Raw genomic sequence first — 1,129,697 nt, forward strand, 5'->3', positions numbered from 1 at the left:
ATATGTCAGGAACTGATGTAAGCTCTTTATCTGTGTTAGTTTATTTATTTTTTATTTCTATTTATTTATTTTTTTAGGACTGTGCCCACAGCACATGAAAGTTACCAAAACTAGGGGTAATATTGGAGCTGCAGCTGCTGGCCTACACCACAGCTCATAGCAACACCAGATCCTTTACCCACTGAGAGAGGCCAGGGATGGAACTCACATCCTCCTGGATACTAGTTGGGTTCTTAACCCGCTGAGCCACAAGGGGAATTCCTGTGTTAGCTCATTTAATCCGAAAAAGATTCTTCTAATTACAACCGTCTCAACATCATCTTAAGAAACACCCTGTACTCAGAAGTAATTTTCTGATTTTATGCAAGCAGAGTGACATACTGGTCATCAAGATGTTATGTGTATAAGTAAAGGAGCAAACAAACTAAGGAATTGTTCCTTATCATTAGAGATTTTTTTTTTTTACTGTCAAAACATTTTGGTATATTTTATTCCACAAAATTTTAAAAATCATAAGCAAAATCATAACTATGAATTCAAACAATACAGTCAAATATATTTTACTTTAACTTAAGGCACTACATACAAATTTCTTTAAAGCACACTCATATTTTATTTACACACTATTTTAAGAAGTGACAATAAATATACACTTTCCATCTTGATTAGAGATTTTGAAACTGAGAGTCTACTGGGTTTCATATCATTGTCTTGTGACATAGAGAGCTTGTGTACTAGGTGAGAATTCTCCAAGTACCACCCTGACTAACAAATTCTTCCTATGAGGCGTGGGTTGAGTGATCACACATTTAAAATGAGTCTATTCAAAGTCAAATACAGCCTGTAATGTACAGGATTTTCGAGGTTGGCCTTCTAGCCCTGAGGATTCCCCCTCAGATGGGCAGTGGAAGCTCATATACCCTACCCACTATTCTCTTGTGTTTCCAGAGAAGCAAAAATCATATATGCTGAGAGCAAAGAGAAGTCCATGCCGAGAGCAAAGAGAAGTCCATGCCAGACCAGGGCCAACCTGTCACCCCACCCAAACCAGAAAATCAGGAGCCTAATGCCATGGAATGCACTGTGCTTCTCCCTCCCACCAGCCACAAGCTGGATGCAGGGTTTCCGGACATGTCCCTGAATCTCAGGGAGGGTGGATTTGGGAGAACAGGTCAGACCATCACCAGAAACTGGAACAGTCACTGAAAGCACCACTGAATTTATCACTTTAGAGAAAATAATAATAAAGACAGCTAGTAGTGAAAACCATTTCACCTATTTAGATTGGCCTACTGACATTCTAGAACATTTCTACCCTCGGGCTCACAGGGAAGGATAGATCCTACAGAGGGAAGGAGTTGGAGTGACTAATGTTGCCAGGAAGGAGAATCAGAGGCACAGAGAAATTCAGGGACTTGACTAAGACCACACAGCACAGGCAGTACCATTGGTATCTAGATTTCTACACTTCTGCAGTCAAATGCTATATCCCTGAGTTAGAACCTCCTGGACTTCTGGTTCACTGTACTTTCACAGGGGTATTCTTTTTATAAAAAGAAAAGAAAATAATGCAACATTTCAGAATACTTGGAAATTTTAGTTAAAAAAATACCCTATTTTTTCAAAACAAAAGAAAAAATATTTTTTCATGATTTAAGTAAAATTTTACTGTTCATTCATATTTAGGTCTTATGTCTACATGCACCAAGTACTGTTCTAAGTAAAACAATGTCCCTGTCCCACAGAGCTAACATTCTAGTGAGGTAGACCTAGAAAACGGAAACAAGTAATGTACAACATTCCTCATCCAATGAGGAGGATTTGTTCCCGAATAGAGGGTGAATTCTCATAGGCTGAAAATATAATGACCATTAATTTCAGCAGGAAAAAACAGTTTTCCCTAAGCCTCCAAATTAACATCCATTTATGTTAACACCCGTGTATGTTAAAAACAATGCCAAACCCATTAAAATAGGCACAGTACGTAAATAATTATAATAGGACAAAGCATCCATGTGTTCCTCAGAGTTCATATAATTATATGTTTCATGCAAAAAAAGAACATATGAGCAATAAGACTGAAAAGATGGGTGAAGCGATGCACAAGATGAATGCTTGCATGAAAACTTTTAAAAGGAGACTCTTAGGGCACCTCACATCATTTTCAAGACTACAAGGATCCATGTGCTCAGTGGCTTCCTCAACTCCATAAATCCAAATCCTTCCTCTTAAATGCGAAGAATGATTCACAAGCTGAAGTGAAGGTATTAAATAAAACTGGTTTAGTTTACGTCTTGTCACACCACCTACCCTTACAATACAGGGGACTAACCAGTATGATGGCAGGTAGTGAGAAGTGGTAGGAAGGAAAATGTATACATATAATCTCCAGATAAAGAGGATAAGGAGTGATGGGGAGTTGAGATGGCATGAAAAGGTCACATCTGATACAGAATAATCAGAGAAAAGAAGGTCTGACTGGTCAGAGGTGACATTCCAGCACATCTGTGCCTGACATGACGGAGTGAGCCATGGGACTATTTAGGGAAAGATCATGCCAGGAAGAGAACAGTAAGTGCAAAGGCCCTGTGGTGGAGCTTGCTGGGCATTCTCAAAGAATGGCAAAGAGGCTGATGTGAGGGAGCCCATTGAGAGGGAAAATGTGGTAGGAGCTGTGGATGTTCAGGTCCTAGGTTAGGGAGGGCCTTGGAAGCCATGCTCAAGACCTGAATACTGTGGAAGCCAGTAGAAGATTTTGAGCAAGGAGTGACACAACCAGATTTATATGTGCAAAATAGACTGTGGGTCAGGGAGATAAACTAGGAAAATATTATGGGATTCAACTGAGAGAAGAATGTAGCTTGGGTCAGGGTTACAGTGGTGCAGACAGTGAGCAATAGTTTTATTTTGGTTGTATTTTGAATATAAAATCAACAGGATCTGCTTTGAGTTGAATGTGACCTAGCAGAGAAAAAGAGGAATCAATACTACTAACAAGAGCAATAGCTAACTGTTAGCTAATGCATGCTCTAGGCCAGGCCCTATTCCTGTGTTTTACATGTATTAATCAGAATAGCAGTAATACTTACTGTCCTTCTAGTGCCTTCTCTATCCCATATTCTAAATGCTTTAGCACACATTCACTCACATTGTCCTTACAGCAATCCCATAGAGTAGGCACTATTATTGGATCCATTTTCAGATGAGAAAACTGAGGCAGAGAGGGGTTCAATGGTTTGTGTAAAGGTGCTGCAAGAGGAAATGATCGAGCTGAGGTTTGACCCCAGACTTTCTGGTGCCGAGTTGAGATTCACAACCACTGTGCATACTGACCTCTTGTGATAACAAGGTTTTCTTTTTTCGTTTTAAGGCCACACCTGCAGCATATGGAAGTTCCCAGGTGAGGAGTTGAATGGGAGATGAAGCTGCTGGCCCATGACACAGCCACAGCAATGCCAGCTCTGGGCCGATCTGCGACTCCCACCTGCATCTGTGACCTATGCTGCAACTTGCAGCAACGCCAGATCCTTAATCCTCCGAGCAAGGCCAGGGATTGAACCTGCAACCTCATGGTTCCTACTTGGATTTGTTTCTGCTGCACCACATTGGGAACTCCAACATTAACTTTTAAATGTTAATTTGAATTCAAATTAAATGTCTGTTGGGTATCAGGTATGGTACTAGGCACCAGACACACAGAGGCAAGTGGATCACAGAGTTCTTGCTCTTGAGAAGGAAACAAGCAAGAAGGAGGAAGGAAAGGGGAGGGAAAGGAGGCAGAGGGGAAAGACAGGTGTAGGGGGAGGAGGGGAAGAAGAGGAAGAGGTGAAAGAAGGAGGAGCTGTTAATGATATTGATATCTGAGGGTTTCGTCATGCACCTAGCCAGAACACCCCTTAGAAAGGCTCACAATTGACAAACTTCCACCCAATGATTCATCACGTATGAGGGGAGAATAAAGGCTTTTTCAGAAATGCTGGCTCTTAAAAGAATGACCTCCCGTGGACTCTTTCTCAGGAAGCTTGTGGGTGGTGCGTGCAGTGAAGACAAGGGAGTGTGCCAAAAAAAAAAAAAAAACCAAAAACAAACAAAAAAACCCCCACGAGATTCAGCTAAAAGTCTCTGGAGTCTGGTAAACTGAGATCCCAGGGCCACAAGTGTGCAGCACATCCAGAAAGCAGTAGTACGTCCACAGTGATTACATGATGTATTGAGACCTCCTGCTGGAGATTTACACTCTTGGAGAGTAGTTCTAGAAAGGATGACTGGGGCAAAGAAGCAGGTGGTATCCTTTTTTGAGTATGTAGACCTTCCTTCAGTCTCCCAGTGTTCCATGTAAGAAGCCCAGCCGCAGTTGCCCCTGCTGATCTCTGTCCACAGTCATCCCGGTTTAACCTTTTCTTCCTTCCGTGAATGGAACTTCAGTTGGGGTGAGGGAGGGACAGTTGCCCAGCTGCATGAGGGAGGCGAGGAATTGGGGTAAAATTTCCTTATGTACAATTTTCCAACAATTGTTTTCAGACCCCTCCCCATTAACCTCCCCCTTTTCAAAAAACTATTGCTACCTTCAATTCCTGATCCTCTGTGGGCTTCTGAGGCATGAATAAGCCTTCTTCTGGGTCTTCTCTACTGGCTTGTCTTTTGTCTACTTAGGGCCGGGCCCATGGCATATGGAAGTTCCCAGGCTAGGGTTCGAATTGGAGCTACAGCTGCCAGCCTACTGCCATGGCAACACTGGATCCAAGCTGCATCTGCAACCTACACCACAGCTCATGGCAACGCCAGACCTCTGATCCACTGAGCGAGGCCAGGGATCAAACCTGTGTCCTCATGGATACTTGTTGGGTTCGTTAACCACTGAGCCACAACGGGAACTGCTTCCTCTGGTTTTCTAAGTAGGTTTCACTTGGATGAATATCTGCTTCCAAAATTTTATCCCAGTTCTTTTGTCTTTCGCTCTTTTATGGTGTATGCTTATTCCACTGCAGTCAATATTAGTGATGTTTGGGAAGGAATAAAAGATAAATATATGTGCTCAGTCTGCCATCCTGCTTAAAAAATAATTTTCTTTAAATTGTAAAATATTTGCATACAGCTTAATGAAAATTATGAAAGTGAGAAATCATTAATCAGCACTCAAGTCAAGAAATAAAAGTTTGGAGTTCCCCTTATGGCTTAGAGAGTTAAGAATGCAAAGTAGTCTCTGTGAGGATGTGAGTTCGATCCCTGGCCTTGCTCAGTGAGTTAAGGATCCAGCGTTTTGGCAAGCTGCAGCATAAGTTGCTCGGACGCAGTGTTGTCTTGGATGTGGTATAGGCAGGCAGCTGCAGCTCCAAGTCGACCCCTAGCCCCTAGTTATCTTTGGTGGCTGTGCAAACATAACTTGTGTTGTGGGGACTTCCATATTCCATAGGCACAGCCATTAAAAAAATAATAAAATTTTAAAAATAATAAAGTGAGGGGAGTTCCCTCTGTGGCACAGTGGAAATGAATCCGACTAGGAACCATGAGGCTGCAGGTTCAACCCCTGGCCTTGCTCAGTGGGTTAAGGATCTGGCATTGCCGTGAGCTGTGGTGTAGGTCACAGACGCGCTTGGATCTGGAGTTGCTCTGGCTCTGGTGTAGGCCAGGCCTATAGCTCCGATTAGACCCCTAGCCTGGGAACCTCCATGTGCTGTGGATGCAGCCCTTAAAAACAAACAAACAAACGAAACAGTGAAAACGTTACTAGCACTCTAAAAGCCTGCCAGGTGTCCCTTCCTGATGGCAACTAGTTACCTCTCCCCAGAGGTCACACTATTCTGCCTTTTATTATTATAACTTCCTTCTTTTTCTTTTGGTTTCACCACCCTTGTCTGCGTTGTGGAACAACACAATGTGGTTTGGTCTGTTTTGGAGTTTTATATAAACGGGGTGAGAAGTGCATATTCTTTTGTGTTTGGGCTTTTACCCAACTCTGTAAATTCAATCATGTCATTGCACACATCCATTTTGATGAGATGAATATGCCCCAAAGTATTTATCTGTGTTTCTGTAGATGTGCATTTGGGTAGTTTCCAGTTTGGAGTAAGTCTCATGGCTGTGGACATTCTTATATCTACTCTTTGGTGCACATGTGTGCATGTTTCATTTTGTACATAACGATTCTGGGTCACAGTGCATGAGTATCTTCATCTTTGTATTACCCATCATTTTCCAAAATACTTCCACCAACATTACATGCAGGTTCCAGTGCTTCGCATTCTCCTCAACACTTGATGTTATTTGACTTCGGTTTTTGCCAGTTTGGTGACTGTGCAAACATAGCATGTATAGTGGGAACTGTTTTGTCTCCTTTTCCATCTACTTGCTGTCACTTTATCACCATGCTTTTTGAAAGGAGTTCTGGAAATCCTTTTGCATAAAAGTCACATCTGAAAGACAGGCTGTTTGTTACCTTGGTCTTTCTTGCCGCTGTTCCATATGGAGCCTTCTGACCTCCTGCTCCTGCTTGCTGGTCCTTCTGGATCTCTTGTTTCCTATCATCCTTTTTGCATTTCCCTCCCTCTTCTCATGGAATAATTCTCTAGTGGCTTCACGAGAAATGGTCTGGAGGGAATGACGCTTTCGAGGTCTTGCCTATTTGAAAACATCTTTATTTTCCTTTCACGTTTGATTTGCTAGCTTGATTTGCTATAGAATTTTCTGTTGTAATTTCCCTGAAAGAACATTGAATGTATTATCTTATCATCCTCTAGTTTTCAATGTTGCTCTTGAGAAATTTGATGGCATCCTGATATTTTATCTTTGTATGTGACTTTTTTTCCTCTCTGGAAGCATTTAGGATTGTCTCTCCATGTGGTTCTTAACATTTCACAATGTTGGGTCTCAATGTGTGTCTTCTTACATTCACTGCCTACACACTTGGTGAGAACTTTCAATCTGAAGAATTGTGTTCTTAAGATTCTTAGGAATTTCCTTGAATTTTCCTTTGAAAATTTCCTTCTAGCCATTCTCTCTCTAGAATTCCTATTGTTGTGTTTTAGAGTTCCAGGATTGAACCTCTGAATGTCTCTTCTTTGAGCCCCCTTCTTTCATCTCTGTGTATGTTTTGTTCTGCTTCATAAAAGATTTCCTCAATTTTATTTTCTAACCTTTCCACTAATTGTTCATTTCTGTTCCTCTACTTTTTTTAAAGTAGGAACTCCTTCTTATTCTCTAAATGTGACATTTTACTAGAAAAACTCTTCACATTTCATGAATTTAGAATTTTCCTTGTTTTCTTGTAAAATGATAATGCTAGGTTTTTCTAAAAAGGTTTTCCTTTGCTTCCTGCACCGTTTTATTAGTGTCCCTTTTCTAGTATATTTTGGTCTCTTCCTTTTACTTGAAAAGTTTTCCCCAAATGCTAGTAATCTCTGGCTTTTTATTCAGTTAAGGAGAGAGGCACCACAAGCTAATCAGAAACTGTATGTGTGAAGGCTAGGCTTGTTGATGGGAGGTTCTCATTTTAGGATGATCAGGTGGGGGTCCTGTGTTTTTATAGAACCCCTAAATGCCAGTGTTATCTTGAGCTAGTTGGTTTCCCCACAAAGGAATCCTCTCCAGTTCTGCCTGGGAGAGGATCTGGCATTGCTGGATCTGGCATGGCTGTGGCTGTGGTGTAGGCTGGCCGCTGTACTTCTAATTCAGCCCCTAGTCTGGAAACTTACATATGCTGCAGGTGCAGCACTAAGATAAACATCTGGTAGTCAGCATGTCCAGTAGTGGAAAGGAAGGGGAGGGTGGCTCATCATTCATTAGACAAATGTTCTCGGATCCCTATTTTCAGGAAAACAGCTTATTCTAGGCCTTAGCTAGGACTGGTGTCCTCAGCCAGAGATTCTTTAGTTTAACCTTTCAGAAGAGGTATTTTTAGTTTTCTGCCGAGAAAAAGGGAAAGACAGTTATCAGGCTGCCAGTCTCTGAGCACTCCTTGTAAAGCCTTCTGGTTTTCATTCTACCTCCTATCTTCACCTTTAGAGGTAGATGGTACCTCTGATCTCTGCCTCTTCCTGGCGGGGTGCTGTGCGACATCTGTTTTGTTCCTGTTGGCCCCTTCCCTTAAGGCATTTAACAGGTGAAGAAAGCTGAAGCCTAAGTCAATTTCCACTTATTTATCTGCATCCATTCCTCCAAAATTGTACTAAGTCTTTTTATTGGCGGTTATATCTTCTCACTTTCTCTTTGTTATGGGCTAACACCTTTAAAAAAAATTTTTTTTTAAATTCCTTTGATGCCCTTTTAGTGGTGTTTGAGGGTGTAGTGGAGTGTGCAATCAACATATTTTATTAGACACTGTTCCTTCCTTGTGTTTGACTTCCTATATCCAAAAGAGGAGTTGAGATTGCTTGTAATAAAAGATTCATAGGAGTTCCTGTTGTGACTCAGCTGGTTAAGAATCTGAAGAGTATCCATGAGGATGCAGGTTCAATCCCTGGCCTTGCTCAGAGGGTTAGTGACCCAGCATTACTGCAAGCTGCAGTGTAGGTTGTAGATGCGGCTCAGATCTACAATTGCTGTGGCTGTGCACATCTGATTCAGCCCCTAGTCGGGGAACTTCCATGTGCTGCAGGTGCAGACCTAAAGAAGAAAAAACATCCATAGGCAAAAAAGATTGAAATCTGGGGACAACAACAGAAGTCAAGCAGCAGAAGAAGGGAAATATTGGAGTTCCCTGGTGGCCCTGCAGTTAAAGGATCTGGCATTGTCCCTGCTTGGCTCAGGTCCCTGCTGTGGCATGGGTGTGATACATGGAGGAGGGGGAGAGGGAGGAGGAGGGGGAGAGGGAGGAGGAGGAGGAGGAGGAAAATATCTGAGCCAGAAAACCAGGGGATATGGACTGTGACAGCGCAAAATTGGCTTGACTGAGTTCTGCTAGTAGAACAGAGCGGTTCTGCTAAGTGGAGAAAACTAGGGCATCATATAAAACATCTCCTGCTAAATTTACTGAGCTGGTTGAGCCTGTTACTTAATAAAGTACCTAGAAGTCTAACTTGAAATTAATAACACTGAGTTGGTTAGAGTGAGACTCCCATAAGAAAGAAACAAAAGATGTGTAGGGGCAGTACTGAGTCGTTTACACCTCTCCCAAACTCAAGCCCTGTCGTGACCCTGTGAATTAAGAATGTCACCTGCCCTATAAGTGAACAAAGGCTATTGCTGCCATCCAGCCAAACAGCCATTAGCCACTGCAACCACTTCCAGTTGTGTACCCCGTGGAGTTCCCGCTGTGGTGCAAGGTTAAGGATCCAGCATTGTCTCTATGGCAGTCCAGGTTTGATCCCTGGCCCAGAGCTGGGATCTGGCATTGCAGCAGCCATGGCATACCTTGCAGCTGCACCTTAGATTCAATCCCTAGCCTGGGAATTTCCATATGCTGGGGGAAAAAAAAGGAAAAAGAAAAAAAATGGAGAAACAGGGTACTGGCCCTGGGTATTTAAGGTGCATATCAAAGGAATGATTTCACTGTGCCCCAACTCTTGCATCTCCCCACACATATAAGAGTGCTAAATTCATTAACTTGAGATGTCTGGTTTTTCTTTAATTAACAGTAATCTTTTGATGTTCTGACCACCTGGTTTTTGTTGGATAAACTGCTGTATGTCATGGCTGCTCTCTTAGCCCTTCACAACAGTCCCCCAAATCTATCTGAGAGGCTTTCTCCTGGTTTAAGTCCTGAGTATGTTCGCTGAATAAAATACAACCCTCAACTTTTAGGTTCTACATTTGTTTCAGCTGACAACACTGACTCATGTACCACTTTAAATTCCCAACTTTTCTCGGTGTTCTTAGGTGGAGAGACAATAAAAAAGTACCTTGCAGAGGAAATTTTATCTTCCTTTGTCATTTCAGAGAGATTTCTAAGAGCCCCATAGCAACTCTGTGATTTCAAGGTAAAGTATAGCAGACAGGAGTTCCCTGGTGGGTCAGTGCTTTAAGGACCCACATTGTCACTGCTGTGACTCTGGTTAGAGCTGTGGCTTGAGTTCCATCCATAGCCCAAGAACTGCATGCTGCAGATGTGGCCAAAAAAAAAAAAAAAGGAAGGAAATTCTCAATGCCAACAGGCATAGTGAAGTAGGATCGATACAGTAGCGTGTTTAGCATTCTTTTTTAAGGCAACAAACAGTGCTGGCTCAAACTGGGGATTTATGATGATGAGCAGCTCATTCCCTTTCCCCAAGGAATTTATCATCTCCCTCTCATGGGAGATAACAAAATGGTACGGATGTTTGATAGAGGAAGCACCTTTCAGAGCATATAGCCAGCTCCCCATCTGCCCCGCATGGGAAACTAGTCTGCCTTCCTCCCGTCAGGGCAAATCTGTGCAGCCACAGTAGGAACCCTGCCCTTCTAATGGGATTAGGGGTCCAGAGACATGGGACCCAAGATGCCTCAATCAGATTTCCACTCTATGGGATTTAGAATTAACATTCAAAGATGCTAATCAGTTTCTGCCGTTCACCGAATTAAAGGTAGATGAGCACTGACTTGGACACTTCTGACCGTGTCCCTATGGCAACGCAGAGAAAGCCCATCTGGAGAGAGAGGGGAACATGAAGCAGGTACATAGCATGGCTTTCTGGTTCCTGCTTTTGGACTCATGGAATCATGAGATTATTCTGCATTAACAGCCTTGGTTACAACAACTACCTTACCAGTATGAAGGCCAAAAATTGAGTACAAACATGCTGAAAGGGCTCAAAGCAGGGAGAGAGTTCTTGTTGAGGGGCAGGTAGGATTAGGAATAGTGAGATAGTTCACGGAAAATGTTGACAATCAAGTCCGCCTTAAGTGTTGGGTAAGATTCTATCACCCATCTCACCCAGGAGGAGGCGGGGTGAGCGCATTCATAACTGAAATGTACCACATGGAGGAGAGGAAACTTGGGGCGTATGTGCCGAGAGGAGGGGCGATGGCTGTCTTCTCTTTAAACGGCTCTTATCCTCAGATGAGTTATGACACATTGGCACATTCTAGGTCCTTTTCTTTTTTTCTTTTGGGGCCACACCCATGGCATATGGAGCTTCCCAGGCTAGGGGTCTAATCGGAGCTACAGCTGCCAGCCTACACCACAGCCACAGCAACGAAGGATCTGAGCCACGTCTGGGACCTACACCACAGCTCAGGGCAACACAGGATCCTTAACCCACTGAGCAAGGCCAGGGATCGAACTCGCAACCTCATGGTTCCTAGTCAGATTCATTTCTGCTGTGCTACAATGGGAACTCCTTCTAGGTCCTTTCCCACTTGAAAATAATTACCAGTAAGTGTCCGTCTGTTCCCATTGACCTCTCTAGCCACTTTGCTTTCAAAAATATTTAAGAAAAGCTCCTGTATTTCTACAGAAGGCACCTAGTCCAGAAAGATGTAAAGCAACTAATAACACAGTGCCGTCATTTTCAATATAGGTTTTTATTTCCTTGTTTCAGGGTAAGTGGTCAATAAACATTTCCCAGCAGCATGAGGTGAGTAATAGGAATACCAAACATCATTTCATTACCAGGAAACCTGTTTGGCTCTGTTGGCCCTATTCTCAGTATCTGTATCTAGGGCCTTCAGATGTAGCAGGTCACCAGTTTTCAGGGCTACCTACTACTTTTATGGGGAAAAAAAAATTATTTTGCCAAATTTTAAAAACACACGCAAAATGAGACTGGACAAAATGTGTATATATGCCTATTTTGGCTTAAATTTCTATTTTTTCAAAAATACTAAATGTGAATATACTTCTAAAATTTGCCAATATTATAAGGCATTGTATAGGTAGGTTTATTATATGTTTTTATATGTTTATAAATAGTCTGATTAATGACAAGAATAAAAGCTAACTCAATAGGAAAGTTCTGAAGAGAAACAAAAAAAGTGAGAACTTGTACCTTATACCTAATATTGTTTACCCCTTATTTAGGGAAGGATCCAGTTTTTATACAAAATAACTTTTAGGCAACAGGCCAATGATGGTTTAAACTTGAAGGTAGCTCTTGTAACTTTCTTCGCCATTGACTCATGAATAATTTTAAAAATTATTTGTTTCCAAATCAGTCTTTATCACTTCTGTGAGCTGGAAATCCTGTCCTTTCCTCACCCAGTGTCTGACATAGATATAATCCTGTTACAACAAATGTCATTGCAACATTTTCTGTATCACAGGAGATTTTCATATTCCAGCCATGAGTCTTCCTTAAAAGAATAGTCTGTACTACAAGCTATTGCCTTATACATAACCTTAATTAGCTTTGACTTTACTCCATCCTATGTACCATGTTCCTAAAATCAATGCAAATTGAATTTTAAAAGAGCAGGCCAGGAGTTCCCATTGTGGCGCAGCAGAAACAAATCTGACTAGTATCCATGAGGATGTGGCTTCAATTCCCGGTCTTGCTCAGTGGGTTGGGGATCCAGCATTGCCATGAGCTGTGGTGTAGGTTGAAGATGTGGTTCGGATCTGGCATTGCTGTGGATGTGGTGTAGGCCAGTGGCTACAGCTCTGATTCAACCCCTAGCCTGGGAACTTCCATATGCCGAGGGTGTGGCCCTAAAAGGCAAAATAAAATAAAATTAAATTAAAAATTAAAATAAATAAATAAAACAGCAGGCTACATTTCAAAATGCACTTGAGAAATGCTTTCTTCAAGGGCTGTGGAGCAACCATGGAAGGGGTAGCCTACTGTGCCCAGGCACTGTGGTGTCTGCATTGTGTCCCCCTTCTGAGTCAGCGACTTCACGTGTGCCCCTGTCTGCTGCTAAGTGACTCTAGTGTCAGTGGTCTTCTGAGTGGTTCCCAAGGAGAGAAGAGTTGTCTGTGAGAACAAGAGGAAAAATCAGGGGCAATCACCCTTTAAGTAGAGAAGGGGAAGGTAGGCACTAGTCATTGCCATGATCGATTTGTGTTTTTAAACCTGAGGTTTCTAACTTTGTCAGCTAAGGATTACCCATGGAGACATAGTGAAAAATCCTGGGAAACTGGTCTCTGAAAAATAAGTCAGGTGAAGGTTGTGTGGTTAGTTTGGATGTGGCAGAGACAGCTGGTCCCCCAGTATCCACTGTCTTCTTCTTCCTTAGAAATAGGACCCCCACGTTTACATGGGCATGTGGTCCCTTGGCAAAAGGTTTCATTTTCAGTCTCCCTTGCAATAGAAGTGGCCATGTGACTAAGTTCTATTCAATGAGATATAAGTGGAACTGTGAGGTAAAATTGATGGGAAGTGTCCTTGAAGGATGTGCACATGTCCCATTCAGCTCTTTCCTTGCTGAGATGGAAACCAAATAGAGTTCAGCTGATAGAACTGTAGCAGAGGAGTCTGGATCCCAAATAACCTCAGGTAGCCTGGCCCCTCTCCCCATACCAATTCTGGGCTACTTATCTTTGGACAGCTTTAATGTGAAAGAGAAATAAACATTTATCTTTCTCATGCCATTGCTGTTTTGGTTCCTGTCACTCTCAGCCAAATGCAATATTAACTGATAAGATGGGCAAGGAAAACATAATGATAAATGAAAGACAACGGCTTTAAGTATAAATGTAGCTTTAAAATAAAAAGCAGTTCCTGATGTGGGTTCTCTCATTTTTTTTTTCTCCAAAATATCTTTGAGAACACAGGAAGAGATGAAACTTACATTAGAAACCAGGACTGAGTCAATTCGTTTGTGAGGATTTTTTTGATAATTCCTTCCTTTGTCTATCCACATATGCAGCAGGTTTTTTAAAAAATAACTACCAGGTACCAAACTATTAGAGACCCAGGGAGTATAGTGGTGAACAAAAGAGATGAAGTCCTGTCTTCATGGAGCTTCTATTTCAGTGGGAAGATACAGGCTACAAACAACATAGGCAAAGAACAATGTCAGATTGTATACGTGTACGAAAAAGAAAAAGAAAAGGCAAGATAAGGGAGTTAGGAAGCGATAGATGGAGTGGTCAGGGAAGGCTTTTGGAGGCGATGACTTTCGGGCAGACACTTAAATGAAGTGACGGTCAGAGTCACGGTGACATCTGGAGGAAGAGTATTCAAGGCAGAGGTGCAACACATGCAAAGGTCCCTGACACAGAAACAGGCTCGGCATGTTCTGGGAACGATAAGATTGTGTGGCTAGAATAGAGTAAATGGGGAAAAGAAGTGGTGGGAAAAGATATCTGAGAGCTGGTCATGGGCCAGATAATTGGGATGAATTGCTAGGAGGTCACAATTAACTGGGCTAAAAAAATACATTGTGGCCCTTTTGAAAAGGAAACGTCTCCCTCAAAGGAGATGGGAAGACCTCTTGTGCCCCCTTCGACTACTGCTACGATGCTGGGTTCAAAGCCGTAACAGCTACCCCCATCAGAGAACTGGGCAGCCAAGCCTCCACTGTCTGAATGTTTCCCACCAAAATGCCTCTTTCTCTATACAGTCAGAGGTCATCACCTCCAGAGAACATACCATCTCTTTTAATGCTCTGGCAGGATGCTAATGGGGGCAGAGTACACCGTCAGTGCACAGTGAATCTTAGGAGAGCTCGTTCTTGGAAGTGAAGCACTATAGTTTGGATGAAGATGGAAGAACCCCAGATGCAGTGGATGCTATAACTTTTACGATGTTTTGTTGTTGTTGTTGTCGTTGTTGTTTGGGCCACACACATGGCATATGGAAGTTCCTGGGCCAGGAATGAAATCCCATCTGCAGTTGCAATCTACACCAAAGGTGTGGTGATGACAGATCCTTAACTCGCTGCACAGGGCGGGGGACTGAACCTGTGCCACCACAGAGACAACTCTGGATCCTTAACCTGCTGTGCTGCAGCAGGAACCATGCTGTGCCACCATGTTGTTTCATGCTGAGAGTTGGAGCACCAGGCAGCGACAGCAGAAGAAAATACCATCTCTGTCCAAGAGAGTCATAAGAAATACAAATATAATCAATTTCACACAATTGGGACACAATTCAAACCACACTGTTGTTTAAATAATTGAATTACCTGGATTTAGCTTCTATTTCCTTCTTTATTTCCTTTCAAATGTGTTATACAAATAATGCCAGTTTACCAAAAATAAAATAAAATACTAAAATCTGATATAGCTTTCTTCACAGACTAGCCTGAGCTAAATGCATTCTGTGGATTGTTTACCCAGGATCAACTGATAAACAATAGAGCTATACGAAAATGAACAAGGGTGGCTTGAAATAGATCTATGCCAGGGCCTATTTGGCTGAAGGGTCTAACTTTAGAAGAAAAACCTGAGAGTCACATTACTCTTCAGGTGTGACTCGTGTTGTTAGTAATATTTCCAGGCAAGACATTTAAAATAGGTCCTAAGTGCTAATACTGGAGATGATCTTGCATTCAACATGCTTTCAAGTGGCTTCATTTTAGTGTACATAGATAGCATTGTGATTAAGAGAACAAACTCTGATGTCAGACCTGGATTTAAAATCTTAATCTCCACCGTTTCCTTTGTCAAGTGTTTTAACCTTTGAAAAACGGAGATGATTCCTATATCAAAGGTAAGAGTAAGGATGACACTAATTCATGTATAAGGTGCCAAGCAGGTTTTATGTCACATGGTAAGGCTCATTAAATAGTATGCATCATTAATATTATAGCAACTATCATTTGTAGAAGAGACTGTTGAGGATCAAAATCGTTGAAATGAAAATGCAGGCAAGCAATAGCACAGACTTCTTGCTCTCCTTTATAATTGCTTACTTGCTTAAGGACTGGGACCTCAGCTCACTGCGCATTTTCCCCTATTGCCCGTTAATTTATCAAAGAAAACAATCTAAAACTCCAGGTGTGTCTTCCCACAAGGACCCGGTCTGTTGAACTGCAAAGCCAAAAGTAAAGGCGATACATTGCCCTTCGATCGCACGCCCCCATAGGTCACCTGCTTATTTAAATGGTGCGTCCCCTTGGGTGCCACTTGATAAAAGTTTCGCTGAGCGCTCCCTGTGGATTCGCCAGAGATAGCTGGGAGCTCCAGTAGCTCACCTGCCCAGGTGTACGCAGCGCTCCTTTATCCAACCGGCAACCCCGCCCGGCCTGGCACCTGTTGAGAGCTCAGCGTGGCATTACGGGGCAGTCCCCGAAGTCCCACCGTGAGGGGCTCTTTTGGCTTCGGTGGGCGCAGAGGCTGCTGCCAGCGCGTCCCTTTCTTTCCCCTTCGCCGGGCGCTGGGAGGCGGCGGACACTGACACCGGCCAGACGCCTCTAATCCCCGCGGGGCGCCACGCCCGCCGCGCGCGGCTCAGGGAATAAGAAGTGAGCACCTGGCGCGCAGGTGAAGCTCCAGCTCGCGCCGCGGGGCCGCCACTTTGCGCTCAGGGCCCCGAAGACCGTGCGGCCATGGACGCCCCGCGGGGCATCGGCACCTTCTTGGTGTGGGACTACGTCGTGTTCGCCGCGATGCTGCTCATCTCTGCGGTCATTGGCATCTACTACGCCTTCGCGGGGGGCGGCCAGCAGACCTCCAAGGACTTCTTGATGGGCGGCCGCAGGATGACCGCCATGCCCGTGGCGATGTCCCTCACTGCCAGCTTTATGTCGGCCGTCACCGTCCTAGGCACCCCCGCCGAGGTCTATCGTTTTGGGGCCATATTCAGCATCTTTGCCATTACCTACTTCTTTGTGGTGGTCCTCAGCGCGGAGGTCTTCCTCCCAGTGTTTTATAAACTGGGAATTACCAGCACCTACGAGGTAAAGGAGGAGGGAGGGCTCGGGGAGAGGTGATGGCATGAGGGGAGGACTTTTCAGGCTCCTGGAGGGCTTTTCCTGGGGGCAGACTCCCTACCATGTCCAAGTCTCTCCCTGTCTGGGTTCATCACTTTACTCGCCCTCCTCTTTTGGGGAGAGGTGTCCTGTAAAGGAAAAAACATCTTGGGACTAACTCTCATGAGCTGGGTGGAAAAGAGAGGCTCCCAGAATAAACAGAGTTATTTGGACTCGTGCTCGCGAAGGCCCTTTCTATTTTAACATCTTTGATTCCAAATCAAGGGAAAAGACTGTTAAAAATGTATCACCCTGAAGGAGAGTAAGTCTTTTAAGTTTCAGCTCTTCCTGCTTGAAATGAATCCCCTCCTTCCAGGTCCTCAGGCTCCACTCACTTTTTGAGGTAGCAGGGAAAGGACTGTGCTCTCCCCTCCTTCCAGAGAGGCAAAAACACACGTGGTTAAGATGCTGTGTCTCTTGTCCCAGCTCCTGCATTTGAGACTGAATTCCTCCATTACAAACTGGGTAACCTTGGTGACTAATTTAACCTTTGGTGCCTATTTTTTCATCTCAGAATGGGAATAATAATACCAACTATCTCATCTGGTTGTTGGGAGGATTAAATGAGATGATGCAAGGATAGCATTTAGAATAGTGCCTGGCACAAGGTAAGGGCTGAAGAAATGTTGGCCATAGGTACTGGGTATTGGAGGGAGAGGTGGTTCCCTGGAGATCACTTGGAAAATTTGGCTGCAAAGTTCTTACACAGCTCTCTGCCTTCTGTCTATGTGGAAAGAGAGAGATGATTAAGGAAAACTGTCTTTCCCATTGCATGGGTCCATGGGTTATAGGTTTTCTCAAGATGTCTGCGGGAAAGGACTTTGCAAAGATAGTGTGAATGTTTGGTTTAGTTTAAAGAGCTATTGAATTCAAATATCAGGGGAAATAAAAGTTCAGGGGAGTGGTCGGGCTCGTTCTATGAGGTCCACAGACAAACCTGCCCAAGTGTTCTCTCTAATACACCATTATCCAGAGGATTCCGAGTCTCATTCTCAGCAGCCACCTCTGTCCTGAGTTTATGTAGTGTTTGCCCCAACCCAGAGCCACTCGAAGGTGGTTTCTGAGTGAGGTTGGTTTAACTGGTGCTGGGGATGGGGCCCGATGGCACAAATGTTGGTGACAAACTGCCTGGGCCCTAGTGATGTCACCAGGGTGAGGTGCCCACGGGGCGGCATTGCCTTCTTTGCCCTCGAGTCATTGTGTTTGGAAGAGTTTAGTCATCACCCCAGAAGTGAGCAGAATGGAACTTTTTTGTTTTGTTCATAGGTGACAAATTGACTGCCCCAGGCCAAACTCAGTCTTCGAGGTGTTTGTTTGTTTGTTTGTTTTACCATTATAGTATTTTGAAAACAAAACAAAACACCTAATTTAGCTTTAATGATGAGAAATTCAGTAAAATTCTAGATTCTGCTTCTTTTGGAACTTAGAAGACTGGCAACACTAGGCTCACATTCCTTGTGGCCACAGGAACCCCAGTTTACAGCCTTTGCTCTCTCACTCCCTATTAATTTCTCTGCATCATTGTATCTGCATGGTTACTTTCTTATGATAGAGAAATCTCTCTGAGCTTAAGTCTTTGTCAAAAATGCAAAAGGGAGTTCTTCTATGGCACAGCGGGCTAAGGGTCTGGCATTGTCACTGCAGTGGCTCAGGTTTGATCGCTGGCCCAGGAACTTCCACATGCTATGGGCCTGCCCCCCCTCCCTCCCCCCCCAAAAAATGCAGAAAGGAATATGGATCAAGGTGAGGGAGTTCATGTTTTCAAGGGGATGTAAAATAACTTATTTCTTAATGGAATAAGAATATTCCATTAAGGAATATTTCAACCTCACTAGGAGAATGCCTGGCTGATTCACTCGTGTATTTTACCTGATTGAGATCTGTAGGCATTTTGAGCTCTGATCTGTAGTTAACCAACTTCAAAACCCAGAAAGGACCTGGCAAGAGGACTTCAGTCCCCATAGATGAATGCTCCTCTCGTAATCACTGACCCGTGCCTCTGGAGCAGCAACAACAACTCAACCAGAAACAGAATTTCCATACATTTGCAATGGTGGACTCTAAGTTAGCAGGATCCCAGTGAAAAGTGGCAAAGAGCTGTTGTTTACTGAAGGTTTAAATAAATGTTGAGCACTGGGCTGCCTGATTTACATACATCATTTCAGCCAGTACTCAAAATAATCCGTACGAAGGAGGTACTGTTGGAGCTCCATTTTGTAGACAGAGACACTCAGAGTAAGTTAAGCTACACAAGAGAGCGTGAAGCAAAGTGGACACATGCGTAGAAGCTGTGTGGTGGTGCATACTGGCAGTTTCTGAAGGCTTCCCTGAGTGTTATAACCCCAGGCAGAGCTTAGGAGACAGCAGGGGAAAGGGAAGTGGTGCAGGACACTGGGGGTGACCACAACGGGGGATACTAGGCAACCGGGGACAGAGAAGTTAGGTAACATGTTACCCTAGCAGCTGGTCATGGAAAACACTTTCTTGTGGCATATTTTGTTTGTTTTATGCTGAGAGGCAGAGCCAACTATACAGAATAAGAAGTCCAGCATTGAGATACCCTGGCATTCTTGCTTGGGTGTGAAATTTCTCCCTATTTATGGCTTGTTAGGTATAGTTTGTTGTTCGGAAGAATTTTTGATATCTATTTATCACTGTCTTCAAGGTTTAGTACTGATAGGTGTTTAGGAACTCCCAGACCTACAGAGGAGAAATATCCTGCAGGAACCCAATGGCATTCATCATTTCTTTAGGACCTTTCTGGCTCCAGCAAAATCTGTTTGAATTAAGTTTTCCAGACTCTCTCTCTCCTTTTTTTTTTTTTTTTTTTTTTTTTTTGTCATTCGTGGTTAACATTGTTGATCCTCAGGCTCCAGTAGTTCTGGGGGCTACTTGTTCATGGTTATTAGGTAGTTAACTTTTTCCATTTGGTGGAGGTTTTAGCATCTGTAAAACAACTCAGGAAATATGTGGCAGATGCTGTTATGTAGGTACTTCAGGGAGGAACTAAAGATTCTGTGACTACCATATGGCTGATTTACTGTTCAAATTGTTGCCAATTCTCCTGGCCTGATGGCTGCTTTTGTCACTACATGTTCACATACTTTAAATCACTAATTCTTGAGCCAGGCTTTAGTGACTCAGGGGAGGCTTGGGAGACTACAGCCTTTCTACAAACAAGAGGCAGGCAAAGGACATGGGGCAGGAGCCTGTCCCAGGAAGGCCCGATAAGGTCCTACTTGGGTACATAGGCACCTATTATTCTATAGTTTTGTCTAGAAATCCTGGGATTTCTCTGAGCTTACTGATCAGTGACTTGGTCTTTAGATATTTCTTTAGTAACCTAGTAGCTGATGCGGGCAAAGAATGTCTCTGCCATTTCAGTAAACAAAGGATGTTGTGGCCAGAAAGCCATCAGCCACTATAGCCACCTCCCCATTCTGTGGTGTTTCCTGAGGGATTTCAGGATGGAGAATAAATAGGATACTGGCCCTATTAGTTAAGATGGGTATGAAAAGAAGGATTTCAATAAGACCAGACTCTTGGGTCTCCACATACATAGAAGAGCACTAAAATCATCAACTTGAGCTGTCTAGATTTTATGATTAGCAGTCATCTTTTGATGTCCAACTACATGGGCTTTTTTGTATTTTGTCTTTTTGGTGGCTGCCCTCGTGGCATATGAAAGTTCCCTGGGCCAGGGATTGAACCTGCTGAGCAACAGCTATGACAACATGGTATCCTTCACCATCCCCCCTTTTAAAATTTTTTTAAAATAAATTTTATTGGAGTATAGTCTTAGAAAGTTGTGTTAGTTTCAGGTGTACAGCAAAGTAAATCAGTTATATATATATATATATATATATATATATATATATATATATATATATTCCTTTTCAGATTATTTTCCCATATAGGTTAGTACACAGTATTGGGTAGATTACCCTGTGCTATATAGTAGGTCTTTGTTACCTATGTATTTCATACATATTCCTGTGTATATGACAATCCCAACCCCCTAATTTATCTTTCCTGCCTCACATTTACCTTTTGGTAACCATAAATTTGGCTTCAAAATCTTTGAGTCTGTTTTTGTTTCCTAAGTTCTTTCGTATCATTTTTTGTTAGATCCCATGTATTAGTGCTCTCATATGATATTGTCTTTCTCTGTTTAACCTACTTCATTTAGTATGATAATTTCTAGGTCCATCCATCCATGTTGCTGCAAATTGCTTTATTTCATTCTTTTTATGGCTGAGTAATATTCCATTGTGTATATGTACCATATCTTCTTTATCCAGTCCATCCTCTGTTGACAGACATTTAGGGATCCTTTCTTTAACCCGCTGTGCCTGGCCGGGGATCGAACCCACATCTCTGCAGGGACCCTCGTCATTGCAGTCATATTCTTAACCCACAGTGCCACAGTGGGAACTCCTCGACTACATGTTTTTGTCTCCTAGTAAATACTCCTACATATCCCGGCTCCTCCCTTATCTCTTTGGAAAAGTCCCTCAGAGCTATCTGAGAGGCTGCCGTCTTGGGCTATAGTCCTCAGTAAGGCTTCAGAGTAAAACATAATTGTCAACTTTTAGGTTGTGTACTTTTTTCATTCAGCACTGAGATAGTGATAGACTTTTTGGTTCTGTCTTGAGTTGGTTTTTTGTGAAGGGAAAAAAATATATATTTATGTATATGTATACATATATATATATATATATATGTCTCTGTGTGTGTATGTGTTTGTGTGTGTGTGTGTGTGTGTGTGTATATATGTGGTTCAGCTTGCTACACATTCTTACCTCCATCACATTTTTCTCTTCACTTTTCTTTTGTCTCCAGCAATTTGGATACATGTACCTAGAAAAGGCAAAGACTTCTTCGTCAATTTGTGTACATTTATTTATTTATTGTCTTTTTTGCCTTTTTTAGGGCTACACCCACGGCATATGGAGGTTACCAGGTTAGGAGTCTAATCGGAGCTGTAGCTGCCAGCCAACACCACAGCCACAGTAACTCGGGATCCAAGCCGCATCTGCAACCTACACCACAGCTCACCGCAATGCCAGATCCTTAATCCACTGAGAAAGGCCAGGGATAGAACCTGAAACCTCATGGTTCCTAGTCAGATTCGTTTCCCCTGAGCCATGACGGGAACTCCCTCATGTACATTTATTCTTAATAGTGTTTCATAAAACAACTCAGAAGAAATAACACTGCCCTGTTTCCAGGCTTCAATACACTTCTCCAGTCTTCTAAAAAGTCTCTCAAAATATTCTTGGATGATTTTGACACAAATGCTTCACTGAGATTCAAATTCTCAAGGCCCGTGGATTTGGACACCAGCTCTATGATGTCTTACTTTTAAGTGAACGGTTTATGACACTTCCCCATCTATTTACATCATTTGGTAGTCTCCAAAACCCTGCCAAGTTAGAGAGGAAAGAATTATTACTATGATCTACATTTTCCAAAGGAGGAAATTGAGATATTGAGTGACTACTGCAAGCTCGTGGAGTCAAGCCTGAGACTGGAACGAGGGCTGGAAGTCTTCCCCCAGTGTACTACACTGCGCTGTATATTTTTTACTCAGCAATTATCTTTGGAGGTCCTACTGTGTGTAAGTGCCACTCATTCACCCTGGATGACTCTTGGACACATGATCAGTTTACTTGTTATTTCAAATAACATAGTGGTTATGCGCACAGATTTTGCCATCAAATGGTCCTAGATTTGCACTGTGCCTCCAGCAGTTGTTAGATTGCAGCCTTGGTGTTATTTCTGAGCCCCAGTGTCCTCTTCTGTAACATGAACTTATGTGTAGTAACTGCCTCAGGGAGTTGTTGTGAAGACAGTGCATTCAGCAAATACTCTGTAAATGTTAGCTGTGATTCTGAAGCAAAATATCTGGTGTCTTTTCCTCTGACATTTACCTAGTGTCAGTTTTTCCTTCCTCTCTTTTCCTGCTGTATGGAAAGACTATTGATAGCCTTAAAATCCTCTCTACATATTTAAGTTTGCTACCAGGGAACTCAAGTTAAATAATGTCTTGAACTCCAGCTTTCTTCCAGCTCTGAAATCCTAGGATTCTAACTCTGTAATACATTATGATATATAACATATGAGATAAGCACACTACTGGCATACGTCAGAGATATGGTAGGTTTGGTTCTAGACTATCTCAATAAAGGGAGTATTTCAATAAAGCAAAGTCACACAAATTTTTTGGTTTTCCCAAAATAGACTATGTTGTAGTCTATAAAGTGTACAATAGCTCTATGTCTAAAAACAATGTAATACCTTAATTAAAAAAATAAATACTGCTAAAAATGCTAACCATTATCATAGCCTTCAGCCAGTTATGATTTTTTGCAATAGCATCAGAGATCACTGATCACAGGTCACCATAACAATAAAATAATAATGCAAAAGTTTGAAATATTGTGAGAATTACTAAAATGTGACACAAAAACATGAAGTGAGCACATGCTTTCAGAAAAATGGCACCAACAGACTTGCTCGATGCAAGATTGCCCCAAACCTTCCACTTGTAAAAAATGCAGTACCTGTGAGGCACATAAAGTGACGTGCAGTAAAACGAGGTATGCTTGTATATTATTAGGTAAACACAGATGTCAAGGTTGGCTCTAAACAGGAACTGACTTGGGCTGATTTAAGTTGAAAATTTTTACTGGAAGGACATGGAGGTAGCTCACAGAATAGGGAAAAGCTGAGCAAACAGACTCTGAAAAGGAGAGAAGCCAAGGTGGCCCCTTTAGGTCACCCTGACAGTTCTGCACCAGTCATTTTCTGTCTTTATATCTTGCCTCTAAGATTCAACTGCCCATTGAGAAGAGAAACTGATTGGCTGAAATTGGGCCATGTAACCACCCTGTGGTCCGAGGAGGCAGACACCTTGATGGACAATTCCATCACAATTACTTGAAGTGGGAATTTCAATTTCCTAAGTGAACCAAGGGAAATGTATTGAGTAGATAGCAAGAGAAAAGGAAGGACAACACCTTTGCCCATTCTGAAAATGCAGAATGTAATTCCTTTTGTCAGATATTCTGGAAAAGGCAAAACTTGTAGGGATGGAGAACAGATCAGTGATTGTCAAGGTTTAGGGATAGGGGAAGGTTTTGACCACAGAAGAGCAAGAGGAAGAGGTTTTTCTGGAGATAATGGGAAGGTTTTGTGTTAAAACCCATTGAGCTGAATGAACTCTGAAACAAGGGTTAATTTTGCTGTATGTAATTAAAAATAAAAGTAAAATAGAAATGCAGAATACAAGGAGTTCTTTTGTGGTGTAGTGGGTTAAGGATCCTAACGTTGTCACTGAAGTGGCTTGAGTCGCTGCTGTGGTGCGGGTTTGATCCCTTGCCTTGTAACTTCTGCATATCATGAGTGCGGCCACCAAAAAAAAAAAAAAAAAAAAAAAGAAAAAAAAAAGGCAATGCAGAATACTAATTAGTTAAGAAGTTGCTTTAAATTTCTAACTCCTTTTTAAACTGCTGGTTTTTAAAAAGTGTTCAGATGTTTCACACACTAACCATTTTTCCTTTTTTGGAAACAGTATTTAGAACTTCGATTTAACAAATGCGTTCGTCTCTGTGGAACAATCCTCTTCATTGTTCAAACGGTAAGTAGCTCTCAGTTCATTTATTTTATCATTTTTCATCCAAAATTTTTTTAAACAAGGCACCTAGGCCAAGCTTATTGGGTAGATACATGAAAGATTAAAAAGAGATGTGGAAAACAGGAGGAAACAAAACAGGAAAAACACTTGTCACTAAATAACATTAATCCTTAAGTCATCAAACAATGTTGCAGCAAATACATTACTTCCTGGGAAAACAGAATGAATTAAGTGAACATTGAGTACTATGTTGATCAAGCAACAGTAAGGGCATTACTGAGATGACAAAGACATTTGGAGAAACTGTAGTAGCTGATTTAGGAATTGTAATAAAGGCAAAACAAGTTGTATATTTCCTAGTATTTTTGCAACATGTCGAGTAATAAGTTTAATAAGAAAAATTAATTGACATAGGAAGACAATAGGAAATAATTTTCTTTGCTCAGAAGCCTACTTTAAAAAATGCATCAGTGCCCTCTTTTACAAACTGAACTGTAAACCCACTTGAAACAGTCACTGAGTGTAAAATGACAAAACTGTGCACTATGGAGGAGTTTTTAAAGCCAAGCACACAATCCAGTATTTCAAGAATATGCAAGTATAGATTTACTGGTTGGCACACACGGAAAACAAAGATTTGCCAAGCCGTCATTGACAGAAAACACTCTCTATCCTTAATCTAGGCTGCTGGAGGCTTGTTAGGATCACTGTCGCATGACTTATAGCTATCTTTCTATTGGCAGCTAAGTGCTTTAACGATGAGTTTAATAATGGAGTTCTAGGAAGCGGTTTTCATTCTCATCCCTATTGACAATTCCATTTCTCCAATAGAAAGCATGTGCAGGGGGCCTTGTACATTATTTGACTCCATTTTATAACTTTGTAAATTACAGAGCTTAAATTTTATCAGTACTTAACACTTGCAATGGGAAAGGAAAGAGCCCTTTGGGGTCTGATAGAAATTCTGACACAGAACTGAGGCTGGAGGCTTGCATTCAACAGTGGGGTATCAGACCCTTTTTGAGTCATTGTTGCGTGCCAACAGAAATTAAAAAGTGTGGGCAATGTTTAGGAAGATTGCCTGTGGTCACATTTTCAAATCTTTAGCTTGGGTGGAATAACGACGGTGGAAAGCTAGATGATTCATGCAAAAAAGAGGGGTTCTTTAAGATCTGCTATTTGAAGGACTTACTTCCATAGAACTGCTCATACAATGTAATCAAATAATCAAATACTACATAATACTTTTTTATGTTTTATAGAGTAATCATAGAAGTAGCTTCTGTGTGATATGTTTGAAAGGTTAAGTGCAATTAAAATGATATTCTGAGAAAAAATTTGTCTTTCTCACTATTGTGCCCCAGATTAATAAATATTTGTTAAATGATGAATGAAAAATAATAAATGATATTATTATTATTAATTAGAATTTTTGCTGGCTTTGGGATATTTTAGGGCAAATTTATTCTTGTTTAATTAGTGGGCATGCAAACTTTAAAAAACAAATTTCCAAAATTTTCACTGTTTTCTTGGTTAATTATGCAGCGATTAATAACTGTGTGAAAGCATATGAATGAAGGATCATCCTCTTCTAAGTTTACATCTTTTTTTCCTATCTAATTGTTTAGATCTAGGAAAATTGGTTTCAAACTTGAATTGGTGGATCAGTGACTATCTGCACTAAGCACCACATAAGTAGTCGTTACTTTTACACAGAATTTGTCATAAAAGATTTTTATAACCTATGATGACACCGCACATGGATAAGGAGTGTCAACTTCACCTAAATAACATTTTTCAAGTTATAAGCAAATTTTGTGAAGTATATTGAAACTGCTGTCTTAATTCATAATCAAATTTATAGGAAATATCTTTATTTTATTTCATAATTCATACCACTTACTTGGTTTTCTTCTTCCTCCTAGATTCTGTATACTGGAATTGTTATTTATGCCCCTGCTCTGGCCTTGAATCAAGGTACATTTTAGAGTTACCAATATGCCACTCACATTTGGGGGGTCTTTTTTTTTTTTTTTTTAGCTTTTTGGGGCCATACTCATGGTATATGGAGGCTCCCAGGCTAGGGGTCTAATCGGAGCTGCAGCCACTGGCCTACACCACAGCCACAGCAATGCCAGATCCGAGCCGTGTCTGTGACCTATACCACAGTTCACGGAAACCCCAGATCCTTAACCCACTGAGCAGGGCCAGGGATCAAACCTGCAACCTCATGGTTCTTAGTCAGATTCGTTTCCTCTGTGCCACGATGGGAACTCCTGGGGGTTCATTTTTAATAGACCTTATTCTCTCTTCGGGAGCTGGAGAGGCAGGCCAGGTGGGTTTGGTGTCTACACTGGCAGCTTCCTAGTTTCCTGGATTGTAGCTCCAAAAGGTCTGTAGATCAGTAGAAGGGTAGACTTCACTAGGCGGTATTTCTCTGGGACGTGCCCAACAAGCCATTCTCCATTCCTTCAGAATCATCGCCCCCTGTAGTCTAAATCATGAATGACTGCACTTCTTCCCATGCGGCTAGAGCCTGGAGCCCATCTCCAAGAGGCTTCTGTGTTATTCAGCTCAGGCTCAGTCCTATTGTAAAATCTGGCAGGGAGAAAAACTTTTCTTCTCCCCACTTGGCCCACAGGACAAGAAAAAGAGATCTCTGTGATTTGAACTATCAGTTTGCTCATAGTGAAAAGTAACAGATTCTTACAAACAAATGAGTGATGATTATACAGATCAACAAATTATTATACGGGTTAGGGTTAGGGTTAGGGTTTGATGCCCCTAGTTTTATGCCCTAGTTTTGGGGACGTATAATAGCAATAAACCTGGGATTGTTTATTGAGGCAAAGGTATGTGTTAGTCATACCCTCAAAAGACTTCAGGGAAATTCTACATCCTTTGAATCCTTATCAATCAGAAATGAATTTATCTCTAAGACTGGTAAAATGAACAAGTGGACTCTGTTATGGGAAGAATGCAGTACAGTTCCTCAAGTTAATATAAAATGGAAATCCCCAGCTTACTGCACATATTAATTTCTTGATTTTATGATCCATAGTAATAGTTGTCGCCTACGTTGATAAAGTGCAACAGTCTCATTACAAAGTAGAACTCCATTATATAATGTGCCTATTGAATTCTGAATATCAGGCATGTTCCGTGTTGATATTACCAGCATCATGAATGGATCACTTCATATGCAATGAACTGAGCTATAAACTTCATAAGTTACCTATTGGCTTTCAGTGTAACTAAAGATGTTGGCTTTAGAGTTTTAAAGGGCAGTTCTGGGAATGAGAAAGCACTGCCTTCAATTGTGAAGAAGTCAAGGACTCTGTTCTTAGAAGTTTATGGAACCACTCTGTGGGAGTAAATTAGGATCCAAGGAACTGCATTTTGGTCATTTGAATATCAATTGTGTATTTTATTGTTATCAAGGCAGTAGACAAAGCATAGACAGAGTACTTAGGTTGCAGCAGATGCTCAATAGAAACTTGTTTAGCTGAATTAGAATTTAGCATTCTCTAGGTATAATTTATAAACCTTTTTAAATTATGAAAAACTTCAAATTTATGCTGAAATAGAGAGAATAGTGTATTGAAACCTAATGTACCCTTAACTCTACACTAATAAGTATTGACTCGTGGTTTAATTCACTCCCTATTTCCCTCACTGTATTATTTTGCTGCAAGTCTGAAATATTTTATCATTTCATCTGAATTCAGTATGTCTTTTGTGTACTTTTTTTTTTCATTGAAGTGTAATTGACATGTTATGTAAGTTTCAGGTTTACCATACTGATTCAATATTTGTATATATTGCAGTGATCACTACAATGTCTAGTTAACATCCATCATCATATGTAGTTACAAAAAGTTTTTCTTGTGATGAGAGATTTTAACATTTACTCTCTTAAATGCAAATCAAAACTATAATGAAGTACCACATCACACCAGTCAGAATGGCCATCATTAAAAAGTCTACAAATAACAAATTCTGGAGAAGTTGTGGAGCAAAGGGAACCCCCTACACTCTTGGTGGGAATGTAAGTTAGTGCAGACACTATGGAAAACATTATGGGGTACCTCAGAAAACTAAAAATAGAATTACCATATGATCCAGTAATCCCCCTCCTGGGCATATATCAGGACAAAACTGTAATTCAAAAAGATACATGCACTGCTATGTTCATAGCAGCACTGTTCACATGTAGCCAAGATTTGGAAACAAACTAAATGTCCAAAGACAGGTGAATGGTGAATAATGTGGTACATATATACAATGGCATACTATTCATCCACAAAACAGAACGAAATAATGCCATTTGCACCAACATGAATGGATCTAAGGATATCATACTAAGTGAAGTAAGTCAGAAAGAGAAAGACAAATACCATATGACAGCACTTATATGTGGAATCTAAAATATGAAACAAATGAGCCTATCTACAAAACAGAAACAGACTCATAGACACAGAGAACAGACTTGTGGTTGCCAAAGGGGAAGGAGGTGAGGGTGGGGTGTTTTGGGGTTAGTAGATGTTACTGATTACATATAGAATGGATAAATAATAAGGTTCTACTGTATAGCACAGGAACTATATTCAGTATCCTGGTATAAACCATAATGGAAAAGAATATAAAAAGAATGTATGTTATGTGTGTAACTGAGTCACTTTGCAGCACAGCCGAAATTAACACAACATTGTAAGTCAACAAAAAAAGTTTGAGGATTTACTCTTAGCAATTTTTAAAATGTGTGATACAGTATCATTAACATGCTGTATGTTGCATTCCTATGATGCATATATTGCATAACTGGAAGTTTGTACCAGGATGTGTTTTTTGTTTGTTTGTTTTTGTTTTGTTTTTTAAAAATATTTTTTTTATTACTGAATGAATTTATTACATTTGTAGTTGTACAATGATCATCACAATCCATTTTTATAGCATTTCCATCCCAAAACCCCAGTGCATCCCCCCACTCCCCAAACTGTCTCCTTCAAAGACCATAAGTTTTTCAAAGTCTGTGAGTCAGCATCTGTTCTTCAAAGAAGTTCATTCTGTCCTCTTTTCAGATTCCACATGTCAGTTAAAGCATTTGATGTTGGTGTCTCATTGTATGGCTGAATTCACTTAGCATGACAATTTCTAGGTCCATCCGTGTTGCTAAAAATGCTAGTATTTCGTTCATTTTATTTATTTTATTATTTATTTATTCATTTTTATTTTTTTGTACTTTTTTTATTACTCAATGAATTTATCACATCTATAGTTGTATAATGATCATCACAATCCAATTTCACAGGATTTCTATCCCACAATCCAAGCACATCCCCCCACCCCCCAAACTGTCTCATCCAGAGACCATAAGTTTTTCAATGTCTGTGAGTCAGCATCTGTTCTGCAAAGAGGTTCAGTCTATCCTTTTTTCAGATTCCACTTGTCAATGAAAGCATTCGATGTTGGTGTCTCATTGTATGGCTGACTTCACTTAGCATGACAATTTCTAGGTCCATCCGTGTTGCTAAAAATGCTAGTATTTCGTTCATTTTAATGGCTGAGTAATATTCCATTGTGTACATGTACCACATCTTCTGGATCCACTCCTCTGTTGATGGACATTTAGATTGTTTCCATGTCTTGGCTATTGAAAATAGTGCTGCAATGAACATCGGAGTACATGTGTCTTTGTGAGTCACGGTTTTCTTTGGATAGGTGCCCAGGAGTGGGAATGCTGAATCAAATGGTAGTTCTATTTTGAGTTTTCTCCATCTCCCCCAGTCCTGTGGAGCTCCTGCACACAAGCCCCACTGGCCTTCAATGCCAGATGCTCTGGGTGCTCTTTCTCCCAGTGCAAGATCCCCACATGTGGGAGTTTGATGTGGGGCACAGAATTCTCTCTTCTATAGTTGAGTCTCTGTGAACCAGTTAGTTTTAGTCTGTGGGGCTTCCCATCCGGGAGATATGGGGTTGCATATATCCTCCTCCTACCTCTTGATGTGGCCTCCTCTTTGTCTTCTGGAGTAGGATATCTTTTTTAAGGTTTCTGGTCCATTTGGTTGAAGATTGCTCAGCCTTTTGTTGTGAATTTTGCTGTTTTTAAGAGAGAAGTTGAGCTCCAGTCCTTCTATTTGCCATCTTAATTCCATCTCCCTCCAGGATGTGTTTTTTAAACACAGTTGTACCTTCATCATTTCTAAAACCTTAACATTAATTCCTTAATATCATCAATATGAGGTCAGTGTTCAGATTTCCTGGATTGTTTTCAGTATTTGTTAGAATCAGGATCCAAATAAGTTTATGTAACTATAATTGGTTCATTTGTCTCTTAAGTTTTTCTTTCTTGCTTTTTAAAACAGAAAATCATATTTTACTGGGGATATAGATTATATACAATAAAATGCACAGAACCTGACTGTACAGTTGGATAAGTTTTGACAATTTTGTATACTTGTTTGAGCACCACCCAACACAAGTTATAGTATATTTCCATCATCAACCCCCCCCAAATTTTGTGCTTTTTCTGATAAATCCCACCTTCCATTCCAAGCAGCCAGTGCCTGATTTTCATCACCATAAATTTGTTTCCCCGTTCTTAGATTTTTATATAAATGGATTCAAATAATGCCTTTTTGCGTTTGGTTTCTTTTGCTCAACAAAATGTTTTTGAGGCATTCATTCATGTTGCTACATGTATCAGTTCATTCTTTTTTATTGCTGGTTTTTTATCATATGCATCTACCAAAATGTGTTTATCCATTCTCTTGCTGATGGCTGTTGGGTTCTTTCTGGTTTTAGGCTATTTTGAATTAAGGCTGCTAAGAACTTTCTTATACAGGTTTTGTTTTGTCTTGCTTTTCTTTTTGATGTGTTTTCATTTTTATTGGATGAATATCTGGCAGCAGTATAAAGTTAAATATATACCTGTTCTGACCCAGCACAGGTTAGATACATGTACAACATTAAGAGAAACTGCCAAATAGCTTTTCTAAGTGGCTATACTGTTTTGCATGACCACTCTGCAGTGTATAAGAGTTCCATGTCCTTTCCAGCATTTTGTATTTGTCTTTTCAATGTTGCATTCTAGTTGTATGATCCGTTATCTTATTGTAGTTTTAATTTGCCTTTTCCTGATGACTGTTGATGTTGTGCTTACTGGCTCAGGCTCGTGGAATAACAAAATCAATACCAAAAAAGACAAGTATAACCTAGCAAAAAAGAGGCAAAAGACTTGATCTGTCATTTTACAAGGCAAATATTCTTCCACTCTGTTATGTGACATATTTACCCAGGGCTTTAACAATTTTTTAAGTTTTTATGTTGAGGTCTTATATGTATTTCTTAGATTTATTTCTAGATAATTGATATTTTTCTTACTATTGCAAATGGTATTGTTGTATAATATTTTCTAATTGTTCATCATTTTCAAGCAAATAAAATACAGTTGACTTTTATACATTGATTTTTAGCCTGAAAACTTGCTAAATATACTTACTAATTCAAGTAGGCTTTTGGTAAATCCTTTAGGATTTTTATATTGTTTATGAGTAAAAACAGTTTTACTACTTCATTTCCTGTTTGTATGCCCTTTACTTCTCTTTTTTTTTTGTCTTACTGCTCTGTTAATATGGAAAATTATATTGCTTTTCAAATGTTAAATCAATTTTTACTTTTGAGATAAACCTTACTTGGTCATAATATAGTAACCATTTTATATATTGTGGATTTGATTTGTTAATATTTTGTTAAGGATTTTTATAGTTTATGAAGAATATTGGCCTGAAATTTGCTTTTCCTTTAATGTTTTTTTTCAGGATTTTTGTATCAGTTATATGATTTGGGGAGTGTTTCCTCCTCTATTTTCTGAAAGAATTTGTATTAATCTGTGCCTCTCTTTCCTAAATGCTGAAAAATTCATGATGAGGGCATCTGGGCCTGATGTTTGTTTTGTAGAAAGATTTTTGTTTATGGATTAAGTTTCTTTCAAAAATATAGAGTTACTCATATTTTCTAGTTATTATTGAGTCAATTTTTGCTCAACTGTGTTTTTTAGGAAACTAATTCACTTTGTCTAATTTGTCAAATTCATTGGCATAAAGTTGTTTAAAACATCCTCTTGGAATTCCTGTCATGGCACAGAGGACGCGAATCCGACTAGGAACCATGAGGTTTCTGGTTCACTCCCTGGCCTCGCTCAGTGGGTTAAGGATCTGGCGTTGCTGTGAGCTGTGGTGTAGGTCACAGACGTGGCTCGGATCCTGAACTGCTGTGGCTGTGGTGTAGGCCGGCAGCTGTAGCTCCAATTCGACTCTTAGCCTGAGGACCTCCATGTGCCTCGGGTGCAGCCCTAAAAAAAAAAAAATGCTCTTGTTATCCTTTTAATGTTTGTAGTAGCTACAATGATATACCTTCTAATTATTCCTAATAATAATCTATTTTTCTAAGAGCCAGTTTTTTTACTTTGTTGATTTTACCAGTTTGCTCTTTCATTAGTTTGTGCTAATACATTTATTGTTCCTTTTCTTCTACTTAACTTTGGGCTTACATTTTCTAGCTTCTTAAGATAGAAACTTAGATCATTGATTTTAAATTTTTCTTCTTTTCTAATATAAATATTTAAAGTTATAAATTTTTCTGTAAGTACTGCTTCATCTATGTCCTACAGATTTTGATACAGATTATCATTCAGTTCAAAATATTTTCTAATTTTTCTTGTGATTTTTTTTAACCCACAGGTTATTTACAAGTGTGCTATGTAATTTTCAAATATTTGGTGATTTTCAAACATACCTTTTTGTGCTACTTTGGTCAGAGCACTCTTACGATTTTCATTCTTTGAAATGTATTGGGATTTGCTTCATGGCCCAGAATATGGTCTATCTTGCTGAGCATTCTGTATACTCTTATAAAGAATGTGTATTTTATAGTTGTTGAGGATATTATTCTATAAATGTCAAAAGTTCAGCTGGCTAACTTTCCAGGTTCTTGGTTTTACTGATTGCATCACCATAGGATCATTTTATGTTCCCCAATTCTCTGTATTTCTTATGAACTAGATCTATAAGTGTTCTCAGCCTTCATTTCAACTTTTTGGAGAGACTATTTCATACAGTTTTCACTCTTTTGAGTAAATAGCAGAGCTCAGTTGTTGGATTGAATGATAAGAGTATGTTTAATTTTATAAGAAACCACCAAACTGTCTTCCAAAATGGCCGTTAAAATTTTGCATTCTTGCCAGTAATGTATGAAAGATTTATGGTGCTCCTCATTTTTTTCAGCATATGATATTGTCAGTGTTCCAGATTTTGGCCTTTCTATTAAGTGTATAGTAGTATCTCATTGTTGTTTTAATTTGCACTTCCCTGATGACATACGATGTGTAGCATCTTTTCATATGCTTATTTGACATCTGCATATCTTCTTTGTAAGATGTCTGTTAGGATCTTAGGTACATTTTAAACTCAGTTTTTTTTCCTTATTCCTGAGTTTTGAGAGATTTTTCTGTAATTATGTTAATAGCCCTTTATCAAATGTCTTTTGCAAACTTTTCTCTCAGTTTGTACCGTGGTCTTCTAATTCTTTTGATAGTCTTTCACAGAACATATGTTTTTAATTTTAATGAAATCCAGCATATCAATTATTTCTTTCATAGATTGTGTCTTTGATGTTGTATCTAAAAAGCCATCATCATACCCAAGGGATCTTGGTTTTCTCTATGCTATCTTCTAAAGTTTAATAGTTTTGTATTTTACCTTTAGGTCTAAACCAAGGCCGTCTTGGTTTAATTTTGGTGAAGGGTGTAAGCTCTGTGTCTAGATTAATTTTTTTTTTTTTGCATTTGGATGTTTGGTTGTTCCATCATCTGTTGAAGAAACTGCCTTTGCCCCATTATATTGCCTTTACTCTTTTGCCAAAGATCAGTCAGCTACATTTATGGGAGTCTATTTCTGAGTGCTTTATTCTTTTCAGTCAATCATTTTGTGTATTCTTTCACCAATACCACAATCTCTTGACGACTATAGTTTTATATTAAGTCTTAAAGTCAGGTACAGTCATTCCTCCAGCTTTGTTCTTCTCCTTCTTTATTGTGTAGGCTGTTGAGTCTTTTGCCTCTCTCTATAAAATTTAAAATAAGTTTGTCAATTCTACATGGTTTGTCATTATCCACAAAATAAGTTGCTGGGATTTTGATTGGGATCACATTGAATCTATAAATTAGACTGGGAAAACTGGCATCTTGAAAATAATCCTATTGACAATCCTTTTTGTAAGCATGAAAAATCTATTTAGTTCTTCTTTCATTTCATTGATCAAAGTTTTACAGTTTTCCTCATATAGATCTTGTATATATTTTGTTAGATTTATAGCTAAGTATTTCATTTTGGGGGGTGCTAATGTAAATGCTAATGTGTTTCTAATTTCGAATTCCACTTCTTTTTGTTGCTGTATAGGAAAGCAGTAGACTTTTGTATATTAACCTGTATCCTGTAACTTTGCTATAATCATTTGTTAGACCTGGGAGATTTTTTTTTTTTTTTTGGTTACTTCAGATTTTCTACAAAGACGATCTTGTCATTTGTGAACAAAGAGTTTTATTTCTTCCTTCCTTGCCTTGTACCTGATCTTAGTGGGTAAGCTTCAAGTATCTCACCATTAAGTGTAATGTTAGCTATAAGATTTTGTAGATAATCTTTATCAGGTTAAGAATGTTCCCGTTGGGAGTTCCTATTTTGACTCAGCGGGTTAAGAACCTGACATAGTGTCTCTGAGGATGCGGGTTCAATCCCTGGCTTCACTTAGTGGGTTAAGGACCTGGCTTTGCCATGAGCTGCCATGTAGGTCGCACACATGGCTCAGATCCCATGTTCCTGTGGTTGTGGCGTAGGTCAGCAGCTGTAGCTCTGATTTGACCCCAGCCTGGGTACTTCCATATGCTGCAGATGCAGCCCTAAAAAGAAAAAAAAAATGTTCCCCTCTATTTCTAATTTATTAAGAATTTTTATCATGAATTTTTTTGGATTTTATCAAATGCTTTTTCTGCATCTATTAATAGGATAATGTTATTTTTCTTTTTAGTCTGTTGATGTGATGAATTCCATTAATTGATTTTCAATGTTGAGTCCTCTTTGCATACCTGTGAAAAATCCCACTTGGGATTCTAATTCTTTTTATGCTTTTAAAATTTGATTTGCTAATATTTTGTTGAGAATTCTTGCATCTATATTCATAAGAGATATTTATGTGTAGTTTTCTTCTCTTGTCATGTCTTTTTTTTGGTTTTGGTACTAGGGTGATGCTCATCTCATAAAATGAGTTATAAAGTATTCCCTCTGCTTCTATCCTCTGAAAAAGATTGTACAGCACTAGTATAATTTCTTCCTTAGATATTCAGTAGAATTAACCAGTGAATCCCTCTGGGCTTGGGACTTTCTGTTTTGGAAAGTTATTAATTATTGATTCAATTTATTTAATAGATATAGATCTATTCAGATCATCTTTTTTTTTTTTCCTCTGAATTTTGGCAGATTATGTCATCTAGGTTTTCAAGTCTGTAGGCATAGAATTGTTATCCTTCCATTAAAAAATATAATATGGACCTATATCTAGTCACTTGTGATGGAACATGACGGAGGATAATGTGAGAAAAAGAATGTGTGTGTGTATATGTATATAATATATATATATATATAATATACATATACACACACACACATATATATGTATATGTATGTATGACTCAATCATTTTGCCATACAGCAGAAATTGACAGAACATTGTAAATCAGCTATAATAGAAAAAATAAAAATCTTAAAAAAATATGATATGCCCCTCTACTTTTTATATAAATGGTAAGAAATTTTGACTTTTCTCTGTCTTGGTCCCATTGTAGTAACATGCACAACTTGTCTTCCAAGGATTGGTAGAATAGTGTGTTTATTCAACCATGACAACAAATATCCTGTGAACCCATTCAGCCTAGGTAACCACCTCCCAATATCAAGTGGCATCTTTGCTTAACTATAGTAGAAATGCTTTTTCATGTATTTGATTTAGCCAGTGTTGGATCTTGTATGATGTCTGAAGGTAGAAGCTAGGTCTATATAACTCATCAAATAAAATTTTAAAATCTGTTTTGTTACATTTTTTGAGATTTGTAGCTCTAGTTTAGGGCTGATGGATTTAATTATCTGATAATGATAAATTATCTGATAGGGATAATTATTTTAATTATCGTTTAATTTAATAAATGATGGCTTCCCCTTGATGATTTTTGAGAAGTACTTATATATGTTTTGCAGTTATGCATGCATGTTATTTTTCTTCTGCAGTCACAGGATTCCACCTATGGGGCGCAGTAGTAGCTACTGGGGTGGTCTGCACATTCTACTGCACGCTGGTATGTCAAGACCATTATGTCTCCTTTCACTTTATACACTTGCTTTGCGAAATTGAAAAATTTATTAGTGGAATGATAATCTGGATTGTTTATACCTACTTTCCTAGCTCCCACATAGTTTTTGTGATAGGGAATATTCAGTCCAGGGTAAAATTTGACCCTTTGTAGGACATTGATCACAACTGGAGTTTTTTTTCTTTCATCTGAACCATGTGGTGGTCCCTAATCTTGTCTCCTTATTCACCCTTACTGTTGCCATGTTGTAGTTGTGCTCATATTATTCCTCAACTTAGAGACCTGAGATAACTTCCCATTGCCTTTAGGCGGGAGTGGCAGTCAAAATATGTAAGAGCCAGTATGGCACGGGCACTGATGTTATCAAGGATGCTGACCCTTAGCAGTGGTTCAAGTCCTATGCAATGCAGGCTATTCTAGGTCTTAATCTTTTAGTTTCCCAGTCTTTTAGAAGACATGATCCTCAAGGAGGGCCGTGTTCAGCCAAGATCATTGAGACTGGAGGGGGACACTTGGAAATTTTGTGGCAGTGGCTGGGACAGAACAATTTTAGTTTTTTAAGAACCTCCTGACCTTCTTTGTGCATACTGGTTGAGTATCAGCCCAGCCTATAAAATAAAATCGATGATATTGTGATTTGCAATTTGATCCTGAAATTTCTTCCTAGCAATATTCCCACACCACTCCACCTCACACCAAAATGTAGGTCTGTCCACACTCAACAAGCCATGTATTTTTGCCCTCTCTGTGTTTTTGCCCAAGCTTTTTTCTCTGCTGGGAGGACCTTTTGTCTTGTCCTCTGCTTGTGTTTGAAGGTTTGGGTGCACTTCTTGACCAAGATCCAGGTTTTCTTTATCTTTGTCCAGTATAAGCATGTATATGCTTAATAATGTCTGATAGAAGCATTAATCCAAATGCACTTTCTCCTCAAAGGGTGGTCTTAAAGCAGTTATCTGGACAGACGTTTTTCAAGTTGGGATAATGGTAGCTGGATTTGCATCTGTGATTATACAGGCTTCACTGATTCAGGGTGGAATCAACACTATTCTAAATGATGCATACAATGGCGGAAGATTAAATTTTTGGAAGTAAGTTGCTATTTACTTCTTGGCTAATAGAACATTCCTTTTTTTCTGTAAAAATAATCTCCTCATTTAAATAGTAATTTACATTAGTAAATAAATGAACAAACCACTAAAATATTGTACACAAGTTTGAAGCTGACAAGTCAGCTTCATGCATAAGGAGTTTTCACTAGGTCTTTGAGGGGTTAAAGCAATCAGGCAGTCCTTAGTTACATGGTTCTGAAGATGGTGCTTCCTCCTGAGAAGGGATTGATAGCAAAAGAGAATTTTCTTCCATTTCCATTAAAATCAAGAACAAGAGAGGAAGACCCACCCTTCAGACTATTAGTGTATTTGGGTTTCTAGCTCATGTAATAGGAAAATAAATAAAAATTTTAAATTAAAAAAGCAAAATTATCATTTTTGCATATTATATAATTATAGTAATATGCACCCTTTATTGTCAAAACCACTAAATTGGGTGTTTTAAATCTTTTTTCCTTTGAGTAACTTGTTGAATCCTTCTGGCTCTTTACTTTTCTTAGCTAATATAGTAACTACTTTCTCCATGGGAAAAAAGGGCTAACACACTTTGAAACTCTTAGACTTTGATATTATTTGTTAGAGAATGGGATAGAGGCTCTCATATTTCCACAGGAATGCTGGAAAATGCATAAAATTAGAGCACTTTACTCAACTAATCTGAATTATCAGATTTGAGAGGGAATTGCAGAATATCACACTTTTCAGAAAATTCCCATTAAAGCTAATTTTGCAGAAGATTTTCAAGCACATATTGTGTATCAGAGATGAACAGAATCATTCCTTCTGAGGAGATACATTAAGAAGAGTTAAGAGATGTATCGAATGTGGAAGTTGACAGCCTTCCTAATAACAATACTTTGCACATTCAACTATTAGTGTTTTATTTGGGCATACGGCATTTCAAGAAAGCACAATTATAGTGACATGGCGGTTTTAGAATATGAAAACCTTTAAATTGCATGAATTGCCTTCATTCTTAAGCTTGAATATAAATTAGAACTATGACTATCTATGTGCTAGGAGAGGAATTATACATAAAATGTGCCAGTTTTGTGTTCACTTCAGTACCATATCTATTGCTGTGGTATATTTAGGAGCACCTCTCTCTCCCTCTGTCTCTCACAGCTCATGCTCTTCTCTAATTACAGCATGGCAGATTTGTTTAAATAATTTCCTCTCTCCATGAGAGAACAATTTGTATAAATGCTCAGAGTGATTAAAGCATTCATTTCCGACCCCAGTCACATTCAGAATTTCCAAATCTCTGAAAGTTATCAATTTTTATTTCATTGAACCTAGGTATATTTCTACCTTTTATATTATGTGATCAATTTGTACATATTTGTGTATGTATTTATATAGGTATACATCATTTGCTTCCAAATACTCCAGGAAGATCTGTGGTTTTTGGCTAAGAGTTCAGATTTGTTTTCTGTTTGTTTTCTTTTAGTTTTAATCCTAACCCTTTGCAAAGACATACATTCTGGACAATTGTTATAGGGGGGACCTTCACGTGGACCAGCATCTATGGTGTCAACCAGTCCCAGGTGCAGAGATACATTTCCTGTAAAAGCAGATTCCAGGCAAAAATGTAAGCCAAACTATATATTAATTGGTTAATAACTCTCAATTGTTTTTATGGAAATGCTCTTCATAAGTCAAGCTTTGCTCTGGTTATATCATGAAATTCTAAGAGACAAATGATATACTTACAAAAGGACCACATAGAACAAACTGTTACTCTATGTTTTAAATCAGATGTTTAAGAAACAGACTCACAGACACAGAGAACAGACTTGTGGTTGCCAAGGAGGATGGGGGAGGGAGTGGGATCCACTGGGAGTTTGGAGTTAGTATATGCAAACTATTACATTTAGAATAGATAAGCAATGAAGTCCTGCTATATAAAACAGGGAACTATATCTAGTCTCTTGGGGTAGACTGTGAAGGAAGATAATATAAGAAAGGGAATGTATGTGTATATATGACTGGGTTACTTTGCTGTATAGCAGATATTGGCACAACATTGTAAATCAACTATACTTTAATTTAAAAAATAAATCAGATGTTTAAAAATATTTGTATGAATTATTAAGTAAAACAAGTCTTGTCAAATAAATAGGCATTTATGGTGCATCTGTATGTGTATGTATAAGGAACGATGGAGAATAAAAGAATTGTAAATATATGACTCTCGCCATGAAGAAACTTAGCATCTAATTAGTAAAATGTATGCAAGTGTGTGAAAAGTGAAATAACACTAGAGAGGTATAACACTTCTGTGAAACAGTATAACCGTAGAGGAAATGTTCCAGGGCATCATATTGTCAGGTGTGCTGGTGCATTTTATTTTCAGACACAGTGATGGGTTTATAACCCTGTTCTAATTCTTACTACTTGAGAGATTTGGGGTGAGTTACTTAGTTTCTCTAAGCTTTGGTTTCTAACCTTGTAAAATGAGCATAAGATATTATGTATCTCATGGAGGTATTGTAAAATGCTGTATTTGACATGCATGTTTGACATGCACATGGTAGGAATCCAGTAAATATAAATTCTCATTCCCACTTCAAATCATGGGATGTGAAGTCAGGGAATAAGTGAGAAATTCCTTTCAAGCAGGCAAATCCTAAAGGATGGCCATATGTGGACAGGAGGAGAAGATTGGGAGAGCATTCCAGGTAGGCAGAGTGATTTGGACAAAGCACAGAGGTCAGAAGGACAACATGGTCAGGGAACTCTCCATCCCATCTTGGCTTGAGCAAAGAGTTTGAACAGTGGCTGGTTCTTTCTCATGAGGCCTCAGATAAGCTGGTGACCATCATTCTTCATACTGATAAAAAAGGCTAAGTCAATGCACATGCATTTAGGGCCTTAAAAATTCTAACTAGATTGAATTAGTAGTTGGTGGTTGAGGTAGGAGAAAGAATGTCAGTGGTTGAGGTAGGAGAAAGAACGGTAATTCTATTTCTATTCAGTGAGAATATGAAAAAATTTGTGATGTCATATGTCAGAAAATGTATGAGAGTAAATTGGTTTAGACATTATCTGTCTTTATTAAATTCTACAGTGAAAAATCTACATGAATATGAGTATAATACCTGGATATGGAATCTCCCAAAAGTGAGCTTAGGAGTTCTGTAATTTTAAGAAACTATGAAGGAATATAATTAATTTATATATCCATTAGTCTATCTATATTAGCGCTGATGCCTCTCCCAAAGCAGTTGTGCACCTGCTCTTCTTTGGGGACATGTTTCTTTGGGAACATGGAACTCAAAAAGCCCAATATTTTAAAAGAACAGCCGTAGAACTGTCTTAGTAAGAAATATTTTCCTTCAGAATAGTGCAGTGGCTCTCTTGACCCAGAGCTTAGGGGAACCATTAGTCTCCCTCTTTCTAACATCGACTCCATGGGAAGAATGAATCCCAGCCACAAAGTCAAGACTACTAACACTGGTTGACTGGGGACAATATCAGATGTTGATAAGTGATCTATCTGACTGGTGTTGAAGTAAAATACAACAATGTAGTAAGGTATTAACTCATATGTAAGTGAGGTGTGGTGACTGAACAATAAAGTGTCTGGGTATATTTTCTGATGATTTGAAGATGAGATATAGTACTCATACTACTTTTAGACAATAACAAAACATACAGTAAATTTAGTCTATCAAGGGAAAAGGCTAGCAATCCACTGTTTGGCACCCTCAGAAGCAGACTATAGATGGAGGTTAACATGGCAGAGACTTACTAGGGAATCACCACTGTAGAAGAGAAGGAAGGGAACGAAGCAGGACTGGCCAGAGAGGCTTGGACTGTAATGCATCTCAACAGAGGTTTCAAGGGATCCCTCTGGAGTTGGGATGACCCTGCAAGCTTGTCCCTAGTTAGCATGAGGGGACTCAACCTTTAAACCTATGAATGTGGTAGTCATTTTATGCAGGCTGCCCCCCTGGGGAAGGAGGTATGACTTGGTGGGGGTGGGAGGGACCTCTTCTCAGCCTAGGACACCTCATCACAATATCCACTACAGCACCCCTGGGAAGGGAAAAGTATAGCCATCATAGTGGGAAGAAATATTTATTATCAATTGATTATTAAGGCATATCATTCAATATTAACACTAATAATATTAATAACTACCATTCAAGTGTTTTTACATGCCATTGCCTATATATGTATATGATATATACTGTTTTATTTAATTTGATAACTTGGTGATGTAAGCATTGTTATCTCTAGATGTACATGAAGAAACTGAGGATCAGAATGTCTAAGTTACTTGCCCAGGGTCACATATGATAGGGATAGCCAAGATTGATGCTCAGGACTGATTCCATGTCATTATGAAAACCTTTACCCTCTACTGGAACACACATTGGGTGTTAAGATGCTACATTGTTTGCAGGAGTTCCCTGGTGATCAAGTGGTTAGGATAAAGCGCTTTTACTGCTACAGCCCAGGTTCAGTCCCTGGTCTGGGAACAGAGATCCCACATCAAGCCACTTCACACCATTGCCAAATAAAAAAATACTAAACATTGTTTGGGAAGATACCTGTCCAAGAAACACATGTTTGCCTTTCATACTTGATGGCATTCCAAACCACATTTAAACAAGTTCGGCAAGTTGCTATGTAGATGTTAACAATGTTTAGCAGTTTGTAATTGCATTACTTTTGAAAGGAAAATGAGTAACAGTGAATGCCTTGTTGACTATTAAAATCTTTATTTCATGACAAGAAGTCCTGACGTGGTGCAATTAGATGCCATTATAAAGCTAATCATGCCCATGGAACTCTGACCAGGAGGATACATCCATTCAATGGCAAAACTCCATCTATTCCAAGTATTCCCAAATATGCTGTTGATTGACATCATAAACAGAAGGTTAGGCCAAAATAAAATAAGTAGCATTTGTGATGACCAGAAGAGAATATGCATCTATTGAGTATTAATCATGGGTCTCTGTTTATGAAACAAGTTTCTTCATCTTTGGGATGGAAATTAAAATTGTCCATTGCTGGTTTGTCTTCACTTCTTTAGGTCTCTCTACATCAATCTCGTGGCCCTCTGGGCAATCCTCACCTGCTCAGTGCTTTGTGGGCTCTCCTTGTATTCCAGATACCGTGACTGTGACCCTTGGACAGCCAAGAAAGTGTCTGCACCAGACCAGGTCCAGTACCATGTCTTTCTTTCTTTCTTTTTTGTCTTTTTTTTTGCTATTTCTTGGGCCGCTCCCACGGCATATGAAGGTTCCCGGGCTAGGGGTCAAATCGGAGCTGTAGCCACCAGCCTACCCCAGAGCCACAGCAACGCGGGATCCAAGCCGCGTCTGCAACCTACACCACAGCTCACGGCAACGCCGAATCGTTAACCCACTGAGCAAGGACAGGGACCGAACCCACAACCTCATGGTTCCTAGTTGGATTCGTTAACCACTGCGCCATGACGGGAACTCCAAGTACCATGTCTTGCTTACTCATGCAATGATGACGTTCAGAAAGCTTATTAGCTGAGAGGAAAGAGTGTTCATATTCTTGTAAATTAATAGCAGATAGGCACAATATAATCATCTTTAGCGTCCATGAAGCATTTAGAAAAAATTTTTTTAGCAGATACAGCAAGAATGAAGTGTGGTATATCTAGTGTTAAAATATTGAAATACCTGGAAAATTTTCAAGCCAAATGTTATAGCTCAAGGCTTGGAGTAGAAATATAAAAATCGTTTTTTTTTTCTTTTTTTTAAAATCTATGCACAAATGGTGGTGCTATAGAACATTTTGTGGGTATTTAGGTTGTTCATTTATAAAGTTTATCTTCCAGTTTCTAAGTGATAGAGAAATGGATCTAGTAAGTGAACATTTATGGAGCACCAACTGTGTGATGAGATTCTGTGCCAAGATCTTTGCATGCTTTACTTTTAATTCTCACACACCTGTAATGCCAATTTTGTAGATGAGGACATAAATGAATCTCAGAGAGGTTATATAACTTGTCCAATGTCGCATAGCTTATAAATAAGAATAGCTGCAAGCCCTCATAAAATTCATATCATGGGCCAGGCATGATCAGAAGTGATTTATGTAAATTTCAAATTTTAATCCTCACAGCAACACCCTGAGGTAGGTGCTCTGAGTATCTCCCTTTCAAAGATGAGGAAACTGAGGCACAGAGAAGTTAAGTCACCTGGAGCCAGGATTCAAACCCAGGCAGCCTGCCTCCAGAATTCCAATTTTGAACCTCCTTGCCATATAGTGTCTTTCAGAAAATGTATCAAACCCCAGGACTGGCAGACTCCAATGCCTGATTTTTTATTCTTAGAGTTCTTTCCAAAATAATTTTCTAAGGGTTGACTGTAAATAAGGTGCCCAGGGCATTCATTAGATATGATGACAGTTTGAATTTTATGTTGGTATAAAGTGCATAACATACTCCCAGGAAAACATAACTTTGTGGAATTAGTAAATAAGAGTGTCCTTGATCTGTATATCTTAACCCTGTCTTAGCCTGTGCCATGTTTAAAAACAGATTTTCCTATTTGCTCACAGAATCCAAGAATCGTGTTTGCTCTGAAGATGGAGGCACTCTTGCATTATATTCTGTCTAGTCAAGAATATTTTATGACTATATTATCAATCTTTATTGTCTGAAGAAAATAGGGATTAAAAAATATTTTTTTCTAATATGCCTTCCCCTTACCCTGGACAACAAACCCCAAACTCCAAAAATATATGTATTTTAAACTACAGCTTCCTGATCTTGAGTCTCCTTGTCATAGATTGTATGCAGGGGTGTTTTGCAATTTATGCACTTACCATTTAGAGAGCATGTGATACATTTTTGAAAAAGAAAGATATTTTTTTTTTTTGTAACTGAATGATTCCACAACCCTGTTGATTGGTAACTAGTTAATTCAATTAGCATTTTTGGGGGGATACAATGTAAATAAGGTACAGTCAGTAGAAGACTGGGTCAAAAGCTTAACCCCCAAAAGCAAAGTTATGTTTCTGCTACCCTCTTCTGTAGCTCACCCTGAGAAAGCCGGATTACTGCCTAGATATTTTTCCATTGATCTTATCTGGTTGATTCTACCTTTACCTGAAGGAGCTATTCAAAATCTAAATATCACCCAGAAGATTTTTGAGAAGGTTGATGATAGGGTAGAGGATTTTAGATCACATTATAATTCAATGATGGAAACTTTACTTTGGCTTATGTATGGAACACTGCTTGAAGTTCAGCTTTTAGGATATCTTGGGAAAACTGAGGGCTGATCTCACAGAGAAATAAGTGCACTTCTCTTTTTTCTGAGAATAAAGAATGAGTAAGCTTTAGTTGTAAAATGAGATCAAAGAGGCTGAGAAAAAAGGGCATATTATCCACTGTGTACTCTTGGGAGAAGGAATCAATGATGTTTCAGTGCAAATTAGAGGACATTTTTCTGGAAAATTTTCCACTTAGGACCCTTGACTGAAAAATAATCTTTGCCAAAAGACTGCCAGTGCTGAAGATATACCTTCCCATCCTTATTTAATATTTATTTTTAAAAAAATGACATATCCGAAAGCAAGTACTAGGTTTTTTTTTTTTTTTTTTTCTTAAAGAAGCAGTTTCAGGAATTTCACTTGTCACTATGTCTCATACAACAGTTGACCTTTGAACAATACAGGGGTTAGGGGCACCGACCTGCTACGCAAGAGAAAATCTATGCATAATTTTTGTCTCTGTTGATTAACATGTTTTGTATGTTATATGGATTATGTATTGTATTCTTACAGTATATAAGCTAGAGAAAAGAAAATGCTATTAAGAAAATTGTGGAGTTCCCGCGGTGGCTCAGCAGACAATGAACTCGACTAGTATCCATGAGGACGTGGGTTCGATCCCTGGGCTGGAACCAGGATCTGGTGTTGCCGTGAGCTGTGGTCTAGGCCCCAGATGCGGCTTGTATCTGGTGTTGCTGTGGCAGTTACAGCACCCATTCGACCCCTAGCCTGGGAACCTCAATGTGCTATGGGTGCGGCCCTAAAAAAAAAAAAAAAAAAAAAGACAAAAAAAAAATTGTGAGGAAGAGAAGATACATTTATAGTACTGTGCCGTATTTATGGATACCATACATTTACCTCATCTGTTTACAAGATGAATCATCCCTCAGTACCTACATCAGTATTGTCTTATATGATAACAAAACACTGAAGATGTTATTACCATTACATTTCAAAAATGAAAGAATGTGAAAAAGAAATTCATATTTATTTACAGGTATAACAATTCATGCAATGATAAAGAAGCAGCAGCAATATGATTACTTTATGTTGCCTGGCCTATACATTAATGAGTGAATTGTTATAAAATTTTTATGGTGCACAGTATTACAGTCATATTCATAATACAGAATTGGAAACACTGGCAGATTTATTTTTTTTAGAAAAACCTCTTACCTGTGATAACAGGTTGCTCCACAATATCTCCAGTTATGAGAGAGAGAGAGACATACTGTGTGGTAATGTAATTCTTTGAAAGGAAATTTATATACCAGTAAAAAAAACAAAACATAACTAACACATTATTTTTATATTAAATACCACTTACCTTATGCCTTTTTAAGGATAAGCTATCCACTTCAACACAAGCCTGGCATGCAATGTTCTACACATATATTTTTGTGTATTTATTATTTAAAAATCCATGTGTAAGTAGATCCCTGCAGTTTAAACTTGTGCTGTTCAAAGGTCAACTGTATATGCAGCTATCATTACATTTTTTGTCCTAAACAGGGATTGAAATTTACAAGGGCACCCCTGAGTTGTCAAGTAAAGTTAAATTAAGTGAATGTTTCTTACTGAAGCATAGTTGTATGTGAAATATTTCCTTTAAACTGATTTATTATTCCAAAGAATGAGAACAACTACCTATTACCAAGCATTTACTATAGTCCATGTACTATAGTAAGAGCTTACTTTTTTAGTGACTCTATGAGTTTAGTGTTATTACCTCTGTTTTACAGACAAGAATACTGAAGATCAGAGAAATTAAATAGGAAAAAATCACATCTGTCTGAATCCAGACCCTATACCCTTAACTATTGTGTTATTCTTTAAGTGTTAGCAGGTAAAGAGTTTAATTTTATATACTTGGAAATTTCAGTTGTGTGGAATAGCTTCCTTTAGTTCTTGAAGAACACAAGATAAATGAAGTGTTAATGCATTCCATTGCATAGCAAAAAAACCGCTGAAGAGTAAATTTTGAAATTTTTCAGCTCATGCCTTATTTGGTACTGGACATTCTGCAAGATTATCCGGGACTTCCTGGACTTTTTGTGGCCTGCGCTTACAGTGGAACATTGAGGTTTGAACTATGACTCTAATATAACATAGTTTCCCTATCAGGATCTTTCTTTTGTTATTGGATATTTAGGGGAATAAAGCCGAATTCTGGACATGGGCACAAATGGCCCAAAGCAGGCGATTTACTCCATGCATCTCTGTGTCGGACTGAGTCTTATCTTGGGGGCTAGCAGTCTATTACTATCAGTCTCCACTTATAACTTTGGTCCCTACTAGCTAATACATCATTACGTACTTGTAGGGTCACAATAATGATGATCAATCAGTTGTAGCTTTCATTGATTGTCAGAAATGTGTACCTACAGCCTTGGTTTAAAATATATATGTAGGAGTTCCCGTCGTTGCGCAGTGGTTAACGAATCTGACTAGGAACCATGAGGTTGCGGGTTCAATCCCTGGCCTTGCTCAGTGTATCAAGGATCCGGCATTGCCGTGAGCTGTGGTGTAGGTTGCAGACGCAGCTCGGATCCCGAGTTGCTGTGGCTGTGGCGTAGGCCGACGGCTACAGCTCTGATTGGAGCCCTAGCCTGGGAACCTCCATATGCTGTGGGAGCGGCCCTAGAAAAGGCAAAAAGACAAAAAATAAAATAAAATATAATATATATGTATCTAAAGCATGATCAAATGGAGAATTAGAATTACACTATCATATTACATGCTGAATAATATGTACTGTCCAAAGAATCTTGTTTTGTGTTTAAACTTATTCATTGAACTTTCTTCCAATGTTTGCTCCAGAGAGGTTTTTGTTTTTTGTTTTTTAATGACCATACCTGTGGCATATGGAAGTTCCCAAGCTAGGGGTTGAATTGGAGCTGCAGCTGCGAGCCACAGCCACAGCCACAGCCACAGCAATGCAAGATCTGAGCCTCATCTGCGACTTACACCACAGCTCATGGCAGTGCCAGATCATTAACTCATTGAGTGAGGCCAGGGATTGAACCCACATCCTCTTGGATACTAGTTGGGTTCATAACTCACTGAACCACATGGGAACTCCCAGGGAGTTCTTATTATTAATGTGTACAACATAGGTTAGTGAGGATCCAGGAAATTAATATTGTTGATATTTATGGTGGATGTTATTGAGGACTTAATGACAGTCCTTTCTACATACAAAGAAAACTATGCTTCAATGTCATATGTTACATGATAATTATATAATAATCCTGCATGATCTATGATTTATGTAGTTTATTTCTATAGACACCAAGGATTGATTGCAAAATGGAAACAATATTAAATTGTCCTTTTTCACTGTTAACTCTATGGATGTTGCCCGAATCATTCTTTGATGATAACAGCTTCCAGAAAGAAGATGATGTAATTATTAAAAATAATATAGTAGATAAAATAGACAAACAATAAGGTCCTACTATATAGCACAGGGAACTCTATTTAAGATCTTGTAATAACCATAATGGAAAGGAATATGAAAAAGAATATGTATATAAATATTTATAACTGAATCGCTTTGCAGTACACCAGAAACTAACACAATATTGTAAATTAGCTCTCTGTCAATAAATTTTTTTAAAAATAATGTAGAAATCTGTTTATATTTCAGAAGTGACAATATGTTTTCCCTTTTCTTATTCCTAAAGTATTATTAAAGTTTAAACATTATGTATCAAAACTTTGATTTTTCCTTATAGCACCGTGTCCTCTAGTATTAATGCCTTAGCAGCAGTGACTGTGGAAGATCTAATCAAACCTCGCTTCAGATCTCTCTCAGAAAGGTCCCTCTCTTGGATTTCCCAAGGAATGAGTAAGTTTTCATTTTCACAATTCCATTTTAGCTCTGGGAGATGATATTTAGAGAGACCAGACATTCTTTTCCATGGACAAAATAGTAAGAACTTCTGAGTTTGAGAGTGATACACATGCATGCCCATGACAATGAAGTCATGGACATATTTGCAATCAAGATTTGGGACAGGAGTTCCCATCATGGCGCAGCGGAAATGAATCCAACTAGGAACCACGAGGTTTCGGGTTCGATCCTTGGCCTTGCTCAGTGGGTAAAGGATCTGGCATTGTCGTGAGCTCTGGTGTAGATCACTGACACCACTCAGAGCTGGCATTGCTGTGGCTCTGGCGTAGGCTGGCAGCTACAGCTCAGATTAGACCCCTAGCCTGGGAATCTCCATATGCCATGGGTGCAGCCCTAAAAAGACAAAAAAAGAAGAAGAAGATTTGGGACACACCACAAACAATTAATTGTCTGGTGACCACAAAGAACAATTTCTAGGGGTCCTATTTGGCTGGTCCTTCTTTCCTACCTTCTTCCTCTCCCAAATCTATGTAGATATTCTTAGCCACATTTAAACATTTGACCCTTTTCCTTCTAAAATTCAGACCGCAGTTTTAAGGAATTCCTTAATTTGGAAACAAGAGCCTCACTTTTTCTATATTACATAGGAGGGCACTGCCTGTTAAAGGTACGTGGTCTGTGTATGTGGACTGCAGATGAAGAAAAGAGCATTATGATTTCCTACCCATCTTGTTTATCTATCCGCATATGTAGACTGTCTGGGAGATAGGGAATAAAATTGTACAAAGAATGCTCAACTCTTTTGTCAGTATGAATACTTAAATTCATTCATAGCTCATAGGACCTTATTCGGGGTTAAATATCATGTTGAATGGAAAGCTCTTTAGCATCAACTCCTGGGTGTCCTGACTCAAAGGAATCTGGCTAGTGTACTTCATTCTTCATTTTTCACATCTTGGGTATATGGGTTTTTTTTTTTTTTTTAAAGAATCTTTAACCTCAACTTAATAACACTAATAGAAATAGTAAAGAAAAAGTAAATAATATTCTGTTTTAAACCATAATTCTATATTATTGCCATAACTATAGTCTGGAATAGGTACTTAATTTATATTCTTCAATGTCCCCTACATTTAAATAGCATTGCATCATTTTATTATGTACCCAATTTTAATCCTGGAGCATAATTTCAAAATGATACCACGCTTTTCCTAAAGGGTATTTAGACTGGTTCATTATGGGACTGTTGAAACTCTGTGGTTTAGTAGAATGAATAGAAACTTTTGAAGCCAGACAGATGCAATCTTGCTTCCTCAGTTTAGTCCTGAGCAAACCCATTTGAGCCTATCTTTCTATATGTGGTAAATGGGAACAAAAAATACCTTGCGGTTTCTGTGAGGTTTAGCGATAGTTCATGTAAAACAAGAGGCACTAGCTGGTACTCAAGAGATGATGTTCATAATGATTATTAGCAAATCAACTCGGCTAGTGTAGATGAGACATTCATTCACTTTGAAGGGTTGTATAAAATCATTATCTTGTTGTTTGTGCAATAAGGATGTCATACAGAAGAACATGGTGTATAATTTGAATGTTTCTGATAACTTTGAATCCAAAAAAAAAAAAAAAAAAGAAAACCAAACATAATGGTGAGTGTTCATGAACTATCAATAGAGAAAAATCAAGCTAAATATCTTGGAAACACTATGTTAGGATCCAAAAACATAAAAACTCATTGCAACAAAATCTTTGTAAAAAAATTAATGTATGCTTTTCCATTCAGGTGCAATAAAATTATTTACTGACTATACTTAAGAAAGGTGTGAGTGCTTGCATAAGACAGAAATAACATAAGGAATGTACTATTTTATTATGAGCAAATTGTCTCCTTTTTTGTATTTTATTCGTGGAAAATTATCCTGACTAATTTCAGGTGATGTTTACTGAATGGAAGACTTTAAAAATAAAAATGGAGATGGTAAATTTTCCTATGGTAATCTTAAAAGTAAAATTGTGTACTTGAGAAATTTTTTGTCTTTTTAGGGTTGCATCCACAGCATGTGGAGGTTCCCAGGCTAGGAGTCGAATAGGAGCTGTAGCAGCCGGCCTACACCACAAAGAACAGCAACGGCAGTTCTGAGCCATGTCCACAACCTACACCACAGCTCACGGCAATGCTGGATACTTAACCCACTGAGCAAGGCCAGGGATTGAACCTGCATCCTCATGGATCCTAGTCAGATTCTTTTCCAATGGGCCACGATGGGAGCTAGGAGAAAATTTGTAAAATGTTGACAGCCAGAAGAGAAAAAAAAAAAAAAAATCCCATAATCTGAGCACCAGTGGTGGCTTGAGGATTTCTATAAATAAATTTCAGGGAAACAATTTGGTAGAAGGGGGAATAACATACTTTCTTTGCTAGTATTTTTTGCTAGTTTAACAGGAAAGTTTTGTAGATGTTGATGGAGATTATGAAGGCAAAACCTCCTAAAACACTCCTTGGTGTGGATTGCCACTTCCGAGGAGAAATGAACACTTAAAGTGAGAAGACTCTAATTTCCAGTGTTTATTACTCCCTTCCCCCATCATGCTGTACAGAGCAGAGCTAAATTATGTTCTGTTTTCAGCAAACTGTAAACAGACACCCAGGCCTTCCTTTGTAAACAAATGTTGAAGGAGGATTAGATTAATAACATAATAGTTCGTAGCTTTAAAATCCCTATAGTTAATTCTAGGGAGTCTTTACTTATATAACTGAATGTAATAAATCCTAAGACACAATATCTGGATTTTCTTTCCTTTTTCCACACTGCTGACCCTGTAGAAAAACACTGCTTTCCTTTTTTGTCTGTCTCTGTTATATGTGGCTGATCTTCATCAGTCACATTATCCACTTTGAATCAAAAGCTTATTCTATTGAGAATTTTAATCCTCTGGGTCTGGATTTTATAATGGCTTTTACATCATTCATATAGGTGTGCTGTTTGGAGTCCTGTGTATTGGAATGGCTGCGCTGGCATCACTAATGGGAGCTTTGTTGCAGGTAAAAACTAATCCTTGCAGGTTTGCGTCATAATCACTAAATTCTTCTTTTTTCATGTTGATGTGACCAGACTTCCCTCTCTATATATCTACACACAGACATACCAAGGAAGAGAGATGGCTAAATTCTTCAAATTTTTTAAAATTAAGCTTTCTCTTTTAAAATAGTTATGGACTTATATGCAGTAGTAAGAAATAATACATGGAGATCTTATGTACACTTTACCCAGTTTTCTTCGATGGTATGAGACTTAGGTTGTTGTTTGATTTTTACCCTTACTTTGCAGATGTCCAGTTGCTCTAACACTACTTGTAAAAGCTGTCTTTCTTCCATTGAATGCCTTTGCACCTATGTGAAAAATCATTTGGGCATATTTGTGTGGTCTATTTGTGGTTTCTCCGCTCTATTTGATTGATCTATTTGTCTGTCCATCTGCCAAGGTCACATATCTTGATTGCTGTAACTTTATAATAAATCTTGAATGCAGGTGTACCAATTCTTTACACTTTATTCTTATTTTTCAGAATTGTTTTAACCATTCTAGTTCCTTTGTCTTTCCATATAAAGTTTAGAACAATCTTCTGTATATAGAAAAATACCTTGCTGAGATTTTTTAATCAGAACATATTATTTTATTATTTTTTAAATAGTTATTTCCCCAATACAATTTTTTTCTACTTTACAGCATGGTGACCCAGTTACACATACATGTACACATTCATTTTTCGCACATTATCATGCTCCATCATAAGTGACTAGACATAGTTCCCAGTGCTCTGTGTTAAACCTTTACAACAATTTGAGAACTGACATTTTTACCATGTTGAATCATTTAATCTGTGAATATAGTGTATCTCTTCATTTATTTTAGCTCTTTTCCAGTTTTTTTCCACCACCACGGTGTAACTTTCTGTACACAAGCCCCGTTTATATATAGTTAGATTTACACCTAAGTATTTCTGGGTTTTTTTTTTTTTTTTTGAGCGATTGTAAATGGTATTGTATTTTTAATGTTGGTGTCCATATGTTTGTTAATACATAGAAATACACTTGATTTTTGTGTATTTATTTGTATCCTGTAACCTTGCCAAACTTACTTATTAGTTCCTGGGATTTCCCACACAGAAAATCATGTCATCTTCAAATAGGGACAGGTTTATATCTTCTTTTCTAATCTGTGTGTGTACCTTTTCTTTCCTATTGCCCTGACTTCAGCCTCCATGTCATGTTGAATAAGAATGTTGAGAGTGGACATCTTTGCTTTGTTTCCCAGTCTGAATGAGAAAAGCAGTCCGTGATTCATTATTGAAGGCATTAGCTATAGGATTTTTGTAGATGCCCTTTAACAAGTCAAGGAAATTCCACTCTATTCTTATTTTTCTGAGAGTTTTTATCATAAATTGGTATTGAATTTTGTCAGTTTTTTTTTCTGCATCAGTCAATATGACGATATGATTTTCTTTTTTAGCTTTTGATGTAATGTGTTACACTGATTTTCAAATGTTGAACCAGCTTTGCATTCCTGGAATAAACTTCATTTGGTCATGGCATACAGTTATTTTTATATTGATGAATTCCATTTGCTGATATTTTGTTAAATTTTTTTGCATCAATATTCATGAGATAGACTGATCTGTAGTTCTTTTTTTGTAATGTCTTTGTTTGGCTTTGATATTAGGGTCATACCACCTTCATAAAATAAATTGGGAAGAATAGATTGTGTAAAATTGGTGTTAACTCTTCTTCAAATGTTTGGTAGAATACTCTGGTGATACCATGTGGGCTAGGGTATTCCTTTTTTGGGAGTGTAAAAATTATGAATTCAACTTCCTTACTATTGCTGAGCTATTCTCATGATCTGTTTTATATTGGGTGAATTGTGGTAGTTTGTGTTTTCAAGGAATTGGTCCATTTCTTCTAAGTTGCCAAATTTATGTGTGTAGAGTTGTTCATAGTATTGCCTTATTATACTTTCGATGTTTGCAGGGTCTGTGGTGATATCTCCTGTTTTATTCTTAATATTGGTAATTTTATCTTTTATCTCTTTTTTTTCAGTCTTGTTGTAGGCTTATTGATATTTTCAAGAACTAGCTTCTTGTCTCATTGATTTTCCATATTGTTTTTCTGTTCTCAATTATTTCTTTCTTTTTTTTTTTTTTTGCAAGTTTCAATCATTTCTTTTAATTATTATCTGTATTATTTTTTTTCCTTTGGCTTGCTCTGGGTTTATTTTGTTCTTCTTCTTCTTTTTTTTTATTTTAAATCTTTTTAGAGCCACACCCACAGCATATGGAGGTTCCCAGGCTAGGGGTCTAATTGGAGCTCTAGCTGCTGGCCTACGCCGGAGCCACAGCAATGCCGGATCCGAGCTGCATCTGCAACCTACACCACAGCTCACGGCAACGCTGGATGTGTAACACTAAGTGAGGCCAGGGTTCGAACCTGCAACCTCATGGTTCTAGTCAGATTCGTTTCCACTGCACCAGGACAGGAACTCCTATTTCGTTCTCCTTGAAGTGAGACCTTAGAGTATTGATTTGAGACTTTTTTATAGTGTGTGCACTAATTGCTAAATTTTCCCCCTCAGCACTGGTTTAGCTATATCCCACAACTTTTCTTATTTTGTATTTGTATTTTTAAATTTCCTTTGACATGTCCTTTTGACCCATGGATTATTTAAAAATATGTTACTTAGTTTCCAATATTTGGAGATTTTCCTGTCCTGTCTTGTTTGGTTTGTATACGTTTGGGATTTCTATGTCTTCTTGATGAATTAATCCTTTTAGCATTATATAATGTCCTCCTCTTATAATTTTATTTGTCTGGAGTCTAATTTATCTAATATTAATATAATTACTTCTTCCTTGGATTAATGGTTGCGTAGTTTTTTTTCATCCTACTTTGAGCTTGCTATATTACTATATTTCAAATGAGTTTTTTGGTATATATCATAGAATTGGGTCATGTTTTTAAATTCAGTGTGCCAATTTCTATCTTTTTATTGGTGTATTTAGATCTTTAAAATTTAGTGTCATTATTAGCGTGTTAGGGCTTAAGCCTGCCATATTTTGTTTTATGTTTTTCCTTTTTGTTTTCTTTTTATCCCCTGGCTTCCTGTGGGATACTTAAACATATTTTAGAACCCCATTTTGATTTATCTATATTGCTTTGTGTTTGTACCTTAGTATAGCATTTTTAGTTGTTACTTTAGGTATATACACACACACACACAACATCATAATCTACTTGTTTTGTCCTTTTACAAGTTTGAATAAAGTATAGAGACTTTACCTCCATTCATGTCTATTTACCTACTTTATAATACAATTATCTTAAATATTTAGTCTTACATACATTTTGAATTACATTAGGCAATGTTATGATTTTTGCTTCAAATGTTAAACATAATTTACAAAACTGAAGAGGATAACCTGACCCCCTTGATGTACAGTGGGAAAATAAAAAAAATTATCAAAAAAAAAAAAACTGAAGAGGAAAGTTTTGCCCATATTTTTGCTTATTGTGTTCTTTCTTTCTTTCTAATGTTTCAAGGATCCTTCTTTTTGTTATTTCCTTTCTGTTTAGAGAACTTCCTTTAGTCATTCATTAGTGGAGGTCTGCTGGCAACAAATTCTCTTTCCCTTCATCTGAGAATACATTTATTTCTCCTTTGTTCCCAAAGAATATTTTTGCAGGGAATAAGATTCTGAGTTGATAGTTCTTTTTTTTCTAACACTTGAAAAATACTGCACCACTTTCTTCTGTCTTCCACTATTTTTAGGGAGACATCTACTGCTGTTCTAATTGCTCTACAGGTAGGATGTCATTCCCCCCATCCCCTCCCCTGCCCCAGCTGCTTTCAGAATTTTTCTTTGAAGATATCAGAAGTTTAATTACCATGTGTCTTGCTATGTATTTCTTTAGGTTTATTCCATTTGAAGTTTGCTCCACTTATGAATCTGTAGGTTTGTGTCTCTTGTAAAATTGGGGAAGGTCATTTTTTTTTTTGAGTAATTTTCAGCCCCACTCTCTTTCTTTTCTCACTTAAGACTCTGATGACATGAATGTTATATTTTTTGTTGTATTTGCACAGGTTCTGGTGACTAATTTTTTAAAGTCTCTTTCCTCTATTTTTCATATTGATTAATTTTTTTGTTCTGTCTTCCAGTTCACTGATTCTTTCCTCTGTCCCCTCCAGTCTGCTGTTGAATTCGTCCATTGAGACTTTTATTTAAGTTATTATATTTTTCAGTTATAAATATTTCAGTGTAGTTCTTTATATCATCTATGTTTTTGTTGAAACTTTTTTTTTTTTTTTTTGCTAAAGACTTCTGCTTTTTCATTTGCTTTAAGTATGTTCTAATTGCTGAAGCAGTTTTATCATGGCTTCTTTAAAATTTTGTGAAGTAATTCTAATATATCTGCCACTTATATTGGTATTTATTGATTGTCTTTTTCCATTCAGTTTGAGATCTTCCTAGTTCCTACTCTGCAAAGTGAATTTCATTTGGACCCTGGACATTTTCATATTATGTGATTAGGCTCTGGATCTTATGTACACCTTCTGTTTTGGTTTGTTTTCTTTGATACCCACTTCAACAGTGTAAGGGAGGGTGCTGCCTCATTACTGTCAGGTGGAGGTCGAAGTCCAGATTTTTTGGTCTCTGCTGATACCCAAGGGAGGAGCTTCTTATTTTCCTAGATGAGAGTAATCTCCACTGCACTGTAGTGGTGGTGGTCTTGTTCTTGCTGGGCAATGGTGAAAGTTCTGATTCTCCATTAGGCCTCCAGGAACATTGCCCAAGCAGGAAGGGGAAGGACTGCCTTGTTATAGGATGATGGGTATGTAATCTAGGCTCCCTACTTGGCCTTTTCTAGACTGTGTACGTGGAGGAACAGTTAATTTTGTGGCATTTGGCTGGAATATAGAAGTTATTGTCTAAAAGTTTTCTTTCTTGCTAAGTTGCTCCTTTACCAGTCTTATGACTAGAGAGAACTGGATTTTACTGAGTTTTTTTGACCTGAATCTGTTTTTCATTTCTGGATTGTCAGCTTCTTCATCTCTAAGACAAATATATGGGGCAAAGATTAAACTCAGAGAACTCACCATTGCATTGTTTTTTAGGTCCCAAAGTCCTAGCTAGTCTGCCTTCTCTCCACCTTTCAGATGCTTCTGATGTTTGTTTCATATGCAATGTCTGGGGTTTTAGTTTTATTAGCAGGAGGAATAGGGAAAAGTACACCTATTCCATTTTCCTGTGAATGGAAATATGTTTTTTATCACCTGAGGTGTCCTTCTCATGTTCTGTGGAATTTGCTAAATTTTTGTTAGAGAGCATTTTTTTTATGTTGGAAAGCTCTGTCTCACTTCTTTGAAGGAGTTGGAATGGAAAAGACAGACTAATCTTTGGAATAACCTTTTTCTGAACCTTGTGTGTCCTTCACTGTTTTTATCGTCCAGGCCTTAGCATGGATGCTGTCTCCTGTCTCCAACTGCCTAAGTTTAATTTTCAAGTTAAACATTATTTTTCAAAAAGGCCCTTTCAGTTCCCTGGATAGGTTTGAGCTCCCTCTGCCAAATGTTCCCAGAGCACTTTGTATTTCTCTTATCATTCCCATTATGATACTTTATTGTATTTATTTATTTAATGTCTGTTTTACTAAATAGTTTGTAATTGCTTGAAGGTGAGGACTATGACATGGTTGTTTGATACTGTATCAAATATCTGATGCCTACTTCTATGCCCAGGGCAAAGTAGACATTTTTCAAATTCAGGTCGAAGGTACCTATTTATATATTGGTTCATAAATATCTACATATCTGATCAACCTAAACTATCCATGAAATTTCCATGGCTACCTGGGCTCTTCTTCTGGGACTCTTGGGCCTCCACATGATCCAGAAACTTGAGGGTTCATGCTGGGCAAAACAAGTCCTCCAGGCTTCTTCTTCAGACCTATGACTTAGGTCCTTTCTGGTTAGTTGTTGCTTAGAGAATACCAGTTGTTCAAATAGTGTGATCTCATTTTGATTATATGAATGAATGAATGGATGAATTAGGTTCAGACAAGTCTAAGCTTACCTGGTATACCTTAACCATAACCAATACAATGCTTATTAATGTGCTTTCCTCTTTAGTCTACTTTATTACTATAGCTCTTACTGTGGCTGATTCCCTTTTTTTTCCATAAACCACATCTGGCCTAAATATGTATAATGAGATTTCTAGGAAAGTCATCATAGCTCCAAGCCAATTCTTCCTTGCTTCATCTGTAACCTAGGTCTTATTTCCTGAGACGGATATTTTGGGGATATATATTCCTTGTATCCCCCAAACTGGCTCTAGCCTGCTACCTGGGCCAATTGACTTCTTTCACATTTTGCAGTGAGGTCTACCTTCTTTCCTAGTGGACTCTGGCTCAAGAGATGTTGGTAAATGACTCCTTAGGTTCATATCCTGACTCCGTATACTCCTCAAATACTAGTTCTCCTTTGTCATTATCTTTACTTCTTTCCCTACTCCATAGTGTAGCCTTTTTTTTTTTTCAAATCCAGGACTGCAGTCTATACCCTCTAAAATTTTTCTTGACTTGATATTTTTTCTTTGATTTGTTTATTCTCTTCTATCTGTCCCCCTTACTCTGTGGACAGACTGGTGTGTCCCTAATTCTTCTTTTATGGTTCTCTCCAAGCTAAAAAATTGGCCATTTGAATATTGTGAATTCATATTTCTTGAAGATTCAGCTATTTGCATTTCTCCATTCTAAACACTGTAAATTTTTTTCACTATCATGATTTTGGCATTTATACATCAAAGCAAAGGTTGCAATTAGCCAATTAGATTTAAATCTCTTGCTACATGATTTGCTCAATCTTTTTTTCTATAAATCATATTTCTCATTCTAGGTCTATCCTTAGGGAATCAAGGATAGCACTGGGTTTCATTTCCATCACTGGTCACTTAGCAGTACTTATCCATAATCTTGTTTTGTGGAAAGTTTTGAAACTACCAAGGCACAAAGGAGTGATATAGTTGATTATTAATGTCTGCAAGAACACGGCCAGGAAGTAGCGCCCACTTGTCTCATTATTCTCTATCCTTTTTACATTTTGTTTCTTTTAATGAGGGTTCCTGATGAACAGATGGAACTCGAGACTAAGAAGCAAAGCTTCCAAGTTCTGATTACCTCTTCGTCAACAGCAAGGCTGCCATGATTTTCATGAGGAAGCTGAAAACATTAAATACCCATCCTATTGATATATCTTTAAACATTTTAACTTTGGATTTGAAATTGCTGATTGATGACTTTTTCTAATTTTTATAGGCAGCACTCAGCATATTTGGCATGGTTGGTGGACCGCTTATGGGCTTGTTTGCTTTGGGGATTTTGGTTCCGTTTTCCAACTCAATTGTAAGTATAAAAAATGAAAACGTATAAAGCTTACTTTCCCAACTATAGTAGCATCTCTAATTTTTTCTTATTTGTAAATATATGATTCCTTTGATATCTGTCATTATTGACTTACCTTGATGACTTAAATTACTCACATTGACTTTACTGGGGTGCAGAATGAATGTACTATGTACTGGGACCCTGCATGTGTGAAACAAAATGGAAACTCCCAGAACAATACATCACTAAAGGATGTATATTATAAGATAACATATATAATAATAATAATAACTAAAGGAACACCATTTTTACGCATTTATCTTTTTTCCCTCCTTGAAAGTTAATCACTAGGGTTTAAAAGAGATGGACAGGCTCAGATATGAAAAGTTTCAGGGCAGTAGAGTTGGAGATAACTAATGATAGCCAAAGTATAGCAAAGAGAAGCAACAGCAAAAGATCTTCACCACTTTGGTCAGAAAATTTATACTTCTGATATTTAAAGGTACAGCTCCAACGATACGGTTCTAGACCCGTAAGGGTGATCATAATTGGGAACTGTATTCAGAAAGAGGTGAATAGCTCTGTTCTTCTATACAGATATATCTATGCTTTGAAATACTGAGTCTTTTGTTTAGAAAAAGTGAAATTGAAATTATTCCTCTGAGCTAGGAGAAACTCCACTGGTTCAGTCCTGCTGTAAACTGAGGTTCAGAAAAAGGCTAATGTATGTATGATTGTTTCAGACAGATGTAGAATAACTATAGGACTATGATTTTAAATTTATTTATTTATTTAAAATTTTATTGGGGTATAGTTGACTTCAAATGTTGTGTTAGTTTCAGATCTACAGCAATGTGAATCAGTAATATATATACATATATCCATTCCTTTTCAAATTCTTTTCCCATGTAGGTCACTACAGAGTATTGAGTAGATTTCCCTGGGCTATATAGTAGGTCCTTGTTACCCAACCATTCCATATATAGTAGTGGGAATATGTCAGTCCCAACCTCCCATTTTATCCCTTCCCACAACCTGTCACCTTTGGTAACAATAAGTTTGGTGTCAAAATCTTTGACTGTTCCTGTTTTATGAATAAGTTCTTTAGTATCATTTTTATTAGATTCCACATATTAGTGATTTAATATGATATTTGTCTTTTTCTGTCCGACCAACCATACTTAGCATATCTAGGTCCATCCATGTTGCTGCAAATGACATTATCTCATTCTTTTTTATGGCTGAGTAATATTCCATTATATATATATATTCTGAGGTGGACATAAACTGCTCTCTTTCATTGAGACTAATTTCTATCAAAATAGCCTTTCAAATGAAACTTCATTGAGAATTATTATTAATTATAATAACAGTGATAAAGTCCTTATTAGTATTTTCCTTACCAATAATATTCACATAATATTTATATATATATATATATATATATATATATATATATATACCACATCTTCTTTGTCCATTCCTCTGTTGATAGACATTTAGGTTGCTTCCATGTCTTGGCTATTGTGAACAGTGCTTCAGTGGACAATGAGGTGCATGCATCTTTTCAAGTTATGTTTTTCTCCAGAGTGCGATTGCTGGATCATATGACAGTTCTGTATTTAGGGTTTTTTTTTGGCCACCCCATGGAATATGGAGTTCCTAGGCCAGGGGTCAGATAACGAGCCACAGTTGCAACCTATGCTGCACCCATAGCAACACTGGATCCTTAACCCACTGTGCCAGGCTGGGGATTGAACCTGCATCCCGGGTCTCCAGAGATGCTGCCAATCCCATTGCACCACAGAGAGAACTCCTATATTTAGTTTTTAAAGGAAGCTCCATACTGTTCTCCGTAGCGGCTGCACCAATTTACATTTCCACCAACAATGTAGGAGGGTTCCATTTTCTCTACACCCTCTCCAGCATTTACTGTTTGTAGACCCTTTTTTTTTTTTTTTTTTTTTTTTAGGGCCACACCCATAGCATATGGAAGTTCCCAGGCTATGGGTCGAATCAGAGCTGTAGGTGACAGCCTACACCACAGCCACAGCAACATGGGATCTGACCTGCATCTGCGACCTACCCCACAGCTTATGGCAACACACCGGATCCTTAACCCACTGAGCAAGGCCAGGGATTGAACCTGCATCCACATGGATACTAGTCGGGTTCATTAACCACTGAGCCATGATGGGAACTCCTGTTTGTAGCCTTTTTGATGATGGCCATTCTGACTGATGTGAAGTGATAACTCATTGTAGTTTTGATTTGCATTTCTCTAATAATTAGTGATGTTGAGCATCTTTTCATGTGCTTTTTGGATATCTGTCTGTATGACTTTACATTAGAATTCCATTTTCTTCATGTGTCATCAGGAATTGGTAAGGAAAATACTAATAAGGACTTTATCATTGTTATTATAATTAATAATAATTCTCAATGAAGTTTCATTTGAAAGGCTAGTTTGATAGAAATTAGTCTCAATGAAAGAGAGCAGTTTGTGTCCACCTCAGAATATTGAAGACTTGATTAGATTCTTTGCATTAGTAAATGCATAGTGGTTTGTTGAGTGCCTGAAACATTAAAAGAAGACTGACTTTTGATTTTTGACATTTATTGCCACCATGAGTTGCCTCCAGAAATACTGTAGCTGACCAGGTCCAACACACCCTTTTGCAGGGGAAGGGAGATCCATTATTCTTGTCATAGGAAGTATCTCTTTTCACTATATCCACATTTTTCATCCACAGATTACCTACCTATCCTTACTTTGAAATTGACTTTCTCCCTCCCTCCCGTTCCCTCTCTTCTTCCCACCTTCCCTTCCTTTGCTTCTCCTTCTCCCTTCTTTCCTTTTTTCTTCCTTTCCTTCCTCTCATTATCTCATTCATTTATTCATTGGTTATTTCTGGGGCATACTGTCCTGGGGATACAGAACACTGAGTATTTCTGCTCTCCTGGCATCTATAATTTTGTGGATCCTACATCAAGCCATGCACAATGCTGAGAGTAAGCAAGTCTGACCTGTCTACAGCTAGCCACACTGCTATTCCAGCTTCATGCTACTCAAAGGCATGTATTGCATGCCTGCTGCATGTCTAGCACTGTGACAAGTGTTGGGGCACCCCAAAAAAGAAACCTAATTCTGTTCTCAAAGGTTCACAGCCTAATGAAAGAGCTCACAGTCCTCTTCCTCAGAATACACCCTCTGATTTCATCAGCAGCCTTCTGTTCTCCCAGCAACACATCATTTTTTTTTTCCTACCCTACAATTTTGCTTATGTTTTCCCCCTTACTTCAAATATTCTCTGCTGTTCTCTCTATATGGAGCCCAAGGCACAGGCTGCCCTAACTGATCATTCTTCTTCTTCTTTTTTTTTTTTTTTTTTTTTTTTTTTTTGCTATGCTCATGGCATGTCGAATTTGACTGGACAACTAGGTTACCAGGGAAGTCCCTGATCATTATTAAAGAAAGGGGAGAAATTTTGCTACAGAGGAAGGGGCTTCCCACCTCAAGGTTTGCTTTTGTTCTCATTATTTGGAATGAGGGTGTACATCATTCAAAAACTGTAAAAATGCCTGGAGTACTGGTGAACAGCAAGAGTGGGGAACTCAAGCCTTCTAAAGATTGGGAAACCAATGTCTTCAGAGAAAATATTTCCGCTTATCTCTATAAAGACTTGGTTTGATTGTATGCACCATTGCAGTCATTTGTGAAAAGTGCTTGCCATTTCTCCCCTAGTTTTCCTGTAGCACAATTATAGCTATACATCTTGTTAAGTATAGGATTAACCTCTGTGGATGCTTTCTTCTTCATAGTCTGTTGCTCATGTGGTGTGCCATTTTTTTTTTCACAGATTAAATAAAAACAAAGGGAACAATTGTCCTGGAGTCAATTGCATGACTGTTGTAGTTATTGGATATAAAGAGGCAAAGAAGCCAGAACAGAGTGCTGGCCTTGGAAACAGAGTGGAAGAAATGGAATTATGAGACAATGAAAAGAAAAATGGACAGGCATCAGTGATTAGCTAGATAGGGATAGGAAATAGGGAATGGGGTTCCAGAGACCTCAGGACTCTGGACTGAGGGACCAGGGACCCATGCTGCCCTTGGCAAGAGGCAGGGAGCTTACAAAGGAGAATAGTTTTAGGAGGGGGAGCTGGTAAATTTGGCTTGGACCATGTTAAACTTAACCTTCTAATATTAATTTCCACTTCAAAGCAAACTGTATTCTTTTTCTTTGAAAAGCACTCCTGTTTTGCAGGGAGCCCTTGTTGGTCTGCTGGCTGGATTTGCCATTTCTTTGTGGGTCGGAATTGGAGCTCAACTTTATCCTCCACTTCCTGAGAGAACTATGCCATTAAGCCTTGAAACCTATGGCTGTAACAGCACATACAATGGGACAAATTGGATGACAACCACAGAAGTGCCATTTTCTACCAGTGCTTTTCAAGTACACAACATTGAAAGGTATTGAATGGAGCTTTATAATGTCATGTTTTAAAAAATATGTGTGACAGGTAGAGAACCCTGGTCACTTTTTGTCTTGCCTGCAACACTGATTTTTGCCTAATTTTGAAAAGGGTGGATTCCATGTGGATTTCTGGCTGTTACATTTTGTTCAGAAATAGCAAAAAATGCCATTTTTTCTTAATTTTAATAGAAACTTCTACCTCACCTACAGATGCAGAGATGACTTGAATAGGAAGAACAAAAAAATTCTATTATGGGTAAATGCTGCCAAAAACTGGCTCTAGTTGAATGAAAAATTGTTTTTGTTAACTGAAAAACTTTAAAAATGAAAAGCAAAATTATAAAAGATACATTGCATATGTAGTTTTTGAAGTATGGCCTTTACCAACTACAAGCTACAGTTTATGCAAATATACTGGATAATTGCTCTTTGTACAGTTTTAAAGGGTCCAGATCCATAGAGCCTTGGCAATGAGTTACAGCCATGATCTTCCTACTAGAGTTTTCAGTTATGCAGGACACTTTGGAGCTTTTGGATACTGATGTGATCTGATTTAATGAAATGATATACCTTTTGGTACCTCACTGTCACACCTTATAGTGAGTGTGAGGGCAAGACTATCCTTAGTGAATATATTCATCTCCAGCCTGAAAGCACAGAACCATGGATACATCCAAGGAAAGCAAAAATGAATCCACTTTCCCTAAAGTATTGCCCCAGTTCTGGCTTGCCTAGAATGAAGCCTTTTGAGACCAGTGTGTCCTTTTAAAGTGTGTCCTGGGAGAAAGAATGTGACTTTTGTTATTCAGATCTCAGTTCAAAAGTCACTTCTTCACAAAGGCTTTCCCTAACTACTCCTTGAAGCCTAATTCCTCCTTTCCACCCTGTTAATGTCACATTACCTTCTCTCATTTTCCTTACACACTTTCCACCAGTGGCAATTATTATGTTTATTAATTTGTTTACTTATTCATTACATTTCTGTATTAGAATGTAACCTTTCTGAGGGCGAGAACCACCTTATCCATGTTTTTTTTTTTTTTTTTTTTTTTTTTTTTTTACACTAGACTTTCTTAGGACAAGAACAGTGCCTGGGACACAACACAGAGTTGCATGAGTAAACATAGACATTAAGTATTACAGTATGTGGTCAAGGTTAAGTCATATTTCTAATTCCTGATCCAATAAGATAAAATGGGAACAGCAGATTTGGACCTTAAAAAATATGATTATATTTGCCATGCGGCTTATTGACACTTACTCTTAGTTGCTGGTAGCACTGCATGAAATCTTACAGTTATGCTTTTGCTCTCTCTTAGGACTCCACTGATGGATAACTGGTATTCTTTATCGTATTTGTACTTCAGCACGGTGGGAACTTTGGCAACTTTATTTGTGGGAATGCTTATCAGTTTATTAACAGGTACCTAGCTAAACATTAATATTGCTGTATTTACCTCTATAAAGTTTTTACTATATCTGTTTTATAGCTAGTTATGTTATTTTACTATAGCCCTAACAACTAGTTTAATTACTTGTTCCATTTTACTCAGGGGAAATTTTAGGGCCTGGTCTTGAAAACAGAAGACCCATATTAGTTTGAATCTTTGTTAAGCAATTTAAGAGCTGCATGAACTTATAGCTGTAAGTCTGTGTAGCTACTCTGATCCTTAGCTATCCTATGTATAAAATGAGAGTAATAATAGTTGAAGAATTGAAGAATTGACCTATCTCACAGTTTGCTATATGATAAAATGTTGAAAAAATTGCTTGTAGCTACTATACTGCTAGTGGTTTCACACATGCCATTACAGCAACACTGTACCATGATCTTCTCATTGTCCTGTACTGACTCTAAACTATAGGAGTTTGGGGTTAGTAGATGCAAACCACTGTATTTAGAATGGATAAGCAATGAGGTCCTATTGTACAGCACAGGGAACAATATCCAGTCTCTTGAGATAGAACATGATGGAAGATAATGTGAGAAAAAGAATGTACATTTGATACATATAAATGACTGAGCCACTTAGTTGTATAGCAGAAATTGGCACATTGTAATCCAGCTATACTTTAATTTTAAAAAAGGGAAAAAAAGAAGTATATACCTATAAGGAATAGTAATTATGATCTTTATATCTAAACATAGTGTGAAGGCTTTTTTCAGATGCTCATAAATTTAAAAAATAACTTTTAAAGAAAATTAAACTGAAATACACATTTACACTGCTCTCTGGAATTACTGTAGAACTGTTATCTTGGGACTTCATTTTGTCCTTGTTCTGTGAATTCTCTTGGTCTCCCTCCTCTGTTGGGTTTCCTGCTGCCTATATCCCATTACTTCTAATACTGTTTACTCCCTTAACCGAATGGGGGCATGTCCCATCATGTGTTCTTGAGAAAGGGTGGACAAGCGAAGAGATTTTGGAAACATGGCAAGTCTGAAATAAATGTCTTTATACTTGATTGATACTTTGAATGGAGAATCCTAGGATGGAAATCATTGTCTTGTTCCTGGAGGATGTCTTACTTTTCTTCCCCTTTCTGGGTTGCTGTTGAGAACACCAGAGCCCTGCTGCCTGCTGGCCCTTCATGTGTGACCCATTTCATTGTGACTGCCTTGCCCTAAGCCCTCAAGAGGGTTTCACACTGAAGACCCATGTCCTTCAGTTCTAGGGTGCTTCCCTATTTTATCTCTTTTATAATTTCCTGACATTTCCTATTTTCTCTTTCTGGAAACTCTTGTTAGTCTAATGCTTTTGTCTTGGGACAGTTCCTCTGACTTCCTTATCTTTTCTCTCCTATTTTCTTTCTCTGTGTCTTTAAGGTCTACTATACGGGGTATTTTTTTCAATTACTTTTCCAATAATTCTCAAAGAAGTGCTCTGATCCAGTTTTGAGAATAGTCTCTAAGGGAAGGAAAGCAGGTAGAAGGCAACTGCAGTCACCCAGGTGAGTGATCACGGTGGCTTGGAGCAATCACAGAGTAGCATGGAGCTGGGGAAATTGCTGGGCTCCCTAATTTCCTATATTCCCTCACACATACAAATACACAAGCCAGGGGGAGGCAGTTTCACTTCTTCTTTATCAAATGTGTTATACCACAGCCATAGCAACATGCGATCCAAGCCACATCTGTGACCTGCACCACAGCTCATGGCAACACTGGATCCTTAACACACTGAGTGAGGCCAGAGATTGAACCTATATCCTCATAGATACTAGTGGGGTTCCTAATCCACTGAGCCACAAAGGCAACTCCAGAGATACTTGTATTTGTAATTAATAAATTATATTGATAATTAGTGGTGATTTTATATATGATTATATTAATACATTATTATAGACAATACAATTTGTAATTATTGTAAATTTATAATAAAGAGTTGTTTAAACGCCTCTGAAACATTTGTTTAAACTCTTCTCTTTATAAAAGGACTATACTTTTTCTCAAAAATAAAAATTCCCACATAGTAGGTTTAGTCTCTTATCTGTTTTGATATATTTTAAGGCAAATTTTAAACTTCTCTCACCAGTAACCCAACTGTTCAGTTCTGGAATATACCTAACCAATCTCCTTTTACTATTTGACCTCTAGTCCTTTTTCAGCTAATTTTTCCTTAAAAAACAGGTGTATCAGAGTACACCCTTCACCCCCTTTTTCCCCTTAAATGCTTTCATTCTGATAACCGTGTATAGCTTTATCTTTTATTTTAAAACATGAAGATGAATAGGCATCCAATGATTAAAAACCACTTCAACCTCATTAATTTCATATATGACTTATTCCCACTTCATAGCAGCAGTGAAAACCTTGCAAAAAAAAAAAAGTCAGAAACATAAAATCCTGATGCTCTTTGGAAAATATATTTAAAGATCTACTGTAAGATACTTGGAGTATGTAAGAACTTGGGCCAAACAGACTTGGTTGGCATTTCAGCTTTACCTAAACACATACCATGAATGTGTCTCCTCACTGGTGAAGTTGGGGTAAATATTTTCCTAGGTTGACTATGAGCTATGAGTGCAGTGATTATTTTATTCATCTCTGTCTCACTTGACAGAGTCTCTAGTACATGATAGATACTTCACGGTGTTAAATGGATTAATTTAAAGTTGAACTCATCTCCTGAGCAGCAGAGGCTCCCTAGATTAAAAGTCTAGGTTTGTACCAAAGTGGTGATTCTCAGACTTTAGACCAGCATAAGAATCATCTTGGAAATTTGGTAAAAATCTGAATTCGTGGCCTCACCCAAAGAAGTCCCAATTGGGTCAATCCAGGAATCTGCATTTTAGGTACCTCTCCTAGGTGATTTGAATAGAGGAAGTTGGAGAACCACTCTTTGAGATACAGGTTTTAAAATCATCATCTTTGATCCACAGATAAAATACCAAACCAAAGAATGATTTTTGTAGAGCAAAACATTAAGGAAGGGGATTCAGATCAGGCACCTATTGTCATACTGAATTTCACTTAAGTAATTTACTCAATGATTCATAATTTTCCTGTTTCTTCACACATCTGTAGCCTCCATACTGGGGAAGGGCAACTCTACTGTCTGAAGCAGAGATGGATGGTTTGATATTTTATTGGTAGATCATGAGGGATGCTTTTAAACCAGTTTTCCTACCAGTATTGGGTCAGATGATTCTTCCCTAGTTGAATACCGGAAGAGGTGGTTGGCTTGCATTTATAAGGCATCTCATTTACCTTTAAACACTGGACTCTTATTTATTCCAGTGAGAGGCTTACAGAATCTGAGGCTGACTGAGGGAAAGGAAATGATGAGATAAGTCTCTAACACTATGTAAGAGAGTCTTTCTCTTTGTGTTTTGTAAGTACGTAGAAGTGAATGTGCCCACGTTAAATGCATGTATGATGGACCGTAGTTACACATACCTTTTTAACAATGTAAACAATGTATATTTTTCAGGAGGAAGAAAACAAAATGTAGATCGCAGATTCCTACTAACCCAAGAGGACTTTTTATCCAATTTTGACATTTTTAAGAAAGTGAGTTGGCTTTCTTTTTTCTTAAATTACTGAGACTGTGCTTTTATCACCAGGATAGAATACTACTTTGATGGACAGGGAAGATACTTTTTTTTTTTTTTTTGGTCTTTTTAGGGACACACCTGCAGCATATGGAGGTTCCCAGGCTAGGGGTCTAATCTGAGTTGTAGCCACTGGTCTACGCCAGAGCCACAGCAATGCCAGATACCAGCTGCGTCTGCGACCTCCACCACAGCTCATGGCAATGCTAGATCCTTAACCCACTGAGCAAGGCCAGGGATCAAACCTGCATCCTTATGCTTACTAGTCAGATTTGTTTTCCCTGAGCCACCACGGGGACTCCTTGCCTTGCTTTTGTAAGTCATCTGTTGCTCACTTGTTCATCTCGCCTCAGTATTCTACAAAGCAGATTTAGAGAAAGAAAAGCAGTAGTAACAATGATTTAGAGTTGCATGAACAGTTTCTTTTTTTCTAATCACCATGTTAACATTTTCTTTTAGAAGAAGCAAGTTTTAAGTGATAAATCTCATCCCATAGAAGATGGTGGAACTGACAATCCTGCCTTTAACCATATTGAATTGAACTGCACAGGTCCAAGCAGCAAGATCAATGGCACTCGTTTGTGAAGCTGCTGCGATACTAAATGATTTTAAACAGTGTCCCAGTTTTATGTGTTTTCTAAGATAATTGGATCAGGTTTAGATTTTTTTTTTCTATCATGAATGTTTGGGAGGGCGGATAAATCTTTTGTTAAAGCAAAGTCCTGATTTTGCTCACTACACTCATTAATTGATGCTACTTAGGAGGTAAGAGTTTCAATTATCAGCATTTCCCTCTATCCTTCTTTTATTTCAATGAAGCTAGTTGTGAAAGTGATGAAAGTTGTGACTCTATATGTGCTAAACAGCTAATACACATATATGCATACATACTGGATGGTCAAAAGCATATTCTTAAATTTGGGCATTATTAAAAATATCTCTGTGCATTTGGTGCTAGCATATAAGTGTTGGGGTTCATTGAAATCATAATCATTACTGAAAAAGCTTTTTCTCCCTCCTACCACATGCTCCCTAGGAGGCAAAGAAGTGACAGGTCTTCGCTGTCTAGATCTTTGTTTCTCATTGACCCTTGTCAGCCCAACACACATATTAATCTTGGAATTGATTCTGGCTTGGGGAGGTGGTAATCAAGAAGCATCCCATTTGGGACAGAACCTGGGCCCAATGATCAAGGTCTTCTCGGTGCTGTGCATCCATTCTTGTGCCTTTTTGCTTGTTATCCAGAGTGCCTGGCCACTGGCTGCTTGTATTACCTTTCTTAGACTCTGGTTCTTATCTGCATTCCTTGTTCCTGACCCATCAGCTTTGAACTTGTTGCACATTCTACCTTTGCTTGCCTTCTTAATTTCCTGTTCACTCTATTGTCTTGGGCTTGCATATGTCTTGAGACACCCAGTGCAAATCATGCCACCCTGGATCCTGGTTCACTGCATCCCAGCTTATAAATATAAACTACCATAAGCCTCATACTGACCAAAGGACTTTCAACATAGGTAATTACAGTTTTGGTGATACAAGAACATTTACATGAGTAAAAATGATTAAGCCCTGTGAAATTAGGTGGTTCCATTGAATGCTATTAATTTGAATCTTTGAATGTCAACTTATTTGCAATCACTTAAATTTAAAAGTATATATGCTTGGAAATATTGAATTCTATTATATATCCATCTGGTTAAAAAGCTAAATTATATAGACAAATACTACTAGTTTACTAGAATTACTAAATATATGCAATGTTCTAAAATTTCAAGTAGCAATCTCAAAGTTTATTTTATTTTGCTAACATTTCTAGCTAAGATTTTGGTTAAGGATTTTATCAATAACTTATTTTTTTTCTACAGCATACACATTTGATACTGTTTAGAAGTTTTTTTTTTAGCTTTACACTGTTTTAAAATAATAATGTGTGAAATATTTAGATACATTAAAGTACTTTGTAATTAAATAATTTTTTGCTTATTCTCTGATATTTGGGTGAGCATGCTCTGTACATTTAGAGGTTGCCAATTGAAACTATTAAGAAATAAAAAAATAGGAAATTGTATTTATCTAAAGCAGAGATTTATGACATTTAAATTAATGATATATTCACATGTATTATATGTACATAATTGCTATTTTTTAATCAACATATTTGTTAGCATACATCAAACTGTAAATCTTTCTATAATTTTTAATTAGTAGAAAGATATAATCTTACTTGTTTATGTGAATGTGATTTAAGCTATTGTTTTTTATGTAGTAATTCTAAATGTACCTGTGTGTAGAATGCTTCAGTTTGGGTGATCAAAATTGGGTTATTTAAATAGTTTTTTCTCATTTGACTTCCAAGGGGTTATACAATGAGAAATATGAGAGACATAATAATTCCATTCTTCTCCACTTTATTTTTACAAAATATATCTTTGTGACATTAGGAATTGTCTATATTTTATAAATCCATGAGAGTACCAGATAGAATTCTTTTTTTTTTTTTGTCTTTTTGCTATTTCTTTGGGCCGCTCCCGCAGCATATGGAGGTTCCCAGGCTAGGGGTCTTATCGGAGCTGTAGCCACCAGCCTACGCCAGAGCCACAGCAACGTGGGATCCGAGCCGCGTCTGCAACCTACACCACAGCTCACGGCAACGCCGGATCATTAACCCACTGAGCAAGGGCAGGGACCGAACCCGCAACCTCATGGTTCCTAGTCGGATTCGTTAACCACTGCGCCACGATGGGAACTCCCAGATAGAATTCTTAAAAAATCAAAGTTACTCTTAGTAAAAGTTATTCATCTTATCTAAATCTTTGGGTTAAACCAATTAAAGGTAAAATGTTAATATATTATAATGTAAATTAAATAATCCAGTATTATTAATTATTTTGAATCACAACACTAATGGGGGGGAAAAGCCATACAAGTTGCCTATTTTTTTTTTTTTTGCCACTAACAAGTTGTATGACCTTGAATTTATCCTTAATCTCCTCTGATGACGGAACACTAAACACATACCTACCTCACATAAATAATGTGAGCAGGAAAGATCAGTTAGCACTTTATTAACTCAGTTTTACTTAAAACTTCAATATAATTGAAAATCAAAATGTGAGACAAAAAGATAAAAAGATAAGCTGTTAGTAATTTGCAATGAAATGATGGGAGACAGTTCCTTCTGAAAAATATAGTTAGAAATCAGTAGGATTATTCTAATGAAAAGGATGGAAACTTTTAGAAAAAATTTACAGTTTTATTAAAGTATAGTTGATTTACAATGTTGTGATAATTTCTGCTGTACAACAAAGTGATTCAGTTATATATAAACACATATCCATTCTTTTTCAGGTTCTTTTCCCATATAGATAGATTATCACAGAATATTGGGTAGAGTTCCATATGCTATATAGCATAAAGCTATGGACCAGTCATATTCACGCCATAGGAAAAAAATAAAATTTTATATATAGTATGTGAAAGCAGTGTACATGTATAATCATCTGTTTAGTTGCTCATGTGATCATTTTCTCTCTAGACCAGTGGTTCTCATTGGGACAAGTTTTGCACCTAAGAGGACATTTAGAAAAATCTGGATATGTTTTTCTGGTTGTCACAGCTGGGGAGGAGGTGTACTGGCATCTAGTGAATAGAATTCAGAGATGTTGCTCAATGTCCTGTGGTGCACAGGGCAGCCCCTCTCCTCCACAACAAAAAATGACCCCGCCCCAGAGAGCCATGCTGTTGAGTTCAAGAAATCCTGCCTTTGAGGCTAAGGTTAGTATCTTGGTTTTCCTGAAGTCACATACCTTGGTTGTACTCCTTTAGGGAAGTTCCCTTGACTCTTGTATCTGATTGTTCTCATCTATAGGTGGGGATTCAAGTATTGCTTGAATGTTATCAAATGGAATGTTATGGAATGTTACGGAATGGAATATTATGGAATATGTAATGTTATGTTATGGAATATTGTTATGGAATGTTATGATACAGAATAATAACCATATATTTTCACAGCATTTTAAAAATTAAGAACTATAGAATTGTGAGTAACTATGAAAACAACTCAAGAGAGTTTCTTTTCTTTACTTTTCTATTCTTTTTTGGGGGCCATCCTTGTGGCATATGGAAGTTTCCAGGCCAGGGATCAAACCTGCACATAGCAGTGACAGTGCTGAATCTGCTAGATCACCAGGGAACTCCCAGGAGTTTTATTTCTTGATATGATTTCCAACAGTAACACATATTAAGATGAAGGAAATATTAAATATATGCGTAAGGAGTTTTCATCATTTTGTTTTATTTATGATAATCTCAGGAAGTATAGTATATTGTTAACAGTTGACTGTGAAGTAGATACATGGAACAGGGGTGGGGTTGAGTTGAGGGAAATAACTCTGTGTTGATTCTTGTAGGAAATTTTGAGTTTTATCCCGTACATTTGTTGATACAGAGTCAGCTAAGTGCCTGACCCTTAGTCGCTGAAAACTCACTCTGTTATTTAGTCACTGTAAAAATCACTTTTTCTTGTAAGTTGTACGCCCATTGTTTGTGAAAAGACTTGAGAGGGTTCAACATTATAGTGTAAAACATGGTTACAGTTCTGATTTTTCAACTTGCTGATTAAACTCTGCAAATACTTTGCAGTTGTCTGTTCTTGGGGGTTAAGTGTCGCATTTAATATAATTAACTATCAGCTTTTACAGAAAGTTATTTCCAGTTTATTTACCACACAAAGGACTCTTCCTATGTACTATGTATAGATTATAAATGTGTAAGCAAATAAACCTGTAGAACTTTTGTCACTGAAGAATATATTTTAATCAATTATCACCACACCTGAAAATAGAAAATAACATATTTAATACTGGAAAATTTCTTAGCCATTATCTCTTTGCATATTCCCTCTCCCCCATTTTCTCTATTCCATGATCTTTAAATCCTATTAGATGAATGTTGTGACTTTTTCTCTCGTCCCCGTGTCTCCTAATCTGGTCCACCGTCTCAATCTTTTTATATTTACATAAATAAATCTTTTTATTTTTATATAAAAATATTTTAATATAAAAAATATAAATCTTTCTATATTTATGTGAGGCATCCTGGAAATCATCCAAGATATAGATATAAACGAAAGGATATTCCTTAACGTTTTCTTTTCAGCTGTTTCAAATATACTACTTAACGTGTCCATTGAATTTTCAATCTCTATTTGGTGTTACTTCAATGACTTTTTTTTTTCCATTTCTAGAGTTGGATGTGCTTTTTCAAATGTTCCTATTCTTTTATGCTGGATTTTTAAAATATTATTCCTAATCATTCTTTTACTCTTTAATAATTTTAACCATGTTTACTACTTTTTCATATTGTGATATTACTTAAAATTCTTCAGAGTGCTACTTCTTATACTTGTCCATTTGCTTACTCTGTCTCATGGTGAATTCTTTCTTTGTGTAGTTGATCATTTTAGCTGAATGTTTATCTTCAGCAGAGGTTGTATTTTTTTTTTTTTTTTTCCCCAGTGAGAGTTCCTGCCTCTGGTTAGGGAGAATCTCTACAGAGACGTTTTCAATTAGCTTTTGCTGTGCCCTTGTTGTTTCAATGTCCTTCAATCAATTTTACATCATTAGCTCAGGCTGGGGCTCCTCTCTTACTTTCATAGTATCAATTTTCCTCCTATGCCCATGCATTTCACAGGACTTAGTTTTGATGCTTCATCCAAGACTTGGCTAGAGGTGCATTTTCTTTAAAACCCCCTTTTAACTAATGGGGCAGTTCTTCAAGGTGTTTGGTGATACTTGGAATAAAGTTCTAACTTCTCCACATTCCACAGGCAGAAACTTAATCTTCATCCCCCTGGGACATAAGAACTCAGCAGGATTTACACCTCCATGGTTTATTTGACATCTGCTGGTACCCTTACTGTAGTTCCAATTTTCTTTTCAATATTGGGACTAGTATTTTTCTTTTCATTCTTACCAGTTTGACTATGTATTAAAATTTTTGTTTTCTGAATTTTATACAGAATTTCTATGTATTTAGAGCAGGAGGTGCCCCCATCTGTATGAATCACAAATTGTTAAAATTCTCTTAATTCTGTTATTCTTTTAATTTGTTTAATCCTAGGCTGTGGTGACGTGAGGAGATTTTCATCACATATGGAAATTTTAAAGTAATGTACAAAATAAGATAATCTGTTATAAGCTGAACTCATGAATTCTGAGGTACCTGGAGAGTTTCTTATATAATAGTTTTACTGAGGTGTAGTTCACATACCATACAGTTAACCCGTTTAAAGTGTACAACTCAGTGGTTTTTTTATTCAGAGTTGTAGAACTATCATCACAATCTTAGAACACTTTAATAACCCCCAAAAGAAATCCCATTACTAGTCACTTTCCATTTTCTCTCAACCCTATTAGCCCTAAGTGACGATTAATCTAATTTTATCTCTATAGATTTTTTTACCCTGGAAATTTCATGTAAGTTAAACCATATGAAAATCAAAAGACCATAGCATAGTGTTTTCAGGAGTAATCTTGATGTAGCATATATCAGTACCTCATTCATTTTTATGGCCCAATAATATTCCATTGTATGGACATACAACATTTTATTTATCCATTCATGGACCTTTGCGTTATTTCCACTTTTAGGCTATTATCAATTATGCTGATCTGAACACTGTGTACAAGTTTTTGTGTGGATGTGTGTTTTAATTTCTATTGAATATATACAAGCAATAGAATTGTTGGGTCATATGGTAACTCTATGTTTAACCATTTGAGGAACTATTAGTCTGTTTCTAAAGTGGTTACACTATTTTACATTTTTATTAGCAGTGTATGAATGTTCCAATTTCTTCACATCCTGACTAACACCTGTTAACAGTATTTTTTTTAAATCAAATGATTTTTTATTGCTAATTTTTTAAATTAAAGTATAGTTGATTTACAATGTTGTGTTAATTGTATTTTTTATTATTGCTGTTCTAGTGGGCATGAAGTGGCATTTCATTGTGCTTTTGTTTTACAATTTCCTGATAACTAATGATGTTGAGCATCTTTGAATGTTTAGTGGCCATTTGTACATCTTCTTCAGAGACATGTTCAGTGAGATCCTTGTCCTGTTTTTCAGTGGTTTAGTTGTCCTTTTATTATTGAATTGTAAGAGTTCTTCATATATTTAAGACAGAAGTTTCTTACCAGATATATAATTTGCAAACATTTTCCTCCACTCTGTGGGTTGGAGAGTTTTCTTTTAATTGAAAGTCTCTGAGTTACAGAGAAAAGTCACTTGAGATCAAAACATATCTCAAGTTTTGAAGTAGGTAGCATAAAGCCTACTCTTCACACCCTGAAGATGGAGTAGGGAACATGATGTTTCAGTTAATGGACAACATTCAATGCAATTTAAAATAGGGCTAGTTGTAGAGGTAGGTAGAGAAATAAAAGAAGATAGATAAAGAAGGTGCAGAGACAGGAGATATGAAAGGAGAAAGATAAATATACTGATTTAACTTCCTACTGAGACCATGCCTGGCATCATTACATAATGCTGGGTGGAAGGCAGGATACCCAGGCAAAGACAAGACTGCAAAACATGCTAGGAGAGAGTCAAAGTAATAAATAACCTTGCTTTATTACAGTGTTGGAGAGGCTAGAGGTTGCCTCGAGGAGGCCATCTATAGGACAACTGATATTTAGGAGAAGAGAATATTCAGAAAATTTAACCAATGATCTTTCCCTTTCCCTGGAGCACTCAATTACCTCCTCAGCCTTTCTTCACATTCAAATATTCAGGTGTTTGATGTTTAAAGCTCAGAAAAGGGATGTTTCCACAAATATCAGAGGGAAAGAGATTTTTTCTTGGCTTATGAGTGTCAAAAGTCTAACCTCTTAGGCTGATGAGGATAAAGTGTCTCGGAAAGTAAGATCCTAATTCTCAAATAGAGTAGAAATGGATTTCTGATGCTGAGAGGGTTTAGAGGAAGTGATGAGAGTTAATATATTACTGAGTCTCGGAGAAGGGATCTCTGTATCCTGTTCTGGGTGGTGAGCCCTGGATGGCTGCAGTGAACCACCCTATAGGTTTGTGGGATTTGAAAAAAATAGAAAAACCTGTGCACCATCTCCTGGTTAGAGCTTAAAGCCACAAAAACCCAGTAAATACACAACTGGTGTGTCTAGGCAGGCATGTGACCGTGGGGGCATTAAAGAGACTTTATCAGGTTTTATAAGCACAGAAACAGAAAGTGCTACATGAAGTGTCTAGGTGAGTAGGACTTTAGCTTCACAATTTCCTACAACCCAGTGTAGTGTAACAGCAGCATGGAGGTTAGGAAGGAAATTTGGAAATTTATCAAACAGGCTGAGACTAATCTGCTAAGACTAATGATCAAGTATTTTTTGAACAGAATGAATTTTGTAAGCTTAGGCAATTAAAAAAAAACAAAACACCTGGGCAGTGGGGATGGGAAGAAGTACTATTCTCTTTTTACAGCAAAAAGTCATTTCTGTAGCTTAAAACAGAAATGACTGTATTTACATTGTTGTGTATTTACATTGGTTTCAACTTCAATGCTGTAAATACAGAAATGACTGTATTTACAATGTTGTGTATTTACATTGGTTTCAACCTCAATGCTTTTCTTGGCCTTTCTTCTTAAACTTTAGCCATCTGTATTCATTTCTGTATTCTTAGATCTAGAACAGAGTCTGGCCCAATAAATACTGTTAAGTGAACGAATCTATATAATTCCTGCCTCTTAGAGTTTTCATCCACCTGTTTGTCTTTAAATGCACGTCCCACGTTTGTTATCTTAAAAAGGAAGGTCTGAGATGGAGTTGAGTGTGCTTAAAATATTTATTAACCAGCGCCTTTGGGATCCACACCTGGGTAAGGAATACAAGAATAGCAGGCTTGGGCAGAGGTGGGAGCTGTAAACACAGGTGAAGGATAACCTCCCCATGGAGACTCTGAAGTGAGGGGAGTTAACAGTCAGAGTTAACCCCATTGGGCTGAGATAGCCAGGCTTTCATATTCCCGCGTCAATTAGACTTTAAAGTGGGCGGTCACAGGAAGGGGCGTGGTCAAGGAAGGGGTGTATCTTTAAAGAAAGACCGGGGAATCCTCTGCAGTAAAGCCATCCAGAGGGTCTGAGAGCTGAAGGCTGACTGTAGTAGTGCTCCCAACAGCTGGGCCAAAAAATCCTTCACTGAAGAGGGATCTCAGTAGTACGGTGGTGTGTCCACTTCTTAAGGTAAACTGCATTTTAGGGACGTTAAATTATTTCTCCAAGGTCATACACCTTGGACCTCAAGTAGTTTTATCTGATTCCAAAGCCCATGATCTTGATATTTTTGCCCTGTTGAACTCAGGGATGTAAGCTCACTCCTCAAATGGTTAGGGTGGGGGTGGAGTTAGGGGGACTTACTTTCAGGCTTCTGAGTGGATACAAAGTGCAAGTCAAAACCTTTGTGTGGCCCTGATCCAGTCTTTTAAAAAAAGCCCAGTGCTCTGCTCAGCAAGGAACCTATAATGACAGCACTTTAATTGAATGCTATGATTAGCTGATAACTGGTAACTCCTGCAGTTTGAAATTGCTACCTCTCCCCTTTCCACCAGAGTGATATTCTCTAAAACACTGTATCGTCAGATAAACTTTCAGCTTGCACTGTAAAGTATATTCAAATTATGGCAAAATATTGAATAGATCAGTGGTTTTCAATGGATGGTTCCCAGCAAACAGTATCAACACCACCTGGGTACTTGTAGAAACTGAAATTCTCAGGCCTATCTTAGAACTACGGAATCAGAGATGGTGGTGATGAAGTTCAGGTGATTCCTTTTTTTTAAAGATTAATTTGTGCTTTTACTTACCAATATAACAAGTGGCTGGCAAACTTTTTGGATCTTACAAATACATTTCACACCACAGAACAACAAACATAAACATATGTAATATGGATACATATATATGTGAAACAAAAGTTTTGCCAAAAATGTTTGCACTGAGTGTTAATTCTTTTTTTTAAAGATTTTATTTTTTAAAATTGGTTTTAGATTTACAATAAAATTGATGGAAGGTTACAGAAATTCCCCATATGTCCTCTCCGCACATGTGCATAGCCATTATCAACATCATTCACTGGAGTGGTCAGTTTTTTTTCTTTTTTAAACTACGTCGACATATCATGATCACCAAAGTCCACAGTTCACTTTAGTGTTCACTTTAATGGAGTGGTGTTGCACATACTCTTGGTTTGGGCAGAAGTATGATGGCACATATCCATCATTATAATATCATACAGCATATTCTCACTGCTCTAAAACACTTCCATACTCTGTCAGTGTTGATCTCCGCTCTCTCCCAAACTCCTGGCAACCACCGATCTCTTCATTGTTCCCACAGTTTTGCCTTTTCCAGATGGCATATAATTAGAAACTTTTTCTTTTTTTTATTCTTGAAAAGAGAGGTTCAAAGCCTTTATGTTTATAAGACCACTCATGGCCCCCCTATGCATGGACTGGACAGGCTCTTAGTGGCAAAATTCCCCGCTGTTGCCACTTTTCTTCCAACAATGAGCACTGTCTCCCTGGTCCCACCCAGCAGCCATATGTTGGGTAGGACACATGTTGGGTATCTGTTCATAGGAAGGTCATGAGTCTTGGCCCCTTTTCACAATAAATGCAGATTCCTCATGGATGTGTTGTAGGGTCCAGGTGGTTTTTTTTAGGGCCACACCCACAGCATATGGAAGTTCCCAGGCTAGGGGTCTAATTGGAGCTGCAGTCTAGTTGGTCTAATTGGAGCTACACCATAGCCACAGCAATGCCAGATCTGAGCTATGTCTGTGACCTACGCCACAGCTCATGGCAACTTCGGATACTTTACCCACTGAGCGAGGCCAGGGATTAAACCTGAAACCTCATGGTTCCTAGTCATATTCCTTCAGCTGTGCCACTGCAGGAACTCCAAGGGTCCAGGTGGTTCTAATGCATGCTGTAGTTAAGTTGAGAATTACTAGATGATAATGTTAATTAGGAAAAATAAATGACATAATTAGCAAGTTAACTGTTATAAATGATCTCCTTTCAAAATGGTTTGAATATTTCCTCTGTTTGTTCACTGGATTTTCTTTGCGTTTTGGACCTTAGCCCTTGCAAGTAATCACAACTTCGTTCAGTGGAGTCTGAATTAATGAAAGTAAAGACTACCTCCTTGAGGGCCAAGGTCTAGGCAAACTGAGTGCACCTGTGCATAGGGTCCCACAGATAACAGCTTTAGTATTTACCCCTCCCTACCAGGCTATTAATGGGATCCAAATTGAATACTTCAAGTATTTAAAACATCTCATGTAACGGAAACATTACTAAGCAAGCTTCCTTAATTTTTTATGGAAAATATAAAATTGATGTCTAAAACCAGATAGCTGACGGGCAGTCTGGGGAAATTATTTAGTGTTCCTGTTGGGAAAAACAGCAGCTGGACTTAGATCTGAGTGGATTTAACTTCCTCATTAAGATAGAGGATTGTATAAAGTTGAGGTTTTTACACTTGGCTCTTGCACGTTGAAATTTACTTACAGGAAAGTGAGTTTACATTGATTGTATCTTAAAGGCACTAAATGCTTGACTGTAGACATCACACTTTGTTGGGTATTGTGGAAAGTGAAGGTAGGGTTCTTGATGTCTGTCACTTCCAAGCTATCTGAGGCCATAAGACCGATATTCATGCACTGGTTGAGGAATAGTACGCCGGGAAAGGGTCTGAGTGAATGCAGAGTTTTGTCCAATAGGAGATATCTAGGGAGAGGGGAGCCCAGTGGACACACTTACTGAATAGTTGAAGTTTGAGGCAGATATTAAAACTAGAGGTGATCTGAATAGGCAAAGAAGAGAGGAAATATTTTTTCCAGGGAGTGCGATGCATGGAGAAAGAGTATAAGCAAAGCTTGGGAAGGAGTGAAGAAATCTGCTCTTCTGAGGGATGCAGGGATATCCTGGCTGGCAGGGCAGTTGGTACTGGGGTGAAGAAACATAGTGTAACTGGAGTGGCCAGTTTGAAAGACCAGGATGCAGAGTTAGGACTTTGACTAGAACTTCCCTTTGAATCCTGCTGGCCAGGGTCATTTGCTGTATTCTTAATCTGCCTCCACTGTACATGAGACTGTATTTACAGTAATATAAGTCATCAAAGGAAGGATAAATGGGTTTCACCTTTATTTAAGAACTCTTGGGAGTTCCCGTCGTGGCTCAGCAGAAACAAATCTGGCTAGAATCCATGAGGATGCAGGTTCCATCCCTGGCCTCAATCAGTAGGTTAAGGATCCGGCATTGCCACCAGCTGTGGTGTAGGCTCAGTGAGGCTCGGATCTGGCATTGCTGTGGCTGTGGTGTAGGCCAGCAGCTATAGCTCCAATTTGACCCCTAGCCTGGAAACCTCTATATGCCTCAGGTGTGGCCCTAAAAAAGACAAAAGACAAAAAAGAAAACAAAACACAAACCAATAAAAAACCCTGAAAAGTATATTTATATAAATTTATTTCTAGAGAATATTCCTTTTATTTTTTTAAGGGCAGCACCCATGGCATATGGACGTTCCCAGGCTAGGGGTTGAATCAGAGCTACAACTGCTGACTTATGCCATAGCCTCAGCAATGTGGGATCTGAGCCACATCTGCTACCTTCACCATAGCTCACGGCAATGCCAGATCCTTAACCCACTGAGCAAGGCCAGGGATCAGACCTACGTTCTCATGGATGCCAGTCAGATTCGTTTCCACTGAGCCATGACTGGAACTCCAGAATTTTCCTTTTTAAGAAATCAGCTAAAATAAAATTTTGCCAGTTCCCAGATTAACCTCCCTGCTAACTATTTTCATACATTTATAGCTACACAGCTGAGGTTTTAATGAAGATGATAGTGGTGAAGCAGGATATTTCTAATATTCTAGTCTCATAAAGACTCACAAGATTAGGTAATTAGAAAATTCTCAAATTAGGGCATAGTCACTACCCCTGATGCTTAAAATATTCCACTGTCAACACTGGGAAACAGAGTTTTTCAGAAACATGCTCATGTTTTCTGTCTGTTATTGTTTGTTTGTTTTTTTTGCATGCATCCAGGTAATAAACACCTGATTTCTTATCTTACCAGTTATGTTGATATAATTGACATACATTGCCTGTTTAATACCTACAACATAATGATTTGACTCACATATATTGTGAAATGATTACCATAATTTTAATTAACATCCATCATCTCATAGAAATACAAACAAGAAAAAGAAAATGTTTTTTCTTTGTGAGAACTGTTAGGATCTACTCTTAATATTTTCAAATATACTTTGCAGCAATGTTACCCATCGTTGTCATGCTGTGCCTTATATCCCTAATCATTGTTTATCTTTTCTTGAGACATAATTAACGTTATATTGGCTCAGGAATACTACATAGTAATTTGATATTTCTATATATAACGTGTACCTTACTAAATGATAACCATAATATGTCTGCTTTAAGATCTGTCATCACAATTAGCTATTGTTCTTTTGATGAAAACTTTTCAGTTTTTTAAATATTAATTTTATTTGAAGCAGTTGATTTAAAATGTGCTGATTTCTGCTATACGGCAAAGTGACTTATGCATATATATTTTCTTTTTCATATTCTTTTCCATTTTGGTTTATCACAGGATTTTGAGTATAGTACCCTGTGCTATACAGTAGGACCTTGTTATTTGTCCATTTTATATATAGCAGTTTGCCTCTGCTAATCCAGTCCTTCCCTCACCCACATGCCACCCTTGGCAACCATAAGTCTGTTGTTTTTATTTCATATGCATGTTGATTTGTGAATTTTTTTTTTGTCTTTTTAGGGCTATACCTGCAGCATATGAAGTTCCTAAGCTAGGGATCAAATTCGAGCAGTAGCTGCTGGCTTAAACCACAGCCACATGAGATCCCAGCCATGACTGTGACCTACACCAGAGCTCACCACAATTCCAAGACCATAACCCACTGAGCAAGGCTAGGGATCCAACCCACATCCTCATGGATGCTAGTCGGGTTCATTACAACTGAGCCATGATGGGAACTCCTTGTGTCGTATTTTAGATTCCATATGTAAGTGATATGTGTTTGTCATTCTCTTTGCTAACTTACCTCACTTAGTATGATAATCTATAGGTCCATCTATATTGCTGCAATTGGCATTATTTCATTCTTTTGAATGGCTAATATCCCATTATACACACACACACACACACACACACACACACACACACACATCACATCTTCATCCATTCATTTGCCAATGGATGTTTTGATTGTTCCCATGTTTTGACTATTGTAAATAATGCTGCTATGAACAAGGGGTACATGTATCTTTTCAAATTGTAGTTTTGTCTGGGTATACGTCCAGGAGTGGGATTGCTGGATCATATGGCACCTCTGTTTTTAGTTTTCTAAGGACACTCCATACTGTTTTCCGTAGTGGTTGTACCAATTTATATTCCTACAACAGTGCAGGAAAGTTCCCTTTTCTCCACACCCTCTCCAGCATTTTTATTTATAGACTTTTTTTTTTTTAAATGATGGTCAATCTGACTGGTGTGAGATGTTACTTCATTGTAGTTTTGATTTGCATTTCTTTAATAATTAGCAGTGATGAGCATCTTTTCTTGTGACATTGATCATTTGTATGTCTTCTTTGGAGAAATGACTATTTAGGTCTTTTGTCCATTTTTCAATTGGGTTTTTTGTTGTTGTTGTTGTTGTTGCTAGTGAATTGTATGCACTGTTTGTATGTTTTGGAAATTAATCCTTGGTCAGTTGCATCATCTGCAAATATTTTCTCCTAATCCCAGTAGGTTCAGTAGGTTGTCTTTTCATTTTGTTTATGGTTTCCTTTGCTGGGCAAAAGCTTATAAGTTTGATTAGGTTCCATTTGCTTATTTTTAATTTTATTTATATTGCCTTGGGAGACTGACCTAAGAAAACATTGGCATGATTTATGTCAGAATTTTTAATTGTAATTTTTTGATTAAAGTATGGTTGATTTACAATGTTGTGCCAGTTTCTGCTGTACAGCAAAGTGACCCAGTCATACATAAATATACACTCTTTTTCTCATATTATATCCTATCATATTCTATCCCAAGAGATTGGATATAGTTCCCTGTGCTATACAGTGGGACCTCATTGCTTATCCATTCCAAATGTAATAATTTGCATCTACTAAACCCAAACTCCCAGTCCATCCCACTCCCGCTCTCCTCCCCCTTGGGAGCTACAAGTCTGATCTCTATTTCTCTGAATCCATTTCTAATTTGTAGATAGGTTCATTCATGCCATATTTTATTTTAAAATTAAAAATTTTTTTAATTTCCCCAATACAATTTTTTTTTCTGCTGTACAGCATGGTGATCCAGTTACACATACATGTATACCTTCTTTTTTCTCACATTATCATGCTCCATCATAAGTGACTAGACATAGCTCCTGGTGCTACACAGCAGGATCTCATTGCTAATCCATTCCCATGCCATATTTTAGATTCCACATATAAGTGAGATCATATGGTATTTTCTCTTCCTTCCCTTCCTTCTCTCCCTCCCTCCTTCCCATGGAAGTTCCAAGGCTAGGGGTCGAATTGGAGCTACATCTGCTGTTCTATGCTACAGTCACAGCAATGTGGGATCATAGATGCATCTGCAGCCTACACCACAGCTCATGGCAATGCCAATCCTTAACCTGCTGAGCAAGGTCAAGGATCTAGGAGTTCTTGTCGTGGCACAGTGGAAATGAATCTGACTAGGATCCATGAGGTTGCGGATTTGATCCCTAGCCTCGCTCAGTGGGTTGGGGATCCAGTGTTGCTGTGAGCTGTGGTGTGGGTTGAAGACGGGGCTCAGATCTGGCGTTGCTGTGGCTCTGGCATAGGCTGGCAGCAACAGCTTCAATTGGACCCCTAGCCTAGGAACCTCCATATGCCATGGGTATAGCCCTCAAAAGACAAAAAAGACAAAAAAAAAAAAGGATCTAACCCACATCCTCATGGATACTAGTCAGGTTCTTAACCCACTGAACCACATCAGGAACTCTCTATCTTTCTCTTTCTGACTTAACTTCATTTAGTGTGATGATCTCTAGCTGGATCCATGTTGCTGTGAATGGCATTATTTTGTTCTTTTTTTATGGCTGAGTCGTATTCCATTGCATATATGTACCACATTTTTATCCATTCGTCTGTCAAGGGACATTTAGATTGTGTCTATGTCTTGACTATTATTCATTGAACTGTGCTGCAGTGAACATAGGAGTACATGTATCTTTTTGAATTACAGTTTTGTCTGGATGTATGCCCAGGAATGAAATTGTTGGATCAAACTGTAGTTTTATGTTTAGTTTCTGAGGAACCTCCCCACTGTTTTCCATAGTGGTTGTATCAATTTACATTCCTACAAACAGTGTAGGAAGGTTCCCCTTTATCCATACCCTCCCCAGCATCTGTTATTTTTAGACTTATTAATGATAGCCATTCTGACCTGTGTGAAGTGGTACCTTGTAGTTTTGATTTGCTTTTCTCTAATAATTAGTGACGTTTAGCATCTTTTCATGTGCCTATTGGCCATCTGTATGGCTTCTTTGGAGAAATGTCTATCTAGGTCTTCTGACCATTTTCCCATTGGGTTGTCTTTTTGTTGAGTTGTATAAGTTGTTTGTATATTTTACAGATTAATCCCTTGTTGGTTGCATATTTTGTAACTATTTTCTCCTATTCTGTAGGTTGTGTTTTCATTTATTTTTAATGATTTTCTTTGCTGTCCAAAAGCTTGTAAGTTTGATTAATAAGTCCCATTGTTTATAGTTTTTATTTCTATTATCTGGGGACTGACCTAATAAAACATTTGTCCAGTTTATTTTAGAGAATGTTTTGCCTATCATCTATTCTAGGGGTTTTATGGTGTCTTGTCTTATGTTCAAGACTTTAGTCCATTTTGAGTTTATTTTTGTGTATGGTGTGAGAGTGTATTCTAGTTTCATTGATTTATATGCATCTGTCCAGTTTTCCCAGCACCATTGCTAAAGAGACTGTCTTTTTCACATTTTATATTCTTGCCTCCTTTGTTGAAGATTAATTGACCATAATTTCCAGGCTCTCTATTCTGTTCCATTGATCCATATGTCTGTTTTGTACTGGTATCACACTTTCTGGATTATTGTAGCTTTGTAATATTGTCTGAAGTCTGAGAGAATTATGCCTACTGCTTGTCCCCACCCCCACCCCCCACCTCAGGATTGCTTTGGCAATTCTGGTCTTTTTAGTTTCATATAAATTTTTGGATTTTTTTTTCTAGTTCTGTCATGGGTAATTTCTTAGAGATGGCATTAAATGTATAGATTGCTTTGGGTAGTATGGCCATTTTAACATTAAATCTTTTGATCCAGGAACATGGGTTATCATTCCATTTCTTTGAACCCTCTTTAATTTCCTTTACTAATGTTTTATAGTTCTCAGAGTACAAGTCTTTCACTTCCTTGGTCAGGTTTATTCCTAAGTATTTAACTCTTTGTAGTCCATTTTTTTTTCCTGCTTTTTAAAGCTACACCTGTGGCATATGGAGAATCCCAGGTTAGGGGTCAAATCGGAGCTACAGCTGCTGGCCTACACCACAGCCACAGCAACACAGGATCCCAGCCATGACTGCAATCTATACCAGAGTTCACAGCAACGTCAGATCCTTAACCCACTAAGCGAGGCCAGGGATCAAATTGGCAACCTCATGGTTCCTAGTCGGATTCGTTTCCACTGCACCATGGTAGGAACTCCCGTGGTGCAATTTTAAAAGGCATTGTTTTTTTAAAAAAATAATTCTTTTCTAATATATTTTATTGTTAGTATATAGAAATGCAACCAGTTTCTGAATGTTAATCTTATATTCTGCTACCTTGCTAAATTAATTGATCAGATTGAGTAGTTTTTGTGTGGAGTCCTTAGGGTTTTCTGTATATAATATCATGTCATCTACACAGAGTGACAATTTTACTTTTCTTCCAATTTGGATAGCTTTTATTTCTTTTGTTTGTCTGATTGCTGTGGCTAGGACTTCCAATACTATGTTGAATAAAAGTGGGCATCTTTGTCTTGTTCCAGATTTTAGTGGGAAATCTTTCAGCTTTTCTCTTTTGAGTGTTATATTAGCTGTGGGTTTGTCATACATGGCTTTTATGATGTTAAGATATTTTCTCTCTAAACCCACTTTGGTAAGAGTTTTTAATCATGAATAATCATGAATGGATGTTGGATTTTGTCAAATGCTTTTTTCTGTCATCTATTGAGATGATCATGTAGTTTTTGGCTTTTGTTAATGTCATGTATTACATTCATTGATTTGCATATGTAGAACCATACTTGTGAACTTGGGATGAATCCCACTTGATCATGGTAAATGATCTTTTTTATGTGTTGTATATAGTTTGATAAAATTTTATTGAGAATTTTTGCATCTATATTCATCAAAGATAAAATTGGCCTATGATTTCCTTTTTGTGGTAGCATCTTTGGTTTTTGGTATTAGGGTGATGGTGGCTTCGTAGAATGTCTATTTAGTTTTACCTCTTCCCTTCCAATTATGATGCTTTTTTATTTCTTGTCTAATTGGTATGTCTAGGACTTCCTTTACTATGTTGAATAGGAGTTGTGATAGTGGACGTCATTGTCTTTTCCTGATCTTAAAGGAAAAGCTTTTAACCTCTTATTAAATATGTTGTTAGCTGTGGCCTTTTCATATATGGTCTCTATTATGTTGAGGCACATTCCTTCTGTGCCCAAGTTGTTAAGAACTTACATAATGAATGGACATTGAATTTTGTCAAAGGCCTTTTCTGCACTTATTAAAATGATCATGTACTTTTTCTTTCTTTATATTCATATGATGTATCCTATTTATTGATCCATGTATGTGGAACCATCCTTGCATTCCAAGGATAAATCCAACTTGATCATGGTGAATGATGCTTTTCATGTGCTGCTCAATTTGGTTTGCTATAATTTTATTAAGGATTTTTGCATCTATATTCACTGGGGACATTGGCTTGTAGTTTTATTTTTTTGTAGTGTCCCTTTCTGGCTTTGATATCAGGGGAATGTTGGTTTCATAAAATGAGTTTGGGGGTGTTCCATCCGCTTTGATTTTGTGGAAGTGTTTTATAAGGGTTGGCATGAATTCTTTTCTAAGTGTTTGGTAAAATTCACCAGTAAGGACATCTGGTCCTGGGGTTTTCTTCATCAGGAAATTCTTGATTATTGATTCAATCTCTTACTAGTAATTGGTCTATTCAGATTTTCTGTTTTCCTGACTCAGTCTCGGTAGGTTGTATTACGTTTATAGGAATTTTTCCATTTTTCTAGGTTGTCCAACTTATTGCCATTAGTTGTTCATCATAGCCTCCTACGATCTTTTGTATTTTTGTAGTATCAATTGCAATGCCTCCTTTTTAATTTATAATTTCATTAATTTGGTTCCTCCCCGTTTTTCCTTTGGTTAATCTAACTAAAACTTTCTCAGTGTTGTTTGTCTTTTCAAAGAAACAACTCTTAGTTTACTTTTTCTATTGTCTTCCTGTTCTCTATTTTATTTATTTCTGCTCTAGTCTTACTTCCTTCTGCTAGTTTTGGGCTCAGCTTGGTCCTCACTTTCTAGTTTGTTTAGGTGTACAGTTAGATTGTTTTGAAATCATTCTTGTTTATTAACATAGGCATCTATTGCTGTGAACTTTCCTCTAGAACAGCTTTTGCTGCATTCTGTAAATTTTGTTGTGTTGTGTTTCCATTTTTGTTTCAAGAGATTTTATTACTTTCCTTGTAATTTCTTACTTAATGCATGGGTTGTTGAGGATAGTGTTGTAATTTTTCAGTTTCTTCTTATTGATTCCTATTTTTATCCCATTGTGATCAGAGAAGATACTTGGTATGATTTCAATTTCCTAGACCTTGGAAAGATTTGTTTTGTGAAATAATATATGGTTTATCCTAGAAAGTGTTCTATATGTGCTTGTGAAAAATGTGTATTCTGCTGTTGTCAGACAGAATGTTCTATATATGGCTGTTAGGTTCATTTGGTCTATAGTATTGTTCAAACCTGTTTCCTTATTGATTCTGTCTGGATGATTGATCTTGTTGAGAGTGGCTATTAAAGTCCCCAACTATTATTATATTTCTTTTTATTTATTTCTCCTTTTAGTTGTATTACTTTTTGGCTTGTATTTTTTAGGTGCCCTGATATTAGATGCAAATATTTACTTTGTTATATCTTCTTATTAAGTTGACCCCTTTATCATTATATAGCTCTCCCTGCTTGCCTGTTTTTTTTTTTTAACATTTGCTGAAAGATCTATTTCCACCCTTCTCACTCTATGGGTGTCTTTTTTTTTTAACATTTGCTGAAAGATCTATTTCCACCCTTCTCACTCTATGGGTGTTTATCCATTTAGTCATTATATGTCTTTTGCCTGGAGAATTCAATCAGTTTGTATTTAGAGTAAATATTCGTAGGCATTTCTTGCTATTGCCAGTTTGTTAATTATTTTACGGAGGTTTTGCAGATCCACTTTTCCCTGTTTCTTACTGCTGTCTTCTTTTGTGTGTGTTTTGATTTTTTTTTTTTTTTTTGCTATCATGCTTTATTTCTTTATCACAGTGTGTGTGTGTGAGACATTAATACAGATTCTTCCCTTGTGGTTACCGTTAGGCTTACATATAATACCTTAAAATTTTAAAACACTGTTTTAAACTAATAATGATTTAACTTTGATGGCATTCCTAAATTTTACATTTTTTACTTTCTTCCCCACATTTTAGGTTATTGGTTACAATTTACATATTTTTATAGTGTATCCATTAACAGATTATTGTAGTTATGGGTTTTTTTTCTTACTACATTTAAAAAAATGCATCATGAACCACCATTGCCATATTATGGGATCTTTCTTTGACTATATATTTAACATTTCCAGTGAGTTTTATGCTACCTTCATGTGTTTTTATGATGTTAATTAGTGTCCTTTTACTTCATACAAAGAACTTCCTTTAGGATTTCTTGTAAGGCAGGTCAAATGGTAATGAGCTTTCTCAGCATTTGTTTGTTTGGGAAAGTCTTTATCTGTCTATTTCTGAAGGACAACTCTGCCAGGTGTAGAATTCTTGGTTGACATTTTTTTCTTTCAATATTTTTAATATATCATTCTATTCTCTCCTAGCATGCAAAGTTTATGTTGAGAAATCTGTCAATAGTCTTATGGGAGCTCTCTTGAATGTAGTTCCACTCTTTTTTCTCACTGCTTTCAAAATTCTTTGTCTTTCATGTTGACAATTTAATTATAATGTGTCTTGGTGTAGCCCTACTTGGGTTCACCTATTTGGGGATTTTGAGCCACATGAATCTGGATGTCCATTTCTTTTCCCCAGTTGGAGGGGTTTTTAGCCATTATTGCTTTAAATATGCTTTCTGTACTTTTTTCTTTATCTTCTTCTGAAATTCCCATAATGCAAATAGTGTTTCTTTTAATTGTGTTCTGTAAACCACATATTCTTTCTTCACTCTTTTTCATTTCCTTTCTCTATTTGCTCTTCTGACTGGATAATTTCAAATGTCCTGTCCTCTAGGACATTGATTCCTTCTTCTGCACTATCTTTGTTTAGGGCCACACCCACAGCATTTGGAAGTTCCCAGGCTAGGGGTCGAATTGGAGCTACAGCTGCCGGCCTGCACCATAGCTACAGCCACACAGAATCTGAGCCATATCTGCAGCCTCCACCATAGCTCATGTTAATACCTAATCCTTAACCCACTGAGTGAGGCCAGGGATCAAACCTGCATCCTCATGGATCCTCTTTGGTTTTGTTGCTGCTGAGCCATGATGGGAAATCTAGTAGTGTCATGTTTACATATTTACCTGATTGTTTTTTTTTCTGTCTTTTTGCCTTTTCTAGGGCCGCTTCCCACAGCATATGGAGGTTCCCAGGCTAGGGGTCTAATTGGAGCTGTAGCTGCTGGCCTATGCCAGAGCTATAGCAACACGGGATCTGAGCCAAGTCTGCGACCTGCACCACAGCTCACAGCAACACTGGTTTTGCCACTGAGCAAGGCCAGGGATCAAACCCGCAATCTCATGGTTCCTAGTTAGATTTGTTAACCACTGTGCCATGACGGGAACTCTGATTTTTGATTCTTTATGTTGATATCTGCAGTTACCAAGTCCACACTTTACAGGTTCACTTTGGCAGAGATAGTTCTTTGGCAGTCAGCTCAATTTGGATTTTCGAGTATGTCTGCTGGTAACATCTTTAGGCAGGTGTGGTTTGCTATTAGGGTGTATTTTCAGGTGACCCCACTACTCAAACTGTGGTCTAGAGTGGATACCACTGACTCAAAACAGTTGGAAAGGACTTATGGCACTCTTCCCTGCCTAAGTGAGGCTGTAGGATGAGCTCTCTGGTTGCCCGAGTTCTCTGATCAGGCTTCCTATATAGTTGGAACTGGGTACCATACTCAGCAGTTGATGAAACTATGAACTAGCTTCCCTGCCTTGGCATGGCAGCAGGTCACGCTCTAGTGCCTGCACATCTCATTATTTGGGGATCTGAATCAGACAAGCTTTTTCTCTGCAGATGGAGAAAGCCAGGGTCTGTGTTCTCTATTCCTACGCCACTGTAAGCAAGGCCATTGGGTGGGCTGCATAGCTTCCAGTGTGCTCTAATTAATTTCCTGGTTGGAAAGGCTGATTGCTGATTGAACAATGGGTGAGCAACAAAATAGTTTTCCTTCCCAGGCAGAGAGAATAGGCTTTAAGACTGGAAAGTCTCTTTGTGGTCTTGACTCAAGTCAAACCATGCCCTAAGTTCCCTAACCAAATAGGGCCACTGGCTTTGCTTTGCAGTTGGTCATTACTGCCTGCCATACTTTCTATTTGAGTGTTGCTGAGCTATGCAGTTTCCAGGTATTTTGGCCAGGCTTTCTGGTAAGGAACTATAGTCAGCAGTGGTTAAGGTGATGATTAAACTCCTTTGCCTGGGTGAAATGGGAAGGCATAGCTCCAAGCTGCTCCTCTAAGTTGTTCCTAATCAAATTTTCTGGTCAGGAGGGGCTAGGAGCTATACTCACTAGTGGGTGAGGCTATGAATTAGTCCCCCTGCCTGAGTGGAGCCCAGGACACCTCCAAGCCTGGCAAGGCTCTTTGTGGTCTTGATTCAATCTATCTACCCTCCAACTTCCCTGGCCCTATGGTCACATAGGTTTGCTCTGCAGATTATCAGCTCAGCCTGCCATACCCTGCTCAAGGATTGCTGAGCTGTGGAGTTTCCAGTTTTTCTAGTTAGGGGGTGCTAGGAGCTATACTCAGTAGTGGGCTGGTCTGTTACTCAGCTTCCTTCCTGGATGGGACAGATCAAGATCCAGCGCTAGAAAGGATCTTTGTTTGAGGACCTGAGTCAGGCAGACCTACATCCCACTAAGTTCCCTGGTCTTGGCTCTGCAGATGAGCAAAGCCTCTCATTTGGACTGCTCATTGAGCTCTACAGGTAAGAGTTTGGTCTGCCAAGATCCAAGTGCTAGTTGTTGCAAGCCCCTCCTCCTTTCTCCATCACACATTACTAGTGGTCAAGACTTTCTTATAATTGTCGGGTGAGATGAAAGTGGGGGCTCCCATGGAGTGACCCACAACAATGTGGGGGCTAGATACGTACCCTGGCCTCTCATGTTCCAATAGAGGAATCCTAGTTAGAGGAGAACCTCTCAATGTGGTGGTGTGCTGGCCTGGAGGAAGGGTATATGATCAGCATGTAGCCATTCCTCTTACCTTCTAATGCTGTATGTTTTGGTCTCTGGTGCAGAGGGACACTTCAGCCTCCCCTTGTTGTCAAGATTTGGCCTTTGTCCACCAGTGCCAAATAGAAATACAGAGACAGAATTTTGGGTGAAGGAGAAGTGAATAGCTTTTATATTTTTTCCAGGCATAGGAGGCCACAGTAGGATACTGCTCTAAAGACTATGCCCTCCTCTGGGAGAGAATAGGAAGAGATTTTATAGTATGAGAGTAGAAAAATAGAAAAGGGCCAAAGGTAAGGGTTAGGGTAGATGCTAACTTGCATCTTCTTCAAAGCTGATGTTTAGTGGCCCCAGGACTGGCCCTGATGATACTTGAGATACAGTGTAGGACTTTCTGGAATGAAGAATTTTTCATCAAGTAGTTAACATCTTCAATTATTGGGGGTTTTAGTTCTGCAGAATAACTCAAAGGTATTTTTAGTGTGTATCCCGTGAGAGGGAACCAGGACCCTACCCCAAGTCTGCACTATTGTTTCTTGACTGTTGCTCCCTTGTCTCTGCACTCCCTCCCTTCCTTGATTAACAACTGTTTGAACCTACCCTTTGGAACTCGGGGAAGGTCATGGAGATGGAATGAAGCCTATTTCCTAAAAACAAGAAATATGGGACACAGAAAGGCTTTTGTGCCCAGGAGTCCCTGACGACTTGGTTTCACCCTGAAACAGGTTTTCAGGGTTCTAGGGTTTTTTCCATGAGTCTTGTCCACAAAGAGTTGTCAGTTTTCTTCCTGGGATTGGAAGGGAAGTCAGGAACTACCTTTGTTGCTATTTTGGCGATGTCACTTCCAACACTTGATTTCTTACAAATACCCTCAGAAATTCCCCTCTACAAGCTTCTTTGCCTTTCTCCCTCTGCAAACCTAAAAATATCTTAAGATGTACCTTGTACCAAAAATAGGGAGGATGAATAAATGTATTCATTATGCTGGAAGGAAGAGATGAAGGAGTATTGAAAAGAAGTATATGCTAGAAATGTATTAGGAATTGTGACTGCCAGAGGCACTTGAAATAGCAAAGGCAGAATTCCATGGGCAAAAACACTTCTGGCTATAGAGTTGTTCATACCAGGTAGAAAGTGGTACTTAAATGTTTACTTCCTTATCCTGACCAGTGCATTGGGTGATCTTCTACCTAGCTCTCAAAGTTCATGGCCCATTCCAAACCCAAGGAGGAGTATACATCCCTTTCCCTACCCCTGCCCCTCTCCCCCCCAAAAGGAGTAGGAGAGAAGCTATTGACTTGTCAAATCCAAGAACCTCTTGGGCCATGATGCTTGGGGTAGAACTTCAGGCATAATGAGCTAAAGTCACAAAAAAGCTACTGACTGCTGGGACAGTAGAGCTGGTTGTTTTTTGGGAGCATCACTTTGTATTTCATCTATTGAGACTTTGCATGGAAATTCCTCTTACTAGAGCTGGTGTGAAATACTTGACAGACTTATTGGGGCCATGATTGAAAATAGAACTCTGCTAATGGCATCTTGTCTTCAGCTCCCATAAAATACATCTCTTTAGGTTTTGCCAGGGTTAGTACAGTTGACCTTTGAACAATGCAGAGTTATAGGTGCCAATCCTCATGGCAGTCAGACATCTGCATATAACTTTTTTTTTGTCTTTTTGTCTTTTTAGGGCCGCACCCGCAGCATATGGAGGTTCCCAGGCTAGGGGTCCAATTGGAGCTGTAGCCGCCAGGCTACACCACAGCCACCGCAATGCAGGATCCAAGCCATGTCTGTAACCTACACCATAGCTCACAGCAACACCGGATCCTTAACCTACTGAGCGAGGTCAGGGATCAAACCTGTGTCCTCATGGATGTTAGTCAAGTTTTCTAACTAAGCCATGATGGGAACTCCACATATAACTTTATAGTTGGCCCCCCATGTCCATGGTTCATGGATTCAACCTAGTGCAGGTCCTGTAGTACTGTAGTACGTATTTATTGGGAAAATAAAAACTTGCTTATAAAGGACTCTTGCAGTTTAAATCTGTGGGTTAACTGTATTTCACTCTCAGGAATGGCAGGTTAGAAAGAGTACTGTAAGATGGAACTATGAAACAGCTGAAGTTGTAGCCTGCCCAAAGCCACTCTGACCAATTCTTCTCATATAAGGGGATATCTAAGGTCTTTGGGAATCCATCAGCATGTGAACCTATGGCCAAAATGAAACAGAGTTTGATGAATAAGATAATGGGTGCACTCCCCTTTTCCCGACTGACTGGCATAGGCAAGGTGATGACATAATTCAAGGGCAAGTTCTACAGTCTCTGGAAGAAGAGTAATTACAACTTTCCAATAATAGACATTGCTTAGAAACACTCTCCCCTTTTGCTCCTCCAACCCCTGTCCTTTCCCTCCTGGACAGTCCCTTTGCTAGGATTAGCAGAGCTTACTAGCAGGCAAGGGAATCAAAAGCATCATAAGTATCATTGGTTGTAGCTCATATTTCCTCAGCAGAGTGCACCAGGGGCATCTTCCAACTATTATGAGTGACTTCTACTTAGCTTGGTACCCAAAGAAGGTAGCATGGAAGCAACATGGAAAAGATGGGTTAGGAAAAAAAATGTAAAAAATGTAGTCTCTCTGAAGGATGAAGTGATTTCTTAGGAGTGTTTGGGAATGACAGACTTTCCTTAAAGATAGTACTCTAAGATTCCACTTATTCTATGAGAAGAAAATACAACAGAATTTCAGAAGACCCGGCTAAAAATATTCCATGTGCATAAATTTATTTGAAATTTTATTGCATCACATTATACAAGCATTAATCATGGCTTCATGTTGATGACTATTTAAATGTGAAAATCCATCATTCATGTCAGTACCTTTTGGCTATTTACAAGTAAGGAAGTTCTATGTACTTTATATATCTCTGTATTTGTCTGTACATATGTAAGAATACATGACTATACATATGTACACACAGAAATACATCTATGGCCATACACATAGCTATAGATATGTCATATATAATAATCTCCTCAGAAAGATCTGAAATTAAAAAAAAAAAAGAAAAAGTTGTAAACAGGGTCTTGTTTGGTGACGTGGAATAAGGACCACATGATGACATTCTAGGAATGTGTGTCCAAGTGAGTGTCCGAATACCCTTTTTAGCCCAGTGTCTGTAAAATTCACATGGGACAGAATGCAAAAAAGGTAGCAAACAGGCTGAAAAACAGGCCCCATATACAAGTTCCCCTTGGTTTTAAAAACTTGAGAATGGAACTGCCCATGATGTGCATGCTTGCTTGGTCAAGAATGGTGTAGGGACAGAGAGCATTTGTGTGCTGGGCTGCAACGTGGTTTCACAGCAGCGTGGTTTCCCAGGCAGTCCTTTAAGGGTGCTGACCACCCCCCCTGCTGCTGCCAACGTCGGCGACATGCACTGCGGTTGCATTTTAGTCATTCACTGGAATGTGCTTTTGCACAGCCGGGAGGAGTAAACAGAGTTCAGGTCCTTGGCTTGGAAACAAACCGTTACCTGGGGGAAAAAAGAATGTATTAAAATCCTAAGGAGTTTCAATCATGGCCCATCAGGTGAAGAACCTGACATAGTGTTGGTGAGGATGCAGGTTTGATCCCTGGCCTCGCTCAGTGGGTTAAGGATCTGGTGTTGCCATGAGCTGTGCTGTAGGTCGCAGACACAGCTCGGATCCCTAACTGCTGTGGCTATGGTGTAGGCTGGCAGCTGCAGCTCTGATTCCACCCTTTGCCCAAGAACTTCCGTATGCAGCTAGTGTGGCTGTAAAAAGAAAAAAAAAAAATCTTAAGTACACATGATGGCTTCAAGGACACGATGTGCAATGATCTGCACTGAGGGTGAATCAAAGACTTTCGAAGAATGAGTAACCCTGAACCCCATCGGGGTGGTATAAATAGTATTGTGTCTGCTTTACAGAAGAACAGACTGTCAGAAAGGCAGCCTGAAGGAGGGTGACATCCTGCCAACTCTGGGAAAAATAGAGACAAAAACTATCCTTTCAAGTAAAATTTAGAGATGGCCTCCTCTGGGAGAAAGCAGCTCATGATGAGATGAGGCCGTAAGGAACTCCCAGGTGTGATGGGACCGGCAGGCAACACAGCACAGCTCCAGGTGTGCATAATCCACCACTGTGCCTTGGTCTCTGGGCACTGGAGCTCCTGGGAGCAGTTCTCTTCACTAATGCCCGCTTCCTACTCCAACTCAGGCCATCTGGACAGTTAGCCTTTCTCTCCAGAGAAGAAGCAATCAGAATGGGAAGGCAGTGCAGGGGCTTGGAGCAAATTCTAAAATCCCAGAAGATTCACACCAAATAGGGTCTTAAAGTATTGTTTACTCCAACACCTTTTCTCTCGCAAATGTGAAAACTGAATCCAGGGGAATGTGCCACTCCAGATAGAGAATGGAAAAGCCAGAACTAGAATCTGCTGGACTATAAAAGGATATTTAACAATACTGAAAACCCCTTATAGTTTTCCACACCAAATAGGCAGACTTGGAAAAATTAGGTAATTTTCCTTAAGTTTCTAACCAAATGGTGGATCTTGGAAATGGCAGCATGACTAAGTAGCAAAACATTTCTTGCCTTTAGTGAAGCTAAGGCCTACTTTGGAATGGGGTGGGACCATGTTGAACCTCTAAATACCACCGTATCCCCATGGTGGCCTGAGGTCTAGGTGATTTCCTCCAAGTCCACCCATATATCCAACTTATAACTGCCTCCCAGGTTCTTAACACAGATCTGGATTGAGAGAACTTTACTAATTTAACAACAAACATCTCTGTAGATATCTGCCACATTGTAACCTAAAGCATACTTTTACCCCTGTATGTCACATTTTTCTTTTGGAGGCCAAATTTTGGAAAATGTTTTCAAAGTTTGTCTTCAAACAAGTGGAGAGAGAAGAATGAGGACAAGTAAGGCAAAAGAAAGGCTGTAATATTAGATTAGCAGAGTATTAAAACTGAACGTTCATTTCATCATTGAAGAAACCAGAGAGGTGATGTGACTTGTCCAAGGACACACAGAGAGTAATTGCCTTGCCAGAGAGAAGGTTTCAGAAGAGCTTTCTCATAAAATATGTGGGAACATTATGGATCTTTCTTGCAATATTTTTAAGTTTAATTCATCAAAGTGTTCATCAATTAAAATGTATGTGCATTTAATAGGTATGGAAGGATCAAGTTCAGTCCATAGAGATTTCCTAAAGATGCTTACAGTTATGCTAGGGAAACCTAATAACTCTTTGAAAATAATAAATGAGCAATACATGTCAATGCTCGTCAATACATATGGTACTGATGCATTAAACAGATGTTTATAAGGACTGTCAATGGGCTGATGAGTCTGGGGAAACCTCCTTAAGGGGGTGTAGCATGACATGGATCAGCCTGAGAGGAGGTAATAAATGGGTGATAGAGGGAAGGCCATCTTAGGTGAGATGAAAAGGTGAATTTAACATTCTCAGGGTAACATGTCCTTTCTTTCTGATTAAAAAGAATAGCCAGGCTGGAGTGGAAGGGAGAGGAAGGTTTATTTCAGGGAATACGAACACCTAGGCCAATTCATGAAGACCTTGGCAGCCAGGCCAGACTGTGACATGGAGGCTGGAGTTGGGTACAAAGGGAAGACCAAATGAAACTTGCAATTAAAGAAACAAGCTGTTTTTTTTTGTTTTGTTTTTGGTTTTTTGAAGTTTCTAAAGGATTTTTTTTTTGAAGTTTCTAAAGTGAGAACTAGGCCAAGCCTTGATTCAGGGAGTTGAAAGTCCCCCTCTCACCGACCTGGTCACGGCCACTCATTGTGGTGTGCTTTTCCATTTTTCTTCCTCTCCTTCCGTTCCTTCTGGAGACGCTCCAGTTCTGCTTCATACATCATCTCCTGAATCAAGTACTTCTCTCTTCTCATTCGATCCCTTAGATCTTTTGGGAGGTCTGGGATCAGATATGAAATGAGGTGCTTTATACAAAACACGAGGTGCTAAAAACACAGGGGAGAATACAACAGAGTCAGGTCTATTGTGCACCCTTAGTTGGGAAGAGCTCTGGGAGCTGGTCCAGAACAGGGATGCGGAGGCTCTGGAGTGTCTGGAAAGTGGAATGAGGCTAGGGGAGGTGTGTGTGAGAAAAGAAAGTCCCAGGAATAGATGAGGACTGAACCTCATGTGATGGCACCACACAGGAAATGAGATGAGGACTCAGGAAAGAAGGGGGAGAAACAATGGCCAGAGAAGGCAAGGGAGACCTGGAATATACTTTGTAGTCAGAAAGCCCAGGTTTGAATTCCAGCTCTACTTTTACTGTATAAGAGCCATCTGTTCATCTGAGGATAAGTCACTCTGTGCCTCAATTCCCTCATCCACAGGATGGGTGTTGTTGGGAAAATTTTAAGAAAATATTTTAAAATGCTCCTTGGTTTGCTAACTGCTTTATTGGGAGGAGTCAGGTACCAAGCTCACAAATCTCTGAGGTATGCCTGAATAAGAAACTTCTAGCCTGAACCAAGAGGCAGCCTTCACCTGCATTGGTCTGGCTTTAATATGTGTGACAAGGGAGATGAAATTTCCATTTATGGGTACAGATATAGGAATGTCAACTATTTTTAGTAGCGATTTTCTTAAAGACTAAAAGAAAATAGATGGATTTTTAGTGACACTCAATACAGGCATTACTAGGTAGATTATATTTTATAAATTCATAAGTAATGTCATGGTGATACACAACAAGAGGGTACCACTTGTAACATGCAGTTCAATGTTTCCTTGAACACCTGCATGAGACTCATCATGGAGGTTGTGAGAAGCAAATTGTGAACAGTATGTATCAGAAGCTCTGGGAGTGGGGGTGGAGAGACTGCCATTTTTCTGAACTTTAGTATTTTATGACCATGGTTCTTAAACTTAGAACCAATGATTCCTGACTTACCCATTAACAATCAATAGTGGGCTTTACTTACTCTAAAATATAAGAACTTTAAGGAGAAGAAGAGAATAAAAAGATGAGAAATTATTACTATCCTACTTCTGGACATATATAATCACATTGAAAGTTCTCATAACTTATGGTCATTTGTTACTTCTAGTTTCTTCATTGTGTCAAAGGAAATACAGGAATTGGTTGGCAAAACTTACCTCAAAAACAATGATAAAAGCCAGTCGGGCTGCTAGGACATGCCAGAACTGCAGTGTGTAGCCATAGGGCACCAGTGAATGAGGAGGGTCACGGTAGTCTCGGTATCTATAAGCATACAGGAGAATGTGACATTCCAAATTATGATTGCCCTGGAGTTTCTATTGTGGCTCAGAGGTAATGAACCCAACTAGCATCCATGAGGATGCAGGTTTGATCCCTGGCCTTGCTCAGTGGGTTAAGGATCTAGCATTGCTATGAGCTGCAGTATAGGTCACAGACATGGCTCAGATCCTGTGTTGCTGGGGCTGTGGTTTAGGCTGTCAGCTATAGCTCCAATTCAGACCCTATCCTGAGAACTTCCATATACCACAGATGCAGCCCTTAAAAAAAAAAAAAGATGATGGTCCTGACTCCTAAATCTCTTTACATCCTTACTATGTATGTAGTCCTCATTCATGGGAGAAAAGTATACAAAGTTTCTATATACTAGAATCTGTGGTTTTGCTTGTCCAGCATCTCTTCTTCTGGTAAAAGAATCTCTCTCCTCTTCTGGGGAATCATCCGTGTGGGCTGGGCAGGGTTCATCCCCTCCCTGACCCCAGCTAAGATGAGCCAGACTTGATCAGATCACCAGGTCTTCTGGTAGAACGATCACTTAATGAATTATCACTAAGCCCACAGAAGGTAAAGCCTTGAGCTGCTGGGGGCATCACAAACTGTGCAGAGAGCCTGCTTAAGAATGCAGTCAGTGGAATAAAGCAGAGCTAGCAGAAAGCTGGTATTTTGCTGATGATACTGGAGGCTTCGAGTCTAGTCATGGCTAATGTTAATATCACCCCTCCAACCTCCTGGTTTCCTGAATCAGTTCAGTTAATTTGTTTTTGCTTAATTCAATTTATACTGGATTTCTGCCACTCATGACCAAAGAATCCTCCCTAAAATATGCTCCAACTGTAACTTTTGAGTTAGCATCAAATGTTTGTTATCTACTAGACACAAGCACTATCCTAGGAACTTAAATCCCTGTGATTCCATTTTATCCTTATCATACCATTTCTATTACCAAGTGGGAAAACTAAGAAGTGACTCAACACCATACAGTTTTCATGTGTTTTGAATGCAGTTGTTTGTTTTCATTAGCTCAAGAAATGTGAGAAGATCTGGAAATATTGGTTATTACAACAGTTCTGATGCGTAAACATGCCAAATTTCCTTTGTCTGAGTAAAAATTATCATTGTCCAGATTCTCATGTAAGATAGTACCTAACCTCAAGGTTGTCACCAAATTGTATATAAGGATACAGGCTAACTCCTATGCAGAGCATCCTTGAATAGTATTAAGGACTACAAAAATAATAGCTATGACTATTAGCATCATCAATATAATCATTTTAATTATTGTTAGTGTCTATGGAATATAGTAGTATTGTATTATTACTTTGCCAGTAAAGTGAAGTTTATGATGAGTACTTGATGCTGAAATTAAGAATGAATGTTTATTTCTGACTTATGTCACTATGCATAAAACCCTCCAGGTCCATTCATAGTGTTGAAATGGCAACATTTCATTCTTTTTTTGTGGCCGAGTAATATTCTTGTGTGTGTGTGTGTGTGCCCATATATCTATATGAGTATATATCACATCTTCTTTATCCATCCATCTGTTGATGGATAATTAGGTTGCTTCTATATTTTGGCTACTGTATATAATGCTGTTCTTTTCTAAGAGTGTTTTCATTTCCTTCAGAAATATACCCATATGCTTAGTGAAGTAAGCCAAAGACAAAGAATGTATGTTTTCACTTATATGTGGAAAACATGAAAGAAATAAATGAATGTAACAAAAGCAGAAATAGACTCCGAGATACAGAGAACTAACTGTATAAGGGAGAGAGCTGAGGGGGAAGGGGATTAAGAGGTACAAATTACTAGATATAAAATCAATAAGACACAAAGAAGTAACATACAGCACATGGACTATAATCAATATTTTATAATAACTTTAAATGGAGTATAATATATAAAAATATTGAATTACTATGTTGTACACCTGAAACTAATATCACACCATAAATCAACTATACTTAAAAAAGACTGGATCTGTTAGTTCCTTCACACTGTTAGTTTTCTATATGAAGGTGAGAATTAGCTAATCATCTAAATAAAACATTCTTCTAATATATAGGTACATAACCTGTTCTGTCATAGGTCCAGTAAAAGTGCCTGAAAATTTAGGAAGAGTACTGTTAAAAGTTTGCATAGACTATTCTAACCCCTTTTACTTTTGGCAGAGCAAGCTAGTCAAGAATCAGGAATTGTGTTTTCTGCAATTAATATAACAAATGTAATTTCTTCATTTGCCTTTAGCTATGTATATTTCTAATATAGTACATGTAAATATTCCAGAAGAAAAAATGGCAGTATGCTTTTTAGTATACACATGGTTAATTATTAGACAAAATTATATATTAAAAGGAGAGAGCCTGAATTCTTCTAAGGATCACTTTCACTGACTCCTTAAACTTTTTACACGATAATGTTCACTGGAAAAGGAAGTTCTTCTCAGGAGCCCCTGGCCTCTTTCCAATTTGTGCCTCTTTGCTCTTGGCTTTTGCCCTTTGTTTTGCCTGTTCCATTGTCTAGCTTCTCAGACCCTGTTTGGCTTTTCACTGGAAAAATTTTGACAAATATCTTCCATCCCAGATACCTTCTAAGTTTACTGGGTCCAAAATCATGGTTTTTCATTGACCTTGCAGACCATTTTCCTTGACTATTCCTAGAAAATACAATTCAGATGTATCATTCTTAAAATTCATCCTGCAAACTCAGCAAATAAATGAATTCTTTTTTGGGGGGGGACGGGGACTGTACCTGTGGCACATGGAAGTTCCTAGGCTAGGGATTGAATCAGAGCTACAGCTGCTGGCCTACACCACAGCAACGCAGGATCCAAGCCATGCCTGTGACCTACACCACAGCTCATAGCAATGCCAGATCCCTGACCTACTGAGAGAGGCCAGGGACCAAACCCGTATCCTCATGAATATTAGATGGGTTCCTTTCCGCTGCACCACAGTGGGAACTCCCATAAATGAATTCTTTTATTCACCATAGCTAAATAAATTAGGATACATCAAAGAGTCATTAAATATAAACTTGAAAACTAGAAAGTTGAAATACTTTTTATGATTCAACAAGAGTAGATGATCAAACACAATGACTTATTTGTAAAGCTGTACACATGCTGTGCGAAAGTGAAAAGTTTGTAGTTAGCGATTTTAAATTTTAATTCCTAGATTTTTCAATGTCTTAAAAATTAATGTTCTTTATATGCTTTTAAACATCTAGAAAACACTTATGGCAATGGTGAGTTGGTAACATTTTAGGTACTTTCTATATACAGATCAAGTGGTTGAGAATATACATCTATTTGTTCAGCCTGTGTATAATATATGTCCATTTGTAGATCTATCACAGAGTTCTGGTAACCTGTGCCCAGAGGAGTACAAGGGTCTGAGAATGAGAATCAGAAGTTAGAAGATTCTGAGGAAGTTTTAGTTTTCAGAAGCAGCAGGCTTCTGGCTTCCTACTCTCATTTTACCATAAAGTCAGCTTTCTCTCTAGAAAATTTCTAATTGCTACCCTAAGGGAATTAAAACTTAGTGGTGCCAATGAGTTTGTCATCTGCTTCAGGGCCTCTATCTGTCTTTAGAATTATGTACCAGAAAGTATACTAGAACCATGTTTGGGGTTCGCCTCATAATGATCTTGAATAATTCATGAAGCATCTATAGACATCCGTTTTCCCTATCAATAAACTTAGGGTCTGCCTCATCCTGCTCTAAAATTTTGGACTCACTCTTCTATGAATTTGCAGATGACCATTGTAAGCGGAGTTCTTTTTTCTTTTTTTATTACTCAATGAATTTATTTCATTTATAGTTGTACAATGATCATCACAATCCAATTTTACAGGATTTCCATCCAACAACCCCAGTGCATCTCCCCACCCCCCAAACTGTCTCCTTTGGAAACCATAAGTTTTTCAAAGTCTGTGAGTCAGTATCTGTTCTGCAAAGAAGTTCATTCTGTCCTTTTTTTTCAGATTCCACATGTCAGTGAAAGCATCTGATGTTGGTGTCTCATTGTCTGACTGACTTCACTTAGCATGATAATTTCTAGGTCCATCCATGTTGCTAAAAATGCCAGTGTTTCGTTCCTTTTAATGGCTGAGTCATATTCCATTGTGTATATGTACCACATCTTCTTGATCCACTCCCTTGTCAATGGACATTTAGGTTGTTTCCATGTCTTGGCTATTGAAAATAGTGCTGCAATGAACACTGGAGTACATGTGTCTTTGCAAGTCATGGTTTTCTCTGGGGAGTTCTCATTTCATACTCCAGCCTACCCCAGATCTGTTGGCCTCTTCCATGCAGCAGAGGTTTTGGGGAGGGCTGTGCTCAGATGTCATTTGTGCCCTGTGTCTTTTATTGATGAGTCCAGTTTTCTGCAGAATAACTGGCTACATGCTTTCGGGCACTTGTACAAAGAAAACATTCCCCCGCCCTCCTGTAGAAACAGCCAGGGAAGCCAAGCTTCAAGCTGATGAAATCAGTTTCACTGTCAGCTTAGTACCTTCGAAGACACTAAGTAGTCCTGTGGCACTGATGTTTGGAGGCATTTCTTCAAGTGAAATCAGAATTGTTTTCAGAAAGTAAAACTTTAAACTTCTTAGCTTTAATTTTACACATGGAAAAGTGGGATATTCTTCTTTGGTTTAAGTTAGTGAGTTCTCTAAATCTGCTTATTTCTCAGGAAAATGGATGCTCTGCTTGCAAACATTATTTTTCTAGCACCAGCTATATTCTAGCACCAGTTCATTCATTCCCATTTTTTAAACTGTAAAAATTATATGTACATTCAAAAGAATGATGTGAATCTCATCCAGGTTGACAGAGAACATGATCAGTAGCTTAGAGATGCCTCACCAGCAATGCCAGATGCCCTGAAAGCTGACTGCTATTGTAATTTTCTGCTTTGCTTTATAGTTATGCTACTTATGTAAGTGTTGCTAAATAAAACAGTGCTTAGTTTTGTATGCCTTGAATTTTATGTAGATGGAACCACACTATTTGTGTTATTTTGCAATCGTACCTTTATTATGCAATTTAAATAACTGATATTACTACTAACCACACTGATATTATTAATATTTTGCTTTTTTTTTTTTTTAAGGCCATACCCGTGGCATATGGAAGTCCCCAGGCTAGGGGTCAAATAGGAGCTGCAGCTGCTGGCTTACACCACCACCACAGCAATGTAGGATCCAAGCCGTGTCTGCTATCTACACCACAGATCATGGCAACGCTGGATGCCCCTACCCACTGAGTGAGGCCAGGGCTTGAACCCGCATCCTCATGGATCCTAGTGGGATTCGTTTATGCTGTACCACAACGGGAACTCCACCACACGGATATCATTACTATAATTTTACACTATATCTAACGTAAGGTCAATCTCCACCTTCTTTGTTGTTCTTCAAAAAATGTCTTGACTGTTCTTCATTCTTTGTATATCTATATAATGGTATTTTAGCCCTCAGTTGCACAAGATGGTGTAATCATAATTCCTAATTTTCAGAACTAATTTTACTGGTCCATTCTAATTTTCATGTTTCTTTAATCCTTTAACAATGCAATGAATGCTCATAAATCCTCTATGCAACCTAAGCATTAAAACATGACTGAGAATTTACATGACCTTTGGGCTCCTCCTTCATCGCAGCTCCTTGCTTCTCTTATCCTGAACTTCATTTTCATCATTAACATACATTTTTGTATGTATATGCATATTCATTTATCTGAATATTGTACTGCTTAGTTTTGCTTGTTTCAAACTCTTTAGAAAGGATGTTATACTGGATGTAGTCTTCTGAGGCTTGGTTTTTTTCACTATCATGCTACTAAGACCTATCCATGCTATTGCATGTGGCAATTTACTACCATTGCTATAAAACAGACCCTAGCATGAATATATTGTTGTTTTATGTAGTGTGTGTTTTTTCTTTTTTCTTTTTGCTTTTCACAGCCGCACTTGTGGCATGGAGGTTCCCAGGCTAGGGGTCAAATTGGAGCTGCAGCTGCTGGCCTACACCACAGCCACAGCAACATGGGATCCAAGGCGCATCTGTTACCTACACCACAGCTCACAGCTTGTAGTATGTGTTTAGGAGTTCCCGTCATGGTGCAGTGGTTAACGAATCCGACTAGGAACCATGAGGGTTGGATCCCTGCCCTTGCTCAGTGGGTTGACGATCCAGCGTTGCCGTGAGCTGTGGTGTAGGTTGCAGACGCGGCTCGGATCCCGCGTTGCTGTGGCTCTGGCGTAGGCCGGTGGCTGCAGCTCTGATTTGACCCCTAGCCTGGGAACCTCCATATGCCGCAGGAGCGGCCCAAGAAATAGCAAAAAAAAAAAAAAAAAAAAAAAGTATATGTTTAAATTTATACTCATAAGCTGCTCATTCCTCTTATTTTCTTTCACCTTTCCTAAACATGTAAGGTTTTGAAAAACAAAGCTTATACCTACCCACCTCAGCAAATGCCCTTTGGGTAAAAGTTGGTTACAATGTTCTGAATTGCACTCTGTTTTTATTTATTATTAAAAAAATTTTCTTTCCATGTTGAGAAGTTTTAAGATCTACTTCCTTAGCAACTTCAAGTATGTAACACAGTCTTACTAACTGTAGGCATCACACTGTGTCTTATAGTCCCAGGACTTATTCAGAAGTTTATAAACATTTTGCCCACCTTCATACGTTTGCCCACTCCTACTCCCAGCCTTTGCCAACCCCCAATCTGTTCTCTGAATCTATGAGTTTGGATTTCTTTTTAGATTCTACATATAAGTGAGATCGTACAGTATTTACATTTTTCTGATATATTTCACTTAGCATAATGCCCTTCAGGGTCCATCTACGTTGTCACAAATAGGAGGATCTCCTTTTTTATGTCTGAATAATATTCCATTGTATAAATATAGCACACTTTCTTTATACATGTATCCATCAGTGGGCACCTGGGTTGTTTCTTTGTCCTGGCTATTGTAATGATACATTAGATATCGGGGTACAGACTATCTTTTTTAGTGCATTTGTTTCCTTTGGATAAATACCCAGAAGTGGAATTGCTGAATTATATGGAAGTTCTATTATTAACTTTTTGAGGACCATCCCTACTAGTTCCGTAGAAGCTGCACAATTTATATTCCCACCAACAGTGCGCAGGATTTCCCTTTTCTTCACATCCTTGCCAACATTTGTTACTCCTGGTCTTTTTGATAATAACCATTCTTACAAGTGTGAGATGATACCTCATTGTGGTTTTCATTTGCATTTCCTTGATGATTAGTGATGTTGAGTATATTTTCGTGTACCTGTTGACCATCTGTATGCCCTCTTTGGAAAAAATGTTCAGATCCTCTACCCACTTAAAAAAAAATCACATTTTTTTCTCCTGCTGAATTATATGTGTTCTTTATATATTTAGGATATTAACTTTTTATCAGATAGACAATGTGAAAGTATTTTCTCCTATTCAGTAGGTTGCCTTTTCATTTTGTTGATGATTTCCTTTGCTTTGCAGAAGATTGATGTAGTTCCACTTGTTTATTTTTGCTTTTGTTGCTTTGTTTTTGTTGTCAGATTCAAGAAACCATCACTAAGACTGATGTCAAGGGGCTTACTGTCTGTTTTCTTCTAGGAGTTTGGTGGTTTCAGGTCTTACCTTCAAATCTTTAATTCATTTTGAGTTAATTTTTGTGTACGGTGTAAGACAGTGGTTCAGTTTCATCTTTTGCATGCGGCTGTCCAGTTTTCCCACCACCACTTATTGAAGAGGCTGTCTTTTCACCATTGCATACTCTTGGTATTCCCTCATTTATACTTTGATTTGGATGTCATTATGTCTTAGGTCCTTTGTCATAAATTGATCATATATGTGTGGGTTTATTTCTGAGCTCTTGATTCTGATCCATTGACCTGTTTCTGTTTTTGTATGACAATTAGTATTATTAATTACTATTACAATTAGTATTTATACTGTTTTGATTATTATTTCCTTGTAATATATTTTGAAATAAGAAGGAGATGTCTCCAGCTTTGTTCTTCTTTCTGAAGATCACTTTGGCTAGTCTGGGTCTTTTGTGGTTCCATACAAATTTTAAGATTATTTATTTTACTTGTGTGAAAAATGTCATTGGAATTTTGATAAGGATTGCAATGAATCTGTATATTTTTTCAGGTAGCATAGACATTTTAACAATATTCTTAAAATCTATGAGCATGAATTTTTTTTTATTTACCTATGTCTTCAGTCTATTTCATCAGTGTACAGATCTTTCATCACCTTGGTTAAATTTACTCCTGGGTACTTTATTCTTCTTGTGCAGTTGTAAATGGTTCTTTTTATTTTTTTTTAACTTTTTCTTTTTTTGCTTTTTTTAGGGCCACACCTGTGGCATATGGAAGTTCTCAGGCTAGGGGGCGAATCAGAGCTGTAGCTGCCAGCCTGCACCACAGCCACAGCAACGTGGGATCTGAGCATTGGGATCTGAAACCTACACCATAACTCACAGCAATGCCAGATCCTTAACCCACTAAGCGAGGCCAGGGATTAAACCTGCATCCTTAGGGGTAGATACTAGTCGGATTTGTTTCTGTTGTACCACAGTGGGAACTCCCTTACTTTCTATTTCTGATAGTTTATTATCTAGTGTATAGAATCATAACTTATTTTCATATATTTACTTTGTATCATGCAACCTTACTGGATTTGTTTATTCTTAACTTTCTGATTTTTTGTATATAATCTCATGTCATCTGCAAACAGTGACCATTTTACTTTTTCCTTTCTCATTTGGATGTTATTTATTTATTTATTTATTTATTTTTGCCTAGAACTTCCAATACTGTGTTGAATAAAAGTGACGAGAGCCTTCTTGTCTTGTTCCTGATCTTAGAGGAAAAGCTTCTAACTTTTCACCTTTGAGTATAATGTTAGCTATGTGCTTGCCACATGTGGCCTTCATTATGTTGACGTGCATGTGTTCACTCTACACCCACTTTGTTGAGAGTTTTTATCATAATTGTTAGTGAATTTAGTCAAATGCTTTTTCTGATCCATTGAGATGACTGTATGATTTTTATCCTTTATTTTGTTAATGTGGTATATCATGTTGATTTGCATATATTGAACCATCCTTGCATTCCTGAAATAAATCCCACTTGATTATGGTACATGATCCTTTTAATGTATAGTTGAATTTAGTTTGCTAATATTTTTTTTCATTTAAAAAATTATTGAAGTATAGTTGATTTATAATATGTTAATTTCTGCTGTATAGCAAAGTAATTCAGTTATACACATATAACTATCCATTCTTTTTCAGATTCTTTTGCCATATAGGTTATTACGAAATATTGAGTAGAGTTCCCTGCTATACAGCAGATTCCTGTTGACCAGCCATTCCACATACAATAGTCTGCATATGCCAATCCCAAACTCCCAATTCCTCCCTACCATTCCCCTTTGGTAACCAGAAGCTTATTTTCTATGTCTGCTTCTGCTTTGTAAATAAGTTCATTTAGTATTTTTTAAGATTACACATATAAGTGATGTCATATGATACTTGACTTTCTCTGTCCAACTTACTTAGTATGATAATCTCTGGGTCCATTCATGTTGTTACAATTGGCATTATTTCATTCTTTATGGCTGAGTAATATTCCATTGTATATATGTACCACATCTTCTTTATCCACTTCTCTGTCAATGGACATTTAGGTTGCCTCCATGTCTTGGCTATTGTAAACAGTGCTGCAATGAACAGTGGGGTGCATGTATGTTTCTGGATTATTGTTTTGTCCAGATATATTCCCAGGAGTGGGAGTGCTAGATCATGCAGTAGATCTATTTTTAGTTTTTGGAGGAACCTACATACTTTTTTTCCAGAGTGGTTGTGTCAATTTACATTCCTATCAGTGTAGGAGGGTTCCCTTTTTTCTGTGTTTCTCCAGCATTTATTGTTTGTAGGCGTTTTGATGGTGGCCATTCTGATTAGTGTGAGGTGATACCTCATTGTAGGCTTTATTTGTGTTTCCTAATTAGTGATGTTGAGCATTTTTTCATTGCTTTTTGCCATCTTTGTGTTTTCTTTGGAGAAGTATCTATTTAGATCTTCTGCCCATCTTTTAAATGATTTCTTTAAATATAAAGCTGTATGAGATGTTCATATATTTTGGAGATTAATCCCTTGTCCAACCCTTCATTTGCAAAGATTTTATCCCATTTTGTGGGTTGTCTTTTTGTTTTGCTTATGGTTTCCTTTGCTGTGCTAAAACTTTTTAGGTTTAGTTAGGTCCCAGTTGTTTATTTGCTTTTATGATCATTATCCTAGGAGATGAATCAGAAAAAATATTGCTGGAGTTCCTTTTGTGGCTCAGTGGAAATGAATCTGTCTAATGTACATGAGGATGCAGGTTCAATCCCTGGCCTCGCTCAGTGGGTTACAGATCCAGTGTTGCCATGAGCTGTGGTGTAGGTCGCAGATGTGATTCGGCCCTGCATTGCTGTGTCTGTGGTTTAGACCAGCAGCTACAGCACTGATTCAACCCCTAGCCTGGGAACCTCCATATGCCACAGGTGTTTCCCTAAAAAGACAAGATGACAAAAAAGAAAAGAAAATACAACATACCAAAATATGGGATGCAGCGAATGCAGTTCTAAGAGGAAAGTTCATAGCAGTAAATGCCTACCTCAGGAAAAAAGGAAGCCTTCAAGTCCCTTCTAGTCCCTTATACCTCAAGGGACTAGAAAAACAAAGCCCAAAGTTACTAGAAAAAAGGAAATAAATATCAGAATGGAAATAAATGAAATAAGACTAAAAAGAGCATATAAAAAGATGAAACTAAGAGCTGGTTCTTGGAGTTCCATGATGATCTAGTGGTTAAGGATCCAGCATTGCCACTGCTGTGGCTCACAGCTGTGGTACAGGTTCTATCTCTAACCCATGAACTTTTGTATGCTATGGGCATGGCCAGAAAAAAAAAAGAGCTGGTACTTTTAACAATTTTTAGACAAAATCAACAAAACTTAGCTAGACTCACCAAGAAACACAGAAGACTCAAAATCAGAAATGAAGAGGATATTTTATCGATGACACCTCAGAAATACAAAGGATCGTAAGAGATTATTGTAAACAATTATGTGCCAATAAATTTGACAATCTAGAAAAGATGAAAAAAAATCATAAAAATATACTGCCTACCAAGACTGAATCAGGAAGAAAGAAAATCTGAATTGACCAAGTACTAGTAAGTAGAATGAATCATACTATCAAAAACCTCCCAACAAAAAAACGTCCAGGATAGCTTCACTGGTGAATTCTACCAAATATTCAAAGAATTAGTACCAGTTTTTCTCAAACTCTTCCTCAAAGTAGGAGGGAATTCTTCCAAACTCATTTTACATGTCCAGCATTCCCCAAAATTCACACAAGGACACAAGAAAAGAAATTAAAGGCCAATATCCCTGATGAACATAAATGCAGAAATCCTCAAGAAAATATTAGCAACTGAATTACCAATAGCATTTTTCACAGAACTAGAACAAAAAAACTAAGTTGTAAGGAAACACAAAAGACCCCAATAGATGAATCCTGAGAAAGAAAAATGGAGTTGGAGGAGCTAGGCTCCCTGACTTCAGATCATACTGCAAAGCTGCAGTCATCAAAACAATATGGTACTTGCACAAAAACAAACATAAATCAGTGGAACAGTATAGAAAGCCCATAAATAAACCTATGCACCTGTGGACTATTAATCTACAACAAAGGAGGCAAGAATATACAATAGAGAAAATACAGTCTTTTTAAAAAGTGGTACTGGAAAAACTGGAAAGCTACATGTAAAAGAATGAAATTAGAACACTCTCTAACACCATACACAAAAATAAACTCAAAAGAGATTAAAGACCTAAACTTCAGGCCATAAACTATAAAACTCTTAGAAAAGAAATTATAGGCAGAACACCCTTTGACATAAATCACAGAAATATCTTTTTTTTTTTTTTTTGTCTTTTTTGTTTTTTTATGGCCGCACCCAAGGCATATGGAGGTTCCCAGGCTAGGGGGTCAAATTGGATCTGTAGCTACTGATCTACACCACAGCCATAGCAACACCAGATCCGAGCTGTGTCTGAGACCTACACCACAGCTCATGGCAATGCCAGATCCTTAACCCACTGAGCAGGGCCAGGGATTGAACCTGCGTCCTCATGGATACTAGTCTGGTTCTTTAACCCCTGATCCACAATGGGAACTCCTGGTATGTTGTATTTTCATTTTCAAATGTCTGAAGATGTTTTTTGATTTCTCTTTTGATTTCTTCTTTGACTTATTGGTTGTTCAGTAGCATGCTGTTTAATTTCCATACATCTGTGAGTTTTCTAGTTTTCTTCCTGTAATTGATTTTCACTTCATAGAACTAATGGTCAGAAAAGATGCTCAATATGATTTTAAGCTTAAATGTATTAAGATTTGTATTGTGACATAATATGGTCTTTAGAAGATGTATATCCTATCACTTTTTGATGGAATGTTTTGTATTTCTCTGTTAAGTCCTTCTGTCTAACATGTCCTTTAAGATCACTGTTTATTGATTTTTTTTTTTTTTTGGTCTTGGAGATCAAGTGTGGTCTAAAAGTCTCCTAGTATTATTGTACTAATGTCTATTTCTTTCTTTAGGTCAATATTTGTTTTATATATTTAGGTACTTCTATATTGAGTGTTTTGAGAAATACATTCTCTTGCTGGATTGATCCCTTTATCATTATGTAATGATCTTCTTTATCTGTTACTTGTTTTTAAGTCTATTTTGTCTGATATATGTATGGACACTCCATCTTTCATTACATTTCCATTTTCATGGAATATTTTTTTTCCATCCATTCCTGTTCAGGCTGTGTGTGTTCTTACATCTGAGTGAGTGTTTTGTAGGCAGCATAGAGATAGGTCTTTTAAAAAAAATTATTCATTCAGGCACTCTACGACTTTCAATTGGAGAATTTAGTTCACTAACAGTGAAAGTAGTTATTGACAGGTATGGACCTATTTCTACTTTGTTCATTGTTTTCTGGCTCTTTTACAGTTTTTCTGTGTCACTTTCCCCTTCTCCTACTTTCTTCCTCTTGGGTTTTGATGACTTTCTTCAGTTTTATCATTAGATTCTATTACCTTTTGTATATCTATTACAGGTTTTTGCTTTGTTGTTAGCATGAGGTTCACATATAGCAACTTGTACTTTTCACAGTATTTTAAGTTGATAACAAGTTATGTTTGATTGCATTCTAAAGCTCTACATTTTAGAATTCTAAAGCTCTCCCCTACCAAGTTTTGTTTCTGATGTCACAATTTACATCTTTTTAATTTTTTATATCCTTTCACTAATTATTGTAGTTATAATTATTTTTATTAACTTTCATAACCTTCATGCTAGCTTTATAAGTGATTATTCTATTATCTTTTAATATATTTACTGGGGATATTTATCATTTCATAAGTTTTCTTGTTACTAAATAACAATCTTTAGTTTCAGTTTAAAGAAGTCCTTTTAACATTTCTTGTCATGATGATGAACTCTTTGCTTTCACTTGTTTGGAAAACTCTCTCTCCTCAACTCTGAAGAACAACTTTGCTGAGTATATTTGCTTGGCAGTGTTTTTTCTTTCAGACCTTTAAATGTTTGGGGCCATTCCATTCTTTCCCACAAAGTTTCTTCTGAAAATCTGTTGATAGTCTTATGGGGGTTACCTTGAGGGGCAAACCTTAGAGATGTTGTAGGTTTGGTTTCAGACTACTGAAGTGAAGCAAATATTGCAACAAAGTGAAGTCACATGATTTTTTTTTGATTTCCCAGTGTATATGAAAGTCATATTTACAGTATTCTGTAGTCTATTAGGTGTGCAATAGCATTATTACTAAAAATGCTAATCATCATCTGAGCCTTTGGTGACTTGTAATCTTTCTGTTGGTGGAGGGTCTTGCCTTGATGTTGATGGCTGCTAAATTGATCGGGGTGGGGGTTGCTGAAAGTTGGAGTGGCTGTGGCAATTTTTTAAAATGAAAAAAAAAATGAGGTTTGTTCCATTGAGTCTTCCTTTCATGAATGATTTCTCTGGAGCAGGCAATGCTGTTTAGTAACTTATCCATAGTTGAACCTCTTTCAAAATAACAGTCAATTCTCTCAAATCCTGTTGCTGCTTTTTCAACTAAGTTTATGTAATCATTTGTCACCATGTCAACATAATACATCTTCACCAGAAGTAGATTCTATCTCAAGGAGCCACTTTCTTTGCTTATCCCATAAGAAGTAACTCTATGCTCATTAATTTTTATCGTGAGATTGCAGTGATTTAGTCACATCTTCACCTTATAGTTCTAAGCTAGTTCTCTTGCTATGTCCACCACATCTGCATTTACTTCCTTCACTGAAGGCTTGAACCCCTCAGTCATCCATGAAGATTGAATCGACTTCTTCCAAACTGCTGTTAATGTTATTTTTCACCTCTTCTCATGAATCACTAATGTTCTTAATGGCAGCTAGAATGGTGAATACTTTTCCAGAATATTTTAGATTTATTCTGCTCAGCTCCATCAGAGGACTCACTGTCTATGGCAGCTTATAGCCTTATGAAATGTATTTCTTAAATCATTAGACTTGAAATTTGAAATGACTCCTTGAATGGGCTACAGAGTGGTTGTTGGGTTAGCAGGTAGGAAAACAACCTTAATCTCCTAATCTCCAGCAGAGAACTCAGAGTGTCCACGTGCATTGTCACTGAGCAATCATATTTTGAAAGGAATCTTTTTTTTCTGAGCAGTAGGTCTCAGCAGTGTGCTTAAAATATTCAGTAAACCATGTTGTAAGTAGAATATGATGAGATTCAAACCTTATTATTCCATTTATAGAATATAGGCAGAGTAGACTTAGCATAATTCTTAGGATTTTCAGAATGATAATTGAGCATTGGCTTCAAGTCACTAGCTGCATTATCCCCTAACAAAAGAGTCAGCCTGTCCTTTGAGGCTTTGAAGCTAGGCATTGACTTCTCCTCTCTAGCTATGAAAGTCCCAGATGGCCTCTTCTTCCAATAGAAGGATGTTTCATCTACATTGAAAATCTATTGTTTAGTGTAGTCACCTTCATAAACTGTTTGAGCTAGATCTCCTGAATAAATTGCTGCAGCTTCTATGTCAGCATTTGCATGTTATGGAGATGGCTTCTTTCCTTAAACCTCATGAACCAATCTCTGCTAGCTTCATACTTCTGCAGCTTCCTTATCTTTCTTGGCTTTCACAGAATTAAGAGAGTGAGGGCCTTGCTCTGGATTAGGCTTTAGCTTAAGGGAATATTGTAGTTTGTTCTTGTCTAAAAACCACTAAAACTTCCTTCAGGTGAGCAATAAGGCTGTTGTACTTTGTTATCATTTGGGTGTTCACTGGAATAGCATTTTTAACTTCCTTCAAGAACTTTTCATTTATAACTTGGGGAATTGTTTGGCACAAGAGGCCTACCATTTGGCTTATCTCTGCTTTCAATGTCTTTCTCACTAAGCTTAGTCATCTCTAGCTTTTGATTTAAAGTGAGAGATGTGTGACTCTTCCTTTCTCTTGAACACTTAGTGGCCACTGTAGGGTTATGATCAATAACATTAATTTCAATATTGTCATGTCTCAGGGAATAGGGAGGCCCAAGGAGAGGAGGAGAGAGGGAGGAACAGCTAGTCAGTGGAGCAGTCAGAATAGAACACATACACCATTTATCAGTTAGGTTCACTGTTTTACATGTGCATGGTTCCTGGCACCCCCAAACAACTTCAATAGTAACATCAAAGATCACTGATCACAAGTCACCATGATAAATATATTAATAATGAAAAAATGTGAAATATGGTGAGATTTAGCAAAATGTGACAGAGCCATGAAGAGAGCAAATGGTACTGGAAAAATGGCGCTGACACACTTGCTTGACGCAAGGTTGCCAGAAACCTTCATTTTTTTTTAAAAAATGTAATATCTGGGAAGCATATAAAAATGAGATGTGCCTGTGTGCAACAAGTTGTTTTTCTCTTGTTGCTTTGAGTTTCCTCTCCTTGCCTTAACTTTGACACAATTATTATGTCTTGGTGTGGGTCTTTTTGGGATTTTCTTATATGGGCTTTCTGAATCTGAAAGTCTGGGTTTCACCCCAGAGGTTCTGTTTTAATTGGTCTGGGTCTCAGTCTGGTAAAGAGGAGATTTATAAAATCTTCCAGGGGATTTTAATGCATAATCAAGGTTGAGAACAACTGATTTAAACACACTTGGTTGAAAAGGGCCTCTGTCTGAATGTCACTTCTGCATGGCAGAGCCAGCTCAGCTGAGGCTGAGTGCCATTCTCACCTACAGTACTTGAGTGGAGTCCCCGAGAACTCACTGCCATCAGACTCAGGCTCAGATCGGTTCTCAAAGTCAGAAATCCGGAACACAGACAAGCTGGCATTCACATAGCCAACCATGCATCTAAAATAGAAAAAAATCAGACTTTATAATTAGAACTCTGATTACTTCTGCATCCAGTTCACTAAGGCTCTACTTCCGAGAAGTTTTGTAGTGGTAGGTGCCTTTAGGTGGCCCTGCCTTGACCCAGGCACTCAAGTTGGAATACGCTGAAAAAACACTTGGGTATGTTAAATGAGAAACAAATCATTTCTTTTGGTCTAGTCTTTTTTGTGTGCAGAATAGCCATACAAGAACACCACTACTGCAATCAATGCTTCAGTGAAATAGGTGAAAGACAGCATTACATGATCAACATAAGTGAGGTAAGTCACCACATCTTTCATTGATGATACACATATGCATAACCACATTCATTCATTAATGAATATCTGTACTTGCTCATGATGCCTTGAATATGACTGGTGTGAATATGACCTCCCTTCCCAACTCACATCACATGTTTCTGTCATGCTTGATTATGTTCCCTGCATGTATCATATGCTTCCATGCCTCCGCTCATGTTATCTTTTCTGTTGGGATTCCTTATTTATTTCTTACAACTAGAAAATAGTGCCCATCTTTCAATGGCCAACTGAGACTCCACCTCTTCGGTGAAGTCCTAATCCCCTCTGTCAGAAGACTCATGCCCTTCTCTCCATGGTGCCACTATACTTACTTCAAAATTGCCATATATCTTATACTACAGTTGGTTGCATACGTGTATGTCTTTTCTGGACGGTAGATTTTGTGTGTGTGTGATCAGAAGATGTGCCATAGATATATTTGTATGAGAGGACCTAGGACAGCTTCATGCAGTGTAGAAATCTGGTAAATACTGAATTCATTTGAATTGATTGGAGGAAAACTATAAAGTACCAGAGATGCTATCAAGGCCTTGAGAATGGACCAGGAGTAAATTGTTGGCTGGACCTCCCAGCAATTATAAGCCTCTTGGAACACATGGCTCTCTGTGCTGAGGGTCAGTATATTACAATACAAAAACTTGGGCTTTAGGGTCAAATTGCATCTCTGCTGCTTCCTAGCCATGTAATCTTGGCAAACTATGTATCTCCTTTAAGGAAAAAAAAAAGTTTGCCCTCATAGGTTCCTTAGGGGGATGAAATGAAATGACATATGTAAAGAAAGTGGTATTATGCTTAGCATATAGCAAGATCTTAATAAATGTGAGTGGATACTACTCACTTTTTTTCATGCACCTAGCAGGAGGTCAATAAATAATTATCAAATTGAATGAACAAATCATGGTCTTCAGACTCTTCATTAACATGTCTGGGGTGATTATCCTAAGCTGCTGAACACCAAGCCTGGATGATGATAAAAACATCATTCTGAGGACCCATGGGTTCTGTATGGTCTTGTTCTTGCTCAAGAAAAGCCACTGGTTTCATTGTGGCCTTAAAAGAAATGGCCTAAGCAGAAGGACCCCTTTGTTAAGTCACTCATGAGTGAAACATGCTCAGTGTGTGTGTAACATGCCCTACTTTCACTGGCAGCAGCCCCCCCCCATCACTCCTCATTCAAAATGATTTCTCTCTTACCTATTGACTACCTAGAACACGACATGAAAACAAATCAGTGCCTTGATGATGATTAGCTGTCACAGGGAGTAAGCCAGTTTTGTGAAATACTGAATAGAGCAGAGTCTTCTCTGGAGCTGAGCTGTGGGAAGGGAAAGGTGCTCTGGAAATTGGCAAAAAACAGGCCCCACGCTGCAATGGAATAATCACAACCTCTCCTACACTCTTCTCTCACAAAGCAGCCCTGAGCTTTACTGAGACTAAGACTGTCTAATGGCTGCTCTATTAAAAAAAAACAATAACAACAACAAAAAATAGGAGTTCCCATCACGGCTCAGCAGTAGTGAACCTGACTAGTATCCATGAGGATGCAGGTTCAATCCCTGGCCTCACTCAGTGGGTTAAGGATCCGGCATTGCTGTGAACTGTGGTGTAGGTCACAGATGCAGGTCGGATCTGGTGTGGCTGTGGTTGTGGTGTAGGCTGGCAGCTGCAGCTCTGATGTGACCCCTAGCCTGGGAACTTCCATATGGGTATGGACCTGAAAAGAAAGTAAAAATAAAACAAAAACTCAACTGAGAACCTAAATTCAAATGAAATACCTGTCTTACAGCCTGAACACCTTACCCTCAAAATAAAGAGGATACATTGTTGAACTATTTATTAAGCATATGCATATAATGTCAGTCATAAATCAAGCTGAAAATGTGCCTTTGGTGGGTGTGTACTTCTCCTGGGTGCAAAACCTTATACGTGGAACTAGTTCATGTACACAGAGTTGTCAGCTGTGTGAGTCTTCTTTCTAAATCCTGTCCAAACTCAGGGAAGAAGAGGGGGTGCTCACACTGAGCTGTTGGGACATTTCTCTAATTCTTTTCACTGTGGTCGTGGTAGAGTCTTAGCTTGTCAACATCAGACAGTTGAGACCATCATCAATTCAGGGAAATGAGGTTTCCCACACTTCATTGTATAAAGTTCAGCCAATGGCATCCCCGTGTCAACTTGGCAACCTACTGTTACAGCAGGAAGGCCACAGGCAACAGCAGATCCCAGGTCTGCTACTCAGTTTGCTGGCAGGAGGTCTATGTACCCTCACTGTGACACACTGCCCGCTCCAACTGAGAGAAGGACGAGGCTACTCTGATGATCAAGGAGAAGTGAGAGGAGTGGAGAAAAAAGCATCAAAGGAAGGGTCTCCTTAGAATGTAAAATAATGAAATCAGTTTTCTTTTTTCTTTTTTGGCCACACATGTGGCATGTGGAAGTTCCTGAGTCAGGAATTGAACCGCTGCAGTGACAAGCTGGATCCTTAACCTGCTGTACCACAAAGCAACTCTTGAGGTCAGTTTTCTTAAGAGGCTTGGAGATGGTCTCTGAAGCCATTTCTAGGACAGGAGATTCAGCAGATGTCTCATGAAAGGGTGGCATTGTTTGAATTAGAATGCAAACCTTTCCCAAGTAACTCATGAGAAGACGATTTCATTTGTGAAAATGTGAGAAATCTGGTTTTAAAAACATTCATTACTTATTTCTTTCTATTCGTTACTATGGGGGAAAAGGATGAACTAGTGATTATCAATTACAAAGGAGAGAACAGAACTAGAAGTTGACTTTTGAGTTTGGAGATTCCAGATCAAACTCACTGCAGAGTGTCTTTGAATTCTGCTACTAAATTTGCTTTTGAGGTTTCAGGCATTGTGACTCAAAGAGCAAGGGGGTAGAGCTGAAAGGGCAAAAAAGGGAGGGGCAAATAAGGTTAGGAGTATGCACTGAAAGTCATACGTGCTTCGTAGTTAATAAATGACTAATTTATTTGTGAATTAAATTATAAATTTATAGATAACAAATTAGTGAGAAAAGAACAGAAGAAAGTGGACCTCTAACTGAAAATGTCAGATGTTATGAAAAAGGAAGATTAGACCATTGAACTGTAAGTTTTATCTTTTGAAATACACCTTTGCAGTTGGTTATAGTATTGATCTGTTTGATTTATGGCTTAGATAAAGACATCATTTACAGTTCATTGAGGTATCTGTAGCTCATTTTGTGAAAATGTGAGCACCGTGTCCTTGACCAAGGCTCGAACTCATTATGTTATCACTATTTCTATAGGAAAACCACCTTGATTTATATTACTGTATCAGGTATATACCTCACAGTAATTCTAAGACCTGCCTTTATCATTAGAGAATGTTCCCACACTCTAATCCATGTGTCTCTGATAACAAAGTAAACTATTGTATTCTTTGAGGGTGAGGGATCAAACTGGTAATTTGTGCTTTCTGGAGAAAAAAATTAGTTTGCTGATTGAAATTTTAACTCTGAATGACAGAACTATTTTATACTATACATCTTCAACTTTACTTCACAATTTCTGTCTCCTGATGTCTGCCCAGAAGTGATTTTAATTCCCCAAAGGCCTTTCTGAAGGGCTCCTGGGAAGATACCCTGATAAAGGAAGTAGCTTCATTTTGCAAACAATGAACAGTCTGATCATGAGCGGCTGGAAAGACAATGTCTTAAGAGGGAAGATGAAAACATTTAAAAAAAAAAATCTTGGGGCACCCACTGTGTGGAGACCAATGCCTCAAACTACAGTATTCCTTCCATGTGCAGATTTGGCTGGAAAATGAGACTGCCTTCCCCACTGTGCTGCTGAAGACGTGTTGACTGAGCATCTGTGAGAGCAGAGAGCCTGTGGTTGGAAGGCACAGCCAGGAACAGAAGCATAAGGACAGGGGGCATGTGAACTGAGGGTCCTTGGAAATTGGAGTGAAGCCCTCATTCATGGAAGAGCCAGGGACACTTGAAAGGTAAGGAGACATGGAGGAAGCCTGGAGTTTTGGAGAGAGGTAATTGGTTTCGTAGGAGTACTTTTGATTTAGGATCCATTTACATTGAAATAGGGCATTTCCACAGCCGGATTAAACCTTAATAAGTGGGATTTGACTATGACTGTGCATGCTACTCCAGAAACCTAGGACATCTGAAATTGGACAATGCTGCTCCTGAGTTCAGTCATCTCCGAAGTATTTCTAAATGAGAAAAAGAAAAAACCTTCAAATAGATAATAGAGTAGCTGGTGGGGCAGAAAATAAGATTCATGAGGAAACATACCCAAATGTAACTATATGAAAACAAGAAAAATGACCCATGGATTAGAAGATAAAAAGGAGATCTATAAATACTGAAGGGGGCAAAAGGCTCTTAAGAGAAAGGCTGTTTTAAAAAAAAAAAAAGCCTGGAGAGCCCAATAAAAATGAATTGAGGCAATTTAGATAAATTCTAATCACCAGGAACATTGTCTCAAGTCTTCTAGGCTGTCAAAATTCTAAAGATTGTATTCAACTGCATGTACATGTTCCCACATTTATTTTTTTGGTTGCCTCCAGAACAAGGCAGGTTTCACCACACTTAAAATAGAGGTGGGGGGAAGGAAATAACCATCAGGATTTAAAGCCCAGGGAGTGGACTGTTAGATGCATTGGAATATCACTCAGTGGCCGTGTCCCCAAAGGCTGTGAAGTTCAGGATGGGGAGTGTGGTATGGTCCAGGCTTCACCTTTATGTGCGCTCCATCAGTTACTCTGCCTTGTGATTCTGGATTTAACTTCGCAGTCTCTTTCTGCTCTTGAAAGTGAAAGTAGTGTCCTGCTCCCACATTGTTTTGAGAATCAAATGCAAAACATACGTGAAAGTGGGCCAAAGGTAAGCTTTTGAGGTTAAGTCCAGCAGAGAATGTTGACAACAGTTACCGTTAGAAAGAAATGCATGCATAGTACAACATAAGTATTTAAATCTCTTAAAATGGGATGGTGTGTTCACTTCAAGTTGCTAAATAACCAGTATTTAATGGCCACATGGTTAGTGAAGTAAAGAATTTTACAGAAACTTCCTCAAGAAGCTGGATTGTGAGGTTGACCTCATTCAGTCATCCATGCCTTTGAGCATTTCTGTAGCATTGATAACAAAACTGGACCTAGGCCAGGTGTCCACAAATTCAGCTACTTGATTTGGTGGCACTGTACTCTTTGGGGACTAACTGAACTACAGTGGCTAAAAAGGATGAATTAGTTTGGCTTAGACTACTAGGAGGTCAGGGCTGCTTGTATGAAGATGCAGTAGCCCAAGTGACATGATTTCTGGGCACTGAAAAGACTCTGATTCCCAACATACATTCCACTCTGACCTACCAGGTATTTAAATCCCACAGTTAAAATTAGATTATTTTGACATAAGCCAAACAGGTCCCCTCCATTAAAATATTGTTAGAACTTATCTTTTTTCCAAGCATATCGAAATGAAATCCAGGGGACATGTTATAACTGTGCCTAGGTTTTAATCTGATCAGAAACACAGAGCCCTGGCTTTTGGAATCATTGAGGTGATGCCATAGACCTGAGCTCTCCGGGAGCTCTCACCCAGTTTGACTGTGGTAATAGAGGTCAAGTCAATAGCCAGGAAAGAATCACTCATTACTTATTCCATATATATGTATGAGTACCTTGTGGGTATGGGACACATGGGTGTGCATTTCCCGTATAAAATTTGCAGAATCCCCATATAATGGTACAAGGGGAATCAGATTGTAACTGTCCTCTGATAAACTCATAAACAATACATCATCTACTGCTTTTTTTTTGCTGCACACTTTAGCAGACCACACATTTCTGAATTCACGGTGTGCAGGAGTGGGGAAAATGATGGAGGGCTGTTCTCACATTGGAGTTCATCTAAAATTTGTATAACTTGTATGAGCCCTCCACCCCTTCTTTGCCTGAAAGAGTTATTACATCATAATTCCATCTCCCTCACCACAGGCCTTCTTGTCTTGGGCTTGTGGCCCATGAACTCCATGGCAAAGTGTTCAACAGCACACAATGGCTAGGAAATGGAGAGTTCATGATGGCTTTATGGTCATCATGAAACTTACTTTTGCCCAGCTTCTCCTTGGCCCGCACAAGGTCCATACTTGTAAGCATACACCAAGCGAGGGATAAAGTCAGATGTGATCGCGATGACAAATGCGTTGGTAATAACAGAGAGAATTCCAATGCCTTCAAGAATTCCATACCAAATGCCTATTCAAAGAGAAGGGTTGAATTAATTCCAGACACAACAGAGGTAATAAGTGTGAAGACAACTGGGGTAACTAATTTTCAACAATCCTTTCCATGGGTCCTTCCATCATCTCAAATACTGATACCTGCAATGGGGAGTAAGAATTTATAATTGCGAACACATTGGCATGGAAGGAGTTTGTGTGGAAGTGCAAATACTCATGACTTAAAAACTCAATCAGGTTCAGACATAAGCAGAGAATCCTGGTGGATGATAAGGCACCAAACATCACCTGAGAAGACTGGCATACATAATATCCAGTTGCCACTGGACTGGGAGCTCCTTCAAAGTACTTATAAAGTCCCTCACGTTCATCTTTATGGGCCAAGTTCCTGATGCACTGACCCCAGAGTAGGTGCTCATTGAATGTGTGTTCGTTTCATAGGGAGGTTAAAAGACCACTGTGAGCTAAGCACATGCACACTGAATTCTCTTCCACATATGGTGGCTGTGCATTGGCTGCTCTCTCCTAAGGACCAGATGCAGAAATGAAGAAAAGATAGTCTCTGATCTCAGCCAGCTCCTGAGAGGCTGCCCCTGATTCAACCCAGCATCTCTAGGCAAAAACAAAAGACCATCTCTGCCTTTAGAAAAACTGGGTCATGCTTCCTGTGACTCAGGCAAACATTTAGGGAAGAGCAAAACAAAGTTAAGCAAATGGAAGATCCACTTTAAAAAGAAAAAAAGTGATGATAAATCAAAATTTTAGATTCCAAAGTCTTAGGACAGAAACAACTACATTGAGAACATTTTAAAGTACAAATTCTCAAGCATTCTCTGGAAGTTATAAATTTCAAAATAAGTAGCTTTATTTCTTATCTAATACTATTTAAAGCTAACATAATTATTCTTTTGCAAGAGTTAGTTGACTTATCTTACATGGAAACCATATGTAAAAAACCTATAGTTGGTGGTGGGTGTTTTTATTTTATCCACCACATGGATAATATCTTTTAAAAATACCCCCAAATCCAACTTACCTATGTCTTTGGCCCTTGAAGCTAAAGGTCGCCTCCACTGTGTGACAAATTTGTAAGCGTCAAGTCGAATTTCAATTATGTTATTTAGTAAGGCCAGAAGTGGTGCTAGGGGGAAAGCTGCCACAAAGATAGTTGTGAATCCAAACTGAAGAACTAGGGAAGGAAAAAGGAAAAATGAAAAAGAGTATTGGTTGTCCATTACTATTTTCAAAAGGATAATAATCTGAACCTGTGATGTTTTTAACCTCTATTTTTTTCCCCAAAGCAGAGGGTACATCTCTTCTAGAAAGTTGGCCAGAACACTTGAAAAAGAGGTATTCTCTTAACCTGGATGCAGTGGCATCCTCGAACAGTGATCATACCTAGAGTCCAGGTCTTATTTTCTAAATACCATTCTCTAATAAAAGGAACCAGGGCTCCTTGAGATATGGCAGAGAAAAAATGAGATTAGCCTGGAATATCTTGTGATGCCAGAAAACTAAGAAGTGCTTGAGAAATGATAGGGACACATCAATAGGACACAGGACGAACTTGAAGGAGTTTCCAATGGCCAAAGCTGCAACAATTTGTACAATAAAATAAATAATGATAGTATTGAATTACAACCCAAAGACTTAATATCCAAGTCCATACTGATAGAAATACTAGTATAAATAAATACCAATATAAATGGGGACAGCTCTTTCTTATGATAGAATTTTAATTAATAAAAGTAGAAGGAATGACTAAAAATAGTCAAACATGACAGTAGTAATAGTTGCAGGCAAGAATCATCAAAGAGGAGTTTCTGTTGTGGTACAGTGGGTTAAGGACCTGATGTTGCCTTTGTGAGGATGCAGGTTCAATCTCTGGCACTGCCATGTGCTGTGGCATGGGTCACAGATGCTTCTCAAATCCAGTGTTGCCATGGCTGTGGTGTAGGCCTCAGATGAAGCTTTGATTCAACCCCTGGCACAGGAACTTCCATATGCCACATATGTGGCCATAAAAAGAAAAAAAACCATCAGAAATGCTAAAATGAATGGGAGGAATTATATTGAAAAATAAGATTTGTATATTGTCAAAGTATCTCCCTACATGGTAGTATTTTCAAAGGAAAAATAGTGCGTTTACAACAGGGAAACCTGATAGATATCACCTTAACCAAGGGATCCAAGTTAATATCATCAACAATAAGGCATACTGACATTATGCCTCTGAGATGATGAACTGAGGACACAACATCCTGTTTGTGGAATTCTTGCCAAAAGTGCATAACCTTAACCTAATCATAAGAAAACATTAGATGATCCCAAATGGACAGACCTTCCACAAAACCACAGACCAGCTCTTTTTTTTTTTTTTTTTTCCCCTTTAGGACTGCAAGTGGGGCACATGGAAGTTCCTAGGTTAGGGGTTGAATCTGAGCTGTAGCTGCTGGCCTACACCACAGCCATAGCAACACCAGCTCCAAGCTGTGTCTGTGGCCTATTCCACAGTAAATTAGTAAATTAGTTATACATACACATTTATCCATTCCTCTTCAGATTCTTTTCCCATATTATGTAATAACCTATTCCCATATGCAATAGTTAATTACATAATAGAGTAGAATTCCCTTTGCTATACAGTAGGTCCTTGTTACCTGTTTTATATGTAGTTGCGTGTATATGTCAGTCCCAACCTCCTAATTTATTCCTCCCCCTGACTCCATATTTATCCTTTGGTAACCATAAGTTTGGTTTTGAAATCTGAGTCTGTTTTTTTGTTTTGTAAGTTATTTTGTATCATTTTTATTAGGTTCCATGTATTAGTGATCTCATATGATATTTGTCTTTCTCTGACTTCATTTAATATAACAATTTCTAGGTTCATACACGTTGCTGCAAATGGCATTATATCATTCTTCTTTATGTCTGAGTAATAGTGCATTGTATTTATGTACCACATCTTTTTTATCCATTAATCTGTTGATGGACATTTAGGTTCCTTCCATGTCTTGGCTATAAATAGTACTGCTATGAACACTGGAGTGCATGTATCTTTTCAAATTAGTTTTCTCAGGATATATGCCCAGGAGTGGGATTGCTGGATCATGTGGTATTTCTATTTGTAGATTTAAAGGAACTTCCATATTGTTCTCCATAGTGGATGGACCAGCTTACACTCCACCAACATTGTAGGAGGATTCCTGTTTCTCAACACCCTCTCCAGCATGTATTGTTTGTAGACTTTTTAAAAAAAATTTGAGTTTTTACCTTTTTTTTTCTGCTGTACAGCATGGTTGACCCAGTTACACATACATGTATACATTCGTTTTTCTCACATTATCATGCTCTATTATAAGTGACTAGACATAGTTCCCAGTGATACACAGCAGGAGATCTTTGCTAATCCCTTCCAAAGGCAATAGTCTGCATCTATTAATCCCAAGCTCCCAATCCATCCCACTCCCTCCCCCTCCCCCTTGGCAACCACAAGTCTATTAACCAAGTCCATGATTTTTTTTTTCTGTGGAAATGTTCATTTGTGCTGTATATTAGATTCCAGATATAAGTGATATCATATGGTATTTGTCTGGTATTTGTCTTTCTCTTTCTTACTTCACTCAGTATTAGAGCCTCTAGTTCCATCCATGTTGCTGCAAATGGCATTATTTTGTTCTTTTTTATGGCTGAGTAGTATTCCATTGTGTATATAATACCACATCTTCTTAATCCAGTTGTCTGTCAATGGACATTTGGGTTGTTTCCATGTCTTGGCTATTGTGAATAGTGCTACAACGAACATGCACATGCATGTGTCTTTTTCAATGAAAGTTTTGTCCAGATATATGCCCAAGAGTGGGATTTGCTGGGTCATATGGTAGTTCTATGTATAGATTTCTAAGGTACCTCCATACTATTCTTTATAGTTCCAGCTTAACATTCCCACCAACAGTGCAGGAGGGTTCCCTTTTCTCCACATTCCCTCCAGCATTTGCTATTTGTGGACTTATTGATGATGGCCATTCTGACGGGTGTGAGGTGGTATCTCATGGTAGTTTTCATTTGCATTTCTCTAATAATCAGGGATGTTGAGCATTTTTTCATGTGCTTGTTGGCCATCTGTATATCTTCTTGGAGAAATGTCTATTCAGGTCTTTTGCCCATTTTTCAATTGGGTTGTTGGCTTTTTTGCTGTTGTATAAGTTGTTTGTATATTTTAGAGATTAAGCCTTGTCACCTGCATCATCTGAAACTATTTTCTCCCATTGTGTAAGTTGTATTTTTGTTTTCTTTTTGGTTTCCTTTGCTGTGCAAAAGCTTATCAGTTTGATGAGGTCCCAATGGTTTATTTTTGCTTTTATTTCTGTTGCTATGGGAGACTGACCTGAGAAAACATTTGTAGGGTTGATGTCAGAGAATGTTTTGCCTATGTTCTCTTCCAGGAATTTGATGGTGTCTTGTCTTATATTTAAGTCTTTCAGCCATTTTGAGTTTATTTTTGTGCATGGTGTGAGGGTGTGTTCTAGACTCATTGCTTTGCATGTAGCCGTCCAGGTTTCCCAGAAATACTTGCTGAATAGATTTTCTTTTTCTCATTTTATGTTCTTGCCTCCTTTGTCAAAGATTAATTGACCATAGGTGTCTGGGTTTATTTCTGGGTTCTCTATTCTGTTCCATTGGTCTGTATGTATGTTTTGGTACTGGTACCACACAGTCTTGATGACTCTGGCTTTGTAATATTGCCTGAAGTCTGGGAGAGTTATGCCTCCTGCTTGGTTTTTGTTCCTCAGGATTGCTTTGGAAATTCTAGGTCTTTTGTGGTTCCATATGAATTTTTGGATTGTTTGTTTTAGTTCTGTGAAAAATGTCATGGGTAATTTGATAGGGATTGCATTGAATCTGTAGACTGATTTGGGTAGTATGGCCATTTTTACAATAATAACTTTTCCAACCGAGGAGCATGGAATATCTTTCCATTTCTTTACATCTTCTTTAATTTCCTTGATTAATGTTATATAGCTCTTGGCATATAAGTCCTTTACCTCATTGGTCAGGTGTATTCCCAGGTATTTGATTTTTTTGGGGTGCAATTATAAAAGTTATTTTTTTATTCCTTTTCTAATATTTCATTGTTAGTATACAGAAATGCGACTGATTTCTGAATATTAGTCTTATATTCTGCTACTTTGCTGAATGTGTTGATCAGTTCAAGCAGTTTTTGGATTGAGTCCTTAGGGTTTTCTATATGTAGTATCATGTCATCTGAATACAGTGACAGTTTTACCTCTTCTCTTCCTATTTGGATGCCTTTTATTTCTTTTGTTTGTCTGATTGCTGTGGCTAGGACTTCCAATACTAGGTTGAATAACAGTGGTGAGAGTAGGCATCCTTGTTTTGTTCCAGATTTTAGTGGGAAGGCTTTCAGATTTTCTCCAATGAGCATTACATTTGCTGTGGGTTTGCCATAAATGGCTTTTATTATGTTAAGGTATGTTCCCTCTATACCCACTTTGGTGGGAGTTTTGATCATGAATGGATGTTGTACTTTGTCAAATGCCTTCTCTGCATCTATTGAGATGATCATGTGGTTTTTGACTCTTTTGTTAATGTGGTTATGACATTGATTGATATGCATATGTTGAACCATCCTTGTGAACCTGGGATGAATCCCACTTGGTCGTGGGGTATGATTTTTTTTTTTTTTATATGTTGTTGGATTCGGTTGGCTAAAATTTCATTGAGAATTTTTGCATCTATATTCATCAGAGATATTGGCCGATAGTTTATGTTTTTGGTGGTATTTTTGTCTGGTTTTGGAATTAGGGTGATGGTGGCATCATAGAATGTCTTTGGGAGTGTTCCTTCTTCTTCAACCTTTTGAAAAAGTTTAAGGAGGATGGGTATCATTTCCTCTTTGTATGTTTGGTAGAATTCAACTGTGAAGCCATCTAGTCCTGGACTTTTATTTGTAGAGAGTGTTTTTATGACATATTCAATTTCATTTCTATTGATTGGTCTGTTCAGTTGATTTTGTATCTTGCAACTTCACTGAGTTCTTTGATGAACTCAAGCAGTTTTTTGGTAGCATCTTTAGGATTTTCTATGTATAATATCATTAACTGCAAACAGGCACAGTTTTACTTATTTCCCAATTTGGATTCTTGTTATTTCTTTTTCTTCTCTGACTGCCATATCTAGGACTTCTGAAACTACATTGAATAAAAGTGGTGAGAGTCAACATCCTTGTCTTGTTCCTGATCCTAGCAGAAATGTTTTCAGCTCTTCACCATCAAGAATGATGTTAACTTGGAGTTCCCGTCATGGCTCAGTGGTTAGTGAACCCGACTAGCACCCATGAAGACATGAGTTCGATCTCTGGCCTTGCTCAGTGGGTTAAGGGTCTGGTGTTGCCGTGATCTGTGGTGTAGGCCACAGAGTGGCTTGGATCTCATGTTGCTGTGGCTCTGGCATAGGATAGTGGCTACAGCTCCAACTGGACCCTTAGCCTGGGAACTTCCATATGCTGTGGGTGCAGCCCTAAAAAGACCAAAAGACCAAAAAAAAAAAGGGAAAGAAAGAAAGAATGATGTTAATTGTGGGTTTGGCATATATAGCCTTTATCATGCTGAGGTAGGTTCCCTCTATTCCTACTTTCTGAAGAGTTTTTGTCATAAATGAGGGTTGAATTCTGTAAAAAGCTTTTTCAGCTTCTATAGATATCATATGTGATATATGAGATATATACATACGTACATATATATATATATGTGTTTTTTTGTTTGTTTGTTTTTTGTTTTTTGTTTTTTTTTGCTTTTTAGGGCCACACACAAGGCATATTGAGGTTTCCAGGCTAGTCTAATTGGAGCTGTTGCTGCCAGCCTACACCAGAGCCACAGCAACACCAGATCTGAGCTGCATCTGAAGCCTACACCACAACTCATGGCAACACTGGATCCTTAACCCACTGAGTGAAGCCATGGACTAAACCTGCAACCTCGTGGTTCCTAGTCGGATTCACTTCCACTGCACCATAACAGGAACTCCAATCATATGTTTTTATTCTTCAGTTTATTGGTGTGGTATAAATCATTGATTGATTTGCAGATATTGAAAAATCCTTGCATCCCTGGGATAAATCCTTCTTGGTTGTAGGATATGATCCTTTTAATGTATTGTTGGATTCAGTTTGCTGATATTTTGTTAAGGATTTTTGCATCTATGTTCACTAATGATATGGGCCTGTAATTTTCTTTTTTTTTTTTGGCTGTTTTTGTCTGGTTTTGGAACCAGGGTGATGGTGGCCTCAACGAATGAGCTTGTGAGTATTCCTTCCTCTGCATTTTTTTTTTTTTGGAAGAGTTTCAGAAGGATAGGTGTTGATTCTTCTCTAAATGTTTGATAGAATTTGCCTTTGAAGCCATCTAGTCCTGGACTTTTGGGGACATTTTTAAATCACAGTTTCAATTTCAGAACTTGTAATGGGTATAGTCATATTTTCTATTTCTTCCTGCTTCAGTCTTGGAAGGTTGTACCTTCTAAGAATTTGTCCATGTCTTCTATGTTGTTTACTTTATTGGCATACAGTTGCCTCCTTGTATTTCTGTGGTGTCAGTTGTAATCTCATTTTTCATTTCTAATTTCATTGATTTGAGACCTCTCCCTCTTTTTTTTCTTGATGACCTGGCTAAATGTTTATCAATTTTGTTTGTTTTCAAAGAACCAGTTTTTATTTTCATTGATTTTTTTTCTATAGAACAGTAGTCTTAAAATGTGTCAAGATCATGAGAAAGAAAGATGGGCGGAAACAAAGGAGACACAATATCTAAATGCAGTGTTAGATGCTTCATGGATCATGGACAAGAAGAAAAAGAGTGGAAAAACAAGCAATATTCAAATAAGATTATGAGTTAATAGTATGGTAGTAATGTTAATTTTCTGCTTCAATACATATGTATGATATTAACATTTGGGGAAACAAGGTGAAGCGTATATAGGAATTCTGTACTATGTCTCTAACTTTGCAAAATAAAAAGCTTAAAAAAAGGCAGTCCTTGATGCAAAACAACCAGGTGGCATTAATTAAAATTTTTCAAAAATGCAGTTTACTGGGCATCACAAACTCCAAAAAAGCACTTGACTGAATGAATATTTTCTACTGTTTTTACTTTTTAAACCTTATTTTAGAAAGTAACTACAAAACAGTGACTAACACATATACCACTTTCTATAAAATAAGCCCTATTTTAATTACTTCACCTATTTTAACTCATATTTCACAAAAACCCTATTATGTAGATATTAGTATTATCCTTATTTTACAGGTGAGGAAACTGAGGCACAAAGAATTCAAGTAACTTGCCCAAGACACATCAGTAAGAAGCAATTCTAACATGGGTGATGTGATTCTAGAGTTCTGAAGAGTGCATTTACCTCATCTCTGTGACACTGCCACCTCTAGGTGTCCCCTATCTTTGGTCACATTCATACTCAGTGCCTATGCTGAGTAGCTCTTCAACCACCATGGGCATTCCCCTCAGTTTCTCCCTTGGTTCCATTTTTTCCCCCCTGACTTCCACCATTGCTTGGGTGAGTCCATCTGCTCTCATAACTTCATTATTATCTCTCTGATGAGGATTCCCAATTCTCTCTCTCTAACCCTGACTCTTCTCAGAGCATTTCCAACTTGTCTGCTATTATGCTGTAGAAGCAGCACTTTCCAAACCAATCTCCCAATCTCATCCTTTAATCTGCTTCTGTCTCTCTTCCCCACCTCCCCTCAGAACTGTCTTACATAACAACCAGGTGTTAGCTAGCTCAGCCTTGAGAACTATTAGCCTCCAATCCCAACAATTAATTACTCCTCAAAAAATGTCTCTCATCTCTCCCTCCTCTCCACAGTGCCCAAATTGGACTCCAATTTTCTGACTGACTACTCTGCCTCAGACTTTGAACCACTTCCCCATTACACTACTGTCAGTATTGGTTAAAGCTCATCATTTCCTCATTGCACACTGTCAGTATTGGTTTCAGCCCATCATTCATCACCTTCCTACTCAAAATGTCTCATTATGGAGTTCCCATTGTGGCTCAGTGAGTTAAGAACCTCACTAGTCTGTGAGGATGTAGGTTTGATCCCTAGCCTCACTCAGTGGATTAAGTATCCAGCATTGCCTCAAGCTGTGGCACAGGTCACAGATGCAACTTGGATCCAGTGTTGGTGTTGCTGTGGCCAGCAGCTACAGCTCCAATTCAGCCCCTAGCGGGGGAACTTTCACATGCCTCAGGTGGGCCGTAAAAGGAAAAACAAAACAAAACAAAAAAACAACTTCAGTAGATTCCATTACCTGTAAACTAAATCTCAAACTTTTTGCTGTGCCATTCAAGGATCTTCCAAATCTCACATCCAAACATGTCCCATGACCCAGACAGATTTTCCAAATAATCCTCTACCTGGCCACACTACACTTCTAGGTCATGTCGTGTACTTAGTATTTCTGTTCATACTCTGGTGAAATTCTGTTCTTCCTTCAGGGGCAAGCTCAAATGTGCCCTCTTCTGGAGTTTTCTATAATTGTAATTAACCATTGTTCACTCTGTAGCTCCCACACTCTGTTTACCATCATAAAACTTACATTTTGTCTTGATTTTAAGGCTTTTTGTGTGTATAGTATCAGGTCTTATGTTTATTTTTGTGAGTGGTGTAAGATATGGGTCCAGTTTCATTTTTCTGCATGTGTTTATCCAGTTTTTCCAACACCATTTGTTGAAGAGAGTATCTTTTCCTTAGTGAGTAGTCTAGGTTCTCTTGTCAGCAAGTAGTTGACCACATTTGCAGAGGGCTTAATTCTGATCTCTGTATTGTGGTCTAATGGTCTCTATATCCAATTTTATGCCAGTACCATACTGTTTTTACATTACTCTAGCTTTGTAGTATCGCTTAAAATTAGTAAGTATGATACCTTTGGATTTATTCTTTCTCCCTAGGATTACTTTGGCTTGGAGACTTTTGTGGTTTCATAAAAGTTTTGATTGTTTTTCCTATTACTGTGAAATTGGTATTTTGATAGATTTTTTGTTTGTTTGTTTTTTGCTTTTTAGGGCTGCTCCCACAGCATGTGGAAGTTCCCAGGCTAGGGGATGAACTGGAACTACAGCTGCTGGCCTGCACCACAGCCATACTAATGCCAGACTTGAGCCACCTCTGTGACCAACACCACAGCTCATGGCAACGCCGGATCCTTAACACACTGAGTGAGGCCAGGGATGGAACCCGCATCCTCATGGATACTAGTTGGATTTGTTTCTGCTGAGCCATGATGGGAACTCAGAGACTGTTGTGTTGATTCCATAGATGAGTTTGGACATTTTAACAGTGTTCTTTCAATCTTTGAACACAAGAGTTTTTCCATTATGTCTTCTTTAGTTTCTTTCAACAAAGTCTTATAGTTTTCATCACATATTTTTTACTTCCTTGGCTAAATTTATTCCTAGGTATTTTATTGTTTTTGATGCTATTGTTAATGGGGAAGTTTAATATCTTTTTCAGATATTTCATTGTTAGTGTATAGAAATGCAACTGATTTTTGTGTGTTGATTTTATATCTCACAATTTTACTGAATTTGTTGATTAGTCCCAAGGGTTTTTTGGTTGAGTCTTTGGGATTTTCATATATAAAAATCCCATTATTTGCAAATAGTGACAATTTTACTTCTTCCTTTCTAATTTTTATGCCTTTTAGTTCTTTCTCTTACTTAATTATTCTAGCTAGGACTTCCAGTACTATATAAAATAAGAGTAGTGAGAGTGGGCATCCTTGTATTGTTCCTGATCTTTTTCTGAGGAGCAGCTTTCTATTTTCTCCATTTTGTATAATGTTAATGTTAAGTTTGGTGCATGTAGCCTTTGTTACATTGAAGTATGTTTGTTCTATACTCAATCTGTCAAGGGTTTTTATCATGAAAGGATGTTGAATTTTTACAAATGCTTTTCCTGCATATATTGAGATAATCATATGATTTTATATATTATTAATGTGATACATTATATTTTTTGCATCCCAGGGGTAAACCCCACTTGGTTATGGTATACAGTTATTTTAATGTGTACTTCAATTTGGTTTACTAATATTTTGAGCATATTTTGGTTTACTAATATTTTGAGAATTATCAGGGATATTGTTTCAGAGTTGTCTTTTCTTGTAGTTTCCTTATATGACTTTGATATCAGGTTAACTTGGCTTCACAGAATGAGTTTGGAAGTGTACCTTCCTCTTTAATTTTTTGTAAGTATCTGAGAGGACTTGTATTAATTCTTTAAATGTTTGGTAGAATTCACCAGTGAAGCTGTCTTGTCATGGGGTTTTCTGTGTTGGGAGGCCTTTGGTTTCTAATTCAACCTCTTTGCTCATTTTTTGTCTTTTTGGATTTTCTACAGAACATTTCATCCAACAGCCTTGGATGGTAGGTTGTGTTTCTAGAAATTTATGCATTTCTTCTAGGTTATCTAATTTGTTGGCACAGTATTGTTCATAGTCTCTTATCCTGTGTATATTTTTGTAGTATCAGGTTTTTTTGGGGGGAGTGCATGTGGCTTGCCTGCAGCATGAAGAAATTCCTGGGGCAGGGATCCAGCCTGTTCCACAGCAGTGACAATGCTGGATCTTTAACCACTAGTATCAGTTGTAATGTCTTATTTTTCATTTCTAACTGTGAGTCTTCTCTTTTTTCTTAGTCTAGCTAAAGTTTTGTCAATTATGTTCATCTTTTCAAAACCCAGCTCTTGGTTTCATTGATTTTTTTTCTACTGTTTTTCTGGTCTCCATTTCATTTATTTCCACTCCTAACTTTGCCTTTTGGTGATAGATCATTTGAGATCTTTATAATTTCTTAATGTGTGCATTTATTGTTATAAGCTTTCTTCTTGGAACTTCTTTTGCTGAATTCTTAAGTTTTGATAATGTTGTATTTCCATTTTTTATTTGAGATAATTTTTTATTTCCTTTTTGAGTTCTTTGACCTACTGGTTGTTCAGAAATGCATTGTTTAGTTTCAACATATTTGTTGATTTTATAGCTCTCCTCATGCTTTAGATTTTAAATTTCATACCATTGTGGTCAGAAGAGATAGTTGGTATGATTTCAGAGTCTTCAATTTGCTAAGATTGATCTTGTGTCCTATCATATGATCCTGGAGAATGTTCCATGTGTATTTGAGAAATTGTGTATTCTCTTGCTATTGAATGAAATGTTCTGTAGACGTCTATTTAGTCCATTTGATTTAAAGTACGCTTCAATTCCAGTGTTTCTTTGTAATTTTTTTTTAATTCAACAAAATGAGGTTTATTGACTTGTTACAAAAAGAGAGGGCAATTTGAAGGAAATGTGAAGTGCTGCTCACTATACAGCTTTAAAATTTATGTCTCCACCAGGCAGCACATTCACCCAGTCCCTGATGGTGTATGAATATGCACAACACACTTCATCTTCAACTGAGCAGTGTAAATAGCAAAGTGTAATGTGAAACCAGCTTGATTTACTCATAGAGTAGTACTTCCACACTCTACCACATCAACTTATAGAATGATTTTAACCAAACTGGACATAGTCACTTTATTGTAGAGAAGTCCAAAAGGTACGATGAGGAAGCATTGCTACTTGGAGCTCACTCTGGTTGTGATTTGATTGTAGATAAGCTGAGACTATCCAAAGTGATCTGCTAGGCTATAAAATGCTGCCAGTTTACACTGCAATAATATCTCCCCTTTGTCATAGGCAATAGAGTCAGACCCTCTTGGTAAAGAGTCACTATACCAAGACTCATGTTTAAGGCAGCCATCCCATCCTTAGCTGCTGGGTAGACATCCAGTACATTTGTGGTCATAAAATCTGCTATCTGCTGTACTGGCAATAGGTGTGTGTGATTCTTCTTTTTAAATTGTTCTTGTATTATTGATTCCAGTTCTTCTGCAGAATCATGGACATTCTCTTTTTTTTTCTCCATCATGTTAAAGTCCTGGTGAAGGTCTGGTACCATGTTACTCACTCACAAGTATTCTGGATTGTTCTAATCCACCCTGTAAAAATACTTCCTTTGTGAGGGGCTGCAGTTGGGGGTGGTGAGGTCACCACTGCAGCCCAAGTATCACTTCATTGTGCTATCTTTCTAGGTTCCTCAGGGGTGAATCATGGGAAAATGCACAGACTCCTAGGTCAGAGTGCATCCACTGCCTGTCTGCTCTGGCTCAGGCTCTGCCCCCTGCCTGCAGCATGTAACACCACCCACAGCCCCAACCTGCACAACCTCCACCCTCTTTGTTAATTTTATGTCTGGATAATTTGTCCATTGCCTACAGTGTGGTATTGGAGTCCCCTACCTATTACTGTATAGTGTATTTCTCCCTTCATATATGTTAGTATAGTTGGCCCTTGAGCAACAGAGGGGTTAGAGGCCCCAACTGTCTATGCAGTTGAAGGTCCACATATAGCTTTATAGTCAGGACTTTATATACATGGCTACGCAACCATGGGTTCAACCAACTACACATCATGTACTGTAGTATGTATTTATTGAAAAAAATACACATATAAGTGAGTCTGTATAGTTCAAATCTATTGTTCAAGGGTCAACTGTATTTGCTTAAAATATTTAAGTGCCCTGATATTGGGGGCAAATATATTTATGATCATTATATCTTCTTGGTGTATTGGCCCTATTTATCATAATATAATGACCTCCTTTGTCTCTTGTTACTGTTTTTAGCTTGAAGCCTATTTTATCTAAGTATGGCTACCCCCACTTTCTTTTGGTTTCAATTTGCCTTAAGAACCTTTTCCCATCCCTTGACTTTGAGCTTATGTTTGTCTTTAGAGCCAAAATGAGTTTCCTATAGGTAGCATATTTTGGGTCATTTTTTAAAAAAAATTCATTCAGGCATCCTTTACCTTGGTATTGATGAATTCAATCCATTTACATTTAGAGTGATTATTATTATTTTTTGTCTTTTTTTTTTTGCTATTTCTTTGGGCTGCTCCTGCAGCATATGGAGGTTCCCAGGCTAGGGGTCGAATCAGAGCTGTAGCCACTGGCCTACACCAGAGCCACAGCAACACGGGATCCGAGCCACGTCTGCAACCTACACCACAGCTCACAGCAACACCAGATCGTTAACCCACTGAGCAAGGGCAGGGACCGAACCCACAACCTCATGGTTCCTAGTCGGATTTGTTAACCACTGCGCCACAATGGGAACTCCTAGAGTGATTATTGATATGTAAGGACTTAACACTTCAATCATATCATTTGCTTTCTGGTTGTTCTGTTTGTTGATTTTTAGAGCCACACCCGAGATATTGGAGGTTCTTAGGCTAGGAAGCTGGAGGGGTAGCCACCAGCCTACACCACAGCCACAGCAACACAGGATCTGAGCTGCGTCTGCAACCTACACCACAGCTCATGGCAACACCAGATCCCCAACCCACTGAGCAAGGCCAGGGATCAAACACATATCCTCATGGATACTAGTTGGATTTGCTTCCTCTGCCCCATGAAGGGAACTCCATTGTTTTGTTTCTATATTCCTTTTGCCCTGTGTTTCTGCCTACCTCTCTAAGTTGGTGCTTTTCCATGGTGATATTCTCAGCCTCCCCCTTTTTTATGTTTGTTGAATCAACTCTAGACTTTTGCTTTGTGGTTACCATGAGGTTTACATACAATATCTCATGGATAAAACAGTCCATTTGATGGTGATAGCAACTTATCTTCATTTGTTTTATAATAGTCCACTCTTTTACTCCTCTCCTTTTATATTTTTAATGTCACAATTTACCTCTTTTTATGCTATGAATTTAACAGTTATAGTAGCTTTAGTTTTTTAATGCTCTTTTCCTTTCTTTCTCTTTCTCTTCTTTCCTTTCTTTCTTTTATTTTCTTTCTCTTTGCTGCACCTGTGGCGTGTGGAAGTTCCTGGGCCAGGGATTGAACCCAAGCTGCTGCAGTGCCAATGGTGGATCCTTAATCTGCTGTCCCACAAGGGAACTTCAAAGCTCTTTTCCCTTAACTTTTATAGTATAGTAAAGTGGTTAATATACCATTCTAATAGAAAGTAACAGTTTCCTGTTTTTCACCTTTATCAGAGTATGTGTATTTTCATATGTTTTTATGCCACTGATTAGTTTCTTTTCATTCAGCTTGAAGGACTTCTTTCAGTATTTCTTTCAAGGTAGGTCTAGTGTTGGTGAACTCTTTCAGCTTTTTTTTTTTTTTCTAGAAAAGCATTTATTTCCCCCTTATATCTGAAGGATGATTTTGCCAGATAGAGTATTCTTTGCTGTCAATTTTTATCTTTTAGCACTCTAAATATGCTATTCTACTTGCTCCTGGACTGTAGGATTTCTGCAGAGCAATCCACTGACAGCCTAATGGGGATTCTTTTCTATGTTACTTTTAACCCCCCTGGCTGCCTGTAAGATTGATTATAACATGGGATGGTTTCATTATAATGCGTCTTGGAGAAGGTCTCTGCATTGAGATAAAAGCATGTTGTGGTGGCTTTGTGGACTTGTGTGTCCCATTTCTTCTCCAGGTTTGGGTACTTCAAAGTTATTATTTTAAAACAAACAAAAAAAAACAACAATGAACTCTCTGCCCCCATCTTCCTCCCTCTGGTACACCAATTATTCTTAGATTTGTCTTTCTGATCAAATCTGATAGGTCTCCAATGCCTCAATTATGTACTACCTTGCCCTTTAAGAACAAGTCTATTGATCTGTGCTCTCAGTGATGTTCTTTTCCACCAGAAAATGTTTCTCATGCTGTTCTTATGCAGCTAAGAAGGTGATGATCAAAACTGCAATGAGGTATCACCTCATTCAGTTAAAATGGCTATCATTAAAAAATATACAAATAATAAATACTAGAAATGGTGTAACAAAAAGGGAACCCTCCTACACTGTTGGTGGGAGTATAAATTGGTACAGCTGCTATGGAAAACAGCACAGAGGTTCCTTAAAAAAATAGTTGCAATCCCACTCCTGGGCATATATCCAGAGAAAACTCTTAAATCAAAAAGAGACATGTTCATAGCAGTACTATTTACAGTAGCCAAGACATGGAAACAAACTAAATGTCCATCGACATATGGATGGATAAAGAAGATGTGGTATGTATACACAATAGAATATTACTCAGCCAAAAAATGAAATAGTCATTTGGAGCAACATGGGTGGATTTAGAGATTATTATACTAAGTGAAGTAAATCAGAAAGAGAAAGACAAATACCATATAAACTTTTTTTTTTTTTTTTTTTTTTTTGCTTTTTAAGGCTGCACCCATGGCATATGGAGGTTCCCAGGCTAGGGGTCCAATTGGAGCTATAGCTGCCAGCCACAGCCACAGCCACAGCAATGCAGGTTCTGAGCTGTGTCTGTGACCTAGACCACAGCTCATGGCTATGCCAGATTCTTAACCCACTGAGCAAGGCCAGGGATCGAACCTGCAACCTCATGATTCCTCGTCGGATTTGTTTCTACTGCGCCACGATGGGAACTCCAGTATCATACAACTTACATGTGGAATTTAAAATATGATACAGAAGTTCCCATCATGGTGCAGTGGGAATGAATCTGACTAGGAACCATGAGGTTGCAGGTTCGATCCCTGGCCTTGCTCAGTGGGTTAAGAATCTGGCATTGCCCTGAGCTGTGGTGTAGACTGGCAGCTACAGCTCCAATTTGACCCCTAGCCTGGGAACCTCCATATGTTGTGGGTGCAGCCCTAAAAAGACAAAAAGACAAAAAATAAAACATTATATGAATGAATTTATAAAAGAAACAGATGCACAGGCATAGAAAACAAACCTACAGGTACCAAAGGGGAAAGGGGGTGGTGGAGGGATAAATTGGGAGTTTGGGATTTGCAGATACAAACTACCATATGTAAAATAGGTAAACAACAAGGTCCTACTATATAGCATTCAATATCCTGTAATAAACCATAACGGAAAAGAATATGAAAAAGAATGTGTGTATATATAACTGAACCACTTTGCTATACACCAGAAGCTAACACAACACTGTAAATCAATTATACTTAAAAAAAAAAAAGAGATGATCACTTCAATGTATTCACAAGTTAAGCCAGGCTGGTGTGGGGTAGTTTTTATAAAGCCCAGTCTGCCTCCATGGCTGTAATTGAGAACCTGGTGGGTCTTTATTTCAGTCCTGACAGAAAGCAAGAGGCTCAGTTCTGTTCTTGGGGAGGTTTTATAGCAAGTTTCTTAGCCTCTTGCCCATCACATCTTCAAAATATTACATTATTCGAGATAAAGAATGACTTCATTACTAGGTATTCTTTTTGATGTGATGGTAAATGGGCTGGTTTTCCTAATTTTTCCTTCTCTCTTTCATTGTTAGTATGTAGAAATGAGAGCTATTTCTGTGTATTAATTTTTAAAAAAATTTTTTTGAATTATTTCCCCATTACAATTTTTCTTCTACTGTACAGCATGGTGACCCAGTTACACATACATGTACACATTCTATTTTCTCACATTATCATGCTCCATCATAAGTGACTAGACATAGTTCCCAATGCCATACAGCAGGATCTCATTGCTAATCCATTTCAAAGGCAATAGTTTGCATCCATTAACCCCAAGCTCCCAATCCATTCCACTCTCTCCCTGTCCCCCTTGGCAACCACAAGTCTATTCTCCAAGTCCATGATTTTCTTTTCTGTGGAAAGGTTCATTTGCGCTGTATATTAGATTCCAGATATAAGTGATATCGTATGGTATTTCTAACTTATTTCACTCAGTATGAGAGTCTCTAGTTCCATTCATGTATTGCAAATGGCATTATTTTGTTTTTATGGCTGAGTAATATTCCATTGTGTATATATATACCACATCTTCTTAATCCACTCATCTGTTGACGTGTATTAATTTTATGTCCTACAAATTTACTAAATTCATTGATGAGCTGTAACAGTTTTCTGGTAGCCTCTTTAGGATTTTCTAGGTATAGTATCATGTCATTTGAAAATAGTGAGCGTTTTTCTTTTATAATTTGGATTTCTTTTATTTCTTTTTCTTGTCTCACTGCCATTGCTAGGAATTCCAAAACTATGTTGAATAACAGTGGTGAAAGTTGACATCCTTGTCTTCTTCCTGATCTTAGCAAGAATTCTTTCAGCTTTTCACCATTGAGAATTATGTTGTATGTTTGTCATATATAGCTTTTATTATGTTGAGGTAGGTTCCCTCTATTCCTGCTTCTGAGAGTTTTTATCAGAATTTTGTCAAAAGCTTTTTCTACATCTATTGAAAGGATCATATTGTTTTCATTCTTCAGTTTGCTGATGTGGTGTATCACATGATTGATTTTCAGATACTGAAGAATCCTTGCATCCCTGGGATAAATACCACTTGATCATAATGTACAATCCTTTTAATAGATAGTTGGATTTGATTTACTAGTATTTTGTTGAGGATTTTTTATGTTCATAAGTCATTTTGAACTTTTAATTTTCCCTGTAATTTTCCCTTTTTTTGTGGTATCTTTGTCTGGTTTTGGTATCAGGGCACTGGTGGCCTCCTAGAAAGCTTGGGAGCATTCCTTCCTTTGCAGTTTTTTGGAAGAGTTTCAGAATAGCTGTTAATTCTTCTCTGAATGTTTAATATAATTCACCTGTGCAGCCATCAGGTCCTGAACTTGTTTTTTTGGAAGTTTTTAAATCAGAGGGTTTCAATTTCAGTACTGTGATTGGTCTAGTCATAATTCTTCCTGGTTCATTCTTGGTAGGTTGTTCTTTTGTAAGAACCTGTCCATTTCTTCTAGATTGTCCATTTTATTGGCATATAGTTGTTGATAGTACTCTCTAATGATCCTTTGCATTTCTGTGGAGTCAGCTGTAACCTTTCCTTTTTTATTTCTAATTTTAATGACTTGAAACCTCTCCCCTTTTTTTTCTTGATGAATCTGGCTAAAGATTTATCAATTTGGTTGGCCTTTTCAAAGAACCAACTTTTGGTTTCATTGATCTTCTCTGTTGTTTTCCTTTCTCTATTTCATTTATTTCTGCTCTGATTATGACTTCTTTCCTTCTGCTAATTTTAGGCTTTGTTCTTCCCTCTCTAGATGTTTTAGGTACAAGGTTTGTTTCCTGAAATAAGATTGTATTGCTATAAACTTCCCTCTCAGAACTGCTTTTGCTGTGTCCCATAGGCTTTATGTCTTTGTTGTCATTTGTCTCAAGTATTTTTTGATTTCTTTGTATTTTTGGCCTCCAGAGTTTGTGGTTTTTGCTATTTTTTTCTCATAGTTGATTTCTAGTCCCATAGCATTGTGGTCAGAGAAAAAGCTTGAAATAATTTCCATTTTTAAAAATTTACCAAGGCTTGATCTGTGGCCCAAGATGTGATCTATCCTGGAGAATGTTCAATATGAACTTGAGAAGAATGTATATTCTACTGCTTTGGGATGGAATGCTCTATAAATATTAAGTCTATTTGGTCTAGGGTGTCATTTAAGGCCGGTATTTCTTTATTGATTTTAGAGACAAAAGATCTGTACTCTGAAAACTGTAAGAGGCTGATGAAGGAAATCAAAGTTGACACAAATAGATGGAAAGATATACCATGCTCTTGGATTGGAAGAATATAGTCAAAGTGACTATACTATCCAAGGCAATCTACAGATTAAATTAAATCCCTATCAAATTACCAGTGACATTCTTCATAGAACTAAGACAAAAAAATTTTAAATTTGTATGGAAATACAAGAGACCCCAAATAGCCAAAGTGATAATGAAAAAAATGGAACTGGAGGAATCAGGCTCCCTGACTTAAAACTATACTACTATATATACTACTAAAACTTAAAACTATACTACTATATATATACTACTATAGTCAACAAAACAGTATGGAACAGGCACAAAAACAGAAATGTAGCTCAATAAAGTTGGAGAGAGAGACCAGAAATAAGTCTAAGCACCTGTGGTCAACTAATCTATGACAAAGGTGCCAAGAACATAGAATGGAGGAAAGATAGTCTCTTCAATAAGTGATGCTGGTAAAACTGGACAGCTACCTGTAAAAGAATAAAATTAGAACATTCACTAACACCATACATAAAACTAAACTCAAAATGGATTAAATACCTAAACATAAGGCCAGATACTTTAAAACTACTAGAGGAAAACACAGGCAGAAGACTCTTTGACATAAATCACACCAAGATCTTGCTTGATCCACCTCCTAGACTAATGACAATACAAACAATAAACCAGTGGGACCTAATTGAACACAAGGCTTGTGCACAGCAAAGGAAACCATTAAAAAACCAAAAAGACAACCCACAGAATGGGGAAAAAAAATCTTTGTGAATGATGCAATCAACAAGGGCTTAAAATATACATACAAACAACTCATCCAGCTCAACAAGAAAAACCAAATAACCCAAGTGAAAAATAGGCAGAAGACCTAAACAGGTATTTCTCTAGAGAAGACATACGGATAGTCAATAGGCATATGAAAAGATGCTCAACATCACTAATAATTAGAGAAAGGCAAATCAGAACTTCAATGAGGTAACACTTCACCCCAATCAGAATTGCCATCATTAAAAAATCTGCAAATGCTGGAGAGGGTGTGGAGAAAAGGGAACCCTCTACACTATTTGTATGAATGTAAGTTAGTGCAACTATTATGGAGAACAGTATGGAGGTTCCTCAGAAAACTAAAAATAGAATTACCATATGATCCAGCAATCCCACTCCTGGGCATCTCTCCTGACAAAATTATAACTCAAAGATACATGCACCCCTATGTTCATTGCAGCAATATTCACAATAGTCAAGACATGGAAACCTAAATGTCCATCAACAGATAAATGGATTAAGAAGATGTGGTACATATATATGATCAATACTACTCAGCCATAAAAAAGAACATGGATACAACTAGAGATTCTCATACTAAGTGAAGTAAGTCAGAAGGAGAAAGACAAAATGCCATATGATATAACTTATATGTGGAATCTAAAATATGGCACAAACGAACCTATCTCCAAAACAGAACCAGACTCATAGAGAACAGACTTGTGGTTGTCAAGCAGGACCGGGAGGGAGTGGGACAGACAGAGTTTGGGGTTGTTAGATGCAAACTATTACATTTAGAATGGATAAGCAATGGGGTCCTACTGTACAGCACAGGGAACTATATCCATTTTCTTGTTATAGAACATGATGGAAGACATAAACATATATATATGTCATGTATCTACATATCTATGTATGACTGGGTCCCTGTGCTGTACAGCAGAAATTGACAACACTCTAAATCAAATACACTTAAATAAAAATTTCAACTCAACAGTAAGCTAGAATAATCCTAAACTGCTTTCACATAATATAGCTTCAAAAGGCATAAATAAAAGTGGACAGAACTAGAAGGAGAATAAGTCCACAGTCATACTTAGGAATTTTAATACCCTTTTCTTAGTAACTAGTAGATGAACTAGGCAAGTGAAAATAAGGAATATAAGATTTGAACAACACAATTAAACAACCTCACCTAATTGATATACATAGAATATTATGCTAAACAGTTGCAGAACACACTTGAAGCACTTATAAAAATAGGCAAATCACAGGGACATAAAACAAATCTCAATATGTAGTAAATGACTAACAGAGTATCCTTTGACTACAGGTGACTTAAATTAGAAATCAGTGACAGGGATAACTAGAAAACCCTCAAATGTGTTCTATTAAGCAACGCATTTCAAAAACAAAAAAAACTAAGTCAAAAATAAACTACAATGGTATTATAAAATGCCTCGATGAAAATATAGCACATCAAAACTTAGAGGATACAACTATAAAATAGCTATAAAGCAGTATTCATGGAGAAAAATTTTATCTCTAAATGCCTAATTCAGAAAAGGAAGTTGAAAATCAGTGACTTAAGCTTCCTCTGAAGATGTTTGGAAAATAAGAGAAAATTAGGTCCTAAGAAAGAATAAGGCAGGAAATAAGAGCAAAAAATGAATGAAAAGATTATTATTAAGCCTGTAGCTGGATTGTTAGAAAAAGTACAAATTACGAAATTATTAATGAGAAAAAGGACATCACTATAGACCTTGTATACATTAAAAGTTATTAAGAGGGAAAATACCATATGATGTCATATATATGTGGAATCTAAAATATGACACAAATGAACCTATCTACAAAACAGAAACAGAGTCATAGACTTAGAGAACAGACTTCCGTCTGTCAAGGAGGAGGGGGATAGGAGAAGAATGGATTGAGAGTTTGGCGTTAGCAGATGCAAACTATTATACACAGAATAGATAAATAACAATGTCCTATTGTTTAGCACAGGGGCCTACGTTCAATATCCTGTGATAAACCACAATGGAAAATAATATAGAAAGAATGTGTGTGTATGTAAAAAACAGAATCACTTTGCTGTATAGCAGATACTAACCCAACATTGTAAATCAACTATACTTCAATAAAAGGTTGGTAAAGGGGATTATAAGCAATTTTATTCCACTAAATGTGAAAATTTTAGATAAAATAGACAAGTTTCTTGAAACAGCTAAAGCACAGACTATGGACATGGTCATTCAGAGGGAGAAAATATAGTCTTATATCTATTAAATAAATTAAATCTATAATTAGAAACCTTCCTACAAGAAGTTCCCAACGTGGAGCAGTGGTTAATGAATCTGACTAGGAACCATGATGTTGCGGGTTCAATCCCTGGCCTTGCTCAGTGGGTTAAGGATCTGGCATTGCCGTGAGCTGTGGTGTAGGTCGCAGACATGGCTCAGATCCCACGTGGCTGTGGTTGTGGCTGTGGCTGTGGCTGGCAGTTACAGCTCGGATTAGACCCCTAGCCTGAGAACTTCCACATGCTGCAGCAGCAGCCCTAGAAATGGCAAAAAGACCAAAAAAAAAAAAAAAAATCTTCCTACAAAAAAAATTCCAGGTCCACTGACAAAGCACTCATATCCAGAATATATAAACAACTTCTACAAATCACTAAGGAAAAGAAATATGACACAGTCATGGGCTTGAATGAGAGGTTACCCAAATGTCAAGAAGTGTATGAAAAGAGATTCAGTATTGTAAGTTGCCATGAAATTCAAAATTAAAACTGTAATGAGGTACTACTGCATACGAACCAGCATGGCTACCAGGTTTTTTAGTAAGTTTGTGGAATAACTGAAGTTATACAACTAGTAGGAGTTTTGGACTCTTTGCAGGTGTGTAGTGCAGATCCACAAATGTATACAGTGTGATCGCCACTCCACTGGGAACTCCACTCCTACATAAATTCCCAATAGAAACATGAACAAATGTTAACCAAAACACATGTATAAAATTTTCCATAGCAATCTTATTTTTAAGAACCCAAACCTAAAACAACTCAGTTGTCTAGCACCTCAGTGCTAATAGAATGGATGGACAAAATAATGGTATATTCCTGTGTATTCTATTCCTAGAAGATCTGTGAACTCACAAACTAGTTCATCCACCGGCTCACTGATGCCTGCACGTGCACAAGTAAATATCCCTTTATTTTTTTCCCTACTCAAGCTTGACAGAGGCTCTGATTCTAATTAACATGCCACAATCTAGCACATTAATCCTTAGTAGTACTCAGAAGTACATTTCATGATATGGGAGAGGACGGAGGGAGGGAGGGGAGAAAGATGAAAAGTATCTGGGAAGGGAAATGAAAAAAAAAATCCCACATGTGACTAAAGAAAAGATGGGGGTGGGTATCAGAGAGAAGCTTGCCTATTTCATAATTTTGCTTCAGGTACATATTCTGGGAATACTAGACAGAGATGAAAATGAAGTTCTACAACCTGTAACAACATGGAAGAATCTTATAATACTGAAAGAAGCCAGTTACCAAAGAAAATGTATTGTACAGTTCCATTTCTGCAGAGATTTTCTTTAAAAGGAAGAATATTAATCAATGGGGTTAGAAGTCAGGAAGATGGTTGGGGAGGGTGTTAATAAGTGGGAGAGGGGACAAGGGAGCCTTTTTTGATACTGACAATATCCTACCTCACAGGATGACAATTTCTGTAAAGAGCCACATAGTAAAATATTTCAGGCTTTGTGGGCAATATAGTCTCTGTCATATACTCAGCTTTGCTCTTGTAGTGCAAAGGCAACTACAGATAATATATAAATAAATGGATGTTGCTGTGTTCCAACAGAATATTAGTTACAAGGCCAGGTAGTGGGCTGTCCTTGGGTCTGAGAGCAGAAGTGTGTCAGCCCCTCACCTACATAGTTACAACTAAAGAGTTACAACAATTACAGTGGTAACATTTGTGCATCAATTTGTGAATATACATTGATCTATACACTCTTATACCCTTCTCACTGTATATTCTACTTCAATGGATACATTTTTAAAAACCTAACAGAGCAGGAAAGTCATTAAGGAAGTAACAAAAGCAACATGAACAGAAGCAAGCAGTTAGGATTCACTAGCCTGCTTGTGGTGCTTCTGAGATTTGTTTCTTGCGGCAAAGATACTGTAGTATTTGGAGCACCACCAGATCTAACCACATAAAAGCTTTTCAAGCACTCTATATACCAACATTATTGTTTATTTCCTTCTTTATGGGAGAGGAGTCCATTAAGAGACCTCCAAGTGGTTAGTTCTCTTAATGAATTCTCTTTATTAAGTTTTATTATTAATGCCCAAATTGATTTCTTCTCCAAGTTTATATCATTGTGCCATTCTATAATTGAAACTCTAAAAACATCAGTAGACACTTAGGAGATAAACGATCTAAGAAACATTAAGCATCAATTCTACTACTCCTTTAATTTTCAGATTTGCCCAGAAAGAACTGCTGCTTTCAGATATAATGCATCTGGTCACCTGTACCCCTACTACCACTTCAATGTTACAGACCTTAAACATAACTTAAAAAAAGAGAAAACCTAGCCACACTTAGTATGTGTTCTAAAGGATTTTGTTAAGCTTTTCTCTCCTGAGAGAGAAGAATAGAAAATAGTAATAATGATATGGATAACATCCATCAAATACATACTATGAGCCAGGCATTGTTCTAAGCTCTTTCCATGCATTTACTCATTTAATCCACACAGAGAGGCTATGAAATGGTTACTCTTTCTGTCTCCATTATAGAGATGAGGAGAGTGAGACAAAGAGATTAAGTAATTGCCCAAGGTTTCATAGTTAATAAGTGTAAGGCTGGGATCTGAACTCAGTAATGTGTTTCTAAAGCCCATGCTCTCAAATACGTGCTAAAATAAATAGCTTGTGTTTGATTATAGATAAATGGGATTCCTTCAGTGTACGTGTAGCATAGCCCAAGCATTCTGAGTGTCCTTCTACTTCCTCCAAGAGAAATGGCTGAACCCATTCTACCCTCTACTGACTCATACTGCAGCATCTATGCCACTTTATTGCACATACTCTTTATATCTCTTGACTCCCCCTCTCCCCCTTACTGTGCCCTCTTTGAAAGCTGGGACTCTGCCTGACTCCTTCTTCTTATATCTCTAGTGCCAAACATAATGTCTGCCTGGACATGACATGGCTCCAGAGATGTCTGCTGGATATAAACTACTATATATAAAATATATAAACGAGGTCCTATTATATTGCACAGGGAGCTATATTCAGTATCTTGCAATAAAGTATAATAGAAAAGAAAATTTTATATATATATATATATATATAGGATACATATATATATATATATGATTAAAGATTACAAGCTAACAACATTTTCAATTTTAAAAATCTGCTGAATGAATGAACCAAACCCTAAGTGGTCACTCCTTATTCTTTGGTTCACCAGCTTTTCCAGCTCATTCCCCCAACCGGTGATTGATTATGACAGGACACAATGTCATAAAGAATTTGAAGTGACTTGATGCTATTTCTTGAGCTCCTTAAAACAAGACACTCACACATCTCCCCACACTGCTAGCTTCGATGATAATGGTATCTAGTTAAATGCAGATAGAGATCTAGAATTTACATGTAGAATTAGAGGATAAAATAAAATCATACTCATTTCTAAGTATTCATCAAAGAGTCCATAGGCATTCATTGGCTGGAGGGTGTAGTCCTTTTCCCATTGTGGGAAACTTATTTTCCTTTCAGGCCCATGTTCTTGTCTAACTTTCCTTCTAGTCCACCAATTCTGAATTAACCTGCAAAACAAGAGCAATTTATTTAAAAATATATTTATGTAAAAATAAATTTAAAACTGTTATATAACACACACACAGGCACACACACACATACATATATGCTGTTTGTAAGAATTAAGAAAGAGGAGACTTAGAAGGTGGAACTATAGTTTAAAAAAATTTAGGACAGGCTGTCAAGGAAATAAGGCCTTGGATTAGGAAGGAAATAACAGTGGGGGTTACACTTCAAGCATGTGTAATTGCAAGTGTACTGATGACCTTATTTTAAGCATTCATGAAAATGTCTCCTGTTCAATGTTGCCTCGAAGGGTTGGGTAGAGGACTGAGAACATCATTAACCTGATCCTCCAGTACAAAGGCAACACCCTGGCCTCTGCGTAGACGATGGGTTGGCCTATGTGGCTTAATTCAGAACCAATGAGCAGTCTTACCATGGGGTGCTGACCTGCATACTTGAGGGATCTTGAAGATCTGAAAACCCACAAATGCTTCCTCTGTTGGCACAGTGAAGCCTGCAGGCCCACAACTGGACTTGCCCGCTTTTGGTTTGAGCACAAAAGGGGCTCTGATTTCCAGTAAAAAGCATCTCACATCCGTGAGGTTAGTACATGAATGCTTAGTAGTATTCAGAAGTGCATCATATGGTTTGGAACAGGGTTGAAGAAACGGGGGAGACGAGGTCAGGTCTGTGTGCTATAGGGGACAAGGGAAAAGTGCAGGGGCATTTGAGAGTAGCAATGCTAAAACAAAAACAAATGTGAAATAAAATAAGGGGGTGGGTATCAAAGACAATTTTGCCTCCTTCAGAGTTTTGCTCTATGTCCATATTAGAAGATGATATAGTTCCCTTGATGTCTATGATATTTTGATAAGTTATGGTTTATACTTTAAAGCAGAAAACTATAATTTTTAAAATGTATACTTTTACAAAGTTTTATAGAAAACATAAAACACTTGCAAGTTTTCTAAAAATAAATCTAAGATGAGAAAATGACTGGTATTGGTTCTGACAGGGAGCTAAGTGATGACTTTCAGGATTGAACCAAGTTCCAGCTAGTTGTTCTGGCTGAGTGGTCCTCCTTGAAACCTGGAATTCTCTATGGAGACACTGAGCTGACATGGAAACCCGGTGGTAGAATTAAAACAGAAATAGAAGCATTGCTGATTTATGTCCCTTTAAAATTAACTGACCAGAACTGAGCAAACACAGCAGATTTCAAGGTTATTCTTACAAAGGGAATGCACGTGTTTGTCCACTGCCATCACCATAAACTGTTATCATCAGGAGATGATATTTTTACTGGTTAAGATATGGTGACTTAGAAATACTGCTGTTTCTTTTTCGAATCCTGCTTTTTTTGGGGGGGGGGGTCTCTTTTCCATAAGATCCTTTTCTGTACATTCTGAATTTAAGGTAGTTTAAAAAAATGGCCATTTCTGATATATCACAGGGGTTTGGGAGTAGAGATCTAGTTAATATGTCACCATCATTTAAAGCAATTTGGAAGCAAGTATCCAATATTTAGGGGTCCACAGAGACTTCTTAAAGAGTATTTACTTTTCTTCATGTGACTTGTGCTAAATCTTCCAAAAGAGCCAATGTTTATTATGTTCATGATTTGTCTTTGAATATCTAAGTGTGAAGACTTAGCTCCAGGTACATGCACAGGATTAACTGTTGAGTCTGCATTGCTTATCTTACTTGCCACACCTAGAAAAGCCAATAATGAGACATGCTGCCCCTCAAGTGTAGATATTTAGGGTACTTACGGGTAGCCAAGTTCCATGAAATTATTCCAGGTCTGCTTTAGCACCATTATAATACCCATTTGCATACAGAGATCAATAAGGCATCCACTAGGGTGGCACTGCGAGGTAAGCAAACACAGAAATTCAAGAATCAATGGACAGGAAGTAAGGCTGTCTGGTGTCTAATCTGCACAAAGTTGCCCTAAGGCTATTTAACGCAGGTCTATAGGAAACAAAGAATGATGGGAGAATACAGACCTCTTCTAGTCTCCACCTGTTTATCAGCCTCAAGTAGGCACCTGGGTGTCCTGTGAATCTTCAACACACACAGAAAAACAAATCATTAGCATCCTGTAGCCTTCAGTGAATATTACATTCAGATTAGCACACCCTCCATTGAAAATTCCTGGTACAGTAAAGAACAGGTCTGGAGGAATTAGGAAAAGTCTCCAGAACTGGCATAATAGAAACTTCTGGAATTCTCTGGGGGATATTTCTCTTCTGACCCTTCTGGCTGGTGCTGACCACAGAGGCTAGTTCTTTCTGCCTACTGTGACTTTTAACACTTTCTGCTGAGTACTGAGAGCCTATTGTATAAGAAGCAGGTGGGATTTAAATGCATCTGATCTTTTTGAATATTAGCATTTTTTTCTAAAAATATCATCACTTTTAAGTATCCAGCAATTTCTTCAATTATGCTGTAAAGGATATAAATATTTCCAGTTAACTATTTTTATTTTTTAATTTTTTTTTGTCTTTTGTCTTTTTTTTTTTTTTTTTTTTTTTTTTTTTTTTTTTTTGTCTTTTTGCTATTTCTTTGGGCCGCTCCTGTGGCATATGGAGGTTCCCAGGCTAGGGGTCCAATCGGAGCTGCAGCCACTGGCCTACGTCAGAGCCACAGCAACGCGGGATCCGAGCCGTGTCTGCAACCTACACCACAGCTCACAGCAACGCCGGATCATTAACTCACTGAGCAAGGGCAGGGACCGAACCCGCAACCTCATGGTTCCTAGTCGGATTCGTTAACCACTGCGCCACGATGGGAACTCCTCTTTTTGTCTTTATAGGGCCGCACCTGCGGCATATAGAGATTCCCAGGCTAGGGGTCCAATTGGAGCTACAGCTGCTGGCTTACACCAGAGTCATAGCAACACCAGATCCAACCTACACCACAGCTCATGGCAGCACTGGATCCTTAACCCACTGAGCAAGGCCAAGGGATTGAACCCACAACCTCATGGTTCCTAGTCAGATTCATTTCCACTGCACTACGACGGGAACTCCCAGTTAACTTTACAAGAGAGCATAATAGAGGAAATGGATTTAAAGTGGCTTCAAATCATTTTTGTTTAATAAAATAATCTGTGTCTTGGTTTACCCTTTTCAATCCTATCTACTTTCTGATTCTTATGGTCCTTAAAAAGATGCTGTAAATGAATAGGACATTATTAATAGGTCTACAAATAACAAATCCTGGAGAGAGTGTGAAAAAAAGGGTATCCTCCTTCACAGTTGGTGGGAATGTAAACTGGTACTACGACTATGGAAAACAGTATGGGGGCTCCTCAGAAAACTAAATATAGAACATAAGATCCAACAATACCATTCCTGGGCATATATCCAGACAAAACTTTCTTTCAAAAAGATACATGTACTCCTGTGTTCGTAGCAGCACTATTCATAATAGCCAAGACATAGAAGCAACCTAAATGTCCATCAACAGATGAATGGATAAAGAAGATGTGGTATATATACCCAATGGAATACTACTTGGTCATAAAAAAGAATGAAATAATGGCTTCTGCAGCAACATGGATGCAACTTGTAATGCTGTTTTTTAAAAGTGAGCTATTTGACTAGAATTCCATGCTTAAGTAGACAGAAACTGAGGAGATTCACTTCACTTCACAAAAACCCAATACTTAGCCCCTTCCCTGGTTCTTGTCTCCTCAAACACACTTCTTGGTATAATGGAATTCATGGGCCATGGCCTTTCCAAATCCTCGTAACTACTGGGTTCAGCAGGTCTCCAGTCTCCTTCTGCATTCTGTATCAGCCTCCTTTCCTGCCTGGATGTCCTTCCCTCTTCTGTGAGGTCAGGGATTTAGGACATGCTGCCCTGATGCCAACTGCTCAAACAGGGGTGAGATCCAAGGGCCAGATTCAGGCACAGGTGCAGCTTGCACATTTCACATTCATCCTACTGTGTGAACTATTCTAGTTACTTTCACAAGAAGGGGTACGAGGGACTTTGATGGAGACCATTCCTGGAATGGGAAAGGAAAGGAGACTGGTTTTATCTTTTTTCACTCTGTCTAAAGTCACCTTAAAGGCTGGCTACTCTGTCACTCTGGTCAGTGACCTCTGAGAGTTCTGTCCCTGGCCCGGGGTGGTGGGGTTCTTACCTTCCAAGGAAGAACGCGATGTAAAACGTGGAGCTGTTCAGATTGACAAACTGAAAAAGAAACATTTTCAGGGTGAAGCTGTTCTCCCACTCGGACTCTGTACGAGGCTGTTCTGTGAATACAAGGGGAGCAAAGTTTGAGAGGCTGCATCTGATCCCTCTCAACTCCTCCTGGCTGGCTCCCCAGACACTCAGGGTGGGAGCTGAAGTGTCCTAAGGAGGCTGTAGGAGATCCCAGCTTGCCTAGAGATGGCGTGTGACAGAATAGTACATCCATGGCATCTTCAAGCTTCCAGACCAGCCCCAGCAAGGGCTTGGCAGGAAGTGGCCACTGACTTGTCTGAGGGGAGGGCATATCCAGTTTGTCCAGTTAGAGGATGCCCGGAGAGCCTGGAGTAGAGACAGCCAGGCAGAAGGAGCCTTATTCCCAGCCCTTGCTCCTTTTGGGAGCCTCAGCTTTTGCTCTTAATTTCTGGGTAGGGTCAATAATAACCTAGCTCCTAATAACCCCTTGGTCTCGACTTCTGTTTCTGGTGTGATGTGAAGTGCTACTGGGTGACGTGGAGTCAGAGCCCCATCTCAGAATGCTGAGAATATCTGACCCTTGTACCTGTCACTCTCCTCCACCATCATTTTCATTCTCAAGGACAAAGACCAAGGAAATGACCTCATCTCTAGATCTTTTACTATATATCAGCATCCGTGTCTTAGAAATTCCTGACCTCCATCAGGTGCCAATTCTCATCTCCTGACATTTCCACTTCCATAGGGCAAAGGCTCTTTGGACATTGTGGCATGAACCAAAACATGGATCAGTCCTCCAACCTGAAACTCATGTCAGTGCACTTATTCTTCCCTAGTTGTTGCATTCTCAACCTCAAGCAGCATCAAAGAAAATGCATTTCATGCCATAGCACTTTGTTTCCACATTCCCTGAGTTTCTAATGGCTCATTTACAATTTCATTCAATTCCCATCAGTTCCTTTTCCACAAATTATAACTCAAAATGCTTCCCAGGAGCATATCTGAGAAGGGAGAGGGGAAAGAAAAAGAATCTGATTTTAAATGGTTTAAATGTCAATTTCAGGGAGTTCCTGTTGTTAAGGACCTGATGTTGTCTCTGTGAGGATACAGGTTCAATCCCTGGCCTGGCGCAGTAGATTAAAGATCTGGCATTGCTGCAAGCTGCAGCACAGGTCACCGATAACAGCTTAGAGCCGGTGTTGCCATGGTTGTGCCATAGGCCTCAGCTGCAGTTCTGATTTGACCCTGAACCCAGGAACTTCCATATGCCACAGGTGCTGCCATAAAAGAGAAAAGTCAATTTCAGAACAAAGCTGTACTGCTGCTGAGGGAAGAAATGACAAAGGATTCTTTAAGAGTTTTAGCTTTATTTCACTTCTGCTACTGAACTCTTGGTTATGCAGGCAGGTCTCCTAGGTCATCAGTCAGATGTACCAACTACAGATTGACCAGGGCTACATCTCCATGAGCATCTTTTCCAGCCTGGAACAAGGCGCCCTTGGACACAGTCTGCTAATGGGTAGTAATCTCTTCTGTAGACATAAAGTTCTATCTTTGGGGGCAAAGAGTGGTGGTGACAAAAGATTTCAGTGACTTTAAAGGAGATATACCAAGTGCCCAGCTCTGTATCTGGCAATAGGAGGGCTCGATAAATAGTATCTTTTAATATAATAATTATTATAAATAAAAACACATTCGTGATTTTGTCTTCTTTGGATAAGCTACATATGGAAATACGCTAACACAGGTTTTATGTGGGAGCATGTAATTTTCTCAAACTGCATAGAATAAAATGACTGATAGCTCATTAATCTATGGAGTCAGATAAATGTTCTTAGGAGTGACTTATCCAGATGAATGTTATTTCTACAAATGTCGGCAGAAGACTCTCAGTTGCCAAAGCAACAAATTTGCTGTGATTGTGTATGACACGAAAACTGGTTCTGTTCTTAATACAAATTGTAGGCAACAGTAAATGAACACTTTTCTAAATGATTATAGGTACTTAATACACATATGCTTTTGTGATGTTATATTTTTGTGCATGAAGAGAAAACCTAATTTGGAGTTCCCATAGTGGCTCAGCAGGTTAAGAACCAGACTAGTATCCATGAGGATGGGGGTTCGATCCCTGGCCTCGCTCAGTGGGTTAAGGATCCAGTGTTGCTGTGAGCTGTGGTGTAGGTTGCAGATGCAGCTCGGATCTGGCGTTGCTGTGGCTGTGGTGTAGTCCAACAGCTGCAGCTGCGATTTGACTCCTAGCCTGGGAACTTCCATATGCTGCAGATGTAGCCCTAGAGAGAGAGAGAGAGAAAACCTAATTTATATTGGGTCATGAAAGATAATGTGTGTGTCAGTTTTTAAAGCTTTACGTAGGAAAGTGTCTCCCAATTATTAGACATATTTAACATGCCCTGCTGAGGGCAAAGAACAAATTGTTGTATGCAATTTAAAATAAAGGGAATGCTCCTTTTCAGTTGTGTTTCAGAAACGAATCTTTGAGAAGGTTTTTTTTTTTTTTTTTTGTCTTTTTGTTGTTGTTGTTATTGTTGTTATTGTTGTTGTTGCTATTTCTTGGGCCGCTCCTGTGGCATATGGAGGTTCCCAGGCTAGGGGTCTCATCGGAGCTGTAGCCACCGGCCTATGCCAGAGCCACAGCAACGAGGGATCCGAGCCGTGTCTGCAACCTACACCACAGCTCATGGCAACGCCGGATCGTTAACCCACTGAGCAAGGGCAGGGACCGAACCCGCAACCACATGGTTCCTAGTCGGATTCGTTAACCACTGCGCCACGACGGGAACTCCCTGAGAAGGTATTTTTCAGACCACAATACTATACCATGAAATAAACAGGCTTCCACTTACCTAAATTCGTCAGAAGAAGTGCAACTTTTTCATAGAGCTGTAAAATAGATTTCATACATTTAACAAACTGCAGATGTTCTAAAATCTACAATTATGAAGTAAACACGTAATTAAGTCAAGAATGAAAATGATTTCATTAATCATCCGCTGCCCAAACAATGAAAATCTTGTGAACAATTGTGTCTTTGGGGACTAAGAAAGAAATACACAAGATCCTGCTTTACTATTTTAAAAATCTCATTTCTTATTTTGGGGTGAATCACTCTGTGACAGCAGGCTAGCTGCCACTAATTATCAGCTTGTTAAGTGATGCTGGGCAAGTCACAACATTCCTGGGTCTCAGGATCCTCATTGTAAGATCTCTAAGACTACTCCTGATCCGAAGAGTCTGTAATCCTATTGTTTTTATGGGCTGCTATATTTTCTGGATTGTAACAGTCACAGATACCAAGGTGATCAAACATTATCAGGAAGTACCAAACTTATGGTCCTTTGCTTTTCCATCAGTGAATCAGATGCATTCCTAACTCGCCCTGGTAAATAGAAGGTCCTAAAAGGATGGAGGGGGTGTGTGTCCATGTGCTTGTGTGTGTACGTGTGTGTGTTAAGTGCAGGGGGTACACTTAAGAGCAAATACAACTCTAGGAGATTACCTAAGGAGGGTATAAATTAGAAAAAAAAATGAGCAAGCGCTTTCTCTAAGATGATAGATGATAAATGGAAAGGAAAAAGAAAACTATGCAAATGTATTTGAACAATGTGAAAATTAAGATCACGGGGGTTCCCCTTGTGGGTCAGTGGGTTAAGAACCCAAATAGTATCCATGAGGATATGGGTTTGATCCCTGGCATCGCTCAGTGGGTTAAGGATCTGTCGTTGCCTCAGGTTGTGGTGTAGGTCACAGACACATCTCAGATCCAGTGTTGCCATGGCTGTGTTGTGGGCTGATTGTTGCAGCTCTGATTTGACCCCTAGCATGGGAACTTCCATGTGCCATGGGTGTGGCCCTAAAAAAGAAAAAAAAATAAAGTGAAAATTCAGGTTACATTTAGACTAAAGTAGTGGAATTACACTGGTTAGCATTCCCTAGGCTGGAATTACAGCTTTACCGGCCAGCAAGCTGTAGGGCTTGGGCAAGTTAACTTACCTCTTCTCTGGACCATCATTTTCCTTATATGTTGAGAATGGGTATTGAACTCATTCATCTTGAGGTCCTTCCTAACTTTTGAGTCCTCTTAGCCCAAATTTCTGCTAATAACAGAAATAGTCGACATAGATTGTATGATGCTAAACTTTCAGCAATGACTACAGTTACATCAAGATATAATTCATATGGTCATAGTGTCAACTTTGTTTATAGAAACCTCAGACTCTTAGAGTCCAACGTTATAAGAGATTGGTATAATTTTCAAGAAGAAATCTTGTGGTACAGATGAGTCAAAGATCTCAATTTTATCATGAAAATAAAATACCGGTAAATAACAGATTAGGTCAGATATTCTAATCAAATGTATTTGAATATGACAAAGGCAGTGTGTCATTAAAGTCATTTAATATAATTATCAAGAAAAATGAAAGTCAACTGTTGAGACAACCTTGCTCACAAATACAATTTTTGATTCCCTAGTTCATCCTTTAATTTTTCATCTTGACATACATTTATTAAAATGCCTTACTTTGCACACCTGCCTCCAAGGCCTTGAGAACTGGGGATATGTCATCATTATTTTGGCTTGGAAACTGAAAAAAATTGGGATTTTAAAAAGAAGTGGCACGGGAGTTAAAATATAATTACTATTAACCTTTTGAAAAATAAGGTAAAGTATATGGGAACACTGGGATCCATGGCATCTGCGAACATTTCTGTGTATCTTTTTTTTTTTTTTTTTTTTTTTTTTGTCTTTTTGCTATTTCTTTGGGCCGCTCCCACGGCATATGGAGGTTCCCAGGCTAGGAGTCAAATCGGAGCTGTAGCCACTGGCCTACGCCAGAGCCACAGCAACGCGGGATCCGAGCCACGTCTGCAACCTACACCACAGCTCACGGCAATGCCGGACCGTTAACCCACTGAGCAAGGGCAGGGACCGAACCCGCAACCTCATGGTTCCTAGTCGGATTCGTTAACCACTGCGCCACGAGGGGAACTCCCCTGTATCTTTTTTTTGTTGTTGTTGTTGTTGCTATTTCTCGGGCCGCTCCCGCGGCATATGGAGGTTCCCAGGCTAGGGGTTGAATCGGAGCTGTAGCCACAGGCCTACGCCAGAGCCACAGCAACGCAGGATCTGAGCCGCGTCTGCAGCCTACACCACAGCTCACGGCAACGCCGGATCGTTAACCCACTGAGCAAGGGCAGGGACCGAACCCGCAACCTCATGGTTCCTAGTCGGATTCGTTAACCACTGAGCCACGACGGGAACTCCTTCTGTGTATCTTGAAGATACCAGATGGGTAGTGAGATTCTGAGCAGGATGCAACAGAAAAGAACACCTAAACAAAGGGACTGATAGCCAGCAAGAGGTCTTCAGATGAGTGGTTTCTGGAAAAGACCTTTCTTATTAGCCAGCTGAGATAGAAACCATGGACAGTTAGTTCTGATAAGAGTAGTAGCAGATCTAAGTTTCCAAACGGGATACCATAAATAGTTACTGTTAAAATCTTAACTAACAGAAAGCATTCTGACCTTAAGGACATGTCTAAAAGGAGCTATGGGTACTTCTAATTTGATCTTCTCCACCTGATGAATGGATGTGGATTTGTTATGATGCAAGCCATATTTTCTGGCTTAGTTCTTTTCAGAACAATTCATTGTGGTTTTCACCGTTTATACTATGACGACATATCAGATTTATATCAGCATGGCTGACTAAAAGGGATGGTAATAACTTTTAATTTCTTCCTTTGCTGGTATATATAGCCCGTAACTATTATATTAAGATTCTTTTGATCACTAGTACAGCAGAATGGAAATGAAATAACATGACAAGGAGGGGTAAGGAAATCCATCTTATTCACTCCACTTTGAAATATTTATTTTTCAAGGCATGAAATAAAATGAAATCCAGTAAGTGCCCCTTAACTAGACACTAAGAGGCATACCTTTTGTTAGGATCTAGAATACTTGCGTAAAATAGCATAACTTTATTTTTAAAGTACTCATTACATAAAAGTAAACACATCGCCAAATCTAGAAAATGGGCATTCCTTATAGATCTGGTTCTTTAGTTAGGATTACAGATAACAGCAAAAAAGTCAGAAACAGGATATACGCTCTATAATCATTACTTGAAAGAGGCTTTAATGAACATTAATACCAGTCTTTTTATATTCAGGTGATGAAAAAGTATTCATGACTAATGTCCAAATAAATTTCTTGGTAAGGCCAGTATGGCCAAAATTTTAGGTAGTTGTAAACAATTTATATAGCTATAAAACTATGTTATTGGGTCATGAAAATATCCTAAATTGAGTACTTTCAGCAGTCAGTATATAGTTTAGTTCTGAATTGATCAAAGCTATGTTATGGTCATTCGTTTGTCTTTTGTCCTTTATTCGATATTTTCTTTTTAAGGACTTGAAATTTTTTAAAAATATATTTTGATGCTGATCTTTCCAAACTATATCATACACTTGGTTGCAGAGGCTGATTCTGGAGGGAAGATGGGGAGTTTGGGGTTGAACGTGCTACGGGAGGATGAGTTTGGGGCTCAAGGGAGAGATCTGGGCTGAAATACACATTTTTAAAAAGCCTGAAATTGGAGTTCCCACTGTGGTGCAATGGGTTAAGAACCCAACGTGGGTTGGCTTGGGCTGCTGCAAAAGGCATGGGTTTGATCCCCAGCCCAGCGTAGTGGGTTAAGACCCTGGTGTTGCTGCAGCTATGACATAGGTCAATCTGCAGCTGGATTCAATCCCTGGCCTAGGAACTTCCATATGCCCCAGGTGCAGCTATAAAGACAAAAACAAAAAAGAAAAAAAGCCTGAAATCAACACAAGCAATATGTACTATCCTGACATACTCCTTGCTGGATTATCTCAAGGAATAATTTGGATACTGACTAACTTCCCATCATTGAGAATCAGAAGGAAATAGAAACCAACACTGTTGAGCTACGGCACGGATCTTGAGCTGGACTAGATTCCCCCAAGTGAGGTACAATGTTCTCTTATTGAAAAATAAGGGAACTGAGATTCAGAGAGGGCAAGTGTCTTACTCAGTCTTACACTGTAGAAAACCCTGGAGCCCAGATGTGACTCAAGCCTTCTCTTTCCCTGGATGAGTGCACCTCAGTCCAGGCATGTTGCCGTGGGTGCCACATAACTGACCAGCCTCCTTGAGGCCAGATCCCTTTAGAAACAGAAGAAAACTGTCACCTGTGGCACGCACATTTTGTCCATCGGACTAGTCACCTTGCAGCTCACTTACCACGTTCAGCAGCATGATGATACAGAAATTGATGCACACGGCAGTCCCTGTGGTTGCAACCTGAGAGTTATTCCTGATTAACGCCCACTTAAAGGCAGCAAAAGTGCTGACAGTCACCACCCTGTAAATGACGATCCCAAACACGGCGGCGATCACCACGCAGATCTGGCAGGAAGACAGAGGTCACCCAGTGAGCACGGTGGTGGAATGTTTCAGGAAGGGGCTCCTACCACCTGGAAAATCCTCGGAATAACTCAAGACATCACAACAAAATACACGCTTTTCACGTGGCTGATACTTTCCCTTGTTTGTGTGTCTGTTCTTTGTTATCCAAATAGAAAAACCATGGTACTTGAGAGTTACTTGGTAGACTGTTAAGCTATGGGGGTAATGCTTTACCAAACAGAATATGAGATCAAGCAAATGAACAAATATTTATTAGGGAAATCTTAGCGTGTCACTCTTCCGTTTAAAGCTATTTACCAGTTTCATTTTACTCTTAGGATAAGAGCAAAGCCCTTGTGGTGTCCTGACAGAGTCTCTCCAGCCCCATTGAGTATTTTCCCCCTCCCTCCAGGGATTCTAGACCTTTCTTTATTGTTTCAAATGGACTAAACACCCCTAATCTTCAGGACCACTTCCTTTGCCCCAAATGCTGAAATGTGACCCACTCATTCCCCTGCCACACACACACACACACACACACACACACTCTCACTCACTCTAGTTAATACCTACTCATTCTTCACAGCTCAGCTTTGGAATCACTTCATAATTAATGCTTTCATGAACCCCCATCCTCCTGGCTCTTTTTTGTTACCTGGTACCTGTACTCATCTTCCAGAACACAACTTATAATTTCTAACAATTTGTTTATTATCTGTCTCCCCCACTTAGTCAGTAAGCTCCATCAGGGTAGAGATGGTAGCTGTTGTTTCTGCAGTTCATGGTTTCTGCAGCCCCTTAGCATAACGATGGATGTTCAGTTATTTGTGACTGAATAAGCCCATGAGAAGGGCTTACTCTTATTTATTAGATATATACACAGACTGAACCAAGGCATCTTTCTCTGAAAATGTCATGGTATTAGAGAAGAATGTAGCATATCTTCTATCTCTATGAATAATAGGAAATTGAGGTTCCAAAAAATGTTGTGGCTTTCATTATTAGAGGACTGGCTTAATATATCTTAGAGCAGAGAGATCTTAGCCCACATGGTTGTAAAAAACTGGATCTTAAAGCTGGGCTTCCCAACAGCCTCTGCCAACTTAAGAGATTCCTTTCTTTATAGAAGCATTCTTATATTTTACACAAATTCTCTATTTGGCTTACTATGATTGACATGTTCTAAAAGCTCAAGGATGATCCCTAGCTCTAGCTGGAACTGGCCAGTGTAGTAACAGCAGTGGTAGTGATGATGGTGATAATAATAGTAATAAACAAAGAAGCAGAAACCCACCCTCCATGTCTTAAGCCTGGAGCTGTGAATGGGGAAGAGACAGGTGAAGCCTACAGTGAATTTTAGACAAGGACAGCAATTATGGTGGAATGAACAGTTCACTGGCCTCAGAGTCAGAAGTCACAACCGAGTCCTGGTTCAGCTATGACCTAGCAGTGTGACCTTGGGAAAGGAGCTTGTCCTCTCCATCACCTCAGCCTCTATGCTCTAGGTTCCCCAACTGTAGAACAGGGAAAACTTAATCTTTGCCCAAGAGTCTTGTTGTAAACCATAAGTATAATATATACTTTTGTATATACAGTAAATATAAATATAGAAGGCAAAGCCTGACATAGTTGCTTTCAAAGCAGAATCTGTAGAAGGACCTGGACTTGAGTCTTGTTCTGAGTTGAGGGACACTGGGCGAGCTGCCCACATTTCCATCTCCCCCGCTTCTTTCTGGCTACAGGGGGTGGACTCTCCGGATTTTCTATTGTCTTGTCCTTCCCACTCTAAACAACGAGGATCTATATTTATACACACTCACCTTTCGAAAAGAGCAAGAGAGGATCCTAATCATCCCTCCAGTTCTGCAATGACCTTTCCTACACATTTGCATACGTTTTGTTCAATAATCGATAGGGTCAAAGTTGATCCCCAAAATGACTTCTTAAGAGAAGCTGACAATCAGCTTCAAATTAGTATTTTGCAAACTGACATAACTATTAGTGAGTCTGGAAATAAATTTTAGGGAGTTATAACTGGCTTAAAAAATAGACTGTAGTAAAACAAAAAAATCAGATCATTGCATAATATAAATGTGAGTATTGTTTTGATTACTATATTCAATTTTATACATCTATTTGCATAACATATACTAGGTCATGACAAAGAATGCATTTCTTACTGTACAGGTATTGTAAAAAAAAGCTTGAAAAATAGTTCTGTAGGTTCTAGCTCATATTTTTAGTTCCTTTCATTATGGCATAGAGAGACAAATGGAAAGAACAGCAGATTAGAGGCTCTGAGCTCTTGGCTATTTCCTGGTTAACCTGGGCAAGCGCCTTGACATTTTGGAGCCTCAGTGGCTCCATCTGTAAAATGGGGACAGCAGTGCCATTCCTGATCACCACACAGAATTGTCCCGAGTACTAAATAACAGAACATAAAAAAATGTATCCAAATGCCTGATGTGATTATTGTTGTTACCATGCTACAGGCTTTATGAAACAAGGGGTTTTGTTAAAAAAAAAGTTTCAAACCATAAAAAATATTCCAGAGGCAGAAACAATGAGTCGGCTGCATTTATCTGCAAATGCTTGATATGGTTCTGGCTTTCCTGAAATGGGATTCATCCGCTCTTTCTTGGAATACTTGGCTTCAAACTGGGGCCGTATTTCCTCCTAAGGAACAAGCAGACACATTTTTATGTAATGAAGAGGTGCTTGGACAGTAAGAAAAAATTCATTTTACCCCATGGAAACACTGAATAAACAAATGGCACAGTTTTCACTCAGTCAAGGATGTGGGCTTGGAAACCTAGGTCTAAATGTTTGGAAATTGGCCACTTAAAGAAAATCTAAAGAATGATGACTTAGACTTATTATCATCAAGGCTATGTGGTTTAGACCAACAGTTAAGTGTCTCTATTATCTTATTAAACTATGCTTGAAGAAAGGAAATGAGGATGAGAAAGGGACCAATGTGTCCCATCCCTAGTGGTTTGAAACAATCAATAAGCTTTTACCTTTATTACTGGGAAATAATATGGATACAAGGACAAAGAAAGCTGCTCAATAGCAAAATGTTTTGATTTCATTTTACGAGTTAATTTTTAGTTTTCTAGAATTTGGGGGATATTTTTCCACTTTGGCAGCTAATAGAATGGTGAATCTATTTTTAAATAAGCTTCTCTAGGATGCATTCACCTTTCACCATAGATTTTTCAATGTATTCTTAATTGGTATTGAAAACAAGGTAAATACCTTGCAAATCCAGCTAAAAATCAAGGCTCCTTTAATGCTAAATCAAGCTGAGATTTTACTTCGTGGGGTTGAGCTCCATCCAATGTGAAAGCTTCTGACTAAAAAGAGATTATGGGATTAGGAAAAGATAATCACCAAAAGGGTGTGCTGAAGTGCTTCTGGTTAATTAAGAACTTGTTCTAAGTAAGATCTGGGAAGAGGAAGGGAATTGAGCAGAAACTCTTGTACAGTGGAGATTAGTTAATCCAGGCAGAAACACTCAAGACTCAGATGAAGGTACTGACAGAAAGCAAGGAAAGAACTGAGATGAGAGAGGTTCTGGAGGGTGGACACAGATGGGTAGTGGCCTCCCTGTGTAGGAGGAAGGGCAGCCTGGCTCCTGCCATAGGATAAGCCCAATGCTGACTTTAGTCAGTGACAGGTAATGGGGACAGTCAAGGGCAGATAAGGTTATAAAGAGCTTCTTCCTCATTTCATTTATTTTAGGCAGTTAAACCTTAGGGTATACACTGAACAGACTTGGAATAGCTGCTTTATTGGGAAATTCAGTTTATTAGGCTATTAGGTGTCATCAAGAGTCACTGAGCTAATCATCCAGAAACAGGCCAGTCATGGAGACAGAACTTCTATCCTGGGTGTTTAGGCTAAATCATGAATCCCCCACATTGGCACGTTGAAGTCTTAACCCTCTATCTCAGAATGTGTCTATACCTCCACAGACGTAATTAAGTTAAAATGAGGTCTTTAGGGCGGACCCTAATCCAATATGACTTATAGTATCCTGATAGGAACAGGAAATTTAGACAAAGACGTGTACAGAGAGAAGACACTGTGAAGATACAAGGAGTAGAAGGCTACCTAGAAGCCAAGAGAGACGCCCAGGGCAGATCCCTCCTTTATAGCCCTCAGAACCAAGCCTGACAATACCTTGATCTCAGACTTCTAGCCTCCAACCCATGAGACAATCACTTTCTGTTTCTGAAGCCAGTGGTCAGTGGTACCTTGTTATAGCAGCAAATTAACAGTCTGGCTTATTCCTGCCAAAGGTATGCAGTGAGTTTGGGCTTTTCTGCATAGCAAGCTGAGAGCCACAGGCTAGAGGTAAGATGCATTTCTCTAATGAATCCCCAACAGAACTGGAATGGCACTTGGTGGGCTCCTGAACACAGGTGGGCCAAGTGTGACAAACTTTTTAACAGGGCTAAGAAGACAGGAGGCTCCACACTTAAAAGAGATATGTTTATGCTAAGGATACCCACATCGCAGCCCACCACAAGTGTCAATGGTGACTTTAGATGGGTTGAGTCAGTTATTCAATGCCATGCTTTATAGCTAAAAGGGGAAAATTTAGAAACTTCTTCTTTAGAAATAAAAAAGATCCCAAAATGAAGTAATTTATCTTAGCTGGCATGGTTGCTTAGTGGTGACTTGGATTCCCAGGAAAGAGCCATTCTCCATCCCACGTGACAGCTACTCCCATAAATACACATGACAAAAAAAAAAAAAAAAAAAAAAGAGGCAGAACAGCTCCACCAAGGAGGAAGTCTTGAATGCAGCCTGGCTGTAGCCAGTAGACTCCAGAAGTCTCCTGGCCAGTCTCTTCTAACCAGAAAACCATTTTCTGGAGAATGAATGTTTATAAAAGCAGAAGAGAGGCCTTATCACAAGAACTGCTGAAAACTCCAATATCATTCCTAGATTTTAAACCTACCCACATGTGTTCATGGGCATGAGAAAAGGCTGGCATCCATGAGACATGATTTGAAGGGGAAAAAAATTTCTCTTAAAATGATCTCCCCTCCTAAGTCTATCCCAGAGCTAAAATTCTCAGTTATGTTTACAGAAGATTCTTTTTAATTTGTAAAATTATGTATGTGTCTCCTGGAAGGAAAATACCCATTAAAACCTATTATCATAAATTATATGACTAGAGTATTTGCTTTTCTGGCACAGCAAGACCCTGAGGAAATGGAAAGCAGGAGAGGTGGGAGATAATGAATGAGAGGAAGGAAAGAAGAGTTCAGGGCTGGACTGACTCTCGAGGGAAAGCAAGGTCCAAGGGGGCACATGGTGACCCAGCCCAGCAAGGATTCTTGAGAATCCTGATAGGAGGAGGGCAAAGAAAGAGGATCAAGACCAGGTTAGGTAAGGGCAATGTGTTGCCCTGGAAGGAGTTAAAGGGAGTGTGATGTGCTGAGAAAGTGAAAACTGAGGAAACGAGTTTATCTAGAGTGGGCCCTGCTTTTAGCCACATCCACCAAACAGGCTGCTAGAGGAGTGATTTCGCCTCACTACTGATCACTTTGGGGTGCGTGCCTGGGCACTGTCCAGGGTCCTGAAGAGCTCACAGAACCATTTCCTTGACATACGAAAGAGGTCTGCTTACATGGGTCTACAATGGCAAAACTAATATTCTCCTTCTAATAAAATAAAGAGAATGGATTATGTTTAAGGAAACACGACAAATCTCACTACCAATTCTTATGATGCCTCTACCTACAAGTGAAGTGCTTTACTTAGCCATGGATTTTCACTCTAGTAAGAAATCAAAATTGTGTGTGTGTTTTAATTCTGCTAGTATCTTTTTATATTGCTTGAAGTTCCTTGCAAAGACAGGTATTAAAAATGCTTTATGAGTAAACCAGACTGCTGTCATGGAGCAGAGAGTGACGATTCAAGGGGGATTGTGTACTTCTGGGTGATCTGCTTTTTAAAAATAAGTGAGGTAAATGATACAAACCTCCTCTTCTTCCCAGTCTATCAAATCCCAGTCATAAGCAATTACTGCTCTCCGTCTTTTCCAAAACTCCAGGAAAACTGTCGCTGGAACAAGCAAAGAAAGACACTTTCGAATAAAACAATGTCTTTAACTGTGTCACTGGATAATGAAGCCATTGTAAAGAATGACAGTTGTTTGTGTCAGCACCCTTGAGTATCAGAATTTCTAGCTAAACATCATTTAATAAGGATCATTTTCTGAGAATTACTAAGCCTGTGCCGAACATAATGAAAATGTAGAGATTTAAATTAAGCAGATTTGCAAGGCAGAACAGACTTATTAGAATGATAAAGCTCCTGGGCTGTAAGAATACAGAAAACCAGGTTACCAACATCTTTCTAATTGATGGGGTATTTACTTTGCAATGCCAAGGACAGAAAAGCCAAAACAAAGCTTAGCAGTTCACATGTATTTGCCTGGTAGTGATTTCTCATCCCTCAAATCCTCCTTAGGACAAATATCTGTATAGAATGTATCTTCCTCTTTTACTGAAGGAAGCTATTTTGTTGGAAGAAGGTATCCTATTAGATGTCTTTTTCTCCAAACCATCTCTATTGTCACATTGAAGGAAAGAGTGTGTAAATTCTGTTAAGAACCCTTTCCAACCTGTTGGCCTTCCTACCCAGGTAAAGCTGGGGGTGAGCTTCATTTAGCTAAAGTAACTTCCTAGTCAATTCAATTTAAAAGCGTCAATACAAATGGATTTCTGAGCATTATAAAGTAGCAGAGAGGTTTTTAAAAAGTACTCAAGACCTATTCTTGCTGCCTTGGAAGTCACAAGCCAGAATGGGGGAGGGGATAGCACACATCCTCACTCACTCATTCATTCATTCATTCGCTCACTCTGAGGATGCCTGCAATAGGGTATCAGAGAGACACCTGGGGAGAGAAAAGTGCTGGATCTATCTCTACTGCCTTGCTGTGTTGTTAGACTTACAAAAGGGAAAAATATGTCATATATTTGGAATCAGTTTCATGGGGAAAGGTAAAACATACATATACCCTTTCTGAAGAGAGAGAACTTCTTTCTTCTTTTCTGCTTCCCTTGATTTCACTCCTTACCTCCTTACAAGTGGTATTTAGACATACAACATATATTAAAAAGAGGTAACTAGAAAGACAGAGTAGGGTAATAGTTGAGAGCACTCTAGCTTGTGACCAGATGTGAAATCTGGTTCAGATATAAGCTGTGCTACCTTTGGCAAATGAATGAACTTTTCGAATTCTCAGTTCCCTGCTAAGCAAATAAAAGATGGCAATATAATCTCTAGCTGCAATGACAAAATTCAAAATGCTCTAAGAATTGTAAGTTTCCCCTCCAAAGTTTGGCACAAATCCATTTTATGGTAAGTTCTGACCTTGACTACAGAGAATCTACTTAAAGTCTTTTTCCCTCTTAGAATATGTATATGTTTAAGATGGCCATATTAATGAATTTGAACATGGGGTCCTTCTTAGATTTCATGGGGTATTACACAATATATGGTATATATATATACCACTGTGCCTTTTTTTCCTTTTCTTTTTATGGCTGCATATGTGGCATAAGGAAATTCCCAGGCTAGGGGTTGAATCGGAGCTGCATCTGCCACCCTTCGCCACAGCCACAACAACACCAGATCTGAGCTGCATCTGTGACCTACACTGCAGCTCGTGGCAACACCAGATCCTTAACCCACTGAGTGAGGCAGGGATGGACCCCACATCCTCATGGACACCATATCAGGTTCTTCACCTGCTGAGCTACAACGGGAATGCTATACAGTGACCTTCTAAAATCTGAAAAATTCAGAGTAGTTATAGTTGCTAGGAAAGCCACACCTGACATAATCAAGTGCTTAATTCAAGAAGAGGGAAACTGAACTAAACACATGTCTTTGGAGGTTAATAAAAGTGCTAAAAGCTGAGCAGCCATTTTCCACTGGAGTCCCTCCTGGGAACCTTGTTGTTATCAGGGGTTTCCAAGACCACCTTCAGGCTTGATAATTCACTAGGAATACTCACAGGACTCAGCAAATAGTGGTACATATGGCATAGGCTTACTACAGTGAAAGGATATAAAGCAAGAGCACTAAAGGAAAAGGTGATAGGGTGAAAGCTGGAGGAAACCAGGTACAAACTTCCAGGAGTCCTCTCCCAGTGGAGTCCCACAGGATATGCTTAATCCCCCAGCAGTGAGTTGTGACAGCAAGTGAAATTTTGTCTAACAGGGACGTTCATTGGAAATTCAGTGCCCAGGGTTTTAATCAGAGGCTGGTCTCATAGGCACCCTCTGTCTAGGATGTTCCAAAATTCCCAAACCTCACAAAACAATAAGATCAGTATTCAGCATAACCCATGATGTCTGAGGAACCTGTTGATGTACAATGAGTTACTCTTAGCAGTTAGTGTGGTGGAAACTCCTGAAATTTAAGTTCCCAGACTCCACCAAGAGCCAACCATGTAAGCAGGGCTTCCTAAAGCAGAACGGTTATGTTAGTCTCCCTTCTGCACATTTGCCCTCTGGCTCACCAAATTATCTTGTCCTTGCATGGGGTCCCCAAAACATTCCCTTCACCAGGTTTTCTGGCCCCTCAAACAAATGCCACTTTATTGACTTTCTCTCTTTTGTCTCTAGTCCCTCCTGGCCTTAAAGAGACAAGGCAGCCAACCTGTGAATGTGTGGCTATTCTCCATGTGATTCAAGACTGTAGCCCTTGGCTTCAGAGTGGTTTGATGCGGGGCAGGGGTCACTGTGGAACTAGGCCACAGGGTACACATAACAATCTGTCTTACAGGCTGGTGTTGCTCCCAACAAGCCCCACCAACCCATCTGTGGTTCTTGTCTGGAGGAACTGACTTCCAAGACAAGCCAGTGGCTATAAGAATTATTCCACCAGCTCCCTCCTCCCCAGCATATGCTGAACCCTGCCTCAAAGGAGAGAGAAAGTCTAACGAGTAATCCCCTTCTTTAGCCAATAATTCTCTCCTTTCTTCCATTCTAGAGCTTAGGAAGAAGAAATGAGTTGTTTGTTCAATTGCCATTTTCTTGTGTTTTTGTGTGAAAACACCATTTATTTGAAGAATAATCTGCTTCTATCTCTAAATATGAACAAGGACATAATCAAACTAATACAGGTTATTTTTTCTCAAGGTAAAGCTCCCATCCCACATCCTCTTTATTCCATAATTTAAGCCCCCACAGTGCTGGGAGCCTATGTACTTTGGGCGTGTTTGAGTTACATGTTGCCTTATGTCATGAACTCACACTTTCTTTGATGGTGGCTTACACTGTATATATGGCGGTGATATATATATCTTTACGTTACATATATCTTTGTCCTACACCATCGAGCACTATGTGTAAGTTGATTTTTTATTTTTTTTTCAGGGCCACAGCTGTGGCGCATGGAAGTTCCCAGGCTAGAGATCAAATCAGAACTACTGCTTCTGGCCTATGCCATAGCCACAGCACTGCCAGATCTGAGCTGCATCTGCTACCTATACCACAGCAACATCAGATCCCTTAACCCACTGAGTGGGGCCAGGGATTGAACCCATATCCTCATGGATACTAGCCAGGTTGTTAACCCACTGAGCCACAGTGGGAACTCCCTGGGTAAGTTAAAAGTATATTTCTTTTTTTTTTTTTTTCCTTTTTTGGCTGCACCCACAGCATACAGAAGTTCCCCAGGCCAGGGGAATAAATCTGAGCTGTGGCTGCAGTAACCCACTGGGCAGGGCCAGGGATTGCACCTGCATCTCCACAGTGCTGCAGTCAGATTCTTAGCCAACTGTACCCTGGTGGGAACTCCAAAAGTATATTTCTTTTATATACTGATTCCCAAAAGGCTCAAAATTCTGAAGTGTTTTGTCAAGATTTTCTAATATATGAAATTCTTTCCATAGGAATTTGTCCCCAAATTCTTTTCTCAGCTACAATATCAGAAGACTTAAGCTTACTGCTTGAATACAGAACTTCTTAGATTCCAATCTATCTTTTCATTTTTGCTAAAGAGCTTTCTTTTCTTTTCCTTTTGTCTTTTTAGGGCTGCATCCACGGCATGTGGAGGTTCCCAGGCTACAGAATGAACTGGAGCTATAGCCACTGGCCTATACCACAGCCACAGCAATGTCAGACCCACTAATGATTTTTCTAATCCTCAATCTAACCAGGTCTTGGCAGTGTGGGGAGGGGTCAATGAAGTGATACCACCTATAGGATAAAGCCTTGTTACCAGCCCAGGATTCAATGATCCTAATGGTCCTGCTGGTGCTCAATTCCCCCTGCCTCGACTCGTACCCTAGACTCTAGGCTAAATCACTAGTAGTTTCCATAAATGAGCTTTTTCATAACTTTCTTAGTTTTGCCCACGCTACTTCTTGGCTTGCAATGGTCTTCCCTATTTGGCTACATTAGGTCAACTCCTACTTTCACTTCCCAACGTAGTCCCATGTGTTCTGTAACTACTCTCTTTGAACCCTCTCTGTACCTATGCTGAGTTGTACATATAACTCTAGGTCAGCACTGATTACACCATTCAGCACTTAACAACAACAGAAAACCTTGATCATTTCAATCACGAGCCTGTGGGCTCCTTGTGAATAAGAGCTGGGTCTTAACTGCTCAGAATCAAGCATAGTGACTTGCATCTATAGAGGCTCAGTAAATGTACAAAGGAAGTATAATTGACCCTTGAACAGTACTGGTTTGAATGGTGTGGGTCCACTTACACAAAGAAATTTTTCAATAAATATACAGTTGGTCTTCTGTAGTCATGGGTTTTTACTCCACAGATTCAACCAAATGCTGTTGCGAATTTTGATCCATGGACGGAAATGCTGATCCATGGTTGGTTGAATCTGCAGAGTCAAAGCACAAGGATATAAAGGGCAGATTCACTGCAACTACATGATTTTCTACAAGGGACTTGAGCACCTGAAGATTCTGGTGTATGCAGGGGCTCCTAGAACAAATCCCATGCAGATTCTTAGGGATGACTGTCACGAAAATGAAAGCAATCTGGCAAATTCCTCTCTTCTCAATTATTCAAATCTTATAAGAAATTAGGATGTAAGTTTGAAGAACATGCAGCCATAAGTTCTGAATGCTTTATGCATCAGTGTCAGTTACATAAATAACTTATTAATATCAAAAATGAAAATTATGCTTCTCATTTCCCTTGTAATATACACATATCGTTCTTTTCCCATCACCACCCCCACTGTTTGGTTGCATGGACCCTGTGGCAGAGACTACCAACTACCAACCATCCTCAAGATCCATTCTTGCCTTCTTCCATAGCACAAAGATTGTGGCTAGGAACAGGCTGCCCACATATAGTGTATTTCCCAGATATCCTTGCCATTAGGTGTGGTGAAAGGACAATTCTCACCAGTGGAATGTGAGCAGAATGATGTGTGTATACCACTCGCCTGTTGATATCCCACATCTTCTCTTCCCCTTTTAGATGGGTGCAATCCAGTGACTCAGCTGAGACCATGCACATGATGAGAAGGCCTAGGGGGATGTTTTATAGGAACACAAGTCCCTGAATGATTATGTAGAGATACTGCTCCAACCTGTGCTTCTGTCTTCACATGGAATTCTGCCCTGTGAGTGTCTGTGTCTCTGTTTTCTCTTCTTACAAAGACACTGGTCACACTGTTAATCCAGTATGGTTCCATCTTAACTTGATTACATCTTCTAAGACCCTATTTCCAAACGAGGTCACTTTCACAGGTACTGGAGTTAGAAGGTCAATATATCTTTTGGTGAAACACAATTTAACCTACAACAGGGTTGTTTGGGTTGTCCCAAGGACTAGGGGCACACCTGGCATTTAGGGTAGGAGCAGGGGTGCTATCTACTTGACTCTTGGCTATGAGGCTACACTTCAATCTGATTATCTTTAGTTTCTATTGAAATGAGAAAAGTCCAAAAGAATGACAAAGAAAGCCTACTATACCAACCATAGGAGCTGAAACAAGTTATAGATGCAAAGGTGCTGTGTACAGGGTTATAGGTTCATTGTGGGAGCCTGGCATTGACTCTATATTCTTCCCTCCAAACTGTACTCTTCTGGAAGGCCTGGAAAAGTCCACATTTATTCTCAAAGCTGAGTGGGATACAATCTGCCAATTTTTGCCCTCTGGTAACATAATAGGTATTGAGAGGCCTAATTTGATTCTTCATTTAAAAAATGTCTACACTAATAGTCCAGAAGGAAATTATGTTTAATGCCAGATAATAAGTTTAAAGGCATTTTTTCCTTATTTTTGAAAAAAAAAATGAGCTTAAAGATCCTATAGTCTAACTACTTTCCTTGCCAAAACACTAGGTTCCATTTGTTTGTAGAAAAACAAGAAGTGAGCTGTGGCCAGTATTAAAAGGCACAGTACCTATAAAAGAAAAAGAATGATTTTCATTTACAAATGATGACCTACTGTCTGATGACTCAAAGCAATTTCAGAAAGCTTGTCAAGATGATTCTCTTACTTCTGAGGAAATCAGAATGACCACATATCAGTCATTTTTCTCCCAATACTGATTTTAATTTTTAAAAAGTAAAATGATATTAACAGATTTCATCTTTTCAGTTCTTTATAATTTTCTGAGAATGTCCATTTGGTGTCAGAACAGAGGAGTTTCAATGATGTACTTTTTAAGAACTTAGAAATAAAGGAATAAGGTTACCTCCTGAGAGTTTAACTTGCAAAATCTTCACATAATCGATAAACTTAGGACACAAACTCAAATGCTAAAGGGCCAGATCAGATTGTTATGATCATTATACAACTACAAGTGATAAATTCATTTGAGTAATAAAAAATTAAAAAAAAATAAATAAAGGGCCAGATCAGTACAAAAACTAGAAGAACCCATACAATAGGGAATGGAGGTGTTTGGGACAAATTGGGGAGTATATACACCATATAAAGTGGTATGTTTTTCTCAGTTCTCTCTCCGTCTCTCTTTTTTTTTTTTTAGGCCTGCACCTGTGGCATATGGAAGTTCCCAGGCTTGGGGTCAAATAGGAGCTGCAGCTGCTGGCCTATACCACAGCCACAGCAACGGGGATCTGAGCTGTGTCTGTGACCTATACCACAGCTCATGGCAATGCTGGATCCTTAACCCACTGAGGGGGGCCAGGGATCAAACCAGAGTCCTCATGGATAATAGCTGGGTTCCTTACCACTGTGCCACAACAGGAATGCCTCAGTTCTCACTGATTCCACTGTGGCTGGATTGTCCAATTTTTCAAGAGAAACTGTAAAAATGTACTTTCATACGAACTGTCTCAATTTCAAAGTGTTAAGAGTTTGTTCATATATTTTTATTTATTTTTAAGTTTTTTTTTTAGGGCCATACCTGCGGCATATGGCAGCTCCCAAGCTAGGGGCTGAATCAGAGCTACAGCTGCTGGCATATGCCACAACTGCAGCAACATGGGATCCAAGACGTGTCTGTGACCTACACCACAACTCATGGCAACAGCAGATCCTTGACCCCACTGAGCAAGGCCGGGGACTGAACCTGCATCCTGATGGATCCTAGTCAGGTTTGTTAACTGCTGAACCATGATGGGAATTCCTGTTCACATATTTTTAAAATTGCTGAAAACCAAACAATATTTTTATGGGTTGCTCTTTTGAAACATTTGAGATAAGCCCTTGGCAGTAATAATGTAAATGAATGTAAATGAGTGACTAGAGAGTGAAACACTCTGAAATGCCAAGATGAGTGTAATCTCAGAATCCAGGAAGGACAGGAATGTGACTACATTTTAAGAAGCTTAAACTATTATTGACACTGGGACCTGTTCTGGAAAAAGTCATTATGTCCAGATAGGGCATGGCCAACCTACAGCTGAGGAAAAACAAGGGTCTAAGAACACAAATTTTTTAGAATTTCATCTAATGTAGGCTATTAGAAGGGTATCCTGGCATAGACCAGACTCTAGAGGTAATGAGATAAGAATGACTAATCAAGCAGAAAAAACAGTTCTTGCTCCCCTCTTTTATTCACTTAACAGTTATCAATTGCATTCTTTTGATGTGCTAGCGATTTTGCTAGCTGCGCTGATTTCCATGCTTAACAACATATGGTGATTAATTTGGCTTCCCAAGTTACCTAAGAGAGAAATGGCATGCTCTAGAGGGTTTTATAAAGTCATATTCACTACTCCATACCTGTATTTTTGCATTTTAGGTTACACACTAGTGTTTGCAGAGTTGAGAAGAATCTGAATCTGTATCCCCAGCTCTGGGTAGACCATGTGTTTCTGAACTGGTAAATGCCGAGGAGGAGACACTATGGCTCTGAGGCTCTGTCTGAGGCTGTGTTTCTCTCCTATAAAGAGCTAATAAAGTGCAGCAGGCTAGGGACTGTCACTTCCACTCATGAGCAGTAAGTGCTATAATATCAGGAATAGTTGTTATCAGCACTGGACAAGAAACAGTGCAAAACTGTTGACACTGAGAGAAAAGAAGTCAATGAAGGGGGCCCTAGGGTCATACCAACTCACTCCTTGGAGGAAATTTCCAGGTCACAGTTCAGGCAGGTAGAACCAAAACACAGCCTAGTGGTTTTCCCGATCTTAGAAGACAGAGATTGAGTAGAGAAGGTGAGTTTGAGGGGCAGAGCACCAGAGAGGAGGGAGCTCTACTAAAAGAAAACCTCTAATATCAGCAACAAGGTCCCCTCTACTCAACATGCATGGGGTGAAGCTACATGAGGCCGCTTGGTAGCAAAACAATGCTCCAAGTTCACAGAGGGCCAGAAGTAGTTCACAATCCCACTAGGCAGAGTGGAGACCACTGTAATACATATAAGAGTCCTACTAAAAGGTCAGGCCTTAGTTGTGGGTCTCTGGACTTAAAATCAACAAGCTAAACTCCAAGGTCTCTAGAAGAAAATATAGAAGAAAATCTTAGGGACTTTGAGTTTTGGTGAAGATTTCTTAAGGATAAAGCACAGAATAAAAGAAAAAAATAAATTGGGGCATATCACAAGTCAAAACTCTTTCTTGTTAAAAGACAGCATTAAGAACATAAAAAGAAAGCCTCAAACTGGGAAAAATATTTGCAAACATATGTATAATAAATGACTTCTACCCAGATCATATAAAGAACTCTTTTAACTCAAAAATGAGAAGACACCTCAATAAAAAATGGGCCTTTGGACAAACACTTCACTAAAGATGTGCAGGTTGCAAACAAGTTCATGGAAAGATGTTCAGCAGCACCAGTCATCAGGGAAATGTGAATTAAAACTACAGTGGGATGATCCCATATACCCACTAGGATGGCTAAAATGACAATGACTGATAAGTCCAAGTGTTTGTGAAGATGTGGAATGCCTGAAGCGCTCATATAATGCTGTTGGGAATGCACAGTGGCTACTGTGGAAAACAATTTTTTATCAAGTTAGACATTCACTTGTTCTAGGATCCAGCAGTGCCACTCCTAGTTATTTTTCCAGAAGAAATAAATACAAAGACTTTTATGCAAATGTGCAAAAAATGTTATACTCGCCATTAAGTCTCAGGTGTATTTATAATAGCTAAAACCTGGGTTGAATCCAAATGTTTAACATTTGGATAAAGAAATGGATAAAATAACAAAACTTTGGCATATTCCAGGCAGTGAAATACCATTCTGTACTGAAAAGAACAAACCACCAACCTGTGCAACAACATAAACAAATCTCAACAGCATTATTCTTAGTGAAAGAAGCCAGAAACAAAATGCTAAATATTATAAGATGCTATTTGTATAAAATTCTAGAACAGATAAAACTGCAGTGATAGAAAGCAGGTTTGAGTTTGCCAAGGGGCTGACTTCAGAGGCATGAGGGAACTTTCTGGAGGATGCAAATGTTCTATGTCATTATTACATTATGGTTGCAGTTACACAACTATATGTATTTGACATAACTTGTCAAAATGTACACTTAAAGTCACTGGATTTTACTTGATTTAAATTATACCTAACTAAAGCTGACAAAACCTCCTATGATCCTGTCACACAGGAAAAACCATCATCAATATAATAATAGAAAATTCCTTTGTTTAGCTCACAGGGAACATCCTGACCAGGCCCACCTGTCAATGGCTGCACAAAGGAAGAAATGAACACGTCCCTCCTGGAGTCTGGCCAGAACTAGGAAATATTTGCAACAACTTATAGCCTTTTTCACTTTACTGCCTCACCTCCTCCTCTTTGCTCCATAAAAGAAATTAGCATGCAAACCCAGGCAAGATGATTCTAGGGGACAATAGCCCACCATCTTCTTTTTGAACCAAGTCACTCTTCTTTGCCCCAATACCTTGTCTCTTGACTTACTGGCCTGTTGTTCAGCAAGCAGTACAAGCTTGGACTCGGTAACGCTTAGATATATGAAATCACACTTTATTTGTATACTTTGTATCCCACATTAAAAAAATAAATACAGCTTTGGGTTATGTGATTAAATGCTTAGAGTGACAATTTTTTTTTTTTTTTTGTCTTTTGTCTTTTGTTGTTGTTGCTATTTCTTGGGCCGCTCCCGCAGCATATGGAGGTTCCCAGGCTAGGGGTCTCATCGGAGCTGTAGCCACCGGCCTACACCAGAGCCACAGCAACGCGGGATCCGAGCCGCGTCTGCAACCTACACCACAGCTCACGGCAACGCCGGATCGTTAACCCACTGAGCAAGGGCAGGGACCGAACCCGCAACCTCATGGTTCCTAGTCGGATTCGTTAACCACTGCGCCACGACGGGAACTCCAAGAGTGACAATTTTTAATGGCTGACTTAATAATGTCCTTAACCATGCTATTGTTGGATATATAGGTTATTTCCAATTTTTGCCTATTGTAAGCAACTAAAGTGAGGAAAATATAATTGTGTACAAGGCTTTTATTTTGTAATTTAGAGCTTCCTGACTGCCCAATTCTGCAGAATATTTTGACTGAGCCCTGAAACAGTCTTCCAAGTGGCTACCAGCTACCTACTGGTTTCTACTTTCACCCCTGCCCCACTGTTGCCACAGCTGCTTCCCAAACAGAACTGATGACGTCACTCCCCAGTTTACAACTTCAGTTGCTTGGCTTGCTGTTGACTAGAGGATGAAGCCATGATTCTCTGTTGTGGTACAGATGTCCTGTGATAAGCAGACTTCAGGCCTCCCCATGTATTCTGTTAGGGTTGAATTGTGACCCCCATGCAAAAAATAGTTTGTGTCCTAAGCTCCAACTTCAGAATGTGACCTTATTTGGGAATAAGGTAATGGCCGATTAACTAGTTAAGATCAGTTCATACTGGAGTGAGGTGGACCCTTAATCTGATTAGTGTCCTTATATAAGAATACTGCTCTGTGAAGACAGAGACATAAGCAGAATGCAGGTGAAGATGGAAGCAGACACTGGAGTGATGCAATACAAGCCAAGGCTTGCCAAGGCTCACCAGCCATCACAAGAATCTAGGAGAGAGGCATGGGACAGATTCCCTCTCAGAGCCTCCCAAAGGAACCAACTCTGCTGACACCTTGCTTTTGGACATTGAGCCTCCAGAACAGTGAGGGAATAAATGTCTGCGGTTTTAAGCTACCTAGTTTGTTATAGGAAACTGAAACATACTTTATGTCCCTAACACACTGAACATCCAAGCTTTTTTTTTTTTTTTTTTTTTTTTTTTTGCTTTTTTAGGGCTCCATTCACAGCATATGGACATTCCCAGGCTAGGGGTCGAATTGGAGCTACAGCTGCCATCCTATACCACAGCCACAGCAATGCCAGATCTGAGCCATATCTGTGACCTACACCACAGCTCATGCAATGCCGGATCCTTAACCCACTGAGCAAGGCCAGGGATCGAACCCATGTCCTCATGGATACTAGATGGGTTCATTAACCACTGAGCCATGACAGGAACTCCCAAGCATTTCTTTAAAAAATGCAAACATTTAAAAAGTACACATTTTAAAATAAAGTATAGTTGATTTACAATGTTGTGCTGTATAGCAAAGTGACTCAGTCATTCTCTTTCTTATAGTATCTTCCATCGTGGTCTGTCCCAAGAGACTGGATGTGGTTCCCTGTGCTATACAGTAGGACCTAATTGCTTATAAATTCTAAATGTAATTAATAGTTTGCATCTATTAACCCCAAACTCCTAGACCAATCTACTCCCCCTCCCCCTTGGCAAGTACAAGTCAGTTCTCATGTCTGTGTGTTGTTTCTGTTTTTGTAGATAGGTTCATTGTGCCTATTTTATATTCCACATATAAGTGATATCATACAGTATTTGTCTTTCTCTTTCTGACTTGCTTCACTTAGTATGAGAATCTCTAGTAGCATCCATCTTGCTGTGAATGGCATTATTTCACTCTTTGTTATGGCTGAGTAGTATTCCATTGTATACATGTACCGAGCATTTCTTTTCAGGGTTTTGCCCATGCTGTTCTCAGCTCAGAATGTTACTCACACTTCTCACAGACTCCAATCCCTTGTCTGGCAAATTTAAGACTTGTTTACAATATCTCCTCTTGGGTGAAAACTTTCTGGCTTTTCCTTTTTTCCACAGGAAGTTGGCTACTTGGACCCTCACTGTCCCTTTGTAAACTGGGCTTACCATCCAGTATTATAATTACTAATTTTTGAAAGTGGAGAGCATATCTCACTCATTTTTTTGGATACCCAGTGCTGAGGGACAGTAAATATGCACTTTCTGCTGAGTGATGACATCTTATATCATATAGAAAGTACAAGACATGCTGAACATATTTTGGCACGACTCTGGAGTTAGACCAGATCTGATTTAGAATTCAGACTCCACCACTTACCAGCTGCTGGTAATCTTAGCTAAGGTGCATAACCTCTCTGAGCCTCAACAGCCTCATCTATAAGAAATTACTATCCTAGTAATTTCTTCCTTGGTGGGTAATGAGAAATTGATGAGTGTCATATGTGACTGCAGTTACACATCTAGTAGGTGTTTAATAAACATATACCTTTTATTTTTTTGAATATACACTCACCATTTTTGTTGGATATATAGATAAGATTATTTTAAAAATCAGTGTAAATAAAAAAGATGAATTATAAAATTTATTTTCAAAAATTGAGATATACTTCATTTATAAATTACTGATGAGATCATCTATAGAATCTTTGAATTTGCCAAATAACACAATCTCACTATTTTGATGAAAGCTCTGAGAACCTTGATTTGCTTGTTTACTGGGGATAATTTAATTTTTAGCAACACTGAACAAACAAGGGAAGGTGGGAAAAAACAGAAGCAAAGAGAAGAGGGAGGTAATCTGCTTCCTGGCAAGTCTGCGCCAACATCTAAGTCCCTAATGACTCATGTTTTTTCTCCCCCTAGGAAGAGAGCTAATTTAGGCCATAATTGTTCTGTCCCTGGAATCTTTCTGAACCAAAATGAGCACTGAAGCAAGAGCCACAGTGATTTGAGCCCAGAGCCCGGGGCTCACGGTGCAATCTGAGGCTCCCGGAAGACCCTGCCATCCCATGCGTGTGAACAGGAACAAAGGTGGTGGAGTTTTGTCAGGACTTCTCGCCCCACACAGAGGCCCTCCCCAGTGCCTCCAGACTGGTTCCAAATGGAGCGTCACTGTTTCTCTGATGAACACAGAAAGCAAAAGGCAACAAAACAAACATATCCATCCTGTCCCTTCGGAGGGCTTGTAAACCACTTACAGCTGTTCCCATCATCTCCATATCTGGCAATTTCCCGAAAATAAAGGGCATTTGTTTTCCTAAATGTTGTAACTTGTCAGTCATAAAGGAAGATCCTGAGACCATTAAACCGAGCTCCGTGAGAACTGACAGGCTTTTTATAGAAGGGTGACCTCACAAAGCAGCGTTTGTACCGGGCTCAGCATGAGTGTAACAGTCTTTTATCTCAAGGTTCAGATCCGTGAAGCAGAAGCCAACAGGATTACACACAGTATGGGAGCCTGGAGTGGAGTGGAGGAGCTGAGCTTGCCCAGTTTAAAGCTTGGCTTTGCCACTTTCTAGCTACTGTCTCGTTTTCTCATCTATACCGTGGAACTAGTAACCATCCCTTGCTCCAAGGTTACTGTCTAGATTAACTGAGATGATGCTGTACAATGCTTAGGACAGTGCCCAGCACAGAGTAAGCCCTCAATAAGGGTATGTGATCATTCTAACTCTTATTGGCTATTCTAGGTTTCTGCAAAAGGCAAAGCCCTATCTACAAAGAAACACCTGGGGCAAATCATTCTTTTTCTGAAACTGGCATATTTCTGGGAACAACACCAGATTTTTTAAAAAATTATTATTTTTTTTTTTTTTGTCCTTTCTTTAGGGCCGCACCCTCGGCATGTGGAAATTCCCAGGCTAGAGGTTGCATCGAAGCCACAGCTTCCAGCCTACACCACAGCCACAGCAATTCAGGATCCCAGCTGCATCTGTGACCTACACTGCAGCTCACAGCAATACCAGTTCCTCAACCCAATGGGTGAGGCCAGGATTGAACCTTCATCCTCGTGGATACTAGCTGGGTTGGTAACCCACTAAGCCACAATGTGAACTCCTGGCATAATACCAGATTTAAGCAGTAAGTTGTCAACTAAGACAAAGCAATCCAGAAAATGAGTTACTCCAGGCTTGCCTTGCCTGGAGTGGCCTTAAAATGTTCCCTTGTGCCCAAAGGTTATTACAAAACATCTATCAGATTCTTAATAAGGACCCCCTAAGGCACGAAGGCTATCAGATCTCCAGTTCATCTACTGGCAACCCAGAAGCATCTCAATTCCATGCTCCAGGCGTTCACTACCAGTTTACTGAGGTTGGCAGAGATAAAACGATAAAACCCTTCCCCAGGATAAAATATTCTGGCTGCAAGGGAGGGGATGCAATCCTCTTTTTAATGGTGGTACCGGGTGAGGGGCGGAGAGAATGGTCTCTGCCTTACAGACACTTATCGCTCTCCCCGAATTGTTCTTCTTGGTAACTGTGGGAGAAGAAAACATTCTTTCCATCAGAGTGTATGTAAAACTGGTGGAGCACTGAAGGGAGTATGGGAGTTTTGTGTTCGAATTCTTCCAGAACTCTCTCTACCGAAGTATTAACTCTTTGTAGAGCAGAGTAGTAGCCCCAAACAGAGCTTCTCAATATGTGCATAGGTCTGCAGGAGGTGAAAATCCCACCAGCCTGGGGAGGGGGGCAGGTAGGGCTAGGGGGCTTAGGGCAGTGTTATCCCTGGCCATGAGCAGGCTCCTTCATGTACACCAGCATGCTGGGCAAATATTATCATTTTCTATGTGTGTCACAACTTTAAAAAGTTTAGGAACCGCTGGTTTAGGAAATGAATACGTTTTCCAGAGTTTCCTTATTTGGAACCATGGCAAAGCTGAAGAACTGGATGGTTTATTATAGTTCATGATCATGTTTACCAATAGGTTCTAGAAAACCCAGATACAACTTTTTTTTTTCTTTTTTTTTTTGCTTCTTAGGGCTGTACCCGTGACAAGTGGAGGTTCCCAGGCTAGGAGTCAAATCGGAACTGTAGCTGCCAGCCTATGCCACAGCCACAGCAACTCGGGATCTGAGACACATCTGTGACCTACACAACAGCTCATTGCAACGCTGGATCCTTAACCCACTGAGCAAGGCCAGGGATCGAACCTGCGTCCTCATGGATGCTAGTCAGATTTGTCAACCACTGAGCCACGATGGGAACTCCCCCAGATACAACTTCTTGACTGAGAGGTCATTCCTATGACAGAAACTCTATTATGGTTAGCTCCCTTTGTTAGCAAGGGGCAGAGATGCAGTAAGAAGAAGCACAAATAATGAAGGATTTTGCAAGGCCCACAAGGGAGGCAACGGTCCCATGGGAACTGAAGACTGGGCCTCTTCAAAGAAAAGCTATGGAATCAAGCATCTTGAGAGATTACAGCCACAAGACATCCTGGGTCCTTACCCAGATGCTCCGCTAACATGACTTGGCTGAATTCTCTGTTTGCTTCTCTTTGGGGGATCATCTTGCATTTTCTCTCAGGTGACTTCCCCACTCTTTAATTTTCTTCCACTAGTTCTTTGCTTCTGCTTATTTCTAGGTTCTGGTTTCTCATAACTTCAAGCTGCTCACAATTCCTTCTGGTCCCCAGTTCTACCTGCTGGTCAGTCTTAATCGTTCCCACCCTCTTCATCTCTCCCTTCATCTTTCAGGGTCAGTTCCTACTGCTAACTCCCTGGGTTTCTCCACATTTGCCAATCCATGTTCTTAAGAAGAAGGCTCTGGGAGGCGCTGCCAGTTCCTGTTTGGGCAGAACTTCAGGCCTTCTCCCAGGCCTGAGGTTTTCTTGACAACCTATGGTTTACCTAATCTTGGGACAAATGCCCACAGGGTGAAAGGAGCTGGAGTCATAGCATTCAAAATATGTTCTTTCAGGAGTTCCCATTGTGGCTCAGTGGAAACGAATCTGACTAATATCCATGAGGTTGCAGGTTTGATCCCTGGACTTGCTCAGTGGGTTAAGGTGCTGGCATTGCTGTGACTGGTATAGGTTGCAGATGTGGCTCGGATCCTGTATTGCTGTGGTGTAGGCTGGCAGCTACAGCTCTGATTTGACCCCTAGCCTGGGAACCTCCATATGCCATGGGTGTGGCCCTAAAAATCCAAAAAAAAAAAGTTCCTTCAACAGTGCTGTGGTGGGTAGGACAACTTTCTTTGGAGGATCTTGAGGTAAGGAAGACATAATATATCTAGAACAAGCCTCCTAAAGAGAACAAGGTTTTATATCTGTCCCTGTCAAAGAGACCATTTAAACTTATTCATTGTCTCACAAAGAAATTCTTTTGGTAATTTTCTTCTCTTCCTCTTTTTTTTCCCCCATCCACCCATCCTTCAAATAAATTAATCTCTCTGTTTTTAAAAGAAACACATGAAGTATTCCAGGATGGTAATAGTCTTTAAGGACCATGAACTTATCAGGAGAGAAAAATTACGTATGCAAGTTATTGTTATTGCCCCCAAAATAAACCAAGTGCTGCAGAAGTTCAAGGGAGGAAGACATCGTCTAGCCGTTTTAGCTGAACCCTGAAAGATGGGGAAGATTCCAATATCCAGATTTGCAATATCCGGATGCAAAGAACAACATGAACTTAAGCCTTGAGTTAGTTGAGTTTTGTAACCTCAAAATTCAGATTTTGGTATTTTAAGTTCTAGAAGAAACCAGATAGCCACCGTAGGAAATTCAAACCAAACTGAAAGTACATAGTGTGAAAGACCTCTCACCACTGCTCATTTACCTTTCCACACACGGTGCTTGTCTCCTCCCCAAAGAAAACCATCATTCATCATTTATGATGAATTCGTCCAGACGCCTTCCTATACTATCATATGAAAGCTTTATAATTATTTGATTAGAAGAGATCATTACACTCCCTTTACAAAAAAAGTGGGTTCAGTATCTTCTTTGGTTAAGTAACTGAGTGAACGTTCCATCACATCTTGTTATTATGGGCCTATGGGCTGGAAATGATTTAGAAGGACTCAATTTGGTTTTGTGAACAGCTCTTGTTTATAAGGGGTCCTTTTGACCAGAACTAGAAGAAAGCCAGCGGTGGGTATTCACACATTCATGAGATGAAAAGATTCCCCTCACAACAGAAGGTCCTGTATGGGACTGAGATGGGTACTCAGGTCTCCACAGACCTTTGGTATTTATCTCTGAAGAAGGTGAATTTTACACTAAATAATGGAATGCCAAAGAAACTGGTGAAAGCTTAAGATAAATAAGACATATTCTCTTCTACAACGTCAATTTTTTTTTTTTCCCTGCAGCATATGGAAGTTCCCAGGCTAGGCATCAAATAAGAGCTGCAGTTGCCGGCCTACGCCACAGCCACAGCAATGCAGGATCCTTAACCCACTGAGTGAGGTCCTCATCCTCATGGATACTAATCAGGTTTGTAACCCCCTGAGCCACAAAGGGAACTCCCCATAATATCACTTAAAAAAAACCCAAATGAATAATTTATCATCTTGTGTCTACTAGAATAGCTAACCAAATTTACCCAAGCTTCTTCCTTTTGCATCCAAAGTCAGACTTCTAAAGGAAGCACGGCCTATGATGGGAACTCGAGTTAAACGAATGTGGTACACTTACCCCAGACTGCCATGAAAACAGCAAAGAAGACGGTGGCTCCATTGTCAAAAAGATGAGTTACCTGGGAACATTACAAATCCTGGTTAAACTAATTTCTCATGTACAATATTCCAATTCACATTTTTTTTTCACATTCTGTAAAAAGTGCTCTGATGAGACAATGAATTTTGCAGGGTTTCTCAGGGGAAAATTCCTTTTGGACCACGAGGAAGAAGGGTTTTTTTTTCTAACTGTGAAGTACATTGCATGTGGAAAGGAGAAGTTCTTCCACATATGTGGGTATCATTTAGCTGAGCATGTGTAGCAACCCCCACGGTGCTAAGAATTTCCTTTTGTGCACTATAAAAACCAATATATGTGCACATCTGCATAGGGATAGATTTATATTGAAGACCAGGTAGGTATTAATGCTGCCAATTTGAAGGCTTCTAATTTCGCCAGCATTGTTTTTAATGCCTCATTTATTCTCTTTGAAAATACGGCAGTTTCGTGGGTATAGTTTTGAGCAACCATTTTCCGGGCTGCCCTCTGGACTTTGACATTATAAAGAAGGGCAACCCCTTAACACAAACCACTTCCACCTTTATTAAAGCCTCAGGTAATCACTACATTTACCTCATACGCATACCACAAAGACAGCTAGCAAATACTTTACTGCTAGAAGAATATATTCAATTGTAATCACCACAGCAGAAAGCAAAAATATCTATTTCTGCTGCTAAACTGCCACGTTCATTTCCAGCTCCAGGATAAATCACAGCAATGTCAAGCCAAATTGAAACGATGACTGATGCGTTCATAAAGCATAACCTATTTTTGGTGCTTTATAGCTCTCTATAAAGTATACTTTACTGTCCCTTGGAGAACATGCCAGGTATAAACAGCTCTTTTCCTATTATATCAGAATGTGAAGAATATTTCAAACTCTTCCAAAAGTTTATGGCTTTTCTTTCCTTAAACATAGGAGAGATGGGTAGCATTCAAACACCTAGTGTGAGCAAAAGTCTAGAGCCAACTTATTTCCATGCCAGAAGGAGTATTATGCTGTATATATGGAGAAGTGGGAGCAGGGGGGTTGTTCAGCATCCAATCAAGCCTGAAAGTCCCAGTGCTACATGATAAATACTAGGATATTTACGAGAACTTGGTGGCAACTCCCTGGACCATCAGTGAAGATTCTAGAATGGGTTGTGGTTGTCATGGTTTTCCCCTCCTCAGACCATCTTTCCTCCTTCTCTGTTTAACAGGCTTCTCTCACACAGGTCATGATGGGTCACACGGCTCAAGCAGAACCAATCAGAGTCCTTCCCTGGGACTGGGATGCAAACACTTGGAGAGAGACTTTTTCCTGCTGCAGCTACCAGTTTGGAAATATGTGAATCAGGAGGGGGGATTAAATAGGGATTTCTAAGCCCTCCTAAAATGGTAAACTAGAATAGGCTACTGGCTCCCTCCCCAGATTAGACCTGGAGAAGCAGGAGAGTATATTTCAGGAACTGACAAGGCACAAAACCACACAAAGATCCTGAGAAATGCCAGCAGAGACAGAAGGCTGCCTTAAACTGGCGAGGATGTGATGGTGGGGAATGGTTGTGGTTCCCAAGCAGGGTGAGAGCACAGGTTAGAGAAATATAGACGTGCCACTCTAGCTGCTCCCTTAAGGGTCACTGAAAATTAGTTTCCCCTCTCTCAGAAATCAGCCACAACAGGTCAAACCACAGTGCGGGTGTCCTTAGGGGTCATATCAGCGATGCTGAGTCCTGCTTGGCTGGGGAAATGATGAATGTAGGTGTTACCTGGCCAGCCAACTGCGGGCATTCACTTTTCAGAGCTTTCCTGCTTTGACCTTTCTGATCTGCTCTGTTCTAAGGAGGCTTAAAAATGAAGCTCCAACCAGAAAAGTCCTCCGACAGAGGGAGAGCACGCAGTGGTGCCTAGGACACCTTGTCCTTTTCTCTCTGCAAACTCACTAGGACTGGCCTGGACTCTGACCCTTACTCAAAGTGGGTGACACCTCCAGGGGGCCAGCACCCATGAGCCAAAATAACAGAATATCTGGGAAAGACAGGTGCCTCCAAAAAAAAAATTCCAAACTAGGCAATATACAGCTTCTTAAACAGAGATTCCTTCTTTATCTTCTTATGACTGCATCTGTGGCATATGGAAGTTCTTGGGCCAGGGACTGAATCAGAGCTGTGGCTGTGGCCTACACCACAGACACAGCAACACTGGATCTGCATCTGCGAATGCCAGATCCTTAGCCACTGAGTGAGGCCAAGGATTGAGCCCGCATCCTCACAGACACAATGTCAAATTCTTAACCTGCTAAACCACAACGGAAACTCCCAGAAACAGAGATTCTACAACAGACCAAGAATTTAAGGAAGCATACAAATATGTGTAAAGATAAAGGAAGGGAGATGGAGGCCTGAAGCCATGGTAGTCAGCAGCTACCTTCCCCATCATGTGAAGAGAACCTGTCTGCAAAATGATCACATGGACAGGTGGCTAAAGAGTGACATCTGGGGACCTGGAGGACCAGTTCCAGGCCATGAGGCCCCTGTGCTCTGACCCTGTGAGCTACTCTGTATCTTTTGCAGTGAAATGAGCCAGCAAGTCCCTTTCTGCTTAAGCCAGTTTCAATTTGAGTTGCTGACTTTTGCAAATGCAAATGCAAGGATCAGGCATGCAACATTCCTGATGAGCAAAAGAGCTATTGACTGAATTGGATCTGGGCTCTGGTTTGATCCAATATTTCTACGTATCCTCAGTCCCATGAAATTAGTCTGGCATTTCTAATAAGTTTTTCTTCAGAAGAGTGCATAACTGCAATTTTTAAATTCTAAGGCATTTAGACCTTCATTTTATCCAGTTTCTAGGCAAGACCAATCTCCAAATCTAGAATCTGAACATCTTAAATCTCAGTATGGTACATGGACATGTTTTACAGTCAGATAAACTGAGAACCAGCTACCTACTGTTTTGTGACCAGGGATAGAAACATACCTCTCTAAGTCTTTCAGTAAAATGGGAATAACAACACCTATATTGAAGTGGCTAGAAATAATAATAGAAGTACTAGAAATAATAATTAGAAATAATAAATGTAGGTTGCCTACCTATTACTATAGCCATAGCCTACCTATTATTATAACAATTATTATTTTAAATCTAGATAGTTTGGTAGGGCAATGGCTCAAAAAGGCTCTACAAAATCTGCCATGGGGCAGAGAGAGCAGGCATCATTGCCTGCATTTTAAAGACAAGAAAGCTCAGGTTCAAAGAAGCTGTACTCATGCAAGTTCAAGGAGGTAAATAGCTGAGCTAGCCTTGAATCTAGGTCTTTTGGACAATAATGATGAAGAGGAGGAGAAGGATGGCAGTCATCATTAACTGAGATCTTACCATTTGCTAAACACTATGCTCGCTATCCATCTTATTTCTTCCAAAACCATCATGTGAAAGAAGCATTACATTCTCCATTTTACAGATGAGAAAACTGAGGCTCAGAGGAGGTTAAATAACATGTTCTTCCACTGATAAGTGGTTAAAAAGTAGAGTCAAGATTTGAACCCAAGTTTCTCTGACTCTATCAACCGTGCTCTTTGTGTCTTGTGATGATAATTAGAACCAATATATTTTAAATACATACATAGCAAAGAAGAGATCTGAATTAGAGTACTGAATGATGAAGGTAAATCTCTCCTACAACATGAACTTGAGAATCGATGACTAGAAAGGACAGAGGGAATGTAGTCACTCCTTGTCTCTCAGGAAGGTGTCTCTTAAATTCACCCCCCCCCCCAAATGCCGCATATTTGAAATTACCTTGGCATAAACACAGCTGTCTGACAACCTCATGAATGGACAGTATTTATCACACACAGGACACATGATGATATCTGTAGCTTGGCAGACTTCTTTACTGGAAAAGAGAACAGAAAGGGATTGCTTTTTGATGACCTAACATAAAGCATTTTCCCCCTTCGATTTTGCCAGAAAATTTGACCAGTAAATAAGATTTAGTAGATTCAATTTTTTTTTTTTCCGCAGAAGCTTCTTAGCCTTTTCTTAGTTATTAATGTAAACAAGTGCCTGCACAGTTTAATAGCTGGATGAACCTACTTATTTATGAGGCTGTTTCTTGGTTTTTACATATTAATAAGTTAAACTCAGGAAAATACATGAAGCAAAACATTAGCTGTTATACCCAAATTATACAGAAGCCTCTCACAGCATGCACAGGTTTGAGGCAATTTCGTATCAAATTATGGGAACAATAAGATACCTACAAGTGTCAACCTTAATCTCTATGAGCATGATAAAATTGGAGTGAATAATGGAGGAATAAATAAAAATACTAGGGGTTACTTCTGGGACAAAACTACATACCTAATAATTTCCCCAGAAATCAAAATGTTTTTGTATGTTGCTTTTATTTTTGCAATCACTTTTAAAAGACATTTTCTTTTTTATGGCCACACCTGAGGTATATGGACGTTCCCGGGCTAGGGACTGAATCCGAGCTGCCACTGTGACTTAGGCCACAGCTGCAGCAATGAGGGATCTTGAACCCACTGCACCAGGCCAGGGTTCGAACCTGCGCCACCACAGAGACAATGCCAGATCCTTAACCTGCTACACCACAGGGGGATCTCCAGGCATATTTATTTTTAAGATCATTGTCCAGCCTTGTAATAGGATCTCTGTGAATACCTTAAACTTCATTCCAGTGAAAGAGTAGTTAACAACGGTTAACAGAGAATCATTTACAAGGCACCAGCCAGTTGGTGAGATGTCTTTTCAGCTCATGTTTACGGGCCCTTGTAAGACCATGTAATTGATAAAAAAGGATTGTTAACCCAGTCTTTTGCAGTTATTAGTGGAAAGGAAGAGATAAAAAGTAGAAGGAGAATGACTTTTAGCCCATGAAGGAGAGTGATTTGTTCTGTGGCCATATCATGGCTTGTATACCCATAAATGTCAACTTTGCCTCCTTGGTAGCTGGAGACCACTGTTGCCCTGGAGCAGCAAAGGCAATGGATGGACAGACCCAGTGAACTGAACTTCTGAGAGTTTTCCAGAAGAGACTGGGAAGAAGTTAAAAGGAAAATCTAAGTGCACCCATGATCTGTGAACACACCCAAATCACACATACCCACCTTTAAACGTAAGTAAAGGCAGGATGCCCCATACCTGACTTGGCAGTGATCCAGAGTTATGACTCCGTACAAAAAGACAAATAGTCCAATGAAGGCAGCTGGGAAGAGCATGCCGGTGTACCAGCCCAGCCAGGCGAAGTACAACCCAATCTTCTCTCCAAAGTACCGCCTGTTTAAGACACAACAGCCTTGCAAATTATAGTGAAGCATTTAGGCCTTATAACCCTTTGCTCAGACATGTTACTTTGTGGTGGCCTTGCTGATTAACCATGCAGATGCATACGAAGTAAGCCAAGAGAATAGAACATTTGACCAAGTCCAGGCTCTAGACTTACATTTCTTTTCCTATTCCTCTGTATCAGAGATAGAATGAGCCCTTCCATAAAAGAACACAACCATACACAAGCTTATGAACACAGAATAAACCCAGCTCATGCAGGAAGTTACATATGATCCTGCTATTGATAAAGAACCAGGGGGATTTGAAGAGGTGGTGCCAACACATAATCTCATTTTTTTGCCTTTTCTGAATGTTTGTTTGTAATACATGTGTTATAATCATACAAATTTTTAAAAATAGTAGACAAATTTACTGTGAAAAACTTTTAATATCCCTTTCAATATTCTGCATTTTTGCAAGATGTTTACAATGATAGAATCCCAATGTATTAGAAAGAACACAAATTACTGAGATTCAGCATGAATCAATGCTGAGAGCAATTTTCCTTTCTAAGTGATGATTTTTCACAGGCACCAACATCTATCCCATAAATATTTTTCTGAGACTTACAGCTCGCCTAGTGCCCTGTGGTCTGTGAAGTTTGTAAGTGTCCAGGGAATTCCTTGGTTTTTGTTTTTTTAAACATCATTACTGTGCTTCTGTGCTTTTCAACAGCTACATTTAATAACTTAGAAGTTAATTATTTCTTAGTCCAACATAAGACTATTCTAATTATTTTTTATTCTTGTTCTAAACAAATGTTGACCATCTGCCTCCAAATACTGTCTGCTGCTTTCCTTTGAGAGGACCCAATGGCTCCCAAAAGCAAGGGTTATTTATTTATCCTATCTTCTACTGTGTCCCAACAGAAACTTTCTACTCCCAGAAGACTTTCCCAACTATATCCTTATACACATATATTCATTTATTCATTCAAAAAACAAGAAACTGTCTACTGTGTGCCAAGTACTATGCTAAATGCTGAGGATACAATGGTGAGATAAATAAGCTCGGTTCCTCATCCTATGAAGCTTGCAGGTGATAGAGGAGACACATATCAACCAATTAAAGAAATAAGTCTATAATTACAAAACATAGGAAAGAGCTTCAAAGGAGAGGAACACAATGCAATAAGCCTATGTAACAAGGGCATTTGATAACTCTAGCCAGGGAAGACTTCCTTGAGGAGGTGACTAGTGTGTTGATAAATGAACTAGGTGGGGTTGGGGACAGGATAGAGTGTTTCTGGAAGAGGGAACAGAGCATACCAAGGCCCTGTGGCAGGAGGGACCAGGTGAAATAAGGGCAGTGTGGCTGGCACACAGATAATAAGAAATGGGCTGGTGAGGTAGGCAGAGGCTGTCTTCATGAGCCTTATAAGACCAGGCTAACTGCATTGATCTTTGTCTGGAGAGAAATGGAAAACCATGAGAGGGTTTTAGCCAATCCAAGGATATGACAGATTCCTATTCCAAAAAGATCATTCTGTCTGTAGAGAATGGATCAGAAGTGTCAGAAGAGACAAAAGGAGACCAAGTAAGGGACAACAGCCATAGTCCAGGAAGGAAGCAGTAGTGACAGAGGAGATTCTGGGGTGTGGCCAGATTCCAGAGCTATGGAGGGAGCAACATCTATATACAGGACAAGAGCTGTTTAAGAGATGAGAGTCCCCAGATGCTCCACAACATCATTCTCCTCAAATATTGCTTGTGCTTTTGATGCCTCTTCCCTTTGGTCAAACCAAACCCCACTGCTCTTCCAGGGCTCAGCTCTACAGAGCCTTCCACACAGGCAGTGGCCTATATCCATCCTTTCCATTTTTCCTACTTGTTGTAAAACTTTTGGCCTCCATCAGACTGTATGTATACAGTATTGTATCGTCTTCTAGTTGCCTCAAGTTTGCAGAGCTGCTTTTTCCTGAAGGAAACTGCATTTCTCATAGCCAGAGACCATAGCTTCTGTGTGTTTTTGCCAATAGTACTTGGCATTATACTAGGAACACAATGACAATTAATTAATACTCATTGAAAAACTGAAAAATCTTAATCAAGAAAATAGCATGGATAGGAGATGTTTTGCCTGCAGCAATATTCTGTAATTTTTATCAATGGAATCCTGTAATATGGGACTGAGGCTGGGGAGAGAATTTGCTTTTATTTTTCCCTCCCACCATTTTATCATATGTTGAGGCTGGCCAAAGGCCAATGATCTCATCTCAGAATATATTTTCCACTCACTCAGATCATCTGAATCATTTGTTACCCACACAAAGAATGGGACACAATTCATCAACGTCCTTACGTCAACATGAGTAAACCCTCGTAACAAGGTCTCTGGCAGGAAGAATCACTATCCAGGGAGATGAAATGTAAAGTGAGTTGTCATTATTATTTCATTTTCCTCTGGGCTCATTTTTTAAGAGCTTGGAGAAAAGTGAAATAAATCCAGCTAGGCTAGGAAATGAGACATGGCCTTTTTTCTTTCTTTTTTCCTGCACCTGCAGCATTCAGAAGTTCCCGGGCTCAGGAACTTAACTGCTGGACCACCAGGAAACTCCATGACTTCCTTTTTATAAGGAATTCCTGAAGTATGGATTGTTACTACCCAATCTTTATAACAGTGTCTAAATAAATAATGAGATGTCAGAGTATAATGCTGTCTGTCATGGCAGAAAACTGGGCCTCTATAGTCAGTTAAAGGAAACACATTTTTACCACACAATTATCATAGGTTAAAAGCAGATATACCTTTTTTTTTTTAACCTGCAGAATTAAAACAATTTTTAAAGGTTATCAATGTTAAATGAAAATTAAAACAAGTCTGAAATTTATTAAAATGACAGCATCCTCTATTTCCCGATTGCATTGAGTAACTACTATTCCACTTGTCACTAAGGTATGTAAGCAGCATTACCCCTTGACAGCTGCTATTGATAACTTGTCACTAACAGTCACATGGGTGACAAGATTCTTAAGGAACCCTATGGGGATCCTGGCTGACCTCACATGCCCCTTTCTAAGGCTCCTTTGGAGGGAACACCAGTCTTATCAGAAGGGGGTTGGATTGAACAAGAATGACCCACATCCTCTGATGAGCTGCCCTCTTGGGAGGAAGTCAGATTTGTGTGACAGCTGTACACCTCAGACTGTTTTTCTTTCCAGTAGTGGCTTGTCCCAGCTGACAGTCTTCCCTAAACACTCTGGGTAAGCTTTATATTTACAGCTACATAAAACTCACCTGACAAGATCCAAAGGCTGGTATTTATACCACACACCCCAGGAGGCCCAGCACTCGTAGAGCAGATGTCTGTGGTTGACCGCTCCATGGGTTCTAATGGAGTTTTTACTTCTGTAACTTCCCTGGAATAAAAACACCACGGCTGGTGAGGCAACACCCACAAAAGCCGAAAGGAAAAGCTGATAGTCATAGTAGTCGTTATGGCAGGAGTAGCAATTGGGGTTATAGGAGAAAAAACATGGATGTGTGATTAGTTGTTCTGGACATAATCTTGATGATGATGCTGTGTAGCAAAAGCCCTGTGCTTGCTAGAATCAGGCAGGTCTGAACCGAGTTCGGGTTCAGTTCTGTGACTTTTCAGCTAGGAGAGCTTAAACTCTCTGAGCCTTGGGTTCCCAGTTCATGGCGGAACTAATAACATCTACCTGGTTAGGTTTCTTCTGTGGTTTGAACAAATAGAGCATCCTGCCCAGAGGCAATGCCCAAGGCTTATGAGTTTTCTCTTTCCCTCTTGTCTCAAGGCAGAATAGTTGGTTAATAGCTGTAGCTGTAACCCAGATTTATGGCTTTGTCTAAGAAAACCTTAGAATGTAACAGTTGTAAGTCACCTCAAAATGACAATAATTCAAGTCTAATTTGACTTTCACAGGGAACAAATGAGGAGACCACATGAGGGTCAGTGGAGTGGGAGTTAGTTCGGTCAGTGGCAATGCTTGGTTCACAAATGGAAAAGGCACTTTCTGGAGATGAAGTAATTATTGACATCTTACCTTGTGAAGTCCTTTCCTAGAGGAAAATGGACAAGCCTGAGAGACAAGAAACTCAGGTTCTAGTCTCAGTTCAACCACCAACCAACCCAGTCCGTGACTGGAGGTGAGCTAACCTTTCTCCAAACCTCTATTTAAGTTTTTAACATAAAACAAGGCAATAAGAGCTGCCCTTCCTGCCTCTGAAGGTTGTTATGCATCAAACAACATAATCAAGTTAAAGAGAGAGCAAAAAGTCAAAAGAGCAATTATGTTATTATTGCAGCTGCTATTACTAATCTGGAAGTTCTCTTTTCATAACATACAGGGCATTAGCAAGCAAGGAAAACCACAGAGAAGGCCTGGGGTGATGCTGGGGTTTCACAGCTGCATCTCCTTAGACACCATCATGCCCACCCACCCACTCACCTGCACAGACGCTTCTGTCCTCATACAACTGCCCCCACGGTGGACAGGGGGTGGACAGTGGGAGGATGTAGTTCTCACTGAAACCCTTCTCTGGGGCCATGCCAACTAATAATGAGAGGCAGTCACAGGATGCTTTGGGGAAATGTGTCTTTAGAGTTTAGAAACATCTGTGCGTCTCCAGAAAACCTTTGTGCCAAAAGGTTTGCTTCTGTCATACAAAAAGACTCATTTCAAAAGGGTTTTGTGGTAGTCTGTAAGGAGGGGCTCAGGCCACAGTTCTTAATGAATGAGGTCTGCAAAAGTCTACACCACCTTCTCTATCCACCCAGTGTTTAAAATCAAGTGAAGAAACACCCTGAGCCAAGTAAGAAGTAGACTTGGAAAATCTTGCCATTGGGGGAGAGCTGGGACTCTTCTCCAAGCCTAATTGGCAAAAGGGTAACATTGTTTCTAATAGAAGATTGTTCTGAACATCTAACAGTAGGTTCACCCTGGCTAGGGTGTGAGGCCCTCAAGGACATGGGCTATGGTATCTGTCTTTGAGTTCTTTGTGTTATACCATGACTGGCACAGAGAAAGGGCTCAGTACCACGGAAATGATAATAATCTCTCACCAATCATGAGGATTATGTCCCTGAAAACCCATGTCTAAAGAGAATTCTGGGGAAAGTGGAGTTATGGGTAATCACGTTATATTTATGCAAGTCCTTAGAGAGGACAAAGACCGTGTAGCAAATCAGGGGAATGTAAAAATTTATACATCTTTTTTTTTTTTCTTTTATGGCCACACCCATGGCATAGGGAAATTCCCAGGTCAGGGATCGAATCAGAGCTGCAGCTGCAGCCTATGCCACAGCCACGGCAATGCCAGATCCGAGCCGCATCTGTGACCTACTCTGAAGCTACGGCAATGCTGGATTCTTAATCCACTGAGCGAGGCCGGGGATTGAATCTATGTCCTCATGGACTCCATGTCAGGTTATTAACCTGCTGAGCCACCATGGGAACTCCAAAAACTTATACGTCTTAAATGAGCAATGATGAGTGCGATCCTATTAATTTCCATTTATCATCTTTTAGCTACTAGGGACATTGCAAGATGGCTCCCTCCCACTCTTTAAATATCCTCGTTGCAGAAGTCATATATTTCAGAAATATTTTCCCCCTGAGTCTGGGGCTTCATGTAAATTTTCAACGCCTCTTTAATTTTATGACTTGGAGTCCCTCAGCTATTCCTCTAAATTCATGCTGAGTGACTCTTGATTCAAGTACTCTTGCAATTACATAAAAAGATATAGAGAAACAAATCTATGCAGGAGGAGAAATGTCACAAAGCAAGTAGACCCTCCCTAATGACCCAATGAACACATTAAATTCATTCTGAACAAAATCATAACAACATATCAACAAACTCCACTAATGACTATCCCCAGAGGCTGATTTAATAATAAAGAAGTGACGGAGAAGAGGCAAGACGATACCTCGTGCAGTGGAAATGCAGCTTCATAGGAGCCATTAGTAAGCAGACGATTCAGACCTACAACAACAACAGAGTCCAAGGTGAATGAATACCGAGTTTAAATCCTTACAGTGTAAGACGGAGGTGAGGGTGGTACTTTCTGGAGCAAACGATCTGGTTTTCAAACGTGGTTCAGAACCACTTGGGGACACCGACAGGTTGAGAGGGAAAGTTTTGCTACCTGCTCAGAAACTGGAATCAAGGACTGGGCAATCAGGTTTTTCAAACAGAAACCAAACAGCGAAGCACAGCTCTCATGGAGGTGGGTGAATTTATTGTATCAAAAAGATGATTTCCTACTAGGAGCTCTCCTATTTTCATCCAGAAGCTTCAATATGGCCCAACCTAACTCCTCTGCATTGGGCTCAGTGGGATGTCTTTGGAAAGTTCTCTTATCCTCAGGCCTTAATTTTCTCATCCATAAAATGTGGGAGGGGTATTGGATATGTGGATTTTTTTTTTTTTTATGGCTGCACCTCTGGCATATATATGGAAGTTCGCAGGCTAGGGATTGAATTGGAGCTGCAGCTGCAGGCCTACATCCCAGCTGTTATTAACACCAGATCCGAGCTACATCTGTGACCCACATCACAGCTTGCAACAATGCTGGATTCCCAACCCACTGAGCGAGGCCAGGGATTGAACCCACATCCTCATGAACACTATATAGGAGCCTTAACCCCCTGAGCCACAACAGGAACTGCAAGGATTTTTTTTTTTTTTTTTTTTGAGACGTAACTGACATATAGTGAAAAGAGCTTACTTGATTAGGTCAGGCTCACCCAGGATAATCTCCCTACTGATTAAGTTACTCAAACTGATTAAGGACCTTAATTATGGCTGCAAAATCCTTTAAAATTTGCAATATAATGTAACATAATCACAGGACGACATAATCACCTTTGCAGTATTTTATTGGTGAAATAGTAGCCACAGCTTCCACCCACAAGGGGAAGGGATCAAGACACACTGGGGAGTCATCTTAGGGTGTGTCTACCACAAGTTTATGAATTAAAATTTTTTTTTTCAAAGAATCAGCTTTTGGTTTCATTGATTTCTATTTTTTTCTGTTTTCCACTTCATTGAGTTCTTCTGACTTTCATATTTCCTTTCATATACTCACTTTAGATTAATTTCCTTTCCCCCCTAGTTTCTTAAGGTAGAAGGAGAGGTCTTTAATTTGAAACATTCCTTTTCCTGTACAGGCACATAGTGCTAAAAATTTCTCCCTAAGCACTACACACTTTTTGACATATTATGTTTTCATTGTCACTGAGTACAGCCACTTTCTGATTTCCCTTTTGATTTCTTTTACCCATGAGTTATTTTAAAATACATTATTTAGTTTTATATATCTGTAAATTTTCCAGAGCTGGTCTTGTTGATGTGCAACTTAATTCTGTTGTGGTCAAAGAATCATTAAGTCTTGTTTTTTGTTTGTTTGTGTGTTTGTTTTTAGGGCCGCACCTGTGGCATATGGAGGTTCCCAGGCTAGGGGTCTAATTGGAGTTATAGCCAGCCACCAGCCTATGTCAGAGCCACAGCAACGCCATATCTGAGCCATGTCTGTGACCTACACCGCAGCTGATGGCAACACCAGATCCTTAACCCACTGAGCGAGGTCAGGGATCGAACCTGCAACCTCATGGTTCCTAGTCAGATTCGTTCCCCCTGTGCCATGACAGGAACTCCATTAAGTCTTGTTTTAATGTCCCCAAATATGGTCTCTTGGTAATGTTCTCTGTGCACTTGAAAAAAAATGAGTATTCGGTTGTTAGTGGTGGAGTGGTTGAAAAGATAAGTTAGTTTCACTGATAACGTTCAGGTCTTCTAACCCCTACTGATTTTCTGTCAACTTGTTCTATTAATTATTGAGAAAGCAGTAGTGAAAGCTCTGACTATAATTGTGGACCTGTCCATTTCTCTTCGCAGTTGTATCAGTTTTTGCTTCACGTAGTTTGAAGCTCTATTCGTAAGCATGTAAACATTTAGGACTGTTGTGTCCTCCTGATAATTGACTCCTTTATCATTGTAAAGTGCCTTCTTTATTGCTGGTAATATGCTTTGCTTTGAAATCTATTTTCTCTGGTATCCATATAGCCACTTCAGCTTTCTTTTGGTTAGTATGGTATATATGTCTTTTGAACAGTTTACTTTCAACCTATTTGTGCTTTTACATTTAAAGAGTGTTTCTTGGAGTTCCACTGTGGCTCAGCTGGTTAAGAATCTGATATAGGGTCCATGAAGATGAGGGCTGGATCCCTGGCCTTGCTCAGTGGGTTAAGGATCTGGCATTTCTGTAAGCTGCAGTGAAGGTCGCAGGTGTAGCTCAGATCTGGCGTTGCTGTGGCTGTGGTGTAGGCCTCAGATGCAGTTCCAATTCAAGCCCTAGCTTGCAAACATCCATATGCCATAGGTATGGCCCTAAAAAGAATGAATGAATGAATGAATAAATAAATAAAGCATTTCTTGTAGCAGCAATAAAATTAGGTCTTGCTTTTTTATTTACTGTCTCAACTTCTGAATTTTGGATTGGGATCTTCAGACCATTTACATTTAATGTTCTACGAATTATGCGGTGTTCCCCTCTCATTGGAAATCCTTTTGGGTTGCTCTTTCTCTGGCCTTGGGTAGTTTCCTGACATGCATGCACTAATCTGTACCCTGCTAAATACTCGAGGGGGTCCTCTGCAGATCTTCAGGGCACTCTGTGAAGCTCTCTACCTTCTGGTACATTGTCCTGTGAACTCCAGCTGCCTTGGTCTCCCTGGACTCTCAGCAACATCTGTACAAACCGAGGTTCCACCTGGGTTCCTCCTCCCTGTGTTACTGCCTAGAAACTATACCTCAAGGTAATAAGCTGGGCCAATCACAGGGCTCATCTCATTTGTTTTCTGTCTCTCAGGGATCCCTGTTCTTGGCTGCCCAATATTCAGTGTCTTGAAAATAGTTGCCTCATACTTGTTTTTGGTTTTCCTTTTTTGTTTCAGGTGGGGCAGTAAATATTGTGCCTATTACTCCATCTTGGCTAGAAGTGGAAGTGTAATTTTTTTTTTTCTTTCTTTCTTTCTTTTTTTTTTAAGGGCCACACCTGAGGCATATGGAAGATCCCTGGCTAGGGATTGAATCTTGAATTAGAGCTGCAGTTGCCAGCCTACACCACAGCATGCAGGATCTGAGCTGTGTCTGCGACCTACACCACAGCTCACAGCAACAACAGATCCTTAACACACTGAGTGAAGCCAAGGATTGCACCACATCCTCATGGATACTAGTTGGGCTCATTACTGCTGAGCCACAATGGGAACTTCCTAGAAGTGTAATGTTTTGATTTTTAAAGTTACTTCCGGATCAAGAATGATAGTACTTCTTAAAATGTAGGAAGGTTATTTCTCAAGTGGCTTATAGATCAGCACTTTCTTTGTGTAAGATACGGAACTAGAGTCCAGGGGCTGAGCCTATCTGGAAAATGGGATATGTAATTATTCACTTTTCATTGATGAAGCATCAGTCTATGTTCAGGCAATTTTAATCTTGACAACAAAGAATGTATTTTAAGATGCTTTGGCATTAATACTAAATGTCTCAGAAAGTATCTGAAATATAATTATCCATAGGGCTTTGTATTTTGTCTAGCACACAGGAAGCCTTCAATAAATACCTCTATAATGAATGAATAAATGACTGACTACATAGAAAACTTTGATTTCCTGGAGTCTCTATTGAAAATTTCACATATATAATCAGTAACTTTCAAATATCCCAGATAATAGGAAAAATAAGATCCACAAGGACCTAATAAGAGATCACTGATGATCTTTGAAGTTTATCATAATTTGTCAAAGTCCTACAAGTGAGAAAATAGTTAATATCTGAAGTCTATCGCTTTACTTACTTCTCTTTGAGCACCAATTTGGGAAAGACAAATCAATTTAAAGATTTTATGTACTTTGGAGTTCCCATCGGGGCACAGCAGAAATGAATCTGACTAGGAACCATGAGGTTGCAGGTTTGATCCCTGGCCTTGCTCAGTGGGTTAAGGATCCGGTGTTGCCATGAGCTGTGGTGTAGGTTGCAGACATGGCTCGGATCCCGTGTTGCTGTGGCTGTGGCCAGCAGCTGCAGCTCTGATTCAACCCCTAGCCTGGGAACCTCCATATGCTGTGGGTATGGCCCTAAAAAACAAAACAAAGATTTTATGTACTTATATTTTTAGATAAATTTTTGTTGATCTATTAATTGCCCAATTTCGAAAATGGATTTCACCACGTTTGATTTTCATAGTTGTAATAAGCTCAGAGTGAAGTTGAACAATTTATATAGTGCTAGTTTTTGCTCCACTGAAATACTCTTATAAATCATGTTCACAAACAATATTTTTGTATTATCTCTAATCAAGGTTGTCTCATACAAGATGCCACTTTCAGAAAGAGTTTCAGGCAGAAAATAACACAGGGTAAACATTAATTCTATAAATAAATTAAATTTTCTTCTAACATGTTTATTTATGAAACCAAAGATAATAATGAAACATTGGTTTAGCCAAGCGTTTATAGTTTTACTCCCTGTTTTTCAGCATAATGTCTGATCCTGAGTTAATAATTTACTCTATGATTGGTAATTTCTAATCAGATACTTTTCCAGTTCATCATGACTGATCTTCAGAGCACTGGGGTTCTTGGATAGAATTCTCTTTTTTTCTCAGATGAGAGAAACTTTTACAACGATCATTTCTTACTAGTAACAATATGACACTTCCTCTGTTTTTTTCAGAATATTTAAAAATTGCCTTGCTTTTTTGTCTCTTCATCGTGACTAGTTACAAAAATAGCCCACATTTTGAGATGCAAAAAATGAGCATCATAATTGCTACATGGCCTCATTTTACAGTTTCTGATTGTGTGTGATTGCTGATGTTAGACATTGATCATATTTAAAATATTTTCAATTCAGTTCAATAAGAGCTCCTATTATATGCTGGATACTTTGGTAGGCAATGATGACACAAAGAAGAATAAAGTTACTTATTTACAATTAAGGAGCTATTATCTAGACTAGCAGTTTTTAGCTGCAGATTCTCAACACACTAGTGCGTTATGAGGTGTAAAGTATGCTGGTACTATAATACCCACATTAGTGAAGGTAATGTTTTTAATAATCATGTACATTTTATGAAATAATCCAGACTAGCTACAACCGTAATCATGTGGTTTCCACTTGTTTTCTAGTATGTTCCAGATAATGACGTTAACTGAGAAAATAAGATAAAAAGTATGTGTAGTTTGTTTAAAAGTCACATGGACAAACAGGGAATTAATATGAAAAAAGTAATGTAATAGTTATTTAGGACACAAAAACGTTAGCAGTGGTTTTCTTTAGTTGGTAGAATTTTCATAATATCATCGAAAATAAATCAAGATAATATGAATTGCACCTGATTATCAAGTAAATGTTCCAAAAATAATTGCCATAGGAATTCAGAAGAGGAAAGGATTCCCTCAAACTAGAACAGTTCTGGAGGATGTTAGGGAGAGGATGAGTCTCAAGGATGGATGACTGCTGCAGAGAATATGAGGACATGCTAACCCTCAAACCCATCCAAGTCAAGAAAGCCCTAAATCAGGTTCAATTTCATCATACCCACTCACACTGGCTCTCACCAAGAAGACGTGTCCAGGTATACTCAGACATGGACTAGGTACCTGTTTCTCCCTGTCATATTTTAACTTCTGCAGCTTGGGATCAGAGTGGTTTTTGGCAGCTTCACCACACTAGTGATTCACACTTGCATTCAACTACACCTCCCAAGTCTGTCCCTCTTCATGATGCTGTTGAGCAACATTTCTCCCACGCTGTATCCGGGATGCTGTTCTGCTGAATTGGAGAGCAGGACTTTTACAAACTATTAAGTGTCATCTTTTGGATGTGACTGAGATTTCCAGATCACTGAGCTCTTCTAGGATCCTGACTCCCATGACTAATCTAATGCATCCTTCCAATCTCCACCCCACCAAAAACTCAAGGGGCAGGCTGTTGAGGCTATGGGCCAGTTATCAATGTATTGCCCCTTTTCTCCAAAGGCACCTGCACCACCTGCCTTGCAATTATCAACCTGGACCTTGTAAATATTACTCCTGGGCAAGATGGTACAATCCTAAGCTTTGCCAGTAAAAGGCACTGGAGGGACAACTGGAGTCTGTCTTCCTGGTACCTGGATGCTTCTCTCGGCAGGCTTCTGCATTTCACATCTTCTCTGGCACCCAGCTCCCCAGTGCATAGTGGCCAGCAGCACTGGCACCTCCTCAAGGGTGGGTATCCCCTTGAACAGCTTCACAGAGTAATGATGCCTGTGCAACACCTGCCAGTGAGTGGCTCCCCTGGAAACCCTCCAGGCAGCGTCTTCTAAGTACTTGAGAGGGCGGATTTGCAGAGAATCCTCCTGGCACAGAACCTCCTGCAAACCGCTCTGCCACCTAGTGAACCACAGCTGTACCCCTTCCAACAAGGTCTGCATCTCAACTTTGTTGCAGAGTCTTTTCAGGGATGGTGGCTTCTCCTATGATCTGCTGTGCTTCTGATCTTTAGAGTTCTTCTTACCCTTTACTAGCCAATTCTCCATTATCCCAAACCTCTGGCATAGTTGGTTATTTATATGAACTTTTCCTGATCAATTTCTGTGTGGTTTTCATCTTCCACTTAGACTCTGACTGACATAGGTCATTACTCAAAGTGTTGATAAAAACCTTGCTGGGACAGGGATAGGGACAAAGCTACCCAAATCCTCCTGATATATAAGAATCCATCCCATAAGGCAGGAAATTTGGCACTATATCATGGAAATCTTCTTATAAAAATGCCCAAAATGTGTGACATGGAGGTTATTTACTGGAGGAGGTGATTATTTGGAGAATTAGGTGTGACAGTTCACCTCTGCCCTTGCAGGTCCCTCTGCCAGGAACACCTACTCCTCACACTTACTGCTTCTTGTAATTCAGGATTCAGTTCAAATTTCAGCTTCTCAGGAAAGCTTTCCCTGCACACTCCATCTCAGCTTGAACTAAACCCCACCCCTTACTGGTCTGTCTCTGTAACATTATCCATTTATATTTCTTTCTTTTTTTTTGGAGTTTTTGTAACTATACTTTATTACATTATTTTTTATTAGTGTACAGCTGTTTTACAGTGTTGTGTCAATTTCTGCTGTGCAGCACAGTGACCCAGCCATATATGTGTGCGTGTGTGTGTGTGTGTGTGTGTGTGTATACACACAAAGAACACACATTCTTTGTCTCATACTATCTTCCATCATGTTCTGTCACAGAGATTGGATATATCTTCATGTTACATGTATTTACTTATTTGTCTCTTGTCTGTTTTTAACTTCTTGAACATATGTTCCAGGAAAGAACTGTGTTTCTCTCCCCGACACCTAGCCCAGTGCTTGGCACATAAAAGGCACTCCTTAACTTTTTGAATTGAGAGCATTTCTCCATATACGCACTACTGTATAAAGTATGTGATTAACGAGAACCTACTATATAGCACAGGAAAATCTACTCAATAGTTTGTAATAACCTATGTGGGGAAAAAGAATGGATATATTTATATGTATGACTGATTCACTTTGCTATACACCTGAAACTAAGACAACACTGTAAGTCAACTATGCTCCAATAAAATTATATTTAAAAAAAGAAAAGAAAAAAGAGATTTAAGCATGCTATTAAGATTTTACACTTGTGTTTTCTGTGAAGAGAGCATGTAGTTAGAGATTTCATAAATGATGCACATTTCTAGAATTAATATCAACTTAATAAAACCAAAGGGAAAAGTCCATAATCCCCCCCAAATTAAACATAGCTTGTTACACTGATTACTTACCAATTTTGTTTTTTCCTTCTTCATACTTTATTCTCTGTAAAATATGATGTACAATTCTACTTCTTGTGGCATTGTTGAAGAAAGTGTCTTTATTGTGTATGATGAAGCTGCACACACATATCGAAAACACAAGTTGAGGATTAATTGGAGGTGAGGGGTCTGATGTTTGACATAATTTCGTGTGACTCAGATAGGGGTGTCTTCCATCTGTCACAGAGAGGGTATGGCTGGAATGGCATGAGGGAACCCAGAGGCAAGAAGCTCAGAAGTCTTAGCAGTTTTGCTTCTTGGCCTCCTGAGCATCTACAACATTATGTCAGGAAAGAGCTGGAGCTAAATAACATTAAGAAAGTTTAAACTAGCAGCCCACCTTGATCTCATATCTTATTTTTTTTTTCCTCAGTAAGGTCATGAGATAAATTCAACTAAAAATTCATTTTGTATTTTATCTCCTTTTGCCATTGACCTCATCCCCTCCCACATCATAAACCACTTGAGGTGGTTTTATAGGAATTTTAATATCTGAAACTGGCTAGGGTGGTGGAAACGGGAGGTAGGTAATGAGCGCTGGTCCAATTGAATGCGGTTCCTTTTATTTTATCCTCCTCTGCTTTTCACCTTATTTGAGGTAAGAGGCAAGTCTCTAGAAATGCCTCTCTCCATTCCCTTCCCATGTTCTCTCCTGGATAGGACCCCCTTCTTCTAAAACATGTGCTTAAGGTTGAGTTCCCTCACAGCCAATGGCCCACCCAGTCTCCAAAGTTACTCACAGGACACACACACACAACACAGGGTTTTCAAGTAGGTGTTCCCTCCCTGCTAAGATGTTTCCCAGGTGTCAAACTTCTAGGACCACACAATCCAGCATGAAGTAGCCATGACTTCCCCTCCCAGGAATGCATTAAATGGCAAAATATTAAAGATACTGTAAGTATAATTGCTTCACAATATTTTAAAGTCTACTAACTCAGCAAACTTTTATTGTGTACTTTGCATGAGGTGGACACCATGCAAGACTTATCTATGTTGGCAGCCATTGTCCTCAAAACCCAACTCAGAAGTCACAAATGAACCTTTACACAGAAAAGAAAATCATTGACTTGCAGAATAGACTTGCAAGGGGGGGGGAGGGGGAGGGAGTGGGGTGGTTGGGAAGTTTGGGATTAATAGATACAAACTATTGCCTTTGGAATGGATTAGCAATGAGATCCTGCTGTATAGCACTGGGAACTGTGTCTAGTCACTTATGATGGAGCATGATAATATGTGACAATAGAATGTGTACATGTATGTGTAATTGGGTCACCATGCTGTACAGCAGAAAAAAAATTGTATTGGGGAAATAACTATTAAAAAAATGTAAAAAATAATGATTAAAAAAAAAGAGTCACCTCTTCAGCAAGTTGCCTCTTCAGCAAGTCTCCTCACCCCTCCCACTGCACTTCTACCTCCCCCAAGGGTTCAGTACTCTCTCCTTGAAGATATTTTTTTATCTTGGAAACACATCAACCGACTGATCATTCTGTACAGCCAATTATTTGTTTTCATTCATTTCTTCAGCAACTGTTTATTGAGAATGCAGTGTGGGTATTGACTATATAGTGGTAAGGAAAGCAGATAAAATCTTTGTCCTTGAAAGGCTTGTAGTCAAATGGGGAAGGTAAACCATAAAGGAAGGAACACAGTGGGATGGCTGAGGTGGACAGAATCAACCTCCTTGTTCAGGCCTTCTCCTCACACACAACTGTAAACTCATTCAGAACAAAAAGCTGAACCGTAATAATTACTGTAGCCCCAGGATCTAGTGAGTGGCTGGTACACAGTACAGGTACAAGCTTTTGAATGGAAGGAAGTGAGGTTTATGTTGGAAAAACTGCTATCAATTTTTTTTTCAAGAAGATGAATTCTCAGGAGTTGCTCTGATGATGGGAGGAGCTAAAACTGGCCTAGAGAAAGGGCGGCCCAGGCATGGGGTTTGGCTTGTGAACAGAGCTGGGACTATCAGTTGGGGATAACACATAAAGGAGAGAAAGGCTAGAGATGATGAAGATAAAATGTAAATCACATTAACTGATTCCTGGGAGAAGGGCTTTCTCTCATTTCTACTTCTCCTGTATTCTATCATAGAATATTGTTCTCAGAAAAAAGTAATTTCACTTGGTGGATGAGAGCTAAATGCTATGTGGGTGAATGAGAAAGCTGCGGCATTTATCTTATATCTTCTCTAGGGTTTTCTAAGAACATTTTGTGGCATCAAAGAGGAAGAGGGGAAACCGAGTTACAATTGAATGCGGTTCCTTTTATTTTATCCTCCTCTGCTTTTCACCTTATTTGAGACAGCCCATTACGTTTTAATACCAAATAAAGATGCCATAAAGAAGTAGGCAACAAATAAAAAAGCCCATTTTTGACTCACACTTCAGATAACGGAAAGCTGATAAGCACGACCATGCTTGACAAGACAATTCCAGGCTAAAAGCCCATGTCCCTCATCCAGTAAATGGCTTTCTGCTTCTTTCTTTTTTTATAGCACCGCATTACATTTCGTGAGCTTGTGTAATAGTTCTCTATAATAAGCACCACAGATGAACCTCAAAATTCTGTTTTCCTCTTCCTTACATCTAGGTTGTACCTGGATCCTGGAGATGTTACAGTGGGAGCAAACATACACAGCATGTACCAGGCACTATGCCATGTCCCAGATATGTCGTTTGCTTGTTTGTTTTCTTTTTAGGCCCGCACCCAGGGCATGTGGAAGTTCCCAGGCTAGGGGTAGAATTGGAGCTGTAGCTGCCAGCCGTTGCCACAGCCACAGCAATACCAGATCCAAGCCACATCTGTGACCTACACCACAGCTCACTGCAATGCCAGATCCTTAACCCACTGAGCAAGGCCAGGGATTGAACCCATGTCCTCATGGATACTAGTCGGTTCATTACAGCCAAGTCACGAAAGGAACTCCCTAGTCAGGTTCTTAACCCGCTGAGCCACAGTGGGAACTCCAGTTCCAGATATGTTAACTCACTCCATTCTTACAATAACCTGGAGGTAAGTATGTGATCGTCTCATGTTACAGGTGGAGAATAAGTGAGGTTAAGTCAGTTACCCAAAGTCACTCAAATAATACGGAGCAGAACCAGGATTTGAACTCAGGCAGATTGGCTCCAGAGACTGTCATCTCATCCACCCCATTCACCTGGCTCCCTGTGACAGAAACTTGCTGGCTCCTGGAGGCTGGTTGTCCTTGGGATCAGCCTAAGAGTTGCTCTGCTTAGAACGTTCTTGTTTCTACTTATCCCTGGATCCTCAGCTCAAGTCAAATCTCCCTTGACCTCCTCCACCCTGAAAAGTGATGTGGTGCCATGAAAAGAGAGGGAAGCAGAAAACCATTTCATGGAGGAGGAAGATGAACTTTTAGGTCCAACATCACTCTTCATTCCCTTGAGATTTTGACGTGAGACAGACCTCTACCTCACCCCAGCTTTGTCACTTACTCTGTGGCATTGGGACTGTCACTCAACTTCCCTGGGTCTCAATTGCCTCATCTGTGAAATGGAACATCACTGTAATCACTCTCATAGGGTTTTTGCAGAACTAGGCATGATGATGAGCACAGCTAAGCCCATTGTCCAGCATTTAACCAGCTCTGAGAGTTAGCTGTCACCCCTGCTGTTGCTTCTATCACATTATACAGAACTTACCTGCGCACATAACTGACCTCTCTGTGAGCTTCTTTAGAGCAAGAACCTACCACGTGCATCAGTACTAGTACAGAGCTTGGCCCACGACAAGCCCTTCACGTCAGCTCAAATGAGATCTTTTGGAGAACCCTAGCTAACATGGGGGCTGTGAAACTAAAGCTCATATCATTATACCTTGGCCTCTATTCCTGCTTCCTGGAAATCTTTCTACACTCTCCATCTTTCTAGCTGCCATGTGAACCATTCCTCCCATGTTACTTGTCTAAGGATCTTCTTAGGGGGTGTGGAGCAATCTCATCTTCTCCGTCACTACTTCAAACTAGACAGCTAAGAGAAGGAACAGTAATGATTCCCAACCTCATGGTTCTCAATCTATTCTTAGCCATTTAGCTGAAATCACTCATAAACTCATGCATGCAGTTATACCATGTAAGCTGAGCTGTGCTAGCAAATGCAGGACCTGATGCCCAGTCTCTATGGTATCAGGGCTCCACCCAGGTTTAGAAACTCAGCCCTGCTTTCGTACATTGCATGTGGGTGAGCATACAAATGCAAATTCTATGAGGGCACCTTGACCAGGTATATCAAAATGATTCATATATCCTTATTACATCTCCTCTGAGCAACTCCTCTTTTAGAAATATATTCAACAAATACTCTCACCCATGTGCAAAGTGACAGATGTACAAGAATGTTCACTGGGGCATGGGTTCTAATGGCAAAACTCTGGAAATGACCTAAATAATTCTCCAGTGGAGAAGAGGATAAACAAATGATGGTGCAACTCTGCAATGGAATAGTCTTCAGCTTTAAAGAGATGAAGGATGCTCAGTGTAGATAAGAAAGATCTCCGAGATACCACAGGGAAAAAACTAGGTTCAAAACAGTCATACAACTATTAGTGTCATAGAGGAAAACATATACTTGTTAGGAGATACATATATTTACATATTGACACATATGTTTGCTTGTGCATGCATAGAATGACTACGGAAGGCTATAGAGACATCTGGAAACACCCGTTGCCTCTGGGAAGGACTAGGTGGCTGAGAAGGTTGGAAGGAAATGTAATTGTGCACACTTAAGAAATTTTTATCATAAGAAAGTACTACCTATTAAAAAACTTAAATATTAGAGAAAAAGAAAATTTAAAGGAAAAAATACAATTTCTGTCCTAGGTCTGTTTTTCACCCTCAGGATGTGAAGAAGGGAATAAACGGCTGAATTGGTTGTGAATCAGCTATATGACTAAGGCTCTAAACATCTATCTCCTTATTTCACCCCTGGAGGGATTCTGTAAGTCATGCAACCAGCAGTAAGTCAAAGAAGGGTTCAAAAACCAAATGCCTTGCTCCAAATCTTCCCATCCTTTTGTAAAAGAAACTGCTGGAAGCTCAGGTCTCCTGTGAGCATGTGTGTGTGAAGGGGGCCTTCTGGGTGCTTCAATCTTGCACGGTGAGGAGGGCTCTGCTGACCCACTCCCTCAGGAATGGGCAGACCTGAGCCTGAAGCTCCCATTGACTCCCTTGCAGAGCCTCTACTCTCCTGCCTTCTCTGGAGAACAGCTCTCAGTTCTGACTTGGGGAGGCTCCCAGTCTCCCTTCTTCTAGGAGGGAGGAAATGGAAAAGGAATATGCTGTGATACTGATGTTTAACCATGGACCCCCAGGGCCTGTGGTTATTTGCTCTTCATTGGTTTGTTATCCTGTGACCACAGCCAGGTTGTAAAACAAATAGTCCTCTTGCTCTGTGCAAAGCAGTGTGCACTGAGGGGGTTACACATGAAGATGGGTGGAGGCTGGGAAGGGACGTGGATGTTATGTGTGTATATATTCTGATTAAGGAGGACGTGGAGGTGGAAAGAACCCAGTTCCTTTCCTAAGAGGACCCTCTCTTCTTATGAGATACAATGGAAAACACACTAACATTCAAGGGTATGGACTGGGGAAATGTGCTCGCTAGAGCTGGGTATAAAATCAGCTTATGATGAAGTGTGCCACTCTGAAAACAAACAACTCACTTTTCTCTCCTAAACTTTCCTGTTAGGCCACAGCAAGGAGGATGGGTCTATATTTTCTTCAAAATTGCTTTAGCTTCAATTAGCCAGGGTCCAGTTCGGTGGGGCAGAAATTTCTACGAGTATGAAAATGTTCTATATTTGTGCTATCCAACATGCTAGCCCCTCATCATATGTACCCATTAAGCACCTGAACTGTGGGTAGTGTTACCTGAGAAAGTGAATTTTTCACTTTTTTAAAAAATTTGAACTGATGTAAATATGCAAAATAGCCAATGTAGCTGGTAGCTACTGGTACTGACAGTGCAGATAAACAATTATTTAAATTGTGGATAACACTTTGAGCTTGTGAGCAGAGCCTCAATGATAGGGTCCTTACCCTGCATCTCCCTTTGACAATGGAGACTGGAACAGGAGAGTGAGCAAGGGCTAAGAGTGCCCTCCAGGTCCATGGACAGGTCAACCAAAGACCCAAGTTCAAGTCCTGTTCTGCTACTTAGGCTGTGTGGTTTTAGGGAGGTCATTAAGTCTGAGACACGGTAAACTGCCAGGAAAATGAGGGTCATGATGCTTTCATTGCCCAAGGACAGAGTTAGGCAGTCACAGAGTGAGACTATAAAAAAAAAATGAGATAGATCACCAAACCTAGCTGGTAGATGACTGCCTGTTTGATATCACTTTTGAAGTTTAAGGGACAACTCAAACCGAATATATCCCAGACAGAACTTTCAATTTGCACCCTCGTAAAACTAAAATTTGTTTTCCCCCTGGTCTTTATCATCTTAAAAAAATGGCACTGCGATGCACCCAATTTCTCAAGTCACAGACTTGAGATACATCCTTGATCCTCCTTCTCTCTCTCATATCCAACATCCAATCAAGTTCTTTGGGCTCCTTTTTGCAAATATTATCCTGAATCTGATCCTTTCTCACCCTTCCTGCTCCAACGCTTTTTTCAGGGTTAGTGCAGTAGCTGCCTCACTGTTCTAATTTCACTCTTTTCCCCTTTAGTTCATTCTCTTCATAGCAATGATCTTTTAAAACACAAATAAAATCTTATCCTTCTTCTGTTTAAAACTCTTCAGTGACATCCCATAGATTCTGAATAATGCCCAAACTCCTTTCCATGGTCTAAATGCTCCTGCCTGGTCTGGTTCTTGCCTCCACCAATGACCTCATCTCTCTTCCTCTTCCCCTTGCTCACTGTAAACAGGCAACATTGCCCTTGTTTCTGTCCTTGGTAAAATCCCAGCCTGCTACAGCCCAGGGCTTCTGCTCATGCTGTTCCTAGATTTTTGCATGACTTTTTGGTCTCAATTTAAATGTCTGTTCATGGTAAGTGGCTAGGACGGTCTCTCTCCTGCCCTCCAAGTTACTCCTTTCTGTTTTCTATTACCTTGTTTTATTTTCTTATGTTTTACTTTCAATCTTTTTTTTAAATTGAGGTGGGGGTGAAGAGATGTATTTACATGTTCACTGCCTGTCCCTCTTCTGCAGGATGTATGACAGCAGGGCCTGGATGACCTTATTCCCTATTCTAAGACCTGAGTGAATAATCAGACCCCATACCCAGACATCTACTGAATGTTGCAGAAACTGTCAGATCATATTATAGATGAATTTTATATTTTTTCTAACCTAAAGATTCTAAAAATCAGTTTTGTTTTATAATTACCCTTGATATGCAGTAATACTTCAGGGGAAATAGAGGCAATAAAGAAGTTTTTAAAAATTTGGTTTAATACCTATCTTACAAAATATCAGACTGATAAGTATTTTCTGAGTATGAATGTCCATGGTTTAAAGCTTCAAGAGGAAACTTTCTCAAGAAGCATTTAACCACCTATAGATGATGCTGTATAATTATTTTATTTTATTTATTTTATTTTTATTTTTTGGTCTTTTTAAGGCCATACCTGCAGCGTATGGAGGTTCCCAGACTAGAGGTAGAAATGGAGCTGTAGACGCTGGCCTATACCACAGCCACGGCAACTCCAGATCTGAGCCATGTCTGTGACCTACACCACAGCTCACAGTAATGCCGGATCCTTAACCCACTGAGTGAGGCCAGGGATCAAACCTGCGCCCTTAAGGATACTAGTCAGATTCGTTTCTGCTGAGCCACAACAGGAGCTCCTAATTATTTTAGATTTAAGGCTACATTACTGACATCTATAAATTTAAAAATCTAAGGCATATGGTTAAAAAAAAAAAACAAAAAAAAACCTGAACTAGATAATCAATCAAGGCATTTTTCTTGGTCCTTGATTATGGGAACTTGCATATGCCCCACCGGATTTAATAATTGGCTCTGCTTCCTGTTGCTCTCCATTTTGAATGGAAGCACCTATTGTAATTATCCCACACCCATCTCTCCTTGCAGTCTGGTGGAAATAGAGGGGGCAGTTACCTTGTCTTTCTCTGGTTCAAGAACCATATCCAGAAAGCTGCTTCCAAGGATTCCCATCTCCAACTGAACCTGACATTGGAACATGAGATCCTGGGCTTTGAGCTTAATATCACATCAGGATAAGATCTTCGGGGATCCTGGAATGGGAATGAGCATATTTTCTATGTGGGAAAAATGTGAATAAATTATATGCCAGAAGGCAGACTGTCATAGAAGGCAAAAATGGCCACATTTCCTCCCATTTCTATATACATAGCCCTTTGTGATGTCAATTTCTTGCTTCTTCCATCAAGAGGTAGAGTCTGTCACTTTATCTCTTGAATTTGAGTGAGCCTTGTGACTGGCTTTCATCAACATAATGTGGAAGAAGTGGTTTTTGTGAGTGCTGAGCTAAGGTCCAGGCTCTGAGGTGTCCACTCCTGTCCATGTGGAACACTTGCCCTACGACTGCCAGTGTACATAAGCCTAAGCCAGGCTCCCAGAAGATAAAAGACCATGTGGAGAGAGAAACCCAGCCATGGGCTGACACCTCTGGACATATCATATGAGGGAGACAATTTCAGACAAAGAGATGACTGCAACCACACGTTGACACCAGTTAAAGCTACTGGAAGAACTGACCAGCTGAATCCAGCACAAACTGCTCAAACCAAAGAATCATTATTAAACTAATAAAATGTTTAAGCCCGTAAGTTTTATGGTGGACTATTATGTAGCAGCAGATGATCAAGAGACCAGTCTTTTATGAAGGCTGAAATTGTATTATTTCATAATACAAAAAGAAAGGTGAAGGTTAATGCCTTAAAAAATAAATATTTCAAGAAACTTTCTTAATTAAACTTTTAAATAGAGACTTTTTAACAAGGAGAAGCAAAGGCGATAGTTAACTGTCACTTAAATTATGTCCTCAAATTAATGAAAATATAAGTAGGAAGAAAGGAACCAATTAACTTTTATGTCACAAGGTCTATTTGGATAGTTTGGGGGGCTTTTGGCAACTGCAGTGCAATAATGAACTTTGTAAATATACTTGGTATGAGTCAAAGGATGGGATGATTATCAAACTAAATATATAACATTCAGGGTCCTTACTGGTAAAATTTTTCAAGCCTCTTTTGGGTGATAGGCTACCAGAACAAAAAGCAATGAAGCAATGTGAGACGTTTTCCTTATTTCAATGATCGTTTCTAATTGTACTTCATGATCTCACCTTTGCTATTTAAATATTAAATATAAATTAAGAAATACCTGCTCTTGAGACTTGCAGGTAAGGATGGAAAATTCAACAGCTGCATTCAATTTTTCTTTTTTCAAAACTCATGAAAATAACAGTAATGTATATGTATTTGTGTTTAAATAAAGATATCACACTCAAGGAACAAGGATAGAAAATAATAGCAGCAAAATGTTGGAAGGTTAAAAGCAGACAGACAAGTGATATCAGAGTTAGGAGACCAGAAAAAGCTGACGACCAAACCAGCTCTAGGGAAAATCAAAAAATAATTATATTTTGGATTTCCCGTCATGGCTCAGTGGTTAACAAATCCAACTAGGAACCACAGGGTTGAGGGTTTGATCCCTGGCATCGCTCAGTGGGTTAAGGATCTGGTGCTGCCATGAGCTGTGGTGTAGGTTGCAGACACGGCTCGGATCCCGAGTTGCTGTGGTTGTGGTGTAGGCTGGTGGCTACAGCTCCGCTTAGACTCCTAGGCTGGGAACCTCCATATGCCACAGGTGCAGCGTTAGAAAAGACAAAAAGACAAAAAATATATATATTTATACTGCAAAATCTCATAAAATCTTTGAACTGGGGTACCAGTGATCTCTAGAAGAGGGCTAAGGGGATGCTTAAATAAATACTGGTTGAAAGATTTTCGGGAAGAAGTTAGGTTCCCCATATCCTCACTTGAGCTCTACAGAATACTGGAGCCTTGTTCTTCTGGTTGTTGTTGCTGTTGTTGTCAGGGTAACAGTCTTTGAACTGGCAGGTGTCAGGCATGGTTCAGGGTAGGGATACCATAGTGAACTCTGGAGAATCCAGTGAATATTTGCATCCTGGAAGCTAAAACTCCCAGCTATCCTCTTAGGCTCTAAAACACTGGCAGCCAGGACTTGACTTTTCAGACAAAAGACTGGCACAGACTTCTGGGGAATCTTATCAGCCTAAGATGAAAAACCTAAAGCAACACTGAAGATTCCAAAATGAAACTACCCAGCTATGAAGCCCACAGTTTATAGGACTCACCTTATACACTAAGCTTCTCAAGACTGCATTTTCTATTCTTAAAAATGGATAGCCAGCCAAAGACTACTTATATCTACAGAAATGTGTTAACGTAAAAGACAGAGAATAATATAAAGAGACGAAAACAATCAGAAAGAAATATGTTAAGAGGAAATTAGGCTATGTACAGTGATGAAACATTTAAGAATCATTATGAATAAAGGCCATAATTCCACTGGTGAACACAGATGCAAAAAACTTCAACAAATTATTAGCAAATCAAATACAACAATATAGTAAAAGGATTGTATGCCATGATCAAGTGGGATTTACCACAAGGATGAAAGGATTCTTCAGTATCTGCATATGAATCAATGTGATATGACACATTAACAAACTGAAGAATAAAAATCATATGGTCATCTCAATAGGTGCTGAAAAAGATTGTGAAAAAATTTAGCAATGATTTATGATTAAAAACTCTAGAAAGTGGGCATAGATGGAACCTACCTCAACATAATAAAGACCATTTATGACAAAGTTAAAGATAACATCATTCTCAATGGTGAAAAGCTGAAAGCATTTCTGCTGATGTCAGGAACAAGACAAGGATTGTTCACTCTAACCACTTTTATTCAACATAGTTTAAGGAGTCCTAGATATGGCAGTCAGAAAAGAAAAGAAAAAAAAAAAAAAAAAAGAAAAGGAACCCAAATCAGAAAAGAAGAGGAAAAACTATCACTGTTGCAGATGACATATAATACAGAGAATCCTAAAGATGCTACCAGAAAACTACTAGAGCTCATCAGTGAATCTGATAAAGTTGCAGGACACAAAATTAATAAACAGAAATCTCTTGCATTTCTGTATGTTAATAATGAAAGACCAGAAAGACAAACCGAGGAAACAATTCAATTTACCATCACATCAAAGAGATAAGATACCTAGAAGAGGCAAAAGACCTGACCTCTGAAAACTATGAGACACTGATAAAAGAAATCAAAGATTACACACACAGATGGAAATATCGTGGATTGGAAGAATCAACATTGTCAAAATGAGCATACTAGCCAAGGCAATCTACAGATTCAGTGCAACCCCTATTAAAATACCAAACGTATTTTTCATAGAACTTAAAAAAATTGGTGGAATCGCCATGGAGAACAGTATAGAGGTTCCTTAAAAAACTAAAAAAGAACCCCTATATCATCTAGCAATCCCACTCCTGGGTGTACATCTGGAGGGAACCATAATTCAAAAAGATATATGCACCCCAGTGTTCATTGCAGTACTGTTTACAATAACCAAGACTTGGAAGTAACCTAAAGGTCCACTGACAGAGGAACAGATAGAGAAGATGTGGTACATATATACAATAGAATATTACTCAGCCATTAAAAAGAATGAAATAATGCCATTTGCAGCAATGTGGATGGGCCTACAAATTATCATACTAAGTGAAATGTCAGAGAAAGAAATATCATATGAGATATCTAATATGAGGATTCTAATAAAAATGATATAAAAGAACTTATTGACCATAGAACAGGAGTTCCTGTGTGGCTCAGTGGATTAAAAACCTTACTAGTATCCGTGAGGATGCAGGTTTGATCCCTGGCTTCTCTCAGTGGTTTAAGGATTCAGCATTGCTGTGAGCTGTGGTGTAGGTCACAGACATGGCTTGGATATCACTTTGCTGTGGCTGTGGCATGGTCTGGCAGCTGCAGCTCTGATTTGACCCCTAGCCTGGGAACTTCCATATGCCACAGGTGCAGCCCTAAAAAGAAAACAAAAACAAAACAAACAAACAAAAATAGTATACACTCAAAGATTTCAAAACCAAAGTTATGGTTACCAAAGGGGAAATGGAGAGGGAGGGATAAATTAGGAAGTTGGGATTAACATATACACACTACTATATACAAAATAAATAACTGTATTTATCTGTTGACCTACTGTATATATGGCACAGGGAAATCTACTGTATATGCTATAATAATCTATATGGGAAAATAATCTGAAAAGGAATGGATATATATATGTATAAGTGATTCACTTTGCTGTATACCTGAAACCATAAGAAAATATTGTTATCAACTATACTGAAATAAAATTTTTAAAAAATGAGTAAAGATGTTTTATGACAAGCCCACAACTAGTATCATACTCAGTGGTAAAAAGCTAAAAGCTTTTCTTCTAATATCAAGAACAGGACAAGGAGACCCAGGGCCATCATTTTTATTTAATATACTATTGCATGTTAACTAATGTATTGTGATAGTCATTTAATGATGTATGTAAGTCTAATCGTTATGCTGTACACCTTATCCTTATGTAGTGCTGTATGTATCAATTACATCTCAATAAAATGCAAGAAAAAAATTACAATCCCTCCTCTCCCTAAACTAATATCAGAAGTCCTAGGCAGAGCAATTTGTCAAGAAAAAGAAATAAAAGGCATTCAAATTGTAAAAGAAGAAGTAAAATTATTACTATTTGCAGATGAAAAGATATTATTTATAGTAAACCTTAAGTTCTGCACTAAAAAAACTCAGAACTAACAAATGTGGTACAGTTATAGGATACAAAATTGATGAACAAAAATTTGTTGAATTTCTTTTCTTTTTATTTTCCTTCTTTCTTTTTTTTCTTTTTAGGGCCATGCCTGTGGCATATGGAAGTTCCCAGGCTAGGGGTCAAAGCAGAGCTGCAGCTGTCAGCCTATGCCATAGCCATAGCAATGTGAGATCTGAGCTGTATCTGCAGCTTACACAACAGCTCATGGCAATGTCAGATCCTTAAGCCACTGAGCGAGGCCAGGGTTCAAACACGCATCCTCATGGATACTAGTCAGATTCATAACCTGCTGAGCTACAATGGGAACTCCAAATTTTCTGCATTTCTATACACTAATAATAAACTTTCAGAAAGAGAAATTCAAAAATAATTCCATTTGGGGAGGGATGGACTGGGGTTTTGAGATTGGCATATGCACACTGTGGTATATGGAATTGCTGGCCAACAGGGACCCGCTGTATAGCAAAGGAAACTCTACCTAATATTCTGTGATAATCTATATGGGGAAAGAATCTAAAAAAGAATGGACGTGTGCATATGTATAACTGAATCAATTTGTTGTACAGCAGACATGCTCATAACATTGTAAATCAACTATACTTCAATAAAACTTTAAAAATGAAAAAAATCCCATTTACAACTGCATCAAAGAAAATAAAATACCTAGGAATAATTTAACCAAGGAGGTAAAAGATCTGAACACTGAAAATTGTAAGACACTGATGAAAGAAAATGAAGAAGACACAAATGGAAAGATTCCATGGTCACAGATTGGAAGGATTAATATTGTTAAAACATCCATACTACCCAAAGCAATCTATAAATCAAATGTAATCCCTCTCAAAATTCCAATGACATTTTCCACAGAAATATAAAAAAAATCCTAAAATTTGTACAGAGTCACAAAATACCTTGAATCTTGAGAAAGCAAGATCTTAAAGCAGTCTTGAGAAAGAAGAATAAGGCCGGAGACATCACACTCTCTGATTTTAAGTTATATTACAAAGCTGTAGTCATCAAAATGATATGGTATGGTCACGAAAGCAGGCACATGATCAATGGGACAGAATTGAGAACCCAGAAATAAACCCATACATTACAGTCAATTAATTTATGACAAAGGAGCCATGAAATAGACAATGGGGAAAGGACAGTCTTTTCAATAAATGGTGTTGGGAAAACTATAGAGCCTCATGCAAAAGTATGAAACCAGACCCCTATCTTAAGCCATATAAAAAATTCAAGTCAAAATTGATTAAAGACTTTAACATAAGACCTGAAGCCACAAAATTTCTACAAGAAAATATAAGCAATAAGCTCCTTGATATCCATCTTGGTGATGACTTATTTTTGACGTGACACCAAAAGCAAAGGCAACAAAAGCAAAAATAAACAAGCTGGTCTATAACAACCTAAAAAGCTTCTGCACAGCAAAGTAACCACAAAATGAAAAGGCAACCTCAGAATAAGTGAAAATATTTTCAAGTCATGTATCTTGATAAGTGGTTAATATCCTAAAAATCTATATATTTGAACTCATACAACTCACTAGCAAAAAACCTAAATATCTGATTAAAGAATGGGCAGAGGATCTCAATAGAGATTTTTCTAAAGAAGACACACATGGCCAACATGAAGAGATGCTCGACATCACTAATCATCAGGGAAAATCAAATCAAAACCTCAATGAGGAGCCCCCCTTGTGGTTCAGCAGGTTAAGAACCTGGCACATTGTCCTTGAGGATGTTGGCTCCATCCCTCGCCTTGCTCAGTGGGTTAAGGATCCAGTGTTGCCACAAGCTGTGGTGTAGGCCAGCAGCTGCGGCTCCTATTCCACCCCAGCCCAGGAACTTACATATGCTGCAGGTGCAGCTGTGTAAAAACAAACAAACAACAACAAAAAAAACTCAGAATGAGCTACCACATCAGACCTGGAATGACTATTAACAAAAAGACAAGAAACTGCGAGCATTGGTAAGGACGTGGAGAAAAGGGAATCGCTGTACACTGTTGGTGGGATTATAAACTGGTGCAGCCATATAGAAAAAAGTATGGAGGTTCCTCAAAAAATTAAAAATAGAACCACTGTATGATCCAGCAATTCAACTTCCGGGTATTTATCCAAAAGGAATGAAAATACTAACTTGAAAAGATATATGTGCCCCCCTCATATTCACTGCAGCATTACTTATAGTAACCAAGATATGGAAGTAACTTAAGTGTCCATCAATAGATGAATGGATAAAGAAAATGCATTTATAGGCACACACTGGAATATTACCCAGATAAAAAAAAGAATGAAATCTTGACATCGTGACAACAGGGATGAACCTTGATGGCATTTAGTAAATGAAATAAGACATAGAGAGAATGAAAGACAAATACCATATGATCTCATTTATGTATGGAATCTAAAAACAGACAAACAAGCTCATAGATATAGAGAACAGATAAAAGATTAATGGTTGCCAGAGGTGAGGGTGGGCAAAACTGGTGAAGGGCATCAAGGGTAAAAACTTGCAGTTATAAAATAAATAAGTCATGAGGATGTAATGTAGAGCATGGCTTTTTTTTTTTTTTTTTTTTTTTTTTTTGCTTTTTTAGGGCCGCACTCAGAGCATATAGCATATGGAGGTTCCCAGGCTAGGGGTCTAATCAGAGATACAGCTGCAGGCATACACCACAGCCACAGCAACACAGAATCCGAGCCTCGTCTGCGACCTACACCACAGCTCACGGCAATGGTGGATCCTTAACCCACTGAGTGAGGCCAGGGATTGAATACGCAACCTCATGGTTCCTAGATGGATTCATTTCTGCTGTGCCACAACGGGAATTCTCAGCATGGCATTTTTAGTTAATAAGAATACTCTATTGCATATAAAGAAAGTTGCTAAGAGAGTGAATCTTAACAGTTTTCATCACAAGGAAAAAAAATTTGTAACTAAGCTTGGGGATGAATGTTAACTAGACTTACTGTGGTGATCATTTTGCAAAATATACAAATAATGAATCATTATGTCATTCATCTGAAACTAATACTATACATCAACTAGATTTCAATTTTAAAAATTATTACATCCAGAGAGTTAGGAAGATAATGCAATTGTGAAAAAAAGCTCAAAATATGATTTTAAAAAGCCAGAACCTTACATAAATTAAATTGTCCTTAGAAACTAAAAAGAAAATGAGAGCAGAAATTAAAGCTTAGTAGAAGAATTTGAAAATTAGTTGTAGAAATCTTCTAGAAAATAAGTTGAGGAAATCTCCCAGGGCAAGAAGACACAGGTAACAAATGGAAAAGACAAGGATGTGAGATTCTGATCTCCAGAAGCCCTTTATCTGAAAAGTAAGGCTTGCAGAAAGAAAGGAGGAACAACCTATCCACAAAATTCAAGAATTATTTAAGAAAATTACCCTGAACATAAAGACAAGAATAGTTAAGTTGAAAAAATCCAGTACAATAGATGAACACAGAGCCACACCACAATCACAACTATGATATTTCAAACCACGGGGGACAAAGACATGATCACACAAACTTCTATTGAGGAGAAGACAAGTTACATAGAGAGAATTAGGAATGGAATACACTTTTTAAACCTGAACACAGTCTTTACTCTTTTTTTTTTTTTTTAATTATTGTTGGAGTTTCCATGCAACTCAGTGGTAACAAATCTGACTAGTATCCATGAGGACACAGGATAGATCCCTAGCCTCCCTCAGTAGTTTAAGGATCTTCTGTTGCTGTGAACTGTGGTATAGGTCACAGACTCGGCTTGGATCTAGCGTTGCTGTGGCTGTGGTGTAGGCCAGCAGATACTGCTCCAATTTGACTCCTAGCCTGGGAACTTCCATATGCCGTGGGTGTGGCCCTAAAAAGACCACGTAAATAAATAAGTAAAGCGTTATTTAAAAATACATAAAATAAAGTAGAATGAAAGTATTGTTGATTTGCAATGTGCTAATTTCTACTCTACAGCAAAGTGACCCAGTTGTACATATACATATACACACATTTTTTAAAGCGTCTGTTTCATTATTTTAGGAATTTTTTACCAAAGTATAGTTGATTTACAGTGTCCTGTCAATTTTTGATGTACAGCAAAGTGACACAGTCATACATATATACATACATTCTTTTACTCATATCATCTTCCATCATGTTCTCAAGAGATTGGATAGAGTTCCCTGTACTATACAGTAGGACTTCATTGCTTATCCATTCTAAATTCTAGTTTGATTGGAATATTTTTGAACTTCTCAGCAGCACTATTTAAAATCAAAGGATTGGAGTTCCCGTCGTGGCGCAGTGGTTAACGAATCCGACTAGGAACCATGAGGTTGCGGGTTCGATCCCTGCCCTTGCTCAGTGGGTTAAGGATCCGGCGTTGCTGTGAGCTGTGGTGTAGGCTGGCAGCTACAGCTCCGATTCAACCCCTAGCCTGAGAACCTCCAAATGCCATGGGAGCAGCCCAAGAAATGGCAAAAAGACAAAAAAAAAAAAAAAAAAAAAAAAAAAAAAAAAGCCTTGGTTCTGGCAAGTACTAACTCCTTGATTTTTTTTTCTTTTCTTTTCTTTTCTTTTTCTGGCTGTTCTACAGCATCTGGAGTTTCCAGGCCAGGGATCAGATCCAAGCAGCATTTGCAACCCACGTCACAGCTGGGGTAATGTCAGATCCTTAATTCACTGTGCCAGGCTTGGGATTAAACCTGAGTCCTCACACCACAGAGATGCCACCAATCCATTGCACCACAGTGGGAACTCCTGAATTTTTTTTTTTTTTTCTTTTTAGGATCACACTCACGGCATATGGAGGTTCCCAGGCTACGGGTCGAATTGGAGCTACAGCTGCCGGCCTACACCACAGCAACACGATATCCAAGCTGCATCTGCAACCTACACCACAGCTCACGGCAATGCCGATCCTTAACCCATTGAGTGAGGCCAGGGATTGAACCCACAACCTCATGGTTCTTAGCTGGATTCGTTTCTGCTGTGCCACGATGGGAACTCCGCTCCTGAATTTTTAAAGGTAACTTTTCTAGTCCTCAGTATCTTTATCTTTCAAACGGGGCGACAGTAATACCCACTTCAGAGGAAGGTTTAGGGGCACAATAATACCCACTTCAGAGGGAGGTTTAAGGACTGGGAGCTGTTGCCTGCTGTGTACTCATGTATACATTATGTTCATAAATGGTAGGTTTATGACATTAGCTCACTATTTGCCACTTTTTATAAAGATTACTGATCCTCAAGGTTCTAACATGCCCTGATAAATAAGTGCACACTATTCTGAAATCAAGGTAGTGAAAAGTTTTTAAAAAATATTTTTGGCTGTTCAAAAATGTATTGAGAATATTATCAAACACTTGTATGCCTGCTAACTGAAGAAATGTAAGTTTGTAGATGCAGGTGAAGTTTCCTTGGGTGTTCTTCCACACTTGAATTCCCCTTCCCAGAGGTAACCTCCATTAGGGATTTTTTATCATCCCTAATATATATGTATTCTTAAAAATACAGCATTATATTGTTCATTTGAAAACTTTACAGAAATGGGGGAGTTTCCATTGAGGCTCAGTGGTAACAAACCCGGCTAGTAACCATGAGGATATAGGTTCGATCCCTGGCCTCGACCTATATCTCTGGGTTAAGCATCTGGTGTTGCTGTGAACTGTGGTGTAGGTCACAGACATGACTTGGATCCCACATTGCTGTGGCTGTGGTGTAGGCTGGCAGCTGCAGTTCTAATCTGACCCCTAGCCTAGGAACTTCCAAATGCCCATGGGGATGGCCCTAAAAACAAAAACAAACAAACAAAAAATACACTTTACTGAAATGGTATCATGCTTTACTCATTTTTCTACAGTTTTCTTTCCTTGGGCAACCATGTGAGTTTCATTCATGTTGATAAAAGGAACTCTGGTCCAATCATATTTTCTGCTGCTTAGATGTCTATTGTGTGAAGACACTACAGTTTGTTTCACTTTCCTGCTGGTAGACATTCAGGCTATTTCTAATCTTTTATTATTATAAACAATGCTGAAAAACACACATGTGCAAGTGTTTCTCAAGGAAGAACGTCTCTAAGAATGGCATTTCTGGTCTGTACATCTGCACAGGTCTTAAGAAAGAAGCAAGAGTCAAATTTGGGAGTCTAATTCATCTATGGGTCATAAAGTCCTGATGTCACGTAATAAGGGGTGAGATGTGTCACAATTAATTTGACACTAGCAACAAAGTGTCTAAATTTGGGAATGATTAAAAAAAATCAGAATGGATCTGAGGTGCCTTTATAATAACATCAATTTACTTTCGTGTATTCCAATATGCTTTCTAGAGGAACAGTAAAGCACAAAGGAGTGTGGTCTGTAAGTCACCAGTACCATGTGTCATAGTGGAAAAGGTTGGAGAATTATTGGTTGAATCAATAAATATTTTTAAACTGTCAGTTGCCTAACACGAGGATATGCACTCATTAAGCTTGAAGTTGAAAATCTATTAGTAAGACACAGTAGGCCAAACAGTATCACTGATGTTGTTGAGGGGTACACAGAAACAAGCAAAACTGGGAGATGGGCAGTAAGCTGGGTAATTCTGGATGAAGAGGAGGAAGCAGGAGGATCAAAGGGTTGGGGAAAGGAAAGGAGGAGGACTGTTGTAGGAAAGAGGAGCAAAGTTCTTTTTATGGCTGAGTAGTATTCCATTGTATGTATGTATGTGTGTGTGTGTGTGTGTATGTGTATATATATATATATATACACAGATATATATATGTCACATCTTCTTAATCCACTCATCTGTCGATGGACATTTAGGTTGTTTCCATGTCTTGGCTATTGTGAATAGAGCTGCAATGAACTTGCAGGTGCATGTGTCTTTTTCAAGGAAAGTTTTGTCCAGATATATGTCCAAGAGTGGGACTGTTGGGTCATATGGTAGTTCTATGTATAGATTTATAAGGTACCTCCATACTGTTCTCCACAGTGGCTGTACCAACTTTCATTCCCACCATCAGTGCAGGAGGGTTCCCTTTTCTCCACACCCCCTCCAGCATTTGTTATATGTGGACTTATTAATGATGGCCGTTCTGACTGGTGTGAGGTGGTATCTCATGGTAGTTTTCATTTGCATTTCTCTAATAATCAGGAATGTTGAGCATTTTTTCATGTGCTTGTTGGCCGTGTGTATATCTTCCTTGGAGAATGGTCTATTCAGGTCTTTTGCCCATTTATCAATTGGGTTGTTGGCTTTTCTTGCTGTTGAGTTATATAAGTTGTTTGCATATTTTAGAGATTAAGCCCTTGTTAGTTGCATCATTTGACACTATTTTCTCCCATTATGTAAGTTGTCTTTTTGTTTTCTTTTTGGTTTCCTTTGCTGTGCAAAAGCTTATCAGTTTGATGAGGTCCCAATGGTTTATTTTTGCTTTTATTTCTGTTGCTTTGGGAGACTGACCTGAGAAAACATTTGTAAGGTTGATGTCAGAGAATATTCTGCCTATGTTCTCTTCCAGGAGTTTGATGGTATCTTGTCTTATATTTAAGTCTTTCAGCCATTTTGAGTTTATTTTTGTGCATGGTGTGAGGGTATGTTCTAGACTCATTGCTTTGCATGTAGCCGTCCAGGTTTCCCAGAAATACTTGCTGAATAGATTTTCTTTTTCTCATTTTATGTTCTTGCCTCCTTTGTCAAAGATTAATTAACCATAGATGTCTGGGTTTATTTCTCAGCTCTCTATTCTGTTCTATTGGTTTTTGCAGCAACATGGATGAAACTAGAGATTCTCGTACTGAGTGAAGTAAGTCAGAAAGAGAAAGACAAATACCATATGATATCACTTATATCTGGAATCTAATATACGGCACGAATGAACCTTTCCACAGAAAAGAAAATCGTCAACTTGGAGAATAGATTTGTGGTTGGGGAAGGGGAGTGAGATGGACTGGGAGCTTGGAGTTAATAGATGCAGACTATAGACTTTTGAATGGATTATCAATGAGATCCTACTGTGTAGCCCTGGGAGCTCTGTCTAGTCACTTATGATGGAGCATGGTAATGTGAGAAAAAAAGAATGTATACATGTATGTGTAACTGGGTTACCATGCTGTACAGTAGGAAATTAACAGAGCACTGTAAACCAGCTTCAACGGAAAAAAATAAAAATCATTTTATACACACACACACACACACACACACGTATATATATGAAAGAACGAGGAGAAAAGGAGAGAGAAATCAATGATATATCTTGAAATTGGTAACAATCCAGGCCAATCCTAAACTATCTCCATCTTTAGGATTGGACAGTGAAAAAACTCACACATACCAAAATTATATACCTATGTATATATCAGGTACATATATTATTAATAATAATTGGAGTTCCCTCTGTGGTACAGTGGGTTAAGGATCCATGGTGCCACAGCTGTGGTGTATGTCACAGCTGCAGGTCAGATTTGATCCCTGGCCCAGGAACTTCCATATGCCATGGGTGTGGCCAAAAAAATAATAATAGACATACTTACTGAACATTTATCATATGTACTTATAAATTGTATTGCTATTTTTTAAACAACATTCCATCCATAGGTATTATTATTCTCAATTTACAAGCAAAGAGATCAAAGCTTAGAATGATACAGTTTATGATTTGTAGAACTAGGATTTGGCGTCCAGGACCAACAAACTCCAGAGCACGTGCTCCTAAACAAAGCTTGTGTGAGCTGAAACATTAACCCTTAAGGACAAAACCTGTGATTCATTCATTTTTGCCCAGCCCTCACAGTGCCTGTCACAGGATGGGTGCATGATGCTGACTAAATTGAAATGGATATTTAGGATAGAACCATGAAAGCATGGTGATATTCAAATTTATTAGAGATGAATTTTATTTCCTACCCAAAAGTGAGCCAGAATGAAGAGGAAATCATTTTTTTAAAAATCTGCAAACACAGATTTAGAGACATAAGTGATTTCCTAATTAATCCTCAGACCAGAAAAATCCAATTTAGGGTAACCCAGACCTTAGCTTGCTACTAATTAGGGTGCTGCTGTCATTCAGTCAATAGCAAAGTTTTGCCTGAATTATCTAAGTGATTGTTACTGTGTAAATTAATCATTCAGTGACTCATCCATGGCTACTGTCTTAGTCTGGTCTTGGTCATAAGTCTTGTTTTTATATTCTTTCATTAGAGCTGAGCAGGTATGAGAGCTGAGCAAAGGGACAGATCTATCTACTTTCCTGCAGTTTATTTATGTTACTGTGATGAGCAAAGATCTAGAAACTCTGACAAGCACATACAAAATTTAGAAGTTGAGTAAAAATTTATCTTCCATAAACCCCATCTTTTTCTTATTTTTTGACAAATTTTCCCCTCTACCACCTTAGTGGCATCCTCTTATTACTGCTTATACTTATACCCAGAGAAAGTATCCCTTCTATGGGTCTTCCTTCCTCCCCCACTCGCAAACTTAAAAAAAATGTATTGGAGTATAGTTGACTTTCAATGTTGTATTTGTTTCAGGTGTACAGCAATGTGAATTATACATATATCCACTTTTTTTCCCATATAGGTTATTACAGATTATAGCAGATTTCTCTGTGCGACACAGTAAGTTATTGTTAGTTATCTCTTTTCTACACAGTAGTATGTATATGTTATTCCTATCCTCCCAATTTATCCCCTCCCATGGTTATTCCCAAAAGTTTGATTTTGAACCAGGGAGTTTGTTTCTTCTTTATAAATAAGTTGTTTTGTATCATTTTTATTAGATTCTATATATAAATGATATCATATATTTGTCTCTGTCTGACTTACTTCACTTAGTATGATAATCTCTAGGCCCATCCCTGTTGCTGCAAATAGCATTATCAATGTAATTCCTGTCAAATTACCAAGGGCATTCTTCACAGAACTAAAGCAAAAAAATTTTAAACTTGTATGGAATCACAAAAGACCCCAAATAGTCAAAGCAATCTTGATAAAGAAAAACGGAGCTGAAGGAATCAGGCTTCCTGACTTCAGACTATAACGCAAAATAGTCATCAAAATAGTATGGTACTGTCACAAAAACAGAAATATTAATCAGTAGAATGGCATAGACAGCCCAGAGATAAACTCATGCACTCAAGGTCAACTAATATATGACAAAAGAGGCAAGAATATATAGCGGAGGAATGACATTCTCTTTAATAAGTGGTGCTGGGAAAACTTGACAGCTACAAGTTAACAAATGAAATTAGAACATTCTCTTACACCATACATAAAAATAAACTTAAAGTGGATGAAAGACCTAAATGTAAGGATGAATACTATAAAACTCTTAGAGGAAAACATATGCAGAACACTCTTTGACATAAACTATAGCAATACTTTTTTTGATGCACCTACTAGAGTAATTATAATGAAAACAAAAATAAACAAATGAGACCTATGTATAGATTTCTAAGATACCTCCATACTGTTCTCCATAGTGGTTGTACCACCTCACATTCCCACCATCAGTGCAGGAGGGTTCCCTTTTCTCCACACCCCCTCCAGCATTTGTTATTTGTGGACTTCTTAATGATGGCCATTCTGACAGGTGTGAGGTGGTATCTCATGGTAGTTTTGATTTGCGTTTCTCTAATAATCAGGGATGTTGAGCATTGTTTCAAGTGCTATTGGCCATCAGTATATCTTCCTTGGAGAGATGTCTATTTAGGTCTTTTGCCCATTTTTCAATTGGGTTGTTGGCTTTTTTTGCTGTTGAGTTGTATAAGTTGTTTGTATATTTTAGAGATTAGGATCTTATCAGTTGCATCATTTGAAACTATTAACCACTATGGAGAACAGTACGGAGGTATCTTAGAAAACTATACATAGAACTACCACATGACCCAGCAATCCCATTCTTGGGCATATATCTGGACAAAACTCTCCTCAAAAAAAGACACATGCACCTGCAAGTTCATTGCAGCTCTATTCACAATAGCCAAGACATGGAAACAATCCAAATGTCCACTGATAGATGATTGGATTAGGAAGATGTGGTAAATATACACAATGGAATACTACTCAGCCATAAAAAAGAACAAAATAATGCCATTTGCAGCACCATGGATGGAACTAGAGACTCTCATCCTGAGTGAAGTAAGTCAAAAAGAGAAAGACAAATACCGTATGATATCACTTATATGTGGAATATACTATATGGCACAAAGGAAACTTTCCACAGAAAAAAAAATCCTGGACTTGGAGAATAGACTTGTGGTTGCCAAGGGCGAAGGGGAGGGAGTGGGAGGGATTGGGAGCTTGGGCTAAGTAGATGCACACTGTTGCCTTCAGGATGGATTAGCAGTGGATCCTGCTATGTAGCACTGGGAACTCTGTCTAGTAACTTATGATGGAACATGTAATGTGAGAAAAAAGAATGTATACATCTAAGTGTAACTGGGTCAGCATGCTGTACAGTAGAAAAACAATATATATATATAGATATAAAAACAAACAAAAAAATGGGACCTAATTAAACTTAAAGCTTTTGCACAACAAATAAAATCATAAACAAAATGAAAAGACAACCCACAGAATGGGAGAAAACTCTTTGCAAATGATGACCCACAAGGGATTAACCTCCAAAATGTATAAATATCTCATGCAGCTTTACATTAAAAAAAAGACAACCCAATTAAAAAAAAATGGTCAGATGATGTAAATTGGCATTTCTCCAAAGAAGACAGAGAGCTGGCCAAAAAACACATGAAAAGATGCTCGACATCATGCATTATGAGAGAAACGTAAATCAAAACTGCAATGAAGTAACACCTCACGCTGGTCAGCATGGCCATCATTAATAAGTCTATGAACTACAAATCCTGGAGACTGTGCAGAGAACAGGGAACCCTCCTACACTGCTGGTGGGGATGTTAACTGGCACAACCGCTATGAAAAATAGTATGGAGGTTCCTCAGAAAACTAAAAATAGAGAGTTCCCATTGTGGCTCAGGGAATTACAAACCCAGTTAGTATCCATGAGGATGTGGGTTCGATCCCTGGACTCGCTCAGTAGGTTAAGGATCTGATGTTGCTGTGAGCTGTGGTATAGGTTGCAGATGTGGCTCAGATCCTGTGTTGCTGTGGTTGTGGTGCAGGCTGGCAGCTGCAGCTATGATTTGACCCCTAGCCTTGGGAACTGGAAACTTCCATAAGCTGCAAGTGCAGCTCCCCCCCAAAAAAAGGCTGAAAACAAAAATGAACTAAAAATAGAACTATCACATGATCCAGCAATCCCACTCCTGGGCATCTATCTACAAAATACCATAAATCAAAAAGATGTATGCACCCCAATATTCATTGCAGCACTATTACAATAGCCAACTCAAGGAAGCAACCTAAGGAATGGATAGAAAAGATTATATATTTAATACTCTAGAAAATATTATATATTTAACTCTCTAAAAAAGATTATTTATAATGAGGTACAAATGAAGAATAACATTAAAATTGTCATCTTTCCCAGGGACATTTTTAATTTTAAATGTGATGACTTTAGGCAAAGGATTAAAGTTCACACTCTAAAATTCCAGGAATTAGGTAATGTACTGTTTTTTAAAGTTATCACTTAACTTCCCTCTTCCATATTCTCCTCTATGACACAGAAGCAGGGACTCTGCCAACTATCATTCTACTTTGCATCTGGCTTTCTGCTAGTAGGAGGCACTCGAGGGGGACCAGAAAGGGGAAAAAACAGAAGTAAAGAGACTCTGCCTTCCCTCTTTGCCTGTTGTTCTGGTCAATGTTATCCTAATAGTGATTCTTCAAACTCCTAAGGGCAGTTGGTTCCAGTTTCCATCTTTAAAAAAAATCCCAAACTAGACACAGTGCATTGCCCTATACCCCAGAGGTACGAGCAGGGCAGCATCTCCTCCTTAGAGGTCTAAGGCTCAGCTCCAGGGAGCCCCTCCTTTGATCTAAAAACTCTGATAACCCTACCCTCTCCCTTCTGCTCCCCTAGCCCTTGGGGGCAGTGGCTGCTTCGCTTTCTGAAGTTATTATCTGTATTGCCTCAATGTTCCCTTTGTGACATGTTAGTTCCCTAATACCTATCTAATTAATTCCCCATATTAACTCTGTTAAAAAAACAGCTGAGTTTCAGTTTTCCTGAATGGAAATGAGTGGTGCAGGGAAGTAGAAAAGAAACATTTTGGACTAAGAGACTGACTCCCTCTCAGAATTCACATACCCCATCGAAAGCCATATACCTATATCCTATTTGCTAATCTGAAAGGAATATTACTATGGTATAAAAATGCTCTACTATGTATAAGATAGATAAGCCTCAAGGATATAGTGGCTAGCACAGGGATTTGAAGCCATTGTTTTGTAATAACTTTCAATGGAGTATATAAGCTGCAAAAACCATGAACCACTCTAATGTACCCCTGAAACTAATATAATACTCTAAATCAACCATACTTCAATTAACAAAAGAAAAAAGACATCTCTCGAATTTGAATTTTGAAATATTCTAATCACAAGTCTGATTTCTATCGTACAGAGTTTTTCGCTCTTCTGCCCAACTCTTTGCTAACTTGCATGGAAATTTCCTTTCATAAAAATATATAGAAGGTTTCTAAAGCAAAACAATATAAGACGTCATCCAAGCCCTGAAAGAGATCATAGACTAATGTGTTATATAAATGTGGCGGGACAAAGAGAGAGAGAGAGAGAATACGGGGTATTCCTGGGTAGACTGCATTATTATTCCAAATTGGCTGATTTTCTCTGTAAGGATTCTATCCCTACCCATTATCAGGGACTTGCAGCTCCCCTCCCTGAGGAGAAGTATAATTTCCCAACACATTTCCATGCTTGGCTTTGAGACATGATTGGCCAATGGAATATGAGCAGAAACAATAATGTGCTACATTTGAACAGAAATTTTTAGAGCCAGTATGTGGCTCTGCATTTACTTTTTCTCTCTGCCATGAGACAGCTTGCCCTGGTACAGGTTGCTTCTTCAGCCAAGATCTCATAAGAAAGGAGACATGGGAAGCAGGGCCTCAGCTGACCCCTCACTAAGGTGTTACATGAGTAAGAGATAAGCCAGCCACTGAGATAAGAGGGCTGTCTGTTACTGCAGCAGACCATAGCATAGACTGACTGGCACAGTTTCTAACTCAACAAAGACCATCCCATAATTTATGGCTTAAGCTACCCTCTCCTGAAAAAAGATGGATATTCTTTTCCAAGTGGAGAAGCTCTGTTAGATCTCATGAGGGAGGGCATGAGGCCTGTGGGGGAGGAGAGGAACAATAAAGGCAGAGGAAAGAAAAGCTGTGCAGGCTGGGGTGGAGGAGGAAGGCATCTGAGTACAGGAGAGTGGGAAGGAAGGAGGATGACGTGGTTGCTGAGGACCACGTCATGCACTTGGCTTCTCTCTGTGTCCTTTGAGAGACTCAAGTAAAGACTGGAACTTCCTTCTAATTACCTTGGCTGCTGCATTGAGTTTTGTGCAACACACAGACATGGATGGAGACAAATAATTGTGTATAATCAGTGCCATAATCAAAGTATTTACAAAGGCCCAGGAGTCTAATGCATCTACATGAGACTAAGATGTCTCTCCCGTAAAGACAGCAGCATCTGGCTTGCTCCTGAGGGAAGAACAGGCTCTCCCCAGAGTAAGGGAAGGAGAGCTCACCTTGGGGGGTGGAGGGAGCAGCAGCCATGGGGGTATTTGGGTTATCCCTGCTGCCATGTTGGAGATCATCCAGCCTGTCCGGGCCAGAAGGCTGCAAGAGGGGAGAAGCTGGAAAAACTGCTTTATGTGCCATGCCAAGGAGTTTGAACTTGACACCAAAGATCTCAGGAATCTCTGAAAGCTATTAAGCCAGGCAGCAATGCTACCACACGTGGCAGTGCACATCCTTCATGGCTGAAGGTGCCTGGCTAAGGAGTGGAGGAAAGGGAGAAACCCAGCCCAGGCTCTGCTTGCCCATCTGTGGGCTGTGGATTCCTGGAGGAAGGGAACTGTTCAAAAGCACTGTATGGGCTCGTGGTAGGAGCCTGGCCATGACCTGTGATCTACATGCAGTGAACAGATTTGAAAGTGGGGAAATATGGAGGAAGTGAGGAGACAGTTCAGGCAAGAGTCGGTGGCCAGTTCAACCAAGGCAGTGACAGTGAGATTGGAGAGGAGGATCTAGGACCCAAAGGATCTGGTGGTGGTGGTGGATGGTGAGGATGGTCCATGTGTCATGTGAGAGCATTAGTCAGGAGCGGGAAACACAAAAGGGAGGGTATGGATGCCGTGAGGAAAGGAGGAAATGGGAAGAATGGGGCTCCTCCCCAGGGATAAAGACACTTCTAAGACATAGTCCTCAATCAGTGGTCCTTTTAATAAAGTACTGTTCACAAAGGCCACAGGTTTAACTCCTGTCCCCTCCCTAGTGCCACTCTTAGATGTAAGAAGTGCCCTTCCTAGGCCCTGGACCTTACAGGGCTCCTAAGTGAGTCTCCCTGACCTGAACTGCTCCTCAGAGCATGGGCTGTCAGTGAGGCCAAGGGCGTGTGCCTACCAGAGCCTTCCCCCAAAGCCCAAGGCCCACTTTTAGGTCTTTGTGGGCCTCTATTTGGGTCTGTCCTCTGGAAGACACCTCTGTAACTGACAATGGCCAAGCAGGGGTGTGGAGGGCCCCCGGGTGGAGGGATGGGGTGTCCGTGTCTATGAGTCTGAGGCCCGTCGCATGGGCTGGGGCTGTGGGTAAGAGAAGAGGGCAGGTCTTGGGGCACTTGGGGGAGGCGGGGGCCCTTTCTCACTCTCCAGCAGTGGAATGGACCTCTGAGGATCCCAAAAACATGCACTTCCAGGTCTTCAGGCAGGTGCGTTTGTCAAGGTAGGAGGAGAGACTGTGTTGCACTCAATTGTTAACATGATGTATTGATTTTAATTATTTAGACTCATGGTCTCCAGGCTTCCTTTGTACTCTTGCCTCAGGCCTTACAGTTGTTACCGGCAGGCCCACTCTCCCCTTAGATTCAAGACTAGTGATTTCAAAGAGATGAATCTATTGTCTTTCATCCCCAAATCCTAATGAAGATAAATGAGAGGCACTGCGTGAGCGTGTCAGCAGAGTAGGTAAGACTGAGCCCATGGAATCTGACAGTTCAGGACAGGCTCCTGCCCGCTGTGTGACTCAGATAACTGACTTACCCTCTCTGTCCCACTTCTCCATCTCTAAATGGAGATCACAACACTATGTGCTAGTCTCATGGGTAACCTGATGTCTAAAGAGTGCTCAGCAAGTGTTCTATGGTATCATGGAAGGAGCAGGGGTTTGAAATCGGCAGGATTTTAAACCCTAAAGCATGTCTGTTACCAAATAAACTATTTCACTGGGTAAACGATTTAACTTCTCTGAACTTGGGTTCCATCTCTGCAAAGTGAGGATAATCAAATTATGTTGCAGTGTTGTTACAAAGTCAAAGGACCCAATGAAGAAGAATATGGAGCACAGAGCCCGGCATGGGGGGCCCACCAGGCATGACTGTCTCCTCTCCTTCTGACCTTCTAGTTCCCTCTGACCACTGCTGTTCCACATGATGTCATGCACAATGTCACTGCATCACACACATACACAGAGGGGGGGTCCTGGTTCCCTGCCATCCCCTTTAAGTTAACCCTTCCTTATTTCTTGTACCTAAATTGGGCAAATCTTCCCTTTTCCTACAGGTGCTCTAAGTTGCCTTTTACCACTTTGATGAGTAAAACAGCCTCCTTCCCATCAACTTTACCTTGTTCAAGTTAAAATTGTAAATGTATACATATACACATGCATATACATATCAACACATAGTAGCATATATATTGCTCTACTATAGTACAATATTTGGCACATAATAACATGTTAAAAGCATCTGCTGAATGAATAAGTTGATGAATTAAAAAAAGAAACTATTTACAGAAGGATAAATGGCAATAAAAGATTTCCAAGGGGTTCATTCAAAGGTGGGCCCACGACGACTCACGAACACAGCTAACAAACCACTGGATCTCCAGAAACTCAAAGGTACACCTTTCCCACATGACCTCTTTGTGCCTTAAATTGAAGTCATTAAGTTATATGCTACCTAGAAGGAGCCACATCATCTTTAATAAGCACAAATCTCAGGCTATGTAGCTCATTTTACCTGCAACTTGCCCGGACAGAGATGGGTTTTCTGTGACTCTATGGATCAATACCAACAAAGTGCATATTGAAGATCCTAATGCAGAATAAGTGTCTGTAATACAACAAGTGTTCTGGGATGGCTGTAAGTCCCGGGGCTGCTGAAAGAACATTAATCGGACCAAAATCAATCTCAGTCTCTCTTTGCCTAAAGGGCTCTCTCAAGATTTCAGATCAATGAAAACAATGCAAAAACTCCAAACACTAAAAAGAAAAATGCAGTAAAAGGCATATGCTAGAAAAATCAGTACCTTTAGATAGCTATGCTGACAGGGTTTAGAAAACAAATATGCACCCATTACTGACAAATACATGTAAAAAGGAAAGACTTCGGCCCCTTCTGCACTTTGATTTTAGCCCATGGGACCCTCGTTGGACTTCTAACCTATAGAACCATGAGATAATAAATTTGCATTGTTTTAAGCTGTGGAATTCATGTTTTTTTGTTTTTGTTTTTGTTTTACAGCAGTTACAGAAAACCAATACATAATGTTAAATGGATAAGGCTGGGGCCAGAATGTGGGGCCTGAGACTCCAAGAATGTGGGGTCCTACCATTTACCAACTGTGTGACCTTGGGCAAGTTTTGTAACCTCTTGGTGCCTCCATTTCCTCCTCTATAAAAACTGGGGATAATGACTCTACCTTATTCACAGGGCGAAAGGAATTTATGACTGGGAAGTACTTGGAACGGCATAAGCACTATGTAAATATTAACTATCATTATTCCTCCAGTAAACTCCCTACTCTTGTACTGAATTACCTTCCCTGGAACTGAGTTTGGGAGGGATTTTCTGAACCAAGGCTTCAACAAAATGACTGCCCCTAATGCCGACAGGCTTGGGCCCTCAGCTGGCTGGTGCAGGAGAGCTCTCTGTGGGGTCAGATCCTCAAGGACCCACACAACCATGGCTGGCAAGCAGCCTGGAGGTCCTGTTCTGGCAATACCACATTAAATGGCCAAATGGCATCAGGCATTGACCAATTGGCTTTTACTGGTTTTCAAACACGAATGTATGTTCAAATGGAGGGTGAAGCTGTTTGTTTTTTTAATCCATTCTTACCTTTCATATTTGTGGAGTGCAGTTCTAATAGCAAAGAGTCGCAGTGAGGTTAGCGTAGGACAGACAATAGCCTTCTGCTGAAGACGTGTCTAAACCCCTGCAGAAGGTTACGCCACAAGCAATTCATTCTCCAGAACCACAGTGATGGGTTTAACAGCCCTGGAAAAGCCCTAGAAGGGGTCTGCTATTAGGAGATGTTAAGGATACTGTTGATTGGATCATTCAGAGACCCCCTTCCTTGTGCAAGAACTTTATTTCTTACAAATGCTAGGAAAGTGCTAGGAAAAGCACAGCATCTCTAACGGACCAGGGAGCAGATTTCTTCTGCTGCTCTTCTCACTAGGCTTAGGGCCCAATGTGTTGGCTCATTGTCAACCACCACAGGCCAGTGAGGTCTGCGCATCTGAACCCATCTTTTTTCTGAACTTGAATGTCTACTCTAAGATATCCGCCTTGTTTTGAATATTTATTTATATTTTACCATTTTAGTTTCCTTGTCTTTTTACCCCTCCATAAATGCTTCAACAATAAACTCCAAAGGCAATCTGATATCTTTACCTCCACAGGCTCATGCTAGTGTAATGTGACTGCAAGACTGTACCTCGGCCTCATTTGTGTGGCACAGAGCTGAGGTGGCAGCCCTGTGAAGAAAACGCACTTCTATTCACCAATCTGCCACTGACTGCAGGGACACTGAGCAGGCTACTCCGCCTCTCTGACCTTCATCATACTGACTGTACCCTCCTAGTTGTAATGCATTTATGGTAAAATTCTGGACTACACGATTGTTTGGTAACGACGGGCACTGTCATCAGTGGGCATAAGCATTACTACAATGGTTGCCACCACTACTTGGAGCCTGCCTTTGGGCTGACCACTCCTGTCCACATCTCACTGCCATGGTCTGCTGGCGTGTTTGGTTGAGGAAGTTTCACATGACGAGGGGGTAATCAAAGGAAGGTTACAAAGAAACTCCCACTCCCCTTCAGCAACTTTCTCCTGTCCTTACCAGCTCTTGCTGGCCCAGCAGCCAGATTTCCCTGGTTAGTGCCTTCTTGGCACCAACAGCTGTGTTATCTTGTTATTCCCTAGACCTTTACATGAGTTCCAAGCTCACAGTCTAGAAGTGGGAAAAAGGCATGTAAGCCACTTTCATGTCCAGTGGTCTTTTTAGACATATATGCACATATGACATGTGACATTAAAATGTCTGATGCATGGATTAAATATCTGGGCATCAGGCATTAGTCCTGATAAACTGAATTTCATAGATAGGGAAGATAGTCTATCAGTCTGCAGAACTGAGACAAAAAATAAGTCAGCAAACCAGGCGTAATTTCAAGCTGAACGAAATAAAAATAATAAAATAACATACACTCTCTACTTCATATATGTACAGGACACAGATTAAAATGCTTCGTGTGCAACTAAGCTTTGCAAGGAAATGGACTGATGCTGAGTTATATGTGGTATTTATTTTCATTGCAGTTTTCTGTTTTGTTTTGGACATACCTGTGGCATATGGAAATTCCTGGGCCATATCCACGCTGCAGATGGGACCTACACCAAAGCTGTGGCAATGTTGGATCCTTAACCCATCATGCACGGCTGGGGATGGAACCCACATCTCCACAGTAACCCAAGCTGTTGCAGTCAGGTTCTTAACCCACTGCACCACAGCAGGAACTCCAATTTTCATTGTAGATTTTTAAAAGCTAGAGACTTAATTCTACATAAATACAAATACATGATCTGAGGAGTTCCCCTTGTGGAGCATAGGAAACGAATTCGACTAGTAACCATGAGGTTGTGGGTTCAATCCCTGGCCTCGCTCAGTGGGTTAAGGATCCAGCGTTGCCGTTAGCTGTGGTGTAGGTCACAGACATGGCTCAGATCCTGAGTTGCTGTGGCTGTGGCATAGGCTGTCAGCTGCAGCTCTGATTAGACCCCTAGCCTGGGAACCTCCATATGCTGGAGGTGCAGCCCTAAAAAGCAAAAAAAACAAAAACAAAAACAAAAACAAAAAACAAAAAAAACAAAACAAAAAAAACAAAAACAAATGAAAAAAACCAAAAAAACCCCACATCATCTCTCACTGGAATGGTCACATTTGCCTCTTAGCTGGTTCCTGCTGCTACCCTTGCTCCCTGCAGTCTGTTCTTATGAGAACAGTCAGAATGATACTTTCAAGAGTTCAGTTAGACCACATCATTCATCTGTAAAGCCAAAGTCTTTATATGGCCCACAAAGCTGTATATAATCAACCTCCCTCTTACTCATCACTCACCTCTACTTCCCATTTTGTCTCCTTGTCATTTCTGCTCCAGCCACAAAGATCTTACTCTTTCCCAAACACACCCTCCTACTGGGAACTCTCTCTGCCTCCTTTTATATCCTGCAAGGTTTTCATCAATCATACCTCCTATCTGAGATCTAACTTGATGAATAGAAACACTACCTTTTAAACATGCAACCTGCATCCTTTCTTCATGCCAGCATTCTTCACTCCCTTCTCCCTACTTCTCTATTTCCATGGCATTTATCACTTTCTAACATGCTTTACAACTGACCTTTTGTTATGTATTATTATTATTATTATTATTTTTGGCCATACCCAAGGCAGCCAGAAGTTCTCGGGCCAGGGACTGAATGCACACCGCAGCAATAACCAGAGCCACAGCAGGGACAACACCAGATCCTTAACCCACTGAGTCACCAGGGAACTCCTACAACTGACTTTAAAAAATGTTTGCCTCAGCACTACTCACCTTCAGACCTGGATAATTCTTTGCTGGGGTGGGATGGCCACCTGTGCACTGAAGGGTGTTGAGCAGCATCCCTGCCCTCCACCCCTTTGGTACCAGTAGCACTCCCTACCCTGAGTTGGGACAACCAAAATGTCCCAGACATTGCCAAATCACTGCCCAGATTGAGAACCACTGGCTCATCATTTAGTGTCGGTTACCTCCAACCAGCTCAAATGGAAGATCCAGGAGGGTATGAATGCCTGTTTGTTCACTGTTGGCTCCAAGCACCCAGAACAGCAATGGGTCTGGAGCATGTGAATGGATGAATATTTACTTAAACAGAAGCACACACAGCAAACATACATTTCAGATTCGCCCATTAGGAAGTGGTCAATATTTAATTTCACCTCACTGTTTATGGCTTTTCCTAAAAAGAAAATGATGGCAATGATAGAAATTGAAAAATTCAGAAAGGAACATTTTTCTCTGTATCTAACACAAACATTTTTCTGAAAGGCAATTCAGCACTGATCCGTTTGTTGAAAGAATACACTATATATATATATTATAAAAAGTGACATGACTCTTTTCCGCATTTCCTTTTCTCTGTCTCCCAGCCGAAATCCTTCATTATGAGTATTGACCTTAGAAAGGAATTGCCTCCAGGGTATTATGGTTGATGCCATTTCAAGAACAAAGGGCAGTGCTACTGAAGCAAAGCCAACATTCACAGGCAAGGAGAAGAGGAATAAATTAATTCCCAAATGGACTTGTCTGTCATAGTCATCAGATTCGACTGGAGTTTAATTTATCTCAGAGAGTGGGTGGGCCTGCCTGAAGGGTGTTGTGTGATAAGACAGTAGAGAAATAGTTCTCAAGGAGGGAGAGGGGTCAATTTTGCCCCTACCCTGCTAGCACCCAAAAGGGAAATCTGCCAATGTCTGGAGACATTTTTGATCATTATGACTAAGGGCGGGGGGCAGGAAATTGCGCTTAATGTCTATTGGATAGAGGCCATGGGTGCTAGTAACCATCCTGCAGTGCACCAAACAGCTCCCCCAACAGTTATTCAGTTATCACAGTTATTCAGCCCTAAATGTCAACCATGCCGAGGTTGAGATCCTGCAGAGGAACATGACGTTGAAAGCATGGGATCTGGTGCCTCTGTCTAAATCTGAATTCCTGCTCCATCTCGTTTAGTTGTTCAGCAGACTTATTTCCTTTTTCCTCCTGGGCACACAAGTAGTTAGTTATCTTAGCCTCTTTTTATGTCTCTTTTGTTTGTTTTTTTTGTCTTTTTTTTTTTTTTGCTATTTCTTTGGGCCGCTCCCACGGCATATGGAGGTTCCCAGGCTAGGGGTCGAATCGGATCTGCAGCCACTAGCCTACGCCAGAGCCACAGCAACGCAGGATCCGAGCCGCATCTGCAACCTACACCACAGTTCACGGCAACGCCGGATCCTTAACCCACTGAGCAAGGGCAGGGACCGAACCCACAACCTCATGGTTCCTAGTTGGATTCATTAACCACTGCGCCACGATGGGAACTCCCTATCTTAGCCTCTTGCAAGTGAGGGGTAACTATACGATCACAAGCTCTGGTCCCTGAAATGTGCATGAAAGTGCTGTTCCCTGCTTCTGAAACTCTTCATAAAAACTTCCTACAAAAGCACTCATCTCTCTTTTCCTTTCAGTAAACCAGATGCAAGGTATCTAGGGGATGGCAGAGTTCCTAGACAGAAGTAGCCTGGGTACCAGAATGTCTTTATGGAGCAGTGACAATGTCCCTCCCTCCCTGTGGTGACCTGCACTAGACCATTATGTGAACACCAGGCAGACTTCCACAGTGTTAAACTCTGATATGCATGGGTTGTTCGGGCAGGTGGACTAGCCTAGCTATGTGACCTACTGCAGATTCCTTAAACCTCTTTGTGCCTTGGTCTTCTCACCTGTAAAATGGTGATAATACATCCTCTCTCATCAGGTGGTTGTGAGGATCAAAGTTTTACAAACAACATCTGGTAAAAGTTTTCCCATCTGTAGACCCCCTTTTGGTGATACCATATAAAATGACAACATTATATGTTGATTTAGAGAGATGTGTACCCACATGTCTGCTTTTGTTGCTTCCCAAACATGGATATTTGTTTGAACTCACTAGGAACAAGAAAGCTAAGCTCTTTTTTTTTCTTTTTTAACATCGATTCTCAACTTTCCATTCTTTTGTACAAGGCAGTTCAAAGTACAAAACTATAATTAGATTATTCTATGCTATTTTTATTACTTTTATCCTTACTTCATTCATTTAAGAGACAAGTATGAGGCATCTATTGTACATCAGACATCACGTTAAGTATTGGAATTATAACTGTAGGTAGAAACAGACATGGCCTATGCCTCATGGACTTTAAAGTTTACCTGAAGAGTTTGCCATGAATCAAGTAATATCCACATAATTATAAAACCTCAAACATGAAAAATGTTACATGGCAAACATACTGCTAAAGAGAACAGGGCAAAGAGACCTGGCCTTTGGAAGGATGGGAAGAGGGCCTCCTGGGAGGAGTCTCTGTAGGTGAATTTTAAAGGATGACTAAGAATAAACTCAGAGAAGGGGGAGGGAAAGGGAAGAGAATTCTAGGGGAGGAAACAGCATGTGCAAATGTCCTGAGGCAGAATAAATCCAGAGAGCTAAGAGAGGAGGTGTGTGTCTGGATCATAAGAAGTGAGGGGGTAGAAGCTGTGAAGGCAGATGATACTGAAACAGAACTGGCAGCACAGTCAGGCCACTGAAGGCCTTGCAGGTCATTCTCAATAATTTTCACATTTTCCTAAGGTTTTTAGACAGAGTGAAGTGACATGATTAGACGTGCATTTTTAAAACATCATTCTGTATGCCCTTAAGACGGTGGATTGGAGGTAGGCAAGAGTGGAGCCCGGGGATCTGTTATATTATTTCTGGATTAGAAGTGCGATCATAGTGGCAGAGATGACTGAATTAAAGAGACACTTGAGATACAAAATTATCAGTCTTTGGATATGTATTAGATGCAGGAAGCAGAGGTGATGGAGGTGTCTAGAAGAGCTTCCAGACTCTGGTTTCAGACACTGGACAAATATCAGTGCCATTTACTGAATAAGAGACAACAGCAATGGACCACATTTGAGAAGAAAATATTCAGTTTGGTTTGAGATGAGTATGCAGTGAGCTAACTTCACATCAACTTTTTCTTTTTTCTTTCTTTTTAGGGCCACACTTGTGGCCTATGGATGTTCCTAGGCTGGGGTCCAATTGGAGCTGCAGCTGCAGGCCTATGCCACCACCACAACCACACAGCAATGCTGGATCTGAGCTGCATCTGTGACCTAAGCTGTAGCTTGAGGCAATGATGAATCCTTAATCCACTGATCAAGGCCAAGGATCAAACCTACATCCTCATGGATACTATGTCGAGTTCTTAACCCACTGAGCCACAATGGGACCCCCATATCATTTTTACTCTTTTCTCATGATTCTCCTATTTTCATTCCTATCTATTCATTTAAGTTCCCATTTAATAAGTCATTATTAAGTACAAACTATGGGATTCAAAAATGGTGATACAACATAATCTTTCAAGGAGCTGAAAATGGATGATACTATTAATCTAGGGCTATGATAGGAAGCAAATATTACCAAGACATAAAAGATGCACTTTACCCAGAATCTGGGGTGGAGCATGGACATTATGGAGGTTTTCTGGAGGAAATGTCTTTGATACAACCTGGAAGAAGGGAGCCTAAGGGAAAGGGTATCTAGGCAGAGGGAAGAGCATGTCTAGACAGGAGACAAGAGGGCACATTGAGTTAATGAGATCAAAGCAGATCAGTATGGCCTAAGCCAGCAACAGGGACAGAAGCAGGAGCTAGTGGGTCAACCTAGGATTCTGGATTTTGTTCTGAGAGCAAAGAATTTTCAAGGATCTTTTCAACTTTGGTCATTTTTATATAACACTTCCAGTTGTTTTCTTTTTCTCCTATATTCATGTACACAGACACACACACAGAGACAGACACACACACACACTCTTAAATTTCTATAATCCTTTTTCATTCCTAGACTAACACAATATCAAACATTCTGGCAAAACCGAGAAGTCGCACGAGATTTTCGATTGCATTTGGAAAACCAGGAGATCATATTATAACTCCCAGACCTCATTAACTGGCTACTTCTGATTACTCTAAACTCATTAAAATCACCCCCAAACCATCCTTAGGGAAATCTGTTCCTAATTGTACCAAATAACTATTTCCAACTTGACAGCCAGTGTTCTTCCAGTCTTACTTTTATACGTTCATTAAAGGGATGTTATCCATGTGGCGTGACAATTTGCAAAGAGAAAGAACTCCCTGCTGCCCCAAACATTCAAGGCATTTGTTTAATTTTCCATCTCCCAACAGAACAATTGAACAGCCTACACCATTCTCTTGGTTCCACTGAGGTCAGCTTCTTAGGTTTCTTAAGTCTGCTTCATCCCAACTGTCCCTCTGCTTTTTCCTCCTTACCTCTCCTGTTTTGAAAGCTCATCTGCCACTGATCACTCTCTTTGGCAAACCATAATGCCAGGTCTTCTCACGCCCGACTCCCAAATACAGAAAACTACTTGTAGTTTTAACTCATTCTGCTTCACATCTTTATACTTTTATAGACATGTCAATCTCTCTTTGGGGGATGTGAACCCCTTACCTACCTGGGCAAGTGTTATCCTTTAAGGCCCACCTCACCTCAAGCATTTTCTTCTTGTGATCCACCCTCATCTGCTACCCACCTCCCTTCCTGGAAGATGGAGCTCTCTTTAAAGTCACCTCCAGCAGACCGTTTACAATTATTTTAAATGGTCTACTCTGTATACTAGGTGTGGCCAAGACTGCGTAATTTTTTTTTTTTTTTGGCACACCCACAGCATGTAGAAGTTCCCAGGCCAGAAATCAAAGCCATTACAGCAGCCAAGCCACAGTACTGACAATGCTAGATCCTTAACCCACCATGCCACCAGGGAAACTCTGAGACTGTATTATTTATCTTCATATCCTCTGTACCCAGACAGTGTCTGGCAAGATGTAGGCATCAAATTAGTGACTGTTGAATGAATCCATTATTCACTGAGTGAATGCCCAAACATGTCAAAAAAGTTGCACAAACCTATGTGAGAAATGGCCGGATCCCTCTATCCTACATGCTATCATCCCTCATTTATTATACAATTGGAGATACTTGTATATATGCGATTCTCAGTTTTAGTCGCTGGAGACCCGGATGGGTGCCCAGGTGCTTCTGATTTTGAGAATTCTGCTGAAAAACTCTGTTCTAAAGCCAGAACATTAGGAAACATAACTAGCACTCTTCCACTTTACCTGTATCCCTTTGAAGTGAAACAAACCCCAGGCACACACCATATATTTCACTGATTCTTCCATCTATCCACCCACCCATCCATCCATCCATCCATCCAAAATTGTTGAGACTCTCCTACACTGTGCTAGGCACTCTCTCAGGCAGCTGAGATGCAAAGTGAAAACCTGCAGGTAAATCAGACTCAACTCCAGAAGGATTTAAAAACAAACCACCACTTGTATAAGAAACTTCAATATGAACAGTACAGCATGGTGAGGGTTTAAATTGAGAGTGAGAACACATCAGCTTTCATCTGTCTTCATCTTTGAAGACAACATCCTAGGCCCTGATCTCTGAGTTAAGATGAAATCCTGCTCAGTTCTCATTTCCCATGGAGGATTGTACTAGGATTTTGAGGTTGGGCTGTGAGTTTCACGTCTTCCTCAATAACCCTTTTAAGCTAAGCGTTCACATAATGTGACTTGTTTGGCAGCAATCTAACCTGTGGGAATCCAGAGTTTGGCTATTTCAGAGGCTGACTGAGCTGCTTCTCTTGCAGTACACATTATACATTTTGATGCACAGCAGCTATTCTTTGATTTTTCTTCTCTCCTTTGCCCCCTAGATGTCCACGGGCTTTAACTGATTCTCTGTTGCTGAAATGTGCCCCCACCTTGAGTTCCTTGCAACTTGACAACTGCCATTGTTTATTTTCTTTTTTTGCAAAATCGTCAACATATTTTTTAAAAAAAATCTGTCACCCCCTTCCTTCCCTCAGGTAAGGCATTTTTACTGAGGCTGTCACTATGGCTGGAGCAGGGAGAGCCAGGAATTCCGGAAGTCTGGCCAAGAGCGAGACGGTACTGACCTGATTTATCCCTCTTTGAAGGGGCTGGCTTTGCCTAGTTGTTCAGTCTCTGCCATGGTCCTCTCCTGCCACCAACCCAACCATCTGGCTATGATTTGTAGTCATTTAAGCAGCTTCTGAGTCAATTTTTTATCACTTTTGCAACTCCTCAAAGGCTCAATTACTTAGAGAACACCCCTTCGCCCCCATCACCACACATGTAAAAAGTGATAAATTGCTGTTCAGAGGCTGATGGATGAGCCAGGAAGCCAGCTGCTAGGTAATGTGGCATTTCCTAGGGCAATTTGGTGAGGTGCTGAAGGAAGGGAAGCTGAGAGATGATTTGAGATTTAAAAAAGAAACAGAAAACCCATAACCCCTCTTTTTGATAGGGGAAGGTGTAGACCAGCCTCCCTACCTGCTGGATCCAGGCAGATGAGCCTGAAGGGGGTTCTGGGCTTTGGCAGAGCCACAAGGCAGAAGGAGCCTGGGTCTCCGAACCACCCAACATGCCTATGAATGAGCGTTCTCTTGTGCTACACCACTGGGAACGTGGGGATTGTCTGTTAGAGCAGTTTGCTTACTCTGACTAATATAAAAGGGACATGAACACTCACAGGATGGCCAGGGGAGGAAGGCACTATGATGATACTTCCACAGGTCAAGGAATCAAAGACGCACAGGAGAGGGCTCTATCACAGCTGCACATCCTGAGTAAGACAAAGGCTTTCACAGGAAACACTCACTGATGGATCCTTTGCTGGCTGAAAGGGGCAGTGTAGCAGTCATTCTCCTCCAGGTCTGGCAGTGTCTCCTTGTCCAGCCTCATTGGCTTCTTAGGTAACCATCTCCGAAACCTGCTTATTTGTTTATCGATCCTGTGGTACATGAAAGGCAAGACCAAAGGGTACAGCATGTCAGCATTGCCTCAAAACACAGGAGGGAAGTCTCCACAGAGCTGTAGTTATGACCCCCACACTCCTGGCATTCTCACTGCACTCATAAAATGATGAAATAGCCCTATCCCACCTCCCTGGAGAGATGGAAAGATGACAGCCATGACTCCATGTTTTTGGGATCTCACCAAGGGACTTTGATGTTTTTGCCAAAGGTACGGCAGCTGTAAGTCATGTATCTACCCACATGTCAGTGAATGACAAAGGAGTCATAAGCAAGGCTGGAAGGCTCTGGGAAGAAAGCTGACACTCCCTTAAGCAAAGCAGCCAAGACCTTGACTTCTTCCATCCTGCAGGTACCAGAAACTCATTGTGTGCTTGGAAAATATCCCCATCTGAGGTCAGGGAATAGCTGGAGTTGTACTTGCCTCTGGGTGGGGGGCTGATAGCACATTCTAGAGGGGGGACTGTACACGAGAGCTCAATGTCAGTTTGCTTCCTGTCTCTCACATCTTCCCCAAGTAGCCTCTCAGCAGATGGCATTCTCTTTAGCTTTCATGTCGCTTTTCATTTCAAGCTGATACCATGATTCTCATGGTGCTGGGGCATCATAACACACATACGTCACTCCGGCCAGAGCACATGATGATGCCAAGCCAAGGAAAACAATGCTGTCCCCAAAGTGGTTTTCGAGCCACGGTTTCTCCCTGGCTACCTCCCTGTTCCCTCCAACTTCTGCTGATGAAAACATCTGGCTTCTAAGTGACTGGATTCTCACTCCCTCATAGCCAAACACTAGAAGGAGCAAATACCACAATAGACTTTTAAGTGATCAAACTCCCTCAGGTATCTGTACCGCTGGAAAAATGTTTGTTCCAAGAGCACATCTCAAATAGCATCTCTGTGAAGTAGACTGACCAGGTACCATTCTCATTTAAACACCACAAGAGACACTTATGGTGGGGGGTCGGGGGTGATTATCCAGCCCAAATTACCCAGTCAGTGAATAAAGCCGGGACCAAGATACAGATTTTGGACTCAGTCTTAGAGATCACCCTCATCAAAGTAGTTGATTAAAGGCTATAGAAGAAATACATTTCTCTAGGGACAAAAATCTTTAATACCTTCTAAGTCTACTAACTGAAAACACAGGAAATTTGAGCTATTCTTGGAGTCAAAATTATTTACAAAGCAATTTATCCTTTTTAGTGAAAATCCCAGCTGAGGAGATTATTTTTTATGTAACCAATCAAAATGAAAAATAAGAGTAAACTCCTCTTTTACCACCTTTTATCCTCAGCATTGTTTCAGCCCCATCACAACCGTACCCTCACCTCCAACTCTGCTTGGTTGGTGGTGGCCATGCTTTTTCCAGAGTCCCTGAAAGTTCAAACTGGAAAGAATCCTCCAGCTTCTTTAAAATCCTCCTCTCCAAGAGGACCTGTCCCCACCACATATACACACAGAGAAGTAAAGAGTCTACCCCGGGCCATGCAGCCAGAGAAGAATAATAGCTTAGACTGGCCCAAAGACTTAAAAAGAGAAAAGGTTCCCATTGCCCTCATCCTTCACCCTCCTGGTCCCTCCTCCCCACCTCCATCATCTCCTTAAAGATACTTTAAAAATATAGTGATGTGATGAGCTTCAGAGAGGCAATATCACACTGTGGTTGAGAACATGAACTCTGAAGCCAGGGTGCCTAGATCCAAGCCCTGGCTCTGTAACTATGAGCAGTGTGACCTTGGGCAAGTTATTTAACTTTGTTATGCCTCAATTTCTTCTATGTAAAATGGGTATGAAAATGATGCTTAATTCATAAGGTTGTGACAATTAACTGATCAATATGTACATAAACTCTCCAGAACGGTGACTGGAACACAGTGAACACTGGCAATTATTACTTTCTTTTCTTCTCCCCGCCCCCCCCAAAAAAAAACCCCAAGAATTTGAGCAACCAGTTTGCCTCTTAACATTTTTGTCTTTTTGCTTTTCAATTCAAGGTTAATTATGCTTCACCGGCATCTATCACTCATCCAAGTTCAATGATTTAGTCCTTAAATTAGACTTCCTAGTCTAAGCCGATTGCCTTCCCTGTGGCTCTTGGCTTTATTTCATGTGATTACCTTAAAAGTTGTTCACGAAAGAAGACTCTGGCCCAGAGGTTTTTCATAATAGAGCTTTTACCTCCCACACATCTCCAGTCTGTAGCACTAATCGGATTACACTTTGCGAACTTTGCATTCGCATGGAATCTAGGCTCTGCATGCAATGACTACGAATTAAACCCAGATGGGTACAGTGCTCCGGGTGGATAAAAACAAAGCTGTAAAAATTCAGGCATAAACACTCTATGGGAATGAAATGGCAGTTGTCAGCAACCAGCTTGTGGCACCACAATTTAAATGAAATGTGGAAATGGTAGAGAAAGAGAAGAACAAGATGAAAGTGATTAATTTATTGAAAAATGAGGGGAAAGGAAGGGAAAAGGGAGTGAGGGGAGGCTGTCTGGCTTGGGGAAAGGAGCTGGGGTTTGTACTAGGGATGCCTAAATCCTGGCCCTGTGGCTTATCAGCTGTGTGACCTTCTGCAAATCACTCACCATCCTGAGCCTTATTTTTCGAGAGTTTTAAAATGGAATCATCACCATCTTATTGACCTCATAGGATTGTTAGGAGGCTTATAAAAGAAGATGTGCATGAAATGCTTTGGAGAAGCTCTCAGGCAGATAGCAGTGTCATCAACAACTCCTGAAGACCTCGGAGACTAAGGTAAAAGTGAGGGAAATTCTTTTAAAAAATTCTTTAAAAGTGAGAAATTGGGGTTTTTAAACACCATGGCAGAAGAAAGCTATTCAAAGATATCTTTAAAATAACCCCCTCCCAAGACAATAGCTGGGGATAGAAGGTGGTGAGCATGAACTGGGCTTTCCTGGAGTAGCTAGAGCAGAAGCAGCAAGATGAAGCATGGATTGTCCCAGTTCCGTCACACATGCCAGGCTGCATGCTCACAGTGAGAAGAAAAACTCTTCAGATGTGATCAGCAGTCTGTGTCCTTTTCTGTTTGACAGAACAGCCTCCCAAAGGTGCCTGCACCCTAATCCCCAGAACCTGGCAATATGTCATGTGATGTGGCAAAAGGGACTTTGCAGATGTAAGGAAGGTTAAATCAGGGAGAGCATTTGGAATATTCAGGTGGATCCGCTGAGTCACTAAGCCATTTAACAGCAGGGCACTTTCTCTGGCTGGAGACAGGAGAGACAAGGCAGAGGGGAGGGCAGAGGGATTCAAAGTGTGAGAAGGACTCAACCAGCCAAAGCTGACTTGGAGATGGAGGGGACAAAGCATGGGAGCATAGGAAGCTTCTAGAAGCTGAGAATGACCTTTGGCTAATAGCCAGTCAAGAAACAGAGATCTCAGTCCTACAACTTCATGGAACTGAATTGTGCCACAACCTGGATAAGCCTGGAAGCCAGTTCTTCCCCATAGCCTCTAGACAAGAGCCAGGCTCACCAACATCTTGATTTCAGCCTCTGAGACCCTGAGTAAGAGACACCAGCTGAAACTTGTCCCAACTCAGACGTCTGATTTGCAGAATTGAGCTAATAAATTTGTGTTGTTTTATGCAGCTTAGGGTGCAGCATATGTCCTAACAGCGATGAGAAACTAACACACCTCTCAAAACAGTCTCCATCCAATCTTCCCCTTGAGACCTGATCTCGGCAAGCCAGGCTCCCAAGGGCTGAGGCCAATGTTCCACACGCTGCCCCTACCTCCCAGGTAAGTGGCTCTGGGAACAAAGGTCTGTCCCTCCGTGCGTGGATGACAAGTGGCCACTCTTCCACAAATCCACTGCTGTCCTCATACCATGCTTCTCAACTTCAGTGAGGGTCCCCTTCCCCCTTGCAAAGGAGAGACACAGTGCAAAAGCCACCAGGCTGGAAAGAGTGAGACTCAAGCTGGATGCCTGGAATAAACCTTTTAGCCTCAACAAGCCTTAGTATCCTCATCCCCTAAATGATCTAATTGGATGCTCTCTAAATACATGTTGGTGGCAATTTCAGCAATACTATCTTGGCTATATCATTTTAAAGAAATGGGTTAATAAAGAGCTTTCCTTTTCACAGCACATAATGGAAAGCTTTCATATAGAATGATGACTCTGGATTTATCTGGAAGTAGATTCACATCCTTATTGCCCAGCTTGAAAGTGGTGAGTGCCATGCTAGGTGAGAAACTAAAACTCTCTGATCTAACACACCCATGACAGAAGGAAGCATTGGTGATAATAAATAAGTGTTTGCACAATGCCCTGGATGTACAAAATGCTCAACTTAGTGGTGGTTTCCAGGACAAAGAAAACAATGATGACAATGACCTTTCATTTACCAAGTTCTCAACAGACATTCAAGAGCTATGATTCTCACCTGTATATTGAGGTCTGTGCATCTCACAGACATTCCCAAACAGGTAAACCTGAAGTTTACTTTGGTCTGTAAAAGTCAAGAAACCAATAACTGGGAAGCATTCCATTTGTCCCTTCAATACAGGAGTGGGACTTACTTTATAAAGTCTCCTCTGACAGGGAAAAGACAGCACTGATTTTGGTTGGATACACTGTCACCTTGTTCCACTTCTGCCATTTACTGAGCCAAAGCTCTCTTACACAACACAGGCAAATCAATAAAGAGAAGATGGACCATCCACTTGGGCATCTGTGGCCTTGACCTGTCAAGTTAACATCTGGACTAAAAGGTGAGTTACTTTCTTAAGAAAGTTGTTTTGATGGTAAGTTCAGTGTCCTCCCCCAAATGCCCGTTTATGACAGGTGAGATCCTGGAAACTGGGAAGAGCTGGCAGCACAGCACAAGCACAAACAAATGGGCAAAGACCTGCCACCTCTGTGGGGCTGTACCTTTGCAGGGTATGCCTCAGAAATGTGCCTTGGGAAGGTCCTGCCTAAAACAACTTAACTTCAGTTTTCTCAGCTGTAAAGGGCAGACAATCCTACCCGCCTTCAGGGATGATGATGATTACAGAAAAGGCCACATGCAAAGGACTTCACTCCTAACTGGCTAACCTGTCTGCGGGCCTTTATAAATCACTGGCTATGCGCAGAATCCCAAAGTGGATGCTGAGGATATATCCCAAGAAGCAAAAACAAAGCAAAACAAGGGCCTTTCCTTTGCACCCCTAACAACCCAGGAGAGAATTTATACTAAAAAGTTAATTAGGCTGAATTAAATGAAACAGGCCACTTGCACAGACACCAGCTTTTCCCCAGACAAGAATATTATAATAATAGCATCAGGTTTCAAACAAAGATTACATTTTCAGGGATAATATGCCCAGAGAGCACTTAGAGATGAAGGTTTTTTTTTTTTTTTGGTTTTTTGTTTGTTTGTGTTTTAATGGAGGCACTATACACAAACCTGCATTAGAGTAAATGAAGCAGACAACAGGAGGCTTGCGTTTCTTTTTCCTCTTCTTCAAGCCAAGTATTTGCAGCCTCTCCTTGGATAAGGGTTAGGGATCTTTGGAAGCTAATGCCATTCTTTTAGGTCACCAGGGCTACCAACTGGGGCACAGCGTAAATATCTTACAGAAGAGTCCAAAGTTTTGGAAACATTGACATATATTAATGTCATATATATGTTACATAATTATAATAATTTAGGATGAGGCTGGAGATATCCAAGCCATTTTGTCACTTTGCCTGTGTACTCATCTGCTAAGATTGGGATGGCACTGAATGTGTAATGCAGTAGGGTCCAGCATTCATTCTGCCAGGCATCGCAAAGAAGAACTTCAGGCAGGACATGTATGGGGGAGCAGAGGGAAAATGACTTGAGTAGTAATGAGACTTCAGCTACACATACAAGCCACCCACAATCATCAGATTTGTTACTTTGTAAGCACATCTTCCGCAGACTACATTTGTACTATTTGGTGGGTGGGGGCAAAAAAAAAAAAAAAAAAGGGCAGAAGAAAGAGGATACATTTCCTTTCTTTCTTGGATAGGCAGTTTATCATACCTGTAAGCCTGCCCAAAGATAAGAGTCCTTTAATAGACCAAGCATGTGAATGAAAAGAGCATTTACTCCAAAAACACATACCTGAACTACATGTGTGCTCTGTGGTATCACATGGCTTTTCCAAATAAAGGCGTTTGTGGAATGATGCTTTATTTTTCTGCCTGCTCAGAAACGCCACCGTTTCTAATTCATTTCTCTGAACCTGAAAGGAGTTTGTTTCAAGGGTGCTTTCATGGATTAATGAAGTGAAATAGCATTTGTATGAATGAAACTAAAAGCTAAATTAAATATCCATATTTCGCATGACATGAGAATTTTCAAATACTGGAAGTCAATATGGTACTCCTGGTGTGTGACTCGGGTAATAAATTATAGCTGTGTCCTTCAATTTGTAACATCATACCTGGCTATAAAGACACACACATTCTTCAGCATCTAAATCAGCCTGTTCTGAGGTGAAGCGAAGGGTTAAAGTAGATACAAAATGTCCTGACAAACTGCATTTAAAAATTTGCACTGGACAGTGGGCTTCAATACGTTACACCACTACATTTATGTCCCAAACTTAATCCTGTGCGCTAAGCAGTGGAGCTTACCTTACAAGGCCATTCCGAAACAACGTGTCACACAACCATAAGTAGGATTTTTTCCCTTTTATCTTTTCCCCCAGAGTCTTCCAGGGCCTTCTAAGGGCTAGATTCTTCTATGGTGGTGATTTATATACCTGGGTAGCATCAACTTTTTTAGGCCAAAAATTAGTGTTTCGTAAGCTGTTCTTCTAGCTCAAGAAACAAGGATTTCCCACAATCTTATTTATTCACAACATTCCTTCTCCACACATGCAGAACATGTGCTGGTCACATGTTCACAGCCTCCTCTGTTTTCCTCTTCTTGCTCCTGTTCTAAATCCCATTCACTCTTTCTCCTTTTTGGCTACAAAACCTATCAAGGCACTAGTGAACCCTGACTGCCTCTTTTTTTGCCGGCACCTCATCCATTCGCCACCAGCTATAATTTGGTTTCTGTTAACCTCTATTCTATAGTCATCATTCTCAAAAGGTACTAGCCCCAGACCAGCAACATCAGCATCACTTGGGGTCTTGACAGAGGTGCAAATTATTGAGCCTCACCTTCGGGGATGGATGGGTTCAGCAATCTGAGTATTTAAAAAGCCCTGCAGATGATCCTGATGCATGCTGAAGTTTGAGAACCAGCCCTCCACTGGCATGGCAGTTACCATGGTGACCAAAAATCAATTCTCATCTCTCATCCATCAGTCGCTAAACAACATCCCTTCTTGTGGCACCTCTCACATGGTACTTTGACACCGCCCTCCCTCAGTCTCCTCCTCCTTAAATTGTTCCTTTTCATCTCCCCCTCCCCATTTCTTCCCATCTCCTTAAAGCAGGTTTTTCCAGGGAATTGCCACTTGCCCTCTTCTCTTCCCTCCCTTCATCATGACCTGGGAAATTCCATCCATTACCCTGGCTAAGGTCATAGTCCCTACCGGTCTTGTCTCCCCGGCAGGATTCTCTAGCTTCAGCTTTAGCTTTATTTCCTTTGCTATCAGTTTCAAAAGGCTTCAGGACGTCAGCACCTCAAAGATCTACCGTGAGTCATAACACGGAATTGTTAAAACAAAAATCATCGTCTTTCTCACCACACCTGTATTCCTTCGAGGTTCCATTCTTCTTTTACCTCCCAGTTCCTTAGTATAGAAACCCCTCTACCTGCCATCATCTCCTGTTTACCAAATACTTGGCTAAGAGCTAAGTCTTTTGCCTATCATTTCACAATCTTTCCCATATACCTTGCAGTTTTACTTTGTAGATTATCTTTTGCCTCTCCAGGGAGTGGAACTACAATCTGGGTGTTTTAGAGGGAAAGCTAAAGAGAGAGAGATTGTGGCTTATTTTGAGGAAGAACTTTTTAAGTCAGGTATTCACAGACGGGTTCAGGAATTCCCTCTTTTCAGAAATGTTCAGATATGAGCTGGCTGTTCATATAGTAGAGGTTCAAATAGCTAATGAGTGACCGGACTTATGACATGTGATATCCCACCCAACCTCGAGATTACATGGTTTCTTTTACCATCATTTTCTTTCAAGCCGTCATGGCTCGCCTCTTCCCCATAGTGGGAGCAGATGTTTTAGTCCCCAGTCTATGTATGACACTTTAGGCAGCCCTGGTTTGTCTGTGCGTTTCTTTGTGACCTCCTTTTCCCCCATGCAAATCCTCACACATGTGTATGGAGATTCATTCATTCATTTGCCCCACCTGCCATGTGCTAGGCACTAGAAATAGAGAATTGGATGAGCAACCCTTGCCTTCACACGCCTTCCAGGTGGAGAGAGAGCAATCTACGTCATGGATTATAGCACAGGCCCAGCAATCTGTGTTTTAATAAGCCTTCCAGGTGATGCTAATTGTTTGAGAACAATTGAGAACTACTGAAATAAGCTAAAATGTACATCAGGTTTTTGTAGAAGGTCATTATGTGACAAGGGACTAATCTCACCGTGGTGAATCCAAATGCCATGGCAACTGCCTGATGAAAGAAGAACTGCTAATAAGGATGCTGCTTGGAAATTTTTGGAAACCACATCTCATTTTTTTTTTAATGCCCATTCTCATGCCATATTTTGTTGAGTGCACATATATTTGAGTAAACCCACTAAAACATATCAACTACTCTTATCCTTGTGAATAGCATATAAACAGAGTTAACTTGAGTCTTATGTCTCATAGAACTGAACTCTAAGATTTTCAGACAAAAGCAATGGTTTCCAAGTTTAAGTACCAGCTCAGCTCAGGGTGAATGATTACATAAGACCAATTAAAAGTTTTGAATTAGACTGCCAATGATCAGAATCAAATTAAAGGACATCACTGATGCCTCTCCTGAATCCTTGGCTGCTCAAAAACCAAGGAGAAACAAGCTTTGGAAGGATACGTAGTTCAGTAAAGGCAATCTTCAACCAGAATGATTTGGGGGGGGTGGGAATAAGGGATAAGAAAGAGAGTAGGAAAGCTTCTCAGTAGGGTACATCTGCATACTTTATTAACAAAATATGCTTAACATAGGAGGACCCGGCCCAATGTGGGGTGGGCGGTGCTGAGAAGCCATCTTTCTTCTTTTTCTGCCCCACCTGCAGCATATGGAAGTTGCCAGGCTAGAGATCAAATCCAAGCCACAGCTTCAACCTATGCCACAGCTGTGGCAATGCCGGATCCTTCATCCACTCTACGGGGCTGGGGATTGAACTGCCACCACAGAGACAAGCCAGATCATTAACCCGCTGTGCCACAATGGGAGCTCCACCATCTGCTTTTTGAGAGGGTGATTGTCTGCACTTCAAGATTTCAAGTTAGATATAGTGGAGGGAGGAGTTTGCATGGATTAAAAAAAAAAAATTCAGACCCAAGATGCTTTCTAAAAAGCTGGGCTTTCTGGTAATTTCTCTAGCAGAATGGGGAGAAAAAAGACAACAACACAGTTTCAACACACCTGCAGATGAATTCTGTCATCCCAAGTGTGGAGAAGTCACAGGGAAGATTCAAAGAGGAATATTTCCATCTTTGCTTTTTGCCTCCCCCCAGGCTGACCTGCCATAGCTATTTTGGGCATGGCAGCCAGTTTTCCAGGTGACAAAGACCTGTCTTCCCCCGCTTGCATTCCTTGTCATTGCTGGAGCACACAGGTCAACCACTGAAGCAAGCACCATCATGACAGAGCATGCTACTAACCTGCTCATGAACTTGTACCGGCGGGGCAGGTAATAGATTTTTCTCCTGGAAGAACAGCAAAAATGAAGCCAGTCGAGAAGAAAACCCATCGTCAGTTACAGTTTGAACTAGCAAGGAAGGAAAGGAGATTGAAGATAGAAGCCTGTAAGAGGTGAAGAAGAAAAAACTAAAAAGAGATTAACAGTGAGAAATGTAGTGGGAACGTCGGGTGTGCATTTTTGAGTTGTGAAATCTTATGAAATAGTTTCCATCGACACTGCTTCCTCTCCTCATTACCAGGATCTTGTATGGTTGCTCTTCAGCTACAGAACCAGGGCAGAGCAATAATTTGGAGCAGTTGGTACTAGTACGAATTCAGCTAAGCTAAGTTTTTGTTTTGTTTTTTTTTTTCAGGATACAGAGACGGACTGCCAGGCTGCTGGCAACATATATAATTTAATGGGCACATGATTATATTAACTACATTTACTTAGCACTTTAAGTTTAGAGAAAGCTTCTCTTATCTGTTATAGGCAAGGGTAATATAAAAATATGTATATATTTTACAAACAGTATGGGAAGGACACAAACAAGCATTAATAACTTGCTGCAAAAAACCACACTAGAGCAGGCTGCCTAACCAGTGCCCTTCACATAGGTGATTTAAAGACATAAACCAAGGAATCTTGGAAAAGTATTTTTTAAAAATCAGACTTTTAAGGATCTATTATACTTCTGTATATCTGCATTTGTGTGTGTCTTGTTAGGGCCACACCCGCAGCATATAGAAGTTTCCAGGCTAGGGGGTGAATGTGAATTGCAGCTGCTGGCCTACACCAGAGCCACAGCAATGTGGGAAACTTAACCCACTGAGCAAGGCCAGGAATCGAACCCATATCCTCATGGATACTAGGTAAGTTCATTTCCGCGAGCCACAGAAGGAACGCCTGCATTTTAAAAAGTATTACAAATGCAAATTCTGGGTATGGTCTGAATGGAGAGCACACACGTTAGATGATTTAAAATGCAATCTCCCTTTCCATATTTTGGGCTTCAACCAATGGGGCAGTCAGGAAATAAACACAGTTGATATGCACTCTGAACTGTTACTGCGCTATCCCGCTTAGAGAAAAGGAGGCGTTCATACACCGAAACTTATTTTGCATATTTGTGAAAACCTAAAAACATATCCCATGCTTTTAAGAGGCAAAATTACAGAGACAACAAAAAGATCAGTGGCTGCCAGGGTTTGGATTGAGGGAAGAAGGGATGAAATGATGGAGTAAAGGGGACTTTTAAGGGCAGTGAAACTATTCTGCCTGATACCATGATTGGGCATATGTGACCCTACGCATTTGTCAAAAGCCAGAGAACTGCACAAGATAAAAAGTGAACTTTAAAGTAAACTATGGACTTTAGATAGTAACACTGTATCAATATTGGTCCAGCAATGGTTACAAAGATACCAAACACTAATGCAAGGGTATCTGTAAGAAAGAAACTCTAAGTGTGGGGAGAGGGAGTTTATGGGAACTCTGTACTATCTATTCAATTTTCTATAAACCTAAAAATGCTCTAAAAGTGGTCTATTAAAAAAATGTATCCATGGACATATAGGTATTTAGGAGAAGCAGGTTTTATCGACAATTTCTCATAAGAAATCTATTCCTCGACTTCCTTTTAAACACTATAAAATAAAAACCCAAGGATAACTAAATCTGGGATTCAGAAGTGCAGCCTACAGAAAATAATAAATGCAGATATGATTCTTGGAGGCATTTAAAGAGCCATCCAAATTCATGTTTGAACATTTTGTCGAAACGATATGGCAGGGCAATTCCTTCCTTGGAAATAGGTATGCCTCCTTAGGCTAGAGTTATTAGTCTGAAACATTGGACAAAATGATAGCATTAATTTTAAATGCATCAAGTTGCGTCAAAGTGAAGCCATGTTTAGGTAAAGTCACATCAATATTAATAAGGCCAATTAGCACCCACATGTTAACAGTGTTTTCTCCTAAAATATTGTCCTGCAGGAATTCCTACATTAAAGATTATTATTCATAGTTATTACGGTTTTCATTTTATTGCCTAGAACTCATTCTCTGAATGCTGCATATGCAAAGTATTAATGCTGCTTGCAGGCAGCACTTGAGCACTTTTCTGCTATGTAATGAGCAGATAGAAATGTTACCTGCGATGGGGCCCTTCAGAGATGAAATGCTTCTGGGTGCTAAGGGAACTTGCTGTGCATTCACAGGACTCAAGTTTCCACATTCTGCTTGGGTTCTTTGCTCAAGAACTGTGTTCTGGCAGAAAGTTTGATGAGATTGCTATGGCATGGGCTGGAGGGAGGTAAGGTTGTGTATCAGAGTCGCTAGGTTTTACTACCTTTCTTTTATCAAACGGTAGCCTTTTTAGCTCTGTTGGCTGTAAGAGGTTGGTCTGATATATGGTTCTATCCAAGCATAGGAATTCTTTTCCATTTGGTCCTTAAGTGTGACATAGTATTAATCCACATTGATAAATAACTGGCATTAATTATAATTATAGTTTAACAACTTTCAATGGAAATGAAATTGATTATAAATATATACAGCTATATATTGTTTTTTAAAAATCCTTATGTTCTAAGATTTCCTTTGTAACATTTTAAATACAAAAATAAATTAAGAGTTTAGAACTATGTCTCAATTCCCTTGACAATTTTGCCTTCAGGAAAATAGATGCTAGAAATCCCAGCCTGCATTTTAAATTGGTATTAGGACATAAAGACAAGTAAACAAAGAAAATCAGAGGCACCAGGGAGATACATTACAGGCCTATGAACGGAAATCACCCGTCTCTAAATGTGTCCCTAGTTCCTTTTCGTTTCTATGAATGTAGATGGTTCTCTGTCTTGACAACTTTCCACAGCTCATTAAGAGGTATACTTTATTTATTCATCCATTTTTGACTTTTTTTTTTTTTTTGTCTTTTTAGGGCCGCATCTGCGGCATATGGAGGTTCCCAGGCTAGGGGTCCAATCAGAGCTGTAGCTGCCGGCCTACACCACAGCCACAGCAACATGGGATCCAAGCCGCGTCTGCGACCTACACCATAGCTCAGGGCAGTGCCAGTTCCTTAATCCACTGAGCGAGGCCAGGGATTGAACCCGCGTCCTCATGGATAATAGTTGGGTTTGTTAACCACTGAGACACGATGGGAAATCCCAAGAGATATACTTTAGAATTGGCACTAATTTGCCTGATTTCTGTACTCTGACTTGGTCTTATTGGCAAAGTGTGAACCAAAAGTGTTTAATTCTCTAACCTCTTTGGAACTGTCCTTGGTACAAACCCCTTCCATCTCCTTTAAGAGATTTCATTATTCCCACATAACTTGGCATTTATAATTTGAGGTTTAATACTTTATTTCCTTTCCATCTAGCCAATGATCACTTTTCCTTAACCTATAGGAAAAATAGGAACATAATGGTATCTACTGTGAGATAAAGAAAATTAACCTTCTCAATAATTAAGCAAAGTTATTTATCTTCATGCAAAGTAGCTTCTCTTCCCCTGGGAATAAATATCGATGCTTGTGTTTGCACAGTATTTATGACCTGACTTTAAAATTTAAAAACAAATCGTTTTAAAAAATAAGATGCCATTTTCCTGACATTTCTGGAACTTGTTTCAACGGAAGCAGATTTTATTTTTTTTCTGGAAGGGAACAGTCAGTAAGGACCTGCACCACTGATCCTGGGGTCTGACCATTCAAAGAAGCAGCACACAGGTTTTTAAAAATGGCACTTTGGAAATGAAAATGCCACTTGGAAAATATTTCTTTCTCGCTGGCACTTAAACTATTTACCTTCTGAGGACTGAATCAGCTGGACATTTTCACAAAAAGCCATGAAGTCATCATTGGCCATGAAGACGTATTGCATTTCTGAAACATTTCAAGGATTTCCTTCTCTAATAGCGTTCCAACCTGCATGCCAGTTTTATTTTATTTGAGAGAGGAGTACATTAGCAGCAGAAAGAGTGGAGGGGAAAATACTTTCACACCTACCTGAAAGGCATTCTTACATTCATTTGTTCTGCATATCTTCCAAGCACTTCCCATGGGGCATGCAACTTCACAAAGATAATGTCACTATTTATTAGAGAGGACTGAAACAGAAAAAAGAAACTACATTGAAAAGCATATTCACATCTCCTATGGTTTAAGCTGAGCTGGAACTTAGAACACACGAACTTGTACAGAGTTTAAGACTGGGGTATTCTTGGGCCATAGTTGGGTCCTTATGTGTGTATGCATCCATTCAACATACTGCCACGTGCCAGGCACTGGAGAAGCAGCTGGAAACAGAAGAGAGAGGAATGGCATTTACAGTCTGCAAATATACACAGAAAAGACGACAGGCAAAAACAATTTAAAGGAGAGGGGTAAATTCAGAGAGTGGTGGGTGTTCAGAGGATAACAGAGTTGTGAGAGAAAGAGCTGGGGTGGGGCACCAGCAAAGGGTCAAGGAAAGTCCCCTCTGAGGAGGGGACACATGAGCCGAGACGCAAAGAAGCAGCCAGGTGGGTAAAGAGCATGGGATGAATGCTGCAGGTGCAAAGGCCCTGGCATGGCCTACGGTGGAGGAACAGGAAGGGGAGGAGAGGGGCTGGAGTGTGTTAATCATGAAGACTGATAATGAGAAGGGGCTGAAAAGGTGAGCAGGGGATGGAGTGTGGATGCTTCACAGGCCACACAAGAGGACCGGGCTTTCTTCTAGGAACATGGGGAAGTCATTTTGATTAAGGTGTTCAAAGATCATGTGGCTGCTGCGTGGAGGATAAAGCACACGGGAGAATTACAGTGAAAGCAGAAAGTAAAAGAGATGCTCTCAGTCATCTGGGCAGAAGTTGGTGGTGGTGATGAAAGGGCCTAAGAGAGGTGAATCTTAAATCTGGGTATCAGCCCAGCTTTTTCAAAGGACTGTGTTCTCTGCCCCAAAGCTTAGCCACCTCTGGAGCTTTTATCAACATAGAACTTCCCTCTGGGGAAGTACAACTAGGACTTCACACTCTGTTGACCACCCAGCAAGTTTTGCTCTTTGCCTCTGGCTGAGGGGACATTGCCAATTAGGAGATTTCCTTGGAAAGTCATTTCCCCAAGGGACGAATGGGTTGTGGAAGCCAGTAGGAGAAAAATGAGAAACAGTAAGCCGGGGCAGTTTAAATTAGCAAACTGGTCAATTATTTATCCATATCTTTCTTATGCAGGGTGCTTCTGAACGGCAGGCCATTTAAATTTTTACAATTGAAGATTATTGATTTAAAATGTGGCCGTTTAAGATTATGTCAGGCTTTCGTGGCTGAACTCTCCTTATAACAGTATTTATAAACAAGCTGATATTTTTACACAACTGACAAAAATAGAAACTCAACTTGAGCTGGGTTAAGTCTGCAGATGAAGTGCAATTAGAATTCATTTCTCATATGTTCATTCAGGGTGTTTTTGTGGGACTCATAAATATTGTACTCAACTCATAAGAACCCTCAAGACATTACAAGGACCAAACTGGTGTCGAATGCAAGGCTCGCAGGGTCTCTGGTGATGCTGACTTTTCCATGGGGAGGAGGGCCAGGGCCCAAATCTACCATGGTGGTGGTGATGGGGTACCCTATGATATTGGTGAGAAAAATCAAACTTTCCAGGCAGTTCGGGCTGAAATAGGTCTTATCTTTCAACCTGGGACAAGCAGATGCCTGACTCTAGCCCACCCCCCACCCCCATCCCCAGGACAAGGGATTTTCTATTATTCATGGTTGAATCCTCTGGGCCTAGCACAGTGCCTGCTACCGAGGGTGCACTCGACCAATATTTATCGAGAGAAATGTGAACAGTCCTGCTCCAGGTGAAAGCTGGGAATCCTACAAAGCAGGAAGTGATGAAGACGAAGTGACTCTTAGAGCCCACAGAGCTGGTTACTGCAAATGAGGTGCTCACCCAGAGAATGAACAAGCCAGAAACCACTAATGACGCAATGACTGTCTCCACACAAACTTGTTTTCTGTTTAATAACCTATTACCTGCCTGCACTGGGTGCTTAGAGCCACGTAGCCTGGGGCAGTCTGGAGGAGCATGTGGGTGGTGGACATGGCCAAACATGGCGTGCACATAGGTGCCCGTGTCCCATGGATACGTAGATGCCTTGATTCAAGATGGTCTCAAAGCTTATTAGTTGGGCATTTGGGGGCTTTGGAGAAGACTGCCACTTGTTTTGCTGTATGTGACACAGTTTTCCAAGTTATAAAGCAGAGGAAAGACAAGATTTCCTAAAATGGGCCTTTTTGTTTATACTAAAGATCCACTTCAGAGTCCGGGAAGGTTATGTGGCTTCCTCATTAGGGAAGCTTTATGGTGATACTGGGAATTCTTTAAAACCATCTAGCTTTCCCAAAAGGTCTCACTACCTGTAATGTCTTCTCTCATCTTCCCATGAGAGAAAGAGAAAAACTGTGCAAAATAAAGGAGACAAAAGGGGAATGTGACTGATGCATAGAATCAACCAAACCTTGATTTTTAGAGCAGAGTATAATTAGAATACACTCTCTTCTTGGAATTACTGTGATTGCTAGTTGTACAGAAAATATACAATCTACTGCAAGGATAACCATTTCTTAGCTCCCCACTGAACGTATGAAAACATGAGGAGAATACTATCTTCTGCTTCGGGCGCAACTTAAGTGCCACAATTCTCTGTGTGGAAAAGCCAAGTTCATTATCTGAACACATACTGAGTCAAACAAAATTCTAATGTGGAATCTTAACCATTTTCTACATAAAACAGCAACTTCTTTGATTCCTGGTGGGAAGAACACAGCATCCATTCATAACTTGTTATGATAAAAAACTTCATTTTCTTATTATTTCAATTATAATAATAATAAGACCATCATCCCTTTTTTTGCTTCATAATTTCAGAGGCACTTTTTTACACATTACCTCATTTTATTCCCAAACTTGTAAGAGAGGCTTTCCTTCACTTTCTTAAAAGAGGAAAGAGACTAGGTCAAGCAACTTGCCCAGAGCTAAATTGAAAGTTTATCCCAAAGCTGAGTCCACACCCGCGTCCCTTGTTTCCCTTGAAATTTCATCTAAAACTCTGAGGTTTAAATAAATCACAGCCTTTTTTTGTGCATTGAAGATACATAATTGTTGAACTCTCTATACAAATTAATCTGAAAAGAATTTCATCTTGTTTTCATTTTATTTTAATTTGTTTTATTATTTTTTGTCTTTTTGCCTTTTCTAGGGCTGCTCCCGTGGCATTTGGAGGTTCCCAGGCTAGGGGTCGAATTGGAGCTGTAGCTGTACAGCTGTGGGATCCAAGCCGCAACACGGGATCCGAGCCACAACGTGGGATCTAAGCCGTGTCTGTGACCTGCACCACAGCTCACACTGCTGGATCCTTAACCCACTGAGCAAGGCCAGGGATCGAACCCACAACCTCATGGTTCCTAGTTGGACTCATTAACCACTGCGCCACGATGGGAACTCCAAGAATTTCATATTTTACAAAACAAAGCAACAAAAACAAAGAGGGAAAATTAAGCTATATTTAAGATTTTGTAGATAATCTTGAGAAAAATGTTAACTAAACTCCCTTGAATGATTATGCATGTCTATTTGTGTGTCCTGTGTGTATATGTGTTTGTATGCATGCCTGTGTCTTTGCGTTTCCGGGGCTTATTACTTATATTCTATTTTTCAATGAGAAACTGAACTTCAGCCCAGAAAAATAAATGTGAAACAGATGATTGCTAATTACATGGCTCATATACCACTCTTTTCTCTAGTGCTGAATGATGACACTACTGTATCTAAATAGGTTTTTCCTTGTTATTAAGTATTCCTTTCCACGTAAATCCAAGTGTACAAGCCCCAAAGTGAAGAGAAATAAAAATGATTTTATCTGAAACATAGAGTTGATTCCTTAATACAGTACAATAAAAATACCTTAGGTTAGAACCTTGGGGAGAAGAAAAATGACCATTTAGAGGAGTTTGGAAAAATCTCTTTAGAAGAATGACTGAAGAGATTAAAAAGTAGCATGGAAAATACCTGGAGTAGAAAGAGGTAAGATTCACAGATAAAAATTCCTTCTTTCATAGTCATGCAGTAAGAACATGCTGAACACCTTTTATGCACTAGATGCTGAGAATGCAAAGATATATAAATCATGGTCTTTGCCTTGAAGGTCAGATAAGGCAAAGTAAGGAAAAAAAGAAATACCATGCCATTCTCTAACCCAAGCAATCCACCTCTCAAAGACATGCAGATGCACATATCTCCACACCTCATAACTCCCAGAATCATTGCTGAAAAGAGGACCCTTAGGGAGGAATGGGTTTGGGAGCAGGAGCCTGGAGGCAGGTCATGAACTCAGTTTGGGAAATGTTAAGTTCAGATGACCTTGAGATGTCTTGTGGGTAGATAAATGATTCTGGAGCTCAGGGGAACAGTCTGAGCCAAAGATACAAAGTCAATGTGGCCAGGATAAAGGCAATATTTAAATCCATGGGGCTGAGTGAGGTCACGCTGGGAGAGAGTACGGGTCCAGAGCCACATGGGTAGCTGGACCACAGAGGTTAGTTAGGAATGCAGGTTCTGAGGTTTGACTGTACATATCCACACATCTACCTCTCAGCAGCAATGTGATCTTGGGCAAGCTATTTAACCTCTCTGTGCCTTGGACATTCTGTCCAACTGTAGAATGGGAAATGATAGCAACAGTTATCTATCTAATTGTTTTAAATGGCATGATACAGGTGAGGTTCTCATAGGACATCCAAAACCATGTTAGTCTTATCATCTCCAAGAAGTGCCACACCACATTGGCGGTGGTGGGCAGAACACAGCATTCCTCGTTATGTGGTTACAACTTGTGAATGCAACAAATAAGGAACTCACAATTGACAAGGATTTTCCAGTCTTCGACTAAATCGCTAAACCAGAAGAAACCCTAGAGGCAAGCCCCCAGTTCCCATCTCCTGTCCCTCCATCGTCCCCTCCATGTTCCCTCAAGGACATTCATTCATTCAACTGACACTCATTGACTACGACATATAAAGTACTCTGCCAGGTGCTTGGCTATATTACAATGGCTTGAATTTACAGTCTGGAGTAAGAGACAAATTTAAACAACAAATAAACACATGACTTTAAATTATGAGAAGTGATAAAAAAGAAAAGGCTACAGCGCTGTGGGACAGAAGAAATGGGGCAACTGCTTTCAATCAGCTGTTTGATCTCTGCAGGAGTAACATCTAACTTGAGATCCAAGAGATGAGAATGTGTCAGTCACGGGAAATGCCAAATGAAAAGCATTCCAAGCAGAGGGAACAGCAAATACAAACACCCAGAAATTATACCAGAAACTGAAAGGCTCGGGTGATTAGACCCTGCAAAGCGTGAGGTAGAGAGTATACCTGACAACAGCACTGAAGAGGAGAGCTGGGACAGACTCTGCCAGGCCACGTTCAACATGGTAGGGAGTCTGGATTTTATCCTTTAAGGTCAATGGGAAGTTACCAATGGGTTCAAGGCAGAGGGATGGCGGCACTGATTGTTTCAGAGAGTACACTCTGGTACCCTATGGAGAATGTTCTAGAGGGAGCATAGGACTGAAAAGCTCAATAGGAAAGTTATTCCAGGAGCCCAGGTGAGACAAGATGGTGGCTGGAACCAGAAGGTGGATGTGGTGAAAAAAGAAATGGACAGACTTGAGATCTACCTGGAGGTGGATTTGAAAGGACTTGGGGATTGATCAAACAAGGAGAGTAAGAAAAAAAAAACCCAGTGCCTAGAATAATGTGTAGGTTGTTTTATCTGAGAAACTGGATGGTTAGTACCACACACTGATGTAGAGGAGAGTGGGGGAGAAGACAGTGGTTTCTTTAGGATATGCCTGTTTGAGGTGCCTGGACAACAGTCAGACAGCAGTTTGAGGTAGGCAAATGGATGTGTGAGTATGGCTCTCAGAGGGTGGGACTTACTGAGAACTGCAGAAATGAAGCTGATGTTTAAAGGCACAGAGCTTGATGAGGCCACCTAAGGTAAGAGTACACGCAAGGGGTAAGGACTGAGTCTTGGGGCACATAAACATTTAGAGGCCTGGAAGAGGAGGAAGCAACCATTAAAAGGGCCTGAGAAGGAATATTTTATTCTTTTTTATGGATGAATAGTATTCCCTTGTATCTATGTACCATATCTTCTTAATTTATGCATCTGCTGATGGACATTTAGGTTGTTTCCATGTCTTTGCTCTTACGAATAATGCTGCTGTGAACATAGGAATGCCATTTGCAGCAACATGGATAGAAGTAGGGGTTTCTCAAACTAAGCGAAGTAAATCAGAAAGAGAAAGATAAATACCATATGATATCACTTATATGTGAACTCTAAAATATGGCACAAACAAATCTATCTACAAAACAAACTCACGGACATAGAGAACAGACTTGTGGTTGCCAAGGGGGAGGGGGCAGGAAGAGGGATGGACTGGGAGTTTGGGGTTAGTAGATGCAAATTATTACATTTAGAAAGGATAAATAATGAAGTCCTATTGTATAGCACAGGGAACCATATCCAATCTCTTGCAATAGAACATGATGGAAGATAGTATGAGAAAAAGAATACATATGTGCATATATGACTGGGTCGCTAAGCTGTACAGCAGAAATTGACACAACACTGTGAATCAACTATACTCTAAAAAAAAAAGAAGAAGAAAAAAGGAAAAAAAGGACTGAAAAGGGGACATCAGAGAGGGAGGAGGGAAAGAGGCAGGAAACAAGGAGAGGGACAAAGCAGAAGCTAGGAGGAATGGGTTTCTACAAGGATGAAGTGACGACCTGTGTCAAGTAAATCAGGGGCAGCTCATTAACCCTTCCAGCAGCTACCCGAGCTGCTGTCTGGAGGCGACTCATTCAGGAGTGCCCCTCCTCCCATCCTTGCTGCTGTGGCTGCCTCCCCTTTGCCTGCTGGCACTGCCATTGACTCTGATGCTGATGTAGAACTGAGGTGTAATTCCACCTCTAACAGTGTCCAGCTTGTTTCCTGAAAGGGATCTGGGAGCTTCCACGTTTGAACTGGCTCTCTGGAGTCAGAGCTGAGTTCAAGATGGGCACATGGGTACTAAGTCATGTCTCTCTCCCAAGCACACCTCCCTGCCACACACAAACCAGCAGCAAAGAACAAAGACCACACATGACTTCCCTGGTCCTTGCTGAGGAAAGCTGTCAGCCGTCTCAGAGCATCTTGGCAACAGGTCAGAAGCAGCTTGAGTCTTTCTCTGCTCCATGCCTGCGGTTCCCAGCCTGCAGTTCTCCATACATCACCCAAGGATTCTCAGGCAACAAAAACTCCTGGCAATCTCCCCAAATTCCCCAGGTGGGCATGGGGGTGGGACTGCCCTCCTCCCTCCAGGCCCCCATTACATGCACATCTCTGATTTCAAAGAAAAAATCTCATTGCAATTTTGAGTTATGATTCCACCACTGATGTTTGTCTGAATGAGATCAGAATCTTGTACAGAGGCACACACGGATAGCGTGTGTGCAACCTAAAGGAAATGTACTAGAAATCACATTTTGCCACAGAAATGTTACTCCGGGAAATCTTTATCAATCTATGTTCATTTCCAGTCCATTTTCACTGATTGAGTTATACCAAAACAGAATGGTGGCACATTTAAAAAGCTAGCAGGAGAAAGGAAAGCAATTTAAAAGGATTTAGTTAATCATTTCTTTATCAAATATTTATTGCACATGTATTAACCACTTGTGCTAGGAAAGGGGCATTTATGTTATAATAAGGTGACTGCTTTGGGATATGCAAAAACGAGACCATTACTTGGAGTTCCCATTGTGGCTTAGCAGGTTAAGGACACCGCATTGTTTCTGTGAGGATTCGGGTTCGATCCCTGGCCTCGCTCAGTAGGTTAAGTATCTGGCATTGCAGCAAGCTGTGACATGGGGCGTGGATGCAGCTTGGATCCAGCATTTGGATTTGACCCCGTAGCCTGGGAACCTCCACATGCCACAGAAGCGGCCATTAAAAAAAAAAAAAAAAAAAAAAAACAAAAAAACAAAAAAACAAAAAAACAAAAAACAAAAAACGACCATTCCTACCTCTGACATGCCCCAGCCTTGGAGATAAAATAAGTGTGTGTGTGTGGAATTTGAGCAGAATTACAAAACAAGAGATAGATGAGGATATGAACCTTTCTTTAGACAATGAAGGAAAATAGAGAAACTGTATAGCGTAGTGTTTAAATGTTCCAGTTTGGGATTTAGAGTTCAAGTGCCAGATCTGCTAGTAGTAGCTGGTGACCTTGAACAAGTGATTTAATCTCTGTCAGCCTCAATTCTCTCATCTGTAAAATGAGAAAAACAGCAGCACTTACTTCAGATTTCTTCTGATGACTACGACGTTTAATATATTCAAAGTCCTGAGCTAGTTCTTCGTGCACTAAAAATGCTCTTTAAATGGTATGGAGGAAGGTATGCGGTTCGTTAAGGAATTTTAAAATATTTGTTAAAGTTAATGCTTTGGGAGTTCCCATTGTGGCTCAGTGGTAATGGATCCAACTAGAATCTATGAGGATGCAGGTTTGATCCCAGGCCTTGATCAGTGGGTTAAGGATCCTTCGTTGCCATGAGCTGTGGCGAAGGTCCAAGATGCAGCTCGGATCTTGCGTTGCTGTGGCTGTGGTGTAGGCCGGCAGCAACGGCTCCAATTCAACCCCTAGCCTGGGACCCTCCATATGCTGAGGGTGTGGCCCTAAAAAGACAAAAAAAAAAAAAAAAAAAAAAGTTAATTCTTTGATTGAGGAACAAGATTTCTTTCTTCCTACCCGGTTTACAAATTTTGGCCATGTCTTGGCCATGTAAGTCCAGCTAATGGGACATTAGGAATGGAGAGGTTTTTGCTTGTAAGGACCAGAGGAGGCAGGTGCATTTGAGAACTGAACCCTGCTCCTTCCTCTCCACGGATCTCAGAGTGGATGCCTGGTTTGAAGGAACCTGTCTCTCTCTCACTTACAAGCTCATTTGACTTCTCTCAGCCACAAAGAGCATCCTGATGTTACATATGTGCCAAAGAAGGACGGGGAACAGGTGAGCAGAAAGAGGGAATGAAGCAGAGGTCTGTTAGGAAACGGTCTCCACGGGTCTAGGTTGGCCCAGGGTACCCTAACTCATCCTGGGGCCCTGCAAGAGGCTGACAAAATTTGAAAGGCCACCGCAGTGCAAAAGATGATCCCCAATCCTTTTGTAACCTTGGAGAAAACCATCTTAAAAAGAGCTGGAACTTTGTGAGAGCACAGAAGACCAGAGACCTAAGTTTCGCTACTTCCTACAAGTCTCCTTGATTTGCCATGTTTGGTCAACCATGCGCTGCTGTGTGGGAGACGGAACACCTGGGCCAGGTGCTGCCACAGCTCTGCCTTGTGAACTTGGGGAAGTTGCTGTGGCATAGGCCGGCAACTGTAGCTCTGATTCGACCCCTAGCCTGGAAACCTCCATATGTTGTGGGTGCAGCCCTAAAAAGCAAAAAAAAAGCCATGCTCTACATTACATCCTCATGACTTATTTATTTTATAACTGCAAGTTTGTACCCTTGATGCCCTTCACCAGTTTTGCCCACCCTCACCTCTGGCAACCATTAATCTTTTTATCTGTTCTCTATATCTATGAGCTTGTTTGTCTGTTTTTAGATTCCATACGTAAATGAGATCAGATGGTATTTGTCTTTCATTCTCTGCCCTCAGTTTCAACCTGCAAAGGAGGGGTTGCAATCATTCAGGGTGCTCCAAACTTGTTCAGCAGAAGGAGACCTGGAAACCAGGGGGGTCTCTGCAGGTGACCATGCATCTCATCATGTGAACTATTAATTTAACACTCACTCAGGCATCTGCCTACATAGTCCACAAACTTTCACTGAGGGCCTACTATGTGCCAGAGACTGTTCTAGATGCTGGGAGGACAGCTGTGAATGCCACAGAATGAATTTGTGCCTCCCCAGAGCTCACTTCCAATTAAAAACACAACCCTCGACACAGCGGATATGAGTCCGACTAGTAACCATGAAGTTGCAGGTTCGATCCCTGGCTTCGCTCAGTGGGTTAAGGATCAGGCATTGCCATGAACTGTGGTATAGGTCACAGAAGCAGCCTGGATTCTGTATGGCTGTGGCTGTGGCGTAGGCTGGCAGCTGTAGTTGTCTTCGACCCCTAGCCTGAGAACCTCCATATGCCACAGGCAAGGCCCTGAAAAAAAAAAAAAAAAAAAAAAAAAAAAAACAGATGTATAAGATTTCTGACGGTGCACTTTGAAGAAGAATAAAAAAGGTCAGAGAGATAGAAAGTAAGGGGGGGGAGGAGATGCTATTTTAGACAGAGTGCTACGGATGAACATTTTGAGAAGGTGACATTTGAACAGAAACCCGAAGGAGTGGGAAAGAAGGCCGTTCCATTATCCAGGCAAAGAAAGTTCCCCGGAGATGAGTCAAAGGCAGGGAGCCTGAGGCATAAACCTCCCCCCAACTCCCCACCACCACCCCCACCAGGTTCACAAAAGGGTCAAATCATGGTAGCCACTAGCATCTGTTCTGTACACCCTCAGGCAACTACCTGGATGTCAGGGTCTACAACTATGATGTCAGGAGAACAAAGCAAACTCCTCACATTCTGGGGCAAAAAGGGGAGAGTAATATCTAATTGGAAATTTAGATAAGCCTCTTGGAAGGGAAAAAAAAAAAAAAAGCAGCAGTAGACATGGGTGTGGTTTCAAAGCCCTACCATGTGCCCGTAGTGTTTTCGGGCTTTTGCACAGGTTAGATAGCTTAATCTTCATGGGAAGGCAGCATTATTATCCCATTTTACTGCAGATGCAGACTAAAGCACAAGGATCTCAGCAAAGGTTGCAGAGGGAACAAGGAAGGAGCCCAGATTCTTACCAAGGCAGCTGGACTTTAGAAACCACTGCCTCACAAGAGGAAGCGGGGGCTCAAGTGAATACATTTCGTGGTGGACTCAATTCTGTTGTCCTTTTATTTTTTGGAAAAATGCTTCATTGTATAATGGCATCTAGCGAAGAGTGCATGTGGCGTCACTTAAACATCCTTAGACCCACAGCCTGGGAACTTCCATATGCTGCTAGTGTGGCTCTAAAATGCAAAAAGAAAAAAAGATGAATGCAAGGCAGTGGTTCAATCTTGCAGCTCGGTTTTGCCACTCACTCCCTGTGTGTTTTTGGCCACCATACCCAGTTCCCAAGCCTCCGTTTTCTCATCTGGAAAATGAGGAGAAGACTCAGCATGATGCTTCTGAAGCTGACATGGTTGTATCAACACTAGTTGTTCACTAAGAATTTCCTTCTTCCTCCTCATATTGCTGAGTGCTCAATAATCATTCTGCTAACTCATAGCTGATACGAGAATTTTTGGTGCATCTGGAATCCAGGCTCTGAGACTGATGGGGAAATGTACATTCCTGGAGGGTTAAAGGGCTCAAAGTAACTGCCAAGCAATTTCGGCTCCTCTCAGTGGGCCTCCGTCCATCCAGCTGTGTCACCGGGCAAACGACATGTACTTTCCTGAGCTTCGGTTTTCTCTGAAAAACGAGGGCATGTGTCTCTTAAAAGATTTTTTTTGTTTCTTTTTTTTTTTTGATTCTTGATTCCCTGAGGGACTCATCAGAATTTCGGAGCATGGTTCAAAAAAGCTCTTCAGTGGATTCTGAGGCAATTTTCTTTCCACAACTCAGGTACCTGCACACACTCTCTCTCAATCACTGCGCCAGTAGAGAAATGCCTCTGAGGAACTGTATGTTCTTAGCGCTCACAATGTTTACCCTTTGAAGATGACACTAGCAGCAGTGACGGGAAATGGGTGTGTGACATGGTGTGATGGATCTTTATTTTTATTTTGCTTTTTAGGGCAGCAGGGAAGGCACATGGAGATTCCCAGGCTAGGGGTCGAATCAGAGCTATAGCTGCTGGCCTATCCCACAGCCACAGCAACGTCAGTTCTGAGCCGTGTCTGTGACCTACACCACAGCTCATGGCAATGCTGGATCCCTAACCCCCTGAGAGAGGCCAGGGATCAAACCCACATCCTCAGGGATACTGGTCAGGTTGGCTACTGCTGAGCCACGACAGGAACTCCTTGGCGTATCTTTAAATGGGGTTCTCCAAGGACCCCATGCAGAACTCTCGTCTCATTCTACCTGTTCTCTCTGGACGACCACATCCATTCCCAATGGCTTTGGATGTCACCTATTGTCTCAGGTCTTCCAGGTCCCTATTCTGGGCTCAGACCCTTCTTCTGCGTTCCCTATCAGCAACGTCCATGGCCAACATGTCATTCACCCTTGGTGTCTCAGTGACACATCAGACTCAATGTATCTAAGACAGATGCACTTTTCTGGAAAAAACTGCTCTTCCCCTCAGTGTCTCCAGGTTCAGGAAGTGGCACAACCATCCATCCAGTCACTCAAGTCCTGGAGTCACCTCTGACTTCTTTTTCCTTAGCCTACATTCAGTCACTGTGTCTTACTGATTCCACCTCCTACATTTCTCTCCAGTCTGTCCCCTTCTCCCCACCTCCTCCACCACCAACCTCCTCCTTTAAGTCTCCATCATCCTCTAAGCTGGGCTCCCTCCAATTCCATTCCTTCCTTATATATTCTTGCTGACAGCAGACATGGCTCTAAAAATGCATTGGGACCCATGGTTTCCCACAGCACTCTGGCAGATCACTAAGGTGGCCAATGCAGGACCTGTCCACTCCTTTGTCTTGTGTCATTTTTTCCTTTCTTTTTCCAAATCATCAAGGTTCTGATGTTCTCGGGGTTTTCTCATATGGTGTTTTCTCTGCCTGTTAAACTCCTGCTCCTTTAGGTCACAAGTTACGTGACACACTAAATTCCAAGATGATCCCCAAGAGTCCCACCCCGCCAGAGTGCACACCCTGAATAACTACTTCCTCTTAAGTGTGGGCAAAACCTCACACTTAAGGGAATATCATTCTTGTGATTTGGATGTTAATCTGTTGACTTTGAGCTAGTCAAAAGATTTTCCTGGATTGGTCTGAACCAATCAGGTTGGTCCTTAAAAGAGAGTCTTGAGGTCAGAGAGATTCTTCTGCTAGCCTGGAAGAAGCAAGCTACTATGTAGTGAGAGGGCCTATGAGGACAAAGAGTCGTGAGCAGCCTCTAAAAGCTGACAGCGGCCCCTGATTGACAGCCAGCAAGAAAATGGGAACCTCAGTCTGACAACCACGAGGAAATAAATTCTGCCAATAACCATGTGAATGGACCTTGAACTCCAGAAAGGAATGCAGCCTGGCTGACATCCTGATGGCAACCCTGTGGGATCCTGATTGGAAGACCCCACTGAGTTGGACCCAGACTTCTGATGCACAGAGAAACTACAAGATCATCAACATGAGCCATTTTAAGCCTCTAAATTGGAGGTAATCTCTTATGGAACAATATAAAACTAACTGAGGTTCTATCTCCATTAATTCTGAAATTATTATTATTATTTCACTGTTGTCTCTGGGAAACCATGCAACTTCCCCACCCAGTACATTACTAAGCACATAGTCACAGCGAATGAACATCTCCTCAATTAATTTGTGAACATCTTGGGATCTAGGCTGTGCGTAGCTTTTTCTCATGATGGATTCCCTTGTTAAAACACTATTAGGCAGAAAAATTCATCTTCTTGCCACCACAGAGTTTTTAATGTGGTTTAAATCTTTGCTATAGGAAGCATAAGTAAACACTTCTCTAGGCCACAACCAGGAGAGGGACAAACTGAAGAGCTAAGCACAAATTTTCATATGTTTCATCAAGGTTCCCTGTGGTGTAATTAAGCAAACATTAATGCAACATGCTCTTGGTTACTCTGCCTCAACCCTGTGACCCACACAATGAGCCTAGGAAACTGACTGTATCAGGATATTTGAAGAAAATGCATGTATGGTTTGGTGTATCAGTCAGGAAAGTTATGCTGCAGCAACAAATAACCCTAAATATCAGTGACTTAAAATGGTAGTGTTGCACTGTCAATATTGTAGCTACTAAGCACTTAAAATATAGCCAGTCAAGTTGAGATCTGTGGAAAATACACACTAGATTTTGAAGCCTCAGAAGTCTGAAAAAAAGAACGTAAAGTATCTTCTTAATTTCTCTACTGAGTACATGTTTACATGATGATTTAGGTATTTTGGATTAAATAAAACATTAAATTTGTGTCTTTTACTCTTCCTACATTGTTACCAAAATTTTAAAATTACATTTCTTCTGTTGGCTGATGCTATGATAAAGGTCTATTTCCTGTTTATGCAACATGTCCACTGCAGGTCAGCTTACTGCATTGACTCAGTGATTCATGCAGAGGGTCACTATGCCAAAGGGAAGGCAGAACTCAGAGGGTTTCATAAGGATATACTCTACTTCTGTGCCCAGCTCACTGGATGAAGGTAGTTGTTTGTCTACAAGACCACCAGAAAGAAGGATTATATCTTCTGAGTAGAGCTAATTGATACACACTGATACATAATACCCTTCCTCCATCACCTACTTAGTACCACAGTGCATGTATTATGTAAAACAAATGTCTTAGCTACTTCACAACATAACCACTCATAAAGTCATTCAACAAACACCTAAATATAATTTTAACTACATCCTAGGCATTATGTTGGGATATAAAAAAGGCTCAGACATGGTCCTGGATCTCAGGGAACTCACAATTCAGCACAGCAAATATTACATTAACTACAAATAATGTGATAAACAGAAAGAGAAGTTGGTCTAAGGTCCTATGAAGCACAGGAGAGAAAATGCTCGTCTGTGGATGCTCTCTCCATGCAGTACTAAATCTCTCCTCAGAGGTAAGCTGTGTCAGCTCAGATCCACATAACTCCACAAGTCCTCATCATAACATTCCTCTCATCCTTCAAGGTGGTGTATTAGATAAGCTGAACTCGGGGACAACTGTATCATCCCAGTTATTCCTTATATGATCACGAATGATCAACCCATGGTAACTATTCACAGTTATGATCCAGTCAATAAGCCACGTGTCATTATGCCCTTAATAAGCCACAACAATTAACAGCCATGAAATAAGCGTGACCCAGAAAGGGCAGGGGAGCAGGCTGTCTGCTGCCAGTGAAGCAAAAATTTAACTTTGGAAGCACTTTCTAACACACTTGGGAAGGTTATGACATCTCTCCTGGGCCTATTCTTCATATCTCTTGGTGGAACGTAAAATTAGAGGGTGCAGTGACAGTGCATGCAGTGGGAGCCTACAAGCTGCTTTTTATCTGAAGGTTATGAAAAGCAATCAGAAAATGGGGCTCATACGATATTTAATAACAGAAATGTAGGTGATAGACTGCACCTCAACTCATATCAGTTCCTCATTGGTATAATGCTGATATAACTGTTTTGCTTAGTTTATAGGGCTAAGACAGATAGATGACAGATAGATAGATAGACAGACAGACCGACAGAGATGCATATCGATAGATAGATAGATACATAGATAGATATAAAATCATATAATGCCTATATACCACGGGGAACTATATCCAACCTTTTGGGAAAAAACATGATGGAAGATAATATGAGAAAAAAAATGTGAATATGAGGTATGACTTGATCACTTTTCTGTGTAGCAGAAACTGGTACAACATTGTAAATCAACTATACTTTTAAAAAAATTCAAAAATATATCATAAAATGCATTTGTAACCATGGAGCCATTAGTGTATCTCTGGCATCTGGTTCTCCTCCATTCTGGGCACATAGAAATTGGAGCTCTCTGGCTCAGTATTAGACTGGAGCTGTAGAAAAAGCTCTGGTGACTGAGCTGTGAGCAGAAGCTTTGAGGACAGGTGTGTGATTTGCCTTTCCCTTCCAGAGGCAGGTTTCTGGGTGAGGCTTCTGTTCCCTGGTCACTAGAAATAACTAAGACTCTCCCCCCTGCCCCCTATCATCCTGAGAGCAAGAGACAGATCCTGTTGCCTTAAGTCTTGAGTAACACATGTAAATTATATGAAAGATCAGCATGGGACTTTGGGGGGGGTCACAAGGAGATAAGAGATATAGAAGGAAGTGGGGACCCAGGACCAGTTCTTAGGATGCTCTAACATTTGAAGGTCAAAGGGAAGAGGAGGGTGAACCCAGGAGATGGAGAAAGGGCCAGGAAAGGAGGTGAGGATCCAGGAGAGCATGCAGTGTCTCCTGTGTCAAGGAAAGAATGTTTTTCAAGGAAGGGACAATCCACCCTATGCACAAATGCTGCTGACAAAACCAGGGAGACAACAGAGATGGCATGAGCACTGGATTTGGTTAGAGCGACTTTTTTGAAAGTGGTATCTATGGAGAGAGAAAGCCCCAACTGAGTAGTTTGAAAAGAGACTGGTAGGCAATGAGATAGAGACAGTGATGCTGGGCAAATCATATAAGAAGTTTTTTGTGTGGAGAAAAGAAACAGGGTGGTCACTGGAGGAGAATATAGGGGTCAAGGGATTTTTCTTAAGATACAAGTTACAGGAGCATGTTTATAATAAGTGAGTAGAGAGCAAAAATTGATGATGCAGGAGAGAAAAGAGATGATTACAGGAACAAAGTCCTTGAGAAGGTGACATGGGAGGGGATTTGGCATATAATAGGAGGGCTGCTGGGACAGTGGCAGACACTTCAAGCATATTAAAAGTAGAAAGGTGGAGCATGTGGGGAAGGTCACAGAAGACCCTGGCCAAAGTATAGACGAGCCCATGTGTGCAAAGCCTATACGTGCATGGTGGAGAGGGTACAGATAAAGGAGGTGAGAGGGTGAGGGGCAGGAAGACAGTGTGGAATCACAGCTGGTCAATTCCCTTGCCTATTCAGTCTTTGGTCAGATGTCAGCTTCAGTGAGCCCCCTGTACCACACCCCATTTAAAAGGAATATCCCTAATTCCATCCATATTGCTGCAAGTGGCTTTATTTTGTCCTTTTTTATGGCTGAAACATGATGGAAGATAAGGAGAAAAATTATATATATATATATATACATATATATACATATATATATGTATATATATATATATAGAGAGAGAGAGAGAGAGAGAGAGAGAGAGCGCGCGCGTGTGCGAGTGAGCTGGGTCACTTTGCTATACAGCAGAAATTGACACAACACCCTAAACCAACTACAATGAAAAATTTTTAACGAGTATCCCTTCATCCCCTAGGACTCTCGCACTCTGTTCTACTTTTCCCTTTGCAGTATCTCCTTCCAGCATACTGTGCTATTTACTTATTACGCTTATTGCTCACTGTCTCCCTCATTAGGAGGTAAGCACTGCAAGGATGGGGGCTCCTAGTTTGGCTCCCTGATGTATTCTGAGTGCCTAGAATTGTGTCAGGTGCTGCCTACTTACTGAATGATTAAAAGAAAAAAGTGAATCAATAACTTGGGCTAGAACATGATGGAAGATATTATGAGAAAAAGAATGTGTATATACATATGTGTGTGTGTGTATATATATATATGACTGGGTCACTATGCTGTATAGCAGAAATCGACACAACATCATAAATCAACTATACTCTAATAAAAATTTTTAAAAAGTGAATCAGTGAAAGAACGGAGGAGGCCAAGAAAAGGATGGGAAGGAGGAATGATGTTTGTTCCTTACTATGGTGAGGGAGGAAGCAAACCTGCGAGGTTCCCCGGCATTCCTTCCTACTTTGAGATGCTGGTCATGATAAAGTGACCCAGTCAGCATGTTTTCTCAACAAGGTTTGACCTGCTCAGGTGCAGGCACAGAGAAGGCAGGGCTTAATCAAGGTCAAGGCTTTGCCAGGCAAATAATTCAAAGAAATAAAAGAATGAGAGAGACGAGGGGCTTATAAACAAGCGAGTGGTCATAGTGATGGACCAATGGAATCAAAGGCAAGTAATTAGGTCAGTTAAATGATGATCAGTTGGAACAATGAATCAGCAGACTCATTATCAGAGTCGGTGTATTCTCCAGTGACATTTTGAAATATTGAAACCCATTCAAAGTAACTTTTAGTTCCAAGTATTAAAGAGTTTACTTAGAACGCTCTGTCCCTAAAGAGACTCCACTTTAAAGGGAGATTAACTGTAAGTTTTTCAAAGTCTGTGAGTCTGTTTCTGTTCTGCAAATAAGTTTATTTGTACCCTTTTTTTGGATTCCACATATAAGTGATATCATATAATGTTTATCTTCCACTGTCTAATTCCACTTACTATGATAATTTCTAGGTCCATCCATGTTGCTGCAAATGGCATTATTTCATTCTTTTTATGGCTGAGTAATATTCCATTATACACATATATGTACCACATCTTTATCCATTTGTCTATTGATGGACACTCAGGTTGCTTCCATGTCTTGGCTATTGTGAATAGTGCTGCAGTGAACACCGGGGTGCATGTATCTTTTCAAATTATGGTTTTCTCCAGATATATGCCCAGGGCTGGGGTTGCTGGATCATATGGTAGTCCTATTTTTAGTTTTTTTGAGGAACCTCTATAGTGTTTTCCATAGTGGTTGCACCAATTTACATTCCCACCAACAGTGTAGGAAGATTTACTTTTCTCCATACCTTCTCCAGCATTTACAGTTTGTAGACTTTTTGATGAAGGCCATTCTGGCTGGTGTAAGTTGGTACCTTATAGTAGTTTTGATTTGCATTGCTCTCATTGAGCATCTAAGGGACAGGTCAGGATGAGGGGGAGGGATGGGCTAGGGGTTTGGGATTGGCATATGCACACTGAGGTATATGGAATGGCTGGCAATGGGGACCTGCCATATGGTGCAGAGAACTGCACACAGTATCCTGTGATAACCTATGAGAAAACAATTTGAAAGAGAATGGATATGTGTATATGTCTAACTGAATCAATTTGTTGTACAGCAGAAATTATCACAACCTTGTAAATTAATGATACTTCAATAACTATTTATTTTTGTCTTGTCTTTTTAGGGCTGCACCTGCGGCATATAGAGGGTCCCAGATTAGGGGTCTAATTGGAGCTGTAGCTGCCGGCCCATGCCAGAGCCATGGCAATGCCAGATCTGAGCTATGTCTGTGACCTACACCACAGCTCACAGCAACACCGGATCCTTAACCCACTGAGCGAGGCTAGGGATCAAATCCACAATCTCATGGTTCCTCGTTGGATTCATTTCTGCTGTGCCATGACAAGAACTCTTCAATAACACTTTAAACATGAAAAAAGACATCTATGTATTGGGGGAAAATAAAGGGTGATTAAGGTATAGCTTTGCTAAGGATACATAGAAAAAGGAAAATTAAAAAAAAAAAAAAAAGGGAAATTACCACCTAAAATTCAGGGCTTACTTGCTGACTGCTTATCTTTGTTTGGCCAACCAAATAAAGAACTGTGTGACAAAAAGTATCAAGACTAGGGTTTTTCATCTGATGAGTCTGTACAGCAAACTGCAGAGTGGGTGGACCATGCTGTTAACCAGAAGCAGCGGTGGACACCCAGATGTAACTCATACAGGGTTATCCATGAGTCACTGAATGAAGAACTACATTTCTGAAGACCCACAGGCACTTACTAGAGTCTGAAGAATGGAATCAAGGCAGCCTCAAATGCGTGCCGGCGTGATTTACTGCTGTGCAGTCCAAAACGGTATCCCGGCTGAAGCAAGGAACCGACAGATGGCAGGAGAGGAGAAGCCCCATGAGGAGACAAAACACATCTCAGAAACTCTAATAGGCACCAGGTCTCACCACGGGTAATTTCCTTTCCTGTCCACCGGACTACTAAGGTCAAGGAAAACTGTGCTCTTCCGCCTGCTCTGCTCCTAGCCGTCTACAAAGATCTTTTTAATTTCAACATATGTAGAAAAAGTCAGAATGGAGAATGGAGGACTAATTTCAGAAGACCCACAGGCACTTTTAAGGGTCTGAAATGGAAACTTAAGAACTCTAGGGAGCCCATAACACCATCTTCTTGGAAAACCATCATGGCCTTGGTTAAGTTTTCAGGCGACAGCGGTAGAGTTGGCTTAGTAAAACAATTAGCCTGAAAGAAGTCCAGCTATGAGAGCACAATTTAACTAAAAGTACAATGGGATGGATATGGTTACAAAGAAGCTAAATGATAGACTATTAAAAAAAAAAAAAAAAGACTAAAAAATGCTTACTGGCCAGGATCAGTCCAGTCATTAAGACCAAGGAGAACAATTACATTGATGTAAATTATATTCATGAGAAATTGCTGAATGAGCATAAACCAAGTGAAAGTTAAGGTGAAATGATGAGCCAGGCATTATGTTAGGCTCTGTGGGGAAACCCTGTGGTCCTCAGGGGATTCCCACTCCAACAGGCAAGCAGAGTAGCTGTGATGCCTCCATCAGAAGTTATTACACCTCTGCTTATAATGCCTCCTGTCTGGAAATCCTGTTCCAGGCCCTTCTACTCTTGCTCTGTCAACACCTATTCATCCTTCAAAACCTAGGTCACTGCCTCTAACCTTCCTGAAACCTCTGGGCAGAGTTTGAAGTCCGTTTTTGCTTTCATAGAGACCTTTCAGGCTGGATTCTAATCATCTGTTTCAGGTCTGTCTCTACCTCTAGTCCACAAGCTTCTCAAACATACTGAGTGTAATGTGGCAGGCTGTGTTTTCCAAAGATGCTCTTACAACAGCTTTCATCCCACACGTCTTCTAGAATGTTTCCTCTCTTCCCTTTCTTCCTGCCTCTGCCGATGGAGTGCAGCAGAAGATACACTTCTGGGTCCAGGTCATAAAAAAGGCACTCTGTTGATAGGTTTAAGAAGACGTGGTACACATATACAATGGAATAATAGCCATGAAAAGGAAGGAAATATTGCCAAGTGCAGCAACAAGGATGGACCCAGAGACATAAGTGAAGTAATAAGGGAAAGACAAATGTCATGTAACATCGCTTACATGTGGAATCTAAAAGAAATGATATAAAATGAACTTATTTACAAAAAAACAGGAGGTAATCCAGACAGGGAAAGACAAATGTCATGTAACATCACCTACATGCGGAATCTAAAAGAAATGACATAAAATGAACTTATTTACAAAACGGGAGGTAATCCAGACAGGGAAAGACAACTGTCATATAACATCGTTTATGTGTGGAATCTAAAAGACATGATATCAAATGAACTTATTTACAAAACAGAAATAGAATCACAGACACAGAAAAGAAATTTATGGTTGCCAAAGAGGGGGGTAAATTAGGATTGGGGGGTTAAAATATACACAGTCCTACATATAAAATAGAAAACCAACAAGGACCTACTGTATAGCACAGGAAACTATATTCAACATCTTGCGATAACCTCTAAGGGAAGAGAATGTAAAAGAGTGTGAGTGTGTGTGTGTGTGTGTGTGCGCGCGCGTAAATGACTGAATCACCTTGCTGTCCATCTGAAACTTACGCAGTATTGTAAATCAATAACACATCAATTTAAAGGAAAAAAACGTACATCCATCTGCCTTCTCTGGAACCCAGCCACCACATCATGAGGAAGCCTGAGGCAGGAAGCCACAGAGAGGCCTGTGTGGAGACCCACACGGATAGAAACTAAGCCTACAGCCCTGGCAGGCCTGGCTGCCTTGAGAGCCACTTAAAAGGAGGTCTGTCAGGCCCCAGATGTGCTGTTCCCACGGGTGCTTCATGGAGCAAAGAAGAGCCGTGCCCACCTGCAGATTTGAAAGTAAAATAAATGACTGTTTTTTAAGTCATGTGTTCTGGAGTTGCTTGTTCTGCAACAGTGTATAACTGGAATACTCTTATTTTTGATTCTCTACTGCCTGGCACAATGTCTGGGATATGACAGGGCACACATGTGTCTGGGATATGACAGACAGGGCACACGTGTGTCTGGGATGCGACAGATAGGGCACGCGTGTGTCTGGGATACGACAGACAGGGCACGCGTGTGTCTGGGATACGACAGGTAGGGCACGCGTGTGTCTGGGATACGACAGGCAGGGCACACGTGTCTAGGATATGACAGACAGGGCACACGTGTGTCTGGGATACGACAGGCAGGGCACATGTGTGTCTGGGATACAACAGACAGGGCACATGTGTCTGGGATATGACAGACAGGGCACACGTGTGTGCGTGATGATTAACACTGTCATCACAGGAGCCTCAAATGGAGGGATCCTTCCTCTTGTATGCAATTGTGAGAAGAGTTTTCAGCTGCATCACAGACACACAGATGCCTTCTGATGCAGGCTTGTGACTGCCACTGCCTGATTCTCAAATTAAAGCTTTGGTCTCAATGAATTTAGCTTTGCCTTGAACAAAGAATCATCTACTATTAGCGTTGGAATAAAGGTGTGAGTGTGAGGGAGATACCGGGACTGTAGGCAATTTATGCAGCTACAACCACATGAAACACCAGAAAAAGCTGTTCCACCATCACCCTGAGGGGCAGTATTAGGATTCATGACTTACAACTGAAAATCCCTTTGGTATAGCAGAGAGGGGGCTGGCATAGCTTTAAATGAAGGGACAGGTGACCAGTCAAACCTGATAGGAGGAGAGCTGGTGGGTACCCTGTGCTTTTTGTTGTTACCTTGGCATCTATGACCGCCTTTCTGAAGTTTCTGCATCGCCTGGAAGAAGCAAGGACTACATTTCCCAGAATGCCCTTCCCTGTGGGGCCCTAGGTTAGAGTCAAAGATGAGAGGTGCTCAGGTAAGTTAAGATCTACAAGGTGGAAGAGGCTGTTTCTCCCTCCAGGTAGGCTGCTACAGCTGTGTAAGTTAGAGATCACTTCGGGTAAGTCTTCTGAGAATCATCTGGGCCCCAGTCAGACATTCCTGGGACCCTTAGTGGCTTCCAGGACAGCACCTAGAAATACCACTATGATGCTTCAGGAAGCAGCTGGAGGCGGCTTCCCTGCCTTCTGCATCAAAGGTGTTAAGTCTCTGAATCAAACATCTCATTCTTGGAAGTGGCTTGTTTTCTGCAGAACCCTAACCGAAAGAGGGGCCATGCAGTTACAATCACTAGGAAAGATCTTCACAGAAGATGAAAGTGTGGAAGGCCATAAAAGACACAGCCCCAAGAGAAGTGGGGGCTAAATGAGAGAATAGCAAAGGACAAGTTCAGGATGGCAACCAGGTCAGGTCTCCACAAAAGTCCCAACACTGCCCAGGCACTAGATTTATCCCTGCCCTGTGCCCTGGGAGAAACCATGAAGCTGCAAATACCACCATCTTCCCAGCCACCCCCAGCCCCAGCCAAATCCAGCCTGTTTCCCTCCTCCTACAGCACACTCTTCCATCCCATCCAGTGGTTCCACTTATTCTTCCTCCTGTCATTCCAGTCCACACATGGGAGAATGCAAGGCAAAAGTAATCCCAACAGTGGGAAAAGTGAGGGGCTTCTGAGAGTTGGGCCTTGGAATGTACGGTCCAGCTTCTTAGTTTGCTAATTATCTCGGAGATTTGCCTTGAACTACTGAACAAAAGAGTGACTCCTTCCCAGTATTCCTGCATATCTTCTCCATAGCACTCATTGCACCTGACATATTTAATGCCTCCCTTCCCTCAGTAATAGTAGACGTGATGCTCATTAGATATTTGATGAATGAAAAGAAGAATGACTCCATCTGGAAATGGAATCATCAGACACCATCAGCTGTCTTTAAAACATGCCTGAGACACAACAGGAAGTGGGTTAAGGCAGGTTCTCTGCCTCAAGCACCAGTACTGCATCAGCACTTTTGCCACTGAAGCCAATCAGGCTTGGTTAAGAAAATTCAGCCTACAATTCACCTTTTCAAGTTTTCTACTCATAAGGATTACAAGGAAGGAATCACGGGTTTATAAATCTCTGGACTGCTTCAAAGCTTTGAAATTTCTCCCTCTCATTAATGAATAATTAACATCATATCCCTAGTATGTACTTTGTGTAATTTTCAACAACTTAACATGTAGTAAGAACAACAGGAACAAAAATAACACCATCAAGGGTAGACTTTGGTCCCTTGCATAGCTGCAACTATGTGATGCCCACACTTGGTACGTAACAAAGGACAACACAAAATGTGTTTTATATCAGACAAGTTCAATTTAGACCAATGAGAAAATCTTTTAATTTTCTTCTTGTGGGCTGGTAACAGCAATTCATAATATGACTTCAGTTCTTCAGCTGTGCCTTATATAACAGGGTATTTTTTTCCCTTAATGTTGTCTTGAGAAAAGGAATATGCATGAGTCACATGAAATATGTATTGATTTAGAATTATCCTTCGAGTAAATCAGTTCAGGATAACTTTGTACTGGTCATCTTGACCTGGCAACAAAAATGTTTTGATTAAACTGTCTTCCCAAACAAGCAAAAGCAGTTGGGGCAAAAATCATTAGGCCCTCAAAAGCGCTCTCAAAAATTAGAGCGAAAGTAAGGAGGAGTGGTGCGGAGAGGGAGATAGAGACAGAAAGAGAAAAACAGAGACAGAGAAGAAGAAGGCCTCCCCTCCCCCACCATTTGATGACACTGTCTTAGGAAGATGAACCAGTGGGGACAAGGCTCTGATCTCAATGGGCTGATCCAGGGCAGTGGTAGGAGACTGAGTCCTAGGGATGAGGTAGGACTTACCCTTGGTGTCACTCACCACCCACCAGATCCCTTCAGCTGTCCCCAGATACAGGCCAGGGCCCCTCAGTGGAAGAGGTGATGGGGTTGAATGCCTGAGATCAGAACACAGGGCAACCAGTGGCCGAAGCCACTCCCTTCTTTATCGGTACCAACAACCACCATTCACTAGGCACTTAATATGCACTGGACTTTCTTCTAAGCACAATATAATGTATTATTAGCTCATTTTATCCTCATAGTAGCCCCAAGAGTTAAGATTATCTGACATTTAATAAATGGAGACACTGAGACACAGAGAGGTGAAGAGCTTTGCCTAGTTAGTTCCTTAGTAAGAATGAAGTAACGAGTGAATCTAATTCCCTGTTTTCCAGCTTGAAAGGCCAACCTTACTTATTTTACCCTATTCTCCTCTCGAAGACATAGATTCAAGAGTTTGATGATAAGAGGCTTGGATGAGTGGGTCTGGGTGGGTCAAAGATGGAAGATTGCCTTGAATACCTCTAGCTACCTCATAGACACAACATACTGCAGAAAGTTGTATCCAAGGGTCTAACTCAGTGGGCCTCAGCCAAGGACAATTTTGTACACTCCTGCTCCCAGGGACAGAAGGCAATGCTTGGAGACATTTTTGGTTGTCATAACTCAGGGAGAGGGGGAGATACTGCTGGGATCTAGCAGGTAGAGGCTGGAATGCTGCTAACCATCCTGTGGTACACTGAACAGCTTCCTATAATGAAGAATTATCCAGCCCCAAATGTCAATAGTGCTGAGGCTGAGAAATCCTGGAACTGAATTGATTGAGGTTACTCAGACACAGCCATGGAAATCAGCTACTTAGAAGCTTTTGTGACAAACTCAAAACCCCACCAGCTACGCACTGGCTCAGTCTCACAGGTAAAAACCAGTAATCTGCCCTCAGAGTGATTATACCAGCTACGTGAAACCTTTGCCTTTAAGATGGAGTAGCCTAAACTTAGAGGGAAAATTGGAGAAATACAAGCAGAATAAAACGCCCACACGCACTTGTCCTTTCTTCACTTCCAGCAACACCATGAATCCCCTGATGGCTGCAATTTCAAAGTGGCCCATCTGAAACCACATATTTGGCAGTATCTCTACCATCTGTAGAGAGATCAGTATCGGTCGTGATGAACACTGATAGTTAAAGCCCAGAAGCTGAGCTGCCATGGGTGCTGGAGAACCACCCTCCACTGAGTGGGAACAGCACCCACCTCCCACCAGCTCCCCAGCCTCAGCCAGTGACTAAGGCACAGCGGGACCTCTGCTTGAAAGGTGAACCCATTCTGGGGTGCACCCTCTGCTCCGGAGCTTCCCAGTTGGATCAGAGACTCTATTCTCAGCTGGGCTTTTCTTCTCCCACCTCTTCCACCTCTCTCACTCCCCTTTCTCCTGAGAGCACTGCACCAATCAACGGCTTTAGCAAGAATTCTCACCTCAGGCTCTGCTGCAACTTAGCAAAGAAATTCAACCTAACACGCCATTTTTTAAAAAGGCCATTGTTAAGTACAGAGCAACAATGGTAACTTCTAAAAGATACTGCTTTGGTCTGAATTGCATCTCCTTAAAATTCATATGTTGGCGTGACACAGTGGGTTAATATTGTGACTTGTCTCTGTGGCATTGCTCGTTTGATTCCTGGCCCTGAAAAGTGGGTTAAGGATCCAGTGTTGCTGCAGCTATAGCATAGGTCAAGATGCGGCTTGGATTCGATCCCTGGCCCAGGAATTTCCATGCGCCATGGGTGGCCAAACAAACAAACAAACAAACAAAATTCCTATGTTGAAAACCTAACCCCAATGTGATGGTATGAGGGGGTGAGGCCTTTGGAAGTGATTAGGTCATGGAGTCCTCAAAAGTGGTATTACTGTCTTTAATTTTTTTTGCTTTTTTTTTAGGGCCACACCTGCAGCATATGGATGTTCCTGGGCTAGGGGTCATATCGGAGCTGTGGCTGCTGGCCTACACTACAGCCACAGCCATAGCAACGTGGGACCCACGCCATGTCTGCAACCTACACTACAGCTCATGGCAACACCAGATGGATTCGTGCCTTTATAAAAGAGACCCCAGAGGGTTCCTTAGCCCTTTTCACTATGAGAAGACCTGGCAAGGAGGAGCTGCCTATGAAACAGGAATAGGGTTCTCACCAGCAACTTGAACTTTCAGCCCTCAGAACAGTGAGCAATAAATTTTCATTATTTATAATCACCCCACCCTACAGTATATTGCTATAGCAGACGGATAGATAGATTATGTCATAGCCTAGATAGATTAAGACGAATACTCAAGGAATTTCCAGGATTTGACCTTGAGGGAAAAAATCTACCTTCTTTACTGATGACTGTCCTTAATTCTTCTTTCCCTTCAGCTCCAACCTGAGACCCTTGCCATCTCAGGTAAGGGTCTCAGACCCTATGACATCTAAGAAAATGGAGATCAAGTGGATTAACATCTAAGCCTCCTTTGGGGGTCCAGGAAACACTAGAAGACAGGAATTTGGATAGTTCAGTTTGTCCTGACACTCATTTATATTAGACACTCATTATCATGGTTTGAACCATAAAAGAAGGGAGGAGACACGTTCTTTCTCCCTCACATTCCGCAGAGAACAGGAATAGCAACAAAGATGAAGGTGGTTACAGAAGGTCAACAGGGACAAAAATAGGAAGAGTAGTATGAACCGGAAGCCTGTGAAGGCAAAGACCTATCCAGGTGAGATGAGCACCTGAAATGAGGATATCTTTGTGTCTCATTCCCTTTCTTAGGTGTAGAGTAAGACTAAGATGGGCCGTCAGGCACAATGTTTCAGTTCTGGGTTGATCTCTAATTTTATTCCCCAGTGAATCTAAAACCAACTCCTCTGGAATCAGATAAATGTCTGAAGCTTGACAATGCTCAACTTGTTACCCAATGTATTCTAAGTTCTTCCAAGAGCCCTGAAGGTAATCAATAATCTCATGAATGCATATATGTTAACAATACATAGTTCATTGGTGTTGTTATTCCTAATGGACACATTTTAAAGGATTTATAAGCTGTATGGAACATTTTCCAAAAAGTGTGCCTTGAAAGATTATTTTAAAAGTGAAAGTGTAAACACACTGTATTTACTTGCTATAACTATAATGATGATAATAAAGATTTATTAATTGCTTATAGTATGACAGGTACAAAGGTAAGCATTTGATATGAATGATTTCATATAATTATCATAATAACCCATGAAGTAGATCTCATCATTAGCCTCATTTTACAGATGAGCTAACCTTCCCAAGAGCACATGGCTTTTAATGATGAAAGCAAATGAGAACTCAGAATGTCTGATCCCAGACTCTTAACCACTGTATTAGTTACCTATTGCTGCAGAACAAATTACCATGAATTTAGAGGCTTAAAACAACACACATTAGTGAGCTCACAGTTTCTGTAGGTCAGGTATTCAGACACAGCTGAGCTGGGTTCCCCTGCTCCAGGGTCTCACCAATACACATCTTGGCCAGGGGTAGGCAGTCTCAGCAGAGGCTCGACTGAGGGAAGATGTGCTTTCAAGATCCCTCAGTTGTTGGCAGAGCTCATCTTGTGGTTGTAGGGCTGAGGTCCTTGTTTTCTGGCCAGCTGTCACCTGGGAGCAACTCTCAGTTCCTAGAGGCCACCCCACCTTTCTTTGCACCAGGCCCCCTTCACAGACTGTTGTACAACATGGGAGCTTACTTCTTCAAAGCCAGCAAAAGAGAGTAACTCCAGTCAACCGAGACAGAGTCTTATATACCCTAACATAGCCACAGAAGTGTCATCTCACTACATTTGCCATCTTCAGTTGGTTGAAAGAAAGTCACAGGTCCTACCTGCACTTAAGAGGAGGGAATTACACAAGGGCATGAAAACCAGGAAACAGGCACCATGGACTTGGGGATCTGTCCACTACAACCACTCGTAACAGAGTGTAAACATGCTTGTGCCACCTTCTCAATTTTTGCCAAATCTATCATCTATAATACTTTAATTTCCTTAAATTGATTCTCTTGAAAAAAATATTTTACAAAGAACTTTTATATCACAGTCTTAAATTATCTGCCATAAATAGAAGGTAAAACAGGTAAAATAAAGAACACTTACACTATACTGTGGATTCTCCTGCATAGGCTCATTGAATCCTCACAGAGTTCATGGTAAATAATATTCCTGTCATGATTAAAAATGTGGATGCTGAGATCCAGAAAAGTTTGATCAACTGCTTGAGACCCCTCAGCTTATAAGCAGCTGTACCAAGATTCAAATCAATGGCTACTGGCAGCCAAAGTACAAGGAAATACAGGCTAGACACACCCTGCTTCATTATGCCCCCAAGTTTTCCTGGTTCTCTTTCATAACTCCCCTTATATCCTAACATCTTTAACCCTGAGATCCATTTTTAGACACCAGGAATCAACACAACAGAAGGATAAAGAGTATATAGGTTCAGAGGTCCCGTTGTGGCTCAGTGGTAACGAACCCAATTAGTATCCAAGAGAACATGGGTTCAATTCCTGGCATTGCTCAGTGGGTTAAGGATCCAGTGTTGCCATGAGCTATGGGGTAGATGGCAGACATGGCTCAGATACTGTGGCTCAGATATTGCTGTGGCTGTGGTACAGGCCAGTGGCTATAGCTCTGATTCCACCCCTAGCCATAGGTGGAATAGGTGTGGCCCTAAAAAGACTAAATAAATAAAGTAAGAAAGTGCCTAACATATAGAAAAAGATTTTTAAAAAAAGGTAAATAGTTTCAATGAAACTAGAACACACCCTCACACCATGCACAAAAATAAACTCAAAATGGTGTAAAGACTTAAACATAAGACATGACACCATAAAACTCCTAGAAGAGAACACAGGCAAAACATTCTTTGACATCAGCCTACAGATGTTTTCTAAGGTCAGTCTCCCACGGCAACAGAAATAAAAAAAAAAAATAAATGGGACTTAACAACAACAACAAAAAAATACAACTCAACAACAACAAAACAACCCAACTGAAAAATGGGCAGAAGACCTAAGTAGACATTTCTCCAAAGAAGACACACAGATGGCCAATGGGCACATGAAAAGATGTTCAACCTCACCAATTACTAGAGAAATGCAAATCAAAATTATAATGACGTACTACTTCACACTGATCAGTACGGCTATCATTAATAAGTCTACAAATAACAAATGCCGGAATCAGACACAACTTAGAATAGATTTACAAGGAGATCCTGCTGAATAGCATTGAGAACTATGTCTAGATACTCATGTTGCAACAGAAGAAAGGGTGGGGGAAAAACTGTAATTGTAATGTATACATGTAAGGATAACCTGACCCCCTTGCTGTACAGTGGGAAAATAAAAAAAAAAATGCTGGAGAAGGTGTGGAGAAAAGGCAACCCTCCTACACTGTTGGTGGGAATGTAAATTAGTGCAATCACTATAGAGAACAGTTGGAGTTTTCTTAAAACTTAAAAATAGAAATACGATATGATTCAGCAATCCCACTCCTGGGCATGTATCTGGAGAAAGCCATAATTTGAAAAGATACATGCACCCCAATGTTCAGCACAGCAGTATCTATTATAGCCAAGACACGGAAACAACCGAAATGTCCACCAACAGAGGAATGGATAGAGAAAATGTGATATATATATTACTCAGCCACAAAAAAGAACTAAGTAAAGCCATTTGCAGCAACATGGGTGGACCTAGAAACTATCAAACTAAGTGAAGTAGGTCAGACAGAGAAAGACAGATATCATATGAGATCTCTAATATGTGGAATCTAAAATATGGCACAAATGATCCTATTTACAAAACAGAAACAGATTCATAGTTGTGGAGAACAGGCTTGTGATTGCCAAGCAGGTGGGGAGAGGGAGCGGGATGGATAGGAAGTTTGAGGTTAACAGATGCAAACTATTATATTTGGAATGAATTATCAATGAGGTCCTGCTGCATAGCACAGGGAACTATATCCAATTTCCTGGGATAGACCATGATGGAAAATAATATTTTAAAAAAGAATGTGTATATACAATGTATGCCTGAGTCACTTTGCTATACAGAAATTGGCACAACATTATAAATCAACTATACTTTAATCAAAAAATTTTTTAAAAAAGAGTAAGAGGTTCAGCTTTTAACCTGGGCTTTATCTCTTACTGGCCTTGTCACCCGTCACAAGTTACTACTTTGCCTCAATTATCTCATCTATAAAACCAGGATGATAATAGTAAGTGATTAATAAAGGCAAGAGTGAAAATTTTAATCATACTAATTTGTCCTCATCTGAAAGAAAAATGCATTTTTTTCCTTGAATACTATATATGTGTTTACCGTTAGAATTTCTAATCCTTCTGAGAAACAAGTGAAAACAGAAACAAGCTACTTGGACCGAGTGCATTATTTTGTGAATTTCTGTTTTTAAAACTTGCTGTATTTTCTCTTTGGAGGGGGTAATGTCCTTGAGTAGGACTGAGAAGATGGGGTGTTATGCCCAAAGCAAAGGATTGGCCTTAGGTAGAAGCATAGTCAGAGCAGCCTTAGCACAAGGGTCAAGGCTGAGTTTGTGAACAGAGATGCAAACAGGTAGGTCTACTCAATGGGAGGAATTTGTGCTGTTTGGAACTGCACACTGTTCCATAAATTCTTCCTTCACTCTTCCCACATCAATTTTCTCTCTCAAATGATTTCTATTAGTGTGAAATCATGCAGTTATTTCTCCCATCTTACATAAAGAGAACTCTTTCTCAACCCAACCTCTTACTCCAGTTATCATCCCATCTCTTTTCCTTTACAGTGAACCTCCTTGAAAGAGCTATTTATATCTGCTGTCTCCAAATTTTCTCCTCCTGTTCTTTCTTTTTCTTTCCTTCCTTCCCCTTCCTTCCTTCCTTGGCCACCTCCAAGGCAGGCAGAAGTTCCCAGGCCAGGAATCAAACCCAAGCCACAGCAGCAACCCCAAGCCACAGCAGTGACAATGCCGAGTCCTTTAACCACTAGGCAACCAGGGAACTGCTCCTGTTCTTTCTTGAACACACTTAATCATGCTTTCACTTCCACCTCTCTGTGGAAATTTCTCTTGCTCAGCTCACCAAAGCCCTCTGCACTGCTAAATTAAATGACTAACTTTTAGTCTTGATTTTACTCACCCCCTCAGCAACATTAGACACAACAACGCCTTCTCTCCCAAAACCATCTCCTCCAGGCCCCACACCCTCTGCATCTCCTTCTAGCTCCTTTCTGTGGACTCCTGCCATCCAAATATTTATTTTCAGCCCTGATCTCTCCCCGTCTTCCAGACTCTTCCCTCCTACTGAACATTACCACTGGGATACCTCAAACTTAACAAGGACCTACACCCCTCTGCATCCCTGTAAATGGAAATCCCTTTCTCCCAACTCTTGTGTGAACCGTGTGTGACGGAGGACTAGCCTGTGATTCCTCTCTCTCATTGCTCACCCAATCTGTCTGTGATTCCCATAAGCTCTACTCACTATTCTGCTCACCGTCTCCTCTGTGGTGCACTTGGCCAAGCCACCATCACTTGTTTCCTGGATTCTTACAACGAATCTCCTAACTGACCTCTCTGATTCTGCCCTTGCCACCTCCCCAAGTCCCATGGTCTAAAATCACCAGGAAACCAGAGTGACGCCAATAAAACAGAAAGCAGGTCTCACCATGCCTTGGCTTAAATGATTTCCCACGTCACTGAGAGAAAAGTTAACGTTCTCCAGTGACCACTAAGACCTGATGTCGTCTGGTTTCTGCTGCCTCTCTAATATAATTTTTCACTATTCTCTGCCCTGCTCAGTCAACTCCTGTCATGCTGGCCTCTTCACTGTTCCATAAACACACTAGGTGTGCACCTGCCTCGGGGCCTTTGTACATGCTATGCTTGTTCCCTAGCAGAGAGACCTGCCTTTACCAACTTTTATAAAATTGCCTGCGCCCCACAACACTTCCTGCTTTACTTTCTTCTCCTTAGCATTTATTGTTATTCTGCATAGATTTACTTATTTATTGTGTTCTCAAGTTCTAACAGGGCGAAGATTTTTGTCTGTTTCATTCACTGCTGAATTCTTAGTGCTTAAGGAAGTGCCTGGCAGACAATGAGGGTGCAATAAATATTTGCTGAATGAATTAACTATCATCAAGATAGTATGATTTACATAATTAAAGTTATTTTGTTAGCAACAGATGATAGGGGTTTTCCCCCAAGTTCTGCATGATTCTAAAGAGAAAGCGTGCTCCATTAATCTACTGGTCCTCATACCTTCCAAATAATTGGAAGTCATTAATGTCATCCATGGTTTGACCCTGTGTCTGAAGGAAAAGATAAACTTCTTCTGGATGATCATGATTTCAAGATAGGTACCAAAGGGTCAATGATGAACATAAAATTCAAGACGAAATAAAGCTAGAATATGAAATGTGAATTTGTAAATTCGAAGGGAATTTTAAAGAAGGGAATCTCTTTAAGAAGAAATCATGTGGACTCAATACTGTACTTGGAAACCTTTCTGTGAATTGCTTTCTCTGGGCTAATGTGAAAGATGAGTTATAGAATATCAAAGACCCAGGGTGCCAAAGCAAGCACTTACCTGCTGGCTAATTCATTTTTAGGAAAGATGAGATTTGACTATGTCCTCACTTTTATCATGAATGGAAGAGACTCCTAGTTGTGTTTCTTGATTCTTAATGTTAAAAGAGGTAAGCATTTCCTCTCTCCTAAACTGTTCAATTATGGACCCTGTCTTTACCTATTTGGAAACAAAAGCTTCTGAGTCTATGAAACACATTTTCCATAACTGTTGGATACTATGATACAAGCTAATGAAGAAGATACTAATAATTCACAACATGTAGTTAGTGCTCATTATTTCAGGTGTGTATGGACTCACAGCAAAGCCCTTTTCTTTTCCACCTTGAACAAAGTTCTTTATTTTATGTATAAAAGGTTGAAGTACTTCCTGGAAGCTGCAATAACTATTAAAATTGCTGTCTTTCCATGGTGGCTATTTATGAAAACACTTGATTTAAATAAATGGTTTTTAAACCTGATAGTGCAGCAGAGATAGATTTATTATTCATATGAGGGACATTTTATTTTAATTATTTGTGACAGGAAAAGCTAATTGAGCTATAATTTCCTGCTGCCTCCAAGCAAGAGAGAACCTACAGAGATCCCCCCTCTTGCTGAGTTGGCTGAGGCTGGGAAGGGGGGGAACACAAAGCAGAATTTGGAGATGGAGTTAGCATCAAATTGTGTGCTTCTGCCAAGAAACTGGGCTGCAGAGAAAAGCTGCTTAGGAAGAAGATTCCAGAAAGAGGAAAACCAAGCTGTTGGTAGTGGATAGAGGACCTTAGGGAAGCTGCCACCAAGAGAAGAACTTGGGAGGGAGAAAGAGATGGTTAGATAAGTTTTTATGAAATTTTGCCATATGGTGGTATTGCCTTTTTCCCAATTGCTGTTTTCCCAGTATGCATTAAAATAAATACCTAGGTATTAGGAAAACTTTAAATTAAAACCAAACAAAATTATCTTATATACCACTAAAATCATTTGAGCTGTTCATCTAACATACTATGGTCCACTCTTACTACACAGCACAACTGCATACTAAAAGGCTCGAATTCTGGCAGCTAAATACTATAAAACAGATGATTTTTTAGCAGACATAAGGAGATTTGTCATCTCTTTAGTAATGTAATAATTTGGAAAAGTATTAGGCCTTTTGAGTTTTAACTCATAAGTCATAAAATGACACTGAAAAGATTTATACAAAAGAAGCCTCAGGAATGGAGAAGAGAATAGTTATGAAGCTTAAAATATAAATTTGTCGTTAATTGAACAAAGCTACTTAAATCTGATGGGAATAAAAACTTTGACAGAATCAGAATAGATCAGAGGAAGGACCTGTTCTTTCAGATCATGCGGCAAATTCAGATCTTTTCTTTCTTTACGTAAAACTTCTGAAACAGAATAAAAGATGAAGAAATGTTTAAGGGTAAAATAGTAAGGCACTATTAATGTTAAGAGAAGGATACAGAACTGTCTCCATAGAAACATAAAGAACAAGATTTATCACAGGTATTTGCAATGGGTATAGGAAAGATTTTTCAGGAACCCCACAAAAGTGGAAAAAACAACATATTTAATTCTGTTTGTTGCTCTGGGGGAAACTCCAACTGAAACAGTCTTTCAAGCAATCTGCTTCCACTTTCCTGAGAATGAGAACCTCCTCCCTTAAGGCCATACTCATCTCACTGTTTTTCTAATTCTCTTTTCGGAGACATTCCAGAAAAATATTGCTTCTGTTTTATAAATGCTCCAGAGGTGAGGCTAATCTAACAGACCTGGAAAAACCCTACTTATCTGAAGTGTCCCAAGATAAGCGTACAACCTTCACCAGACAAAGAAAAATCTGGATGTCAAACTTCCGAGATCTACCTTTCATCCTCAAAGAGCAGAATCAGACGCAAACATTTTTAATTGCCAACATGCGCTTCTTAACTATGAAAAGCACCAGAAGCCATGCACAATGTTTAGGGAAAATCTGTTACATAATCCAGCTGACAGGGCCAAGTTTTACACATGTGCAGGACATTTCTGGGTACACAACAATCCCCCTGTGGAATGTTATCAGGCCTGACTGGGCCTCTTGTACCTTCCGCAAAACTCCCCATGCAAAGGAGGAGGAAAGAGTCAAAGCACTGAGAAGGTAACCCTTGAGCTGGGAAACCTGATAAAAAACAACCTGAAAGTCTCTGAAAACTGCAGTCACTTTGTTAAGTTCCAGCTGTTTGGGGCCAAGTCAGCCAGCCAGCCAGTTTCTGGTGTGCGAGGATATCCAAGCCCATTATATTTCCCAAAACGAAGAAAGGACCTCCTGAGCGGGGCGATGGCCTCTTACCCAAAGTTTTCTCTAATCCATGCAAATAGAAGCCTTCATTCACAGACAGAGAAGCAGCAGATGTAGGAAGTCAGTAAATGATAACACTTTGAAACAATCCATTTAATTGAGGTATTTTGATTCTGACAGAATCTTTTGGCATTAAAATGCTCTCAAAGGCAAACTGTGCTGAGAAAATCTAACTGCTGAAATATTCCCCACACACTGCAGATTGGCAAACTCTCACCAAATGAAACGTTCAGTTAGCATATTGATTTGCAGCTTATTTTTTAATTGCCTCGATATGAATAGATGCGTATTTATCTTTTTTATCGTTCAAGCAAACTACTTACCTCTTTCTCCATTTGTAATCCTTCTGCTCTAATGTTTCTTTCAAACACCTCTCTCTTTTCTGTCTGGGGGTTGGATTTTCTGTACACAAGAATGTAGTCAATTCGACACTTTCCGTCTCTGAAGTAAAGTCCATTTGATTTGTTTTTTTCTGGTATTGTCTGCATACAAAGAGAAAGGGACCAGCTTAAGACACTCAAAATTGAGTCTGGAGTAATACTGAAAAACAATTAAAACTAAATAAATTTTCCTTGTGTTTTATCAAAATTACACTCTTATTAATGAAAAATGTAAATAACAGGAAACAAAATAAAAATTGGAAAGAGTATTAAGTCTAATGGGAAAAACTTAGGACACCTAACAATACCAAATGTTGGCAAGGGTGTGGAGCAACTGAGAATTCTCACCTTCTACAGGTGAAAGTGAAAACTGATATGACAAACACACCAGCATCAGCATGTAAAATTGAATTATCTGTGTAACTAAAGAAATTCCTGACAAAACAACCAGGAGATGTGTATATGAATATTCATAGCAGCATTACTCTTAAGCATAGAAAAATTAAAAATGGGAATCAATGCAAATCAATGAAAGGCAATCAGAAAAATATAGAACTGTCATACAGTGGAGTATTATACAGTAATGAAAATGAACTATTAGGAATTCCCTTGTAGAACAGTAGCTTATGGCTCTGGTATTGTCACTGTAGTGGCTCAAGTTGCTAGTGAGGCATGGGTTTGATCACTGGCCTGGGAATGTCCACATGCTGCGGGTATGGCCAAAAATAAATAAATAAATAATAAAATAAAATGAACTATTGATGCATCTAATAGTAAGCAAAAAATCTTATAAACTGTGTTGACAAAAACAAGAACACAATTGCAGGAGACTTTACATTGTTTGATACTATTGTTTATAAAACACGAAGTAAAACCAATCTAAAAAAGGTTGCTAAGCAAGCACATGAAAAAATGCTCAACATTACTGATTATTAAAGAAATGCAAATCAAAACTACCATGAGATACCACCTCACTCCAGTCAGAATGGCCAACATTAATAAGTCCACAAATAACAAATGCTGGAGAGGGTGTGGAGAAAAGAAAACCCTTCTGTACTATTGGTGGGAATGTAAGCTGGTACAGCCACTATGGAGAACAGTATGGAGGTACCTTAAAAAACTATATGTAGAACTACCATATGACCCAGCAACCCCACTCTCGGGCATATATCTGGACAAATCTTTCCTTGAAAAAGACACATGCACCCGCATGTTCATTGCAGCACTATTCGCAATAGCCAAGACATGGAAACAACCCAGATGCCCATCGACAGATGATTGGATTTGGAAGATGTGGTGTAAATATACACAATGGAATACTACTCAGCCATAAAAAAGAACAGAATAATGCATTTGCAGCAACATGGATGGAACTAGAGACTCATACTGAGTGAAGTCAGAAAGAGAAAAGACAACTACCATATGGTATCACTTATATCTGGAATCTAATATATGGCACAAATAAACCTTTCCACAGAAAAGAAAATCCTGGACTTGGAGAATAGACTTGTGGTTGCCATGGGGGAGGGGGAGGGAGTGGGATGGATTGGGAGCTTGGGGTTAATAGAGGCAGACTATTGCCTTTGGAATGAATTAGCAATGAGATCCTGCTGTGTAGCATTGGGAACTATGTCTAGTCACTATGATGGAGCCTGATAATGCGAGAAAAAAGAATGTATACACGTATGTGTAACTGGGTCACAATGCTGTACAGTAGAAAATTGAAAGAACACTGTAAACAAGCTATAATGGAAAAAAATAAAAATCACTATATATATTTTAAAAATTCAATGCATAAAAGCTGGACAATGTTAATTCTTTCATTAATGACCATTTTTATTTTTTATTTTTTTTTAATTTTTAGAAGAACTTTAATATTCTCCCTTTTATATACATTAATATGAGACATCTTAGAAATGATTTGCATAATGCCAGTGGATCTAAATGGAACAGCCACTATTTAAAAAGGTGACAGATTTTAAAGGACATTACAGGTAATCTAGTATACTCCTTGAATTTACAGATTAGGAAATCAGTACTTAGATTTGTTATATTCACTTCATGGTTTAACGGCTAACTTTTCCGTTAACCCAGTACTTGTTTTCCTATACCTTGGATATTCTCATGAATGGGTTTGATCTTTTTTTTTTTTTTTTTTTTTTTTTCCCACTGTACAGCAAGGGGGTCAGGTTATCCTTAGATGTATACATTGCAATTACAGTTTTTCCCCCACCCTTTCTTCTGTTGCAACATGAGTATCTAGACATAGTTCTCAATGCTATTCAGCAGGATCTCCTTGTAAATCTATTCTAAGTTGTGTCTGATAAGCCCAAGCTCCTGATCCCTCCCACTCCCTCCCCCTCCCATCAGGCAACCACAAGTCTCTTCTCCAAGTCCATGATTTCCTTTTCTGAGGAGATGTTAATTTGTGCTGGATATTAGATTCCAGTTATAAGTGATATCATATGGTATTTGTCTTTGTCTTTCTGGCTCATTTCACTCAGTAGGAGATTCTCTAGTTCCATCCATGTTGCTGCAAATGGCATTATGTCATCCTTTTTTATGGCTGAGTAGTATTCCATTGTGTATATATACCACATCTTCCGAATCCAATCATCTGTCGATGGACATTTGGATTGTTTCCATGTCCTGGCTATTGTGAATAGTGCTGCAATGAACATGCGGGTGCAAGTGTCTCTTTTAAGTAGAGCTTTGTCCGGATAGATGCCCAAGTTAATGACCATTTTTAAACAACTTTTTTCTATTAGACAGACTTCTGACAGACTGAATAGAGATCAAGGATAGTGTCTGCTCTACCACTTATAGATGCCTTCCTGACAGAAGGAAGTCACCCAACATTTCTCAGCCTCAGTTTCCTCCTTTGCAAATAGGGATGATTGTATATAGTTATAATGAAAAAATATATCTTAAAAAAAGTTGCTAAGGATATATACATATGTGTGTATATGTATGTGTGTATATATATATGTGTGTGTGTGTATATATATATATATATATATATAAACATGATTTTTAGAGAAAGAGCAAAAGAACACACAAAAATTCAGGAAGCTAGTTCATCTGGTAGGGAAGAGGGATTAGACTGCGAATAGTTTGATGGACTGAACAATACTCTAGTTCCGTGTTTCTCACATTTTTTGCCCACAATAAGAAAAATACTTTTCTTTGTGATATTTTGTATATAGTTGTGAACAATGCAGGAGTAAATCCACTTATAACTTATAGTCACAGGGGGCTTTCCGTATCTGTGTCTCCTCCACATCATGGATTCAAGCAACCACATATCACATAGTACTGTAGTACCTAATAGTGAAAAATATCCATGTATAGGTGGACCCATGCAGTTCAAACCCATGTTGTTCAAGGGTCAACTGCAGTGTAAACACACAAAAATTTGAGCTCACAGTATATATCAGTTTCCATATGGCAGTAAGAAGAAGGAAAACATGCTAGACCTCCAAGGCCACTGCTAAAATCCATATTCTTGCATAAAAGTGTCATGCATGCAACCTCATTCAAAAGGAAAATCTCAACTAAGTGGAATGGGAACAACATGTATCCTACCTGGTGAAGACATTTATAGTTAATGACCAATCCTCATTGACCATTTTTAACTTCTACCTTAAGAGGTACTCCAAAGTCTACTTGAGTAAACATTCTTAACAGCTCTTTGCCAGGCAAGGGAGTTTTCCTGTAGATTTAGCACACTAGCGTCTATCTGCAAAAACAGGGCTGTAACCAAGGCTTCAAGAGGAGGGTTAACATAGCCCAAGCCTTCTTCAGACTGTTTCCTTATCTATAAATTTAAGGGGATTAAACTAGCTGATTTTGAGGTGCCTTTCATGATTCTTCCTTTATGCCACATTATGGCATCCAAGTTTCTAAGTGAAGAGATGATAGAATGAGTTTAAAAAAAAAAAAAACACATAGGAGTTCCCACTGTGGCACAGTGGGTTAAGAATCTGTCTGTAGCAGCACAGGTCACTGCAGAGGCAAGTTGAATCCCTGGCCTAGGAACTTCCATATACCATGGGTGCAGGCATAAAGGAAAAAAAAAAAGGTTATACAATAAATTAATGACTCCGATTCTGTGTTCCTATTACCTAAACCTAGTGCATTTCCAAAGGAGATATTAAACTCTACTGGGACACAAGCTGAGCAACAGCGAATGCCTTTAACAAAATACTTTTTCTCCTCCCAAGCAACACATTAACAGATGGGTCTATTTACAATTGCAATGAGTTTCCAGATAACACAGGCAAATGAAAACTCAGAGAGGCTTCAGACCACAGCATTGACTGAGGTCTGGTCCCCTTTCTGCTACTATTCTACATGTTGGGAGATTTCAACAGGCAAGACCATCCTTGTAAAGATAACGTTTTACTAGTTAGTGACACCTAGAATATAGATCATTTTAAAATGATGGGTGGTTTTAAGAATATTCTTTGTATTTAAAAAAAAATGCCTTCAGGTAGAAGGGAAGTGCATGATCCTTCAAAGAAGTGCAGGTTGATTTAGGATCCGTGAAACATGCTAGACGCCCGGAGGATACCAGTGGAATGTAAGACCTGGTCCTTTTTTCCTCAGGAAACCACAGTTCAATGAATGATGACTTTAATCACTCCACTGGAACATGCTTCACAGGTTCCTGCCTGGGTCAAGAATCGTGGTTTTTAAAAAATCACATACTCTTACCTCTCCCCCTGCTTCCAATCTGCTAGCATCATCTGAAGTACTGGTCAGGTTTCCAGGGTGAAGGAGAGAATCGTCATCTTTGCAAGGGCTGTTGACAGCTTCTAATTCATCAAAAAGAATATTGACATCCTTGGCCACTAGAACCAGAGTAAATACATTACGAGTCGAATTAAGAATCTGGGATCTTAAAAGCAATACTAAAAATAAAGACATCTCCCTTTGGCTTCAGATGTTTTCATTGTTTCAATAACACCTTGAATGGTGGGTATATTACTTCCTAAGAGAAACAGATGTCAGATGTAAAACATGTTTAACCAGTGCCTTCATGAGCCAAGATTAAGGACAATGTGAAGCAAAGCACCTCCACAATAAAATTTGTCTTCCACGATAACAGGAGGTTTTGTGTTTGTTTAGCTTTCCTTCATATAGTTGTTTAGCATAAGGCTCTTTAAGACTTCTAAGAACTCATTCTGTGTTGGGAGATGGCCTAATTTTTTGTTTTCATTTAAATGCCGCACAACTTGCTAAGTGAGCCCATAAATGTGCCACTTGCCTAGTTCAATAGGAACTGTGATTTTATTCCTTCTTTGCTACTTCTTTAAGGACTAAGAGAGAAAAGCAGATGCGGTTATAAAGCATGCAGTTAGCTTTTTGCCTCTCTTCTTCCTCTAATCATGAATTGGAATCATGAAGTGAGCCACTCAGGGACCTCCATAAAGACTCTGGGTGCTAATATATCAATAGATACAGTACTGTATATAGAGTCCCAGATACAAGAATACCACATTCAAATGCACAGCATAGTACACCAGAAAGCAAAGTTCAGCACCAGGGGATGAGAAAATATAATGCCAGGTATATTTATTTATTCATTCATTTATTTTTTTATTCAAGTATATAGTTGATTTACAGTGTATCAGGGTACAGCAAAGTGATGCATATTTTTTCAGATTCTTTTCCATTATATGTTATTACAAGATACTGAATATAGTTCTCTGTGCTATACAATAGGTTCTTGTTGGTTATCTCTTTTTTATATATAGTGATCTATATCTGTTAATCCCAAATTTCCTTTTTTTTTTGCATACATCTCTATTTTATTTCCACATTTCCAATTTATCCCTCCACCAGCTTTCCCTTTGTTTTCTATGTCTGTGAGTCCATTTCTGTTGTGTAAATCAGTTTATTTGTATCACTTTTTTAGATTTCACATATAAGTGATACCATATGATATTCATCTTTCACTGTCTATCTTCTCTTAGTATGATCATGTCTAGGTCCATTCATTTGCTGCAAATGGCATTATTTCTTTTCTATAGCTGCGCAATATTCCACTGTACATATAGACAACATCTCCCTCATCCATTCATCTGTCAACGGACATTAAGATGCTTCCACATCTTGGTTGTTATAAGTAGTGTTACAATGAACACAGGGGTGCCTGAACCTTTTTGAATTGGGGTTTTTGCCTTTTCTAGATATACGTCCAAAATAGTGGGATTGATGGATCATGTGGTAGTTCTATTTTTTATTCTTAAGGAACCTCCATAATGTTCATGGTAGCTGCACCAATTCACATTCCCACTATCAATGCAGGAGGGTTCCCTCTTGTCCACACCCTCTCCAGCATTTAGTATGTGCAGACTTTTGGATGATGGACATTCTAACTGGTATGAGGTGGTACACCATTGTATATTTGATTTGCATTTCTCTAATAATTAGTGACATGGAGCATCTCTTAATGTGCCTGTTGGCCATTGATGTATTATTTTGGGGTTTTTTTGGTCTTTTTTTTGTCATTTCTTGGGCCGCTCCCAGAGCGTATGGAGGTTCCCAGGCTAGGGGTTGAATTGGAGTTGTAGCCACTGGCCTACACAAGAGCCACAGCAATGCGGGATCCGAGCTGTGTCTGCAACCTACACCACAGCTCACGGCAACGCCGGATCCCTAACCCACTGAGCAAGCCCATGGTTTCCAATCAGATTTGTTAACCACTGAGCCACGATGGGAACTCCCATTGATGTATTCTTTGGACAAATGTCTATTTAGGTCTTCTGCTCATTTGTTTGACTGGGTTGTTTGTTTTTTATATTGAACTACATAAGCTGTTCTTATAGTTTGGAAATTAAACCCTTGCCAGTTACATCATTTGCAGATTTTCTCTCATTCCATAGGCTGTCTTTTTGTTTTGCCTGTGGTTTCCTTTGCTGTGAAAAAACTTCTAAGTTTAAAAAAGTCCTGTTTGTTTATTTTTGCTTTGGGGATCCCTTATTTACTGAGTCTGATTACTGACCAACATTGAAGTTCACTTTTTTCTTTGATGCTTTAAAAACAGCTCAAGATTTTTAACCTGTTAGAAGTTGCTGACCAGCATAATTCACAGGAAATTAAATGCTATTTCCCAGGCATATAAAAACCTATTCATTCTTCCATTTAAAAAAACTTCAGAGGTGTGCACACTATGTATCAGGCACACAGCTGTGTAAGGACTGTACCTTTGAGAAGTGATCTGTCTCCCTGCCCTTGCTAATAACAAAACAAATAATCAAAGAAATGTAAAGTGTGGTGAGTGCCATAAAGAACAGAGAGCTCTAGATATACAGAGAACACACACAGAGAGAATAAAGAAAATGTACTTAGATGAGGGGACCGGGATCTAAATCTGTATCCAGATTTGTGTGTGATTTTGCACAATTCATTTAACTGCAAGTTTTTCATTTGTAAAATAAAACAGGCATAGGAATAAAATGAACATTTATTGCTTACTGTGATAGGCTGAATCATGGCCCCTAAAGGTGATCTAATCCCTGTAATGCATGGATATGTCATCTTATAAAGGAAAAGGGACTTTCTTTTGTCTTTTTAGGCCATACCTGCAGCATATGTAGTTCCCAGGTTAGGGGCCCAAGCGGAGCTGTAGCTGCTGGGCTATACCACAGTCACAGCAAGGCGGGATCCAAGCCGCATCTGTGACTTATACCACAGCCCACGGCAATGCCAGATCCTTAACCCACTGAGCAAGGCCAGGGATTGAACCCCAGTCCTCATGGATACTAGTTGGGTTTCTTAACCAGTAAGGCATGACGGAACTCCGGAAGAGGGACTTTGCAGATGCAATTAAGTCAAGGATCTTAGGGGTGGGCGAATGTAATTACAAGAGAGGCGGGAGTGTCAGGATGAGAGAGAGATATTAAGAGATGTACTGCTGCTGGCTTTGGAAATGGAAGACAGGGTCACAAATCAAGGGATGCAGGGCCTTGGAGAAGACAGAAAAAGTCAAGTGAGCAGATTCCCCTCTAGGGCCTCTAGAAAGAACACTGTCTTGCTGACACCTGGATGACATCTGACCTCCAGAACTGTAAGATGAAAAATTGGTGTTGTTTTAAGTCACCAAGTCTGTGCTAATTTGTTATGGGAGCAAAAAGTAACTAATACACTTTCCAGAGGTCTTTAGGCCCTAAAGCCACAAAGGAAAAACATCATGGTCTTTTCATACAACCAAGGTCTAGGAGCATCTCCACTGGGCCAGGTACTCAAGGAGAAGCACTCACACTTTTAAGGAGCTACAGTATGTCATGGGACATGTCAAGGTCAAAGATAACTTCCCTGACAACTTTATGTAACGAAGCTGCCCCTCACCCAATTACTCTCCATCTCCTCTCTCTGCTCGTTTCCTTCACAGTATATTCCACAGTCTGTAATTATCTTATTCATTTGTTTACTTGTATGCTGGATGCCTACCCCATTAGCATATACATTCTGTAAGGGCAGGGACCATGTCTGTCTTGACTAGTAGACAGAGGTCTGGACATGGATTAAGCCCTCAACTCCTATTTGTTGAATGACAGAATGATCTCAAGGTGGTCAGTGCCTAATGACGTGGGAGAGCCCCCTCTTCTCCACCATTAATGGCTCTGGGACTTTGCATAGCTGTTTCTCCTAACACAATTCTTATCTACAAGCCAGGAGGCTCCACAGTTTCTACCAGATACTGATCAGATTTTTAAGGAGCTAGTGATGGCTTTTGAAGTAGATATATTGGTTCTATTTAACCAGTAGGATAAAAATATTATTTTTATAACATCAGAAGACCTTCTTCCTATTCCAAACTCTACTGCTTAGCTAAGTGAATCTATGCTCCTGTTTCCCCACTGGTGAGACAGGTACGGAAAACTTCTCTAAGGGTGGCTGAGATTACATAAGATAATGCACATGTTAGCAGGGTGGCCGACACAAAGCAGATCCACAAGAAATGTTGGTTTGTCGATTTTAGACTCTTAGGTTAGCACTACAGCATTATCAATCCAAAAAGGCAGAGGAAACGTTGACAAGTTGGAATGACTGCTCAGAGGGATACATTGGGATGGGATGTAAAATCAAGGGGGAATCCAAAGAGGATACTGAGATTCTTGTCTTGGTGACTAGCTCTCACTGAGGAGAAGCTCCTGGACACTCATCCATTGATCCATCCATAAGAACTTCCCCTATGCTTTTGCCAAGGAAAGAAAATAACCAGGTCATCTTCCACCAGTAACACCTTCTGGTATTGGTCTAATCTTTTCAAGAAAGCCCTATACCTACAGTTCCCAGCTGGAACCAAACTGTCACCCTGAAGGCATCTGGTATGGTTTGCAGGCACTTTTGATCTCTAGAGGTGGTGCTAGTTGTATTTAGTGGGAAGAAGCCAGGGATGCTGCTAAAAATCCTACAATGAACAGAATAGCCCTTACAACATAGAGTTCTCCAGCCCTAAATGTCAACAGTGCCGAGGCTGAGAAATTCTGCTCTATAGTAAAGGTCCAACTATTTGATTCTAGAAACACCCACTCACTAGGGAAAAGGGAGAGAAGCACTTTGCTGTCCTTACTGCTGCCCATCAGAATCACTGTCTGGAAGTCATTATGAGACTCATGCCACCTGGGTCCTCAAGGGAAATCAGTGTGTTATGGAGATCTGATTTTTGGAGAATGAGTGATAGGAAGACACCGTTATCACCTGGCAGCCTCTCAAGAGCCTCAGCAGAGATTAGAAATGTGGAAATGTCAGAAAATGCTCAGCTGAATATGTAGTCAGTAAGAAGACTGTGGACCATGTAAACACTCCACAGAAGACAGAGAAACACATACCCTTCACTAATATTTCACCATTGTTACTGATGAATCAGCTTTAACTACAACGTAAGTTTTAAGAACTCACATTCTCTTCTTTAAGAAGAAAACAAACCCCCAACTCTGAAGTTAACCAATTTTCAGAAATCTGTTTATTCAGCCAGTATTTTCTGAGCACCCACCCTGGCCAGACACTGTGCTGGGCCAGGAACTGGGGCTCAAGTACTGGACACGGCCTCATGTACTGGACACAGCCGGCAAGGTCCCTGCCCCTATAGAGCTCATTGTCCAATGTGGAAGCCGGACCTCTCCCTCGTCTAGTACAAACGTGACAAACATCTTCTCCATCCAAACAAGGTCACTTGTTCATAGATCCCATCACCTCCTTTACACTTTTTCTCAAATAAAATGTGTTGGATCATTATTTGCCTGGTAGAATTCTGTGATTAGGCTCATTAAATAAGAAGGAGAGCCAAATATTCTGAGTCAATTAAGAATGACAAGAAGGGAGGTCCTGTCATGGCTCAGTGGTTAATGAACCCAACTAGTAGCCATGAGGATGCGAGTTCAATCCCTGGCCTCGCTCAGTGGGTTAAGGATCTGTCAGTGGCATGCGCTGTGGTGTATGTCGCAGATGCAGCTCAGATCCTGAGTTGCTGTGGCTGTGTGTAGCCTAGGCCTGCAGCTATAGTCTCATTTGACCCCAGCCTAGGAACCCCCATATGCCACAGGCTCCCAAAACAGACAAAAAATTTTTAAAAAATAAAGAAAGAATGAAAAGAGGGAGAGAGAATGCAAATGTTTCAGGCAACCCAAGTACAGACCTGCATTGTATTCAGACTCAGGAAGGGCTGTGTGTGCAGAACTGGGCAGCTGACTCCAGGTAAAAGGATATCACACGTTTGGGAAAGCAAGGGAGATACCCAAATGATTCTCTTATACAAAAAAAAAAAAAAAAAAAAAAAAAAAAAAGAAAAAAGAAAAGGCACTCAGCCTAAACAGACCCAGGAACAAAACAGCAGAGACTCGGCATTTAACAACTGAACAAGGGTCAAGAAACTCAAATTACCTGGGAGACCAAAAATCAGCTACAAACACTGAGGAAAGCAACAGAGTCAGCACAGAAAAGCTACTTTCTTTTTTTTTTTTTTTTTTTTTTTTTTTTTTTTTTTTTTTTTTTTTTTAATTTTATTTTCCCACTGTACAGCAAGGGGGTCAGGTTATCCTTACATGTATACATTACAATTACAGTTTTTCCCCCACCATTTCTTCTGTTGCAACATGAGTATCTAGACATAGTTCTCAATGCTATTCAGCGGGATCTCCTTGTAAATCTATTCTACGTTGTGACTGATAAGCCCAAGCTCCCAATCCCTCCCACTCCCTCCCCCTCCCATCAGGCAACCACAAGTCTCTTCTCCCAAGTCCATGATTGATTTTCTTTTCTGAGGAGATGTTCATTTGTGCTGGATATTAGATTCCAGTTATAAGTGATGTCATATGGTATTTGTCTTTGTCTTTCTGGCTCATTTCACTCAGTATGAGATTCTCTAGTTCCATCCATGTTGCTGCAAATGGCATGATGTCATCCTTTTTTATGGCTGAGTAGTATTCCATCGTGTATATATACCACATCTTCCGAATCCAATCCTCTGTCGATGGACATTTGGATTGTTTCCATGTCCTGGCTATTGTGAATAGTGCTGCAATGAACATGCGGGTGCATGTGTCTCTTTTAAGTAGAGCTTTGTCCGGATAGATGCCCAAGAGTGGGATTGCAGGGTCATATGGAAGTTCTATGTATAGATTTCTAAGGTATCTCCAAACTGTTCTCCATAGTGGCTGTACCAGTTTACATTCCCACCAGCAGTGCAGGAGGGTTCCCTTTTCTCCACAGCCCCTCCAGCACTTGTTATTTGTGGATTTATGAATGATGGCCATTCTGACTGGTGTGAGGTGGTATCTCATGGTAGTTTTGATTTGCATTTCTCTTATAATCAGCGATGTTGAGCATTTTTTCATGTGTTTGTTGGCCATCTGTATATCTTCCTTGGAGAAATGTCTATTCAGGTCTTTTGCCCATTTTTCCATTGATTGATTGGTTTTTTTGCTGTTGAGTTGTATAAGTTGCTTGTATATTCTAGAGATTAAGCCCTTGTCAGTTGCATCATTTGAAACTATTTTCTCCCATTCTGTAAGTTGTCTTTTTGTTTTCTTTTGGGTTTCCTTTGCTGTGCAAAAGCTTTTCAGTTTGATGAGGTCCCATGGGTTTATTTTTGCTCTAGTTTCTATTGCTTTGGGAGACTGACCTGAGAAAATATTCATGATGTTGATGTCAGAGAGTGTTTTGCCTATGTTTTCTTCTAGGAGTTTGATGGTGTCCTGTCGTATATTTAAGTCTTTCAGCCATTTGGAGTTTATTTTTGTGCATGGTGTGAGGGTGTGTTCTAGTTTCATTGCTTTGCATGCAGCTGTCCAGGTTTCCCAGCAATGCTTGCTGAATAGACTTTCCTTTTCCCATTTGATGTTCTTGCCTCCCTTGTCAAAGATTAATTGACCATAGGTGTCAGGGTTTATTTCTGGATTCTCTATTCTGTTCCATTGGTCTGTCTGTCTGTTTTGATACCAGTACCACACTGTTTTGATGACTGTGGCTTTGTAGTATTTCTTGAAGTCTGGGAGAGTTATGCCTCCTGCTTGGTTTTTGTTTCTCAGGATTGCTTTGGCGATTCTGGGTCTTTTGTTGTTCCATATAAATGTTTGGATTGTTTGTTCTAGTTCTGTGAAAAATGTCATGGGTAATTTGATAGGGATTGCATTGAATCTGTAGATTGCTTTGGGTAGGATGGCCATTTTCACAATATTGATTTTTCCAATCCAGGAACATGGAATATCTTTCCATTTTTTTACATCTTCTTTGATTTCTTTGATTAAGGTTTTATAGTTCTCGGCATATAGGTCCTTTACCTCTTTGGTTAGGTGTATTCCGAGGTATTTGATTTTGTGAGGTACAATTTTAAAAGGTATCGTATTTTTGTATTCCTTTTCTAATGCTTCATTGCTGGTATACAGAAATGCAACTGACTTCTGAATGTTAATCTTATATCCTGCCACTTTGCTGAATTTATTAATCAGTTCAAGGAGTTTTGGGGTTGAGTCCTTAGGGTTTTCTAGGTATAGAATCATGTCATCTGCATACAGTGACAGTTTGATCTCTTCTCTTCCTATATGGATGCCTTTGATTTCTTTTGTTTGTCTAATTGCTGTGGCTAAGACTTCCAAAACTATGTTGAAGAGCAGTGGTGAGAGTGGGCATCCCTGTCTTGTTCCAGATTTGAGTGAGAAGGCTTTCAGTTTTTCCCCATTGAGGATTATATTTGCTGTGGGTTTATCATAAATGGCTTTGATTATATTCAGGAATGTTCCCTCTATACCCACTTTGGCGAGGGTCTTGATCATGAATGGATGTTGAACTTTGTCAAATGCTTTTTCTGCATCTATTGAGATGATCATATGATTTTTGACTTTTTTCTTGTTAATGTGGTGTATGATGTTGATTGATTTGCGTATGTTGAACCATCCTTGTGAACCTGGGATGAACCCAACCTGGTCATGGTGTATAATTTTTTTGATATGTTGTTGGATTCGGTTGGCTAAGATTTTGTTGAGAAGTTTTGCATCTATATTCATCAATGATATTGGGCGATAGTTTTCTTTTTTGGTGGTATCTCTGCCTGGTTTTGGAATGAGGGTGATGGTGGCCTCATAGAATGTCTTTGGGAGTATTCCTTCTTCTTCAACCTTTTGAAAGAGTTTCAGGAGGATGGGCACCAATTCCTCTTTATATGTTTGATAGAATTCACCTGTGAAGCCATCTGGTCCTGGGCTTTTATTTGTAGGGAGTGATTTTATGACCTCTTCAATTTCATTTCTAGTGATTGGTCTGTTCAGTTGGTCTGTTTCTGCTTGATTCAGTTTTGGCAGGCTGTAAGATTCTAGAAAATTGTCCATTTCTTCCAGATTGTCAAACTTATTGCCATATAGTTGTTCATAGTATTCTCTTATGGTTTTTTGAATTTCTGCTGTATCCGTTGTGATTTCTCCTTTTTCATTTATAATTTTGGTGATTTGGGTTCTTTCTCTCCTCTTTTTAGTGAGTCTGGCCAGGGGTTTATCAATTTTGTTCACCTTTTCAAAGAACCAGCTCTTGGTTTTATTAATTTTCTCTATTGTTTTTTGAGTCTCTATTTTATTGATTTCTTCTTTGATCTTTACAATTTCCTTCCTTCTGCTGACTTTAGGACTTCTTTGTTCTTCTTTTTCTAATTCATTTAGGTGGAGGGTTAAGTTGTCAATTTGGGATCTTTCTTCTTTTTTGAGAAAGGCCTGGATTGCTATAAATTTCCCTCTGAGCACTGCTTTCGCAGCATCCCATAGATTTTGAGAGGTTGTGTCTTCATTATCATTTGTTTCAAGATAGTTTTTAATTTCCTTCTTGATTTCCTCATTGACCCATTGGTTTTTTAGTAGCATGTTGTTTAGTCTCCATGGAGTAGGTTTTTTCTCTTTCCTTTTCCCATGGTTGATTTCTAATTTCGTGGCATTGTGGTCAGAGAAGATACTTGAGATAATTTCTATGCTCCTAAATTTATTGAGATTCGCTTTATGTCCCAATATGTGGTCGATTCTTGAGAATGTTCCATGAGCATTTGAGAAGAATGTGTATTCTGATTTTTTTGGATGTAGTGTCCTGAAGATATCAATTAAGTCTAACTTTTCTATTGTTTCCTTTAGGATCTCTGTTGCTTTATTGGTTTTCTGTCTAGAGGATCTGTCCATTGATGTGAGGGGGGTATTTAGGTCTCCTACTATGATTGTATTCTCATCAATATCTCCCTTTATGTCTGTTAATATTTGTTGTATGTATCTGGGTGCTCCTATGTTTGGGGCATATATGTTGATGATAGTAACATCCTCTCCTTGGATGGATCCCTTAATCATTAAATAGTGTCCTTCTTTGTCTTTCTTTATGTCTTTTGTTTTAAAGTCTATTTTGTCTGATATGAGCGTTGCAACTCCTGCTTTTCTGTCATGTCTATTGGCATGAAATACTTTTCCCCAGCCTTTCACTTTCAATCTATATGTATCTTTTGTCCTAAGGTGAGTTTCTTGTAGGCAGCATATTGAAGGTTTTTGCCGTTTTATCCACTCAGCCATTCTGTGTCTTTTGATTGGGGCATTCAGTCCATTGACATTTAAGGTGATAATTGATAGATGATTATTTATTGCCATTTGATCCTCGTGTTCCAGTTGATTCTATGGTTCTCCATTCTTCTTTTTTTTTTTTTTTTTTTTTGGTTGGATGGTCTCCTGTTATTATCTGCTTGAGTGTATTTTTTTTTTTCATTTTTTGCAAATGCAATATTTGGTTTTGGCTTGTGGTTGCCCTGTTTTTTAAGTATGCTAACCCCTTCCCATAATTGTGTGTTTTAGCCTGATGGTCCTGTAAGTTCAAACACTTCATTATTATATTAAAATTAAGAAGAGAGACATACATACAAACAAAAAGGATTATTTACCTCCTAACATCCCTTGCCCACATTTTATGGTTTTGATGACTCTTTTATTTTTTTCTTTTTAATTTTATTTTGTTTGAAGCATGTTCATGATTAAATCTGTATGCTGGCTTATTTGAGTGACTGCTCTCTGATTGTATCTTCCTCAGTCCTAGTTCTTCCTCTTCTTCTTCTTCTTCTTTTTTTTTTTTTCTTTTCTTTTTTCTTCCCTTTCCTTCCTTTCTTTTTGGTTTAGAGAAGCCCTTTCAATATTTCCTTTAACCTGGGTTTTGTGTTGCTGTATTCTTTAAGTTTTTGTTTGTTGGGAAAAATTTTTATTTCCCCTTCTATTTTAAATGATATTCTTGCTGGATAAAGTATTCTAGGTTGCATATTTTTTCCTTTGAGCACTTTAAATATCTCTTGCCATTCCCTCCTGGCCTGTAGTGTTTCTGTAGAGAAATCAGCTGATATTCTTATGGGGGTTCCCTTGTAGGTAACATTCTGTTTTTCTCTTGCTGCCTTTAGGATCCTCTCTTTATCACTAACTTTTGCCATTTTTATTATGATGTGTCTTGGTGTGGGTCTGTTTGGGTTCAGTTTGTTTGGGGCCCTCTGTGCTTCTTGTATCTTGAATCCAGTATCCTTTAGATTTGGGAAGTTTCCAGCGATAATTTCTTCAAATATATTTTCCATTCCTTTATCTTTTTCTACTCCTTCTGGAATTCCTATTATGCGTAGATTGGCCCGTTTTATATTATCCCATAGGTCTCTTATATTGCTTTCCAGTTTTTTGATTCGGTTTTCTGTCTGTTGACCAGATTGAGTGATTTCCATTATTCTATCTTCCATATCACTGATTCGTTCTTCTGCATTATTCATTCTGGTTTTTACTGCCCCTAGTTCAGTTTGCATCTCTGCAAATGAATGTTCTAGTTTTTCTTGGCTCCTCCTTATATTTTCTAGCTCCTTTCTGAGGGTATCTGCATTGCTGTTCATATCTTCTCTTAATTCCTTCAGTATTTTCACTATTTCTCTTTTGAACTCCAGGTCTGTCAGACTGCAGAGATCAGTTTCATTGTTGACTGTTTTAGGTGAGTTCTCCTGTTGGTTTGACTGGGGGTGGTTTCTCAGCTTCTTCATCTTGCTTGTTGTCTTCTTTCTCCTGAGGGAGTTGTACTCTCCGTTATCGGGTAGTGTTTGCCTTGTCACTGCCCTGGAATATTTCCTGAGGGCTGTCGTTGTTGGTCAATCTTTTTTTGAGGCAGTGTGGCTTTTCTGGAGTGTTGATGGGACTAACAGTGTTTCTTTGAAGCAAAGGAGGACTTCCTGAGGGCAGACAGGACTGGGAGGTCCACCCCACGATGGTAGCAGATTTCACTTGGTTCTCAGCACCCCCTGGGGTCTTGGGCGGGTAGCAGGGCCCTTGGAGACTCAAGAGGTTCCTCCCCAGGGCAGCCCGACTCAGAAAGACCGTCTGAGATCTTTTCCCGATTCCGCCAGGCTTGTTGTAGCTTTTCTGGGCTGCAGGGGGTCCTGCCTGGAGCTGGCAGTCCTATGCAGCTGGTCCACTAGGTCTCAGCACCCCTTGGGGTCTTGGGCGGGTAGCAGGGCCTTTGGAGACTCAAGAGGCTCCTCCCCAGAACAGCCCGACTCAGAAAGACCGTCTGAGATCTTTTCCCAAGTCGGCCAGGCTTGTTGCAGCTTTTCTGGGCTGCAGGGGGTCCTGCCTGGAGCTGGCAGTCCTATGCAGCTGGTCCACTAGGTCTCAGCACCCCCTGGGGTCTTGGGCGGGTAGCAGGGCCCTTGGAGGCTCAAGAGGCTCCTCCCCAGGACAGCCCGACTCAGAAAGACCGTCTGAGATCTTTTCCCAAGTCGGCCAGTCTTGTTGCAGCTTTTCTGGGCTGCAGGGGGTCCTGCCTGGAGCTGGCAGTCCTATGCAGCTGGTCCACTAGGTCTCAGCACCCCTTGGGGTCTTGGGCGGGTAGCAGGGCCCTTGGAGGCTCAAGAGGCTCCTCCCCAGGGCAGCCCGACTCAGAAAGACCGTCTGAGATCTTTTCCCAAGTCGGCCAGGCTTGTTGCAGCTTTTCTGGGCTGCAGGGGGTCCTGCCTGGAGCTGGCAGTCCTATGCAGCTGGTCCACTAGGTCTCAGCACCCCCTGGGGTCTTGGGCGGGTAGCAGGGCCCTTGGAGGCTCAAGAGGCTCCTCCCCAGGACAGCCCGACTCAGAAAGACCGTCTGAGATCTTTTCCCAAGTCGGCCAGGCTTGTTGCAGCTTTTCTGGGCTGCAGGGGGTCCTGCCTGGAGCTGGCAGTCCTATGCAGCTGGTCCACTAGGTCTCAGCACCCCCTGGGGTCTTGGGCGGGTAGCAGGGCCCTTGGAGACTCAAGAGGCTCCTCCCCAGGACAGCCCGACTCAGAAAGACCGTCTGAGATCTTTTCCCGATTCGGCCAGGCTTGTTGCAGCTTTTCTGGGCTGCAGGGGGTCCTGCCTGGAGCTGGCAGTCCTATGCAGCTGGTCCACTAGGTCTCAGCACCCCTTGGGGTCTTGGGCGGGTAGCAGGGCCCTTGGAGACTCAAGAGGCTCCTCCCCAGGACAGCCCGACTCAGAAAGACCGTCTGAGATCTTTTCCCAATTCGGCCAGGCTTGTTGCAGCTTTTCTGGGCTGCAGGGGGTCCTGCCTGGAGCTGGCAGTCCTATGCAGCTGGTCCACTAGGTCTTAGCACCCCCTGGGGTCTTGGGCGTGTAGCAAGGCCCTTGGAGACTCAAGAGGCTCCTCCCCGGGGGAGCCCGTCTCAGAAAAACCGTCGGAGAATTAGGTCGATCTATTCACGGCCTGGCTAGGCTTGTTCTAGCTTTTCTGGGCTGCAGGCCTTTTCTAGGGGGCTGGTGGTGTTTGGTGCTGCTCTGTGGAAGTGTAGCCCCTCCAAAGGGCAAGCAGGCCTGTGCAGGGAGAGCCCCTGCGGTGGTAGGCTTCAGGCAATTGTTGAGGCCAGCCCTCCTGGATGGCAGGCAGCCCCAGGTTCAGCGAGAGCATAGGGGGTGGCGGGGGTGGGGGGAGGGAATGCACTGGGAAGCACAGCTTTCTGCTAGCTAGCGGGCCTGTAAGCTTGCTGTGGCGTGGGGGGTATTCTATGGGGACCCACCCCTTCTTCTCTCCCCTCCCCAGCACGGGCGCAGACCAGGCTCTTCTCCCAGGTTCCCTCTGCGGCGGCTTTCCACTTCCCCGCCCCTAGAGTATTGCTCCCTTCCTCTGCGACAGCTTTGTTTTCTAGTCTCCCAGGCAGTCTCTGCCCCGTCAAATGGTTTAGAGACCTCCCAAGCAGTTTCCGCTCTTCCCCGCCCCCCTAGCCCGGGGACTAATCTCTGGAGCCGAGGTCTCGGTGCCCAGCCCCCCCCACCAGGCGTCCCCCGGCCCTTTCTTGGGGACTAACCTTCGGAGGCGAGGTCTCGGTGCCCAGCCCCAACCCAGGCGTCCCCCGGCCCCCTCTCGGGGACCAACCTTCAGAGCTGAGGTCTCGGTGCCCAGCCCCCACCCAGGCGTCCCCCTGCCCTTTCCCGGGGACTAACCTCTGGAGCCGAGGATTCGGTGCCCAGCCCCCACCCAGGCGTCTCAATTTTTGGTGACTGTGCCCGTAGTTCAGATGGTCCGTTGGGTTCTTGATCTTTTTTCCGTACTCCGACTTACTGCTACACTCTTCTCTGCATCTGGAGATTCCTCCGGTTCGTTTGATCTTTCCCCCGGTAGGAGACTTTCCAGGGTGCGGGATCCCTTTCTCCTCCGCAGTTCCCTTTCAGGAGCGCCCGTCCCGCTCGGATTCACCTTCTCTCACTCTCCTCTTTTCTCCCGTTCTGCCCAATAATGTCACGAACTTCTTGCCGTTATTGGAGTTTAGGTTCCTCTGCCAGCGATTGGTTGTTGTTCTGTGCGAGTCATTTCTTCTGTAGATGTGCTTTTTTTGTTGTGTTTGTGGGAGAGGGCGAGCGTGTCCCCCTACTCCTCCGCCATCTTGTCCTCTATATCCAGAAAAGCTACTTTCCAAGGGTTAGCTTGTTATCCTCTCTCAGAATGGAGGCAGAACGGAGAAGTCAGGATGCAGGGAAATCCTGACATTGTTTGTGGAATGAGAAGGCAATTCTACCACAGCGGGACTGAACCTCTTCACCAAATATTTGCATCTATTTCAATTACTCCTTTCATGAAAATCATTCAGGATGTCAGTTATTTATTACTCATTCTCTTGGGAGAAGAGACTACAAATAATACTGTAAGGGCTCAACCGAATGATGAATTGTTTATCTTCTGCCATGGGTTCACTAAACCAATATTTAGCTTAGGTGCTAGAGGTATAAACATGACATACACATGAATGGGAAGCCTCGTACTTCCTGACGAGGATGAAATTGAGGAATCAGTACTATAAAGGCAATGAAAAAAAATAGCAAATGTTTATTTTAGACTGTTTTAGTAACAGTCTAAAAGAGAGTAAGAAATAAAACCAGAAAATCAAATAGTTTGACTCACTACTTTAAAAAAAAAAAATTCTCTATTTTCTAAATGTGTCAGAATAGCCCCACTTTGGCATTATAATACAGGAGTACTTTAATCTCAGTACTTTCTGATGCACAGGAAATAAAGTGAAATTATAGGTCACTGAAGAAGCCATGAAAGGACTGTTCAGTATGATCCAAGTATCTATATTTGTTCTCCGGCGTACCAGTTCATGATACTATTTTTGTCCTGAGTTCCAAATTTACACAGCTGATGCTCAGAATTCTGAAAGTATTACATAGTGACCTCAAAGCCTCATTAGAAAATGCACGGGAAAAAAAAGGACACCTTCAGGAATAATTTAGAATGCAAAAAAAAAAAAAAAAAAAAAAAAAAAAAAAGAGAGAGAGAGAGAGCTTGGTCCTGTCTCAATTTGAATACTTATCAGTGGCATATGGAGTTCCCAGGCCAGGGATCAGATACCACTGGCAGTTGTGACCTACAACGCAGCTTTGGCAATGCTGGATCCATAATCCACTGTGCCGGGCCAGGGATTGAACCTGCATCCCAGCGCTGCCAAGATGCCACAGATCCCACTGCAACACAGCGGGAAATACCTGGCTGTTTTATAACAAGTTCATTTTACACCTAGGCTCCCTTTCAGATGAAGGTCCAAAGTAGCTCCAAATTTGATGCCTTGGGTAGCAAACGGGAGGGGCTCAATGCCCACTTTAAAATAAATAAAAGCTAATTGTAAGACTCTATCAATTGTTATTTTTTTCTTATTCTAATTATCTCAGTGCCATTGCTTGAAAGAATCTGTTTTTCTCTCAAATTCAGAGATGAAACAAGAAGGAAGTGGGAAGGGACTACAGTTTATTCTGGTGTCTGTCATTCTCAGGACACCTTATGAGCCAGGTAGTACGTGAAAGAAGCCAGGTTTCAGAGATGCTAATATGGTCACACAACCAATAAGTGACAGAGATGAATTCTAACCCAGTGCTGACTCCCCCCCAGGCTCCTTGTTTTTGTGGAAAGCATTCTACTGTTCTTAAATCATGTCTGGCTACCCAAAACAGGAAGTCATTTAACCAGCAAACAAATCTCTTGTTGCAGTTTTTACATTTGTCTGAATAAAGCTAGACTTTACATCTGCAGCCTGACAAGTCTGGCACTTCTTAAAATTTAACAAATAGATCAAATTAGATGTTTTTAAAAATTCAGGAAAACACACAGACTCAGCACAGCTTTGAGCACTTTAGGCATTTTAAAAACCAAACACTGCTTAGCATTTATATGATACTCTCAAGCCTAGGACCCTCTAGATGTTCATTACTCTTCAGATGGGTCTGATAACATCCCTAAAGCAGTACAAATCAGGAAAAAAAATTGGGGGGAGGATGCTAATTTAGAAAACTCAAAATAGATAAAGTAATTGGAAAGGGCATATATCTTTCCTTTAGCTGGCTTTATTCCTTTCCAACAGGCCAGTGGTTTTCAAAGTGTGTTCCTTGGAAACCCAGGATTCTTTTGAGGAACTTCGGGGGCCATGGAAGGGGAAAAGAGGACACTGAGTGGGCAAAGTCCATACCTTTTATCCCCGCCTATTCCAAACAGCAGTTATCTGCTTTATATAAGAGATTACCTGTAAAAATATACTTGGGGACAAACCAACAGATCCTACTGCTTTAAAAAGTTTGGAAACGTTCACTAGTTTGCTATGGCAACAATGAAATGGGTATGTTAACATACCCCCAACTAAAAATTGGGGTAAGAAAGCTGGGGTTCTAATGTTTAAAGAGGTCTGAGAGCGTTTTTTGTTTAGTTTAGTTTTGTTTTTCTGCTGTGGCACGTTTACCCAAAATACTTTGAGACTCAAAATGAGTCTTTTAAAAAAAAAGTCATGATACTGTTAAAATGTGTGGTTATTTAAAAGTTATTGCACTGTCATTTCCTGATTCAGTAAATGATGCTGTTTATAAAACAGAGCATAGATGATGGCATGGAGTCTCCACAATGCCCCAGGGGGCCAAGATCATTAACTTGTTCCCAGGACAGCATGTCTCTCACAAAGAGTTTCTCTTGCAACTATTCCATTCTAGAGAAAAGGTAGACACGTGGGTCACTTCTATAACAAGATAGATAATAACCGCACCTCGTACAACCTTGGGAATGATATTTAGAGAACTGTGTACCTAATCCAAGCTTTGCTCAATAGCCTTGGCTCCCTTTCCATGAAAGAAACGAGGTCAGTGAAGTTTCTAAAAGTCTACTGACCATAATAGCCCCTTCTTTGGAAAGAGCGTGAACTCTGGATTTAGAAAAACCTAGGTTCAAACACTAGTCTTCCCACTTACTGACTATGAGATTGGGTGACTTCACTTGTCCAAGCTTTAATTTATCTTTTAAATGGGGATAATATAATCTACCACAGAGCATAGTTGAGAGGAATGATGGTTGCAGCCAGCACATCCACTGTGCTTACCGTGTGTCAGGCACTGAGGGCTCTATGTGGATTGTCTACCTCCATGTTACAGATGTGGAAATTATGGCAAAGAGAGTTTAAGACTAGGTAATATAATTTAGGTAAAAAGTCAACCACAGAGTTGCCAGACAAGATGGTGTTCATGCCAATCCCTCCCTCGCCCACCTTCCCCTTTGAAACAGCATGGCCAGATGAATTAAAAATAAGGTTAGAAATCGGGGCTCAAGAAACTGGATTCAAAATGTCTCACTGGATGTCACTGAGAAGTGACTGAGTCTCCTCCACCACCAAGGCACAGAGCACCACAAATGTGGGAGTAGCTATAAGATTACACAGGTACACGTGCAGGCACGAAGGGTCAGACTGTAGGGTAACAGTGATCCAATAATCCTTCTAACCTCCAAGATCTCCTTTCAAACACTCTGCTCTTTGCCCGCCTTCTGTCCACAGCCCATTAGAACCTAATGGACTATAACACAATAAAGTCTGCCAGGGTATTAATGCCACTTAACGGTCCCCAGAGTCTATATGGTCAGCCATCTGCAGGTTTCGCATTAGAAGAGTCAACCAACACATCCACAGATGATAGTTTAATTTTGGTCATTGCTAATATCCCCACTCTACTGCACATATCCAGGACTGCACAAAGGTTCCAGAAGTTTTGTAAACAGCAGAACATTTAAAGAGACAACTCTGGTCTCCAAGTCACACTGACTACTGCTGAACTGCCCTCTTTTGCATGTCCATGGGGGAATTCATTCACTAACAAAAATTTACTGAGTAGCTGCTATACTCCATACTCTGCTCAAGGTACTGGGTCCACAATGAAGAAGATAAGATTGTTGCCTTCTTAGAACCTCCCAAGTTCCCAGAAGCTTGAAGGATCTGTTCCTTCCCCAGGCTGGAGAATCTCAGCCACAGCTGGCGGTTCAGGTGGCTCAGATACAGTCCCCCAGACACACAACACAGCCCTTCTTTTTCCTTCCACCCACCCACAGGAAGCCATGCTACCACTACAGGATGCTCCAAGGGAGCTGCTCCTAAGAACTTCCTCCTTTCTCTCTTTCTTCTCCTATCTAATCTCCAGCATTCAGAAGCCTAGGATTTCAGAGAAAGGCAGGAACTTTAGGTAACACAAAACTCTGCTGAAACAAAGGTGTTCAAGGGACCTGGCTGCTATCCTGGGATGGGGGGTGAAGGATGAGGAAAGAAAGGGAGGGAAAAATAACATCAAGGAAAACACACACATACACACACATCCCCTTACTTTATACTGCCACATATAAATGCTTTTGTCCTAGAAAGCAACTGATTGTTTTCATTTTGAACAACAGAACAAAATGTGATCTGTGATCTGTTTTTACTTTTCATGAATTAAAATGTTCATCATTGCTTTAAAGTATTATGCCCAGCACAACACCTGGCATGTGACAGGTGAGATGGATAAACGAATGGATGGATAAAATAACTCTTTCCTTCCTTGTAAGCTATACATCTACATGGGGCGGGGGGGGGGGAGTTGAAAAACAGCTTATGGGTGGTTAGCGTGCTGAGATACCTCTGACCAGACGAAGGGCATAAGTAATGTAGGAAAAAATGTAAATGTGTTTTACCATGTAGACACCTGGCGGAGGAATTCTTGCATCCAGATGTAACAATGTAAGAAGAAAACTGAAAATTCAAAGTAGTTCACTTCTTTCCTCATCATTTTTATTTCACTTTTTATTTAGCAGAACAAGGGCTGGCAGACAATGAAATAGTGACTCTAGTGACTCTATCACATATTAATCATATAGCTTGGGAAGATATAATCAGTTTTTTCACCTTTAAAATAGACCATAATGGGTATGGGAGATCACGTGCCAGAATGGTGGTAAGACACTCAAGAAATATTTGTAACACACACACACACACACACACACACACACACACTTACTTCTATCCAATCTAGAAGTTCATACATAGATATATCCACAAAATTCTACAAAACAGTGAAATCTTTCCATCATTCTGCTAATCTTAATAAAAATATTTGTAGGAGAGAAGGAATTTTACTAATGTTCAAATACTGTATTTTTTACATTTTTTATATGTTGGTCTCTCAAAGCTTTCTATAAACAAGAAGCTAAAGCCCAGTCCCTTGAAGAACCAAACTATGAATTTTTAATATGAAATTTCAATGGACTGGTTAAACATTTGAATCACATATTGAACCACATTAGAGATTGAAGGTAAATAAATGGCCCAAATCTGTCTTACCAGAGATGACCCCGACTGTGTGGGCAGGTTCCCAGACATATTTAGCATAAAACTTGTTTTTTCACAAGAAAATAAATTCTAGCATATTCTTAAGTCCATTGAAAAACTTGATTTGCATTTTAAAGGGAACTGATAGTTCCTTTTTCCTATTTTGAAATTTCAATATTAAAGTCCCATAGAATGTATACTCTTCTACTTGTTCATAAAGAGGTCATCATTCTAAACTATAAAACATTAACATTATATACAAATTGTTTTTACTAAGATACACTAACAAAAATTGCTATAAAAACAGTCTTATAAACATCTAGTTCATTGTAGAAATTCATTCAGCCCTAAAAAATCTAAGTTCAACTCCTGCACTTGCACAGAAGCAAACTTGTAACATCTGTTTTAAAAATATCCTTTCAGCATGGTATAATCATCTTTCGAATCAAATGAAGTAATTATGTAATTTTATAACTTTCCATGAAAAGTTATTTTCTCTCCAATGTCTACTATTTTGATTTTTATTCTCCTAGGGAAATTTTTTTCTCTGTTTGTCAGTAACCTGGTATGAAGGGAATTCCCATCCAGAGTAAATAGTTGATTCTCTCATATCCTTCATTAAATATTTCTGTCAGAAATAGTCTCATCTTCAATGTTGGGATCCTTCACCTCAGTGTTTACTGAACACATTCATAAAGGAATTAAAGGAAGCATAGAAGACCCTTCATTCTACCCTGGTCTCCATTATTTATGATATTACATGGCACTTAGGTTTTGCCCCCAACCCCCCACCCAAGCTGTAAAGTAGAGATATGAATTATAAGGTCAGGAGGGTAGTGTAATGACAAAAGGAGATAACTAGTACAAAAATGCTTAAAATTGCTCATAAGAAAATATAGAAATACAAATATATATATAATCTAGAAATATATTTCATTGTGCAGAAATGCAATGTCATAAAACTACAAGTAGCAAAAATCGCAGTAGTTCTTTACGCAGATGCTCTTCAGAGCTAAACTGCTCAAATCCAATGTTACACGATACTGCTTAATATTAAAAGAAGAGTATTACTATTTAGAATTAGAACTCCATCAGTGAAACACAATCTCCATGACTTAATGTGTGATGTTGGGTTGTATCACCCATCCTCAATGCTAAATCTGTAATTTGAGCAAATGTATTGATTATGATAAAGTTCTCAGTGAAAACTATAAAACACAAAGTAGTGTAAGAAGAGTAAACCTTGATTAATCAAAATGCTTGGAAAAGAGGAATTTACTTCTCAGTCACAGCCCAGTATCTGTGACTCCAGATATCCTTTTTGGAGAATCAATTCCTGATTTTGGCTTACTGGGTCACTATTTACTTCTTACCACTAATATCTGAGTGAAGGAATACTACTCTGGTTTCTTTGATTTTGATTCAAAGTTTTTCTTTGATTTTGATTAATCAAGGTATCTGAAAAATTATAATATCCAGGGACTTATCAAATATTAAAGGATACTAAATATACAGCATTTATAATCCTCCGTGTTTTCCCACCAGGCTTCTTCAAAGACCCCAAAACAATGTGGTTCAGTTTCACAAATTACACCAGCATTTTGCTAACCATCTCCCTGGTCTCAAAATTATTTTACGTAGCATCTCTTTTAAGACATCTTTTTTTTTTTTTTTTAAGCTTGGCATCTAAGTTTTTACTGCCCCTCCCAAGTTTTATAATATAGTTTCTCTCTGGTGAATTTAAAATGTGAGTGAAACTTACTTTCTTGTATTGCATTAAGAATCTCTGAAAAGTCCACATCACTCTTTGGGCCGTCAGGTAGTATTTGCATATCCAGCTGGTAGCCTTGCAAATCCACACCTCCTTCTAGAGAAATGAAAGATATTCATGGAGTTTGCACTGGTTATCAGAGAGCCCAGCATCAGGGTCCCAAGGAGAAGCAATGTCAAAATTTAAAATGAAACAGCCAGCTGGTTTGCCCATGATCCTTCCTCTTGGACAAAATGACTTTTAAAAAATGAGGCACATTACCAGCCATTGGCTCCTTATGGGACCAAAAAAGTTTAATTGTATTTCCAAGGCAAAAATAAAGCAATTATTTTATTAAAATACCATATACTTCATAGCATTTATGGATGATTTCCTAGGTGCAGAATAACATGTGAACCTCCATCCAAGGACATTTAAAATTATTCTTAACGTAACTGAAAAGTGATGCTCAACACACTTTATGAAACCATCTTCCTTAAAATTCTAATAATTTACTCTAAGAGAAAGGATTTAATATTCCTGCTATCACAGAAAAAGAAATCAATTTTTCCCCCTCATAGTTGGACTTCCCTGCTATATCATTTATTTTTCAATTATACCAGAATACTTTAATTTATTCTATGAAGTAATTAAGGCTCTTGTATTGAGTTTGCCTGATGTATTTTAGGTGTGTTGTTAAAAAAAGGGGTTTCTTTTATGCTGTTCTACACAACTATAGAACATTTAGGAAGGTCAAAGAAACCAAGGTATCTAGCTTTATCATGAATCATAACAAGCCTCTAAATGTTTCTCACATAATGAGTTAGAACATCTCCAGTTTGATTACCAGCCGTAATAATTTATGAAAGCAACACCGGCATTTCTCTAGAAACTAACCTGTTATTGAGGAATGAAAAGGAATCCATATGTCAATTACTTGGAACCAGCATGCATTTATATGACTGTCAAGCACTGCAAACACAGCAGTCAGTTTTTCCACGTATGCATGCAGTTGCCTCATTGAGAAGTCTGAAGTTATCTACGCTTTTCAATAGAACAGAACGAAGATGACTTCCTGCTAGCCCAGAATTAAAAATATGTTATTTGCCTGCCTCCCCCGCCCCCCTCCCCGTGGCCAACTAACTTGAATGATAGGTATGTTTTTCAACTTCTATTAAGGCTAGTTATCTTTGTCATATTCAATAACCAAAGACCTCACAATGACATCTACATTAAAAAAAAAAATTCAATACTACCTATTAGCCAGGCTCCATGCTATATACTTTATTATCTCATTTAGTCTTTAACTTTGAAAAGAAAGTGCAGTGATAAGAAGTAATTTATCCAAAAAAAGCTACTAAGTTATGAAGACACTGTACCAATGCATGCTCTTAACTAGTCTTTAATACCATTCATATCCAAGCAGACATAAATATAGAATGTTAGAAATAATAAAAGTGGATTTACCAATACTCTGGGATTTCAGACCAGGACAAAAGTTATTACCTAACCTAAAAATCAAATGATTTCTTAAACAGACTAATAAATAGAAGCCCAATTTATTTACTTGTTGTTTGCCAAGAGGAGTTCATAAATTCATGTAGAAGTAGCCATGACCACTAAATACCATTTTAATAACTAAAATTCTACAATTTTAATAACTTTTTTGTTAGAGGACAGTATAGGAACATAAGATATCACAAAAGAAGCAACATAAAGGAGGCATTCAGGTCATCAAAGACTGTCTTTGAAGATGGAATATGGAAAAGTGAAGAAAATAGATACAAGGATGCAGATAAGTATATAAACCATACCCTTTTACATGACTAGAAAAGAGAGGAAGGAAGAAAATACTCCAATGAGTATAGAAGTTCTCTCAGCTGTGAAATAATGGGTATGCTTCATTTTATTTTATTTTTATTTTTTGTGCTTTTTACGGCCACACCCAGGGTATATGGAGGTTCCCAGGCTAGGGGTCCAATAGGAGCTCTAGCCACTGGCCTATGCCAGAGCCACAGCAATGCCAGAACTGAGTCGAGTCTGCGGCCTACACCACAGCTCACAGCAACGCCAGATCCGAGGCCAGGAATCGAACTCGCAACCTCACGGTTCCTAGTCAGATTCATTAACCACTGAGCCACAACAGGAACTCCCAACATTCTCTTCTTAGTAAACATTAAAATCCTATTTAGAATCCCTAAAATATAAGGCAGTTTTCTTCCTCTACACTAGAAATAGAAAATACACTTTCACAATGTATAATAAGGGTCTGGCAACAAGTCATCCACTAAAGTCTAAGATGACAAAGTAGGATACTCTGTAAAAGAAGGACTTTTGTAAACTCCTCTAAACGAAGAGTGAGCACTGTGCAAAAAAACTTACAAGTGAATCCTTCAAGGTGATAATCTTCACTTTTAGCACATACAGCCCAAGTGAAAAAGACCCGAATAACTTCAATATACGAAAAAAGTTGTGTGTCTGCTTTGGACTCTGATATTCGGTTATTTCTTGTTATCCCTGCAGAGTTGGTGTGGTTTCTAAAAAGTTAAGAATCAGACTATTTACTATAGTCATGGATGTCTCTGACTTTGAGTCACGACACAAAGCTTTTCTATAGCTGAGTAGTATTCCATTGTATATTATAAAACACTTCTTTACCCTTTCATCTGTCTATGGACAGTCAGGTTGTTTCCTTGTCTTGGCTATTGTGATGGAGCTGCTATGAACATAGGTGTGCATGTTATCTTTTTGAATTGTTGTTTTGTCTGGGTATATGCCCAGGACTGAGATTGCTGGATCATAAGGTACTTTTATATTTAGTTTTCTGGGGATCATCCATACTGTTTTCCATAGTGGTTGTACCAATATATATTCCCACTAACAGTGCAGGAGGGTTTTCTTTTCTCCACACCACTTCCAGCATTTGCTATTTGCAGACTTGTTAAGGATGGCCATTCTGACCAGTATGAGGTTGTACCTCACTGCAGTTTTGATTTGCCTTTCTCTGATAATTAGTGATGTTGAGCATCTTTTCATGTGCCTACTGGCCATCCATATGCCTTCTTTTGAGAAATGTCTAGATCTTCTACCAATTTATTTTTATTTTTGTTGTTCTGAGTAATTTTTAAAATTCAAAAATAGCTACAAAATTCATGTGCTTTCCAAATTTGCCTCTAGCTTTCCTCACACTTGATTGATAGCAGTGATTATGTTCAAATCTTGTGATCTGTAGTATGGGTAAAGTTGAAAGTAGTTTCAATAAAAAGTAACCTTGATAATTGCACTTGCATTTAATAAAACATCTTTAGCAGAACACCTTTTTTTTTTTTTTGGTCTTTTTAGGGTCCCATCTGCAGCATATGGAGGTTCCCAAGCTAGGGGTGGAATCAGAGCTGTAGCTGCTGGCCTACACCACAGTCATAGCAATGCAGGATCCAAGCCACATTTGCAGCCTACACCACAGCTCAAGGCAACACCAGACCGTTAACACACTAAGCAAGGCCAGGGGTCCAACGTGTGTCCTCGTGGATGCTAGTCAGATTTGTTTCTGCTGAGCCATGATGGAAACTCCAGAACAAACACCTTAAAAATTCATTTTAAAAAATTCATTTTAGATCTGCACCTTGCTCACATGGATTTTAGTTAAATACTTACACAAAAGGAACAGCCCCCCAAAAGAAAGATTCAAATGTGAGTTTCTCAATTAGCAAATATATCATTGCCTCTCCCATCCCATCTGTCTATAGAAATCCCTTTCTACTTTTGTTTATTATTATTAAAGCACAGTTGATTTACAATGTTTTATCAAATTCTGTTGTACAATAAAGTGACCCGATCACACACATTTCCCTGTGCTGTACAGTAGGGTCCCTTGCCCATCCATTCCAAATACAACAGTTTGCATTAAAAAAACCCCCAAAATGCCCATCCATCCACGGCCAGTCCTAAATGCTCTGCTTCAAGCATTACTTGATCTTAACAAGTAAACACTATTTTCCACCCAATGCACCCAATAGCGCTATCTATATTTTATCTTTTTTATAGTACATGTTCTCCACCAAAAACTAGGTAATGTACCTAAAACAATATGAAGTAGACACAGAAAAATGTGAGTCTTTAAATCCTCTCTGTCTAGATGTCTTACTTATCTCTAGCAGCTCCAGGTAGACTGTACATGATGCAGGCCTGGCTCCAAACTGCACCCATCTTTTCATCTCCTACAGAACCTAGGACAAAGCCTTGAGCCTATCAGTTGCTCCTTTAATGCTCTTTTGCCAAAATTTCACATTACTAGCAACAACAGTGGATACAGACTAAGAAAATGTCCCAGGTTTCCTTTCAAGTCCACAATTTCAACATTTCTTAATAAGTTATCTATAGGCAACTATGAAAACGTATTCTAGATCATATATCTGTTCTTTGTAAATTTTTTTTTCCTTTTTTATATGGAAGTTCCTGGGCTAGGGGTCAAATTGGAGCTACAGCTGCAGGCCTACACAGCCACAGCAACACCAGAGCCAAGCCGCATCTGTGACCTACGCCAGATCCTTAACCCACTGAATGAGGCCAGGGATCGAACCTGCATTCTCATGGACACTATGTCAGGTTCTTAATTTGCTGAACCACAATGGAAACTACATAAAATCTTTTTAAAATTTTGTCAAATAATAAAGAAATCTTAAAGTACCAACGAGCTTAAAATGAAAGTCAGCAGTGGCCAACTCTACCTCTTTTTCAACGTCAGTCTTAGCCCCTAAGCCCAACCACTTAAGAGTTTCTTTTTACTTTTTTGGAATCCCTCCATGTGTGTATCCCACATGATCAGTTTTATACAGATGACCCTTGAACAACTCAGTTTTGAACTGCCCAAGTCCACTTATACAGGAATATTTTTCAATAGTAAATACTATAGTAATAACCAGTCCATGGTTGGTTGAATCCATAGATGCAGAGAAAACTCAGATTGGGAGTGCTGACTATAAATTAAACACAGATTAACTGCCTACCCTCCACTGATTAATTGTATCATTTCATTTTCTGCTATGATACAAAGATAAATAACTTTATTTACTGCCATTCCCTCTAGTCCCCCCACCCGCCCATCAAATCATTATTACCAGTTATTCTACTATGTTAGTTTAGTAGCTTTAAATAAATTACTTAAAATTCCATTTTTGATGATGGGATCAAGATGGTGGAGGAGCAGGACGTGGAGCTCACCTCCTCCTGCAAAAACATTAAAAATACATCTACAAATGGAACAATTCACATAAAACATCTATTGAACATGGGCAGAAGACCTCAGACTTCTGAAAGGGCAAGAAAACCCCTATGAAACTAGGCATGACAAAAGGAGAAAGAAAAAGAGAGAGAGAGAAAGGAAATGGGATAGGGCCTGCACCCCAGGGAGGGAGCTGTGAAGGACAAAAGGTTCCCACATCCTGGGAAGTCCTTTCACCCACAGGGAGATCATCCTGGATTGGGGGGGAGGGTGGAGCCTAGGAGGAGAGTGCAGCAACTGGTTTGCAGAATCCAAAACAGAGAGTGACCAGCACAGAAAGTCAGCATCACCGCCCTGTGCTTGCTCCCAAGCCTGAGATGCTTGTCTGAGTGGGTGGGGGCTAGGATCTCAAGCTCAGGTTTCATAAGTCAGACCCAGAGAGAGGACTGGAGTTGGCTATGCAGAGACCGGACTGTGACAACTGAGAGTGTATGTTGAAGAAACCTAGGGGGTGGGGGGCATGCAAGGAGAGGGGCAGGATTGCCCTAAGAGCTTCTTCTAAGCTCTCTCAAAAAATAGGTCACTGCCAACAGGAGGTCTGAGGGTGGGCATGAGCCTCCTGGCATATATCTGGAGAAAACCCTAATTCAAAAAGATACATGCACCCCAATGTTCCCTGCAGCTCTATTTACAATAGCTAAGACGTGGAAGCCAACTAAATGTCCATCAGTAAAGAAGATGTGAGAATATACTGAGTAGTTGTAAGGACCCAATTCTAAACTAGGTCCTGATTATAGTAGGCGGATATTTCTCAGGTCGAAAATGGAAATAACCCCACTCAACTGGTAATGGCTGACCTTCAACAAAATTACTTCCATCTTTCCCAGGACTTCCAAGATAGTGATCTCCTAAATTACAAAGAATGCCTACACCAAGACTTCCAAAGAGGGCCTGGAAATCAGAGCTGCTTTTGTGCGGGAGTGAAGGCAGGGCTTCATGGGGGTCTTCCAATCTCCTAGATGCTGAGGTCTGTTGCTATGACAACAGAGACTTGCAGAGGAAGGGAAAGAGAAACTCCTGGTTAGAAGGGGTTACAGAATAGAAACCACAATACTTTCAGCATCACTATAATGTCATTTACTCTCTTAACTTGCATGATACATTTATAGAAGGACTTGAATGTATGAAAGAGAATGGCCTTGAAAGACAACAAGCCTCATGAGAGCTAGGGCTCTCTATCCATCTTGTGCATCAGCCTCCTACTTCTAACTCAGGGAGTTAAGTAAGAATAGTATAAGCTTACTATTAGCTGTCTGTCTATCACGGTTAAGAACTTAGTAACATTAGGCCACTAGTTATAGTTGTATGATCTTGAGTTAATAGTTACTTAAGTCGCTCCCAGCTTATCTTTTAAAAATTTTTTACTTAAAGTATACTTGATTTACAATATTTCTTCAAGTTCTGTTGTATAGCAGGGTGACCCAATCACACACAGTTCCCTGTGATGTAAAGTAGGGAAAAATTGCTCATCCATTTCAAATAAAACAGTTTGCATCCCCAAGCCCCAAACTGCCCTTCCATCCCATTCCCTTCATGTCCCTGTTGGCCATCTGTATGTCTTCTTTAGAGAAATTTCTATTTAGGCCTTCTGCCTGTTTTAAAATAGGGTCTTTTGTTGTTGTTGTGTTGTATGAGTTGTTTGTATATTCTGGAGATTGGGCCCTTGTCTGTTGCATTGTTGGAAAAGAGACTTTTATTAGAACACTATCTAATACCACACATAAAAATAAACTCTAAATGGATTAAAGACCTAAATATAAGGCCAGATGCTATAAAACTAGAGGAAAGCCTAGGCAGAACACTCTTTGACATAAATTACAGCAACATCTTATTTGATCCACCTCCTAGAATAATGACAGTACAGACACAGATAAACCAGTGGGACCTAATTAAACGCAAAATCTTTTGCACAGCAAAGGAAACCCTTAACAAAATGAAAAGACAACCCACAGTAAATGGGATGGTTTCTCTGGTTTTTCTTTCTGATCGTTCATTGTGAAATAGAAATTCAATCAATTTCTGTGTATTAATTTTGTATCCTGCAACTTTGCCAAATTCATTGATGAATTCTAACAGTTTTCTGGTGCTGTCTTTAGGGTTTTCCAGGTATAGTATCATGTCATCTGCAAACAGTGATAGTTTCAGTTCTTCTTTTCCAATTTGGATTCTTTTCTTTCTTTTTCTTCTCTGATTGCCATGGCTAGGACTTCCAAAACTATGTTGAATAATAGTGATGAAAGCAGTCATCCTTGTACTATTCCTGATCTTAGTGGAAATGTTTTCAAATTTTACCATTGAGAATGGTGTTAGCTGTGGATTTTTCTTTTTTCTTTTCTTTTTTTTTCTTTTTTTTTTTTTTTTTTTTTTTTTGGCTTTTTAGGGACACACCCATGCCATATGGAAGTTCCCAGGCTAGGGGTCGAATTGGAGCTGAAGCTGCCAGCCACAGCCACAGCCACAGCAACACAGGATCTGAGCCATACATGTCTGCAACCTACACTACAGCTATGGCAACATCAGATCCTTAACCCACTGAACAAGATCAGGGGTTGAGCCCACATGCTCATGGATGGTAGTTGGGTTCATTACCGCTGAGCCATGATGGGAACTCCAGCTGTGGGTTTTTCATATATGGCTTTTATTATGTTGAGTTAGGTTCCCTCTATGCCCACTCTCTGGAGAATTTTCTATCAGAAATGGGTCATCCAGACAGATCAACAAGGAAACACAGGCCTTAAATGACATCCTAGACCAGAGATATTTAACTGATATTTAGAGAACATTCCATCCCAAAGCAGCAGAATACACATTTCTTCTCAAGTGCACATGGAATGTTCTCCAAGATAGATCACATCCTGGGCCACTGATCAAGCCTTGGTAAATTTTTAAAAGTTAAAATTATCCCATGAATTTTCTCTGACCATGATGCTATGAGACCAGAAATCAACCACAAGAAAAAACAACAACAACAACAGCAACATCAAAACAGAAAAAAAACGCAAACTCCTGGAAGCTAAATAATATGCTACTGAATAACCAATGGATCATTGACTAAAGATACTTAGAGACAAATGACAATGATGATACAACAACCCAAAACCTATGGGACACAGCAAAAGCAGTTCTGAGAGGGAAATTTGTAGCAATACAGTATTAACTCAAGAAAGAAGAAAAAGCTCAAATAAACTACCTAACCTTACACCTAAAACATCTAGAGAAGGAAGAACAAACAAAGCCCAAACTTAGAAGAAGAAATCATAAGATCAGAGCAGAAATAAATGAAACAGAGACAAAGAAAACCAAAGCTGGTTCTTTGAAAAGATCACAAAATTGATAAACCCTTAGCAAGACTCATCAGGAAAAAAAGGGAGAGGGCTCAAATCAATAAAATTAGAAATGAAAAAGGAGAGATTACAACTGGCTCCACAGAAATACAAAGGATCGTAAGAGACTACTATAAGCAACTATATGACAATAAAATGGACAACCTAGAAGAAATGGACAGATTCTTACAAAAGTACAATCTACCAAGACTGAACAGAACCAGGAAGAAACTGAAAATTAGAACAGACCAATCACAACTACCAAAATTGAAAATGCTATTAAAAACCTTCCAAAAAACAAAATCCAGGACCTAATGGCTACACAGGTGAATTCTATCAAACATTCAGAGAAGAATTCACACATTTTCTTCGGAAACTCTTTCAAAAATTAGTGGAAGAAGGAACCCTCCCAAGCTCATTCTATTAGGCCACCATCACCCTGATACCAAAACCAAAGATACTACAAAAAAAGAAAATTACAGGCAATATAGCTGATGAACATAGATGCAAAAACCCTCAATAAAATACTAGAAAATTGAATCCAAATATATATTTAAAGGATCATAAACCATGATCAAGTAGGATTTATCCCAGGGATACAAAGATTCTTCAATATCTATAAACCTATCAATGTGATATACCACATCAACAAATTGAAAAATAAAAACCACATGATCATCTTAATAGATGCAGAAAATGCTTTTAACAAAATTCAACACCATGTCTGATAAAAATTCTCCAGCTTCTTAAATATAAAATTATTTGAGGGAGTTCTCTTGTGGTACAGCAGGTTAAGGGTTCAGGGTTGTCACTGCTATGGCTTGGGTCACTGCTGTGATGTGAGTTCAATCCCTGGCCCAGGAACTTCCACATGCTGTGGGTGCAACCAAAAAAAATTTATTTGAAATAGCCTTAGGCAGAAGATGCAGTTTTAAATTCCATTAAATAGTTTTCTTTGCATATGCTTTTTCTGTAACTTTTCTTCATTTACTCTGTATGTTCAAAGAGTTGTGCAAATATTGTTCAGAAAAGTCTCTCTGAAGGCATCAAATAGGTTAAAATATGTGCATATGTCCCTAAGCAAAGGGAAAAAAATGAAAATGTCTAAGGGAAGAATTTGGCATGTATTTTTAGAAAACAATTTTGTTACTCAGCAAGTGATAGCAGGGAGCACAGATCCCAATGCCCACATTTGCCAAGGCTCAAAATAGCTTATTTTCCTAAGCACCCCTCTATTTACTAAACTCACATCACACATTGAAAAAAAAAAACATTTAAAGAGGAAGAGATTCAAATAAAGGATGATTAGTGTTATTTCTAAACCACAGTTTAGAAGGACACCACAGTCGCCTTCAATGCAATGAGAAATAAAAGAGGTCCAAAGCAGATCTTATAGTTTTTCTCCCACATGTTTTCTTTTCAAAGCCATTTGGAAGATCTCATCTTCCAGCCATACCAAAAATTCAGTTCACAAATAGGGAAACAAATACGTACTTTCATCCAAGCTTCAGATCTATTCAAGAGGAGCCAGACTCCTCAGGTTCAGTAAAGATGTTTTAGGCACAACTCTCAATAAAATGTCTGTTTCCAGATAAGGTGATGAGAAAACACTAAAATTTCACACTCAACTATTTTCATCCTCAAAAAAAATAGTTCAGTTGGGGGGAAATCACTCATAAAAAAATAAAGACATGGGTTTTAGCTAGGGTCTATCAATGACTAATTTTGTACTTCGGGTCAAACAATTTCATTTTCTGAGCCACAGTAAAATATAGCTAATTCCATTTCAAAAACTGCTGAAAGAATTTGATGTGATGTGGGAGAAATATTTGTGGAAGCCCTTTGGAGACGATGGAGCATCACCTAATGTAAGGTGGTAGTATCATGATTATCACTGTTGTCAAGATCAGCCATATGTTTACTTCTTTCTTCACTGTTTCCCTAAAGAATGAGTTGAATCTTGACTCTCATCTTGTCAGAACTAGAGAAAAGTCAGACAAGAGAAAATTCTTTCTTAGCTGTCTTTCTTTTGTAAAAATCTCTCCTTAATCACTTATCTTCTTTTCCTCGCCTCACAACCTCTGCTGTTGATGTTAAACAAAATATGAAAGGCACTTGCTGAATTGATTCTGTTCCCTAACTTGAGACCTGACCTTGACTCGAGGGCCAGAAAGTGATCCTTAAAACTCAGGGAAACAGGAAAGGGGTTTCATAATATTGGAACTAGAAAATGGGAAGATGTAAAAACAAAGGTCTAATGCAGAGTAGAACATAAAAGCTACAAGGTGGAGCATCACTAATATAGAAAGAAATAATAACCTGTGAAGGCAATTGTGTATGTTTGCAATGGAATTCTACTGGTCTCCCTTTTCAGTTTAGTCTTCTTATGCTAAGGTTGGAACTATTGCAGGGGTTTTGATTTAAATTTTCCAAAGCTTTGTTATATGCACTTGCTAGAAATATCATTTCCAAATTGTTCGATGAAGCTGATGAGAGAATCAAACCATTGGAGTTGGAATACTGCCTCTGCCACTTAATGGCTCCATGTTTCGGGGCAAGTTACTTAAACCTTCTCTGAGCCTTAGTTGTCTCAACCATAAAATAAAGATAACAGAATGAGAATATTGTGGGAATTACATGAAGCAATGAATGCAAATAGCTTAACATTTTTTGAGGTTGGGAATATGGTAAGGTACTTAATGGTAGCTGTAATTTTATTATTGTCAAACATTATTTTTCTTTTTTTTTTAATTAGAGGTGATTTACAAAGTTGTGCCAATTTCTGCTGTACAGCAAAAATAACTATTGTCAAATATTTAATACCCTGTATACAGACTACACAACAGTCATTCTAGCTCACTGGAATTGTCGCTGAAGTTTCTCTCCTGGGAAATCAACTTGTCCCAGCAATAAAATTATGTATAAATGGAGAAAGGGCTGCTTAGGTTTTTTTTTTTTTTTTTTTTTTTTGTCTTTTGTCTTTTTTGTTGTTGTTGTTGCTATTTCTTGGGCCGCTCCCGTGGCATATGGAGGTTCCCAGGCTAGGGGTTGAATCGGAGCTGTAGCCACCGGCCTACACCAGAGCCATAGCAACGCGGGATCCGAGCCGCATCTGCAACCTACACCACAGCTCACGGCAACGCCGGATCGTTAACCCACTGAGCAAGGGCAGGGACCGAACCCGCAACCTCATGGTTCCTAGTCGGATTCGTTAACCACTGCGCCACGACGGGAACTCCCCTGCTTAGGTTTTTAAAAAGGAGATAAAAGAATGGTGTTAGAAATTACTTGGATAAATAATGAAACATATCAGCAAAACATCATTTTACAAACTCTAAAAGAAATAAAGGACAAATTTTATGATGAATGGCATTTCTCTAGGACTACATGATAGGCCTATCAGATAAAGGGAAAGCAACAGAAGAACTATTTTTGATTTCACAAAAATTCTATTTTATATAGCATAAACATTAAAGTGGGATGATTTGACCTATACCCACTAAACTTTACAATTTCCCATACTCAAAAATTTGCAATCAATACATCAGTGTACTCTGCTCTTGACCCTTAAATTACAGTTCCAAGCCTGGTGCCATTTAATACTTTTATTATTGGCCTATAAAGGGAAATAATATTCATTAATTATGAGTGGCTAAAAGATAAGGTCAAGTGAAATAGATACACAAGATAAACTCCTGAAACAATCAGAAGGAAAGTGAAACCATACCATACAAGATGAAGGTGAACAGCTCCTGCGTCAGGGCAGCATAATGAGAAACCACCTTAATTGGTGCAAGTTAACTGGGACACCACTCTATGGTTCAAGGACTGAGTAAGAAATCATTATTCTGGGACATGTGTACTTTCAGGCTTCTGAATTTTATGATGATAGTGATCACAAAAATGATTATTTGCGACTGGCACCTCACGACGTCAAGGATCATACTGAGCATTTTACATGAGTGAATTTGCCATAATACTGTGGGTTGTCAGATATAACACACGAAAGTACAAGTTGCCCAGGTAATTTGAATTTAAAATAAACAACTAATAATTTTTTATCATAAGTATGCCCTGTGCAATATTTGGGACATACTTATACCAAAAGGTATTTGTTGTTTATCTGAAATTTAACTGTGAGTCCTATATTTCATCTGGCAACATTAACACCATGAGATGGGTCTTAATATTCTCATTTTTCTGATGAGGAAACAGACTCAGAGAAATCAAGCTGGTCAAATTAAATTAAATTTGACCAACACTGCATAGCTCTTAAGTAACATGTGGGTTTAAAACATCTAACAGCAAAGCTTGCACTGATCGCTAGTGTAACGCCCTATTATTATGCTATTTCTATATCTGCATGGTCATCCCCCCCATCCTCCTCTGCTGATGTCTTAGTTGACCTTCAAAATCTAGTTTGTAGACCATATGCCCTTGGAAACCTTCTTGTATCTTTTCCCTAGTAAGAAGGTTTCCATAATTTTATTTATATCTCTGTTCCAGCCCTTAATATAATGACATCTATTATAGCAGGTTAAGTACAGGCCCCTGCACTGGACATTCTTCCATATACATATCCCTTTCCTAACATCACCTTTATTTCCTCTGTTCCCTTACTGCGTGCAGCCTGGGTGGGAGAAGAAATCAGGGGGTCCTGTCCTCTTACTATAAAATTTCAAGGAAGGGGTCTTCTGTCCTCTCCTCTCTTTCATCACTCTCTACCCAACCAAAGGAAAGGCATGTATCTAATAGGATCTCTTCCAGGTATACAAAAACTTAAGCCAAATGATGCAAAGCTAAGAGAAAAAGGTAAGGGTTCAATGATTCCAAATAGTCAAATAGTTCTTTTCTTGGTTTGTATTCCTTTTCCCGGGCCAGTTTCTTCAGGCTTTCTGCTCTTATTCTTCAGAGTTAAACTCCTTCTTTGCTTGAATTAAATAGATTTCGGTTGTTTATAACCAGAGAACCCTGACTGATGTTCTCTTAGGACATGACTGTGAGCTCCCTAAGGTCCATGTGTAATTGAGCTCCACACCATTCCAACCCCAATAAGGTACCTTCCACATAAATATTTATTAGTACATATAGGCACTCAGAAATGTTGTTCAGGGCTGCTGGCAAGGAGATCTAAAAGACTTTCTTGTTCTTTCTCTTCATTTTTTACAACCAGTCTGAGGGGGCTCTTAGAAAGAGCTTTGGGAATCAAGATTATTAATTTTGTAAAAAGTAGATGGATGACTTTATAGGCCTCCCTATGACTAAAATGCACATGCTGCTTCTGAGATCTATGACTCACTACAAGAAAGAAACTCAGTTTGAGAGCTCTTCTAAAATCTTCCCCAGAGAACTATGATGCATTAGCAAAAGTATGCTAAAAATAAAAGGTTGGAATTGAAGTCACACCTATCTTAATGAGTTTTAAATATACATTTTTTCAAAAAAAATTTCTCTTTGTAATTGGTTTAATGTGATTTTTAATTACAATTCTATGCTAAAGAATTGGTTTTATTTATATTTTCAACCAATAGCCAATGCAAGTAGGGTTCAAGAACCCATGATAAAATTATGACAGATAAATGAAGTGATACGTTTTTAAGGTGAGAGAAGTAACTTATGATGCTATTACACCATTAGGAAATACCTTAACATTTCTTTTTTTTTTTTCTTTGTCTTCTTGCCATTTATTAGGCTGCTCTCAAGTAGCATATGGAGGTTTCTAAGCTAGGGGTCGAATCGGAGCTGCAGCCACCAGGCTACACCAGAGCCACAGCAACGCGGGATCCGAGCCGCGTCTGCCACCTACACCACAGCTCACGGCAACGCCAGATCCTTAAGCCACTGAGCAAGGCCAGGGATCGAACCCGCAACCTCATGGTTCCTAGTCGGATTCGTTAACCACTGAGCCACAACGGGAACTCCAATACTTTAACATTTCTTTTAATGTTCATTACATTAATGTCAGTATAGGATGTCAAAGGCTGAGTCTTCTTTGGCTGGGTCAAACACAAACAGAATATTCCATATGACTCTGGGCACTGTATTTTCAAAGAGGTAGTAATGAAATTAGACTTTTTTTAAGAGCAGAGTGGGTAGGATAGTAAAGAACCCAAAAGCCATGTTGCTGAAAACAGCACTGAAGAAACCAGGAAATATTTCAGTTGGCAAATAGCTCAAGACGAGATTTTGAACTGAAAGATCATCATTTGAAAGAAGAATAGGCTTACTCTGCATAACTTCAGGAGGCAAACCTATAACGAGTGAGTGGAATAGATCTCAACGAACAGCAAATAATCAGCCTTTGATAAGGCTTCCAAGAACTGTGGAAATATTGGGGAGTGGGAAATAAATTCTGATAAGTGGGATCCAGACAGGCTCTGGAGAGGCAGTGGGATTGGGTTTACATTTTGAGGAATGAGAAGGGCTAGATAGAGATTAACTGAGGTAGAGGCATTCCAAAAAGAAGGAGGAGCTTGAACAATGGCAGAGAAATGGAGAAGTAGGAGCCTGTTTGATAAATAGTGCAGCTGTGGACAAAGTAGACCAAGGGCAGATTATGGAGTATAAAAGAAGATACGCCAGGAAAAATAGGGAGAGGTTAAATTGTAGAGGCTTCAAAAACGAGGCTCACAAGGTTGTACTTTCTTTTAGATAGCCATAAGCAGAGAAGGAATATTAATCATCTTTGGAGAACTTCGGAGTGGTCTGGAAAAACAATTAAAGAGAGCCATTAAAGGTCCCAACATCCGAACTCCTTCCAACGGGCCTTCCAGAATTCTCTTCCCATTAGTCTTCCCCCAGATTGTCCCCTTCATTTTCCTGCTCTAATGAAAGCTCTTCCCAGAGGTCAGAGCTTCTCTGTGGCTCTATCCTACAGTACCCTCTATTTCTAACAGTCCTGACACCAGAGGATCTGAAGGAGGAGGGGGTGTCATCTTTGAGTCTTTGTGCCACCTTCAGACTGTTGTTCTTCCCTCTTTCCTGAAGGCCCCCAGCCTTAAATCTCAGGTTGCTTTATTATGCCCCTTCTCTCCATCATCACTGCTCCCACCTACTACCTCCCAGGTCACACTCCCTTATTTCTCAGTGAGGCTAACTCCTGACTTATTGTCACTTTCCCCAAAACTATTCAATTCTTGACAATTTCAATATTGACATAGATGATCCTGCTCAAGCCCTGGCCTCTCGTTCCCTGAGAATTCTTTCCTCCAATGACCTTGCCCTCCACCATATCACAGTCACTACCTTCATGCCCTGACCTAGACCTTGTCATTACTAAGCACAGGGATGCTCTTCTTAATGTCAGTGCCCTGCATCCCCCCCTCTCATTACTACCTCTTTATCTTTTCAGCTCTTCTTCGCATAACCTAACCTTGACACCCTTCAGACCCCTCTGCGACCTCTTACCAGGTGATCCTATCAACCTGACATTGCAACTCACCCCCTTGAGGTCTTCACGTCCCTCTTTACCAACCTTAAAACACAAAATCAATTGTTGCAATCATTCTCTCAAGTGCACCTTTGAAGCCCCCCCTCTTACTAATTCCTTGGCAAAATCACAACTCTGACTAGATATAACTCTACATATATTGTGTCTTCACTCATGGCTAAAGAAAAACGCACAACCATGGTAACTAGTCCTACTTTAACTTCATGGCCATGAATCTCAAATAGCCCTTTAATGTGAGCCAGCAACCATTTTTTTTACCGTCTATACTACCATACCACCCTATCAATCTCACTCCATTCTCACTCTCAGTTATGACTTTCCTTCCCACATTATAGATACAACTGAAACAGTGGGAAAAGAACTTCCGAGACACTCGTCACATTGCCAGCAGCCACACACTCTCCCTTCTAGTCTGTTATCACAGACATAAACTACTCATGATTATTTGTGCACAGTTCTCAATTCTTTCACTAATATTCACATCACAAATTCTCCTCGCTCCCCAACACCATGAACTATCTGCTGGAGATGTGCTATTTTGAACAGAAAATCTCTTGACTTCACTTCTCCCCTAGTTGCTGCCCTATTCACTATCCCTCACAGAAAAACTGCTTTTAAAAAGTTGTCTGTATTTTCAGTATCCAATTCATATGCTTCTATTCTCTCTCTTAAAACCCACTTTCATCAGGGTTTCATCCTTACCACTTTACCAAACCTATTTAAAATCACCATCAGTCTCCACTTTACTAAAATTAACAGCCAATTCTTATTCCTCACCTGGCTTGACTTTCAGCAACATTTACCTAGTTAATCATCCCCTCTTCATGGTAAACTTTCTTTATGCAGCTTCCAAGACACATAATTTCTAGTTTCTCTCCATTCTTGCTGGCCTTTCATTCTTGGCCTTCTTTGCTGATAGTTCATGAATTGATCTTTACTATTGGAGTGCACTGGATTTCAGCTCTTAATCTCCCTGCAGCTTCTCCATCTATAAGTCTTCCTCTGGTCATCTCTTTCCATATCATGGCTTTAAATACTATGACTTGTCAACAACTGTCTATTTAATTTTTGTGTCTTTTCAGGGCTGCATCCATGGCATATGGAAGTTCCCAGGTTAGGGACTGAACTGGAGCTGCTGCTGCCAGCCTACACCACAGCCACAGCCACACCAAGTCTGAGCCGAGTCTGCAGCCCACACCACAGTTCATAGAAACAGGAGATCCTTAACCCACTGAACAGGGCCAGGGATTGAACCTGCATCCTCATGGATACTAGTCAGGTTCATTACCACTGAGCCACAAGGCGAACTCCCAACAACTTTCTATTTCATATCTCCTTCCAGGACCATTTTTCAAACTCCAAATATGTTTATCTCATCACCCATGTGATCTCTCCAATTGCCCACAGACTTCCAATCTTGATCCCACTTCTGCCCTTAAGTCCATTAACTCCCTTCCCCTTCAGCCTTCTCCATCTCCATTGATATCAATCCCATTACTCAAATCAAAAAACATAAAGTCATACTTAGCTCTCCTTTCTCTCCTATCCCTCATCTAATACATTGAAACTCCTTTGGCCCAGCTTTAAAATACACCCAGAATTCAAATTCCCACCACCACTGCTGCTGCCCCCTAGTAAGAGCTACCATCATGTCTCAACTGGATTAATACGGTGGCCTCCTATCTGACGTTCCTCCTTTTACCCTCTACCCCTATAGTCCATCCTCAAAAGACAGCCAAAGTGATCCTGTTAAAAAATAAGTCATGGAGTTCCTGTCATGGCTTAGTGGTTAATGAACCAGACTACTATCCATGAGAATGAGGGTTCAATCCTTGGCCTTGTTCAGTGGGTTAAGGAACTGGTGTTGCCACGAGCTGTGGCGGAGGCCGGCAGCTACAGCTCTGATTCAACCCCTAGCCTGGGAACCTCCATATGCTGCAAGTGCAGCCCTAAAAAGACAAAAAAAAAAAAAAAAGTCATATCATGGAATTCTTTGGCTCATTAAGAGCTTGCATTCACATAGGGCTCAAAGTCCTTACAATTGCCTTCAAGACCTTGCCCCACCTGGTCCCGCTGACCTCACTGAGCTGATGTTTCCTTCTTATCCCAGGCTCAGAGATCTCTGTGTTTTGCCTCAAACTGCCGGACTCATTCTTATCCTAGGGCTGTCCCCTGGCTATCATTCTGCCAGAAGGAACTTTCCCATCTACATGGCTCTCTCAGCTCCTTCTAGTCCTTGATCACACATCTTCCCACAAAGTGGCCTACCATGATAGCCTTATTTATAATTGCAACATACAATCCTACCACCTGATTCCCCTACTTTTTCTTTTATCCAAAATACATTCTTCTTAGACACTATATAATTTATCTACTTGTGTTTATATCCTGCTTGTCTCTCCCAGGTAGTATGTGAACTCGCCAAGGGCAGGGTCCTCTATGATCTTCATTCACTGATGTATCCCAAGTACATGAAGAGTAGCTGGAAAACTAAAAGGCACTCAATAAATATTTTGGGGGGTGCTCCTTTTGTGGTTCAGCAGAAAGAACCTGACTAGTATGCATGAAGACTCAGGTTTGATCCCTGGCCTTACTCAGTGGGTTAAGGACTTGGCATTGCCATGAGCTATGGTAGGTCACAGACAGACTCAGATTCCACATTGCTGTGGCTGACAGCTACAGCTCCAGTTTGACCCCTAGCCTGGGAACTTCCATATGCATGGATGAGTCCCTAAAGAGAAAAAGAAGAAGAAGAAGAAGAAGAAATAAGGCCACCATGGAAACCAGGATTTGGGAAAACATGGTGGTCCATCCTGGTCTGGTGCATCAGAAGAGTCTGCTACTCACCACATGGTGACAAAAGGGGGTCATTAAGGGCCTCAAGAATAGCTTTGATGGAGTGGAGAATGTAAAAACCAGATTGTGTGGGGTTGGGAGTGGTTGGAAAGGCAGAGAACATAGCCAACAAAAGTAGATTCTTCTTTCAGAAGTTTGGCTTAGAAGGCAGGAGGAGAAGTGGCAGGAGAAAAAAGGGATACAGTGTCAAGTGAAGATGATTAGAAGGAAAGAAGCTTTAGCCTTCTTCACAGACTGAGGGGAAGAGCAAGGTTTAAAAGAGGAGGGGTACCAAGGCCACTGGTGAAGGACAACAGGGGATAGCTAGGTCAAGGACTGTAGAAAGACCCTCATCTTCTGAAAACCAGAGGAAAGGGGTGAAGGATGGGAGGAAACAAAGATATACCAGGAGATGCAGGGTAAGGGTCCTGCAGTAATCCAAGCCCATGGCCCATGGGTTTCTCCATGAGGTTAGGAAACAAGGTTATTGGCTGAGAGAGAGAAGATGACACGGCTAGAGAAGGAAATTTGGCTTTAGTTGAGGTGGGTGAGCCACCTGCAAGGACATTAACTGAGGAATCAGGATTGGGTGAGAATTATACTAAGAATTATACTATCTGAATTCCCTCACAATGTGACATTTCTATGAATCAGAAGGACAGTGTTCACTTGTTTTTCCTCAGCACTCAAACGATGCCTGGCATGTAGCAGGCACTCAATAAACTTACAGAATGGATAAATGAATACATAAATGAGCCTCTTGCCCAAATACTTTTAGTTGTAATTACCAATTTTGATACATACTCATTTTAACATTTTTAAGAGATCACAGATGCTTCTCAAAGCCTTGAAACTTCATGACTCTAGTCTCCTAATTGCTTAATAGGAGCAAGTCAAATCACATAACTGAGGCTTCAAAGTGGGCATTTTCAGCATGACTTTTCCCCCAGGCTATCTTAGAGCAAATTATCATGAAAATCATCAAATCTCTGTACTGTTTTATTATTCAATAAGCTTTTTTTGAACAGAGCACGTTTTTTCACTGGAATTTTTATTTAGATTCTACCACTGTAAGAAGAATGGTGCCTTAACCTTTTTTGATATACCAAGCTCTCTTCTGTCCTTTTGGTCTTGGTGACATTTACCACTGACTGGAGGGAAGGCGGGAGGAAACAAGATTCTTTTAAAAAGCAGGCTTGACTGGAAGCAAGGCAGAATTAGACAATGAAAATATAATGTAGGCTGTGTAAGGCTGCTGCTAACAGAGGTCCCTGTTGACTTCTCCCCATGTGTTACCTGGGTGGAAGACTTTGGTTTTCCCATTTGTGATTCCAGAAGAGCTTGCCTCCATTTTTATTGACCTTCTGCCTGGTGGGAGTGAGGAATGCCTGACCACGGGCAGGCGACGACGCGACCCTGGGCGGCTTGCCACACTTCGGCGTTGATGGATTTGCAAACGCTTTTCAGCCCCATGAATAGATAAACTTAAACCTAGAATGAGGAATAGAACCATTATGTTGAAGAAGTCAGTCCAGAATGGCTAAAATGCCAAATTATTTTCAGGCACAATAGAAAGCATTAAGTAATTATGTTTCAAATCCTTAAAAGATGCTAGTAATACTAGAATTGGGATACTAATTGATTCTCACATTACATTATTTACCAAACATCATTTCATCCAAAAGTGGACACCCTCAGTTCTTATGACAAGAGTTTTATAAACAAATTCAATAAAGTTAAATATTAAAATGATTTCCCAAATCCTGGAAACTATGCAAATAACTGGCATGCTGTTGTCAGGGGCAATAAAGATTAGAAACTGTTGTGATCTTTGGAATTTCAATAAAATCAAAGAATTTTTTCCATGGTATTCATGGACAGACTAAAGACTGAATTCAGATTTACACCTCTGATCACCATAGAATTATGTACATTTTTAGAGTTATTTTATCTGGGAAAATTTCTAACATATTAAAAGTTAAAAGAGTAATATAATGAACCCTATGTACCCAGGACCCAGCTTCAATAAATAAAGATCTTCCCATAAAGCTGAAGAAGAATTTCCAATCTTCATCTATTCCACTTCCTTTATTGCTGGTTTGCTTTTTAGGTGCCAAAGCAATTTAATGCAAATTTCAGTCTTTATTTCACTCTCATCAAAAACAACACTGACTGCATTAACTTACATTGATTATATCAATATCGATTACATCTGATACATAGAAACTATGCAAAAAATTCTGAGCTCAAAAGAAAAAAAAAACTCATATCACCATTAAAGGTAGATAAAATACCAATTAATCACTAAGAAAACGATGAAGGGAAAGAAGCAAGCATTTATCATCCTGCTTTTCCTTTTTCTAACCATACTTTAAACCAAATAGTGGATAAAACAAAGTTCTTCACTGCAGAAGTATTCCAGCTAATAAACTCCTAATGGAAACGTAGAAAATCATTTTATAAGCTTCAAGTAAAATATGAAAGGTTGTATGATTTTTCCAAAGAAGTATTGTGAGGTCAGACCTGGAATTCAAGCTCACGGCTGACTGAGTCTAGATCTGTTCTTTCAAAAAAAAAAAAAAACCAAGGAAAGGTGTTAGCCTTATTTGATGCCAATTAGCAAGGGGAACTTAGCCAGGAATCACATCATCAGGTGGAGAAAAGCTAAGCTTCACCAAACAGCAGAATATTTTTTAATTAAAATTTTGTTTTATTAAAAGGAAAATCTGTGAGTCTGTTTCTGTTTTGCTATGCATATTTCTTTGAATTATTTTTTAGAGTAGTTATGAGTGAGGAGAAGAAAGAAGGGAGGGGAACACAGAGGTATGGGATTTAACAATATAAACTATTACATATAAATTAGGTAAGAACAAGGATAGAGCACAGGGAATTATAGCCATTGTCTTGTAATAACTCCAGAGAGTATACACTAAAAATACTGAATCACTATGCTGTACACCTGAAACTACCACAATATTGTAAATCAACTATATTTCAATAAAAAAGTAGAAGATCTCTTGAAACTTGAAGGGAGAAGTTTAGAGGTGGAAGATATCTTAGTAGTTAGCTAATTCATCTGGTGCCTTATTCAGATGAGGAAATGGAGCACAGCAGGATAAAACAACTCATTTACATATTTTCAGGACTGGAAGTCCACAGTGAGACGTCTACTAAAAACCCAGATATGAGGGAAAAGCCTGCTCAGAAGTAAACTGTAAATCAGCAATCCCCATGAGTCACATCAGAGGCATGAAGAATTACCTTCAGTTTCTACCTGGGTCATTTTGTAAATTCTAATGAATTTTGGGAAAGGGTGACTCAAATCAGAATGAGGTTTGGCCAGCCAAGGAAGCATAAAAACAAACAACAGCAATAAGCAGCATGTGTAAGAGTGACAAACCTGGGCAGTGCCCATCCAGGCAACACTCTCAAAGTTTAAGAATTCCAAATGTACAAACAGGGCTGGCACACAATTCTCCTCTCCTTTATCCACTGCACTATCCTCACTCTGACAGAGCTTGCCAGATGAACTTCAGATTAGGGTTTGGCTTCCAGCGCAGGAGCCAGTCATCACAGCAGTGTTCCCACCTCCCTCGCAGACAGGCTTCCTGTCTTCCTAGGTGTGGATTAGCAAACTAGCATCATGGGTTTCCATCCTCACCTCATGAATGATTTAGTAGAGTCTGCCCCCATGATCAGTTTCTAAGCCCACAAGGCTGTGTGCCTGAGCCTTGTTCTTGGGAGGTTCACCCAGGTAAGGCCTGTCATGCTGGGGGGTCCCCTTGGGTGTATGTCTTGCTCTGAGGCTCAGCTGCCTGGGCAAGTGTGAGCCTTACTGCTACAGGCGTCTCTCTACAGGCAGGACTCCACCTCACCACGCTCCCTGCCACGGCTGTATGTGCCACCTTTCCAGAAAGGAAAGGCTGCAAAACAAACATCTGTAGACCCATCAAGGCTTCAGGAGAGGGAGTTCCCATCCTGGCTCAGTGGTAATGAACCCGACCAGTATCCATAAGGATGCAGGTTAAATCCCTGGCCTCACTCAGTGAGTTAGGATCTGGCTTTTCTGAGAGCTGTGGTGTAGGTCGTAGATGCGGCTCAGATCCCAAGTTGCTGTGGCTGTGGCGTAGGCCAGCAGCTGTAGCTCTTATTTGACCCCTCACCTAAGAACTTTCATATGCTGCAGGTGAAGCCTTAGAAAGCAAAAATAAGACTCCAGGAGAAGGCAGACAGATTTCCAGGTGACAGATGAAGCGGCTGGGAGAGATGCTTTAAGTCTCAGTCAGCAAACACAAAATAAACGGCTCTCCCAAAATCATTTCTTCCTGGCCCTTTTGCCAAGGACTCCTGGGCTGAAGAGACCAGGATTGTGACTCAGCATGGCACTTCTAGCTCTTATATAACTCCCCTCAAGGAAGCACAAAATGGACAGAAATGAGAACAAAAATTATACAACAGAAATAAAGGGCATCAGTACTTGAAATTGCTGAATTTATTATTAAAAAATTTAATAATGTAGATCATGGGGAAATGTCAAAAATAAAAAAGAATTCATGATTATTCAGGATGGTTATGAGGAAGATGTGTATGTTATAGGGAAACTGGAGGGAAACCCTTGAGGTCTGAGCAAATCCATCTGGTCCTCTAAGAATTCAGAGTTCTCAGAGGTACAGATAAAGGGTCTGGATCATCAGAGCTCTCAGCATACAGTGGCTCAGTGAACGAGAGAGAGATGTGTAAACAAATAGCTGATACACAAGACAGCAAATACACTCCAGTCAGATGAAAAGTTACAAGTCACATCTGCAGAAATGAATTATCAATCAATTACATGATTCAATTTGCTCTTAATTCCTTTGGGAAAAAATGCTGTCGGTGATTATCTGTTAAAGGCCAGGCGTTATGCTCAATATCAATCATCTTTCCATTAATGCATCACCATGACCCTAGATGACAGGATTTGTTTCTACATTTACGGATGGGAAACTGAGGCCCAAGAGGTGAAGTTACTCATTCAAGGCCACACAACAGGTAAGCACTGGACTTTAACCCTAATCTTTTCCACTAGAGTATGTAGTCTGAGGAATTTTTTTTTTTTCTTTTAGCATATGGAAGTTACCAGGTTGGGGGTCAAATCAGAGCTGTAGCTGCCAGCCTATACCACAGTCACAGCAGTGACAGATCTGAGCCATGTCTGTGACCTACACCACAGCTCACAACAATTGCTAGATCCTTAACCCAATGATGAGGCCAGGGATTGAAAGTGCATCCTCATGGATACTAGTTGAGTTCATTACTCCTGAGCCACTACAGGAACTCCAAATCTGATGAACTAAACACCAATACATAGGTGAATTGTTTTAAGTCTATAGTTGTTCTCAACAAGGCAGGGTTGGAAGGAGAATATGCTAACCCTTACTTGACCCAAATGCTTATAAAACCATCTTTTCCACAGCTTTTCCATTTATCTGGAATGTCCTTCTGCTTCTTGACCAGCTATCAAATGCCTTACTCAGTAAGAACCAGTTGAAACTGCATCTTCCTCTTGAAGCCCTTCTAGGTCCTCTGATCCATGGTCAACACTCCAGGGTCTCCAATCTTGCCATTAGCCCTTATCATGCAGCAGCCTTGTACTCTCAGTCACCTGCTGGCACAGAGATGGCCCGATTTCTCCAAACAGCTCAAGAGCCTCTGAGGACAAGGATCCTGTGGTATATTTCTGATTCCCTGCTTGGCTCCAAATAAAGCCATGTGGAGAGGGGGGTCATGTCTCCCTTCAGCTCCTTCTCCCTCTGCATGTCACCTTCTACACACTGCCAAGACTCCTTGGGCACAGGCTGAGCACAGGGTCGAGCGCTGGTCAAGGAAATGACACTGTGCATGTTCACCCGTGCAACACATTTGTCGTTTAGTGCTTCTGGTTTCATCATACCCTCTTCATCTAGATGCCATCAGCCCTGAAGCTCATCTGCTTCCCTCAGCTTCAGCTCGGCTTCCTCTCCAACTCAGTTAGTGGTAAAGATGGAGCCCAGGGGAAGTCGAGTTTCTAATCTTTCCTCCTTTCTGTATCAAAATCTCTTTAAAGAATATCTTTCCTCTGAGATCTATCACCTACCTTACTTGATAAAAGATCTGAAGTCAGAAGCTTGAGAAACACATACCTTTAGGGATGAGGAGAGGCAAGGATGGTATGTGGTTAAAATGTGGGTACTGGAGTCAGGGTTTCTAGGTTCAATTCTTGGTCACACCATTTCCTATTTAAGTTCCCTAGTGCAAATTATTTAATCTTTTTGTGCTTCAGATTACTTACTCATGAAATGGTGATAATAATAATTTATACCTCATAGGGCTGTTGTGAGAATGGAGTGAGTTAATAGCTACGAAGTTCTCACGGCATACAGCAGGTGCTCCACACAGGTCAGCTGCCATCATTGCCCTCGATCCTGTCCATGCCTTCCCCTCACTCTTCATTCTCAACCCTTAGACCCTAGCATTTAACACCACCGCCTCTGTTCATCTGTTTTTTCAAGTTTTTGTTGTTGTTGTTGTTGGTTTCCATGACACTTAAGTTTCTCCTTCTTCTTCTTCTTCTTTTTTTTTTTTTTTTCTTTTTAGGACCACACCTGTGGCATTGTAAGTTCTTGGACTAGGGGTCAGAATGAAGGTGCAGCTGCAGGCCTATACCACAGCCACAGCAACACTGGATCTGAGTTGCATCTGCAACCTACACTGCAGCTTGCTGCAATGCTGGATTCTTAACTCACTTAGTAAGGCCAGGGATGGAACCCACATCCTCAAGTGACTATGTCAGGTTCTTAAGCCACTGAGCCACAATGGGAACTCTGACACTTAAGCTTCTTGCTACCTCTCCTAACTCTCTTTCCCTGCCTGTTCCCAGAGATGGGGGCATTAGTTCTCTAAGGCCACTGTAATAAATGACAACTCTGGTGGCTTGAAACAGAAATTTATTACCTTACAGCTCTATAGCCTAGAAGCCTGAGCCTAGAAGTCCCAAGATGTTGTGGGAGCTGAGTAGAAATCTGCGGCTTGCCTCTTTCAGGTTCTCATGGGTGCTTACATTCCTTCTTGTGACCACATCCCTGCAATTTTTGCCCCCACAATCACACTAGCATCTCTTCTGTCTTTGTGTCCTCTCCCTCTGCCTCTCTAAGGACACAAGTGATGGCATTTAAGGCACACTTGGAAAATACAAGTTAATCTCTACATCATAAGGTCCCATCTTCCAAACTCTTTTTCCAACGGTCACATCCACAGGACAAGGATGTACATTGGTAAGCCATTATCACAGTGGGCATTTCCCAAGGTCTTGACTTTGTCTTCCTTTCCTTTCCATCCTTCCAGGTGCTCTGTGTCTCCAGCAGTCATCTTTGTGTGGTCATCTTCCAAGTCATTCTTCCTTTGCTCTGTCTCCTAAATTTCAAGCCATCCTCCCTACTTGGCTTGAGTTTTCTCCTGAGAAATCTGATGGGCTCCAGAACCCAATAAATGTTTAATATTCTGGGAACAAAAGAAAGCTTAGATTTCTTTTTTGTTTGTTTGTTTTTCAGGGCTGCACATATGGCATATGGAAGTTCCCAGGCGAGGGGTCAAATCAGAGCTACAGCTGCTGGCCTATACCATAGCCTCAGCAATGGTAGATCCAAGCTGCATCTGTGACCTACACCACAGCTCATGGTAACACTGGATCCTCAACCCACTGAGAGAGGCCAGGGATCGAACCTGCAACCTCATGGATACCAGTTGGGTTTGTAACCTGCTGAGCCACAACAGGAACTCCAAGAAAGCTTAGATTTCTTCTGAAGCTCCTCATATATTTCCTTTATTTTCAAAAACTCTGTCTACCTAAAACATAAGTATTTTTCTCCATAAGATAAAATTCTCCAGTGCTGTTTTTCTGACTCCCTTCCAAGGTGCACTCGTTCTGGCTACACTGCGCAGTGGAAGTGGGCCTGTGTAAAAGTGATTTGCTTTCATCTAAATGTCATCCTTGTGATTCAGAGGAGCTTTGTGCCACAGGAACATTTGTAGCTCTGTCGATGTTTTACAACTCATGGCAATAGCGTCTAAGTGTTGCATCACTCTTCTTGTCTTTTCTTAGATAAATTACTTTTCAAGGGACTGAAAAACTATGTTTTGAATGCCATCACATAAGACTCAACTGTTCCTAATTAAGAAAAAAAAATCTGCGGAAGGGGATATTCATTGCTCGTTTTTTCTTTTTCTCAGGTTTAACTACGAAGTAGAGAGCAAACCATCTCAGGGGGCCTGATGAGAGGATTTGCCAGAGTCCGACCTTCCTCCATCACGCCAGGTCCTTGGGCATCTCCCACCTCCCTTCTGTTTGGTCTTCCTGCATTGGAACAGGCTATCTGATGGACTGGCATCTGTGTGTTACACAAATCTGGCAGTACCAAGACATCCAAACCAGGAAGGACTTCCCGCCAAGTCGCCGTTATTTGAATATTGTGACCGTTGTCTGTCTAAAGCCACGTTACCATGGCATTCAAGTACTTTGAAAAGAAATCCCCAAAATGCTAAGCACTAGACATAGTATTATCCAGACTTAACTTTTGGTTCAATGTCTATATGAAGAATTTATAGAAACAGAAAAGATAAGAACCTACAAGAATGTTCAACCAACATTACTTCAAGTCGAATAAAGTGCTGGGCAGAAGTTACCAGGGTTTGTCCCCTACAAATCCAAAATAAACAAACGTACCTAATTAAACTTAAAACTTATTGCACAGCAAAGGAAACCATAAACAAAACAAAACACCTCCAGACTCTTTATATCCTTTGGGATCATTTCTCTCTCTTCTATGGATGCAGCTGATTTAGTCTCCTTCCCCCGACCCCCTGCTATAGCATTCTTCTAGAAGGACTTCATTTTAGGAAACCGCCATGACACACTAGATTACTACCCCCAATTCTTCATCATTTCTCTCGGTCATGTGACCCCTCGGGAAAGTGTACTCCCTGTTCTGTTGATTTTGGACTTGGTCATTACTTACTTGTTTCAGCCAAGGGGAAATGAGAGGACATGATGAAAGCAGGGACAAAATGTGCTTGCGGGATTGGCTAAGTTACTTCCACACTCTCTGTCCCAGCACTTCTGAGGGTCTCTATAAGATCTGCTCCTACTGGGTGGTGCCTCGTCCGTGGTTCCCACTTTGCTGGGCCCCAGTACTATCCTTGCCTCTTTAGACATAGTACAGGCTTCCAAATGTTGGTAGACCCTGGGTGCTTCACTACCTCTTATTAATTTCTTTAACCCAGCCACTCTTTGCAATGCATAGGAAGCCATTTTTTTTAACCCATTGATTAATTGGAACTCTACTTTTTACCTGTACCTTGACTACTAGAGTCTTAGAAATCCCTACCCTTTGCAATTGTAACAGTTAAAGATTCTACATTCCCATAACTCAACAATATCACCGAAAACTTCATTGGAAGATTCTCAAAAACTTCATGTTTGCTATCCTTTACCTTGATTCCCCAAGATTTCTTCATTTTGGGTCATTTTTTTTTTCTTCAATAATCTGAAGGCTAATCTAAACTCTGGATTTCTCACCTCACCTCATCCTTTGATATTTAACTTGTCTAAATCGTCACCATTTTCTCAGGGCAACTCTGAGAGAATGGCTATGGATTTCTTGTTATCTCCTGAAAGTTTAAGGGTTTTCCTTGTGTTCCATACACTTCAGTGCAATGTACTCTCCCCGCCTGCTGCCCAAACACAGAGGTAGAAAACTTAGCAGAAAACTGTCACAGGTGATATTTAAGGGTGGGAACAAGATGTAAGTAGGTGGGAGGTCCTGTTGTGGTGCAGAAGAAATCAACCCAACTAGTATCCATAAGGACGTGGATTTGATCCCTAGACTTGCTCAGTGGGTCAAGGATCCACCATGAGCTATGGTGTAAGCAGCAGATGTAGCTTGGATCTGGTATTGCTGTGGTTGTGGGGCAGGCTGGCAGCTGTAGCTATGATTCAATCCCTAGCCTGAGAACTTTTGTAAGCCACAGGTATGGAGATATATAGAAGTAGGCAATTATAAGTACATGGCTTGAAATTAATACCTTAAAAAGAGTTCTTTTGAGATCTTCAAAGGCCTCTCTTTAAGACGCCTACTGTAAGGCACCTCTGGTTTTCTGAAAATGAATTTAATTATTTGGTATTTTTCACAATAGAGTAAAAATGTAATATTATTACAACCCCAGGTATATAGAGTTGGGTGTAGGCAACAAAAGCAGAACTTAGGCATCGACTTCACATGGTAAAACCCACACATGGTGAAAAAGTATACACTGAAATCCTAAATTTCAGTGGAAATACTTATTAAATGATATTACAAGTGAGCAACTTAAATAGTATAAGAACATTATTCCATAAAATCCTTGGATTCAACCTTATAACTTATCTTAGCAGTCAATAAAATGCTTCTAAAAGTGAAACACAAGATGGTCTACTGTCAGGAATATCAAATGATAAACACTAACCCCCTAGAGAAAACAGTGCTTTAGATAAGGTTTGGGTCATTTATCAAATGAGTAAAATTTAATTAAAAAGAATATTTTACATAATAACTTATTTCTACTGACAACTAGTGAGCCCTCCGCCATGCTAGACCCAGTGACAGAAATAAGGATGATGAAAGCAGAATCTGCATGTACAAGAGGAGTATGTTGTCACAAGGAAACAAATTATGCAGAAGTACTCTGACAGAAGGAAGATGTAGAAGATCCACCAGGGAGGCACATTTCAGACTGCCCATGCTCCAAGGGGAAAGAAAGGCCGAAAGAGAGTAAATCTTTTTTGGCTTCTCAGGCCATATGGTTTCTGTTGCATTTACTCAACCCTGCTATTATAGCCCCAAACCAGCCATAGCTGACATGCAAATGACTATGTAGCTGAGTTCCAATAAAACTTGATAAAATCAGGAGTTCCCGTCGTGGCGCAGTGGTTAACGAATCCAACTAGGAACCATGAGGTTGCAGGTTCGGTCCCTGCCCTTGCTCAGTGGGTTAACGATCCGGCGTTGCCGTGAGCTGTGGTGTAGGTTGCAGATGCGGCTCGGATCCCGTGTTGCTGTGGCTCTGGTGTAGGCTGGTGGCTGCAGCTCCGATTCGACCCCTAGCCTGGGAACCTCCATATGCCGTGGGAGCAGCCCAAAGAAATAGCAAAAAAGACAAAAAAAAAAAAAAAAAAAAACTTGATAAAATCAGGCAGTGGGGGTGGATTTGGTCCATGGGTTGACTAAGAGACTTGGGAACAAGGCTATCAGGGAAGGCTTCCCAAAGAGAGTGGTGTTGTCACTAAGCCTGGACTGCTGGGAAATTCTCCAACAGGCAGAGATGGAGGGAAAGAGCCTTCAAGGCGGCAAAGGCATGGGTTATGAAAGAAAAGAATGAACCCAGGAAAGGAAAATGTGTCCAGTTTCAAGAGTGAGATGCGAGAGCAGTGACGTTGGTTGTTTAGACTGAAAGTAATGACAACTTTTGTGCGGAATTGTCAAAATTGTAGAGACTGTGAAGATCCTTGAACGCTGCAGTAATGAGGATAATCTTCATCTTAAGGTGATGAGGAATCACTGAAGGTATATGAGCAAGGAAGGGATGCATTATCAGAGCAGGGGTTTAATAAGACTCCTCTAGGAGTTCCCATTGTGGCTTAGTGGGTTAAAAACCCGACTAGTGTCCGTGAGGATGCAGATTCAATCTCTGGGCTCGTTCAGTGGGATAAGGATCTGGTGTTGCCATGAGCTGCAGTGTAGGCTACAGATGCAGCTTGGATCCCACGTTGTTGTGGCTGTGGCTGGCAACTGCAACTTTTATTTGAACCCTCACCTGAGACCTTCCATACGCCATAAGTAAAAAGAAAAGAAAAAGAAGACTCCTCTACTTGATCATGGGCACTAGATCAATAGTTGGTGTTCCTGGTGACTCAGCAGGTTGGGTTCTGGCATTGTCATTGCTGTAGTGCAGGCTAGATCCCTGGCCTTGGAACTTCCCCATGCTGTGAGCACAGCCAAAAAAAAAAAAAAAGGTAAAAGTCACAGGGGCCTGGATCAGAGCAGCAGCAGGAGGATACAAACAGACTGAAGAGAAACACTGAAAGTAGGTTCTGTAGAATCTGATAAACTTTTTGATGTTTAGAGGTGAGAGGAAAGAATCAAAATTAATCTCGGATCTGAAGAGAGTAACAGAAATAAAAACACGGATGGAAAATCTTGAGAGGCAAGATACTGGGTCCAGCTTTGGATGTGCTGGGTCTGTTTCCCTGTGACATCCAAATAAAATGTTCACCCAGCTCTGCCAGATATGTAAATGTGGGGTCTGGATTTGTTTCTGGTTGCAGTTCTTTGCCCTAGAGAATGATGAATGTTGGAGTTTTGAGGGAGCTTATAATGTCTGGAGGAGAGACAGATCACAGATAAAGGCCTGAGGGAAATTCTAGAAGGAGACTAATCGAAGTAGCAGCAACCATAGTCAGTATTTGCTGTGGGTTTACCGTGTGCCAAGCATTGTTCTATATTAACTCATTTAAGTATTGTGTCAATTATACATGGTATATAGGCATTCTTTACCCCATTTCTCAGATGAGAAAATCAAGGTACAGAAACAGTGGATAACTTACCAAAGGTCACATAAGTGGCACAGACAGAATTTGAACCCAGGCAGCCTGGCTTGCCTACCCAACAAATGCTGCTCTCAGCACATGAGAGCAAATCAAAGGAACTACACGCTAAAGGAAGGCCAAAGAAGGTGAGAACTGAGAAGGGAAAGCTCTCAAGTGGACTGAGGCAGAAATGGATACCAAAGTACAAAGGAACTACAAAGTGAGAACACACGAAGTGCAGACAGTGAATCCAATACACGGAACTCGGGTCCTATGGCAGACGGAATAATGCTCCCCTAATCCATCCAAGTCCTAAAAGTCTGAAATCTGTGACTACGTTACTGAACTTGGCAAATGGGATTTCTCAGAGGTGAATTAGGACTTTGACTTGGGGAGATTATTCTGGTTTATCCGGGGACCCAATCTAATCACGTGACAAAACCTGTTGTGTCTGGAGTCAGAGAGGTACATGCTGCTGGCAAGGAATGTGGCAGCTCTAGATGCTGGAACAGGCAAGGGAACAGATTCTCCCGCCACCCCCGGAGCCCCCAGAAGGAGCACAGCTCTGCTAACAATTTGATTTCAGCCAAGTGAGACCTGTGTCAGACATTTCACCGCAGAACTTTAAGATAATAAATCTGTGTCATTTCAAGCCACAGACCATGTGGTAATTTGTAACCATAGCAATAGAACACTAATTTTGGTTCCCATCTCTACTTGATCTTGATTAATATTCTCAACAATGACTCTAAGACCCTGGTGCCTCAGCCCATCCCAGGCCATGACCACTGACAATGGACCTTTCCCAGAGCCAGCCTGACCTCTTGACATGCAAGGCGGCACATTGCAGGATCAGTGAGGGAGAGAGAGGGGGAAGCTGACCCTGTCTGAATTTCCTTAATCAATATTTAATGTAACTGACCATAAAACAAATGTTAACTCAGAGGTCTAAAAATGTATCAAAACTAACTTCAGAATTCAAACTGCTAATTATTTACTGATTACAGCTCCATGGTAACACTGGCGCAATCAGATTTTCGTCCTCACAATGTTCTTCTCTACATTTTCAACAAATGTTTGAAAAACAGGAACAAAATGACATTACGTAACATGGACTTTGAAACGTAACTTTTACGTTGAATTTCCCATGATTATTTCCAAAGAACAATGAAGGTTATTTACGTGATTTGGATTCTAAAGTTAATCTTGACTAATGTGGGGGCTGACAATTAAGTTTTTGATAGCCCTCTGGCCAAAAAAAATAATAAAACTAATATTTTAAGGCCTTTTTGAAATGCCTTAAAATTATTGTAAAAAACTGTAATCCATTTTCCTTAAGTAAACACTTATTTAAAATAATTTACCCCCAGCTACCAAAATATCTAGCAAGAGAATTTGCTCAAAGCAAGATATATATTAACACATTCCTATTTTATAAGATTTTTTTTTTGTCTTTTTGCCATTTCTTGGGCCGCTCTTGCAGCATATGCAGGTTCCCAGGCTAGGGGTCGAATTGGAGCTGTAGCCACCGGCCTACACCACAGCCACAGCAACGCAGGATCCAAGCCGAATCTGCAACCTATACCACAGCTCATGGCAACACCAGATCCTTAACCCACTGAGCAAGGCCTGGGATCAAACCCGAAACCTCATGGTTCCTTGTCGGATTCATTAACCACTGAGCCACAATGGGAACTCCTATAAGATCTTTTAAAACTTGTTTTGTCATCACTGTTACAAAGTTTTGAAAGCCTGTCCCTAAAGTCAAACCTCAATATATTAATGAGTCAAATGGCTGGAATCAAGTATGTACACTTTGATAACAATGTAAATAGGGTAAGCCTTAGCTAATCACAGTTTGCAAGTACCTTGTTCAGTGAAATGTGGGATAGCAGCAAGACCAAGTTCCACAGAAAATAAGTAAAGGAAAATAAACATGGCATTAAAATTGTTTTTAAATACATGTCTCTGAGCCCAAAATTCACTGGCATTAAATATCTGCTGTGGTGGGCAAAGTTCCTCTTAGGTTAAGGATCAGCGAACTATGGTTTGTGTGCCAATCAGGCCCACCATCTGTTTTTGCAAATAAAGTTTTATTGGAACACAGCTACACTATAGTTTTGCAGCGCAAAAACTATATAGTTGCAAGAGAGTCATTGCAGGCACAGACCACATGGATCTCAAAGCAAAAAAATATTTACTATTGGGCCCTTTACAGAAGTTTGTCTACCCCTGTCTTGGATCAATATTACTAAGGTATTTGGAAAATATTACTTGGGTATTGTGAACTACTGAAGCAAACTATCTTTTATATGTTTTGCAGACCATATCTGCCTGAAATTTCAAACCTTAATGGCTTGAAAGTTCATGGACTTTTTCACTTCCTCCCCCTCTTGTTTTCTTTGGTAAGGCATGGAAAAATACCTGTGTAACTGCTTGGCCTTTTAACATACTAAGGTGACAGTTAGAATAGACCACAAAAATCTCATATGGTCTAGTGAATAGATAAAATAATCATCATTATAATATATAATAATACTTTTCTTGTGCTGTTTATGGAGACTGAACTGAACTGGTGTAGCAGTAATGATGGCTCACATTGAGGCCTTATTCACAATGATATATTAGCAACCTTATTATTGAGAATGAAATTAATGCTTAAAAGAATAGGCTGTATGATCTGTCTACCTAGGTTGGCATCTATTCTGGTTCTATCCCTTTCCAGTTCTAAGAATTTGAACAACATGACCTAATTAGGGGTATGATACTAGCACTTACACTGGGCTTTTTTGAGGATTATAAGAGTTAATACAGCAGTGCCTGCCACAGAGTATATACTCAATAAATCTTAGCCATTTTCATTATTTTCAGTATTATCATTATCAATTATTTTCATCATTGTACATCAGGTCTGATGATAAAAGCTCTACACTATGAGGTCGCTATTATTATCAATACCTTTTAAGGATACAGGAACTTAGGCATAGGAAAGCTAAGTAGATGATTTCATTCGCTGAAGGATGGAACTGGAAACTGAACCTTTCTAAAAGCATTAGGAGACCTTTGGGTCCACCTAACAATAGAGGCTAATTTCTTCAAGGAAAAACAGGCTGATTAAGAAATAGGGAAGGAGGGAGACTAAGAAAAGGAGGCTCCTAAATTTACCTCCTCCCACAGACCCACCAAATGTATAGCTGCATAGGGAGCAATTCCCACTAAGAGGGATCCAGAAACCAGCTGAGTGACTCCTGCCCACTGGGATAATGAGAAAATACCCCCACAGAAACATGTGGGAAAGGCTGAGACACATTTGCACCGTAAATCCCATCCCTAGCAGAGCACCATTCAATCAGGAGAGAACCCTCAACTCCCAGCTACTACCTAAGGAGTGAAGGGTATGGGCCACGTATCTAGTGCCCCAACTTTTAAGACTCCCACCTAAGGCACAGGCCCCCAAAACATCTAACTCTAAAGGTAATGGATCTTAGGTCACGAGATTCATAGGACAATAACCAATAATTCTTAACAGGTATATGAGCATTTGCTGTGGCTTCCCACCCCCACCTCTACCTGTGGGTTCAGCAGAGAGAGAGCAGACAAAAACACCCACCTCCCAATCCTTCCTGGAAAGGTATTGACCATACAATTCACAAATTGCTGTCTGAGGGTCAGACTTCTAACTAGCTTATATTTAGTACTGACTGTAATCCTTCATTGAGCCCCTCCAAAATCAGTGGGCATTTCTCCCCTTTCTCTCTTTGGCTGGCTCCAACAATAAAACGAAGTTGTCAATAACTCTCTGGAAGGAGCATATCCATATATCTAACATCACAACTTTTATGAATGCAATCATAGGGATGAGCCCCGATATCACCTGGCTCTGATAGCAAATAAAAAAAAGGACAAAGAAGTATATTGTCCTTCCACTATTCACTCAGGATTAGCACAAAAGAGCAGGCAAAAAGCCCATCTCCCAGTTTATCCCTGGAAGATGCTTAACAATATACTTTCCCAGCTTCTGACTCAAGATCTGGCTTCTAATCACCTTGCATCAAGGTGCTGACTGTGATCCTCCCATTTAAAACACTAACAGGTCTTGGCACACTCTGAACTACTGGAAGTCACTAAGAACAAAGATGATGGCTTGGGCCAATCACAAAGACTTCAAAGACAATGAAGAGCAGGGGCCAGGCTAATTGATGAGATTCATCTCCTACATGAGGCCAGCCTGTAAAGATTAAGAAATATGGCTGTTTTATCAAATGCACAGACCATCAAAACCACTGTGAAGCACCACTTTACAGTGGCCAGAATGGCCATCATCAAAAAGTCTACAAACAATAAATGCTAGAGACAGGGTGGAGAAAAGGGACCCCATTACACTGTTGGTGGGAATGTAAATTGGTGCAGTCACTGTGGAAAACAGTATGGTGATTCCTCAGAAAACTAAAAATAGAATTACCATTTGATCCAGCAATCCCACTCTTGGGCATCTATCCAGAGAAAACCATGACTTGAAAAGATACATGTACTCCAATGTTCACTGCAGCACTGTATACAATAGCCAAGACATGGAAACAACCTAAATGTTCATCGACAGAGGAGTGGATAAAGACAATGTGGTACATATACACAATGGAATAGCACTCAGCCATTAGAAGGAAAGAAATAATAGCATTTGCAGCAACATAGATGGACCTAGAAATTATCATACTAAGTGAAGTCAGTCAGACAGTAAGACACCAACATCAAATGCTATCACTTACATGTAGAATCTAAAAAATCTTGGCACAGAGTGTGCCAAGACATGTCAGTGTCTTAAACGGGAGGATCACAGTCAGCACCTTGATGCAGGGTGATTAGAAGCCAGATCCTGAGTCAGAAGCTGGGAAAGTATATTGTTAAGCATCTTCCAGGGATAAACTGGGAGATGGGCATTTTTGCCTGCTCTTTTAGACACAATGAACTTCTTTGCAGAACAGATACTGACTCACAGACTTGAAAAACTTATGGTTTCCAAATGAGACAGGTTGGGGGTGTGTGGGGGGTGATGTGCTGGGGGTTTGAGATGGAAATGCTATAAAATTTGGTTGTGATGATTGTTGTACAACTATAAATGTAATTGAGTAATTGAGTAATAAAAAATAAAGTATTTTTTAAAATGTGCATACCAACACACATAATGAAGGAGAATGAAGAAACAAGGGATTATGTTCCAAATAAAAGAAAATAAATCTCTGGAAACTGATCTCAACAAAATGGAGATGAGAGATTACTCAATTGAGATTTTGAAATAATGGACATAAAGATGTTCAAGAAAGCAATACACAAAGTAATAATTTCAACAAAAATATAGAAAATATTTAAAAGTACCAAACATAAATCTTAGAGCCAAAGAATACAATAACTGCAATGAAAAATTCAATAGAGGAGTTTCACAGCAGACTATATCAAGGAAAAGAAAGGATCAGTGAAGTTGACAAAGCAATAGAATTCTCCCAATTATAGGAGTAATAAGAATAAAACGAAAGAGTTAAGATAGATTACGGGATTTATAGGACACCATCAAGAAGAACAATACACACATTATAGGGGGTCCCAGAAGGATAATAGAGAAAATCTCAGAAAGCTTAGTCCAAGAAATAACACCCGAAAACTTCCCTAAGCTGAGGAAAGGAAAATACATTCAGGTCCAAGAAGTCCAAAAAGTACCAAAGATGAATCCAGAAACCCACATCAAGAAACTTATAATCAAATTATAAAAAGTTAAAGACAAAGTGAAGATATTAAAATAAGCAAGAAAAAAGCAACTTGGTACATACAAGGGAACCCCCTATAAGACTATCAGTAGATTTTTCAGCAGAAACTTGGCAGAGCAGAAGAAAGTGGAATCATTTATTCAAAGTGATGGAAGAAAATACTGCCAACCAAGAATACTCTACCCAGAAAAATTGTCCATCAGAATTAAACGGGAAATAAGAGTTTTTGAGACAAACAAAAGCTGGAGATGTTCATTACCACTAAACAGGCTTTATAAGAAATGCTAAAGGGAGTCCTTCAAAGCCAAAATGAAATGACTAATTAGTAATGTGAAAACACATAACTCATTGACAAAGTTAATATATACTTAAATTTTGAATACTGAGGTATTATAAAGGTGTGAGTAAATCACCTGCAGTTCTAGTATAAAGGTTAAGAGACAAAAGTATTAAAAGAACTATAACTGCAAAAATTTGTTATGTATACACAATATAAAGAGATGTAAATTGTGACTTAAAAAACAAAATGTGGAGGGGGAGTGTAAAATGTAGACCTTTTATATATGCTCAAAGTTAAGATATCTGCTTAAAACATGCTGTTATAAGATTCTTCATGCAAACCTCATGAAAACCACAAATCGAAAACCTATAGTAGGCACACAAATATAAAGAAAAATGAATCAAAGTATATCATGACAGAAAGTCATCAAGTTACAAAGAAAGAGAACAAAAGAAGAAAGGAAAGGTAGCTATAAAACAATTTACAAAATGGCAATAGTAAGTCCATATCGATCAACAATTACTCTAAATGAAAATGGTCTACATTCTCTAATCAAAAGACAGAATGACTTAATGGATTAAAAAAAAAGACATATCAGCTTTAAGATACAGAGTGTGAAAGTAAATAGATTGAAAAAAATATTTCATACAAATGGAAGCCAAAAGAAAGCAGGGGCAGCTATACTTATACCAGACAAAATAGACTTTAAGGAAAAAAAAAACTGTAACATGAAACAAAGGTGATCATTTTATTATGATAAAGGGGTCAACTCATCAAGAGAGTATAAAAATTGTATTTATTCACTAATCATCAAAGAACCTAAATATAACAAATAGTAACAGATCTGAAGGGAGAAATGGATAGAAGTACAACAGTAGTAGGGACTTCAACAGCTTGCTTTCAACAATAGGTAGATGATGCAAATAGAAAATCAAAATGGAAAAACTGGACTTAAACACAAGACAGACCAGATTAACCCAACATTCCATCCAATGGCAGCAAAATATATAACCTTCTCAAGGACGCATGGAAGATTCTCTAGGATATATCATATGTTAGACCATAACAGATCCTAATAAGTTTAAGAATTTTGAAATCAAATCAAACATCTTTTCTGGCCACAATGACATGAAACTAGAAATAAATTACAAGAAGAAAAATGGAAAATTCACAAATATTTGGAGATTAATCAATATTTTCCTGAACAATCAATGGGTCAAAAAAGAAATCAACAGAGAAATTAAAAAATTATCTTGAGACAAATAAAAATGGAAACTCAACATACTAAAATGTGTGGAATACAGCCAAAGCAGTTCTAAGAGAGAAGTGTATAGAAAAAAAAAAAAGCTATATTAAGCAAAAAGATCTCAGACAACTTTGCACCTCAAGAACTAGAAAAGAATAAACAAAGCCCAAAGCTAACAGAAGGAAGGAAATAAAGACCAGAGTAGAAAAAAATGAAACAGACTAGAAATACAAAAGAAAGACTGATGACATTAAGAGCTTTTTTTCCCTCTTTCTTTCTTTCTCTTTCTTTTTTTATGGCTGCACCCACAGCATATGGAAGTTCCTGGGCCAAGGAAACTAAGCTGCAGCTGTGGCAACACTGGATTCTTTAACCCACTGTACCAGGGTGGGGATGAAACCCACACCTCCACAGCAACTTAAGCTGCTGTAGTCAGATTCTTAACCCACTGTGCCACAGCAGAAATGCCTTAAGAGCTTGTTTTTAGAAAAGATAAACAAAACTGGCAAACCTTTAGCTAGACTGTGAAAAAAGAGAGTAGACTAAGATCAGAAATAAAGGGGGAATATTATAACTGAAAACAAATACTAAGAATCATAAGAAACTACTATGAACATTTATATGCCAACAAATTGGATAACCTAGAAGAACTGGATAAGTTTCTAAAAACCTACTTCCAACCTACCATGATTGAATCATGAAGAAAAAGGAAATCTGAAAAGACCAATTACTAATGAGATGGTGATCAAAAATTATCCACCAAACAAAAATTCAGGACCAGATGGCGTCACTGGTGAATTCTTTAAACATTTAAAAAAGATATAATACAAATCCTTCTCAAACTTTTCCAAAAAATTCAAGAGGACAGAAGTTCCAAACTCACTTTATGTGGCCATGATTTACCCTGATACCAAAGCCAGATAAGGACAAGAAAGGAAAATTACAGGCCAATATCCCTGGTGAACACAGATGAAAAAATCCTCAATATCAAATTCAACAGCATACTAAAAGGATCATACATCATGATCAAGTACTATTTACTCCTGAAATGCAAGGATGGTTCAACATATGTAAGCAAATGTATGTAATGCACCACTTTACAAAATGAAGGATAAAAATCATATGCTTATCCCAATAGATGAAGAAAATATATTTGACAAAATTTAACACCCTTTCACGATAAAATCTCTCAATAAACTGAGTAGAGAAGAAACATACCTCAACAAAATAATGGCTATATATGACAAGCCCACAGCTAACATCCTACTCATTGCCATATATGACAAGACCATTAAGATCAATAATAAGATGAAGATGCCTATTTTTGCAACGTTTATTCAACATAGTTCTGTAAGTCCTAGCTAGAACACTTAGTCAAGAAAAATAAATAAAAGGCATCTAAACGAGAAAGGAAAACGTACAAATTGTCCCAGTTTTTATGACATGATATTATAGATAAAAAAAATCCTAAAGTCTCCACCAAAAAAAACCCGATAGAATATGCAAATTAAGTAAAGTTGCAGGATATGAAAATCAATATGCAAAATCGGTCACGTTTCCACACACTAACAAACGTTTGAAAACAGAAATTAATAAATAAATTCCATTTAAATAACATCAAAATAATAACATATTTAGGAATAAATTTAACCAAAGATGTGAAATATCTTTACACTGAAAATCATAAAACACTGACAAAAGAAATTGAAGATGGTACAAATAAGTGGAAAGATATTCCATGTTCATAAACTGAGTGAGCTGATATTGTTGAAATATCCATAATATCCAAAGCCATCCACAGATTCAATGAAATCCTTATTAAAATTACAAAAGTAGATTTTGAAGAATCCTTGCATCCCTAGGTTAAATCTTACTTGATCCTGGTGTACAATCTTTTTAATGTATATTTGGATTTGGTTTTCTAGAATTTTATTGAGGATTTTTGCATCCATGTTCATTAGTGATATTGGTCTGTAATTTTCTTTCTTGGTTTTTTTTTTTGGTATCTTTGTATGGTCTTGGTATTAGGGTGATGGTGACCTCATAGAATGAGCTTGGGAGTATTCCTTTCTCCTCTATTTTTTAAGAGTTTCAGAAGAAAACGTGTCTTGTCTGAATGTTTGATAAAATTCACCTGTGTAGCCATCGGGTCCTGGACTTTTGTTTTTTGGGAGGTTTTTAATTACATTTTCAATTTTGGTAGTTGTGATTGGTCTGTTCTAATTTTCAATTTCTTCCTGGTTCTGTTCAGTCTTGGTAGGTTGTACCTTTGTAAGAATATGCCCATTTCTTCTAGGTTGTCCATTTTATTGTCACATAGTTGCCTATAGTAGTCTCTTATGATCCTTTGTATTTCTGTGGAGCCAGTCATAATCTCTCCTTTTTCACCTCTAAATTTATTGATTTGAGCCCTCCCCCTTTTTTCTTGATGAGTCTGGCTAAAGGTTTATCAATTTTGTTGATCTTTTCAAAGAACCAACTTTTGGTTCCATTGATTTTCTCTATTCTTTGTCTTTATTTCATTTATCTCTGCTCTGATATTTTTGATTTCTTTTCTTCTGATAATTTTTGTTTTTGTCTATTCTTCCTTCTCTAATTGTTTTAAGTGCAACGTTGGGTTGTTTATTTGAGCTTTTTCTTCTTTCCTGAGGTTAGATTTTATTTCTATAAACTTTCCCCTCAGGCAACTGCTTTTACTATGCCCCATAGGTTTTGAGTTGTTGTATATTGACTGTAATTTGTCTCTTAAGTATCTTTTGATTTCTTCAATGATCCATTGGTTGTTCAGCAGCATATTGTTTAATTTCCAGGAGTTTTTTTAATTGTTTTTTTGTTTTCTCTTGTAGTTGATTTCTAGTCTCATAGCATTGTGGTTAGAGAAAATACATGGAATAATTTCAACTTTTAGAAATTTACCAAGGCTTGGTCTGTGGCCCAGGATGTGATCTATCCTGGAAAACATTCCATGTGCACTTGAGAAGAATGTGTATTCTGCTGCTTTGGGATGGAAAGTTCTATAAATATCAGTTAAATCTCTCTGGTCTAGAATGTCATTTAAGGCCTGTGTTTCCTTGCTGATTCTCTGCATGATGTCTCTGGATGTAAATGGGGTGTTAAAATTCCCTGCTATTATTGTGTTGCTGTCAATTTCTCTTTTTATGGCTATCAGTAGTTGCCTTATATATTGAGGTGCTCCTATGTTAGGTGCATATATATTTACTACTGTTATTTCTTCTTCTTGGATTTATCCATTAATTATTAGGTACTGTACTTCTTTGTCTCTTGTGATTGTCTTTATCTTAAAATCTATTTTGTCTGATATGAGTATTGCTACTCCTGCTTTCCTTTGATTTCCATTTGCACGTAGTATCTCCTTCCACCCTCTCATTTTCAGTCTGTATGTGTCCTTGGGTCTAAAGTGGGTCTCTTTCAAAGAGCATATCTGCAAATCTATCAATGTAATTACACCACATCAAGATATTGAAGAATAGGAGTTCCCCTTGTGGCACAGTGGAAACGAATCTGACTAGGAACCATGAGGCTGCGGGTTTGATCCCTGCCCTGCTCAGTGGGTTAAGGATCCAGTGTTGCCAAGAGCTGTGGTGTTGCCATGAGCTGTGGTGTAGGTCGCAGACATCGCTCAGATCTGGTGTTGCTGTGGCTGTGGTGTAGGCCAGCAGCTGGGAACCTCCATATGCCACAGGTGCAGCCCTAAAAAGACAAAAAAAAAAAAAAAGAAATTGAAGAATAAAAACAATATGATCATCTCAATAGATGCAGAAAAGGCTTTTGACAAAATTCAACACCCATTTCTGATAAAAACTCTCCAGAGGGCAGGGACAGAGGGAACCTACCTCAGCATAATAAAAAACGTATATGAAAAACCCACAGCTAACATCATTCTCAGTAGTAAAAACTTAAAAACATTTCCACTAAAATCAGGAACAATTCAAGGATGTCCACTTTCACCACTTTTATTCAGCATAGCTTTGGAAGTCCTAGCCATGGCAATCAGAGAAGAAAAAGAAATGAAAGGAATCCAAATTGGAAAAGAAGAACTGAAACTATCACTGTTTGCAGATGACATGATACTATACCTAGAAAACACTAAAGACAGTACCAGAAATCTGTTAGAATTCATCGATGAATTTGGCAAAGTTGCAGGATATGAAATTAATACACAAAAATCAATTGCATTTCTATATACTAACAATGAAAGATCAGAAAGAAAAAATCAGAGAGACCATCCCATTTACCATCACATCAAAAAGAATAAAATACCTAGGAATAAACCCACCTGAAGAGACAAAAGACCTATACTGTAAAAAATTTAAGATGCTGATGAAAAAAATCAAAGACTATACAAACAGATGGAAAGATATACCATGCTCTTGGATTAGAAGAATCATTATTGTCAAAATGACTCTACTACCCAAGGCAATCTACAGATTCAATGTAATCCCTATCAAATTACCAAGGACATTCTTCATAGAACTAGAGCAGAGCAGAAATTTTTTAAATTTGTATAGTAACACAATAGATCCCAAATAGCCAAAGCAATATTGAAAAAGAAAAACAGAAATGGAAGAATCAAATTTCCTGACTTCAGACAATACTACAAGGCTACAGCTGTCAAAATAATATGGTACTGGCACAAAAGCAGAAATATAGACTAAGGGAACAGGATAGAAAGCCCAGATGAAAAACCAAGTACCTATGGTCAACTAATCCATTACAAAGGAGGACAGAATATATGGTGACAGAACACACAGTGGAAGATAGATAGCCTCTTCAATAAATGGTACTGGAGAAACTGGAAAGATACATGTAAAAGAATGAAAGTAGAACACTATCTAACACCATATACAAAAATAAACCCAAAATGGATTAAAGGCCTAAACATAAGGCCACACACTATAAAACTCCTAGAGGAAAACATAGACAGAATGCTCTTTGACATAAATCACAGCAACATCTTGTTTGATCCACCTCCAAGAACAATGACAATAAAGACACAAATAAACCAATGAGATCTAATTAAACTCAAAAGATTTGCACAGCAAAGGAAACCATTTAAAAAATGAAAAAAAAAACCTTAAAGATTGGGAGAATATATTCTCTAATGATGCAGCAGACAAGGACCTAATCTCCAAAATATACAACAAATCATGCAACTCAAAAACAAAAACAAAACAACCTATTCAAAAAATGGGCAGAAGACCTAAACATACATTTCTCCAAAGAAGACATACAGATGGCCAAAAGTCATATGAAAAAAATGCTCAATATCAGTAATTATTAGAGAAATGCAAATCAAAACTACTATGAGGTACCACTTTACAACAGTCAGAATGGCCATCATTCACAAGTCAACAAATAACAAGTGCTAGAGAGGGTGTGGAGGAAAAGGTACCCTCCTCCACTGTTGGTGGGAAGGTAAATTGGTACAACCACTGTGGAAAATAGTCTGGAGGTACCTCAGGAAACCAAATATAGACCTACCATGTGATCCAGCAATCCCACTCCTGGAATATATACAGACAAAACTTTCATTGAAAAAGATACATGCACCCCTATGTTCATAGCAGCACTATCCACAATAAACAACCAAATGTCATCAACAGATGAATGGATTAAGAAGATGTGGTATATACACAAAATGGAATATTAGCCATAAAAAAGACAAACTAATGTCATTTGCAGCAACATGGATGGAACTAGAGACTCATTCTATGTGAAGTAAGCCAGAAATAAAAAGACCAATACCACATGATATCACTTATTTGTGGAAACTAAAATATGAAACAAATGATCCTATCTAAAAATAACAACAATGATTTTCTTTTCTTTGGAAAGGTTACTTTGTGCCATATATAAGTGATACCATATGTACAGTAGAAAAATGTATATATAAATGATAAAAAATAAATAAAAAATAACAACAATGACAACAAAACTCAGAAACAAATCATGGCCAAGAGCAGACTTGGGGTTCATGAGGGGGAAAAGGGAGTGATTGGGATGAATGGGCATTTGGTGGGGGGTTGGATGCAAACTGTTGTATTTGGAATGGATGGGCAATGGGATCCTACCATACAGCACAGGGAAATGTGTGTGACTGAGTCACTTTGTTGTACAACAGAATCTGATGAAACATTGTAAATCAACCATACTATAATAATAATGATAATAATAAAGCTAATGCCCTTAAAGAGAAAAATTCCAATGGCATTTTCTACAGAAATCAAAAAAAAAAATTCTAAAATGTATGGAACCAAAATTGACCCCAAATAGCTAAAGCAATCTCAAAGAACAAAACTGAAGGTAGACTGTATTACAAAATTAGAGTAATCAATGGTATTGGCACAAAAACAGACACACAGATCAATGGAATACAGAGCCTAGAAATAAACATAGGAATATGTGGTCATTAATTTTGGGGTTTTTATTTATTTTTTTGGCCACACCTTTGGTATGTGGAAGTTCCCAAGGTGGGGACTGGACCCATGCCACTGCTGCAACCTGCACCACAACTGCAGCAACATTGGATCCTTAACTCCCTGTGCCACGAGGGAACTTTCTTAATTTTCTTTTTTGTTACTGAACTTTAGTGGGTAGCATTGTGTAAGTTTAAGATGTATAGTTTGTTACCTTGATACACATATATTGTAATATTGCTGGTTTAGCAATATTTATCACATTACCTAATTATGTATAATATTATTGTCTATATTCATTACACTGTGCATTAGATATATATGGATTATTTGCTACTCATAATCCCATCCCCCAATAACCACCAATTTATTCTTTATAAGTTTGACTGTTTTAGATTCCACATATAAGTGACATCAGATAGAACTTGTCTATCTCTGCCTGACTTATCTTGCTTAGCATAACTGGTCTGAGGTCCATCCATGTTGTTGAAAATGGGAGCATATCTTGCTTTCTCATGGCTGAAGAATTTTCCATTTGCAAATGTACCACATCTTTATTTATTTGTTTATGGGTTTTTGGATTGTTTTAATTATTTTGGCTATTGTGACTAATGTCACAATAAACATGAGAGTATATATATCTTGCTGAAATCCTGTTTTCTCTTCTTTTGGGCATATATCCAGAAGTAAAATATATAATATATTGCTTAATTGTATGATAGATCACTTTCAAATTTTGAGGAACCACCTGGAGCACTTTAGATCTCCATCAACAATGTTAAGAGTTCTCACCACCTCCTCACTAGCACTTACTGTCTCTTGACTTCTTTCAAGCTTTTTTTTTTTTTTTTTTTTTTTTTTTTTTTTTTTTTTTTTTGCTGCACCCATAGTGCATAGCAGCTCCTGGGCCAGGGATTGAAGCCAAGCAACAGCAGTGATGATGCTTAATCCTTACCCACGGGCCACCAGGGAACTCTGATATCTCATCTTCTTGATAGCCATTCTAACACTATTCATTATCACCTCATTGTGGCTTTGATTTGATTTCCCTGATGATTAGTGATGTCAAATATTTTTTCATGCATTTGTTGGCCATGTTGATTTGTTTGTTTTGGAGAAATGTCTAAAAAATGAGCAGAACTAAATAATCAGATTATTTTTGTTACTGAGTTGACTGAGTTCTTTATAAAAATATTTGGATATTAACCCCTTAAATGATATATGGTTTGCAAAAAATTTCTCCCGTTCTATAGGTTGTCGTATTTTGCTAATAGATTATTTTGCTGTGCAGAAGTTTTTTGAGTTTGATGTAGTCCCACCTGTTGGCTGTTTTTCCTTTGTTTTTTGTGCTTTTGGCATCATGCCCCTTAAATTATTGCCAATACCAGTACCTATGAGCTTCTTCTTTATGTTTTTCCTGGTAGTTTTATGACAGCATGTTTAAGTCTCTGATCCATTTTGACTTAATTTTTGTGAATGGTGTTAAGGGTCTCATTTTTCTAAATCTGTTTCTCCAGTTTTACCAGCACCATATCCTGAAAAGACTATCATTTCCACATTGGGTATTTTTGCTTCCTGTGCTGAACATTTGTTGACCATATATGCTGGGGTTTAATTCTGGGCTCTCTATTCTGTTCCATTCATTTATGTGCCTATTTCTGGTGTCTATACCACACAGTTTTTATGACTATGGCTTGGTAGTATAGTTTGAAATCTGGAAGTATGGTACCTCTTGCTTTTTTTCCCATCAGGATTGCTTTGGCTATTTGGGGTATTTTATGGTTCCACACAAAAGTTACAGCTTCCAGGACTATGCTGGATAGTAGGGGTGACAGTGAGCATCATTGTCTTATTCCTGATCATAGGGGAAGACACTTTCAATTTCTTTCCATTGAGTATAATGTTATCTATGGGATTGGTGTAAATAGCTTTTATTATGTTCCTTATACTAAGGACTTTCAGTCTGTTAAACATTTTTGTCATGAAAGGATTCTGTACAGTTGACCCTTTGACAATATGAGTTTAAAGTATGTGTGCCCACTTATACACAGATTTCTTTCACCAAGTACATACTATAGCATTGCATGATCCATGGTTGGTTAACTCCACAATGCAGAACTGTGGATGTGGAGGGCTGACTGTAAAGTTTTATGCAGATTTTTTTTCTGTGAAGGGTCAGTGCCCTTAACCCCCATGTTGTTCAAGGGTCAACTGTATTTTGTCAAATGCTTTTTCTGCATCTATTGAGATAATTATGTGATTTTTATCTTTTGTTTTATAGATATGATGTATTAGCTTTATTGATTTGTGTATATTGAACCATTAGGAATTTACAATGACCCTAATTTACATTAGGTCATTGTAAATTCTTTTAATGTGCTCTTAAATTTGGTTTGCTAATATTTTGTTGAGAATTTTTCTATTTATATTTATTAGGGATATTGATCTGTAGTTTTCTTGTGGTATCCTTATCTTTGTCTTGTTACCCTTTTTGACTTGAAGTGTATTTTGTCTGATCTATTCTGCTTCCTTTTCATTTATGTTTGCTTACTCTTTTTCTGAGATACCCATTATTCTTACAGTGGCTTTTCTGTTGGAGTCAGATGGTTCTCATAGGCTTTCTTCACTCATAACACTTAGTTCTTTCTTATACTTGAATCATTTCCAATCTATCCTAGATTTGGCAAATTCTCTCTTCAGTTAGGACTTGCTTTATTTCTAACTCATTACAAAGTATTCTTCATCTCACTTATTTGAGTTCCTCAGCTCCAGAATTTCTGTTGGGTTCCTTTTTAGAATTTCAATCTCTTTGGTAAAGTACTGCTTCCATTTTCTAATTTTATCCCTGAGCCCACTGTAGTGCCTTTCTGAGTCTTTCTGTAGCTCACTGAATTTCTTTATAATAGCTATTTTAAAGTCTTCAACAGTTAGATCACAATATTGCATGTCTTTGGTTTCAGTTGCTAGAAAATTATCATTTTCTTTTTGTGACACCATATTGCCTTAATTTTTCATGGTGTTTTATGCTTCTGCTGTTGTATTTGAAGTAGCTAGCATCTTTCTTATTTAGATAAGGCTTTGTTTACTTTGAGTCTAACAGTTCAATAGGTTGATAGTTAGGTGTCTTCCTTTTATTTTCTAGAAGATAGCACTACAGCACAAACTTTTGGTTTCCTTACCACTACGTGCATTAAGAAAAAAGCAAGAGGTGGTGGCAGACCTGGGGGAGTGTGTACTTAGCACTTGGGGGTTTGGGTATGTCCATGACCTGGCAGGATGATCCTCAGGGAAGGGAATTTCAGAGCTTCATTGACAGTCCTCTTATCGCCCAGGGCAGATAGCAGAAGACACTTTCTTTCAGTTTTCTCCCTATCTGCCTATTTCCCTTTCCTTTCCTTCCTCCTAGTCACTGTAGTTTCTCTTCAGAGGGAGCAACTGGTCCCTCCAGCTGCAGTGTGTGTGGCCAGGCAGACCCCCATTCATCACCTCCACTCTTTACCTTATCTGCCAGAATAGTTGTGCTGGCTCACTGCCAGACCAGCCACCACCTTCTCTGCTGTCACCATCTCTGACACCACAGACTTCACCACAACCTCCCTCACTCTGTTGCCTCCTCTGCAGTCCAATCTACCCTCTTTCAGGTACTCAGAAGGATGGCTCTCCCAGGTATCCTGGTATGGTATACTTCTTTTGGATTATGAAATACACAAGGTTTCATTTAATACAATAGCAAAAACCAAGGAGTAACCCAATAAAAAAAAATTACAAAGGACCTGAATAGAATTTTTCCCCAAGAAAACATACAAATGGCCAAAAAGTACATAAAGGGATACTCAACATCACTAATCATCAGGGAAATACAAGTCAAAACCACAATGAGATATTATCTCATGCCTGTTAGGATGTCAGATAAATAAGAGATAGCAAATATTGGTGAGGATGTATAGAAAAAAGAACTCTTGTACACTGTTGTTGGGAATGGAAATTGGTATAGCCACTCTGGAAAGCAATATGCAGCTTCCCCAGGAAATTAAAAATATAACTGCTACATGATCCAGCAATTCCACTTCTGGGTATGTTTCAAAGGAAACAAAATCATTTTCTTGAGGAGATATATGCAACCCCACGTTCACTAAAGCATTATTTACAATAGTCAAGACAGGGAAACAATCTAAATGTCATTGTAAATCAACATGAATGGATAAAGATATATATATATATATATATATATATATATATATATATATATACATACACACACAAAAAAATGGAATATTATTTAGCTATAAAAGACAGAGATCCTGCCATTTGCATTAAATGGACAAATCTAGAAGACATTATGCTAAGTGAAATAAATTCAACAGAAAGACAAATACAAAACAATCTCACTTGTATGTATAATCTTAAAAAAAGCTGAAAACAAAAGAAACAAGGTTGTGCATTAAATAACAGTTGCCATGAAAACTGCTTTTCTGCCTTTTAAACAATTATATTTGATTGCAAAACTCCACAAGCACACACTTCGTTAGAGCTGGGAGAAAGTCTGTAGATCATCTATTCCAAAATCCTCATTTTCCAGATGAGGAAACCAACGTCCATAACAGTTCAATGATTGGCCCAAGACCACATAACAATTTTAGCATCAGAGCAAAAATGAAGATCAGATATTCTGGTCTGAAATACTTCCATCACAATAGACTACTAAAGTTTAATGACAGAAATTTAAATAGAAATCATTTTGTACTGTGATCTACTTATTAGTAAATTGTGGAGAATTTGATAGGCAGAGCCAGTCAATGCTTGAGATGTATTCTGCAAATGAACTCTGTTGGAAAGACTCACTCATCCACAATACCTGACCCCTCCTAGGTGTACACTGGGTGAATACACGCACAGTTGTAGGGATATAAAGAAGGGAATTTCAGGGCAGATGGTCACATAAATGTCTTCACAGCTTAGACAGATGAGGTACTCTTGAAGCACAAAGGCCTAATTAGAAGTTGCACTAAACACACTGACATGTTTTACTGAGGTCCTGCATGAGAGCAACGGTGGTGAGGCTCTAATAGCAATGACCTTAACCTATTCACCTCATAGGAATATCACATCATTAGGAAGAAACATGGTCAAGGCATTAAAAAAAAAAAACTGAAGCCTGAAAGCAATGATTCATGCTGCTCTTTAGATATGAAGAGAATTAAGTGATATACTAACTTTGTTTTTTATAAATTACTTTCAGACTTGCAATATTAGAATTTATTTTTCACACTACACCACAGTATAATTGTTAAGAACAGACTCCTAATCCAGACCCTCAGGGTTTAAGTCTCGACTAGCTCTGTGATCTTGCATGAGGCACATGTTTATGCATTAGTTTCCTCAACTGCAAACAGGGATAAAGACTTCTTAAGAGTTATTATGGGGAGCTCCCACCATGGCTTAGTGGAAACGAACCCAACTAGTATCCATGAGGAGGAAGGTTCGATCCCTGGCCCCTCTCAGTGGGTTAAAGGATCCAGCATTGCCGTGAGCTGTGGTATAAGTCACAGACAGAGCTCAGATACCATGTTGCTGTGGCTGTGGTGTAGGCCGGCAGCTATAGCCATGATTAGACCCCTAGCTTAGGAACGTCCATACGCCTCAGGTGTGGACCTAAAAAGACAGAAAAAAAATTATTATGAAGACTGAATATGTCATGTGCTTAGAATGGTACTTTTCTCTAGGAAAGGCCCAATAATTATTAGCCAGTGCTATTACTATCACTGTCACTACTAAGAGATAACCTAAAGAATTTAATTTCAGTCTTTTAGGAAAACACAGACATCATTTAATTTTTCCTATTTGGTGATGCATGTTCTTCAGGATCTGATTTCTAACACCCTCCTAGAATCATCGTATTTCTCAACACTCTGTTCACACCCTTTTCCCATTACTTACACCTGTCTCCTAAACTACCCCCTCAGTGTGTATTTTACTCCATTTGTGTGCCCTCCTCTCTACCTCTTGTGCCTCTGGCCCTTCAATCCTGGTCCACTATAGTAAGCCCTGCTCTTCCTTCTAGAGGTAGCTCAATCATCACCATTCTGGAGTGTCCTCCCCACAGCTAAGCAGATGTATGTTCTCCTTCCTTTGTACTCCAGTGAAACTCTATTATAACCTCTATTATAACCATTATCTTCCATTATACTTCTACTGTAACTGTTATCCTATTATTTTGTAATTGCCTATACAGATAACTGTCACATCTGAACTGTCTTCTTCATTGATGTAACACAAGTGTCTGGCACTTAGAAGGCATTCAACAAATTGCTATAGAAGAATGAAAGAAAAAGAGGGAGGGAGGGAAGGAAGGAAGGAATTATTGAACGCTTACTGTGTCCCTACTATTTTGCCTGATGGCGGAAATACAAGAAAACAGGAAATAGTCTCTGTGTTCATTCCACCCCCCAATTTTGTGGAGGAATAACTGAAACAATTGCATACTATGAAAGTATACAATGTAATTATTTGACATACATATACTTTATGGAATGACTACCAAGATCAATATAATTAACACATCCACCATATCACATTGTTAACTGTTTTTTTGTGGCGAGAATGCTTAAGATTTAGTCTCAAATTTCAAGTATACCAAAAATGTTTACATATATGTCTTCCCTCAGAGAATAAATAGGATACAGTTATGATGCACCTAGCTCTATGCTAGGTGCTGAAATGGATGCAAAAATCAGTTCTTGGCCCCGAGGGATTCCAGATCTCACAAGTAGACCACAATTAGATTCACAAGTTCTACACCAATCCCAGAACCCCAAGTGAAAGTGGGACCCATAGTTATCCAAAACTGTCAGCTCTATCAGTGGAGGCTGAGACCAATCCACAGGTCTCCGGACTTAATTTCTTGCTCCTTTACAATATAATTTCCACTTGGAGAGGAATTATATAAAATGAAAAGCTCCATTGAGTGTATAATCATACATCTAACATTCACAAAGCTATGTTTCAAGGGCTTGCCTCACTGTCAGAAACTTTAATGGCACTAGAACTTTTTAGAAAGCAAGATTTATGGTATTAAACTCAATACACATTGATGACAAGCAAGACTGTTTCCTCAGGGTAGATCCATTCCTTCATTCATTGAACAAAACTTCCTGCAGTGGACACTCAAAAAGAGGGATGAAAGAGAGAAAAAAATCTCCCCGCCAGCAGTACAAAATCCAGCCTCATGTTTGATACAAAACAAGCACCTTCTCAGGGGTTGGTTTCTTGAGACACACTAATTTAAGTATCATGGACAGATTTTTTTCCAATGTCTGGACTCAGAAATAAATATTGACTGGGTGAATCGGAGCATGCATCCTTGAGAAGATAAAATTTAAGATCTATCAATGATTGATTCATTTCATTAAAAAAATCCTCATTGCTTTTTAAAAGCAAATAAACCAGAAAAGATGATGCTCCTTTCACTTAAAAAAAAATAAAACATAATGAAATACAATAAATGCCAGCTAGAGAAAAGTGGCACTCAGGGAAGCTATCTCAGCACTGTGAATAGACAATCTCACTAACTTGGGTTCATTCCTATTGTTGAGGAAAAAGTTTTTAGAGGGAGGGGCAATTCACTAAGGGTCCTGCCTTAAGTTGTTGACTCTGACTCCAAAGGTGAGACCAATGTTTAAACATTAACATTGTTGGATATTTACACATAAGTGGGACCCTCACTTATTATTTGATCAGGAAATGGAACAAACTGTTCACAGGGTGTTGATGTTCTCACCAAGAAGTGTCATCATGTACTTGACAAACTGTGTCAAGAATGAACACCTGTTGAGCACTCACTCTCAATGTACAGACACTATACATATACTATCTCATTGAATCTGCCACACTGTGATTTCCTGGGGGACAAAGCTGAATCAGATTCACAGTGTTATCTTCAGCACCTTCTGTAATGGTTGGCACACTACAGGTGCTCAATAAATGTTGAATGGATATTTACACCATGCTGCAAGTCACTTGGCCAGTAGGCGGCAAAAATGGTATTCAAACTCTACAATAGTCTCCCACCGCGCCAGCATGTCTGTCATGGGCAATATTGCTTTGTGACTCAAAAGGCAAGGATTTACTGACTAGCTAAGAAACATACCATTTTTTTTTTTTTTTTTGGATGAAGCCAGAAAATAACCGAGATGCAAATTACAGTGCGTAATTGATATCTCAATTACATTATTCATCTGCTCACCCCTGGAGGAAGGAACAGAGTATTGTGTATGATATCAAGAACAGCTCTGAAACAGAGTTCCCACTGTGGTTCAGTGAGTTAAGAATTCAACTGCAGTGGCTCGGGTCATGCAGAGACAGAGACGGAGGTTCCATCCCTGGTGTGGTACAGTGGGTTAAGGATCTGACGTTGCCATAGCTGTAGCATGGGTTACAGCTGTGGCTGGGATTCAATCCCTGGTCTGAGAACACCCACATGCTTCAGGTGCTGCCATTAAAAAAAAAAAAAAAAAAGAAAAGAAACTCTAAAATATGACAATGCTCAAGAGCTAGCAGTCTGGGGTTGGAGAAGAGAAGATTTATGTCTGAATGCAGATTACTAGCAAACTGCTTATTTCCCTGAACCCCAGTTACTTTATCTGTCCTTGTAAAACAAGAACCATAATATAACCAATTCTGTCGAAACACAACTATCCTTCCAACTGTACTTGCATTGAAGTATATCTGATCTATACCTGAGCATTGGAAAGATGCTGGGGGAAAAAAATCATTCAACCATGTTGACTATAAACGGATGCTCACAAAACCCCAAGTGAGAACTCAGTGTGGGACTTTTTCTAGTAAATTAACATTTCAGGTCTCAAGTAACTCACCAAACTCTGACAACCTCTCCCACCACCTCAGCTGTTGACCTCATTTCATATTCCATTAAGAAAAAAAAGACACCCAGCTAAAACCAACTCCAAATTACCAACCTATCTGAACCCATAGACTCTGTCTTTCTAACTTTTTTTTTTTTGGCTGTGCCTGCACCATATAGAAGTACCAGGGCCAGGGAGCGAACTCACACCACAGCAGTGATAATGCCAAATCCTTAACCCACTGAGGCACCAGGGAATGCCTGCCTTTTCTACTTTTTTTTGGGGGGGGGGATGCTACACCTGCAGTATATGGAAGTTCCTGGGCTAGGGGTCAAGTCAGAGCTGCAGCTGCCAGCCTATGTCACAGCCATAGCCACACAGGATCTAAACCACATGTGCAACCTGCACCACAGCTCCTGGCAACATCAGATCCTTATCCCAGTAAGGGAGGCCAGAGTTCGAACCCACATGGATACTAGTTGGGTTCTTAACCAGCTGAGCCACAACAAGAACTCCAACTCCTGCATTCTACGCTTTTGACATGGAAAAACATGCCTTTCTTATAACCACTCTCCACCTGTCCTCTGCATCTCTGCTCTCTCACTCACTCCAACACCTTCTGTGTAAGTCAACTTTCTCACCATGCCACCAAAGTTTCCCTCTCTATTGAATCACATTTTAGATGAATATTTTTTTAGCTTTTTTTTTTAGGGCCACACCCATGGCATATGGAGGTTCCCACGCTGGGGGTCAAATCAGAGCTGCAGCTGCTGGCCTATACCACAGCCACAGCAACACAGGATCCAGGCCACATCTGTGACCTACACCACAGCTCATGGCAATGCCAGATCCTTAACCCACTGAGCTGAGTAAGGCCAGGGATCGAACTCGCAACCTCATGGTTCCTACTCAGATTCATTTCTGCTGCACCACGATGGGAACTCTTAGATGAATATTCTTTTAAAATCACTCCTTGACCCAACATCTCCTTCCAGCCATCCTCTCCCTGCCTTCAACAAAACCGTGAGCCTCATCAGCTCTAGACTCTCTCAACCAACTCCAAAGGGCTTTCCATCCTCTCCATTCAGCTCTTACAGCTTTGGTCAGTGTCCCCAGAGATCCCCATCTTGATAAATCCCATGGATAATTCCTCTGTCTTTACAGTCCTTGATCCCTCACACACCTTCTTGACAGCCTTCACTTTCCTTGCCTTCAGGACCTCACACCCTCACAGTTTCCTCTGTCTCACCAGGGAAGCTTCTCAGCACTGGCTACATAATTTGCAGGGCTCACTGAAGAATGAAAATGTGGAGCCCTTAAAAATTAGGACCTTCCAGACTGCAATAATAAACCATTAAATGAAGTGTGAGGCCCTTCTAAGCGTAGGAGCCATCTGTTCAAGTCCATGAAGCAGCCTTGGCTCCTGTATCTAAAGGTTAGAGGGTCCCCAAGCACCACCTCAAAGTCTTTTCTCCTTTCTCACTATGCTCTTCCCTCTAAGGATCTCATTTGCTCTTGAGACTTAATAACTGTATCTGTACTGATGACATTTAAATTGAACCTCTAGTCCCAAACTCCTCCCCTGAGTCCCAGATTTGTTTAACCAACTGCCTCCTCGTCATCCCCACCAGAATGACTAGGAGATAACTCATACTTGACCTGACCAAGAAAACTGTTGAGCTCCCTTCATCCACCTCACAACATGTTCCTGCCTCAATGCCCCAATTTTCAGTTAATGACACTTTCGTTCTCCCAGTTACTGTGCCCAAACCTGAAAGTCTTTCTTAATTCCTCTATTTCTTTTATATCCCAAATTTGATCCATCAAGAAATCCCACTTCCTTTACCTTCAAAAGACAGTTGACTCCTGAACCACACAGATATTTGGGACACAGGCCCTGCAGGTAGTCAAAAATCTGCATATAACTTAGGGCCCTTTTATGCACAGTTCTTCCATCACTACAAATCCACATCTGGGATTCCACATCCATGGGTTGAACCCACCATGGATTGTGTAGTACCTTAGCAGTTAACACTGAAAAATTCATGTATAAGTGAACTCTCAGAGTTCAAATCCATGTTGCTCAAAGATCAATTGTATACCCCTGATCTGACCAAATTTTTACCATGTCTACTGCTCCCATTCTAGCTTGATACCTGGCACATAACAAGAGCATAATAAAGATTTGTCAATGGGTAAGTGGGGCTGTTATGAAAATTATGACTCAATTGGTGTAAAGTTCTTATTATTCCAAGTTCATGCTCAATCAATGGTAGTTGCAGATAACATGATTAAAAAAAAAAAAAAAAGTCATCATCATTGTGGTGGAGACTGAGAAGTGATTCACCAAACCCACTCCCTTTATTCTCCTGGACACAGAACTAAACGACATTTCCCAGGCTCCCTCCCTTGCAGATTGTGTGCCCATGTGCCCAAGTTCTGGTCAGTGCAATAAGGGAAGAAGGATCATGTGTTGCTCTGGCTTGGAGAACCTTCTCATGTGAAGTGCCCTATTCTTCTTCATGTTCTGCTGGCTGGTTGGTGTACCTCAGGTTGACCGTGGAAATCATGTGTCCATGATGGCAAGACCAAGCTCTGGATCCCTAGAGGTAGGACAGAGCTTCACCACTTCCTGCAGGACAGCTGGACTTCAGCAAAGTAAGTAATTTCTATTGTTCTAAACCAAAGGGCTTTTGATGTTACTTTAGTATAAAATCATCACTTCTCTGGCAGCAGCTCTCTGGGGTATATGTAGTTTCACAAGGAAAGGAAGCCTCACAAAGAACTGGCTTAGGAAAATGCCAGTCCTGGCATATGCAGGACATTGGAAGGAGCCTCTGAGGGCACCCCTTTCAATTATTATGGTAAGTGCCCTCACTTCGGAGTCACCTTGGGATTTTTGTCTTTTTGTTCACTGGCATATAGTTGGTACTTGGTAAGTATTTGTTAAATAAACAACAGAGGGTGGAAAGGCCCTGTAGGTTGTTCTCCAAGCATTTAGATTATGCATTTAGGTTCTCCAAGCATTTAGATTATGAAATGACAATTACTCTCGGTGACTTGTAGAAATTATGTAACTAAGAACTTTTTACATGGCCAATGTCCCATTTTTATAAAATTACAGCTGCTTGAACATAAAGTGCAAATCAGGTCATTTTTGTGACTTTTTCCTATCATCGTACAAATTAACAAGGCTCTTGCTATAATGTATTAGTTTATTAAAGCTAAAAGAGTAGCTAAATTGGACTTACATTTATTTTTAATGACTTGCTTAGCTGAAAGCTCCCGTTAATTATACAGCTTATCCTCATGATCACTTAGCATCATAAAGTGAAATGCAAATGGTTACCTAGACGCAGAAACCCACATTCTTGATATACTGGTTTGCCAAACTTACTCAGAAAGTAGAACAAATCTCAAGGACCCATGTCACTCTCCCGTGGGGCTGGTGAGCTGCCTGCCCCCCTCAATTCCTTTGGCTGCCACTCTGCCCTGTGAGAGCCTTTAAAAATGTTGTAGGACAATTGTTCTGTTTTTATGTCTATCTTTCTAACTGAAGAGCAAGGTAGAATGAGAATTATCTTTTTTCCTTTCTAGGGCTGCACCTGTAGCATATGGAAGTTCCCAGGCTAGGGGTTGAATCAGAGCTGCAGCTGCCAGCCTACACCACAGCTACAGCAACAATAGTTCCAAGCCGTGTCTGAAACATATGCTGCAGTTCATGGCAATGCCAAATCCTTAACCCACTGAACAAGGGCAGGGATCAAACCCACGTCCTCAAAGATACTATGTTGGGTTCTTAACCTGCTGAGCCACAACAGGAACTCCAGAACAAGATCATATTCTTCCTTGATTCTTTTTTCTTGTCTTTTTAGGGCTGCACCCAAGGCATATGGAGGTTCCTAGGCTAGGGGTTGAATCGGAGCTGCAGCCGCCAGCCTACACCACAGCCACAGCAACGCAGGATGCTTAACCCATTGAGGGAGGCCAGGGATTGAACCTACATCCTCATGGATGCTAGTCAGATTCCCTTCTGCTGAGGCACTACGGGAACTCTGATTCTTCCTTGATTCTCAAAGGTTAACTCAGAACTTGAAATATGGTAGATGTTCAATACACAGTGAATGAATGAATGAAGAAGTACTGAAAAAGTGAATGCAATAACTACTTGGCTGCTAGATTAGGAAAATATCATTAATGCATCACAAATTCAGTAATGTGGGGTACTTAGTGGCAATCACAAACAAATGCCAAAATGTCAGCTAATCTTGCTGCTCAGAATTTATTTAGTTGGCCACCCCACACTAAGCAGCCCCATCACAGAATGGGGAATAATTAACAGTCTGTCCTCTTGGGATATTTAGTCTACAAGAGGAGAAAGACTTGTAAAAAGAAACATTACAAGCCATGAGGTATTTAGTGCTCTAACAGCAGTCTATACAAAGTGCACTGGGGCACAGCTCTGGGGATAGCTAACTGCCCCCAGTAGTTTCAAAAACTACTTCTTAAGAGAAGTTGACTTTCAAGCTGTTGATTGAAGAGTACAAAGAAGTTTGTTATAGAGAGAGGGGTTTCTCACAAACACCCCCTCATTTATTCTGTACAGAATTTGATTCAATAAATTGTTATTCAATTTGAAGCACAACTGAGAAAGTTCCATAGGTGCAATGGATTATGTAACACCTCTTTGTCTTGTCTAGTCAATCTTTCAATAAAAGAGATGTGATAAATGACCTTCTTTCTTTCAGGAACAGATCATAGATTTAAGGTAATATAAATACTCAATAATTACAAAGTGATGGATGGAGATAGACCACTAGGAACTGCTCTAGGAAAAGGATTTCCAAGAGATAATTAATAGCATCACATATGAGGACAGTGATGTTAAGAGACATGGGTGCCACCTACGTAATGAGGTTTTTTTGGTCATCTGCTCCAACTGGGTAGGAATGATGCAATGAAGGCAAAGAGTAAGTTTATGGGTTTTCTAGATACATAAGAACCCATCTCAATAACAGCTGAAAAATACCACTGTGGAGAAGGAGACTTTAGAACCACAGACCTATACTTTTAATGGATGAAATCCAATATAATTATGTTTGGTAACCTAAAGCAATTTCAGAAACAGAGGAGAAAGTACTCCTGCCATGAACTAAAGCATATATAAGTTTGGATATTGATTTCCTGAATTATGGATCACCCTGCCACACTACAAAAGTATATTTATTGTCCTGCAGTGTGTAGTGTAGTGTCTAAAAGAAGGGCTTGCAAACCCTAATTAAAATTTAAATGAAAGAAATAATCAGATAAAAGTGACCCACCAGGATTAACTTAAATTATGCTGTGATGGTATTTGAAACTAAAAAAGTAGAAGACCAGGATGATTTTCTAAAAATAAAAGAATAAAAAATAAAAATCTGCAACTAGATGGAATGACAAACTGATCTTTCAAGAACTATGCTGTAAAAAAATTTAATGAAAACTAAAATAAATCTTCACTGTAACCCATTTATTTTTTCAATAGACAACCACTGTGCTTAACTGAATTCCCTCAGTTAATATGATAAGGACATCTGAGGAAAAGAAAATAATTATTTTGTGCACTTTTAAAAACAGGAGTCATATGATGTTCTGAGTTTCAAATCAAGGTACATTTAAAATGAGATTTGCTGCATAAAAAACTATAGGAAAATGTCAAGAAGACTGACCATGTCCCTCAACTAAGAATCCTCTCAGCTCCTTTCAGGCAACACTTTCCACACAGCTCTGTCTGCCTGGGGTTCCACCAGATGCTCCTTCCTATTGATGCCTCAGGCCTCTATATCCCCTGATAAAATTCTCAAATTATCCTCATGTGAGTGTGCTGCTTTCTACCAAGATCTGGAAGTGGGATTCTGTATTGAATTGCTCATGTATTTGAGAAATGCAGGCAGAACCTCCTTACCAAGGAGAAACAAAAGGCCAGTGACCCAGGGCAAGCGGTGAGATCAGTTACACAAGTTGTGAGCAGTGGTGGCACTGGTGTGGGATGGAGGGCAGGTGCTGGAGGTCATGTGACTGAGGCACCTACTTGCTATGGGGATGGTAGTGGTTTTAAAGATTATCAAGTCTCTTGGCTTCTTCTCAGAGCCCTGGAAGGTGTAGAAAAGGAAGATGAGAAATTGCCATCTATGAATATACAAGGGAGAGCAAGCATGGATAAGCCAGGAAGTCCCCACAGCCACCCATCTCCTATAATCTTCACAATCCTTCAGCTTCTGGAGTTACCAGGCAGACATGGCTGAGGACCAAACCCAGAGCCAAGAGTGAGTGTACCCATTCTCCAGCCAATCGTAAGATCAGCTACAACACGGGGGCTCCAATATTAATGAAAAGCACTGGTGGGAAAGGAGCCTATTCCTGATAAATGGGTGGGATCATCTCAGCAGACAAAGCTGAAGAACCTGAAGCCACAAAGTCCTCCTGCACATGAGGACAGGTACTTCCTCCCTAAGAAAAAACGGCCTCTCCCTGCCCAACACTCTGCTGATGGGTTATTCCCCTCAGGACCTACAAGGTTCTCATTGCCTTTAGTTCTATACCTCAGATTGAGCCCTAGCACAGCCCAGAGGGGGGTGTAGGAAACATCCTATAGACCTTAAGATTTATGGAACCTGCCCATCTGTATTGGCAGGACTCAGGAGAGCGTTTATAAGTTCCCACGGACAATGGGCCAAAGAAAAAAGAGAAGCCTTGATCTGGTGAAATTCATCAACAGAGTACACCCACCCAGGATTTTAGGATTTCACATTTTAGCTTGAGCACCAGAGAGTGGCATCAGTGATCTGGTAATTTGTCAAATTAAAGCTTGGACTCAAAGGTTCCTGCCATCCTTAGAGTCAGGGTCTGCAAGCTATGGTTTATGGGCCAAATCTATACTGCTGTCTGCTTTGGGATGATCCACAAAGAATTGTTTTTACAGTTTTTAAATGTTAAAAACACACACACACCAAACACACAAAACTACATGGCTTTGGTAAGAATAGTTGCTGAATTTTGCCTCTCAGTTCACAAAGCCTGAAATACTTACTATCTGGCCCTGTGCAAAAGTTGGCTTAGCTGACTCCTACTATAGTATAAAAAGTCTCAGACCTTAGATCTGAGTGCTGAAGTGGATCTACTATGAGGAACCACTACTCCCTCATCCTAACTCTGGTACTTCACCAAGACTGGGGGGAAGGCACCCTTGAAAAGTTTGTGGTGCCTGTCCTTTGCAGACTAGAGATGGTGGCAAGCAGGGATGCTGAAATAGAATCAATTTCTTCCATCTCAGTGGGAATAAAGGCAACCAAGAGTAGCAGAAGCCAGTTGGTAGCACTGAACTGTCATAACAGGATAGACGCAACAAACCACAGGGACGAATGGTAATCAGAGCCTTGATCCACGAGGATCAGTGGTGGTCACTAAGGGTCACAAAAATTCCAAGAAATGAAACAGAAAAAGATAGGCAACCTATGAAGGTGCTACCTGAAACATACCACTAGAAAAATGTCTAGGTCTGATGGTCTGAAACCTAATGGGGGGAATTCTCCACCTCTTACTATGTTCTGGGGATCCACAACTTCCCAACAGAGGAAAATAAAGGGTCGTTCCAAGGAGAACCCTGCAGTGTCACCTCAGGCATCCTTCAAGGCTTCCAAGGAGAATCTTGTAGCTGTTTCCAGGCGACTATGCACTGGAGAAAGGGAAATACTCAGATCATCCACGAGTTAGATCCTGGATCTGACTTTATACTGCTCTTTGGAGAACTCCCTGAAATGTTGCTGTGATGCACCATTCAAACATGAGGGAGGAGGCTTGTGGACATGTGTGTCCGAGTCTTGGCATGAGTCCATCCCACAGTGGATCCAATGGCTCCCAGATCCCATCCTGGGGCTATTTCCCCAATCCCAGAATTCATAGCTGAAATAGATACATTTGTCAACTGGCAAAAAACCACACACTGTTTTACTGATTCATTGAGTGAGGGGCAAATGGACACTGCTAAAAAAGACCCTACTAGTAAGTCAGAAAGAAAAGGACAAATACCATATGATATCACATATCTGGAATCTAATATATGGCACAAATGAACCTTTCCACAGAAAAGAAAATCATGGACTTGGAGAATAGACTTGTGGTTGCCAAGGGGGAGGGGGAGGAATGAATTGGGAGCTTGGGGTTAATAGATATAGACTATTGCCTTTGGAATGGATTAGCAATGAGATCCTGCTGTGCAGCACTGGGAACTATGTATAGTCACTTATGACAGAGCATGATAACATGAGAAAAAAGAATGTATACATGTACGTGTAACTGGGTCACCATGCTGTACAGTAGAAAAAAAATTGTATTGGGGAAATAACAATTTAAAAAATTTAAAAAACTTAAAAGACAAAAATATAAAATCAAATAAAATGAACCCTACCAGATAGAATAAACCAAAATTGCCACACTTGGAGGAATTGCAGAGATTGGTGCTAACATCCAAGACCTGAAAAATTAAAGAGTAGTGATTCCTACCTTATCTTCATTTAACTCAGAAAAAAAAAATTGCCAGATAGTTTGTGGAGACTATAAGAAACAATCACAAACTGCACCAGGTGGCATTGCCCATCATAGCTGTGGCTCCAGAAGCGGTATTTCTACCATAGAAGTCAACACAGACTGGCATCTGGTACACAGGTACTGACAAGACAAATGCTATTTCCCCATCCTGTCAGTAAAGAAAATCACAATTGGTCTTCTTTCAGTCTGGAGGGAGAATAGCCTACCTTCACTATTAGCATCCCACCTTCCTGGAATATTGTTTAGAGCACTTCCACCAGCACCACTCTTCATGGGCATGTAGGATGTCTTCCTTTGGCTGCGGTACCTCATTTAACTTCGCCTCTGTCCGGGCAATGGAAGTAGATCCCTGCACTCTCATCCAGGGATCTCCTGGTCTTACCACATTTCCCATGTAAACAGCATTTTACATAATTTCTCCCTTCCTCAACCAGAATGCCTAGACCCTAAAATAAGGAGGAGAGGTCGGAGTGTTTCCATCTTAACTCTAACTCCTAATCACTCACTTGCAGAATTTTTACTTCTCATCCTCACGACCCTGACCACTGGACCTTGGAAGTCCCAGTGCCTAAGGGAGAAATTCTTCTATCAGGAAACAGATTTGAAGCCTGAGTTTACTCCTGGGTTGTATGGGTTGGTCATACTATTGAACCAACAGGCAGAGGACTCACTGATTAACTCCAATTACCAGGGAGAAACCAAGCTGCTCATAAACATATTAGACTACGTAGGGAACAATGAAGCAACTCAGTGGAGAAGGGGCCACCAAGACAGATTCTAAAAGAATAAAAGGTTTAGTTTACCCCTTCCAGCACCAATGTGCAGAGGAGTTGGAGAAAGGAAGGGGAACATGGAGTAGGAATGGAAAAAGACATTCTGTTTGTGCAACAGAATCAGGAGCTGCAGCTGCTATGCTTTACTTTGTTCTTTTATTTCCCTACTACTCATTTGAGGAGAGAGTATCACATTATTCAACAATGAGCCATAGTGTATGGGGCTTCCTTCATCCCCTGTGAGGTCAATAAGAAATTTTTCACTTAGACAAAAGATAAGCACACATATTGAGGGGCCAAAAGGGTGGTGCTGTGCTGGGGACCGTCCATTGCCCCTTCAGGTCTTCTCTCTACCCCACCCTGTGCACCAAGGGGCTGGCTGGAATGGACTTTATCCATGACCTCCCCCACCCTGTGGCTTCTGGTTGGGTCCTGCCAATGCAAGGCACCACGAAGAGACAGGAAGTCTACAGGAGAGAGATGCCAGCATATTAATATGCACAGTTCCTTATTTGTAGCATCACCAAGAGTCCGCTCTGTCCCCTGCAGCCCAGTCTGCCAGTGGCTCGTTCCTTTCCCCACCCCTCCAGGCCTCAGGGAGGTAAACACAGCTGCACTTCTGGCCCCAGAGTGCTACACTGTCCCTGGGGTTTCCTTCCACCCTGCCCACACCTTTGCAAATGGTCCCTTTATTACATTCTTCAAGTTATTCTAATTTGAGTCTTCCATCTGTTTCCTGCTGAGACCCAGATTTATATAGCATCAACAGGGTAAAATAAAATGCAGCTTTTGTGTGGCATTATTTTTTGTTTGTTTTGCTTAACACATTCACAAAAAATACTAGTTCAAGTCCTTGACACAAAAGGACGGCTTATTGTGAAAGGCATCTGGGTGAGAGAGTGTATGTGAGTGACAGTGAGGGGTGGAAGAGGGTATTCCCACTGAAAATCTAAAGTTTAAATGGAGAGGAAGTTGTAGGAACAATCAATTTAGGGATGAGAACTTCATCTCTACGTACCTCATCCACCAACTGGGAACCTCTTTAGGACAAAATTTTGGATAGAAATAGGAAATAACTGCTTGTGGTACATGGTTATTGCTTACTACCCAATATATATTCTTCCTTCTGCTAACAGCATCCTAATGGTTCTTGGGGGCCTTCCCTCCCCTGCTCAGCCTCCATAGGATTCAAGTGAAATGGATCTAACCCACCCCCAGATCCACAAGGGACCAAGAGAACTAGGTCTGTTTGGCCAATTAAAGTATTACATCCCCTTGACCAAGAGTCAAGCAGATAACAGTACTGAAGTCATATTTTGGGACTTTTGCAGCAGTGACCTGGAGCGAGGCATCCAGAAGGTTGGAGCCCCTGTCATCCACCTTGAAACTACAAGTGGACAGCCTGCCTAAGAAGGACATCAACCCAGAGGAAAACAGATTGGAAAGTTGGCGGGTAACTCTGATGACCCTGTTTGGATCTCCAGAATCAACTATGCTTGATGCTACATATTTGAGAATAAATGAATGAATTCAGGGTGGGCGGTGTGCCTTTTGGGCATTAGAGAAACTGCTTTGACCAAGGACAGAGATGTGGGAACAAATGATCCGTTTAGGGAATTTAAATTTAGGAGAGAGAGAGTATGGAAAGGTAGGCAAGCAGGGACCCTATTACATTAGCCTTGTCTATATATGTTCTCTCAGATGCCTGACAGCCGTTCTGGGAAGAAACAAAATGGGGCTGGCAGGGAGCTGGGGACAGAGGCAGAGCTATCATTAGACCAAGGTAAGCATCAAAACAGCCAAGTCCTGGAGTTCCCGTCGTGGCGCAGTGGTTAACGAATCCGACTGGGAACCATGAGGTTGCGGGTTCGGTCCCTGCCCTTGCTCAGTGGGTTAACGATCAGGCGTTGCCGTGAGCTGTGGGGTACGTTGCAGATGTGGCTCGGATCCCGCGTGGCTGTGGCTGTGGCGTAGGCCAGTGGCTACAGCTCTGATTTGACCCCTAGCCTGGGAACCTCCACATGCTTTGGGAGCGGCCCAAAGAAATAGCAAAAAGACAAAAAAAAAAAAAAAAAAACACAGCCAAGTCCTGATCCCTCAACACCTCAGAATAACATATATTAAGCACTTTTTAACCAAATAAAATTCTACGCAATCCCTGGTGAACTCATAAGCTTCAAATCAACACCTATGCACAAGCCAAGCTTTAGCACTCGAATTTCCTACTAATTATAATGCCCAAGAGAAAGATGGTCAAGATGCAAGCTCAGCATCCAGCCCCAAACCAGTTTATATGCACAGCCAAATATGTGCTACCGGTACTCCTTTAAATAAGGCTTTTTAAAGGCCTTGGTGGCAGGGAAAATGCAACTTGAGAACCCACATTAAATGGCTTATTTGTGCTTCGAAAATTAGCCAAAGAGCTACCAAGGAGGACAGCAATGCACATCCTGCAGCTGCAAATAGTAAGAGAATTAACACCAAATAGTTATTGAGCAGCGATTATGTGCCAGGCAATTTTTTTTTTTGGCCCTTTTCCTTTACATCATCTAGTACCCACTAAATGTCACAATACTCTACTAGATGTTCATGATTAAAAAAAGAATGAAACATCATCTTTACCCTCAAAGAACTTGCAGAACATGGCTCACACAAAACTATTATGCGATAGGTTATGCACTACTCTAGGGATACAGAAGTACCTTTAAAAACACTTTAAATTTGTAAGGCTTCAGATTATCTTTGATCCCATATAAGAGGTACTGTGACATTTGTCTCCATTACACATTTTTGTGAGCATCAGATGCTAGAAGTGTTTTGTTGTATTAGTCAGGATGGACCTGGTTATGGTGTAGTAACCAACAACCTCCACAAACTTCAGTGGCTTTAAGATTTATTTCTTGTTCATGTTTCATGTCCCATTGTGAGTCAACTGAGGTACTCTGTTCACATTGCCACTCAGAAGCTCACGTTGAGAGCAACTACTGTCAAAAATTAGAATACATCAAAGCACACCTTGGCTCTTAAAGCTTCTACTCACAAGTGACACCTCTCATTGCCACTCACATATCATTGGTTATAAAAAGTCACATGGCCAAACCTGAGTTCAGATGAGTAAGAAGAAAGCAACTGCACTGTATTGCAAAGAGGGACGGAATCAAAATCTTTGAGAACCCACCTTAGAGGTTTAACAGAAATGGAAGTTTAAAAGTGCTGATCCTGAATACACTCATCGTATTACTTTCTGTCCTAAGGCTCGACTGTACTCAAGAGTTCCTTCCTTTCTCTGGAAGAAGAAAATTCAGACGCAAAATAGCTCCTTTTGGGAAAATCTAGTATGTGATATTTCCCTAGGCCTATTTGGCAATGGTGAGAATCTTGCTTCCAAATATATGTTTGAGACCCCGCTGTTGGGAGTAATCAGAGAATGAGGGAAGTGAGAGTGGAAGAAGAAAAGGAAGCAAAGCAGGGCAGATGGCAGAGAAGGGGCAATTCTTGCGATGAAGCTACTGGCAAGAAACAGGAAGCTGAAGGAAAATGGACCCCAAATGCTGAAACTCAATTCTACATCTGTAAGAAGAGAGGACTACTGACTATCTGAATGGAAAACAAGGCAAAGAAAATAAAAGCAAAAATATTTCTATGTACGTATTACCTATAACCAAACAGAAGAAGTCAGGAGGGATATTTTTTAAACTATGAAGGAGCATAAAGTTTCTAAGAAGCAAAGGATGATAAGTAGTAGTTAATTATATAATCCTTGACCATATTAATATGGAAAATGTTAATTATGTCTACTTAAGAGGTCTGTAGCTTTATTTTAGTAAACGTATTTTATATATGAAATTTTCACTAATTTAGTTAAAAAATTGCTCTTCTCAACCAATGAAGTCTTCAATCGCAAACTCTCCTGCTGTCAATGATAGAATTTAATTAGAATTTATGCTTTCATATATATATTGACAAGGAGTTAAGAGATCATGGAGTTTCCTTTTTTCTCATTCTAATGGTTTTGTTTCAATGTTATCTTTGTTTTATTTAGTCTTCTCACATTAACCTACTCACTAAGAAAATTATTTCATAAGAAAAACAGTGACACGGGTAATTTTATAGTTTTGGTTTATGGAGACTATAGTTCAAACCAGCTCAGAAAGCTTCAGAGACAATTCAATTCCTTTCTTCCATCCCATATCCTACCGCTCCTCAAACACAGCTGATCTAAGGCACCTTACCTCTTACTTCATGTGAATGGTTCAATGACACCATCAATTGCTGGCTAAACCCTGAAAACCTCTTGTGTGTGAACCAGCTTTATGGGGAGGCAGGATGGACTGGAGTTTTTGAGTGAGGGCTTTAGGAGTTGACAGGCTCCAAGATTTGCCTTAGAGTTAGTAACCTTGAGCAAGGAATTAAAATCTCTTGTGCCTTGTTTCTCCATGTGAGGGGGGGTAATGAAGATTAAATAAGTTCATCAATATAGAGCATGTAGCAACATGTGCAGGGAATAGTGAGGTCCCTGTAAATGTTAGTTACTATTATGACCACTTCATACTGCCATTCTGTAATGTCGAGCTCCATGACCCATAAAAACTTTGGATTGGGTTTACATGTTGTGCACTTGAGGCTATCCATTTAAGAAGGTTTCCTGAAACTTATAAATGCATTTTTACATCCATAAACTTCTTAGCAGTAAGGAGGGGCTATGTGACAATGTGCACAACCCCTGGCAGTGATCTCCAGAAGGACCTGGATGTCTTCTCAGGCATTTCGAGAACACTTGAGCCTCCATATGCCCAGTGAAGGCTTCTCTACCTTCACAGGACACCACGCTGCACTGCTTCTGCTGAAACAAAAGTACCGCCACCTTAAATCTTGATGAACCCAACTAACTAGGCAATCCACCTGGGAATCACATTTTGCTCATCTCTCCCTCAGCCTCACCCCTACATGCAATCAATCAGAAAGACCTGCCAAGTTTCACTTTTAAATATTTTAAGATACTTTGCTGTCCTAAAAGATAAAGCCCACAGTGCTTACCACATCAAACATGATCCAGCCATCTAGCCCCTGCTTTAATCCTGCCACCCTCTGCCTTACATGTGATTCTCCCACAACATGAAACTGCTTTGGTTCCCATATGCGCCTTGCTGTTTCCCAAGCCATGCCTCTGTTCATGTGGAACACCCTTCCTGCACCATGGTCTTGGTCTACCTGGCAAACTTCTTCCTACTCATCCTTTATGATAAATAAAGACATCTTCCACAAAGTCTCTCCCACCATCCAGTCAAGCTAAAATAGCTACTGTTCTGTGTTCTCAGAATACCCTCCACCCTGCTATTTTAGAATTATCAATTAGCCTTTTCCCCCCAATTGTTAATGATCACCAGCCCTATACTTAACTCATCTGCTCTACTTGCAGTGCTTAGTATAGAGTCATAAACAGACTGAACAAACATTCCCTGAAAGAGGGAGTAAATTTACCCTCAGATATTCTCCTACTTATCAGTGTAAACCTGGAAAAGTTTGTTAACCTTTACAGCAATCATTTCCCTCACTTATAAAATAGAGAGCTGGCTGGCTAAGTCCTCTGCCAAAATAAAGTACCATGATTCTACAATGCATGCTTTTCTAAAACCAGCATTTGCCATTAGAAGCAGAATGAAAACTCTGGATGATTATGTCCAAAATCATTGAACAAAGTACTCAAGAACTACAGCCTAACACCCCTTTGACTTCATTTTCCACCTGCTCCTTCCCCTCACCCATTTTTCCAGTCACACCATCAATGTCAATGTTCTCCAAATGCACTGTAGACTTTTTCATGCCTCTGGCTCTTGGTCTATTAAATTCTCTCAGCATGGAACATTGACCAGCCTCTCCTTGCCTAGGGAAATTCTACCCCTCCCTCTATCCATGGCTGTAATGCAAGCTCTTATGTGAAATGTCTTCCTTGGTTAGACTTTGACTGCGATACTTGTTCCTTTTGTCCTAATATCATAAAAGTTGTTTATAGGTCTATATCCTTGGCTTCACTGTAAGTCCTTTGAAACTTGAAGCACATCCTGTTCAACACTAGAGCATTCAAAAAACATAGAGCTTCCCACATAGTAGGTGATAAATAAATGCTTCTGTTGGTATGTCAACATATTCCTGCTCTCACTGTAAAATGAGAAAGTTGCCTCAATTGTCAGTGCCCAAACAAGAGTTGTTTTAGTTTAACATCCTCTATCCTCAGACTTTAGCTATAGAAAATTATGTAAAAGCTACATATGCAAAAAATATTCTGGAGGAAAAATGTTTAAAACAGTGAAAAATAACAACTCTAAGCATGATAGAATTTACCAATTCAACAGACTACCACTGAGCCTTTAAAAATGAAGATTACTTGGAAATCTGGAAAAAAGGTAAACCAGAAGAGAATTAGAATACAAAATTAAATATATGGCATGGTGGGAACTACAGAACCCTATGGATAAAAATCTAAATGATATCCAGGGACTAGAGATAGACCATTCTGCCCAAATTATGAGATTTATGGGTAAATTTTTCTAAAACCTCCATTTTTTAAAATAAGCAACAAGGATATATTGTACAGCACAGGGAAATATAACCATTATTTTATAACAACTTTAAATGAAGTACAATCTATAAAATATTGAATCACTATGTTGTATACCTAAAACTAATATAATATTGTAAATCAAGTATACTTTAATAAAAAAATTAAGTTAAAAATTAATGCCCCCAAAAAACAAATAAAACCTCCATTTTTTAAAAATAAATCTCCTCCAAGGCCAGCATAAACACGTTTTAGTAAATAGTACTAACCATGATAATAACAGCAAAAGCTTGGAAGCTCCTTTTATGGCTCAGCAGGTTAAGAACCCAACCAGTATCTATGAAGATACAGGTTCAATCCCTGGCCTTGCTCAGTGGATTAGGTATCCAGTGTTGCTGTGAGCTGTGGTGTAGGTTGCAGATGTGGCTCAGATCTCGTGTTGCTATAGCTGTAGCATTGGCTGACAGCTGTAGTTCTGATTTGATCCCTAGCCTAGAGACTTCCATATGCCATAGGTGCAGTCCTAAAAAGCAAAAGCAAAAATAAAACAAGGCAAAAAAAAAAGCTTAAGGACATACAACAGAATGAAGATAAACATAAAGAGAAAAGAATATGTTGAGTCAAGCTGACATTACTAACAGAAATAACAATACAGAGTGAAAAAATTCATCAGAGCCAAACTTGAAAATAAGAAACGGAATACTCTACCTACAGAAACAAAGAAGGAACTTAAATTCCTGACCAGGAAGCAAAAATTGATATACTTGTGGCCCACGTGGGTTTCAGATTAAGACATAAGACCATAGGAGCTTGGGTCATAAAGCACGTGAAGAGATTAAAAAGAATGGACTTATTTTCATAGGAGGTGAGAGCTAGTAGTACATCTCCATAAACATAGCTCAGGAACTCAGTTCATGACCCCAGTTCATGAAAAGGATACCAAATAAACTCTACCCACTCACTCAAGGAAGGGGCAAGGAATCTTAATGATCACACAATGCCGTGGAGAAGGAAAAGAGAAAAATTACCTGTGAGAAATCTAAACCCCAGGCTCAATCATGAGTGGGTACAAAATCCACCTCACATTTGCAGGGAGAATCCTGAGCTAAGAAATTAAAGTAGAAGGGAGTTCAGGATCTAGGTCAGTTAGCGGGCAAATGCATATTGGTTCTGAAAGGTCCCATTCAGGAGCCAGAACACACAGAACCCAACCCCACTAATGCACACATAACCACCACAACAATCAAGGCTCCTGCAGAAGGTAAGCTCCCAAAGGAAAGCTACAAACCACGTAAGGAAATGGCACAAGGAAATGGAACATGTGGAAGGTGAAGTAGATAAGAACGAAATAATTTGTATTCCAAGAACTAAAGAGACAAATGAAAAATATGAAAGATCCATTAAGAAACATGATGGGTGGATGGATGGACCATTCAACCTGATGTATACCCAAGTTCCAAAATGAAAAGACAGAATTGGGGAGAGAAAATTTTAAATAGTAAATGAAAAAATTCACAATTGAAGGATGACATGATTCTCTAATACTTCTAAAACTGACCACAGCTACAACTGAATACTGCACTCCTTCAAAGGAAAGAGGAAAAAAGCTAGAGCAAATAGAGAACAAGACAATTACCAACAAAGAAACAATAATTGACAGATTGAAATTGACAGATTTCTCATCAACTACAAAATGTGCAGAAAGCAGTGAGAAAATATCTTCCAAGAACTCCAAAAAAGCACTTTCTAAGAACTGAGGGAAAGTAACTCTCTTTAAAATGCTATACTCAGCAAAGCTATTATTCATGAATGAAGGGGAAAAAAGACATTTTTCAAGAAAATAAGATTTTACCACTTTAGAGCCATTAAGACACTCCTTCTTAAGAACCAAGAAGAATAAGCAGAAGGAATAAGTGAAAAACAAAAAGCAAAAAAAAAAAAAAAAGCAAATAAACTGGTTATTGTGTTGGTAAATCTACATAAAACTACTGACTACAACAGGAACAAAAAATAATGGTTAATTTGGGGATGATTACAAAGCAGATGTAAGCAAAATACTCAACCATAGTATTACATATAGGAGTGGGAAGATTGTAGTAAAACAGTATTTAGACTCTTGTTGGGGAAAAGGCTAAAGATACTATCTTAAGCCTTTGGATTAGTATATGTTTTAAACATCTATGGATAGTACAGTTAATACAAGATTGTAACAAGTCAAGGAAGAATGCTATAATTTCTAAGGTAAAAGTAAGTAAAAGACTATAGCCTTTAACTAACAGAGGTAAAAACAATTTAAAAAAATTCCTAAACAAAAAGAAAGCAAGAAAGAGAGCAAATAGAACACAGAAAAGAAAAATGGAAGACACATAATAAAAGAGAAGAAAAAGAAAAGTTGAGATTCCAGATTAAAAGAGACTAAAAAGATAAGATGCAATGCATGATTCAGAATAGAAAAAACAAATTGCTATAAAGGATATTACTGGGACAGTTGGATTAATTTGATTATGGATTATATATTAGATAATTGCATGATGCCAGTATTGTATTTTCTGAATTTGATAATTATATGGTGCTTTATAGGAGAATGTCCTTGGTCTGAGATATTTAGGATTATAGAGTCATGATATCTGCAGCTGTCTTTCAAGTAACTTGGAAACAATAGCAATAAGAATATGAAGAGAGAGTGATAAAGTAAATGTGACAAAATGTTAATAGTGAATCTAAGGGAAGAGAATCAAGGAGTATATTAAACTATTCTTGCAACCTTTCTCTAAGTTTGAAATTTTTCAAAATAAAAAATTTTTTAAATCAACAGAATAAAGGAGAGAGGTTATATGCTCATCCCTTAGCATATTAGGGAAAAAAAGAAAAATTCTTAATCTGATGATTAATATACAACATATATCATACTTAATGGTGAATTACTCAAAAGTTTTCTTTCTCAAAGGTACAAGGCACATATGCATGCTATCACCATTTCAACACTGAACTGATGTAGTTAGGACAGTAAGCAAAAAAAACAAAGATACAAAGTTTGAAAGGAAAGAAACAAAACCATAATTTTTTGCAGATGATATAATTATGTTCACAGAAAATCCAAGAGAATCTACAAATATTAGAATTCATTACTTTAGCAACACTGCTGAATATAAAGTCAAAAAATTTTTAATTTTAAGTATACTTCTAATACCAAAGCAAGGTAAAGAAAATATTTTTGTATCAATATCAAAATACCTAATATCTAAGCCCAAACCTAAAAATAATGTTATGCAATACCTGTATTTAAAAAAAAAAAAAACCTAGAAAACCTGATCAAGAAAACTAAGCACACTGTTTTACATATAAATATATAAGTAAATAAATGAATAATTATACACGAGAAAAAAAAACTAAGCTGCCCTAAACTAATGTTATTTTATTTTATAGATTGAAAGTCTCAAAATAATAAACATATCAATTCTCCCCAAATTTGTCTCCAAATATAAAGCTATCTTAGACAAAATCCTAACAGGTTTAAATGACAAACACATCCTAGGGTATATTTGTAAAGCCAACAGGCTGAGAATACAAGACCCTCTTGAAAAAGAAACACAAGATCCTTGTGTTATTTGAGATGGAGATACTATCTTTAGCCTTTGGCAAGTATACATATAAAACATTTCTATCTGTCTCAATTATCATCAGACTAATAGGTTAAGGGAAGATGCTGTAATTTCTAGGGTAATGGTAAAATAAGAGTTTGCAGGTGCCAAACTAACAGAGGAAAAAAATGTGGAAAAACTTACCAAATCTCAGATATCAAAGGCTATTTAAAAACTACAGTAATTAAGCAAGAATGATACTGGTATAGTGATTTACAAATATACAGCTATTTGAATTATAGCTAAGATAATGATACCAAGTAACTGAGAGAAGACAGTATTTTAATATGTATTTAGATCAAAATATGGAGGAAAATATAGCAAATTTTCTGGATCATTAAAGCATACTTTCATGAACTTGGAATAAAGAAAACTTTCTTAAACAGGATACACAATGTACTAACCAAAGAAAAGACTGAAAATTAGACAATATTGAAATTAAGAATTTCTGCAACTCAAGGAGAGCTTTGAAAAGGCAAGTTAGAGATTGGGAGGAGATATATTCAGTATATATCCCAGACAAATGCCTTGTATCCAGAAAATATAAAGAACTTCTTTACATTAAGAAAAGGACAATTAGGCAGAAAAACGGGCAATAGATTTGAACAGGCAACTCACCAAAGAGGAAATTCAAATGAAACCCATGAATAGGAGCTCAACTCCATTCGCAATCAGGCAAATGCAGAACAAAGCCTCAACAAGATACCTTCACACACCGCATGTATTATTAACTTGCTCCCAGAAAGGTTATGCCACGTTATACTTCCTCTGGCCGAATAAAAGAATGCCATTTCACCTATGCTTGCCCACTATAAGAATTATCACTTTTATTTAGATTGCTAGCTTGATGCACAAAGGTGATGACTGTCTCAATTTAAATTCTGGAATCTTATAGATTCTGTCATTTTCACATATATATTGACCTCTAGACAGAGAGACCATGTCTATTTTTCTTTCGAGACTTATCTATACAAGTTTTACTATAGGCTGTCCATTGTTGCAAACACCGTTCATTCCCACTTAACTAAGAAAGTGCAGGTTGTGTTCAAGGCAGCAACATCCCCAATTCAAACTACTTTCTTTTCCAGACATCCCTGAAGCAAGGAGCAGTCATGTGACTCAGTTCTGGCTATGCAGTAATCAAAGGCTCACTATTGGAAGCTCTAGAAATGATTCATTTCCTAAGGGAAAAAAAGGAACAATCTTAGCCACCCTCTGCCTTCTTCCTCCTGTCTGGAGCGCAGAACTTGATGCCTAGGGGACAGTTTGTGAACAAGATGACGACAGCCACATATCCGTTTAGGCCAGTAGGAGAAGTTTGTATCCTTGATGCTTTCCTAGAGCTGCTGAACTGGCCATGAACTGCCTACCTCCCAACTTCTTTTCATGTGAGAAAAATAAACCCCATTTGATTGAACCTCTATAGCAGCATTCATCACATACACGTGAATACAAGCTAACTGATACTACAAATCAATAAGAAAGGGATGATTGTAAGTTTTAAGTATAGTACTCTTTTCATTAATGTTGCAAATTAATTTTTGGCAAGTTCATAAGCAAGAAAATTTTTTGTGAAAAGTTCTACAAGCAAGTTAAACAGTGGAATACTGAAAAAAGCGAGAAATGTGAACAGTTTTCTGATAAATGGTAAACTAGCAAAATTAACTCATGAGGGAGTAAAAACTAGATAAACATTAAGAAAGAAATGAAAGAATACTGCTTCCCCAAAGTTTCTGCCACCCACCTCCAACATTTTTCTGACCTCATCTCCACTTTCTGCCTCTTCATCCACACTGGCTTTATTGCCATTCCTCCCAAATGCCAGGTTGCTCTCACCTTAGGGAACACCTGCTATGGTTTTCCCTCTGCCTGTATGTGTTCTTTTAGGTATCTACACTTTATTAAACAGCTAGAATAATTTTTTATTTTTTTATTTTTTTGCTTTTTAGGGCCACACTGGCAGCATATGGAGGTTCCCAGGCTAGCAGCCCAATCAGAGCTACAGCCGCCTGCCTATGCCACAGCCACAGACGGGAACCATGCGGGAACTCCTAGAATAATTTTTTTAAAAGCAAGTCATGTCAGATCATTCCATTATCTAAATCCTTGCAATGGCTCTCATGTCATTAAGAGCAAAAACCCAGAGTTCTCATGGTGGTGCAGCAGAAACAAATCAGACTAGTAACCATGAGGTTGCCGGTTAGATCCCTGGCCTTGCTCAGTGGGTTAAGGATCCGGCATTGCCGTGAGCTGTGGTGTAGGTCGCAGATGCGGCTCAGATCTGGCATTGCTGTGGCTGTGGTGTAGGCGAGCAGCTGTAGCTCTGATTAGACCCCTAGCCTGGGAACCTCCACATGCTGTGAGTATGGCCCTAAAAAAGCAAAAAAGCAAAATAAAACAAAACAAAGCAAAAACCCAAGTACTCAAAATGGTTTAAGAGCTGGAATACGCCTTGTCCCCAGCCCTCCTTCGACCTCATTTCCTGCTCTCTTCCACCCACACCGGCCCTCTAGATATTCCTTCAGTGTGCTCACCTTGCTCCCATCAGGAACCTCCTTCTTCTTGGACCACATCCATCCATACATTCATTTGGTTCACTGCCTCATCCTCAGATCTCTGCTCAGATGTGTCCTGAATCTGTGAGAACCTCCCTCAGAGCCTCACTTCAAACATCCCCCTTGGGTAATTTTCCTTGCTTCTTTGCATTCACTGCCACGAATCACTACAGAATTACTCCTTTAAGAAACTGAAATTCTTTACTGAAGTTATCAAATATATAGGAGAAATATATAGGTAAATACCTATCTATAGATGCAAAAAAGATTTCTAAATGCAAAGCAAAGGAAGAATTCACAAAGAAAAAGATCAGTACGTTTGATCTTGATAAAGTTGCTTGAATGTGCTTATTCAGTCAAGAAAATTAGAAGGCAAGCAAACTAGAATTATCTGGAAAAATCCATGACCATAGAAATATAGTTTATATAGAAAAAGCTTTCAAATTTATGAGGAAAAGAAGTACATCTCTAAATACAGAACTATAAAAGGACAGATAGGCTGCTGGTGGGAATGTAAATTGGTGCAACCACTACAGAAAACAGTATGGAGGTTCCTCCAAAAATTAAAAATAGAATTATCATATGATCCAGAATCCCACTCCTGGGCATATATATGGGGAAAAAAAACATAATTTGAAAAGATATATGCACCACAATGTTCGTTGCAGCACCATTTACAATAGCCAAGACGTGGAAGCATACTAAATGTCCATTGACAGAGGAGTGGATAAAGAAGATGTGATGCATATACATAATGGAATATTACTCAGCCATAGAGAAGAATTAAATAATGCCATTTGCAGCAACATGGATGGACCTAGAGATTATCATACTAAGTGAAACAAGTCAGACTGAAAGACAAATATCATATGCTATCACTTATATGTGGAATCTTTAAAAAGGGATAAAAATGAACTTATTTGTAGAACAGAAATGGACTCAACAGACTTTGAAAACAAACTGATGGTTCCCAAAGGGGATGGGAGGAGGGATGGACTAGGGGTTTGGGATTGGCATAAGGTAGAAGAATGTACTGCCACTTGAAACTATAACTCAGATAAACCAGACCAAAAAAAAATCATTAAGTTGATATGAAAATGTATTATTTGACCAGATTAATCTTTTGAGGATATCTTTACTGACAGGCACTTCTGTAAGTAATTAGGGTAATTCATATAAAAATTTTGTGGAGATTTTTAAAGGCCTATAAAAAGGTGTTTTATGATGGCCCATCATAAAAAAAGTAACATATATTACATAATAAAAATTGATGAATTGTAAAAAAAAAAAAAGAATAGGTAGGGATATATAGGTAACAAAAAGGGGAAAATACATAGCAAACTTTCAAATATTCTACTTCACAATTAATAAAATTTTAAATTTAAGGAGGAAGATATAATTTGTCTGTTTTTTAAAAAATGACAATTTTGAAAGAATATGATGATAAGGGCAATTTTGTAATTGATGATGGAGATATAAACTAGGAGACTTGCTGGAAACATTTTGATATTTTGTATCAAAGAGAAATTCTTATCTGAAGACTCTAAAAAATAAAGAAGGTTTTGAGTGTGTGAAAATATCTCTATCATCAAAAAAGTCAACGGAAGTACACCCAATGTTAGTAATTTCTGCATTTATATGATAAGATTAAGGTATTTTCCTTACTTAAAAAAACGTATTTCTATATTTCCAAAATTTTCACCCATGATCAGGAAAAAAGGAAAACCCGGAACAAATGAATCTTATTTAAAAGAAAATTAAGGGAGTTCCCATCATGGGTCAGAGATAACAAACCTGACTAGTATCCATGAGGATGTGAGTTTGATCCCTGGCCTCGCTCAGTGGGTTAAGGATCCGGTGCTGCCGTGAGCTGTGGTGTAGGTCACAGACACAGCTTGGATCTGGCATTTCTGTGGCTATAGTGTAGGCCCCAAGCTCCAGCTCCAATTTGATCCCAGCCTGGGAACTTCCATATGCCGCAGGTGTGGCCCTAAAAAGCCAAAAAAAAATAAGAAGGGGGAAGAAAATTAAAATATAGCACTCATGATCTTAAGGTCTAAGGATCCGTGTTTTAATTATGAATTACAATGAATATCAATCAATTTATTGGTTATTTCACATAAAATGTATGCCTGTCACTTATATATAAAGGAATAACAGACATCATCATTTTCTAATGCCAGGAAAATTACCTAAGGGGAAAAAATCGATAGCTCCAAAACAGACATACAATCCAAAAGAAAGTGACAGTGAACCTGGCCCCAGTACTGTATGAAACTCTACCAGGAAATGCTGCCCATTGTCATGATCTCATATCCAAATGGAAGAAGAAAGGGAAGAATGATTCCCTGTTGTGAGCATGAGCAGTGGGTGTACAAAGAAGAACCACATCCATCTCAGCCAACTTTTATATTATTTTAGTCAACTGTCCCTTGCTGTTACTTCCTATAATTTCCAAATTCATTCGTTTAATCCTGGATTCAAAAGTCCCCTCTCCAATAATCAATGGCAGAAGTATTGATGAAACTCCCATAAAAAATATTTTGTGTTTATTTTTATTAACTAATCAAATATTCCTAAATAAATGATCCATTTAACCCATAAACACAAATATTCTGAAAACTTAGCCACAGTAGTAACTCAGAGGTAGTTCTCAGAGTTCCAGCTGACCTCAAATACCTTCAACTCATTTCAACCAACTGTACATACTAAGAACATAAGGCAACTGGCAGACCAGGTGCTTGATGGCCAGAACCCCCACATCCTGGATATATGAGGTACCACTGGAGTTTCGTGAAGACAATTAAAGGACAATTGAGGAGTTCCCCTTGTGGTTCAGCAGTAATGAATCTGACTACCATCCATAAGGATGCAGGTTGGATCCCTGGCCTTGCTCTGTGGCTTAAGGATCTGGCATTGCCATGAGCTATGATCTCAGACATGGCTCGGATCTGGCATTGCTGTGGTTGTGGCTGAGGTGTAGGCCAAAGGCTACAGCTCAATTCAACCTCTAGTCTGGGAACTTCCATATGCCACAGGTACAGCCCTAAAAATACAAAAAAAAAGGGGGGGGGCTATTGATATAACCCCATTTTTCTGCAATATGGCAATGTTATAAGACATGTATCTGATGATCTGGCAAGTAGAACTCTAGAAATTGTCCTGCATACACATGTACATGGGCAAAATGACATGTATAAGAAAAGTAATTCATAGATAAAAAGTTTGAAACAGTAACCTAAAAAGAAAGAACTCGTAAAATGAACTGGGATACAGTTGCACGGTGGTGCACTTTGAAGCTGTAAAAGAGATAAGAAGCTCCTGTGCACTCATTCTTATCAGATGTTTACCAGGTCACACAGGTAAGTAATAAAGCAAGGAGTAGAACAGCTATAGCATGTGTTACCATTTGTCTTTTTAAAAGGCATGAAACTGAAACACTGTCTCTGGGTTGGAAAAATTGGTGGCGGGAGGACAGGAGCAGGAAGGAGACTTTTCCCCATGTACCTTTTTATACCTTTAGAATTCATAACAGGCAACTGTATTGTTCATATAAAAATAAAACACTTGAAAAAATACATCCAGGACAATTCTCTGTTTGTGTGTGTCCCTATCTAAATATTCATGATAACAATTACTGCTAATGGCCCAAGTTCTTATTTATTCTAAAATGTGTGTCTGTCATAATAAGTAAATGTTCTCCAACTCAGAACAATGGCAACTACTGCAGTATCCTTCTACCCAAAGAATAGGATTCTTGTATTTTCATTATCAGTTAATTCATACAATCGTTCATTTAATTATTCTTAGTTGAGTGCTCTCCATGTGCCAACTAATACACTGGGTGTTACAAGGTAGGAAAAGACAGAGGTCTTATATTAAGAAGCTCACAATACAGAAAGGAAGACAAGTAAATGGACAACTCCTTCAAGTCCATAACTATTTATTTAGCACCCACTATGTGCAGGACAAATAATAAAAAGCAATATTTGGGATTTGAAACAGTAGTTTCCAAATGTGGTTATACATCTGTATCACCAAGAGAGCTTGATTTTCAGGTCCTACTCCAGACCTACAAAAAGAGGAATTTTAGAGAATGGGGCCCTGAAATGTTTTGGGGTTTTGTTTTTGTTTTTATTTGCCTGGTGATTCTGATGGCAACCCAAGCACAGATACCACCCTGCTGGTGACTATAAAATAGATGAAGAGAGCAGGTCTCAGTTGGTTCCTCCCTCCCTCCCTGCCTCCGATGGAAATGCTGAGTAAGCAGAAAGCTGGCTTCCCTGGGCTGTTCCCAACCCCCAAGATAGAGAAAATGGAAAACATGAAGAGTGGAATCAATCAAGGCCAGTCCCCCGAAGAGGAATATTTACAAGTCTCATCCTACAAGGGGAAAAGCAAATGAGAGTTTGGTTGTTATAAATACAAACATTTCTTCTTACTTTGAATTTTTTTTTTTTGGTTCCACCCATGGCATGCGGAAATCCCTGGGCCAGGGATCAAACCTGCGCCATAGCAGTGACAACACCAGATCCTTAACATGCTAGGCCACCAGTGAACTCCCACTTTAATTTTTTTTTTAAAGTGAGCCTAAGATACCAAAGCAGAAAGCACATTTTAACATTAATTTATCTCAGCCACATTGCTCGATTTACAGCCTCACGTTGGGCATTCAGATGAATGTAGGCCATACAACCTCAACTGGCCTGAAAAAAAAAAACAGTGTAAAAATGGTGTGTTTTCCACCATTTGAGGCAAGATGAGAAGCAGCAACTCACTACTATACCAGGACAACATCGTGCTTTACAGGAGCTTCATGTTCACAACTCTTTAAAGCATCACAGTAAACACGAGTCTCTATTTTGGGCTTGTCTTCCTTTTCAAAACTCAGCTTGGCCACACTTTGAGGTATTTTACAAGACATAATTACACAGCCATTCTGACATAAAAACAAAAGGAAAAAAAAAATAAGGGAAACTAAACCACCCCACAAAGATATTTTTAAACATTTCACAGTCTTAAATCTATGTGAGTCACATATTAAATAGAAATACCACCCACAATTCCACCTGACCTGCATAGTGTTTTCTTCCAAAAAGCTAAGCATCTGTTTCTTAAATGTACTCATTCACTCCTTCCACGGGATGATGGGCACCTACTCTGTAGCAGGAACTGTTATAGGGACGATCACTGGTGATCATAACAACACTCTTCCTGCCTTCCCTTCATGTACCAAAACAGACAGCAGGCAAAGCACAGCAAGGACGTGGAGTGCATGCCATGAGTGGAGGCACAGGATGCTAACAGTGTGGGGGGCTGTGGAGAGCCTTCCCTAAGGACTTTGCTAAAGGTGTGATCTGGAAAAGGAGGAGGAGTTGGAGAGGGAGGGGGAGGGAGGAGAGGGAATGTAAGTCTGTGTGTATCCTCTAAAAGGCAGGGCAGAAGAGGATGAAGGCATAGTCCAGGTAGAAGAAACAGCATGATAAAATACACACAAAAAATGAGATGCAACACAGTAAATTTGAGGAACTGACAAAAATTCTAATGGCGAAGCAAAGAGAGGAGCAAAAAGAGAATATCAAGAAAGTAGCCCAGTGCAGTTTTCCCTGGTGGCTCAGTGGCAATGAACCTGACTGGTATTCATGAGGATGTGGGTTTGATCCCTGGCCTTGCTCAGTGGGGTAAGGACCCAACACTGCCGTGAGCTGTGGTGTAGGTTGCAGACACAGCTCAGATCCTGAGGGGTTGTGGCTGTGGTAGGCAGCTGTAGCTTGGATGATTTGCCACCTAGCCTGGGAACATCCATATGGTGCAGGTGTAGCCCTAAAAAACAAAAAGAAAAAGAAGAAAGAAAGGATGCCGATGGAGCAGGTGGAGTTGCTGTTCTGGCTACGTGTGGCTAAGTGAGTTAAGAATCCGGCATTGCTGCAGCTGTGGCATAGGTGGCAAGTGAGGCTCAGCTTTACTCCCTGGCCTGGAAACTTCCATATACCATGGGTGCAACCAAAAAAAAAAAAAAGGAGGCCAGAGAGAGAGGCATGGTATAGATACACACAGTACTTAATTCATCCAGAACATTCCCATGAATTAGGCAGAGATGGGTACTTTTGCTGCAATTTACAATTAGCTCGAGAATATAGAAATGATATACCTTGGCCAAGGTCACCAAATCAGGGCAAAGTCAGGAGTCTGCTGCACTAAATCCATTAGTCTAATGCTTCCATCAGATACTCAAATCAGAACATTGCTCTAGCTCCAAATTATGTAAAATAATAATTTAAAAGAAGAGAATCAAAGTGCATGCTTTCCATACTTCTGTTTGAATAATGATGCAATTTAGAAGCTTCATAGTTTTCATTTTCAGTTGAAGAAATGTGAACTAAGTAACTTCTGATGTTTTCATGGATATTAGCATCAATAAATTTTTTTCTGTTCAAAAAAATTTTTTGATTTTGTTCAACATCAAATTTTGAGAGCTTCTGTAGTTTTTCAAAGTGTTACCATGGAGGAAAACTGGGTAAACTTTACCTGTATTATTTCTTATAATGGCATGTGAATCTACAATTATCTGAATTGTAATTTCAATTGTAGACTCAAATTATTGGTTTATTAAAAACCAACATGAAAAAGATGGGAGGAAAACATGACCTTTATATATTATTAAAATCTTCATTTTTTTTTTATGTTTATAAATTCACTCAAGGTCTCTGGGACTCTATAAGGCTAACACTTATCAAGGGATTTCTAGGTGCCAGATGCCTTATTAAGTAATCTTCAATCTCTCTATGCCTCACAGTGATGGTAATATCAATGAATGCACCACTATTTCAGTTTAAATACTCAGAAACAGAGAAGAATTAAGTAACTTAGTCTCAGGGCTTCTGAATGGTAGTGCCAAGAGTCAAACCCATGTCTGCGTGAGCCCAAAATCTGGTTTATAAGTGACAAGCCAGGTCCTAAATTCTTTCCTTCTACATATAGGTCTTTCACTCACGTTAGGCGTCTGTCTCCTCTGTTCAATGAAGAATTTGAACTGGGTGACGTCTAACTTCATTTCCAGTTCTAAGTATCTGTTAACTTACACTCAAAGGATAAAACACAGGCTCTATATGCTAAGAACTCTGTAATAAAATATAATACTTTTTATTCATTTTTCCCCTTCCTTCAACCTGAATGACTATTATAATGGCCTATAAAATATACTTTTAAAAATTACTTTCATTCTTTAAAACTTCATCCTATAGCACCTATAGGCTCATAGAGACAAATCACCTAAACAGAGAAAGACAATTAGAATATTCTACAGCAAGTATCTTAAGCTAGAGAAAAGTAAGCAAATTTATGGGTGCTTGTAACTGAAAGATGCAGGGACAGGCTGGTTTCAGTCAAGGATGGATGCTCAGATAGCATTCCCTTTCAAGAGACAAAGGAGGGAGAGAGAGATTGCCTCAAACCCAAAAGAGGACAGAAGCCTTGATCTCAAACCATTTCTACCCTTTAGGCCCCAGAGTAATTACTCTATGCTACCAGGACCAGCTCTTCCTTTGAGGTGTCATCTCATAAATGTCTAAGATTCCCCTCATTCGACTTCTACTCCTTTCCCTGGCCCTTTCACAGCCTCTTAAGAGAACTCTGTGCACTTGCGTCTTCATCTGCTTTCCCACTTTCTGTCCACTCTTTAATCCTTCCTTTCAGGAATTGGTGCCCATCCTCCTTAAACTCTTTCAAAAGGTTGAAGAAGAAGGAATACTCCCAAAGACATTCTATGAGGCCACCATCACCCTCATTCCAAAACCAGACAGAGATACCACCAAAAAAGAAAACTATCACCCAATATCATTGATGAATATAGATGCAAAAATTCTCAACAAAATCTTAGCCAACCGAATCCAACAACATATCAAAAAAATTATACACCATGACCAGGTTGGGTTCATCCCAGGTTCACAAGGATGGTTCAACATATGCAAATCAATCAGCATCATACACCACATTAACCAAAAAAAAGTCAAAAATCATATGATCATCTCAATAGACGCAGAAAAAGCATTTGACAAAGTTCAACATCCATTCATGATCAAGACCCTTGCCAAAGTGGGTATAGAGGGAACATTCCTGAATATAATCAAAGCCATTTATGATAAACCCACAGCAAATATAATACTCAATGGGGAAAAACTGAAAGCCTTCTCACTCAAATCTGGAACAAGACAGGGATGCCCACTCTCACCACTGCTCTTCAACATAGTTTTGGAAGTCCTGGCCACAGCAATTAGACAAACAAAAGAAATAAAAGGCATCCATATAGGAAGAGAAGAGATAAAACTGTCATTGTATGCAGATGACATGATACTATACATAGAAAACCCTAAGGACTCAACCCCAAAACTCCTTGAACTGATTCATAAATTCAACAAAGTAGCAGGATATAAGATTAACATTCAGAAGTCAGTTGCATTTCTGTATACCAGCAATGAAACATTAGAAAAGGAATACAAAAATGCGATACCTTTTAAAATTGCACCTCACAAAATCAAATACCTCGGAATACACCTGACCAAGGAGGTAAAGGATGTATATGCCAAGAACTATAAAACTTTAATCAAAGAAATCAAAGAAGATATAAAGAAATGGAAAGATATTCCATGTTCCTGGATTAGGAAAATCAATATTGTAAAAATGGCCATACTACCCAAAGCAATCTACAGATTCAATGCAATCCCTATCAAATTACCCATGACATTTTTCACAGAACTAGAACAAACAATCCAAACATTTATATGGAACCACAAAAGACCCAGAATTGCCAAAGCAATCCTGAGAAACAAAAACCAAGCAGGAGGCATAACTCTCCCACATTTCAAGAAATACTACAAAGCCACAGTCATCAAAACAGTGTGGTACTGGTACCAAAACAGACAGACAGACCAATGGAACAGAATAGAGAATCCAGAAATAAACCCTGACACCTATGGTCAATTAATCTTTGACAAGGGAGGCAAGAACATAAAATGGGAAAAAGAAAGTCTATTCAGCAAGCATTGCTGGGAAACCTGGACAGCTGCATGCAAAGCAATGAAACTAGAACACACCCTCACACTATGCACAAAAATAAACTCCAAATGGCTGAAAGACTTAAATATACGACAGGATACCATCAAACTCCTAGAAGAAAACATAGGCAAAACACTCTCTGACATCAACATTATGAATATTTTCTCAGGTCAGTCTCCCAAAGCAATAGAAACTAGAGCAAAAATAAACCCATGGGACCTCATCAAACTGAAAAGCTTTTGCACAGCAAAGGAAACCCAAAAGAAAACAAAAAGACAACTTACAGAATGGGAGAAAATAGTTTCAAATGATGCAACCGACAAGGGCTTCATCTCTAGAATATATAAACAACTTACACAACCCAACAGCAAAAAAGCTAATCAATCAATGGAAAAATGGGCAAAAGACCTGAATAGACATTTCTCCAAAGAAGATATACAGATGGCCAGCAAACACATGAAAAAATGCTCAACATCGCTGGTTATAAGAGAAATGCAAATCAAAACTACCATGAGATACCACCTCACACCAGTCAGAATGGCCATCATTAATAAATCCACAAATAACAAGTGCTGGAGGGGCTGTAGAGAAAAGGGAACCCTCCTGCACTGCTGGTGGGAATGTAAGCTGGTACAACCACTATGGAGAACAGTTTGGAGATACCTTAGAAATCTATACATAGAACTTCCATATGACTCCGAAATCCCACTCTTGGGCATCTATCCGGACAAAACTCTACTTAAAAGAGACACGTGCACCCGCATGTTCATTGCAGCACCATTCACAATAGCCAGGACATGGAAACAATCCAAATGTCCATCGACAGATGATTGGATTCGGAAGAGGTGGTATATATACACAATGGAATACTACTCAGCCGTAAAAAAGAACGACATAATGCCATTTGCAGCAACATGGATGGAACTAGAGAATCTCATCCTGAGTGAAATGAGCCAGAAAGACAAAGACAAATACCATATGATATCACTCATAACTGGAATCTAATATCCAGCACAAATGAACATCTCCTCAGAAAAGAAAATCATGGACTTGGAGAAGAGACTTGTGGCTGCCTGATGGGAGGGGGAGGGAGTGGGAGGGCTTATCAGACACAACCTAGAATAGATTTACAAGTAGATCCTGCTGAATAGCATTGAGAACTATGTCTAGATACTCATGTTGCAACAGAAGAAAGGGTGGGGGGAAAATGTAATTGTAATGTATACATGTAAGGATAACCTGACCCCCTTGCTGTACAGTGGGAAAATTAAAAAAAAAAATCCTTCCTTTCCATCCCCAAACCTCATTAAAACCACTTTTGCTTAGGACACGCATGATAACTGCCCTCTTGCCAATACCGTGTGCCTCTTCTTCTCTCACCTTCTTATTTTTCCAGTAGAATTTGATAAAATGTACATCCACTTCCTTGAAACCTTCCCTCTGATATTCAGCAATAAAATATTTTCCTGCTTTTCCCCTTTCCTCTCTGGCTGTCACTTTCAAAGTGTTGTTTTTTGTTTGTTTTTCCCAACAGTTTCTTTTTCTTCTGCCTTTTTTCTTCAACTGAATAGGATTTCTCCAGGAAATGTGTCCAGGGCCCTCTTCTTTCTCCCTGGATGATTTCCCCCATTTTCATAGCACTATTATGAATGTACTGACAGTCCTAAATTTAACTCTTTTTTTGTGGCTATTCCTCTGGCTGGCTATATATAGCTCAATATGGATACCTCATAGGCTTTTTAAGCATAAGAAGCCCCAACCTTAATCTTAAATAGCTAGTCTATTGGCAGATACTGTCAACTCAGCTCCCAAATATATCTTCAGTCTATTCACTTCTCCTCATAACCACCTTCCCCAACTCTAGTCCAAACCACAGACTTCCCTCCTCTGGACAAGACTTTTAACTGGTCTCTTCACATGGAGCCTGAGCCCTTTCCAACATATCATCCATAAGAGACAAAAGAATTGCTGTGAAGTGAAATTCAGGGCATGTTACTCCTCCGTTTGAAATCCACAGTTTCCCAGTCTATACAGGAGGAAAATATAAAATCCAGTTTTACCTCCAAGTACTTGCCCTCAGATCTACAATTTCTCATCATCCTTGCCTCTTTCCCAAATATCTCACTTCTTCCTTGATGCTACCCATTCTATCATCCTTTCTTCATACTCTTTAGCACTAGTTGAAATAGTCTTTGAATTACTCCTGTTTAATATCTTTTTTCTGCCTTTGGAATGTAGGCTCCATGAAGGCAGGCACCTTGCTTGGCTCCTTCATGTCTGTAACCCTAGTGCTCTGAATAATGTCTGACATACTCAACACATAACTGCTGGATCAGTGAACAAAGGCAGCGCAATTGTTGAGGTGCCTTGTCTTGCCTTTTACTTCAATAGAAATAAAGCAAGCTGTAGTTTTAGCTTAACTTCTATCTGTAGAGAAATGTTTGACTCCAAATTTCTTTCCTTTGAGCCAGTTGTTCCAACATAAACAACTCATTATACATTTGAGATTGAAACATAAACTCCCAAAACCACTCTGATTATTCCAAGCCACTCTATCAGCGTGGTATAATTACTTACTCGAAAGTGACTAATTAAACTATTCATTCCTCCTTAGTTGAAACTGTAATCCAGTTAAAGGTGATCTTGTATATGTTGAAGGGATGGTAGTTGTTCCTACCAATAACAGAATTCTTTTGCCACGTCATAGTCTACCTGCCTTCTAAATCATGGGGTACTTTTGACACCAGCAAGGCCCTTTACTCCATTGAACACTTTGATGAAGGTTTTGATACATAGTTTGGGGGCCAGAAGTTGGGAAGAATTAAGCTGCTTTGTAAGAAGAAAGTGGAAGTCCCAGGAACAGTAGGTGTGAAGGATATCTCCTTAATAGATAAGAAACATTTTTACCAAGTTATAATAGCAGAGTGATGGGGAACATCAATAATCCAGACACTTCTTTCCTGTTAATTCTTTTTTTAATTTTAATTAGAGTATAGTTGATTTACAGTGTTGTGTCAATTTCTGCTATACAGCATAATGACCCAGTCATACATACATATATATACATATATATATATATATATAGACATTCTTTTGAACTTGTTATTTCTTGACTTGCCTTGACAATGAATTCTTCCCTCAGAATCATGACTTTGGCAATGGTGATGACAGTGGCCACTAACAGTCAATAAGGACTGATGATACACCTAAGCACCTGAAGTACATTTGAAGCACCTGAATATACCTCCTAAGCACATGAAGTACATTCATTCAGTCTTCCTTTGCTTAAAGTCACCCTGAGAGTAAATGACAGAGTTGACTTTGAATCTGGATTTGCCTATGCTCTTCATTACTATGCTAGGATAGCTCCTCTATCATCATTCTAACAATGAGGAACCACTGGCTGGGGATGCTTGTGTGACAAATTTTAGGGGAAAGAAATTGTGTCATCTTGAACTCTGTTTATGAAAGAATAGAAAACCTGGATTAAGGCATGAACTTAGAATTTGAACAATGTTTATTAAGCTTAGAAGTAAAACGTGAAAAATGCTATTATGCTTATAGTTTTAAATGGGAACCCCCCCTACCTCAAACTACACACACAGCTCTAAAGACAAGGCAAAAGAGAAAACAGTGTGGCTGCCAAGGGAACTTTCTGAGAGGCTTAGGTTTCCAAACAAACACATTATGTAAGGAGGGAAACACATAACAAAGAATGAAATAGCACTGACCTATAAGAAGAATGTCAGAAAAGTTTAACTAAGCCAGGAATGAGCTGGAGCCTGGGAAAATGCCAAAGATGACAAAAAGGTTAGGCTGCAAAAACAAAAACAAGAACAAGAAAAGATATTCTGAGCCAGAAAATGAGCAAAGAATATTATGTCCTCGGCTTTGGGTGGGGGATGGACACCACAGAATTGGCATCTGTCAGAAGCTATATGGGATATTTGGCTGAAATATATGCCAGTGTTGGGTCCGAAAATCTGGTTGACTCGGCCAACAGGAAGATTCTAGACACCTACAAGGAGGCAATGCAACTTTCTTTTCTCTTCTTTTTTTCTTTTTGGGGCTGCACCCATAGCATATGGAAGTTTCCAGGCTAAGGGTTAAATCAGAGCTGCAGCTGCTGGTCTAATGCCACAGAAATGCCATATTTGCGCTGTGTCTATGGCCTACACCACAGCTCATGGCAATGCCAGATCCTTAACCCACTGCACAAGGCCAGGGATTGAACCCGTATCCTCATGGACACTAGTCAGTTTCATTACCACTGAGCCACAATGGGAATTCTGCAATGTACCTTTCTTGAAAAGCACCAAAAAAATGTTATGAAAGAGGCACAGCCATCCAACCTCTATTGTCTTCTACAAAGAGCAAAAAGAAAAGGCAGACAGTATTTTTAGGGAGTACTTGAAGCTAAAAAATATAAGAAGAGGATAATGAGAAACCCCTATGTTATTTCAATCAAGTTCAACTTTGGGGCTCTAATTATATACTATGTTTCTTAAAGACTAGCCCAACTGTCTTACAGATTCAAATATATTAGAGTATATTATTGCACCAACATAAAAGTCCAAGTTATCCTTGCCTCAGGGCCTTTGCATTTGCTGTTCCTTCTGCTTGGACTACCTTTCACTGTGATCTCCCTATAGTTGGTTCCCTCACTTTATTCAGGACTCTCCTCACTGGTACCTCCTCAGCCTTCTCTGATCATTCTATTTGTATAGCTTGCAACCCCCTATCCATTATTCTCTTTCTACCCAGCTTCATCTTTTTCTTCAAGCATTTACCACTTCCTAAGAGATACTTATACTTCCTTGTTTATCTACCTCATTCGAATATAAGCTTTGTGGGAATATATATTTTGTCTCATTCACCCTCATCACAGGACCTAGAACATAACAGGCACTCAATGAGTGTTTGTTGGACAGATAAATGAATAGATGAATACGTACATGAGTAGGGAGACTGACCTCAGGAAGAGTTTTAATGAAAAAGTCACGACAATATCAAATGATAAGATTAGTGTGAACCAATAAAGTTAGCTGGTAGGATTTTTTACGTGTCAGTTTAGGTCTTACTAACATGACAGTAATCTCTCATGGATACATCAGAATCTCTCAAGTTCATGTACCTTCGTGATATCCATCTTTAGGATGCTCTGTCCAAATTTCTAATCAAATAGGCATGTGATAAAACTCGGCTTTTTTTTTTTAATATGTCCATTGCTTACTTTCTATTAAGAGCCAGTAGCTAGACAAACAGGGGATGGCCATTTCATTGGGTTTTGTCAACCAATGTTCTATGCATGCCTCAAAGATTCTGGCCAGTACTAGAGAACCAACAAAAAATAGCATGAGCTGGCAGTTGTGAGGGTGGTTTTATGGTCTCTTTAGAGGAGGCTAACCAGAGAAATGCAGGAGCTAAGACTTCAATGTGCCCCCTTGGCCAGTTCACAGGGAAGTAAAGCTGACCTGTTACCCCTGTAAATGTTCTTATCTCTGTCACTGCAGGGACCTTTGAGGGAGTCCCTTACTGCCACAGTCTGGAAAAGGGACGTGCTTGGCCTGGAAATGAAGTGACAATTCTGGAAAGCTGCCTTCACATATTGGGGGTCAGGTGGGGGAAAGATGTGACTCAGAGAAAGGGATACAGTTTTATTGTGCTCTTAAATCCAACCTCTGGGATAACTTAGTAGGAACAGAGAAGTAGAAAGAGGCACTGAACAAGGCATCACCCAACCTAGGTCCCTCTCTGCTCTAACATTGCTAGTCCTAACCAGTATGATCCAAACAGTTTCCCTGCCCTGGGTCTCACCTCGCCAACTCTAAGTGGCCTAACGCCTGCCTTTCCTGAACCACCCTAGCCACACAAGCTGTTTCCAACAGGAAAGTTCAAATGGAGCTGCAAGGCACAGGTTATCAACATTTCTGAAGCCATTCTTCCAGGAGAAGGGCAAGGAATAGGTAGCAAATGTTCTCTAACATTGGTTTCATTTTTATTTTAGTTTGAAGACTTCTGCGTGTCAAAAAATTTCACTAGGCACACCACTCACACAGATGCAGGAGGTCGAGGGAGAGAGACTAGCACTTGACAAGGAAAACTGAAAATAACCAAAAGTGCTATGTAAAAGTACTAAGGATGCACTCCTACATGAAGAGCAGTGCAGTAATGTGCAAGGCATTACTACTCAGACCTCAGAGAAGGCAAATACACAGTTTAGACTAGAGCACATTATACAATAATTCATCAGTTTTCTCAGAGTCTAAGCCCCCTCATTATAGAATCCTTGTTTGTTGTCCCATCAACCCGGAGAGGCAGGATCCAAGTCTACTCAGCCTACACAAATGAAACAAAGTTGTGCCTGAAAAAGTTTTTAAAACCCTCCTGTATCTTAACTCTCCAGCAAACACACTGCAAACATGCAGTGGGTCCTGGATATTTTACCCTATTTCATTGTAAGATGCCATCATATGGACAGACAATGAAAAATGAAAATGCTGCCAACGAAACTGTGAAATGATGCTTTCTTATCACTTGTAATTTTTATTTTACCTTTACTGAAGGCTTTTAAAAGCATACTTAGGTGTTTTTTTAATCGTATATCACTCTTGTACATACATTTAAAAGAAAGAAACTGGGTAAGGTATCCCTAAACTTTCTTCATTTGCCAAGTTTGGAAATAGTCAAAATTAAAAGATTCAAAATCAATTTTGAGATTCAAAGTCTGAGATTTCTACAGAAAAAATCATTTTCTATGCCATTGAGAGGGATCCCATATTGTTTGAGATTTTTTTGGAGCCACTGACACCCATTCTGCAACTTCTGGTACAAATCCACACTTAAAAGATGATGATATCACAACTATGGTCCAGCCAACAACAAGTATAAAATGCCTCCTGATCCCATAGAGATAGAGATGTGCATTTTGGCATCAGTAAGACATTCTACATAACTCTTAAGAAAATCGATTATGAAAAATAATCCTATAGTTAATGAAACAAGTACTTTATTTCCCCAAGTACCTCACTGGTTGCCATTCTGTCTTCCATTCCTTCAGGCTGGATTTGGAACACACACTAATCTCCCTTCTATTTCATCTATTATATCCAACTATGTCCCTTTCAGTCCTCAATTCTCACTGCCCAAGGCACTTACCTATTGCTCCCTGTCCCACAGCCATATCCTCATCCAGACCTCCATCTGTCTCACACATTTGAGGATCCTAGTTTCCTAACTTCCCTTCCTTCCTGCAGTCTCTTTGCAATCCAACATATTAGAATTGATGACCTTGAAACATCACCTTTCATCATTAATTCCTTGCTCAAGTATTTCCATTGGCTCCCTTTTTCTCATGGTTCAAACCCAGACTCCTCTGAAGGCCCCCATGATCTGGCCTCACTCAGTTTATCAAACCTTTATTTCCCACTTTCTTCAAACATCTGGGCTGATGCTTAGGCCATCCTATCTTTTGTACCCACCACATGCATTCCCAATGTCACGTCTTTGCTCAAGCTCTTCCCCACTTGCAGGCCCTGTCGATGACTACTTCTGTATTCCCATTACACTAATGGCAAGTGTATTTTTGGCTTTAGATTGAATGTGTACTCTTCTTCTTCTTCCCTGTGAGACAGACCATCAGCTCAGAATCATCAAAACAACAAACCCAGGGGCTCCATCATCTCCTGCCAAGTTGACACCTGAGTTATTTTTCAGTCCACCTTTCTTCTAGCCATTTGCTGCTGTATCCCTCACCTTCCCCATCACCACCCCCACCCAGCTGGCATCATTCTATCTTAGTGCACACTTAATAATCACTCGAATCAGCAAATCAACCATGTCCCATACCATGGCCACCAACAGACCAGAAATGTTCCTGTGGAATATTGCATACTCAAGGGTCATTTGTGTTAAGCAGACAAGGGTGGTCTACTAGGAAGGGAGAGCTGTAAGAAACATAGGAGAATTCTGAGAAATGAACTTGCTTGACCACGATGCCTATGCTGCCTGTGTCAGACCATCTCATGCTGACTTGGAAATCTAGAGGAAAGAAATCTCATAAAGTTGTACTTCTATGTGACTTAACTACTAAAACTTTTTGCCCTGACCTGAGAGCAATTTTTATCTAGCATCTTTCTCCCAAATAGTGGTTGGACTATTAAGAGACAGTACATAGTCATGGGTTGAGAAGTCAAACTCTGGAGCCAGATTGCCTCCATTGAAGTCCCAGACCCATCACTTATTAGCTCTGTGACCTTGGACAAATGACCTTGAAGTTTCTGTGTCCTGGTTTCCTCATCTGTAAAATGAGAATGAAAACAATACTACTTATCCCACATGATTGTTCTAAGAATTAAAAGAAAAATTCTTAGAAAATTGCCTAATTCAGACCAAGTACTCAGTAACTATCAGTTATCAACATCATTATCATTTTTGTTACTGTTACCATTTTTTTTTTTTTTTTTTACTATTAAAGGAGCAGCTGGCAGACCTGTTCTAAACATAAGGCAAAACCTGGCTTCTGTGACATCATTCCTTCGACCTGTAAACAGTGCTTGTCTTTAATGTCTGGTCATCGGCCTTCTTCTCTTCTAATGTAAATTCTCTCCTCTGGGGATAGTATCAACTCAGCTTCCCTTGTGAGCTACAGACCTACGATCTAAGGGTCTAAGGCACTTTAACTGTCTTGCAACATCTTCACCTGGACGAGCCTTCCATGGGGCCCTCCGATATAACCTCTCCTTCCTGGTTCCCCACTACATATGAAATAAATACTGTTCCTCAGCCCAGCCTTCCTGTGTACTTCTAACATGACATCTTAAATTGCCATCCCTTTCAACCTTCCAGACTTTGGTTTATGCTGTTTTCCCTTCACCTGTAATTCCATTTTATTTTTAATCTTTATTTTTTGGCCATTGCCACGGCATGTGGAAGTTCCCAGGCCAAGGACCAAACCTGCACCATGGCAGCAACAATGCCAGATCCTTAACCACTAGACCACCAGGGAGCTCCTGGGATCCTATTTTAAAGTAAATTCCCTTGGAAGCAATTCCTGTGCTCTGACAGAATATCCTTCTCTTTCTATCAGACTTACTCTATTTCAAATATTGAAGTATCCTAGCCATTTTCACATTGTGTGATAGTTATCTGCTTCTTTTTCTAATTAAGAGCTCAGTAAAGATTTCATATTGTATTCACTTTTGCACACCTGATGCCTAGAACAGTGCCTGACACAAAATATTTTTTTAAATTGATTAATAGGCTTCTGAGCTCAGGAAAACCCTCACTAGATGTTTTAAATACTTACTACAAATTAGCTTTTCCATCTGAGGGGACTCTAAAAACTTCCTGACAGGTAGAATGTGAGGGGAAATAAATGAGATATATATGCAAGGATGACTGACTCCAATAAATAGGACTTCAGCAGACAGAATTATAAAAAAATGCATTTATATTTTTCTGGCACTGTTACATTTTTCCCCAGGACTGGGGCCCTCAGGCACTGGTCCTGCTGTCACTAATTGAAATGTATTTTCCTGATCTTCACTTTGAGCTGTTTTGTTGATTCACGTAGCACCTTGCTTAATTAAATAATACAAGTGCTCAGTTATATAAGGGCATGAAATTTCCACTTCATAATTCAAGAGGCCATGGGGGAAGGAACCACTCAGCATTAGATAACACTAAACAGCTGAATATACTGGCAGTACCCATCGCAATAAAAAAATTCAGATCATCAGACTCTATAATTGGCTGCAGCCATAAAGGGAGGTGGTTCCATTTTACATTTAGGTGTTCTTCCAGTTCCATGCAGGGAAAAAAACAACAAGCACAAAAACCTCCAGGTGAATAAAACAGCACAAATAAAGCAATAAATCACATCCCTGTTTTGGAGTAAAAGGATCAACAACGCTGACATTATAAATCATGCCACTAATACAGACACAATGTTTACCTCTCCAAAATCTTTTCAACAGTTTTTGCTTCCAGTACTTCACAAAACCAAAGCAATGAAGCCAGAGACAAGCAAAGTACTGATCTGAGAATGGATTGCAGGCATACAAACCTAAACTCTTCTATCCTCTATGACTTTTCCATTTTCCTTCATCTAAACTTCGTTTATGTGTGATTAAGGAATAACCCTCTCCTTCTTAAAAATATGTGCCCATATTATACATTGTTCACTCACTCATAGTGAACTCAAAAACACATTCAAGGCGTTCCCACCATGGCATAATGGGATTGGCACTGTCTCTGGAATGCTGGGATAGAGGTTCAATCCCTGGCTTGGCACAGAGGGTTAAGGATCCTGCATTGCCCTAACTGTGATGTGGGTCACCACTGTGGCTCAGATCTGATCCCTGGCCCATGAACTCATATGCCACAGAGGGGCCAAAAAAGAAATATATATTTATATATCTCAGAGACCTAGCCAGCCCTGTCCTGCCACCTGAGTGCAGTTAGCCCCACCCCGTGCTGATTTGGGTGCTCACTGTAGTGCAATATGGTATGTCCTCAATGCATCTGTGCCTCCCATTAGATCACAAACCCCCTGGAAACAGAGGCTACCATCTTATCCATGTATTGCACCTGTGGTAGTCTGGATCCCTTAACATCTCTGATCTCATCTCCAACTACTTTCCCTTCCCTTCACTCCACTCCACTCCAGACACACCAGCCTCCATGCTGTTCGCCATCATGCCAAGGCAACACAAGCCTCAGAGCCTTTACACCTACTATTCCTACTATCACTCAGGATCACTCAGGACACTCTTCTCCTAGTTGTCTGTATTGCTTGCTCCTTCATGTCCTTCAGTTTTTGTTCAGATGTCCCTTTCTTAGTGAGACCTTCCCTGACCACTTTTTCTAAAACTGCAAGTCCTAGAGCACAGCATTTTCTATCAGCCTACCAGGCTTTTTCTCCATAACACATGTCATTAATACAACTGAAGTTTTATTCATCTTGCCTCACTGTCCATCTCACCCAACCACCAAAATGCAAGCTCCCCGCAAGGAGGAAAGTTTACATATATACGGCCGTATTCACTGTAATGTGACATCTAACATGGGCGCTGGTGTACACATAAGGGATTAATAACTATGCGATGAATAAACTATAAGAGTTCTAAAAAATAGCATGATACAATCTGTATTCTCAGGGAGATAAAAATTTATGGAAATGGAAGGGAAAAACTAGAAGATTTTGGGGAGTCAATAAACACCTACTTATTTCTCCTTCCTTTTAGGGGGTAATCTGTATGCACAGTCTTTGGGGATGATAAATCCAGGTGACTGCCCTTCTACTCAGGCAGTTCAGAAGGGCAGATCCTGCCACTCACTGCCCTGGTGTGGCTGGGCTTAGCCCACCACACAGTTTTTCCCTATTTGCATCTGAGCAACTGCCACAGTACAGAAGAGGCAGTTGGAGTTCATTCAACTCAGCCTGGCTTGCCTGTCAGACTGCTCCTGCGAGGGGACCACTCATCAGATTTCTCATCCCTCATCCATGTGATATTCCCGGGGTGCCCACCCATTTCCAACCCTGGTTCTCCATACTGTGGTAAACCCAGTGGGCTACCCATAGCCTCTGTCAACTTTCTCTTTCAATCAGGTTGCCCAAATCCATTTCTTAGGCTTTTACCCAAAGAATCCTAACTAATACAGCATGAAAAAGAAAATAATTCAGAGGGCTATCTATTAAGTGACAAATAAGTTCCCCTCTTTGGCTCAGAGGAGAATGCAAATCACATGGGCTTCATGTAAGACATGCAACAGTCTACTCTTTGAATAAACAAAATCTGGATGGGAGTTCCATCGTGGCTCAGTGGTAATGAACCCAACTAGTATCCATGAGGATGTGGGTTAGTTTATTCCTGACCTCGCTCAGTGGGTTAAGGATCCAGCACTTCTGCAAGCTGTGGCATAGGTCACAAATGGGATTCAGATCCCATATTGCTGTGGCTGTGGTATAAGCTGGCAGCTACAGCTCAAATTCAACCCCTAGCCTAGGAACCTCCACATACTATGAGTGTGGGCTTAAAAAAAAAAACAAAAAAAAACCATCACCAACAAAACAAGATCTGTATGGGTAGGCAAATGTGAGGCTAAGGCAAAGGAAACAAAAACAATGTTTTAAAAACTCCTACAATGACCCAGGCACTATGCAAAACACCTTACTCAAGAAGACACTACTGTACTGGCACAGAAACAGACATACAGGTCAAGAGAACAGAATGAGAGCCAAGAAATAAACCCAAACACCTACAGTCAATTAATCTTTGACAAAGGGGGCATGAATATAAAATGGGGAAAGGACAGTCTCTTCAGCAAGTGGTGCTGGGAAAACTGGACAGATCCGTGTAAATCAACGAAACCAGAACACACCCTCACACTATGCACAAAAATAAACCAAAATAGCTTAAAGACTTAAAACCAAGACAAGACACTACCAAACTCCTAGATGAGAACGCAAGCAAAACATTCTCTGACATCAACTGTACAAATGTTTTCTTAGGTCAGTCTCCGAAGTCAACAGAAATAAAAACGGAAATAAACCAATGGGACCTAATCAAACTGACAAACTTTTGCACAGCAAAGAAAACCAAAAAAAAAAAAAAAATGGAAAAGAACCTATGGGATGGGAGAAAACTGTTGCAACAATGCAACCTACAAGGGCTTAATCTCCAAAATATACAAACCCATATAACTCAAAAACAACAAAAAAATCCAGTTGAAAATTAGGCAGAAGACCTAAATAGACTTTTCTCCAAAGAAGACACACAGATGACCAGCAAGCACATGAAAAAATGTTCAACATCACTAGTTATTAGAGGAATGCAAATTAATATCATCTCACACCAGTCAGAATGGCCATCATTAATAAATCTATAAATAACAAATGCTAGAGAAGGTGGCAGGGGGAAAGGAAACCCTCCTACACTGCTGGTGGAATATAAATTGGTACAACCACTACGGAAAACCGTATGTAGTTTTCTCAGAAACTAAATATAAAACTACTATATGATCCAGCAGTTCTATTCTGGTCATTTACCCAGACAAAATAATAATTCAAAAAGATAACATGCACTCCTGTCCTCACAGCAGCACTATTCACAATAGCCAAGACTTAGAAACAACCTAAATGTCCATCAACAGATGAATGGATAAAGAAGATGTGTTATGTAATATACAAAGGAATAGTACTCAGCTATAAAAACAATAAAATAATGCCATTTGCAGCAACATGGATGCAACTAGAGATTCCCATACTAAGTGAAGTAAGTTGTAAAGAGAAAGTCATATATCATATGATATCACTTATATGCGGAATCCAGAATATGGCACAAATGAACCTATCTACACAACAGAAACAGATTCACAGACATAGAGAACAGACACGTAGTTGCCAAGGGGGTGGGGGGAGGGAGTGGGGTGGACTGGGAATTTGGGGTTAGTAGATGCAAATTATTACATTTAGAATGGATAGACAACAAGGTCCTACTGTATAGCACAGGGAACTGTGTCCAATTTCTTGGGACAGAACATAATGGGGATGATATGAGAAAAAGAATGTATATATATATCTACAACTGGGTCACTTTGCTGTACAGCAGAAATTAGCACAGCATTGTAAATAAAGTATACTTAAAAAAAACAATTTTTAAAATTAGGAAAATAAAGCCATTACAAGCACCAAAAAATAAAAAATAAAAAGATATGTATAATTTAAAAAATAAATAGGAGTTCCCATCATGGCTCAGCAGTAACAAACCCAACTGGTATCCATGAGGACTTGGGTTAAGGATCTGGCGTTGCTGTGGCTGTTGTATAGGTCGGCATCTTCAGCTCTATTCATTTCTGAATATGACTCGGGAATAAAAGTGAGGCTAAGACTTACATTTGAACATAAATCTGAGTAACAGTGAATGAGTTCTCTAAAATAATAATGTGTACATGCATACTAAAAAATGCATACTAATGGCAACATCTCCTATATATATTTAAATTATTCTTTTCACACACTTTTTTTTTTTTTTTGAGCTCCATCAAACCCCAATGACTCATCAGGTGTTGCATTGAGGTATTTAACATAAAGAATAATTATATTCTCCCTTTCATTTCTCAATTACTTAAAAAAATTACACACACATAGAGACTGGTTACCATAAGTTACATCTTCTACTTGCATTACTCTTCCAATTCCTCAATACTCTTTTTTTTTTTTTTTTTTTTTGTCTTTTTGGGGCTGCACCTGTGGCATATGGAAGTTCCCAGGCTAGGGTTCGAATCAGAGCTGTAGCTGCCAGCCTACACCACAGCCACAGCAATGCCAGATCCGAGCCACATCTTTGACCTCAGGACAGCTCAGGGCAATGCTGGATCCTTAACCCACTTGGCGAGGTCAAGGGATCAACCCTGTGTCCTCAGGGATGCTAGTCAGATTCGTTTCCACTGAGCCACGATGGGAACTCCAATACTTTTTTTAAAAAAATGATTCACTCCCCTCCCCCATATGCTTCCTATGGGCTTAGTTCTAGTGTTCACAAATAAATGGAGAAAATAAACTGGAAAGTATTTTGAAAAAAAGTATTTTTCTTGGTTAGAAGCGTCAGTCCCAGGCAATCAATCTGCAAAAGAGTCTAAAAGCCAGCTGCTTACGCAAAAGCTTAAATATTTATTGAGCTTAAGTGTTTAAAGAATTAGCAGAAAATGAACCCTTAATTCAATAAATAAGAGGTGATGAAATGGATCTAGGAAAGAAAACAATGACTGAAATCTTGTTTCCTCTACCTTCTTTATAAGATACGTTATCTCTAAGACCATGTAGCCTGAAATGGCCCAATGAATTTGTTTCCAATGTGATGAGATAAAATGGGCTCAGCACATCTTGAGAGGCACATGGCTTTGACCCGGCAGTTGGCTAGCTGAAATCATTAAGGAGCAGATCTTTATAAATTCTCAAGTACAAAGCACAAGGAAAACCACTGCTGGCTGAACATCCCTGACTAAAGCAGAGGCTCCAACTTTAGCAACATGAAATAATGTTTGCCTCTGTGGATACTTTGTCCATGTTTCTGAGAAACCAGAATGAGGTGGTGTGTAAAAGGGTCAAGTGTCCTCAGTTCTTTGTGGACTGGGGGATTGGGTTCAAGAGACATTTTTTTTACTCACTGCTAGTTATCCCTAACAGGTGTTTCAATGAAACTATTGGTCTTGCTTCCTTGCCAACAGGCTCCAACACCTGCCTCTACCCATCATTTAGCAAAGACAAAATCTCACCATAGATTGTACAGAAAGTTTTCCTGCACTGAGAAAAAAACAAGTTAGAATCTTAGAGGACCCCTGGGCACCCTGAAATACATGATGACATGATTCTCCTGAAAAGGTCAACTGTGTTCTTTCATAAGAGCTGGCATCCTTAGGAGTAGATCTTGGAAACTTACACAGGATCAGGGGAGGATGGATTTTCCTATCTTCCCCAGCCTTTACTCTCCAAGCGGCATAATAGCACGATGGTTAAGCACAGGGGTCGCTAAGGCTGGTAGGTCTCAATTCAAATCTTGGTTCCAACATCAGAACAGATTTTAGGATTGTCAACTTACCGATTATATTACTTGTCATATGGAAAAAAAAGATAGTGCCTATTACATTTTAACTTTCCAATAAACATTAGCAATACTGTCATTAAAATTCAGGTATACATGTTTCAGGGGATAAAAGAAGACTTATTGAGGTGTTCCCATAATGGTACAGTGAGTTAAGAACCCAATACTGTCTCTATGAGAATGAGGGTTTGACCCCTGGCCTTGATCAGTGGGCTAAGAATCTGGAGTTGCCTCAAGCTATGGTGTAGGTCACAGATGAGGCTCAGATCTGGTGTTGCTGTGGCTGTGGTATAGGCCAGCAGCTACAGCTCCAATTCGACCCCTGGCCCAGGAACTTCCATATGCCACAGGAGTGGCTGTAAAAAGAAAAAGAAAAGAAAAGAAAAAAAAAAAAAAAAAAAAAGGACTCATCGAATTTTAGGAATTTAGTCCCACTCCATTATTCCACTGATAAGGAAGTTGTAGCTCAGAGAAGTGAAGTGACTTGCTCAAGAGGTCACAGTTAAGTGACTTCATGGCAGAGACACCCATGCAAAACCCATGCTTCTCTACACCCAGGCCAGTGGTATTCACTGCAGCACAATTTGATGAAGCTAGGCTCACTGATCTTACTAACTACATAGTATTTATTAAGTATTTATTCAACATTTTCTACAATCAGATTTTACACACTCTTTCCTTTCTGCCTTTATTACCAAACTCAGGAGCCCAGGGCCCTCAAATTGTGTTTTCTCCCTTTTCCAAACCAGCAAATCATTTTTAGAGAGGTGAGAAGAATTGGGTCTAGTACCTGCACAGGTCCTATCACATAGTAGGCCTACAGGAAATACTGAGTGACTTAACTTACAAAACCACCTGTCCAAAAACAAAGGAATCAATCTGAAATACTAGCAAATCTCCTCCAGCAGGGAGCTGATGGAGAAAACATTTTTTGAAGAGATCCCTCTCCAGGTACCTCTGAAATACACAACGCATGCTCAGAAGGCCTAATTCAAAACACTGACCTTAGAGAAAGCTACTCAATGTGGACTATGGGATGTTCACAGCAACCTCAAGGATAAGTCACCCATGGCAGCTTGGCAAAGTCTCAAAGGCCACAGTGTTTTCTACTAAAGTACTTTTATCAATAACCACAGGATCTTTATACAGTTTCAAATATCAGTTCAAAACGGCCTATTTAGCCAGGTTACAGTGCATCATAAAAGGCACTGTAACAAAGTAAGTTGTAGACACATTAAAAATGTACTATATACATGTTAAACTCTTAGTGAGAGGCAAGCCTATTTTAGCCACTGAGATATGGGTCTAGCCTACTTTCCACAAGGGACAGGTTTTTGTATAATATTTTTAAGAGCCTCTTATCCTCATTGGAAAGCAACAACAAAAGTCAACTTTCTAAAAGAAAATCCAGATTTCTGTGCTCAAAATGTTTACATAAGCTAAAAGTAAAGTCATGGTGCAGTCGCCAATAAATACAAGTCAAATTTATCTTAGGATAAAGATATCATAGGATTGAAATAAAATGTGAGAAACATTATCTCAGCAGCCAGGTCACAACCGATGATAGGAAAAGAGGCTTTATGTGAAATCTTTGCCTGAGCAAGAAGGATGACCTAAGAGCCCTGGCAGACAGACTGGAGCACCCATGTGATGTTCACTACGGCCCAGAAGCAGCCCCAGAACCGTTCATCTGTCATAAGGGCTGACGATCTGGGGAGGCCAACTGCTCTGCTGTTATCCCAAGTAAAGGGAAAGGCATTTGCGGATTAGGTAGAGCAATCTGTTTGGGTCTTACTCAGTTAATACACTGAAACACTCAAGTAGAAAAATAAACCAGGAGTTCCTGTCGTGGCTCAGCAGTAATGAACCCAACTAGTATCCATGAGGACGCAGGTTCGATCCCTGGCCTCGCTCAATGGGTTAAGGATCCGGCGTTGCCATGAGCTGTGGTGTAGGTCGCAGATGTAGCTTGGATCTAGCGTTGCTGTGGCTGTGGCATCAGCCAAGGGCTACAACTGATTTGACCCCTAGCCTGGGAACATTAATATGCCCTTAAAAAAAAAAAAGAGAGAGAGAAAGAAAGAAAAAGAAAGCAAACTCCTCAACTGTCTGATTTCCAAAGTGCACTAAAAATACCATTCATCTTAGGCAAGTACAGAGCCATCCCTAATGAATCCCCCATTTCCCCACCTCACAGACATCTTAACCACTGCCATTTAGAAAAGAAAAGTAGAGAAAGATGGTTTCCACACATCATCTGGTGCCCTTTGCATATTCTCTAGTCTAACAATAACCTCTACTGCCTCAGAAATGTGGTTGACAAGTGAAAGCAGCAGCCACCAGTCTGGCAATGAGAAACCATCTCTCATTTGGAAAGCACTTTATGGTTTACAAAGTGTTGTCATATAGATACACACACACACACACACACTTTCACATAAGCCCCAATACAGGAATGTGCGATTGACAGAATTACTACTGCTTTTTATAGACAAGACCTGTGTTCGAACAAATTAATAGACTTGTCCAAGATGATATCATTACTGAGTAGAAGAGCCAAGACTTAAATAGCATTATCTCTCTCTACCATAGTAGGGCATCTTACACAAATTCCAAAACCCATGGAAAATATGCTGGAGTGACATAATTTTACATGGATGATGTATCACTGAAACCTATGGCAGCAACTTCACAGAGGATTAGGTCTTGGCATACATTAAGCCAAAAAAGAATTGCATAGTTTTTTGATGTGGCTTGCTATATTTTAAATTGACTCTCCCCAAGCTGTTTTAATCAAGCATAATTCTATACGCACAACTTGAATATTAAGTGATTACCTTGTACTGATTTCTTCTCTGAAGTCCACCCAGGAGTAATAAAAGATATCATCTTCAATAAGAAAAATAATGATTTTTACTTACACTATGAAAAAATCTAATGACAGAACTCCTGTGAGTGATTTACACACATACTGTGCTGTGTTAAGGGAGGACAGAGTCAGTTTCAAACTTTTCCACTAGAACAGGGATAATCTTAGAACAAAATTAACAATCTTTATATGCAAGTGGAAAGGGACTAAATTCCATAAAGCAGCTACTGCATGCTATATATATAAAACCATCAGCACAAAATATCACCATATATCTCTCCAGAAATCCCCAAATAACTTTATGGGGTAGGGTTGAATACTTAATGTATGAGGAAATCAAGGATCAAGAGAGATTTAAAAAGCGGTAAGCAGGAGTTCCCATTGCAGCTCAGTGGGTTAGGGACCCAAACATTGTCTCACTGAGGTTGCAGGTTCAATTCCTGGCCTCCCTCAGTGGGTTAAGGATCAGACATTGTGACGACAAGTCTAGGTTGCAGATGTGGCTTGGATCCAGTGTTGCTGTGGTGTAGGCCTCAGCTACAGCTCTGATTCAACCCCTAGCTCAGGAACTTCCATATGCCACAGGTCCAGCTATAAAAAATATATAAATAAATAAACACATAAGTAATTAACTAAAAATAAAAAAAAAGTAGTAAGCAGCAGAGTTTTGTTTCAAAGCAAGGCCTTTTACACCAAAGAACTTGATTTTAATCACTACAACATTTTTACTCAGCTTTTCCAGCTACTAAATTAAATAAATAAAGATATACGTTTTTTCCCATGTGGATTATCTGCCAGCAGAGTACTCTGTGAGGGTACTTTGTCATAAGTAAAGAACAAAGCTTAAGTTAAGGATCTAGTTTGCTACGTTATGTTAGATTACGTGTGTGTATTTCTCCTTCCACCTTTCACTCTTGCCTGATTCCTGTGTAACTCTTAGCAATGGGGTACTGGTGTCCCCCTTATCTTTACAGTCCATCATGTAAAATTATAAATAAGATGGTACTACATGGGCTGTCATTTTCCCAAACTTGAAAAGTATGAAACCAAAAAACCTAAAAGAACTGAGACTCATAAGTGTAAATGCTAGTCATTTTGAAAATTGTTTCTCTGAAAATCTCTCTCCTCCACATACAGGCAAAATCACTTAAAAGACTTTTTACGCTTTTTAGGAAAGCGAGGAAATACTAGAGAATGAGAAAGCACTAGCAGGTCTCCAGTGCCATGATCCTCTTTGCCTAAGTCACTAACACCAAGCAAAGAGGAATGAGACAATCATTAGACACAAGTTCCTAAAGGTGAGAAGCCAAATGCTGTCATAATTGTCCTCTCCAACTGGAGAAAATATTGAAGGAAAGAGGAATGAGGGAAACATTAAACAATTATAAGATTTATACAAAATGCCAAGAGGAATACTAATAAGGAAATGATCTGGGGGACGACATCCTAACTTGCCAAGCCCAGTGAGACCACAGACCCTGCTCTGAATATGAATGCCCAGCACCCCCTAGTGGCTGGTGTATATTTATTAAAAAATATTTTTTAATCAACCACATATCAAAACTTGTTCATGGAAATAAGACTCTGGATACAACTTACTTCTTTCCACTTGGAATGTTTTGAGAGAGCACTTCTCTTTGTCCCACATCACTAGAAACCTTCAGGTTCTCCAGGACAGATACAGGTTAGAAATACCTCAACTATGTTTTACTTATCATAAGGCAAGAAGGACCAGACCAAAGGGCTTTGTATGAATTTTTCCTGGGACCTCACCAGCTCTGGAGCTTCTGCTGCAGTCCTATGCATCTTAAATAGGTGGATTTCATACCCGTTTTAGCACCTCCAAACACCAGAATCCAAACCATAGAGCAACTAGTGCTAAAACATCTTTGTTATCTGAAATAATCTGATAGAATGAGATGTGCCTATTTATTTCAAATATTACCATTTAATTTGTCCCAAGTTAGTTATCTGTGAATATAATTCCTTTCACTTAGTAAGTTAATTATTTGTTGAGCTCACCCTATGTGCCAGGCTTTATTCTAGGCATAGCCATAGACAAAACAGAAAACAAAAATCCTTACTTTCACTGAGCTTATATCTCAGAAGGAGAAACAATGACATGTTTAAAATATATAGTTTGTTGGATCATATAAATGCTAAGGAAAAATCAATAAGGGGAGGAGAGATATAAACTGTTATAGAGGGTTTTTTTAAATAGGTTTAGATAGAAAGACCAGGAAGAACATTAATGAAAAAGATTTTGAATTAAGTGAGCTGTGCATATGATGGAAAACTATCCAGAGGCAGAATAGAAAGTGCAAAGACCCTAAAGCAAGAACATAATTGAGTAGGTTCAATGATCATCAAAAGGGTTTGTGTGGCCGAAGTGGGCTGCATGAGAGGGCAAGAAGTAGAGTTCAAAACAGAACACTTAAGAAAGTTCTGTCATGCAAGGGCCTTATAAGGACTTTGGCTTTCACTGAAACAGAAAGCTGTCACAAGATTTTCAGCAAAGGAGTGATATGATCTGACAATGTCTTACAAGATCACTCTGACTTCTGTATTGGGAATAGACTTTGAAAGTGGGAATGGGGAGGGGGCAGAGCATAAGCAGAAAAACCCATGAGGGGTCTTTGACAGTAAGAGATGCTAGTGGCTTGCACAAGGATGGTCACAGAGGAGTGAATGGAATTATGAATGTATTTTGAAGGTAGACCAAATACATGTGGGATATAAGAAAGAGTGGAGTGAAGGATGACACCAAGGTTTCAGCCTGAATAACAAAGATGAGAGCTGGCATTAACTGAGATGGGGAAGAAGACTGCAGGAAGAATTAGTTTGTGGGAAATATCAGTAGCTCAAATTTTAGTCATCTTAATTTTGGGATATCTATAGAGATGTAAGTGAAAATAATCAGACCCACTACTAAAAGACCAATGCATTGCATTTACAATCCAAGTACAGTGTAAGGTAAAGAAACATGGCACCAAAGGAAAACATTCATCCCCAAGATTTCTACAGGCAATGCTGGTTCAGCACCATGGATAGTACCTGATGCCATGGTGGGGCCAAACACCTTTGGGCAGAGGGGAGAGCAAGAACAGGAGAGAAGAAAGGGAGGAGATAGAGGCGGGGGGAAGAAGTTAATCATAGTGCATTCCTAAAGTAGTTTGGTAGAACTCATTGCATCCCTGCTAATGGGTATCACTGGTTTTTCTATAGACATTGTATTAGTTGCATCCATCCTTCCATTCAATCATTACATCATGCTGAATGAATAAGGTCTACCAATCTTCTGTGACAAATCATCATTAGAATCACCATTTTCCATATCTTTCCTTTCAAACGCCACTTCAGACTTTTTTTCTATCTTTAAACACATTTCAGAAAATCTGCTCATGTATTTTCCAACAGTGCCTTCTGTCATTTTTCATATTCCAATTCAAGTTTTCATTATTATTACACTGTTTTTCACTTGAAAACATTACTCCTTTTCAACTAATCTATGTTCATCATACAATCACAAATCAATGGCGCAACTAACTTGCCCATCAAAGGAAGGCTGGGTTAAGGATGATTCTGTTTCTCTGCCTAACAATCGGGTTGGTCTGAATTCTTCAGTGGTGCACACTCTCTAACTGGTTGATTTTGGTAGCAGGTTCCAGTATAATTTAAACTTTTAATTAAATAACTAACATAGTATAAACAGTAACACATAAATGTTCCCAGGAAACATCTGAAAATGTCTGGTCAACAGGCTGGCATAATCAAAAGCCCAAAATCACATCAATCCCTTTTGAAAAGCTGAAAACAAGGCAGGTATATTTTGGATCACTTATCAAAATGGCATTAGTGTGAACTATATGGAAATATGTTCAGGTCAGTAAGTAAAGTGTTTCAAATTTTTCACACTGGGCTGGGGGGGTTGTGCACACTGGTTGTTTAATTCCATATTGAAAAGGTCCAGTAGGGACCTTCGCATGTGAGGTCTAGCATTCTTCTAGCTTTCTTTACTAAAGAATCTCTCCCTACCTCAACTATGTTTTATTTATCATAAATAGGCTACTCGGTTCCTTAAAAATTTTTATCTGGCTAACTGTATACGGCAGCATGGTACCATTTTGGAAGTTTAATGGGTTAAACTTCAGCCCAGCCTCCCTACCTATGTTATGACCTTGGGCACAGTAAACATCTCTTAGCCTCAGCTTACACATAAAATGCAAAGACAGTTCAGAATAGCTGGAGGATTAAATGAGGTCAGGTACGCAGAGGCTAGTATTGCCAGGCCCATGGCAGGCACTCAATAAATAGCAGCTCTCCAGATAATCAAATAAGTTAGTATTTATCTGTTTTCCTAAACAGCTGACTATTCAGTAGATGAGGAAACTACTAATTTTCACTTTTAAGCCAATAATGGCTATTACCTGATTCTTAAAGATTTTGGATTCTGTGTATGAAAATGTAGACAGCTGGGACATCTTCCTTCCTGTGTCACTAACTGAACAATTATTTTGATTCCCAAACAAAAAGATAATTTATGATGAGAATAAACATGAGAAAGCTCCACACTTTATAACAAATAGGTTTGATTTCATACAGTTTTTCAACAGAAGTCTATGGACAATTTACACAAAAATATTTTACTCCTTTCTAGATATTAAAAGTCCTTTCAGAAAGGAGTATTAACCAAGCATGTTAAAAAAGAAAATCAGAATATGAGTTTAACGTTCATAATATAGCTTCTTTGTCTCTGAATCCATTTAATCTGTAAGATTAAAACAATCTCTGGCATGAGGGTTTCTATGACAACTCAGTTTTCTGATCTGCAATGCCATTTCCACTGTGAAGTAAACATTCCGAGCTTTGTGTACTTCATTGATAAGATCTTCCCCACTGGCTACCAATGCTGCTTTAGGCATCACATACTTGGATGTTCTAGACAACTAATTCATCCCCATATGTGTCCAATTGGCATTATCCAGCGTCACATTTCTGTAGAATAAGAGACTCTCTCCCAAACAGTTAATGGGGCATTGTACTCTGAGATCAGAAGTCATTTTTGTGCCTGAGGAAATGAGTTCTTTAGAACATCTGTAAATCTACAAATAAATTTATTTTAAACTAAATGTAAAGAATGTTTGGCTGGAAGTTTTTTGAAATCTGGGATGCTGTCTTTTTTCCTTTAATTCTCATTCCTCATAAAATTTCCTAATCTTGAAAAGGAATGTTTAAAAGCTTCATTCATTCATTCAACAAGCATTTATTAAGCCTTTACTCTGTAGTACAGGGTCCATTTGGCATTGGGGGATTGAGACTTGGAGGAGAGAATGACATAATTAATTTGCATGACAGCCAGTCTACCACCAGATCTCCCTGCCCCAACCCAGTGCTCTTTCCAGAGCTTATAATCTCCCACAAAGCTGAAAAAGCTCGCAATTGTGAAAAACAAGCTCAAGGATCTTTGGTTTAATTTTTATGTTGATGCCATTTTTCACTTACTCATCTGCCTACTCATACCCACCAAATTCAAGTAATATTGAAGATGGCTATCTTTTAATGGCACTCTTTATAAATAATTTTGTTTGTTTTTTGTTTTTGCTTTGCTTTTTAGGTTCACACCATGGTATGTGGAAATTCCCAGGCTAGGGGTCAAATCAGAGCTGCAGCCAGAGCAACGCCAGATCTGAGTTGTATCTGCGACCCACACCACAGCTCAGAGCAACGCCAGATCCCCTCATAGATACTATTTGGGTTCGTTTCTGCTGCACCACAATGGGAACTTCCCATAAATAAGTTTTACACCATTTTCCCCCCATTGTTAAACTGGCCAGTTACTGTACGAAAATTATCTCTGCTATATGCAAATTATTTTAATACAACACATGTCTATGTAAACTTTAATTGCCTGCCATTTCATCAAATACACAATGTGGGTGTACAATAATAGCTTGTTCTCCAAATAGATTTTGTTGCACTGCCTACCTGCAGAGTCATCACAAACTACAGAACATAGTCTTTAAAGATTTATAAAGTACTTGAGATTGTACAGATTGTAGTTCCATTCTAAGCAGCTTAGAGGAGAAAAAAAATATACCTAAGATCTTTATGGAAACAAAGGAAACTTCTTGATATACACAAATAACCTCGCGTTTAAAAATTGCTTAATATAAAATTGTTTTAAAATATCTGGCTTGTGATTTTAGTCACTGAAGAAATTGCAAAGCCTTTTTCACTTTTCCAGAGTTCTATCCTATATGTCAAAGTAAAAAGTTACAGCAATATGTGTTCTAAATGCCTGTTATCAAACAGAAGCACAGAGGAAGAATGGGAGGTGTGGAAAAGGAGAGAAAATTTAGTGTTTAACCAAAAAAAGAGTGGCCCTCTACCTTTCAGTGAAATAACAAGATGTTTTATCAATTCTCTTCTTTCTCATGATAATCTACTCATAGATGATTTCCTGAGTTAGGTGCTGAATTTGAACTAGCTTGTCTTAGAAGTTACCATGTATATAAAACATTAAGTAAATTTTTTAAGATTTTAAGACAAATAATTTGGCTGCCAATTTCCTGATGAGGCACGTGGGGAAAAAAGGTTATTTCTCTATCTTTAACAAACTGAATATTTATATAATACAGGAAGTAGGTGGCAAAGATGACAATGAATCTAGATACCGTTGTAGCATGAAACTACTTCTGAGTTATTATGCACTATCCATAATATGTTTTTAAAAAATTTACTTGACTGGAAAGGTTAAGGTTGGATTTCTTCAGTGGATATGCTGTTTTTGGGCAAATAGTGCGCAAAGAGAAGGAAAGGGAAATGCATAAAGAAAAATGTAAATGGTAAAATCTGGGGAAAAAACAAATAGAAATATCAAACTTTAGCCACAAAGGAAGTATGAGTAAGAACCCCAAAGGATAAGGGATACACATCTAATACAGTATTCACCGGTGCCTACCAGAAGTTGAAGGTTCTTTTCCCATCTACCCTCCACCCCTCACTCTATCAAGCAATAAAGCAATGGTTGGTGAGATTTAAGACTTTTTTTTATTTCCCCTCCCAGTAGCTGAAATAACATGCAGTCAACATACTGTCATCCATTCTCTTTGCCCATTTTCCCCTTGGAAAAAAATTTCCCTGTCTCTTTCTATATATGTGTGGTATGGGGCGACAGGGTGGATTTTGCTCAGACTCTCACACACTTAAGTCCAGGAGCTGCTGTCTCCCTTGAGATCTGAGAAGGATGACGACTAAATCTCAGAGCAAATAAATGCTCTGTGAACTGGACACTAGTAGGTGTGGACTTTCTTTGACTAAAGTGGTCAGGTGCAGACTTGGGCTGGGAATTTGGGGAAAGAAGTGGGAAAGCACTTTTGACTCACTTACTGGTTCAAGGCCAACCAGCTTTGCTTGGGAAGGAGTTCTCTATGTCATCTAGCCTTGCCACCTGTGGTTTAGCACAGATGTAAGCAGAAGCTTCTGCTGGCAATAGAGTCACCTCATTTTTGCTCTGCCTAGATTTTGGTGAAGATGCTCAGAAGATTTGTATCCTCAGAGTTGTTTCTTGTTATTTTTGTTGTTTTGTTCTCGCCATGGAGGTACAATAGGAATCTACTTGGTGAGTGTGGTCAGCAGGGGGATTACATGTCAAAACACCAAAGAACCCAAACACTGTTTCTTCCACCAAGAAAAGCTAGGCACTAGAGTTCTCTTGGGCGCTGCAGGTTGAGGACCCAGTGTGGTCACTGCAGTGGCTTGGATCACTGCTGTGACATGGGTTCAGTCCCTGACCTGGGAACTTCCCCATACCATGGGTACAGTCAAAAAGAAAAAAAAAAGAGAAAAGGAAAGCTGGACACTGATTGGGCATGGGGAAAATAAGCACTCTAAGTGCTGGTCAACATGTCAATTAAAACAATGTCTTGGGAAAGGGGCAATTTGAGAATACCAGAATTCAAAATATGTTTAACTATTCAATGATAAATTCTATTTCTAAGTATTAATCTTAACAGAAATGCCATCCTATATATTCTAAGATATGGGGGTGTTCACTAAGCCATCGTTTAGAATAGTGAAACACTTGCAATAACCCTATGTTTATCAATAGTTGAAGACTTACCTAAATTATGCCATGTTGCTCTATGTTCTGGAATAATATGCTGCTGTTAAAAAGAAATGAAACAGACCTATATATCCTGACATGTAAAACACTCCAAGAAAAATTGAAAAAATGAGTTGGATAATTATATATGTTACGATTCATTTATATTTTTAAAATTTCACATTTGACCCTGGCTCTACCTTTTTTTTCTGTCCCTATAACTATATAAAAGCATATTCCCTGAGGTATTAGAGTAGCAAGGAGTTAAATTGAATCATTTCATTTTTATTCTTCCATTCCATATTGATCTTTAAACAAACATGTACTGCTTTTATAATTTAAAAAAGGAATGGTGCATCAGGAACAGCAGCATCTCTTCAGTACTAGGACATAGGTTTTGATCCCCACCCAAAACAGTGGATTAAGGATCTGGTATTGGTACACGTCTCAACTGTGGCTCAGATCTGAGCCCTGGCCCAGGAACCCCATATGCCATGGGGCAGCCAAAAAGAAGACAAAAACAAACAAACCTTAAAGGTACTATGACTCAAAAAATTCCCATCTACCAAACAGCTAAGAAAAAAAGCAAAGCCTCTCTTAGTGATCCAGCCACTGATGTTTGCTATCCCAAATGACAGTCATTCTATACATCATATTTGTTTTATTAGCTCTCGAAAATTTGCTCTTAAGCTTTGATTACCCATTTGATAGCAGTCTAAGGTACCATATGGCAGCTCACTAGACATGACTGCACTGAATAAACCATCTCTATAAATAAAGCAGATGACAATTACCTTCGGGGCATCCACAGATAAATCCAGGAGCCAATCAGAAACACAGGAATGTCCCTTTAGCTCTGACAGTGATTGGCAGTTTTATTCAAAAGTGTGCCAGCTGTGGCACAGAAGGCTGGTAAACCACTTCCAAGACTTTTCGACTGAGTGCTGACCAATAAAAATGCGTTATGAGAAATGATGCCCAACTAAGCACAACACCGGTAACTAGGTCTTGCACTGCTAATGAGAAAGTCAACCAGCACAGCCAGAAAGCAGGAAGAGGAGAAACATATATTCCTTTATTGTTTTCCTTGTCAGCACATGAAAAAAATGATTAAGACCACAACCCCGCATTGCCAGCCAGGGGTGAACAGACCCTTGGAAAACTCTTTGGAGCTGAGGCTGATGTTGGAAGTAGTCTGGAATCTCAACTGTTGGCTTCAATAGTGCCTACACACCAGTTCTATTGTGAGGGGGGGCAGAGTCATTGACAGAGCAGTAGAGAAAGCACAAGGAAACTGACAGCTCTAAAACATTCAATGTCTTTTATCATGGGGAGGAAGAGATAAGCTTGCTGACTTACATTTTTCTCAATTTTGAGCCAAGTGCTTGGTTTTCCTTGAGACAGTAATGTCACACATATATTTCAACCATCATCCCATGTGTGCTCTGTCAATTCCCATGCTACAAAATAATCAGGGTAGGAAAGGGGGCACTGGTTCTGAGAAACCCATTTTCTTGCTGAGGTGGAAAGAAAATCAAAGCTGTCTGAAAGAATGTCTTTGGTAATAAAATAAGAAATAAGATTTTAAAAGATTGAATAATGAATGGGTTCCAGCAATGAGGCAGGGTGAGATCGGCGGGGAGAGCTCCCCTTCTGCTCTAAACATCTAGAAGTGCTAGATAACATGCAGCTCAACAAAGACAAAAGTGGAAATGCCAAGCCAAGCTCGAAGGAAGGGAGGAGAAGCCGCAGAGGGAAACTGGGGCTTAAAAGAGCAATAAGCAGAAGTTATGCCAGGGCTGCCCACCAAGAAACACCCTGAGGCCTGGGGGCAGGGAGACGACTTAGAGCCCCTGCATGCCAGACATTAGGGATAAAGAGAAAGAAGACATGGCCTCACCATCTAAGGAACTGGGCCTGGGCTCCAACTTGGGATCCATGTCTGGTGAGTCAAGGGTACAAGGGGGTAGAACAGATGGGCAGAGAGGGAGATTAAGGGAGGGGTGCTTAGAAGGAAGCAAGAGAACCATTCAGGTTCCCCTGCCTTAGCTATCTCAACTCTTCCACGCTTTCACCACGGATTTTTTTTTGTTTTGTTTTGTTTTGTTTGCTTTTTAGGGCCAAACTTGAAGCATATGGAAGTTCCCAGGCTAGGGGTCAAATCGGAGCTACAGCTGCCAGCCTACGCCACAGACACAGCAACGCCAGATCCAAGCCATGTCTGCAACCTACACCACAGCTCACAGCAACTCTGGATCCTTAACCCACTGAGTGAGGCCAGGGTTTGAACCTGTGTTCTCATGGACACTAGTTGGATTTGTTTCTGCTGCGTCACAAGGGGAACTCTGACCAAAGTCTTTAAAAACATTGTAGACAACAAATGAAAAACCTGCCTTATGCTTAGAAAAATGTGGCAGGTATTTATATTGTTACCTTTGAACCTATTCTTGGGTTCTTTAAGTGAATATTTCATAACGATAGGGAGGGGATAGGCCTTGGCCATTAATCACTACTGATATTTTCAAAATACACATTTTCTTCAAAATAATTTAGAATTCTACTAGCATTGACACTTACTCTTAACTGATCCCTAGTGATAAAATTCAGTATTTTGAAATATTTTTATACCACGGATCTTACTTTAAATCACACGAGTGCATATCTATCTCTGAAAGTTGCTATTTACTGAAATGGTTTTCAACTAAATTACAGTATTTAAGCTCTCCAACATTAGTTTTTCCTCCTTCCCTAAAAATACTACTGATACCTGTCTGACAACTAGCATTGGGAAACTGTCAGGCTGCTGAAAAAATAATTATCTTCATCTCTCCTGGTTTTTCTATAATTATATTTAACTTTCATTTGAGAACGCTGAATCAGAAGAATGGTACAGAGTAGTACATTTTGACCACATTAACTTCTCTGCTTATGTTATTTAATTCATTGAAAATTACTAGGACACCATTTAAAAACCTACTGGACAACTGAATTCATTGAATGTCCTCATTTTTATTTTACTCAGATCATTTAAATTTAAAACAAAAACAAAAATGTGATCAGTCTACACTTGCGAATGAAAGCTCTAAAGCTTCTTAAGTTAGAAAAGTCCCTCCCTGGCCATCTACAGTGAGGCAGGATTTCTCAGCCTTGGCCCTACTGAGATTTTGGATGGGAAATTTTTTTTTTTTTTTTTAATGGCTGCACCTGCAGCATTGGGAAGTTCCTGGGCTAGGTATTGAATCGGAGCTGCAATTGCCACCCTATGCCACAGCCATGCTGGATCCAAGCCACATCTGTGACCTGTACAGCTGCTTGTGGCAATGCCAGATCCTTAACCCACTGAGCAATCCCAGGGATCGAACCCTCACCCTCGGGGACAGTATGTCAGTTTCTTAACCTGCTGAGCCACAGTGGGTAATTTCTAGATTGGTAATTCTTTGTTGTTGGCAGCTATTTTATGTACTGCAGGGTGTTCAGCAATAGCTCTGGCCTCCATCCACTAAATGCTGGTAATAGTCTTGCAAATCATGATGGTCAAAAAATGTCTCCAGACACTGCCGAAGGTCCCCTGCGAGATAACATTCACCCTTGGCTGAGAACCACCAGCCTGCAGATTTGAGAATTGATGATAGAGAATTTCAGGAATATATTCAAGGCTGGAGAGGAAGGCATCACCAGGAACAGTGCCAAATTATCTGAATCCCAGACTAATGTTCTTTCAATAATGCCTGTTTCTCCCATTAGATGTTACTGTATTAGGTAATTAAATGGCCATTTGATTCCTCTGTCTTACAATGATGATTACTGAATCATTAATAATAAACAATTTTTAAAACCCTAAAAAAAAAAAAATCCTCTATTTATATTATATGAAAACTCCCCCACTCTCAATTCTCTTTAGCTATTTGAGGGCAAATTAATATTTACAGAAAATGAGCCCGGGATGATTTAAGAAGACACTGAATATTACATGAACATATTTAAGCTTCTGCCACTTGCCCATCTACTACTGAAGCTGACCCAAATTTTTCAAGGTTTGACATACTTCTAGCATGAAGCCAAGATACAAATCTATTACCCCTGCAGCAATTTAAAAATGCAATTTTACATTAACCTTCTTTAGTCCTCTGCCAGGTTTCTGTTCTCTACATTCAATCTTACAAAGTCCTATTATAAAATTCTTCACCTAAATCGTGATTTGGAACTTTGCAAAACATGAACTTTAGCCCCTTGCTCTTCAGTTAAACAGTGAGTATCAAGCATGTTCAGCTCGCTGAGCGCTGTGTATAAAGGTAAATGAGATACAGTGTTTACCATTGAAAGATACATAATCCAATGTATAATAATCAGTTAATTTTTAAATAATTTTATAGGAGTTCCCATAGTGGTGCAGTGGAAACAAATCCGACCAGGAACCATGAGGTTTTGGGTTCGATCTCTGGCCTTGCTCACTGGGTTAAGGATCCGGCACTGCCATGAGCTATGGTGTAGATCGCAGACACAGCTCGGATTCCGAGCTGCTGCAGCTCTGGCAGAGGGGGGCAGCTACATCTCCGATTCGAACCTTAGCCTGGGAAACTCCATATGCCGCAGGTGCGGCTCTAAAAAAGACAAAATAAATAAATAAAATAATTTTATAAAAGGGTGCCATGGTAATAAAACTCAGGGGCACAAGTCCAAACTGGGGTGTTCGGAAAAGTTCCCTGAACAAAGCCAAATGAAGGTAAGTTTTGAAGGACAATTAACATTAAATATCCAATCAAAAGTGGCAAGAGCATATCAACAAAGGAAATGGCAAAAGCAAAAACAAGGAGCCATGAAACAGTCAGAACTGCAATTTGTTATTTAATCTTTCAAACTGAGAGGAATGACCAAAGACGCACTTGAAGAGCTAAGAGGAGGCCTGGATGCAAGAGTTTTCAAAGAACTAATTACTCATTACTATGTTCCAAAGCATACATTTCTTCATAAAAAAGAATTTAATACACACGAATTGTGTATAATTATAGGTAGTACATTATTATAAACCTGCACATGGTTGTAAAGTAAACATTATATTTTTGCATATGAGTCCCATGTTCTGAGTCCTGAGTTACAACAGTCTTTTGTGAAAGAGAAGCTAGGAAGTAATTTATTTAATACATCACACCCAAGGGGACTAGATTTTCCTATCACAGTTTCCCACAAGCCAAGCATTCCCATCACAATCCACAAGGTCATGATTTACAGATGTTGCTAAATTAATCAACTTAAAACATCTTACTCTCTGTGTAAAATGTAAAGACTGATGCCATAGCTTCTCCCCCAGAGTCACAGCCAACACTGGCTAATCTTTGGCGCACTTACCTACTTCTAGCCCCTAAAAAAAAAGTCTTAGTGAAAAAAAGCAAGTCTACAGTACGAAACTGAAGGAACAGAATAGCAAATACAAGTATGGAATCCAATAATCTAACAAACAACGAAGCTTCCTTTTATTACTCATCACAATAAAGTTTGCTCATCCTTCAGTAAGGAGATGTAGTGATTACATTACAATACAACTCACATGTTACATATTATTATAATTTGTTAGATATATATGGCTAAGTTAGCTATTTAGTAAACTACTTTTAGTTTCGTCATAATACTGCTTTGATTCTTCTCAACTATTTTGTTTGCAAAATCAAGTCATACCCAAATCAAGATCACCCAACCAGGCTCTAACCAGGCTGTGCCCAGGCAGGAATTACCCTTAGTTTTATCTATTGGGAACCCGATAAATTATTCAGACACCACAATTACAGTTGTAATGTAAACTGTATATCTGCCTGTAACTAAGTTGTATATCCCAGAGTCATATAAATCAAGTATTTTTTACCTTTTTAATGTATTTTGAAAGGTCTCTGTAACTATTTAAAGGCCCAAACATGCCCATTAATTAAATTTTGTGATTTCCCAGATTCTTATACAATAATGACCAAGGCAAACTGACAAGTAACTACATTTACTATCTCTGTTTTCAAAAAAACTGTTCCTAAGTCATCCCCTATCCCTATAACTATTTCAGTGTTTTGTCTCTGAAATTAGATATTCTAACCTCTACTTTAAAAAAGTAAAATTGGCTTAACTACTGAGTTCAGAGGGCTAAGCACTCTGGAGTTACCCCAGTAAAAGATGACAAATCCTCAATTCTAAGAAGCTTAGAATTGAAAAGTTCAGGGGGGAAACATGAAGAGTATTTTAAGAATATGGGCCACCTGAAATTTGAAAATAAGTGCATAAACCTCCTTGCAATGTTCATAGAAGATTAAGTACGATAGGACAGTAACAGTTGAATTTGCTAGATTCCAAATCATCCACTTTCACCAATAGCCTCATTTTATTAGCATCTTCTTGTTTCTCTCCCTTTATATCCAATTCATTCCCCAAGTCAAGATTGAGTCCACCTTCTATTTTTCCTAAAATCCATTCACTTCTCACTTCACCACCATTCACCCAGCCTGATCTGGTTGTTAGACTGCTTCATTGCCAGGCAATGTTACTCCCTCCATCTGAAAAACCCATCTGTTCATAATGCCTACTCATCTTTCAGATCTTTGTGTGAATTCCATGCTGTCAGAGAGGTCTTCCCTGACACCACAAATGAAATGATGCTGCCTCAGTTATTCTCTCGCATGTCATTTGCTTCTTATTCACAGCAATGATCACAATTTATAATTGGATGTTTATTCATGTGTTTACTTCCTATTTCTATCCTACTGAACTCTAGGTTCTTAAGGACAGAGATTAGACCACATTTATTCACCATTGTATGCTCATTAGTTTGCAGTTTGCCTTAAGTATTTTTAAAGAAATCATCAGACACAACTTAGAATAGATTTACAAGGAGATCCTGCTGAGTAGCATTGAGAACTTTGTCTAGATACTCATGTTGCAACAGAACAAAGGGTGGGGAAAAAAATGTAATTGTAATGTATACATGTAAGGATAACTTGATCCCCTTGCTGTACAGTGGGAAAATAAAAAAAAAAATAAAAGCAACGTATAAATAATTTAAAAAATCAATGAATCAATGAAATATTATACCATGTGATTAGTGCTGTGACAGTTATATATTTTAAATGCTTTGGTAAGACAAAAAACATTAAATTAAGTGGATTTTTTTTTTTAATGGCCTCACCTGCAGCATATGGAAGTTCCCAGGCCAGGGGTCAAATCAGAGCTGCAGCTACAGCCTATGTCACAGCCACGGTAACACTGGATCCAAGCCATATCTGCGATCTACACTGTAGCTAATGGCAATACCGGATCCTTAAACCACTGGGTGAGGCCAGGGATCAACCAGCATCCTCACACAGACAGCATCAGGTTCTTAAACCACCACAACTTGAGAACTCTGAATTAAGCAGATTTTTAAAATTAAACTGCAGTCTCTTCAAATCTCATCAAACTTTTCTCTTAAGATCGAGGATCCAATCTCCAAAATCTGTTTCTATACACAAGTTGCATACAATACTTAAAAGTTTTATTGTTTATTGTAGTATTTATCCCCCAATTTTTTTAGTTGTTTATAGTTTTGTGGCAAATATTCAATTTTGTCTTCAAAAGACTTCAAATATACACACACATATAATGTTATCTGTTTAAAAGTCTTTTTTATTAGTAATACCTAAAATATTCTTATTTTAAAGTTGGTAAATCTGAATTGTATTGTAGGTAAAATCAGAATTACCATTTATACTCATTTTATTTCCATTTTCAAGGTGTATGCAAACAGGCTTATAAAAATTGACAAATTTAACACAAATAAGAAAGTAAATGCAGTATAGTAAGAGAATTCCCATGGATTTTAATAAATATTGAAGTTGTATGCTAAATGCTCATGATACATATTAATGACTATTTCAGATCCCTAGCTACATGATGGGTATTAGTTGTCTACATAGAATATTCATATTTGACTTTTACCAACAAATGTCAAGTATCAAAAATGTCCATATTTAAAATGCAAGATCCAGGATTTGTCCCAGTGGTTCTATTATCATAACCAATACTAGCGATAACTCTGAAAGCTCAGAAAAGTAACTTACTAAGGATCACAGAGAGATTTAAATCCAGGCTTGTCAGATTCCAAGACTCTATGCAGTAATGTCTCCCAGATGGCCAGATGGCAAATGGGTCATTTTTTTTGTATGATCTGTTCAGGCTACAATCCTACACATCCAGGATATTTATGGACCTGATCATTTATATTCATATTCATTCATTTTCTCTCCACTACCACCATCACTACCCCCCCACCTCTTCCCCTCAAGTTTTTCAGGCAGTTCTCTCTCGAGTGCACGCACTTTTTAAAATTTTCCCAGAGCATCCTCTTCATGTGAAAAAAATTGCACAATCCTCGCTGAACCAACTTGTAGTCATTTCATTGCAGCCCCCTCTCTCCCCCTGCTGTCATGGGCAGCTCTAGTCACAGCCTTTCACAAGATCAGGATATACACATATATATATGTACACACACACATACATATGTGTGTGTGTGTATGTATATATATATAAAAGATTCCAGAACTTCATGCCCCCTAAATTGCAGCCAGGGGACACATATTAAGCTCCATTAGGTTTCCTCTCACTTGATTTGGAGTAACAAGTGTGTACGCTTCTCTCATCCCATTATCCCAACCCCAATCTCAACAAACTTTGTTGAGTCATTGTGTTTACCAGGGCCCCAACTTCAATCTCACCCACAGAATGGAGCAGACAGTAATTCTGACACAATTCTTGGCATGTTCTGAATAGGTAACTGATACAGGGGACCTACGATATTACTCCTGGCCTTTGGGATCTCATGCAAAACTGAGATACAGCCCCACTTTAATATGTTGTTGTATTATCAATAAAAAATACATGAAGGACTAGAAAAAAATCATTTAAAAAAATAGATACTGGCAGCATTCATTATTTTGATAAAAGATAAAATTCTGGCTCTGCCCCTCTGGCTTTCTTTTCCTTATACTTAGCACACTCTTGGGAATTTTCTCAAGTGAACTTATAGTCCTTCTAAAAACAGAAGAAAAGGGAGTTCCTGTTGTGGCTCACAGGGTTATGAACCCAACTAGTATTCATGAGGATATACGTTTGATTCCTGGTCTCGCTCAGTGGGTTAAGGATCCGGCGTAGCTGTGAGTTGCAGTGTAAGTCACAGACATGGCTCAGATCTGGTGTTGCTGTGGCTGTGGTGTGGGCAGGCAGCTGCAGCTCTGATTCAGCCCCCACCCTGGGAACTTCCAAATGGCTCAGGTGCAGCCCTCAAAAACAAAAAAGAAAGAAAAGAAAAAACAAAACAAGAATGGACATGAAAAATCTAAATGGCTGATAAAAATATTCTATACCAGTTATGGTGATGATTTCACAACTTGGTAAATATATTAAAATTTGTATTGAATTCTGTATTTGAAATGAGTAATCTATGTACAATATACCTCAACAAATTTCATATTTTTAAAGTGTGTCTTTCTATAATACATAAGCTACCACAAAAAAATTCCTGGAAAATACTAAGTATACATTATATAGTGTTTTAGAACTAAAGATTTTTATTTTGGCTACACCCATGGCATGTGGAAGATCCCAGGCCGGGTATCGAACCTGCACTACATCAGTGACCTGAGCCACAGCAGTGACACCATATCCTTAACATGGTGAGGCACCAGGGAACTCCTAGAACTAAAGATTTTTTTTAGTGTTGTAAAAGAATCAGGATAGACAGTGATATAGTTATAACAGACTGCATTTAAGTATGTAGCAAAGTACTGATTGAAACAAGGAGAAAAATTAGAGCAAGGGGCTGACCTTCTATAACCGGTGCCAAAGTTAGAGAACAGACTTAGTCCAAGGACTTGATGATCAAAGCAAGGAGCTGATGCTGAAGGGGTGAGGTAGGGTCAGAAAAGGAAGAATAGGGTCGACAGGGGTCAGGAGTTAGGAGACCTGGGTCTTTGTCCTGTTTTCATTTGGGATTACCTGACCGTGAATAATTCATTTCACCTGAGCCCAGTTTTGTTATCTCTAAAACAAAGCCTCAAATGACACACAAAGATAATAATCCTTGCCCACCTCTCATAACTATTGTAAGGACACAATGAGATAATGTGTGTAAAGCATGCTAGAGAATGCAGTAGAGCATTAAGAGGCTAACACTACCAAGAGGCATAAGGGAAAACAAAAGTTCTGCTTTTGCTTTGAGGCATTTGGGATGGTGATAAGATACCAGGCTGAAAGTAAGTTAGCCTCACAAAGAATCCATGTGAGTAAGAGCACAAGTGCATGAGCAACCAGCAGAGACACAAACTGCTCAAGGCTTGAGTGAGTCCCAAGGAGCACAAAGAGAAAAGTAGCTATAACAATGACGCAACAAAGTTTGTGGAAATCTTCAGATATCTTAAAAGACACCAATCCAGTCACTTTCTTAATAAGAACCATTACTATTTTAGAGCTATTCCAAAATAATCATATAGAAAAGAAAACCATACTCAGCTCATGCAGCACAATAGGTGTTAAGGATGGGCAGAAAAAATTCAGCACACCACCGGCACTTCCTTCTCCTTCCCCACCATGAACAGGTAACTCCCAGCACCATCAACATCACCAGCAAGAGCCTCACCACCAGCAACAACACAAACAATCCTTTGCTATAATTCCTAATTCACATAGCCAAGAAAAGAGAATTTAACAGAGACAAGAGTTGCACAACTACTAGAGGAGGATGCAGCCTGTCTTTGCGTGGATTTCCCTTCTTCCTTGGTCCCCTCTGGGGCCTGCTGATGCTGCTAATGACGCTCCTTCTCCACGTGGCCAGGGCACCCCCAGAACTGAGAAACCTACCTAGTTCTGCCCAGGATTTTCTCCTCTCCTTCCCGGACTTCGTTCACCACTCTGCAGCCCGCTTTTCTTTTTATATAATGATTTTTTATTTTTTTTCATTATAGCTAGTTTACAGTGTTCTTTCAGTTTTCTACTGTACAGCATGGTGACCCAGTTACACATACATGTATACTCAGCCATAAAAAAGAACAACATAATGCCATTTGCGGCAACATGGAAGGAACTAGAGACTCTCATACTGAGTGAAGTTAAGTCGGAAAGAGAAAGACAAATACCAAATGATATCACTTATATATGGAATCTAACATATGACACAAAGGAACCTTTCCACAGAAAAGAAAATCATGGACTTGGAGAAGAGACTTGTGGTTGCCAAGGGGGAGGGGGAGGGAGCAGGATAGATTGGGAACTTGGGGTTAATAGATGCAGACTATTGCTGCTTTTCTTTTTGAAGTGGCACTAAAAACATCTGGTTCTTGAACCCAACTGGGTATGAGCAAGGTCCTATTCCCCAGGTGGGGAGGTGGGGGAGAGCTGGAGAAGCAGAGTCAACACCGAACATCCCCGAGCAATATCTCCTCCCCTGGCCCTTTCCCCTCATCCAGAGAGCTCGGCTGTGCATGGTCATGTCGACCTTAAGTCATCCAAAAATAGAGTTGAAGCGGTTTAAAAAATATGGGTACTTAACCCATATTTTTAAATAACATTTTTAAAAATAAAAGATTCGAACAGGATAAACACATGGAAAAAATTTAAATTTCAAGGAAAAAGGAAAATACAGATACAGGAAAAAATTAAACTCCAATGCAGTACAACATTAAATAACTGTGTCTTTTCAGCATTCCATACTGATATTCATTATTTATTCTTTACTGTACACCCTGTTAGCTGATAAGATGTAGATAAAATACTGAACTTGATCTATGACAACTATACAAAATGCAGGTCTGCTCATTGGCTATTTAGAATATGCCTATTATGTGCTTTCTCTACACTGTTCCAGGCCCTGGGAAACACCCATGAACAATACACCAAACCCTCACTTTCTAGTCCATGGAAACAGGTACTATTGAGATAAATGAGTGAATTACACAGTATGTCAAAAGAGAGTAAGTGCTATGGAGAAAAATTAAGCTGCAAGGGAGACAGTACCAAGAAGTGGGAAGTGGCACAACTACAGATAGGGTGGTTGAGAGAGACCCCGCTGAGAATCTGGGCAAGGACTTGGAGGTAGCGGTCAGCCGAGAAGACAAAGAGGGTTTCAGGCACTGGGAGTAACAGTGCAGAGATCTGGGGTTGGAGACTGTGCGGTGACATGCTGAAGGAGCAGCAGGAGGCCTCTGATGCTGGAGCAGAGTGAGCAGCTGAGCAGGGGAAAGACAGTGAAAGGTGGGGTGAGGAAATCATTTAGGTCCCTGGAAAGTCAATAAAATGTGAAGTCTAGAACTGACATGACATGACTTCTGTTTTAACGGGAGGACTCCAGGCTTCTGTGTGGCGAATACAGTCTAGCAGTCAAGGTCAAAGGAGGGAGGCTGCTCTGATGATCCCGGGGAGATGATGGTGGTTTTGACCAGGGTGGTGGTGAAGTACGTAGTGTCACATGCTGCTGTATTCTGAACCAGAGTTCTTTGCCCAAAAGAAGGGACTGTTTTTCTATTTATTTTTTATTTTATTTATTTATTATTATTATTTTTTTGGTCTTTTTGCCTTTTCTAGGGCCGCTCCCGAGGCACATGGAGATTCCCAGGCTAGGGGTCCAATCGGAGCTGTAGCCACCGGCCTACGCCAGAGCCACAGCAAAGCAGAATCCAAGCCGCGTCTGCAACCTACACCACAGCTCATGGCAACGCCAGATCCTTAACCCACCAAGCAAGGCCAGGGATCAAACTGGCAACCTCATGGTTCCTAGTCGGCTTCGTTAACCACTGAGCCACGATGGGAACTCCAGGGACTGCTTTTCTATCTCTGAGGTTTTGTTTTTAGTAAAGCAGGTATCAAACTAAAATTATGTTTGGTCATAGAACACAGGGTAGGTTTGGTGTCTTCATATCCTTTCATTTACGTATGATCTAAAGACTTTAAAAAAAAAATTATGTATCCCTTCCTGAGGTCATGATTCCCACAATGAAGTTTTTAAGTTGACATCAATCCTAAATTTACACAGGATTACAGAGAATGTAATCCTGTGTAAATTACAGGAAAGCAGTGACATTTAAAACAGAACTTCTGTATGACCTAAATGGTTAGTTTTATCTTTCACATTACTGGGACCCAGACTTTTGGTCAAAAGGGATTCTGGCTAGGTGAGTCTGCAGTTTCTGGGTGAAATTAACATTTGAAAGAGTAAAGCAGTTTGCCTGGCCCTCCCTCCACGTGGATGGGCCTTACCCAGTCTACTGAAGACCTGAATAGAACAAAAGAACTAAGAGAACGCCATCCTGACAGCCTTGAACTGGAATGTTGCTCTTTTCCTGCCATTGGATTTGAACTGAAACACTGGCCTTAGCTAGAACCTACCAGCTTTTGTAACAGAACTTAGACCACTGGCACTCCTGGGTCTGCAGGATGCCAACTGTAGGGATGTTCAGTCTCTAAGTATCTCTCCACCCTCTCCCACGACCTCCTCTTCCAAGTGTGTCTGTGTATATATGTAAGTATGTTATTCTGTTTCTCCAGAGAATCCTGACAAATGCATGTTTTGCTTTGTTTTGTTTTTTCCCATTTAACTCTTATATTCAGTCTCCTTCCCCACAGAACTTTATCCTAATGCAGCTTAAGATTATGTTGGAAAGTCTTAAATTGCTCATACTACCATACTTCTTTGCAAGGAAATATTTCAGTATTTGGTACCCAGGTGTATTTCAAGACCCTTGCACAATACACTGCAATAAAATTCAGGATGGATAAGAGAGATGCTATTCTTGGCTAAAATTGGGAGAGAATAATTGTGCAAGTGGAAGCAAGAAATACAGTCCAGACAGACCAATGCCCTCAAAACCTTCTATAGTTTAAGTGTCTGGGTTGTTAACTAGAGACTGGCACTTGCCATCTGCCTCTACACAGACTGAATCATGAGCCATTGCAGCTGCTGACCCTCTACACCCCCTGAGTGGAACTCAGGGTGGAGATCAGGGGTGAGGCACTCTGTGCTCTGGGAAAACTGGCAGAACCGGTCTTCAGATAGTTAGATATTTTCAGAAGATTTTATGAGCCCAATTCTTGCATCTCCTTATATCTAGAAAAGCACTAAAAATCTTTCGTGGCGGTGTCTGCTCCTCGTGACTCACAGTAACCTTCATGAGACCATCAGCAACCTTCTGTAAAATATGGGCATGGCTCCACGTACCTCCCCCTTCACCAAAATCATGTATATACTGACCTTCACCCCTGCCTCTTTGGAGCAGTATTTCAGAGCTATCTGAAATGCTGCCTCTTGGCTATAGTCCTCATTTTGCCCCCAATAAAATTTAACTCTCAACTTTTAAGTTATACATAATTTTTTAAGTCAGCAGGGTGCAGCCCAGAAATACCTCTTTAAAACCCCTGGAGTGGACTAACCATTTGTCTGATCACTAAAGAATTTTCTATGTCTAATCCTAGCCTAGTTGCTTGGTTCCCTTCATGCTACCTTTAGAAATGAGGAGGGCAGCCCCAGGCAGAGGTCTTGCTTAGCAACTCAGCTCACTCTAAAGGATTCTAACTCCAGCTTTCACGTGACACTCTGCTAGGGCACCAAGTCTCTCCTTAGTTGGCCACACAGAATAGCTGCACTGGAGGACTTAAGTACCAGGAAATAATGCAACCTCAAGTTCAAAGGCAATAAATATTCCCAAAACCTCAGTTGAGAAAACAATACATGGGGAAGATTGCTGGAAGGGCAAGTGGTCTATCTAGTCTTCTTATCAGTAGGTGAAATCAGACCCACAGAGAACAGGGTACCTAAACAGACCCTTGCAGTTGCTTTTACAAAATTCTGCTTTGAAGCTATGCTATTACACAAAAATGTTTTAGGAGAATCAGCCTTACAAAACCTGATTTTCAAAACAAAACACAGTGTACTCTTTATGGAGACTCCTGGGAGAATTTCTTGTCTGATGTTGGTGCCAAGAGTGGTTATAATCATCCTGAGAAACTGGTTCCTCTTACTCCTCCAAGTGTTCCCTCTTTCTGCAGATAGAAAGCTCAGAGTCCAAGTTTTGGCCCCTGTGTCTTAGGCTTAGGTCATTCTGACATGCAATTTAATTGTATTCCTGGTCCCATTTTGTTTACATCATTTGTTTCTTACTTTTGATTTTTACTATGTCAAGTATTCTTAGCAGCCAAAATTCCTTCTGACATGAGGGAATATATACCTATATATGTGTATACACATACTGGAGTTTTGTCCTATAATCTCATGCTCCTTCTACAACCTCCTATATCCATCTGCAGAGCTGCTTCCCTTTAAAATATTGCCAATTTTTTTAAATGCCTGGAGTCATGAATATGCTACAGACTGTCACATCAAACAAAGATACCAAGAACATAAGATACAATCATTTGAGCCTCCAAAAGTAATATAAAACTAAACAGTATACAGGAGGATTTAATCAACAAAAACACTAACAAAAACCAACATCTAAGTCTAGGTTCTGATTAATAATTGTTTGAGTTTCTACTTTGGGCCAGACACTAAGCTGGATGTAAGGCGTTAAACGAAAATAAAAATGGTTCATGACTCAAAAAGATTCCTACAGTCTGTGTAGGAGAGGAGTTACCTATGTGGATATGTATGTGTGTGTGTCTGCCTGTATACATACACCCACACATATGGTGTGTCATTAACACTCACCTAAGTCTACATGAGGTTATAAAAACAGGGGCCAATTATTGCCATCTCATGCTCAGCAATGGATAAAGGTTTTCTACTGACTGCCAGTCTTTAAGAGACTCCTCATCCATCACTCTAGCTACAATAAAAATTGGCAAGTTCTTCAATTTTGTGACTTATGATGACAAGAACAGGTTAATTCAAGAAAGAATGTACCTATCCAATTCAATGAGAGTTGTGCATGGTTTGCTGTACAGTTAACTGGAGAAAAGCTGTCAAATTAGATCCCTTGATCAGTGTGGCCAAGAGAACAGTTCCACTCCCTGCCAGTTTTGATCATTATTCACCATATATTGTGGAAATGTACCTAGTCTGCAATGACTGGAGCAGTTTGGGGCATGGTTTTCATCCTCGATTTTGCAGAGGAAATTTAAATTCTTAGATGCAAAATCCTTCCTAAGGCAAGGTCTGACGAAAGGTTGGGGTTGGTAAAAACTGGCACGATTGTATTTTCAGTTTCATGGTTTATAGAAGTACTTGGAATGGAACAGCTCTGCATCAAAGATACTTTCCCAAGATAAGAGAACTAGCCTTGACTGAACTGTCCAACATTTTATAACCTTTTGCTAATGGAGAAAAGTACCCAGGTTTTGGAAAGAACTCTTTAACGAAAAGCACTTGAATTAAGTGTTAGGCAATTTTAATTTTCAGCCACATTAAATTCACACTTCCAAGATTCATCATCGGCAGGTGCCTTTCTGGCCCCTCCATTTTTTTTCCTCTCCCAATCAATTCGAATGGGCTGCCAATTTCTTATTATCAGGGCCCTGATTAGTCGTTGCTGAAAATTCTCAAGCTGTGAAATTGCTTAAAGTTAAATTTTAGTGGAGTCTCTTTATCAATGTTATTGCTCAGGAAAGCAGACACCATTTATACACTTCCAATTAATCCTATTTAACACAGCCTCTCAGAGTATGCAATTCCAGGAATTTGCTGTTGAATCACTGCACACATCCAATGGGGTCTGCAAATATACTGATGCACAAGAGTTAACCCTGCAAGAGGTCACAGTGGCCAACTCGCCATACTGGCTGCATGGACTGCTCTTGCTGAAGTGGCGCTTCTCAGCAGGTCTTTCTTCATCTTCCTTTAAAATACTGTATCTTTGCACCTTTTCAGCTCCAGCGTGGAGAAAGACCCACAAATCCTATCACCACGTCACCACCCTTGTCCATCAGCATCTCTCTTCGGGATTCCTGCGCCAGTCGCCTAACAGATCTATTTATACCCTGACTCCCTATAGTCTATTCTCCACACAGCAGTAAGGGAGATCCATTCAAGGCTGCCACTGCTCTACTCAAAACTGTGCTCTGGCTTCCCATCTCACTCTGAGTAAAGTCTAACATCTACAATGACCTCCAGCTGCCAACCTCCTCCTCTGTCACGCTGCTCGAGTCCCCACGGTCTCCTCACTATTCCTTGGTCATGCCAAGCAGTCTTTTGCACAGCTGATATCTGGCTGTTCCCTCTGCTTGGACATCCTTTTCCAGGCAAATCCTGACTCACATCCTTCCCTCACTCCTCCCCTCAGGTCTCTGCTCAACCACTTGCTGAGAGGACCATCCTGACCAGCATATTCACTGGATCCACTGTTACAATCACTATACTGGTATTCCTGATTGTATACACAGGGCCTTCTAATTTGTCTTCCCTGTATCTCTTAGAGTGACAAAGCTACAATCTGACCTTGTCTCTCTCCTGCTCAAATTTTTCCCCAATGCCTATATAATATAGTGAAACCTCCTTAGCATGTCATATTAAGCCTTTTGTGATCTAGCACCTACCTACTGGCTAAGCCTCATCTCCTACGCATCAGCTAAATTACTTGCAGACCATTTATGCCACAGTGTCTTCGCACTTGGTCTCTCTGTCTGGAGGTTTGTCCACCTGGAAGCAACTCATCTCAACGGTCTCAGTCCAGATGTTACCTCCTCAAGGAAGCCATCTCTGATTGCCCTGGGATAACCCAAAGACCTCCCCTGCACCACCTCCATGCTCCAACTCCAGTTCGCATATGTCTTCAAGCAAGTACACTACTATACTTTATTGTAATTATTTGTTTTTGGGTCAGTCTCCCAGTGAACAGAAACTACCTTAATGAAAGGAACCATGTCTTACTGGTATTCATATTCCTAACACTTGGCCTATAGTAAGTGCTCATAAAATGCCTGAGTTAATTAACAGACAACTGAGTTAATTTAAGAATGTTAACAGAACACTTTGAAAAAGGACCAGAGCAACTAGTCCTCTGAATTTGGGAGCGTGAAAAACAAATTGCAAATTTAATACATTTTTATAGCTAAATTTACAATTCAAATTACTGGGTTTTAAAGGAGGGACCAAAAAATACCAGTCAATTACATCTATACAAATTTTAAAATATTTTTCTCCAGGTAATTTATTCATTCTACGGTGCTGAATCAACACTCCCATCCCCTTTTCATCCCTCAATACTCCTGGAAATATGTGAAGACTAGTAAGGACTTATCATAACATCATGTCAAATAATTTACTCAAAGAAAAGATACTGTCGAGATAGACGTGAAGAATTTTAAAACACTACAGAGATTCACAAAAGAAGATTTGAATAAATGGGAACATATACACTGTTTGGGGACAGGCTGGTTCGATTTTGTAAAAAATTCTCACTAGATTAATCTAGGAACTTACTTTAACCCTCCCCCTACCACATGGGTTTTTAAAAAAGAACTAGACAATTTCCAAAGTTCATGTAGAAAAAATAAGCATGTAAGTAGATACAGGAAAATGCTGAAAAAAAAGCAGTAAGACTAGCCATCCAAAATATTAAAACATATGAAACTAAAGAAATTAACACAGTGCAGAGCTAGCCAACAAATTGACAGTCAAGAAAACACAGAAAACTCTCCAAAAATAACTCTAATTGCACAGGGGATTTAATAGATAGTGCTACCCTTTCATGCCAACTTTACCCTGGTCCAAGTAAGCATCGTCATACAGAAGGCAAGGGAAACGTTTAGAAATGGAGTTCCCATCATGGCTCAGCCATTAACAAACTGCTATACTACATTATCGTATTTGATAGTACAACTTACATGACAGGTAAAGTGAAGTGAAAAAAGACTCCATGAAGGAGTTCCCTTCGTGGCTTAGTGGTTAGCGAAACTGACTAGTATCCATGAGGATCCAGGTTTGATCCCTGGCCTCACTCAGTGGGTTAAAGACCCAGCGTTGCCATGAGCTATAGTGTAGGTCGCAGATGTGGTTCGCATCTGGCATTGCTGTAACTGTGGCTGTGGCTGGCAGCTGCAGCTTTGATTCGACCCCTAGCCTGGGAACTTCCATATGCGCTGGGTGCAGCCCTAAAAAAATAAAGTTTGAAGAGAACTGAATACTTATTGAGGAAAAGTAAAATTGGATTTCTATTTCATCACTATAGCAAAATACGTGTGAACCAAAGACATATACAAAAATATAAAACCATAATAATCCAAAAAGAAATTGTTGAAGAATCCATTTTATGATCCCAGAGTGGGTTAGGGTCTTTTGATCGTCATATGAAATCCAGAAAATACAAAGAAAACATATGACAACTTTAACTACATAAAAATAAAGCTCTTCTGCCCAAAATATCAAAAGATAAATGGCAGAATAGCAGAAATTATCTCAGGGAAAGTCATATAGGAAATATTAATTTAATACAGAAAGAGCTCCTAAATATGAAGGCTGAAACTCAAATTTTAAAAGCTAGTTTGCAAAGGTCATGAACAGATTATTTACAGAAGAGGGAAGTACAAAGTAAGCACTAGAAAAGATGCTCAAATTAAACTATGAGATGCTACTTTTTTTCTAGCAGAGTAGCAATGATTAAAGTCACTATCAAGTTGACAAGAGCTATCAAAATTTTAAATTCACATTCTCTGTGACCCAAGTGTTCCACTTTAAGACATCTTTCCTATAAGCTTTCCTGTAAGTGGCACATAACCACTCCTCTCTAACCACTCTGCCTGCATCTCTATCAACCTCATGTCCTTGGTTATTCTCTCCAGAAAATTGCAAGCTACAGCGTAGCAGTAACTTATCTAGACCATACACCACCTGTGGGGCAACCATCCTTAAACCCTCTAGGATAGAAACAGAGTCAAAGGAAGGTAATCATATTTGTGCTTTTCTCTTCTGCATCACTTTTTCCTTTTCCTGCAAGAAAGTCACTTACTGTGTCTAGCAGTTCCTCCTCATATTGACCCCTGGGGCCACAGGGTCCTTCAATTCCCCTGTTCATACATCTCTTCAATTCAGACTTATAATCTAAACGAATTTTTAAATTACAATAAACATCTCAGAGACTGAGAATAACATCTGTGAGGTCCTCCAAAAAGCTTCAACATTGAATCATTAACCACAGATATGAAGAAAGCATGATCACAATTACTACAGAAATGTTCTGTGAAGCAGGTAAATATGTGCATACACAAGAGAGTTTCTCCAAACTTCTAACATCAAAGAGACAATGATAATAATGAGTTGACAACTGTTAGGCGGTGTAACCATCTTATAGCCACTGTGCTAAGCGCTTTCCACATACTATCTCATGTAACTCAGCTGCTCTATTACATGGGGAATGTTAGCTACCCCCATTTTTATAACTGAGGATAATGATGTACAAAGAGACTAAATAACCTACCTAAGGTCCAAAGGTAACTGGCAGAGCCAGGATGGGAACCAGACTGTTTCACTCCCAAGCCCAAGCTCTCCACCACCAGGAGATATTTTCCTTTAAATCCTCATTCTTTTAGAAGCAAGGTAAAAAGTATAGACGGAAAGCTTGCTTGCCGTAGAACAGAACACCGATACTGAATTCACGATCACACAGATTACAGAGTGGGCATTTTTGGAAATGCATCAATATTGCTCTTCGTTTCAAGTCACATCTTCATTAACGGATTCACACAGATGTTCTAATTAGGCAGAACCTATTTTTATAAATGTTGCTCATTGACACACATATGTCTCACCGGCTTAATCCTCCCTCCCAAATTGAAGTCCTTGCTAAATTTCCTGTGTGTGCACTTTGGTTCATTCCCATCCCCTTCTTCTGATGAGATATGCTCACTGGTGACACCATTTCTCGGTCCCCTGCCAGGGCCCAGGCTCCCTAAGCTCAGGCTCTTTACCCCCCGCCCCCGAAGAACATCCCCAATAGCTCCCTTCAGACTCGGGTGAGAGGCAGATCTATTCCTATCCCATATTGCTTTTCTAAATTCTGACAGCTTTACCCTGGAGAAACATACGCATGAGCTTTGATGTCCACAGTACTTTTCCTCTAAGTCAAATCGAGAACTAAATGCCCTAACTTTTGGTCATAGCACTCCAATGGTTTCCGTAGCTGCACTTATCTCCGAAAAGTAAAAACCCTTGAGATTATGATTTATTTATGATAGACTAGTTGGAAAGTAAATGTAAAAAACACTAAGCTGAAGAAATGACTCAAACATAATACCTAAGTTAGATAAATCAAAAGAAAGCCCAAATGTGAGAATAACAGCAAAAACATTCATTTTTTTTCTCCATCGTGCTGATCATCTGCCATGCTTTGTATCTGCTAAAATGTCTGTTTCCTCCTGCCTCCTAAGAGAATCTTAGCTCCATGAAGGCAAGACACTGGCTCTTGTGTTCACTACTTCTCCAGAGCTTAGAACTGAGCCAGCAGCACAATGAAGGCTCAATAGTACTCAAGCAAGCGAGTGAATGAAGCTTCTTTTCTATCTTATCATCTCTTGCTCCATAATCAAAATTTACTTTCATACTCTGGCTCATTTATCCAGAGATTTTCCTCCTCCATCTTTTTAGGTTATTTTCAAGGTAGAGAGTCATCTGATCAGATCTAATTCTGAGAGGCACATAACTTAACTATTTACCACTAAAATGTGTTCCTTGATTCTTTAAAAAAAAATGAAAGAAGGAAAGAAAGAAGGAAAGAAGGAAAGAAAGAAGGAAAGAAAGAAGGAAGGAAGGAAGGAAGGAAGGAAGGAAGGAAGGAAGGAAGGAAGGGGCACAGCAGAAATCATACTTTGGGGATGAACTAAATCTATTGCAGATAAAATTTTCTAAACCACTTTTTCACCTCTATGAAACCAGTTTATGCATACCTACAACTCACTGGTCTATAAGACAATTGTACTCTCTGTAAATAGCACAAAGCTAACTGCCAAAGGGAAAAAACCATCACCACTCCCCTACCCCCCCCCACCCCCGCCCCGGGTGTGGTTCTTTACACCTGGGACAGTGTATTAAACAAGAGCTTCAGTGACCTCCAACTTCAACTCTCTCTAGGTCTAAACAGATTGATTTAGGTTAGATTTCCCAGCTTCACTTCCTTGTGATGACTTTGAATGTCAAACTATACCCTCAAGGGCAAAGGGATGGGTGAGAAACGAATGTCTTATGCCAAGCAACTGCTTTCCTTCCCTGCTGAATACAGACTTTTGATTTAATTAAACCCAAGGAGAGATTCCAAACAAATTTCCTACTGGCTTTTTCTAGACCCTGTTAATTACTTACCAACTTACAGAAATAATCGACTGCCATTGAGATCTTCTGATACAATTCCCATCTCTCCCACCCAAAGTCTCCTCATCTTCCCCTGCATCTTCCAGTCCCCTCCCTCTACTCCCACCCCACCCCAGCCCCTCAACCTCCCCACCAAAGCCACTGCTGACCCACCATCAGATCTCTAGGTTCTTAGTCAGGCCAGTCCCTCTGCCCTTTCTACCTCCACCCTATCTGCAAGTCTACAGCCTCCTAGAATCTCTGTAACTAACTGCCTTGTTACCAAGTCATTTGCAGATAAGTCATATTCTCACTAGTTTGTGGCTTTTTGGAGGATAGGAATTATGCTGCTTTTTGGGTTTTTTTTTTTTTTTTTAATCTTTCATTCCTGGGGACCTAACACAATGCTTTGCTTATAGAAGACACTTCATAAATTCTTATTGTTTACTTCATGGAAACTCATTTGGAGGCAGAGAAATTTTCTGGAGTTTGGCATAGCATTTCTAATGGATTGCATCAGGATGGCTGCCAATCTCTTTATCCTTCTCAGTACAATTCATATAGTCACATTGTTTTGAAAAATTAGGTTTTCTACACAGAGCAGTTTCCAATATCAGCGTCATAGGTTTTCTATGGTGATTCCCAATCCGTTTGTTCAAAAATCTGCTATTCAGCACTCAGATGGGCCTTGAGATATAGAGACAGGAATATGGTCCCTGCTCTCAAGGAACAAAATGTCTATTTGGGAGCAAGAACCAAGACAAGTAATTCTAATAGTTTATAAAGTCTTATGAGATCTTCGTACTGAAGGATATAAGAGGACAGACAGGATCTACTTAGCTCAGCTTTGGAAACAGGGATCAATAAAGGTTGTAGGTGTCAAAAAGCTTCCATGGGAGATGCTATCTACACTTGTCTTGCAAGTTAGTCTAAAGAGAAGAAAGACTTGCCAGACAGAAGAAACAACATGTGCAAAGGCACTGAAGCAGGTGAGAGCTCCTTTTTTCTGAGCAATGCAAAGGTTTTGGTACTTCTGGAACATTTTAGGGGAGCTGCAGAATAAGCAGCAGAGCATGGAAGCAACAGCTGGTATACAAAGTCAAGGGATTTGGTCTTTAACCTGCAATTAGTTCCATGGTCACTGTGCTATCAAGACCATGGATTTAAGATTCCAAGGATCAGGCTAATTTTGCCAAGCAGTGGAAAAGTCACCTCATGAATCACAACAATAGCACAAAGTTTAGCCAATGAATCTCTTTTGTTCAGCCAGGTAACAAAATCACAAGCTAACAATATTGTCTGGGAAAACTGGAAGATAGATATTGCAATGACAGCAGAAGTGACTTTTTATGAGAAGAACTTCTCAGTGGAATAATCACAAGCAAGAAATGTCCCAGCAAACTGTTTCTCAACTGGATTCTTTGAGAAATCATGTGAAACAGTAAGCAGATCCCTGAAATATCAAGAGGCCATAAAACTCCATGAAGCATCACCAGACTGAACTCCCACAGAGCAATGGCTGCAGCCAGCTGTTTCACCACTGGATCCCTACTGCTTGGCATTAGGGTGGATACACTAGGTGCTCAATGAGTATTAGGTGAATGACTGGGTAAAGGAATTCATCCATAAACATCACCCTCTCTACAAAAGGGAAATTGACAGCTGAAGCATGGGGTGGTGGGGGGGATTAAGCATAGTGTTTTTTTTAATTCTCAAAATGTTCATAAGAAAAGCAGTTTCAATATTAAAAAAAAAAATGCATTTCCACACCAGCATGAACAAATTACCATAAACAGTTGCTTGATGTGACTCACTCTGACTGGTACAGCCACGTAATCTGCATGAAATAAACCCAGAAATAATGGACATCAGTGAGTTAGATGCCACAAAGCAGTTTTGTGAGCAAAGAATGACACAGTGAGTGTCAGCTGCGTATTGTGGAAGAGGCCCCACACTGGGAGTGGAGCAGGGGTTTGAGGAAATCCGTGTACATTGCACTCAATCATCTTGCCCATGTGCTAACCAGATCTCATCCCTGGGGGGTGACCTAACTTCCCTGGACCTTAGCTTTCTTAGCTATGAAATTAGAGGGTAGGTAAGATGCTTCTCAAGGTCCCTTGTGATGACAAGAAGAGATATTTCAAGATGTCCCAGGGGCAGCAGACAGTCGCCCTATATACACAGGCCCCGTTCAAGAAAGATCACCATCATCACTTGTTTCTGAGTAACTCTGATGCTCACATCGCTGTCATAGTGCTGGGTGTTTGTAGGGTCAAGGGAAGGCACAGCCCCACCCCCTCCAGGAATAGCTAATCTGGATCAATTGCCTTAGAAATTACCCATCCAGTAAGAAACAGATGTAGAGCAAGAGTTCATGATTTTTAGTGGTTGGGGGAGCCCTCAGACGATCTGACCCCTAAGACCCACGTAGCAGATATGAGCTTGGGACTCAGAGCCAGTGACTGGCTGGGGCTAGACAGGAACCTGGGGTCCTGAAGACATCCTGCTGTGACTGGCCATGGTCTTGGAGGATCTCCAGACACTCATTCCCTCTCTGACACTCCCAGGAGGCCCCCAGTGGGAGACCAACAGGAAACATGTAAGCAAGTGAATTCCTGCTGTATTACAATATGTCTGCTTCCTATAAGAATGGCTGCAAGCCAAAAGGTCACTCAGCAGATGCCTAATTAAGGGTCAAAGATTTCTATTAGAGAACAGGCTCACAAAACCTGTCGTTACGTGTTTTTCACAATTTCTTGGCTCTTCAGACTTAAGAGCCAACAGCCTGACTAAAGAATTAAATGGTAAGTATAGGAAGGAATTTTCCCCTTTCATCTTACATTATTTTGGGGCTGTGATTTGGTTCTCCTCCAAAATTCTTTCAACTCCCTCTACCACCCAAGAGATATAACTTGCAACATAAACATTTATGACAGTCTGGCTAGATTATTATGCTACTAAGGACATGATTATTTTTTTCTGTGAAGCTGATCTAGTGACTATAGTCCAAAGTGAATTCAGTAGGGAGGTGCAGATCAAAAATGCAGTCTTCAACACAGCTCATGAAGCATTTCGCTTATTTTATACAATCTGTCTGAGCTACCAATTGAATAGCAAGTTCCTTTCAAAGTAGATCACCATAGCTGGTGTTGGAAGTGGTTTTGAATCTCTGTTAAAGAATGGTTCTCCCTCTGAGAAGCTTTATGTAGGAGTTGTACATTCTTTTTACTCTGTAAAAAAGGCTCATGGAGAGATGGTAAAGGGAATATATCACATTAATTTTATCAGAAAAAGCCACAGAGAAATTCAGCCAACATCCTTAATGATAGGGTTCATTCAATTTCCAAAGAAAGGCTAGATCACATCATCAAGTGATTTTACTTTATATCATCCATAAATTCCCCCTCTTCACAGGAAGACCTTTTAAATAGTGAACACGTCAAGATTTGAGGGCAGTCCAACCTAGACAAATCTAGAATGTCATTAATTAAAATGCAAAGCTGATTCTATTTCTGGCCTTGGTAATCAACTATGGAAAATAGTTTCAATGACAAGAATGCCAGCAGACACATGAGGTTATACTTATATTAACAGAAACAATTTCTTCTCTCAGTAACATGATTACAAGTTGGGCCCTGGAGTTTAGTTGCTAACAGAGAAGCTGTTAACCAACTCTTCATTAATCGTCAAACGATGGTCATTGAGTTTATACGTGAACATGCCTGCATGTTCGTGTACAGAAACATAAACAAAGCAGAAATGAGAAAGAGAAAGCAGAAAGGAAGAAGATAAAAAGTGGAGAAGACTGATTCACAGTATAGGCTGCAGGTTTCAAATTAGAACACCACCAAAAGAAACAGTAAAAGCACTGTTTTAATAATAGCTGTAATTAAGAAATGTGAAAAATGGGTAACGGCATCTACACCCACCTAGGTGTTTCTAGACCCATTTCAAACAAGTACAATTCGCTAGGGTTGCAAGTAAAATTGGTCGCAAGGCACAGCATCGAAACACACACACACAAACATTGCAGTGACTTCATCACACCAAAAGCCTGAGTTACTGGCCCCACTCAGCACAGCTTTTACAGTATTTCCTGCAGTAGTTGTACATGCTGCCTTCAGAGACGCTGCAAAGGAATTAACCTGACACTATGCTGTGAGACAAGAAAATGCTAAAGAATACACTCTCCCAATTCAAAGAAATTCCCAAAGGCATTATCTGGAGAAGGGGGTGTGTAAGGGAAATGGAGAAATCCTTACCCCAAAAAAAGTAAGCTCGAGGATGCAAAGCAGTATCTCAGGAATTTTTCTCCTACTCTGTAAATGAGCATGCTCTAACTATTGAAAATATGTACATTTAACAGCCACAGTAAACAATATATTCATAAATATGCTTGCATATATATAATTCTAACTGCATAAGTGAATATTCCGTTCAGCAAAACAAAGGAAGTTTATTGAATTCTCTGTCAAAGCTAAAGCTGCTTCTAATTAAACTATTTTCTAAATGCATCTGAAATGGTCTGCAATGTGAAATGCATGACACCCAAGCTGATTTTAACTCCTTCCACCTTGATGAATAGCTCAAGTTGAGTTACCAAGCACCTGATAAAAATCCTTGCAATAGGAGGAAAAAAATTAAGTAAGAAGACAGCAGCAGAGATGAAAGTAAACACTTAAACAGTAGAATCAATGGAAGCAGAGGAGTCAGCCAAATGATAATATTGCTCCCAGCCATAACTGAGTGTAGCGAAGTATGGACATTAGAATAGCAAATCCATACAGTGATGAGAGTACTTCAAACACTACTGATTCACAGGTTATAGTATCCAAGGATCCCAATTTTTTGTTGTTGTTACTGCTCTTAACCTATTTGTTGGTGTCACTCTGAAATGGGCTATCATATCATATCAACATCTGTTTTATCATAAAATTTCTGTTCTTTAAGGTATGTGTTCAGGTATTTAAAGAACCCTCCACCAAAAACAACCAACCAAATGTTGCTACTTTAGACCCGGGGAACAGGATAAAAGCGTATGCTTTGATGTCATCACCACTATTTTAAGAAAAATCCAGACAGACAGTGGAAACAAAAGTGGTGAGAATGAGCAAGACAGTTAAAGAACTTCCTATTCCAAACTCCCAGTCAACAGGGAGAAAGACCAGAAATTCCACCCCATATTTTTTCCTCATTTATTACCCCAAAGTTTTAGTGTAGTTATCTTACAAATATGAGGCTGAACAATGTATGAGGGGTATGCTCCTAGAGTTAAACAGACCACAATTGGAAAACCAGACACAATCAAATAAGATAACCCACCTCCAGTCCAAGAGCAGAAAATACTAAGCAGAATTAGGACTGTGAATCCCATTCTTTGCAATGCTGTGTAGACCAAAATAACCCAACACACCTGCTACCAAAAAAAAAAAAAAGAAGAAGAAGAAGAAAGAAAGAAAAGAAAAGAAAGAAAGGAAAAGAAAAAACACCTCCCTGTGAAAAGAGATTCCCCTTTAACCACAGGTTTCCTCAGGTGAGACCTATACCCGAATGTTTTTAGTTTCCTTTGGGCTTCAAGACGCAGCCAGTAATGGACTTGAAGTTGCGGTGCTGTCTGCAGTAAGTCTCGGGAGACCAGGTGAAAAATTAGAACACTAGTCTGAGAGTAAATGCCCTGAAACAGTCTGCCTGATGTCACTGCAACATGCATGTTTTCCTGTGAAACCTGCTTATTTTCTCCTAAGAAGTCTCACCATTCCAACAGCCTCAAAGCATCTGATCTCCCCGGAGGAGGACAGAAACTATGTTGTCAACTCAGATATGTTCCTCTCATCACTGCCCCGCCACCCTCGGAAGAGGATGGAAGACAGGGTTTGCAGAACAGGCACCCTGAGGTTCCCAGGAGAAAGAAGCAATGAGGTCATGCAGTCTCATCCGGCCGCCAGCGCAGGGTTCCCCTCGCTGCCACCAGTGTAACTGCCTAAGTTGCAAAGCCCATGAGAAAGACAGAGGGCCGTTCTGGACCCACAGGCGGATGCTGAAGGTGCTGCTGCCCACAGCCTCCTCCGACATAACTCACGCGTGCTCGTGCTTCTCCGCGGAAGATGATGGAAGAGTTCGCTAGGTGGGCCGATCGGCCCGGCCCCTCCGGATTCTCAGAGAGTGCACCTCAGCACGCCGAGCATTCATCTTGCCCAAATTTGTCAGTCACCCTCCACGGATTCCCCGCACATTGCTGCAGTTTACCGCCTCGCACTCATTTCCCTGGCTGCCGCTTCAAGGACAAAGAGAGAGCGCTTAGGTTTCCATCACAGCCGAAGAGCCCAGGTTTACGGAAAATAACATAAAAATAAAAAGACAAACGGGTGAAACAAATGATCCACGGCGATTTCGTTAGGTGGATCACCCCCGGACGTGGATCCAGGAAACGCAGGAGAAACGCAGAGAGAAGGTCACTAAGCTCAGCCGGGAAGAGAGCGAGCTAGCGTTCACTTCACTGCAGCAGAGCTGCTCACGGAATGCAAGCACTTACCATAAAAATAGAAAGAGTCAACAGAAGGAGCAGGGAGCCTTCCTCGGTGTCTTAGGCGGAAAGAAATCCACCTCGGAGCTCCGGGCACGGGATGATGAAGCCAACAAAGTGATGAAAGACGATAAAACCAACACACACAAGTCCTTCGCAACCTCCCCTCGGGCCCGCATGCAGTTGTTTGTGCTGTGAAAAGCCTGAGAAGTCGGGAACAGGACTCTCCCAGAGAGCGAGCTTGATCGCTAGCAGCCCGGTGGATTTCAGAGCATCACGCCCAGGGCTCTCCTCCCCCTGGGGGCAGGGGCAGGGGCTGCGTGGTGAGGGGAGGCTGGGCGCCTGGCTGGGGTCTGGAAGGTGAGAAGAGAGGTGGAAAGCAACCTCTTGGGAGTGTGAGGAACTGCCGGCGAGAATATCAGTATTCCACATCAGTTATTGCCAGCGACCAATCAGCCCAGCCAAGGAGCCCTGTCAGTGTGACAAGAGAGCAGCAGATGACAGCTGGCTCTCAGAGAGGCGGGACAGCCCCCTGCCTCCCTGAAAGAGTTTGGCAGGATTGGCATCTTACCTGCCTCTGCCCAGGTGCTGACAACCTTTGCATGTTATTAAAAATAAGACTCAAAGCCTCAGAGTTATACCAGCCACTCAGGAAGTTTCCTACACAATCCCACAGCATCTCTGCAAGAAGCCAGATTTGAAAACCCCCCTAAATGATGTCTAATGGCATCTCACAGACCAGACAGCCCTGGTGACGTGCAGAGAGGTCACCATGAGTACAATAAAGACTTTGGACTTGAGCTTCTTTATGCCCAAGGCACAGGATGATATACCGGGAAGTAGGATCCCTGTATCACAAGGGAGACATTTAGACTCGAAAGGGTTAAATGTCTCTCTGAACACTACCTCTAGTTTCATATTTTCTTACATAATATATGCATAGATGTACTTTTAGAGATTGAGTTTATAAAGATAGTTAACACTTCTTTCTGATGTTTCTTACATCACCCATAAGACAGAATGTGTGGATTTGGGTAAAAACCCTGGAGTAATAATTCACAAGCACGCTGAAGTTTGAGAACTTCTGAGCTAGACCAATGGAAGAGGCAAAGGAGCGAATCCTTTTACAATGACTACAGGAAAAGTAGAGAGCATTATACTTCCCCTTTCTCCCCATTCTATTTTAATATTGAACCTATAAACTCAGTACATCGGTATTAAGTTGGTCTTGGCTTTGATGATGGAATTAAATAGGGGAATAGGTTCCAGAGATAAATACCAGTAGAACTGGACCCTACAATAAGACTTGAGAACTTTTTACCTTGGGGCGATTTCTGCAACATCTAAATAAGATGACCCAAGGCAAAGATTAACCCCTGGTTCTAGCCAAGAGTTAATAGGAAGACACAAATGTCCCTGGGTTTGTTGGTTTTTCAGGTGGCTTACATGACAGAGTTTTTCATTTTAGTTTCTGCTTTTTAGAACTTGAAGGATCATTTGGACATTTTGGTGTAATCTCTAGCCAGAGGCAAGCTGACTTGGGAAGCCTGCATACTAGGAAGTGAAAGCAAGGGCTGAGTTCCAAGGAAGCAGGTAACTCAGGACCCAAATGAGTAACAGCAGGAGGCTGTAAAAATGGTCCACGTTGAAGAGGAACATAACAAAATGAAATTTTTAAAAGGAAGAAAGGATGGCTTTTGTCAGGGTCATCGTTATGTATAGTAAGTAAGGAAGACCTGGGAGATTGAGTCTCAAATTCTGCTGTGTTATTCACTTCAGTTCATCACCAATCAGCAAACATTTAACCACAACCAACCATGTGTTGAGAGTACAGAAATAAAAGCGACAGGCCCTGCCTTCAAGAAGTTTGCCTCATGGACAAAATTAAATCTCCATTTCAAAATTTCAACACTGTGATTCTTGCCAAGACAGAAAATGTTCTACTATTTTAATGTCCCTCAGATAAAACCAAACAATGAAGCTGGATTTTGGACTCAAAGTTCTAAATTAGCCTGATGAGGTGATTTTCAAACGAAAACCATTTGAGAAATACAAATGCACATTTTAAAAAATTAATTAAATTAAGGTTGTTTAACTGAATCTTCACTTTTATCAGCATCAACAGTTTCTGATGCTGCAAAAACATGGGCCGCATAACAAAGAATATATTTAATAAGAGAATATTATTTAAAGCTCCCAGAGTAATTGAGATTAATACTGTTTATGGAACAGGTTCAATACCTTGAATATACAGGGTGACAGTGAAGCATGAAAATGATAAAACAACAGAATTACAAATTCACTTAGTTGATTAAATAATTGCACATCTGTATAACAGGTCAATGAAAGCAAGTATTTCAGTCACTCACTCAAAAGCAATTAATTTTTAAAGTTTGGCCACTTCATTTTTTTTCCTTTTCAAAAGATAGAAATACCTCCCATTTCAGGTAGCAACAATTTCTTAAAATCACAAAATATTTACCTGAGTCAATTAAACTTTGGACAATTATGGGGACTGTATCTTGCTCTCTGGAGTAACACCAGTACTTATATGCATGATAGATCCTCAAATATTTGTTAGACAGCCATTTTCAATGGTCAAATCCGGCTAAAATTCTACAACAATATTATTTAATGCCTTTTTTTAAGACTACAAGGTAATTGGAATTGTGTACCTTTACCTGACACTTATTTTAGAAAGAAGAAAAGAGCTGTTTCAGGAAATTTGCTTCCAAGTAGCTTGCTGATAGAGCTGTATAAAGTCTGAAAGCCAAGGATTCTCAAAGCTCAGTCTTTCAGCATTGAAACTGGATTCTACTTTCCATAAGCAGCTTGAAGAGAAAGAGTAAAACCATACCTCTTTTCTAGATCAGCAAGAAAGTAAACAGCCATGTAATTCCATTTTTGCCATCAGACACTTATCAGGAGGTATGAGAATCATGGAGTTTTTTTTATTATTATTATTGAGGTATAGTTGATTTACAGTATTAGTTTCAGTTGTATAACAGTGATTCACAACTTTTGCAGGTCATACCCCATTTAAAGTTATAAAATGTTATTGGCTATATTCCCTGTGCTGTACAATATACCCTTGAAGCTTATTTTACACACAGGGGTTTGTATCTCTTAGTCTCCTACCCCTGTCTTGATCTTCTCCCCATCCCCTCTCCTCACTGGTAACTACTGGTTTGTTCTCTATATGTGAGTCTGCTTCTGTTTTGTTATATTTATTCATTCATTTTATTTTTTTAGGTTCTACATAGAAGTGATAACACACAGCACTTGTTTTTGTCTGGCTTATTTCACTAAGCAAAAATGTCTAGACTAGGAAGTTCCCACGGTGGCTCAGCAGGTTACGAACCTGACTAGTATCCACAAGGATGCAGGTTTGATCCCTGGCCTCGTTCCGTGGGTTAAGGATCTGGTGTTGCTGCATGCAGTGCAGGTGACAGATGTGGCTCAGATCCCGTGTTGCTGTGGCTGTGGCACAGGCCAACAGCTGCAGCTCTGAATTGACCGCTAGCCTGGGAACTCCCATATGCCATAGGTGCAGCCGTAAAAAGGAAAAACCAAACAAACAAAAACAAAATATCAGGACCATCTACAGTTTCAAAGCAATTCCTATCAAAATACCAATGACGTTTTTCACAGAATTAGAACGTTTTCTAAAATTTGTATGGAAACGAAAAAGACCTTCAATAGCCAAAGCCACCTTGATAAAGAAGAACACAGCTGGAGGTATCAAGCTCCCTGCCTTTAGACTATACTACAAAACTAGTCATCAAAACAGAATAGCACTGGCACCAACAGATACACAGAGCAATGGAACAGAAGACATTTTAAACGACATTATGTCAATCAATGGTTTCGAAAACTTAGTCTGTCTCTTTCACCTAACATCTATCAAGTGGAGCATAAGGAGCTAAGGTGTACTGAATCCTCATTTGTAGCAGACTTTATTCAGTGGCTTCACACCTCGTTTAGTCTTTCCAACACTGGTAGGACACGAATATTATCTTCACTGAAGTAACTAGGGTGCAGAGAGTTGACAGCATTCCCCGCTGGGGCAATGCCAGTATATGAACCACCAGAACAGCTTCAAAATGTTGCTTCTCTTGCATGGAAATATTGACCTGAACGTGGAAGTCTCCCCCACAGACGTTTCTGACTAAATATATGAGCTTATTTTGGGACCCTTCCCACAGTGCTGTATGAACTTGAGTGAAACAGGAATGAAACAATCCAAGCTAAAGCAGAAAACTCATTTTATCTCAGAGATTAAATGTAACCCTTCTTTGCAACAGAAATAATTTCTGATGCTTGTAATTTAAAGAGCAAGTAATTTGTACTTGTTGAACTTTTTTTCTAACCCTGACCCTACATTACATTTTCAAGCTAGGATGAGTGGTCCTCAGTTAATAAAAGATCAGAAGAAAAGAGTGTTTTGGAAAGCCATACGATCTGACATAAACATTATAGTCCTTTATCTAATATGGAAATTCTCCTTGAGCATTCAGCAGGAAGCCTGAAATGGAGAAAGCATGGGCTTCTCTGCTCATGCTTCCTACTAGAGGTCATTGGCTCAGAGTAATTTCTCCAAAATGCCTAGTAGGTGGGCTTTCAAATATGCAACATCTCCAAATCCATAAAATGTAAATAATTTGCAGGATATAAACATAGTCATAGCATCCAATGCTTCAAAAACTTATTTGCACTCAGCATTTCTCAGCCAGAAGATCCCTATGGGATGGAAGATCAAATCACATAAAGGAAAGAATCTGTAAGATCATAGACCTATAACTTTGTCTCCTTTTTGTGAGGGTAAAAAAAACTAAATTAATGACTGCCTTGAAGAGTCAGGGAGAACTGGGATGAGCCTAGGGAGGCCAAAATAAACCGTGCGTGTATGTGTGTACAAATGTAACACTGTGTGTGTCCAAAATCCAATCAATGTGCCTTCCCATCCAATCAATTCTTCAGCCCCAGTTACTCACATTTCTTCTCAACACACACTTGGGGTTACAGTTAGGGTTATAGCCAATTCGGAGTTCTTTCTCCATAACTACTGCAATAGTTTCTAACCTTTCCTCCATTCCAATCCCACCTCCCTTGGCCAAGAACATTTATTTTATAAAACAGAAAATATGGTCACCTCATTCCCTTGCTGGTAAACCTGGGATGGTCAGGCCAAATACAGCACCTCCTGAGCCTGGCATTCAAGGCCGTCTGCAATCTGACCTCAATCTACCCGCATCATTTCCCACTATTATTTCCTATGTGTTTCATTCTCCAGAAACACATGCTTACTTACTATTCCTCGGAGACAGGACACCCTTATCATGGTGTTCTGGTCTTTTTTTCCTAGAATAACTTTCCTTGCTTCCTTTGCTGGAGAAACGCGAATGTTCATCAGTCAAGGCCTAGTTCACTATCATCATCTAGGTGAGGTCATCCCCAAGTTCCTCAGTGATTTAATTATTTCTTCCTCTGTATTTGCACAGCAGTTTTTCTAGTCTTATATCATCAGGCAACTAACAAAGTAACTCTGTGCTAAGTGGTACCTTTCGACCCATTTCACTGGGATCCTTTGGCAGTTTCAGGATCTGGCACACAATAGAAACTCAAACACAGGAGAGAGAGTCCGTCCTTTTTATGTAATTTTTTTTTCTTTTCTTTTTTGGTCACCTTATGGCACATGGAGTTCCCAGGACAGGGATCAGATCTGAGCTGCAGCTTCAGCAACACCAGATCCTCATCTCACTGTGCCAGGCCAAGGATCAAATCTGCCTCCCAATGCTCCAGAGACACCACCAATCCTGTTGCACCACAGTGGGAATTCCTCATTTTTTAAAGTTTTATTGAAGTATAGTTGATTTACCATGTTTTGTTAATTTCTGCTGTACAACAAAGTGATCCAGTTATACAAATACCATTCTTTTTCAGATTCACTTCCCATATAAGTAATCACAGAATATTGAGTAGACGCTCCCTGTGCTATATAGCAGGTCCATTCCACATACAATATTATGCTTATGCCAATCCTAAACTCCTAGTCCATCCCTCCCCTCCACTTTTCCATTATGGTAACCGTAAGTTTGTTTTCAATGTCTGAGTGTGTTTCTGTTTTATGAATAAGTTTACTTGTATCATTTCTTAAGATTCCACATATAAGTGATATTGTATGACAGCTGTCTTTCTGTCTGACTTTACTGTGATAATCTCTACATCCATCCATGTTGATACAAATGGCATTGTTTCATTCCTTTTAATGGCTCAGTAATATTCCATTGTATGTATGCACCACACCTTCTCTACCCATTCTTCTGTCAGTGGGGGTGAGTCCATCTTTTATGTCTCTTCTTCAGTCAAAAGCACTTTGAAAAAGTACCTATTTGTTTTCTGGAAGTCTGAAGGACTATAAGCTTATGAGCTATATTTATCTCCTCCTCCAATCAAAAGTTTTTGTGGTTTAAGAATCAAAAGTCCCAGCCCTGTCCCACATCATCTCAGGTAATCTCTTAGCCTAAAGAAGGAGAAAATGTGCCCAGCTTACCTTTGAGAGCTCTTCTGAGCCTCAGTGAGGAGCTGCATGGTAAAGTGCTTGCAAACTATAAAGCATGTGGTAGTAGGTATAGTTATTGCCACTGCAGTGATCATCGCTTGAGAATTACTGTTAATATCCCAAAGCTATCACATCATTTAAGACAAGGTATCACTGGAAAGACAGCCTGGGAGGCCAATGACTCAGCACTTAATCATTCTAAGAGCCCTGTTCCAATTCTGCTGGGCTGCAGTTGGGGTGCAGCAGAAGAATCAGACAGCCCTGACTTGGGCCCTAGCTCTGTAATCTGGCCTCTCACAGTCAGTTCTCTCATCTAGGAAATGGGGAGTAACAACACCTACTTCGCTATCTTGTTGAAGGAGACAGGGAATGGGACCGTGTATGTATCTATAAGTAGTACATTTATATCTCTTTCATTTCTAAGTCTCTAATAAGCCTTCCATGATTCGTTGTGAAAAGGTGGCCATTTCTCCCTCACGCTAAGATAACTACATACACCTCAACCATTGCCCTCTTTCTGCTTCTTGAACTTGCAGAGCTCATTCCCACCCCAGGGACTGTGTACATGTTTCCTCTGCCCCATCCTTTTCCTTAGACCCTGGCATGGCTCCTCAGAAAGGCTTCCTTGACTCTGCCAATCATTTTCAGTATATTACTCTCCTCAATCTTCTTACATGTATCTATCTGTAACGACCTTATGTATGTGATCACCAATTTGTCCTCTGCCATCTGATGTACTCTCCTCTCCAGCAAGAACTGTTTTTGTGCTTCTCCTTGTGTTCCCAGAGCCCAACAGTGTCCAGAACATAATATGCACTCAATATCCATTTCTTGAAGAGTTACAGCCTGACCCATGTTTGTACAACAGTTATCATGCTTCTCTTCATCTATACGAAGTTCTAATTACCCTCGACCCTTGAAGGGGAATGAATTCCTGGAGGTCATGGGATATAGTATTCAGGGCAGTAATGTAATGTTCAAGTTTATATAGGTATTTGATAATGTATGACACTCATTAACAGATATTAAGATGCCATCCAGGGGCAAGAGGCACTCACTAGTGATATGTAATGCCTGCCTCCATTAGAAATAGGAATTTGAGAATACAAAGTCAAACTTAGGGTCTCCAAAGGGGAAACCATAGTGGGAGGGGGGGAATGGGAGGATGAATTAGGAGGATGAGACTAACATATACACACTACTATGTATAAAGTAGATAACTAGGGAGTTCCCATTGAGGCTCAAGCAGAAACAAACTGGACTATCCATGAAGATTCATGTTTGATCCCTGGACCTGCTTAGTGCGTTAAGGATCTGGCATTGCTGTGAGGTGAGGTGTAGGCCAGCAGCTATAGTTCTGATTTGACTCCTAGCCTGGGAACTTCCATATGTCACAGGTACAGCCATTAAGAAAAAAAAAAAAAAGATAACCAACAAGGACCTACTGTACAGCACAGGAAAATCTACTAAATAGTCTGTAATAACCTATATTTTAAAAAGAATGGATATATATATATATATATAAAACTGAATCTCTTTGCTGTACATCTCAATTCAATGTAACATTGGAAGTCGACTATTCTTCAATAAAATTTAAATAAATAAATGAAGACACTCATAAAAAAAATAGGAATTATCAAGATTGGCATGCTGATCCTTACCCATATAACTAGAACCTAAGCACTAAGGGAAAAAAATGGTAAATTATGTTTATCCAATAAATCAGGAGGTTTACTGGATCCTCATTTCACATTCTCCGTCCCTGATTTTATGTTAAAATTGCTCTGGTCCAAGCCGATCCCAGGAAGAAATTGACAAGGCCCTTGAGTTCTGGAGCATCAACTAGAACAGTTTTAGAATGTCAGGAGTCCAGGAATCTCTTTGCTCCTGGGGAGCTGTCTTAAAAGGCGAAATACTGATATCTTCCTGGGCCTGACCACATCATTCCTGTTTCTGATTAGCCCAGGCCAAGAGGAGGCCTAATAAATAAATAATCATGGCAATTATGCATAATGTATGAAGGGTACTTTCCAGTGGTCATCTGGAAGGACACAGTTTTCAATTAGCATATTTTCATTTAGCAATAGTATGCCAATCTACCAAATAAGCATATGAATTTGTCATCAGCAGGCAACAGGTAGTTCTTATTTTTTTTTTTTTTCCAAAAGAACAAACGTCCTAGACCCAATGCCAAATACATCTTTTTCCCCAAAACCTTCCTCTTCCCAAAACCTTTCCTTTTTTTCTACTTGGAGCATCACTATTTACTCCATGGCCCAAAGAAAATAACATTTATTAAACTCTTACATGGAATATTATCCTGGCCACCTTACAGAAGACTTAGAATTCTCAGCATCATCCTTGCTTTAACTCCTCTTGTCCGTATCACCTCCTGAACGTTTCTTTCCTCCATCGCCTCCCCTCTGCCACTACCCTAGCCTAGCTACAAATTCTACCCTGTGCTAATGTGAGCATCTCAGATGCAGTCTCCCTGCCTTGCATCTCACTCTGCCCACTGCATCCTCTGCAGCTCCCTGAGGATTTTTAAGTGAAACACCATCCTGCCCTCTCCCACTGGCAACTCTTCTCCACTTCATCCCCATGTGCAGGATGAAGAGCACTCCACTTACATGAAAGCCCCCCCCACCCCAACTCTTCTACCTCTCTTCTGCCCATCACTCTCCACTTGCATCCTCCCATTCAGCCAGGCCCCAGGACTCAGTTCCAGAACTCATTGAGCTATGTTTAAATGTCAGGGTCCTGGCACAAGCTTCTCCCACTGCTTAGAATTTCTCATCCCAGCCCCCTTCCTCCCGAACTCTTACCCCTCCAAGACCCAACTCAAACTTTTCTCTCCTCTTCCAGGCATTTCCTGACACTCGCTCTCTACCCTTGAATAGAACTAATTATCTCCACGTCATGGCACTGATCACAGAGTATTAAACTGTCCTATTATCAGATTCCCTGAGGGAAGTCCTAGCCCTGAGTTTTATTCATATTTGCATCCCTAGAGACAAGCCTTCCTGGAGACATTCACATAAATGGTTATAGAAAGACTGGGTTTCCTTGTATATCTGATGCTCTTACTAGCCTCTTCCCTGAGGGATGGAAGAATATCTTACCTATCTTTCTACCCTCTTTGCTTATTGCAATGTCTGGCATCTATGGCTACTCAGTGTATATTTGTGGAATTGTTGGAATATGATTGGCAAAAAAAATCCCTTCAGTTTTTTTTTTTTTATGGCCACATCGATGGCATATGGAAGTTCCCAGGCCAGGGATTGAATCCAAATGCAGCTGCGACATATATTGCTTGTGTGGCCATGCTAGATCCTTTAACCCACTGCACCGGGCTGGGGATCTAACCCGCACCTCTGCAGGGACCAGAGCCACTGCAATCAGATTCTTAAACCAATTAACCACAGCAGGAACTCCTGAGCTGATTTCTAATTAGCTCATTTTTTAACGTTTAAATATAAAAATTCTTTTTAAAATTATAAAACACCACAGGCATTAATTTACTCTGCAAAGATTCAACCTCTGAAACTCGGCTTTTAACGGTAACCCATCTAATTGGGATACCTTGGGGATAATAAAGCATTGCAAACATACTATTTTTTTTGGCTACACCTGCAGCAGGCAGAAATATTGAAGCCAAGGACAGAACCTGCACCACAGCAGTGACCGCAGACCGAGTAGTGAGCCAGCCACAGCAGTAATGATGCCGAGTCCTTAACTGCTAGGCCACCAGGAAACTCCTGCAAACATACTTTCTATTTGAATTATTGAACAGAGGAAAGGTTATTGACTCTCTCAGGCAGAAGGGGCTTCTTGAAGAGATTTTACTAGTATTCAAATTTGGAGAGGAAAGAGCCCCTTCTGCCTGAGTTGTGAATTTCACTGTTGAACCAGAGGTTGCTAATGTTCCTTAGAAGCCCAGTGCCCCTCCCAACACACAGGCACTGTGACAAGAAGGGGTGTGGTTTGGTGAAGGAGGACAAGACCTGGGGCTTGTAATGGCCTCTCCACTCCAGCCAGAGGGCTATTCAAGTTCCTCACCCATTCCCCTCATAGTAAATTAGCTATCATGCTGCTAGAACAGGAGTGACATTCCTCTGTGGATAGCTACAGTCGCCATCAGCACCTAAAGAACTAATCTCCTCTTGGTGTGGCTAAGTGGGGGGCATCCATACCATAAGGGAGCCCACTTAAGAGACTGCAGACACCTGGCCAAGTCAGCTGGCGGCGGGGGGGGGGGGGGGGGGGCGCAGAGGCGCACCTGCAGACCCCATTCTCCCAGTGCTGCTAATCCACAAGTAGCAAATCAAGAAGGAGTTATAATATCAGTGCTACAGATGTGATTATCTAGTCTGCTTTTTATTCCATTTCCCTCAATTCTCTGCAGCCAATTTTGAGTTCTATTATTTGAGCTCAGAGGAGAAAGCCGAATGAGCATTTTAAAGGACCATGACATGCTCACAGTTTGGTAAAATGAAACTAGGCCATGCACTGACCATTTTACAACTTTGCAAGGATGGGTTTTTCCTTTTATGAATTTTTTAGTAGTCCCTTGAACCTCCAGTAAAAATAAGTCAGTGTGGCTGGTGGGAATGCAGAAGGGTACAGCCATCTGGGAAGACAACTGGCTTGTTTCTTACCAACCTAAACACACTCTTATACTTTTACCATCTGATCCAGCAATTATATTCGTGTTTACCCCAAAGAGTTCGAAGCCTATATCCATACCAAAACCTGCACATGGATAGCTATAGCAGCTTTATTCATAATTGCCGAAACTTGGAAGCAGCCAAGATGTCCCCTCAGTGGGTAAACGGATAAATAAACTAGTACATTCTGGAAGTAGAATACTGTTCATCAATGAAAAAGAAATAAGCTCACAAGCCATGACAAGATACAGATGAACCTTAGATACATAAGGCATACCTCATTTTATTGCATTTCACTTTACTGTATTTTGCAGATACTGCATTTTTCTCTTTTACAAATTAAAGATTTCTGGCAACCTTACTGGTCAAATGATTAGTTTTTAGCCATAAATTGAGTTAAGGTATGCACATTTTAGACATGATGCTGTTGCACACTTAATTGACTACTGCCACAATATATGCACTGGCAAACCAAAAAAATTGTTTGTCTCACTTTGGGATATTTACTTTCAGAAAAGCCTACATACTATATGAGTCCAACTATATGACATTGTGGAAAAGGCAAAACTATGGAGACAATAAAAAGATCAGTAGCTCCCAGGAGTTAAGTGGGAGGGAGGGATGAAGAGACAAAGCACAGAGGACTTTTAGGGCAGCGAAAATGTTGTGTGATCCTGCAACGAATACAGGACATACTTTTGTCCAAAACCATAGACCATACACCAGACAGAGTGACCTCTATTGTAAACTCTGGACTTTTGGGTGATAACGGGTTAGTGTAGGTTCATCAGTCCTGACAAATATACAATTGGAGGAAGTTGGGGATAGGAGTGGAGTATATGGTATCTCCACTTTCTGCTCAGTTTTGCTGGGAACGTAAAACTGTTCCAAAAAAGAGAGACAGAGACAGAAAAGAAGTCTTTTTAAATACCAAAAAAAAAAGGGCGGGGGGGGGGAATTTCCTGAAGATGAGATAACTAGGTAGACTTTATGAATTTCAGTTATGTTATTGAGAAAACATGTCTGGAAAACAACTTTAAAAAAAGAAAGGATTCCCCATAACCCACACAAAACAAGGTGAAGTTCTAAGAAATTCACTGTCACCGTCAATTTAAAAAAAAAATGCAAACCCTAAAAGTTGAGAGTTAGGTTTATATTTGGGGCAAAATTAGGACCTTAAGCCAGGAGATACCATCTTAGGTACCCCTGAGAAAACTTCTCCAAGGTGGTGAGGGAGGAGCTAGGATATACAGGAGTTTTTGCAACAAAGAGAAGATAGTAGGAAGAAAAGATTTATAGAAAACTGGATAACTCAAGGAATTTAGCACATTTCTATGGGAAGATGTAAAGTTCCAAGCTTACTAGAATCACTCCCTTGATATGCACATCAGCTAAGGACCAGTATTCTTTGTTACTTTCCTGACTTACCTCAGGGATCACTGGCTCACCCTTGGGAGTGGCTGCACTCACGGTGACTGCGACATCTTTTTATTTATTTATTTATTTTTAATTTTTTTTTGTGTGTGTGTCTTTTTTTGCTATTTCTTGGGCCGCTCCCGTGGCATATGGAGGTTCCCAGGCTAGGGGTCGAATCGGAGCTGTAGCTGCCAGCCTACACCACAGCCACAGCCACGCCAGATCCCAGCCACGTCTGTGACCTACACCCCAGCTCACAGCAGCACCAGATCCTTAACCCACTAAGCGAGGCCAGAGATCAAACCTGCAACCTCATGGTTTCTAGTCGGATTCGTTAACCACTGTGCCATGATGGGAACTCCCTTTTTATTTTTAAAAAGAGTAGCCTGGGCAGATAGCTCTAAAATACCACCCCAAAAAGGTGGGGAGAAATAATATCAATGTATCTGTCATAAAGCTGAAGGGGGAGGTACATGCAGCCATACGCACATTTTACAAGTTTGCTTCTGGTCTCATGAATGTTGCTACCAGTCACAAGGAGCAGACATCACCATGAAGGATTTTAGTCTTTTTCTAGATATGCAAGAAGTGGGCTCATAAAATCTTCTCCTAAAAATATCTACTATCTCAAGACCTGTTCTTCCAGTTTCCCCAGAGCACAGAGTGGCTCATTCCCGATCTCCACCCTGAGCTTTGCTCAGGGGGTGCTGTGGATCAGCAGCTGCAGTGGCTCATAATTTAATCCATTTAGAGGCAGATGGCAACTGCCAAACTCCAGTTCACAAAACATTCGGACAAATTGCACGGCCATGTTTCTACAACTCAAAATCCCAACCACGAATGTTATATTGATTGGAATATTCCACTGACACAGTTTCCATCATCAAGGCCTAGCAAACCAGAATACCAAACATACTGTGAATTTAACTAACACCCTGAGAGGAAGCAAAAAATCCTTTTCCAAACTCTTTCCCTTTTAGGTTTATGTTCTATTACTGCCTAGGAATAAAACAGAAACAAAACAGAAACAAAATGTTAAGAAAATGGTATACAGGTCTCTACTCAGGAATAAGGACAAGAGAAGAGCAGCAACAGGGTTTAGCTATACTTATAAATCATCAAACTGCACCTGTAATTACAGGAAAATAAAGAGTGAAAAAAATAGCTTTAGAAGAAGAGTTGGAGGTGCTGCATCTGGAAAAAAAAATGGAGGCAAGGAAAAAGTGATGAGAAAAGCTTAAGGTAAGCAGAGGGCGGGTGGGAGAGGGGCCACATCAATGATGGCAACTGTCACTGGTTACCCTCAAATTCAATATGGCAGGTAAGAAAAATGAGTAGAGTTGACCCTTGAACAATTTGGGGTTGGGGTGCCAATCCTTTGTGTGGTTTAAAACATGTATATAACTCATAGTCAGCCTTCTCTATATGGTTACTCCATATCCACAGTTTCCCATCAGAGAATTCAACCAGCCTAGGATACAGAACTGAGATATTTACTATTGAAAAAAATCCATGTAGAAAAGTGAGCAGGCACAGTTCAAACCTGCATTGTTCAAGGGTCAAATGTACACAGCTACCCCTGAAGTTGGCAGGTGATGATAAGCTCTAAGATAGAGGTGAAAGGAGCAGCAAGAAAATGGGGTGGGGGTATTCTGGAGGATTTTACGGGACCCTGTCAAGGGGAAGACTTGTCTGGGCCTCAGAAAACATGGCAGGATTTCAGCAGGTAGAGAGGTTAGGGCCAGCCAGGGAGATTGTTCCTGCTGAAGTTATGACCCAAAAATAAGAGAACTGGGTCAGGAGTAGATGCATTTGTTTGTTTATATGTTCAATAAATATCTGTTTAGCACCTGCCAGGGACAGACATAGATGACAGGAGACAGGGGTTAAAAGAAACTTGAAAAGCAGCAGTGAAATAGCACACACTGAACCTTTGGCAATAGAAAGGCAGTATTACTGTTGGCTTCCTGATCCATGACTAAAGGAGAGAGGTGATCAGATTCATGTTTCAGGAAGTGACCTAAGCAGCCACTTAGAAGATGTATTGGGAAGATAGATGGATTAGAAACATATTTGGGAAACTCCCAAGAGTGTCCAGCCAGGTGCATTGGCCGTGGACAATGGAGGCTCAATGGTGGCCCAGTGAGCTGGATGCTGTGTGTGTCTTGCTCACCCTTGATCCTTGCTAGTCTCCCTTCCCATGCAGAGGCTGGCAAACCAAAACCTATTTAACAGGCTCCTTTAAGCTAGGACTCTGAAGGAGAACTTGGTTCTACTAATTCAAAGCTCTTGGTCGAAATGTAGAAGGTGGTATCTTCCTGACCCCTTTTGGCCACTATCCACTTTGAAAAGTAAGATTAGATATGTGAGGCTTCCTTCGGCACCATTCCAGGGTCTATCATCTTTCAGCTGGGGAAAGGCAGTGAGAGGGCAGTATTAATATTGGCTTCCTGATCCGTGAATAAACAGTTACAGCCAGACCTTCTCAAACTCCAGACTTCCAGTAGAACCTGAGAGGCAGACCCTTGGTGCATTCTTCCTGTGCCTGTTCCTCTAACCCTCCCTTGATTTTATAATTCCCAGCCTTCATAGGAAATCCATTCCTGATTACAATACCAGTAGTGCCCTCTTTCCCATACTCCATCTTGATGGGTATAGCCAATACAGATTTTTCTTTAAAAGGAGGGAGATGATCAGATTTGTGCTTTAGGAAGTGACCTATCCAGCTGCTTAAAAGATGGTTTGGGAAGATAGACGGATTAGAAATATATTTGGGAAACTCCAAGAGTGTCCAGCCAGAACCAATGTGCCTGAAATATCTGGGCAGAACAAAACAGAGTGGGAATAGGGAAGGTATAGAAATAAGGTATTTAATAGAATTGACAGGATCTATTGGAAATGGGGTGGGATGGGAGAAGATTAAACTTGGGCCACTACCTCACCCCAGTTCTGTGGGGACCCTCTGAGGTGCCCCCAGTCTACTCTGTTCTTTACATCACACCACCCATCACAGTCATTAATTCTGACCTCGTCCTCGGGATTCAGACTGTCCTATTTTGCTCTTTGTTGCATCCTAAGTACAGAGCACAGGGTATGACTCTTAATAGAGTGTTCACTGTATATGAGTTGGCAAGATGGGTGGATGGATGGAAGGAAGGAAGGTGGGAGAGAGTGCCCCCAACCTCAGAGGCACTGGGAGCACTGAGATTCTATTAACCAAGCAAGTCACCATAGGCTAGAACTTCTTGAAGAGTGTTGACTCTTGGATTACATGGGGCATCTGGATGAAGATGATTGGTAGTAACATGAGTCTAGAGGTTAGGAAATATGAGTTTGATACAAATTTGAGAGTCACTGCACAGAATGAAAGCTAACGGTTTCATAGGAAAAGAGGATGCCTCGGTAAACCCTGGGTAAGGTCCACATTATAACTACAAAGGGAAGAGAGTCTAAAATGCCAGTCAGTGTAGTAGACATTACACACACCTTGTCCTTTGCAGACCTGTAACAATTTATAAGTGAAGTATATTATCCCCACTCTACAGAGGTGGAAACTGAGGCTAAGCAAAGATGAGCATTGCCCAAAGGTCACATAGCTGGTGATGACAGAGCTGAGATTCAAACCCAGATGTGCCTGACTCCAAAATCTGTGCTCATTATGCACCCTAGCCTCCACAACAAAAGGGCATGACTCAAGAAAGTGACTCCCAACTGGGCAGAGGGGAAAGAGAAGCAGAAAGATGCTTTGACACGGAAGTCCAATCAGGAGATATATTTTTTAAAAAAGGGGGGCGGCTAGACTAGAAAATGCCAGTATGAATCCATGGTGTTTAGTTATCAGCAGGTAATTTTGGCTAGGGCAAAGTAGGGAAGAAGGACAGAAGCTATATTTTTTGGTCATAAAAGGAGAAAGAGTAGGTACTTTCTATCAACCACATTCAGAAGGTTTGAATGGTAACTGGATGAATGGAGGGAAGACTATTATAAGAGGGAGAAAACAAAGTCAATCATGAGTTTAACATAAACAAGATGCTTATGGGCCAAAGAGAACAGTGAAAGGTGGAAACCAGAGATGCACGAAGTAAAGCAATGAGTAAGAAAGGTCTCCCAAAGATGGAAAGAATGGAAGAGCCAGCTGTTGAGAAAAGAGAAAAAGACAAGTGATAAGATTGAGTTGTGGTCCCCACCCTGATATCTGCAAAGGAAACACCAGGAATCTGAGGAAGGATTTCCGGTTTGCCAGTAAGTCTAGCAGATACTACACATTTACACTGATCAGCCTGTACACACACAGGAGTGATTTCTTTCCTTTGGATTGGAATTCAATCAACCTGTTTTGTAACACTGATTACCTCATGCAGACTGGAAACTCAGAGGAAGTGAAATTTGTCTTTGGTTAGCCAAAGGAGAATGATCACTAATTACCATTTATTGAATGCTGCCTTTTGTCACAGTCTTCCAAAACATACACCAACAGTAGGGAATCATAAAAGAGGTCGTTCATAGCAAAACAATGACTAACTCATTAGAATTAAAAACTCTATCAGCAGAACTCTGAAAGTTCACAGGACATAATCAGATGTTAAATATCTACAAATGTTGAGACCAGGAAAAAAATTAGAATATCAAACGGTAATTCGTTAAATCCAATTTAGTAGTGAAGCAACCTGGGTGGATGAGTGTGGACCTAGATTTGACAAGAGAAGGCAGAACCAGACCCAAAAAATGAGGTCTACAAAATCATGCCACGCGGACATGCGGACTTGGAGACCTCACTGGCACAGCTTCTATGGAGGACAGCTTCTATGTGTCCCTCATGGTTTTAAGAGGAAAAAAAAAAGTCAACCTTGACATGGTACCTCCTGACCTCAAGAACTAGCAGAATGATTCATGGTAGAATTACTTCCTTGGCGGGTAAATATCTGTTAAGCCTGGGAGAGCTCAGAAATGCATGAAAATAAGTCATAAATCAAATCTGTCAGGTCTGTTTATGTTTGATATTTAAAGTGTTTATTTTGTTAATGAGGATAGCATTAGCTAGCTGGCAGACAAGCACTGTGATTCGAACGTAAATTAGGTCATTAAGTAACTGAGAACTGTGATGTCAAGTTAAATGGTATGACAGAGCTTTGTTATAGTATTGGAATGTTTAAGAGAATTTCAATTTCACCATATTTATACATTTAATTTATAAGAATTAGGAAAATTCTGTTTGTTAAGCTGGCAAATGAGGTCTTAAAAGAGGATATTAAAATTATGAATATATTAAAGTGTTTAGGAGAAATTAATTAACTCAATGAGGCCAAATAGTAACCAACAGATTCCTCATGAGTGACTATTAAAAATTATAAATTTAGGGCTGAATGATAAGGTTTATGAGTTAAATATTTAAGGGAAAAATAATTTTTTAATTTGCAAATTTTTTCTTTTTTAGCCACACCATTGCATATGGAAGTTCCCAGGGCAGGGATCGAAGCCAAACCACAGGTACACCACAGCTGTGGCAACATCAAATCCTTAACCCACTGTACTGGGCTGGGGATTGAACCTGCACCATTTCAGAGATATTCCCAGACCCTTAACCTGATGCACCATAGCAGAATTCTTGTACTTGTAGCTTTAATACTAATGTTTAAATGGTTAGCAAATATAAATACTCTTTGGGAAACATAAAAATACCATTGAGGGTATCAAAAAAAACTCACATGAGGGAGTTCCCACCATGGTGCAGTGGGTTAAGAACCCTACTCAGGAACCTGGGTTGCTGCAGAGGTGAGGGTTTGATTCCCACCCCAGCATAGTGGGTTAAAGGATCAGCTGCAGCTTGGATTCAATTTCTGGCCTAGGAACTTCCATATGCCATGGTGAGGCCATAAACAAACAAAACAAAACACAAGAACTTCACATGAACATGGATCACCAATAGGGAGGGACAAACATCTACTAATCAAGCACCTCCATGTGCTGGCAACTGGGGAAACAAAGGTACAGATGCATAAGAGCACATGATGCGGAAGACAGAAGTACAGATGGCCAACTGCAACGTGAGTAAGCAAAGTATCTCAAAAGAAGAAGGGCCAGGATGCTGGGGTGTGTGGCACACCCAGCCCAGATTTGAAGGTTAGAGAAGATTTCCCTGGAGGGACTTCTGAACCAAGCCAATGGAGTGTGATAGGGAGCCACCAGGAACAGTGGCTGGCAAGGGTCTCTGTCAGAGTACACCAGGCTATCATCTACAAAGCAAGAGACAAAGAAGGTACTTTCAAGTGCTTAAGAACAGAGCTCTGAAACAGCTGCCATAGTAGAATCAAGAAGAATGAAAGAGAAGTTGCCAAGAAGCCAGGCTGCATTGTACAAAACAGGAGTTTTTACCACCTACACAGGGATGTTCCTTCTGCTGGCTAGGAGCTCACTATTATGCCATCAGCAATACTTAGCTGCAGGCCTGTAGGAACCAGAAGAATCTAGAACCAATCTGAAAGAAATTGCAACCAGTCTACTGAAGAAGGGAATTTCCAGATTAACAATAATGGGTTTTTCTCCATTAAGTATTATATTTGCTGTGGGTTTGCCATAAATGGCTTTATGTTCAGGAATGTTTCCTCTATACACACTTTGGCAAGAGTTTTTACCATGAATGGATGTTGGACTTTGTCAAATGCTTTTTCTGCATCTACTGAGATGATCATATGGTTTTTAACTTTTCTTTTGTTAATGTGGTGTATGATGTTGATTGATTTGCGTATGTTGAACCATCCTTGTGAACCTGGGATGAACCCTACCTGGTCATGGTATATGATCTTTTTGATATGTTGTTGGATTCGATTGGCTAAGATTTTGTTGAGAATTTTTGCGTCTATATTCATCAAAGATATTGGCTGACAGTTTTCTTTTTTGATGGTATCTTTGTCTGGTTTTGGAATTAGGGTGATGGTGGCATCATAGAATGTCTTTGGGAGTGTTCCTTCTTCAACCTTCTGAAAAAGTTTAAGGAGGATGGGCACTAGATCCTCTTTATATAATAGACTTGTGGCTGCCCGATGGGAGAGGGAGGGAGAGGGAGGGATCAGGAGCTTGGGGTTATCATATACAACTTGGAATGGATTTACATGGAGATCCTGCTGAGTAGCATAGAGAACTATGTCTAGATACTTATATTGCAACAGAACAAAGGGTGGGGAAAAAATGTATGCTTGTAAGAGTGACTTGGTCCCCATGCTGTACAGCAGGAAAAAAATAAATAAACAAACAATAACGGGAAGTTCATGCACTCAGATTATTCAACCTCAATGATATGTCAGAGACTGTAGTCATGTGCTCTCAATCCTGGGTACACTTCAAAAAAGAAAAAAATTCCATACATCAGAGCTGCTGTATCAAATTCTCTGGGGGTTGGAGCCCCAGAATGTAGAGATGTATTTATTTTGTTATGGAGGGTTGTTGTCATAGTAGCAGTAGTAACAAAATCTCAAACATCCCAAGTATATACAGAGAGAAATCTCCCTTCTTCACCTTCCCTAACCCCAGAGGCATTTATCCTACAAGAGGAATGAGTGTGTGTGTATTTTAAAGGCTCCCCAACTAATGGACAAATAGGTGTGTTAATGGCGGAATCTGGATGGTGGTTGTTCACTGAAAAATTCTCCCTATATTTCTGTGCGTTGTAAGACTTTGATCACAAAGTGTCCTGGAAACAAAAGCTCTAATTAGGATGTATAACCAGGGTTGACAACCTCTGGTTTGAGCCATAACCCAAGTTTACAAATGAGAGAATTTTAGGCTATGGAAGTAAAGTTACCTGTGCCAAACCTAAAAGGATGGAGGGCAGAATCAGCCCATGAACTTGGATCTCCTGACTTGTGTCCTGTGTTCGTTTCCAACACACCATGAAGTCTCCAACAGAAGAGGCAGCCCCAAAAGAGATCAGGAAAGGAAGCTTACGGAAGATTCCTTTTTTTGAATTTCAAATGACTGGGATTCTTGTATCTTGATTCCTCTTTGTGACAGAAGACAACATTAAATATTCTAGAACAAAGATGCTATAACCTCTCATTTGTATCTAGGTGGATTAAATTACACTCATCTACCTTCCTGATTTATGTTGCCTTCAAGTACTTTAAGACACGAGAAAACTCAAGCATACTTTCACCCTCATGATTAAAGTCCATCAAAACCCCTTGCTGTGGCAAAGAAGGAAGAAAAGGAGATTTTCAAACATTTTAAGCATTGTCTCCTAAAGCCAGGGAGGGAATTCACAATGCGATGACTGTTTGAGGACATTCCTGATCTTAAGTGACTATCGAGACAGTAAATTGCAATTGCTGAATGGGAGATATCAGTATGAGTGAAATCTTAGATGATTTAAGATGCTAAAATTTGTTTTGTAGGATGGAGTGGAAAGATATGGATTAAATTTATAAATACGACTTCCAAGTAAAAAGGTAAAAAAATAATGGCCCTATTTATTGGCAAATTTTATATGCAACAGAGACAACTATTTTCTCTTTCCACATAAAATGTATAAAAGTCTCACTTATGGAATCCCTTTTTAGAAGAACCCAAACATTAGGGAAACTGAATGTTAGGGCTGCATCTGCCAGCCCAGGAGTATTCTGGAAGCTGCCTCTTTCTCGTGGCTTTTTGTTCTTCCCAGCAGTCAGTTCAAAATATAAATAGTGGCAAAGCTGGGACTAGAAACTAGGTCTCCTGATTTCTATGACCCTAAATTGCTTTAGCTCAGTTTCTTTACCTGCAAGAATTGTGACTAAGTGGTCTTTCAGGTGCCTTAACTCTAAAACTGGATTGAACACCTGTCCCATCTAAGACATTTGGGAAGCGATATCCCTGAAGGGTTGCCTTAAATACCACTATCTGGATATTCCTCTCATATGTTATCACTCTCACTCCTCCTCTTTCATCCCCAGCCAGTCCTTGAAAGTGCAGTCTGCGAAAAGAATGTTACCTCCAAAGGAAAAGAAAGGGCCAGAAATTATTTGAAAAGACATTCACTTTTCCTTTTTTTTTTTTTTTTTTTTTTAATTTGTATTTGGAAAAAAAAATAAAGGCAAAAAGTACAGTGACAAGTGGATGGGCCCTGAAGATTAACAGAATTTTTAAAATATCTTAATTCTCAGAACCAGCTCAGTATTTTTTTTTTTCTTTTTAGGCCCACACCTGAGGCACATGGAGGTTCCCAGGCTAGGGGTCAAATCAGAGCTGCAACTGCCAGTCTGTACCACAGCCACAGCAACACTAGATCCAAGTCACATCTGCAACCTACATCACAGCTCATGGCAATGCTAGATCTCAGAAAAGATTACAAATTAATACAGATTACAAGTTACCAAAAAATTCTTAGTGTCTAAAAAACATAGCTGTGAGAAAGCCACTAATTTTTTTTTTTTTCCTTAGTAAGCAAAAAGCCCAGGTGTTCCCATTGCAGCTCGGTGCCAACAAACCCGACTGGTATGCATGAGTTTAACGCTTGGCCTCGTTCAGTGGGTTAAGGCCCCTGGAGTGGCCACTGACAAGCATGTAAGCATCGTTTTTCTCAATCATTTACTATATTCTGGGCGCTATAATGAGATCTTTACATGGATTATTTTAACACTTAAAACCAACCCAACAGTCAGGATCAGTGTTATTTTCATTTTTCACATGAGGTATCTGAGATTCTTGAGAGGACTAACAATTTCCCTGAAGTCACACACTTAAAGGTTGTTGAATCTAGGAATCCAGCCAGATCTGTTTGATGACCAACACTGAACTCCAACCCACTGTCTCCCACTGCCAAGTACCATTTACACCCTACTTTGATAAAGGACATACAGGAGCTAATAGAAGAGCGGGGCATCCCCACGTACATGGATCAGTGGTGTCGTAAATGAGGCGGTTTCAGCTTGGGTCTCCTGTCTCCTGATCTCAAACCTCCCCACAATCTACACATCTTCGTAAGGAATACATTTCCAAAGAGCAGCATCTCCAGCAATCATTCCTTAGGGGAAGAAAAAATATTTCTCTGCCTGAAAGACTGCTATTTTAATGTGTTCAGTTTTTCACTCAGCCTCAAACAAGCATTCTTTAAATGCAAATTTTAAAATCTTTCTTTTTTTTTTTTTTAATGGCCTTGCCTGCAGCATGTGGAAGTCCCTAGGCCAGGCATCAGACCTGAGCCATGGCAGTAACCTAAGCCATAGCAGTAACATGCTGAGTTCTTAACCACTAGGCCACCAGGAAACTCCAAGTGTTTTTTGTTTTGTTTTCATTGGTTTTTGGTTTTTGTCTTTTTAGGGCCACACCCATGGCGTATGTAAGTTCCTAGGCAATGGGTTGAATAGGAGCTGCAGCTGCCAGCCTACACCACAGCCACACCAGATCTGAGATGCATCCACAGCCTACACTGCAGCTTGTGGTAAAGCCAGCTCCTTTAACCCTCTGACAAGGCCAGGGATCAAACCCACATCCTCATGGATACTAGTCAGGTTCTTAACCTGCTGGGCCACAACAGAAACTCCCAGCCACGTCTTTTCATATATGCATTTTTTCAATTAGAGAAGAAAGGAGGAAGAAGGTTATGCAGTCAGGCTTTGAATTGTACCTGTCTTTCTCAGATTACAACTCACTCTTTGCCTCAAAGAAGCACAACAAAAGGTAACTCCTTCCCCACCTCTGAAGACCTTTAGACTGAAATACAGCTTGGAGGAGAGATTACACTGGATTTTCAAAATGAACTCCATACAATCATTTGTCTCCAACTGCATTTCCCCTGTAGGCAGTTAAGTTATTCCCAACTTTTTATTTTCATTTATGGGGCTGTCCAAAGAAAACTAAATTGGTTTGGCTGCAGGGAAGTTGACAGCTGCAGAGAAGAATTAAAGACAAAACTGTGTTCACACAGAAAGAAAACACAGGGACAATGGCCATCTCATTTTGGTTGGTCTTTGACTAAGCAACACAGTGTGTGTAGGGGATTGGGAGGGGGGTCCAGTGGGCCTATGCACTTCCTAGATGTCAGTAACAGAACGACTTGTGCTCTATTTCCTACTGCGTCTTTTCATATATATGGATAGTTAACCTCTATTCCCTAAGGAATAAGTTAATCAAAAACTCAGGTGTTACCTTCTCCAGGGACATAATGAAGATGCTGGTCTATTTTCCTATGCAATTAGTTATACCCTGTGACCTAAAAAATTATTAGGTTGCTCCAGTCTTGTCATTATAAAATGTTGTTGATGCCTTCAACACACCCTTAAGGAGGTCAAGATTTAGAGATAATTTGCTTTGAGTTTAGTTTTGGGCTATTCTTAAGATTTCATTAAAATAGATCCTAGAATTTAATATTGTTGAATGTTATAATTATTTAACTTCATTTTCTCAAAGATTCGCTAGGCGAGTTCTACCAAGAGGATGAAACCACACAGGACATAGAGGCAGTTGTGTTTTTCCAAGTCAGACTCTAGAACAGGGGGTGGCAGTTTTTTTTTCTATAAAGGGCCAGAGAGTAAATATTTTCAGTTTTTTATGCCATACAGTCTACTGCAGCTACTAAACTCTGCTGTGGTAGCCTGAAAGCAGCCAAAGACAATATGAAAACAAATGAGTAGAGCTGTTCTGTTAAGATTTTGTAATACCAGGCAGTAGACCATATGTGGTCTATAGGCCAGCCTGCCAACCCTCCCTAGATCATAACAAGAAGCTGGATTTCTAAGAGTGGCTGATCTATCTGGCATCACAATAGAGGATATTTAAAAACTGAATGACAAAAAAATAAATGAAAACTGAGTGACTTGGGTGTTATGCAATTATTCATTATTGTATACAATTATTATGCAATTATTCAATTATTGTATTGTATATGTATATGTTATGCACTTGTCTGCATATCTGCATATAACAAAGTTAAGGTTTGGTTTTTTTGTTTGTTTGCTTTTTTAGGCAAATGATCCAGGGATCCAGGGAAGCTGGTTAGCCAAGGCTTAGAGGCAGGATAAAAAGGGAAATTTCCTGGATAGGTCAAAGATTTCCTGAGATGGAGAAATTTTGGAGCTGGAAAAATCTTAATGTTTTTTAGTCCAACCTCGTCCCCAATGGGGGAATTCCTTTTGCAACATCCCTGGCAGGTGTTCAGTTTACTTCTGAGAAAATACATCCAGGGCTGGGTTAGAGGGCAAGAGTAGCACTTTACAAAGCAACGTTGGCCCTCTATTCCATTCAATAAAAATTCCTGTGGACACCAAAAGCAAATGCAACAGAAGCAGAAACAAACAAGTAGGACTACGTCAAAAGGGAGAAGCTTCTGCACAGCTTCTGCACAGCAAAGGAGACCACCACCAAAATGAAAAGGCATCCTATTGAGTGGGAGAAAATATTTGCAAATCATGTATTTGATAAGGGGTCAAGAGCCAAAATAAATGAGGAACTCATACAACTCAAAAGCAAAAAACCTCAAAAACCTGACTTAAAAATGGACAGGGGAACTGAATAGACATTTATCTTAAGAAGGCATACAAACGACCAACAGGTTCATAAAAAGGTTTTCAACATCATGAATCATGATCACAATGAGATACCACCCCACATCTGCCAAAATGGCTATCATCAAAAAGACAAAGAGATAGCAAGTGTTGACCAGGCTGTAGAGAAAAGGAAACTCTTTATACTCTTGGTGGGAATGTAAGTTGGTGCAGCCACGATGGAAAACTGTAATGGAGGTTCCTCCAAAAATTAAAAATAGAACTACTATATGATCCCAGCAATCTGGGTACATATCCAAAGGAAACAAAAATAAGACTCCAAAGAGGTATCTGCACTCTTATGTTCATTGCAGCATTATTCACCATCATCAAGTGAAGAGGTTCCTGGACCCAATTCCAATGTGTGTCTGTGGAAGCTTCCCCACACTAATAAGTCACCCTCAGCCACAAATGGGTGTCTGAGAATTCAACTCAGTTCCACTGAGTTTTGATTCTATCTACCAGGAGACAGAATCAGATTCCCACAGGTAAAGAGCTCAGTCTGACGAGACTGCCAGAGGCCATCTACAAGCCCAAGTCATTCTCTATGCTGACGGACTGCCTCCAAATCAGAGCTTCCAACGATCCTCTCCTTGGCTTTATGTCGTTAGAACAGGTCATAGAACTCGAAACATTTTGCTTACTATATCACTGGTTTATCATAAGGGACACGGCTCAAGAATAGCTGGAGGGAAAAGATGCACAGGGCGAGGCGTGAGGAAAGGGCACAGAGCTTCCCCGCCCTCTCCCTGTGTGCCATTCTCCCAGCACCTCCACCTGTTCACCAACAGGGAAACTCTCCGAACTCTTCCTGTGGGTTTTTATGGAGGTTTCATTACATAACAAGTCATGCCTAAGTTACTGGCCATTGGCAACTGATTCACCTTCCAGCTTCACTCTCCACCCTGAAAGAGGAAAGGGAGAGGGGGGACTGAATGTCCCAACCCTCTAATCACAAGGTTGGCTCCACTGGCAACCTATCCCCATCCTTAGGTGCTTTTCTTTTTTTTTTTTGTCTTTTGTCCTTTTAGGGCAGCACCTGCGGCATATGGAGGTTCCCAGGCTAGGGGTCTAATCAGAGTTGTAGCCACCGGCCTATACCACAGCCACAGCCACAGCCACGCCAGATCCTTAACCCACTGAGCAAGGCCAAGGGATCGAACCTGCAACCTCATGGTTCCTAGTCGGATTCATTTCTGCTGCGCCACCATGGGAACTCCCTTAGGTGCTTTTCAAAAGACACCTTGATCACGTTCATCATTTAGGAAATACCAAGTTTTAGAAGCTTTGTGCCAGAAAGGGGGATGAAGACCAAATGCATATTTATTATAAATCGCATTATTATGGAAAGATATAGGAACGACCTAAATGTCCATCAGTGGATGAACAGATAAAGAAGATATGCTTTATACCTGTATACACGGTGGAATATTATTCATCTACACGAAAGAAAGAAATCTAGCCGCTTGAGACAGCATGGATGGACCTTGAGGACATTACTTAAGTGTAACAAACCAGACAGAGAAAGACAAAAGCACATGCTATCACTTTTCTAACAATAGAAAACTGGTCGCTGGGGAAATATGAAGAGGTTGGTAAAATGGTACAAACTTTCAAAAATAAACATTTGCTAAATAGACTTGTACAATGCCCAGTCTCACGTGCAATAATCAGGTTCAATTAATATGAAAAAATATATGTATAACTGAATTACTTTTCTGTATTCCAGAAACTAACACATTGTGAATCAACTATACTTCAATTAAATTTTTTTTAAAAAGCTTGGCTCTGTGAGAACACAAACACATAAGTCACTGTCAGTCTCTTAGGGAGCTCACAGTATAATGAATGAAATAATACAGAACACAAATTATAACAAAAGGCAGGAAAAAATCTAATTTATTATGACTTAAAGACAAAGAATCCAATTGAAAGATGGGGGGAAAGACTTGAACAAATACTCTAGACATGAAGAGATATCCAATCTCATTAGTAAGAGAACCTCAGAGAAAACCTAATAAAGTATCCTACCCACATAAACCAGTCTGGCAAAATGTAAACGTTTGACAATTTCAGGTGGTGGCATGGATGCAGAACTAGGACACTCAGGATTGTTGTGGAAATTGAGTTTACATAGGTCAAGTGCTTAGAGTACTGCCAGGCACACTGTTAATATCATGAGTTAGCCATCATTCTTGACCACTGAGTGTCACTGAAATCATTCACTGCTGGTGGAAGCATAAACTGATGGAACCAACGTTGAAAACAATTCGGCCTTTAATACAGCCGAGCAGATTCATACCCAATGGCCCAGCGATTCCACTTCTGGGTATAACCCTCAAGAAACTCTCGTACCTGAAGACACATGCAAGATAATTCATAGCCAAATTGTTTTTAGTAGCCCCAAACTGGAATTATGAAAGTGTCCATAAATGGTGGGACGTATCCATGTGTTACGTACCTTAATACACTGGAACACTACATAGAAGCAGAAATGGGGAGTTCCCGTTGTGGCACAACAGAAATGAATCTGACTAGGAACCATGACCTTGTGGGTTCAATCCCTGGCTTCACTCAGTGGGTTAAGGACCCAGCGTTGCCGTGAGCTGTGGTGTAGGTCACAGATGCAGCTTGGATCTGGCGTTGCTGTGGCTGTTGGTATAGGCTGGCAGCTGTAGCTCTCATTACACCCCTAAGCCTGGGAACCTCCATATGCTGAGGGTGAGGCCCTAAAAAAAGACAAACAAAAAGAGAGAAGCAGAAATGAATTACACTTGTCTGTAACATAGATGAAAATCTCATCCAATTTATCTCAAAGTGAAAACATCTCAAAAATAAACTATGATGCTGTTTACATAAAAATTCAAAACATAAAGCATGTATTATTTAAGCATATGAATGGAAGGTAGAGCTATAAAACAAGACAAAAAATGAAAACCCCTGAGTTTAGGAGAGTGGTAACCTCTAAAACCAGGAAACAAAGAAAATAGAATTGGGGAAAGGCCACAGGAGCATACAGAGGCACAGCTTATGTTCTTTTGTTTAAACTGGATGGTGGATAAACAGGTGTGTGAGGTCATGTGATCCTTTATCTCTTATGTACACTTTATGAATATTTTATATCTATTCAATAATTAATAAAAACCTATTTTGAAAAGGAAGTAAAGGAGGAGAGGTTACTTCTGACAGAGAAACTAGAAAGGTTTGTCATCACGGCCAACAGGATTCTTTTGTATCAGCTAGGTGGTGGCAGCTTACTGAAGAATCACCATGGGGTTCTATAGCTGCATCGGGCTCCCAGGGAAAAAAAGAATCTAGCCCCAATTCACCACATCTGTCCTGGTCACAAATCAGGACAAGAGTGTGGCATCCCTGAGTTGAGATCTTCCCAGCTTACACTCATTCCATTGTGCCACATGAACTCCCCGTGACACAAGGGTCATCTGTGTTGGTGTTGAGAGAGATGAGGAGACTCAGGAGTGAGGGAGCACCACAGGCCAGGAAAAGGGCAAGAGTACTATAAGCGCTGAAAGCAAACCAAAGAGCATCTTGGTTCTTGGCCAAAATCTGCTGGATCTAACTTATCCCATTCCCTTTCAATGCAGTCTGTAGTATGGGGAGTCTTAGAGGGTAAATTTTAAGATTACTTAGGTTTGACTCTAAAATGCACACTTTTAAAAATAGGCATATCCAATGACATAAGAATTCTCAGCAATTTAAACCAATAGGTTAAGTTTAAATTCTGGATCTCCCATCGTGTCCTAAAAGCTAGACTCTGAGCTACGCCTGAGAGATGTAAAACAGAGTCCCTCCAAACCCACACCAACACACGGCCTCTTACACTCTAAATTTATGACTGCTATGGATCTCTAGTGCCTTTTGCTACTGTCTACACCATCGCTCCTGCCAGAGAGAAGGAAGAGGTCAAACATGAACCAGCAGGTCCCAGCCACAAGCCACCCTTCTTACCCGCTCTTCAATGCACGAGCTGATTGAAGCCCTTGTTTACAATGCAACTGGCAGAAAATAGTTTCTTTACTATGACTCTGTTTTGATTCTTATAAGCACCTCCAAATGAACATTTTATTGTAATCAATTGTTATTTCCCCAATACATTTTTTTCTACTGTACAGCATGGTGACCCAGTTACACATATATATATACATTCTTTTTTCTCACATTATCATGTTCCATCATAAGTGGCTAGATGCCCAGTGCTACACAGCAGGATTTCATTGCTAATCCATTCCAAAGGCAATAGTCTGCATCTATTAACCCCAAGCTTCCAATCCATCCTGCTCCCCCCACCACCTTGTCAACCACAAGTCTATTCTCCAAGTGCATGATTTTCTTTTCTGTGGAAAGGTTCCACATAAAATGGGAAAAAGACAGTCTTTTCAGCAAGTATTGCTGGGAAACCTGGACAGCTGCATGCAAAGCAATGAAACTAGAACACACTCTCATATCGTGCACAAAAATAAACTCAAAATGGCTGAAAGATTTAAATATAAGACAAGACATCATTCAACACCTGGAAGAGAACATAGGCAAAACGTTCTCTGACATCAACCTTACAAATGTTTTCTCAGGTCAGTCTCCCAAAGCAACAAAAATAAAAGCAAAAATAAACCAATGGGACCTCATCAAACAGACAAGCTTTTGCACAGCAAAGGAAACCAAAAGGAAACAAAAAGACAACTTACAGAATGGGAGAAAATACTTTCAAATGATGCAGCTGACAAGAGCTTAATCTCTAAATTATACAGACAACTTATACAACGCGACAGCAAAAAAGCCAACAACCCAACTGAAAAAGGGGGAAAAGACCTGAACAGACATTTCTCCAAATAAACATTTGTGCTTTCAGTTATTTGGCCCTGCCTAATTCCAAGAAGTGTGAGTGCTGACAAGATAGAATATGGTTGTTAAGATAGAAACATGATTGTTAAGATACAAAGTTGAAACTAGTGTAATGGGAGGAAGAAGCACCTGAAATCCTAAAGTCAGTAATTTTCAAAGTTTTGTGTGCCTAAGAATCACTAGGGTCCTATATAAAATGCAGATTTCCAGGCCCAGGATCCAAGAAAATCTCCATCAGCAGATCTAGGGTGAGGTCCAGAGTCCATAGGAACTGCACTTCAGGTGATTCTCATGCTAATGGTCTAAGGAGACCTTTTTTTTTTTTTTTTTTTTAACCACGCAGACTGTTTATTATTTCAAAACAATCCCCTGGGGTTACTATTATTCCTCTTTTTAATTCAGTTTTTAAAGGCTACACTCCTTTTAGGTTATTAAAAAATATTGGCTATACTCCCTGTTTTGTACAATATAAACTTGGAGTCTATCTTCTACCCAATAACTCGTACCCCTACATTATTACCCTTCCCACCCACCTCACCCCGCCCCCGCCACTGCTAACCACTAACGTGTTCCCTACACCTGTGACTCTGCTGCTTTTCTGTTATATTGACTAGTCTTGTATTTTTTAGATTCTACATATAAGTGATATACAATATTTGTCTTTCTCTGACTTATTTCACTTGACATAATGCTTTCCAAGTCTATGTTGCTGCAAATGGCAATATTTCATTTTTTTAAGGCTCAGTAGTAGTCTATTGTATATACTAAACCCATGCATTTATGGTCAATTAATCTACAAAGGAGGCAAGAATATATCATGAAAAATAGTCTCTTTAATAAATAGTGCTGGGAAAACTGGATGGCTACATGTAAAAGAATGAAATTAGAATATTCTCTAGTACCATACACAAAAATAAACTCTAAATGGATTAAAGACTACAGGTAAGACTGGACACTATAAAACTCCTTGAGGAAAATATAGGCAAAACACTGGCATAAATCATGGCAATATTTTTTTGGTTCATCTCTCCTGAAGTAAAGGAAATAAAACCAAACACAAATAAATGGGACTTCATTAAACTTAAGGAGAGCCTTCTTAAAGAACACTAACATTGGCTTAAATAGTCACTAATTTAAAGTTGAGCTCTTAGTTTCATGGCACCTGAAGCAAAAAGGGATAACACAGTACATTACAAAATCATTGCTGTATTTATTCAGAAAGAAAAAATTTTTTAATTTTTGGCGCAGAGGAAATGAACCTGGCTAGGAACCATGAGGTTTCAGGTTCAATCCCTGGCCTTGCTCAGTGGGTTAAGGATCCAGTGTTGCCGTGAGCTGTGGTGTAGGTCACAGACGCAGCTCTTGACCCTGAGTTGCTGTAGCTCTGGCATAGACCTATGGCTATAGCTCTGATTGGATCCCTAGCCTGTGAACCTCCATATGCCATGGGTGTGGCCCTAAAAAGACAAGACAAAATAAATAATTAAAAATAAAATTTTTAAAGTAGCATAATATACACTTTTATTACTATCTGCAAAATGAGCAATCCTAAACTGAATTACCTGAAGTCTGTAAATGTTCTTTCCTGAAAGTTCAGACAATTTGGTCAAAAAAAAGTTTTGAGGAATACAAATAGTGCTCAATTAAACTCTTAAGTTCATTATACTCCTGGAAATGTGTGTTCAACCAACAGCATATAATTAACTACTACAATTCTGTCTGACACTTAAGCCTCTCCAACAGGTGGCTATAGTGTAAAGTATTTATGGATGAAGAGGTCATCTCCCATATCAGACAAAGGATGTTCCAGCCACTAATCCATCAGCCAATGGAGGCACCCCAGAAAACCAGGATATTGGCCCTGGATGCACAAGGTGCATATTAAAGGAATGATTTCAATGAGCCCAGACTCCTGCATCTTCCCGTACAGAGAAAGTACTAAATTAATTAACTTGAGATGCCTGGTTTTCTGTAATTAATAGTAATCTTTTGATGTTCTAAAGCCCTAATTTTTTTTTTTCAAGACTCACATATCCTGATTCCTCCCTTACTACCTCGGAGCAGTCTTTCATAATGATCTGAAACGCTCAGGATGAAGTCCTCAGAAAGCCAGCCAATAAGACATAATTCTCAACTTTTAGCTTGAACATTTTTTCAGTCAATCTGTTCCAGCACCTTAATGGAGCCCTACCACAGAGCTATGGGGTAGGAAGCTAAGAGGTCATATTAGTCATGGGAGTAAAAGTATCATTCTAGACTATATCTGTACTTAGTTACATCCAAAGAACTAACAAAGATTTCCTAGGATTTCCTGTAATCCAGATAACCTATCCATCAATGATAAGGATTCTTTTTTTTGTTTTTCTCCTTTTCTTTTTTTCTTTTTTGGCTGCCACGTGGCATATGGTATCCCCGGGCCAGGGATCAGATCCAAGGCTCAGTTGTGACCTATGCCACAGCTGTGGCAACATGGGATCTTTAACCCATTGTGCCAGGCTGGGGATCAAACCTGCATCCTAGTGCTCCCAAAATGCCACCAATCCCTGTGTGCCATAGCAGGAACTCCAGGATTCTTTATACAGTTCATCTCAAGATATACCATATTCATTTAAGCACCACAACCTGTATGCAAATCTAACCACCTCACATCACAAATAGGGAAACTGGGCTCTAAGATGTTCAGGGAGTTGCCCATAGACAACAGCTGGTAAGGAAAGAAGTAAGAATAGAATCCCCAGTTGTCCTTTTCCACCCAGGTGGGAAGACCATACTATACACTCCCATTGTTACATTATAACATCAAAGTAACAATTACATTTTTATTATCTTCAAGGATATCCTATTCATCTCTCTGCATTATTTATTAAGAGGTCAGATCAATTGCAAGAGACAGCTAGATCACCAGCAGCTTTCCTTTGTATTAAAATCCCAAATGCATGCATTTCAGGATATCCTTGCACCCTTGATGAGGAAAATGAGATCGATCAGGATGCATAATGTTGTAATTAAGTGAATGCCACCCAAGAAAACTGATTTCAAAAGTCTTCCCGTGAAAAAGCATGGATGTTTTGTAACAGGTTTAAAAATGACTGTGTGAGGAGATTTTTTTTTTTTTTTTTTTTTTGTCTTTGTATTCTGGTTGTTTCCTGGCTTCAACAGAGAAGCTATTTGTCACATTGTAAATAGCTACCTAAACAGATGGCTTTTCACACATTAAATGCTATCACAGGCACAGACATTCATGATATGACATTTTTAATAGCTGTTAATTATTTGGATTTAAGGGAGTCAAAGTCTTTTTGGAATTTTATAAAAACAGAATTGTTCTACCAAATTCAGTGCTACTCCCAGGCTCCCCGAGATGTCTGAGTGTGATGTGAACTATGGAGAAAGCTGGGAAATTGCAGCACTTTTAAGTTAAAGAAAAATCTATTTTCTGTTGTTCAAAGATACTAATAAAAACATTATCAAAGTATGGCATTTTAACTCAAAGCCATTAATAACCAATAAAGCAGTTCGATTCAACAAACACACTGAAGACCTATGACAATTCACGTGTCCTATGCTAAAACAACACAGAAAGTACAGAACAGAGTTCCCGACCCAGGGGCACCCAGAGGCCCAAGAGAGTCGACTCTGGAAGTATGTACTTTAAAATCCAGCATGAGGAGGACAGAAATCAATGTAAAAGGTTCAGGGTCAGAGTCAAAGCTTTTTCCATGGGTTTCAAAGAATCTGAACTCTCCCATTACCTTCATTCCACCATCTCCGACCTGTGATTAAAAAAATACATGCATTACTAAGTCATGAGAACTTGTCTATGGTCCCTCGGGGTTTGGTTTGACCTTGTTTCCTGTAGGTAGAGAAGGGAAAGACTCCTAGGTGAGCACAGTACTAAGACTCCCGTCTTCCCCTGCTACAATTCCACTAGGTCCTGAGTAGCATGTGTTTGGCCATTCTTCAAATCATAATTTGACTGGAGTTCCTGTCGTGGCGCAGAGGAAATGAATCCGACTAGTAACCATGAGGTTGCAGGTTCAATCCCTGGCCTTGCTCAGTGGTTTAAGGATCTAGTGTTGCTGTGAGCTGTGGTGTATGTCACAGATGTAGCTGGGATCCCATGTTGCTGTGGCTGTGATGTAGGCTGGCACACCAATCCTTAGCCTGGGAACCTCCATATGCTGTGGGTACGGCCCTAAAAATAAAAAAATAAAAAAAAAAATCACAGCTCGACTCCTACTGTCAGTTTGTTACACATTCCCAATACTTTGATTATATCCATGCTTCCAACATAAACATGGAAAGAGCAGCTTTTGGCAGGCAAGAGCCCTCTGCAGGTGGTCCTTTTTTCTTGCCACTAACTTTGAACCAGGTGTCCCATGCTCTCCTCATCTCCAGCCCTAGTACACCTTTCAAATCTTCTGACCACACAATACTCTGCTTAAACTGCTGGTTCTTTCCATAGATCAAAGAAGTAAAAATGAATAGTAAGTAATTAACAGATGACCAGATCCTATTCGCTAGCTTTGCCTTCAGTAATCTCATGAACGAACTGTGTGAACAAGACAACACCTAAAGAAAAATCACAAGAAGCTGACAAGTCTGCACAGTGGAGGATGGCGATGACTTTACCCCCCACCTCTGTGATGGACTGCAATTACTTCCCTTTTTCCCTTTAAAAAGTTTCCTGGCTGAGCAGAATCTTCAGAGGTGGATTTTGGGGAACACTGAGTCTCCCATTTCCCCAGATGACCAGCATTCTGATTAAAAGCAACTTTCCTTTCTACCTGCATTTGCCTCTCTCATCTTGATTTTTGAGCGACAAGCAGCCAGACTTGATTCAGTAACAACAGTCCTCAAAGGCAGCTGAATTTATTAGTCAATGTGGTCTCAATCAGACACGCACTACTCAGGTTTGACTAAGGTTCTCTGGCAAATACACTATGGAGCTGAGACTTGGAGTGCCACTCAAGTCCAGACTTTCTAAAATGTCCTTCTCTACAAAAAGTTTACTTAGCTATTCCCCCAAGACAGAGTGTGTCATTCCTCAGTTTTAAGAACATTCAAAAATATAATGAGGTACCACCTCACACCTCAGAAAGGTCTACAAATAATAAGAGCTAGAGAACATGTGGAGAAAAGGGAACCTTCCTACAGTGTTGGTGGCAATGTAAATTGGTACACCTCTAGGAAATGTAAAATAACCACTATGGACAACAATGTAGAGGTTTCTCAGAAAACTAAATATGCAACTACAATTATGTTCCAGCAATCCCATTCCTGGGCACATATCTGGACAAAACTATAAGTCAAAAAGATACATGCACCCCTATGTTCACTGCAGCACTATTCACAATAGCCAAGACATGGAAACAACCTAAATGTCCATCAAGAGATGAATAAATAAAGAAGATGTGGTATATAATACACAATGGAATACTACTCAGCCATAAAAAAGAATGAAATGATGCCATTTACAGCAACGTGGATGCAACTAAGATTCTCATGCTAACTGGAGTCAGAAAGAGAAAGACAAATACCATATAATATCACTTGTATGGGGAAATCTAAAATATAGCATAAACGAACCTACCTATGAAACAGAAGCAGATTCACAGACATGAAGAACAGACTTGTGGTTGCCAGGGCAGGGGGAGTGGGATGGACTGTTTTGGGGGTTAATAGATGCCAAACGATTACATTTAGAATGGGTGGGAGCCGAGGTCCTACTGTATAGCACAGGGAACTTTGTCCAATCTCTTGAGATAGAATATGATGGGAGATGATAAGAGAAAAACAATGTTTGATGTATGTATGACTGGGACACTTTGCTATACAGCAGAAAATTGATACAATACTGTAAACCAACTATACTTTAATAAAAAATAAATAAAAAGAAAACTCAACACGTTGCCAGAATTTCATTTCCTCATCACACTTAAGTAAATAAAGCCATGTGACATGTTTATTCACTTCAATCGATGTCTTTCTCGCATGGGGTTTGCAAGGAGAAAGTGTTCTAAAAGCTGTAATAACCGTATAATCAAGCAAGCAGTATCATTAACTCACCTGTCATCAGCAATGGCTAGGGATTCACCTCTTGTCACTCTCAATAAGGATATGACCAATAGTATTAGTTTTCACCTTATACATAATCAGCACTATTCCTTCTAGAACAATGTTTGAATGAATGATGCCCTGAGGAAATTTAAGAACAAAAATGATCATCTAGTTATTACTCAGCCATCCACAAGTGTCAGGAGGTTTCCCATAGTTTAAAAGCAACCAGCAGCTGAATGTATCAGATTTCCCTAGAGGCCTCGGATAACCAATCAGTATCCCAATCCTTGCTGCTTCTCCTTGAGATGCACAAAGGTGTTCCTCAATTTAGGGAAAAATAGGTACTGGGCCTTTTGTTTAGAACTCAGAGAATAAGTTCCCCATGTGATTAAGGAGTGTATATTAGTTGTAAATCGCCAGGACATAGCACCAAGCCTGGTACTTACACAATACATGTGGTTTGGACTGATGGATGAGTGGAAGAAATGGGGTTAGAAGCCATGGTGAAATTCAAGACCAGTTCACAAAAGCCCACACGACTAAGGTAAAGCACCAGCACCTCCAAGAACTGAGAATGGAGACCCCTGGGTACCCGCAGCAGGATTGGAGGGGGAGGAGCTTCAGTAAGAGCTGCCCATTTGAAAGTCAGGCATTTGTGAACAGTGACCATGGCTGGAGAAGAGAAACAACATGGACCCAGCTGGGGAGCCAGGCCCAGAAGTGGATCACCTGCATTGGCCTGTACTCCTTAATGTGAATTAGCCATGTTTGTTTCATCTTTCTCCTTGGTGGAAATATGCCCATTCTCTTTCTGTTATGGCTAAACAGCTTTAAAACTGTAAAACTCTTAGTAGGTCAGAGAGAGCCCGAGTGGAGGTGGCAACTTGGGCATGGCTGCAGGACAGATTGAGCTCTGAGTACAAACCACTTCTGCTCTGCTGAGGGGCCAGGAAGCAGAGGTATCCCACAGAGCAGAACCAGGAAGTTCTACAGGCAACAAAGCTCTTTCAGCTAAAGAAAAGCTACCGGAAGCTGGTGCAGGAACAGTGCCACCAGGCCTGTGGGTTTCCATTCAGTGGTGCTGAGTCTTTTGGCCATCTGGATTCCAGAAAAATTAGGCTCCCCCATTTACACTGAACAGAAGTTACCCCCACCCCCTGCCATTGTAACACGCTGCACCCAAAATACTCCAGGCAAACCAAGCAGGCATGGTTTAGAACTCTTTTTATAGCCAGATGAAGCTGGTTCAAAGCCCTGCTCAGCCACTTACTATGGTATTGTGTCTTAGGCAAGTTGACCTGAGACCTAGATTTTTCATCTGTAAGATGAGAACAATATTTAATATACGGCTGCAAAAGGTTGTTCTGAAGGTGAAGTGGACTCATTTGACACGTATCCATTGGGCCCCCACCACGTTCTAGGTTTTCATGCTGGGGACTCGGCAGTGAACAAAACAGGAATTCCCTGCCCTCATGGAAACTCTACCAGCCATGGAAACTCCATCAGCCATGGCACAGCACGTATGCTCAGCACAGTCAAGAGCAGGACTACTTCTCTGTCTGAGACTTCACCCAGAGAAACAGAGGAACAAATTCTGCAAGGGCCTGGGAACTGCACAGCAGAGATGGGGGCACAGCAGATCTTTCCTCTGAACACAGTCTCACCTAGGGTTGAAGGTGAGCATTTATCCTCCCCAATCCTGTCTCTAGGTTTCCACGTAGAGGACTTTCTAAAATGACCAACACACGTGACATTCTGTTCCTTTCCAAGGGAGCCATGTTTTTAAGTTAGGAAAAGGGGATCTAGCTAAAGACCAAAAGCACTAGGGGTTGTGGCCTCCCTGGTTCCCTCTCCACCCAGACCAGCACAAGGCAGTGGGTGCCCCACTGGCTTGAGTGTCACCTGAGTCCCAAGGTCTGGGTGGAAAGTGCAGAGGGCAATTTTATCCAACGTAGGCTGCATTCTCCAAACAGTTCTATCAGGGAAAGAAGCAAAATTTTAATCTACATGCCAAGCACCTCTATCTACCTCTCAACCAACCCTGAAATCCAATGGGTTAGTTTATTGGATCCTGAACATCTCAGAATCTAGAATCACCTAGGTAGCCTCCAGCACCTTATAGAATTACTTCTGGGTTGTAAGAAACAGGAAGTGGATCTGTTCATGATTAAGGGAATTTTATAATATTTCTCCTGCTTTCATTAGACTCCTTTTCCCCTAGTGATTAATAATAAAGCCCCTGCATGTTAGTGATGGGGGAACAAGGACAATGGAGGAACTGGGGAGAACATTTCTTCTTCCACTATGAACCCTGAGAAAGGAAGCCCAAGATGCTGGGAAGGAGGATCCACTTTAGAGACAGGGAGGAGAAACTGTCAGAGAGCAGCTGAAAATGTAGAATCTGGAGGAGGAAGACTACGAAGGTGTAGGAAAGAGTCAACATTGCAGGTCTGAGGCTTGGTTGCAAGGTGGGTCCTTGGCTCCATTCTCTGATGGAATGGCTCACTGTGCCTCCATTTGTACAAGCACTATGAGTCATGCTGAATGAACACCTGCTTTCCTTCTGGGAGTCTGGGAGTTTGATACATGCTAGGCAGAGCGTACCCACATGGCCAAAAAACCCCTGGGCACCAAGTCTTTAATGAACTTCCCTGGTAGACAACATTTTGTGCATGTTGTCATAATTTACTGCTAGAGGAAGTAGGTGCATCCTGCGTGACTCCACTGGGTGCAGACTCTTGGAAGCCTGTGTTTGGTTTCCTCTGGCCTTCGTCCCACATATCTTTTCCGCTTACTGATGCTGTTTGTGCCTTTCATCAGAATATATCTTAGCCGTGATTATGACTATGTGCCAAGTCGTGAGTTCTCCCAGTCCATCAGTGAACCTGAAGGTTGGGAGGTCTTGGGGACCCCCATGCTAAGGACCTGCTGGAATCAGCCCAAGACAAGAACCTGGGGATAAAGGTTATGCATGCCTTTGGACAGATGCTTTTCTTCCTACACCACTGAGGATCCCTGTGCTTTAAAAAATAGTCTAGGGGTGGAGTGAAGCAAGCATACAGTTAAGTGTTAGAAAGGGAAAAGAAGAGAAGGATGCAGCCTATGACAAAGGTAGGCTTGGCTTTAAGTGGCCAACAGGTGACAAGAAAGGCCCTAGTGATCTTTCTTGGAAAGAACTTTCAGAGCGAAAGGGAGAAAAGAGAGAAGCATAGCAAGAGAAGCAGCAGAGTGTCTACTTTAAATTCACCCAAAGTTTCTCTTCAACAAGAACAGACCATGTTCAACCTTGAGTTTCTTCCATCTTGGCTCCACCATGCAACAAGCCCAGAGGTACAGGTAGAGAGAAGGCAGGAGAGCAGCTGGAATATTTCACATTTCACCCCTCTCAGGGGTTGGCCAATGGTGACAGATACAGCTTTGCAAGTTCATGCAGATAAAACAATAAGGAACTTCAGAGTGACAAGAAAGTGTCCACCTAAACTAAGGTCTTAGGAGGACGCTGAAGGGGAAAGGGCCTTCAATAAGACCCCACAGGGTGAGAGCATTTATATCTATATTTTTAAGAGATTCACTGAATTTTAAAACAGAATCCTTTAGGGATGTACTCAGTACTGCTCACTTTACAAGTAAGAGATGATCAGAGAGGTCAGGTGGCTCACACAGCCGGTTCATACCCAGACCAGCACCCTCCTCACCACCCTATATGGAGAGAGACAAGTGGCAATTTGTGGGAAACATACTGCAAGTACGTATGAGCTGTTAGGCTTTGGGGCAGTGACTTATCTCTATAAAATGAAGATAATGACTCCAATTGCAGATGGCTACTGTCAAGAAACATGAACAGAAACCACATGACACAGAACCCAGCACATCTTAAGTGCTCAGTAAATGTTAGCTCCCATCTCTTCCCCCTAAATGTCACCCCAAATGGCCTCCTTCAAAGCCTAAAGAAACTCCATATTCCCTTGGGATCTAGACTTTGTGTCACGTAAGGATAGGGCAATGAAGTCACAGTGCAAAAATCTGCATAAGAATTGTAAACCCCAAATTCAGAATAGCAGTTACCTCTGTGGGGAAAGGAGGGCTATGAGAGGGCTTCAAATGTATCATAATATTTGATGTCTTCAGGTAGTGAGGGGTATATGTTTTCATCATATTCTTATGCCTTTTCACATGCCTGAAATATTTCATAATAAAATATTTAAGAAAAAATCCTTGAGAAAAATGGCACATGGGACCAGAAAGTTTTGGGGGTTTTTTTGGGTTTTTTTTTTTTTTTTGTCTTTTTGCCTTTTCTAGGGCCATTCCTGTGGCACATGGAGATTCCCAGGCTAGGGGTCTAATCAGAGCTGTAGCCGCTGGCCTACACCACAGCAACATGGATTCCAAGCCCCATCTGCGACCTACACCACAGCCCACGGCAACGCCGGATCCTTAACCCACTGAGCAAGGCCAAGGATCAAACCCGCAACCTCATGGTTCCTAGTCGGATTCATTAACCACTGAGCCATGACGGGAACTCCCAGAAAGTCTTTATATAGGGAGCAAAAACACACAAAGTTTGGAGTGAGAGAGCCATCCTGGGGGTTGGGGAGGAAGACCCAGTGGAGGGGTCCTGGACAGCAGTAGGATGCTGGGGTGTTCCATGTGGAAATGGGCTCAAGGAAGGCATATCACAACCTTGACCTATATCATAGTTTCATCTGCCCTTCCTCAGAAGTGTACAGAGAAACTGAAAATATTGTTTCTATCTGCATTTCCTTTCAAGCTTTAGGTGTAGGGTATAGGTGCCTTTTGTCCAGGTAAGTAGGGAAACACCGGTTGTGGGGGGGGGGGAGGTCTCATGTCTTCACCAAGTCAGCTCAGCCACACTAACCACGCAACCGCCAACTGTAGCAGCTCTGTTTTGCCCAGCCCCTCCTACAGCCCTGAAGACGTAGGAAAGAGAAGGATACAAGAGAAATGGCTGAGCTCAAACAAGGGAAACCATTGTTAACTCACTCTTCCCACGTCTGGTCTCAGCTATAAGAAAACTCCAATTTCATCTGTTCTTGATTTGACAAGAATACATGCATTTCACAAGGCTGCAGTGGTTCTTAACTGCAGCAAGAAGGCAATGCTCCCATTGCACAAAGACACCCACATGTTGAGAGACTGGGGAATGACCCAGGGGGGAGAAATGAGATGTGATGTCTAAAGATTTGAGTTTGGGTCCATGCTCCAATGTGTCTGGGCGAAACACTTATGCTACGTGTCTACATCCTCAAATGAGTACATTAAGACATTCATAGTGGGTTAAATAGTGCCCCCTAAATGTATACCCGCTTGGATTCTCAGAATCTGACCTTATTTGGAATAAGGGTCTTTGCAGATGTAATTAAGGTAAGGTTTTCAGGGTGAGATCATCTTGGATTAGAATGGACCCTCAATCCAATTACAGTGTCCTTGTAAGAGACAGAAAAGACACCCCCCCACACACACACACTCAGAAGGCCAAGTAAAGACAGAGGCAGAGATTATAGCTGTGCTATCACAAACCAAGGAATTCCAAGAGCTACCAAAAGCAGGAAAAGGAAAAGGAAGACTGTTCCCTAGAGCTTTCAGAGGGAAGACAGTCCTGCCACCATCTCGGTTTCAAAGTTCTGGCCTCCAGCACTGGAACAGAACACGTTTCTATTGTTTTGTGCCACTAAATGTATGGCAAGTTGTTGCAGCCATCCTAGGAAACCAATACACTACTTTAGAGGGTCAACACGAATATCATATAGGATTAGGCATGTGAAAGCACACAGTGAATTATTCAGAGGGATAAGAGGCAGCTGTTGTTATTCAATTATAAAATTTGAGAGAGCAACATGTCTTCTATGGGAACCAAATTTCAAATCTGGCCCTCAGGACACACACCCCACAGCTCTTGCCCAGGAGGACAGTTAGAATCCTTGACTTGCTGGCTCTAGACCATCTCACTTCACCTGTACTTTGCGCCTTTGAGGTGGATTCAAGTGTCAGCTGGTGCAGAAAGAAGGTGCCCATCTGCTCTCAGACACTGGTCACGTGGCAAGCATCACACACTGAGGCTACCATCTGTACCAAAAACTCACATCCAAGTACAATTCAATGTCAGCCCTACTCTATTTCTGAATGAGCCAGGACCGAGGCCAGGTGACTCTGGGGCCAGAGCCTTTCCATAAAGAGTGCAATTCTGGGTCAGAGCATTTCAGAGCAGATGAACTCCAGGCTGAGGGAGGAAGGGCTCACTGCAAGGCCCTCAACTGCCAATCCCTGACCCAAAGAGTCTCATTTATGACATCTCCAGGATGATGTAATCCTCACGATACTTTCTGGCCTTTCCTTTTTAAGGGGAGTTTTAACTGTTGAATTTTTATTTTCTTTTATATTAAAGGCTATGGTCCTTGAGGAGTGGAGAACAGATGCACATTGATCAAAGAAGTTGGACAAAAACTATCATGGGGGAAAAGAATGACATCATGGATGGATGAAGACAAGCAGAAGGAATAACTATTGCAGAAACCATAAAGGAAAAAGGATGTAAGAGAAAGGTGAGATGGTCAACTTTGATGAATTAAATGGTAACTTTAGGCTTCACCACATGCTTGTATGAAAGTTGGTACTGTTCCCATCTTATAGATCAGAACAAGGAAAGGGACGGGGAGGTGGCAGGTTGGCAATCTGTGTTCAGAGAATAGACATATACACAACAGGAATTACCGTAGTGATGGGACTCGGTGGCCTGTTGGCGATCTGTGTTCAGAGAATAGACATCTACACAACAGGAATTACCGTAGTGATGGGACTCGGTGGCCTTCAAAGGTTTCTTCCAATTCTGAAATGCATCTTTCTCAAATGCAAAGTTCGCAGTGACAACACCCCCCATAAGGTCAAGAGCACTGAAGGCCTTCCCCATCAGGACTACCTCAGTAATTAAGCCAGGGAAAGGGGGAATCTTTGGAGTCATCAGAGACGAGACTGAAAGTCGGCAGAGGTCCAATCCTGAAGCACTAAGATGACTGACTTTATTCTCCAGACAAAAAAGAGCCACTCAAGTTTTACAAAAAGTGACAGTAACCAGATTTGCAATTTAGAGATTAAGCCAACAACCACTTGGAAAATGGACTGGAGATATTCCAGGGAAGACTAGGGATAAAACATTTGTCCAGACAAAGGTGACAAGATTGGAACTAAGGCAGGAAAAATGGGAATAAGGAGATCAAAGATTCAAGATGGCTCATTACCCGGATGTGGGGAGGACAGAAAAGTCTAAGATTCTCTACATTTCTGGTTCAGACAACTGGGTCATTCACCAATATAGAAAATACAGAAGGGATAGAAGAAATCGGGATTAAAGAGATGGGTTTTGGTAAACTTGAATTGTGGGGTACCTGTGGGACATCTATATGGCTATTTCTAGAAAGAAGGCAGAAAAGGTCAGGTGGGAAATTTGAGCCTAAAATACAGACTATAAATAGCAGTGAAATAGGGGTAGTGGATACAAACCAGGAAAGGGAGATAGAATGAGAAAAAAAAGGGCAGGCTTCCTTGTTACATTGATACTTAAGGGACATAGAGAAAGGGTCAGTGAAGGAGAAGAACATAAATGCAATAGAACCCAGGTCTTGAAGGGCTCCAATCAGATCTCCCAAGAGGCGAAATACCCACCAAAAAGTGGAAAGGATAGGATGGGAAAATAGGAGGAAGTTAGGAGGTCATTGATGACCTAATATATCCCACACAGGGGTGGACAGAGATTCCAAAAGCAGAGTTAAGGGAAGAAAGAGGTGAAAGGGAAGAGAGTGAATGCAGGCTTCTCTTTGGAGTTTGGCTATGAAGAGAGTGGCAGAGCCAGTAGCTAGAGGGCACTCAAGAGTCAAGGGTTGAGTTTTGCTTGTTTTGTTGGTATTTTTGGTTTGCTTATTTTTGTTATAGATTAAGAATTAGGTTTTATCTTTGTTTATAGGATGCAGGAGTGAATGTATACACTAATTGGAAAGCTGAAAAGTCCATGAACAAGGCAAAGGGACAGGATCCACTGTGATAAAGGTCAGGCATATGGTTTTCTAAAACCACAATAAGCTATCACCTCACACCAGTTAGAATGACTATTATCAAAAAGACAAGAAATAAGTGTTGCCCAGGATGTGGAGAAAAGGGAGCCCTTTTACATGGTTGGTAGGCATGTAAATTGGTGCAGCCACTATGGAAAACAGTATGGAGGTTCCTCAAAAAATTAAACTACCATATGATTCAGCTATTCTAGTTCTGGGCATTTATCCCAAGAAAACTAAAAAACTCATTTGAAGAAATATCTGCACTCCCATGTCACTGCAGCATTATTCACAATAGCCAAACTATAGAAATAATACAAGGGTCTATCAATAGATGAATGGATAAAGACATGGTAAGAGTATATAATGGAATATTATTTAGTAATGAGGAAAAAAGAAATCCTGCCATTTGCAGCAACATGGATGGACCTTGAGGGTATTATTGTTAAGTGAGATAAATCAAAGACAAATACAGTATGACCTCACTTAAATGTAGAAGTTTTAAAAATGAATGTATAGAAACATAACAGTTTCATGACTGCCAGAGGCAGGGGAAAGGGATAAAGATGGTTACAAATTACAAACTTACAGCTATAAGTAATAAATTCTGGGGATGTAATGTACAGCACAGTGACTACAGCGGACAATACAAGGGTACTCTCTTCTCCATGGCTTCTCTCTCCATGGCCAACCTAGTGAAAAATCCAAAAATAAACAATTCCTAAGTTTTCAATCAAAAGCCATTCTCCTGTCACCATGTCATCCCATGCTGCCCTCCCCAGAATCCCCAACCATCAACATCACCTGCTCCTGACATTCAACCATTGATATGACCATAGCTCAATGATCCAGGGTCATGTGCAGCAGAAAATCCTCCTTCTGACACATCAGAAGGTCAATAGCAGCCTCATGCTAAGTCACAACGCCTATGTCATTCACCTCAGTTCATCTCATCACATGGGCATTTTATCATTTCACATCATCACAAGGGCAAGTATAGAATACTTTGAGACAGTGGCCATATTCATATAACTCATTATGTTATTATGGTATACTGTTCTATCTATTACTGGTCTTAATTTCTGTGGCCAATTATTAAACTTGATCATCAGTATATCTGTATGCAAAGGAAAAAAACAGAGTTCAGTATTACCTGTGGTTTCAGGCATCCACTGAAAGTCTTGAAACATATCCCCTGTAGATAAGGACTACTGTCCTGTATTGCTAATTTGAAAGTTACCAAGAGGGTAAATCCTTTTTAAATTTCTTTATAGGGCCACACTTGTGGCATATAGAAGTTTCCATGCTCGGGGTCAAATCAGAGCTTCAGCTCCCAGCCCATGCCACAGCCATGCCAAATCCAAGCTGCATCTGTGACCTGCCATCTGTGACCTAAGCCTCAACTTGGGGCAATGCTGCTTAACCTATCCAACTGAGCGGGGCCAGGGGTCAATCAAACCTGCATCCTCACAGACACTATGTTGGGTTCTTAACCCACTGAGTCACAATGGGAACTCCCAAGAGGGTAAATCTTAAAAATTTATAACAAAAAAAAAATTATAACTTTCAAGTTGGTGGATGTTTACTAAGCTTATTGTGGTAATCATTCCTATATATATGTGTGTGTGTGTATATGTACATATATAGATATATATAAAATCATTATGCTGTACACTTTAATACAATATTATAGGTCAATCATCTCAAAAGAACTGGGGGAAAGTCTAGCAGTATAGGAGAAGAATGTAAAATATCCCTGAATCACCTAGATGTAACTTTCAAAATTTTGTTGTTGTATTTTATTTAATAAGGAAAGTATATCTAACACTTGAGAAAATAATGACACAGGAAGAAGCCCTGACTTGCAATTAAGTGGGGGAAACAACCCAGTTTCCCTTGATGCTTTATAACTCTGACCCTTTTTGCAAACCATGCTATCCTTTAATAAAATACTAAAACAATTGTCCTCTGTCACATTTTCCCTGGAAAACAGAAAATGGTTAAATGTTAAGTTTTCAAAGAACTTCTCTGTATAAGGAAGGTAGGTAAGAACATTAGCTGCAACATCAGGAAACTGAGGGCAAATGAAAGCAAAGTGAATATGCTTGAATTGCAAAAACAAAAAAACAAAAAACACACTACCAACAGTTGAGCTGAGCAAGGTGATTGATAGTAAACTAGGAGAAATCTGTTAAGGTTAACTTAATTAATGGTACTTCGATGAAGATAATCAAAGATGACTGCAATCAAAGTTTAGTGATTTTTACAGAGAGTTTTAAGTTAAGGATTAGGGTTATAGCTTTAGTTTAAGGACAGAACCAAGACAATAATCAAGCCATTTATTTCAATAAATACTGATCAGCTAGTACATATCACATACCACGCAAAGGCTGTGTGGATTCAAATTTGAATCAGATGCTTTCCCTGCCTGCATGGAACTCACTATCCAAGATATTCCCTCAACTCACTGTGGTTAATCATATAAATAAGGTGCTATGGGAACACAGAGGAAGGAGTCTTAAGCATGGGTAAGTCCCCATAGAAGAATGGCATTCAAGCCCAACCTTAAATTCATGAGCAGAAAAGAATAGGACACTGCAGGGCACTCCAGGTCAGAGTCTATCATAAGCAAAGGCAGGAGGATGTCCCAATACACCAGGTAGGGCTGGTCCATAGGATGCTCAGGAGAAACGAAGCTAGCAAGACAGGCAGGGCTAAACCAGAGGGTCGTGAACCACATGCTATGAAATCTGAATTCAAACTACAGCTGGTCAGGGACCACTGTTAATTTGTTTTACATTTACATTATTATAGTAAAACTACACATAAGATTTACCATTAGAGACATTTAGCCTTTTCATACAACGATGTACAATCATACCAGTTCCAAAACATTTGCACCACTCCAAAAGGAACCTCTATATACATTGAGCAAGCTCTCCTCATTCTCTCCCTCCCCCAGTCCCTGGCAACCACTAGTCTGATTTCTGTCTCTATAGATTTGCCTATTCTTCATATATCATATAAATGGAATCATACAGTATGTACCTTCCATGTCTAGCTTCTTTCACTTAGCACAACATTTGAGGTTCATCCATGTTGTGGCCTGTATTAGTACTCAATTCTCTTTCCTGGATAAGTAATATTCCACAGTATGGATAAGCATTATTAATGGACATTTTGGTTGTTTCCACCTGTGAGCTATTGTGAAAGTGCTGCGAGAACATTAGCGTACCGGTTTTTGTTTGATTGAACACAAACCAAAAAGGAATTGTTATCAATCCTTTCAAGAAGTGGAATTGCTGGGTTATAACCTATGTTCCACTTACTGTAGTAACAACCAAACCCTACTGATGGTTTGCAAGCCAAGGAATGGCACACAGAGAGTAATGTTTTAGCCAACGACAGCTAGTGGCTAAGGGAAGAGAGATGAGACTATAAAGAGTGCAGGCAGGGAGGCCATCCAGGAGGCAATGCCCCAGTCCTGATAAGAGGAGAAAGCTTTGATCTATTTCAGGGGAAATTATCACTGGAATGAAGAGGTAGATGTGAGGCATATTTCTGAGGCAGAACGAGTAAGAATTGATGAGTAATCAGCTGTAGGAAGAGACTGAAGAAAACACTTCATTCATAGCTCCATGTTGCATTTCGAGTTGTGTTGACAATGTTCCTTCTTGACTAGATGCTGAGCTTTAAGAAGAAGGTGTCATGTCTTAGCCACCCTCACATCCCCAGTGCTTAGCACAGAACCCAGCCAAGTAAATGAACAAACAGCACTTTCCTTGTCTGGCTGAATAATGAGTCCAGACATCATTCACAAGAGAAAAAGAGCTGAGAGATAATGGCTGTGAATGAGGGTTTAAAGATGACTCTTCACTCTGGGAACAGGGTGGATGGTGACAAAAGTTTGTTGTAACAGGAAACACAGAAGTGGTTTAGACGGGTACTTGTGAGAACATGAGGGGAGGGATGTCCGACAGACAGCTAGAAATTCAGAGCAAAGTGAGGGAATTTTTTTGAGAGAAAAGACAGTGTTTTGACATGGACTGTTATTAGCTTCACTCGTTAAAATAGCTCTCATTTAGACACCCAACTTCATGAATCAATTGAAAACAACATAATGCAATGGTATAAACATATTCTTAGAACTGGAGAAAACGAGAGTAAAAACTACAGGGTGGATTGTGGCTTTGTCTCATCAGTGCCCACAACGATGACTCAGGGAGGTCCAGGCACATCTCCTAGGTTGGCAGGACATCCTCAAGCAGGTGCTTTCCTAGGATGATCTGTACTGAAAAAAAGGAGCCTTTACAACGAAGTAAGGAGAAGGAGGAGGAGGAGAAGAAAGAAGAACAAAAGTAGTACATTACAATACGAAAGTATTTAATGGTCAAAAAAAAAAAAAAGTTAAAAGCCACAAGCTAAGAGGAGGTAGCTGAATAGCATTTTACAACTCACTAGACTCAGCATCCAAGCCCAATCCAGGAGACAGGAGGAGACAGGTAAGAAAAGAGAAGGAACTGGTGGGCCAGAGTAATTACTAGGAAGAGCAGCTTTCACTCACACTATAGATTTTACCAAAAAAAAAAAAAAATTGTCTATTTCAGTCTCATAACGGCACCCTTTTACAGATGAAGCAATCGATGCTTCGCAGGAAGGTACCATGGCCAGCGGCCGAGCCGGGCAGAGAAGCCAGGTCTTTGATCTCCTGGTCCACACTGGCAGTTATATAATCTCCGCCAGCTCCGACACATCCCTGAACTCTCTCAATTTACTGTCACATCCTGAGTCTTTACCTGTTTCCACATCTAAATAGATCCCCTCTTGATAGACTCCCTGCTTTTGTTTGCTCCAGCGAGTCAGTGCTGCGCTCGCTGTTGAAGCCGTGGTCCCACAGCGCCGCCAAGGAGGGCGCGGGGCCCTCGAACTCTGGCTCACCTCCGCGCTACCTGTGCCCGCCGTTCTGGCTCCACCGGCTCGGGGCACCCGCTTGTCCTCCGCAGCAGACTCCGCCTTCACCGAGCCCAGCCCCCAACGCATCCCACCCTGGGAGCCGCCCACGCCGCCCGCCCGCCCCGCCGCGAATCCCGCCCGGGTCCTGCTCCCCTGCCAGAGGCTGCGCTGCTCCCCATGCGGTCAACGCCCGCACGGAATCCCTAAGACTGGTTTTTCCCCTTTCATTGAGCTAATCAAGTTTTCTTATTTGTGTCATCATTTAAGATCTAGCCTGCTTCGCAGTGATTCCAAAAAGAAAGGAGCCTTGTCTGTGTCACCCAGTGCAGTGCTTGGCCCATAGCAGCCACTCAGAAAACAGCTGTTGAATAATGAACGTGAATCACACCACCCCAGATGAGAAAAGTGGAGGTAACGCTCCCATTCTCCAGTTATCACCATCAATCAGTCGTATCCTTTTTTTTTTTTTTTTCCTGAAAAGACAAAAGCTCTTTTTGTACAAAGAGCTGTACAAAATTTCCAAACTAACCAGGCACGCAGCCATCAGAAGGATGTTACCCGACCCTTTAGGCAGCCCTTTGCTGGAGAGAAATACAAGCTGAACCTGAATCCGGGGGCTCAGATAATCTGCCCAGATGCGAGACCTTTTTCCCCATTGAGCTCAAAGCCCTTATCCTCTGCTTGGTGCCCACTTTCAAAATAATTTACAAGTCAGCCGCTGTCCACAAACCCACAGCATAACTCTGATGAACCACATCTCAAAAGTCCTAACTCAGGACTCCATTTAACAAAGTTGCCTCCCCATTCTGGCAGAGGTCTAACAGACTTACCATACCCGTGGCTTGAAAAGTCCACTATGCCGCCAACTCGCCTCCCACTTATAGCCTCTTCATCCCTTCATTTCAATCAGCTGATATAGTGGAGGCTGTAATTGCACCTCCTCTCTTCCCAGGCTGCTGTAATGTCAGTGCTGATGGCTCTCAGCTGCGTCTCCCTCTTTGGGGCCTTGCTCTCCAAGAAAATTTGGGGAGGCCACATCCCTTCCCTCTAGCAGGTTGCATCCAGGCAATGATGGGAGGGTACCAAAGCCCACTGCGGGACAATGTTAAATGCCATCCCAGCTCCAGGTCTCCCTATGTGATGCACTGAAGTCTATGTCTATCATCACAATCCAAATCCTCTCCCCAATCCTGCTTCCTCCCCCACCCATCACCTCTCCACCCACCCACCCACACACACATTCTCATAAACACTGAGCCCAAAGGCTCGTCCTAATATACTTCTTACATGTTCATCTCTGGCTCAGAATCTACTTCCCAGGGAACCCAAACTACACTAAGCTCCCCCTCAAGTCAGTACTATGGTTATTGGAGTTTTGTATATCTAAACCATGTATATAAAAAGGTGAGAACACTTATACCACACAGGTCAATCATGTTCCCATGACACAGTATATGCAGACGTCCCACTTACAACTGGTGATAAGGCAAATGTCTTTCTGGAGCATTGTTCGGGGAACTTAGTGCTGTTTTGATCAAGACAATATTTCCAAGAAACGTTAAGAAGATCCCTTTCCTTTATAGCACCTGCCTGTTGGTAACCATACAGCCTTTGGTGGAATATTGGTATCTGCATCTCCTACTAAATTCCAAGCTCCACAACCATCACCTGGGAGCTTGTTGGAAATGCAGAATGTCACCCTCAAGGCCCAGCTACCTAATGAGAATCTTCAGTTTAACAAGATCTCCAGGTGACTTGCATTCACATTAAAATTTGAGAAAACTGGTCTAAACAACAAAGCTTCAGTATTATATTTTAACGTTACTGGAAACAAGTGGAATATCCACTCGCTCACATTTCACATCTATTAATCATCAAGACATAATAAAGCTATCTCCAGAATATTCCTCAGGACCCCCCTTTTCAACTATATTGCTTAATCCCAGTTTAAACCCTTTTATTTCTTGAGGACCACAATTCAAGGAGCAAAAATCTAAATGACTGAGCAAATGAAGGATTTTATTGGAGCATTTTAATGCCTTTTAAACCTAAAACATACCATCCTTGCAAATCAGATTTAATACGGCTTTAAATCAAGTTGTTCAGTTTCTTGTATCAGAAATCCTCAAGCAACTTCATTGCTGTATCATTTATTTGAGTTTGTCCTCATACACCATTAATCATTCCCTGATTCACCAATGCTTTCAATCGTCTAAAACTAAATCACCACCACACATGGAGAAGGGATTCACAGGACTGTGCTAGAATCAGACGTTACATGGCAGGACATGGTCTTGAATTCTGAAAAGAACAATGTAGCCAAATTTAGGAGAACAAGGGAAAATTAGGAGACTTGAAGAAGGGTCAGAGATTATTTCTCTTAGCCAGTTCTCTTGTTAAATAAATATTTCTGATTATCCTCTTAGTTCTAAAGTACAGGTGGTCCCCAATTAATGTTGGTTTTTCTCAGAGAAGTGATATACATATATATATATACATATATATATATATATACACATGGTAGTTGAGATTCTGGGTCTGCTCACAAATGTTAATTAACTCATGGAATGCCAAAAAAAAAAAAATGGAATGCCAGAGTAATAGCCCCAGAGAAACCCAACCACCCCATGTAACAATAGCTCTTTGGTTAACACATTCAGTGCTTGACTTTGAATGTGAAGGACACACTTGCCCCGCAGCTGCCCTGGAATCAGTCACCATACCCTGTCTTGGTTCCTCACCTGAACAACCTCCACTCAAATGCCTGCCCTTCTGCTGTGACACCTTCTACAGAGCCAGTATTCTAGAAAATCACAAATCATCTTCAGAAAGCAAGGACAAGTGGTTTTACTTATTACAACTTCCTAACATTAATAGGTTAACCATGATACCCACACTCCATATACACCTTAGCAGGAAATTTATTCCATCACATACAATTAAAGTTGAAATACCCCTTCGGGACATTTTGACAAAATGTCCCTTAAGAAAAAAAAAATTGAAGGCAGAAAGACAAATGGGTAGGTGCCCATTCAATTTTTTAAATGTTCGATAAAAATTAGAGAAGGCAGGAAAAGGGGGAAGAAAGAAGAAATAGCAGGCAAATGTAATGAATAGAAAGCAGTTCCAAACACAGTAGATATTCACCCAACTATATCAATAATCACTTTAAATGTAAATGGTTTAACTGTATCAATTAAAAGAGTTCATCAGAGTGGATAAAAACCCAAGATCCAACCCTATGTTGTCTGCAAAAAACCTCGCTATAGATATAACGATTTAGAAACTGTGTCTAGGAGTTCCCGTCATGACACAGTGGAAACTAATCCGACTAGGAACCATGAGGTTGCAGGTTCAATCCCTGGCCTTGCTCAGTGGGTTAAGGATCTGGCATTGCCATGAGCTCTGGTATTGGTCTCAGACGCAGCTCTGGTCCCAAGTTGCTGTGGCTCTGGCGTAGGCCGGCAGCAACAGCTCCGATTGGACCCCTAGCCTGGGAACCTCCATATGCTGCAGGTGTGGCCCTAAAAGGACAAAAAAAAAAAAAAAGAAAGAAAGAAAGAAAAAAGAAAAAGAAAAAAAGAAACTGTGTCTAATTTATACTGTTCTTTTTTTTTTTTTTTTTTTCTTTTTTGATGGCTGCACCTGCAGCATATAGAAGTTCCCAGGCCAGGGATCAAATCGGAGCTGTAGCTGTGACCCATACCACTGCCAAGGCAACACCAGATCTGAGCCACATCTGCAACATGTTCCACAGCTTGCAACAATGCCAGATCCTTAACCCACTGAGCAAGGCCAGGAATTGAACGTGCATCCTCATGGACAGTACATTGGGTCCTTAACCCATTGAGGTACAATAGGAAGTCCTATACTATCCTGTTTTTCTGTAGAGGGTAGCTGTCCTTCCATTACTCTGTACCATGAGTTCAGCTGAGATAACACTGAAGCAGAAATTTTGGCTTTAGACTGACTGGGCCCATGGTATACAAATTGGGGCAGCTCAGTGTGCATCTCTGGGCATCTCTAAAAGGCAGCATGCCGGTCTCCCAACTAGGTCAGATTACTCTTATCTCCCTGTCACATCAGTAGTTCAAATTGCAGAGTCTCTTTTTGTGGCACCCTAACTCTGAAATTTCACTCCCGCCACTATTTCCTGCAGCATCAACTCAATACATCTGGTCACAATTTGTTGAAAGAAATTGAATTTTTGCTATTAAATGGATACATCTTTCTCAGGTGCTCTACACCTTAGGCAATTCCCTGAGCATCACTGCAGTTAGGCATATCTCAGTTTTCAGAGTTCCTACATGCAGAAGCACTGGTATGCGCTATGAGGTCACTAGGAAAGGAAAGTGACCATCTTCTATCCCAACAACATGACAGACTCTTGGGAAATGATCACGAATCAGGAACAGAGAACCAGCATTTTCACATCTCCCTTCCCTTTCACAAATGAGGATCGTCTTTAAAATCCACAAGAAATGTTTGGAATTCATTTAGGACCTCTTTCTAAAACCCAGCTCTAGGAGTTCCCACGTAGGTGAAGGATCCAGTGTTGCCACAGCTGTGGCATAGGTCACAGTTGCGGCTCCGTTTCAATCCCTGGCCCAGAAACTTCCAGACACAGTGGGTACTGCTGAAAAACAAATAACAAAAAAACAGCTCTACAAAGAGACCAGGATGTGAAGACTTTGAGACCTGGAGGCTGAGGAAGGAAGACACCGGGCAAAAGGGATGAGTTCTCACTTACTCCCAAATTACCGTTGGTCTCGAACACAAAGTGGAGGAGCTCTGATTAACGACACAATCTCAGAGGACTGTATCCTAGGGGCTGATGGGCGAGTACCAAAGGTATCACCTGTATTCTCAGCAGGGGAAACCTTCCTCTTTGGAAAGAAATTCTCTCCCTGTTTTTGATTAGGGTGGAGTTTGCAAAAGGCTCTTGTTAAATATAGGGTAAAACTCATTATAACCCATGAACCCAATCACATGTATTGCGGTGTGTTTACCAGCATTCCTGGCCTCTACCCCTAGTACTTATAGAACTTCCCCCTCCCCCCAGTTGTGTCAACCAAAAAAAAAAAAAAATCTCTAGACATTGCCAAAAGAACCCATGAAATAAAATTATCCCTGGTTGAAAATCACTCCTCTAGGAGTTCCATCATGGTTCGGAGGGTTAAGGATCTGGCGTTGTCACTGCTGTGGCACAGGTTCAATCCCCGGACCAGGAACTTCTGCATGCCACAGGCATGCCCCCCCCAAAGGAAAACTATTCTTCCAGAGAATATCTTTTTAAATTAAAAATACATATTTCTTCCTCTCATTATTTCCTTCATCTTAGCCATTTCTAGGCTCAAGTTCCTTCTTTTCTAAAATAAGTTTTTAGTCATTCTTACAGTAAGTGTGCAGTGGGTGCACTTTCCCAGTCTTTTACAAAAAATGTTTTTATGATGACCACCCTCTTCAGTGATTCTTGAGCTGGGTTCAGAACTCCGAATTGACCATTATTTCCTTCAGCACTTTGAAAATATTGATTCACTGTCTTATGGCCGCAATCATTACTACTGGAAAGGCTATTGTCAGTTTAATTGTTTCTGATTTGTGGGAAATCTGTTTTTCCCATAAGATTTCTAAGATTTTTCTGTGGTTTTTGTTTTGCTTATTTTATTTTATTTATTTTATTTTTTTGCTGAGTCTCCAGAAAATGTTTATATGTGAATTTATTTTTATTTATTCTGCTTGGCATTCATTGTTTCTTTGCTTTTTTTTTTTTTTTTTTTTTTTTTTTTTTGCATGTGAGGTTCCTGGGCCAGGAACTGAACCTATGCCCCAGCAGTGACAACACTGGATCCTTAACCTGTGCTACAAGAGAACTCCAATTGTGTTTCTTGTATCAAAAGATTTGTATCTCTCATCAATTCTGAGAAATCCTCAGTGGTTGTCTTTTTAAAAATATTCTCTCTCCCTTTTTTCTTTCTTTCTTTTTTTTTTTTTTCTGAGATCAATAATACATTTTATTGAGGGGCTTTGGGGGAGGGTTGAAAGATTGGGAGAACGATGAGAACTGACATCCTCCTTGCCAGAATCTCCCAGCTTCACAGCCACTGAAAGCCCCTTTTTTTCTATTCTCCTAATCCAGACTGGATTTTTATTAAATATATGTCAGACTTTTTCATTCTGTTTTCTCTATTTCCCTCCCCCTTCTTGTTTTGCTATCTTCTATCTCTGTTTACTGCATTTGGGGTAAATTCTAAGGCTCTATCCTCCTGGCCTAATTCTCTCTTTAACTGTGTCTAATCTAGGTTTAAATGGTCATTGAAAACACACTTCTTAAATGCTGGGCTCTACACTGACCAAAGGAATACATGATTAAAACATTACATCTCAACTAAAGAACTTTTCTTTTTTCTTTTTTTCTTTTAGATAAATAAATTCAGTTTTATTTTTGGAAATGGAAACATAGGTGTCTACTGCCATGGTCTATAATTGAGCATATTCCTTTATCCAGGTCTTTGGTGCCATTGCACGTAAGATATATACAATGTGTATGTATTAGCTCAAGCTGCCATAATGAAATGCCATAGATTGGGTGGCTTAAACAACAGAAAATTATTTTTTCATAGTTTTTGAGGTTGGAGGACCACAATCAAGGCTCCAGTCAGTTGGGTTATAGGTGGGAGCTCTCTTACTGGCCTGCAGATGGCTGCCTTCTTGCTATGTCCTCAGGTGGACTTTCCTTGCTGCCTAAGCATGGAAGGAGAGACTGTGGGCAAGAGAGAGCATCCTCTCTGGTATCTCTCTCTCTTTTTTAATTATTATTTTTATTATTTTTAGTAGTTATTTCCCCAATACAATTTTTTTCTACTGTACAGCATGGTGACCCAGTTACACATTCATGTACACATTCTATTTTCGCACATTATCATGCTCCATCATAAGTGACTAGACATATGAGTGACATCTCATTGCTAATCCATTCCAAAGGCAATAGTTTGTATCTATTAACCCCAAGCTCTCCAGCCACCCCACTTTCTCCCTCCCTTCCCCTTGGCAACCACAAGTCTATTCTGCAAGGGCTGCACCCATAGCATGTGAAAGTTCCTGGGGCAGGGATTGAATCCAAGCTCAATGAAAGAACTTTTCATCTAGAAGGCTATCCAAGCATGTGAAAAGAAAATCATAGTGCAGTCCAATAAAAGCAGAATTCAAGACATAAATAGGAATTTTCAATAAAAAAAGAATGAATGAATGAATACACTGAGGGGGAAAGGGAAAGAATTGACAGAGAAGGTCAACTCATAGCAAGGTGTCTTCCATAAATTTTCTAGAAGAATGTAAGGAGGAGCATCCAAGTAGATGGCACAGCATGTGTAAAATCATGACTCCTTAGGGGACAGTAAAGAAGTAAGTATAACTACTGTGTAGATGCATCAGTGGAGGGTAGTGAGGGATGCTACAGTCAATAGGAAGGTCCTCATGTACCACATAAAGTGTTTATACTTCATTCTATGGATAATGGAGAAGCAACAGAAGTTGCTTTTTCTTTTTCTTTAATGGCCACTCCTGTGGCATATGGAAGTCCCTGGCCGGGGATTGAATCCAAGCTGCAGCTGTGACCTACACCAAAGCTTCGACTTTACCACATCTGCAGCAATGCCAGATCCTTAACCCACTGCACTATGCCAGGGAAAAAAATGCAGTGACTTGAGCCACTACAGTCAGATTCTTAACCTGCTGCACCACAGCGGGACATACCAGAGGTTGTTTATTTAATACACCTTCACTTGTCAGGCTTACTTTATAAGTATACAAATTATTATTATTAAAGACATTTGCCTAGGAAAGTTTCAATGTCTTATTGCTAATGAAAAGTTCCTATGAATGAAGAGAAATATGGAATTTTCATTTGTTTTTGAAAACCTGCAAGTTACAAATAGAAACCTCCAGGGAGTTCCCTGGTGGTCTAGTAGTTGGGATTCGACACTTTCACTGCTATGACCCAGGGCTTAGTCCCTGGTCTAAGAGCAGAGATCCCGCTTCAAGCCAGTGCACACCGTGGCAAAACAAACAAACAAACAAACAACAAACCCATCCAAGAATCGGACTGCTTCTGACTATGATGCTCTATGGAAAGAGAAAGAAAAAAGCCAACTCAAAGGGAAATGTGACAAAATGTTAATCTGGCAGCTGCCACCTCACACCCCTCTTTGCAAAGAAATGCCATAACCTCGCAGCTGCCCTGGCCAAAGGCAGCACTTTATTTCTTAACTTCAGATTTTACTAAAGTTTTAAAACAAGCAGAGTCAGTTTTCATTCATGATAACATCAAAACCCAGGAGATTTCAAACCTAACATATGGAAAATGTTTATTCTTCAGATCATGATTTTTCTACCCTCCAACTGACTCTCAATCAGGACAACCAGAAAGATGCTCAGCTCTGCTGCAGCAGAGTTAATGGTATGTGAACATTCCCCACTGCTCTGCAATATCATCCAACCACAAAACCAGACACTTTAGAGGGGATCCCCTGAGGTGTGTGGGGGAACCTTGGGAATCAAAATCCCGGGAGCAGGCAGGTGCAGAATGGGGACAGCTGGAGCTCTCTCTCTGCTATGGACACAGCATCCTCTGGGGGTAGAGCCCAGGACTCTTCATTTCTAACCAGTTCCCTGGGGACCCTGAACATGTAGTGAGGTCTGCAATCTGCTGCTTTAGAGATTGCTTTGGATAACCTGGGACTTCTGCAATAGCAGCATCCCATCTCTAGGTGGCAGCATTGGTGAACTATTGAGAGTCAACATCAAAGATTTATCTCCAGAAAAGGAATTACATATTGGATTTCTCCCACCAAACCATTATCTCTAAGCGCTCTATCTGCGGGGGGGGGGGGGGGGGTTGGAGAGTAGCAGGATAGATTTTCGCATAATTTAAACCTCCAACTCAGACTTTAGAAATAAAAACAATTAACTGGCCATTGTTGCATAAGTAAATCTTTCCACAACTCAAAGTGTAATGGAAGTGACAAACTTTAAGGCAAGAGATTGGAAACATTTTTCTTGCCTGATTGTTTAAGTCCCAGGCCCCAAAGATTACAGAGATCAGTGGTCAGCAGACATTTTCTGTAAAGGGCCAGATAGTAAATATTTAAGGCTTTGCAGGCTCTACCGTCTCTGTCACAATTACTCAACTCTGCCATTGTCACCTGAAAGCAACCAGAGACAGTATATGAAGTGGTTGTGTCCCAATAAAACTTTACATATAAATGCTGAAATGTGAATTTCATTTAACTTTCATGTGTCTCAAAATATTCTTATTCTTTTAATTTTTTCCAACTGTTTGGTCTGAATGTTCATGTCCCTTTAAAAATCCTATGTTTGAAATCCTAGTGCCTGATATGATGGTCTTAGGAGGTGGGGCCCTTGGGAGGTGCTTAGGTCATAAGGGTGGACCCCTCGTGAATGGGATTAGTGTGCTTATAAAAAAGACTCCACAGAGATCCTTGGCCACATGAGGGTACTATAAGTCTGTGAGCCCAAAGGGGCACTTCCCCAACTATGTTGGCAGTCTGAGTTCAAACCTCTAGCCTCCAGAACTGGGAGAAATAAATTTCTGTTTTTTATGAACTACCTGGTCTGCAGTATTCTGTTATAGCAGCTTGAACAGACCAACACACCAACCATCAAAAGTAAACTCTATTTTTAGGTCTCGGGCTGAACAAAAACAGGCAGCAGCCAAGACTCGTAGTGATTCAAAGACACTTGATACAGATCAGATTGGTGGAGTATTGCATATTAGTAGTAACTGAGTTAAGTATTCAAAAATGACTTTCTTGAATACAAGAGTTTCATCCAAGATAGATGCCTTCACTAAATAGAGGATAGATATTAAACAAATAAAAAGTCCTATGATGAAATTTGGAATTCTGATTCTTAGTTGATTTCTGAATGACATCTTACCAAACAGAACTAACACTTAGGTTCAATATTTCTAAATGCATCTAACTTTCCATCTGCTATAGCCAAGCTATTAAAGGCCAGTGAACATGGGGGAATTGTTAGCTTAGCATCACACAAGCAGAAATGCAGATGCAATCTGTTCAGCAGGCAAACACATGAAGGAACCTTTAAACACGCTGAGTCTGAATATCCATCAGGAAGGGCAGCACTGTTACCTGTCGTGTCTTGGCTCAAGGTTTCCTGGCTGCTGCTGCTGTAAGAAGGCACTGGAGTGATGGAAAGTGAGGCTGGACAAGACAGAGGTGTGGCCAGCTCAGTCTTGCGGGTGAGGGACCAGTGATGCACCGGGATGCCTGCATCTTTGGAGACGAAGAGAGGCAGATCTGATGGGAGGGTGGGTCTGCCTTGTGCGTAGGGATTTTTCCAGTGGGTGAGCCCAATTGCGACAGGCCCAGCAACATCATAACCTGGAAAGACAAACACATAAGGTCAGGACCAGCAATCAAAGTCTTATACCATATTGGTTTTTGTATTTGGAAGCCAAACACCACTTGAGATAAGGATGCATGCTACTAATAAATAGGCAAGAATTGTCATACTTGACGAATCTTGTTAATTAGTGAACATGTTTTTTAAGCACTTTCTATGTTCCCAGTGCCTAGTCTTTGCCTTTAAGGAATTCAGAGTCCAATAAAGGAAATAAGATTTTGATCATAAGGAAAAGAAAAATGAAGACCTACTATATCCTAGACACTTCGCATTAAGTGACTGTCGTCCTCACAGCAACTGGACAAGGGGACTATTACTATTTCAGTTTTATAGTTGAGGAAACTCGATTTCAACTTGCTCTAGGTCAAGCAGCCCACAAGTGTCTGAGGCAGAATTTAAGCCCAGATCCATCTGGCTCCAGAATCTGCGTCCTTTCTCCTTAACTACAACTAACTACAGTACAAAGCAAGATGAAAGAAATAATTTATGGCACAACACTGTAAATCAACTATATCTTAATAAAAAATCATAATAATTTAAAGCAGGATAAAAATGTCCTACAGGGTTTCAGGGGAGAAAGCCTCTGTAGGTGGAAGAAGTGATTAAATCATATAAAAGGTGGCATGAACATAGCCTTCTAGGCAAGATTTATACATCTAGAGGGATAGATCTGTTCTATAGAGCTGTTTTGTTAGCTCTTATTTTTCTTCATTTGAAGTAAATTTCAAATTAAAATTGATGACAATAACAATCTAGAGCATTCTCAACGAAACCTCAGCTGTCTTCTCTTTTAAAATCGTTCGATCCTCTCTTAAAGATCAGTCAACACTGGATCATGTTCCCATGTGGACACTGTCAGCTGAAGCAACCACAGAGCCAGCCCTCTGCATGGGAGCAAAGGAATTCCTGTCTGCCACGGTCCCCACCTCTCCTTAACACATTACTCCCAGTCTGCTTCCCTCACTTGTCTCACATGCCTGACCTCTGCAGGCCTCTGCATTTGCAAATGAGATACAGAGTTTAGGAATATAATTATAGTCAGGAAAAAAAAAAAAAAAAGGAAAGGTCAGTTGATACAAGACAGCTGAGGACCTTAATGCTAAGGTAAAAAAAATAGATTTCATTAGATCTATTGCTTCTCTGCCTTTTGGCTAAGATCAAGTGTAGATTTTATTAGATTTGATTTGCTGAGCAAAACAATATACCATAGAAGTTTGTGAAGTGGGGACAGCCACTTTATCTGTCACATAAACAAATGAATGGCAGCAAAAAACAGAATCTGACCCTTCTTCTTCTGGTGGCGACCCCTAGTGGAACGTTTCCTCTGCCTGCCCCAAGCTGTCTTAACCCAGCAAGGGGAGACCCAGTAAAAGGTGCTGGGGGAGAAATCCAAATTGGGTGTGTGCTGAAGAACCAAGAAAGCCCCAAAGGGGCAACAAGGGAGGAGGCCTGCCTGGATTCTGAAGGCAGGATGAGTGTCCGGGGCAGCCCTCCACACTGGGCGGGAAACCACATGTCACCGTGGGCATGTGTCAGACGGTCCCTGCCCACACTTCACAGCCAAACATGCCTTCTTTCTATGTCTCCCTCATGAGCTGAGCATCCCTCCACATCAGAGGGTGCCTTAATCATCTCGGAAGCTTCCTCCCAGCATCTCCCTCTTTGGCTCTTTCCCCTGGCATTCAATAGATACCAACTGTTCACCAAATTCTTCCTAGACCAGCATCAAGGAGGTGACGTAAGAGGCTGTCAAGTAGAGACCAGGAAAGCATTGTTAGGGATCAAATCTAAGTGTCAGCAGCAAAAAACAAAAAGAGGTCCAGAGAGATACACAACGACGACTGGCAAGCAAGGAGTTGGGGGCCACCAAGTGGCCCTGTCCCTTGCTGGCAGGATGTCAGAGAAGGCTTAGGGCAAACTGAGTGGTGGATGTCCTCATCCTCACTGTGACCATCAGAAGGACTGGCCTGGCAAGGGTCGAGGCGGGTTGGGTGCGCTTTTAGACACGAGGAGTTTGAGCTCTAGTGGAAATATCTGTGTGGACATGTCTGGCCACAGGAAGAAAAGGATAACGGAAATGAAGATCAGGAGACATGGGACCCGGGATGGAAACCTAGTGATCATCCACTAGGTTTGGAAGCCATGGCTGACATCCAGGAATGAACAAGCTACTTCACTGTCATAAAATAATAAATCCACTAAAGCTTGCAATACTCACACTCCCTGGCACTGTGCCAAGGGATCTGCCAGTACCACCTCATTTAAACCTCACAATAACCCAGTCAGGAAGATACTAACATTCCCATTTGACAGGTGAAGAAACTTGAGGCTAAGGGACATTCCCATTTCCCCAAAGCCAATAACTACACAGAAATACCAGTCGAGAGTCAAGCCCATGGGAGCTGCAGCAGTGGTGCAGAGGAGACGAACCCAACTAGTAACCATAAGGATGCAGGTTTGATCCTTGGCCTCGATCGGTAGGTTAAGGACCCAGTGTTGCCATGAGCTGTAGTGTAGGTTGCAGACACAGCTCAGATCCCGCGTTGCTGTGGCTGTGGTGTAGGCTAGCAGCTGTAGCTCCTATTCGACCTCAAGCCCAGGAACTTCCATATCCCAGGAGTGTGGTCATTAAAAAGCAGGGGAAAAAAAAATCAAGATTCAAACCCAGGCTCGTTGAAGACATCATGGCTTCTCTGGCCCCCAAGCCATCTTGCCTGGATGAGAGGGTGGGTGACGGGAGGGATTCTGGGAGGTGGATCAGGGTGTGCCCTGCCCCCACCCAATGGCTCTTAGGTTATTTATTCTTTTCTGAACAATTTTTCATAGAGGGATCCTGATGGACCAAAATGCACCAGGAAAGCGAAATGCTGACACACTTGAGAACATGCTGACTGGATTGTCTGAACTCTTTTTGGCTGGTCACTTTCCTAAAAGGAGACTGAGTAGAATGCAGTCAGGTGAGTGGCTCTTTCTCAGATGAGGGCCAGGGAGCTTGTGCAGATAACCCCAGAGAACACAGATTCTCACTGTTGGGAACTACAATGGGGCCAGAGCTGCAGTGGGAGCTGAACTGAATGCTACTGACCCCAGAGCTGCCCCTGATCCTGTCTGCTGGACTAAACTTCTGATGCAAATGTGTTTACTTGGTGATCAATACGCTGGGGTCTCCCCCAGCTCCTAAGAGTGCACTGGGCCACAGCAATGAGATTCCTGGAGGCTCCACTTAAGTTGATGTTCCATCACGTTTTTATGAAAAATGTGAAAATGTATTGCCTTCCACTTACAACAGAAAATACTTTCACAAGAAGAATAATTACAGGACCCTGTTTTCCCTCGCCTTATTTCATTCAGAAACTCGCTTCAATGCCTCTTCTCTTCCCCTATTCCCAAGTTCCTTGGGATCATTACACAGAATAGAGTGGATAATACATATCACGCACTGTGAAAGATTTAGGCTTAAACGTCCCAAGGAACTCTGGACTTAACGCGATTTTGAGTTTACCATTTCTTTTATAAAATGATAGCTAAGGTATAAAATACACTTGATTTTGAAAAGATATTGTTCACAGAGATAAGAAGCCTTTTTTTTTTTTTTAGTTTAGGAAATTACCGCATCATTTAATGCAGAAATGGAGTTCATTAGAAAATACATTAATTCATGTTATTGATACAAACAAGCTGTGATAAGATCTGCATGATTGTGATGGAATAGAAATGGATCGGCCTCAGTTTAAAAGTAGCATTGGGTCAAAATGTTTTGGTTGGTTAGTTATCCAACCATTTGGGGGGACAGCTGGTGTCTAGTCCTCAAGAGGCAAGCAATAGGAATGTCACATTGGAAGCCTACTCGCTTTCCTCACCTGCGCTCCCGTAACATTCTTTATTTTAAAGTCTATTTTGTCTGATATGAGTAGTGCTACTCCAGCTTTCTTCTGATTTCCGTTTGCATAGAATATCTTCTTCCATCCTCTCACTTTCAGTGTGTATGTGTCCTTAGAACTGACGTGGGTCTCTTGAAGACAGCATATATATGGGTCTTGTTTTTGTATCCATTCGGCTTGTCCATGTCTTTTGGTTGGAGCGTTTAGTCCCTTTATGTTTAAGGTAATTACTGAAATGTTCACCCACCATCCTGCCCGCAAGGTGGGGAGTGGGGTTGAAGCAGGGGTCCCAGCTCCCTTTGAGTTGCATGCCAACACTAATACCCGCTAGACCCACAATTATAAGGAGAAACAAGTTTATGTATATATTTGGGTTGATATGATGGCCATGTGGAATATGAAGGGTCTATAGTTAACATTTAATGTTGGAACATTCTTAAGTATTCTTAACATAAAAATAATTTAAATCTGTCTTCGAGACTCATAATTATTACCTCTTTCTACAGGGAACCACATTACTAGAGTTGAGAAGTCATGACACGGTGTTCAGAGCCTGAGCTTTAGCATCAAGCAGACCTGGATTGGAATCCTGGCACATTCATTTCTGCCCAGGGGGCAGTGGACAATTTCCTGGTCTGCGAGATGAGGACTTCCTCATCACATCCCAGTTAAGTAAAATAATGCATGTCAAGGGCCAAGCACAGCTGACAAATGCTAAGGGCAAAATAAATGTTAGCTGCAGGCACCATCATTATTCCTTTTCTTCTAAGTCGGTGGCCAAAATTCGGAAATCAAGACATTTCCACTTTTGAAAGGAAGTGGAAGGGAATGACAGAGCAAAAGGAAAAAGAATCAGGATCACGGTTCCTTTTTTGATGAAAGTGAAACGTGTTTAATGGTGAGCAGGAAGGTGGCCGGGAGGGCGCTGGGTGAACCTTTACAATCCCTCATCCACGAGGCGGGGGCATAGAGAACCACATGCCCCAATCTGCAGGCTGCAAGCTTCTGAGGAGGTTATGTGCTATGACATGAGATTTTATCTCTGAGAAGTCAGGGGACAGGACAGCTGGCACATACAGGATCCCCCAAAGCATAAGGAGCATTTGTTACCCCTGATGTGTTGTTATTTTATGTATGCATGCATTAACTTACGGGAAATGTACATTTTGTATTTGCAGTTGTGACATAAAATTTCTTTTTAAAATAAATGAAAATAAAAATTTAAAAGTCAGTTTTAATATTAAGTACATAATAATAAAGGTGATGCACAAGTGAAAGAGAAAGCAAATGACTGAAAGTTGGGAAACCTTTTTTTTTTTTCCCCCAAATCTCTCACATGTCCTCAAACCATGTCTAGGCAGAAGCAATATGGAGCCACAAGAGGGCGCCCCAGCAAGGTGAATCCACAAGTACTGGCCCCAGTTCTGAAAATAAATTTGATGAGCTGACATTTTCTAACCACACCTTCCATAGCCCTCCACCCGCAATGTTTACAGGCAATAATAATTTTCATTTAAAGATGGCACAGTCGTGGCTCAGCAGTTCCCATTGTGGCTCAGCAGAAATGAATCTGACGAGCATCCATAAGGATGCACGTTTGATCCCTGGCCTTGCTCAGTGCATTAAGGATCTGGTGTTGCCATGACCTGTGGTGTAGGTCGCAGATGCAGCTCTGATCATGCGTTGCTGTGACTGTGGCCCAGGCCAGCAGCTACAGTTCCTATTAGACCCTTAGCCTGGGAACCTCCATATGCAGCGAGTAGGGCCCTAAAAAGACAAAAAAAAAAAAAAAAAAGGCACAATTGCTCACCTATGGTGATCTGGCTGACACAACTGTAGTAGCTGCCCGTTGTTGCTGAGGAAAGGTTATAACTCCCGCTGCTTATGTCTTTGTCTGTTAAGAATAAATAAGAGAGGAAAAGGTCAGTTACATCCTGGTCAACACCACGTCCTCAGAGTAAACATAAGGATGCCGGTAAGCAAACCAGCCGTCTGTGTCTGGGCATCTTGTATGCATTCACTGGTTCATTCACTGACAATTAGAGAGAATGCCAGGTGCCAGCCCCTTGGAACCTTTCAACAAACAACTCACACTGTCACACAGTCAGTTTCAGTTTTATATATAATAGCAGTCACTGCTATTATAATGGGGGAGAGGAGAGAGGCTGCTGGAGGAGGGTTGCAGGGACAGGTGAGAAAACACCTGATCCAGACTAGAGGGTATCAGGTAAGGCTTCCCGGAGGAAATGACAAAACGAAAACCAAAGATTGAACTAGGCAAAAGCGGAGTCGGGGAACTGAAAAGCAGGGGGTGGGGGAACTGAAAGGAAAGCTCCGGGCAGAGTGCTATCATCATGTCTGGAGACTCAGAAGCCTCAGCCTTGTGAGTGAGCAGCTGAACACAGTAAAAGGGAGGTGAGCTGCTGCGAACGGGCTGACAAACCACCTTAACAGGTTCAGATGTGGCAACCTGATGAGGGCTGGTCGTGGCCACACCCTGGAAGGAGGGGCAGTGGAGAGAGAGGAGTGGGTGGACTCGAGTCCCATTTTTGTTTTGTTTTTCTACTTCTTTTGGCCGCCTGGTGGAGCTGGGCCAGGGACCAGATCCAAGCCACACTTGCGACCTTCACCACAGCTGTGGCAATGCTGGATATGTAACCCTCTGAGCCTGGCGGGGGATCAAACCTGCATCCCAGGGCCCCAAGGATGTCACTGATCCTATTTCACCACAGCAGGAACTCCGCGATTCCCTTTCTAGGCCAAAGTACAGCCAGCTGCGCCAAAGTCCTTACTACCGTGAACAGTGTTCAAGGCAGAGGGGCAAAGACACCAAAACCTTTCATTTCCATGGCATCTTAGCATTTCCAGCCACATCGTCTGGCGCACAAGGTGGAATGGTTGGGCAGGTTTCACCCCATGTCTCTGATGGAAAAGCTGAGGCTCCAGTCAGCCAAGCACCTTAGTCACACTCCACAGCATGTGACAGAACAGAGCTCAAATCGAGATCAGAACTGCTTCAAATTGTTTATGAAGATGGTAGGGCATAAATCAGTGACTTTAAAATATCAGAATAAATACATATTGTTTACTATAAAACATTACAGGTTAGAGACAAAACGTTATTCTAAGAATGGTTGCAAGACTGACCTGAAGGACATGTTTGAATATTGTTATAATACCATGTGATGCCAGGAAAACTTTGAATCTCTGATCTATAATGATGAAAATTATAGGTCTAAAGGAAAGACATAATTAGGAATTAGGCAAATGTATTCAGAGAGAAAGGGTGTCTAGAAACATATTTTAATGAGCAGGCAATGCAGACTGTTAGAGAGGATGGCTTTGCAGATGAACATTCTAAGAGGAAAGAAGAGCAGGTCCCTGGACAGAGAGGGCAGGAAGTGAGAGGCATCTGCAGGGATGTGTGGATGTGCTTGTGGTTTGAAAGCAGTTGGAAAGTATTGACAAGAGCCAGGTGGTGAGCCAGAGGGCAGAGAAGTACTGGGGGCCCTTAGAGGCCACGCCAAGGCCACTGTAGTTCCACGAACTGGGAGTGAAAATACTAAAAAAAAAACTTTAAACTATTTTTAATGTATGGAAAATAATTCTAGCAAGTGCATGCAGCCAGCTCCTCCTCTAAGAAACACTCCCAGATCATCTGCACCTGCTAGGGTGCTCCCTGCACAGTAGACACACCTCCAACCGCACAGCCCAGGAGAGATTACAGTCTTGGGTCTGGGTATCGCCAAATCTCGTGTTTGTCAAAGAAAGATCCACACATTATTCAACGTATTTCCAGAGCTGAGTGCTGTGCCTGGCATTAGGGAAATCGTCAACATATGTTCATTGGTTGCAAGGAAGAATAAAGGAACACATGAAATCAAAGAAAACATAAACAAATGTCCATTTCCCCTCCTTACTAGTTGTAGGTTCAATAGAGGTTGCTGAGATCAATGAAAAAGAGCCCTGCGCTGGATGTCAGCAGACCTGGGTTTGAAGCCCCAGCTTTGCTGCACATAAACTCTTTGAACTTGGTCATGCTACTGACGTCCTTTAGTACAGCTCTGTCTATCCAAAAATGGTGACAATAATGCTTCTCTCACTTTTTCTAGTCTGGGGTGGAGAGGTGGAAGAGGATGAGGTGTGGTTCATCAAAATAAGTCAGCTCTACAAAGTGCATAGTTAGCAAGTCATTCCGTATATATTTGTGGAATCAGCTGAATCAACAAAGCCCACAGCTAAAATATATCAAACTACTCTAAAGTTGTCATTCTTGATTTTTTAAAAACCTTCGCTAATGATCTATCCTTCACAGATTTGGGAAGGGAGGACAAGGTCAATGGCATTAAAGGTGGAGGGTGGGGAGGTGAAGGGAGAGAGTCACAGGTGCAGAAATAGCTATGCGTGGAGAGGAGAGAGAAGGAAGGAAGGCAAAAAACACTAAGAAATTACTAATCAACCAACAAGCACCATGCTTGGATTGGAAGTAAATGCCTGGGAAGAGGCTGCGCCTACATTTGAGCAGAACTACTGAAATTTGATCCCAATCTGAATGATAAAATTACCACATGGTTTGGGTGGCAATATTTTGAAAAGCATCAAAGCCCAAAGTACAAAGACTTCTGGCAGTCTGGGGGCAAAGTGACTCTGTAAAGAAAGGGGTTTTCCTATTTAAGAAAGAAAAAAAAAATAACCCTATATTTTATGGGAGGTCTTGACTATCCATTTAATCCTTTAGGAACCAACTGCAGTTAAATAAACAAAATCAGGTAACTGGTGGGAAAACCTGAGACGATGAATGAGGTTAAGAAACTTCGTGGGTTCCAGAGTCAGTCTCTAGATTAGATACCTGGTTCCCATCCTGGGCACATTATTTTATCTCTATGTGGCTCCTCGTATGTATAATGGGAATAATAAAGGTGCCACCTTATAAATTAATACATAGAAAGGGTCCAATTAGTGTTAGCTGTTATTTTTATTTTATACTTAAAAAGAACAAGAATACCCATAAAATTGAATGTCATACATAAAAAAAAAAAAAATGAGTGAAGCAAAGCTACCCCAAATACTATAGCTGGCTCTCACAGAGTGTTTAATGAAGCAATACATACATGGACCATGATTCTGCTTATGAAAATTTCAACAACAAAAACAAATTATATTGTTTACAGATACATACATAGAAGGCAAAACAGTAAAGGAAAGTAACAAAAGCATTTGCACCAAAGTCAGCAAGGGGTTCCACTCAGTGAGGAAGAAAGCTGTTTGGACTGTGAAGAAACATAGGGAGTGGAGGGGTGGGTTTTATGATGCTGGGAATGTTATGTTCTTGACCTAGGTGGGGGCCTCAGGGTATCCATTTAACAATGATGCGTTAAATTATAAATGGGTTTTGCTCACCTGTCTGTATGGACAATGCTTTTTTAAAGAAATGAAGAAGGGCAGAAATCCTGGTGGAGCAAACTAGGAAAGCAAATGCTGCCCCAAAATGTCCAAGAAAATGAGATGGTGATGGAGTCATACAGCAGCAGTTATTGAGCACAAACTCCTCGCCAGGCACTATGCGAAACATTCATTATTTCACTTGCATCATTATTTCATTCGCACTCCAGAATAAATCTCTTGAGGCAGATCCAAATATCCCACTGTCCAGAAAAGGAACTAGACAGAGGCTCACAAAATTAGGGAATTTGCCCGGAGTCACACTTCTGGGAAGTCACAAAGCTGTAATGAAAACTCAGATTTGTCTTACTCAAACACACAAACAAACAAAAGAGAGAAAACGGAGGCAAAGACAGAAGGAGAACATTATTAACGTCGTAAACGGGGTTGGGTAGATTCCGGCTGATCTGGTGCTACATCTTTGATGGTCATTTATCGGATGAGGTGCTACCGGAAGGAGATCGATATCATCTGGCGGATTCTGTTTTCAGGGGCCCACTTGACAGAAACGGGTGACGAAATTAACTCAGTTCTCTTTGTTTCACATCATTCTGGGTGTGCTCATCAATAGCATGATCCTATAACTAAAGAAAATCAGGCCCATCTCAACATTCAACCTGTCTTTTATCTTCACCACAGCAAAAAACAAAACAAAACAAAAAAACACCAGGTACATGCCTATTTATATCTCTCCACTAAAGGTGGAATTCTGGTAAATAGAGAGGCAAATCTAAACAAAAATCATCAATATAAAATGCTTGTAATGTCTAATTTGGGAAATTTTTCAAAGAAATAGAACTGAAATGCAAAATAATGATGGTATACAAGCTAGGAGTTGGATGCTCAAAGTCAAATTATTCAGGGGAGAAGTTAACATGTTAAATTTGGAGTTTGTGAAACAAAGTGTAATGAGTGTGTGTAGAATTTGTTAAGTAAGATTTCAGTAAAAGTAGAAAAGTAATTATTAAAATGACAGAAATAAACTACACTTCCACCTCAATTTGCTGTGTTGGAGGAGGTAGGAAACAGATGGTGGAAAAGAAAGGGAGAGAGGATTTAACAAGAAACATTCAACTCCGATAAAGGAGATAAATGAGAATCAAGCGTAAAAAAAAAAAAAAAAAAAAAAAAGACAAAGAGAAAATTCAAAGTAAAATGGTAGAATTAAGTTCAAATATATTAGAATAATGATACATTAAATTGTCTAACTTTGTTATTTAAGAGATTGTGAGATGTCTTTAAAAAGCAAAAATCAATTAAATGCTGCCTTCAAGAAAAATACTTAAAACATAAGGGCACAGAAACGTTGAAAGTAAAAAAATAACAAGATACAGCAAGCAAATACTCAACAAAATTAAGTCACAAGAGCTAAGTTAACGTTAGATGAAAAAGACTCTAAGACAAAAAGCATCAATCCAGGAAGATATAAAAAAGGTTACATCTGGGAGTTCCTGTCGTGGTTCAGTGGTTAATGAATCCGACTAGGAACCATGAGGTTGCGGGTTGGGTCCCTGCCCTTGCTCAGTGGGTTAAGGATCCGGCGTTGCCGTGAGCTGTGGTGTAGGTTACAGACGGGGCTCGGATCCCGCGTTACTATGGCTCTGGTGTAGGTCGGCGGCTATAGCTCCGATTTGACCCCTAGCCTGGGAACCTCCATATGCTGTGGGAGCGGCCCAAGAAATGAGAAAAAGACAGAAAGACCAAAAAAAAAAAAAAAAAAGTTACATCTGAATTGAGAGAAAATAACCTCAAAAAACATGAAGCAAAAATTAATAAAACTACAAGGAGAAACTGACAAGTCCATCATTAGAGCAGGAAACTTTAACACACTGAATAACTGATTGGTTTAGCAAGCAAAATTTTAGGAAAAAATACAGAAAATTTGAGACTATGAATCACTTGGGCATCTTGTTAAAGTGAAGAGCTTGATTTGCTCGCTCTGGAGTGAGCCTGGAATGCTGCTTTTTTTTTTTTTTTTTTTTCAGTTTTATGAGGATACAATTGACAATTGCATTTAAAACAGAGTTTCAAATGGTACCACTGCTACTGATCTAGGGTCTCTGGGCTCTGGTAAAATCCTTCCCTGGAATCCACAATCCGCAAAGCCTGGGAAAACACCTTACCCACAAAAGAGGAATGACAAATTCAAAAAGGAAAAGAAAGCATTTTCACTAAACCCTCAAAACCTATTACAAGTCTTCTTATACATACAAGTCTGCTTATACATATGGATAAATGAAACTCAAGAACTGTCAGATACATGACGCATGTTATGACTTTACCAAAAAATTCACCCTGGAGTTCCCACTGAGGTGCAGCAGAAACAAATCCAACTCGTATCCATGAGGATGCGGGTTCCATCCCTGGCCTTGCTCAGTGGGTTAAGGATCTGGCTTTGCCACGAGCTGTGGTGTAGGTTGCAGAGTGGCCTTGGATCCATGGTGTAGGCTGGCAGCTGTAGCTCTGATTTGACCCCTAGCCTGGGAACTTCCACATGCCTCAGGTGAGGCCTTAAAAAAAAAGAAAAAATTCACCCTATGATTCCTTTAATTATTACCCTACATTAGTGTATTGGAAATTACCATATAGTTTACAAAATACATATTCATTGTGTAGAGTGAGTAACAACTGCTTACCACATATGATTCTTTTTTGCAAATCACTTAAAATTGTTTATAAAAAATCCTAGAGAACCTACTAGGAAGAAAACAAAATAATGGGGTATGTGTATGCATGTGTATGTTCTCAGAAATATTGATGTGATTTATTCCATGTTTGCTGTGTATTTTATAGGCTTATAGAAAAATTAACATTCAAGGTCAACCCTTTCCTCCTAGCGATGTAGCCCGTATCTCAAGCCTCCCTGGGGCTCCAATTCTTCCTTTACATTGTGACTGAAATTCATTTAAAACACATCGAGTGCCTACCACAGATGATAGAAACAGGCTGGCCCCAGGTAGGAACTGCTGCCTTGGAAGGTCTCCCTAAAGTGTGGATGAATTAAAGTGCAGAGAGCGAGTTTCACTCCACAGCGCTTTCCCTGCTGCAAGGACAATAAACAAATCCGAGTGCTGTGAACTGCATTGCTATTGCTCTCAGGCTCGCTCGGGTTCCAGAACATTTCTGCCTTTGCTCTATTCTGTGCCTTTTGCTGCAGCACTAGAAGACAGGCAGGGCGGGCACCGGCTATCATAGCCCTGGGAGGGGCGCCCTCCTCCGTCTCTCCCGCTGGACCTGAGCAAGCCCCAAATCCCTGGAGGGCAAGGCCATCCCTTTTTCACCTTCTGTGCACAGTGCCTGGCTCCGCCGAATGCATAGAAAGCACAATAAATGTTTGCCAAAGACTCTAGTAAGCTTTCAAATAATTTAATCACCATCCCTGCCTTTCAAACACTGGGCCTGATATTATCTCAGCTTCCCTTTGATTCCACTCTCACAGGCTCAGTGACAAAGACCTTGCGGGAGCCCTAATGAGAGAAACGCTTTTCTTTCCCCTTCTTTTCTGACTTGTACCTATTTGATTCAGTATTGAAAATCCTATATTCTTTTTATATTTTTTCCAGAAGGTAAAGATCCATGCCTTGCTATGACAACGTAAGATTCATGAAAACAGTTGGTTTTTCACTGTTTTTACTTCCAGAACCCACAACAGTGCCTGACACGTAGTAAGCACCCAGAAAACATATGCTGAATAGTGTGTTCTAGAAACGTCCCTGGTAGCTGCAGACTATTTGTTTAGGACTATGTTCTAATAGAAAACAATCAGCATGCCGTTGATAAAGAACATAGTGTTTTAAAGGAAAAGATTAAAATGCAATTTCACCGCAGATAGAAACTTTTAAAGTGTGAAAGGCTGAGGGTCAAAGCTTTGTTTGAGCTTAATCAAAAAGGATGCTAATCAACATTGACCATGAGTGTCGGGATTGCATAATAACAAGCATGCCAGGTGGTGGAGAGCGAAAACAAGAGAAATCATCAAATAGCTCCTTGGATTTATTCTGCAGCTAAGCAAGAGTTCCAGTTTGTTAGCATACCTCTGATTTCACCATGCAGTGTGGACACTTTTGCTTTTTTTTTTTTTTTTTTTTTTTCCTTTTTAGGGCCGAACTCGCCACATACAGAGGTTCCCAGGCTAGGGGTCGAATCAGAGCTATAGCTACTGCCTACACCACATCCACAGCAACACAGGATCCAAGCCATATCTGCAACCTTCATGACAACATCGGATCCTTAACCCACTGAGTGAGGCCATGGATCAAACCCACAACCTCATGGTTCCTTGTCAGATTCATTTCTGCTGCACCACGACGGGCACTCCGACACTTTTGCTTTTTTGTTCATTCCTATTTCCTAAAGGGTAAACGTTACGTTGCACATTTGCAATAGGAAAAAGGAAGTTTTCAAAATGTGTGCGTGGTGTACTGCTCTCTGCTATAGTCTATAAGGTCCTTCAGTTGGTCAGATGGCCAAGGACTGGTCACCCAGAGTGTGCCAGCTGCTGGGCTGGGCACTAGGAATACAAAGAGAAAGATGTACTCCTGAGCCTTCGGGATTTGATCACTCACAGAGAGGAGGGCTCAGGACGGTAAATGAAAAGCTGATGGGGAGAGGGGTACCCTGAAAGGTCCCAAAGAGGATGCCAGCAGGATGGGGAGGTCGAAGGGGGGGGGACTGAGCCTCCTAAAGGAGACTCCCAAGCACCTGTCTCCCTACAAAGTGGGATGCTGGCGGCCAGGGCAACCAGGATCAGAGGGGCAGGGACTAGAGGCAGGGAGGTGGCTGGGAGGCTGCTACCGCCGTCCAAATTGGCAGTGACAGGGCCTTGATGAGCGTAAGTGCAGGGGGCAGGGAGAAGAGAAAACTGAGTAAAAGACTTAAGGAGGAAGACTCAACAGGACTTGGCGGTTGAGAGTATATGGACTGGGAGAGGCATCTGAGCGTATGAGCCATGCTTACTGGGTACTTACTGTGTAGCACTCGTATGCTCTTACAAGTACTACTGCATTTAAACCTCAGAGGGATCCTGTTTTACAGATAAGAAAGTTGAGGCACAGGAGGTGCATTAGTTCACCCCAGATCACTGTTAGTAGGTGCTGGTAAGGGAGGACTCAGAGAAGACTCCCAGGATTCTGGCGGAGGTGACTGGATAGAGAACAGCGGCCCCTGCCAGCTTCTCCAGTCTTGGCTGACACGCTCCACCCACACCATGCTGATGACTCCGTTTCATCGTTGTTCATGCTCTTCCCCTTCCCTGGAATGCCCGCCTTCTCCCAACTGGCCTTGTAATATCATCCTCTCCAGGTAACTCTTCCTGACCTATCCCTCACTCCTCCTAGCCCCTCCCCACGTCACTGCATTTTAGTTCTCTTTAGGGGCCTGTTTCCTGCAGCTGATCCTGCCATCTTGAGAGAAAGCGTGAGATCTCCTTTATTCTGGTAGTCCAGGGTCCCGGCCAGAGTACAGAGTCTGGGCTAAGCCTGGCACATAGTTTGAGCTCAGCAGCTGGACTTCATCTAGAGAGCATGGGTAGGGGAGAAGCATTCTATTTTGGACACGTTGAGTCTGCAATGCCAGAGAGGCAGACAGGTAGAAAGGTCCGGCAGACATTGGGTAGACAAAGCATAGCATGCACAAGAAGGAAGTTCTAAGCTGGTGATTTCTATTTGGGAGACACATGAATGAAGACAAAGTGACAGGAGGGGACATGATGTCTTAGGTTCCCAACTCTTTGCTTCGCTCCCTTCCCATGTTGCATGGTTCAGCTGAGCTCTCACTACCCGCACCCCCTTCCAATCACAGGTCCTGAACTTCCGGTCAAACACTGCCTTTGAGCCATGCCTCCTGCCTGGCATTACCCACACAGGCACCACACAAGGTGAAGGTGCATGAATGAGCGTGTTTTCGTCCCCTTCCTAACTTCTCCCAGCCCCAGGCTCCACACCAAACTCTCCCCACTCCTAAGGTTAAGACTAAGGAAGTTCTTCAACCTCTCTGTGCCTCCATTTCTTCAAGTGCATATGGGGCTAACATTGGCTTAATTTCTTAAAGGTGTTTGTGAGATTTAAGTGAGCTAATTTGCATTAAGTGCCATTATGATTGTTGGTGTCCCAGCAGATCCCACACTTCTACTTACAAAATAGAAAACTCTAAGAGACCGACTCTGCCTGTGGGGCCATTGTCTCACATTTGGTAGATGTCTAATCAATGTCATCTGAATAGCTGAGAGTGGGCTTATAAAGTCAAGGACAGAGCCTTGGCAAACACCAACTTATACAGAGGGCGCAGTCCACAAAGAAGAAGAGGTAGGAGAGAAAAGAGGACAAAACTGGCTCTGATCACATTGCCTCCTTGCCTTCTACTTGCTCTCTCTGCTGGAGCCACATCGACCTTCCAGCTAGGCTTGAACAGAACAAGCTCACTTACTGTCCCAGGGCCTTTGCACTTACTGGTCCCTTTGCCAGGAATGCTCTTTCCCCACATAATGAAATAGCTCTTCCTTTCCTTCACTTAGCTCTTGGCTGAATAGCTCCTCAGAGAGGTTTTCCTGTTCTGAAATAGCCCCCACTGTGCTCTATAAGCTTCTTGGGCCTCTTATTAAACCTCCTCAGCTCCAGAGCTGATAGTTCAACATCAGGCGTGCAGGTCCAATCACAAGTCCCTTCCGGGTGCAGCCTGGGGCACTGCCCCTGTGCCTTCTTTTGATGGCCAAGAATGAATTGAGTCCCAGTCATTTCTCTCTTGTCACCATTCTTGGTCTCACGCACATGGTTATATAATGAGCTAAAAGCAGTTAAGAACCTAAACCATTTAAAGGACAAGGAAAGAAAAAAACAGTGGTGACTATGAAAGGCTGGGACATTAAAAATCCAGAATTTTTAAAACTGCATCATCTATTGAACATATATTTATTAGAGAACATGTCATAGTTATTGATGACCCTAATCTCATTCCACATTTCTAGAAGATACTTGTCTAGAGGGTTGCCTGACAGTAAAAATTCATGCCAAAATGCAGAAAAAGTAAGTTCCAACATAGGATGAAAAATGCATATTTGGATGGGAAACTAATGAGATTTACAGGAGGAGGCTGCTGCTAATGAAATGCATACATAAGCCAAATTTCTCTCTCTTCTTAGGAACCTAAAACACACAGTCTATAGTATAACTGTTCATTCTCTTGGCAGCCCCTGTGCTAAAGATAGGACTGAAGCATTTATTAAGTCAGTCAAGTGAATATAAAAATTGAACCCTCTAAATTCCAGGCAAGAAATTTAGATCATCTCCCATCATGACATCTAAACCCAAATCAACAAAACTGAAAGGGGCCATTTTTTAAAAGCAGTTCAATTTTCAGAGGGATGATAGGTAGAGGGTTCCAGAACTGGACCAAAGTCTCATCAGATCATAATCTCGACAGCATCTGGCACATGAGAAATACATTTAATGTGCCCAGTTTTGTTTTTCCTGAACTCACTCACCAGGTTGAAATCCCTGATGGAATAATTTATCTTGTCGTGTCTTGGGTCACATCAGTACAGACCAAGAAATTAATGTGCATTTTGTGGCCAAGTGTATTCGCTTTAGGGAGGGAGAAGGGTAGGTCAAGAATATATTTAAAATAGCATCAATTCTAATGGACATATTTATTCAAATCCACTTCTGTTCCATTTAAGGTTCCAAAGAGAAACTTCTGTAATTCTTAGTTGCCAAAAAAAAAGATCTGCATGCTTTTCCTTTAATTACTGAAATATATGTGCTTTTCAAAAATAATTTCACTTCTGACTTCATTTTCTCCACCTGGGTGCCCAATTAAGCTTTTAAAGCGTCTAGAAATTTATGGAACCGGTTATTATGTAATCTATTAATGACAGCATCCACAGGACCACAAATGAAATCTAACATCATATAAAAACCAGCAGTTAGATCCCTGTGATAGAAAAGGGTGTAAAACTACATCTCTGCCAATGAACATGCCTAAAACACCATCAGAATGTTGACTTATCCCCAGATAGTAACCCAAGAAGAACAGTGTTTTATGCTCATTGTACAGCAGGGGCAAGAACAACCGATACCCTGGCGGAAAATGCTCCAAGTTAAAAAAAAAAAAAATAGGCCACTAGTATGCAATTTGTAATCTGCTCACAATTGGTTAGGTTCCCAAGCATCAACTGCAAACGTCAGAGCCACCTGAGTGATCACTTTGCACAGTTTAAATCCCAAGAAAAAGAGACTGATCCCTTTAACCTTGGGAAAGTGAGCAGGGGACATCGCTGGCTGCAGAATGAAGCCACCATGCCAAAGGACAGCAATTTCCCTCCCACCTACCGCTGGCTTGGAGATGCCCCTGCAGAACATTCCCCAACAATTGCTCAGTACCTCGTCCAAAACTAGATGTTATCACAGCAGCTGATGGCAAGCCAGGGTCAGGGAGGGAGGTCTACTTGAGTTTCTGCCTCCTATAACCCAGTCGGCAGCATCTTTGATAAAGGACTAAAGAGAATTGCTTTTTCCACACAAGCAGAAATGTTGATAAAAAGGTTTGTTGGCTTCCCCAGGGGCTGAGATTTCTGTCTGAAACCTTTACACTGTGATTTCATTTTCCTTCAGAACTGTACAATGCCTTTGAAAGAATTAAAAATATATTTCTTTAACAAAAAAGGGGGGAGGGAAGGGAATAATGTCTTCCATTTCTATGAAACTTTTATTTCCAAGCTGATTTTTTGTATTGAAAACATATTTTGGTGCATATAATTTAACCCCACAGCATCTGTCAGAGAGATGCTCTCATTTCTAATTTACAGATGGAGACATGCAGGAACAAAAAAAAGTTTAAATAACTTGTCCAAGGTCAGTCAGGGACAAGAAAAGCACGACTGAACGCAGATCAAACTCCAAGCTTCGCACCGCTAGAAAAGGACCCAACACCGTTTTCCCTTCCCCCCGGTGGTCTGAAGCAAAAGGATTCCTTCTGGGTCCCAAGCTCGCAAAGACCTAAATTTTAGGCGTTTTGATTCCACCGACTTTACAAATGCCCCCTTCCCAGGTTCCAGGAAGCCTCCAGCCCCACTGAGCATCCTTCCCCGGCCCCAGGCTAGCAGCGCGCGCTGCAGCCGACTCCCCCCTGTGACCCTCCCCGGAACCGAACCCCGAAGTTTCCCGGGGTGATCGGACGGCTCCCGGGCCCCGCCCGCCCGCCCCAGGTGCCCTGGGATCCCGCCACCGCCCGCCGTTACCGTATGCGGTGAGGGAGGCCATCCTGGCCCGCGTCCTGCCCTGGCTGGCCAGGGCGTCGGCGAGAGCGGCAGCTTGCGCGCCGCGCCCCTGGACGGCGGGCGCCCGGCCCCGCGAAGGCATGCGCTTGGCTCCCGCGGCGCCCGGCCGCCCCGCTCCTGAGCATGCCCAGTTAGCCCGCCGCGGTCGCCCCGGAGAGGTGCCGGCGGCGCGCAGGTGCCCCGGGCCGGGTCTCGGCTGCCCGGGCGTGGGGAGTGAGCGAGGGCGCCGGCCCGCTGCGGCGCTCCGGGTCCCAGCGCTCTGCGTCCCCGCGGGGATTGAACCTGCAGCGGACCGGGAGAGAGGAGGGGCGATTCAGGCGGTAGGAGGTGCCGGGCGGAGGCGCCGGGCTGCTATGGCCCCACCCTGCGGGCATCCGGCAGGACCCCGGCTGGGTCCACGCCAAGTGGAGCGGGGGTGCCCTCGAGATGGGGGCCGCGGGGGTGACGCGGGCAAACGAGGGATCAGCAAGTCCCGAGCGCGCCACGGCCTCCGGGACCTCGAGCTTTCAGCTCCTTTCCCAGGGAAGTTCCACGGGCGAGCATGCCTGGGGACACAGGAGGTGGGACGGCCGCCAGTGACTCTCTCTCGGGCGCAATTCCCAACCCAGGGGACGGCATCAAGAAGGGCCAAAGCCCAGGAGAGAGGGGCAGTTCTGTCTGGAGGACTTTTAATGAAGTCCTTAGCTAAGTACCGAGTTTTGACCCCAACAGTTCATACCTGTCCCAGCAGTACCATCCTGTCACTTTTATTAGTGCGACCATCTCCCCGCGAGGCTGTGACCAGTGTCCTATTCCACTCTGAGTGCCCTGCGCCTGGATCTGGGCACAAACTCAAACCGTATTTGTTGAATGACTGAATGTCCTGAGCCCTTCCCGAGCCCTCGTGGAAGACTACCCATCCTATTGTGCGAGTTCTTCGTTTGGAATCGAGATCTGGAAATGGGAAACAAGGGAAAGACCCAAGAAGCTAGTAGTACCCATGGGAGTGGGGACAAAAGGGGAGACCAGGCAGACGGTCCAACATCCCCTAGGAATCGGGCGCACCCGACGCTTTGCAATTCCCAAGCGTTAAGTCACCCCCACACGGTGAGCGCGCTCTGAGCTTCCTGGCGCAGGACCGACTGTCTTGATCACCAGGGTATCTCGGCCTTGAAAAACGCAGCGCCCAACAAACTGGCTGGGGTAGAGCGATGCTTTCGAGGTGATTTACCTGCGTTTGGGGTTGTGCCAACTCTAGCGGAGGAACAGAGAGGGCAGAGAAATCTGGCCGAGGCACAACCAGGCGTTTCTTCGGGAAGTTTTACGCGCGCCCCTGCTCTCGCTGCCGCCGCCGTTGGCGCCCACTGGCCTCACCCAGGTGTCAGCTTTTGGCACTTGCGACCTTCGCGCCCCTCCTCGTACTCCTGCTCTCTGGGAGCGCGGCGAGGCGGCAGCGGGTAACCGGTGGGCGAGGCTCTGGGATGAAATGTCACTTTGGGGCCCGCAGAGCCAGGCGGGGAGAAGGGCTAGGCCGCCCTGGATACTGAGCGTTCGGAGGGGGCGGAGGCGGGGGTGGTGGCGGAATCTAACAGTTTATTCCCTTGCAATCAGCCAACTACTAGCAGGTGATTCTTATCTAGTTAAGGTGCCCTCTGGGACCCTCCATTTTCCGCATCTGTGAAGTGGCTGTACTTTTTGTTAGCGCCCTGCCCACTTCACAGGACGGTGGCAAGAATCAGGTGGGATGCGGACAGAGCCCTGAAGCTCTGTGGGTCTCTGTCTTGAGCTTGCCCCTGAGGACTCCCACCTGCCCTTCCCCCCAGGTCCCTTTAACCTCGCACTTTTCCCAACCTCGTGCAGGACTTGGCCGGCCCCAAGTCTAGAGCGATTTGGAAACCTGACCTCAGCTCCCGGTCCTGGGAGCCCCTCTAGCCTGGGGTATGCTCGGGGGCAGGCCTGCCGCCCTTGGCACTCAGGGCTGGGCGCTCTTATCAGCCTCTTCCACCTCTGGTGCCTGTTCCTATGCCAGCCCTAGGGCCTGAGCCTGGAGCTGCTTCCTTGATTCCCACTGTGCCTCTGCTGGGACCCAAGGCCATTTGCAAGTTGTCTTCTGCCATCCGGGTCCACCTCTTTCTCCTTTTACCTCCATATTTTAGCTCAGGTAGGGTCATGAGGAAGGACAATCAAAATGTGTTACAAATTGCACTTTAATTCTTCTTGGCAGCTCTTTCTAATTAGCAGGAACTAAAAAATAGTGGGTAATTAATTAAACTCTCTTAAGGGCACCTGAACTTCTGTCCACATAATATCGCTCCAAGTCCTTGAGATGGTCTCCGCAGTAGAATTAAGGTTGTGAAATTAAGGCACATATCCACCTCATTCCTTCCTTGTTAGCTTTGCTTCCCTTGTTTTCAAGTCCTGTGCTGTCAGGTGATGCTGAAATCTGTCAGCAGCTTCCCCATCTCCTGGTCTGCAGCAGGAAGGGGTGGGCTCCCCTGCCTCACCTCCCTAAGAGCAAAGGCCAACAAAGAAAAATGACACTGTGAGGAAGCACAGGGTGTTAAAGACGGTTCTGCTTTGCAGTGTTCACAGATGACTTCACTGAGGAAATGACATTTAAAAGATGAGGTCCAGGATATGTGTTGTTGCCAGTAAAATTTCTTAAAGACAAGCTTGTCGTTCAGATTTTCTTATGTTTTATTCATTCTCCAAGTTTTCAGGAGTAAAATATGAACTGTCACAACCTTGATGAAAACTGTGTTCCCAATCTTTCCAGGAAAATGCCTTTTTCAGATGATAAATTGAGGAAAACTACTCCTCCTTCACTTTTCAGCATGCTCTGAACTTGAACTATTTAATGTATTATGAACTGCTCTGAACATGATTATATTGCATTTGACACTAGACGAAGCCCACTCCCTGTGATTAACATTTTTGTGTGTGTGATTAGCTCTTTTTTTTTTTTTTTTTTTTTTTTTTTTTTGGCTGTGCCCACAGCATGTAGAAGTTCCCCAGCCAGAGATCAAAACTGAGCTATAGCAGGGCCAGAGCCACTGCTGTGAAAACACCAGGTCTTGAACCCACTGTGCCAGAAGAGAACTCCATGATTAACATTTTTAATGACTTAAGTTTGTGGTTTAGTAATTACTCTATAAATACTCATTCTTTAAAACTATTGCATCTGAAAAGTAATTTAGTTTTCATATGCCCACAATCAACTTGACTTAGAATGTGATCCAGTGTTAATGATTTAATAAATTGAACATTTTAAAATATTTTTGCTATTGACTGATCAAAGCTTTTATGTCCCTACCTCCTTTTATACATTCCTATAATGTTTAACAGTGTTATTATAGCATTTATCACACCATATTATAATTTATCTATTTATCCAGCCATCTCCCCACTGGGAAGCAGGGATTGTGTCTTATATTTCGGTGTATGCCAGCACCTAGCACATTACTTGACCTATAATAGGTACTCAGTAAATAGTAGTTGAATGAATCAGTGTGAGAGAGAAAAATGTTTGATGGGGATGGGGGGGCTGGGGTGGGAAGGGGTCAGTTCTTTGGAGATATGAGTTGTGGGTGACTTTATGTCAAAACTGAAAAGACTATTCTCCTGAGGCCCCAAAATGGGGTTCTTATTCTGAAATCCATGACACTCTCCCTGGAACTGAAAGGTTCGGAGAAGGGCCCATGGACAGGCTTCATGGAGTTCATGAGTCCCTTGAAAATTACATTCGTAACTAGAGGTCCACACACATTTTTTTTTTCTGAGATGGGGAGAGGATCCATAATTTTTAACAGATTTTTTAATGATGAGCTTGATCCAACAGAGATTAAAAAATTAATGGCATAGCAAATATTTCACATCCAAAACATACCCTTTAAAGAAAACTAATTTCAATGATGAAGCATTGTAGCTACATAATAACTGATCCTTTTCTTTTTTTTCCGGGCTGAACCTGGAGCATATGAAAGTTCCCAGGCTAGGGGTCAAATCGGAGATGCAGCTGCCAGCCTATGCCACAGCCACAGCAATGCAGGATCTGAGCCTTGTCTGTGACCTAGACCACAGCTCAAGTCCACGTTGGATACTTAACCCACTGAGCAAGGCCTGGGATCGAACCCTCATCCTCATGGATACCAGTTGGGTTGGTAACGCCCTGAGCCACAGCAGAACTCCCTTTTTTTTTTTTTTTTTTTTTTTTTTTAACATGTCCTTTTCTATAACAATTATAACCCCCTGGGATCTGTGCTATAATTCGCTACACCTGAAAACACAATGAGGCTAAAGCGAAACAATTTTGTTTTTCAAAATTCCAAAATTAAATACATTCAAATTACAGAAAGTAGTTAGCCCCTCACAGTTAAATGGGAGGGGGGATGTTAAATGGAAATGGTGTAAAGTCCTCAGACTAGTTTTCTGAAAAGTAAAACACATTAACTTAATATGTCAAGGAAATAGATACAACAAGCTCATGTTTTAGGACTTTAAATGAATGTTTATATAACACATTTCCAGTAAAACTTGATAGTTTGTAACAATGAATACAGCTAAAGTTTCTTGTGTACCATGAACTGTTCACTCTTCATATATATATATATACATATACATAGCACTTATATAAAAGGGGCTATAGTATACATAGTCTCGAACAATATTTAGACTAATGATATACTCTTGTGATCACCATTTGAAAGTTTGGGAAACTGAGCCAGAGTGGCTAATTAACTTTTAGTAAGGGAGGGAGCCTAGATTTGAAACCAGATTCAAGAACTCATAATATCCTACTTCTAAATGCTGTTGAATGTATATAAACTACCTTTTCTTTCCCCCTTCTAAAGCTTCCTTTTAAAATGCCATTTCATTTATATTTTTTTCCTTAAGGAAATATAGGTAAGCTGTACTGAAAGGCAATAAGGTATAATAGAAGCTACATGAGGTTTTCCCAGGGACATCAGGGCAAAGCAGTAGAAAGAAACTGCAGGAGTTGCCATTATGGTGCAGTGGAAACAAATCCAACTAGGAACCATGAGGTCATGGGTTCAATCCCCGGCCGCGCTCAGTGGGTTAAGGATCTGGCTTTGCTGTGGCTGTGGCGTAGGCTGGCAGCTATAGCACCGATTGGACCCCTAGCCTCGGAACCTCCATGTGCCGCGGGTGCGGCCCTAAAAAGACAAAAGCCAGAAAAAAGAAAAGAAAGAAACTGCAGAAGTAAAACATGCACAGTGAATTCTTACCTCAAGGGAGACAGGAAATTAGTTTAATTCCGGTCTCCACTTCTCAAGTGTCAGGAAAGTCTCCAATTTGTAACAGAAAGACTTTTACCTGTAACACATGTTTGGAAATCACTTCATGTATTCTGTCCTTGTATGAAAGCCTTTTATAACATATTTCACTAATTATTCTCCAGGCAACTTCACTGAATTTAGCATAAAATAGAATTTGCTTGTCTTGGGTAGAGAGCACTGTCTTCTTAAATCCTATGCATTAATACAAAGAAAATTTATTATAGAATCCAATCATAATTATCTTAAATATACTTTGTTATGTAAATGCCATTGTGATTCCTTTCTGAAAACAGACACCTGTATCTCATGCCAACACTGAGTGTTGCCAGGACTGTACAGGTGAAAATGTTTTATATTCAGATCCACTGGGATTTGAATTATTCTGAATTCATATTGATGAAAAAAATTACCATAAACCTCCATCTCAATAGAGAAAGCAAAAATTTCTATATTAAAAATTATTTCCCATCTCCTAGAAAGCGACATATGAAAATATTATATTGCCTTTTTCATCTGCAATGAACATCATTAAATAAGAGTCTTATCTACCGAATATTTCCTCTGGAGCTCGTTCATTAAATAAGTTTCTCTGGCCTGGGAAGAGACTTGTGTTGTGCAGAACAGGAAAAGAGGAACTTGACTAAACTCACTAGATGGTAAACTACGCAAAAGACTGGATTGTGTCTTATTTTTCTTTTTTTTTTTTTCCCATAGTGCATTGGACAGTGCAGCACATGGCAGGAGCCCAGTGAATGATTATTGCTCAGAGAATCATAGAAGATCAGAGCCGTGAGGAGACTTAGAAAAGACCCTGGTTCTGGGGTCAGCCGGCATTCAAATTCTACACTCCGCCATGTACTCGTTGTGTGACCTCGGACTCAGTTCCTCATGTGCAAAATGGGGTAGTAATAATAATAGCTATAGCACAGGATTGTTGTGGGTGTTAAATGGTAAGTATAAGCATAAAACTAAATGAAACGTATAAAACCTTTAGAACAGTTCTCAGCAGCTGTTAACCCCTATTATTTATGATTACTTTCTATTCCCTCTTAAGAATGCTGACCAAGCAATAATCTCTTTCACCAAAGGCTGATTGTCATAATATTGAACAGCCAATACTACACATGTACCGCTAAACAGGGACCCCACCTGCACCAGGCTTACCATTTGGCCACCAGGTTTGAGGAAGGGCAGGGGAAACGCAGTGCCAGGCAGTGGAGATCTTGGGGCGGTGCCTGTTTATTACAACCAGAATGGGGTGTTTTCAGAACTTCGAGTTCAGTGCGTCCGGGCTGAACATCAGTTCTGCTTCACACCTTCCCACTCTAGCCATCCAAACCACTGAACTTTCTAATCACTCCATAGAGCAAACCAGACCTTTTCATCCCAAACACATTTTCGTTTCTAATTCCCCACGGAAAGAAGTAACAGCAAACATAATGGTATTATCAGAATGCACAAAACAATTATTTGCAGGAGACAGGTAAACCATCTATCTATGAGCACTTCTTAATAAGAGATATTTTAAGTATACATATAATAAACATATATGGGGTGGTAAATGCCAAGGGATTTTAAAATAACATCAACCAAATCATCGAAAATAAATAGACTAATAACAGCAAGAAATGCTGACTGGATTTTTGTTAGCTGCCTACTGGGAATAAATCTCATGTGGGAAGAATATAGTCATTTGGGAGGAAAATATTTGCCTCCACTGCAGAAAAGCAGACTAAGAAATAAAAAGTGAGCAAAACCCAGAGAAGATTTAAAAGCCAGGGCCCTGAAGGGAAGAGCTCATGTTAAGTGAAAGAACCCCCCAACTCTCCGTTCACTGACTTGAACTGAGGTTTCTCCATTTGGTCAAACAACCCAAACCCCAGAGAGTGATCACAATGAAATTAGTCTTTCATGTCAGATTATATCTTTCTCTCTTATGGGGCATTTTTGTAGGGTCTTCGGAGAACATCCATCTGAATGTCCGTGACACAGACAATTCATCTCTTCTGGTGGCTTCCTGTGATTCTCTCAGCCCCCAGGAGCCTGGTAGTTCACTTTTCTCATTTTCAATGTATTATTCCTAAGATGAGTGTGGAGCTAAGGGCTGCAAAACCAGTGTTTGACCACCTCATTTGTAGGTTCTAGGCGAGGAATGGAATATTTTGGAATGGAATCTTATTTTGGAATGGAATATTTTCTACTTATTTTGCTTCTGGCCTTCGGGGGCATCCGCTGGCGGGGGTGGGGGGAACTGAAGAAAGAATTAGAAGGAATTTCATTTAAAAAAAAAATGACTTGTCTTAGAGCAGCAAGATTGAGGGGACAGTACAGAGATTTCCCATATGCCCCTACCTCAACTCAACCACACCACGTGATTGACATGAACCCACCCCTAAACTGGTACATTATTATGATGGATAAACTATACTGACACATGAAAATCACTCAAAGTCCATAGTTTACATTAGAGTCCACTCTTGGTATTGTATATTCCACGAGTTTGGACAAATGTATAATGGCAAATATCCATCATCATAGTACCATACAGAGTAATTCCCCTGCCCTAAAAACCCTCCGTGCTCTGCCCATTCATCCCTCTCCACCCCAACCCCTGGCAACCACTGAGCTTTTTATTCTCTCCATAGTTCTGCTTTCTTTAGAATGTTATATATTTATATAGTTTAGAATGTTATATAGTTCTGCCTTCTTTAGAATGTTATGTAGTTATACAGTACGTAATCTTTTCAGATTGGCTCTTTCACTTTGTAATATGCATTTAAATTTCCTCCATGTCTTTTCATGGTTTTATAGCTCATTTATTTTTAGTGCTGAATAATATTCCATTGTCTAGATACACTACAGTTTATTTCTCCATTCACCTACTAAAGCTCATCTTGATTGCTTCCAAGTTTTGGCAAATATGAATAGAGCAGCTTTAAATATCCATGTGAAGAGTCTTGGTGGACATTAAGTTTTCAACTCCTTTGGAACTGAAACACAAAAGAACAAAATTGCTAGATTATGTGGTAAAAGTAGGTCCAGTTTTGTAAGAAACTGCCCAATTGTCTTTCAAAGTGGCTGTGCAATTTTGCATTCCCTGAAGTAATGACCAAGAGTTCCTAGTGCTCCACATCCTTGCCAGCACTTGGTGTTGTCAGTGTTCTGGATTTTGGCCATTCTAATAATTACATAGTGGTATCTCCTTTTGTTTTAATTTACATTTCCCTGATGACATGATGTGGAGCATCTTTTCATATGCTTATTTGTTACTGGTTTATCTTCTTTGGTGAGGTGTCTGTTAAGATCTTTGACCCATTTTTTTAATTGCATTATTGTTTTCTTATTGCTGAGTTTTAAGGATTCTTTGCATATTTTGGATAACAGCCATTTATGGAAGTGTTTTTTGCAAATATCCTCTCACCGTTTGTGGTTTGTCTTCCCCTTCTCTTAACATTGTCTTTCACTGAGCAGAAGTTTTAATTCTAATGAAGTCCAGATTATCAATTATTTCATGGATTGTGCTTTAGCGTTATATCTAAAAAGCCACCAGCATACCCAATGTTATCTAGGTTTTCTCTTTTGTTACTTTCTAGAAGTTTTATAGTTTTGCATTTTACATTTCACTCTGTGATCCATTTTGAGTTAATTTTTGTGAAGGGTGTAAGGTCTGTGTCTAGTTTTTTGGGTTTTGTGGGGGTTTCTTGCATATGAATGTCCAGTTGTTCCAACAATATTTATTGAAGAGACTTTCTTTGCTCCATTGTATTTCTTTTGCTCCTTTGTTGAAAATCAGCTAGTTGTATTTATGTGGTCCTATTTACGGGCTCTCTGTTTTGTTACATAGATATCTTTATTCTTTCACCAGGATCACAATGCCTTGATTACTGTAGATTTATTTTAAGTCTTGAAATAAGGTTGTGTCAGTTCTCCAACTTTCTTTCTCCTTTAATATTGTATTGGTTATTCTGGCTTTTTGACTCTCCAAATAAACTCTAAATTACCTTGTCAATATCCACAGAATAACTTGCTAGAACTTGGATTGCGATTGCATTGAATCTATGGATCAAATCAGGAAAAACTGACATATTGACAATATTGAGTCTTGCTATTCATGAACTTGGATGATTTCTCCATGTATTTATTTCTCCTTGGTTTTGGTCATCAGAGTCATATAATTTTCCTCATATAATTCTTATACATATTTTGTTAGACTTATAACTAAGAATTTTACTTTTGAGGGTGCTAATGTAAATGGTATTTTTTTTCTAATTTCAAATTCTATTTTTTTTATTGCTGGTACACAAGGAAGAAACTGATTTTTTTAATACTAACCTTGTATCTTCCAACCTTGCTATAATCATCTATTAATTCCAGGAGGTTTTGTTTTGTTTTATAATCATCTATTAATTCCAGGAGGTTTTGTTTTGTTTTAATTCTTCTGAGTTTTCTACGTAGATGATCATGTTGTCTGTGAACAAAAAGAGTTTTATTTCTTCCTTCACAATCTATATATATTTTGTTCCCTTTTCTTATCTTATGGCACTAGCTAAAACTTTCAGTATGATGTTGAAAAGGAATGGTGAGAGGAAACATCCTTGTCTTGTACCTGATTTTAGTGGAAAATCTATGAGTTTCTCACCATTAACTGTGATATTAGCTCTAAGCTTTTTGTATATATTCTTTATTAAGTTTATTAAGAAGTTCCTATTCATGGTTTACTGAGAGTTTTGATTAAATAGGTGATCTCCCTCGGCATATGGAGATTCCCAGGCTAGGGGTCTAATTGGAGCCTTAGCCACCGGCCTACGCCAGAGCCACAGCAACTCAGGATCCGAGCCGCGTCTGCAACCTACACCACAGCTCATGGCAACACTGGATCCTCAACCCACTGAGCAAGGCCAGGGATCGAACCTGCAACCTCGTGGTTCCTAGTTGGATTCGTTAACCACTGCGCCACGACGGGAACTCCTGCAGTTGGATTCCTAACCCACTGTGCCACAGCAAGAATTCCTTTTCCTGCATTTCTTGAAAAGATCATATGATTTTTCTTTTTCATCTTCTTGATGTTATGGATTACATCAACTTATTAGCAATAATTTCATTTTAGTACTTTCTGTTAATCAAGTTTCTTAAGATAAGAAATTCTATATTTCTTAGATTCCTAGGAGTGCTATGCAAAGCAGAGAGATTCTACCTGCCACTCCATAAAATTACCTAACAATCCACATAAAAATATACTGGTATGAGTATTGCATAATAGTAATAGAAAATCATACCAAGGAAATCTTGTAATCAATCAAATCATACAAAATTGGCCCTGCTTAAAGTGCGTCTATTTTGAGTTTTTCCCCCTTTCCAATAAAAGTCTTAGGATTGCATCTCCCTTAATCAACATAAGCACCCCTCTGTGAACCTCTCCTAGAGGCCAGTAAGATAGAATGAATTGATTCTTTAGGATTTGGTCATATATCCACCCTCAGGGGGAGGGGGAGAGGACTGGTTCCTTCTCAGTCACATGGACTGAGATGAGGGGGATGAATTCCGTAAGCACAGAGACTGGGTGCTCAACTGCCGAAACAATGGGTGTCCTTAGCTATTAAAATGTCCTAGTGAAGATGATACGTTATAATGTGAATGGCAAGATACTACTGGTGCTGCTGTTGTTAATCTACTATCTCCGACAACTGTCATAAAAAATCCGCTCTGTGCCAAGCGCTGGGTACTTCATGAGGTTTACATTGTAGGGCTCCAGACCCAGAGAAGCAAAGTGTGTCTCCAAAGTTCACTTCATCCTGGACTCTGAGAGAGGTGAACTACTGGGCTGTCTCCTTGGGAAATCATGAGTGGACTCTGTGTTGGGGAAAAAGCACATTGAAAACTTGGTGATAAGGAAAGTAGAGTGAAGTAGATAGCAATTCCGCTTACCAGTACTTCCAGGTCTCCTTCCATTCTGGGTACAGAGAAATACCGCATTTTCCCAGTTTGTTGAAGTTAAATGTTTCCATGAAACTGTTTTTTGTTGTGGTGGTTGTTGTGGTTGTTGTTGTTGTCTTTTTGCCATTGCTTGGGCCGCTCCTGCAGCACATGGAGGTTCCCAGGCCAGGGGTCCAACCGGAGCTGTGGCTGCCGGCCTGCGTCAGAGCCACAGCAACGCGGGATCCGAGCCGCATCTGCAACCTACACCACAGCTCAGGGTAACGCTGGATCCCCAATCCACTGAGTAAGGCCAGGGATCAAACCCGCAACCTCATGGTTCCTAGTCGGATTCGTTAACCACTGAGCCATGATGGGAACTCCCCATGAAGCTGTTTATTAGTCAGAAAAAATGAAAGAACGAAAGAAGAAAGGAAGGAAGGAAGGAAAGAAGGAAGGAAGGAAAGGAAGGAAGGAAGGAAGGAAGGAAGGAAGGAAGGAAGGAAGGAAGGAAGGAAGGAAGGAAGAAAAGGAAAGAAAGAGAGGCCTGTGAGCAGAAATTATGTGTGCTACTTCTAGGCCGAAGTACTTAGTTGCTATGGTGATCATACAAGAACCTATTAATATGCAGCGCCATAAAATTAAGGCAACATGAAATGCTGAGCCCTGGAGAGTCACCCAGACCCGGAGAGACTTTGCTTGAGTGGCTGAGAAATAAACTTGTGTTATGGGGGCCATGAAATTGTTGGAGTTATTTGTTACAGCAAAGGAATCAAGCCTAATTGGGCCTTTACACACTAAGTAACACTTGAGACAATTTTATAGGGGGAAAAAATGAGGCACAGAAAATTTAAACAAACTGCCTAGAGTCCCATATCGAGTGAGGGGCAGGCCCAAGATTCAAATCCAAGTCTGTCTGATTCCAAAGGTTACACACTGAATCTCCCAGGCTAGAGGTCTAATCGGACCCACAACTCATGGTTCCTAATCAGATTCGTTTCCACTGTGCCGCAACAGGAACTACAAGGGCCTTATTTTAAAACAGCTCTATCTCCTCGACCTTTCCCCAAGCACATAATCACAAACTGTGAAAATGTAAAAAGGGGCCTTTTCAGCTTCATGAGTTTGCAGTTTACTTGCCTGACCTGGACATCCATTTTGGGGGGAGAACTCATTAGTGCAAGAATGAGAAAGCTCAAATTCTAGGTCCGACTCTCTGTCTCTGTGCCCTCTTATGTCACTTAACTTCTTCGGTTAAAATATGCATTTTCTTTCTTTCTTTCTTTTTTTTTTTCTTCCCTAGAAAGGGCTGCTCCCGCGGCATGTGGAGGTTCCCAGGCTAGGGGTCCAATCAGAGCTGTAGCCTCTGGCCTACGCCAGGGCCACAGCAACGCAGGATCTGAGCCACGTCTGTGACCTACACCACAGCTCACAGCAATGAGGGATCCTCAACCCACTGAGCAAGGCCAGGGATTGAATCTGCAACCTCATGCTTCCTAGTTGGATTCGTTAACCACTGAGCCATGACGGGAAGTCCTAAAATATGTACTTTCAAACGAATGAGGTACCAACTCTATCCATAATGCGATAAATGATCAGATGCTTCTTCCAGCTGCCTCTCCTTGTCTGCCCTCCTTAACCTCATTGCCATTTTCAAAGTGGCCTGTCAATTGGCTGCTCTCACCAAATGCGTCAGTCGAAGTTGGAACTTGATTTTATTTGCCCAGATTTAGGGAGGTGCCAGTTTGCTCCAGGCACACACTGTCACTACATTATCTGTGTGTGTCTGTCCTGTCTTGAGCACCGCACCAAGCAGTCATAAGGGGTAAAACAAGTAAATTCATACAAATGTGTCATAAATAATATGAGGTTTTCTTTTTTACTTTTCTATGGTTTTCAAATTTTCCATGAAGAACATAATTTGAAAATATCACTCAATTTTTAAAGGGAAAATCAGAGTGACAAATGATTTAAAGATAATAGAGCAAAAACATCAGGAGAGAGAAGTATATGTCATATAGATATTCTATAAGTCAAATAGCTATGTTTATTTTACCCATGATAAACATACAACTGATTAAATTTTGAGCAGTATTTAAAATAAAAATGATAAAATAAAAACTACGTAACTTAGATTGTAGTTTCTGACAAATGTAGTCATGTGACTTACAAATGAGAAAAAGTACAGAGAGATACTTGCCCATCATCACACAACTTTACCTAGTTCTCAAGAGAGACAATTCTTGCAGAATCAGGGTCCAAAAGTTCACGTTGCAGGCATCTTCACGAGAAACTCCTGAGGCATGGCCTATTTTATATTGCACACCTCATGACTCTTAAGATCTATTTATGTTCTGCTTAAGTTCCTGATGTAGCTTGAATCTTTTCTAAAACCCAAATTGTGAATGTGGGGACAACTAATTTCAGCAAATTACAACTGAACTCTCAAAGAGATTCCAGGATGTACTTTTCCCTAAACATAACATGTCGTTTCAGAGAAATCAAGGTGGTTTCATTAGAATCGCTGCTAGATGCTGTAATTGCAAGTAGATCATATTACCATGACATTGTTATGGCAAACATTTCCTCATGACTAAGAAGATGACTTCTAACTATTACCACAAGTATATTTCTCAGTATAGTATAAGCTGACATAGAGGGAACATTGTGGACACCTCTTTGAAATTTGTTGTGATGTACTTTGATCTCCAGTACAACGTTTATTAGTCTTCTCATTCTTCTCACCAAGGAAAAAGTAAGTGGATCAAGACATAAACATCAATAACATTCCCCAGCTTGCCTCTGAAAGTTGGCTGCCTTTACAACCAATATACTTTCTTGAGTTTCTCCAACAGGTAGAGGCCTGATTGTGTCCAGGATGGCAAGGTGCCAAGCTAAATTCTAATTTCCCAGCTTCCTTTGCGGCCGGATGAGGGCCACATGCACAGTCCTAGCCAGCAAGGCATAAATACAGAGTTTGCTCACATTGGTGGTTTGATGGAACTTCTTATCCCCACTGCCTCCTCCGTCTTCTTGCCTTGATGATGAGCATGATGACTGGAATTCCTATAACCACTCTAGGACAAGGAAGAAAAATCCAAAAGAATCTCAGGAAGATAACCCTAGACACTGCTGAGCTGATAAACCCACCCCAGCAACCATCTGTTTCCTGACTTTATTTACATGAGAAAAATAAACTCCTATTTGTTTAACAGTAAAGTCGCGTATTTTGTTACCTTCAGCTAAAACATTCTTATTGGTTACCCCTTTTCAGTCCCATCTTTTTCCTGATTATTTACCTGTAATCAGGTAGATAGCAAAGCTTATCTCTAATCCTTAACAAAAATCAAGGATGGGGATTTCTAATACATTAATTAGAACAGCTGTCTTTGCACCTGCCCCACTAATGAGCTACCCCAAAAGACATTTTGCTGTCAACTATAAAATCAGCACTCACACAAGCAATTATTTACATTATTCAAAAAAAGCTGCCTTACTCCCAAATGTCACATCCCTACATTGGCCTGAAATTATCTATTTGAAAGGGGATTGTATGAATGATAGACGCTTTCCTCAGTCCTTCATGTTGCTGATATGGCTCTAACCTGAACAGTGAGGACAAACTGGCCATGAAAGAAAATCACACGGGGGGGGGGGGACATTAAGGGCAAGATTATTCTAGATGATGAAATGAAAGCTCAGCTGGTTACAAAGGTCTAAGCTCAAAGGAGTAGGGGTGTATTAAACATGAGATGCAGTATCTTCAGAGGGATGAACCACGCAATGTAGGAAGTTAAGAAATACTATCTCCTGTTCTCATAAAGTAAGTTTGAAACTATGAAATACACTGTACACAATCTTTGGTTAGAAGTGAAGATGAATACGCAAGATGAAGCTAAGAACGATAATGATAATAATTCCAATGAACTTTTATGAAGCCCAGTAGTCCTTGCGATCATACCATATGGAAGTCACTCTTAGTGTCTCTATTTTAGATGAGGAAACAAAGACGTGGAGAGGTTATGCATCTTGCCTGCGATTATGCAGCTAGTGAGAAGCAGAGTAAAGACTCAAACCCAGGTCCATCTGATCCCAATGGCCATGCTTTCAGCCCTGCTCCTTAACTACCATGCTGTATTGACCCTGCCATGGCTCAAAGGATGTCAGACCTGACAGACCTTGGCGGGCATCCACCCCAGTAGCTCCCAAGAGTTTCAAGCAAGAAGACCACTTTGACCAATCACGTTTGCAAAATTTACCAGTGGAAAACATACATAGTAACAAAAATTCAATAACGTGCTTAAAAGACTACATTATATTTATCATCCACCTTCATTTGGAAAGTAGGAGTTCCTATAAATGTGGGACTGAGGATTTATAGAATCTAAAGACATTGCTTGTTGAATTTGGAATTTGTGGACCCTTTGAAATATTTCCCTGACCCTCCCGCACAGGTTGACCGTTGTCAGCTCTAGGCCTCTGCATTGCAGATGCCAAGACAGGTTTAGATGTGCGAAAGAATTACTGAGGGAAATTCCTGTGAAGGATAAAGGGATGTGGGCAGCTAGAGCCTTCACATCACCATGCAGGTCCTGGGAAGGAGATCGGAAAGGAAGGGTTAGATGGAAAGAAGCTGAGTCTGCAGTGCCATCCCGGCCAGCTGACGGGGAGTCCTGGAGCTATACTTGCCTGTTGGAGAAAGCCCCCACTGGGCCAGCCCCAGGACCCCTGTCATGCTCTGTCCCTGGCTGGGACCAGCCCCAGGACCCCTGCCATGCTCAGTCCCTGGCTGGGACCAGCCCGGTATAAACGTGGCCTCAGATTCATGGGGGCAGTCGCTGGGGGCTGTCAGTTAACCATACTCTCCACAGCAGCTTGTTCTGAAGGAGATGGGGTAGCACAACTCCAAGGCCAGGAATCATGGCTGTGGTCTGAGATCCTCATTGTAAAAGGTGAGGAAAATGAGGCTCAGTTACATTCAGTCACATAATCAGGATGAGAATTTTCATGATCTAACTCCCAGGTTGGCAGAGTGTTTAAACTGAACTTTGGAGTTAAGTTCTCCTGCCAAACGGGGGAACTTAGGCAAGTGATTTAATCTCTCTTAGCTCCACTGTCTTCCTAAAGAGATGTTGTTTAAGGGTACGTACTTGTAACTAGTAGATAAATAAGTCCTGCAGAGTTAAAACACAGTAGAGTGGTTATAGGAATCAAAACTCTATTGCAAGCATTAAACTTACTAAGAGGCTAGATCTTTAATTATTCACACTATGAGAAGAAATGATAATTAAGTGGTGTGATGGAGGTGTTAGCTAATGTTACAGTGTCAATCATGCTGCAATATAAATGTTTCAATTGTACAACTTAAACTTGCACAATGTTATGTATCAAATATACTTCAATTAGAAAATGATAATAGGGAGTTCCTGTTGTGGTTCAGTAGGTTAAGAACCCAACTAGGATTCATGAGGATATGGGCTCAATCCCTGCCCTTTCTCAGTGGGCTAAAGATCCATCATTGCCATGCGGTCACAGATGTAGCTCAGACTTGGTATTGCTGTGGCTATGATATAGGCCAGCAGCTGCACCTCCATATAGACCCCTAGCCTTGAAGCCTCCATATGCTGTAGGTGCAGCCCTAAAAAGCCAAACGAAAGAAAGAAAGAAAGAAAGAAAGAAAGAGAGAGAGAGAGAGAGAGAGAGAGAGAGAGAGAGAAAGAAAGAAAGAAAGAAAGAAAGAAAGAAAGAAAGAGAAAGAAAGAAAGAAAGAAAGAAAGAAAGAAAGAAAGAAAGAAAGAAAGAAAGAAAGAAAGAAAGAAAGAAAGAAAGACAGGACGGGACGGGACGGGACGGGACGGGACAGGACAGGACAGGAAAGGAAGGGAAAAGAAAGTAAAGGAAAGGAAGGTAGGAAGGAAGAAAAAATGATAGTAGTATGTAGCTCCTAAGACCGCTGTGAGCTTTTAAAGAGAAAACACATGTAAAAATGCTTAGCACAGTACCTGGGACACACTAACCACTCAACAAATGTTCTCAATCCACCGTTTTTCTACTAGACATAAACCAAAAATTCAGAGAGCTTCTTCTTATGTCTTTATATTTCTCTCCGATTTATCCTCTCATAGACACTCATAGAAAAGTAATCCAGTCGCAGAGGAATTATCCCTAAATTACCCTTGATGTTGGCAAAAATCTCCAATGTTTAAGAATATTATCAGCATTCCAAATCTCATAAGTCAGATGGCCTCTGTGCTCAGAAGAGACAATTAAAATAGTTTTAGGAAGACTTACTCAACAAGTACTTAGAGTTGAATCATTTTGTGCTTTCAACATTAATTCAGTTAAGTTTTATTTGGGATAAAAATAAGCCTCTGCTATTTAAAATCCAATTCCATGCCTTAAAATATTTACTAAAGTGGAGGAGAACAAATCAATGCTGCAAGGTCAAGGAGGAACACGCCCGTTCTTGGAGAATCACCATGCTCGGCGAGGGGAGGTGAGCCTCAGACTGGCGGGGCTGCCTCTGGGTACTGCAGGATCATAGGAAATAAGAGCCTTCTAAAGGCTATGAGCTCTCATTCCAGGGAAGGCACAACTTTTTCCTCCCTGACTCAAAGACGGCTCTCCACCCTATCCTCAAAAAAAAAAAAAAAAAAAATCAGCATACTGGCACAACAATGGGAATATGGCTGACTCTATTGAACTGCACATTTTTAAATGGTTAAGATGGCTTAAAAAAAGGAATAGAGAACTCTGTGTAAGGGGTGAGGAAGAAAGGTATGTGAACGTTCTCACATGTCTGCTCAATTTTTCTATATACTGAAACTGCTCTAAGAAATGAAATTGACTAATTAAAAAAGAAAGAAAAAATCCATATTATGCTAGGTGAAAGAAGCCAGACATAAAAGCCCACATGGCAGATAGTTACATAAAATGTCCAGAATAGGCAAATCTACAGATACAGAAAGTGTTGTGGGGTGGGGCGTGCTGGGAGGTGATAGGACACGATAAATCGGCAGAACACAGGATATTTAGGGCAGTGAAAATACCCTGTACAACGTTATAATGATGGAAATAACCCACAGAATATACAACATCAAAAGTGAACCATTAGGTAATCTATGGATTTTGGATGATTATGATGTGTCAAGGTAGGTTCATCCTTGAAAAAGAAGAGAAGGAAGGAGGGAAGGAAGGAAGGAAGGAAGGAAGGAAGGAAGGAAGGAAGGAAGGAAGGAAGGAAGGAAAAGAGGGAGGAAGAAAGGAAGAAAGAAAGAAAGGTGACTAATGTGGTAAGTGATGTTGATGAGGGAAGGACACTTTTGGAAAATCTCTATATCTTTCGATTTTGTTGTAAACCTGAAACTTCTCTTTAAAAATTAAGTTTTTAGAACAAAAAAGTAGATAGTAGTTGCTAAGGGTCCAGGGGGAGGGAGGAAGGAAGGGGGAGTGACCCCTAATGGGTGTGAGGTTTCCTTTCTCTCTTTTTCCCTTCCTTTGGTGTGATAAAAATGTGCTGCAATTAGATAGTGGTGTTACCTGCACAAGCCACCTGCTCAAAAGTGAAATAACTACTGGAGGGCATATTTTTAAAGGGTCAGTTTTATATTATATGAGTTATGACTCAATTAAAAAAAAGAAAAACCTGTACCAGGTATAATGTAGATCCTGTCTTTTTTCATTTGACCAGGAAACCACTGGATACAATACAGGAGTGTAGAGGGAAGAGAACCAGCAAAGGTGATTCCCTCTCCTGCCTGGAGACCTTGCCCATCATCCTCTGATGAGCCATTCAGCAAGCCTGGCTGCTGAACCAGCTGTCACAGTCCCTGTGGTTATAGATGTTGAAAGGGGCGTGTTGTGGTCCTCTGCTGTGGATAGCTTTTTCTAAGTGTTTTTATGTCTCCTTTTCTTAATTTATCTGCTGACAAGAGTTATCAATTATCTCTTGATTTCTCTTTTCATTCCTTCTCATTCAATGGGTAACTCTCTCCACTTCTTCATCTCATCTTACAGATGGATAAACACGAGCCCCTCTGGCTGGCTGGTTATCCATCCATCCATCTTTCCATTCACTCATTTACTCATGTGTCCATACATACGTCTATCCATTATCTATCTCAGGATTCCCCATTATTTTGGAAGGAAAGGGCATGTTTCCTGGCAACGCTGCAAAGGAAGAACCGCTATTATCTTTCAGCTTCTGTGACCAGGAACTAGTGAGTTTCTTCACTTCATATTTTTGGCTGCTACCGTGGTAAAGGGAGCGAAGCGACTGTGCAGTTGACTCACAGACATATTCTTTTAGCACTTGGACAATGGTTAGTACACTGTTTACATGGAGATGAAGGAGGATGAAACAAATTGCTTAAGTGCTGTCGTGGCATATCCTGTGGATTTCAGTTTATTGAAAGACACTTATTGGCAAATATTTATAGGCAAACCCGAAGTTTCCTACCCCAAAATTCCTTTTCTACAATTTCACCAATTGAAAATTTATGGAAAAGGGTGAATAGAAAGTAATTTGGTAAGAAAATGGTTGTTTCTAGTTTCAAACACCTCTTCGGAGGGATATATCTATCAGTGATGCAAATATTAGTATCCACTAACTTAATGGATATAATCATCCTAGACTAAAGCTTTATCTATGAGAGAGGAAAGAACTGGCCTAAAGTTGGGTCATCCTTTGGTACCTTTCAGAAGTTCCTTCATGGGGGCCTGAACACCCACGACTTACCCACCCAGTAACCCTCCTTTCGACACTGAATTCAAGAGCCACTTCCTCTTGGAAAATATGTTTATTCTTGTCTGTAGTTTGGGTTCATTTTTTTTTTCTGTTCACCAATAGAACCCTGTGCAAGACACAGACAAAGAGAAAATATTAGCAAGGCAGGCACCTGACAAAGAAATTACATCATATTTATAAAGAGTTCTTACAACAGTAACAAGGCAAAAAAAATTTAATGGGTAAAAAATATGAAAAAGACATATATAAATAGCCAATAAACAAATGAAAAGATGCTTAAGAAATATTAGTGATTAAAGAAATGCAAATCAAGACAGCAGCAGAATGTCTAAAATTAAAAGACTAATGATGCCAAGTGATGGGAAGGACATGGAGTAACTAGAGCTACTCCCACTCATTGCTGGTGGGAACGTGGAATAATACGACCACTCCAGGGAATGGTTTGGAAGTTTCTTATAAAACATGTTTGCCATATGACAGAAATTCCACTCCTACGTGTTCATTCAAGAGAAATTAAGACATATGCATGCACAAAGGCTTGTACATAAATGTTCATGGCAACTTTATTTGTAGTAGCCTCACACTGTAAACAGCTCAAATGCCAATCAATATGTGAATGAATAAACAAATTGTACATCAAGTCAAAGGAAAAATAAAAAAGAATTGCTCGTATAAGTGGCATGAATGAATCCCAAATGTACGCTGAATGAAAGAAGCATGACACAAATGTGTAAATACTGCATGATTCCACTCACAGTATGAAATCATGAAAATCACAAGAAAGTTTAATTTAATCTTTAGCAACGGAATGCACATCAGTCGTTTCCTGAGTCCAGGAATAAGACGGCACAAAAAGGGAAACTTTGGGAATGAAGGATATGTCCTATATTTTGATAGTAGTCGTGGTTTGCACACACCCATTTGTCAAAATTCTTCAAACTGTACATTTAAAATGTGTGCATTTTAGATGCAACTAGAGATTCTCCTACTAAGTGAAGTCAGAAGGAGATGGACAAATACCGTATGATATCACCTGTATGTGGAAGCTAAAATATGGCACAAACTTATCTATGAAACAGAAACAGACTCATAGACATAAAGAACAGACTTGTGGTTGCTAAGGGGGAGGGGGGGAGAGCAGGATGGATGGAGAGTTTGGGGTTAGTAGATGCAAACTATTACATTTAGAATGGATAAGCAATGAGGTCCTACTGTATAGCACAGAGAACTATATCCAATCTCCTGGGATAGACCATGATCAAAATAATATATATATAAAATGAGTGTGTGGGGGTATATATATACCCACACACATATACATGACAGAGTCACTTTGCTGTACAGGAAAAATCAAAGCCTCAGGCACTTCACCCCCTGGGGTCAGTGCTAACCTTCATATGGTAAATATGGTTTGTCTTTTCTGACCTCAGCTTTGGTCTAGGGAATACCCCAGAGGGTAACCGTTTGACACCCTTCATGAGAAATCCTGAGTCATTCATTCCCCTCCATTTCAACTGTGTGTACATTTTTGGCAGGATTTCCGAGGATTGTTCTAATGGAGACATGATATTGTTTCTTCCTTCCTGCCCACAAGGAAAAGTGGTTGGTGGACTAGAGATGTGGGCTCCCTTTCACCTTACCCCTTCCAGAAGGTGACTTTTGGATCAATAGGGAAGCCAGTGAGGCTCTTTCCATTCTCCTCTTCTCCCCCAATTTGCTTGGCCGACATCATTTGTGGACAGAACACATTCATTTTCCTCTTTACTTAAGAAGATCCTGCTGACAGAATGCCAATTTGACTCCTTGCAGAGCCGTTTCATTCCAACTGAAGAGAATGAGCCTTATTTTCCGAAAATCTTTCCCTGGGTCACAGCATGGCAGCGTTGAGGCTTCTGCATTTGCCAAGCGGTAATTCCAATAATTCAACCCCCGCATTTAGAAGTTTGATTTTGCTAAATGAAAGATTCCTGGCAGGGACCCTCTTAAGGAAAACGGCTGGCCTTTGCAACCATTACTGAGACTGGGGAGACTTCAAGGTATTTTCTGAATCAAAGAGAAATGAAAGCAAAACTTCAAAAACAAACCACAAAAGTAATCAAGTGAACAAGCCCATCAGACTATGATGTTTCATAGGTGTAGCTGCTGTTCTGCCAACCCCCATTTCCATCTCAGGGTTCCTTTCAGGCGTAACTGTAAGCAGAGAACAAGTCAGGCTTTATGTGACATCTTTGGACTTCTGAGAATATTCATTAAATGATTATGAAGACGTTACAAGCTGCCCTCAGCCGGTGTTGGTGATCTTCTACATGAAATACTCCGCTCAAGGTTTCCAAAAGCATCGACAAGATAGTTCATGCATATAATTGCAGGTCCTCCCATATTTTCCAGATTAATGAGACAATCTTTGAAACTGTTCTGGTTCAGTAGTACTGTCCTTATTCCTTCTGAGGTTTTCAAAATCTTTTAGAATCAAAAAGATGACTTTTGAAAGTCTTTTATAAACTCCAAAGTCATAAATAGAATTGGATGATTTTTAGATTATGCCTTAAAAACCTACTAAATAGTAAAAGATATGAGCACCTGCTCAGTTCATGGAAAAAAAAAAACATACACAAGCAACCTTTTAAATATATTAATAATGTTCAATTTCACACAAAATAAGAGAAATGCAAATTAAAATTACTTTGAGATGCCATTTCTCAACCATCTGTGATTGGCCAAAAAAAGTCAAGACTTTGACAATACACTTTATAGCCAGACTATGGAGAAAAAAAGAAATTTCACATATTGTTGGTGGGGAAGCAAAATGGTATAGCCCATATAGAGGGAAATTTGGCATTTTCTAGAGAAATTGCATATGCATTAACCCTTTGACCCATCAATCCCATTGCTAGAAATTTACCTGAAAATAGTACGTTCACAAATACAAAAAAAGTACAAGTTATTCATTACATTATTTGTCATAACAGAATATTAGGAATAACCCATATGTCCAAGCATAGGACATTATTTGCAAATTACAGGGTATCCACACAGCAGAATGCAGCCATCAAAAATAATGAGAAAGATCTCTATGAACTAATATGGGGTATTCTGCAAATTATGCTGCCAAGAGATAAAACAGGAAGTGCCAAAGACTAATCATAGCATAGGAAAGAAGAGGAAATAAAAACATATATGTGTATATTTCCTTATTCTTGCAAAAAGAGTCAGGAACAATAAATAAAAAACTAATGAGGAGTTCCCACTGTGGCTCAGTGGTTAAGAATCCGACTGCAGCTGCTGGAGTCACTGTGGAGGTATGGGTTTGATCCCTGCCCAGTGGAGTGGGTTAAAGGGTCCGGATCCTGTGTTGTCACAGCATAGGTCACAGCATAGGTCACGGCTGTGGCTCAGATTCAATCCCTAGCCTGGGAAATTCCATGTGCCATGGGTGCAGTCATAAAAAGAAAAAAAAAATTAGGAGTCCCCGTCGTGGCGCAGCGGAAACCATGAGGTTGCAGGTTTGGTCCCTGGCCTCACTCAGTGGGTTAAGTATCCAGCGTTGCCATGAGCTGTGGTGTAGGTCACAGACACAGCTTGGATCTGGCATTGCCGTGGCTCTGGCATAAGCTGGCAGCAAAAGCTCCGATTCAACCCCTAGCCTGGGAACCTCTATATGCCACAGGTGCGGCCCTAAAAAGACAAAAGACAAAAAAAAAAAAAAAAAAAAAATTAAAAGCAAAAACTAACAAATATAGCTGCCTGTAGGGAATGGGCAAGTGGGGTTTAGGGAATAGGGGTGCAAGTAAGACTTCCAATTAGAACTTTTTTATTGGTTTTAACTTTTAAGCTATGTCATTATTTTATATATTCAAACATACAATTAAATAAAAAGAAATATAAAACCTTAACATTAAAGAAGTGAATATTACTATATACTAGATAGAAACATAGCCACACAAAATGAATTAATTCAAATAACTTTTAAATATAATACTAAGATTGTACATCTTTAATAGAATATATCTTAAGATCAAAAGAATTATAAGGACATCCTGACTTAACAGATTCATAACTAAAAGTGTTACTGATTGCTGTATTTCTGAAACTATTTTGTGTTTATGGTATAACAGTATCAACAAATAAATCTACTGATGTCCAAAACCAAGATTTTAACTAAGAAAAAATATATATGTAATGAGAAAATCAAAGTTTGGAGCTGTTTTTTGTTTGAATTGAGGAAGCATTATGAATTCATCATTTAATTTTTTTTTCTAGCTCTATCTAAATTAAGAGCTGGAAGCAACGACACCCAAGTAGTAATGAGCATACCTCACACTCACTTTGTTGTTTCTAAATAACATTTCCCACTCACAGAAACGAGGGCTTCTTATGATCATGACTGTCCAGGTCTGGGGCAGGGAAAGTTAAAGACGATAGGGAAGCATCTTGTGCCAGACAGTAAGGAAGTGCTCAGAGGTGAACGAGGCTGTGTCCAAAGGACAGAGAAGCACTGAGTTCAAAAACAAAACCTGAGTCCATAGTTGTTGGGCTGCATCCCACAGGCCTGCAAGGTGTGTACTCACCCAGCTTCCAGATGAAGAAAGAGCCCAGAGTCAGCAACAGAGACAGCAATAGTTTAATGAGCAGGGGGACCTTACATCTCAGAACAAGGCCTGGAACAACACCGCATTGTGTGGGGCAGAGGGTGGTGGGGCAGGACATGGCAGGAATTTGCTCCCAGGGTCAGGGGGAGGTCACCAGTTACAGGCAGAATTGACATAAGGTTGGCTCGCCCTTACCTGGAAAGCAGCAGAAGGGTGTGCCCCTCAGCAGCCCCTCGATAAGTTATCATGGTGGAGATGCTCTGATTTCAGGTAATCACTAGCTGGGCCGGGAGCAAGTATGCAGGAAGGTCGGTCATGTGAGCAGTGTGTAGGCGAGGCCAGCACTGGTGGAGCCGAGGCTGTACAGAGAGCAAGAAAACAGCCATCTTGGGTGGCCTGACCATACAAGAGTGATACTCAAGGAAGGAGGGGGCAAGACCCTCGCTCTCCAGTACCTCCACGTGAGACGTCTCCAGTTCAGTCCCTGGAGAAGCACTGTCCTACCACCAGAAAAAAGCATCTACACAGAGGGTGCAGGCTTTGCAATTCAGCCTTGGGAATAATAAAACAGATTCAAAACAAGTGGGCTGAATCAAAAACATTAGAACCTTGGAACAGATTCTCTTGGGGAGCAGAGAGGTGCGAAGGAGAATAGAGCAAGGTCAAAACTCCCCCCGTGTGAGGACAGGCTCAGGGTTCTTGGAGGGGCTGATGCTCTAGATTTGCTCATGTGGAGAACGAGACTCTCTTTCTCACACGGGGCCCTCCAAGACTCGCATCTTTATTCCAAAAAAGCCGAAGACCTTCTTCAGCTCAGGAATTTGTATAGTTAACAAAATGATTTATTGAGCATAACTGAACCTACTCTGTCAGGAGAACTATTAATAACTGTGGCAAAAACTCACTGTCCACACACTGCAAAGGGTGTACCATGTGTTCCAATGAGTCTCCAGCCTTGCTCCTATGGATGTGGTGAGTGAGAGGATTTTCTCAGGGCAGCTTTTGCCAAATCCTCATCTATGTGTCCTGCATTGCCCTTGTCACCACAGACACCTGATTAAAGACTCTTAGCCTTTTCTCTAGAACTCGCTCAAATTACAGCCCTCATTGTAGCCACTGATTACAGAGGAGGCATCAGTCCCTCCAACCTGCCCTGCAAGATGCCATCCATAGCTGTGTGACAGCAGAGCTTTCTCTCTCCTACCCACGTGCTCTGGTCCTGCTTCTCTCTGCAGAACTACTCTCCCTCAGCTCTAGCAATGGTGTTGTAAGTGTTTTGTCAGCTGGACGGGCATTTGAAAATCTTTTTGGCCCGATTGCTCTAGAAATGGATCACCCACCAGAAAGAAACAGGGCAGCCACAACACTTCCTATGAAGCTCTGTTAACATCCCCAGAGGTCAGGTGGTTACTCTTTAATCCATGCCCAACATTAGGCTGGCTCCCCCAGGTGTTCTGCTTGCTCTGGGGTGTAGTTATCATAACTAGACCCAAAGCCATACAACCTGGACATAAGGAAAGACAGTTGGAGACATCTGGCAGTTTGCCTAAAGCTTCTTAAACTCAGCTAAGTATGTTTCAGAAGTATGCTGGAGCTGGCTCATATGGGCTCACAAGGACAGACTGATAAATTTTCAGGAAAATTTTACAAGTCAATTGTTGAACTCTTGGTAGCTTGAAATTGGCCTGATGGGAATATTTACACCAACAAAACTGGCAAACACTAAACCAGAGAGGCTTTATTACATAGACATGATTGGAGATTGATTCCAACCTCCAGCCTCTCTCCCCTTCCCTGAGGTCAGGGAGGTAGGACTGAAAATTCCAACCTTCCAACCATAGGGGCCTCATTAACATAAAACAAGGATTTTATGTTGCTCTCATCACTTAAAAAATTCTAAGAGTTTTAGGAACTCTGTGCCAGAAATGAGAACAAAGATCAAATATATATTTCTTATTATAAATCATAATCATGGAGTTCCTGTCATGGCTCAGTGGAAACGAATCCGACTAGTAACCATGAGGACATAGGTTCAATCCCTGGCCTTGCTCAGTGGGTTTAGGATCCAGCGTTGCTGTGAGCTATGGTGTAGGTCACAGATGCGGCTCAGATCTGGCATTGCCATGGCTATGGTGTAGGCTGGCAGCTACGGCTCTGATTCGACCCCTAGTATGGGAACCTCCATATGTCATAGGTGCAGCCCTAAAAAAAAGCAAAAAATAAAATAAAAAATAAATAAATCACAATCATGTACATAGTACAGCCCACAAAAGGGAGGTGGGCAGCAAGACAGGCTTGCCTCCTTCCTTTCAGGACACATCCTAAACATTACACTTGACATGTGTTTACATCCCATTGGCCAGAACTTGACCCTATGGCCAACCCAACTGCAAGGGAAGATGGGAATTTTTTTTTACTTCAGCCAGCCACATGCCTAGCTAAAACCCAGGATTTCTTTTAATGTGGAAGAAATGAATAATAGATATTGGGATGAAGTGAGTAGTCTCTGCCACAGCACGTGAACATTAGTGGCAGTCACTGAATATTACCCATCGCTATCTTCTCATCAAGAGCATCCAGGTTATTCTGCATCGCTGTGCCTATAATTATATGGAAAGTTAGAAGCCAAAATATGCCTTTAGCTAAAGATTTTTATAACTATTGTCTAAAGTCCTCTGTTTAAAATCCAAACACCCCTTAGAAAGAGCAACGACTAAAAGGGAGAAGTGACCGATGTGTCAGTGTTGATTCCTCATGTGAGGACAAGGCACCATGGACAGCAGGGAAGGCAGTGAGACATTTCCATCAGTGTGACTAGAGTCATAGATGCGGGGCAGGCTTGGTCCTGGTGTGTACGTGTAGAGAGCACTGGACTGGGGGCGGAGGAGCCATGAGGGTACCGGGAGGGACAGGACAGTAGGTACTTGACATTGGAAGGGTAGATGCTAATTACAAACTTCTTCTAATTCCTTCTTTTGCAAAAAGCTAGTCCTGATTTTTTGTTGTTGTTTGGTCTTTTTAGGGCCACATCCAAGGTACATGGAAGTTCCCAGGCTAGGGGTTGAATCAGAGCTGTAGCCGATGGCCTGTGCCACAGCATCACCAGATACAAGCCACATCTGCGACCTACACCTCAGCTCACAGCAACAGCAGATCCTTAATCCACTGAACAAGACCAGCGATCAAACCTGCATCCACATGGATGCTAGTCAGATACTTTCCACTGAGCCATGACAGGAACTCCTGGTCCTGAATTTTTAAATGAATTTTAAATGAAACAAAATCATAGTTTTTCCTGTAAAATGAAGCCTTCCCTCTTCTCCTATTCTAAGACATTTTCTAGGTGTCTTTCGTGACTAACCCCTTATCAGCCTCTACTGGATCTTTTACTACAGAGAGGGTAAACCATGTGCTATCTTGTGAATCTGAGTTGTAAGCCCCTTTATGCCTCCGTTTTCCAAGATATAAATGGAGGTAAGAAAAGTATCAATCTTATAAAGTTGTGAGGATTAAATGTGTTAAAACACACAAAGCACTTGAAGCAGACCCTGGTACATAGCAGGCACCACATACATTTTGTTATTATTATACTAAACCCTGGCCCACATCACACAGTGCTATAATTTTCTAAAGCAGGATTTTTATCTTTTACCAAAAGAGTGTCAAAATGACAGGTGTGGTCATCTTAATACTTTCCCCCAGGAGTTTTGAAGGTTGTTCTCGTAGAAGTAATTACCAATATGACACCAATGCATTAAGTATGACTCCCAAAGTTCCTGGGGTTACCTTTGTCCATTTTAAGTCCTGTAGCATTCTACTATGCCATTATATAAAGAAAAAAACTCATTCTTTTGTTCACTCAATAAACACTATGCTGGTATTAAAGATATACTGAGGAACAAGGCATGCTCCTTCCTCAAGAACCTCACAGTTTATATAATCTACCTGTCTGTCTGCCTGCCTGTCTGTCTATCATTCCTATTTCTCTATCATCTATCAACAGTATAACAGAGAGGAAGGGTCCATTAAACAGAAAACTCCCTGTTGTAAATGACTGAAACTGGTTTAAAGGACAGGGAGAATTTATCAGCTCACTCATTCATTTATTCAACATAAAATTGCTGAACCATCTACAGGTAAACTTTGCAGACATGTCAGAGCTGGGTCCTATGTTCAGGACTCTCTCTCCTCTGAAAGGCTCTTTTCACATGGGTCAAAGATGGTCACCGGGTTTCTCTGCTGGCTTAGAAACCTCAGCTGAAATCAGGAGCCTCTTTCTCAACAGCCCTGGCAGAAGTGCAGAACTGGTTCTCAGTGGGCTGGGGAAGTTACGTGCCCATGCCTGAGCTACTCGTGGGACTCCGAACTGGGACTAAGTTCAAGGACCCACTCCATGGTGGAACTGGAGGTAGGATCAGTCCCACCCAAACTCTGTGGATGAAAAGCGGAAGGTGTGACTTCCTCAATGAGAAGTGGAAGGGAGATTGGACACTGGGAAGGCAGAAACAAAAGACACACACAGCTGTGGGTCAGCTCTTTATCCTAGAGGATGAGATGGAGGAGAGGCTTTCAAGGAAAATCTCATGGAAGAGTTGACGTGTGAACAAGTTTTGAAGGGCATGTGGAATTCGGCTGCAAAATAAAGGGAAGAACGTGTATCAAGACCTACAGATGTGAGACCGTGTGGCTCATTTGCAGAAATGTGTAGGATTAGGATATGATTTCAGGAGAAAACAGTCCGTGAGGCAGAGAAGACGGGCAAGCATGAAGCCAGCATGAAGGTGACTGTGTGCCCACATGAAGATGATTGGGGCACATGTCTTCATACTTATGGAGATTTTTCCATGCTATTTCACTGACATAAAAGAAGTTAACACAAAAGAAAACGGAAGACAAAAACGGTAATGTATCTTTGTATATTCATTGCCTGGGACATGGGCCCCAATAAATGTTTATAGATCTAAAGTTGAAATGTCTTTTGAGTTAACCGAGATCATTTCTCCACCAGGCCTGCATAGCACAGTGCCTGGTACATTTTAAGTGCTCAATAAGTGGTAGCTAGTATGTCTTTGTGGTCATTAAATCAATTTTTGTGATGATTTATACTTATCTTTCGTCATCCTCAGACTTCAGGTAATTTGCTGTTACTTAATTCTCAGAAAATTTGGAGCAAGACTTTGAGATATATTTAACCCAGAAGTATTATTTTGCAGACTCATACCCAAACCAGCAACAATAACAACAACAAAATTACCCTAACACTGCTATCTGGTGACTTGGAAAAAAGAAATAGAAGTCAACTTTTGGAGTTCCTGTCGTGGCACAGCAGAAATGAATCCGACTAGGAACCATGAGGTTTCAGGTTCCATCCCTGGCCTCACTCACTCTGTAACTCACTCAGGTTACAGATCTGGCATTGCCGTGAGCTGTGGTATAGGTCACAGATGTGGCTCAGATCAAGCATTGCTGCGGCTGTGGCGTAGGCTGGTGGCTACATCTCTGATTATACCCCTAGCCTGGGAACTTCCATATGCCATGGGTGCAGTCCTGAAAAGACAAAAAAGGACAAAAAAAAAGAAGTCAAATTTGGATTTGGAAATTTAGATAAAAAGGACCCACAAAACCACATAGATAGTGGGTCTTGAATATTGGTAAGGATTAGTTCTCATCTGAGTAAAACAAGGTCAGTTCACCCTTTGATGAATTTCTCAGTTAATTTCATGTCTTTGCTGGCCAGTCTTCTCACTTTCCCAGAGCCCCTAAGAACATATAAAATAACAGATGATCATGCCAACTACTCCTCTTGGGATGATTATTTTTAGTACATACATATAGTAACCACGAGGTTATAAAACTAGACTTTAACAGGAATCCATTAAAAAAATTTGAAAGAGTAATGGCACATGCAGATGGGAATTCCATCCGTAGCCAGAATCCCATCTGCTTGTGACTTCCCCGATGTGTTCAGGGGTTGGGAGAGCAGAGAATCCTCTGGGCCTATTTCCCCTAGAGGTCTCGGCGGGAAGTTCCTGGTTTCTCTCTTGCCTTCCCCAGGATCTCCGTTTGGGGCTTGTCTCTCTCAGTTATTGTGGAACTTTTTTTTTTTTTTTTTTTTTTTTTTTTTTGGTCTTTTCAGGGCCACGACCACGGCATATGGAGGTTCCCAAGCTAGGGGTCAAATCGGAGCTGCAGCTGCTGGCCTACACCACAGCCACAACACCACCAGATTAAACTTAACCCACTGAGGGAGACCAGGGATCAAATCCACGTCTTCATGGATAGTAGTTGGTTTCATTACTGCTGAGCCACCACGGGAATGCTTTTGAAGATTAATTTGAACAAAGACCTGAAGGAGATAAGGGAACAGTCATGCTAATAGCTTAGAGAAGGCTGTTCCAGAGACTGGAACAGCAAGTGCAGAGGCCCTGAGGAAGAATGTATCTGGTATGATAGAGGAACACCAGAAACCCATGGAGATTAAAGGCAAAGAGCAAAGCACATGAAAGTCCAAGAGGAATGAGTAGGGAGAAGTGGGATGTGGCAAACAAGGGGAAAAAAAAAAGCTTTTATAAATTAAAAGTACAAAACAGACCTTGTGAAAGAAGAAATATCCTCAGCACATTCCAGCAGCAAACAGGCTTCCGGCAAAGAATTTTCAAGACATTTGTTTCTCGAGAGTCAGGAAGAAAATTGGAGCATCAAACCGCTCCATTCCCTGAAGGTCGGTAAATGTAGTGGCTGGAAAGAGGAAAAAAGAGGAAAGGATCTATTTTTCTGAAATTATGCTTCTACCTACTGTCTTTACCAGTGAAAAGGGCAATTAATTTTTTCAATATGACAAGCACACAAGTTTCTACCTTTTCTTAGAGGGAAAGAAAATTAGTTCATAAAGGCATTAGCTCTATTTTAAAAATAAAATGAAAACCTTTCATTAAATTTAAATTAATGTATTTTTATTGATTTATTTGGGGTGGGTCTGGGCTCTGATTTTTTTTTTTCTTCTCAACAAGTCCTGTAGCTCCACACCCTTGGGTGGGGGGTAGGTTGGGTGGGGAGGAGAAGAGAAACAATAAACAATTCACCGTATGGGATTCAGCAGGTACCAAGTGCTGGAGAGAAAACCAGGGAGCCTTCACCTGTGTGGATGTGAGTTTGTTATTTTCTGTGGGTGTGGGAGAGAAGGTTCTGTGGTAAGGAGACATCTGAGCCGAGACGGGAAGGAAGGGAGTCAGCCATGCAAGTACCGGGGGAAGAGCGTTAAATGACAAGTTCAAAGGCCCTGGGGCAGGAAAGTACCTGTTGTGCCTGAGGCGCACAAAGGAAGCCTGGTGGTTGGAATAGATAGAACCTGCACACCGTTGAAGATGCCTTCCCAGAGGCTGAGGTGGGCCTGAAGGGAGGCAAAGGAGAGGAGTTGGGGCAGGGAGAGAAGGTGAGTGAGCCGAAGCGTGATGTGATGAGACTCACATTTTATCAGTATCCCCGGCTGCTGATTTGAGAGAACAGGCTGTCCAGAAACAAGACAAGAGTGGAAACAGGAAGCTGGGAGAAGAAGGCTCTTGTAATAACCCAGGTTAGCAATGACGCGACCTGGACCACGGTGGTCATGGTGGAGGTGGTAAGAGCTAATACTATTCTGGATCTGTTGGGAGCAGAGAGCCTACAGAGTCTGCAGGTGAACTGGATGTGGGGTGTGAGAGAGTAGAGAGGAATCAAGAAAGACACAATTTATTCAGTAAAACAACCTCTACTATGTGCCAGATGCCGTCCTGCACACAGCAAATGAAACAAACAGAATTTTCTGCCTTCCTGAAGGTTTCCTCTAGTGGGAAAGACTGACCATAAAAAAATATGAATATGAAGTATGTTGGGTATGTTGGATGGTGGAGAAGCGGGAAGAACAAAACCAAAACAAGGGTAGGGAATGTCAGGGACAGACAGGGGCTACAATTATAAAAGACGGTTTCAGGGAAGGCCTTGCTGAGAAGGTAAGACTGGAATAAAGACAGGAAGGAAGTGAAGGAGTGAATCATGTGGTTATCCTGGGGAACAGAATTTTCAGCAGAGGGAACAGCAGGTACAAACGCCCTGAGGTTTTAAACACATTGATCTTGTGATGCCAATTAGACATCAAAGTGGAGCTGTCAAGTGGATAGCCGGACACATATTGCTGAGAACCTTCTCAGAGGTTCTCTTGGCTTTGGGCCCACCCTCCTCCAAGTAAGGTGACCAACTGTCCTGGTTTTCCTGGGTCTGAGGGGTTTTCTAGGACACAGAACTTTCAGTGCTAAAACCAGGACAGTCCCCGGTAACAGATGTTCACCCTAATTCCAAATCATCCTGCATTTTGCTATCAGGGGGGTGCTTCTGAAACATAATCCTAGGAGTTTCTGCTGTGGTGCAGTGAATTAAAGGTCTGGAATTACCCCAGGTGTCGGTCACAGCCAGGGCTTGGATTTGATTCCTGGCCTGAGAACGTCCATATGCCATGGGTGTGCCCAACAATAAAATAAAATTTAAAAAATTTTAAAAATATAATCCTAAATAAATGGATCCCAAAAATCCTTCATTTATTCCTTCTAGCCTGAAGGATCAAAGTTCAGGCTCTATAGAACTCAGCACTACTGTGGGGCTCGCTGTATCCTGCTGAGGGCTGAAGCCAGGTGTGGTGAGTCCCAAAGCTTACATAATTTGAGGATACTCTTTAAGAAAAACAATATGAAATTACAAATACAGATTGAGGTATAAGAGTAAATATTTACTTATAAAGGACACATACAAACGAGCAATCCTGAAGCTGAAGAATCACAGGAAATGACCCTCTGATTCTACCCTTTCCACCCTCTGTGGAAACTGGAGGTTCCCTTGTCTGTCTCCTTCCCTAGACTGTGAGACCCTAGGGGCAGAGAACTCACCTGCCGTGCCTTTGCTTCCCAGGTGCCTGGTACTTAGAAGCAGCTCACTGGATGTTTGTTGGCTGACAAAAGGAATGGTCAGGCTAGTGGTGACAACACAGGTCTCTGAGTCAGATCCTGGTTTTAGCGACACCTGCCCCTGATCAGGTGTATCACCTGAAGATGAGGAACAAGGAACTTAGCCTCCCAGATACTAAAAGACAGTAGGTGAGCTGCCTGTGTGAAATGGCTAGGTAGGCTGCCCAGCCAGAATAGGTGAGCAAAAAGTATTTGCTTCTCCCCATTTCCTAACCTTGGGTTCTGTTTGCCTTCCATCAGTCACGGGCCCCCAGGGCTAGGATACAAGCCAGGAAATGGGGCTGCTATCTGTGAATACATGAACTTATTTAGCTCTGTTGTCTTACATTTCAGAGCGAAGATCAATGTTTCAGCTGAACTATTTTCCCTGCCGCTCACGAACTAATATTATTTAATTGATCTGTTCACCCTCGTATTTGTCTGCAGGTCAGCAGGTACATCCATAATGTGCCCTTGTGCACTTGAACTGAGTCCAGGGTCTGTAAATAAGGATGGCAGAGTGCTGCTTCTGCGATTTAAGCCAATCAATGTTATTGTTTCAAAGGAACCAGTTTCCTTCCTTGTAAACCCAAGTATATAATAAGTAAATAATTCAGCGTCCCTGAAATATTTATTAGAGGCAGGTAGCATTTTGCTCTCTGAGAAAAGCAAGTTGTCCAAGAATTGGATGCCATTGGGTACCAGCGCCTCCACCAATCCTAGCGACTCTGTGTCTGTGGCATTTGTCTTTTGCCCACGAAAACCTTGGGAGTTAGGAAGCGTGTCTCCATTTTAAAGATGAAGAAACACAAGAGGTATTAAATAAGTTTATGGAGCCGGTGAGTCTGAGAGACAGTATCCCCACCAGCCTCTTTTGGGCACACCTCTATCTACTCCCTGTGCCGGGGAAAATTACAGCCCACTTTATAAGTGTCAGTACTTACAAAGGACAACACTCCCCAGGATTTCTTTCCAGATGAGCCAGTCTGCCTCTCTGCACTGCCTGGAGAGAACCAAGTCTTTGGTATACCGTGCATCATGTCCAATTCCTTGTCCTTGGTTCAGTAGCCGGCATCCCACACCGGTCTGTGGTCTCTGAGATCAGGTCGTTTGTTTGAACCAATGAAGACCTTCAGATGACATCCCTGCGCATTTCTTTTCAAGGTCTGTGCTTTTGAGATGACCCAGCTCACCCTGGTGTTTGCTAAACATTATTCAGGTGGCTGTTACAGTCAGTCACTGATTTCCCCTAGATGGAAGTCACCTCTCGATGAGGATGAGGCGGATGGTTAAAGCTATGATTAATCTAGTACTTACTGCATGACAAGGACTGTGCTAACAGCTTTCCAAGATGTCATTTTATTCTTAGAAAAACCTTTTGATGTGGAGCTTAATGTCCTCATTTTTTACCTGAGATTTTTGAGGCCTAAGACATCGTAGGAAATAACTAGCTCTAGGCCACACAGGTAATATAAGTAGCTGGCACAGCCAGGAATCACATAGGTGTCTTGCCAATCATACAATAGTGGCCCTTAGCCACCATCATCCCTCCAGTGGGAGAAGAGTCAGTATTTGCCATGGACTAGCATAAACTCTTACCATATTCAGGAGATAACTTTATTTCTAAGCAAAGGGTATCTCCATCCATCTATCCATCCCTGCAGGCCCCCATCCATTCGCTCACTCACACAGACTGTTCTCTTTGCCTGGAATGTTGTTCTGGTCTCCCTGTAATTGGAGAGCTAACCCCTTTCCAACCCTTAGGTCTCATTTTTTTTTTTTTTTTTTTTTTGTCTTTTTAGGCCCACCCCCGGCAGTATATGGAGGTTCCCAAGCTAGGGGTCGAATCAGAGCTCCAGCTGCCAGCCTGCGCCACAGCCACAACAACACAGGATCCAAGCTATGTCTGCGACCTACACCACAGCTCATGGCAACACTGGATCCTTAACCCACTGAGCAAGGTCAGGGATTGAACCTGTGTCCTTGTGGATGCTAGTCAGGTTCATTTCCACTGAGCCACCAAGGGAATTCCAGGTCTCATTTTTAAGCTTCACCTCCTCCTGGAAGTCCTCCTAACCTGACATTATGCCCTATCTCTGTTCCCTCATGGTGTTCTTCCTTTTCTACTCAGGGGTAGATCCAGATTTTTCCGGGGCCTGAGCCACAAGGGACAGTCAAGGAGAATGACTTACAGGGAGATCAAGGGTAGAAACTCAAATTAAACAGGGAGACTTGACCTTAACTTTGTTTCCTCTTTGAGTTTTGTCTTTTCTGGATCCTCATTGTAGCATAATCACAGCCCTTTATAGCTTAGTGTTCCATCTAAGTGTTGGAGTTTTCTTTCTCTAAAGTACTGAACCATTTCAGCTCTAACCCCATGCCGAAACTTAGACATGTTTGCTTCTTACACATAGTAATAGGAATCACGTTTTACCAGTGTGGGAACTAGATCTGAGAGGTGTGACTTGATCTCTTTAAGATCACAAAAGCTAGTAAAAAGTAGAAAAGGAGTTCCCATTGTGGCCCAGTGGGTTAAGGACCTGACATAGCATCTGTGAGGATGTGGGTTTGATCTCTGGCCTCACTCATTGGGTTAAGGAACTAGCATTGCTGCAAGCTTTGGCCTAGGTCTCAGTTGCAGATGCAGCTTTAATCTGGTGCTGCTGTGGCTGTGACTGTGGTGTAGGCAGGCAGCTGCAGCTCCAAACTGACCCCTAGACTGGGAACTTCCATATGCCACAGGTGCGGCCATAAAAAGAAGAAAAAGTAGAGCAAACCAGGTCATGATCACAAAGTAAATATCCTTTGTCCTATGCCATACTGAAGCTCCCAAGAACCAAGTCAGAAAACTAGGCTTCATGGCTTCAGCAATCCTATTAGAAATTTACACTTCTGGGTACAAATTAGTCTCGCTAGATTGACAGTCAATATTTCCGAGAGTGGTTATTTCCAAAGGGCCTGTATCAGAGCTACCAAGCATCACTCCCTTTCATTTACTTCACTTTATTGTACTTAGGGACCTGCCTCTCTGTTGAGACTGGTGAATAGAGGATGCCCTGAAATCTTATGATGTAGATTCAGATGTGACCATTTCTCTTGTTAACACTTCAGCTCAAACCTTCTCCCGAGAAACTTTGCTTATACATCCTCCGACATTTCTAGAGCTAATTCTAGACTCTTGGTCCTCAGAAGCACTTAAAGGAAAGCAATAAGTTGATCGTCAGAAGTCCCTTTGTGATTCTTTGATGGGCGCCGGGGCACTGGATCAGCTTCCTCCAAATTCTGCTCCTTTGCCAATCAGGTGAAACAGACCTGAATCACTTCTCATTTTTGCTTTTCTGTGGCACAGGCTGCTTATCAGCAGAATAAGTTGACCTGAAATTACATGTGGAACTCCTGTCCTTCACCTCCCTGGACAGGAGGGAGGGACATACTTCTTGGGAGTAAAAGGGTATTTGCAGTAACAAATCATATTTTTCTACATCTCTCCCAGTCTCCTATCCCACCTTGTTTCCCCCAGTTATTTCTGGAAAGCCTGGAGCAGGGCCTCATGGGTTCACCAGCACAGGATCCTGGGTATCTTTCTCCTAACCACCATTTCATCTCAACTGTTTTTGTTTTTATTTGTTTGTTTTTACTAAAATATAGTTGCTTTACAGTGTTGTGACAATTTCTGCTATACAGCATAGTGACCCAGTCATATATATATATATATATATATATATATATATATATATATATATATACATTCCTTTTCTTATATTACATTTCATCCTGGTCTATCCCAAGAGATTGTATATAGTTCCCTGTGCTACATAGTAGGATCTCATTGCTTACCCATTCTAAATGTAATAGTTTACATCTATGAACCCCAAACTCCCTGTCCATTCCACTCCCTCCCCTTTCCCCTTGGCAATCACAAGTCTGTTCTCTATGTCTGTGAATCTGCTTCTGTTTTGTGTAGATACGTTCATTTGTGCCATACTTTAGATGCCACATGTAAGTGATATCATATGGTATTTGTCTTTCTCTTTCTGACTTACTCTACTTAGTATGAGAATCTCTAGTTGCATCCATATTGCTGAAAATGCCATTATTTTGTTCTTTTTCATGGCTGAGTAGGATTTCATTGTATATATGTACCACTTTTCATTAATCCATTCATCTGTTGTTGGACATTTAGGTTGTTCCCAAATCTTGGATATTGTGAATAGTACTGCAATGAACATAAAGCTTCATGTATCTTTTTGTTTTGTTTTGTATTTTTAGGGCTACACCCATGGCATATGGAGGTTCCCAGGCTAGGGGCTGAATCGAGCTGTAGCTGCCAGTCTATGCCACGGTCATAGCAACATGGGGTCCGAACCATATCTACAATCTACACCATGGTTTCATGGCAACATCAGATCCTTAACCCACTGAGCAAGGCCAGGGATCAAACTCGAGTCCTCATGGATACTAGTTGGGTTCGTTAACCACTGAGCCACAATGGGAAGTCCCTTTGTATCTTTTAAAATATTTTATCAGACTATACTACAAAGCTACAGCAATCAAAACAGTATGGTACTGGCACAAAAGCAAAAATATAGATCAATAGAACAGGATAGAAAGCCCATAAGTAAACCCAAGCCCCTATAGTCAACTAATCTATGACAAAGGAGGCAAAAACATATGGTGGACGATCTCTTCAATAAGTGGTGCTGGGAAAACTGGACAGTTACATGTAAAAGAATGAAATTAGAACATTCTCTATATTTGACAAAGTCCAACATCCATTCATGATAAAAACTCTTACCAAAGTGGGTATAGAGGTAACACACCTCATATAATAAAAGCCATTTATGACATATCCACAGCAAATATATTACTCAATGGAGAAAAGCTGAAAGCCTTCCAACTAAAAATGGAAACAGGACAAGGATGCCCGCTCTCCCCACTGTTATTCAACATAGTACTGGAATTCCTAGCCACAGCAATCAGGCAAACAAAAGAAATAAAAGGCATCCAAATAGGAAGAGAAGAGGTAAAACTGTCACTGTATGCAGACGACATGACACTATATATAGAAAGCCCTAAGGAATCAACCCAAAAACTACTTGAACTGATCAACAAATTCAGCAAAGTAGCAGGATATAAGACTAACATTCAGAAATCAGTCACATTTCTGTATACTAACAATGAAATATTAGAAATACAAAAACATAATACCTTTTAAAACTGCACCCCCCAAAAATAAAACACCTGGGAATACACCTGACCAAGGAGGTAAAACACTTACATGCAAAGAACTATAAAACATTAATCAAGGCAATTAAAGAAGATGTAAAGAAATGGAAAGATATTTCACGCTCTTGGGATGGAAAAATTAATATTCTAAAAATGGCGATACTACCCAAAGCAATCTACAGATTCAACGTGATCCCTATCAAATTACCCATGACAGTTTTCACAGAACTAGAACAAACAATCCAAACATTTATATGGAACCACAAAGGACCCAGAATTGCCAAAGCAATCCTGAGAAACAAAAACCAAGCAGGAGGCATAACTCTCCCAGACTTCAGGTAATATTACAAAGCCACAGTCATCAAGACAGTGTGGTACTGGTATCAAGACAGACATATAGATCAATGGAATAGAATAGAGAACCCAGAAATAAACTCAGACACCTATGGTCAATTAATCTTTGACAAAGGAGGCAAGAACATGAAATGGGAAAAAGACAGTCTTTTCAGCAAGTATTGCTGGGAAACCTGGACAGCTGCATACCAAGCAATGAAACTAGAAGACACCCTCACACCATGCACAAAAACTCAAAATGGCTGAAAGACTTAAATATAAGACAAGACACCATCAAACTCCTGGAAGAGAACATAGGCAGAACATTCTCTGACATCAACCTCATGAATATTTTCTCAGGTCAGTCTCACAAAGCAACAGAAATAAGGGCAAAAATAAACCAATGGGACCTCATAAAACTGATAAGCTTTTGCACAGCAAAGGAAACCAAAAAGAAAACAAAAAGACAACTTACAGAATGGGAGAAAATAGTTTCAAATGATGCAACTAACAAGGGCTTAATCTCTAAAATATACAAACAACTTATATAACTCAACAGCAAAAAAAGCCAACAACCCAATTGATAAGTGGGCAAAAGATCTGAATAGACCATTCTCCAAGGAAGATATACACACGGCCAACAAGCACATGAAAAAATGCTCAACATCACTGATTATTAGAGAAATTCAAATCAAAACTACCATGAGATACCACCTCACACCAGTCAGAATGGCCATCATTAATAAGTCCACAAATAACAAATGCTGGAGAGGATGTGGAGAAAAGGGAACCCTCCTGCACTGTTGGTGGGAATGTAAGCTGGTACAACCACTATGGAAAACAGTATGGAGGTAGTATACATAGAACTACCATATGATGCAGCAACAGTATGGAGGTAGTATACATAGAACTACCATATGATGCAGCAACCCCAATCTTGGGCATATATCCAGACAAAACTTTCCTTGAAAAAGACACATGCACCCGCATGTTCATTGCAGCACTATTCACAATAGTCAAGACATGGAAACAACATAAATGTCCATTGACAGATGATTGGATTAAGAAGATTATTGGATTAAGAAGATACATATACACAAAAGAATACTACTCAGCCATAAAAAAGAACAAAATAATGCCATTTGCAGCAACATGGATGGAACTAGAGACTCTCATACTGAGTGAAGTAAGTCAGAAAGAAAAAAACAAATACCATATGATATCACTTATATCTAGAATCTAATATATGGTACAAATGAACCTTTCCACAGAAAAGAAAATCATGGACTTGGAGAAGAGACTTGTGGTTGCCAAGGAGGAGGGGGAGGGAGTGGGATGGATTGAGAGCTTGGGGTGAATAGATGCAAACTATTGCCTTTGGAATGGATTAGCAATGAGATCCTACTGTGTATCACTGAGAACTATGTCTAGTCACTTATGATGGAGCGTGATAATGTGAGAAAAAAGAATGTATACATGTATGTGTAACTGGACCACCATGCTGTACAGTAGAAAAAAAAAATAATGTATTGGGGAAATAAAAAAAATAAAAACATTTAAAAAAGAACATTCTCTAATACCATACACAAAAATAAACCCAAAATGAACAGACAAGGTCTAAAGTTAGCAGAAGGAAAGAAATCATAAAGATCAGAGCAGAAATCAATGAAACAGAAACGAAGAAAACCATAGAAAAGATCAATGAAACTAAAAGCTGGTTCTTTGAAAAGATCAGCAAAAACTGATAAACCCTTAGCCAGACTTATCAAAAAAAAAAGAGAGGGGACTCAAATCAATAAAATTAGAAATGAAAAAGGAGAAGTTACAATGGACATCAAGGAAATACCAAGGATCATGAGACTACTATATGCAACTATATGCCAATAAAATGGAAAACCCAGAAGAAATGGACAAATTCTTTAAAAAGTATGACCTTCCAAGACTAAACCAAGATGAAATAGAAAAGATGAATGGACTAATCACAAGTAATGAAATTGAAACTGTGATTTAAAAACTTTCAACAAACAAAAGTCCAGGACCAGAGGGCGTTTCACAGGTGAATTCTATCAAACATTTAGAGACAAGCTAACACCTCTCCTTCTGAAACTATTTCAAAAAATTTCAGAGGAAGGAACACTCCCAAAAATAAACTCAAAATGGATTAAAACCTAAACATGAGGGTCAGCCCCATTGTTGAAGTTTCTGCCCAGGTCAAACCACATGCAGCAGGCACAAGGCAGTACTCCCACCGGTGCCCAGTAGAGGGCACTTCCCCCAGCACACCACTGCTTGCCTTCACTTCTAGAGACTCTGAGGCCAATGGAGCTGTTCCCAGGCCCCTCCCTGTGGCTAACACAGCTGCCACCATCCTTCATGGTCTTGGCATTGACCCTTAAGTCTCACTGTGACACCACAGATGTTCTGCTAGAAGGAGGAAACACTCTGTGCCTTTTGGACCCACCCCAAAGTATGGCCTAAGGCAGGGCTGACTTGTGTTCCAGACACTCAAAGAGCAGCTCTTGGGTTTTTATGATAGTGCCTCCTCTAGGACGCTGGCAGGAGCACTGGGAGGTGGCCTGAGCTGTAGTCAAACCACTCCTGCCTCAGTCCATTGGGATGCTGTTCTTGGGCTGAATTTGTGTGCCTACCTCTTAGTCCTGAGCACCAGTCCTTTCTAGGAGGATCTAATGGCCCCTCAAGCAAAGAGGATCCTACCAGACCCACCTGCCCGTCTTTTCCCGGAGCAAGTGGATCCAAGAAGGGAAAGGGGGTATGCTCTATCACCTGCCTCCAGCCTTGGGATTACCAGCACTCAACTCCAAACACAGTTGGAAGTCGTTTCAGCCCAGAAAACTGTTGGGAAATCCACAAAGTGAGCCCAGCAGATTCTTCCCACTTGTGGCCAATTTTTCAGGTATGAGAGGTCACTGCTGCACCCTCTTCTCCACTCCAAACACACAAAGGACTGGACAAAGAGTCCATGCCGGCCACAAACTCATGTTCTGTGTCACTTCCACTGAAATTCTGGACCTGAACTCAGCAGGGCATCTATCTTCTCCCACCTGAGGCACCTGCTTTTTAGGAGTTGTTAAGGTCCTGGAGCAAGAGTCCAGAAAAATGCAGCAATAGTGAGAGCCTCTGTGATTCTGGAATCCTGGAGGCATGCCTGAGTTGTGACAGTACTTACATAAACTTCACAATTTCTTCTCTGGAAATTCAGTTTTTCTGCAAGGCTCTTTGTGACTGGCCTCTCTGACAGCAACAAATACGAGGATACCTTGGGCTCTGACAGAACAAACTTCCCCTTGGAAACAACGGCAGAAAGAGGACAAATGAGGCAAAAAGAAATACACATGGTGGCTCCCCAAACATACCAATACCCATGCTCCTAGTTCCCAGACCCCTGGGCTTCAGCTCCAGTTCATGCGGGGAATGTCTGGGGTGCCAAAAATGTCAGTGCAGGTATGTTCTCTTAGCCTCACCCCTGGCTTCTCTCTCACCCAGAAAAATAATAACCTGACAAGTGCAGAATACCCTCCAGACACATTCAGTGCTCTGTTCATGTTGCTGCGCTTATAGGACAAATGGAGAGAATATAACCAAGACGCTGACAGTGAGCAATGAACACCTCTTAAGCAAGCACTGTCCTCAGTGCAGTCTGGGCAGAATGAGGGAAAATTCAAGGGCATAGAGCAAATGACGGCAGAAGCCTTGAGAAATGCCCTAGACTTTGGTTCACAGTTCTAGCAGCCCTTGATTCCCTAATATGAGCCAGGCACTGTGAAGTGCTTACTTAGTCCCCCATTAATCTGCACAACAGGTACCCCAGAAGTGTGTATTGTCACCCCTGTGTATACCTCTGGTGACTTGCCATGGCTTTCACAAAGGCCAAAAAAAAAAAAAAAAAAAATCCCTAAGATTCTGAACAAGTCTTTACATGATGATTGCATTACTCCAATCTCAGTGGCAAGAGACAGAAACCCAACTCACACTAGCTTAAGGGAAAAACAAGAAAAGAAATGTACAGATGAGCCATCTTCACCGATGGCTAGATCCAGAGACTAACATATGCCACATGGACTAACTCTGACCCTTTTCAATTAATCTTTCTATCTCCCCTTGCTACTGCTTCATTTTGTGTATGAGGACTTTAATCTCTTCTCCTGCAACATTTCCTCCATAAAAACCAAGAAGGTAATCATTTATCTCATGATTCCAGAAGAGAGAGCCTTCTCTTTCAGAACCCATGTGCCATCACTCAGAGACAAGGCTAGCTGTGTTCAGGTCATGTGCTGCTTATCCTTGAACCAATCATCACAGTGGAGAGGTTGAGTCCCATGACTGACAGCTGATCAAGGCCACATGGAGAGGGAAGTTTGGTGCCCCTTTGGAAAGAAGGTTGCTGTACAGACAACCCAGGCGTCCATCAGAAACAGAATTTAATAGAACTAATAGGGATTTTACTCAGATGTGATCCCTAATGAACTTGGATCTACCCATTTTCATGGTGTAATTTCCTTTTGTTTTACATGAGTGGCATTATCTGTGGTATACTCATGAAAATAGAATCAGAATCACCAATAAGGTTTGTGTGTGTTTGTTTTAAAATTAATTTAAGAGACAGTGATTAGGGATCTTATTTCTAGGGCAAAATGTATGTTTTTAAAATGGAGTTGCTGAAGTTCCCGTCGTGGCACAGTGGTTAACAAATCTGACTAGGAACCATGAGGTTGCAGGTTCGATCCCTGCCCTTGCTCAGTGGGTTAAGGATCCGGCGTTGCCGTGAGCTGTAGTGTAGGTCACAGACGCGGCTCGGATCTCGCATTGCTGTGACTCTGGTGTAGGCCAGCGGCTACAGCTCTGATTTGACCCCTAGCCTGGGAACCTCTGTATGCCAAGGGAGCAGCCCAAGAAATGGCAAAAAGCCAAAAAAAAAAAAAAGAATCTGACATTACTACATTACTGTGAGCTGTGGTGTAGGTCACAGACACGGCTCAGGTCCCAAGTTGTGGTGGCTGTGGTGTGGGCTGACAGTTACAGCTCCAATTTGACCCCTAGCCTGGAAACCTCCATATGCCACAGGTGCAGCCCTAAAAAGACCAAATAAAATAAAATAAAATAAAATGGAGTTGCTGGAATCTTTTAAAAACTCTTTTAAAAGAATGCAGCATCACACTGTGGTGTTTTTGCCAAAATGTTTAACCCAAATTTAATCATGGAAGAAGAATCGGACGAATGCAAAACACTTGCTTGGACTATCCAAAAAAATGTCAATTTCATAAAAAAACCACACACACACACAGGCTAGGCTAAGGAACAACAGATGAAAGTAGCTCAAGAGTCATGACAAATAATTAAATAGTGTGAGATCTTTGATTAGATCCTGGATTTAAATATATGTATAAGTAGCATTATCAAGACAATTTAGGAAATTCAGTACTAAGATCTATATTAGATAATGATATCATTATTAATGTTACATTTTCTGAATGCGATTGGGTTATGTAGAAGAATGTTCTTGTTCTTAGGAGAACATGCTGAAGTATTTAGGGATGAAAAGTCAGGATAATGCAACTAGTTTTCAAATGGCTTGGTGGGGGGGGGGGAAGTACACAGAGATGGAGAGAGACAGAGATGAGAGGGACCATGAGCATGAGCATGTGGCCAAGTGCTAAGAACTGATGAATCTAACATGCATCCCAGTGTTCATATCCGCACTATTCACAATAGCCAAGACGGGGAAACAACCTAAATGTCCATCAACAGATGAAGAGATACAGAAGATGAGGTTATATAAAATGAAATACTATTTGGCCATAAAAAAAGAATGAAATAATACCAATTGGAGTTAGCTGGATGGACCTGGCCATTATCGTATTAAGAAAAGTATGTCAGACAAAGACAAATATCAATATATGTGAAATCTAAAATATGACACAAGTGCACTTACCCATGAAACAGAAACAGACTTTCAGACAGAGAACAGACTTGTGGTTGTCAAGAGGAAGGGGGTGGTAGAGAGGGTTGGATTGGGAGTTTGGAGTTAGCAGATGCAAACGATTATACATAGTATAGATAAACAACAAGGTCCTACTGAATGGCACAGGGAACTATATTCAATATCTTGCGGTAAACCATAATGGAAAAGAATATGAAAAAGTATGTATATAAATATGTATGTACATACAGATACACATACATTCTGTATAACAATCACTTTCCTGCACACTAAAAATTAACAGAATATTATAAATAACTATACTTCAATTTTTTAAAAAATTAGCGAGTCTAGGCAAAGAGATATATAGGGGCCACTACATATAACCATGTTTAAGTACTGCTGAGTTTTAACAGCCAGAACTGCAGGATACAAATCCGCTGAGGTTGGCGCCACCTGGCGGCAGTTGTTTGCTTCAGCTTAAACAAAGACAGTGACTGTTCTGGGTCTTATCAGTAGTGAGTCCAGGAATCGCTAGGAGGTAGCACCTGTTTCCTTGCACCGATTTAGGAGAGTGGCCTGGATTATTCTGTGAACAAGGAACCCATTTTGGGGCAGGGGTCGAGGTGAAGGCAATCTGGTCCAGTCCACATGGGAAGCGCTAGCATTCAGAGGCTGCCTGGCTGGGACCATGAGCCGCAGGCTTAGCTGCCCTCTGCCTGCAAGAAAGTGCCTGGTTACTGGAACCTAAAGTTCATCTGTGCAATAAGGAAGTAGCTAGAAGAGTATGACCCAGCTCCTGGCTCAAAGGGGGGCATTATTTAGCCAGTGATGGCTAGATCATTATAACATGTCACACCAGCAAATTTTAAAAACCAATAAACAATTTAGAAATTATTTAATGCATCATTTTCACTACAACATACATCATTTAAAGCAATTTTATTAGAGAATAAAAGGGAATGTATTTTAAAATTTTTATTTATATGTGAAGTTCGGTGACCAATATTTTGAAATTTTTGGGGGGTCTTTTTTAAGGCTGCACCCACAGCATATGGAGGTTCCCAGGCTGGGGGTCTAATCGGGACTACAGCTGCCACAGCCACAGCAACGTGGGATCCGAGCCACCTCTCACAACAACACAGCTCACAATACCGAATCCTTAACCCACTGAGCAAGGCCAGGGATTGAACTTGTAACCTCATGGTTCCTAGTTAGATTTGTTTCCACTGTGCCATAACAGGAACTCCCTTGAAATATTTTTAATATCACTTTTGTGTGCATGTTCATTTTAAATAACCTGCATATGTACATATACAGGGGTATATCTACAAATATATATATATACACACATACATAGACACCCAGGAGGTGTCCTAGCTTGTTTTCTCAATGGAACATTGTTGTGTAGTAACAGTTTTATGTGCCCTTTCCCCATTCCTTCATTCTCTCTCTCTCTCTCTTTTTTTTTTTTTTTTTTTTTTTTTTTTGTCTTTCTAGGGCCACATCCGCAGCATATGGAGATTCCAAGACTAGGGGTAGAATCAGAGCTGTAGCCACCAGTCTAAACCACAGCCACAGCAATGCCAAATCTGAGCCACATCTGTGACCTACACCACAGCTCACAGCAACACCGGATCCTTAACCCACTGAGCGAGGCCAGGGATCAAATCCACAACCTCATGGTTCCTAGTCGGATTCATTTCTACTGCACCATAATGGGAACTCTCATTCTCTCTCTTTTAAAAAAAAAATGCTATTACATTACAATTAGCATACATGGCATAGTTTATTTAGTAAACCATAAAACTATAAATCTGCTAACCATAAATTTGCTAAGATTTATATTTTGCCTATTTTAAGAAAAGATTTGATATGGTTTATTATACTAAATCACATATAAAACAAGACAATGAAAAAATATTTAGAAGATTGAACAACTACCAAAAGAAGAGAAGTGTGTGGGATCAGCTAAATCATTCAAGTTTAGCTTTGGATTTCTTGGGGAACAAAAAGGAAACAAGATGGGCTGTTGTTTCTGGATCCTCACCAGGGTTTAGTCTGGCTGGAAGGATTCCCAGGTGAGCAGGACAAATCAAGACAAGGTGTCTCTCAGTGGTAGCAGCTGGTGACACCAAAATGAGGAGTAACATCATGAAGGCTTTGTGAGAGGCCACAGCGCATGCTGAATGGGCTACCCAAGCCAGAGGCCCAAAGCAGGATTAGAATACCAAGGAGACCAGGAAAGAACATTCCTAAATAACAGCTGGAATTGCTCCCATGGGGTGTGAGGGAAAGCAGTATGTTGAAGACTACAAATGCAAAGAAGGTAGGTATATCTCTTCACCCCATAAAAGAAACTGTGTTTATCTGAAGAAAAACATAATTTGAAAAGATACATGCACCCTAATGTTCAAAACAGCCCTCTATATAGTAGCAAGCCATGGAAGCAACTTAAGTGTCTGCTGACCAATAAATGGATAAAAATTTAGTACACACAAACACACACAATGGAATACTACTCAGCCATAAAAAAGAATGAAATAATGCCATTTGCAGCAACATGGATGGACCTAGAGATTATCACACTAAGTAAATCAGACAAAGACAAACATCCCATGATATTGCTTATATGTGGAATCTAAAATATGACATAAATGAAAAAGAAATAAAGGAATCCAAATTGGAAAGGCAGAAGTAAAACTATCACTATTTGCAGATGACATGATACTATGCCTAGAAAATCTTGAAGATGCTACCAGAAAACACTTAGAGCTCATCAATGAATTTGGCAAAGTCTCAGGATACAAAATTAATACACAGAAATTGACTGCACTTCTATATACTAACGACAAAAGATAAGAAAGAGAAATTAGGGAAACAATCCCATTTACCATTACATCAAAAAGAATAAAATACTTAGGACTAAATCTACCTAAAGAGACAAAAGACCTGCACTCTGAAAATTATAAGATGCTGATGAAAGAAATCAAAGATCACACAAACACATGGGAAGACATGACATGCTCTTGGACTGGAAGAATCAATATTATCAAAATGATTATACTACGAAAGGCAATCTACAGCTTCAATGCAATCCCTATCAAAGTACCAAGGACATTTTTCATAGAACTAGAATGAAATAGCTTAAAGTTTGTTTGGAAGCACAAAAGACCCAGAATAGCCAAAGTCATCCCAAGAAAGAAAAATGGAGCTGGAGGAATCAGGCTCCCTGACTTCAGACTATACTACAAAGCTATTGTCCTTAAAACTGTATGGTACTGGCACAAAGACAGAAATATTGATCAGTGGAACAGGATAAAAAGCCCAGAATTAAACCCACACACCTACAGTCAACTAATCTATGACAAAGGAGGCAAGAATATACAATGGAGAAAAACAGCCCCTTCAATAAGTGGTGCTGGAAAACTGGATGGCCACATGTAAAAGAATGAAATAAGAACACCATACACAAAAATAAATTCAAAATGGATGAAAGACTTAAGTATAAGACCAGATACTATAAAACTCTTAGAGGAAAACATAAGCCAAACACTCTCCAACAAACCACAGCAATATCTTCTCAGATCCACCTCCTAGAGTAATGACAATAAAAACAAAACAAAGGGGACTTAATTAAACATAAAATTTTCTGCACAGCAAAGGAAACCCTAAACAAAACAAAAAGACAACCCACAGAATGGGAGAAAATATTTGCAAATGAAGCGATCAACAAGGGATTAATCTCCAAATTTATAAACACCTCCTGCAGCTCAGTACCAAAACAAACAAACAAACAACCCCATCAAAAATGGACAGAAGATCTAAACAGACAATTCTCCAAAGAAGACATACAGATGGCCAAAAAACACATGAAAAGATGTTCAACATCTCACAAATTATTAGAGAAATGGAAATCAAAGCCACTATGAAGTACTACCTTATACCAGCCAGAATGGCCATCATCAAAAAGTCTATAAACAATAAATGCTGGAGAGGGTGTGGGAAAAAGGGAACCTTATTACCCTATTGATGGGAATGTAAAATTGGTGCAACCACTGTAGAAAAATGAAGACTCCTCAGAAAACGAAACATAGAATCACCATTTGATCCAGTAATCCCACTCCTGGGCATCCATCCAGAGAAAACCATGACTCAAAAAGGTACATGTACTCCAGTGTTCATTGCATCACTATATGCAATAGCCAAGACATAGAAACAACCTAAATGTCCATCAACAGAGGAGTGGATAAAGAAGATGTGATACCTCTTGGGCATATATCCAGATAACACTTTCCTTGAAAAAGACACATGCACCCGCATGTTCATTGCAGCACTATTCACAATAGCCAAGACATGGAAAAACCTAAATGTCCATCGACAGATGATTGGATTAAGATGTGGTATATACACGCAATGGAATACTACTCAGCCAAAAAAAAACCCCACAAAATAATGCCATTTGCAGCAACATGGATGGAACTAGAGACTTTCATACTGAGTGAAGTAAGTCAGAAAGAGAAAGACATATACCCTTATATCTGGAATCTAATATATGGCACAAATGAACCTTTCCACAGAAAAGAAAATCATGGACTTGGAGACCAGACTTGTGGTTGCCAAGGGGACAGGGGATGGAATTGGGTGGACTGGGAATGTGGGGTTAATAGATGCAAACTATTGCCTTTGGAATGGATAAGCAATGAGACCCTGCTGTATAGCACTGGGAACTATGTCTAGTCACTTATGACAGAGCATGATAATGTGAGAAAAAGGAATGTATACATGTATGTGTGACTGGGTCACCTTGCTGTACAGTAGAAAATTGACAGAACACTGTAAACCAGCTATGATGGAAAAAATAAAAATCATTTAAAATAAAATAAACACAGCTTGGAATGGTAAAAAAATAAATAAATTCTGTTCTTCCTGAAAAAAAAAAAAAAGATGTGGTACATATAACAATGGAATATTACACAGCCATTATGAGGAAAGAAATAAGGACATTTGAAGCAACCTGGATGGACCTAGAAATTATCATGCTAAGTGAAGTTAGACAGTGAGACACCAACATCATATGCTATCACTTACAAGTGGAATCTTAAAAAAGGACACAATGAACTTCTTTGCAGAACAGATACTGACTCCCAGACTTTGAAAAATTTTTTGTTTCCAAATGAGACAGGTTGGGGGTGGGGGATGGGCTGGGGGTTTGGGATGGAAATGCTATAAAATTTGGTTGTGATGATCACTGTACAACTATAAATACAATAAAATCTATTGAGTAATTAAAAAATAAAATAAAATATGACAAATGAACTTATCTACACAACAGAAATAGACTCACAGACATAGAAAACAAACTTATGGTTACCAAGAGGGAAGGGGATGGGAGGAATAATTAGGAGTCTGTGATTAATACATACACACTACTGTCTATAAAATAGATAACAAACAAGGACCTACTATATAGCACAGAGAACTATATCCAGTAACTTGTAATGATCTATAATGGAAGAGAATATAGAAAAAGAATGTGTATGTATATGTGTGTATATATATATTTATATATATTATTTACATACATTTACATACATTTATATATATTGTATGTTCATATATGAAGATACATATATATATGAATGTGTAGATATATATATATATGCGTGTATTACTGAATCACTTTGCTGTATACCTGAAATACAACTTCGTAAATCAACTATATTTCAATACAAATTTTAAAAAGGAAATCAATATTTATCTTTCATGTAAAGGGCATTTAAGCAGCATTGAGACTCTGCATTTTGTAAAGGACACAGAAATGTTCTCATGAGTGCTTCTCCTAATACTCCTCCACAAAAGATAGAACCCCTAGTTTTGAAAAGGCTAGATAAGAGCTAAATGCATTTTGTGAAAGTCAATAGCATTTCTATAACCACTAAGAAGTTAAGAAATATAATGAGAAACAGATTGGAGTTGCACTTGCAAGAAAAAAAAAAACCCACAGTTGGGAATAATTTCTATGGGAAATGTGTATGAACAGTCTAAAGAACTCTAAAAATCCAAAGGTGTACTTAAAGAATTAAAATACTTCATTAATGGAAAAGTCTACCATAATGGAAAACTGAAGAGCATGTCAATTCTTTGCAGATTCATCTAAAGATGAATGACATCCAAAAAAAATTCCAACAGAATTATTTTCATGGGGAAAGAAAGGAAAATATTTTAAAGTTCATGTGAAGAAACAAATAAAGATAAATATAAAATAACTTTCAAAAAGCAATAGTAAAGGTGGGTGGTGAAGTCTGACACGGTAGAAGATTCTAAACAATATTTCAAATAGCGAAGTAATCTTTCAAGTACAGACAGATCACTGGACCAGAATAAACATAAAAGATGTTTATCCTATCATATAAAAGAATTTAGCATATGGTTTTCACAAAGCCATCACCAAATAATGCAGAAGAGAGAATAATTGAACTAATGGTACTAAGATATTTGGTTAGCAATTTGGCAGAAAAATAATTATTTAGGTCTTTATCTCACACATATAGCTCAATAACTTCCAAATGGATTAAGTCTTTATATACAAAACTCAGGCCATTTTTTAAAAAATAAAATAAAATATTTACCAAATTTCTGGGGGCAGTGCAACTTTCCAAACTTGGAAGTGATTTAAGATGTCATATGTGATGAGGTTTCACTACACACAATTTTGAAACTTCTTTATGTAAAAAATAAAACCAAGCAAAAGACAAGTCAACTGGAAAAACTACCTATACAGAAAATAAAAAGACAGGGGTTAATTTTTTTACCTTTGTGTAAAATCATTTATGAAAATTAGCAAAAAAAAAAAACCACTCTGACAACTGGGGATAAAAATGAGCAAAGGACAGTAATAGAAGAAATTGTTCAGCCTCAGTAGTTGAAGAAAGAACAAAAAGAACAACAAACTAGCCTTTTTCGTTAAGCCAGTAAAACCTTAAGGAAAATAAGATTGCTACCTGAGTTTAGGCAGGGAGAGAGGTAATGTGGAAGGTATGGTCTTATCCTTCTGGTGGTGATGGAAACCAAGAAAATTTGTTTGAAAGGCAGTTGGCTGGGAATTCCCATTGTGGCATAGCGGAAATGAATCCGACTAGGAACCCTGAGGTTGCAGGTTCGATTCCCTGGCCTCGCTCAGTGGGTTAAGGATCTGGCATTGTCGTGAGCTGTGGTGTAGGTCACAGACGCAGCTCGGATCCTGGGTTGCTCTGGTATAGGCTGGTAGCTATAGCTCCCATTCAACTCCTAGCCTGGGAACCTCCATATACCATGGGTGTGGCCCTAAAAAGCAAAAAAACGAAAAAAAGAAAAGCAGTTGGTGATATTTATCAAGGAGTACAAAAGCATTTGTTAACATTGACCAGTACTCCTAATAAAATTAATTTTATTTCTGATAAAATATTTTCAGATTAGTTTGTCACTACTAGTACATAATTAAAGTTGATGTGCAGACTTTTTAGATATCAAGAAAAAAACCTGGAACTCCCTGGTGGCTCAGTGCGTTAAGGATCCAGCATTGTCACTGCTGTGGCACAGGTTCCAACCCTGGCCCCAGAACTTCACATTCACAGGCTTCCCAGCTCTGGTCCAGAGCAGAGGGGCTTCTGGGAGTAAATTCACCTTCGTCCCCCAGGCAGAATTTTGCTAAACTTCTTTCCTCAGTGAGGAGCCACATTCGGCTTTTACCCATGTATGCGCATACACTTTTTTAGGGCCACACCCACAGCATATGGAAGTTCCCAGGCTAGGGGTCAAATCAGAGCTACAGCTACCAGTCTACACCACAGCCACAGCAATGCAGGATCAGAGCTGTATCTGCGACCTACACCACAGCTCACAGCAACACTGGAACCCCAACCCACTGAGCAAGGCCAGGGATGGAACCCACATCCTCAGGGATACCAGTCAGATTCATTTCCACTGCCCCACAATGGGAACGCCCATTTGCATATATTTTTCTGCACAAGTGTCTAGTATATAGTAAACCACTAAAAAAAAAAAAATGTTTCATTGGGTAAGATTAATCTGGGAAGGCTGCAGTGAAGAGATGACTATCAAGATGCTATTTCAGAAAAGAAGCTTATGTATGAGGCTATTTTATAAAAATCAGTTTTCGCCATAAGCTTTACCTTAGTGTTCATTTCTGATGCTATTTCGAGAACCACTGCATACTTGGTATATATTGATTTTATTTTTGTTCCTAGAGACTTAAGCAATGACTAGAGTTTAATTTGTCATCTGCTGCATTGATTTTTCTCCTAAGAGAATGGGTTTCATTTTTACCATTTCCATCTATCAATTGCTACTCTTACTAAAATGGATTCTCCCAGCTAACTTCTGTTGATGACTAACATATTTGGGGGGGGCACACCCCCCGGCATGCTGGAGTTCCTGGCCCAGGGATGGAACTTGTGCCACAGCAGCGACCTGAGCCACTGCAGTGACAATGCCAGATTCTTAACCTGCTGTGCCACAGGAGAACTTCTCTAATACATTTTCTGAGTCACACAATATCCCTGTGGTGATTGTAGTATTTGGTTGAGATTGTTTGCTCCCACAATTCACTCTTTTTTTTTTTTTTTTTTTTTTTTGTCTTTTTTTAGGGCTGCATCTGCGGCATATGGAGGTTCCCAGGCTAGGAGATGAATAGGAGCTACAGCTGCCAGCCTACACTACAGCCATAGCAACACCAGATCCAAGCCACATCTGCAACCCACACCACAGCTCATGGCAGTGCCGGATCCTTAACCCGCTGAGCAAGGCTAGGGATCGAACCCACAATCTCAGGGTTCATAGTCCGATTCGTTTCTGCTGTGCCACACCAGGAACTCCCACAATTGACTCTTATTTCCAAACTCCCTAGCGTGTTGCAGATTTGTGGGAGGTCTCCAGGGAAACCCCCAGTAAATAGTAACCCTACTTTTCATCCAGGTTCTGAGCATGTTGCAAAAAAAATTATGAGTAAGGAAAGAAACCAGAATATCAATGTGATTCATAATAGAGGCTCGATGGGAGGGGAACGTTTAGGGTATTAACCACATGGGCCTGTTGACTGGATTAGACAAATTTAAGAACCAAATTCCAGGCAGAAATGAACCAGAAAGGCTTCCCTGCTCTCATCCAGCCACCTTCCCCACACCTCCTAGAACTGCAGAGCAGAGTAGAACTTTGCTCTGGGCAGGCAGACTCCCTCAAAATGGAAGAAGAGGAGAATTCTTCCTAAATGTACCAATCAGGTAAATTACTCCCTCCCCCCCGGGGAGGGTGGTGCTGGGGAGTGAGGAAAGGAAGAGAGGCCAGATAAGGGTCCCACTGAGAGTCCCTAATGGGAAGGAAACATCAAGAGATGAGGAAAAGTGTTCCCTGCTGGTAAGATGCACACTGAAAAGCAGAAACAAATGGGAAGAGCAAAGAAATGGAAACTGAAATATTTGGCGTTAGTTCTGATTTTACCAGATTTTCCAGCCATGAAAATTAGAGGAAATAATAGCATCTCCCTGAGCCTTGGCTTTCTCATCTGTAAAATGGACACATTATCTGTTCTTCTTACCCTCCAAAGTTTTTACAAGATGACATAAAATAACGTAACATAAAAAAACTGTTATGCATGAGGATATGATCTTAACAGATAAAAACTTACACCAAATTCTATTTGAAACTCAGAGGATCGAGAGTTTGACCTCCTAGTGCCTGGTTTCTCTCTCTCAGCTTTGAAGCAGAGTGTGGATGACATCATACTGGTTTCTTAAAGTGCTCCTAAGTTCCTCACCTTCCTTCTGTGCCTTTCTCACTGTGACTCTAAGGTGACAAGGCAGTTCCCAGGGACCTCCTGGATGTTTCTACCTCAGGCCCCACGTCTCATTCTATTCTCCCCCAGTTACACTACGGAGGAAAGCTCTCAACTGGTTCATCTAATGAAGCAAATGACTATCTCCTAGGACGCTTGTTACACCTGGTCCCTCACCACAGCTTGATTCTTCCTAACTGATGGGCAGGAAATCTGAGGCAAGCCTGTTCTTCCTCCAAGGTCCCTGTCTCCACCAGTAGCAGCAGCAACTTCTCAGTTGCTAAGCCAGAAATCTTGGCTTCCTTGCTGGTTCCTCCAGCACCCTGCACATCCCACCTGAAAATCGTATTTATCATTTAATGGTATTTTCCATGAGTTAGGTGCTCTTTTAAATGCTTCACGTGTATTTTCTCTTTTCAGGCTCAATACGATCTCATGAAATAGGCCTATTTTTATTGTCAGTTTACTGGTGAGGAAGTTAAGGTCCAGAGAGTTCAAATAACTTGAGCAAGTCCCCCAGCTGGTAAGTAGTCTTACTGACATTTGAATTTCCACCTTCTATCAGTTGCTAAGTCCTATATATCTGACCTCCTGTTTTTCAAATCTATTCCCACTTCGTCATGTCTACCATCTTTGTTTAACTGAGGCCCTCAGCATCTCTCCTCCAGATGGTCGCAGCTTGTAACTGGAATGTCCTTCCTTCTTTCCTTGGCCTCTGCCTACCTCTTCAAATACGTCTTCTCTAGCTCTGCTCAGCCACAGCTTCCACTCAGCCTGAGTGTTTTCAGGTCCCAGAAGAGAATTTGTCATGTCAAGTTTCCATGTCTTAGAACATGGTTTTCCACTTCTCCAGTATTTCCACTTAACAAACCCCTACTAAATCTTCAATACCCACTTCAAGTGTCTTCTCTACAAAGGCTTCCCAGCCATCCCAAGCATGATCAAGTCCCTTCTTCACATTTGATAAGTGTGTATTTAAGAAGTAATGTCTGTTTGTCTTCCCAAACTGGCACCATCTCTGTGACGACAGAGTCAATTGATAAGAGTAATAGTAATAACAGAAGCCCCCATTTATGAGATACCTACCATACACCAGATACTCTGCTAAGCACTTTACAATTGTCACGTCTACTTTTAACAACTAGCTTGCACGGTATATGCTATTATCCCCATTTTACAGATGAAAAAAATAAGACTCACTGTCTTTGCATAACTACACTTGGTACACTTCTGGGCAGAGGCAGTCAGTCAGTAATTGCTGAAATCGAAAAGCAAATGAATGGCTTCATAATCCTCAACTGTTTATTTGCACTTAAATATGTATAATCCTAACAGAGATAGAAATGTTGGTTCATGAAGAAATGTTCTGGAGCTATATTCTATCTATTTTTCATTGTATCTTATTTAACTCCATAAACACATTTGGTATATTTTCCCCTTTATCTTTTCTCTCAGTCTTTCATTTTTAAAAATCAAATAAATTGGGGAGTTCCCAATTTATTTAGTGGTAATGAATCTGACTAGTATCCAGGAGGATGAGAGTTTGATCCCGGGCCTCACTCAGTGGATCAAGGATCCATCATTGCCATGAGCTGTGGGGTAGGTCACAGATGATGCTCAGATATGGCTTTGCTGTAACTGTGGTGTAGTCTGGCAGCTGCAGCTCCAATTCGATCCCTAGCCTGGGAACTTCTATATGCCATGGGTGCAGCCCTAAAAAGACCAAAAAAAAAAAAAAAAATCAAACTGGTTTCCAGTCACAATAGAGAAGTAAGGGCACATGGAAATATTTTCTTTCCAGCCCAGATACATTAAAATGATAGCTTATATATCCTCAGATTTTAAAGTCTATGGTCACAATTTTTTAAAAAAAGCTTTTGTGGAACAGCAGAAGAGTCACCTAGTGTAATGAGTGGGGCTGAGGTCACAAGCTTACAACTTCATGAGGTAATCCAAACCCAAGAAAGATACCTAACAAATGAAATAAACAGGAAAATTTATAGTCAAAGAAATAGAAATATAGCAACCCCCCAAAGACTTTTTTTTTTCCTTTATTTAAGGGCTGCACCCACAGCATATGGAAGTTCCCAGGCTAGGGGTCGAATTGGAGCTGTAGCTATCGGACTACACTGCAGCCACAGAAATGTCAGATCCAAGCTGCATCTGTGACCTACGCCACAGCTCATGGTAATACCAGATCCTTAACCCACTGAGCAGGGCCAGGGATCAAACCCATGTCCTCAAGGATACTAGTCAGGTTGGTTACTGCTGAGCCAAAACAGGAACTCCCCCACCAAAGGCTTTTAAAGACATGTAAAATCTTAGATAAAGGATGAAGGTTATAATCCAGAACAAAGAATTATCGGAGTTCCTGCTGTGGTGCAATGGTTTAAGAATCCAACTGAAGTGGCTCAGGTCACTACAGAGATATGGGTTCAAACCCTGGCCTAGGAATGCCCATATGCCACAAGTGCAACCACTGGAAGGAAGGAAGGAAGGAAGGAAGGACGAAAGAAAGACAGAAAGAAAGAAAGAAAGAAAGAAAGAAAGAAAGAAAGAAAGAAAGAAAGACAGACAGACAGACAGACAGACAGAAAGAAAGAAAGAAAGATTGATTTATGAAAAACTACCAATAAAAAAATTTTGGAAGGAGTTCCTGTCGTGGCTCAGCAGTAACAAACCCAACTAGTATCCATGAGGATGTGGGCTGGATCTCTGGCCTCGCTCGGTGGGTTAAGGATCCAGCATTGCCCTGAGCTGTGGTGTAGGTCACAGATGCAGCTCAGATCCTGTGTTGCCACAAGTGTGGCCCTAAAAAGCAAAACAACAGCAAAAAAAATAGATAAAATAAATTCTGAAAAAAATGAAAAGTAGTATTAAAAAGATACAAACAGTTGACTGGATTCAGTTTAAAGAATCAGTGATTGAAACTGAGTACACAACCCCCCAGCACGAAGAGATTAAATGAGAAAAAAAAAAGTGAAAATGAAGTTGAGACATGAAAGACTCTGATGTCAGTTTTCAGAATAAAAAGGTATATCAAATGTATATAGGAGTTGCCATGAGCTGTGGTGTGGGTCACAGATGCGGCTCAGATCCCGCATTGCTGTGGCTGTGGTGTAGGCCAGTGGCTACAGTTCCGATTCCACCCCTAGCCTGGGAACCTCCATATGCCACAGGAGTGGACCAAGAAATGGTAAAAAGACCAAAAAAAAAAAAAAAAAGGTATATAAAAAAGTTATATCATACAGACAACTTAAAAAAATAATTCCACTCTTTTTTTTTTTTGGCTTTTTTAGGGCCACACCCACAGCATATGGAGGTTCCCAGGCTAGGGGTCTAATCGAAGCTACAGCTGCCCGCCACAGCCACAGCCACAGCAACACCAGATCTGAGCTGCATTTGTGACCTACACCACAGCTCACGACAACACCAGATCCTTAATCCACTGAGCAATGCCAGAGATCGAACCTGCAACTTCATGTTTCCTAGTCAGATTCATTTGCACTGTGCTATGACAGAGCACTCCTCATCCTACTCTTAAATAACTTATAGAAGCAAAACCGAAGAACATCAAGAAAGAGAAAATTCTTAAAAGCCACAAAGGAGAAACTACAAAGAATGACAATCAGACAGATGCAAAATTTCTAATCAGCAAAATGATGCCAGAATAAATAGTTACATCTCCAAATGCCAAGGAAAAGCAACATTCAATCTAGAATTCTATACCCAACAAAAATAATATTTAACATACTTGAATTTTGTATCATGGGAAAGTATTCCTTATTCCCAAAGGTGAGTATAATTTTAAAAGAGAGAGGGAGAGAATGAAATAGATATTTTCAGGCAAAGACTAAACTAGTTTGTTAACCAGAAATCTTCCCAGACAAAATGATTAAAGGAAGAAGAAAAATAAATCTATGAGTAAGGTGAAGGATGCAGTTGTTGACCATAAAATAGAAATAATGACTGAGTACAAAATTAGAAATAATAATTATTTTTTCTTATTTAGAGGCAAAATGGATCTAAAATTCTAGATAAATGAAAGATGGTGATGAGTGAGATTAAAAGGGAAAATACACATGCTAAGTTCCTTGTTTTAACTGAGAGTTGTATTTTACACGTTAACATTTTTAATGTAACCATTAAAAGAAGAGAAATAGAATGTTTGCAGACTGGTAAAAAGAAGTGAGGGGAAGGGAACAGAAGTCAGTAAAGGAGAAAAGGAAAAGGAAGTATGAAGATAGAAACTCAGAATAAAATAGCAGAGATAGTCCAAATTACATCAGTAATCACAGTAAATGTAGCTAGATTAAATTCATATAATAAACTTCTAGACTGAATGAAGCAAGCAAGGTACGATATTTGCATGTGACACACAAAAGCAGAAAAGCAGAACCATTCCATTTCTTCTGAGCTGAGTGCACATGTGTATTGTGTGTTTTGCGGGGCGGTGGGGGGGCTGTTTAATTCACTCTAGATGCTTTCTGCAAAAGCTCTTAGTGGCGCGTAAAAGTTTTTGTTGGGCCCACTAGCACAATTTTAACTTTTGTATACATTCTTTTACGAGGTGAAATTCAACTAATTAAAATTTTTTTCATTGAAAGTTCTTCATCTGAAATGTGCAAAATACTTATATAAAGCAGATCATAGTGAATATTCAAAAGGGCAGTATCTATGTTGATGCTTATAAGAGATACCCCCAGATATCAGCTGGATTATTCACTATATGAGAAATAGGTCAACATCATCATTTTATTCTAAATGCAGCCATTAAAATCTCAAGAAGAGAAAATGTCATGTATCACTGATTATTCCTTTGACAGTTTTAGCCAGAAGCTCTTCATTCTTTCCTGGAGCCTGTATAAATCAGTTGTAACAAACTATGCAATTATCATTCTTGCAACTGGCGCTTGTGGCAGTTTTAAACTCCATTTTGCAAGGGAGCCAAAAACTCTCCTTTGCCTCCTAAGCTCAAAAGCCAGAAAGCAGCTGAAAGATGGTCACTGCTTTGTTCTGGAAGGGAGCTAATTGCCTGCCTGGGATGGGCTGTCCGCAGCCAATGTGTAAATAGGGACAATTAGACCTCATTTCAAGAAGACATTACTCCTAAAAAAGGAAACAGAACTTCAGATTTTAATTACTCTCATAGGAATTGTTACATTAAACAGAATTGGATCATTTTTTCCCTTCACAATTCAGTTCAAAGAACATGACAATCCTCTGTCACAGGAATGTTCTAATTTTAACATTTCTACAGATGGCTTGGTAGGAACGTGAAGTCTATGCCTCCCTTCTTTCCTCACTAGATTTATTTTAATCCTACATCACAGCCAGTTTAAAATAATTTGCATAGTATTGAAATATGTATGTGTTTTGTTCCTATACCTTCTTAGAATCATTTTTTTGGGGGGGGCTAAAAACAAAAACAAAACAAAACAAAAAATCAGTTGCTTATAAAAACCCCACATAGATTTTCCAAGCATTGCCCTTGGTGTTTCGGAAACATTTTCCTGCTCGGTCCTCATGTCTACCTTAGGAGTGTTATCCTCTTTTTCTAGTTGAGGAAACTGAGGTGTGGTTACTTGACCACGCCTAGTAAGTGATGGGGCTGTGATTTAAATCTATTTCCAGAGCCCTTTCCTGCCAGGAGAATTTAGAGAGCAGAACCAAACAGTGTCTGCTCCCATTAGGGAGCTTGGCTAGGGAGACACTAGAGATTATCATGGGCTTTAGGAATCACTGTAGGAATAGGCATTCTGCCCTGTGTGTGTGTGTGTATTTCTAGGAGAGGAATCCCTGCAGTCTTGCAGTTTACAAGTTAACTAGGTACAGGGTTATGGGGATTGGGACTGGGTGGGTGCGGCGAGGAGGGGGGTAGTTGGGAGAAGGGAGGGAGCCTTCGCTCTTGACAGTTTTTAGGTTATGGTCCAAGATCAAATGACTGACCTTTCTCCAAGACCTGTAAAGCTTGTGGAGAGATGACTGCTTTCAAGTGCTCCTTTTTCTCATTTATTTTCACCCTGGTCCATGTTTTGAGCCTGATTCTACTGCTTTATCTCACTGACTTTCCCCTCCTCTCGGTGCTAGGAGTATCTATTATTCACATCACACAAGTCAGTGGTTCTTGTATATTGTTTTAGACTCTGTTTATTTTTTCTCCAGTCATACACCTCTGCTCAGATGGAATCACCTGCAACCTTTGAATGACTCATTTGGTGGGAACAACAAAACCCGGTGCCAGAATGTTCTCCAACCCACAAAATCCTTCTCTGGGAAAGAAAAAATATATCATTTTCTTATTGTGCATTAAAAAATAATCAGTGTTCCTTTTTTTTTTTTCTTTTTCATATCCAGACCTAGAATTTTGTGGAGCATTTTAGGCTAGAGATTGAAAAATCAACTGGGATACACGGTGGGGTGGGCAGGTGCTAAAGAAAAAGATAGAGGTAGGTGAGCTATCTTTTAACAATCTAATTGTGGTCTCAGTCTCTCTCCCTCTCTCCTTTTTTCTTGGAAGGACAGTGTCACAGATCAAGTTCCCCTGGAAAAAAAGACTCGGAAATGGAGATTTGTGTGCATTCTGTGCATGGAGGTGCTCTCAGGTCAACACCTGGAAGGGAAGGGGAGGAGGCAGGATGGGGCAGGAGAAGGCGGGCTGTGATACTATCACAACAGACACCTCAGCCCAGCACACAGGAAGTTCTGGAGCCTGGATGGCCCTACAGAGGGGTTCCGAATTGAGGAACAAGGGATGAGCCTTTGCATCCATGTATCAAGCAGTCACTGACCACGGGCTGCCCCTGGGGACAAATCAGATCCATTCATACAAAGGCAGTTAGGAATGGAGGAAGTTCAAAACTTAAGCGAGAGTGAGATGATGGACCTGCCAGCACGCTAGGCAGCTGGAGGAGCAAGAGCTGCAGTCCTGAAGGCTGGGGTGGATATGGGTGCGCACCGGAGCATTCACCAGAGGAGGTATGGGGGGTGGGGGTTTTTGTTTGTTTTGTTTCTTCATTGTGAAATATTTCAGATATACAAATGGAGAATAATATGACAAACATCTGCACAGCCATAGTCCAGTTAATAAATCAGAATGTTACAAATTCAGCTGAATTACACCCTGTGTAGCTTTACCGAATCCCATGTTTTCTTTCTTAAATATTTACGAAGGACCTTATAGTCATTCCTTCACTCAACAAATAAATGTTTATCAGGTACCTACCATGTTCCAAGCACTGGTCCATATCTGGGAAGACAGCAGTTAAATAGACAAAACCCTGCCCTTGTGAGGCTCACATTCTAGTCTTCTGTTCTTAGTTCCAAACCATAGTGGATGAACATACAGCAGACCAGTTGGGCATGAAGTGATCAGAGAAGGCTGCGCAAGGGCAGTGCAGCTGGGCTAGCCTCGGAGGATGGTGCACGTCAGGTATCTAGAGAGAAGATGTAGGGGCAATAAGATGGATGAGAAAGGAATGCTTGTATAGCAATGAGAAGTGGAGTGTACGGGTGAGTAGAAGGATTTAAAGTTGGAGCCTCTATGGAAAACAGTATGGAGGTACCTTAGAAAACTAAATATAGAACTACCACATGACCCAGAAGTCCCATTCTTGGGCATATATCCAAACAAAACTTTCCTTGAAAAAGACACATGCACCCGTATGTTCACTGCAGCACTATTCACAAGAGCTGAGCTGAGACATGGAAACAATGCTGTTTCATATTTCCTTACTCAGCATCCTGCCACTCCTTCTACTTGAAATATGTTTCCCCAGATGCCTAGAAACTCTGGTTCTCCTTTCAAGGTCCAGCTATGCATTAGCTTCTTAGAGAAGCCTTCCCAGGACCCTTGGAGAGATTGCCACTCATTCCCAAGAACACCTCCATACACTCATCACATTGTTTCTGCAAGTTGTCCTACCAGTTTGTCTTCGTGCTAAGGAGTGAGCTTTTTGACAGCACAATCTGGGTCAAACCATGGGCATCAACAGTTCTTCCATTAGACTGTAAACTCCTGGAAGGTCTAACCCATGTCTTGTTCACCATTACCCAAAGCTGAGCACACATGGTCAAGTAATAAATCTTTGTTGAATTCAAGGAAGGTAGAAAGTACTTAACAAATGGTGAATGAATAAATAAATAAATGAGTTGCAAGTGTTAGGTTATGAGAGGGAAGTTGAACTGCATTTTCGAACCACCTAGGGATTCATAATTTTTGACTCACCACCTGTTGATTAAAAATTGAAGAGCTAGCCGTCTGAGGGAACCTGATTTATGTAATATATTGTGTCTCCTTTGTGACATGTCTAATGTTGTATGGCTCACAGCCAGATCTTTAATTGGGGCATCTGTGTTGTTGAAGATGATTATGATTTACTTACTATTAAATAGCAAGTACCGTTGTTTGTCATTTTAAAAATGGAAGTATCAAGGGGCTTCATAACTAACTCAATCTTAGCCCACAAAAGATACGAAATCTCCCAGTTTACTGCCTTCACCCAGAGACATTTTCCTTCTTAGCTGACACTCCTTTTTTTGAGCACACTCCATCAGTATTTTTTGCAAGTGAGGTCAAGCCATTTAATTTCAAATAAAGCCATCCGGAGAATATGACCTTGAGATTTAAAAGCACAAAATGAGTACAAAGTGAACAATCATTTTATGCACTTTACGGATATCACAGATCTCTCTTCAAATCAACAGTCATCACATGGGATGTTCTCCTGCAACTTCAAAAGGGAAACATTAGAAGAGCCCATCAATCCGTGTTAGCATGCTTGAAAGCCCTGACTCAGTGCCCAGCTCATGGTAGGTCCTCACTTGAATGAATGAATGAAGATTCATTCCTATGTTTTGTTACGATGCTCTGGTATATGGCTGCTTTTGACAATCATTGTATCTGTAAGATTCATTATGTTGTTGTGTGTAACAGTAGTTACTGTTGTTGTACTATCTAATTTTAGGAATACACCACAATTTACTAATCCACTTGTTTAAAAAGCTATCTATCCCTCCCCCATTGAATTTCTTTTGTACTTTTGTCAAAAATCAGTTGGGAACATTTTGTATAAATCTATTTCTAAAATTCTCTGTTCTATTTCATTGGTCTGCTAGTACCATACTATCCTTTCTTAAATTTATATATTTCCACAAATATTTTTTTTTGTCTTTTTTTAGGGCTACACCCATGGCTTATGGAGGTTCCCAGAGGGGGTCAGTTCGGAGAAGACTGGTGAATCCCCAAGATGCAGGGATAAAATAAACCTTGCTGATTTGAACATTACTCATACACATCCTCAGTAACATCCATGTATTTGAGCATCTCCAGCCATCAAAAGTGAGATCTGGATTTGGGAGGACCCCAGGGACACATCTACTTCATATTGGTCTCAATGACCTTGAAAGACAAGGTCAGTGCTGGAAATTGAAGGCTCCTTAATGCAAGAGACCTCCCTAGGTAGCTCAGACCAAATTCAACCAAACTAGCTACAGCTTCTGCTAGGACACATGAACCAAGCTGCTTCTTACATTAAGGTAGACACATTCCAGACCATGAGACCTATATGTTCACCACACTGGTTGATCAAGGGTGGGGTGTATATGAGAGCAGCCAATTCACTGGTTGACTAAGGACCCATGCAGTGGCCTGGAGAAAAACACTGCCCCCCAAAGAACAATGGTAAGTAACTAAGCCAATCAGATTCTCTCTTGAGACTTTGTAAGTGGCAAATGGTATCAGGTAGTTTTCATTTGGTTGGTTGATTGATTGGCTGTTTTTTTTTTTTTTTTTTTCTTTTGGAGAAGATGCCAGAAAACACACAAAGAGGAGCAGAAACTTGGGGCTGGCTAGAGTGTGTCCATGGCAGGGCACCGGAGCGAAGGGCGGAAAGTCAGGCGCAGAAGGGAGAGGAGGTTACCTATTTCTAGGTCTCCTACTCTTCTCAGTGACTCCAGTTCTCATTTCTGTGAGGCTCACTGCACAAACACTTCTGGGGTGCTGTGGGTTCCTGCTATCCTTTAGGTTCTGTGTATCATAAAAAATAACACAACACTAAGGAAAACCGAAATCAATCTTTTTCTTGCAACCAAAGATCTGACCTAATATAACAGGTCTTCCCAGGACCCCTATGGGTCCCTTGGGGCTACAGCACACCAGGAAGATGCTGCAAAGGCCCAAAACGTGTTCGTGATCATAGCACGCATTTCACAGGACAAGTTTCCTCTGTCATGTGCTGGGGCAGCAGGAAGAGGCAATGAGACATCAGATCACAGGGAGTGTCTGCTTGAAGCTCTGTTCCCCTGACGTAACTGAGGTGGCTGGAAGGAGCCCAGTCTTCCCACAGGCACTTGGTTTGAGATCCCGCCAAGGTGGAGTCTGTGGAGGCAGCAGGGTGGGAATCAATCCCTAGTGTCACGGGAAATAGTCTATGGAGTTAGAAGAGCATTCTTGGGTTAGAGATGGGCTTCTTGGTTTGTAAGTAATGGCTTATCTGGAGAAAGCTCAGATTCCTTTGTTTCCAATCCCTTGTTCAGGATTTGATTCTTACTGCTCCATTTTCTAGGCAACAATTGGTGGCTAATAACTCTTATTCTTGAGGCTCAGATACAAACACCAGTTTCTCACTTTTTTTATGATCCGAAGCCATGTAAGAAAAGACAAGCTATTCTCACTAAGGTGTGTCACCCCAGAAAGAGCTGATCAGGCTACAGTCAAAAAGAACATTTTTTTTTTTTTTAACCACTTGAATGAAGACTGCCATCCCCTGGAGAGCAGGGACTGTCTTACCATTGTATCCTAGCACCCAGCTGGTGTTTGCCACAGAGGAGGCACTCAGAAAAACTGTTTGCTAAATGAGCAAATGAATGAATTGGTGTTTCACTACCTTGTGGTCGAGTAGATTGTTTTGGAACCAATCATCAACACAGGGAATAAAGAATCTGCTGGGCTGGAACCAATGCATTTAGGATCCACTGAAGGGGCAGCAATCAGGGTGACTCCCATAGCCCCCTGGGACAACTGCCTCTAGCATTTTGCTTTCACTCTGCTGCTCACAGGTTAGTTTAAATTCAGTAGCTAATAGGCTCCATCAACAAACTCCTTGGCCTGAGTTTTCTTACCTGTTCAAAGTGAGGACTGAATTAAACAGAAGCAGGACCCTTACTAATCTATAATGTATAATCTAATACATTATGTGACATATCCTCTAAAAACCCTGAAAACAAATATTTTAAAACACAAACCTGGAAAGGAAGTTGGGAAGTTTCTAAGATTTTCCCTCTGGGTGTTAAGCATTCTCTGTTGCATTAACATAACAAAAGGAATCCATAACTTCAAGGCCTCTCTTATTACTGGACCCTTCTCCTCTTCATTTCTCTCCAGAAATAAGCAGGTCATATTTGCAGACTTCTTCAAACTCTACCACATTACCTCAGGGAAAAAAAATTCTTTCACAGGAGGCGGATCAACTAGAGGTTCACTTTTACAGACTGATGCTGATTTCTATCAGTAAAAGGATATTTCCTTCCCTCCATCCTTCTACTGCATTTAAGCACTCGATGTAGGCATTAAATGTAGAAGATGCAGTTGTGAACAAGTGAGACATGGAGGTCTCTGTCTGCCACCTTTCCCCCGAGTCTGGTGAGGGATTTAGACGAGTAAATGGCAAAGTCGTGGTAGGTGGCAATGCAGCGACAGGAAAAAATGCAAGGTGGGAAGAAAGTACTCCAGAGGCATCCACACCAGGCTTGGAGGGTCTGGAAGCCTCTGAGGAAAGGACGTTCCGGCTGTGATGTGAAGGTTAACGGTGAGGCAGGTGAAGGGCTGGGGTGGGGGAGCAGTGGCTAAAGTCAGAACAGTACCTCTCAGCTCTGCTGGAGGAGCCGCCAACTAGTCTCCCTTCTTTACAACCCCTGTGAGCTTCGCTAAGGTCACAGGCTGTCCCTCTCAGCAGTGTTCGCTTTTGGTTTTTAGTTTTTAATCTTTAAGGAGACCTGGGACTTTGTGAACTTCAAACATTATTTCTGCTTAAGGTAAAGGGAAACCACCACACCTTGAGACTTAAAATCACTTGCTTCACTGCACGTCAGGGCTTGGGACTGAAATGAAAACGGTCCCATTCCGCTCCTCCTCCCGTACACACAAGCCTGGCCTCTTCTTCCACAGGCATTTGCTGCACTCCCGAGCACTGCACCAGGCCATGGATTACTGAAGGGATCTACAGGGCACAACTTTATATCACCTTTTCAGGGCTGTGTGAGAGAAATTTAAATTTATTTATTCCTCTTGGAAGAAGCATAAGGAATCTGGTCCCTCAAAGGACAATCATTTATTTTTAAACGTTGCTTAAAATGGAGGTTCTAAGGTCACCTACAAGTACCTCTTACCAATATCTATTTCCATGGCACTAGCAGGAAATTGATTTTAATTGCTACTATAAGTATTTTGTGCTAGCTTTAATTTATCGTCTCATTCATTTACCCAGCAAATATTTACAGAGCACCTCTACTTCACTGCATCATCCTGAAAATTGAGTGCAATAATTCATTATTCCTAGAGTACTTTGAATAAAAAAGTGCTTTATAAATATTAAACTAAAAATGTAAAAATACACTAATCCCTAAATCTCTTCAAGCTTAGAATATTTAAAATAAAGGGTAATCCAAAACCAATTACATCAAGAAGATATTTCTCAGAATAAAGAAAAAGCAAGATGTAATATTCCAGTGGATTTTTTCAAAGATGCCATTTAAGTCCAATTTTGTCACACTAACAGAAAGAACAATTCAAGTTTGTTTAAAACTATAAATAGATAAAAAATTAACTTTATCCTTTAAATAAAATTCAATCAATCCTACTAGATATTTTTATATTTACTATTGTCAATTATCTTTTTTTTTTTTTTTTGGCCTTTTTGTTTTTTTAGGGCTGCGCCTATGGCATATGGAGGTTCCCAGATTAGTGGTCCAATTGGAACTGTAGCCATCGGCCTATACCACAGCCACAGCAGTGGGATCTGGGCCGTGTCTGCGTCCTACGCCACAGCTCATGGCAACACTGGATCTTTAGCTCACTGAGCGAGGGCAAGGATCGAACTCCTGTCCTCATGGATGCTAGTCGGGTTCATTAACCACTGAGCCACAATGGGAACTCCTATTGTCAATTATCTTGAGTCTCAATTTCCTCATCTACAAAAGGAGACTTCATTCACTTATTTATTAACAAATATTTGCCAAATGCCCACTATGTGCCAGGCACTGGTTTAGACTTTGGGAACAGAGTGGTTAAACAAAACATGCAATTTCTGTCTTTATGGTATTTATAGTCTAAAGAAGATAATAATAACTATCTCACAGAATAATGTTCAAAAGACTGGGTGTTATGTAATTAAAAGTGTTTTGTGAGTTGCAAAGTGCTATATAAACCCAAGGTTACATATTTACTTATTTATTTTTTGGCTGCACCTGCAGCATATGGGCCAGGGATCAAACCTAAGCTTCAGTTGTGGCCTACACCACAGCTGCAGCAATGCCAGATCCTTATCCCACTACACCAGGCAGGGGATTGAACCGGCAACACTGTAGAGACAATCCAGATCATTAACCCACTGCACCACAGCAGGAACTCCCTAAACCTAAGGTTCTTGATTGTGATGACTATCTTACTCCGCCGTTTCCCATAACTCAGTAGGTTTTAGTAAATGGCAATTTGAGTATATACATGAGTTTCAACACTGCCACATTTGACCACTAGGGGTCCTCAACAGTCATACCAACATTAATCCACTCTTCATTCCAATGTGATAATTTGCAAAATAATTTATCAATAATAATTTAAGAAATTTAGTCATATTAAATAATATATTATATGAAACTGTAAAAGACTATTATATGAAACTGTAAAAGTCATATTAAATAATGTATTATATGAAACTGTAAAAGAAATTTAGTCATATTAAATAATGTATTATATGAAACTGTAAAAGACTCTAAAAGGTGACATATACCATGTGCCTGATACCATCCAATAAGTATTGTGCTATTCCTGGCAGAATGCAGAAATTAATAAGCAGTATATTTTAATCTTATCATTGCAGTCTCTTCAAAGAAATAGCTCCATCACCATACATACTTCAGTCAATGCCTACACCATTTTTAATGTCTGTATGGTACTTTATTTTATGCTCATACCAGTATTAACGATGTGCTATCACTAACATCCTTACAGCTAAATCATTGTGTGTATTATTTTCTCAAGATCAAGTCCTACTGTGTTTTTCTATACAAACAAAACAATATGTTTATAGGAAAATAGCTAATTTAATAAAATATGTCTTTATTCTTTCAGATTTACTGGCAAATGTTTCATTAATATTTTCCTAATATTCTCCAAAATCTCAACTTTAAAATTTTTCCCTTCACAATTAGGAAAATATAATAAGAGTTTTGATTTTGTCTAAATGGTTTTTTTTCTGTTTTCACTTGGAAACATCACAGAAAATACATATTTAACTGCTTTTTAAAATCTCTCTGATCATGAAGACAAAATGAATCAAAAATGTTTTTGCAGTTCCCATTGTGACTCAGGGAAAACGAATCTGACTAAGTGTCCTTGAGGGCACAGGTTAGATCCCTGGCTTCGCTCAGTGGGTTAAGGATCTGGCGTTGCCGTGAGCTATGGTGTAGGTTGCAGACATGGCTCGGATCCTGAGTTGCCGTGGCGTAGGCCAGTGGCTACAGCTCTGATTCAACCCCTAGCCTGGGAACCTCCATATGCCGCAGGTGCAGCCCTAAAAAGACCAAAAAAAAAAAAAAAATCTTACTACATCAAAGTATGAAATTAAAACAGAATTAGAGGAATTGAGAATTCCTACTATCAGTAGCTTTCTGTGAATACAATACTTGTGTGATCTACAGAATTCTGCTTTAATAACTGATTATTTTTATCATCAGAGATTATTAAATATGAATCTAGCTTTTCTAGGACAAACTTCTAGCAGATACAGAAACTTGGGAAACAAATACTGTTACTTAATGACAAAACCTCATAACCTCTTGGGAGCAGTGAAATAACTTCCACAAGTGAAGGAGAGAATTTTAAATAGCAATAACGTTAAAACTATTCTCAAATTATGAATGCTTCATATATGCAATTTCTCACACAAACCAAGTGCTAGGGTATTCAGAATACACAAAAAAGAAAATGGAGCATTTGGCATATATGTTTAAATTTTAATACTTGAGAAAATTAAAATTAAAATCTTATACAAACACTGCTGGCACAAGAAAATATACATCAATTTGGATTCAAGTGGAATCAGTATGTGAACTGGATATAAGAATGTATCATGACAACTTGTCATTGAAACCTTTTAAAGAAGTAATAGATGTTCATATCAGATAGAGATATACTGCAGAAGGAACGGTAGTTCTTTTCTCAAAAAATTTCTCTTATCCATTAAGAATTATAAACTCAGTGTGGAGAGGAAGTTAGAGATCATCTAATTTATCAAAGCATTTTTAAAGATACAAGCTTTTAGTACCAGCTGTAAGCCCCAACAATGTGAAAATAATCAGCACTTCATTTTCCTCTGAAGATTAATTGGACATGTCACATTAACAAATTAGAGTAATGAAAAGTAAACCTTTCATTCCCTCTTGAAAGCACACATTATTTGGAGATCCCATCGTGGCTCAGTGGTTAACGAACCCAACTACCAAACCTGAGGACGCAGGTTCGATCCCTGGCCTCACTCAGTGGGTTAAGGGATCTGGCATTGCTTTAGCTGTGGTGTAGGTCACAGATGCAGCTCAGATCCCTCGTTGTTGTGGCTGTGGCTGTGGCTGGTGGCTACAGTTCCGATTGCTGGAAACCTCCATGTACCTCAGGTGCGGCCCTTAAAAAAAAAAGGAAAGTACACATTACTTCTTCTTCTGGGTACTTCACTAATTTAAGCTTAATATTCATTTTATTAAATATTAATCAAAAAGAAACTTAAAATCTTGTATTATTATTATGAAGAAATGAAAACTTCTTGCAACTTCAACCTAGTACTTTTAAAATTGTGAAAACAATTAGAAACACTAGCTTTTTAAGTACAGTTCAAAAAATATTTGAAGAGGAGCTCCCCTCATGGCTCAGCACTAATAAACCCAACTAGGATCCATGAGGTTGCAGGTTCGATCCCTGGCCTTGCTCAGTGGGTTAAGGATCTGGTGCTGCTGTGAGTTGTGGTGTAAGTCACAGATGCAGCTTGGATCCCGCATTGCTGTGGCTATGGCTGTGGCCAGCAGCGGTAGCTCAGATTCTACCCCTAGCCTGGGAACTTCCATAAGGCCCGAGTGTGGCCCATATATTTGAAGAAAGTGTCTTTCAGCCATTGCTTATTTTAAAAAAAAAACCAAAACTTTATTTTGGAAGAGTAAGCTATATATAAATAAAAGTTCATCCAGTGAATTCCCTGACCATGAATATAGGATAAAATGACTATTTCAAGAATATTCTCACTGTATTGAAGTGTGAAATTAAAACAGAATTACAGGAATTGGGAGTTCCCACTGTGGCTCAGCAGGTTAAGGACCCAATGTAGTCTACATGAGGATGTGGGTTTGATGCTTGGCCTCACTCAGTGGGTTAAGGATCCAGCATTGCCTCAAGTGTGGTGTAGGATGCAGATGTGGCTCAGATCTGGTGTTGCTATGGTTGTAGTGTAGGCCAGCAGCTGCAGCTCTGATTGAATTCCTAGCTTGGGAACTTCCATATGCTGCAGGCTCAGCCATAAAAAGACAAAAAAAAAATAAAAAAAATAAAAAAAAAATAAAACAAACAAACAAAAAAAGCAGAATTACAAGAATTAGAAAGTCTTACTATCAGCAGCCTGATAAAGATAGAGCTATTTACAAATTAAATTCCAACTTTTGGGGAAAAAAAACAATTCTAGGAATTTATGCCAGATGATATACTTTTATTTCCGATTACTCTCAACACAAAAGTTACTGTTTACAATATTGAAAAATCTATTTGAAATCATAGGTTGGCTGTAACAGCACTTACTTTTTTTTAATTTCCAGAAGTTAGTGATACAGAAGCATTGTTTGGTCTTACAAAAGAATAAATTCCCACTTGTATGTAAAATTCTTCCTCTTTGAAAGATCCATTAAATATTTCTTATCACTAAAAATATAAAGCTTCTGGTACTTCTTCAACACTGACTTCACTTTCCAAAGATGTGAATATTATCTCCCTCAAGGCCAAGATCAACAGTGGAACTAAACTAAATATGTGACGACTGTCTCTTTTAACAAAAGAAGAGAAGCATCAATTATTTCAAAAACTAGCCTGTGTACAGCTTTGATTTTAACTGTAGTCTTCAGACAAAGGGTCACTTAGTTTCTTTCAAAAATTTCTTGCTTTATAATCTACAAACATTAGTAGTCAGGTTAAGATTGCACATTTGCGTGAACTATTATTTTTCTTTCGAAAACACATTTTAGTTTAAAATAAGGAAACATAAACCTCAATACTGAATAAATAACTTGTGATAACTGACAATACTGTAAAGTTATTAAATACACTACCAAAACTTCTGAAATGGTACATTAATAATTTTTAAAATAGTCATGATCTCTTAAAAAAAAACAAATTGTTTACAAATACCACTTTAGATTGATGGAGTCTATATAGTCATTACATGATCTAGGTAAGTTCCTTGGACAATCTGCCTATAGAACAGAAAATGCTGCATATACAGTATTCATTGGAAAACCGAAGTTGCATGACTTTATTAAGGAATTAACATAATTGGAAGAATCGAATTAAAACCAGTATTGTTGTGTTAAAGAAAAATAACCATCACATGATAGTGTTTTATATAGCACCACTTTAAGATTCTTTAATATCACCTTAATTTTAAGGTTGTTAAAACATAACTCTGATATTAAACATTATTTTAATGTAAAAATTGATATTTGCATTCGTAGAAAATTACATTATTTAAAAATACTTCTAACATGCCAAAAGCTACTAAATTGTTTCCCCTTCCACATTGCACAATGTCCATCTAAAATATAATGTGTAAGTTCTTATAAATAATATATGAAAAATTTTTCCAAATTTCAACTTACATTTAATACCTAATTTGTTTTTTCCTTTACCAAAAATATTGGTCACAAAATATTACCAATTTTAATGTAAGCCAGTGAAAAAATCAGCTCCTTCTGAACTGGAAAGCTTAAAAAATTTTTAATAGCAATCCTACTAAGCCCAGAGTAAAATAAAAGCAAGCTAACGGGTAGCAGCCATCAGTACTTAGTATTGTTCCATCAGGCAATCTGATCAGGAAACTAAATTAGGTGCCTTTTGTAAGGCACGTGCCAAACCGTTGCTTTTGAACTAAAATTCAATAGCTTATTAAGAGCACCTCTGTTGTTGTTAGCAGGTAATAACCTCCATATTCAAAATAAAGCGCATAGTTACAACAAAATAAAGCAACTATGGTTACAGCTCCAGTAGTGTTACTTGACTTTACACTTCCCTTAATGGGCCAACATTAGCAAAGATGCTGTGGACTGGAAACCATACACGTCTATAACTATGTATGACTAGAACCTCGTGGTGATTTTACCACTGTCCACCTCGAAAGGGCGGTGCCTCCTGGTGAATTCAGACACGTGGATTCTGATGAGCCCTTTCCTCACCCCAACTCCAGCCTGCATCTTATGGTACTTAATAGCTGAACCCAGTTGGATAAACACAAATAGGAGAAACTTCTAAGATGTGAAGCTAACACATTCACTCTCTCTCTTGCCTCTGGTCTCTTAAAATGACACATTATAGTTATTTTCTAGGTTTCTTACTTCCCGTCATAACAAAATAATGGTCATCGTCTTCCTTTTTCTTCGCAGGAGGTTTTTTATCTCCACTCACCGCCTCCCTGCCAGAGGAGGGTGGTTTCCCGGGTGGAGCCGGGGCTTTGCCACTTTGGGGAGGGCCTTTGGCTGAGCACTGGCTCTTGGTGGCAGTCTGTGCCAACTTTGGTTTAGGCTGCGTTTTGGCAGAAGACTGGGGAAGACTCATGATGGACAGTGGGGTCCGGCCAGGGGACCTGGAGGAGCTGGGTCCTGTCTTCTGGGATGTGCTTTTGTTCTGAGGCTGCTTTTTGACAACTGAAACCACATTCTTATCTTTCGGTTTCTGGGCAGCTTCCTGCGGAGCTCCATCACATGGCTGAGACCGCGTTCCCTGACCCGTGGTTACGGTCTTGGAACCGGATGTTGTCACTTTCGCGGGGGACTGGAAAGATGGAGAGGGGTTAGGCCTTAGGTGCAGATTTGTCTTAGGTGGCTTTGGACCCTTGGATGATGAATTTAAATGTGCACCCTTGTGCGAGACTGCATCATCCCTGGAAGATACATGGTTGTGCCTCACATGCTTTGGCTCGGGTTTTCCAGAACCCTTATTTGGCAAGCGTGCAGACCCAGGCTGCTCTCTGGACTTCTGGGCTGGAGTAAGCTTGGCCTTAGGAGTACTGGGTGATGAGATATATTTTCTCAATGATTCAGATCCACAAGGTGCAGTTCTTGATAAAGCTGCTGAAGAAGTGCTTTTACCTGCTGGATTTAAAGAAGGAGGTGAAGACGACGCGCTGTTTGAAGAGGCCTGTGGTTTCTTTGTCAGGACCTTTGAAGATTTGCTTTTGAGATGAGACGAGGCTGCTGGAGAATTTGGCAACTTAGGACGGATGGACCCAGAGGCCAGATTCCCTCCTTTCAGGGAAGATGCTGGCAACAGCACACCTGGCGGACGTGCCTGCTTCTCTTTGCTCCTTGCAGTGCCAACCGGCGTGCCAGGTTTTGAATTCTGTTTCTGAAACATGCTAACTGCTGACAGAGGATTCATTTCAGGAGGCTGAGGTGTCCTGGTAGATGAATCAGGCACACTTTCATTGGAAACTCCTTTCTGAAATGCTAGAATTTTCTGTTCTAGTGTAGCAAACTGTAATATTCGACAGGGGTCGTATTTAAGCAAAAATCCTTGAAGAGTATCCCAGCCTCCACCGACCCGGACCATGACATGTTTTCCGTGAAGCATCTTTCCCCCAAAAGAAAGTAAAAAATACAGCTGTAAAACTGTAAGACGCAGTTAGGATTCATCAGCACAGTCTGTGATTCCTGTGACCCATGAAATTCAGTGCATTTGCCACGAGCTTCAATATAAATTGACAGTCTCTTTCTTGTATTATTCCAATAAATTTAATTCATATTGAATCACGCAACTAACACCAGAAAGCCCTCCAGTTTGTAAGGAAGCTATTTACACATAACTTGCATCCTAAAAATCCAAATCACTAATATGTAAAACTACAAGGATAATATTGTTCAATAAAGAGCTGAATATTGAAGGAAGAAAGGAGAAGAGTTAAAGGAATGAGAGAGAAAATAATGCCTCATAATAAAGAAAAAAAGATAAGGAAGAAACATAAAAACACTCAATATTTGTACTTTAGAATTTAATAAATGACTTTCATATGTATTACATCCATTTACTCTTTCAAAAACTTTGATGTAGTTTATTACTAGTTCTTCTCTGCAGATGAGAAAATTATGGCTCTGAGAGGAAACTGTCCCAAATCACACAGCTTGGCCTGGCCTCAAATGCACCAGGCCACCTCAACCCAAACAGTGAGTTTGTGTGGATAAGACACATCCTAGGTCTGCTAGCGTGGCCCAAGCTGGACCTCAGGCCACTATTCATTCAGGAGGCAAATCTGCACAACTGTGTGAGACTGCTCTGCAAATTCTGACTCTAACTCCCACACACTCTGAACACTATATCATATTGCTTTAAAAAAAGAGAGCTAATTAAAAGGTAGAAAGTGCATTCATAAATTTCTGTGTGAGTTGAGTTTTGTATCGGGAGCTGATGATAACATATGAAATAAAAAAAAATACGGGTAGTGAAATTTATACATACTTTTATATTATTTACTCCTAAATTGGGTATTAAACAGCTCTTGTATCAGAAGTAGACAGAATGCTAAACAGGTAAAATTTCAGTCTCCTTATCATCAAAGTGGGTGACTAATTGATTGCAGATGGGACAAAGGAAGAAAATGAGCATGTCTGATAGCATGTTAAGTATATCTGCTGCTGCCGTGTCACTGGAAAGGCTTTATACTTCCAACCCAAAGTCTATATTATTACAAACTACAGTGTTTCTATTTCTCTTCTTCTTACTGACATTTAATCTTTTAGATATTCTGGTTTTGCTTTTTTCTTCTCTTTATGATGGAAAATTATGCCTTTTTAGAAAATCTGGAAAATGGAATAAGTTACCTGAGGTATTGAGAGATATTTTCCCCCCAATTATATTACATGTCTAAATAGTCTTAGCTATCCTATAGTTATTAGCTGTTTGCCATGTTAAGGGTATTTACCTAAACTCAGCATATGCTCTTAAAAGTAAGTACTCCCCATTTTTCCTATACAATGAAGTTCTTCCATTAATAACACTCCTTATTCCATTTTTTTCAAAAGTAAAAGGGGAGCAAAGGAAGGTAGGTAAAGCAGGAAATTCAATTTCCAAACAAGATCTCAAAGAGGATGTAAATGGTGGACTTACTCTTATAAAGAGTATTTTATCTCCTAGTCGGTATCGTCCTTCAGATAAGTACTCGATGGAAAATCGATGAGAACAGCTACAAGGAGGGTCTTCTGCGATGTGTTTAACCTAAGATTAAAAATAAATGACAAAATTTAGTGCTTGTGACAAAAACTATTTGGCTTAATGTTAAAATGCAAGGTTATTTGATGGCTGAGAAAATCAAATGCAAAGATAAAAATTTAATGACAGTTCAATTATTTGTTTTCTCTTTTACTTGTTGACAAATATTGAGAGTAGACATTACCTAATCTGATAAAAAGCTAGCAGTGGTTAAGTCTTGAGTCTCTGTCTCTCTGCCCAAGTGTTATCAGGCTCATAGTACCCTCACTGACCCCAGAGAAGGCCTGTGAGTGTGTACCGCAGTGAACTCAGTTCACAACATGTTCATTAAGGAGTTCCCATTGTGGCTCAGCAATAACGAACCCAACTAGTATCCACGAGGACGCAGGTTCAATACCTGGCCTCGCTCAGTGCGTTAAAGGATCCAGTATTGCCATGAGCTGTGGTATAGGTTGGCAGCTACAGCTCCAGTTTGACCCCAAGCCTTGGAACTTCCTTCCATATGCCATGGGTGTGGCCCTGAAAAGGCACACACACAAAAAGAACACATTCATTTAGTCATAGGAAACATGAGTGCATTATTAAGCTTGAATAGTTTTAAGACCTGGATTAATATACCCATCAAATCAAAGATTGGCCAGTCAGATAAAGCTTAACCAGGAATTTTCACTTGTCTCTTAACACAATGCCTTTCAAAGTTCTCATCCAAAGTTACTGTTAAAATAGGCAGAGATATATTTTATCTATTCACCCAAGACTGAGTAAATTTTAAAAATTTCAATTCAAGGGGCATTTTTCTAAGAGTACTCACTTTTCAATAGTCTGTTAAGGAGATGAGAGCTGAAGAAAAGATCCTACCTCTATTCCTCAAGGGGCTTATAGAATTTTTAACTGCAGTAAATATCCAAAAATGTTAAAAACTAGAATAAATATAAAGATTCAGAAATTCTATATTTAAAACATGGAAATTAAAATAAATTGATTAAATGAAAATATTTACTGAGATATGTCTGATTTGGGGGGAAAAAGTCAGTCACATAGTCACTATGGAAAATATTTTGTTCCCTAAAATTACATTTTTATTTATTTGTTTGTTCTTGTCTTTTTAGGGCCGCACCCATGTCATATGGAGGTTCCCAGGCTAGGGGTCCAATTGGAGCTTCAGCAATGCCGGATCCAAGCCACATCTGCGGCCTACACCACAGCTCATGGCAACGCCGGATCCTTAACCCATTGAGCAAGGCCAGGGATCAAACCCCGCAACCTCACGATTCCTTGTCGGGTTCGTTTCTGCTGCGCCACAACGGGAACTCCTTAAAACTACATTTTTGAAAAACCAAGGCCATGTATGCTTTTCTCAATTACTTATCATATAGAGCATATCTAAACAAATTCATTTAATTGAACCTAGGCATTATATTAAAGGTCTCTTCAGATAAACCCAGTTTAGCTGAGCACTGATAGAGACTTATGATTGTCTTAATTATCTACCCTAAATGAACGGACAAATATGGATTCAGCTGAGCCTGATCAGAAGGGTCTGAGTTTATCTCCCTATATCATGAATTTAACAAAATAATATGATCATAAATAGAACTGATTTTCATAAGCCATTCAATCAAGTTTATCTTGTTCACAGCCTGCATATATGTGCACATATATGTACACACATTCATACACACACACACACACACACCCCACATGCATAAAATGGCTAAAAATAATCTGAACTTAGGTAAAAAATATACAATTATTTAAACCATTTGCACATTAGTTAACAAAGAAATTTGAAAGGGGGTAATTATTTCAGTCATTATTTTCCACCTGCTAAAGTTTCTTAGACACAGAGAATTGCAGTCTTAACAGAACTTAAAATAATGAACTAGATGATAATTGTTCCTTATTTTAAACATGACCCTACGATCTCCGTAGATCACATATGTATAATAGACACTGAATATATTCTTATAACACATATATATTTAAAGAAACGTGTTCCTTTTAGTTTTCATAACATGAATGCAGACATGAAAAGTCACCTATTTTCTTTGTTTAAAATGTTCAAATACTACTTATATTCAGCAGTACAAATCAGCACTAACCCACAGTGTAAATAAGGACGTGAACATAAAAGAAATGAGCTGTGAATTAAAAATGGTTTTATCTACTGCATAATTAACATTATAATACTAAAAGAAATAACTAAAGAAATTAAAGTCATCTGTAAAGGTACTACCCTAGTATTAATTATTTTCATTTTCCTTGCTCTGATACAATTTTTCACAAAATAAACATTTTTCTTGTTGCTAATAGTCTTCATAATGATCACATAAAATGACTTTTCTGTTAAGATAATGAATTCCAATTTACCTAGCCATTGCCCTATTTGAGAGTATTTACATTGCTTCCAATTTTTTACCCGTATAAGTAATATTGCAATAATAAACACTTTCTTTCATGCTACTTTTTTTTCCCTCTTTAACTATAATAAAAATGAAAGAAGAACAGTTTTACAGCTCTTGGTATCAATTTATCAAATTGTTTTTCAAAAGTTTACATTATTTCCTGTTACAGACAGCAATCCCTAAGTCAGTTTTACCAGAATTAATCAGCACCAAGTTTCATAATTTTAAAAAATTTTGCCAATGGGATAAATCACATATCTGTTTTCCTTGATTATCAGCAAGTTTCAACACTATATTTTCTTCTCATGTAAACAGTCCTTGCCAGTTACCTACCAGAAATATTTTTCTTATCAAACTGTATATGGTCTTTATATAATAGAAAATTAGCACATACTGCATTTCCTATTTAATAGAGAATATTTCCCAATGTTGTCCTTCTTGTTTAATTATTTTAGGTTACATAAGATTTAAAATAGGTTTTATTTTTTCCCTATTACATTATCACTATATCACACATTGATATGCACAGTCATTATATCAATAATACAAGGCAGGTAAATATACTTAGACCTGATAAAGAGTTGGTCAGGCTGACATTTTCTTAATCTGTGTGTTGCAGGGTTACCCAAATGTTTTACTATAGACATTTATTATGGTAAACAAAGTAATCAAAGCAACACTTTCTAAATGTTTATTAGTAATGACTAATTATTTCTTAAATAATATTGTACATGAAACACTTTCATAAAATACTACAATCTGAAAAAACCATGAAATCTACACAATAGTCTAAGCAGAAAAAATATGTGAGGTTCAGCTCACCTCCATCACTTGTCATACTGTAGTCATTGCAGAAGACACACAGCCTGAGCAACCGTAACCCTATTAACTTGCACATAATGAGGTAAACTTAAGAAGCCTTTCCAGTTGAGACCTATCATCTGACGAGTATGTATATACTCTGTCAGGGGAACAGTCAGAAAAGCCCCATCAATTTGCTCTCCCAACTTTGCCTCGTCCTATATTTTTCAAGTATCGGTATACCATTTACTTAGAAACCTTGGAAATCATCTTAGATTTTCTCTCTCCCAATCAGAATTAGTATTTCTGTCAATTCTCTCTCTTATATATGTTTTAAATTATTTTCATCTCTGCTGCTTCTGCTCGAGTTCAGGTTCTCATCATCTGGTGCCTAGATTATATAACCTCTACATGACCAGAGTAACCCTTATGATTTGCAAACCAGATTATAGCACTACTATGTTTAAGAAGGGATCAGTGAATTCTGTGGCCTATGGAACGCTTTGTGATGGGTTCCAGTCTATCTGCCCTACCACCCCTCCAGTACACGTCCATTCCTCATCACACACAAGCAACAAGTCACATTTAACAGTGTCCTGAACTCACCAAGGAGTGGAAATTAGTACTGGTGTGTATTCTGAATGAGAAACATTTTCTTTAAACATAGCATGGGCAGGAGTTCCCGTCGTGGCGCAGTGGTTAACGAATCCGACTGGGAACCATGAGGTTGCGGGTTCGGTCCCTGCCCTTGCTCAGTGGGTTAACGATCCGGCGTTGCCGTGAGCTGTGGTGTGGGTTGCAGACGCGGCTCAGATCCAGTGTTGCTGTGGCTCTGGCGTAGGCCGGTGGCTACAGCTCCGATTCAACCCCTAGCCTGGGAACCTCCATATGCCGCGGGAGCGGCCCAAGAAATAGCAACAACAACAACAACAACAAAAGACAAAAAAATAATAATAATAAATAAATAAATAAACATAGCATGGGCAAACTATGAGACTCTGATGCGTTATAGTTGAAAGAAAGTATGGCAGTTACTTACAGCTTCATGCAGCTCTTCATGCTGACAACACGATTTTGGAATGCTGATGGAATCTTCAGGTCCAGAAGTATTAAGTAAGGTCTCTTCCAGCTCAATTTCTTTCTCAAGTTTTACTAATACTGGTGGCTCAACCCCATATCTGAAAAGCAATTATGAGGTCTCATCAAACAAGTGAAGTCTAACTCAAGCACTTCCCTGCATATCACAGGAGATTATATCTTATTTTTATGACTCTTTTTCTACCAGTTGTCTCACTGAGATATCTGAAAATGCTTTTTCATCTCCCATAGCACAGATTGCCAAAAACTCGATTATCATCTTTACATCATAGCATACATATTTGGGTTAGTGGATGCTCCCAATATTCCATCAGGGATCCTAAAGTTACCTTTAAATAATCAGCTCATGAGTGAAGATGGGTCTGAGCTGGGTATGGTGGATACCAACCCTTGGTCTTCTTTATCAGATCCTCTTTGTGTTCGAGAGACTAGGCTCACCTTGAACTGCTAAAAGGTTGCATGCCTTTAATCTAATCTACTCAATCTAAAAAATTTAAGTACCCACTTTTACAGTTTAATACTAAATGAAGGCAAGCTAGTGAGCAAGCAGGTGTCGACACATGACATGGCTCATGTGAACAGAACAAAGTTAACAAGAAACAAAAAGAAAGAAAAAATAGTGAATTACTTTATTTCAATCAAAAATTATTTTCATTTATAGAAAATAATGCTGTAGCTCACATAAAGTAGGCTAACTATGTTTATGACATAGAAATTCTGAAATATTATGGAATACAGACCTTGACACGATTCGACCAATTTCAAGAAGACACAGATACACCTGTCTTGGATCTTTGTGCAAAACTATGGAAAAAATAAGAACACATATTTTAAGGAGAAAATTAAATGGGCAAATATATTTCTGGCACGTAAGAAGTAAAATAAAAGAATGATGAAGACAGTAGGGTTACTGTTTGGAGATTTAGAAAAGACTTTTATTTTTTCTACATATTATCATCTTCCTTAAATTAAAGGCAAAAAATGGCTAACAAGAAGATGAAAACTCACCATGGACCTTATCTACATGGTGCTTTAAGCTAAAAAATTAAGGGATTAGTAATATTAAATTATTAATATTCCAGATCTCTTAATAAGAGATGCTATTTGAAGAGATGTATCATTTCAATTTTATTCTAAACTATCTTTAGCATAAGACTGTGTGTTAATAGTCTTCTTAAACTCTTTCAAAAACAGAGAGGAGGGAGCACTTCCTAACTCATTCTATGCAGCCTATATTACCCTGACACCAAAGTCAGACAAAAATATCACAAGAAAACTAAAGGCAGTGTCCTTCATGAATATAGATATAAAACAATTATCAATGAAATTCTGGCAAATTGAATCCAGCAGCAAGTGGGATTTATCCCAGAAATGCGAGGTTGGTTCAACATATGAAAATCAGTCAATACAATGCACAATATTCATATAATAAAGGAAAAAAACCACAATTATCTCAGTAGACACGGAAATATAATTTGACAAAAAATCAAACATCTTTTCATGACCAAAAAAAAGACTCAACAAACTAGGAATAGAAGAAAACTTTATAAATATAAAGATAGACATGGCTGGAAAACCCATAGCTAACATCATTTTTAACAGTGAAAGGCTGGAGTTCCTGCTGTGGCACTACGGGATCAGTGGCATCTTGGGAGTGCTGGGACACAGGTTTGATCCCTGGTTTAAGCTAAGGTTTAGGCCGCGACTGTGACTAGCATCTGATCCCTGGCCCAGGAACTCCATATGCCACGGGGCAGCAGAAAAAGAAAAAAATAAAATAAAAATAATGAAAGGCTGAATGTTTTCCTTGAGGCTAAGACCAGGGAAGAGAAGGATGTCCACTCTTACCACTTCTAGTCAACATTTTACTGGAAGTTCTAGCCATGGCATTTAGGCAAGAAAAATAAACAAAAGGCATCCAGATTGGAAAGGAAGAAGGAAAATTATCTCAATTCACAGATAACATAGTCCTTTGTTTAGAAAACCCAAAAATACCTACTAAAAAACTAATAGAACTAATTAGCAAGTTCAGCAAAGTTGCAAGATATAAGTATTCAAAGATCATTTTACTTTATACATTAGTAATAAATAATCTGAAAGACAATTAAGAAAATAATTACATTTATAATAGTTTCAAGAAGAATAAAGTACTTAGGAATCAATTTAACCTTAGAATTATAAGACATATACAGAAAACCATAAAATATTGTTAAAATAAATGATATAAATTAATGGAAAGACATCCTATATTCATGGATTAGACAACATAACATTGTTATTATAATACTTTCCAAACTGACCTACAGATTCAGTGCAATTCCTTTCAAAATTCCAGTAGCCTTTTTTCCCCCAGAAATGGACAAGCTGATGATCAAATTCATATGGAATTGCAAGAGACATAGAGCAGCCAAAACAAACTTTTAAAAGAACAAAGTTGGATGACTCATACTTCCCAATTTCAAAACTTACTACAAAGCTATAGTAATCAAGACAGTGCTTATTGGTATAAGGATAGACATACAGACCAATGGAATGAAACAGAGTGTCTAGGAATAAACTTATATGTTTATATTGATTTTCAGCAAGGGTACCAAGACAACACAGAGGGGAAAGAAGAGTGTTTTCAACAAATGGTGCTAAGACAACTGGATGTCTACATGCAAAAATATGAATTTAGACCCCTTCTTCACACCATATACTAAAAAAAACTCAAAACAATTCAAAGATCTAAAAGTAAGAGCTGGGGGTTCCCGTCGTGGCGCAGTGGTTAACGAATCCGACTAGGAACCATGAGGTTGCGGGTTTGATCCCTGCCGTTGCTCAGTGGGTTAACGATCCGGCGTTGCCGTGAGCTGTGGTGTAGGTTGCAGACACGGCTCGGATCCCGCGTTGCTGTGGCTCTGGCGTAGGCCAGTGGCTACAGCTCCAATTGGACCCCTAGCCTGGGAACCTCCATATGCCGCGGGAGCGGCCCAAGAAATAGCAACAACAACAAAAAGACAAAAAAAAAAAAAAGTAAGAGCTAAAACTATAAAACTCTTAGGAAGAACGAGGATGAAAATCTGTGTGACCTTGAATTAGGCAGTGATTTTAGATATGCCACCAAAAGCACAAGCAATCAAAGATAAACTGAATTCATCTAAATTTAAAACTTTTATGCATCAAAGTACACTATTAAGAAAGTGAAAAGGAGAGTTCTCGCTATGGAGCAACAGGATTGGTGGCGTCTCTGGAGTGCTGGGACCCAGGTTCAATCTCTGGCCCCCCACAGTGGGTTAAGGGTCTGGTGTTGCTGTAGCTGCAGCGTAAGTTGAAATAGTCACAGCTGTGGCTCTGATCCGATGCCTGGCCCTGGAGCTTCATGTGCCATGGGGCAGCCAAGAAAGAAAGAGAAAAGGCAAGCCAAAGACCAGAAGAAAATATTTGTAAATCATATATAATACGGACCTAGTACCCAGAATAAAAAAACTTTTACAAATTTCTACAACAAAAAAAGCAGAAGATTTGAAAAGACATTTCTTCAAAGAAGATAATATACAAATGGTCAATAGGCACATGAAAATGTGTTCAACATCATTAGTCATTAGGGAAATTCAAACCAAAACCACAATGAGTATCACTTCACACCCACTAAGATGGTTATACAGTTGGCCCTTGAACAATATGGGTTCCAACTATGTGGGTCCATTTACACATGAAATTTTTTCAATAAATACATACTACAGTACTACAGAATCTGAAGATGGTTGAATCTGTGGATGCAGAACCATGAACACAAAGGGTTGACTGTAAAGTTATATGCAGATTTTGGACTACAAAGGTTGGGAGGGATGGGGTTGCCACCCCTAGGCCCTGCAGTGTTCATGGGTCAACTATAATTTTCAAAAATAATAAGTGTGGGCAAAAATGTGAAGAAAATGGAACCTTTGTGCATTGCTGGTGAGAATGTAAAATGCTACAGCCAGCCACTGTGAAAACTATGGTAGTTTCTCAAACAGATAAACATAGAATTACCATATGACCCAATAAGTCTACTCTTAAGTATATCCCTAAATTAAAAACATATGTTCCCTCAAAAACTCATACACAAGAGTTCACAGGAGCATTATTCGTGATAACCTAAGAGCAAAAACAATCAAAATGTCCATCAGCTGATAATAGTTTTAAAAAATGTGTATATCCATACAACAAAATATCATTCAGCCATAAAAAGGAATGAAGTACTGTTAGATGCCACAACATAAACGAACCAAAATGCTAACTGAGAACAGTTGGATACAAAAGTCACATATTGTATGATTCTCCTTATATGAAAAGTTTGGAGTATGCAAATCTACGGCAAGAGAAAGCCGAGTGGCGGTTACCAGAGGATGGAGGTAGGGAGTAACAGAGTCCAACTGCTAATAGGGATGGATTTTCTCTTTGGAGAGACAGAAACATTCTGGAATTAAGTGGTGATATTTGCACAACACAGTGCACATACTAAAAACCACTGAAGTGTACATTTTGAAATGGTAATTTTATTTTATGTGGAACACACATCCATTTTTTTAATGCTATGAATAAAAAGAAATCTAATATGCTTAATGAAAAGCACACCTGGATTAAAGCAGTGTGCAAGGTGGGGGGTAAAAGAGCAATCCAAGACTTTTAAGTCTATACTGGAGAAGAGTATCTAGAAGCACACAAACAGGTAACAGTGGGAACAGCTACCCTGTTTGCAGGTAACAGGATGTTCATGGTCAGTAGAAACATTTTAAACAATATTAACCGAAAACAATAATAAAACCAACTAAAAGTTGGTTTGCTTTTTATTATCGCCATGAATATGAATGATAAAATACTTCTCCTGCCAGAGCAGACTGTGACTCCCACAACCCACGCTCTAGGAATGCTACTGCTCCTATCAAAACATTACCAATTCTGTGTGTGGGCGTGTGTGCATGGGTGCAATATACATGAAAACTTTGAGGAAATATACTTATAGTCTACAACTTTGATGGTTTTTACTTTGGTCGCTGCACAGATGCTTCTGCTGACTTAAAGGAGATGAGAAAATATATCAATAATTCTTCAGTAGAGCATGACTTTTTAAAATGAACTGTCAAAAACATTAGTCCATTTAGATAACCAAGTCGGCAGCTGCTGTTTATGAGGTAAAGCTAAACACCATGAGCATACATCATTTGGTCTTCTGTTATTTCTGTAATTATCTAAATGAAGAGAAATTACTAGTAATTTAGACCTGATGAAAACATTAATTAGTTAAGCATTAGTCCAGAACCTTCCCTTAGCCAACTCATTTAGGAAGTAAAATATGTCTAGGTCATTCTAGATATATAGGATCTATAACTATAAATGAAAAGCTTAATCATATATTTGATTTGGAATCTGATCCTCCAATTGTTTCACATGTATTTAGGGTATAAATTTTTCTAGGAAAATGAGATACATGGCACTAGAGTCCTTATTTGGAAAGAAAAATTAAAAGCGAGGCATACAATAATAAACATTGAACACAGTAACAACACCACCACCTACCTAAACCTTCGGATTCAAAGAGGTAAGTCTCATCAACCCCAACATGCCTGCACCAGTGAAGGAAGTTCGCGGTATTGTCTCTAGCAAAGAATGAACCTGATGCAGCATCCTTCTTACAGGGCACTTTTCTCATTGGAAAATTCTGGAAAAGACAAGAGAATAATTTCAAGCATGCATCAAGAATATTTTCATTAGCTATCCATTTTAATAGTACTAAATAAATGTTCAGTGTTTGGGATATAACTAAGAAGTACACAACAGCACTAAGGGGAAAAGATATCTTCAAAAATTACTTTATTTTGTTTTTCTTTAAGTATATTCCAGAAAATGAGTCCTAGTCAAAAATTAACCTTTCTCTTTAAAATGACATGAGAGTCTTGGGTAAAATAAAAAAATGACAGTCTAATAATTTCAAAGCACATCTTTATATCTCTCCATACATAATTCAATACAAACACAAAATCATTGCTCTGTTAAAGGTTTACAGACACATTCATTTTTGCTTAGTCCTTATTTTCAGATTCATAAATATGATTCTGAATTTCTTTTTTTTTTAAAGGGCCGCACCCGCAGCAATGGAAGTTTCCAGGATAGGGGTCAAATCAGAGCTGTAGCTGCCAGCCTACACCACAGCCACAGCAACACAGGATCCAAACCAGGTCTGTGACCCACAGCACAGCTCACGGCAATGCCAGATCCTTAACCCACTGAGCAAGGCCAGGGATCGAACCCACGTCTTCATGGATACTAGTCAGGTTTGTTACCACTGAGCCAAGACAGGAACTCCTGTTTCTGAATATTCTTTGAAGATTGAACATCTAAGTTTTCCAGAAGCCTAATTTCTTTAAATATTTGAACCAAAAGTATTAATATAATCCTGCTGAGGCTGAGGGGTTTTTAGTTGGGTTTAAATTTTTACTTGAATAAGAAATTCATGCACATGATTTTTTTTAATTTTTACCATAGTTGGTTTACATTATTCTGTCAATTTCTACTGTACAGCAAAGTGACCCAGTTATACATATGTATACATTCTTTTTCTCATACTATCTTCTCTCATGTTCTATCACAAGTAATTGGATGTGATATACAGCAGGACCTCATCGCTTATCCATTCCAAAGATAATAGTTTACATCTACTAACCCAAACTCCTAGTCCACCCCACTTCCTCTACCCTCCCCCTTGGCAACCACAAGTCTGTTCTCTATGTCCATGAGTTTGTTTCTGTTCTGCAGATAGGTTCATTTGTGCCATGTTTTAGATTTCATGTTTAAGTGATATTATGTGGTATTTGTCCTCTTTCTGACTTACTTCACTTAGTATGAGAGTCTCTAACTCCATCCATGTTGCTGCAAATGGCATTATTTGGTTCTTTTTATGGCTGAGTAGTATTTCACACAGCTACATCTTCTTAATCCATTTATCTGTCAGTGGACATTTGGGTTGTTCTCAGGTCTTGGCTATTGTGAATAGTACTGCAATGAACATACAGGTGCATGTATCTTTTTCAATGAAAGTTTGTCCAGATATACGCCAGGAGTGGGATTGCTGGATCATATGGCAATTCTACTTTCAGTTTACTGAGGTACCTCAATACTGTTTTCCATAGTGGTTGTACCAATTTACATTCCCACTAACAGTGTAGGAGGGTCTCCTTTTCTCCATACCCTCTCCAGCATTTGTCATTTGTAGTCTTATTAATACCAGCCATTCTGACCTGTGTGAGGTGGTACCTCATCGTAGTTTTGATATGCATTTCTCTAATAATTAGTGATGTTGAGCATTTTTCATGTCCTTGTTGGCCATCCATGAGTCTTTGGAGAAATGTCTGTTTAGGTCTCCTGCCCATTTTTCAATTGGGTTGTTTTTTGGCTGTTGAGTTATATGAGTTGTTTGTATATTTTGGAGATTAAGCCTTTGTCAATTGCACCGTTTGCAACTATTTTCTCCCATTCCATAGGTTGTCTTTTTGTTTTGTTTTTTTATGGTTTTCTTTGCTGAGCAAAAGCTTGTTAGTTTGATTAGGTTCCATTTGTTTATTTTTATTTTAATTTCTGCTGCCTTGGGAGACTGACCTAAGAAAACATTTGTATAGTTGATGTCAGAGAATGTTTTGCCTATGTTCTCTTCTAAGAGTTTCATGGTGTCGTGTCTTATATTTAAGTCTTTAAGCCATTTTGAGTTTATTTATGTGCATGGTGTAGGGGTGTGTTCTAGTTTCACTGATTTACATGCAGTTGTCCAGTTCTCCCAGTACCACTTGGCTAATGAGACTTTTTCCCATTTTATATTCTTGCCTCCTTTGTCGAAGATTAATTGACCATAGGTGTCTGGGGTTATTTCCGGGTTCTCTGTTCTGCACCATTGGCCTGTATGTCTGTTTTTGTACCAATACAACACTGCCTTGATTATGGTAGCTTTGTAATATTGTCTGAAATCTAGGGGAGTTATGCCTTCTGAGTGGTTTTTCTCCTCAAGATTTCTTTGGTAATTCTGGGTCTTTCATGGTTCCATATAAATTTTTGGATTGTTCTAGTTCTGTGAAAAATGTCATAAGTAATTTGATAGGGATTGCATTAAATCTGTGGATTGCCTTGGGTAGTATGGCCATTTTAATGATGTTAATTCTTTGAATCCAGGAGCATGGAATATCTTTCCAATTCTTTGAATCCTCTTTAATTTCCTTGATTAATATTTTATAGTTCTCAGTATATAAATCTTCCACCTCATTGGTCAGGTTTATTCCTAGCTATTTAATTTTTGGAAGTGTGATTTTTAAAAGGTATTATATTTTTATATTCCTTTTCTAATATTTCATTGTTAGTCATGCATATGATTTTTTAAAATACAATAGGCACAGGAGGGTATAAGTCTCTCACCCACCGTCAGTTCCCTTCTCTCCCAAGAAATAACCACCATTACCACTTCCTTTTATTTCCCTTCTTTTTTTTTTTTTTTTTTTTTTTTGTCTTTTTTTTTTTTTTTTTTTTTGTCTTTTTGCTATTTCTTTGGGCCACTTCCGTGGCATATGGAGGTTCCCAGGCTAGGGGTCTAATCGGAGCTGTAGCCACCAGCCTACGTCAGAGCCACAGCAACGCAGGATCCGAGCCGCGTCTGCAACCTACACCACAGCTCACGGCAACGCCGGATCGTTAACCCACTGAGCAAGGGCAGGGACCGAACCCGCAACCTCATGGTTCCCAGTCGGATTCGTTAACCACTGCGCCACGACGGGAACTCCTTATTTCCCTTCTGTTGCTATTGTTTTCCAGAATTAAAATAGCATTGTGAGTTTTTCTAAGTGCATACAGGAAAAAAAAATCAAACACAAACACAAAGATGGTTAGTATCAACTGAAATCTTCTCATTCATGTTTTAGTAGGACATCTCTACACACAAGTATATCTGTACCCACAGATTGCTACATGAATACACTATTCCGCAATCTGATTTGTATATGTGTGCACACACACTTAATGATAGGTTGCAGGCATCTTTGGGGCTAAAAAATATTAAAACAGTCATATCTAATGAATAGATAATATTCTACTCTGTTTAGATACCAAATTAATTTTACACAACTTCTCTAATGAGCATTTAGGTTGTCCTTAAGTTTTTTTGCACATTTGGTTTTTTTTTTGTGAATTTGTGGTCTTTTTTTTTTTTAGAATAAATTTCAGGAAGTAGAATTATGTTATGTATGTATCAAAGGATGTGCTTTATTTTCAATGTGATCTATATATTACTTATTGTTCCCCAGAAATATGGTACTGCTTGTATTTCCACCAGCATTATGTCAATGTTTAGAATCCACACCCTGATCCCCTGAGTGGAAACACTCATATTTGATGAAAAGAGGAAACCTTATCTACTTCAAATCATAACCTCAGGGTCAATGGAGGAAAACTGACTTTAAAAAGTATTATTTCTTCAACTGATATTTCTAGAATTTACCACTAAGAAAAACACCACTGCTGCTGCTGCTGATAGGTCTTAACTGTGTGCCAGAACCATCACAAGCTCTTTTTTCATTTAACTCTCACAGTAATCCTAAAGGAAGCTTCTATTATTATTCTCAAGAAGAGCTAGCTATCAGATATTTATTATGCACCAGGAATCAAGCTAGCCACTATCTATATATTATCACATTTAATTTTGTTGAATCCTTGAAGATACATCCTACAAAGTCAATGTTAATACCTCCTTTTTATAAAGGAAAATATTTTTTTCAGATATTCAAAAAGATTAAATTATCCATGGAGTTCCCGTCGTGGCACAGTGGTTAACGAATCCAACTAGGAACCATGAGGTTACGGGTTCCATCCCTGCCCTTGCTCAGTGGGTTAACGATCCGGCGTTGCCGTGAGCTGTGGTGTAGGTTGCAGACTCGGCTCAGATCCCACGTTGCTGCGGCTCTGGCGTAGGTCGGTGGCTACAGCTTCAATTAGACCCCTAGCCTGGGAACCTCCATATGTCGTGGGAGCGGCCCAAGAAATAGCAAAAAGACAAAAAAAAAAAAAAAAAAAAAAAAAAAAAAGATTAAATTATCCAGAATCTTATAGACAGTTGGGGTGAAAGTTTATAGCCTTGTAGAGATGATAAGAAATGTACATAAACAAATCAATATGAACCAAGGTATAAAATCACTACTGTCAAACATTTTCTTACCCCTGGTTCTTCAGAGCTGCATGTTTTCACCATGTTTTGAAGAACATCAATCAGTTGGCATAACAGTACTCCATTATCAAGTTCTTCTAATAACCTTTCTGCCTTAACTTCAATACCTAAAAACATATTCCAAAGCTAAGATTTTTCTGGAAACAGTAAATTCAAATGATATGGTTAAATTTTAATTAAATAAAATCAGATTATTAGCTGAAACACTAGACAAATACGATATCAGACTTCAAGTATTCACTCTTAGCAGATACAGTTAAAATAGCAGATATGTCAAATTAACTGAAAGTCAACTGAAACAAAAATATCTGTGATGTAGATGCACAGAAAAAAATAAAATAACATTATTTCATTAAAAGAAAACCACCAAAGTGTTTTGTATTTCAATATTCACGATTAAAGTTTTGATTCACTGCATATTATGACTGCTTGCACACAAAAACAATCCTCTATAAATAAGATGAAGTTTGTTGCAATTTAAAAATCAAAGATAATAATATAATGTGTCCTCAGGAAATACCAACTTTCACCGTCTTTGGAAATATTATTATTACATAATCTATGTGGGAAAAGAATCTGAGAGAGAATGGATATGCATATATGTATGACTGGGTCACTTTGTTGTACAGCAGAAATTATCACAACCTTGTAAATTAACTATACTTCAATAAAACTTAAAAAAACCAAATGTTCAAACTGATATGAAATAGAGTATGTAGTGTGTCTTTAATTATCTTGAAAAATCACGAATGAGCTTCATAACAACAATGAAAACGTTGATTAATCACAGCTTTTACTACTGACGTCTTCCTGTTAAGCTTCAAACTTGCTTACTATCCAAGCCCTGAGAGTCAGAGTGAAAGAGAATATTCTCCCAACTAGAATATAAGCTTGGTGAGAATAAGGACATCAAATATTTCATTCACCAGAGGATCCCCAGCCTCTGAAACAATCATTCTGTGACAAAGAGTAAAAAATTCTCAATAAACATTTACTGAATAAGAGAATACAGCTTTGAGCATCTCCGTGAGCCTTACCTAATAAACCAGATAACCAGATTGACAGGTCTTCTTGCATGGGCAGCAGGGTGGCTTCATGCCTCACAGCTATCCACTCGTCATACTGACAAACATCAGCCAAACCTGGCCCATGCCGGGGGGTCAGAGGACTCCGCGGACTTAGCGGCAGATCTTCCCCAAACCACACCTAGAAAAAACACCAATCCACTGAATGGACATGACCTTGTTAAAAGTCAGCACGCCCAATATTTACACTTAAATAATGAATCACAGGGCATATTTAATATACACATCTATAGAGCTGCAGCAACTCACAGAAAGTTAACAAACTAGAGGCAAACTATTAGACTAGATACTTGAGAAACTTTCCATATTCAATTCTGTGATAAATGTAAGTGAATCCCTAATTAGTGAATGGATTCTATCAAACCAAGAGGATAAAAGTCAACAAATATGTTTTTCCTTCACTTGTTAGCTGCATCAGTTTAACAAGTTAACTTTACCAAGCCTCAGCACCTTGGTTATAAAATGCATTAAGGATAACTGCCTTACAAGATACATCTTCGTAGCATCTGGCATTGGGCCTAACAACATTTGTTGAATAATGGATAAATGAATGAATGCACGCATAGATGGCATTTTATAAACTTTACATCGTAATAACAGTATTATCTTTTAAAAAAACCTAACCTGGTTTGTCCCCTAATTTTACATAGCTCACAAGCAAAGGATGGTTTTTACTTTTTTTTTTTTTTTTTTTTTTTTGTCTTTTTTGCTATTTCTTGGGCCGCTCCCACGGCATATGGAGGTTCCCAGGCTAGGGGTCGAATCGGAGCTGTAGCCACCGGCCTACACCAGAGCCACAGCAACGCGGGATCCGAGCCGCGTCTGCAACCTACACCACAGCTCATGGCAACGCCGGATCGTTAACCCACTGAGCAAGGGCAGGGACCAAACCCGCAACCTCATGGTTCCTAGTCGGATTCGTTAACCACTGCGCCACAACGGGAACTCCGGTTTTTACATTTTAAAATAGCAGTTACTTGAGGACAGAAACTGCTGCTTGTGCATCCAACTCATAAAAATTAGGACATCTCTTATTTCTAACCTAGATGTTCAGCTTCACTTTGAAAGCCATGAAATAAGGTCAGACTAGCCCTGAACTCCACTCCTTCCGGTTATGACCTACTAGCCAGGCTGGCTACAGCCTAGAGACAGAGCCCCCAGGGCTTAGCTCTTAACAATCCCTGACCCTCTTTTTATTTCACTTCCTACCTTCTTCACTCACCTTATCTGCTTGGTTGATCAAATGCACCCTTCTACCCGGTACAGGCAAGAAAAAAACTAGAATCCACACCTTACTGCTTTGATATTGCAACAACATTCTGGATCTCAAGTGCAAAAGTTCAAAACAAACAGTCAAAACAAACTGCAACCTATGAAGCCAATGGGTCAGAGTCTGATGAAACATCAGAGGAGGAAAGTTATCAAGATGTGCTTCATGTTTTACCTCCTATGTGCTAACCTAATTTTTCAAAAATAAAGTTCAAATAAGACAAAAAAAAAATTACATGGTAGTTACTTAAGTATCAACATAATAGCTTCAATTTTGCCTATCAACTCACAAAGCCAAAAATATTTACTACCTGGTCAATCCCTGGTTTAAAATAAAAATTGACATAAACATGCTATCAAACCAACATTTGCAAAATTTTGAAATACAATTAGGTATTTTTAATATAAGATTATTTAGAGAAAAGACTGTATCAATCTCAAGAAAGGGTAGTGAGCCTGAGTGAAGTGAGGAAGGGGTTCTCATAGGAGTGTAGCTTGATAAGGATGCAGAGAGCTTGAGTGAGATAAGCAGGAATTCACACATGGGGATAGCCCTGTGCACAGTGTCAGACCCAGAGCAGAAGGCGGTTCCACTGGGGACAATGGAGAATGTCCCCAAGTGCAGGTCAGACCCCAAGTGAGCTGAGAGCACCAACTCAGGGAGGGGTGGCAGCAACAATGGGAAACTGGTCACATACATGGGGATTTATCAAATGGGAGCCAGGTTTCTCACTGCCAAAAAAAAAGAGGTAAAACTATGGAATGAATGAAAACTAGAATGAACCCCACAGTACTGGAATGGAATGGAGTATCTTTTACCAGGAAGCAAACAAAGAAGTACTCGAAGAACGATGGGGACATGCAAAAGGATACAGAAGTCAGCTTGAAGGGACCTCTACTGGTTAAATCAAGATAATTTGAGCACCAGAATAGTAAGTGGATTATAACACATTGAATAAAATAGACAACTATGAGTCCACATAAATATAAATAAATTAATAAATTGGAATTTTGATAATGTATGAGATTGTTTTTACAATGATTTTTATTTTTTTTCCATTAGAGCTGGTTAACAATGTTCTGTCAGTTTTATACTGGACAGCAAGATGACCCAGTCACACATACATGTACACATTCTTTTTTCTCACATTATCATCCTCCATCATAAGTGACTAGACATAGTTCCCAGTGCTACATAGCAGGATCTCATTACTTATCCATTCCAAAGGCAATAGTTTGCATCTATTAACCACGAATTCCCAGTCCATCCCACTCCCTCCCCTCCTCCTTGGCAACCATAAGTCTGTTCTCCAAGTCCATGATTTTGTTTTCTGTGGAAAGGTTCATTTGTGCCATATATTAAATTCCAGATATGTGATATCATATAGTATTTTTCTTTCTCTTTCTGACTTTTCTCACTTAGTATGAGAGTCTCTAGCTCCATCCATGTGGTTGCAAATAGCATTAGTTTGTTCTTTTTTATGGCTGAGTAATATTCCACTATGTTTATATATACCACATCTTCTTAATCCAATCATCTATCAATGGACAATTAGGTTGTTTCCATGTCTTGGCTATTGTGAATAGTGCTATAATGAACATGTGGGCGCATTTGTCTTTTTAAAGGAGTTTTGTCTGGATGTATGCCCAAGAGTGGGGTTGCTGTGTCATATAGGAGTTCTATATTTAGTTTTCTAAGGTACCTCCATACTGTTTTCCATAGTGGTTGTAGAAACTTACATTCCCACCAACAGTGCAGGAGGGTTCCCTTTTCTCCACACCCTCTCCAGCATTTGTCATTTGTGGACTTGTTAATGATGGCCGTTCTGACTGGTGTGAGGTGGTACCTCATAGTAGTTTTGATTTGCATTTCTCTAATAATCAGTGATGTTGAGCATTTTTTCACGTGCTTGTTGGCCACTGAATGAGATTTTTATACAGCTTCAAAGTACTTCCTCACAAAATACTTACCACGAAGAGGAGAAAAAAAAAGAGTAATTTACAGCACAGAAACTCATCAGGCAGCAATTTAACTGAGTGACATAAGTGAACATGATTAATAATGGGATAAATCAAAACCATATGCCACCTGGGGAATGCAAATTGGTACAACCACTATGGAAAACAGTATGGAGGTTCCTCAGAAAACTAAATATAGAACTATCATATGATACAACCATCCCACTCCTGGGCATATATCCAGACAATACAATAATTCAAAAAGATATATGCTCCCCTTTGTTCAGTGCAGCACATTTCACAAAAGCCAAGACATGGAAACAACCTAAATATCCATCTACAATGAATGGATTAAGAACATGTGGTACACATACACAATGGAATACTACTCAATCATAAAAATGAAATAATGCCATTTGCAGCAACCTAGATGCAACTAGAGATTCTCATATTAAGTGAACTAAGTCAGAAAGTGAACTAAGTCATATTAAATACCATATAATATGACTTATATGTGGAATCTAAAATATGACACAAACTTATCTATGAGAGAGAAACAGACTCACAGACAGAGAACAGAATTGTGGTTGCCAAGGGCAAGAGGAGAGGGAGTGGGATGGACTGGAGTTTGGGGTTGGTAGATACAAACTATTACATTTAGAATGGATAAGTAATGAGGTCCTACTGTGTAGGATGGCAAACTATATCCAATCTCCTGGGATAGACCATGATGGAAAATTTTATATATATACATAAAACAAATGTGTGTGTGTATGACTGAATCACTTTGCTATACAGCAGAAATTGGCACAATGTTGTGAATCAACTATAATTTACATAGCATCCCTCTGTGACATTCCTGCCAAGATGCACAGCCAAAACCTGATGAAGAGAAAACACTAGGCAAATCTAAATTGAGGGACATTCTATAAAATAATTGATCTTTAATATTGAAAAGTGTCGGAGTTCCCGTCATGGCGCAGTGGTTAATGAATCCGACTAGGAACCATGAGGTTGCGGGTTCGGTCCCTGCCCTTGCTCAGTGGGTTAACGATCCGGCGTTGCAGTGAGCTGTGGTGTAGGTTGCAGACGCGGCTCGGATCCCACGTTGCTGTGGCTCTGGTGTAGGCCGGTGGCTACAGCTCCGATTCGACCCCTAGCCTGGGAACTTCCATATGCCGTGGGAGCGGCCCAAGAAATAGCAACAACAACAACAAAAGACAAAAAGACAAAAATATATATATATATATTGAAAAGTGTCATTAAAGAAATCAAAGACTGAGATACTGCTCTAGACTGACAAAGACTAAGACCCATAAGACAATTAAATGCAACACGTGACTGTGAACTGGACATCACTGGGACAGCTGGCAATACGTGAATGTGGTCTGGGTCTTAGATGGTATAGCACTGTACCAACATTAATATCCTGATTCTGATGGTTCACTGTGGTTGTGTAGAAGGAAGTCCTCGAGCAACAATGTACTAAAGTACCAGAGGAGGTAATGAGGCATCAGATTGGCAACTTACTCTCAAATGGTTCAGCAAACAAGTATCTCTTTTCCATACTTAACAACCACTTTGCAGGTTTGTGATTGCTTTAAAATAAAATTTTAAAAAGTTTTTGAAAAAAGAGACATAAGTATAGGTAAAATCAAGTGAATCTAGTTCTTAATTTTTAAATGTGATGATTTCGCCCTTAAAATATAATAAATTTATTGGTTTATTTGAGACAAGTCTTACTATACCAAATCAAAAGCCATAATACTACTGTTAATCTAGAAAAATTTGGAGAAAAAAAAGAGTTGTTTCCAATTTTCTATGATAAAGTATCCCAAAGGCAAAGAAAGAAAATAAATATATACTACAAGAGGCAGGCAGCAGTAGCAAAACTTAATAAAAATGCCCAAAGACAAAGAGACACATAGTCATTTTAGAGGTATTGTTTTAGGAACTGAGGTAGTGATTGGGGAATGAACTCATAAATATATGAGGTTACCATAAAGTTTTAGGGAAAAAAAATTTTTTAATGAAGTTTTAGGAAAAGAGCAAAATGTTTATTTCCCTGAATTCTCTTAGAATTACTTCAAACATAATATGGCAAAGGGTTAACATCTAAATCTTCTGTTCATAAGCATGTCTTATTTCTATTTGTAATCCCAGGACTCAGTATAAAACCCAGCACATGATATGCAGTCAAAAATATTAGTTGAATAGGAGTTCCCATCAAGCCTCAGAGGAAACGAATCTGACTGGCATCCATGAGGACTCAGGTTCAATCCCTGGCCTTGCTCAGTGGGTTAAGGATCCAGTGTTGCCATGAGCTGTGGTGTAGGTCACAGACGCGGCTTGGATCTGGCGTTGCTGTGGCTGTGGCGTCGGCCAGCAGCTACAGCTCTGATTTGTCCCCTAGCCGTGGAACCTCCGTATGCCACGGGTACAGCCCTAAAAAAAGGACAAAAAAGAATACTGAATAACTGAGGAATGGATATTAGCAAATGACTGTGTATCATCAAAATCAAGATGCATCTTACAATCAATGGTATTTTATAGTCAACAGCATGTTATTTGTCCTTTAACCATCTGGCTGAGTCAACAAAAGGCAGAGAGGATGCAAATGTTTGTCAAGGAAAGATGCATATTAGTTAGGAAGGTGTTTGGAAAAAATCATGTGTGACATGGAAGCTAACATTACAAAAGTCATTCTAATTTCTTGCCACATTAGGGAAAAGAGTACTTGGATTCCTATTAATGCAAGCAGAAGACAATAAAAATCTGGGCTAGTCAATAGCATATTAATGTTCTTAAAAGTTAGACGTTAATAACAAAACCTGAATGTATAAATGTCCTCAGACATGCCGAAAACCCTCATATTGCAGAGATCCCTAACCATAGGCAGCCTATAGAAGAATTTGAGTCAGTGCATAAGCTTAATTTACATGTAGGTAAAATTTTATACTGATGTACAAATGGGCCTTTTCTCAGAGTTCATAGTTTTTGTCTCATTCTCCGAGGGAATTATGAGCCTGAAAGTTTATTTACTAATCAGAATCAGAAACAAGGGAGCAAGAAAGATCTTAATATATTGAATTAATAAGAAACCAGCTGAAAATAGCTATCTACTGGGTGTCTCCTCTCTGCAAGGCACTTATGAATAACGAGGCCTAATTAGCAAAAGGGTGAAAATCCTAAGAAGTTCTTGCATTCACCAGACAGAAGGAAAAAACTTCCATGAGAGATGTCAAGGGGACTCTTGGAGAAGAATCAATAGAGATGGATCTGTGGAATCTGTATCAGCAAAGGTTCATGGAACTATTACACGAAATATGGAAAAACAACAACAACAAACAAACACCAAGTTAAGAAAGCAGTAATGGCTACTAGGGTAGAAATGAGAAAAACATGGTCAATGTGTCAATGATAAAAGGCACCCTTTAAGGAATCAAGAAAATATAATCAACATGAAACTGATGATGTTTCTGAGACTTGGATGAAGAGAGGAATAGAAGTAATCAGATAAAAAATGGTGTTGAGAAATAAAGGGGTTCTGAACATACTCAATACTGATTAGAAAGGACCCAAAGGCGAGGAATAAGACCCTCTGGGAGACTGCCATGGCCACCCAAGTGCCAAAATGAAGAAGCAGTGTAAAAGAACTCTTTATTAGTAGGGTGGGAGCCTATGTTGGAGGGAGAAAACAGCATCACATTCATAACTGTTCTTAACCAGCAGATAAATAAGTTATCCTCTCTAGCTATCACCCACTGTTATCTCAATAAGGCTTCTTTCTTAATTAAAAAAAAAAAAAAAGAAAAGAAAAGAAACAAAAGACTTTCAGACACAGGTAAAATCTCCAGTTCTATATATACCTGGACAATTTTGCGGTACCAATGATCCAACCAAACTTCTGAAGTGCCTACCATGTAACATACGTTCCAGGAGGCGCTTTGCTCATGTTATTGATTCCTCACTACTCTGAAAAATAAGCACTATGATCCTCATCTTAGAGGCAAGGAAGCAGGGACTCAGGTAAAATAATTCGCCAGCCTCTCACAATCAGGGTGGCAGAAATAAAACAAGAAATGAAATCTGATTAACTCTAAAAGTTCTCACTTTCCAAGGCAAATTTTGTTATCAGTTGCTTGCATCTTTCTAGGTAGAACTTCAATGTGATTTTTAAGTTAAAATTCAGTTGTGTTCTACTTGTATCAAAAGAAAAAGAAACTTAAAAAGACATAAGAATAAATACCATCTTTGGAAATCATTCCAATATAACATATTCTGGTTTGTTTCATTATCTCCATCTTCCTCTCCCCAATCAAAAAACTAACCAGAAAAACACACAACAACAACACAAAAAAAAAAAAAAAAAAAAAAACTTTTAAATTTTAAGTTTTAATGACATGTTATTTATAAGCATTGCAGGGCACATGTACAATTACCTAAAATTAAAAATTCATATTTGTTTTCAGTAAAGTTCTTTTAACTACAAATACATACTAAATTGTAATGAGGAGAAAACCACAAAATATTCTGACTCCTCTCACAGGGTAGTACAAATAAGATGAATCCACCAATCTTACAGTATTTTTGATTCTTACAAATATGCAATATAAATGAAAGCTTAAAATTAAAGCCTTTTCAGAACTAGAAAATGAAAACATAGTATTCCTGCTATTAAAATTGGATGCTTAAAAAAACTAGTACAATAAAAAATTGATATTATTTTACTATTATAATCTTATAATATAATATGTCTCATTAATTTAAATAATATAGTCCCAAGAAAACCACTTACTTGAATTGCAGGCTGCATGGTCAACTATATTGAAACTGCTGTTCTGAAAATAAAACAAAATATTAATATGCAGACAATGGTAGCTTTCTTGTTCCCCCGAACCCTCAAATTACAAGAAATCTGCTTTATTCTCCTATTTGACTGAAAACCTAAAACTTTTTCTTCTATTTGGAATAATCTGATTATAGGAGAACTCAGTAATACTCCTAGCTTCTCACTTCATGAAAGTACTTCTCATTTGAAAGGAAAATCTGAAACACACTTTAATATGTAAGTAATTCTTAAAGTACCTGACTAGTAAAATAAAACTAACAATAAAACTTAGCTCATATCAAAGTGTCCCAGGATTTTCCCCTGTAAATATATTGTAAATATAATGTATATACAAATATCACAACTGATAATGAAGCATCTCTCACCTGATCTTTATAAAGAGATCATATAAGTTTGTTCAAACTCTGTATAAATTCACAAGCTTAGCCATAAGCTTCTTTTACCAGACAATAAATAAAGAAAAATATTAATTTTAACAATGAAACAATACTCAATGCCTTTCTATAATAATTTTTCATAACTTACCTTCTCCATGAGGTACTAAAGACAAAAAAAAAGGAACTGCAATTTAACTCTAAAGTACTATTCTTTAAAGCTTCGAGAAAAAAATACAACCTTAAATTAAGTTAGATTAATACAATTCTTTAATATATTTTCAGAGGAAAAAAGTGAAGAGTTTGAAAACACTCATAATAATATAGACCATATAAAACCTAGGATATTAGATTGCTTATAGCAACATAATATGCATTTTTTATTGTAAACCACCATTAAAACAGTCTAAGAAAAAATATAAAGTGGCTTACAAGGCTATAATGCCATCCATTTCCAAGGAGAAGTTACTTTCTCTCCTAAATTACATCAAACACACCTCATGCGCAGTGCCAGCTACACGTTCCACTGTCCTCTTAGGGACATTTCTTCTGGTACAAATGCTCAACTGCAGCTAAATCTAACTGAAAAGTCTGATATCACATATCACCTTGTCTTTGCAAGAAGGCAAAGGACAGCAGAATGTCCTTCTTGATGTCATTTTTCCTTCTCTCTACCCCAGCAAAAGGCCAAAGTACAACTGAGCATTACTAATGAGCTTGTTATGCTTCCCACGAGCTAATTCAGTGGGGGATACATTTTCCTTTAGCATAAATAATCCTTTGTCCCCAACAAAGACCCACAGTGAGAAGCTTCCGAGACCATTTTTTGAAAATGCAGAAAAGAAGCTGCTTCTATGAAAATAAGGAGTCTCACATAATCAGACAAGAGCTTTAACAGTTGGAACTGCCAACCCCAAACAAAAGAAGGCCTAAGTTATGAGGCGTGTGCAAATCAAGAACAGTAACATAGTCACAAAGAAGCTATCACAAGAATGTTTAGAAGTTGCACTTTTTATGGAAATTTCAACAAAATCACTTTTATGAAAGAAACGAAATTGTGCTCAACCTTCGGTCACTGAACTCTAGCAGTCTTTTGTATATACAGATATATTTTCCCCATATCATTCTTTTTCTGTAATAGGAAGAACTGCATTTAAGATATCAAAACAATATCTAGATTACTTTTTAAAAGACATTAATAAATGGTACTCAGGTAAACTAGAGCACATCTTCATATGTGAAAAACTATTATGTACACAAACATATGCTCTTACTGGAAAACTTTTATGGAAAACTGATGAGCTTGTATCTGTGAATCATCAATTAATTCCTGAGGATTCACTGTGTCCCAGATACTAAGAGCCAGTTAATATTTTCTCGTCCTTCACTCCTCTTTCTAAACCATTTTTGTGTCTCTGGCATTTAAGAGCAGCCTCTTTTCTGCAGTTAGCCCAGTCCCCAGTCTGCAGCACAGTCGCAATTCCTGCATCTTACTCATTTTATTACCTATTTCCCTCTCATCTCTTTCCCTAAAAGTCTCAGTCTCTACATTTTTTTTTTCCTTTTTCACATAAACCAATTATATTGAATCAACAGTGCTTCATTTCTGCAGCTGCATCTTAATTAGAAACTTATTGGCTTTACTTTGTTTCTGTGTTTGTCTTTCTGTCTTTTTGGAGAAGACTTATTTTAATTCTTTGCTGTCTTTTCCCTTAGATTTGGGGGGGAAGAAAAAGTTCTCAGGTGACAAAGGCCAAACTATTTGCTAACCCTGCTGGGAATCTTCACAAGACAAATAATCCATGCAGAGATCACAAGTGAAGACTACTATGCTTAATTTTTTAAACCTGGAGAAAATGTGAGACGCAGAATGCACTCATCCTCCTGAAACTGACACAGGATTTGGGCCTTGCCCACTTCACTTAAAAACAGGTTCAGCCATGAAGTCCTCAAGATTATCTGCAGTAAGGCTCTTCATACCAGTTTAACCTCAGGTCACAACAGGGAAAAAACACCCACCTGTGGCACCGTTCCTTTGTTCTACAGCTGTAGGCTTTGAAACAGCACATTTTCATTCCCCACCCACACTATAAGATGCAGTGGGGAGAGCACAGGGTGGTATGGCTCAGTCCTGGTACAAATTGGGGCCAGTGTAGAAATGAATCGCCAAAAAAAAAAAAAAAAAAAAAAAGGCAAAGAAATAAGGTTTAAAGTTCTTCAGAAAAATAAATAATAACCGCCACTGTAAAATGTATACATTCAGCACCCCGCCTACAGATTATTGCCAAGATACCTAAGCTGCAGGGACATGATAAATGCCCAAGTTGGGAGAGTGGTTACTGCTGAGGAGGGGAGGAAGACGAGACTGGGGAGGGATGCACAGAGGCCTTTCAACTGTACCGGTAAGACTGACTTCAAGATAAGTGGTGAGAACACAGGTGTTATTAAACTAGTCTGTATGCCCTTCTGTATGTCAAAAAACTTTTCATCATCCTTAATGATCATTTAGAAAAACAGCTATAGAAGACATCTTCCCTAATTTATTCAGGAAATCTCCCCCCAACTTTCTCAGCTTTGAAATTTTGATTTAAATGTTTCCTAATTGCCTAATAGAGAAAATAGAAATGCTATATCCACACCAAGTAGATTTCATATGTTTTTAATGTGTACTAAAATAACTCAGCATAACTTCACTGCGGTAATAGAAAGTAACAGACCCATCTGGTTTGAATTCCAGATGACCTTAGGACAGCTAACTTCTCCGAGCCTCCAGTGCTCTGGTTTGTAAAGTGGGATACCACCACCTCCCTAGTCTGGTTGCATCTCACACATAGCTAGCACTTAACAAATGAGTTGTTATCGTGATACTACATGAGACAAAACTGTAGTTCATTTGACATAATTCATCAAATTAAAAAGGGATAGGAAAGCAAGAATAATGCTGAGGAAATCATTAAATATAATTTGGAAAGTTGCTTTTACTAACATAAAAATAAATATAGTTATTAAATGAAAATAAAAACTAAAATACCAACATCTTAAGTGGGAGGATACTCATATACAAGTCGGTGACACAAGTCTCTTGCTGGAATAAAAGTCTTCGGGGCTCTGTCACACATGGGCCCTTTGCTCCATTCAGCCTGTCTCCTCGCCATCCTCTCTATTGGCTTTGCCCACTCCTGTGGCTGTACCTCTGCTCAGGCTAGACACTTGTTCACTCGGTGTTGACTGCCTCATTTAGTCGACTAGCATTTACTCACAGCCTTTATCAAACCAGGCACCCCTGGCAAGAGATGCAGTGATGAACACAACAGGCATGATACTCTTATGGAGCTACCTCATTCGCTTGTGTATGGAGTGAATACACAAATGAACACACAATGTTAAGTCCCAATAATTGCTCTGAGGAAAGAACAGAGAAACAGCAGGGGCCTACTTTCAGACTTGGATTGAATGATTTAGAAATGGTTGTGCTAGAGACAAAACACAAATTTGAAGAATGGTGAATATTAGCCAGGGAGAGAGAAGAGGAAGAGTTCTATGCATAGAGAGTAATTTTTGCGAAGACTCTGAACCGAGAGGGTTTGGCCCATTCTGAGAACTAAAAGACGCAGGTATGGCTGAAGCATGGAGCACGTGCGGCTTAGGATAGGGTTGGAAAGCCAGGCAGGAGCTCCACCACAGGAGGCCAGGTTGCAGAAAATTTATACTCCAAGTGCAGTGGAAAGTCATGAGAGAGTCAACCAAGGGAGAGACGTAGTCTCACGCATAGTTTTAACAGAGGGAAAGAGGGAGAGAGAAAAACATGGCAGTGAGATAGCGATGGTTTAAAAGAAAACAGGAGGGGTGGGTACAGATGTGGGAAGCAGAGGAGAAGCAGAGAGGGGTAGAAACAGTGAGAGTAAAGAAAACTAAAACACACAGGAACTGGAGAGCAGCCTGGAAAGGGAAGGGCAGGGGGTCCACTGCTGCAGTTCAGTGACAAATAACAGCGACTGAGCAGGGATGCTGGCAACGTCTCCACCGGAGAGAACTGGATGGATTTGACATCTATTTTGGAATTAGAATCAAGACTTATAATGGTTAGAGATGGAGGGTGAAGGACAGGGATATAAGGGCAGAGTGAAGTGTCAAGAGTGACTCCTGGGGGAGTTAGTTCCCTGGTGGCTTAGCGGTTAAGGACTGGACCTTGGCATTGCAGTGGCTCAGGTCCACCCCTGGTCCGGGAACTTCCACATGCCATGGGTGCAGCCAAAAACCAACAAAATGTCTCCTGGGTTTCTGGCTTAAGCAATTGAGCAAATAGATAGTGGCAGCATTTACTGAGATGAGGGTGATGGGAGTCTGAACAGATCGAAGCAGGGAACCCAGCAGAGACAGGGCAAAATAGCTGCGTCTTGGTCATGTCTGATTTGAGAAGTCTTTAAAGACATTCGAGTGGAAATGTCAGGTTGGCAGTTGGAAGTACTAAGAGGAAAGTTCAGGAGGAGATAAAAATTGTCAGCAATACAGGCGAGATAAAGCCACTGGAATGAATGAGGTCATCTGAGAAAGAAATGGAGAAAGCAGTGATAAGGGTCAAAGAACAGGTCCTGTAAAAATCTAACATTTAGACGGGAGAGAAAGCGTCAGCAAAGGAGACGGAGTCCTCAGCTCGACTAAGCCCTCCAGGCTTGCAACTCTTCCGATTACCTCCTCCCAGGAGCCCTTCCTGACTCACCTGAATTAACTCTGCTTATTTTCTCTAGCTTTTGAATTCACGAGACACAGCATTTCTCCCAATTACTTGTCTTTACAGGGCTTTATACTATTTGTTGTTGTTGTTATTTCTGTACATTGCTTGACCAAGTATCTTATAAGCTTGTGCACTGCTATGGAAGGACTGTAAAGAGAATTATTCAAGCTGAAAGTTTGGGAAACACGTTTAGTGAGAGCTCCGTGAGCATCTCTAGGAAACACTGAGTAGGCAAAACGTGACAGCAAAACTTGGAAGCAGCCAGACAGCAGACAAATGTCTGACAGGAAACTTTTGGGGGTATTATTTATTATTTGTCACTTTTATTTACTATGTGACCTGAACTGATAAGTGATTTTGCCTCTCACTAAACAGGTCCAAGGTGAAAGATGTAGTTACTAGTCAAGCTACCAGCAGGTCAAGGGAGCTGTCTGATATACTAGAGGCATCGCTAAGAAAAAAAATGACTAAAACAGGTATGTATTTGGCAGAAGGTTCAAACGCACAAGATAGAATAGCTGTGTCAATGGGCAAGGACTCTGAGAACAATGTGCTACTCAGGAATTCATATGGCTGCCCTAGAGGACAGGCATAGTTTCGTGTGTGTGTGTGTGTGTGTGTGTGTGTGTGCATGTCTTTTTAGGGCCACACCCATGGCATATGGAGGTTCCCAGGCTAGGGGTCCAATCAGAGCTACAAGCTCCCAGCCTACACCACAGCCATTAGCAACACCATATCCGAGCCATGTCTGGGACTTACACCACAGCTCACGGCAATGCTGAATCCTTAACCCACTGAGCAAAGCCAGGGATCAAACCCGCATCCTCATGGATGCTAGTTGGGTTCGTTAACCACTGAGCCAGGATGGGAACTCCCAGGCATAGTTTCATCACATCTTTTCAATAAACTCCATTTGTGGAAGGCAGCATAATGGTCCCCAAACATGTCTACATACTAATCCCCAAAACCTGTCAATATACTGCCTTCATGGACCCTGCAGATTGAGCAAATTAAGAGCCTGAGGAGGAGTTCCCGTCGTGGCGCAGTGGTTAACGAATCCGACTAGGAACCATGAGGTTGCGGGTTCGGTCCCTGCCCTTGCTCAGTGGGTTAAGGATCCGGCGTTGCCATGAGCTGTGGTGTAGGTTGCAGACGTGGCTCAGATCCCGCGTTGCTGTGGCTCTGGCGTAGGCCAGTGGCTACAGCTCCGATTCGACCCCTAGCCTGGGAACCTCCATATGCCGTGAGAGCGGCCCAAAGAAATAGCAAAAAGACAAAAAAAAAAAAAAAAAAAAAAAGAGCCTGAGGAAATGAGAGACTATCCTAGTGAGCCCCATGTAATTGCAAGAGTCTCATAAAAGGGATGCAGAATGGTCAGAGCTAGAGAAGACGGTGTGAGAGCAGAAGCAGAGAGAGAAGGAGATGTCACGAGGAAAGAGACAGAGAAAGAAACTTGAGTTGTTACACTGCTGGCTTCCAGAGCAAGGAGCCAAAAAACACCGATGCCTGCTAGAAGCTGGAAAAAGGGGAAAGAAGTGGACTCTCCCCTGGAGCTTCTAGAATAGCCCTACCAACATTTTTTTAAAGCTCATTTCAGGTTTGTGACCTCCCAACTGTAAGATATTATATTTATGTTGTTATAAACCACTAAGTTTTGTGGTTATTTGTTCCAGCAGTAGCAGGAAACAAGTACACATCTTAAGTGAGGAAAGGAAGATGTGCCCAGAGGCTCAAGACATTTGACTTGAAGAAAGTAGTACGTACGCAAAACATGGTTAGAAGATGCAGCAAGGCCAACAACATGTTGAAGCAATGAGAAAGGGGGCACCAGATGTATATTGTAGACTTAAAATTTTTTAAAAAGATGCAAAATGTATAGCTAAAACCCATTGTGAGTGCCATGTGTTTGCTATCCTCATCATCAACAAAGGGCCCTGCTATTGTATATCTGAGATCATTTGTGAATTAATTAATAACTCATGTATATATTTACGAAGGCTTCTTGTGCTTACAACCTCAGAGAATAGCACCAACATTCACCAGGTTACCAGGGCATCTTGATTCCCTCCTCTCTCATACCTCCACCTCCTACCCAGGTCCCTACCCTACCTCAACCAAGACAATCAATGGCCATATCTTGTTTCCACCTTGAAATTTTCTCTTCAGTACCTATGGCCACTCCTCTAGTTCAAGCCCCCACCACCATCCTTCTCCAAGTTTACTGAAACAGCCTCCAACCAGTCACCCTTTCTCCACCCTTTCATCCTTCCAACATGTCCTTCATACACTGAAGCCAGAGGGATCCTTCGCAAACTCCCATCTAAGGATGTTATTACTTCCCTGCTTAAAGCCCTTAATGGACTTAACAGTGCCACACTCCCTTCAGGACAAAGCCTCAACTCCTTAATGAAGCTATCAAAGCCTTGCAGGATCCCCTCTAGCCTCATCTCTTGACCCTCACACTCCAGCCTGTTGAACTTGTTTCAGCCCTTTGGAGCAGCCTGCTGTCTCACCTCTGTGATCCGTCTACGTGGATGCTCTCCTTCCTCCTCTCTTCCAGACTCACTCCTACCTACCCTTCAGATTCAACTCTAAAAAGCCTCCCCGAACCTCCTCCCAAGTGTAGGTTGTATAGAAATACATGCTTCTATTTTCCTGTACTCTATACTTTAAAAAATAAGATCCATAAAGGAGCCACATTCTTCACCTCTTCTACTTCTGCGTAGAACTCAGCGCTAAAATTAGTAACAGAATTGCTCCTAAACAATGAATGTTGTATTTATCACTAAAAGAAATATGAAACAATAACAAAATAAATCTGTGGTGTATTCATTTAATGTAAAGACAGCTTCCAAAAAACAGGACACTTTATTTGTAAAATATAGAAGCTCTTCATTTGTTGGGAGTCTTTGCTTTTTTATTTGAAAATTCCCTTTTGCAATGCTTGGCAGAGATCCAACCTGAATATCTTAATTTTACAGAGAATTATTAGCTTGGCATAAAATTTTGTGGGATATGAATTTTTTTTTCATTTAAAATCAGGTTGCCTTTATATATGATAGACTAAAGGACTACGGAAGACATACGTATAACACAAACACTAACATAAAGAAGTGTAAAAACAACATTAAATGTCTATTTAACAATGTCTGTTCAAATGTTAAATGTCTCTTCAACATTAAATGTCTTTTTAACAAGTCCTCCATCAAGGGAAAAGTCGTAATGTTTAAAATTCTATATAAAGTGATCTCTTCACCTCAGCTTATACTTACTAATCGAAAAGTTTATGTTTTGCATGAATGGGCAGAATTTCTATCAGTCAGCACTTCAGCAACATCTAGCACATGACTGATGGTCATAACACTTTAAATTCCCATGACACTTTCAGCAGCAAAGATGAAACTGCATTTAGTGTATTGGCTACATTTTATTACATTCTAGTTCTTGGGAAATTAGTAATTCCCTTATGAAATACAGTGGCAACTTTCAGGTCAAAACAATCTACTCTGTAACAATGTAATAACATGAGAAAACTTTTCAGAGTTTTTAGGAGAAACACTAAAGAGATATAAATGTAATTGGTGCCTGCATCTTGTAAACATTACTTCTGAGACACTTCGCTATGGCCCTTACATTTCAATAAAAACAGAGAAATATAAAGTTTGACAACTGAATAGGTCAAGTCTCCTATTCTCTCACATTCTATGTACTTCACACGGTACATTAAGCATGTAAAGGTATATCTGATATCAAAGCATAGGAAGCAACAACTAACAGGAAGAAAGTAAAATACACACATAGATACACAGCCATGTTACTACAAGAAAGTAAAATATAGCAATACACATTAACTTAATCCCTTACTTTCCTCATCAACGGTCAGTTTGAAAAAAAAGTATTATTGAAATAACTGAACTTTCATTCTTAACTCCAAACTTAAGCTGAGATAGGAAAGGGAAAAAAAGGGTGCTGCTTAGTAAACATATAATGAATAAGCAAGAACTCAATGGAAAAATGTAAATTACTTCTGAATTGACCCAAACATTATTGTACTCATTCAGCTTTTCAGCAACAGCATATATACTGTTGACATTATTATTACACTTTGTTCTACCATCACAAGTTATTGTCATCATTTTTTAATGAAGTGTTCCAAATAATTCCATAGCCACAGCAGAAATGGACCTGGGCCATACAAACAATACTGTGCAGAGAAGTTGCTTAATGGTGAGAATATAAATGCAAGAGTAGTATGGAAAAAAAAAAAAAAAAACTCTTTGGACATTGGAGTGAGACAGTCTAGACTGAATTCTGGATGGAACTTAGTAGCTTCATTCCTTTCTGAGCTTCAGTTTCCTCATCTAAAACATGGAGAAAACACCAACTACACTGCGGGATTATTAAAAAGAGCCAGATACAATTTTAAGTGCTTCACATGAATGAACTTTATCATGAATGTTAATTACCACTACCTCTGGCACTGCCTTCACCTTCTGCTCCTCTCCTCTGTGGGGATAACCTGAACTTTTAATCCAAATTATACAGCATAGAAATAATAATCGCTATGTGTCAGGCACTGTTCCAAACAAGTTGTATGGATTATTTCATTTGATCCTCACAACAACCTTCACATCAGTAAAGTAGTGACTCTTAATCTTCTTTTACAGAGTAGAAAATTTAGGTTGAGAAAGATTAAATAACTTGCCTAAGGTCACGAACATGGTAAAGTCTGACTTTCAGAGCCCCTTGTGCTTCGTAACTCTCCTACACTAAAAAGAAATATTATTTTTAATTCATTAACGTCAAAATAGACACACCTACTATTCAAAGTCCGTTGGTTTTTAATGAGTTTTTGAAACAGATGAGTCAGACAGGGAACACGCATCAGGATCTGAACCAATCAACTATCACCTAAGTTTCCACTTTTTTCATCCAGATCCATTCCAGTCCCCTCCCAAAGGTAATCCGAGTCGGTGAAAACTCCAGTTCCCAATCACTGAAGGGCCAAGTGAGTGATCAGATAGCAGTTCACAAACGGCTTATCTTCTGAGAGAGTAGCTATTAGCACTCTGCACGCAAACGAAGAAACACCCAAACTCTGACCCAGACGGGGTCTACCAAACAAATAAATAAATAAAAATCTTTTCATTTTATAATGACTAATCAGCTTCTCCACCAGGTGTACCACGAAGCACTCTGAATCCATAAGGCTCAGTCTCCTTGCTGGAAAAGATCAGTTAGGAACCAGGAGTGACTAACTGCATGGGCAAGCAGTCTCCAAATTTTCCTCGGATTACCAAGGCAATCTGTAAGCCTCCCTCCACCCCACCCCCAACCGTTGGGTGTGGGTGGGAAAAGCCCCACGCTGAGCCTCCAGTTATATACACTTGTTCCGTCCATCTGGGCGATCTGGGCCTTGCAAGGACTGGAAGGCACAAATAGGGAAGAAACTGTAAACTCCGCCTGAGGGCAAAATGACTATCTGTCATCCTCCTTCCCACGTCAGTGACTTCATCAATTCTTCCACAGAGTGACGCTGAGGAATTAAGTGACCCTATAAGTGCAAGGCACTTGGAAATGAAGGTGCCCCTGGAGAGCCTAAACTAGCTTCAGGCTCTGATCCCTCCTCGGATTCTAAAGCGGAGCGGATTTGGATTCTAAAGCTCTTCCGCAGCTTAGCACATCCATACCTGCCGTCCCCCTCCCGGCACACCTGTTGCCCTTTGCACAGACCTGGGGGGGCAGGGGAAGGCAGGCATAACCTCACCTTGACGGCCTCAGGGACCAATCAGAGCACGCGACTCCAGCAGCGGGCCAATCACAGAGCGTCTTGGATCCCTCTGCTCTGGGCCCCAACCAAACCACCACTTTGACTCCGCGACCGCAGGGGGCTCCTCGAGCGCAAGCCCCGAGAAGACGAGTAAAAGTTCGCGAGGTAAAAAGAAGGCAAACAGGGAAGTACTCACCCACCCAGGCGCAAGAAGCTCACTTCTCTCTACGGGACATCTCGCTCAATCTGTGCCTCGCAGGCACGCCCCTGACCAACCGCCGCGGCCGCCGCAGCCTCCCGGGTCTCCGGGTTCACCGCCGCCAGTTTCGAAGGAACCAATCAGAAGGCGGGTAGGGGGCGTGGTTTGAGGCCCCGCCCCCAGGCCGCCCGCACTGGACTGGTGTGCCTCAGTCAACAGGCAACCCGCCCTCTGCAGCCGTCTAACAGCTGCAGAGACCAAGCCCCTCTTTTTAAAGAATTTGTCTTGGTCATGGAGCACGTCCCCTTATCTGGCCCTCTCAGGGAGAGCAACAAACCTTATTTGTCCCGATTGGCAGGAGAGGTGAATCAACCTCGCCTCTAAGCATCCTGAAGTGTTGCGCTGCGCCCTGAGTTTTACCCTGATATGTTAAGAGCCCCTCCCAATCCTAAATCCACCTCTCTGGCTGTGCTGAAGGCACCAGGGTTCCCAGATACAACTGTCACCCTGCAGGAATGGGGAGAGGGATGGAGAGAAATCCTGTAGTTCCAGGCTACAGCTGCGGCTGAAAGCAAAAAGAGGATGTTGGCTCTTCCTTCAGGAAACACCAGAGCAGGGTGTAGGGGAGGGGGAAGACAGGAGGGGGGAGGCGGGAGGGGGGAGGGGGGGCAGAGGATTACCCTCTGCAGAATGAGAGAGGTTTACTAACTCCGAGGGTTGAGGTGACGTGGATACTGGGCTTGAATGTAACAAAAGATAGGTCTGTGATACCTAAATGTGGCTTGTTAATACCCGGGCAAAATCAGTGCCCAAAGCTTGGGAGCCCAGGCCGTTCCTCTTTTTTTAGTTTTATTTTGGGAAATCATGTTACCTCTTTGGGTCCCAGTTTCCCATCTGTAAAGAGTGGAATTGACCTGGAATGATCTCTCTAGCATTTATTCTTTCATTCACTCACCAAAAACAGGCAGGAGCTACACTGTTGCTCGCTGAAGAGACTAAAAGTGTGCAAGACAATCCTTGCCTCCGAAGTGCTCAGCAGCATGGTAAAGGCTCAGTGGAAGTCGGTGAGAGCAGCTACCAGTCTCCGAGGGTGATGGTCAGAGGTTTGAAAGGACTTGAATGTTGAAGGAGAAATAGAATCTGCAAGAGAGGTTATTTAGGAGCAAAGGATGCTTTCTAGGCAGAGAGAACAGCAAGGTTCCAGGGATGTGAGAGCACCTGGAATGGTCTGGGAATAGCAGTTTTGAGCGACTAGAGTTTGGGGATTCTGAGGTAGATCAGGCTTGGAGGAGTAACCACAGATGAAAACTCTGGTAGGTACTAAGGAATTTAGATTCTTGCAAGCAATTGTAATTATGTTTTAGGGGGAAAAAATCATTTTTGCGAAAGAAGTAAGACTGGCAGCAATCCTAAAAATTAAAAGCTGATAGGGAGTTTCCACTGTGGTGCAAAGGGATTGGCAGTGTCTCTGGAGCCCTGGGATGCAGGTTCAATCCCCCGCCTGGCACAATGGGTTAAGGATCTGGCATTGCTACAAGTACAATTCAGATCTGATCCCTGGCCCCGGGAACTCCATCTGCGGGGGGCGGGGGTGGGGGGGTGGGGGTGGGGGGGAAGGTGCTGGCAGTTACATAAATAGCTCAGAAGTGATGGTGAGAAAGACATGTCTGGAAATATCTAAGTGGCTGATTTATCTGGACTTGGAACACAGGGAAAAGAACTGTGGAGGAAGAATTAGGCATTTTGGTCTCGTGTTCACCTTGAGTTTGTGCCAGAGATACAGATTTGAGAAGTCAATTCAACAAATACTGTTAAGGACTTTCTCTGCACCAGACGCCATCCTAAGCACGGGAGTCCTACTTTCACAGCAGGACTTGGTTAGGTCAGCGAAGATGGTCCTCAAATAGTTGACATTTAAGTAGTAATTGAACCTGATGCCTAATAGTGATGGTTCCTTATTCACTGAGGTCTATTCCAGAATCTTTTACTGCCCATAACTGCAATAGATCCATTTTCACAGGACCTATAGTTCAAATCAACCTGTGTTTTATAATGTTTCTATTTAAAACTAAAGGGCAATTTGTTATACCATTTCAGAGTGGAGTTGAGGCTTTTTTTTTTTTTTTTTCCTGTCTTTTCTAGGGCTGAACCCACAGCACGTGGAGGTTCCCAGGCTAGGGGTCTTATCAGAGCAGTAGCCACCAGCCTACGCCAGAGCCACAGTAACGCCAGATCCCAGCCAAGGCTGTGACCTACACCTCAGCTCACGGCAACGCCAGATCCTTAACCCACTGAGGGAGGCCAGGGATCAAACCCACAACCTCATGGTTCCTAGTCAGATTTGTTAACCACTGAGCCATGATGGGAACTCCAGTTGAGGCTTTAAATTGGATTTGTTGCGCCCTAATACCAAAATATGTACATTTCTCTATAGAACCTTAAGAATAAGTAAATTATGTCATATAGGTCTTGCTTGATGAATCATTAAAGTCAGTAGTCTTATTTTTTCTTACATGCATACTATGTACCTAAACTTTTGAATACTACTTATTAAAAATTGAAACTAGAATAGCATTGCTTCAATTTAAATTACAAATGAGGAGTTCCCATTGTGGCTCAGTGGTAACAAACCTGACTGTATCTATGAATGCCTGGGTTTGATTCCTGGACCTGCTCCATGGGTTAAGGATCCAGCATTGCCCTGAGCTGCAGAATAGGTCGAAGATGCAGCTCAGATCCCATGTTGCTGTGGTTGTGGTGTGGGCCGGCACTTGCAGATCCAATTCATCCCCTAGCCTGGGAACTTCCCTACGCCTCGGGTGCAGCCCTAAAAATAAAAATTAAAAAAAATTAAAAATAATAATAGGTAAAAAATAAAATTACAAATGAGAAAAAATTGAAACTGTGCTATATGAAGTGTGAACATATTCTCTAATAAATACACACTACTTGATATTTCTCTAAGCCATTTGATGAAACTGGCAGCAGGGTATTTTTATCATTGCTTTCTTTTTATTCTCTTTGTCTATTTGGTTTGTCTTGGTAACTCCCCTACCTTATAAAGACATTGTGGTGGACGGTGAATCTGGAGTCAGGAAATCCGTGCAAATCACTTATCTCCTCTGGTTAAATGTGGGGATTGGGTGAAGAATTCCCTTCTAGATTCTTTGATTCTTATTGCTTTTCCTTTATATATAAATATATATATATAAAAGTTCTCCTTATCACTCTTTTAACCTCGCTTTACCTGAATTCCCAGTTAATAACCTGCCCTGAAGCACACTCACCAGCTTGCCTACCTAGATTTTAATACTGCAATTAGTAATTGATGGTTTCACCTAATGAGCTGTAATCTACTCTCCTGTGTAGATTTTCTAGTCAGTAGTTAGCTTAATGGCAACGTTTTAGATGTGATCTCTTGAAACTGGCATGGTTGTAACATGCAAAGCAATCCTCACCAGTTTGCTTCCATCAGAGTATTCTAGTTCTGATTTTCCTAAAACTGTGATGATGTGCCCTGCTCTGAGAAAGCACTATGCTGGACTTTCCTTTTGGTACAGCAGGTTAAGAATCCAGTATTGTCCCTGCAATAGCCCAGGTTGCTGCTGTGGCTCAGGTTTGATTCTTGGCCCAGGAACTTCCACATGCCACAGGCACAACCACGGGGAAAAAAAAGTAACATGCTTACAGATCTAAATGTTTGTTATTACATTAGGAATACCTGTTTATCTGACAAAATACCTCTATAGAATATAGAAGCATCTCTCATAATCATATAACCTTTGAAAATTGAAATACGATTTTTTTCACAGCCCTATAAGAATGCTCTATTGCTTAGAGTTTAGTGTAGTTTTTGGAGAGTCTTTTTTTGCTTTTGATTGGTTTATTAGTTGTTTTGTTTTACATCTTGTAGTTTCTGCTGTTGTTGTTTTTAATGCTTTGACATTATTGACTGTCGGTCTATGGGTTATGCCTTATGTGAACTACTGGATAAAATTTGGGGGCAATAGAGATCTTGATTCTTTCACAATTAAACTACTCATTCGGCAGATAATCTATCGAGAGCCAACTACATTAAAAACAACACTAAGTTCTATCTTAAAGGAATGTTATTGATTTACATTAGCCAATATTATCTGTAAGTAATTCAATGATATAAAACTTTATGATAACAACAGTTGTGATCAATACAAAAATGTTGTATCTATATAGTGGGTTGAATAGTGTCTGCTCCACATTTCGTGTCCACTTGGAACCTCAGAATATGCCCTTATTTGGGTATAAGATCTTCTCAGATGACTCCCTCTTTAGGTTTGATAATTTAGTTCGACAAATTGCAGAACTCAGGAAAGCAGTTCACTTGCTATGACCAGTTTATTATAAAGGAGGCATCCCAGGAACAGTCGAATGGAAGAGACATGGGCCATCAGGAGACATGGCGCTTCCATGCTTTCTCCAGCACATCATCCTCTTAGCACTTCGATGTTGTCCACCAACCCAGAAGCTCTCCAAATCACTTAGGGTTTTTTAAATTGGAAGTTGCATTACCTAGGCATGAGTAATTAAATCATTGGCCATTGGTAACTGAGCTCAATCTCTAGGCTCCTCTCCCCTCCCTGGAGGTCTAGAGCTGGAACTGAGAGTTCTAACCCTGTAATCACAAGATGGTTTCCTACCTGGACAGCTGCATGCAAAGCAATGAAACTAGAACACACCCTCACACCATGCACAAAAATAAACTCAAAATGGCTGAAAGACTTAAATATACGACAGAACACCATCAAACTCCTAGAAGAAAACATAGGCAAAACACTCTCTGACAGCAACATCATGAATATTTTCTCAGGTCAGTCTCCCAAAGCAATAGAAATTAGAGCAAAAATAAACCCATGGGACCTCATCAAACTGAAAAGATTTTGCACAGCAAAGGAAACCCAAAAGAAAACAAAAAGACAACTTTCAGAATGGGAGAAAATAGTTTCAAATGATGCAACCGACAAGGGCTTAATCTCTAGAATATACAAGCAACTTATACAACCCAACAGCAAAAAAGCCAATCAATCAATGGAAAAATGGGCAAAAGACCTGAATAGACATTTCTCCAAAGAAGATATACAGATGGCCAGCAAACACATGAGAAAATGCTCAACATCGCTGATTATAAGAGAAATGCAAATCAAAACTACCATGAGATACCACCTCACACCAGTCAGAATGGCCATCATTAATAAATCCACAAATAACAAGTGCTGGAGGGGCTGTGGAGAAAAGGGAACCCTCCTGCACTGCTGGTGGGAATGTAAACTGGTACGGCCACTATGGAGAACAGTTTGGAGATACCTTAGAAATCTATACATAGAACTTCAACATGACCCCACAATCCCACTCTTGGGCATCTATCCGGACAAAATTCTACTTAAAAGAGACATGTGCACCTGCATGTTCATTGCAGCACTATTCACAATAGCCAGGACATGGAAACAACCCAAATGTCCATCGACAGATGATTGGATTCGGAAGATGTGGTATATATACACAATGGAATACTACTCAGCCATAAAAAAGAACAAAATAATGCCATTTGCAGCAACATGGATGGAACTAGAGAATCTCATACTGAGTGAAATGAGCCAGAAAGACAAAGACAAATACCACATGATATCACTTATAACTGGAATCTAATATCCAGCACAAATGAACATCTCCTCAGAAAAGAAAATCATGGACTTGGAGAAGAGACTTGTGGCTGCCTGATGGGAGGGGGAGGAAGGGGAAGGGATCGGGAGCTTGGGGTTATCAGACACAACTTAGAATAGATTTACAAGGAGATCCTGCTGAATAGCATTGAGAACTTTGTCTAGATACTCATGTTGCAACAGAAGAAAGGGCGGGGGAAAAAAATGTAATTGTAATGTATACATGTAAGAATAACCTGACCCCCTTGCTGTACAGTGGGAAAATAAAATAAAAAAAAATTATAAAAAAAAAAAACCAAGATGGTTTCCTCTGACAACCCTCCCCCATCTGAAGCTCTAGGGGCCCGCCAAGAGTCACCTTATTAGCATAAACTCAGTTATGGTGAAAGGGGCTAGTTATGAATAAAGAAAGATGTTCCTATCACTCAGGAAATTCCCAGAGTTTTAGAAGCTCTATGTCAGGAACTGGGGACAAGAACCAAACATGTATTTCTTACTATGTCACAATTTGTTTCCCGCATGAGAAGCATTATTATTTGCTATTTCAAAGTCGTAACCACTTGAGTAAATCCAGACCCACAGGACAAACTCTGTCTGCTGTGTGCCCTCCGTTCCAGCTCACTTCCCATCGCCTTCCACACAGATGGCTCATGATCGGGAAACACCACCCTCAGTTCCCCAAACTGGGTCTACTCCTTCGGGCCCTCAAAAACTTACTTCTCTGTCTTAAACCTCCTTTCCTCACCACCTACTTCCCTGGTGGGTCCGCAACTTCCCATTTGCTCTTCATTCATCAGCTATATCACTGTAGACGGTAGGTACTGAGATCTCCTTTTGCAGTCGTGAAACCGAGGCTTAGAAAGGTCCTCTCGCCCCAGACTACTTGTGGTCATTTGATGTCTGCACAACTCCACTGCTCCCCCCTTTCGTAACTGTCACCCCTCTCACCTTGAATCCCCTCCCCTCTTAGCCTGACCCATGGAGTCTTGCCTATCCTTCCAAGTGCCACCTCCTCCATGAGATCGTCCCAGGTGAGCCCACAGCCCATTCCTTTGCTCTTTGTAAGCCCCTCCAGGCAGTTACCGTGTCTTAATCCTCTTGGTATCTCCCATGGAGATTGGCATAAGGATCTTGTACTTAGTAGGGATTCGGGTCTTCTGTTGTAGCAAATGGAATCCAACTGATGTCAGCCCCAAATCATTCCCTTTTCTACTGACGGGTCATTTTTAGGACTTCAGGGTTGCCCTAGGATTTTACTACAAAAACTCTTTGCTTACTAAACCAGCTCCATTTTGGCTTTCTTAAGGAGAAAGGGACATATAAGCCCATTACTTATAGAAGGTGTTTTATTGTATTCACCAAAAGATGATGGGGAGAAGAATGCAACAGTATAACAATGAAGGAAGGAAATGAACTAATTCCTGCTTTGAGGGAAGTTTACAACAGCTGTGCACCCAGCTGAAGGAGTGTTTTCCAAAAGCAAAACAAACAAAATGATTAATTATATGCACCAAAGCCACTAGTGAACACTTTTAAGAGAAAGGGGAATGTCCCATCACTGGAATTATCTGCGTACTCTGAATTTGAAAATGCTGCCTCAAGACCCTAAGGAGAAAAAGGGATTGTTTCCAGGGAATATTTATGTGAGAATCATTAACTCTTCTGTACGCTATTTTCTTTGAACTACAAAGAAAATGAAATGATCAGGGGGCTATTAAATGAATGAATAGTCACCAGGACTTCCAGGGATGAGAAAAGCACCATTTTGGTTCTAAGGCTTTATCTTTTTGTAAATTACTCCCTCAGACTCAATAGGATGCCATTCGTCATTTTTAAGAAATACGTTTGTTTACTTTCCAAATTTTGTTCCCAAAGAAAAGCCTGTTGCCATTATGTTCAGTTTATTGCCAAAATTGAACAAAATTCTTTAATAAAATATACGCAATAAGCTAAGATGAAGAGTAAAATGAAATTTTTCCCTATTTCAACAGATAGACTTGAAGTAATGATTGATTTAATTAGGCAAATGGGGCATGCCAATTCGAATGAAAGAGTCCCTATAGCCTTGTAAATTACAAGGTAGGGGAAGTATTTCAGCCTAGCCCCATATTTACAATTGCAGAGGTTATATAACTACCACATAAATATTGATGAAATATTTCATACGTGAAACCAGGTGCAAATGAAATAAAGGAACATTATATATATCAGGTTTATATTAGGAGGAAAATGAAGAGCTAGACATCCCCCTGCAGTGCCCATCACTGCACATCCCAGACTTCACAGAGAAGCGGGGTAAACTTGTGGTCATTCACTCTCCATGACATAAGCATCTCTGCGTGGTGATGGTTGAATGTCCGCAACTCAGTCAGGCGACCCAGGAGGCAGGCAAAATGTTGAGGATTTTCAGGCTGATGAATCTTACACAACTTTTGTAGCACCTCAAGCAGTGGTTCCTGAAGCTTCTCTACTGCCTCTCGGTCCTTTATGTATTGTCTGTCTGTTTCAAAGTTTAAAATCCAATGACAAAAAAAGTGAAAAAGCAATAATATAGCAAAATTACAGCAGTGTTACTTACAAATGCATACACTTAAAATGCATAAATTAAGTGTTCAAAGTGAGGAATTTACACACACACACATAGATACATACACACACACATGTGTATATTTTTTTTCATGGAATTACAACCAGACCAAGCTATACTGACCCCCAGAGGCCTCCCTGAATATCCTTCCAATTAATATGTAGCAGGAGAAGACTCCACATTGGATCTATTCCTTTAGCTCTAACCTTTGTTCTCTGTTGCCTGTGCTTAGTTATGCTGGTTCTGCACCTCTGTTAAAGAATTTGCATACAGTTGACAGTCCATTCTCAAGGCTTTGACCTTTAAAGGTATGACACTTTTCCATTCATATAGAGATTAAAAAGTTGCAGAACAGAGGATAATATTTGTCTTGTTAGAGATTAATGGGAATATTGTCACCAGACCTAGGTGGAGAGCTGCAAGAACAAAGGATTCTGGCACTGAGAAATTAGCAACAACCAATCACACACACACACACACACACACACACACACACACACACACACACACACACCCCGGTCTCCTTTTAGTATAAAAGAAACCTGAATTCTAACTTATAAAAGATGGTTCTTTGGGGCATTAGTCCACCATCTTCTTGGTCTGCTGGCTTTTCCAATAAAATTGCTATTCCTTGCCCCAGCAATTCATCCATTGATTTACTGGCCTGTCGTGTGAGGAGCAGTACAAGCTTGGGCTTGGTAACAAATGCACCAAGGTAACCCCTATGATGGGCATGAGCACCATTTATGGTGCATATATTCTGAGGGGTGGAATTGCTGGGTCATAGGGTATATACATGTATAACTATAGTATGTACTGCTGAAAGGCTTTTTAAATTTTTAGTTACAATTTCTCTTGATAAAACAAAGTAACAACTAGCCTCTGCCTCATTATCATGTATAAAAATGGTTTAAGGCCAACATTGTCATTAAGCTTTCCAAATCATAAACATGGCACCACATGCTTCCAGATAATTAATCAGAAAATACAAATTTTATGTACAGAGGTATTCATTTCAACATTATTTAAAACAAGAACAATAACAAATTTGGAAACATTCTGACTATCCAAACATGGTAACAACTGAGTAAATAATTGTACATTAATGCCATAGAACCTTGCACATATTACAACAAACTTTAAACAATATAATTTTTTAATAACATGGGGAAAGTACACTTAAAGACAGTATGTTCTCTATTATGTTAAAAAGTATATAATTTCATTTATGTCCTTCCTTATGTTTCAACTCCTTAGAAAAACCTTTTCTGACCACTAATGATAACAGCATTTTGCTGCCACATTATTTCCCTATACCCACATCTTTATATTTTTTATAGTATTACCACCTCCTAAAAATCACTTATTTGTTTCTTTAGTTATTGTCTTTCTCACCCTACTATAATATAAGCTCCATGTAGCTCTATCCTTTCTGTTTCTTTGCGGCTATATCCCTCAATGTTTAGAAACACGTTTAGTGCACAGGTCTTCAAAATGCAATTAATGAATGAATGACTGTGATGTTTAGAAAAAAGCTGAGAATGGGAGTCCCCATTGTGGCTCAGTGGGTTATGAGCCCTCCTAGTATCCATGAGCATACAGGTTAAATCCTTGGCCTCACTCAGTAGGTTAAGGATCTGGCGTTGCCTCAAGCTGCAGTGTAGGTCGCAGACATGGCTCAGATCCTGCATTGCTGTGGCTAGGGCCAGCAGCTGCAGCTCCAATTTGACCCCTAGCCTGGAAACTTCCCTATGCCACAGGTTTAGCCTTAAAAAGCAAAAACAAAGAAAAAAAACCCTGAAATGTTAACAATGGTTCAATTTGAGTTGGTGGAATTATAGGCCATTTTACATTCTCTTTGTTTCTGTTTTTTAGAATTTTCTTTAACATTACAACTATACTCGTGGGGGAGAGAATCGACAAATGGCATAAAAATTAAAATGTAACCTAGAAATTACCTGGAGAGAGGATAACAATTGCTGTAAGCAGAGCGTATTCTTCTTGAGTCATTTTTAATTCAGCAATACTTTTATAAAAACTGAACATAGGTGTTATATATTCATCGGAGATACCTATGGGGAAAAGTTGAAAAATCACAGAGGCATAGTAAACTGTTTGAATGACTGAAAAGTGTAAAACTATAAACACATAATATATGCACACATGTGTTACTGTTTATACCCATATGCACACATTTAAATAATGATTACATATTAAATGTCCTGGCCAAAAGCTAGGCATTGCAAAGAAGATTAGTTAACAAAATCCTCAAAATATGACCTAATTAATGATTTGCATGTCTTTGATTTGGGCAATGCCTTTCTTTTAGTTACTGCCGTGTGGAAATAAACAATGATGTTCTTGAATCGCCAAAAGAATCTCTGGACCTCACCATGTTCTAGATGGGGTTTAATTCGTCTTTTTAATATTACTGCCTATAATCAAGGCATAGATAGCATCTTAACCATTAATTACATAACCAAAAAATTATTGTTCTTCAGAAGTAAAAACAACTCTACTTAATACATGGGCTAGGGTTCTCATCAGAGTTCTGATCTCTCTCTCTGAAGTACCATCCATTGCCTAATAAGCAGTGGTACTTAGCTGTTCTCTTCAAACCTACTGTGTCCAAAAGCAAAGACACTGTGTCCTGAACCAAACTCCCCATCTTCCTCCAAATCCACTCCTTTCCTGGAGTTTCCATTTTCAGTGACTAGAATCCTCACTCACCCAATTATCTTCACCTGACAGTCAAGATCCAACCTCCTGCTAACACCAATGCCCAGTCCTGTGTATTTGACCAATTAACTCTCACTTGGTGCTCCTGCCCCTCTTCACTGTACGTGGCTGACTTAGTTTAAGTCTTTATTCCTTTTCATCCAGATTGCTGCAATTGCCTCCTCCCCAGTCCTCCTGTCTTCAGCGTGGTCCCCTTCAATCCATTCCAGGATCCCCTTTCTAAAATTCAAACCACACCTGTCTCCCCAATTCTTACAAATCTTGAAAAACTCTCCATAGCTCTTGGCATAAAAGTTGTTCCTTTTTACACAGAAAACTCCAGGACCTGTCCTCTGCCTTTACCACCACCCACTCCTCACCCACATGGTAACAATAGGAGTTCACACTTACTGAGCATTTATTATGTACTAGGCACTGTTTGAGCACTTCTTATGCTAGAATTCATTTCATCTTTCTAACCATAAAATAGGTACAGAGAAGTTAGACAACTTGCCCAAAGACACATAGCTGGTGAGAGGTGGAACCAGGATTCGAACCAAAGCTACTAGGCTTCAGTGCTAGCTCTTAATTGTGACTAAGGGGTATGATCTTTCTATCACATGGCCTTTACTCCAGCCAGGTTCAGGCACTGAGCATTCCCTAAACAATTCTCATTGCCCAGTTTTGAACATGTTCTCTCTCCTTTGAATATCCTCCTTCTCCATTCTAACTCCTCTTCATAATTTAAGATTCCTTTGTGTCCCTTCCTCCAATCATTCAATAACTATTAGTCTGGTGTCCCTTCCTCCAATCATTCAATAACTATTAGTCTGGTAGAATCCATGGTTCTACCCTAGAAGAGCTTTGCTGGGGAATTGTGCAGACAGAAAACAAAACAAAACGAAAACAAAATAAACAACAACAACAACAACAAAAACGGCTGTGATGTGACTTATGGATGTGTTAAGATGAGAATGAATTTCCCAGAATTGGTCCACACTGGATTACTGTGTTCCATCCCAAACCACACCTAAAGCCTTAGAGCTTTGGTTGAACCACACCAGGAGAAAATTGGAGTCCACATATTAAAGAGTACAATTACCATCCAATATTATACTTCCCAAGATCAGAAACCCTGAATCCTCACCTTTAGATGAATCTAAACAATGTTCTCAAACAGAATCCTTGGTCTTTCTCTCCTTGGGCAAAATAGCGCACTTCTCTCTATTTGACATTTCATTCTTCAGTGGACCCCAGTGGGCTCTCTTAACAACAGTGTCTTTGTTGAGCACCTTGGGGATGACATCATTGGAAGACTGCCCTCTACCTGGCTGTTACGGATTAAACTAAACACTCGCAACCAAATGAGATACAACTTGAAATGCAGGGGGATGGAGTCTGGCATGACTAGTTCTAATTTCCAACAAACATGGTGGTTAAGAGCCTGAGTTTCAAACCTGATCTATGATTTGGTCTTGGGCATGGTACATAAACTCTTGAAGCCTCAGCTTCTTCCTCTGTGAAATAGCATTATATGAGAAAATATAGAGCGAGTGTTTGGCACTGTGCCTGGCTCCTAGTAAACTCTCAATAAGTGTTAGAACAAATAAATCATAATAAGAACTATTATTATTGTTATTCAGGAGAATTTGGTCAACACATTAATTCCATCTTCATCTCCAATTAACCACATGTACTTTTGTGTTTACAAAGTACACAAAAAAGTACACAAAGTACACTATGTTTTTATTTTGTTTTTGCATTCTGCAGTATCCTAAGGATGAATAAACATTGACTGATCAGTGATTTGCCTCAGTATTTTTCTAGGTATTAAAGCTAAGCTAAGATCTGCATTTCTTAATAAAGCAATAATTTTTCACCTTCAAAAACTGGTGGAGTTTCCTTTGTGGCTCAGTGGTTAACAAATCTGACTAGGATCCATGAGGATGCGGGTTTGATCCCTGACCTCCATCAAAGGGTTAGGGATCCAGCATTGCCGTGAGCTGTGGTATAGGTCACATATATGGCTTGGATCCTGCCTTGCTGTGGCTGTGGTGTAAGCCAGCAGCTGCAGTTCCAATTGGACCCCTAGCCTGGGAACCTCCATGTGCCATGGGTGCAGCCCTAAAAAGCAAAAAAACAAAAAAACTACACTAATTTTGTTTACCTAAAATAACAATTCATGAATGTGCCATTATTTTAAATAGTATATGAGGCAGAGCTCCCTTCATGGTGCAGTGGAAACAAATCTGACTAGGAACCATGAGGTTTCAGGTTCAATCCCTGGCCTTGCTCAGTGGATTAAGGATCCAGCATTGCCATGAGCTGTGGTGTAGGTTGCAGACGAGACTCGAATCTGATGTTGCTGTAGCTGTGGTGTAGGCTGGTAGTTGTAGCTTTGATTCAACCCCTAGCCTGGGAACCTCCATGTGTTGCAGGTACAGCACTAAAGAGACAAAAGACCAAAAAAAAAAAAAAAAAAAAAAAAAAGAGCCTATAAATAATAAATGCATGAGAGAGGGTGGAGAAGAGGGAACCCTCCTACACTGTTGGTAGGAATCGAAGTTGGTGCAACCATTGGGAAAACAGTGTGGAGGTTCCTCAAAAAACTAAAAAACTAACTATCTAATTAACTAACTAAATAAATAAATAGTCTACGAGGTTTTGGAGATAAGACCAAAGACAACTAATCTGAAAATATTTATGAAATCATCTTTGACTACCTAATTTCCTATTTGTCTTCCTAAACCCCTCTCACCCTGCAAAAATGATACCCCCATTAGTTGTGTAGTTTCAGTTGATAACTTTTGAGGGGAAAACAAGTTAAAGTGTTTATTATGATTCTTCATCCTGTGCATGTTGTAAAGACCAACAGTGAATATAGAGAAAATGTAGAAAATAAATAGAAGGCTTTTTAAAAAATTATTCTCCTATAGGATAGGTAAACTATACACCTGCTTTTGGAATTAAGTAAATAATCAGAATTAAACATGCTGACATATAAACAAGGTGGTGTTTTAAGTATTTGTGAACCAGTAATTTCTAACATAAGCAGAGCAATAACATCATCCTGAAGAGGCAGTCTTTTCCTGTTTCCCTGCTTCTTCCTCCTTTCTGAAATGCCCTCTTAAGTCCAATTAGTTGATTTTTGGTCACAAGAGGGGGCTATTTTCTAACTTAATAACAAAGACTACCAAGGAAATGTTCACAGTTGTTAAAAAAAAAAAAAATCATTGTTTCTGCTTCTCTTTCTTGTTTCCCTTTTTTTCGAAAAAAGAAAAAGACGTCTGTGACTGATAAATTAATTGTTCAGTGGTAAGAAATAGTCTCTGAGAACATAACCACGTGATAGGATTAACACTGTGCTGTTTGATTTTAAATGTAAATGTCTTTATTTTCTAAGTAACTTTTAGCTGGGGACGAAGCTAAAGCAAGGGGTGTGTGTGTGTGTGTGTGTGTGTGTGTGTGTATGTATTATATACAAGTGCACATATTATACAAAGCATCCTCGTTAGGCTAGGACACCCTACCCATGTTTCAAGGCCAAGTTCAAATTTTGCTTTCTCTGTGGAACTCTCCCCATCACAGTGAAGCAGAATTAGTTGCTCCCTTCTCTATGTTCATTTTTATTGCTCCTCTGACAATTCATATCTCTCCCCACACTAGAGTATGAAATACTATATGTGTTTTATAAGAATGGGAGTCGACTGCTGAATTCCAGTGTCTGGCACACTCTTTGGCCAGTCAGGATGTTCTTTACTCCTCTCTGTATCCTTAGTGACTAGCATCCTACTGGAGACACAGCAGGAGATTAGTAAATGCTTGTTAAATTAGGCAATATTACTATGTTTTGTTTGTTCCTATCGATGACAATGACGGTAGCATAGGTGTGAGATGTGATGGGGAAAGGATGCCATCGAGACAATGGAAGCATTCTCTTGGTGCTAAGAGATTGGATTTTAGTCTCTGTTTCGATTGCTAACCTCTACTCAGTGAGTCATTTGTGCCATACTGTTGGCCTTGAGTAAAAAGCCACATCAGCAATTCAAAAAATAACAACTTTCAATGTCAAATATCTAAGATTTATTTATTTCATAAATAACATACTTTCTGCTAGTCCTAGGGGCTAAAAGTTACCTTAGGAAGATGGTGCTCAGGAGTTGTCAGGGTTTGGACTGTCAAGTTCCAGATTCATCTCAATAAAAATTCACCAATTTTTATGCACCCCATTGGTGCCAGGTACTGTGATAGGGCTGGGAACAATCCTCAAGTAGTTTACAGATTAAGATATCAGAAATACACAATGTCCCAAACTGGTCAAGTGTAAAAGGCTTGGGGAGTACTGCAGAGAGACAATGGCAAAACTGATATTTGTGTCACTTTAATACTTCCTCTTACTTTGAAGAGGTTTCTTCCTATAATTTGACCCCGAAAATTGCCCACGCCAAAATTATCACGTGACCCCTTTGAAAAGCAACATTGAGAGGTGGTAAGAATTCTAACGTTTAAGAATTAGCCTGTCCTATAAATAGTCTGTCATTTGTTTCTATACCTTTCTAACATTTCTTTCAGAGACAGTCTATGAACTGATTATCAGCTTACCTCTGCCTCGTTAGAACATTTAGTTCATATAATTGTTTTCATGTTGTGCAAGTTTCCAAGTTTAAAGCAGCAAAATGATACTACATTTTTAAAGAGTAGAAAAAATAAGCCCAGCATACTACATACAGTATATGTATTTTACTACGCTACTGTAAACTAGCTACAGCTTCATTCTGCTAGTAAGAATCTCTCCTTCCTCTGACCTCATTGTCCCTATTCATTTTATGTGCTTAAAAGCAATTTCAAATTGCTAGCTGCTGATTATGCTTGCTCATTCAACCAAAGGACAGGAACCATGTCTTACTGGGTCTTTATATTCCCTACCAGGTGACAGTTGGGCAAATACTAGATCTTAGTGAGTGACAGCAGCAACGGATAGATATAATGCTGGGGAGTTCCCATTGTGGTGCAGCGGAAATGAATTCCCTGGCCTCCTTCAATGGGTCAGGGATCCAGCAGGGCCATGAGCTGTGGCACAGGTCACAGACGCAGCTAGGATCCTGTGTTGCTGTGGTTGTGGTGTAGGCCAGGAGCACACCTCCAATGTGACACCTAGCCTGCAGATACAGCCCTAAAAAGCACCCCCCCCCCAAAAAAAAAGAAAAGAAAAGAAAAAGAAAAGAAATAATGCTGGTCTTTGAGTAGAATACCTGTGTTCTCCTGGCAGTCTAACGGTTAGCTATCAGACCTTGGGCAGACAATCTAGCCTATCAAAGCCTGTTTTCCCATCTACAAAATAGGAGCATAGCACTCAATGACCCTTTAAGGGCTATTGGAAACACTAACAAGATGATACATGTAAAAGCAAACCATTCCAAAATCGCAAGATTTATTGTCGTCCTGATAAACATCTAGTGAATTGAGTACTTCACTTATGTCGGTGGTGGGGAATCAAAAAAAGGTCCAAAAATACTAAAAATGTCAGAGGTTATTTGTATCTGAAGTGAACATAGCAGATCAAGTTGTTCTGTTAAGGCTGTGAGATGTTATTGCTCATTTCCTTAATGTTAAAATGTAAACTCATTCAGTGTTAGAAGCCCTTTTCAGTTCTATTGTATTTTATGGCATCATAGGATTATTCCTATTTTTATTACAAATTCCAGCTTATAAACATATTTTGCATAATATCACATGGAGTAAAAAAAAATGTTGCGCTAGAGCTATGTAGAAGCAACTCAACCTTAGGTCGTGTCAGATACATGTTCTGAAGCCTCAACTCACACAAATAAACACTTATTAAGTAAACGTATCTGAGGAGACAGTATCTTTGTGTACACAATGGGATTTTAATAATAGCAAACAAAGAGGATGAATTTGAAGAACAAGAACTTTCACATTTAAATTCTCTAAAGCGTTCTGTAGGCTTAAATGGGGTACCTTTGCAACGTCATGTTATTCTGGAATTGAATGTACAAGAGAAATAAGAACCTGTTATATTTGCATGAAAATAAAAAGTTATTCTGAAAGGTCATCTTGCAAGATCAGATTTTTCTGGGGTGTGGGGAAGAGGCAATGTTCTGAAAATCCACGGGGAGAAGCAAATTCATAAATATTAATAAATGGATGCATCATTATAGATAATAAAAAACAAAGCCGCATTGTGAGTTTGGATGGTTTTCATTGTCACAATATGCGGTTGATGTTTGGGTGAAGTATCTAATGAGCTGGAGGCATGCATATTTATTTACACAGATTGTGTTCTGGCAAACTTCATTCTTGAACTTTTCTGAAACTTGCAGTATCACATGTTCTGAAACTTATGTCATCAAACAAGGTTCTTTTCTTTTTGATCATTATATATTTTTAACCTGCAAGACTTTCACAATTTATCACTTACATATTGCCCTGGTCTCTTTATCAAGACCTGCTTCTTGTCTCAATTCCTCCAAACCTTCCTTCACATTACTGCTAGAAAGGTCTTTCTATGGTGTGCCCGTGGTCACATCACAGCTGCTTAGAATATTACCCAAACTTCCCATTACCTAAGAACGATTTAGGCCACTTTGCGGCATTCAGCGTCCATAATAATGTAGCAAATACTACACTTTCAACCCCACAAATATTATTTTCCAACAACATAGAGGTATTTGTGAGTCCTATCTATGGATGCTCTCTCGTTTCTCCACATCTTTGCACTTGCAATTTTTATATTATTATAGTCTACTGGCTATATCCCTTGGAATGCCTTTCTCAGACTTGGGGGGCTTGACAAGTTGCTAATCATCCTCCATGATTCAACTGTCAACTTTGCATGTCTTTTCTGACTCACAGGAAGACAAGCACATCTTTCTGCTTCACTTCCCTTACAATTCCTATTACACAGCACATTGATCTGGAACCATTTGCTTGCACCCTTTCCCCACTAACTGTGAGCTCCTAGATGCATTCTCATCTCCACAACCTCCATAACATTACAGTGCCTGGTACAAAGCAAGTCTCCAATGTGAATAGAAAGACCTCCTATTAAGTGACTGTTGGTTAGTAACTCTGCATCTCTCCCTCCTCATCAATAGGCCAAAAGTTTCGGTTAAGCAAGACGGATAGACTCTAGAGGTCTTCTGCACAACACTGAACCCACAGTCACCAATACTGCATTGTACACTTGACATTTTATCAAGAGGGTAGATATGTTAAAAAGTTCTCACCACAACTTTTTAAAACAAAATCGGGATGCTCCAGTAGTTGCCTGAGTGACTGGCTAGACCACCAGTCAGAAAAATTAAATTATTTCATAGAAGAAAAGCAGATTTATAAAACTGGATGGTACCGTGGTGGTTACCTGATTCCCTTTTTCCTTACCCCTGAGCCTCCTGGAGACACATACACACACTATACATTAAGGCCCAAAACAGGTAAGTAATAAAATCTGTCCAGGACAAGAGTCCATCTTTCTTGACAATACACTGTCTTTCAAAGGGTGAAAAGCTGTGACCATATGTTTCTCAGAACCTTTCCCACCTCTCCATTTTTCTCCTGGTAGGACAGCCTTAAAAAACCTTGCCTCCTTACAGGTGTTCCCCATCCTAGCTTGTCCTAATATTGCTGGAAGAGTTGTGGAGTATAATTTTGACACTTTATCTCCCCTGCTCAAAAATCTTCAATGGCTCCCCATTACTTAGGAATAAACGATTAAAGCTTTAACCCAGCATTCCAGCCCAACCCACCACACTCAACCATTTGATTCTGATATTTTATTTCATTTACCTTCAATGTAATATTTCATCTGATCCTACTCGACTGTTGATTCTCCCTTGTGAGCATTCTTTCTTGACTCAATCCTGTATTTACTGTTACTTCTGTCCTGTATCTCCCCCCCCAACCCCCGATGTACACATCAAATATCCTTCAGCTCAAATGCCAAGGAAACCTTTCCAGAGCTCTCCCAACTACAAGTCATTTCTCCCTCACTTCTTCCCTTCCGTGTTTTATTATAATGACCTATGTATACAGTCATCTCTTCCCATTAGACTGTAAGTTTTCTAGGGCAAGGAACAGACCTGATTCCTCTCTTGATTATCACCATAGTACCTTGCCCTTTAATAATTGTTAAGCCAACCAGTCAGTGGATATATAAGACTAATGCATCTTTTTAAAATGTGTATTTTTAAAAATCTACTAGTGATGCTAATTATGCTTCAAGCTTTAACCAAGAGGAGAAAACATAATGGCTATGGGAACACTGCTTTTTTAAAAAAAAAAAAGTAATTTTCAAATTTTCATTTATTTTACTTATATCACAGATGCAGAACTGCTGGAAAACTTTTCCTCCTATCTCTATTCTAAAACATTGGTTTTAGGAGTTCCCATGTGGTTAAGGATCCAGCATTGTCATTGCAATGGGTTGGGTGGCTGCTATGGTACAGGTTTGATCCCTGGCCCAGGAACTTCTATATGCTGTGGGAATGATCAAAAATAAATAAATAAAAAATAAAACATTGGTTTTATAAGCATTTAAACTTGTTCCAATCAGGCATGGAATGAAAATACTTTAGGAATAAATGAGTTTGAGAAGTCATTTCATCTCATTCCCTCCCCTCCCAACCCATCAATGTCTCAGGAAAATAAGAATTTATTCTATGTGAAGGATCTCCTAAGATAAATTGCACAGAATTCCTGGTAATTCATTCAGAAGTTCCATGACTCTCCCCATCGCAGTATTCCTCAATAGTAAGTTAAACTGAGTTATTTATGCATTATTTCATTTTATCTCTTGAGAGATAGTGTAGTGTAGTGCTTAAGACATGTGGCTTCTAAAGTCAGACTTCCTACCTATTTCCGGAAAAGTTATTTAACTAGTCTCTGTTTCAGTTTTCTCATCTATAAAGTGGGAATAGCAATAGAACTGATTTCACAGGATTTTTATGAGGATATGATGAAATAATATCATAAAGTATTTAGAACAGTGTCTAAAACCTAATAAATGATGTGTAAATATTGTGCTACTAGCATTATTTCTTCTTATTTCACTTTGAATAGAAATGAATAGTAGTTTGATACAAAGTCATTCATAGCTGAAGGTTTTGAATACATGAATCTTTTTCTAGACTGAATAATCCCAGATACTTTACGCTATTTTAAAAACCAGGCTAATTTTCCAATCTTTAAATAATTCCTCCTCTGGTCCTTCATCTTAATGCAGTCAAAAAGAGTATTTTTTGGTATCTGGCTATCACAACAAGAATTTTTGAACCAAGTAGCTAACTTCCTATCTATTTAACACTTCTCTTTTTAGTGTTATTCTACATGCTACTCACAATGGGCCTATAACTGTATGAGGGTCCGGCCTTCATGGGATGTACAAATTCCTACTTGCAGAACAAACTCTTCTTACCATTAACCACATCACTCACCACTCTTTCGAATTCTTTCTTCCAATAGGTCAGTATGTCCAGCCGGAAGTTTCCTATTGAAAATCTCAGCTGAACGGAGAAACATAGCTTCAACTGCAGATCCTTTCAGCAAAGCAATCTGATCTTCGTGGTCCAATGTCTGAAATCCTGAGTGAAGATGATAATAAAATCCATATCAAAAAGTTGTGAATGTTGCATAATTATATCTCATCATCTCTGTTGATCAAACATTTCCATAAAGTGATTTTGCAATTTTTTTAAAGATTGGGCTGTCAAGGTGACTCAATAAGTATCTATTATACGCTCTCAGATAGAAGCTGACTTTCATCTTTGTTGAGTGGGATTTGTTTAACAAGTTGGGCAAAAGAGGGTATCAAGTCCTGGCCAAATATACATCCTTATATATTATGGAAGAGACAGGCTGATTGAGATGAAATAATCCTCAGAAGTTGGGGACAAAGCTGTTTTCACTGAGCCATTATTTTAGTCCCATCTAGTCATATCGGAGAGGTTCACCGCTGAAGAATGGAAACACCTACAAGCCAGAAAAACGTTTATGGATAGTCAGAGGTTTAAATGAAAATTTGGCCAAATCACAAGTCTTTAGTCAAGATTAAGAATGGAAGCGAGCCCCCTCCCCCCAAAAAAACCTTATCAGGGCCATGTCGAGGTATATGCTCTGAGCTCAGCACTGCAAATGCAGGGTAGGGAAAAATCAGAGAAATATGAGAAAGAATTGATGACCTAAAAGAATACAACACTTTCGGGAAAATTCAGAGTCCTCAACAGCCTCTCTGACCTCATTTCCTCCTTCGCCACCTCCTCCTCAGCCACTGTACTCCAAATACACTGACCCCTGGCTCTGCTGTGAACACACAAGTCTGATTTTGCCTCAGGGTATATGCGCTTCCCCAGCTCTCCCCATTCCTCACTCACTCACTACACTCAGGTCTCGGCTTCAAGCTGACCCTACCTAAAATAGTACTCCCAGGAGCTCCTGCTGTGGCTTAACAGTAACAAACCCAACTAGGATCCATGAGGACACAGGTTTAATCCCTGACCTTGCTCAGTGGGTTAAGGATCTGGCATTGCTGGGAGCTGTGATGTAGGTCACAGACATGGCTCAGATCCTGTGTTGCTGTAGCCGTGAGCTGGCAGCTATAGCTCCGATTCAACTCCTAGTCTTTGAACTTCCATATGCCATGGGTGCAGCCCTAAAAAAAAGACAAAACAAAATGGTACTCCCCAGTACTCACTAGTCCCTACATTATAAGTTTATTTGTTAATTGTATGCCATCTCTCCTGGAGTACAAACTTCTTGGAGACAGAAACTTTGCCTGTTTTATTCAGTTTTGTGTCCCAAGTGCCTGGCATATGACTGGCGACATGGTGTCTGCGAGGATGCAGGTTCAATCCCTGGCCTCACTCAGTAGGTTAAGGGTCTGGTGCTGTCACAAGCTGTGGCAAAGGTCACAGATGTGGCTTGGATCTGGCATTGCTGTGGCTGTAGTGTAGACCAGCAGCTGCAGATCCAATTCGACCCCTAGCCTGGAAACTTTCATGTGCCACAGGTGCGGCCCTAAGAAGAAAAAAAGAAAGAAAAATAATTATTTGTTGATGAGTTCCCATCGTGGCGCAGTGGTTAACGAATCCGACTAGGAACCATGAGGTTGCGGGTTCGATCCCTGCCCTTGCTCAGTGGGTTAATGATCCGGCGTTGCCGTGAGTTGTGGTGTAGGTCACAGATGTGGCTCAGATCTGGCATTGCTGTGGCTCTGGCGTAGGCTGGCAGCTACAGCTCGAATTCGACCCCTAGCCTGGGAACCTCCCGATGATGCGGGTATGGCCCTAAAAAGACATACAAAAAAAAAAAAAAAAGACAAAAAAAGAATTATTTGTTGAATAATTTAAGACTGACTGAATGAATGGAAAATAAACACAAACTCACATGCATATATGTACACACACACAAAACACAAATAGAGATAAACTAGCGCCATCAGGGTCTAAATGTCCTAGAAAAGCATTAAATAGCAATGGAGTTCAGAGAAGAGAGTAATGCTAAGGATTGAACATCACTACCTAGATGGTAGGCCTTCAAAAAACACTTGCTCAATGAATAAATTAAAGAACTGAAAACATACAGTCCATTAGTAGTGATTATTTGAATAAATTGTGGTAGATCCATAGGATGGAAATATAAAATAAGGTCTCTAAAATCAGATTGCCTGGAGTAAAATTCTATGTCTGACACTTGCTATCTTTACGGTCTTGGAAAACGTATTCAATTTCCTAATGACTCAGTTCCCTCATCTCCAAGAGACAGATTATAAAAGTACCTACCTCTTAGGCTAGGTATAAGTATTAATAAGACAACCATATTAAATGCTTAGCACAGCTCTTGACATACAGCAAATACTTAAATAATGTTAATTATTATTACAATGGAATACTATGCAACTGCTAAAACCATATATACACATGGAGATGACAGATGTTAAAGAAAAAGATACTCCAAAACGAATATGTAATGTATGACTCACATGTTAAAAAAGTCTATGTAGGTGTATGTGTGATGTGCAGAGATTAAAAAATATGAAAAAATTAAACCAGATTGCCTTTTTTTTTCCTTTGGTCTTTTTAGGGCCACACCCGCATCATCTGGAGGTTCCCAGGCTAGGGGTCGAATTTGAGCTGTATCTGCTGGCCTACACCACAGACACAGCAACGCTAGATCCGAGCCACATGTGTGGCCTACACCACAGCTCACGGCAATGCCAGATCCTTAACCCACTGAGCGAGGCCAGGGATCGAACCCGAAACCTCATGGTTCCCAGTCAGATTCATTAACCACTGAGCCACGATGCAAACTCCTCCCATCAGACTTCTATCAATGGTTTCCCATAATAAAAATGATATACATGGCTATGAAGGAGGCTTTAATTTTCTGCTCCATATATTTCTGCACTGTTTGAATGCCATCATTGAATTATTTACAGTGAGCACCAATTTATTTGGAGTTTTTGTATATAAAACTTTAGAAATGTGGTGAAGGATTCCCTTTTTGCATGCCTTCCAAGGTGATCCAGATCTGTGAGGCATTATTTTAAGGATGTTTGGAAAGGTCTCTGGTAGGACTTTTTATCAAGGTCCATTAATCTTTTAAATCTATTCCCTCTATCGATAAGCAAATATTTAAGTTCCTTTCTATTATTTGTATTTTTCCCAAGTATAAAATCAGATAGTGAGAGTGAAAAAATAGGCTAGGCTTTTTCAAACTGTACGCCCTGTCTCCCTCCTACCTCAAATTCTGAATCACTCTCTTAGAAGGCATGCCCCTTTGTCTTCATAAAATATAATCTAGAAACTTAAATCAGTCCTAAAGTCTCATTTGCACCTCAGTACCACAAATGCCTGAGAGCAGCAGAACCTCTTTAAGTAGCAATTTTGCTGTAACCATCTCTTTTTCCATTGATAATGAATAACCTTTCCCTGTTCTGAGAACTTAAGTCTTTTCTGACCTTTCACACACAAAAAAAAAATACAAATAAAATAATAAATAAATAAACTGTCACTACTTTAGAGAATCTAAGAGCTCTTTTGAGGGTATAGCCATGCTGCGTTCCAGCACCCTGGACAGTGCCCGGCACAGGTTATGCTCAATGAAAGGCTGAAAGGAATGACTCAACAGGGTCTTTCACAAAATACCCTTTCATATTGCTAGTACATCACAATTATTACTATACATAATAATGTCATTTCTATAATTATCATTCAAATAATTTTTTCTGGAGTACCCATTGTGGCTCAGCAGGTTAAGAACCCCACTAGTATCCATGAGGATGTAGGTTCAATCCCTGGCCTCACTCACTGGGTTGAGGATCCCACTACTCAAGTTGCAGTGTAGATCACAGACGCGGTTTGGATCCCACATTACTGTGTCTGTGGCATAAGGCTGCAGCTCCAATTTGACCCTTAGCCTAGGAACTTCCATGTGCCACATGGAAATAATAATTTTAAAATAATAATTTTAAAAATAATAATTAAAATATAATGTTTTTCTTTCTTGAGGTTCTTTTTTGCCTTTTATTTCCTGCTATACTTTAGATTTTTTTTCTTCTACTTTACTTATTAAACATGCACTAATCATACTTTTTTTCTCCCTCAGGATCTTTTGGGATGGAATTGTACTTTTCCATTTCCTCAGGTTTAAGCAATGGAAATGAAGAGGTACAAGACTATACAATGGAGAAAAAAACTCTTCAGCAAGTGGTATTGGGAAAGTGGAACAGCTACATATAAATCAATGAAGTTAGAACACAAAATAAATTCAAAATGACCTAAAAGACTTAAATATAAGACATGAAACCATAAAACTCCTAGAAGAGAGCATAAGCAAAACAGTCTCTGCCATAAATCATACCAGCATTTTCCTGAGTCAGTCTCCCAAGGCAAGAGAAATAAAAGCAAAAATAAACAAATAGGACCTAATCAAACATACAAGCTTTTGTACAGCAAAGAAAACCATAAACAAAATAAAAAGATAACTTACAGAAAAGAGAAAATACTTGCAAATGAGGTAACAAACAAGGGCTTAATTTCCAAATTATATAAACAACTCATTCATCTCAATGACAAAACAAATAACCCAACTGAAAAATGGGCAGAAGACCTAAATAGAAATTTCTCCAAAGAAGACATACAGATGGTCAACAGGCAGATGAAAAGATGCTCAACATTTCAGATTATTAAAGAAATGAAAATAAAAACTGCAATGAGGTATCACCTCACTCATTGTGGTCAGAATGGCCAGAATGGCCATCATTGCAAAGTTTATAAATAACAAATGCTAGAGAGGGTGTGGAGAAAAGGAATCCTTCTACACTGGTGGTGGGAATATAAATTGTTGCAGCCACTATGGAAAACTGTGTGTAGGTTTCTCAAGAAACTAAAAATAGAGCTACCATATGATCCTGCAATCCCACTCCTGGGCATACATCCAGACAAAACCATAATTTGAAAAGGTTCATGCACCCTTAATGTTCATTGCAGCACTGCTTACAATAGTCAAGACATGGAAGAAACTTAAATGCCCACTGATAGAGGAATGGATAAAGAATATATAGTACATATATACAATGAAATAGTACTCAGCCATAAAAAGAATGAAATAATGCCCTTTGTAGCAATATGAATGGATTTAGATATTATCATATTAAGTAAATCATGAAGAGAAAGACAAATATCATATGATATCACTTATATGTGGAATCTAAAATATGACACAAATGAACTTATCTATGAAACCGATACTGACTCACAGACTTAGAGAACAGACTTGTGGTTGTAGGAGTGGAGGTGCGTGGAATAGGGAAGGATTGGGAGTTAGGGATTAGCAGATGCAAACTATTATACACTGAATGGATAAACAACAAGGTCTTATTGTACTGCACAGGGAACTATATTCAATACACTGTGATAAACCATAATGAAAAGAATTATGAAAAAGATTGTATATATGTATACCTGAATCACTCCTCTATACAGTAGAAATTAACACATTGTAAAAACAATACTTCAATAAAATAAAATTTTAAAAAAGAAATAGGTAAGATATTTCCATTGCTTTCAGATAAGCTACCTTCTTATGGATAAGATTCTTTTTGGTCTTCAATTATTTCTTGGTTCAATACCAACTGACCATTTGAACCGAAAAACTTTTTTTTCTGTAAACAATCAAGAAGGCCATATTCCTCCTTTCCCAATTCTTCCCCCCACAGTTTTTACTCTTGTGCAATCTTATTTTTGATCAAGATAGCCTTCAGCTAAATTAGCATATAACAAATTAAGTTTCTCTTCCATTGTTAATAAAGAAATGAGAGAATATTAATGTTTCAATGATAACGAGAACTTTCTCCTCACATTTTATGACTTTTACATAAGCTTATGTCTATCCATGACACATTTAATAAAACAATAGCATAATGCTGGCAAAAGAGAGCAAATTAAACTGTCTAATTAAAATCTGTCATCAAAAGTTACCTTTTGTAATTTAATATTACAATGTTATGCCGCTATACAAAGTATTTATTGTACTCTACTAAACTATGGAATTCTATTGCACTAACATGTTTTTAAAACAGGGAAACAACTTAAACTATTAGCTTAGCATTGATAGTGTGGCTGAAGGAATGGGGCAGTGAAGGTGCTGGGAGATAATGATCTTGAATTCCAGTTTCTATACTGGGACCATCTAAATGATTATGGGTAAGTCCCTCTCCCTCATCCCACACTAAAATTTTTCATCAAGCCCTCCAAACTTTTGAATCTCTCTTCATTTTGTTTCCTCTTCTCTCTCCCACTGCTATTACTTTATTCAAGCTCTCTGCCTGGACTGGTGCAGTAGCATAGTAACTGATCCTCCCTCCCTGCCGTCCCTCTCCTCTCAGATCCATCTCATGAAAACCCAATAAAGCCATATTTATATAACATCAAATTCATCCTGCCCCCCCCCAAAAAAAGCAACCAAAATCTCCTTACCATCCAGGGGATAAGGATTAAATTCCTTGCTTAGGTTCTTTTAAGTCTGGTACCAACTTACCTTATGTCTAACCAAGGCACGCACTACAGACATTATGCTACAGCCACATTGAATCTTCTCTCCTACCTCTTATCCTATTCTTGTTCATGCTGCATTCCATTTTCACAAGCAGATGTCTCTTCTTGGAGTGCCCTTTCTCTTTCATATCACCGGGAAAACTCCTCTTTCCTTTTCACCCAACTCAAATATGATTCTTTCTGAAGCCTCCCTGTCTTTCTCTGATACAATTAGGAACCACTTTCTCTCTGTTCGAACAGTGCTTTGTGCTATATTTTACATTGTAGCCCTTTATCACTATCCTTGAAGGTAATTGTTAGGTTCTTACTAGAGAGTAGGTAGCAAAAATTGCTTGTTAAATGAATAAATGGGTGAATGATAACACTACAAAGTCCTAGTTTTTACTCAATTTGGAGAATTATTATAAACAATTTAAAATATCCTATCTAGCCCTCATATTTCATGTTTATAGTTTTAGACACATTAATCTAAAGCAAATGTGAGATGATTCCCATTTTACTATGAGCAGACCTGCCTCTCAGTGTCACAGTGTAGCACAGAAGGAACTACATGTAAAAAATACCTGGAAGTTTTTTTGTGAATTCTACGAGGACCTGTACATGACTGGTAGCCATTTCCGTTAAAATGAGAAAATTTTCTTCTGCACTGAATTCTTCCTTTAACTAAAGTGTAAGAAAAAAGCAAATGATGAATAAGTAGATAGAAGAAGAAATCAATATATAATTATCAGACTACAGAATTACGTTTAGATAATAAAATTTAAGAGCAAGTTCATATTTTTCAGATTTTTGGAAAACAATTACTATTATCAAGTTAGATATGAGACTTCTTACTCTCTGTTTAATGTTGCAAAAAGTTTAAATGCATAGCTTAAATTCTAAGCCCTAATCATTTTAAAGTAACATATTCATATGTAAATTCGACCTGCAAGATAGTAAGAGCTCTAGAAAAATATTAACTTTAGGCCCATGTGTTTTCAGATATTGTACATACAATTTTATTTGTTATTTCCTGAGGCATCCTCTGCTTACTATATGAATCCATAATATAATGAAGAAGATTCTGTTGATCTGGGGTGAGTTCAGTTTTCTCCTACACTGGCAAAAAAATAAAAGGTGTTAGGGAAGGTGGTTATGACGAATTTTTCTCATATAGACATTCATCTGGAGTAAACCACTGGCAGAAATTGTTGAAAAAAGCCCTAAATATGGAAGAAACTATGCATGCTTTCTGTTATAATGTGTAATTCCTTTCTCTGGGACCTTGGGCAAGCCACATCACATTTCAGTAAATTTGTCCCAAGTGGCTAATTTTCCTATATATAAAATAAGCATAACAGGAGTTCCCGTCATGGCTCAGCAGTTAATGAACCTGACTAGGATCCATGAGGATGCGGGTTTGATCCCTGGCCTCGCTTAGTGGGTTAAGGATCCGGCATTGCTGTGGGCTGTGGTGTAGGTCACAGATGTGGCTCGGATCTCATGTTGCTGTGGCTGTGGTGCAGGCTGGCAGCAACAGCTCTGATTCGACCCCTGGCCTGGGAACCTCCATATGCCATGGGTGTGGCCCTAAAAAGACAAAAAGACCAAAATAAATAAATAAATGGATAACAAAATATTCCTTTCACACATTTCTTGTGAATAAATAATAATCTGGATATGAAGCCTAATGGGCCCATTCACAGAGAAGTTAGTGACAGTTAAAGGTTTATTCATAACTAAGAACCAGTTCCCAAATATAAATTGGAGAATCCATGCAAGCATAGTTAACTTGGAACCAACTGCAGCCCATGGACCAAATCCACTTGCTTTTGTAAATTTATTGCAGCACAACCACACTCACTTTTTAATGTAGTGTCTACGCTGCTTCTGTACTACCCTGGCAGAGCTGAGTAGTTTTCATAGAGCCATGTGGCCAAAGCCTAAAACATCTGGCCCTTTATAGAAATGTTGCTGCCCCCTGAAGCAGTGAATCATCAATCTGGACCATTCAGACCCCAAACACCTCTTTCTCCCCATTAACATCTTTTGATGAGTGTGAAAAATTGTGTCAACTCGTTACTTCCTCTCCCGAAGTGTCAGTGACAAGCATGATGGCAAAAATTATACCGTTGGCCCTTAATGCAGGGTTTGAACTACATGGGTTCATTTACACACAGATTTCTTTCACCAAACATGTTCTGCTGCCCTTCAGAATCTGTGGTTGGTTGAATGTGCAGATGCAGCATTAAGGTTACTGGAGCTCCAGCTTGTGAAATTTATGTGGATTTTTGACTCCTGAGGGTGAACGCGCTAACCACCCTCCCCATGCTGATTAAAGATCAACTGTGCTTTTTACAAAAAAACTATTTTTTCTGACGTGAATACAAGATAACATAGTTGCAAAACTCAATGTGGAGAAAGTTTCCTCTGTCAATAGAATAATAAATATGGAGAAGGGTGCAATTGAACAATCGTGGATTATTGATTTTTCAACTGATGCAAATTAAAATTCCTCCAAAGCTCCAGGGCATTATCACAATGTGTTTAGCTAAGCATCCAAGATGCAGTTCCTCTGTTTTGTCCTGAGTAGCTCAAGGGATTTTTTTGAGCAATTATAACTTCGGTGGGAAGAGCTTTTCTCTGTTGATCCACAGATGTGTATTCACTCTGCTTTACTCCTTGATAATGACTGATCTACAAGTCCCTATTGAATCCACTACCCTTCTGGTCTGAATCTCCCTTCTCCATAAAATGAGGGGAAAAAAACGTCATCAAAACTCAGTTGGAAAAAATCCACTTTATACCCCAAACCATTCCCAAAGGTTAACTCTGGGAAGCAGGAGTAAAATGGAGTCAGGGAGAGAGAATTTTCACTTACTGAACTCCAAGCATGTAAATGCTACCATTTGAATTTTGACACTGAGGCATGTATTCCTCTCCTGATTAAAAAGCAAAGGAGAAACCCATGTGATGAACACTTAAAAATGAAATCCTGCTTGTGGCTGTCCTGGATTGAAAGCCAACCTACCCCTCGCCCCCTGCCCCCCATGTCACTATATCCTAGAAGCTCAGCTGCCACTGGCCTGGCAGACACCCTTGCCCGTCAATTGCCCATCATTACCCTGCAAGACTTAGTTGTTGAGGTCACTTGTCGCAAGTCACGTCCTTCGCCGTCTTCACCAATGGTCTGATCTGCATGCTGCTTCACGTTTTTTCTCAGTCGTTTAGATTTACACTGAATTTCAGTTAACAAGCCTGTAAAAACAAACAAACAAACAAACAAACAGAGAGACTTCATCAACCACAGAAAGTCCAGTTGAGTGTGTGGCCATGCACCTGAGGTGTAGCTGGCTCAGAAGTCCTCCTGTGCCATTTGGCACAGAGCTAATTCTATTTTAAGACTTGGCCTTGAACAAGAAATGCATCTCCTGTGATTCTGTTTCTTTGATTAAATGGAGGTAATATTTACCACACAGAGTTTTGCGCAGATTAAATGTTATCAGGCCATTTTTAAAAATAAGTTTATACAAAAAAACTTGTTCTGCCAAGCAGTGTGCAAGCAAGGTATTCATTAAAAAAGGTGAATGACACTCTCCCTCTTCCTGGTCTAGGGGACCTTAAAATCTAGTGTTTCCAAGCACAGTATTAATATTACTTATCATTGATATTTACGTAACCGTGCCATAGGAAACATACTCAGTTTCACATTAAACATAAAAGGAGATGGGCTGAGTAAAATCATGTCAACATCCTTTAGGGAGAATTTTGTGAGTCCTGCTAATTTTCGGAATTGAACAGATTATTGAGAATATGAAGATGAAAATAACTCAAGGGGACTTTGAAATTTTCTTTTGCATAATCATACGACATCATCATGAATTTACACTTGAACAGAACTATTAAAATAATGGAGAATAATCGCCCATGTTGCCTTTTAATGTCCTTAGTCTCTCCGTGTTAATGAAACCAAGTTCCAGGAACTTCTTGGTCCAGGGCATTTATTTCACAGGATCATACAAAAATCTCTGTTCCTGGATGAGTTTGTGTTCACAAATACTATTAGAGATTCTCATAGGTGGAGTCATTAAAAACGTCCTTGGGACTTCACTGGAACAGACTCATATTTAAGTGATGAGGAACATGAAGCACCCAGGATCAAAGTACACGTTTCCACAGCCAGATTGGGTTCCAGCCACAGCCCCTCCTGCAGTCTCCTGTTTCATACACACTCAAAGAGATTGTGATCGGCCACCATAAAACTTTCATCCATCCAGAGCTGGATTATTTACACTGACCTATTTTTTCCCCCTCCTGCACGCATTATTTCTTTGGGTCCATCCCAGTTGCCTGCAGTTTGGGAACAATAGAACTGGAGTCACCTTCCAAAGGCTATTATCTCATGTGGCATTCCCTCTCTGAGCGTGATCATTCCCTTGGTGACGTTTGTTTGTCTATTTGTGTTTTGAGGAGGAACAGGACGTATCTCAGAATCTGAGTGGGCGGTAGAATTTGCAGGATGAAAAATTAATATGTTATATACTAGCATGCGTTCCACATTTGGACAAAGATTATGGTTTCTCACAAAGCCAGCAGTTAATACAGTGTCCCTTTATCTGATGGAGGAACCAAATTATATTAAAACTCGGAGTAGTTAATTTCCTGTGTAAACCTATACAAATTGGTTCAAAGATGCACTAGGAGAAGAAGGATTCTTAATAAAATGACTTGGTTTAAAACTCTATTTAGACAATTCAGAGGCGGTTATACCTTATAAAGCATTCTTAATTTTTCCTACAACTGTGAATTTGTCTGCTAATTAAACAATAAATAAGGAGGATATTAAATCCTATTTGGAGGAAACTTTTAGACCATTATTCTTTGTAGCTTATTAAAACATGTTACTTTAGCTGTGTGTTAAAGCCACTTCACTTTCACATATCATTCATTGCAAACCATGAACAACAAAACACAGCTGTTTGTTTCGGGTGCACAAAATGCCCTTCGGCTGACAGTCTGGACAATTCCAGTGGTTCATTATCTTTTTCAAGAATTTAGATGCCTCAGTAAGTCCTTTCTTTAATATGTGATGTACCGTCCTAATCATATGAGTTACCTGACATCTGCCTCCTTAAGAGATTTTTAGTGGAATTTAATTGCTTGCTGCGAATACCTGTATACATACATTCAGCCAACATTCCCATCTCTTTGCATTTCCTTAGTCGACACTCCTGGCACTTCCTTCGCATGTACATGTCCATCACACAGTTGCCCCCATTTTTACACTTGTACACAGCATTTTTGGTAATGCTTCTCCGGAAGAAACCTGTGGAAGAAGCACAGAAAGGAGTAAGTGGTTCCTAACAACTTCCTTGGATTGAGAGATGCCAGAGCATTGTCTGGTGTACCCCTGCAGGACCCCCGGGTCATCCTTGAGCGTACTGATGGATGACAAAGGTACTTTCAGCTGCATTTCATGGTCCAGGAAGCTGCTGTCTTTAATCTGTCTCTCAAAAATAAAGGCACATTCGATTTCTAGCCTCTCCTAGGAAAAATCGGAATTTGTTCTTAAAGATAGATTACTGTCATGAGTGTATCTTTATTGGGAGATAATAGTGCTAATGAGCTCTGGGCACCGGTGAACACACCATCCTTGCCCTCTCACAGTTGACTGGTTGATTGAGAATAAAGAGATGCAAACAACCAAACGAGAGAAATTCCATGTTCCTGGGCTGTGCTGGAGTTATGGGGGTGGGAGGAAGGCTGACTGAATGGTCAGTTCTGACGCTGAGGTCAGAAGCTAACTCTTGAAAAATAAGTGGCTGCTTACCAGATACATAGGGAGAGGTCGAATTTCAGGTTTCAATTCAGTACTTACTGTATCCAGCTTGCTATGATAATAACCATGCCAACCTTAGTTTAAAAGTAAACATCTCCCCTGTGGGGAGTATAGCTGCAGCTGCAATGGCTACAGTTCAGCTGCCTGGAGCCAGGGAGGGGGCTGACTGGCTGCCTTTCTGCTTCTCCTCTTCTTCCTCCATCCATGAAATTGGGTGACCAGAGTTCCTGACACTTCTAGAGTCGAGGTGCAGTGGTGAGCAGGGGGAGGATTGTGGGAGGCAGGGGAAGAAGTGATTGGAAAGTGCCCACTTGCCGGGTGTTGTTAGAAGCTGGTTTGTACCTAGCAAGATTCTGAAACTGACTCTTCTCCCTTGGGCTGGGTTCTTTTGAGAACTCTTCCCATCACTGGCATCCTTTCCTCTGCAGTTCCTTAATGAGGGCAAATATACCTCTATTCTAGCCCATGGCTTGTATCTCCTTCTTCCACAACTAGGAATTTGGCACACCTCCACCCTCCTTATTCCAAGGCCCCTCCACATGGCCCTCTTGGCACAGATTTAAGCCCATGCCAGTTTTCTCTGCTCCAACAAACTCAGAGAAAACGTCTCCCACTCTCTATAAGCACTCAGCCATCTGCCTTCCTGCCCGTTGAACTTCTCAGATGAAAGGCAGATGCCAATCTCGTGTCCCTCAGCTGTAGCGGCTACATGTCATTCTCCTTGAGTGAGCCTGTTGAGGACCTTCCCATGGGCCTGGGGCAGCAGAGCCTCCTTAGTGTACAGACATTACCCGGGGGCAGGGGGAACAGGTTTTTCTAATTTACACAAAAGTCCCACACTTTCCAGTGGTGGTGCCTAGGGGCAGACAGCCACACACCATACCTACCCTTTTGCAATGGGGATGTGGCATTCCTAGCACCCTAGTCACATACTCCAAAGTCTTTAAAGGCCTCTCTCTAATTTCTAACCCCTGCCCACTTCATACCCTCAAAGTAGGCAAGGTATTTAACTAGCTCTTGACTATCCACCACAAGATGGGCTCACTTTGGAATACAGCATCTACTGTCTTCATGCTTCTGCCAAAACTGAGACAGCAGTAGCCTTCTTATTTTCCCAGCCTGTTGGAATAATAGCTGACATTGATTGAGCACCCAGTAGCTGTTGTTCTAACCACTTCACCTGCATTTATTTAATCATCATATCAATTTTATGAGGAAGATAATATCTTGTGTCCCCATGTTACAGATGAAGAAAAAAGGTAGAGAGAGGTTAAGTATGTTGGCCATAATCATATGATTAATAAGTGGACTAGAAAGATTCAAATCCAGGTAGTCATGCACCAAAGCCCACACTCCTAACCACTGTGCTGGCAATGCCCCTCCTGGGTTACAAGAGAGTAGAATAACTTAATATTAACTACCTACTCTTTGAAAGCTGCATTCTCTGACCCAGGGGCACACCAAAGTGAAGAAAACATCCCTAGTCTTCAGAGTAAATTCACAACACAATGCAATATAGAGTGATAGGATAGCTAATTAAGTAATAAATTGTAATACATTGGATAGCTAATTAAATAATAAATTGTTGTGATGTAGATGAAAAAGTGATCATTTCACAGCCACACTGAATGCATGTGAAGGTTGTGCCACATTGAAGGAGAGAGAAATTCCATCATAGACTTGGAGACTTGTACATTTGCTATGATAATTTTCCAAGCAGAAGACAAAAAAATTGCTCTAAAAAAATCACTGTAATATGACAATTTCGCAACAGCTAGAAGTCTGGAGTCTTGAGGAAAAGGCATTATAGGGGCTGGGAATGGCCCTGATTAATTCCAAGTTTGGAGGACTCACAGAAGAATTCATATAGGAGGTAGAACTTGAGCTGGACCTTGACGAATACGTAGGATTTTGAAATATGACTTTGAGGGAGAAAGGACATAAGCAAAGGCACAGAGTTACTGCAATTCCAAGGGAGGGTAGATGATCCATTTGATGAGAGGGAGAGTGTAGGGAGAATTAGTGGAAGATGGATGGGGCATGCAGTGGGACAGAGTGCCGTTAAATGTCCTTGAACTCCAAGCAAAGGAGTTGAGTCTTTATCCAGGAGAGAAAGAGCAGCCTTTAGAAGGTTTTGGCAAGGGAGGGTCTAACGCAACCTGCCTGGTGGGAAGATTCCTTGGGGCAAAGTCAGGAAAGGTGACACAGGGAGCCTGGAGGCTGAACTAGCTGGGCAGGGGGAGAACAGGGAGGAGGAACCAGAGGAATTTTCAGGACTTGATAACTAGCTCCACAGGAAAACAGGCTGAAGAAAAAGTTTAAAATGAGATGTCAAGGTTAAAAAAGTCATAGACTGATGAATTTGTCAGCTGGTGTAACTTTTAGCAGGAAAGATGTCACCATTTTCCTAAATGTCAAATCCAACCACATAAAGTCTTAAAAAAGACTCTGATTCAGATCAATGTTGATATTGAGAGAGCAAATACCAAATCATCTCAAAAGAAAACTATAGGCAAAAAAAAAAAAAGAATTTTTTTTCCTGGCACCGAATGATTGAGCTCAATGACCACTTCAGCCTGAGTCAATCCTCCCACTAAGCTGCAGCCCCTCCCAGGGGCGATTGCTTGATAATTAACAGAAATAAAATTCCTTATTCCAAGATGAGTCAAAGGAACAACGCAGGTTTTTTTTTTTTTTTTTTTTTTACTCCGGTATTAACTGAGAAAGAAGTCATTATCATCTCAATAGCCAAGTTAATTAGCTTTCACTCTGAGGTGACAACACAATATTATCAATATATCACTTAAATATGGATATATATACTGTATTTATACTTATGCAAATCAATCCATACACATCCCTCTGCCTCTATCTTGTGCCTATTCAACAATGCCCATATCAGAAAAGTCATTTGAAAATGAATGGAAAGGAAATTCACCGAGGAGCAGAGGCTCCCTGGTAATAAAAGATGAATAGACAGGGCTGGCATTGCCATCTGAGGAGTGTGTAGCACTAGGGGGATTCCTGGGAGGCAGGCAAATATCTACAGGATGGTAAAATGGACTCCTCAGTTATGCAGAATATTGTGCATCCTGCTTCTTTATACAGAAAGAACCCCTATACCCTGCCCCACACCCAAATCACACACACACCTTGCATACACAACACACATGTGCATACCGGACTGACAGTAGGCTACCCATTACTTTGAAATCAATCAAATGTTGCCTGGTGTTTATACGTTTCAGTGTCTCCTTGCTGTTGAAACAGCAACAAACCCACAGAGCTGAGCAACAAGTTATCTTAATATCCAATATGGCCTCAATAGAGTCAGCCTTTGGCTCCATCTCAGCAGACCAAAGAATAAAAGGACTCCACCACCCACTTATCTTGGACTGGTTTTGTATCAGGCACTGTTAAACACCTTGCATATGGTGTTTTACTTAACACTCATAAGAATCCGAGGAGGTAGATCCTATTCTTATCTCCCTCTTACAGATAAGGAGACTGAGTTAGACAGAAATTAAGTCATTTGCTCAAGGTCTTGCAGATAGCAAATAGTAGAGCACAGATTTGAACCCTGATAGGCTCTGTTCCAAACGCTATGGTCTTAATCACTATATTATTCTATCCTAGTAAAGACCTTACATTCCTGAAAATTGTATTTTGACATTAATCTCCACAAATCCCATACTTCGTGTTAAATGCTCCAGAGTTTCATCACCATCTCCAAAACTCCTTTGGAAGCATCTTATTCTCCCTCCCCAACCCCAGCTGTCTTCTTCACTTATGTCTCACTGGTAGAAAGCTGTAAAGTAGCACAAATTAGAGAAAAGGGTTGCCAATCCTAGACCATATATGCCCTAAAATTCTTAGGCTGAAGCCTCGACCTCCAATGTTACTGTATTTGGAAATAGGACTTTTAAGAAGGTAATTACTATTAAACAAGGTCCTAAAGCAGGGCCCTGAAAGACCTTCCAACAGGACCAGAATCTTTGTAAGAAATAGAGACACCAGGGAGGCATGAGCAAGAAAAAGCCTTGTGAGGACACAGTGAGAAGCAGCCACCTGCAAGCCCAGGACAGAGGCCACGGGAGAACCAAACTTGCCAATACCATGATCTTGGACTTCTGGCCTTCTGAACCTTGCGAAAATAAACTTCTGCTGTTTAATCCAAACAAAACAAAACAGGTAATGTAAGCTTTGGTTTCCATCACACAATTTCTTAGATTTCTTCAATTCTTCTCCTTGAGCTGCTTGCTGAAATTTTTAGAACTCGATAATACACTCCTGATCACCTGGCAGGAGCTCTTTTAGATCACTGTTTTTTGAAAAAGCAAACTGTGGAGTTCCCATAGTGACTCAGTGGAAACGAATCTGACTAGCATCCATGAGAACATAGGTTCGATCCCTAGCCTCGCTCAGTGGGTTAAGGATCCGGCATTGCCCATTGCTGTGAGCTGTGGTGTAGGCCCGTAGCTAAAGCTCCAACTTGACCCTAGCCTGGGAACTTCTATGTGCCATGGGTGCGGCCCTAAAAAGAAAAAAAGATAAAAGCAAACTTTCAAACTTTTGCAATGACAAAAATCATTCTTGCCTATTTAGTTTTTGCTAATTTTTGCTTTTAAGGATTTTTTTCCCCCTAATCTCTTAGGGAGCCACAGGAGAAAAAAAAAAAAAAAAAAAAAAGTCCACCTGTCCTTTTTTTTTTTTTGTCTTTGTGCCTTTTCTAGAGCTACTCCTGCGGCACATGCAGATTCCCAGGCTAGGGGTCTAATTGGAGCTGTACCCTCCAGCCTACGCCACAGCCACAGAGACTCGAGATCTGAGCCACGTCTGGAACCAACACCATAGCTCACGGCAACACCAGATCCTTAACCCACTGAGCAAGGCCAGGGTTTGAACCCACAACCCCATGGTTCCTAGTCGGATTTGTTAACCACTGAGTCACTACGGGAACTCCTTCCAATGCTTACTTTTAATCACTACAATTTCTAATAGTTTCTTGTTCTTAAATAAGTTTAAAAAGAACTGACTTGGAATTACTCTGGGATGTTGCTTACATGTATCCTACATACCACAACTGTTCCAATAATTTTGGAATCTCTTCTAAAACCTGAGTATTAAGTCCAATACCGGTTCACTATCTTATATAAAAATATGTGGAAAAGGACAATGCTGCCCCCATTTACTCATAAATGCCCTTTAAGAATTCTACCATTCTCTCACTGATAGTCGAGGTTCTCCTGGCATGGGGACAATTGTGAGTGACACTGACCTATTTGGGAATGCAACCATTGGAAATACCCAGTCAGATGCAGATCAGTTCTGTTCACTGAGGTTTGAGGTTTGAATTGAAATTCATGCGGACATCAGCACATTTCCATATGCTCCACTGATAACTGAGGGGGAGAGGAAGTTCTCGGTTTAATCTAGGGCCGGGAACAAATGGCAGTCATTGTCACTCAGCATCATGCTTGTGTTTTGCAGTTATTAATTTAAAAAAAAAATTCAAAATTTATCTCGTAGATGCCATAAATGCCTACAACAAAGAAAAATGCTCATGAAAATTAAAATATGTCTAACAAACAGGTATAGAGGCCAGGGAAATCAGGAAGTTTAACTGTGATCTCAAAAGTTAAAAAATTTTTCTCCTGTGTGTGTGCACGTGTATGTGTGAGAATGGTAGGGTGTGGGTGTGTGTGTTCGTGTGTGTGTGTTTTATGAAATATCTGCAGTGAAGTCCTAAGGCATGAGAGCTATCAGGATCTTCACATAAAAAAATCTAATTTAATCTTCAGACAGACTGTGTGAAATAGATATTATACCCAATTTGCAGATTGGAGGCTCAGAAAAGTTACATATTCCATCAACGAAGGATAGGCTAGCTGGGTGTGTGCATCTTCTCCTGTAAAGGCAGGAGGGTTGAACACGGTCTTTCTCAGACTCCCTTGCGGCTACATGTGGATATGACTTAAGCTCTGCCAAACATCTGCCCTTGTAAGATAACTGAAAAGTGGACGTGAAATAGGAGCTGTGCTTTTGTTTCTGTTGTCTCTCCTGGCACACAGGATCGTGGAGCTTTGCTGTGGCAGCATCTTGGACTCCAGTTGCTAACCTCCAGGGCTCTGAGAGACTAGACTCAGGGCATACATCTTTCGTATGTGCAGACTGAGCACACGTGCCACGGCTCTCGAGCCAGTCATTGCAGTGAGGGCAGCTTCCCAATCCCTAAATGGCAGCAAAGGTGCCATCTTCCTGGAGTCAACAATTCTTTTTTCCCTCTTTTTTTTTTTTTGTCTTTTGTCTTTTTAGGGCCGCACCCGTGGCACACGGAGGTTCCCAGGCTAGGGGTCGAATCGGAGCTACAGCTGCCAGCCTACCCCACAGCCACACCAACAGCAGATCAGAACCACATCTGCAAACTACACCACAGCTCACGGCAACGCAGGATCCTTAACCCACTGAGCAAGGCCAGGGATCAAACCCGCAACCTCATGGTTCCTAGTCAGATTCGTTTCCGCTGCGCTATGATGGAAACTCCCTGGAGTCAACAATTCTTGTGTTAGCTTCCTGACTCCCCGTGTCTTGAAAAACAACCGCCCTAGTAAGCCACTTCTGCAATGTGGCTTGGAGCAGCCTTGCCTCCTCCTGGAAGCTCAGCATAGAACCCGCTCCTCTGCCCTTCCAACTTCTCCAGTACTAATTCCCCTCTGCTTGAAATCTGTTTTCTGCTTTACTTTGTTGAATTCTGTCAAATATATTAAGCAACTTCTTTATTGGCCAGCAAGTACAGAGCCTAGATTCAACACACACCTGTCAAACCCCAGTGCTCCCACTCCCTTTGATGGAAGGTTATGGAGTGAAATTCATTTTGCATCTGGTGAGTGCAAATATCCAAGGGGTCAGGAGTGAGGGTGGGGGACAAGTTGCCCAACTGTTAGGCTTGCCCGGCCCGGGGGCCCTGGTTCTTTGGCTTGTACCCTACACTCTTCTGGGCACCTCCTTCCTATTCATTGAGCTGGAATGACTGTCATGTGTTTTCTCAAGAGAACATATAAAAAGCACAAAAGAGCCAGTTATAGGCTTTTCAGTCACCAAAGCCTAAGCCCTAAGATCCCAGACACTAGCAAAATTTCCTCCAACTGGGAGAGGCGGACAACCAAAGAGCTAAGGCAGGGTAAGGACCTGAGAAAGTCCTGAACTCTGTCCCTCCCAGCCCTAATCTCCAGGCTGAGTCCTGGGACTGGATTTGTGAAAGCTTCTAGGAACTCTGTGTCATTCGGAAATCCTGTAACAGAGGGATTCTTGTGCTCTTTTCCTGGGGTGAACCTGAGGAGGCCCTTGGGGTCCCCTGTTCCCAGGGAGGCACAGGAGCAAGGGACATAGCCCGTGGCTTCTCTGGGCAGTCAGGCATCCCAGTGTGACTCTGTGGCAGCATCAGGAACCCACCCACCTGAGTGACAGGGAAACAGGTGGGGCCAGACAGGAAGGAAGAGCGCTCAGAACATCTGGATGGCACCTCAGAGACCTTTCCCACTGGTGACTGCAGACCAAAAAGAATAGCACCTAGCAGACCCTGGACTGTATTTACAGCACCAAGAACCCCAGCACTGCCCCCAGGGCCCAATCCTCCACAATAGGGCCCAATCCTCCGATTAACCTCTTGGAATTCACCTTCTTCGTTTATAAAACGGGGATAAGGTGTGAGAATTAGTAAGTTTACTACTGAATTGTAGTGAGTACATCACATAAGCTGTGAATTAGCCCTAAATATCAGCTTCTTTTTGAAATGATATTCCTCCCTTTTAACACAGACAGTAATACCTATTTTCCATAGTTGCTGCGGACACCCAAAAAAATGGTTGTAGACTGCCTGCCGTAAGAATTGGCATGTCATTGGCACTGAAATTTGAAGGTTCGTGGGTATATATAACAAGACTTTCTGTTGAATTAGATTTTCAGAATAAACTATTCATGTTCTTTTCTGTTTCCCTTTAAGCAGGAAACGTCACTTAGATTAGACTTTGTATCTTTTTAGTCCGAATTTCTCCTCCTCATTTCTATCCATTGAATCTTCCTCCTGGAGACCTCATGGAGAGCAGCATCCTCATCCTTGAGAATCTCACAATCACAAACACAACCAAGTAGTTCTCAAAGTTTAACAAGGAGGACTTGTTAAATCACAGATGCTTGGGCCCCGTTCCCAGAAATTCTGACCCAGTGGGTCTGGAGTGGGGCCCTCAAAGTTAGATTTCCTGCAACTCCCCATGCAAGGCCGGTGCTTGTGGTCCAGGACCACACGGTGAGTAGCACAGGTCTAAACCAACAAGGGAAAGAGGCCTTTCATAACTTGAGTCAATATCAAATAGACTAAGTCTTGTCAAGCAGCTGATACTGGGTCGGGCATCGATATTTATCAAGAAAAGCAGAATGTAGTCACATTGCCACTAGACATTAACAGATTCTAAGACCATGACAATAATAATAATAATAATAGGCATTGACTGAGTTTTGACTATGTACAGACTTTTTTCTAAGTCCTTCATGTATATTGAATTTATTTTTACTTTTTTTATCTTATGGATATCTTTAAGAATTACTAATAGCATCGTCTGGATCATCTCTATGACTGTCTTACACTGCCATTCAAACTAATTGCCCTCATCTTTGTTTGTGCCCGTGATCTCATTAATAACAAGAAGTATGATTTATTTGTTGAGAGCCAGGAGAAAAAGGCAAAGATAACTTAATATGCATGGGAGGTACCACCTCAGGGATGGCCGAATGGAGTTCTAGATGAGCCAAGGTTTACATGAACTAACTGCTCGAATGGAGAAAAGCAGTGGGGAATTGAGGCCTCATGTGATATGTAGTATACAGGCATACCAAACTCAAAAGAACGTGTGTGTAACACTTTGGGTAACAAAACTACATAATCTAAGCAGTCTGTTTTGTTGATTTTCTGGTTTAGTTTGTATTTCATTTTGAGAATTATTTTTGTTCTTTTGTTGCATAGAAATCTTCTGCCATCCTAAAAAATAGCATAAGGAATTTGATACAAGCAATTTGAATTATATCCATTCGAGACACCCAAGAAACGGCCTCCTTCAAGAAACTCCGCATATAACTCAAGTTTGAGAAACTCTATATTATAAAAGTCAGGGTTTTTTTGTTTTTGTTTTTGTTTGTTTGTTTTGTTTTTTTTTTTTTTTGAGCTGAGCCCATGGCATGCAGAAATTCCTGGGCCAGGCATCAAACCTGCGCCACAGCAGTGACAGTGACGGATACTAACCCACTAGGCCACCAGGGAACTCTTTTTTTTTTTTTTTTTAAGTACTTTGAACTGAGTAGTCTATCCCAAAGGTTCTCAGTGACGTGAGTCTGCCACTCAGGGGAATTTTAGCAATGTCTTCAAACATTTTTGGTTGTCACAACTAGGCGGGTGCTACTGGCATCTAGTGGGTAGAAGACAAAGATTCTGCTAAACATCCCACAATGTATATAAGACACGCCCCCACAACAAAGAGTTATCTGGCCCCAAATGTCAATAGCCTTGTGATTCCGAAGCCCTGGTCCAACATTCTCTTTCATCAACTCATAACAACAGGAGGAGTGAGATGAACTACGTATATATATAGTATATAAATATATATATATATATATTTACTTATGTAATTTACAAACTAGTTTAGAAGAAAAGACATACAGACATGAAATAATTAGAATGTTATAAACAATGGTACCATAGCTTCAGAAGATTAAAAGAAGAACCTTAGAAACCAACTAATGTCATTTCCCATACAGTGCAGACATTTCCTATATGAGAATTCAAGCCTAGCCATCTAATCTCTTCCTGAATTCCCATAATAATGAGGGGTTCATTATCGCCTAAGGCAGGAAGCCACTCTCACTGTTGGAAGACTTCTTATTAGTGTCAGAAAATTATTTTTGAAATAAGCCCCCAGTGTGGCATTCTATAAGCATCATCTTTTGGTCTTCATTTTCACCCTCCAGCATAACAGACCCAGCCACGCTTTGACTAGTGCTACTATAAAGCTCTACTTGCTTTATGTAGTCAGTAGTTGATTTCTCAGAGCTACACATAAAACTTTCAGTTTTACTTCTATCCAATTTTCAGGCTGGTCATTTTGAAACTAGTTTATTTTTCTAACCAACAAACAGTTCCTTCCTGCTTCATTTCAACCCTTTTTCTAAACTGTTGCATAAGATTATTTTCATCTCTGTAACTGCCTGCTCACAAAAAAAAAAAAAAAAAATTGTTGGAGTTCCCATTGTGGCTCAATGGGTTAAGAATCTAACTAGTATCCATGAGGATGCAGGTTTGATCCCTGGCCTCACTCAGTGGATTAAGGATTCAGAGCTGCAGCTGTGGTGTAGGTCATAGATGCAGCTCAGCTCTGGTGTTGCTGTAGCTGTGGCGTAGGTTGTCAGCTGCAGTTCCCACTTGACCCCTAGCCTGGGAACTTCCATTTGCCACAAATGTGGCTCTAAAAAGAAAACAAAAAATGTTGGAGTTTCCTGGTGGCCCAGTGGTTCAGGATACAGCACTGTTACTGCTGTGGCTCAGGTCACAGCTGTGGCATGGGTTCAAACCCTACCCAGGAAATTCCACACACCATATGTGTAGCCAAATAGAAATTGTCACCAAATATTGAGGTTGTAGTATTTACTTTTATTATTTGGAAGTAGAGAAGAATTAAATATTATAAAAAGTTATGAATGTCTTTCTACAAGGTAGAGTTGTATATACTGTTTCATTGATGAGCATGGATTTTCATTATGTCAAAAAAAACCAAAAAAACAACATTTAGGAGTTCCTACTGTGGCACAGAGGAAACGAATCCAACTAGTATCCATGAGGATGCAAGTTTGATCCCTAGCCTCACTCAGTGGTTTTGGGATCTGGTGTTACCAGGAGCTGTAGTGTAAGTCGCAGATGTGGCTTAGATCCGGCGTTGCCATGACTGTGGCATAGGCTCTGACTGGACCCCAGCCTGGAAACTTCCATATGCCACAGGTGCTGCCCTATAAAGCAAATTAATTAATTAATTAATTAAAAATCCACATTTATTATGTGCCAGACACTGTGTTAGATGCTATGAGGAGTAGCAGGGCTAAAGAAGACACAATGTATACCTTCAAAGAATTTGTTTATTTTACCTACACAGACTTGAGTCTCCACAAAAAAGGATGAGTGTATTTTGAAGCCATAAAAGAGATCTTTTATATTTTCTTTATAGACCCATTTTAACTTTAAAGCTTGGAGCATAAATACTACGTTGGGTTTTTTTTAAATCTAATGAAATCACACCAAATTTTAAAGAGGTGACTAGTAGAGTTTTACGCGATCTGATCCTTTGAAATTTCAAAGGTTTGAAATGTCTAAGAGTCATTCTTATGTGACTGGGTTCCCTGTTTATTTTTATGGAAACGTTTGGCATCTGGAAACACCAAATTGGCACACCATTCACCATATCCTGCTCAAGGAACAGTTCTTAATCATCTTTCAAAGTCCTAGAAGCTAACAGAGTGCCTCATACATGGTAGACATCCCCTAAATATTTGCAGGATGAACAATTACAAAAATAAATGGATGAACCTACTAGTCCACTATGTTCTTTACTCTGAAATTTTACAAAATTATCATCTGTGACTCATTGGGAGAATGATCACATATGGCTTTATACTGAGTCATTTTCAGGTTTCACGTGTTTCATCCACCCTAAATGGATTGCAATTTCATTGGTTCCTCTACAGCATTGCTCATGGACCTCTGTTCCTATTAAGTGAAATATTTTGTTCAATAGAGGCTATTATTACTTCCTTTTTGCCTCCTTTGGCTTTTCTCCCTATTTTTCTCAATAACTAGACTACATGAAAATGTATTTTAAGATATTTATTGAATACAATCTTATTCTCCTTGACCTTAATTTTAGAAGAAATGAGTTCAGCAATTTCTCTTTCTCTAAAAAACAAACAAACAAAACCAACAATCATAAATTCCCACTCACAGAGTTCCTGTCATGGCTCAGTGGTTAGCAAACTACCATCCATGAGGATGCAGGTTCGATCCCTGGCTTTGCTCAGTGGGTTAAGGCTCTGGCGTTACCGTGAGCTGTGGTGGTAGGCCGGCAGCTGTGGCTCTGATTAGACCACTAGCCTGGGAACCTCCATATGCCGTGGCTGTGGCCCTAAACGACAAAAAGGCTCCCCAAAAATTAAATAAATAATTTCTACTCACAATGTGAGAGGTTGTGAATAGAAAAAAAAGGTTACTCATGGTCAAGCTAAATACTCTAGTAAGCATTTCATGGAAATCTGTGATATCCCAGTGAAGGCGAAGAGATAGGAAGAAGCAGGAGCTGAGGAGGAGACAATGGGAAGTTACTGGGCGAAACAGAAGAATCCAGTTTGAGGGATTTCATCAACTAATAGGGAAAAACCTTTACAAAGAGAAAACTGCCAACCAAAAGGTGCTTGCTTACCTTTGCACCCCTCACAGGTCAGTGCATTATAATGGTATCCAGATGCTCTGTCTCCGCAAACGACACAAAGCTCATCCCCTTTTATTCTCCCTGTTGATGCACCCAGTCGGGTCTTCTTTGTCACAGGAATCTCTACTTCCCCAGCCTCTCCCTGGTAGAGAGTCTCAGCAGGCATTCGCCTGAGTTCATATATGCCAGGAGAGTACCACTCTTCAGGCTGCTGGGGGTAGAAACCCAGGTTGGAATAATAGGAAGATGAGGAAATCTGTGGTTGAACTTGAGGAAACGGAACACTGTTGTATTGTGAGTATGGTTCCACTTCGAGATTCTGTCCCAGAGGACCTGCTGCTTGTTCTGTTAGTACACCTGAACAAAAGTGACAATGAAACTAGAATTAACATCGTCATCATTCTAGAAATAAGAGGCAGTTGAGTAAATGGTTAGGAGTGTGGGCTCTAAGAAAAGGCTGATATTTAACCATATAGAATTCATGACTATCGGGCGTTCCTGTATGGCTCAGCAGTAACAAAACATGAGGATGGGGGGTTCAATCCCTGGCCTCACTAAGTGGATTAAGGAGCCGGTATTGCCACGAGCTGTGGTGTAGGTCACAAACGTGACTTGGATCCTGCACTGATGTGGCTGAGGTGTAGGCTGCCAGCTGCAGCTCCAGATTGGACCCTTAGCCTGAAAACTTCCATATGCTGCAGGTGTACCTCTAAAAAGAAAAAAAAAAAAACTAACAATTTTTATAGTAAAAAAAAACTATAGAAAGATTAAATGACAACATTTAAAAAAGCTCAGAAAATATCTGCAATATAGAGGACAGACAAAACTCATTAATATGTAACGAGCTTTTGTGGGGGTTTTTTTGTTGTTTGTTTGTCTGTCTTTTTGCCTTTTTTAGGGCCACACCCTCGGCATATGGAGGTTTCCAGGCTGGGGTTGAATCGGAGCTGTAGCCACTGGCCTACGCCACAGCCATAGCAACGCAGGATCTGAGCCGCATCTGCAACCTATACCACAGCTCGTGGCAATGCCAGATCCTTAACCCACTGAGCAAGGCCAGGGATCAAACCCACAACCTCATGGTTCCTAGTTGGATTCATTAACCACTGCACCACGACTGGAACTCCAGAGCTTTTGTAAACCAATAAAAAAAATACAACATGGAAAAAAAGGAGAATAAACGGGAGTGTTTAAAAGAAAAAAGGAGGAGGTCCCGTTGTGGTGCAGAAGAAATGAATCTGACTAGGAACCATGAGGTTGTGGGTTCGATCCCTGGCCTCACTCAGTGGGTTAAGGGTCTGGCATTGCCGTGAGCTGTGGTGTAGGTGGCAGTCTCAGCTTGGATCCTGCATTGCTGTGGCTGTGGTGTAGGCCAGCGGCTGTATCTCCGATTCGACCCCTAGCCTGGAAACCTCCTTTTGCCACAGGTGCAGCCCTAAAAAGCAAAAAAAGAAAGAAGGAAGGAAGGAAGGGAGGAAGGGAGGAAAGAAGGAAGGAAGGAAGGAAAGAAGGAGAAGGAAGGAAGGAGAAGGAAGGAAGGAAGGAAGGAAGGAAGGAAGGAAAGAAATATGAGTAATGTTAAAAAACCATTCAACATGGAAAACATTCAACAATCCATGGATAAAGGACAGGCATATATGCAAAGTCTGTCTTTTGTCCTTTCTGTCTCACTAAATCCTGTGAGGTGGGTAACAGTATTAACCCCACTCACAAATAAGCCATCCGAGGCACAGAGTAGTTAGGCAACTTTATTCCTACCCAACTAAGTAGCTGAGATTTGAACTGTGGGTCTGACTTTAAAGCCCAAGTACAGAATGGCTCCTCTCTGGGATAATTTCAGATGTGTGATGCTTTAAGCAAAATAGTAAAAGCCTTTCTCTTTCTCCCTCTATACTTGAGTTCACAGGTCCCTTTAATGCCTCTGCTTGGAGGGAACCTATAACTAGGCCTGCAAGACTCTGCATGATCTTTTCCTTTCTTTCCTTTCCAGTCACTTCCTTCATTCCAACTTCCACAGTCCTTGAATGTGCCTTGCTACATCCAGCCTCAGGACCTCTCCCATATTCTGCTTTCTGAGTCTGGAACCTTCCTCAACGCAGCCGTTCCCTCCAAGAGTGTCAGCTCACTGTTCTCCATTTATCTCTAAGTTTCCCTTTAAATATAGCTTCTCTTGGAAAGTCTGCCCTTTCCCTAGGTCCCTGGGCATCTTGGCTCTGAACTTAGTGATACGGTACTTACCTACCCTGCCAGGGCCTCCCTTCGTTCATCTGTAAAGAGAAGACTCCATGCTGGATGACCTTATAATTGTTGTTGTTGTCTTACATCTAAAACCTCTACAAGTATATGACCAAAAGCTTATGGGCTATTAGAATTCAGGGCCTTTCCAAAGTAGAAAATATGTATGTTAAATATCTGTTGAAGAGAATGCTTTCTGCACTGATCCGGGAAACAACTGACAGACACAGAGTATACAATATCTGTGCAAAGCCAATTTCATCTCTTTCATGCTTAACATATCCAGGTGAAACCAGCACTGGGCCAGTATACCTCACAGTCAAAAAGTTTGGGCAATGGTGCTTTGTCTTATGACCCCAAAATGGAAGAATATTAAACAATGGAATTATTGCAGAAAAGAGAAAAGATAAAATTTAGCAGAGTCTTGATCTATTTAATAATTAACTATGGTGTGAATACAGCCAAAAAGAGCTAAAAACATTAAAAGCATTATTTTCACCTATACTTACGCTTAGATTTTTATCCTCCAACCCATCTCACCTCCACTCAAGTCCCCATCCTCACCCTCTGCCCCAGATTCTCTCCATCTAAGGTCCAGTAGAGTTAAGCAACTTGCCTGAAGTCAAATAATACACTAATGACAGAATCTGTATTCTGCAGAATCTAAGGCAGTAGGTAGGTTTTTTCTCCTCACATAACAATTGCAAGATCGCTGAGCAATATTTCAACAGATCTTTTCATAATCAAGAGACACAACAGAGTTCCAAATGAAGCCAAATCATGTTATCCATGTCGTATCAATCATATTGTGTTGACAATATTATATCAATACCAATCATCTCTACTAAAATGGAAGGCTTTCACAAAGACATTGATTCTCCTACATGAAAACGGCAAAACATGGTAAGAGGAGATCACCACACAACATTATTAAATAATGCCTCTATTCCCAAAGCACAGCTGATTCTAGCATTTCGCAGTGTCTCCACCAAGTCTCCACAGAGTAGAGACGATAAATATACAGGTAACTTACACTCAAAAAACCATCATGGACAATATATTCCAAAATGGTGGGACAAGAACACCTTCCACCATGAACTCTGTGAGACTCTTCCACTGTGAGACCCTGAACTGCCTAATGTTCTGCTGTTTCAATTTCTTCTGCAGAATGAGGCTACTAACACGCAGCCTTGGCTATACCATGAGGTAATTTTAAGTATGCAATACTGGCTTTGAGAAAAAGTTTTGATAAGCTGAGCGCCATAAAAAGTCAATTTTTTTTCCTTAAAGAATTTAGCAAAATTTTCATTCTAAAGATAGTTAATTGACGGTTAATTAGTAAATATTAATACATGAAGTCTGTTTTCATGATATAAGTTATAGCATATGTCTTTCACTTATAAATATATTGAGCACTTACTATTTGCCAGACATTGTGCTCAGTTCTGAGGATACAACAATGAACACTACAGATATAAAACAGAAGAAGCTCCAGACTTCCTCTTGTTTGTGTGTCTGGGATGGGGAGGGATTGCCGGCAGTACTGTCAAGAGCCAGGGCAAAACCAAGTAAACAAATATAGAATCTTCTGATAGAATATAAGATGTGGAGAGAGCTGAGGTAGGTTAACTTTAGAACGTACTTTCTAAAACGGTAAATTTATTTCTACTTTAATACAATTTAAAGGGATATATGAATTAATGAGTGACTTTTAGGAATCAGTTTATCAAGAAGTAGGAATAGGAGACGGTGGATTTTTTTATAATGGGAAATTCTCCATGGGAGTTTAAGGAAGAGTTCTTAAGTAGGAACACTTGAATGGACTCCAGAAGAGTCTGAGACCCCCTGCAAAGGGAAGCAAAATGTTTCTGAATAGAGAGTCATTTCACAGCATTTGAATGTTTCTCTAAAAGGTACCATCAAAGGGAACTTTCTGAGATGGAATTGTTCTATACCTTCCAATACGGTAGCCGCTAACCATGTGGAATACTGAACATTTGAAACATGGCTAGTGATAAGGAGGAAATGAAATTTTCATTTTATGTTAACGTTAAACAATTAAAATTGAAAGTTCAATAGCTACATGTGGCTAATGACTGCCTTATCAGATAGCACAGCTCTGAGGCATTTGTGACCAGAACCACTGTGTGCCCAAATGGGAGAATCGTGTGCACGGAAGACTGGCACTTTCCCATGAACCCAGGTACTTTCTGAGGAGCCTGACAAAGGGTTCACATTACATCCTGTTTTTCATCCGGGGCACGGTGCTGCCTCTAGCAAATGTTTCATGAGCGTGTGTTGAAATGTTTCTGGAAGGGAAAAATTGCCTCTTTGCCTTCCTTTATTTCCCAGTCCTTGGTTTCCTAATAGATGATATGACTTGGTTTGTCAAGTTGTTTCCTGGTGCCAGGCCTTTGTGATGTTGGTTTGTTAACTGACTTGTCAACTCATCATCTCCCCTGTGAGGTCTGTCCCCCGTTGTCATAGGCAGAAGTAATCTCTCCTACCTTCTGTACACACTTCTACTGCGGCACTTAGAAGCGTGTACCGTCGCTTCTGTCAGTTTATAGACTTATCTTTTACACGGTATCACTTGAGGAGGTAGGACATACTCATCAGGGGTATCCTGCTGTGTAAACAAATCTGTATTCAGTTCACCTGCAACCGCTGGGTAAATGAACTTGGGAAAGATATTGAACTTCTCTAACCTTCTGCTCCTTCCTCTGTAAAGCTGGGATAATAGAGTAATCGAAACAAAATATAGTACTTAGGTGAGTGGTTGTAAGAAAGATAAACTAAGACAAAGAATGTAAATGGCATAGTGCCTGAATCAGCAAAAACATTCAATACATTTTTGTCATTGTTGTGGGTAGTCTGTGAACTCGTACAGAATACATTAGGTTACTGTATATTTCCTTTTTTTCTCTTCATTCCTGGCACCTCACACAATGTCTGACACAGTGTAAATCTTTAATAAATGTTTACTAAGTTGAAATGGTGGAAAATTTGCTTCCCCAGCCTTCCAACTAATTTTTATTTCTAAATACAGTGTCAGTCATTTTTAAACATCACATTTAAACAAAATAACACGCTGCCAAGTCTACACTCAAAAATATCCTCAAAATTGTAATGACTGTAAAATTGATTCGTTTCCCTTTTAGCTGGAAATTCAAAAGGTGAGATTCCATTTTGAAAAAAAAAATCAAAACAGACAATATTATAGCATACTGTCTATGATTTCATTATAATCTATATTTTACTTCAGAGGAAAAAAAATAAACTGCACTTAAAGATGAACTCTTTACTCATGATTTTCCATTGACTATTGGGAGAAATCTACAGTGAAACTAATTCAGTACATTAGTGTTTCTGGATCTATTTTTATTTTTCTCACCACAACCCATAGTTTGAAATACATCCTATATCATGACTCCTGTACACACTTATATATATGTATAAATAATCGCAACAAAATTTCCGTAAAATAACATTATCCCTACCTCTTGATGTGCATTCTGACATTTCTACCCTACTTCTATCCTGTTCTATTCCACCCTAAATTTTCAATGCTGGTCACAAGCCACAAAATAGATTTCATGACCCACTGGGATCTGAGACTTGCTATTATAGAAACAATCCATTAAATAATGTACTTAAAATCTTTTTCCAAGAGTCCACAGGCATGAAGGTTAGAATTGCCTAGTGTTTAACTTAGAAGAATGGTGCTTGTATTTCATAATATCCAGTGAAGAATTGGGAAAACACACTTAGATTTCATTTCAATGAGATACCCACCTGCCTGGAACCCCATAAAAATCACCCGGCCCCAACTTCTCACCTCAGTCTTTGGGTTCTGGCCTAGCCATTTCTGATGGAGACCTGTTGCTGGAATCTCAAATAAAAGCACCCCCCCCCCCCATTTCCTGAGCCCAGAGGCAGAAGCTCTAGCACATGCACCTGTGAACAGGCTCCTACCTTTGGCAGGCTTCATGCTCATCATCTCCATGGTAAACCCAGGCGACGTGTGGCTGTGACAAGGACTGATTGGAATTGGATTTTCTAACTCCTGAAACTGCATTACCATCCTTAGCTCACTCACAGCAACTGAAAATGAGACTAGGTAAGGAGTGACAGAGGCCAGAGGTTGTATGGTTTACTGATTAACTTCATTACCGAGCAGAATATTTGTAAATGTTTATGAGAAAAGTCCTCAATGCCAAATCGCCCAGTAAGCTAGAAACCAGTCTCCTAGATAAATATTTTGGGGAAGCACGTTCCAGTTTAAGAATTTTTAGAGGACAGATTTCTGTTCAGTGGATTTGGCGGTCAAGTGCCATGCTCTACATCTTGACATTCATTCCTTTCAAAAGGGTACAGAATGGTACGATTTTGTAATGTCAGGAAGCATTAAAGCACAATGTTTTTTAAGTGTGAGGCCAATTAATCTGGGTTTATGTCCAGTACTATGGGTGGAACTGTGCCCCCCTCCCAATTAGTATGTCGAAGTTCAAACTCCCAGTACCTCAGTGTGTGACATTATTTGGAGACAATGTATTTATAGAGGTAATCAAGTTATGAGGAGGTCATTAGGTTGGTTCCATATGACCAATGTCCTTTTACAAATAGGAAATTCATATTTCAGAGACAGAAACTCACAGAGAATAGACCATGGGCAGAGACACAAAGAAAAAGTCATCATCTACAAGCCAGAAGAGAAAGCAGGAACAATTCCTCCCTCTCAGCCTTTAGAAGGAACCAACCCTGCTAACACTTCGATTTTGGACTTCTAGCCTCCCGAATGGTAAAATAATACATTTCTGTCATTTTAGCCACCCGAGCTGTGGTATTTAATTATAGCAGCATTAACGAGCTAATACATGCAGTCTACCTTGGTACTCACTAGTTCTGCAGACCATGGACAAATTCCTGAACCATTTGCTGCCTCAATTTCCTCATCTGTAAAGTGGGGCTGATAAATCACACGACCTCATAGAGTTATTATGAGGATTAAATACAATAACACTTATCAAATGCTCATCACAGTGGGTGGCTACCTGCCATTATTACCTTGATGTGATTTTTCAGCTTTGGACTCATGTTGTTGGGTGGCTTTCTTACTAAGTAGGGATAATTTCTGCCACATCATTTGTGGATACCAAGCTTGTGACTGTGGCTTATTTTTTGGAAGGGAGGGCTTTCAAATAAGGTCTGAGGTCGAGCTCAGAGATAATGCAACCAGACACACAGGGGAACCTTAGGCCAGTCTCTCAGTTTCTGCAGACTTCATTTGTCTACATCAACAGATGGTAAAACATAGATAATAATTCCCGGCCTACTTCCCTCACAGGTCTGTTGTGAAGATAAAAATGACATAATAAATATGAAAGCGGTTTTAAAGGGCAAAGGCAATCTATGTAAACGTAATAATCTTTGCTAAGCCATTTCTCCAGCCTTTACAGGTTTACAAAGTGGTGCGATGTGCATTATCTCACTTGATCCTTACTTACACCCTTTGAGGAAGGTATTATTTATGATGCCTGCTCTCTTTGACTCCATTTTACAGACTTGGAAAGGCAACTCAGAGTGATGTTAAATGATTTGTTGAAAGTCACCCAGCTCTTAAGGGATGAAGCTAAGGCTTTTACCAAGGTCTTCTCACTCAAAACCATGTGGTAGAAAAATCTAATGACACTCAACCTACTGGACAGGAAAGAAGAAAGAGCGATGGTTCCTGGGTGTATTTCAGTCTAGATTGCTCAATCAAGAATTACCATTCGCAGGAGTTCCCATCGTGGCTCAGTGGTTAACGAATCCAACTAGGAACCATGAGGTTGCAGGTTCGATCCCTGCCCTTGCTCAGTTAACAATCCGGCATTGCTGTGAGCTGTGGTGTAGGTTGCAGACGTGGTGTAGGTTGCAGATGCGGCTCGGATCCCGCGTTGCTGTGGCTCTGGCTAGGCCCGCGGCTACACCTCCGATTCGACCCCTAGCCTGGGAACTTCCCATATGCCGCGGGAGTGGCCCAAGAAATGGCAAAAAGACAAAAAAAAAAAAAAAAAAAAGAATTACCATTTGCAAAACTGTTCTAAATCCTCAGTTTACTTCTTTTTTTTTTTTTTTTTTGTGATTTCTTGGGCCGCTCCTAAGGCATATGGGATGTTCCCAGGCTAGGAGTCCAATCGGAGCTGTAGCCGCCGGCCTATGCCAGAGCCACAGCAACGCGGGATCCGAGCCGCGTCTTCGACCTACACCACAGCTCATGGCAATGCCGGATCGTTAACCCACTGAGCAAGGCCAGGGATGGAACCCGCAACCTCATGGTTCCTAGTCGAATTCGTTAACCACTGAGCCACGATGGGAACGCCCCTCAGTTTACTTCTGATCTCATTCTCCTCACAACCCAAGAGCTATCCTTGCCCTGAGGGACTCTAAGGTGGAAGAGCTACCCAAAGGCTATGAACCAGGACGAACTGTCTTTGAATTTTATAGTCCAAGAATTCTCTACTGAGTTTTTCATGGGTCAAGCAAATGGGTCAGTCTGTTGCCCTCCAAAACTTCAATACTAAAAAGGAAAATGAGCAGGATAATTTAGCTGATCCAGGAAACCCCTGTTCCTGAGTGAAATTCACACAGGGTGTTCTCATAATAAGACTGATTGGATAACTTTGCTCCTCTTTCAGTGAAGACCACTTGTCTCATGCTATTTTTTTTTCCCCAAATACATTTCCTCCCCCTGCAAATCTGTGCTGTTTGAAACAGGACCCACGAGCCACATGTGGCAACTTAAATTTAATTTAAATTATATTAGAATCAATTCCTCAGTTACACTAGTCACATTTTTAAGTGGTCAAGAGCCACATGTGGATAGTGGTCAATGCATTAGAGGAGGTAAATCTAGAACATTTCCATCATCACAGAAAGTTCCATCAGACAGCACTGTTGTAAGTGGTACTTGGAAGCAATGTGAATGATATGCCACTTGCGGCAAGTGGAAGCATCAGCTCTGATGCCATGAAAAAAAAAAAGGGAAGTCCCAGAGCAAATGCTGCCAAGACTTTTCTTGGAACTATCCTTGAGAAGAGACTTGGCCAACAGACTGAACAATATAATCTCATTAGAAAGACTTTCTCTGCTAAAAAGATGAATACGAGGCTAAGTGTTCTCTTAGCCTGAATCCTTAAACATCCAATTCTGATTTCTTGTCCTGATTATATTTTGGTTGTCTACTTACTATCTGTGCAACTGTATTATTTACCAGATTGTTTAACATCTTTAAATCTCCATTTTCTCCCCAGCAAGAGGGGAATAGTAATGGGATCTACCTTGTGGGAGTGAGAATTAATATTAATAGCAAACAGTTACAGAGTACTTACAATGTGCCAGGCATTCTTCTGAAAATTCTATTAAGAAAGGGAAGTAACAGGGACAAAGTTAAGGAATTTGCCTAAGACCACATGCCAGTAAATGGCAGAGATGAGATTGAACACAGAGAGTCCACTAACAAATCTAACATGTACTTAGTATGATGCTTAACACGTAGAAAGCACTACTGAATAGTAACTGTTAGGAACAAAATTCTTTTTTATCAATCTAAATGTATAAATTTGCAGTCTGATTTCATAGTCAACCTTGATCAATTTGATTATTATGAGAAACTCTGAGACCTATTTCTTTTATATATGTGTGTGTGTGTGTACATATATATATATATATAATGATTTTTATTTTTTTTCCATTATAGCTGGTGTTCTGTCAGTTTCCTACTGTACAACATGGTGACCCAGTTACACATACATGTATACATTCTTTTTACTCACATTATTATGCTCCATCATAAGTGACCAGACATAGTTCCCAGTGCTACACAGCAGGATCTCATTGCTCATCCCATTTCTTAACCTGCAAGGTTGAGAGCCAGGCCCTGGATGGCAATAGATTCGCCCACCAGTTGGCCAACATGCATCTCATTGCATGTCTTTCCCAAAGGATGCATGCCCCATCTAAAAGAAGTAGTAATCTATTTTGTAAGAAGGAAGGCTCTTCGGATATTTCTTTTCCTTCTTCCAATTATTTTATTTTATTTATTTTTTCTTTTTAGGGCTGCACCTGGAGCATATGGAAGTTCCCAGCCTAGGAGTCAAATCAGAGCTAGAGCCATGGCAGTGCTGGATCCGAGCCTTAGCTTCCTTTAGCCAGATCTGCGACCTACAACACAACCTATGGCACCGCTGGATCCTTAAGCCACTGTGTGAGGCCAGGATTGAATCTGCATCTTCACGGACACTATGTCAGGTTCTTAACCCGCTGAGCCCCAATGGGAACTCCCCTTCTCCCATTTCTTAACCTCACTAACAAGAGTACCAGATCTGAGAATCCTGGGAGAGCTAAAACTAAAGCCACAGTGAATTAATAAAAGTCTTCCTGACCGCTTAAATCTGGGAGAGATATGGCTAAGACATGGTAGTAACAATGTATTTAAATTATGCTAAAGCAAAGCTACATTTTATCTGAGCCAGTGGTAACTTTCTTCTTCTTGAAACTTTCAGCTTTGATTTACCCATCAAGTCAGAACTCCATTCACTTGCGTTAAATTCAATGAGATGGGAAAATATTTGAAATCAAATATCAGAAATATTATGCAACACTGCCTCTCAAGACCTTTAATTGTATTTTAAAACACCTGACTGATTCTGTAACATCTTAAAGGTTCTTTTAACTTAAGCAAAAGACAGAGGCAAGAGCCAGATTCCAACAAAAATAAAGCCTCCCAGAAAAAAATGAGCATAAACAGCTGAGAAAAGCATAATGCAATGAGAAATAGTTTGAGGAAATTAAGTAAGTGAACAGGATTATTTAGGATATGCCTCCTGCCACCTGCTGGGCCTCAATGAGAACCTGGCTTTGGAAAGACCATTAGAGACCCTAATGAGATAATATAAAAACGTGGATCCCGTAGCTGTTGTTAGCGATGCTATAATGACAAGCTGAGATGGAACATATGTCTCTTCCTTAGGGCACCCAGAATTTTAGTTCCAGCGTGTGGGTTTTTGTTGGCTCCTTGAACATTCTTTGCAACCAACCATGTTAAAATCAATGGAGCTTCCTCGATTCACTAGGTGGAGTGGTATTTGCTATTTCAACAGTTTAAATAAGAACAACTACATGTCCAGTCCTGAAGTAGTTACACTGTTTTATGATGCTTTAAGATTTGCAAAACACGTGCCCACCCAGCCATTCAATCCTCCAACAAGCTATGAAGACAGTGTTGTCATTGTCCCCATTTCACAGGGGAGAAAAACTGAAGTTCCAAGAGTTTTGATTGCCTTTGAGACTTCATTTCTTTCAATGTCATTGCTTCTTTCCACTCACATTTGTTGAGCTTTCCCCACTATCACCAAGCTAAAGGAACTACATTCATTGTCCTGGTAACATTCAGTGTGGGAACTGTACCTTCTCTTGCTTATTCTGTGCTATTATTAGAATGCTTTTCTATTAGTCTTTAACATTCTATGATTTTTTTTTTTTAGTTCTTAAACCACAATTTGCTAAAAGAATGTATAGATTTTAATGAACATGCCACCTCCTACCTTGTTCACTATGTCAAACCACAGAAGGCTGTGGACTTTGTCATTATTACCTTTTATTATGCACTAATTGCATAAGACCCTGCCTTCTTCATTCATTGGTGAAGTCTTTCTTAACCCACTAAATTAATCTTCGACCGAGTTTCCTGGCTTTGAGGATCTCCTAAAGGAAAGGGAGACTTGTCTCTCTTAGGTCAACAAGTCCTTCCACCCTGAGTCCTGTATGTGGATTGAGTTAGAATGAGCTAGATTCCCATCCAGATTTGTTAGGGATGTGTGGCAGCAGAATAAATTGAAAGACCTCAGGAGATGATTCCAACTCCATCTGTCCAATTATATTCTGTCCAAGCTTCTTTCCTTCTTTTCTACAAGGCCCAGCCTAAGAAAAACCCAGCTAGAAAGCAAATATGCACCATTTCCACCCCATTCCCCAAATCTTAGCTTTCCTTTGAGTATATACCATTTGATGGGGGTGGTATGGGGGGGAATCATATTAATACTCTGTGGCAGACTCCTCTGGGAAGGGTGCACATCCTTGGGCCCACCTCTTATTCCAGCTATACCTGTAGTAGATGGTCACATGTGAGCTCAAGACTCACTTCATGTTGGCCGTCTGTCATTTCAGAAGCAGGCGGCACGTGTTTTTACTTTCTCCCCAGAGCTTCTCCAGTACCACGGGAGACTACTGGGCTGCATTCCCCTGGGAGTTGCAATAAGTACAGCCCAGAAGTGCAGGGGGGTTAATGTCCCAGGGAAACACTCAACCAACTGGAGCCATAGGTTGGTTACTAACTGCCCCAGTGCCTGGCACCTCAGTGGACAGTTCCTTCTGCTACTCCTGGTGGAATCGAGTTCCCATGGCTCCCAGCCATGATCTTCACAACTCATCTCATCTGGGTTTCCCACCCCTTCTATGTCACATCACCCCAATGGTTTGCCTCTGCTCCCTGGGGTCACCTCTCACATAAGCTGTCTACACACAAATCCTTGCTTCAGGCTCTGCTTTTCAGGGTAACCATGAATATGGGTGGAGATGCTTCCCCCTCACTTTGAGCAAAGCCTTTAGAGAGTGAGGGATCCACAGGCCTCTCTAGGAGAAGGTGAACATCCTCATTCAAAGGTTCATTAGTGTCTCCAGTGCCCATTAGTGAGTGCTCATCAGTATTTGCTGAGTAATCTTTATGTTACCTTCTCAGTGTCTTAAATTAAATCCCAATGTCTTGAGATTTAATTACACCCTTTGGAGTAACCTGCATGAAGGGGGACCACACCTGGGACCACCTCAAAGTCATGTCATGTGTCAGGTACCTACCACTGAGTCCAAGTCACCACTGCCTAACGTAACAGCTGTAGCAATTTGTGGACTCAAATGCTAACTCTAAGTGTCCTAGAATTCCCAACCTAATGATCTCCTTTTACCAATGCTGGTTAATGGAAATATGGGGTCCAGAGCCAGTTCTCTAGACTCTTTTGACTTCCCTAAACAAAAATGAGAAGACAAGGCCCTTTCAAGTCATTCAAGATTTGGGGCCTTTGGGTTTGCTATTTTCCTCTACCCAGAATGTTCTCTTTGGCGTCTTTCTTTCTCAGCTCAGTTGTCAACTCTCCAGAGGCCTCTTCTAACCACACCAGTTGGAGCTGCCTCATTCTTCCAGTTGCTATGACATCTCCCTGTTTTGTTGTTTCCATACCACTTACCACCACCTGATATTATTTCATTTACCTGTTCTTTTGCATGTTCCTTGTGGGTCTACCCTTCATTAGGACCTTGCCTGTTTTATTCCTTGCTTTATTCCAACACCCATCATAGGGTCAGAGCTCAACGTTTGGGTGGAAGAAGTAATAGCTATTCATGGGCAATATCATAAACCTCACTTGCCCTTGTTATAACAACATGATGGCTGTTTCTGATTACACAGACCATTGTTTCTGATTACACAGACAACTCTGATTACAGAGGCCATGGGAAAAGAGTCCAGCTCTCCAGCTAGCTGAGCCCATAAGTTAATACTTTGAAATCTCTGGCATATCTCAAGATCTGGGAGTGGTGAGTTGGGCACTATGGGTTACTCATCCCTGATCCCTAGTCTTTTCCCTGGTGCGCTATACCCTAAGCTCAGGGTGGGAGGTCCACACAATCCATCAGTGTCATCAGGATGCAAAGGAAGATGGGCAGGAGCAATAAAGGGGTCAAATTGTTCTTTGTCCTCACCTTTGGCAGAACTTTAGCTCAGCTATATTGAGTGGAGTGAGACTGAGGCCCTGGGGGAAAGAGATGTGAAGGAAGAATGCTTAGATCTGGCTGTAGAGCTTAATAGGGAAGAGGAAAAGGAATCCCAGTGGTCACATACAGCTTAGGTTAGTTTACCAGGAGAGGGGGCCAGGTGAAGATTTGGGGAAACTGCTCCAAGCAGAATAACATCTATGCATTGCAGCTCATGCATCTTGTGCTATATATTCCCAGAAAGCTTAAATGAAGTGTTATGAAACTGGATAAGAATGTGGTCCAGCAAAGGAGAGATGAGGGAAGAGCAGCAATCAATGAAAGCACACATCAGAGTATTTCCTTGGCAATCATTTTCAGATGTTTCTAACTTGATAGCTCCTTCACAACTTTTTCTCTGTTTACGCATATTTTTTTCACCTCATTACCGCTGAGGTCAGCTTTCAACCTAATGGCCTTGCTTATGGTGGGATAGTTTGTAAGAAAAACCTTAGAGTTTCTTCTTGATGGACATACACAGTAGAGTTGGATGGATTTGTTTAATCATGAGGACACCAGAGTTTAGATTTGGAGATCTTAACATGCAGTCATAAAATTTCAGAGCAGGAAATGGAGTGTATACATGAAAAACAATCATCTTAAGTGCAATTTCCCTTAGTCTATGACATGCACCTAAGGTCCTAATCATTCTATGAGTTCTGATGGGTAGATCAACAATTATAAAGATATTTATACGTTGATGTTTTTAAGGACCCACAGAAGGGTAGGCCAGAAGCAAATGGTCAAGTGTCCAGACATGAAAGTATCCACAGGATGAAGAAAAGCCAAATGGAAGGAATAAGGTATAGCAAGTATGTCTGAGAACCGGCATTTCACAAATAATTACTGCTGCCTTTGGTCTCTGGAAGAGTTACTAATAAACATCTTGTTTCCCTCTAAATCTCTTTTCTCCTTCCCTATTATTTATTACTTGATTCTTATTTATCAAGTACACACTTAAGATTAATAAAATATGGTCACCACCATAAGATGCTCTTATACTGAATGAGAGCAGATAGATATGTAAATAGATAATAAAATAATGACCCCTCCTTAGAAATGGCCTGATAAACCATTACACACTAATGCTAATGACTGGTGGGTAATAGTATAAGCTATCGATTAACATCACCCAAGGATTTCTTCAACCAAATAGGGCATCCCCAGACAAAACTATAATTCAAAAAGATTCATCCACCCGTATGTTCATTGCAGCACTATTTACAATACCCAGGACATGGAAACAACCTAATCCACTCATTCATTGACAGAAGAATGCATTAAAAAGATGTGGTACATATATATAATGGGCTACTACGCAGTCATGGAAAAGAATGAAATAATGCCATTTGCAGCAACATGGATGCAACTAGAGATTATCATACTCAGTGAAGTAAGTCAGAAAAAGAAGGACAAATAACATCTGATATAACTTATAGGTAGAATCTAAAATATGGCACAAATGAACCTAGAAACAGACTCACAAACATAGAGAACAGGCTTGTGGTGGCCAAGGGAGAGGGGAGAGGTAGTGGGATGGATGGGGAGTATGGGATTAATAGTTGCAAACTATGACATTTAGAATGGATAGAAAATAAGGTCCTACTGTACAGCACAGGGAACTATGTCCAGTCTCTTTGGGTAGAAAAGGATGGAAGATGGTATGAGAAAAAGAATATATATATATATATATATATATATATATATATATATATATATATATATATGACTGGGTCACTATGCTGTAAAGCAGAAATTGACACAACACTGTAAATCAACTATAATTTTTAAAAAAGAATGTGTATATATGCATAACTGAATCACTTTGCCATACAGCAGAAATTGGCATAACATTGTAAATCAACTATATTCTAATCAAACAAAACAAAATACAACAAAACCCCACAAAAAAAAAACCACACATACAAAATCAAAAAAAATAGGGGATTGTGCCTTAACATTTTGAATCCTATGGAATTTCAAGTGTTTGCATTTTCACTATAATTCTCCGTCACAGTTCATAATTCATGTATTAGTACAGAGTGAAAAACTGGGAGCTTCCAAGTCTCCCAGCAGAGATAAAATGCAGAAGGGAATTCTTTCAAGAGTGGCAGAAAACTGCCTTGCCCCACCCAAAACATTGCCCCTGCTGACTTCTTGCTGATGTTCTCAATTCAAACTCTTTATAATGGGATGTTTTTCATAAATGCATAAAGTGGAGCAATAGATCACTTTATGGTATCATCTAGTTACAGATCTACTGAAAACAACTTAGTACAATTTGTCCTCAATCCAGTTCAAATGACTAATCCTGACACTGTGCCATATTTCCCCCAGCACTGGCAGGATGGTGGAAAGGAAACTTACTGCAGAGCTATAGCCTAAGTAACCCCAGACTTTAATAGGTATAATATTAAACCATAAGAATCATGATTTCATACTTTAGTACATACTATAATAATATTAGAATTAGCCCTAGAAGAGGAATCCATTTCTACTCCCAGCTCTGTTAATTATCTAGCCCCATGGCCTTGGACAAGTCACAAAGCTCTCTGAGTCTTCTAGTCCTCATCTATAAAAAAGAAAATTATTGAGTTCAATGAATCCAAGGTCCGACCTATCTCTAACCTTGCATGGTAGCAACATCTACTGAGTACTGAGAAGGAACAAAAGAATTTTCTGGACTCTCTATTGGACTTCTCATTTAGGCTTTTTTCCTTATGCATTTCCAAATTGCAGTTGGTTTTTACTTTATTCAAATGAACTTGACAACTTACCAAATAAATTGTCAGAAAGAGAGAATTCATCCATGGCAGGTAAGTGGGCGTGTTCAATGAGATTCATTTTTGATCCCATCCAAACTTTTCTGTTTGAATTCTCACCACCACCTTCGTTAGGGTAGTCTTCAGAAATATCTCCTGAAAGATAAATAAATACGTGGAGTGTTTGGGGAGGGTGGGAGATGGCTGAGAGAGAGAGAGAGAGAGAGAGAACACGAGAGGGAGAGCACGAGCTAATTGTTAAAAGCACAAATGGCTCTCTTTGTAGACATTTTACCATAGTCTTTCTGTACATACCTTTTCTCAATATTTACCATGATGTCTACACCTCATTTGGACTCAGAAATATCTATGATATATGCTTCCAGAATAGATAATCTCTAATTCATCTAGGAAGACACCACATGTTTTTTTGGTTTTGTTTTCTTTGGCCACACCTGCAGTACATGGACGTTCCCAGGCCAAGCATCAAACCTATGCTACAGCAGTGCCAACACCAGATCCTCAACGTACTGTACCACAGCAGAACTCCAATACCATATGTTTCAATTTGTTTCAGCACTTGGAAGATTTGGGCAAGTTATGATGACATTTTGGTTACGTCTTTACTTCTTTTACATGTAGAAAAAAAGAAACAAATATAATGTTTCAAATATGATGTTTTATCATCTTAAATTTTATTCTGAACAGATCTTTGCAAAGACAGAATAGTGAGACCATTTTCTACTGGAATTTTCTTGAGTGGGTGTCACGTTAGCAGATAAAAAAAATTCAGAAAGTGTTCACCCAGGATCTTCATTTTTGTCCTTTAGAGAAAATTTCAGGGGCTTGCATTTTCACTCTCATGGTCTATCTTGGTCATATATTTATCTAGGCTAAAAGAAGTTACAGTAAAAGGAAAAATAGTGGTAAGTCTCACCAAAACATCTGAAGTTTCATCCTGAGATGTCCAGAAGACATCCAAGAACCAAGAGACACAGTGTCCACTTTTAGCTATATCTCTAGGTCTTTTCTTCCTTCCTTCCCATATGTCTCCTACCTCTCTAAGGAAGTAACTAGAATAGTTGAATAATGAAAATGGATGCTATCAGAACCTCTTTTCCAAGGCTATTTTCTGAGGATGATTTTCAAACCTTTAATCCTACCTCCACCAAGAAATCATTTTGTTTACAAATAACTATTTATATTTGCGACTCCAAAAGAGAATACAGGGGTTTTGTTGGACAGATACTTATTTCATTAGAACTTCCCTACTATTTATGTCTCCACTTCTTTTCCCCCTCAGTCAGCAAAATGTTCCAGCTCAAAGCAGAAGTGGCAGCTCAAGCAGACATTTGGCTGCTGGGAAGGTAGCCCCTCAGGTTACATTTGCTGCATTCATTCACCAATTCATGCTTTCAACTAATATTTATTGAGGACTTACTCTGAACTAAGCTCAATGCTGGGTCTTTGGAAATAAGATGGTAAAAGCAAAAAAAATAAAAGCAACCATAGTATATGTCATCAAGCTTAATGAGGAATAGATACATTAAAAATGATCACACAAATACACAGATGATAACATATTATCATGAAAGCTGTTGATGAAGGCAAAGATGAGGATGTTCTAATGGAGAGACTGGGTGTGAAAAGGAGTCAAGTCAGGGCAGTAGCTGAAGAAAGATGTGGTTTCGAGGGCAATTTTTAAAGATAGGCAATACTAGGTTGCATCTAGAAGACACCAGAGAGATTGAAGAAACAAGAAAGAGAGGGCAGCTCCCATGAAATGATACATTTGTCCTGTGATGATATTGTGGGAAAGTAGACATACCTAGGTCCATTTGGTGAACCAATGGCCTGGACCTACCAAAGGCTTTATTAGGAGAAAACCCATCCTAAAGTCAGAAGGAACAAGAAACCACGATCTTCCCCTCAAAGTAAATCCTCAGTCCTTAGAGGAATGTGTAATTCTCAAGATGACACAGTGTTTGGCCAACCTGTGCTAGATTCAAGAAGCCTTCTTGCCACACTGAGGTGAGAAGGGAAAGGGCTCTAAATAAAAATGAGTCTGGAAAGATACGGTAGGGTAGATCTTCCAACAGAATGCAACAAGCAGGTGAGAGTTCATTTCAACTCCACCCTCACCGTCAAACAACTCCGCCCTGTATCACAGTGGGACTTTGACTGCAAGAGGATTCAGGGCCTTTCTAGGGCAACTGTGAAAGACTAGCACCTCTCCAGGATCTCCATAACCCACAGAGACACCGAGACCACTGGTTGGGCACAACTCCCCCCCATGGACACAAAAAGCAGTAGAAGAAGTGGCCAGAGTAGACTTGGTTATGAGCAAACATGAAGAGACCCCAGGGCATTCCTGAAATATCCAGGGGGAGGAGGACTCTGATAGGGAACTGGACCCAAGGAATAAGCCAGTAAAAGCTGAGTCATCACTACGGATGGGACTTCATTCATTCTCATAAGCTAGTTGAGAACTAGGGAAATTCAACTTTCAATGTGTGTATATGAATTGCTTATGTATATATTCAATGTATATATTTTAATACACAGATGATTTATGTCTAAAAATTGTATATATATGTCTGCATATTACAAAATAAGTAGGTTGGAAAGCTCCCCCAAATTCAGGCTCCTATTGTTTTAAACATAGTTACTTCTATCTTTGGAGAACGAAATTCAACAGTTTCCCATCATAATAATTTCCAGGAATACACAAATGAGCAAAGTCAGGAATTTTTCCTATTATTCAATCCAAACTTATACTCTGTCATTTAAGACCCATTAACTCTAGTCTTTAAAAAATAAGAGATTTCAGAGTTCCACTGTGGTACAGTAGGTTGAGGATCTGGTGGTGTCACTGCAGTGGCTCAAGTTGCTGCGGTGGCATGGATTCAGTCCTCGGCCCAGGAATTTCCATGTGCTGTGGCACAACTAAAAATGATGAAATAAAATAAGATAAATAAAATTTAAATAGGAGATTTCGGCTCTGTAACTCAGACTTTAGGTTTTGCTCTGTGTTTCCTCTCACATTTGTCTTTTTTAACCTTCCATCATGGTCACCAATCTCCCCCCTACTTCCGTAGAGCATCACAGCTCTCTAACATTTTCCAGGTACATTCATCTTCATTCTAAATGCTTATATTTTCCTCTATATGTTCAAATAAACTTGGCACCTTCAATTCAAGTGCCTGGCACACAACAGGCCCTCAAGAAATATTGGCTCAACCAATGATCTGTATTAATTGTTTTTTCTGCTTAGTTCTGCCAAATTCCCTGACACTTGGCATGCTCTTCCTGGAGAAACAGCACAAGACAAGGAATTTCATTTTCCTATTGGCACAGGGACATAATTCATCACTTTCTCACCCAAATGAAAGCCCAGTTCTCTTAATTCTGCATCATTTTGGGTTATTACCCTTGGCTGGAAATCCACCATTACAGCCCCTGATTAGCTAACAGCAGCCCTCCAGAATCCAGACAGCTGACCAAGTTTGCACATATCAGGTGTGTTGGGTTTATGATTCCTGAAGGAGTTTAATAAAAAGAAAACTCTTTAATGTTTGAAATGGTAACACAAGCCCACGGTAAGCAATTCAAACAGTATGCTGAAAAACAAGCTCTGGCATCTACAATTGCCAGTTTCCTGTGTATCCTTCTGATACTAGGTCCAATCTGAGCAAAGAGGGCCCCATGCTTCAAACTGGAGTCTGGAAAACTATTGCCCACAGGTCAAAGCTGGCCCACCACCTTTTTCTACAAAGTCTGTGAACTAAGAATGGTTTTATATTTTCAAATGGTTGGGAGAAAATTAAAATTAAGATATTTCATGACATGTGAAAATGACATGAAATTCACATTCACGTGCTCCTGAATAAAGTTTTATTGGTCCACAGCCATATCCATTTGTTTATGGGCTATTTTTCCCTGACAACAGCAGAGTGGAACAGTTGCAATACATACTAAATGGCCCACAAAGCTAAAGTGTATCATCTAGCCCTTTGCAGACAGTTTAATTTCTGCCTTAAACAAATAACAAGAATTTTAAAAAAAATCAAAGTAACATCATAGGTAAACAATGAATAACTGCAATGAGTACCCTGGAGATGTAAAGCCACACAATTATATCCATCTTATAGTAGTAGGATCTTCTTTATCTCTTAACATTTCCTTCCCGGGTTTGGCTGCTTTAGCCTTGGGATTTAATGAGCACCTACTATGTCCCTGGCACTGGGAAAATGTTTCCACATGTGTCATTTCTTTCACCATGGTTAGTTCTTCTTGTTTTTGTTGCTTTTTAGGGCTGCACCTGAGGCATATGGATGTTCCCAGGCAAAGGGTCGTTCCCAGGCAAAGGGTAGAATCAAAGCTACAGCTGGTGGCCCACGCTGCAGCCCCAGCAATGTGGGATCCAAACCATGTCTGTGACCTACACCACAGCTCATGGCAATGCTGGATCCCTGACCCACTGAGTGAGGCCTGGGACAGAACCCACATCCTCATGGATACTAGTCAGATTCGTTTCTGCTGAGCCACAGTGGGAACTCCCAAACAGGGTTACTTCTTTCTGTAATGCTCTTCCCTCTCACTGGGGGAAGAACTGTAACAGGAGAATAACTCTGCTTCTTCCTGGAAGCTCTAAGGAAGATCTCAGCTCTGGAGGCTTTTTTCCCCTTTGAATCCTCCCTTCCATATAAGGAGCCATTTCATAGGTTGAGATAAGCAATGGGTATTCTCTATTCTAGTGCCTTTGAATTCTACTGGTTTACCCTCTAAATAAAGCTGAACAAAAAAATAAGCTCCCTCCACACGTTTTTGGGTTGACATCTAAAGTTTTTCACTAAAAAATAAAATAGGTACAAAAACTACAATTTCTGACATATTATTAAAAATGGACCTTTTTTTACATGTTGTTACATTACTCTTAAATCTAGTCAATTAAATCTAAACACCACAGCAACTCAATATCCTCTTTCATCCTAAGAAATACAGGTGGTGTTCTTTAAAATTTGGAATTTTTTCATCATCCCTGTCCTTCCTTGAGTTCACATTTCATTCAGCTTCGCAGCAGAATGTTAGCCGAGGGGGTTCCCATGAGGATCAATGGGTTAAGGACTTGACATTGTCTCTGTGAGGATGTGGGTTCAATCCCTGGCCTCACTCAGTGGGTTAAGGATCCGGCATTGCCACAAGCTATGGCTTAGGTTACAAATTCAGCTCGGATCCAGTGTTGCTGTAGCTGTAGTGTAGCCCTCAGCTGCAGCTCTGAGTCAACCCCTAGCCTGGGAACTTCCATATGCCACAGGTGTGGCAGTTAAAAAAAAAAAAGATGATTCAGAATTTTGGCATGCGTATATGCTCCCTCTCTCTCTGAAAATGTAATTTCACTTTAAGTAAATGCATAAAATGCCAAAAAAATTTGGTTTTAAAAAAACTTTCTAGGAGTTCCCTGGTGGTGCAGTAGGTTAAGGATCTGATGTTAGCACTGCAGAAGCTTGGTCTGCTGCCTTGGTGTGGGTTGGAGTTTGATCTCTGGCCCAGGATTTTCCACATGTCATAGGCATGGCAAAAAAAAAAAAAATCTAAAAAACCTAAAAAAATCCCCAAACAACGTTCTAATGACTTTAAGATTTTAAGTTTTTTTCTGGATTGAGTTTATTACTACCTATTATATAAATGCTTATTAGACTTTCTCTCCAAAGAGGTGGCCCAAGAGTACAAGGGGAGAAAGCATCTGGCTGGAGTAAAGAGGGTGTCGACCAGGAAGAAGATGCCCTTGCTGGGCAAGAGGCACAGCCAGGACTGGCAGAGCGCACGCGCCAGTGGAAGAACACCTTCTTAGAAACACAGATAAAGGTTCTGATCAGATAATGAGCTTTAAACAACTGCAGACAGAGAGCCTAAGAATTTTCTGGAGTTAGTAATAAAAGCCCACCTAACAGAAAGCCATCATTCCTATTCAGGTGAATTCATGAACCCAAAGGATTTAGTTTGGAATCAAAGCGGATAAAGAAAAATATCTAAATTTACCCACAGACGTCTCTACCTCCATGCACTGTTTTCCTGAAAAGTTGTTGAAATTTATTTTTTAAAAGAAAGTATTTCTCCTGTCTGACTTACTTCACTCAGGAGGATAATTTCCAGGCCCATCCATTGTTGCTGCAAACGGCATCATTTCATTCTTTTTATGGCAGACTAATATTCCACTGTATATACGTATACGCTATTATACATAAAATAGATAGGTAACAAAGACCTACTATATAGCACAGGGTAATCTATTCAATACTATGTAGTGACCTATATGGGAAAAGAATCTGAAAAGGAATGGATATAGGCATGTGTATAACTGATTTACTTTGTTGTACACCTGAAAGTAATACACCTTTCTAGGTCAACCATACTCCAATAAAATTTACTGGGTTACAAACCCAACTAGTATCCATGCGGATGCAGGTTCAATCCCTGGCTTCTCTCAAGGGGTTAAAGATTGGGTATTGCTGTGAGCTGTGGTGTAGGTCACAGACATGGCTCAGACCCCATGTCTGTTTGTTTGTTTTAATTATTTTAAAAAAGAAAGTATTATTAAAATAAAAGAGCCATTGCAAAAAAATTTAGACAAATAGAAAAGCATTTAAAAAATGCCAAGTGGCCTTCTATCATTTTGTTCCAATTTACCCTCCCACCAGCAGTGCATAAGAGTGCCTGTCTCACCACACTTTCACTGGCATCTCACTTTCAACAATCTTTTCTAATTTCCTCATAACAAATCCTATCTCATTGTATTAAATTGAATTTCCTTAATTACCCGTGAAACTGAACATAATTTTTTACATATTTATTATGTATATGCTATTGTTTCTTTCCTTTTTTTTTTTTGTTTGTTTGTTTGTTTATGTCCTTTGCCACTTTTCTATGGTAATGCTTTGTTTTTGTTTTTGTTTTTGTTTTTTTCGCTTTTTAAGGCTGCACCTGCGGCATATGGAAGTCCTTGCACTAGGAGTCAAATCATAGCTGCAACTGCTGGCCTACACCACAGCCACAGCAATGCAGGATCTAAGCCTCATCTGCCACCTACGTCGCAGCTTGCAGCAACACCAGATCCTTAACCCACTGAGTGAAGGATCGAACACACATCTTCATGGATGCTAGTCAAGCTCATAACCCACTGAACCACAATGGGAACTCCAGTAATGTTCTTTTTTTCTTGACTTAGAGAGTTCTTTGAATAGTGAATGTATCAAAGTTTTGGTATATTTTACTATAAACATTTTCATTTGTCTTTTAATTATTTTTACTTGAAAAGACTTGCATTGTGCGTAGTTAAATGTATTAGATTTTTTTTAAAGCTTACTTTTTATTGCTTTTTATTTTTAGGTTTGGGAACAGGATGAATTTTCTCAGAATCTCTTGGTGAATATTTTTCCCTTTCCCATTAATTTATAATTTTTCTTTACTTGAGACTGAAGTTAGTTTTCCATTCCTCATGTAGTTATATCTGTACCAACATCACCTTTTCCTAAATTATTCATTCATTTTCAACATTTTCTGAGATATCCTCACTTTCTTGTTCTCTGTGATAAATTATCACCTTTTGTACCACATTTTTTTTAAAAAAAAATTTCTTTGGGAGTTTGGGACAGTACCAAAAGCATATATTTAGGTAGGAAGATTTATATCTTTATGATATTCAGTTTTGCCTTTCGGGGGCAAGGTGTGTCTCCACTTACTCAGATGTGCTCTTATAACTCTCGATTTTATAGATTTTCTTTCCACGTGTGCCCCAACTTCTCCATAGACACATGCCCTGCCCTTTATCTTCCTCCTCCTCATGTGGTCATTAATGATTTAACTTCATCTGTCGTCTTTGTCACTATACTGTAAACTCGGAGGGAGAGACTGAAGCTTATGTTTTGTTGTACCCCTGTCCCAGTTAGAAGTGCTATGCACACACCGAAATAAAAGGTGTGGTCTAGTTGTGCAGAAACAAGGGGGATGAGGAATGAAAAGATTAGAATGGAGAACCAGTGCTGACCTTCTGGAGCGTCATGCATGACCTGCAACTCTTCACTTAACACCCTGCCCCCTATACTCCACCCTGAGCCTCATGAAGATTTAAAAACCTAAATAATAGGACAGCTGTAAAGACTAAAAAGGTAACCCTTCCTAAGTGCTCATAAATATAGGATGACAGGAGCAAAAATGTTCACTGCCTTGTTCCCAATGATAAAAAAAAACAACTAGAAATGGCATATGGCATAAATGTCCATCAGCAAGAGAATGGATACAATAAAGAAAAAGTATATGCATAATGCTGTAAGCATATTCATAAGTGCTATATAGCACTTAAAATGAATGAGCTAGAACTATACATCTTCATATTGATAAACTGATAAACATTATACTGAGAACAAGAATCAGGTGGCAGAATAATAAGTATATGCATTTAAAGATATGCAAAACAACACTACATAGAACTACTGATACCCTGATGCAAGGGTCGGCAAACTGATCCATGGGCCAAATCCAGCCCACCGCAGGCCAAGTTTTTTCCCTTCTGTTTACAGACCATCTATAGCTGTTTTCACACAACAATGGCCGAGTTTAGTTGTGGCACAGTCCCCATGGTTTGCAAAGCCTAAAATATTCACTATCTGGCCTTTATAGGAAAATCTCATGATCCCTGTCTAACCTACAGAGACATGCATGAAGCGTTGAATCCATATTCAGAACAGTGTCTAGAATGAATAGAGTTTCCATAGCATCTGCAATGCTCTCTTTATTAAGCTAGAGGATAAATACAAGGAAGCTGAAGATATTACTCAAAGTCTGGCATGTTGGAAATATTTCATAATGAAGAAGATTGAATGAAATTATATATGTGAAAAGCTTCCTTGACCTGTAAAGATATACAAACTCATAGAGGGATTCTGTCTTTCTTACACCCACATATGCACATTCTTGAGACTTTGAGGAGGAAGTAATTCCTTCCCATATAATGTTTGGGGACTCTAACTGCAGTCAATGAGGTATTACGGGAAATTTTGAGTGGTACAATGAATCTATGTTCAAGATTACTCTAATGAGAAGGTAGGATGAGGAAGGTAAACAGTGAAAGAAGAAGGAAAATTCAGGAAATTTTCATTCAGAAAGTAAGATGAGGAGGTCCCATTGTAGCTCAGCGGGTCAAGAGCCCAACAGAGTGTCTGCAAGAATGCGGGTTCCATCCCTGGCCTCGCTCAGGAGGTTAAGGATCTGGTGTTGCTGTGGCTGTGGTGTAGGGGGGGCAGCTGCAGCTTGGATTCAGCCCCTGGCCAGGGAACTTCCATATGCTGCAGGTGCAGCCACAGGAAAAAAGGACGAAAGAAAGGAAGGAAGGGAGGGAGGGAGGGAGGGAGGAAAGATGGGAGGGAGGAAGATGATTCTGCGCATAACAGGGTGGTTTCTGTAGAGATGGAACGGAAGAGACTTGAGTACAGTATACATAGAGGAGGAAGGAGAGGAAACCGGCTGATGACACAAAATTAAAGCCTTGGGTATTGGTGGAAGCAGGGACAACATGTTTATTTTACTTCATGTTTATTTGTACTATGATGTAATGTAAGCCTTAACTTAACAAGCCAGGAATAATTTCAGAAGTGGTAAGCTCTGTTTGTTTTTAATGTGATAAGACACATAGTGACTGGTAGCTTGGACTCCTGCTTTCTGGCTATCATTTTGTACTTGTGTAGATACTGCGTGTCACAGGGAGTTCATGGCAAATGGAGCTCCTACGATTGAGCACAAGCCACTTGCCAGTAGAGACCTTAGAAAGACCCTGCTCCAATTAAATAGCTTTGACTTGGTTTAGAAGAATCTCAGTTCTCAGAAGATGAAAACCAGTTCCTTGTGCTGGTTCCCTGTGAACTCATCACAGCCAGAGTCACCATCCTCGGTGACATTTTTCTCAGCTGAATCCAGTGGTTGATGCAAGGCATACATTTTATTTGATATCTATGTAATCCATTCTTAAAGGACAAGAAAAAAAGGTGAACTTTTTCTAGCCATAATCATTTCACGTCCAGGGGAAGACCTGGATTCAGCCTGAGGCTGGAAGAATGTTTCACAGGGAAAAGAGAAAGGAGTTCGACCAAAAAAAAAAAAGTTTTCCCTTCTCAGGGCTTTGGTCTTCCAAACTGAAATGATTCTTTCTAGGGGAAAAAAATACAGATTTAAGATAGAGATTTAGGTCCTTTCCAAAGTCCAGAGAGAGTTAAAGGACAACATGTGGACAGTAGTGACAGGTCAGGCAGGACAGGGCAAGTCAAGATGGCCCTTGTGACTGTATTATTCTGAGGGTGGTGCCTGGGAACAACAAGGTGGCCTTTATCGCTACCATAGTAACCATTACATCTTGGGGGAGATGGATTAAAATAATATCTACCTTCTTATGAGTGCTGACTGTGTGCCAGCTTTCATGCTGTGTTATCTCATTTAATTTATAATAAACTAAGTATAAATATACACACTTTATAAATGAGAAAACTGAGGCTCAAAGAGATGAAGCAACATTTTCAAGGTCGTACCTCTAGTAAGAAGCAGAGTGGGGATGTAAGCCCATGTCTCACTCTCAGTTTATGTTTTCTCCTGCAACTCTCCTACTGAGACTGTTACCAACCACTTACCAGTGCCTAGTGAGGGTAAACTGACAGTTCTGCAAGGTCACATCTGCCTAAGGCATTTCAACATTTGCTGTATTTTTAGGCACAATTAAGTAAGCCTGTATAGGGTTTTCTGCTACATTATTTTGTCTTTTCAAACTTCTTTTGTGGTTCTAAAGTCTCCTCTTTTTTTTTTTTCTTTTATTTATGGCTACACCTGCAGCATATGGAAGTTCCTGGGCTAGGGGTCAAGTCAGAGCTGCAGATGCCAACCTATGCCAGAGTTTGTAGCAAGGCTGAGTGAGGCTGGGGGTTAAACTGGCATCCTCACAGAGACAGTGCTGGGTCATTAACCCACTGAGCCACAATAGGAAAGCCTCTAGAAGTTGCCTTTAAATGGAGACTTTTAGACCCCAAAATACACCAAAAATAATTTTAAGCCAACCAGATCACTGCAGTTTTTTGAGCTTCTGTGCTCTGGAGATTACAAATGGGGCCCAAAGAGCAGCTGACCTTTATTTTCAACTAGATGTGAAAGGAGAACCTGGAGCAGAGGTTCCCCAGGGCCATGAACCTGAGAGTAAGAACTCCTTACATTTTGCACACTTGGCATCTCATTTGTCTCACTCTAGTCCCAGGCCTGCTTCTCAGCCTCTCCTGCAGACTTTCCTAGCACTGGGCACCTCTTCTTGGAGTGCTTGTCACAGATGTAACTCTCCCTTTGTTTTTGTGATGATGATGCTGTCTGTCTCTCCCATGGACCATTAGCTCTGCAAGAGCTTACCCTGGACATCAAGTGCCTAGTCCCACTACCATGTACATTTTAAATTCACAATTAATACTTATTGGTTGAATGAATCCATGGATGAATAAATCAACTAACTAAATACATACACAAATGAAAGAATAACATACCTTGTTAGATAACCATTTTTAGAATCAATCTTGTTTAGATCATAGGATCAGCAGTAAATAGAAATGTAGAAGAACAGCACACAGAAAAGCTGAAGAAGGATTTATTTTTTTGGTCACGCAAAAAACCTGACAATTAAGGCTGCTTCCCCAGTGTAGCCCAAATTAGTGGACTGAATCCATTCTAGCTGGAAATCTCTTAAGCAGGAGCCTCCATGTCTCCCCTTAGGAACCACTTTGTACATGAATCAACCACCTCAGGAAATAGTTCAAATAATCCTCCCAAATCTCCCTTTGTTAATTTCTCTTCCTTTAGAACTTCTAGGCATAGTTTTTGGTGTTAACACTCACTCTTCATAGTCAGGAAATATTTTTCCCCATTATTGCTATAGTCAAAATAGTCAACAAGTTGGAGAGTTATACTTTCTTCATGACTGACCCATCATCTTTTTTTTTTTAAATAACTCATTGAATCTTTACAAATGTTATGAATAGTATTTACGTAAATTATTTGTTATTTACAAAAGTGGCCATCACAACTTCTTTTTTTTTTTTTTCTTTTTCAGCCACACTTATGACTTATGGAAGTTCCTAGGGCCAGGAATTGAATCCAAGCTGGAGGTGCGACCTAGGTCACTGCAATCCTTAATCCACTGAGCAGAGCAGGGGATTGAACCAGCACTTCCACAGAGACAAGCCGGATCATTAACCCACCATGCCACAGCAGGAACTCCACACCACAACTTATTCCATGCCACATGCCCTTTGCAATGAGAGTTTGCCACTACCCATCAACAGATGAAGACTGTTTCCCCAGATCTTGAAGCTGAACCTGTCTGGTGACTTCCTTGACCAACAGAATAGTGGAAGTGATGTTGGGAGCCTTCGGAGCTAGGCCTTAAGAAACCTTGCAGCTTCTGTTTCCCCCATCTTGGTATGCTGCCCCGAGACTGCCACACTGTTTGTAGATGCCCCAGATACAAAATCTAATGGAGAGAGACGTCAGCTATCAAAACCATTCAAGCTGACAACTACGCCAAGATTCCAGACATGCGCAAGACCACCTTGGACCTTCTGTTCCACTTGACCGTCCATCTGAATAAGTCACACAAATGAGCCCAGGCAAAACCAGCAGAGGAACTGCTCCACTGACTCATAGACATACAAGAATTAATGAATCATCACTCTTTTAAGTCACTAAGCTTTGGGGTAGTTGTTACAAAGAAATAAATAATCCTTATAGAAATTGGTACTTAGAAAGGGGATGCTGTTAAAAAATATATACATATGGCTTTGGCTTTGGCTTTGGGATTGAAGTGACCAGAGCCTGGAAGGGTAGCAAGGAGACTGTTAGTGGAAATCGGAAGAGTGGTGGGGAAATTACTATAGGAAGCTGGAAAAGTAATGGGCAGTCACAAAACAAGTGGCGAAACTGTCCTACACATGGTAATTTGGAAGATACAAAGTTTCCCAACAAACGTGTGGATTTTTATTTGTCTGTTTCTGTCTAGTTTGGTTTGCCTTTAGGAGTGGCAGGGCCTCTTTCTGACTGACCTCTAGGTAAATCTGTGGCTCAGTTTGAGATTAAGGAAATTTCCAGGTAGTATGGTAGATGTGTCAGGTGCTGTTTTTCGCTGTTAGTGATTAGGTACATGAAGAAAGAGAGGAATTAAGGAATGAGCCGGTCATTTTGAGAGCAGAAATCAGGGCAAATATGAAAGGTCCAGGATGTCCTGGGTTGAAAAATACTACTGTTTTGCATTTTTGGACTCTCCATCTGCCATAAGAGTCTCAAAGTAAGAAATGACCCCACGGTAAATATCAAATCCTGGGTATGGCTATAAGTCCATTGCGAAGAGCTCAAGAAATGTAAGGAGGTGCCTAGGAAACCCTCACATCTAAGTAAAAGGGCTTCTAAGAATGTCAGGGCGTTATCCCACAGCATTATTTTGTAGTAGCTTAACATGTCCAAAGCGGAAAGAGGTCTGTCCCAAAAATTATGGGTAAAACTTTTCAGGCAGGGGCTGAGTCCCCAAAAGACTCCTAAGAAATCCACAAAGTATTTGAGCAAATTGCTTTAGAGAGAGCAATGCCATCTTGAGCCAAAAGCCGACTTGTCAATTTCTCCCATCAATAAGTAAAATCTATTTCCCCACCCTTTGAATGGGCTGTTATGACTACTTGCTTTGATCAATAGATGTGTTTTACTTCTGACAGCAAACCTCAAGAGACCTTGTGACTTCTGTTTTCACTCTCTTGGAATGAGACCACCATGTCATGAAGAAGCCACAAACGAAATACTCTAAGAAAGAGACTCAACCATTCCAACTATCCTAAATCAACAGCCAGCATCAAGGCCCCAGTCATGACAGCGAGACCTAGTTGACCCTCCAGTTGATATCCATTGTGTGGTCAAGCCTAGGAAAAACCAGCAAAGATCCTAACTGACCCACAGAAAATTATAAGAAATAATAAATCATTATCTTTTTAAGACACTAAGTTTTGGGGCGGCTTGTTACCTAGGACTAAATAACTGATACGATCTCCCCAGATGAAGAGCATGCATGTTGGCTTTTGTCTTATTGGGTCTAAAAAGGTGAGCACTTTCTTAAAAATATTACATTTCATCTTTAAAAATGGCATTTCAATGTCAATTTCCAATATCAATGCTAAGTGAATTCATTCACTCTCATATTTATTCAATCAAAATACATTTACTGACTCTGTGCCAAGCACTGGACAAATAAAGATTCCCCCCCCCCGCCAAAAAGCATGATCATTTAAGAAGTTTATTGGAAAAGTAGGTTAAGGACAACCCAATTAAAATGGTATGGGGATTGCTAGGATAGAGATAAGCACAGGTCCCTTCAGAAGCAAAGCAAAGGCATTCATTCACTCAATATTCATTAATGCTTCACTATATAGCAGGCTTTAATCTAGGTGTTGGAAATGACGGGGGGGGGGAAGGGCGGGAAATCCCTGTATTCATGGGGCTTACATTCTAATGAGAGAGACGGATAGTTCTCGAGTAAACAAGTTCTAAGATTCCCAGCGGTGGCTGGACACTGTTTTGAAGAGGGTGATCCTAGAAGAGCTTCCTAAATGAGTATACATTTGAATTGCAATGCAGAGCAGAAGAAGACGAAGACATGCAAGAGGGAAATAAGTTCAGGCAGAGTGGTCAACAAGTCCCAAAGGCCTGGACTTGGGGTGCTAGAGGAATAGCAAAAGCCCAGAGAGGCTGGGGAAGAGTAAGGGCCAGGAGTGTGCAGGAGATGAGGTCTGAGAGAAGCAGCTCTCTGTGGCCTGGTGAGTATGGTAAGGCATTCAGATTTATTCTAAATTTTGACTCATTGGTGAGTTTTAAGCATGGACGTGATCAGAAGAATAAGGGAACTATGCCCAAGTGTGGAGGGCTGGTTTTTTAATTTAATCACAAAAACTAGACGTTAGACTAGGCAAAAGGCATGCAGTGGGACTGGCTACAGGAGGGAAGGAGTGGCCATATATTGTCCTTCATTCTCAGTGAGTGGATTCAGCTCAGATCAGTGGAGGAAGGCTGGCCTATTCAAGAAATAGTGTCAAGAAAAATGACTATTCCTTTTGGGGGAAAACAAATTAAAGAGTTCTATCTTATGTCATCCTTGAAAATAAGTCCCAGATATATTAAAGCCTTTAAAATGATAAATTTGGGAGAAAATATAATAAAACATATTTATGAACTTGAGGAATTTAGGGATCGAGAAAGACTCATTAACAAAGAAATAAATAGGAAGAGAATCAATTTGACTACATGAAAATCAAGAAGATGAATCAAGAGACCCTAAACAAAGCTAATTTATGAAACAAATTGGGAGAAATTGTTTGCAACATAAATAACAGCCAAAAATCAGTATAAACAACATATAAATAACTCCTATAAATAAAAACAGAAAAGATAAACAATCCAAGGGAGAAATTGGTGACAGAGATAAAGAGGAAATTGACCAAAAGAGAAATACAAATGGCCAATACACATACAAAACAGCAAAAACGAATTAATAACTAGAAAAATACAAATTAATATCACTAGATACTACTTCCACCTATCAGATCATCAACATTTTTTTTATCTGATAATATTAAAAATTGATGAAGTCGTTGGAAATATGCTTTCTCATACACTGCTAGTGGGGGCATAGTTTATACCCTTTTGAGAAGACCCTTTAGCGAAGCATATTAAAAATAAAATGCAATTCTAGGAGTTCCCATTGTGGCTTAGCAGGTTAAGGAACCGACATTGTCTCTGTGAGGATGAGGGTTCAATCCCTGGCCTTGCTCACTGGGTGAAGGATCTGGCATAGCTCGAAGATGTGGCTCAGATCTGGTGTGGCTGTGGCTGTGGCATAGGCCTGCCTCTGCAGCTCGGATCCTACCCCTAGCCCAGAAACTTCCATGTGCCACAGGTGTGGTCATCGAAAGAATAAAACTATATTCAAGAGGGAAGGTACCAACCTATGTAGCAGTTTTATTTACCCAATAGGTTGTGTACTAATTTAAAGCATTTATGTCATTATAAATGTCTTTAGCATTTTTCTATGACTCAAACAGAAATTTTTCTTTAATGCCTTCCTTCTTGTGTTTGAGAGTGGTTATCCTTTGTCAAATGCATTGGGAGTTTTTCAGTTTTCACTAATGCAGTATCATTTAGAAACCATGTAACTACTGAAATATGTATAGAATTTTTTCCCTTTGTCTAACTAATGTGTATATGAATAGGGATCTTATGATGTAAACCTGGATTTTGAGGATTGTGTGACTGTGTAGCTATGAATCTGAAATAAAGAAATTTTCCAAAAAAAAAAAAAAAGAATAAAATCGCAATTCTAATTCTTAGATATCTTTCCTGGATAAACCATTTTGTGTGTGTGTGTGTGTGTGTGTGTGTGTGTGTGTGTCTGTGGTCTTTTCTAGGGCTGCACCCATGGCACATGGAGATTCCCAGGCTAAGGGGCTAATCCGAGCTGTAGTTGCCGGCCTATACCGGGGCCACAGCAATGCTGGATCTGAGCCGCATCTGCGACCTACATCTCAGCTCATGGCAACACCGGATCCTCAACCCACTGAGCAAGGTCAGGGATTGAACCCGCCACCTCATGATTCCTAGATGGATTTGTTAACCACTGAGCCACGATGGGAACTCCCTGGATAAACCTTTGCACATGTTCTAAAGGATGTTTATTGCAGCCTTGCTTCTATTTAAGGTAGAAACTAAAATCCCAAGGTTTTAGTAGGTTTTTAATCCACAAAAATTAAAACTAATAAAAATTAATTTTATACTCACACCTATCCATTTTGGTAACCAGAACTCTGTCATAATTCTTAGACCTAACAAAGAAAAAAACATATTTTTTTTCCTTGTGCAGGATTTTCTTTCCTATGTAATATTTCCCTTGGCAATCAAGTTGCATTTTATTGCTATTGTCATTGACACAGAATTATAAAGAGAAGAGAAAGAAGAGCAGACATTCCTTTATTGCCAAAATTGCAAAGGGCAAAGTGAGGAAGAAAAGAAGTCACTGTGGAGGGCAAGAGGTTGAAGGGATTGCATTTGGGGATAAGAGAAGAGGGAGGTGCGACAGAAGAGAGGAGATGGGCGTTTTTAGGTAATGATGCTTTTGCCTCCCCCTGCAGCTGGATGACTGAGGACACTCATGGAGAAATGCTTTGTACATTTCTGCTGGTAGAAAATACAGCAGCTGCAAGAACTACCTGTGAAGAAGAAAACAGTTTCCATTTCTGTTAGCCCCTTCACGAGCTATGTTGCTAGGATTTCAGAGACAAATGAGACGGAGCAAAAAGAAGGGAAAGCACTCCCCAGCAAGAAAAGAACGTAAACCTTCGTTCTTTCCTTTACCCAGCCACCTAACGACAATGTGAGTCGTTTAAAATCTATCGCAGGGTGGCATGCATTCTCTTGGCATTCATAACCCAAAGCTTCTGTGAGACACAGCAGTTCTGAGCGCCTCTGGGGAGTCTCGATCACAAACGTGGGTGGGTTCCTCGAGTCTCTAATTAAGATGCTGATAACTGGAGTCTCCAATCAGCTCTCCTAGACTGACCTTTGGGTTGAGGCAAATAGTGCTGAAAACTTTCCACTCCCCATGCTCCCGATGCGATTATTAGAAAATGCCCTAAGAGGTTTCAAGAATCTCCACAATTGTTCTGGGGCTTAGCAAATCACCCCTGTCAAGCTGAGACACTGGTGGACTGGTCTGCCTGCTCTCCCATCATTCCAGATTTTAAGTTCTCCTAGCCTTCCAAGGATATCAGGGTAGCAAGGAAAAGACTTTGGAGTCAGAAAGACCTGTCCTCACAGGTTCAGGTCCTCCAACCTCCCAACTGTGTGGCTGTGGGTGGTTTACTTGTTCTCTTTGCGCCTCAGTTTCCTCATCTGTAAAATGAGTATGAGAAGAACCCCCATGCAGGGTTACTGTGAGAAGGAAACAGGCAATTTAGGCAAAGGCTGTGACTCTTGGTACGAACTCATGCACTCAGTGCTTTGCCTTTCCTTCCAAACACAACTGTTCAGTGGCCCCTTACCCTGTGGCCAGACCTGGGAGGTGTGGAAGTAAGAGGAAGGACAGGGATTATATTACTTTCCTTCTCAAACTGTTGGGTGAGGGCAGAGGTGTGTGATGGGACACAATGTTGCAAATCCTGAGGTGGGGTCTGGGGACAAGAGAGCGTCATCCCTGGCCCATACTTTATCAGCTAACTCGGAGTTGCATCAGCCGTATTGCAACACCCTCAGCCAAACAGAAAAGTCCACGGTGCAGATGGCACAGGTCCATAATTTGGAGGGTAGAGGGTGACTCAGAGATGAAGGCACCTATCATTTTATAAAATCACAGCTAGAAACCCAGCAATGGCTTCCCCAACATCTTTCTCTACCCCTCTTGTCCATACTGTGCAGGCGATCCTAAGGCAGCATCAGTGGCATCATCTCAAGTCTTTAAAGCTCAGGTGAGCTTCTTAGACAAAAAATCCAGCAGGAGTCATTGCCTCCCCCTCCGCTGCCCCTCCCTTCAAATAAAGACTCAATGCAAAAGACATGACCTAGGCTCCCGTGGTAGTTGCCTAATTCATAATGGCAGTAAGCTGACCAGGAGATTCCTTATCTGCAGATTTGGACCTTGGACAACTTTAATAATACAGTTCTTCCTAATATTTTCCATCTTCCTTCAACATTTCCATCTGATCTTAATATGAGAAATGGAAAGCAATAGAAGCGTTTACACAGAAGTCAAAAGAGAAAGCTTTTTAAACCTACTTTCCTCCTAGGAAAAACCACATTGCAATTAAGCGTAGCTTAAAGGTCATTCTAGTCCTAGATCCAAAGTCATCTGCCATTAGTGATATTCCCCACCTCACATCAGGATTTGGTAAAGCACCAAGTGAGAGCACACTGAACAGGTGAAATTGCCTAGGCAGTCAGCACGGAGACGGCCCCATAATTTACCGTCTCTGGTGATTTGCCTCGGTGATCACAACGTTAAAAAGATATTCCCACATGATTTTTCAATAAGGAAAGCAACTTATTTGTCAATAAAGTTCAACCCACTAACGTCTGCTTCCTTTTGTTTGTTCTTAAGAGCTTTTCTTTTTTAAAAAAATTATCAGGATTTGACATCTTTGACCCACCGAGAATTCATTCATCGACCCAACTTCCTGATGTTAAAGAGAAACTTCAAACAACAGCTTCCCCTCTGTAGCCTTGGGATAGACACCCCACTCCCAGAGGAACTAGGTACTCACTCGGATAGTCTTAGGTTGGAGACGAACTTTCAAAGCCCTAGGAGGATTCTGAGTCCAGGCTTCCTCTCCAAAACCCAGAGATTTCGCTACAAATGCTCAGAAGGCGATTTTGCATTGGGGTGAGTCCAGGAGACAGTGGGATGAGGAGGAGGAGGAGGGAGTTCCAGCAAGAGCCGTGATCACGGGCGGCCTTCCGGCCCGGCAGCAGCATCTCTCCCTTGGCTCTGTGCCTCATGGACAGAGATTAGTCATTAACAATCCTCTCCCTGCTAAATGATATAAACATAGAAAGAAAGGAACCTTGGGACAGCCTCGAGATTCCCAGGACGAACTCCCAGAGCGCCCCAGGGAGGGACTATGACAAAGCCAGAGAGCCCCGAAGCTCACCTTTTAAAACCCTTCCCCACGGCCTGCTTTTTAGGGTCCTCAGCACCCAGATTACTGCGCACATCATCTAAAACCGAATTGTCATCGTCCCTCCCTCCCTCCCGTTGCTTTTGACAGTTCTCCTGTCTTCCGGGATTGAAGTTAGCAACCCCGAGCCTTCTCGACCCCTCCTGTCCCAGGCTTTCTATACCAAGTAAAAACAGATTCGTGGGGATTCTGTCTTTGGGATGTCTCTCATTTCCAACCCACTCTGTTCCTCTGCTAATTTGACCTACCACAGCTTCCCCTCCGAAGTGCAATGCCGACTGGCCCCCTAGCTCTTCTCTCCTTTTCTTTTTCTGTTTTCCAAATAGGATGGCAGTCTAAAGCGTGGGGGCTCTGGGAGTTCCTATCATGGCTCAGTAGTTAACGAACCCAACTAGTATCCATGAGGACACGGGTTCAGTCCCTGGCCTCGCTCGGTGGGTTAAGAATCTCATGTTGCTGTGAGCTGTGGTGTAGGTCACAGTCGTAGCTCAGATCCTGAGCTGCTGTGGGTGTGGTGTAGGCCAGCGGCTATAGCTCTGAATCGATCCGTATCCTGGGAACTTCTATATGCCTCAGGTGTGGCCCTAAAAAGCTAAAAAAAAAAAAATAGTGTGGGGCTCTGGTCAAATACCTACTCATTTGTCCTAACCTTGGTCAAGACTCCAAGCCTCTGTGAGTCTCGGTTTCCTCACCTGGAAGATGGGGATAGATAACTATCTTACGTGCTATGGAAAGGATTACATGCGTAGTTAAAAATGTGTGCAATGTTTAGAAAAGTGCCTGGCATGCAGCAAGCACCCAACACCTTTTAGGCACTCTCATTTAACAATTGGACACATGTTGATTACCTGCACACTCTGCTCCCAGCAGCTTGGTAGATGTTGTCCTAATCAGAAATCTCCAGTAGACTCCCATAGTCTGAAAAATAAATTTAAGATGCTATGGTCTGACCTATGGAAGCTCCTCCACTCCAATAGCCCTAACCTCTCTTTCTAGCATTTTCTCACATCCTGTCTCTCGAGGACCCCAATCTCTTGCCCACCTGTGCCAACCTTTCCTCCCTCCAAGCAACTGCACAAGCTCTTCCCTTCACCTGAGCTCCCTTCCTTTCATATCCACACATCTTCCAGGCCCATCTCAAACGCTGAGTCCTCTCTGAAGCCAAGTCCATTCTGCATCTGCCCGGCAAACTCTGCTCATCCTTTTATTACAGCTCTCTCATGGTCCCTCGATTCCTCTGACCTTGCTGTGTATGACAGTTCCTGACATATCTCTTTTACAAGATTTCTGAAGGACAAGCATGACAGCAGACTCACCACTACCCACCCCTGGTCTTAGCACAGTGCTTGTCATGGAAAAAAGTACTACACAACTATTTTTAAGTGGAAACAGTAAGTGAGCGGAGTGAAAATGATAACTTTCCAAAGTAGCACACCTGTGCACACACATGGGTGGGTGTGTGTCATGTGTGTACATGAGCCAATGTTCCCCGTTGTAAACTTAGGGGAAGGCCTATACACAAATCTTTCAGGAACACTATATTTTTGCCTCTCTTACTAAATAGCACCTATAGATTCAACAAGCTCCCACTCCCTACCCGAGGGCTCCCTCTGCACTAAAGCAACCCTCCCCCCATATCACAAGGAAAAGGGGGAGCTCAGCCCTTATAAACTCTCCCTTGACCATTTGAAGTGTCTTTGTCATAACACACTGGGCTCTGTAGTTCTGCACTGTCCAAGGGGCTCCTGTGAAACCTCCAAGTCAATTTTTCTCAGACTAAGAGAGCCTGATGTGATTTCACTCTCTTCATCAGCAGTGGAAAGTGATGGCTGGGGACACAGACTCTGGAATTGACCACCTGGGTTTGAATCCCAGCTCTTATGAACTTGGTAACCTTCGACCTTAGGCTTTTACTTGATGTTTCTTTTTATTTTTTTTATTTTTTATTTTTTATTTTTTAGGTCTTTTTGCCATTTTCTTGGGCCACTCCCATGGCATATGGAGGTTCCCAGGCTGGGGGTCCAATTGGAGCTGTAGCTAACAGCCTACACCACAGCCACAGCAACGCGGGATCCGAGCCGTGTCTGCAACCTACACCACAGCTCAAGGCAACGCAAGCAAGGGCAGGGATCGAACCCGCAACTTCATGGTTCCTAGTTGGATTCATTTCCACTGCACCATGACAGGAACGCCCTACTTGATGTTTCTATGTCTCAATTTTCTCATCTGTGAAATGGAAAAATAATTACTACTCATGCCATGGAGTTATTGCAAGGATTAAATGAATGAATAGGAATTCCCATTGTGGTTCAGCAGGTTAAGAATCCAACTAGTAGCCATTAAGATATGGGTTCAATTCCTGGCCTTGTTCAGTGGGTTAAATGGATCTGGCTTTTCCATGAGCTGTGGTGTAGGCTGCAGACGCAGCTCGGATCCTACTTTGCTATAGCTGTGGTGTAGGCCAGCAGCTGCAGCTTCCATTCAACCCCTAGCCTGGGAACTTCCATATGTCATGGGTGTGGCCCTAAAAAGAATAAATAAATAAATAAGAATGATTATATGCAAATGCTGATACCTATAAAGTAGCTGATACACAGAAACGCTATACAAGGATTAGCTGAGATTGCTTCACCGAGCATCTCACTCTGTCATATTTGCACAATTGGACTAGATCTGAAGGATCTAGCTTGAAATGTATTGAGGAAGGAAAAAGGAAGCATTTCAGGGTAAGGGAAGGCTCTGAGACAGGAGGTAGTTTAGAGAATCCCAGGACACACAGAGAAGGCCAATGTTTCTCAGCTAAGAGCATAGAGAACCCACAAAAAATAAGGGGTAGGATAGGTAGGGGAAGTGATATGCTGGGAAATAACCAGCTCTCAGGGTTGGTGGTGCACACACACACACATTCATATGTTTATTTAAAATTTTTTGATGCAACAGATGTGTAAGCTATATTTACAAATAATACTAAAATACACAATTTTGCATACTGTAAATTCCATTTAGCCAATTGATTCTCACAGAATGTTTTCACAGAGTTTTGCTGAACTCCTATACTGGTAGACAATTTATGGTGGCAGTCCAAGCATCATCTGACAATGGAACTACCTTCCAGTCCACGAATTCTTTCCCAAAATATTCATTGTCCTGAAATTGCACATATCATGTAGTATTAACCTTAGTCTCACACAAATTTCATTCCTTGACCTGAACCCTCTTTTGGCTCCAATGCTGTATATGTTGAAAGTTCACTTATTCAGCAGAGACATAAACAGCTTCTTTGATGAATCAAATAATATTTTTCAAGTATTGGAAGAACATTTGCTCAGTTTTTTGTGTACGCCCTTCAAAATGGAAGTAGTCTGTATTTTTTTTTTTTATTGTGTTGCTTTCAGGTGTACAGCAAAGTGATTTAATTATACATGTATGTATGTCTGTATTTTTAATATCTTCTCCACAGCATAGACCAGAGAACAGAACACTTTTTCTCTAAAGGGCCAAAAAGTAAATATTTTAGGCTTTGTGGCCATATCTGGTCTCTGTCATATTTTTCAATCTTTTAAAAATGTAAAACCTCTTCTTAGCTTGCAGGCTGTACAAAAACACCCATAGGCCAAATTTTGCCCACTAGCCTTTGTTTGCTAACACCTTTGACCAGTGACTCTTAATGCAGAGAAAAGAGAAAAATAAGACCAGTGGCTTTCAATGCAACCAGGGGATGTTGGCAGATTCTGGAGACAGTTGCTATTTTCACAATTTGGAGGGAGCACTAGTGGCGTCTAACAGGTAGAGACCAGACGTCCTACAACATACAGCACATTCCTGTAGACAAAGAATTATTGCGCCCCAAATGGCAGTAGGGCTGAGGTTGAGAAACACTACATTAGGAAACCAACATAGCAGTAAATGGAGTACTGGTTTGTAGATTTTGCTCATTTCCATGGTGTAACTCTTCTCATTGTGGCCCATTTCAAACTATCAGCATGACATCACTGAACACAGAGTAGGGGAGAGATAAACAGAGGCACGTCGCTGCTCAAGACTTATATCATTCAGATACAATAGGCAGGAATAGCCATGAGTGCACAGAGAATTGTGAAGAACAGTAAAATAATTAGGATGTGATGAGCTTTAGGTATCTGTTACCTTTGATTTTTGAATGTATTTAACTGTAAGTTTATATAATTCAATGTCTACTAGTGGCTATGTTCATAGTGGTCTGTTTAGGAAAAAAAAAAAAAAAAAAAAAAAAAAAAAACCTGAAAAGTTAACCATTGGCCCTCGTGAGCCAGGGCAAGCTGACCCAGCACATCATTCGGAGAATGAGGGCTTCTTACACGTTATCTGTACAAATGAGCAGCTAGGAAGTATTATCTCCATTTCTCCATTTCTAAAATGAGAAAACTAAGACTTAGACATTCAATGACTTATCAAAGCAAGAAAGCTGGGCTTTAAACGTAGGTTCATTTCCTCTGCAGCTGACATTTTCTCCTCTACTTTGTTCCACTATCAACACAGGCAAAGCGAGATCAAAATATTTATTCTATGAAATGCTTAACAGCACTGGCTTATTTTAATTAGCTGCTGAATAGAATATGGATGAAGGAAGTCATTAACATGTGGTAGTGGTCAACTCTGGTACAGTTTTAAGCATGGAGTAGAAAAGCCACGCTGCCAGAAGAGATCTCCTCTCAGAGATATTATTTCTTAGTTGATGTGATCACTTCCTTATCTTCTCCAGGTTCCCTCCTTTTTTCGAAAATTTCTCCCCCTGACCCTGATGAAGGAGTTGACCCCAGATCAGGGACTACGAAAGATCCAGACGCAAGTGGAAAGTTGAAGTGATAAACTTTGAATGTTGATGTAGGGAGGGTGCAACCTAGCCGAGGGTTGGGAGGCCTGGGTGATGGCTGCAGAGAACAGAGCCCAGGCTCTCAGCTTCACTGGAGATGACCACAGGGGACACCAGAATGCAGAGAGGAAGGAAAGGAGGGAGAACTTGGATCATCAAGCTGGTCTCTTTCCCTATTGGCTCAAGCTTGGCTGTGAGCATCCATCTCTGCCCCAATATTGAATCTATCTATCGGAAACTGCATGTCTGCTGTGGTCCTTATGCTACAGCCTTGAATAATGTTTTATCTCTGCTGAGGCCCTGCAGCCCTCAAGAAGCTGTGCTTTCAGAGCAAGAAAAAGTTTCTAAGACCTAAGGCAACAGGGTAAGGGCTGTGTTCTGAAAACACAGGTGTTAAAAGCAGGGCCTGGGTTTGAGTCCTGACTGGTCTTGCCACATGACCTTGAGTCTGGTCAAGGGTCTTAATTTTCTCCCCCCAACCCATGACACAATGATGGGAAAATATTGCATATCTCATAGGGTTATTGTGAAGTTCACCATGAAAAATCACAAGAAATGGCTGGCATAAATACAGCAAAGGGAAGCATTTGGCAGGCTCCATCAGATGTTAAATCTTCCAGAATCTAGAAGCCCTACAGGGACTCCATCCATCTTTGCATTCAGCTTATTCTGAGTGATTCACTGAAGTCACTGGGTCTACAATGGAGAAAGAACCCTCCTGCAGGTGTTGGCGAATGCAGCCGAACCTTCCTCTGAACATGGATGGACAGTTCTAATGATCAAACTTCTTAAAAAGAAAATGTTTGCAACCTGTTTTAGGGAACATGTGACCCGTAAAAGAAACTGTTACTATATTTTACTTGGGAAGTCTCAAATGAGTTTCTCCATTCATCCTATACAAAATGCATGTTGCTTTCTATGTTCCCTGCCCCTCTCCTTTTTGGAGGAATCCTCTATTGTTGTTTTTAATTACGTAAGAAGTAATGGTCATTGTAGAAAAAAATAGAAAATACAGATAATCTGAAAGAACATACCATTCACCTATATTTCTACAACTCACAGATTCATAGAATACACTATCAAAACTTTGATATATTTTTCTCAAACTTTTGAATGAAAAATAGATACATCCAAGTCTTCTCTTTTCATGAAAAAATGGGGTCATATGGTATACACTGCTCTGAATCTGCTTTTCTCACTGTATCATAAATATTTTGATATTACTAAATATGTCATTATATATATAAAGTTTAACAATGGTATATATAGTCTTCCAATTCATAGATATATGACCAGTCCTTTACTTTTGAACTTTTAAATTGTTTCTAATTTTCCTCCATGATAAACAATATTACAATGATCATCCTTTGTAGATAAATCTTTGACTACATCTGTGATTTTTTCTTTAGCCTTGTTTTCTAGAAGTGGAATTACTGGCTCAGAGTGAGCACATTTCTAAGGTCCTAGAGTAAACTTAGCAAACTGCTTTCAGAAAGGTTCTGCCTATATATTTCCCTCTAGTAGGATGACATGGGCCTGGATTCTGGACATAATTTGGTGGAGAAGGAAGCTAAGGGAAAAGAGAAAGGACACACATAGTATTGCTTTCTCTGGTAGAAAAATGTTGATGGGAATATGATAAAACTCCCAAAGGTACACAAAATTAGCTACTAAAAAAAATGTGCAACCAAAGTTATGGCTTTATAAGAGGGGAAATTATAAATTTCAGGGTGTGATAAGTAAACTGGATCTCTCTTCTCTATATGTTTAAGTCACATTAAGTCTATGGTTATAGTTATGGCTATGCCTCTTCCCAATTGTGTTTGGAACTTAATCAACTCAATCTCTCTAAGTCTCAGTTTCCCTACCTATGAGGATGTCCAACCAGATGATTCTTCCACATCTGCAATACCAAGAATCTGATGGAGGGATCAGCTGTGCTCTGCTGATCCACTGTAGTGTTGCCTGCAACCCATTCACAGAGCAGCTTCATGAGCACGTGACCTATTCAGTCACACAGGGTCTCTCACTTAGAAGATCCTATGTCCGATTTAACGCTGCTGTCATTCTTTTGAAATTCTTAATTTTTCAGCAGAGGTCCTCATATCTTCATTTCCCACTGAGCCCCACAAAGGTTGTCACTGGCCCAGTGTATTAATTCAGACAACATAAAGTCCTCCAGATAAGAAAGTGGAATTCTTCTCTTTGGCGCTGCTGAGAGGGTTTATGACACACAACTTTTCAGAAGTCTGCTGAGCACTAGAACAACACATAAGAGAAGTTGTTTAGGACTTTTGTTCTGCCCAAGGCTTGTGTTCAATTGTTCCAGCCCCAGCTGGAGTGGATTGTCCAAATTGCTTTCAACTCTTATAAAAAATGGTCTTAAAATAGGATGACCCATTTAATGCCATGTGCTGCTATACAGTTAATTAGAAGTGAAACATTCACAGCAGGTTCTCAATAAAGGAGACAAAAGATATAATAGGAAGATGTTGGGCCTGAGTGCTATGCTATGTCCAACCTGCATTTAAAATCCAAAGGTTACTAAAAAGATTATTAATATGTAGAACAAAGGACCACATTTGAGGGGAGGGCCCATTTTATACTTGGAAAGGCCTCCATCTGTTTGGGAAATTAATTAATTTATTTATTTATTTATTTTTGCCTTTTGTCTTTTTAGAGCCTACTTGTGGCATATGGAGGTTTCCAGGTTAGGTGTCTAATCAGAACAATAGCTGATGGCCTATGCCACAGCCACAGCATCACCAGATCTGAGCCACGTCTGCGGCCTATACCACAGCTCACGGTAATGCCGGATCCTTAACCCACTGAGTGAGGCCAGGGATCGAACCCACAACATCATGGTTCCTAGTCAGATTCATCTTCACTTTGCCACAACAGGAACTCTAGGAAATTTATGTATGTATGTATGTATGTATGTATTGTCTTTTTTAGGGCCACACTACAGCATATAGAGGTTCCCAGGATAGGGGTCAAATGAGAGATGTAGCTGCCAGCCTACCCCACAGCCACAGCAATATGGGATCCGAGCCTCATCTGTGACCTACACCACAGCTCATGGCAATACTGGATCCTTAACCCACTGAGAAAGCCAGAGATCCAACCCGTGTCCTCATGGATACAAATCAGGCTTGTTAACTGCTGAGCAACCATAGGAACTCCTATTTGGGAAATTTAGATGATAGTTCAATGGTAAGCTGTCTGTCTTCAACAGAGACAAAGCTACTTACCATCAGGAAAGTATATTTTTAGAGCTTTGCAATGATAATATATCTACAGTATTCATTTTATGTTTCTAGGGTTGGATGTAGGTTGTGACCATGGAGCAGAATCAGATGTAATGAAATCACAATGCTGATTTTCTTAGAAATCAGTCTGAAACAGGAGTCAACCAGGTATTTAAAATATCAGTCTCTAAAAATTTACAACCAAATGCTGAGCAATCTTCAACCAAATGGACTGGAAACTTTCTAAAAGATATCCTATTCCAGAAGACAAAGAGGAGGCCACGTCAAGAGGTAAGGGGGTGATCACGCAATATAAGCAATCCCATACCTCCTGGGTGTGAAGCCCCACAGACTGGAAAGTAACTATGTCACAGAGACTCACCTACAAGAGCAAGAGTTCTGAGTCCCGCATCCAACCTCCACACTTGGGGGTCTGGCACTGGGAGAAAGAGCCCCCTGAGCATCTGGCATTGAAGGCTGGTTGGGCTTGTGCACAGGAGTTCCACAGGACTGGGAAAAGCAGAGACCCCATTCTTGGAAGGCACACACAGACTTTTGCATGCACTGGGTCCCAAGGCAAAGCAGGGTTTCCATGGGAATTTGGGTTGGACCTGGCTGAAGTTCTTGGAGGACCTCCTGGGAAAGCAGGGGTGAATGTGGCTTGTTGTGTGGAGAAGGACACTGGAAGCAAAACTCTTGAGAATCTTCATGGGCATGCATTTCTCTGGAGGTGGCCATTTTGGGAAAATCGGGCCCCACCCATCAGTGCTGAGAAGCCCCAGGCCAAACAACCGTCCAGGTGGGATCACAGCCCCACCCATCAGTAAACAGGCTGCCTAAAGAGCTCCCCCCTCCCAGGCACACAGCCACCTCTAATCTCCCTCAGAGACAAAGCCCCACCCACCAGAGGGATAGGAATCAGCTCCACCTACCAGTGGGCAGGCACCAGTCCCTCCCATCAGGAAGCCTACAGCAAGCCCCCATACAAACTTCAGCCAGAAGTAAGAGAGACTACAACTCTATTATCTGTAAAAAGGTCACCACACCAAAAACCTATAAAAATGAAAAGGCAGAGAACTATAAATCAGATGAGGGAGGAAGAAAAACCCCCAGAAAAACAGCTAAGTAATCAGGAGATTCTCAGCCTCCAAGAAAGAGACTTTAGACTGTTGATGCTGAAGATGATGCAGGACATTAGAAATAAAATGGAGGCAAAGATGGATAATCTACAAGAAACACTGAGCAAAGAGATATAAGATATAAAACTTAAGCAAGAAGAGATGCAAAATACAATAACTGAAATAAAAAAAAATTCATTAGAAGCAGCCAACAGCAGAATACAGGAGACAGAAGAATGAATAAGTGAGGCAGAGGACAGATTAGTGGAAACCACAGATGTGGAACAGAAAAGAGAAAAAAGATTGAAAACAAATGAAGAGAGTCTCAGAGAACTCTAGGACAACATTAAACATACCAACATCCATATTATAGGGGCACCAGAGACAACAGCCAAAAACTTCCCTAACATGGGAAAGGAACCACTCACTCAAATCCAGGAAGCACAACAAGGACCATATAAAATAAACCCAAGGAGGAATACCCCGAGACACATATTAATCAAACTGACCAAAATTAAAGACAAAGAGAAAATATTGAAAGCAGCTAGGGAAAAGAACCAAATAACATACAAGGGAACACCGATAAGGTTATCAGCAGATTTTTCAGCAGAAACTCTGCAAGCCAGAAGGGAGTGGCATGATATACTTCACATGATGAAAGGAAAAAACCTCCAACCAAGATTACTTTACCCAGCAAGGCTGTCATTCAGATATGAAGGAGAAATCAAAAGCTTCACAGATAAGCAAAAGCTAGGAGAATTCAGCAACACTAAACCAGCTTTACAATAAATACTAAAGGAACTTCTCTAGGAAGAAAAGAAAAGGCCACAACAAGAAACAAAAATACCACAAAATGACAAGGCTCACCAGTAAAGGTATCTATACAGTAAAGATACGAAATCATCCATGCACAATTATGCCACCAAAATCAGAAATCATAAGAAGAGGAGGGTACAAATGCAGGACACTGGAGATGCACTTGCAATTAAGAGACAAACAACTTAATCTCTTATAAATACAGACTCTTATATCAAAACTTCAGAATAACTGCAAACCAAAAATCTACAACTGATACACAAACAAATAAGAAAAATCAACTCAAATACAACACTAACCACAAAAGGAGAGAACAAGAGAAGAAGGGAAGAAAAACGAGCAACAAAAACAAATCCAAAGCAATTAGTAAACTGGCAATAAGAACATACATATCAATAATTACCTTAAATGTTAATGGACTAAACGCCCCAACCAAAAGATACAGACTGGAAGAATGAATACAAAAACAAGATCCACATATATGCTGTCTTCAAGAGACTCACTTCACTTCTAGGGACACATACAAATTGAAAGTGAGAGGTTAGAAGAAAATATTCCATGCAAACGGGAATCAAAATAAAGCTGGAGTAGCAATACTCGTATCAGACAAAGTAGACATTAAAATGAAGAATATTTTAAGGGACAAGGAAGGTCACTACATAATGATCAAAGGATCAATCCAAGAAGAAGATATAATAATTTTAAATATCTACACACCCAACATAGGTTCGCCACAATGTATAAGGCAACTGCTAACAACCTTAAAATGACATATCAACAATAACATAATAATAGTGGGGGACTTTGACACACCACTTATAGCAATGGACAGATCAACCAGACAAAAAAATCAATCAGGAAACACAGGCCCTGAATTAAACATTAGACCAGTTGGACTTAAGAGATATTTATAGGACATTCCATCCAAAAGCAACAGAATACACATTCTTCTCAAGTGCACATGGAACATTCTCTAAGATTGATCACATTCTGGGCTACAAATCAAGTCTCTGTGACTATAAGAAAATTGAAATCATATCAAGCATCTTTTTTGACTACGACACTATATGACTGGAAATCAACAACAAGAAAATAACTGTAAAAAACACAAATACGTGGAGACTAAGACTCCACTCTTTTCCCTTCACATTGGCATCTCTTCAAGGCAGAGAATAAAAGGGAAAACCTTAGCATCACATAGCAATCCACAACAATTTACATATAGGTTAGTTCTACGGTGCTTTCTGGGACAGTTTCAAAGACATTTGTTGACTTGAGACAGATTGTTAAAAATAGTGACATGCCCATCAAATGGGAAATAAGGTCAAATAAGTTCATGTATCCAGAACTGTAAAAGACGAATAAAATATTTTATCCTAGTGGAAAAAAAATGAAAATAAAATAAAACATCCGTTTCCAGAGTTCCCATAGTGGCTCAGCAATAACAAATCCAACCAGTATCCATGAGGATGCAGGTTCGATACCTGGCCTCACTCAGTGGGTTGAGGATCCGGTGTTGCTGTAAGTTGTGGTATAGGTTGCAGATGTGGCTCAAATCCCATGTTGCTGTGGCTGTGGTGAAGTCACAGCTCCAATTCAACTCCTAGCCTGGGAACTTCCATATGTCACAGGTGTGGCACTTCAAAAAAGACCAAATAGATAGATATAGATATAGATATCAGTCTTTACACACAGAGCAAGTGTTTATTATGCATCTGCTACTCAAAGGCTTTGCACCTCCTTGCAAAGTCCTAATCAGACATGGTCTACATATCTCTCCTCTGTGCCCTCAAAGCACCCCAGGCTCATCCCTCTCACAGCCCTTTTTATTCTTTATTACAATGGCTTATTTCCTTTCCTGTCTCCTTCACTAGCCTGTGAGCTCCCTGAAGGCAAGTCCTGTGGTTGTTTTTAATCTCTGTTTCCCTAGTCCTAACATGCACCAAGCCTGCTATTAGTGACCAATGAATCTCTACAGTTAAGTAAAGGAACATCATGTGATATATGAAGAGCTCCTACAAATCAATAAGGAAAATATCAACAACACAAAAGAAAAATGGGTAAAGCATATGAAAAAAATGGACCGCAAAAAAACAAGGAAGTACAAATGACCAGGTAACATATAAGACATAAAAGACATTCAAACTCAATCATAGTAAGAGAAATGCAAATTAAAACCACACTTAGATATCATTTTTCACCTATCAGATGGGCAAAAATAAAAAGTTCTCCAACATACTGTGAGGGTAAGCACTTTTAGCTATTGTCATTTTGTTTGATTTTTGTTCTGTGGCATGTGGAAGTTCCCAGGCCAGGGACTGAATCCAACTCACAGCTGTGACCTAGGCCACACCTTCTGCAACTCCAGATCCTTTATCCCATTGCACCAGGCCAGTGATCGAACCCACACCTCTGCGGTGACCCAAGCCACTGTAGTTGGATTCTTAGCCCACTGTGCCACAGTGGGAACTCATCTGTTTTTGATGGGAACGTAAATTGGTACAACTTCTAAGGAGGACAAATTGCAAGTGTGCATAAGCTTTTACCTAGCAATTCCAATTCCAGGAATTTATTCTAAAAGTCATATGCATATGTGTGAAATGTTGTTTCAACACAGCTAAATTCACCTGGTATGCTCCAGAACTGCAGTACTGATTGTTAAAATATTGAAATTGCTACTTACCCACTGGTAAATGCTGTTGACCTGAGGCCACCCAGCACCCTACTAGTGGCCTGTCATCCAGCTCCTACCCCCAAATCTCCAGACCTTGTTGCAACCTGGCAACTCAAGAGGTAACATGTAATACTGCAGGGGCCCCAAGATCATGCTTCAGTGCTATGCCAGCTTCATTCCGATTGTCTGGTGCTTGTGCTAAAAGCAGTGTTAAATATTTGGATATCACTTCTATGGTTTGAGATTATTCACGGAAGCATAAAATTCAATAGCAAAATTTGGGAAACAACTCAATCAAAAACTAACATTTATTAAGAGCTATGTGCCATATATTATTCTGAATATCTTATACTTATTAGCATATTTAATCCTTACAACAACCCTAGGAAGGGGGTACTATTATAATTCCCATTTTACAGAGAGAAAATGGAGGCAGGCAGGAGAGAAATTAAGTTGGCCAAGGTCATATAGCTAATAAGTGATGAGCAGAATTCTATCAAGGTAGTCTGATTCTAAAGCCTCTCCTCTTAAAACAAAATGTCCTTTAGTAAGGATTGGTGAAATCAATTAGAGTAGAATATTATAGAATGGAATATTATACAGCCATAAAGAAGATGAGGGTGCTCCTTAGTGCATAACAAAATAATATCCAAGCTATGCTACCATTTGAAAATAAAGTACAGAGGAACATGTGCAGTTGTTAAATACATATATATTTTATATATATACATAAAATTACAAATTAGATGCAGAGCCTATGTCTAGAATCACATATATGACATTAATAACACTGATTGCCTGCCCCTGGAGGACAAGGTATTAGGAAAAATGTTTGTTGTGTGTGTCTTTTGTACGTTTTAGGTTAAATACTATGTGCATGTTCTGCCTATTTTAAAAATTAAATGCAACTTAGTTTTTAAAACAAATGATATGAGACATACACAAAGATTCTGAGGCAGAAACTCAAAAGAGCTTAGAAACAGAAAAGGTACACAGTTTGCCAGAGATGGGTGAGTGTCCATCTTCCTGGTCATCAGGGAGGGCTGAGCCTTTGAGCAGAGGCTTTAAAGATGGGGAAGTTGTGAGGATATTTGGAGACCCGGGGTCGGGGGATGGCATTGCAAGGGGAGAGGAAGGGACACGGAGATTGTGACAAATTTTAACACAAAAGGAGACTAAGATCGCCGGAGGTCTGTGTGCCCTTTGCAGTTGGGAGCAGAGGCACCGGAAGCTAAGATCTGGGTGTGGAGGGACCTGGGAGGGGCTGTAAGGGGCCCTTGGGGCTGAAGTCCAGCCCCGTGGTGCTCATTTTAAGGAACTTCACAGGAACATAAACTCAAAGCATCTGAACCCTACCCCATTCCACATCCAGTGCTGGTAAGGAGTTAAGCTGTGGAGCTGTCCTCAAAGGACTGGGCAAGAAACAAAGAACTAATTAAAGGGTTGGGAGAAGATAGGGCTAAGGAAAACAGCTCAAGGAGCTGAGATCGTCAGTTCTGAAGGAGGACAATCACTGTCCCCTCCTTGGGGACGCGTCATTGTCAGTGGGATGGTGACCAGCTGTTCTCTGCAGCCACAAAGGAGACAAAGAGAAAAAGGGCTTCGACTGCAGCATGAGCAATTTAAATGTGATTCAGAGAAAAACTTTCCATCAGAAGAAATCGAGTTGTTAGAGGATTCTGAGGGAAGCTAGGGTACTGCTAGCCCTTCCTCTAAATTGACCTGACGCTACAGAAATCAACCTGGGTTTGAATCCGTTACGTTTTCTGCATCCCAGTTCATCACTAGAAGCTGTGGGTAATCATACCAACCTCACAAAGACGTTCCAAAGGTTAAAAGAGATCTTGTGTGTAGGCTCTAAATTTAGAAGAGAGCCCAACATATAGTAAATTCTGAATAAGTTACAGCTATGGCCCTTTATGGTAAAATGATGTCTGTGACACATGGAGGTCTTAAGTGATTAAGACGGTTACATGGAATGGTCCCCGAAGGTGTCTTTGATTAGAGCAAATATCCCGAATGCTTCATCAATAGTTTTAGGTGCACACTTTTCTAATGAAATTCTAACTCTTCTGCAATAAATGAGATCATTCATTTCACCTGCTTTGGTTGTAGAGCGTCTAGGGTCTGCCACGTTCCTCAAAATCACATTTCTAACAACATCTCCTCTGGAGGAGGGCTGCGCAACACAGCGTTTTTCAAGTATTGTGAGCTGTGACCCACAGTAGGAAATAAACTTCCTGTCATAACACAGTACTCACATACATTCATCAGTGTATAACTGAAATGAAGCTTGTAAGAAAAATTTTAGGCTCTCTGCCATCTATTCTGACATCACCTAACTTATTTTACAATAATTTAAAGAAATACAGGTCGGAGCTCCCATCGTGGCTCAGTGGTTAACGAACCCGACTAGGAACCATGAGGTTGCGGGTTCAATCCCTGGCCTTGCTCAGTGGGTTAAGGATCCGGCGCTGCCATGAGCTGTGGTGTAGGTTGCAGACCCGGCTCGGATCCTGCATTGCTGTGGCTCTGGCATAGGCCAGCAGCTACAGCTCCAATTAGACCCCTGCCTGGGAACCTCCATATGCCATGGGTGCGGCCCTAAGAAGACAAAAGACAAAAAATAAATAAATAAATAAATAAATAAATAAATAATTTAAAATACAGGTCCTGACACACTAGATTGATTTCATGACCCACCCATAGTCAGAAAAGCTTGTGGGAAGTCTTAGATCTGTGACTCTTGACAACACTGGGCATCATTGAACAACTTTCTTTTTTCTTTTTCTTTTTTTTCTGTTCTTTGTCTTTTAAGGGCCACAGCCACGGCATATGGAGGTTCCCAGGCTAGGGGTCCAATCAGAGCTGTAGCCACAGGCCTACACCAAAGCCACAGCAACGCCAGATCCGAGCTGCATCTGCGACCTACACCACAGCTCACGGCAACACCAGATCCTTAACCCACTGAGCAAGGCCAGGGATTGAACCCGCAACATCATGGCTCCTAGTCGGATTCCTTTCCGATGCACCAAGACAGGAATGCCTGAACAACTTTCTTAAATGTTCTGAGGTCTACTTGCTCATCAGTAAGAAGAGGATTAAAGTATCTACTTGCTTTACTTTTAGTGTCTAAAGAAGTCTTATTTCGGGGACTAAGTACACTCTACCTAATATTTATTTAATAGACCATCCTCAAATAAAAGTTGATTATGTCATTAAAGTGGCTGCCACAAAGCCCCTGCACGGAAGTTGGGCATAGGGCCCAGTCCAGAGCCTTATTTGCTGTTATTTGATCATTTGGTTTTCCCACTAAGAGCATATGCTCAGCAGCAAAGCAGAAAAGAATGAGAGCAGAGTGAGAGGCAGCAGCAACGCAAGAGACCAAAGCACTCCTCGAGATGTGACAAAGCTGCCCTTAGAATTACAGCCCGGGAAGGCATGGGCAGAACAGAATATATTTCAGGAAAAAAATACTGGTCCAAGGGGCAAAAGCACAAAAATAACTAAACATTTTGTTTCCTGAAAAGTAACAGCCCTGGTGGCTCAGCTGGCTAAAATCCATGTTGTCACTGCTTCAGCTCAGGTTGCTGTTGTGGCACAGAGTCAGTCCCTGACCAAGAACTTCTATATGTCACTTCTGTATGCCACCACTGGTGCAGCCAAAACAAACAAACAAAAAGAAAGAATATCCCTTCGGTGTTAAAAAAAAATTATTGTGAAAAAGCTCCATGACAAATGAAAGAAATAATCACTGCTGTTTGAAATAAACTGACAGAAAAAATACAGTGGGGCATCTGCGTCTCACCCCCTAAGCATGCATCCCACAAGCCCCCTTTTACCTGGCAATTATAATTCCTTGCCCGGGTCCTAAAAGAACTAAGCACAGACACTTTTCTAATTTAGCTTCTTTCATGTGTATCACTTCTAACTATGACCAGGGCAGCAGAATATGAATGGAATGATGACTTGCCTTTGTCATCTCTCTGCTCTCCAGGCGCCCTCCAAAAAGGCCACCACTCTAAGCAGCAGGTGGACGGCATGTATTTTCTCTTTGTCGCACACATGCCATGCAACAGGGAAGAAAGTAGAAGCTGCTGGAGGGTGGCCCTCCTCAAGGGGGCCTTTACAGGTAACCCAAGAGCAGAGAGAGAAGTGCCTTCTGGAGTTCCCGTCGTGGCGCAGTGGTTAACGAATCCGACTAGGAACCATGAGGTTGCGGGTTTGGTCCCTGCCCTTGCTCAGTGGGTTAACGATCCGGCATTGCCGTGAGCTGTGGTGTAGGTTGCAGACGCGGCTCGGATCCTGCGTTGCTGTGGCTCTGGCGTAAGCTGGTGGCTACAGCTCCGATTGGACCCCTAGCCTGGGAACCTCCATATGCCGCAGGAGCGGCCGAAGAAAATAGCAAAAAGACAAAAAACAAACAAACAAACAAAAAAAAAAGAAGCGCCTTCTGGACGAGGTGAAGACTTTGAGACACCTAGACCGAGAGGAGTATGGTGCCAACACCACTGACCTCTGAACGTAGTTCGCACTGGAAACAATATTGATCTATAACAACAGTAAAAAGAAATCCAACTAAATGCAGATTTTTCCTTTTGATTAATGATTTTTAAGAGAGTATCAATTCTTTTCAAAGTTTCTGTATGTGTGTGTGTGTGTATACATGTGTGTGCACACGCATGTGTGCACCCTGCCCTGCTAGTACCCTAATTGACCCTGTGGGTTCTTCTAGCACTTAGCACTTGACGGGGAAGATGGTCTCAAGACTGGAAAGTGGAAGGTTAGTGAGAACTCATACCCCACTCTGCCTCCGGCAGTGGGGAGGATTTCCAAGGGAATGGCCTCAAGGGGTTTCAACAAAGTCTGGGCTCTGGGCCCAGCTGTCCAAACCTTGCCCAGGATCCAGATACCCTGAGTGTGGCACAAACAACTGAGTTGCACAGCCCCTGCAGGTGGGACAAAGGGCAGCCCAGCACGGGCACTGTGGGAGATGGCCCATGGTTAGTGAAGTTCTGACTGTGTATGAGATCTTGACACACAGTGGGGCCGAGTCCCATTAATAACCAAAATTTAATTTCTCGCCAGCTTGGCAGAATGGGAAATAGGACTATTTTTCACTTGAGTTTCTGTCCTGAGAGTTAAACCTGTTCATTTCTGGACCTGATACCTGGGTGATAATTCAGCAGGTGTGGCTGAGATCTTCCTTCCTGGACCATGCAACCTATAGCTTCAGAGAGCCTTGCTTTTAACATGTCTGGCAAATTTCTCCCCTGGGCCCTCCCCACCCCTTGAGTGTCGCCTTGAGTGTAAGGCATCAGGTTGCTATCTTACAAACAGGACCTGGTCAATAGGGAAAAGATGGGCTGAACACCTATGTCAGTTTCTGGAGTTTACATTTCAGAGATAACTCACATTCCCAGTACAATGATTCATCATCATCCATTATATTGGGAAGATAGTCGGCAAGGTGACACTCTGGGGAGATGCATCTCACTGCAGAATGATGATTTACTTCAGGCATAAGATGTTGTCAGCCCAGGCCCCTCTTTCCTGTCTCCAGGCAAAGGAAGGGAGTGTGTCTGTATCAGGTTTGGGGATCTGTTGGATTTTCATAATTTCCTTCTCCATCTTACTCTTTTATTTTCCAGGAGGAAGAAGATAAACTCCAGATATCATAACTTCAGACATTATATGTTGCTGCTATAGACACATTTGCTCACTTTGTCACCTGGATAGTAGCTATGCTTTTTCAATACAGTTCATTCAGCAATTAAGCAGAGGGAAGCCCACATTTGCAGATTCAGTTCAGTATTATGCTCAAGAGCAGTAGTTTAAAAATTATCCATTAAGGGAAAGCAATGGCTGAAAACAGAGCTTGTGAATATCAGTCAGACCAGTGCGGTTATCAGGAGGATCCAGATTCCTTGGCCTCTTCAAAAACAGAAGATCTCATACTCAGGTGCAATATAATATATTAGAATATATTAGAATGCAACACTACCTTGTATCCTTAGGTACAATGTACTCCGAATACTTCCAAATCAGAAACCTTGGAGCATGATGTGATGAGGAGGGAGTGTAGCTGTAAGCACGACCCACCCCACTTCACCCTCATTCATTCATTCATTCATTCAATGCATATTTATCGAACCCCTGCACTGGGCCAGTTACTGGGTGTACAACCGTGCACAAGATCGATGCATTTCCTTCCTTCGTGAAATATATCATGGAAGAAATTCCCAGTCTACTTCACACAAACAAAATGGAAAAAAAATGTATAAAAGCCAAAAACAACTGGAGAGAATGACGTAAATCTTCATTTAGACTTCCATGGCTTCAAAGAGAGGAATCACAGAAAATCAGATAATCATCATCATTCCTATTATGTTGTGACCTACCATTTTGCATATAATTAGTCTAATATATTTACGAAAACTTTCCAAAGTAGATCCTGTTCCCTCTTTTATAGCTGAGGGGCTGTAGCTGGTTAAGGGGCCTGCCTAAAGCCAGGGGCAAAGGCAGTGGGGTTTGAACCAAAACTTATCACTTTCTTTTTTTTTTTTTTTTTTTTTATTTTCCCACTGTACAGCAAGGGGGTCAGGTTATCCTTACATGTATACATTACAATTACATTTTTCCCCCACCCTTTCTTCTGTTGCAACATGAGTATCTAGACATAGTTCTCAATGCTATTCAGCAGGATCTCCTTGTAAATCTATTCTAAGTTGTGTCTGATAAGCCCAAGCTCCCGATCCCTCCCACTCCCCTCCCTCTCCCATCAGGCAACCACAAGTCTTTTCTCCAAGTCCATGATTTTCTTTTCTGAGGAGATGTTCATTTGTGCTGGATATTAGATTCCAGTTATAAGTGATATCATATGGTATTTGTCTTTGTCTTTCTGGCTCATTTCACTCAGGATGAGATTCTCTAGTTCCATCCATGTTGCTACAAATGGCATGATGTCATCCTTTTTTATGGCTGAGTAGTATTCCATTGGGTATATATACCACATCTTCCGAATCCAATCATCTGTCGATGGACATTTGGGTTGTTTCCATGTCCTGGCTATTGTGAATAGTGCTGCAATGAACATGCAGGTGCACATGTCTCTTTTAAGTAGAGTTTTGTCCGGATAGATGCCCAAGAGTGGGATTGCAGGGTCATATGGAAGTTCTATGTATAGATTTCTAAGGTATCTCCAAACTGTTCTCCATAGTGGCTGTACCAGTTTACATTCCCACCAACAGTGCAGGAGGGTTCCCTTTTCTCCACAGCCCCTCCAGCACTTGTTATTTGTGGATTTATTAATGATGGCCATTCTGACTGGTGTGAGGTGGTATCTCATGGTCGTTTTGATTTGCATTTCTCTTATAATCAGCGATGTTGAGCATTTTTTCATTTCACTTTCTAATATGACGCTCTGTCCCTGTACTGGGAGCTATCTCTGGGAAGAGGGATTTTCCTCCCAACTAAGAATTAAAATCATCACATTAGCTTAACAGAAGGAGACCTATCTAGAGCATATTAGCTTAGCTCCCCATAGAAATGCCTCCTAAGTTTTTATCATCGGCTTTTTTAAAGACTATTAGAAAAATAGCTTTTACATATAAATCATTTCTGTTTCCTCTGAAGTAGCTACAGTAAACAATATCATCATTTATGCTACCCCTGTAATTAAAGTCCACACAATGACTTGTTTCATTAGGCTTATATACTTTCTTATGTTAGACATAACTCACCACGTTTCTTTTCATATTCAGGCTTCTAGAAAACGTCCAAGCTTAAAATATCTGATTTTAGTTGAATTAATTTATTTGTTCATTCAGCAAACATTTATAAAAATGATTACTTGAGTCTGATTATTTTCATGTGATATTGTCCTGGCCTCAAAGGACTTCTGATTTCCTTTTTATGTTTATCCTAACAGTTTTTCTATTATATGTTTATACTTATGTTTTTTATTGTATGTGTTTTTCAAATGTAGGTTGGAGAGTATACAATGTAAATGATAAAAGCTAAAATGTATTTATTGTAAAAATGATAGACTCTGGGACATACTGCAGCATCGAGAATAAGAGCACGGGACTGGGGCCCTCATGGACTCTGGATTTAAATCTAAGCTCTGGAGTTCCCGTCATGGCGCAGTGGTTAACGAATCCAACTAGGAACCATGAGGTTGCAGGTTCGGTCCCTGCCCTTGCTCAGTGGGTTAAGGATCCAGCGTTGCCGTGAGCTGTGGTGTAGGTTGCAGATGCGGCTCGGATCCCGCATTGCTGTGGCTCTGGTGTAGGCTGGCAGCTACAGCTCCGATTCAACCCCTAGCCTGGGAATCTCCATATGCCGTGGGAGCGGCCCAAGAAATAGCAACAACAACAACAACAACAACAACAAAAGACAAAAAAAAAAAATCTAAGCTCTGCCCATTCACACTGTAAATTAAGATGAATACTTTGAGCCTCAGTTTACCCATTTGCAAAACTGGACCAATAATTCTCACACAAGGTGTATATAAAGATTAAATAAGACTCACCATATTGACAAAATGAAGGATAAAAATCATATGATCATCTCAATAGATGCAGAAAAAGTATTCGACAACTTCAACATCCGTTTGTGATTTTAAAAACTCTCAACAGAGCAGGCATAGAGGGAATGTACCTCAACATAGTAAAGGCCATATGTGACAAGCTACAGCTAACATAATACGCAACAGTGAAAAGCTGAAAGCCTGCCCAGGAACAAGACAAGGATGCCCATTCTTGCTACTTTTATTCAATATAGTACTGGGAGTCCTAACCAGAGCAATTAGGCAGGAAAAAGAAATAAAAGGCACCCAAATAAAAGAGGAAGAAATAAAACAGTCATAATTTGCTGGTAACATGATATTTTCCAAACTCCACTGGAAAGCTGTTAGAACTAATAAATGACTTCAGTAAATTTATCTGATGCAAAATCAATGTACAAAAGTCTGTTGTTTCTACACACCAATAATGAACTATCAGAAAGAGAAATTAAGAAAACAATCACATTTACAATTGTATCAAAATAATACAATACCTAGGGATAACTTTAACTAAGGGGATGAAAGATTTGTAATGTTCAAAACTGTAAGACATAACTGAAAGAAACTGAAGAAAACACAAATGTAAAGATATTTCATGTTTATGGATTAGAATATTAACATTGTTAAAATGCATATACTACTCAAAGCAATATACAGATTCAGTGAAATCTATATCAAAATACCAATGACATTTTTCATAAAAATGGAATATACAGTCCTAAAATTTTATGAAACCATAAAACACCCTGAATAGAAAAAGCAATCTTGAGAAAAAAGAACAAAACTGGAAGCATTACCCTCCCTGTCAAACTATATTACAAATCTATAGCAATTCAAAGTGTAATATCAGCATAAAAGCAGACATATAAATCAGTGAAATAGAATAGAAAGTCCAGAGATTAAACCCACACTTATATGGTCAAATTATATATGACAAAGGAGCCAAGACTACACAATAAGGAAAGGACAGTCTCTTCAACAAATGGTGCTGGGAAAATTGGACAGCCACATGCAAAAGAATGAAACTGGCCTACAATCTTAAACCACACACCAAAATTAACTCAAAATGGATTAAAGACTTGAATGTAAAACCTGAAACCATAAAACTCCTGAAAAAAAACACAGGCAAGTAAGTTCCTTGATAAAGGTCTTGGCAATGACATTTATGAATTTGATACAAAAAGCAAAAACAACAAAAGCAAAAATAAATGTGACTATATTAAGCTAAAATGCTTCTGCACAGAAGAGGAAACCATCCACAAAATGAAAAGGCATTTTCCCTATTGAATGAGAGAATATGTGTGCAAATCAGGTATCTGATAAGGGGCTAATATTCAAAATGTATTAAGAACTCACATGACTCAAGAGCAAAAAACACAAATGATTCAACTGAAAAATGGATAGAAGATTTGAATAGACACTTCTCCCAAGAAGACATACCAATGACCAACAGGTACAGGAAAAGATACTCTAAATCATCAACCATCAGAGAAATGCACATCAAAACTATGAGATAGAACCTCACACCTGTTAAGACAGCTGTTATCAGAGACTGGAACTAACAAGTGTTGGCAAGATATGGAGAAAAGGGAACACTTGCATACCGTCGATGGCAATGTAAATGAGTACAGCCACTGGAGGGTCCTCAGAAAACTAAACGTAGAACTACTGCATGATCTAACAGCTCCACTCCTGGGTGAGTATATGTCTGAAGGAAGTGAAAACACTAATTCAAAAAGATACATGCACCCCAATGCTCATAGCAATATTACCTTCAATAGCCAAGATACGGAAACAACCTAAGTGTCCATCAGTGAATGCATGGATTAAGAAGATGTGGTATATATATATATATATACATACATACATACACACACACAATGGAATATTACTCTGCCATTAAAAGAATGAAATTTTGCCTTTTGCAACAACATGGATGGAGAGCATTATGCTAAATGAAACGAGGCAGACAAAAAAAGGCAAATAGTATATTACCACTTACATGTGGAATCTAAAAATAAAACAAATTAGTGACTGTAACAAAAAAGAAACAGACACAAAAATAAAGAAAATATACTGTGGTTGCCAACGGGGAGAAGGAAGTAGGGAGGGACAATTTAGGGGTAGGGGATTAGGAGGTACAAATTACAGTGCATAAATAAGCTACAAGAATAAAATATATAACACACGGAATACAGCCAACATTTTATAACTCTCAGTGAAAATATAACCTACAAAAATTGTGAACCACTATGTTGTATACTGAAACTAATATAATACTGTAAATCAAATGTACCTCAATCAAAAATTAAAAATAAAACAATACTTTAGATGGGTGGTCACCAGTTCATAGACACAGAGAACATATTGCTAGTTTCCAGGGGCAGAGGGTGGGAAGTAGGAGAAATGGGTAAATTGGGTTTTTTTTAAATTTTGTTTTCAGTTTTAAGTGAATTTTAAAATAAATAAAAGAAGCATTTCCTCAAGAAAGGTTGACTCAAGGACAGCAGTATAACTGTGTTTATGAGCTCAGAGAGCAATATGAAGGAATTTATTTTTAAAAAAAGAAAAAAAAACCACAATGTGGCAGAGGAAATAGCTTCAATAACCTTAATAAAGCTACAAATGCTTTCTCATCCTCTTTTAAGCCCAGAAACTACTTTCTATTTTTATACCTTTTCTTCTCCTTTTTTGATTGACAAGAAATAACAGTTAAAAAAAATTTGTTTCCTTAATAAATTGTTTGACCATACTTTATAAAGCCCAGATTAGATGGAAAAATGCCTATATAGTCAATTTCTCTCCCACAATGATCTGTTGTTTCCATTCTGTATATATACATGTTCAACAAGAAGAAAAACAGGGATGGTCCAAATGCATTCTTTCATTACACAACCCAAATGATGCCAGTTAGTGCTAGTTCTCAGCCAGACTACAAATCAATACACTTAAATTACTGCAGATCCTTTTAATGAGATGGTTTCTCAAAGACTGATTGAGGCAAAAGCTTGAATCCGACACTTGCATCCGCTATTTCTACTATCTTTTAGAAGAAAAAAGTGAAGATAATGTATATAAAACATCTAGCACGTCTTAGCACACAGTAAGCGTTTAATAATTGCTACGTGTGATTAAAGCAGGTAAAACATACAGCAAATAAAGCCACCCATAAATACTCAGTCTCTGAGATGGATTGACCTTGGTTTCCATGGAAAAAAAACGGACCTTTTAAAAACCTCTAAATTAATTTTAAACTATTTCCCTTGGTCTTCTCCCAGATTCTCGGCAATATTCCATCACCCCTTGATTTTCAAGTCCTCTTGTCTAATTATAAACTAAATTCTGGCTTGTTAGCAGGAAAGATTTTTCTCAGGCTCTGTTCTGTAAACAATACCAGAGAAATCACAGATGCTTTGAAAACTGGGAAGGCACTCCCAATCTGCAGTTTTTTGGTTTTTTTTTTTTTTTTTTCATCTTAAAGACTCCACAAACGACTGACTTTAAAAGTTGTATATTTGCTATCATCAAGCACAGCACCCAAGCTTTCCTCTTCAATAACACACGTCTCACCATCTTGTAATTGTCTCTTTTCATATCTGCCTTACCCCTAGTAAACTCCCGGATGGCTGGAATATACCTCATGCCCCATTGGTCTGTTTCTAGCCCAGTGACAGGCATATACCAGGTGCTCAATAAATATTTGATCAATCAACGAATGAATCAGGCAATTAATGAAAAGCAACACGAAGGCAAGGACCATATTTAATGCACTGTGTTACCTTTCACAGCACCTGTTATAGTGAACAAATGAATGAATGAATGTCATTGAGCTAAATCCACTGGAGATACAAAGAACTTTTAAAATAGTAATAATTTAAACATCATTTTCAAGCGGGAGCCACAAAATATTAACTTTCTTAAATGCCCAAGTCAATTTCTAAAGAGCTCTCAAACGCATGGCCAGTATTTAAGAGTTTGTACTTCTTTGTGTCTATGCTCACCAAAATTCTCAAAGAAATCTTAAGTTCATACAGTGTTCTGGTGTGGAGCTGTGATGTGACGTGTTGTCTCTGTGACAGAGGAAAGCTTGGGCAGAGAGGGTGAATGGACACCCCCAAGATCAGACTGGGTTTAGCAAAGCCTGAAGCCAGAGCCTGGGTTATGCTCTTTCTAGAACTTGGGCACATGTGGAAGACGTGAAATAGAACTCTCATGGCTTCATTCACTGTGGAAACCTAGGAGGCTCTTGGAAAATAACTCTTCCAAAATTGGGTTCAAGGACAAGACAGTGGAGAGCTAGAGGGTGAGTCCAAGCACTCCCATTCGTGAACGCTCTCAGGTGGTTTCTCTGTCATGCACGATACTGGCTCACACCGAAACTCAGCCTCTTTCCGGATTTCCGCATACACCCATAGTTAAAACCCAACCTCACAGAGCCTTTCTTTCTTTGAATGGCAGACTTGTTAGGTCTGCGGAGTCCAGACTTCTGTCAAGTAACTTGGTACCCCTCCTTCTCTCCTCTTTGTAGGGGAAAAAGCAATCCAAATATGCAGAGAGACATCCAAACTCCTTTCATCTTTTCTCTTTCTAGCCTCTGCTCTGCTTATACTTTCAAACCCAAATGGTTCAAAGATATTTCCCTAAACAAGGCATTTCTCACGCTATGAAGAATTTTGTACCAGCTGTTAAAGAATGATTTTTGCCACTTAATCCAAGATTCCTAATTGTGTCCCAGTACTCATTCTCCCTTTACGTGCTAAGAATGAGAACTCTTGGGTCTTGGTTGTGGACCTGACACCCAGAATAAAGACTCTCTTTCTCAGCCTCCCTTGCTGCCACGTGTAGCCATGGAATATGAACTGATGAAGCAACTTACTAGTCATGTCCTTACTAGGAAAGTGCATGCCTTCCACTTTCTTCCTACCTCCTTCCTACTGGAAGAAATGTGAGCATGATGGTGAAAGCTAGAGCTGCCACCTTGGACCATAAGAGGAGGCTGAGTGCTGAGAATGATGGAGCAATGGGATAGAAGGAGTAGGTTCTTGACACTGGAGCTGAACTATTTACACTCAGACTATATGCTGGAAAGAAACAGACATTTCACTTGTTTAAGCTACTTTTAGTTGGGTTCTTTGTGACAGCCACAAAAACTGTATCTTGCCTACCACTCCTCTTTACACAGATATTGGCAAACATCAGCAACATCCAAAAATACTGTGACAGGCATTCTAATCAGATTATCCATTAAAGTAAGCCTTGCTCATTTCCTTTCTATTGCTTTTTTGTTTTCCTTTTTCATGTAGAATCATTCAGCAGACCCTTATCAAGGTGACAGATCTCTATTGTTTCAGGTTATAAATAAAACTTTTAGCATTTTATATGTGGTGGGATTTTTTTCAACCATTTCCAATGAATGCCTCTGAATATAACTTTAGTTTACATTTAAATTAAAATTTTCTATTTGAATTTCATTAAGCTTAACAATGTTTATCTCTTTCAAGTTTTTTTAATAAATGTTTTTAGTATGAAGTCTTCAACTCACAGAAAAACAGAATATCTTTTTTAAAGCCCCAAGAAATTACTAACTAATCAAATTGAAGAAATCTTTAGGTTTTATCATATTTAGGTCATTTTCTTATTTGAAAGAAATTAAACCTTACATATAGCTGAAGTCCCTGTCAACCCCCAATCCCATTCTTCTTCCTTCTTTAAAGGTTGCCACTACAATGAGCTTTGTATGTCACCATTCCTATACATATTTTTACACTTTTATTATATGCTGAGTCATAAGTCATAGTACTCCTCCACGTATTTTCAAACTTGAAATAAATTTTATGCATATCATTCTGCAACTTGCTTTTTCATTCAATACTAGACTCCAATTCACTCTATTTCTTTTTTTAATAGTGATTTTTATTTTTTCCATTATAGCTGGTTTACAGTGTTCTGTCAATTTTCTACTGTACAGTATGGTGACCCAGTTACACATACATGTATACATTCTTTTTTCTCACATTATCAGGCCCATCACAAGTGACCAGACTAGTTCCCAGTGCAATACAGCAGGGTCCCATTGCTTACCCACTCCAAAGGCTATAGTTTGCATCTATTAACCCCAAATTCCCAGTCCCTCCCAGGCCCTCCTCCCTCCTTCTCCATGTCCATGATTTTTTTTTTCCTGTGGAAAGGTGCATTTGTGCCCTATGTTAGATCCCAGATATAAGTGAAATCATATGGTATTCAATTCATTCTATTTTGTAATTATTCTGCAATGCATTCATTCTGCCATAGGTGGACTTGAAGGTTGTCTTCAGTTTTTCACTATTTCAATCAGTGCTACAACGAGCATTTTTACATCTAACTCCAGGCACACAGGGTCAAAAACTAGGATAGATGCCTAGAAATGAAATTGTAATGTTGTAGAGTTTCAACTTTATTAGTCTGCTGAATTGCTCTACAAATTTGCTCTACCAGTTTCTACTCATTCCCCTACATCTTCACGAGCATATAATAGGGCCAGGTTTTCTACTTTTTGCCAGTATGAGGGGTATGCAGTGGTAACTCATTTACGTTGCATTTCTTTGATTACTGGTTAGGTTTATTTGCTATTCAGTTTTCCTATTCTGGGACTTGCCTCTTTATATTCTTTTCCCATGTTGGTATTAGGTTGTCTGGATTTTTCTGCTGATAAGTAGCTATTCTTTATATACTTGGGGTCTTAAATCTTTCTGGCTACATGCATTGGAAATATATTCTCCCAATCTTTTAACTTTAGCTCCCAGAATTTAAACATTTTATTTTTTTATGTTTTTTTAAAATTCTGCATGTCTTTAATGAAACAGTAGCCACACATCATAAAGCAAAGTATGAAGGTAATGTGGTATGTGAGCCGTTGCAAGTTATAAAAACATATTTTAACATTAGTGAAGTGAATAAGATCGATTTTAATGTCAATTCTTTTTCTCTATGAATTGTGCTTTGTCTTAAGAAATCCTTTCCTTCCTGAAATCATAAAACAGTCTTTTATATTTTATACCAATAATTTTGAAGTTTGCTTTTCAAATATAGACCTCTAATCCAGGGAAAAATAAATATAAACTTAAATTTAAATATTATAATTATGGGTATACCAGATTATGGCTTCCATGGCATTTGAGAGGTTTGTGAAAGAAAAAAAAAAATGTGATCACATTTTGAAAAAGGAGAAATGACATCCAAAAGTATCCAGAAAAATATCAGCAATAGCTGATAGAATTCTGTCACATGCATTTTTCCTTTTTTTTTTTTTGTCACTTTTTGAGTAGTTTTAGGACCCTTTCATTAATTTCTCATGCAGTGTATGATTTTTAGTTTATGCCCTGCTCCAATCTGCTCCTGCTCACGTGCTCTCCAGCCCTGCCACTTGCCTTTCTTCCCAGGCTGGAGCCGTCCCAGAGATGGCTCATATCCCAGCTGCTGCCACCATCACCTCACATCCTAACCTCTCCAATTTTCTCAGCCTCCCCAGGGGTGAGGACCAGCTCAGGCTTGGTCTCCTGTGCCAGCTGCAGTGGAGCTGCAGCAAGTCTGATGCAGGCCAGAGCTGGCTGAAGTCCACAGAGACCCTGGTCTTCCCAGCCAGGGGCTGCCCCAGAAGACTGGGGGATGGAGAGGCAGGTGAGGGAGACTCCATGCCTTGTAGGCAGGTTCTCACGAATGAGCCAGAAGACCAAAACCAGCTGCAGATAAATGCCATGTCCTTATCCTTCTTTCACAGTGGACTGGTCTCAAAAGCAGTGAATCCACATGGGCAGTCAGGAGATATCCCACATTAGCAGCGTTTTCTTGAGAAGTCACGCCTAAGCGTGGCAACACACCCTTTTGTAATGTTTTCCCTCCTTCACTGCCTTATTCCTTTTATTCCCTCCCTCTTGTGTCCTCAGGATTGCTTCCTCTTCTCCAATAAGCACGGGCATGAGTTTTGCTTCATACTCTCTTTTCTAGAGATCCCACAATAAGGGAGTTTACTTAAAATTTAAAAACATGGAGTTCCCACTGTGGCTCGGCAGGTTAAGGACCCAATGTAGTCTCCGTGAGGATGCGGGTTTGATCCCTGACCTCACTCAGGGGATTAAGGATCCGGCATTGCTGCAACTGTGGCATAGGTCGCAGATGTGGCTCAGATCCAGTGTCGCTGTGGCGCAAGCAGGCAGCTGCAGCTCCGATTGGAACCCCAAAACCGGGAACTTACATATGCCGAAGGTGTGGCCCGTAAAAAGGAAAAGAATTGAAAACGTGTTATCCATCAGTAACTAAAATTCAAAATTTTGATTAATACTGGTTAGCAGTTCTATTAGAGATGTTAAATATAATTGTCAATTTTGCCAATAAATTGTGGATTTTGTAAATATTCTAGAATGAGTTGGTTTGCTGGCAGTTGATTTAGAGGTCTTGCTTGCTTCTAGGGAAGGGAAGATAAAAGATTTGAGCTATATTTAGGAGATGCATTGGATAGGAGTCTGTAATTGACTAAATGTGAGGGTTTAGGGGGAGGCGATGCTGAAGATTACACCTAGGTTTCTGTCGGGGGCACCTGGGTGAACAGCAATGCCATTCGTTTCATTAAAACAGGAGGAGGTCTATGTGTGCAATAGGGCAGGACCTCAGGGTTTAGGGAGAGGATTTCAGGGAAAATGATGAGTTTGTGGAATCTGGGAAGTCTAAGATGTTTTGCAGGCATTTGCACAAATGGGGCTAAATTTCATGAAGCAGGTCTGGGCTGAAGACATTGATTTGGGGATGCTATGCATGACATTATTTATTAACCCAACAACCATTCCCTCTCACCGTCCTTGCTAACAGAACTCCAATTTCATTCATGCAGTGATGTACCCAGTTCAGAAGACAAAACTTTGTTAGGTCAGCCATAGTTTCCCCATTTCTCTTTGTCACTGGTATGATATGCAACTCATTTCTAAGGCAAGTGAAGGCCACTGAGGAACTTCTAGGAAAGATTTTCCTCCCTGGTAAAGCAGAGAGCCGCATGAAGAGAAAACTCTCTACTGCCTTCAAAACCCCCTTCCCTCTCATTTTAAATGCCTTATATGAGCACCTGAGGTTTGGAGCTTCCGTGGCCACCTAGAAACTGGTGAGAGGGCTCTGTGAAGGCCAAAGCTAAAAGGTGGAAAGAAACCTTGGCATCTGATGACATCTCTGAGCCCCAGAACCCACCCTGGAGCAGATCTTCTCTAGACTTCTTGTCCTGTAAAGTACTTAATATCACCATTTTTAAGCCATATGGGTCCTCTGATGTTTGCAGCTGAAATCTCCCTAAATAAAGCAGATATCACCTGTGCATCCTCGTAACTGGAGCTGTAGGAGTGGATGAGACCAGCCAAATGGTCTTGGATAGAAGTCGAAAAATACCAATATTAAAAGGACAGAGGGCAGGGGAAACTGCAAAGAGGTGAGAGAAAGACTAGCCCAGGAGACGTTTTAAATGCCATAAACGAAGGTAACAGTAAGTCATCAGCGAGCAGCAGCACAAGGAAATAGATGAAAAGAAACATAACTGAACACTGTCGATGCAGCTCTTTTTCAAACATTCAGCCAATGATGGGAAATAGGTGCCATAGGTTTTTATCTAAATAAAGGTTTTTTCCAAATTTGGGGAACTTTTTTTTTTTTAACCAATCAAGAATTTGTCTGGAGTCATTCACTGATAGATAAAATGGGCAATAGATAAAATGGGCATCTTCAAATTCCATGCTCAAGAGTTTCTTGTGGGTTTGGGTCATGAAACTCACTTGGCCCTGCAGAAATTATCACTTGTCAGCATGAAGCCAGACGGGTGAATACTTTTGACAATCCCACACAACAAATCAGAGAGAACTGGCCAACTTCAAATTTCTCGACTAGCTCCTGTTTTTGCCAAGATTTTAATTGAGTGGACATGATAAGGTTATCTCTCTCCCTTCACTTAGAATAAATATTTGTAGACTCACTGACATTACACTCTCCATATAATCCATGTATTCTTTCATTTGCTCTTGGTGATTTAAGGCGCTAATATTCTGTGAGACCATAGCATAAAAGATGAGGTCAGGGAAGACTTCATGTGAGATAATACTGCAATTTTAGAAATGTTCAAGGTAAACTAATTTAGCACCAGGAAGAGAAAAGGTCATGGGAAAAAGCTCTGAAGTCAAACAGAAATGGCATTAACTTTTGGCCCCACCACTTAGAAACTGTGAGAAATTAAGCAAATTACTTTTCAAATCTCAGTTTTCTCTCTGCCAGATGGAGATAATAATATCAACTCCAATTAGGCCTCTTGTTCCGAGGACTACATCATGCCTGCAAAGAGCTAGCACAATGCCTGACATTTTTTTTTCTTTTTTTTTTTTAATAGTTACTTCCCCAATACAATTTTTTTTTCTGCTGTACAGCATGGTGACCCAGTTACACATACATGTACACATTCTATTTTCGCACATCATGCTCCATCATAAGTGACTAGACATAGTTCCCTGTGCTCCACGGCAGGATCCCATTGCTAATCCATTCCAAAGGCAATAATTTGTATCTATTAACCCCAAGCTTCCCAACCAGCCTACTCCCTCCCCCTTCCCCTTGGCAACCACAAGTCTCTTCTCCAAGTCCATGATTTTCTTTTCTCTGGAAAGGTTCATTTGTGCTGTATATTAGATTCCAGGTATAAGTGATATCATATGGTATTTGTCTTTCTCTTTCTGACTTATTTCACTCAGTATGAGAGTCTCTATTTCTATCCATGTTGCTACAAATGGCATTATTTCGTTCTTTTTTGTCTTTTTTAAAAGTTTTATTGAAGTATGGTTGATTTACAATGTTGTGATTAATTTCTGCTCTGCAATAAAGTGATTCAGTCATACATGTACACATATCCACTCTCTTTCAGATTCTTTTCCCACATCGATTAGCACTGAATATTGGGTAGAGTTCCCTGTGCTATACTGCAGGTCCCTGTTGATAAATAACTAAAAGTTCTAAATCAGAATATTTATAGATTGCTTTTAATATTGGAAAAGTTCATTAAGGCTAAATATCTATTAACTAGGCTGCAAAAAAATTCTCCCAAGAAATGTACATAGTGTTTTTCTTCAGCTAAAAAAATTTCCAGGGAGTTCCCGTCGTGGCTCAGTGGTTAATGAATCTGACAAGGAACCATGAGGTTGCAGGTTTGATCCCTGGCCTTGCTCAGTGGGTGAAGGACCCGGTGTTACCATGAGCTGTGGTGTGGATTGCAGATCCCACGTTGCTGTGGCTGTGGTGTAGGCCAGCGGCTGCAGCTCCAATTCGACCCCTAGCCTGGGAACTTCCATATGCCGTGGGAGTGGACAAGAAATGGCAAAAAGACAAAAAAAAAAAAAAAAAAAATTCCATCTTTCTGCAGTCAAGCCTATCCATTTTTGTTCTCTTTAGGGTTCCTGTGTTTATGTTTTGCTTAAGAAAGTTGTTCTACGTCAAAGAACTTATGATAATTATAATTAAATAATGCCACTGTACAATTAAATAATACAGTTCTACAATTGTATTATTAATAACCATTTCTCTCCATGGTACAATGTAAAGTCTATAATGTCTTGTTTATCACATCACCTAGAATGGTGTAATGCCTTTATTGAAGAATCAATGAGATGGAACAAATTGTGAGGACATATTTATATAGTTACACTCTTTTTTAACCAACTTATGCATTTTATATTTTACTTATTTTCAGAGGGTGTATTATTTTTGTTATGCTTACCAGTTGTTATTCTTTTTACTATGCTATATAAAATATTTAATGGTATATAGGGCTTTCTTCTTTATAAATTTTAGTTGCATAATGTAACAGTTTAACATAATGCTAATTTTTAAAGAAAAATTGAAATGTAATAGATAAAACTAAGTAGTAAAGATGAAAGCCATAAAATTCGGATAAAGTATAGAATAAATTTCCTATTTGTCTCAGCATATTTTCCATTCCACTTCTCCAGTGGGAGTCACTTAATCTGTTTAAGATCCATGTTATAATAATCTGTGTGAATGTAATTGTGTGTAAATGTATATATTTTATTCTGTAAAAAAATTTTAAAAATAAATAAATTTAAAAAAAAAAAAGAAGTTGTTCTAGGAGTTCCTGTCATGGCTCAGTGATTAACGAATCCGACTAGGGACCACGAGGTTGAGGGCTCGATCCCTGGCCTTGCTCAGTGGATTAAGGATCTGGCGTTGCCGTGAGCTGTGGTGTAGCCCGCAGATGCAGCTCAGATCCCGCGTTGCTGTGGCTCTGGCATAGGCTGGTGGCTATAGCTCCATTTGGACCCCTAGCCTGGGAACCTCCATATGCCCCGGGAGCAGCCCTAGAAGAGGCAAAAAGACCAAAAAAAAGAAAGTTGTTCTAATGTTCAAGATTTAAATTTTTTTTCTTGTATTTTTTCCTAATGACTTCTTAGTTAAATATATCCCATTAGTCTGAGACTTAGTGTTAAATTACGATTTTTTATTTGTTCCAAATCAATATTCAATAATTTCTTTCCCAACACTCTATGAAAACAATTTTGCCATAGATTGAAATCCATAAATGTACACCTATTTCTAAAAGCTGTCTTCTAGCTCATTGATTAAATTACCTATTTCCATGTAAGTATCACATTATTTTAATTAGTACTGCTACATTTAGATATGTGGTAAGGCAAATGCCTCATTAATCTCCTTTCTTAAAATATTTTTAGGAGTTCCCACTGTGGCACAGTGGGTTAAGGATCCAGCATTACCGTAGCTGTGGTGAAGGTCACAGCTGTGGTTCAGATTCAATCCCTGGCCCAGGAACTTCCATATGCCACAGGTGCAGCCAAATAAATAAGTAAATGTTTTTTATTCTGGCTCAGTTGTTTCAATCGGATGAACTTTAGAATCAGTACATTAGTTTTCCTTTTTTAAAAAAAATTCAGCTCTAATTATGACTGGGATTAAATTAAATTGATACTTTTATGAAATGTCTTGCCGTCCAAATCTATTTACTCAAACCTTGTGTGTCCTTTCAGAGCTTTCTGTACTTTAGTGTATATACTTTCATATATACTCTATAGTTTTTATTGCTCTGTACAAATCTTGTTAGGATTTTTGGTATACATTTTATAGTTTTATACAAATAGTTTTATATTTTCTAATTGGTCATCCCTGATACATAGGAAAGATATGATTTCTAGCTTTTTTATATGATCATGTGTGTGAGCTTCTGAATTTTTATATTAGTCTTACTAGTTTTTCCATTGTTTTCCTTAGATTTCTTAAAATAGTACATGAGATTTTTACCAAAAATGACAAATTGTATCTCTTCCACTCATATATTTATACTCTTCCTTTTTATCATTAAATTATATTTTGAAGCCCTTCGGTTTAATGTTAAAATGTAGCTGTGATAATAGGCCTCCTTGTCTTTTTTCTGACTTAATAGGAATTTTTCTGATGTATCACCATTACATATAACGATTTTTTTCTAACTCAATTTTTGCTAAGAGATCTTATCAGGAACAGGCATTGACTTTCGCCAAATGCTTTTTCAAGATCTGTCTACTTCCACCATTAATAAATAGCTTTCTGAATGCTGAAGCATCTTTGTACGCCTGGGATAAACCCTGCTTTGTTGTGATATATAATTTTTTCTACGCTGCTAGATTTACCAGGCTGAATTCTTTAAAGATTTTTTTCATTCATTTATAAATGAGGTGGGTGTAAATTTTCCTTTGTGTGCACGCTCTCTGGGTTCGCTCAGCTCCAAGCCCACCCTTCTATCCTTTGATTTGTGATGCTGGGGCTGGAATGCTGCAAGCCACATTTCTGCTTTGGCAGCGGGCTCCTTCTTAGTCTCTGACTAAAGAAAGAGGGGACTCGCTCCTTCCTGATGTCTCCTTGTGATCTCCCTATCTGCTTCCTTTTCCTGTGTGTGGTATCCTGGCAACGCTTCTTCACCCTCCCCCAGCAGCAGTTCCTTCCCCTAGCAACGGCTGAATCCAGTTTGTGGGTTTTTCCAACACTTGCAGAACCAGCCTCAGCACACACCACACCCCAGAAATACTAGCACAAGGGGGGCAGCTGCCTCTCTTCAAAGATCTGAATTTCAGTTCATGGGGACCCCCCCCTCCAAACTCCTTTATTTTAATACATTCAGCTTCTTTCCTTTATTCCCTCACACCCTAGCCTGTAAACCATTTTCTGTAGTTGCTACAGTTCAGATACTTAAGATTTCTTTTCATCCTTTGGATTACCTGGGTAACAAAATTCTTTCCATCATTTTATCAGTTTTCCGCAATTTGCAAGGTTTCTGTCTCTGACAGGACCTTCATTGGTCCACCATACTTGTCTGGCTTTGGTAACAGGGCCTGGTAGCCTCTGTGAAGGAGGTAGAAAGGTTTCCATATTTTTTCATCTGTTCTTTCAAGCTCAATAAAACTCGCCTACAGATACTTCTGGGCCTGGTGCCTTGTCACAGGTATATATTGAAATTCATTTTCAACTTCTTCAGTGAATATAGGTTTATTTGATTTTTCTGTATCTTCCTGAGTCAATTTTGTCAATTTATATTTTCCAAGAAAATCATCCATTTCGACTTTCTCTTCAAATCTGTTCCTCTTAAGCTGTTCACAGTATTCTCTTAAAACTTTACAATCACTCATATGCTAATTTGCCTGGTTATGTAATTTTAGATTCAAAATCAAATTCTTTCAGGCCTCTGCAAATCTGGTCCACCACCTTTCAGCATTCTGCCAATGAGAGGCCTGTTGCCACTCAACTTCTCTTTCTTTTGTAGAGAAAGCTTCCTTTTCTTTTTTCTCCCTTTGTAGAACTTTTCTAATATTTTCTTTATTCTTTCAGAGTTAAGGATTTTTCACAGGGTGGATTTGATTGCATTCACTCTGCATGTAATTCTTTGGGCACTTTCAGTGTAAGAGAAAGTGTCTATTCAGTTCCAAGTTTTTTTTTTTCCTATTGCTTTGATAATCTTTGATAGTTTCCTATGTCTAGAAATCTTATCAGATGAATATTGAACCAACTTCTACTACCACTATTGATGGAGTAAACAGGGACTAAATTTATGCTCATCTTATGCAACTAGAAAACTAGACAAAATATACAAAACAAAGGTCTTTTTATACATTGGGTGATAGAATGCAGGAATGCCATCCCTGAGAAAAGTGAAAGAAATGAGGTGAGCCTTATGATTGGTGTGGCTTCTGCAGGGAGGCAGTTTTCAGGCCACAGTGCAGGGAGGATGTAGCCAAACACTACTCACTTAGCAGTCTTGCTGAGTTGAGGAGACAGAAGTCAGAGTATGGGAGATACCATTGCTCAGCTATCGGACTGACAAAAATTAAAAATCATGACTGTACTTTCTGTGGACAAGACTATGGGAAGAGAGGTACCCTCAAAGATGCTAGTGGGGTTACAAATTGGTTAATACTTTTCACACAAAAAAAAATTTGGTCACACATTACAATAACTGCATATGTACTTATTTTTGAATCAATAATCACAATCCTAGAAATCTAACTTGAAGATATACCTTCAACAATTCAAATATATATGTACACATACACTTACGTGGTTATTCATGTAACCACGTTGTTTACAACGATAAATATTCAACAACCTAAATGCCCAAATACAGGAGATTAGTTGGATAAACTATGACATGCCCACACAATGAAATATTATACTGCTATAAAAAAAAACAAAGGGGGAGTTCCCATCATGGCACAGTGGTTAACAATCCAACTAGGAACCATGAGGTGGCAGGTTCAGTCCCTGGCCTTGCTCAGTGGGTTGAGGATCCGGCATTGCCATGAGCTGTGGTGTAGGTCACAGACGCGGCTCAGATCCCGCGTTGCTGTGGCTCTGGTGTAGGCCGGTGGCTACAGCTCTGATTCAACCCCTAGCCTGGGAACCTCCATATGCTGCAGGAAGCAGCCCTAGAAAAGCCAAAAAGACAAAAAACAAAACAAAACAAAACAAAACAAAACAAAACAAAAAAAAAACAAAGGGAAGATGTCTATGAGCTGATATTACTATGAATAGTCTCCAGGATATATTATTGCCAACCTAAAAAGAAGCCAAGTATAAAAGAATGTATGCTGTATGCCATCCTTCCTGTAAGAAAGAAGTGTATAAGAAAATACACATCCTTCTGTGCAAAATAAATTCAAGAAAGATAAACCAGGAACTAACGAGATTGTTACCTCTGAGAAGTGGGTGGGAATAATGTGGAAAGAATGGAAGAAGGGGAACAGGGTAATAAGGATGAGGTAGGTGGTGCTACTTCTCTGAGTTCCCTTAGAGTCATGGTACTGTTTCATACGCCAAAAAATAAATAATCAATTCACGTCAACTGAGGTGAGAGTATGAATGGGGCATTAGGGCAGGGAGGGACCCAAAATGGAATACAAATAGTAACAAGTCAATTTAACCGTATCATAGGTGAAAAATATAGCCACACTTGCCAAACCACAGAGAAGACAAATCAGAGTCCAAACCATACACCAAGGACTCACTGTTCAAGCCTAACACTGTTTGCCATCCAGAGACTTTTTCTCATGTTTTTCTTTGCCAGAACCTCTAGAGCCCTCCAATTGTACGACTGGGTTTCAGTTATTGGTCATCATCCTAAGTGACATCCTTAGTTAGCATCTGGAGAAGCCATAGTTTAGGAATAAATGTTCATTATTTTTAGATTTGGCTCTTAGTTTTAGAAAAATCTACTATTGGGCTCAGGACCATGCCCTGCCAAATGGAGGGCAGAGAATGAAAGACGCTGGCATGGGGTTGGTGGAAAAGGAAATTCTTCTCCTATAAAATAAAGGGTGGATGAAAAGATTTCATTATCATCGGTTTCTAAATGACTTTCAAATGCTCTTCATGCTCATTAACACAGATTAATTATAGTTAGCCTTTTCAGTTTAATCAAAGGTGGAAGCGAAGTAGGCACTGGTTTTAAAAGCCTGGTGAGAAACTGAATAAGTCAGTGTTTAAGTGACTCACTGTTGGGGACCTTAAACTCTCAGCTCAATGTCATGTGTTAGGCACAATGCTGAGATGCAATCAATAATCAAGAAGTCATTTTTATGCCTTTAAAAATATTGACCTGCTGATTTCATGTTTAGCAATTTATCATGAGGAAATCATAAGTCACACACAAATATTTACATACAAAGATTGCAACATTATGTTTCAAGCACAAAAATGCAAAATAGCTAGCTCTCCACAGTCAAGAAATGGCTAAAGGCATTCTGTTACAAGCTATATTGGGGTACATTATGCACCTATTAAAATAGGTTTAAGAAACCATTTAATGACCGAGGGAAATACTCAGAATAATAATTACAAAATAATCCTTCAAGGTAGTTTGGAAGCATTACGCTGCTTGCTAACAGAAAAATGTTGGGTATCAATAGCTCAGAGGTGTTATCATTATGTTAAGTTTTTTAAAAAGCAGAATATGTATTCTGTGCAGCTAAAGTAATACATGTGTATATATACATATATATTGCTCTGTATGTGTATTTATATTTTTGCACATCTGTACACATACACCCACATAGAAAAAAGAAGCCTATTACAATTAACAAGGCAGGGAAGAAATGACTAGATGGAAACATACTAAAATGTTAACAATGATTATCTTGAAGTAATAGGAACTGTGGATAGTTATTGTTTTCTTACTTGTATTTTCCAGATATTCTGCATTAAACATGAGTTACTTTTACTAATTGTAATTTTCCTATTGCTCAAGCCAATGACTCTGGAGCCATCTTGACCTTTTTTCTCTAAAATCCTGTATCCAATCCATCAACAAACCTGTCAACTCTACCTTCAAAAAAGTTCTTGGAGTTCCTGCTGTGGCTCAGTGGCTTAAGGACCCAATGTTGTCTCTGGATGCAGGTTCGATCCCTGGCCTCGCTCAGTGGGCTAAGGATCCGGCATGACCGCAAGCTGCAGCATAGGTCATGAATGAAGCTCAGATCCTGTGTTGCCATGGCTGCGGCATAGGCCACAGGTGCAGCTCCAATTCGATCCCTGGCCTGGGAACTTCCATGTGGTGCAGGTATGGCCGTAAAAAGAAAAAAAAAAAATGTCTCAGTCTATTCACTCACCACCTCCCTTTATAATGGTCCAAATCATTGTCATCAGCTGCCTGAATTTCTGCTACAACCTTCTCTCTGGTGTTTCCCTACTTTCCCTACTCGGGAGCCCACCCCAGTCTTTAGAAGGACCAGAAAGAGGGGTTATAAGAGAAAAGTAGAGGGAGTGAAACAGAGTCCCATTTAGAGCAATAAGCTGAAGTCTGAAAGAGGATTTCTAGTGAGGGAATTGCAGAAAAGCCTGCTAATCTCAAGGTATCCTGACATTGCATATGGAGTTATGTTTCTGCTCTGAGCTTAAATTACACACCCCATCTCCTCTTATCCACACATAACACATAGTAAAAATCTCTTATCCATAGTAACCTTAAGTAGTAGAGCTTTGGGTTTTTGTGGTAAATCCATTCAGATCTAGCTTAGAAAATGTAGGAGACAGTATGACAAAGAAAAGCCGGGAAGAAACTGGAATAAGCTGTGACCAACCGCAATCCTCAGGAAGCTTGGGTAGTGTGCTGAATTTCCCACAGTACATGCAATGGAGGCTGGAGACATTTCATTCCCATATGAAGAGAAAGAGAATCTCAGACGTCTGAGAAACTTAGGGAACCCACTCCGGCATTTATGTTACATTAATATCAGGGAAAATATGGGCTGGACAGATGCTATTTCCACGTTGTTTTCTAGTTGGCGTCCTATTACTATCTCATGCATAGAGGCGGTATTTCACTCATCTTCATATGCCCGACATCTGCCACAGGACCTGCCACAAACCAGGGGTCAGAAAACAGTCACAAAATGAGTGGATTCGTGAATTGGGACGACGGGGGAAGGGAGAGAAAGTAGAAAGGAAGCTAAGAGGCCAGGACAGAAGAAAGGAAGAAGAGAAGAGGGAGGGAGAGAAGGGGGGAGGAGGAAAATGAATGAATGAATGAATGAGCAGATAGCAATAAGGATGGCTAGTGCTTCTGCAGTATCTTCCAGTGCTGTACTAAGCGCTTTCTTGTATTAACTCATTGACTCGAGATGAAAATTCAGTTCCCCCTGGCTTTATGTACCTTGTATATTTTCATTATCAACTTCACTAGTGATCAGATTCATGGTGCAAAGAAACTCTCTAATGAGCCTAATAAAAAAAAAAGCAGATGTCCTTAATTAAAAAGAGGCTGCTCATCAAAGCTGCTCTTACATAAGTTGTCCAGGTGCTGCTGGCTTATAAAAAATGCATATGAGCACCAGAGGCTAGAAACTCTGAGGGGATGTCCTCATTATTCCATTATATGAACAACTAGAAGTGACAGGCTGAGTCAAAGCAAAGTAATTATCCTGTTCATTTAGGCCTCCCTCAAAGCTGCTGGTCTTGGCAGTTGTCTTAGTCCACTAATAATAAACCTAACATAGACTTATATTTTTTCCCCCAAAGATCTTTGAGTACACTCTCTTCCATTTAGTCATTTGACGTTATTGAGCACCTACTATGTGCCAGGCACCATTGTAAGTGTCTGGGTACAGCAGTTATCCAAACAAAGTCACTATTCTCAGAGTTCACTTTATGTCACAGTTGAGATAGAAGAACAGTAACCCGCATCTTATAGAAAAGGAACTTGGGGCTCAGAGATTAACTCTGATCATATTGAGCAGAGAGATAAGGGCACTAGATTCCAATCCTTGATCCTTAGAATTTAAAATACTCTTAACTTGTATAGAGGGACTGTTTTGATGAAATAGTTCATAGTATTTTGGTTCCTCCTCAGACTACAAGATATTTTGCCACGTGTCACACACATATTGTGAAGGTTCTTGAACCCTGCATTCCATTGCTTTGGTGTTGCTGAGAGGGTTCAGTAGAGAGATTACTGATAGGAAAGCCATAGGCATCCTTGATGCCTCTGTTTCTCTCATAACCCTCAGCAAATCTTATCCAGACCCAGTCACTTCCCACTCTGATCTAAGCCACCATCATCTCTTGTCTAGTTTTTTTGTTTGTTTGTTTGTTTGTTTTTTAGGGCCATACCCACAGCATATGGAATTTCCCAGGCTAGGGGTCGAATCGGAGCTGTAGCTGCTGTTCTACACCACCGCCACAGCAACGCGGAGTCCAAGCTTCGTCTGCGACCTACACCACAGCTGACGGCAACGCTGGATACTTAACCCATCAAGCAAGGCCAGGGATCAAACCCGTGTCCTCATGGATACTAGTCGGATTCATTACCGCTGAGCCACAACGGGAACTCCTGCTTGTCTAGGTTGTTGAAGCAGGCTCTTACCTGGTATGGCCATTCTCCTCCCCCTTCACTTTCCACACCACAAGAGCCAAGGAGATCCTTTTAACATATAAATCTGATCCAGTCACTCACTCCCCCAAAATCTGACAAAGACTCCTGCATTTCACTGACAGTAAGAGTCAAACGATGCCTTTACTGTAGCCTCCAAGGCCCTGCACAACAGGTCCCCATGTCATCTGACCCCATCTCCCACCATTCTCCTCTTCACTCTCACCGTTAGGGTCACACTGGCCTTCTCACTGTCCCTCAAACCCACAGAGCATGTTTTCACCCCATGGCCTTTGCACCAGCTCTTCTCTCTGCCTCAGACACTTCATCCCAGATATCTGCATCTTCAATTCCTTCAAGTCTTTGCTCAAGTATTACCTTCGCAGTGAAGGCTGCCCTGGCCACTCTGTTTGAACTTGCCATGCTCTCAGATACTTCCAGTGTCCCTTACCTTGCTCCATTTATTTTCCTCATCCCACTTGACACCTCCTAAAAAGCTAGGGAAATTGTTTCCATATTATGTTCATTTTCTTTCCCAACAAGAGCAGGGATTTTTCTTCCTTTCTTTTAAATCAGATTCCCTGGGTACTAGAATAATGCCTGGGTACAGTACAGGCACCCAGGAAATATGCATCATCGTTATCATGATCATCATCATTATTCTTTGTGACTGTCAAGGGACAGGAAATATGAGACCTTTAAAGAAAGAAATTTTCCCACTTGGAGACTTCAGACCTCAGAGAAAGAAATCAAAGATTTTCATAATCAAAATAATGAGATTTGAATCCTAGCTCTGCCATTTACTTGGAACCTTGGGCAAGTTACTCAGCCTCTGGGAGTCTCAGGCCTCTGGAATGTAAAAGGGAAAAATAATATCTTTCTCAAAGGTTGTGCTGCTAATGAAGTGAGGTAATGTACGTATAGAAAATATCCAGCGCAATTAGAGTACAGTTAATATTAACTCTCTCAAATTAGTACTAGTTGCTTTTAACTTTGGCAGATTCTTATTCAACAGTGTGGCTTTGAAAACGCTGCTTCTCCTTTTGGAGGCTCAGTTCACACAGCTGGACAAATAAAAAGACTCATTGAGATCAGCTCTCTCAATGGCTTGGAGAGGTCCAAGCAGGCTGGTGGGAACCATGGGCCTCACAAGACATTGCTTCACCTTTTCTGATGGATTGGCTCATCGGCCACTGTTGGTTACCGAGTGTTTCAAAAGTCAACAGATAATAACAGGAGATAAATAAAACCTTTGTCACTTACTGCTGCCTCAGTTTTACACAAGCGCTGCCAAAATGAGTTGCAACAGGAACCTTTGAACAGTAGACCAGTCAAATGGTATGTGCTGATAAACGTTTGTTTAGAATGCAGCTCTTTTTTTTTTTTCCTGGAATTTCTCAGTAATTAACTAACTGCATTAACCAAGATCCTTTTAAACAGCTGTTTAGAATAGTTGTTCCCACACTTCTTACCATAAGGCACCCCATGTTCTCCACAACCTCCCCCACATAAATCCAGGTTTCTGGAGGTTTTTCTACTAAAAAATGGATGCATCTAAGTGATAATGTTGTATTTTTTACATTAGAACTGTCAAACGGCATGAGATAGACATAATTTCATGCCACATGGTTATCCTCCCAGTCAAAAACAAAGAAATTTGATATTTTAGATAAACTGAGCAGCCTAATGTAAAGTATATTCACTTATATTCCTTTTAAAAAAAGTATATTCACTCATTCATTCAATCTGCATATATTTAATGAACCCCTGTTATCCCACAGATACAATTCCAGGTGCTGGGGATATAGCATTGAACACAACGCATCAAAGTTCTTACTCTCACGGAGTTTGCATTTTAATAAAGATAGGCAATAAGTAAGATAAATAAATAAAATAGAATAAGTTCTAAGGGAAACACAGAAGGAAGGGAGGTTGGATATGCAATGTACAATGGGGGTACGGGGGCTTCTTTTCAACAGTGAGGTCAGAAAAGGTCTAAGAAGGTGATATTGGAGCAAAGATCTAGAGGACATGGCAGAGTGATCCACTGAGATCCCTGGGAGAGAGGGGCAAACAAGGGGGACAGATCCCGAGAAGAGAGCAGGACCCAAAGTGGTGGCGTATCAACTAGAAGGTCAAGGCCACTGAGACAGAAGATGGGACCAGGAGACTCAATTAATAGAACAGATTGAAGAAAGTGTTAGAGTCTGTGCTCATGATTGTCTTTTGCCATGCACGAGAAGGGGGCCATTGGAGTGTTTGGAGAAGAGGAGTGGCCTGATCTTCCAGTTTTAATTGCATCATTCTAACATTTGGGTGAGCCAATGAGATGTTTCCAGTAGCGGCCTTGAAATACTAAAAATGGTTCATGAATGCGGTAAAGGCAATTTCAAAAACACAGGGCTTAGGCATTATTCATACAAGCCAAAAAGTAGAAATAACCCAAATGTCTATCAACTGATGAATAGATAAAGTATGGTGTATCCATATAATGAAGTAGTATTCAGCCATACAAAGGAATAAAGTATTGATATATGCTCGAGATAGATAAATCATGAAAAAATTAGGCTAAATGAAAGAGGTCAGTCACAAAAAGTCATATGCTATATGATCCCATGTATATGAAATGTTCACAATAGGCAAACCCATAGAGGCTGCAAGTAGCTTCGTGGTGGCCAAGAGATGGGGAGAGAGGGAGAGGGTGACTACTATTGGGTGCAGGGTTGTTTTGGGAGTGATAAAAACGTTCTGGATGAGCTAGTGATGACGGTGTGATAGCACAACCCTGTGAACATACTAAAAGCCACTTTAAAAGAATGAATTTAATGGTATGTGAATCACATCTCAATTTTTAAAATAAAGGATTTAGGCTTTTGGAAACTACATGTCAGAAAAAAATGGCTTTTTGTCTCTGCTCTTTGCCCTGTCACTCAGGTAACACACAGCACTAAGTGAATTTAATTCTGTGAAACTGATCAATATAAATGCTCTCCGGAATAATTTAACCCAGGAGGGTAAGGCCACCCTTCTCTTCTAGCTGTGACACATCATAAGCTGTGACTTGCTTCTTTTTTCCAAGCGCCTCCCACAGCTACCCTTGAAGTTATATTCCCATCACCGTAACCCTTAACCACTACACCTGGATAAGTGCACCAGCCTGGCTGGGGAACCTCTCTCCTTTCCCAGTCTCTAATCTCCAATCTTTTTTTTTTTTTTTTTTTTTGTCTTTTTGCCATTTCTTGGGCCGCTCCCATGGCATATGGAGGTTCCCAGGCTAGGGGTCGAATCGGAGCTGTAGCCACTGGCCTACACCAGAGCCACAGCAACTCGGGATCCAAGCCGCGTCTGCGATCCACACCACAGCTCACAGCAACGCCGCATCATTAACCCACTGAGCAAGGGCAGGGACCGAACCCGCAACCTAATGGTTCCTAGTCGGATCTGTTAACCACTGCGCCACGACGGGAACTCCCTAATCTCCAATCTTCTTACAGAACAATCTAACGCATCACTTTTAGCACTTCTGTGCTCCACTGAAGAATCCAAAGTTGCTTCCTTCAATGATAAGATTTCCCATATCAGAGTATGTATTTTCTGAAGAAAAAAAAAAAAAAGATTCATCACTTAACTATGATTTTTGTGTTGCTTCTGCCTTAGGAATGGAGTCTAGATACCGAAATGCTAGAAGATATTTTGCTTAGATTTACATAGAAAATGGAATGAAGTATTTCAAATCAGCTAGTCTGGAAAATTCAGGAGGAATGGTCAATGTACCAACTGCTACCAACTGCTTATCAAATCCAGTTTACAAGCCTGTTCCTGGCATGACTCATTCTGCGACACCCATTTCCTTTCCCCCGCGTTTCTCCTACGTCCGCTCTGACAGGCCTTCTTTCCCCCACTTTCCTAAACCTTGCCTTCTCTTTAAGACCCAGACCTGCTCTTCTCTGAAGTTTCAGGCTAGACCAGTGGTTAGCCCACCCTCTGTGATCCCTTGGCCATTCTCAGTTGTCTGGATGGCAGCCTGGGCATCACCCTGCACCCTCCAGGTGGTTCTAAAGTGTAGCCAGGGTTGAGAATCACTATGGTAGATATTGTTTTCATCCCTGAACCCATAGGAATAAACAAAACAAGCAAAGCCTTAGCTCCCACAGAACTTATACTCCAGTGAAAGTTAGCAATAAGTAGAGTTTTTTAAAAAATAAGGTAATTTCACAGAGTGATAAATAAATAGACAAAAGCATGCCAATAATAAAGAGTTGCTAAGAAAGTGGAAAAGGAAGCTTAAGAAATTCTGAGGGTTCTCATATGTGGGGATCTAAAATATCCAAACTCTGGGAGGCCCCTGGTCATGCAGCAGGTTAAGGATTGGGCATTGTCACTTCTGTGGCACAGGTTTGATCCCTGGCCTGGGAACTTCCACATGCTGTGAGTGTAGCCTAAAATACAATCAAATAAAATAGTCAAACTCATAGAAGCAGAGAGTAGAATGGTAGTTACCCGTGGCTGGTAGGGGGAGAGGAAAATGAGCAGGCAATAGTCAAAGGGTACGGTCTCGACCATGCCAGATAAATTCTGGAGATCTACTATACAGCATAGTCCATGGCCAACAATACCACATGGTATACTTAAATTTGCTAAGTATAAATCTTACGTTTAATGTTCTCACCAGACACTAATAATAATAATAATAATCATAGAGATCGGAGGAAACTCTGGAGGTGATGGATATGTCTATGGCCTGGATGCTGGTGATGGTTTAATGGATGTATGTTTATCCCCAATCTCATAGAGTTGTACATGCTACATATGCACAGCTTTTTGACATGCTGATCATACCTTAATAAATTTGTTTTGAAAAAATACTAGTGACATTTAACTGAGACCTGAATAACAAAGGAGCCAAGATATGAGGAAGGATCATTTGGGACAGAGGCAATAACGAGGTGGGGTGGTTTGAATGACAGAAAGGAGGGTAATGAACAAAGGGAAGCGTGGACCAATAGAAGACTGAAAAGGAAGTCAGATAATGTAGGCACGTGGAGGCCATGGCGACAATTTGGTTTTTATGCCAGTTGTGAAGAGAAGCTGTAGCAGATTGCCTGCAAAGATGATCACTATAATCCTTACATCCCTATCTGGATGTCCCTTTGCAATGTGTGTGTGTGTGTTTTAAGGCCACATCCATGGCATATGGAAGTTCCAGAGCCAGGGACTGAATCTGAGCCTTAGCTGTGACCTACATCACAGCTGCAGGAACACCAGATCCTTTAACCCATGGCACCATAGCAGGAATTTCTGCAATGTGGTTTTTGAGGCTCCTCCCATTAAGAAGCCAAGTGTATGTTCCCTCTCCTGGAATTGGGACTGGCCTTGAAACCAAGAGAATGTGGAAGAAGTGACATCGTGAGGCATTTGAGACTTGGTCTCGAGAGGCCCCTACAGCTCCTACTCTTTCCTTCTTATAACGCTGCCCTTTGTCTACCATGGAAAGAAGGCTGGTCTAGCCAACGGGAGGATGAGAGGCCATGTGGTGGAGAACCAGAGCCCCACAGGCAAAAACTAGCACCAGCAGCTGGTAAGGCCACCTAGGTCATCCAAACCAAGTCAAGCACAAGATGACTGCAGTCACAAGGGGAGACCAGCAGAAGAACCATCTTGCTGAGCCCAACCCAAATTGCTGACCCATAGAGCTGTGAGCCAAGACATAGTTTTGTGTTTCAAAAACATAAAAATTCAGTGGTGGTTGGTTCTATAGCAATAGACAAATAATGCAGAGATCTTAAGAATTTTAAATAAGGAGTGAAATAATACTTTTATGGTTTAAAGACCAGTTTCATCCCCAATACATTGATGAATCCATCCATAAAAGCTATGGTCTTCAGTCTCTTAAAAAGGATAAAAATATTATGGCCTTCTTTAGAAAGAGAGAGCGCACACAGCTCACTGTGCTGGACCACTGGGGCCTTAAACCCTTCTCTTCAAAATGAAATCTTATCCTCAAGCATATTAAAACCATGTGAAACCACAAACACTAGACAAAACAGAGCCAAGTCATTTGGCTCTTTACCCCATTTCAGCCAAAAATAGAATAAGAAAAATTCTGATGAAAACCAGGATCACATTTTAGACCGGAATTCATTATGAAATGTATCACTAGAGAAGATTAAAAATGAAGTATCTGCAAACCCCAAACCATGGAGTTTCAATGCTCTTATGGTGAAAAAAGCAAGAAAGCATTACATCATTCTTGAAAATATGAAAGATTGAAAGATGATCTTTGAACATGCCATCTTGGGAATAACTTTAAAACTACCAACACTCTTAAAATAGAAAAAGCTACTTTGTGGAGAAAAATTCTGTAATTAGTGAAAGCCAAGATGCTTGCTCTTGCTGTGCATAATTATTTGATCTGCAGGGAAACGGGATTCACTTTGGTTATATAAATAGCATTATTTTTAATGGCTGTTTTAGTGATAATATTTAACCAGCCTTTATGGCTCTTTATTCACAGTACCTCGTAGTATTTTCCATTAATTTCTCAAGGATGTTAACATTATCTTCCTGGGGTATTTATCATGCTTTATTACATATTATGGTCAAATGTTATATGGCTTGAAAGGACACTATGCAATAATTTCCAAATGAGTTTCTCCACTTCATGCCTATATCTTACAATCACTACTAGGGAGAGTGGGAAAAGATGGCAGAGAAATAGCTCCTGCCTACCTGACCACCCACCACTCCAAGCCAAGCTCCCCAGTCCCTCTGTTACAGTAGAGAAGGAAGAAGACAGAAGGATCTGAAAGAGGACCAGAAAGAAGAGAGAAGAATCCAAATGAAGGAGGGAGACAGGAAATACGATAGGAAATTAAAGAGGACGTTAGATGAGGAAAAAAAGAAGGGGCCATGAGAAGGCCAGATGCCAAGCTAGAAAATCAGACCTCCACAAAAACATCTCAAGTAGTGATTACAGGTTTTCCTCAATTTAGCAGCCAGGAGCTCATTCTGGGCAAATCTTAGCCCTTTTGGATCATGGACACCTTTGAGAAGGTGATAGATAAATCCTTTCTCCAGGTGAAACATACACAACTTACCGTTTAGTTCACAGTTTCTAGGGGTGCTTGTGGATCCCACACTGAGAAGTCTGCAGATGCTGCGGAGCTCCTCCCAAACCAGCAACATCCTGAACCGGTTTCAGGCTCTGCAGTGAATCTTTCTTGCTTCCCTGTGATATTGCCTACATGTGAAATTTGTGGCAAAGTCAGAGCTTCGCCAGCAAAAGCTCGGCCTCCTCTCGCAGTTTGGTCAAGGGAGCTTTGTTGGGCTCGGCTACAAGCCTGAGAGAAAGGCGGCTCCGTCCACCTCCACCCGAGAAAGTTGAGGAAGGAGAAGTGGATCCACCTGGCGGCAAACCACCCCCCGCCCGTTGGCCCGGATGCTACAAATGTTACCACGCAGATGGCTGGAAGGGGCAAAGGTCTCTCGCATCCGTGGTATGGCTAAGTTATTTGACTTAAGCTTTCTTTCAGAAACCAGACTTTATGAGCGGACAGGTATGTGCGGTGTGATAAAAGTTAATGCATGTATCAGGCCAAAAAAAGGAGGCCTTCCCAGAGACCCCACCCACATCACAAATCCCAAGGAAAGCTGATGCCAATCAAACCTCCAGCCCAGTTGCAGGGAGCTTGCCTCCCTCTGGAAAATAAGACCTGCTTATTAGGGAATCCCCGACCTCCTAGCCAACCACACCCTGCTTCCAAGTGGCCTCTTCTAATATATGTCAACCTCTCTCTTGTCTAAATATCTCGGGAAGATTGCTTCACTGCCAGTGAGCCGTGTACGCCCCTCCAATTCATGAGTTGTCTTCCCTGAAGTAAAGGACACCAATTTTGGTCATTTGACAGGAAAGAGAGGAGAGACAGAGAAGGGGAAGGGGGAGGGAGGAATGGAGAGAAAGAAGAGGCAATAGTCCTTTGAGTCTGAAGTGCCTTCAAGCCCTGGAATTGCAGTCACCTCTCCACTTCAAATGTAACTTTTAAAGAAATGCATTTCAAAGTCTCCTTGACATTGCTTTTCAGACAGCCACAGTTTTTCATTGTCTGATGTTATTTTCGCTAATACACTTAACCAGGTACTTATTGAATGGTAAATAATTGAGAAATGGCAGAGTTCGCGTTGTGGCACGGCCAGAAAGAATCCGACGAGTGTCCAGGAGGATGTGGGTATGGGTTCAATCCCTGGCCTCGCTCCGTGGAGCAAGGATCCAGCATTGCAGTGAGCTGTGGTGTAGGTCACAGACTTGGCTCAGATCCTGCATTGCTGTGGCTCTGGGGTAGGCTGGCAGCTGTCACTCCGATTCGACCCCTCGCCTGAGAACTTCCATATGCGGTGGGTGTGGCCCTAAAAATAAAAATAAAAACTTAGAAATGGTAAGGCAGGTTAATTTGCCCTTGCAAATATTTCTTACTGATGAAGTCAAGGATTTATAATGAGGAATTCCTGTTTATAATAGTGAAAAATTAGAAATTGCCTAAAACATCTAACATCAGGTCTACGTATGTAATGTGAAATAAAACCATTCAGCCATTTAAAAAATCATGTTCTCATTGGTTTGCATGTGGAGCAACAGGACCTTGGGTTTGCAGAGGACGGGAAAGTAAAAGGACACAATCACTCTGGGAAAGTGTTTGGCCGTTTTTACAAAGTTACACGTATACTTACCCTGTGACCCAGCAATTCACTTTTAGAGAAATAAAAACATATATCCACAAAAAGACAAGTGTTTACATCAGATTTATTCACAGCAGGCCCCTCTTCCCCCAAACTGGAAACAATCCAATGGCCATCGATAGAATAAACAAATTTTGATATAGCCATGCCATGTAATATTACACACCAATAAAAAGAGGAACTAGGGATAAACACAATAGCAAAGACCAATTTTTAAAATATTCTGCTGGGGGAGAGCAGGATTCAAATGAGTTTATTCCATATGATTCCATTGAGATGACACTCAAAAATGGGCAGAATTAATCCACAATAATGGGAATCAGAATAGTGGTTACCACGAGGGAGTGGTATGAAGTTAGATGCCTACCTAAGTAAAAGTCAATTGACCTATAAACCTAAGATTTGTCCTTTTTACATAAATCTCAGTGATCATTTTAAAATCACATTCTCAAAGAATATATTTTAAAACACAGGAATTTATTATATGAAGATCATCGCAAAAAACAAAACGGACTCACAGACAGAGAGAACAGACTTGTGAATGCCAAGGGGAAGTGGGGAAGGAGTGGGATGGACTAGGATTGGGGTTAGTAGATGTGAACTATTACCTTTAGAAAGGAGAAACAATAAGGTCCTACTGTGTAGCGCAGGGAACTATCTCCGGTCTCTTGGGATAGAACATGACGGAAGACAACATGAGAAAAAGACTATGTATATATATTTGCATGTATATGCATATATACAGCAGAAATTGGCACAACATTGTAAATCAACTATAATGAAAAAAAAGGAGCATCAGAAAACAAAACAGAAAAACCCAAAAAAGCAGGATATAAAATTGTGTTTTGCATTATGATCCCAAATTGTTCAAAAGTATGTTTGTGCAGAGAAAAGACTGGAGGCACATTTGCTAATATGTTAAGAGAAGTTAAGTGTTCTATAATATTAATTTTATTCCCTTAAATACATTTTTCTCTATTTCGTAACTTTCTACAAGGGAGCATATACTACATTTTTTAGAAAAGATATTTAAGTTTTCTATAATTACCTTCTCTTCCCCACTCCATGCTTTAGTCCTGTCCTGCACCCTCATTTCCATCTTATTAAAGGAATTATTGAAATAGATTCCTAACTAACCTCTCAGACCCAAGATTCTATCTAGCCCAATCTGCTTCTCTGGATATTTCTTCCTTTAAAAAAAAAAAAAAAAAGAATTCTATGTTTGTGTCACACATGCAATACCTTTTCCTTTAGATTAAGGTTTGTTCTACTCCCGGAGGTTGAATTTCTTCCAAGTGGCTTCTTCTCTGTGTTAAGCTCTATATTTTGCATTGGACACTTTCCTGAACTCTCAGCCCTCTTTGGTTGTCTGTTCATGTGTAAGAGAAGGACAGTAAACAGTCCATTCTTTATGGAATGTACTCCATTAGGGCTTTATTATCACTGCTACGTTAAAACTGCTCTTGTCAAGTCACCCATGACCTCCACGCCACCAAATCCACTGGTCCATTCTCAGTCCTCATCTTATTTGACACAGCTGATCATGTCCTAACCTTAAACCTAACCCTAGCCCTTCCTCTGAGCCATTCTTTCCTTTTTTTTTTTTTTTTTTGTTTCTTTTTTTATTTCCCACCCCATGATACACTTCTAATGCACCTCCAAACGCTAATAAAATAGAGTGGCCTCAGTGCGCTAGTCTGGCCTTGCTCTGAGCCATTCTTTCCTCACTTGGCCACATGCTGCTCTCCTGTCTGGGTCCCCTTTCCCACGTTGCCACCTCGCTTTACCATCTCTTCAGCTGACTCCTTCTCAGCTTGCTCATATCTCGAGCGCTGCAGGGCTGAATCATGTTCAAATCTTGCTGATGCCATCCAGCCTTGTGGCTTTAACTACCACCTGTGTGATGTGATGACTCACACATGCACAGCTCCAGCTCTGACCTCTGCCCTGAATCCCAGGCCCTGTTCCACTGCTCACCTGATATTGCCACTTAGATATCAGCAGGCACATAAAATTCCAAAATCAAAACATCCACGATTCCTGATTCTGGATTCTTTTCCCACCACCCTGATCCTCCCCAGTCTCTGCCTCTTGGCAAATGTTCTGTCTTTCTTCAAAATACGTCCAGAACCTGACCTCTGAAGAGACTTGGTGTTCTTTAAATATGCCAAGAGTGTTCCCACTTCAAGGCCTTTGTACTTGCTTTTCCCTATTCCTGGAACCCAAATCGGCTCCTGACTTGCTCTCTCTCCCTGCCTTCCGTCCTCTGCTCAAAGTTCACTACTTCCCTGAACACTCAACACAACCCACCAACCCCCACACTCCCTATTTGCTTAACTGGTTCTGTGTCTGTCATTAGCATTTATAACCCTCGGACATACTCTATACTGGATTTACTCATCCACCTGCTTATTTTCTGCATCTGTCCCCTGAATGCATGCTCCATTAGAGTAGAGACTCATTTTTTCTATCCCTAGTGCCTGGAACTTTATAGATGTTCAATAATTGAAGGGCTCTTTATAGAGGCTAAATAATGATGGAATGATGGAATTTTTATTCTCATTGGCAGGGCTCGGTGGGTGGCCTCCACAGGAAGGGATTGGGCACTGAGCCACTTATTTTTATGGGGAAGCCCCCAAATGTCAGTAACTGTAAGCCTTTCTCTTAGGAAGTGAGTTCCTACCCCTCGACCTGTGACTCCTTCAGGCTCCTGCCTAGAGGGTATGAGTCCGACTACCAGCATTTTGGAACTTCAGCCCATGAAGGTGGCTGAAAATTTTCGGTGTTGAGTATGCAAACTTTTAATTAATTTCCCTGTGTTTAATGAGGTTCATTCATTCATTCATTCATTCACTTATTCAACAGTTACCAAGTGACTATTGAGTGTCAGGGACCAAGACAGACTAAACAGACCATTTAGAACTTATATGCAGCTATGAGGGGTGTTTCGTGCTGTTGCTGTTGTTATTATTATGGTTGTTTATCTTTTCTTTTCTTTTGGAGGGTGTCCCCACAGCATGTGGAAGTTCCTGGGCCAGGTACTGAGCTCACACCACAGCAGTGACCTAAGCCACAACAGTAAAACTGCTGGATCCTTAACCACTAGGCTGCCAGGGAACTCTGAGACTTCATTGTACTCTAATGAATTGATATTTTTGTGATTTCTCCTGGAGGGGCCCAAATATCCCTCCCATGCAAGATTTGCTCACTACAAACTAGTTCAGATCTCCCAGGACACTACATAGCAGAGGCACACCATTTAGGGCACTTGGGGTTAGACAACTCTTAACAACACGCTGAGTGAGAGTTCCTAAGACCCTTTATCTAGGCTAGGCTGAGTGGCAGATATAATTAATATTCTCTCGGTAACCCACTTGCACTGCTTTATTCCCCAGCCACCTCTGAAGTTAGGTTGGGGCTATTTGGCCAGTGTAGATGGGTAAACTAGGAGCAGAAATGACAGTGTCATTTCCAAATGAGGTTGTGAAAAGCCAACATGCCTTCTTCTTCCTCCCCCCTCTTTTTTATTGTGATATCAAAGCTTATAAAGAAGAATGGTACATATATACAATGGAATATTACTGAGCCATAAAAAAGAATGAAATAATATCATTAGTAGCAACATGGATGGACCTAGAGATTATCATACTAAGTGCAGAAAGACAAATGTTGCATGATATCACTTACATTTGGAGCCTAAAAAATAATCCAAATCAACTTATTTACAAAACCAAGACAGATTCATAGACATAGAAAACAAACTTATGGTTACCGAAGGGGAAGGGGGAGAGGGATAAATTAGGAATATGAGATCAACAGATATATGCTGCTATATATAAAATAGATAAACAACAAGGATTTACTGTATAGCACAGGAAACTATATTCAATATCTTATAATAACCTATAATGGAAAAGCATCTGAAAAAGTACATTAAAAAAAAAAGTTTATATGCTCCGAATGCGGAACTAAAAAATGGTAGGTGGATACAAGCCTCCAGTCCATCTAACCCAACCTGCACTCAACTAGCAACACAAGAGAGAAATAAACATTTTTGTGTAAGCCACCGAGATTTAAGGTTTAATTTATTACTACACTAACTCTAGGGAAATAAATCAGTTTGAGAGCACTTATGAAGACACAATTAAAAGGGACTTCAGCTTCCATTAATGACAGATGAGATAATTCAGACCAACTTCACACAAGAAAAGACAAAAACATTTTTTTAATGTCTGCTCAAAAGCATTACAGTACCAGCATGACAGTGAAAAATTACCTGGCTACTGTCTGGTCATCTGGGAGAAGATGAAAGTCCAGAGAAGTGAGCCTGACATTTGAAGCCACTTTTCTCCTGGGAGCATTTGTTAATCACAACAAAGCCAATGTTTGATAGCTGAATAGCTTGATAACCTGATATAGAGACAAAAGCTGGATACTGGAGAAAACGCAGTAGTGCGGCATGGGACCAGGAAGTGCTGTGTTCTAGGAAGGGGTGAATTGAAAGCAGAAGAGCCTCTACACTGCCTGCAGCCCAGCTTCAAATTATCTGGGTAGTTGAGAATATCTCAGGCCTTTCAATTGGATTAAAGAGATCTCAGATTACTAAAGCCTTCAGGCTCCTGGAAGAAACAAAAAAAACAAAAAAAAAAAAAAAAAAAAAAAAAAACTTTTCTGGAAAGAAAAACCAAAACAATAGCATTATTTTAAGCCTAAAATCATTTCTATAAACAATTTTTCAAATACAGTTTCAGATATAATCAAAGAAAACCAGGCATTCTTGATAAGATAATGTGAACAAGAATCAGCAAAACCAATAGAAAATAGATACAGAATTACGTGATCTCCAGATATTGGCACTGATCAGACTTTAAAAAATAATTAGCTTCTTATGTTCCAGGAGATAAAATACAGGATTGAAAAAAATCTCAGCAAAGAACTGGAAATATTTTTTTAAAGACATAGTAGGATTGAAAAATAACCCATAAAATTTCTAAAACTGAAAATACAATCATTGAAATTAAGAATATAACAGGTGGGTTTTTACTAGACTAGATCTTTTTTTTTTTTTTTTTAGGGCCACACCCACGGTATATGGAGGTTCCCAGGCTAGGGGTCTAATCAGAGCTACAGCTGCAGGCCTAGGCCACAGCCACAGCAATGCCAGATCCGAGCTGCATCTGCAACCTACACCACAGCTCACGGCAATGCCGGATCCTTAACCCACTGAGTAAGGCCAGGGATGGAACCCACAACCACATGGTTCCTAGTCAGATTCGTTTCCACTGCGCCACAACAGGAACTCCCTAGACTAAATCTTTCTAAATAGAGAAATAGAGAATCTAAAAATAAACCAGAAGAATGATAATACACACAGGGGCAAATGGTTGGAAAATTCAGAAGAGATGGTCAGAGTCCTAGCCGCAGTCCAGCATCCATTTAACTAGATGCCCAGGAAAAGCGTACAGAGAGTAGGGAGCGAAAGCAGGGATAATGGCATAAAATTTTCTAAAGCTGATGTAAGACCTTGAGCCCCAGATTGAAAATAAAATTAAATGGACTTGGCAGAGAAGAGAGAGAGAGCTACTTTTTTTTCTTTTTCAGATTCTTTTCCAATATAAATTATCACTGAATATTGGGTAGAGTTCCCTATGCTTTACAGCAGGTTCTCGTTGGCAAGTCATTCCATATACCACTGTGTGCATATGCCAATCCCAAACCCCCAGTCCATCCCCCCCAAATTGGTACAACCACTATGGAAAATAGTATGGAAGTTCCTTAAAAAACTAAAAATAGAACTACTATATAACCCAGCAACCCCACTCCAGGGCATCTATCTGGAGGAAGCCATAATTCTAAAAGATACATGTACCCCAAGGTTCATTGTGGCACTATTTACAATAGCCAAGACATGAAGCAGCCTAAGTGTCCATTGACGGAGGAATGGATAAATAAGGTGTAGTGTATGTACACAATAGAATACTTCTCAACCACACGAAAGAATGAAATAATGCCATTTGGGACAACATGGATGGACCTAGATAGAGATTATTATATTAGGCGAAGTTAGTGAAAGACAAACATCATATGATATCACTTATATGTTGAATCTTTAAAATGGGGTACAAACAAATTTATTTGCAGAACAGAAACATAGGCTATTTTTTTGCTATTTCTTGGGCCGCTCCCGCGGCATATGGAGGTTCCCAGGCTAGGGGTTGAATCAGAGCTGTAGCCGCTGGCCACAGCCATAGCCACAGCAATGCCAGATCTAAGCTGCTTCCACAACCTACACCACAGCTCACAGCAACACCAGATCCTTAACCCACTGAGCGAGGACAGGGATTGAACCCGCAACCTCATGGTTCCTAGTCGGATTCGTTAACCACTGCGCCACAAGGGGAACTCCAGGCACAGACTTTGAAAACAAACTTATGATTATCAGAGGGGACAGCGCTACTTTTTTAGAAGTCAAAGATTCCAAACTTCTAGCTCCAGGAAAATGGTGATGTGATTAATTGAGATAAAAAACATGGAAGGAAGACTAGGTTTGTTGGGCTCAGCAGGAGTCAGTATCAAATAGAAATACTAGGTTCCAATTTTTACCTGTTGAATTTAACACCCAGGCAACGATAACAAATGTGTAATTATTTCTTGAGTAATTATACTTTTCTTTGTCATGTTCATGTTCCCAAACTTTCACCCTTTAAAAAAGACCTAACTTTCTTGTCTCAAGAATCCAGCATCCTCAGACCTCCTCTTCTTGCTGGAATTCATGCTTTGCTTCCAAGAGTTGATCTGCAAGTGGGTATTTGCAACAAAATGTACAATAACTTGCAAACTCCATCTGTCTTATGTTCAATTGTAATTATCTGTTCATCGCAACCTTCACTAAACACATCACAACAGCAACAAAAAAAATGTGGTTTTTAGTTTTAAACACCATAATCCAGGGCTCTATTTTTTTTAATACTATAAGGGAAAGTTACCGTAAATGTTTTGATTTATCAAAATGTGGAATTTCTGCATAGCATGCTGACTTCAGATGGTGGAGTAGGAGTTCCCGTAGTGGTTCAGTGGTAATGAACCTACCTAGGATCCATGAGGATGCAGGTTCAATCCCTGGCCTCGCTCAGTGGGATAAGGATCCAGCATTGCTGTGAGCTGTGGTGCAGGCCAGCAGATGTAGCTCTGATGTGACCACCAGCCTGGGAAATTCTATATGCTTGAAAGAAAGGAGAGGGGAGGGGAGGGGAGGGGAGGCGAGGCAAGGCGAGGCGAGGGAAGAAAATGATGGAGTAAATACAACTTCATGTCATACTTTATAATATTACCTTAAGGATAATCATAAGATTTTTTAATAGTTATTTGACCTCATTAACAGAAGAAAAAACACTGGCTACCACAAATATCTCTTTTTTTTTTTTTTTTTTTTACTTAGAAAACAGGACGACTTTCACAATAAATCCTGTGATGAATGGATGAAAATGACATAGCATGCTTTCTTTTCAAGTGAAAAGTTCCCCAATAGGTTAAAAGATGGTAATGATGATGATGTCTAATGTTTACTGAGCACTTTCTACATGCCAGGAACTGTTCTCAGGAATTTACATGGATTCACTCACTAACAAGTTTTAAAGATATATGCTAACACAAATGATATACCAATGACATAAATATACTATTTGATAGAGAATCAGGCAATTTTTTTCAAAATTATTCTTTTTACAAAATACACTACAATTCTGCTGATACAGTTAGGGACCAGAAGTATACAAGTGGAAGAAATTGGGGGGGGGGAACACTTTACAATAACAAACTATAAGTAAATCTACAATTTTTCTGCGATATTATATTTTTCTTCTAAAAGTAGAAATAAAATTTTCAAAAACAATGAACAGGAAAATAGTTTTACTTTCCAACACCCTTTTACATGCCAACATTGTTTTAAAATATCACTAAATTTTAAAATATATCTAGAGAGTATTCACGTTATTGCCTTATGCAAAGATTAATTTTTCAACACTCGCTTTGGGTCTAGTTGTCTCAGATGTTTAAATTCTAGTATTTCACCATTTAACTACTGCTATATTATTGCAGTTTCCCCGAATATCATTCCAAATGCAGTCATTAGGAATACTTCAATCATAATTTTGTATAAGTTGATCAAACTTCCTAATATCACCAGCAGAAATCGCTAAAGATACACATTTTTTAATAGAAGACTCTTTTTAAAAGAATTTTACCTAATAAAACGCATGAACCAGCTTCTTAAATTACTAAACATCTTAAAGATTTTGAAGCAATTTGGGACGTTACTTAACCACATTCTTGGTATTATAAAGGGTTGACATTTAATTTACTTATTATCATCCGTTCTGACTATCAGATTCTTGGAAATGTGCTATCTTTCTCAGCTTTGTCTTCAACTTTTTTTTTTAACCTATTTGAATCCTTCACATAGTCTGTGATCCTCATTATTTAAAAAGCTATAAATTCACGGAATTATCTGACTCTTCAGATTGCCTGGGACCCTAAGGACCTTTGAATCCAGTCCTTCATGTAATGTTTGAATGTTCTCTGCCACATCACCCTAGTGTTCTCCATCCCCCCATGCCTGTCACTTATCCACATGACAACCCACCCCCGTTTTCAGTTTTCATTATTAAAAATGTCTTTCTCTCACCTGAAGTGAAACCCTCTTCTCCAAAACTGCCACCTATGTTGGGCTCCACCAGTCTCAGCACTGTCCCTGTCAGAATGACCTTGGGCAAGTCAATCCCTTGTTGCTTTTGTTTCTTCCTTGCAAAATGGGCATAAGAAATGTATGTCACAGGGGTATGAAGAGTAAATGAGAATTTTCTAAAGCACCTGGCACAATACAGGGCCTTCATAAGTGGTGGCCTTTATTAGGAATAGGAAACCTCCCCTGCCTGGCTGCTCTAAGAAATATAGTAGCAGCTCTTGATTTTTTCTCTTCCAGGCCAAATATCCCCATTTCCTTCCATTTCCTTGAAAGACATGGTACTGTCTCTTCTAGTTCTTCTAGTTATTCCTTCCTGAATAAGTTTAGTTCTTTGAAAGAAGAGTCAATTGCCAATCAAAAAATTGTATATATATACACACACATAAATATATGCATAAATACACATACTCATTCTGTCAACGTAGAGCAAGTTGTCATTTCAAGGTAATAAGATGATACCTTTTTCTTCCCTATTGCTGATTAAATCTCCTCTCCCTGCTCCTCCACATCCAGTGTCCCTGTAGTTGACCCTCCGACAAGCCAGGCTATGGAGAAGGCAATAGGTATGAATATTTTCTGATGCTAAAGCAGGGAGAAGACAGAAGTGCCCCTCAGACACTAGGACGTATCAGAGAAGGTTCCCTCTTCATTCTGGTAGGAGGTCAGCTCTTCCTCATCCAGGGTCCCTCTTCTCTGTCCTCTCCATTCCTTCCGCTGGACTTCACAGTTCTGGGTGGTGGCTCCATAGGACATCTTCTTTTGGGGACTTGCAAAACACTCATGGTTGAGTTCTGTCTCCTCAGCTAATTCGTCTCGGTCAATGATCCCACACTTCTCCTCAGAGAGGTTCTCAGGGTCAGCCCACTCCTGCTTCTCCCCGGAAGCAAAGACCCCGTAGAAGATCACCCCACTGTAGTGCACCAGGGCAGCTATGAGGAACACGTTCTGCCATTCCTCTCGGGTCTAAACAAGGAAACATAGTAACCATTAATATAATGGTGTCTTCCAGAGGCCTCCACTAGGACAAAAGCATTTGGTCACCCAAAGACAATGCTGCACTTCTTGGAAAAATGTGTGGCAGAAGCATGCCCAGGATCCAAATGGAATTTGAGGGTTTAAAACATGGAAGTCAAGACTACAATGAATATGTATTTTTTAACTCAGAAAAATACTTTACAAAATAAACATCAGGGAGTTTCTGGTGTGGCACAGTGGAAATGAACCCAACTAGTATCCATGAGGATGCGGGTTTGATCCCTGGCCTCGCTCAGTGGGTTAAGGATCTGGCGTTGCCATGAGCTGTAGTGTAGGTCACAGACAAGGCTTGAATCCCATGCTGCTGTGGCTGTGGCTGTGGCAGAGGCCGGCAGTTGTAGCTCGAATTTGACCCCTAGCCTGGGAACCTCCACAGGCTGCTGGTGTGGTCCTAGAAAAAAGCTAAAAAAAATAAATAAATAAATATCAGGTAAAATCCCTGCCCCACCATTTCTCAGCTCTTCTAAGTATACAAATGGAGTTTCCACACACGTGACAGGTTGAGTTAAACTTGCTTTAGGAACCTACCATTGAAAATATCAGCAGCCTCCCTCTTGCTTGCTATTGGATGCATAACAATTTGAGCCATGAAAACGCTTGGTCTTGACTGTCAATAGCTTATTTATAATCACATTTTCTGTGAAAATATACTATATCAAAAAATAATGGAAGGAGTTTCCTTCGTGGTTCAGAGGTTATCAAAGCTGACTAGGATCCCTGAGGATCCGGGTTGGATCCCTGGCCTCACTCAGTGAGTTAAGGATCCCACATTGCTGTGGCTGTGGTGTAGGCCGGCGGCTACAGCTCCGATTGGGCCCCTACCCTGGGAACCTCCATATGCCGTGGGTGCCAGCCTAAAATAGCAACAATAAAAAATAAGATAAAATAAAACAAAAAATAATAGGCATTTGTGTTTAAAGTTAGGGGGCAGATAGTATCTGGGATTGAATTATCATGTTACCAATCCTATCATCTTCTGAGCAGAGACAGAAAACATGGATTCTCTGCCTATCAAGTCTTCAAAGCCCACCTTCCTGTCTATCAAAAAATAAGAAAAGTAATCCCACACTTTCTTCTCCAAAAAGCTGAAGGAATTTCTAAAGTCTTATTTGTGATAGGCAGTGCAACAACAAACAATGGTTGAGTAAAAACCCAAGAGTATCAAAAAAATTTGGAGAACGCAGCACCTAAAATCCTTGCAAAGACAGAAGTTAAACAATGTGGCCTGTGGCTGAGCTCTGGATAGTTCTGGGGCCACACGTACCACCCACTCTAGTTTAAATACGCATAGGTTCCCTAATGACCTAGTGCCACACCCTGTAGGTTCTCAGGAAGGGTCATTAATGTCTTATTTATTTTCTTCATAATAAGGAAGTATAACTGTTCAATATTTTCATGCTAGAACATGCTAAAAGATGGAAATAAGCTGTAATATTTAATTACTTAGAATTATAAAACGATCATGGGTAATTTATTTATCCTGCATTGATTACCTCCGTTTCTTCTTTGTGTCTCAAAATAGTCCTTGTGGAGTTCCCGTCGTGGCGCAGTGGTTAACAAATCTGACTAGGAACCATGAGGTTGCGGGTTCGGTCCCTGCCCTTGCTCAGTGGGTTAACGATCCAGCGTTGCCCTGAGCTGTGGTGTAGGTTGCAGACGCGGCTCAGATCCCGCGTTGCTGTGGCTCTGGCGTAGGCTGGTGGCTACAGCTCCGATTCGACCCCCTAGCCTGGGAACCTCCATATGCCGCGGGAGCGGCCCAAGAAATAGCAACAACAACAACAACAAAAAGACAAAAAGTCAAAATAGTCCTTGTGGTATTAGCACCTCCCCCCCAACACACACACACACACACACACACACACACTATATTTCTCGGTTGAAGAAACAAAGAGTCAAACATCAATCAGCCCTGTTGCCATCAATAAACAATAATTTTTTTAAAGAAGAAGCAATAAAAGAAAAAAATAGAGGTTCAAGGGACTCAGCCAAGTCAAGGACACCTACACGTACGCAGGCTGGGGTAGAGCCTTGCGAGTTTGTGCAGTACGTCAGTCCTGTGTACTGCTGCCCACAGCCCCAAAGGAAACCATTACCTTGTGCTTGGTCATGGCGCCCACAATGAGGGGACAGACCATCCCAGAGAGCGTCCCCACTCCATTTGAGATTCCCATGAGAATGCTGGCGTAGCGGGGGGCAATGTCCAAGTGGTTGACATTAAAACCTGCAGTGAAGCCACATACCTGAAAATCAGACTCAAGAACAGGTTCCAAATACATACACTTACTGTTCCCCCACTCTCATCCATCTATTTCCTCTACATGTAACTAGTGGATACCTTTACCGAGAGGGCTGGGTTAAGGATTATCAGGTTGTGTTTGCACATAGCAGCGAAACATACTCTGATTGCTTAGCAATGGCTACTGTGGATTCTCCACGGGGAGAAATGTGGCACCTGTACCTTCTAGGTTTAGAACTCCAAAATAGTGGTGTTTGGGGCAATACTGAAACGCCCAAAGTCTGGATCACATGGATTCAGAGAAAACAATCACACAATCACGTACAATGTGATTAAATGCAAGCCCTGCCTCATGATAGCCTACCTCTTAACTCTCAACTCACTCACAAAAAGCCACTATAGGCAGGCCCGCCTTCGTGAACACATGGTATAATGGAAAGGGCTCTTTTTTGATCACAAAGGTTTACACAAGCATTGGCAGAATCATTTACAAAATACTTTCACATAACATACTGATTTGAAGACTGGAAAATGGACTCAAATCTTAATTCCCAACTTCTTTTTTTTAATTTTTAATAGATTATAGTTGATGTACAATGTCGTTTCTTTCTTATTTATTTTTTAGTAAAGCACAATTTAAAGAGTTCCCTAGTGGTCTAGTGGTTAGGACTCTGCACTTTCACTGCTGCAGCTGGGATTCAATTCCTGGTCTGGAAACTGAGATCCCACATCAAGCCACTGTACACCACGGCCAAAAAAAATTTTTTTAATTAAAAAAAAAGTATAGTTGGAGCTCCTGTCGTGGCTCAGCAGAAATGAATCTGACTAGCATCCATGAGGACGCAGGTTTGATCCCTGCCTGGCCTTGCTCAGTGGGTTAAGGATCCGGTGTTGCCATGAGCTGTGGTGTACGTCACAGATGCGGCTTGGATCTGGTGTTGCTGTGGCTGTGGTATAGGCCAGTGGCTATAGCTCCTATTTGGGCCCTAGCCTGGGAACTTCCATATGCTGCAGGTGTAGCCCTAAAAAGAAAAAAAAAAAAAGTATAGTTGATTTATAATGTTGTGCCAGTTTCTGCTGTACAGCAAAGTGACTCAGTCATACGCATACACACACACACACACACACACACACACACACACACACGTTCTTTTTTAATATTCTTTTCCAGAGTTCCCATTGTGGCTCAGTGATAACAATCTTGACTAGTATTCATTAGGATGCAGGTTCGATCCCTGGCCTCAGTCAGGGGGTTAAGGATACAGCATTGCTGTGAGCTGAAGTATAGGTTGCAGATGTGGCTCGGATCTGGCATTGCTGTGGCTGTGGTGTAGGCAAACAGCTGCAGCTCCAACTCAGCTGCAAGCCTGGGAAATTCCATATGCCTTGGGTGTCACCCTAAAAAAAGACAAAAAATATATATATTATTTTCCATCATGGTCTATCCCAGGAGATTGGATATAGTTCCCCGTGCTGGACCTCATTGCTTATCCATTCTAAATGTAACAGTTTGCATTTATTAACCCCAATCTCCCAATCCATTCCACATCCTCTTATTCCCACTTCGTAAACAAGCCATTTTTAGGACTTTGATTCCTCATCTCCACTTTGAGGGGTGACATTACTACTTAACTCATAAAGATGCTGTGGGATGAGACTCAGGGGAAACGTGTGTGCTCTTGGCGAACAGCTAAGCTCTATCTATCACGACTGTTAACACCAGCACACTCTTACTGCTGCCACTGCTGCCAAGCATGCCCTCCTTTGAGGTCTTCAATCAACAGATGACGCCATTGGGAGTTGCAAAATAAGAAATCACCCACATCTCGCTATTAATCTGCTTATCAGGGTAAGGAATGAGCGGGATGAAGGAGGGGTGAAGGAAGGGGAAGGCAGGGCTATGACAGAGGAGGCATCAGGCACTGGGACCACCTCTACCGCTATTGCCCAGGGGTGCATTTCAGAGTCAGACATTGGCTCCGGCTTAACTGAGATGCAAACCTGGACGAATGATTTAAACTTTCTGAACCTCAGCTTCTTCATCTATAAACTGGAATAATCCTTCTTATAAAATTGTTGTCAGAATTAAGTCAAATAATATATGTTAATTACCTAGGTACACAGAGATGAAAACCAATATATAGGTTCTTTACGGTTGGTGATCCATCTGCCTTGTTTACCGCTATCCTCCCAGAGCTGGCAAAGTGTCTGGCACCTAGTGGGACTCAGTAAATAATTGTTTAATGAATTACCAATATGAGCTCTGAAATTACAGCAGTGGGTTTTAGATTTTGTTTATTCATATTTTTGTTTTCCCTTGTCTTTGTTTTTCAATTCTCTATTTTGTTTGTGCAAAGAATCTGAATATAGAATTTTTTAAAAAATTTTTTTCTAATCTGGCACATTTGCTGGTTGTTTTTTTCCTACCTCATTCAGAGAGAATTTTGAGAAAAACTTTCTGTCAGATTAAAGTGGCAGAAAATCAGAATATAAAAGGAGCTACAAGATTAATTAAACTTACTATTGATTTGAATGCGATAAACACCTTATTATAAAAGAACCCAGGGATAAGAAGCAATTAATATGATTGTCAAGTATTATATTCTGCTACAAAGCCTAGGCATCTACATTCAGCTAAAGATAATATGAGAAAAGCCCTTCAGGTTTCTAGCTGCACAATCCTAGTGTTCAGAGGGAAAATCATTGAGAAACTAAAATATTGATAGATTTCTTTGAAGCAGATACAAGTTGCACACAAATTAGGAGAGTCTATCTTCTCTACATAGGAGATTTTCTTTCTTTTTTTTTTTTTTTTTTTTTTTTTTTTTCAGAGCTGTACCTACAGCATTTGAAAGTTCCCAGGCCAGAGATTGAATCTGAGCTGCAGCTGCAAACCTGCACTGAATCCTGTAATCCAATGCGCAGGGCTGGAGATCAAAGCTGCACCTCATTAGTGACCTAAGCCAGTCAGTCTTAACCCACTGTGCCACAGCAGGAACTCCCATAGGACATTTACTAAAGCAAGCATCACCCATCCTTTGTATCTTTCTGATCTCATCTGTCTCAGCTCTCTTCTCCACAATTAGTTTTTAATTTGAGCAAGTCTTCCCTGGTACACCTATTAACTCCTATAAAGGTGGCAGATAGCAGATCCCAAGGAATCAGCAGCCCCATGACATAATCTCTCCCATAGTCTCATTGGTGGGTCAGACAAAGCTTTGTTCAACCTCAGCCACTTCATTTACCTGGGTAAGTTAAGTCAATTTTCCAAGCCTCAGGGTTCTCACTGGTAAAATGAACATAGCAATACCCTTCTCATTGGGCTGCTACAGGGATTAAATGAAATCATGTCTTAAAAGTGGCTGGCGTGGAATAAGTGCTGCATAAAAAATGGCAGCTACTCTGATTTGGGCTATTGTGTTTCTCTCCTTCTGATCATGGCTTAATTGGCAATCCGGGGACAGTAAGAGCCCGGATATTTCAATATCTCTGGGGACCGGATATGAATCTCTTTTGCATCACAGGGCTATCAAAGGAAGGTATTCCTCAACATTCTACTGGAAAAAAGCCACCACTGCTCTATCCTGGCTACTTTAGGTGTGGACTATTGATCGGCAGCATCAATATCACCAGGGAACTTGTTAGAAATGCAGGATTCTGGACCTGCTAACTCAGAATCTGCATTTTGCAGGGTCCTGAGGTGATTTGTATGCACATTAAATTTTGAGAATCACCGCACTAGAGCAAATAATAATTGAACAACATGTTGTTCCCATCATGCTCAGTAGAAATGAATCTGACTAGTATCCATGAGGATGCAGTTCGATCCCTGGCCGTGCTCAGTGAGTTAAGGATCCGACGTTGCCATGAGCTGTGGTGTAGGTCGCAAACATGGTTCAGATATGGCATTGCTGTGGCTGTGGTGGCTACAGTTTCAATTCGACCCCTGGCCTGGGAACCTCCATATGCCTCGGGTGCAGCCTTAAAAAGATTTAAAAAAAAAAATTTGAACAAGAGTGAGCATTTGTTAAATTTTTTTTAATGCATCTGGCACTGGGCTCAGGCCTTCAAATTCTTTATTTTCACTAGAATGTAAGCTTGATGAGGACAGAATCTTTTTTTTTTTTTTTATTTCACTACAATATCCCCAGTACCAAGAACAGCATCTGACTCTTGGGAAGGCAGGTAGATGAATGAATTACCACAGTTCATTACAATCTCTCAACAACCCCAGGAAGTTGCTGTTACATCTCTCCAATCTCTAGACGAGGAAACTAGAAGCTTGAAGATTTAAATAATTTAGCAAATTTTTTCTTTTATAAATATTAAGTAGTAAATAGGGACCTCAAACCCAGGTCTGTTCATTCCCAAAGCGAAGTTGTTAGCAGCAAGGTACTTTTAATGTAGACTTTTTTTTTTTTTTTTACTAATTTAACAGTTTATCAGCCCTGTTTACAGTTAACCTTTGAACAAAGCAGATTTGAGCTGCACAGATCCACTTACAGGTGGATTTTTTTTTCAGTAGTAAATACTACAGTACTATAGGACTTGAGGTTGATTGAATCCTCCGATGCCAAATCTGAATCCTTAGATGTGAAATCGAGGCTACAGCCAAACCCAAGATGCAGAGGAACATCTTAGGTAGAAGGCTGAGTATAAGCTACAGGCAGATTTTGATTGTGTGGAGGGTCAACACCCCTAACCCCCATGTTGTTCAAGTGTCAGCTGCATTTTGATAAGATCAAGCCCCTGCTTTAGTGTAGTTTAGACCAGAGGTTCCATGTTTTTCTGTTCTGGAAGGTTACCACCCTATCTGATCTTTAAGACAGCTTGGAATCATGGAATGTGGAGTTGCCGCAGTGGAGCAGCAGGTTAAGGATCCTGCGTTGTCTCTGCCATGGGGCAGGGTCGATCCCTGGCTGGCACAATGGGTTAAGGATCCAGCGTTGCCACAGCTGTGGCATAGGTCACAGCTGATCCTTGAATTTGATCCCTGGCCTTGAACTTCCATTCGCTGTGAGTGTGGCCACAAAAAAAAAAAAAAAGAAAATAAGAAAATAAAAAGAAAAAGAAAAGAAAGAAAAAAAGAGCACAAGTGTGGAGCTGGGTAGTGCGCACTTGAGTTCTTCCTTTGCTACCAACTGTGTGACAACAGAAAAGTACCCAATTTTTCTGAGTTTTAAGTTCTCCTCAGTAAAACAATAACATCGTTTGCTTCACAGTGTTGTCAGATAGATGCAACGTATGTGCAGTATTTTGTAAGTGATACTTTCTAGTATTATAATATATTTTAAAGTTAGGAAGAAACCTAAATTTTCCTTTTTTCAACAGTTTTGCATAGGGAGTTTCTGAAGTCTACAAAACATGATAGGATAGCACTGTGACCTCTCACACAGTAGCCTGGTTTCTGCTCCTATAAGATGGGGAGACTGAGAGCCCTAGGGTAGCTGTGAGAATTACAGGGCTTACTACACGGAGAGGGCTTTGAAAGTCCCCAGCACAGCGCTTGCGCGTGATCAATGTCAGCTCTCCTCATCACCACTCTTCTACCTCCTGCTCCAGCCTGTTTGGAAAATCACTTGGCCTCTCTGGACCTGCATTTCCTTGTTTGGAAAATGAAAAGCTACAGAGTGGACACAAATCCAAAGAAGATTTCCACCCTTAAAAACTTCTGATTCTAACAGATTGGGTGCCGGGGGGAGTGGGGGTTTAGAATTGGCATATGCACCTGAGGTATATAGAATGACTGGCCAATGGGGACCTGCTGTATAGCACAGGAAACTTTACCCAAAATTCTATGATAATCTACATGGGAAAGGAATCTGAAAAATACAGATAAATAAATTAAAACATTTCCCTCAGACTATTTAAACAAACAAAGCAGTCAGGAAAAACCTGAAAAAGAAAAACAAAGCCTTCCGATTCTATGCCTATATGTCAAATGACTACATCCTTCACTTTCTGAGCTAATATTAGCAGTTCTCCAGCAGGAGATGAGGCTCATAAAACCACAAGATCTGTCAGGCAGGGCGACCTGCTGCTAAAATATGAAGGTACCACTTCACCCAGAGATACACGCTCTGCTCAGGGGGTGCAGAGGGGGTGCCTGCACTTGTGTCTCTTTCCAAGATGGAGAAAGCAGTGACAATTCCAGCTTGACTGGGCTCCGAAGCTCAGTCCTCAGTGATTTTATAAAGTCATCCCCACAAGATGCAAGTCTCTAGCCAGTGGCCCTGATTCTTGGAAATGACCTGGCTACCAAAGGAAGATGGTACATATCCTTTCCTTCCATTCTTCCAAGCCTTGCTCTATCTACAGAAAAGATTTGGAAACCCAAAGGACACTTTACCTGAAATGGCAAAACCACTAAATCCCACAGCAAGCACCAGAAAGGAGATAGCCACCCCTTTGGTGTGAGAAAAGCCAACCACCAGGAGTAAGGTTGCCTCCATGCCAAAACCTGCAGATGAAAACAGCGGGGGGTGGGGAGGGAGAGAAATGTCATTTTCATGTCAGTCAGCCCAAGTTCTTAAATTTATCAACTAAGAATTTATTTCTATTTCCGTGGACCCAAGGTTTCAGTATATACATTCTGGCATAATGTTTACAATGTTTGTCAGGCTGTTTCTTGACTATAGGATGATGCTAATATCACCCAGGAGTTCTGTGAGCCTTCCAACATTTTCCTACTGCAACTTGAACACCAGGTGAATGGTCCCAGGAGGGACAATAATGCTGTGGGATGCAGGATGTTGATTATCAGTTGTTTATGAGTCGGTCCTCCTGCCATTTCTAAATATGAAAACCATCAATGATTCTCCTTTGACATAAGTTATAGGCTGTCACGGAAAATTAGAAGAAAAAGAAAAATGACTCTCTAAGAGTTTATTGCTAAAAGGACCAGAAAGCCATAGTGAATATCTGAAACCAAAAGCTGAGCCCCACCACTTGTAAAGCGTAAGGGAAAATTCTTCCCTTTCAGAAGTTTGCAAAGCCCTCAGGCCTCTTCATAAAGCCGTGAGATATTTGCATAGAAAATACAGCAGGACGAAAGTACTTTCTGTTCCTTTCCTTCAGAATAAGTGAATCCAGCACAATTAAAAAAAAAAAAAGATGAGGAAATTGTGAAGATGTTTCTTCTCATCAACACATACACAAGTGCAGCTGATAGCAGACAGAAAGGTGGAGCACGAAGTACACTGGGAGGCGGAAGACAATGCACCGATGCTTCACCCTGGAGACCATCCGCTGGTGATTCCAGACATGGCCCCACAGTTGTCCTTTGAGTTACAGGCCCAAATCAACTCTCTCTTCCCCTTGTTTTCACTCCTCAACAAACAATGCGAACTACCGCCACATTTTGTCCTTCTCCAAATTAATCTTCTATCCACCTGTATTTAGAACCCAGACTTTGTCAGACAGGTCTGAGTTTAGTGTTCACCTCAAAATCACTAATGATGTGATCACGGACAGGTCACTCCACCATTAAGGTCCTTCATCTCCCCCCCACCCCACCCCCGCCACCATCCAATGAAGCTAATAATACAACCTGGGAGCATTGGAAGGTGAAATGAAATTGGGGAGGTAAGGTATTGAGCATCGTCACCAGCCCACGGGCAAAGCTCAACAAGTGGTCGCTCAAAGTCCAATGCAGAAATCTCAGAATCACCTTGGACTTCTCTCTCTTCCTCAGCTTCCACATAAGAATCTGTGGGTTCGGCCTCAGAAATATCTGTCAGATCCGAACTCTGCTTTCCCCTCCTTTACCGCTGTTTTCCTTCTGGGCCTCATTACCTCCCACCTGGACAACTTCAACAGACTTTTTCTTGGTCTTCCCATCTCTTCTTCCTATGACCCACCCTCTAGATTATTATCTTTCTAAACCACAAATCTGATCAGCTGCCCCTTTACTTAAGTCTTTGTCAATGGTTCCACTATAAGCACAGTGCTGGAGAACAAATCCTCCTGCTGTTCCAGTTTTATCCTCTGCCACTCTCACCTCCTTGCCCACCACCCATAGTCCATGGAAAGCCCTCTACTGTCATACATACCTATCAGCTGTTTCCTGGGCACAGTACTGTTTTGTGCTCATCATGCATTTCCATGGACTGTTTCCTCAGCTGCCATATGCTCCTCCCACCACTTACGTCTCTTTTCTGGAGAAATCTTACCATCTGGGAAAGTCTAGCTTAAATATTACTTCCTCTAGCAAGTTTTCCTGACCACCCTGACCCTCACCCACCGCTGAAGCTGACACCTCCTTCTTACTCATTTCATAGAAATTTTCAACTTGCTTATAGTTTTCCATGTGTGTTTCTGCCTCCCCACAAAACTGTGATTTGATCCAGGAGGGACAGCATGTCTATAGCACAGAGCCTGGCTAGCATGCAGTGGGAACTCGATAAATAATGCTTGATGAACAAATTTGAAGGAAAGAAAGGAAACCCAAGACAAATAAATTGAAATACAAGCTAAAGCACTCTTTATAAACCTCGATAAGTTGCTTACCTTTCTGAGATCATCTTTTCAAAACTCTCATAGAAATAGAGCAAGCATCAATAATTGTTTTAAATGGTCACCTAAGAGGATCAATGAAATTATGGATGCAGAAGGGCTTTTTAAACTGTAGGCTTCATAGAGTCATTGATATAGAGAATAAACTACTTGTTACCAGTGGGGAGTAGGGGGCAACACAGGGGTGGAAGAGGGAAAGGTACAAACCAGTGGGTGTAAGATAGGCTCAGGGATATATTGTAGACCATGGGGATATAGCTAATATTTTGTAACAACTATAAATGGAAAGTTGTTTAAAATTGAATATTTTTTTAAATTTAAAATACATACATACGTAAAAATAAAAAATAAACTCTGGGTTTTATACCATTTCTACTCATTATGAATTTTGTTTCAACAATTTAAATTATATGTAGGGAAAATTACTAGTGTTTTGCATACCATTTATATTTTAGAAGTGGCCTGTCTTAAGCAACAAGGCACAGGGCTGAAACTTCCTTTATTTTAACACTCTCAACAAAGTGATACCAGAAAGTTAATTCTACCTCAAGAATTAGAATAAATACATCATGAGTAAAAAAAAAAAAAAAAAAAAAAAAAAAAAAAAAAAAAAAACTTACATATGCTACACTGGTTCATCTATTGGGGGAGAGCAGAGAAAGGTCTTTAGCAAACAAATTCTCAAAGAAAGAAAAACTATTTAAGAGCCTAAGTGGTTCCTATCTACAGCGAAAATGCTAGAGATAGGTCTGTGTGTCTCAGGAGTTGAAGGATAAATTTTGAACTTCAGGGGTAATAGATCACTGGAAAGTAAATTTATTCAGAGAAGATGAGAGAAAGAGAACTAGGATTGAAAGGCCTGAGAAAACTTTTCATTTCCTAGTAAAACAATCTGAATTTTACATAGGCAACCAATTCAGCAGACTGAATTTGTGATCTTAATCACACTTTCCATGTACTACAGAGAGAGGTATAATGATTGACATCTGTCTTTGAGGATCTTAGAAATATACCCTGAACTAGAATGGAACATCATGTCTCAAGGTGATCTGTTCACTTTGAATGATGCTAGCAGCAAACATCTCTGGGCTGTAGAAAGAAAAGAAGGAGGTGACAGACCCCAAGAAATGTGTGATCTTTCTCAGATGAGAAATGCCCTCTGTATTTCAACTTAGAAAATATGAAACCAACTAAAGGTCTCTGGAAGATCATGCCAGTGCTTCATTGTACCTACATCAATCTGGCTTATTCAGCAATGGCACAAAACTCTGTCTTTATCTCTAGTCCAGCATCTCTGTATTTGGATATTTGTATTTGTATTTAAACAAAGTGGGGCAAGCATGATCTTTTTTTTTTTTAATTTTCTGTGTAGAATTCACAGGTCCTGCTATTTCAAAGTATAAAATGACAGGAACAGACATGTGAAGAGGGTTTTTTGGGTTTTTTTTGTTTTTTTCCTTTTGAGATGGGATGGAGGCTGGGAAAATTCTACATAGGCATTCTGGTTTCTGCAAAATAGGATTTGTTCTCAGTGAGCAGTTTGTAGCATTTTAAAATCCTTGAGAGTTATCACCACCCCCATCATCCAAACTACCAACTATGGAAAAGCAAAGGTGATGGGGCAAAATTGCATATGACCAAAACATTCCTATAAAAATGTCCTTAGAGTCTTCAAGGCACTGTTTTTAGAAAAGGCTGTACAAGTAGAATTTAAACCCAGAATTGGAGTTCCCATCGTGGCACAGCGGAAATGAATCCGACTAGTAACCATGAGGTTGCGGGTTCGATCCCTGGCCTCGCTCAGTGGGCTAAGGATCCAGCATTGCCATGAGCTGTGGTACTGGTTGCACACACGGCTCGGATCTGGCGTTGCTGTGGCTCTGCCATAGGCTGGCAGCAACAGCTGCGATTAGACCCCTAGCCTGGGAACCTCTATATGCCGCGGGTGTGGCCCTAAAAAGGACAAAAGACAAAAATAATAATAATAATAATAAAGCGAGTAAAGAGTCATTTTAAATAAATAAACAAATAAACCCAGAATTGTCTTTCAAATTCCAGGCTTAGAAGCTGCATATTTTTGGCCATGGGAACTATGATCAAATAGCAGACATTTATTGAATGCCTCCTTTGGAAAACTGGGTTATAAATGACCTGAACACAGAAGAAAAAAAAAGCATATGTCAAGAAACTTCTGTATGTTGAACCCATGTTAGGTGCATTTACACATTAACCTTTATAACAATCACCTGAGATAAACATTATTATTCAGATTTTTCAGAAGAAAATAAGGCTCACAGAACTTAGAAATCCATCCTCCTCAGTCCCCACCTCCACTGATGCTATTTTAGTTCAAGACAGCATCTTGTCTTGACAGAATGACTGAAATATAACCCCTTGAGAGGTATGACTAAGTCGCTTTTCTGTACAGCAGGAATTGACAGAACAACATCAACTATAATAAAAAAAAAATTTTAATAAGAAATAGCCCCTTGGCCAGTCTCCCGTCTTTTGCTCTATGTTATATTATTTAGATTTGAAAACATAAATCAGAGTGAGTCCCTTTTGCTCCTTTAAACACTCAATTTGCTTCCCAATGCACTTCAAAGAAAACCCAAGCTCTGCATAGGTCTGTCTACATGGTATCCCACAACCTGGCCCCAGCTGCGCCTTCTTTTCTTTTTTTTGGCCTTTTTTTTAATGCCTTATCTGTGACATATGGAAATTCCCAGGCTAGGGGTTGAATCAAAGCTACAGCTGCTGGCCTATGCCACAGCCACAGCAACGTGGGATCCAAGCCAGGTCTATAACCCACACCACAGCTCATAGCAATGCCGGATCCTTAACTCACTGAGCGAGGCCAGGAATCGAACCCATATCCTCATGGATCCTAGGTTCATTAACCGCTGAACCTCAAAGGGAAATTCCCCCAGCTGTTTATTCTGATCTCATCTCTGTCACTCTCCACCTCACTCACTAAGCCCCAGCCATTCCGACTTCCCTTCCTTTTGTTCTCTAACATGCCACGTTCATGCTTGCTCAGGGCCACTGCAATGCTATTCCCTCTGCTTAAAACACCTTCCTATAATATCTGCAATAAGCAAGTACAGGATAAGTTGCCGGCCAAGTGCATAGATGGGAAGGAGCAATCACTGGAGAGGGGCATTGCCTTAAAACACAAGAAAAAGGCTTGAGCTGCTGTAGGAGGATGTATAGAGATTGGTGAGGGTGATCAGAACTCAGAGTAAAGGGAAGGGGAATGAGCCAAGTCAGAGAGAAAGATATATTCAGGGCCTGGTATGGAGGGCTCGTTAGCTGGAACACAATCTGATCATTAGCCGGTATTTTGACTACTATAGAAGATTCCAATTGCAACTATAACAAAATACTGCAACTTTAGTGACTCAAAACGACACAAAGTTATGGTACAGTGCTAGGGGTCAGAAGTCTGAAATGGATCCTACAGAGCTAAACTCAGGGTGTCAGCAGAGCTTCATTTTTTGGAAGCTCTGGAGAAACTCTGTTCTTGCTGTTTGAGCTTCTAGAGTCAGCTTGCGTGCCTTGGCTTGTGGCTGCATCACTCTGACCCTTGCTCCCCTGTGACATCTCTATCTCTTGACTCTGACCACCCTTCTGCCTCCTCTTATAAAGACCTTAGTAAGTATATTGGGCACATACAGATAACCTCTCCCTCTCAAGATCTTTAATTTAATCACATCTGCTAAGTTCCTTTTGCAGTGTAGGGAAACACAGTCACGAGTTCTGGGAATTAGGACACAGACATGTTCTAAGGCCATTATTCTGCCTACCTCAGCTCCCTTGGGGAGGATCCTGCATGCAGTTCCCCAGAGCTTCCTGTCCTGCCTGCTAGGGAGCAAGCCCACACCTGCCAACTCTTGATCTCCTACAGAAATTTCATGCCAAGGGCAGGTTCCCAAATCCCTGCCTGGGACCAGCAGTCAAACTGGTGAGAGACCAGATGCTGACAGATTATTCCCAATCTCCCTGCTCAGACTTCCTTCCGGAGATGCTATGGGATCAGAGCATCTCTCCTTATGATCTTCACTTCTAAAAGGCCCTGACGCATCTATCTGGTCTCAGTGCCCCCATTCCCTCCTTTTCAACTTAGCCCAGTTACCATATTCCGCCCATAGATGGCACTGTCCTCTACCTCCCACCTGCCAATCACAATCCCCTGGAGAGCTAGGGGTCCTGACTGTAAGCATTGGCACTGAGCTCCTGCAGACCTGGGATCTTGCATAGGATTAGCCGCTTGAGCAAGTCACTTTATCATACCCCAGTGTCTTCCAAGTAAATCGGGTTTGATAATAGCACTTGCTTCACAGGGTGGTTATCAGGATTAAATAAAGAAATACCTGTCAAGAACTTAGTGTCTGGCACAGAAAGGGTTGAATAAATGCTAATTTTAAAATCAAAGTTAAAAAAAAATAAGGAGAAAGCAGAAGGTTTTAGAAACGTGAGCCATCATAAGCATTGGAGGAGTTCATAATTACTTTTTGCTACCTCTTTTGGAAAATCGCCCAACGTCCACTTTATCTTTGCAAACTCAAAAATGCAAAACAGGAACTAAATAAATAAAACAAGAAAGAGGATGATGATGTGTGTGTAACCCCGTGCAAAAGCATATGTTGAGAGGAAAGAAGACTATTCAGAGAAAATACTTCTGTTTCTTAACCAAAACATGAATATATGTAGTAAAGGAAGAGGGAGATAAGGGAATAAACTACAAAAGCGAAAGATTCTGCATGTGGAAGGATGTATGGGAAAGATAGACAATAAACAGATATGTAACAGTAAATCATGTTGCTTTGGTTTAAGAGTAGATGAAAGAAGCATGTTTGCAGTTGCCAGTGTGTCCGTTGATGTGTCATCTAGGTTGTCCCATCTCTGGTTGCCCAAGTACAGGCTGAACGACCACTCCGCAGGGGTGTGATGGACACTCAAGTATCTGCTGGGGGTTGGACTTAAGGGCCTTTAAGATCCTTCCCAGTGATTGGCTATAACCTCCAAAATAATGCTGCAATTCAGTTTCATCTCATTCTATAAAAGCTGCTTAAGCACCTATGAAATCCACAGTACCTCCACAGTTCATGATTTTTCGGACAGCGGTTGTGGTCAAAATTTTTCTGCTTCTTAAATAATCAGCCAATTGTCCTCCAATAGGCACAACGATAGTCATAACCATGTGTGGGACTGCTGACAAGAGACCCACCTGGAATGAAAAGAAACCACATGCTATGTCGAGCTCCTTCCCAGAGAGAGACTTCCCTAACACCCTGCCCTGCCCCACCATCTCCACTGCACCCCCCCCCACCAACTTTAATCCTCTAATTCCATAGGACTGTGGTAGGCCTGAATTTATATAAACGAAGAACGAACAAATGGTTTTAAGGATAGGCCTAACTGACCTATCCAGGAGATCGAATCTACCAGATCAGAAGCTCCTTGAGGGAAGAGATGACTTTTATTCATCCAAGAGGCCCCAGCACCCAGCATAATGCTTGGCATGTGGCAGTTAAACACTTGGCACAGAGTGAGTTCGCGGATGGCAGCCACCATTACTCGGCTAAGCTAGCCCTTTCTGACAGTATCTGTAGCTATGCTGACATCCACCTCTATGAGGCTGCTCTTCTTCCCCTCGTGGGAAAAAGGCTTAATTCTCTTAGGCTGACAGTTTATGTTTTACCTCCACATACTTCCTCCCTGAAACACAGCAACCTAATGGCCATGGCTGGGGACAATGAAAAGGTTCTAAATGGTACAGAGCACTGTGCACTATTGCTACAACAATCATTACGGAGAGAGGGGTAATCTGCACAGTGAGCTTTAACGTTATTACTGTTGCTCACTGAATAATTTATAGGGGGAAGAAAAAAACCCTCTCACCCTTAAATCTCTTGATCCTTGCCTAATATGCAGTCCCTGAGTCAGCTTCATAAACACTTTGAGATCGGGCAGAACAGAAACCTCTAAAAGCAGCTTAGTACAGCCCTGATCCTCACTAAGAAGAAATTAAATAGCTACGTATACTGTGCATAGAATGTGTAACTTATCTGACCTCCAAGGCATTAGGTGTCACAGCACTGTTAGGAATTATGATCAGCAATTTAATTACTTTATCATGCAAAGATTTTTTTCAGGAGAAGCAAGAGATTTAAAAGTTCAAGAACACTTGGAAGCATCTATGTGTTTACCTTACTTATTGCAAATCCAAAGACCTCTTCAAAATAAGCAGGCTGACTTATCAACAGCAAATAAAAGGTCCAGCTTCTGCAAAAATTTGCCACAATGATTGCATAAACCGGTAACGATGTGAAAAACCTTTTCCATGGTGTATTAAATTTCTAGAGAGTAAAAATACCATGAGATCTTTAGTGAATAGCCTGACAGATTATTTTTCTTAAGAAGATAACACAATCACTGAGAGAAATACTCATAGCAAAGAGGCAGGTTTTCATCTGTCTGTCTCTACTTACACTGAGACTAACCAAGTTGGCTCCTTCTCCTATACTTGTCTCTATATAGGTCTTCTCCTCATGGGATATTGTTGGGTGAGCTGATGGGCACTCATAGGCTTGCAACAGCCAAAACATGTACCAAAGCATCCCAAGCATACCTGCAGTTGAAAAACAAAAGGCTTAATGAGATGGTCTCATTTTCCTCCATCTCTAAATTTTTCAAATTTCAATATATTGTCAAATGGCACAATGTTCATCAGGGAGAAAGTGCCTGGTTTATTTTCCTACTGTTGTGGTTATTAACTGGTATTTAAAGAAAGATGATGTTCTGCTCATTAAGAAATTCAAGTTGGAGTTCCCGTCGTGGTGCAGTGGTGAACGAATCCGACTAGGAACCATGAGGTTGCGGGTTCGGTCCCTGCCCTTGCTCAGTGGGTTAAGGATCTGGCATTGCCGTGAGCTGTGGTGTAGGTTGCAGATGCAGTTCGGATCCCTCATTGCTGTGGCTGTGGGGTAGGCTGGTGGCTACAGCTCCAATTCTACCCCTAGCCTGGGAACCTCCATATGCCGAGGGAGAGGCCCTAGAAAAGGCAAAAAAAAAAAAAAAAAAAAAAAAAAAAAGAAAAGAAAAGAAATTTAACTTTAGGAGTTCCTATTGTGGCTCAGCAGTAACGAACTCAACTAGTATCCATGAGGACAGGGGTTCGATCCCTGGCCCCACTCAGTGGGTTAAGGATCCAGCATTGCCATGAGCTGTGGTGTAGATTGCAGATGTGGCGCGGATCCCACGTTGCTGTGACTGTGGTATAGGCTGGCAACTATAGTTCTGATTTGACCCCTAGCCTGGGAATGTCCATATGCCATGGGTGCAACCCTAAAAAGACAAAAAAAAAAGGAAGAGAAAAAAGAAATTCTACTTCAATATCAACTTTAAATGAATCATGTTAGATCAGTATTCCATATATGATAAACTTTGTCGTAGTGATCTCTATTTTCATACCATCATTTCTCAGCCAATCCCGTCAAATACCAGCTCTAAGAGCCACTCACAGGAATTCATGACATCAAATCACTCACCGTAAATGTAAAAGACAGAGGCCCATCCGATGTACTGTACCAACACCCCAGCCAGCGGCATGGCAATCACAGCTCCCGCATAGGAACCTAGAACAAGAGAAGGTTAAGGGAAACAGCCATCATGTAAGCTCTTTCAACCCATTTAGAGTTGATGAGATTTGAGGACGAGACAAACCGAGCAGGAGTTAAGAGTGCCTCTGTGCAGAGGGGCAGCCATACTCCCACGGGGCCTTAAAACAGGGATTCCAGGAGAGAAAAGGCCAGCAGGTCGCCCTTTAACTTCATCTAGATGCCGTGGAGGGATTAGACCAAGATGGCTCAGGTGCTGTGATTTGGAAGAACACAAGAGAAAGAATGAAAGAGGAGAAAAACCTAAGAGGAATTTGAAAGATTCAAGCAGGCACAATCCTGGCTGCTGATGACAGAAGGTAAAGGAACAGGTGGATCTGCCTCTGAAAGCTCACAGTTCAGGAGGAGTATCACCTAGGTCTTTATTTTTTTTTTTAATGTGGTTGTTGTTTTGGTGTTTTTTGGGGGGTGCGGAGGTGGCTACACCTGCAGCATATGGAAGTTCCAGACCAGGGATCCCACCTGCACCACAGCAGTAACCAGAGAAATAAAAATGCCAGATCCTTAATCCACTGAACCACCGGGAATGCCTTTAAAAAGTTTTCTTACAGTGTTATTGAGATAGAATTTCCTAGGTCTTTAAATGAGGAGCTTCAAACTATGAAAAGATCATACCTTCTGGAGTCTCAATTTTTTTAATATCAGGAAATAGCTCAATTTCAGGGTGGCAGGAAGGCCAGGATGGCTGTTGTCTCCACCCACCTCCTAAATGGGTTCATTTTTTCATTTCTTTCTCACTTTGTAAATACCTAGCCTTGTAAATACTTAGCTCTGTGTGCATGTTTATCTTGTCTAGATAAGCTAATGAGGGCTGGAGGCAGTGACCTTGCCTCCACTATCTTGGGCAGCTGAATGATATCTGCTGGAGAAAACACGAGCCCTGCGAACTCCCAATAAATATTAGGAGAACCCAAAAAAAATTACCATCTGAAATTCCCTCTGGGTATAAATGAAAAAATTATTTTTTTGCTTTTTAGGGCTGCACCTGTGCCGTATGGGTCCCAGGCTAGGGGTCGAGTCAGAGCTACAGCTGCTGGCCTACACCACAGTCACAGCAACTCAGGATCCGAGCGGCATCTGGGACCTACACCACAGCTCACAGCAACGCCAAATCCTGAACTCACTGAACAAGGCCAGGGATCGAACCCACAACCACATGGTTCCTAGTCGGATTTGTTTCCTCTGCGCCACGACAGGAACTCCATGAATGAAAAAATTCTTGCTTTGGAAAAAGTGAGCAGAAAAAAGAAATCCTGGATCCCAATGTTGAGGAAAACCTTCAGGAAATAGGAGCTTGGGGAATCTTCCAGAGAAAGCGATTAAAGCCCATCTTTCCAAGCTGAGCCTGATTAGCTAGGAAAGGCCCAACCCGGAATCCAAAATCTGAACATCATAACACCCAAGGAAGGCTCTCAATTTTTCCAAATAATTTTCCTCCAACAGAAGATGGGCATGAGATCTCTATCTCACAGGGTTGTTTTGACGAGTATCACATGAAGATGTTCTAGTTAGTGCTTCATGAACCCGACTATTGCTGCTACTGTCACATACAGGATGACAGAGCATTTTTTTTAAACCTCAGACTTCCTCAAACCAATAAAGCGAGCCTTCCAGGGCATATGGTTTGGAAAGAAGAGCTGCAGGTCTGATTCCTCTGTGGGTGTGGAAAAGGTGGTCTTCCTTCTTGGACCAAATGCCCTGGCAGTAGGGGGTCTGGGGGCTCTAGTTTAGATGATGCAAAGAGGGAGGGTCAGGGGATAACCACCAACTAAGATGCACTGAGTGCTTTCTGTGTACCTAGTATCATACTGAGTCTTCTGGACCCCTGACTTTTAGTCAACCCTGTTTTCAACCTGATTAAATTGGTCATCCCTATTTTACAAGAAAGCTGAAGGAAGGGAGATAAATTTCCTGAAGCCATGTGGGTGGAAATGACAGGAAGCCAGGTCTGCTGGAATCCAAAGCCTTTAACCTTAACTATTTAATAATTCAGTCCTGCTTCGTTCACTCATCAACAAAGAGACGCATTCTTTCATTGAGGCAATTTTACAAGTTGAAATTGCCCTTCCCTGTCTTTTAGGCAAACTCCTCCTCATCCTTCCAGACATGGTGAATGTAACCTCCTACCACACCCATAGCCCCTGAGCCTATCCCAACAGGCTCTCACCCACCTTGCCCCAGCTGCACCCTGATCCCTCTGCATGTTCACCCAGAGGAAGAAGGAGGCCCTCCAATGCTTGTTGAATGGTGTGAAGAGATGTGACCAGCTGAACTGGAGGTGGGGGGCGGGTGAGAGTCCCCACTTCTGTCCCCACTCTCTCTCTTTTTCCCCTCCCTGAGCCTCAGCATCCTGCACTATAAAGCAGTGGAAGTAGAAAGAGAAGTCAGATGTGTGGCTATCTGTGGCAGGGGTAGAGAGAGGGGAAATGAGATGAAGGCAGTCAAAAAGTACAAATCTCTGGTTTAAAGATAAATAAGTACTAGAGATGTAACATGAAATCCTGCTGTATGGTATAAATGAAAGTTGTTGAGAATAAATTCTAAGAGTTCTCATCTCAAGGAAAAAAGATTTTTTCCTGTGTTTTTAATGTCATATTTATATGAGAGGATGGATGTTCACTAAACCTACTGTGGGAACCATTTCATGATGTATGTAAGTCGAACCATGTTGTACACCTTAAACTTACACAGCGCTGTATGTCGATTATATCTCAATAAAACTGGGGGAGAAAAACAAAAACAAAACAAAACTATGTCTCTGAATAAAATGAGTTTTAAGTATAAAAAATTAAAATTAATTTAAAAATAAAACAATGGATATGACGATGTTTTCTAAAGCCCCTTCCAACTCCAATATTTTTTAAGTCGTAAAGACAAATCATCCCCAAGCCTGGGTTTACGTCTAATGACATTTCCTTTGGCTGTTCTTTGAAACCAAGGCCACACCTTAGCTGGGAAATGTAATAAACCTGTTACCTTGATCAGGTAACATTCCTTAAGAGTCAAACCATTTCTTAAATCAGCCCTTTTAGGGCTATAAAGACACTAAGAATGGGGAGCGGCTGCTTGTTGTTCTTCTTTTGCTGGCAAATCAAAATGGAAGGCCTTATAAATAAATCATCCAGAAAATAGGTCAAGGTCAGTTGGGGTTGAATCTTAGATTCTTCTAGAGTTGGTATGAGAACAGTAGTGGAGGTGGAGATGATCCTGAACTACCAATGAGAGGACAGAAATGGTTTCTAAGGACGAGAGAGACTAAAGATGTAAAGACATCTGATCTGTGCCTGCAATTCCAAACTAAGAACAAAATAGCACATGGGTGAATATGTCACATGAAATTCCCAGGGATCTCATTATTATTTGAGGTAAAAAGCGTGAAATAGAAATAAATAAAAGCATTTAGAGAAATAAAGCTTCCTGTATAGCTAAGAAGTACAGGTTAGCTTGTGTTAGAAAAGGCACGCTACGCTAAGGGGGGCGAGGGGGGAAAGGTGGAGGGAGTGGGAGGGATTGGGAGCTTGGGGTTAACGGATGCAAACTATTGCTCTTGGAACAGATTTACAATGAGATCCTACTGTGTAGCACTGAGAACTATGTCTAGATACTTACAACACAGCATGACAACAGGAGAAAAAATTATGTATACATGTATGTGTAAGTGGGTCCCCATGCTGTACAGTGGGGGGGGGGGAAGCGTGTTGGGGGAACTAACAATAAAAAATAAATTAAAAAAAAAAGAAAGAAAAGGCACGCTAGCTTGAAAAACTAAGCAGACCTCAATTCTGATCTTAATTCTGCATAGGTGCGTTGTGATTTTTTTGTGGCCTAAGGCAATTTTGCCTTCCTGAACCGCTTTCCCCATTTTTTTTTTTTTTGTCTTTTTTTTTTTGCTATTTCTTGGGCTGCTCCCTCGGCATATGGAGGTTCCCAGGCTAGGGGTCTAATCGGAGCTGTAGCCACCAGCCTACGCCAGAGCCACAGCAACGCGGGATCCGAGCCGCCTCTGCAACCTACAGCACAGCTCACGGCAACGCCAGATCCTTAACCCACTGAGCAAGGGCAGGGATCGAACCCGCAACCTCATGGTTCCTAGTCGGATTCGTTCACCACTGCGCCACGACGGGAACTCCCACTTTCCCCATTTAAAAAATAAATAAATAGATAGATTTTACAATTGTGTTGGTGGTGGCAGCATGTGCTGTTCTTATTCAAATGTTGATCAGTACTTAGAAGGCCCTCTGAACACTCATTACTCCCAGAAATTCATAGAGGAGCCAGTTGCAAAGTCATGGCTTCTAGTGAGACAGACTTAACAAGGTGAAGTTTAGAGACCCAGGAATTAAAGTCCCATCATTACTTAAAAGCCAGTAATTTACTTTCAGATAAGATGGATGGTGTCCACTTCATTTTTATCTGGAGGATAATGGCGAAAATTGATTAAACAGTTCCCATGATAATGTATACATAGTAGTGTGCAGTGAAGAGAGTTCTGAACCAAGAAGCAGGTGGTCTAGCTCCAGCTCTGTAATTTAGTAGCTGTGTGACCTTGGGAAAGTCATTGGACTTTCATTTCAGTTCAATGAAAAAAGATTTTAAATTTAAATCTTGATTTTTTTTTTCCATTTATAAAAAGCAATGGAGGCCTTGATGATTCTGTATCTTCTACTTTCAACTTTGGAAAATATATCATTTGTTGGCTAATCCTACAACCACTTGCAATCTGATCCTTCTTACCTTTCTCTATTAAAGATCCTTAAAAAGCTAAGCACTTGCTTTCCTAGATTCCTCTGCAGTCTTAGTAAAGCATCCAACATAATGAGGACCAAGGAAATATAAATGGAAGCCTATTGAAGGTTTTGGGAAAACTTTTGCTTTCCTGATGAAAGAAACAGACGTGCTTAGGACACCCATTCCCACTTCTTCCTGCCCTCAATAGGGGCTTGATGCCTGGAGCTGTGATAGCCATTTTGTGAACATGAGGAACAAGCATGAATGTAAAAAGTTATCACTCTGAGGACAGAGGAGTAGAAAGTCAGAACAGGCAGAGGCTCGTGTGTAGATCACAAGGCGGCAGAATCCACACTGGCAGCTATTCACATTTGGAGTCCGATATGTGAAAAAAATAAACTCTATTAGTAGGACTGTCAATTTAAAAAGTATGCAGAACTTAAAAGTTGAGAGTTAAGTTCTCCTAGGGGCAAAATGAGGACTAGAGCCAGGAGGCAGCATTTCAGATAGCTCTGAGATGCTGCTCCAAAGAGGCAGGAGGGAAGGTCAGTATATGCATGATTCTGGTGAAGAGGAGGGTACATGCAACCAAGCACAGATTTTACAGAAGGTGGCTGCTGGTTTCATGAAGGTTACTGTGAGTCGCAAGGAGCCAACGTCACCATAAAGGATTTTAGTGCTTTTCTACATACAAGGAGATGCAAGAACTGGGCTTCTAAAATCTTCTCCTGAAAATATCTATCTATCTGAAAACTTGTTCTGCTGGTTTTCCCAGAGCACCTCACTCCTGATCTCCACCCTGAGCTCCTTTCAGGGGGTGTAGCCGCAGCTGTAGCGGCTCAAGATTCAATCCTTGTAGAGGCAGATGGCAAGTGCCAATCTCTTGTTAAGGGGGTATTCACTTGAAGCCAAAAACTTTTTTCTTTTTTTTTCCTTTTTTTTTTTTTTTTTTCTTTTTAGGACTGCAGGTGTGGCATATGGAACTTCCCAGGCTAGGGGTCAAATCGGAGCTGCAGCTGCCTGCTAACCCACAGCCACAGTAACGCCGGACCCAAGCTGCATCTGTGACCTACAGCTCAATGCAACGCCGGATCCTTAATCCACTGAGGGAGGCCAGAGATCAAACCCTCATCCTCATGGATACTAGTCGGGTTCACCTCTTTTGGCCCACAATGGGGACTCCCCCAAAACATTCTTAAATGAAACTTGCTAGGATTCCTACACACTTACCACAAAAAGAGGTTGTGGCCAGTCGGCTTCTCTCCAAAGGCGGCGCCCACTTACTCCACATCCCATGGCAGGCGGGGTAGGTCACACCCTGGCAAACAGTTGAAAATAGATCATTTGATTCAACTCCAGTTCCTTTTTATGTTTAAAACATGGACTTTGCTTATGTAACACTACAATACAAAAGTTCAACATATAGATACTAAATAATATGTGTCAGCTATTTTGATCCATGGCACAGATGCTGAAATTCAAATATCAGTTCAAGTGGAAGCATGGTGGGGAAAAGCAAGGGGGTCTTTATAGTTTGCATTACTATACAGTATCAGTGCAGAAAGGGACTTCCACAACCAGCTAGTCCACTCCCTCCTTTCAAGATAGAGAACCTAGGGCTCAGAGCCATTCAGTGACAAGCTCTAGTCTTCACGGCTGCTAATAAATATCATGTTCTTTCCACCACCTCAGTATTTTCCAAAGTGTGGAATATGTACTTCTAGTGGGACTACAGTTGGATTTAAGGTGCTACAACCATCTAGATTTTTATTATGATGATTACATATATATCCTAATATGCTTTAGAAAAAAATATAACTAGCACATCAAACACATGATATCAAAAATATTTTTGCTTATGATGAGGTTCTTTTATTTGGTTTTGTCTGGGTTTTAAGTAAATTGATCTAAGGAAAAACCATAAGCAAATAATAGTACGAATAGTTGTGCGGATGTGACAAAAGTGACAGAGCTTAGAGGTAAATGGCTGAGTTTGGGAAGCATTTCTCTACATCAGATGTTGGCAAACTGGGGCCAGATCTGGCCCACCACCTGTTTCTGTTTGGCCCTCAAATTAAGAATGGTTTTTATAGTTTTAAGTTGCCAGGAAAAAAAATTAAAAGACTATTTCCTGCCATGTAAAAATCATATGAAATTCAAATTTTAGCGTCTAAAAAGTTTTGCTGGAAAGTAGCCATGCCCACGTGTTTAAATATTGTCTCTGGCTGCCTTTGCACTACAGTGACAGCGTTGAGAAGTTGCAACTGCCCATAAGATGGCCAGCAAAGTCCAAAATATTTACCTTCTGGCTCTATATATGATACAACTTCCCTCACCAACTTAAATCTCCATGTAAGACTACAACCTTAGACATTGACAGATTTATTAATAAATTCATTTAAATTGTTTTAGTGGAAAGAGCCCTTGCTATGTGACCTATAGGTTTGGGGCTTCCGTTTCAAAATTTATTAAATGGTACGGGTTAGACTAAATTATCTCTAAGATCACTCCTGCCTCATCTGAACTTCTGCACTCTGTGAAATGGTCTTTTATTGTGCATAAATGTGGAATCACAGGAGGCATTTTAATCAAAGTATTCATAGCTGTGGCCATAACCAGAGGGTGGCCATAGCAGGACAAGGTGGAAGACAGGAAAACTTGAGCAAAGGGGATTTTCTCCAAACGCTGGCATTTCTAAAGGACCATGTTGCCTTCAGTGACATCAAAATTGCTTAAGAAAAGAATCTCCTACCTCGACGAGACCTTGCAAAATTCTGACACACATGACACAGCCGTAATGCACTCTGGCTGCAGAAGGAATGAACATGTTCAAGGTCGATGTTAAGAAGATGGCAGCTCCAAAGACCCTGAGACACCAAAACACTGTGTTACTGGCAGGCCCCCTGGTGGATACGACACATTCATTAAACACCAGGAATGAACCTAACCGTTCATGGAGGATCACTATAGAAATTAATAGAAAGAGAAACAGATGTTTTGTTAGCGTCTGGTGTGTTCCAAGTTAGAGTGTTGGCTTGCTTTGATTCCTGAGCCCCCGTCCCTGGACCAATCATGGGAAGGTGTTTGGCAGAACAGGTACAGGGATGACCTGGATGAGATCCTGAAGCTGGAGATAGACCCGCATGAGGCAGGCTTGCTGGAGGCCCACCATCTTTCTTGGTTCTGATCCATTCTGACCATTCCCTGGTTACTTCTGCATATTTGGGTTGGGTCTCCTGCTTCCCAATTCTGCTCACACTTTACCAGATGGGGATAAAGCCACCAACTCTCTGCCCAGTACCCTGTGCCTTCTCCTCCCCACTTGGACAGGAGTGTCCTGGGAAAAGAGAGCAGGCAGCATTTTCCTCCTTTCTCATATGTGTTACTGATGCTCCAGACTTTTTTACATGCTGGGAAATTATATTCTGTGTTATTTATCTTCAGATCAGAAGTATAAGCCTCAACCCCAGAGACCATAGGGACCAAAGTTTTTTCAATTTTTGAAAAGAATGCAGAACATTCCCGTTGTGGCACCTTGGAAACAAATCCAACTAGTATCCATGAGGATGCAGGTTCAATCCCTGGCTTAGCTCAGTGGGTCAGGGATCTGGTGTTGCCATGAGCCGTGGTCCCAGATGCAGCTTGGATCCTGCGTTGCTATGGCTGTGGCTGTGGCATAAGTTTCAATTTGACCCCTAGCCTGGAAACTTCTATATACTGCAGGGGCAGCCCTAAAAAACTAACTAACTAAATAAATAAATAAATAAATAATAAAATACAGCAGGTAAGTGACAATAAATAAAGGATGCAAATTAGGCAAGAACATATGTAAATTTGAGTCATGTTTACACATGTTTTGGAGACCTTATGGAGGTGCTTTCAAACTTTTTTGTCCTTGACCCATAAAACAAAATAAATTTTATATTGCAGCCCAACACGTATTCATACACAGAGGTAACTGAAACAAGTTTCAAAAACCAATACTTAAATGAGCAATGAGCTGAGATATTTTCACTTCTATTTGATTATCTTCTATTTCTATTTCTCTGTTTTTAGAAAATGCTCATTGGTAGATCACTGTATTAATTTTATTACCATCTAATGAGTGCTTTTTTTTAGAGTTTGAAAAAAAAATCACTTTATAAAACATACACATCACAACATATGTAAAGTCAATTACAATTAGAAGAGATCTAGAAATAATTAGTACACTCCCTTTCTGGTACATATACACACTACAAATGGCCATCATTTTATGTTTAAATAATTTTAGTGACAGAGCACTTGCTATGCCTTGAGGCAACTCCTTTTGTCCTGGACACTTTTTTTTTTTTTTTGGCCCTGTGGCATATGGAGTTCTGGGGTCAGAGATCAGATCCTAGCCATAGTTGTAACCTAAGTTGAGCTGCAGCAATTCGGGGTTCTTAACCCACTGTGCCGGGCCAGGGATTGAACCTGCGTCCTAGCGCTCCCAAGACACCATGGATCCCATTGCACCACAGCAGGAATGCCGCTTTTAATTGCTTAAGCACCTACTATAGAATCTCAAGGTAATTAAAGACATGAAAAACACTGTATGGTACAGAATGATATTAACATGATACATAGCAACACAGAATGCCATTTCACACATGAAGAAACTGAGGCTCAGAGGAAAAAAGAACTCAGGAGAGGTCACCAAGTGAGTTACTTAAGGTCCGGGAACTGTTTTTCCTGACTCAGAACCAATTGATCTGTTTACTACATAATTACTTAAAGAATTGCAAGATAGATTAGATTAGACAAAAAAAGTAAACAAGAAGAGACTCTTAAGAACAGGGTCAGACAAGATCCATGTCTGTGAATCACAGCTTTAGGAATGACTTCTGTCATTCTGAACCACTCAGTTGAGAGCCAATTATGCCTATTTTATGAGAGGACATAGTATGACCTAGGCAACACTCATGTTAAATCAGTTTCTCTTACCTGCTGGCAGCAAACTTATTTGAAATGAAACCACCTGGAATTTGTGTCACAATATAACCCCAGAAAAAAGATCCATGAATAAGGCCCACCGTCTCTGGATCCCAGTTGAATTGTGCTGTCTGAAAACAAGAAATCAGATACAGTTGGTTTATAAGAAAACACTTGGCTGCCATTGTTCCCTGATGAGCCAACATCATTAGAAAGATCCCCACGACATCTTTCTTCCGTTTTTTTTCAACAAATATTTATGAAGGGCCACCTGCGTGCTTGGGTCATATGACACAGCAAAGTCCCTGCTGTCACGTCTAGAGATTGTGCACAAACTTAAAAAATATAGAGAGAGGTATGTATCAAATAATGATGGGTACTAAAAAGAAATAAAACAATTTATAAAGAAAACAAAAATAGGTTCTGAGTTTACTAGGTTTTTACTAGGTTATTCAGATACCAGTTTAGTGAGAGTAGAAATAGAATGAGTCTTAAGACTCTCTCTCCCTCTCTCTCCCTCTCTCTTTTTTTTTTTTTTTTTTTTTTTTTTTTTTTTGCTTTTGATTTTCAGGTCTTCACTTGAGGCATATGGAAATTCCCAGGCTCCTAGGCTAGGGGTTGAATCAGAGCTGTAGGTCCTGGCCACAGCCACAGTCACAGCAACTTGGGATCTGAGCTGTGTCGAATCAGAGTTATAGCCGCTGGCCTATGCCAGAGCTCACCACAATGCCGGATCCTTAACCCACTGAGAAAGGCCAGGGATCGAACCCACAACCTCATGGTTCCTAGTCGGATTCGTTTCTGCTGCGCCACGACAGAAACTCCTCTCATTTCTTAATGAGGATAATAAACCTGTTCTACCTACCCATAGGATGTGTGCGGATAAACAGCATGAGAATTTCTAGTAGGTTATTCCTCTGTGTAGAGTTTTTGCATTTAACACATTAGGACAGTGCCTGGAACATAGTCTAGACTCAAAAAATGTTAGCAGCAACTGCTGTTATGACAATGGCAACAAAATACCCTTCCACAACTCTCAGGCCTTTGAAAACGTGATTCTCCAAGGCTAGAATGGCTTTCCTCACTTTCTTACCCAGGCAAAATAACATCCTTTTCAGACTCCTTGCAAGCATCCCTTCCTCTGACAAAGCTCCTCAACTGTCCTGAATTGAAATGGTCACTTTTCCTCTGCTTGGACCCCCAGGACCTCTGCTCTTGAAGCCATTATTCACTGATGATCCAACATCACAACTGTGGGAAGCTGTTGCACCACCACTGTTCTCAAACTAGCCATTCCCGTGTCCATTTCCCATACGGGGTAGCCGGTAACCCCTAAGGTGGCACCCATGTCCTTTTGACTTTATAGCCTCAGTACCTAAAACAAATGCCTGTCACATAAAAGGTGCAAGTAAAGATTTGCCAAACAAATGAAGAAATGAATCGCTTTGTATTTGTAAAGCATTGACATCAAAATGCAAAATGTTGCTATTAGTGCAGTAATGATTCTTAATTGTCAACATGCTACATCTTATAAACTTGCATCACAGTTTATTTTCATCTCACAAATTGCTATGTATTTATTTTCTCATTCATTCACCATGCACCTCATGCCTCCTGTGTGCCAGGTCAGGGGATAGAGAGTATAAATACAAACTCAAGTAAGTACTGCCTTTCTTCCAGGCGATCACAGGCTAGATGACATTGGCCTGTGCTCTGTACGGTCATTCCCATTTTGCAGATTAGGAAATTGAAGCTCAGGAGTAAAACAGAAGTAGGAATCAGTCATTCACATCAGCTCAGCAAATTTTTATTTCATGCTACTATGTACTATGTGTCACACCTTAATCTAGGAACTGGGGATACAGCAGTGGACGCAGTAGTAATTGCTGTTCTCACAGGATGCCAGTGGAGATGGCAGAAAGGAAACGAGTGCATACAGTGTGAGATGGCGATTAGTGATGAGAAATATACAAATAAATAGATCAGGGAAGGGGACAGGAAGTATTGGGAAGGAGCGATTTTAGATAGAGTGGCCAGGAAAGGCTTCACTGAGGAGGTGATTTTTGAGTAAAGCCCTAAATAAAGTAAGCGAGTAAGTCATGCTATTCATTATCTGACAAGAAAGCTTTCCATGCAGAGAAATAGCAAGTGGAAATGCCCTGAGGTAGGGATGTGTCGTGTGTTAGAAGAACAGCAGGAGGTCACTTTAACTGGAGAGTAAGGGGTGAGGGAGAGGATAGTAGGAGTTAAAAGAAAAGAGACTCAAATGACAAAAGGGGAGTTCCCATTGTGGCTCAGCAGTCACAAACGCCACCAGTATCCATGAGGATATGGGTTCAATCCCTGGCCTCGCTCAGTGGGTTAAGGATCCAGCAGTGCCATGAGCTATGGTGTAGCTCACAGACACAGCGCAGATCTGGCATTACTGCAGCTGTGGCATAGGCCAGTGGCTGCAGCTCCAATTCAACCCCTAGCCTGGGAACTTCCATACGCCATGGGTGCAGCCCTAAAAAAAAAAAAAAAAAAAAAAAAGGCCAAAGGCCTTTTACATCATCACAAGAATCTTGGCTTTTTGTCAAAGAGAGATGGAAACCACTAGAAGCTTTAAGTAAAAGAGAGACATGATTTTGTTAAGACATTTTCTATATATTGCATCCATTAATCCTTACAACACCTGGACACCTGGAAGTAATTTTTATTAGCCTTTTTTTTTTTTTTTTTTTTTGGAGAAGAGAAAATTGAAGCTTAGGGGAATTAATTTACTTGCCCAAGGTCATACAATCAGTTTCAAAGAGAGCCAAAATCAAGACCTACCATACACAAAAAGCTATATTCTTTCCACTGCTGTGGAGACTTGACTTTCTCACTGAGAAGCAGAGACTAGACTTCTTTGCCTTGAGTCACAGAATGACCCAAGAAACCAAGGATCCAAGACAGGGATCCACTCCATCCAGCAGCTAATTATCAATCACATTGTCCCTTGTTCATGGTCTTTCTCTCTGAAGGAATGGTGCTTTTGTGTATTGCAAATGATACCTGAAGAGCACTTGCACCTGCCAAGAACTGACTTTCATTATCACTTGAACCCATTAGAATCCTAATAGCCCCATGCATGAACCATTACTATAAGCCCGCACTGTGTCAGGTACATGTTACGCTGAAAAAAAAAAAAAAAAAAAAGGCCGCCAAAAGGCATACCCACCAAATCCCTGGAATCCATGAATGCTGCCTTATTTAGGAAAAGGGTTTTGCTGATGTGATAGTCAAAAAGCTTGAAATGAGTTATCCTGGATGATCTAGCTGGGCCCTAAATCCAGTGACAAACATCCTTGTAGGAAAAAGGCAAGGAAGATTTGAGACAGAAGAGGAGGAGAAGATGCTCAGAGAGGGGAAGGCTAAGTGAAGATGGAGGCAGAGACTAGAGCTCTGTTGCCACAAGCCAAGGAACTCCTGGAGCCACCAGAAGCTGGAAGAGGCAAGGAAGGATTCCCCCCTAGAGCCCTTTGGGGGAATGTAGCCCTGCTGACACCTTGATTTGGACTTCTGGTCTCCATAACTGAGAGTACACGTTTCTGTTGTTTAATCCACCCTGTTCATGGTAATTTGTTATAGCAGCCTTAGGAAAATAATATAGACATATAACATATTAGCACCAAATTATCCAATTTTATCTGCAAAGCAGGCCTTTTATCCCATTTCACAATAAGGCAAAGAGGGTGAGCAAAGAATTGCTAGAAATGGGAGTTCCCACTGCGGCTCCATGGGTTAAGAACCCAATTAGTATCCATGAGGATGCAGGTTCGATCTCTGGCCTTGCTCAGTGGATTAAGGATCCAGCATTGCTGTGAGCTGTAGTGTAGGTCACAGATGTGGCTTGGATCCTGAGATGCTGTGGCTGTGGCTCAGGCCAGCAGCTGCAGCTCCAATTCAACCCCTAGCCTGGGAACTTCCATATGCAGCAGGTGCAGGCCTAAAAAAGAAAAAAGAAAAAGAAAAAAAATTCTCTAGAAACATCACTTCCTCCCTCCCTGCTCACATTTCCTCCTGAGAGGATTTTCTGTCTCCCCCTTAGCACCCTGAGCCTCTCCCCGGCTGACTGGACACTTGAATAGAGGGAGTCAAGGCATAGGCTGAACTCAGCCCACCAGCCTCTCTCTCCCTCCTCTCTGGTCTGAAGCCAGAGATTTTAGTGAGACAATACAGGATACTTGAACTGAAACAAGTCCAAATGGAGTCAGGGCCACATAAGTCAGCTCCCCAGCAAGGCCAAGGCTCACGAAACTTCAGCTTTAGAGGGCAATGAGAAGCCATGGGAAAGGGGAAAAAAAAAAAAAAAAAAAACAGTCCATGGAGAGACCTGAAAGAATGGCACAGACTCAGAGAGGATAGTTTCAAGACCCTGTACAGTAAGCAAGTTGGAGACACTTGCTAAGTGTTTCTTAGCATCCGTGAGGTTCAGCTCCACTCTCCCTTCGTGTCTCCCCTTCCTCCCCACAGTGGAGTGCAGCCCAGATTTCAACCCCACCTCAGGCGGGGCTCCCCCTGTCCAGGGCACAGCCTACACAAACATACACAGCAGACTGCTTTCTGCCCTTCGTGCTCATGAGACTCCCCTACAGCCCCCCATAACTTCCTTTTTAACTTGGGTTGGTTTCCCTGAATTTCTGTTCTTTGCAACAAGCAATCCTTGACCAGGACACAAGGGCAACTTGCTCAAGGTCCCAGAGATAATAAACAACAGAGTCAAGCTGGAAACTAGGTCTGGCCAATTCCAAAGCCCAATTCTCCTTCACCCTCCAGGGCTCATGATTCATGAGAGGGAGTTTGGACTTTCCCTGATAGTAATGAGAACTAATTTCAAAATTTCTCAAACTTTAGTAACTTATTGCATACCACATGCCCGACACTGTTCTGATTTACACGTTTTAAAATTTGTAATTATTAAACTAAAAATGATTATTCACACCTCAACTAAAACAATCCTTTATACCATTCTTAGGCTATATGCCACTTATTTGCAAGAACTACTTACTCATACATCTTACTCCTCTCCCTCTCCCTGTTGAAAATAAGGATTTCACAATAACTCTGTGCAAAATATCTGCTTTTGCTCCCATAAAACCAAACAAAGAAAAATACCAGCCATTGAGAGCCTTTTTTTTTTTTTTTTTTTTTTTTTTTTTGTCTTTTTGTCTTTTTGCTATTTCTTGGGCCACCCCTGCGGCATATGGAGGTTCCCAGGCTAGGGCTTGAATCGGAGCTGTAGCCACCGGCCTACGCCAGAGCCACAGCAACGCGGGATCCGAGCCGCGTCTGCAACCTACACCACAGCTCACAGCAACGCCAGATCCTTAACCCACTGAGCAAGGGCAGGGACCAAACCCGCAACCTCATGGTTCCTAGTCGGATTCGGTAACCACTGTGCCATGGCGGGAACTCCTGAGAGCCTTTCTTAACACAATTACTGAGATTTTTGTCATTGGGTTGAACATGCTCAGATGCTCAGATGCTCAGATGGTACCTAAACTTTGTTCTGTTTGGATAAGAGAGAAATGGCCTGCTGTAAATTGGAGCTTTCAAAAGCTACTAAACTCCAACTTTTAAGGCCAGAGAAAAGGATGTAAAGCCTATTTTAGATTTTGATCAGTTTCTCTAACTCTCCAGAAAGCAAAACCATAGAAACTAAAGAACACACACAGCATTGTTCCTTAGGTTTATCAAAATGTCTTTTCCGGGAGTTCCCATTGTGGTGCAGCAGAAATGAATCTGACTAGTGTCCATGAGGATGCAAGTTCGATCCCTGGCCTCGCTCAGTGGGTCAGGGCTCGGTGTTACAGCTGTAGCTCCGACTCCACCTCTACCCTGGGAACCTCCATGTGCTATAGGTTTGGCCCTAAAAAGCAAAATAAAATAATAATAATAAAGTAAATTCTATTGACCTAAACAACAAACAAATGCAAACAAGCATCTCATTTTAATCCAGGCCTCAGCAGACAAGCTTAATCAGTTGCCTTTACCCACAAAAAGCTACATGAATACATGTAATACACATCTGAAATCTTGCTAATATATAATCATTCTTTTTTTTTTAAGTTTAACAAAGAATTTTATTTTAAGCAACATTGCAGCATGATTCTATGATTTGTCCATGCCATTTGGCAAACCAACCATAAATTCCAAACCAAGACTTTAGTACCAGCTTCTAAAATGTATAGGGTTTATGTCTCATTTATACATTTATTATCCCCAAGTGAAATAATGAAAGTATATGTTTAATTGCATTTATGTTTATACACAGACTTTATTTACCTGTATGTAATATTTACTATTACGCACATAAATACACTTGTGGTTCTTACAATCCAAATGTAGCTAGCCTTCTCATTTTGAAAATGAGAAAGAAGCATAAAACTTATGAAATATGAGTTCCCATCATGACTCAGCGGAAACAAAGACTGGCATCCATGAAGATGCAGGTTCGATTTCTGGACTTGCTCAGTGGGTTAAGGCTCTGGTGTTGCCGTGATCTGTGGTGTAGGTTGCAGATGTGGCTTGGATCCCGAGTTGCTGGGGCTCTGGCATAGGCCGGTGGCTACAGCTCCAATTCAACCCCTAGCCTGGGAACCTCCATATGCCTTGGGTATGGCCCTAAAAAGACAAAAAAGGCCAAAAAACAAACAAACAAACAAACCTTGCAAAATAGGTGCTAGGATTTATCTGTAAATCATTATTTAAAAAAAAAAATGCATGACATGGTCCCTCACACCTCTCCGGACTCCCATCCCCCACCCCCCAAAATAAACAACCAGGATATCTTTTTAGAACAGATTCAGCTGTGGCATCAAAAAGAAAATGGTTAGAAGCTCCATGGTGCCCTTTTCTTCTGACAGAACAATCTCTCAGCTGAAAAGAAAAAGAAAAAGAAAAAAAAAGCTTGCAGGCCAACGAAAGACTTGTTTTTAATGAATTGAAATCAAATTTTTTTCCAAACCAGTGCTTGGCAGGAACTGTTTCAGGTAACGCTTATAGATGTGGCATGAAAGAAAGCATTCTGCAACCAAGTCTAGAAAACAACACACACCGCAGCCCCCTCTTGGAGATCTTCATGGGACACAGCACAGCAAAGGCTCCCATTTCATGCAACACCTTCTTCACAGCTCAACCTGCAGAACAATGATTTCCCAGGCACTGGTTTTAGAAACTCTGATCTAAATTTTTCTCCAAATATGAGCAGGAACTGGAAAACTATTACATGCCTCTGCAGATGGATGGATTTCCACACGAGCCACTCCAGTGTGTGTGTGTGTGTTCAATGCAATGAAATATGTATACCTTGGGGATCCACTGGGCATACATTTTCCTTTTATTCTCCCATAACCTGAATATTTCTTAGGCCTACCATTTAAAAAACAGGAGTTCCTGTTGTGGCTCAGTGGAATGAACCCAGCTAATATCCATGAGGATAAGGGTTCAATCCCTGGCCTTGCTCAGTGGGTTAAGGATCTGACATTGCCACGGCCATGGCACAGGCTGGCAGCTGCAGCTCCCATTCAACCCCTCGCTTGGGAACTTCCATGTGCTGTGGCTGCAGCCTTAAAAAGAAAGAAAAAATAAAAATAAATAAAATACAGTAACTGGTTTCCTTTACAATCCTGTCTTCTATTTTAAGAATTTAAAGGATTATTTCAGTTATGGCCAAAAGAACTCCTACCATAGACAGACACTGACCTGAATTTCTGGTTTTCCATCAACGTAAACAGTGCTGTTGTTGACCATTTCCACGATGGCTACTCCAAGATTGCACCGAATGCCAAAGGAAATGCAGAATCCCAGCCCACTCATGATGGCAATGATGTAACGCTTGGGGACACCACAGCAGTGACAGTCACAGAGTGGGGGTCTCTGCCTGGATGTCTGCACAGGCCTTCCTTCTTCATTCAGTTCCATGTTACCTTCTTCTTCACTGGTTCCATCAATTTTTCTACAGTGGAAAAACAAGGGGCAAAGAAAGACGAGGATTATAGAAAACAAACAAATAAACAAAATAAGTGTACCAAGAAAAAAGGGAAACCCGGAGTGTGTTCCAGCCTGCACCTTTAACCTAATTATCACCACCATCATCATCATCATCATTACTAAAAGAAATTATAATGGCTAAAATCACTGACATTCTGGATTCTGTGCTATACCCCTCACAGCCATTAAGTTTGTTTAATCTCCTAACAACCACACGATGTAGATAGTGTTATATTTTCCTTTTTAGATGAGGAAACTTAGGTCCTCTGCTGTGGGAATAGAAGCCCAGGTCCAGAGTTTGTGTCCTCAGCAACATGCTTCACTGAATTTCTTGCTGAGAGAGTATCCACAGACTTCATTCACATTACATGACCCAGCTCATTATTATGTTTGACCTTAATTTTAATGTCACTTGAAGCTTGTTAGATATGCAGTAGAAAATTCATTTGCAGATTCTTTTTCTTTCTTCTTCTTTTTCTACGTCTTAATAAAATGCTAGAAGGAGGTAGGGAGATACATTTTCTTTTTTTTCCTTCTTTTATTTAAATATAGTTGATTTAAAATGTTGTGTCAATTTCTGCCATACAACAAAGTGACCCAATCATACATATGTATACATTCCCTTTCTTATATTATCTTCCATCATGGTCTATCCCTGAGACTGGATATAGTTCCCTGTGCTATACAATAGGACCTCCTTGCATATTCATTCTAAATGTAATAGTGGAGTTCCCGTTGTGGCGCAGTGGTTAGCGAATCCGACTAGGAACCATGAGGTTGCGGGTTCAGTCCCTGCCCTTGCTCAGTGGGTTAACGATCCAGCGTTGCCGTGAGCTGTGGTGAAGGTTGCATACGCGGCTTGGATCCCGAGTTGCTGTGGCTCTGGCGTAGGCCGGTGGCTACAGCTCCGATTAGACCCCTGGCCTGGGAACCTCCATATGCCGCCCAAGAAATAGCAACAACAACAACAACAACAACAACAACAACAACAAAAAAGACAAAAGACTAAATGTAATAGTTTGCATCTACTAACCCCAAACTCTCCATCCATCCCACTCCCTCCCCCTCTTTCCTGGCAACCACAAGTCTGTTCACATTTTCTATCACAGTATACAATCAGTTGGTTGTGTGTCCTTTCTTATTTAGGTGGTTCTTCTATGATCCTCAGGCACTTTTCAACTGGATGGTGGGATTTCTCACTGAGTTCTATAAATTCAGATTATGTTATGTCCCTTACAGTGAATTTACCCTCTTCTTTTAAAAAAAAAAAAAAAGTAACTGGGCAAACTGAACTCTATCTGTTATAAAAGGAGCTCTTTGCACGCTCTCACATATTGTAGCCCTTCTGAGGATGCCCAATTAAGGTCCAAGTCTTTGTAAAAATAAGCAAAGCTTATAAGTTTTCATAAATATTGGCTAATAGCTAATATGTTTCACAGAATAGAACGAAACATGAATAATTTTCCCACCAATTCATAGAGAAGATAATCTTAGTATCTTCTTATTGCTCGAGCAAGTGAGGTTAAAGCACGTGTAGAGGGAAGCAAATATACTGGATTTAATCCAGTTCATCAGATGTTTATTGAGTGCCTACTGTGTGTCAGACACTGTGCCAAGTGTTGGGGAATAATAAAGAAAGTGACCTGTTCTCTGCCTTTCTTTAGCTCTTACGCTGTTGGGAAAGAAAGACACATACACAAGCAGATGTAACTACCGGGTAATGCAAGTTTTGTTGAAATCAAAGTGAAGAGCAATCGTAAAAAAAGGAAAAGGAACTTTCAGTTTCAATTTGAGAGCTCAGAGAGACAGATTAATAAATGTGCAAGAATATGAAGTAATCAGAAGAGAACGTCCCAGTGTACTTACCTATCTTGCATTTATGCTGATGTGTTCTACCTTTTCTTCTATGGTTGTCCATGTTTCTATCCAAGAGCAACCTCTCCCTGGACACTAGATCTCATGCCCTCTCATCTACTCAAGGACATCCCCACCCTCGCATTTCATCAATCATTTTCTCCTCTCCCCTAGATCATTCCTATGGTCTACAGGTAGGCTCTTCTTTCTCTCACATTAAAATTTAAAATAAAGACACTTTCAGCCACCCCAATATTTCTCACCTTCTTTTTATTAAAAACAACATCAACAACAAAACCTCAGAAGTCACTGTCTTCAATTCCCTTTATCCCATTTTCTCTTGGACTCACTCCAACCAAGCCCCCCTAACCTGCCCACCCAAGCTGTTCTTCTTAGGGACATCAGTGCCCTCCATGGGAGCCAACCCAAAGGTTATTTCCAGTCCTCAGCTAATCACCCTATCAGCTGTACTAGGCACTATGGATTACTCTTTCTTCCTTGACTACTTTGTTTCCTTTCAGAAAACCACATTCACATGGTGTTCCTCCTAATGCCCTGACCACTCCTTCTGTTTTGTCTCTTAAACTGATTCCTTACTTACTCACCCTGTAAACACTGGAATGCTCAGAACTCAGTTTACAGATCTCTTTTGTTTTCTAGGTATACTTACTAAGTAACCTCACTCATCTCTGGGTTTTAGATGTCCCGCATATCCCGACAGATCCCAATTTTCATATTGAGTCTTATTTGACATCCTCTTGGACATATGCTTGCCATCTCAAACTTAACATGTCCAAACTGAGTTCTCCTTGAAAAAAAAATCCTGAGTCTTTCCCATTCCAAGACAAGTTTGTTCCTTTGGTTGCTCAGGCAAAAGACTTGCTGTCATCCTGGATGCATTTCTTCTCTAATCCGTGTCCAATCTATGAACCAGTGTCCCTTAGTCTGGATGTTTACTCTTCCACTTATTCAGCTGTGTGACTTTGGCCTAGTTGACCTCTCTAGGCTTCAGTTTTTTTTCATCTGTATCCTAGAAATTATAATCATAATTTCTTCGTCATGGGGATGTTTTTAGGACTGTCAGAAGCGAATTACCAGAGATCATTTTGAGCACAACTTGACACAGGTGAAAACTCAATATATGCCAGTTACTTTTATTACATCAATTAATCTTCATAACCATTTAATGAGTCCACCCTGGTAGGCCGAACATTGATGCCATTCACTGCCATTTATATTGGCGTCTAAGAGTTATTTGGATCATAAGACTGTTTATTATGTACAGCCCCTTTGCTCTCCATGAATTTCTGGTATCAGAATATATATAATATGAATACCATGGAAAACTGATGCTGTAATATTAAACATTATTACAATAGTATTACTATTATTCACTAAAACAGGGATATAATAACAACCCTAGCATTTATATGAAGCAAATTCCATTCCCCTCTGTATTTTCCTGTCCCTACACTTTCATATAATGATCTTATTTAATGGATAGAACAGCTCAGTGAGACAAGAAATCAAATATGTCCATTTGACACAAATTATGACTGTAGTTCACAAAGCAAGATTGGATTGGCCAAGACCACAGCCAGTAGAGGGTGGAGGCAAGATGCGAAGCCTTTTTCCTGGCTGTCCAGCCAGGTTCCCTTTCATATGAGTTTCCCAGCTCACCTGGCTGTGTTCTGTCTCCATGATCTTCCTGAGTTACTTTGTTATCTGCATTCTGTTATTCTGTAGCCCTTGCCCAGCCACAATGGACCATCCAGCAGAGGAGAATACTTAAGAGAAAGGGCTCTGGAATGAGAGGTGCTGAGGGCTGTTTCCCCCACATGCCAGCTTTGTAACTTTGGCTCTAAGTTACTTGCCCACTTCAGTCCACAATATTCTGGTATTAGTTTGCCAAAGCTGCCATATCAAACTACCATAGACTGAGTAGTTTAAACAAGAGAAAACTTTTCTCACACTTCTGGAGGCCAGAAGTCCAAGATTAAGGTGTTGACAGGGGTCATTCCTTCTGAGGCTTCTCTCCTTGGCTTGTAGGTACCTACCTTCTTGTGTCTTCATGTCATCTTCCCTCTGTGTAACTCTGTGCCCAAATTTCCTCTTCCTATAAGGACACCACTCATGTGGATTAGGGTCCAAACTAATAACTTCATTTTAATTTAATCACCTCTTTAAAGACCCTGTCTCTGAATACACTCATATTCTGTAGTACTGAGAGTTAGGATGTCAACATACAAATCTGGGGGGAATACAATTCAGTTCACAGCCATTGCCATCTCTAAAATGGGCTAATGAGGAGCTCTTGTTGTGGCTCAGCAGGTTAAGAACACAGGGATGCAGGGTTCAATCCGGGGCCTCACTCAGTGGGTTAAGGATCTGGCATTGCCACAAGCTGCAGTGTAGGTTGCAGACAAGGGTGGGATCCCACGTTGCTGTGGCTGTGGTGGAGGCCAGCAGCTGCAGCTCCAATTTGACCCCAGCCTGGGAATTTCCATATGCCTCAGGGGCAGCCATAAAAAGAATTTAAAAATTAAAATAAAATGGGCTAATAATCAGAGCTATCTCATAAGGTTTTTTAATGACTAAATGATATGACACATGTAAATTATTTAGTGCAGTGCCTGCTCCACAAAAGAGCTTTCTACCAATAAATGCTAAGTACTGTTATTGTTGCTATTAATAAAACTGTTTCCAGCCACAAACTTAGCATCTCTCTACATGCATATAGATGCTTTGGATGAAGGGTAATATAGATTAACATTTTCAGGTGCTATGGGGTCTTGAGGATCTTAACTGAAGACAGACCCAGCGGCTGTGCTCTGAGTGCACCAGGCCTTTGGCTTGAGGACCACACTTCTCACAGGCTGCTCACCAGCAAGCATGGAGCATGGCAGGGATTTAAGGCAGACCCTTTTCTGCAACAGGCACAACTCCTCTGACAGATGACTCACTCCAAGATGCCCACTGGCCTTGTCAAAATTTCCCAATACTGTGGTGGAGTCTGAGACACTTCCTACCTAATCTTTCCTCTTTCCCACTCTCCTCTGCCTATAGCATGTCATCTGAATGCTTTCCCAGCCTTCCACAGCCCCTTCCGCTTTTCCCTCAGTAAATCTCTTATGCATCTATTCCAGTTTTTGCCATCTGGGATGTCCTGAGAGTTTCCAGAGGGAAGACACAGCAGCATGGAGGTGGGGGATGGAGAGGAAGGAAGAAGAGTGATAAAGGAGAGATATTCCCCAAGGTGGGAAGCGTGGGCTCCTCAAGTAGAAGGATCATTAGCTGAAGCCACCTCTTCCAGTGCATTCCCCAGTTCGAAACAGGAGGGGAGAAGCTGCGGAGAGGAGACTTGGGTACTGGGTCTCAGTTTCCCTTGCCTGAAGTTGCAGCTGAGTCACCAGACATCATGTGACCATGAGACCAGGAACGAACATGGGCCAACCATTAGAGGAAGCTCCTGAGTCACGTGTGAGTCCTTTACGCAACCTGAATCACCCAAATCTTCACTTGCACCAGGCTGGGGACTGAGTCAGATTTGATTTGTTTTAAAAACAGTACAGTGGTGAGACTTTACTTGTGGTGTAGCCAAGTTGCTCAGAGAGGAAGATTCCAAACCACCTCACCCTGATAATGAACAAACCAGGCTTCGTGGAAGTCGGACAACACAGGTTTGATCACCAGCTCTGCCACCTACGTCCTAGCTATGTGACTTCAGGCAAGTAATGGGGCCTTTTTGCATCTCACATTTCCTCCTCTGTAAAATGAATGTAATATTTGTCTCACAGTGCAGTTGTTAGGATTAAATGAGCCATTACTACCAAGAGGAAAAGTATCACCACCAATAAATAGGTCAGTATTGGTTCAGTGTTAGGGCCTGTACCATTCTGAATGTTTCCTAAGCACTTCATACATTCCTCTGTTGATGCATTCATCACATGGAGCTAGTTATTTGTTTTCATCAGCACCGTCGGTGTGCAGCAAATATTTGTTGATTTGAGAACATGAATGAATGAAAGTCTCTCCAGTCCATTGTGAGCCTGATGAGGGCAGGAGCCATTTCTTCCTCATCTTTATTCCCAGGGCCCAGCATGTGCCTGGACACATGAATCTCTAGCCAATGGAATGGAATTGATGGATGAGTTTTGGGCATCACTCCTGATTTGAAGCTCTTACCCACAGAGGCAAGCATCTATTCATCCATGCCCAGAGACAAGTTATTTTTTTAAAGGGGTTTGGGGCTTTAAGAATACATGAGAAGGAGTTCACGTCATGGTGCAGTGGTTAACAAATCCGACTAGGAACCATGAGGTTGCGGGTTTGGTCCCTGCCCTTGCTCAGTGGGTTAAGGATCCGGCGTTGCCGTGAGCTGTGGTGTAGGTTGCAGACGCAGCTCGGATCCTGCATTGCTGTGGCTCTGGCGCAGGCCAGTGGCTACAGCTCCGATTGGACCCCTAGCCTGGGAACCTCCATATGCCGCGGGAGCGGCCCAAAGAAATAGCAAAAAGATAAAAAAAAAAAAAAAAAAAAAGAATACATGAGAAAAAGGAACTCCTTTCTTAAAAAATGGAGGACTGGCTTTCCTGTGTGGTTCAGTGGGTTAAGGATCTGGCATTGCCATGGCTTTGGCTGAGGTTCCATCCCTGGCCCAGAAACTTGTGCATGCCGGGTACATGACTAAACAAAACAAAACAAAACAACTGGAGGACTTTAATTATCCATAAGAGTTGCTTACCATATTTGGTTTTCTTCTGGTGTTGGCCTACAGTTGGTCTTTTAGATCGAAGACTCTTGAGTCTTTCTAGGGTGAGGTCTGTCACTGCTGTTTCTCCACATACAGATAGGCTGTAGTCCCTGAGCTGGGCTGCTGGCTGTTTATCCACTAGACAAGACCACTGTTCACAAACACAACTGTCCAGTAAACATTCAGGCCCCAGGAGTCTAATTACTTAAGATAGGTTTAACAAGCCTTTAAGCACTTATAGAATAGTATTTTCTTTTGTTTGTTTGTTTGTTTTTTGTTTTTTAGGACCACACATATGGAGGTTCCTAGGCTGGGGTTGAATTGGAGCTACAGCTGCCGGCCTATGCCACAGCCCCAGCAACTCGGATCCGAACCGTGTCTGCGACCTACACCACAGCTCACAGCAATGCCAGATCCTTAACCCACTGAAAGAAGAAGGGATCAAACCCACACCCTCATTGATCCTAGTCGGGTTCATTAACCACTGAGCCACAGAGGGAACTCTTATATTTCCAATTCTAATGTTCCAGCAATCATGGAGAAGATTTGGTTTTGTCTTCTAGGTAGAGTTTAATATAGAGAGCACAAAATGAGTAGAAGTGAATATCATTTTATGACTTTTAAAAATTTATTGCCTGGAGTTCCCTGGTGGCCGAGTTAAGGATCTGGGGTTGTCACTGTTGTGGCATGAGTTCAGTCCCTGGCCTGGGAACCTCTGCATGCCATGCATGTGGCCAAATAGTTAATTAGTTAATTTAAAACTTGACAAAAAATAAAGATAAAAATAAATAAAAATGTATTGTGGAGTTCGCTTGTAGCACAGTGGAAATGAATCTGACTGGTATCCATGAGGACAAGGGTTTGATTCCTGGCCCCACTCAGTGGTTTTAGAATCCCACTTTGCTGTGAGCTGTGGTGTAGTTTGCAGACACGGCTCTGATATGGCATTGCTGTGGCTGTAGTGCAGGCCAGCATCGGTAGCTCTGATTTGACCCATAGCGTGGGAACTTCCATATGCCAACATGCAGCCCTGAAAAGTAAAAAATAAAAATAAATTACTCTTGTGCTGAGTATTTATTATGAGCTGAATTGTGCTCCTTTTGCCCTCCCTCCTATTCATATGCTGAAGTCCTAACCCCCAGTACTTCAGAACGTGACTGTATTTGGAGGTGGGCCTTTAAAGAAGTAATTATTAAATGAGGTCATATGTGGGTGGGCCCTAATCCAATATGACTGGTGTCATTATAAAAGTGGGGAATTTGGCACACAGACACTGGGAGTGCAGGTCACCAAAGCAACGACCCTGTGAGGACACAGAGAGAAGGCAGCAATCTGCAACCAAGAAGAGAGGCCTCAGAGGAAACCAAACCTGCTAACACTTTGATTTTAGACTTCCAGCCTCCACAACTGGGAGAAAATAAGTTGCTGTTGTCATGCCACCCAGTCTGGTACTTCGCTTAGGCAACTGAAGCAGACTAATAGAGTATTCTAATTTGCCTTCCAAAGGGTCACATTTATCTCGGATTGTTTTTTACATAATAATTGAGTTGCTATTCTACCGGAAGGTGGAAGGAAATGGAAGGATATTGACGCCTTTTACACCAAAGGCACAGAGAGAGAGAAGGATCTTCAAAACAATCTTGAGAAGTAGAATTTATCCTCATCTTTTAGCGCAGGAAACTGAAACTCAGGAGAGTTTAAAACAAAACAAAACAACAAAAAACTTGCCCAAGAGTCACCTCATTGCAGTGGGGGAAGAGAAAACATAACCCAGACTAGATATCAAGACTGCTCCTTCCCGTATGCCATAAGAGCTAATCAGAAATCACATTAAAATTTTTGAGCGCTTCCCCCTTGGGGAAAAAAAAAGGTTCAAGAGAAGCAATATTGGAGATTAAGAGAAATACTGTATGATATCACTTACATGTGGAATCTAAAAAAATACAACAAACTAATGAATAAAACAAAAAAGAAGCAGATTCACAGACATAGAGAACAAACCAGTGGTTAGCAGTGGGGAGAAGGAAGGGGAGAGGCAATATGGGATGGGGGAAAGAAGGGATGTTATGATATACGAAATCATGTATGTGAAATTTTTGAAAATGGTAAAGCACTATAGAATTTAAAGACTCATTTAATTTAAAAATCAATTGAAAAAAGAGAAAGAGAATATGCACTGGAGTCAGGCAGTCCTGGGTCCAATGCTATGTGAACTTGAGCAGGTTACTTAACCTCTCTGAGCCTCAGTTCCATGAATGGAGGACAGAACTATTGTAAGCACTAAATAAGATAAAGTTTACAAAGCACTTGATAAATAATCAATAAATGGAAACTTCTAAAGAAAGAAGGAAGGACTTAAATTATAACCCCCAAAGCTGGGTTGAGATTTGAAATAAGATCTCGTCAGTAAGGCTCTTGGCACTTCAGTTTCCAAAGGATCACAACAAAATGCACGTGGTCAACTCCCACCCAGCCGATACTCTCACAGTACCTATTTTTGTGTATTTTTTTAAGTTCGTATTTGCCTCTTCCAGTAGACTGTAAGCTCGTAAAGTCAGGAACCAGGTATTCCTAGTAACAACCATAGGTTCACAGATTTTATAGGGTTAACCTCTGCTGTGTTCCTCCTGGAATTTCATGATTTCTCATCCCCTCATAAAAGCAGAAAGCCAGTGCAGCTTACCTAGTCAGGGAATGGTAAGAAGGAGATAAAGATGGTGGAGTAGGAGGGTATGGAACTCACCTCCCCCCAGGAACACACCAAAAATGCATCTGCATGTAGAATGATTCTCACTGAAAACTGACAGAAATACTTCTGCACAACCAAGGTTGGAGGAACGATCCACGCAGAATCAGGTAGGAAGGGAAGAGAAGTGATGGAGTTGGGACCTGTGCACCGGGGAGGAGACTCAGAGGAAAAGGGAGATCACACAGGCAGGCACACTGGGCACCCCAGTCCTGTGGTCCAACTCAGGGAGGATGAGCCCTCTTAGCCGGACGTAACAGGTGCTTACACAGAGAGTGATGAAACAGAGAATAGGGGAAAAGACTTAGTCTTTGGCCTTTTTTATTCCAAAAGCCTAAACTGTGGTGAAAAGCCAACAGCCCCATGACTATATCTGGTCCATAAACTTACTTTTTTTTGTATGGTATGGTGCATATGTACTTTCTGGGAAGATCATTTGCATGCACCTCATTGTTCATTGCAGCACTATGGACAATAGCCAAGACATGGAAGCAACCTAAATGTCCACTGACAGAGAGTTAAATAAAGAAGACATGGTACATGGAGTTCCCGTCATGGCGCAGTGGTTAACAAATCTGACTAGGAACCATGAGGTTACGGGTTAGATCCCTGGCCTTGCTCAGTGGGTTAAGGATCTGGCGTTGCCGTGAGCTGTGGTATAGGTCACAGATGCGGCTCGGATCCCACGTTGCTGTGGCTCTGGTGTAGGCCGGCAGCTCCAGCTCCAGTTAGACCCCTAGCCTGGGCACCTCCATATGCCGCAGGAGCGGCCCTAGAAAAGACAAAAAAAAAAAGAAGATATGGTACATACACACAATAGAACATTACTCAGTGATAAAGGAATAAAATAATGCATTTGCAGCAACAACATGGATGGACCTAGAGATTATCATACTGACTAAAGTAAGACAAAGACAAATATCATATGATATCACTTATATGTGGAATCTAATAAAAATGATATAAAAAACTTATGTATAAAATGGGAACAAACTCACAGATTTCAAAACCAATCTTATGATTATCATAGGTGAAACCACTGGAGGGAGGGAGGAATTGGGAGGGTGGGAATAACATATATACACTAATGTATGAAACAGATGATTAACAAGTACCTACTATATAGCACAGGACTCAATAGTTTGTAATAATCTATATGGGAAGAAAGAATGATATATTCATACATATGACTGATTCACTTTGTTGTGTGCCTGAAACTAGTACAACAATGTTAGGTCAACTATACTCCAATACACCTAAATTTTTTAAAAAATTGGATTACTTGCCAGAATTTAAATATCAGTAGATTAGAATTCCCTGGTGGACTAGTAGGTTAGGTCTGGTGTTGTCATTACTGTGGCTCAGGTCATTGCTGTGGTGTGGATTTGATCCCTGGCCCAGGAAATTCCATATGCCGAACGTGTGGCCAAAAAAATAAAATAAAATAAAAATCAGGAGATTGCTCCAAAAACAAACAAAACCACTTGGATATCTGGTTTATTTTGAAAACTGAAAATCTGGAATTATTAGGTCCACATTCTCTCCTGGCTGTAATTGGCTCTCCTTTTTACTGCAGTCCCCACCACTCCCTAATGTCACCCCAACACTGAGCTCAGTTGCCATTTAGCATTACACTAGCACTGTTGCTTTTCTTAAAGTTAAGAGGAAAGGAAAATAGGTTTTGTATCAATATCTCTCTCAGAAGAAAAAGAAAAGAAAAATTAGATTAGGAACAAAAAAAGAATTAGACAACCATCATATATGGCTGCCCAAAGTCTAACTGCCACTTGATATTTCCTGTGCCACTGCTTTTCCCGTGCTCTCTGGTAGCTATGATGTTAACTGTGACATGGACCCTGCCAGATCAGAAGCACATGAGTGAAATTTAGGTACCAAAGGAAGCAACAAGAGGAGGATGCAGTATGCAAAGGAAATAGTGATGCAAATGGTGACAAATGCAATGGTGGGGGCAGCTGGGTCCTCTGTGACTTCTGTGGCAGAATTCTGGGTCGTAATTAGTACTTAGAGGCAAGCACTGATGGTGGCTGGTTTTTAGGGTTATTTGGGTTTTTTGTTTTGTTTTGTTTTGTTTTTTCCATCTAGAACCATCTAGTGGTATGATATACTAATCGTCTCTGTTGCCTTTTTACTGCAGGTAGCGCATCCAGATCTGGTGCTCCCAGGGAGTCTGAAAGCTTACTAATGTGCTTTGCTGAATTTCTTTCCACTTTAGCTAGAGTGGATTCCATTGATTACAACTAAGAACTTCAAATGATACTATGTATTTCTTTGTGTAAGTAGAAACATGTAAAGTGTTTCATGGAAACAACCTAAATGTCTATCAAGAGATAAATGGATTAAGGTGATGGGTACATATATACAATGGAATACTACTTAGACATAACAAAGAACGAAATAATGCCATTTGCAGCAACATGGGTGCAACTAGAAATTCTCATACTAAGTGAAGTAAGTCAGAAAGAGAAAAATAAATACCATATGATATCACTTATATATGGAATCTAAGATATGGCACGAATGAACCTATCTACAAAACAGAAACAGACTCACAAACATAGAGAGCAAACTTGTGGCTGCCAAGGGGGAAAGGGGAGGAAGTGGGATGGACTGGGAGTTTGGGATTGGAAGACACAAACTATTACATTTAGAATGTAGAAGCAATGAGACCTTAGTGTATAGCACAGAGAACTATATCCAATCTCTTGGGACAGAACCTGATGGAAAGCAATATAGGAAAATAAATGTGTGTGTGTGTGACTGCATCACTTTGCTGTGCAACAGAAATTGGCACCACATTGTGAATCAGCTATACTTTAATGAAAAAAAAAATTTTTAAAGAGATAGTTGTTCTAGGAAGCAGACCCTATGAATGAGATCTTAGAGTTTGGTAACTCACTAGCTGGCTGGCAATGAGAACCCCAACACTGATGGTAATTCCTGGTATGTGGTACCAAAGCAAATGCTAAGACTTTCAGCAGTGATGACCAGGACTGGGATACAGGCAGAAGGGGATGCAGTGATTCCTGCAATATCTCTGGTATTTTGGGAGGTGTGGGAGAAATAGCAATTTCTCCATGAGTGGCTATTGTTAAATGCCACTGATGCTTTGAAGAGAGAAAATGACAGGATTCAGGCAATCAATCACCGATTTAAGAGAAAGTGTGCGTCAGTCAATTTCTTGTCACCATTTAAAGCAACCCTCATCTCCTGCAGTTGGAGGGCAGAAAGGACTGAAAATCAGGTGCAAGACTTCATTGTAAAAATTTCAGAATTCCCTCTGGGTGTGGGCAGGACTTAGGCACCTGCTTCCAAAGAATAGCAAAGTGAAAAAAGAGAAACCTGGGCAAACACTTCTTTAACCAAGCAATTAAGATTAGAACCACTGGAGTTCCCAGCATGGCTCAGTGGTCAATGAACCTGACTAGTATCCATGAGGATGCAGGTTCAATCCCTGGCCCCACTCAGTGGGTTAAGGATCCGGCATTGCTGTGAGCTGTTGTGTAGGTCATAGACACGGCTCAGATCCTGCATTGGTGTGGCTGTGGTGTAGGCCGGCAGCTACAGCTCTGATAAAACCCCTAGCCTGGGAACCTCCATATGCCACAGGTATGGCCCTAAATAGACAAAAAAAAAAAAAAAAAAAAAAAAAAAAAAAAAAAGATTAGCACCATTTAATGATAAGTTATGTTGACACCATGTACTCCCCTGATGTGATATACTGAGAAAGGCAGTTCACCTCTGTATGTTCTTCCTCAAAACTCATAATCTTAATTTAATTATGAGAGAAATATTAGACAACTCGAACTGAGAAACATTCTACAAAGTACCCAACCAGTCATCCTCCAGCCTGTCCAAGTCAAGAAAAACAAGAAACGGCTGAGAAACTGCCACAGATCAGAGCAGACCTGCTGGCTACGCACAATGTGGTATCCTGGACTGGATCCTAGAACAGGAAAAAAGACATTAATGGAAAAACTAATGAAATTTTAATGAAGTTTTGGAGTTTAATTAGTAATGTACTGATGTTGGTGTCTTAGTTTTGACAAACACACCGTGGTAATATAAGATGTTAATATCAGAGGAAACCGAATGAGGCGATATAGAAAATCTCTGTACTATCTTTGTAAATTTTCTGTGAGTCGAAAACTATTCCAAAACAAAAGCTTCATTTTAAAAAGTAGCAGAACTCTAGAGAAAATGGAATTTGGAATCTAGGTAGGTCTCTTACCTAGACTGAGATCCTGACAAGAAATGAGACCCTGAGAGCTTGGGACGGGAGGATTTTGAGTGCCAGGTTAAAGGGCAGATGCACTTGAACATCTAAAGCCCTAGATTCCTCTGAACCCTCTGGACCTGCAGAAGTGGCCACTCTTCTTTTTGGGAGATGGATGTCCCTCCTCCTTTTACTTGGAAACTATGCAAAAGCCTCAGATGGAGCAAATGACTTATAAGATGATGCTGAAGATCTACTCCCTCTTTTTCCACCAGACTGATAATTAGGACCAAATACCAGACTGTGTGAGTTTAGGCAAATATTGGGTAGGCCTGCCAATGGAGAGGATGGGTCATACCAACAAAAGAGCAGGATCTGACTAATGTTGACCTTCCTAAATGTTGACCAGCAGGAAGCAGGAGAGTATGCCTCGGAATGGATCCTGCATGTGCTGGATCTGAGGGAGCTGCAGGGGTGGTAAAGTTGGGTAAGGGACAGCTTGTCAAAAAAGATGTATGTATGTCTTCCTCAAAGGATAAATTCAAGTCCTAAACTCCGATACCTGTGAAAGTGACCTTATTTGGAAATGGGGTCTTTGCAGGTGTAATGAGAAGCTAAGGGGGAGAAGGCCATGTGACAACAGAGGCGGAGATTGGTGTGATGTGTGTACAAGCCAAGGAAGGAGAGGATTTCCCAGCCACCACCAGAAGTGAGGAAGAGGCAGAGATGGATCCTCCCCAGATTCTCCAAGGGAGCATGTCCCTGCCAACAGCTTGATTTGGGACGTCTGGCTTCCAGAACTGTGAGGGAATAAATTTAAGCCACCCAGTTTGTGGTACATTGTCACAGCAGCCCTAGGAAACTAACACAGGGGGCATTCCCCCATGACACAGGATTTAACATCCCGGCAACAGCCAAGAAAATGATTCTCTTGAGCTGCGAATGTGGCTCTTGGAAGCTTAGACAAGGCAGAGATGTCAAGAGGAGCCTGAAGACTTTAAAAACTGTGTACTAATTTCTAATAAATAGTGCATTAAGGATCAGAGATTAAGGACACTATGACTTTTTTTAAAAAATAACTTGGTTTCTTGTGGTTCAGTAATTGAGGACATCTTTGAAGTGGATCTGACTAGCAGTGCCATTCGCCCTTCAGTTTGACCCTAAGTGACCTCCCCCTTTGAATAAGAACCTGAAGATGGAGACTAGGTGAGGTCAGGTCATGGTTTCACAGGGATGCCCAACGTCATTCCTCTGGCCATTCACATTCATTTCAAAGAGAGAATACCCAAAACCACAAGAGTATTCTTCCCCAGTCCACTTCCTCTCCTTTCTTTCATACCAAGACCTAAAAGAAAGGCCAGGGGCCACCACTCTGGAAAGGGATATTGGTCTTGAGCCTTGGGATGAGTTAGGACTGTTGCTCATTCACAGGAGCAAGAAGGCATGAGTCTGGCACTCGGGTGATTCACTAAGACAACTCCTGATACTACCTTGACTAGTTTAACTGAAACACAGCACCCATAACTGGTAAGTGTGTGTTAACCAATGGTTTAGACTTCCCAGGGATTGAGGTCTGGATCAGCCCACCAAGCGAGTTAACAGAAGTAAGGAGAATCGAGAACAGGTGGGGAGGAGGGACCAGCTAGAGCAGTAGGAGCTGGAGTGCATCCCACCAACTCTTCCCTTGAAGTTTTCTCAGGAATTAGGATCAGAGAGTCCTGAAGAAGCTGTTCACCTGGAGTGAACTGGGTGTGGAGAAGAGAGTGGACCTGGAGTGGTGCCATAAGTGGGCTGTCATGCACTCCCCAGGTCCCTTTTCTCAGGCCAGCACACCTCTGGATCTGCTAACAGCTTGCAACTGCTCCCGTCTAGCAGAACTGCCTGCCACGAGGCAGTTCCATCATAAACCTCCATCCCTGCCAGGCAGCCCATAGTCAATGACTGACCCATGTGAGACATAAAGGCTGCTCCCTTCACTCAAAAGGACAGCCCAGTACCAGTGATGCTCCAGAGCTTCCACACTGTGACATGGTCCCTGTGCATTATCTGACATCATGTCCTTGCTTTTTTTTTCTCTTTTTCTATCCTGCTTTACCCCCTCTCTCCCAGTTTTTTCCAGAAAGAGTGCCCTCTCAATAAATTACATCCTACACTCATCCCAATCCCTGTCTCAGGCTCTGCATTTAGGGAACCCTACCTGAGAGACAGGTGGGGTAAAATAAAGCAGGGAAGAGGGACAGAGAGTGGGTGGGAGGAGGGAAAGCAAGGTTTCTTTTTAAATGACTGCACCCACGGCATATGGAAGTCCCTGGGCCAAGGGTCAAATTGGAGCCACACAGCAGCCTACACCATAACCATGGCAACTCCATATCTGAGCCACATCTGTGACCTATGCCACAGCTTGCAGCAATCCTGGATCCTTAACCCACTGAGCGAGGCCACAGATCGAACCTGAATCCTCATGGAGACGTTAGGTCCTTAACCTACTGAGCCATGATGAGAACTCTGAGGTTTATCTTCAAATAGGACGGTCCGGAGAGTCCTCCCTGAGAACGTGACCTTTGGGAAGAGACTTGAAGAAAGTGAGGGAATGATCCGCTGGACTATTTGGGAGAAAACCTTTCAGGGTACAAAAGCTAGCACAGGAGTACATCCAGGGAGTTCCAGTAAGAGTGCAGAGTGTGGCTGGAGGCAGGCAAGGAAGGTCAGAGACGAAGTCAGAGAGATTTCTCAGGGTCCTACATAAGGCAATTGAAAGGACTCAGCTTTCCCTCTGAGTGAGGTAGAAAACTGAGAGGAGGTTTTGAGCAGGAGAGAGATCTGTCCTTTGTTTCAATAGAATCATCTGGACTGCGATGGTGGGAGCCAAGTTGCCTGAGGTCACACAGGCAGAAAGTAAATGATGTCACAGCAGTAGGAACCCAGGATCCCCTGATGTTAGAGTCGGCTGTCACACACCAGCCTTTGTCTACAGAGCAGACTGTACATGCCTGGTACATACGTTCAATACACAACCGCTGAATGCTAAGGATGGTCTCAATACAGGGATTGGTACCAACTCTCTAAAGGTGAGAGATGAATGTTTATAAGACCAAACTCCCTTTCAGTCTCTCTTAGGGAAAAATCTTCCATACTATAACTGATTAGTATACTTGCCTTAAGATCCAGAGGTCACTAGCTAAAGTTCAGCCTGAGTAAGTTCCTAAACCTAAGTGAGTTGTTAAATTTCAAGACATCAAGTGGGAAGAGCAGACACTTGTTGAGAGAAGAAGCATAGGGCACAGAATGTCTGGTTTGAAATCCAGCTCAGCCTCTTATAATCTATGCAACCATGGGCAATTTACTTAACTTCTCTGTGCCTCAGTTTTCTCATCTACAAAACTGTGATTAAAATCAGCCCTACTTCATGGCCTGGTTAATAGAATTAAATAACTTTATAGTACCTGGAACATACTAAGTGTTAGTTATTATCATTTATTTCATGTAAGTAATTTGAGGACACCCATATTTTAATTTAAGTTGAACAAGCCTTATATCAATTTTAGGACATTAATTTCCAGATGCCATGCTTTCTGTGTCATCTTTTCTAACATGGACTGCAAGAGAGTGCATCATCTTTCTTCCTACACCTCTAAAATATTTTTGTCCCTTTAGCTGATGAATTATTCAGCTACTTCTTACCAACGACTGTTCTCCAGGAAGGTAATAATGCCTGGCTGTCATCAGCCCCATGTGTAGACTTCAGACGCTTCCCTGTGTGTCTGACACTCCCCTAACCATGAGGAATACTCTGTGTTTAATCACTCCATGATTAAAAAGCATCTCCAAAATTCCATTTAGATGATCTGTCTTAAACATCATTAGATATCTATGATGTATTCTTTTTTTTGTCTTTTGATCTTTTAGAGCCACACCCATGGCATATGGAGGTTCCCAGGCTAGGGGTCTAATCAGAGCTGTTGCTGCCGGCCTATACCACAGCCACAGTAACGCAGGATCTGAACCACATCTGCAACCTACACTGCAGCTCACGGCAACGCTGGATCCTTAACCCACTGAGCAAGGTCAGGGATCAAACCCGCAACCTCATGGTTCCTAGTCGGATTCGTTTCCACTGTGCCAAGACAGGAACTCCTATGATTGATTCTGATTGCTAAGTTAGAAAGTCAGGATTTCTAACTTTCAGTGTTTCTCCCCATCACAAACAGAAAACGGTTCTTTATGATTTTTTGTTTTCACATTGGATTCCGTCAACTGGTTTTATGTAAAATCAATGACAGAGAATGTCCATTACATGCCAGGCTCTGGGCAAGGCACTTTATAAATTAACTTATAGACGTGAGGTCAACACCAAGTGCATGGCGAGCTGTTTTTGCTGGAGAAGCCCGAATTCTGGAGCTCTGCTCAAAGACCACTACAGCTGAAGATCAACTTAGATCACCAGCCAATTAATTCCTTTTTTTTTCCTTCCTCTGCCAGTAATTTCTCTCTAGGGGACACTAAAAGAAGAGGTGCAAGTTGGCTTTATTTATTCTAAAGCCGTTCTGCAGTTATGATGACAGTGATAACACCTAGAATATATTTAGTGTATTCTCTGTCTCCAGAACTGTAAGCTAGTGTTTTATTGTTCCATCATGCAGTTGTGAGGAAGCTGTTCAGAATCTTAGACACATAACTCAATTTTGAGTTTGAGGTCACACAACTTAGAAATTACTAATTTTGCTACATCCCTAAGCAAACCAATTCAGTAAAGAAAAGGATCTTCAAGTGGATCATTCAATCAAACATAGTAAACCAGCATCTAGGATAAGTCCCTTATTGAAAAAAAATGATTAAAATTTAAAAAGATGTTAAAGTTGGGGGGAAAAAAAACTCTTAAGTACTTTCTTGTCAAGTATTTTATAAACTAAGGCACAGAGTTTGGTGCTTTATAATGGTGACGATGGTCCAAAGTCATGGTATTTATTCCTGATTTTGTTGAATTCCTTTGTCATCATCTGACTATGCCAATTAAGCCACTGTGCCTTCCTTTTGCATTTTTAATCAAATGAACTCCACTGTAATAACATGTTACCTGGGAGTGCTCGACAGAAAGATAAACACTCTTAAAAGGAAAGGTTATTATAATTGTCTCCTATGTTTGGCTGGTTTATCCTGCTGTCACTGAGGTAGGATTCCATCTATGCAGGATAATTCAGTGTAGTCGTGATTGAAAACTTTTTCTTTTTAATTACCAAAGTAATAAGATGCCCAACACAGTTTTCTTGCTAAGTTCATCAAGAGTGACACAGGAGAAAATGTAACACTGACAATAGCTCCTCCCCATCCCCGCCCCGTTATAAAACACAAGAAGCGGAATGAATCTCGGTGTGCCTAGAAAGAGTCCTTTAAATGATAGTTTTTTAATTTAAGAGAACACATACATAGAAAAGGTAAAAGGAGATACCAGGTGGCACTATCACTCAAGACTAGATATAATCATAATAATCTTATCAAGGGTTATTTATTTATATCAGAGAAATTAAAGGAGTCATTTTACCTTGCACATAGGGCTGCTTATTAATTCACCTATGAAACCTAGGAAGGCGTTTACTATGTCTCTTTCAAAAATCACAAATTAAAAAAAAAGAAAAAGAGAAAGAAATAAAAATTTTTTAAAATACCAAAAAAGGAAGAAAAAAATCACAAATTAAAAATGTCACATCAATTTATTCATTAATGGAAAACTTTCCTTCTAATAATATATTTTACTTTTTAAAAAGATTTGTCTTTTCTTTTGGACAAAAACATTCAATTCAATGATAGTACTTAACACTTTCCCACTTAATCATGTAAGATTTCCTGCTTTAATACTAAATTTTAAGTTACTTTCTTCATACTCTTATGTAATTATCTCTCTTTGAAAACTGTACAATTAAGAATCCCTTTATATAGTTTATATTACAAGCTGCACAATTTGCAAATACGTAATTTTCATTTAGAGCAAAAAAATGAAGTGAAAAATTCTGAAAAATTATTTCAGCTCCAAGCATAAGCATATAAAGTGGTTCCTGATTTTGTTATTACTGTTGAATTAACATGAAAGCTTATCTCCCTGAATCTCTTCTAATTCAATGCTAAACACACAATACATCTCCAGTAAGTACATTCTGCTGCATAAGCAGAATGCTTACCTTGGTATTTTCCTATTTCAACCTTACCCTTTTGATGCATCTTCTTTTCCTCTAGGTGTAGTCTGTTGGAGCTAGAAGGGGCTCCAGAAGCCCTCTAATTCGACCCACCCACTCATTTTTAAAATGTGGCTTTAAAAACATGAAGCAAAATCTCTCAAACACCAGCAACGTGAGGCTACTCATAAATAAACCTAAAGTTTGCATTCAAACTTTACCTTTGTAAAATCCCCAACGAATCTCCCACAGCGTTCTTCACTCCTTCCTTTCCAGGTTTCAAAATTTTTTCTTTGAAGGTATCAAATGCTTTGAAAGGCATTTTGAATGGGGGGTGTGGGTACCTCCAAGCCGTCAACAGTCAGTCTCAGAAACTGTCATCCTTTCTTGTTTCCAGCACGGGGACCACTCTGCTTTCCCCGATGAACACCTGGAAGTCAGTTCTCATGGAGGTGACTACATAAAATCAAAAAGGAGATGAACCCCAGCCCAGATCTCTCAAGAAGAGACAATACCCCCCCACCCCCCAAAAAAGGAGAGGCTAAGTAGTCTGCAACTGGGAATTCAGCCCCTTTCAGCTCCCAGCTCAGCAGCAGCCTCTGGTGCTATCTCAGGCAGCCACTCTCAGGCTGAGCGCAGCCTGGCTCCCTCCCTGGGTTGCAGCTGGAGAAGCTAAAGTGGGTTCCAGCCCACGAGGTGTCCTGAGACCAGCGACAGCATCTGCAGCCTCTCTCCAGCCCCTCCTGCAGCTTCTGACCACATACCCCTCCTGCCTACCTCGGCTCGGCTGTGGCTCTCACTGAGTGATCCTTTCCAAGGTGATGCCATAGTAACCGGCACAATACCTGCCCCTCAGCTGCTGGGGCTTATTAATGGGCTCTTAGCTTGAGCAGGCACCCAGGGCGAAGTAAAAGTAAGCATACATTTATAAGCCTCTGCTTTTCTGAGGTCTAGCCCTGAAGACAAGCTCTCAGTCACCACATTACGGCCTTTTAGGCCCCTCGTGAGAGCCATGAAACCGTTTTTTCTGCCAGACACCAGTATGGATGCAGTCCTTGAAGGAACACTTGCACTCAAGGAGGCTAAATGCAAAACTCAGGCCACAAACCTCTAGGAGGGCATTTATCTGCTCCTGATCAACATGGCAGGATCACTTGAGGTATGGTGTGTAAGTGCCACTGGGACCATTGAACTGAAGGCAGCTGAGCCAGTCCTAGAACCTGCTCAGTACCCTTCACTGGTCCCCACTGTCCTCAGAAAAATCCAAGTTCTTCATCACAGCACAGAGGTCCCTCTGTGGGACTCCAGTCTTGTTCCCTGGCACTCTGCTCTTCACACCAGCACTTCACTGAGTTCAACAAGCTCCCTATCAGAGTTCCCATCGTGGCTCAGTGGTTAACGAATCTGACTAGGAACCATGAGGTTGCAGGTTCAATCCCTGGCTTGCTCAATGGGTTAAGGATCCAGCGTTGCTGCGGTGTAGGTTGCAGACCCAGCTCAGATCCTGAGTTGCTGTGGCTCTGGCGTAGGCCGGTGGCTATAGCTCCGATTAGACCCCTAGCCTGAGAACCTCCATATGCCACAGGAGCGGCCCAAGAAATGGCAAAAAGATGAAAAAAACAAAAAACAAACAAACAAAACAACAAGCTCCCTATCATGTCTGGGGTTTACTCAAACTCTACCCTCTGCCTGGGTAACCCTTCATCTGGAAAATGTCAAGGAATGCTCAAGTCTCACAGAGACAACACTTCCTCTAGAAACCCTCATGAGATTATCTGTCCTTCCTGTGCTCCCAAGTCCCCTGTCCTCCGAGCCAGGAAGACCTGGCAGGCAGTGGTATAACATAAATCACTGTTGATCTGGGGAAGAAATACCGTGTGTTGCTCCCACATTTATGGGCCGCAGGATGACCCCACCATAAATGATGATGCCATGAAGAAACAGCCTTCGTCTGTGAGGCTACAGGGTCCCAATCCCCCAGTCGGCATGGGATTGACAGATCCTGCACTTTAGAGTCTCAGACTCCCCAGGAGTCATTTCCACAAGACCGGCCACTACCCGCTGCAAGCCACAGTCCAAATTCTTCTCCCAGGATTTGAATTAAGTTGATCTAAATCAGAGCTGGATCATTGGTAGCTTAATAACTATGATGCTGATGGTGGTGGCTAATATTTATTGAGCTCTCTATGTTAAGTATTATTTATATATTATCACAATCTTCCCAATACTGCTTGGTGGGTAGTTATTATTTTTCCCAACTTCACTGACAGGAAAATGAAGCAAAGACACATTAGACTTAGTAATGTCAGATCCAAACAGCCTGGCTCAGGCCAGCCTGCTCTTATTCTCATTCTCTCTTTCTCTCTCTCTCCCTCTCTCTCTCCCTCTTCTCTTCTTCCCCCCACCACCCCCCACGACCCATACTACCCCCTCCAACTTTAACTAAGGTATATTTTGCATATCATATTTCACCCATTTCAAGTGGACAGTCAGTGATTTTTAGTAAATTTACCACATTGTGCAAGAATCACCATAAAGCATGAAGTGGACAGAATGTTTCTCTCATTCAATGAGATCCTTCATATTTGCTGTTCGTACTGGCCTCCCCCGCCCCCCGCCCCAAGCAACCATCAATCTTTCTGTCTCTATAGATTTGCCTTTACTAGACATTTCCTATATATGGAATCAACACACTGCACACCATACAATATATGGTCTCTTGCGTCTGGCTTCTTCCACTTACTATAGTGAGTTTCAGGTCTGTCCATGTGCCAACTGTATGAGTAGTTTTTTCCTCTTTTTGCTTTCTGTGGAATATTTCATTGTATGGGCATACTACATTGTGTCTCTCCATTGACCTGTTGGTGAATATTTAGGTTTTGCTTCTAGTCTCTGGCTATTACCAATAAAACTGTTAAGACCATTTGCATGCAAATCTTTCTGTGGACAAATCTTTTCATTTCTCTTGGGGAAATACCCAGGCATAGAATTTGTGGACTGTATATGTTTAAACCTTTAAGAAACTGCCAAATTATTTTCCAAAGTGGTCCAATATTTTACATTCCCACTGGCATGTATGAGGGCTCCCATTTCTGACCTCCTTACCAATATCTGCTATCTTTTTTTCTTTTCTCGGCTGCACCCACAGCATGTTCCCAAGCCAGGGGTTAAACCCCTGCCACAGCAGTAACCCAAGCCACTGCAGTGACACCACCAGATACTTAACCCTTAGCACCACAAGAGAACTCCTATTGTCTGTCTCGGTATAGTCATTCTAGTGAGTATGAAATGGTATCTCTTGTGGTTTTAATTTGCATCTTCCTAATGACTAATGACCTTGACCATATTTTGATGTGCTTGTTAGTCATTTCACATCATTTTTTAGTAAAATTTCTATTCAAATATTTTGCTCATTTTCAAAACGAGTATTTTGCTTTCTTATTGAGGTGTATAAGTATATATTTGCAGTACAAATCTTTTATCAGATAATATGATTTGTAAATATTTTCTCCCAGAGTGCTGCTTGTCTTTTCATTTTCTTCATGCTGTGTTTGGAAGTGCAAACATTTTCAGTTTTGATGAGGTAAGTCCAATGTATCAATTTTTGTCCCTTCATTGACTATACTTTGTTCACATACCTACGAAATCTTTGCCTAACCTGAGGTTTTGAAGATCTTCTTTATTTTTTTCCCTAAAAGTTTAATTATTTCATCTCTTACACTTCAGTCCATGACCCATTTTGAGTTCATTTGAATGTATGGAATCAGATAAACATCTAAGTTCATCCTTTTCCATGTGGTCAACCAGTTGCTCCAGAACCACTTATTAGAAAGGCTATCCTTTCTCCAATGAGTTGCTTTAGCACCTTTGTAGAAAATCAAAACAAAAACCCAATCAACAAATGGGCCAGGAGTTCCTGTTGTGGCGCGCAGTGGTTAACGAATCTGACTAGAAACCATGAGGTTTCGGGTTTGATCCCTGGCCTCGCTCAGTGGGTTAAGGATATGGTGTTGCCGTGAGCTGTGGTGTAGGTCACAGATGCGGCTTGGATCCCACATGGCTGTGGCCCTGGTGTAGGCCGGTGGCTACAGCTCTGATTAGACCCCTAGCCTGGGAATCTCCATATGCTGCAGATGCGGCCCTAGAAAAAGACCAAAAAAAGGCCAAAAATCTAAATAGACATTTCCCCAAAAAAGACATACAGATGGCCAACAGGCACATGAAAAAATGCTCAGCATTGCTAATTGTTAGATAAATGCAAGTCAAAACTACAATGAGGTATCATCTCATACTGGTCAGAATCGCCCTCATTAAAAAGTCTACAGATAACAAATGCTAGAGAAGGTATGGAGAAAAAGGAATCTTCCCACACTGATGATGGGAATATAAATTGGTAGAGCCACGATGGAAAACAGTATGCAGGTTTCTCTAAAAACTAAAAACAGAGTTGCCACATGATCCTGAATCCCACTCCTGGGCATCTATCTGACAAAACCATAATTCGAAAAGATACATCCACTTCCAATGTTTATTGCACCACTATTTACAATAGCCAAGACATAGAAGCAACCTAAAGTCCCTCGACATATGAATGGATAAAGACGTAGTATGCATATACGATGGAATAGTACTGAGCCATAAAAAAGAATGAAATAATGCCATTTGTAGCAACATGGGTGGACTTAGAGATATCAGAAAAAGACAAATACCATATGATATCACTTATGTGTGGAATCTAAACTATGACACAAATGAACTTATCTATGAAAGAGAAATAGACTTACAGACATAGAGAACAGACTTGTGATTGCCAAGAGGATGGGATGGGAGAGGAATGGACTGGGAGTTTGGAATTAGCAGGTGCAAACTATTGTGTATATGTATAACTAAATTACTCTGCTGTAACCATAAATACAACATTATAAATTAACCATACTTCAACAAAATAAATGTTTTAAAAAAGAGTGAGAGAGAAAGAACATTGAAAGAAAAAAAAAAAATACATAGTTTTGGGCCACCAAGCTTGCCATCCACAACCCCTCAAGGCTGAGAATGCTAAGACTCCTGGAAAACACATAATCTAATCACACTACCAAGTCTTTACCTGTCTCCAGAAAGCTCACTCATACATCAAAAGCAAGTACAATTAAATTATTGGAGTTTCCATTGTGGCTCAGCAGGTTAAGAACCCAATAGAGTGAGGATGAGGGTTCAATCCCTGGCCTCGCTCAGTGGGTTAAGGATCTGGCATTGCTGCAAGCTGTGGCATAGGTCACAGATGCGGCTCAGATCTGGTATTGCCACGGCTATGGTGTAGGCCTGCAGCTGTAGTTCCAATTCGACCCCTAGCCTGGGAACTTCCATAAGAAGTAAAACGAAAAAAAAATAATGATAAATACACTCTCTTGCTACAGAAAGCATTCCCTGGTGAAGTTTCTAATGCATCCCTCAACCTCTAGATACCCTTAGGTTACTAATCTCTTAGAACACATAATGGAAGTGCGCCTAGGGAAAGACCTCTTAAGGGTCAATGACTGCTAAGAGCACTAACCATTTCTGCAGAATGTATTGCTCATGAAACACACCTGAATCTACAAGGTTTGTGTGTATTGATTTAGATGGTTTATAATAATAACTAACATTTTCAGAGGACTCTCTAGGTGCCAAATTTTAAGCACTTAACTCATTGACAATGACTCAGATAAGCATCATCATTATATCATCTACAGACGAGGAAATTGAGGCACAGAGATTTTAAGGAAACTTGATCAAGTTCATACAGTTAGGAAACTAGGCAGAGATAGGATATGGACCCAAGAAGTCTGACATCAGAGCCTATATCCTTAGCTTCTACGCCAGAACTGTTGATGATCAAGATGAGAAAATATAAAGCCAGACGTTCCAGAACTGAGGCTCATTTTATTCATTTATTCACTTGTTCCTTCTCTTGAGGGCCTACAATGTGGCAGCCCTTTCTCAGGCACTGGTGATAGAGGTTGAACCGTGGTATTTCCCTTGAAGGAATAAACAAGAAAATGAATGAACCTGTATGGTATAGTGAGTGACAACACATGGCAATGGGACCACAGGTAAGGACACCTAACTAGCTTGCAAATGAGAATGGGAGAGGGTTTCCTAGAAGAGGGGACAATAGCATTAAGCTTTCAGGGATGAGAAAGAGTGAGGCAAATAAAATAAAAAAAAACGTGGGATCAAAGATTTGTACGAGAGAGCCTGGCACCTGGGGAAACTTGCAGAGTGTCAGAGCTGGATGAGTGTACTTCATGGTAGAAAACAAGGCTGGAACAATGATCATGAGCTAAATTTATACAGTTTAGTTGTTACAGAGGAGCAGTAGAACATGCAGTCCCCATCTCAAAATATCAAACACAGCAAAGGCAGAGGAAATTATGTATGGAGCAGAAACACAAGGGCCGCAAAACTAAAGCTTTGGTCTATGCGGGGGATATGCAGACCAAATATTCATTAGGAAAAAATCCAGCCCTTAACATGTATTTGGTGACCTCCCATGATTCTGTACAGAAAAAAACCTCTTCCCTTCAGAAAATAATACCGACTAGGATATCTTTCAAGGAGCTTGCCCAGATTATAGCAATTCCTCCTTCTCAGGGAACTTTCCTCCCCTTCTCGTCCCCCTCCTCTTTTATGGCAACAGGCCTCTGGAAGTCCCATATATGTTATATTGCTTCCCATCCCCTCTGACACTGCTAGATGGACCAGGGATGGGCCCCCGCACTGCACTGAGCTGGTCAAATGCCAAATTCTCTTGTAATTTAACTTTAGAATTGAGAGACCATTATTAAAAAAAAAACCTCTCTATAATGCTTTACAAACATAAGGCGGCATACATGAACACCCTCGAAACACAGTAAGTTCCAAATTCCATTCCTCAACGTAACTAATTAAATATTTTCCCCAATTAATAAAAATTAAAAATTTTCCCAATTAATGAAAATGAATTTTTCCCAGTTAAGGCAAAAATTACCTACTAACAAAAACTTTAAATAAAGTCAAATAATCAAAATACAGAAATGTAGGATGTCTTTTCACAGCATGGAATAATTTGAGTATTTTGCATTTTTCATAGAATTTATATGAATTCCTTATATTTATGAAATGTGTGAACTTCATCCTTCACTGCTCCTTTGAGATTATAACTACCTAGAGAATTAGGCTAGGCAAATTACATCACTTTACTGTTGAAGCCAATGGGCACAGAGAAAAATGAGCGAAGTACTTAGTTCTTTAGAGGTACTGGGCAGAATTGAAGCAGAAATCATATCCACCTATTCATCCGCTGGCTGTCACGGCTGCCTTTACCAAATTACTAACCCTTTTGTCTTGGAGAATCCCATGCCCACAGCCCCCAACACAAGATACTCGATTACCAATTTTTGAGCATGTTTTCTGGCAGTAAAGATAACTTTTTTCTTTAATGTGTTACTGCCCACTATATATTGGTATATATTGGTTCAGTGGATATCCCTATTTGTGTGTAAATTGGGCAAATACTTGTTCACTTCATCCAACATTATTATAGCATGGAAACATTCCAGTTTTGCTCTATGCATCATGAAAGTTGACTTCAAATATATCTTAGATTGTGTCTGAGATAAAACACAGAAACCCTGATGATAAATGTAGTATTATGATATAGTTGCATCATAATAATGCAACCTGAAAACGTGGGAGGGAGGAAGTCAGGATCAGAGAGGACATTTTAGAGAATTTTTTACCACTTTCACTTTTCTTGAAAACACAGGAAAAAATCCAGAGTGTCCAGGTTAATTTCAATACGTCAAATAGAGGACAGAGCTCATATATCTAGAATCAGTATGGAGGAGTTCCCACTCTGGCGCCATGGGTTAATAAACTGGCTTGTCCCTGTGGCAGTGGGTTATGGATCTGGCGTTGCTGCAGGTGTGGCACAGTCGCGGATGTGACTCGGATTCAGTCCCTGGCCCGGGAACTTCCCTACGCCATGGGTGTAGCTGAAAAAGAAAAAAGAAAAAGAGAAAAAATCAAGATGGAACAAACCTACACACCTCTGACAAGTACTTCCTGTGAGATCCTAGCCTTCTTACAGAGTCAATATTACAAGCCAGACATCAATCTGTCACAGCTTGTCTGTCAATGTTCAAAAATGTACCTGAAAAAAAAAAAAAAAAATGTAATGGGTCATTACTTGGGAGACAGTGACATCTGGTGGTTTACAGACTAAATACATTAATGCCAGACATTTTTCCCCCAGAAACCAACCACTGTTTTAAAGGAGTAGATTTATTTGGTTTATCTTTATTGAGCTCACAAGCATAGATTCTCCAACTTCTTAAAGAGGCAACAAAGCATAATTATGACTTAAAAAAACCCACTTTAGCTCACTTATTTTACTCCTTACATTGGTGTCATTCTGGGCTTATTCAGCCAACATTAATTCCACTTTGGTAATCAAATCATTTGACTTTAATTCGAACAGTTTTCATGTAATCTTAGAATTCAAAAGGACTTTGGGAGTTACCTGCTTTAATCCCCTCCCATTGTGTGCAGCTTAATTTGGGAAAATTAATTCCTAAGCAGTCATTAGCACCAAAAACAATTTTTAAAATGCTACCACAAAGTTGAGCTCAGGCCCCATCTCCTCTGAAGAAGCCTTCCCTCCTGTGTAATTTGTCACAGCACATACCACACTGTCCTATAATTGTCAGCTTACTCAGCTATTTTCATAACCACAGTGCAAATTCCTTGAAGACAAAGCCTCTATTTCACTACTATTTGTGTCCCAAGAATCTCACAGTGCCAAGCCTATAACCTATTTTTGGCTTGTTTTCTGAAGAACAAATGTACTCAAATAATGTGGGGCGCGGTATCTGTCTTCATTCAAGCAGATATTATGTTAGAGGCTTCTATCCGTCGTAAGAAAGGTGGATGGAGATATCTATCAAGCACTTACCATATGTCAAGAGCCTTGTCAGGTGCTTCGCACTTTTCCTTCACTTAATCCTAATAAGCCTGTAAGATGTGATCCTCATTTTCATAGCTGAGAAAACTTATTCCGGTCAGTTAGTGAAAGAGACAAGATTTAAACTCATTCACTCCATACTTACACTTGACCTTATTCCAAAAGGAGCATTTCTAAGAACATGATACAAAACCTTTTTTAAAAATGGAAATCAGAGCAAAGGAGAAATGAGAATTTCAAAAATCAGGAGTTCCCATCTTGGCTCTGTGGTTAGCGAACCCAACTAGTATTCATGGAGACGTGGGTTCAATTGCTGGCCTTGCTCACTGGGTTGGGGATCTGGCATTGCCGTGGGCTGTGGTGTAGGTTGCAGACACGGCTCGGATCCTGTGTTACTGTGGTTGTGGCACAGGCCAGCAGCTACAGCTCGGATTCGACCCCTAGCCTGGGAACCTCAATGAGCTGTGGGTGCAGCCCTAAAAAAAGACAGAAGGCAAAAAAAAAAAAAAAAAAAAAAAAAAAAAAATCAGTTAAAGCCAGAAGGTAAGTACTGAACAACACATGCAATTAACATCCTGTATACTTTTGCTATAGCTAGACTGCAAATTTGGCTGGAACTCCCCAGCTGTTAACATGTCATTTGCTACATTATTCAGAGACATTAAGAGATAAGGGCAAACTAGTGCTTAGAAGCACATTTACTCATGAACTGAAAGCTGAAATTTCTCCTGTGGGTCCTCAAGGAAGCATTGTATGTTGGTGATCCAGTGTCACCCTTGGCATGAAAATAAGTTTCACAATACAGTCCAAAGCTCAGCTTGAGTGTGGCAAAGGAAACTGACATGTGGCCAAAACAAAGCAACCTAGGCACAAAGATCTTCACAGTGGGTTTAATTTCATTCAGAATTTCTAGAGAAATGGTTGGACTCCATTTTTGGTCTCCTCCATAAACCTTTCGAGATTTTTGAATGATGGGCAATGGAGAGCTAGAGTTGTTCTCTGCTAAGTATCCAGGTATAGATATCATTACCTATCAGGCACAGGCCTATTATGATCACTTGAGCTGGGGAAAAGATGCCATCCCCTGCAGAAACTGGAGCAGTCTAATGAGGATACCATCTCAGCGGGAGGCCTTTCCTCTTCACAAAAGTCATCTTAGAGACAAAGTGACCTTGTGAGAGACACAATTCTCTTAAAAACTATACTTTGGGGAGTTCCCATCATGGCACAGTGGTTAAGGAACCCATGAGGTTGCAGGTTCAATCCCTGGCCTTGCTCAGTGGGTTAAGGATCCAGTGTTGCTGTGAGCTGTGGTGTAGGTCGCAGACTCGGCTTGGATCCCGCATTGCTGTGGCTGTGGTGTAGGCCAGCAGCAACAGCTCTGATTAGACCTCTAGCCTGGGAACCTCCATATGCCATGGGTGTGGCCCAAAAAGATCAAAAGAAAAGAAAAAAAAAAAAACTACTTTGGATCTGTACTAACTGAACAACCATGTAAAGCAACTCATCCCACCTTCACAGACCAAGAATGCTATTTTAGCCTGAAATAATTTTTAAACATACCCCCCTAAACCCCAACTTTACCTGGCTCCAAAGTTCATGCACTTTATGCTCCTAATGTGCCTGTGGACATGCCTCATATATGACTTGTGTCTGATCACTGCATTTACAGACTGGCAGGGACTTGAAAGGGACCTGCATAAATGTTGATTCCCACATTCAAACTCTGAACATTACAGAGTTACAGCCTCCATCTCATTTACTTTGATATGAAAGCCATGCAGTGTTTGGCTTTCCCAACCTAGGCCACCACACAAAAGAATGTATATCCAAAAAAGAGAAAAAAGGAGAAAAATTGAAATTGCATCAAATAGATATAAAAGGAACTAAATCATATTTCTACTCAAGGCACATCTCAAAAGAACTTTTAGAAAGTTTTAATATGAGCTGCATATATGTAATTCCCTATGGCTTTTGTTAGCCACATAAATTCATATCTTATGGCCCCGCTTTTAAATGGCTTGATTGAGGGGTCTTGGTGAAAATGAAGTCAGGAGACAAAAACTGGGAAATTTTAATAACTGTTAACTAGTAGGTGGCTATTTAAAAGCATAGAAGAGAATTCTGGGAGTTCCCATTGTGGCTCAGCGGGTTAAGGACCTGATGTTGTCTCTGAGGATGGGGGTTCAATCCCTGGCCTTGCTCTATGGGTTAACATTGCAGCATAGGCCACAGATGCTGCTTGGATCTGGTGTTGCTGTGGCTCTGGTGTCAGCTGCAGCTCCAATTTGACCCCTAGCCTGGCTGCCAGTGTGGCGCTAAAAAGAAAAAGAAAATGATTCTAAGGAGGAGTTCAGAAGTAACAGTTGGGGGGGAAAAAAAAGGCAGCTGGAAGAAAGTAAAAAGAAAATTAAGGAACTAAGAACTAGGAGAGGCTCTCTTTCCCAGACTCCAACCCCTCGGTCTGAGCACCAGACTTCAGTAAAGGCGTGGCCTCCACAGGAACATTCAGCCCTCCAGTGGTGAAGAATCTTGTCAGAGGGCCAGCATGGGAGACAGCTGCTTGAGGGAGTGGTGGAAAGCAGCCCACGGGAGCTGTTCCAAAGAGGGAGAGTGTGACTGAGGCACAGCTGGGGCTTCTCTGCTGGGACTGCTGGGCTCCTGTAGTGAATAAAAATGGAGAACCAGAATCCAGAAGAGAAGTGACTTCTTGTTGCTATTGCTTTGCAGTGCCACTTCAGGGCCCTTTACCAATGAAGACTAATATTCTGCCAAGCTGGCCAAAGAGACGTGTATATAGGGTCCAGCTCCAGTATCAGAGCAGGGCAGAGAAGGATGGATTTGGAGCTGGGAGACACTAAGTGGGCAGCTGCCACAGTTCAGTCTTTTGGCTTTTTACCTTCCATAGATACCTACAAGATCTAATACAGTAGCTACCTGTCACATGTGGCTACTGAGTACTCAAAATGTGACTAGCCTGACAACTGAGATGTCCTAAGTGTAAAATATACATACTGGATCGCAAGACTAAGTACAAAAAATATATATAAAATAGTATCATTAACTCTTGAATCAATTCCATCTTGAAAAGATACTTTCTTTGTTCAGTTAAATAAGTTATTACAATGTCTTCTGCTTTTACTTTTTAATGTGATTACTAAAAAATTTTAAATTACATACATGTTCTGCACTCCAAGTAGTTAAATCCTCCCTGAATGGCTGGAGAAACTAAGCTACTTTGGGCAGAAGAAATTACTAATATCTAACAAGCTCCATTTTGGTGAAATGTCTTTTTCAACCACACCGTCCCCTCCTCGAGGTTATATGCTTTAATTCCTACATGTCTGGGTACTGCAAGCACTGCTAACCTGGTTCCCCCAACCATCCTCATCCACAATTCAGAGCAGCAGCCCAGAAGCTGGTTTTGACTATTTACATTTCTGTTCCATCATCTCCCTTTTCAATGTCAATTTTTCTAACATAGATATATTTACGGTGCCAAATAAATACTGAATACATAATACTTACTACATTAAACTGTCTCCACAAAAGCAACTCCAGAAGAATTCATACAATAAAGGACATAAAGGATGCCAATATGGTAGAGGGCATTGGACCGCAGATCAGAAAAAAATCTAGCTTCTGTATTCCTGACTCTGACCTTCCTTGGGTTAGGCCATGTAAATCTCTGACCCTCTTGTTTCTACATCTGCTTGGGGAGAGAGAGTGCAGAATTATGTCAGTTTTACTCAAACTACAAAATGAAATCCTTGTAGAGATTGTAACCAGTTTTTTCATTAATAGGAAAGAACTTTTTAAAAAAATCAGAGTACACTATATATATTAAAGATTTTCAGAAACGTCTGCTTCAAGTATAAATTTCATATACTTAAGTTTGTAATATAATATATATTTCTTACTGAGTGTTATAGTTTAAAGCCACTAACATAAATACTCTTAGAGTCCTATAGAGTTTGAAATGTTATAGATTTGTTTTGTTCTAAATTATTTCAAGATAAGTAAATAACAAAGCATGAAATCACAACTTAATATGTAAAGTTTTATCAAAGCTGAAATTTATTTGGTGCATACCCTGTGCTTGCTCTCAGGTACTTTCACATATACCTGTTCCTTTAATATGTAAAAGCAATCATGTGAGGTATTTTTACAGGTTAAAAAAAAAAAAAAATCCCCTACTTCCTTAACTTATTCAGGTGAAAAGAAGGGTTATAAGTGCTCCAAAATAAAAACAAAACAAATAAACTCCAGCCAAGTACAAAGTCTATTTTCATTTCCTTTTGTACATCCTCTACATATTTCACACACTTTAGCATTAGGAGAATAAAGAAACAATTCAAATAAAAGGGAATCTGTCTTGTATTTTTTGTCTACATGGGCTTTTTAACCTACCAATTTTCTACTCTAAGCACAAGGGATTCAAATGCTGTCGATATCTAAAATAACTTTAAGGTGATCTCGTACTTTGAAAATTTTGTTCACAGAGAAATATAAGCCTAAAAATAGCACTATTTTAAGAGGCAATTTCGCAACAGAAAAAGGCAGTGGTAACAGTTCAACTGATAGAAATGATTTAAACAAAATACCTTCAAGAAATTCTGTAGGAACAATGTAGAAATTTTTCTTAAAATGTAGCACCATTACCTCAATGAATAAGCAAATATCAAGATTTGAAAATTACCTAAGAATTACATATATTTTTCAAATAATCTATATTTAGAAGTTCAAATTATATAAATTGTTATATTAAGTTTTCCTTCTGCTTAGGAGTTCACCACAAGTTACTTTACAGAATATAAAGCAATTTCCTAATGAACAGTGACTAGAATTGTTACAAAGGAAAATTTTTCAACATTAAGCAATTTTATTCCACATGTAAACTTTTCTCAAGATAGATACTGTTTACAAACAAGACAGATAATCTGGTCAAGGTATGAGTATATTTGCCAAAAATATTTGATCTTCCTAGTACTTTTCATTTCTTGCGTAAGTTTTTTCAGCATTCCTATGAGTCCTTTTACTAAAATTATATAATAAAGTATAGGTCAAAGAGAACCCAAACAGAAAGATGATTTTTTATTTTTTAAAGTATCCTCTAACTGAATGTTGCCAGCAATATTATAACCAAATTACATTTTATAATCAAGTACTGTATGATCCCTGTGTGTATATAAATTTTTCAATGAATAAATATAGTGTCAGCACACTAAACTTTGTATGATTTCTTTTAAATGACTGCTGGTTTCAGATAATTAAGAACCACAAAATATGGCAGCAATTATATATAGTTCTCTCTGAAAGATCAATTTAAAGTTATAATGTAATGATGGAATATAATTTAATAAAATACAAATGACATTTATAGCATAAAGACTCCGTGGCTAGCTAATCAACAAATCAAAGAGGAGTCTCAGAGAAAGGCTTTGAAAAAGAAAGCATGTTCCCTGTTAGAAGAATTTATTCTTTCCTTCCTAAAAATGGCTAATTACAGACACAGAAATGTATGAATGAAAGGTCCTGAAATTCCTAGAAAAGAATTAAATTTCAGATGCAGTAATTGATGAAGTCAGACTTTATCATAACACGATGAAAAGTAATCTGTTGGTAACCAGAAGATACAAGTGCTCATTTTTACAGAGGTAAAGTTTATTACATTTGAAACAATACAGCAGAAATCTCAAAAGTTTACTCATTAAATATAGTTTAATTCTTACAAATCTCCTTTTGAAAATGCAATTCATCTATGCTGCAACCTCAGAAGTTTGAACTCAAAATGAAATATGAAGGCAGTAGTCAGGGAAAGGACATCAGTGGCTTTGTCAAATATCTGTACAAATCAGTACATACCTCTTCTGTCTGTGATACAATAGGAAAAAAAATGATTCTAAACAGACCCAAGTAAATGCAGAAAAATACATTACTATTTGAGGCAGACCATGCTAAAATATAATTTACAATGATTAGTTTGCATTTATGATGGTTAATGATGCCTGTAGCTTAAACCAATGAAATCAAGGTTAAATTTTGCAGTATTTGCTCAGTCTTTTCTACTAAACATTAGCTCATCTGAGAAGTAATAAGATTGGAAAAAGCAAATGACCTGATCCTTTTCATTATGTTTATCCTTTTCTCACTCAAAGTCACATTAAATGCAAACAAATCAATATAGCATCAAGATTTTTCACATATTAAAATGAGGACTAATGACCTGTGAAGACAGATTGTGTACCATGTATTACTTAATAGATGAAACTTGCAATTACCATCAACTCAATTTTTAATTAACACCAAGATTTACAAGCAAAATAAACATTTGATTTAAAAATTCTGCTATTCAGGATACTCAGGTATCTTTTTTTCTCATTGAGACTGATATGGGTTGGGTCTTTTAAAAACCTGAAGAGGAGTTGGTAAGAGGAAAAAAAATCCTCAAAGCTTTAAAAACCTCAACTGGTAGGAGTCCATACAACTATTATGCTGGCATGAAAACAGGCTTTTTCCTGCCATAGAACGATTCACTTTCCCATGGAAGTAGTTCCTCCAAGCCAACTGTATAAATACGTAAATCAACTCACCCATGATTAAAACTGAAGTGATCCTTCAAAAGTAGGAGCAAGACACCTCACCCAAAAAGATCTTTTAAATCATTGCTAGCTGAACTGCTATTGGTCATAGTAGTCGGTGGCTGTGCAAAGTTCTGTGGGTTAAAGAAAGGATTAGCCTGCATACCGAAGGCAGACTGTCCTATCGTGTTCATCGGTGTTCCCATCACCGAACTGCCCATACCTGGAGACCCTTGAGGAGGTACAAACTGATTAAGCCACTGATTTGGTTTCTGTTGTGATAACTGGTTCATGCTAACTTTGGGTTTCTGAGGGCCAAAGAGATTGTTAAGAGCAGACATATCTGTGGGTCTCTGTTGAGTCTGCTTCGCACCAGCGGGAGGAACACTCACAGCATTGAAGTTCGGCAAAGTGGAAGGTGTTCCTCCCAATGTCATCTTGGTCACTCCAGGTGTGCTTGGACCACTGAAGAAGTTCTGATTTGTATTAACCGGCATGTTGAATCCTGAAGTCTGAAAGCCCATGTTAGCATTTAGGCCATTGGTTAAATTTCTCTTTGTATTATCGATTGGAGTAGAAAACATCATGCCAAGGCCCGTGGAAGGAACAGAAGTGAAGGTACTTGAAGAAGAAATTTTAGGGGTACTAACAGAAAGATTGGTCAAAGATGACATATTATCCATCAATGTGTCTGTCAGGTCCTTAGTCTGAAAAATATGAGGAAATTACTTTATCTCCAAGAATTCCAACTTAGTTTAAAATCAAAACATTTGATAAATTATCTTTTAAAGGACGAGTTAAAAATAAGCTCAACAGACTGCTAACCATGGCCAAATCCAGCTTGCCACATACTTTAGTAAGGCTTTTTAAAAGATGAACATTTGCAAACAATTTGATGACAGGAAACATTAACTTGTGAACTCTAATAAAATCTCTCCCCCGCTGCCCTCCATAAAAAAACAGAATTGCACTTTTCTCAGTAGATCTGTATTACAGAAAATGATACTCTATAAATTTTATCAAAAAATATTTTTTGAAATTTATTTTCTCTGTTCTTATGTAAGTATCTACAAAATACTCTTTATTTTGCCTCTTGGCCCACAAAGATTTTTCCTAGAGGAGGAATTTTAATGATTAAGAAGTAACAAAAAAAATTTAAAGCTAGCTTTTAAGATAACATTATTTCTGAAACCACTAAAGTGTAAGCTTTCTACAAGCAGAAACCTTAATCACTGCTATAACATAAGCACCTAGAACAGTGCCTGGAACACAGCAGGAAATAAATATTGGTCAGAACATACAGGTAAGTATTCCTAAATCAAGTTACAAACCTGACCATAACAGATAAAGACAAAAACTGAAAATCAGTTTTTTCTCTAAAATATGTAAATGCATGAATATAATATTCCTGATCATTTCAAAGTGAACAGAGTTGAACTAGTACCATGAGACCTAACATTTTTTAAGAAAACCTTCTGTTCATCTAGCTTCCTCTTTATTGGTAACAAGCATTATCTCAAAACTTTATACATTAGGCAGGCTCTTAAGGAGTTGTTGGAAAATCCTTCATGCCCATATTTATTAGACACTACATATAAACAGTATTTTCTGAAATACATTATTATAAAACACTACTAGGTAGACAAAGTTCTATACTTCCTTACTCCTTAAAAGTCGTATTCCTGAATTACACAAAAGAAATGAACTCTGACCTGTTTGACTGGAGCAATAGGTGTGTGCACTTGTGGTTTAAGAGGCTGCTGGCTTTTCAACTTCTGTGCCTGCTCCTGTTCTTTTGCTAATTTTTGTTTTTCTTCAAGTGTAAGTGATGCCTTAAAACAAAACAAAACAAAATCAACTGGCCATCTTCATAACTCCATTTGTACATTTGTAAAACAGTAGATTTCTTTTCTGGTATTTTTGATGCTATCAAGTAGTCTACAAACTACTACTGTATCACTGATTGCCAGTGTTTCGAATTACCATTAGATTTAACTTGAGGTAGAAGCTCACAGGATCCATGCTAAAATAGAAGCATTTTTTTCCCAGACAATGAGAATACTGATTAGGTGATGTCATTTTAAAAAATCAGGAGATTCTTGTTCAATAGTACTCTCACTCCAAAAATATTTTAGGAACTCATAAAAAAGCTTAAGTAAGAAGGAAAAAACTTCTTTTTCGGAGTTCCCATTGTGGTGCAGTGAAAACAAATTCCAAGAACCATGAGGTTGAGGGTTTGATCCCTGGCCTCGATCAAGCATTACCATGAGCTGTGGTGTAGAACACAGACACAGCTTGGACCTGGGGTTACCGTGGGGTTACCGTGGCTCTGGCGTAGGCCGGCAGCAACAGCTCTGATTAGACAGATCCCTAGTCTAGGAACCTCCATATGCCACAGGTGTGGCCCTAAAAAGAAGAAAAAAAAAACGAAAAGAAAAAAACTTTTTTTTTTTTTAACATGAACAACTTCTTTCACTGTAATATCTGCATGAAATTCAATGCCTTTTTCTTTTTTGGGAGGAGGGTGGTCATTTTTTAATTTATTTTTATATGTTTTTAAAGATTTTTATTGAAATACAGCTGATTTATAATGTGTTAGTTTCCGGTCTACAGTAAAGTGAGTCAGTTACATATATACATGTAAATATATATATGTTCTTTTTTTAGATCCTCACCCATTATATGTTATTACAAGATACTGAATATAGTTCCCTGTGCTACACAGTAGGTCCTTGTTGGTTATCTTTAAGGTCTGTCTTGCAACATCTTTGCTAACCTATTAGCTCACAGTATATGCTCTTAACAATTCTATAAACCACATTGTCCAGTAATTTCTTGGCTACACACACAGGTACTCATATTTATTGAAAACAGAAGCAGAGCAGACACTGTAGAATTTATCAAAAGATGTGACTGGCAATGTGCAAGAGAAAGGATAAAGAGGTCAGGTGGATCTAGCCATGTTACCACATGGGAGACTGAATAATAAAGTAAGTTAAACACCTTAAGCATGTTATTTCTCAACATGGGTCAGGTCATGATCCACTGATAACTTTTAAATTTCATAAAAACATTTAAGGAATGTTTCTTATTAAGGTAAACAATATTTCCCAACAAAAATCTATAGTTTATTGAAGTCATATAATATAAATACAAATACTCAAAGAACTGCAAAGAAACTTACTCTTTTATGTTTATTCTGTAACCCATCCTCTTTATTTTCTGATTCACCACCAGTCAAAAGGTCTGTTCCAATGCTGTTAAAGACTTTGTCAATCTGCTGAAATAGAAAAAACGTCCATCACCTGAATGAAAACGCAAACTTGTGATTTCAATGCCTAAAGATCTGAACCCCCGGAAATAAAGCATACTGTCAAGCATTTTTTACCAAAATTAGAATAATCTACATATTTTCTTACCTGAGACCCAACATTTGTAACTTTTGTCTCCTCAGAAGCATTCATTTGATTTCCTATATCCAAAGATCTGTAAGAGAGAGTTGGCTTATGACAAAGCAATAATAAGAAATACATATTTTTAAAATACACATACTAAAAATAGTTCATCCACATGAAATTTATTATAATCTAAACTTCAACTTCATTCTTTACGGAAAGTCACAATCTTTTTCATTATTTACTACTATTAGTGTCTGCTTGCCCTCAAAAGTAACATTTGTATACCAGCCTCTTTTTTTTTTTTTTAACTCAATATTTGAGATTTACCGGACAATTTATTCAGGGTGTCACAAAACCAAGCAAGCATGGTTCTTACCACTGGAGAGTTATAGCTCCCTGAGAGACAAGATCTGATATGAGGAACTTAATATGATTTAGTTCAGAACCTGTGATTCTAACAATAAATGTTCTAATCACTGAATGAGTGATGTGGGCAAGACCTACAACTTGAAAATGGGTAAGATTTAGATAGAAAGAAGAAAAAGAGAAGGTGCATTTACACCTCAAGTTTAAAAACAGGAAATTTTTCTGTTATAATTTTTAAAGATTTTTCAGGTTCCTATATTAATATAGTAAATCCATCAAACATTATAAATATATACATCTCAGAATACTTAGTACATACAAAGGGCTATTTCATGTCATTCTACACCCTGTGTATTTACTTTCATAAAGCTTTCCTCTTACACTGGAGCAGAAGCTAAAAAGTTTCTTTTGGGAGACTTAGCCCATTATTGGTATCAATTTTACTGATTTTGGGATGTCTTTAGGCTCAGGATTAAATTTTAACGGGTAGTCTAAAATCATGCATTTTTCTCTGGGGCAAAGAATATAGTGGAGATTTGGGAGTTCCCTGGTGGACCTAGCAGTTAAGGATCCAGCACTGTCACTGCTGTGAACTTCTGCATGCCATAAGCATGGCCAATTTGATCATAGAACCTGGGATTTTCCATTGAATAATTTTCACCTTTCCCCTCCTCCTTTGAATACTAGCATTGTGCAAATAATTTAGAAAATCCTCCCTAAAAAAAACAAACAAAAAAGATGTAGATGTTGTGGTACTACATATGAAATGAATTCTCTATAAATGTTTCTGGGGTTAGAGAAAAGAGAAAGGGAGAAATCAAACCACCAGGGTTTCAGAGATTTGAAAAACATTTTTATGTGGTACTCTTGGTGATCAGCACCCCAAGTTTACAATGCCAGTGACTAATGTGACAAGACATTTTTTCAGAATCAGAATTTTCCTTATGTAGAGAAAAATGCAAAGATTATATTATGCTTTCGTATTCAAAAACAACATCAGATTTGGAACAACACAGTATTTCAACTCAGGTCAACACGTTGGAAAATTTTTATGTTTTTTACATACAGTCAAACTGAAATCCTTCAATTTTTCTAGTCCATATTCCAGAAAATCAATTGTGATATAACTTTAATGTTAGTCCTGGACCGTATGCAATTCATATGCAACCTACTTACTTCTGCTGTTCTTGCATTATATGAAGTTGCTCCAGTTTAGTCTTATGTTCAGACTCCAATCTATTAAGCATCTCTTTTATGACGGAAATGAAAGAATTGAACTGGTATAATAAGAAATTGATATGATTATCATGTTTCGAGTTAGCAACAAAGGTAATCTAATAAGATAATTCAACGAGTTATTCATAATATTCTCTATTTTTATCAGACTATGACCCACTAATTGTACTGATGTCACAAGAACAGTGTATTTTAACTCAAGTGTTGTGGCAAGCTTTCACTCTCTATGTATGGTGGTGATATAGTTGATGAGACTTTTAAGTTCCAGAAAACATGTCTCAATGAGTTTTATATCCTGAGTTGTCTAACAACTATTATTCAGCACTCTTACGTAAATTCACCCCAGCAGTTATATTATATATTGATTTTTCTAGAATAATCCAACAAAACTATATAAATTTGTGCGTATCTGAAAACAATCTGCTTAATAATGCATAAAAAATTACTCTTGGGAGTTCCTTCAGGGCTCAGTGGGTTAAGGGTCTGGTATTGTCATTGCTGTGGCTCTGGTTACAGGTGTAGTTTGGGTTTGAACCCTGGCCTAGGAATTTCCACATGCCATGGATGCAGCCAAAAAAATATTTACTCTTTATTCAGACTGTACAAATGACTGACTAAAATAAACCTTGTTTTTTGAAAAGTTAGTAGAAATATTAAATATACATAATCTAACTCCCAAATAGTTGAAGTTCAGAAAGTATATCCAACTCAGCATCTTAATTTAGTCTAAGCTTTGGTTAAACTTCAGTTAAATGATAATTCTTAAGGTAATTCAGGATCATCATGAACAATTTATTTGAATAATACCATATATTACAGGAAGAATCTAGAAACTGCTTTCTTCCCATCCCCAAATTTTACATCTTTGGGCTGGGTGCTTATAAATGCACTATTTTATTAATTCTCAACTCTTCAAAGAAAGTTTATTAATATTTCTATTTTATAAATGAGGGAACTCAGACTCAGCAAGAGAGAAAGCAACTTACTCAGAAATATTAAGAGACTTATATGGCAAAATTAAAATGCCACTAAGTCTGTCTCCAAAGCTCATGCTCTTTTCTACTGTATCACCCTGCTTCTCACCATGCTCTGCCATCCATTCATCCTTTGTCTTACCATAAGAGTAGCAAAAGGCATACTTCCTTAGCAGTTTACCACGACTGACTCTCTGCTGATTAGTTTTTTTTAACTTTTTAACAAAATATAACATACTAACAAAAAAGTATACACACATGTGCATATGTCCAAAAATTTACAAACTGAATTTAACCGGTAGCCAGAAAAAGAAACAGAACAGGGGCAACACCCTAGAAGCTTCCTTGTGTTCTGGTCATTTTCCACTCCCTCACTGCTGTGTGAGTAAACACCATTCTGGCCTCTAACAGTGTAGTTTTAACTGTCTGTGTTTCATATAAATTGGATCACTCAGTAGATCCTCTTCCACATGTGGCTTCCTCTGCTCAACATTATGCTCATGAGATTCACCTATATTGTCGAAGCATACTAGGCCAGCACTGCTCCTCTTGGAAAAAGCCCACTTGCAAGCTTGGCCCATGGCTGGTATCCAGGAACTCAGATTTTAGAAGGGTTCCTCTTGCTGAGTCACTGAATCTGGGGCTGGCCCCAGGAACCATCGCCAACACAGGCTGTGACTGTTTTGATTGCTGCATGGTATTTGCTCTTTTTTTAATCAAATGCTAAAAATGTGTTTCCCTAAAATTACTTTATCTTTTTCATATTATCCATAATATACTTAGATTATTTTAAATCAAAGCCAACAAAAGAGAGCAGTCTTGAATTAGGAATTGTGTCCATGAAATGAACAGGAAAGCAGATCACATCCATGCTAATTATTGTAAAATACTAGAAGATATCAAAATATTTGATGAAAACAGACCCCTGAAAAATAACCATAAAGCTGGAGAAAGCACATTTCAAATGGAAGTATATATTCTAAAATAAACACTTGACCCAGCAATCCCACTCCTGGGCATCTATCCAGAGAAAACCACGACTCGCAAAGACACATGTACTCCAATGTTCATTGCAGCACTATTTACAATAGCCAAAACATGGAAACAACCCAAATGTCCATCGACAGAGGAGTGGATCCAGAAGATGTGGTACATACACACAATGGAATATTACTCAGCCATCAAAAAGAACGAAATAACAGCATTTTTAGCAACATGGATGGACTAGAAACTATCATGCTAAGTGAAGTCAGCCATACAATGAGACACCAACATCAAATGCTTTCACTGACATGTAGAATCTGAAAAAGGACAGACTGAACTTCTTTGCAGAACAGATGCTGAGTCACAGACAATGAAAAACTTATGGTCTCCAGAGGAGACAGTTTGGGGGGGTGAGGGGATGTGCCTGGGCTGTGGGATGGAAATCCTGTGAAATCAGATTGTTATGATCACTATACAACTACAGATGTGATAAATTCATTTGAGTAATAAAAAAAAAATGAAAAAAATAAAATAAAATAAACATTTGAGAATATTTTAAAACATCCCAAGTCATAATTATGAGGACCAAGAACAGAAATGACCAAAAGCTTAAGACTATCTTAGGCATGCTATCATCCTATCTCCCCCAAACCCTCGGTCTCACTTCTTGCCAATCCAATAAATGAAGAAACTACCAAGCCAAAAACTGAAATCTAAGGATACAAACTTTCAGGGGCTTATGTTACCACTTCAAGAAATGAAATTTTAGATGTGATTAATTTTACAAGCTTCTCTAATTCCAAAACTCCATTCAGTCAGCACTGTCCCCTATGCCAAAAGCTCTCTTGCTTAACTCTCAGCTTTCTGCTTCCCTCGCTGTTCTGCTTCACTTTCAGTCCTTAATTCCAAAACTTGCCAACCTATCTATCTCTGACACTCTCAGTTAAATAATAACCTTTACCAGTCGTTTCCATTATAAATCATTAAATACCAGTTCTATGGCGAATAAAATGCCTTGTCATTACTCTGTGCCTCAAATTTTCTCTCAGTTCAACAATAATTTTTGTTTCTGGCACCATACTAAGTGCTGGGGATATAATGAAGAATAAGCTATAATCACCAGCTTTCTGAGAAAGTCAGAGACATAAGTATATAGCTGTGACAACTACAATGACAGAGGTATGCATAGAGATAAATTCTGCAGTAATTCTTGAATATATAAACCCTTTGCTCAGACATTCACCACATCTTGAAAGTTCAAACACCTAAACAAGACAGGCATTCTAAGTCTACCATTCTAGTCTCAATTTATCTTTCTCTCATTACTTCCCTATTATAGTATAGACATCTCTCAGTCAAACTGGATTATTCATTCCCTATGCAGACTCTAAAATGGTCCCCTGTTATCTCATTCTGCTACTCTGCATTTGTGTAATCCCCTATCTTTGAGCCTAGGCAGGACCTGTGACTTGCTTATAACCAACAGAATACGGCAAAGGTAATGGGATGGTATCTCCTTGACTACACTGTGAGAGACTATAACTTCCATCTTTCTAGCAGACTCTCTTTCTGGCTTTGATGAAATCAAGCTGCTTTGTCAGAGGCCCATGAAGCAACGAACCTAAGGTGGCATCCAGCAAACACAGAACAATGAATGGTGGTCCAACAGCCCAAAAGGAACAGAACCCTGCCAGCAACCACTGAAGTGAGCTTAGGAACAGGTCGTCCCCAACTGAGTCTTCAGATGAGACCCCAGTCTCTGACTGTAGCATTGTGAGAAACTCGGAGCAAAGAATCCATGCCCTGGCTTGGCTGACTGACAGAAACTGTGAGATAATAAATACGTGTTGTTTTAAACCAAGTCTGTGGTGATTTGTTAGGAAGCAATAAATAATAAATATACAACCCAAACATATTTTTTCCTTTGTTCATGTCAATTTCCAAGCTACAAATTTGAAGTAGCCCCAAATCCTACATATCTTTCAATATTCTGCTCATTTACTATCTCTCAGTAAGGCCTTCAATGATTCATCCTTCCAACTGATATACTCCTTACTTTGAACCCACAAACCTTCTTCATTTAACTCTTTGACATATTTTTCCCTGCTTTAGCAATATTTAGATGTAATATATTTATATATTCAATGGCAAGAAAACAGTAAGCCAAATAAAGCAAAAAACTACTCCTACCTGATTGAGATTAAGATTGTTTTCAATACTCAGGGGAATGAGATGAGGCAATACTTTTCCCGCCAGCTGCTCTTTGGTAATTCCCAACTTCTTATGAGTAAAAGTACATTTGTAAATACCTGACAGTAAGGAATAAAGACATATATTACAATTCAATACCATAAATTAATAGAAATTGTAACAAGTGTATTTATGAAATTTTGTGATAAGCAGTATAGTTACAAATTTTTCCTTATCAATGGTTAGAACAAGGATGCTGTTACATATGGATTAGAATGATTTCAGTTTTACTGTTGGCTTAGAATTATCATACCATGACATATTTATCCTGTATTCTTTTGGTTTACGGGCACTATTTAATGATGGTATAACATTAAAAGCCTATCAGAACTATGCAGAGTTCCTGGATGCAGCAGTAAGGCTATGGAAAGTCTCTCTATCCTGAAAACATCTAAATATATATTTTAGACCTTTCATTCAACCTAAGACATCCATTCCCAAGTGTCTAAGTATAGGTTCTACACCTTATTCATTTCTTTAACCAATCAGACTCAACATCTCTGAACTTAATTTAACTCAATTCCACACATTGTTTTCTCTTGCCTCACCTCTCTACTCAACTTTCAAGACCTTGCTTGTTACACCTATTCCACATTTCCTTCATTTGGCAAACTGAGCACATTTGCTCCTCAGTCTCTGAATGTTTTTGTGTTATAACCATTTTTTATATAATCCAAAGCTTTAGAACACACCACCTCCTATTATTTTCCTGTTAATGCACACTCCACTTATGACTTCCAAGAATGACTTTAAGTGCCCACTCAATGCTTATTTGAAGGGCACTATGCTCATTACTTTCCCTCCAGTTTTTCTCACTGAATTCTCACAAAACTCCTATGATGATATTATTTTCATCTTCATTTGATAGATCAAGAAACTCTTCAAAGTCACCCCAGGAACTGGCACAGCCAGGACTGAGGTTAGGACTCTTTCCACTATGTCAACCTCCTTCTCAAGAAGACTAATTTCTTTGAGCTCAAAAGGTTCACACTGTATCACCAAAGTTCTGTGTCTACAGAGGTTCACGACAGATGACTTACTGACCATTCCAACAAATACTTACTGAGGACTTTCAATAGATCAGGCACTATAGGAGGTATTAAAGATACATGGCTGAATAACACAGTTTTCCTTCAGAATTAAACAAGAACTTCAAGTTTAGTAAATTGTTAATGCTCTGTGATACTAAAGCTATGTCTATCTCTGTTAGTACAGCAGACCCCAGCATTTCCAGCATTGGGCCCTATCTATTTACAAACAATTTCAGAGTTTTTTGAAAAAGTGATTTATAATTATACTGACAGAATAGAATGTGCTGCAAGGCTAATAATGCTTCATCAGCACAACACTTAGCAGTGAAAAAATACCTGTTCGGATTTAAACATAACTGAATTAAAAATCAGCTCTAGGATTTCCCGTTGTGGCACATCAGAAACAAATCCGACTAGTATCCATGAGGATGCGGGTTTGATCCCTGGCCTCGCTCAGTGGGTTGGAGATCCAGTATTGCATGAGCTATGGTGTAGGTTGCAGGTGCATCTCGGGTCCCATGTTGCTGTGGCTGTGGTATAGGCGGGCATCTGTAGCTCCAACTCAACCCCAAGAGCCTGGGAATTTCCATATGCCACAGGTGCAACCCTAAAAAGCAAAAACAAACAAACAAAAAATAAAACCCAGCTCTACCACTTACCAGTTGTATAATCTTAAATAACTTATTTCACCTCTCTGAGCCTCAGTCTGCTTACTGTAAAACAGAAATAAGAGTACCTACCTCTATGGATTTTAAGGAGGACAAAGATCAGAGAACGCAAAAAAAAAGACCCAGCACAGTGCTTCTTACAAACTGGATACCCCAATTACTATGAAGACTGGTATCAGCATTTCAAAGATCTTTGTTTGCCTCTCTTATTTATTATCATTTTACAGGGAAAAACTATATGCCATCATGATATTTGTGAAGCTATGATTCCCAAATGTCTTATTCCTTTGAAAATGTCAAGTTCTACCACTTTTGCTAAAATTAACAAAAAGGAAAGTTATATCATGACATTTACCCCATCATTCTTTAGTTACTGAGTGCTTAGACATGAAAAGAGAGCAAAATGGTTTTAGAGGTTGGAAAGCGTACTTGCATGACTATGAAATGATAAAGTAGCATCAAATGACATTAAGTTTTCAGCTACCTAAAATTCCCATGAGGACCGCAGGTTCTTTGGATGGAATTTGTTGTAAGAAGGGTAGAATATCATCAAGCACAAACCACTTATCCAAGTATTCCAAAATCTTTCCTAAGCACACTAATGAATTTACACGAACCTATTAAGAGAAGTAAACCGAATTAGTCATTTAAAGTCTTTGCAATCTAGAACAAAATACTTGTGTTAGTGTAATCTTCAAATAGGTATATGTTAAAATCCCAAAAATAAAAATAGGTTTAAAAGCTATCATCCTTTATTAATATAGGAAATTTCCATATTTATTAATTCCCCTGACTTCTTTCAGAAAGAATTTATGATTGCTTTACCAGGATACCAGGTAGCTAAAAGTAAGGAATGACTTCCATTGTATACCATTTTAAATAAAGTAATTGGAATTTGAGAAGCTTTACTATATATCTATTTACTAAGAATATTTCCTCAGGGTCATTTGCATTATAAAAAGGACAAAATTCTCCCACCAAGTGATCACAGTTTTACTGGGCTTTCAATATGTTTCTCTAATTCAGGTTCAAGTCATTCTTAAACTAAATACTTTAACAACATGTAAAAAGTATATTTGTCCTATATAAAGTTTTCTATTTCTAAATATAACTATAATATAGTTACTAAAACCTGACATTTATGAGCTATTTTATCAAAATTCTATCAATATTCCCTGGATAAATTTGATACATATTTCACACCCTACTTTTTCACTGAGAATTTGTTAAGATAGAATACTTTTGAGTCAGGACCCTAATATCAATTAAACTCTTATCTTCAAAAAAAAAAAGTAAACTAAGAAATACAGAGGGAGTTCCCGTTGTGGCGCAGTGGTTAGCGAATCCGACTAGGAACCATGAGGTTGCGGGTTGGATCCCTGCCCTTGCTCAGTGGGTTAACGATCCGACGTTGCCGTGAGCTGTGGTGTAGGCCGCAGAAGCGGCTCAGATCCCATGTTGCTGTGGCTCTGGCATAGGCTGGCAGCTACAGCTCCAATTAGACCCCTAGCCTGGGAACATCCCATATGCCGCAGGAGTGGCCCAAGAAATGGCAAAAAGATAAAAAAAAAAAAAAAAAAAAGAAATGCAGAAAACAATTTAGTTGGTTAAAAAGGCACCATATTCCTTTTTTTAAATTGATACATGGTTGATTTACAATGTTGTGTTGGTTTTTGCTGTACATCAAAGATTTTAATTTTATATGTAAAGATTACACGTTCTTTTTAATATTCTTTTCAATTATGGTTTAATCGCAGCATATTGAATATAGTGTCCTGTGAAAAGCATACTTCTGCAAGAAAGATGGAAATAAAATAAACTGTGATTTAAAGTTGAAAAGGATTAGGAAAAAAAATTACTCAAATTTTCTACTGATGGGCTCAAAGTTACCGGACAAGGAGTAAGGTCAGGGATGGAATACTGTAAAATTATATATCACGGAAAGCTACAGCTATTGCTCACTTTTACAGTACTATATGCAGGCTACTTACAGCCAAAACGAAATAAACTATAAAAGTTTTATTAAACAATAAGAAAATTATTTAAGCCAATAAGAAATAAAAGAAAAGCAATAATTAATATGCAATTACTGGAATTCCCATTGTGGCTCAGCGGTAAGGAACCTGACTAGTATCCATGAGGATGTGGGTTTGATCCCTGGCCCTGCTCAGTGGGTTAAGGATCTGGTGCTGCTGTGAGCTGCAGAGTAGGTTGCAGATGCAGCTCACATCTAGCATTGCTGTGTGGTTGTGGTGTAGGCCAGCAGCTGTAGCTCCAATTTGACCCCTAGCCTGAGAACTTCCATATGCTGTGGGTGCAGCCCTAAAAGGCAAAAAACAAAAACAAAACAACCAAAAAAAAAAAAAAACATGCAATTACTTACAGCAAGGGAAGACGTTTGCAGACATGCATTTTTAATTCTTGGTATCAAAGCATTTTTCATGGATGGATAGTCTATAAGATTTGCAAAGGTTGGAATGATGTTCAGACAGAGTTCCTATTAAGAAAATAAACTGGATCAATTTAAGAGAAAAATTTTCACATACAAAAAAACATTTTGGGAGTTCCTGTTATGGCTCAGTGGTTAATGAATCCGACTAGGAACCATGAGGTTGCAGGTTCGATCCCTGGCCTCACTCAGGATTAAGGATACGGCGTTGCCATGAGCTGTGGTGTAGGTCGCAGACATGGCTTGGATCCCGCATGACTGTGGCCCTGGCATAGGCCGGTAGCTACAGCTCTGATTAGACCCCTAGCCTGGGAAGCTCCAGATGCCAAGGGTGCGGCCCTAGAAAAGATAAAAAGACAAAAATAAATAAATAAATAAAAATTTTAAAAAAAAATTTGTATTTGCATGGCTAATTTGTCACACAATCTGAAATGTATATCATTTGATCCTTTCAACAACTATTTGAAAAAAAATAGTTATCATCAATTTTCAATTTTACAGATGAGGAAAGATCAGGTGACCTTACTCAAATTCATGCTAGGTCATACAACTAGCATATGTACCAAAATTCCCTGATCTCATTCTTAATTTCTTTCCCTAATAACATAATTCTTCATTTTTTTCAAAAAAAAAAGAAAAAAAAACTGGAACATCTTTAAAAAATAATAAGTTTTGTTGTCTTTTACACTGAGGGAAAACCAAGTATAAAACCACACCTCTTAAATAAGGAACTTCTTAGCTGTTACATATATCCACATAATGGAATACAATACAAACACTTAAAAATATTTTTTCAGAGTTTCCATATGGCTCAGTGGGTTAAGAATCCAATGGCAGCAGCTCTGGTCACTGCAGAGATGTGGTTTGATCCCCAGCCCAGTTCAGTAGGTTAAAGGATCCAGTGTTGCCACAGCTGCAGCACAGGTTGCAGCTGTGGCTTGGATTCAGTCCCTGGCCCAGGAACTTCCATATGCCACAGGTATGGCCATAAAATTAAAAAATAAAATTTGTTTTCAAAGACTGCTAATATCAAGGATAAAATGTAATAAGACACTGTTATACAATCCCTATTTTTAAAATGTGTTACCCGTCTACATGCTTAGTAAAGAGACTGAAAGAATATATCCGGAAATGTTAACTGGGGGCATCTCTGAGAGAGGATTTTCATTTTCTTTATTTTTTAAGTACCTGTAAATTCTGAAACCAGAACAAGTATAACTGAAAGAAACAGGAAAAGTTATTTAAAATACTCTTATTAATTAATGCCATGCCACAGTGTAAATGACTGGAACTGGGAACACTGAATGAGGATAACACAGGGGGTGGGGAATGGAGGATTAAATGAGATAAGGAAAAGAACAGGAAATGGCTTGAGAACTAACTGGCTGAAGAACAAACACCTCAGGTAACTTATAGTCACAAAAAGTGACCTTCTATGTGTGATCTCTGCTTCCCATTTAAAAAAATAACTTGAGTCAGTAACTTTTAAAAAATTAAAATCCTATGTTTCTCTTTCTTTTCTTTTCTTTTTTTTTTTGGTCTTTCTCTCTTTTTAGGGCTACACCCGCAGCAAATAGAGGTTCCCAGGCTAGGGGTCTAGTCAGAGCTACAGCTGCTGGCCTACGCCAGTCACAGCAAGGCCAGATCCAGGCTGAGTCTGCGACCTACACCACAGCTCACTGCAACACCAGATCTTTAACCCACTGAGCGAGGCCAAGGATCAAACCTACAACCTCATGGTTCCTAGTCAGATTCATTTCCGCTGCACCATGATGGAAACTCCAAAATTCTGTTTTTCTTTACTAGAATCTCTACACTGGCAGAGACTACACACTTTTAAATATGAAACCTTTTTTATGCAACGAGATGTTCTTAAGTATTATTTTTTTTTCTTTTTTTCTTTTTTTGGTTATCTTTTTAGGGCCACACCCGCAGCACATGGAGATTCCCAGGCGAGGAGTTGAATTAGAGCTGTAGCCGCCAGCCTACGCCACAGCCACAGCAACGCCAGATCCGAGCCACGTCTGCAACCTACACCACAGCTCACCGCAACGCCGGATCCTTAACCCACTGAGCGAGGCCAGGGATCGAACCTGCAACCTCATGGTTCCTAGTCGGATTTGTTAACCACTGAGCCACGACAGGAACTCCGAGAATTATTTTCCAAAGTGGGGGAAGAAAAAAAAAAAAAAACTAAACTAAATTACACTCTTAATAGCAATCCAAAAATTTTTTCCACATAAACCCACAGAACCAAAATTACAGAATTAAAGTAGCAGAATTACAGAATTAAAAGTTTGGCAAAGTACATAATGTTTTAACAGCACTTCTGTAAAACAAAAGCATGACTATAAATATACTAGGAATGGCCACACTAAATTACTATCTACTTTTCTACCTTCCTGCTAAACACAATAGCTTCAATGCAGAAGGAATATTTCTGTATGGAAGAATGACTTACCCAGCATGAAAGAAAATTATGAGTATGGCAAGTACCTACTGAATGCTTTCAGAAGACAAAGGTACATACATCTGTCATTTTCATCCGTATGTTAATTACTCACTGAGGAAGAAGGTTTACAGCAGTCCAACTACAATAAATCAGATCTTCCAGAATAGTACATGTCTGGTAAGTGCATCATGCAATTCAATGGATTAATATATACTATTAAGCTTTATATAAAAAATATAAGACAAACTTAAAATGCACTGTACTTCCTTCTTAGACGTCACAATCAAAATCATCATTAAATTAAAAAAAAAAAAAAACTGAGTATTATACCTGGATCTGAATGGAAGGTGCCTCTAGGGCTCTGTAAACCATTGGCAGGACACTGTTCTTTATCTCATCAGGAGGAGTTTTGGTTAATAGCAAATCCATTTTTTGGAGGAAAATTAACAAAATCTGCATAGAAAGGGAGGGACAATGTATTAAAGTCTAGAATCTTTATGACAGTTTATATTTGCCAAAATTTAAAGTAGCTTCAAAAGAGTAAGTTATGTATTTTGACACTCACCATGTTGCTAGCCTGAAGGCATGAAAGACAAAAAACATACAAATCAAGTCTAAAGTTTCTAGAGGCACAATATTTAACATCTGCTCTCAGTTTTCACATTTAAATAAAGACTTTCTTAACTCTCATATATCTTCAGTTACATTATCACTCACCCACAAGTACCAACTATCTGGAAAGCTACTGGGTAAAAAAAATAAAAGCCTGGAGTTCCTGTTGGGGCTCCACGATTAATAAACCCAACTAGTATCCATGATGATATGGGTTCAATCCCTGGTCTCACTCAGTGGGTTAAGGATCCAGCGTTGCTGTGGCTGTGGTATAGACTGGAAGCTGCAGCTCTGATTCAACCCCTAACATGTGAACTTCCATATGCTGCAGGTGCAGCCCTAAAAAGACCAAAAAAATTAAATAAATAAATAAATGAAAGTCTGAGGGTAGCCAAGTCAGATATGCCAAAGAAGTAAATCCCACTCAGGCTTCTATGAAGTTCAAGAGAAGAAAAGGTACAGAAATACAAAGGACTGTCAGGAAAAATTCTAGAAACATTTTCAATTGTCCCTGATCAACTATTTGCCATCACATACCTAAATTATAAGGAACAAACCACCCTTCTATTTATGCAGAATACTTAGTTTTAGCAAGGCTCAGTTAAAATTTTTCGGAAGGTATTTTTTGCTAGACTACTAAGGGATAAACCACAAAGAAGGAAGGCAAAATAAGAATTCTGACGATAGGTTCCTTAGGATCCTATCTGACTGATGCATAGCTTAAAAAACATGTGACTCCACTCCTTTCCCTCCTGACAACTTGATGATGTTTGGAGAGCTTTGCTTCGAAGGCTACAGTTCCCTCACCTGCCCTTTCTTTAGGCAGAGCAACTCTTTTTTGCCTTACCACCACAGACTTCCTTCTGTTCCCCTCTTTTCAAAGGAAGGACCACAAGCAGCCTGTCGTAAAAACCATTAAAAGCTAGTGCCATGTAGTAATGGAAACTTACCATGTGTCAGAAAAATCACATTAATCTCAATAACCCCTTTCATTTCAGAAGTGAGCAAAATAGAAGCTTTAAGAGAGTGACTTGCCCTAGGAGATGAATAAGGCCAGATTCTAAACTAGGTATGTGATCCTACTGCTCTTAAATCCAAGTTTACCTTGAATCTGAAAATAAATATTTTAATATAATATATATCAGAGACTAATTAAAATCCCCTCAACACACACTCCTATTACTTCCATGGTGCTCTAAGCATTTTCTCTCTTCTGATGAAACTATTTATTAGCAATAAAATAAAGAGAAACAACTGGGAGAAGCCACCTACAAATTAAAGAGCCTGAATAACAGAACAAACACTTAAACGTGCAGGAGAAAAATAAATACTTATTTTCCTAAACCTGTAACTTTCAATAAGCCAATGGGAACAGTATAACATGTGCAAAAATCTCATTACAATTTTTTTTGAGACAGTAACTTACGGGGAGCTATAGATATTTACTTGTAAAATTCAATTATAATTTTAGAAATGGTTCACTTCAAAGATAGGCAAAATAGTTTCTAACTAATGGAAAATAAAGTCCCTCATACTTACCTCAATTTTTTAAAAGTCAAAAATCCGTTCCTTTTGTTTTCAGGGATGGTCCTCATTGGCTAAAATCACTGAATTAACAGTAGATAAATATGAAAAAAATATCTACATACATACCTGGATTGGCTCCTGCTGCTTAAAGACAGGGCCAAGTTCAGGTAGAATTAACTTGACATATTCCTCTTTGGTACATTCTTCGGCAATGAGTAGAACATTGGGCAAAACAAAAGGTACCATGTCAGGGTTTACAAACTCTGAAGTCAAACAAGGCAAAATTCTCTGCACAATGACACGCTGAAAGGCAAAAATGTTTTCATAAAACTAATTTTTATATCAGGTCTTTAGTATTAACACTGAAGTTAAAGAGTCTAACATCTCCATCTCTTTGGGTAGGGTGACTGTATAATTTAGAGCTGAAACTAGGACACTTTTCAGAGTAAAATAGGCTGCCATTGCTAATTATGCCAAGACAAAAATATATAACTGGGGAATGTCACGCTCAAGGGGGACATATGGTCACCCTTCCTTTAGGAAACCTCCCCTAATGACTCTTCACTCATACATATTTCTCCTCTTAATTTCTTCATTGCTTAGGATTCACACCACGTAACTTAAACACCGTACTGCGCTGCTAATTGTTACTTCATGCATATTAACCCTATCTACACTCACTGTAAATGTAAGGGCCTTGAAAGCAAGGGCGATATTTTGTTCTCCCTTTATCCTCCAGTTAGGTAAAAGGCTGGATAAACAGTACATAACCAATGAATAGTTGATAGATTAAACACTAGAGATATTTCTGCAGACAGGGATTACTAGTTTTCCAGCCAATGGCTTCTTTGGCATTCACTACTATTTTCATATCATGATTTATACATTTACCCCTTATAAGCCAGAAAAGGAGAGTAAAGGAATTGGAGAAACTAGTATCAATACAGAAGTATCCCCTTTAATTGCTGGTGAGGCAGTGATTTCCATATGACAGCTTATGGAACTCTCTTCTGAAGTTTAATGTCTAAGTGCTACCTTTGCATAGGTAGTGTCCCTCTAATTTTTTAAAATCCTATTTATTTTTGGACTATGCAAAAAAAGTCCGCTAAACTTCTGATTTCAGTCTGTAGCCTTTTATAGTCATTTATGCACCCAAGGCAAAAGTTACATTTTGGGGGGAAGAATTATTATATTATCCTAAGTCAAAGTAACCTTTAAATTCTAAACTCCTGACTACAATAAGAAATTGATCAACAACAAACCTTGGGCAGTTTTGGTAGAACCTTCGGCAGTCCCTTGAAAAACTGTGATTTCTGAAGGTTATCTCTTTGGAATAAGGTATCAAAATACTGCAGTGTTACCGCACCAACATCATCAAAGAAGGGAATCTAAAAACAGAGAAATAAAATTAATTTTTTTTTTTTTTTTCCCTTTTCAGGGCCATACTTGCAGCATATGGAGATTCCTAGGCTAGGGGCTGAATCGGAGCTACAGGTGCCAACCTATGCCACAGCAACATGGGATCCGAGCTGCGACTGCGACCTACACCACAGCTCATGGCAACACCAGATCTTTAACCCATTGAGTGAGGCCAGAGATCAAACCCTCAACCTCATGGTTCCTGGTCGGATTCGTTTCCACTGCACCACAACGGGAACTCCTAAAGTTATTTTGATAAGTATTGAAGTACTTCTCATACCTGAAACCGACACAGAACGATAAAAAGAAAAAAAAAATCAGAAATATTTAGCAAAATGCTAAAGACCACTTAATAAAAATTCCAATTAAAAAAAATAAGAAAGTAATAAATTGGCATTCCCGTCGTGGCTCAGCAGAAACAAATCTGACTGGTATCCACGAGGATACAGGTTTGATCCCTGGCCTCACTCAGTGGGTTAAGGATCTGATGTTGCCGTAAGTGTGGTATAGGTCACAGACACAGCTCAGATCCCGCACTGCTGTGGCTGTGGTGTAGGTCAGTGGCTACAGCTCCAATTAGACCCCTAGCCTGGGAACCTCCACATGCTGGCAAAAAAAAATAATAATAATAAATTATTTTTCCTCTGAAGATCCATTTTTCAGAATCAATACCTGTAAGTTGGATGCACAGTAGCATTTTCTTTACATAACTAGTAAAATATTATAAAATTAAGTAAAATATCTTGACAGCATAAACAGTGCCATTTACTTAAATCCAGGCTTATATGAGTGAATTAGAGGGCTATGAATTCTGGGAGTGTCTAGAACTTCTGCATACCTAATTGTAACTATTACAACTCTGTATTTTAAATTTTAATTTTATATCATAGCACTTATTATATACATAATCAAACTGTTTAAGATTAAAAGAAGTTGAATAGTAATACATTCAAGAATACTGACATTATCTGAGGATTACATTGACCAAATCTTGCTTCAGAAGCATTTAATCAACTTTAACTCATTTTTTTTTCCATCTATCTAAGCAGGAATTAGTGTATACTCACCTTTGTCATTTGATCTGCATCTGGTCTTACAGTTGGAGTTACATTTAATAGTAGTTTGACATGTTCACGGACTTCCTCAGGTATATTTGTAAGTGAACTAGATCCTAAACGACTCAACTATTCAAAAGAGAGAAAAAATTAAATATGAATATAAAATATTCAAAAGATACATATTTATACTGTCAATAGTTCATTTAAGAAAATTTTTTGAAATTCACTAAAAATATATTTTTAGATTGAACAAATTGCTAATTCTGTTGCAAGATAACGAAAACACATTTTTTTTTAATAATTTTGCTTTTTTTTTTTTTTTTTTTTTTGTCCTTTTAGCTATTTCTTGGGCTGCTACCGCAGCATGTGGAGGTTCCCAGGCTAGGGGTCGAATCGGAGCTGTAGCCACCAGTCTACGCCAGGGCCACAGCAACGCAGCTCACGGCAATGCCGGATCGTTAACCCACTGAGCAAGGGGCAGGGACCGAACCCGCAACCTCATGGTTCCTAGTCAGATTCTTAACCACTGCGCCATGACGGGAACTCCCGAAAACACATTTTTTATACCTGAAATTGTTTCTATTCCTAGAACAAAATGTCCAGTATTTTATATCACATTTCAATTTCCTTTTCTTTTTTCTTTTTTTCTTTTTTGGCTTTTTAGGGCCGTACTCGCAGCATACGGAAGTTCTCAGGCTAGGGGTCAAATCACAGCTGCAGCTGTCGGCCAATGCCACAGCAATGTGGGATCCAAAGGGTCTCTGCAACCTACACCACAGCTCACAGCAACATGGGATCCCCAACCCACCCAGCAAGGACAGGGATCAAACCCGCATCCTCATGGATACTAGTCAGATTCATTTCCGCTGCGCCACAATGGGAACTCCCTCTTTTTTTTTTCTTTTTCATTTTAGAGAATTTTCTGAACACATTTTTAGAAAAAAAATGAAAAAACACTTAATACATTTTTAATGCAAGCAAATATTTAAAGGCAAATACCTGATCCAATTGTCTACTGAAACTCTTGTAAATATCTTGCTTGTTAACCTCAAATATAGGTTTCCCTTTATTAAATACGGCATACATGACAGTTCCTAAGGAGTACATATCACTAGCTGTTTCACAGCTCACAGAAAGTATGTATTCAGGAGCCAAATATTCAGGATTTGGAAGACACAATGATGGTAAATTTGGGTCCCATTCTTTACATGGAAACTTAGGCTATAATAAGACAAAAAGGATTACATAGATTAAATATTTCAAATGAAAGCAAACCACTATCAAATAGTAGCAATCTAGTTTTAAATTCATACTCAGTTATGCAAGTAAAAATGTCAGCACCACTTTCAATCCTAAATTTCCCCAAATCTCAAATCTCGAAAGTGCATACAATGAACTGAGAGATAAGAATATGAACTCATAACTTCGAGATTATTGGAGCTCTCTCCCAGAAGACAAATTAACACCGAAATAAGAGGCACTATGGATATATGGAAAGGTCTGGCCTATGCTTTATGATACACAGGCTTCAAATTTATGGGCTCAAATAGATTATTGTTTGAAAGCTGCTCTTTCACTTACTAGCCATGTGATTTAGTTAAAAGGTTCAAAAGACTATTGTAAAATTAAACAAATGTATGAAAAACAGACCTAGCACAGTGCCTGGCCCATAATATATATTCAAGCAATACTAGTTTTTCTGCTTCCCTTAAAAATGTTTACTTAAATTACACATCTATTTTAGGTCAAATTACAGTCCCTTTAACAACTATATACAGTAAAAACTTGAAATATTGCAGTGTTTTCCTAGATATAAATAGGCAGGTATCATAATCACTAAGTAACAGGTGCTATGGAACCAGAAATACTGGGTTCAAATCCTAGCTCTACCACTTACTACCTACTTAAACTTAAGAAGGTTATTTTAGTCTATGAGCCTAACTCATCATATTATTCCTATACCTTACTCAGTTGTGCAGATAATAAGTAAATACATTAAAAGTGTATAGAAAAGTGCTTCAATAAATGTTAGCTATTATTTTCACTGCTTCAGTTGTTATCATGCTCCGTAAAGATTTTGTAGTCCAATAAGTTAGAGAAACACTGCTAGAGATTCACAAGGTTTGTTAGTATATCTGACATCCTGAGGGAAAAAAAGCCTACCTAACTCAATAGTTAAGAAAGTGTTAGCATTAAGCAAATACTTAATGAATTAATAAGCTAAATACTCTTAGGTACAAGAGACACACCTGTGGCATATGGACGTTCCCAGGTCAGGGACTGAATCCAAGCCACAGCTGCAACCTGCACCACAGGCTGCAGCAACACCAGATCCATGTCGCTGGGCTGGGAATTGAACCCATGCCAACACAGAGACAAAGCCAGATCCTTAACCTGCTGCTCCACGCAGCAGGAACTCCCAGAGAAATTTTCTATAAAACTATATATTTAAACATACCATTGTACCACATTTACCAGGGTTGTAAGTTCTCCAATCTATTCCAGGTGCAATTACAAATTTCCAGAGCTTTAAAAAATTAGAAGACTAAACTTTCATTACCTCTTGTTCAGAAGGATTGGTTGATGATACACAAAAATCAAAGCCCATTATTTTCCAGGCTCCACTTTTATTTAATATTATATTTTCAGGTGTAACATTTCCATGAACCATTTTCACACTGCTATGCAAAAATGACAATCCTTCAGAAACCTGTAAGTGGAAAAAAAAGATATTTTTACATTAAATAAAATTCCTTGCAATTACAATAATGTCTCATGAAAATCTTATTTGCTGCTTCTCCCAATAAAAGATTTTTATGTCAGGTAATAATTAAGTTTCATTATAAATACAGAAATGTAGATATTCTCAGTTGCCAGGGAAATCTCAGCAACATCAGGAAAAACCCAAGTATAACAACAGAGTACAACTATTTATTAAGTTCCTTTCCATATGCAGCTAAGCAAAAGAAAAGACAGTAGTAAAGCACTTTGCTACCCAAATTTATTTAGTTCCCGAGTCTGAAAAGCGAGAGAATCTTTGGTTTCTGCGTTAACATACAGTAAATACCAAGAAATACCTTTGTCAATTTGATTCTAATTCTTAATATTTTTATGTATTTACGCTTCATATTGAAATTAAGTTTTTCTGAATAGTATTGTGCTCAATTTTCAAATATTAACTGATGTTCACTCATTCACACATTGGAGTAGTATTTGGTAATTTTATATCTGTGCCTGAAATTACCATGGACTTTGTTTCAAAAAAAGAAGACTGGATTTCTGAGAGTAGATTTTCGCAAACTAATGCTCTCTGATCGGTAGGACGCCACTCTCCCAGCTTTTCCTCCAACTCCATTGGTTATTCCTTTCAGTCTATTTTGCTGATTCCTCTTCATCACCCTAACCTCTTTCTTGGACTCAATGTTTAGACTTCTGAATTTTCCATCTACTCTTTCTCAGTGTTCTCACAGCTTTAAATACCATCTACGTGTTAATTCCTCCCAAGTATCTCCAGCCTAGGCCTCTGTTCAAAACTCCAGACTTGGTTATCTGCCTGCTTCCTTGACTTGTCTCTCCTTCAATGTTTTATGAACATCTCAATCTTAGAAAAATCCCAAACTGAGCTTCCTCTACAATTCAATTCTCTCCTCCTGCAGTCTTTCTCATACCATTTAGGGGTCACTTCATTTATCCATTTGCTTGAGACAAAAATCTTTTGAGTTATCTTGCATTGCTCTAATGTTCTCATATACCAAATCCGTCTACAAATCCCAATACCTTCACCAGCAAAATATACTTACCTTTCGATCTTGTCTTATCATCTTCCCTGCTCTGGACCATCAGCATCCCTGGCTTATATGACTGTAGCAGCCATCTACCTTCTCTCTGCTCCTACTCTTCTACATATTTTAATTCTCAATACACCAAGTAGAGTAATTCTGCTAAAACATAATCCATATCATGTCACTTTCCTGATCAAAATCTTCCAAGGACTTTTCCTTTTTCACAGAGTAAAATCCAAAGAGTTCTCTGACTTTCAAGGCCTAACAAGCCCTAACCACTATTAACTTTCTGACTTTATCTCCTACTACTTGTCTTCTCACTTACTCCTCCTCCACTATTGCAGGTATTTCACTATTCCTTAAACATGTTATGCATGATTCTGTCTCGAGGACTTTGCACTTGATGTTCTCTCTACCTAGATCATACTTTCCCCAGATACACATATGGCTGGCTTCTTTGGGTTTTTTGTTTTCAGGTCTTAACTGTCCCCTCTTCAGTGGGATTTCCTGACTACCCCATTCAAGAGTGCAAGTCCCCTTTTACTCCCATCCAAACTATTCCTTCCTCTCCCTTCCCTTTTTTTCCTCAAGCACTTAATCATGGCCTAATGAACTATATATTTACTTAATCTTCTTTCTTCCCCCATGAGAATGTAAGTTCCAAAAGGTAAGAATTTGTATCCGTCTTGTTCACTACCATTCCTTCAGCACCCAGAACTATGCCAGAACTACGGCTGTCCAATACATATTTGCTTAACGAATGCACAAGTATGAGAATAAATTCTCTAAAAAAAACTTTACAGTTTTCAACATCAAAGCAAGTCAGGAGTAAAGAAGATAAAGAGTACTACTATAAGAGTTCCCATCATGGCTCAGCAGTATGGAACCCAACTAATACCCATGAGGATGCAGGTTCGATCCTAGCCACGCTCAGTGGATCAAGGATCCAGTATTGCCATGAGCTGTGGTGTAGGCTGCAGACATGGCTCAGATCCTGCACTGCTGTGGCTGTGGCATAGGCTGGCAACTTCAGCTCTGATTGGACCTCTAGCCTGGGAATCTTCATATGCTACAGGTGCAGCCCTAAAAAGCAAAAAATTAAAAAAGAAAAAAGAGTTCTATTTTAGAAGATATCTGGATTCCTGTGCCCACTTCATCACTTACTAGCCACGCAACTTTGAGCAAGTCACTGAGTCTAAGGTTCCAGCTGGTGAATTACTTAAAATGATGGTATATTCACTTCTTAATAAGTGTGAGAAATCATATTAGACTCCACACCATTCCCAACTCCCAAGTAGGGCCTATTCTACTTCTGCATAACTTCATCTGCATGTACCTCTAGTCCTTCCTATGATTTTTGACTCAGACTTTAAAAAACTATAATTAACTATTTTTAACACTTAAGCACCTATGCTAAGCACTTACGAATTTACACATATGATTCTGAAAATAACTCTATATAGTAGGGATTATCCCCCATACATTTCCCAACCCCAAAATTCCACTCTTCTAGAATGACAGCTCTAAAAATGCACATGAGGAGTTTCCAGTGTGGCACAACAGGATCAGGGGCACTAGGATGCAAGTTCAATCCCCAGCCTGGCACAGTGGGTTAAAGATCTGGTGTTGCCACAGCTGCAGAATTGGTCACAACTGCGGCTCAGATCTGACCCCTGGCCTGGGATTGCCAAAAAAAAAAAGAAAAAAATGCATATCAGAGTAGGTCATTTGCCCTACTTAAAATCCTTCAGTGTTCCCCAATACCAATAAGGTCTTTTGCTATCTCTTCAACTTCATTTTTCACCACCCCTTGAGTTGCAAACTGCTTCGTCTGTCTAAATATTTATCCTTAGCAACTAGTACAACAGCGATTAGAGGCTTAATAATATTTTTCAAATGAATGTTCTCAAGTTCTAACAAATGTGAACCTATGAAACTCATATATGATTTACATTTTAAAAAATGTTTATTCCTCAAATAATTCATAAATTATGTAGCATTTTTCAAGTCTAGGAAAGCGCTTCTGTCTTTACAAGGCAAAAAATTTTATTGAATGCTTTTTGAATATTTGAGCTACTAATTTGGTAGCTGCTTTAATAATTATCTCAGTTAACCTCTGGTACCATTCTACGGTTGGGGAGTAAAAAATTCAGAAGCTTACCACAAAGCTAGGTCATAAAACAATGTGGTTCTGGGATAAAAACAGACATATAGCTCAATGGAATAGAACAGGACATCCAGAAATAAACTTTAGCGTATATGGTCAAATGATTTTTGACAAAGGTATCTAGACTGACTTTTTTTTTTTTTTTTTGTCTTTTTGCTTTTTCTAGGGCGGCTCCCGTGGCATATGGAGGTTCCCAGGCTAGGGGTCTAATCGGAGCTGTAGCCACCAGCCTACACCAGAGCCACAGCAACTCCGGATCCGAGCTGCATCTGCAACCTATACAGCTCACAGCAACACTGGATTCTTAACCCACTGAGCAAGGTCAGGGATCGAACCTGCAACCTCATGGTTCCTAGTCAGATTCGTTAACCACCGTGCCACGGTGGGAACTCCTAGACTGACTATTAAATGGGGATAGGACATAAGTTGCAACAAAGGGTGCTGGAGAACTGGACAAGCACATGCAAAAGAATGAAACTGGACCTTTACCTGAAATCGTGTATAACAATTACCTCAAAATTATTCAGAAGCCTGATTGTGAGACTTAAAACTCTAAAAGTCTTAGAACATAGGGGAAAAGCTTTATGATACTAGATTTGGCAATGACTTCTGGGGTATGAAACCAAATGCGTAGCCAACAGAAGAAAAAATACATAAATTGTATATATCAAAGTAAGGAGTTCCCTGCCTAGCAGTTAAGGATGTGGCACTGTCTCTGGTTCAGTCTATGGTTCAGTCTCTGGCCTGGGAACTTCTTTCTGCTGTGGGCGCAGTCAAAAAAAAAAAAGAAAAAGAAAAAAACTTCTGTGCATCAAAGGACAAAAATCAAGAGCGTGAAAAGGCAGCCCACAAAATGAGAGAAAATATTTGCAAATCATGTATCTGAGAAGAGGTTAATAGCCAGAATATATGAAGAAGTCCTACAACTCAGTGACAAAAAAACAACCTGATTCAAAAATAGGCAAAGGACTTGAATAGGACAAAAAACATATTTAGATGGCAAAGAAAGATATGAAAAGGTGTTGAACATCGTTATTCATCAAGGCAATGCAAATTAAAACTCCAGTGAGAAACCACTGAATACCTATCAGAATGGCTACAATTAAAAGGGCCAAGCATACCAAGTTTTACAAAGACATGAAAAAACATAACTTGGATATATCACAATGGAAATGTAAAATGGTACTACCATTGGGAAAACTTTTTCAGTTTCTTAAAAAATGAAATATATACAAACCATTTGCTCTAGCCATTAAACTTCTAGGTAATTAACCAAGAGAAATGAAAACATACGTCCATAAAAATCTTGTGCATGAAAATTCAGAGCAGCTTTATTTGCAACAGTGAAAAACTGGAAACAACCCAACTTATCAACAACAGATGAATGGACAGCAAACTATGGTATAGCCATCAATGGACTACAGCAATGGACTCAACAAGAAAAGAAATACTGATATGCACAACTACACAAATGAATATCAAAATAATTAGGTTGGAGTGAAAAAAGCCAGGCCAAAAAAAGAATACGTATGTATGATTTTATTTCTAAAAAGTCTGGAAAATATAAACTGAGTCAAAGTGACAGAAAGCAAGTCAGTGCTCTCCTGTGATGAGAGACAAAAAAATAGCAAGGAGGAGGGAAGGATTACGATGGGGATGAGGAAACTGCGGAGGGTCATGGATATGTGCATTATTCTGATTGTGGTGATGGCTTCACCTATAAACTTATAAAACTGTGTATTTTGAATATGTGAAGTTTATTGTATACCAATTAATTATACCTTAATAACGCTGTTAAAAAATAATGAATAAAATGACCTCTGTCCCCAAAAAACAAAGAATCTACTATATAAATTTCCCTATAAAACTTAAGATATTTTGGTAGGGAAGGGGAAGGAAAATTAGAAAAAGTGGAAAGCATTTATGAAATGCATTCAAAAAGTTTATAATTCGAAAAAATAAAAAAGAACCACCACATCCACCAATCAACAAGGGCCCTTCTCCAAAGGTTAATTAAATAACTTGACCTAAAGGTTTACATAAAGCAGTTTATATGGCTAAGTATGAAATGGCCAAAAACAATTTTGAAGGAAAATATTCCTTCCACAGGATGAATAAAAATACATACCTGAAGCAAACCATATTTGGTTTCTACATCATAAAGTTTATAATCCTTAATGTCTGGAGATACAGGGGATGGTAGATTTTCCCAGTTACCCAGAATATTGGCTAAACTGGCAAAAACTGGTTCTGTACAAAACGCCAAGCAATCCCTGTTTTAAAAAAGAAAAATATTAGTTGTCTTATTTAACTATCAACAAGGTAGATGATTTTAGATTTATTTTCAGCATGAATGTAACATACTTAGACCAACAAAGCAACATGAAGAAGCTTTTCATCAATTATAGAGGATAAATCACTTAGTCTTTTTTTTTTTTTTGTCCTTTTGCCTTTTCTAAGGCCTCACCCACAGCATGTGGAGGTTCCCAGGCTAGGGGCTTAATAGGAGCTGTAGCCGCCGGCCTACTCCACAGCCACAGCAACATGGGATCGAGCCGCATCTGCGACCTACACCACAGCTCACGGCAACGTCGGATCCTTAACCCACTGAGTGAGGCCAGGGATCAAACCTGCAACCTCATGGTTCCTAGTCGGATTCATCAACCACTGCGCTACGATGGGAACTTCCACTTAGTCTTTAAAATAAGTGTTATGATAGTTACGATAAATTTTTTAAACTTGTCAGGAAATAAAACATTATTTCAATGTGCTTTTTGAATGATATTCTCTATGGAAAACAAATAAATTAAAATATTGTAACATTACACCTATGACATTATCCTTATTTCTAAGGTTATAATTTTCAGAGTATGCTTAAAGGAACCTGTAAATTTCCTACAGACATCTCTGGAGCAAGGAGTCAGAAAGAGGGACAGGGCACAGCTCCAATTCCCACATTCCTGCTTCAATCTCAGAGCAGCTTTGCTTTATCTATTTTATATATCATTTTTAAAGGTGTTACAGTTTTCCAATTTTTAAAATTATTGTTCTTTGAATATAAGAATGTTTAGAAATTCAGAAAATGATAGATATTAACACTCAATAAGCCTGGAGAGTAATTATCAAGAGCTCAAGCTCTGAAGACAAACATCTAACTTAAGTCCCAGCATCCCGGTTCCTTGTTGGTGAATTTGGAGGCCATGGCTCTGAGCCTCACTTTGCTTTTTGTGAAACGGTGATAAAAGACCACCTTTAAGGGTTACTGTGACGATCAAATGAGCAAATGCACATAAAGTGTATAACATGTTGACTAACATGTAAGCTCAATAACTGTTTACGATTGCCATAATCGCCAAGCATTTGAGACTCAGGTCCTAACATTTTATGCCTTTGAGCTTAGGCTCTGGCAATGAAGATCTGTCTACCAGGTAGTGTAGTAACAAAGTTATATCAAGCCTCTGCACCTGGACGGTAACTTCTTAATAGCAAATATGCCTTTTACTGTTCCATCTGTCAGTAATACCTGAGTAACGTGAACCCATTTTTCAAATGAAAGCATATGCAGAAGCTTAATATGTATGAGAGAGACAGAGGTGCTTAGATTGAAGAAGAAAATCGCATTGTCCTGCTCACTCAGTTATTACGAAGGATGATGATCTACATCTTGTTCTTCACTCTCATAAAAAGCTCATTAACGCAGTGGAAATTGGACTTTCATTTGCTAAACTGTATTGGAGGAAAACTGCTCAAATACTCCTAAGGCTTCTCTATAGTTTCCAATGATTCCCAGGACTCATTTATTTTAGTAACTCATTTTTTTCCCTTCTGGCTTGACCACAAAATTAACCCTGGTCTTATCAATATGTGATTATTCTTCAAGCTTGGAGGCATTATCTTTCATGAAAATTTATTTCCATCATCATTATGGACAGTTACATACCAGAAGGGTTACATCCTTTCACAAGGACCACTTGCCCCAGCCACAGATATTTACTAGCCATTCATCTCCTACTCTTTTACTACCTCCACCTAAAATCTAGCTTTCCAGTATTTTTATTCAACAAATTTGAAGTCTTCAGTCCTGACTACAGGGATTCCTTTCTTTCTCTCTACTACCTCAACAATAAATAATCATCACCCTTACTACCTTTTACTGAGCTAACCCTTATTAACCCTACAGTAATCATCACAGGTTTCTTTTACTCTATTGCTCATCTCATAAGCTCAAGGGAGAAACAAAATCCAATTCTTTGTAAACTCATAGTCTAAAGACACGTACTAACAAGTTCCATTATACCATAGCGGGTGAAGGATCCGGCATTGCCACAGCTATGGTGCAAGCACCAACTGTGGCGTGAGTTTGAACCCTGTCCTGGGAACTTCCACATACCATGGATGTGGCCAAAAAATAGGTCACAGACATGGCACAGAACCAGTGTTGCTGTGGCTGTGGCATAGGCCGGCAGCTATGGCTCTGATTTGACCCCTAGCCTGGGAACTTCCATGTGCTGCTGGTGCGGCCCTAAAAAGACAAAAAAATTAAAAAAATAAAAACCAAAATAATATAAAAGGGGTTTCCGTCGTGGCACAGCGGAAACAAATCCGACTAGGAACCATGAGGTTTTGGGTTCGATCCCTGCCCTTGCTCAGTGGGTTAAGGATCCGGCGTTGCCTTGAGCTGTGGTGTAGGTTGCAGACGCGGCTCAGACCCTGCGTTGCTGTGGCGTAGGCCGGCGGCTACAACTCCAATTAGACCCCTAGTCTGGGAACCTCCATATTCGGGGGTATAGCCCTAAAAAGACAAAAAAAAAAAAAAAAAAAAAAAAAAACATCTCTTCATAACCCTCTCATATTAACTCTCCATGGCCTGCTTTACCCACTACTCACCTATTATCCACTTCCCATCTTAAAAAAGTAAAGTTCATCTAACAAGAATGATTCCATTTCCCTAAACTTCACCTTAGTATATTAATGATTCAACTATCCTCCTGAAATTTCCTTTGAGTTCCTCCTACTGGACTTTATTCACACGGTGATGTCTTTTCTGCTGGGTTCCAAACTGCCCTCCTACTGAAATTACTGAATATCACTAACAATCTCTCACTAGTCAAATGCAATGGATTCTTCTCGGTCCTTCCTCCCCTTTCCCTTGGTGCTCCCTAGTGTCAGGGAGTCCCTTCTTCCCTCCTTTGGCTTCCATAACATGCTGTCAATTTTTCTCTTTCCAGATGACATGATTCCTCCAGTTTCTTTTCCTGGCTCGTCTTTCCCCTCTACATTTCAAGTTCTGTCCTCAGAACTTTGACTCCTGCTCTTGAAATTCATTTTTTTCATGGTTTTAATTACTGTCTCTATGTTACTTACCCTCATACATATCACCAATTCTGGACTTTCACCTGGATTACTTTTCTATAGCACATTTCTTTTGGATAATTCCATCATCTCCACATTAAGTCATTAAAAACTGGAAGCTATTTTTTCCTTCCCTAAAGTGTTCATATATCAAGGCTATTGTTATTTTTACAACTATAATTGAAAATGCATCAAGGTAATCTTTGAATTATCTCTATTCATGAATGCCAATAAAGTCCTAGTTCTATATTTATTTATCTTTTTTTTTTTTTGCTTTTTTTTAGGGGGGGGGCACATCTGCAGCTTATGGAAGTTCCCAGGCTAGGGGTCAAATCAGAGCTGCAGCTGCTGGCCTACACCACAGCCACAGCCACACCACATCTGAGCCGCATCTACAACCTACACTACAGCTCACGGCAATGCCGGATCCTTAATCCACTGAGCAAGGCCATGGATCGAACCCTCATCCTCATGGATACTAGACAGGTTCATTACCACTGAGCCATGATGGGAACACCATAGTTCTATAATATTTAAATCACTATAGAAGAAGCTGCATGGGCAGAGAAAAAGATACAACACTGGTCTTTCTCCTTTCAAGAGACCTAAAATGTATTGATAAAATACAAGTTAAAATAACAAAGGTGGGCAGGTTTCTAATATGTGACACTATAAACACTGATAGACACTCCAGAGGAAACAGCACAAATGCACTATAAACACTGATAGACACTCCAGAGGAAACAGCACAAATGCACAAAAGCTCAGGACAAGTGTGGCACATTAAACTGAGTCCACCTTGAGAACAAGGGTTCATAATAGTGAATGTCACATAAGATATAACAAGTACAGTCTTCTTTGGGTTTACCGACAAAAAGGGTAGTAAAATATTACGATATAAGACATACATATAAGCATATTTCTGGGTAGGCACAGCATGACTCAGGAATCAGAGTGCCGTAACTGTCTAGCTTAAGCAGTAGCTCTGATTCCCAGTTCTTCCACATGATAATGAGAATTAAGTGGGTTAAATATAGAGGAGTTCCCGCCGTGGCGCAGCAGAAACAAATCCGACTAGTAACCATGAGGTTGCGGGTTCAATTCCCGGCCTTGCTCAGTGGGTTAAGGATCCAGCGTGGCCATGAGCTGTGGAGTAGGTCACAGATGCAGCTTGAATCCTGCGTGGCTGTGGCTGTGGTCTAGGCCGGCAGCTGTAGCTCCAATTCAGCTCCTAGCCTGGGAATCTCCATATGCCACAGGTGCGGGCTTAAAAAATGAATTAATTAATGAATTAATTAATTAAATGTAAAGTACTTAGTAGAGTTTTTCACATGGTAAGTATTAGGCTTTTTCCTTTTAGGTTGAAACAAAAGATTCTGTGCCCTTGGGGGTGGTGGGTAAATGACAATGGATAACTGAAGATTCTAAAGTAAGAACTACGTAGAAATCCAAAATATAAAACAGATAAAAGCCAAATTGACCTGGTTGAAGGGAGACGGGAAGCCTGGAACCGTGCCAGTTAGGTTTCTCCACCTGCCTGTTCTTTCTCTATCCTATCCACAAAATACAACTGGCAAACCATTTGGTTAAGATCTTCTGAATTAAAAGAAGCAAATACAGTGCTAAGCAGGAAGGAAGGAAGGAAGGAATTAGGGGTTATGAGTAATGTGGACAAGGTTTATAGCTTTAGATAGCTACGCTATCTAAAGGAGTATTAAAAGCAACACAGGCTTTAGGATTCAGTTAAGATACACAACATAAGCTTCATTTTATTGTCATTCTCAGCAAGCATTCCCAAGCTCATCTTGAGAAAAAAAGACGCTGGAATAACTGAGGGCTATGAACTAACATGCGGCACACAGTAAAAGGTTAAATGTCTAGAACAGTACTACCTGGAACACACAAAAATAGCCTCCAAATACTGAAACAATGACAAGGGGAGAAGGAATCCTTAGCAAGTTAACAAGAACTACTACTATCAGGCAGGGACTTATTCTGTACTTCTCTTGCATCTTTCAGTTGGACTGCTGTAGTCTTAGCACAGAGTAAACAAAAAGACTCATGGCAAATGTGAAGAAAATTTATATTAATATTTCAAAAAGAGACATACATATGTAAATACATTTTAAATAACTAATCCATAAGAACTCAACACTCAGTTTAAAAGGACTTTTTACTGACAGTATACTGCATTGACAGATTTCAAATACAGATGTTATTTTTTCTAAACTATTTGTTTATACGTTTTTATAAAAATTTACCTGGATTCTTCTAAAGGATGCTGAACAGTAAGAAGTCGAGGGTGTCGTAGTCGAGTTAACTGTTGGACTCCTCGTTTTAGAGAATCGATGATTTGATCCTTTTCAAATTTTTGATATTTGTCAATCAACTTTTTATCAAAGACAAAAACAGCCACTTCCTAATAAAAGAATTGTGTAATTTCAATCAATATATAAAAGTAACAAAGTTTTATTTTTGTCACAACAGTCTACAAATAGAAACAACTATAAACTAATGCTACGAAAATTTTAGCACCATTGTAATATTTTTCAGTATCAAAAAGTTGGTTTCTTCATGATTACTAAATCTAAATATTTTTAAGGGTATGAGACTCAGAGTCCTTATCCCAGGAGAATACAGGAAAATCTCCATCTCCGAACTCTGGTATCAAATACACACAAACTGTGTGTAATGTGTTATCCTCTATGTAGTAATATCTTATTTAACTAGAATTCAAATAAAAGTTAAGGAAGTTCCCATTGTGGGTCAGCGGTAATGAACCCGACTAGTACCCATGAGGATAAAGGTTTTGATCCCTGACCTTGCTCACAGTGGGTTAAGGATCCAGCAGTGCTGTGAGCTGTGGTGTAGGCTGCAAACATGGCTCAGTAACCATGTTGCTGCGGCTGTGGTATAGGCCAGCAGCTGCAGCTCCAATTCAACCCCTAGCCTGAGAATGTCCACATGCTATGGATGGGGCCCTAAAGAGCAATAAAATAAAAAATAAATAAAAGTTAAAATGTAAAAAAATTCACAGTGTTATGCAGAATGATAACTCTGGATTACACTACAAAATCTTGAAATGCTTTTTGAAAGAAACATCATGTCGAGGAGTGCTTATTTACACAAAAACCCAGTTTGCAGGCACCTTTTACACATGAATAACCCATACTTTCCCCTTCCACCCGATCCCCATCTTACTTTGCGTGGTAACTGGGAACGGTTACCAGTACAGGAAACTGCTCCCCTATCACCACTCTGAGACCAGTCATAGCTTATTTTATACTACTAAAAGCACGCAACCTCCTTCACTTTCTTCTCTCTTTCATTCTTCAGTTACCCAAAGAAAAAGAGTTCCCAACCAGTTACCCAATCTTAATAAATCAGTCAAAAAATAGTCATATTAGCAGGTGATACACTACCACTGCGTAATACATCAGTGATGCTAGATCTCCACCATAAATGCAAGACAACTGAGAGAGTTGGAAGTAAAGTTAGTGAAGAATTGATGCTAGCCTTCCCAAACTCTTGAGAAGATTTTGAATGACTCAGAATGTCTATAAAAGTCTCTTTCAAAAACCCTTACAGTGGAGTTCCCGTCGTGGCGCAGTGGTTAACGAATCTGACTAGGAACCATGAGGTTGCGGGTTCGATCCCTGGCCTTGCTCAGTGGGTTATCGATCCGGCGTTGCCGTGAGCTGTGGTGTAGGTTGCAGACGCGGCTCGGATCCCACGTTGCTGTGGCTCTGGCATAGGCCGGTGGCTATAGCTCCGATTCGACCCCTAGCCGGAACCTCCATATGCCGCGGGAGCGGCCCAAGAAATGGCAACAGCAGCAACAACAACAACAACAACAACAAAAACCCTTACAGTAGGAAAAAAAAAAGTAAATAATGTATTGGGGAACTAAATTTTTTAAAAAAGCCTTTAATTAAAACTACTATTACTCTACTATCTTTGAGTTGATACCAACACACTATTTTTCCATTTTATTGCTGTTCTCTTCTAATCATTTTTGCTACATTATGATTATTGCCTTCACAAGCTAGCCTGGCACCTTAATTACCCAAGAGAGATTCACTACAGAATTCCAAATCAATAAATTTCTCAAAACACAACTTGTTTTAAGTTGGAGTTTGTTTAAGGTGTGTAAGCTCCTTATACATATATAAATGACTTAAAGACTTCAGAGGAATGAGTCTCTGAAAAGTTATAACATAAAGAGACTACTTAGTAACTCAAATTGAACATCCCACTTCCTAAGCATTTGTGTACATTTTAGAAATTATTCTATTCCTCACAGTAACCAGTGAGACAAGTTATTATCGTCATTTCATAGATGAGGACACTGTAGAAAAGATAAACATATTATCTAAGATATCACAATTGGTAAGATGAGGAATCAAGTTTCAAACCCAGTCAGTCTAATTCTAGGGGTCACATTTTTAGCCAATACACCATACTGTCTCTCCAAAAATAAGAGAGCCAAATAAAAAATAACAAGACTCCAGGAAAACCACTCGGATGAGAACATGTAGATGTATATACAAACTATATATATACACATATATATCAATGTACATATATATATACACACACACATATATTTGTATATACACACCTACACAGTCTTAGCTCTTCTGATCATTTTGAGACACAGAACAAACAGGAGCTAAGAGCATTAGGTAAGATTAATTTGAACTAAAAACAAATGACCTGCATGTTCAAGTTCCTAATTCACTATTCATGTGTACAATCTTATTTTAGTAAGTGTCCTAACACGTTTTATAAATGCACCTAATTTAAATGTGTTTATTTTTTCAAGATGTTTCAAATCTTTAAAAAGATTATGTGAAATGACTCTGGAACTCCTACAATTTCACCACCCTGAAGGAAGAACACTACAGTTCATAGAAAAAGAAACAACACAATCTTTTTCTCAGACATTCATTCACTGTTTTAGGCCAAAGAAGAAAGATTCCTACATAGATCAGAATACGTTTTCAACTATCTTAAAAATATTTTCTCTTTGTTCCAATCAGTTAATTAAAATTAACCACTGTCAACAAAGTAAATTATTAACTAATCTTTAGGCCTGATTCTGACTTCGTAAAACTCTTAACCCACACCTCAAAATCTTTTATCAAAATAGACTATTATCTAACTTCTAATGTATTTCTTCCTTCTACTACACTGCACTACCCCTCTGCTAACACATATCACTTGTATAAAAATCCTATCCATAAATGTATTTATTTTAGGGCTGCACCTGCAGCATATGGAAGTTCCCAGGTTAGGGGCTGAATTGGAGATCCAGCTGCTGGCCTATGCCACAGACACAGCAAAGAGGGACCTGAGTCTCGTCTGCAACTTCCACCAAAGCTCATGGCAATGCTAGATCCTTAACCCACTGAGTGAGGCAGTGATCAAACCTGCAGTCTCATGGATACTAATCAGGTTCTCAATCCTCTAAGCCATAATGGGAACTCCCATATATATTTTACATACATTGTAAGTTTCTTGAAGAAAGAAATCATGCCTTAAGTATCTTTGTATCCACCAAAAGAGCTACACTGAGAAGACATTCAGATATCTATTGTCTATTGGTGGTCAATAAAGATAAGCAATTACTAGAAGCATTTCAACATCAGCTTAAATCGAAATGTTTTTCAACTTTTCATTATGAAAATTTTCAAATACATAGAAAAACTGAGGTTGTGTGATCAGCTAATATATCTTCCACTAAGATTCAACAACTGTTAATTCTAATTAAAATTTGAGGCTCTTTATGGTGTTCCCGTTCTGGCTCCGAAGGTTAAGGCATGGACAGTGTCTCTGTGAGGATGCAGGTTCAATCCCTGGCCTTGCTCAATGGGTTATGGATCTGATGCTGCCCTGGCTGTGGTGTAGGCCACAGGTGCAGCTTCAATTTGACCCCTGGCCCAGGAACTTTCTTACACCAATGATGCTGCCATCAAAAGATAAAAACTGTCTTGAGGATATTTTTACAAAAATTACTAAAACAAATGTAAGCAACATTTGGCACTCTATTATTTATTTACTTCCTATTCTTTAAAATACATTGGGAAAGAGAGTTACCCATAAATAAAAAGCATTTTTTTCTCAATATCATACCTTTAAACAGAAAAGGCTGAAATAAGTTACCTTTTCTAAAAATTAATATTTGTCAAAATGGAGGCTATGTCTTTTGATATGGACCTAACTTTTTAAATGATTTTTATTTTTTCCATTACAGCTAGTTTACAGTGTTTAATTTACAATTTTTAAAAGCTACTTTGCTCACTACAACTACACAGTTGAACTCTCGCTGAAAACAAGATAATGTAAGTAATAAAATCTGAGTTGGAATATACCACTGGGTCTAGGACTCCCTAATAGCAATCATGAACTCCACTAACCTATGCCTCAGAGCCACTAAAGAGTTTCTGAAACATACACATTCCATGAAATCCTTATTTTATGGACTTTTCATGACTGGCCAGTAGTGACTGCCAAGTATCATACTCTTCATTTTTTATGTGATTTTTGGGACAATGTTTCTTTCTCAAAAATAATAAAACAAATCTAAATTTTTTGTTTGTTTTTTTAGGGCTGCGCCCACGGCATATGGAGGTTCCCAGGCAAGGGGTTTAATTGGAGCTGTAGCCGCCGGCCTACACCACAGCTCACAGCAACACCAGATCCTCAACCTACTGAGCAAGGCCAGGGATCGAACCCGAAACCTCACGGCTTCTAGTTGGATTTGTTTCCGCTGTGCCACAACGGGAATTCCAACAATCTAAATTTTTATTCAGATTAAATTAAAAATAAGTTGAGATGACTAAAAGATAACAAGATATACTCCTTAAAATTACTAGAGATAGTCTATGATCATCTTTGATCTAAGCAACTTCACTAACATATTCACCTCTGCACAATGGGTTCCTTTAAAACTTTTAATTTTTCAGTTTTTTGGGGGGTGGGGGTCTTTTTGTCTTTTTAAGGCCACATTCGTGGCATATGGAGGTTCCCAGGCTAGGGGTCCAATGGGAGCTATAGCCACCGGCCTAATGCCAGAGCCACAGCAATGCAGGATCCAAGCAGAGTCTGTGACCTACACCACAGCTCATAGCAACACGGGATCCTTAACCCACTGAGCAAGGCCAGGGATTGAATCTGCATCCTCATGGATGCTAGCCAGGTTCGCTAACTGCTGAGCCACAATGGGAACTCCGAAAAACTTTTAATTTCTTACAATTTAATTATTTGTCATAATTATGCCTCTGTCTACATGTATTAGCAAGCTTTACAACATGAACACTGGCATCTGGATAATATAATGTAAATTTTGCACTAAGTAAGGGACTGTGTCCAAGCCTCCATTTGGTAGAGTGGTTAAATACGAATAGGTAAATTTTCATTGCATTATTTTTTTTTAAATCAAACAATTTTCATTATCATCATGGTAGGAGTAACTTAACTAGGTGTGTTATGAAGCTTATGCAGCAGTCAGGGCAAAACAAACAGGCCAACAAATATGACTTTCAAGCCAAAATAAAGACTGAAGTTGCCTCATTTTTTAAAAAGAAACTATTCCAAAAATGGATTAAAAAGATCATAATAGGAGTTCCCGTCGTGGCTCAGTGGTTAACGAATCCGACTAGGAACCATGAGGTTGCGGGTTCAATACCTGGCCTTGATCAGTGGGTTAAGGATCTTGGCATTGCCGTGAGCTGTGGTGTAGGCCACAGACGCAGCTCAGATCCCGCGTTGCTGTGGCTGTGGTGTAGGCCGGCGGCTACAGCTCCGATTCGACCCCTAGCCTGGGAACCTCCATACGCCATGAGTGCAGCCCTAAAAAGACAAAAGACAAAAAAAAAAAAAAAAAAAAAAAATCTTCCCCAAAAATAAATCCCTCCAGCTTCATTTAAGAAAGTTCAAAGATGGAGTTCCCGTCGTGGCGCAGTGGTTAACGAATCCGACTAGGAACCAGGAGGTTGCGGGTTCGATCCCTGCCCTTGTTCAGTGGGTTAACAATCTGGCGTTGCCGTGAGCTGTGGTGTAGGTCACAGATGCAGCTCGGATCCTGCGTTGCTGTGGCTCTGGTGTAGGCTGGTGGCTACAGCTCCGATTAGACCCCTAGCTTGGGAACCTCCCTATGCCACGGGAGCGGCCCAAGAAATGGCAAAAAGACAAAAAAAAAAAAAAAAAGAAAGTTCAAAGAAATTTCAAAATTTTGAATTATTCTAGTACTTGAAAAGAAGTAAAAGGTATAAAGGTAGGATAGAAACTATATCGCACTTTCATTATAAATTATTTAAACATATTAGCAGCCTTTATAGTTATAATATTACTACTTAACAAATAAGGCAACAATATTTCAATTTTGAAAGGACATATACATATGAAGCTAACATTTCTCACTTACACACAGTTTGGCCAAAAAAATTTCTCTTTAATGAATTGTTTAAATAAATTACAATTAAAAATTAGAAAAGCTAATGAAACCCAATCTAGGCATCCATCTCAGAAATCTCTCTCAAATAAATACTCTTTAAAAATGAAATAAGGGGAGTTCCCGTCGTGGCGCAATGGTTAACGAATCCAACTAGGAACCATGAGGTTGCGGTTCGGTCCCTGCCCTTGCTCAGTGGGTTAACGATCCAGCGTTGCCGTGAGCTGTGGTGTAGGTTGCAGACGCGGCTCGGATCCCGCGTTGCTGTGGCTCTGGTGTAGGCCAGTGGCTACAGCTCCGATTCGACCCCTAGCCTGGGAACCTCCATATGCCGCGGGAGCGGCCCAAGAAATAGCAACAACAACAACAACAAAAAATAAATAAAATAAAAATGAAATAAGGGGAGTTCCCGTCGTGGCTCAGTGGTTAACAAATCCGACTAGGAACCATGAGGTTGCAGGTTCGATCCCTGGCCTTGCTCAGTGGGTTAAGGATCCGGCGTTGCCGTGAGCTGTGGTGTAGGTCCCAGATGCGGCTCGGATCCCACGTTGCTGTGGCTCTGGTGTAGGCCAGTGGCTACAGCTCCGATTGGACCCCTAGCCTGGGAACCTCCATATGCCATGGAAGCGGCCCTAGAAAAGGCAAAAAGACCAAAAATAAATAAAATAAATAAAATAAAATAAATAAAAAGATACAAGGGAAGTTCCCTCTGTGGCTCAGCAGTTAATGAACCCGACTAGGATTTGGATGCCGGTTTGATCCCTGGTCTAGCTCAGTGGCTTAAGATTCCTATGTTGCTGTGAGCTGTTGTGTAGGTTGCAGACACTGCTCAGATCCCCCGTTGCTGTGGCTGTGGCGTAGACCTGTAGCTGTAGCTCTGATTTGACCCCTAAACTGGGAACTTCCATATGCCGTGGGTGTGGCCCTAAAAAGCAAAAAATAAAAATAAATAAAAATGAAATAAGGGCGTTCCCATCATGGCTCAGTGGAAACAAATCTGACTTGTGTCCATGAGGATACAGGTTCAATCCTCGGCCTCGCTCAGTGGGTTAAGGAACTGGCGCTGCTATGATCTGGCATTGTGGCTGTGGCATGGGCCCACAGCTACAGCTCTGATTTTGTCCCTAGCCTGGGAACCTCCATATGCTGCAGGTGAGACCCTGGGGAAAAAAAAAATTAAATAAGGATTATGTCTGAAAAGACTGCCTACATGGAGCATGATAATGTGAGGAAAAAGAACGTACATATGTATGTGTGACTGGGTCACCTTGCTGTACAGTAGAACACTGTAAATTTGAAAAAAATTAAAATCATTAAAATAAAAAAAAAGAGTGCCTATGTTTATACAGCCATTTTAAAACTAAACATGCTACTCTGTAGAAAGACTAAGTCAATTTCACAGCTCTAACAGAATCATGGCAGTATAAACTCTAAGCCCACTAATTAGCTATCAAACTACAAAACTTTAGGAGGTAGAAGAACAGGAAATATTTCACTGAATTTTCAAAAATTAAATAGCCCCTCTGCTCAGAATGTCTAAAATTTAAAAGGCTAATCCAGAAAGGTTTGGCAGGGATGTGGAGAAACCGCAACTGCTGGTGGATGTGGACATTGGTATAAGCACTGTGGAAAATCTCTGGCATTGAACAAATACATACGCTATTACCCAGCAATTCCATATCTAGCTAATGTGTCATATGCACCAACAGCACAAAACAATGTTCATAGCAGTACCCTACATGTCAATGAAAAGAAAAATTATGTTCAACAACACAGATGTGTCTCATGAACATAAATTTAAGAAAAAGGAGGAGTTCCCGTCGTGGCGCAGTGGTTAACGAATCCGACTAGGAACCATGAGGTTGCGGGTTCGGTCCCTGCCCTTGCTCAGTGGGTTAACGATCCGGCGTTGCCGTGAGCTGTGGTGTAGGTTGCAGACGCGGCTCGGATCCCGCGTTGCTGTGGCTCTGGTGTAGGCCGGTGGCTACAGCTCCGATTCAACCCCTAGCCTGGGAACCTCCATATGCCGCGGGAGCGGCCCAAGAAATAGCAACAACAACAACGACAAAAAGACAAAAAGACAAAAAAAAAAAAAAAAAAAAAAAAAAAAAAAAAAAAAAAAAAAAAAAAAAGAAAAAGGAGCCACGAGTTCATGCCATGGTTCCACATAAAGTTCAAAAATAGGCAACATTACTCTGAAGTGTCAAAGGACAGAGCAGCAATTATCCCTGGAGAGAAGAGGTGGGGGTGGTGTATGAGGAGGTTATGACTGCCAAAGAGAAGTATTAGCAATATTTTCCTGATTTTGATGTTTGGTTACACAGGTGTGTTCACCATGAACATTCAGAAAGTTGCTCAATCATGATTTGTGCCTTATTCCGCATATCACTTTCTAAAATAAACTTATATTTTAAATTGGACAATTTACATGTAATGTCACCTTGAAATGTTTTATAGTATCTCCACTGAGCTCTGCTTCTAAATGGACATTTAAAAAGAAAACTAAAAATAGTACATAAGCCTAAATAAATAGCAGCTTCAAGTGCTAATAAGCTATAATTAAAGATCTATCCATTTCAATATGTTGTCTTTGGTTAAGTTTATCCAAATAATAACCTTTAAAAATTGTAACAGCTTATTTTATAAACAAAACTGGCCTAAGAACTTTATTTCACCACAAAAAATCAACTATACACTTTTCTTGAAGATTCTCAGGAATTCTTAACTTCACTTTCATGAAGTACTTACTACGAATTTTTCTTCAATGAATGTCTCTCAAAAACAATGAAAACCAACAGACCTTGGTTTGTGGAAACATAAAGCCGGAATAATAATACAGATTTCTAATCAGATACATTGAAGACACAAGTAACTTTTCTTTTTTTGTCTTTTTTAGGGCACACCCTTGATATACAGAAGTTTCCAGGCTAGTGGTCGAATCGGAGCTGCAGCTGTTGGCCTCAGCCACAGCAACACCAGATCTGAGCCTGCGACCCACACCACAGCTCACAGCAACACTGGATCCTTAACCCACTGAGAGAGGACAAAGGTCAAACCCACATCCTGATGGGTACTAGTCAAGTTTGTTACCACTGAGCCAGGACAGGAACTCCACAAGTAACTTTTTATTTACCGATTGTTTTTATTTTGCTGCATTCCAGGTTTCATAAACACGTACTTTTTCTCATCAGTTTTGGAGGTCCTTACTACTCTTTTCAGAGGGCTTCAGACATTCAGGTTAAAAAGTTAAAAGTTATAAATAATCTGAAAATTATAATTAATCATGTACTAATGTGAACTTGAAATAACCCTAGGAAAAAAATACCCAGATAAAGGAGTATGCAAACCCTGAAAAATACCAACATAAGGATTCTTTTAACTTGGAAATGCTGCTGTGTATTTTGTTGGGGTTTTGGTTTTTTTGGGTTTTTTTTTTTTTTTTTGGATAATGCTATATGATAATTTTTTTGAAGATTATATTTTTAAAAAGTAAAATGTGAAATGGGGAGAAAGAACAAGATGTAAACTTTACCCAATGTCTACCTCGAAGTCAAATTTAAGATCATATATTCTGCTATAAAACACAACTGCAATCAAGTATACTGTATGCAAAATCAAACAAAAAAATGCTGAGAGGATAAGAAAGATGACTTTGGTCTCAATGTCCCTTTAAGAGGGGAAAAAAGAACTAAGCAGAGTATTCTTTTCCATTACTTTTCTCCAGGTTTCTTTAAGATTAGCACTGTCCAAGAGAACTTTCTGTGATGATGACATTGTCCAACATGGTAATGCTGGCTACATGCGGCCGTGGAGCATTTGAAATGCATTTAGCACAACAAAGAAACTGAATTTAATTTTATCTAATTTTAATTAATTGAAAAAGCCATATGCAGCTTGTGGCTACCATCCTGTATTAAGCACAGCTCTAGATCATCTATTTTCTATGATTCCTTTGTAGTAAAAATGAGGCTATTGAAAAAAGAATTAAAAGTTTTCAGTTAAGGGAGAAATTAAAATGGGACTTCAATGCCAAGGCAGTTAGAGACTTAGTTGTTCCTTTTTCCTCAAAGCAATAAACTGGGGGGCAGGGAGGAAGGAATGCGGTAAAAGTTTCATAAGAGAACACAATTCTGGCAGCCAGTAGTTGAGAAATGCTGTATTATTGTACAATATCCAATCGAAAATTAATTGGAGTTCCCACTGTGTCACAATGGGACCAGGAGCATCTTGACAACACTGGGACACAGGTTCAATGCCCAGCCTAGCACAGTGGGTTAAGGATCCTGAGTTGCTGCAGCTACAGCTTAGGTCACAAGTGCAGTTCAAATCTGATCCCTGGCCCAGGAATTCCATATACTGCGGGGTAGCCAAAAAAGAAAAAAAATCTATCGTTTGTGCCTGGTTTTCATGTTTTATGAGCAACAAGAGAAGCTCCAACATTTACGGCAATATGAACTACTGATATAAACACAAAACACCTAGGAGTTTCCATTGTGTCACAGTGGAAACAAATCTGATTAGGAACCATGAAGTTGTAGGTTTGATCCCTGGCCTTGCTCAGTGGGTTAAGGATCTGGTGGTGCTGTGAGCTGTGGTATAGGCCGCAGAAGCAGCTCGGATCTCGCATTGCTGTGGCTGTGAGGTGGGCCGGTAGTTGTAGCTCTGATTCAACCCCTAGCCTGGGAACCTCCATGTGCTGCAGATACAGCCTTAAAAAGCAAAAACAAAAAACAAACAAACAAACAAAAAAAAAAACCACACACGAAAAAAACAAAAAAACACAAATACCTAGAACTCTTGATTAAGGATAAAGACACTATTATGTTATCACATCTTTAATAAAAAATACAAAATTTAGTAAATTTGCTATTCTTTCATTTCTCTTTATATAAGTGATTATAAGAGCAAGTTTTGTTAGTGTTGGAGGCTGGTCATTTACATAACTTCATGACCTCATTAATAGCTTTTGGGGGGGGGGGCTTGGCGGCATACGGAAGTTCCCAGGCTAGGGGTCAAATTAGAGCTACAGCTGCCAGCCTACACCACATCCACAGCAACACAGGATCCAAGCCACATCGACCTTCACAGCAACGCTGGATCCTTAACCCACTGAGCAAAGCCAGGGATCAAACCTGCATCCTCATGAATACTAGTCGGGTTTGCTACAGCTGAGCCACAGCAAGAACTCATATTAACAGTTTTTTAAGTAATCAATCAAGAAACCACTTATTTTTTGGATGAGCTTTTGGTGAAAGAGCAAACAACATTCAAAAATGACCAATAAAAAAAAAGTACCAATAAATATTTAAGATTCAGATCACCTTTGGACTTAAAGGCTTCCAACCAAATAGCAATAAAAACAAGATTTACCAGTCAGGTACAAACCACATATCAGTAATCTATCACAATACCAAGATTCCTCCTACATAAAAGGATAACCAGAGCCTTCAATATAATTTAAAAATATTTGTTGTACTCTTTAATATACGTGTTTGGAAAATAAGCTGATTTTGGAAAAGTCACAATGCATACCCACAACTGTACAATTTGGACAGTCATTGGAAAATATGTGTAATAAATCCATGTCTTAAAATCCTTATGTTTCACTTGCAGGGAAGTAAAAGCACTTCTGGAAACAGTGATTTTTCTTTTTAAATAACATGTTTCTCACAGATGTTTTAAACCTGGAGATTTTAAAATTCTTTATTTAATAATTCCAAAGGAAGTTGTCAGTAAAACTTAACACTAAAAATCCTCCACATTTCTAAGAACCATCTGTTGGTCTCTTAAGTCAAATAAAAATAAAAATATAACTCATTCAAATTACTCTTCACTAAAAAAAGTTTTAAAATAATTTTAAAATCAATATGCCCCAAAACATGATTGACTCAATCCCACAAATGTACCCCCTTCTAATGGTAAAAAACTATCAGGTTAATAAACACAAAAAATATTATAGAAATCTACTTTCTAGAAGTGAACAGAGTAAAAGAGAGAATAAGGGTACTTAAAAAACAATGCATTTAACATTAGAAAAATTTAACTGGGTATTTTGCCTTAACTTATTGACCAAGATGAAAAGGAACATGGCAATTTTTATTCTAAAACACTGTACTAAATATTAAAATCTAATATAGTCATCTGCTCAACTGGTATATTTATGTTTTGTGGGGGTTGTTTTTTTGTTTTTATGCTTTTTAAGGCTGAACCCACAGCCTATGGAAGTTCCCGGGCTAGGGGTCTAGTCAGAGCTGCAGCTGTTGGCCTATACCACAGCCACAGCCACACCAGATCTGAACCACATCTGCAACCTACACCACAGTTCACAGCAACCCTGGATCTTTAACCCACTGAGCGAGGACACAGATTGAACCCACATCCTCATGCATAGTAGTCAGGCTCATTACCACTGAGCCACAGTGGAACTTCTGGTATATTTATGTTATTAAGTAAACAAAATTAAAAAACAAGATGAGATGATATATCAAATAATATATTTGTAACCAAGAGATTCTAGGGCCTGTTTAAAAGCATTGTTTCTTTATGACTTCATTAGATGAAATGAGAACTAAAGAACCCATTACTTTTAGCATTTCTTAACATAAAAATGCATAGATGCACATTATGGTACTTATTAGCACATTTTTTCCAACTGGACCCTGAATTAAAACTTACTTGCTTTGTTGACTTCTTTGTGCCATTAAAAATCTTCCAAGCTAGCCCATTGCCGCCACTGGCAATATGTCGACCAACATCGAATTCTCTAGTGACAGGATTTCCCATCACAGCACTGGTGACGTCAGCTGTTACTTTTGTAACAGTACTCTTCAACTTATTAAGCATGGACTCCATGGCTGCAATCCTGGGTGGTTACAGTATCCTAGAAACATAGGGGGACAGGAAAGCACTGATCATTTATTTTTACTTCTTTAAGCTCTTATTCATTACTTAACCTGAAAGTTTAATATAGCCCAAACAATGAGATAAATAATTCCATAAAGATAAAAGCTTCATGAAGTTCCCCTTGTGGCTCAGCAGAAATGAATGTGACTAGCATCCATGAGGACACAGGTTTGATCCCTGGCCTCGCTCAGTGGGTTAAGGATCTGGCGTTGCCATGAGCTGTGGTGTAGATCACAGACACAGCTCGGATCTGGTGTGGCTGTGGCTGTGGTGTAGGCCGGTGGCTACAGCTATGATTTGATCCCTAGCCTGGAAACCTCCGTATGCCATGGGTTCAGACCTAAAAAAGACAAAAAATAAAATCTTTATTATTTTTGCCTTCAGAGAACACAATATACTTGAGAAAAAACTTAAGTCTAGGAACCAAACTGTCCTTCAACCTCAACTGGCAGAGACCAGTAGGAGAAAAGACATATTCACATTTGACAGTGACACGAATGTTGCTCAATGATATAAATAACATGGACCTTATAAGACCTTTTAAAACTTAAAGTGAGTGTTCCCCTTGTGGCTCAGCAGGTTAGGAACCCAATGAGTATCCATAAGGATGTAGGTTCAATCCTTGGCCTCACTCAGTGGGTTATGGATCCAGCATTGCTACAAGCTCCGACCCAGGTTGCAGATGTGGCTCGGATCCGGCGTTGCTGTGGCTGTAGCATCGTAGGCTAGCAGCTGCAGCTCCAATTCAATCCCTAGCCCAGGAACTTCATATGCTTCAGCCAAAAGACAGGAAAAAAAAGAAAAAAAAAATTAAGTGGTGTAGAGGGTCTGAATCTTTCTTCACATGAAAGACAACTACATAAAACCCAAAAGGCACTATTGTTATGCTAAGCAATAAATTTGTGTTTTGTAAAAGTTTTGTCCTCTACTAAAATAATTACTGTTGAACTATAAAATAACTTAAGAATATTTTCTAAAAGAAAACCATTGGTGGCAAAAGGATAATAAAATATGAACAAGCAATAGGTCATAAATTATTTTTAAAATCTTACACACTTCTGGTGATGATGAAGGAACAAACACTAAATTTACCCTCTCTCTGAACAACCAGAAACTGGACAAAATATGAAACAAACATTTTCAGACACTGAACAGACATGTACATGATTCAATGAGAAAGCAAACTAACAATGCGAATCCTAGGATTGGTTCAGCTTTTCACCCAGAGGCATACTGTAGACCATGGAGTAGAGAACAGAATTCCCAGGGGTAGTCTAACTGGATTAAGGGAAACAAACTGGAATCCAATAATGCTGAGGTGGCTGAGAGTTCTGAGATAGAATTTCAAAGAAAAGTGAGAAAAGGGAAAAAAGTGTTTTTAAAGAAAGAAAGAAAAAAAAAAGAGTTCCTGCTGTGGCACAATTTGATCAGTGGCACCTCTGGAGCACAGGAACACAGGTTCAATCCCCAGCCCAGCATAGTGGGTTAAAAGATCCAGGGCTGCTGCAGCTGCAGCATAGGCTACAACTGCAGCTGGGATCTGACCCTTGGCCTGGGAACTCCATATGCTGCAGGGTGGCCAAGAAAGAAAGAAAAAACAAAACAAAAAAAAAACTAAAGAAAAAAAAGAGAGAGAGAGAAGGAAACAGTGCTGAAAAAGAGCTGCAGAAATTTGTACAGGAGTCCCTTTGATGCTTTGTTGAATACTAAGACGCACATAAATAGTATGAAAATTCACCAGATTGAAACTGAGCAAGACCCTGTTGGCCCTCCTGGGTACAAATCCTTTCTGTGTTCCCAGTTTCTTGTTTGTAGGAAACAGACTTCATTCAGCCTCCTTGACCTTCCCTAAGTTCCAAAGGACAAATTCAAACAGTTGCTTATCAGGCAAGGGAAAGGATTCAGAAACAAAAGAGAAGCAGTCAAAAAACAATAGTGCAGAAGTTCTTGTTGTGGCTCAGCAGGTTAAGAATCTGACTAGTATCCATGAAGAGGTAGGTTCAATCACTGGCCTTGCTCTGTGGTTAAGGATCCAGCACCACTACAAGCTTCAATGTAGGTCGCAGATGTGGCTCAGATCTAGTGTTGCTATTGCTGTGGCACAGGCGGCAGCTGCAGCTCTGATTCAACCCCTAGCCCAGGAACTTCCATATGCTGCAGGTTCAGCCCTAAAAAAAAAAAAAGTGCAGCCTAGGGGCAGAGTCCTGGTTCCTCGTCAGGAACTACGGCCAGGTGGAGCAAGGTAACTTCAAGATGAGCACAAAATTCCTGGAACACCACCCTGTTACCTCACTACCTCACTCAGGAAAGAGTCTGCACACAATGGAAGATAATAAAGATTCCAACCCCTCCCCAAATAATTCTCCTTCTAAAAAGTTTCATGGTGGAGCAGTATCTTTGGAGTTGGGTTTTTGGACACCAGTCCACCATCTCCCCAAGTTGCCAGCCTCCCGAATACAGCAACCTGTCCTACCAGCACTTGTCTCCTGAATATTGGCTTTAAAGCAGAGAGCAACTGAACCTGATCTCAGGAACAAGGTCAGGTAGGAAGAACTAGAAAGCTGTGAGCCGAATAGTTTCAGAGTTCACACAGGACTACAAATCTTTTAATTTTTCAATAGTAGAGTGAAGAGTCCTCATTGTTCATTAAAGGCATTCAGTAGAAACCTCAGAAGGACCATGCCTTAGTAACAGGATAAACCATTCTTAAATGGTTCTAAACCTGCCCGAACAAACTAAAAAGTTAGCCTCATATGATGAAACTCATCATAAATTACTTAACTGCTTACCAGAATAAAACCCAATACTCATGAAAGGGAGACAAAAAAATTTTTCAGGAGATCCCACTGTGAAGTAACAGGTTAAGGATCTGGCACTGTCTCTGCAGGGACTCAGGTTGCTGCCAAGGCACAGTTCAATCCCCAGCCTGGTACAATAGGTTAAGAATACACTGTTGCTGCAGCTATGGCATAAATTACAGCTGCAGCTCGGTTTTGATCCCTGCTCCAGGAATTTCTACATGTCGCGGGTACTGCCAAAAAAAAATATTCAGAAACTAAACTGTATAACATTCACAATGTTTAGTATGCAATTAATAATTAGTAGACATGCCAAGAAGCAAGAAAATGTGATCATACCAAGACCAAAATTAGTCAATTAAAACAGACTCCAAAATGAGATTAGATAATTAACAACAAAGACATTAAAAAGCTATCAGATGTCCATGTAAGACAGGAAAAAAGGGGGAAGGACACACAACTATTAAAAGAATGACACAGCCACGGAGGACAGGACAAAAACTGGTTAGAACCCTCTAGGTCCAAGATGGCAAAAGATTCAACTTCCCAAAAACTTTTGAGCCTCATTATGCTCTCACTGTCATACATCGGCATGCTTAATGACGCACCCACGGGTGCCATGACAGTTCTGAGACTGACCATAAAAAACCAAGAAGTGGGCACTGGCCCAATTCCTGGAAACCCTCACCCCTTTCCCAAAACAGTAGGAGTAATCCTCCCACTCATTAGCATATGAAATTACCCAGGCTCAGAAAAACTAACAACCCCATACCCCAGGGCCCCTCCCATTTTCTAAGACGTCCGTATTCTGCCTAGGGAATGTGTGTCTCTCTAAATAAACTGGCTTTCACTTTACCTAGCTCTTAGATTCTTTGCAGGAAGCCAAGAACCCTCATTTGGCAGCCTGTCCCAGTGTCTTGCCTGGGATATGACTATTCTCTCACTCCTTCCTTCTCCTTGTAACACAAGCATTTTAAGGAAAGCATGAATATAATAAACGAAAACTGAATATTTAAAAAAATCAAATGAACATTCTAGACACACACACAAAAAAAAAAATCTCAAAAACTTCAGAGGAAGGAGTTCCCGTCGTGGCGCAGTTGTTAACGAATCCGACTAGAAACCATGAGGTTGTGGGTTCGATCCCTGCCCTTGCTCAGTGGGTTAACGATTCGGCGTTGCCATGAGCTGTGGTGTAGGTTGCAGACGCGGCTCGGATCCCGCGTGGCTGTGGCTCTGGCGTAGGCCGGTGGCTACAGCTCCGATTCGACCCCTAGCCTGGGAACCTCCATATGCCGAGGGAGCGGCCCAAGAAATGGCAGAAAGACAAAAAATAAATAAATAAAAATAATTCAGAGGATGTGCTCGCTTTGGCAGCACATAAATTAAAATTGGAACAATACAAAGATTAGCATGGCCACTGCACAAGGATGACATGCAAATTCACAAAGCACTCCAAAAAAAAAATTCAGGGGATATAATTACCAGATTAGACAATGTGGGGAAAAAAGATCAGTGAAACCTGAAAACAGCAAAAGGCTGGAGGAAAAAAGGAACAAAGTCTCAGTTACCTTTGGGACAACATCACAGTTTAACATATATAACTGAATCTTAAAAAGGAAAGGTGGGAGAGAGGGAAGAAATAATATTTGAAAATAATAACAGCCAAAAACTTTCCAAATATGGTGAAAACGATACAGCATCAAGAAATTCAATGAACCACAAGCAGGATAAACACAAAGAAATCCATGCTCAAATATTTTCATATCAAATAGCTGAAAATCAGTGATTAAGAGAAAATTTTTAAAGGCAGCCAGAGAAAATAGGCAAATTATATAGAACAAAGATAAGAATTTTCCCTAAACTTCTCATCAGAAACTATACAAGCCAGGAAAAAACTGAATCCGGTCTCTAAATTGCTAAAACAAATTGTTAACCCAGAATTCTACTATGTCCTAAGGGAAAAAAAAAAACTTTAAATAAAAGTCATTATAAAAATAAAAAAAAAATGTGAAATACAGACTTTTCCAGGAAAACAAAATCTGAAAGAATTTGTTGCCAACATACATTTACTATAAGAAATATTAAAGGAAGCCCCTCAAACAGATGGGCAAATATACCAGATAGAAATCTATAAAAGGAACAGAGAGAGGACTGTGAAAATGAAAATTACATGGGTATATAAAAAACTTCTCATGTTATCTTTAAAAGACTGCTGATCAAAAATAACAAAAACGTACTGTGCTTATATAATATATGTAAAGTAAAACATATGACAAAATAAACCAAGAACAAGAGAGGAGAAATCTAAGTATATTTTTTAAAGATGCTATTATATGTGAGGTAGCATAACATCATTTGAAGATAGATTGTAGCACATTAAAGATACATTACAAACCTTAGAGTAATAATTAAAATAATAAAGTGACATACCTGAAAAGTCAACAGTGGAGGAAGTTCCCATGCAGTGTGGATTCAATCCCTGGCCAGGACACTTCCACATGCCATGGGTGCAGCCAAAAAAAAAAAAAAGAGGGCAACAGTGGAAACAAAATGGAATCCTAATGTAAATTGAATTAATAAATTTTTTAAGGATTTCCTGTCATGGCTCAGTGGGTTACAAACCCGACTAGTGTCCATAATGATGTGGGTTCCATCCCTGGCCTGGATCAGTGAGTTAAGGATTCAGCATTGCTGTGAGCTGTGGTGTGGGTTGCAGATGCAGCTCAGATCCCTTATTGCTGTGGCTATGGCATAGGCCGGCAGCTGCAGCTCCAATCTGCCCCCTAGTCTGGGAACTTCCCTATGCCACAGGTGCAGCCCTAAAAAGAAAAAATATATATATTTTTAATTTTTTTAAAAAGTAGGAAAAGAAGAAAGGAACAAAGAACACATGTGAAAAACAGAAAATAAATACCAAGACCACTATGTGGTTTTAATTCAACCACATAGTTACATTAAGTGTAAATGATTTAAAATTTCAGTTAAATAGCTAAGACTATCAAACTAGATTAAAAAGGCAAGGCCCAAATATATGCTGCTTACAAGAAACTCACGTTAAACACACTTTACAAAATGATTTATGATTTAATAGTGTAAAAAAAAGGGGAAAATATACCAAACTGGAATGGCTATATTAATAATAGAACAAATTTCAAGACAAAAAGGGACACTTCATAATGACAAAGTTGTCAACTCTCAAGAAAATATAATCTTAAATGTGTACACATCAAATAAGAGAACTGCCAAATAAATGCAACAAAACTGACAGAACTAAAAGAAGAAACAGCAAATCCACGAGTGTAGTTGGAGACTTTCCGGGTCTTCACTCAGGAGCAGATGGACAATTAGACCAAGAGACAGAAAATCAGTAAGACTATAAAACGTGTGAACAACACTATCAAACAACCTGACCTAAAACACTCTACTTGACAAAAGCAGATAGTATTTTGTTTTCATATGTACATAGAACATTTACTAAGATACATGTGCTGAGCCATAAAACAAGTCTCAAGGTATTTAAAACCACTGAAATAACGTAAAACATGTTCACTGACCACAGTGAAATTAAGGTAGGCATCAATAATAGATAAACAGCTGGAAACATGCAAATACACAGAAATTCAGCATCACTTCTACATAATCCAAGGGCCAGAAAAGAAATCATAAGAGAAAATTTTAAAATATTTTGATATGAACAAAAATGAAAAATCTGTGGTATGTAGGTAAAGTAGTACATAGCACGAAATTCATAGCTTTAAATGTTTATACTAGGAAAAAAAACCAAAACCCAAAACCAATCATCTAAACTTCCACCTTAGGAAGATAAGAAAAAAAAAAAAAATACAATAATAAGAGAAGCTGAAAATAAGGAGAAAGAAGGAACTAAAGAGTAGAAATCAGAGTTCCCATCGTGGCGCAGTGGTTAAAGACTCTGACTAGGAACCATGAGGTTGCGGGTTCGATCCCTGGCCTTGCTCAATGGGTTAAGGATCCCACGTTGCCATGAGCTGTGGTGTAGGTTGCAGACGCAGCTCGGATCCCTCATTGCTGTGGCCCTGGCGTAGGCTGGTGTCTACAGCTCTGACTAGACCGCTAGCCTGGGAATCTCCATATGCCACGGGAGCGGCCCTAGAAAAGGCAAAAAGACAAAAAAAAAAAAAAAAAAAAAAAGAGTAGAAATCAATGAAACAAACTGAATTTAATGTAATTTAACACTCTATTAAGCAGAAAAAAAATAAATAAAAATGAAGCCACTGTTTTTTAAAAATGATAAACCTCTAGCTACATTAAGAAAACTTTTAAGAACAAAAATGACCAATATCAAAAATAAAAGAGGAGCTTCCCATCAGGACCCAGCGGAAACAAATCTGACTGATACCCATGGGGACACAGGTTCAATCCCTGGCCTTGCTCAGCACACTAAGGATCTGGCATTGCCTTGAGCTGTGGTGTAGGTCACAGACACAGCTCGGATCCCACGTTGCTGTGACTGCGGCATAGGCCAGTGGCTACAGCTCCAATTTGACCCCTAGCCTGGGAACCTCCATATGTGGAGGGTTTGGTCCTAAAAAGACAAAAAAAAAAAAAAAAGCGAGCCACCTTTTTATTACGGAAAAAATTAAAATCATTAAAAAAATATAGAAGAAAGTCCACAGATGCTAATCCTATATAGATCATGTAGATTCTAAACGAATCGGGTATTACATTATGGATGTTCTTATGCCAGCCAATTAATTCAAAAACTTGGATATAAAGTCAAAAAAATTCTTGGAAGCCACACCTACCAAAACCGAAGAGAAAGTCAGAATAATTCTACATAAAAGAAATCCAATTCATAGCTACAATCCTTCCACAAAGAAAACTCCAGGCTCAGATGGGTTTACTGCTAAATTCTATCAAACATTTAAGGAAGAAGTAATTCCAGGTCTCTATAAGGTTTTCTACAGAAGACAGAACACTTTCATGTAATATAGTCATGAACACCTGATACCAACACCAAATAATGACATAAAATTGCATTTCAATATACCCTATCGACAGGTTAAAAACCCTTAACAAGTCATTAGCAAATCCAACAAATCGAACCCACAACCTTGTGGGATTTATCTCAAGAATGCAAGGTTGATTTAACACTCAAAAACAATTCCATGTCATTCACTATATTAACTGAATAATAAGGAATAAAAAATACATCATCTCCGTAAAGGCAGAAAAAAACTGACAAAATTCAATACCCATTCATGATAAAAACTGTCAGCAAAGTAAAAACAGAACAATAAATGGCATCTCTGAATCCCTACAGCTAGTATTATAATTAAAGAGACTGATCATTTTCTCCCTAAATTTGGGAACAAATTAAAGTTATCTACTTCTACAACTTCTATTCAGTAGTCTAATGGAGGTCCCAGCCAAATCAATAAAGAGGACAAAATAATAAACATTCAGATTGAGAAGAAAGAAGTAAAATCCTTTATTCCCAATGACATGATCATTCACACAGAAAGTCAGAAGGAATCCACAAAACAGCTACTAGAATTTTTTTTTCCATTTTTTTGGCCACCCCACAGCATATGGAGTTCCCTGGCCAGGGTTCATACCCAACCTATGCCACAGATGCAGCAACCAGCAATCACGGATCCTTTAATGCACTGAGACCAGCTAGGGATTGAACCTGTGTCCCAGAACTGTACAGATGCTGCCACAGCAGGTAAACCAAAAAGCTACTATAATTAACATATCAGTTTAGCGTGATGGCAGAATTCAAAAACAATACATTTTTAAGACTATTTTTATATTCTAGAAACAGGCAACTGAACAGGGAAATTTCAAAAATACCATTTCAAGGACATGAAATACCTATGTATAAATTTAACAAGATATGTAAGACTTACACAATGAAAATAAAAATTTCTGAGAAAAACTGATGCTGACTAAATTCCTGTGTACAGGAATTGGAAGACTCACTATTGTTATGATATCCATTTTCCCCATCAATCTATAGATTCAAACAACCCAATCAGAACCCCAGAAGCTTTTATAGAAATTCACAAGCTGAGCCTAAAATGTCACTCTCAGGTCTATAGGCCTCACTAGATTGTTAAGAGTCCATGGCACAGAAAGAGGTTTAAGACCCTATCACTCTCCAAATCCTCAACTGCCATGTGTACTTCTTCCCAAAGTTGATCTGCCTGAGAACAAGTCTGTGTCCTGCATATTATCCTTAACCATCTCTTTCTTCACTATTTTCTCCCACTTGACCAAAGAAATCTATTTTTCTCAGCCATCTCAGTCTCATTATGGGGCATTTCCTTGAGTATAAAAAAACTTTGGGGGAAGGTGGGAAGTATGGAGAATGCAATTCAAGAATGTGTTAATGCATTGCGTTGCCGTGAGCTGTGGGTGTAGGTCTCAGACACGGCGTAGATCTGGCATTGCTGTGGCTCTGGTGTAGGCTGGCAGCTACAGCTCCAATTTGACCCCTGACCTAGGAACCTCCATATGCCGCAGGTGTGGCCCTAAAAAGCAAAAAAAAAAAAAAAAAAAGTTAATCCTGAAAGTCTAAGAGACTAAGAAAAAAGAAGTTTAGTAAGAAATTCTGAAGGGGGTTGTGCTTTATTTCTTTCAAGCCAGATTTTAACAGCAAAATCCTTGCCTGTCACAAAATTACAATTAAGAAATAAAATGGGTGTCACAAGCATGTATAGAAACAATTTTATTTCGATTACCAAGCAAAAATTTCAGGGTTTTGATAAAAGTAAAACAATCACAATATACAAATCTAGAAATTAGATACTTTGTAACCATCTAATACTCTTGACAAAACAATTCCGAGGTCATCAACTTAAAACACACAAAGGAGTACAATGTCTTGCAAAATTATTACGAGAATATACAAGCAAAAGTATTTGGAAGGCCACTGGACTAGGGCAGCACCTAGTATGTATCCTATTTTCTCAGCTAATTAAATTATATTTATGTAAATATAACTTCCCTTCTATTAAAGATCTGAATGTCTGTAAATAGAAATCCACTTTCCTCTTTTAATTTAGTGCTGCATTTCTGTAAGCAGTTAGAAAATGTTGCTACTGGCATTATGAAAACATTTATTACCATGCCAAGTTGTTCTCTATGAACATCTGCTGCTGATTTTGATGGAGAGGCAGAAGAGACATAAAAACCGTACTTCAAAACCTACATATCCTTTCCTCTAACTCTGCCTGAGTACCTATATATTATATGCTATGCACCTGTCATACACTGGGAATACAGATATAAATGGAAAAATTTCTGCTCTTTAGGGACTCAGTCCAGTAGCAGACTGAGACCTGCAAAGATTTATAGCAATTAACTAAAGGTATGAATGTACCATGCTACAAGAACATGAAGATGGGCTCAAAATTGAAGTGTTTTCAGCAAATCAACTATACTTCAATAAAAAAAGTAATTTTTAAAAAAGTGTTTTTCAGGTAGGAGTAAAGGGAAAATGCTTCCAGAAAGGCTTTCCAAGTGCCAAGACATGAAGGTGAGAAAGACTATAAATGATGTGATTTGAAAACTATAAACAGCTCAGTATGAAAACAAAGAATATTTTCAGAGTTAATATTCAAATCTGGGATGCCTATCCATCATCCAAATAGTCAACACCGGTGTACACAAGGTAGAAACAGACATGGAAACTCATCTGGTGAACTAGCTAATATTTACTGAATACCCACTATGTACCTGATACCACATATGAAACTGGAGAAGAAAGAAGTAAAGGAAAAATAAGTCATGAAAGAGCTTACCATCAAAGGAGCAAGAGACAGAAGTAAACCAACCACACCACTATCCTGCAGTGATGAAATGCTAATGAATATAGAGGCATGGTGTTAACAGGAACAAAAAGAAGAGGAACAGACAGAAGAAAGTTTCCCCAAAAGGGCTACACTAGAGATGTCTTTAAAGGGGAGTAGGAGTGAACTAGATAGAGAATGGGACAAGTGTAGAAGTAAAAAAAAAAAAAAAAAAAAAACAGCTGGAGGAAAAAGAGATAGTATGCCAAAGGAGACTTAGAAAAGCCAGATTACCAAGGGCATTAAACAAGAAATCAAGCCACAGATGGTGTTCAGGCATGAGTAAAACAATCAATCACTCCATCTTGCAAAGTGCAAGATACACTAAGGATGGAAGCAGGGAATATGACTTAAGAAAATATCAAGATGTACTTCAGGAATTTTACACAAACATAATTTTGAAGGTATACAAGCAAAAAACAAAAGGACACTTGGAAATAGGGACAGGGAAGATAGGAAAGAGATAGTAAGAGAGGGTGTTTCAAAGGTGCTAGTTACATGGATATGTATTTTATGATTACATATTAACTTCATTTTGCATTTTAATGTATTATATATCAAATTTTAAACAAATTTTAAGAGGGAGAGGTTGCTGAATTAAGGAAATAGCCATAGGAAGAAGAAAAGAAAAATTAAGAAAACAAGTTAGAATGAAGAGAGCTTAATGACCAACTAGACAATTAGATAATGGAAAGAGACAAAAAAAGACTAGGAATCCCAATCAAGTCCCCAATTTCAGAGTCTAGGTGGAGGATGAAGCCATTTACCAAGGTTGCACTACAGGCTAGGAAACAACTGTTTGTTTTGTAGGGGGAAGAAATCAAAATGTTTAGACATGTTGAATTTGAGTTGCATGAATGACATTAACATGGATATATAACTAGCAGTTTTTTAGAAATATAGGCCAAAAATTTAGGAAAAAAATGTCTCAACTGAAGATAAAAATGTGGGCTCCATGAGTTTACCAGGAGAATCAGTAGTTAAGACTGTGGGCTTGAAAATGGTTATCCAAGGGCACCCAAGAAAAATAAATACATCACAAGATCAACAGAAGGCTAAAGACAGAATGAAATGAATGAGTTTGTAAAATAAGATGTGACTTAAATGAGATTTTGAATCATTAGCTTTTTGACATGTAAGAAACCTAGAGCCCATATCATTTCTTAAAATGAAAGCTTTTCAAATTTTGAGTAGTGAATAAACAAGTCTTATTTCTCTAAGACAAAATTATAAGTGAGAAGTATTTATTCATATAAGCAATTGCCCCTTGTATACCATTTAGCAGAATACACTTGAAATCCAGTCATCTACCCCTCTTAAATCCCAGCTGAAGTAAGATTTGGGGCAGCTTCAGTATGATCCCAAGACTATATCTCCCTACTATCCAAATCAGCCATCACTTGACTTTTAGTTAGATGAGTAGATGAGATTTTACATGCACCTGGCAGGTAGGTTAAGTATGCAGCACCTGATGGCAGGTATCTAAAAGGAACTGGCAATTCTTTCAGTTCTGCCTACTCATAAACTCTAAATATAGTAGGTAAAACTGTATTTGTGCTAAAATAAAAACTTCCTGAACTCTTAAATAACAAAACTGCAAAGAGTCCTCTTTTTTTAACTTCCCCAAGAATAAAATATTCTTATTAGTAATTTGATTAATGATCTGAATACGTAGAATTAGCTTGCATTTTTATAAGAAACACTGTAGTGCAAATTAAAAGGTTACTGTGGGAGTTCCCATCGTGGCGCAGTGGTTAACGAATCCGACTAGGAACCATGAGGTTGCGGGTTCGGTCCCTGCCCTTGCTCAGTGGGTTAACGATCCGGCGTTGCCGTGAGCTGTGGTGTAGGTTGCAGACGCGGCTCGGATCCCGCGTTGCTGTGGCTCTGGCGTAGGCCGGTGGCTACAGCTCCGATTCGACCCCTAGCCTGGGAACCTCCATATGCCGAGGGAGCGGCCCAAGAAATAACAACAAAGACAAAAAAAAAAAAAAAAAAAAAAAAAACCATTATTTGGCCTATACAGAAAACATGTTTAATCTTATTCAGAAAACAAAGACTGTAACAGCTGAATATAATCATTCTCATTATAACTTCAGAAAATATCTAATTATCAGTTGAGCCAAAACAGATTATTACTTCAGGAAACAAATATGATTTTAAAAAACATAAAAAACTAAGGAGATTTGGTAATGCACTGTGGAGCACACATCCATTCAACAAGTTACTGGGCACCTAAGAGGTGCAAAACACCATGCTAGGTACAACAGGAGAAACAAGAAGTAAAATATTGTTTCTATCATTAAGTTTGCATACAGTAAGATTAAAGGGTCTTCAGAATGAGAGGTTATAAGGCAAACATATGCTTAAATATTAAATTAGTAGTCTGAACAATAAGTAAAATTTGAAGAGAGATTACATCCAACTCTTCAGAAGGTACTTCCAGCCCATGTACTTTGTATAGTTTTTACTACTTGAAGTCAATCTGATACTTGGAAATTATTGCAATTAGGAAAAAAAGGTAGCAGCAGCACTGGAATGGCAAGGTCTCACTATTCAGTTCCTCTAGCCAGCCAAAGGGGAAAAGGTAGGAAATTAGACAAAATGAGCACTAAGGTCACTTCCTTAGGTCTCCAGATCTTCCTCGATTTAAGAACACATAAAATCTGAAACACAGTGTAGTACAATGCATGAAAACTAAAACTCATAAAGCACGGAAGTGTTTTCTAAGACAATGGTTTTCAAACTTCAAGGCAATGTTTTTCAAGCTCTGGTGAACATCTAAATAGATCTAATAATATCTAAACGACTGGGTTACTTGTTAAAACATATAGATGCCTATGTACAATCTCAAACCTTTGGAATCAGAATCTAAGTGTGCAGTCAATAGCATCTGTAGTTTGAGCAGCTCCCCAGGTTATTTTGATGCACAGTGTGAGACTGATTAAGCACACAATCTTCAGTGGTAACAAAATCTGGGTTCAAATGCCAGTTCTAATACTAGCACTATGACCACTAACTAGCCTCCCTAACACTATTTTTTCTTCTTTTTTTTTTGCTTTTTAGGGCTGCACCTGCAGCATATGGAAGTTCCCAGGCTAAGGGTTGAATTGGAGCTGCAACTGCAAGCCTACGCCACAGCCACAGCAGCACCAGATCTGAGCCACGTCTATGACCTACACCACAGCTCACTGAGTGAGGCCAGAGTCGAACCAGCGTTCCCGTGGATACTAGTCGGATTCGTTACCACTGAGCCACAACAGGAGCTCCCCTAACAGTATTTCTAGTCTTTGGAAAGGAGGACTCGCTACCCACACCTCAAGTGATTGTTGTGAGGATTAAAGATGATGCACCAAAAATGCGTAGTACAATTCCTGGCACATTTGGTAAGCATTCAAAGAATTCTTTCATTTAACAAACATTTATTAAGCACTTACACAGTATCAGGAGAAGAGAGGCATGTCATTAATTCAAAAGTATTAATAAGTATGGCAATTCTGCAGTGGCATCACGGGAACATACACTTAAGGGAATCTATCCTAATCAGAAAAGTCCTCCCAGACGTGAGCTGAGTGATGAGTAGGCATTAACTGGATGAAAAGAAAAGGAAGAGCATTTCCAGGCAAAGGAAGCATCATAACCCAAGCAGAACACAGTGAGAAGAAACAGAGTAAGGAGGGAGAGAAAAGAATGCCAGAAGGCACTGTGGAGATGAAGTTGGAAAGGCAATTAAGGGATTTTAGTCTCTCTTAAAAACCGTGAAGGGTTTCATACATGGAGACAATGTGATTAGATCTGCACTTTGAAAAAGTTACTTAGTCTGGAGTGGAAAACTACAGAAGGAACCACAGTAAATGCAGGTAGACCCTAATGAGGAGACCGTAAACACATCAGATGAGTACTTCACTTCAGATGTGAGGATGAGGAATAGACATACTCAAGAGATATTCAAAGAGGTAGAGTCAACAGGACTTAGGAGATCCATGAGACCGGAAGCTGTCAAACGTCTACTTCTATACAGAAGTATGGATGATGAAGCTACTCACTTGAGTCAAATGCAGTAAGAGGACCCATTTTTTTTGGAAGATAAGTCATGAATTTCAAACATGTTGAGTATGAACAGGTATTCTCAATTACAGGGTTGATTCCTATAGAAATATTACAGTGTATGGAAGTACAATGTGCTTGTATTTATTTTATTGGATGTTGACGGATCTTAGAGACAAAAGAATAAATTTCTGTAAGTGTGTAAAGTGGATTTCAACAGAATGAAGGTCCTTACTTTCCTTTAGGTTCCTTTCCTTTACACAGTCCTCCAAAAGTTTCTTTTACTACAGAAGCTAAACAAAAAAAGAAAGAAAAGAAAGACATGCAAAGTCCAAAAGCAGAAGCTTCAACCACCTGACTTTCAAGCCACTACCAGAACACGACCAGGTTTTACAGTGACAGACTGGTTTGAAGATTTACCTTAATCTATACCAATTTTTCAGAGTGTAGAGACTTGCAAATGCTACTTAGAAAACTTTTTACTCATAGAATCCAATGCGTAAAATAAATAAAAAAGTCAGAGGATGATTCTTGACTTTGATCTACAAAAAAACTAGTTTGCAACTTAAAATTTTAAGTCACTACTGACATAGTGCTTTAAGTCCCTTGAGTCTGGAGTCTCAAGAAGACTGTTACAGGAGTTGACAACATTGGTTTCCTTAATTTCTGATCATAAATATATATTCAGTCGAATCCCAAGTTTTTGAAAGCTTCATCGGTCTCACCCTTTCTCCATTCTTTCTCTCCCGCTCATAAAAAAAAAGAGTGCAGGAGACACGGAGTGGGTTTTTAACAAAACCTCTGCCCCACCCACCTCACAAACAATAACCTTCCATTCCAGAACTAAAGCGACTGTCACAGAAGGACTCAGGACGGTAGGGCCGAAGTTGATGACCCAGGTTCTCAGAGGTGGACCTCAGAACTGAGGGTAGCTGTCTCACCCAGTCCGGGAGTAGTGTCCAATTTCCCAAAAGGGAACCAAGATCTCCATCACGGAAACCCGAGCTCTCCAGCCTGAGCTGGGGGCTCTTCCTCCAGCAGGGGGCTCCAGCCCAGGGTCTCCACTAGCTGCCAGGCCTCTTCGGGAGACCTGGGCCTCCAGGATTCGCTCCCCGGAGCTCGTCACTCCCGCAGCCCGGCTTCGCGCGGGCACCCACCGCCCCACCGGCCCCGCCTGCACCCAGCAGGCCCGTCACCAGGCAACAGTTGCCAGCCCCGGGGACCTTGAGAGGCCTTCCCAGGGTGCGGGTCCTTCCTCATTCCCTCCTCGCTGTCTGGGGAAGCCCAGGTGGGAGCGCGGCCAGTGAAGGAGGTCGCTCTGTGCCCCTGGGCGGTCACTCACCTCTTTCCCTTCTACCCCCCTGGAGGGGCGGTGCTGGGGCTTGTTTCCCCCGCCCCTCCAAACGCCTCCTGGCTGCTCCTGCTCAGCCTTGGCGCCGGGCCGCAGCCGCCGGCTTACTCCATAGCCTCTCACACTCCCGCGGCCTCAAAGACTGGAACTGGAGGAGGGAAGGGGGAGGGGTGGGGAGGGTCTGGGGAGGAAGAGCCAGGGAGAGGGAAGAAGACCGAAAGACCAGCCGGACGGGCATGACGTCACTTCCGGCTGATTCGGAAGAGGCGGGGCCGGGACGTGCCTGGCCTCCGCCCCCAGAGAGCCAGGTGGAGGCGGGGTTACGGGCGATGAGGAGGGGCCCAGTGGCGGAGTTTACGGCGGTTCTTTTGACTCCGCAGTTCCGTAGCCTCTGCAGCCAGAGCAAGCTTCCCGAGCCTGCGCGGAGCGGGCAGAGTGTCGTGAGCCCAAAGGGTGTCTTCTCCCGGAAAAGAAGGCCAGGTAGCCCGGTAGATCCTAACCGAATGTGTACTGAAAGGGGCTCTGATGAGGGGAGCAGGTGGTTTGGACTTTGCGCCTCAGACCTCTGGGGCCCGCCCCTTTTCGGACCCGCCCCTTTCCTTAGCGCTCTGGTTGGTGTGGCTGAGAGCCGCCGCTGGGCTTTTTCAGGAGCTTATCTCCCTGAGGAGCAGTGTTTCTCAAACTTTAATATGCCCAGAGATCTTTTGGGGACTGTTAAAAATGCATGCGAGTTCCCACTGTGCCTCAGCGGGTTAAGAACCCATGAGGATGCGCGTTCAATCCCTGGCCTTGCTCAGTGGGTTAAGGATCCAGCGTTGCTGCAAGCTGCGATGTACGTCGCAGATGCGGCTTGGATCCTGCGTAGATGTGGGGCTCTGATTAGACCCCCTGGCTGGGCAAACTCCACATGCGGCCCTAAAAAACGGAAAAAAAAAAAAAGAAAAAGAAAAAGAAATTCCCAGATGATGGCCAGTGCTGCTGGTCCACAGGCGACATTTAGAACAAGGGGTTAAAAGTACTAAGTGGCAAGTTCCTTGAGCACGAAGACTGTTTCTTTAACCTAACTCGCTTGGTAAATGACGCTTAGAGAGACAGATCGTCCATGGCAAACACCCCTGTTTCTACCGCTTTTAGACTCCTAGCCTCCACCCCATCCTACCATAACCCTATCCCCACCCTCCCTCCCTCTCCCCCAGTTCAATACCTCCCCTTTTCCACTCTTCACCCTCCAGCCTCACTCCTGTCAATGCACTGTCTACAGTGTCACAGATGGACAGCTTCTGCTACAGAAGGCATTTGAAGGTGATGGGCTTTTATTTCTGTCCTGAATATCAGACCATTATGTAAAATCGGGCATCTTGTTTCCAGTTATCCATAATCAAAGGAAGAAAGACCTTAGATTCTAGATTCTAACAACAACAAAAATCTAGAAACAACATTCTGGATGTTTCAACTTATTCCTTTATCTTATTAAAATTTTTTATTGAAAATTTACTGGGGTAGAAGAAAATGAAGAGTGGCTGCTAACTGTCCTGGGTTTTCTTTTTGAAGTGAAGAAATGATCTGGAGTTAGATAATAGAGACAGCTGCACAGCTTTGTGAATATACCTAAGAACCATCGAATTGTACACTTTATTTTTTTATTTATTTATTTATTTATTTTTGTCTTTTTGCCATTTCTTGGGCCGCTCCCGCGGCATATGGAGGTTCCCAGGCTAGGGGTCGAATCGGAGCTGTAGCCACCGGCCTAAGCCAGAGCCACAGCAACGGGGAATCCGAGCCGCGTCTGCAACCCACACCACAGCTCACAGCAACGCCGAATCATTAACCCACTGAGCAAGGGCAGGGACCGAACCCGCAACCTCATGATTCCTAGTCGGATTCGTTCACCACTGCGCCACGACGGGAACTCCATGAATTGTACACTTGAAAAGGGTGAATTTTGTGGAATGTGAATTATGTACCAATTTAAAAATTTATCATCTCCAATTGAAAAAATTTACTTTTGTACATTACAAAAATTAGAAATATGTAGACTAAAAAGCCACAGATGCACCTCAGATCTGGTGTTGCCGTAGCTGTGGTGTAGGCCTCAGCCACTGCTCAAGTTCAACCCCTAGCCTGGGAACTTCCATACACCACAAGTGCTGGTATAAAAGAAAAAAGGAAAAAAAAAAGTGAACATCCTCTTTCATTAAACTTATTTCCCAAAGGTTAGTTTGAAGTTTATCCTCCAGACCCCTCTTTCTATTTACATGTATTTGTGTGTAGGTTAGGAATTCGTGTTTACATACCTAGGATGATAGTACACAAACTGTTCTGCACGACGCATTGCTTTTTGTTTTTATGACTTAATGAAATCCTCCATGCCATCAATATCATTCTTCCTAATGGCTGCTTAATATTCTATAATAAGGCTATGCTATAATTTATTTAACTATTCCTCAGGCTATGGACTTTTTTTGTTTTCAGATTTTCTTTATTCCTCACAAACTCTTTTTTTTTTTTTCTTTTTCTTTTTTTCTGTCTTGTGTCTTTTTAGGGCCGTAACCCAGAGGCATATGGAGGTTCCCAGGCTAGGGGTCAAATCAGAGCTGTAGCTGCCGGCCTATACCACAAGCCACAGCAACTCAGAATCCGAGCCACATCTGCGACCTACACCACAGCTCACAGCAATGCCGGATCCTTAACCCGCTGATCAAGGCCAGGAATCAAACCTGAAACCTCATAGTTCCTAGTAGGATTCATTTCTGCTGTGCCATGATGAGAACTTCTGTGCATTCCTTTTAGATGTGTCCTGAAATAATATTCTTCAAGACTAGATATAGCTAGTCTTTAATCATGTAACATTAAGGATGTATAAATTCACATAATAGTATATATCATCAGTAAGGAAAGTTCCCAGGTTTACTCTGATTTTATTGGCAGGTAAACATGGTGCAATCTTTGTAAACATATTATAGTTTATATAAGATGGAAGAGGAGTTCCCGTCATGGCTCAGCAGAAGCAAATCTGACTAGCATCCATGAGCACACAGGTTCGATCCCTGGCTTCGCTCAGTGGGTTAAGGATCTGGTGTTGCTGTGAGATGTGGTGTAAGTCGCAGATCCGATTTGGATCCTGAGTTGCTGTGGCTGTGGTGTAGGCTGGAGGCTACAGTTCCGATTCAACCCCTAGCCTGGGAACCCCCATATGCCGTGGTGTCCCCTCAACATGCAGCTCCTCACAGAGGGGGTCTAGGGGGTGAGCCCTATACTAGGAGGGGTTTGGCGGAGCCAGGCCACGTTCAGGGTGAGGTTGGGGGCAGAAGGTATGAGGAGCCTCTGCTCTTAGCCTCTCCTTAGACCCCCACCAAGGGCCCAGATGTGGAGCCTCAGTGTCTGCAGAGGGCTAGGGTGCCCTGGGTGGGGTTTCCTCTCCCCCTCCTGGGTGGGCATGTGCCAGGTTGGGGCATGTGCCAGGTTGGTCCCTGCTGTTCTGAGATGCTGGGTAACAGCCCAGCATCTCTGAGCCCGCCCTTCCCTTTTGAGCCACTTTGAGGCAGTGGTGGTGGCCTCCAGGCTGTCCCACAGAGTCCGCCAGGGCCTGCTGGCCAGGATGAGGCTGGGCACAGAGATTGGCACAGCCTCCCTGCCCCCTCAGACCTCAGCTATTCAACCCTAAAAAAAAAAAGAGAGCAAAAAGATGGGGAAAGAAACTTAAGAAAGGCATTGGCAGCAGATACACCATAAAAAAGCATAAGGTTGCCAAAACTAAAAAACTTACATATCTTTGTGTAATCTAAATTTGTTAAAAACATATGTTTAATTTTTTTTTTTTCAGGATGCTCTGGTCCTTTTCAAGCTACTCAACTGTGGGATGGTATTATTCACTCCCTTCAGACTCAAGTGGAAATCAAAAGAAGGAGGCATCATTTACGAACATACAAAGACTGGCTTACTGGTTCTGATGCTGTTGATGTGATATTAAGTCATCTTATGCAAAATATGTGCCTAAGCAGTAATGACATCTCTCGTCTCAAAGGAGTTCGTCTTTGCCAAGTTCTAATGAACCATAAAGTATTTGAACTAGTAGGAATAAAGCTATTCAAAAATGAAAAGGAATTGGAAATTGAAGGTTCAAACAATAGTCTCTACAGGTTTCTAGGCAATAAATCATCTTATGTTTGCAAAAGAAAAAAGGGTTCTGAGAATGGGTTAACTGATGAAATAAAAGCAAAGGAATCTTTAAGGTTAGTGTTAATCAAGACGCTGTGATATTTTGTGTTTAGATCTGGCAGAACAGTCTTCTTTGAGCTAAACTTGAGTATTACACTTTCAGTTTTTTTTCAGATCTCAATAAAAGAAATAGCCATGTACAGATTAATCTATTTCTGTATTTGCTCTAAAACTGTTTTGGAAGACACGATCACATAAATATTTCAGAATTTGTACCAGGGACATTTTATCTCCTCTGATGAATTGCATGCTTCTTAATTTTGAGAAATGACTTAGCTAAAGTAAATAAAGCCAAAGTTAACCTGGGAGGCTAGAGCAGAATTTTCCACTCTTATCATAGCAACCATGATAACCTTAGAATTAGCATACATCCCTCCTCTTTATTGACAATCCTAACATCCTCTTTTGGTGATATTTCATTATCTAATAAATGTATTACTTGCATCTTTTATTGTAAGCGGCCTGACATCCCCTTTGGAAAATAGGAAATGTATTTTTTTTTTTTTTTGTCTTTTTGTCTTTAGTTGTTGTTGTTCTTGTTGTTGCTATTTCTTGGGCTGCTCCCGCGGCATATGGAGGTTCCCAGGCTAGGGGTCGAATCGGAGCTGTAGCCACCGGCCTATGCCAGAGGCACAGCAACGCAGGATCCGAGCCGCGTCTGCAACCTACACCACAGCTCACGGCAACGCCGGATCGTTAACCCACTGAGCAAGGGCAGGGACCGAACCCGCAACCTCATGGTTCCTAGTCGGATTCGTTAACCACTGCGCCACGACGGGAACTCCGGAAATGTATTTTTTAATAAGAAAATTAAAATGCATATTTGAAATTTTGGTCCTGTATATAGTGGAAACATTCACATATTCTTCCTTAACAGACCAGAAGATGAAGTGATTTCAAACCCTCTAGCACAAGAGCTGGGTGAGGAAAGAATTGAGGAACTTATTGATACAATGAGTAGGAATCTGGCTTTACCTCCAAACATCTGATTTGACAGACCTGTTCTCCCGCTTTCAAAAGAAGGTAATTTCAGTTTCATTATTTTTTCGGAACTTTGCAAGGAAGAACTGACTTCTTTTTAACAGATTTTATTTTGTTTATTTATTTACTTATTTATTTTTTGCTTTTCTTAAGGGCTACACCCATGGCATATGGAGGTTCCCAGGCTAGGGCTAGAATCAGAGCTACAGCTGCCAACCTATACCACAGTCACCGCAACACCAGATCCAAGCTGCTTCTGTGACCTACACCACAGCTCTCGGAAATGCCAGATCCTTAACCCACTGAGTGAGGCCAGGGATCGAACCCACAACCTCATGGTTCCTAGTCAGATTTGTTTCTGCTGTGCCATGACGGGAACTCTCCCTTTTTTTTTTTTTTAAACCTTGTTTTAAAAGTTTTAGGTTCATAGAAAAATTAAGCAGAAAGTACAGAGAGTTCCCATATACCCTCTGCCGCCACACATGCACAGCCTCCCCACTATCAGCATCCTGCTGGGGAGTGTACATTTGTTGTTATCCATGCACCTACACTGACATATGATTATCATACAAAGCCCATGATTTGCACTGGTGTTCACTCTTGGTGATGTATATTATGTGGGTTTTGACAAATGTCTGATGACTGTATCCACTATTATAGTATCATATAGAATAATTTCACTGCCCTGACAATGTTCTATGCAACACCTGTACATCCTTCCCTCTCCCTCCCCCCTGACAACCACTGATCTTTTTTCTTTCTCCATGAACTGACCTTCAGGTATGATTAAAAAGCAGTGCGTTTGGTATACTGACTCTCTACTCCTCTTCCCTTTAAGAGTTTCCTTCTATATCCTGATTGCTTCAGCCAAGACAGGTGAGGCCCTGTAGATCCAGTAACATTTAGTTTACTTTTTACAATGACCATGACCAGATTGACTGGTGATGCTACAGTCCATATTACCAGAAAGTTACTGGTTCTCTTTTTTTTATATTTATATTTATTTTTTTAGGGCCACATCTGAGGCATATGGAAGTTCTCAGGCTAGAGGTCGAATCAAAGCTGCAGCTGCCATTGTACACCACAGCCACAGCAACTCCATATCTGAGCTGCATCTGTGACCTACAAGGCCAGATCCTTAACCCACTGAGGTAGGCCAGGGGTCAAAACCTCATCCTCATGGATACTCGTCAGATTCTTAACCTGATAAGCCACGATGGGAACTCCATACCAGTTTTCTTTTTTTGGCTGCACCTGCAACATGTGGAAGTTCCTGGGTCAGGGACTGAACCCATGCCACAGCACTAACCCAAGCCACAGCAGTGACAACACCGGATCCTTTAACCCACGGAGCCACCAGGGAACTCCTCTTATGTACTTTTTTTAAACTTTTTTTTTTTTAATCTTTGTTACACATGCACATAATGTGAAACATTTAAATAGTCTTATGGGTTTTTTACCAAAAAAATTGCAGTTCCCTACCCTTCTCCTCTCACCCATTTCCCCCTCCCCAGAGACAAGCATTCACAATTCATAGTAATTGTAACTCATGTATGTTGTAAATGTTAATCCCATCTCTGAATGGCATGCTTATATTGCTACTACCTGCTTTTTCCAGTTTTTGGGGTCATCTATTAATTTTATGGAAAGGAAAATGGGCCTTTAAGCCTCTTCCCTCCCTTGTATCTCTCTCCTGAAACTTTAAATGGTGCATATGCTTTTATATACTCTTTTATGTGTAACATATTTAACCAAAAATGTGAGGTGAAAATAGGAGGAACCTCTGCAGAGTTAAAACTTATTGTGTTTAGCCAGAGATTTTAAACATAAAGTCACAAAATAATAATTATTGGCATTCCCATTGGGACTTCACTGGTTTAAGAATCTGACCAGAATCCATGAAGATGTGGGTTCGATCCCTGACCTTGCTCAGTGGGTTAAGGATCTGGTAGGTTGCAGATGCATCTTGGATCCTGCATCGCTGTGGCTGTGGTGTAGGCCAGCAGCTGCAGCTCCAATTCGACTCCAGAGTAGGCACTTCCATGTGCTGCAGGTGCAGCTTTCCTCAAAAGAAAGAAAGAAAGAAAAAAAAAACTATTAAGTTTTATTTTTTAAAAAAGGAGATTTTATGTTAAAATGAAACATAAAGTCTCTAGGAACCACTGCTTCGCTTTAGCCTTAGTTTAGTTTAGACTGTTTATTTTATAGATAAGGAAACTGAGACTCAGAGAAGTTAGAAAATTTACCAAGTTTCCACATCTAACTAATGGCATTAGGATTCAGACCTAGGAGTTCCCATCGTGATGCAGTGGACTGGGAACCATGAGGTTGCAGGTTCCAACCCTGGCCTTGCTCAGTGGGTTAAGGATCCAGCGTTGCCATGAGCTGTGGTGTGGGTCGCAGATGCGGCTCAAATCCCGAGCTGCTGTGGCTCTGGCGCAGGCGGGCGGCTGCAGCTCCAATTGGACCCCTAGCCTGGGAACCTCCATATGCCTCAGGAGCGGCCCTAGAAAAGGCAAAAAAACAAACAAACAAACAAAAAAGATTCAGACCTAGATTTCCATACTCCTGCCCAGTGTGTTATCATTATTCTTGCAAAAAGAATTGCAAATTATAGAATGGGTACAAATGGAGTTCCCGTCGTGGTGCAGTGGTTACTGAATCCGACTAGGAACCATGAGGTTGCGGGTTCGGTCCCTGCCCTTGCTCAGTGGGTTAACGATCTGGCATTGCCGTGAGCTGTGGTGTAGGTTGCAGACGCGGCTCGGATCCTGCGTTGCTGTGGCTCTGGTGTAGGCCGGCGGCTACAGCTCCGATTAGACCCCGGAACCTCCATATGCCACAGGAGCGGCCCAAGAAATAGCAAAAAAAAAAAAAGAATGGGTACAAATGAAGTATGTATAGTTTTTATGTTTGCTGTTTGTCTCAACTGTCAGCCTTCAGAATAAACACAAAATCTTTTTTCAGTCATTCTTTCTAATAAAATGTATTTTGATAGGAGTAGTACTTAATAAGTTATTAATAAGAAACCTCTTTGTGTTAAAAAAAATTTTTAATCTGCTAGGGTGTGTTTTGTCATTATTGTTGTTCTTTGTTTTTTATTTTGTAAAAAAGCCTATAAAAGAGAACTACTTTTAAAATTGACTGGTTGCAGTGTTCCCCTTGAGCTTAGCAGATACAAACCCAACTAGTATCCATGAGGATGTGGGTTCAATCCCTGGCCTTGCTCAGTGGGTTAAGGATCCAGTGTTGCCATAAGCTGTGGCATAGGAGCTGGTGTTTCTGTGAGCTGTGGTGTAGGTCACAGACTCAGCTGAGATCTGGCATTGCTGTGGCTGTGGTATAGGCCAGCGTCTGCAGCTCTGATTCCACCCCTAGCCTGGGAACTTCTATAAGTTATGGTTGTGGCCCTAAAAAGACAAAATAAAATAAAATTGACTGGTTTCTCTTGTATTTAATGTGTTTTTAAAAAAAGTTCACTTTTTTGCAAGTTATAATTTCATACCAAAACTTTTTTTAAATTTTTCATATCAAAACATTTTGGAGAAAGTGCATTTGGAAGTTTCTCTAAACTCTTAACAAATCAAGCATGAATGGAGTTTTTGTTGTTGTTGTTATCCACTGATATCTCATTCTTCTGTGATCCTCAAGCACAGAAGAGAACAGGAGTTCCCACTGTGGCACAGTGGATTAAGAATTTGACTGCAGCAGGTCATCACAGAGGTGTGGGTTTGAACCTAGGCTCGGTGCAGTCAGTTAAAGGACCTGGTGTTGCCACCATTGCGGCTCAGATTCAGTCCCTGGCCTGGGTAACTTCTATATGCCATGCATGTGGCCATTAAAAAAACAAAAGCAAAACTCCATCGGACATATTAGCAGATATAAAGTTAGGAATGAAACAGTGTAGATATTATCTGGTTTAAAGAAATTAAATAATTAGCTTGCCAGCAAGAAAATTTAAGCCACTTTCTACTTGGAAAAATATGGCTGATTAAAGGGCTGCAATGGCAATACACCTATATAAATTTCAGCCAAGAAGTGAAAGTATGAAATTCCTTTTTTTTTTCCAAGAAAACCATTTCTTGATTTCAAAGAACTGAGAAACTTTCTTCACTTGAATTGAATTGAAAATTCTGCCAGCAGTGGTAAAGCAGTGCAGTCACAGAACTGCAGGCTTCTTGCAAATTTGCATTTGTGTGACCAGCGGAGTTAAGGTGAACCACCTTTGCTGAGATTTATTTTTTTACAGATGTTTCTTACCAATAATATAATAACTAATATTTTTTAAATAAATGTGTGTTGGATTTCCCTTTGTGGCTCAGTGGTTAATAAATCCAACTAGGAACCATGAAAATGCGAGTACGAGTCCTGGCCTCACTCCATGGGTTAAGGATCTGACATTGCCGTGAGCTGTGGTGTAGGTTGCAGACATGGCTCTGATCCCAAGTTGCTGTGGCTGTGGCGTAGGCTGGCAGCTACAGCTCCAATTCGACTCCTAGACTGGAAACTTACACATGCTGTGGGTGCAGCCCTAAAAAGCAAATAAGTAAAATAAAATAAAATACACATGTGTCGTTTTAGAAGTACTAGGGGTCCTGGGAGTTCCCGTCGTGGCACAGTGGTTAACGAATCCGACTAGGAACCATGAGGTTGCGGGTTCGGTCCCTGCCCTTGCTCAGTGGGTTAACGATCTGGCGTTGCCGTGAGCTGTGGTGTAGGTTGCAGACGCGGCTCGGATCCCGCGTTGCTGTGGCTCTGGCGTAGGCCGGTGGCTACAGCTCCGATTCAACCCCTAGCCTGGGAACCTCCATATGCCACAGGAGCGGCCCAAGAAATAGCAACAACAACAACAACAACAACAAAAAGACAAAAGACCAAAAAAAAAAAAAAAAAGAAGAAGTACTAGGGGTCCTAAAGGTGCAGGACCTCTCTCTCACCTCTGTGGGGTAGGTCTCAGAGGAATGCCAGTATCAGCTAGAGCAATTCCACTATTAATGTTTTACTTGACTTCCAGAAGAACATGTTTGTACAAAGATTTCCTCGACTGAAACAAAGTTTGAATCCTACTGAACACACTGTACTTCTCCCACCCCAAAACATTTACACATTCAATGAAATTGCCTGTTTACTTTATTTCCCGCTGGAGTATGAGGTACTTAGGCAGGGACAGTCACTCTTGTATCCCTGCTGAGTGGCCCAGCGCCTTGCTGCTAGTAGGTAACATTTATTGGAAGAATGGCTCACACACACAGAATCCTTACTTTATAAGTATTTCCTTCTCATTTATACATCTACACATATACATTCATATGTACATATATGTGCAGTGTACATGTGCGTGCGTGTATATGTAGGCTATCCTAAAGGCTGGATGGAGTGTATGCTCTTCAAATGCAGTCTATCCCCTTGCATCCCCTTCACTCAGCACAGGGATGATTGAGTATGAAGTGCTCCATTAAGATGTAGGTGTTGGGAGTTCCCTTTGTGGCTCAGTGGTTAACAAATCTGACTAGGAACCATGAGGTTGCAGGTTCGATACCTTGCTCAGTGGGTTAAGTATTCAGCATTGCCGTGAGCTGTGGTGTAGGTTGCAGATGCAGCTCGGATCCCAAGTTGCTGTGGCTCTGGTGTAAGCCAGCAGCTACAGCTCCGATTCGACCCCTAGCCTGGGAATCTCCATATGCCGCAGCAGCAGCCCTAGAAAAGGCAAAAAGACAAAAAAAAAAAAAAGATGTAGATATTGGAGTTCCCATTGTGGCTCAGCGGGTTAAGAACCTGACGTAGTCCCCATGAAGATGTGGGTTCGAACCCTGACTTCACTCAGTGGGTTAAGGATCTGACATTGCTGCAAACTACAGCGTAGGCCGCAGGCGCAGCTCAGATCCTGTGTGGCTGTGACTGTGGCGTAGGCCAGCAACTGCAGCTTTGCTTCAGCCCCAAGCCTAGGGACTTCCATATATTGCAGGTGCAGCCATAAAAAGAGAAAAGAAAAAAGACGTAGATGTTGATTGTATTTGCTGCCACAATATTCTTCTTGAGCCTAATTTCCTCACCTAGAGCTAGCTATTCTGTTTTTCTGTTTATTCTGTCTATCAGCTTTTGGCTTGTGTGTTCTAGACATGCACATTTCTCTGTTCCCTCTCCTTCAGGTCTTTCCTCAAATATCGTCTTCCTGGTCATAATTCCCACACATCTTACTTTAAATTGCAACACTACCCCCCCAGCGCTTCTTTCCTTCTTTTCTTCTTAATTCCTCTCCACAGAACTTACCACTAACTCACACACTATATATTGTGTTTATTGTTTATTTCTTGTCTGCCTCAAGAACCTAAAGTTCCATTAAGGCAAACATTTTTGCCTATTTTGGTTACCACTATATCCCTGGCACTTAGAACTATGTCTAATGAAAAATAGGTCTCAATAAATATTTCTTGAGTCAATGAATATTGTCTTTTTTTAATTTAAAAAAAATTTTTTTTCTTTTTGTCTTTCCAGGGCCACACCTGAGGCATATGGAAGTTCCCAGGCTAGGGGTCTAATTGGAGCTATAGCCGCCAGCCTACGCCACAGCCACAGCAACGCGGGATCCGAGCCAAGTCTGCGACCGACACCACAGCTCACGGCAGTGCCAGATCCTTAACCCACTGAACAAGGCCAGGGATCGAACCTACAACTTCATGGTTCCTAGTCGGATTCATTAAACACCAAGCCACGACGGGAGCTCCTGAATATTCTGTCTTGATGCTATTGCAGAATAATCTTTTTTCCACTTTTGAATTTATTGGTAACATATCTATTCATATTCTTCATGACTTAATAAAATTTGTCTTCATCCATTTCTTATGTGGCTAGCCTTACCTCCTTTTGTAGGATATGGCTGCTGAAGGCACTATATATATATAAAGATATATATATCTTTTTCTAGCATCTTCAGTACCATGCTCAAAGTTTGGTATTGATAAATGCAGGCTGATTGATTATAGACTATTTATGATATCAAATTTGTACTGAAAGATTGTTAATTTGATTCATTTTTGGTCAGTAACTCAGAAGTAGCAAACTCAGATGTCTTTAAGAGCCAGGCAGATCTGAGAACCTGTGAGTACTTCATTTTCAAATGTGTAGGAATAGTATATACTGTTGTTTTGCTTGAAATATAGATGCCCTCTCGGCTGCTTTTCCTCTTCCCACCTAAGGCAGAGATATAACTATAGGGAAATTAATTTCTACTCTAGCAAAACCAACAGGAAAAGACCATGAACCTGGTAGCTGACATTCAACTTTATTGTTTGGGATGCAGTAGGGAATAATGAGATTCGTGGTGAGTTGGAAACGACAGCCATTGCAAATAGGGTAGCTACTAATTCATATCTGCTAACTTTCCTGAGGCATTAATTCAAACCCAAAGTTATGAGATCTTATGATATTTTTAAAGAGAAGCCTGAAACCCAGAATTTTATATTAAATCTTTCATTTTTATACAAGTGAATTCTATTTGAAATACTTTGTAACCAAACAAATCATGGCTATAGGCCGAATTTAATACATCGTCTACTGGCTTGGGAGCTCTGCACAAGACTTACTAAAGCTGTTGCTTTTAAATTTTATCTCATTTAAAGGAAAAACAAAATATTAATGATTAGGATAATAAAAACTTTTATTAACTCTTAACTTAAAAATGGCCAGATACCCAAATGAAAATTAACTCAATATTCTATTTTAATTTAAAAACAGTTTAACTATAGTTATCTCTGCTTTGAATAAAATTATAAATAATTAGACATCTCATTCTCTTAGATGTGCAAAATAATTTACAAGCAGGACCGCTAATAGATTTTTTTTTTTTTTTTTTTTAGACCTGCACCTGTGGCATATGGAAGTTCCCAGGCTAGGGGTCACAGCTCCAGCTGCTGGCCTACACCACAGCCACAGCAATGCAACTTATACCACAGTTCACAGCAACACCAGATCCTTAACCCACTGAGCGAGGCCAGGAATCAAACCTGTGTCCTTATGGATCCTAGTCAGGTTCGTTACTGCTGAGTCACTAATAGCTTTTATAGCTTGAACTAACCTATTGATACCCTTAAAAGCTAAATGATAGGACTTTATAATCAATGTAACCAGAAAATAAAATCAATATACTCATAACCCTGATTTCTATTTAAGGGAAATCTCTTTTTTTATAATTGAAGTTAGTTAATTTACAATGTTGTAATTAGTTTCAAATGCACAGCAAAGTGATTCAGTTAAATATACCTATATATGTATATATATTTTTCAGATTATTTTTGGTTATTAATAGGTTATTACAAGATACTGAGTATAATTCCCTATGCTATACAGTTGGTCCTTGTTGTTTGCTTATTTTATATAGAAGAGTGTACATATATTAATCCCAAATTCCTGGCATTGTCTTGTGGCACAACATGTTAAGGATCTGGCGTTGTTGCTGCAGCAGCTCAGGGTCACTGCTGTGGTGCAGGTTTGATACCTGGCCTGGGAAGAAGGCCATGTCCACATGCCACAGGAACAGCTAAAAAAAAAAAAGTCCCAAATTTCCTGCTGTGGCTCAGCAGGTGGGTTAAGGACCCGACATGGTCTCTGTGAAGATGTGGGTTTAATCCCTGGCCTCTCTCAGTGTGAAGAATCCAGTGTTTCCACAAGCTGCAGCATAGGTCACAGATGTGGCTTGGATCTGGTAGGCTGTGGCTGTGGTGCAGGCTGCAGCTATGGCTCCAATTCAGCCCCTAGCCTGGGGAACTTCCTATGCTGCAGGTGTGGCTGTAAAAAAAAAAAAAAAGAATCCCAAACTCCTAACTTAGACCCCCACCACACACCCCAGCCCCTGCTGTCCCCTTTAGTTACCAGGAGTCTGTTTTCTGTGTCTGTGAGTCTATTTCCCTTTTGCAAACAAGTTCATTTGTATCTTTTTTTTTTTTTTTTTCATTTTGGCCACCTCAGGGCATATGGAGTTCCCAGGCCAGGCATCAGGTTCAAGCCGCAGTTGCAACCTGCATACACCACAGCTATAGCAACGCTGGATCCTTTAACCCACTCTGCAGCACTGCAGAGACTCAGCCAACTGTACTGCACCGCAGTGGGAACTCTGTTTTATTTTTTTAGATTCCTCATATAAGTGATACCATATGATATTTGTCTTTCTCTGACTTATCTAATATGATAATCTCTAGGTTAAAGGTCAATCTTGAAAAGAAAAATTATAATATAGCAAATTCAAATTATCCTAGCATTAAATTAATCCATTGTATTATGGTAGATTATTTTACATTATATTCCTAGAAATGGAAGAATTTTATAATACTGGTTGAATGTGTATATATTACTTATTAGTTTGATAGTTATGTTATTTTTCTTCCTAAGTCTTGAAGGATGTTTGGAAACAACAAACATTGTTATGCATTCATCAACTGATACACCTTCCATTCTTGGAAGATATTTTGGCAACTCCAGTTAAAACACGAAATCTTGGAGTTCCCATCGTGGCTCAGTGGTTAATGAACCCAACTAGCATCCAAGAGGATGTGGGTTTGATCCCTGGCCTCGCTCAGTGGGTTAAGGATCTGGTGTGGCCGTGAGCTGTGGTGTAGGTTGCAGACGCGGCTCGGATCCTGCGTTGCTGTGGCTCTGGTGTAGGCCGGTGGCTACAGCTCCGATTCGACCCCTGGCCTGGGAACCTCCATATGCCGCAGGAGCGGCCCAAGAAATGGCAAAAAGACAAAAAAATAAATAAATAAATAAATAAAATAAAAGCCAATCTCATTTAAAAAAAAAAAAAACACGAAATCTTCAGTTAAGTAAAAATGAAAATCTTATCTCAAACAGTTGCCTGGACAGAGAGGTTATTCCAAACTTATGCCTACCTGAGTAAGTAACCATTTTTATTGTTAGCTTATAACGAAAATGTTCTTTCACATATTTTGCTCTTGGTATTTTAAAGTGTGAGAACATATTCATACATATTCATATTCGTGTGTGTGTATATATATGTATATATAGATACCATCTTTGATTTAGAAATTAATCACTATAGAAATTAATTCTCATTTAATCAAAAATAGAAGGTCACCGGTTATGACTTGTGAGAAGATCGCTGGAAGTCTGAGTGGTTTCATTCATATGAATCCAGTCGTGATTTGTCAATTATTCTTTCCCTACACCAGCCCTGAGAGTTTTTCCAGAGTTCTATTATTTCCAAGACCTATTATTTCCATTTTATAACCATAAAATAACATCTATCATAGTTTCTACTGGTTTATTTATGCTTGCTTTAAAAGCTTCCACAGTCTTGTGGGGGAAACATTCATGAAACAAAACATTACAGTCCCATGAAATAAGCCTTATCATAAAATCAACCCCATTTGCGGAGATGATGTCTGGAGAACCCTAAAACCTGAATGAGGATCCCTTCTCTTTCACTCCCAACTCCCAGATACTTGTCACTTCTGGTAAACCAGCTACTAGGAACTATAGGTATAAAACCCTGGGTACTGTTGGGATTCCAGCAGAGAACCAATATGATGCTTTTTCTCTACAAGGGCCAAACAAGAAAAGAGCATCAGACTTCAAACCTGAGAACCAGAAAGCTTCATGAAGATCTGAGGAAGAGCTTGGTGATCAGAGACCTGTGAACCCACTTAGAGAGTCAACTATGGTCCTCTTAGCATATGATGTGCTCGCTTCTAATTCACGACTGGCTAAGAAAGACCCAACAAATAGTTGAGTCTTCCCCAGTCCGTGAGTCAGGGAGAATATAGGGATACCACCGAAGAAATAAGACTTCTCTAGAAGCCTCTTCAGGAAACAGACAGCATCCAGTCAGCCTACATGAGCTTCCAGGCAGCAGGGGTAAGTTATCTGCAAGAGAAACGCAATCCAACTATCATTCATCTTTTCATCCGCAACACTAGGAGCTAGAAGATGGTGAGTCATATGTGTTAGGTGGGGTGGGGGGTGGAGAAAAGGAAGGAAGGGAAAGGGGAAAGGGAGGAGAAGGAAGATATTTGAAGATCATCAAGAACTCATAGAGTATATCACTCAGGAATCCCATCCTAAGAAACTATTTGAGGAAAGATTTTCATCTGACTACCAAGAAATAACCAGAAGATGGAGACAGATGAAGAGGAAAGGAGGAGTTCCCCTCATAGCTCAGCGAAAATGAATCTAACTAGAATCCATGAGGATGCAGGTTCGATCCCTGGCCTCATACAGTGGGTTAATGATCTGGTGTTGCCATGAGCTGTGGTGTAGGTCTCAGAGGCAGGTTGAATCCGGCATTGCTGTGGCTGTAGTGTGGGCAGGCAGCTGCAGCTCCAGTTAGACCCCTCGCCTGGGAGTCTCCATGTCATGAGTACATACATATGGAAAAAAGGAAAGGAAATATTGGTATGCAATGGACTTCGCTCTGCGCTCTTAGTATTTTCTCTTCTGCCTAATTTTGTACCCACATGGACATATACATACCCACATGTACACACACACACACACACACACACACACACACACACACACTCCAAGTTGATGTGGTAAGACTGTGAGAATGTACAGAATGTAAATGCCAAATATGATGTCAAAAAAGAAGGAACATACTATTAGGGGAAATTATAATAAAGGCTAACCTCTCTCGGCAAAACCCAGGGATTGGGAAGGTGACAAATGAAAGGGGGAATTAAAAGGCCTTTCAAAGGCATCACTGAAGGGAGGGAAGAGTGAAAGGATCCTAAATTTCTTATTTTATTGGGACCAGGAGATAAAAAGGGGAAACAGTATGTGGTGAGATAAGTAGTTCATCTCCATGGGGGAACTATTTGGTACCTTATTTTCAAATTATAATAGAATCATATGCACCTAATGAGCACAGTGAAAAAGGGGAGAGGAACCACCAATGTACCAGAATAGTACAGATGAACTCCTCTGAACAAAAGCTAGCAAAATTAGAAAAGATGGCCCCCAAATATTTTAATACCTTGAAAGTACAGAAAGGAGTGATGGTATTTGGTGAGGAAAAAAAAAAATTCCCTCTCATTTACCCTCTCAGTTATCCAGCAAAAATCATTGAAAAGATTGTCAAAAGAAGTTTCTTCTTTATTTTTTTAAATATTTATTCATTTATTTATTTGGCCATGCCTATGTCATGCCATGCAGAAGTTCCCAGTCCAGGGTTGGAACACACACCACAGCAGCAACCTGAGCCACAGCAGTGACAGCACCAAATCCTTAACCCACTGAGCCACTGGGAAACTCCACTAGTTTCTTCTTTAGATTCAATTAATTATAAGCTAGATTTTATTATGTGTTATCAAACAGTGTTTTATGCAGTTAAATGGAAATGTTAACCATTTATTTATTTTTCCTCCAGGATTGATAACTGGCTTAAGGCAGCACTTGAATGCTTGGAACATTTCCCTGACCAGTTAGTAGTTAATGTCAGCCAGCAGTTAGTACAGAACAGAAATGAAGAGACAAGATTGAATATGCTGAAGTTACTCTTTGATGTCATAGTAAAGTATTATAATCGAGAGAGATTGCTTATTAACTGATGAGTATTTTGATATATTCATTTAGGAATTATTGAACTTTTAGGTAAGAGATGTTTAAACTGCATAATAATACTTTTTTTCCTCCTTTGGCATGAGGAATTTTCTAGGCCAGAGATCAAACCCATGCCACAGTAGTGACAAAGCCAGATCCTTAACCTGCTGTGCCACAAGAGGACTCTAATGATACATATCTCAAAGATACAAGTTGCAGAAAATTTTGCGTACTGTATGAGTATTGCATTTTAATTTTTCTTCTAGGGTCTCAAAGTACTTCATGGAGTGTTTGTTTGATTGCTTTTTAGGGCATCACTGTGGCATATCGAAATTTCCAGGCTGGTGGTCAAATCAGAACTACAGCTGCCCGCCTACGTCACAGCCACAGCAACGTGGGATCCAAGCAGCGTCTGCATCCTACTCCACAGCTTATGGCAATGCCGGATCCTTAACCCACTGTGCGAGGCCAGGGATCGAACCTGGATCCTTACGGGTCCTAGTCAGGTTCGTTAACTGCTAAGCCACGAAGAGAATACCTTCATGGAGTCTTTTTTTCACTTCACTTAACCTGTCATGTAAGTTGTACTATCTGATGTAATAATGTAGTATAGGAATTAGATCTTAGGTAATCCTATTACAAGGGCAGTCTAAGAAACATTTTGATAATAGTACAGGATTAGAGAACTGAGGTATCTGGAAATATTAATTTCTGATGTATTAATTTGGTGACCTTTTAGCAAAATAAAAATTTAGTGACATATCCAGTCAGTTTTTTAGCTATGTAGGTGCCATATAATTACCTGTTTAAAAATTACTGTATTTTAATGCTAGATATAATTATGCAGATGTGGAGTTCCCATTGTGGCTTAGCGGAAACGAATCTGGTTGGCATCCATAAGCACGCAGTTTCAATCCCTGCCTTGCTCAGTGGGTTAAGGATGTGGCATTGCCATGAGTTGTGGTACAGGTCACAGACGCAGCTTGGATTCCGCATGGCTGTGGCCATGGCATAGGTTGGCAGCTGTAGCTCCGATTCGACCACTACCCTGGGAACCTCCACATACCACAGGTGCAGCCCTGAAAAGACAAAAAAAAAAAAATTATGCAGGTGTTTGGCATGTTATATAGGTAATTTACTGTGTGTTTGAAATACTTTGTATTAAACTTTCAAGTGTAAAAGAAAAATCTGTAAACCAAATACTGGATCATTGCATTCTAATTGCTTGCTTAGTACTGTAATCTCCAAATGTTTTTGTCCCTTGCTTGTCTTCTTTGTAACCTATGTAACAGAAAATGAGAAAAGAACAGAAGCAATTGAAGCAACACAACCATATCTAAGATTTTTATTGCCCAACGTTAAAGAAGAATTACAACGGTTACTTACTTTTATGGCTCTTGCATCAGAACCTAATGCCTACAAGGTGCAAAAACAGTTGAAAAAAAATTGCAATAACAGGTTTAAAATCTTCCGCTATTTTTTCATTTAAAAACAATTCAAGCTAATGTTAATCTTTCTGTTTACAGTTTGCTAACAAAACGGTGGTCCTGAAAACTCTTGCCAAAGCAGTTTTGCAATCCAGATCATTATTAAAACTCCGGACAGAACGACTAGTCTTATTTCTACTGAAGTTTCATTCTGAGCTCTTCAAGGTACCTCTGGCACTTTGCCTGGGCACATTTATTACTAAGCTACTTGTCAAACAAAAAGGCAAATCATTCACTTAATAAATAATTTTCTGAGTACCTATAATGTGCAAAGTTTGAAGTAATGCTCCCTCCCCACACCCACTCAAGAGAAGGGAGCAGGCTAAAACAATGTTGATATTTACAAGTATATTGATTAAGTTCTTCAGCCTATTTCTGGTGTATTACCATGTGCCAGACACTGTTTTAGGTGCTTGGAACACATTAGCAAGCGAAACCCAAAAATGGAGGCACGTGAAGAGCTTATATCCAATTGAGGGACAACAGACAGTAAAGAAAATACACGCAGTGAATCATTGGCGCTCCCTCTGTGGCACAACGGGATTGTCAGTGTCTCTGTGGCACCAGGACATAGGTTCGGTCCCAGGCCCGGCACAGTGGGTTAAAGGATCCAGCAGCATAAGTCACAACTGCAGCTTGGATCTGATCCCTGGCCTGGGAACACCATAGGCTGCGGGATGGCCAAAAAAGAAAGAAAAGAAAAATCATCCTCGTACTGTTTAATTGAAAAGAAAAATCATCCTCGTACTGTTTAATTGAAGGCAATAAGAGATGGGAAAAAAGGGCAGTTTAAGGGGATTTTGTGGTGCCACGGTGGGGTTTGTAAACGTTCACAGTATTAAACAGCATGGCCAAGGGCGGGCTCGCTGAGAAAGTGAGATTTGAGCAGCAACTGAGAGGGGGAGAGTCAACCAGTTGGCCATGAGAGTGGGGGGTCATGGTTTGGGGCAGAGGAAGTTTTTCCTAGAGCAGAGGCCCTGGGGCTGAAGCCTGCCCGGGTGCTGAGGAAGAGCAAGGGAGTGTGAGCAGAGGAGGGAGCATGCGAGGTGAGGTCAGAGAGGTGGAGGCCTTTGCAGGCCATTGGAGAGACTGCTTCTCCTTGGAATAAAATATGAATCATGTGAGAGTTTGAGCACAACAGTGGCCTCATTTGACTGACATTTATGAAGATAACTCTGGCTTTTGTATTGAAAACAGATTTTAGAGGGGCAAGGGTAGAAGCGGGAGAACCTTTTAGGAGGCTGCTGTTGTAATAATCTGGGCAAGAGATATGGTGACTTGAAACAGAGGGGTAGAAATAGAGTTAGTAAGACATTGTCAGATTCTTGATATATTTTGAAACATCTTAGAAAAAGATTATTTTCTAGCCTCACTACTGTATTTTAGTACCGAACAGTGGTACTTTTAGTGGTGTTATTTCTCCAAAGCCCATATAAAGAATTGTTCCCTTCTCAATTTTTTTGTGTGTAAAAGTTTATCTCATGTCATTAGAAACACATTGGTTTGAATTTTGTAGCAGTTCTGTCAACTTTAACTGAAGTTTCGTTTCCATTATTTCAGAGAAAAAGGTGGTGCTAGGTCTATACAATGCAAACAGTCCCCCTTTATGAATTTGAATGAAATATATTCTAAAATCTCACTTAAAAATCAGTTATTGAGTTATTCTGCGCCTAGCTTTTCATCAAAAAATATAATGAATGGAGGCCAGGTTACATACCTGTTTAATGCTACTGTTACTAAACCAAAATTTACATTTATAGCTTACTTGTAAGATGGGTTCCAGATTCCAACTAGGAATTTAGAAAGAATATTGTCTGTCCCCTTCTCTTCTCACCACTTAGCATCTTCATCCTGCCTCCTCTTCTGATAAATAAATTCCCTCTTTCCTACAGATGGTTGAGAAGTTAGAAAAAAATTTTTTCATTTTTTTACTTCCCCCTCATATCAGAAGTAGGAGTGTAATCAAGAAACATACTGGTTCAAATTCTGTGGCAGGACTCAAAGGGAGAAAAGGAATTTGACATGGGCTGGAGGAAGTTGGGGTGTAGGACTCAGGAAGCAGGGAGAAGAGGCTCTGATGACTGGTTTCTGGAGATTAGGGGATGAAGTGTTTCAGGGAGATTAAGTTGCTATCTTCTGTATGACTGGAACACTTTTCCTGAAGTCTTTTCTTGTTTTGTTTTGGTTTTTTTGGCTGCACCCTTGGCATGTGGAAGTTCCTGGGCCAGGGATCAAACTTGTGCTGCAGTTGTGGCCTGCTCCACAGCTGTGGCAATGCTGGATCCTTAAACCACTGAACCACAAGGGAACTTCCTCCCAACTCTCTCTATGGCTCACTCCTTCACATCATTTCAGGCCTCTGCTCAAATGATACTCCCTTAGAAAAAGAGTAGCCCAACTAAGATAGCTGCCATCTCCTTTACTCTAACCTCTTATCCTGCTTTATGCTTTTTTTTTTTTTAATGGCCATACCCACAGCATATGGAAGTTCCCTATGCCACAGCTGCAGCAACACCAGATCCTTTAATCCACCACATGCCACTGGGGATCGAACCCATACCTCCATAGCAACCCGAGCCATAGCAGTAAGATTCTTACCCACTGTGCCACACACAGCAGGAACTCTGTTTTATGCTTGCTTGCTTTCTCTTTTTTTGTTTTGCTTTTTAGGGCCACGTCTGAAGCATATGGAAGCTCCCAGGCTAGGGGCTGAATCAGAGCTACAACTGCCCAGCCTACACCACAGCCACGGCCACACAGGAGCCAAGCTACATCTGCAACCTACACTACGGCTCACAGTAAAGCCATATCCTTAACCCACTGGTCAAGGCCAGGGATCAAACCCACATCCTTGTGGATACTAGTCAGGTTCGTAACCCAATGAGCCACAACGGGAACTTCTGTTTTATGCTTTCTCAATGGCACTTATCCCCATCACTGTCTGAAATTATATTATGTATTTGCTGATTTTATGAAACTTTCTCTCCTATGAGAATCTAAATTCTGTGAATTCAACTTGATCTGCTTATTCTTCACCTAGAACAATCCTGGAATGTAAAGATCACTCACTAAATTTTTATTGAATGACAGAATGAATGAATAAGGATGCCTTCATGTTTCGAAATTGTTAGGATAATAGAAGCTTATGGAAATGTAGCCCCAAGCTCAATACGAAGGAGCTATGTAGGCATGAGGTTCAGTATTGTTAGGTCTATGGGGTGACCTTTGTGACACTACTAGCTGAGCCATTATTTCCCCCAGATACATGTTGTAATCTCAGATTTCCTTTGTGTACCCAAAACTGGAAAACAATATTTAAGAGAATGATTTTTTATGTATTTTAGAGCAACTATTTACATATGGACCATGTAATTACAATGTAAGATTATTTAGACAAGTGCTCTTATGGAAGTACAGATAATTTTTATTATTATAGGAAAACATTACGTTAATGATTGCTTAACCTAGTTTTAGATACACTATATATATAGAAGTAGAAAATAGATTTTTAAGAATTCTAAAAAAATTTCAAGTATTTATAGCCTTTATAACTCAGAGGCCTTCTGCTTTCCGCCCCCTCTCCCATCTGCAATCCTCTTCCCCTACTCATTGGTCAGAAATATTGAGATTTTTAAAATGTATTGGGTTACTGTCTAAAAAAGTTCATGTTAAATATTTCAAAATATCTGTTTTTATGTAGGCACCGGTTACTTTATTAGATCTGATTAATAAGAAACTTAAGATGCTTCTACATGGAGACGATCCAGATGCCATATCAGGTATTGATCCAGACTTACTCTTTCTTCATCGTTACGTGACTGATACAGGTACATAATTTGGAAAGGATGAGTATGGGTGAGTAAGTAATAAATATATAAAAGGTGGTGACATTAAGGTTATTTTTTAATATCTCCAGAGCAAGTGCTCTTCTTTTCCAAGCCCTTTGATTACCTTTCTGGAAGAAAAAAAAAAAACAAAAAAAAAACTGTCTGTATCTCATTGCGACTCCCATGTCTCAGACCCGCTTCCACTTATTACCCGCCTGCCTGCTTCCTTGCTCTGTGTGCCCTGTTTTCTCATTTTCTTATTTTCTCATTTTTCTCTCCAATTCATTCTCCTGCTTTTCCCTCCCCCTCCCCTTCCCTCCTCTTTTCTAGGAAATGAAAAAGTTTTATAGAGGAGGAGCCTCAAATACTCTCCAACACCCAGTTGAATAGACTAATTCTTTTCACTTAGTGTCTTGGCGCAATTGATCTGATTACTTAATTTCAAATTTCTTTAAACAGTAAAATTTTTTAATTCAAATTTCCTAAGATTGTCATGTGAGAGACAAAATAAAATAATAGGTATAATTTTGGGTGTTAGGGCCAAATTGCCTGGTTGAGTTATTTAACCTCTTTGTACTCAACTTCCTCTTCTACAAAATGGGAATAATTGTATCTACCTCATAATTGTTAAATATTTACTATTTATATTAATAATATAATATAAATCATAAATACTATATTTGAATTGTATTATTTAAATCTTAAATACTGTTAATGTTTAATATCAGTTGACATTAATTTTTTTTTTATAATTTTTTTTTATTTTCCCACTGTACAGCAAGGGGGTCAGGTTCAGTTGACATTAATATTGAATCCTATTATGTGTCAGACACTGCTGAGTACTAACATGGAATTATGAAATTATTTATTTTACACAATAATCTATTATGTAGGCATTATTATTATCCCATTTTATGGGTAAGATAGGAGTTCCCTGGTGGCTCAGCAGGTTAAGGATTTGACATTGTCACTGCTGTGGTGTGGGTTCCATCCCTGGCCTAGGAACTTCTGCATGCCACAGGCATGGCCAAACAAACAAAAAAAAAAACATTTTATGGTTAAGATAACTGAAACTTAGAGAGATTAAGTGACTTGGCCAACTTAGAAATGTAGGTAACATTTCTTCCTTAAAAACCAAAAGGTTTCTAAGATATTATTAATTCCTAGGAAAACATTCATAGAGTAGGGCATAAATTTATTTGCCTGAATTACGTGGAATTTCTCAGCTATGTGCCATTTTCTGTCATTCCTTTGAAACTCATGGCAACAGGTATGTTACCACATTAATCCCGTCTGTTTGATGCAGTTAAACAGTAATAATATCAGAGTATTCTGAACCTAACATCTGGAATTTTTTTTTTTTTTATAGCCACACTTGTGGCACATGGAAGTTCCCAGGCTAGGGGTCTAATCAGAGCTGTAGCTGCTGGCCTACATCACAGCCACAGCAACGCATGATCTGAGCCGCATCTGCAACCTACACCACAGATCATGGCAACAACGGATCCTTAACCCACTGAACAAGGCCAGGGATTGAACCTGAAAACCTCATGATTCCTAGTCAGAATCATTAACCACTGAGTCACGACAGGAACTCCTAATATTTTTTTCATTCAATAATATGCTTTAAAGAGAGGCAATGAATATAAGTGCTTTGCACAGTGCCATGTGCTACAAGCACTTGGAAAGTGAAGAGTTATGTGATAGTCTATTTCGCTAAATAGCCTAACTATTCTGTCTCTTGAAGTTTATCCCTTATTCAGTAAAATTGTCAGATATATCATATACAATTTAATTGCATTTTTAAATAGTCTCTATGTTTTGTGGTGTATGCTCTTTCCCCCATGCATGAATTGATTACTTGAAAATCATATGTTTATTTAAAATGTCTGTGATATCAAATATTCATTCACCCATCCATTCACCTATTCCCTAAACATTCTTTTGACTGTCTCCTCTATGCCAGACTTTGTTTAAGAATCAAAAAATACACAATGTATAAGATAATGCCCCTGCTTGCCATAAGTTTATGTTCCAGTGTTCAAAGTGACTAGCACATAGTAGCTATAGATATCAATAGATATTTGTTGAATAAATTAATTCAGTGAAAGAACTAATGCATGACAGAGGCAACTATTTATAAATCAATCATAATAAAATATGGCAGGGATATGTGCAAGCCAGAGTGGGTTATGGAAGACTGGAGGAGGAAGATAACCTGACCTAGTTTGAGGGCATCAGGCTAGGCTTAAGGAGGAGATAATGCCTACTAGGAGTGTTAAAGCCTTAGATGCCAGCTAAACCAAAGGTGTGGAGAAGGGAAGGATATTCTGGACAGGAGGAACACTGTGAGCAAAAATAGGTATGGCCTAGAAATTACAGCTGAGCAGTGTCAGGAACTGAAACTAGAGAAACTGATGTCAAATCTTGAAGAGCCTCATTTAGCAACCAAGAAATTCCCTAGGCAAGTGGGGAGGCTTTTATTTTTTTATTTTTTAAAAAGGGGTATGGTTAGATTTATGTTTTCGATACTTGAGCAGCAGTTTGGAGAATGGGTTGGCTGGGGACCTAGAGGCAAGGTTCTTAGTTAGGAGACTGTTACAATAGCCCAAGCAAGAAATCATGTAGGTCTGTATGCTGGTGGAGGCAAGGCAGGTGGAAAGGAGGGGACAGGTTTGAGAAATATTTAGGAGGTAAAACTGACAACATTTGATTGCATGTGGATGTCCAGGAGAAAGGTGACGTAAATAAAATTCTCAGGTTTTCAGGTGGGGTGACTGCCACCAATTCAGACAAAAACAGAAGAGCATGTTTAGGAAAATGACTGAATCCATTCTGACCTTTTAAGACACGTGTGGGACAGAGGTACAGTTTCGAAGTTCAGGGGAGAGATACGAACTAAAACTAAGTATCCGGGACCATGTGGAAACTGAGGTCATCTAGAGTATGTGGGGCAACATCGGAGGTCCAGGGGTGGACATTAAGGGACGCTAGAGTGGAAGGGATACGTAAAGAGGAATCTGTGACAGAAACAAATAAGTATTAGGAGGGGGATGAGGTGAAGTCATGTTCATAAAGCCAAGGAAATTCAACTTTTTAAAGAGGAGGATCCCACGTGACAGCAGATCAGGTCTCCCCCTGACTCTGGAGCCCATTAATGAGAGCTGATTTAGTAGCTTGAGAGGCAGAAGCCAAATTTCAGCGGGATGAAAGGGAATGAATGGCTAAGAGATTAAGCATGGATCTATGGGAATTCCCATTGTGGCTCAACGGGAATTAAGAACTGACTAGTATCCATGAGGATGCGGGCTCCATCCCTGGCCTCGCTCAGTGGGTTAAGGATCTGGTGAAGGCTGGCAGCTGCCGCTCCAATTCGACCCCCTAGCCTGGGAACTTCCATATGCCACAGGTATAGCCTTAAAAAACAAAAGCAAAAAAAAAAAAAAAAAAAAAAAAAAAAAGAGTGGATCTACAATAAGAAGGGAAGAGAGAAACTGGACAATAACAGGGGCAGTGCTGGGTCAAGCCAGAGATTTAGGCATAATAACCAGCTGAGAGAAAGACAGTGGAAAGATGTTGAAGATAAAAAGACAACTGATGGAGCCAGGCCCTGGAGAATGCAGCAGGGAATGTATTCAAGGACACAGGACCAAGGGTTTGCCCTAAAACAGGGGGAGAGATATTGGAGTAAAGCTGACAGTGTGTGTGGATATAAATAAATGTGTGGGTCCAAGGAAGAAAGCTGAAGGAGGTCATTAAGTGATGAATCCATTTTCCTGACAAAGTGGGAGGAAGAGGCCCTATTGTCTGAAGAGTCGTGGGGTGGGGGACCATTCATTGAATGAATGACATAAGAAAAAGGGAAGAGTTTGGAATAGACAATTAGGGCAATGGCAAAAGCAGTTGGAAAAGACAAATAAATGAATTGATGAGTAATTCTGAGCACCCTGGTGAAGTACATTCTAAACTTGAGTGATGCCAGTTTGAACAGTGAAATTTTTCTCAGCAACCCTTATTTACTTGAATGTTCGAGTGTAAAAGGCAAATTCAAGCATGAGTTAAGAGCTGAAATTTTGCTTTGTCAAGTGTTGCTGAAAGATAGGCATGTAAGAGAATAAAGGACATGAATAATTGAGAAAGCGGTTCAGATGTTCAGATATGTGTCTGACTCAGGAAAGGAAAACTGAGATGATGAACAAAGAAAAATGGCACATCAGGGTTTGATGTCCTGAGATTGATGACAGTTCTGAGAGAGCTTAGGCAGTATAGCCTAGTATGGAGACCCCAAGCTCTGAGAGTGGAATGACTCCAGGTTCAAATCCTAGCTCAGCCACTTGCTAGCCATGTGGTCCAAGCTTCTGTTTCTTTATCAATAAGTCAGGGCTAATAATAATAATACCTATATATCTACACCTTAGAACACTAAAGATTTAATGAGAAAAGGTACAAAAATTTGACACTTAGTAAGCCGCACTCACTGTGAGCTATTATTATTTCAAGGGCCGTAGATTCCAAATAGAGAGTTGGGTGTAGGATTTTAAGTTTTCAGAGGCAGTGTAGTTCCAGGTATCACCATCGGTATGTTTAAATGAAGGCCATTATAGTGGAGATAGGCAAACCTCCTGATATGAATGGGCTTTAGGATTTCAAATGTTACCATGATTGAGAGTTGTTCTCGTGTGTGTGGAGGCTGAGGTGTCCTCACCTGTAGATCAGCATAGGGAGAAGCTTGGTTGGCTGTCCATGCTAACACAGTTCACAGAGCAGTGAAAAAAACACTACTGGTGTTCATGAAATTCTTTGTTCATTTTTTTTTTTTCTTTTTAGGGCCATACCTGCGGCACATGGAAGTTCCCATGCTAGGGGTTGAATCAGAGCTGTGGCTGCTGGCCTGCGCCACAGCAACACCAGATCCAAACCACATCTGAATCCCATACCACAACCCATGGCAACATCAGATCCTTAACCCACTGAGGGAGCCCCGGGATCGGGCCCACATCCTCATGGATAATAGTCGGGTTCTTAACCTGCTGAACCCTAGTGGGAACACCTCTTTGTTCATGTTTTAATCATGCTTCCAATGGGGTTCAGGACACACAACCCCCAAAATATGGACTTGGCATATCAAATACTTTAAGCTGAAAGTGTTAGAGAAAATGGCCAAAGCAGAAAGTTTCCCTGACTTCCCTCCTACTCCCCCTCACCCATCTTCCCTGAAACAGACTGTAAAACTCTCATAGGAGAGATGCCCTCCCTATACCCAGAGGAAAGAGTATCCTTATCTCTGAAGACAAAGTGGTGCCAAGAAGAATCTGGAAGAACAAGCCTTGCTAAGATTTACTACAATTCCCTCATGCTCCTTAGCTTGTCACCTTCCTCCAGGGTTGTACACTGTTCATCAGATCCAGCATGAACGTACATAGGGGGAGTTCCCTGGTGACCTAGCAGCTAAGGGATCTGGCGGTGTCACTGCTGTGGCTCAGGCCACTGCTGTGGCGCAGATTCCATCCCTGGCCTGGAACTTCTGCATGCCATGGGTGTGGCCAAAAAAGAAAAAAAAAGTACATAGGTCTGTTGCTTTGAGTCTTTTCCTTATGAAAATAGGCTTCAGTGTCACATAAACTTACATTAAATACGCTTGCATGCTTTTCTCCTATTAATCTTTGTCACTTTACTTCTTAGACCCAGCCAGGAACCCTAAGAAGGTCAATGTCATGTTAGCCATGTCACTTAAATTCCTAGTGTATTCCTCTTTGGAACTAGGACAGTAGCTCCTTATTTCTCCTACTTCATGGACTTATTGGAGATTAAATAATATGTATAAAGGAGTTCCCGTCATGGATCAATGGTTAACGAACCCAACTAGTAACCATTAGGTTTCGGGCTCCATCCCTGGCCTCGCTCAGTGGGTTAAGGATCCGGCGTTGCTGTGACCTGTGGTGCAGGTCTCAGATGCAGCTTGGATCCCACGTTGCTGTGGCTGTGGCCTAGGCCGGCAGGTACAGCTCCAATCAGACCCCTAGCCTGGGAATCTCCATATGCCGCCGGTTCGGCCCTGAAAGAAAAAAAAAAGGAAAAGAAAGAAAAAACTTTTCTCTCATATAATTTAATAAAGCATGTTCAAGACCAAAAGCCATTCTTGAGACCTTTTTCTGGAACTTTTTCCTTTCTGTATTCTTTATGAATAGATTTGGAAGTGTTTTTTGTTTTTGTTTTTGTTTTGTTTTGTTTTGTCTTTTTAGGGCTGCACCTGCAGCATATGGAGATTCCCAGGCTAGGGGTCAAATAATAGCTGTAGCTGCTGGCCTACACCACAGCCACAGCAATGCCAGATCTCAGCTGAGTCTGTGACCTACACCACAGCTCACAGAAACACCAGCTCCTTAATGCACTGAGGCCAGGGATCGAACCCGCATCCTCATGGATACTAGTCAGATTTATTTGCACTGAGCCATGACGGGAACTCCCCTGGAAGTGTTTTTATTACGTACCTGCTTGTGTGCTAACGATTTTTGAACATAAAAACCAAAAATTGCAGCTCCAACTCAGTCACTTAACATCTCTGTGACCAGTGCTACTATTAGGCAATTCTTTTTATTTACAGATGTAATAATTTAACATTCGATCTATGCTAGCACTCTGCTTCTGGCTGATGCCAGCCATATCATGCCTGACCACCTATAAACCAGGTAGAATTTTTTCTCTTTGGTATTAGAGAACCTCCATGAGGTCAGATGTGGGCTGAGGGAGAGGCAAACAGTGCAGTAAGGGTAAGTGCTCTTAAGTGTGAGCCAGCGTGGTTAACTTGTCCGTCCTGAGTCCAGTCTCTTGACCTGGCATGTCACTGGGCAAGCCTAACTTGCCTGAGAGCAGCATTTCTGGTTGTTCAATTTGCATGAAGACACGGCCTGAGACCATGGCTAGTGGTTTGAATGGAGGATGAGAGACTTGAAAACAGCAAGATAAGAAACCTAGGAACGAGAAGTTTTAGGAAAGTAGTATGTGGATGGGGGTGGGGCAGGGGTGCATATTTGCGTCTTTTCTGAAAGCTCCTCAGAATCCCTCTTCTGGGAGTTCCCATCGTGGCGCAGTGGTTAACGAATCCGAATCCGACTAGGAACCATGAGGTTGTGGGTTTGATCCCTGCCCTTGCTCAGTGGGTTAAGGATCCCGCATTGCCGTGAGCTGTGGTGTAGGTTGCAGACTCGGCTCGGATTCCGCGTTGCTGTGGCTCTGGTGGAGGCCGGCGGCTACAGCTCCAACTGGACCCCTAGCCTGGGAACCTCCATATGCCACAGGGGTGGCCCTAGAAAAGGCAGAAAGACCAAAAAAAAGGCCTCTTCTGTAGGGAAGGCTCTTATTATCAAGTGGACGACATAGCCTGTACTGTGGATATTGACTAGCCTCTTTGCCAAGCCATCCTAGTACTTGCTCAGTTCTGCTACATTCTGAGACAATTCCACAGCTTAGTTTTTCAGTCTTCAGTAGTGTCTTTTCTGCTGTTCAAACCATCAGTTAAGCATAAGTAACCCTATTTTCAGTTTCTAAGCTCTTTGTTATAGCAACCTGTTCTTGTTGTGATGCAATTACCTCACCAGTCTCTTGATAGTATTACTTAGAAAATTTCTTTTGTTTTTATCCCTTAAGAGTTCATTCTTTTCTTTTTAATGATTTTTATTTTTTCCATTATAGCTGGTTTACAGTGTCCTGTCAATTTTCTACAGTACAGCAAAGAGACCCAGTCACACATACATATATATATTCTTTTTCTCACATTATCCTCTGTCATGCTCCATCATAAGTGACTAGATATAGTTCCCAGTGCTAAATAGCAGGATCTCATTGCTTATCTATTCCAAAGGCAATAGTTTGCATCTATTAACCCCAGATTCCCAGCCCATCCCTCTCCCCACCCCAAGGGTTCATGCTTGACTTTTGGGTTTGGTGCCTCTTTGATGTTGTTAAGTATTACTCAAATGTGTTTACTGCTTGGTTGTCTGTCCTTTTTTTTCTTTTATGAACTCCTGTTTACCTTTCCATGAAGTTCTAATTGTGGTGCCTTTCCTATAATAAGTTCCCTGGGGCCCTGCCTTGTCAGAATGCTTTCTGATGAGATCTGAGCTCTTATCTTTAGTCAGAGATCAGTACCACAATCAACTGTTACCTTAAAAAGTTTTTGTCTTACTCTGATGCTCTTACTGGATATGACATAATGTCAGATTCTATTTCTCTCTCCAACCCTTACACTTCAAAATCTCTTATTGCTGAGCCTCAATTCCAAATAGGGAGTGACTCAGCTCTTTCCAATTTATTCTTTCAATGGCTTATCCATCATCTCCTACCCTATTTTTCCTAAATTAAAATGTCTCTGGAATTCTTCTTATGTCTTCCATAGTTTCCTCTTGCCCTGATCTGGAATATAGGTTTTCTTGTTTCTCTAAGAATCTAACTCATTTGTTTTCCAGCTTTTAGAAATTCCTCCACATTTGTTTATCAGTGGCACCTTTTTTATTTCCTAGAGTCACTTAAGGATTTACTCCTCTATCAAATATAATACAAACTGTTTCATGCCTGCAAAACAGTAGAGATTCTAATATAATGAACACCCAGTAGCATTGAAGTAAGTGTTCCTTGTGTATTCCTCCACTGGAAATGTTTAGAGGGATTTGGGATGGGTTGAATAGGTAAACATGATCAGTTTGCTATATCAAGCCAATCACCACTGGAAGAAAAAATTCAAAACCAAGATAGGAAAGTGTTTGAGAGGATTATTCTGACTTGACTACTCATTGATGTAAATCCTAATCCTCTATTGTCTTAAGGCGTCATGGCCAATGCCGTAAGTTGTTTCTGTGCATGCAATTTCCAATAAAAAAAATTATTGCCTTTGGAATAGATTAGCAATCATATCCTGCTGTGTAGCACTGGGAACTATGTCAAGTCACTTATGATGGAGCCTGATAATGGGAGAAAAAAGAATGTATACATGCATGGGTAACTGAGTCACCATGCTGTACAGTAGAAAATTGACAGAACACTGCAGACCAGCTATAATGGAAAAAATAAAAATCATTATATAAAAAAATTATAAACTCTAATGTGGCTAAGTTCTTCATTTCTAGTGAATCTCAAATTGAGATCTTTCTAATATAATTAAAAAATAATAGATATCTTTGTTATTTTTTTACAGCTAATGTTAAATATTCTTTGACGTCATCTTGTTGTATAGTATTAAAACATTATCTCTGAATTCTCGCATGGTGCAGTGGGTTAAAAATCTGACTGCAGGCGTTCCCATCATGGTGCAGTGGAAACGAATCCGACTAGGAACCATGAGGTTTCAGGTTTGATCCCTGGCCTCGCTCAGTGGGTTAAGGATCTGGCGTTGCCGTGAGCTGTGGTGTAGGTTGCTGACGCGGCTCGGATCCTGAGTTGCTGTGGCTGTGGCGTAGGCCAGCGACTTCAGCTCCAATTAGACCCCTATCCTGGGAACCTCCATATGCCATGGGTGTGGCCCTCAAAAGACAAAAAAAAAAAAAAAAAAAAAAAAAAAAAAAAGAATCTGACTGCAGTGGCTGGGGTTGCCTCAGAGGTGTGGATTCAATCCCAGCCTGTCACGGTGGATTAAAGAATCCAATGTTTCCACAGCTGCAGATCGGATTCAATCCCTGGTCCAGGAACTTCTATATGCCACGGTTGCAGCCTTTAAACAAACAAACAAACAAACAAACAAACAAACAAACCTCTAGCAATAAAGTTTCAAAAATTAGGTAAGTGTTAAAATTGATGGTAATTTTAGTGGCAGGATAAAGAATTAAGATCTGTGTTCATTAACTTCAGAAATAAAATTTTAGTGTCTCAAAAACAAGTACTGTGAGATCTACACTGTATACAGAAATTAGTTTACTGTAGTAAGTATGTGAACATACATCATTCACAGCAGAGCATGATGGGAGACTTCAAGCTAGGGCATGTTTTGGGAATGGAGCTTTGAGGAATGCCCCAGTTCCTCAGAGGAAAAAACACCCTGCCTGGTGACAGTAATATTCTGCCTGTCTAAGATGAGGTACTGATGAGTCAAGGAAAGCTCTTTAAGTGGGGTCTTACATTTATACTTCTAACTGTATCACCCTGAGATTCTCACACAGTTATCCTGTTATAATGTATGGTTCCAAAACGTCTTTTACACCACCAGCATTTTTTTGCTATACTGTCCACAGCGTAGCAGATAAACAGTCAATTTACAAGTCGACAGTGATAACCAGTAATGTTACCAGTCTAGGTCTAGAAAGGACTGATCAGGCCCTAACCTAATACAGGTCTTTTTTATAAATAGAAAATATTGGTAAGTGAAAAATACATTTACCACACCTCACCTGAGTCTATCTGAAATGAGCTCAGAACACTTACATTAGCCTACGGTTGGGCAAATTCAGCAAACACAAGCCTGTTTTATAAAGTTTTGAATATCTCATGTAATTTATTGAATATTGTGCGGAAATTGAAAAACAGAATGGCTGCACGGGTACAGGATGGTTGTCAACGTGGCTGACCAGCAGCTGAGGCTTACTGCTGCTGCCCAGCATCATCAGGGAATGACATACCACATATTGTCTGGGAAAAAGCTCAAAATTCAAAATTTGAAGCATACTGCTTTTGCACCACTGTAAAGTCAAAAAATCAGTAAGTCAAACCACTGTAAGTTGGAGACTGTCCATATAGTCCAAATATAATTGTAGTGGACAGCTCTTTCACCCTCCCTAGGTAGCATCTATCACTTCACCTTAATTCTCCTTTGTGAAACTACCTTCTTGCACTCTAGGCTATCTTAGTAGGGCTGTCAAAGTTCCCGAAGCCACGGGGCAGGCCAAGATCCTAGCTAGGGGAAAGAGACCGATGGGAGTCTGACTCATGAGCCTAATGACACAAGAATTACATCCTAAAAAATGGTACAGTACTTTCGAGAAACAATACATGTCTGCAACAGAGTAGTGACCAAAAACACTTTAATAAAGTTGGCTTTAATCGCCATCCTTTTAAACTTATACTAAGTAGAAGATAAACATTAAACGCACAATTAGTTTTTCCAACTTTAGCAGATATAAATAAAAATGACAATTTTAAAATAAAATACTTAATTCTAAAAGAGAGACTCCTATCAGCCTGAAAACATTGTGACCAATTCCTACTCAGTCACACAAAACTACCTTCTAACGAAAACTGACCAGTGAAACACTTAAGTTGGGTGCTTTTAGCTATGAAGAATTAAACTTAAAATGTGCTCACTCTTTCATCTTCTAATGAAAGATAACTTACTCTCAGAAACAGCCTAAGCATTGTTACAGTAAGTCTAGTTCCTAAAGGAAAATCTGGGCTGAGTTACAGTTTACTTAACTCAGAATCCTTTGAAAATTAGATATGGATCAAAGTATTTACATAAGTTCAAGACTTTAAGATGAAAGGTAACACAGCTTCCTTAACTTTCTTTAGAACACTGAAATTAAGCCTTTGTCACAATCAGTCAAAAACCTTCAGAAACATTTCTTAAATGTCAAATTTCTCTTCACAGACGCTATGTCCATTTTCTTCGTAATCTTCTCTTGTTACCACCATATCTTCAAAATCGTCATTCTCTGATATCAATTTCCCACCTTCCCAGGCATAAGTAATAGGGCTAAAAATAAAGCCAAAATAAATGAACCCCAGTGATTTTACAGAACTGAAACGCCAGAAACATTAATTAGAACGAAAACATGGTGATCTCTACCCAACCTGATTTAACAGAAAATTATTTCAAGTGTGAAAATAAGCATAAACTTCAGAGGAGTAAAGCAAACTCGGAAAGAAAGGAAACTCAGTCACCACTACAAGTATGTGTTCTTTTCATTTTTTTTTTTCCTGTGTCCTGAATTTTTGGATCTTCTAATAAAAAAACAAGAACACAAGCAAAAGATAAAATATGCATAAAAACTCCATAACAACTGAGTCTGACTTCTGTACATAGCAAAGGTATGTCATCTCATCAATTCACAAAGCAACCAATGTTATAACTCCTATTTTATAGATTTGGAAGATGAGGTTCAGAGAGATTAAAACAAAAACTAGGATTTTACCCAAAACTATTTTCAGAGAGTCTGTGCTTTTGCTCCTATATTTTGTTGCCTCTAATAAATGATACATTTAGAAAACACAGTGCATGATAAACCATTACATGGTAGGACACAAGTAAGTAAAATTAGAGCACATCAAACTTTTCTAGTTTAATTTTATGTACAACCAAGGTTATACTTAAGTGTAATTCTACTTCTACTGTTCCTCTGCCTCAATTCAATTTTAAATCTGAAAAATGGTAAAACATTATTGTTGGAGTTCCCATCGTGGCTCAGCGGAAATGACTCTGACTAGGAACCATGAGGTTGCGGGTTCAACCCCTGACCTCACTCAGTGGGTTAAGGATGCGGCATTGCTGTGAGCTGTGGTGTAGGTTGTGGAAGCAGCTTAGATCTGGCATTGCTGTGGCTATGGCTGTGGCCAGCGGCTACAGCTCTGATTCAACCCCTAGCCTGGGAACCTCCATATGCCGCAGGTGTGGCACTAAAAAGACAAAAAAAAACTTATTGTTTTCCTTACTGTATTTACTGCATTTCCTAACCTTAAAAAAACGAGGTCCATATCTATATCAATAATCTATATTATGTGCCATAAGGATTTGATGAATAAAAGAATAAAAATTTCTGTAGATCCTTCAGCTTGTAATGTATAGATGAGTTTCATTTAAAATGCAGGACTGGGGAGTTTCCATTGTGGTGCAGCAGAAATACGACTACTATCCATCAAGATGCAGGTATGATCCTTGGCCTCACTCAGTGGGTTGGGGATCTGGTGTTGCCCTGAGCTGTGGTGTAGTTTGCAGAAGCAGCTTGGATCCTGTGTTGCTGTGGCTGTGGTGTAGGCCAGCAGCTGTAGCTCCAATTCAACCCCTAGCCCAGGAAGTTCCATAGGCCTCGAGTACAGGCCTAAAAAGCAAAATAAGTGAATAAATAAATGCAGGATACAAATCCAATGTGCTTCATATTCTAAAGCGTATGTGAACATTAATGTTAATAAAAATCACTCCAAGGGAGTTCCTGCCATGGCACAGTGGGTTAAAAATCCAACTGCAGGAGTTCCTGTTGTGTCTCAGCAGGTTAAGAACCTGACATAGTGACAGATGTGACTCAAATCCTGCGTTGCTGTTGCTGTGGCTATGGCATAGGCCAGCAGCTGCAGGACCCAATCCACAGCTGTGGCTCATACTCAATCCCTATTCTGGGAACTTCCAAATCTTTCTAATATCTAATGATTGTTCATTCTTTTTCTTTCTTTTTTTTTTTTTTGTCTTTTTAGGGCAGTACCTGTGACATATGGAGGTTCCCGGGCTAGACTTGAATTGGAGCTGCAGCCACAGGGCTACACCACAGCACTGCATCTGCGACCTACACCACAACTCCCAGCAATGCCCGATCCTTAACCCACTGAGTGAGGCCAGGGATCAAAACTGCATCCTCATGGATACGAGTCGGATTTGTTAACCACTGAGCCGTGATGGGAACTCCTGGTTGTCTATTCTTTTATCTGATAGCTATTACATTAAGTGATCAGATAAGGGCCTTTTATTAACTGCTACTGATTTTGAAAAATTCTTCTTTAGCTTCAAAATGAAACTCTAAAATTAAAAGTCAAGTATGTAGAGTCTTATTTGCAATTGTGATATTTAAAACAGTGGGACAGGGAGGGGGAATTATTTAGACATAGATTTGGTGAGAACTCCTGCCTCTAGGTAAAGAGAACTGGATCTTAGTCTGGTTACTGCTACTAACTTACCATAAGGCCTTTACCAATCCACGAACCCTTGTTTATTTACAAAGTAAGTATGCAGAACAGGATGATCTGTAAGCCATTCTAAACAGCTCTAAAATTCTACCTTAATTATCTGCTTTATTTCACAAAACAGGATAAGTGGGATACATACAAAGTGGTTCTGAATTTAAAAAAGAAAGACTACTTAAATATAAAATTTATTTTAAATATTTTAAATTATTTTAAAACATTCCAAAACAACTTATCAGTTGACATAACTTATCTTAATGGTTAAATCCTTAAATTATTATTCCTGATAGAAACTTTCAAGAAATGACACACCTCAGATAAACTGAACAGAAAATAACCTAATTGCTTTGCCTATAAAAATCTTTTAGGAATGAGGACTGATTCACTATAAGGAAGTGATCCTACAATAACTGAGCACCCATTACATACCAGCTATTATGGTTGGTACTTCATATACCTCATCCCCTTTAATCCACTGAAATATAAGGCGTATCATTTTATTTTTTCTTCTGCGAAAAGAAAAATGAACATCCCAAACGTGAAATAAACCTGCCAACATAGTAGAACCAGGCTTTAAACTCAAGTCTGCCTATGGACCTCTTTATCTACAAACTAACTCCCATGACTTGTATCTATTAAAGTTAACACTCACTTTTCAGGCAGCACAACAGAAACATCATAATCTGTTGGAGTGAGACACCGAACTTCGGAGTAAACCCGATCCCTAAATCCTGGGAAAAGAGTATTTCCTCCTGTCAAAACAATGTTCTTAAAAAAATGCGGCTGCATTTCTTTAAAAGAGAAAAAAGGGGAAAGAAACAGGGCATTAGAAAATCAGTTTACTTATCTTTCTAGAGAAATGGGGTTAAGGGCTTAGGTAAAAGCAATTAGGGATTATAGTTATGGGTTGGGAAACCATAGAGTTTTTTAAAACCATACAAATTATAATTTATAATGTCTAAGATTTTACAATGAGGTGGTCATTTATACTATAAACAAACACATGAAATATGAAATATATGATAGGTTTTTAAAAGAAAGGGGCTAAGGTGAGGGGGTTGAACTACTAGCAACTTATCATAGATATACTTTAAGCAATTCATAAATGAATACAATTCTAGTAGTAGACATCAGAAAATTAAAACTGTTCTTCCCTAGAATGGAAGAGGTCTTTATGTAGTGGAAATTATTATCTAGCGTAAAGATGAAAAAGAGATCCTTCATGACATTTTTTGAGAGTCCAAGTTTACATGTTATCTCACTGAGACACACCTATTTATCGTACAATACTTAACAACTAAGAATGAAAAATACCCAATCTATAACAATACTTAAAGAATAGGTCTTATGTTCTACACTCATTAAAGTTACACGATAGCAAACATTAAGTGCTGTATGGTTTGCCAGCATGAAAACACACTGGGAGTTCCCTTTATGGCTCAAAACGAATTTGATTAGCATCCATGAGGACATAGGTTCGATCCCTGGCCTTGCTAGTGGGTCAAGAATCGGGGTTGCCGTGGTTTGGAACCCACATTGCTGTGGCCGTGGTGTAGGCCAGCAGCTGCAGCTCCGACTTGACCCCTATCCTGGGAATTTCTATATGCCATAGGTGCAGCCCTAAGAAGCATGCATGCATGCATGCATGCATAAGTAAATAAGTAAATAAATAAATAAATAAATAAATAAATAAATGAAACGCTATTAACAGGGTTCCTGTTGTGGTTCAGCAGGTTAAGGACCCGACATGGTCTCTGTGAGGATTCGGATTCAATCCCTGGCCTCACTCGGAGGGTTAAGAATTTGGCACTGCCACAAGCTGTGGCATACACTGCAGATGCAGCTCAGATGTGATGTTGCCATGGCTGTGGCATAGTCCCCAGCTGCAGCTCTGATTCAACCCCTGGCCTGGGAATGTCTATATGCTGCAGGTGCAGCCGAAAAAGAAAAAGAAAAACAAAAAACAAAAAATTCTACTAAGCACCACTGGTTAATTCATTAGGAATTGATAGGTACTGGCCATCCCACTTAATGCTTCTGTGCACAAAACAAGGACAGAGTTCTACAATATTAACACTAAGTCTCATGGCATGGCATTAAAGCAACGTAGTACAAAATGTATACTTCATGATGGTAACTTTATATAAAATGTAAAATCAATACAAAATATATGAAAAAAGTTGTGAAATAACTATATTAAGGTGATGGCATTATTCGACTTTCTTCTCTCTTTTTTTTCTTTTAAATGGGAGGAGAGGACATTGCATGTGCCAGATTTTCTCCAATGCCTAGACTGATGTTTATGAACTAGGAAGACAATTTCAAGATAAAAAATACTCCAAAACTCTAGAACATTATTTTTTGGGAGGCCACACCTGCGGCATATGGAAGTTCCCGGACTAGAGGTCAAATCGGAGCTGCAGCTGCCATCTATACCACAGCAATGCCCTATCTGAGCCGCATCTGCAACCTACACCACACCTTGCAGCAAGGCCAGATCCTTAACACATTGAGCAAAGCCTGGGATCAAACCCACATCTTCATGGATACTAGTCGGGTTCCTAACCTGCTGAACCACAATGGGAACTCCCTAGAACACTTTTTAGTGAAGTCATGCATCACGAGAACCTAGACGTAATTGTGAAACACCATACTTCAATCTCATTAAAATTAACTTCTGTAACATTAATCCAAATATAACAGAAAGAATAAAGCAGTCTCATCAACAGCTGAAAACCACTAAATTGTTAAATTTTAAATTTCTATTGTGTGCAAATTTGGCTTAAATTTAAGCTTTTCTAAAACGGATATAGAATTTAATACTCACAGAGAAATGAATTTCTTCAAATTTAAACAGGCTATAATTACTTTCCCTAAATCAAATTTATAATCTAGAGCCAATTAAGAATTATTCAAGTGCATTATTGGATCTGAAAATCTCTGCAAATAAAATAGCTATTTGTTTAAATCATTTAGAAGAAACAGATGACTTCTTCAGGGTTCACTGAGCTTATGACTTTTTTAAAATATCACTGTTCCAAAAAAAAAAAAATCACTGTTCCTCATTATGTTATTTATGTACCTTCAGGTAAGTTCTGAATTGAATAGACAATAGCTTCTGGAATTCCCATTTCTTGAATGCCTATATCGGAAGGATTAAAGAGTATTTCTGGAACAGCAAATCTCTCATTGGCCAGACGAAGAATTTGTTCCCCAGATTTGTATTTTCCACTTAACACCATTTCTTCCCTTGGCTTAAATAAAAATAAGATTAAAAAATTTAAGCTACATTATCCAGCTCACAGGACTCATAACATTTAGTAATATGTAATACTATTATATTAACCATGTTCTTAGAAGTTTAAGGACTCTCAAAATTTAGAAAAATGTGGTCTTCTCTCCTGTTGCCTAAACCACACAGATAAATAACTATTGACTCTAATACAGCTATTCCCCAAAAGATGATCTGGCTTTATTCCACACATTTTAAAACAGAAAGAAAGAAAAGGAGAATAGATGGAAGGAACATCATAGTCCATACTGATTCATTTCTAAAGAACAAAGAACATACTCTAAATAAAAAGTACTTTATCTCATGTCTCTACCTCTATCTACTGTCACTCTCTTGCCTTAGATGTTCATTGAATACTATGGTTTTTATTCTATTAAGACTTCCCCCTTCCCTTGAGCAAAAAGCCTACATCACTAAATTTATTACTTACTCAATCTCTACTCAAAAATCAGTTTCCAAATGATTTATGCAAATACATGGACTTCACTGAAATTCTTTCGTTGTTTTCTAACCCACTTACTCTCTGAGCTGTACTCCTGAAGAGGCCAGAGAAGATAATCTCCTTCTACAACATGCCACATTATTAAAATAATGCTCTCTCTAGGAGGTCCCACTGTGGCACAGCAGGTTAAGGACCCAGTGTTTTCTCTACGGCAGCACAGGTTCAATCCTCAGCCCAGTCCAGTGGGTTAAGGAACCAGTGTTGCCGCAGCTGTGGCAGAGGTCACAGCTGTGACTAGACTTGATCCCTGGCCAAATGCCAAAACTGGCAAAACTGGCTGAAAAAGAAAAAAAGAAAAGAAAAAACAATGGTCTCTCTCAATTTTACTAAGAAATCACTAGCTCTTCTAGACAGTTCCATTCACTTCATTTGACTCATAGATGCAATTTTCCTCCTATAACAGAGAATCTCGCAATCCTTTATCTAAGTATAAAAAAGCATTTTGAAAGATAGCCTTTGTCCTTCTAGAAGTGTCTGTTTCTAAGAATAGCACAGGATGATTTCAATTTTATAAGGCCTCAAGTAGACTTCTCTGAAATCTGATACATATTTCACCTTAAAAATCTGACAAAAAAAATTTTTAATTTCAGACATATAAAAAAGTATAGAAAACCATATAAAACCCATGTATCCATCAGCCAGTTTAATGGAACTTCACAGATAACACTCCCCTTTTAAATCTGGTATTAGCATTCACATACATAGTTCTATACTTTTACTTCATATTTAAACAGTTTTATTTTTATTTATTTATTTATATATTTATTTATTTTGTGTGTGTGTCGTTTTGTCATTTCTTGGGCCGCTCCCTTGGCATATGGAGATTCCCAGGTTAGGGGTTGAATTGGAGCTGTAGCTGCCGGCCTACACCAGAGCCACAGCAACGCGGGATCCGAGCCGAATCTGCAACCTACACCACAGCTCACGGCAACACCGGGTCCTTAACCCACCGAGCGAGGCCAGGGATCGAACCCACAACCTCATGGTTCCTAATCGGATTCGTTAACCACTGCGCCACAACGGAAACTCCATATTTAAACAGTTTTAAACATAAATAATTATTCTTAGCCTGAAGTAATATATATTCTACTAAAGCTTGCTTTTAGACATCATGTTTTAAATGTTTTAGACAGAAACACATTTCTGAGATTTATCCATGATGAGCATGTAGCTCTACATCATTCTCACTGCTTGTTTTAGAATATGAATACATCAAAATTCATCCATTCTTCTCCCATTAGTGACTATCTAGGCTCTCCCCTATTTTTCACTCTTTTTTTTTTTTTTTTTTTTTTTTTGTCTTTTTAGGGCCACACCCACGGCATATGGAGGTTCCCAGGCTAGGAGTCAAATCTGAGCTATAGCCGCCGGCCTACGCCAGAGCCACAGCAATGCCGGATCCTTAACCCACTGAGCGAGGCCAAGGATTGAACCCGCAACCTCATGGTTCCTAGTCGGGTTCGTTAACCACTGAGCCAGGATGGGAACTCCCTGTTTTTCACTCTTTTAATGTATTCTGCAATGAACATTACCATAAATGTCTCCTTGTGAAAATATCTCCTTGTGTTTAAATTTCTGACCAAAGATTTTTACCTTCCTAACAGTCCTTATCAAGCAGTGACTAGAAGGGCCAACTTTGCATTTACCCCAACACAGAACTGATAGTTTACCTGAGCTGATCAAAGATAGGGAGAAATTGGAGTTCCCATCGTGGCGCAGTGGTTAACAAATCTGACTAGGAACCATGAGGTTGCGGGTTCGGTCCCTGCCCTTGCTCGGTGGGTTAAGGACCTGGTGTTGCCGTGAGCTGTGGTGTAGGTTGCAGATTCGGCTCGGATCCCGCGTTGCTGTGGCTCTGGTGTAGGCTGGCAGCTACAGCTCCGATTCGACCCCTAGCCTGGGAACCTCCATATGCCATGGGAGCAGCCCTAGAAAAGGCAAAAAGACAAAAAAAAATAAAATAAAATAAAATAAAAAATTAAAAATAAATTAAAAAAAAAAAACAAATAGGGAGAGATTACTCTGCTCTGCCATCGAAGATAAACTCTTTGCAACACTTTGAATGTGCACTGGAGTTTGCCCTTTTCAACCACAATCTGATATCAGATCAAACATGAAAAAAATTCTGCTCTGTGTCAGCTGTGTCAGTAACATTCACAAGAGGCAAATAACCAACTTCTAACTGGACTTAAACTAAACGAAGCAGAAAAGGGTAAACCATAATGTAGGCAAGGATACTGTTTATCTCCAGATTTGTCCCATGGACTATCATTTGGCAGAGAGTTCTTTTTCTAAATAACTTTAGTAGAGATATTTATTAATCGTTCATATACTGGTGCCTGGAGAAATGGCTACCAGGCAGGAAGGGAGTTATCAACAACTGTAAGATCCCACCGACCCCAACTGGATGCTTTTCAAATCTGACTGAGGTGGTCACTTGAAGAAATATCACCGACCATTTTTTAAATTACCTTACAGAAGCCCTTTTTAATTGTACTAAAGTCAGGCAAAACATAGTCTATCATGACTGTATTTTCTTCTCCTTTCAACCTGAAAAACAAAAATAAAGATTTATGAAATATTTTAACTATATGTACTATTACTCAAGAATCAACTTCCCAGTTCTTAGGTTACCATTATACATACTTGGCAATATCCATGTCTCTATAAAAATCCTGAGACACATAGCACACATCTTCTTTCACTTGATTAATCACATGTGTTTCATCCATAACATGTAATTGCCTAAACGGAAATAAAAATGGTAAAGTTGGAAATGGAAAAAATTTAATATAACTTACAATTAGCATTTAAAAATTTTTTCTGGAATTAAATTTTCAAGCAATGGATTTTAAAAAAATATTAAATTCATGAATGTGTACAATATCTTTGACTTTATGGAATATTCAGTCCATTACCTTATTTAATCTCCACACTGTCCCTCTGAGAGCAAACAGTCCAGTTTGCAGGAGACTGAAAGGAGATTTTAAGTGGCAAGGATTATCTAACTAAAGGGCAAACTCTTTCTTCCAACCATTCTGAATAGAATTATGCTAAAATGTCTTAATTCCTTGTCCTTTCTTTTCCAATTATAGAAGTATTGTTAGCTGCACATAGCACTTGGCACAAAGTAGATGCTTAATATATATTTGATGAGTGAATCAAAGAAAACACAGGCTTAATGTAGAAAATAAAGATGTTTTTAAAAACAGCTAAAATGTGAGGCTATTTCCTCTGAATATTTTTCTCTGCACATAGATACATAATACATGTTTACTTTTTATATTTTAGACTAAACATATGTGTATCTCATAAACATTTACTTATGCTATTACATATACATACTTTTTTTTGTTTTGTTTTGTTTTGTTTTTTAGGGCCACACTCGTGGCATAGGGAAGTTCCCAGGCTAGGGGTCTAATCAGAGCTGCAGCTGCCAGCCTACACCACAGCCACAGCAATGCCAGATCTTAACGGTGTCTGTGACCTACACCACAGCTCACAGCAGTGCCGGATTCACTCACCACTGAGTGAGGCCAGGAATCAAACCCACATCCTCCTGGATACCAGTCAGTTTTGTTACCATTGAGCCACAAAAGGAACTCCTACATAGTCTTTAAAAATATGACTTAATGCCGTATCATACTTCAACCAGAGGGATTATCAAAATGTATTTATGTGTTAATATTTGGGGTTTTTTAAAATTTAATTTTATCTTTGCTTTTTTAGGGCTGCACTGCGGCATATGGAAGTTCCCAGGCTAGGGGCTGAATTGGAGCTGTAGCCACCAGCCTATGCCACAGCCTCAGCAATGCCAGATCCAAGCCACATCTGCGACCTACACCACAGGTCATGGCAATGCCAGAGCAAGGCAAGGGATTGAACCCACTGAGCAAGGCAAGGGATTGAACCTGCATCCTCATGGATACTAGCCAGGTTCGTTACTGCTGAGCCATGATGGGAACTCCTTTTTTTTTTTTAATTTTTATTAATGTTCATTTATATTTTAATGTTCCAAATATTGAAAGTTTAGGTCAGGGAGGAAAGATACTTGGGTGCTTATAAACATGGACTTTGGAGTCAGAGACTCAGGTTCAATGACAACTGAGTAGCCAAGTTATTTTATCTCTTTGGGACACAATCTCTTCAACTCTAAAGAGGTAATAAGGTCAACAACTTAAAGCAGCACTAAGAAGTAAGGCTTTAGGAATTCCCGCAATTGTGCAGCGGAAAGGAATGTGACTAGAAACCATGAGGTTGCAGGTTCAATCCCTGGCTTCACTCATGTGGGTTAAGGATCTAGTGTTGCCGTAAGCTGTGGTGTAGGCCACAATGTGGCTTGGATCTGGCATCACTGTGGCTGTGGCATAGGCCAGCAGCTACAGCTCTGATTTGACCTCTAGCCTGGGAACCTCCATATGCCTGAGGTGCAGCCCTAAAAAGCAAAAAAAAAAAAGAAGGAATTATTATTTTCTTTATGGCCACACATGCGGTATATGGAAATTTCTGGGCCAGGGAAATTTCTAAGCCATAGCTGTGGCTACACTGGGTCCTTAATCCACTGCAGAGGGTGGGGAATCGAACCTGCATCCTGGCATTGCAGAGATGTCACCGATCCTGTTGTGCCACAGCAGGAATTCCCTTATGTTTTTAAACACAGTAAAATTTATAACAATAGCATAATGGGAGATCCCCTTGGGGCTCAATGAATTAAGAACCTGACTAGTATCCATGAGGATGCAGGTTTTATTCCTGACATGGCTCAGTGCATGAAGGATAGAGCATTGCTTCAAGCTACAGTGTGGCTCAGATCCTGAGTTGCTGTGGTATAGGCTGGGAACTTCAGCTCTGATTCAAACCCCTAGCCTGGGAACTTCCATATGCCACAGATACAACCCTAAAAAGGAAAAAAAAAATTGCATAATAAAATTTAGGAGGCAAGAGAAGAGTTGGGAGATGACTGAGTACATTAATTTTTCTTTTTCTTTTCTTTCTTTTTTTGCTCTTTTGTCTTTTTAGGGCCGCACCCACAGCATATGGAGGTTCCCAGGCTAGGAGTTGAATTGGAGCTATAGCTGCCGGCCTACGCCACAGCCACAGCAATACCGAGGGATCCAAGCCACATGTGTGACCTGCACACAGCTAATGGCAACAGTGGATCCTTAAACCACTGAGCAAAGCCAGGGATTGAACCCACGTCCGCATGGATGCTAGTCAGGTTTGTTAACCACTGAGCCACAACAGGAATTTCCATTTTTCATCTTTTAATAGGAGACAGTCAGCTAATACTGGCTAATCCAGAAACATATCAATATATTATTAAGGCTTGTAGAGATTAAAAAAGAATAAAAGATAAACACGGTTCAAATATTATATTTTGTATGGAGTAAAACTGGTAAGAGAGAAATGGAAAGGCGAGACATTTATTTTCCTTTTAGACCCTTATTTCATTACATACATTTAAAATTTTTTTTATAAAATATATGTAGATTTATAACTTTGAAATATTAAAAAATATTAATGTATTAAACTGGAATTTGAAAATGCCTTTTTTGTGGATACTACTATTTCATATGCTAGAAAGCTTTTCAACTTGAACACAATTAGTATTTCTGTATGTGATAGAGATTTTTTAAGCAATAATATAGGATTGCCACCTGAACTAAGAAGTAAAAGTAAGGAATAATTTTAAATTACTTTAAAAAGCTCATCCCCAGCATACCATCCTTCCAAAGAATCAAAACTAAATATTACCTGTAAGATATGATCTCCTTTAGATGATTGGTTAAGAGTTTTCCTCCCACATTTATTCTAAAAAGAGAGAATTCAGATTTGGTTCAGTTAGCACACATTTCATTCAGTTTTATTCTAAGAAATAACATGAAAATTCAGTGTAACTCACCGAATAATTGCTTCTTTTTTCTTTTTACTTCTACAATAAGGAACTATATGTGTAAAGGAATATCCACTATCTACAATGATACAGCATAATTCAGAAGGATTATCTCGGAAATACCTATGTGCACTGAGAGCCCCAGCTATTAAAAAAAGATAGAGAAAAAATAAACACATTGAATTAAAGTATAATTAATTTAAAGCAATAAATAAAGAAAGGTAGCAAAGTAAGGGAAGAACAAAGACAGAAACTTTCCTTTATTTATAAGAAAATGTTAATTTAAAATAATATTCCTAATTGTCACAAGCTCTTTGCAAGGTTTAAACATTAAAGCATCACGTTTTTGTAGAAAATATGACTAAAAAAATGTGATCAACTTTTAAAGGTAAATATTCAGTACATAGCTTTTTTTTTTTTTTTGTCTTTTTGCTATTTCTTGGGCCGCTCCTGCGGCATACGGAGGTTCCCAGGCCAGGGGTCGAATCAGAGCTGTAGCTACCAGCCTACACCAGAGCCACAGCAACTCGGGATCTGAGCCGCCTCTGCAACCTACACTACAGCTCACTGCAACGCCGGACCGCTAACCCACTGAGCAAGGGCAGAGATCGAACTCGCAACCTCATGGTTCCTAGTCGGATTCGCTAACCACTGAGCCACAACGGGAACTCCCCAGTACATAGCTTTTAATAATTATTTTAGTAGCAGATAATTTTATTGAGCATTTACTACAAACTGGGCACTATTCTAAACCCCATTAGTGTGTGTGTTTTAATCCTCACAACAATCCCATTTTACAGATGAAGCAGCACAAAGAAATTAAATAACGTGCCCAAGGTCACATGATCAGAAAGTTAACAGAGCTAGGATTCAAACCTACACAGTGTGACTCTATAGCAGGATATCTCGGCTTCAGAACTACTGACATTTGGGGCCAGATAACTCCTTCTGTTGGCTGCTTCACTGTGCAATGTAAGATGTTAAGCAGCATTCTGTGTCTTCTACCCACTAGATGCCAGTAGCACCCTCCTGCCTGTGATGAAAAACATCTCCAGGTACTGCTAAACGTCTCAAGAAGCAAAACCACCCTTGGTTGAGATCAGGCTCCTCCGGCTTATGCTCCTAACCACTATGGTATACTGCTGCTTATACAGACTTAAATTCTGCAAACTAAATATGTGAATATTTTCCTTGTACAGTCAGGTAATATAATTCTAGCCCTTAATAAACTTAACTAGGGCCCATCTAGCTTTAAATTCCACACTTTATTTCCTTCAAATCTAAAAGAATGTCACCCAATAGTCTTAGATTTTAAGTGTTTCTTTATTCATATTCACAAAACTTAAATTTTAATCAAAACTTTACCTCACCATTTACTCTTAATACTGCTTGGAACTGGTATTCTTCAAATAAGATTTCATTCATTGATTCTTGAATTGAAGTGAAGTTAAAATATGGTTCTGTGATAATAATATTAGTGTCTAAAAAATCAACCTATGAAAGGAAAAAAAAATTCCCAAAGTTTTATAACTCTGTAGTTATAAACACTTGCTTTACACATATAAAAAAACTTATTTAATCCTCACAATAATCCTACAAGACACATTGTATTTTTATTTTATTTTCATTTATTTATTTTGTATTTTAGGGCCACACCCACGGCATAGGGAGGCTCCCAGGCTAGGGGTTGAGTCAGAGCTGTAGCCACAGGTTAACACCAGAGCCACAGCAATGCCAGATCCAAGCCACGTCTGCAATCTACACCACAGCTCATGGCAACGCCAGATCCTTAACCCACTGAGCAAGGTCAGGGATTGAGCCTGCATGCTCATGGATACTAGTCAGATTTGTTTCCAATGCACCACGATGGGAATTCCTTATTATTATTTTAAAAGGTGAGCAAACTAAGGCATGAAAGAGTTGAATGAGTTACCAAGGTCCATATAACTAGTTAGTGACATACCTAGGATTTGAACCTGGAAGTCTGGTTACAGAACTCATGCACTTTGGAGCTCCCATTGTGTCTCAGCAGTAATGAAGCCGACTATTATCCCTGAGGATGAAGGTTCGATCCCTGGCCTTGCTCAGTGGGTTAAGGATCTGGCATTGCCATGAGCTTTGGTGTAGGTTGAAGATGTGGCTCAGATCCCGTGTTGCTGTGGCAAAGCTGGCAGCTGCAGTTCCAATTCAACCCCTAACCTGGGAACTTCCATATGCTACAGGTGCACCCCTAAAAAGCACACACACACACACAAAAAAAAAAGAAGCAGAATTCATGCACTTCAACTATTATTTGATTTTAACTCTCTTAATGGTAGCATTCATAAAATGGCATGGTCAAATTGTTTAAATATAATTATAGTAACGAATGATACAATTAATTAAAAGCACTGAGGCTGGGTTGTTTGTTTTTTGTTTTAAGTTAAAAGGTGAGAGAAGTTCCCATCATGAAGCAGTGCAAATGAATCCGACTAGGAACCATGAGGTTGCGGGTTCAATCCCTGGCCTTGCTCAGTGGGTTAAGGATCTGGCATTGTGGTGAGCTGTGGTGTAGGTGGCAGATGTGGCTTGGATCCTGAGTTGCTATGGCTGTGGTGTAGGCTGGCAGCTGTAGCTCTGAGTGGACCCCTACCCTGGGAACCTCCATATGCTGTAGGTGTGGCCCTAAAAAGAAAAAAAAAAAAAGAAAAAGAAATCTGAAGTAAAATTTTAATCTTGTTTCATATAAACATCTCTTCTCAACCTCAAATTCCACTTCAAAATGGAGATTCTATTCACTTGCACTTATTTGGAACATCAAAGCTAAGGATAGTAGATTAAATAACAAATATATGGGAGTTTCTGTTGTGGCTTAGTGGGTTAAGAACCTGACTAGTATCCATGAGGACGTGGGTTAAATCCCTGGTCTCACTCAGTGGGCAATCTGGCATTGCCGTGAGCTGCAGTGTAGGTCACAGACACAGCTCAGATTTGGCATTGCTATGTTTACAGCATAGGTCACAGATGTGGCACAGACCAGCACTGGCAGCTCCAATTCAGACTCCTAGCCTGGGAACTTCCATATACTGCAGGTGCGGCCCTAAAAAGAGAAAACAACAAACAAACAAAAAAATGCATATATAAGAAACACAGTGAAAAGTCATAAATCCTAAAATTTAAGTTCTACTTTTTCATTTAAATAAAACATGGAAATAGAAATTTGAATACATACTCCAATTTGTTACCTGATACATTTCTTTTCCAAAAAGGTAATCCCAAACTTGTCTTTGTACATCCCAATTCACCAAGTAGCCCTAAAAAAGTTTTATAAATTTAGTTATCAAAAATAGTCGAACAATTAAAAAAAAATACGATTAACATATTCTAAATCACTGATTCCTATCTCTTTATTGTTACTTTCACCAGCCTAATGCTGTTTGAATTTCAAATATATTATACTGGTATGTTTCTATCCTTTTAAAACTTGAAAATATTACACATTAATAATAACCAAAATGTCAAGAGTTAAAAAGACACACCAACATGTAGAGATGCCTCTCTATGGTTATTTTCTTTAATGTGTTCATTTCATTTAGCTTTAACATAAACAAGTAAAATTCAGTACCAACAGTCAGTAACTAAATCATTGTCATTTATTATTTTTATCTCCAAGTATAGTAGATAATTGATCATGATTATTTATTTTTAACAGCAGTTTAAATCCAATTTTTGGTTTTAACAAGATCATAAATTTCAAATAACTTTTTCTAAAACATATGAAAATATTTCCATACATATAAAATCTTATATAGGCATTTCAAATTATCTTTAAATTTAGGTCTTTAATGCTAGAGATGATATACAGTGGGATTACCTTCTGAAAAGGAAGGATATAAAAGAGTCCAGAAGGGTCCTTTATTTCATCTATCTGGTTAGCAGTAAAAGTTTTGAGGCGTGCTGTTTTTGATCTGAACTGACAGTTAGGAATTACTCTATAAACAAAGAAATAAATAAATACTTAGTTCTTAAAAATGCACTTAGTTAACCACCACCCTTGATGTCAAAAAATACCAAAACCAGTGTTTCTCATTCTGTCTTCAAATAATAATCTTTTGTAAAGGTTCTAGTATATACAAGGTTCTATATTGGACCCATTATCTTTCTCAAATAATCCTCAAGATAACCTTATAGGTGGGTATTGGTTCTGCTACTGCACAGGTATGAAGAAGGTGCTTAGGTAAAGTTCCTGGAGAATTCTTTTTTTTTTATTTTTTTAAATTTTTATTTATTTATTTATTTTATTTTATTTGTCTTTTTCTAGGGCCGCATCTGAAACATATGGAGGTTCCCAGCTGGGGGTCTAATCAGAGCTATTGCCTCATGGTTCCTAGTCGGATTCGTTTCCGCTGCACTATGATGGGAACTCCTCCTGGAAAATTCTTAATACCATCCTGGTTTAAAAAAAAAGGGGGGGGGGGGCAGGGAGTTCCCATCGTGGCTCAGCAGTAACAAACCTGACTAGTATCCACTAGGATGTGGGTTCAATTCCTGGCCTTGCTCAGTGGGTTAAGTAAGGATCCTGTGTGGCTGCAGCTGTGGTGTAGGCTGGCAGCTACAGCTCCAATTTGACCCCAGCATGGAAACTTTCATATGCCACAGGTCAGGCCCTAAAAAGACATAAGAAAAAAAGGGGAGAGCGGAACAAGTTCAGCATTCTAACCAGAAACTTAAGTTTCCAATGAGTCAAAGATTTTCAATCTGTAAGATGCTATAGGGTACACAAGTAGGAAGTAGTTTTAAATACGGTTGTTACCAACCATGAGTTTACAGTCTGGTTAGGAAGACAAACTAGAGCCATGATCAGTCATACATGTGTACACATGTATGGTTGTGTACACACACACACACACACACACACACACACACACAGAAGAAAGGGGGACAGAGTTTATCACCCCAAAACATGCCACTTTAGCATTAGGACTATTTTGAGTTAAAAGCATCAAAATCCTTTTATTAATCGGGGTGATATTGTAAAGATGTTTTGTACCTGATATTTCACTTACTATATTGCCATTTTCTCTATGTTTAGTCTTTGAGGACATGATTTTTAAAACCTGCATTGTAGCCAATCTTATGGCTATAATTTAATTGTAATTAATTTACTATTCTTGATTATTTAGCTTGCTTCCTCCTCTTTTTTTGTCACCATACAGTGTCTATAAATGATACAGAGAATTCCGGGAGTTCCTGTAGTGACTCAGCAGTAACAAACCAAACTAGTATCCATGAGGCCATGGGTTCAATCCCTGGCCTCACTCAGTGGGTTAAGAATACGGTGCTGCCGGAATTCCCGTCATGGCTCAGTGGTTAAAGAATCTGACTAACATCCATGAGGACTCAGGTTTGATCCCTGGCCTTGCTCAGTGGCTTAAGGATCCGGCATTGCCGGGACCTGTGGTGTACTTGCAGATGTGGCTCGGATCCTGCGTTGCTGTGGCTGTAGGCCAGCAGCTATAGCTCTGATTCTACCCATAGCCTGGGCACTTCCATATGCCTCGGGTGAGCCCCTAAAAAAAACACCAAAAAAAAAAAATGATACAGAGAATTCTGTACCTACTCTTATCAGGAACTCATAAATTATTCCTCAGGTAACTAATAAGAGAATAGCTGTTGGCAGACAAGAACAATGATACACATTGCCAAAATAAGACCGTAACAATTTACATTCCTATGCAGTTTGTTCTCTCAAAAATGAAAAGAGGTAAGAAGGGGAAAAAGTGTCTTGTGAGTATGCCAGAATAAAAGCACATCTTTAAATTTGCTTAGTCTTTTTTTGTCTTTTTAGGGCCGCACCTGCAGCATATGGGGGTTCCCAGGCTAGGGGTTGAATTGGAGCTGCAGCCGCCAGCCTATACCACAGCGACAACACGGGATCCAAGCCGTGCCTGAGACCTACACAGTTCACCGAAACGCCAGATCCTTAACCCACTGAGCAACACCAGGGATCAAACCCATGTCTTCACGGATGCTAGTCAGGTTCATTAACCGCTGAGCCACAGACAGGAACTCCCTACATTTGCTTAGTATTTACTCAAACATATATACTTCACGAATGCCACTATAGTATTGCTTAACTGAGTCAAGTGCCAAGCCAAAGAGCACTCGGAAGGGCTTAAGTACAAAGCCTCAAAGTCTCTAGCCACTAAGTGGTTTTCACACTTTTGGAATCCATAGAACCCTTTGAGGAGCGGACGAAAGCTGTAAAACGGAGTTCCCTTTGTCGCTCAGCGGTTTATGCCTGGGAACTCACATGGAGATGGGTGCGTCCCTAAAAAGCCAAAAAAAAAAAAGCTGTAACAGTGTCCCTAAGAAAATGCATAAACACACAAAATGCCCATGATTCCTGAGGATTCATGAATTCATGAACTTTGCGCAGGGAACCCTCCCCCTATGTCCGGAACGGCTTCCCTACAAGCCTATTTTCCTGAGCCATTTCCTGTTATGAAACAAAACACGCGACCCACTTCCGGGGCCCAGGGGCCCAAAATTAATAACAAAGTCCCACTTCAAAGCATCCCAACAGCCCGGCTCCAACCACGGCATCCCTCTGGCTGAATGAGGGCCTCGCAGGGGAGTTTACTGACATCCCACGATGAAGCGCAGCATCTGTAACTTATTAGGTCTGTAGGCCTTGTCCCTCAGAGGAACCGTACACTTACGAGACATTTTCATGGCTGTAACCAATTTTTGCATTGTAGGCTCCGTTATCCAGTACTAAGGTCGTCATTTTAACACGAAAGACACCAAGGTAGCTTTCCTTTCCCAACCCTTCTGCTCACGCTTTTTCCGGTACTCTATGGTTTGCACCCAGGGAGCCGAAAGAGCGCTTCCTGTATCCCTTAGCAACTGAGGACGCCGGAAGTCAGAAAGTGCTTGGCCTCGCGCGACTTGTCTGCAATTGTTTTAGGGTGCTTCCTATCCAAACTCATGTAAGTCCTGGCCAGATTCAATAAAAGGAAAATTGCTGCTTTTTCCGCCCAATGCGTGCTGCCTTTACTTTGCAGCTTAAGTCGCTCTTGGAAGTTTCTTATAATGCCTGTAAGGAACTAGCATTGAGGGGTTTGCTGGGCAAACGTTAGGGGTGCATGTGTATTCAAATGGTATTGTTTAGACAGTGACATTGAAACTGACAGCATTAAGGGCCTGAACACAAAATGGGACTTGCACTTAGGTGCTGGGGACCAGAGTCCACGTTTTAAATTAGCATTCACCCAATGTCTGGACTTAATGACGTTCAGGTTCTTAATGCCTCTGAGCAGAAGGAATTCAGCGACAGACAAAGTGATAGGCAAGAAATAGGTTTATTAGGATAGAAGCTTAGGAGAGATGCAAGCAGGCAGGCAAGGAAGCTCTGCCCCAGGAGGATACTGGTGGGCTACAGTTTTATCATCCAAGGGGAGTGGGGATCAGAAAAGACCGCCTCTTCCTTTACTAGCTCCTCCTTGATATCCGGTAAGGTGTGTATTCAAATCAGCAAAAGGGTGGTCCTCAAATTCCTTCCCAAGGTCTGAATCTGAATGCAGGCCTCATCCCATCCCCCACTCAACGACCTAAGGCAATTCTCGCACCTCCCCTAGTCCAGCAAGCCTGCCCTGTCCTGATGGCTTCTTTGAGCAATTTATTAACTTACAATGACCTCCCAAAATCCCCTAGATTTCCCTCTCTCTCTATGATCCTTTATTAGGACTTTTACAACTGCCTGTGCCTACTCCATCCCCATCAAAGTCGTTTGAAGAATAAATTGCAAAACCTTATGCACCATGGAATTGGATAGGAGGACTCCAGCTTCATTACTTGCCACTGCCCATCCGACTGTATCCAACCACCCTGTTACAAATATGCTGTTCCGTCAACAGCCGTGCTTTCTAGCACTCACATTCTTCCCTGTCTACTTGTCCTTTTGGATGGGGCTTTTTTTTTTTTTTAATGGCCACACCCCTGCCTTATGGAAGTTCCCAGGCCAGAGATTTAATCCCAGCCATAGCTGCGACCCTTGCCTGCAGATGAGGCAATGCTGGACCTCTTAACCCACCCCGCTTGCCTGAGATCCAACCCTGGCCTCCCACAGCGACTGGAGCTGCTCCAGTCAGATTTTTAATCCACTGCACCACAGCGGGAACTGCTTTACAAATTTGCTTCAAAGCTTCTCCACATCTGACACACTGCATCTTCGTTTCTCTCCCTAAAATCAGGTGTTAGACTTTTGTGTTCTCTTAATGCCCTAGGCTACCTCCTCTAAATCAAAAATGTTAAGAGAATGAATTTTAGATCAGAAACCAGACGCTGCCACAGAATGGCTCTGTAACCTTGGGCGGGGAAGAGAATGATTAATAACTTACATAGCACTTAATACAGGTGATTAAACTGTTTAAAGAGCTTTACATATATAGGAGTTCCCATCGTGGCTCAGTGGTTAACGAATCCGACTAGGAACCATGAGGTTGTGAGTCCGATCCCTGGCCTTGCTCAGTGGGTTAACGATCCGTGGTTGCCATGAGCTGTGGTGTAGGTTGCAGACGCGGCTCATATCCCATGTTGCTGTGGCTCTGGTGTAGGCCGGTGGCTACAGTTCCGATTAGACCCTTAGCCTGAGAACCTCCATATGCCACAGGAGCCGCCCAAGAAATGGCAAAAAGAAAAAAAAAAAAAAAAAAAAAGAGCTTTACATATATTAGCTAATCTTTACAATTTATGAAGTAGGTACTAGTGTTGAATTCAAAGATAGGTAAGAGTGTAGTCTCCGCATTAAACTCCTGGGTCAAATCCTGGCTCTGCCACTAGATGTTTTGGACTGGTTAGTTAACCTCTGTGCCTTAGTTTCTTTAGTCTGTAAAACTGAATGCTAAAAATCCCCCCTTGCAAATTTGTTTTATGAGGAGTTAATGATAAGTCAAATACCTGGTAGTGATTATAATTACCTCCTTCATCATCATTCTTTTATTATAGGATCATTCTGTCGGTTTTGCCGTAGCTGGCAAACTCCTTGAAGTTGGACACTATTGGTGTCTATGTTTCTTTGTATAAAAAAATAGTTGAGGAGTTCTCGTCGTGGCGCAGTGGAGCCGAATCTGAACCAAGAGGTTGCGGGTTCCATCCCCGGCCTTGCTCAGCGGGTTAGGGATCCGGCGTTGCTGTGGTGGGACTTGGATCTGGCGTTGCTATGGCTGTGGTGCAGGCCGGCAGCTGCAGCTCCGATTAGACCTCTGGCCCGGGAACCTCCATGGGCCTCTGGTGCAGCACTTAAAGGACAAAAGACAAAAAAAAAAGTTGAAAATCCAAAGTCAATTATATCAAAGTTTAGTCATTCAATTTTCTCTAAGTTAATATTGATAGGATCCCATACTCATAACATGTGAAGTATATTTTATCAATCTTACAGAGCAACCATCATTTCATCTTTCATCTTTTTTATGCTTTTCAACCCCCTCTTTCCTGATTGTAAGCCCTTTATTACTGAAGCCTCCCTTTTTGCTTTCCTTGATATTTACCTGCTCCTGGACTAAGATACTTTTTGTTCTTGACTTCAGCTATCATTAAATACTAACGAATCCCAAAGCAGAATTTCCACCCTCCATTGCAACCTGAATGTTTCTATCCAGACATTTTGAGATAACCTTAAATGCAACAAATCTGCTCCGATTAGACCTCTGGCCCGGGAACCTCCATATGCCTCGGGTGTGGCACTAAAAGGAGAAAAGACAAAAAAAAAAAAAAAGGTTGAAAGTCCAAAGTCAATTATATCAAAGTTTAGTCATTCAATTTATAATCATATCTCCAAAACTGCTTGTTCCACCTATATTACTTGTCTCAACTACTAGTGTGCCCTAATAGCCACCCAGTGTCCCAAACTAGAAACTTCAGTTACCTTCAACTCCAATCCTTGATTTAATCTCTGGATTTTGTCCTTGACCTTTTTGTTGTTGTTGTCTTTTTGCCATTTCTTGGGCGGCTCCCTCAGCATATGGAGGTTCCCAGGCTAGGGGTTCAATCGGAGCTGTAGCCACCCACACCTGAGCAAGGCCAGGGATCAAACCCGCAACCTCATGGTTCCTAGTCGGATTCTTTAGCCACTGAGCCACGACAGGAACTCTTGTCTTTGACCTTGTTAAATCTCTACTGATACTGTCTTATCTCTCACAAGAAACAGTAATGCTAGTGCCTTCTCAAGGCTCCTGTCTCCATTCTCTTTTTGCTATGATCTGTCCTCTGTACTGCCAGTATGATTATCAGCAAATTTTTTTTTCAATCAGAAATCTGATCAACTTCTCCAAGTTCACTCACCATAGAAGTTTTTCAAGGCTTGACATTGCCTATGAAATAATGTGCATCCATTTGCAGTTCATCCCCCTTCAACCCATCCTACAGTGTGTGCTGGTAAATATTTAACAATCTCCAAGAAAAAAAATGTGTTCATTTGTACTGTTTACTACTCTTTGTGGTGAAAATACTGTCACAGTGGCTGATTTCAAGCTTTTCTGAAGTCACCAAACATCAGAATATAGAGTTGGGAAGAGATATGCACAATTGGTTCTCATGAGCCAGTACACGCCAGCTTCCCCAGACTGTTCAGGAAAAGCTCTGACTTTACTCACCTTCACACCATGCACTCTCCCCTTCCAGGTTTTAGCACAAAGAATCTCAAGCCTGTAACTGTTAGTTTTCATATTCATGCATATTTTGGCAATGTGTAATTTTAAAGAGTTAAAAATACCACTCTGATATAAATACATAATGAACAGGTGCAACAGATGTAAGTGTATACCCTATCTTTTTTTTTTTTTTTTTTTTTGTCTTTTTAGGGCTGCACCTGCAGCACATGGAGGGTCCCAGGCTAGGGGTCGAATCAGAGCTGTAGCTGCTGGCTACACCACAACCACAGCAACTCAGGGTCTGAGCTGCATCTGTGACCCACACTACAGCTCATGGAAATGTTGGATGCTTAACCCACTGAGCAAGGTCAGGGATTGAACCTGTGTCCTCATGGATACTAGTCAGATTCATTTCCACTGAGCCATGACAGGAACTCCCAGTTTATACCCTATCTTTTTGGTTCTTGCACTAATATGAGTGAAGAAATATTTGATCCACATTTGTTATATGTTATATAACAGTCACATTTTTAACTTTTTGAAAATCAGACATTGATAATTAAATAGCAATTAACAAACATGTAAGTTAATTTAAAACAGAATTTATAGTGGTTTTGTGATGTGGTGTTCTGAATCAGAGGAGAGTAAAAGTGAAATTCTTACTGTGTATTTTCTCAATAAAAAGATAGTCTAACTACAATTTTTCACCTTAGGTTTTTGTTTGTTTTGTTTTGTTTGTTTTTTTATCACTTCACAATTGCCTGAGGTGTTTTTCTTTAGTCCTTCCTTGGGGGGAAAAGGAATCCATGTTTTGTTCTAGCACATTAGGCTCTTTGTCATTTAAAAGCCATGAACTTTGACACTTCTGTCCTTTTTCAAAATTGTGCTCCACCTGCCTAAAACATCCTTTGCCGCCTACTGAATTCATAATGATAGCTACCATTCTGTTGTGTCTGGCAGTCTCTAAGAATTTAACCTTCATTACTGTGGTTAATCTTCACAACAGCCTCGTGAAGGTAAACAAGCACCACAGGGCTGGAGAGGTTCAGTATTTTCCCGTGATCACATGGTTATAAATCCTACGGAGCAAAGTTTCAAATCCAGTTCTGACTTAAAGGCCTGTTCTTTTAACATTAAACTGACATTATCATTTTCAAAATAATATCTCCACTATAAATCCACCTCTGACTTAACAAAATAGGATCACTTGCTCCTTTATGTTCTCATAGCACCTTGCTTCTGTTTTCAATTATGCTAAGTTTAATAATAGCTTAATCAAGAGCCTCCCATATACTAGGCACCTTGATCGACATTGTATATGCATAACCTCATTTAATCCTCACAAAATTCTGAGTTAGATACTATTATCGCCAACAGATGAAGAAACTAACGCTAAGAACTAAATAACTTGCCCAAGTTTACACTAGCTTCAAAGTGGCTGGGTCAGCCTCTGAACCAGAGTCCAGTGACAAGAGTTCAAGGTCTTAGCTTTAGAAATTTATTTTCCAGGAGTTCCCGTCGTGGCGCAGTGGTTAACGAATCCGACCAGGAACCATGAGGTCGCGGGTTCGGTCCCTGCCCTTGCTCAGTGGGTTAACGGCGTTGCCGTGAGCTGTGGTGTAGATCGCAGACGCGGCTCGGATCCCGCGTTGCTGTCGCTCTGGCGTAGGCAGTGGCTACAGCTCCGATTCAACCCCTAGCCTGGGAACCTCCATATGCCGCGGAAGCGGCCCAAGAGATAGCAACAACACCAAACAACAACAACAAAAGACAATAAAAAAAAAAAAAAAGAAATTTATTTTCCAGCAGAGGCTGTTAATCCTCTGAGAGCAGGAACAGTTTTTTTGTTTGTTTGTTTTTGTTTAGACTACCTTAGTTATTTGAATAGTGCCTCACTTACAGTGCATGATAAATGTTAAGTGAGTAAACAGTCAACCCACATATATCTTCTTCACTTTACTTGAAAAGCGCTCAGTTGTTGGACCATGTGTAAATTATCCCCTCTTCATGGTTGTTAGATCATGTGTAAATTATCCCTACACACCCACCCACACATTTTTCTGATAACCTCCCTCAGAGGTAGTATAATTTTCCCCCCTCTTTTAAACATCACTGGGTGGTCATTTTCATCTCTCCAAAATGTTGGTTTGGGGCTTGGTGTGGTAAAGGTGCAGAGCTGTAATAGTTTTCCCTGCTATTTCAACAATTTCCTTCCTTTACATAGAAATTTTCAAGTGAAATTTTACATCCTCATTTCTTTAGATACTACAACCTGGTGAGTTGGGTAAGGCTGATATTACTAACCTATTGTATAGATGATTAAACTGAGCTACGAGTAAGTGAATTATTTTCTCCAGGCTAACACAGCTAGAAAATACTCGAGCTAGGACTTGAATTTAGGCTTTCTAATTCCCAGGTCCTGGGCTGTATTTAAAGACATGTTATCAGTTTTCATTTCCCATAGAATTTCTAGAGAAAATATCACTTGGTAGCATTTAGCCGGGAGAAAGCAGAGCGGGTGGGGAAAAAAAAAAGCTAAGCGTGTAGAGCAGTTTGTGGGGCAAATTGTGAAGAAATGAAAAAGAGACGTAAGATGTGGATGAAGGACTCAGTGATGGAGACGAGAATGGTGAGGGTGGTCTAAAACCCAAGAAAGTCTTGGAATTGGGAGGAGGAGGATGCAAAAGCTTAGGGGCAGGATGACTAGTCCAGCCTGAGTCCCAGACGGGGAGGCGGGGCAGTAAACCTCCAGGGCCCGCCCGGAGTCCGCGTTGCTCCGCCCCTCCCCGCCCCGAGCCGACGCAGCCACGCCCCGAGCCCGCGCCGCCCCTGCCCTCCCCCAGGTCTCTTAGGTGATGCTGCAGCCAAGATGGCGCTGGCAGCGGCCGCGGCTGCCTGAGCGCGATGCTCCCGGTCCTTGGCGGCAGCGGTGGCGGCTGTGGCCTCGGCCGGGGCCTCGGGTCTGTCCCAGGCGTGAGTGCTCAGGCACCTCTCCTCCGGCCGGGTTAACCCGGGCAAAGAGGAGACGGCCACGAAGAGCGGAGGCAGTGAGGAGCAGGGAGAGAGTGTGGAGCCTCCCGCCTCGGCACCATGGCTGGGCTCATCAAGAAACAGATCCTGAAGCACCTCTCCAGGTCAGTCGAGCATCGGGCGTGGGCGCCAGTCCGCCTCCGCCCTCGTCCGTATCCGAGGCAACCTGCGGCTTCGGGGGCGGGGGGACCTGGCAGTCGGGCGGGAGGCGACCCTTGGGCTCCCCGGTCCAGTCGGGGCAGAGGTCGCCGCCCGGGATCTCCCGTCGGCTGCTGCGCCCAGGGCTGGCCTCACGAGTCGGCCTCTGGACCGGTTCGCCCTTGGACTGGTTCTCTCCCCCGGCCGGCTCGCGGAGGAGCGTGTCGGGCGGCGCAGCAGGCTGCAGGCTGCAATTATACCCCGCGCGGCGCCTGGGGGCGTCTGGAGGACCCCTCCTGGGCGGTCCTGCGCGGAGGCTGCAGAGGGTCAGGTACCCCGTGTCCGCCTCCATTCGGAGCTGAGCGGTTCCGTTAACCCAGGGCGTCTGGCGCCGTGTGGACTCTGACGGTTGAGGCTTGGCTCCGCTCAGTGAAATGTTAACCTTGTTATTGTTCTGCATTCACCCTATCTCGCCGTTCCCAGTCTTGCATTAGAGGGTGTGCCTATTTGAACAGTTAGGATTTGTTTTAAGTAAATAACCAGAGTTAGCCGCTCTGGCAGGTTCTTTCTGGAGTCGTTTTAACCCCACATCATTCGTCGTGCAAAGCAGCTTTTTGCTTTATTTTTATCTGAAACCCATAAATTCAGGGAGTCAACATCTGTGGTAATAAACCCAAGACTTGTCATTCTTTCCGTTTCATAAGGCCGTTTTAGTCAGAATCATGACTCAGTAATGCTGGCAGTTTGTTACTGCTCCTGGTTTCTCCATATTTGTCTTCAGACACAGGCTCACTGTGGGATCTTGTTTCCAAGTTGTTAACAGTGAATTCAAAGTGGTTGGTTATAACCCTTTTCTCTGTTATTTGTCTGTTAATGATTACTTTTAACTGATTTTAGGAAAACATTTGGGTGATGATACACTTTCGAGGTAAAAACAATTCTTTTTTTTTATTACTCAATGAATTTATTACATTTATAGTTGTACAATGATCATCACAATCCAGTTTTATAGGATTTCCATCCCCTAACCCCAGTGCATCCCCCCACCCCCCGAACTGTCTCCCTTGGAAACCAGAAGTTTTTCAAATAAAGATAATTCTTGATTCTCCAAATAGTTGTATACTACAGGTTATATATTGGTGAACAAAACATCATTTCTGTGATTCAGCAAATATTTTCCTCACTTAGAACATTGAATAAGATATAGTTTGTTTTTGTTTTTGTTTGTGGCTAAGGATTGAATCTGAGCTGCAGCTGCAACCTACAGTGCAGCTGCAGCAATGTGGGATCCTTTGCGCTGGGTTGGGGATGGAACTCTGCTGCAGCCACCCCTAGCAGCTGCAGTCGGATTCTTAACCCACTGTGCCACAGCAGAAACTTCAAGATACAGTGTTTTTAAAGTAACAAATTATAGCAGCATTTATGGATACACATTTCTTTTTTTTAATACACATTTATTAATATCACTAATTGGAAACTTTCTTTTAAAATTGTACATATGATTCAATAATGAATTATCTCATTTTGGAAGATTTTATATTTATTTTTTTAATCATTTAAGTAAGGTCTGACTTACCAAATATCCTCCAGCCTTCATTGTACTCAGTTCTGCAAGAAAATCCAGACCTACAGAAAATGGTTTGAATTTTTACTTTCTCACTCTCTCAAGGATGATAGCTAGCTCCATTCTACATGCATAAGAGAAAAGTTTGTTCAGTACATTGAGTGCCTTAGGGCATTAGAGTTTAATCCTCTTAAAGAAGCCCAGTTGAGAAGGACTCTTAAAAATTACTAGTGGTGGAGGAGTTCCCTAGTGGCTCAGCAGTTAACAAATCCAACTAGGAACCATGAGGTTGCCGGTTTGATCCCTGGCCTTGCTCAGTGGGTTAAGGATCTGGCGTCGCCAGTGAGCTGTGGTGTAGGTCCCAGACTTGGCTTGGATCCCATGTTACTGTGGCTCTGGTGTAGGCTGGAAGCTACAGCTCCGATTAGACCCCCAGCCTGGGAACCTCCATGTACTGTGGGTGTGGCCCTAAAAAAAAAAGACACACATAAAAAAATTACGGGTGGAGTTCCCAGCGTGGCTCAGTGGTTAACGAACCTGACTAGTATCCATGAAGATGCAGGTTCCATCCCTGGCCTTGCTCAGTGGGTTAAGGATCCAGTGTTGCCGTGAGCTGTGGTGTAAGTCGCATGCAGCTCGGATCCCAAGCTGCTGTGGCTGTGGTGTAGGCCAGCAGCTGCAGCTTTAATTCGACCCTTAGCCTAAGAACCTCTATATGCAGCAAAAAAGACAAAAAAAAAAAAAAAAAAATAGCGGTAGTAAGTTCCCTGGTGGTCTAGTGGTCTGGGAACTGAGATCTCATGTCAAATTGCTGCTGGCTATTCTCGGTGGCAAAAGAAAAAAAAAAGTATATATATGTGTATATATATATGTATATAGTAAAGGCAATGACATACTTCATAAAACAGAATTGACACATTCAGAATTGAGTCTTGAGGATTACTTTTTAATCTGTATGATTTCTAATAGCTGTTTTGTAAATAGTAATGATTTTTTTTGGAATGAGTTTTTGAAACACTTGAGTTTTCAGTTATTTCATATTTCAAAATTTCCTCAAGTTAGGTGACTAAAGAGTATTAAATTCATGTTACTGGTTAAAATATTAATCTTATTGCTACTGCTGTCCCTTGTCATTTCCTAAGAAAAATAGTTATAAATTTAAAGGATGACAATAGGTGAAATAAGGTGAGTGTTGTGATAATTTATAGTTACTCGAATAGGAATGAACTTTTTTTTTTGCCTGCACCTGTGGCATGTGGAAGGTCCTGGACCAGGGATCTATCCTGCACCACAGCAGCAACCCAGGCCTCTGCAGTGACAGAGCCGAATCCTTAATGTGCCATGCCACCAGGAAACTCCCAGGAATGAACTTTTGAAATTACCAGTGTCAAGCTTAATTTTACAGATTATCTGGTAATGAAGATGTCACTGTGCTGATCTAGTCATCTGGAATACAGTTTAATCGGAAATACTATGGACATGTTACCTTCTAATAATAGACATTTCATATGGCCAGCGAATGGAATTCATGGCAGTGTTGTAAGAGAGGGTTTACTTGAACATACTTTTCTCTCTGTAGCACCCATCCTCATCTATCATAGTATATGCTTATTTATTTGCACTTTATTTGTCTTCTCCACTGACTTGTAAACTCCATGAAGGTAGGGATTTTTTTTTTTTTTTTTTTGAGTCTATACTGAGTCTAGGCACTCAGCAACTATTTGAATAAATGCATAAATGACAATAGGGAATGGATTCTTCCTCACATTCCTACTTTTTTAAACTGAGGCAAGACTATAAGCCACCAGTAGCATAACATACTGGACGTGACTAGTCTTCCTATGGTTTTAGGACATAATGGGCAATTGAATTGCATCACTGGATAAATGTGGTGCCTTTTGTGTCCTTTTTGGAAAGGAAGGACTAGGAAAATGACCTTTATAAAAGGGGTCTTCCACTGAGGAATACTATTTAGGAACCAACAGGAGAAAGAGAGTGCTTACTCTGAGCCTTGAGATTGAAGTATAGTGAAATTGTAAGATTAAAACCATTGCTACTCAGATGCAGAGGCTTGAGAAACTGGTATATTGGAAAAGTATGAAAGAGGAATTATTTTAAGAGATGAACAAATGCTTTAAGGAAATATTCAACTATTTGGGAATTGTCCTAAGTCTGTATACTTGTTCTCTGCCTAATTGTTGTTTAGTTTGTATCCCAACCATCTCTTGCATTGTTAATAAAAGCAATTTGTGTACTAGGGACATATCTGAAACTGAAGAGGGAGAGCGAATGAGTGTGTGTGTGTACTTGCGCATGCACACGCAGGTGTGCGGGTGTGTGTGCACCCCTGTGGTGGAAAAGGGGGTTGGAGTAATTATATTTTAAGAGAAGTGAAACAAAAACCCTTTGAAGGAGAATTTACCCTAATCTTTTATACTATGATTGGCACAGAATTTGTTTTGGAGGCTTCCCTAGGAGAGTATTCTTTCACAAGGAAATAGAAAGCTCTAAAGAAAAGTTAGAAACTGTAAGAAAGGAAATAAGAAAGAGCAGGAGCTACCTTCAGGTCAAGGTCTCATTATCTGTCACTGTGGTGTGTGTACACGTGTGCTCAAGCAATTGCGAAGTGGGTGAAATAGAAACTCCACGATGGGGTACATTTATGCCAGGACCTGAAAGGGGGTGAGGAAAATTCAGATACACATGCTACCCCACTCCTCCTTTGGCTCAAGGCCTACTAAGCTTTGGACACAAGATTTACTGTGGAGAGGGAGTTGGCAGACATACACCACACCTGGGTATAGTTTTTGTATAGTTTTTAAGCACTTGTTCTCAAACATGGCTGATATTACCCCTCAGGGGACATTTGGCAATGTCTGGAAACTTTTCTTCTGATTTTCATAAACTGGTGGGGTGAGGGGGTAGAGGCCAGGGATGTTGCTAAACATCCTACCATCCCCCACAAGGAAGAATTATTTGGCCTCCATGTCAGTAGTTTTGAGGTTGAGAAACTGGTTTAAAGTAAACATATGTGTGTCAGATGATAGGGTACTGTGCCAGTTAAGATTATATTGTCTGCAAACAACAGAAATCTGGTTGTTTAACTTAGGTAAAAAAGGATATGTAATAGAAAGCTATTTAAGGGAGTTCCCATCGTGGCGCAGTGGTTGACGAATCCGACTAGGAACCATGAGGTTGCGGGTTCGGTCCCTGCCCTTGCTCAGTGGGTTAATGATCCGGCGTTGCCGTGGGCTGTGGTGTGGGTTGTAGACACGGCTCTGATCCCACGTTGCTGTGGCTCTGGCGTAGGGCAGTGGCTGCAGCTCTGATTCGACCCCTAGCCTGGGAACCTCCATATGCCACGGGAGCGGCCCAAAGAAATAGCAAAAAGCCAAAAAGCCAAAAAAAAAAAAAAAAAAAGAAAGCTATTTAAGTGGGTCACAGAAACAGGAACTAGCCAACTCCTAGGACCTCATTGGAAGCGTTCTTGGGAGTTCCTGTTGTGGCGCAGTGGAAATGAATCAACTAGTTACCATGAGGTTGTGGATTCAATCCCTGGCCTCACTCAGTGGGTTAAGGATCTAGCGTTGCCATGAGCTGTGGTGTAGGTTGCAGATGTGGCTCGGATCTGGCGTGGCTGTGGCATAGGCCTGCAGCTATAGCTCTGATTAGCACTATTGACGTTTGGACAGGGTAATTCTTGGTTCTGAAGGGCTGCTCTGTGCATTGTAGGGTGTTTAGCAGCATCTCTGGTCTCCACCCACTAGATGCCAATAGCACCCCCACAGTCTTGACAATGAAAAAAATGTCTCCAGACATTGCCACATGTCCCCTGGAAGCAAAATCACTCCTGGTTGAGAACCACTGCTTTAGGGTGCTCCTGTCTTTCACAACTCCCAGTCTGATTTTTGGTTTTTTTTTTTTTTTTTTTGCGGTGGGGGGGGTTGCTTTTTGGGGCTGCACCCAAGGTATGTGGAGGTTCCCAGGCTAGGGGTCGAATCTAAGCTGTAGCTGTTGGCCTACACCACAGCCACAGCAACTTGGGATCCGGGCCACATCTGCAGCCTACACCACCAGATCCTTAACCCACTGAGCAAGGCCAGGGATCAAACCTGCTTCCTTATGGATGCTAATCAGATTCCTTAACTGCCAGCCACAGCGTGAACTCCTCCCAGTCTGATTTTTCCTGTCAAGTTTCAGATTCCTGGGCGAGAGAATCTGTCTGGCCCAGTTCTGTTTATCTGTGGATCAATTAGCAAAGGCAAAGGGTGGTACAGCATAGATATGGTCGTGAGGAGAACTATTTTGAACCAGGATTGCTGCTCTATTTGGTATCTAAATAGGTACTGAACTAAATTAGATTTCAGAGGGCCCCATTTGCTATGGTAAGGAAATAGCAATTGAACTTCATCCCAGGAGGTGACTGCTAATATAGAATTCCTGACAGAAGAGGGACATGATCACTAAAAGATGCATGGCTATCAGTTGGTTTGGAGTCCAGCGTTCAGGAGCAATTTTCTGGGGTGGAAACAGAGTATACAGAGGGTCTCTGATTAACTCAAGTAGAAAAATAATGTAGAATATCAGTATCCCGCAGAATTTATGGGAAGGTTAGAGAAACTAACTTGGGAAGGGACTGGATCCAGGCTAGCTCCAAGGATCTAGGTAAGAAAAAACACTTGTCAGTCTCAACAAGACATGCTCCCTAAACAAAGGGGAAGGAACAAGTAGAAAGGGAGGGTGGCCTGGGGAGATCGTTAAGTATTTTAGGTGAGGCCCTAAAAAGCAAAAAAAAAAAAGAAAGAAAGAAAGAAAGAAATACAGTTAACCAACAAGGACCTACTGTATAATAGCATAGGAAACTATATTCAATATTTTGTAATAATCTGTAAGAGAAAAAAAATAAAGAATATATGTATATATAAGAAATGGAATCACTGTGCTGTACACCTGAAGCAAATATGATATTGTAAATCAACTATACCTCTATAAAAATAGAAAAAGGAAATGCAACATAGATTTAGACTGTCAGAAATTATTTCCTCAAATGATAATTTCAGGGAAAGGGAATAGGAAGTGCAAGGAAGTGGGGATGAAATTTGCAGTTTTATTTTATTTTTTATGTTATTTTAATTTTTGGTCTTTTTAGGGCTGCACATGTGGCATATGGAAGTTCCCAGGCTAGGGGTCAAATCTGAGCTATAACTACTGGCTTATGCCACAGCTACAACAGCACCAGATCCGAGCCATGTTTGCAACCTACACCACAGCTCATGGCAGTGCAAGAACCTTCAACACACTGAGCAAGGCCAGGGATCCCGCCTGCATTCTCATGGATACTAATGGGGTTTGTTACTGCTGAGCCACCAAGGGAACTCTGAAATTTGCAATTTTAAATCTAGTGATGGAGGAGGCTTAATTGAGAAGGTGATACGAGAGACCTGAAAGTGGGAGCACATGCAAAGATCCAGAAGCGGAAGCATACATGTCATTTTGGGGGGAAGTATATCAAGGCTACCAACACGGGTGAAGTGGGGGTGAGGAGTGAGGGGAGTAGAAGAGGAGGTCAAGGAGAAAACAAGGGCCAGATGTTGTGGGACCTTCTAGTGACTTTGGCTTTTACTCTGAGTGAGAGTGGAATCCACTGCAAGGCTTTGAGCCGTTGATCACTCTGCTGCCAAGGGGGAAATAAGTAATAGGAGGACAAGGGCAGAAGCAGGAGCCCAAGGAAGAGTGTTAACTACCCAGGTGCAAAAAATATTGGCTTGGAGCTAAGTGGATGAAGTGGAGTTTTTGAGATACGTAGTCAGGTTCTAGATGTATTTTGAAGGCAGAGCTACAGGATGTGCTGACAAATAACTATTGATTGAGAAAGAGAACAGTCATGGATGACCTTTTTTTGTCTTTTTTTTTAGGGCCACACCTGTGGCATATGGAGGTTCCCAGGCTAGGAGTCCAATCGGAGCTGTAGCTGCAGGCTTACACCACAGCCACAGCAACGCCAGGTCCCAGCCGCGTCTGTGACCTACACCACAGCTTATGGCAACTCCAGATTCTTAACCCACTGAGCGAGGCCAGGGATCAAACCCACATCCTCTTGGATGCTAGCTGGGTTCATTAACCACTGAGCCACGATGGGAATGCCCATGGATGACTTTTTGCAATAAGCACCTGACAAGATAGAGTTGCTGTTAACCAACCAAATTGGAGAAGACTTCAGGAGGAGCAGGCTTATGAAAGAATATTGGGAGTTTGTCTCTGGATGCATTGATTTGGATGCCTATTAAGTACCTAAGTGGAGTTCCCTTTTATTTGTAAACTAATTTAGATTTCACCTCTTATAGTCTGGCAACAGCAGACTTTGTGTGTGCAGTTATACTTTGGTTTATGCAATAGATATTTACAGAAAAGTGACTTGTTGATTGAATTTTAGGGGGTGGAGTTTTCTTTTTATCTGTTAAATACACTATATAGACGCGTCTGAAATTGATCAGGTATCCATTTATTTCGCATTAATTTCTAACTACAACCAGATATTGATTCTTGCAAAAGTTACCTTCAGGAGACTGATTTGAATACTTCAAGTGAAAGGGAGATTGGATGCTTGGTCCATTGGATATTTTAGTACTCTCATCCTAGAATCAGAAGGTATTTATTCCTGTCTCCTAGAAGGAAGTATTTAAAAGGTTGAGGTTTTTCCTACTTTCCCAAAGTTTAACAAATAGTATGGAGTGGTTAAGTCACTGATCCAGTACCTATTTAATTTGATTATTCTAAAATACCTCTTCAGGCTGTTGTTCCCACGTAATAGTTTGCCTTTCCTTCACTTAGTTTTCAGCATTTGTTATACTCTTTTATGGAGTTTTATCATCCTGCTGCAGTACCCCTTAGGAGATTCTTTTATTACTTGGGAATCCTTTGACTTTTCAGTCCTTTGAATCTTGGGAAAATAGTCTTTTGACTCAGCAGTTTTTTAAAGCTGGGGAAGGACAGTTTCTCCATTCAGTTCTTTTTCTTATGTAATTGTTTCACAATATCGCTTTTTGCAATATTACACTTTGCTTTAATACTGCAGTTTCCAGTCTAATAAGCATTTCATAGTTAAGTTGATCACTTATCAGTTATATGTTTTAAATTCTGTATATTATGTTACTTAGGATGAATAATTTAATATTTCTATTAAATATTGATGTTTACAGGTTGATATTACCTCAGATTGAATGTAAGTTACAAGTGAAAGAAAGACTTGACGGCTCTTGGGAGTTTTGTTGTGGGTCAACAGGTTAAGGAGCCAGTGTTGTCCTTGTGAGGATGCAGGTTTGATCCTTGGCCTTGCTCAGTGGGTTAAGGATTCATTGTTGCCATAGGCTGCAGCATAGGTTGCCAATGTGGCTCAGATCTGGTGTTGCTGTGGCATAGGCCGCAGCTTTTTTTCACCTCCTGGCCTGGGAACTTCCGTATGGCTCAGGTACAGCTGTTAAAAACAGAGGAGTTCCCCTTATGGCACAGCAGAAATGAAACTGACTAGGAATCATGAGGTTGTGGGTTCAATCCCTGGCCTTGCTCACTGGGTTAAGGATCTGGCATTGCTGTGAGCTGTGGTGTAGGTCGCAGACGCAGCTTGGATCTGACGTGGCTGTGGTGTAGAATGGTACAGCTCCGATTGGACCCCTAGCCCGGGAACCTCCATATGCCACAGGTGCAACCCTAAACAGCAAAAACAAAAACCTCTAACTTTATGACTGTTTGCATGAGTGAAATATGGGCAGTTGACATATCAAGACCAAGTGATTAAAACAAAATTAAAAGCTGAGCAAATATGATTCAGGATATAGTAATTTATTGTTTGCTTGATTTTTTTTTTTTTTTTTTTTTTGCTTCTTAGGCCTGTACCCATAGCATATGAAAGTTCTCAGTCCAGGGGTCCAGTCAGAGCTGCAGCTGCCAGCCTACACAGTTAAGGAATCTGAGCCACATCTGTGATCTACACCATAGCTCACGGCAATGCCGGACCCTTAACCCACTGAGCAAGGTCAGGGATTGAACCTGTCTCCTCCTGGATACTAGTCAGTTTTGTTACTGCTGAGCCATGATGGGAACTCCTGTTTGCTTGATTTTTTTCTAGGCATTAGACTTACTTTTGGGCTGTTTGATAATTCATTGAGACTTCTCCCAGCCAAAATGAATGCTGTGTATAAAATTTGAGTCTCTATATTAGTTTATCCTTTAATACTTAATTTTAGCTATATATATAATGTACTCTTTTTCTACCCAAAAGCATCATTAAGAGAGGAATCTCAGACTTCTTTTTGCTACTGCTGTCATAGCTTCATATTGTTTTCCTTTACGATGGTCTATCTACTAAAACAAAAGCTTCATGTTTATTAGTTCCATAGACTGTCATCTCTTTAAAGGCAGAATAACCCTGATAGGCTTTGAAATCTGAGGGCAGTGACTATACTTGTCTTATTCACCATTGTATCTTCAGCATCTGGCACAGAAGTATGATACATAGCACTTGTTCAGAAACATTTTTAGCTAACTGGAGAAATAAATTTATACTACTTTGGCCTTCATAGAATACTTGGGACGTAAATGCATATATCCATAAACTTGAATACATTTCTGGCAGGATTAAAAAGCTGATTCATATCCAAAAAAATTTTAATTTTTTTCTGATATTATAGTCTCCAATTTGCTTTTGAATATATAGATAATATAGTTTATTGTTGAATCACTTTGGTTTGTGGGTTATTTTTCATAGATAACTTTACTCTTTAGTATTGTCTATGAAATGAAATGAAATGAGGATTATAGTTTTAACTTGGCTTTTTGACAGTTAAAATTTTGACAATTTGTGGGTTGCTTGTCTTTCAGAGTGCTTGTCCTAATTGTTTTCATTTAATGTTGAATTGTAAAGTTCAGCCTTTGTATAACTTTTATACAGCATAGCTATCTCATTTTTGTTAATATTTTTAATATAGATTTTTAAATATATTGATTTGAGTGGTGCAGAGAATGAAGAAAATCATGAATGATTCATTTATCTTAGAATTTAAACAGCATTTGCCTTTAGATAATCCAGTGTGAAATACAAGTGTATTTTTCTTTAAAGTGCATCACAGCTGAATATTTTTATCATATCGTTCCTTTCCTCTTCCTTCCCTTAAACTTGCTCCCTTCTGTGTCCCCTGTGTACCCATTCCCTGCAGCGATCCCTGCTGGCTGTGGTGGAGATTGGTGTGCTGTGAATTTCATAATCACCCAAATGAGTACCAGAGGAGTCTAAGAAACCTTGGCAACTGACTACTTGCTTTCACCAGGAGTAGGGACCTTTTGTCTGAATTTGCTGCCCTCAGGTAATTCTTCTATTCCCCATTGTTGGTTTTTATTTTTGTTTTTTTTCCTTTCTGTAAATGCAAGCACTTACTTTGTCCCACATAAAGATACTTGGAGAATATTTTCTAATTCTTCTTGTTTTAGTTAGATACCTTTTTTTTTTTTTTTTTTTTAACTAAGTAGCCACAGGCTCATGCAAGTCTTCTCTCAGAATCGGTGCAATTCTTCTCTTAGAATGTTTTCTAATATGTATGGTTTGGCAATATACTTGAAGTTATAACCAGTTCTTTCTGATGTTGGAGGCATGAGTTTTATAACTTGTAGTCACCTATTTGGAAATAGTAATTAGCATTTGATCTATGCTTCAATGGATTAGGCATCATAAATCAATGAGGTATGAAGGCTCTTTTGATAAAGAGGATGTTTTGGTCAATTTTCTCACTGAAGGACTTTTTTTGGAGTTTTCTGAATGAGTTTATTTGTGTACTTAATATTAATTATAGTCTTTATCAAAGAGATTGCAATAACTCATGAATAGCAGTGAAAATAGGATTCTCTTTTGAAGGATGTAAGGGTTCCCACCTCATTCTTTTCTTCATCTCCCTCATGCTCTCCCCCTGCCAAAATCATTATCAAGGAAAGCAATTATGCTAAAAACCAGATTCATGGAAGTAGCACTACATTTCTTTTAGCTTAGGACTCGATGAAAAACCAGGAAATTCACATCTTTGCACACTTCTGATGCTTGAGAAATTTATCCACTTAAATACTTTGAACCTATTCTAAAAGTCTACTAATAAAATAGTAAAGACTAACCATAAGCAAAATTGGGCAACTCATTATATACTTAATCTAGGGATTATGGAATGTTAGTAAACTTGTTGGCCATGTGTTAGCTAGCAAGTATATAGGTTTGTTGTTTATGATGGCATTCAAAAATGGCTCTGATTTTGTATAAACCTCTGGTAAATATTCTGGGGGCTTTGCTCCTGAAGTTCAGTCATAGCTATAATTTTTTGCCTTGTCTAGATTACACTTCCTTAACATATGTCTTTTGGCCTGGTTTGAAGATGAGGATTTTATGATTTTGTTCTGTTTATTTATTTATTTTTGTTTTTTTATGGCTGCACCTGTGGCACATGGAGGTTCCTAGACTAGGGGTTGGATCCAAGCCAGAGCTGCTGGCCTAGGGTTGGATCAGAGCTGTAGTTGCCAGCCTACACCACAGCCACAGCAACACCAGATCCGAGCCGTGTCTTGGGTCTGCACCACATCTCCAGATCCTTAACCATACTGAGCGAGGCCAGGGATTGAACCAATATCCTCTCATGGGTACTAGTCGGGTTGTTTCCGCTGATCCATGATGGTAACTCCATGATTTTATTCTAAGTTTAAATCACAACTCTCTGTACATGTATGTATTCAAGTTGGTTACCAAACTTAATTACTTTTTCTTCTTCTTCTTTTTTTTTTTTTTTGTCTTTTTGCCATTTCTTGGGCCACTCCCTCGGCACATGGAGGTTCCCAGGCTAGGGGTCTAATTGGAGCTGTAGCTGCCGGCCTACGCCAGAGCCACAGCAACGCAGGATCCGAGCCACGTCTGCAACCTACACCACAGCTCACGGCCACGCCAGATCCTTAACCCACTGAGTAAGGGCAGGGATCGAACCCGCAACGTCATGGTTCCTAGTCGGATTCGTTCACCACTGCGCCACGACCGGAACTCCCCTTTTTTCTTCTTAACCTTGTCATTTTAATCAGTCATAATCCCTTTTTTATTTAAATAACTCTAGAGTTTATTTTCTTTAACCTGAACCTAGCACATTCCAGACTGCTTGGCACAAAGTAGATATCAATAAGATTTGAATATTTCTGCTGTCACTACCCAGATTTAAATCTTTTTTTTTTTTTTTTTTTTTTTTTTGGCATGAGTTGTTGTGACTAAGTATTGTTATTTCTTTCTGGTCTCATACTTCTTTTTTGTGGAGGGCGCATACCCGCTGCATAGGAAGGTTCCCAGGCCAAGGATTGAACCTGAGCCACAGCAGTGACAACACCGGATCCCCAACCTGCTGAGCCACTAGGGACATTCTCATCTCATACTTCTTTAATCCATCCTTGAAAATGTTACCAGAGAGAACTTTCCCAAATACTAATCTTATTTAATTTCTTGGTAAATATTTTTTATTGGCTCATGTTCAAGCTTAAAAAAATTTTTTTTGTTTTATAACAGAATTTTTGGTCCAAAGAAATATTAAAATAGAACTTTACTTCATAGAATAGAAGTAGAGATCCTCTAGTTAAATCAGTGATGGAGGGTGGCGGTCAGCCGTCATTTCCTTTCCGTTTTTATTTTTTCTCCCACTGGGGCTGAGTCATGAGCAGTCTCCTTAGGGGCACTATAGGAACAGTTCTGATGTGTAGGATGAAACCCACATTCCTTGGCATGAAATACCAAGAGTTCTTCGTCATCTCCCAGCTGCCCATATTTCAAGGCATAATCATTTTTTTTCAAACTCTGAAAACTTATACTTCATCTTTGCTAGCTGTATATGATTGGACAACCTTGAACATGCTGCTGCTTGTCGGAAATGTCTTTCTGTGTCCTATTCACGTAGCAAAAACTTACTCTTAAAAACATAGCTTAAGTGCTGCCTCTTCCATGAAACCTTTCCAGAGCAGTATACTTTTCTTTTGGCTGTGCCTGTGGCATGTGGAAGTTTCCAGGCCAGTTATTGAACCCCTGCCACAGTAGTGAAAATGACAGATCCTTAATCTGCTGAGCTATCAGGGAACTCCAAAGCCATATGTTGTTTGTTTTGTTTTGTTTTTATGGCCACATCTGCGCCATACGGAAGTTCCTAGGCTAGGGACTGAATCAGAGCTGTAGCTGCCAGCCACACCACAGCCACAGCCATGCCAGATCCACCTGCAACCTACACCATAGCTCATGGCAACTCTGGATTTTTAACCCATTGAGCAAAGCAAGGGATTGAACCCACATCCTCACAGATACTAGTCAGGTTCATTACTGCTGAACCACAATGGGAACTCCCAAAGCAATATGTTTTGTTTTGTTTTTGTTTTTGTTTTTGTAATATGGAAGTTCCTGAGCCAGGGGTTGAGGCCCAGCCACTGTAGAAGCAACACCTAGAAGTTATGCTGCGAGCCACACGGGAAGTCCTAAAGTAATATGTTTTTTAACAAAATTGATCACCTCTTCCCTCCTCCATTTTTTTTTTTTTTTTTTCTGCTTTTTAGGGCTGTGCTTGTGGCAATGCCGTATCTGAGCTGCTTCTGCAACCTATGCCACAGCTCACAGCAAATCTGGATCCTTAACTCACTGAGCAAGGCCAGGGATGGAACCCACATCCTCATGGATACTAGTTGGGTTCTTAACCTGGTGAGCCACAATGGGAACTCCTCCATCTTATCCTAGTCTCATTTTTATTGTACAGTCTGGCACATAGCAAGACTATATATAACATACTACAATAATTTGTTTATATGATTGCCTCTAACAATAAACCATGAGGTCTTTGGAAACAGTAATTATTTGTCTAAGTTGCCCAGGAGCTTAATCATGAAGGAGGTATGTCTAATAGTGTCAGATTTTCTGATGTTTCAACAAAATTTGAAAACCCAGATTTTAATGTAAGATCTACCCATTTTAAATGTTAGCTACATATTCAGCTTTTTAAAAACATTGTGCAGACCAGACAAAACTGTGGAGCATAGCTCATGGGCTGCCAGTTTGCAGCCCTTCCATTCTTTAAATGTTTATGTGGAAAAACTGGTTAGACAAGATTGGTTAATTTTCTTTACATGCGTATTATAAAAATACCCAAGCCAGATTAACTGTCTAAATTGAGAATGCTCAAAAAAAAAAAAAAAAAAGGAATTTATTATGAGCAGCATACCTTGATTCCATTGACACTGTAGGTTTCATTTAAAAAAAGTAACATTTGGAGTTCCCGTCGAAGTTCAATGGTTAACGAATCCGACTAGGAACCATGAGGTTGCGGGTTTGATTCCTGGCCTCGCTTAGTGGCTTAAGCATCTGGCGTTGCTGAGAGCTGTGGTGTAGGTCGCAGATGTGGCTCGGATCTGGCATTGCTGTGGCTCTGTTGTAGGCCAGTGGCTACAGCTCCGATCGGACCCCTAGCCTGGGAACCTCCATATGCCGCAGGCGTGGCCCTAGGAAAAGACAAAAAAATAAAATAAAATAACATTTATACCTTAAATATTTAATAAGCCTCACAAATGACATTGAAAACTCCTTGGGGAGTGAAAATTGTTGTATATTCCTATAACACCTAGTTAATGTTCAGTAAATATTATTGGATCAGAAATTGACCAGTATGATAATGGATTGGTAATTGATTTTAAAATACCTTTTAAGTTAAAATTGTACAAATTTGATTATAGTCTTGTCTCTGGCTTGTTGTGACATTGAATAGTTGACTTCTCTGGACTTTATATTTTCTGCTATAAAATGTGGACTTTGGGCTAGAGAAACTTTTCAAGCACTAAAATTCTAAAATTATTTGATATTCTTTGCTTGTATGAATGCTGCCTGTGGTTCGTCTCAGTTTTTTTTTTTTTTTTTTTTTTTTTTTTTTTTTTTTTTTTTTACTTAGCTTAAAATTGCTTCTAATATCTTCACATGACAATGCAGTTGTCTGGTTTTCGAAAAACCATGATTCAGGAATTCCTGCTGTGGCACACTGGGTAAGAATCCAGCTGCATCCAAGGTCTTGCTACCTCTTGCCTATTTGCCTATTGCTTTAGCTGAAGCTTAAAAAAAAAAAAAAATCCAACTGCAGCAGCTCACATTGCTGTGGAGGCTAAGTGGGTTAAAGGATCCAGAGTTGCTGTACTTGTGCCCGAGGTTGCAGCTGTGGCCAGGATTTAAGATACAGGAACTTCCATATGCCATGAGTGTGACCAAAAAAAAATAAATAAAATAAATAAAATTAAAAAAACCCTCGTGGTTCAAATATCCTAAAAATTCTTATTCCCTGGAATTTCCCCTGTGGCACAACAGGATCAGTGGTGTGCCTTCAGCACCAGGACACAGGTTCCATCCCTGGCCTGGTGCAGTGGGTTAAAGGATCCTCTGTTGCCACAGCTGCAGCATAAGTCACAGCTGTGGCTGGAATCTGATCCCTGGCTGGGAACTTCATGTGCTACCAGGTGGTCAAAAAAAAAAAAAAATTTTATTTTCTTGTATTTTATTAAGTTATCTAGTCCATTCGTTTTTTGGGGGGTGGGGGGCGGTGCATACGGAAGGGATTGAACCTGTGCTAACAGCTGAGGCAACACCAAATCCTTAAACCATTGCACCATGAGGGAACTTCTCATTCTTTTTTTATTAAGAAGTAACGCAGAAATAGCCCCATATTTTTGTTTTACAGAGTTTGTTTGGCTTGATTGTTTTCATAGTGTGCAAGTAAAGAAAATCAACCAATCTTGTGTAATCAGCAGTTTCACTCACACACACACACACACACACACACACACACACACACACACACCTTGAACACCTCTATTGAAATAGAATTGAGGATTTCCTGTTGTGGCTCAGCAGAAGTGAATCTGACTCGTATCCGTGAGGGCTTGTGTTCGATCTCTGGCCATGCTCAGTGAGTTAAGGATCATGTTGCCATGAACCGTGGTGTAGGTTGTAGATGTGGCTCAGATCCTGCGTTGCTGTGGCTGTGGCATAGGCCAGCAGCTGCAGCTCTGATTGGACCTCTGGAACCTCCATATGCTTCGGGTGTGACCATTAGAAAAAAAAGAAATAGAATTTATTTGTATGTGATAAACTGCATATGTTAAGATGTACAATTTGATGAAATTTTGACATCTCTCAAGTTTCCTCATGCTTCTTTGTAATCCTCCTCCTCCCCTCCTGCCTTATCTGTTATTATGTGATCTACTTTATTTCATTTAGATTATTTTGCATTTTCCAGAATTTCATATAATCATACAGTATATATTTTTCTGGCCTTTCCCCCTCAACATAATTATTTTGCAATTAATTTATTTTGTTTTATGCATTATGTCTTATTGCTGAGTATATTCCATTGTGGATATGCCACAATTTATTTATCCACTCACTGTTGATGATCATTTGGGTCGTTTCTAGTTTTGGGCTATTAGAAATAAAGCTGCTATGAACATTCATGTATGTCTTTCTGGGACATATACTTTTCATTTTTTTTTCTTAATATTTTCATTTATTTCATTTTTTATTGCTTTTATTTTTAGAGTATGACGTAAATAGTAATGATATTGGGAGGCCTCATCTTTGTCTTTTTTTTTAACTGAATGAATTTTATTATGTTTGTAGTTGTACAGCGATCATCACAACCCAATTTTATAACATTTCCACTCCAAACCCCCAGGCCATTCCTCTCCCACCCACAGCCTGTCTCCTTTGGCGACCATAAATTTTTCAAAGTCTGTGAGTCAGTATCTGTTCTGCAAAGAAGTTCACTGTATCCTTTTTTTTAGATTCCACATAGAAGTGATAGCATATGATGGTGGTGTCTCACTGTCAGACTAACTTCACTTAGCATGATCATTTCTAGGTTCATCCATGTTGCTGCAAATGCCATGATTTCATTCCTTTTTCTGGCTAAGTAATAGTCCATTGTGTATATGTACCACATCTTCTTTATCCACTCCTCTGTCCATGGACATTTAGGTTGCTTCCATGTCTTGGGCGTTGTATGTAATGTTGCAATGAACACTAGAGTATATGTATCTTTTCTTTTCTTTTTTCTTTTTTGTCTTTTTTAGGCCTCACCCCGAGGCACATGGAGGTTCCCAGGCTAGGGGTCAAATTGGAGCTACATTGGAGCTACAGGATCCTTAACCCACTGAGTGAGGCCAGGGATCAAACCTGCTTCCTCGTGGATCCTAGTCAGGTTCGTTAACCACTGAGCCATGACCGGAACTCCACATGTATCTTTTTGAGTCATGGTTTTCTCTGGAGAGATGCCCAGGATTGGGATTGCTGTATCAAATGGTAATTCTATTTTTAGCTTTTTGAGGACTCTCCATACTGTTTTCCACAATGGTTGCACCAATTTACATTCCTACCAGCAGTCTAGGTGGGTTCCCTTTTCTCCACACCCTCTCCAGTGTTTATTGTTTGTAGACTTTTTGATGATGGCCATTCTGGCTGGTGTAAGGTGGTACCTCATAGTAATTTGGATTTGCATTTCTGTAATAATTAGTATGTTGAACATCTTTTCATGTGTTTTTTGGCAATCTGTATGTCTTTTCTGGAGAATTGTCTGTTTAGGTCTTCTGCCCCCTTTTTTTGGTCTTTTTCATTTTAGGGCCGCACTCACCACATATGGAGGTTCCCAGGCTAGGGGTCTAATTGGAGCTACAGCTGCCAGTCTATACCACAGGCACAGCAACATCAGATCCGAGCCGTGTCTGTGACCTAAACCACAGCTCACATCTGCCCATTTTTTGAGGGGACCGTTTTTTGGTTTTGTGTGTGTTTGTGTGTGTGTGTGTGTGTGTGTGTGTGTTGAGCTGCAGGAGGTGTTTATAAATTTTGGAGAGTAATCCCTGTCAGTTTCTTCATCTGCAAATATTTTCTCCCATTCTTTGGGTTGGCTTTTCGTTTTGTTTAGGGTTTTCTTTGCTGTGTGGAAACTTAAGTTTAATTAGGTCCCATTTGTTTATTTTTGTTTTTATTCTCATTGTTTTAGGAGGTGGATCTGAGAAGATACTGCTATGGTTTATATCAGAGGGTGTTCAACCTATGTTTTCCTCTAAGGGTTTTATAGCATCTGGTCTTATATCTAGGTCTTTAATCCATTTTGAGTTTATTTTTGTGTTAGGAAGTATTCTAATTTCATTCTTTTACATGTGGCTGTCCAGTTTTCCCAGCACCACTTATTGAAGGGACTGTCTCTTCTCCATTGTGTATTCTTGCCTCCTTTGTTGTAGATTAGTTGACTGTAGGTGTGTGGGTTTAATTCTGGGCTGTCTATCCTGTTCCACTGATCTATATTTCTGTTTTTGTGCCAGTATCATATGGTTTTGATGACTGTTGCTTTGTAGTACAGTCTGAAGCCAGGAAGCCTGATTCCTTCAGCTCCATTTTTCTTTTTCAGAATGTCTTTGGCTATTCTGGGTCTTTTGTGGTTCCAAACAAACTTTATTTTGTTCTAGTTCTGTGAAAAATGTCTTTGGTAATTTGATAGGGATTGCATTGAATCTGTAGATTGCCTTGGGTAGTATAGTCATTTTGACAATATTGATTCTTCCAATCTAAGAGCATGGTATGTCTTTCCATCTGTTTGTGTCATCTTCTATTTCTTTCATCAGCATCTTGCAGTTTTCAGAGTATAGGTCTTTTATCTTGGGTAGATTTATTCCTAAGTATTTTATTTTTTTTGAGGTGATGGTAAATGGGAATGTTTCCCTAATTCCTCTTCCTGATCTTTTGTTGTTAGCATATAGAAATGCATTTGATTTCTGTACATTAATTTTGTATCTTGTGACTTTGCCACATTTATTGCTGAGCTCTAACAGTATTCTGGTAGCATCTTTAGGTTTTTCTAGGTATAGTGTCATGTCATCTGCAGAGTGATATAATTCTACTTCCTCCTTTCCAATTTAGATTCCTTTAATTTCTTTTTCTTCTCTGATTGCTGTGGCTAGGACTTCCAAAATTATGTTGAATAGTAGTGGCAAGAGCAGACATCCTTGTCTTGTTACTGGTCTTACCAGGAATTCTTTCAGCTTTTCACCATTGAGAATGATGTTAGCTGTGGGTTTGTCATATATGCTTTTAGTATGTTGAGGTAGGTTTCCCTCTAAGCCCATTTCCTGGTGAGTTTTTATTGGAAATGGGTATTGGATTTTGTCAAAATCTTTTTCTGCATCTGTTGAGAGGGATCACATGGTTTTTGTTCTTTGGTTTGTTAACGTGCTGTATCACATTGATTGATTTGCAGATATTGAAAAATCCTTGCATCCCTGGGATAAATCCCACTTGCTCATAGTGTATAATCCTTTTAAATATATTGTTGGATTTGGTTTGCTAGTATTTTGTTGAATGCTTTTCATTTCTCTTGCATAAATATGTAGGAGTAAAATGGTTGAGTTATATGTGGGTACATATATAACTTTTTAAGAAACTGCTAAACGGCTTTCCAGAGTGGTTCCAAAATGTATGTTTTTATATTCTCACCAGCAAGTATATGAGAGTTCACTTGCTTCTTATCTTCACCAACATTCAGTATAGTCAGTCTTTTTTTTTTTTGCTTTTTACGGCTGCACTCATGGTATATGGGAGTTCCCAGGCTAGGGGTCTAATCGGAGCTACAGCTCCTGGCCTACACTACAGCCACAGCAATGCAAGATCCGAGCCGCATCTGCGACCTACACCACAGCACACGGCAATACCAGGTCCTTAACCCACTGAGCGAGTCCAGAGAGCCAACCTGCAACCTCATGGTTCCTAGTCTGATATGTTTCTGCTGCACCACAACGGGAGCTCCTAGTCAGTCTTTTCAGTTCTACCCATTTTAGTGGATAAGTAGGGGTATCTTATTGTGGTTTTTAATATGCTGTTTCCTATTGACTGGCGGTATACATCTTTAAATGTACTTATCCACCATTTGTATGCCTTCTTTGGTTTGAAGGTCTGTTAAATCTCTTGCCTGTTTTATTAGTGTCATGTCTTATTTTTGAGTTGTAAGAGTTCTTTATATATTTTAGACAAAAGTCCTTTTTCAAACAAGTTTATTAAATAGTTTCTACTGTCCTTTAGAAACAGTATCTTTTTTCTTTTCTTTCTTTTTTTTTTTTAAGTGGCTATACTTGTTTCATATGGAAGTTTCCAGACCACAGACTGAGTCCTAGCCACAGCTGTGAGCTACACTGCAGCTGTGTGTAGCTAGATCCTTTAAGCCATCGCTTTGGGCCAGGAATCAAACCCAAACCTCTGCAGCAAACTGACCCACTGCAATCAGATACTTTTTTTGTTCTGTTCTGTTTTGTTTTTATTTAAAAAAAATTTTAAATGTATTTTTGCAGCCAGATTCTTAACCCATTGCATCACAGTGGGAACTCCTAGAAACAGTATCTTTTGATGATGCACAGAGCTTTTGATTTCGATAAAGTATACTTTTTTTTTCTTTTTTGATTTGTTAGAGAATTTTTTGTTGTGTTACAGAAATTTTTGCCAAGTTCAGGGTCACCAAGATTTTCTCCTGTATTTTCTTACTGAAGTTTTATAGTTTCTGTTCTTAGATATTGGTCTGTGATCTATTTAGAGTTAGTTAATTTGTTATTTATGTGTGAGGTAAGTGTCAGTTTCTTTCTTTCTTTTTTTTTTTTTTCTTTGAATATGGCTATAGTATTGTCCCAACACAGTTTATTGAAACTATCATCTTTTTCTCATTGAATTGATTTTGCACTGTGGTTGAAAATCAGCTGACTTTAAATTTGGGTCTCTTTCAAAAGAACTCTGCTATGTGTCTATCTTTACACTAATATCAAACTGTGTTGATAACTGTAGCTTTTAAGTGAGTCCTGAGGAGGTCCTGTCATGGCGCAATGGTAAATGAATCCGGCTAGGAACCATGAGGTTGCGTGCCGGGGTCCTGCCCCGGCGGTCAGGGGAGGTCCCCAAGAGGAGGGCGGCAGGTGCAGGAAGAAGAATGGAGACGCAGACACTCTCGAGTAGTGCTCAAGCAGTCTCAGATGTATTGGTGGACAACAGTGGATTACATAGGGGAAAAGGCTAAAACTGACATAAACAATGGAAGATCAATATCTCAAAATTTTCCGAAAAACATAGATAAACTTTTAAGATTAAAAAGCACATGATTTGGTAAAGTACAGTCTAAAAGCATAAAATAGAATTGAACACCATAAAAGAGCAATCAAGCAGGAACTAGGAATCACGTAAGCCACACATGACCTTTGTAAAAGTTACAAATATATTGTTTTCTTAGAACAATCATCTGATTATAAACCTAACAACTATTTTACTTTTAACTTTATTATTAATAGATTTCTATACTTAAAATACTTAATTCAGTAAATCAATAATTATCAATAATTACCTATAACTCCTAAAACTTACTTATTTACTTACTAAAAACTTAAAACAATTTTAGCTAAATAATGCATACCAATATTATCTAAGATCTTGTGAAAAACAGAAGCCAAATCAGAGACCCATTTGAATGTAGACAGTGGGGAGCTATTCTCCCGGAGGTAAGTTGGAGGTTTAGCAGGCAAAGATAATAAAAGTTAATAAATTCCTTTCTTGAGGTAAGGGACAGGGAGTTAGATACAGTAAACAAAGCACAGATTGTTCACAAAAGAGCAGAAACTTAAAGGTATGTTTCCTCAGGCATAAAGTCCTCTAGTTTCGGGGGTCTGGCAAGCCTGTTGTTTTGCAGCCCTTTCTTCAGAATCTCCTGGACTTTGTCATCAGGCAGATTCCTTTCTTCAGAGTCCCCTGGACTTTGTCATCTGGTGGATTCCATTCTTGAAACTCGGCTCCCAGCAGTTGCAGGTTCAATCCCTGGCCTCGATTAGTGGGTTAAGATCTGGCGTTGCCATGAGCTGTGGTATAGGTCATGGACACAGCTCGGATCCTGTGTTGCTGTGTCTGTGGTGTAGGCTGGCAGCTGTGGCTCCGATTCAACCCCTAGCATAGGAACCTCCATATGCCGCAGGTGCAGCCCTAAAAACAAATAAATAGGAGTTCTTGTCGTGGCTCAGTGGTTAATGAATCCGACTAGGAACCATGAGGTTGCAGGTTCGATCCCTCGCTCAGTGGGTTAAGGATCCGGCATTATTGTGAGCTGTGGTGTAGGTCGAAGACATAGCTTAGATATGACTTTGCTGTGGCTGTGGCGTAGATCGGTGGCTACAGCTCCGATTAGACTCTTAGCCTGGGAACCTCCATATGCCGCAGGAATCGGCCCTAGAAAAGGCAAAAAGACCAAAAAAAAAAAAAAAAGGCAAATAAATACGTAAGTCCTGAAATTGGTGGTACAAGGTTTCCAACTCTGATGATCTTTTTCAAAGTTATTTTTACATTCCAGGTCTTTTGCATTTTCATGTCTATTTTAGAATTAGCTTGTCAGTTCTACCAAAAAGCCTGCTGGATATTTGCTTGGGAACTATAAATCTGGAGAGAATTAAAAGTATTTCTTACTCTGCAAGTTTTTGGAATAATTTGAAAGACAGATGTTAACTCTTCTCTGTTTGGCAGAATTTACCTTTGAAGCCCTCTAGTTCTGGACTTCTTTTTGTTTGGAGTTGTTGTTGTTGTTGTTGTTGTTTTTAAGTTACCGATTCATTTTCCCTACCAGTAATTGGTTTGTTCATATTTTCTGTTTCTTCGTGATTCAGTCTTGGGAGATTGTACATTCTCAAATTTGTCCATTTCTTCTAGATGGTCCATTTTATTGGTGTTTGTCTGTAGGAATCTCTTAGGATTCTTTGTATTTTTCTGTGGTGTCAGCTGAACTTCTGTTTCATTTCTGATTTTATTATTTGGGCACTTTTTTTTTTTTTTCCTTCAGAGTGTGGCTAAAGGTTTATCAACTTTGTTTAAATTTTCAAATTTTTGTTTATTTATCTTTTTACTTCTTTTAAGTCTCTTTCATTTATTTCTGCTGTGATCCTTATGATTTCTTTCATTCTACCAACATTGTTTTTTTTGTTTTGCTTTGTTTTGCTTTTTTTCTTTTTTAGGGCCGCACCTGTGGCATATGGAGGTTCCCAGGCTAGGGGTCCAATCAGAGCTACAGCTGCTGGCCTACACCACAGCCATAGTAATGCAGGATCTGAGCTGTGTCTGTGACCTGTACCACAGCTCACAGCAATGCTAGATCCTTAACCCACTGAGCAAAGCCAGAAATTGAATCTGCAAGTTCATGGTTCCTGGTCCGATTCATTTCTGCTGCACCGCAATGGGAACTCCCCAACACTGGGTTTTGTTTGTTCTTTTTGTAGTTTCTTTAGATGCAAGGTTCAGGTGTTTTCTTGTTTCCTGAACTATAGTTGTATCACTTTATACTTCCCTTTTATTATGCTGAGTTTCATAGATTTTGGATCATTGTGTTTTCATTTTCATTTGTCTCCAGGTTTTTAAAATTTCCTCTTTGACTTCTTTATTGACTCATTGGTTGTTTAGAGCATGTTGCTTAGCCTTCATATGTTTGTGCCTTTTTTTTTTTTTTTTTTTTTTTTAGGGCTGCATCCACAGCATATGGAAGTTCCCAGGTTAGGGGTCGATTTGGAGCTACAGCTGCTGGCCACAGCAACTTGGGATCCAATCCACATCTGTGGCCTATACCACAGCTCATGGCAATGCTGGATCCTTAACCCACTGAGCGAGGCCAGGGATTGAACCCACAACCTCAGGGTTCCTAGTCAGATTCGTTTCTGCTGTGCCACAGTGGGAACTCCTGTGCTTTTTTCTTATTGTTAATTTCTAGTCTCATAGTATTGTGGTTATAAACAATGGTTAATGTATTTTTAATCTTTTTTTTTTTTTTTGGCTCTGTCTGTGGCATGTGGAAGTTCCAGGGCCAAGTATCAAACCTCCTCCACAGCAGCAGCTCAGGCTTCTGCAGTGACAATGCTGGATCTTTAACCTGCTGTGCCATAAGAGAACTCCCTCAATTTTCTGAAATTTACTCAAACTTGTTTTGTAGCCTAGCATGTGATCTGTCTTGAAGATTATGCTAAGGGCACTTGAAAAGAATGTGTATTCTTCTGCTTTGGGATGAAATGTTCCATATGTGTGTGTGTGTGTGTGTGTGTGTGTGTGTGTGTGTGTGTGTGTGGTGAGTTCATCTGGTCTTACGTATCATTTAAGGCCAGTGTTTTTTTTATTGTTTTTTTTTCTGTCTGGATAGTCTGTTCATTGATATGAGTGGGGTGTTAGTCCCCTACTATTTTTGTTTTACTGTTAGTTTCTTTCTCTGTGTCTATTGCTCATGTTTGCTTTATGTATTTAGATTTTCCTATGTTGGGTGCATGTATACTTACCATTGTTATATCTTCTTGGATTGATTCCTTGATCACTGTCTAATGTCCTTTTATCTGGCCGTGGCCTGCAGTGGCTTGATATGGGAGTCTCAGTTCTGAGACCAAGGCTTGAACCCTGGCTGCAGTAGTGAAAGCACTGATTTCTAACCACTAGACCACCTTGAAACTCCCTGTAATTGTAAAATATCATTGGGTTCATTTGTTCCAGGTTTGCTTGCAGTTTTAGGTGTTTCCCCTCTTCTCAATCTTGTATTATTTTTTAAATATGTAGGGTATTAAAATACTTTCCAAAATTAGAATTATTCACAGCCAGTCCCTCTTCTTGTATACTCGTATCTATCATCTTTTAATCAAGGATTTTGCTTCATCAGTTGTCCATCAATAATTTTCACTTTTCTATATCATTATCACCATCATGTAAGCGTGCTGATTTTTCTCTCAATTTGAAAAAACCCAAAAAACAAAAAAGCCTGGTTACTCTCCTACCTTACTGGCCCTTCCCATCTTTATTGGTTTCTTCGCTATCTCCTTGGCCTCTTAGGGGTCCTTGACCGCAGTCCTTGAGCCGTTTCATTTTCTGTCTCCATCTTGCAACCGTAAATACCATATATAACATTGGTGATTAGCAACTTTGTATCTCAACTGTTGAATGTGATGTGAGTATTCAGCTACCTAATTGGTATCTCCTCTTTTACCTAATAGGCATCTCTCTTTTTTTTAAAATTTTATTCAAGTATAGTTGATTTACAATGTTGTGATAATTTCTGCTGTACTCCAATAGGAATCTCTTAATTTAACTATTCAAATCCTAAATTCTGATCCTTAATCCCAAACTTATTTCTTCCTCTGTCTCTTTACCACAGTGAATGGTGGCTCTATCTTTCCATTTACTCAGACCACAAACCTTGAAGCCACCCTTGACTTTGGTCTGTATTATCAAATCTTATTGGCTTTGCCTTTGGAATATGTCTAGAATTGTTCCCTCTTCACCACCCCCTACTCTTCCATCTTGATCCATGGCAACATCTTCTCTTACCTATATCATCACAGTAGTCCCCTGTCTGGGCCTTGCTTCTGTCCATCTCCTTCTTTCATGTATCCTCAATAAAGTGATCCTTTATGTTTATTTCTATTCTATTTTTATTATTTATTTATTTGTTTATTTTGTCTTTTGTTTTTTGAGGGCTGCACCCCTGGCATATGGAGGTTCCCAGGCTAGGGGTCTAATCAGAGCTGTTGCTGCCGGCCTATGCCAGAGCCACAGCAACACCAGATCCGAGCTGTGTCTGCGACCTACACCACAGCTCACAGCAACGCTAGATCCTTAACCTACTGAGTGAGGCCAGGGATTGAACCTGCAACCTCATGCGTCCTAGTCAGATTCGTTTATTCTGCACCACGTCAGGAACTCATTTTTATTTTTATTTTTTTTAATGTATGTATTTATTTATTTATTTTTAGGGCTACACCCTGGGCATATCGAGGTTCCCAGGCTAGGGGTCGAATTGGAGCTGTAGCCACCAGCCTACACCACAGCCACAGCAAGGCCAGATACAAGCTGAATCTGTGACCTATGCCACAGCTCTATGTCATAGATCTTTAACCCACTGAGCGAGGCCAGGGATTGAACCCACAACCTCATGGTTAATAGATTCGTTTTGACTGCCCCACAATGGGAACTCTGAGTGATCCTTTAAAAAATCCCTGTTCTAGTCCCCTGTTTTAGTCCAAACCATCCCTAGTCACTCTTTTTTACTCAGGGTTAAAGCCAGAGTCCTTAGAGTGGCTTAAAAGGTCTCACATAATCTGCCCTCTGTTATTTCTCTAACAGCATCTCCTTTCATTCTTGCCACTTCCTACATCCACACTGGTCTTTTTGCTATTCCTCAGACCTGCTAAGTGTGTTCCTGTCTCAAGGTTTTGTCCTTAGCTTTTCTTTTACCTAGAGCATTCTTCCTCAAGATATTTGCATAGCCAGCTTCTGGGCTTTCCTCAGCTCTTTGCCCAAATGTCATTGTTTTTTCTTTTGACAGCCACACCAAATGACATATGGAACTTTCTGGGCCAGGGATTGAACTGGAACTGCAGCTGGGGCCTATACCACAGCTATAGCAGCACTGGATTCAAGCCGAATCTGTGACCTGCGGCACAGCTTACTGCAGGGCTGGATCCTTACCCACTGAGCAAGGCCAGGGAGTGAACCCGCATCTTCACAGAGACAACATTGGGTCCTTAACCTGATGAGCCACAATGGAAACTCCCCAAATGTCTTCTTTTTAATGAGGCTTTTCTTGTTCACTCTTTTAAAAATTAAATGAGGAGTTCCCGTCGTGTCGCAGTGGTTAATGAATCTGACTAGGAACCATGAGGTTGTGGGTTCCGTCCCTGCCCTTGCTCAGTGGGTTAATGATCCGGTGTTGCCGTGAGCTGTGGTGTAGGTTGCAGATGCGGCTTGGATCCCGTGTTGCTGTGGCTCTGGCATGGGCCAGGGGCTACAGCTCCAATTGGACCCCTAGCCTGGGAACCTCCATATGCTGCGGGAGCGGCCCAAAGAAATAGCAAAAAGACAAAAAAAAAAAAATTAAATGATACTCTGCTTGCGTCGCCTTTCTTACTTTTGCTTTGTTTTTTTCCTCCATAGTTATCAGAATCGGACTTTCTATATATATATTTAAGTTATTTTTTTAATTCTGTGTATCCACCCCCCCATTAAGCTCCATGAAGAAAGAGGTTTTTTATTTTGTTCATTGTCAAATTCCCAGTGCCTAGATATCATGGAGTTCCTTGGTGGCTCAGAGAGTTAAGAATCTGGCGTTTCACTGCTGTGGCTCTGGTTATACTGCTGTGGTGCAGGTCCACCCCTGGCCTGGGAATTTAAGCCAAAAAAAAAAAAATACAGATTTCAGTTAAAATGTATTGAATAAATGAATGAATGAGTGAAATGGTCAAGATCTTGTCTAATCAGTCCTTTTTTTGTCCTTCCCGAGTTGTCTTCTACTTCCTTGGCCCTCTTGCTGCATTCCAGATACTGATCCTTTTTTAGTTTCATTTTATATCAAGCTCCCTCCTATCTCAGAACCTTTATATGTTTTATTCCCTCCACTTGGAATATTCTTTCTTTTTTGCCCTCTTCTTTTCTTTGCCTAATTAACTTCTACTGCTCATCCTTTAGATATTAGCTCAAAATACCCTGTTTGTTTTTTTTCTTTTTCTTTTTGCTGTACCTGTGGCATGTGGAATTTCCTGGGCCAGGGATTGAACCCACACCACAGCTGTAACCAGAGCCACAGCAGAGAAAACCCTGGGTCCTTACCTTATTAAGCCATGGGGGGAACTCTGAACTTTGATTTGAACTTTGTTTCAAAAGAGCTCTGTACTAAGAACGCCTTCCATATTCTTAGTCATGTTATTTGATTTTTGTCTCACCAATTCACCAGCTGCACAAAGGCAGGAACTTTGAATATATTGCTTGCTAGTACATGTGTCTGAATAGTGAATCCTCAGTAAGTACTTATTGAGTACTCCCTTCTAGCTCATATTCTTTTTTTTTTTGTCTTTTTTTTTGTTGTTGTTGTTGTTGTTGCTATTTCTTGGGCCGCTCCCACGGCACTAGCTCACATTCTGCCTTGAAGCAGTGGCAGGTCATTCCTATGTGATTAGAAATGGTGACCTATCGGGAAACTCAATATAGTTATTTTTATTTCCTTTTTTTCTTTTTTTGGCTTTTGGCTTTTCTAAGGCTGCACATGCAGTATATGGAGGTTCCCAGGCTAGGGGTCGAATTGGATCTGTAGCCACTGGCCTACGCCACTGCCACAGCCACAGCCACAGCCACAGCGACACGGGGTTGGAGCCGCATCTGTGACCTGCACCACAGCTCATGGTGACGCTAGATCCTTAACCCACTGAGCAAGGCCAGGGATCGAACTTGCAACCTCATGGTTCCTAGTCAGATTCATTACCCACTGAGCCACGACGGGGACTCCAGGAAACTTCATATAATTAAATCACACGTGATTGGTGGTGTCAAACAACCCAGCATTGTTGGTCAAATATGGGTTAAATGTGAACTTTGAGAAAGTCAGTGTGTTTACATTTTGTGAGGAGATATGAAACCAGATAAAAACTGGCTCAAGAAATGCTGGTTTAGAGGCAATGGAGAGACTTGTGTGTGTGTGTGTGTATATATATATTCCAGTTTTATTGAGATATAATCGACATAAAGCACTATATGAGTGAGGCTTGTGTATACTGATTCTTACTGATGTGTAAGGTGTATAAATAACCCAGTACATTTTGTTACGTTAATATTTAATATCAAAAAAGGTGAAAACTAGCTAATAACTCTTGTTAACCAGCAGTTTACTTACTCAGTAGTTTCACTTTTGAAAATTAAGGCTAGGTAAAGTTAGCAGGTTTTTTTTAGGGTTTTAAAAGGAGACAGGAATATACAATGGAGAAAAGACAGCCTGTTCAATAAGTGGTGCTGGGAAAACTGGACAGCCACATGTAAAAGAATGAAATTAGAACACTCCCTAACACCATACACAAAAATAAAGACCTAGATATAAGACCAGACACTATAAAACTTTTAGAGGAAAACATAGGCCAGACACTCTCTGACATAAACGACAGCAACATCTTCTCAGATCCACCTCTTAGAGTAATGACAGCGAAAACAAAAATAAACAAATGGGACCTAATTAAACTTAAAAGTTTCTCCACAGCAAAGGAAACCCTAAACAAAACGAAAAGATAACCCACAGAATGGGAGAAAATATTTGCAAATGAATTGATTGAAAAGGGACTAATCTCCAAAACTTATAATCACTTTCTGCAGCTCCATACCAAAAAAACAAACAACCCCATCAAAAAATGGGCAGAAGATCTAAACAGACAATTCTCCAAAGAAGACATACAAAAGACCAAAAAACACATGAAGAGTTGTTCAACATCACTCATTATTAGAGAAATGCAAATCAAAACCACTCTGAGGTACCACCTTACACCAGCCAGAATGGCCGTCATCAAAAAGTCTACAAACAATAAGTGCTGCAGAGGGTGTGAAGAAAAAGGAACCCTATTACACTGTTGGTGGGATTGTAAATTGGTGCAACCACTGTGGAAAACAGTATGGAGATGCCTCAGAAATCTAAAAATAGAACTGCCATTTGATCTAGCAGTCCCACTCCTGGGCATCTATCCAGAGAAAACCATGACTCACAAAGACACATGTACTCCAGTGTTCATTGCAGCAGTCTTTGCAATAGCCAAGACATGGAAACAACCTAAATGTCCATCGACAGAGGAGTGGATCAAGAAGATGTGGTACATATACACAATGGAATATTACTCAGCCATTAAAAGGAATGAAATACTGGCATTTTTAGCAACATGGATAGACCTAGAAATTATCATGCTAAGTGAAGTCAGTCAGACAGTGAGACACCAACATCAAATGCTTTCACTGACATGTGGAATCTGAAAAAAGGACAGAATGAACTTCTTTGCAGAACAGATACTGACTCACAGACTTTGAAAAATTTATGGTCTCCAAAGGAGACAGTTTGGGGGTGGGTGGATGCGCTGGGGTTGTTGGATGGAAATCCTATAAAATTGGATTGTGATGATCATTGTACAACTACAAATGTAGTAAATTCATTGAGTAATAAAAATTTTTTAAAAAATTAATGTATATGAAAGTACTTTAAAGTGCATGTGTGATTTAATGTTATTACTACTATTATCATCATTATTAGTTGTGACTTTGGGCAAATAAGTTAGTTTCTCATTATATATACTTTTTTAAAAGGGGGTATAAAGATAGTATTGACTCTAATGAGTTATCAGGAGAGTTTGTAATGCATGCAACTCAAAAAGAAGAGCCTGGTATGCAGTAAACCCTTGGAAAGTGTTCACTGTTGTTTTAACTATTAATATTTCACTCTTTTAAGAACTTTTTAAGTTATTTTAGAGAATTAGAGTTGTTTAATTAGAATTCAGGATCCAGTCTCCTATGTGACTTCTTGCACTTTCATTAAGCACTTTATACTTCAGTTTTCCTATAGAAAGTATAAATGGTATTAGTGCAGCTAATTCAGGGTTGTGAATAATTAGTGTTTTTCATGTAGAGAACATGAAAATTGGCTGATAAATAGAGTTGCGTAATCTCCTTCCTTAGAGACCTTTTCAAACTCTGTATGTGTTGTAATTTATTCCTGGAATGCTTTGGGTCAGTTCCTAAAGCTGGGAATCATTGGATGATTCAAAAGGAGTACTGATGTGCTTTAAGCATCATTCTTGGCATGATCAATGGCAGTGTTGGCAGCTGCTGCTACTACATCTAAAGGGTAGTTCCCTTACCTTACTTGTAGGTTGGTTCGTAAAATAGGAATATTCACTTGTGTGACATAGTCTGTAGCAAAGTGTACAAAATGTGGTAGAGGATGGCTGAAAGTCTTCCATGCTACCTGAAATATAGTGGAACTCACCAAGTATTCATAAATTTAAAAGATAGAACTAGAGTTTGGTTGTATGTAGTAATATGATAGTTAAATGTATACCTGAAATACTGTAGACTTTGTGTAAGAGAGCTTTGGACGCGGGAGATTAAAACAGTAACAAAACCACATTGAAAAACATGGGTTAAGGCAGCCCCTTGGTGACTCAGTGGAAACAAATCTGACTAGTATCCATGAGGATGCAGGTTTGATCCCTGGCCTTGCTCAGTGGGCTAAGGATCTGGTGTTGCTATGAGCTGTGGTGTATGTCGAAGATGCAGCTTGGATCTGGCATGGCTATAGCATAGGACAACAGCCATAGCTCCAATTTGACCTCTAGCCTGGGAACCTCCATATGCCATGGGTGTGGCCCTAAAAAGACAAAAAAAAAGGAAAGGAAAATAGGGTTAAATTAGAGCCTATCATAGTGTTTTAATTTTTTTTTAGTGAATTACATTTTTAATGTTCTGTATATTTGCAAGCATGACTCAGGGCCAGAGTAATTAACACTAAAATAAATGTCATTATGTATTCTCTTGCAGATTTACCAAAAATTTATCTCCTGACAAGATAAATCTAAGTACTCTTAAAGGAGAAGGTGAACTAAAGAATTTGGAGTTGGATGAAGAGGTGCTCCAGAATATGTTGGATTTGCCAACATGGCTTGCTATCAACAAAGTTTTTTGTAATAAAGCATCTATTAGGGTAAGACTTTGAGTATCTAAGGGGGGCATGTTCTATTTTATTTATTTCATCCTTATCTTTTAAAATAGCTTCTTTTAGATAATTATGAAAAGAAGCATTTTATTAGCATAATTTAAAAAGACAAATAACTTTGTAGTTGTGTGAATGTGTACCTTATGAATTTAATTCATATACTAATATAAATTATTAATCCTTATATTTAAAATTAATTTGAAATAAAATCACTCAGTTTATTAATAAAATAATTGGTTTAAATTGGTACATGTTTAAAGATATTTTTTCATAAACTCTGTTGTCCTATGGGATGATTTAATTTTGTAGTAAGTAAACACTCTTTCAGATGAAGACCTGAAGACTGATAAGTTATCTTTTTTTTTTTTTTTTTTAATTTTTTTTATTTTCCCACTGTACAGCAAGGGGGTCAGGTTATCCTTACATGTATACATTACAATTACATTTTTCCCCCAGCCTTTCTTCTGTTGCAACATGAGTATCTTGATAAGTTATCTTATTCTGGACATTATACTTTTATTTGAAAATTTGTCTCTTTTCCTCATTTTTTTCTTAATTTGAGGATTTTAAAGTTTTTTATTTTATTTTTTTGTTTGTTTTTTAACTCAATGAATTTTATTGTATTTATAGTTGTACAACCATCATCACAACCTAGTTTTACATTTCTTTTGTTTGTTTGTTTGTTTTGTCTTTTTGTTGTTGTTGTTGTTGTTGTTGCTATTTCTTGGGCCGCTCCCGCGGCATATGGAGGTTCCCAGGCTAGGGGTCGAATCGGAGCTGTAGCCACCAGCCTACGCCAGAGCCATAGCAACGCAGGATCCGAGCCGCGTCTGCGACCTACACCACAGCTCACGGCAACGCCGGATCGTTAACCCACTGAGCAAGGGCAGGGACCGAACCCGCAACCTCATGGTTCCTAGTCGGATTCGTTAACCACTGCGCCATGACGGGAACTCCCTAGTTTTACATTTCTGTCACAAACCCCAGCCTATCCTTCCCCTCGGTAAAGTTTTTAAATTATTATTTCTGCCTAATAAAACTTACGTTTTCTCAGGAGCTCCCTGGTGACTCAGTGGGTTAAGTATCTGGTTTTGTCACTACTATGGCTCAGGTCACTGCTGTGGTGTAAGTTTGATCCCTGGCCCAGACGCCTCAGATGCAGCTAAAGTAAATAAATAAACAAATAAACAATTTATGCTTTCTTATTATCTTTGACTCTAAATTTATGTCATATCACTTCTTTCTCTTAAAGATTGGGCCTAAGTTTGATAGTCTTCTCAGTAGAAATACCACATGCTAATTTGTTTCATAAAAGTAAAATTGGGCTCCAAAGAAAAGATTATGGAAAGGTTGCTGTGTCCTTTGATGGTCACCTTTGATTTTTGTTCTTTTCTCCTTAAGCCCTAATTCCAAAAAAAAAAGAAAGAAATGACATTTTTAGTGCAGGATATGTTTGAATATTATTTATTTGATATTACATATTTTAACAATGGTCTCACTTTTGTATTTGTCTTGAATATCTACAGAGATTGGTTGGAATTCTAGAGTTTAAAAAATTGTTAAATGGACAAAACACGGATTATGCTTTGCTGGAAATTTTTTTTTTTTTTTTTGCCTTTTAGGGCTGCACTGGTGCCATATGGAATTTACCAGGCCAGGGGTCGAATTGGAGCTGCAGCTGCCAGCCTACACCACAGCCACAGCAATGCCAGATCCGAGCCGAGTCTGCAACCTACACCACAGCTCATGCCAATGCCAGATCCTTAACCCACTGAGTGAGGCCAGGGATCAAACCTGCACGCTCATGGATACTGCATCTTTGGATTTGTTTCCACTAAGTCACGATGGGAACTCCCTGCTTTGCTAGGAATTCTTAAACTATAAAATTAAAGTGTGTTCTCAGAACTGAAGAAAAAAGATATTAAGAGGATCTGAAAATTTTATTTAAAAAGGTGATCAAGAAAATAATGCTAGCAGTCTTTTTATATGAAGTAGGTGCATCTGATTTCAAGAATATGAGTGAATTGCTCAGTTTATTATTTTGCGATTTAAGAAAAGTCATCTGACGCAATTTGGTATGTCTGTCACTGTGTTAAAAAAGCATCTGTGGAAATTGCCACTGTGGTGCAGTGGGTTAATGATCTGTCGTTGTCTCTGTGGTGGCAGGGGTTCAAAACCATATGTAAGTTCCTGGGCCAGGGATTGAATCCAAGCCAAAGCTGTGACCTGGTCTTCAGCCCACTGTGCTGGGTCGAAGATTTGAACCAGCACCTCCACAGAGACAAGCCAGGTTATTAACTCACTGTGTCACAGCAGGAACTCTCATGGTTTACAATAATTTTTCATGATTCATTTTAAAGAAAAAAATTTTTTCTTTGGTAGATACCATGGACAAAACTGAAAACACATCCCATCTGTTTGGTAAGTTCTGAATTACCTCAGAAACAAACATTTATAAATGCATGTAATCTAACCACTCTGTTAATCTTTTATTTCAGAGAAACAGTCTTCTGGCTTTTCCACTAGTTAGTGTTCATTGTATTTGATGGTACTTAGTTTTCTCAGTCATTTTTTTTTTTTTTTTTTGTCTTTTTAGGGCCGCACCCGCGGCATATGGAGATTCCCAGGCTAGGGATCCAATTTGAGCTATAGCTGCCAGCCTACGCCAGAGCCACAGCAACGCCAGATCCGAGCCCATCTGCGACCTACACCACAGCTCACGGCAACGGATCCTTAACCCACTGACTGAGGCCAGGGATCGAACCCAAAACCTCATGGTTCCTAGTCGGATTCGTTAACCACTGAGCCACCACGGGAACTCCCAGTTTTCTCAGTGTTTAAATGAGAAGTTTTAACTTGAAAATGGAAGGGTCTTTAAAGTTTTTCAGGTCTAGAATATTATGTTTCAAATTGGTATATTTTATTGCATCTTTTAACTCTTTATTGACATACTCTGGGATTCTTCTTTTAATAAAGTTTGATCCAGACTGTTGTGTTTCTGCTTTTACTGATCTAATAAATAGTATGCTCTTTAATCTACTTTACTTTTAATGAAAATGGAAGGAAAATAGATCATTTAGTCATTTACTGATTCATTCATTCCACAAATATTTATTGAGCACTTCCCTTCTGCCCTGAGGGAACTTATATTTTTATAAGGAAACTGACAATGAATAAGGAAAAAAATAAAATAAGACAATTTCAGATTGTAAGTGCAATATTAAATAGAAAATGAAGAATGACTGGAGTTGTGTGAGTGATGACTACTTAAGAACAGTTTGCTCTTCAAGAAAAAATTTAGTCTGAGAAAGAAAGTTTTTCACTATTAGAGTGTTTTTCACATTTCTTGTGTATTTCATGTTTTTCATAATCACATCTTAAATCTCAGGTTTTAGATTGAGATAAGCTTTTAGAGGTCTTTTATTCTTATTTGTTGTTAAATTAGCTAAATTAGCAATTAATAATGTAATAATTCTGGGATTGTAGATTATATTTTTGTAAAACCTGATGATCTTAGCAGTATATGGCTCCTTATAGGGTTTTTTGTGTCCTTACTCTTCTAATAAGCTTTTCCGTCAGGTATTGAGTCCCTTGACTTTTTTTTTTTCTTTTTTCTTTTTTTTTTTTTTTACTATTTCTCTTTTTAGACATTTAGAGGGACATTTGTTTATTTATTTATTTATTTATTTATTGTCTTTTTGCCATTTCTTGGGCCGCTCCCACAGCATATGGAGTTTCCCAATCTAGGGGTTTAATCAGAGCTGTAGCCACCGTCCTACGACAGAGCCACAGCAACATGGGATCTGAGCCGCATCTGCAACCTATACCACAGCTCACAGCAACTCCGGATCTTTAACCCACTGAGCAAGGCCAGGGACCGAACCTGCAACCTCATGGTTCCTAGTCGGATTCGTTAACCACTGTGCCACGACGGAAACTCCTAGAGGGACATTTGTTTATTTTTTCTGCACCCTTGGCATATGGAGGTTCCCAGGCTAGGGGTCCATTCAGAACTGTAGCCGCCAGCTTATGCCAGAGCCACAGCAACGAAGGATCTGAGTTCTTAACCCAATGAGCAAGGCCAGGGATCAAACCCGTGTCCTCATGGATGCTAGTCGGGTTCGCTAACTGTTGAGCCACGACGGGAACTCCCTAGAGGGACGTTTAAAATGACTCTGCTTACTTACTGTTTTCTCTGCTTCTAAAGAAATGAAAGAGAAAATACTGTTAGAAATCATCTTCATAGAAGTTCCCATCATGGTTAACGAATCCGACTAGGAACCATGAGGTTGCGGTTTTGATCCCTGGCCTTGCTCAGTGGGTTAAGGATCTGGTGTTGCCGTGAGCTGTGGTGTAGGTTGAAGTCATGGCTCGGATCCCACGTTGCTGTGGCTCTGGCGTAGGCCAGCATCTACAGCTCCGATTCGACCCCTAGCCTGGGAATCTCCATATGCCGCGGGAAGTGGCCCTTTCAGAAAAGACAAAAAGACAAAAAGAAAAAAAAAAAAAAAGTAATCCTCTTCATAGGAGTTCTCGTCATGGTGCAGTGGAAAGGAATCCAACTACGAACCTAGGTTGTGGGTTTGATCCATGGCCTCGCTCAGTGAGTTAAGGATCTGGTGTTGCTGTGGCTGTGGTGTAGACCGGCAGCTGTAGCTCTAATCAGACCCCTAGCCTGGGAACCTCCATATGCCATAGGTGCGGCCCTAAAAAGCAAATAAATAAATAAAATAAAAAGACAAAAGACCCCCCCCCAAAAAAAGAAAAGAAAAACAACTTCATATTATACATAACATAAAATATGTAATTCTTACATTCTTTTTAAAAAATTTTTATTCTTACTATTTTTTCTAATGTTTACATTCTTAATGTATTTTATTAGTCCTTGGATAAAGTAATAATGGAAATGAGTACATGTGAAGAACCACGAAACCCTAATGGCCCATCACCAATTGCAACTGCTTCAGGTCAAAGGTAAGCTATTTCCATGAATCTGTATGACTGGCAAAGGGAATTTTTTTTCCTATAGTCAGCTGTATTCTGCAGTAATGGGACATAAAATAAAATTCCCTGGCCTCAGTCTCTATTTCAGTCACTTCTTCCATCAAACATTTTACAGTTTTAGTAAACACATTGTAAAAGTAGCAGATTTTTTGTTTGTTTTTTTTTTATGGCCACACCCATGGCATATGGAAGTTCCCAGGCTAGGGGTCGAATTGGAGCTATAGCTGCCAGCCTACACCACAGCCATGGTAATGTGGGATCCAAGCCACATCTGTGACCTACCCCACAGCTCATGGTAATGCTGGATCCTTAACCCACTGAGTGAGGCCAGGGATCAAACCCACATCCTCATGGATCCTAGTCGGGTTCATTAACTGCTGAGCCACAAAGAGAACTCCAAAAGTAGCAGAATTGATTTTTAGCCTCATTTATCAATCTTGCTTTCCTCGATATTAAATAATAATGATCAATCAAAGGCTGGGCAGTAGCAGAAAATGGAAGCAGAAGAGCTTAGGCATTCTCTAGATCAGATAGTCTCTTACTTAGTTTCTCCACATAACATTTATTCTTTGCATCTTTGAAACTATTACGACCCTTAAGAGGTAAGTCCATCCTTTAAAAATTATGGACATTTTGGATTACTCTAAAATTAATTAGGAGTTCCCATTGTGACTCAGTGGTAATGAACCTAAGTGTCTATGAGGATGCAGATTTGATCCTTGGCTCTGCTCTGTGAGTTAAGGATATAGCATTGCTGTGAGCTGTGGTGTAGGTTGGCAGCTATAGTTCCAATTGGACCCCTAGCCTGCTAACTTCCATATGTTGGTGTGACCCTAAAAAGACCAAAATAAAATAAATGTGGAATGCTCACACTTTATTTTTTTATAATGATTTTTATTGTTTCCATTATAGCTGATTTACAGTGTTCTGTCAGTTTTCTACTGCACAGCAAAGTGACCCAGTCACACAAACATGTATGCATTCTTTTTTCTTACATTATCATGCTCCATAACAAGTGACCATACAGAGTTCCCAGTGCTATACAGCAGGATCCCATTGCTTATTCATTCCAAAGGCAGTAGTTTGCATCTATTAACCCTAAATTCCCAGTCCATTCCACTCCCTCCCCATCCCCCTTGGCAACCACAAGTCTATTCTCCAAGGCCATGATTTTCTTTTCTGTGGAAAGTTTCATTTGTGCCATATATTAGATTCCAGGTATAAATGAAATCATATGGTATTTGTCTTTCTCTTTCTGACTTACCTCACTCAGTATGAGAGTTTTAGTTCCATCCATCTTGCTGCAAATGGCATTATTTTGTTCTTTTTTATGGCTGAGTAGTACTCTGTTGTGTATATACACCACATCTTCTTAATCCATTCAGCTGTTGATGGACATTTAGTTTGTTTCCATGTCTTGGTTATTGTGAATAGAGCTGCAATGAAAATGTGGGTGCATGTGTCTTTTTCAAGGAAAGCTTTGTCCAGATATATGCCCAAGAGTGGGATTGTGGGGTCATATGGTAGTTCTATGTATAGTTTGCTAAGGTACCTCCATACTGTTTTCCATAGTGGTTGTACCAGCTTAGATTTCCCACCAATAGCACCCCCTCCAGCATTTCTTATTTGTGAACTTATTAATGATGGCCATTCTGACTGGTGTGAGGTGGTACCTCATGGTAATTTTGATTTGCATTTCTCTAATAATCAGGGATGTTGAACATTTTTTCATGTGCTTCTTGGTCATCTGTATATCTTCTTTGGAGAAATGTGTATTCAGGTCTTATGCCCATTTTATAATTGGGTTGCTGTTGAGTTGTATAAGTTGTTTGTATATTTTAGAAATTAAGCCCTTGTCAGTTGCATCAGTTGAAACTATTTTCTCCCATTCTGTAAGTTGTCTTTTTTTTTTTTTTTTTTAATGGTTTCCTTTGCTGCACGAAAGCTTGTCAGTTTGATTAGGTCGCATTGGTTTATTTTTGCTTTTATTTCTGTTGCTTTGGGACTGACCTGAGAAAACATTTGTAAGGTTGATGTCAGAGAGTGTTTCGCTTATGTTCTCTTCTAGGAGTTTGACGGTGTCTTGTCTTACATTTAAGTCCTTAAGCCATTTTGAGTTTATTTTTGTGTGTGTTGTGAGGGTGTCTTCCAGTTTCGTTGATTTACATGCAGCTGTCCAGTTTTCAAGCACCCCTTGCTGTAAATAAAGACTGTCTTTGTTCTCCTTTTATATTCTTGCCTCCTTTGTTGAAGATTAATTGACTGTAGGTGTCTGAGTTTATGTCTGGGTTCTCTGTTCTGTTCTATTGGTCTATATGTCTGTTTTGGTACCAGTACCACACTGTCTTGATTACTGTGGCTTTGTAATATTGCCTGAAGTCTGGGAGAGTTATGCCTCCTGCTTCGTTTTTGTTCCTCAGGATTGCTTTGGCAATTCTGCGTCTTTTGTACTTCCATATAAATTTTTGGATTGCTCAGAGTTTAGCGAAGACCAGATTTATCAGATAAACAGTTTATATTTGGGCTATAGGTAGTAGTGATGGGAAAAAGCTTTCATTAACCTCTTTGTAGGTTATGTATCATCCAGCAATTTGAGATTTTAAAGTTTAGATTATGATTTCAGATTAGAATAGGTTGGAGCAGTTGGTCTTAAAATTGACCAGAGTCAGAAAAATTGGAGAAAAAGGGTTGTTTATGAGACTACTGAAAAGGCAAAGAAAGATCAGGAAAGTTGCTATCAACAATCTATTTTATTTTATTTTTATTTTATTTATTTTTTTTTCCAACAATCTATTTTAATTAAGTGTGGCAAAAGTTTGATATTTTGTCGTGGTGTGCTTAGTGTAATTGATAGTGTTCTTCCTGATTCATGTTTCTATAGAATCAAAAGCTTTGTAATTTTTTTTTTTTTGTCTTTTTGTCTTTTTAGGGCCTCACCCTGTGGCATATGGAACTTCCCAGGCTAGGGGTCTAATCCAAGCTGTAGCCGCCAGCCTATGCCACAGCTACAGCCACACCAGATCCGAGCCGAGTCTGCAACCTGTACCACAGCTCACGGCAACGCCAGATCCTTAACCCACTGAGCGAGGCCAGGGATCAAACCCACAACCTCATGTTTCCTAGTCAGATTCATTTCTGCTGTGTCACGACAGGAACTCCAAAAGCTTTGTAATTTTGCCCTTGTGATTATATGATGTTAATCCTTATGTTGCAGTATGGTTAATCTTATTTCCATGTTTTCTAGACTGGCCTGATTGTAGCAGTCATTTAGGGTGCTTCTGAAATCTACAAAGTTTTTTGGGTCCTTTTTTGAAGTTATGATTCATTAGGTCTAGAATGGTTATCAAGAATAGGCATGTAGGAGTGCCTGCTGTGGCACAACAGGATTGGTGGTATCTTGGGAGTGCTGGGGCATAGGTTCGATACCCAGTCTGGCACAGTGAGTTGGAGTTGGCATTGCCTCAGTTGAAAATTAGGTTGAAACTGCAGCTCAGATCTGATCCCTGGCCCAGGAACTTCATATGCCTCGGGGTGGCCAAAAAAAAAGTATATGAATGTGTATTTTTACGATTCTTTGTCGTGGGAGTTCCCGTCATGGCGCAGTGGTTGACGAATCCGACTAGGAACCATGAGTCTGCAGGTTCGATCCCTGCCCTTGCTCAGTGGGTTAAGGATCCGGCGTTGCCGTGAGCTGTGGTGTAGGTCGCAGACGAGGCTCGGATCCTGAGTTGCTGTGGCTCTGGCGTAGGCTGGTAGCTACGGCTCCGATTAGACCCCTAGCCTGGGAACCTCCCTATGCCACGGGATCGGCCCAAGAAATGGCAAAAAGACAAAAAACAAAAACAAAACAAAAAAAACCAATTTTTTGTCGTCATGCAATTTAGGGGAACACTGATCTATTTGATTTTGGTTTTATTTATTTATTTATTTATTTTGTCTTTTTGCTATTTCTTGGGCCGCTCCCATGGCATATGGAGTTTCCCAATCTAGGGGTTTAATCAGAGCTGTAGCCACCGGCCTATGCCAGAGCCACAGCAATGTGGGATCTGAGCTGCATCTGCAACCTACACCACAGCTCACGACAACGCGGGATTGCTAACCCACTGAGGCAGGCCAGGGATCGAACCTGCAACCTCATGGTTCCAAGTTGGATTCGTTAACCACTGTGCCACGACGGAACTCCTGTTTTTTTAGTAAAAGATTAAAATAGAGGAAAATTAACAATTAATAGGATTGCTTTTCCTTCTGTGCAGAATCTGTAGGCTGATAGTGATCCCACACATTGATAGTGTAATAAGCTTTTTAAGTTCAGAAATTCCCTTTTATCACTTCACTCAAGAGACTTATTTGTAAATTGAAATTTTGCGTTATTAATTTATAATGGATGGTATTTAGTCATTGATTCAGGCTTCACCCTTCTGATAGTAAATTCTGTAATACAGTTATAACACTTTTTTTTTGGGAGGGGGGTCTTTTTCGGGCCACAACTGAGGCATATGGAAGTTCCCAGGCTAGGGGTCGAATTGGAGCTGCAACTACCGGCCTACACCACAGCCATGGCGACACCAGATCTGAGTGGTGTCTTTGACCTACACCACAGCTCTTGGCAATGCCGGATCCTTAACCCACTGAGCAAGGTCAGGGAGCAAACCTGCACCTCATGGAATCAAGGATCGAACCTGCATCCTCATGGGTACTAGTTAGGTTCTTTATTTGCTGAGATACAATGGGAACATCCAGTTGTAACACTTTTTAATGTGCATAGATTTGGGTGGATGGGGTTGGTTACTCCAAAGGGTATTCCCACATAGTTATTATAGAAATATTCTTCCAACTCCAGGAATATTTCTAAGTAACCAGTATTTGTCCTTAGGATCATAGCAACTCCTCCCTAGGATGCTGATGTGTTTTTCCTCTCCAGTTCTCAGGTTTTTTTTTGTTTGTTTTGTTTTGTTTTTTTTAGGGCCACACCCTTGGCATATGGAGGTTCCCAGGCTAGGAGTTGAAGAGGAGTTAGAACTGCTGGCCTACACCAGGATGCAAGCCACATCTGCAACCTATGGTACGCCACAGGTTAAGGCAACGCCAGATTCTTAATTCACTGAGCAAGGCCAGGGATTGAACCCACAACCTCATGGTTACTAGTTGGATTCATTTCCCTTGTGCCACAACAGGAACTCCGGTTCCCAGTTTTTTAAACCTAAGGAAGACAGCCACCTTTTTAAATAACAAAGTTACCTCAGTCAATGAATTCCCATCGTGGCACAGGAGAAACGAATCCAACTAGAAACCATGAGGTTGCGGGTTCGATCCCTGGCCTTGCTCAGTGAATTAAGGATCCGGCGTTGCCATGAACTGCGGTGTAGATCGCAGACACAGCTTGGATCCCACGCTGCTATGGCTGTAGCATAGGCCGGTAACTGTAACTCTAATTAGACCTAGCCTGAGAACCTCCATATGCCACATTAAGGCCTGAAAAAGCAAAAAAATAAAAAACGTCAGTCAAGCCAGGGACTATATAAATTACTACACATTTAATATTTCACTTAAGGACCATGGCAACCTTTAGAAATAGGTATTATTTTCATTGTACAAATGAGACTGAGGCTCAGAAACTTCCAATAGTATTAACAATAATATAGTACTATTTATAATATTATTAGTAATTGCTATTTTTTTAAGTAGTATGAATCAAGAAATGGGCTATTTGGTTCATATGTATTATTACATGTAATCTGTATATAACCTATAGAGTGTTTCCTGATTTAAAAGATAAACCATCTGAATTTTAGAAAAGGTAAGTAGGGAGTTCCTATCGTGGCGCAGTGGTTAATGAATCCGACTAGGAACCATGAGGTTGCGGGTTCGGTCCCTGCCCTTGCTCAGTGGGTTAAGGATCCAGCGTTGCCGCGAGCTGTGGTGTAGGTTGCAGACGTGGCTTGGATCCAGCGTTGCTGTGGCTCTGGCGTAGGCCGGCAGCTACAGCTCCAATTCGACCCCTAGCCTGGGAACCTCCATATGCCACAGGAATGGCCCAATAAATAGCAAAAAGACTAAAATAAATAAATAAATAAATAGAAAAGGTAAGTAATTTTAAATATAGTAAATCAAAGATTTCCTGCTGTGGTGCAATGGGATCAGTGACACCTCTGCAGTACCATGACCCAGGTTTCATTGCTGGCCGAACACCGTGGTTAAAGGATCTGGCATTGCTACAGCTGCAGTGTAGGCTGCATCTGTGGATTGGATCTGATCTCTGGCCCAGGAACTCCATATGCCATGGGGTGGCCAAAAATGGAAGGAAAAAAAAAATTCAAGAAGCATAGTAGTAGCAGATATAGAGGAGAGAAACACATGATTAGTAAAGAGGAAGGGCTTATTTTTTTTTTACATTTTAGCTTTGAAATGTCTGAGTAGCAGCCAGGTGGAGCTCTCTGGTAGACATTTGAATTTTACAGTCTGTAGTTCTAATGAGATCTGGACAGAAATGTGGATTTAGGAATAATGGTCATATTGATGATAATTAAAGTAAGGTGCTAATTTGGCAGACTTTCATCAACCTCCTGCCAAAATACACTGATAGTTTATATTCAAGTTATAGTGTACTTGAAATGTGACCTTTCTTGCTTGGCTCATACTTTTCCCTATTCTAAGATTTCCCTTCCTTCTTATCCCTCCTCAAGGAAAGTTCATGTTTCTTTCCTGGATATATTTTTCCTTAGGTATTAGCAATTTCTCTCTCTACCAAGTGTACTGATGATTCATTACTTTTTTAAAACAATTACAGACTATCTCATGTTTCCGTTTTTTTTTTTTTTTTTTTTCCGTTTTCCCTCCCATAGTAACTTGCAAGCCCTGTAATGCCACAACTCTATTTTGGTTTTCCTTATTTCTCAGCATTGTTCACGTAATAGATGCTCAATAAATATTTGTTGAATTAAATAGAGGCTGTCAGCTTTTTCTGACCTTATTCCTAAATTATGAGATTATATTCCAGTTGGATTCTTAAGCCTTCTTTATGTCAAGAATTTAGCCCTCTTATTTACTTTATTTATTTATTTATTTTTTTGTCTTTTGTCTTTTTTGTTGTTGTTGTTGTTGTTGCTATTTCTTGGGTCGTTCCCGTGGCATATGGAGGTTCCCAGGCTAGGGGTTGAATCAGAGCTGTAGCCACCGGCCTACGCCAGAGCCACAGCAACGCGGGATCCGAGCCGCGTCTGCAACCTACACCACAGCTCACGGCAACGCTGGATCGTTAACCCACTGAGCAGGGGCAGGGACCGAACCCGCAACCTCATGGTTCCTAGTCGGATTCGTTAACCACTGCGCCACGACGGGAACTCCTTTTTTTTAATTTTTTTTTTTTTATTTACTTTATTGATGCTAGTTGTCTGTAGTAATAGTTTTTGAGAATAGACAGCTTTGGATGGTGATTATAATAATTTAGAGAGTAACTGGCAACTTTTTTTTTTTTTTTTTTGTCTTTTTAGGGCTACACCTGCAGCATATGGAGGTTCCCAGGCTAGGGGTTGAATTAGAGCTGTAGCTGCTGGCCTACACCACAGCCATGGCAACCTAGAATCTGAGCTGCATCTGCAACCTACACCCCAGCTCACCACAATGCCGGATCCTTAACCCACTGAGCAAGGCCAGGGATTGAACCTGCAACCTCATGCTTCCTAGTCGGATTCGTTAACCACTGAGCCACCATGGGAACTCCAGAGTAACTTGCGGTTTTAAAAACCTTTTATCATTTTAAGAAGAGCATTTTGGGAGTGCCTATCATGGCTCAGGGGTAATGAACCCAACTAGTGTCCATGAGGTTGCAGGTTCAATCCCTGGCCTTGCTCATTGGGTTAAAGATCCAACTTTGCTGTGAGCTGTGGTGTAGGTTGCAAATACAGCTTGCATCTGGCATTACTGCGGCTGTGGTATAGGCCTGCAGCTGATTAGACCCCTACCCTGGGAACTTCCATATGCCAAGGGTGCGGCCCTAAAACAACAACAACAACAACAAAAAGAAAAAAAAAAAGGAAAAGAAGAAAAGGGCATTTTTTTTTTTTGTAATTTACATGTAACCAGCTTGGGTTATTGTTGTAATAAAAATTTGGTATTTTTTTTTTTAATAAAAACACATAATATTAGGCAGTTTGTGCAAGAATATTAACAGAAAACATTTTTACTTTTAATGATTTTTTTTGGCTTAAGGACATTATTATTTTGTTTTTCTTTGTTTTCCCAGTGAGTACGGCTTTGCTGAAAAAGTAGTTGAGGGACTTACTGTTTCTGTAAATTCCATTGTCATCCGCATTGGAGCAAAAGCCTTCAATGCATCCTTTGAACTTTCCCAGCTACGGATCTACAGTGTAAATGCAAACTGGGAACATGGAGATTTAAGATTTACTCGTATTCAGGATCCCCAGAGAGGAGAGGTAAAGATTTGTTTCTTTTCTTTCTTTGTTTAAAAAGTGTTTTAGTCACTGATTAATATAAAGGATATTAAAATAATTACTTTTTGGAGTTCCCAGGTGGCTCAGTGGGTTAAGGATCCAGTGTTGTCACTGCTGTGGCACAGGTTCGAACTTCTGCATGCCAAGGGCATGGCCAAAAAACAAAGTATAATATAAAAAAATAATTATTTTTTATGGTTGCCTATATTCATGTACTACTAGATTTACTTCTGCCCTTTAACTATACTTTTCTCATATTAATTTTAATCATCTAATTATAAAATGTGCATATTTTAATGTTTTTATTTTAATCCTTCAACTTATAAAGTTAATGAGTTCTGTTTTAACTTTTAGCTACTCAGAATTGAATTTTAAATTTACAGAACTAAAGTATGCTTTTAAAATTCTTGGTTACATGATTCAAATGTTCTTTGTGCTTTATATTAAAATTAAAGTACTTCAAATAGAAGGAATTATTAACAGCTTTACAGATGAATGTAATTATGAAATTACTGAATTTGGAAGTGTACAATATAAAAAAATTAAAGCATACTGAATATACCTAGGATGTCATATGAAAATCAGTGAAGAGATACATTTCTGCAATACCTTTTTTGTTTTTACAAATCCTTTTTTTCTCATTCTGTTTTGCTCAAGTAAAACTAACCTCTCTGTTCTCTTTAGGTTTTGACCTTTAAAGAAATAAATTGGCAGATGATTCGAATAGAGGCAGATGCTACCCAAAGCTCACATCTTGAAATTATGTGTGCTCCTGTTCGATTAATAACCAACCAATCAAAAATCAGAGTCACACTTAAAAGAAGAGTAAGTCAACAGAATTACTTTTTGATTCATGTGATAACTGTTAGAATAGATGGGAAATTAAAATTTTTTTTTGCTTTTTAGGGCTGCACCTGTGGCGTATGGAGGTTCGCAGCCTAAGGGTCTAATCGGAGCTACACCTGCTGGCCTATGCCACATCCACACCAGATCCAAGCCACAACTTCGACCTACACCATGGCTCACGGCAATGCCGGATCCTTAACCCACTGAGTGAGGCCAGGAATTGAACCTGCAACCTCAGGATTCCTAGTTGGATTTGTTTCTGCTAAGCCATGATGGGAACTCCTAAAATCTTTTTAAGTGAGATATTAGCATATTGACTGTATAAAATAAAAAAAAAATACAGTGCCTCAAGCAATATTTGAAGGAATCTAATGTGATAATAACATTTTTTGGGTTTCTAGATTTAATATTTAGATTTTTATTTTTGATAAATTGAACAGATCTTCAATTGCCAAATATTTGTTGAAAGTTAACTGCTTTATAATTTTATTTCTCCTACTGAATCTTTATTACTCAATGAATTTATTACATTTATAGTTGTACAATGATCATCACAACCCAGTTTTATAGGATTTCCATCCCACAACCCCAGCACATCCCTCCCCTCCCCGTCTCCTACTGAATCTTGCTCAGTAGTGAAACAGTAAAGCTTTCATTATTAGTAACCCAAACTACTAGTTTTAGAACATTTTTAAGATATGACTGGTGATTTTTTTTTCTTCAACCGCACGCATGGCATAGGGAAGTTCTCAGACCAGGGATTGAATCTGAGCCACCATCTGCAACCTGTGCCACAGCTGTGGCAATGCCGGATCCTTAACCCTCTGAGCTGGGGATCAAACCAGCAGTGCCTCAGAAATAAGCCAGATGGATCATTGACCCACTGTGCCACTGTGGGAATTCTTTAAAGTTGTCAGAATTTGAGAGTCCATTTTAGATCGTGTTGAAATTTAGTGAGGGGAAGTTATGACTTTTTTAAAAAGATGGCTCAATAAAATCTCAACAATATGTTTTCTAGTACTAGATACAAATCATTATACTAAATTAAGTTGAGAATTTTTTTTTCAGAGTATGACTCTTAATGCAAATATTCTGAACTTTGAAATGTGGTTAAAATTGCACTTTAGGTTTTTTTTTTTTTTTTTTTTTTTTTCCTGTCTTTTTGCCTTTTCTAGGGCCGCTCCTACAGCATATGGAGGTTCCCAGGCTAGGGTCTAATCGGAGCTGTAAACACTGGCCTACACCACAGCCACAGCAATGCCAGATCTGAACCATGTCTGTGACCTACACCACAGCTCACGGCAACACCGGATCCTTAGCCCACCGAACAAGGCCAGGGATTGAACCTGCAACCTCATGGTTCCTAGCCGGATTCGTTAACCACTGAGCCACGACGGGAACTCTACATTTTAGTTTTTAATTAATTTTTCTTTTCTTTTTTTTTTTCCACAGCCGTACCTATGGCACATGAAAGTTCCCACATCAGAGCTACAGCTGCTGGCCTGTGCCACAGCAACACCCAATCCGAGCTGCATCTATGACCTACGCTGCAGCTTGTGGCAACGCTGGATCCTTAACCCACCTGAGTAAGGCCAGGGACTGAACCTGCATCCTCACAGACACTATGTCAGGTTCTTAACCTACTGAGCCACGACAGGAACTCTTTTAAAATAAATTTTATTACCTCTTTTCCTACTAGAATTATAGCTGACCCTTGAGCAACACAGATTTGAACTGCACAGGCCCATTTATATTTATATTTTTCAATAGTAAATATTATAGTACAACATGGTCTGTGGTTGGTTATATCCACAAATGCATGGGAACCTTGGATAAGGAGAGCCAACTATAAGTTATAGGTATTAACCCCCATATTTTTCAAGGGTCACCTGTAATTAGCATATGATTATTATATGATTTATTAGCTGTAAATACAAAATTAAGTTATATAAGCATTTGCTTCTGTATAACATGAACCTGTTAAGGTGGAGGAATCTGTCAGTCTTTTTTACTACTGTATCTCCAGTACTTGGAGGTATTCCTTCCATATTATAGGAACTCAGTAAATACTTGGTGAATGAAGAAGCATCCATATTTAAGCCACTGAAAAACTTTAAACTATTAAAAAAATATAAATTCATTGTAAGTTTTATTTTTTGGCTTATTTTATGAATCATTTTTTCCTGACAGCTAAAGGACTGCAATGTCATCGCAACAAAGTTAGTTCTAATATTGGACGACTTATTGTGGGTTTTAACAGATTCCCAGTTGAAGGCTATGGTACAATATGCAAAATCTCTTAGTGAAGCAATAGAGAAGTCAACAGAACAAAGAAAGAGTATGGCTCCTGAACCTACACAGGTATGCTATTAAATGTTAATAGGAGAAACACTTCACTTTGCATGTAAATGGTTTAAAAATCAGAATGTGTAGGTGTTTTCTTTATGTGAAATAGATTGTAATACTTAAGTCCAAGGATCTTCTTATAATCTTACTATATAACTTTACATATGTGAAAACCTATATTAAATGTATTTCTGTCTGTATAATACTTATCTTGTTTGGAGGTCTGTACTTGGCACTAGAGTCAGTGATCACAGAGAAGTATTTTAATGTTATAAATACTTCTCAGGAAGTTAAAAAAATTACTTTGGTTAGTGCAAAAGAGGAAAACCTGGGTAATTATAGTCAAAGGGGGCAGATATGAGGATTAATATATATATATATTTTTTTTGTCTTTTGTTGTTGTTGTTGCTATTTCTTGGGCCGCTCCCGCGGCATATGGAGGTTCCCAGGCTAGGGGTTAAATCGGAGCTGTAGCCACCGGCCTACGCCAGAGCCACAGCAACGCGGGATCCGAGCCGCGTCTGCAACCTACACCACAGCTCACGGCAACGCCAGATCGTTAACCCACTGAGCAAGGGCAGGGACCGAACCCGCAACCTCATGGTTCCTAGTCGGATTCGTTAACCACTGCACCACGACGGGAACTCCCAGGATTAATATTAAAATAGAAAAGTGAAATAGAAAACTAAATCCCGTGGGAATTGCTGACGTCTAAATCAAAACTATTAGAATTGTCTGATGGCAGCACAGAAATTGGGAAAGCTGTTTAATGATCGCTTTCTTTTTTTTTTTTTTGCTACTTTAGGGCTGCACCCCTAAAGTAGCAAGAGGTTCCCAGGCTAGGGGCTGAATCAGAGCTGTCGCCGCCGGCCTACACCACAGCCATAGCAACGCAGGATCCAAGCCTCTACTGCAACCTATACCACAGCTCATGGCAACACCGGATCCTTAACCCAATGAGCTAGGCCAGGGATCGCACCTGCCTCCTCTTGGATACTAGTCAGCTTCCTCTGCTAAGCCACGACAGGAACTCCTTAAAATCAGAAGCGTTACTAGTTTTTTCTGAAAAGAAAAACTTATCTTTTCTAGTACTAAATTTTGAGAATTTAACATGAAGATTTTTGGAGAAAGGATGTTGACAATTCCAGAGTGTAGTGTCTTTCAATAATTTTACAAGGACAACTGACTTTTTATATGTATCCAAGAAAAACTTAAAGGATATTATGAAATCATACTTCTATGAATTATTTCTTTGGTAACAGTGATTATATTTTAGGTATATAGCTTGTTGGTGATCTGGCTGGTACATGGGAATTTAGACTTTCCTGTGACTATCAGATTGACGTTACTTACTGCCTACCTGCTTTGTCATAAGGTGCAGAACTAGATGCTGCGAATGTAAAAGTAAATATTGTCTGACCCTAAGTAGTAAATATTGGGTACAAGGATCTCAGAGTTAATGAAGAATCAAAGACAAAAAAAATCATTTCAGTTCAACATAAATAGCAGCTTGCAGAATTAAAAATGTGGATAAGGAGATTATAGAAGCTCAGAGAAGTTTTAATCACCTGCTTGTGGAGTTTGGAAAGGTTTCACAAAGAGGATAATGAAGTTAAGTCTTAAAAATGAGTAGAAATTCCTAGGCACGGGAAAGGGTATTCCAGATAAGGACATAGAATCTGCAAAAGTATGATGGTGTTAATGAGCATGGTATTTCCTGCCAAGGATAAGGGGTTTGGTGTTAAGGGAGCGTTGTTTTTGAGAGTGAGGTACACATGCCTCATGAGTACGTGACACCTTTCCAAGTTTTAAGGAAATTGAGTTTCACATCTTCCATTTTACTGTATTCCTTTCTTAAACTTGATCTGCCTGAGAATATTCCTGTGTGAAGATGTCGGACTTGTTCTCCCTTTCCTTAATTACTCTTATCCCACTTGACAAATTAAAGACGTTGTTCTTACTCATGCTCATTCTTACTGTGATGGATTTGTCCAGGGCGGAGGAGACTCAAAAACATTGGGTCTTCTGGGAAATAAGACAGACAATGTGAGGGAGTTTCTGTTGTGGCTTAGCAGTAAGGAACCCTACTGGCATCCATGAAGATGTGGGTTCGATCCCTGGCCTCACTCAGTGGGTTATCAATCTGGTGTTGGCATGAGCTGTGGCATAGCGTAGGTTGCAGACACGGCTCGGATCCTGCTTTGCTGAGGCGGTGATGAGGCCAGTAGCTATAGCTCCAATTCAGCCCCTAGCCTGGGAACTTCCATATGCCTTGGGTACAGGCCTAAAAAGAGAAAAAAAAAAAAAAAGAAAAAAAGAAAAAAAGAAAAAAGACGGACATACTAAAATATTGCTACCCATTGCTAGAAGTGAATGACTAATGACAAACTAACAAATCAGGTGATTTCCATTTCTTTGCTTTCAACACATTTGAAGGAGGATTTGATAAATGTCAGCTGCTAGACTATTAAAAATAATTTTTTATAATAAACCACTTTATGAATCCTGGCATATAACTTGAAGTTCAAAGAAGAATCATGTCACATTGCTAAAACAAAATTCATTTCATTCCAGTCTTCCTATTTATGTGAACCAAATTTCCCAAAGCTTTTAGCCATAAAAACAGAGAATTGATGGTGAACCCCGTATCATTCTACCAATAATTAATGTTTATCCAGTGAGATATCTTAATAATTCTCTGAAGGAGCATAATTTTTAAAGTTTGATGAACAGAATACCAGACCATAGAATAGAATTGCAGGTAGCCTGAGTTTAAGCAGAAGTATGTGGTGACTAGACATGATGGATGCCTTTATAGGCACGTGGAAGCGAAAGGAAGGTTTTAAGTAGGAAAGGAAGGTCAGGCGTGACATGGTGGTATTACAGAGGATGGACCAAAGAGTATGAAGATTGCCAGTCTAGAAGAGGGATGGACTGGGGCCTCTGGTAATGGTTTGAAAAAAGAAAAACAAGCCAAATCTGAGAGAGATATCTGAGTCTTTCGCCAGTTGAGGATAAAGAGGAGAGGAAAATCGAGAACTTTTTTATTTTTATTATTTTTTTTAGGGCTGCCCCTGCAGTATATGGAAGTTCCTGGGCTGAGGTCGAATCAGATCTACAGCTGTTGGCCTACGCCATAGCCTCAGCAACTCAGGATCCTAGCCATGTCTGCAACTTATATCATAGCTTATGGCAACGCCAGATTCTTGACCCACTGAGCGAGGCCAGGGGTCAAACCCACATCCTCATGGGTACTAGTCAGATTCTTAACCTGCTGAGGAGAACTTTTTAATAATTGCTAATTCCATTAGCCAAAAGAGTGAATGCAAAAGGAAGCAGTTTTGATTAAGAGAGGTGAGGCTAAGTATAGGTAATAATGAGTTCTATTTTGAAGTTCCATCAGGAGGTAGTATTTTACAATATTACCATCAAAGTCATAATCACTAGGTCTGTTAAGGTTTGCAGTGAGGATTTATGTAGCTTAAGATATCCTTAACAGAGATGGTAATTGAAATTAAAGACCAGTAGAATGTTGATGTTACCATGGCTCTTATATAAACAGTATGTGGATGTATTTATATAAATGGGATATAAATTAGGAAGCTAGATGAAGATACAGATTAGGAAACTAGAAACAAGGACAAAATTCTGTGATATCATCACAAGAAAATCAGTGTTAGCATTTTGAAGTGTTTCCTTACAGATTTTTTGCCTAAGCATCTACATTTTTTCCATTGTTGTAGTAAGGATGTACTAATAAGTATTCTTCCATGTCGTTCGTATTTGTAATTAGTATTTTTTTTCACCCCGTGATATTTTATACTAGATATACTCAACCATTCACATTACCATTGGGTTTCTTACTTGGGTGGTAGTTGTCACATCTCTACTTTAGGTATCATACAGAATGTCCCGATTATTTAAGCTACCAAAAGAGTGCATTAGAGAGTGATGTAGTTAACAGTGTTCCTTTGCTCAACTTTGTAATTTGATAGGTTTACAGACTTGAAAATTAAGAGTTAAGATTACTCATGAGTCAGAAGAGTTGATAGTGGCCCACTTTTTCCCCCCACAGACAGCGTCCAGAATACCTGAAATTTACCTCAATATGAAGGAAAGGGTTTGTAAAAGGGAGATTGATGCTTGTTTTTTATTTGTGGAACGATCATCACAACCAAAGCTTATGTTTTTATTTGTATCAGCATTTATCTTGATGAAAATGAGGAAACATGATTAAAGAAATGCAGGAGAGTGTTTTCGTTCAAAATAGTACCATCAGAGACATAAATAAGGCTTATGTCTTTGAAAGTAGATGGGGGAGAAACATAATACAAAGTGATTTTTCTGATGGAGGTCAAATTAACAATTAATTAGTAAAAAAGCTTTATTTGAATAAAGATAGAATAAACCTAGAATTTAAGGCTTCACAACTATATTTTGTCTTTGCTTTTCTTTAGATACTGTGGGCCCCAGTCATTTTCATTAAGTGCTTTTCATGTACTGTGTACCCTTTGAAATTCCTTCACAGCACTGCATCCCATTGCTCCCAAGATGCTGATTCCATTGCACCACAGTGGAAATCCAATCATATTTCTTGATAGACATGTGTGACTTGCATACAAGTTATCTATTTAGTACATTAATTTTCTGTAGACAACTATTCTTTTATTAATGAATTATTCTTAGAAAGTTTTAAAAATATTTTCAGTAACAAATCTGATCTTCACTTTGTTGTTTGTTACTAAAGTTTCATGTATAGTTCTATGGCTAACATATATATTGATCATCTCACAGCATACCTGGCTATGCAGAATCATTTTAGGCTATTGGAGGTTCACAAATGCCTTATTTATTTATTTATTTAATCTTTTTGCCTTTTCTAGGGCCTCTTCATGGCACATGGAGGTTCCCAGGCTAGGGGTTGAATTGGAGCTGTAGCCGTTGGCCTACGCCACAGTTACAGCAACTCAGGATACGAGCCGCACCTGCAACCTACACCACAGCTCAAGGCAACACTGGATCCTTAACCCACTGAGAAAGGCCAGGGATCAAACCCACAACTTCATGGTTCCTAGTCGGATTCGTTAACCACTGAGCCACGATGGGAACTCCGCCTTTTCTAAAATTTTAATTGTTATTTTGGTCTTGTTTGTTTGTTTGTTTGTCTTTTACGGCCACACCTGTGGCATAAGGAGGTTCCCAGGCTAGGGGTCCAATCTCCACAGCCAGAGCAACTTGGGATCCAAGCCGCATCTGCAGCCTACACCACAGCTTCACAGCAATGAGGGATCCTTACCCCACTGAGCATGGCCAAGGATCTAACCCACATCCTCATGGACCCTAGTTGGGTTTGCTAACTGCTGAGCCATGACGGGAACTCCCACAAATATCTTTATATGTCAGTAGTATTCTATGTTTTTTCTCTTTGGAGAGAAAAGAATTTGAACTCACAATCTATTATAAATCTCTTCTACTTTCTGGCTTCTTCAGATATTCAAGTTCAGAGAACATGTCATACCTCTTAAGAGGCATGAGAACACTTATAGTGCTAATATCACAAGTTCTTTTGCAAAGTAACAATTTATTTCTACAGGACATGTAGTATATATAGCTGATGTATACAGGGCTCATATATATATGTTTTAATATATAGAACTAATAATACTTAAATAGCCTGCCTTTAATATATATTTTCTAAACAAGGGCTATAATATATAAATATAGCTATTCAAATACTTACCAAAATATATTGAGTTCGTATTAAAATTGTATATAGTTCTCTGGCTTTTAGATTTTAGTTTTATTCTTTTATAATTCAGAAGATCTTTTAGAGTAACTGAGTTATTGATACAAAAGAAAATATGTTAGCTTATTTTTCATGAATTTATTACTGAAAATATTTAAGTTGTCTTGAGTGCGGAATGTCAAATATTCAACTTGAGTGATAAGGCAGTTTTGAATCTTTTAGAGCTCTACCATAGCCCCAGCTACCCAGCAAGTGAAGACACCACAGACCTCAAATGCGCCTGATCTAAATGACGCAATTGTGAAGCTATTCAATGACTTTGATGTGAAAGAAACCTCCCATCATTTAGTGATTTCTCATCTAGATCTGCACATATGTGATGATATTCATGCTAAAGAAAAAGGTAATAAAAGCTGCTATTTAAACTGTTTTTGGTTTTTCTAGAATTTACTACACATCCAGATTGTTTATCATATGTGTAATATGTAGTCTGTACTCTAAGATAACTGGTCATAATTTTATCATTCATTGAGAAACATAAATGAAAGATGTAATTTTTTTTTTTTTTTTTTTTTTGCTTTTTAGGGCCACATGTGCAGCATATGGAAGTTCCCAGGCTGTGGGTTGAATTGGAGCTGCAGCAGCAGGCCTATGCCACCACCACAGCAATGCAGGATCCAAGCTGCATCTGCAGGCTACACCACAGCTTGCTGCAATGCCAGATCCTTAACCCAATGAGTGAGGCCAGGGATCGGACCTGCATTCTCATGGATACTAGTTGGGTTCATTACATTGAGCTACAGTAGGAACTCTGAAAGGTATAATTTTAAGCCTTACATATTGGTATAAAGTTTATTTTATTAATAGTACTGAAATGTAATTAATTGTTGGTTATCAATGCTAAATGTAAAATTAGGGTTTTTTTGTTTTTAAGACATCCTTAGAGGATAATGAAAAATTAGACTGGCCTTCAAATTAACTTTTTTATAATTTTGAAATTGCCCACAAATTACATCTTAATCCATACTCAATGCATAATTATTTGCAAATGTGCTTTCAGCCTGGTGATTTATCTACATTTTTCTAATCCATGTGCATGTAAACACAACTATATATAGCTGTTTAGCATTTCTTGTGTCTCCTCACTCCAGATCCTCCCTAAATTTGCTCAGGAAGCTAAATTCCAGTATACAGATTTAAAGCATACTGCATAATGACTTGACTTACATACATCATGAAATGATTATCACAATGTTGAGTGAGCATCCATCATCTCATATAAATAGAAAATTAAAGAAAAATTTTAAAATATTTTTCTTTGAGAACCCTTAGGATTTACTCTTCTAATATTTTTCATAGATAACATACAGCAGTATTATATTTATCATGTTGTACATTATATTCCTAGTACTTATTTTTTAACTGCAGGTTTCTGTGTTTTGGCTGCCTCCATCCCATTCTCCCTTCCCCTAGCCCTTTAACCATAAATCCAGTCTCTTTTTCTGAGTTTGTTTTTGAAGTTTAATTGACCTACAGCCTTATGTTCGTTCCTGTTACACATCGTAGTGATTCGTTATTTCTATGCATTTCAAGATGATCACCAGGATAAACCTAGTTACGATCTTTCGCCATACGTAGATATTATGTAATCAGTGACTATATTCCCCATACAGTGTATTTCCTATCCATGACTCATTTATTTTGTACTTCACTGCTTAATCTCCCTCACCTGTTTTTCTTCTTCCTTTGCTCTCTACCCCTCTGGCAACTACCTATTGAAAAATACTGTATGATTTCACTTATATGTGGAATCTAAAAAACAAAACCAATGAACAGATGTGACAAAACAGAAGCAGAGTTATGGATACTTTTAATCTTAATATAACTATGTGCCTTTAGACAATTCACCTAACCTAATAGATTCAGTTTCTTTTTTGATAAGAGGCAGCATGATAGAGTATAATAGTTAAGATTTCCTGGGTTCGGAGTTCTCGTCGTGGCTCAGTGGAAACGTATCTGACTAGGAACCATGAGGTTGCAGGTTCGATCACTGGCCTTGCTCAGTGGGTTAAGGATCTGGCGTTGCCATGCCCTGTGGTGTAGGTCACAGACGTGGCTCGGATCTAGCGTTGCTGTGGCTCTGGCATAGGCCAGCAGCAGCAGCTCCAATTAGACCCCTAGCCTGGGAACCTCCATATGCTGCAGGTGTGGCCCTAAAGACAAAAAATAAAAAAAAAAGGTTTCCTGGGTTCAAAATCAGCTCTACACTTAATTGGTTGCATGACCATAGCCTATTTATATAATTTTCTTATCTAGAAAATAGGAATAATACTAATGGTATCTATCTCATTGGGTTGCCATGAAGAGCAAATGAATAAGCATACCTAAAAAATTTAAAACAATGCTTGACATACCATTCGGGTTCTAAATATAAAAGTTCTGATATTCTTGTGTCCTCATCTTTTAGCTTAGTACCTTGCATATGATAGGGACTCAATAAATACTAGATTGAATTGAACTTCTTAAAAATCCTTATTGTATTAAACTAGATAACAGGGAGATAGTTGTCATTGTTTGGATTGCAGGTATTTGATATTTGCTTAATACTTCTTTCTATCTGTGTTTCATCTTTTTCTTTTCCCAGAGTCAAACAGACGTGTTACTGGAGGGGCTATGCAGTTGTCTTTTACACAGCTAACTATAGATTATTATCCTTATCACAAAGCAGGTTTGTATAACAATTTCTTTAAAAGACGTAAATCTTGCTTTTATTTATTTATTTATTTATTTATTTATTTAGTCTTTTTAGGGCCGCACCCATGGCATATGGAGGTTCCCAGGCTAGGAGCCGAATTGGAGCTGTAGTCGCTGGCCTATACCATAGCCACAGCAATGCAGGATCCAAGCCGCATCTGCAACCTACACCACAGCTCATGGCAGGCCAGGGATTGAACCCGCAACCTCAAGGTTCCTAGTCGGATTTGTTAACCACTGAGTCACAACGGGAACTCCAAATCTTGCTTTTAAATTACATAGTCTGTTTATTTCATTTTATTTTCATTATTTTTTTTTAATTCAAATTTTTGGAGAAAAGAGATCAAGATATCTATTTTCCCCCAGCAGTGTCTTAGCAAAAGAAAATATAATTACCCTAGAAAATGTTCATGCATCTTATATTTAGATTTATGTAGATTATTAAAAACTATAATTGTTAGAAATTGGAAATATTCTAAATAACTGATTTAAAACTTAAAAAAATTAGAGTATAGGGAACATATTTGTGCTATTTTTTTAATTATGACAAAAGCAAGTTATAAATCAGTATGTTTTGAATTTTTAAGTTATATATATTAAAAATCAAAAAAAGAATACAAAGCAAAAAGATAATGGGAGTTCCTGCTGTGGTGCATCAGGTTAAGGATCTGGTGTTGTCTCTGCAGAAGTATGGGTTCCGTCTCTGGCCCTGCACAGAGTGGGTCAAGGTTCTGGCATTGCCACAGCTGTGGAGTAATTCCACACATGTGGAATCTGAGGTATGGCTCAGATTCAGTCCCTGGCCTTGGAAGTTCCATATGCCCTGGGTGCAGCCAATAAATAAATAAGTACATACATACATACATGAACAATAAATAAATAATTTTAGCTAAGTTGTAGGATTCCCGGAAAGTTTTTAAAAAAATTTTTTGTATGTTCTAAATTTCATCAATAAATACAATTTAGTAGATTCTTTAGGAGTTCCTGCTGTGGTGCAGTAGGTTAAAGATCTGATGTCTCTGTGGTAGTGAGGGTTTGATCCCCAGCCCGGTCCCAGCCTGGTGCAGTGGGTTAAGAATCTGATGTTGCCGCAGCTGTGGCACAGGTCTCAGCTGTGGCTCGGTTTCAGTCTTTGGCCTAGGAACTTCCATATGCCATAGGTGCAGCCGTAAAAGAAAAAAAAAAATGTTATTTATTAATCAAACATTGATAGGCACTTTTCCTCCAAATAATAAAAACAAAAATAATGTATGTTTATGGCCAAATTAGATGATTTGACCTTATACGCATCTCAGCATTTTATTATTTAATTCATGCAAAGAAAAAATAACTATAATGAGTTTTCTAGAACTTTAAAAAATGATAAAATTTTTCTGTTCACAAATTCTCATCTCCCTATGTTTATCTTTTTTTTTCCTTAGTCATTTTAGGGCCGTACCTGCGGCATATGCAAGTTCCCAAGCTAGGGTTCAAATTGGAGCTGTAGCTGCACAGCATCTCGGGATCTGAGCTGCATCTGTGGCCTACACCACATGTCATGGCAACACCCAGTCCTTAACCCACTGAGCAAGGTCAGGGATTGAACCTGACTCCTCATGGATACTAGTCAAGTTTGTCCCGCTGAGCCACATCGGGAACTCCTGTTTGTCATTTCTGTATCAGTACCCGAAGGAATTTAAAGGTTATACTATTTTAGAGTTTTGTTTGAAGGGCTTTGTCTTTTAGTCTGTCCTCCTGATTTGTAAGTTACTTACATATACTGAAAATAATCAGTATCATAGAAATCATTCCTATTTGGGAGGTAAAACTTTTTGTCATAAAAAGTAGATTTCATTTTCCTAATCCTTTTAATGTAGATATTATTTTTCTTAATTTCTGCAGAGAAACCTAATAATCTTAATTTAAAATTTTTCCTCCAAAAATCTTATATATGATGTAGATAGCAACAGTTACTCACTTTACAAGCTTTTTTTTTTTTTGGTCTTCTTTTTGTCTTTTTAGGGCTGCACCCGCAGCATATGGAAAGTCCCAGGCCAGGGGTCAAATTGGAGTTCAGCTGCCGGCCTGTGCCACAGCCACAGTTTGTTAACCACTGAGCGATGACGGGAACTCCTACAGCAAATTTTTGATGAAGAGACTTTTTCCTTTGATATCTTTTCTGGAATCCTGTCCAGTGGAGGTATGCCAGGTGGTTGAGCATTCAGTGAAAGTTAACTAGCAGTGCTGCTGCTTATTGAAACTTTGAGTGATATTTTACCAGAGATGGGTTCTAAATAGAAACTCTCCCAGATTATTTGCTTTTGACATTCTTTCCCTCTTTATTAAATGTTTTACTCATATTTTTTAAGGAAGATTAATGTCTATAGTAGGTGGAAGCTGCAAATTTATTGAAAGATTAGAGAATCCTCTGAGATAATGAATACATCTCTTTAGAAGCATTGCTGTGAGAGAATAAACGAAAATTGTGCATTTTTCAGTGAAATGCTTGTTGTTCGTTTTTTAGGAGATAGTTGTAGTCATTGGATGTATTTTAGTGATGCAACCAAAACAAAAAATGGATGGGCCAATGAATTGCTACATGAATTTGAGTGCAACGTTGAAATGCTTAAACAGGCTGTAAAGGATCATAACGTAGGTTCACCTCCTAAATCCCCAACACATGCCTCTCCCCAGCACACACAAACAGGTATTTTACGTATAACAGCATTATGTCATTTCCCTAATATTGTGTATGTGTACGAATGTGTGTGTATGTTCACTATGTGATATTTTTTGTAAATAAGTATTGTGTTTAATGTCTAAAAACCCTGTACCTCATTCAGATCATAGGCTTATGAATCAAAGCTGTTTTTATATTTTATTCCTTTTTTCTTTTTCTTTTTTTGATTTGTTTTTTTTATTCCTTTTTTCTTTTTTTAAAGCTTTTTTTAAATTAATATGATCGATGAGTAGTTCCCACGTAGAATATTTGAGACTCTTAATGACCAGTATATTCTCTTTTTTATAAGAATTCCACCCAAAAGTTATTGTATGATAGTATCTTAAATGTTATGTAAGTATGATTCCTACTTAAAAAATAATCATCAAAAATAAAGTGTAATCATCATGGTAACTTAGATTCTTGTATCAGTTTATAAAGTATTTCCACATGCATTATCTTGAGAAATTGCAGTTCATTTATATTTCTAGTAGCTGTCTTAGTACTAACGAATGACTATTAAAAATAATTTTGCAGTAAATTGAAAGGAATTTTTGTTTTCCACAGAGAAAGACTCAACTCTGAAAGGTACTTCCAAAACACCTTCAGTATTATCTCAGCAATCCAAAGCTAAACTAATGTCAAGTTCTGTTGTGGTTAGACTTGCAGATTTCAATATATACCAGGTATGTTTTTTTTTTAATTAAATCTTCTGCTAAACACCTTTAGTATCTCCTACAAGCCACTTTTTGTTGTTGTTGTTGTTTTTGTCTTTTTGCCTTTTCTAGGACCGCTCCCGTGGCATATGGAGATTCCCAGGCTAGGGGTCTAATCAGAGCTGTAGCCGCCAGCCTACGCCAGAGCCATAGTAATGCCAGATCCAAGCCGCATCTGCAACCTACACCACAGCTCACAGCAACTCCAGATCCTTAACCCTCTGAGCAAGGCCAAGGATTGAACCTGTAACCTCATGGTTCCTGGTCGTATTCGTTAACCACTGAGCCACGATGGGAACTCCAAAGCCACTCTTTTATTTATTTATTTTTTTCAAAGCCACTCTTATAAACCAGTGCCACCATTTTATTTAAAAACATCTTGATCAATTTTGTGAAATGGCTGCATTAGAATAGAAAATACCAGTTCATTAATTTTTGTTTATATGGTTGCCCAGAATGAGACAAACCGTGAGGTTAAGAGCATAGTTTTCCAGGAGTTCCTGGTGGCTCAGCAGGTTAAGGATATGGCATTGTCACTGCTTTGGCCACAGGCATGACCAAAAAAAAAAGCAAAGAAAGGAGAGTTCCCATTGTGGTGCAGCAGAAACAAATCCAATTAGGAACCATGAGATTGTGGGTTTGATCCCTGGCCTCGCTCAGTATGTTAAGTATCTGGCATTGGCGTGAGCTGTGTTGTAGGTCCAAGATGTGGCTCGGATCTGGCATTGATGTGGCTCTGGCATAGGCCAGCTGCTGTAGCTCCAATTTGACTCCTAGCCTGGGAACCTCCACATGCTGTGGATGCGGCCCTAAAAAAGACAAAAGACAAAAAAAAAAGCAAAAGAGCACAGACTGCTAAGTCAGCGTAGGACTTCTGACACCAACTGTGGGTTGGAGAGTTTCCCTAAACTACCCACAGATTTGAGAATTCATCAGAAAACTCAGGGAACTTGCTGAAATCAGTTATACTTATTTATTTTCATAATTAGAAATTTTATTTCTAATTTATTTATTTTCTTAATAAGAAATTTTTTTTTTTTTTTTTTTTTTTTTTTTTTGCTTCTTAGGGCCTAGCCTGCAGCATATGGAAGTTTCCAGGCTAGAGATCGAATTGTAGTTGTAGCTGCCAGCCTTTGCCACAGCCACGGCAGCTCAGGATCTGAATGGCTTCTGAGACCTACACTGCAGCTCACAGTAATGCTATATCCTTAACCCATTCCACGCGACCACTGCTTGAACTCACATCCTTATGATACTAGTCAGGTTCGTAACCACCCAACCACAATGGGAACTCTATAGAGTTACATTTATTACAAGGAAAGAATATAAATTGAAACTAGCTGTAGGAAGAGAGCATAGAATGGAATTTGAGAGGGCTCCAAATTTGGAACTTCCTCATCTCCAGGACACATTAGCTTCCCAGGACGAGCATGAAACAATATGCATGTAACATCGCCCATGTAGTTGCACTGTCTCTATAGGTGGACTTGCTGCCGGGTGACCCAAAGCCTTCACCCTCTAAACACTACTAAGACTGTCAGGTGTGGTTAATCCCATTCTGAGTCCTCTTGTGAGGATAAACTATCAGTCGTGGTCTCAGGGGTCTACCATGAGGGAAATTCCAAGAGTTTAGAATTACCTCCCAGGAGCAGGGACAAAGGCCAGACCTCTTTTTGGAGGTTGGATTCTTTATTACACAATGGTCTTAGTGGAAAAAACTAAAATACCACTTTTGCTTTATTGAACTACTAAGTTTCAGCTATACTGTGAACATAATTACATAGCTAAGAATTCAGACTTATTCCCAGGCTATGATCATACAACATGGTCTAACATCGCAGTCCTTGAGATCAACGCAATAGAAGTATGACTTTTTTTTTTTTTTTAATGGCCATGCCCAAGGCATATGGAAGTTCCCAGGCTAGGGGTCAAATTGGACTTGTAGTTGCCAGCCTACACCACAGTCACAGCAACCTGGGATCTGAGCCACATCTTCAACTTACACTGCAGTTCATGGCAACACCAGATCCTTAACTCACTGAGTGAAGCCGGGATCAAACCTGCATCCTCACGGATACTAGTCTGGTTTGTTATTGCCTAGCCACGACAGGAACTCCAACCTATTTTTTTCTCTTTTGAATAAAGGATTTTAGGTATGTGTTGTTATTTATGAATTGTGATATATTTTGATGAGCCTGTGGCTTTGAGACTGTTTTATCTGAAAAGATTTCATTTTACTCAGTGGTTTTCAACTGGGACGAGTTTTGCCCCCCAGGGGACATTTGGCAATATCTAAGGACAATTTTGATTGTCACAGTTGGAGGAGGATACTGCTCACAACTAGTGGGTAGAGATCAGTGATGTGGCTAAACATTCTGCAGTATACTGGACAACCCCCACAACTAAGAATTATCTGGTCCCAAGTGTCCATAGTGCCGATTTTGAATGAACTTTTTTGTTTGTTTATGGCCACACCCACGGCTTATGGAAGTTCCCAGACCAGGGATTGAATCCCAGCCACATAGGCTACATCAGTGCCAGATCCTTTAACCCACTGCACAGGGCTGGCGATTGAACCAGTGCTTCTATAGCAACCTGACTGCCGCAGTCAGATTCTTAACCCACTGTGCCACGGTGAGAAGTCTGTGGTGCTAATTTTGAGAAACCCTGATTTAAGAGTTATTTTCTTATTGTGAAGTTGTTTCTTTCTTTATGTTCTCTCTATAATGCATCATATTTGAATAAATTCATACAGATATGGGGAAAGTGGAATCACCTATAATCCGTATGTTTGAGGGTGAAATGCAATAGAGACATCCCACATACACAAACACCAAAACAAAAGTAACTGGAAGTGGAGTTCCCATTGTGGCACAGTGGTTAACAAATCTGACTAGGAACCGTGAAGTTGCGAGATCTATCCCCGGCCTTGTTCAGTGGGTTAAGGATCCAGCATTGCCATGGGCTATGATGTGGGTCGAAGACGTGGCTCAGATCTGGCGTTGCTGTGGCTCTGGCGTGGGCCGGTGGCTGTAGCTCTGATTGGACCCCTAGCCTGGGAACCTCCATATGCCATGGGAGCGGCTCAAGAAAAGGCAAAATAAATAAATAAATAAATAAATAAAGCTGTTGTGTACTAAAATAACACTCTTGAGTTGAATTTGTGGCCCAGAAAAACTTCTTAATTAGATAATGTTAAGGAAGTGGCATAAATTTATGAAGACTATACAAATGATCAACAGGATTGATTAACAGTTTATATAAGAGGAAAAATAAACCGTAGAAAAGTTTTTTCACTTCATGTGGGAACTATACATGTTTCTTGAATGAATGAAAAAAAAGTAACCTCAGAGTTCCCGTCATGGCCCAGTAATTAACGACCCTGACTGGTATCCATGAGGATGTGGGTTCCATCCCTGGCCCTGCTCAGTGGATTAAGGATCTGGCATTGCTGTGAGCTGTGGCATCTTGTATGTAGCAACACCGGCTCCTTAACTCACTGAGGCCAGGGATCAAACCTGCATCCCCTAGACACTATGTCATGTTCTTAACCTGCTGAGTCACAATGGGAGCTCCAGTATACACATTTTTGATATAAATTATAAATTAGCTGTTTTGGAGGGAGAGTGGAAATGTGTAATAAAAATAATTTAAGAAATCAAACTATTTGACAGGAGCATTTATAGCTGTACTGTTATTTTTTAATTTTTTTTTTTCCTTTTCTAGGGCTGCACCCACAGCATATGGAGGTTCCCAGGCTAGGGGTCTAATCAGAGCTGTAGCCACAGGCCTATGCCAGAGCCACAGCAAAGGGATCCAAGCTGCATCTGTATCACAGCTCATGGGAACGCCGGATCCTCAATCTACTGAGTGAGGCCAGGGATCAAACCCGCCACCTCATGGTGCCTAGTCAGATTTGTTAACCACTGAGTCACGATGAGAACTCCTGTATTGTTATTTCTAAATTATTTTTATTGTGGCAAAATATGTATGACATAACATTTATTGTTTTAACCTTTTTGGAGGTGGGGGCCTGCCCATGGCGAGTGGAAGTTCCCTGGCCGTAGCAGCAGCCTGAGTCACAGCAGCAGCAACTTTGGATTCTTTACCCATCCCACCACCAGAAAACTACTAACCTTTTTTTTTTTTTTTTTTTCTTTTTAGCGCCACAGCAGTGGCATATGAAAGTTCCCAGGCTAGGGGTCAAATCGGAGCTACAGCTGCAGAGCTACACCATAGCCATAGCAACACGGGATCCAAGCTACATCTGTAGCCTATGCCACAGCTTGCCAAATCCTTAACCCACTGTGTGAGGCTAGGGATCGAACTACATCCTCATGGTTACTAGTTGCTTCTAAACCTGCTAAGCCATAACGGGAACGTCTAACCATTTTTAAGTGTGTAAATCATTGGCATTGAGTAATATTGTTGTGTAGCCTTCAGCACTATCTCAAGTTTTTAAAATTATTCCACGCTGAAGCTCTGTATATAGTTATATTGTTTTTTATAATAATTAATTATGGTAAACAATTATTATAAAGTACATTTTTGGGAAGCAGTCTAGTCTTGAGGACTTGGATCTGTGTCCTGACACTGCTGTTTATTTATTTGTATTGTTTTATAGAAATATTGTCTGTTATTGTAAGGTAGTAAGTTTGCAAGGCAAGTTGTACAGAGTTGACTTTGATAACGAATCCAAAGAGGTTATAGTTTTCTGAATACATTGGTTGGTGTTACTTTAAAATAATATGAAATTAAATATATAATAAAGATTGCATTGGAAATTACCTATTAATAAATTATTAAAAGTGGTTTTAAGAATTTGCAGTGATGTACATGTTGCATAATTTTTTTTTTTTTTTTTTGTCTTTTTTGCTATTTCTTGGGCCGCTGCCACGGCACATGGAGGTTCCCAGGCCAGGGGTCAAATCAGAGCTGTAGCCACCAGCCTACACCAGAGCCACAGCAACTCGGGATCCGAACCGCGTCTGCAACCCACACCACAGCTCACGGCAACGCCAGGTCATTAACCCACTGAGCAAGGGCAGGGACTGAACCCGCAACCTCATGGTTCCTGGTTGGACTCGTCAACCCCTGCGCCACGACGGGAACTCCCATGTTGTATAAATTTTTTGGAAAGTTCTTTATTTAGTGTCACTGCAGTAAACTTTATTTTTTCAGGTCTCTACAGCAGAGCAGTGTCGTTCTTCCCCCAAGAGTATGGTTTCTTGCAATAAAAAGTCCCTCTATCTTCCACAAGAGATGTCAGCTGTTTATATAGAATTCACAGAATATTACTATCCAGATGGAAAGGATTTTCCAAGTAAGACAGTTTCCTGTTTTGTTATTACTTGTCCACTACTTAGGAAGTTGTTTTTCTTTTCCTCTTGCTAAGTTTGCAAGTTTTATAAATGTGAAAAAAGAAACAAAAGTTATTTACTCTTGTAGTCATGTTTAATATATATAAACATGTATATGTATCATGTTTAGTATAGTATGTAATCATGCTTAGTATAATATGTAAAATTATATTTTACTTTTTATTATTTGTTCGTATGTTCTTTTCCCTTACTAGCTTGTTGCATCCTTGATATCAGGAACCATGTGGTATTCATGCTTCATTTTATCCCTGGCGTTTGAATGAAAGAATGTGAATTGCCGTTGTGGATCAGCAGTAAAAAACCTGACAAGTATCCATGAGGACGAGGATTGGATCCCTGGCCTCACTCAGTGGGTTAAGGATCTGGCATTGCTGTGAGTTGTGGTATAGGTCACAGATGCAGCTCAGATTGGCATTGCTCTGGTTGTGTTGCAGGCCAGGAGATGTAGCTCTGTTTTGACTCCTGGCCTGGGAACTTCCATAAGCCATGCGTGCAGCCCTAAAAAGCAAAAAAAAGAATGAATGAATGAAAGGTTATTTGTAGAATAAGTTCATTTTTTCTCCCCTTTGGTAAAACTCCATTTATATTTCAGCTATATAAAACTATTTCATTGAAAAATAAGTAATAATAAAGTTATCCTTTTAACTGTAGAGAATTTGGGGGTCTAGATGTTGATACACAAATATATACGTTGGGCAACTTGTGGCACTTTTTTTTTTTTTGGCTTTTTAGGGCAATACCCATGGCATATGGAAGTGCCCAGGCTAGGGCTTGAATTAGAGCTACAGCTGCTGGCCTACACCACAGCCACAGCAATGTGGGATCCAAGCCACATCTGTGACCACAGCTAATGGAAACACCGGATCCTTAACCCACTGAGCAAAGCCAGGGATTGAACCTACATCCTCATGGATACTAGTCAGATTTGTTGAGTCAGACAGGAACTCCTGGCGCTTGTCTTTAGTCAGAAACATTAAATTACCTGGCTTTTTATTTGTGAGCTACTCTATGATTATACATTTGTGTTCTTTGCTGTTGTCTCACTTCATCTAGTTCTTCAAACTAAAATTTGCCTTTGTTTATGTGTTACCTTTTTCATTATTTTGCTTGAAAATCATAGTTGAGAAAAAGTATTCAAATGAAATGGGTTATGTTATTGGAGGGAAAAAAAATATGTCCTCTCTTTAAAAGTGTAACTCCAAATTCTTTGACCTACTTGGCACATTTGTTTAATATTCACTTAATTTAGGTTTTTAGTTTCAAAGGGAATTTCTGATGCTCATTCCTTTGTTGTTTACATAAAAAAGAGAGATATCCTGGAAATTCCTTCAGAGAAAAAGATGTCGAACTATTTTATCATTTTAACCCTCATTTGTACCAAACTTTTAGGATTTAAATCTCACTGTCATGCTTTTCAGTAGTCTTTTGTGTATTTCAAGTATGTTTTTTACTTTCCTGACTGAAACAGTGAGAAAATTAAGATAGGTTAAGGCATTTGCTCGGCACTTTAAAGCATAAAGTGGCTTAGAAGCATGGATCTTCTAAGTTGAAATTCTTCTCATCCCTCCCCCCACCCCCATATTTCACTGCCTCCCCAGGGTATTTACAACCATTTATCTGTAGTTCGATAATCCCCCCGTTTCCAACCAAACTGGAAACAAGGGGATTCCAACCTTCTCCTACCAAATTGTTTTCTTTAAATTACAAGCTTATTCATTGAGCTTGTAATTTTTCTTTGAAGTGAAGCCTATAGTTTCTAGGATTTCTGACTTCTAAATCTAGGTTTATTTCTATCAGTTTTAGGGAAGTGTAATTTATACACTTTTCTCCTAAAAAAATTTAAACAGCAATTTAAACCTTAGCCCCTTGAATACCAGGGAGTGAAATTCGTTGGTTATGTTTAACTGTTTTTAATTTTTTATTATGGAAATTTTCAAGCACATACAAAAGTAAAGAGCATACATGAATCCCCACGTACAGGGATCCATTTTCAGTCCTCACATTTCATCTCTGTTTTTTCATGGCAGCACCTGTGACATATGGAAGTTCCCAGGCCAGGGATTGAATCTGAGCTGCAGCTGTGAACTATGCTGCACCTGGGGTAACACTGCACTGGGCCAGGGATCAAACCTGTGCCGCTGCAGCAACCTGAGCCGCTGCAGGCGGATTCTTAACCCACTGCACCACAGTGGGACCTCCTCATCTCTGTTGAGTGATCCAACTTTAAAAATGTATAACCCTTTTTTTATAATTATAAAATTAGCATAAGTTCATTATATTAAAAAGAGAATGCCAAAAATTTTTAAATTGCCCATGTGTCTACAATTTGGAAACATTTCTCCCAACATAAATATATTGGTTTGCTTGGGCTGCCATAACAAAATATCACAGATTTGGTGGTTTAAACGACAGAAATTTATTTCCTCCAGTTCTGAAGGCTAGAAATTCTGCGTCAAAATGTTGAGAGTTGTTTCCTCAGAACCCTCTCTCCTTGGCTTTACATGTCTGTCTGCTCACATGGTCTTTCCTGTGTGTGTGTTTCCTGATCTCTTCTTCTTATGACACCTGTCATACTGGACTAGGGTCCACTTGTATAAATCATTTTTTTTTTTAATTTTTTTTTTGCCTTTTTTTTGTCTTTTGTTGTTGTTGTTGTTGTTGTTGCTATAAATCATTTTTAATATAATTGCCTCTTGAAAAGCTCCATCTCCAAATACAATTAATTCTGAGATATTGGGGGTTTGAACTTTGGTGTATCAATTTTGAGGGGATTTAATTCAGACATAACAGTAAGTATAGTGTAGTTTGTCCTGTTTTCAATCTGTCCTTGATTTGATTTCATCCTGTCCTTTTCCCTTAATGGTCCTAGTTTTTTACAAGTTCATCTCAGATATCTTTAATAGCTACATAATAATCTAATCATAAGTAGACTCCTGTTAGAAACTGCATATAGATCTTTCTGCTGTTTAGTGTCCCCGGTTTCTTCCTCTATTCTGGACCTGCAGGCAGAGTTCTCTTTCTCCTTCTGGACTGCATCTGCTCTCTGGTTCTCTCTGTGGCTGTCATCATCACTCAGTCTGTATTTGAGATTCCATCTCCTTCCCTTGATGTGATTTCCTCAGCACCTCACTTCCTTACTCTTCTCAAAGATAAGCACCTTCACAACCCAGTAAACAATACATTATAATTTAATTATAATTTTTCTACTTTCATGTATGTCTTGTGTAATAATCTATACACTTTTAAAGAAAAGGACTGTGCCCTTTTTAAATTATTTGTGCTTAATGCAATACACAAAATGTAGTTGGCTTCTTTTAATCTTTGTTGAAAGAAAGTGAATGAATGAATGAATGAATGAATGAAAACCAAACAGAATAAATCCTATTCAGGACATTGTTACAGTGCTGTTTCTCCCCTGGAATCCCACACCTTGGGTTTATTTTCCTTATTGATCTAAAAGTTATATATATTCATACTGCTTGCTTTGGTAAATGTAAGTAGATCTGAATTTTTAGAATAAAAGATATTCATCAAGATGCTCTGAATACATTAATGGATTTTATGAAACAATAGATGGGTATTTCAGGGAGTGATATATACTCTAATTATGAATATTAGTTTAATATAAATTAGCACTAAAGCATTTATCCAATCCCTAAGCATTCTAATAGTTTGGAGGAGCTAAGAGATACTTTAGTTTTTACTTTGCACCAGACACTATTCTAGGCTTAGGAGTAAGTGAAGAATAAAACTATAAATGGTCTCTCCTCTAAGGAGAACTGCCTAGCTTACCACTTTCATGAGAAATTAGTTATTAAACATTGTTCTCTCGTTGTAGAGAATTCAGATTAAGATTCAGGTAGTAAGTCCTTACAGAAATATGTGATTTAGAACCACCACTTTGATGTGATACTTCGTCAAGAGGGTACAGGTTTTTTGAAGTTTGCTTCTCTTGATCACTGTAACATTAGGAAAATACGACAATAACTCATTTATACAGTTTGTTTTAGATTAAGCTAAATATTTTTAATTAGCGAAGCATAGGAAAATGTTATTTGTTTCTGTAAATGTGTTTGCTATCATCCCTACATAGTATCACATTAATTTTGTAAATAACATCGTAAAATCTTATCTTAATTTAAAAAGAATAAAAATTGTTAAAAATGTATTTTTCTGTTCTCAGGAAAGATTCAAAACCATCAGTTTATTAAAAAAATCTTAAAAAATTTTTTTTCTCCACAGTTCCATCTCCCAACCTTTATAGCCAGCTGAATGCACTACAGTTTACTGTGGATGAAAGAAGTATTCTATGGTTAAATCAGTTTCTGTTGGATTTAAAACAGAGTCTTAATCAATTTATGGCTGTATACAAGTTGAATGACAATTCAAAATCTGATGAGCATGTTGATATTCGAGTTGATGGCTTAATGCTAAAGGTACCATATACACAAGTGGCTGTGAGAATAAAACCGTTTTTACAGAAGAATTATTAACAACATTATAATTTCCAGGGTTTAAGATGGGTGCTAAAGTGTAACTCAGTTTCAGTGTAATCTTAATTTTGATTTTGAAATTTCAGTTTTGATTTCAGTTTTCAGTCGTAGAAGCTTTAAGAGACTGTTTTCCCTCCCCTCCCCTTCTTTCTCACTTTTCTTCTCCCCACCTCCTCTATCCGTTTGGGGTACAAGCAGTAGAAATAAATTTAAATATCATTTTTTTTCTTCATCTTACCAGAGCTGATAAACTTTTTTTAAAAGAAGGATGAATAATACATGGAAGCTTTTAAGTTATATCTAGGTTTTATTTGTTTATGGTTATTCTGTTATTAATCCAAGGTAATAGCAAGTTGCTCTTTATTACAGCCAACTAGTTGATAATCAGAATTCCGTGGATACTTAAACTTTAAAGGAAGAAAACAAAACAAAACAACAACGACAAAAACCAGTGTAGTGTGGTAAATAGAATAAGATTTGGATTTGGGCATGAATGAATATTTCACCTTCTAGATATGTTTGCTGGTAGACTAAATTTATATACCTTAAATTTCCTCTCTGTGTAAAATGAAGTTAATAATACTCAACAGTTGTGTTGCAAAAATGTTTTAAAGATCTTTGAAATATGTAATATAAAGAAACACATAACATTTGTAATTTAAAACACAGTCATATAATGATCTTTACATTTTCTGAATATGAGCAGTTTGAGTTTTAAAACCAGTCACTTGGAAGTTTTTGTTGAGAATATTTTGAGGACTGGGCTTAATTATCTGCAGAAAATAATTTTAGTAAATAGTTTGACCTATACTCTTTTAAATTTATTTTCTTAATAGTTTTCACACAGAAAAGTAATTCCAGTGACAATTATTCAGTCCTTCCATTTACTTATCTTGTCATCCTCCAAATTGTTTGTACTTTTAAAATATTGTAACAAAAAATTATCTTTTCAAACTTGGACTTTCTGATATAGTTAGGGTATAAATATGCTCAGGGCATAGTAAACATTTAATAATTGATTTGATTCAATTTTGTTTTTTAAATTTTATATATTGTATGCAAATATGTAATTATGTAAATTATTGTTTACTTTTTTTTAAGTTGTTTTCTTAATGGTTAATCATTTGAGTCTTTTTCATTGGGGTTAGTAAAAAGATTTTTGGGGAGAGAGTTGGCATTTTCTGTCTGGATAGGAAAGTAGTGTTTTGGGGAGATATGTCAAAAAGAATTCCTAAGTCATGTTTTTAATTATCTTCAAGTTGTGTGGGTTTGTAGGTCAGACTCGATCAATGTTTTTTCTCTTCTAGTTTGTCATTCCTTCTGAAATGAAATCTCAGTGTCATCAAGATCAACCACATGCAATTTCTATTCAGAGTTCTGAAATGATTGCTACAAATACAAGACACTGTCCAAATTGTCGACATTCTGATTTAGAAGCTTTGTTTCAAGACTTCAAAGATTGTGATTTTTTCAGTAAAACATACACCAGCTTCCCCAAATCTGGTGACAGTTTTAATCTTCTGCATCCAATCTTCCAGAGACATGCTCATGAACAAGATACTAAAATGCATGAAGTTTATAAAGGAAATATTACTCCCAAGTTGAATAAACACACTCTTAAAACTTCTGCTGCCACGGATGTTTGGGCTGTTTATTTTTCTCAATTTTGGATAGATTATGAAGGGACGAAAAGTGGAAAAGGACGACCAGTAAATTTTGTAGATTCTTTCCCTCTTTCCATCTGGATTTGTCAACCAGTAAGATATGCATTGTCGCAAAAAGAACTGCAGGCCTGTAATCAAGTATCTTTAAATACATCACAAAGTGAATCTAGTGATCTGACTGGCCGATGGAAACGGAAAAAGCTGCTGAAAGAGTATTATAGTACAGAATCTGATCCCTTGGCGAATGGTAATCAGAAACCTTCAGATACATTTTCAAGATTTTCCTCTTCATCATCAGATGCAGATATTCATGTTCTGGTTCATGTTCACAAACATGTCAGCATGCAGATCAATCACTACCAGTATCTGCTCCTGCTTTTCCTCCACGAGTCACTTGTTTTGCTTTCAGAGAATTTAAGGAAAGATGTGGAAGCTGTAACTGGCAGTCCTGCTAGTCAGACGTCTATTTGCATTGGAATTTTACTTAAAAGTGCAGAAGTGGCTCTTTTGCTACATCCAGTGGATCAGGCAAATACTCTTAAATCTCCTGTTTCTGAAAGTGTGAGCCCAATGGTTCCTGATTATTTGCCTACAGAAAATGGAGAGTTTTTGTCTTCAAAAAGAAAACAAGTTAGTAGTGGTATAAATCAAATTAGGAGTGTAACTGTTAATCATATGTCAGACAACAGATCTATGAGTGTTGACCTTAGCCATGTCTCTTTGAAGGATTCTTTGCTTTTTAAATCAGCTAGTGATACAAATCTGCAAAAAGGTATTTCTTTTCTGGATTATTTATCAGATAAAAATTTAGGGAAAATAAACGAAGATGAAAGTAGTGGAATTGTGTGCAAAAGTGGCTCAGGAGAAATTGAATCAGAAACAAGTGGCAAAAAGGATTCATCTTATACAGATTCACATAGTGTCTTAAACTACAGAGAAGATTCAAGTATGCTGTCTTTCGATAATGGTGGTAATCAAAATATGCTTTCGAAAGGAAGTGAAACCATAGAGTCCATCTTTAAAGCTGAAGATTTGCTTCCAGAAACAGCTTCACTCTCTGAGAACCTGGAAATCAGTAAAGAAGAAGTACCCACAGTCAGAACACTTAAATCACAGTCATCTTTAAGGTAACAATGAAGTATTGGAATTGAAGTGGGGGGTTGTTTTGTTTGTATGTGTGCACATGTGCAGGTACTGACTGAATGTGTTTTAGTTTTGGACAGAAAATTTCATGACAAAATAAGACATTGTTGGAGTTAGCATATGGAAGAGTAGGTCTTTCCAAATAATGGAAATGCTGTGAGCTCAAAATATAATTTTAAAACTTGTGGACACTATTTTTAAATTTTGTTTAAAGTATTCTTTAGAAAGAATTCTTTTCCTTGTATGTGATGATTTTCTAATAATTTTATTTGTTAACAGTGGAAAGCCTAAGGAACGTTGCCTACCCAACCTCGCTCCACTGTCTGTTTCTTATAAGAATATGAAAAGAAGTCCCTCACAAACCTCACTGGATACTATTTCACTTGACAGCATGATATTGGAAGAACAGTTGTTAGAAAGTGATGGAAGTGATAGTCATATATTTTTGGAAAAAGGTAAAGCAACACAGTTTAAGAATTCATATTATATATACACACAAATCTTAGAAGTGGTGTTTTAATATTTTTAGTTATTTTTAGACTAGATATTTTAGTTCCATAATCAGTCACAGCCCCAAAAGACTTATTTTATTTATGCACACATACATGCACAGTACCAAGAGCATTGTACCTTACTTTCTAAGGGTTGTTCCATTGCTTCTTCTTTATTTTTCTTTATCTTTCTGTTTTGGCTGCACCTGTGGCATGTGGAAGTTCCTGGGCCAGGGGTTGACTTTAATCCACAGCTGTAACCTATACCACAGCTGTAGCAACACTCGATCCTTAACTCACTGTGCCACAGTAGGAACTCCTCATTGCTTCTTTTAACCAGGTGCTCCTTCCTTGTTAAGGACAACGTTTAGCGGTTACTTACATAGTCGTTTACATAGTAGACAACATTAATGCTACTAGCCTCTATCACAGGGACTCCTATGTCTGAAATTTTGATTAAGTAGGCTTAATTTGCATGATGAATTCTCAACTATGTGGTCCTATGATTGGAATTTTTTCAGACTGAAGCAGTTGATTCCTATAACCAGGATTCTCTCTCATACATGGTAATGTATGATGAAATGATGAAACCACATGATTTCTCCTTTTTTTTTTTTTTTTTTTTTTTTGTCTTTTTAGCGCTACACCCGTGGCATATGGAGGTTCCCAGGCTAGGGGTCGAATTGGAGCTGAAGTCGCCGGCCTACGCTACAGCCACAGCAATGTGGGGATCTGAGCTGCATCTGAGGCCTACACCACAGCTCATTGCAACGCCAGATCCTTAACCCACTGACTAAGGCCAGGGATAGAACCTGCAACCTCATGGATGCTAGTCAGATTCATTAACTGCTGAGCTATAATGGCAACTTCAATTCCTCCGTTTTATTCAGAAGTAACTAATGCCCCGGTAAAGACCACTAGGAGTTAGTATTAAAATGCATCCCAATCACTAAGGCATTGTGGATTTTGTGAACAGGAATAAAACCATGGACCATAGCCAGAGAGTAGTTGCCACAGACCCTGAAGCATAAGGGACCAGATTTAAATATGAGTTACTTTGTGTATGAAAAGGTAATAAACCTATTGATGCAGTTGCCAACAACTTAGGGATAAGGAAAGGCTCGTATCTTTAGAAACTGAAGCTTAGAGAAATGAGTATGCAGTCAGGAAGTAATAGAGGCGGATTTGGAGCTCAGCTAGTCTGACTCAGAAGCCTAAAGTTTTAACCAACCAGTTTGCTGTGCTGGCACATCAGACATGGAAAACGATTGCAAAAAGCCTTAATCCAACCCTGCAATTCATAGCAGTCTCCATTCCAGCATACTCTACCAGTTAAACGTAGACGAGGTATGATATGGGTCTTAAAAATCTATCCTAGAGCCACAGGTAGCTCTATTGCCTAATTCCCTTGCTTTATGGTTTAAAATCCTGCTTTAATAAAGGATTTCTGTTCTGTGATCAAATGATGCTTTGACAATGTTTCTGTAGAAAATCTCTATTCTCACAAGACATCAGTGATTTGCTTACTATTTCTGAAAATAATTAATAAAAGTGTAAATTGATGTGATAATATATACATTTTTAAAAGAATATCCTGCCTATGGAATGAGGAATGAACAGGAAATTGACAAAGAATAGTATTGGGGAGACTAGAAGAATAGTACTGGGGAGACTAGAAGCCTGTGGTAGTGTGGTGGTTTGTTCATAAGTGTGTATGTGTATACTATCATGTCAGTTTCCATTTTAGGCCTGATAATTCTAACTGTTATAAGGCTATTAAGTTTAAAAAACAACATGACTGGGAGTTCCCGTTGTGGCTCAGAGGTCAGGAACCTGACTAGTATCCATGAGAATGCAGGTTCCATCCCTGGCCTCTCTCAATGGGTTAAGGATTCAGTGTTGCTGTGAGCTGTGGTGTAGTTTGCAGACGTTGCTTTGGCTGTGGTGAAGGCCAGCAACTGCAACTCCGATTTGGCCCCTAGTCTGGGGACTTCATGTGCTGTAGCGCACCTACAGCCCTAAAAAGCAAAAACAAAACAAAACAAAAACTTAACCTTACTGATAGTACTCTGTGTGATATGAGTCCAGCTTACCTTTTCTGCTGTTTTCCCACATACTTAATACACTTCAGTCTTTCTTTCAGTCTCTTTACTATGACACACTCAGTCTTTGTACCTGTGCCAAGAATGTTCTTTTTTCTTTGTTTACTTTAGCTTAAATATTATTTTTTAAGGGAAATCTCTTTAACCCTTTGCAATTTTAGGAACTCCCTGTGAAATGAGAGTCTGTCATCTCCTCCTACTATAATTGTATTTATATGCATTTTCCTAGGCCCTAAAAATTGTTTTATTCATCTATTCAGTAGATAATTAACACCTATTACATTGTCAGGCACTGGGTTAGAAGCTGATTATATAGTAATAAATAAAATAATAAATTATTACAGGGAGTTCCCGTTGTGGCTCAGTGGGTTACGAACCTGACTAGTATCCACCAGGATATGGGTTCGATCCCTGGTCTTGCTGAGTGGGTTAAGGATCTGGTGTTGCTGTGGCTGTTGTGTAGGCCAGCAGCTGTAGCTCTGATTCGACCTCTAGCCTAGGAACTTTCATATGCTCCAGGTGCTGCCCTAAAAAGCAAAAAGTAATAATAAATTATTACAGAGAAAGACAAATACTGTATGACTTCACTAGTATTTGGAATATATCTTTTTAAAAAACTCAAATGAAAACAAGACACAACAAGCTTATAGACACAGAAAATAGATTGGTGGTTACCAGAGGGTAGCGGGGTAGGGGAATGGTCAAAATGGATAAAGGGGATCATGTGCGGTCATGGATGATAAACTAGACCTTGGGTGGTAATCACTCTGTAGTGGATACAGATGTCAAATTACAATGTATTATCTGAGGGGGAAAAAGACATTTCTAACAAGCTACTTGCAAACTGCGTTCAGTAGAGTGTTCTTTCAGTGAATGGAAGTGATACCCATTCTATAATGAAGTGTTATGGAGACATAATAAAGATTTTTTTTTTCTTTTTTCTTTTTGGGCCACACCTGAGGCATACGGAAGTTCCTGGACCAGGGGTCGAATCAGAACTGCAGCTGCAGGCGTATACCTCAGTTTGCGGCAATGCAAAATACTTAACACATTGAAAGAGGCCGGGAATTGAACCCACATCCTCATGGACACTGTTGGCTTCTTTACCCAGTGAGCTACAACGGGAACTTCTAAAGATGTTTCTCACAACCACCACTAAAAGAAAAGTTTTGTAAAACACTATCGCTTAAGCAAAAGGATGTAGTGAAAGACTAACTTTATTGTTTCTGTCATTTGGTTAATTAATCCTTGAAATCATTTCCAGAATTATTAGCTTTTTTTTTTTTTTTTTTATGTGTCAGGATCCACACAAGATTGGAATGAAAAAAATTGAGGCTTTATTTTGTGTCTTTGACTCTTAATTTTTCTAGATTAATTTTCATTTCAGTTATCCTTTTTTTTTTTTTTTTTAAAGGGATTGCAGCATAGGGAAGATCCCAGGCTAGAGGGCAAACCAGAGCCACAGCTGCTGGCCACAGCCACAGCCACAGCAACACAGGATCTGAGCCACATCTGCAACCTACACCACAGCTCATGGCAATGCTGGATACTTAACCCACTGAGCAAGGTCAGGGATTGAACCTGTGTCCTCATGGATGCTAGTCAGGTTTGTTACCACTGAGACATGAAGGGAATTCCCTCATTTCAGTAGTTCTTTTTTATGTTTGGTTTTTTTTTTTTTTTAAATGTTGATTTGTTATGGACACAGAATCTTTTAAAAATTCCTTTACCACAGAGTTAGAGAAATATTCAAGTATGGCACACTGAAATTCAGGCAGTTTGATAAGGATGGAGACCAGTCACACTGACAATAGTCACATTAAACTTTATGTAGAAGAACTGTGGGATACTGAAAAGGGAAATGAAGTGGTCAGACTGGGACCTTTGAATATAGGGTAGAGTAGGAGACAAAGATGATTGACCAGGAACCAGCTAGTAACGCCAGTACCACATCTGCAGTGGGGAAAACACAGGCTGTGGTCAGCTGTGGTAGATTTCTCTTGGTACTGTTTTAGGGTTTAGTATCACTAACATTTTATTGTGGGAGGTTATTTCTTCACATTTGCTACCTACGATTTAATTTTTCTTTGCTTATTGTCACAAGGCTGTTTTTGAGAAAGAGTTGAAGAAATAGTCCATTTTGGTCAGATAATAGTAACATTGTTGGCTCATGTATAAACTGATTTTAATTTATTAGTTTATTTTTATGTTATTTCAGGTATTAAAAAGAACTCAACTATAAATTACCAGAGCCCAGCAGAGAGAGCAAATGCCAGTGTAAACCTGCAGAATTATGGTGAAACCTCTCCAGATGCCATCAGTACAAACTCAGAGGGTGCTCAAGAGAGTCATGATGACCTGGTAATCATTTCAGAGATACTCTGTGCAGAGAAGTGCCCTCAACTTTATCTCATATTCAATGAGTACAAATTTCAAGACATTACTATATAAAATGGGTTGACCTAGATGGTGATTTACTTTGCTCTTTCTGAGGAACCCGTGAAAAACTTGTCTTCCCTCTTCTTGCTAAATTGTTTTCCTCTGAATTTCACTTTTCTAAATTTGTTTTTAATTGTATTGAGGAGGCAAGGTTATATCTTTCTTTTTTCCATTCTTTTATATTTTACCTTTAATTCAGTTTAAATATTCTTTGGAAAAGTTTGATAGTAAGGATAGTAGTTAGTCCTTACGATGGGCTGTCTACAAAAGACCTAGAAAATATGTTCAACTTTTAGTGAAAATAATTTCACACAGAAATATCATATAAGTAGTGTTTGTTACCTAAAAAAAATTCTCCTGACTTTCTGAAAAGGAAGAAAGGAGGTGGAAATTTATCGCTATAATGTAATAATCACTTTCTGTGGTCACAAATATATTCTTGGTTTATTAAGTCAGTTATATTTTTAGAGGTAATTGTAGTTTCCTGTGTTATTTCCTAAGTTTTGTTTTGAATTATTTGTTATACTAATGTCATTTATACAATCATTATTAGATGTCAGTTGTGGTGTTTAAAATTACTGGTGTTAATGGGGAAATTGACATCCGAGGGGAAGATACGGAAATCTGTCTTCAAGTGGACCAAGTGACACCAGATCAGTTAGGCAATATCAGTCTACGGCATTACCTTTGTAATCGTCCAGTAGGTAAGCCTTTATAGTTATTTAAACTTGTTTTTTGTGCATATGACTCTTCACCAGTTCTACCTTTGATATAAATGAATTCAAGCAAAATGACATTTATTGATGATAATTTAAGACAGTTCTTCTTTTAGATTACCATGTTTCCACAAAGTGCTTTAACTTATTACAAAGACAGTCTGTTGAAGAGATATTCTCTGATTTCTTTTTGTCTCTGTTAAGTTCCATCTTTTACATTTTCAGTCTTCCCATTCTTTAAGATGATAGTTCTTAGAAAACTAAGATCTTTTTTGTTTGAAAAGAATGATAAAGTATTCCTAAAAGATCAAACTTAGTTCCACACTAGAATAAGTGTCAATTTCTCGATCCCATTATCTTGCTTACAAGCAAGTATTTCCTGAGTCTGGTGCGATACTTGGTATTGGGAAGAATTGTGTATGCTGTTCTTGTGCTTTTTCGTTCTAAGATCAACACATTCACTTAGACATAGAAGGATATGCGCAACAGAACATGCAGTGTATAACGAGGAATACAGCATTAAACCACCCCTTTCTCAGAGTTTATATGGAATTAACACTCATGCTTTTCAGTCATTTAAGTAGTTATACCAAGAAATTTAAATGGCAATGTTCAGTTTTTTAAATCTTTTAAAAAGTCACTGAGCTGTAATATTTTTCTTTGCTATATACACAGAATGCTATATCTGACATATAATATATTGAAATACATACAGTCCTGCATGATATCAAATAAGTATGCTATCACCTCACATCCTGGGAATTGCAGGTAAATGTGCCATTTGTCTATAAGCCAGCATCATAGAAAACAATTGGCTCCTGGCTTTTTTTCTGTGTGTTAGCCTTGCAGTTTACAGCGTATCTGCTAAAGAAAACTCAAGAATTTCATATTAGCAAGTGTAAATCCCAGTAGCATACAAAATGGAGGAAGCTAAGTATACAATAAGAAAAGTTTTGTAGTAGACAAACAACAAAAAAAGACTGAATGTAAAACTTCAAAAGCTAGACCCTAGTCTATAACCAATCCAAACAATTTTCTTGCAGTTTTTTTACTTCTCTTTATAGCCCACTTATTACCACATCCTATTAGTTTCATGTTGTTCTGCATTGAAGAAGTCATTTTGAAATGCTTTATGTAAGTGGATTATAAAGTCAGTTCTAATACCTTGATTTTTTTTTGCAACTGTCTCAGTTGTTAAAAATAAACAAAATAGGAGTTCCTGAATAGCAGTAATGAACCCAACTAGTATACACGGAGATGCGGGTTTGGTCCCTGGCCTCGCTCAATGGGTTAGGGATCCAGTGTTGTGGTGAGCTGTGGTGTAGGTCGCAGACGTGATTTAGATCCTGTGTTGCTATGGTTGTGGCATAGGCTGGCACCTGCAGCTCCAATTCAAACCTTAGTCTTGGAACTTCGATTTGCCATGGGTATGTCCCTAAAAAGACAAAAAAAAAAAAAGAAGAAGAAGAAGAAGGAAAGGAAACGGAAAGGGAAAAAGGGGAAAAAACAGTTTAGCTTGAACATTTAAAACATGAATAAGCCTTATGAAAAAGGGTTGTATTTGATCTATGGTATAAATTGTAGATGCACTATCACTTCGACATGAATAATTAAAATTGCCAAGTTGTTTTTGCTTTTGTTTTTCTATAATATATGAATTTTGGATTCATTTCTTAGGAAGACCTTAATAAAAGTTTCATGGCATAATAGGTAGCAGGGAGGAGTGGTTTTTGACTAATGAAAATTTTGTTTTATCTCCACTCTAAATATTTGTTTTGTTTGAAATTATTTATGGCTCTCAGCTTCCTGGATTATGAGTGTTTGTGTGTGTGTGTGTGTGTGTGTGTGTGTGTGTGTGTGTATAGATAGACATATATAGATGTAATAGAGATAAAAGGCAAAATAAAATCACATTTACCAAATCGTTTGTTTTGAATTGCTCTTACTGTTAAACAAGCTTTTTGTTTTGTTTTGTTTTGGCTTTTTTGTTGTTGTTCTTTTTAGGACCTCACCGTGGCATATGGAAATTCCCAGGCTAGGGGTCGAATTGGAGCTACAGCTGCTGGCCTATGCCACAGACACAGCAACATAGCATCCGAGCCATGTCTGCAACCTAGACCACAGCTCTCTGCAATGCCAGATCCTTAACCCACTGAGTGGGGCCAGGGATTGGAACACACATCCTTATGGATACTAGTTGGGTTCATTACCACTGAGCCTTGAGGGGAACACTGCAACCAGTCAATTTTAAAAGTAGTTCTCTTTTGTAAGTGGTTGCCATTTAGCCACAATAGGAACGCCTAAACAAGTTAGTTAACTCTTGTTTTTCTTGCTACAGGAAAAAACACTAGCCGTTATCAACTTGTGGCCATTTCTTTTGCCGTCTATTTAAAAAAGTAAATATATCTGAGTTCTTAATAGTTTAAAGAATTCTTTGGGAGTCTATTAGAACTCTTCTAGTATCTATACTGTGTATTTTAAATATTAATAAGTACTGCTAACATTAATTAAATATCATTTTGTATCTGAAATAAAAGTTTTAAAAATAACCTCTAAGTTGTGTACGGAGATCAGTCCTTGGTGCTAAATATATTTAGTTTCTTTCACCATTCCCCTTTTATAAATATGTATGCATTTGACTTCTGTTAAGACTAAAGTGTTCACACCCAGAATGAGGGAAAATAAACGTCTTTTCATCATGAATTTAATTAGTAGGTTCTTATGAGAGCCCATGGAACAGATTACTTTGAACCTCATTGACTGAAACAGCTTTGCCTTTCCAGAACAGTTAGTTTTTAACTCATAGGTTTTAAGGCTTGTGAAACTGATATTTTTCTCTTTGCCACTAGGAAGCTATTTTTGGTCTATCTTTGGTACAGAAATTTAAATAATGTATTTTGAGTTAGTCTTACTACCTATCTTTACTTTTCCATTCTCTACTTTTTTTTTTTTAATTTGATTATGCCATGTGCATGTTGCTTCCTAGTCTTTTTGGAGTTAGGTAACATAAAATAAACAAAATAGTAGTAGGGCAATTTCACTTAAGTAGTTGCCCTAGGAACTTTTATTTTTAAAGATATTCTATGAGTGCTTTATTGAAATTTAAAAAAATAATTTGAACTCAAGTAATAAATACTTGTAAGCCACTTCAAATTCTTTTTTGAAACAAGGCCACAGCCTAAAAAATAATATAAATATATTTCTTTTCCTATAATTGTAGTTTTAAATTGTCCTTTAATAGAAACATTTTTGATGAGATCTTCTCTGTTTACCTTTCCATTTATTTAAGGGCCCGATTTTAATGAAGAATGTATAAAACTTCAGGCTTTTATCACTTTGAGAAGTGGCTTGAGTCACTTTAAGTGCCATGACTGTTTCTTAATCACAGTTGTCCATTAGAAGCATATAGATAGGTAAATACTCAGACACATTCAAAATATCTGAGTTATGCATCATGTCTCAGATATCAAGGTATGTTTTTTGGTATTACCAAAAAAACTTTAAAATATATAAAAATATAGACAAGATAACATTATTGCGGTAGAAAGTTCTCTTTAAAGATAAAAATTAGAGGATTCCTGTTTTGGCACAGTGGGTTAAGAATCTGACTGCAGTGGCTTGGGTTGTTGCAGCAACATGGATTTAATCCCCAGCACAGCTAGTAGGTGAAAGGATCTAATGTTGCCACAGCTGTGGTGTAGGTTGCCGTTGTGGCTTGGATTCAGTCCCTGGGCTGGAAACTTCCATATGCCTCAGTTGCAGCCATTTAAAAAAAAGGAAAGAAATTAGACATTCTCTGGTGGCCTGGCAATTAAGGACTCGTCATTGTCACTGCTGTGGCTTGGGTTACTCCTGTGGCTCAGGTTCAGTCCCTGGCCAGGGAACTTCTGCATGCCATGGGTGCAGCCAAAAAAAAAAAAAGTGAATTAGGGTTGGGTATGTATTGTATATGTACTGTAAATATCATTTTTTTTTGTCTTTTTGCTATTTCTTGGGCCCCTCCCGTGGCATATGGAGGTTCCCAGGCTAGGGGTCTAATCGGAACCATAGCCACCGGCTACGCCAGAGCCACAGCAACACGGGATCTGAGATGTGTCTGCAACCCACACCATAGCTCACTGCAACGCCGGATTGTTAACCCACTGAGCAAGGCCAGGAATCAAACCCACAACCTCATGGTTCCTAGCTGGATTCGTTAACCACTGCGCCACGACGGGAACTCCAATATCATTTAATTTAAGAGCAAATATTAAAACTTAAATCTGTTATTGCTTTAACATTGTACAAAGTGACCGTAACCTCTTCATGACAAATAAATTGAGAGTGATGTTTTTGATTAGTGCTACAAAGTTTTGACTTTTATTTGTTCTTTTTTCATAGGTTCAGATCATAAAGCTGCAATTCATTCTAAATCCTCTCCTGAGATTACTCTGAGATTTGAAAGTGGACCTGGTGCTGTAATACACTCTTTGCTTGCAGAAAAAAATGGATTTCTGCAGTGCCATATAGAAAATTTTAGCACTGAGTTTCTTACATCTTCTCTTATGAATATTCAGCATTTTTTGGAGGATGAAACTGTTGCAACAGTGATGCCAATGAAGATACAAGTTTCTAACACAAAAATAAATTTAAAGGTATGTTAACAAATACTTTTATATTTTCATTTTGTAAGTGTTCACTTTTCCTATCTGGACTTTGATTCCTGTCTAAGAATAAGAACTTAATTGGTCGTTGTGTTGAGTGATGTAGAGATTCTTCTTAGAAATTAGAAAATATCAAAATATAGTGGGAAGTTTCTCATTGTATCAACTAAAGCATGTAAAGATGTATTTCTAACTCATTAAAAATACTACTGGCTAAAGTAATGTTTAAGAAAATGATTAATTGAAAGTGATTAATGTTTTGTATTTTAATAACAATATGCCAATACTATTTCTCGTTGCTGCAGGATGACAGTCCTCGCAGTAGTACAATATCCCTTGAACCAGCTCCTGTAACTGTTCATATTGATCACCTTGTGGTAGAGAGAAATGACGATGGCTCTTTTCATATCAGAGGTATATATGAAAACAGTTTTAATTAGCACCTACTGAAATTTGAAATCTTTACATTCTGGTTGTTTCTTTGTACTCATACTTTTTATGTACTATTTTACATGTATGTACATATGTAGTAGACGATTGAGGGACAGTTTCAGTACACTATGATAAAATATCATCCATGTGTGAACGTCTGCCTCTGAAATACTCATCTCTGGTTGATTTAGTGTCCTACAAATGTCTTGAATGAAAGTGAGAGGGGCTTTAATCGTCTTAGACGTCTCTTGCTCTTACTTGGGTCTCTTAGTCTCTTAGCTTTGTTTCCACTATGTTTTAATATACACTCAACCAACCTTGCTTACTCCCCGTAATGGCATTTTGTCTTGTGTGTTTTTATTTTCATGTTCTTATTTCCTTTGTTATTTCTCATTGAAATTGTTCATTTCCTTCCAGGGTTATCTCAAGCTTCTTGTTTTCAGTGAACCCTTCTCTATAACATGATATGACGTCTTAAAATTTTGAGTACTTAACCACGCAATAGTTACTTGTAGTATATTGCTATGTATTTAATTCTGCCTTAGTGTTTGTATGTCCACATTAACATGATTTTTAAGGTCCCTAATATAAATACTATGTCTAATAAATTAGGGTGGAGTAGTGAAAAGAGCTTGAGTTGGTAGATTTAGGTGTTCTAGTCCTCATTTTGTTAGCACCTACTTGATGGTGAAATGTGATGGACTGATACAGGCGTCTGTTTTATCTCCTATCAAAACCTCATGAAGTGACATAACATATTTTAAAAAGAAGAATAAAATTATAACAGTACTGCAAAAGGAAAAGAAGTACATTGTTAGTGGGTCAGAAATTCTTAAAAGAACGCAATCAGAGAGCAAATCAAAGAGGCAAACCAGAAAAATCTGTCATCGTAAGTCAATGAAAAAGAGGGCTATTGCTGACATAGGAGCAGTTTGTGGGGAATCTCTTGATTGAAGAGCCTTTCTGGAGTTGGGGACCAACTAGAGCAAACATAGAATCAGGCCTACAAAGATCAAAATGTCAGCTTCGTTACTGATAAAAGCTCAGGTGTAGCTTGCTTAGGCGTGAGAAGACAGGTTTGCTGTATGTCTCTTGCTTCCAAATGCTTAAGATCCCCAAACTGGAGTTCTCATCCTGGCTCAGTGGAAACGAATCCGACTAGGAACCATGAGGTTGTGTGTTCGATCCCTGGCCTTGCTCAGTGGGTGAAGGATCCGGCGTTGCAGTGAGCTGTGGTATAGGTCGCAGACGCAGCTCAGATCTGTTGCTGTGGCCGTGGTGTAGGCCAGCAGCTGTAGCTCTGATTAGATAGACCCCCCCTAGCCTGGAATCTCCATATGCCGCAGGTGTGGCCCTAGAAAAAGCAAAAAGACCAAAAAAAAAAAAAAAAAAAAAAAATCCCCAAACTGCAGGTCTGTCTTGTACAGAAAGCAGAACAGAATGGAATACACCCTTTATACTAACCAGGTCTATACCAAAGTGAGTACAGACTGAATCTCTCTCTCTCTCTCACACACACACACATACAGTTCCTTTTTCTAAACTCATTAATCAGCTAAGTCATAGCTTTCACCCCTGTGAAAAGGTGAGAAGGGGGATGACAACTACTTCTCCAAAACAGGAGAAATCTTCCCAACAGGATGCTGAGATTAGAATGGATCTCTGAGGCAATAGGGTGAATAATCTAGGCACTTTTTTTTTAAACCCTTCCCAGTGCTCTTACTAAGTGGCAGGCATTAGTGTGTGGTTCACATACAGACTAAAATATTGAGGGTAAATTCTGTACCAGTTAGGTCACAGGAAAGGAATGATTCCATATCCAGTTGACAAACTGTGCTCACCCAGCAGCACAACCTCTTCTTCCCCCATCACTCGATATCAACTATGGCAAGTAGAAATAACATCCACAGATAAGAAATTGGGATAAACGTACATCCAAGAATTCTCAGCCATTTGAAGAAAATAGTACCAGGCACATTCATGATTCTAAGTGAGAAACACCCTAGCTAATTGAACAGAAAAAGGAGTTTTATTTATTTATTTATTTTTGTCTTTTTACCATTTCTTGGACTGCTCCCGCAGCATATGGAGGTTCCCAGGCTAGGGGTCGAATCAGAGGTGTAGCCACTGGCCTACGCCAGAGCCAGAGCAACGCCAGATCTGAACCACATCTGCAACCTACACCACAGCTCATGGCAACGCCAGATCCTTAACCCACTGAGCAAGGCCAGGGATCAAACCCGCAACCTCATGGTTCCTAGTCGCATTAACCACTGAGCCACGACCGGAACTCCTGGAATTGTACATTTTAAATGGATGAGTGAGGCTTGCAATTATTTTCTAACAAAGCTGTTAAAAAATAAAATCATAGTTTTTAAAAACAAATGAACAAATATAGAACAGAAACAGACTCATATATACAGGAGAACCAACAGGTGGTTGCCAGAGGGGAAGGGGTTTGGGGCATGAGTGAAATAGGTGAAGGAGATTAAGAGGTACAGATTTGAAGATATCAAATAAATGTCATGGGTATGTAATGTATAGCATAGAGAATAGAGTCAATAATACTATAACTTTGTGTGGTGACACATGGTAACTACACTTATGATCATTTTATAATATATAAAAATATTGAATCACTGTGTTGTATACTTGAAACTAAAATAATTTTAAGTCAATTATACTTTAATTATAAATAAGTAGATAAATAAATAAAAGTATCATTTTAGAACCATGGGGGATCTGCGGAGCCAGGCTCAGAGCTTACCTTCCATGTTCCATGCCTCCAAACCAACATGCAGTGTAATATGATGTGATGGGAAAGGCTGCCTGCCACTGGACAGTTGATTTTACAATTTTACTGACATTATTGATCTGTAAGTTGAACTTTAAAGCTGCAACTGCTGCAGCCAATGCTATTTCAACTTTTGTATTAGGACCTTGACCTTGCAGTTACTGTCACTGCTGCTGTCCCCAGAAAGAGAAGACGTTCACTTCTCTTTCTTCCCTTCTTTTGTCATTAGTGTCTGAGGGAAATTTAGGACGATTGCAGTTGGGCAATATCTAGGTCGCATATATGGAGAGGAAACCCGAAAATTGAGTAGTATTTTCCAACATTTATTGAAAGAAGCAAATTTTACTTCCCGCCAAAGTATGAAATCCCCCAAATATAAAAAGGAATTCTGATGGTGGATGACCAAAATAAATAGTAAAATGCCTACTTCAAAATCAATATAGGAGTTCCCACTGTGCCTCAGCGAGTTATGAACCAAACTAGTTTCCATGAGGATGTATGCATGAGTTTGACTCCTGGCCTCACTCAGTGGGTTAAGAATCTGATGTTCCCATGAGCTGTGGTGTAGGTTGCAGATATGTTTCAGATCCCACATTGCTGTGGCTGTGGTGTAGGCCAGCATCTGCAGGTGCAGTTTGTCCCCTAGCCTGGGAACTTCCATATGCCACAGGTGAGGCCCTAAAAAGCACCCCCCCCCAAAAAAAACCCTAATAAAATGAATTAATAATATAGCTGATGTTGAAGTTGAGACTTTTAATAATTAATATCCTCATGCAAATGGTAAGAATTGGCCATTCAGAATAGGTGTGTAGTGGCCTGCTGCTGATTTAATTTGCATGTCACTAATGACATGTGATGTACAACATCTTTTCATATGCTAATTTGCCATTAGGGCATCTTCTTGTTTGAGGTGCTTATTAAAGGCATTGGCTTCAGAGTGACTTAATATTGATAAAACTTCCTCCCAGACGTAGCTCACTCATAAACCTGTATCTATCTAACAATGTAGCTGAAAAATATGTCAAACCTGTTTGAAATAAAGAGAAATGGAATCATATCATAATGAGATACTTCAATCATGTCTCTCAGAGTACAAGTATATATACATATATATATTTGAATTCAGTAGACATGGTATTTCAGATGCTTGTGAAACTTCTCTGTTTATTCCATCTCAAAATATCAACAAATTTCAAAACATAAAGTTCATGCAGGCCATTTCTTTGATTTCAGTTCAATAAAGTTTGTTATTAATATAGAATGTAGCAGAAAATAAAATACTGTATTTGACGAAATTTAAAACAATCCTTGTGGAGTTCCTGTCGTGGCTCAGTGGTTAACGAATCCGACTAGGAACCATGAGGTTTCAGGTTCGATCCCTGCCCTTGCTCAGTGGGTTAACGATCCGGCGTTGCCCTGAGCTGTGGTGTAGGTCGCAGACTCGGCTCGGATCCCGCGTTGCTGTGGCTCTGGCGTAGGCTGGCAGCTACAGCTCTGATTCGACCCCTAGCCTGGGACCCTCCATGTGCCGCAGGAGCGGCCCAAGAAATAGCAAAAAAACAAACAAACAAACAAACAAACAAAAACGAAACAATCCTCGTAATAATTCTTGGGGATTTATTGAAAACTGAGTGTGTTTAATTATTGTTTACTAAAGAAAGCTAAAACAAATATTGTTTTATTTTTAATTTTTTTCATTTTCTTTTTTGCTTTTTAGGGCCACACCCGAGGCATATGGAGATTCCCAGGCTAGGGGTCGAATCAGAGCTATAGCCGCCGGCCTACGCCACAGCCACAGCAATGCCAGATCCAAGCCACATCTGCACCCTACACCACAGCTCACGGCAACACCAGATCCTTAACCCACTGAGCAAGGCCAGGGATCGAACTTGCATCCTCATGGATCCTAGTCAGATTTGTTTCGGCTATCCCAATGGGAACTCCACAAATACTGTTTTAAGTGAGAGGTTTATAATGCTTGAAGGAAAATATCCATTTGCATACATATATTTGGAGAAATACAGAATTATACATCAATTTGATGAGTAAAAACTAATTTAAAATCAAGGTGTTTTGAATTTTTTTTTTTTTTTTTTTTTTTTTTTGTCTTTTTCTAGAGCCGCTCCTGCGGCATATGGAGGTTCCCAGGCTAGGGGTAGAATTGGAGCTGTAGCCGCAGGCCTACACCACAGCCACGGCAACGCAGGATCTGAGCTGTGTCTGCAACCTACACCACAGCTCACGTCAACGCCAGGTCCTTAACCCACTGAGCAAGGCCAGCGATCGAACCCACAACCTCATGGTTCCTAGTTGGATTCGTTGACCACTGAGCCATGACAGGAACTCCGAAATTTTTTTCTCTGTATTTTCCCCTATGTTTCTTATCTGTATTTTACAGTTAGTCAAGTACATATTTTGCCAATTGTAACTGTATTTTAATGTGATAGCTAAAGGCAAAAGTAAATCACTGGTCCAGCTAGAGCATATATTTGCATGAAGATCATTTCAGTATGGAAATTCCATTTGAATTTGTCTTTAAAGTTGTATGGGTTGAAAAAAAACCACATCTGAATTACCATTCTACCCTAATCAGGCAAGATAATAGCCATTTTTATTTTTTCATCACGTCACATATTTATATACTTTATTTCTTACATTTTTGAAAGGTTCCAGTCCTTATTAAATGTTCTACATTTTTAGGAATATATTTGACTTAATGTTTTTACAGTGACACTTTTCATCAAAGCAGTGTAGGTAGTGATGAAATGGAGGAAAAAGCATATACCAGATTTTTTTTTAAATGGCATTAAAACTCACAGTATTGGAGTTCCCGTCATGGCGCAGTGGTTAACGAATCCAACTGGGAACCATGAGGTTTCGGGTTCGGTCCCTGCCCTTGCACAGTGGGTTAAGGATCTGGCATTGCCGTGAGCTGTGGTGTAGGTTGCAGACGCGGCTTGGATCCCATGTTGCTGTGGCTCTGGTGTAGGCCGGTGGCTACAGTTCCGATTGGACCCCTAGCCTGGGAACCTCCATATGCCACGGGAGCAGCCCAAGAAATAGCAAAGAGACAAAAAAAAAAACAAAAAAAAACAAAAACCTCACAGTATTATTTGAATTTAAACAGCAGCACTTAATATGTAAATTGTTGATGTGTCTTTCAAAAGCTCATTGAGATGATGAGAAGTGGTTGTGTTATTCAGGATATTAGCATTGTACAAAATTTAAGACAGTTTATTTCAGGAGTTCCTTTTGTGGCTCAGTGGAAATGAATCCACCTAGTATCCAGGAGGATGTGGGTTCGATCACTGGCCTACACACACACACACACACACACACACACACACACACACACACACACACACACTATACCATCTATTGTTAATTACTTTTAGTAGTAGTGTACTATCTCTCAGCATGTTTTCCACCTGACACGTCTAGGGCCTGGCATACTCCCATCTGCAACAGCGGCCATTATGGCCTTAGTTCCCAGCAAAAGGGTTGTGAGGGACTACCTCCATCAATAGATTATATCAGATTGTTGGGGGGGGGGCATTATCTGTTTAAAGGTTTATGATGAGTAGGTCTTTGCCATGTACCCCCTTAGGATCATTGCTATAAAACTTCCTAACTGGGAATGAGGGAAGAGTTTTTATTTTTTTTTTGTTTTTTTTTTTTTGTTGTTGTTGTTGTTGTTTTGTTTTGTTTTGGTCTTTTTGCTATTTCTTTGGGCCGCTCCTGCGGCATAGGGAGGTTCCCAGGCTAGGGGTCGAATCGGAGCTGTAGCCACTGGCCTACGCCAGAGCCACAGCAACGCAGGATCCGAGCCGCGTCTGCAACCTACACCACAGCTCACGGCAACGCCTGATCGTTAACCCACTGAGCAAGGGCAGGGACCGAACCCGCAACCTCATGGTTCCTAGTCGGATTCGTTAACCACTGCGCCATGACGGGAACTCCCAGGGAAGAGTTTTTAAATTGCTAAACCTAAAAAAAGTGTAACACTTAAACTCAGAAGAGTACCCATAAGACACTCAGAGAAGACAAATGAATAGACATCTTCCATTTGAGTAAACAGAACTATTGAAACCTAGATTTGGAAGTTCCCATTCGTGGAACAGTCAAAATGAACCCGACTAGGAACCATGAGGTTGCGGGTTTGATCTCTGGCCTTGCTCAGTGGGTTAAGGATCCAGTGTTGCGGTGAGCTGTGGTGTAGGTCATAGGTGCAGCCTGGATCTGGCATTGCTGTGGCTGTGGTGTAGGCCTCCAGCTATAGCTCCCGATTAGACCCCTAGCCTGGGAACCTCCATATGCTGCTGGTTCAGCCCTAAAAAAAAAGACAAAAAGACAAAAAAAAAAAAAAAAAAAAGAGAGACAAAAAACCCCCCCAAAAAACAAAAAAAATTCTGAATTTAAAGTAAGATATTTGTCAAACACCTACTCTGGTACTAATAGCAGTTGATATTTGAATAATGCATTCCAGTTTATAAAGTTCTTTTACCTTAAATATTAATTCTTACCATAATCCTTTGAGGATATTAAAGCAAGTATTTTTATCACCTCCATTTTGCAAATGCAGAGATTTTAGACAAGTTGAATGGCAGAGCCTGCGTTAAGGAAAAAGTATATATTGCTGTAAGATGCAGTTTCATCCATGAGGGGCATGGACTTGTTCATTAAAATTTGTTCTGAAAACTAGAAAGAGGCTCTTTTAAAGTAAATAAAAGGAAATATATCTTTCTGTGATAGAGACTCCACTCATCCCTATCATTCACAGGTTTTCTCCTTTCCCCTCCCTAGCTAGCCCTTCCATTTTTTCACTTTCCTCTTCCTGCCTTGTCTTCCCCATTCCCTCCCTTCTCTTTTCCTTTTCCCTTCCTCCCTCTTCTTCTCTACTTACCTTGCCCTCTTTTTAAAAATCATAGTTGATAATATTATATTAGTTTCAAGTGTATAGCATAACGATTCAGTATTTTTACAGATTACACTCCTTTGGCTATAATTCCCTGTGCTATATACTGTGTATCCTTGTTGTTTATTTTATGCCTGGTAGTTTGTATCTCTTAATCTTTTACTTCTGATTTGCCCCTCCCTGCTTCCCTCTCCCTTTTTGGTAACCACTAGTTTGTTTTCTGTGTCTGTGAGCCCGTTTCTGTTCAGACCATCACTGTTTACAATAGCCGGGATATGGAAGCAACCCTAATGCCCATCAGCAAGTGAAGGGAAGAAGATGTGGTACATGAACACAGTGGAATATTACTCGGCTGTAAAAAAAGGAATTTAGATTTTACAGCTACATAAGTGGACTTAGATTGTTAAGCTCAGTAAAGTAAGTCAGAGAAAGAGAAATAGTATATGATTTCACTTCCATGTGGAATCTGAAAAGTTCCACAAATGAGTGTATATGCAAAACAGAAGCAGACTCACAGTTAACTCTCCTTGTTTATCTTCAATTTCATGTACATCCCCTCTTCCTTTTTTCCCTTCCTTCCTCCTCTTACTCTTCCACTCTCCCAGCTATCTCCCCTCCCTCCTTCTCTATCTCATTTCTTCTTTTCTTTTCCCCATATTTCTTCCTTCCCTATCTCTCTCCTTCCCTTTTCTCTCCTCATTCCACCTCCCAGTAATTTAAATAAAATGGGTTTCAGAACTGTTTGGCTGGTGGGTTTTTTTTACATTATTTTTAGGATCTCAAGAGTAGTAAGATAATAGGCTAAATAGAATGGGCCTTGGGTCCTCTGTTTTCCTCATTTTTTTAAAAAATTCATATTAGTGTTCTATATAAGATGTCATTTAAAAGAAGACTTTTGCTTCTCTAAAAGTTTGAAAACTAAAAGTATGTTATAAATTACTAACCAAGTAGAATTTTAGGGATGTTATTAGTTTTTTGAGGTTGAAAGAGTGGAGAATGTAGCTTTTCCATGACTAGGTACTTTAGGATTTTTCTTACAGTCACCATAAAGCTGGGTGGTGTGCTAAGCTGAACGATTAAAATGGTTTTTATAGTTTTTTCTTCTAGTTAATATTATTAAAAACATAAATAACATAGGACAATATTGTAAAAAGTAGTTTCTGATTTGAGTTCACTATAATATGATGAACCCAAGAGCAGACCAAAACTCAACCTGATGGCATTTATCCATGCAGATAGAACTATTCTGTGTACACACACACACACACACACACAGAATAGGGGTAAACTTGATAGAGCTGTATGGAGGGTGATTAGCAATATGAATAAAAGCTTTAAAAATATTCTTGTTCTTTGACTTAGCTAATACCTTCTGGGAATCTTTTTTAATGGGAAAAATGACATCGAGCAGTTATTACTCTTTCATCTGCTCAATATAATTTGATTTGGTGAACTATCATTCTGTCATGACAGTTCCATTTGACTTTGGTGCACCTGACAGTCATATGGCCCTATCACAAAAGTGGGAATGGGGCCCAGCTAAGCCATTCAAAACATTTAAGCCTCTGGGATACTGTGAGTGATAATGAACTGTAGGCCAAGCATTCTGGGTCTTTTTGTGTGTGTGAATTGAAAAGGGTACTGAGAGAAGGGGGTCACAGACTATAAAACTCACTTGTTTGGAGTCACCAGAGGCTACCTTTGCCGTCATGTGATCGAACTAGCCCAGAGGAAAAGAAAACTGAACCTGAGAAGTAGAGAGAGTCAGGTTCTAAAAAGGATGTGATATGAATGTCAATGTCCGGCCATGGCTGAAGCACTAGCACTTGGACTCCCCTGTTACAGAAATAAATACATTTCGTTTTTTAAAAGCAAATTTGACTTGGGCTTCTTTTCACTTGCAACCTAGTTGCTCTGATTATATATGATCCAAAAAGAAGAAAAAATATTTGATATGTAAAAATATTCCCTGCCTTGTTTTTGTCTTTTTAAAAATTTTTTTATTTTTTATTTTGGCTTTTTAGGGCCATACCTACAGCATATGGAGGTTTGTAGGTTAGGGATTGAATCAGAGCTACCGCTGCTGGCCCACACCACAGCCACAGCAATGTGGGATCTGAGCCGCATCTGCGACCTGCACCACAGCTCACAGCAATGCCAGATTCCCCAACCCACTGAGCAAGGATAAGGATCGAACCCACATCCTCATGGATACTGGTCAGATTCATTTCCGCTGCACCATGACAGGAACTCCTGTTTTTGTCATTTTTAATAACAGCATTTTCCATATCTGGTTCATATACCAAACCATGCACCAATTAAATTGTACAATTAGTGGTACTTGGTATCCTCAGCAATGGTGTAGTCACCATGACAACTTCTAGAACATTTACATCACCCTCAGAAACTTCTAGAACATTTACATCACCACCTGTACCAGTATGCTGTCCACGTTACTCCCAGCACCCACTGGTTTGCTTTCTTTTTTTATGGATTTGCCTATTCTGGGCATTTCATGTAAGTGAAATATGTAAGCATAATATTTTTAAGGTTCATTCATGTTTTATCAGTTTGAGTATCAGTACTTTATTCCTTTGTGTGGCCAAATGATAGACATACTGCATTTTGCTTATTCGTTGCTTAATGAATTTGAGTTATTTCTACCTTTTGGCTATTTTGAGTTATACTACTGTAAGTATATATGTATATGTTTTTATTTCCTTTGGGTATATATCCAAGAATGGAATTATTGAGACTTGGTAACTCTGTGTTTAACCGTTTAAGGAACTGCTTTTCAAAAGTGGCTCTACCATCTCACATGTTGACCACTACAGTTTATGAGGATTCCAACTTCTCCACATATTTGCCAATGCATGTGATTATCTGCTTTTTTTATTATCTGATTATACTTATTCCAGTGGGCATGAAGTTGTAGATCATTATGGTTTTGAGCTATGCTTCCCTAATGGCTAATGTTTTCAAACATCTCTTCATATCTTTCTTGACCAATTGTGTATTTTTAGAGATATGTCCCTTCACATGCTTTGCTTATTTTTTAAATAGGTTATTTATATTTTTATATTTGAGTTGTAAGAGTTCTTTATATATTGTATAAATGTCTCTTATCAAATATATGATTTGAAAATATTTACCCATCCTATGGGCTGTCTTTTTACTTTTTTGATAGTATCCTTTGAAACACATTTTTAAAAATTTTTAATAAAGATAAATATGTCTGTTTTTTCTTTTTCTTTCTTTCTTTCTTTTTTTTTTTTTTGGTTTTCTTTTGTCCTTTTGGTGTCATATGTAAAAATTCCATTGGTAAGTCTCAAGTCATGAAGTCATGTTTTCTTTTAAGAGTTTTATCTATTTGGCTCTTAAATTTAGATATTTGATCCATTTGAGTTCATTTTTGTATTTAGTGTGTGGATTTGGTATATAGATAGATGAATGGGTTTATTTCATTTATCTGTATATCTTTTGATTACCAACTTGATTTGGAGTGGGTTTTAAATCAAGAAGTGTGAGTCCTACAACATTTGTTCTTTTTCAAAGTTGTTTTGACCTCTGCAATTCCTATGAGTTTTAGAATCAGCTCTTTAATTTCTATAAAAAAGCCACCTTAAATTCCTTTTTTTTTTTTTTTTTTTTTAGGGCTGTACCTGTGGCATGTGGAGGTTCCCAGGCTAGGGCTCGAATCGGAGCTGTAGCCGTTGGCCTATGCCACAGCCACAGCCACATTGGATCTGAGCCGTGTGTGCAACCTATACACCACAGCTGACGGCAACACCAGATCCTTAACCCACTGAGCGAGGACAGGGATTGAACCTGCAACCTCATGGTTCCTAGTCGGATTCGTTTCCAGTGCGCCACAATGGGAACTCCTTCCTTAAATTCTGATAGGAATTGTGTTAAAGCTGTAGGTCATTTAGGAATTATTATCTGTTCCTATCGGTGAACATGGGATTTTTCCCCTCTGTTTATTTAGATCTTTAATTTCCTTCAACAATGCTTTGTGTTTTCAGAGCATAAATTTAACACTTATTTTATTAAATTTATTCCTAAGTATTTTATTCTTTTTCATTACATTTTATGTATTTATTTTATTATTTATTTATTTTGGGGAGAGCATGCCCATGCATGCAGAAGTTCCTGGGCCAGAGATCAAACTTGTGCCATAGCAGTGTCTGCCAGATCCTTAACCCTCTATGCCACTAGCGGACTTCCACTTTTTGATAACATTTTAAGTGGCACTGTTTTCTTAATTTAATTTTGAATTATTCGTTACAAGTGTTTAGGAAGACAGTTGATCTTGTATCCTGTAATCTTGTTAAACATTATTAGTTCTAAGAGTTTTTAGTGGATTCCTTATTTTTTTCCTGTATATAAGATCCCATCATCTGTAAATAGAGATAGTTTTACCTCTTCCTTTCTAATCTGGATACGTTTTATTTCCTTTTGTTGCCTAACTGCCTTGGCTAGAACCTCTAGGACATTGTTGAATAAAAGTGTTGAAAACAAACATTCTTATCTTATTCTCAATCTTAGGGGGAAAACATCCAGTCTTTTACCAGTAAGCATGGTATTAGCTGTGGTTTTTTGAAAATGCCCTATATCAGATTGAGCTTTATAAGTGTTTTTATCATGAGAAAGTGTTGGATTTTGTCAAGAGAAATTTTTTCTGCATCTATTGGGATGACTGTGCGGCTCTTGTTATATTCTGTTCTGTTGATGTGATGCATTACATTAGTTGATTTTTGAGTGTTAAATAAACCTTGCATTCTTGGGATAAATCCCACTTAGCCATGGTATGTAATTATTTTTATGTATTGCTGGGTTTAGTCTGCTAATATTTTGGGGAGGGGTTTTGTGTTCATATTTATAAGCATGTTGATTTTAGTTTGTTTTCTTGTGATTTCTTTGGCTATGGAATTAGGGTAATACTGGCTTTATAGAATGAGTTAAGAAGTGTTCCGCCTATTTTTTTGGAGGAATTTGTAAAGATTTGGTAGTCTTTAAATGTTTGGTAGAACTTGCCATTGAAACAGTGTGGGCCTGGGATTTTCTTTGTGGGTAGTTTTTTTGTTTTTTGTTTGTTTTGATTCCCAATTTAATCACTTTACCTGTTCATGTTGTCTCTTTTTTTTTTTTTTCTCAAGGTCATGAGGATTTACTTCTTTCTACTTTTTATTTATATATGTATTTATTTACTATTAATTTTATTACATTTATAGTTGTACAACAATCACCACGACTGTCTTTTTCTTATTGGGTCCTTTTTTTTTTTTTTGGTCTTTTTAGGACTGCACTCACAGCATATGGAGGTTCCCAGGCTAGGGGTCAAATTGGAGCTGTAATGCCAGCCTATGCCATGGCCACAGCAACACCACATCCAAGCCACGTCGCTAACCTATACCACAGCTCACTGCAATGCTGGATCCTTAACCCACTGAGCAAGGCTAGGGATCACCAACCCACATCTTCATGGATACTAGTCCAGTTCATTAACCTCTGAGCCAGGAACTCCATTACTGAGTCTATTTTGGTAGCTTGTGTTGGTTTTTTTTTTTTTTTTTTTTTTTTTTTTTGTAGCTTGTGTTTTTGCAGGAATTTTTCATTTATCTAATTTATTGTCATATAGTTGTTCACAGTATTCCTTTATAGTTTTTATTTCTGTTAGGTCGATAGATAGTAATGTCCCTTCTTTCATTTCTGATTCTAGTAATTTTTTTCCCTTTTTAAATTTTTTTTTTGGTCCCTCTAAGGTTTTATCAATTTTATTCATGTCTTCAACAGATGAGCTTTGGTTTTGATTTTGTTCATCTTTTCAATGAATGAGTCTTTTGTTTTATTGACTTCATTGTTTTCCTATTTCATAATGGCTCATAATAATAGAGATATTCATTTTTAAATTTGTTTCTCACAATAGAACTTAAGAACTTAGAACATTTATGTAGAGATGTTATTTGAGCATTTTATTTATTTCATTAGATTCTTACGTGTTTAACACTGAAAATGATTTGAAAGAAAATGTCAGAAGTGACTCAGTGCTGCTTACCAGTGGAAAGTGTGATCTGAAGAAACAACACAGTGTCACTCAGGCCACTCAGACAAGCCCAGAAGTTCCTTGGCCTTCTCAGTCACCCAACTTTCCTGAGTGCTCCTTTGACTTTACTAGAGAACAGGTAATGGGGAACTAGTTCATTCTCATCTCATTCAGTTTCAGCAATTAAAATAAATATTAGATGTTGCATAGTTAAGACAGTATCTATTTACTTATTTAAATAACATCTGTTGAGTGTCTGTTCTGTGCCAGGCACTGTGTTAGATGCTATTGATGTAGTGTTGAACAAAGGTATGGCCATTCCCATCCTCCACAAACATCGTGTAGTCTAATGGGAAGATAAAGAAGTAAATGTGGGAGAGTGCCAGTTTCTTGGAGGATGTATTCATTTTGAGGTTTTATGTCTTGATGTTTTTTGTTTTAATCTTATGATGTTTTGATGTTTTATTTTAAAGTTGCAAATGTAGTGTAATATTTCAGAACTTTGGAAGGATATTTTAATACAACTGTAGCAGACTCTAACCTCTTACAGTGCTATCAGTATTTAAAAGTTTTTCAGGAGTTCCATCGTGGCGCAGTGGTTAACGAATCCGACTAGGAACCATGAGGTTGCGGGTTCGGTCCCTGCCGTTGCTCAGTGGGTTAACGATCCGGCGTTGCCGTGAGCTGTGGTGTAGGTTGCAGACGCGGCTCGGATCCCACGTTGCTGTGGCTCTGGCGTAGGCTGGCGGCTACAGCTCCGATTAGACCCCTAGCCTGGGAACCTCCATATGCTGCGGGAGCGGCCCAAAGAAATAGCAAAAAAAAAAAAAAAAAAAAAAAAGGAAAAAAAAAAAAAGTTTTTCAGAATTCCCGCTGTGGCACAGTGGGATCAACGGCATCTTGGGAGCACTGGGACACAGGTTTGATCACCAGCCTGGCACACTGGGTTAAGGATCTGGAGTTTCTATGGCTGTGGCTTAGGTTACAACTCTGGCCCAGATCTGACCCTTGGCCCAGAAACCCCATATACTGAGGGGTGGCCAAAAAAGAGAAAAAAATTTTTAATTTAAAAAGTAAATAAAATTTTTTCCTCGCAGGTTTTTTCCATAATTTTTCTAACCAATTACTATTCTAGCGTATATACTGTATTTTTTTTAAATTTAGCATTGTTTAACAAATACTTTCCATATTGCTGCTTATGCTTCATTTTTTTTTTTTTTTTTTTTTTTTTGTCTTTTTGCTATTTCTTGGGCCGCTCCCGAGGCATATGGGGAGGTTCCCAGGCTAGAGGTCTAATCGGAGCTGCAGCCACGAGCCTACACCAGAGCCACAGCAACGCGGGATCCGAGCCAGGTCTGTGACCTACACCACAGCTCACGGCAATGCCGGATCCTTAACCCACTGAGCAAGGGCAGGGACCGAACCCGCAACCTCATGGTTCCTAGTCGGATTCGTTAACCACTGCGCCACGATGGGAACTCCCATGTTTTTTTAAGTATAGTTGATGCTTCGTATTTATTACTAATGTCAGAGTCATTTGGACGTAAATGTACTGTCATTTCTAAAGGTTCCTCCTAAAATTTGTAATATATGAGTTGCTTCTTATTTTTTTCTGTAATAAATAAAATGTTTAGCAAAATTTTAATTCTCTGTGATAGAACCACAGAATGAGTTCACTCATTTGTAACAGGATTGTTGGATGTCAACTCTGAGCTAAGGATACAGAACTGGAACAGTATACCACCCCATCTATTGAGGGTTTGGTGGGAAAGACATAATGTGTAATTATTAGTCACAGCACACTATGTTATGTGCTATGCATACTAGAGTTTGAGGAAGTATAATGAAATATCCAACCGGTCTGTCAACTAGGCATTCTTTCTTTTTAGCCCTGGCTGTACCCAGAGCATATGGGAATTCCCCGGGCCAGGGATCAAATCTGAGCCAGAGCTGCGAACCAAGCCGCAGATGCAGCAACACTGGATTCATAACCCACTGCACTGGGTCAGAGATGAAACTGGCACTTCCACAGAGACAAGCCAAGTTAGTAACCCACTTCACCACAGCAGGAACTCCAAGCCAGGCATTCTTTTTTGCTGTTGCTATCTTTTAGGGCCTGACCTGCAGCATATGGAAATTCCTGGGCTAGGGGTTGAATCAGACCTGCAGCTGCCAGCCTACTTCACAGCCACAGCCAAGGCAATGCCAGATCAGAGCTGTGTCTGCAACTTACACTGCAGCTTGCAGCAACACCAGATCTTTAACCCTCTGAGTGAGGCCAGGGATTGAACCCATATCTTCATGGATTCTAGTCAGGTTTGTTACCGCTGAGCCACAATGAGAACTCCAAGCCAGGCATTCTTAATGCAGAAACTAAAATAAGTCTGAGAGGCCTATGAAATTAAATGCCTGTAATTTCATGTGTCTGTGTAAATGCATTTTTCTGTGGAGAAATTTCTTAGTTTTATCACATCTTCATAGTTAGGGGTAAGGGAATGGTTTTGAGAGGGTAAAATACTTGAACTGAGTCTTAATGAGGGGAGACCTATTGACATCTAGATGAAAACATCTAATGAGATATTCAGAATGCAGATATGGAGCTCAAGAGAAAGGCTTGTGCCAGGTCAAGATATGTGTGATCGTTAGAGCCACGGGAGTGGAGGAGATCATTGAAGAGAGTGACTCCAAGTCATAAGAGAAGACCAATTATGGAGTCTATTAGAATATGAAAATTCTAAGGTGTTTTGTTTTGTTTTGTTTTGTTTTTGCATTTTAGGGCCACACACCTGGCATGTGGAGGTTCCCAGGCTAGGAGTCGAATCAGACTAGAGCTGCTGGCCTATGCCACAGCCACAGCAACACAGGATCTGAGCTGCATCTGCGACCTACGCCACAGCTCACTGCAATGCCAGATCCTTAACCCCACCTAGCGAGGCCAGGGATCAAACCTGAATCCTCATGGTTCCTAGTTGAATTTGTTTCTGCTGCACCACAATAGGAACTCTATAAATTTAAGGATTCTTAAACAGCAGAGGAAAAGATGCAAAGTCCATAGGTAGGGAGGGATAAGCAAGGCGGACCTGTGGCATAAAAGGCGAAAGAGGAGAGAGGCTTAGCAAGGAGGGATGAGGTCAGCACCATGTAAAGGGAAATTGAAATTAAACAAAATCACTATTAGATTTGAAAATTAGGAGTTAATGTTTTAAATTGTTGAGTCAAAACTTGTGAACATTTGAAAGCGCTTGGTATGTGTTTCCTCGAAGTAGTTTTCAGCTTTAGTGCACCCTGACCAGCATTGGGTGATTTTACTGACCCACATGTCACATCTTTAGATTCTGTATTTTCTGAAATAGTCTGTATTTTCTGAAAATGGTTAAGTTTTCTTATTTTCCAAATTTATCATTTCAGCTCATGGAAGAGAATGAATCTCTTAAGCAAGAATTGGCTAAAGCCAAAATGGCTCTTGCAGAGGCTCACTTGGAAAAAGATGCTCTTCTTCATCGTATAAAGAAGATGACAGTTGAATAGCATGAGTGGCAGTCAAAAACTCAAATTACAGCTCTGGAGAATGGAGGTTATATTTATAATGTGATGCTACCAATTAGTGGAAGACTTTTCTTTTCATGAAAAGACAATAAAATGAAATAGAATGTGATGAAGTGGTGACTATTCCAAAGCCAGTTTAGAAAATACTAGGTACGGGCATTACAATCTTTTGGTTGTTTTGTGTTTTGGGATTTAACCCTCTTTTAAACTGGTGTGATACAGGGAAGTCATTGCATACTGTAAAAATAAGTACATGCACAATGAAAAGAAGTTGTCATTTCCTAATTTTGGTATTACATTATAGGCATTTTTTAAAAAGAAAAATGAAAATCTATTGTGTTCGCACAGATTGCTGAATTTATCTATCACTCTGTTAATAATTTACTATTATTTACAAAGATTCAGATGCTTTTAGGGCTAATGTAAAATAAAAGGAGGCTTACATCTTAAATGTTATTGAAATTATGTACTTAAATCTATAACTATTTAATTACTGTAAAAAAAGTCCAATCAAATTAATAAATTATCTTGATTGCCGGATTTGAAAATTCTGGAAAATTATCACCCTACTGAACTTACAAAGTAATTCGAAATGTGAAAAAGAAGTCGTTTTAAATGATGGGTAAACTGTAAGTTGAAGCTATAATCTTCAACAAAAAAGATGGTACAAATGTTAAAATAAAAAGCACAAACTGTAAAAAGGCAAAACATTAGCGTATATGGCCAACTGATTTTAAAAGCATTACTTGTACATTCTTTTAAACATTTACTGTTAGAAGTAAAGAGTGATTTAACTATCCTGCTATATTTGGCAGCATTTGTAACTATAAGACTTTTGATTAATACTATTTATATTATTTCTTTAACTTCATCTTTTCTCTATTTAAGGAAGAGAATGTTTTCAGAGACTTTTCTTTTCACAAAATAATTTCATACCATTCCTGTAGTACCATATTAGGTGGATGTTTGCACATATTGAATTTATAAATGCTAGTTTTGATTAAAGTTCTATGTGACATATATTATCTTCTATAATAAGAATAACTGATAAATTTTGAATTCTATTTTCTAGGGATTGTTATAGTTGAAACGAACATGAGAAAGAATCTCAATCATGCATTATGAAATAAAATTCATGAGTATTTAAGAAACAGAGGCTTTTAATAATTTAAAATATATTCTGATAGAATTAAATTAAGTAGGGTCTATTTTAGAATTCGTATTCTTAAACAGAAATATATCCAAGATAGAACATGAAATAGCTGGACTGCCCTTTCTTTAGGATACTTGAAAAATTTCAAATCTTCAACTGTATTAAGATACTTTATGGTGCTTTGCTTGTGTGAAATGACTTCTATAGCCATCCCTGTATCTAGGTACTTGGAAGGAAATATGGTTTCATTTTACATTGAGTGTTGGAGTGATTTTAGATTTTATTGAAAATGGTACTGGCCTTTTTTTCCTGTAATGTCCATTTTCATTTACGTAATTTAAATATACAGGCCCTGTTTTTGGGAGATAAGGATACAGCAAAGAACAAATTAAATTGTTAATATATTACTTCAGAGTATTTTAAAAATCATGTTAAGCCATTTTAATTTAAGACTATTGTATAGTTTTAGATTAAAAACAAAAGTCCAGTTGAAAGATTTTAAATGTATAGCTTTTATCCTTGGTAGAGTACTTTTGATCTGCAGGTATATATTCAACAAAAGCATTCTCTATTATAGAAAAGCTGAATTGTTGGGACATTAACTTCTTCAGAGCTCACAGTGTTTCTCACACATGATGTATTTGCTCTATGTGAATTTTAAATTTGTGATATAATTGTTTAGTGTCATAGATGCTGAGTGTTTTTCTCATTTTTTCAATTATTTGGCTTGCTCAAGAAAATCACATGAACAGTAGAGACGATAATAATACGGATCTGTTCTATATATTGAATTTTTAAAAATTTATAGCAATGACTATTTTTATAGAGATTTAAAATTCATAAGCATTTAATTCCCACAACAAACCTGGGAGGTAGGTTTTATTCACATTTTAAAAGTTAAATAAAACCCCTAAGGCTCAGAAAAAGCAAGTGACTTGCCTGAAATCACAATTAATAACCTGCTCTTTTGACTTAAACCCCAGTTACATGCTTTTATTTTATGTTATTCATTATATCACAGATTTTGCTGCAGATGGGGAAGGGAATCACTTGTTGTCTCTTATTTGTTTTTATTTTAAAGATAAATGTAATATTTTTAAAGCGTGTACTATTCAGACTACTTAAAAAATAATGGGAGAATTTTGTTTAGGTTGACCTCAACCTTTTTATTATTTGAGACATGTAGGAATAAATTTACCAGAGTTTTTTAATGACCATAAATTAGAAATAAAGTTGCCATGTCTCTTTTTTGGCTAAGCTGTTTAATAGAGATGTCAGTAATCAGGGGCAGAAAGTGGTAATTGTGTTTTCCTTTTTAATTTTATGTATGTGAAAAACATTTTCTTGGTATGTTGTATTTTTTTTTTTCTTTTCTAGAATTCAGAAGATCACTATGTGACACTAGTCATGATAAAGCATTATTTTCATTTTTACTTAAGCCATGGAAGAATGGCTGTGTGTGACTGCAGGCTAATATATGTGAGAAAAAAAAAAAATCAACCAGAAACCCCTTTCTGGGTTTTTACTGTAGTTGTTGTTATTCAGTGCTTGTAAATACAGGAGTTAAAACTTCCTTAAGTTTTTGTTAGCACATCCAATCTAATCAAGGCACGACCACCCCCCTGGTTCCCAAACTAGTAACCTAGAACTCCTCTTCAATACCTTCTTCTCCCTAACCACACCCCTCTCTCCATCAATTCATTACCAGGTCCTGTCTTTTTACCTTGTAAATTTGTCTACTCCCCCTCACTTACTGCTTTCCTAATGTAAGCTTCTGTCAGCATTTTTTACTTGCATTACTGCAGTTACCTCCTAACTAGTCTTCCTAAGCTGCTGTGGCCCTCTTGATTGATTCTTGATACCGCAGGCAGAATTCTCTTTTTTGAGGTTTTAATCAAGGCATCCCATCTACCCCCAGTTTCACCCCAGCTTAAAACATTTTGATGGTCTTTCATTGCTCTTATCACCCCCCCCCAAAAAAAAGGTTTTGAAACCTGCTAGATCACATATTTGGGCTACTATTTATAATTCTGAACACTGAAAGAATTAATGTCTCAGAATATTAAAACAATGGCTGGTACATCACCTTAACAAGCACTTAATAGACATTAGTCTTACTCTGCACCACGTTTCACTTTTTTTGTATTCTACCCTCATTGCACTTTAAGTATCTGGAATAAGTGAGAATTAAAGTGCTTCTTCCACCATAGGAGCCTTTGTTCATGCTGTTCCTTTGGCTTGAAATACCTTCCCTTTTCATTGCTTAGTTAATTCCTGTTTGTCTTTTAGATCTCAGCTCATTCATCACTTCCTCGGGGAAGCTTTCTTTAATTTCTGTCATAGAGTAAGACCCCACTGATGTATATTATCACATGGATTCATACCTCTACTTAGCTTTGAACACCTTTGTAATTTTCTATGTATTTGTTCAAGTAATGTATCCCTTCTCGATTGTAAACTCCATGAGGACAGGAATTGTGTTTTTGTTGTCGCTGTTCAACTTTGTATTCCTTGTGCCTCATACAGTGCCTGGCTTATAGTAGGTGCTCAATAAATTTGTTGAAAGAATAAAATGAATGGATGAGGTATCAGGGATTTTTTCAGGTATTGAGTTATTCCTCTCAGTTGGATGGAGGGGAGATGGGACGCAGGCAATAAAAGTAGGTCGTGGTAGTCATTAAAAGTGGCTGACACCTTGGAGAATGGAGAAATTTGCTATACTGTGTCCTGAATTTGAATATCTGAAATTCTAGTTGATTTATCAAAAGCAGAAAATTAGCACATCACTTCATACAACTGCTAGAGTGCCAGAATGTCATCTGGCTTTGATTGTAACATATGGTGTTGTGGCTGTTGAGATCTGCCAGTCCTGTCAGCTAAACAGAGTGGAAATAAGGCCAGAAGAGTAGTGGCTGAAATAATTTTCAGTTTTGAGAAATTGGTACACAGAATCAGTTGTGCCTGTTTCCTTAAAGGGTAGACAACCTCATTTTACGTCGCTCTCAGAGAGGCTAAAGAGAATAAATTTTAAGCTGTTTCCTTTTAGAATAAAATGCCGAAAAGTTGAAATTATACGTGATATATAGAAACACTAAAACAGTAATGTTTTTAACACTAATTTTTTCCATTAAATTATAATTGACTTTTTTTAAAAATTGCTTTTTTGAGAACAAAAATTAATGTAAGATGAATAAAAAATATGTTTGATTTTTTTTTAAATCACCAGATAAATAGATCATTGTAAAGTGGAGGAATATTCATGTTAATGTTACAATATTGAAATTCAACATATGTGTTGCCAACACTACTGTGTAGTTTTGGTAGGTTTAAGAATTTGAAACTCTTCCTCCTCCTCCTCTCCCCACTTCTCCCGACTGCCCCACAGAATATGGAGGTCCTGGGCCAGGGATCAGATCCAAGCCACTGTCTGATTCCTTTTTTTTTTTTTTGCTTTTTAGGGCTGCATTTGCGGCATATGGATGTTCTCAGGCTAGGGGTCAAATTGGAGCCTCGGCTGCTGGCCCATGCACAGCAACAAGTGATCTGAGCCACATCTGTGACCTACACCAACGCTTGCAGCAACACCGGATCCTTAATCCACTGAATGGGGCCAGGAATGGAACCCGCATCCTTGTGGATGATAGCCAGATCGTTACTGCTGAGCCACAACAGGAACTCCTGAGAAAAATTTTTAAAAATATGAAATCAACTAAATGCATTTTTTTTTCTATTTGTGTAATATGATAATTTTTTTTTTTTGGTCTTAGGGGAAAAAAAACTAAATCACCAAAAGGAGTAATCTGAGTTTTAAAAGATTTAGAAACCATTTAGATGAAAAGGCAGTACTAAATAACTTATACATCAGATTTTATTTTCACTTTGCTTGTGAAAAAGCAGAAGTCAAGGCATTCTTTCGAGTAAGTTATACTAAACTGATTGAATGGTAAATAAAATTTATCATTCTTGACTTTAATTCTTCACTGTTCATGTGGAGATATATTTGGTTGTTTAGATAAAAAACTAAGGTTAAGAGAGTACAGTGAGGTGATTAACTGTATCGCAGTTATGTAGGAGAATTGCTTTATTGATATAACAAAAAACTCAAATACTGAATCAAAACTGTCATGAATAAGTGAGAATTTTTTTAAAAAAAGGCACACAAATGAAGATTTTAAAAGGTAGAGATCAGGATTACCCTTGAAAGATATGAGTGAAATGAATTTATTAAGGGTATTATCAAAGTCACTCAATATTTAAAGTCACTCTAATTAAAATAGGTATACAATATAATAAGTGCAGGGTCTTTTAAAAATAACTGTAGTGAACAAATCCAGTGTAAGCTGATGATGTTGAACAAAATTCTAATAATTAAGCACTTGAGAGAAACCTGCGACAAGGAATTCACTTAGTGTATCACATGAATTGAAATTTAAAGCACAAAATTGAAATGGACATTCTTCAATTTAATATGCAAAATTGGCACGTGCAGAAAATCAGTTCTTCAATAAATGATATGCTTGAAAAATTGTATCTGTTGGAGTCTATTAAGATTCCAATTTCAAAATGAAAAGTGCATCAGCACACTTGCTGCTATTGGAGACATCTGGGTGGAGGAAACATCTGCGGCATTTGGGAGTTCCTGGGCCTGGGATCAGACCCAAGCCACAGCAGTGACAATGCCAAATACTTAACTGCTAGGCCACCAGGAAATGCCTACTGGAGACATTTTACTGGCCTAGCACTGCTATTGTGGCATCCTAGCATTTTGTCTAAATACAATATATTTGTTTCATAATTCTTAGCATTTTTCCTGCTTTTAGTTTTACTGAAATATAGTTGATGTACAATGCAGTGATAATTTCTTTCTTTCTTTCTTTCTTTCTTTCTTTCTTTCCCTTTCTTTCTTTCTTTCTTTCTTTCTTTCTTTCTTTCTTTCTTTCTTTCTTTCTTTCCTTCCTTCCTTCCTTCCTTCCTTCCTTCCTTCCTTCTTTCTTCTGTTTTTTTAGGACCTCACCCACAGCATATGGAGGTTCCCAGGCTAGGGGTCGAATAGGAGCTGCAGCTGCCGGCCTAAACCACAGCCATAGCAACATCAGATCCAAGCTGCATCTGTGACCTACACCACAGCTCATGGCAATGCTGGATCCTTAACCCACTGAGCGAGGCCAGGGATCGAACCCACGTCCTCATGGATACTAGTTAGGGTTGTTAACTGCTGAGCCATGATGGGAACTCCCCTGTTGTGATCATTTCTGCTGTACAACAAAGTGATTCAGTTATACACACGTTCCTTCTTTTTCATATTCTTTTCCCCATGTAGATTATCACAGAATATTGGATAGAATTCCCTATGCTATACAGCAGGTTCCCATTAGCTAGCATATTTAGTATAGGTGTAGGTATGATAATCATTTGTGCTTTCTTCACTTTTGGTTTTTCTTCACTTTGGCTTATTTTCACTTTTTCTGTTATTTGCTGTTGAACAAGAGATTTTCCGTACATAACGTTAGAAGTGTGAAGGCCAAAGAGTTCTGTAGAAGGATACAGAATGAGCAAGTTAAGCAACTTTTTAATATCTTTTTTCTCTAAGTTTCCAGAAATTTAGACATTCCCATGTTATCAGTACAAAAACATGCCACGGTCAAGAGTATATCTTTGTTGTTGTTGTTATTATTATTCAATGAATTTTGTTAACATTTATAGTTGTACAGTGGTCGTCACAACCAAATCTTACATTTCCATCCCAAACCCTCAGTGCCTCCCCCACCCCCCGAACCTGTCTCATTTGGAAACTATAAGTTTTTCACAGTCCATGAGTCGGTATCTGTTCTGCAAAGAAGTTCATTGTGTCCTTTTTTTAGATTCTGCTTGTAAGTGGTAGCATTTGATGTTGGGTCTCACTGTCTGACTGGCTTCACTTAGCATGATAATTTCTAGGTCCATCCATGTTGCTACAAATGCCATTATTTCTTTCCTCTTAATGGCTGAGTCATATTCCATTGTGTTTATGTACCACATCTTCTTGATCCACTCCTCTGTCGATGGGCATTTAGGTTGTTTCCATGTCTTGGTTATTGTATATAGTGCTACAATGACCAAGAGTATATCTTTAGAAGAGTGTTATTTGCTTTGTAACTGAGTCTCTGATAAAATGATAAACAGTTCCATATGAGATCAGTGATCTCTAGATATGGGAAAGTGCAACAAGAGGGAATGTTTTCCTGGCCCATAACAGACTAGGAAGATAGGTGGTCCAGAGTCTTTTGGCTCTGGTGAATAAGGCCTAGTCCAGTAATAGCACATTGAGTCGCCTGAAATCTTGCCAGGACTTGGAATGTTCATTCCTAGCACTCTGGATGAAATGGTCATGAAATGCCTTCCAAAAAAAACTATGGTTGAATTATGACCATGGGGGAGCACTGTGAACTGAAGTTTGGCACTTGCCATCAGCCTCTACATAGAGTAGAGCATGAACCCCTGTAGCTGCCGACCCGCAGCACCCCCTGAGCAGAGCTCAGCATGGAGACCAGGAGTGGGGCACTCTGTGCTCTGGGAAAACGGACAGAACCGGCCTTCAGTTAGTTAGATTTCAGGTGAGGATTTTTATGAGTCCAAATTCCCGCATCTTCTTCTCCTTTCTAGAAAAACGGAAATCATTTACAGTGGCATCTGCATCGGGCATTAGAGAAAAGAGGCAGAATAGAGTAGGTGTGGGTCAGGCAGCCAAGGTGATGCTAGGAAATATGACGGGAGTGATTTTAGACTAGTCTTTCTGTTGCTGAAAACTTAAGGTTTATGTGCCCTATCAGACTTGATGCCACCAGTTGTTCTCACAGCAGCATCAGCTGGCAGCTCAACCTCACATCTTCAAGGCCTCCTCTTAAAACAACAGACAGGAGACAACATGATAAGGACCGAGAGCTCCTGTTATTTAGGTACTAATACCACATGAAACATTAAGACCTACTTAGATAAAACCGCACTCCTCCTTCAACAGTACCGGTATCAACCTAAACTCCAAACCTCTGTTGAATCTTATTTTTCTTTTCTTCCCAGTCTCTATAGTAGGAACCTACCATGTCCAGCCACCCAGTACTTGTCGCCCCAGCCAGCAGGAAGTAGCTACAGAAGAGAGCACCGTCGCCCTGTCCCATGTGACCAAAGGCTGGGGTGATAGGTTCCCAGGAGGATGGAGACAGACCCCTGCCCCCCAAATGTGATTGTTCACCTTGGAGTCCTGTGGACATGGGTACCGCCCAGCACAAGATCTACACCCTTTGCTGGAATGCGGGGCATAGATCAACCACCTAGGAGGAATAACTGCCCTCTGTCACAGGACTCGACCACCTGCCCCTCTCTTGACCTTCCCCCCTCCCTCGTTCTTGCCACACGCTTCCACCATGAACTCCATCCAGCCTCAGATCCTTTATCCGCCTAGCACCTCCTCACAGTCAGGGCTGGTGCCATCTCGAGCTCAGCCCCTGCACCTCTGGACCCTTAATCTCTTTTGCTTTACCAAAAGTAAAAAATAACTAAAAGTGTTATTTGTTGCATTAGCACAGATAGATATTTGAGAATAACTATCATCGTATGTGTAAGACTTTTCCTAAAATTTTAGTGAGGATCCAGTTAATACTTTGCCATTTTTATATGTTTATCAAGTCCTTCCCCCCCCTTTTCATTTTCAGAATCCTGTTCTTGTTAATATATTTTGCTGAGTAGGCTTCAGCTTCGATTTTGTTTTGATCCATTTTTGTGCTGTTCCATGAGTATGCCCAGAGACCATTTGTGTGACCAATTTTTAAAAGTAAAGCACAAAAATATAAATATACACGCTGAAGATGTTATAGTTATTTTTCCTTCCTGCTTGTACAATTGGTACAAGTAATTGCAGTGCATATTGTTAAAGAACAAAATCATGACTTTCTTTTTTTTTTTTGCTTTTTAGGGCCACACCCGCAGCATATGGAGTTTCCCAGGCTAAGGGTCAAATTGGAGCTACAGCCGCTGGCCTATGCCACAGCGACGCAGGATCTGAGCCACGTCTGTGATCTACACCATAGCTCATGGCAACGCTGGATTCCCAGCCCACTAAGCGAGGCCAGGAATTAAACCTGCATCCTCATGGTTCCTAGTCAGGTTTGTTAACCACTGAGCCACGAAGGGAACTCTAAAATCATAGCATCTTAAGAGTTGAAAGGCAACTTCAAAGTCCTATAGCTCAGCCTCCTGCCCAGAACAAATCTAGAATGTTACCAACAAGGAGTCACCAAATTACAGTTGATATTCTTACAATGAGAAAATACACTACCTTATAAACCTTTTCTCTTTTAGGTGGTTCTAGTTGTTGTTTTTTTTTTTTGTTTTTTTTTGTTTTTTTTTTTTTCCTGTTAGACAATTGAAATATCTCTCTAGGACAAGTTGGTCCTACATTTTTCATTTGTATTATAAAAGAGCTATTGTATCTCCTGCTAAATCTTCTCTTTTCTAGGCTTAACATCCCTAGGCCTTTGTTCCTTAAAGCCTTCACCAGCATTTGTCATTTGGATGTACCTTGGTTTTATGTGGTTACTTACGTAAGTTAGGAAGCTTCTGTCTACAAGTAAAAGAAAACCCACCTAAAAAGAGTGGTACCCTAAAAGCTTTAAATAGCAATCATTTACTATTTCACATAGAACAATACATCTGGAGATGAGGTGGTTCTAGATGCTTATCAGTGTTATTAAGAACCATATTGTGTCTCTTTCAACTCTCTCATCCTTAATGCAGGGGATTTTATTTTCATTTTATCCTCTTATGTTTGCAGGCCACCATAGCAGCTCCAAGCAAAGCTTTACATAGCCACATCCAGAGGCAAGAAAAAAAGGTTTTCCTTATTCTTTTTCTTCTGAGTACAACTTTTTTCCAGAAATTCCTCAGCAGATGTGCCTTTGATATATATCACATTCCTGCTAAACCACCATTGGTTAAAGTGAGGCTCTCCCTACCCAGAAGGTCAGGGAAACGGTTAGATTTGAATGGGGAAGCAATAGTTTGTTGATCACCAAAATGGAATACTTAATACTGTGTGGTCTGACGAAGGCTATAATGGAATTTATTAACCCAAATTATGCAAAAAACCATTACATGACAGGCAGTGGGTCTGGTGTTAGAATACCAGCTATCTATCCTTCCCTACATGGATTAAATATCCCACACAGGGAGACAAACAAGTAAATTTCAATTTTAATATGGCGAGTTAAATGCCATGATAAGATAATTATGTGTACCCTAGCATTGGAGAATCAGGGAAGTCTTCCCAGAGGAGGTGACATCTAAGCTAAACTCTGAAAGATGAGTCAATTAGAGTGAAAAGGTTGTAGGAAAAGAATAGGTTGGAGACAAGAGTATGGTTAATTCCAAGAGAATTGCAACTGTCAGTCCAGATATTGCTTCTTTAGGGTAATCTAAGACGATGTTTACTTGGTTTCAGTTTTTAAGCAATTTTCCTTCCATATATAATTTGTGGTGATTTGTAACATCAGGACTCTCATTTGTGTGTATTACTGCTGAGTCGGGTCTCCTATCCTGTATATTTGTAATTTATTTTTTAAACCTCAGTGTACGTTTTTCCATTCATTTCATTTCATTTGGCTTGTACTTATTAGTCCAGGAGTCAGCAACTTTTTTTTCTGTAAAAGGCACGGTAGTAATTATTTTGTGGATCCATGCGCCCTCTGTTGCAGCTACTCAGCTCTGCCATTGTAGAGTGAAAGCAGCCATAGACATTATGTAAAGGAATGCACATGGCTATGTTCCAGTAAAACTTTACAAGAAAAAGCAGTTAGCTATTGTCCGCTGACCCCTGTCTAGGACCCAGACTGCTGGTATTATTCCAGTCCTAGGGTAACTTACAGCACCAGGAAAGTGAGAGTTCATGTTTCTTCCTAGTCAGTCTTCCAGGCAGAGGTACTGACTTGAGAAAAAAGTAAGACGTGAGTCTGTAATTAAATGATTCTATTTACCATAATAACTTGATCAGTCAGCAGATGACCCTCCCAAATATGTAAGCTCACAGACTGTTCCAACCTTTATGTATAACAACCCATTCCGTGGGTACTTTATTTTTATTTATTTGTTTATTTGTTTTTTCAGGGCCACACCCATAGCATATGGAGGTTCCCAGGCGAGGGGTTGAAAAGGAGCTGCAGCCTTCAGCCTACACCACAGCCACAGCAGTGCCAGATCCAAGCCGCGTCTGCGACCGACACCAGAGCTCACAGCAACGCTGGATCCCTAACCCACTGAGCGAGGCCAGGCATCCAACCCGAATCCTCATGGATGCTAGATGGGTTCATTAATGGCTGAGCCATGACAGGAACTCCTGTAAGTACTTTGCCTAATTTCACCCAGATTCCCAAACAGCACCTTCTTGAATGGCCATACAGTTTGATCCTGTCTGTCGTATCATTACATTAGAGGGTGTCCCTGACGACTTTGTTTTCTCCCTTTCCACCCCTTTCTTGGTGATAACCTATTACTACTACTTTTTAAATTAAAGTATAATTGATTTACATTACTGTAATTTTAGGTGGGCGGGGTAGTGATTCAATATTTTTATGGATTCTACTCCATTTAAAGTTATTACGAAGTAATGGCTCTGCTGTGCACCATGTCCTCCCACACACCCCATCTTGCCCATCTCCCTTCCCGCTCCCCACTGATAACCACTGATTTGTTCTCTATATCTGGGAGTCTGTTTCTGTTTGTTATGTACGTTCATTTATGTTATTTTTTAGCTTCCATGTATTAGTGATAACACAGAGTACTGGTCTTTCTCTGACTTATTTCACTGTACTTTCCTTATTAAGCATAATACTCTCAAGGTCCCTCCACGAATACTATTTTTTCCTAGTGTCTGCATATTATGTCTATGATCAGAAGTATGTGAAAGGTATGTATTCCCTCCTTCTAGTTCACTAAAGGCATTTGTTTTTAAAATGACCTCCTATGTCTCACCCTCTGTATTAGTCTCCTACTGTTGCCTTAACAAATTACCACAAAATTACTCTCACAGTTGAGTAGGTCAGACATCTGAGTACAGCATGGCTCTGCTGGGTCCCCTTCTGAGAGTCACAAAAGTCTGAAATCAAGATGTCAGCAGGGTTGCTTTCCTTTCTAGAGGCTCTAGGGTGAACCTGCTTTGAAGTGCACTCAGTCTGTTGGCCAGAATGTTCCTTGCAGTTTTGGGACTGAGGTCCCATTTCTTTGCTGGCTTAATTCTCAGTTGGGAATCGTTCTGCTTCCAGAGTCCACCCATATTCTTTAGCTTGATACCCCTTCGTGTTCAGTCAGAGTCAGCAACAGTAGAGTCTTTCCCATACTTCAGATCTCGCTAACCTCCCCATTCTGTCTCAACTCTTCTGCTTCTGCCTGGAGAAAATTCACTACTTTTAAGGGTGCTTGTGATTAGGTCGGACCCATTCGGATAATCCAGGAAAATCTCCGATGAAGAGTCTAAACTTAATTATATCTGCAAAGTTCCTGTTACCAGGTAAAACCCCATAAAATATGTGGGAGGTGAATCTTTCAGGGCCGTTATCACCACCTCATTGTACTTTTGGTTCTATTTTGCATTTTTTTTTTAGCATAATTGCTTAGATTGTCCACTCAGTTCTAAAATACATCTTAATATTTATGAGCATACTAAGTATGTTTTTATTAATGTTACGGCTCATTATTTTATTTCATAATTACATTTACATTTATGTAGTCATGGAGCAGGAACTTTTTTCCTTAACATACTATGAACCATTTCCTTATGTCCACTTCGAGTTCTTTGCAAATATAATGTTAATTTTTGTGCAATACCTCCTTGAATGTACATACTAAATTTATATAACAATTGCTCTGTTATTAATCATTTGGGGCTTCCCCAGTGTTTCACTAATGTAAGTAACTGTAATGAACAGTTTTGTACCAAAAGATTGTCTACATGTGGGATGATTTTCTCAGGATAGATCCCCAAAAGTAGGATAACTGCATCAAAGGCCATGAATTTCCATGATAGAAACTACTTTCTGAAAGGCTTGAACAAAGCTTGTATCCTCAGAAGCACTTACCAGTAGTGAATGTCATCATTAAAAACAAAGCACATAAAGGTTGAAATGAAAGGACATTAGACAGTAACTTGGAGTCACATGAAGAAATAAAAGTCTCAGTAAAAGTAAATACATACACAGTTATAAAAGCTGGTATTATTATAACAATGGTATGTAACTCCATGTTTTGTTTTCTACAGGATTTAAGAGACCTGACATTAAAAGAAATAGCTATCAGTCCAAAAGATAGTATTAACTCTGTAATGCCATATATTGTTTGCTATATAATTTAAGAGACTAATGCATTAAAAATTTTTAGTTTATGTCTTTGGACACACTGTGTAAAGATGTAATTTTGTGTGACATCAACAACTGAAAAGTATAGGAAAAGAGCTGTTAAAGGAACAGAAGGTGAGAAGTGGTTGGAGCCTAGATATGTGTTGAAGGTGTAGATGTTGGGCATTTGCCATTGGATTGGATATGGGGTGTGTGTGTGTGTGTGTGTGTGTGTGTGTGTGTGTGTGTGTGTGTTGTGGGGAAGGTAACGATGGATTTAGCTCCTTTTCTGAGTAGCGTAGGAGAATAGTAAGGAGGGAATGAATATGGATAAAAAGCAGAAGTTTAAAGACAACTCTTTGCCAACCCAGTGTTCAGAGGTCAGAGAGGTGAGGAAGAACCAGGAGAGTAGACCAAGAAGCAGTGCCAGGAGGAAAATCAGCACAGTGGTGCCCTCAAAGCCCAATGAAATAATTGTTTAAGAAGGAGGGAATAGTTGGTTATACTGCTCCAAGGTTGAAAAGATGAGGAGTGAAAACAATTAGACCTAACAGTAAGGACATGGTTGGTGGCCTTGCAAACAGATTCACTGGAGTAGTGGGGGCATGACCCATTTGCAGTGGGGTATAAGAAAGAATAAAACGTGAAACGTTGGAGAGAATGAGCATAGACAACGCTTCCAAGGAGTTTTACATCAAAAGATAAGCTCACCATATACTTTGCAATCCAACTGGAACACATTGAAAAGGGCACCATTAATAATTAAGCCAAGATTTATTGAATTAATAATTAAGTATAAACTGGAACTCTCATGACAAAGTGAAATAAGTGTTATTTTATGGAGGAAGGGGGGCTGCAGCTGGAAGAGAAGTGGAAGAAAAAGGGTTGGTTAGTTTTTTAAAGAAGAGATAAATAACAGCTAATAGAAATGATCTGATAGGGAAAGTTTTAAAATAGAAGAGGGAAAGAACATTTTTTTGGAGCCATTTCTTTGGGTAGTATATAGTGTACAAGTGGAAGGGCTGGTTTTAGCCAAGAGCATGGGGACAAATGCACAAAGAAGAGATGATATCATTAGAGCTTGTGGAAATTTTCTTATGAAAATTATTGAAATAGGATATTTACTAAGAGTGAGAATTAGAGAGGAGTTATTGGAGGTTTTAAAAGAGAGAGAGATGAAATAGTTTTATAGGAGAAAGGAAGAATTAATAGAGAAATACAGTTTGATTGCCAAGCACTATTTGGGTTCAGTTGCATTTAATAACCATGTGTTTTAAGTAAGATCACTCAACATTGGTTGTATGTTTTTCTTAAGCCAGGTTTTACTGTGCAAATGTAGTCATGGGGAAAGCTAAAAATGGGATTTAATCAGGGTATATTTTTTAGCCAAATACAATTAAGTAAGAGAAAGTCAAGGGAATTCAGACTACATGCAAGGGAATGATTTTACCTTTTAAGTATTTAATAACTTTTATAGTGATGCTGTCATCTGACTGTATATGGTTTAACCTGGTGAATTAGTTTCATAAGGTTTCTGTAACAAAGTGCCACAAACTGAGTACTTTAATAGAAATGTGGAGGCAGAGCAAGATGGCAGACGAGTAAGAAGAGGTCATGCTCGCCTTATCCCACAAACACATCAGAACAACACATCTACATGTAAAATGACTCGCACAGAACATTAACTGAATGCTGGCAGAAGAACGTAAACCTCCTAAAAGGGCAGGAAACTCTCGACATAACTGGTAGAACGAAAGGAAACTGGGTAGAACGAAAGAAGAAAAGAGAAAAGGAATCAGGACAGGACTAGCATTCCTGAGAGGGAGCTGTGATGGAGAAAAGGAACCCACATCCTGGGAAACCACCTGATGGAAAGACCAGCCGAGTTGGAGGGACCTCAGAGTTGCCGAGGAAAGCACAGCAGCTGGGCAGAGGAGGGCAAGTTAGAGTGAGAGCTGCACAAATCATCTTGTGTGGGCTAAGGGCATCAGGGGGCTAAGTGCAATGTGGTGCCTCTGCATGATCTACAGGGGGCAGGGACAGACCATGGCGGTTGTCTCAGGGGCCAGAGGGAGGCATGGCTTCCCACCACTGGGGGCCTGTGAGTGGGCTCCACCTGTGACTCCAGTCATCTCAGGGATTGGCCAAAAAAAAAAAAAAAAAAAAAAAGGCACTGCAACCAAGCACCATACGCTGTTGCTCTCACTCCCTTGGGAACACTCCTGCCCTGCAGCTGCCACTGCCAAATGCTCTGGACGGCACCCAGACACTTGGTCACTGTCCCTACACAAGACCCTACAACTAGGAGCAGCTGGTGCAGCACCTCCTGCATGGGCTAAGTGGGACAGGGTGCTTCTTACATGGTCTGCAGGTGGTGGGGGTAAACATCCACAGTTATCTCTGACTCCAGAGGTGGGTGTGGCTTGCCACCACTAGGGGTCCATGAACAGACACCACTTGCAGCCCCATTCACCTCAAGGGCCCCATAAAGGAGGATGCTGTGACCAAACACCACTTGTTGGTGCTCTTGCACCCCTGGGAACACACCTGCCCTGTGCTGCCACTGCCAAATTCTCCAGGCAGTACCCACACGCCTGATCTATGTCACTTCCCAGGATCCTGCAGCTAGGAGCAGCCTCTGCTGCACCTCCTATGTGGGCTAAGTGAGATGGGTTGCTTCATGCAAGGTCTACAGGTGGCAGGGGCAAACTGCCACAGATATCACTGACTCCAGAGGCAGTCATGACTTGCTACCACTAGGGGTCCCTGAACAGGCACGACCTGAGGTTCCAATTACCTCAGAGGAGGGCATTGCAATCCATTACAAGTTGTTGTTGCTCTCACTCCTCTGGGAACTCATGCACCCTGCTATTGCTACTGCCAAATGCTCTGGTTGCCTTGCAGATCCTTCTAGAGCTGATTACCACTTCCCAGGGCCCTGCAAATAGGAGTAACCTGTGCCACCTTCCTGCAGGTCCTTGCTGCTGTTGAGAGCCTGAAGACCAGGCACTGACTGCTGGCCCAACCCATTGCCTCCTTCTCCCTGAAAATACACTGAGCATCATGGGGAATAACAGCCTGCTCAAACCGAAGAAAGAGACAGCAAATATTCAAACTCCCACACCAAAAATAAATAGTAACCCTCCCCAAAAATACAAATGAGTGCTCTTGCATAGAGGCAGCCTTACAAGTCTACAGTTTGGCTTCCCCAAACTCACAGAAAAAGAAAAACACAAGCAAGATGAAGAAGCTCAGAAACAATTCCCAGTTAAAGCAATGGGAGAATTCACCTAAAGCAGTCAACAATGAAACAGCCTCTGCATTCTGTTCAGAGGGACAGACTTCGAGTTCAAAAGGGAGATAGTGAAAATACTGAAGGAATTAAGGCTGAATATCAAGGAATTAAGAGAGGATATGAACAGTTATATAGATTCCTTTAGAAAGGAATTAGAAAATATAATGAGGAGCCAAGAAAAACTTCAAAATTCATTTGCAGAGATGCAAACTGGGCTAAAGACAATAAAGAGCAGAATGAATAATGCAGAGGAATGAATTAGTGATGTGGAAGATAGAATAATGAAAATCACCCAAACAGGACAGCAGACAGAAGACCAAATGAAAAAAACATGAAAGCAATATAAGAGACCTATGGGATAATATAAAGCTGGCCAATCTACGCATAATAGGAATTGCGGAAGGAGAAGAAAAAGAAAAGGGGATTGAAAATATATTTGAAGAAATTATGGCTGAAAACTTTCCAAATCTAAAGGATACTGATATCAAGATACAGGAAGCACAGAGGGCCCCAAGCAAGTTGAACTAAAAGAGGCCCACACCAGGACATAATATAATAAAAATGGCAAAAGTTAAAGAGAGGATTCTAAAGGCAGCAAGAGAAAAGCAAAGCATTAATTATAAGGGAACCCCCATAAGGCTATCAGCTGATTTCTCTACAGAAACACTGCAGGCCAGGATGGAGTGGCAAGATATATTTAAAATGCTGAAAGGAAAACATCTGCAGCCTAGAATACTCCATCCAGCAAGAATATCATTTAAAATAGAAGCGGAGGAGTTCTGATTGTGGCTCATTGGTTAACGAAACTGACTAGGAACCATGAGGTTGTGGGTTCTATCCCTGACCTCACTCAGTGGGTTAAGGATCCGGCATTGCCATGAGCTGTGGTGTAGGTCACAGACGTGGCTTGGATCCTGTGTTGCTTTGGCTGTGGTGTAGGCTGGTGGCTACAGCTCTGATTAGACCCCTAGCTTGGGAACCTCAATATGCTGTGCGGGTGCAGCCCTAGAAAATACAAAAGGACAATAATTAATTAATTAATTAATTAAATAGAAGGGGAAATAAAGAATTTATCCAACAGACAAAAGCTAAAAGAGTACAGCAATATGAAACCCATTCTAAAAGAAATACTGAAAGGGCTTCTCTAAATTTAAAAAAAAAGGACGATCTAGGATGGAGGAAACCGCAATTGGAAAGTAATCACTTAAATAAGCCAGCATACAGATCTAAATATGAAGATGTTAAAAAAAAAAAAAGACATCTAAATCATACAATGTCGGGAAGGAAAGTAAAAAAAATATAGATTCTTCTTTTATTTTAATGATGTGTTTGAGCCTACATGACTATCAGGCTAAAGCAAGAAGATATAGGAAGGGGTTAACATACTTAAAAAACAAGGCAATCACAAATCAACACCAAACATCACATTCACAAAAATGAAAAGAAAAGTACTCAAGCACAAAATAAATTGAAATCATCCAACCAAAGAAAGAAAGGAAGAAAAGAGAAACAGAATCATCTGGAAAACAAGGTCTAAAATGGCAATAAATACATATCTATCAATAATCACCTTAAATGTCCATGGTCTGTATGCTCCAAACGAAAGACACAGAGTGGCAGATTGGATAAAAAAGCAGAAACCTTCAATCTGCTGTCTACAGGAGACTCACCTTAGGGCAAAGGACACTTATAGATCAAAGGTGAGAGGATGGGAAAAGATATTTCATGCCAATGGACCAGACAGGAAAGCAGGAGTTGCAATACTCATATCAGACAAAATAGACTTTAAAATGAAGGCCATAAAGAAATACAAAGAAGGACACTATTTAATGGTTAAAGGATCCACTGAAGAAGAGGATATTACAATTGTCACAATATATATCCCTAATATAGGAGCACCCAGATACCTCCAACAAATACTAACAGACATAAAAGAAGAAATTGATGGGAATACAATCATAGTAGACTGTAACACCCCACTCACATCAATGGACAGATCCTCTAGGCAGAAAATCAACAAGGCAACAGAGATCCTAAAGGACACAATAGAAAAGTTAGACTTAATCGACATTCTCAGGACATTACATCCAAAAAAATCAGAATATACATTCTTCTCAAGTGCACATGGGACATTTTCAGGAATTGATCCCATACTGGGGCACAAAACTAATCTCAACAAATTTAAGAGTACAGAAATTATTTCAAGTACATTCTCTGACCACAATGACATGAAACTAGAAATCAACCATAGGAAAAGAAATGAGAAAAAGCTGACTACATGGAGACTAAACAACATGCCACTAAAAAACCAATGGGTCAATGAGGAAATCAAGAAGGAAATTAAAAAATACCTCGAGACAAATGATAATGAAGATGTATCCACTCAAAATCTATCGGATGCTGCAAAAGCAGTGCTCAGAGGGAAATTCATAGCTATACAGGCTTTCCTCAAAAAAGGAGAAAAATCTCAGATTGACAGCTTAATCCACCACCTAAATGAATTAGAAAAAGAAAAACAAAACCTAAAGTTGGCAGAAGGAAGGAAATCATAAATATCAGAGGAAATCAATAAAAAAGAGCTTAAAAAAATAGAAAAATCAATAAAACCAAGAGCTGGTTCTTTGAAAAGGTAAACAAAATTGACAAACCTCTGGCTAGACTCACCAAGAAGAGGAGAGGAAAAAACCCAAATAAACAAAATAAATGAAAAAGAAGTCAGAACAGATACTACAGAAATACAAAAAACCATGAGATAATACTATGAACAATTGTACGCCAATGAATCTGACAACCTAGAAGAAATGGACAACTTTCTAGAGACTTACAGCCTGCCAAAACTGAATCAAGAAGAAATAGATCAACTGAACAGACTGATCACTAGAAATGAAATTGAATCTGTCATAAAAACACTCCCTACAAATAAAAGTCCAGGACCAGATGGCTTCACAGGCAAATTCTATCAAACATACAAAGAGGAACTTATACTCATCCTCCTTAAACTTTTTCAAAAGGTTGAATAAGAAGGAACACTCCCAGTGATGCCACCATCACCCTAATTCCAAAACCAAAGATACCACCAAAAAAGAAAACTATAGGCCAATATCTTTGATGAATAAAAATGTAAAAATTCTCAACAAAATCCTAGCCAACCGAATCCAACAACATATAAAAAAGATCATAAACAACAACCAGGTGGGATTCATCCCAGGTGCACAAGGATGGTTCAACATGTGCAAATCAATCAATGTCATACACCACATTAACAAAAGAAAAGTCAAAAACCACATGATCATCTCAATAGATGCAGCAAAAGCATTTGACAAGGTCCAACATCCATTCATAATAAAAACTCTTACCCAAGTGGGTATAGAGGGAACATACCTTAGCATAATAAAAGCCATTTACGGAGTTCCAGTCGTGGTGCAGGGTTCGGTCCCTGCCCTTGCTCAGTGGGTTAAGGATCTGGCGTTGCTGTGAGCTGTGGTGAAGGTTGCAGACGCAGCTCGGGTCCCGAGTTGCTGTGGCTCTGGCGTAGGCTGGCAGCTACAGCTCCAATTCGACCCCTAGTCTGGGAACCTCCATATGTCGCAGGAGCGGGCCAAGAAATAGCAAAAAGGCAAAAAGGCAAAAAAAAAAAATAAAAAAGTAAAAGCCATTTACGACAAACCCACACCCAATATAATACTCAATGGAGAAAAGCTGAAAGCCTTCACACTAAAATCTGGAATGAGACAAGTATGCCCACTCTCACCACTGTTACTCAACATAGTACTAGAAGTGCTAGCCACAGCAATCAGACAAAAGAAATAAAACGTATCCAGATTGGAAGAGAACAGGTAAAATTGTCACTGTATACAGATAACATGATACTATATATTGAAAATCCTAAGGATGCAACTCAAAAAGTACTCAAACTAATCAACAAATTCAGCAAAGTAGCAGGATATAAGATTAACATTCAGAAATCAGTTGCATGTCTGTATACTAACAGTCAGTCACATTTTTGTATACTAAGAAAAGGAATACAAAAATACAATACCTTTTAAAATTGCACCCAAAAAATCAAACACCTGGGAATACATTTGACCAAGGAGGTGAAAGACATATATGCTGACAACTATGAAACATTAATGAAGGCAATTAAAGAAGATGTAGGAGTTCCCGTCGTGGCGCAGTGGTTAACGAATCCGACTAGGAGCCATGAGGTTGCGGGTTCAGTCCCTGCCCTTGCTCAGTGGGTTAACGATCCGGCGTTGCCGTGAGCTGTGGTGTAGGTTGCAGACGCGGCTCGGATCCCGCGTTGCTGTGGCTCTGGCGTAGGCCGGTAGCTACAGCTCCGATTCAACCCCTAGTCTGGGAATCTCCACATGCCGTGGGAGCGGCCCAAGAAATAGCAACAACAACAACAACAACAAAAAGACAAAAGACCAAAAAAAAAAAAAAAAAAAAAAAAAAGAAGATGTAAAGAAATGGAAAGATACTCCATACCACTGGGTTGGAAAAATTAATATTATAAAAATGGCCATACTACCCAAAGCAATGTACAAATTCAATGCAATCCCTATCAAGTTACCCATGACATATTTCACAGAACTACAACAAACAATCCAAAAATTTATATGGAACCACAAAAAGCCCCAGAATTGCCAAAACAATCCTGAGGAACAAAAACCAAGCAGGAGGTATTACTGTTGCAGACTTCAGGCAATATTACAAAGCCACAATAATCAAGACAAGGTGATACTGGTACCAAAACAGACATACAGACCAATGGAACAGAATAAAGAACCCAGAAATAAACCCAGACACCCATAGTCAGTTAATCTTCTACAAAGGAGGCAAGAACATAAAATGGGAAAAAGTTTTTCAAGCAAGTATTACTGGGAAACCTGGACAGCAGCATGTAAATCAATGAAACTGGAACACACCCTCACACCATGCACAAAAATAAACTCAGAATGGCTTAAAGACTTAAAAATAAGACAAGATACCATCAAACTCCTGGAAGAGAACATAGGCAAGACATTCTCTGACATCAACCTTACAAATGTTTTCTCAGGTCAGTCTCCCAAAGCAGCAGAAATAAAAACAAAAATAAACCAAACCTAATCAAACTGACAAACTTTTGCACAGCAAAGGAAACCATAACAACAACAAAAAAGACAACTTACAGAATAAGAGAAACCATTGTCAAACGATTCAACTGACAAGAACTTAATCTCTAAAATATACAAACAACTTATACAACTTAACAGCAAAAAAGCCAACAGTGCAATTGAAAAATGGGCAAAAGACATGAATAGACATTTCTCCAAAGGAGATATACAGGTGGCCAACAAGTACATGAAAAAACACTCAATATCACTGATTATTAGAGAAACGGAAATCAAAACTACCATGAAGTACCACCTCACACCAGTCAGAATGACCATCATTAATAAGTCCACAAATAACAAATGCTTGAGGGATGTGGAGAAAAGGGAACCCTCCTGCACTGTTGATGGGAATGTAAATTGGTACAACCACTATGGAAAACAGTATGGAAGTACCTTAGAAAACTATACATAGAACTACCATATGACCCAGCAGTCCCACTCTTGGGCATATATCTGGTCAAAGCTTTCCTTGAAAAAGACACATGCACCCTTATGTTCAATGCAGCATTATTCACAATAGCCATGACATGTAAACAACCCAAATGTCCATCAACAGATGATTGGATTAGGAAGATGTAGTATATATACATAATGGAATTCTACTCAGCCACAAAAAAGAACAAAACAATGCCATTTGCAGCAACATGGATGGAACTAGATGCTTATACTGAGTGAAGTAATTCAGAAAGAGAAAGACAAATACCATATGATTTTACTCGTATCTGGAATGTAATATACAGCAGAAATGAACCTTTCCATAGACACGAAACTCATGGACTTGGAGAATAGACTTGTGGTTGCCAAGGGGGATGGGGTGGGGGAGTGGGATTTATTGGGAGCTTGGGGTTAATAGGTGCAGACTATTGCCTTTGGAATGGATAAGCAATGAGATCCTGCTGTGTAGCACTGGGAACTAAGTCTAGTCACTTATGATGGAGCATGACAATGTGAGAAAAAAGAATGCAAACATGTGTGTGTAACTGGGTCACCTTGTTGTACAGTAGAAAATTGACAGAATACTGTAAACCAACTACAATGGAAAAAAATAAAAATCATTATATAAAAAAATAATAGAAATGTATTTTCTCACAGTTCTGGATGTTAGAAGTCTGCAGTCAAGGTGCTGGCAGGGCCATGCTCTCTCTGAAGTTTGTAGTGGGGGAGACTTCCTTGCTTCTTTCCGCTTCTGGTAGCATAACTCAAATCTATACCTCAATCTTCACATGGCTGTCTTCCCTATGTGAGTGTTGGCGTTCAAATTTTTCTTTTTATAAGGACAACAGTCATATTGGATTAAGGCCCACTGTAATGACCTCATCTTAACTTGATTACAACTGCAAAGCCCCTGTATTAAAATAAGGTCACGTTTATAGGTACAAGGGAGTATTAGGTATGGATACAAGGACTTTAGAGAGGACACAATTCAACCCATAACACCTGAGTAGAGAGAAGTAAGGACATAAGAGGGTAAGCGACAATGAAATAGCTGTATAAGCAATGGATTGGAGGTGGGGTGTTTGAAATTGAGATTATGTAGGGTTTAATTAATGAAAGATCTAGAATGACTTTAGGAATGAGTAGCTAACCAAGAGTGAAGGGTAATGTCACTGGAGGAGAGGAGACCAAAGAACCAAGGGGCCAGGGTGTTGGATGGATCATCAGTGAGAGTCTTAAAATCCCCAAGAATAATCACAAGAAGAGTCTTAGAGTAAAGTGATCCAGGAGCTAAAATGTTCACATATCAAGGAGGACTAAAATGTGGGGTTGGAAGATAACTTCAACAAGAATGGGTGATGGGTGCTGTAGTCTGATGGTACAACATTCCAAGATGACTTTTTCAAGAGAGGAGGGAGAGGAAATGTTCTGGGAGCATTAATACAAAACACCTGTCCCACCTCCAGGCCCTTAGAGGAGAGATTTCAGTAAGATAAAATCGGAAAAAGGAATGTGTACAGAAGACATTTTGCTGATAATTGAGTTTCAGAAGGACTCATGATGGAAAGGCTCTGAGTGCTAGAGAGGGATGGAAGATGGAATCAGGGAAGGTGATGTACAGATTAGTGTAGGGGTTAATGGCTGGAGAGTGAGGAGACCATGGATTGTGATGAGTGACATAAATGGGGGTCAAGGGTATGAGGATATTTGTTCTTTTGATCACAGAAATAAAGGCAGTGGTGAGGCTTTGAGTTTTAAAGGAAAGAGAAGGGGAGTCGGGTGAGTCGCATGTGGTTTGGAAGCTCCCATTTGATTTCGGCTGATGGCCAATACAAAGAGGCTTGCAGAGCATGGTCTTGTGCCAGCACATGGACCCTCTTGTGACTGCTTTACAGCAATTATCAATATTCAAAATGATCTTGTATATGGATTCACTTGTTTACATGTTTCCTTTCTTCCACATTAGAAAGTAGAGTCTTTGAGGGCAGGTTTATTGGCTGTCTTTTTCACTCTCACAGCGTTGGTGCCCAGCGCTGAGCTTGGCACATGTAGCACTCACTAACCATGTTGACTGACGAATACATCAAGATTCCGTTCTCTCAGTCTACTAACGGACTTAAAGATTTCAGTTAAACCCCATCTCCCTCATATCTTCAACCTCTTACTATGGGATCGTTTATCAGCATTCAACATATACTTGTATCTCCCATCCTTATAGTAAAAAACAAAAAACTTTTCTTGAGCCTTCATCTCATGCCAACTTATCTCCAAGATATTGCTCCAGTCTTCTTCATGGCCAGACTTAGAGGACATATGAAACAAGCCGTCTCCACTTTCTTACCATTCCCTTTATTCTCAATTCCACTGCAACCTGAAGTTCTACCTCCACCAAACTATTCCCCTGAAACTCCTGTCATTATCATCAGCCTCTGGGTTGCTGTAGCTAATGAAAATGTTCATGTCTTCACCTTACTAGAATTTCTGCAGTTTTTGACACAACTGAATACTCCCTTCTTGCTTTTGGCTTCCCTGATTCCAGTACTCTCTTGGTTTTCCTCTTAATTCACATTCCTTGTTTCTTCTGCTCACCTTTTTTTTTTTTAAATTATAGTTGATTTACAATGTTGTGCCAATTTCTGCTATACAGCAAAGTGATCCAGTCATATACTGAATATATATTCCCTTTCTTATATTATCTTCCATCATGGTCTATCCTGAGAGACTGGATATATTTTCCTGTGCTATGCAGTGGGATCTCATTACCTATACATTCTAAATGTCATTGTTTGCATCTACAGCCTCCAAACTCTCAGTCCATCCCACTCCCTCCCTTGACCACCAAAAGTTTGTTCTCTACCTCTGTGAGTCTGATTCTGTTTTGTAGATAAATTCATTTGTGCTGTATTTGAGATTCCACATATAAGTGATATCACACGGTATTTGTCTTTCTGACTTACTTCACATAGTACAAGAATCTCTCATTGCATCCATGTTACTGCAAATGGCATTATTTTGTTCTTTATTATGGTTGAGTAGTATTCCATTGTATATATATAACACATCTTTTTTTTTTTTTTTTTTTTTTTTTTTTTGTCTTTTGGTTGTTGTTGTTGTTGTTGTTGTTGCTGCTATTTCTTGGGCCGCTCCCGTGGCATATGGAGGTTCCCAGGCTAGGGGTTGAATCGGAGCTATAGCCACCGGCCTATGCCAGAGCCACAGCAACGCGGGATCCAAGCCGCGTCTGCAACCTACACCACAGCTCACAGCAACGCCGGATCGTTAACCCACTGAGCAAGGGCAGGGACCGAACCCGCAACCTCATGGTTCCTAATCGGATTCGTTAACCACTGCGCCACGACGGGAACTCCTGTAACACATCTTAATCCATTCACCTGTCTATGCGTTTTTAGGTTGTTTCCATGTCTTGGTTATTGTAAATAGTGCTGCAGTGAACATAGGGGTGCATGTATCTTTTTGAATTGTAGTTTTGTCCAGATATATGCCCAGGAGTGGGATTGCTGGATCATATGGTAGTTCTGTGTTTAGGTTTCTGAGGAACCTCCATAGTGTTCTCCATAGTGGTTTTCCAATTTATATTCCTGCTAATGGTGTAAGAGTACTTCCTTTTCTCTACACTCTTTCCAGTATTTATCATTGCTTTTACATCTCCTTTATTTTCTTCTCTATCCAACCTTTCTATGCTAGAATTTTATTTTTCTTTTCTTAGGTAGTCTCATTCATTTCTTGCATTTTTAGGTAACTTTTATATGCCAAGACTCCCAAAAATGTATCTCCAGCTCAGACCACTATTCTGAACTTCTTAGCATCTTCACTTGGATGGTTCACAAGCATCTCACAGTTTAAGTGTTCAAAATAGTGTTCTTGGTCCCCCTTTTGCCTTTGCCTCTCCCCATGTTAACATGTACAATGACAATGGTATTTTTCCTTTTTGGTACTACCCACCCACCCAGCCAAACATCTGGATCCGTGTTTCTACAATTTCCCTCAACTCACCCTCATGTACATTCAGTCCATCAGCTGGTCCTATTGAATCTCTCCAGATACATTTTTAATTTATCCGTTGTTCACCATTTTCACACTCCTCCCCAGTCCAAGGAACATGATTTCTTATCTTCAGTAGCCTCTCAATTTCCATCCTTGCCCTGCCTCCCATCTGCCTGTTTAAAAAGCGTAACCAGAATGATCTTAAAATAGAGTGCAGATATGTCACTCCTCTACTTAAAATACATTACCAATTTTCAATATACTTAAAATAAAACTCCAAATCCCTAATGTGGCTCACAAGATTCTGCAGGATCTGATTCCTGCCTAATCTAACTTGTGCTTATTTCCACTCCAGCCTTAAGGAAGTGCTCCCATGTTGTTCCTTCTCTCTATAACGCTCTTTTCCCAAATTTTTTTTCTTTTTCTTTTTATGGTTGCACCTGTGGCATGTGAAAGTTCCTGGACTGGGGGTCAAATCAGAGCTGCAGCTGCCTGCCTATACCACAGCCACAGCAACACCCAATCCAAACCACCTCTGTGACCTATGAGTAAGCTGGAGCCAACACTGGATCCTTAACCCACTAAGCAAGGCCAGGGCTCAAATCTGAATCCTCACAGACATTATGTCATGTTCTTAACCCTCTAAGCCACAGTGGGAACTCCCTCTTTCCCCAGTTTTTCACCTATCTAAATATTCTGTTTTCAAGTTCCTAGCTTAAATGTCATTTAAGTGTTTAGTTTTTAATATAATTTGCAGAGCTATTTATTAAAGACAAGTAATTAGACTTTGTTTTATTTGATTTATTGATTACCACCAGCTCTTTCATAACATAATTTACCCTTTTTGAGTTGTTTTGATTCTTCTCTCAATTACCTATAATATTTTCAAGAAATATTTTCAGGACAGCTGTATGGGTAGTGTATTTTTTTTCCTAAGTATTTTCATATCTGAGAATATGTCCTAATAAAAATGAAAATTTAATTGTTTTTTCCCCTCCTCAGGTTACAATATTTTCTTCCTCTCACGAAAGAGGTACTGTTGGTTGCCTACCCAATAGCCATTTTCCCTTCTTCCTCTGGTTTTGTTTGGGTAACCCACTGTTCTACACCCAGCCATGCACTGCAGGAAGTCAGCTGCATTGCCCTTATAAGTGATTGGCTTACGAATGGGTGCATGACACAACTCTAGCCAGTGAGATTCTTTTTTTTTTTTTTTATTTTTTGGTCTCTTCTCATTTTAACTTGAAGCAACTCCAATCAGGTTCTGTCCCTATTGTTCCACTTAAACTGTTCTCGTCTGATCTCTACTTTGCTTCAGGTCTTGCTCCTCATCTTATCTGATCCCCTAGAAGCATCTGACATTTCCTCCTTTGGAAACACTTGCTTCATTTAGCTTTCAGGACCCAGTCCTCCTGTGTTTTTTCCTTTCACTGGCTATTGCCTCTCCATCTTGCTCAATAAATCCTTTCTTATATTCCTAAGTGTCCCAAAAGTCTCTTATTGGTCTTCTCTGTCCGTACTCACTTTCCAAGTGACCTCTTCCACTATCGTGGATTTTAATACTGCAAATATACTGACTATTCTCAAATTCATCTTCCTGGCCCTAACTCTTTCCTGGACTCCAATTTCCACCTGGGTATTTCTCAGTCCATACTTGGCATCACTAGTCTTATGCACAGAGGAGGAGGCATCAGTTTTGATAAATTGAGATGAGTACAATTTCATCAAAGTTTTCTACTTTTTAAGTGTGGAATTATACATGATTCATAAAAAATAATTGTTTCAATTCCATTGTTTCTTACTTCATTTATTTTCTTTTACATTATTTAATTTCCCAGAGAAACGTTTGAGGTTGCTTTATTTATTTAACTTTTTGGCTGCACCCTTAGCGTGTGGAAGTTCCTGGGTCAGGGATTTAACCCTCGGCCTTTGCCACAGCTGTAGCAATGCCAGATCCTTAACCCACTGCACCCCAAGGGAATTTCTGAGGTTGCTTGATGTTAAAAAAAAAAATTGTATACTTGCCACAATAACTCAGGATCTATGTCAGCCATTTTCAAGTATGTAATTTAAGGAATTCAGTTTGCATGAAAGAACTATTTCATCTTCTAGTGATCACTTGAAAAAATGTTGATAAAATACATGCTTTATCTATTCTATGACTTTACCAGTTTTCAGTGCTTATCAGCCTTTAGTTTCTGGAATCTTTTTTTGTTTGTTTGTTTTGAAAATGGAAACATCTATGCATCTTCAGTCTCTGGCAAGTCTTGTGTTTGTCTCCATTTCTCAAAATTACTGACAGTGATTCTATCATTACCTCACCTAGTATAATGTTTTATAACCATGGTTGTAATTCATCTGTGGCTGAAGACTTTAACCAGTTTATAGGAACTATGTATGTTCTTACTATGCTTCATTTGTCTCATAATCATGTTTATTTAACCCTCTTAAATTGGAAAATTAATCTTCTTTAATGAATATAAGTGGCGCAGTAGTTAATAATTTACTACCTCAAACAATAGGATTTTCCTTTTAATTTTTTCCACATCCAGAAAAATAAAATCCAGAATGATCTAATTATCACTTTTGTTTCAAACTGTGTAGTAAAGAATACATTTTAAAGAAAGATTAAAAAAAAAAAAAGAAGTTCCCATTATGGTTCAATGGTTAACAAATCCGATGAGGAACCATGAGGTTGTGGGTTTGATCCCTGGCCTTGCTCAGTGGGTTAGGGATCCGGTGTTGCCATGAGCTGTGGTGTTGCCATGAGCTGTGGTGTAAGTTGCAGACGCGGCTGGGATCCCGCGTTGCTATGACTGTGGCATAGGCTGGAGGCTACAGCTCCAATTTGACTCCTAGCCTGGGAACCTCCATATGCCGAGGGAGTTGCCCTAGAAATGGCAAAAAGACAATAAATAAATAAATAAATAAATAAATAAATAAATAAATAAATAAAAATTAAAAAATAAAGATTAATCATCCTTGTTAGCCTATTATTGTATTTAAATTTAGATAAATTGTATCTTTCAGTGGAAGGTATTGAACATGATTATTTTCTCTAAACATTATCCTTTTCTGTAGGATTAAAAATGAAAGCACTCATAATGTTAGACATATAGATCAATGGAACAGAATTGAGAAACCAGAATTGGACCCACACTTATGTGGCCAATTGATTTTCAGTAAAGGAATCAAAGAAAGCCAATTGGAAAAGAATAGGCTTTTCTGCTTTTGGAATAACTGTATATCCACACGGAAAAGAAATGAACTTTGATCTTTCTTCATACCATTCACCAAAATTAATAGAAAATAGATCATAGACCTAAATATAAGGGTCAAAATACATACATCCTATAGGACAAGGCATGGAAGAAAAAGCTTTGTGATCTTGGGGAAACACATGAAGCATAAATTATAAGATTGATAAATAGTTTTCAAAAAAATTAAAAACTTTTGCTTTTTTGAAACCATTAAGAAAACGAAAAGGCAAGCTAAAGCTTGGGAAAAAAGATTTGTAAAGCATATATCTGACAAAGGACTTGTGTCCAGATCTAATTAAGGACTTTTGCAACTCAGTAATACTATAAACAACTCAATTTTAAGAAACAGGAAAAAGATCTATGCAGATACTTAACAAAAAGATGTCCAATTTGATTGGTCATTAGGGAACTGCAAATTAAAACCACACTGAGACACTGCTATACACATATTAGAATATGCTAAAATTAAAAAGGCTGAAATGCCAAGTATTGGTGAAGATATACAATTACAACGCTCACACATTGCTGGTGGAAATGCAAAGTGGTGCAGCTACTGGAAAATAGTTGTCAGTGTCTTAAAAACCGAAATGTGCACCTACTACATCACCCAGCAATTTTACTCCTATATGTTTACCTAGAATAAATGAAAATATATGTTCACACAAATATTTGTACACAAATGTTTATAGCAGCATTATTCATAATAACCAAACAATAGAAATGACTCATTTCTGTTGGCTGGCCCATGTATAAACGAAATGTGGCATATGCATTCAATAGAATACAATTTAGGAAATAAAGCAGAATAAACTATTGATATACAGAACAATGTAGAAGAACCTCAAGAACATAATGGTAAGTGAAAAACCAAAACAGACACAAAAGATGTATAGAATATAAACAGGAAATTCTGGAAAAAGCAAAAATTATACAGCAGAAAACACATCAGTGCTTGCCTTGTGCCTGGGGTAAGGGACAGCTTGACCATAAAGGGACATGAGGGAATTTGAGGGCAGGAGGGCGATTAAAGTGTTCTCAAGCTTAATTCTAGTGGTAGTTGCACAACTCCATGCATTTACTAAGACCATACAACTTTACACTTAAAATGGGTGAATTTTATATAACTACTCTTTCATAATGATTTTAACAGTGTATACATTAAACTTTACAGGAGTTTCTCTAAAAAAAAAAAAAAACTGACTGCTATTCAGAAAATAAATTGTTGCTGATAAGCATCAGTTTAAAGTGCCTGGGTGTTCCTGTTGTGGCTGAGTGGGTTAAAAACCCAACATAGTGACTGTGAGGATGTGGGTTTAGTCCCTGGCCTCACTCAGTGGGTTAAGGATCCGTTGTTGTCATAAGCTACAGCATAGGTCACTGATGTGGCTTGGATCCCTTGTTGCTGTGGCGTAGTTAACCTATGCCTGCAGCTGCAGCTCTGATTCAACCCCTAGCCCAGGAATTTCCATATGCCTCAGGTATAGCCTTCAAAAGAAAAATAAAAAGATTAAAAAAAAATAAAATGTCTAACAATCCATTTTTTACAAAACATAATTTTCTCTATGTAGTATAGTTATAATATTTAAAATTTTTAATCATATTTAAAATAATTTGATACCTATCATGATTTGAGTTACAGACTATGAATTATGGTTACTATGAATTTAATATAACAGTAAAATTTCCAATAAAACTCATTTGAAGTTTAGTTATTTCTTAATCTATGTCTATAATAAATTCAGGAATGTTTAAGTAATCAAAAATATATTTGCACAGGAGCTTCTTTATGGCTCAGCAAGTTAAGAATCTGGATTTATCACTGCAGCAGCTTGTGTTACTGCTATATTGCAGGTTTTATCCCTGGCCTGGGAATTTTCATGTGCCACTGGTGTGGCCAAAAAAAAAAAAATTGTACCCCCAATTTTGTGATCATAGTGGATTTACATTAGAATTATAGACATATTTTTATGGGAAGTAATTGTCAAGTCATTGTGAAAAATATAGTACATTATTTGTCAAAATTAATAGATTATACATATAATGAAAGTATAAATGAATAAATCTATATTTAGTTATTTACTATTTTTCATCATCTTTGCCACCTCAATCTGTCATTATCTGCTATTGGAAGAATACATTTTTAAATTTACTTCTTGTTCTGGACCAAGACTTCTTACCATATGACTTTAGGAGCAGTCTAAATAATAGCATTTCTGTTAACAAAGGAATGAACACATTGCCAACTGTCGATAATGCATTTCACAAATGGTTTTCTGGAATAATATTTTATCAATTGTATTAAAATCATTTAAGGAGGTCCTACTGTGGCACAGTGGGTTAAGAATATGACTGTAGTGCCCTAAGTTGCTGTGGAGGAGTGGGTTTTATCCCTGGCCTGGCACAATGGGTTAAAGGATCTGGCATTGCTGCAGTTGTGGCTCAGATTCAACCCCCGGGCACAGAAACTTCCATATACCACAGATGCAGCCATTAAAAAAAACCAAAAAAACAAAAAAAAAACTTTGGAGTTCCTGTCATGGCTCAGTGGTTAATGAATCCGAATAGGAACCATGAGGTTGTGGGTTCGATCCCTGGCCTCGATCAGTGGGTTAAGGATCCGGCACTACCGTGAGCTGTGGTGTAGGTCGCAGACGCAGCTTGGATCTGGTGCTGCTGTGGCTCTGGCGTAGGCCAGTAACAACAGCTCCGATTAGACCCCTAGCCTGGGAACTTCCCTATGCCGTGGGTGCGGCCCTAGAAAAGACCAAAAAAACCCCACAAAACTTTAAAGAAGAAATGTTACAATCACTTAAAATTTCAAATAACAATTTCTAGGGCTGTGTGTGTGTATATATATATATATATATATATATATATATATATTTTTTTTTTTTTTTTTGGCAGGGGAAAGGGGAGAAAAAATGTTTCCCTTTTACCTAAATATAACATAGATTAATTTGAAGTTAAAGTTTACTTTCAAAATGCCATTTATTCTATGACTATTGTCTTGAAAGTAGTCACTTGCCTCAGATCAAAACATAAAGTAGGCTTAAAGAATTAGGAGGAATATGGGAAGATGGGAAGATGCAATACTATGCCTCTTTGGTCTTACAAGAAGTTACCTCTGCTAGATGTTTTCTCTAAAACATTAGGGGACATCTGCCTGACACTCTATCTGCAAGTATGTAACTAAGAACTATGTTGCCTTGCTCTCAGCTATCTACAATTTACAGAGCTGTCAAATAGCCTGTAGGCAATGAAAGACACAGAACCTCTTATAATTGGAGTCACAGAACCCAGGAAAGTGTGTCCTAAACAATGCATAGTCTCCCTTAAAGCACATTTCCCTCCCTACAGGCCTAAGAAGGGAAGGGAATCCTAAGATTCCTGCTCTACAAACTTTGCTCCAGATCAATTCATTTTAAGGAGGTTCCTGAAGGAAACAGTAAAATTATTTACTGTTCCATAGCGTTGTCTTCCCCGGAAAGAATGTTCTAAGTAAATGTAAGTCATCTTGACACAGGTAACTTCAGTTCTCAGTACCAATACTTAAGCTGCATGGGTGTGGGTGGTCTCAGTTTTCGTATATTTGTTTCTCTGAAATTTTTCTATCAACCTAACCCAGGAATATTATCTATCCCAGGGACGGGGTGAGGTAAGGAACTCTACTATTCTCAATTCCCCAGCTCTCCATATTTGAAATGCCCCATCCTTCTCCTAAGGGCCTAGGATTTTGAAAGCCAAAAGGCAGGAAGAAAACGAGATTTTTTTACCCTTAGCTCTTCTGAGCAATGGGAAACTTGATTTTGTTGTTGTTGTTGGTAGGGGGATGGACTTGCTGAAGGTGAGGAGAGAGGAGGATTTTTTAAAAACTTTTCTCTTGACAGATTTGAAAAAATATAAGAAATGTATATCTGGAGAAGAAAGTCATCTAATAAAATGAATTTTACATGTTTTATGTGGCAGGTGTTTTCAACGTGCTCATCTCTTTTACAGTGTCTTAAGAGAAGTATTTCACCAAGTCCCTACCTACCCTAGCGGTTTGAATATCAGTATTTCCTCATCCTTCCCTCATTCTTTGGACTCATTGGAATTTTTTCTATGCTGCCTCCATAGTTATAAATAATAGAAAATAATTTCATTTTTTTCTTCTTTTCCAAATTCTAGGCATTTACAATGTCTGCCTTTCTTTTTTTTTTTGGCTGTGCCTGTGGCATGTGGAAGTTTCTGGGCCAGGGACTGGACCCACAGCAGCGACCTGAGCCACTGCAGTGGCAATACTGAATCCTTAACCTGCTGGACCACAAGGGAGCTCCTACAATGTCTTTCTTAACAAGTTGGATTGCAACAATCTACTGTAAGTTTCTTCACCTAAAACGCCATATTCCAACCAGGAAACATCCAAATGAAATTCTTGTTTCAGGTAGGCAAGTTCTATAAATGATTTAATCTTTGCTCTCCTTCATTCAGAATCTTAGAGCAAACTTATTTAAAGGATATCTGTATTTTTCTATTAGTGCATGTTATGCTGTTTATTAAATGGACATTTCATAGCTACTGAAAATCTTCATAAAATTGGGCTGATAGTTTTAAAGTATTTAAGTAAATGATTGAGAGTATTAGAGAGGTCCTTATCTTTTTTCTTTCCTGCCTAGACTAGATCCTTGCAAAAGTACTGCAAGTTTCATCTATGTTTATGTACGAATTACAGCAATAATGCATTTATTGATGCAGTATTTATTGATTATTAATGTATTTATTAATACTACCACAGGGTTTTTCTAATTTCACAGCTTTTCTACATGTATGGGAAACACATATGCACACATTTACACACATTTTGGATTTCTGAGTCAAGCTGTCAAACTTAAAACGTTTGACTCTAGTTGAGAAACAAAGCCTTGAATAAAATTAATTTCAATTACTAGGATGTTTAAAATACTAAGAATTCCCCCGAAGAGAAAACTTTATGAGCCTCACGAACAGCATGATCACATGTGCCATGGCCAGCGCTGCCAGGCAAGGGCAGATCCTGGAAGAGGAAAGGCTCGGTGTGACAACACACACAAGACTCTTTTATTTCTAGAAAGTGGGGCACCAGGAGGCACTCCGTTCTGCAGAACGAACACCCCTAGGCTTTAGCCCACATGACTTTTATTAGGGAAGGCGACGTAGGTTAATGAGCAAAATCAGGTGCAGGTACTGATAAAGCTCTCTGTGGTTGTGCTTTTCACATGCGCCAAATTTGCTTCGTGCAGGATCCAGCGGTTTCAGTGGTTTCCAACACCATGGACATCGAAGGTAAGTAATTTCACCTTGATTACTGCTGAACCTCAAAGGCAGCAAAGGAATTACCTCAAGTATTTTGAATCCCTTCCTTCCTCTCTTTCTTTTGTGCTTTTCAGGGATGCAGCTATGGCATATGGAAGTTCCCAGGCTAAGGGTCCAATCAGAGCTGTAACTGCCGCCTGCGCCACAGCCACAAGCAAACGCAGGATCTGAGCCACATCTACCACCTACCCCGCAGCTCACTGCGATTTCATTATTACAGGATTGTGGTTATGTATCCCTATAGGAAGTACAGATTTCTTTTCTTTGTTTGTTTGTTTTGTCTTTTTAGGGCCTCACCTGTGGCGTATGGAGGTTCCCAGACTAGGGGTCTAATCGGAGGTGTAGCGGCTGGCCACAGCTCAAGGCAACACTAGATCCTTAACCCCTGAGTGAGACTGGGAATCGAATCCACAACCTCATGGTTCCTAGTCAGATTCATTTCCGCTGTGCCACAACGGGAACTCCTAGGAAGTACAGATTTCTTATTTCAAATTTACCTCCAACATCACATGTTTCTGGATAACATTACATTAGATATGCATACTATGAAAATTATAGCAAATATAAAATGGGTACTTTAAAAATTACTTGTTTAGGAGTGTCTGCTGTGGCACTGCCTATTCGATCCCTGGCCCAGCTCTGGGTTAAGGATTGGGCATTACTGCAGCTGCGGTGTAGGTCGCAACTGTGGCTTGGATTTGATCCCATCTGTGGCCCAGGAACGTTCATTTGCCACTGGTGCAGCAGAAGAAAGGAAAAATTACTTGTTTAGATTTAGCTGGCATTTATTGAACACCTACTAAAAGTCAAATACCTTCACTTTTTTAGTTTCATGTAATCAGATCGTCAAAACATCTACGAACCTTATTATGGACTGTATTGTGTTCCTTTCAAATTCAAATGGCCCATTACCTCAGAATGTAATTGTATTAGGAGATAGGGTCTTCAAATAAGCAATCAAGTTACAAAGGGGTTATTAGAATGGGCCCTAATTCAATATGCCTGGTGTCCTTATAGGAAGAGATTAGGATGTATGCACACAAGAGGAAGTCTACGTGATGCGTAGGGAGAAGACGGCCATCTAGAAGCCATAGATAGCTGCCTCAAAAGAAACCAACCCTGCCTTCGACTTGATCTCGGATCCTAGCCTCCAGAATTGTGAGGAAATAAATTTCTATTGTTTTAAGCCACCCAGTTTGTGGTACTTTGTTATGGCAGCTGTAGCAAAAGGATATACTTGTAAAGGTATGTATTATACTTCTCTGTGGATCCTGATGGCGCTAGAAGTTTTCTAAGCTAAGAAGAGGTCACTCCAGAATTGAAACCCAGGTCTTCTGACCACAATTCTAGTGCTTTTTAAAAATTACAAAACCATAATTTTTGATATAATGGAAAGAGTGTTGTGGAAAGTATTTAGGTACCAATGTAGAAGAAGACACACACACATTTAGTCAGATAATATTAGCTACTGAGTCCAGGAAAAATCTCACAATTACTCCCCCTTCTGTTCTTGGCTGCAAATCCAGCCCAGCTTGGTCCCCCAATTGGCAGGCTGGGACCTCAGCTGGGTAATAGGAAGAAGCTGGTCCATGAATATGGCAGGTGGGAGGACTTTGGATTATGGCAAATAAATAGAGAATTGGTTGCACATGTTTCTTTGTTATTGTAAGAGAATTAAAAAGCATATGTATGCTGGACAATTATAGTTTAAATAACTATTCAATTTTTTCATGTTCAGCTGAGCTTTATTTGCAAGTTGTTTCAGGCAACTAATTCCCATTCCTATTCATTGATCCATAAAGTATACATAGACATTAAAAAAACCTACAAACCATGGTTTATTTATGTATATATTTATTTATTTATTTTCATGTGAAGAAAGGGGCAAGATTTTTACTCTCTGGCCCTTTACTGAAAAAGTTTATGACCCCTGTGTGGGAGAAAGACAGAAATAAAGGATGGGGTGTAAGAAGGAGGTATATTGGGATTGACCCTGGAGGTAGATTTGGATCGACCGGGAGAAAGATGATTTGAGATATCCAAATGTGGATATTGTATTCTTTGTGTCTACTTAGTGACCCCGCTGAGAGATTGTGCAATACGTTTATCAGGATGCTAGCTTTTTTCCTCAGTGGAAAATAAAAAGAGATGGTGAAAATTTATTTTTTAGAATTCCAGGGGTTCCTCTTTGTAAGAAAAAAATAGTTGGGAGACAAGGCTACATTTTTCGGTGGGCTGTGTACTGGGTCACCCGTGGGACCCAGGACCCACCCATAGGTTTTCAAAGTAGCACACAGGCAGGGGAGCTCTAACAGAGGAAGGAATTAATGATAGATCTGCAGGATGGTGCCGGAATGTTGTGATGTGATGATCGTAGGGGAAACTTCAAACTTCATACTTCCCCATCAAATTTCCCTAGTGAGGAAGAAACTTCTCCTTTTTCCAAGAGGAAATTGTATTATAGTGAACACTTTTGCTTTCTTTCCCTACTTGCATCCATTTGCATCATTTTACCAGTGGGTGAGGATACTTTGCATTCAAAATAAGATACAAGTTCAACCTGGCTTTCTCTCTCTCTCCATGCATCTCATGGACCACTAAGAGGAGCAGTAGGCTTTCTTCTGCTTCCTGCCAAGATGGTGGGCATACTTGATCATCAGTACCTGTCGCAGCATGCTTTCCCAAGGCAGCCCTGGAGACCTGTCATTCTCTCTGGTCTTTTGACTCCATTTGTGAGACATACTTTAGCCTCGCTGGGTATATGAAGTCATATTTTTCAGATCTAACTTTCTAAACAGGCGGGTCTCAGGGTACACATTTCTAGGGAGGAAGATACTGGTTTCATGTTCTGCCAGTTTTTCGTATGGATCCCTCCACTTTGTGGGATATTAGATTCCTCATCCAATAATAAAGATGATACTCTAACGAGATGCTCATTTGGTTCCTGTGTCTATTCTCAGTTGGTTAGAACCTGGAGAAGATGGGTGACTGACATTCCATGACCTTAAACACTCAGGACCATAAATTCAGAAAGACTGAAAACATCATGATATGCTGGTGTCTGGGTTTCTTCAGGAAGGTGATGAGGGGCAAAGTTTGTGCCATGTTGGCATGAAGAGACAAATTTAAATGGAATCCAGAAAGCAAGACCTTGGTGTTCTATTCAGATGTCTGATATCTTCATATTCCGCAACCTGGAGCTGCTACCTTCTGTCCCACAGCCTGTCATGGTCTGTTATGCAGAGTAACTGTGGAGCTCAAGATGGAAAAAGTAGATATTTTCCAAACCCATTCCCTGAATCACAGAGTCATCCCATCTTAGCTCAGCTGATAACTTAATGCTGTAAGACATTGTTGTCTTTTTCCTCACTGCAGACAGACCTTAGTATACAGTTCTAAGATTGATTTTGATTCATGTTCCCTCACTTTATTTCCAAAGACTTTTTTTGTGGGTGCACTAACACTTCTATACTTGCATTTTTTTTTTTTTTTTTTTTAGGACCGCACTTGTGGAATATGGAGGTTCCCAGGCTAGGGGTCAAATCAGAGCTGTAGCAGCTGGCCTATACCACAGCCACAGCAATACCAGATCCCAGCCACATCTGTGACCTATGGCGTGCCAGATCCTTAACCCACTGAGCAAGGCCAGGGATCAAAACTGCATCCTCATAGATACTAGTCAGATTTGTTTCTGCTGAGCCATGATGGGAAATGCTATACTTGCTTTGTCTTTTGCTTTAGCTCCTTTTTCTAGTCTCAGCCTCTAGTACCTTCTTTTATTAATCGACCCCAAGAGGAGTGACTTGCAGTATGTGCATATTGGAGCAATAATGCTCAACTTGTCAAAAATTATACAGCATTACATCTATGTATATCAGAATTTATTATTCTTCTTCTTCCTTATACCATGGCATGCAGTTCCCAGGCCAGGGATTGAAACTGCGCCACTGTAGTGATAACGCTGGATACTTAACCTGCTGAACCACGTGGGAACTTCCGTATATTGGAAGTTAGAATAAGGGATTCTTAGGTTTTACAGGAATTACAGTATCATATATATATATATATATATATATATATATACACATACATGTATATATATATATATATATATATGCATGTATATGGCATATTATGCTGCTGTGTACCAGGAACAATACTAGATTCTTTGTCTCATTTACTACTAACTGGTGTGTG

General features: G+C 39.8%; 9 protein-coding genes, 3 long non-coding RNA genes, 1 other non-coding gene and 1 pseudogene across 120 annotated transcripts; 5 read left to right on the forward strand and 9 right to left on the reverse strand.

The window, feature by feature from the left end:
- Window positions 1-15,953: 15,953 nt before the first annotated feature.
- On the forward strand, window positions 15,954-69,619 carry SLC5A8 (solute carrier family 5 member 8). 2 transcript variants are annotated; one of them, NM_001291414.1, is given in 15 exon segments: window positions 16,339-16,695; window positions 24,344-24,409; window positions 26,332-26,383; window positions 36,742-36,809; window positions 37,758-37,912; window positions 39,384-39,524; window positions 42,981-43,110; window positions 47,197-47,285; window positions 48,940-49,052; window positions 52,034-52,101; window positions 59,428-59,514; window positions 63,764-63,969; window positions 65,293-65,396; window positions 68,908-68,987; window positions 69,488-69,619. In NM_001291414.1, coding segments are annotated over 15 exon segments (1,836 nt in total). In that variant the 5' UTR covers window positions 16,339-16,344; the 3' UTR covers window positions 69,614-69,619.
- An 8,544-nt stretch (window positions 69,620-78,163) lies between these two features.
- Window positions 78,164-123,972, forward strand: LOC146403532 (uncharacterized). Of its 2 annotated transcripts, XR_014804232.1 has the most exons (5): window positions 78,164-78,287; window positions 116,850-116,950; window positions 119,389-119,506; window positions 120,005-120,095; window positions 120,782-121,221. It is a non-coding gene; the product is annotated as an uncharacterized LOC146403532 (long non-coding RNA). The 2 variants fall into 2 exon arrangements; XR_014804233.1 differs by lacking the exons at window positions 116,850-116,950; window positions 119,389-119,506 and having other exon boundaries at window positions 120,782-123,972.
- Window positions 79,659-79,775, reverse strand: LOC146403533 (small nucleolar RNA SNORA11; annotated as a pseudogene).
- Window positions 95,633-540,992, reverse strand: ANO4 (anoctamin 4). 29 transcript variants are annotated; one of them, XM_021092698.2, is made up of 30 exons: window positions 540,411-540,704; window positions 527,547-527,630; window positions 521,582-521,833; window positions 341,860-342,054; window positions 321,687-321,791; window positions 300,039-300,175; window positions 295,266-295,424; window positions 259,338-259,438; window positions 255,304-255,348; window positions 245,376-245,507; window positions 204,451-204,557; window positions 196,532-196,587; window positions 193,876-193,997; window positions 190,453-190,587; window positions 189,085-189,181; window positions 185,257-185,317; window positions 167,091-167,173; window positions 163,628-163,768; window positions 160,928-161,092; window positions 156,505-156,541; window positions 153,615-153,726; window positions 151,468-151,525; window positions 151,231-151,328; window positions 149,318-149,460; window positions 124,267-124,419; window positions 123,099-123,246; window positions 116,529-116,648; window positions 100,031-100,136; window positions 98,685-98,880; window positions 95,633-96,401 (listed from the first exon to the last, which is right to left on the reverse strand). In XM_021092698.2, exons 1-29 carry the CDS (start codon window positions 540,529-540,531, stop codon window positions 98,689-98,691), a joined length of 3,465 nt encoding a protein of 1,154 aa, XP_020948357.1. In that variant the 5' UTR covers window positions 540,532-540,704; the 3' UTR covers window positions 95,633-96,401; window positions 98,685-98,688. The 29 variants fall into 29 exon arrangements, 28 of the variants coding, with proteins under 28 accessions (XP_020948357.1, XP_084813536.1, XP_084813537.1 ...); XM_084957410.1 differs by lacking the exon at window positions 255,304-255,348 and having other exon boundaries at window positions 540,411-540,836; XM_084957411.1 differs by lacking the exon at window positions 321,687-321,791 and having other exon boundaries at window positions 540,411-540,758.
- A 4,682-nt stretch (window positions 540,993-545,674) lies between these two features.
- GAS2L3 (growth arrest specific 2 like 3) lies at window positions 545,675-651,878 on the reverse strand. 28 transcript variants are annotated; one of them, XR_014804240.1, is made up of 14 exons: window positions 651,759-651,878; window positions 643,077-643,188; window positions 640,630-640,667; window positions 632,556-632,724; window positions 631,510-631,625; window positions 626,841-626,982; window positions 622,040-622,103; window positions 621,241-621,379; window positions 616,894-617,001; window positions 602,500-602,710; window positions 571,566-571,711; window positions 565,169-565,332; window positions 562,025-565,042; window positions 560,422-560,490 (listed from the first exon to the last, which is right to left on the reverse strand). XR_014804240.1 is itself a non-coding variant. In XM_021092713.2 (10 exons), the coding sequence occupies exons 3-10, from the start codon at window positions 640,645-640,647 to the stop codon at window positions 614,110-614,112; spliced, it is 2,010 nt and encodes a 669-aa protein (XP_020948372.2). In that variant the 5' UTR covers window positions 640,648-640,667; window positions 643,077-643,188; window positions 651,759-651,878; the 3' UTR covers window positions 612,218-614,109. The 28 variants fall into 28 exon arrangements, 21 of the variants coding, with proteins under 21 accessions (XP_084813576.1, XP_020948372.2, XP_020948364.2 ...); XR_014804237.1 differs by adding an exon at window positions 582,692-582,808 and having other exon boundaries at window positions 560,422-565,332; window positions 640,630-640,672; XR_014804235.1 differs by lacking the exons at window positions 560,422-560,490; window positions 562,025-565,042; window positions 643,077-643,188 and adding an exon at window positions 545,675-545,762 and having other exon boundaries at window positions 640,630-640,672.
- A 6,907-nt stretch (window positions 651,879-658,785) lies between these two features.
- On the reverse strand, window positions 658,786-783,150 carry NR1H4 (nuclear receptor subfamily 1 group H member 4). 26 transcript variants are annotated; one of them, XM_021090933.2, is made up of 11 exons: window positions 782,926-783,150; window positions 782,569-782,711; window positions 714,028-714,168; window positions 697,160-697,525; window positions 683,997-684,137; window positions 681,936-682,069; window positions 679,827-679,925; window positions 679,396-679,495; window positions 672,215-672,361; window positions 662,003-662,116; window positions 658,786-659,957 (listed from the first exon to the last, which is right to left on the reverse strand). In XM_021090933.2, exons 2-11 carry the CDS (start codon window positions 782,654-782,656, stop codon window positions 659,719-659,721), a joined length of 1,569 nt encoding a protein of 522 aa, XP_020946592.2. In that variant the 5' UTR covers window positions 782,657-782,711; window positions 782,926-783,150; the 3' UTR covers window positions 658,786-659,718. The 26 variants fall into 26 exon arrangements, 18 of the variants coding, with proteins under 18 accessions (XP_020946592.2, XP_020946591.2, XP_084880587.1 ...); XR_014845146.1 differs by lacking the exon at window positions 782,926-783,150 and having other exon boundaries at window positions 679,865-679,925; window positions 683,985-684,137; window positions 782,569-782,824; XR_014845147.1 differs by lacking the exon at window positions 782,926-783,150 and having other exon boundaries at window positions 679,827-679,930; window positions 683,985-684,137; window positions 782,569-782,824.
- Window positions 783,151-791,522: 8,372 nt separating this feature from the next.
- On the reverse strand, window positions 791,523-859,365 carry SLC17A8 (solute carrier family 17 member 8). Of its 3 annotated transcripts, XM_084957494.1 has the most exons (14): window positions 858,840-859,365; window positions 857,935-858,038; window positions 850,090-850,298; window positions 829,827-830,079; window positions 822,111-822,229; window positions 819,898-820,012; window positions 818,376-818,463; window positions 812,289-812,375; window positions 811,230-811,369; window positions 810,948-811,097; window positions 809,833-809,965; window positions 802,571-802,681; window positions 796,079-796,206; window positions 791,523-793,910 (listed from the first exon to the last, which is right to left on the reverse strand). In XM_084957494.1, the coding sequence occupies exons 3-14, from the start codon at window positions 850,188-850,190 to the stop codon at window positions 793,566-793,568; spliced, it is 1,770 nt and encodes a 589-aa protein (XP_084813620.1). In that variant the 5' UTR covers window positions 850,191-850,298; window positions 857,935-858,038; window positions 858,840-859,365; the 3' UTR covers window positions 791,523-793,565. The 3 variants fall into 3 exon arrangements, with proteins under 3 accessions (XP_084813620.1, XP_084813619.1, XP_084813618.1); XM_084957493.1 differs by lacking the exons at window positions 857,935-858,038; window positions 858,840-859,365 and adding an exon at window positions 850,646-850,852; XM_084957492.1 differs by lacking the exons at window positions 857,935-858,038; window positions 858,840-859,365 and having other exon boundaries at window positions 850,090-850,622.
- A 1,401-nt stretch (window positions 859,366-860,766) lies between these two features.
- On the reverse strand, window positions 860,767-862,560 carry LOC146403534 (uncharacterized). Its single transcript, XR_014804299.1, has 2 exons — window positions 862,377-862,560; window positions 860,767-861,509 (listed from the first exon to the last, which is right to left on the reverse strand). It is a non-coding gene; the product is annotated as an uncharacterized LOC146403534 (long non-coding RNA).
- A 1,934-nt stretch (window positions 862,561-864,494) lies between these two features.
- Window positions 864,495-928,784, reverse strand: SCYL2 (SCY1 like pseudokinase 2). 14 transcript variants are annotated; one of them, XM_084957487.1, is made up of 19 exons: window positions 928,538-928,784; window positions 916,796-916,849; window positions 912,285-912,489; window positions 899,416-899,573; window positions 893,931-894,075; window positions 888,414-888,563; window positions 886,853-887,074; window positions 885,863-885,979; window positions 884,639-884,764; window positions 883,503-883,679; window positions 881,568-881,690; window positions 878,720-878,833; window positions 876,821-876,953; window positions 874,578-874,696; window positions 870,370-870,470; window positions 868,849-868,915; window positions 868,614-868,706; window positions 867,142-867,261; window positions 864,495-866,136 (listed from the first exon to the last, which is right to left on the reverse strand). In XM_084957487.1, exons 3-19 carry the CDS (start codon window positions 912,459-912,461, stop codon window positions 865,489-865,491), a joined length of 2,790 nt encoding a protein of 929 aa, XP_084813613.1. In that variant the 5' UTR covers window positions 912,462-912,489; window positions 916,796-916,849; window positions 928,538-928,784; the 3' UTR covers window positions 864,495-865,488. The 14 variants fall into 14 exon arrangements, 10 of the variants coding, with proteins under 10 accessions (XP_084813613.1, XP_084813610.1, XP_084813615.1 ...); XM_084957484.1 differs by having other exon boundaries at window positions 868,614-868,709; XM_084957489.1 differs by having other exon boundaries at window positions 868,614-868,709; window positions 883,495-883,679.
- LOC146403535 (uncharacterized) lies at window positions 900,015-905,369 on the reverse strand. Its single transcript, XR_014804304.1, has 2 exons — window positions 905,225-905,369; window positions 900,015-903,839 (listed from the first exon to the last, which is right to left on the reverse strand). It is a non-coding gene; the product is annotated as an uncharacterized LOC146403535 (long non-coding RNA).
- LOC146403536 (U6 spliceosomal RNA) lies at window positions 916,672-916,775 on the forward strand. The gene has a single exon (XR_014804714.1). It is a non-coding gene; the product is annotated as a U6 spliceosomal RNA (small nuclear RNA).
- Window positions 928,785-928,852: 68 nt separating the features above from the next.
- DEPDC4 (DEP domain containing 4) lies at window positions 928,853-954,554 on the forward strand. Its single transcript, XM_085024904.1, is given in 12 exon segments — window positions 928,853-929,026; window positions 932,370-932,778; window positions 933,642-933,787; window positions 943,130-943,239; window positions 943,560-943,633; window positions 946,125-946,280; window positions 946,282-946,318; window positions 946,321-946,348; window positions 947,590-947,731; window positions 947,799-947,949; window positions 951,485-951,611; window positions 954,460-954,554. Coding segments are annotated over 12 exon segments (1,626 nt in total). The 5' UTR covers window positions 928,853-928,875.
- Window positions 954,555-962,600: 8,046 nt separating this feature from the next.
- ACTR6 (actin related protein 6) lies at window positions 962,601-982,005 on the reverse strand. Of its 10 annotated transcripts, none has more exons than XR_014804274.1 (11): window positions 981,869-982,005; window positions 979,021-979,138; window positions 978,392-978,460; window positions 976,538-976,661; window positions 975,177-975,312; window positions 975,029-975,085; window positions 971,921-972,019; window positions 971,746-971,824; window positions 968,563-968,734; window positions 965,187-966,271; window positions 962,601-964,042 (listed from the first exon to the last, which is right to left on the reverse strand). XR_014804274.1 is itself a non-coding variant. In XM_005664212.4 (11 exons), the coding sequence occupies exons 1-11, from the start codon at window positions 981,934-981,936 to the stop codon at window positions 963,156-963,158; spliced, it is 1,131 nt and encodes a 376-aa protein (XP_005664269.1). In that variant the 5' UTR covers window positions 981,937-982,005; the 3' UTR covers window positions 962,601-963,155. The 10 variants fall into 10 exon arrangements, 7 of the variants coding, with proteins under 7 accessions (XP_005664269.1, XP_003355720.1, XP_084813625.1 ...); XM_005664212.4 differs by having other exon boundaries at window positions 962,601-963,285; window positions 966,133-966,211; XM_003355672.5 differs by having other exon boundaries at window positions 962,601-963,285; window positions 966,133-966,271.
- A 6,643-nt stretch (window positions 982,006-988,648) lies between these two features.
- Window positions 988,649-1,091,660, forward strand: BLTP3B (bridge-like lipid transfer protein family member 3B). Of its 2 annotated transcripts, XM_005664214.4 has the most exons (22): window positions 988,649-988,932; window positions 999,743-999,889; window positions 1,020,970-1,021,132; window positions 1,023,527-1,023,565; window positions 1,026,027-1,026,118; window positions 1,034,391-1,034,580; window positions 1,035,283-1,035,423; window positions 1,037,635-1,037,805; window positions 1,043,759-1,043,939; window positions 1,046,181-1,046,264; window positions 1,048,794-1,048,976; window positions 1,049,556-1,049,674; window positions 1,054,886-1,055,027; window positions 1,059,328-1,059,521; window positions 1,060,886-1,062,369; window positions 1,062,665-1,062,840; window positions 1,067,197-1,067,339; window positions 1,067,971-1,068,121; window positions 1,072,514-1,072,767; window positions 1,073,082-1,073,190; window positions 1,086,909-1,087,102; window positions 1,090,372-1,091,660. In XM_005664214.4, exons 3-22 carry the CDS (start codon window positions 1,021,070-1,021,072, stop codon window positions 1,090,489-1,090,491), a joined length of 4,230 nt encoding a protein of 1,409 aa, XP_005664271.2. In that variant the 5' UTR covers window positions 988,649-988,932; window positions 999,743-999,889; window positions 1,020,970-1,021,069; the 3' UTR covers window positions 1,090,492-1,091,660. The 2 variants fall into 2 exon arrangements, with proteins under 2 accessions (XP_005664271.2, XP_003126741.3); XM_003126693.6 differs by lacking the exon at window positions 999,743-999,889.
- The last annotated feature ends 38,037 nt before the right edge of the window (window positions 1,091,661-1,129,697 follow it).

This window comes from Sus scrofa, chromosome 5, assembly GCF_054392235.1.
Source record: "Sus scrofa isolate SSC_HxYL_T2T_F1_AM1 chromosome 5, Sscrofa_HxYL_maternal_Yorkshire_Landrace_v2.0, whole genome shotgun sequence".
In the NCBI taxonomy this organism is placed as follows: domain Eukaryota; kingdom Metazoa; phylum Chordata; class Mammalia; order Artiodactyla; family Suidae; genus Sus; species Sus scrofa.

What these genes read in the sequence shown, in the direction of transcription:
- SLC17A8 (XM_084957494.1), bottom strand. Translation starts at nt 850,190, where the DNA reads ATGCCTTTCAAAGCATTTGATACCTTCAAAGAAAAAATTTTGAAACCT. An exon ending in TTTTGCAAGGTCTCGTCGAG is followed by an intron (nt 818,464 to 819,897) that starts GTAGGAGATTCT and finishes ACTGTTTGCCAG; the next exon opens with GGTGTGACCTACCCCGCCTG. An exon ending in AAAAATCATGAACTGTGGAG is followed by an intron (nt 802,682 to 809,832) that starts GTACTGTGGATT and finishes TTTCATCTGCAG; the next exon opens with GTTTTGGCATGGAGGCAACC.
- NR1H4 (XM_021090932.2), bottom strand. Translation starts at nt 782,656, where the DNA reads ATGTTGCTGGTTTGGGAGGAGCTCCGCAGCATCTGCAGACTTCTCAGT. An exon ending in TCTTTCTGACAATTTATTTG is followed by an intron (nt 697,526 to 714,027) that starts GTAAGTTGTCAA and finishes ACTTTTGTTCAG; the next exon opens with GTGTACTAACAGAACAAGCA. An exon ending in ATTCACAAAAAAACTTCCAG is followed by an intron (nt 672,362 to 679,395) that starts GTATTTTTTACA and finishes ATCTTCACTCAG; the next exon opens with GATTTCAGACATTGGACCAC.
- BLTP3B (XM_003126693.6), top strand. Translation starts at nt 988,889, where the DNA reads ATGGCTGGGCTCATCAAGAAACAGATCCTGAAGCACCTCTCCAG. An exon ending in ACACAAAAATAAATTTAAAG is followed by an intron (nt 1,072,768 to 1,073,081) that starts GTATGTTAACAA and finishes TCGTTGCTGCAG; the next exon opens with GATGACAGTCCTCGCAGTAG. An exon ending in TTGACTTTACTAGAGAACAG is followed by an intron (nt 1,087,103 to 1,090,371) that starts GTAATGGGGAAC and finishes TTATCATTTCAG; the next exon opens with CTCATGGAAGAGAATGAATC.
- ACTR6 (XM_003355672.5), bottom strand. Translation starts at nt 981,936, where the DNA reads ATGACGACCTTAGTACTGGATAACGGAGCCTACAATGCAAAAATTGGT. An exon ending in AGAGACATGGATATTGCCAA is followed by an intron (nt 971,825 to 971,920) that starts GTATGTATAATG and finishes TTTGTTTTTCAG; the next exon opens with GTTGAAAGGAGAAGAAAATA. An exon ending in TTAAAAAGGGCTTCTGTAAG is followed by an intron (nt 968,735 to 971,745) that starts GTAATTTAAAAA and finishes TTTTTATTTAAG; the next exon opens with CCAAGGGAAGAAATGGTGTT.
- GAS2L3 (XM_021092714.2), bottom strand. An exon ending in GCAGCTCTGAAGAACCAGGG is followed by an intron (nt 626,983 to 631,509) that starts GTAAGAAAATGT and finishes TGTCTTTTCCAG; the next exon opens with AATTTTCCAATGAGAAAAGT. An exon ending in ATGAAGAGCTGCATGAAGCT is followed by an intron (nt 617,002 to 621,240) that starts GTAAGTAACTGC and finishes TTTTAATCTTAG; the next exon opens with GTTAAACACATCGCAGAAGA.
- ANO4 (XM_021092698.2), bottom strand. Translation starts at nt 540,531, where the DNA reads ATGCCTTCGCGGGGCCGGGCGCCCGCCGTCCAGGGGCGCGGCGCGCAA. An exon ending in GATTACAAATGGAGAAAGAG is followed by an intron (nt 259,439 to 295,265) that starts GTAAGTAGTTTG and finishes TTTCTGTTTCAG; the next exon opens with TCCTCTCTAATAAATAGTGA. An exon ending in CAGCCTTTGGATCTTGTCAG is followed by an intron (nt 190,588 to 193,875) that starts GTGAGTTTTATG and finishes TGTCTTAAACAG; the next exon opens with GCGGTACTTTGGAGAGAAGA.
- SCYL2 (XM_021092722.2), bottom strand. Translation starts at nt 912,461, where the DNA reads ATGGAGTCCATGCTTAATAAGTTGAAGAGTACTGTTACAAAAGTAACA. An exon ending in TTACAAATGTTGGGTCTCAG is followed by an intron (nt 868,710 to 868,848) that starts GTAAGAAAATAT and finishes TTTCTATTTCAG; the next exon opens with CAGATTGACAAAGTCTTTAA. An exon ending in TACAGAATAAACATAAAAGA is followed by an intron (nt 867,262 to 868,613) that starts GTAAGTTTCTTT and finishes TTTTGTTTTAAG; the next exon opens with GCATCACTTACACTTGAAGA.